Source organism: Pholcus phalangioides, unplaced genomic scaffold, assembly GCF_987345545.1.
Source record: "Pholcus phalangioides strain wild (caught in Gottingen) unplaced genomic scaffold, Ppha-v1.0 ptg000008l_1, whole genome shotgun sequence".
Taxonomy (NCBI): Eukaryota; Metazoa; Arthropoda; class Arachnida; order Araneae; family Pholcidae; genus Pholcus; species Pholcus phalangioides.
Genome location: NW_028301601.1, coordinates 7,294,288 through 8,447,720, shown reverse-complemented (window position 1 = coordinate 8,447,720; position 1,153,433 = coordinate 7,294,288). Strand labels below are relative to the sequence as shown.

Below are 1,153,433 nucleotides of genomic sequence, written 5' to 3'. Positions count from 1 at the left end.
ACCCAGACTGATTTATTCACTACCTTTGGGCGAAGTGTAACCTCAGTGTCATAGCTATAGTGGGTGCAGCCAACATCATCTATAGCAGAAGGCCTCCGCGCGAAGCTCGTGACGTCACTCGAGAAGTTATTTCACCTATAGTCATTCGATGTACTGCAAAAAGCGTAAAGATATCGATCGCACGCGTCGGCCTGTGTAGCTACTTATTGATTTGTTTCAAAGTTATGGTTTTCCGTAAAGGCGGTAAACGCTCTAAGCAGCATTTTTTCATGCGAGTTTTTTACTTTGATAAAAAAACTCGATACAATTGGTTCTTACACGTATCTTGGGGGGGAGAGGGAGAGAAAATCCCCTTTTCCTCTTCTGGTTCTTTTTATATAGGGGCCGTTCAAGTATTATGTCATCATCGATGTGGGGGGGGGGGGAAGAGGGATTGAGGGATGATGACAAGGGGGAGGGGGTTTGGATAATGCTAGCGTCATCAACCACCCTTTATGAAAAAATGAGTTGGATTCAGAGGGGCAGAGCTGATGACGAAATTTTGCTGACAAGGGGGGGTGGAGGGGATAATAATACTTTTAACAATTTTTTTTTTCAAATTTACGGGGTTTTTTTTTTTCTACTTTCCTCGATCGGCCGCGAAGCCCCTGTGGAGTACACACGGAGCTCCAAGGGCTCCGCGGAGCACTGGTTGAGAACCGCTGCTCTAGAGCAATGTTTCTGCATTTTTGTAAAAAAAAATTTCAATCTCTCAAAATACACACCAGGTTATATGATAAGATTAGAACTCGGTTATACTACTTTATCTGTGACGTTGATAAAATTGATAATTAAATAGTGGATACGCATTCTTAAAATGCAGGGGCTGCTCCAGCCAATCTGTACCCTGGGCGCAAAAGCCTCATGTGTCGCCATGGGCGGAGATACGGGCCCCCCACCATCGTCAAAGGTTGAGTCGACTGTATATATGAATTGACATCACATGATCATCGCCCCCCCCCCCCCCAGACTTTCAAGTCTATCTCCGCCTATGTGTCGCCGCTGAAAACAACCCTGTCGGGGCTGGACACATAGCCCAGGAGACACTGGTATAAACCAGATTTTTTTAGCAGAAAAAAAAACGCCACAAATATTTTAACTGTACAAAAATGCCGTGACCATACGTCCGGTTTAAAGGAGCTGTCCCGCATTTTGTTCCAGGATCATCCTACGATTCTAAGGGCAAGGCCGTATTCACCGACATGGTTTATACCATAGTTTCCCAACCTTTTTTTGTCCCATCGCCCCCTTCTTTAGAAATTTGTTTCTCCCAACGCAATCCAACCTATTGGATCCTATGATATACCCGTATCTTCTGTCGCCCCCTGGAACATTCCATCGCCCCCCAGGGGGCGTTAACGCCCACGTTGGGAATCACTGGTTTAGACTGTAGCCACAATTTTTGGATAAGAGATCGACACGGATTGGTTAGATTCAGGTTTTCAACCAATCTATGTTGGTCTCTTATCCAAACATTGTGACTACAGTTTAAACCATGTCGGTGAATACGGCCGTCTGAATGCCGTATTTTTCGAGATCTTGGACCGATATTCAGTTAAAATTACCATTTGGTTTAAATTGTCCGACGGCAACAGAGCCTGGGCCGAGTTCGGTTGTGAAAATTGAAATTTGCAGCCGCTGTGAGTGTGTAAAGTGTTTGTTCTGTCCTTGAAATTGTATCGTAATATTTCATCAATACTTCGTGTTCATCAGGATGGATCTACGGTCGCTATGGTGATAGAGTGGCCATGGTGATGCCCGGGTTCGAAGTCCACCGGCGCCACAGTGGTGGTTGGCTGTAGTTGACTTTCTGTGGTTCCCAACTTCGAGGCGCTCATGCGAGCCAATCTCCCCTTTAAAAAGTCTCGCCACAGAAAGCAAGCAGCACCATGCCTACAAACAGTTCTACAATCATTACACTTCACTTCTGAAATATAGATGGCACCACTGATAAATCAAAAACACAACACTAGATACGCATTCAGACATGACTCCAAGGGCCACATTAGGTACACACAATCACACTTCCGGCACAACTCACTAGGAAGTAAATTGCCCATGGGGATAGACCTGAGTTGTGATCAGTTTGAAAGAAAATACAGGTCTACGGTGATGAAAAACTTCGTTTTTCTCGTTATCATGTAATATTTCATCACGATGAATAAAGTTTTTCAAAAAAAAGAAGTCAGAGGTTGGTGGTCCGATTCCCCACAGAAGCATTGTTAATTTCCTTTCCAAACTTCATTTCCGTTTGGTAACCAGTCTGTCATATCTATAAAATACCATGTCTTGACTGAAATGACTGACGGAATCATCATCGTCGACCCTAAACGTATAAATAAAAAGTGCTATAAATGGAAAGAGTCTACACAATTTGAAGAACAAAACTATAATGCACTCTCAAATACAAGAGCCAGACTGGTCTAAATATTCCACCATGGAATAGAATCAAGATTGAATGGGACACACATTCCTTTTATACAGATGGCTCCAAAATGTTAAGCAGAGTGGGCTGTGCGTACACGTACTATCATGAAAACAAAAGAACATTGGAAAAAAATGCACAGATTGTCAGACAATAGTACCGTCTTTTTGGCAGAATTATTAGCAATGTATAATGTGGCAAAACATATTCTTGGAAATAAAATATATGAGGCCCACATCTATACAGATTCAAAATCAACTTTATGTGCAATCGGTAATCCAAATTACAAAAACAACATATGCTTCTCATAATGCAGAAGATCTTATAAAAAAAATTTAATACAAAACTCTACATTGGATTAAATCACACCACGAAAACATTAAAAATGACTATACTGATGCAAGAGCAAAACAAGCCACGCAAAAGGATGAGGTAGACATCAACAACAAATATACAAAATCGTATATTTACGGCAAGTTATCAAGAAAGGCATCCTCAAAGAGTGGCGAGAATATTGGGATGATAGCAACACGGAGGAAGGATCACATATGCTATCTTCCCTAAGATTAGCACCACAAGAATTCGAGAAGACTTATATAAATCAATTACAATCACACAACATGGTGCCACAGGAATTGCTCAAGCTAGGTTTCATGGAACGTCCCCGATGTGCATTTTCTGCAACAAAGATAGTGGCACCACCCAACATTTTATACATCAATGTGAATATTGGGAGAGCCAGAGAAAGAAGATAAACTTCCCAAGCACTAACATTCTAATTACGGCACTGATTAAAAATCAAAAAACGAGAACCCTTCTTTCTGGTATAATGGACTTGGAAATACAAAAATACTTAAGAACAGAGTGAAATGTTCCCGAGAGAGACAAATAGATTGAAAAAAGTGGTAATTAATAAATATTTATAAAAGTACACTGCTCAAAACAAGTAGGGGAGCGAGCAAAAAAGTGAAGAAAACCGTGCGAGACAGCCACGTATTGGCATACAATGGATAGTACACGCGTATCAATGCGCAATACAGAAAAAAGACGTAAAAAAATTTGGAATTAAGCTTTAATTCTTTGAAAATATGGAAAAAATATGAAAAGATGATTTAGGGCAACAATTTGGTTACATGTAAACGATAAAAAAAATTACTGTTTAGACATGATGCATGAGTTTTAATAGGGCGTGTGGTCTCCTCGAACAGCTAAGACTGCTGCACACCTGTTTGCCATGGATGCGATGAGGTTATCGATCAGACTTTGGGGAATACTGTTCCACTCCTCAAGAAGTGCAATCTGCAAGTCTCGGACAGTAACAGGTCGCACAGCAATGCGTCGTCCGAGCATGTCCCAAACATGCTCGATTGGATTCAGGTCAGGAGAGCACGCTGCCATTCCATACGCTGTATTGTTTCAGCTTCAAGCATGTTCTCCACCAGACGAGCTCTATGCGGGCGGGCATTATCATCCTGGAAAACAAAGGAATCTCCAATTTCTCCTCCTAGCGTAAGGGATGACATGAGGTCGCAGTATCTCGTCTGCATACCTTCGGGCCGTCAAAGTGCCATTCCGAATGATATGCAGGTCCGTACGTCCGCCTATGCTGATTCCACCCCATACCATCCAACCAGCTCGTCTGTATTGTGACCTTTCACGAACGAATGCGGGGTTATTTCGAGTGCCCCTGTCCCTCCATACCAGAACACGTCGGGTGTCACACTCCAGACTGAATCGGGACTCGTCTGTAAACAGCACTTGGCTCCAATCATGTTGCTCCCAATCTCGATGTTCAGCAGCCCATCTTCTTCGGGCCGCACGGTGGCGTGGGGTCAACGGAATGCAGACCATTGGCCTACGTGCATAGAGCCCTCCCTCATGAAGCTGATTACGTACTGTTTGGCTGGACACCCTTCGTTCTGTTGCCAAGAGCAACCGTCTTTGCAGCCGCGTAGTAGTCTCTGTTCTGTTTCGACGGGCTGTTAACCGTATATACCGGTCATCAGTTGCTGTAGTGGCGCGTGGCCCACCTTGCCCTGGTCGACGTCTAACATTTCTTGTTTCTTGGAATCGATTCCACAGCCTTGCAACAACACTTCTGGCGACTCCAACAGCGTCCGCGACACTACGTTGTGTTTGCCCGGATTCCAGTCTGCCTATAACACGCCATGCCATGGATTCCGGTAAATCACGTTGTTGAGACATCCTCAAGTCACCTTGTCTCAAAAAACAATACTGCGCAATCGAATTTCACAGTTACGGCAGTAAAACAGACGTTTCTGCAACATCCCGATTTCTGCCCTTATCTCCTTTTTCTGGTTTTTGACGTCATGAACTTTGATTCGCATATGAAGTTTCCTTCTTCCGTTTCCTGCTAGGCTTTAAATTATGAATGATTCATTTTATGTTACTTATCGGTATACATCTTTGCGTAATTTTGTTAAAACCATGTGCTCCCCTAATTGTTTTGAGCAGTGTATATATGCCCAAATAAAGATATACTGTATATATATGGCTCAGGATAACGTGTAAATATTATCAGTATACATGCATATAGCAATATGAATATAACAATGTGCATATAGCAAGTGTTGCGTGAATAGTGACAAATAACATGTTAAAATTTTGTTAATTTTCATTTTAATATTTGAATATATTCATGTTATTATAGAAATTTTATTAATTCATGACATATTATTTGAATAAATTTGTATTGTTTCGAACTGGTTTGCGTCAGTATGTTCCAATAACGCCGGTGCCCGAGTGACATGGTGGTAAGATGCTCGTCCACCATCGTGAAGGTTTTTGTCTGGGTCCCGGGTTCGAACCTAAGGGAGGATATAGATAAGATATTTTCCCTAACAAACTCGAGGCGACCACCGATAGACAGCGGCACACTAGTGGCAGTAAACTGCAATATAGCGATATGGCCAGAGTTGGTGTTTAGTGAAGTAGCAGTATGTTCCAGTCGATGTTACGTAATATGAATGTATCACACATTCGCATGTATATTGATAAAACGCATGTATATTTATCAAAGCAATAATGATGTCTTAATGTAATAACCTCGGGAGCATCAAATTCCTGCTCGCGTGATGTTAATGGTGTTACCCGAGGTATATAATGTAAGCTGTAATAGTAGTATAATCTTTTACACTGTTATTTTAATTGTAATGCAATGTTAATTGAATTGTTAGGTGAATTGTCAACCTTGGGCCAATGGTGCTCCGGGGATAGAATGAATATATATTTTAAACATACGGAATTTTATTTTTATTATTATTTTTTTAATTGAGAAAATAAATGCTCGCTCCGGAGAACCCCCGTATTGCGGCGTACACAAATGTTATATGGGGGAATCATCGACCCAAACCCCCGCGAGCGAAGCCACGGGCAACAGCTAGTTTCGTACAAAACATCGGAGAGTGGCATCGTTTCTCTCTTCATTTCGACTAGATGCTGCACCACGGGTACGGAGATTTCGGCAAAAAAGCTTAACTTCTGAGAACGGACTGAGTTCACTCTGAATGAACGCGACTTAGATGATTATGGCAAGTATGGTTCCTATGGAAGGTCTCGCCTTTCCCAGTGGCGTGCCTTTTGCGTCGGGTTCTTGGAAGTCAATAAATACATGCAGGGCCGCCCTTATCAGACGCGGGGCCTGGTGAGAAAATAATTTCTGAGCCCCGATTTTATATATTTTGTAGGAGAGGAGAATCAGCCACGATTCATGCATCATCACAGAATATACAGGAAAACTGGAAAATAACTACTCATCAATGAAGATTTAAAATTAATCAGACAAAAAAAAATCCCAGAATTGAAATGAAAATTCAAGAAAAAAATCCCATAAATCAAGGAAACAGTTATTTTCCGGATATTATGCTGAGGTGAAATCGGAAAGAAAAGTCATTTCCGAGATCACCTCAGCATAATATCCGGAAAATATCTCGAACTGAGAAAAAGCCATCTATCTCTCTCTCTCTAATCCCAGAAATGATCAAATTTCGGAATTAATAAGAGAAAATCTCAAAATTGAAAATATATTTGTGATATAACTGTATATTTTTGACTTCTTCTACCGTAAGTGTGGGGGGGGGGGCCGGATCCGCAAGTCCTGGTGCGACCACACCCGTAACACACCTAACACCGGCTTTGAACATAAAGCGCAACACTTCAGCATACCCGCGAAAAAAGTAATATAATAAAATATAAACGGGAGGGAGGGGGTCTCTTCTCTCTTTCACACGCACGCAAAACGAGAAATGACATTTTCACCTTGAACCTTTATTCGTGCATCGCAGATGACACTGTAACAACACTTAAACACCACTAAAATATGAAAATATGACGTCGAAGTGTTAACGTGGGTGTGTCTCCAAACATACAATTAATTAAATTTTTGTTTTCATTTCTCCCATAAATGTAGATTAGATCAGTGTTTCTCAATCTTTTTAAAGCCCATGGCCTCCGGCCTCCTTTGGACCATGTTTTCTTCTCGTGGCCCCAATGTCTTATCCATCCTCTCCCCCCCCCCCCCCCAACCCAATCCCATCCAGGATCCTTTCTACTTATCGAATTGCAAGTAATCAAAACCAAATTCATAATGAACAAACATTTTTAAAATAAAAATGAACGGTGGAGGCCCTGGGCCAGACACTGATGCAGAAGGAGTGGGGAAGGGGAGAGGATGATCCCTTCCAAGAGCTGAGTTATGTGAGTAAAATAAGTCTAACGTTAAAACGAACCTACACAATAAATCGAAGTTCTCGACTCATTCCCCCGAGTTCGTTACTTACCATGGCCTCTACATAATGGAGAAGGTTCTCTAGGCTGGTTGGCCCTCTATGTAGTGAAAAAAAAATGATGAGAATCGTTCCGGGCCCTGTTAGCTCCAACCCTTGTAGGGTCCCCGGGCTAGAACCACCTGCCCTGACCTAGAAGAGTTCAGTGAGCTTCCTACTTGTGAGGGTTTTATGCATGGTCATCTCAACATCATGCATTTCCATGCAAAGTGATGTTCTGGGCCCCTATAATTAGCTGAAAATACCAGCTTACATATTTACACACTTATATTTGAAAATCATAGTGTCATATTTGATCATGCATGCCCACATGGCCCTGGCTCTATGGACAGCTCTGCTGTGGATTCTAAAAGCAGCCACATTTTTTCCAACGCTATTTCACTTGAAAGCTTTACTTTTCACAGCTCTCTGTGGCCCACTTCACCACTAGTCGTGGCTTCCTCTTTCATCTTATTTTCATCCGTGGCCCCCATACAACACCTCAGGACCACAGGGAGGTCATATGGCCCTAGGTTGAGAACCACTGGATTAGGTGATTATATTATGAGAGCGAAATGCATATTATACTGTGAGAATAGTGTCCATTCAATTATTAGTATTACTCACCCCAGCGACCATTACCTTCAAACCAATTAACGAAACAATAATTAATCACAGAAAATGACATATTTCGTTGACAGTACGAACGATAGCATTTCCGTCATCACGCACACACACACACACAACTTGACTCTTTCATACTTTTCGTGTTCTCTCTTATGTGAACACAGTGAACGTGTTTATCTCCAGAGGTAACATCTCCAGTAATCGTATTTTAAGGATCGCCAAAAAATCGTCGATGAACAATATTTGTCTCAGCCAGTATATATCGTACCCAACATCCACTGAAGAAAATATAAGTGCTGCCAAGCGGATTGAAATCATCAACAGATACAGAATGAGGAATCCTCTTCAGTTTCTGTGGAAATCAAATGACATCTTAGGAGAATCGGAGATCAGCACGGACACTCGTCGTATTAAACTATTGATGAGGATATGTTGCATTGACACCCGCTATCTTCCTCAGATGACTTGGTGCAAACTGTTTTCTACGAAACTGACGATTCTGTGCCTGATGAGTCACATATACATTCTGGTTCTTCAAATGAAATCGATCATATACGTTTATGATTTCTTCGCATTCTTCTTGGAGGTCACCTCTTCATGTATGTTGTTGCTTTCCACGGCTACTTGGTTGACGATGCAGGTCAAGTCCAGTAAAATAATCAAGATTTGTCTTCACGTTGATGAAATTTTCAAGCAGGAAAATTTCCCAACATCAAGATGTTACGTATCTAATCAGATGTTTTTCGTCACGCTGCTCTATGTGGTAACAAAGATAGGGCTGAGGATCGTTTATTCTCTAAATGACAAAGATTTCTCCTTCCGATATTATTGTTCCGAATTTAAGGAATGCCCAGGAACGATGAAGATTTTTGCTACTGTATTAGGAAGTGTCTTGCATGTTCATCTCTTGATTATTGTCCCCTCGGTTCTGACGTTGGTGTACTGCCTGCTCAGCGACAGAATTTATGCAATGTTAATGGCTTTCAGAGCCATCTCAATGGATCTCGACGACGCATCGGATCGAAACGTCTTCGTTACGTCACATTTGCATAAAGAGATTTTATGCATCGTGCGTGAAATGAAAAACGCTTTCTCGGTAACTTTATTCATTATTTTCATGCATAATTACCTTTACTTCTTTCTGATGACTTTTTTGATAATTTTTGATTCCAATTATGACGTGCGAACTCCATTATTTGTGATTGATTTGGTGATGAGCGTGATGTACAACGTTTGCGCGATAATTGGGATGATCTTTGCGTCTTCGAATATACACGATGCCCAGCAACTGGTGAAGGAAACATCCAGAAACAACTACGAGAAATACATTTTCTTCGGTCAAAGAAACACTGAGGAGGGTGATTATTCACAAGCATTGAAATCAATCGTCGACAGAGATGTCGTTTACATAACGGCCGCCGACATGTTCAAAATCAACAAGAGCATTATCCTAACGTTCGCCGGTGTTTTTATCAGTTACACTGTGCTCATCATCACCCAGTTCCAACCGCCTCAAGGTAACAACAGCAACGCGAGTGGAACTTCAAATTTCGTAAACAATTCGCTTTCATTAGAGTTTAATGAAACCGTTGATATAGATGGTGAGTTATTCAGAAATTCATATCGGGAAAGTCCGTGATATTCATTCAGGATAATTAGTAGGTAATTTGAAAAAAAATCCGCGAGTAAATTGATTTAATATTCCGAGTCCATGTCATTAGAATAACAGTATTTATATGAAAAGTGTAACTGTCCAATTCGAATTTTGTGCATGTTAAGAGGTGTCACGAACCCTGAAATCGTGCTTTTAATAATGACTTTAAAAACATTTCATTCAAATACAAATCGAATGCGGAAAAATTCCGCGTCCATTGTTATTTTCTTGCATTCGATTTGCAATATAATGAGATATTTTTTTCAAGTAAATTTTGAGAAATCGACTTCGTGACACCCCCTTAAATATTCTTTATTATACAGGGTAGGAAGGAGAAAGTCCGTAGGCCACATTTTACTGGCGAACCATTGATCCTAGAGGCATACTTCCAATTAGAAAAAGTATCAAAATGACGTGTAGACCTCAGATACGTCATTCATGTTGCAAAGGGTAGCATAATTATTAAAATGCAAAAACAAACCTTTTATTCGGACACCCTGTCCTCAAAAACCCAATTAGAAAGTTGTTGCCCTGTACCTGAGCAAAAAAACCTAGAGGTATAGTTTCTAGGATCAACGGTTCACCAGTAAAATGAGGCCTACGGCCTTTCTTAACTACCCTGTGGTGTATGTTATAATATACTTAATTAAATTCTTTTTTTATTAATAAAAATATTCAAGTATTTTTTCACCTTCAGAGGGACAGACAGACGTTGTGTTACGTATGTAATATATTGCCTATATGCAATATATGTAATATATTGCCTATATGCAATATATAGGTTATGTATGTAATACACAGAGTATTTCAAGACTCGTGGCAAATACGTTAGATGGTGATAGAACAGAAACTAGGTAAGAGCCAAATCACTATGTAATACAGCCCATGACCGAAACTCAAGTGGTTAACCCCTGAAGGGTGCTTCCCGACACTACATTAATGGTGTGAAGCTTGAAGCCAGCGCCACTGCTGATGGCCGCAATTTTGAGCAGTTGCTGAGACGGCTCTGTGCAATAGGAAGTTATTCCTCAAATTCCTCGGTGTCCTTTCATTTTGTTTCATGTTTCTCTTCATTTCATGACACGGCACTCTAGCGCTCAACAACTCGAATTCCGACCATGCGTTATGTTCTATCACCCCTCAACGTATTCGCCATGATTTCTGAAACACCCTGTATATATGTGTTATATAGGGTTATATATGTGTTATAATTTACTTATTATTACATATTTACTTATTATTACATATTTTATGTAATTGCCAGCTTGCAAGTATATTAACAACTATGTATTATAAAATAAGCAATTTAATACTTTTTTCAGCTATTTCTTCTCTGAAATAAAAGATTCAATAATCTCTTATAGTGCTGCTATCTATTCACTATATTTCGAATAATCTAGTTTCCCTAGAATCTTGTTAGATATTGATGGGAAAAATTTCAACACAGTGTATCAATGTGTGTGTGTGTGTGTGTAAAATAGAATATTTAAATTTTAATTTATTGACTATCCTAAGAACTAGGGTTACGGTGTCCGTTAATTGAAACAAAAAGGGACATTTATCGGTATAATACAAATATAAGGTCACAACAGGCAAAATGCCCAAAAATATCATGTTTAAAAAATTAACATTCAAATCTACGTACGTATAAAACTTATCAGTTAGGGATTTTCTAAAGCGTGTTTTGTACCTCCAAATAAATTTCTCAAGATTATGGGAAGTCTTTTTATTGCTCATCACCAACAATTAAGTATTTATGGAGTGGAATCCAAAAGTTCAAATACGTACATACAGGGTTCAGAGGCCAAAATGTCAGTTATAAGTCTTTTATTTTTCTGCATGGGCGGAGATACGGGGGGGGGGGCGTGGTGGGGGGCAGCATCAAAAAGGGAGTGGGCAGATCTAATGTATATGTTGTGTAGGAATTGACATCATCATTGTGCCCCCCCCCCCAGACTTCCGAGTCTATCTCCACCTATGTTTTTCTGCAAATTACTTTGGTATTGCAAGTGCTTCATTGTTAGAATTTTCAGTTCCTAAAGCATTCAAGTCGTTATCTGCATATTGCAACAGCAGATGACACCTGAAAAATTGGCATTTTTTACTCCTCATTTTTATAAAAACACTTTCTTTTTGTCTCATTTATAATGTTTACTGACTTACGCTGATTGCCTTCTGAATCTCCCATGTTTTATTTTGGAGGAATTTGCTTTTGTTTTTGTTATATATTTGTGGTTTTTTTTTTACTTCTTTGTGTATTTTATTTCATAATACATATTTCATAAATACAAATATTTGTATTTATGAAAAATGAAATATAAAAAATAGTAAAAAAATCACTCGCATGCACCACAAACAAAAGAAATATATATTGTGATCAACAAGAATTTTGTCTGGTTTTGTGTTGTAATTTGTGTTTCTTATTTATTTAAAATTCAAATTTATTCTGTGACAATGTGATAACATGAATTCAACTTATGCACATGAAGGGTCAAGGAGAAAAACGACTTTACAGCAAAACTTAGATTTTGAGAAAAACAAGAGTGAAAGTTTTGAGTATAATGGTTTTCCTCAGTTATACGTATACTTTATCGCTATTTTTTATGATTTGAAGTCCTACCCCCAAAAATGAATGCACGTGGTGATATTATTCCTTGAAAGCTACAAGATGGCACTGATATCTCATTTCCAAAAAAATTGCTGTAAAGTCGTTTAACATGTGAAAATAATTAACAGGCTTGTTTAGGCAAAATACGAACAAACCACATACACACAAACCTTACGAAGTACAAAAGCCTGCTGGATGGCGAAGATAAAGTTCGGAAAGAAAATTCACCAACCTCTCACTGTCCGGGCGGCTTTTAAATAAACCCTACATTCCCAGCTACATTATGGAAATTTAGGGCATTGTGATTGGCCGAAATGAGTGATGAACCCTTACGCCAGTGAAATTTTTGCTAGTGACGTTGAAAATAGATTTACTTAATTGTGCTTGAGCCCGACATTCGCAATTGGAGAGAACTGCAATGGTTAGAGAACAGGACGCATGTACCGAAGGTTGTGCGCTCGATTCCCTTTTCCATCTTCGCTGTCATTTATTGATTCACTAAAAAAATGCTTCAATTATTTTTTCTGATTTAATCGAGTGCGGTTCAGGTGCATCAAGATGACAGTAATAACGGCTTGCGGAGATGGAAATTGCTATCAGTTATTGATTCACCAAAAAAATGCCTTCATTTTTCTATGATGAACTCAGAAATTTAGTTTCACCGAAAACTTTGCCCTCGTGACGTTTTGTTATCTTTCTTGCTCGTAATAACCAATCACCGGCGTGCTAATGCCTCTTGTGTTACAAAGAAAGTAGGGATTGTGTGTAATTACGCTTCCGGGCGAGCGCTACACTGTTGAGCTACAAGTGCAGATATTTTCTTTCCTTAAAGCAGAGGAATGTGCATTTTATTTCCGAACTTCATCTCCGCTTGGTTATCCACGCTTTTGCACTTCGTATGAACAGTGGAGAATGACACCGTTTCTATCTGCACAAACCTTAGTTTTAGTTTAAGAAAATGAAGTAGAATAGACAGATAAAAACTACAAATGCAGTCAGCTCCTCTCAATCGGCTAAATAATAATAATCCAGATGATAAGCATAATTCCTCACACCTAGACGTCCCCCCTCTTATAAGATTAGTTTTAGCAGCCATTTTCCTGGCTAAAATTACGTAATAAAATATCATATACATTTATATATATAACAATTTCAAATAAATATTAACCACTATGTGCATAATAATTTTATTAGATAACACATTCAAAAATTATAACAAGTCTAGACCCCAGAGTGATTCCCAACGTGGGCATTAACGCCCCCTGAGGAGCGATGGAATGTTCCGGGGGGGGGGACGATAGAAGCTACGGGTATAGCATAGGATTCTATGCGTTAGATTGCGTTGGGGGGCGCTGAGAGAAAAAAAATTTCTGGAGAAGGGGGCGATGGGACAAAAAAAAGGTTGGGAAACTATGGCCTAGACCAGTGATTCCCAACGTGGGCGATGGAATTTTCCAGGGGGGCGGTAGAAGCTACGGGTTTAACATAGAATCCTATGGGTTAGATTGCGTTGGGGGCGATGGGACAAAAAAAAATTCTGAAGGGGGCGATGGAACAAAAAAGGTTGGGAAACTATGGTCTAGACTTATAGAGCCTTCAAGAAATCCAAATAGCTTTTATTGCTTTGTGCCGAGCCAATAGAAGGCGCTCTTTTTTCGATAAAAGTGGAAAATCTGCACAAAAGTACCACCTTGATATCGTAAAAAAATGGAAGCGAAAAGAAAGAATTTCAGATTGTGCAACTAATTAAACAATTTTTAGATTCAATAAAAAACAATAATAACACTCAAACTGAAATTACCGAAGATTGGGGGATTTCTCGAGCTCAGGTATCAAACATTAACCGTTACAGTGGCAATCCCGAGATATTTCGTCAAACTTGATCTGCTTTATTTTGGTCACCCCGAAATACCTCCCTCCATGCTTTATCTCCATCGTGGCAGTTATAATGCCGATCAGGAAAAATCTTTAAAGATCACCAAGAAGATTGGTGAAACAACTTCATATCATCACTTAAAGCTAAATCAGAAGGGAAAATATAATTTCGATGGTGTTGCCTTATTTGAATAGCAATGGTTTCATACTGAATGAGCCAGAAATGCGTTAATAAACGTCGGCATGATCAGACAAAAAAAGCAGAGAAAATCGTAAAAGATTTTGAAAAACTGAAATATTTTACAGCTTGAGAAGGATGGCCAAATGACACCTCACTGGTGCCACAATGGCAGGGTCGTTAAATTTGCTCCCCTGATAGATACGCATACCCCAGGGGGGGGGGGAGATTTTTGAGGAAAATGGGTTTTTTGGGGGGGGGGGAAATTGTTTTCGAAGAAAATTTCTTGCTTTCAGGTTAAACTTTTATTCTGAATTTAGTTTATGTATCCCAAAAATTGCTGCATATCCTTTTTTATGTAAGCATTCAGGTACGAGATTCACATATTAAAATATGTTACAAGAAACCGCAAGCATAAAATGTAATCATGGACCTTAATTTAGCAAATATACCTGATATGTAACATGAGATAAGCATATCCACAGAACTAATAATATTTTTCAAGGAAAAACTTATATTTAGGCCACTTTTATTTGATTTTTTGAAAAAAAAACACTTGGTTAAAACCAAGGCTTAAACCAATGTGATTTAAACCAAACAACCCAGGCAAATTATCGATCAGAATCAAAATTTCTGAAACTCGGATAATAGCTATTCATCAATTCCAAGTATCATGTCGCCATTACGTGTATTTTTCCATTAGAGTACTACACCATCAATAAACAAAACTGTCATTATAATTGTTATAAAAATGTTTAAAAGAATCAGAGCATCTTAACAGAAAAAATATTTCTTTTATTTACTTCATTTAAAGGTGAAAACAGTCGAATCAATCCCACAAATTACAACTGTCCATGGAAATGTCTCGCTTCCAAAAATGTTCTCTATCGTGAGCCAGCAAAAAAAAAGCCTCTAGCTATAGGGTATCCCAAGTTCTGATCCTTGGCAAACTCAGTCATGTCAAAATCACTCCTTTTCTTGAACGAATCCACACCAGAGCGCCCAAATTGGTTGTAAATCATTGAGACATACTGATGATCACCTGAAACGACATCATGATGTATCAACATATTGACCAGATTTGTAGCGATGAAAAATACTGTATCTCAAAAACTGAGTTGTCAAATGAGAAAGTGACACTATTCATATATATCACTGAAGCTGTGTGTCACCTATTCCTCTATTGCAATTTACTGATAATATGAAGTTATTCTCTCCAATAGAAAATAGGGGGTCTAAGAATTGCATGCCAACAACTTTCCCAGTGGTGTTGTCAAGGTGCCCGAATGGTGTGGTGGTGATTCTCGTCTACCACCGTGAAGGTTGTTGTCACGGTCTCCGATTCAAACCCAAGTGAGGATGACGATATTTTTCTAATGAGCTTGAGGCGACCACATAGAGATGGCGCCTTCATTTCCCATCCAACTCATCAATGGCTATAAGTAACAGTATAACGATATGACCAGGGTTGGTGTTTGGTGAAGTGTTGTCAATATAAACTCTCTATTTCAACATCAAAAAGCGGATCAATGAATTTGGGCAGACGCTGGGATAGTGAATATTATCAACTAGTAACAAAATGTTACAGCAATTAGATACATGCATAGATTTAGGTATTGCCATGAGCCGCATCTCCTGGATTGTACTGAACATATCATGGCATAGTCTGCAGAGCTAACAGAATTTCATATATATTATGTGTGGCATACCGTAGGTGTGATGCATATTCTTTGCCATATGCTTTCTGTGTGTGTGTATTTGCCCAACTCTGCAGTTCTGTTCACAAGTAAGGAGCCCTGTACAGAGAGAATTAAGGACATAATAAGCCACTTCTCAAAAAGCCACAGAGGTCCTTTACCAAACGAGTAGTTGGCATAAGTGGCTGGTCTTATTGCGAGAGGCTTCAATTTCAGGGTTTGCACTCACTGGAATGGCGTAGAATCACTGTAGATCTAAAGATTGCTACAAACTAGTCCAACCGATGGTTTATCTACCATCGAGAGAACCTCTCTGGACAGACGAATTAATCTACCTAGGCATCACTTCCAATTAGGAATACCAACGGCTGCAGAAGAGATTGCTTTTTTTCACGTGTACAGATGCCATGTGATGAGAATGTGGAAGAATCTCTGCCATCAGAACTTGCATGTCTCATATGCAAGATTTGCTTCCACTATTGAGGATTTTAACCTGGTTTTGTTTTGCCAAAAATGGTTGGAACAAATAATTCTAAATAAATTTCCTTCACAAATTGAAGCCCCTTTAAATTTTTTTCTGAAGTACTGTCTTACTGAAACATGCATTACTGAAATTACGAATAAAATTATTTCCCTTTTCAAATTAAGCACCATGCATACTGAAAACCTAGGTAGCAAGAATTTCTGCTGCTTGAACACCAAAATCTTATTCATCCTGATATAGTAAAAAAGTGTGTGCAGAATATAATACGGGTTTCCATGAAAAAAAGTTAGCTCCTCACAGAATTTAAAGAAATGATTAAATTTAAAAGCGAAATGCAAAAATCGAGAAAATATAAATACCTTATTTACTAAAAAACAATTTCTCAACATAATAGCATGTTTAATAGATTAAAAATGATTTTTTTTTTTTTGTTTTCTCAGCCTGAAGCCTGTTACAATATTTTTTATATGAATCATGAGTTGCTTTCAGAAGTTCAGCATCTCAATGACAATTTTTTTTTAAATTCTTCATGCCCTTGAACATAAGATTTTGTGTCTTATTCCATTAAAGCATTGGGTGGACAGATTTTGTCACTATTCAAACAGACTTTTGTTAACACTGAACTCTCTGTCTGCGATACCATGTGCTAAAAATAAAAAGCATTCACCAAAACTGGCAAAATTTCAAACTTTGGGCTGCTTTCAAGGTTACAAAGTTTGAACATATTTCTGTCCAATATCTATCTATTCTCTGAACTGATTTCCCTTCTTGTAATTCTTTGCATTGTAGTGCAACCCATTCATCCCCTATAATTAATAGTTCTTTTGGTGATACAATGTTAAGCAACATCCCAGAAATGCGTGAAGGAATAATGTACCATCCCAGCAATGAACGAGAGGGAGTGCGAAAAACAAGAAAGGGTGCAAACATTTCATTCTCTCCAACAACATGTTTTGGAAAGGTGGGGCATTTATATATAATAGGTATCTCACAGAAGTTTATAAAATGAGCATGCTCCTAGTACAAACTCTTTCCTTTGACTATTGTTAAGAGCATGCCCCTTCCCCCATCAACGCAGGGGCGGACCGTGCGTCCATATTGGGTGCCTCTCTAGGAGGGGTGCCAAATGGAGTTGAAAGGGAGAAAAAAGCTTTGCCAACCGTGGTCAGTACCACCAAAAATAGGTTCTGCATGGGTAGAGATTTAAAAAACGCTCTCCGAAATTGGAAAATTCAGCATATTCATTCAGGGACTTTGATATCCCGAGGATTATACCAATAATAATACTTCAAGGTAGTAGAACTACTTTCCAAGGTCACGCGAACGCGATTGTAATAGATGGTGGGAACTGAAAAAAATTGAAGTCCACCCCCATATATTTTTCCGCGTCTCGTGAACAAAATTTTCGTACTTCTTTCTCCTAAATTTCGTTATTCGTAGTTCGCACTACAGTGCATTAGCGGTACCTCCACGAACCACAAACAAGAATTGCCGCAAATGCACAGAGATTCTGCACCTTGGCGCACCATGTAGCAAGAGAACCATTTCGGCGCAGTTTGGCACAGCTCTTGCATCTCTGCATTTATAAAATCTTTTTGGTTACCTTTTTGTCAAGCTTTCTGCATAATGAACTCAAAATCACACAAAATGGAATTCCTGTAAACTATATCGGTATTTTCCATGATAAATGATGCAAAACCTATACGGTTCCCTCAATAAGAAATATTGATTTAAGTAGACAACATTGTTTCCATTTCGAAATCTTCATTTATCTCGAGATACTCAGTCACAAATATATTAGTAAACTTGTTGATGAAGAAGGGACAAATAAAAATATTATTACAAGCTAGTGCAATAAGTTACTAAGCAATGGAAATGTTCTCATAAATAAAAAAAAACCTACTCCCAGACCCAGCACGTGGACCCTCGTATTGAACGATGACTTTTCCTTTAGAGACATCGTTCCCGGGAATATCGACGACCAGCCAATGTAAGAACTGTGTCAAACGGGGTTCGTTTGGATTTGGACGGTCGAGACGTAAGCAAACAGATATTAATTAAATGAAAAGCATAAAATTAGTAATGTTACAATGAGAATATTCATTCATTTAAACTGAGCACAACTCTGGTCTGCCGCCATGGGTAATTTACTACCGATTGAGTGCTATCGGAAGCATGTGCGTTTATAGGTACATAAGTCTAAGTGTGCATCTAGTGTCATGTTTTTGAATTTTCAGTGCAGACACCTATGAGTGAAGTGTAACGGTTGAACATTTGTGGCATTGTAGGTCTGTTGCTTTCTGTGGCGAGAGTTTGTAACCTGGAGACTGGCTCGCATTCGCACCTCAAAGTTGGGAACCACAAGATACCAATTTCAGCTGACCACCACTGCGTTGATGGTGGGGTTCGAACATTGGTCCTAGTGCATCACTCTGACCAATGACCAGGGCAATTTGGCTGTTGTGTGTGGTTTCAAATTTTGTATTTGTATTTTACAGAAAAAAAATGACAAGAAAGGTAATTGAATACCTTAAATGAAAATAGGTCAACCAAACTCTATTACAATCAAAATAATCTCAATGCATTATTTGAAATAATTTCAGATCATTAAACGATCACCTTTTGAGTAATAAAATAAATCATGAAACTGTCATCTTCGAGTCCTCCAAAATACTGCACACCACAATTAGAAACAACCCATGAGCATACATATTTTGTTGATTAGGAATTTATTAAAAAAAGGAATACCGATGGTTAGTTTCTCACTTGTTAACGTAACTGTAGGCAAATTACAAACTCACCGAACATGACCAGAGTATACAGCTGATTGGGAGTTGCGGCAAACTCTACTTTCGGCTCATTTTGTGTGTCAGCAATGAGCATCTCTTTTCCATACTCTGCCGCTTTACCATCATACCACAACTGTAATTATTTAATTACTCATCGAATCAGCAAAGTTGCTGTGGCATTTAATAACATTTTTTTACATTATTTACAATTTAACATCGGTATCATACATTGCAAAAGCAGGTAAAAATTCAGAACTTTTTGGTTGGTAAGAAAGAGGGAATTTAAATTTCATCTGAAATTTTAGTATGGAAAAGTATTGTGATGCATACGGGGTGATTATAAAAAAACTATCCCGACATATGGGCCCTTAACTATCATACCGTTCACAGAAACTGAATGAAATTTTGGCATAAGGTATTTTAAGGTATGCGCTCAAGAACAATATGGAAAACAACAGTGTCACTCTAACAGTTACGGTTACAGTGAGAAAATTTCGAAAATATCAAATGGCAACACCAAGTTTTTTGTATTGGAATGCGATCTCCATACTGAAAAACACTAAATAGCGTTGGAATGGAACCTGTAGCACGAAAATCCCCGGAACTAGGCAAGGAAAAAGTAAAAAGGACTTTGCCGTGCACCAGAGCATTAATGTTCGTTTCATTCGTCCCACCGTTTCTTCGGCTGAGATCCCAGCCTGATTAGTCCTCCACAAGGTCATGTGGAAAATTTGTGAAACACAAAAAAATGCTTTATTTTATGCTGCTTCTCTGTCCTTATTGGTTGTCCTCACTTTTAGCCTATCTACCGCCGGTAATTTTCATGCTACAGTTGCCGTTCGAACGCTATTTAGGGTTTTTCACAATGGAGATCACATTCCAATACAAAAAACTTGGTGTTGCCATTTGATATTTTCGAAATTTTCTCACTGTAGCCGTAACTGTTAGAGTGACACTGTTGTTTTCCATATCATTCTTGAGCGCATACATCAAAATGCCTTATGCCAAAATTTCATGCAGTTTCTGTGAATGGTATGATAGTTAGGGGCCCATATGTCGGGATAGTTTTTTTATAATCACCCTGTATATAATACACGATGGTATTCTGGATGGTAACAGAATATCGAGTTTAAACTCACCTTTATTCCAAGATATATTGCAGTGAATACTCAATATAATCAAATCCACTTTGTACATTTCAAGTAAACACTAAAAGATATCGGGATAATGATAAGATGAGAATGTGATTATTAAACTAATGAGTTTATATAAGTTTTTTTAAGTAATGAGTTTATATAAGTTTTTTTAAGTAATGAGTTTATATTGTATATGAGTTTATATGATAACTGCAGCATATTGTTTAATAAAATCTTTACCAGGACATACAAATTGTATTGCCAAGCATAATATTCAATGCTTTTGAGCAGCATTTGAAAATTGTCTTTCCAGGTTCAAACTAACTTACTAAGCATGCAATCATTTATTAAAGGGAAGAAACTAATTAAATGAATAAATTGACAAAAATAATAATTCATATGCACAATATCAATCTCAAATCAGATTATTAAAAAAGTTAAATTTTTTTTTAATAGGTTATAAATCATTGATAATTAATGTTACAAAAAAACCCCTTCTCTCCAAAGGCACACATCATTTTGTATTATTTATTTACAGTAACCCCAGTTGGCATGAAATGCAATTATACCGGAAAAGTAAAAATAAATTAATAATGATAATAAAAAATAAAAGTAGTCTAGAAGGAAAAACACGGCAATAAGCATCTCCTTTCCACACTCTGCAACTTTTACCATTATATAATAATTGTAATTATTTGATTATTAATTGAATCAATGATGTTACCATAATATTTGTAGCTCTATTTCTCTACAATTTTCACTTTAAGGTAGTTCCCGTAGACTGTAGAAGCAAATTAATATGCAGCACTTTTTTTTCTTTGTAAAATGTCTATTTGAAATACATCTGAAAATTGGATATGTGAAAGGATTTGATACAAAATGATATTGCATTAGGAATCTATTTTTTTTAACTTCCACAGATTTCTGAAAGCATATTGAGTTTGAATTCAACTTGATTTTAAAGTGTATCAGGATAAATATACTCAATAAATAATAATTAAATCCCTTTTGTACATTTCAAGTAAAAACTAAAAGATATTATGGTAATGAGGAGTATGTAATCATTAAAGAATGAGTTCAAATGATAACTACAGGTATTATGATGTGAATTCTGACTTTTATTTCATAGAATCTGTATCAGGGCATTGAAATTCTATCGTCAAGTATTATGCTCAATGCTTTTGAGCCATACTTCAGTTTTTGACATGACATGAGTTAAAAACTTGTTTAAACTGCCAAAAACCTAAATGAATGCTTTTGGATGTTTTAAACACAGTAGGTACATAGCAATATGAGAAACTTTTTTGCTTACTACAATGACTTATTTTCAAGCATTAATTTATTACAATAATTAAAGCAAAATATTAATTATAATTTGCAATTTCAAATTTTTTAACATACAAGAGTCTAGAACAGATATGTAATTTTATGGTTCATTTTATGCAAACTACTGATTACCTGTGTTCAATTTACCAAATGCTGTTTAGTAAAATTAAAATATGAGTTTTTTTATTAAAATATGTGATAGGAAGGGTATGATGTGTGAGTTAGGTTTTTGACCTCAGAAACTAAGTATTAAACACTCAAACACTGATTGTTAATGTTGTTGAATAGTTTTTTAACCTGACAGATACGTTGAATAACAAAAAAAAACTTTTGTGTAAATTAGTGTTGTATATTTTAAATTATAATTACTGAGTATAATTTTTTTTTTTTTTTTACAAATCTGTTTATACCAAAGTCAGAAAAAATATTAAAAATATTTTGTTATATGCAAACTTCATTATTTGTTTCTCTTTAGAAATCTGGTATCGTTTGCTGCGCATGTTACAAATTCTTTTTCTATTATGCATGTGGTGGACTCCATTTTTTCATAGTTTTTCCCATCTGTGCACTATAACTAAGATCATTGGTTCCCTCTCTTCTCTCCCCCATGCTGTATCTTTCTTCTTTCATTATAGCGGACTGAAAGCAGTTTTACGCGGTCGAAAAAGACAGTTCTGAGCTATACAAAAACTCAAAAATATTAATTACAATTATTTTGGACTGAAAACATTATTCCTTGACCCCTCAATTTGTCAATAAAATTATTCACAAATTAAATTATTGAGTCAACTTATTTTAGCTTTTTAGAAGATTACAAATCATCACAAAAGATAATTTGTTACATCAATCAAAAAATTAGAATAAGCAAATTAATATTTACTTTTAGTTCAGCAATGGATGATGCAGCAGGTGATTCAGATAAGATATGGGACTGTCCTCCTTCCCTCCATTCCGAAATCTCTTTTAAGTCAAGGAACTAAAAAACAGAAAAATTGTATTCAGACTTTTTGTCTTGGTTTTTTGGAGTATTTGGGAGAACCGTTTTCCACTTTATCATCTCAATAAAAAAATCTAAAAATCTACAAGTACAACAAAGAGAGAACGAAAACTTTTCAAAGTCAAAAATATAAAAACATTGTTCATTTATTTTTAAATCACGTGAGTACAGTGTTTGCCAATACGCGTTATTTATACATCAAAATGTAATTTCACTCCTCTAAATTTCATTGAGGAGTAAAAATACTCCTTCAAATATTAGGAAAAAGAAATATTTATTAAAATAACAGCAGTATTTGCGAGTATCGTATCAGTAAAACATGTCAAACTACTGGAGATGAAGGAATTCGAAAAGATAGGCTACTATAATTTAATCGTATTTAATTATTAATGAAAATATTTAGAAATATAAACCAGGCATGCATATTGTATTATGGAAACAGATGCATACATGATATTCGTATGAATGAAACGAATCATAAATAAAATGTTTACAAGATTATTTCTGTCAAAAATGCAGTGATTTTTGACTGTTTATTTCTTCTTTTGTGAGTCAAGTTAAGGGAAAAAATTTTTAACACTAATATACAGAAAAAGTTCTGGGGCTGAGTAAAAAGTTCAACTAGAACAAATATTCAAGCTATCAGGGCTTGAGTTATCGCAAATTGACTGTATTGTATCAAATTGTATAAAGCATGTTCGTTTGATTGACTCCAGTTAAGAAAACATCCTTGAGGCAATCAAAAAGCAGAAGAAAGCAGATACAGAGATGAAAGAAGTTGAATAAGAGGTAAACTCAAATTTAGTATATATACAATTAACCTTTTAAATACCAAAGACTTCTTATTTAAGGAATGGTCAGACTTGGTTGAAGCAAAGAGTAATTATGTAATTTATGTGTCCTTTACTGAAATTTCATTCACCAGCATAGCCAGAGACAAATAATACTACTAGGTGACACAATATATGCAGCGCTGTCTTAACGCATGGGCCTACCCGGGCACAGCCCGGAGGCCTCATAAAAATGAGATCCGGATGAAATTTTCTACAATTTACTAGGTAAGGTCTCAAAAACGCCACTTGGCCCAGGGTTGCTATGATGCTCTGAAGACGACCCTAAATATATGATCACATTCAAAACTTGAAATTCAGAATATTCCATATTATTTTAAAAATTATACCTAGGTTGTTTTTTGTCATCAATATCCATAGAAGCTACTTCAAGACTCGATATCGGAAAAACTCGTGGCGACTGTTGATTTTTCTTTGGCCGTTTTGATGGTGAGCTGTTAGAACTATACCAAGATACAGGAAAAAAATAGTGAGTGCTGGGATGGTAATATCATTTGAACTCTAGCATTTGAATGATAAGAAATGATAAAAAAATATATATATATGTAGTTCAGAGCCAGAACTCTATGAAAGGAAATTTTTTTTTTTGCTTTTTACTAAATTAGAGTTACTATCACTATACTAATTAAGTCAGTAAAAAATTATCAATAGGAAGAAATCACTCAAAAATTAATATTATCAATTTGGCAATTCACCTGGGATTATCTTCTTTTGGTCGCTTTAGGATCACCTGATTAGCAGCACTAGAGTCATCATCTTCCTTGTCTAATGAGTCAGAACTCGAGTCATCATCTACATCTGAGTCATCATTTTCCTCTTCTAATTCTTCATCTGTTAACTGTCCAATAAAAATGAAACTTTTATAGCAAGAATTATATGAAAATCATAGCAACACAAATCCACCAAAGTTTAGAGAAAATAAATTTCAAATATTATACCTCGATTTGTGGCATGAGCTCTATAATCGAGTCTAGAGAAATTATGTTATTGCAGCGACTTCTAGCTCAGTCCCACATTTCTTTCGATGAACTACTGTAACCTCTGCTCCTTTGACTTTCAAATGTTCTATGACACTGGAGAATCCATTATCACCTGCATACAAATTGAGAGAGAAAATGGATGAGAGAGAGAAAAAATTAACTATGTAATAATGCATTCAGCACTTAAATTTACATAATAGCACTTAAATTTACAGAATACAAAATTTTCTACCGCTAACTAGAATAATGCTACACTATCTATCCTCTCACTGCTTTTTGGAAGTTTCTCATTTGTTGAGAAATCTTCTTATCTTCTGCGTCTTTCGCTTCGCCGTTCACGTGAGATGTGGTCATCTAAAATGTTAGAAACACAACTTGATTAACATAATTCTTTAAATAAAATGCATCTGAATGTTGAAAAAGTAATGAAAAATTATATGTTTCTTCAAAAACTCACAAATTCGAACAGCAGATCTCTCAATTTCGGAGACTCTTTTGCAAAGTCCATGACACACACACACACTGCTATTTCATAACCAGGCTCCTCGAAGTAAATTTTTAAAAAATTAATACGTCTGCCCGGATATTTCCTGCATTTTCTTGGTATTCGTATATTCTGATAATCCCAGAAAATTCCAAACTTTTCTGGGACCTAAAATAATTAGAGTCAAATTTCAATCATTTGCACAAAAATATATATAAGCACAACAACTTTTTTTTCATAGTTATATTGAATAGGCATCATGAATAGGCATGAGGCATCATGGAGTAAAAAATATTTTTTAACCTTAATGAAAATGAACCATATTATGGATCATAAAAGCAAAAAAAAAAACTCTCTTGAGGCATGGGCGAAGATTACGCCACCCCCCCCCTAGCGTCAAAAGTGGAGTGGGCAGATCTAATGTACATGTGTATATATGAATTGACATCATCATCATCGTGCCCCCCCCCCAGCAATAATGACCTTGTCCCCCCCCAGATGTCCATGTCTATCTCCGCCTATGTCTTGAGGCTATATAAGGAATATATAGGATGATATACTTTTAATGTCACATGCCTGAGTAAAAAATATTTCTTGAAAAATTCACTTTTATATAGAATTAGAAAAATAAGAATTACATAAAACATTCTTATATTGAAATGATCAATTCAGGAGTGGTTCAAGTCATAGTGGTGCTAGTTACACTTTCAATAATTCTGACTTAAGTAAAGAAATTCAATCTAAAAGTATTCAATTTCACCACCTGGCAGTCCAGTGGTTAGGGAGCTAGCTTCTGACTGTTCAGGTTTCTGTTTGAATCCCGGTTCGGGCATGGATGTTTACTAACACGCTAACAAATTCCCTAAACATATAAGATTCCTTGGGAATATGTGGTGAGTATATTAAAAAAAATGTCCTTAACTCATACATGCCAACCTTGGAACTAGTCCTCTCCGTAGTGGCAATGTTCACCGTCAGAGTGGAAGGGGTGGCTCCCCCCCCCAGAAAAAAAAGCTGAGCGCCTACCCTTCCCCCTTCAAATTTTTTTCTTCTTGAATTTTTTTAAATTTGAAAATCAATTTTTTTTACCTTTAAAAAAATTTTGAATCTGACATTCAATATCAAACTAACAGTAATGTGTACCTGGCACTGCCCAGGTTTTCTTCATATACTGGTAGCATTAAAAAAGTGACAAGTCATTGTTTGGGAACCAAGGTAACCAAAGTAGACATCCCAAAAGTCACTGTTTCGAGACAGTTTTTTTACCCTATCGAGCATTTGCTCAACTATGACAAATTTTTGAAGTAGCCTGTTTGATATACACACAAAATTTGGTAAAGATTGGTGTGAAATTGTAGATTTGTTTAGAAATCCTATACATAGAGGCACAAAAAATCAATTTCATATATATATATATCAGTCAAGATTTTCGTTTTACTGAATGAAATTTGAACTTCATTTCAAATGTATTTATCAAAAACTCTAAGCCATGATAAGTTATCTTAGTGCAAACCACACTTTTTATGTCAATTGGTTGATGTCATTAGTTTGATATTTATTCTTCGGAGATGCTGTCTTTGCATGAAGTCATTTTTTACTCGATAGGATAATGGAATTCAAAGAAATTCTTGAACAAAAAAAAATGTCCGTACTTTTTCACGATTTTCCATAGTTTTGTATTTTATGGTGGAATCTGTAGAAACTATGGAAATTCAGTAATAGTTGGCAAGTATGGCTAAACTGTTGAAACTTCAATAATTTGGTTCTAGATTGTAAAATCACAAAATTTTTAGCATGGGAACCTGTAAAAACAATTCTGATAAAACCTCATTTTTTTCCCCCTCAAAATGAGAATTATTCCAGTTACACCATTTTAACTTTCACATCCCCTGAATTTTCTACTTCACTTTCTTGTCATTAGTACTTCAACCCCAGATTCATCATACCCAATGATCAGCAGTTTCAGACACCATCAATTCTGCCAATTTGTTGTAGCATCTTCCCTGCCTAAAGTTTCAGGCCAATAAATGAATTTTTCATACAGTGTATTTTGCTTATAACAGTTTTAAATGAAGAGTTATTTTTCACTCGCTTCTTTTTCTCCTGAATAAATCTAATTTGTGAACTAATTCTAATTGATTAAAAGGAGGTTAAAGTGATGACTACATTCTTCTTAATCTTCTCAACATAAAATTTGATAGGCGGCAACTGGTGTCGCAGGACCTGAACCGATGTTTCCCAAATGTCATGAATGGGGAAAAAAGCTGGGAAAAATTTTTATTTGGCTATAAACTATTGATAAAAAATATTTAAAATTATAAAAAAAAATGAAATGGGAAAGTGTACTGGTCCTAAAATATATATATTATTGAAAAAAAGAATATATTTTTGTTTTAAGATAGAAAATTATTTTAAAACTAAAACTGGACTGAGCACAGCCAGAAGGAGGACATTTCCTTAACATAAGAAAATTTGCTCAAGCAAATTTTAAAAATCTATTGATGAAAAAATTAGAAACAGAGTGGCAATTTTTCAGAAACTGAAATGCAACATAGGAACTTATAATTAATTAAATTAAATTTATATAACTTAAACAGAAAGTAACAAAAAAAAAGTTTATAAAATATATTTCATATAAACTGCTGGGGGCAAAATTTAAGGAAATTTTGTGAGAATCATGCATTAGAAGTTCAGGCAACGAAAATAAGTCATACTAGGCAGGAAAACATAAGATGGAAGATTGCAAGCAGGATTCACTGTATTGTTTCATGCCAACTTCACCCATGATGCAAAATGTCTGTTCATAAGGAGTATCAAAAGAAGTATGAATGCTCCTTCATGAAGGACATGTGAAGCTTCTTCATATCTTCATTCTTTTTCATTCGTTTACACAGTGTGTTCAATCTTCAACTAGCTACTGTCAAAGAATCTCTCAATTTTGTTTGGTCTGATTTAAGAGAACTGCTGGACATACAATGGATCCTGTTTATAATGTTCTTGCTTAGCACAACTTATTTTTATGGACCCACCCTTTACTAATTGCTCATTGAGGTTTCCTGTTCAAAGTGTTCTCCCGCTAACAACTTTTTTCGTGACGGTTCTTTAAAAACGTTATAAGCGAAATAAACTGTATTTACAGGGGTAAAGTTAATTTTTGAGCAATTTTCGTAGCATCAAAATATAGGATTTCGCGCTGTTTTCAAAGCAAGTTTTTAAAACAAGTATGTATAAATTGGAGCAACAAAATTAATGTTAGAAGTAAAATCAATGAATTAAAGCAACACTATTTGAGATTGATAACAAAAGTTTAAAAAAAATAAAAACACAATTTTTTTTTTTTGGCAAACTTTTCACACCAGTCTATTTAAGATAACACCCTTTTTGCTCACTGAGCGCATTATTTGTTGTCTAGAACAGCAGCAGTTCAAATAGGCTGAAAATTTTCTACAGTAAGTTTTCAATATTTCTTCCTTAAATTAGTAATTTATTCAATAGAAAAATCTTTGATATTTTTATACTTTTATGTACCATAGTAGTTGGTTCAACCTATTTTCCAAATCGTTATGCATAGATATGTAACTGGGTGTATATTCCTGTTATAAGTCTGCTGATGATAGCTCCATGGCAGCATCTATTTTTTTCAAAGGAATAGCGGATTTGAAATTTAAAAACCCACAAAGTCATATTTGGTGAGGGAGAAAATTAACCAATTTTGAAATTACTGTTTGGCTCTTTTAAAATTAGAATTTTTTCTTTTTTTTACACACAACATACAGGCAAAAAAAAAATGTACTTCCCCCTCTTACCATAATTTTTAACAGAGAAAGACTCTACACCCCCTTCCTGATTAATTTTCCGTGAGCATAGTAAGCGACAACATAACTTTTTTTCGTACCAAGAAATCGCCATTTCACAGGGGTCAATTAAAGATGTATGACAAGGGACATACAATTACACAAAGAAACACAATTTATTATTTAATTCAACCTAATATGCGGCAATGTGCAAAAATCAATAGAAGTATGACGGGAAATACAGAAAACTACAATAAAATTAACCCTTTCGCTTACAAGCGATTGGCAAAAAATTCGGATGCTCTCTATTTGACAAATCTGTGGTGAATATTAAGTCCTTGTCCTAACCTAATCGTACGTTAGAAAAAGGAAGTCAAAAACAAATGAATAAAACAGTATAATAGATAAGTTGATAAGAATGTAGGTAGAAAGTAGATGTTTTCTTTCACACTTATAAGAAAGGTACATGATATGTGGGAAAAAATCACTAGTCAATCAAAAACCCAAGAAGAAGAAAAAATTGTACGGTTGCAACAAAGCTTCAGGATGATGAGGAGAGGAAAGAAAACAAAGAGAACTTGCTTGAATTCATCCAACTGGCATTCAGACACAATATTAAGTCCTTGATCATAAAGTGGTAAACAAAAAAAATTAAATCAATGAAATATGGGGTTTATTAATGCATTTGACCCCCCTTGTGATTTTGAATGAACAAAATCAGTGAATTCGCCCCCCTACCCAGAGCTATCGATTTACCAGGGCCATTATACAATTTTTTTTTTTGGGGGGGGGGGGGGGGACATAATTTTACCATTCCTTGACAGTGAAGTTTGATAATTTTACAAAGGAATTTATTGCCTTTTATTAAATTAGCCATTCCACAAAAATGTCATCCTGGGCACTGTCCCACTCCTGGTTTTTGACCTAATCACGATATGTAGTGACCAGCAGTGCTGTCTTAAAGCATGCCCCCCCCCCCCCGAGACATCAGAAAAACTGAGTAGTAGTTGAATTTTTCGAGAATTTGCCACGTAAGGCATCAGAAAAAATCACTTGGAATGGGGGCTCATGTACTTTTTAGAAGGCTCTGGTGACCAGGGCCGCTGGTCACATTTAATTCTGAAAATTTACTGTCGCCTAGGGCCAGTATCCATTTTTTTTTAACAGAAAAAGAGTCAACTCGGCACCCTTCATCATCCAGTGCCTGGGAAATCAGACCCCTGCCCTCTCCTAGTGCGGCCATGGCAGCGACTACTGTGAGACAAAAACATTTTAATAAATTCAGAGATCTAAAAGAGAAAAAAAAATCAAAATTGTGATTTTTTTAAACACGAAGAATGGAGCATAAGATGTCGATATCAAGTCAACAATCTGAGTCATGGAGATGCTCTAAATTACGTTTTGCAGCCACAAGCAGATAAAGGTCAATTAAGGCCATTAAATCTGCAGGGCTCTCATTCAAAAAAATAGAAAAAGCCGAACTAATCAGTAGGATGGGGGAGGGTAACCCCCCCCCCCTTTAGACAACATAATCATAGCATAACAAAAAAAATCCTAAAAAAACTTTTTTTTTCATAGCACTATATCAGTATCCTGATTGACTCAAGTAAAAGCAAAATGACAGAAATAACTTAGTTACAAAAACAATTTTTGGCCAAAACAGTGTACTAGCAACCACAGATAATTCTTTTCTGTCTCTCCTCACAAAATATATTACTTTCCTTTTTTTTGGAGTCTTCCACAGAGAGAGAGAGTCCAGTCTGTGAACTCTCTTCGACAATGAACAGCAGGTTATGAAGACGTGTGTTTTTTAAGAATGGTGCTCCTTTGAAACCATTTTCAAAAACCACGGTGCAAAATGTGTAAATTACAAGCTCAAATAAGTCAATGTGAACTGGATGGTTTTACTGTGTTGCCATCCCTTTTTTTAAAGGGATTTTTTTACATTTTACTGTTCAGTACCAGTGTAATCGCTTTTGAAAAATGAAACACTTTCATTTCTAGCTCTTTTCTGAGTATTGTAAACATTGTTTATGCCTCTGCATGCAATTTTTATTGCAATTATTAAGAAGACAATTGAATGCTATTGGGTAGCAATCAGAATCACCAAACCTAGAATAGGCCTATGTATCCAACTGCTTTGTTAGGCAAATTCTTCATAATTTTGAATGATGAGAGTTAGTTACTGTCCAAGAAAATGAAAAGTAAATACAAAATTATTTTTTCCATCCAGGCAGAAGTTTTAATGACTACCCACTTGTTTAAATCTCAAACTAAGCAAATGAAAAATTATGAACCAAATGGTCCACATATGCCCCCAAATAACCTTGAAAATGATACAATTTCTGCTTCGGCAGAATCATTAATTGTAATCTACATTTGTACTATTTGGCAATATATTGATGATTCCTTGCTCAATTAAAACCAATTACACAAATCTTGTAGATAGGATATGATAGGAAAAGTAGGACAAAACCGAGAAAGTAGGACATTTTACCAAAAAGTATGAAAAGTAGGACAAGTGGGAGCCCTGAATATGCCTCTGTTTACGGCTTGAATCCACGTTACAAGAGTTTTTATCAGCCTGATCAATTTTCGTCTGGTTTGAAAAAGAATGTCAGAGGTATGTCCAGCAGAAATTTGGGTCCGTTTTCCAGACCCTCCACACAATTCTGGATCTGAAAAATTGACCCTTCACAAAATACAAATTAATGAAATCATAAATTTGGCCTTTTATTTCTTTTGTGATTAATTAACTAGACTACTTTGCTTCCTACAAAATTACTTATTTTTCACAAAATTAATTATCCTTTTCACAAAAACAGGACCTTACAAAAAGTGTGGACAAACCCCTGATTGTGATAAACTGAAGTTGAATTGCAAGAATTTGTGATCTTTTTCACAAAATTTTCCCCTTTTGATCATGTTTGGGCCACTGATCATTATTCCAATTAGTATAATGATTAGTGCACTTGCCCAGTTTGAGACGGGGGGTCGAATCCTGGGTTCAATTCCCGATAGAGATGATGGCATTTCCCCCCCCCCCCCCAAGTTCAGCTTGTCTTAATACCCTGAAAGTCTATTGATTTTATTTTCACTGTTATTTTTATTTACATGCTTGAACAAACTCAGAATATGAAAAATAAGCCAATGAATAACATTAAAACCAAGTAAATAGATTAAGCTACACACCTGGAATGGTGATATGTCTCTTAATCGCTTTCATATCAGTATCAATACATGTTATGACATGCTTTTGCAAATATGTCTCATCAGCTATATTATCAATTTTCGACATTATAAGCTCTGTGTTTTAATATCTGAAGATGATCACAACTCATCTTTTGTATTTCATCTTTCAAACTCGTGACCTGATGACGCAAATCATAAATTTCTGCATTTGAGTCCTGAACTTCTTGTCTCAAAGCAATCATTTCTTTACGAAAACCCTCTTTCATGCTCCGCAAAAGCTCAATAGAATCACTGGAATATACAAATGCATTTCAGACAACATAAACTTAAAATAATTACTCTAAATTTTTGCAATTTTTAAAAAATTAAAAAAAAATCCTTCACACTATTTCAGTATGACTAAGGTTGACTAGAGTCACAGCAAAATGACAGAAATGACTTGATAACAAAAACAATTTTGGGTCAAAATAGCATATAGTCGACTCTCCTTATAACGACTCCGCATTATAGTGGCCATTCTATTACACTAACCATAGTAGGATAATTCCCAAACGTTTTCATAGTTCATTACAACTATCATATAGGTTTTACTTTCGATATGAGAACCCTCCCAATATAACATCCATTTCCGGTGGGACAAGGGGGAGATCATTATATTGAGAATCAATTGCACTAGCAACCACAGATAATCTGTCTCTCCTTACAATATATCACATTCTTTTTTACAGTAATCTTCTAAAGTCCAGTCTGTCAACTCTCTTCTTCGATGCACAGCAACTTATGAAGGCATGTATGCAGAGATGCAGACATGAAGAAAACATTGGGGGGGGGGGGGCGGCAGAAGGTTGTATCGTCCTATATATATATATGGGGGCTCAAGCACGTATACACTGGAGAAGGAAGGTACACTGCATTGTTTTTCCAGATACTATTAAGGGGGGTTTGGTCGCCCTAAAAAATTAATTGGGAAGGGCTCAAATGGCCTGTCTTTGGGCTACAGCACCTATGCAAGTTAGTTAAGTTTTTTAAGAACAACCCTCATTTGAGACCATTTCCAAAGGAACAGTGCAAAATGTACAATCATTCACAGAGATGCTGCTCCCCTCTAATTTACCTGGGTCCCAAGACCCAGGTTATTGACAAAATATGGGTCTTTTCTGAGTGAAAGTGGGTCCCTCTCGGAAAAAGTAAAGTTGACTACCCTGCTCCCCTACCATCATTCACCTGTCAGACCAGATACGACCCAGGCTCTGTCCCTTCCGGGATATATGTAAGCCTTTTACACCATCATTCACCTGGTACCCTTGTGGGTTTCCAAAATCATGTTCTAGGGACTTCACTAAAAGAAATTTAATTTACTAGTATGACTAGGTTCAGTTACATTCGTTGCTAACTATTCTACTGGCAGAGAAAAGTTGCAAAGGAACCCATCAACACTGAAGAATTATAGCATGTGGGTAACATACTTAAAACAGATACAGTAAAACCTGTCTTTAATGAAACCTGTATTAAGCGGAAACCTGTCTTCAACAGAATGAAATCTTGATCCCGTGATTTTTCAATGCCAAAATACACATTAATAAACCTAGATTAAGCAGAACCAGAACCTGTCTAACATGGAAATCCAAAGGAAAAACATACTCTCTTTAACGGAAAATTTCACATAAACACTATATATGTTTCCCAAACAAAACCAAGGGAGTCATACAAAATGTTGAAGAACTCAACAGAATTTATTTATGCAATCTCTGCTTGCCAATGCAAGTCCTGCATCATCCGTCCCTATGTTAGTGTAAACCGTTTTCATACTTGATGTGATTTTAATAAGCCATACGTAGTTGCTTCCTGAAACTGTTACAAAATTTTTTTTGGAAAAGCAGGCTTTTCTACAGGACAAATTAGTGCAAACATTGAATTTCTAAACAATAGACTTACAAACTTGCATGCAGGCTGCTTTTTGTGATCATATTGCTGAAAAGGTTACATAAACATAGACTTTGACAACCAAACACACCCCGCTTCCCATCTCATTGAGATATCGAAGTGTTCCTGGAGGATGGGTATGTCTGGAAATTTTATTAAATATCTTCAGAATAATAAATAAAAATATTACATATACACTGAAGAGCCAAAAAAACTGGTTCATCTCCCTCATATCATGTAAAGCCCCCGTGAGCCCGCAGAAGTGCTACAACACGACGTGGCATGGACTCGACTAATGTCTGAAGTAGTGCTGGAGGTAATTGACACCATGAATCCTGTAGGGCTGTCCATAAATTCGTAGGAGTAAGAGGGGGTGGAGATCTCTTCTGAAAAGCACGTTGCAAGGCATCCCAGATATGTTCAACAATGTTCATGTCTGGGGATTTTGGTGGCCAGCGGAAGTGTCTAAAGTCAGAAGAGTGTTCCTGGAGCCACTTTGTAGCAATTCTGGACGTGTGGGGTGTCGCATTGTCCTGTTGAAATTGTCCAAATCCATCAGAATGCACAATGGACATGAATGGGTGCAAATGATCAGACAGGGTGCTTACGTACCTGTCAGAGTCGTATCTAGACGTATCAGGGGTCCCATATCACGCCAACTGCACACGTCCTATACCATCACAGAGCCTCCACCAGCTTGAACAGTCCCCTGTTGACATGTAGGGTCCATGGATTCATGAGGTTGTCTCCATACCCATACACGGTCATCAGCTCAAAGCAATTGGAACCAAGACTCGTCAGACCAGGCAAAGTGTTTCCAGTCCTCAACGGTCCAATGTCTGTGTTGTCGGGCCCCAGGCGAGGCGTAGCTTTGTGTCGTGCAGTCATCAAGGGTACACAAGTGGGCCTTTGGCTCCGAAAGCCCATATCGATGATGTTTCGTTGAATGGTTCGCACGCTGACACTTGTTGATGGCCGAGCATTGAAATCTGCAGCAATTTGCGGAAGGGTTGCACGTCTGTCACGTTTAATGATTCTCGTCATTCCCGTTCTTGCATGATCTTTTTCCAGCCGCAGCGATGTCGTAGATTTAATTTTTTACCGGATTCCCGATATTCACGGTACACTCGTGAAATGGTCGTACGTGAAAATCCAAATTTCATCGCTACCTCGGAGATGCTATGTCCCATCTCTCGTGCACCGACTATAACACCACATTCAAACTCACTTAAATCTATATAACCTGCCATTGTAGCAACAGTAAACGATCTAACAACTATGCCAGACACTTGTTGTGTTATATAGGTGTTGCCGACCGCAGCGGGGCCAGGTGTAATTTTTTTTTTTAACTGATATTTTTTTGGATTTTTATGCTTGGTGGTTTCTATTATGTTTTGCACGCTGATGTGTTTTTTTTCGGCGTCCGTAGTGTCTGATGGCCTTGGCGACTTTTCGTCGGGCCACCAGACATGTGTGGCGCTAAATAATCGTGTAATTTCTGATGATTATTTTCGGGTTGGGCAAACCCTACATGCAGCTGGGAGTAAAATAAAAACGATGTGAGCACATAGTGCTTACCTAATTTAGTTTGATGCAGCAAGAAATTGAGCTCTCCTCTATTTCATCATGGTTTATCCAATTGTGGAGAATTTTTCAAGGCAAGGTAATCGCTTGATAAGTCTTCGATTTCCCGGCCATCCTGCTTTCTTTTTTTTTGAAGCAACACTGGGTTCTTTCCAGATATTTTCATACTTTTAATGGGCCTCACACAGGGCCGTCTTAAGAGTATCATGGGCCAATTGATTTTTCTAAGGTCCCTCTTCACTTGAGGGCCCGGATGCCTTAAGACGGCACTGGCTTCACATATTTAGCTGTTAAGACACAATATATACATAGCCGGTAGGGACACGTCTTGTCAATATATATTCTAGAAACCTTGCACAAAAGCATTCTCCCTCCCCACCTGGAAGTTTGAACTTTCGTTACACAACATGACTGTTGCCAGATGTAGGGGAGGGTCCCAAAGTTTGATGAAAGCCCTACATAATTATTATTGTATTGTCCCAAAGTGTAGGTCGCAAGAGAGATTTTCCAAAATAAAAACGCCCAAATAGGAAATACATTTTTATTTTTTCGAGACGTTAATGAAAATATGTCAAACAAAAAATATACCTTCACGAAACGAATGGCGCCATCTGGAGGCTAATTTCGTTACGACCTGTAGCTCAGTTAGGAGTTTGTCTATATTGCTTTCGGCCCAAAAGAAATACTCTGTTCTTAGGGGGAAAAATTACTGTCCTCTGTAGCTTAATGGTAGAGCTTGGTATCCAGTTGAACTTAGGAAAAAAAAACCCTTTACTCTACTGAGCTATACTTGCCATGCACACCGGACTTAAGCAGGTGCGAAGGGTGCGGTTGCACCGGGCCGCAATTTTCCTAAAAGAAAAGAAACCCTTTTCTTCTGGAATGGGAAATATTAGTGAAAAATTTAATTTTTTCCCTGAAACTAACATTGCCAGCCGCTGTGGTGATCGAGTGGTTATAGTGACGGACTCGCGATGCGAGGATCCAGGTTCGAACCCCACAGTGGTCGGCTGAAGTTGGTTTTCTGTGGTACTGTGACGTTGAGTTTATATCACAAAATAAGTTTTACACTGCATCAATATATTATATCATGTTAGTTCCCAAAGAGACACTATTTCACCAAAACAATATTATTTATGAGAACTATGACCATTTTGCTCCTTATATTAAGCTGACCATATTTCCTCGAGAGAAATACGGGACATCGGTATTCCAAATACGGGAAAATACGGGACTTCGCCAATTATCGCCAAAAACCAAACAAAGTTGCCAAATATTGTTGAAATTACGGAAAAATCACAATGGCGGGAAATGATGCATTACTGCAAATTGCAGTGGATTAAAATGTATTCCACGGAAAAAAAACATTTACCAAGGCAAATGTGGGAGATTAATATCCCATATATAGTTGTAACTATCATAAAATAATTTGAGTTGAAAAATAATTTCAATCTTCGACTTTAATAAAGAATAAAAATTCAAGTAGGCTTCGTGTGAAATACGGGAAAAACCGGGACACTTTTGCCAAAAAGTCGGGACGGCCAAAAAAAGAGAAAATACCGGGACTGTCCCGGGAAATACGGGACGTATGGTCACCCTACCTTATATGAGTATCTTTCAACACCTAGGCCAGTGATTCGAATAGGGCATACAGAGCGTGGTTACCTTGACCATAAGATAACCCTTATCTACGGGGAGTGCTAGAGTTCCATCTTAATTAAGATTTACCACATAAAAACAAGTAAAAAGAACCAAATTACTACAAGTCACACATACACATTTATAATTAACACAGTTAAGATAATTAAATTTTAATTACTTTTCTTCCCAAAAGATATTTTAACAATACAGCAGCATCATTGAAAATAATTCAAAACTGACATTGAGCAAATTCAAAACAGTCTCTCCGTGCAGAAAAAATGCTTTTCCAACATCAACATTTAACAAACCTTTACTCCCAGTTACTCCCGTTAAAACTCTTTAACGCCCAGATAGAAAACCTGGGAGGGTCGTGAAAATACCAAGTTTTTTGTGTTCGAAGTGGACTCGTCCAAATTTCGTTCACTTCCCCTCTCCCCACCCTTTCTCCATGAGTTTCTATTCATGCCACCCTTTGCATTGACGTTCACCCTTTCATTTCAATGGATTTTCGGGAGATAATTTGTCTATATATACTGAAAACACCCCTTTCCTCACAGTATTATCTCCTTGTAAAATGCATTGAGTACCCTTAGTCCATTCTCAAGGAACAGTCTAGTACATCAGCTTTTAAAATCCCATTGATAGGGCGTTGCAGTTGTCTTTTCCGTTCCCGCCTCTGACAAGAGCTTTCATTTTCTTCCCCGTTGGTGACAAAAGCCCACCGAAACATACCCCCTAGCTGGGCCGACTTGAGGCGGTTATGGGCATTAACCTACTCGGCCGACTTCGGGCGATCTGGGCATTATAGAGTTAAACAGCGAAACAAACATATCAAAATCAACTCGAAATGGTGCATTTGTCATAGAGATCATTAGAATTAAGACACCTTAAACAACTTTTATACTTAACCGAAAATTTCAACGGGGGGGGGGGGGGGGGGAGTTGGATCTAAGCTTAAAGAATCATGATAGTCGCAAAAAAATATTACAAATTCCCAGATCACCGCCACGAACTCAAAAGAAATGGTGAATGAGAGAGAAAACCAAGAAATAACTTCACATACTTACAAATTCCGAGAGACTCGACGTTCTGTCACCAAGGGGGTCAGCGTTCCGCATCCTCAAAAAGGTAACTGCCACAGTTTTTGGATCTCGAGTCAAGTTCGAGGGACATGGGGAAACAGGCGGCCTATCCAAGATAGGACAAAAAAACTCTCCGGATCCTTCACAGCTGGCATAGAACGCTCTCAGGCTCTACTCTGGACATCGTGACAGGCTTCAGGATCGCCTCGGCAACAAAATGGGAGAACTACAGCGGTAGCAAACAGCAACATCTCGCGAGAACGATTTCACATTACTAACATCGAATGGACCGCGTTTTTTCCGACGAGTGGAAACGGAAGACTGAACCAAGACTGACCAACCCACCGACGTTTCGAGGGTATAAATAAATTGAAAAGTGGGCGTGGCTTCGAAAATGCGCACACTTTGATTCGTGGCGTAAATTTTTACGACATCACTTTTGACCAATTAAGGTGAAAGGGCAAGTCTAAAATCTGGACAAAAAAAAAACGCCCTGAACGAAACTTTCTTCCTACGGGGAGACTCTTCTGATCCCAAGGACAATGCACTAAATGTTATACAAAAAGGAAAACGCTTAATTACTCACACACATCATTAAAAAAAATACAAATCAAATTTTACCATTAGATGGGAAATTAATTCTGCGTTCCAATGATAGGTCACATGACATACCTTGACGCATAATTAGGGTGACCATACGTCCCGTATTTCCCGGGACAGTCCCGGTATTTTCTGTTTTTTTGGTTGTCCCGACTTTTTAGCAAAAGTGTCCCGGTTTTTCCCGTATTTTGCACGGAGCCTACTTGAATTTTTATTCTTTATTGAAAATTAAAAAGATTGAAAAGATTAATAATAATTTCAAAGATTGAAATTATTTTCATTTTATAAATTATATTATGATTACTACAACTATAAATGAGTATATGAATCTCCCATATTTGTCTTAGTGAAATTTTTTTTTCGTGGAATTCATTTTAATCCACTGCAATTAGCAGTAATGCTGCATTTCCCGCCATTGTGATTTCTCCGCTATTTCAACAATATTTGGTGACTTTGTTCGGTTTTGGCGTCATTTTTGGCAATAATTGGCGATGTCCCGTATTTTCCCGTATTTGGAATCCCAATGTCCCGTATTTCTGTCGAGGAAATATGGTCAGCCTACGCATAATTAATGATACAGGAAGAATTTCGTCATATGACAAAGAAAATTAAAAAAATTAATTAACACATGATTTTAAATTCAAGATGACACATAGAATACACTTTCTTGAATGATCTAAATATTTTCCAATCAGAATTATTATCCAAATTCAACGTTAACAAATATCAACGGCACGTGTGTAAGTTTCCTTTAAAAAAAAATGAAATTATTAATGAATTACTTAATTAATGACTCCACAAAATAGTTCAGCATGTATGTCTCATCCTCCAGAAAAATTCTGATGACGTTGCAAAAAGTTCCAAACACGAAAAACGGTAATTTTGTGTGTTTCCATCCGCAAAAATAAACAAACAAACAAAAAAATATTCTCTCCACGTCACCTTCGAGATCGGAAACGAAAGTTCGAAAAAATGGCCATCTCCTGCCTTACTATCCTGGAACAAATTTAAATTTTTACAAACTCTTAATTTCTCCAACGAAGATGCCTCAAAATCGGCTCACACTTGACACCAAGGAGCAAAAATTCCAAAGGATTAATTTAGAATAATCGGTCAAAGTCTACGATATCGGGATCGTACCGAAAATCAAAGTTTTTGAAAACACATACTGTGTGTACAAAAAAAAATAGGTGTGTAACGTACTCGTTTTCCCTACTGAAACAGGACAAACTAATTTTCTTACAACACATGACACATATCTACTATTTGACACAAAAATATCACACATAAATATGATATGAATAACTCTCGATTACAAAAACTCTATGTCATATGTCAAAAGAGGGGGAAAGTGTGCTATGACTTTTCCACCTTGACATTGCTGTCATCCGGATAGTGTGTCGCAGCACTTGGCCCGTATGTAATAATATTTTTATTTCTGCAATACTGCTCTAATATACGTCCTGCTGCATTGTAATTATTTGAATTCCAAATTGGTAATTTAGAATTTAAATCACCGGTAAGAATTGTTGCATAATTGCAGTCAAATATATGATTTAACAGAGAGATATCAAATTGATTATTTCGTGGTTTGTATAAAACACAAATTCGGATTTTTCTAGTGCTAGTGAGGTGCAGATCCACTGCCAACGCTTCGCAATCTCGGGAATGTGGGAGGTCAACAATGTCATAATTTAAATGTCTTTTGATATATAGATACTCCCCCTCCTCTTTCGTACGCTCTATCTTTCCTTATACAATCATAATTTGCTATTTTAGCTGTATAACATGGTTTTAAAAATGTTTCGCAAATTAACATCAGATCAAAATCTTCATCTGCAACAATTTCTCTAAATTCTTGGAGATCACGAATAATACCTCTGACGTTCCACGCCATGATCTTGAGATATTTTATTTGTTGTGAACTATTATTGAACATTGGTGAAGTTTACCGATAATAGTTTCATAGATATTTCAGTAAAGCTATCAATAAATACTGAGTATTTTCCTTGATATGTCTTAGCTTGTAATATGTTATTAAAACATTTTTTCATTAGACCCATTAACTCCTGTAAGGGGAATGATATCTCATTATTACCGGTATTTATAATCTGGGACACTTCCCCATCCATCCTGTTGGGAGGGATCCTTGCGGTTACCTCATTATTTACACTTTCCCTACGTTCAACTGCAATAGTTGATGTGGGTATAATTGATGTCATTGTGTTTTTGATAGTTTCTATTTTGTTATTTTCCACCTCTTCGTGGACATTTGCAGCTTTTGCATATGTCTTATGCCTTCTTGTAGGTCTATTATTTACTTCTGTTGGTTTTTGCTGTTGAGGTAATTCCTCAGCTTCAATGTCTATTTTCTCAATTTCATCGTCACTTGAACTTGTGACGGAAAAAAGCCTGGGCTTTGGTGGTATAAGTTTTTGTGACCCAGTAACTGCTTTAGGACCAGATTTTTTAAGGTTCCCCGGGTACCTTTTACATCCTCGGAAACTCGCCGGATGATTTAAGGAACAGTTTATACACACTGGTAAGTCCTTACCCTTTACCTTATCACACTGTGATGTTTTTCTGTACATTTGACACAGCGGGCTTCGTTATAAAAATTTCGGGCTGTGTGCCCATTCCAGGCTTGGCAGTTGTAGCACTGCGTGTACCCCTTCCTTCTTTTGTATGTTTCTACTCTTATCTTTAAGTAATTTAATGAAGATAATTGATATATTTCCTTGCTTTTATCTGTTCTGGGCAAATCAATGAGCGATAGTTGTATTGGGACCATAATCTTTTCACCCACTTTATGACGGGGGCTCTTTAGCTGTACCACACTAATAATTGTGTAACCCAACTCCTCGAGAGATTCTTTGATCTCATCGCAAGATGTTGTTTTATCCAAATCCCTAATAACCACTCTTATGTTTTTGTCTGACTTTAGTGTGAATGTGCTAAAATTTACTCCCTCTTTTTCAAGCATTTTAGTCACAGCTCTATGATCATTTTCTGTTGATCGTGTAATTGCAGTGTTGTGCCAGTTTTTTTGGCATCAAAATTTGATTCACAAACACCCCTAATTTTAACTGAGAATTCTTTCCAGTTCTTGTATTTTGTCAAATTTAATGGGGGTATTCTGACTTTTTTTCTTCTTTTTTTCAACCAACTGCCACTCATTTGTGTTAGTGGGATCTGGATCATTTGTATTTTCTTTTTCAACATTTTTACTTATTGACTTTCCATTAGCCCTTTTGGACAAACAATTATCAGGTTGCTGAGATGGGCCAGCCACCTGATCATCTGCTATGATTTTTGTTTTTTCTTGTTGAGTGTTTTGGGAAGCCTGGGATTCATCCGCAGTTTGTGTTTCCTTTTCAACAATTACCTTTTCGTTGACAATAATGTCAGGAGTTACTTTAGTTTTCTTTTTACTTCGCGTCCCTATCGGATATTTTTCGTCATCCCTACACTTACTTAAATACAATCCACATTTCTGGAAATCACGATTGTATAATTTTTTCATACTACAAAGAATTTCGGTACTAATTATTTTATCAGACGCAGCATCTTTTGAATTTTCGTAGTCTTCAACAAATTTCATAATAGTACGTAAGATACCATTAGTTTCACATTCACTAACAATTTCACATAGCCATTCACTGAACTTATTATGATTTATGAACTCTTGAATAATTGGATCCAGTTCATAAAGAATAAACTCTATAGTGTCCTGAAGAGGTAGCTTTTCATCATCTACAGTTTCTTTGATCTTATCAATTATGTTACTAACATTTAACTTATCATTATTTAGCAATACATTATGCGCAAAGCATACCATCATCTTATTTTTACCAACCATGGTTCGCGACATTTGCACTACTATTCACAGATAAAACTCGGCCAAAAAGAAAATGACAACAGAAGCAGCACTTGCCATTTTGTCACCGCTAATACAGTTATCCATTCATCTAGCCGATATATATCCAATTGGCACTAAATGTCTCGGACGTGGATCCAAAGTATCAAAATTTGCAGAAATCTCCTAGTCACCCCGCCACACACACGGGCGTCACTGCCGTCCCCACGTAATCTTGAGCACTGTCCGAAAACCGAAAACCGTAATTGGTGAAACGGGGTTCCAATGGATAGTTATAATCCATCAAACCCCCTTCATCATGACTCTGCCAATTCCTGTGCAGTAGTGCGCTTTGCAATGATAGTTAGATTCTAATAAGGTGGGTGAATACGTAGGTTCACCTAAGACCCAAGGGGGTTTTTTTTTTTTTCTTTTAAAAGTTTTCAAATGTTCATAGACCTGGCAACACAGGTCGAGGCATGTGTAGAAAATTTTTTGGTCTTTTTAATCGTGCTTTGTGTCTACTGTCGTATGATGAAATCTCCGCAAGGTGTGGAAATTCAGAATCGTTCAATTTATCAAATAAGTTCTTTGCCAGTTTCTTTGCATATGACGTTACATCAGCCACTCCGGAATCACGTCTGATATTAACGTTTCTAACGTACCAAGGTAGTCCGGTGTATCTCCTCAGAGTCTTGTTCTGAAATCTCTCCAGAGCGATGATATTCATTTTCTTCGAGAACAACCAGACAGGCGCAGCTAGCACTGTCCACGCACATTGTGGTATTACTAATATTATTTTACTTTACACAAACATCAACTGTTAAAGTTTAGCGACAAACTTGATAATTTCATATATATTATTGCTCAGAAAATATTTGTTAATGTCATAGTGTATTTCTTTTTTATGTAGCACATAATTCTTCATTACTTCTAATTTGACGGGATCATTCACAGTTGTGTTTTTTATTTTATAGGTGAGAGAGAGAAAGGGGTTCTAGTTTCTCAATATTATAATACATCCTGTATATTGTATAGTTATTTTCTAAAAGGGGTATTTTGGCTGATGAAATTTTCTTTTTTACCCGTTTGTTGTTTACAGACAAAAATAACTTCAGAAAGGCACCAATTTTTTTATGGTTAATACTAGGCTGACCATATTTTCTCGAGAGAAATACGGGACATTGGGATTCCAAATACGGGAAAATACGGGAAAATACGGGACATCGCCAATTATCGCCAAAAACAACGCTAAAACCAAACAAAGTTGCCAAATATTGTTGAAATTACGGAAAAATCACAATGGTGGGAAATGATGCATCGCTGCAAATTGCAGTGGATTAAAATGTATTCCACGAAAAACAAACGTTCAAGACAAATGTGGGAGATTAATATTCTCATATATAGTTGTAATTATCGTAAAATAATTTATGAGTTGAAAAATAATGTCAATCTTTGACTTCAATAAAGAATAAAAATTCAAGTAGGCTTCGTGTAAAATACGGGAAAAACCGGGACACTTTTGCCAAAAAGTCGGGACGGCCAAAAAAACAGAAAATACCGGGACTGTCCCGGGAAATACGGGACGTATGGTCACCCTAGTTAATACACTTGTAAGTTTCCAAATGAAAGTTGAGAATGAGAGGACTTTCTACTGGTCAGAAAAAAATTCCCTACGTTGTATACGAGGTAGAATGATTTTTTTTTTCATTTCTCTGCACAGGTATCGAAATTCTGTGAGCAGAGAAACCACAGATCTGTGCAGGTGAAATTATTTCAACTATCTGGAAAATAAAAAGGATCCTTTGTATCCCACCAAAATAAACAATGAAAATTATTCAAGGGGAAGATTTTTTTCCTCATTTCAGCTTCATTTTTTCCCACGAAATTCGAGCACTTGACAAGGACCACAGATTTCTAGGCCCTCCGATGAGGGCTTTGCCCCCCTCCTCCCGGGATGCGGATTTATCGTTTTATGGCCTGTGGGGAATACAAATTATTTTGCCGCCATTCATTCACCCATTCTAAACTAGTTTTCTTTACTGCAAATTCCTCCAAATTGCTGCCCCGGACTAGGGTGGCCAGATAAAGACATCGAGGACTAGCCAGAGCCAAACGGCCGCACTGGAAGTGGCCCAGTACCTGGGCTCTCCAAAGAAACACTGTAAGAGACGGTAAAATATCTGCGCACCGAGAGGTGGCATATGTCGCGAGGCAGGAAGAAAAGCAAATGTGAAAGCCGCGCCCCGCAAGCGGCCATGTATATAGATGCTATATGCTAAATGTATTGTCCCTTGAGATAAAACGACCTGGGAAATTGCGGACACGGATTTCTGGGGTCTGGTCGGTGTTTGGAATCGTGGGCCCGCTCCTGTGCCTACCTTGGGTTGAGAGAGCCGCAGGTTCCTTTACCAACGATGGCGGAAGGAGTGCCCGGGTCTCACAGCGTGGAGCCCAATCATAAAGATCGAGGAATGAGGGCACCGGGCCGTTGGGGCTTAGAGCATATAATCCGGACTCTATAGATGACATCATAAAGAAAACAAGACAAGGCCTGACCTTTGCTCCGGTATTTGCTCCCGTTATCTCGTAAGGCTGCGGATTGTCTTTTCTAGGGAAAAACATGTTAATGCTAATCTAATGATTTCAATCCGTTTTACGTTATGCACTTGAGTGCAAACAAAGCACTGCTGTGTGAAAGTTCACACTGGAAATATTCTGGAGTCCTTGAAACGAATTAATCAGTTTTACATTGATTCCTATGGTGAAGGGGGCGGGGGAGGACTATTTCGGTTTCTGAACAGTTCGGTTTACGAACAGACTTCCGATATACAGCGCCATGAAAATCAAAAATATGTGCTCACACTACTACATACCTCTGTGTGATAATATTTTCGCGATACATTGTTAGTTCGAAATTCTACACTGTAATGCTCACCCAATGAGAGTTTTAAGAATGGGTCCGGTTTTTGTCCCCGTTATTATTAATGAATGTCCCGGTTTTTAACAACGATTTCTGGGATTTATCTCGGTTTCACTAGCACATCATCTGGTCACCATACCCCAGATCAGTGTTTCCCAAAGTGAGCAATATCGCTCCCCTGGTGGGCGATGGAATGGTTCACCGGGGCGATAGAAGCTACGGATTTAACATAGGATCCTATGGGTTCACATGAGTTGGGGGGCGATCGAAGAAAAAAACTTCTGAAGAAGGGGGCGATAAAATGATAAATTTGGGAAACTATGCCCAGACTATAGCCTGTTTAGACCCCATCGCATACTATTACTACTCTAACCCACACATGTACCTCGTCCACATTCCTCTGCGGAACTTCTAACGAATTGGTACATGTTGGAATATACGTGTCCGTGTTGTGAACCTAACGGGAAGCTTGTTTCTGTGTAATGCTTGTTATAGTGCTGCCATCTAGCCCATATTTTTCGAACTATGAGTGAAGTGTAATGTTAGTAATGAAGTGTAATGTATCAGTGATTTAGTTTGATGGAACTTTCAAATAACTAATATAACGATCGATCATGACTAGCAGGGCCGCAACTGAGGGGCAGGTGGGTCTGGTGCCCGAGCGCTGAACCAGAAGGGGGCACCGAATTCACCCTTTAACTGCTTTTTCTATATTACAAGGGGTGCCAAAATTTCTTCTTGAGTGAAAACCAACTTCAGCAGACCACCACTACGGTGGGGTTCGAACCCGGCACCTCGCGATGCGAGTCCGTCACTATAACCACTCGACCACCGCAGCGCCCCCCCCCCATACTGTGAATGTGTCTCTGTGTCACTATCTTTCGGTCGTTCATAAGTTTTCACACCCTCTAGGACCTAGAAAAAATATCGTAATCTGTCACATACATTGGAATCTAATGTATGTCACAGATTACGATATTTTTCTAACGTATAATGCATTTCATAGATCACTTGAGAGTCTCTCGGAAAAAGAAATTTGAATCCAGTCAACTGAAAGAAACTGATCAACAACTGATGGAAAGGTTTTTTCCATCATACATTTGCCTTCATTCACCATTGGAAGGTCATTGCAAAAGCAGCTCCAAATATATGTGGATCACCGCGAATACTACGGACTGGTCACAACATTAACGACTTCAGGTACAAGGTTTGCCAAGAAATTTGGATCATCTCTATTTAACGAAGTGGCGATAAATCTGGTAACCTTGACCTAACATAGCCGCACGTTAAAAAAGAAGAAAGGGGGAGGGAGGAAAAATTATAATAGGTAAGGTAGAGATAAGAGACTTGTTTAGAGTCCTCCCTTAACCCTCACCCTACGTGTTCTCTTTCACTCTTGCATGTATGTATTACATAGATACATTGTAAAGAAAGGAGGGAAAGAAAAGGCAGCATCCGTAGATAATAGAGTTGCTATAAAGCTTCGCGATGGTGAAGATAGAGGAAAGAAAACACAGAGAACTTGTTTGAATTTATTCCACTGGTGTTTGGACGTAATACTACGCCCGTGATCGTAATGAGATTAAGTACGGAAATGTTTGTCAACAAAGGAGGTTGGTGAAAGACCAGTAGAGTGACCTGGGGAGCAAGAGATTAAAGAGTGAATTAGAGGTTGTACAGTCATGTGATTGATTGAAGAGTGACCTAGAGAGCAAGAGACAAAAAGAGTGAACTAGCGATCAAGGGAATAAAGAGTAAAATAGAGGGTGTATATAATCATGTGAGTGATCAAAATAGTTTGCAAACATGTGAGTGATCAAAATAGTTTGCAAACATGTGAGTGATCAAAATAGTTTGCAAACATGTGAGTGACCAAAATAGTTAATAAACATGTGAGTGACCAAAATAGTTAATAAACATGTGAGTGACCAAAATAGTTAATAAACATGTGAGTGACCAAAATAGTTAATAAACATGTGAGTGACCAAAATAGTTTGCAAACATGTGAATGACCAAAATAGCGTCCACACATGAGAATGACCAAAAGAGTGCCCTACAGAACGAGGGAACAGGTCAGTGAACGACCTGCGCACGAGTGTGCAAGCATGTGAATAACCGAAAGACTAACTTGGAGACAGAGGGCGCATTTACAAGGGCGGGGGCTGAGCTCGCTGTAGCCCAGTGGGACAAGTTCGACTAGTGAGTGGTCAATAATGTCAGGCTAGAACAAGGGAAACGCGGCAAAACCATAAATTCATCTCTGCTCCAGCTATATTTTGTTTCGTGACCAAACGTTCCGCTTCGGGTAGGGTATCGAATTTGTGATTTTGTTTTGGCACAGTTTTTGTCTGATCGGTGTATATTGAATTACACAATAATATTGAACGGAAAATTATAAAATGAAAAAGCAAAAGGAAGATAACTTATTTACGTGCTGCCATCTTATGCCAGAACCTTATCTTACGTTGACCAGATCCTGCCGTATTTTATACTTCTAATAAGTTTTTTTCCCCTCTAAGTTTATTGATTATGATTAGTTTCAATTGTATATCATCGAGATTATGAAATGACTTACAAAAAAATCTCTAAAGTTAAATGATATCTTATATTTTTGATAATTTCACGTTAGGGCTTCCTTAAGAATCAGTGAGAAATTTAAACGCTGCTCCAGACTCAACAGTGAAGTGGTCAGCGTACGGAACAGCGTCGAACAGGAAAGCTCATCGGAGTCAATAGACTCGGTACGCCCTGAGGAAATGCATCAACTTCATGTGACGTACTTCAAAATTATTTATCATGTCGAGGGCAGTATATAGTGGGCTTTGTCGCGAATGCGAACCGATCTCCCCCGTTAAAAAAGCCCCGCCACAGAGAGCAACAAGCCTACAACGATACAATTAATCATTACGCTTCACTCCCAGTTAGAGAAATTAATGGCAGCATTAATTGCCACAGCCAGCCGTTGTGGTGGTCGAGTGGTCATAGTGACGGACTCGCGATGCGAAGATCCGGGTTCGAACCCCACAGTGGTGGTCGGCTGAAGTTGGTTTTCTGTGGTTCCCAACTTCAAGGCGCAAATGCGAGCCGATCTCCCCGTTAAAAAGTCTCGCCACAGAGAGCAACAGTCCCACAACGATAAATCATTCAATCATAACACTTCACTCATAGTTTGAAAAACTGGTGGCAGATGGCAGCACTACACATAACAAGCATTACAGAGAAACAAAAAACTCCATGCCAGATTTCACTACACGTACACGCACATTCCCGCATGTACCGATTCGTTGGGGGTTCCGCGGGGGGTGGGGATGTAGCAGTAGTAGGTAGGGCTCGGGGATCCATGATGTTCTTAAGTCAGCCATCTCGTTGGGCAATCTGCCTGTTGTGGCGTTGTATTTGTATTATACAGAAACAAGCTTCATGTTTAGGTTCACAACATTCACGTACATTGTACCAATTCACATTGTACCATTCACCAACATGTACCAATTCGTTAGAAGTTCCACAATGGGATGAGGTGCATGTATGGTTTAGTTGCAGTAGTAGTGTGCTTTACATACAAGCCCCTACTACTGCTCTTGAATCGGCAGAGCCGCTCTTATTAAAGGGGAGGTGTGTGTGACAGGTGCGGTCGCACCGGGCCCCGCGCTTCGTGAGGTCATGCACCCACGGTAAATTATTGGAGGCTTTCACCAATTCTTAAATTATTTTTTTGCATTTAATTCTGAGTTTTCATCAGTTAATTAATGTAATTACTAATTTCATTAATTATTAATTTTTATCGATTGCGCAATCATTAAATGTGATCATCGCGTATTCCCAAGAGATCTTAAAGCCGGGTTTTCCTAGGAATAAGTTTTTTTGCGCCGCGTGAACCGAATTAGATCACTTCGCGCCGGTAGAAACGTGTTACATAATCACGCTAAGCGTTTGTGTTTTCCTAGCGTGGCGCATCAGATCAGGGCGGCTATATTATATAGCATATGGCCTTGGCACCAGCTACTCTGCCGTCTACATGCTCCGGTTTGAAGGGAAGGGAAAAAAGCACAAGAGTGAAGAGAACATCGGCAAAACGCGCGACGCACGACGCAGTTGACTCCTTCAGAAGCAGTCCGCCAATTACGCCTGACGTAAAGCGCCGTCGTGAGTCGCATTACGCTCTGTAGGAAAACGGTCGTAATGCTTTTCTCATTGGTGAGTGGACGGCGTGTAGCGCTGGTTGAATCACGTTGCGCGCGGCACAGGAAACCTGCTCCTAGGAAAACCCGGCTTTATGATCTGTCCAGGGAAATTGTTGTGTTAGTAAACATCCATGCTCGAATCGGATTCGAACCCAGACCTGTACAGTCAGACGCTAGCTCCCTAACCACTGGACTGCCGATGAAAGTTCAGATTTTTCATTAATTCTGAACTTTCATCGAGTGTAGAATAATGGATCACGACTCAAATTAGGGTTGCATGAGCATCCAATACGAGTCGTTCAGTTACAGCTAGGGGCTCTTGGACTATGGGTCTGAACGTAAACTTGATTCGCAGGGGGTTAGAGATGGATTGCTCAAATCCACTTACAACTAAGAATGCTTGAGCTATACCAGTTCAAGTTATTCACACATACCCCACTGGATTTGCAGTACAAGTCCCCTTATAGCCGTAATATAATTAAAATACTTGAACTATGGGTGACACGATCCAAACTTGATTCACAATACTAATCCATTTACAGCCAGGGAATATTTAGCTATGGGTCTCGACACAAACTTGATTCGCAATAAAAAACCACTTGCATTAATGGACTCTTGAGGTAAGGGTCACGACCCAAACTTTATCTGCAGTGGTTTCCGATATGGGTCGTCCAAATCCACTTACAATTAGAGATTCTTTAGCTATGGGTCACGACCCAAACTTGATTAGCAGGGCTCCTCTTAGCTGAGTAATACGAATTCGCTTACAGTTAATTCTGTTATAAATGCACGTATATCAACTCAGTGGTTTCCACTAATTTTCGAAGACAAACCTTATTTATTTTGGGTTGTACCTTTTTGTCTACAGTGGGTAACAACCAAAGGTGTAGCGGGGGGGGGGGGGTTGAGACTTTGAGGTTTGTTGCTTTCCCCCCCCCCCCCCGAAATGTGAGAAAATGACCGGGAAAAAGATGGCCAAATCTATTGTTTTATCTTTTGGTCTCTCCCCCGAACGAAATTTCTGGCTATTCACCTAAGTGGAGCTTCGGTTAACCAGCTTAATTCGTGCCGCGAACGTGCTCATTATACGAATCACTCGTTATTCGAATCAAACTCCCTATAGGAAATAATAGAAACACTGATAATTCTTTACACAATTATTCATTCACATAAAAATGACTAAGAACGGCATTTAATCAATAATACAATGGAATAATAACAATATATAATACAATAAAATACATATGTTGGACGAGCCAATGAATTTTCGGAGACATTGATCTTGGACAGCGCCTATCCTGGACTAGAAATCAGTGAACTTCCCTCTTGCGGAAAGGGTGTCTTAACATCATGGGTCCTCAGGAAAAGTGCAGGGTCGTCTCAAGAGCCCCATCGGCTTTCCTCCCCTCCCTGGATACAGTAATTTTTCTAAGGCCCCGTACTTGGATAGAAATGATTGTCTAGTATGCTATTCACATATTGAAGCTCTCGTAAATTTTTACCAAATATCGTTATCATGAGCACACCCCTTTCAAACTTGAGGACCCGGGACGTTCCAGGGTGGGCCCACGTATTAATACGGCTCTGACAAAGTGTTCTGGGGTCACCCGTACTTGGCTGGAGAGAAGTAATAGCTTACATATTAATTACATCTAGAAATTGTAGTACCAGATCTCATCCAGATATGAGGACCCGGGCCCTACCGTGACCTTCGAAAGTAAGTGTCACTCACGTAGGTCACGGCCCTACCCATATGGGCCCGCGGATTTAGATGGTCCTGGTTCCATGCTGTGCTGGATTCAGAAAGTATTAACATTTTCTCCCGTCATAATTCACTTGAAATCTATCACCTCTCTCTCTCAGGGCCCTCTTCAGCACTTGCCGTAGTCCCCTTCATCTGATTTTCACCTGTGCTCCCCCACTCCAGAATATGTCAGAGACGCTAGAGGGCCATATGGCACCATGTTAAGAGCCACTGCAATCTAACATGTTAATAACATAAATCATTGGTCTGAAATATCTGCTGCCACCTACCGAATAAAACTAATATAATTTTTCAATTGACATTGGTAAAAGATTTTCCGATTGGTGGATTATATTAAAAAAATAGTGCAATATAGTAATATAAAGTATTTTTTATAAACAATAATATTTATTGAATTACCAAATTTGCTTCAAAATTTTAACATCGGGACCAAGTTATGTGCATGTACCGAGAGGCTCCCACATCCAACAGCAGGACTCTTAGGCTGTAATAGATGGCGAGCCCCCAAACCAGCTTTACAGGGGCCCATCTGCGGTTACTTTAGAGTGTGAAAAATCAAAAAGTGATAAGAATCGTTCCGGACCCTGTCAGCCCTGCCCTTGTGGGGGTCATGCCGAGAGGTATGTTTTAAAACATACACCAGTGCAACATAACACCAGTGCTCCCAACACACAGAGTCGGGGTACCCGGGGGATTGCACGTATACCTTCATGGAGAAGTTGAAAGGTTTCATTTCCAGGGGCCCTTGATATGGATCTCGTTGTTTTCTTGCTGCTTTAACACTGAAAAATTTGCGATAGCGGAAGCCCAAGATGTATCCAGTCTGGGGGCCCATAAAATTTTCGAATTCGGTCACGGGTAATTGCGTGGGGGGAGGGGGCTGGATTTTATTCGTTGGTAAAACGAATGCAAATGAGCATTTGCCGTGGCACTCACAGGAGGGATGTCAGACAAGCTTCCGACCATTTTCGGGGCCCGTTCCATTTTGGGGGTCCTGAATGAATCTCATTCTTTTCTGTTATTTAACATTGTAAAATTTGCAGCATCGGTAGCCCGAAATAAAGCCAATCTGAGGGCCCCACTATGCGAATTGGTGTCCGGGGTAATTGGTCGGGGGCTCTGGATTTTATTCGTTGGTAAAATGAATACAAATGAAAAATTTTCATGGCACTCGCAGCGGGGAATGACCGACAAGCTTCCAAGTTGGGGGCCCATGTTTACAGGTATCATTGTGGGGGTCCTGGATGGATCTCATTCTTTTCTGTTGTTTAACATTGTAGAATTTGCAACAGTGGAAGCCCGAGATAAATCCAGTCTGGGCCCCACTAAAACTCAGCGAATTGGAGTCTGGGGACCCCAATGGGCAAACTTTCTGGGGGTACTTCATGAATCACATTTGTTTTTTGTTGTTTTATTATTGTAAAATTAGCTTCTTCAGTAAGCTGGTGCTTTCAAACTTTCAAATGTCCCTTTCTATAGCACGCTGATGAGTGGGACGAAATAAACAAGATATGTTGTGAAGAGAAAAGGGGGAGGGGGGGTTGGCCAACAAAGGTGGCAGGGGGCAGATTCCTCCCCCCTAGTATATATATAATACTGCAGTAGTTCGCAACCTGATGCCATGTGGCCCTGGGATATTCTAAAAGGGGGCAACAGATAGAAAGGGGGTCCACGACAAGTGCTGAAGTGGGCCACACCCACAGAAAGAGAAGTGAAGAATTAGAGCTTTCAAGTAAAATTTGTGTACAGTATATATATATATAATGTAATAACACCATAAACAAACATGCGATACGATCATAGACTAGAGATATATCGTATCCATTCGCATCCATAGAGTTAGTTCTATGTGGATATGATAATGTATACAAATGAACTTACTCTAGGGGCCGATCAAGTATTACGTAAGCAAATTTTTAGTCATTTTTGACCAGTTAAAATTGATAATATCAATTAATCAATCAATATTGATGAAATCACTTAAGATCATTTTTGACCCCTTACCCCCCTTGTCAGCAAAATTTCGTCATCAGCTCTGCCCCTCTGAATCCTAGCGCATATTGGTGGGATCAGAGACGTACACGGGGGGGGGGGGGGAGATAGGGGGCCTCGTGTCCCCCTCCAACGATCAAAAATTTATTTTTGATAGGAAATATATATATATTTTCTAATTTGAAATTTCGGAAGACAATACCTTTATTTGTTGTTATAATCAATTTCTGTTAATTTGAATAATATGAACTCAAAAAATTTATCATTAATAATTCATTGCGACCCACCCACTAAGCCATAAAAATCGCATAAAGGCCCGCGGACCAAATATGCTCCTGGGGGTTATCTGATGCGGCCTGCCCTCCTCAAACCTAAGTTTTGTAAAAATGAACTAAGCGGCGGCACATTTACAGATCGCTTATGTGTCCCGGGACGCAGTTCCAGAACACTTAAGCGATCCGTGACACATTTAGAGATCCCTTGAGTGACACGTGACGTAGTTTTAAAGCACTTAAGTGGCCCCCAGTGCGGTTCTACACAGGCCCGTCATTTAGGGAGCCTGTTGCCCCCCCCCCGGCTTTCGAAAATACACTAAAAATGGTATATATATATATATATATATATATACAAACGTTGAGTACATGTGCTTTGCCCCCCCCCCCCCCGGAAAAAGTGAAATGACGGCCCTTGTTCTACATCACCGCGGCACATTCTCAGGTTATTTAAGTGTGTGTGATCCGCGGCATATAATTACGGATCACTTGAGTGATGCGTGGCACAGTTTCAGAGCACTTAAGCGGCCCGGACACATTTTCAGATCAATTGGATCAAGAAACATTTAGAGATCACTAAAGTGGCTCTAGGGCACTTATCAATAGGGGGATGTTACTTCAAGTGCCCACCAACTATCGAAAGGTTTTTCTCGTTTTTGGCGCACCGAGTAAGATGCCATTAAAAATAAATTTCATATTTTCATAAACGGTGGTTGATGACGTAAGCATCATCCAACCCCCCCCCCCCGTCATCAAAAGTCAGCAAATCGGAAACCCCCCTCCCCCCCATCGATGATTACGGAATACTTGAACTGCCCCAAAATGATGGAGCCACCTGTATCTTTCGGTTGCATCTCAAAACTCGTGTACCGAGAAGCACCTTGGCCAAGTTTGTTGGCGAACTAACTCGGAGCGGATCGGTGCTGCTGGGTATATTTGGCGCTTTCTCCTTCTCGATCTCTTTGCAGCTTTCGGTTGTTCCAAAATATCAGTTTTTCCTGATAAGATCTGCAATATAACATCCATACCGAGCTTGTATTAAATCTTTTTCAGGAAATGTTTTCTTTCAAATGATAAAAAAATTTATCGAATATTCTCTCTTAAAGAGTGTCCCGAAATGATAGAGCAACCCACGACCAATCACTATGCGGTATTTGTGAGCCAATCAGGAAGATTCTGCGCCAAAATAAGAAGAAACGAAATGGGATGCAGTGTTTCAATATGTGGCGAACTTGCTAGGTAGTCTGAATGACGTTTATGGCAAACAGTGCAGAGGCCTTCTATCGCGCCGTCATGCAAATTTCGCCGCATTTTCGCAGTGAGTCTTCGCCGTTAGACCAGAGGAAAGAAAGAAGCCGGTTTTATTGTTTCGACAACTGCATAGTTTTCTGTGTAGAATTTAATTTGCATTTTTTTTTTCATGATGGGTAGAGGAAAATCTTTAACAACTCGAGAACGAAACAAAATTGATGAATGACATTGGAATAAGCTCTCGTTTCGAGCGACTGCAAGGTAAATTTGACAATCCCAAGTAGTAGTGTCTAATTATTTTAGTATATATGGCACCTGCAAGACTAAAGCTCACTTATAGTGACACTCAATTGCCTTATCGTTCACTCTGTCACTCGCTAACCAAGTCCCTCACTCCGTCACTCTCTCACTGGTCCGTTCCGTTCTTTGCCAAAGTGATAACAGTACCCGAATAAACGCATTATCCGTGATTATAATAAGCTGCATCTTTTTTCTTTCGCGTACGAATTTCGTATTTCGTCAACAATTGAACATGTTCATGCAAAAGAAATTGTTTTCCTCGCATGCAACAATCCCATATACCCCATATACAGCATTGTTGCACCGCAAAATTTTGCATTGTCGTACCCAAACAATCAGTCGAGCAGCCTATAAAAAGAACCTCGAATACGATGTCGATTCAGACCTGTTTCTCAACGTCGACAGTCCATCGCTACCACCGGAATGGTAAACGGGACGAGGGTGGTCCAAGCTAACCAGCTTGATCCGGTCAGATCCCGAGCTACAAGTTCTTCTGGGATCGGTGTGGGATTAATATATACGTATAATCCCTGGCTACTTCTAATCTGAAGGACATGAAACTCGGCATCAGCTGGATTCAGTTGCTCTTCTAGTGGGAATCACTTTTTTCGAGAATTCCCACGTATTTTGCCGATTCCTGTAGTGTAGGCTTACCGATGAGGCAATGATCTTTGTTGTAAAACGAGACCCGATAGATCGCATGCCAGCTTCTCACGATCTGTTTAGCCGAGATGAGATGTGGTCCAAGTCAATTTCGTTGGACGAAGGTGGGATCGCGTTGGGACGCGACTCAATATTGCATCGCTGCGTAAAAAAGGAGAAGAATCGAATCGGTTCTTGATTACTCTCTATTCAGGATGAACCGTCAGCCCAGCAGGAGGAGCAGGACACTCTTCCTGGTGAACAAACCAGCTCGGATGAGGGGCATATGGATACAATTCGTATGCTTGTTTATCAGACTGGGTTGAACGTATGCTTGAGCGTACTTCGGGATTGGAGGGGGCGATGCAAGAGCAGTCGTGAAGAAAGCTTGTCTATTTTTATTATTATTTACATTTGAGGTAGTAGAAGGCTGACCTCTACCAAGGACCTATTGAAGGACTCTTTTATTGATTTACATGCATTTTTATGATTTTTTTGCCGCCTGGCAGTCGAGTGGTTAGGGAACTAGCTTCTCACTGTGCAGGTCTGGGTTCGAATCCCGGTTCGGACATGGATGTCTACTAACCTAACACTAACATATTCCTTGGACGGATCATGCTGATCCCTTGGGAATACGTGAAGATCACGTTATTATATATTTTGAACACATGTCAAGAAATTAATAGAAGTGTTATATTGAAATACAATTGCAATTACATGTATGTACACAACTTTTAACCAAACGATGGCGATATCTTGCGTTCTAAAAGTTGTAGAATGAAGCGGTTTCCACCAAAAATTATGGTTCGTGATTTTCTACCCGAATATGTGCAATTTGTCTTGATGAGGGGTCATCTACATATTTATTATTGTTCAAACTTCAAAGTTTTCAATGTAAACTCTTATTTTTTTTCCATCTTATCTGATTTATCGCATTGCACTTATTCTAAAAATAAAATTTCATCGCTGTAAGTATAAAAATGAGAGAGAGATATGAGTGAAAATGTGTTTGGGGACGCTCTCAACATTGAGAAACTGAATTTCTCAAGGTTGATTGCAGGAGGAAAAAGACACACCAAACAAGTTTCGAACGATAAATACTGCATATGCTACGCGAGTGCTTGGAGTTAGTGCTGCTAAAACATAAGCAGTTTCTGTTTTATGGAGGTGAAAAACAAACTTTTTTTTTTAATTACTCTTCATTTTAGTGACTTTATATCCGAGATGGAACGAATATTCACACCATAATTATTTCAAACGATGTGTTTTCACAAAGCAATTGTTTGTGACGACAATTTCATCAATTCAGAAAAAAAAAATAATTTTCCGTTGAACATTGCACTATTTTATATTATAATTATGTTTCATTTTGCAATTTCTCAATTTTTCATGCTAAAAAAATACGGATAAAACGAAATGCCGTGGTTTTAGCAGAGATGACTCCACCAATAGCCACTACCCTAAACTTGGCGCGCACTAAGATGATTTACGCTATTGGGAGAACCGTTATTTATTGATTATAATCTCCATAAATATTAACATCAATATAATTGTATGGTATTAATTTGTGAATTCTTTGCACGTTATTATGTTTACCATTTCAGCTCATGAATATTGTCTAAGGAATGAAACGAATTTCTGAAATAGTGAAAAATTTCAAAATTTCGTTGTTTAATTGGTTACTCGAATTTTTAAAAAGAAAAAAAACTGGATGGATGACTTATTTATCGTATCACCGTATACTTGAAACATATGAGTTATGAGCTTCATATTTAAACATTTTCGCATAATTTGTCATGAGAAATTTTTCAATGAGTTTCAAATTTATATCTAGTTTATGGTCCCTAAAAGTGGTCATTTTCATATAATCGCTCATATCTCGCGAAATAGAGGTCAGATTGTAATGAAAATTAATTCTGTTGGGTTTTCGACTATGCCAATTCGAATGAAGCAAAAATTAATGTATGCTTCTATTCACAAATTTTTAAAAAATATATTTTAAAAAAAGCTAAATTCAAAATGAGTAACAAAATTATGTTTGGCCCGTTAGAATCTATCATGTAAAATAAAAATTAATGAGATACCTATATTATTTCAGCAATTATGCTCAAAAACAAGATGTTTCTGTTTAACATTACGTCACTCGTTTTTCAATAATTTATATTTCACTAACTGTTCGTTCGAAATTGATGAAATTTGGTATTTCGGCATTTCTTGAGATTCTAAATCCAAATATGGAAGAAAAAAATGGGGTTACCAATTGTACTTTCAAAAGTTGGATCTTGTTTTAACATCCAGAATCCAGATGGTCCCTTATGAAAAAATTAACTTAGTACACTTATGGAAGCTCTTAAATGAAGAATTTTTTTTTTTTTGACAACAAATACAACCAAAGATATCGCCATCGTTCGGTTAAAAGTTGTGGGTACTGTACATTGACCAATAGTAAAACACAAACTCGGTTGTATCGCCACCTCAGATATATCGTCAATAATTGGTAGTCTTGGCTATATATCGGCGTCTGCATGTGACATTTTCAGAGAGTTTTTTTTTTTTTTTTTTTTGTCCTGATATGATTTTAATTGACTGCAAACTTGCTGTAGCAATTCATTTTACCGTCAGCGGCTGTTTATAAGCCTTAATTGGCAATTTAACCCACACCAGGCGATATTTTTGGCGGGAATTCGCGATGTATTTCTAATCCAAAAATTTATCTTTTTTTACGCTAATCTTATTGCAATCGTATAATATTTAATAGCGTATAGCTTTCATATTATTTAAAATATCTTGGAAACGTTAAGGGGCCGTTCAAGTACAACGTAAGCCATAGTTTTTAGCCATTTTTTGCCCCCCCCCCCCATCAGCAAAACTCTGACCTCCTCCTCCCCCTTGTGAGCAAAATGTCGTCATCAGCTATACCTCTCTGAATCCTAACGCATATTGGTGGGATCAGAGACTCACACACGGGGGGGGGGGGAATAGGAGGACTCGTGCCCCCCTCCAACGATCAAAAATTTGTTTTTTTGATGCCAAAAAATATTTTTTTTTTTAATTTGAAATTTTGGAAGAAAATACCTTTATTTGTTATTATAATCAATTTCTGTCAATTTCAATGTTATTTGAAGGCTATGAACGCAAAAAATGTATCTTTAATAAATTCATTGCGACCCACCCACTAAGCCATAAAAATCGCATAAAGGCCCGCGGACCAAATATGCTCCTGGGGTTATCTGATGCGGCCTGCCCTCCTCAAACCTAATTTTTTAAAAATGAACTAAGCGGCACATTTACAGATTGCTTAAGTGTCCCGTGGTACAATTCCAGAACATTTAAGCGGCCCGTGACACATTTTCAGATCACTTAAACGACCCGGGGGACACAGTTCAAGAACACTAAAGCGATCCGTGATACATTTAGAGATCCATTGAGTGACATGTGGCGCTCTGTAGAGCATTTAAGTGGCCCCCAAAATGCGGTTCTACATCACTCAAGTTACCCGCGGCACACTCTCAGATTATTTAAGTGATCCGCGGCATATAATTACGAATCACTTGAGTGATGCGTGGCACAGTTCCAGAGCACTTGAGCGGTCCGTACACATTTCCAGATCACTTGGACCCGCGAAACATTTAGAGATCACTAAAGTGGCTCTGTAGGGCAGGGTCTTCCAACCGGTGTTCCGCGGAAGCATTTTTGGGCTTCCGCGGTATCAAAAGTGACGGACCCCGAAAATCTCGGAGCCGTGATAGATTCAAAAATTTTCTTGTTACTATTTCACCTGAAGCAATTTTTTTAGTTTGATTTTTATTGAGAACGTGTAGTCTAAAGAAATTTGGAATAATTTGTAGGAGACAAACAATACCCGTGTTGGCTCCTTTCTTTCTTCCTATTCTCACACACCAAGTCCTTCAGACAACAACAGCCAAGAATATTACCTGGGAATTCGTATTCCCGAAACTCAAGTGTCCTACATGCGGATTTTATGTGACCACATGGTTCTCCAAAGATACCGAACTTTTAAATTGTTTCTTTTCAATCCGTGCCTCCCCCATCCTTTCTCTCTCTTCCTTGTGATCGCCAATTGAGCTTCATGATGTCCGATTCTTACCATGTTTCTGACTAGCGATTCCCCTAAATAGCAATCAATCATAAAACAGGGAAAAGGGGAAAAAGCTTTACTTTTTAACTTTTGCCTGAAGTTATTTTTCTTATTCTATAGATTCTTCACCACAAATGGAACCACGTTTATACGACGTTCACAAACACAAGAAAGAACGTCATATAAGGGCGGAAATCGTACAATTGAAACTTCTCGGAAAATGCCTTCCCCCATAGATCTCAAAGAAAATACCACAAAAATGCAATGGTTTTAATTGCATTTTGTTTGTTATGCACTGAAGAGCCAAAAAAAAAAACTGGTACACCTGCCTAATATCGTGTAGGGCCCCCGCGAGCCCGCAGAAGTGCCGCAACACGACGTGGCATGGACTCGACTAATGTCTGAAGTAGTGCTGGAGGTAATTGACACCATGAATCCTGCAGGGCTGTCCATAAATTCGTAGGAGTAAGAGGGGGTGGAGATCTCTTCTGAACAGCACGTTGCAAGGCATCCCAGATATGTTCAACAATGTTCATGTCTGGGGATTTAGGGGGCCAGCGGAAGTGTCTAAAGTCAGAAGAGTGTTCCTGGAGCCACTTTGTAGCAATTCTGGACGTTTGGGGTGTCGCATTGTCCTGCTGAAATTGTCCAAGTCCGTCGGAATGCACAATGGACATGAATGGGTGCAGGTGATCAGACAGGATGCTTACGTACCTGTCACCTGTCAGAGTCGTATCTAGCCGTATCAGGGGGTCCCATATCACGCCAACTGCACACGCCCCATACCATCACAGAGCCTCCACCAGCTTCAACAGTCCCCTGTTGACATGTAGGGTCCATGGATTCCTGAGGTTGTCTCCATACCCGTACACGTCCATCAGCTCGAAGCAATTGGAACCGAAACTCGTCAGATCAGGCAACGTGTTTCCAGTCCTCAACAGTCCAATGTCGGTGTTGTCGGGCCCAGGCGAGGCGTAAAGCTTTGTGTCGTGCAGTCATCAAGGGTACACGAGTGGGCCTTCGGCCCCGAAAGCCCATATCGATGATGTTTCGTTGAATGGTTCGCACGCTGACACTTGTTGATGGCCCAGCATTGAAATCTGCAGCAATTTGCGGAAGGGTTGCACGTCTGTCACGTTTAATGATTCTCGTCAGTCTCGTTCTTGCATGATCTTTTTCCGGCCACAGCGATGTCGTAGATTTAATTTTTTACCGGATTCCCGATATTCACGGTACACTCGTGAAATGGTCGTACGTGAAAATCCAAATTTCATCGCTACCTCGGAGATGGTATGTCCCATCTCTCGTGCGCCGACTATAACACCACGTTCAAACTCACTTAAATATCGATAACCTGCCATTGTAGCAGCAGTAACTGATCTAACAACTATGCCAGACACTTGTTGTGTTATATAGGCGTTGCCGACCGCAGCGCCGTACTCTGATTGGTTCCATATCTCTTTATTTGCATACGCATGCCTGTACCAGTTTTTTTGGCTCTTGAGAAAAATGACACAAAAAACATTAAATTTCTCAAAATCATATTATAAATTATACTTAAATGCCTGTAATTCGCATCGTATCGCCGTTCCTTAAATCTTGAGTTTTGTTATATTGTTCTCCAAAAGATTCGTAAGAGAAACGTAATTTTTCTTTAAAAAAAAAGTTATTTTTTTTTGTTTCGTTTCCCGTATCTACTAAGCAAAGCAGAAATGCATAGAATCCAGCTCTTTAGAAGTTGTCTGGAAGAAAAGAACCGAAATACGACATCAGTGTTTCGTAAACCATGCTTCGTGGCTCTCAAAGAGAAGTGAAAAGAGAGCGCCAAGATGTGTGGTTGCCCCGGCTGAGTAAAAGCATGTAGTTGCGGCCTTGATAACCATGGCCCCCAGGTTGTGATCTTTTGTGCACCCCCCCCCCCCCCACGGCCAGACTTTTCACGTTCCCTTTTTGTAGTTAATTTACAGGGTAAAAAAAAACAAAAAATGATGAGAATTTTCCCGGGCTCCAAGGCTAGAACCCTGTCACTGTCAGCCCCGCCCTTGTGGTGGGGGGGGGGGGGGGGAAAGGGGTCATGCTGATACCGTATCTCTGTCAGCCGAAAATTTCAAGATTCCGCACTCCAGTAACACATCACGTGACAAGCAGACATTTAGCATGTTCCAGGAAAAAAACCTATATGGTGAATTGCTAAAAACTGACAGCCCTTTAACTTCATTGCTCAAGTTAAAATTATGAAATGAGCGTGTTTCTCGCTATCCGGAAGCTATGTGTATAACTAAGATGACCGAATGGAAAAGAAACGGTCATTTTCATTGATGTTAAGATAACGAATTCACAATTTAAAAACTTCAAAGTGGGTTTTTTAGCAAGCTTGACGAAAACGTTTTTATGTAAACGATGAAATAGCCGTATATTATTAAAAAAAATCAATCTGTCGCGTAAAATATGGGTCATAATTATGGTCCATATTACCCTGTATACTGAAAAAATTTTCAAAATTTGTTAAGGGTTCCGCGGAATAGACTCATAATCATCAAGGGTTCCGATAGAGCTTTCACGTTGGAAAACCCTGCTGTAGGGCACTTATCAATGGTGGTGGGGAGGGAATGTTACTTCAAAGTGTCCACAAACTATCGAAAGGTTTTTCTGGTTTTTGGCGCACGGAGTAAGATGCCATTAAAAATATTTCATATTTTCATAAAGGGTGGTTGATGACGGAAGCATTATCCAAACCCCCCCCCTTGTCATCAAAAGTGAGCAAATCGGAAACCCCATCTCACCCCCCCCCCCCCAATCGATGACGACGATTTACTTGAACGGCCTCTAAACAACGAAAGAAAAGAGGACTATCTCGTGTTGGACGATTTACGGACTCACTGTTGTTTGCATTCTTGTTCTTTTTGTGTGATTTTAAAAAGAACGTATCCAATGGCACTTGCTTTTTTCCTCCTTTTTAGGATTTCTCGGAGATGGGAAATTGCATTGTCGTTGGACAAATTCATTGCTTTCTTTACTGTGCTTCTATTTCATTGGCACTTTTCTACAGAATTTTGCACGGATTCCCACCTTTTACACATCTCTGTAATCACATTTGAAAAGTGAGGGACTTCTCAGTTTTGAAATGTGAAATTTTTCTTCTCTCTCTCTTCCTCAGAAAAAGATGGGTGTGCAGCAACAGAAGCAAACCCACTTGAAAGTTGACTCTTAATGCAGCTTTACAACAGAAGTGCTACACCGCAACAAATTGCACCGCAATATAACTCAGAATCATCGCAAATCATATCCTTAACCATATCCAAACCAAATCATATACGCTCTACAAGGCGGATCTTATAATGAATCGGTTTCAGTAAACGGCAACCACAAGAGTCCTTTAGATTTCGCAGCAAATTAGAAGAAAACGGCTTTTGTGGGCTAGAGAACGCTGTTCAGTTCGAAACGTGCTGGCCGGGGAAATTAACTGCTACCAGCATCGCGGGTTCAATTATTAATTTGAAGAGCGACAAAAACTTAACGTGTTTTTATTTACATCTTTTCAAAGGAACACTTCAAGACTGGACTGGACTCGCCAGCTTGACAAAACTAACTGTTGCCACTCACATGAACAGAAAAATAATAATAATTATAAAAAATATCCGAAAAGCCCATACAAGACTTGACATCCTCCCACCTTAAGTTGTTGGAAAACAACTTAATCCTCATCAAAATCTAAGAACAAACATGATATGCAAAATTGCGACTTCAACTCGAAGGCAAAAAAATTATTTTCAATTAGTCAAAATAAAAAAAAAATGAGACAATTTTCAAAGTTTCAGTCTTGTAGGAGCTTTTACTGTCCTGCCAGACCTAGTCTTCACCTCCTGCATCTTGGACCTTTGAGTATCATCCGCTGAGACTTCTAGGAGGATAAGTCTCTGAACTGGTCTCAGGCATTCACCCTTAGATGTTTTCAGCCGCACCAATCTTTTCACTTGGTCTCTGCCAGGCAATATCTCTGTTACCAGTCCCAATGACCATTCGATAGATTTTGTTGAATCATTTCCAATGAGCACAATGTCACCAACATTTATCTGCTTGTCATATTTCTTACACTCACCCCTCTGAATCAGAAGCCCCAAATATTCAGATCGAAATCTTTTCCGAAGGTCATTTACCAATTGCTGTCGATACTTCATTCTCTTAAGACTTTTTTCATCAATTTGATCAACATCAGGCACTCCAGTTTCACAGATGTCTTGCAAGAAACTGTTTGGTGATAGCGGAATTAAGCTACTATCCACAGTTGATACATGGGTAAGTGGTCTAGAATTCACTATTGACTCAGTGTCACACAACACAGTCAAAAGTTCTTCATATGACAGAAGAGATCGACCAAGAACCTTTCTCAAAATCTGTTTGGTAACACCAATCAATCGTTCCCAAAAACCACCCCACCAGGCAGCAGTAGATGGGTTAAAGAACCACTGAATTCTCTTTGTAGTGCTATGTCGGGCAATTTCATCCCAGTCAACCAGTTTCAATTGATTGGAAGCACCCACAAAATTGGTACCGTTATCACAGTAAACAATAGAGGGCCTACCTCTACGTGCAATAAATCTCCGAAAACCTTGCAGGAAAGCCTCAGTAGATAGAGATGATAAAAGTTCAAAATGAACAGCTCGAAATACAGCACAGGTGTATATGCATATCCACGCCTTGATATTTCCCTTCAAGTATAAGGGCCCAGCTGTATCGATTCCAACAATCTCAAAAACACTTGCGTCTTTTATTCTGTTTTCAGGCAGCGAAGATGTTGGAGCAGTCAGTGTCTGTTTGGCATGCCTCAAGCAAACAACACACTTAGCCAAAACAGATCTTACAGTTTTTCTTGCATTCAAAATCCAATAATGTTCTCTTAGAATATTCAACAGCATCTGAGTCCCAGCATGCGAATTCTTCTTATGCTCTGTCATTATTAGTCGCTTTACCACCTTGTGGTCTGAAGGCAAAACGATAGGACTGCGAAAATCAAACGTATCTTTCCTGTAAGTTATCTTGGTTTTCAACCTCAAAAGTCCATCATTATCTGTGAATGGCATTAATGAACTCAATTTCTTTTTGTTCTTTTCATCCAAGAAGTATTCGTTTTGCACAACTTTCAGCAACTTGATTTCTGCTCTTTTGACTTCTTCATACGATAATTCTCCAGTCACTCTCAAAGATTTAGAAACACGACAGTTAGAAATAAATCTCAACATCCAGGCCATCATTCGAATCATCTTGTCATAGCTTGAGAAATAGTAGTCGAATTGAGATGCATCTCCATCTCCTTCAGTAGTTGACTGGCTCAATGAACAAATAGTTACAGAATTTGATGTAGATTTCTTTTTTTCTCTTAAGATAGCATCTCTGTCAAATACAAGTTCTGTAGCAGGCCACTCTGCTTCTGGTTGTGAAAGCCATGTAGGTCCCTTCCACCATTTATTTGACAACAATTGTCTGGCTGAACAGCCTCTTGATGGTAGGTCAGCAGGATTGCTAGTCCCTGGAATATATCTCCAGAGGTCTGGATCTGTCAACTTCCTTATCTCCTGTACTCGATTATGTACAAAAACATTCCACGGTTCATTTTGTTGTATCCAGGTCAATACTGTGGTAGAATCAGTCCAAAAATGTTGTTCAATATCCTTCCACTGGAGCCCCTCTAAAACAGATTTACATAAGCGAGCTCCCACCGTGGCAGCCAACAGTTCTAAACCAGGGATAGAGACGGGCTTCACAGGAGAAACTCTAGATTTAGCTGCCAATAGATGGACTTTGATGCCCTGCAAACACGTAACACGAATGAAGACTGCAGCGGCGTATGCATAGCCACTTGCATCGCAGAAGGTGTGAACACTAACACTTTTCTTACTCTCTGATTCATGCAAAAAATGACGCTCAATGGACACATCCCTCAAAAGAATAAGGTCCACATACCAATCCATAAACTCCTTTTTCAAATCATCTTTCACCTTATTGTCCCATGACAAGCCATCCCTCCACATTCTCTGTAACAACAGCTTAGGTTTCAGCAAAACAGGACACAAGAAACCGATAGGATCAAAAATTTTGTGAGTCACAGAAAGAATTGTCCTTTTGGAAATCTTATCAAATTCGTAAGTCTCCAACCAATCCAAGTTCATTTTAAGAACATCTTTTTCACGATCCCACACAAGTCCTAGAAGTGCTGTGAATTTATCTGGGTTGTCATCTCCTGTGTACTGCCATCCTCTCAAATTGAACTTTCCTTCAGCCATGATTGAACGAGCTTGTTCAATGAAATATGGAATTTCAAATTCATTATCCAGACTGATGACAAGATTATCAACATAGAAGTTCTTGAGGAGTTTCTCAGCAGTGTGTTGGAATTTTGAATAATTTAAGTATTTCTTCAAGTGATGATCCAGAACAGCTTCTAAGAGAAATGGACTACTTTTGACGCCAAATACAACTCTAGAATGACGCAGGATCATCAAGTTTTCCTTCTCATTCCACCACAAGAAACGTAGATAATCGCGATCTCCTGGACGTACACTTATTTGTAAAAAAGCCTTCTCAATATCTGCAGTGAGCCCATACTTGAATTCTCTGAATCTTAGAAGAAGGTTAGGAATCAATTCCAACAAGTTGGGACCAGGCTCCAAACACTGATTTAAAGAGGGCGATCCTACCTTCCTAGCTGAAGCATCAAACACAGGACGCACCTTGAAGGTTCCTTGTTTCTTGACAACCGGTCTATGAGGCAAATAATGTTCTTTTTCTACAGCTTCATCTGGTACTTCTTCGATGATACCTAAGGACGCCCATTCCTTGAAGACATCACCATATGAGTTGAACAAATTTTCTGTATGGAGTCTCTTGGTCATGGTGTCCAACCTCTTTACAGCCAAGTCCTTATTAGAGGGTAGGGGTGAATGATCTTCACGCCAAGGTAGAGCAATTTCATACCTGCCATCTGTATTCACCTGGACAGTCTCTTCAAAAAATTGTTTGGTCAGAAACTCCTTCTCTTGCTTCAGTTTTGTGGCAGCGGGATCAGTTATGCCAAGCACATCAAGGTCGAAAAGATCTGATATCTTGGATTCTTTTACAAACATTGCAATGGTCGTTGCTGCTACTGTATCTCCATCTTCCAAATACATATTAGTCTTTCCCAGCAAAGTCCATCCAAGACAGGTCTCCATAGCAACAAGTCCACATTTGAGAACCCTTTTCTTTCCAGTGAATAATCTTCCCGCCACATCAGCTCCAATCAACACGTCAACACCTTTTGTATCTTCAGCATCTTCCACAAAAATTTTCATAGATCTCAATTCCTCCATCCAAGGTCCATTCTGTGCTGAAGGGATGTTGTCACAGATTTCGTCTTGTTCAAGAGCATCAAAGTTGCAGAGGAATTTACCATCCAAACTTCCTAATTCCATCTTATATACATTATGAACTTCTTCACCAATTTTTCTCCCACCAAAAAGAGAATGAGAAAGCACTTGTTGGCGCAAAGGTACATATCCTAAAACAGAAGCTGTCTCTTTTCTAATGTACGATTTTGGAGAGCCGGTGTCAAATAATACTCTCACCTTCAAAGTACGCTTCCCTTTGACTAAATAACAATTAAGCGTTTGCAACAGTACTTTCGGATTTGATTTGGAGAACTTAGCCAAATTGATTGACTCTTCTTTATGTAACTTCACAGCATCTTTGACACGTTCACCTTGACACGTCCCTGTAACTGGTTTGTTACTTGCTAAATCTGGACACATAACAACATGGTGACCCTTAGAGCAAATAGCACATTTCACAAATTGTTTACATCTGACAGCTCGATGAGACCCCTTCAAACACTTGAAACAATGTCCCTTATCTTTGAGTAATTTTTGTTTATCTGCAAAAATCATCTTTTGAGCCTTGAAACAATTTGAACTTTCATGCTTACAATTGCAAAAAACACAAACTTTTCCATCACGTACACTTGAAGTAAGCAAACTAGCGGCAGTGGGCACCTTCTCACAAGTTGCTCTATGAGATCCTCCTTTATTTGGCAACACTTCCCTCAAACCAAATCCAGCCATTGCGAGATTGATCCGTTCTTCAGACTCAACTTCAGATTTAACAAACTTGAGCAAGCTCTCCAGTCGGATCTGTGGATCACTTCGATGTTCAACATTTGGACTTCTCTGCCAAGCTCTGAGTAGCTCCTCTGGAAGACAGGATTCCACTAGCGGAAAAAGTAGCGCAGCACTTTTCTCAGTTGTAACTCCCAGAGTCTCGAGGGCACGTATTTGTGACTCCAAGCTATCATAAAGTACACATAACCTGTCTGAATAACCTTGAGATGTGGCATTCTTTAGAACCAACTTCAAAAGTTCCCTGACGTACACCTCTACCAATAAATCATCACGTCCAAACCGACACTTCAAACTGTCCACTGCCTTCTGATAATTTTACCCGGTGGGTGGAAAACTTTCCGCCACCTCTCTCGCACGAGATCCTTCCACCGTTGATTGCAACAAGTACTGGAACTTGTCCGATTCAGCAATGTCCTTGTCCACGTGGATCTTTTCAAATTGGCTCCAGAACGGCAACCATTCTTTTACCTCACCATCAAATTTTCGCAACTCTAGCTTCGGTAACCTAAACTTTCGGTCCGTAACATTTTCACGAATTACCGAGGTGTCAGCACTGCTGTTTCCGTGATGAGGTGTATCGATGATTCTTTGAGCACTTAAACGAATTCTTAAAGCTCTATCACGAAAATCCTCCACGATCTCATACTCGGCCTCAAATTCGGCTTCATCCAGAAGGGCTAAAATAGCCGTGTGCGTGCCGTCCAACCGCTCTGCCTTAGAAATAAAAATGTTCAGTTCTGCCTCTACCGCCACTGACTGCACATCACTGGTAGAAAGTAACACTTCCAACTTATTATATGATTTCGTATAAGCAGTTCGTTGTGCCGCTCTTGTTTTATTCAAAGTTTCCATTTCGCGATAAGAAACACACTAGAAACAAATTACGGGAAATACTACACTATTAATCGAAACAGTCCCGCCGAGGGTACCAAAAAATGTTCAGTTCGAAACGTGCTGGCCGGGGAAATTAACTGCTACCAGCATCGCGGGTTCAATTATTAATTTGAAGAGCGACAAAAAACTTAACGTGTTTTTATTTACATCTTTTCAAAGGAACACTTCAAGACTGGACTGGACTCGCCAGCTTGACAAAACTAACTGTTGCCACTCACATGAACAGAAAAATAATAATAATTATAAAAAATATCCGAAAAGCCCATACAAGACTTGACAAACGCCGAAGGTGGACACTTGATGAATGGAAAAAGGATGTCTGGTCGGAGGAATCAAGATTTATTCTTCATGACATTGATGGCAGGATCCGTGTGTGGCACAAGCAGTACGAAGCTATAGATCCGGTATGCCACATGACAACTGTTCAAGCGGGTGGCGGCGGAGTCACGGTCTGGGGAGAATATTCCTAGTACACACTTTTGGTCCTTCATTTCCATTAGAAATATCCGTCAATGCCTGGTTGCTGATCACGTGCACCCATTTATGGCCATAATAATCCCTGATGATGGTGGCTATTCCCAGCAGGACAATGCACCCTTCCACGGGGATGGAATTATCTCAGGTTGGTTTGAGAAACATGATTCAGTGTTTCAATTGCTTCAATGGCCCCTCGGTCACCCGATCTCAATTCAATTGAGCGTTTGTGGGACGAGGTTGAAATATCTCTTAAAAGCTCCAAAAAACTTCCCTCTAATCTGACGTAGTTGAGAGCTGCCGTTCCGTTAGCATGGGCAAATATATCTCCTCAACGGTTTCAGCAATTTGTAGAGTCCATACCAAGAAGAATATCTGCTGTCAACAGAACCAGAGAAGGTCCCACACGATATTAGTAGTAGTATTGAGTAGCAGGGTGTTCCTAATATTTTGGCGAACGAGTGTATATTGTGGACTATATGAGGTAATAACTCTCACCATGTTAAGTATTCCCCTACTTTATGGCAGTGGTTGATAAATTCTGATACCCACGGGGCTCTCTTGTTCCCTCATCAGATAACTGCGGTGCTCTCGTGAACATGATCATAATAAATGTATTAATTGAAAACTTGAACATTTTCAATGCACCAGAAGTTTCATTGTTAGGAAATTCAATTTGAGCCCAAACAAAACCCGTTGGAGTGGGAGCCTCTGACATCTTGGGAGTTTCGTAGGAACAAACAACTCACAGATGTGCACATCCACGGGGCTGATGTGACCTTCCGAGGTTTTTGATAATGCTCGTCTTCCACCGTGAAGGTTACCTCAAGGCTTTACAGGAATGAAATCGAAAGCAAGTTCTTTACCTCCGCCTCCTAACCAAATCATGACCAGCCGCACAGTTGTCGAAGAAGACTTGGGCATGCTGGAAGTTATGCATGCATATGTTGTTAACCTAACGTCCGCTGTCCAGGCTTTACCGGCAATATTCGGTGATCCGAAATCCTCTGCAGAAATTGAGGTTCACGATCTTTTTTGACATTTTGTTGTATACATATTGCATATTCATTCAAACTAATAAATCACATTTGCACAATTGGATGCTGAAAAATCAACAAGATGAATGGCCCAGGTCTCCTTCGCCAACAGCGAAAATCTCTTCATTGAGACAGAGCGTTGGACCATGATCTGGTTAGGAGGTAAAGAACTTGCACACATTCGATGTTCTTACACCAGATCGAACCCGTGGAGCCATATGGTAACCTTCAGGGGTGGAAGACGAGCATCTTCGCAATGCACCACTCGGACGCTTTTTCGATTGCTACTGGTACTGGCGGGTTTAATACTAGCGGATTTTATTAAACCCGCTAATTCGAAAGAAAATGATTTTGACTTACAACTCTTCAGTTGTGTAAACTCTGTTTCATTCTGAGTAGGCACGAATCAATATTGTCAGATAGCTATGACATGTTGTTTCGCGACGCTCCTGGGAGACCCTATGTACATTAAGAGGACCCCCGCGACTCATTTATATAACACATGCCGTACGTTTTGAAAGAGATCCCAGGAACAGGAGTATGACAATAAGAAATTGGAATCTTGACATTTGTATGTAATATATCTATTGTATTTATTCACTTAATTACATCCTTATACATATTCGTCATTCATCCAAAGTAGGACACCGACCGCATGAAATTACCAGCCATGGGTGGTTCCACGAGGTTGAACTGTTTCTCGAATTCCCTGACATTGAATCCGAATCTGAGGTTATCCTTGAACGACTTGAGAGTATCGTTTCCCAAGACGGTGGTTTGTTCGTAGTAAAGGAAGACGCTCATGCGATTCACTGCAACGAGTATGAAAATGTTTGAACATACGTGCAACATATTAGCTAAATAAACACACAACACACTTTTTCATCGTGATTACAGATCTCAGGTATAACCATAAGCATATTTTCCCCAAAATGAGCATACGTATTTAAATATTGAATGTGTGATTGTGAATGATTTTTCGGAGCTAAACAGCCATTTGGATCTGGCCGTGGCCATTCAATAGAATGAAGCTAATGAGCAATCAGACATTTCGGATACTACTACTACTACTTAACCGTACGTGCTAGTCGTGCACATTCCTTAGCGGAATCTCTATTGGATCGGTACATGCCGGAATGTGTGTTTTCAGTTTTAAACGTATTTATGTTGTGATAAATGTGTTTGTTTCGTTTTATTGTTGGTGCTGTCATCTATCTGCCATGTTCCAAAGTAAAGATGGCAAATGCTTGAATTTTCATGTCATGTAAGTATCGCGTTGTAGGTCTACTACTACTACTAAAACACATGCACTTCGTCCATATTCCTCTGCGGATCTGCTAACGAATTGGTATATGTTGAAATGAAGGTGCGCTTATGTGTTGTATGTCTGCGTGCTCTCTGCGGAAGACGTTTTTAGAGATCGGCTCACATTCACGCCTTCAAGTTGGAATACCGTAGAAAACCAACTTGATCCAATCATTATTGTACCGCCAACGGGGTCTGGATCATCTCGATGAGAGTTCAGCACGATGCCCTCACGACCGCACAGTGGCTACATTTCACGTACTGGACACCACGAATTTACTTAAGAATCTGTTTGTTTATAAGAAAATGATTCACCGCTGGATTTCAAGGACCCTGCTCAGTGAGTACAGTGAGTCGCAGGAGAAAATATAACTCAACACAAAGAAGGACTATCTAAAAAATAAAGTTATGCAAATATACAAATTATTACGACTAAATTATGTACATATACAGTCGATTCCCGTTATAACGAACTTCAATAGACCGGAGAAATCACTTCGTTATTAAGGAATTCCAGGTTTTTCCGTTGTTCCTATGTAAACTCATCTTGGAGGATTAGAAAAGTATTCGTTAAAACGAAATTTTCGCTATAACGGTATTCGTTAGAAAGGGATTCGACTGTCTATATCCAGAGAACAATACTATTGTCTTCGTAACCAACTTATATTTAGTGTAACAGCATATTTCAATGTCTATACTCACCTATTGAGAATTTTGCTGGCGTTACGTAAGGTACGACAGTGCGACCGTCACTGATTTTATTGCCGGGGATGTTGACGACGAGCCAGTTCACGAGCTGAGTGTTGTTATTCAGATTTTTACTCGAACCGGTTGGTGCTAAGCAAACAATCGCATGTCATAACAAAAAAATAATTTGACAGAAAATTATTTGACAAAAATAAAGAATTATATATTAGATAAAGATTACCTACCAATCAGGATCAAGGTATAGTTGACGAATACCTCCGCCTCAGCGAATGAAACGGTCGGCATACTTATTGATGATATGTCCTGAACCTTTTGCCCATAGTCAACATTTAGGCTGGTAAAACTCACCTATTCGAAACATAATTATTAGTTCTCAAGCAATGAATGAACAAACGAATGCCAAAGACATATATATATATAACTTTGGCGTTCGTTTCGGACAAGTTCCGTATTTTTTCCGTGATACTAATGTCAATCAAACCGTAGTCACGATGCTGTAATTATTTTCTCCCCTAAAATTTGGTGAAAAAACTATACGCTTGTATAATTATTTGTATAGTTTTTCCTTTCGAATTTCACTTTTTTCTCTCTCTGTCTCGTCGCATGGAGCTGCTGGTCGCACTAATACAGCTGCTACATGCAGACATGTCTCATACGTTGGCGATTAAAGAAAAGGATTTATACAAGATATACAGAAGACTGGATGTTGTGAAGATATTTATTATTTGAGATGTTGATTTTTTAAGGAAGGAAAAAACTCATCTCCGCCTCTACCGGGTCTTCTGTATATCTTGTATTAACAAGTGGAGAGCGACATTCATGTCATAAAAAAGGATTTGGGCCCGTCAGTACATCGATCTTTTTGCCAGGGATCTCCGGCCACTTGGCGGAATGGCAGGCCAAGGTAAGAATCACATTTTTGTAATTAGGACTTTGACCAAAAATCTTGGTGGAGTCGCGAAGTGGCCTTCGCGAGACGGCCGCACTTCGAGTTTTGGCAATAACATGTATATTCAGGAAATAGATTTTCCTGGTTATTATGCCGAGATGCGAAACTTCAGGGAAAAAAGTTCTCCAGGAATTGAATCCAGGTACCCTTGCATACCGAGCAAGTGCTCTATCTATACACTAGAGACAGAACTTTCTTTTCTTCATACCACGCATTAATATTAAAACATTTGCAGCGTCCCATAACTGAAAAAAATCTTTGCACGAGTCCCGATGTATTACGGGCCGGGAAAATAACATCATCTCTCCAGAAGTAGATTTATTCTTGTGTTTGGAAATTTGTTATATGCATATAGTGTTCTTGCCATACACCATAAATTCATTTATCACTCATTTGTGGCGAATGAAAAGCAATGAAGTGTGAAATAGATTCCTAAAGGTCAGATCATGGGTTGGGAACTAGAGGTGCGAAAGTAGCAACTGCCCCTGGCCTGGAAATTCCCCGGTTAAAAAAAAATATATATATATATTGAAAATAAATTTTTCACTATTCCCCCTATTTACGACGTGTGACGTCGTTTCGAAAGGGGGAAAAAAACGGACAAAATACTTTTTGCTCCACAAGAAATTTCTTGGGGATTGTTTTCAGAAGCGGGGATTCTTTTCAAATGAAGTAGGGAATTTTTAGGGACAATTAGGGATTTTTTGTGATTTTCGTAAAAATGCGGGAGATTTAAGAACTTCTCGAGAGGTCGAGAGATGAAGCTAAAATTCGGGAGACTTGGCAGCTACGCTTTTCTAATGCTAAATACCGTACTTGCTAGGTATATCCACCTATAGATGGCAGCACATTAGGTCTGAATTTGGAGGCAAGAACTTACTCAAAAGAGAAATTTTTGCTGGACATTCGATAACACTGGTAAACAAACTTTCACTTTTTTCGTGTTCCTTTGATCAAATAGTATTTTCCCACTGATTCCGAATCTGCTTTCAGAATTTGTCTGCCAGGCATAGTTTTTGAGTAACACGCGTTTAAAATTTTGAGAAACGTATATTTTTCGCATTTGCTTACAACGTAAAATAACTTAAATTCTAATATTAATGGCAGTTCAAAAGGTATTTTTACATGATTTTCTTCTGTATTTTGCAGCAGGAATATCTCTTTTTAATGTCCAACAGTAATCGGCCAGCATGTGGCATTGGGCTCCACTTGCCTTGATAATGCGATTGCATGGTGGAATCGCTCACCGCTGACATTACCTAGATTTTCTTTTTATACGGAAAAAATCCAAATGTTAGTGAAGAAAATGTATCTTCAGTGACATATTGCAACCAAGAGCTTTACAGTTCTGAAGTAATTCCTCCACAAGTCCCTTATATTTGTCCGTATTGTTATTTGCAAGAAAGTTCTGGACTACTTTCTTGAATGACTCCCATGCTGGTGTTCCTTGCTCATTTAAGGTGGCATTGAACTCAGCATCGTTCATTAATTCTCGGATTTGATGGCCAACGAATATGCCTTCCTTGATTTTAGCGTCACTGACCCGTGGAAATTTTGTTCTTTAGAAAGCTAATAAACCGTCGCCATTTCTATACAGTATGTATATTCGTTCCTTTAACAAAATTTTTCATCAATCCCAGTGTAATATGTAGAGGTGGCAGGTAGACTTTCTGGGGATCCACCAGGGGCTGACTGACGACATTTTTGGTTCCCGGAACGAGCTGTCTTCTTGGTGGCCATTGTTTTTTTATATAATGGTTTTGTCTATCTCTGCTGTCCCACAAGTACAAGAAATAGCAAAAAATTTGGTACATCCTAGTTGAAGACTGAGTAGAAGAGCAATGATTTTCAAATCTCCGCAAAGGTGCCAGGCATGTCTTTCATACTGAACCATCCGTTATAAAACTTTCATGTTTTCATATGTTTCCTTCACGTGGGCCCCTTAAGCGATGGGAATGGAGGGGTTTTCATTACCATTGTGCAAAAGTACTGCTTTCAAGCTGGTTTTAGAGGAATCTATGAATAACCTCCACTCTAGGGGATTTTACTGATGCCCCAATGCAACGTACAGAGCATCGACATCCTTGCAATAGACTAAAGGCGGATACACACTGCTATGACGTGACGTCAGATGGCGCGAGATCATATCAGACATTATGCGGTGTGCACACTGGTGTGATGCATTAAGACCGAAACACACTACGATATCGAATTTGTGAAATCTTATTCGTGGAAATTCCGTGACGTGGAAATTCCCACGTCACAGAATTTCCCCGAATCTGAATTCACACGTCTCTGACATGACGTGCAACTTTATTGCTCTAGGCGTTTGTGCTTTCCAAGCGTGGCCCATCTCGGCTATTCTGTCGGTTGCATTCTTCAATCTGTGTTCTTCGGCCGCCATTTTATACTCTAAAAAAAGGGGAAACAGAGAGAAATTTTAAACACACTCAAAGACGAATTTTGTTCATATCTTTTGGGGGAGGAAGCTGATTTCCGTCGTTGTTTTGGTCGATTTAATGATATTTATTGGTCGTTATATTGCAGCGTTTCCCAACCTTTTTGATATCACCGACCGCTTGTGTTGAAGGTCAATTTCGAAATGCAAGCCCCCAATAAAATTCAAAATCATAGACGCTGGAAGCTGGGGACTGTCCCCCCCCCTCAAATAAATTTTATGACGAGGCTGAGCCCCCCTTTTCCCCCCAATAATTAATTCATGTACAATGCAATGCACCATTTCGCCTCTTCGGCGTATGGGGTCCGATATATACAGGAAGAAAAAGGATTTTTCATCTCCCCTCAATGTTTTCTACATGTCGGCGCCTCTGTCCAAAATGTATTGTTTTTGATAATTTGCATATAAAAAAAATAATTCCTAGTGTAGTTGGGGAAATTTATAAATATGAATAAAAATTCCAAATGAGTTATGTCTGATGAATATAGTCGGACCCCGATATAATAACAAATTTGACGAGCAGTACCCCGACGTAATGATAACAAATTTTACGATCGTGCCCCGATACAATGATAAAAATTTTACAATCTTGTGTGAATTATTATATAGTACGTTTTATCATGTTGACCAACGATGCGACGCATGATTATTATCGTAATCACCAGTAAAAGCTGCAGTTTTTAGTATTTAAATTTACTAATCACGCTTGGGTACTATACATAATCACCGGTAAATGTGATAAATTTAGGGCAATTTATCAAACTCAGGAAGACGATTAGTAAGTCCATAATAACCAGCTATTATGTATAATAACCGCATATGTGAAATTTACCGTAACACATATGTTTATTTATCTCATATTAAGATATACTTGTTTAATTTTACAATTTCAAAGACTAAGTAAATAATTTTTTCACTGACCTGAAAATCGGAGAAAAACAAGTTTTTTCTGATCGAATGACGATTTCACGATTTGACCGAAACGTGTTCGATCAGTTGCTCTTCCATCATCAACACACGAGCAAAACAAAAATTACATGAAAACACGAAGAAAATTCAAATAAATCAAAACGCGAACAAAAAACAAAATTGATCAAAACATGAACGAGGAAAACAAATATGGCGTCTTCACATGCCACCACACGACTGACGAAAATCTGAACGATTTGATTTTTTTTGTGACACGTAATAAGGCGTGTAACGTCGGATTTCATGAACCGACACATTCACACGTCGCGTCAGCACAGTGTGAACGTACCTACAGGAGGCTCATTGGTGGAATTTATATCGCACGCATTTCTACGCGGTCCCACGTCACGTCAGAGTGGTGCGCACGGATTTTTGCGTGTTATGTCAGATTACATCATCACAGACTTTACCACGTCACGTCAACACAGTGTGAACGTACCTACAGAAAACTCATTGGTGGAACTTTATATCACACGCACAAACGTGTGGTAACACGCCACGTCAGTGTAGTGTGTATCCGCCTTAACTCATCTTCCTTCGAAAAAAAGTGCTCAGATTGCTTTGGTCGAGGAGCAAAGCTTGGACAGTTTGGTCAGGAATTCCCTAGAAAGGGTGAAAGGGACTCGCAATACCCTTGTCCCCATGGCTAGGCACATGATCAGAGGTAGGCCTATCTCAAAAGAATCTTGATGTACTATTCCATAATATTCAGTCAGATGAGGCAAGTTTTAATATTGTACTGTTGAGTGGCAACAGCGAACGCCGTAGGTTGTGTTTACTTGTCGCTCCGTAAATTTTCTTAATTTTTAGTAATTTTCCCGAAGTTTTGTGACTAATTTGTTGTTAATAGGTTCAAGCAATTGTTGATGAATTAATTTTTGTAAGTGTTTAAGCTCCTGTCATCTAATTACATCGCTTAATCATGCCGAAGTGTGACACGTGCTCTGATTCAGTTGAGATTTCCGATTCACTCAAATGTAGCGGGTGCCAATGAAGTTACCATTTCACGTGTAGCGGTTTCAGCGGTAAGGCTATTCGTAAACTGTCACTGGATAAACAGAGGAAATGGACTTGCGTGTACGTCCTCCCCCAAGGATACTTTTGCTGGCGGTAGTGATTGCCCGAATATCTCGGATTTCTTGGAGAGGATTATGCAACAAAACACCGATCTCAAGGACTTGGTAACCAACAAGTTGGAAGAATTCAAGCAAGTGATCGATTTCAATAATGCTGTCATAAAAGACCTGAAGGACTCTTTAATTCAGCTACAGAACAAAAATGAGGAATTGCAATCAAGGAATGAGACTCTCGCAACTGAAAATATGGAGATCAAATCCGAAATGAGGAAACTGCAATATGACATCATTGAGTTGAAGCAATATTCAAGGCGTACTAACATGGAGATTACTAATGTCCCGGAATCAGAAAATGAGAATCTGCCCCAGATCTTATCTAAGATCGAAGATTTGGCTGAATGTGAAATGATCAACAGCATAATGGTCGCTCACCGTGTGCCTAGTATGAATAAAGACAAACCTAAACCGATTATCGTTCAATTCTCGTCCAAGCTGGTGCGTGATCAGGTGTTGAAGAAACTGAAAGATTAAAAAAGTAAGTGCGTCACAAATCAATTCACGATTCTCTACTACCCCGGTATATTTCAATGAACATTTAACTCCTGAGCTGAAGAAGTTGTTTTTCCTTGTACGAAAATTTAAAGTTGAGCATGACTATAAGTTTGGTTGGGTACGTGACGACAAAATTTTTTTGCGCAAGAATGAATCATCCAGAGTCATACGAATAAACTCTGAAAAGGATTTACCTTCGATTTCTTAACTGATATAATAACTGAACCTGATTATGATTGTAAAATTATTACAGGTCTGGATGATATAAGTGCATTTTTTACGTATTTACCAACCAAGTATAGTTTAAATATATTTCATACAAATATTCAGAGTTTGCGAGCTAACTATAATAATTTTTTAGCAGAATTTTCAGGTTGTTTGAACAAAATATCTTTATTAATTTTTTCTGAAATTTGGATTTATAGTAATGAAGTGAACTTGTATAATAAGTTGGAAAATTTCAACTCGTTTTTCTGTTGCAGAGAAAATAGCAGGTCGGGGGGAATCGCAGTCTTTGTACGGGAAAATCTGATTTTTAATCAGATTGATATTCATTTCACTACGGCTGAATGTATCCTATTATTCAGCAGGGAATTTAATATTGCACTCTTATCTATCGTTCTCACCAATTCACAGTAGCTGAATTTAATAATGAGCTCCAATCTGTTTTATCCAACCTTAATTTCAATAATATTATAATTATTGGGGATTTAAATATAGACATTTTCACAAACAGTATTGACGTCCTTGATTACCTGAACTGTCTAAGCCAATATGGTTTTAAGTGTCTGATAAATAAGCCCCAGGGGCGCGGTAGCCCGGTCGATAAGAAGCTCGCCTAAAGTACCAAAGGATGTTTAGAGGTGTCGCGAGTTCGATACCCGGTTCGTCCTTGTCAGAAAACTTTCCTGACACAGGGGTACAAAAAAAAACGGCGACTTGACCGCAGCAAAGAATTGCTACCGCAGGGAGTCCCCCCATCGAGAGGTTAGCGCACCAACCTCCCGATGAGTATAAAAAAACAAGCCTGCCGTTCGGAATCGGCGATAAATTGTAGGTCCCGGTCTAATTAGCCCTCGTGTGCAGAAAATGACCGTGGTGCGACAAAAATGATCAAATGATAAATAAGCCTACTAGAGTGAGAGATACATCCACTTGCATCGGTCATATTTTTTTTAAATCACAAAATAACCCATCCACTATTTCTTCTGGAATAATTATTAATAATCTAACTGATCATTTTCCCATAGTTATGAAATAGAGCCATAATACAATTCCAAGCTCAAAAATTTCTGATTGTAGGTATTTTACAGTAATCGACAAAAATATGCTTTCTAATTTTCTAAATAGTTATAAATACAATTGGAGGGATAATGTTGATATCGATACGCAATAGAAAGCTTTTGCATTTGCATTGAATTCTATTAAAAATAACTTCAAATATCGCACTAGGAGAACGCATAAATTTAATAATAACTGGATGACAAACGAATTGTTACGTATGGTTCGTAGAAAAGAAAAACTGTATAAAAAAATGCGGAAATATCCATTTGACAGAATCTACAGAACAGCGTATCAATGCACAGCCAATGAGCTTAAAATGCGTACTAAATTTGTTAAAAATGAATATTACAAGCAACAGTTTATGAAATGCGATACAAATAAAAAGAAATGGGAATTTATTAACAGTATTGTGGAAAAACAAAATAAAGCTATTGTGTTGCCAGATTCTACTGATACTCTAGAACTTGCAAATCAATTCAACCCCCACTTTGATCATATAAGCCACAATACGTCTTTATTTGGTAACAATGATGATTTTAAAAAATACCTTGCGCCTACCATAAATTCCTTTGTCTTTTTTGATGTAGTCGATCTTGATAATACTTTAAATTCTTTTTCTAAAACTAATTCGTATGATTACGATGGAATTAATATATACTTAATTAAAGAGTTTTCTGCAAATAATGTCGCATTTATCTCAAAGTTCATAAATACCTCATTTCAACTTGCTGTATTTCCTGAGTCACTGAAACGAGCCACGATTACTCCTGTTTTTAAAGCTGGCGATAAAAATTCCCTGCTGAATTATAGGCCTATCTCAATTGTACCGATTTTTTCTAAACTTATTGAAAAAATTCTTTCAATTAGAATATATAATTTTTTGTATTCTGTGAATTTTTTTGCTAAAAACCAATTTGGTTTTCTAAAAGGACGAGGTGCTGAAAATGCCCTTTTGGCCTTTTCGAAATTTATTTATAATGGCATTGACAAGAACAAATTTACTGTTGCAATATTTTTAGATATTTCAAAGGCTTTTGACAATGTGAACCATTATATTCTCATTCAAAAACTTAATTCAGCTGGTATTCGGGGTCATATTTTAAATTGGTTCACTTCATATTTATATAATAGAGAACAAAGAGTCAAAATACAGGATAATTTCAGTAATTATGTCCATATAAATAGAGGAGTCCCACAAGGATCTATATTGGGTCCTTTACTTTTTCTGATTTTCATTAATGATCTTTGTAATTTAGAATTTGACGGTTCCATGATCACTTATGCCGATGATTCTGTTTTAATGTATTCATGTGATGATCTTGACAGCCTTAAGAATCATATTAACCACGATCTAATATTGAAGCTAATGGGGGTAATCGGGAATGAAAGCGATAGGGAGTTGCTCCAGACCAACTTAAACAAGATTGCAGCATGGGCAAATGAATGGAGCATGACGTTTAGCGTAGATAAGTGCATGGTCGCTCATTTTGGTTCGAACAACCCACGGTTCTCTTACGAGTTGAATGGTGTCACTATCCCGGATGCAACTAGGGTCACCGATTTGGGAATTCTCATTGACGAGCGACTTAAGTTTTCTGAACATTGTTCAGCGGTTGTCAAAAAATCGAATAGAATGCTTGGTCTCATTTTCAAAAAGGTCTCTTCGCGTTCTCCTAAAGTCATTCTTCCGCTTTTTCGAGGCTTAGTTCGTCCTGGACTGGAGTATGCTGTAAGGTTTTGGAGACCATACCTACAGAGGGACATAGACTTGGTTGAAGGGGTGCAGAGAAGAGCTACGCGTGTCCTTATTGGCACACAGGGCTTGAGTTATGAAGAAAGACTTCATTTTTTGAATATGTTTACATTGGATGAACGCAGGTGTCGAGGAGATATGATCGAAGTGTTCAAAATTTTCAATGGGATGGATAGGATGGACCATGAACTTTTAGTACACCGCCAATCGACTGCTTTTACAAGGGGACACCAGTATCGATTGGTGAGGGACAATGCAAGGTTATGGTGTCGCAGGGAATTTTTCTCCAATAGGGTTGTTAATAAATGGAATAGCTTACCCCCGGAGGTAGTAAATTTTAACACAATTGACACGTTTAAAAAGAAATACGATAAACATGTTGGGGTAAATCGAGAAGCTATCCATTCTTAGAATAAGACAACCATAAGTATTCTTTATGGGCATTGTATAATATTTTATCATGTGTATATATTGTTTGTAATTTGTGTTAATTGCATTTTTAATTGGGTTGCTGTATTTTTGAAACATATGACAACCATATTTTTATGGGCATCTTTTTATCAGCCACCTCGTTGGGCATTTTGCCTGTTGTGGCGTTGTATTTGTATTTGTATTTGTATTTGTAATTCAAAAATGGTTCTATGATAATGATTTAAAATTAAATGTACAGAAGACAAAATACGTTAATTTCAATCTTATGCAATCTGATTTACATCTTAATCTAAAATTTCATACCCTCGCTTGTGATTTTCAACCTCATTGTCATTGCGATGCAATTCAAGAAGAAAAGAGTATTAAATACTTGGGTTTAAATGTAGACAGCAATTTAAAATGGAAATCTCATGTTCATGAACTACTTAAGAAACTTCGTTTAGTTTTATATAATTTTTATTATACAAATAAGAAAGTTTCCGCTAATTTCTTAAAAGACGTTTACTGTGCTTGGTTTTAGTCACTTATAAATTACGGTGCAATTATATGGGGGTGGTGATTATAAAACTAATTTATTGCCTTTATTTTCAATACAAAAGAGAGTTTTCAAAATTTTGAATCGGGGTCAGCCTCATTCTTCTACAATTTTTAGAAATCATTATCTATTGTACTTTCTTTACGCCATAATGCTCTTTTTCGTATTATTCTGTTCTTAAACCGTAATAAAGGCTTATGCAGTTTAAAAGATAATGTTTCCGTGCGAAGACCTCATATGATTTACCGTATTCTTACTTTTAGGAAAGAAATTTTTCGTAAACATTTTTATTACTTAGCTCCGAAATTATATAATTCACTATCACTAGAAATACAAAATATACCCACACACGCGGCATTTAAAAAATCATTATTCAAATTATTAATTTCAATAGACGATGTAGACTCTTATTTTGACCTTTAGGAGGAGCAATAAAATTTATTCAATTTAGCTTTGCCACTTTAATTATGTGTATTTTTTCAATTAAAAAAAATTGTTCTTGTCTCTGTTTGTCTATGTATGTGCGAGTTTCATTTTCTTTCCTAATATAATTTCTATCTATAATGTTTTGTTTTATTTTACATTTCTCGCCATGCATTAAGAACTTTGTCTTTTTTGTGTTGTGTATGTTTTTTCGTTCTTGATTTTTTTTATCTTTACGTATTTTTTTATTTGACTGATAATTTTGTCTCTTTTATGTTGTATATCTGTCTCTTTTTTTGTTTTATGTTTCTGTTCATGTCGTATGTTTTATATATTTTATTCATTAATTATCATGTAAATTTTCAATCATCCGTACAGGCATCACATCCTCTGGATGATAAATATGGTTTGTTTTGTTTAAACTAATCTAAATCTCTGTATGTTGTAAATGAATAAAAATTGATTTGATTTGATAATACCCATTATTCGACTAAAAATGTTGATCTTCCAAGTATAGAGTATTAACCCATTTTTTTAAATTCGAGAACTCTATTGTTTGGTTTCGCGAGAGGGACTGCATTTTATGCCAATCTATACCGGGTAGATTCCAATCGCCGGCTATAGTTAGATGTGAATTATGAAATCGGTCTAGAATTGTTTCAAGTTCAATGAGGTAGTGAGGGTCCGAGGCAGGGGGTATGTAAAGGGAAGAAATTGCAATGGGAGTGCAGTTGGGGTGATGCCATTCGGCACCGAGAGACAATTTCAATATTTGATTCAAGAGGAATTTCAATTAGTGGGGAATAGAACTGTTGAAAACAAGGGCAACCCCCCCCCTCTACGGGCATTTCTATCTTTACCAAAGGCAGGAAAATTTGGTGGTAGGAATTCGGTATTGCTGATATTAATGTGCAACCATGTTTCTGAAACCGCTGATAAATTGGGATTATGAGACAAGAGGATGGATTCGAAGGAGATTTTATTGTCTATACTTCTTGTATTAACAGTACCAATTCTGAAAGGATTATTTTGGAGTGGAAAACGAGAAATTAAGGAGGAGGGCGGTTCGTGAGGTGAGGACTAAAGGGAGAACGGGAGAAGGTTAAGGAAGGTCAGAGGGAGGAGTAATACTGGAAGGGTTTTGGGGAAAACGGGATAAAAAATGTGTGTCATTAATACTGGGATCCCAATTGTATTTGGTGTTGTTGACAAGAGCAAAGTTGTGAAAGAAATTAACTTTCAATCCGGAGTCACGGAATTTTTTTGAGGCCCTCCAAATTGCCCACGTATCCTGCGCGTCGTCTTGGGTGAAAAGTCCTCGAAGATTGAATACTACTGTACTAGTAATAATACTACTATATATATTTTTGAGCACTTTTAAATTAAAGTCATGCCTCTACGACGAATGGCTGATGAGATAAAAGCCGAATTAGAGCTTGCAGGGCATCCTGTATTGCGAGTGCGTACGCATAACACACAGAATCGCTGATATTCCATAACAGAGAAAATTCAAATTAATCATAAAAGCTCTCGAATTATTTGAAACACCGCACGAATAAGTGAGTATGACACAACAATGTGTACCAATTTAGTATAATTTGAGTGAATCTACCAACGAAGAGAAATATTGTATCTCTTACCTTTAGCTTTAAAGTCGGAGATTGGTCAATGATTTCCGGAACGATCTTGGCTGCACGGAAAGCTCTGTCCACCGCCAAGTGATTGGCAAAACACGGTGACGGCAAAGCACACACACAGACCTTGTTGCTCACATCCGCGACGAATGGCTGATGAGATAAAAGCCGAATTAGAGCTTGCAGGGCATCCTGTATAGCGAGTGCGTACGCATAACACACGGAATCGCTGATATTCCATAACAGAGAAAATTCAAATTAATCATAAAAGCTCTCGAATTATTTGAAACACCGCACGAATAAGTGAGTATGACACAACAATGTATGCCAATTTAGTATAATTTGAGTGACTCTACCAACGAAGAGAAATATTGTATCTCTTACCGTTAGCTTTGGACTCGGAGCTTGGTCATTGACTAGCGGGACGATCTTGGCATCACGGAAAGTTATTTCCACCCCCTCGCCATCGGGAAAACACGATAACGGCAAAAAACACACACACACCTCGCTGATCTGATGGCCGCGGATCACAGCAACGAGAGCTGGAACCATCAATACCAACGATTTCATGACTATCGGTTGATCCGTACTGTGTGTGCCTCGTTCGCAAATCGTTTCATTTTATATTCATTTTGCCACGCTTATTCCTAATTGAGAATCGAAATCGCTACTACAGTAAGCGTTTCACGCATGTCATCCTTCGATTTCGAAATATGACACGGGTTTACTCACAAACATGACGTTTCCTGAATTTTCTGATTCATATTCGTGCGATACAACTTGATCGCAGAGGCACGTTCCGTAGCGATATTAGAGCACATCCATAGTAAGACTGGGATAATGAATGAATTGGCTATTTCTACTTAAAAAAAGAAAATTTGGGGATGATTTATGGATTATGAAAATAATTGCCACATGCTTCTTCGCTATAATTTATTTTAATTTTATTGAAAGTCGAAACGCACTCAATTATCTGTTTGAACCTTTGCATATTGATGCACGACAAATATGCAAGATCGAGGAGAAAAAGCTGCATCTCTATGACAATGGATTTTAGATACGCACGCGATGACATTTGCTTTTAGCGCTAGCCGTATAGTGTAAGAGTGTACGTTAAAAGTGATGAGTTATTTGTTAAAACTTATGTGCTCAGAGACGACCCCTTGAGCAGTGCTGTAAAAATGAAGAACGGTCAAATTTTCATTTTTTCTGTTAAGGCAACTGACTACGTACAGGGCACCTTATTTTTTTGTAAAAACTGTGATTTTCACAAAACAAGTGGGGGTTCGAATCAAAATTCTGTATGAAATAAGGAAATGCAGTGAAATTTCTGAAATATCTATAAAACTTTTTGAGATATTCTAAATTATGTCTTAAAAATTGGCTCATTTTCAGTATTTATGTCAGACGTTATGTACTGAGAACCACACAATTTATTTGAATAGGTTGTAATACTGTATGTTTATATGACTGTTATCTGTGCAATGAACTGAAAGTTTTAGGATACACAAAATATTCTCTGAGATATGGCAGTTTTCGTGAAACAATACGTGAGAATTTTCACAAAAAATTCACATGTTTTAACTCAAACGGCTGTAAGATATTTAATTCTGAACATATAGCCAAAAGATCCTAGTTCAATTCAACTCCATTCTCAAATATTGCGTGGAAGAAATCTCTGACTATTTCTTTTAATCTTATTTAACGTCTCACTAAATACCGATATTCTCCCCACCGATTGGAAAATCAATAAAATTATTCCCATTCACAAAACCGGTCCCCTCTCCGACCCCCCTTAACTTCAGACCAATATCTATTACTTCATCCCGTTGTAAGATTTTCGAACATATTATAGCAAAGGAAATCCACGCTCATTTAGACCCCATTAACTTTTTCTTTCCCAACCAACACGGCTTCAGACGATCTCTTTCTACTACATCCCAACTGTCCCTTTTCATCCATGACCTTACCAAAGCCATTGACGGGAAGGTACATACTGATATCATCTTCTTGGATTTCTATAAAGCCTATGATAAAGTTCCTCACAACAGACTCCTTCTTAAATTTTCAAATCTTGGTCTTAATGTAGAATTGCTCAAATGGTTAGAAACTAAAAAATCGTAAACAATTCGTTCATTTCAAAGATCATGATTCACTTTTTTCCACTGTAAATTCAGGTACTCCTCAAGGAGCGGTTCTCTCGCCTTTACTGTTTTTAATTTATATAAACGACCTCCCTGAAACCCTCAACTGCACCACTAGATTTTTTGCCGATGATTGTGTAATCTACCGCGCAATTAATGACAGATCTGATCAAGAAATTCCCCAATGTAATCTTGTTTCCATCTCTGATTGGTGCTCATGTTGGCACATGCCTATTAACCTATCTAAAACAGTTTTCATGAGAGCTACACGTAAAACTCTTCCCCTCGAATTTTCATACTCGATCAATAACATAACCATATTCCAAGTTTCCAAAAAATGAATCTTTAAAAAACGCGTTTAAAAATTGTTTGTTGCCTTCGAAACCATTTTGGCAAATGATTTAAATCAGCCATCACTTTGTTGTTACTTATTTGCATGTACAAGGATAAAATAGTTTTGTATTCTGTGTAAAACATTCTTCCAAATGAATTTATAAAAACGTTTTCCACAATTTCGAAGAATTATCATCTGAACGTAGCCAATTGTCTTTAAATATATGTACTTATATAACTAAAAAAGAAACAAGGTACGACTTGTCAAATTCAATTTAATGATATTATCTACAAACGACGGTAGATAAACCGCAGCAGTTGCGAATGGTTCAGTTGACCAGTACCAAAGCTGGATACTACTTGGAGAAAGTAGTATCTCCCCCCCAGGTAGTTCTAGGAGGCTTTGCCAGTACTCACTCCGTCTTCCTTTTTATTAAATCGTCCGCTGTCCAGGCTTTACCGGAAATATTAGTCGATTTCATCTTCTGCTGCCGTTGGGGTTAACGATAATATTTGACCAAATTTATCGCACGTATTGCGCATTCATACAAACTATGTTAAAACGCAATTCAATGCAGAAAAAAAAAATAATCCTGCATTGTTTTGGTGGATGATTACTTTTCTGTACAGCTGCCGCTGTTGTGAACGACGAAGGCTACCGCTGTACTGCTTTTACCTCGTGGTCTTTTAGGAAATATCCTAGGTCGAGAAGAAAAGACTCTATCAAGGACCACGGATTTCAGATCCGCACATGATGCCTTTTTTTTAGCCATAACCTTACATTATACGAGCTCATACTGGCAACATAATACTCAAACCAATACAATGCCGGTATTGTCGAAACTAATAAGCACAGGCCTGACTTAGAGTGGCACTGGTAAAATGAACTACAAACATACAGTTTTCTCTGTTGCATATCCGTTTTATAGTCATAAGTGTCTGCGCCCACTTAGAGATTTTCTCAAATTTCCAGAAAAGTGCTGGACGAATCGTTCTGAAATTTCGGACATGTAAACTCTACGCTTGAACTCGCAAATTCCAAAGAAAATTTACTCACGAATTTTAGTTACACATTTTTGGCGATTTCATAATGAGCATACCGCAGAACCTATTCAGCGGCCAGGGATAGTAGACGACAGTTTCGTCATTCTTTTGCTTCCACTCGGATAACACCGGATCTGGAGCACCGGGTTGATGCTCTTTCAAATATGCTGATAGGCTTTTGATATTCAATGCTGCTTCTAGTTTTATAGCCCAAATATGGCAATTATTACCACCCAAGCCAGGAATTAACGAAGGCAGAGTCCTATCATTATAAAGTTCGTTTCGAACAACCGGCAAAATTTTGCAACTCCTCAAATTCAATCCGTTGCTTGTACAAGTCTCGTTCTAATTAGATGAACCACGCTCTGTCACCAACGCATGCGTGTTTGTAGGAGACTCAAAAGCAGCACAAGCGTAAATGTAAAATGCGTGATATTTATTCAATACGTTCATCTCAGAAACACAGGTTACACAATAATCATCACAATCACAAGATGAAAGCACTTAACACATCTATATACAGGGTGTCCTGTAAGTTCTAACGCGGCCATTATCTCATCAACCATCTGTCGTCAAGGTATGATTTTAATTTAAAAAAAAGTTCGAAAGACGTTCAAAAATTACCCTGTACACACACACGCACACATAGAGATGTGAGGTATATTCTCGCACAACAAGAATGTTCTGAGAATATTCTCCTGGATGTAAAAATTGGAGAATAATCGAGAATATTCGTTTTCACTAATTTTGTTAAATGTAAATCAATTTTCATTGACTGAAACATTTAAAACAAAACAATTTTTGGTATAATCATCCCCAATGACAACATTTAGTTCGAGAATATTCTCCGAGTCATGACGAGAGGTTTTAAAAGTTTGGTTATTAGAAACCTTCATATTAAAACATTAAAAAATTATTTTAAAATTAGATAAGTTTTCAGAAGTTCAAAACAAAAGAAATTGACCCAGAGTTGATTGATAAAGCAAGCTATTCTTATACAATCACTTTCATTCTGAGAAGATGTAGAACTGTTGTTGTCTTCAATGCACATACCTTTAAATTCTGTATCACTCACATTTCTTTAAAAGTTGTGCAATTCAGCCATGTTGGTTTAATTTTCTGGCTTTCAAACGTTAATATTGTGATGTTTACAAATTTCAATGTTCCCATCTTCATGGCGGGAAGAGAGACGGGGACAGAGAATATTCTCTCAAAGGACTACTATTATAAATTACTAGAGAATATTCTTATCAAAAATAATTATTATTCTCAAGTTATCAAATTATTCTCAAATTAATTATTATTATCGAGGTTATTTATTATAATACATGTAATTACATATATTCTTGATAATACTCTGGAAAGATTTCGGTAACTGAAGAATATTCTCATCGAGGAGAATATTCTCTGGAAGGACTGTTATTAATAACTTCAGAATAATTCTTATTATTTTCTATAAGAGTATTCCCCAGTAATTTATGAAAGTAGTCCTTCCAGAGAATATTATCAAGGATATTACACGTAACTATATCATAAATAAAACAGGAGAATATTCTCATCAAGAACTTGTAAGAATATTCTCAAGTTATTTATAATAGTAGTCCTACCAGAGAATATTCTCGAGAATTTTACGCGCACGCGCACGCACGCACACACACACACACACTTTTACATCGTCCCCCTTGTCCTTCAACTTCCAGCTAAAATGTTGTTGCCTTGTATCTCTTGATACCAGCAGAAAAAATTCCATGTTTCCAAGTTCAATATCCGCTAAGATATTTGAATTTAGAAATTGGAAAAAGTTATGAAAGAAGAGCGAAAACTGACGGACAACGATCCTTTCCCTCATTTATGCATTTCTTTCCCAACTTTCCTCCGTTTTTTAAATTTAAATATCTCATCGAATACTGCACTTGGAAACTTTTTTTGTTGAAAGACAGGGCAACAATTTTCTGATTGGAAGTTGGAGAAAAGGGGGACACTGTATAAAAATTAAGATTTTTTTTTTATTGTGTGAGACACTGTATTTTCACTGTCAAAACTGGTACAGGGTTATTTTTGAACGCCTTTTGAGCATTTTTTAAAATTGGAATCATACCTCTACGACTGACGGTTGACGAGATAAAGGCCGTGCTAACACTTACAGGACACCCTGTATACGACTCTCACATCTGCAGCAGAAAGGGAAGGAAAAAAAAGAAAAACAATTTTTTTTTTTGCGTACACTCCACAAAGACCGCAACTTGCGATAATTCCAACAATTTCTGCGATGAGACCAGGGCCCGATTTCCACATGGACAACGTGGGCATTTGCAAACGTTCCCCCCCCCCATGTTTTAAGGAACCCCCAAATAATACAATAACGTATATATTCGTCAATCGATGGCTTCTCGATTGACACTAAATCACAGGACAAATTAAAATGTGTGCTAATAAATGCCACGAGCTTGGGTAATAAAAAAGATTTGTTTAGAAACTACGATGGGGAGGGTCCGGACCTTATAGCCATTACATGATCTTGCGCAAACGATGAAGATAAAATTTTTCTTACACATCTCAGGTTACGATACTTTCTTAAGAAATAGATCGGATATTAAAGGGGAGGGGGCTGTAGAGTCTTGATATACGTGAAATCATGTTTGAAGGCCGGCGAATGTAACGTGCAGAGAAGTGACACTGAAACTACTGTATTGGGTGAACTTGAAAACAAAATACGTCATAAACTTATTGTTGGGGTTTGTTACTTAAATCCTTACGAAGCTTTTCAACAGCTGGCTGATGCGAAGATATATTTTGGAAAGAGAAAATTCAACTGCCCCTGAGGGGAATCGAACCCACAAAATTTCACTTTCCGGGTGAACGCCCTAGAAAAGCAAAAGGACGTGGGTTCCCATTCTCGCAGGAACAGTTGAATTTTTTCTCTTTCCAAAATATATTTTCGCATCAGCCAGCTGTTGAAAACTTTTGTATGGATAGCGGAAAGTGACATCATATCATCATCCTCGGACTTCAATCCTTAGCTATAGAACGCGTTGGTCGTGGTTATCACACAACAGGAGTTTTAAAGAAACTAACTATAGAACATATTCCTGTTATTGAATTAGTTTTTTTTGTTATTCAATCCTAGGAACAGCTGCCGTATGGTCCGCCACTTGGCGATTTTTTTGGCGCCATACATGTCTGATGGCCCGACGAAGAGTCGCCAAGGCCGTCAGACACTACGGACGCCGAAAAAAAAACAGCGTGTTAAAACATATTAGAAACCACCAAGCATAAAAATAGAAAAAAAATTACACCTGGCCCATTTTTTTAATAATGAAAAGATCGGGGGCATAAGGGTTCCCCTCCAGTGACGCACGATGCGTTACCTTCCAGCTATGGGTTCCAATGCAATTCTCTATCCTTTTGATGTTCTCTACCTCTTCTTAAAGTTTGTACCTTTAGTTATGGGACACCCTGAATTCATATCATATGCATAGGCTGACCATATTTCTTCGAGAGAAATACGGGACATCGGGATTCCAAATACGGGAAAATACGGGACATCGCCAATAATCGCCAAAAACGACGCCAAAACCAAACAAAGTTGCCAAATATTGTTGAGATTACGGAAAATCACAATGGCGGGAAATGATGCATTACCACAAGTAGCAGTGGATTAAAATGTATTCCACGAAAAAAAAAACGTTCACCATGGCAAATGTGGGAGATTAATATTCTCATATATAGTAGTAATTATCATAAAATAATTTCTGAGTTGAAAAATAATGTCAATCTTTGACTTCAATAGAGAATAAAAATTCAAGTAGGCTTCGTGTAAAATACGGGAAAAACCGGGACACTTTTGCCAAAAAGTCGGGACGGCCAAAAAAACAGAAAATACCGGGACTGTCCCGGGAAATACGGGACGTATGGTCACCCTACATATGCATTAAACTATGATGGGTATTTTCGGAAATCGTGAACCGTATTTTTAACGTGTTCCACGAACTTTTTCAGTTCAGTTTCTTTCTCCACGATTTAATTTCAATTCGAAAGTTCCAGAACCAATACCACCCTATGAAAGAAAAGGGAAACAACAACACGATCCTTCAGTTTCGTTGACCCCTGGCATCTTGTTTTTAACTACGTAAATTTTATGATAATTTTTTCACATAAAATCAATAATGATTGATTATATGATTCTCCTAAGCTATATTTTGATAATGATAATGAAAACATTAAAATCACTGAACATACTGTTATAGGGGTCATTCAAGCATTACGTCAGCTTCAATGGGGGGGAGGGGGTTTCCGATTTGCTGATTTTTGATGACGGGGGGGGGGGAGGGTGATGATGCTTACGTCATCAACTACCTTTTATGAAGATATGAAATATTCTTAATGACATCTTATTCGGTGTGCCAAAAACGGAAAAAAAACCCTTTCGATAGTTATTGTGCACCTGAACTTTCTCCCTATTGATAATATGTCCGGGCCGCTAAAGTGATTTGAAACTGTGCGACGTATCACTTTTAAGTGACCTGTATTTATGCCACGGATCACTTAAGTAATCTGGGAATGTTCCGCGGGTAACTTGAGTGATGTAGAAACACACTGGGGAGGGGCTCTTAAGTGCTCTAAAATTGAGGGGGGGGAACCCAAGGGAATCTCTAAATGTGCCACAGATTGTTTAAGTGCTCTGGATTTGTGTCGCGGGTTACTTAAGTGATCTTTGAATACGCCGCAGGCCTACTTAAGTGATCTTTGAATACGCCCCAGGCCTACTTCAGTGATCTGAAAATGTGCCACGGGCCACTTAAATGCGCTTGGAATTGTGCCACGGGTCATTTAAGCGATCTGTAAGTGTGCCGCTTAGTTCATTTTTACACAATTGTGCAAGCCACATTTGGTCCGCGGGTCAAGGGTTTACTATATATGGCTTAAAGGGTGGGTCGCAACAAATTTCTTAAAGATAAATTTTGTGTTCATAGCCTTCAAATAGCATTGAAATTAACAGAAATCGATTATAATAACATATAAAGGTATTTTCTTGCGAAATTTCAAGTTTTTTTAAATGTTTTTTTTGCACTAAATTTTTTTTTCGCCTGGGGAGGCGCACGTGCCCCTATGCCCCCCCCCCTCCTCTCCTGGGTACGTTTCTGATCCTACCAATATGCGTTAAGAGGTGGGGGCAGTGCTGACGAAATTTTGCTGACAAAGGGGGGATACTTGAACGGCCCCATATGAGTGGTTGTGAAAACAAGTCCCCCTCCACCCATATAATGCCTGTGAAGAATAAATGCCCTTGTGATTAGACTTCGATGAAACTTCGTACCCAAGAATGGATTTCAAATTTTCACTAACTTCTGGCACTGTGGAGTTTTAACCTTTTACCGGCCGAATTGAGATTTGAACTGGACACAAACACACAGAAACAATCTTCGCTTTTATCCGAAAAATAGCGAAAAAATTCTTCGAGACATTAGAGTAATCAGAGTCTGATCGCCTCCGGCAGATTTCAACGATAGTGATGAAATTCTGAACCGGGAGGTGACGCCCTATAAACATTCTACCTCTCCAGAGACCCGACCTACCGGGCCTCTAATACATGCAATACGAAACCACAGAAACATGCACACAACAAAATGAAACTAACATCATTATCAGCATGATCGGATTGCATTATCGCCGACCTCGCCAACGTGAATGTCGGAAAAAGAAGAAAATGACATCATAACTGACCATCAGAAACATTAATAATAATAAATTCTTTTCATAATAATGTAACGTAATGTAAAATCTGCACATGATAACAGTACAAATGTACTGTTGGCCCTTGGAAGATTCCGTTTTAAATCCCCTCCCCTTCACGTACTGAGCTCGCCCCCCCCCCCCACGAAGAAAGTTTCGATTTAAAGAACACGAGACACAACATATAATAATATCACACGGTGATATTATATATAATAATCCACGCTATCCTGCATAAAACGATCAAGCGTCAAGCACGAGAATGAACAAGTTATGCTAATGCAATGGGCTTACGGGCGCCAACTTTGGAAAGGAAAGTAAAAATGTGTTAATTAGAGTCTACACAATTGGCTACATGCGAACACGCTATGCAGATGGCGAAAACAGATGAAGGGGGGTATGGGCCACTACTACAGTGGCGATTGAGACCCCGCCCCCACTATAATTATGGTTCTGGTTCTTAAAAAATCTCCGGCAGCGGTGTGCCAGCCCGAACGGGGCCGTAAAGTTAAGGAGTGAAAAAGGTGCTTTTTTAAGACGCTCGTCACCTCCAATAAATTACCAAACCAGCCAGCCAGCCATGAGAACATTCGCTCGGTCTCGAAGGATATAAACTGAAGAGCCAAAAAAACTGGTACAGGCATGCGTATGCAAATAAAAAGATATGGAACCAATCAGAGTACAGCGCTGTGGTCGGCAACGCCTATATAACACAACAAGTGTCTTACATAGTTGTTAGATCGGTTACTGCTGCTACAATGGCAGGTTATCAAGATTTAAGTGAGTTTGAACGTGGTGTTATAGTCGGCGCACGAGAGATGGGACGTAGCATCTCCGAGGTAGCGATGAAATTTGGATTTTCACGTACGACCATTTCACGAGTGTACCGTGAATATCGGGAATCCGGTAAAAAATTAAATCTACGACATCGCTGCTGCCGGAAAAAGATCATGCAAGAACGGGACTGATGAGAATCATTAAACGTGACAGACGTGCAACCCTCCCGCAAATTGCTGTAGATTTCAATGCTGGGCCATCAACAAGTGTCAGCGTGCGAACCATTCAACGAAACATCATCGATATGGGATTTCGAAGCCGAAGGCCCACTCGTGTACCCTTGATGACTGCACGACACAAAGCTTTACGCCTCGCCTGGGCCCGACAACACCGACATTGGACTGTTGAGGACTGGAAACACGTTGCCTGGTCTGACGAGTCTCGGTTCCAATTGCTTCGAGCTGATGGACGTGTACGGGTATGGAGACAACCTCATGAATCCATGGACCCTACATGTCAACAGGGGACTGTTCAAGCTGGTGGAGGCTCTGTGATGGTATGGGGCGTGTGCAGTTGGCGTGATATGGGACCCCTGATACGTCTAGATACGACTCTGACAGGTTACGTAAGCATCCTGTCTGATCACCTGCACCCATTCATGTCCATTGTGCATTCCGACGGACTTGGACAATTTCAGCAGGACAATGCGACACCCCACACATCCAGAATTGCTACAACAAAGTGGCTCCAGGAACACTCTTCTGACTTTAGACACTTCCGCTGGCCACCAAAATCCCCAGACATGAACATTATTGAACATATATGGGATGCCTTGCAACGTGCTGTTCAGAAGAGATCTCCACCCCCCTCTTACTCCTACGGATTTATGGACAGCCCTGCAGGATTCATGGTGTCAATTTCCTCCAACACTACTTCAGACATTAGTCGAGTCCATGCCACGTCGTGTTGCGGCACTTCTGCATGCTCGCGGGGCCCCTACACGATATTAGGCAGGTGAACCAGTTTTTTTGGCTCTTCAGTGTATAAGCTTCCGTTAAGGTGTTTCATCTTTACCAAAGCTTTATTTTTATTTTTATTTTTTGCTTTGTGAGGTGTGTTATAGAAAATTCTCATTCCTTGATTGAGATGTTTCCAAAGTTAATAGTTTTGAAGCACATACAGTTAAATATACGAGTTTTAGTGAACCTACGGAAAGTTTTTTCATGGTATCCAGCACAGAAAAAAAATGGAAGCATTCTTTATAGCCGCGGTTCTCAACTATTTTTGACTAACAAAGCAATTTTTAGTACATAATTTGTATGGCGGAGCCCCTTAGGAAGATTTTTTATTTATTCCAATTTACTGACAAATTTTATTTTCCTCGAGTGGCTGTGGAGCCCCTAGGAATCGTACACGGAGCACCGGTTGAGAACCACTGCTTTACGCGTTCGAGCATCATCCTCGTTTTAAACAGTTCCTTGCACCAAAAGCATTTGGGTCAGTCCCGTGAGTAGTGAATCTGATCTTGATGTTGATTTTGGCAGCCACCCCCCCCCCCCCACCTAAGAAAAAGAAAGCTTTTTCACCAAGCTTCCCTCCTAGGGATTAGCCATACTCATGAAAACGATGAATACCAAAAGTCAAGTACATTGTTGCTTCCACTCTTATTCCGTTTAAAAAAAACTGATTCCATTGTTACGCATGTCAACAATCACTGCAGAATCTTATATATAAATGTTAAAGTATGTATGTATGTATGTATGTATGCATGTATGTATGCTCTTTATACAAATCTACAGTTTTAGACCGATCGTCGCCAGATTTTGCACATATACCAAACAGGTCCGGGATTGAACCGTAGGCTACTTTAAAAGTTCGTCAGAGCTGGGCAAATGCCCGAAATGGGCGAAAAACTGTCGGGCAACAATGGTTTTGGGACCTCAACAATTACTTTCGGAACGTTTACTTTGGTTACCGTGGTTTCCAACAATGCGTTTCAGACGTGTATATGTGCCTTTACAATGGTTTGTCACACCTTTATTTCTGTCATTATAACTGTTTAGGGCCCTTTCACACGGAGCGGATGCGGGTCCGGAAGAAGTTTTAACAATTGGAATATACTGCGCCTTTCACACAAGCCGAAAAATCTCCGCACCTAGGAAATGTTCATGCGGGTCCGGACGTCGTCCGCATGTGTCAAAACCTAAGTGCGGGCTCCGCATCCGCACATAGAAGTTTTGACAATAGGTTTATTCGGAGCTATTCAGACGATGCGGATGCGGAGCGAATTCGTCCGCATCTTTGGCTACTTTTTGAAGGTGATTTTTCACGGAATTTTTTTAATTATTTGCCATAAAGATGCGGATAAAGACTGACTAAAGATTTGACTAAAGATGCGGACGAATCGCCCGCATCTTTAGTTCGAAATTCGTGCATAAAAACTATTTTTTCGCAATTTTTGTAACTGTTTTTCTCCTTCACCCCTGATTCAGTGGCCATAGGCAGCCTAGAGGTATTCTTTGGTGGTTTAGTCTAGAGCCACATAGAATATGGGAATAAAGATGTCTTAATTCCGATCCTCACAAGTAGTCGATGGGAGAAAATGTCTTCAAATATTTTCAAAAGATTTTGAAAAAAAAAAATCCGTCTTTCCGGAAAAATATGAAAGAAAAATTCCAAAAACATCCAAAACTAATATGTTCCTAAAAAAAAAATTCAGGAGATATCAAAGAATTTGCAAGTAGAAAAAAAGGGGAGGGGTGGGAACGTTCAAAATGTCTGTGCTTAGAAATATTCACATCATAATTCTGTCTTAGGCCGGGATTACAATATAAAAGTTTTATAAAAGTTAGTTTATAAAACTTGAAAAATGCAACCGATAGGCCGATCAGTTAAGTTCGCTCGAATGTAACAGATGTGCTTATTGGTTACATTTTTCAAGTTTTATAGTGTAATACCAGCCTTAGGCCGGGATTACACTATAAAAGTTTTGTAAAAGCTCTTTGATAAAACGTGAAAAATTCAACCAATATTATCTTATTGGTTGAATTTTTTGAATGCAAAATGTGTGTGTTTGTGTGCACCGGTTGCATTTTCTTGAATGCAACCGATGCGCCTATTGGTTGAATTTTTCACCTTTTATAAAAGTTCTTTTATAAAACTTTATAGTATAATCCCGGCCGGATTACACTATAAAAATTTTATAACAATTATTTAGAAAAAAGCAATTAATAAATTTATCGGTTGCATTTGCTCTAATGCAACCGATAAATTTATTAGTTGTTTTTTTCAAGTTTTATAAAATAACTTTCATAAACCTTTTATAGTGAAATCCCATCCTTAGATTAGTCATTTCTGAAATATAAAATTTCATTTTTTAAGTTTATAGACTGAATATTGGGTAAAATATACTTGTAGGTATCGGGGAACCACCAAAAATATTCAAGCGCTAGGGTCTTCAAACGTCTTAATCCGGCCCTGAGTGGATAACGTTGTTTATGAAAAGTATTTTTTTTTAAGTTTGAAAAAATTAAAAGATTAAAAATTTAAAAAAATAATAAAATTTAAAAAAAATAATAAATATTTAAAATAATATTTCAAATATTTATAATTTTTTAAATAATTTTAAAAATTTAAAAAGAAAAAAATTAAAATTTTTAAATTAAATTTAAAAGTTATTAAAGTATTTAGTCAATTAAATATTCGTAATGAACAGAACGGCTTATAATTTTGGTCCCGTCAGTGGCCGTTGTTGACAGGTTTTATTGTATAAAATTGTGAAATATGGACAAAAGGCAGTTAAAGTTGCTATATCTCCATCTCAGAAGGAAACAAAGGGATAGACGTATGTGGGTACATCGTATTTAATTAACAGGGACCATCATATGGTGTTTTTAAGGGTATTTATGGCAAATAATTAAAAAAATTCCGTGCAAAATCACCTTCAAAAAGTAGCCAAAGATGCGGACGAATTCGCTCCGCATCCGCATCGTCTGAATAGCTCCGAATAAACCTATTGTCAAAACTTCTATGTGCGGATGCGGAGCCCGCACTTAGGTTTTGACACATGCGGACGACGTCCGGACCCGCATGAACATTTCCTAGGTGCGGAGATTTTTCGGCTCGTGTGAAAGGCGCAGTATATTCCAATTGTTAAAACTTCTTCCGGACCCGCATCCGCATCCGCTCCGTGTGAAAGGGCCCTTATTCCTTTACAACGGTTTGTAACTTTTCCAATCCTTCCAGTAATTGAAGAAAACAGAGTAAGTATCCAAAAGGAATTTGTAAGTATACAAAATCCAGTAATTGTAGTAAATAGAGCAAACTCCTGTGTCCAATATAAAAATATTGTGAGCACTAGTCCGAGAGTCGTTCTAAATATTATTACATCCAAACGAAACATGTTTCGTTTGTTTGGAGTTTGCGCTATTAATACAACCGAACAAACGAAACATGTTTCGTTTCGTTTGTTTGGAGTTTGCGCTATTAATACAACCGAACAAACGAAACATGTTTCGTTTCGTTTGTTTGGAGTTTGCGCTATTAATACAACCGAACAAACGAAACATGTTTCGTTTCGTTTGTTCGGTTGTATTAATAGCGCAAACTCCAGTGTCCAATAGAAAAAATATTGTGAGCACTAGTCCCAGAGTCGTGCTATTATTACATCCGGAACGAAACATGAGAACATTGGCTCGGTCTCGACGGACATAAAGGGTTCCGTTAAGATGTTCAATCTTTACCAAAGCTGTTTTTTTGAATTCTCATTCATTATTTCAAATGTTCACAAAGTTTAATAGTTTTCTGATGAGAAGGCGAAACTTTAGACGACTCAGAACACGCCAATTTTTAAATATTTAATAGGGGACTATGGGGAGTTAAGTATGTGGACTACTACTATAGAGATGAACCAGAAAAAAAAAGAGTATAGTTTTCATTGCATAATCGAATTTTTATTACTTTTACGAGTGTGAACGAATTCGTGAATATTATCAACTTACCAACTGCCATCGAGCCCAGGAGCGATGCGAGAGAAAATCTCCACCGTTCGGGACCTATTTTTACGCACCCGCGTATATATTTTTGATCGATAAAGCTTTTTTTGCTCTTTCAACTCAGATTTGGCGCAACTCCTAGAGCAGCATCCCGTGCGGTCACACGGGTCGTACTATCCAACAGCTGCCCCTGCTCTAGCCCGTCAACTGCGCAGATAACCGGGGTTCTGTTGTATTATAGCGCTTAATAGTACCACTATAACTTTTTTTTTTCATACTAAACATTGATTTTTGATAGCGATGGTAGATGTCTCAGCCATGCCATGCCATGGTTCAAATAGAGTGAATTATCTTTCAATCCCTGTTGATTTTTTTTTTTATTCTACTATATTTCACAAAATGATGTGTTGTTCAATTGGGATTTGGTCAATTTCAGTGAACTTTGTAGGAAAATAATAGAAATGAAATTGAAGCTTCTCTCTATGTTGACAGATACAAAGTCCGGCTCACCCTGTACAATAAATATTGATAGTACCACTCTGAAATAAGAAGTTCCTACGAAGAAGTGGGGACAGGGCCGTTCTTAAAAGCATCATGGGGCCCAGTCCAAATGATTTTACTGAAGTTCTACCTAGCTAAAAATGCTTGCCTACAGATTTACATGGCAGTCTCAAAAATTTCAATCAGATCTAATTTTCGAGAGGCCCTTTTTTCTCTTGAGGCCTGGGGACGCGCCCGGGTGCCCTATGCGTTAAGATGATACTGGGGAAGTGGAAATTGCAGCAAAGATTTGCTGATAAAAAGTGATTTTTGAAACCAAAAGTTTCACTTGTGTGAGTGAAGAATCCATTAAAAAAACATCATTTTCTCCATGCTCTAGGATTTTATCCGTAAAATGTTCAACCGTCAGTGAGCGATCAACACGTTATTGTACGTCTTCAGTGAAAATTAAATTTTCAGGAAAAATTACAGTGATACCTCTGCTAACGAAGGTTATTTTCGTTGTGGTATGGATGCACGTGCTAATATAAAACAGCCGCGTCGTGAACTGAATTTTGGCACCAATCATTATCAGAATTGCTCTCACGTGAGTCCGATTTACTCATGTCCGACTCGGAATCTTCTCCCAGATGTACCTATACTTCTCTTTCTGAAAGTTTCTGAACTATTTCATGTAAAATAAAAGACCCATCCAATAGAAAATGCATTGAAAAAAGGAGCCCACGTTTTCAGGGCACGCTTTCTTACAGTGCAATACTCTGAACATCAAACTCAACAGTCAGGACATTGTAGGAGCTTATCTTTTTTACCTGCATGCATGGCCCCCACATGCTAGTGCCGGGCCCCCAGGGAAAGATCAGGGTGTCTACCATCACGGAAAAGTCATGGAATGAGAAAAAGGTCACGGAAGTCCCAAAAAAATCGTAAAATTTGAGTGAAGTCCACGGATTTTTTTGATTCTCCAGAGAATCCTAAAAATCTAAGCTTTGGAGAAGCTGTTTGTGTGTGGCATTCAATATTTTTTTCTTCTCTCTCATGTTTTATTTCTACTTTTTTCTTGTCCGGAGGGATGGATGTGTGAGTAGCAACAGAAAAGAACAATGCGAATGTGTAGCCACCCTACATTGGGACAGACATTATATAGGTGGGGCAAAAAAGCTATTTAGACTTGATGAACAAAAAAGCAGTTTTCTTTCTTTGCTTGTCAGGACCTTTCAACATCTGTAAAGCAGTGTTCTCAGGATCACGTGATAATTCCTAGAAGAGGAAGGGGACTGAAAAAAAACCATGACAGTAGGGAGTACTCTTGGGAACAATATTGGTCTTCCATAGAAAGGATATAACCTTCCCTCTATGGATTCCTCTATTCCTGGGCTGTTGGATGTTTAGCGGGTCCGCAAACCAGAGGTTTCACTGGATGGGGGCTCTGTAGTGAATTTATAGCATGAAAAAAAAATAATGGTGATTGTCCCTTAGGGCTGCAGCTCTGTCAGCTTCATGCTTGTGAGGGCCTTTTTTTTTTTGATCGCTTCGATCTTTACCGACCAGCTATAGCGAACGACGAACGCATGCGACAGAACGAGAGAGTTCCAGAGAAGACAGACATCGGACTCGTTCGCCATTAATTCTGTTGCGACAAAACATTTAGGCCGAATTTAAAGGAGTACTCTATAGCAGTGGTTCTCAACCGGGGGCCCTAAGATATTCCAGGGGGGCCACGGATGAAAATCTTGCAAAAGGGGAGCCATGGCTACTAATACGGGGGCCACGAAGAAATTTGTGACGTTAAATGTTTTTAGTCAGAGTGACTAAAAAAATTTAATTTCAAACAAAATGCATAGAATATATTTTTCGTAATTTTTTCCTATTCAAGTAACATTAACATGAGGAAGAAGGAAATAAAAAAAAGTGGTTCATGTAATCTCGGTGGTTTTACGACTTGGGGGGTGATAGTAGGTCCTGACACAAACTATAGAAGAGGTTAAAGCAAAATGGAATAACTGTAAAGACAGAAAATTGTGTGTGTTCAGACTTTTCATTCAAAGAGGGCTGCCATGAAGAAAACAAAGATTTGTTGACCATTCATTGACATTATTTTGAGTGCTGGTAGTAAATGTAATCCAAGAAGTAGATGGGTGAAAAATGAAAGCTTGTAAAAAACCCATCGTTTTCATGCAATTACAGACGGATAGCTTTTTAGTTTAGCACAAAGCTATCTTCAGCCAGCACTGAGTGGTCTGATGGGGAATATATTTATAAAAATCAAATAGAGAATGATTGCTCTGGGGTATTTTTTTATGAATTTTGAAAGGGGGTGCCAATCCATTGCCTCTGCTGAAAAGAAATTCAGAAAGTCGAATTCAGTTATAACGAACTCCAAGAGATCAAATCATACATGGGGGAAAATACCCGCGAAATTTAAAATTTTTTAAAACTACATTGCTGTGATATTGTATTATGACAGGGGAGGCTTAAGCGAGGGTGCAAGGGGTGCGGCGCACCCGGGCGGCAGGTTGTAAGGGGCGGCAGCGTAGACTTTACTTAAGACAACAAAATTTAACACAGTAAAAATTCACGACTTTCACAAAGCCACTTATGGTTTCGGTGATTTTGTTGAATGTTTGTGAAGACTTTGTCTAAAAGTTCTCGAACTTAATTTAACAACTGGCAAAATCCATTTGGGAACGTAATCAGTCCAGTGCTTGGGTCTCTACGGGAATCCTTCCATTGCCGAGTTTGATCAACTGACGTGAAAATGATAGCAGTGCTTAGTCATTTTTCAGTTGAAGTCGCATGTTCGTGGATAATGATATTTTTTTAATTTCGTGCCAGAGTGTTCATGATTTGAGGCAAGCATTGAGTTCATCAGCTGGCGTTAAACATTTTCATTCCCAATTTTGTCGTCGTAGTTGTTTTCCTCTGTTGTTAGCGACGTCATACGTCCAGCTTGTGCAGCGAATATTATTCAAACACCTTTTAAGCATTTTTTAAATTGAAACTATACCTCTACGATGGGCGATTGATGAGATAAAGGCCGCATTAGCACTTATAGGATACCCTTTATATAGGCTGACAGAAATACCCGGCGCTCTTCCCGAGTTTTCTTCAATTACTGGGAGGATTGGAAAAGTTACGAACCGTTATAAAGGAATAAACTGTTATAATAACAGAATCAAAAGTGGACAAACCATTGTAAAGGCATATATACGCGTCTGAAACGCATTGTTGGGGAACCACGGTAACCAAAGTAAACGTTCTGAGGCCCCAAAACCATTGTTGCCACACAGTTTTTCGTCCATATCGGGCATTTGCCCAGCTCTGACGAATTTTTAAAGTAGCCTACGGTTCAATCCCGGCCCTGTTTGGTATATATGCAAAATCTGGCGACGATCGGCTTAAAACTGTAGATTTGTATAAAGAACATACATACATACAGACAGACAGACTTTCACATTTATATATAAGACTAGCTGATACCCCGGCGACGTTGCCCGCCCCGTAAAAATTTTATATATGTATAGCTTATTAATTATTTCTTACTCAAAAAAATTTCTGCATCAAGTAAGAGAAAATTACTTTTATTTTTCAATATTTTAATTAAAACTTCAGGCAATCGCTTGTGGATACACAATGTTTTTGTTTGTCCATCTGGTGTGTAGATGTACAAATTTTTAGGATTACCAACACTCGAACAGGTGACGTAAAGGTGTCCGTGTAAAAAACAGGGCTCAAGTAAGTTGACACCTGCCACTGCTAACGACTGGCCTTGCGCTTTGTTGATTGCCATGGCAAAAGCTAAACGAATCGGGAACTGTAATCGCTTGAAAGTGAATGGCATTTCTTCGGTGATAATTGGGATACGTGGAATGAAGACTTCTGTTTCTTTGTCACATCCAGTTAGAATCGTTGCTTTAATGATGCAATTGTGCAATTTCTTCACGCAGAGTCTGGTGCCATTGCAGAGTCCCGGTGTCTCCAAATTTCTTAAAAGCATTATAGGTGCTCCGACTTTGAGGGTCAAGTTGTGTGGTGGCACATCCGGAATATCCAAAAAATATCCCTTCAGACATTCTGCAGGATACAAAACTGTCTGTGCTGTGTCTGTGTCAACCGATTTGTAAGATGTGGAGTCTCCCGGAATAATTTTTAGAATTTTTTTTCGTTGATCTTGTTCACACTGTCATTTTTCGGTGTCAGAATCACTATCTCACAAAGCCACTCATGGTTTTGGTCATTTTGTTGAATATTTGGGAAGACTTTGTCTGCAAGTTCTTGAACTGAATTTAACAACTGGCAAAATCCATTTGGGAACGTAATCGGTCCAGTGCTTGGGTCTACTGGTTGGTCAACTGATGTGAAAATGATAGCAGTGCTGAGTCATTTTGCAGTTGAACTCGCATGTTGGTGGATAATGATAATTTTTTAACTTCGTGCCAGAGTGTTGATGATTCGAGGCAAGCATTGAGTTCATCAGTTGGCGTTGAACATTTTTATTCCCAGTTTTGTCAGCGTAGTTGTTGTTCTTTGTTGTGAGCGACGTCATACGTCCAGCTTGTGCAGCGAATATTATTCAAACGCCTTCTACGCATTTTTTAAATTGAAACTATACCTATACGATGGGTGGTTGATGAGATAAAAGCCGCATTATCACTTACAGGACACTCTATGTATAGGCTAGCAGAAATATCCATCGCTTCCTGGGTTTTCTGCAATTAATGGGAGGATTGGAAAAGTGACAAACCGTTATAAACTGTTATAATAACAGAATTAAAGGTGTGACAAACCATTGTGTAAAGGCATATATTCACGTCTGAAACGCATTGTTGGAAACCACGGTAACCAAAGTAAACGTTCCGAAAGTAATTGTTGAGGCCCCAAAACTATTGTTGCACGACAGTTTTTCACCCATTTCGGGCATTTGCCCAGCTCTGACGAACTTTTAAAGTAGCCTACGGTTCAATCCCGGTCCTGTTTTGTATATATGCAAAATCTGGCGACGATCGGTCTAAAACTGTAGATTTGTATAAAGAATATACATACGTACTTTCACATTTATATATAAGATACCGTTCAACTCGCATGAACTAGCTCATCGAGACGAAAACTTGGATATCCAATTGATAATAAATAAACTAACAGGGTTTTCAAAAAGGGGAGCCGTTGTACAGGCGATTCGAAATATCTTGAGAGTAACATTATACAGAAAGACTTCAATATAACGTTGACCGCGTTTACGTCATCCCGCATATAGCGTCCGTTTTTTTTTTTTTTGGTCCTGCTAGTACAATTTGTAACAAATTTCATTCGTTATTATAGTTATTATGTTATCCCTCTGATGAAGTCATTTTTATTCGGTCCCGAGGGGGGGGGGGACGTTATAATGTGGTTGTAATATCAGTTAAGACAGTAGCTTCCAACGGTGTGTCGCGTGTCACATTAGGGTACTTAGAGATCAGAAAGGGTTGCCGCTAACTTCTTCAGATATTCTCTTCATAACTTCATATTTTCGCACACTAAAAAGTTCCGATGCAGAACACGATATTTAAAATTCAGCCCATCACACCGTTTGACAAGCTGTTCGCGCACTAGACTTCAAAGACGGTTGCGGTAGTATAAAAACTTGATGAAAATGAGTAAAAAAGTAGGTCGAAAATTTATTATCCGTTATATTTAAAATATGATCATATTTGACGATTTCGATGAGACAATGACTTTTCACAAACGCTTTCGCTACAGGCTATTCGATAAAATAACATAGGAAAAATTCAGTCATAAGTCATTACAATTAACAGTCGTTACAGTTCTGTGAAAACTTAACATAAATAAGATGTCCATTCAATTGAAATTATTCAATTTTTACGTATGTGAGCATCGTCATTGACTTTTGTTTTTTTTTAATTTCGTGGTTTAATTTCATGTTGTATTTTTAGGGCATGAAGAGGCACAAACAATATTTACAATGCTCAAGTAAAGAGCTAGAAATGAAAGTGCTTCAATTGTCAAAAACGATTATACTGGCATTCAACACTAAAATTTAAAGATATCCTTTTTTAAAAGAGATGGACAACGCACTAAAACCATCTGGTATACCTTGACTTATTTATATCGGACCTTGTAATTTACACATTTTGCTTTTGGAAGTGGTATCAAAAGAGCATCATTCTTAAAAAACTTACATATCTTCATAATTTGCTGTGTGTTTTCTCAAAGAGAGTTGTGACAGACTGGACTGGGGAAGACTCCCAAAAAAGAATGTAATATCTATATTGTGAGGAGAGCAGAAAAGAATTATTTGTGGTTGCTGAGACCCTATTTTGGCCAAAAAATAGTTTTTGTAATCGCCATTTCTGTTACCCTCCATCCTACTTTTTCAAATTTTTTAAGTGGGAGTTCTGCGAATGAAAAGTCACGGAATATTGCTTTTGGTATTTGATAGACACCCTGAAGATTTTTTGTGGCCTCCGTTGAGAAAAGATTATGTTGCATTTTTTCAGTAAGAAAAAGAAACTCTTTTCGGGGGGGAAAAAATGGTGAATGCCCCCCATGAGAAAATCCTGCAATTTAACGAAAACTTCCGCTGTCGTCTGCTTCATTCTAGGTGCTTTGTTTGTGGTGGCTCCTTATGCTCTTGAGAAAGAACTGAGCTTGCCATTCTGTTCCGTTTGTGGGCTTTTCCCGTAGGGAACTTCACTGCATAAAATTTGCTGCTTTTTGATCGGAAATTCGTTATCACCATTTGTGTCATCTTCCTCTTTGACAGTAGATGGAAGCACAAACAGTGTATTAGAACAGTGGAAATTCGCACTTTATTTCTAGTTTGCTTCTTCCCTGGTTCTGCTCATCTCTGGAGCCTGGAAGTTCAGGCAAAAAATGCCATAAATGCCTTTTTTTTCTCCCCTATTTTCAAACTTTTTTGGTAAAAATGTTTTTTTTTTTTTTTAATTTTCGTGCCCAGAAATGCCTATTTTAACGTATATGTACTTTCAAGTTATTAGTGAATTTTAGATGCCATTAATCTGTAAAACTTGGATATTTTGGGTATTGAGAACTCCCAAAGAATTCCTTTTTCAAAATTTTCCAACACCCGGTATTCATCATCAATCAACCCCCCCCCCCTCTCCAGCCCCATTTTTACGCAACCAAATGATCTAAGACAGCGTTTCTCAATCTTTCAGTATTTGCGACCCAATTTTCAATCATAATTTTCATCGCCCCCCTCCCCCACAAGTGCAGAACCAAATGCCCCACCCATGAAATTTTTGGAACTTTCATATGGAATATTACATTCAAATAATTTGCTGAAAATTACTTTTATCAACTTATTTTAAACGAAAATAAAACAATCTTTCCTCTGAGAAAGTCACGAAAATACTGAACAATATGGGATGAATGTTAACCCATTCACAACAATTAGAAAAATCATCCCTCCCAACAGGGAGCTCTGTATCCCCCCCCCCCCCCCCGTTCCCTATCGCTATCGAATCTATCGTGAATGTGTGTGTTATAATCTGCGTGTTAGCTGATCGAGACAAAAAAAACTGCAGTAAAGGATTTATTCGTGGGAGTTAACGGCATTTATAGTTTTAGTTTCGGTTGGGGGGGGGGGGGTACTGCGGAAAGAAAAAAAAAGGAGTAAAGAAGAGAAGGGAGGTGCTTGTGGAGACGAGATCACGGGAAAAGAGATTGTGTGTATGTTTGATAGGAAATAGTTGTTTTTTTTTGCGCTGTCGTATTCAAGTTAATATTAAATTATTTAAAATTAAAAGAAAAAAAAACAATGGATTTCAAGTGATTTTATTCTAGAGGAGTTGTATACGGTTTACAACGGTATTAAATACATATTACCGCAGAAGATTTGTTCAGAAACATGGATAAATTTTTAAGTGGGCACAAGCGAGCAGTAGACGAAGCATCGACAAGTGCACAGAGTAGCGTGGTTCCAAAAATGAAATCAAGAAAATATTCTCAAGAATACTTAAATTTCGGTTTTACCAGCACTGAAGTAAATGAAGAAGAAAGACCTTTATGTGTCATTTGCTCAAAAATTTTGGCAGCAGACAGCATGAAACCTAATAAACTTAAACGGCATTTGGAAACGCTTCATGGTGAGTACGTTAACAAACTCCGAGAATTCTTTGAATTGAAATTAAAAGCAATGAAACGCATGAAAAGCAAAAATCATTTTTTATTAGAACTTTGTCTGTGAATGAAAAAGCTTTACTTGCCTCTTGCAAAGTTTCATATAAAATAGCCAGATGTAAAAAGCCTCACACCATAGGTGAAGAGCTTATTTTGCCAGCTGCAATCGAGATTGTAGAAACTATGTTTGGGGATAATTTTGCCAAACAATTACAGTCCATACCTCTATCAAATGATGCTGCTGCCCGTCGAATAAGTGATATAGCTGAAGATGTACAGCATCAGCTTTTCGAGAAGTTACGTGACAAATTGTTTTCAATTCAGCTTGATAAGGCAATAGATAGCAATAAAGATGCTCATCTCATTGCTTATGTTCGATTTTGTGATGGTACGTCAGCAGTAGAAGAACTACTTTTCTGCAAACAAATAGAACTCAAAGCAACAGCACTCTCATTATTTGCTATCCTAAATTATTTTATAAACGACGCAAACATAGACTGGAAAAATTGCGTTGGAATATGCACCGATGGTGCTCGTTCAATGTCTGGAAAATTTCAAAGTATACAAGCACTTGTGAAACAAAAATTCCCACAGTGTGTCTGGATACATTGCATGATCCATAGAGAAGCTTTGGCTTCCAAAGAAATGAGCCCTGGTCTTAATAACGTGCTAACAACGGTTGTGACTGTAGTAAATTATATAAAAATGAGACCCCTAAAATCAAGAATTTTTTCTGCACTTTGTAAAGATATGGGTGCAGTACATTCAGCGTTACTATTTTATTGCGAGTCGCGATGGTTATCACGTGGGAAATTTTTGCAACGTGTTTATGAATTAAGAGATGAAATCACAATTTTTCTAGAAGAGGAAAACCGACCGGAAGCCGAGATGCTTCGAGATCGTTTATTTGTGATGAAATTGAGCTACTTGGTAGACATATTTGATAAATTAAATAAATTGAATCTTCAACTCCAAGGAGCAAATACACATATGTTGGATACAAGTGATAAAGTTAATGCGTTAATGCTTTTTGTAGAAAATTAGAATTGTGGAGCAGAAATTTAAAGCAAAAAAACTTAGAAACGTTTGCAAATGTGGATGAAGGTGTTAAAACTTACAAAGCTGAAGAACAACATGAGAAAGTGGTTTTTCTAACCATTGAAAACCATTTATCCATGCTGGCAAAGAATTTCAAAAAGTATTTTCTTGCTGACGACAACTTGGTAGCAAGTTACGAGTGAGTTAGGGATCCATTTCGAAATACTCCCCATGGTCTCTCAACTGCTGAAGAAGAAATCTTCATAGACTTCACGGCAAGTGGCGAAATAAAAAGACAATTTAGTAATAAATCACTATTTGAATTTTGGGCAGGGGAGGATGATGAGTTTTCTGCATTGAAAGAAAGAGAATTTCGTATACTATTACCATTTCCAACATCCTACCTTTGCGAAACAGGATTTTAATTTATATTGGTGTTCTAATTATTGAATACATTGAGCAGTACTGATAAAGTCCTATTTGAAGTGTATTATATCAGTGTAAATGTGAATTTTATTTTTTATTATCTTATAATGCATTTTGGTTTGCTTTCCTTTTAGAGTAAAATAATCATTTTTTTAAATAATACATATTTCTTTCGATATGCTAGCGGCCCCCTTTCAGCAGTATCGTGCCCCCTGGGGGGGGGCGCCCCACATGTTGAGAATCGTTGATCTAAGACATTGGTGTTCGCATAAATTGACTTTGCTTTGACCGGATGGTGTTAGACGAGAGTGATTTTGTTTCGGATGAACGCAGCATGTGTTAGAAAAGCAGAAGAAAATTTGAAATTTGTTTTCGTACATGCTGCACATAATATGCCTCGCTCAGTCACTGGACTGCGTTGTATGTGTATAGTGTAACGTTACCAATTGGGGCCCCAGTGGAAATCGTCTTTATTCTAGTCATTGTTTTACCTTTGTCTCCGGGATCGACCGGTAGGATCGTGTGTCCACTGATCGGCCGCCAATTTGTTATGTTTGGTTGCCAGATTCAATATTATAATGTTTACGATATTTCCTTTTCTCATGAAATTATGTAAATCAGATACAAGCTAATACCGCACCTTCAATGTTGTGATTGGTTCTTCCGTGAGGCATTATGGGAATGCTGCTATATAAAAGCCAGCTAGAGATGTGCTGATTTACGACTTCCTTGCTTACGACCGAATCATCGATTTAATCAGTAAGGCGTCACGCCCTGCTATGGTGTGAGCTAGATCGTCTCATAAATACAATGAAGTTACAATAGTAGAAGTGTGCCTTGGCATTTATCCCGTCTCAACGCACGTAAGGTTTCAACGTCGTAGTGATCCAGTGATCGGTTAGTGGCCAGACCGGCCACCCGTGGACCTTCATCTCCAGTTCCATGTGCAGTGGCTAAGCCTTCATCTCAACGTGTGTGTTTACACCAAAACCGTCTGAAGCTAGTGGAGTCTTTGGCTGTGCGGCAGACACCTGGGAGTATCTACCGGACGATGTGAAAACCTGGACACGGTGGTGAGATCGATTCATATTTCTGTTTCATTGTGACAATGAGAGAAAAGCCTAACTGTGATAATTGTGATGAAACGTTAATTAATAGTTTAACATATAAAAAGCCTGTGATAATTGTGATGACGTTGATTTAATGGTTTAATAATATAATTGAATAAATGTTATAGTTCTATCTAAACTTTGTCTATTTCATTGTCGTCATCCACTCAATGGTTACTGGGGGGGGGGGGGGAGAAATATTAAAGAACCGGGAGGTAACGACAACAATACGTTACAATAGCGGACCGATGATTGTCCCAAGAGCTCTTGAAGTAATGTCATAACTCACACAAGGCGGGGTAAAAGCAGAACCGCAACTAGATGCTTGGTCAGCAGGGACAAACACGCATTTTGGTGCCCCCTCATAATGTCGAAGGAGAGGTTGAAGAGTGAAATTATCACCCCCTCTAGTCCGGCGCACCAGACCCGCCGAAGTTGCGGTCCTGGGTAGCAGCAGATATGTTCTGAGGCCCATGTTGTTTTGATTTTATTTTTTGCACCATAAATGCTCAGAAAACAATCATAGCTATTAAACATGCATATTTAGTATTCGATTAAATTGACAAGAGTCGTCCTCAGGGGTGTGTGACAGATGCGGCCACACGAGGCCCCGCGCTCGAAGAAATCTTGCATACGTCGTAAAATGAAAAAAAATATTTTTTTTTCCTTTTTACAAAAATAGAACAACATACGAGAACTATTCGTAAATCGAGAGCCCCACAGATCATTTTCTCTACCAACTCAGCGTTTGGTAATGGCCTCCCTGGAATTGGCCTATTCCTGAATCTAGTAACATTCTATTTTGGACTTGAAATTAATTTAATTTGGATTATAAAATGCAGTTATTATAAACTATAATTAAAACAATAGACGGATTGAGTGCAACCGATTTTTCAGCTAGTTTGTGGACCCTTAATACCTTTGTGCTTTTTTTTTCCTTCCAAAAATTATGCCCTTTTTTTTAGTGCCTTCTTGCCGACCATTTTTAGTGCCTGAACTTCCGGGTTCCAGTCATCTCTAATTTTGAGACTAGATGGCAGCACCAACAATTTAAATCAAACAGTGGATAGCAAACAGATATAAATATCTATATACGGTCAAACCTCGTTAGTGCGTCAACCGGTTAACACGTCATTCCGCTTAACGAGTCACGTTTTGGAAGTCCCAATTGTCCTCAGGCAGGAATTGGCACAGCTTAACATGTCACTCCGCTTACTGAGTCATATTTTTGCTCTCAAAAGAGTGACTCATTAACGAGGTTTGACTGTATTCTAGAAACCTTGGGAACGAAATATCCATTTTAGCAGTTCAAGCTAGGGTCAGTGGCGGCACTGTGCCGTCCTAACCCATTGGCCCTGAGGGGCTATATTTACCTTTAAATAGCTGTTTGGTGTTTCCATTTTTTGCATTGTGAGTGAATATCCTTGGATTTAATTTTCTATACTGTGACATTAAGCAACAGAAAAGATAAAAAAAAGTCCAAAGTTTTTATGGTGCCCCTTTTCTCTTGGTGCCCTAAGCACATGCTTATTTTGCTTGATGGTTAATCCGACCTTGCATATACTATTGATGACAGGACTAGTGTTTTTAATTCAACACAACCAGGAACTAATAGAATTTCAAGCAATTAACCCTTTAACGTTCAGGAACGAGATATCTCGTTCCTCTAAAAATGGAAGAATTACATATTTTCGCATTCCCTTCTTCCTTCCAAGACTATTCGTAATCCTGGAAAAGAAACTTGTTTTCCCTTTTTCTCCCCTCAGCAATAACCATTTTCCTTTTATCTCTTGCTATGAACCCTACTTGGGGAAAAGGTGGGAAGAGAGAAAAGGAATGGAAAAACCTGTTTCTCTAATATATTTTCCGTCCTCTTCCTATATTTTAATAAGAACCAGTTTCGAGATTTATCTCTTCTAGTTCAAGTACACATTGTCCAAATTTGTTGCCAAAACCCTGTACGTCAAAAGGATTAAAGCCCAACATGAAATGTGTAGTGAATGTATTTCGATCCCGTTTATGGTTCACTGCTGCCGAGCCATTCACACTTGACAAAGTTTTGCTCAGGGGATGATGAGACAACTAAGTTTGTAAATCTCTGTTACACACTCACAATAAAAGAAAATAATTGCAAATTAATTTTTTGAAAATAATTCAATGTATATTCTTCGATCAATTTTGAAGGAAATGAAAATGGGTTGAACTATCAAACATGGGGGGACATGATTTTAATAAATTTTTTTTCATAATAAATATACAAATGTTTTGCTTCTTTATATACAAGATAATTATCAAATGATAAATCAACTTTTTATATGCCTACATTATTATAATGAAATAGGAATTTCAGAGAAAACAGTTTTTTCTCCAACGTGGTGGCCAACTTCAGCCATGATGTCACTCACCAGCTGAAAATTGAAAATATACGAGAATATTAAGCAAAGAAATTGTAAAAATAAATGAACAAACCATCTTAACACTTATCGTTTATGAGAACATGGATTACCTGCTTCGCATCGTTTTTGCCCATGTCACCTCTTAAAAGTATCAAAGAAACCATCTGTTCCAGAGAAACATCGGGAAACTTCCTCAAAACGCCCTACATGACATTAAGAATGATAAGCAAATGAAAAAAAAATCATATTTTTCAAACAAATTACTATTAAGGAAAACATTCAGTTTATTACCGCTGTTTTATTCAATAACTAGCTTATCCATCGCACATTGCTGCGATCTCAGAAAAAAGGAAATGAAGGAAAGGGGGAAAAAAATTTTAAAAAAATTAAAAGAAAAAACTATGCCAGAAACCCCTTCCCAGGAGTGTACTCAACAACTTCAAAGTTTCATGGCAATCGGATGAATGGTGTAGTAATGCATAAAGGACAAACAGATATACATTTGTTTTTGTATATATAAATGTTCTATGACCAGTTTAAGATTCAAAGATCCAATCTAGTACATTCTGATTAGGGCAGAGAATTGATAAAAATTTTTAACTGGCTAATCAAAAATTTTAAATTGATTAATCAAATATATTTTTTGTGACCATATAATATTGATAGATGCTGTAGAAATATATTTCATTTCACTCAACAATTTGGTGGATGTAAAGAAATGTAACGAATATGTTAAGCAATTATATAAGGCTGCCCGCTTCAAGCAATTTAATACGCTGAACACAATTGCCACAAAACCTGTAGCTTCTTCACTTGGATCTTGTCTTTTTTTTAAAAATCGGTTAATTTTCAGTTAAAAATTATTCAGAGATTTTGAAACTACTTCTGATTATACTTTTTGCTTGTTTTCTAAGAAACTCCTCCCAAATTGTACTTGTGAGGAGATGAACTGATGCTTCCAAGAATAAGATAAACTACTGTTTATAGTGGAGACAATAAATATTGATTGTCTTCTAAAACTTCCATCAAAATCAATTTGAAACTGAAATCATCAGTTTTCATTGAATCTAATTTGATCAAAATTTAATTTAAATATTTTTAAATATGGTCGCTTATCCAAAATGTTCTGTAGAATGATTTATAAGACATCTAATCTGTTTTTTCAAAGAAAAAAAAAATCAAGAAAAAATTTTAATAACAATTTTAATTGAATTGATCGGGTCAATTAACTCGACTAAAATTTTTAACTGTGATTAACAAGTGATCAATTAACCAACCCGAATAATCGATTAATCGGACCAGCCCTAATTCTAATGTATAAAAAAATGTTCAAACTACTAGGTCATCTAAAAGTTCTGACATTTTTGATAGCTGCATGTTTTAACTACCGCTGCATTTCCTTTTTTTTTTAATATGATATCAAAATAAATATTTTGTGATATAACATAGGAATTTTCAAGTGCTACTGAAATGTCCACTTGTCTCTTTTATTACAATCAACATATGAAATATGAAATCTCGCTATAATGATCTCAGTATAATGATAACCCCCCCCCCCCCTTCCACCCACAAACAATATTTTTTCAAATAATCTTTGGAATCACCCATAGTGTAATGTTGAACTCCGCTCTATACAAAAAAAAATAATATAAAATTATAATAATATAAATATATAAAATTGATTTTCTGTGTGTGTGTGTTGTATGTTCTCTATACCAATCTACAATTTTAGATCATCACAAATTTTGCATATATACCTAATGGGACCTGACTTGAACGATAGGCTACTTTAAAAGTTTGTCAGACTTGGGCAAAAAAACTATTGGGCAACAGTGTTTTCTGGGCCTAAACAATCCCTTTCAGAAGGTATATTTCGGTTACTGTGGTTCCCTAGCAATGCGTTTCGGACATGTATATGCCTTTACAAAATGGTTTGTCACTTCTTTAATGCTGCCAGTATATGTATAATAGCTTATGCCTTTATAATGGTTTGCCACTTTTTCAATTCTCCCAGTAATGAGGCTTTTTGAATAGACGTCAGAGTCAGCTTCACTTTGCTTTGAGGGAGAGACAAAGGATGATCCCCATAGAAATCAGTGTTAAAATTGCCGATTTTACTGTAGAAATGTGGAAATTTGGAAGGGTTTTCCACCCATCGCTTAGAGATATATGAAGCTCGGGAGATTAAATATGAATTAGCCAGACCTACTTTTTTGAGTTAGATATCCAAGCAATAACATTGATTTCAACTTCAGTTATATCTTCTCTCTAAAGCATGAAAATTAATATCTCCACATGGTCTTTTGATATTCAATTGCATAAATTCATGGGGGGTGCAGTAGCCCAGGTCGATAAGATACTCGCCTAAAGTACCAGAGGATGTTTAAAGGTGTTGCGAGTTCGATACCCGGTTCTTCCTTGTCAGAAAACTTTCCTGACACAGCAGTACAACAAAAACGGCGACATGACCCCAGCAAAAATTGCTATTACAGGGAGTACCCCATAGAGGGGTTAGCGCACCAACCTCTTGACGAGTATAAAAAATAAGCCTGCCATTCAGACGGCAATAAATTGTAGGTCCCGGTCTAATTAGCCCTCGTGTTCAGAAAATGACTGTGGTGCGTCAAAAATGATCGAAGCATAAATTCATGTGGGTTAGGATATTTTAAAATTAATTATGGGCTTGTAAAAAGTACATAAAAAAATTTCACAGCTTTAATTAAGCATTTTTGAAAGCTGAAATGGACAGATGGATAAGTTCAGGGAAGGGGGGGGGGGATTGAAATACTTAGCGCCTCTTAAAAAAGGAGAAAAAAAATATTCATTTTTACGTTTAAATCTAGATTTGTTTATTTCACAAGTCGTCATATTGGTTAACTTAGACACAGTTTGTATGCCCCTCAAAGAAAGAGGGAGATATCACGTGATCCAAAAAGCCTCATTGAAGGAAACCTGCGCAGAGCCGGGTATTATAGCTAGTTTCAAATAAGTTCAATATAGCTGAAATCACAATTGACACTAAGGGTCTCCTCACGCGAGATACTGAAGTCTGACGTTTGATAGGAGATTCTGTATCCAAGTGTTCCTCCACGTATATTGATATGGTGCTCCTTCTCACACAAGGATATTCACGAATTGGTGATGAAATATCCTACACGATAGAATCACTGGCAACGTGACATGCTAATTGAATGAAACATTTATAGCGCAACTCGATATAGTATTTCATGTTTTTGTCGTTCTAGGTTGTATGATGGGAACCCACACATTAGATTTAACTTATACAGTGAAATCTCCCAACAACGGTCACTATTGGGAGTTGGCTGTTATTGGAAGATGTAGTTTTATTTTTGGAAAAAAGCTAAAATTTGCAATCCCAGTACATAGCATGTGAAATGACAATCCATTCTGTAACTAATTATGATAGTTATATAATTGATTATATTAAAATATATGATTACATTTTGATAATATTATAATGACTGATTAATCAATCTACAGCATTATGACATTTTAAAATTCAAGCTTGCAGTACTCCGGTAGAATACAACAAGAGGGAAAAACTGATATAGACCAAGACGGTGTACCATTAACCCCAAATAGCCTTTTGTTCACACTGGACCTTCAACTAGACCAGTGTTCTCCAAAGTAGGCAATATTGCCCCTGGGGGCGATGGAATGATTGAAGGGGTGGTAGAAGCTATGGGTTTAGTATAGGATCCTATGCGTTGGCTTGAGTTGGGAGCGATGAGAACAAAAAAATATTGAAGGGGGAGATGTATCAAAAAGTTTGGGAAACTATGAACTAGACCTTCCCAGGGCGTTCCAGAGTCCAATCCAATAGATGAAGACACAGGTGCTGACATACATTCTCGTTAAAGAAAAGATTGACACACCCCTCTCAAAAATTAATACCCTGGACATTTCTATTCCTATTTGCAAGCACTATTTCTTCCGGATGGAACCATCCCTTCGACTAGGGAACGCCGTGAACTTGCATAACCCTCTAGTCATTAGAGTGCTGACAACAGGTCTCTTTTGTTGCCCCCATATTATTTCTTCAAGGTTTTTTCCTCTCCACTACCTTCAATATACCCATCTAGCATTTGTACCCAAGAAAAGAAAGCATACATAATCTTTTTCTTTCCATAAAGTTCAGGAAGCAGGGAAATCCCTTAAAAATCAGCTTAAAATTATTTTTCCTCATAGCGATATGCATATTTTTTTTTCGACTCCATATCCAAAGTGACTGTTATTCGGAAATCATTGTTCGGAAGTTTCTTGTAATGTTAAGTCTATGGGACACGTTCAGTTCCAACAAAATGAGGCCGTTGTTCAGAGATTACAGTTGTTCGGAGGCGGCCATTAGAGGAGGTTTTACTGTATTTTCTATAAAAATATTCCGTGAGGGATCATCCTCCTTAATCTCCCTCTTGCAAAACCTTAAATTTATGAATTTTTATCAAAAACAAGTGATTTCTGACTCAACAAGTCTTTCTTTGAAATCAATATTTATATGCACAGCTCCTTTGGCCTCTTTTTTTCTTTTTTTTTAATCTACTAAATTTTTACTAATTTATTTTATTTCTCTGGTAACAGTGAAGCCAATGGGAAATGCACATGAAGCCTTAAATGATCTATGGAACACAGATGGAGGGGAACCGCTAGTCTAGAAGGTGAAAATCTGAGTGGATGACATGTTGCAGAAATTAAGAAAACTTAAAAAGCAGAAATAAAAGCCAGCCAAAAATTGGCAAATTAGAATTCAAAAGAGCTTCTAAACATTTCTACAGTTTTTTTTAAATTGGATCATACATTTACAACGCCTCATATTTCATAAATTATGCAAAAAAAAAACAAAACAATTCACTCACATTTTGTAAAACTAGTTTGGATCAGTATGTGACATGCTTTTGAACACACATTTTTTTGCTGGGCAAAAAAAAAAAGCTTAGAACATTTGAGTCATCCAGTTGCAAAACTTGTTAAGTGCCAATCAGATTTTCTTACAGAAAGTGAAGAAGAAACTTTTGTAGAGTTGTATTTTTTGAGCTGACGCTTGTTGAAATGTTAATGTTATGGTATTAAAATGTTAAATTTCAAACAGTCAGTTCGAATAATACTCTCTCTCTCTCTCTCTCTCTCTCTCTACAAAAGTTTCTTTTTTTTCACTTTCTGTAAAAAAAAATCTGACTGGCACTTAACGAGATTTGCAACTGGACGACTCATTTGGGATGTCCTGATATATATTGTTTCACCAATACTTGAGAGAAAAATATATCAAATGACAAAATAATTCAAATCAACATGATGAATCGAGTGAATGAAAAAATGGACAGAAACTAATTAATACTTACAGACACTTCCAGAGACAGCATACTAATGTCCTTTAGTTTTATCACTTCTGCTACACAGGGCAAGGCTTCAAAGGGTGAGTTCTTCTAATGGAAAAAAAAAGTGAAATATTCCTTTATCTACCTATATCAAAATCATATTACATCAATTCATATCGTCGCATGACTATTATTAAAATACCTCTCTGTAATGCAGGTAAATGCTTTGAATGCTTATTTATTTGTAATCTCAACTGTAAGAGTAAAAATGTAATAATTTACACATTATTTATTACAGAAGAAAGAAACGTTAATGGTGATTCAAAAAGTTATGTACAGTAAACAGAGACAGATTTATAGTTTTGCTGCCTGTGGGTTACAAAAAAATTTTGTTACCCTTCTTCCATTCTAGTAAAATTTTCTTGACCAGCCATTCCTCAAATTTATAATATTGGCTATTGTCTACTTAGCCCCTGCAAACACACCTCTAAGTTGCTCTTTTGGTCAATCACATGCTTGCACGTTTACTAGGTTACTCTTCTGATCGCCTACTGACCTTGCTCTCCGGGTCACTCTTTTTTTTCCTTCACATGTTTACACACTGCTTTAGTCACTTAAATGATTGCAAACTTTCTACACTCTTTTGTTCGTTCACCAACCTGCTTTCTCACTCTCTGTCACTTTTTTTGGTCGTTCATTGACCTGGTTCCTTACATTCCAAGTCGCTCTTGGTCATTCAAATACTTCCACACTCTTTTGGTCACCCATGTGCTTGCAAACTCTCTAGGTAACTCTTTTGATTGCTCACTGATCTCGTTTCTTGCTCTCCAAGGCACTCTTGGTCATTAACATGCTTGCATACTCTTCTGGTCATTCTTATTCTTACAAACTCTCTAGATTACTCACTGACCTGACAACATGCTCTCTAGGTGACTTTCTTTTCCATCTCTCACTAACCTGATCCTTTGCTCTCTATAGTCAGAGACAGATTTATGGTAAAAAAAAAAACATGCGTAGGAAAAAAATTCCATCCTTTTCCCACATTTTAATAATTTTTCTTAACAACTCATTTCTCAAATTTGCCGTACCTCCAAACTTGCTGCCATGGGCTATAGCCCATTGCAGCCCCCACCGCCCAGGACAAAATATTTCGTCCGAAAAAGAGGGGTGACCGTTAATCAGGGGTTTGAAATGCATACTGTTATTATACAAGGGGAAAATTATTACACTGCTGGCCACCGTAAATGCAACACCCTGAAGGAAGCATGCAAATAATATGAAATTTACAACATGCATTAGCGGAGGTGAGATATGCAAATGATTAGAATTTCAGCGCAGACGCACATCACGCGCGCCTGTGGCGCCACTTCAAAGCGCTATTTAAGGCTTGGAGATTTCGACGATTTGAAGTACGGCAATTGTGTTTTTCTTGTGGTTTTTTCAAAACAACGATCAATTATGCCTCGTAGAAAACAGCGATCATCTTTTGATCAAGTATCCGAGTTCGACAGAGGAAGGATAGTGGCCTACCAAGATTGTGGATTATCTTTCAGGGAAATCGGTAGTCGTGTTGGACGAAACCAAACAACTGTAATGCGGATATGTGATCTTTGGATGCAGGAGGGTACGACGGACCGACGTGTTCGATCGCATCTACCTCAGTGCACCACTTCACGTGATGACAGGCGTATTGTGCGTATGGCAGTGACGGATCGCTCAGCCACATCACGAACCATAGCACAGCACATTCAGTCTGTACCGCATCATCCAGTGTCTGCACGTACCATTCAACAGCGTTTACAGCAGAGTGGTCTGTCCGCAAGACGTCCATTGCTTTGTCTACCCTTGACGCAGAACCACAGACGTCTCCGCTGCCAATGGTGCGATGAAAGAAGGATGTGGACGGCACAATGGAATGAAATTGTCTTTGACGAGTCACGCTTCTTTCTGCAACACCACGATGGTCGGATTCGAGTCTGGAGACACCGTGGAGAGAGGATGCTGAACAGCTGCGTTATGCACCGCCACACTGGTCCTGCACCGGGTATAATGGTATGGGGCGGTATTGGATATCACTCTCGCACTCCTCTAGTACACATTGCCGGTACTTTAAAAAGCCAGCGCTACATCTCCGAGGTGTTGGAGCCAGTTGTCCTTCCTTACCTTCAGGGCTTGCCCACAGCCATATTTCAACAGGATAATACGCGACCACACGTGGCACGCATTGTCCAAAGGGTCTTCGTCAATCGCCAGAATGAATTGCTTCCCTGGCCAGCTCGTTCTCCGGATCTTTCGCCGATAGAAAACATGTGGTCCATGGTTGCTCAATGATTGACCCAGATTACATCCCCAGCTGCCACACCAGATCAACTTTGGCAACGCGTGGAAGCTGCTTGGTCTGCTGTACCCCAAGAACACATCCAAAGTCTTATGAATCAATGCCGAGGCGCGTGGCAGCGGTGATCTCCAACAATGGCGGCTACTCTGGCTACTGATTTTGGCAGGAACCACACTTCACAGAAGTCTATAAATTTAATCATTTGATGCTTGGTCAACATGTTATCTACAAAATAAATATTGTTGCGATATCTCTTGTCTTTCTTGGTGTTGCAATTTGGGTGGCCAGCAGTGTATTTGGCCATAAAAGAAGGGATGACCACATCTGAGGGGTGGTAATTAAGAGAAAGTTTCACTATATATATACATATACATGCATTTGCTTTTATTAAACTTCACCGAAATAAAAACCACACAAGAAAGAGACTTTCCCAGCAAGTAGAATTTAAGCACATTAAAAAATAGACTTTCTTGATATTAATGCTGAGATGGACATTGGAAAGAAAGGTTTGTTGTCTCTGCCGAGATTCATACCCTGATTCTCTTGCAATCCAGGATTTGATTCTTGGCAGAGAACTAACTTTTCCTTCCCAAGTTTGTTGCAGCCCATAAATATCCAAAATGTCTCTTTCTTTGATGTGCTGAAATAAAAATAACACTGTTAGGTAACACACATTGTTAGGTTTTAAACAAATTTCTATAGAATTTATATATTTTTTTGGCATTTATGACAGTGACAAATCAAATGTGAAAAACAGTATCATAAATCTATAAGAGGCAGAGGAAGAAAAAAAATTGTATTTCAACTGTAAATTAAGAACAAAACAAAGACTGGCTCCTGCAAATTTGCAGCCAATCTTTTGCGCTGATCAAAAACGGTAAAAGAAAGTGATTTCATATGCTTCTTCCCATGACATACAGAACCTATTTATCACATAAATGGTAATTTTACATCCTGTATGGTGCATCTGTTTATGGAAGAATCAAAAAGCAAGAGAAAAAAAAAAGCATCCCCATAACCCTTTCAGACTCAGTACTGACAAACAGGAGGGGTTAATTCCTTCTTGCTGTAAATATTCTTTTTGACCTCAGGTAGTTCAGCCTTGACTTTTCAATGATAACACAAACACATAATCTTTTAGAAGTCGGGGCTGAACTCCCTGAAGTTAAAAAAATAATATCTTAAGTAAGAAACAGCAACTTACACACACAGATATATATATATAGGGTCTGAAAGAGATGAAGCATCTATTTTTATAATACTATTGCAACTGTGAAACCAGAGTATTCAGAATATGTATCTATCAAAATATTATAATGAATTTCTATAATTTATTCTAATCTCAAGAAACACTTGAATGGTATACTTTGACATGAAAAACCGAAAGTCGCTGGAACAAGTTCTGCAGCTTTTTTCCTTCGTCGCACATCTTTTCTGTCATGCGTTTTCTCTCATCATATGCTTTGCATGTCATTTTCCTAAATTGAAGGGGGGAAGCAGCAGTTAAAATGATCCATGTTTGAAAAGTAACTTGTCACAATTTTTCAAATAAAATTTCTGATCGACTCAGAAATTCATACATTTATAATGGGTGGTTTGAGCTCACCCACTGGCTGCGATGTGTCCCTCCCTAAAAATGACCCTGGCAGGAGGCTGACAGAGCTATATCCTACAAGACACTGGGATGAACCTATTGTGTTTTTAGAAGAAATCAGCACACCATTCTTCACTGAGAAAATGTGCATGAACAGTCTTGCTTTTAAAGAAAATGCTGAATTTTCAAAGCAGAGTTGTCTTTTATTCCTCACTATTTTACCATTCTTGATTATACCAGATAATCCACAAAACAGCACTTATTCAGAGGCCATCATTACTTACACATATCCTGTAAAGATCATGTATAATGAGACAATTTTTATTAAGAAGTTTATTTCAAAGGCCTTTCCACACAAGGATTCAGGAGCCGCTGTGGTGGTCGAGTGGCCATAGTGACGGACTCGCATCGCGGGGACCTGGGTTCGAGCCTCACCGTCGCCACAGTGGTGGTTGGCTAAAGTTAGTTTTCTGTGGTTCCCAACTTTGAGGCGCAAATGCGAGCCGATCTCCCCGTTAAAAAGTCTCGCCACACAGAGCAACAGTCCTACAAACAGTACAAATATTCAATCACTACACATCACTCACTTCACTTCTGAGATATAGATGGCAGCACTGAAAAATCATACACAACACTAGATACGCACTCAGACTATTAGGTACACACACTTACACTTCCGGCACAACTTACTAGGTAGTAAATTGCTCATGGCGATAGACCTGAGTTGTGCTCGGTTTCAATAAAAAAAAAAGGATTCAGGAACCGGGCAAGTGAGTAGACTAATTATTTCCTTTGCATTTATTTGGTTTTTCTGGAAAAACTACTGTTTGAGAGCACCAAAATGCCCACTACACTTGCTTGCCCCTTGTGATAGAATGCATCTTTATTTCTAGTATTGCCGTCCAAGTCCTTGACTTTCAAATTTGATCAACTGTGTTGTCAACATGACTCAAAAGTGTGACATCACATGAATTTTTACAGTTGGAATTTTTTTTTAAATTTTTGGTGTCCAATGAAAGCCCAAGATGCTGCTCCTTATAATCTGCTGTCCGAATGCACAGCACCCCTTACACCATCCTTAAGCCGGATCTGATTTCAAAAACAATTTTCACATTTCTAGAGAATTATATAGTCAACCTATAATATAGGCTACACCTATGGTGAAAATATTTGTTGAAAATATAGATATTTTCACCAGCATATGATATTTCAACATAAGCCCATCCCATGGTTAAATAATAAGTGGGAGTAAAACATTCATATTAAAGAACAGACTGATTTCATTTCATTTAAAAATGACAATTCTTTTGAATGGCAATCATGATTGATGCACATCAGTATGACTAAGAAATCAAAGATAAGTAGACTTGTAACGAATCTATTTTTCCAGTATGGACGTTTTTACTAACTCTCTGTGGCCTTATATCACATAATGTGTTTTGTTTGTTTATACGTTGTTAAAAGAAAGTGAGAGGAAAATCTATCTTAAAAGAGAAGAGAGTGTGGACTCTATCCTGGTTTTGAGTGTGCTTCAAAATAAAGTCTTCTTCATTGAGTTCCATCGTTTCGTGCATTAATTGGAAACCCCTCCAATATCAAGTGTCTAGGAAATGTTCCGCAACCTCACGGAAAAGAGATGCACCCCCACCCGACATCATTTATAGACTTATTTTTTTCATTTAAACCAAGAACAAAATTAATAATGATAATTTTAACTGTTTGAACTAACCTTTGTAGAAGAGCAAGCAAATAAGATTTTGCTATTTCTCTTTGGATATCATTCAAGAGCATCTCAAAATTCTTCTGCCGCAGATGCTTGTAATCCTGGCAATAATCATCAATCGTGCAAGAAATGGTGTCTATGATGGCACTATCACTCAAAAGCCTATGAAATGAAAAACTCGTAGAAATTAAGGATAAAATGCAAAAATATAAAGATACAAAAAAAATATGGAGATTCAGTGAGATAATATATGCATAATACAGTGAGATAAATTTACTGTGTAATAAAAAAAAAAATTCTGAATTATATCATAAAACAGAAACTTATATTTTGATTTCTCACTATTTTGCCTCAATGTTTCTGATATGCATGATTAATATTATACATTATAATCCTAGATCTAAAAATCAGCTTGAACAATAGGTGCCCTTCTTCTATTGGCTAAAGACCCTAAAAACCCTTTCTCATCAGCGGATGTTTATAGGATTCCCTGTTCTAATGTGAATCTGTCTTCATATGCACCACTTTGCCAGATTGAAAAACCTTTGAGAAATTACACCAGTGTCTGTGTGAAACAAGTTCATTTGTCAGTGGCATGCAGGATGCCTTGTGTGCATGGGTATGACGATGCTACAAGAAGTTTGTTTCACAGAGACACTGGAGCAATCGCTTAATTATTTTTTTAATCTAGCATGTCTTGTCGGAAAACACTCCCAGTATAGTCTTTGGTCTTCCAGAGTGTTCCCGTGAGCAGCACCATTCATGAAATGCATAACTGCTTTTCTATCCCTTCTGCAAGATACAAATGACAGTAAGTTGCAAATCCAGCACTTTATGCATTGAATGGCAGCACTGTTTAACCTGTCAATAAAATTTGCACAACCATGCATTGTATGACAAAAATTGATTGTTTAGAAGCGTTTTGCCAGAAGTAGTTATGGCATATGATAAGCAAATAAGTGCAAAAGAAAAGCTTTTTATTGAAGCAAATATGCTGTAGATGAGAATTCTATAATGATAATAAAAACTGAACATTTACTTATTACTCCAACTTAAGTAACATCAACGTAATAGGGAATACTGATACTGTATTGTACACGTTTTTCTGTATGTTAAAGATTGAAGAAATATGCTGTTGCTTCTGAATAAAATTATATTTTACAATGCAATTCTGCGATTTTTCACTCTGCTCATTTTGATCCTACACACATGATCAAGGAATACAAAAATGCTTTACTATCCACTCACATTTCCATTTAATTCAATCTACATGAATGAATATACTTAGTATCATTTATAATAAATCAAGTTTTGTGGTAGCAAAAGCAAAAATAAAGCTACAACTACCAAAAAGCAATTCATGAAGCAAAACAAATCCAAAATGCAAAGAAAAACTGGGTTCAAATTGAGCAATTTGATTAATTAATAGAGTCTAGAATTTTATGAAATCTGTGACTTAAATTTCTCGGTATGCCTGAAAATATGGTTATTGCTGGCATTCCGACTAATGTGGGAAAATAGTGTATTCATTTCAATGAGCAGCTGCATGTGAAGAAGAGATAGAGCAAGCTAATTTTGAACTCTAAACATCTAACAAATAGTTTGTATAAGAAGTATGTTGGTTTTAGTTCTCATCAGGATAAAAAAAAAGCTGCCACTATCAAAAATTCTAACCTGGGATGGACAAATCCCTGGCACGAGATTGCCATGGCGACTAAAAAATTGGTATTGGCTTTCTTTGTGTAGTTACTAAATTACAGGCTGAGAGCAGCATAAAATGTTTGGGATTTCTAACAGCATATCTGCCAACATGAAAGAGGGTCACTATGAATTTAAAAAGCCAAAAGAAGCGTTATTTTGGACCTTTCTCTTCGGGTAAAAAAATTTTTGGGTCTAGAATTTTCTACGACTTTTTCAGTCCTACCCTTGTGTCCCTGAACAACACAACAAAAAAGAATGACGAAAAATTAGTATTCACCATTTTCTGGTAAGCAAGTCACTGATATGACTATTCAGATCAATAAATAATTCTTCTTTCAATATCTTCAGCCTGAGAAACAAAAAAAAAATGAAGGTGAATAAGCATTCTAATGTATGTACCGGATAACGATTACAGTCAAATAATATCGATAACTATTACTCACAGAAAGAAAGAACAAATAGAAACGATGAAAAAAAAACACAAACTAGACAATTTATGTTCTACTCAAATCATTTTACAGACAGATAACAGATTTTAGCCCAACTTTGACAGAAAGAGAGAACTTGAAATGGCAATACATACACCATGACTCTCAATTTTTCAAAGGCATCCAATGTTTGATCAAATACTTTCTCAACTCTCAGTGCAGCACCTCTGGAATATCGAGAGCTCAGCTCAGTAGTCAGTTCTATGAATTGTAGGCAGTTATTGCACACAGCTATCTTTAAGAAATGAAATAGAGTATTAATACATAATGGCATTTAAAAAAAAAACGCAAAGGCTCACGCTTCAATTAAAATGGGGGAAAACGACAAATTAAAAGATTAAATAATGTTCTCACAACAGAGCAAAATGCACATGATGCGAGTTTTATTAGGAATATCAAAATGTTTATTTTAGCCCTTAAATTAAACTGTACAAATGGTGCTTTTCTGCTATCCAAAGAAAAAATTCTCTTTCTTTTGAATACCTGAAGTTCATCCATCCATATGCAATTGGAGCAGCCTATCAAGCTCATTAGCGATGAGAGCGATTCAAGGGTTAAAATATGTTCAATGAATGTGTGGGTATTATCAAATTTTAATATACTATTATATCGATTTAACGCAACAGCAAGAGATGAACATAAAACAATAAACTTACCATATAATAAGTGAAAAATCTCAATGAGTTTCGATCATCAAAATATTCTTTTTTGAAGTCCAGTATTGCATCTGCAAGAAATGGTAAACGAAACTGGATAAAAATGGTTTTTATGCAATCCATTATACTATAGTGTATCACATTAGTGTGCTGACTCTACAACAATGGTGGTCGTCTGAAGTTGATTTTCTGTTGTTATATCGAACCACTGGAAGAATATATATATATGTAATTATCTAGATTAACCCAGGCTCCTAGTGGTCCAATATACATTTAGAATAAAACGATGACTCATGAAAAGAAAGAATCAGTTAAATTTCAATAGCATTTAATATTTAATCAAATGATCATATGAAAAGAACGAGTTATATTTACACAAATAAAAAGTCAATTAAAAAAACCATTTCTACGATATCAAATTCTGCATAATACATAGACAGAATACTATATGTTCAATTATAATAATTTCAACTTGATGTTGGAATAACTCTCTTTTAATCACTCTTTATGCCTAATTTGGCCATCTGCCCCCTGTTAATTCCTCCTAATTTAGGTTTTAACTAAACGTCTATAATTTACTAAAAATGTGGTAAGAATTTCTTCCCTACCTTTTCTCCATCCCTTTCATCACGGATGATCACCGCTCCTGATGCTAATCGATTGTAATGTGTAAAAACAAAAAATCTAACTTCATCTTTTCTCAACATGATTTCAGCTTGCACTAATCAATCTAATTTAATTTTTCAAAGATTCCAAAAAGTAAAGTTTTGAGGGGTACCAACCCCCTATTTCTAATTAGTAGTCCGGCTTCAAAGAAAGATCTTTCCATTGGGTGATGAGGATTACGTAGGTACAAATTAGTATTACTATTGACATCATTGGGCAAGGTTCACCCCCTACGATCTTTCGAAGCATATGGGAGGACGACGTTTCTGTGGGGGGGGGGGGGGTGTTTGTACAAAAAAAGAAGGAAAAGAAAAGTAGAGAGGAAGCAAGAAAGTCAATTGCCTGCAGGTGGCAATACAATGGTCTTCAGTATATAGGGGAGAGAGAGAGAGAAAAGAAGAATACGGAGCGGCTATTACGCAAACTTTGAAGGGGCCCTTTAAGTAAGTGGCCATAAAATTAAGGAGTGTTGATGGAGGCGAAAGAGCATGTTTTGTACATTTAAATGGCTTAAGTCTCCCTTTCTCTCATTATTATATTATATTGGGCTGGAAATTGGAACTCTCCCGCTTCATCTGATAGCGATGGCTATTGACGCCATAGCACTGTGGTTCCCAACTTTGAGGTGCAAATGCGAGCTGATCTCCCCGTTAAAAAGTCTTGCCACAGAGAGCAACAGGCCTGCAAACAGTACAAATATTCAGTCATTACACTTCACTTCTGAAATATAGATGACAACGCTGAAAAATCTGACACAACGCTAGATACACACTCAGACTGTTAGGTACCCACACTTACAATTCTGGCACAACTCACTAGGTAGTAAATTGCCCCTAGACAGCAATAGACCGAAGTTGTTTTCGGTTTGAAAGTAAGAAGATAACTCTATGATAAAACTGAATGTACACACAAATAAGCTGCTGAAATCTGTGGTGAGATTCGATTTGTATTTTATCTCACAGATGGCGGCACTTGTAAAGCCGACGCCATTGGATTGTCGCGCGGGAAATCGCAAGAGAAGCGATCAAACCATCAAGAGCTTAACATGTCGCTCCGTAGATTTTTTATTTCGTCTTATGTTTCGTGTTGTAAATAAATAATTATTTTAAGAAATTAATCAATTATCCTGAATCCATCATTTTATCCAAATCACGCAACCTCATAACCCAAAGTATGGTGACCGCGGACTTCAAACAAGTTCCAGTTTCTTCACTGCAGCACGAGGCAATCTACTGGCGTTTCCCGTGAGTGAACTTTCGCTTTCCGGAACTTGACATCACTTTTCCTGGATTTTCATCATGGAAGTAAGTGCCGTTCAGGTACCACTTTTTAACCACCATGATCCAGCGCTGTGGTTTATCATGTGTGAAAGCACTTTCGCTCTCGCTGTTCCGAAACCGATAACCGAATCTGTCACAAAGTACAACTATGTTGTCGCGAATCTGCCTCCGGAAAGTGCGGCTCTTGTCAGAGACATTCTCATTAATCCGCCGGCCACGGATCCGTATGAAAGGCTGAAATCGGAACTGATTAAACGGTCGAGCGAGTCGTCGTCCACTCAACTTCGAAAGCTCTTAACATGCGGGTCATTGGGAGATCGGAAACCATCCGACATTCTCCGCGAATTGCGACGACGAGCGGAATCGCATTCTGTCTCCGACGAATTGCTGATGGAGCTTTTTCTCCAACACCTACCGGCATCAACTCAGTCCATTCTCGCTGCTGTCACTCCACTCGTTCTCGAGAAAGCTGCTCAACTCGCCGACAAAATTCATGAAGTGAACCCTCAGCATGTTGACGCAGTTGAGAAACCGCAACAGCCGGATTCCGTCGCGCAACTTCGGGACGAAGTGGCTCAGTTACGCCGCGAGTTGAAAAACATCCTGCGTTCGCGCAGCAACTCTCGCCAACGTACCTCACGTGCGCGCAGTCCGCATCCACGATCGGAAAACTGCTGGTATCACAAGAAATTCGGCAACAACGCCAAAAAGTGCGTGTCGCCGTGCAAGTTTCAAAAAAACGGGGCGGGCGAGGAGTAATCGCGACATGCTCCTTGCCACAGGCATCTCGTCGCCTTTTTACCATGGACAGAAATTCCAAAATTCGATTCCTGATTGACACTGGATCCGATGTTTTTATCCTTCCAGCATCACCATCACAACGACGCTGCGACGCCACTATGAAGCTCTCTGCTGCTAATGCTTCATCCATTAGTGTTTATGGTCAAAAGAGGGTGACATTAGATTTCAATCTCCGTCGTAATTTCACTTGGACTTTCCTACTGGCTAATGTTTCCACACCCATCATTGGGGCAGACTTTCTGTTCAACTTTGATCTTGTTCCGGATCTCCGACGACGATGTTTGCTGGATAGGACAACAAAACTCAATACAGACTGTGATCTTCACATTGCAGAAGTTCACTCAATCAAACTCATCGAAGGTGACACCATTTACCACAGCCTTCTCAGCAAGTCTCCTGACATCATCAAACCACCACAACCAGGACAACCTGTGAAACACTCTGTCGTGCATCATATTGAGACTGTTGGTCCACCTGTGCATGCCAAACCAAGACGTCTAGCTCCTGATCGATTGAAAATCGTGAAGCAAGAATTTCAGCAGATGCTTGACCTCGGCCATTTACGACCATCTAACAGCTGCTATGCATCACCTCTGCACTTGGTCCCGAAAAAGGACAGTGATGAATGGCGTCCAGTTGGTGATTACCGAGCTTTAAATGCACAGACTGTGAAAGACCGGTACAGTGTTCCAAATGTTCTGGACTTTACATCTGAATTGCATGGTAGTAAAATCTTTTCCCATATAGATCTCATTAGGGCCTATCATCAGATTCCTATACATCCGGAAGATGTCCATAAAAGTGCTATTATCACACCGTTTGGGTTGTTCGAGAGCACTCGAATGCAATTTGGCCTTTGCAACGCTGCAGCCACATTCCAAAGGTTTATTGACGAGGTCATTCGTGGACTTCCATTTGTATATGCCTTTGTTGATGACATACTGGTAGCCTCGAAATCACCAGAAGAGCACATCGAACATCTAAGGTTGTTATTCGAACGTCTGCAAATATATGGCCTCAGCATCAAGCCCTCTAAATGTGTATTTGGTGTTTCATCAATTGAATTTTTGGGTTACCAAGTTTCTGGATCTGGCATCGAGCCTTTAACAGATCGTGTTGATTGCATCCTGAACTTTCCTAAGCCAAACACCATCACTCAATTACGACGTTTTCTTGGTCTCTTCAACTTTTATCGTCGTTTTGTGCCCAGAGCTGCACACATCTTAACACCTCTACACAAGTTTTTGGAGGGAATAAAAAACAAAAAGAAATCCAAAAGAGCTACTCAAACCAAGCCAGCTGATATCCTTCAGTGGACTGATCCAGCCGAGCAAGCATTCATCGATGCGAAGCAAGCTTTAGCGGGTGCAACATTACTTCACCATCCAATTCCTGGTGCCAAGCTAAGTCTTTGGGTTGACGCCAGTGATTTAGCAGTCGGTGGTTCGCTAATGCAATCAAATGGAAAAGGATGGGAACCCATTGCATTCCTGTCCATGAAACTGACAAAGAGTCAACAGAAGTTCTCCACTTACGACCGAGAACTGTTAGCAATGTACACTGCTGTCAAAAGATTCCGGCACATGCTAGACGGCCGTGAGTTCATAATTTTCACCGATCAGAAACCTCTCGTCTTCGCCTTCAAGCAAAATCCTGATAAATGCAGCCCACGTCAATGGCGACACCTCGACTTCATCTCGCAATTCAGCACTGATGTTCGTCATACTAAAGGTGCAGATAATGTGGTAGCTGACGCTCTTTCAAGAATAGAAATCAACTCGATTTCCAAATCACCATTCCTGGATTTTGACCTTTTTGCAACTGCTCAACGAGAGGATCCTGAATTAAAACAGTTACAGCAAGACAACTCTAATTCACTGACTTTCAAGTCAATGCCAAGTCCATTTACCGCAACAGAACTGGTGTGTGATGTGTCTACAGGCTCACCAAGACCATTTGTTCCAGCGAGCTTCCGCAAGACTATTTTTCATCATTTCCACAATCTTGCTCATGCAGGTGTAACATCATCTACTCAGCTAATATCTGCAAGATACGTTTGGCCTAACATGAGAAGGAACATCAAAGATTGGGTAAAGTGTTGCAATGAGTGCCAACGCTCAAAGGTTCATAAGCATACCAAAACACCTTTGCAACACCCGATGCAAGATTTTCTCATATTCATATCGATCTGGTTGGACCTCTGCCTCCTTCAGAAGGAAAGACATACTGCTTAACAGTAATTGATCGCTACACCAGATGGCCGGAAGTCATACCTGTAGCAGACATCACAGCAGACACAGTTTGTCGTGCCTTGTTCGATGGTTGGATTTGCCGTTATGGATGTCCATCAACCATAACAACCGATCAAGGACGGCAGTTCGAATCATCACTCTTCAGAGAACTGATCAACCTGCTTGGCACTAGCAGGATTCGTACCACTGCTTACCATCCACAGGCCAATGGCATGGTCGAACGGTTCCACTGTGTCTTAAAAAGCTCATTGAAGGCACATGAGAATCCAAAGTGGACCGTCACATTGCCAGCCATCTTACTTGGTCTCAGGGCAGCCGTCAAGCCGGATATCAAAGCCTCTAGTGCCGAGTTAGTTTTTGGTACATCTTTGAGATTACCTGCAGATCTCTGCACGGATACACCCTGTCAGCTCTCATCAACATACACATATGTACAACAGCTCAGAGAGCGTATGAATAGCATCAAACCATGCAAAACATCAGCTCATGGTCAATCCAAAATTTATGTGCATCCTCAACTGCAAACTTGCTCACATGTGTTTCTTCGAATTGACAAGATCACACCACCTTTGACACAACCATATACTGGACCCCATGAAGTGATTTCTCGTAATGAAAAAAATATCACTTTAAATGTAAATGGGAGAAAGACCTGTGTTTCACTTGACAGAGTGAAACCCGCATTTATCTTTAACGATGTCTGTGTGGAACTTGACAAAAACAAGCTCGAAGAAAAGAAAAATGACAGTGTGCCAGTACAACCATATGTCACTAGGTCTGGCAGAAAAGTCAAATTCAGTCCTAGGCTGATAACCGAAATTAATTTTGTTTCGAATTGTGCATCATAATATTTTTTTGCATCTTGTATTTCATGCATCTCATTTATATTATGCATCCAATATATATTTTGTACAGCTTATTGAATTTTCTGCATTTAATTGTACATTTTGTATCACATTTTCATTTTGTATCTCATTTATCGTTCTCTCACCATGTTCCTTCACTGGGTGGAAACTCATGTGGTGAGATTCGATTTGTATTTTATCTCACAGATGGCGGCACTTGTAAAGCCGACGCCATTGGATTGTCGCGCGGGAAATCGCAAGAGAAGCGATCAAACCATCAAGAGCTTAACATGTCGCTCCGTAGATTTTTTATTTCGTCTTATGTTTCGTGTTGTAAATAAATAATTATTTTAAGAAATTAATCAATTATCCTGAATCCATCATTTTATCCAAATCACGCAACCTCATAACCCAAAAATCTATAAGCTGCACTTAAAAAATAGTCAGAAAAAAGTTTTCATTGAAACACCCCACATTTACACATACTTCCCATTCACAAGAACTAATAAAATTTAAATGAACAATCACAGTTATACATAAGCTTCCCCTCTATTATAGGAAATGGCAATGGTAAAAAACTTCAAGTGCTGTACATTAAATTCTCCTCTGAAAATTTCTCGAAATTGAAATTTCCATTCTAGAGAGCTTCCGATTTCAACAAACTATCAACAGTTCTGAGTTCCAATCAGGAGGATGCTTGATTTTCAAGCACCCTCCTACGTTTAAAAATGTTTGTCCTCTTTTTCAGGTTTCCAGGATTATTATTTTTTTTTCTTTCTGAAACATATACCTCTTCATTCATATGAGTGTTTGTGTGTATGTGATTTTTCCAACACATGTTCCCATACTTCGACCCACTCACCATCGAAATTCCCAGAATTTAAGAACCCAAATTGCTTCACACAGGGCAGATGCTATTCTAACCAAGATCTAGCTTGCACCAAGACGATATGAAAAAGACATTACGAAAAATTGCTCTGGAAGAAGAAAACTGCAGCATCCATTTTTACTCACCAACAACTAAAGTCACATACTGAAGTAGGGAGGGATGGCAGCGTAATCTTGGGCATTGCCTCCATATGGGTGGGCCTATGCTTACCCAAGCACGGCCTGGGAGCCTCTAGTGCAAAGAGGGCCACATAAAAAAAAGAGATCTGGTCAAATTTTTCACAGTGAGAATGTAAATTGGGTAGCAGGCATTTTTGGCCAGGTGTGGGGGGGGGGGGCAGTATCATGCCGTTAAAACACCCTTTCGGGAGGGTAGTGTTACCTCTCCTATTCAGAAAAATAATTGAAGCAGTGTAAAGTTCTTATATACATAAGAATTATTTTTTTGTCACTATAGTAGAATATTGTAAAAATTGGCAAAATTGATATAACTAAGAGTGTGCACTCATTTGATCATTTTTGTCACACCACAGTCATTTTCTGCACACAAGGGCTAATTAGACTGGGACCTACAATTTAATGCAATTCTGAACGGAGCACTGAGGTGTCCTAATTTACTCAGTTTTTGAATCTAGTAACCCTACGTATGGGTTCTGAATCAACTTCAAATTATTGGTTCTGGTAAATCTCTATAAACATTAATAAACATTTTCATGTATTTTATAAGAAAATCTTTGCTAAATGTCTGTAGAAAATTCTGAACAGTTAAAATCAATTATTTGAACACATAATAGTCGCTATTAATTATTTGATAATCGAATGGCATATGACTACCATAGTAGTGGGCATTGTTATGGGCATCTTTTTCTCAGCCACCTCGTTGGGCATTTTGCCTGTCGTGGCATTGTATTTGTATTTTTACATAGTCAAGTTCTTAACAATGGCGTTTTTCCATTCCAAAGTTAATGCAAGAGCAGCAAGCCTCCAAAATTATACTTTTAAAAAAGTATAAATGCTGTGACTGATAGACCAAGAAATATGGTAGAATGTAAGAAAAAAAATGTATCATAATGCTTAAACATAAACATACCATCATAAGAAGATGTGAATGCATAAACTTGTTCAGTACTCAAAACAATCATTTGATTCACAAGGTCTTGGCTGACTGTACTGGCAACTTGAAACTACAGAAATTCAAAAAAAAAAAAAAATTACCAAATGTAATCAATTCATTTACTATAATTTTTCTTTTTTTTTCATGAAAACTAGCATATATCTCGTAGTGTATGTTTTCATGCTATTAAATAATACTAGAGTAGATTAAATAATATTAGAGTGTGTGCGACTGCCATATATGAAAAAAAAGAGGGTTTGAAAGTATCCAAATGAGATAAATTCTAGTGAGTGAATAAAGTGATGATAGAAAAAACCCATTGATTCTCAATCTATGAGTGTCTAGAGTTATATATGAAAGACAAAAATGCATCAACTAATGAGCAAATACATTGAAACCGCGCTATACAACAGTACTCCATATAATAATAAATCTCTCTACAATGATACTTTTTCACGTGTTGTTTAGAAATGTCTACACTCTAATGTTAAACTGCTGCCTCTCAATATATAATAATAATCCCTCTAGAAAGATATATCTTCATGGTCTACTAAACCACACATGTACCTCGTCTATATTCCTCTGCGGAACTTATAACGAATTGGTAAATATTGGAATGTGTGTGTCCGTGTTGTGAACCTAACGTGAAGCTTGTTTCTGTGTAATGCTTGTTATAGTTCTGTCATCTACCACATATTTTTTGAACTATGGGTGAAGTTTAATATTTCAATATTTCACCGTTGTAGGCCTGTTGCTACCTGCAGCAAGACTTTTTAATGGGGGAGATTGGCTCCTTCATGGTCTGCAGAATATTTTTACATCAAGGTTTCACTGTACTCAATTAACAGGTATGAACCGTATGAAAAACCAAATTATATCATACATTTCTGCTCATCTAATTACTTTCAGATATACACTAAATAGCCTGAGACTGCCATAATTAGCAGCCGTGGCCAATTCGCATAGACCAGTGATTCTCAAACTTTTGTCACCCACGGCTCCCTTGCCTAGTTCAAAGTTCATCTGTGACTCTCTAGAGTAGTTTATAGTAGATATTGTCACTTAGAAAAAATCCACTTCAAAGCATAAATAGGCACACAAATCTCCAGCTCGCCAGGATGTCCCTGACAAAAGTTGATGACGCCCCTAGGAGCCGCGAAGCACACTTTCAGAAACAGTGGCATAGACAATGATGTTAATGAGCCTTGCTTTGTTTCTGAAAGAGCAACAACCTCAGATACAATGACACATTTTTTGTCGCCTTCGTTTTTCATTTTTATAAGAAATTCCAAAAATTAGAGCTGATTACATTCAGGGAATATTTGCCAGTTATTCTATTGATACTTAATGATTAAAAAAATATTTATTCCCATCTATATGTTCGTCCTTTGACTTGCTCATGAATATGACCTGCAACGGATTTCTTCTCATATTTTCTTTTTAATTTTTCTCTTTCAGACTTTTTAAAATAAAACTGCCCAATTTTTTGTTTTTTCAATTTATAATCTCTACTAAAATCGGGGATAAAAATAATTCGCATAATTTAGAAATTGTATTGTCATTTGACTATGCATAGATACAAATATTCCAGAAAATAATGTGCAATGTTAATTTTTTTTCCCCTCGTGAATACATTTTCATTCACTGTCGACCCGATGTAGCACTTTATCAGTGCCAGGGCCATAGGTGTATGCAAAAGGAGAATTATAGCGTTATTTTACATTCATTCATTCAATGAATGAGTGTTATTTTACAAGAAAAACAAACCCCCCCCCCTCTTCCTTTAGAAGAAAACAAAATTTAACTCCCTCCCCCTTTTGAGAAAATCATGCTTATGCCTATGGCCAAGGCTGTTCATAAACAATAATGAGCAAATTTCACTGGCAATGGGCAAGAAAATTGGAGATTTCCTGTTTTTATCTTCTCGATTTCACACATTTTTCTTGGTAAATTATGATCATCCCTAATTGCAATGAAATTTCAACTGTATGTATAGCATTTCATTGCATCTGATTATATTTTTCATACTTGAAAGATCTCGAAAACATCAACCTGAATTGTAACCACACCTGGTTATAATGACAAAATTTCACAAAATCTCTGATGTCGTTACAACAGAGCTTGACAATGATTACCTAGAAAATTGAACACTATTCCTGAAACTATGCAGATCATTTTTAAAAAGTATGTTTCAAACAACTGTTATAGGTTTTAGCCGACACTGTAAATTCCTGTCATAACAGAGAAGTCGTCACTTCATTCTTCTCAAGAATAATATTTCCAGACACACTGTGAAGATCAAATTGTATTCAGAAGACTAGCAAAACAGCCACATGAAGCAGTACTGACAATTTAATTACAAATCGAATAAGAATATTGAATAGACTCAGAGAGATTTAAAAAATGAAAACTAACTACCTCTGACTGGAGGAAAGGTTAGAAATTTTCTAAAATCATGCCAGGAAACCCTTTTTTTTTGGAATGATTTTTCAGTATGCAAGATTATGCAAGGAAACATTAAAAAAAAAATTAATCTGAGATATGAGGTTTCCATGATTTTAACTTTCTGAAACAAATTGATATCTCAGTTCCATGTACTTCTGTATGGATGGCTTACAACCAGAACCAATGACTTACAAAAAATGTTCCCAGATATATTTATAACATTAATAAAACACACACATTTGAAAAACAGATTTTGATTTCTTATCTATTATGAGTGGGTTATTTGGGAAAGTCAGTTTCAAAACTTCCAAAAACACACACAAACAACAATTTATTGATTTTAATATTATTTGATTAAAATAAGTTGGAGTAAAACTTAAATATAAAATTATCTGCAAAAATCTTAAAATTTTAATTACTCATAAATAAACTTTCATTAAGTATAACGAATGAAATATATGTGAAAAAGTTATTTCATGTTAGACGCATAAGGAAAATATGTGTAAGCAAACTCACATTCTGGTCCAACATGTTGAATATTATAACAGGTAGAGATGTATGAAAGATCCCATTGCCATCTTGTTCTGGTTCAACATCTCTATGCCAATCCTAACAAAGTTACAATATAATTGAAAACACTAACAATGAAAGACACATTGATGATAAATTTAACACTCACCAAATGCTAAAATTAAAAATATTCACAGACTGGCTCATTACCTTAACATCTGATTCCAAGGAATTTTTCATCCAATCTCTGAAATTTAGTTTCATATTACTGAGATACCTAAAAAAAATATTGACAAAAGTTCAAAATAGTTTTGCAACAAGTATTAAACTGTTAAAAAAATTTTATTCATAGTCCTCCCATCAAAAGCTGTACAAATCTATGCATGTGACTCAAAATAAAAAATACCCGAATTGATATTTTACATGCCCGAAACACATTATTAAATTTTATTACTGGATTCACTTTCTTAAAAAAATAAAAATAATAATAATTTATTCACATATAAAAAAAATCAAATTGAAATTTTAAAAGGAATACAAAAATTCAAAAGCAATGTGGTCATCAATTAGAAATCTAAAATCAGCTGAACTATCTAATATAATTTTCTGCCCTGTTGGCATTGGAAAAGAAGTCATCAAGTTGATGTTCATCCAGGTCCATCTTAAGAGCATCATAGGTCCCTGGATAAGTGATTTTTTTGAGGAACTTTTTCACCCCCTCACCTGAATAGAAATATATCGACCACACCTTCACATAAAATTATAGCTATATTTAATTATCATGAGGGTCCATGTGTTACAAGGGGCACAAAATAATGATATTGTACACTGGTGTAAGAAATTAAGAGAATTTACGGACTTGGTTGATTATCTCTAGAACTACTGTACCGATTTTAATGAAATTTGATATGTACATACATTGATAGAATACAAAACAAATAACTATTCAATAATTGTAATACACATGCATGATCGTGCATAACACTCGTTGGAGTCAGAAGGTATGAAACAGCGGTTGCAGAATAAACAAAAAAATGGGTTAATAGGGGGTATGGTCTCCTCTTACAGATATACAGGTCTCGCAGCATGATTTCATACTTGAAATAAGGTAGTTTATCATTTCCTGTGGCAATTGGTCCCACTCGTTCAGCAACACTGTTTTCATTCCCTGGATGGTTCCTGGAAGGGGGTTGCAAGTTGCAATTGCCCTCCCCAGAGCGTCCCAGACATGCTCTATAGGGTTAAGGTCTGGAGATCTGGCTGGTCAATCCATCCGGCGAATATCCTCACTCTCTAGAAAAATCGTCGAGCAGAAGAGCTCTATGTGGCCTCGCATTATCGTCCATTAAAATGAACTCAGGGCCAACTGCACCCCTGAAAAGACGAACATAGGGTTCCAAGACCTCATCCCTATACCTCACACCAGTCACAGTGCCTCTTTCAAAGACATGGAGAGGTGTGCGGCCATCCAACATGATGTCTGTCCAGACCTCCTCTGCCATAATGGTCGATTTCGCGGACATTGGAGGGTAGGTAGCGAGTCCCTGGTTCTCTCCATATGAATGTACGTTGCAGGATTTGAGGCTCATAGGTGTACAGGGCCTCAAAATATTAGCCATCAAAATAGATCACCATACACAGATTACGAACATCATCATGACTGACTACTTAATTCTGTAGAATTTCAAGCATGTGCATAAGAATATGCATCATTGTTGAAGAAAAATAAAAGTGTTAATTACTTTTATACATGCCCAGGTGAAGCATGTAGCTAGAAAAACACAAGCCCAGTTAAAATTTCTTATACCCTGGTATGCAAAGCAATAGATTTGTCTAGGACTGCTCACACTATTTTCTAAAATGTTAAGTAATTTTAAGTAAATTAAAAATAGCTAAAATATTTATACACAGTCAGTCAAGTCACATTATTGTAGCCATCTCCTATTTGTGACTTCAACTGCACATGGTTAATGAAATAAAGTGAGTCTGGAGCTAACTTGCTACAGATATAAGGCTAGATATACGTGTTCAGAAAATGTATTAGTCATTACTATCTACGACCAGAGCTTGACAAATTAAAAAGCATAGATGCCAGCCAAATTTTTTGGGAGACAATTTTTCTTTCAGAAAAACAGTTAGAAATCTTATTTTTCGACTTTTTTGGGACTTGGTAACTCACTCTCTCTCTCTCTCTGTTAATAATCAAGGTTGACATAATGAAAGGTGACATAAATTCTGAAAGTTCTGTGCAATTTTAGGTGCAGATTTGAATTTTTTTAGTCTATGTAGTAACCTGATGCCTAGGTCCTGTCAATGACTGTTATGTACATTGGTAGTCAAAGGGACAAAATTGTTTGAAAGTTTTATTTTTCTGCTAATTCAAAATCATGGCTGAAAAATTTAAAGTGATATAGTTGATCTTCATAAATGTGGTAGTTTTATGTAAAATGTGTATATGGTCTCATCTAAGTGCATATTTTCAAATTCTTTTGAAAAAGACAGAAAATCTGTTTAATGTAAAATGATTTCCCTGATCTTTCTCGTTTCAGTTTAATGAGGCCTGTGTTATGACTTCGATCATAACATATTAAAAAGAATTACTTGACTCCTTGGTTACATAATCACAAATATATATATATATACACTGCTGGCCACCCAAATTGCAACACCAAGAAAGACAAGAGATATCGCAACAAAATTTATTTAGTAGATAACATGTTGACCAAGCATCAAATGATTAAATTTATAGACTTCTGTGAAGTGTGGTTCCTGCCAAAATCAGTAGCCAGAGTAGCCGCCATTGTTGGAGATCACCGCTGCCACACGCCTCGGCATTGATTCAAAGAGACTTTGGATGTGTTCTTGGGGTACAGCAGACCAAGCAGCTTCCACGCGTTGCCAAAGTTGATCTGGTATGGCAGCTGGGGATGTAATCTGGGTCAATCGTTGAGCAACCATGGACCACATGTTTTCTATCGGCGAAAGATCCGGAGAACGAACTGGCCAGGGAAGCAATTCATTCTGGCGATTGACGAAGAACCTTTGGACAATGCGTGCCACGTGTGGTCGCGCATTATCCTGTTGAAGTATGGCTGTGGGCAAGCCCTGAAGGTAAGGAAGGACAACTGGCTCCAACACCTCGGAGATGTAGCGCTGGCTTTTTAAAGTACCGGCAATGTGTACTAGAGCAGTGCGAGAGTGATATCCAATACCGCCCCATACCATAATACCCGGTGCAGGACCAGTGTGGCGGTGCATAACGCAGCTGTTCAGCATCCTCTCTCCACGGTGTCTCCAGACTCGAATCCGACCATCGTGGTGTTGCAGACAGAAGCGTGACTCGCCAGTAAAGACAATTTCATTCCATTGTACCGTCCACATACTTCTTTCATTGCACCATTGGCGGCGGAGACGTCTGTGGTTCTGCGTGAAGGGTAGACGAAGCAATGGACATCTTGTGGACAGACCACTCTGCTGTAAACGCTGTTGAATGGTACGTGCAGACACTGGATGATGCGGTACAGACTGAATGTGCTGTGCTATGGTTCGTGATGTGGCTGAGCGATCCGTCACTGCCATACGCACAATACGCCTGTCATCACGTGAAGTGGTGCACTGAGGTAGATGCAATCGAACACGTTGGTCCGTCGTACCCTCCTGCATCCAACGATCACATATCCGCATTACAGTTGTTTGGTTTCGTCCAACACGACTACCGATTTCCCTGAAAGATAATCCACAATCTCGGTAGGCCACTATCCTTCCTCTGTCGAACTCGGATACTTGATCAAAAGATGATCGCTGTTTTCTACGAGGCATAATTGATCGTTTTTTTGAAAAAACCACAAGAAAAACACAATTGCCGTACTTCAAATCGTCGAAATCTCCAAGCCTTAAATAGCGCTTTGAAGTGGCGCCACAGGCGCGCGTGATGTGCGTCTGCACTGAAATTCTAATCATTTGCATATCTCACCTCCGCTAATGCATGTTGTAAATTTCATATTATTTGCATGCTTCCTTCAGGGTGTTGCATTTACGGTGGCCAGCAGTGTATATATATATATATGATATAAATAAAATTAGATTACAACGATACCCATTTTTTCGGCGTGCCTTTCAATACTTCATTGCTATTCACACAGACCACAAGCACGGAAATCAAAGTCGTGCTCAAGCATTAATTTACTACATCTTAACACCTCGACATACTCATCAAGAATCGCCCCGAGAGAAGCGAAACTCACAAGATAGTACTCCTGGAGCGGAACTTTGAGCCAATCAGCGTGCTGGATGAGATCTACGTCACGCAAAGTTTCCAGGAACTCAGACCACCCGACCCCTTTCCAAGTGAAAGTGGACCTCGTCCATCTAAGGAATGTTCGAGGGGGGCCATGTGATCAAACTTCCGTTCTCACGATCCGTGAGAAAATTCCCCTTCACCAGCCGAGAAGAAAAAGAAAAGCACCTACACTTTATATACAATATATATAGCCATCTAAAACAATAATATAATTTACATAAAGTATGTGTTATGACTTCGATCATAACACCTGCATGCAGGAAATGGCTAATAAAACATTTAAATTCACATATACGTTTGGACACTCAATAGATGTTATCATTCTGTCCACTGAGCAACCTGTGGACTGACCTATCCACCAGCACCCAGTACAAGAGGGGAAAGTGTCAGAGTTAAAAGCAGGACTAATATTTTCCCTGTCATTTTCCTCCGATATGTAATAATTTATTAACATATTCTAATACATTGATCTGTGTTAAGAAACAGAATCTGTACAAGATGTATGTATGGTTAAGCAGTAGTAGCATTAAGTAACAACATATACAGGATTGCCTTTTTACATATACATCTTTATCCTCTATATACCTGTATATCTATTCTATATACACCTTTCTATGAGATTAGGTAAAATAATTTTGGTTGGGTGCATTTTCAATTTTACGTCATTCAAAAGAAAAATTAGTATTTAGGAGGAAAAAATGTGTAGAGAAAGTTTTGATAACACTGAAACCAGCTCATTGAATAAATGCATTATTGAAAAATACAAGTATTCTAAAAAGAAAAAATTCTGTTAACATACTGGCTTATGAGCTTTTCTACCACATCTTTCTTAACTAAAGGTCCAAACTTTTCAACATCAATGTTGAGATCTGGGTTACCAAGCATTTCAACACTTCTACAAAGAAACAAATTTGAAATAATGATTATAAATAAATGAAAAATTTTCAACTAAAACACACCAATTAGTAACCTTTATTTGAAAGATGAGTTTGAAAAAAAAAAATTACACTTGATCTAAAAAAGTTGTGTTTTTAATGAAAATTTGTTTGGAAACAAAAATAACTCAAAAGAAATAAAATTGACAATAACCTTCAAAATAATCAGAATCGAAACCATTTATACTACTTATGCATAATATTTAAAAACTGCTTCAATACAAGGATTCAGTAATAAATTTCTATTGATGTATTTTATATGGTTCTTTGAGTATTACTATGCTTCTCATCATACTGACAGGGAAATTAAATCTGATTTCTCTGTACATGAGGGTGAGGGATTTAGGTATGAGGTGAATAGGTTAAAAACCAGCATTCTATGGCTGGAGTGTATTTTTGCTAGATGCACACAATTCAACTGACAATGAAAAAATTCAAGGTTGCTGATGAGATGGGTTTCTATAATGCATAATTTATTTCCTGTTGCTCAATTAGTGATAACAACAAAGGAGCAAGAACAAGTTGAATGAGAGCTTCACTACGATTGCTGTAGCAGCATGTGGCAATATTGAGCAACAAAGTGGACTAAAATGAACCGTAACTGTTTTGACCAGAATTTGCTTGCACACAAAGTATAAAATGAAAAAAAAGTGAAATTAACTGAGAAAAAAAATTACCCATAATTGAATATCCAATTCAACAATGTAATGTATTCATTATCCTCTAAACCACTTGAAATAATATCTTCCAGCTGAAACACAGCAAATAAATAAAAATATATCAAAAAATTTTTAGCATCAGGAAATCGTATAATAAGTAATTATAATTCATAGTCAGAAAATTACATAGAAAGATCCACTGTAATAAGGAGGAAAGAAAGGAGAGAAAAAATATATATTGGCTGTAAAAAAATGTGTGAGTTTCGCACAAAGATTTACGAAGTTACTTTTTTTAGAACATTACACTTATTCATGATAAACTATTCCCATATATTATAATTACATATAAATATGAAACTTTGAAGACCTATGAGTTGTATACCTTGTACTGTATGTTGAATGCTGTAATGCACTTGATAAAAAAGGATTATTATTTATTAGCAGGAAAAAAAATATTCTGATAATAAAACAAATTTTAAACTAAAAATTACAAAAAAATTGAATTTTAATAGAAAAATGCATCTTACATGCTTAGCTAAACATTCATGATGCATTCTAACAAACTCATCCACGATGTTGTATCCAGGTGGGAAACATGGTACACAAGCAGTCTGTGAAATAAGGGGAAAAAAGTTTTTCAAAAAAATAATTTCAAGTTTGACATTTCCCCCTCCCCTACAAAATAAAGAAAAAAATATACTTCATAAGATTGTGTTCATGCTGGATTGATTTTTTTATTGACAAAAAAAAAATCAATCCAGCATGAACAGGGCTGTCTTTAGACAACCAAGACCAGGTGATTTTTTGTTAGGCTCTTCGAAGAAGCAAATTTGCATGCATACTCTTCAAAAATTTCAACTATATCTCATTTTTGTGAATCCCCCCTACTTTGAGACAGCACTAAGCATGAAAGCCTTGTAAGCTTTAGACATTTGAATATTTAAATTTCATTGAACAAAAATATGGCTTTACATAATAAATTTATTATGATAATAATAATAACAACAAGCTGTAAAAGTAGAATTGAGAAACAAAAATAGAACATGAGAGAGTGTTTTTGACCTTCACAACTTTCAAGTCCTCAATCACCAAAATCCTAGTAATTTCCAAGTGCCTTACAAGCCACATCTTATTCTCTGACCTGTCCTCAAATTGATTCCCTTCGATTCTGAAAGGAGAGGAAAAATATGAACTCAAGTGGCAAAAGTAACACACACACACACTTAAAAAAAGATAAGAAAAGAGTGAATTTTTAAATTTCTGTGACCAGCAATCAACAAATTATGATTAATTCAAAAATTTTACAATCAGGCGGGGGCGAATGTATTGAACATACCAGCACACACGCACACACACAGTGTCTATTAGTACTTATAGTATCAGCAGCATACATAAATGGTAGAAAGAGAATGAAGATAACATTTTAATAATATTGAATAGTATTTTCTTTGTATTGGTAAACCTACATTGAAATAGCTTGACATAAATTAGTTATAAAAATATTATTACAATACAGTGAAACTTATCTGGAAGGTCACTTCAATAGAAGAGCCACCTTTCTATAAGGCTGACTTTTTTATAATCCAAAAATCATTCCTATGTTATTAACCCCCCTAAATGTTTTGTAACTGTGTTTAAAAATCTTAAATGAAGGAAAATATAATATAAAAAAATATATTTGACCTCTACTAACCCCTTTCTCTCAGTGGTGCATTTAACTCTATAGCCCTGTTTACACAGGTGAGACCATTGATGCATTGCAAGTTCTTTTCTTAAAATTTGATTTGCTTGACATTCTTTCTTTTGTAAAGGGAAAAAAGTTGGTTCAACTGTTTCACCTTATTTTTTGATGGATTTATGGGTTCATACCTCCTTTTCCATAATATTTTGCATAGTAAATAGAGAAAAACTGTAACTGGTTTTAGAAATTTTTTACTATTGTCATTGAAATACCAGTTATATATATCATGTAAACGGGAGGATTTCTTAAAAGCCCAAGAAAATATTCGGGCATTCCACAGAAGGAGTTAAGACAGTGGTTATTAATCAGGAGTCCTTAGAGAGGTTACAGAGGAGGAGGGGTCTGTAAGCTTGAATTAATAAGCAAATAACTTGTAGGGCCTCAATATTCATATATTTCTTACACCAGCTCATACCAAGCATGATCTGGTGACATGAAAGAAGCTGAGTATATTCTATACTGAAGCATGAGATGATCACGTAAATGGATGCTGCCTTTGAAAGGGGCAAGGCGTGTTAGAAACCAAGAGTCTATCTCCAGTTCTATCATAAGATGGACATGTGTATAGTCTAATTCTCTCTTGCTCTGATATAAATTTTCTTGTACATATGTTCAATTATCTTCAATTAAATTTTATGCATCTTAAAAATATGCTGGTTCAATCTTGGAGTCTGATGCCTCACACCTCAATTATATATAAATCCATAGCTTATTATGCACTAAATATCATTCAGTAAAGGGGTCTGTGGATTTCATCTTATTGGTGTGGGGGGGGGGGGGAACTTTCATCTCATTGGCATGAAGGGTCAGTGGAACAAAAAAGGTTGAGAACTCCTGGGTTAAGGAGACTACTCATTGAAAAATGCAGTTTTCTGACTATTAGAAGTTCCACAGAGGAATGCGGACGAGGTGCATGTCTGGTTTAGTGGTAGTAGTTTTCTGACTGACCAAGGGTGACACTCTCAGAGAGGTTTCACTACTACTACTAAACCACACATGTATGTCATCCATATTCCTCTGTGGAATTTCTAACAAATTGGTACATGTTGATTTCCGGGCCAAATGATTTTTCTGAGGCCCTACATGGAAAAATCTCAAAAAATTCAAATACTTCTAATTTTTCTGAGGCCCCTCTTCTCTTGAGGCCGAGGTGGGCCCATGCGTTAAGACGGCACTGGTTGTGAACCTAGCATGAGGTTTGTTTCTGTGCTTGTTATAATGCTGCCATTTACAATCTATTTTTTTGAACCATGAGTGAAGTGTAATGATTGAAGATTTGTATCGTTGTATGCCTATTGCTCTCTGCTGCGAGACTTTTTAATAGGGAAATCAGCTCACATTCAAGAGTGGTTTCACTGCAGATCTAAACATGTAGATGAATTGGCATGATTGAAAATTAATAACCTGAGTTTAATATTATAATATATATATATGCACATAATATAACCTTAATTGTCAAAATTTAAAACTTTCTAACCAAAAGAAAGAATATGTTTCTTCAGTAAACAGCATTCTCACTAGCTTGTGAAGTGTAATTTGTTGTGCTGGCAGACACATGGAGAAATTCCTACTGTGATATACTCCATGTTTTTCCATGGAGATCTGTGATTTTGTTGCACAAAGAGTCCTCTACACACAAATTTTTACCTCTAAAAAATCACTTTTTGTGACAAAACTTATTTTGCCAATCACATTCAACAGACTCTACAATTTTTTCAAGTATTAATGGACGAATAGGACATCCTGTATAATAGGATAGGATTTCATGAGTTTTTGTGTACTGCTATGCTCTTTACCATAATCGTATGAAATGAACATCAGTTCTGATGGAGTATTAAAATATGACAGGAACAGGTTAAGAAAAGAACAGAATCAGAATGACTGTGCTATCTAAATAAAGAGTTTTTGAAGTTTGAGCAAATGAAAAAAAACAAAATTGTCAAATTATGAACAATGTGTCACTGACAGTGCTAATAAGGAAAATTACCTTTCCAAGACTGCAGATCGCAAAACATCAAATGCTTTCTTCTTCCACATCTTTGGCCTGCTTATTGGCATATAACCAGACCCACTATACTTGGTGCGAGCAATCTCATCGAGTCTTTCCTCCCTTTCAATGATTCTTAGAGCCGTTACAATAACCTGAGGTTCTTTACGCACTGAATTCAGTGTTCGTCCCAGAACAAGCCAAAGCTGTTTTCCAAGTTCTTCCGATAACTTCTCCACATCATAAAAGTACCTCTTCAATGTCTGTAAAGAAATGAAGAAAGTTTCAATATTGAAAAAAATATATTATTATAGATGTATGGTTCTCTGTTAATAAGAAGAGATCAACAAAACAAATATTTTGAGTAAAAAAAATTGACTTTCAACGTAAAAAAAAACAACTTACATTTATTTCTGTGGGACTTCGATTAGGTAATTTGTGCATTTCAAAAAGTATATCATCACGAGAGTTTTCTAAATCATATAAACTGAAAAAAAAACCAGACAACGGTTTTGATTTATTGACAGATACATGGTAGAACAAGTAAACATGGGATGGCTGATTTGATAGTTATGAACTTTTCCATTTTGGAAATCTTTCACAACTCAAAACCAAAGAAAAAAGACTACCTCTGATGAGCCAATAACAATTCCCCTTCAATTATCCTCTCCCGTGTTTTTTGTACACTTTCTGGAACATTAATGATGTGTTTCATATGCTCCATTGCAGCTGCATACTGAAATTGGGAGAAAATATTATTCAAGTCTATTAAGCACTTCTTTATAAGTTATTGGTTAAATAAAGTTCAAAGACCACACAAATTAATAATAAAAAAAACAATACAAGTTGGTGATTAAACTTAACTATGTTTTATCATTTTTGTAACCACAGTGACAAAAAAAGAAAAAGAATGATCAAATTTCTGCAAATGAAAGCTATAACTAGACTGGAGCTACAGTTTATAGCAAATTTTAAATAGCAACATTTTGCACAATTTTTCTTTCTTCCACATTTCTAGCTAAGAGATTGGAGCACTAAATTTTCATAAAATCAACGAGAAGAGGGAATGGATTCCTGGTATAGCAAGGTGATGTAGGGAAGTGTCATAAGATAATCCACACTTGACAAATTTCAAAACATTTTTGAATGCGGATAATCAGCCGATTATATGCCAAAGATTAAGGCAATTCATGTGTTTGAAGATATTTTCCACAGGGTGATTTGCTCAATATTATACACATTCAACTTATCCTACCAGAGCTGGGTGGAAAGCATGTACTGAATGATGATAAAATATGATATAGCAATAAATTTATTGTTTCCCTCCTCCTGGCAAGATAAATTTTTTTCAATATATCCGAAAAAATTACCAAGAATATTTTCAAATATATAAATCAGAAGTTTGAAACGGCTGAAAAGAACCATAAAATTTTTACTTGGCAATGCTTGATGCTCTGATCTTTTACATCAGCCAGTTTATGAGAAAGTTGAGGCACAGTGCTTAATATAACTTCCATCTCTTTTACACTGTAATAGAATAATTTTGAATCATATTTTGGCTTTAAAAAAAATTCTCAAAAGAGGAAAAAAAGAGGGTTTTTTTACAATTATTCAATTGTTAAAAATATATTACTGGATTGTAGATAAGGGGCTGCACTTAGTGATCATTAACATAAAAGCATATTATCAATTACAGTCTGCCCTCAGTATTTGCGGATTTCATACTCACAGTGTCTCTTTCCCAGTTTTCTGAAAAACAGTGTTGCAGTGCCAATTCTCGTATCAGAACAAAATAGAAACTGTACTTGTTAATTAAATGGTTTAAAACATCTCTTATAAAGTTTCTTTTAATGCTTCTGGAAATTTTTCTAAAAGATTGTTGCTTAAATGCCCCTGAAAGTGAAAAACCTGAGAGAAAAATTTTAAATATTGATAGCAGTTAGCTTCATTGCTGCAGTTCTCTGTTATTACGGCATCAATGATCAGATATTATCAAGAAAAAAGAACTTGAAGTTCTATTAGATTAGCTGTTGCTGAAGTTCACCTGCTACTATATATCCCTGGATCCAGACAGCTCTCACATAGAAAGTGTTGTGGTTAGATCCCTAAAAAATAAAAATGTATAGTTTGTGTGATTTTGCAGATTTTCTGTATTTGTTCTGGCCCCCGAAATGTAACCAAAGCCAGTACCGAGGGATGACTGTTATATTCACAATAATAAACTTAGTCACTTGTACATATTTACCATCATCTGCATTCTGCCAGAATAATTTTGATTAATAATATAGGCTTTCAGCTAAAGTAATACACTGTGACCTTCTACCAGCATGATACAAATGGTTTCTGTCACTATAGAAAGTTATTGTTCTTTCACGCAGCTGCTACAACAGTGGTTTGCAACCTTTGGAAGCCCTCAGCTCAGTTGAATTCTTTTTCCGGGTGGAAAGCCTGGTCATAAACAGAATGATAAACCAAAGAAAGAGAAAGCTTTCTTTTACCTTTAATACAGGAAGGTTATTGAAAAAACTAGCCCCCACACATATATGGATCATAATAGATACTACGGTCAGATTAGGAAAATGTCAACTAAGTATGGAAATGGTTGTTAGCAAGAAAGGAAATATTCATCTTAACCCACAATACAGTCTTGAAGGTTAATAGTGATGATGTATTGAGAAAAAATAAGTCCGGTACAACTTTAAAATCAAAATGCACAAGAAAGCAGCAAAAAAAAAAATATATATATATATATATATATATATATCAACTGATGCCTTGATGAGTATAAACAACATATTTCCTTCTCGTGTTAAGATAATGGTCAATTACATAATTTGCACAAGTGATAAAAATACCTGAAAGATAATATTTTCTATGATTCCAATGAGCAACATTTGCTATATATCACCACATTCTCTCTGCTATGTATTTTTTTTTTTTTTTTGTCTTTCAACTGAATAAGAAACATTCAATTTTCATATTTGTTAGCATTTTGAGCAAGCAACTTTTAGTAATCATGCCAATGAACTAACTACAAATAAAAACAAAGAGATAAAAGTTATGAATGCCCAATAGAACTTGGCACTTTTTTCTTATTTTTCTAGTTATTTTGTATATGAAAAATATTTAAAAATGCTACAAAAACTGATACTTTGTTTTGATCCTTTCAAGTTCTTTTATTGTCTGCGTCAGCCTCAAAAGACCAGTTTTAACTCCATCTAGTTGAGTCTGTACTGCTTGTTTAAGCATTGCCTCAGCTGAAGTCTGTGATATTCAGTGAAAATCAACACATGTTAATTATACATGAATTCAATTTTAAAGATCACATACCGAACAAAATCAACAGATCATATGCATGAAATATATAGCTTATGTGAATATATATATAGTTATTGTGATAATTGGTTATTATGAATAATAACTAGCAATTAAGCGTAATAACCAGATTCATCACATTTATCGTAACATACAGGTCTACATCAATCACATGTTGAAAGAGAATATTCAAATTCCTACTAACTTTTTTACGGCTTTCTCTGCGCATATACTGCTCCACTTTTTCAAGCTGATCAGGTCTCTGCAGCATGTTCGCAACATGCTTGGACGCTGTTGTATTTGCTTCAGCCTCAATCTGTTCAAGATCCATGTTCACTATTCAGAAATATAAAATACCATTTTTAAAAAATACCAAGAATTTAAAAACAGAATGATAATTATGTATGTATACCAAAATATAATGAGGTCAGTTTTATCTGAAGTCAGAAGCCAAGAAGCTAATGTAGACAAATATTGGTCTTATATTTCCTTCATAATCCCTGGTCTAGGAAGTCTGATTTCACCGCATGACAACTCTGGTCATATCGAGATAGAAGAATTCCCTTCTGATTGAATTGAGGGGCCAGCATATTTCTCTCAAGATGAAATACTCATTCTAGAGGTCACATAGGTGTAGAAAACTATCATTTTTAGGGCAATGTAGAGTGAATATTCTATATAACAATACTATCTTTAACAATAACCGTTTATGCACATTTTATAAGGTAATAAATAAAAAAAAACATATATTACAATAACTACTTTTTCTAATATGTTTATCTAAATCTTTTAGCGGGTGTTTAAAAAAAAAGAAAAGGAAAACTAATACAGTTAAAGTTTTTTTTGTGGAAATTGCTTTCATTTTGAGCAGCTGTATTTGAGATACATCAGACATCCATATTCTTCATGGGCACAAAATGTAATTTTATTTCATTTATCATTTTTCCTTTCTCTCTCAGCCACCTCACTGGATATTTTGCCTATTGTGGCCCTTAAATTTGTGTATTATGTTTCCGTCCAAGTCTAGCATCTTTCTAGTCACTTAGCAGAATTGTGTTTAGACTCCAGATACTGGCCATTTCTCAAAGATACTTAACCAGTGTTTCCCACTGCTTCACTTCAGAAATATAGATGGCAGCTTTGAAAAATCATACACAGCACTAGTTACATACTCAGACTGTTAGGTACACACACTTACACTTCCGGCATAACTCACTAGGTAGTAAATTGGCCATGGTGATAGGCCTGAGTTGTGCTCAGATTGAAAGAAACAAAGTATTTCCAATCGTTTTTGATGTTGCTGACACCTTTTAGTGAAGGTCAAGGCACCACAGGCACCACTGCAGTGCAGGTCAATCCCCCCTCCCCTTGTAGCATCACAATGTCATTTTTGATGCCAACATCCCATAAAATTTGAAATGTATTAATTTTTTTACAATTTTCATATCAATTTTCAATTGATTCAATCCAAATTGTAAAAGAAATGGAAACTATTTCACAGCACAAAATGTATCATTCATGCAATAAATGATCTCGTAGACCTTTTACACATTACATAGCACAGGTTGAAACACTGCGCTATACCATGGCCCCAGCAGGGATTGATTTTTGCATTGGCAGTGGGCAAATAACTTTGGGCCACAGCTTCACTGATCAACCAAACTTCTTTGATCCTTGTTGCAAGAGCATCCACCTGCTTTGCTCAGGGCCTCTTCGAGTTGGAAACCAGAGCCTGATTTTTCACAAGGACAGGTGAGGTATTTGCCTATGGCCCCATAATTTTGGGGCCCCTCACAATATAAGTAACATACCAACCAAACAAAATTACTGAACAACCAAACATCTTTGGGTCTCCTAATTCTCGCTTTGACCAGGACCTCTTTATGTTGGGAAACGGGCCCTGCCCCACAAGAGTGGGACTGATGCCCGGGACAATTCCAATCACTTTTAATTTCTTCACAATATAAATTCACTATACTGGGGCCCTCCAAAGATCCCAGCAAAGGGGCCCTGCTCCAGGATGTGGGAGGCCATGGTTACTAACACATACACGCCCATTTCTTAAACACCTAAATTAATTCACTATTATTCACACTAACAATTCAAATATACATTGTTTTGAACACAAATATTTATTTCAATTTCTGTTATACTCAATAATGGTTATTAAAAACGTAAAAAATAATAATAACAACTACAATAATCACACACACGCACCTAAGATAATTGAATCAACCAGGACCCGGTATTTGTAAACATTTCAATCATCAGCAGCGAGCTGGTATAGCATTCTGTGCCTTTGAGGAAAAATGCCCAGACTGTTGCAAACAGAAAATTTTCAATTTATAGAAAATATTTAAGTTTTAGAAAACAATTTACATATTAATTTTAGAAATGATTGATTTAAAAATAAATACATATATATCAATTGCACCTAGCGGACAAAAATGTAATAAACAAATAAAACAATATTATTAATCCCTAACGCTGGGAAACCGTCAACATCTTCGCACTATATATTCATCTACAAAGTCGTGGTTTTTTTAATAAATTTTCGTGTAGCGAATATTCATTTGTTTTCCCCCTTTAAACTTTCACCAGTTTGTGTGAATTGATTACCGAAGAGGAATCTCATGGCTGGTAATTATTTCCATTTGAATTATTTATAGTTTTTGATAATTATTTCAATCTATCCATGCCTCCTATGTTGTAACACGTTTAAAGGGCCTTAAGGCTTCTTTCCGGATTCGCGAATATTTATTTATAACAATAATATTCTTAGAGTCCACGTGCTCTTGTTAAAATGGTTTTATAAGTGCCAAGATATGTTTGGACTATTATGCAATTTCAAGAGAGTGTCATGACAAATTGATGTAAATGTTAGCATATTGAGTGAGGATCTCTTCTCAGGTTTTTCAGCTAGAAGTATTTGGTTGAATTCTTTATTTCAAACTTATCAATTGATTTCTATGAAATATGTGCTACTGGGAGGAGTTGTGATTGAAAATAACTACCAGGGCTGCAATGAGAGGCAAAAATGTATTCTATTACCCTGGGGCAGGCATCTATTTTGGTGTCCCTTCTTAGTACTGTTATATGAACGAAGGAAAGCGTTAATTTGATCCAAGACCCAGAGTTAGAGACCTGACTGTGCTCCCCCTACTTGTGACCCCCAATGATAAAAATGCTCAGTCAGTATATTCGCCAGGGAATTTTTAATAATGCTCATTAAGGCAGAACAGAATGAGCGCGACCAGTCTCTGTCGCTTATGGGATATAAGCTCATTATCCCGAAGAGTGTGATCATGCTAGAGAAAATTGAGTTACAAGGAGGAAAAAATTATTATTCGGGACCTTATCATGTGATCAAAATGACCCGTAATCATGTATGTGCATTCATATACAGTTACTGAAACAAAAAAGGTGCACATTGAGCAGGTGCATGTTATAGGGCAGGTTCTGGACATTTTCAAGTGTAAGCAAATAATATTTTGGTGATAAAAAAAAATCTTCTCTTCCCTTCAGTTGGCTCCCTAAAAAATCACCCCCACCCTCTTTCGATTGGCATCCTAAAAATTGGGGGTCCCCTTCAGTTTGTGCCTTCTGCTGTCGCATATTTCACAGGATTCAAGATCTAGTCCTTGCATGGTAATGCAGACATGACTGATGGTTTTCCTGGATGTAATCTTATATTGCTAGTTGCAAGAGACACTGATGAACATTGATGCAGTGTTTATTCATCACTATTCCTTCGGAATCTACAATAAAAATTGTAATTAAATGACCATGATATTCACTTTTTAATCAAAAAATTCTAATAACACTCACTTTTACAGTATTTATCAATTATCAATTAATACTATTGCAGTGCAATTTGAACTATGTCTCAGGTCGAGGGCAGCTTAAGCAAAAGTGCAAGGGGTGCACTGCACCCGGCAGCAGCCTAAGCTTTCATTTCCACATGTAAATTTTTTTTAATTTTGATGAATAAAAATTCACAAGACACCAGCGCTGTCACTCTTTTATGAGCTATACCTTGACAACGAAGATATTGAGAAAACTTGAGGAACAGGGCCTGGGATAGTACCAGAAACCAGATAGACTATCACAAGGAAAAAGTATTAATTTTTCAAGTTTTCTTGTCCAGGGCATGGAGCACCAGATCTGTCATTCCCCTAGTTTCTGCCTAAGCAAACCGCTTGAAATAAGTATTCTGGCGTTAAAAAAAGCTCCACTTTTAGATGGAGATTTGAGATTAATTAAAAACATTAATCCCAAAACCAGCAAAAGACAAAAGCCTCTTTTAACCTCCAAGCGGAGTCATCTTTAGGGGCGGCGCATAAGACTTTGCAGCCAGGCTGCAGGTGAGCTTGAGCTGCACCTGTCTTCAATTTTTATGTATTAATAATGATCAAATTAGGTTTGATGTTGTGAGCCGTATGCGACGAAACTGGTGGACTTTTTTTCTGTCATACAGGCCATGGGTATCCCACACTTGAAAAGATTTCACTGTAACATGATTCAGGAAAATTTTTTTTAAAAATCGGAATCTGTGGAATTTTACCTGGAGTTAGATTTTGATCCTGAAAATGAGCTGAATCTAAAATGCATGAAATTGTTAAAATTATAAAATATGTTGAATTGGAGGATGTAAGTGAGAGACAACGTGTAATTTGAGCGATTCATACATGTACAAAACATACAAATTTCACTTATCAGGGCTTGCTAATAAACATCTTTTGGTTAAAAAAAAAAATAATAATGGGTAGAATTATTAGAATTGTCATTGAGCCCATCAAACAGCTCTCAATTCCATTTTTTAAACAAACTGACTATGTTATCAGAATTGTAATAGAGGAAAATGATCTTAATGTGACGATGGAATGATCACATTTACTAGGGATATTCAGAACTCTTAAATTTGGAAAAATCTAATTTTTCTCAAATCTTGGGGGAAATATATGGGTCATTCTCATCCGATTGGACAATAAATGGAAAAAAAAGTTAACGAAAAAGAAAAATGTCACCCAAAAACTCCCCTTCTTAGGAACATTTCTTTACCTGCTAATAAATAAAATATAGTCAGCAAAGAAGTTTGCAAAAAAAAAAAAATTAAATATAACCATTTAAAAAAAAGAGATGGGTAAATCTCTGACGAGGCATTTTGCGTGTTTCAGCATTTAGCTTTTACAGCTGATTTTTTTTTTCCCCCTCACAATCAGACCCGTCATTTGGGGGGTTGGGGGCAGGGAGGGTCCGTTGCCCCCCTGGCTTTTGAAAATACACTGGAAATGGTATGCGTGTATATATATATATATATATATACATACATACATTGGTACATGTGCTGAGATGTTTCATTTTCTTCCTCACCCTTCACAAATCGAAAACATACCCATACCCAGGGCCGGACTTAGGCAGGTGCAAAGGGTGCAGCCGCACCGGGCCGCAAAATGAATTAAAAATATTTTGTTTACTGTTTTTATTGTTTGTATTATTGTATATTGTATTATTGTATGTTTGTATTATTGTATACTGTTTTTATTGTATTGTTTTATTTACTGTCTTATGTTTTTTGTTGAGAAAAATATGTTGATTACATTGAGTTACATTTTTACTACTTATCAAAGCAATATATTAAGATTCCATCCAAGACAGGGGACCCTCGAGATCTATGATTTTTACAACCCCCCTCCCAAACCTACAGCCTGCATCTCATAAATTCATGCCCGGGGCAAATATTGTTTTTGGGCGGCTCTTATAGTTTTCTTTGAGGCGTGGGGAGAGATTTGCTTGTAATGCAAAAAGCAACCAAATTCTGCTCCCTGTAAATTTGTGGGTAGGTGCCCTATTTGTTCAGGGTCACTGGATAAGAAAGAGTGCTGAATTTTCACTCGAACGTTGGGGGAAAATGCATGCTTGTCCAGCTGAGATAGTATTTATTGCAATATAATCAGTCGTCTAGCCCTTCCATTGTGCTGTGTATAGATGTGGTAGCGATGGTGCCCACATTTTGCAGCAGAATGGGTTCGATGCCTATGCCAGAGAATAACTTAGGCATCGGGGGGGGGGGGGGGGGAGCTGAGTCTAATTTCAGCTACCTCAAGGATCGGGGAAAATAATTTCGGAGGGCCGCAAAGCAGCTATTTTCGCACCGGGCCGCAAAATAGTTAAGCCCATCCCTGCCCATACCATAGCTGCCAAGTCTCCTGAACTTCTACTCTATCCGGACTCCCAAAAAATTCTTTTATATCTCATATTTTGCCCATGAGTGTAAAAAGATCCCTACATTTAGGGGAAAAAATTATTCCTCTAAGAATTTATCTAAAAAAACCTGTTTCATAAGCATTGTGTAAATTGTCGCTATTTTGTCAAATCACAAAAAATATATTTCATTTTTGTGATTTGACAGAAAAAAACCACAAAATTGATTTGGAGAAAAAACACCAAATTTGCCGATCAGCAAGCATCAATCCAGCCTTTTGAAATCCAAAATTGACACAATCGCATATATCTGCTTTATCCATATGTCCTGTTTTGATGCCCGACTGAGATTTTTTGGTTTGCGAGATTCGCTTTTTGAGAAGTAATTCAACCCAAGGGCTTTAACCTACTGGTTGGCCATGATTAGCGATGGCTTGCATGGTGTCATGGTTTTTGCAACAGGAAAATATCCCTAAAATTTCCCTTTTACTAATGCGAAATCCCAAAAATAAAAGATCCCTTTTACATTTATTATTGTAGATTTTTTAGATCCACGAGAAAACCTCCCGAATTCTCATTCTCCAAAGTTGGTAGCTATGCCATACTCCCCTATCTTGGCCGTCGTTGGGCATTTTGGCTTTTATACAATTAACTTGATATTTAGGCCTATGCTGGACACTCGCAACATGTTCCATATATTTTGGTATTTTATTTTCATTTTAGACAAAAACTGATACTCAGAATAATTTGTTTGTGCATTTTCTTTTTTTTTATTTGTGTTTATCGTGCTGTTTTTTTTGTCAACTTTATGGGGGGGGGGTGGACAACAGATTTCTAATTTGTCTGTTTTACTAGAAATCAAAATACTCTCAAAGCAAGGTCTTTAGATGAAACATTACTGCAGCTTGATGTGTTGTAACCAAGAAATTTTGATTTTTTTTACTTTTTTACCCCCTCCCCCCCTTAACATATGATCAGATTTTTCCTTTTACCTAATGTCAAAAGAAATCATTTACATGTTTTGCAACACTGAAAAAAAAAAACTATGCATGTTGAAAACGTGTGTTTTTCATAAATAATATGTCTCTAAACTGAAACACGTGAGGTGAATTGAAAGTAAATCCAAAGTAATTTCCAATTATATATTGCTCACGAAGAAAAGTAGCCAGGAGAAGGACATTTGATCACTCTTGCCTCTTTTTCAACTCGTCCCTTTTATCCTGAATAATGTGTGCATTAATTCACAGTTCTAATTGATTTAAAAGGAGATTCAGGTGATGGCTACATTCTTCTTAATCTTTTCAACACAAAATTTGATAGGTGGCAACTGGTGTAAGATTTCAACCAATGCTTTCCAAATGTCACAAATTGGGGGGGGGATGCTGGAGAAAATTGGTATTTGGCTATGAACTATTGATAAAAAATATTTTTTAAAATAATGAAAAAGATGAAATATGGAAACATACAGATAATTAAATATTCAATCATTACACTTCGGTCATGAAATATAGATGGCAGCACTGAAAAATAATACATCAGATACACACTCAGACTGTTAGATACACACACTTATACTTCCAGCACAACTCACCGGGGGTAGTAAATTACCCACGGCGATAGACCTGACTTGCTCTCGGTTTGAAAGAAATAACGTCTTGTCAGAAGTTAGAAAAATGCTTGTTAATGAAACTCAAAATCATGCTGAGCATCAGCTCCTTGGCTGCATAAATTAAGCTTCCAGTTTTTTGACTAAACATATAGTATGACTTCAATTTAATGAATGAAACTATTAGTCCTGTATGTCTTGTTGAATAAGAGTTTAAATCGTGTTTTAGTGATTGAATCAACCACTACATTTAATTTCAAATATGTTTGAGTGCCCTAATTTCAGAATTTTTTCAATAATGATAATTTTTTTTCAGATTTTTGAATCCCAAAACAAATTTTATCAGTTCATTCCATGTTTTTTTTTTTTAAATTTTATTCCAGGGGACAGTTTTAGTTAAAGCGAATGGAATCAAATCAGTCTAACTCTGTCAAAGTTAAACGTTCTGCAAGGACAAATTTTTCAAAAGCTGTTGGGATGGAAGACACTGGACCGAATTCCTTTGTAAGTCACAAAAACGAGAAACGATTAAAGAAAGACGATAGCGGTATCAATGTCGACCGTGTGCATGATAGCAGCTCGGATGAAGATAACATTGGAAATGTGGGGAATGTCATTATTTCATCGGATATCAAGGAAGTGTCTTCCATAAAGATATTCAAAAGCAAGAGTGAGTTGAATAGCCCAGATTCTGGCAATCTCGAAGGATGTAGCATCAATGACTTGCAGGAAGCCGCCAGTTCTGAAGCTGATATGCCTGTGGTGTCTGAAGGTGGGGATGACAGTACAGCTGAATCAGAACTTGGGAAAGATAAAAAAGACAGGGCTGATGACGATGACGACAGCGAAGACGATTCGAAAGAAAACAAAGAAAATGAACCAGACCATGTCCCACGCAGGGGAGAGTCCCAAGACAGGGGAGAATATGATCCGACACCTTCAACACCTTGGCCCAAGCATAAATGGGCTTTACCAAAATGCACTGTTTCACGGGAATATGGTAAACCTAGTAACTTTTCTCCGCATCTATTCAGACTCGACTGCTATGGTAGTCTACACATGACTGAGAGGCTAGAACTGATGTATAAGATGAAGAAACATGATGGTTGTGTGAATGCCCTGAATTTCAATAACAGTGGTACGAGGTTAGTGTCGGGTTCTGATGACTTGAATGTGGTTCTTTGGGACTGGGCTATATCTGAGCCTATTCTGACATATAACAGTGGCCATCGAAGCAATGTCTTTCAGGTGAATATATCTTCTATGTTAGGCCTATACTATACAGTCACTCATCAATCTAATAATTACACCATCTACTAATTAGGTAATATTTACATTACTGTGACAAGTGAAATTTTGTTACAATAAATGTCCCAAATTTCTATTTCCTGTGCATGTAATTAACAGTTTTTATTTGCATACAATGAGTTTCCCAGTTGGATCTTTATTAGTTGTAGAAATTTTGTTAAACCTATAAAAAAATTGTAACCAAATCTGAAAAAGTTGCTCGAACTGACCTGCTGTTTGATCTACTAACACTCAAAGTTCAACAACTCTGAGGCACTTGACATCTGGCAACATTAATGACTATATAGGCCATACATGTTCAACCTATGGCCTGCAGGCCAAATTTGCCCTCAGCCATGTGATGTGGCTCACGACTAAATTTTGTACAAAGAACTAAGAAACGCATTTACAAATCACCCATGAGACCTGCGAAACATTCCCAGATCACTTGAGTGACCTACGGCATATTTACAGATAACTTATGTGACTTGTGGCACAGTTCCAGATCACTTAAGTGACATGTGGAACATTTTCACATCTTTTAAGTGGTCAACAGCACATTCTCGGATCACTTAAGTGACTCGTGGCATGTTTAAAGATGACTCAAGTAATCCATCACACAGTTGAAAATTACTCAAGCTGCTCATGGCATGTTAAGAAGGAACTTAAGTGGCCCGTGGCATATTTACCTGTCACATAAGTGATCCATGGCACATTTACAGTGATCTGTGGCACTGTAGTGCCCTGCAATTCATTTTCAAATCAATAAAGTGGCCTGCACTCTGCAAAAGGTTGAGCACCCTAGATATAGGCAATTCAATCTTTCATTTACTCACAAAATCAAACATTTCAGTGACAGTGTGAGGTTCGAAAACAGATTTAGAATACAAAATTTATAATGAAAAATATTTATACAATGATGGTTTCAAATATCACCATTTGGAATTTTGAGTAAATTAATCCCATACAGGTACGCCATTCCAACTGGCACTTAAGAATGGCTGAATAAAAAAAAGTTATTTCTCAATTTTTTCTTTCTAAGGGTACCCGAATGCATAACGATAATGCTGAGATACGTTGAATGGTGTTTTGGAGGAAAATTACTACAGGACTGGTTTTTTTTTTCTTTCAGGCTAAATTCTTACCTTTAAGTGGAGATTGCCAAATTGTCAGCTGCGCCCGCGATGGTCAAGTGAGAATCGCCGAGCTTTCTGCGACTGACATCTGCAAGTCTACTAGGAAACTTGCTCAACATAAAGGAGCTGCTCACAAGGTCGATAATTTGCTCTCTGTGAATTTCTATGAATTTTCATTCGTATATTTGCTTCTATTTTCCCCTCCCATAAAAAAAAAATACTCTAGTTTAACTCAGTTATAAACAGCCATACCTCAATTGAACGACCACCAATCTCAAATTTCTCAGAAACATGCAAAATAAAACATGAATTTAAAAGGAAATTCAAGATGAAAATATTTTAATATAAAGAAGTGTCAAAATTTGATGTTGAACATCGATAACCATTTCAGATCCATATAAAGTAACGAGTAACATAGGGATTGACAAATCTGTTTCCAGGAAATTTTTATAAGTGTGTCAGCCAACATGGAATCAGGCTCTAAGTCCAGGAAAACATTATTTTGCTTGGCACCTAATTTTTTATTTAACTTGTCAAGTCATGGTGATGATAGAATGAAATGCAGTCATAATTTTTGAATAATAACGAGAAAAAAAATGCCATTTCGTAATCAATGGAATTTTCATTCAAAACAAATCTTAAAGATCTTATCTTAATGTTAAAGATCACAAAGAACCTATTTTAGATCATATATAGTGATGCACTCCTACTCTTGGGCTTTTAATTGTAATGTGCAAACCTAGCCTGTGTGTTCTTCTGAATTTTACATATTTCTATAAAGAGAGATTGGGAAAAAAATTGATTAGGTGATATTGAGACAAGGCCACAAGTTTTGAATGCAAATGAGTTAATTAGTAAAGCATTAACAACTATGGGTTTTCTTTAGTTTAGACACAAGTCACTCCATCCTCTAGAATCATTTTTGATGTTTCAAAAACAATTTATTAGTCAATCTCATGTTATTTTAAGAAAAATGAAAAACTCTATTATTTTTGGATGATAATTTTTTTCAAATACCCCTTACTGACTTGGTAATTTCATACTCATATTATAATTTTATAACCCCTATTTCACTTCATTTTTGAAGCACTTGCTAAGAGGAATATAACAGCACCTTGCATCAAATTAGGTAATAACAGGCCGGACATTAGCATAGACTGTTATTTGGCTGAACTCTTCAATTTTCGATTTGTGACACTACAGTTTTCATACTTTTTCGTACTGAGATCAAACACTTGTGACTAGAAACTTTGAATTTTCATTTTTCAAATGAGACATTGAACATTGAATACATATTATCCAGAAGTTATTGTGATTTACGGTCTGAGAACTATTTTCTTGATGCTAAAAAAACGTGCCCATTCATAAGGTGTATTCTCGTCAGAAGTGAAGACCTTGTCCATTTGTAAATGCTTTTCATTTCGTTCAAATATTCAATCTGCGATTTCAGATAATAACTATTTCTGAAGGAATGTTTCCATATATAGGCTAGCCAAGGCAAATTGCATTGAATCTTAAAGTGAAAGATTTTTTCCTTTAACTTCTTGGGATAGGTTGATATGTGTTGAGGTGAGGTTTCACTGTACTTTATCTCACTGCCGCTTCTATCAGACATGGGACCCGGTGCGAGAATAATTGTGGGAGGCTCCTTAGGGGCTGTTCAAGTATTATGTAAGCAAATTTTTAGCCATTGGTGGGATCGGAAACGTACACAGGTGGGGAGGGGGGAGGGCTCGTGTGTGGCCCCCTCCCCACAATCAAAAATTTATTTTTTAATGCAAAAAAATATTTTTTTTAATTAAAATTTCGGAAGAAAATACCTTTTTATATGTTGTTATAATCAATTTTTGTTAATTTCAATGTTATTTAAAGGCTATGAACTCAAAATTTATCTTTAATAAATTCATTGCGACCTACCCTCTAAGCCATACAATGATAAATTGCAAAAGGCCCTTGGCCGCAGACCAAATATGTCCCTGGGGGGTTATCTGATGCTCCCTGCCCTCCTCAAACCTAATTTTGTAAAAAAATGAACTAAGCGGCACATCTACAGATCGCTTAAGTGTCCCGTGGTACAATTCCAGAACATTTAAGTGGCCAGTGGCACATTTTCAGATCACTTAAATGACCCGGCACACAGTTCTAGAACACTTAAGCGAACCATGAAACATTTAGAGATTCCTTGAGTGACGTAATTTTAGAGCACTTAAGTTGCCCCCAGTGCGGTTCTACATCACTCAAGTTACCCGCGCACATTCTCCGATTATTTAAGTGTGATCCACAGCATATAATTACGGATCACTTGACAGTTCCAGAGCACTTAAACAGCCTGGACACATTTTCAGGTCACTTGGATCTGCGAAAAATTTAGAGATCACTAAAGTGGCTCTGTAGGGCACTTATCAATAGTGGGGTGTGACTTCAAGTGCCCACAAACTATCGAAAGGTTTTTCTCGTTTTTGGTGCACAGAGTAAGACACTGTTAAAAATATTTTATATTTTCATAAAGAGTGGTTTATGATGTAAGCATTTTCCAAACCCCCTCCTCTCCCCTTGTCATCAAAAGTCAGCTAATCGGAAACCCCCTTCTTCCCCATCGATGATGATGTAATACACTGCTCAAAACAATTAGGGGAGCAAGCAAAAAAGTGAAGAAAACCGTGCGAGACAGCCACGTATTGGCATACAATGGATAGTACACGTGTATCAATGCACAATACAGAAAAAAGACGTAAAAAAATTTGGAATTAAGCTTTAATTCTTTGAAAATATGGAAAAAACATGAAAATATGATTTAGGGCAACAATTTGGTTACATTTAAACGATAAAAAAAAGTACTGTTTAGACATGATGCATGAGTTTTAATAGGGCGTGTGGTCTCCTCGAACAGCTAAGACTGCTGCATACCTGTTTGCCATGGATGCGATGAGGTTATCGATCAGACTTTGGGGAATACTGTTCCACTCCTCAAGAAGTGCAATCTGCAAGTCTCGGACAGTAACAGGCGGCCTTGGTCGCGCAGCAATGCATCGTCCGAGCATGTCCCAAACATGCTAGATTGGATTCAGGTCAGGAGAGCACGCTGGCCATTCCATACGCTGTATTGTTTCAGCTTCAAGCATGTTCTCCACCAGACAAGATCTATGCAGTCGGCATTATCATCTTGGAAAACAAAGGAATCTCCAATGGCTCCAGCGTAAGGGATGACATGAGGTCGCAGTATCTCGTCTGCATACCTTCGGGCCGTCAAAGTGCCATTCCGAATGATATGCAGGTCTGTACATCCGCCTATGCTGATTCCACCCCATACCATCCAACCAGCTCGTCTGTATTGTGACCTTTCACAAACGAATGCAGGGTTATTTCGAGTGCCCCTGTCCCTCCATACCAGAACACGTCAGGTGTCACACTCCAGACTGAATCGGGACTCGTCTGTAAACAGCACTTGGCTCCAATCATGTTGCTCCTAATATCGATGTTTATCAGCCCATCTTCTTTGGGCCGTACGGTGGCGTGGGGGTCAACGGAATGCAGACCATTGGCCTATGTGCATAGAGCCCTCTCTCATGAAGCCGATTACATACTGTTTGGCTGGAAACCCTTCATCCTGTTGCCAAGAGCAACCGTCTTTGCAGCTGCGTAGCATTCTCTGTTCTGTTTCGACGGACTGTTAACCATATATACATCATCAGGTTGTCATCAGTTGCTGTAGTGGCACGTGGCCGACCTTGCCCTGGTCGACGTCTACCATTTCCTGTTTCTTGGAATCGATTCCACAGCCTTGCAACAACACTTCTGGCGATTCCAACAGCGTCCGCGACACTACGTTGTGTTTGCCCGGATTCCAGTCTGCCTATAACACGCCATGCCATGGATTCCGGTAAATCATGTTGTTGAGACATCCTCAAGTCACCTTGTCTCAAAAAAAAAATACTGCGCAATCGAATTTCACAGTTACGGCAGTAAAACAGACGTTTCTGCAACATCCCGATTTCTGCCCTTATCTCCTTTTTCTGGTTTTTGACATCATGAAATTTGATTTGCATATGAAGTTTTCTTCCGTTTCCTGCTAGGCTTTAAATTATGGATGATTCATTTTATGTTACTTATCGGTATATATCTTTGTGTAATTTTGTTAAAACCATGTGCTCCTCTAATTGTTTCTAGCAGTGTACTTGAACGGCCCCTTAGCCCTGATTTTATATATTTTGTGGGGGAAGGAAAATCGAGCATCCCAAGATTCATGCTTTATCGCAGAATATGTGGGAATGCGGAAGAATATCTATCGCTAATGAAAATTCAGAATTAATGAGAGAAAAAATCCCAGAATTGATGAAAATTCCAGAATCAAATCAGTTGAATCTCGGAAACCTTGCTATTAGTGAATTTTATACTTGGAATTTATTGCCTTTATCTGTGATTATGCACAATGTTCTAGTGTAATTTGTGAATTTGACAAATATGAAAAAAATTATAAATGAGTCTAGCATGTGAGATAGAATATACTGTAGTTCTAACCTTATACAATAACAAATTTTAGGATCGTGTCTGATATAATATTATAAATAATTTTACTATATATAGTACAATTTAGCAAGAATGGGACACTTGAGTACTATGCATAATCGCTGGTAAAAGTGATTTAATTTAGGGAAATTTATCAAACTTACTAAAAATGCTTGGTAAGTATGTATAATAACCACATTTATTACATTTACCGTAACATATATCTGTATATTTTTTAACTTCTTCCACAAGTGCGAGGGGTGGGGGCCCATATGGAAGAGTCTGCTCTAACTGCACCTATGACCCCCCCCCCCCTCCCCCAAGGATGGTGCTGCTTTATCTGAGATATTACTTACTCTCATAATTAGAGCCCAGAAGTTTAGGCATTTAAAATGATCGAAATAGGCATAAAGGCTCTAAAAATGCCTAAAATAGGCATTTATAATTTATGAAAGAAAGTGAAAATAACTAAAACCAAAGGTATTTTAGGGTTCTAAAAACTAAAGCTGAAAAATTGGTTGCATTTAATCCTTATACTACTTTAAGTATGGTTTATAATAACTGCATTATCATGCAAGTTAAACTGATTTCAAGTCCAAAATAAAATGTCAGTAGATCCCCTCATTACTAGGTCAATTCCAGGACCACAGTTATAGACACTGAGCCCATAGAGAAAATGAACTGTGGGGCTCCTTCGAGTTGCAAATAATTCTCGTTTATTTGTTATATCATTTGGAATGATCATTATCATTTCTGTAGTTGTACTACAGCTACCTTGTTCTATTGTAGTAAAAAATATTAGTTTTTGTTATATTACCACACATGCGAGACTACTTCAAGCATGGGGCCCTGCGTGGCAGCATCTGTCGCACACCCCCGAGGGCGAGTCTGGTCAATTTAATCGAATACCAAAAATGTATGCAAAATAAATAGCCGTGGTTGTTTGCAGTGCATTTATGGTGCAGAAAAAATAAATCTGAATAACATGGGCCCTAGAGCCCTGTCTATTCCTACACTGCCTTGTGCAAGCCATGACGTCAATTGGTGACCTCTTGGGACAGTCATATTCAAGTTTTATATATTATGGCCTCTGAAATTCACTTATAATTTCAAAAATGTATTAAAATACGCTATTATTGCAGGAAAACTTAAAAAAAGGCATTTTTACCAAAAAAGTTTGAAAATAGGCAAAAAAGGCATTTTGCCTGAACTTCCGGGTTCTTCTCATAATTATAGTAAATGTCACTCAATGGAATTGCACACATTTGGCTTTCTTTGAAATTAGAATCAATTAAATATTCAAACTGCAGTGGTACGTATTGTAGGTATTTTGTACTTCTGTGAAATTTACAACAAAATGTATTCTCATATCATTTACAAAACTCATTTTGAGATGAAAACTTGTGTTTTTTACTTTTATTTAAATGAGAAATTGAGGAAAAAATATTTTTTTGTGCTTATGAGATACTGTTTCTTTTTAAAATAGCTTGCAGTGCATCCAGAATCACCCTGCAGTTTTATCAGCTGTGGTGAAGATGCAGCTGTCTTTGAAATAGACTTAAGAGAAGGAAAACCAGTGAAGTAAGTTCCCACTTTTTAAAAAAAAATTTTATGCAATGTTTTATTTATTGATATTTTTTAAATTCACAATTTTGCAATGCGAACAGTGCTGCTATGCTGTTGTGTGGGCATCTATGAGACTCTCATCATGAGGATTGAGGTTGGAACCGTGTTGGCATCACAAATTGTGGTTGACTGAAGTTTGTTTTCTGGGTTTTCACAACCTCGAGGCATGAATGCAAGCCGGTTCTCATTTCAAAAAGTCTCTTCAGAGAAAGCAGGCAAATCTTCAACGCCATACTTACATAACATGAAAATTCAATCATTTACCATGTTCTCTTCAAATTTTTTTAATATTTCTTTTCATACAAACGGCTTAATATTAAATTTCACTTTGTGTGGTTAAACATTTTTATTAAAAATCTTTCTCATATATATTGACTCCTTCAACGAAAGAAAAATAAAGCACTGTGTATGTATATTTGCACATAAATATAGTGGAGCTTCAGTTTATGACCACAATTGGTTCCGGGAATGTGCTCGTAATCCAAAACACTTGTATATCTGTTATGGTGAATGTGATAAATCTGGTGAGAGAGAGATTATGCTTAGTCAAAAAGAATTTTGGTAAGTTTGATAAATATTATGGATTTATCACATTCACCAGTGGTTATGTATAACCCCCAACTTGATTAATAAACATGATAAATTATAAATCAATTATTTAAACTTTTCAGGCATTATGCATCAAATTCATCATCTTGGACTGAAATTCAACGGTTATGTTTGCATGTGTTGATAAATGTGAAGAAAGTTAATTTTATGAGACTGATAATAATTTGTGGATTTTTATCCTTATGAAACTTATTTCAATTTAGTTTTTATAGAAAAATGTGTGTGTAGTGCAAGCATCAATCACGTATGGGCAGAACCGTCAAGTGGTTAAATTAAACACATATTTCCATGTGATTTTTTTCCATATTTCATCAACTCAACTTGGGAATTATGCATAGTTTAAGTGATAAATGCAATGAAATTTATCAAACTTACTGAGACTAGTGGTGATTATGCATAACAACCAGTAATTATGCATAACAACCAGCAATTACACACAATTACAAGATTTATCAGATTTCCTGTAACATAGCAAATCAAACTTCCCCACAGGAAATATTGGAAAGCTCAAATGATTCGTTCCACAACTGTTCTTCTCATGCTAGCTATTATTCTTTTCAAAGGTATATATTTGTTTTAAGCTACTGTATTTCTATTAAACTGTATTTGAACTGATCCCGAATGTTTTTAGCATTATTAGAACTGGAAGCTTATACACATCTTTCAATCACATTTTTTCGAATAGGGAAGTATAAAACTTTGTGAATGAATTTTGGCGTTTACTCAAAGTTAATATACATGTATTTCTACTCTCATATGCATTTCAAAATATGTATTTTCATAATTACACAATTTTTTCAGACTTGTGATTTGCAAAGAAAACGATAAAAAAGTTCCCTTGTATTCAGTACAAATCAATCCTATGAAGTCCTATGAATATGTCGCTGCAGGACGAGACCATTTCGTAAGGTACATGGAAATATATTGGTTTTTTAAAATTTTCTTTTATAAACATTTTTTTCTGCATTTGGCATGATTCCTAGATAAGACAACCATATTTTCCTCTTTTATGGGCAGGTGCATTATACTACTACATTCACAAAAAGGTCAGATCTATTTGATTACAGAAGAATGAGTATTTGGTGTTCCCTTTGAAGTAAATTCCCTGTGCATTTTTGCAATTATTCATACAAAGATATAAATGTGGATTACAAGCCTTTTTTCACATCTCTCCCAATGCTTTTGTCCCTGAGAATCGTTGCCCTCGGATAAAGAAATATAACCTGGTTCTGAACGTATTGGAATGTGATGTTTTGGCAGGTAATCTGATACCAAGAGGGACCTGTGAGCCAAAGCATTTTCGTGATGGAGCACCTGCGACTTTACTTTCCACAAAGATCTGGTCGCTATAGTCTCACTGAATCATGCAGATGCTTAAGAACTCTCAGATCTCTCCTGGTGTCAAATTTATCTTTGAAGACCAAACACACCCCGCTTCCTATCTTTCAGAGATATCGAAATGCTTCTGGAGGATGGGCGTGTCAGATTTACCTGCCAAAACATCACATTCTGATACTATACAACCAGCTTATTCCCTGATCTTTTTTCTTGGATGAAGAATAAATAATTTGCTTAGGAAGGCAACAGTTTTCGGGTTCAAAAAAGTGCAGCAAGTAGTGACAAAGGCTCTGAAGGCTGTGACTAAAAAATCTTGGAATCTGCATTTACATCTGTACTAACAATGGCGAAAATGCCTAATTGTGCGCAGGGTAGTTACTTAAAAGGAAGCACCATATATATATATATATATATATATATTTATATATATATAAAAGCAGGTTCTATTAATATTCATTCTTCCATAATAAAATAAGTCTCAATGTTTTGGACATACTAGTATATTTTCGATTTGGTTGCTTTTAGGCATCTTTTTTTCAGCCAACTCATTGAGCAATTTGCTTATTGCGGCCTTTATGTCTGTATTTGTATTACATGTAAACTTCAATTATAATATAATATTCAACTCCTCAATTATAATATGTTATGGGAATTTCAATGTTTTCTCTTTTTAGGGTTTATGATAAAAGGTGTATCAGACAAGAAGATGGCTTCCTGAAGAAATATTGTCCGGAGCATTTTGTAAGAAAAAACCATCTTGCTCTTTTTGTTTTGAACATTTTATTTTTGATACAGTTTAGACATCTATCTAATGAAGATTATTCGTGAAAACTCCTCATTTTGTTCGGCTAATTTCTGTGGCATTCATTGAGAAAAATGTATTTCCTTGTATGTTATTGCCTCATAACTAGATGTTATATTCTTCATTTGTGTATCATGATGATCAGTAGTTTATCCAGGGTTTCCTCAAGAGTGGGGGAAAAAATCTTTTTTCCTTTTAAAGTAGGAGGGGGCGATGTTATTTCATTTTACATTGGAGTTTTAATAAAAAAAACAATTTCAATTTGGAAGGAGGGAAGGTAAGTGTCGAATCTTGACCCCCCTCTTTCTTTGAATATGTTAATGATGCTGATGTGGTTTGTGATCATGAAAGTTGATTACGGCTCAAAAATTTGGATTAAAGTAGTTATGATTTCTCAATGCATTTTAATATCATCTGACATTGTCTTATTAAAAGTGAACTTTGAATGTCTTGTGCATAAGTTTACATCATTTCAATGCATGCTTGTAAATACAATGTGATTTTAACAGAACTGGCCTGATAAAATGAGTTTTAACTTTACAGCGACAATGCTGAGATATCTCGCCTAACTTGATCAGCTTTATGTAGGTAATGCCAAAATATCTCGCGGGTTCTTAAAAGGCTCTTATTTTGGCATTGATAAACCCAGCTAGCTTCTTCAACTGCCCAATAAACCGTTAATGCCTTCGCAGATTACTTTGAATCTGTGTTTACCAATAGAAATATTTCTTTACAGTCGATTTTACAAGGGCAGTTTTTGGCTGAAACTGACCTCTTCCATGTCGCCCATATACAGTTTGGGGAAGCTGACGTGTTATGCGCTGTAAGGAAGCTCAAGTCATCCAAGGCCTTCGGTCCAGATGGTATTCCGGCTTACATAGTCAAAGGTTGTGGTCAATTACTGGCACATCCGTTAACAGTTATATTTAATAAATCATTGAGTACAGGTTGCTTCCCTTCGTCATGGAAATTGGCAAGCATAGTTCCCATTCATAAAAAGGGCGACACATCCAATGTAACTAACTACAGACCAGTTTCGATTCTAAGTTTGTTCGTCAAAATTCTAGAATCATTGATTTATGAAAAACTGTATAATCACTTTGCGCCTTCACTGAGTCTGTTTCAGCACAGTTTTGTTCGTAAACGCTCAACTGTAACCAACCTTGTGAACTTCACCCATGATCTGTTGGTTGCTGTTGACAATGGGGAACAGATTGACACCATATACACTGATTTTGAAAAGGCTTTCAATCGAGTAGATCATCATGTACTCTTAACGAAATTATGCTCGCAACTTTGTTTGTCAAATGAATGTGTAGCTTGGTTCGCTTCCTATTTGAGTGACAGAACAAACATCATTAGGCTGCCATCTGGACATCTTTCTAAACCATATACAAGCACGTCTGGTGTTCCTCAGGGGTCCAATCTTGGTTCTTTACTTTTTCTCATCTTTGTAAATGACTTACCGTTGTATCTTCAAAATAGCCGTTGCCTCATGTTCGCTGGTGACCTAAAATTTCATTGATCAATTCAATCCATAGAAGACTGCTTGGCTCTTTAAAATGATATGTTGCATCTGAATGATTGGTGTCATGACAACAATCTCGGTCTGAATGTTTCAAAGTGTAGTGTCGTTTCATTCACATGAAAATTACATCCATTATATTACGATTACACCGTAGATACGGCAGCTGTAGAAAGAAAGAGCATGGTAATGGATTTGGGTGTAATTTTCAAGAGTGATTTGAACTTCAGCGATCACGCCGAAAGTGTCTTGTCAAAGTCCAACAAGTCACTTGGCTTTCTCGTTAGGTTGTCTGGGCCATTCACCTCAGTTCCAGTGATGGTACGACTGTATTTTGCATACGTCCGGGATGATTATCATCTTTTTTTTGCTTTTTCATGCTATAAATTAGCTACAGAAGGGGCCCGTTGAAGATTCCAGCCTAAGGGCCCCGCTACAGGATGTGGGGGGCCATGCATACGTCTTACCCTCACTTGAGTATGGCTCAGTCATATGGGGCCATATTCCTGCAGTGATGAGCGTACGTGTTGAACGTGTACAGAAAAAGCTTTTGAGGTCATTATTCCGGAAGACTTTTGGTGTGTACGTCCCAGATGCGCCTACTTCGGATCTTCTCTCTTTTTCCAAGATAACATTTCTTGATAGCAGACATACAAAACGAGATCTGTCATTCCTTCACAAAGTTCTTCATGGCAGAAATCGATGACTATTATCTGACGAGCCTAATTAATATATCCGTGCCATCTCTCGAGCGACGGGTTCATAGTTCCCGAAATGTTTTTTATCTACCTCGTGCACGCACAAACATTTTAAATGCTTCACCAATTTTGCGAGCATGCAAAAATTACAATACGGGTGAATTCCCAGATATTTTTCACAAGGATTCCATGTTCTACTAGGTGCTTTATGAATTTGTATATATATTTTCTTGTTTTCTCATTTGTCTTCCTCATGCTGAATTCTCAATGTGTGCTTCCGTTGCGCGTATATATTTTTGTTTTCTAAGTTTGTTGATTTTATTTTTAACTTGTAAATTCGATGAATTATTATTTGCTTTTCTATTAATTTTCGTTACTTGTATTTTTGTATTGTTATGTCCGTGTGTCTCCCATCTCTGTAATTGGACTCAGCCTGTTGAGAGGTGTAAATAAATAAATAAACAGCCTTTCCTTGATAACATGCTTTCCTCCCCCCACCCATCTTGTCAATTGGATGCTAGTGGGCGGTGTCAACTTTTGTTCAAAGTCTGATAGCAGATGGGGAGAAAGACAATGTTTTTCTCTTCCTTCCTAGGGTAGTATAGTATTCTTGCATACAGCATAAATAATAGAAAACGATAGTTTCTCCTCTTACTTGACTTTTTTTATTATTTTGTATTGGGGGGGTGGGGGAGCATTTATCAGCTCGCAATCAAAAAAAAAAAAAAAATATATATATATATATATATAATTTCATTCATTTCATTCTTTGAAATAAGTGGCAATTTCTAGAATGTTAACAAAAAATTTACCATATAAAGAGTCCACAGCGCTTAATGTGATTCAGGGTTCTGAAAACAATGGCCGAATGACAACTGAAGGAAATCCTGTTTGAATGTATGATGACCATACATCCCATTTAGTTAACCCCTTCTCTTACAAGCGAATTGGCAAGAAATTTGGATGCTCTCTATTTGATGAATCTGCAGTAAATGTAGTAAACTTGTATCCTAACCTAATCGCACATTAAGAAAAGGGAAGTAAAAAAAACACAAAAGAGTATGACAGTATAAAGCAACGGTTCTCAACTGGTGCTCCTTATGTAATCTAGGGGCTCCACGGCTGCCACAGGAAAATTAAGAAAAACAGTAAAATTTAAAAAAATAATTATAAATATTTTCAAATAGTAAAGTAAATCCGTAACTTTTTGATGAATAATTAAAAAATTGTCGTACTGGGCTACGCCATAGAATTTTTTTACCTAAAAGGGCTCTGCGAGTCAAAAAAGGTTGAGAACCGCTGATATAAGGATAAGGTGATAAGAATGTAGGTACAAAGTTAGGTTTCTCTTTCACCCTCACCCTAGCTGTTCTTTTACAAGAAAGATATATGTGAGGGAAAAAATCTCTATCAGAGTATACAAAAAAAATCAAGGAAAAAAAAATTGTAAGGTTGCAACAAAGCTTTTGTATGATCAGGTGAGAGAAAATAAAACAGTGAACTTTTTTAAATTCATTCCACTGGCAATAGGACACAATATTATGTCCTTTGATCGTAAAGTGATTGAACGGGACGTATGTTAAATGAATATTGGTAAAACTGGACACAATTGTTTTTTTCCCCTACCATAACTGATTGCAAAATATTTGATCGTTCCATTTTTTAAAATTCTAAAGCAGGACTTTTTTTACATTAAACTATAATTCTGCCATTGTGAGGTGTTGGAATGGATCTGCCCAATGTATATTAGGAATTACATGAAAATTTTTAATGTACAATGCGCTTCATAGATCACTTGAAAGTCTCTCGAAAAAAAGAAATTGGAATCTGGTTAACGGAAAGAAACTAATCAAGAACTGAAGGAAAGAAATTTTTTATGTCACATATTTACATTCACTACAGGAACGCCATTGTAAAAGCACCTCCACATGGATATATATAAATCCCCGCGAATACTATGGACTGTAATACTATGACATTAAGTAGCCTACAGGAAGGTTTCACAACAAGAAAGGGGGAGAGATACCTTCTATGTAGTCTAATAACTAATTGGGGGGGGGGGGAATGGAATGGAGTTTGGTTAAACCTTATCTTCAGAATGTGCAAACCAACTTTTGCCAGGAAACACAATTGATAACATTATTCAAAGTCCAGATAACTGTAAACAAATTTTTTCCCACGATATGATATTGGTCTGTTCTTTTGGAAAGTGATAACAATACCCAAATGATAACATTATCAGTGATTTTTAATAAGCGGCATCGACTGTAGTACCATAATATCAATATAATTAACACATGAATTAGCTTGGATTATAATGTGTTGATTGTGATAAGAACAGATGCTAAAATGTTCCCTTTATACAAAAAGGAATGTCTCAACGTGTGTGCACATATTTGCTGTCGCACAGAGTATCTTTCAATCTTTCGGTAGCCACTGGAAGTATTGTCATTTGCCACGCTGTACATCCATAAATCATTCAGCAAAGAATAGTCCTTACACATAACATAAAAAAGCATGCTTATTTTAAAAGGATTATTTTCATGTTCTTATCTTAAAAGTATATACAGGAATCGAAACAGGAAAGTCCCTATATCCTGGAATGAAAAACTAACCATTGATCCTAGAAGTGTTCTTCCAATTGGAAAAGTATCCAAATAAAAAGTGCAAATCTCGGAGAGGTCATTCATATTGCAAAGAGCTTTATAGTTATTGAAATAAAGTTAATTTCTGATTTGGTCACCCTGTCCCAATTAAAAAGATGCTTTGTGGCCCTTTCAAATTAGCTTTGAACTCTCTGCCATTCAAGGCCCCTAACCCCCATCCCAAGCATAAGCATATGGTGTAAGGGCAAAATTATTTGTATTTTTTAATATTTTGATTACAATCTGTAATTGGTTTTATTTTTTTTAATAGACCGCAATGGACATGAAAGCCAATGTAACATCGGTTGTATATAATTACAGTGGAGATGGTGAGACTCATTTATCATTTGTCTCTATAATTTTATAAATTTGATATTTCATAAAAAAAGTTAATTTTTTTTATAAATTTTCTATTTTTCCGATATTTTATTTTAAAAGAAAAAATAGGTAACAAACAATAGGTATAGTATATTTTAATACTCCAAACATCATATAAGTATAGTAAGGGTTTTCTGACATTTTCATGTTTAGTGAAGATGACATGGGCAGAGATATGGGGGGCATGGGGCGGGGCAGTGTCTAACGTATCTAACAGATCTAACGTGTATCCATATATATGAATTGTCATCATGATGCTTCTCCAGATTTCCAAGTCTATCGTGGCCTATGGAAGATGGTCTGATTTTTTCAGGTGTATATTATATATAAAGGTGTTGGTACTATACTTTCTGATGTCAATTATAACATCCATGACAAAGCTAAGCAAAGAAAGGCAATAATTTTGTGATAAGAAAAGAAACCTCCTATCCTACAAGTACATCTTCCACATTCTTCCGAAATTACATTATTAGATTAGAACTGTTTCCCAAAGTGGGAAATATCACTCCCAGGTGGGCGATGGAATAGTTCGAGGGATGGAAGTTACGAGTATAACTTATGGTCCTATGGGTACCATTGTTGAAGGGCGATGAGAAGAAAAAATTCTGAAAAAGGAAAAAGAGGCAATGGAACTAAAAGATGGGAAAATTATGGGTTAGAAAAATGTTCTTAAACACTTTTTCATGCATGACCTACTTTGAATCTTGTTTTTTCTCCCTTCCAAGCCCTCCCTCGACACGGGAGCGAGAAAATTTCTACTTATTGAGCTAATTGCTGAGCAAATTCATAACATACATAAAATTTGAAAATAAGTTTGTTCTCTCCAGGGTAGATACCCGATCAACTTCATTCTTTTGGGAGATTCTGCTGGATTCTCTAAAAGTTGTTGCACTTTTTTTTCCTATACAGTGATATTTCTGTTATCAAGGATAATACATAGATGCCTATTCACAGACTTGAAAAATCTGTAGTTTATCCCGTGATGGCGTTCAGCATCACAGAAAACATATCAAACAAATAAAAGGGAAAAACTGGAGACTTTTTAGAAATGTCAATGGGTGACAAAATATAAAGCCTGTTTTTCCGGGACACATTTTTTGCTGTCCCAATTTTTTTAGCTATAATTAGCCACTTTGCTTGCTTTTGGCATCGTGTTTGGCGACAGTTACCAATTTTTCGTACTTGAAATCCTGATTCCCCATATTTTTCCTGAGGAAACGAGATTAGCCTGAAATTGCAAAGACTGGAAGAGCATTTTCTCTAGGAATTTTCCATTCACATAAAGCTGAATTTGATTACTTTTAGGGATTTTTCCATGAAGTTACGAAAAATCGGAATAATTGGATTTCAGACCGGAAGATTTTAATAGGGCTGAAAAATCGGAAGCATTGGCACCTATGATAACATAATTTGTTCCAGGATTAAATTCGTTAGCCAAAATGTGATTTCCCATAAGTTTCTATGGAAAATTTAATTCGTTCCAAGTTGTGGCCAAGTTTTATAAATCATTTGAAAAGATTTAAAAAAAAAATGTGAAAACTGGGTGAAGGCTGAGCTAAACAGATTCATAATTGGATAAAGGCAAATTTGTATGAAGATGAGATAATGACAATTTTTTTATTTTACTCTGTATGTGCACAACCCATTTCAATTCATTTGCATCCTCTTTTGTGATGTGGTCGGCTTATTTCTATATATCATACGTGCTGATGGAAAAAATAAGCTCCTAGAATATCTAGACTGTTCAGTTTGATGTCAAGACTTATTCTGTATGCACTGAAAACATTGTTATAGGAATCTTTTTTTAATGCATTTTTTCACAGCTTAATTTTTTATTTTGCATGAAATGGTTCAGAAACATTAAGAGAAGTGAAGATATATATATTTCTGGAAAAGGGATTCTGAGGCAGAGATAAATTTCTTTGACTTGAGTGGCATTAATTCAGAATGTAATCTGCACTAAATTTTAGCTCGAACCATGGCGGTGTTATGTAAGCACACTTTGGCCTCCATAGCTACAGTCCTGAATTCCCAACTCCCAATCAAGTTCACAGGCAGGAATAGACGCAAAGTCAGTTTTTCACAGTCAAAACATTTGATGAAAATACTTATTTTTTTGAAGTTAAGATTAAAAATCCAAATGAAACGTTTCTCATGTTAAACATATAATTATGTTTCTTGATTACACCACAATCTGAATGCGTCTAACAACAAATAAGATCTTGTCTATCCAATGCAGTCTGTGCACTTCAACACCACCTCGCCACTTGATGTCTAAGCAAGTTCATAATCCTAGTACGTCTTTTCTGCCTAGGAGAGAATAAGTCTTTCTAGTCACTGTGAGACAGTTAATCCAACCAAAGTAGTAGATCGTAGGAAACTTAAAGGAATCACATCAGTTGATGTTTTTATATCAGGATTTTTGCAGAGCAGAGACAGCCGTAAAAAAAAGGAGCACAGATGACCTAACTTAACTGGACACTATCTAGTTCTAGTGACATCAAAATAGTTCAAGTTTCATTAGTAACTTTCCATGATCGCTGAGATCACCACATTGGCTAAAATAAACTCAAATTTTTAGTAAAACTAATCTTGGTTAAGACTCATTATTAAAAACTGATTTCCGATCCAGCCGGATTAGCACTATTCCCTCAGCATGACTAATGCAAAATTATCACACAATTACTCAATGTTAACTAGTATACTAAATAGGCAACTTTTAGCACTGAACATACAACAAGCCGAGAATGTAATGCAATCATACACTCTTCACAATCACTATTTATACATAAGCATAACAAGTTTAATCTCGGTACAATTGGTATTACTGGAAACTTTTGGTGCACAACAAACAAGAATTATGTAATCATGATCGATTTCCGTAAAAATACACAACATTAAATGTTCAAGATTTTTGGTTGTCCCTTTTCTGGTTTAGGATGACAACGAAATTAACAGTATTGAGGGAGCTGGCCAGGCTCCTTCCATATGTAAACAAGGCCTATAGGATGGTGAAAACAAAGATCGGGGGGCATCATCGGAAGTCCAAAGTGGCCTTCTACTAGCAAAACAAGGTATATGCCAATACAAATATTTAGTTCTAGACATCATTTTAAATACAAATACTATTACCAATCTACCATGATCATCGATCAAGTGACCGATCATAAACATTTTGAGGCCTAACTTCAGACAGTGGTTACACCGGTTAACAGGTATGTTACAACCTGCATCCATGTCATCAAAAAATGTTCATTACTCAAATCTGTATTCATTAGTTGAGGTAGAAACAGGACTGTAACTAGGCAGGTGCAACACATGCACAGAGTTCACTTGGAAGGGGGCCCCAGAATGGGCGTAAATTCAAATTCTTGCACAGGAATGGGTAGCTACGGCTAGAAATATCATGAGAAATTCTTTGTTGTCGGGAAAAATTTGCACTCCCAAGTATCACTGAATTTCACTTCTAACACTTTACGCGTTTAATTTTTTTAAAAACTATCTGTGATTGTTATGAAACAGCCAAAAATTTAATAGTTATCAATATGGAGTTAATATGAAAATATACAAGTATTATGATTCAGAAAATAATACATGAAATAACTGAGCGTCAGATGATTGTCTACCTGTTATCTTGAATCTTACTTCGCTGAATTCATATGGTTATAGAATGTGAGATATTACAATGTTTTTGCTATCTTGTTTTCTTGCTCTGAACAGCAAAGATACAAGATTTCAAAATTGTCTCCATTAAGTTTTCAATGCATTGATTTTTTTTTTTTTCACTTAGAAATATTGGCCTCTTACAATGATCAAGACATATATCTTTTTGATTCTAAAGCGACTAATACCTCAGAGTATCTGCATGTTTATCAGGGGCATAGAAATTCTCAAACAGGTAAGCATTCATTAAGTACTTGGGCATAATATTTGAATGTGTTTGTGTGCATGTTAATTAATTTTTTAAGATGTCTAAATCTTTGAATGAACGGCAGAGTGTGACCACTGGCTTGGGGGGAAAGATGAATTTTGTAAAGAAAAACTCAACCGCCTCTGAAGGAAAATCAAACCACTGTTTCCTTGTAGTCTGGGTGAGTGTGCTAGAACAGTGGTTCCCAGCTTTTGCAAGTGTAAGGCTTAGTTGATTTCCTTCTTTATGAGTAGAAGGTTTGGTCATACATACACAACTAATGGAAAATAAATGAGGAAAAATGAATTGGTGAACCACTCGTGACCTAGTTTGATATTGATGGAAGGAAGCCATGTAGTTGAGAAGCACCGGCGAACCTAAATTGCTAGGCTAAAAAAAAAAAAAAAAGATTTATTGGAAAATATTATGGGATACTTAGAGCATGACTTGGACATTGCATCTCCTGAAGACAAAATAATCAATCAAAATAAAATGAACAGATCCGTTATTAATGATCACCTTTCTGCAAGTTCCCTGATCATGATTTGATGATCCTGTATCACCAGAGTCCCCACTTGGTCAATAACGATCTCAATCTGTATGTTGAGGTCTTACCAGAACGTACTTCACTCTCCATTGATGTGTGACAATTTTTTAAGCGTTTCTATCACACCTTTATCGGTGTGGGTGCCCATTTCTCCATCTCTGGAAGGTTTGTTGAACATTGTGGAGTTTTTCTACTTGAGAATCATCAAGCTTCACACAAAATTTAATACATGTATTGTTCAAGATTTTCCTGCCATTTTGTTGAAAACGAAAATGACTCTGTGCACTTAAAATTCTGCATTCATTGGTAGTCTACTGGTGACTAGCAGCTTTGGCAGGCAAGTAAATATTCAAGCATGGGCATTGCCTACATATGTGCACAAAACCACACCTCCCTAGCTTCACTGGTTTACACACGGAAAATTATGCTCTTATGCTTTTTGAACAAACCTTATATGTGATCACTAGGGCTAGGATTTTTATGCCCTAAAAACTTCTAAAATATGCTCTATAAAAATACATGTATGCTCTTAAAAAACTAAATATGCCCTATAAAATGGAAAATATGTCCTAAATTTTTTTCATTCCTATCTCAAATAGCATTAGTTTTAGTAGGTCTAAACTATTTTGAACCATTACTTATTGTATGAACAAAAATTCATTTTACTAACTAATCTCATCCAGCAAAAATTTCCCTTTTGAGTAAGTTTTCCCCTACAAATTCAGAATTAATGTTCTGCCATCTGTAGGTGTAAATACCTAGCCAAGTAGGGTATTTAGCTTTAGAAAAGCATCGCACAAAATTAAAATAAATAATTCTCTTTATTTCATAAAAACTCTCAAAATTTCCCATAAACATTAAAAAAATTCCCCCTTTTACCAATTTTAGCCAATTTTATACGAGTACCGACACTGATTCAGATGATTAATCTATTTACAGCCACACACCAGTGTCCTTGAACAGCTAGTATTTTTATGCTCCAAAAAGTTAGTGTTATTGCGGACTGGTTGGAAAACCTGAATTACAGGATTCTTTACCAATCGGCAACAATGTTCCATTTTTTTGTGCGTAAAAATCGTAGCCCTAGGAGCTCTCGTCAGAGGCAGGAACCGGAAAAACCAGTCTGAAGCAGGATTGGAATAGCGAGGAAAAATTTACTTTGTATTGAAAATTATGAAAGGTGTAAAATATGTCTTAGAATTGTGAAAATATGCTCTATCATGTAAAAATTAGCTAAATATGCAATGATCACTTATCAAGTTTTATTGCTACTAGGACCTCAATCTCAGTAATATGATAGTCAGCCATTAAAACTACTCAGTGTCCGCATTACTTGTAATTAAACAACTTGTTGATTGATTGCTGGGTTTTTTCAAACCTTGTGCATATTTAAAAGCATCCTTACTTCAGTTGGGAAAAAAACAATTGTTGTTCTTTGTTAGTATAGTGGCACCATCTGTTGTGATCATAACTCTTAACAATAGTGCATGCTTCCTCATGTTTGAGTTTTAGAATCTGGTAACTCTAGTATTAATTGGAAAGAACATAAAAGTCTGACATAATGAGTATCACAATCAAATAAGAATCTTGCTATTGCTAGTGACCTGCATTCAGATGTGCCAACTTTTGAAATCCAGATATTCTCCCGAGGGGGGTACCTCCCCCGACACTCATAGAATCGATCAAAAAAAAAAGTTCATAAAAAATTTTTTCGAATTTTTTTTTTTTCATAAATTAAAAAAAAGTTACCTTCTCCCCCCCCCCCTCAAGGCAGGTTCTGCATTGCCCCTGAGAAGAATATAATTCCATGCCAGTCTTTCCATGCAGAATAGAGAAATCACATCTACATACTGTTTATAAAGTATGTGTTTTCTTTCGTGGATGCTATCAGTAATTGATAATCGCGGGTATATGAATTCTTAAAGGCTTTATATTTAGCTGTATATAGTTTAAAGTTTTATATTTTCTTTCTGAAGATGTTTAATCGGAAGAAACGATTAAAAAAAATTCAAATTACAAAGCTGCGGACGAAAAAACGTGTTTACAGCGCGGCTGTTAATGGAATACAATAACGATTATACAGGAATTTCGGCAACCAAGGGCTTCCCCCTGATAAATGATTGCCAATAAATGCTACGAAAACAAAGTCGCTTCTTTGCCAGTTGCTTAAATGTGGTCACAGAGACGTTTTCTTACGGGTGCTCAATGGAAATGACTACGCTGTCCTCTATGGGTGTTTTCCCTAACGACGATGGTAATTATTGATGCCACGACAATGTGAAAGCTTGTGTAAAATCTAATTTTCTGCCAAAATCCGGAGAGCGGGAGAAAGGATGAAAAATCCGAAGTCTCCCACTTAAATCAGAAGAGGTGGCAGGTCTGTGCATTGTATTTTCAACAAGCTAATCTTGAAGACAGGGCCGCAACTGGGAGGGGGGTGCAGGTGGGTCTGGTGCCCCGGACTGGTGGGGGCACAAATTTCACTTTTTAACCTGTCCTTCAACATTATGAGGGGGCGCCAAAATGTGCGCTTACCCCGGCTGACTAAGCATCTAGTTGGGGCCCTGGTTGAAGATACAGTGAAACCTCTATCATGATATTCTGCAGACCAGGAAGAAATATTTTGACAGAATGATCTGACTTCGTTGAATCAAATGAATGAGTGCTTGTGCCTATGGGAAGCAGAACTTTACGAAATGCCATTACCCTAATAAACAAGATACACAGCGGCTGATCATTTATGGCTCAAAGAGCACCCTGAAGAGGTTGATCATAAGTTGATCTGACCATTTCAATTATTAAATAGGGACTAATTTATATATAATTCTCTAAGAAAAACTTCTGCTCAAGTGTTTGAATATTCGTATGTTTCAATTAATCAAACATCCCAACATCCAGAGGGAGTCCCTTTGGCCATGCTTGCTTAACCTATGGCCTGCGGGTCAAATGTGGCACTAGGAGGAATCTAATGTGGCCCGCGACCTGAAACCCAATTTCACAAATCAAAACTTTACTGCACATTACCAGATCACTTAAGTGCCCCGAGGTGCAGTTCTGCATCTCAAGTGACGCAACGTGGCACAGTTCCAGTTCACCTTGTAACAATAGTTGGGAAAAACAGAACAGAATCAAATTGTTACCCCCCATGCCCAGCTCTTGGCTGATTGTGGGGTTATGATAGTTGGGAATATTCTTGGAAGAAATAAAATATGTGACAAGTTTAAAAATATATTGAAGGATATTTTCTAGTGAAATATAAAAAAATTCTGTTGTAGCAGAGTTTCAAAATCTCCTAAAAATATATTGTTATGGAGGGGTTTATTGCTATATGAAGTATTGTAGGAAGGTTTTTTCTGTAATTGTTTATAAATGAATAGTCATAGTTTTTCCGGATATTGGTAAGCTCTTGTTATAACACACTTTTCATGTTTTCCCGTTTCCTATGATATATTTTCAGTTAAATACCGAAATACCTGTAAATAATGATTTTTTGTCAATACTTCCAGTGAAAGGCGTAAACTTCTTTGGTCCCAAAAGTGAATATGTTATCAGTGGCAGTGACTGCGGTTACATATTCTTCTGGGAGAAAGAATCGGAACACATAGTGAAATATATGCATGGAGATGAAGGTGGAGTCGTAAGTTTTTGAAACACAGTGCCCTGGCTATGAGAGATTTCTTTTGGCCGATGAGCACATCAAATCTGTTTTGAAGCTGTCTTCTCAAAGATTGTTTTTTTTTAGAATTTGATTGCATTTTTCTTTCTGTAGGTAAACTGCCTGGAACCTAATCCGAATTTGCCAGTGTTAGCTACAAGTGGACTTGATGATGACATAAAGATCTGGGTACCTTCTTGTGAAGATCCACCAAACCTGTCTGGATTAAGAGATGTATGATTTTTCTAGTGATCATGCTTATTCTGCCGTTATTTCTAGAAAATTCATAGTATGAACACTGGGAGCAAATAATATTATGTGACATTGGCAAATTTGGCAATCCTAGAAGAGATTTTTCTCTCATTCATTCAATTTCTTCTCTAGTTAAAAAATACAACAGCCCCCTTGTTTTCATTTTGCGCCATACTGACAAGCTTGCATCATGACATGGCTTAGGCTTGAAACCCACCAAAGGCACAGTGGTGGTCAGCTGAAGTTGGTTTTCTAACATGCCCAACTTTTGAAGCATGAATACAAGCCAATCGCCCCCATTAAAAAGTCTCGCCACAAGAGCAACCTAGTACAATACAAATATTCAATCATAACACTTCACTCACAATTTGAAATGCAGATAGCAGTATTGAAAATTCACACACAGCCTGAGTGGGTGGGTATATAGTGTTCTTAGGTACCCATGCACACTTCCGGCACAACTTATATAGTAGTAAACTACCTGAGGTGGTAAACCAGAGGGGTTTTTTTTGCTTAGTTTAAAAGAAAGCAGTCCCTTGTTGCTGCTGTGTGGTTGTGTAGGTATTTTGATGGACTTGCATCGCAAGAATTTAGGTTTGATTCCCACAGGGAACAGAGCAGCAATTTGTTTATGTGGTTCTCAACTTTGAGACGTGAATGCAAGCTTTTCTCACTGTTAAAACATCTCGCCACAAAGCAGCAGACTTGAAACGTATAAATATTCGAACATCATTTTGACCTATGGATGGCAGAACTAAAAATTCAAACAAAACACTAGATACCCACTCATGGCCATATTCACAGACAGAGTTTAAACTGCAATCGCAGGTTAAAGGATTAGTGATCTACACGGATTGGTTAAAATCCTCAATTTAACCAATCCATTTCGATCTTCAATCCTTTCACCTGCGAGTGCAGTTTGAATTTTGTTGGTTAATACGGCTGTAAGACTGTCAGATAAACAAGCACACTTCTGGCACAATTCACTCTGTAGTAAATTGTTTATGGCTGCTGTGCAGTTGTGTGGACATCGTGCTGGACTCTCATCATGAAGATCCAGATTAGAGTCCTGTTGGTGGCACAGTGGTTGTCGGCTGAAGTTAGTTTGCTACAATTTTCCACCTTTCCGCAGAGAGCAGGCAAACCTAAAACATGATACTTACATATACTTTGCCAACTATACTATGGAATATCTGTAGTTTTCACAGATTTACACTATAAAATACGGAATTACCGTGAATCACTTAAAAACTACAGAAGTCTGTTTTTAATTAGATTCCTCTGAATTCTATTATAGAGTACAAAATGCAATTACGCAAAGACTGTATATCCAAAGAATAAATATTGAACTGAATTTGAAACTAAGTGAAACAACCTTGTTGTTAATAGTTGTTGTAAAGGTTTACTTTGTTAGTCTGTCCACACATCTACAAATTGAGTCCACAGATGCAGAGGCATAACTAAGCTGAGGCCCCAAACCAAATGGGGGGGGGGGGAAGGCAAAAGAATGTATACTTATTTTGTATAATTACAACTCTTTTAAAAAGGACCTCAAGGAAAAGCCTGCTCAGCCCTCCTCGAAAAGGTACACCATGACCCTGCACAGATGGGTCCTTATACCGAAAACATTTTAATTGCTGAATTTAACTTCTGCTCACTTGGTTATATATTTTTAAATAATTTATCAAGGTTGTTCATCCCCCCTTCCCTCATTGGCAAACATTGCCACTATGGAGAGGCTTGGTCCCAAGCTTCGCATGTATGCTTACATAACATAGAAATCCAAGCATTAATCATCTTCACTTCAAAATATGGAAGCAGGATGGCAGTATAAGCAAAGAACATTTTGACAACATGAATATGTTGAGGGCCACACATACAGCTCAAAACACACATTCCAGCATGTGCCAACACGTTAGAAATTCCGTAGAGGAATGTGTGCTAGGCTGGGTGAAATAGAAGTAGTAAATGCCCTTGGAATTGTGCTGAATGTGTGTGTGTGTGTGTGTGTGTGTGTGTGTGTGTGTGTGTGTGTGTGTGTGTGTGTGTGTGTGTGTGTGTGTGTGTGTGTGTGTGTGTGTGTGTGTGTGTGTAATTTGAAAGAAGCCCCTTGTTTTCAAAGTTTTTGGGTATAAAGTCGAATCCTGTTATAATGAACTTCAAGAGACCAGAGAAATCACTTCCTTATAATGAAATTTTGTTATAAAGGAATTCCAGGTTTTTTTACGTTCTTATGAAAACTTATCTGGGGAGGGGGGGGGGATCAAACGTTTTTGTTAAAACAATATATTTGTTATAGTTGTATTCGTTAAAACAGGATTCAACTGTATTTAGTTTTTCTTCTTTGTCTCCCGATATGGGAGATATGTCAAGGAGTTACTCATGCCCGACTTCCATGCTCAATCAATCATTTCAACAGCATCTAAAACAGAAATGTTTGCGTCCATTCCAACATCCACAAATTTTTTATCTGTAATTTTCTGTAAAAAGTTTTCATGCTTAAGATAATACTTCTCATATTATTGGTCCTGATAATAGGATTGAGTGAGATCGAGCAGATTGGAACCATGAAAGAGTTACTTCTTCTACATCGCTGAATTCTGATTTCTTTCTGCTTGGTTCATAAGAAGATTCAAATGCTGAAAAAAAAAAAAATCCTTATTTTTAGCAAATGTTGAAATGGTGTTCCGCGCAACTCCATATTCTTTGGCGAGTTCACTCTTGAGTTTTTTCCAGTTGTAGTTTTGAAAAATTTCAACTTTAGATTTTAAAGTATGAAGTTTGAGTGGAGCCATTGTATTTATGGCTGTCAATACTCACAATGAAAACCGAATGACATATTCAGCATTTAACCAGGCTTTAGCTCTTTTTCTTTTACTCCTTTTCCAAGAAATCATAAAACCGAGTTCTGCCAAAAACATTATCCGCAACAGACAATATCAAAAACTCCCAATAGGGAAGATTTTTATCCCTATTGGATGTGGACAATATCCACACTTTTTTTACCATGAAAAGAAAAACTTTTCCTGGGAATACCACTAAAATGATAGGCCGGCCAAAAATCTTCAAACATTCATTCTTCACATCTACGCCCCACCCCCAGCGCATAAAAGGAACAACCCATCATAGAGAACAATGAAACAAAGGATTGTCGAAATACCCACGAACAATGTCAAAAAATGCCATCCAGTTTTTACAATTGCCCATGTGTTAATAGTCATAGTAAAGGGACAAAAATCATACTAGAGTCTTAAGTGGAGTTAAGCCAAACATGTGTTGAGTTAGAGAGTTTCCCCTACATTGAAATTAGTATTGGACCAACCAAGGGAATAATAGATGTTGAGTTATCAAGATTCCACTGTAGTGCAACTAAACTGCAACAACTAAGCTTGTGTAAGTCATTAGCCGATAGCCTGGGACCTTTAGCCATGTATCGGTATATAATATCAAACTGCATAAAACTAGAGCTTGCAGAGAGAAATTGATTTCAAATTTGAAATCAGCACTAAGAAAATAACTTAGATCAGTTAATAACATTTTGTTTCCATTTTCTGTTGCACAAGATTTTTTTAATACTGGGAGAACATTGCTGAACCATGACTTTTCCCAATAAACCAAGACTTTTTTTCTCTCGTATTTTGGAAAATTACTTATTTTATATTTCAATTAGCATTACTTTTTGCTCTCTCGTTCATTTGACAGCATATAATTACAAACATGAAGGATCGTGAAGATGAAAGGCGGAACGAGCCTGATGCATTTGATGACCAGATGATATGGTTCCTTATGCAGCATTTGCGCCGTGCAAGGAGAAGGGTAATATATTATCAGTAATATGACATGTTCTTTCCACAGCTTTTCACAGGATTTATTCAACTTCTAGCCCAGGGTCTCATTGATATATTTTACATTTGTAGGAAAGTTAATTACCTGCACTTTTGCTATAACTTTATTTTTGTCTCTTTGCCTTCTGCACATGAATACTTTGAGTTGATACCACTGTAGCCATGTTGTTGTAGTTTGACATTGATAGCATTATTTTTCATGATTATGTTTCAATTCAAGCATGGCTACTCAGCTAGCCGTGTGCACTGAAGAGGAACAAAAAACGGGTATCAAATTTCTCTGGTCAGAAGACAAATCCAGGGCTGAAAACCCAACATGGGGACAGTAGTGGCATCACTGACATGTTATAGCATATCAAATACAGGCCTGCCAACTCTCTGGATTTAGGCGGGAGACTCCGGATTTTTCATCCTTTCTCCCACTATCCGGATTTGTTAAAATTTCTCCGGATTTTGGCAGAAAATTAGATTTTACGCGAGCTTTCACGTTGTCGTGACGTCATTGACTGCCGTCGTCATTAGGGAAAACACCCATAGAGGACAGCCGTGATCATTTCCATCGAGCAGTCGTAAAAAAAAAGTCTTAACGACTGCATTTAGCAACTAGCAAAGACGTGACTGTTTACGTAGCATTTATAGGCAATCATTTATTAGGGGCATGACCTTGGTTGCCGAAATTCCTGAATAATCGTTATTGTATTCCATTAACAGTCGTGCGGTAAACAAGTTTTTTCATCAGCAGCTTTGTATTTTGAAGTTTTTTTTAAATTGTTTCTCCCAATTAAAAATGTCTTTAGAAAGAGTTCATATACCCAAGATAATCACAGATAGCATCCACGGAAGGAAACATGTTGTATGAATAGTATATAGATGTGATTTCTCTATTCCGCATGGAAAGACTGACATGAAATTATATTCTGCTTAGGGGCAATGCTTCTGCCTTCAGGAAGGGGGGGGGGTGGAAGAAAGGAACTTTTTCTTAAATGATAAAAAAAAAACAATTCGGAAAATTTTTTTGGTGAAATTTTTTTTGATTGAGTCTATGAGTGTCGGGGGAGGGGGGAAATACCCCCCTCAGTAGAATCTCCGGATTTGAAAAGTTGGCATGTCTGCAAATACCTGAAAATTTTGTTACACAGTGTAATTTCTTTAGTTTGGCTCAGTGTTTGCAAAATAACTCAAGATTCATGGCAGGGCATTTGATAACTTTTGAGTGTGGCCACTTTCATTCTCATTTCTTCACTAAATTGTATGACATTGAGGTTACAAATAGAGGTGAACTTACGGGGGCTGTAACCCAGGTCAGCAAGTTTTGGTGGGGGGGGGGCAAAATTGAGTAATGAGTGGTAAAAAAATTAAAGTACAGTGGGAGGGGGGCACAACCATAAATTTGCTTCCGTTTAGAGATGGAGATCATGGCCTCCACATGGGGGGGGGGGCTGACAAAGCTCTAGCCCTGGGGTCCAGGATGATTATTTTTTTTGCTTTTTCATGCTATAAATTAACTACAGAAGGGGCCCGTTAAAAGTTTGACTGAGGGGCCCGCAAAGGATCCCAGCCTAGGGACCCCGTTACAGGATGTGGAGGGCCATGATGGAGATATTAGTTTAGTGAATGACTTTAAAGCCCTGTTTACATGTGCATTAGGGGCAACTTTTTTCCTCATGGGAGAAAAAAAGTGGGATGGAGATCTATCAAGAGAGTCCCATCTTTGCTGCGGAATAATGGTGGGTGACTTTGATCTCCTTCCCCATAATCTTTTGTGCCGCAAAAATTGCTGTTAGCTCCTTCATTGGCCATCTTGAGCCACCCACCTGTTCAACCCACGTATCCAGTGGCGACTTCCGAAAAGAAGGGGAAAATACCGGCATAAATTAAATGACATGTAAACGGGTTGTAGCGAAAATCCCTGTTACCGGGAACTTCCTGGGATATTTTATTGCACATGTAAACTGGGCTTAAGAGTGCCCTGGAGCAGTGTTTCTCTACCATCCTGAACCCAAGGACCAGTAAAATGTCTGGAACAATTTTATGGACCACTTGTGTCCTGTAATTTTGATTGATTTTTTTTTTTATACATTAGTCTCATTTTTTCAATGATGCTTATTTGAATTTACAAAATTTACTAGTCATGAATACATACAGCAGCATTAGAATTGTATGCAGGGGGGGGGGTGCTGACAGGGCTCTAGCCCTGGGGTTGCTACAACAGCAGCAATAGAATTTAGAAAAATAGATGTCATTGGTCCCACAGACCAGGAATACGGGAAACTACTGGTCCGTAGACATCATGAATGATCCGTTAAACGAAAAATCTATTCTGAATAATTATAATTCATTTTCATAAATATCCTGTCTTTCAGAATAGTTATATACCACCAAGGGGTGCAAAAAGCCATAAAAAACAATTGGAACTTTAGTCAAACTTTGTAAAGCCACCACTGTTGATTTTGTAGCTTTATTCATAAACAAGTTTGGAGGTTTAAAAAGGCATTCCTTTTTAAATTGCATTTTAAGAAAACATTTTGTAAAAGATATTTCCTACTAAGAAAGTATATTGTACTGAATAGTTTTTTGCTGTGATTCAAATTGCAACATTGATTACAAAATAATTGAAACAAAATATCTTCACATAAATGAAGGTATCAAACTGACTGGTGAGGGTTTTTGCTACTGGTCCCACAGACCACCACAATTTCTTTCTTGGTGGTCTGATTAGACTACCAATGATTTTGAATGCTGCATACAGCTTTTCATAATACAGTATATACATTATGTTATGCTAATTATGACAAAAAAATGGAGATATTCATCTTTCATATTTAGCTGGTTAGTTTTTTTCCACTTCCAATTTTCAATCAGCAGTTTGAAAATTGGTGATTTTACTTACTTCCCACAACATTTTTGATGACAATTGGTTATGTCCTGTATTTTACACTATTTAAGATCCAAGTGTACAGTATTTTTTCAATGTGATTGCATGTGAATAAAATGATTTGCATGCAATTAATGCAAATTGCCCTTTATTTTGGGTCTAGGTCAATTCGTCGCGCTCAACTTGTCGCGGGGCAATTCGTCGCAGCGTCAATTCGTCGTGCTACAAACTCGTCGCAGTACAAATTTGTCGCAGACTCATTTCGTCGTGGTACAAATTTGTCATAGGCTTATTTCATCTGCTTTAAAATTCATATGTTTGTTGTGATCTTATAAATAGGGTAGTTGCTTTAGGCGTAAAAAATTTAACTAATTTTTTTTCTTATTTATTGGAAATGTTTCCCCTTCCCATCTGTTTTAATTTTTTACAAATGAAGGAAAGTATTCATTGAAGTCATTAAATTTTTAAAATTTAATTTCTACCATATAAGCCGTATTTCAGTCGGGATTTCCATTTCTCGCAGTGAGGGATGTTGAAGAGCTCACCCAAATAAAAAATTGAGATCAAATAAATTTTGAAAATTTAGTTTCCATCGTATAGGCCGCGCTTCCCGCTTTCTATAGGGATTTCCATTTCCTTCAGTGTGGGGCGTTGGGGGAGTGCAATGTGCCCCCCCCCTTCCCCGCATGATTTCCGTAATTCACTATTAAATGTATCCATGCAGAGAATATATCTTTCAGGAATTTTTTATGACAATGTATCTAAGTTTTATGTGTAACACTTGCGAAAAGTATTTTCAAATTATTTTTTTGCAATGCACATTTCAAATCACTTTGTATTATCACACCGAAATAATATTCAAACACTCCGACCATAGGCACCAGAACTGGGGGCCGATGCCACCAGTTCTGGTCCGATTTGAGCCCCCCCCCCCCCCCAACTCCAATAACTCATGAATATACAATGCAATGCACAATTTCGCCTCCTGAGTACGGGTTGAGTCTCTTATAAACGGAATGAATGGCGATTTTCAGCCCCACCCCCTTACCTCCTCAATGTTTCCTTCGTGTCGGCACCTTTGACTGGCCAACGATGCCGGAAGTGTTTGGAACTTGTGGGTTCTTGTCTTGATCTTGAAGTAGGAAATTTTGATTTCTGAATCATTTCTCTGGGTGCTCATACCCATTCCATAAAGTACCCTGGGCACCCACAGCATCCCTGTCGCTGACACCACTGCAAATGTCAATCAATTTTTGAATTTTTTTTTTTTTTTTCAACTCTAAAGTAACAACTCTCGAGTAAAAAGAATGAAATCAGACTTTTAATTAGCCCATTGTATGTAACTAACTTCATGTACATGACACTCGAAATTAAAATTACAATATCAATTACATTTAAAAATTTAACTGCATATAAAAGTTTCATTATATTTGAAAATTCGGTTATAAAAATTTGAAATGTTAAATAATTGATTTTTGCTGTGATAAAACTCCAATATCATGTGGAAAAATTTCGGTTTGTATGATATTCCCCAAATTACAGTGAGCCTATCTTTAACGGTAAATTTCTATCTGCCCCATGGGCTCGAGATTCCCCCCCCCTTAAGAGTCACCGACATTTACCATCACAGTATCTCCATAAGAACCTGAAATATTTAATTAATTAATAATTCAATTAAATTAATATTTAATTTTCACCGTATAAGCTGCACTTCCCGCTTTTGTTGGGATTTCTATTTCTCACAGCGAAGGGAGTTGGGTGCAGATAAAGGGTGGAAATGTACAGTGCTTATGAATGACGATTCGATATTTTCAGTGCTTTGAGTATCATTTTATTTAAACACTTATATAACCTCAATATCACAGTAAAAACCCGATGATTTATAGAATAATACGTGATGGTATTTTGAACTACAATAATTTTTTTTAAGATACGTAGAAGATTTCAATTTATTGCAATTTAAATTGAATTCAAACAATTTAATTTTAAAAAGTACTACATTATTTTTTGTCATCCGTATAACCTGTATCTCTCTTTAAGATACAACAAAAAACTCAAATAAAGAAAATTAATAATAACCTAATTCATTGAATTGCATTAAAAGTTTTTTTAATTTCGGAACATGAATTATGGGGGGGGGAAAACTTTTAAACACACACGTAAACCAACATATCATTTCCACGTTCGGTTTTGCAATATTCGATGTTTATGCCAACAGAAATATGTAGATCGAGCACACCAACCTTGTACCAAAAGCTTAGACGCTAATGAAAACTATGTGAAAATATTCAAACAAGCCACCCAAAGATATGCGACTGATTATAAACATAAGATTAATGGTTATATTATATCTATGTGACTGACGCATAGTCATCTTTTTTATTGGTGATTACATTGCCTTTGTCGGTGCTGATCCTGTGGGCATTATGAAAACTTCATCGAATCATCATTCATAAAAAGCACTGTACATTTCCACCCTTGATCTGCGCCCAACTCCCTTCGCTGTGAGAAAAAGAAATCCCAACAAAAGCGGGAAGTGCGGCTTATACGGTGAAAATTAAATATTAATTTTATTGAATCATTAATTAATTAAATATTTCAGGTTCTTATGGACATACTGTAATGGGGCAGATAGAAATTTACCGTTAAAGATAGGCTCACTGTAATTTGGGGAATATCATACAAACCGAAATTTTTCCACATGATATTGAAATTTTATCACAGCAAAAATCAATTATTTAACATTTCAAATTTTTATAACTGAATTTTCAAATATAATTAAACTTTTATATGCAGTTAAATTTTTAAATGCAATTTATATTGTAATTTTAATTTCGATGACCTTTCTGCATTGACAAAAATTAATTATTTTCAGTTAACTGCTTGTACACTTTTGTTCATGTTTTTATTTCACGTGTAAGACAAAAACCTACATACAAGCTCGCGTGGAACATGTACAGTGAATAATCGACGGTTCAACGAATTGATTCTGCGCTGTAATACATAAATTGACGTCACGACAAATTGACCCAGCGGCAAACTTGTACAGCTACGAATTGGAGCTGTGACGAATTGTATCAGCGACAAATTTGTACCGCGACGAATTGACACTGCGACAAACTTGTACCGCAACGAATTAGCACTGTGACGAATTTGTACCGCGACAAATTGACCGGCTACGCTTTATTTTCACCCCTTCTGCAATTTCAGAATTGAATTTTTTTAGAAAAATTTAGCGATTTCCCTTATTTACGATTACAATTTCCTACCTTTTCCTCTGATGTATGGAGGTATAATTTTAATTTGAACCCAAATGGATATTGCTGATATCTACTATAACTGGTGAATAATGTTTCATACACTGAGAATTAAATTATAGAATTTGCTTGCAGACTACCCATGCCATCATTGCGAACCATAGGTTGAGAAACGCTGACTTAGGGAATCTACAAGCATGTGAGCAATCAAAAGAGTGATCTAGAGCAGCATTTCTCAACCTGTAGTCCACGACGATGGCACAGGTGGTCCACAGGCAGACTTCAGGATTAAACTGTAATATAATGCAATAATATTGCATAGCTGCCAACTTTTGAAAATGAAAATTCGGGAGATTTTTGCGCGAACCCGTATTTTATGCTAAAATCACTCCCTAATAAATACAAAAGGGATTTTTCCAAATAAAATAGGGAGTTTCAACACAAAAGTTAAAACGTAAGACGAAGAAGTCGGAAAAGCTTCTTCTAGAATGGGATCACTGCTATTTAACAAGTAAACAAGCATAAAACCTCAACTTGTTTGATTTAATTATGAGGTTTAAAAACATTAAAAAAGCAAAACGTCACACATTTATGCAGGATACCCATCAAAAAGGATCCATCTTCATCATACTTATTTTAATTGAATTTTATGGTAAAATTCGTGTGGTACAAGCATCACGTACGGGCAAAGCTAATAATAAAAGTGGTTAAATTAAAGTGAAATTACGTATGATTTCTTTCATATATTTATAAGACTCATGAACTTCATTTGAAATTATCCTTTTCAGACCCATAAGAAACAGAAGGGGCAGGCAAACACCAGCTAGAGCACTGGGCCCTGGAACTTGGGCAGGCTCGTAACTATTCTGAGGCAACTTGGGCGGTGCCTCGAGCTGAACAGGAGGGGGGGGGGGGTGCGCGCTTGTAACTCCTCCTTTTTCTGAACATAACTATTTCAAGGAGACTCCAAGAAAAGACTGCTCCCGAGAAAGCACGGTACGGCCCTGGGAAGGGGCACGGTCGTCTTAAGAGCATCATGGGGGGCCCCGGGCTAAGTGATTTTACTGAGGCTCTACCTAGTAAATACTAGAAAATTTTAACTAGATCTAATTTTCGTGAGGCCCCTCTACTCTTGAGGCTTGATGGCTACTCACTGGTGGGCCCATTCAGTAAAATGGCACTGGGAAGGGGTTGATTTTTTTCTGTCTGTAGATTTTTTTTTTAACCTCTGGGACTTCTGCTTTAATTTCAATGATAACGCACAATTCTGGAAGTTTGAACTGAACATCCCTGATGTTAAAAAAAGAATATCTAAAGTGAAAAGAAGCAACCAGCACATTTGTGCATACAGGGTCTAAAAGGATTATGCATAATCATCGGTAAAAGTGATAAAGATTGCAAAATTTATCAAACCTACCGAGACAATTGGTGTTTGTGAGACTTGTACAGAGCGAACTGTTCTGAAAAGGAGTTCGATCTATGGTTCTAGTATTTCGAATTTGCTTAGCTAATCGTAACTTCCAACTGTCTTTCCTACATCTTTTAATGGCATCAAAAGACCCTTACAATCTGCTCCTGGAAAATCTTGCATTTCTCTCTTTCTGATGTTATTTTTCCATTTCCTAAGAACTTTTAGTTCTAGAACTTACTTGTTTCGTGGCGCTAATCCCAATGTTTCCCAATATATTTTTATTCCAATATGTTTCCCAAATGTTTTCCACTGTGCCTCAAATCGTAATTATATAAGCTTACCTTACAGTTACAGGCAGCTTGATTAAGTTCACACTATGATTCATATTCCCAAATAATGTATAACATTGAAAAATTGCATGTTTTAATGAACTAGCACACTATTTAATTAATAAATCTATTTGGTTAGACATATCATCGCTCTTACACCTGGTATCTTACCAGGGTGCAAAACAATGCTGTGAAGCATATTTTAGGGACAACGATCCCTAGTGGAATAAAGCAATACATATTTTGCACCTCAAACTTTTTTCTTAGTTTCAAAAACAGAATTGGGGTGGGGTCATGATTGTGGAATATGGTTTGCAAAGCTGATTAAAAAAAATCAAATTGAATTTCCAACATACATTCCTCATTCGTTTCTTGAAAGGGAAAAGATGTCTTGTCCCGTTGTGGCTACACCTTACCAAGGCCTCCTAGACAGAGATACTGTCTAAGAGCCAAGCCTCCCAGGAGGCTTTACCGTTACTCACCGGGTATCTGGAACAAGATCCATGAAACTCAGAAAAGATGTTCAGTTGTGTATGTACGGTTTCTTACAATTTTCGACACACACATACGTTGCACTCAGGGGCGGCTCGAGACACAATCTCTACCCGAGTGGGATCTATTTTTTGGCCCCCCCGACCTCCCTAATTAAAAAAAAAACTTTTGTTTCAATCACTTTGTTTTGATGCGTTCAAAGGAACAGCAATATTTTGTGTCATAACACTTGCCCTTTCACCTTGGTGCTCTAGAGCAGGCAAAAATCATTTTCCCATTTTTTTGCCCTTTTACTTCAGACTCAATGCCTCTCCTATATAGAGAGGGCACAAATAAGTTTTCCTGATTACTATTTTCCACTTTGGATATGACGCCCCTCCAAAAGCAAGCAGAAATCATTTCTCCTAACTTTTTTTTGCTCTGTCTACCTCAAACTTAGCGCCCCTCTTACAGCAGACACAAATAATTTTTCCTAATTTTTTTTGCCCTTTCACTTCGGATTAGATGCCCTTCTAGAGCACACCCAGTGCACCGAGCTGCCCCTGGTTGAACTAATAGGAAAGTGTGGCAAGTTGGGAAACTGGCCAGTGATCGGGACGCCAAAGTGCATGGGTTTTCTCGTGTGAGCACATTTTCCTTTCTCCTTGTGTGATGGGTAGAAACGAGGCCCAAGCGCAGGATTCCTATTTAAAATGGTCAGCAAATCCTATGTTTTCATTTTCATTGTTTTTTTGAAATACTGTACTGTATTAGCGATTCGATTCTGCGTTTTTAATAAAAGTCGGGAAAAAAAAGAGGCATGAAAGGCCTTTGGCTCAAAATCTTTCCCACATCAGAAGACACCTTCAATTCTTGTAATACTCCTCACAACACAGGAAAACACTTTGGCTCTCATTAGTAGAAAAATTGGGTGACCAAGGGCGATTCCTCCATTTTTATTTTTACTGCACAACAAAAGAGAAAGAAATTGCAACTCCCCGCAAAATCTCTTGCAGGGGTAAACGAAAAGAGCTCAAGAGAGAGCGTGTATTTTTATCTCACCAAAATTACTATGTACTGCAAGTATATAGGTGCACTGCCCATCGATTATTTTTGAAAAATAACTAATATATATACGCACAAACCTCCAATTTTTTTCTCATCTCAGTCATTTTTCATATATATTTTAGTTATTTTTTTAAATAAGTATCTTAAAGATATTTGTCTAGTAACATATATTTAACGCCCCTTCTCATTTTGCACTGGTTGCACTGCCCTAAGACCGCCCCTGCGAGTGGCCTACAGAACGAGGTACCAGGTCGGTGAGTGACCTAGAGCATGTGAGAGAATGACCAAAAGAGAAATTGAAAGTGCGAAAGCTTGTAAATGACCAAAAGAGTGACTTAGAGAGCATGTCAGTGACTAAAAGAGTTGTTTATAGATTGTGTGAGCAGGGGAGTGACTAGAAGAGTTGTTTAGAGATTGTGTGAGCAGGGGAGTGACCAAATAAGTGACAGAAAAGTGTGTGAGTATGGAAGAAACCAAAAGAGTGAGTCACAGTTGTACTTGCTGGAATGGGTGGAGGAAGGCCAAGCAGATTATAGCCCAAGGAGGGGGAATTTGAGGTAAGAGTTTTTTTTATGAAGAAAATTGGACTTAAAATGGGAGAAGGGCAACAAAACCATAAATGTGCCTCTGATGATAGGCTAATAAACTCATTTTAATGAAACAGTCAAGATTCAGCTAACAAGCAGCATTCTTTGTCTCCTCATGAAAAGCTTAGTAATAAAGCCAGAGAACTTCACACATTCCTTGCAAATATGAAAATTCTAGTTTAACTGGAACCTTTTTTTCCAATTAAATTTCTCATGGCACCTGAAATTTGGATCGATGTTACTCTTCGTCTGTCAGAAACAATAACTGTTCATTCAGTTTATTTTTTATAATGTAAATATGATTTATATTTTGTAGCTTTTTTCCATATTTCAGAATGCTTCTGAAGGCGCAGATACTGCAGGTAGCAGCAGCAGTTCGACATCTACTGACACAGACAGTAATATCGAGGACGATGACGATCCAGAGATTCGTCACTCTATACAGTGCAGTCAGTCATGAAAACAAATTGTTGTCAGCTCTTAACTAGTCTTTTTTTTTTTAGCATGGAACTTATAATAGGAGAGTTACGAATTAAGTTAACGAAATTATATATATTATAAAAAAAGAGGTGCCAGACTTTATATTTTTTTAAATGTGGAAAGGATTGTTTAGAAATGCCTGTGCCCCCCCCCCTCCTTTAACTCCTTGAATCGTGTGAATATTCTTGACCCTTCGATATTAGTAAACTGCTTTAAAAAAAATTAATCTAAACGACACTGTGATTCATATGAAACTATGCATGCAGTTTATTATTGTTGAATCGGAGGAAAAATTTGTTGCAGTGGTTTTTTTTTTGAAGATTTTCGATGTTTTTTTCTTCAGAGTATGTATATATATCCGTGCAATAATTTATTCATTATAATAGTTTTATCAAGATTTTTTTTGTTTCTGGTGTAATATAATTTGCACGGTTGTGTTTTCATTGGAGATATCCTTCACTTTTTCCTCGCTTCCAGCGGAAGTTGTAAATTCTGCGATTTTTTTTTCTTCCGAAATCAATCGGAAGTAATTTAAAATTATTTACGTGGGAGGAAAAAAAAATAGTTTTGTACTTATAAAGGGGGGAAAAAATCTAGTGTCAATCTGCATCTCTGACACTCATTTTATTTAGCATGTATATAAAATATTAAAAAAAGATTGTTTTGAAAAACAACTTTCACATGGCATCTGCCATTTCCCCCTCTTGTATGTAAAAAAATTACCCATCTGCACTGAATAAATCTATCAAAGATATCTCAATTTCGAGTTCATTGGTATTACTTTTTTTGTCCATTTTGTGAATTTATCCCTTCTTGTGATTATGGAATTCTTCTGTTTACGGGAATGTGCGATGGAATATTTAAAAAAGCTTTGGGGTTTAAATCTGTGGAACCTTGTTTATATGTCGCTCAGTTATACAACTCTGGCATTTATATATATGATGTTTAGCTTTGGTCACATATGCTCCTGTATATTTTAATGTTAAAATAATTCACTTATTCGATACAAAACTTCAACTATTCCACGTTTTCATTTCAACTTTGAATCTTTTAAAAATGTCATTTATATTCATCAAAGGTAAATCTTTCTATACCGTGAAAATGCATTGCTGCAACAGTTCTTGCACATTGTCATGGTAAAAGCCATACATTTTAAGGGTGATTGCTCACCCTTAAAATGTATAATGTATATATAAGGAAAATAGCCAGTGAGATGTCTGATGGCCATTAGAGTGGACTTATTTTTCTGAGAATACACAGACGTGGTGAGCCTTTAAATCCGTTTCTTTTAACTGTTTTGATCAGCGTTATCCCCAAAGGGGGAAAAAAATCCTTGTTACTATATCATAGTTAAATTTGATTGCTCCCCAGTATCATGGAAATAAAAATCTTTCAATTGCACAGTTATAATTTAAAATTTTCAATAATTTTATTCTCAATCATAAATTCTGATTTTATTTGTAATTTAATGATTATTTTAACCGTTAATATTAATAGCAATAATTGAAACCCAGCAATGTGCATTCATAAGAAGTCCTGTAAACAATGCTAGATTTGGAAAGTTGGCAGCTCTGGATTTGAACCTAAACCTCACTGGATGGGTTTTTCACATTATCAGACAAATGTCCCTCCTCAAGGGGATTCACATATTATTTATTAAAAACCACTTCTCTGTGTGTATATGACATACACATTCTAGGACTCTGTATAATCAATGATTTTAAAGTGAAATCAATTTTATGTGCTGCAGAGCATTTAAGCTCTGGATATATAACATTTGAGAAGCAACAAAATATAACTTTTCTGCTAGAGCCAGAAAATATATATTTATACATAAAATAATCCATACAAACAAGTAAAATTTCAAACAAACAATAAAACCTTTGGTAACAATCTTTTGAACATGAGTGTGTCATAAGGATTCTTCAGAACTTGCTAGAGGATCACAGATGTTGTCCTTTGATGCATATCCTCGATCACCTTTTCTATCATGTTAACGAGTGAGGTCGCTTTCCTGAGCTTTATCTCGTACATGTTCTGACTATTTTCACTGGATATACACGTACCTAAACTCAACACCTGTTTCAAACTATACAGCATGTTCCTGGATGAAAAAGAAAAATACAATTTTTCTTTTAAATTACTGAGAATGATTTTGAATTATTCGGTATGTCACAACAAGAACCCAATGCTTTTTCCTCTCATATGGGGGGGGGGGGGGGACGTGATCTGTTCTGCCAAATGAAAGAGGGTGATAGATGAGCCCAAGTAAAACACTGTCCTATCTTGAACCATTTTCTAGTTATGATGGATAATCGATTGTGGAAAAAAACTCAGATTTGTGAATTAAAAAAAACTATACGCTAAATAAGCACATATTTGGATATAGCATAAGGTGACACCATTTTCATCAAAGTATTTGGATCTAATGTGGCAAGCTGAAAGATTGGCGAAGTTCAGAATTGAGTTGTCGCCAAAACATTTTTAATGCTAATTCTGCAAACACCCTTGTCTCCATTGCACCAGCTTTAGAAAGAGCCTACAATAAACCATATCAGTGTTCTGGTTCAGGAGAAATTTAGCCTTTTGTTCACAATAAATCACTGCTTGTTGAAGACTATATTCGGAATTGGGGGATACAGATTTTGGGTGATATAGTAGAGTTTTTCCGTGAAATCGAATTATATCTATTTAATGGCGATATATAAGCATCTGTTACTTCTAATTTTGAATGTTCACTCAGTATCTACTTCGACAAATGCTGTTTTCAGTGATGTATTGCAAACAGAAGGCTAAATTTCTTCTGAACCAGAACACTGATATGGTTTCTTATAAACTCTTTCAAAAGCTGGTACAATGAACAAGTCTTTGTTAAATTTGACCGATTGTAGCTAGAAGAGTGTTTGCAGAATTGGCAATTAAAATTTTGGCAACAATTTAATTTTGACCTTTGACAATCTTTCAGTACATGTAGCTTGCCATTAAATCCAGATATTTCGATGAAAATTATGTCGTCTTATAGGATTTTTTCTGCTCTTTTCCAACTATATGTTTAATTTGTATGTAGGTCTTCCCTGATTCACAAATTTGGGGTTTTTTTAGATTTGAGAGTTTTCTTCACCAATCCATTTTCCACCATAACGGTTCAAGATAAGACAGGGTTGGTAGGGTGTTTCATGTTCTACTCGGGACCTTCTATCACCCCGTTTTGTTTGGCAGAACAGGTCACACTTATCTATGCTCATTATAACGATCCCTGTTATGTCAAAAACAGATGTTATATCCAGAAGAAAAGATACAGGATAATCATTATATGGAAGTATTTCAGACTTATCCCACAGGCATCATAATGAAATGGTTGACATATAACTTGGGTTCATTATAATGAGCATAGGTGAAAATTCTCAGACTTGAAAAATCTGTAGTTTGCCATGCGACAAAATACTCTACTGCTGCAGAAAACATGTCATATAAACAAATGGCGAAAAGGCAAAAGAGGGAATTCTTTTTTTAGGATATTGCATTGGATGACTATATGACGTTTTCTCTGAGCATTCCGGTATTTTTGTGTAGGTCATAATTTTTTGGCTGTCTTAACTTTTTTTTTAATAAAGATATCCTGTTTCTTTCTATATTTATAATAAAGCCTAGTTGAATTTTTATTCTTCACTGAAGTCAAGTTGATTACAATGGTAATTATGACAATAAATATTTACATGATTTTGTTCATAACAATGGCACAGTGAAACTTCATTAACTAACCTGAGTCCTTCATGGCAATGAATCAATTGCGTGCAGGTGCTATTGACTTTTTCAGTGAAGTTTTGGAGGACCTGGATGCTCTCTGCCAATCGCAATTCTGATGACACCCTCAAGCTCTCTTCATTCGTACACATTTTGCTCAGCTGTGGGTGATTGAAATAAGGTTTATTAAAGAATAGCAGAAAAGTATAACAAAAAATAATAACACAGTCAAACCCTGATTATTTAACACCACCATTCTGTTTGGTAGAATTGTGCCACTTCGGGGTGATTCTAAATAAATTCATGGGGCAAACTTCAAGAGGTGAAAGAAGACTCCTAAATAAGCATTTAGAATGTGAGGTCTAATTGCAATAGCGAAAGCTGTAGAGGGTGTTTTTATAGAGTGGACAACAGACCTTCATAAACAAAAATCTTATTTTCCAGGAAAATTTTCTGCAATATATGCTATCAACCAATCAACAGTGCATATACACCTTCGGATTGGATTGGAGTTTGTTTTTTTATTGATGGAAGTGGCAACAACCATCAAGGTTATGCTGCGTCAAACAATGATCAAGCGGTACAATGACTTGGGGTAGAATTTGTGTTACTTAGGTTACACCGTGAGAAGGTCTACCACATTACAATACCCTGCACCCTTGAATGGTTGATTATACTTATTGCAGCTAATTCATCAGAAAAATATATGTACATTTGTTGAAGTGCTGTTGTGTACTTTCTAAAAGTACCTTCTGCCACTATTGTGATTTGACTGTACATTCTATGATCAAAAATGCTTGTTCAGGTGTCTCGCATCACCTTTTAAAGTTCATTCCATGAATTTAGAATCACCCCGTAAACATTTAAATACTAAAATGAATTGACTACAGGGTCTCTCAATCTGCTCTTTACCAAAATAAAATACAAAAGAGTTGCTTAGTAGGCTGCTGAATCGTGTAGTAGTGACATAATGGTGGAAGGAGCAAAAATTTTTGTCCTACACATTGCAGAATGACAATACCCAAACTGACATAACTTGAAGCGATCTGTTGCTCAATCCCCAAACTGCAATGCTACAAAATTCCATGTGATAACTAATGAAGACTTTGGGGTGGGGAAAGTAGTGGCAAAATTTGCGGAAAATGAGAAACATGGAAGGCGGCTTGCAGTGGACAGAAAAATGGATTGTATAAATGAAGCAGAACTGAAATATTGCACTTTTTTATTCAGGACATTGAAATTCCAGATCAATATGCCCCAAAATGTTTCACAGATGAACACTGGTCCAGCGGTACATATAACAGTTTTAAATGGTTGTTGATTATTCTTTTTTTCGAATTAAGAACTGAGGTACATATGTGTAGCTAATTGAAATGGTCCTAATAGTGGCCCAAAATTAATTATTTTTATCTTTTTGAAGAGCGATTCAACATACAATAAACATACTCTCCAGCATGGTCCAACTCAACAGAGTAAATGGCTTATATCTTTTGTGGGACAGAGCCAGGATCTCATCTAGTTCTTGGTACAATAAACACAAATCAATAAAAAAATATTTTTAATAGTTTTGGCTCAGGTGTGAAAAGGTTAGATCCAGAGAGCAAAGTGATTACTACGACTTCATTGTACATGTGCCTCATAAACATTCCTTTGAGAAATTTTTAACATATCGTACATGTATTCTGCATGTATATGTGGTCCTAACATATTTATGTGTTACCATAGTTATGCATGTTTCCTCCCCCAGTAGTGCTGAAAGTGAAAAATGGTAGATGCTTGAATTTTATGTTATATGAGTATTGTGTAATGAGCAAGGCAGACCACATACATAAAGGGTTATTCGAATATTTTATCATTAGTATTGATGGACGGCGGCAGGGGAGTCAAATAATGCTTACATCATCAACCACTCTTTATAATATTATGTAATATACTTAATGGCATCTTCACTTGGAGTGCCAAAAATGTGAAAAACCTTTTCATAGTTTGTGGCACCTGAACTAACACACCCCCCCCCCACATTGATGTGTCCTCTTTTGACCTCTTTCTTTAGTGGACCTCTAAGACTTCTACAGACTACCCCTGCCCATATCCTGTCTCACTTATGGAGGGGAAGGGGGTAGCCAAACCGTGAGGTTAATATAAACTTTTTTGACGGAATTTTGAAATTTGACATTTTTTGGGCATTTTCCCCCTAATTCTGATTAAAATTTGAGAAATTTTCAATTTTGAAGTAAATTGAAAAATACTTTGTGTGTTTCTACAACTTAATATATCAAAGTAAATCAATTAGTTTCTTTGTACTATTACACGTGAGTAAGCCACGTGCATTCAAAAATGCATGTTCCATTTGTGGAACATTGGCCTTTCAGAGAGTGTAATTCTACAGATATCTAATGTGCAGTATGGGGGCTTCGATTTTCTCGTTCTAACCACAGGATGTTGTCATTATTCGACATGTGTATAGGGGCTAATTCTAGGTAATATAATGCAGAGGAATGTGCTTTCTGAGGTGGATTGTATATACTGGGTGATTACTTTTTTATTCTTGCATTCTGAGAAATGCATGTTTCTGGAACTGCAGACTAATCAAACAAAGATCGTAGATAGTCTTGTTATGTTCAGCTGTGTGTAACCATGTCAAAAATATATCTCACATTAGAAGCAGCAGTAAAATATTTAGAAACTCTTTCAGATTCTGAATTAAAGGACATAGGTACATGCCAATTACTGCTAATGAACCTACTATACCAAACACTACCTCTGTCCATATCACTATATTGCAATTTATTGGCTTTAACGAGATGGGTTGGAAATGAAGGCACTATCTATCGGTCGTTGTGTCAAGCACATCAGAAAAAATATCTTACCTGTATCCTCCCTCAGGTTTGAACCTGGGACCCTGACAACAACCTTCATAGTGATAGATGAGCATCTTGCCACTTGGCCACTGCTAACGAACCAGGTGACATCACAAATGAAGAGGATATTGTTGAAAATGATCTAGGACAACAGTTCCAACTAATGTATGGAGAATGGTAGATATATTTCGCGAGGATGAGGTGTTAGAAACTCCTGAAGCATGTTCTTCAAAAGATGTAGGGCAGAAAACAGGAGCAAAACATAAGTGCAACACTCATGCATGTGAAAATTTCAAGAAAAGGCATGAAGGTTTTCAGAAATCTGAAAAAACAATTATTGCATGGGATAAAAAAAATTCTTCGAAGAACCCGTTCAACACCTCAGCTGTGGATTCCATTGGAAAAAGATTTGCCACATGACCATTATAGACCATACATGACCATTGTAGCATGTTGGATAGATAATTCATTCAGTGTTGTGAGAAGCAGATCATATTTCTCATTTGGAATTCAGAAGAGAAGTGACAATGAACCTTTTATGAATAAAAGAGGGGGGGTTAACCATTCATCCAGGTCCACGATGTCAACTGAAAAAAGATGCCAGGTCATCTGATAGTCATTACATTATGTCTGGAACGCAAGGATGGTGTGCAGTTTGCCGAAAAACACTATGTACAAGTGCTACCAATGAGACAAATGGACCCATTAAAGATGTTTCTCCTTCTATTATCACGGACATTAGAAAAAAAAAGTGAATTTTCTGCACATAGAAAATTTTGTGTGATAACTGCACTCCAGAAGTAAATAATCGTCAGAATATAGGTGACACCAGTTTTCATATTCACCTCTTCCCAAGTGCCAATGTTCCATTTATGGGATATTGTGAAAAACAAAGAAAGAAAATTTTTTTCTTAAAATTTCAAAGGTGATCTATGTACAGGCATGTAAAAGGGCATCAAATTCCAAATTTCAAAACAATAAGTGACTTTGCTCATATTTTGGCCTTTAAACTGCTAACTTAAACCAGTAATTAATAAACTTATAAAACAAAACCTAAAAATGTAGTGTGTGTTCACTAATATAATCATGTAGAAAATAATCCTTGAGCATACACAGCAAAGTTCATTACAGCAGTGTCAGATGGTGGTGGTTAAACTATATACACTCTTTAGCGGCAATCCAATCAAAGATGTATTTAGGATCGACATTTGGAGGGGGCAAAATAAGCTTGAGGTCGGGGGGATCGCCAGAGAATTTCTATAAAAAAATTTTTGAGTTCTTAGCCTTCAAATAGCATTGAAATTAACAGAAATTCATTGAATAACATATAAACACATATTTGTATTTTCTACCATCTTAATTTTTTTTTTAGAAATAATGATTCACATCAAAAATGAATTCTTGATCATCTGGGGAGCATAGGGGGCTCATGCTTCATTCAGCATGCACGGTCCCAATGTGCATTAGGAGGGGGGGGGGGTGCTGAGCTGACAAAATTTTGCTGGGGAAAGAAACCAAAAATGGCTAAAAAATCTTCTGAGGTCATATTTGAATGGCCCCCAATTGAGCAGAATCGATAATCAGAATAACTGACTACTACTTAACCATGCATGCACCTCGTACACATTCCTGTATGGAATTTTTAATGAATTGGTACATGCTGGAATGTGTGAGATCTGAAACTGGCCTCAGCCCCTAGGTTCTGGTATCTATGGGTGGGTTCGAATTGTGAATGCCATAAAATGAGAATGAAAAAAAAAATGCCTAGTCCAGAATGACAGATACCATGAAGGAAAACAGATTTAAAAACAAACCTGTAATATATCAATAATTTACCTGAGAAACCTTCTGCTGCAAATCTTTCCGCTCTTCTATAAGTTTGTCTATTAGAATTTGAGCATCTGCTGAAGTCATAGCATTGGGAGTTGCAGCTTTGTGCTTTGCTATAGCCATTGTTAATTTCTTGCGTGGGCCGAATAACCTGGAAAATAAGCATAACATTTTCTTATAAATTTCACTTCCATCTTCTTTCACACTGGTTATATACAGATTGTTGACACTTTTCATTGTCCGAATGTCAATTTCTAAACTGTTAGTCTTAGAGGAAACTTATAACAAAAAAATAAAATATTTCAAATTTTGTCGGACATCATCCTAGAAACTTTAAATCAGGGGTTCTCAAACTGTGCAACATGGCACCCTGGTGAGACTCAAGTGTTTTTTAGGGGCACGGCAAAGCAGTGACACTGACAAACGTTTTACGAAGAGATTCTTTGTTAAACAGTTCTGGGGGAGCTCAGAGATAAGCATTGAATAGTGAAAGTGGGCGCTATGGGTGGAAAAATTTAAGAGAATCTCTGGTTTGACCCCTTTATGATCAGATACATAATATTGCATCCAAGCGCCAGTGGAATAAATTGAATTGAACTGACTGTTTCTTCAACATCTTTTCTCTCACTGCAAAGATTCATTGTAACCCTATGAAATAAAGTTGTTTGTGTCCCCCCCTGTTCTCCCTCCACCATCGTGATATTTCAACGAAATAATGATAGTGACGGTTCTCCCCAGCTTTTTCCCCTTCTGATTCTCCAAGGCATTTGCCTCCCCCAAACATATAATTTATCTTTCCCAGAACTAATCTTTCTATTAGATATTTTACATAGAAGTGAGAAAAAGGACAAAGAAAAAACTACAAAACAAGTTTGCAGGTGAGGGCAAAGAAGTAAGGCACTTTACTCTAATACTCTCCTATCGAATTATTTACTCTCTGGTACTGTTTCTTTCCACCCTTCTTTCTTTCTTTCCCCTTTTTTAAACGTGGAATAAAGGATACCACATTTACCGCTTATACCTCTAATACAGATCATTCAAATTTATCTCCAACAACTTGTACACGAAGGGGTTAAGTCAAGGGTGTTCAACTTTTCAGTGAGTGCATGCCACTTCATTGATTTGAAAGGTGACACTGGCCATATTAAGTGATCAAGAACAGTGCCGCAGATCACTCAAGTGAGCTGTAAATATGTGGTGAGTCACCTTTGTGATGGCATCATTTTTGGTAACAATATGCAATTTCCCATAGTTCTCCTGAGGAAGTATGGTCAGCCTTAGAGATGAAAATACAGTAAAACCTTCTCCAACAGTCACCTGTCAACAACAGTAATCTCTGAACAATGGTCACATTTTTTTGTTGGAACCGAATATGTCCTATAGACTTAACATTACAGGTAATCTCCAAACAACAGCCACTTTTGATATTGAATTGGAAAAAAATTATGCATGTCGCTAGGGTTACCATATTTTAAAATCGAGAAAGGAGGATGGCTGTGCATGTATTTTTTATGACGTCACTTTTCCAAATTTTCACAACAGATGGTGCCACAAGGAATTAGCATCAAGTTTGTTTGAATTCTGTTTTGTTTCTGACTAGAATAGATAACAACTGCCTCCCCACTTCAGTACATAGCATTAGATGTTGGTGAGCATAAATTGGTGCATTTTTAAATTGGATGGCGCAGTTTTCTTTTTGTACTGTCTTTTTCATATTATCCTTGGGAAACTAGACCATATAATAGCATCTGTGCTGCTGCATAGATGGCAGCACTGAAAATTCAAAAATATGACACTAGATACACACACATACTTCCGGTACAACTCAAGCGGTAGTAAATTGCCCGCGGCAACAGCATAGAGTTGTGCTCGGTTGAATGACTGTCCCGCTTGGCAGGCTCTTAACTAGGCTTGGCAACAGGGGCCTTAAGCAAAATGGAGGCCCTCCCAACAATGCACACTTAGTTTGCATAATAATAATCCTTTCAAGGGGCCTGCAAGAAAAAGTTTGCCCCGAGAAGCCATGCTACGGTCCTGCTGTTTGGAGGCAACTTGGGTTCTTGTATTCTGGTAATTTTGAGGACGATTGATCAAAGCAAATAAACATGTGTGAAAAAAAATATATATATATGTGAAAAAACACTCATATTAATGAATGTTTCAGAGTGAAAAAAAAATTCCAGAAACCTGAAAAGGGGGACAAAGGATCAAATTTTCTGAAACATAGGAGGACGCTTGAAATGATATCAAAAAAGGAGGACGTCTGGTAACCCCTCCTGTATATTGCTATGAGTGAAATAATTTTCAAGCTGATTTTCAATGGAGTTCCCCTGAAACTCTATCAAGAAAAAAATAATGTGCTTTCTTTTCCTGGATATAAATGCTAAATGGGTATATTGAATGCAGTGGAGAGGGAAAAGGGACCACTTAAGTGATTTTTAAAAGCACTGCGGGTAGCTCAAGTGATTGGTCAATTTGCTGCAGACCTCTTAAGTGATCTGAAAATGTTTTGCAGACTGCTCAATTGGAGTGGGAATGTGCAGTCACTTAAGGATGGCATTCACCAACAGGGTTTAAACTATAGTCACAATTTTTGGATAGGAGATCAAATCGGATTGGTTACAAACCTGAATTTAACAAATCCATCTCGATCTCCTATCGAAAAATTATGACTATAGTTTAAACACTGTCTGTGAATACCATCTTAAGTGATCTGAGAATGGGCTGTTTTAGTTCATTCTTAGGCCAGCATTACACTATAAAAGTTTTAGAAAAGTTCTTGTATAAAACTTTAACTCCATTAAGGTTTTCCTGGCTAAATCTCGTTTCTGTTGTATTTTACCTCAGCACTGCAAGCCTAACTTTTTGGATGCCAAAATTGCACTGTAAATCGATTGTAAGGCCACCACCAGATGCTTGGTCAGCCGAGCATAACATTTTCGGGGCAAGCACACATCTTAGCACCCCCTTGTAATGTTGAAGGAGATATTAAAGGATGAAATTTGTGCCCCCCCAGTCCAGCATCCGGGGCACCAGACCCATGTGATCCACCTATAGTTGCAGTCCTTTGATTAGTCATTGTAACATAGCAGTATCGATATAATATATATTCTAATATAATCAATTACATAATTATCACAATCAATTACAGAGCGAATGGATTATCATTTTTTATGTTATATAGCATTTTTTCCCCCAGAAATAAAATGCCCATTACCAATAGCAGACATATTTTCATGGTGCCATTATTGGGAGGTTTTACAGTATTTCAAAAAGTCAGGATAGGACCAAATTCTGTGATATATGGGTCACATGGTCACCCTACAAATACTAGTTTCTGGCCCGAGTGAGATGAACATACAGCATATCAGGCCCGTGGATTGAAAAGGCTGCGCATCCATGTGCAACTTGTCTTAGAAGAAGAAATTACAATGATAATTTAAACACTGTCACGACTGAAATCAATGCTTATCTTGAAAAATTAAATCCACATACTCTATGCCCATTTCTTTCAGTTCTGCATCAGTAAGAGTCCAAAATAATGCAAGATCGATACCATGAGTTTGGAATATGGGATAGTACTTAGACAGCCCAAGGTTATCTAAAAGACTCTTGACATCCGTTGGTTTAGGAGCATCATCCTTGCCTTTGTCTACCAATGAATTAATATGCATAAATTATAATATACCGGATCAAACACAAAGAGTATAGATATGAAATTTGAATCTCAGTAGTAAATTCAATAGTAAAGTGACTGTCTGATCAGAAGCAAGAAAATCAACAGGACATTAAATGATAATTGGGAAGGGAGGAGAGAACCATAGTACAGGGTTTCTACAATGTTTGATTGAAAGACTATTTCCCTGATTTTCCCCTGACCATAAAATAACAGAAAATTCCTAAACATCAAATATATACAGCATTATCTCTCCTAAAAGTAGCATGTTACTCAATAAAACTTATTAAAAAAGCAGCATAATGAGATTTACATTAGATTAGGACAGCAAATCTTGTTTCTTTTATTTAAAGCAATGTGATGTTGCCATTCGTGCAAAATGCCATACCTCTAAATTCTCAATTTTTTTTATGCCACTATATAAACTTCTTCACGTGTGTTTCCGTGCTCTGTAAAAATGTCATATTGATTTTTGTATCAGTCAGAAACATAACATTTAAACAGAAAATGGAAACACATGTGAAGAGTCTTTTAGCGATAAAAAAAATTTGAGAATTTCGACATGACATTTTCCACGAATGACGATGCCATATTGTTTTGGATAAAAGAGATGCGATTTGCTATGTAAATCTGATTATGCTGCTTTCTTATACATAGCTTCTTCACAAGTGTTTCCACATTCTGTTTATATGTCATGTTTCAGAATATATGACATTTTGAATGAACAGCGATGATGAATGATAGTACTCTCTAACATTCAACTGTTTAATTTTGAGATGAAAAGTTTTTGATTGCAGTATCAGCCAGCATGCTGGGAAATGAGTTACATATTTTGGGAAATTGTTAAATATCTGAACTTCAAAGAATTGATTAAAGTGACTGGCTTGAACCTTGTTTGTTTTTCTGTATCTTAGGGTTCCGTCTGTTTTTTTATTAATTTCATACAAATAGGTTGAGCTTCACATTTTCTTAATTTCATGTTCATTCTCACTATAGCTTCTAAATTAGAAACTCTAACGCAATGTGGTGAGTTAAAAAAAATTGAGATATACATAGAATTGCAAAGTATTTTTTCATTTCTTAATTAAGATTACAAGATTGGATTGAGCAAAAATGATTTTTCAACATGCAAAAAACTGTTGGGAAACTGTTGTTCTAAAATGAAAAAATTTTAGTTGATTCGACAAAGAAAGAAAATTTATAAATAAAACAGAGGAAGACAGAGACAACTCATAAGGAACAAGAGTGGGAAAGTGCACGGTAACAAAGGTTTATAAGATACTCGCCTAAAGTATGGAATACCAAAGGATGTTTGAGGTTTCACGAGTTTGATACCCGATCCATCCTCATCTGAAACTGTCCTCACACAGGGGGTACAACAGAAACAGCAACATGACCACAGAAAAAGATTGCTACTGCAGGTAGTCCCACATCGAGGGGATCATTGATCATTTTTGTCGCACCACAGTCATTTTCTGCACACGAGGGCTAATTAGACTGGGACCTACAATTTATTGCCGATTCCGAACGGCAGGCATGTTTTTTATACTCATTGAGAGGTTGGTGTGCTAACCCCTCAATGGAGGATTCCCTGCGGTAGCAATTTTTTCTGTGGCCATGTCGCCGTTTCTGTTGTATCCCTGTGTCAGGAAAGTTTTCTGACAAGGACGAACCAGGTATCGAACTCGCGACACCTCTAAACATCCTTTGGTACTTCAGGCGAGCATCTTATCAACCTGGGCTGCCGCGCCCTCGAGGGGATAATACACCAATCTCTCCGGTACAGAAAAAAAGGTTGCCGTTTGAAATTGGCAATAACTCAGTCTAATTAGCCCTTGTGCACCGAAAATAACTATAGTGCGACAAAAATGAAATAATCAAAACAAGTTGGATGAAAAACACAAAAATGTAACAGTAAGAATAAAGGTAGAAAAGAAAGTGGGGGGGGGGGGTGTTAAAACTCAGTAGAAAGGTTGAAGGTAGTAAAAAAGTAGTTTTTCTCTCAGTAGAACAATATATCCTTTTTCCTTCCAACCAGTTTTTTTACTATCTCTTGAAGAAATATTTCAATGTATCAAAATTTTCGTATCTTCCAATTTGTCTGATACCTGACTTTCGCTGATTATGAATTTTCCCCCTGACTTTTTCCAGATTACAGGAACCCTGTAATAGATGTTCACGCAACCCCCATTTAAAAAATGTTAATGAGTAAAAGCTTCAAAATGAATAATCATACAGGCTCCACACTACTAAATTTGTTATTCAGAGTATATAGCGAGATATATCAGTCTGTTTTCCTCTGTTTTGAATACTTACAGTTTCTGTGATAACACAGATAGGAATCTATGGCATTTTTGACTTTGGTATGACCATTTCGTATGGCAAGGCTCATAGCAGTTTCTCCATTTTTCGATGAGATTGATACACTAGCACCCTGTATAATATCAAGTGGTTAGTAAACAAATAAGTGGAGAAAAACTTTAATTTTAAAATACTATGAAAAAAAATGACAAAAAGTTAGTCATTAACACAATCAACATGTAATTTTAATTTCGTTGGGTTGCTATAATACCCATGTGAATTTTTTCTCGAACTAATTTTTCAATTATCATTTTCAAGTTTAGAATTTTTTAGAAGTGAATTGGTGATAATTAGCACTCAGATTTTTATGACCTAAAGATGAAATGTTGTTGCTGATAGGTTAAAACCCTTAATTTCAAGTATTTTAATTGTTCTTTAATTGCAGCACATTTCGTTGATTTGAAAACCAAACATGTCATGGGTCACTTAATTGCGATTTGGAAGAGCATCACAGGTTACTTGTTACCTGTAATATATTGTGGGTCACTGGGGATATGCCACAAGCTCCTCAGGTGATGTGAAACTGTATTGCAGGTTATTTCTAAACTATCTCTCAATGTGCAGCTTTTACAAAAGTAAGTTTGAGGTTACGGGCCATATCAGATGACTTTGAGGGTCGCATTTGGCTCGCAGGCCATGGGTTAAGCATGTATGCGCTACATGATGGTACACATGCTGGGATGTATATAAAACAGAAAGCTTTGCATTGTCCGAAGACTCTGAACATAAAAAATTTAGGCATCAATATCAATTTTCTTATGTTGCCTGGTCCATTAAAATTTGTTGGAGACCTGCATTAGTTACATATTAATTTTCTAATAAACAACAGAACTATGCATCATAGAAGAAAAATATAGACTACAGATGCATCTCAGCATAATGCTTCCACTTCTAGCAACATTCCGCTCATATTATAATATTGATTTAAAATACCTGCCAACATAATTAGGCTCACTCATTAAGCTTAATTATGCTGCTAGCAGGGATTTTTAACACCCATGCAGTCTGCTTATAAAATCATTCTTATTTTGCCCCCCCCCCCCCCATGGGCAACGTCATACTGAAGTTTGCCTGCGAAATACTGATTGGTGCTACTTATTTGTACAATGCACAATAGTAGTGATTTTGCAGATAAAAGGAAAAAGGAAGTGGGTGCATGCATTAGAAGAAGAAATAACTCACTTTAGTAGAAAAAGCAGTAAAAATTAGCTGCCGCAGAAATTTGAGTTCTATAAAAGTAAACAGATTTTTTCATGATAGTAGAATGGCATCTATATAATAGGAAATGGAAAAATAAAAAAGCAGTATAAGGATCAAACGAGTATCCAAATATGAAAGAAGGAACCATCATGGCATGTTTTAGAGAGAGTTTATTTTACATTGAAAATACTGTTAGCCGTTACTTTTCTAGTCAATAAAAATCAGAAAACCCAAATCAGTCTCATATCTATTACAATTTATGTAACCTCAACTTCAACAAGATGTAGAAAAAATATGGAAATTCTTGCGGAGCTGATTATGGATAAAATGTACCAAAAAAATATTTCACAATATTGTTGTAGCAATTATGATAATGAAAACACAACTAGTTAAAATTGAGATTCTAGTATGGTGTTCAAAATTAGAAATAATAAATTGTCGGGTTTACTGATTGGTGCTACTTATTCGTACAATGCACAATAGTAGAGATTTTGCAGATAAAAGGAAAAAGGAAGTGGGTGCATGCATTAGAAGAAGAAATAACTCACTTTAGTAGAAAAAGCAGTAAAAATTAGCTGCCGCAGAAATTTGAGTTCTATAAAAGTAAACAGATTTTTTCAGTAAACAGATTTATCAAGTGGTTAGTAAACAAATAAGTGGAGAAAAACTTTAATTTTAAAATACTATGAAAAAAAATGACAAAAAGTTAGTCATACTATCAGTTTTACTATCTGGGGGAAATTTAGAATCTGTATAATAATAAATATATATTGTATTAACAAAAAGAAAATAAATTCATACAGTATTACAATCGTAATTCTTACATATTGTAGTAAATCCTTGACTATCATTTCGTGTCCCGCAGCTGCAGCCAACATGAGAGGAGTCATGCCATCTTTTTCTTCCCTTCAAAATAGAAAAGGAATAAGTTTTTAAAAATAATTAATAGCGTAAATCGAGGAACAGATGCTGTATAATCCAGTTAATTGGGGACTTTTTTCAGTGCCAAACACATTCGACAGACCAGACAAAAGTCGCCAAGGCCAAACAGATGCTATGGTCGCAAAAAAAAAAAAAATAATAATCACTAGCATAGAAAACATAACAAAAGCGGAAACTAACAGTAATACCATAAATAGTATAAATAAATATTCTCAGTACAAAAAAAAAAAAACTATCTTTGAAATACTGAACTGATCAGGTTAATCTTAGTCTTCCCCTTTAAGTCTCTCTGCGGGTATCCAGACTCTTTTAAATATTTGATCATTTTGATCAATTTTGTCACACCACAGTCATTTTCTGCACACGAGGCCTAAGCCATTATGTTGCAGTTATAGTGGAGCGAAGTATACAAGTTAAAATAACTGCAACTAGGAAGGAGAAAATGCACAGGGGTGAAGGAAGAGATGTCCGCACATAGTACACAAAGTGGAACAGAGCAAAATGACCTGAGGGGTTCTGAAATGTAAGGGTGTGATGATGATGCCTCCACAGAAAAGGGAGAGAAAAAATGGGAGAAACAGACCAAGCAGCAGATAGCGAAAATCCTCACCTCGCGGCAAAAACAAATCGGATTGTTCAAGTTGTGCACCTTGTTAAGTGGCCTCTTTTTCTTCTTTGTCTCACTGCTCAAGTATGCGAGGTGTAGAACAAAACAGTAAGTTTTCGTCACTTGTCTTATGCACACCCGTACCTCTTGGTCATGTGACTATCTGTTCGGCCTTAGACAACATAATCATAGCCTTATGAAAAAAGGACCTAAAAAATGTACTTATTTATTTTATTTCAGGGTTGTTAACAAAACCAGGTTTTTTTTTGAAAAAAACAGAAAAACTGCATTTTTGGTTTAAACAAATTTTTTTGTTTTAAATAGTATTTATACTAAAATAATAGAATCTCTGAAAATCATCCAAACACATCATTGATCATTTTTGTCGCACAATGGTCATTTTCGGCACACGAGGGCTAATTAGACCAGGACCTACAATTTATTGCCAATTCCGAACGGCAGGCTTGTTTTTTATACTCAGAGAGGTTCGTGCGCTAACCCCTCGATGGGGGACTCCCTGAGGTAGCAATTTTTCTACAGTCATGCCACCATTTCTGTTGTACCACTGTGTCAGGAGAGTTTTCTGACAAGGACGAACAGGGTATCAAACTTGCGACACCTTTAAACATCCTTTGGCACTTTAGGTGAGTATCTTATCAAACTGGGCTACTGTACCCGTTTATTAATGTAATTAATACTATTCCCATATTAATCAATCTACAAATATCTTTTGCATTTTAACTGAAACCAAATTTTACATTTTAATAATTTTTTTGGTTTACTAAAGGAATTATTTTGTATTCGAAAATTTTTAATGCTATTATCAACCATATAATAAAGATGATTTCTCCAGTTACTTTCAATATGCTTAATGAGAAAGCTATTTTGTAAAACTGATGAGAGAGCTAGGCAAATAAAGTGTTTAATGAAGCAAAATTAATGCAGATTAATTAGCAATGATTTACTATATACAGGGTTATTATAATTTGATTTCCATTTCGAAACACTAAATTACAAACTACTGGTCAAAATGACTTGAAGATTAGCATGACCATTCCTGAAGCAATGACAACAGGGGGGAAAATACTTAAAAATTTAAAATAGACAATGCTGTACTCATCCAACAAGTGTGAAATTTGCTCGAAGAATGGAAACGATAGCCACTCAGGACAAAATGTTAGCATCTGGGCTTAATTAGCATTGCACAATTTCATAATTCATGGAAACATAAAAGAAATGAAGTCACTTAACAAACAACTATACTTTACACAAAAAATATTAAATGTGTTGACAATGTATTCAGGCTATGAGGTGGAAGCATGGTAATGATGTGCCTCCAATTCATTAAAGTTTGCAATCTGACCACTGTGCATAACATTTTGAGGTTTTCAAGCTTTTGGCTTTGGGGGGGGGGGGTTCAGGTCAGATGAACTGATGGCCGGCCAGGGGTCGTGTTATCCTGTTATTGCCAAATGATTCTTCAGCGACTGCTTTGCTGGTGTTGTAATGTGCATCTTGATAAAAGTTGTGATATTCACACAAGCTGATGCTACGATGCTTGTTGAGAAGGCTCTAGGCTTGAGCAAAAATCTAGGCTTGAGCTCTAAATTGAGCAAAATTTCAATCCAAAAACTAAGCATTAATATGCGTTCTTGTTCACAATCAACTTAGTTTCCCTGTGTTTGTGCCACCTTCAGGGCCGCAACTAGAAACAAAAATTTACTCTCACTTAAGGAATCTGTATCCATTTTGGCACCCTCACCCTCAATTTTTGATGGAAAAATAGTAAACTCAGTGACAGGGACACCAGACACAATACAAACTTACAAACTGCATAAGTTTAGGACAACTAAAAAAAATTCTCACATTATGTTGACACGAGCCTTGCTTTCAACAAGAACTTGAACTACACTGCGATGACCAGTAGAAGATGCATAGAATAGAGCTGTCCAGTTCCGGTCATCTTTTGCATTTACATCAGAACCAGCCTGAAATCATGTTATATATTCAGGCATTACATTGCAATCATATATATACACAAGATATTTTTTAAATAAATTATCAAGGATTAAAAATATTAAGGACAAGATGCTTTTTCTAATGTAACGTGGAGCAAAAGTGTTTCAAATCGACAAAACTAATACCATAAGGTAAACAAAACTTTCCAGAAAAAAGAAAAAAAAAATCCAAGGGATAAAAAGGAACTTTATTGAAAAATTAGCTTCGTTCACATAATCGGACAGAAGATCGAAATGTGACCATGTAACAAGTGACTGGCAAGGAAAATCTAGCCTTTAATAGGGGATATGATCACCCCTCACTGCTATGCAGGATTTACATAATCTGCCCATGCTGAGGACAAGGCTGTCAATGAGCTGTTGAGGCATTACTGCCCATTCTTGTTGTAGAGGCAATTGCAGCTCTGGAATCATTGCTAGAGGCGTGCTGCCAAGCGTCTCCCTAGAACAGTGATTCTCAATTTTTCGAAGCCAGCAGCCCGGTTGATTTCTTTTTTGTGAGGGGAAGGCCATGTCATACACATGACTAATAGCAAATAAATGGGGGGGGGGGGGAAATGAGACAGCGTGAATCATTCACAGCCTGGTATGACTAATGTCAGGGCCCAGAAGTTGAGAAACACTGCCTTAGAGTGTTTTCCCACACATGTTCAATTGATTTACATCAGGGGACCTTGCCAACCAATTGATATTTATGCATTGAATATCTTCACTCTCCAACAGCTCTGTGGCAGCCACTGTTCTATAAGGTGTAGCGTTGTTGTCCAGAAGAGGAACTGAGGACCCATAGCACCTCTAAAATGATACACGTGAGAAAGGAGAAACTCTGTACAATAGTGGGCACCAGCGACTGAACCACTTTAGAAAATGTACGGGTATCAAGCATGATACCTCCCCAAACGAGAACTCCGCCACCTCCAAATCGGTCTCTTCTGATGATGTTAGAGAGGTTATTGTGTGTGTTCCCCCACACCCTGTAGATGTGTATGCGTCCAAAATCGTTAGTCAGACTAAATTTGCTTTCATCCCTAAAGAGTACTCTCGACCTCAATTTTCCATCTCAGTCCTAAATTTTTGTACACTAGTGTAATAATCTCAATCTTAAAAAAAAAAAATCTTTAATAATAATATAATAAAAAAAAATTAGTTTGATGTAGGTTAGTGATAATGATGTGTGTTAGTTTGATCCTACTTAGATTTAAGCAGATATTTGGCTGAATACCTATGCAACATTCCGCTAAACCAACACAATTCGACAAAAGGACCAACCTAATACTGAATAGTAACAGAATATTCATCTGATCTCTAGCAACAACTATGTTACAGTTAATGAAGCAGAAGTATTGAGCAATAAAATTTGGCATTTGTAGCCAACATCCTCGGAAAAATTCCATTTTTAAGCGCATGAAGTTTTTCAACATGGAGCGAGCTGATTTTGAAACCATACTACTTCTAATTGTTCTTTGGAACATCAGTGTTATGTGATCAGGAGGTTTGCCATTTGTGTTGCGAATCAAAAGTGAGAAACTGATGATGGGCAAATATTTACGATTCCCCCCTCCTCCAATTTTGTGGTTTATCCTGCTGGATTCTTGTTTGTTTTACAATTCGGCTATTTAGAACTTGTTACAAAATGGGAGAAAAAATAGCATAACGTTTGGCAATTGAGCACTCCTCATTCAGCAAAATCAGTGACTTAACACTCGTTATTTGGCGAAATTTTTGATTTAACACAATCCCTATGATTTTGCAATATTAGCGACTTTAATCTCATCGTTGGTGATTTAACACTCAATATTTGGCTGCATAGGGGAATTGCTCTTAGCCAACCACCACTGTCTGATCACAGAAATCTATCTGGCTTTCACAATGGGTAGCCCAATAAAAGTCCACGATTTCTGGGTACAAAATCGAGAGCGGAAAAATCTGAAAATTGATTCTTAAAAAAAAAATCAGTGAACTCTTTCTTTTCTTTTGACTTTAGTGGCTTTTTTATTCATTTTTTATTACTTTTCCATGGTGGTAGAAATTCTGAAGAATAGTGAAATTCTGGGAGTGAGAGATAGAGCAGAAATTTGGGGGAATAGCGCAGCAACTATGACTATGCTTTCGACTTCCATCACAATTCCAACTAACCACCAATGAAAAAAAAAAGAATAACTGAAATACAATGAAAGCAGGCAAATAAATATTCAGAGGAACTCACATCTATGAGAAGAATGGCAGAATCTGTGTTACCGCAATTCGCTGATAGCATCAAAGGTGTCAGACCCTTCTTGTCTCGAGAAGCTAGGTTTGCTCCTCGCTCGAGCAAAAATTTCACGACATTGTGATCTCCACTGTAGGCGCCATACATCAATGCAGTCCAGCCGTCTTTGTTAGGTACATTAACTGTTTCTTGAGGCGACGAGCTGTGAATAAGGGTAAGATCAGTACACATAGAAAGAAGAATTATTCAGCTCGAAGAATATTTGAACATCTTCAGCTATAGCAATGACACCAATGACATCAGTGTCATTTGCTAGAGCTGGGGGAACTATGAAGATAAGAACAGCTATTTCATGTTGGAAAATCTTTGGTCAGAGGACACGTCCATTTTTACAGAGCCAGTCAAAAAAGTTCGCGATAGAGTGGCGGGGTGGTAAATGCTCATCTACCACCATGAAGGTTGCCTTCAGGTCCCAGGTTTGAACTGGAAGAAGAATATCAATAACAAGATATTTTTCCCTAGCGAGCTTGAGGCGACCACCGATGGAGGTGGTGCCTTCATTTCCAACTCAAGCTATCAATGACAGTAAATTGCAGTCCAGCGATATGGCCAGAGTTGGTGTGTGTTGAAGTAGTAAAAAAGGTATGAAGACATTGTAATGTTGGCGAAGCAGGAGGTGTCAATGAGGTGGGCGTAGAAAAAATCAAAAAATTAACAGCAATTCAGAAATCGACAGAGGAAAGATTATTATAAAATCCCTGCCTTCCGGGCTGTTATGTCATGTTTTAGGTTACTTTGAAGCAGACGTTTCGTCCACTACTGTGGTGGACATCTTCGGTGCAGTTTTCGACAAGCAAGGAGATGAAACTACCTTCTTGGATGACAGTTATCCTCTCACACTTTTGCTGCAGATGCGGAAGGATCAAACTCATTGTTGTAATGTCATGCAAGTGATGTTTCAATGCTGATGGGATGTAGCGGCGTCTGATTGGGTTGGTGGGGATCAGAATCTTCAAATTTGAATGGGGTGTCAGAATTCGAAAGAGTTGATTTTCTAACCGTCCTCTTCCGACCGCTTCTTTCTCTTCTAAATTCTGATCAACCAAATTCAAATTTGAAGACACAGATACCCACCCACCCAATCAGATCGCACCTTGTCCCACCAGCATTAAAACGACACTTGTGTGACATCACAACGACAAATTTGATTCTTCCGCATCTCCAGCAAAAGCATCAGTGGATAACGGTCACCCAAGGATGTCGTTTCGTCTTCTCGCTTGTCAAAAACTGCACTGAATATGTCCACTGCAGTAGTGGAAGAAACATTTGCTTCAAAGAAGCTTGGAACACGGCATAACAGCTCAAAATCGGCAATAGATTGTTTCCTTGACATATAGGCCCATCTATGGTTCATTTTATACGGACCTTATAATATTTTTTCAGCAAACACCGCCAAGAATCACTGGATGCTTGTTTCTACTTCTGCCTCACAAAGCAGATATAAATGAGATGTTTTGATTCCATTTTCGCCAGTGTTTTTGCCTTCTTGGCCACAAAGAACTTTTTTGGCTTGCCAAACATCTTCAACATCGTAAAAATCAAGATGGTCGACAAAAAAAAGAAAATCAACAGTTCTTTTCTGGCTAGCTAGAACATTGCGAGGAGGAATTCTGGAACTATCCTAGAAAATATTGACCATGGAATTCTGGAACTATCCTAGAAAATATTGACCATGGAATTCACTGAATCATTACATATTCGGATTTTATGTTCCTATTCCAGCCAACCAAATTTGTTGGTGTGATCGCTGTTCGAAACACTGCTAGTGCCACATTTACAGCAAGAAACAACAATTTAATTTCTTTTGCAGGTATAACACTGACTTCTGTCAAAAACTGGAGCGTTTTTTTTTTTGTCTGGCTGAAGAATGCTCATTTATGAAAAAAATGTAAAAATCATGAGCAAAAGATGCACAATGACGAACAGGGCTTTGGTGGATCTCTCAATAAATTTCAATAATGACGAACTTGATATTCAGTCCTAATATGTTGGTGAAAAGAATGACGCTGTTGACAATAAGAAATGATAATGGTGCTAAAATAGATGGAAAAGCAAAGGCCACTCTATTCAATACAAAAAAACTATTATTACTATCGACTGCGGGGGGGGGGGGGGGGGGCGTTACTTCATTTTCAGGCGAGAACCAACAGTAAAAGAGGAAATGGCCATGCAAGCACAGATCTAGGGCGATTTGTAGTTTGTTTGTCTGTTGAATTGTCCCTGCTGATTTTATGGAACATCTGAATTTTCCTCTCATTTTTTGGCTCTTGAGAGGAACAACTGCAGCCCCCTCTTGATCCATGCACATGCTGAGGCATATATCTCAAGCTGCAAATAAAACCCAGGCAGATATTTTCAGCAACGAATGAAGCGGAGGCAAACACCATCAGCAGCAAATAAGGCCAAGGCAATATTTCCAGTTACAAATGTAACCAAAGCAAAATACTCCAACTATGAATGGAGTGATAGCAAACATCTTCAGCTGTGAATGAAACAGAGGCACACATCATGATCACCTGTCAATGGAACCGAGGCAGACATTATCACCTGCGAATATCATTGATCATTTTTGTCGCACCACGGTCATTTTCTGCACACGACGGCTAACTAGACCGGGACCTGCAATTTATTGCCGATTCCTAACGGCAGGCTTGTTTTTTATACTCAGCGAGAGGTTGGTGCGCTAACCCTTCGATGGGGGGGGGGGAGAGGGACTCCCTGCGGTAGCAATTTTTTGTTGCGGTCAAGTAGTCGTTTTTGTTGTACCCCTGCGTCAGGAAAGTCTTCTGACAAGGACGAACCGGGTATTGAACTCGCAACACCTCCAAACATCCTTTGGTACTTTAGGCGAGTATCTTATCGACCAGGCTACCGCGCCCACCTGCGAATATAGCCAAGGCAGACATTATTGGCTGCAAATGTGGTGAAATCATTAAGTTCGTTGCATCGTTCAGTATTTTACGAGGCAAACCAATTTCCCCCTCATTTTTTGGCTCTTGGGAGGGACAATCACCTCTCTCTGCATCAGGGCATGTCCTCATAGCAACCTAGAAGCCGATTTAAACAATAATATTAATAGCCAACAGGAAAAAGCAAGGAAAGCATCAGCAGACAAAAATGAAATCGCTAAGGAAGGAAAAAGGATTGGGAACAGCTTCGGTATAAGGGATTTGAATGATTGAGAGCTTGATTTTCACAATGTAGTGTATGGATGGGATTAATAATTGGATATATCGCGCTGAAAAAAAATTCGTAAGCATAAAAAAACAACGGAAACATCAAATTTTTCTATCGTCTCTCAGGTTGTACCTTTAATATTTTCCTTTATTTAAACAATGCCCGGGTTTTATTTAAACCCTGATCGATTTATTATTTAAACAAGGGTTCGGGCTTTGTTTAAACCCTGATCCAGGGACGGGCTTAAGTATTTTGCAGCCTGGTGCGGAAAAAAAATTGCGGCCCCTTTGAACAGAGGTCTTTCAATACCCCAGGGTGTCCATGGGTACTCTGGTGCCCGAGAACGACTGTAAAACTCCTTCGTAGTCATATAAAAAATTCCATTTGAATTGGCAATAAATATGGACAAAAGTGTCCGCTTCCCAGTTAAAAAATTGCAAGTGCTTCCCCAGGCACTCGAAGATTTGGGGCTCTCGGGGCTATTGTCTCCTAAAACCTTAGAGGTTCTCTATCTTGGACTGAATTTTAAGCTATTGCTTTGCTAAGAAATTGAGGTCAAAATGTAACCAAAACATTTTTATCCCCTTTTGCGGCCTCAAAAATTTAGCGGCCCGGTGCGATAGCACCCTTCGCACCTACCTAAGTCCGGCCCTGCCCTGATCGATTTATTTTTATCCACAGTTTTATTTTTTAAACAGGAAGGGCTGTTGTTTATTTAAAAGAGTCTGGATGCCTTACGTTGTTTTAATTATTATTTATATTTAGTAATTATGCGGTGGTTGGTTTCCGTTGTTTATATGCTGGCGATTTTTTTTTCGGCGCCCGTAATGTGTTTGACGGCATTGCCGACTTTTGATCGGCTCGTCGGACATGTTTGGCGCCGAAAATCTTCAAGCTGTCCCTTATACTGAAGCTGTTCCCAGTATTGAGTTTGAATGCTTCTAATAACTTTACGCCTTATGTTCCATCCCGAGAACTATTATTTGCATTTCATAATCTGTGGCAGTTATTAACACAATTAATAGAGAGAGAGGGGATATTTCTACTAACTTGATGATCTTTCGCACTCTTTCCTCGCAACCTACGCTGGAAGCAGTGTAGAGGTCCATGGGAATGACTTCTAAATCCGACCATGCTTCACCTACCAAGGCCTTCGCTGACATGTTGACAAGCTACGTATATATAAAAAATAATAAAACAATGGTAGCAATGAATTTACTCATATAATCGCTCGCATTGCGGCCAAATGGACGTCTAGCTACCGCGGTGACGTCTATCCCAAATGCAGTGAGAGAGTCTGTTTATACCAAATTCAAAACATCCGGACGGCCTTGACGACTCGAAGTACTGTATCAGGTTTTACAGACTATTAAAAAAAAATTTTCATTACGTTATTTTTCAGCGATTTTTATCTTAGTTAGCGGTGTTTTCCAACTTCTGGCGCAATTTTCCGTGTCTTTCCGCATTTGAGTTTCCCGAATTCCCATTCCCTTTTTCGAAGAAATATGGCAGGTCGATTATTGCGTCATTGCACTTTGAAGTCCAAGTACAAATACTGCCATCTATTCATAAATTTGAGAACTTCATTAGATTAGAACTTCATTAATTTAAAAAAAAAAACTAGGAAAATAGGACTTCTGCTGTCATCTAGTATTTAGAAAGATAACGAAAAACTATAAACTAGTATCATTTTCAACTAGGGTGACCATACGTCCCGTATTTCCCGGGACAGTCCCGGTATTTTCTCTTTTTTTGGCCGTCCCGACTTTTTGGCAAAAGTGTCCCGGTTTTTCCCGTATTTCACACAACGCCTACTTGAATTTTTATTCTTTATTGAAGTCGAAGATTGAAATTATTCTTCAACTCATAAATTATTTTATGATAGTTACAACTATATATGGGATATTAATCTCCCACATTTGCCTTGGTGAACGTTTTTTTTTCGTGGAATACATTTTAATCCACTGCAATTTTCAGTAATGCATCATTTCCCGCCATTGTGACTTTTCCGTAATTTCAACAATATTTGGCAACTTTGTTTGGTTTTGGCATCGTTTTTGGCGATAATTGGCGATGTCCCGTATTTTCCCGTATTTGGAATCCCGATGTCCCGTATTTCTCTCGAAGAAATATGGTCAGCCTATTTTCAACCATAGAGCGGAATGATATAGATTGGGATATTTTTTCACTGCCGGTCAAAGCCGTCCTAATTCCTGGATGTCAACAAGAATGGTGACCCTACTGAGCTAAGGGGGAAGAAAATGGCGGCTTATTCGTCACGCGTTTGAGGTCGGCTTTTTCTTCCTGTTTGCTTAATTTTCAGGGGGTTTTTTTTCTCTGTTTCGCTTAATTCTTTGCTTTCGTCGTCTTTTTTAGTGTTCAAACGTATATATAATATTTATTTTGCTCTTTTTGGTCAACTAGTTAGTAACTGGGGTGTTTCTTCAGTTACGTAGGTGTGGATACTTCTAATACTGCATTGTTTTCTCCCAATGAATACCATCAATCATTGAATTCTCTATCCTCTAATATGTTTTCCCCCATGGAGACATTGAATGACTTACCTTCTACAGCGGCGGAAAATAATCTCTGGGTTTCGGACATCGGCCCCAAGGACATTATTCAAAATCTATCTGGATCAAACTTACAGTTCACCGTCAAGATTGTTGGAGATACGACCATCCCAAAATCAAAGCCCAAGGAATTACGTATGTGCCTTGAACAAAAATTCCTGAATGCAAACCTCATCGATGAAATCCGATTCGCAAGAAATGGTGACTTCTCACTTCGGCATCACCTGAAGTTGTATTGGAGGCCCTATCGCTGTCCTGTATTGGAAATATTCGGGTCAGAGCGACTCTACTTACTGATACATTATCTTCAAAACTGCTTCTGAGAGATATCCCATGTTCCGAAAAGCTGAGTGATGTGGCTTTGGAGCTGATGGACAATGGTTTGGTTCCATTGTGCATTAGACGTTTTGTGAAAAATAAAATACCCACAAATACTTTGTTAATTACCATCTCGGGCAGTTCCATTCCTGCTGATCTCAAATTATGGTAGGGCGCGGTAGCCCGGTCGATAAGATGCTCGTCTAAAGTACCAAAAGGATGTTTAGAGGTGTCGCGAGTTCGATACCCGTTTCGTCCTTGTCAGAAAACTTTCCTGACACAGGGGTACAACAAAAAACGGCGACTTGACCGCAGCAAAAATTGCTACCGCAGGGAGTCCCCCATCGAGGGGTCAGCGTACCAACCTCTCGATGAGTATGAAAAACAAGCCTACCGTTCGGAATCGGCAATAAATTGTAGGTCCCGGTCTAATTAGCCCTCGTGTGCAGAAAATGACCGTGGTGCGACAAAAATGATCAAATTATGGTTCCAAATCTTCCATCCTCAAGAGTTTATAGAAAAACCAAGCCAATGCATTCGTTGCTTCAAATTTACCCATCGTACTAAATTTTGTCCAGTTACCAACACTATCTGTGGGACGTATGGTGATCATCATAATACAGAATCATGTTCAAATGCTCCTAAATGTATAAACTGCGCTCAAGGTCATGATCCCATGCACAAGAAGTGCCCAACATTTATTAAAGTGGCAGAAATAATCAGGTACAAAACAATCAAGCGGATTCCAATTCACCAAGCTCGCAAATTCTTCCAAGATAAATCGCCAACTTTTGCCGACAGAGCAAGTATAAATTGTGTGCCATCAACTATCACAGACTTAAAAAATCGATATCCAAAATTTGGTCCGTTAAGAAATCGAAACAATGCGTGAAAAAATAATTGAAGATGTGAAAATCCCCATGCATGCACTGATCACTGAAGCTATTCAATCAATTGTTCTAGATCTGATATCTCAAGTCATCAAGGAAGCAGTACCACTATTGTCATCTGCACTTAACAGCGAGCTGATCGCATCTGCATTCACCAGTGAGCTGCCTCATAAGAAAAATAAACTACAAGTTCCTCCTTCAAAGGATACTCCTGCGCCGCAGCCATTACTAGAGTCCTCTACAGTCACACCAAAGCGAAACTGTTCAAACCATCATAATCAATGATAATTTTTTTTTCTTTTCCCCTCTCTTATTTCAGTACAAGTCAGTCAGTACTGTTTTTTGTGTTCAACTGCTAGATTTGCAGATATGTCCATTTTCAATTTTACTTCATTGAATAAGCTATTCATGGTTTTCATAATTTTGTTCTTTTTACTTTAGTCAAGATTATTCAATTTTCTGTATGTTTACATCATTGAAGGTGCTTTAATGGAACTTGCGCAGCATCAATAACAAGAGATTACACCTTCTTCGTTTTCAAAAAGATTATGATGTACTTTGTCTCCAGGAGACATTCCTTACATGTAATGACCGTTTCCACTTACCAAACTTTATAATTTACAGATGTGACCGAGACAACAGCTCAGGCAGAGGTGGTGTTCTCACTGCTGTTCGCTCTACATACCCTTCACACGTAATTCATAAATTCTGTCTTCAAGGCGTTGAAGTAATCATTATCAAGATTCATTTCCATAACAAGTACATTCGTATAGCAAACACCTATTTGGCTGACACTTCCGAAATCCCTACAGTCATGAATACCATTCTTTCTAAAATCTCGTCTCCATTCATCATTGTTGGTGATTTTAATTCGTCCCATTCTTCTTGGAACAGTCCTCGGACAGACACAGCTGGCAGAAATATTTTTTTGTGGCTTCAACAAAACCCAGTTTGTTTGATCCAACCCAAGTGTGCTACTCATTTTTCAAGCAATTCGTCTAACACAATAGATTTATGTTTTTGTTCTTCAAACTTAATGGGTAAAATCAACTGGTACAGCAGTGACTTCCTTTACGACAGTGATCATATGCCTATTTGTCTTGACATCAATCTTCGGGTAAATAAATTTTCTCGCAAAATAGCCACCACAAACTGGGATTTCTTCAAAGAAAAGTTGACATCGTTTGACAATACTTGCTCTTTTTCTGATCATGTAGAAAATTCCTGCATATCAGCTACAAAAAAGGTACAATCACATCCTCACCAATATAATGAATATTTTGATGCATCCTTAAGATCATTGTTCATCTGCAAGAAAAGGTCATTCAGACAATATCTGAGATGCCCTTGCCCACCGTGTTGGATCATCTTTAAGAAAAATAATGCAAAATTCAAGAAGGAGCTTAACCTCCGAAAAAGGGAATTTATGTCAGAAAATATGTTTATTCATGCCACTTATCCCAAGATTTTTACAATTCTTAGAAAACTCAAACTCATCCAGTCTAAACTCCAAGTGGATCGTCATCTTGTGTTCCAGGTCAACAATTTAGAAGTGGTGAACCCTATGGATCAGCTAAATCTTCTCCAGTCATCTCTTATAAATAATTACACTTACAAGGTCTTTGACTGTTTCAGTGGCCCCCATCAAGATTTCTCTAATTTGATGAATGTTCCAATTACCATTGGAGAGCTCAAATCTGCAATTCGTCGTACACCTCGCCAACACCTCGCCAGGTTCTGATGGTATCAACGCTAAATCATACTCTTTAATTCCTGACTATCGAATTCATCTCTTGTGTGCTGAATACAACAAAATTTGGCTCTCTGGAACCATTCCAGTGGATTGGAAGTATGGAAAAATAATTTTTTTACTCAAACCTAATAAAAACCCAAGTTGTCCTAAGTCTTATCGTCTACTGACATTAACAAACGTAAAACTGAAGATTTGGGAACGAATAATTCTGTACAGACTCAACTGGATCTCATTAAAATACAAACTCTTCCCAGCGAATATTTATGCCTTTAAACCACGTTCTGGATCTCAAACCCTTCTTAATGACTTAAAATGCTTTATTTCTAATACTTTCAGGCTCAAAGAATTTGTCGTCATTGTTTCTCTTGATATTAAAGGCGCCTATGACTCTGTCATCTATTCTGCACTTTTATACAAGCTCAAATCTTTTGGGTTTCATGGAACTTTCGTTAAATGGATGGAGAATTTTTTGATGGACAGAAAATGCATCATTAGTTGGAGAAATCATCAGTCAGATTGGATTGACTTAAAAAGGGGGATTGCCTCAGGGATGTGTTACTTCCCCATGGTTTTTTAATCTATATATTTCTGACATTCTTTCTAACCTTCCCAACTCCATTCATCCCTTCATTTATGCTGATGACATTTTTCTTTGGATCAGTAAATCAGACTTGAATGATGTTACAGACGAATTGAATTCTGCCTTAAACCTTGCTTCAAACTGGATGGATCAGTGGGGATTTGTTCTGTCTACTGAGAAATGCAGTTACAGCATTTTTACGAAAAAAAATATTCCTTTTCTCCCAAATATCCAAATCAACGGTGCTCAGATAAATTACGAGGAAAATATCAAGATTCTTAGAGTTATTTGGGATCAAAAGCTGAGTTGGAGCCCCCAGATCAATCACATTTCCAATAAAGCCATTAACATTTGTAATATCATGAAGTTGATTGAAGGCAGGCTTCGTGGAGCTAAAGGGCATAAACTTTTGGCTATCTGTTCTAACATTACTTCAAGCTTCATGAATTACAGTTCATTCTTGTGGCATAATAGCTCCAAGAAAAATATTCAAAAGTGTTCTGCTATCTATCACCAATCCCTTCGCATTGCTACTGGTCTTCCAATCTCTACACCGATTCCTCTGTTACTCAGCATCTGTGGAAAACCTCCATTTTCACTGTTTTTGTTAAAAAACGCCACTAATCATATTATCAAAGCTAGAGCTTCCCATTACAGCTCTGTGTTAAAACATATTTGTTCTAATTTCAGTTTCGACCGTCAAGGCTTACATACTAAAATTTTGGATCCTTCTATTATTCAATTCATCCAGGACAACAATTTACTTATTCCTCTTCAACCTCTGTTTTTTGCGAATCCTCCTTGGCTTATCACCAATATTGATTTCACAACCAGTTCTCTTCCATTTCAAACATCATCAAATGATCTCCTCACAAAGCAACTATTTTATGAACATGAACAAAAATTCTGGTATTGTTCTACTATTATAGCTACAGATGCCTCAAAAGGAGCTCATACCTCTATTGGAATTTTCTGTTCAAAAACTCGTAATTCATTTCAGGCAGCGCTCCATGATTGCTCATCTGTCTTCACTGGAGAATGTGTTGCAATAATGATCGCAGCACTAAAATTCATTGTCAGTAATGAAAACTACATAATTTTATCCGATAGCAAATCAGCTATTCAAGCAATCGCCAACATCAATCCAAAATCTCATTCCGTGGTTTTAGCAACTTTTTATGCCTTATATTTAGCATCATTGCGGGCGACAAGAATCTCATTAGTTTGGTGTCGAGGCCACAAGGGTGTCTTCTACAATGAGCTTGCAGATCATCTAGCACGTACAGCAGTTGATTCCCAAAATCCAGTTTTCCCTACATATGCTTACTTCGAGGATGTGATTAATCTTTCACACAAAAATTGGCAATCATCAATTCATCAATATTTTTGTAATCAACCCCTTTATCCAGTTGCAGATCGTCTCTGCGATGCTGTTAAAAAATTTTCGCCCTACTTTACTAGCCGCAAGTTTGAATCACTTTTTTTATCGTCTCATGACCAACAGAGCACCTACCAATGGTTACCTTCACAGAATTCATCAAATAAGTTCACCTGACTGTATCTGTGGCAACAATTGTGAATCTAACAACCATTTCTTATTTACGTGTCCTAAATGGTCAATTTTTAGGGAATGCTGTCTGCAGAATGTAGGCCTTGGTAATAATCAGATATCTGACTGGCACACACTCATTGAAGTGACTCCGGGCACTTTGATCAAGGAATTTGAAATTTTCATGGGAAAATGTAATCGTTTTTGACATTAGCTGCTTTCATTTTTATAGGAGCTGAGATTTTTGTGTTTTTTCTTTGCATCATCTACCAGGTTTGTTTTTTTTTTTTTATGCCAAGACTGTTTCTTCATTGTACTTTGTTCCCCACAGTTCTGTTGTTCCTGATCATTTTCGCAACTGTTTTTGTACAAGATTGCACTCTGACGTTATGAACTAAAGCTGTCCTAGAGCCCTAAGCAGGCATAGAGGACGTTAATCTATCTGTATCTGTACTGAGCTAAGTGGGTGACCCACATGTTGAATCTGCCAAGCCCACATGAAATTATGTCCCTGATTATATTGCTGTTACAGACTACCATCGATGTAAAAAACTCTTCCCGTAAAGTGCCAGTTGGAAGAAAAGAAAACGTGCCAATGATCGTTCAGATATCCAACAAGTAAAGATGTAGATTAACGTTCTCTATGACTGCTTAGGGCTCTAGGACCACCCAGTAAAAATATTCAATAGACATGGGTACCTGATGTAAACATGGTCGGTCTTGACCAGGGCCGCAACTAGATGCTTGGTCACCAGGGGCAAGTGCACATTTGGCGCCCCCTTGTAATGTTGAAGGTAAGGTCTGAGAATGAAATTTGTGCCCCCTCTGATCCAGCGCCCGGGACACGAGATCCGCCTGCTCCACCTCCCCTAGTTGCGGCCCTGGTCTTGACTTTGTATCATTCGAGCTTATACGAGGCTTTTCGAATGGACGTCCATTCCTCAGAGTGATGCTGATGATGATTATAATCAGCATCAGCATCACTCTGAGGGACAAACACTAAGATTATCCCCAGAGATCAATGGTAAAATTGCCGATTTTAGCGTAGAAATGCGGAAATTTAGTGGGGTTTTCCACCACATCAATAATTTTAAAAATTGAATTGAATTTTTGATTTTCGGAATATTGAGCTCCATAGGCGGTAATAGACTTGGAAGTCTGGGGGGCGGGCATGGCCATTATTGCTGGGGGGCACGATGATGATGATGTCAATTCATATATGCATATATACATTAGATCAGTCGACTTCACCTTTGATACTGGGGGGCAATGCCCCCACGCTCCCCCCCCGTATCTCCGCCCATGTTGATCTCGGATACTCGCTTAGAGATACGAAGCATAGAAAATTAAATATAAAATAATGAGCCCAAGCCACTTTTGAGGTGGATATTCATGCAATAACATTTATTGCATCTTTTTATTTATATCTTCTCAAGCGTGAAAAGGGGAATGTCTCTTCGTATTGTCTTATATTATCCAATTGCATCAATCCATATAGTTTAGAATGTTTTGAAATTAATTATGGGCCCATATAAATTACATTGAAGAAATTCCGCAGCTTTAATCAAGCGTTTTTTGCAGGAAAAACAGGCAGATCGATAACTTGAACTTAAAAAAAAATTCAAAATATCTAGCTCCCATTAAAAAGAAAAAGAAAAAATCTCTCTATGTTTCTTTAATTTAGATTTGTTTCTTTCATGAGTCGCACAGGATGTCGCCATATTGGTTACCTTGTATGTCTCTCAAGAAAGAGGGAAATATCACGTGATCCAAAAAGCCTCATTACTGGAGAGAGCATGCAGCCGCCGTGACGGCAGCGACATCAAATGCCGGAAATGCGAGGACATCACGTGGCTCGCAAGATTAAAAGAAAAGCACAGAGAGGAGTGAACTCATCTAAATATGAAAAAGATCAAATTATTCATTTCATTAATACTGGAATAATTTCTTTCATTATTGCTGGAATAATTTCTTTCATTAATGCTGGAATAATTTCTTTCATCAATGGTGGAATTTTCCTTCATTAATTCTGCATTTTGCTTCATTAATTCTGGAATTATTTGCTTTTCCACACTCCCACTTTATAGTAATGTGCTGCCATCTAATCTCAATTTTAAAAGTGACTCATGTGGTGATGATGAAGTTTAAAATAAAAACTATGTTCTTTATTCCGCTGAGTTCCTTTTAAACAAAGCTCATAAACAGAGCTGGAAATTCAAACTGAAAGTTCGGTTATTTTATTTGAGCATAAGGAGACGTGCAAAACAAAGAACCTCTTAATGAGCAGACGACAGACAAGAAGTCGGTTCCCTACAAGCTAAGCTCACAAACAGAACTGGCAGTTCGAACTCCCAGTTCAGTAATTCGTTCAAGACACAAGGGGACGTCCAAAATAAGTAACCTGGAAAGAAGCAGACGACAGAGATTTCGAGACTTGCATCGAGCTTATATTACTGGAGGGAGCATCCAGCCTCCGTATAGCACATAGTCACAGAAACACTACTTTTGATCATCAGCTCCACGCATGCACGATGGAGATACCACTACTTGCTCGCATTTTTTGCGCATGCGCTCTACTCGATTCATTACTTTTATTACCACGAGCATCACATGGGATTATTATTACTGTCTCTATCGACCCTGTTGACCGACGATTGGCTGTTGATGATGCAACAAAAATGAATAGGTTGCCGGTTGAAAGCAATTTGGTGAAAAAACTGGCAGTGCATGGTTGGCGTCAAAATTTCATTTTGTTCATACGCTGATCTTTCCGCCATTTCCTCCCTTTTTGCGCTTTTTTTTTATCGAGGATTTGTTTGTTTCGTAATTATGTCGTTCGATGACCAAAATAAACGGCCAACATCGGCTACTGTTAGTGCGTTCAGAATGTAAAAGTATGCGGCACAAAATATTCTTTGCAATCATGTGACTGAAAGCTATGGACAAGAAATTCAACGTGAGCAGCATGTATTTTCATCGATCCAAGGTGAGTTGATTCGTTTGTTAAAATTATTCGTTAATAAGAGTTGAAAATCCCGATTTAACGAATTGTGTAAAACTGCCGTTTCCATTCCTTAATTCGAGGAAAATCGTTTTATCGGGGGTAACATCGATGCCGATATATGCACAGAAACTTCGTCAAATCCGGGAAATCATTACACGACTCAATAAATTTGCTAGCCAGGGGCGTGCTAAGTGTATCACGAGCACCAGAGGCGTACACAGTGTAGGGGGACGTGCCCAGGGACGGGGGAGCGGGTCGAGTGGCCCGGGAGCTGAGACCAGGAGGGGGGTTCCAAATTCACCCTCTAACTATTTCTACATTGGCGTGCTAAAATTCTACATTGGCCTGCTTGCCCCGGTTGACAAAGTATCTAGTTGAGCCCTGGCCTTGCCCCTCCCCAAGCTGACTAAAAATTAATTTATCAAACACTCCTGTTTTTTCCTCCATCTGGCTAGAAATTGTTGCCCAGCAATAACCATGCTTACTGTCAAAGTGAAACCAAATGCCGCTCTCCAGGACCCCAGTCCAAATTCATGCCGCTCTCCAGGACCCCAGTCCTAGAAGGGCAGTGGGTTTGGTGAGACCAGGGGCCTCGAGCCAAATGTTGGCTTCACAAATAATGTACATTTATTTTGCATAATATTTTCCCTTTTAAGGCCTGGGGCCTCCCAAGAAAATGTCAACCCTGGGGCACCAAGAAGGAGCGCTATGATCCCACACACACACTGGGGTAGTCCCGTGCGTTAAGACGACTCTGTTACTGCTGTCAAAATAACAGTATTCCCAGTATTTTAACTGTCATTCCAGGCAAATCGGGGAAGACTCCGGTTTTTTGAATGTTGGAGTCTCCATTCCCGGCATGTGTTTTAAACCAAGGTTCAATGAGGATAACGTGATACATTCAAAAGACTGATATCAATTTATATTGAACAAATGAGCTAATTGGAATAAAGTAATGGTTTTCCCACTATAGGAAATTGAAGAATTTGATAGTGATAATGAAAATTGAACATTTACATATTAATCTACTTCAATTACCAACCTTTAATACGAAATGCAGATACTAAATTCTGTACATTGTTTGATGCTTTCTGATACTGAAGAAAGGTCACTTTTGAATTATACAGGTAATTTTTGTAATTCTGTTGAAAACAGATGTTATACCAGGAATTGGTCACTAAAATTTGCCAAGTATGGTGGAAAATATGAATATTCTCTGCATGCTGATCTCAGTTACTGTTTCGTGGTGTGCTGGGAATGCGGTATTCGAATATTATAAAGCTGTTATTGCAATTGGCATATTTTTTGGTACTCTCCAGGAGACAAAAATATTTTTTGTTCACCTCACAATCAAACTGTCAGTGACTACAACTTTAAAATAACTGAAGAGTGAAGTTATGCCAGGCCTTAACCCTTTAAGTAGTTTTTCAAATTTTCCTGGTCTGCATTGCAACTGCAAAGCTGTTAAGAAATTGAGATATTTTGGGATGACCGTAATAATGTTAGCTTAATGTTCGAAAATGCCACGTCATCAGCTATACAAGAAAATTGTCATCGACCGAATTCGACTACACCATTGATGCTGTTTCGATCAGCCGTGTTTCCGTAATCAAAGACCTTGGTATTTTCTTTGTCTCCAAGCTTGCATTTACCGATCACATATATGATCTCACCAATAAATGCTTAAAACTGCTAGGATTTGTTGTGAGGAGCAGCAATAATTTCAGAACTTACGTGCTCCCGAAACTAGAGTACTGCACTATTATATGGAGTCCTCACAACAATTTAGACTCACTGATTCTAGAAAGAGTTCAGAACAGATTTCTACGTTACATGTTTTACAGGCAATTTCATGTCTACATCAATGACGTAAGTACAACTGAACTGCAACGTTTTTTCCATTTCCAATCATTGGAATGCCGAAGAAGAAGAAGTTACCTTCGCTTTTTGTATAAACTTGTAAATAATATAATTGATGACTGCCACCTTCTTCAACTTGTTGATTTTTCTGTGCCAATTGGAAATAGGCCTGTTCGGCGAACTTTTCGCCTCCCTAAACCCCGAACAAATATTTTACGACGGTCCCCTATTTTTGAGATGTGCAATATATATAATCAGTGCGATGTGAAACCCGATATGTTCAATTCAACTATAAGGGAATTCTTAAAAGTATGTGTGAGTAGTGAATATTCATGTTAATATGCGTTTTCCGTATGTATTTCCATTGGGTTTTTTTTTTTTTTTGTAGTTTGTTGTATTTATGTTTTTGTATTTTTCTTCTCTTGTCCATCTCTGTAATTGGGCAATCCTTGCCTGTTGAGACGTAAATAAATAAATAAATAAATAAATAAAGCAGATCAAGTTTGACGAGATATCTCGGGATTGTCACTGTGAGGGTTAACTGCGATTTTTGTGGGGGAGAGGACCAGATGTGATTTTTCTGCTCCCGCCGCTTTAGAATTTGATTAATGATTTTACACCTGTGTTTTTGTTTTCACAAAAAATTTGCTGCCCCTTTGAATTTGTTTTCCCCTTTGCCCTCCCCACCCCAGTTCTGGCTGTTCTGTGTTTTTGAAATGCATGATTTTTGTTTGTTTTTTTAGATTTTAATCTTTGGTAAGGCAGTCAAAATATTTCTATCAAAAGCATCAGAATGACATAAAAGAAAGAATGTGTAAGGAGCCCTTTGTGTCATAGATCAGCAGATGCACTGGCCAAAGATGTTGCAAAAGTCAGGGTAGCAGAAAGATGAATTCCTGCTGAAATAATATTACTTGAAAATTCCAGAATGTTTCAAGTGCAGCACTAGGAAAGTTACTTGGGACACACCAATAATTCTCCTTTCAAAGCACAGAGGTAAGAAATTGCAAGTGACTTGATTTGTCGTTTTTTCCCCCTTTAATGCATCTTTTGTAGTTGTTGAGCTTATACCTCTGTTTAATATTTTATGTTGGCAGCAATGAGCCATTAACATGCTAATTAACACACCTAAATTTTTCTATATTCAATCCTTTTTTTTTCCTTCAGAAATGCTAGACATGAAAATTACCGAGACAAACAATCTAAAAATCAATGTTATTTTAGAAATAATAGAAGCATGGCCTCCACTAGGGCCGGCTCAAGCTTAAATGCCATCCGGGTGCAAAGCCTCGTGTGCCACACCTAAAGAAGACTCTTGCTGCAGGAGGCAAGAGTCAAATCATTATACTGTTCTTAATTCTGTTAGTTCTGTTCCTCGGAATCACGTATGATAGTATGGCGCTGAGGTATAGAATTTTGCCAGATAACTCAATTCACATTTCAGCTCTTGTTGATGAGTCATCGTTGCTGACACTTTATAAATAGAAAATATAATGAGGTAACTTTTATTTAAAAAATTATTTTTAAGCCGTTTTTGTTGTACAGAGATCGGACTACTAAGAATCAGAATTTGAATTCATTTGACATTCAGGAAAATTACTCGATGACATCAAATAAGAATGTACTCTATCACAAAGGGAGATCGAGTACATTCTTGTTCTGGTATCACTGTCCCTAAGCTCTATCTTAAAGTTTTCTCAACAAATATATCAGAAAGGTATGTTTTAAGAGCATGATATATATCATTTGCAGAGGGGTCATGCAAGTATTACGTCAGCATTGAGGGGAGAGGGGTTTCGATTTGGTTACTTTTGATGACAGTGGGGGGGGGTTGAAGGTTGCTTATGTCATCAACCGCCCCTTTTTCAAGATATGAAATATTCTAAGCTGCTGACGGGGGCAGGGGGGTCAGTGTTTTGCTGACAAGGGGGGGGGGTGTCAAAAATGGCTGAAAATCTGCTTACGTAATACTTGAATGGCCCCAGAGCCGTATTTACAGAGGGGCTTAGCAGGCCCAGGACAGCAAATTCAAGAAATAAATAGTCACAGGAAAATTAGTATAATGGGAGGAGGACTCCAAAATTGACAAAAATGTACATCCGTCTCTGCCCAGGGAGAGAGGGACTGAGTCAGCGAGTGACCAAAAATTGTGGCCTTGAGTTTGCAAGCATGTACAGGACCAAAGTAAACTCCATAGAGTTTTCAAGCATGTGAGTGATCAGGCAAAAAGTGAAATAGAGAAATCTAGGGACCAGGTGAAGAGGAAAAGAGGGATGAAAAAAGTAAGAAACGGGTATGTTTACAGGTTGAGAAATACTGGCTGATACTGGGCTATAGCCCTGAAAATTTGAGAAATAAATGGTCAAGAAAATTTGACAAAGATGAGTGGAACGTGGCAAAATTTTTGTAGCCCACAGTCAGCTAAACTGTAAATTTGCCTCTGGTCATGTGAATTTGTAATATTCGAGGTTTTAAAATTTTTTGATGTCTAACTAACACCTAGGCTGCCGTCCCTTACAATCTGCTGCTCAGGTGCACCACACCCCTTGTAGCCTTGTGTAAGCTACACGTGCCCCCCCCCCCCCCCCCCCACATTTGGCAGCAGTGCCCCTGACTGGCAGAGATGCCATTGACGCGTTTTATAACGTGTCAAATACTCGGAATTTCGGGAAAGGAAGCATAAAAATTTTGTTCACACGTCCTCCGGGATGCGTTCATTCTTAGTTCTTAGAAGAAAAAAGTAAGAGAGGAAAAAGCTCCCAACTTTTTTTTACAGTGTATCGTGATCCCTCGACCTTGAAAAACTGGTTTTACTACTTTGTACACTACTGTATTGATATACCCGTGGGTTGTTGAAGATGAGGGATATTTTTGGTTGCTTCTCTGAATGAGGGGCCGTGTACAGAAGTTTCAAATTTCTGATTTTTATTACCCTGTAAATTTTTTCCCTTCCTGCTATATACGGGAAATTACGGTACTTTTGCAGTGATCGGCCGGCATTCAAAGACCATGTTTATACGGCGAAATTTATCTTGTTCGTACAATATTGCGAATCCGCGGTTTTTTTTTTTTATCATAAAGGATTGGAACACCCTTTCAAATTTTGCTTTTCGTGAAAATCTGTGTTTGGAACTTGCGATTGCGCAATGGTAATCGACTAAAAATGTGATTTTTCTAAAGATTTCAAATTTGGAGTTGGCTATTTCTTTGAAAAAGCTTCTGGTTGCCATGGCGATCACACAGACCTACAACACAAATATGCATACATTGAACTTCAAATGCACGCATTACCAGATTGGAGAATAGATACAGGGCCACAACTGGGAGGGACAGGCGGGCCTAGTGTCCTGGGTTCTGGACTAGAGCGGCGCACCAAATTCACACTTTATAACTGCTTGTTCTATATTATATGGGTGTGCCAAAATGTGTACTTGCTCCGTTTGAGAAAGTATCTAGTTGCGGCGCTAGATAGATAACACCACCTACTGAACACAAAACACTCCAAATGCTGGGCACGCACACATAAGCACACTTAAGTTTCTTAAACACAAATCTGATATAGCACCCACATTCAGGTGTTAAAATATGTGGCAGTTAAATGGTGACAGATCAGAGTTGTGGACCATCAGGGAAGGAAAATAAAATCATTTTAGCAGGATAACCAAAGTATGAATAGGGAATGAGAAGATAAGTGTCTGGAGAGGAGAGAGAGAATCTGATTTGCTTTAAATTTGATCAGAAGATATTGAAAATGCTAAGATATTTTTAAAAAAATGTAAAATCAATCAGAAGGGAATTCATACATTGATTATTAGTAAATATATAAATGTGTGCATTCAACTGTTAATTAAAGTGAATCCTGCTTATAACGATTTTCAAAAACCGTCATAAAAAAACGTAATAAATAGGAAAACGCTTTAAACAGGAAATCGCAATGAGAATTACTTATTGTTAGGACCATGAAAATAAGTTGTATCAAGTGGAAAAACATTCTAAATCGGAGAAACGTTATAAGTGGGATCAACTATATATTTGTTTTAGATTTATTACATGTGCGGAATTCCATACGTTAATCATTACACTTCACTTCTGAACTTCCATTCGGCATCAACTAAATAAAATCATTCTCTTGACAAGATTGTTTCTTCCGCTATAGATGGATGCATTTATTATAATGTGTTTCCAACTTGCATGATGTTGCTTAGTAATTTACACATTTTCATTGTTTCACATATTTAATGAGTTTTGGTAAAAAAAATAGACAAACACTAGACCTTTTCCACTTTTTGTATTAAAATGTAAAGTCCAACGATATTTATGTTGGAACAACATATCTATTATTTTGAATCAGCAATTAGTACGCAGAATTCAAGGCTTTATACAAAAAATAGTTTGTTTTTTAATCAGGAGAACTGTTTAAGTGCTAAGTTTAACTCCCTATATTTCTCTACAATTTTTTTCCATGTACAAAATCTAGAAAAAGTGCAGAAAGAAAGCTGTTCTATATCTAGGGATTAAGTTTAAGTCTATATTTTATCCCAAAGATCTTCTATGCTTATTTTAATCAAGAACTTCACATTTCAATAACATGTATACCATATATACTACTACTTTCACTTCAATATAAGTTATGGAAAGGAAAAACAGAATTTAAATCAAGCTGATTCAATTCGCTTTCCCCCATAGCTCAAGGCTTTATAAATCCTAGTCGACGTGGCAACTGTAAAATTGATATTTCCGTCTGAAATTCATGTGATTGCTAAAAGGGAGTTTTAATTTTAAGCAGGAGGATTTAAATTTAGTTTTTGTAAGGGTGACTCAAAATTTTCTGATTTCATTGCAGTGTGTCTTGCAACATGAGAAGAAGTCATTATGTCTCTGAAAATCTGAAAAACATTATTTAGGAATGTTTCGAGGAAAAATCATGCTTGGGATTTTTTTTTCCTTTAAGCTAAAAATTTTTTTTAATGCAGTCATCAGGTGTTTAATTCATGTACCGTGTGTTCCATAGCTCCCTTGAGAAAGTTTTTCAAACAAAAACTGAATCTGGACAATTAACAGGGAACTGAAGTTTCTTTTTGATCATACATTTGTTTGCCTCCATTGGTGGAAGTTAATTGCAAAAGCAGCTGCACACGTACAGGGATTATAACTGCTAATAATAATCAGATAGCCTATCAGTTTCATGTGCAAGCAAAAATCATCATCCAGAGTACAGAAATGTTTGTCGGGGAGGGGAGTATTACACTTTCTAATCTCCTACATAGTTTTGCAGACAATAATAATTTGGGGAGGGAAAAAAGCTATGGTTAAACCAATACCAAATGATAACATTATACATGATTCCAATAAACCGCGTCTACTGTATTGTGTAAGTAGAATTTTGGCCATTTAGCATTTTTTTTTTTGTTCCATGCATTGCTAAAGGGAAAAATGAGATTGTTTCACCTGTTCTTCCATCTTTTTAGAAATAGCCCATCTCTTTTGAAACACTGTCTGTTTGCTCACCCTTGCTTGAGTTAAAACCCTATTCCCAGCATCAGCTCACTTGGGCAATTTGCCTGTTGTGACCGTAGAGTTTGTATTTGTGTTATTAATTGTTACAATTGTTTTCATTCTCTTTCCAGATAAAATGAAAGTGGGAGTCTCTCTCCACAAAACACTAGATGATATCAGAGATTCGTTAGTTTCAGTTCTGGAGAGGAAACAATCACCAAAAAAGACATCATCAACAGGTGTTTGACACTTTTATGCTGAGAAAGCGAAAATGGTCAAAAGTCCTTTGTATGTGCATAGTGACTGCAGTCGTATACATTGTAAATGAACGTTAGCTGATATATTTTTTTTTTCATCAATAAATACTTCAGTTTCAATTTATTTTGTGATTTATTTACAAAAATGATGTGAAATTTCTATTGAACTCTCAAGACTTGCTAGGATTTAGAGGGGGGGGGGGGGGGGTGCTTCTATAAGAGTGTTAGAGCTTTAAAATTCTTTTACACATTTATCTGATGCCTATTTTTCATTACTGTTTTAATTTGTTTATATTCACCAGATCTTGGTTCTTGAATTTTGATGATATTCAAGAAGTGGAAAGACATTTAAAATGACATTGAATTTTAGAAATACAAAGGAATTCGTGTATCGCTTTCTGGCAGGTATGGTAGCCTATTAAAAAAAGAATGCTATTACCCTTTCAGACCTGACTTCAACAATAACACACCTACAGTCAGGGCTAAACTCACTAGATTAAAAATATCTACAGCAAGGAAAAATTTACAAAATTTTGTGCTTTCTGGGTTTTCAAAATGTCTAGGGGGGTCTATCCAAGTTATCTGATGGACCAAGGTAGTAGTTCTGTTCTTGACGAAATGCCAATGGATAAGGATATTTCTTACATTGTGTGCTTATAGCAGGGTGTTCGGTGAACCCACAGTACCCATGAAATGAAGGCCACGAACTCTCCCAAATAATAATTAGTACATAGAAATATAAAAAAAAATGAGGATTGTTTTCCCATCTCCAAGCCATCGTTCCTCTAATAATTACAGTGATTAAAGCACAAAAATTAGGTTAAACCTGATAACATGAAAGCAGAGAGAAGATTTTGAACAGCTCACAATTTATTTGCGTAATATTTCCTATACTTTAAATGTAAAACCACAAAGCATAATATAAAGGGTATTTTCTTTCGATATTTTTTCAAATTGTTTTTGACCAAAATATTAAATTTTTTTATAACTTTTGGGGGGAAGGCATGGGTCTTCTGAGCACCTCCTTGCGTAGGCTTCTGCTTGTGGGGCTTGAATCCCAGAACTGTTGTTCTTATATATGTCAGCGGTTCTGCACATTTTTTTCAATGTTGCACATTAGTAAGCATACACAGTAATGATAAAAAAAAAACCCTTCGAATTTAAAATATGAACATACAAAATACTGTAAATAAAAAATTATAAAAATTCAGAATTGATAAAAGAGGAGATACGTGATTAAAAGCTAATGTGTGAGCGTTAATCCCAATAACCCAATTGTTGAAATTTTAGAAAGAATGGAAAAAAAAATACGTAGTTAAAAATTTATGAGACGGACTGCAAATTGTGCAGTTATGTAAATTGCATATTTTCGAGAAAAAAATTTGCGAATCAATAAAAGCCTCTTCAATTGTCCATCAATGCCGTAGCGAGGAGAAGGGGGTGAGGTTGGTTCCATCCCCCCTCGAAATGTAAGAAAAGGCCAATATATATGCAATAACATGGTACAATCGTCTGTTCTACTTTTTGTCACCCCCCTCCCTCCGAAATTAATTTCTTGCTACGGCCGTAGGCAAAGTCGCAACTAAATGCTTGGGCACCCCCCTTATCAATACCTTCTAGAGCAGAAGGCAGCAGCTTCTGCTCTAGACGGTATTGCCCTTATAATGTTGAAGGTGAGGTTAAAGGATGAAATTTTCGTCCCCACTGGTCCGTGGCACCAGACCAACTGTTCGCCCCTGGGGTCCATTGATCTAGTGGCTCTTTTATTGTTAAAACACCACTGATAAGAATAATGACGAAAATGTTTTCACTTCCAAGCTTACACGGACCAACTGGAATTTTTCCATGGACCCCCCTCGCTTCAATTACCCTTATGCAATGGTGCTCAACCTTTGGGGGAAGAGTGGGCCACTTTATTTGAAAATGTGTCGCGAGCCACTTAAATCGTGTCGAAATATGCCTGGGAGGCCACTTGAGTGATCTAGAGCTAGGCCACGGGTAACTTGAGTGATGTGAAACTGCATCGCAGGCCGTTCAAGTGCTCTGAAACTATGCCACACGTCCCTTAATTACTCTGGAACTGTGCCGCACATTTGATCTGTAAATACGTCGTGGGTTACTTGAGTGGTTCATAAATGTGTCGAGGGCCACTTGAGTGTTGTGGAATTGTATCACTTAAGTGATATAAAATGTGCCGCGGAGAATTAAATGATCTGGAAATATGTCGGGTCCACTCAAAAGTGTTCTAGAACTATGTCGTAGGTTGCTCAAGTGAACTGTGTATATGTCGCTGGTCCCTTGAGTGATATTAAACTGTGCCAAGAGTCATTCAAGTGCTCTGTAAATGTCCCACGAGTCACTTAAGTGCTGTGCCACCGACCGTTTAAGTGTGCGAGGAACTGTACGGCGGGTTACTCAAGTGATCTGTAAATTTTTACAAAATTAAGTTTGAGGGCGCGGGTCACATCAGATCACTCTGAGTGCCAAATTGGCCCGCGGGCCATGGGTTGAGCATGCGTAATGTAACAACAGTAGAGTGGTATTGAATGCACCCAATATCTCTTAGAGACGAAAATCCACTAAATGACTTTTACTAGAAATGACGTGATAACGGGAAATTTAAAATTTTCTCAGAGTTCTATGTAATTTTGTTCCGTAAAATACAAAGTACATGGTCATGAGGTTTCCCGACAGAGTTCTGTCTTAAAAGATAGCAACACAAAGTCATTTTGGCGACTTGTTTCAATGATGAAAAAGTATAATTTCTTGCCAAATATGACAAACTGATAGGTCAGTTCCCCAACAGCCAATCATGTCACTGTGCTTTTGGCATTAACGGCTCGTCCTATTTCGTTCTCACGTGTTTTTTTTTCAATCTTCAATCGTTGCAATCTTTATACATATTTATTATTATTTGCACTTATTTAGCTATATTTTGATTGTACTTACGCTAAATACCGCAATTATTATTATTTGCGTTTATTCACTGTCATTAAATTTTTTTATTTCAAATAATCTGATAATATGCCTTAATGATACGTTTTACATGATAGTACATTAAATGCACTGAAAAAAATTTGAAAACTAAAATTAAATTTCATTATAAAATATAATAAATTTTATCCGATTTTTTCTGGTTACAACATGGTGCAGAGGGAAGCCATATCACACACTGGCAACTCTGTAAAATTCATGCTGCAATCATATCTGTAGTGCGCGTACGCAAAAAATGGATCAAAACTACTGTTTCTCTGACTAAAGTTTTGTCCAGCCTCCGCGACAGCAGCTACATCAAATGCAAGGAAACCACGTGACTCGGTGAAAACAAAGCTCGTTTGCCCATAGAAATGTACAGTTCGGTCTCTAAATATTGGGTTTTAAAGATTAAAAAAAGGATTGGGAACTCATCTAAAGGTGAAAAAAGATTATATTACTTATTTTTTTCATTAATACTGGAATCATTTCTTTCATTAATGTGGAATAATTTCTTTTATCAATTCTTGAATTTTCCTTCATCAATTCTGGATTTTCCTTCATTAATTGTGAAAATTTTCTTTATTAATTCTGGAATTTTCCTTTATTATTTGTTGAATTTTCCTTTATTATTTGTTGAATTTTCTTTCATTAGTTCTGGAATTTTCTTTCATTAGTTCTGGAATTTTCTTTCATTAGTTCTTTCTTTATTCATTTGTTCTTTCTGGAATTATTTCCGTTAGTAATTTTTATTTCTTTCATTACTTCTGAAATTATACCTCGTTAATTCTGGAATTATCTCTTTCATTAATTCTGAAATTACCTCTTACATTAATGCTTAAATTATTTCTTTCATTAATTTTGGAATTACCGCTTTCATTACTTTTGGAATTATCTCTTACCTCAATTCTGGAATTACCGCTTTCATTACTTTTGGAATTATCTCTTACCTTAATTCTGGAATTACTGCTTTCATTACTTTTGGAATTATCACTTTTTTTCATCAATCTGAAATTATCTTCCATTAATGCTGGAATTATCGCTCTCATTAATTTTGAAATTATCTCTTTCCTTAATTCTGTAATTATCTTTCATTTATTCTCGAATGATCTTCCATTGATTCTGGAGTTATCGCTTTCAATTATTTTGGAATTATCTCTGACATTAATTCTATAATTTTTGTTCAATTAATTTGGTATAATCTCTTTAATTAATTCTATAATTTTTCTTTCATTAATTTTGGAATTATCTCTTTCCTTAATGCTGAAATTATCGTTTTCATTAATTTTGGAATTGTCTCTTTCCTTAATGCTGAAATTATCGTTTTCATTAATTTTGGAATTATCTCTTTCCTTAATGCTGAAATGATCGTTTTCATTAATTTTGGAATTATCTCTTTCATTTATTCTAGACTGTTTTCTTTCATTAATGCTGAAATTATTTTTTTTATTAATTCTGGATTTATCTCATCGATGCTAAAATTATTTCTTTCATTTATTGTATTAAATTCCAGTGGATGCTATAAAAAATAACGGGAGATTGTGTGTTTTTCACCGAGTCACGTGATTTGCCGACGAAAGATGTTGGGGGACACTGTTATCAGCACTGTCAATGCGGGGTCCCAGGGCTGAATTAAGATGTTTGAAGGCCCTAAGCACTTAAATGTTTTGGTGCCCCCCCCCCCCTTATACGTATATTTCACACAATGTTGAATTTATCAATGGAAGAAAGACAAAAAAACATTGAATGAAACTTTGTATTTCAGAATAGATTAGGTAACTAATCTAAGACCAGCAGTGGATCCAGAAGTAGGGTGGGAAGTAATCACCCCTCCCAAAATCCGGATAATATGGTAAAACTTGGCCTGTCCCATAAAACACAGGACAATCCTACGATCATGCACAATTAGCCACCCCTCCTGACTCATCGCTGTGGATAGGTGACTGCGTCTAAGGTTGAATATATGATCTGGATATTTCTCAGCACTCACTTCATTTATCTAAAAGCTTTCTCCTACTTTTTTCTAGTTTTAGGAAGGCTAGTAAGTCTTTGATAACATCTTTAAAACTAATGCTATTTAAATCGAGGAAATGGACCCTCAATCAAAAAGATTTTTTAAACATTATTTGCTTCTTAACTCAACGCCTCTTAAATTTTACTTTGTGTTTTGATTCTAGCTTTGAAATTACAATGTTAAATTTTATTGGTTTTTCCATCCCCAAATTCAACTTGATTTCTCTATGCTTTTCTTGATTAAAAATTCTTATGAAAAATTTATTAAAAGATTGATTTTTGAAATTATGCAAGATAGAGACATGCATGTCAATTTTACCTTTTTGTTTTGAATTGCCAAAACGCACGTTTTCGAAGTTTCTTTTCTTATTTTTTAGATAGACCGTGGATTTACTATATAGGGTGGCCTTTGTTAATTCGCCCTTTCTCTCATCAACTATTTGTCGTAGAGGTAAGGTTCCAATTTAAAAAATGCTAAAAATGTGTCCAGTTTTGAGAATGAAAATACAGTGCGTCACAAAATATAAACAAATGATTTTACATGGACACCCTGTCCTGAAAAACCCAAGTAGAAAGTTTTTTTCTAATACAAAAATTTGCGAAAAGTTGGGAAAGAACATGCGAACTAAAGGGCAAGACTCTTTCTCTCATTTATGCTGTTCTTTCCCAACTTGTCTCCGATCAGGACCGGACGTAGGGGGTGCGAAATGTGTGGTCGCATGGGGCCGCAAAATTTCAGGGGCCGCAATTTTTTCAAAAGAAACCCTTTCCTTTCTCGGCAGATGCTTTGAAAATTTTTGATTAAAATTTAATTTTTTTCCCATTTAACTATTATTGATTGTTAAAGGAGGATTTCAGTTTAAAGCCCCAACAATATTATTTTTAGCGTTATTGTCATATTCATGTTGCTCACCGAATAAGGCGCTAAGCGAGATAGCACGGGTGATCCCCCCCCTAATCTATCTATATGTATAAAATTGATTTTCTGTGTGTATGTGTGTGTGTGTGTTCTCTATACAAATCTACAATTTTAGATCGAAGGTCGCCAAATTTTGCATATATACCGAATGGGACCGGACTTGAACGATAGGCTACTTTAAAATTTCGTCAGCTGAGGGCAAATGCCCCAAAGGGGCAAAAAACTGTCCGGCAACAATGGTTTTTGGGCCTCAACAATCACTTTTCGAACGTTTACTTTGGTTACCGTGGTTCCCTAGCAATGCGTTTCAGACGTGTTTATGCCTTTACAACGGTTTGTCACTTCTTTAATCCTGTTAGTATATGTATAATAGTTTATGCCTTTATAATGGTTTGCCACATTTTCAATATACTCTCAGTAATGAGGCTTTTTGAATAGACGTCATAATCATCATCAGCATCGCTTTGAGAGTCGGGAAAAGGGTGATCCTCATAGAAATCAGTGCTAAAATTGTCGATTTTACTCTAGAAATGCGGAAATTAGTGGGATTTTCCGCCCCATCAATAATTTTAAAAATTGTATTGAATTCTCGATTTTTAAAATATTCAGTTCGCTTAGAGATATACGAAGCCCAGGAGATTAAATATGAAGTAATTAGCCAAACCTATACTTTTGAGTTGGATATTCGAGCAAAATCATTGATTTCATTTATATCTTCTCAAGTATGAAAATTAATGTCTCCATATTGTCTCTTTTGATATTTATTTGCATAAATTCATGTGGGTTAGGATATTTTAAAATTAGTTATGAGCCCGTGAAAAGTGCATCGAAAAAATTCCACAGCTTTAACTAAGGATTTTTGGAAGCTGGAACAGACAGATGGATAACTTGAAGTTCGGGGGGGGGGATCGAAATACCTAGCGCCCCTTAAAAAAAGAAAAATATATATTCATTTCTACGTTTCTGTGTAACTCTAGATTTGTTTATTTCATGAATCGCGCAGGTCGCCATATTGGTTAACTTGGACACGGTTTGTATGTCCCTCAAGAAAAAGAGAGGGAGATATCACGTGATCCAAAAAAGCCTCATTGAAGAAAACCCGGGCAGCACCGGGTATTATAGCTAGTTGTATATATTCTCCCATACAAAATTTCTATTTTGTATATTTTCATTAAATCCACCCCGGGGAGTGACTGAACTCAACCCAATAAAAATGATGCTGGCTTCTAGTCCGCAAGTTATCAAACCCATTTGCTCGCCAATAAGGTGTTAAGCGAGAGACACGCTACGATGCATATTTTATATTTCACAATAAGATTCTCATTTCGTTTGTTTTTTGTATCCAGTGTATCTAATACGACAAGTGTAAGATAACAGATGAGATGGAATGGGGGGGGGGGGCCTTCCAATTGCTCTTAAAATATACTTCCATCAAAATATGCGTACATACTCGGTCTTGACGAAACCTCGATACTTTTCTCCAACTCCCAATCCCATTTCGTCTGTAATCACCACAAAATTTGTTAATCGCGACAGTACACCCAATTGTCCGGGGAAAATATGTTGTAACAATTTTGTATCTATTTTTCCTTCTTTTTTTTGATACAAAATAAAATGCTCCAGACTCTGCCACAAAGCTGGGCTGAGAAAGATCTCGGCAACGGGATAAGTCCAGTGGCAAAGTTCTGGCGTTCATTCATTCAGTGCCGTCTTAACGCATGGACCAACCCGGTCATGGCTCGTGGGGCCTCAAGAGAAAAGGGGCCTCACAAAAATGAGACATAGTTTAAATTTTCGAGGAGCATACATGTAAATTTGCTGGTAGGGCCTCAGAAAAATCACTTGGCCCAGGGCCCATGGTGCTCTCTTAAGATTGCCCTGCCACCCGAACAAAGTGATATATCTGAGCCCCCTCCCTTCTGGCTGGAAATGCTCACCTAGTAATTTGTATGAAACATGCTCTGAAAAAAAGTTCACCAAATCCCGTTATTCTGGGCATTCCCCCTGGGTGGACCCTGACCCGTAAAAGGGCTGGGGCAACCAGAGTCCTGCCTCGAGCAAATAGGGGGGGGGGGCTTACAAAAAAATCTACACTTATTTTGCATGATAATAAATCTTTTCAAGAGCCCTCCCAAGAAAGTCTGCCCGGGGCCCCGAGAAGGCACGCTACGTCCCTGGCTCATAAGCTCCTTCCCACAAGTAGGGTCGCAACAGGGTCGATGCTTGGTCAGCCGGGCAAGATCACATTTTGACGCCCTTTGTAATGTTTGGTGCCCTCTCTGGTCCGGTGCCAGGGGCACTGGACCCACTTGCCCACCCTACCCCCCTCCCTAGTTGCGGCCCTTCCTACAAGAGTAGACAGGACTGCAAAGATTGCAACTAAATGCTTAGTAAGCAGGAGCAAGGACGCAATTTGGTGCTCATCCTCCTCTGATCCGATGCCCGGGTCACAAGACACGCTGCTCCCGAGGGCCGCAACTTGAAGGGAGCAGACACGGGACGATAATTATCATTTTTTTGTGTATTTTCCTACATTATAAACTTACTACAGGGGGGAAGGGCATGAAAAGTTTGACCTGGAGGTGTACCAGAGATCCCAGCCTTATTGGGAGCCATTTTGTAGGATATGGGATCCATGGTTTTTATAAATTCATTACAGAGTAATGAATCCGGTAAAAAAATCTGACACAGCGACCCTGCTTCTGGAGGATGAGGGGGTCCTGATGTACTAATATGCGTTAAGAACAGAGGTGACTCGAGAAGATATTTGTTTTGTGCAGAACCTACTTTTGGTGTCCCCTGCCCACGTTTTTTTTTGTCGACAAAGCTTCTCACTTTTTCGACACGAATTTCGCACTCCTCTTACAGCAGTGCCCAAATGTAAATTCAGACGGAGGGAGAAGGGGCGGTCGCCCTTCCCAAGAGTCAAATAATATGGAAGAAATTTATCTGTCCTGTGAAATACGGATGATCCAATGCACCTATACAGGAAGTCGCTTCTCCGACGCATCGCCCTGGATCCGCCTGTCTTCGCTCCATTGGAAACTGAAGATGTCTGCCACGGCTTTATTCGCAGCTAAAGATATCTGTCTCGGCTACATTAGCAGCTGAAGATACCTGCCTTCGTTCCATTCGCAGCTGAAGATCTCTGCGCTGAAGATCTCTGCCTCGGCTTTATTCGCAGCTGAAGCTGCCTGTACCTCCGCACCATTCGGAGCCGAATATTTTTGCCTCCACTTATTTTGCAGTTTAAGTCTCAGCTTCTTTCCCAGCTGAATATTTCTGCCTCTGCTCCATTCGCTGAATTTGTCTGCTTTTGCTCAGGAACGGATCCATGGGTGGGGGAGGGGGGGGGGCGATAGGTAAGAACTGAATTGGAAAATTTTCCTGTCCCATAAAATACGGGACGATCCAACGAACTTACACAATTCGCTTTTCCCCATACATCGACTTGGGTCCGCACCTGGAGGTGCCCCATACAGCCATGCAAGTCGCACGGCCAAAGAACCGTTTCTAGTTAAGAACACCGATTATGGTTTCTTTTCTGAATTGTTTCCAACTCTGCTTCAACATGACAAGAGGGTGCCAAAATGCTTGCTTGACACAGCTGACCAAACCTCTAGTTGAAGTCCAGGGTCTACGATGGTCTTAAGGTAGCTTTGTACCAATGGGCACGGGTCGGAAAAGACAAAGGAATCTCTGCCCGTGTGGTATCTATTTTTGGTGCCCCCGGTGACGTTTCTCAGCTCAACAATTTTTTTTACCTTCCAACTCGGATTTGGCACCCTTTCCTAGAGAGGTGTGTGGCTGCACAGGTAGCGCGGCCTCTGGGGGGGGGGGAAGGCTCCAGCCTAGTTTCTTATAATTTTTGTTTTTTTCACACTATAAATTCTTTATCCGGGGACCAGTGAAAAATCTGGCCTCTAAGGCCCCAACAAGGATCCCAATCTAGCGACCCCTGCTGCAGGTCGTGGGCGCGATAAATGCATCCAGTCTTCCCGATTAGGCCAGTACGCCCTATAGGTATTGTATGTAGTAAGTAATGAGTCCCGTATATACCGGGTGACTCAAAGCGTTACGCCGTCCGCCAATAGCAGTTTTTTTTTTGCCTTGTAGCATTTGCCACGAATTCATAATGGCACTAACAATTTTAAGGGAATTAAAATTAATTTAATACTCTAGAATACATTTGCACATTTATTTCTAAAAATATTGTTGGTGCAACTATCTACTTTCAAAATCAGAAGTCTTTTATGTGGTGATGACGAAGCTCAGGTATAAAAACTAAATTCTTCATTCAGCTTTGCTCCTTATAAAAGCTTATAAACTGCCCTGAAAGATCAAACTTCCAGTTCAGTTATTTTTTCTAGACCCAAAGAGACATCCAAAACAAAGGACACAAGCACACGACAGCTAAGATCGTAAAACGTGAATTTTGCCACACTCCCATTTTATAGTAATGTGCTGCCATCTAACGTCAAATTGAAAAGCGACTCATGCGGTGATGATGAAGTAAAAAAACTATATTCTTTATTCCGCTCAGTTCCTTATAAACAAAGCTCATAAACTGAACTGGAAATTCAAACTGAAAGATCGGTTATTTTATTTGAGCATAAGGAGACGTGCAAAACAAAGAGCCTCTTAATGAGCAGACGACAGACAAGAAGTCGGTTCCCTACAAGCTAAGCTCACAAACAGAACTGGCAGTTCGAACTCCCAGTTCACTAATTTTTTCAAGACACAAGGAGACGCCCAAAACAAGTAACCAGGACAGAAGCAGACGACAGAGAACCTGAGGCTTGCATCGAGCTTATATTACTGGAGGAAGCATCCAGCCACCGCGACTGCAGCGACATCAAATGCAACGTGACTCCGTGAAAACAAAGTTCCCGCCTGGCGATTTGCCCATAAAATGTACAGTTCGGTCTCTAAATATTGCGTTTTAAAGATTAAAAAAAAGATGGAGAACTCATCTAAAGGTGAAAAAAGATTAAATTATTTCTTTCATTAATACTGGAATCATTTCTTTTATCAATTCTTGAATTTTCCTTCATCAATTTTGGATTTTAATTCATTAATTCTGAAAATTTTCTTTATTAATTCTGGAATTTTCCTTCATTATTTGTTGAATTTTCCTTCATTATTTGTTGAATTTTCCTTCATTATTTGTTGAATTTTCTTTCATTATTTGTTGAATTTTCTTTCATTATTTGTTGAATTTTCTTTCATTAGTTCTGGAATAATTGCTTTCATCAATTCTGGATTTGTTTCTTTCATTAATGCTGAAATTATTTCTTTTATTAATGCTGGAATTATCTCTTTCATTGATTCTGAAATTACATCTCATTAATTCTGAAATTACATCTCATTAATTCTGAAATTACATCTCATTAATTCTGGAATTATCTTTCATTATCTCTTTCATTAATTTTAGAATTATCACTTTTAACAATGCTGAAATTATCTCTTTCATTAATGCTGAAATTATCTCTTTCATTAATTCTGGAATTATCTCATGAATGCTGAAATTATCTCTTTCATTAATTCTGGAATTATCTCATGAATGCTGAAATTATTTCTTTCATTAATTCTGGAATTATCTCATGAATGCTGAAATTATTTCATCGTTTTGAATTCCTGTGGATACCATAAGAAAATAACGGGGGATCGTGTTTGTTTTCACCGAGTTACGTGATGTTCCCACGATAGATGTTGGGGGGACACCGTTGTCAGCACTGCCAAGGCGGGACATTTGACGTCATACTCTCTCCAGTCGGTGTTAGCCCACGACCACCTAGATAACGTCAATATTTTTTGAGACATGTAAATAAACTTTTCCAATTTGACATTATTATGGTGTCTTTTATTGCTATCAAATAATATTTAGGAGTAAAAAAGATACAAGGCTTTTTTTTTCTCATTCATCAGTTCAAAAATCAGAAGTTTCAAGATATTTCGGCAAAGGTTTAATTTTAGGAACACTCGATTTAAAAAAAAAAAGTCTCATATTTATAGAAATAATACTGTACAGAATGATTGGGTTTTTTCTTTTTCAAATAGAAAAAAAATTAAGGAATTAAGATGACTCTCTCTCTCTCTCTACAATGAGAGATATCTATGAAATCATTGTTTAATTTTAAAAAAACTGAATAGTGCAGTGCATAACTAATGGGAAAGGGCAAAATAATTTTTTTAAATGGGTCATTAATGTGTGTGTATATAGTTGAAAAAAATATCGATGTCTTTTAAGAAAATTTCCCGACTGGTTACGTGATTCAAATTCTTCAGGGAGAAAAAAACTTCAAAAAATATCGTCGCCGTATTTGATCAGATCGTTAGGCTTAAGGAGGCGGAGGTTTAGCACTACTTCCAGTGACGTCACAACGCTACGCAAAGGCCGGTTATATAGGAGGTCGTGGTTAGCCCCGTAGTGAAATACTTGGCTAAATTGAAATTTGGCGAAGTTGAGAGGAGTGGTGTTTTTTTTTCTCTCTTTATCGTTTTATTTTCGCACGTGGTTTCAAGCGGTTTTTCGATTCCTCAAATTTTATAGTTTTATTTTATTAATTTCAAAAAGGCTTAAATTATATTATTTAATATTTATTGTATTTAGAGATGATACGTAAATTTCGCAACAAAAAAAAATAGTTTTAAAACCAGAAATTTCGCATTTATTGGCAATAAGGAATTCCAAATGAAAAAATTTCACATTCGTTCACAACAACAACAACAACAAAAAAAAATCTCTCGAATAAATAAAACAGTTCAATTCAAAAATTTCGCATTTAAAAAAACCGGCCATATTACTAGAAGATGTACTTGATTGAAATCTAACATTCTAGTGCAGTCGAATCCCGTTATAACGAATTTCAAGAGACCGGAGAAATCTCTTCGCTATAAAGAAATTTCGTTATAAAGGAATTGCAGGTTTTTGTATTGTTCGTATGTAAAGTTATCTGGGGGGGGATTAGAAAAGCGTTCGTCAGAACGAGATTTTCGCTGTAACAGTATTCGTTAAAACGGGATACGACTGCAATATCTCTTAGTTTCCCTAATTTAACCTTATTTTGCAAATGTTTTTTATATCATCTTTTTTCGAAATTCCAAAAATTTGCATATACAGTCCAGTACACTTATAACATGACCCACATATAGCATAAACCATGGATATAATATAGATTGTGTAATCCTTAGAATTTGGCCCCATTCATACCAGACCAGAATTGAACGTTTTCGTCGGTTCCTAGCCTTTGCAGGCTGTCTTACGACCTACAAATTGCCTAGGATTGGCATATGACGGAAAAGACAAGTTGTGCTTGCGTGTCAGTAGTGTAGTGAGTGTATGTTTATAAATTTAATATAATAAATAAATTTTAATGTCAATCCAATGTATTGACAATGTTTAAAATATCCTAACGCACATGAATTTATGCAAATAAATATCAAAAGAGACAATATGGAGACATTAATTTTCGTACTTGAGAAGATATAAATGAAATCAATGATATTGCTCGAATATCCAACTCAAAAGTATAGGTTTGGCTAATTACTTCGTGACATGAATGTCGCTCTCCACTTGTTAATACAAGATATGCAGAAGACTGGATGTTGTGAAGATATTTATTATACAAATACAAATACAACGCCACAACAGGCAAAATGCCCAACGAGGTGGCTGATAAAAAGATGCCCATAAAAATATGGTTGTCATATGTTTCAAAAATACAGCAACCCAATTAAAAATGCAATTAACACAAATTACAAACAATATATACACATGATAAAATATTATACGATGCCCATAAAGATTACTTATGGTTGTCTTATTCTAAGAATGGATAGCTTCTCGATTTACCCCAACATGTTTATCGTATTTCTTTTTAAACGTGTCAATTGTGTTACAATTTACTACCTCCGGGGGTAAGCTATTCCATTTATTAACAACCCTATTGGAGAAAAATTCCCTGCGACACCATAACCTTGCATTGTCCCTCACCAATCGATACTGGTGTCCCCTTGTAAAAGCAGTCGATTGGCGGTGTACTAAAAGTTCATGGTCCATCCTATCCATCCCATTGAAAATTTTGAACACTTCGATCATATCTCCTCGACACCTGCGTTCATCCAATGTAAACATATTCAAAAAATGAAGTCTTTCTTCATAACTCAAGCCCTGTGTGCCAATAAGGACACGCGTAGCTCTTCTCTGCACCCCTTCAACCAAGTCTATGTCCCTCTGTAGGTATGGTCTCCAAAACCTTACAGCATACTCCAGTCCAGGACGAACTAAGCCTCGAAAAAGAGGAAGAATGACTTTAGGAGAACGCGAAGAGACCTTTTTGAAAATGAGACCAAGCATTCTATTCGATTTTTTGACAACCGCTGAACAATGTTCAGAAAACTTAAGTCGCTCGTCAATGAGAATTCCCAAATCGGTGACTCTAGTTGCATCCGGGATAGTGACACCATTCAACTCGTAAGAGAACCGTGGGTTGTTCGAACCAAAATGAGCGACCATGCACTTATCTACGCTAAACGTCATGCTCCATTCATTTGCCCATGCTGCAATCTTGTTTAAGTTGGTCTGGAGCAACTCCCTATCGCTTTCATTCCCGATTACCCCCATTAGCTTCACATCATCTGCGAATTTGCTAGTAATTCCATCGATACCCTGATCGAGTTTATCGATAAAAAGTGAAAAAAGTATGGGGCCAAGGACACTTCCCTGAGGAACTCCACTTGTGACGTCTGTCCAACCAGAGAATTCCCCGTTCACCATAACTCGTTGCGACCTGTCTCTTAACCACGATTCTATCCAATTCAGCAAGTTGCCCCCTATTCCAATCTCGTGTAAACGCTTCAAGAGTTTGCCATGTTGGACCCGATCGAATGCCTTCTGGAAATCAAGGTAAACAACGTCGACATTTTTGCTCTTACCCAAAGCCTTAGTCACGTAATCATATATTTTGAGATGTTAATTTTTTAAGGAAGGAAAAAACTCATCTCTGCCTCTACCGGGAGTCGAACCCGGGTCCCTCGATTGCCGGACGAGTGCTCTGACCACTAAGCTACAGAGGAGATAGAGATTTTCCTTCGCTAGAGCGTATATATGCCGAACGGAACCGTGCAATGGTCGGTTTCACCGTCCATTGCACGGTTCCGTTCGGCATTCGTATGGGCTTCGTATATCTCTAAGCGAACTGAATATTTCAAAAATCGAGAATTCAATACAATTTTTAAAATTATTGATGGGGTGGAGGAATTTCCGCATTTCTACAGTAAAATCGACAATTTTAGCACTGATTTCTATGAGGATCACCCTTTTCCTGACTCTCAAAGCGGTGCTGATGATGATTATGACGTCTATTCAAAAAGCCTCATTACTGAGAGTATATTGAAAATGTGGAAAACCATTATAAAGGCATAAACTATTATACATATATATACTAACAGGATTAAAGAAGTGACAAACCGTTGTAAAGGCATATACACGTCTGAAACGCATTGCTAGGGAACCACGGTAACCAAGGAAAGTGATTGTTGAAGCCCAAAAACCATTGTTGCCGGACAGTTTTTTGCCCATTTGCCCTGGGCTGACGAAATTTTAAAGTAGCCTATCGTTCAAGTCGGGTCCCATTTGGTATATATGCAAAATTTGACGACGATCGATCTAAAATTGTAGATTTGTATAGAGAACATACACACACACAGATAGAAAATCAATTTTATATATATAGATACCGACTTCAATAAGGAATTATGGATAATCGCGCGGCCGGTGAAAGTTATAAACACATTAAAATTCATTGAATTCACCGAGGCGATCAGTGATTGTGCATATCATAACTTTAGCAACTTTCCCGCAACATTTATATGTAAAACAATTAGACATTCGAGTGATAATAAAAAAAAAAAAATAGTTGAAGAGTGAATTACCAATGTAATGTGGATACAGCCCCTATCCATTTCAGGAAGGCAATAAATAAAAGTACGGGGGTAGAAAGAAAAAAAAAAAGATGATATCTATAAGAAGCGGCTTGTGATTGTGCGGAAATATGTCCAAAATCTCCCCTATGCGGAAATGTACCGTGCGGATCTGCCTCCAACCCGTTACCCAAAAATCCCCTACGGATAAAGAGACATAATTAAGAGAAGCTAATTAGAGATTTATGTTTACAGAGCATGAGTAATTTTTTTAAAATATCGTTCATTAATTAAACAGTACAATAATTATACACTTTCCATGGCTGCACTGTCTGTGGACACCCCTGAGTAGTCAACCCTCTTATGGGTTGTTACTAAATTCCAGATCTTGCACAATACTTCACGTATGCATTCATAACTACACAAGCAAGACTAATACCGTTAACATAATGAATATCAAAAACTGCGTGTAATTTCCAAAAATAACGAAATTATAATAGTTGCAATATACAACTTTGATCACAATCCCCAAACGTCCACAAAATAAAAATAAGTATTGTGCCTTATAAGTTTGCGAAAAGGAATAAATGAGAATATCAAGGAAGCATTTTTTTTCCTGGACATTATGCTGAGGTGAACTCGGAAAGAAAAGTCATCCTGTCTCCGCCGGGACTCGAACCCAGGCCCTCTTGCATACCGGGCAGGAGGGACTAGTATATATTCAGCATAATATCCAGAAAATAAAATGTTTCCTTGATATCGTGGGCTGAGAAAAAGCCATCCATCTCTATAAACAGTATTGTTCGCAGAAAAAAATCTTAAATATTTGTTTTTAATTTTCCTTTTTTCTTGTCATTTGTAAAATAATCGTAGGAATCCTGAAGAGAGAGATCGCGACAGCACTTCGTAGGTCAATGGTAGAGGACGTCGGACTGCGTCGGTGCGAACGAAAACGTGTGTACAGGTCGTCAGGGCTTGCGGAACGTAGGCATTACGTGTGACGCCATGCCTTGAAGTCGGGATCGGCTTGAGTGTGTCCGTGGTGCGTTTCAATTTGTTGCGATAGGTGATTACTGGCTCCGGAACAGTGTTGTTCGACGAAAATCTCTCCAGGCAATCTCGGCGTTTGACCCAAGACCATTTCGGCAGTGGTCGAAGCATATTCGCAGGCCGAGGAGAGCCGAAGGAAGACTGTCGACCCAATAACTTGTCATGCTAGCCTTCAGTGCTTGTTTGAGCGTTCGATGAGTCCGTTTGCTTCAGGGTTATAATCAGTCTTATGGATGTGGTTTATTCCGAACAAACTGTTGAATTTGTGGAATAGATGCGATTCGAATTGCGAACCCTGGTCTGTCGTGATGGTCTTGGGAATTCCATATCGTGAAAACCAGTTGGAGTACAATGCTCGGGCACAAGTCTCTGCGGACGCGTCTCGGATTGGAATTGTTTCGACGCATCGTGAGAATCGGCAGATAACGGTTAGAAGATATTCGTAACCTTGGGAATTCGGGAGTCTGTCCACAATATGTCGATGTTCAGATGAGCAAATTTCTCCGACGGCACAGGAAAAACTCGGAGAGGCGATCGGGTGTGTTCGTGCACTTTGGTTCGTTGACAGGCGATACAAGCACGGGCAAAGTTAGTGACATCACGTTTTATGTTCGGCCAGACGAAACGTTCGGTGAGGACTTTCACAGATGCTTTGACCCCTGGATGGCATAGAGAATGGAAATTTTCAAACACTTGTTTGCGAAATGCCAAGTGTTTGTCTTTAACCGCCACATTCCTTCTACAAGTCATCATTGGACTAAATTTATAAAAAAATCATAATCTCATGACCTTTCTTTGTTTTCTTGATATTCAGATAACTTTTAAGAATAATGTGAAAGTTAATTAAAAATTATGGGAGAATCACGGGGCCAAATAAAAAAACTATGCCGTGATTCCGTCTGTCGAAAGTCGTATAAACGGAGTTCTCTCTCTCCATTGTATTTTTTCCCCCCTCTGTTAGGACCACCCAATGTCCAAATTTGAAGGGTCGCAACTAGGGATGAGCAGGTGGGTCTCGTGCCCCTGGCGCTGGACCAGAGGGGGCGCAAATTTTATTCCCAAACCTCTCCTTCAACATTACAAGGGGGTGCCGAAATGCGCACTTGCTCCGGGTGACCAAGCATCTAGTTGCGGCCCTGGTCTTGCGCTACTATATACACTGATGTTTTATCTATCTACATATTGCTCTAAAACAGAATCTTTTAACCCCGGCATGTGATGACAACCCGATAACTTTAGATCCTTTCTACTCCCAGGGTTATATATAACTGAATCGTTTTCACTTTAATGAGCATCAAAGAAAAAAAAATCAATCAATGGTCGTATCCTTTGCCTCGGTCATCCTCCATCCGTAATGGCCAAGGCTCTTCGTCGGACTTTTTATGAGAGCAAAATTCCAGAGAAGTCAGTCCCTGGGAAAACGTTACGGCAGAGGCGAATTTATTTAGGGTAATACAAATTTTGCTCCATCCTTCTCCCTTTCTAATTTTTCCGCCCCGAGCTACAAGACGAAGCCCGCTAAGCTTCCCTCCGCATACACCACTTTTTTTTTTATTACCAGACGCGCCCCGCTCCCCATCCGATACAGACATCAGTGTGTTCCCGAAGGTCGGGCACGCCCCTGGAAAATCCAGCCAACATTTTTTTTTCACTGCACGCACGGGAAAATTAGGCCGACTGAAAATTATTTATACTATTCCTCCATGTGTGACTTCGATTTCGCGATATAAATTCCACGTACTTTAAACCCAGTTTCCCCAACCTTTTTTGTCCTATCGCCTCCAACCCATAGGATCCTATGTTATACCAGTAGCTTCTACCGCAATGGAACATTCCATCGCTCACCAGGGGGCGTTAACGCCCACGTTACGAATCACTGCTTTAACCCCTTCGCTTACAAGCGAATTGGCAAGAAATTCTGATGTTCACTATTTGACGAATCCGCAATATAGTAACCTTGTCCTAACCGTGTATTAGAAGAATGGGGGGGGGGGGGTGAACACAAAAGAATATAACAGAGGCCTACTGCGTCTCAACAATTTCGGGGCTCCAAATAAGAGTGTAGGACCCCCCGATTTTATTTTTTAAGGGGACAGGGAATCCCCCCTCAAAGCATGGGGCCCGGTGCGATCATTCATTCAAACCGAGCACAACTCCGGTCTATCGCCATAGGCAATTTACTACAGATTGAGTTGTGCCGGAAGTATGAGTCCCCCCCACCCCAAATACCCCGGGCCACGAAAACGACTGTATACTAAGTGCACAACACACAGAATGCATTCAACTGCCTGACACCTGGCCAGCCCTCAAAGTCCAGCCGCTCATGCCCGGTCCGATCGCACCCCCATAAGGGTGGCTCTGCCCCCCGAACTTTATTATAAGATTGGGGGGGGGGGCACGCCCATGGCGCTGGCTTCGGCTTTATGCAGTAGCTTTGGATTTCTCAATTCTGGGGGGACGGCGGCTCGGTGCGATGTTCAGTCCATCCACTATGTACATTTCAACATTTTACCATAAGTAACTGCAGTGGTCTTCATTGGTCCACACTTTGGAGCAGGTACTTTAGACGAGATCAGACCAGATCTTCATGGGGGAAGGGGCTTTATCGCAGCTTAAAAGTATAAAAATAAAGTTGGATGAATCTTTTTTTTTGGGCGTCCAGGCTCTCGCACTGTACGACTCTTATGCGGAAGTCATGGTGTCGAACATATGTCTAGTGAAGAACAGTGCCGTCTTAATGCATGGGCGTACCTGTTCACGGCAGGGAAAGACTCACAATAAGACCTGCCCAAGATTTTCGAGATTGAAATATGCAAATTTGTGAGCAGTAGGCATTTCTGGACAGGTAAAGGAGGCCAGATACGTCGAGCACTTTAGATGCTTAGCAGAGGAGACGGTAGTCTCTGACCTACCTAAATTTAAAGTTGTGAAGTATTCCATGTATTTAATCATTGCTGGTTAAGGTCATTGGCGCTTGGCGGCAAATTTGAGGGACGAATGTCCAAGATAGTTAACATGGGAGAGGGGTAGCAAAATTTTTATAAACCTTTATTAAATCCACCTCTGTCCATACAGCAAGGGAAAGGTCAGTGACCTAGAGAGTTTGCAAGCACGTGAGTCACCCATAAGAGTGACCTTTAGCATGTGTAAATATGCAAATGACCCATGAATCAAGCAACTATGTCAGTGAGTGACCAAAACAGTGATTTACAGTATAGGAGTGAGCAAAAGATGTAATACAATGTAGATGGTAATTTAATACAATTTATTTTTGGCTTCCTGGAAGGGCAGTGTCCCATGGCGCCACATAGTGTATATTCGTTGCATGTGTTCCTTTTTCGTTTGTTATTGTCCACTATTTGTGTAATGCGTATGCATTTGTTTACAATTGAAAAGAAAAAAATGCGTGATCATGGGAATGACGCGGTGGAAGTCCAAGCGGGTTATAGCACAAGGTGGCGCACATTCAAGGAAATTACTAGAATGGGATCAAGGGCAAAATTCGCGTAGTCCCGCAGGCAGAAAACCCATAAATGCGCATATGGTCAAGGTCCCAAAGTGGAAAGAATAGGGCCATTTTTTATTTAATTGGGGATGAGAAGACGCCATTTTCGACCACAGGTTCAATCGGGAAAGGACGAAACGGTACCTAGTCGGATGCTCGGCCCTGTGCTGCACACACACACACATTAGTGAAAGCTTTTAAACACCCAAATAGTGACGGACCAACGGTCTTGAGGGCTCCCGCGGATATTTTTTGTGGGACCTCCCCATAACGAACACACCTCGTTGGAGGACAATTATGTCGACGAGTCAATGTATTTCACCATCCATTGACGGACACTCCCCGTTAGCTGACCAAAGTTTCGATCCACGGGTGCCCGCTATCGAGAGGTCCCAATGCAAATTGCTTTCTTCCTTCCCCCTCCCTTCGCAAAAAACCTGCCATGATGCGAAATGGAGATAGAGTTAGCCACAAACAAGCGACCACAACATGACCAATATAATTATACTTTATATCTCTATATATTCAAAACACGTGTGTGCATGTTTTCATGCAAGAAACTTGAGAAAATAGTAGTGTAGTGCGTTCGTCACTAACATATATGTAATGTCACCCACAGCTCAATATATAATATATATATTCATGTAAAGCATGTTTCCATACAATGCGGATAATGTTGTCTAACAGATCAATATAAAATACATGCTCATATAAACATGTTTCCATACAATGTAAATAATGCTAACATTATACTAACAAATCAATATAATAATATATGATTAATGAATAACATGAAAGAGCGTATAGCAAGAAAAATATATGTATATGAAAGTATCTCAACATGAAATATATCATATGAACAAAAATGAATCGACATGAATAATGTCACACAAAGAACATGCGCAAGTCCATCTTGTCCATGGCCTCCATGACCTCATCGATCTTCCGTGGAAAGTCCTGCTGCGGGTCGTGGAGATGCAGGTTCCTGAAGATGTAGTTGGTGTATTCGGAGGCCCGGGTGCAGAGCAGGTCCGCGTACTTGACGGGGGCCGGGATCGAAATGCTGCGATTGCAGCGGGCCACCAGGTGGCACAGGTTGTAGGTCAGCAGCTCCAGGTCCCGTGGTTCGAACCCGTTCTCGTCCAGGAGCACGGTGTACCTCGTGGGCTTGCTCGTCCCCTGGATCCCCTCGTGGCTGCACAGGTAGAAGTCGTACAGCTGCGGGTCGACGATGTCCCTGTCGACGACGGTCCCGGCCGGGACGTTCCCGCACCTGCCGACGCCGTCCTGCTCTCTCTTGGGACGGATGCGGACCGGGTGCCTCTTCTGGACGACGACGAAGGTAACGGGCGGGCTGTAAGAGGAGCTCAGTGTCCTGCAAGCCTCCCTGATCATGGGTATCTCCTTGTCGAAGACCTGTTGGAACTGACTCTCGCTGACGCCGTCCCGGAAGAACAGGATCCTCTTGGGCTTGTCGCGGTTGGCCTTGTAGTACCGCTTGAGCACCTTCTTGATCATCGCCGCCAGGTCGAGTATGATCTCCTGGGACCACCTCTCCTTAGGGTTCCTCAGCGCCCTGCAGCAGTGGGCGTACTTGGCAACGGACTCGTCGACCCCTCCGACGAGGGCCGCAATCGACGGGTAGCCGACCCTGACGTGGTGTATGACGTCCGCGCCCATGACGACGATCCTCTCTTTCTTTATGAGCGCCGTCCAGCCGGATATCTCGTGGTTGGTGCCGCCGAGCTTGGCGTTTATCTTCAGGCAGATGTTGGCCGCGGTCCTCTCGTCCATCTTGCACTCGACGACCCTCCTGGTGACGCACTGGGTGGCGATCCTGTACTCGATGTCGGCGAGGTACTTGATCTCGTCGTAAGGGTGGTACGAGTCGCGCTTGTCCAGCACGAACAGGATCAGGTCGGCGCCCTGGCTCCTGGCCCTGTCGAAGACCTCCTTGGTCTCCAGGTTGTCGTGGCGCCTCGCCTTAAACACGGGGGTCTTGATCGCGAGCCCGACGTCCCTGCCGGCCTTGCACAACGCGTAGAAGTAGTTGTTCAGCGCCGAGTCCTCGCACTCGGCCAGGCACACGAAGAACGGCTTCTCGACCGTCCTGGCGGACACGAAGCGGTTGTAGCGAATGTCCCACACGCCGTTGTCCCTCACGCTGACCTCGTGAGTCCCGTACCGGATGGCCGGTTGCGGCAACACCCTCGCGTCGGTCTCCACGGGCTGGAGGTCCACCCCGAGGTCGTACTCGAGCATCTTCTGGGCGCACATCTCGCTCATGGTGCCGACGTTGTGCTCGATGACCTGGAACTTCTGGCTCGGCGGCAGCGCGGTCTGCCTGATCATGCTGGCCGTCAGCCCGTCATCAAGCTTTCCCCTGATCCTCTGCTTCGGGGTCACCTCGCACACCTCCATCGGCATGTAGACCTCGGAGCTACCAGACGCCATCTTCAGGCACGGCAGGCTCGGGTACTTCAGCTTGTAGTTATACTGCCGCTCGAAGTACTGCTGGACCGTGACGGGCGAGCCGCCCTGCGAGAACGTCAGCTGGGCCGCCGTCTTGTCGGACACCCTCTCGATACAGTAGTTCCTCTTGTTCTTCTGGTGGGTCACCCTGACCCGCAGGCCCGACAGCTTCCTACTGAGCCTCTCTATATCCCTGTGCTGGAGGTACTGGTAACCCTCGCACACGTCCCTCCTCAGTATCTCGCCGACGGTGTCGGTGATCCTGCCCTCCTTGTGGAAGACCGCGGCGGCGGTGTTGATCACCACGGCCGGACCCCTGGCGGTGAAGCGTATGTTCTGGCTGTAGCCCGACCACATCTCCACCCCGAACCCGAGGTCGGACCTGCAGATCCTGTCGGTACTCATGAAGAAAGAGTTCCCCATCGCCAGCTGGGGAGAGTTGCGCGGCCGGTGGGCCAGTATGGTCTCCAGGACCGTGCGGGCCTCGTTGGGGATCTGGGCCGTCTCGCCCCCGACGTACGCCTCGATGGCGCTCAGGTCGACGACGTTCTTCAGCTGCGACTTCTTCTGCACAGGCTTGACGGCCAGGGTGAACTCCCGGGAGCGACCCCTGTCGCTCTCGAGCGAGACACTGAACTCTTTCCCGCGCTGGTCGATGGGCAGCTCCTTGCACGTGAACAGGTTCTTGAGGCCGTCGTAGACGGGCGAGAACTCGCTGTACTGATACTGGAGGCACCAGCTGGCTATCACCGCGTGGCGCAGGGAGGTCGGGAGGGCCCTCGTCAGCGGCGACCCCACGGGATCGACAGTCACGTCGTAGTGGTAGACGACCTTGCGATCGCAACCGAGGCGGTAGAAGTTCGTCACGACGCGGATCCTCTTCCTGGCGAGCTCGCTGTATCCGGGTCTCTTGGACATCGCTATATCCGACGAGCCTGATGACCGCTGCCTTTCGAATTGATGGGAGCCCGTGTGGTTAATCAGGGTGGAGAGTTCTTCGGTTGGAGCATTCTGATGTTTGGTGGTGGCAGCACCACTACTACTGCATTTCTTCATTCGGCGAGCACTTGAGTTCTCCTCGTGCCCACTTTGTTGAATACCAAACAGGGTGGAAGATGAAGAGCACCGGGATTCATGGTGAGTGGCCCTCAATTCAAAGATTTCATCTATGGTGGAGTCGGAACTCTTCTTCTTCCGACCTGGGGGAAAAGAAAGCGACAATTGAATAGAGTTGAACACCCGGAAGTTAGAGATGATTCACAAAAGTCGTATCATGCTCGAACCCATGGCCCGCGGGCTAAATGTGGATTCATCTGATGTGGCCGGCAGTCTTAAACCTAATTCTGACAATGAACTAAGCGGTGCAGCTCCAAATAACTTGGGTGGAACGTGACACACTCAGGTGGCCCAGGGCACAATCAAATTTTTTCCAGAACGAGTACGATAATAGTATAATAAATTGGTACGTTTATGTGTGCTTCCCCCCCCCCCCAGGTCAAGATCTTTCACGGGCCTCCCTATACTAAATTTATAGCGTGAAAAAACAAAAAAATGATAATCATAGCCCGTGGGCTGGATTCCTGCCAGCACAACCATTGTGGGCGCCATGAGTACACCAATATTTCCAGCCAGCTGGACGAACCGGCTAAATGACCAAATAAAAGCATTTGACAGCGCAACAAAATTGACAGAAGCCCCCCCCCCCCCTACCGCAAGAACGGGGTTGACAGGGCTTCTGCCCGAGGGCACGGGATATAAATATTGTTTTTATTTTCATATTACAGACTACTGTAATCTGTAATATGAAAATAAAAACAATATTTCGTTGTAGAAAGACACGTGAAGAATGTTGACGCGGTGGGCCCGTCAAAGACATTAGCCCAGGGGCTCGATGTTTGGATGGTACTTGGTTGCACTTCCCCTGCGACGAGAGGTCGATTGAGAGCAGAGCACCTTCAGTGTTCCCCGGACGCTTTGCAGCACCATAATGATGAAGTGCATGGATTCTTGGTGGACCTGTAGGTCAAACTCTTTGGGGGGGGGGGGGCTCTATACTAAATTGATAGTGAAAAAACACAAGGATAATTTCCTGGGTCCACGGGCTGAAGCCCTGTCAGCATCCCCTCCCCCACCCACACTTGTGGGCGCCATGGGTACGCTACGCGTGGACTTGGTAATATGAAAATTGCTTGGCGATGATTCCCCATATAATATTTGACCCCCCCCCCTCCGGGTGTGGCATTTCCAGATATCCCGTCTTGGCGAGTCTCCATGCTATAAAATATAGTACCGACCAAATTTCATATTTATAGCTTTCGGCTAAACGATGATTGCCTCCATGTAAACTTTGAGCCCCCAATGGCCTCTTTAGGGGCCGAATTGCGAGAAACACCCTCTTAGCGAGTCTTCAGGTCATGAAATAAAACTATTGACCAAATTTCATAAAAAATATTGCTCCAGCACCTTCGAACCCCTTTATGACCCCTAGTATTTCCATGCATGACCTCCACTTCCTTGAGCCGAGCCCTAAGCCAGGATTGTTTACGGGTGCATCTAAGAGTTAAATAATTTTCCGGGTCCTCAAGGGCTGGATGACCGTTAGCCGCAGAATGCAGGGGGCTTAACGCATGGACTCCATCCGGACAACTTAGGGGTCAAATTTCAAAAACCCTCTCTCAGTGGGTCTTTACTTCATGAAATAAAACTACTGACCAGTGAATCAGGTCATCCTGTTCGGGTTCTTGCCCATGTACCCCCCCCCCCCGACAAAGGAGGGCCCGAGAGAAATTTATGTTGTTGCTGTAGCCAATTCAGGCGAAATCCAGGCCAAAATCCTGGTGTGGTGGGCCCGCCAAAGATATTAGCGTAGGGAGGCCCGGGCTTGAAGATTTTGTGGGGGGGGGCATGGTTGTTGCGCCAAAAAGTTAGGCTAGGCAAGGGTCGTGCCCGGAACAGCATGCCTCCACCCGCAGAGGCCTTCTGGGTTTTCCCAGACGGTTTTCGCCACTGTGATGTTTCTCATCCAACTTCTCGGAGCCCCCCCCCCCCTTTTCCAAAAGGTTCACGGACCCCTGGTTAAGAACTACCGCTTTACAGAGAGATAGCCATACCAGGGGCCTCTACCAAAATGCAACCATATTACCGGTGTGCCATCTTAGGGATATCATAGGTCCTCGATCAAAGTGATTTTTCCGAGACCCCTGCCAAGGCCTCAAGAGGAGGAGCCTCGTGAAAATGAGATCTGGTTAGAATTTTCTACACTAATGCCTGCCTTCCAATTTACATGCATTATTCTGGCAATTTCCAACGAGACGAAGGGTCCTCGTGAAAATGACCCTTCTCCACTCGAGGCCCCTTCGGACCTTGCCCGGATGGAGCCCATGCTTTAAGACGGCAGCACTCGATTTTTCATAGCAAAGCCGGACCGAAGCCTTCTTGGGCTCTAGGGCCTCAACGATAATGAAATTTGTTACTATGATTTTCGAGAAAGTAAATTCGAAAGCAGGTTACTTCCAGTGCTGTCATAAAGTATGCCCCCCCCCCCACAAAAATGAGATCCGGTTGAAATTTTCGAGAGTAGGCATGCAAATTTGTCTGGTGGCGCCAGCGCCGTATTAACGCACGGCCCGGGGGCCTCACAAAAATGAAATTAGGTACTCCTTCAGGAAAGTGCGTGCCACTCGCTTCAGTGATCAAGGCCAGCAGCGCAAGCCACTGTGCAAGTGATCTATAAGTAATGATTCAGATACTGCACCACGGGTCACTTTCCACTTGGGCCTGTGATGCTGCTATGCTATACCTACGGCTTCCAATCCATATATTAACAGTAACTGGTCATAGGCGCTGGAGCCTAGGCCATTTGAGCCCTCCCCCAATAAAGTTTGTGAGGGAATAAGCCCCACATCCGCCCCCCTTCAATAATTTCTGAAAAAACAATGTAATGCACCTTCGTATTGTCGGGTGCCGTATATACGGGGCGAAAAGCAACTTCCAGCGCCTCCAATGGCGGGCGCCTCTCCCTACAGTGGGGATCCCAAACAAGAAACTGCAACTTTACCACGACTTGCATTCGTTTTCGCACGAGGCACGTCGAATGACGCCATGGCCCCACAAGGGGTAGGCTGGCAAGATTCCAGCCCTGGGATGATTTTCATCATTTTTTTTTTGTTTTTACACGCAATAAATCCACCATAAAGGGGCCCGCTAAAGATCCCAGCCTAGGGGCCCTACTCCAGGATGTGTGGGCCATGAATGACGCAATCAATAGACAAAACTTGAATGTCCTTACCACTTGAGAATTGATAATTACATCCACAATCGCATCCATTTTAAACAAGGTGAATAGATGGATATTTAAGAGAATAGCGCATCGGAACTTACCTCTTTCATGGCCCAGTTTCACTTTATACGACGTTTCTTCTTTGGAGCACGATGACAATTTCCTCTTGTGCCGTCTGACGGTGTAAGCGTCATCGCTGGATTCAGAGGACGATGATGACGACGACGAGAACGATGAAATCGAAGAAGACGACGACATTTTAACACAAGTGGTTGAACTGCTTGTGTCTTCGTGAGGGGAAGGGGGGAGTTTAAATTGGTATATGCTATAGTTTTAAATGGCGGACGACAAATCCACAAGCACTCGTGTTACGATGGAGGAAAGAAAACTAATGTATCGATGCCATTCACGAGACACGAAAACGTAGTTTGTCACGTGACGAAACATTTGGGGTGCTTAATATCACAAGATACATAGACTGACCATATTTTTGTCGAGAAAAGCATGAGTGCCGATTGTAGCCAAAAAAGCATGCCAAAAGTGAGGGGAGAGCTGCCAGTTATTTCTAAAAAAAAATGATCAATGTCGGGAAATGAAATATTACTGGAAATTGCAGCGGATTTAGAAATGAATTCTGCGAAATAAAAAGGGAAAAATAGAGGATTTCTGCTATGACCATACCACCCATTTTCCCAGAACATCTCTATTTTCCTGTAAGGCAAAGCGCAAATTGAGCCGCGTGCAGCGTTCGCGACAAGAAGCAGGGCAGCACTCTGTTTTGCAGCCAACGGAAATCAGAGGGACAGCGCAAATTGAGACACGAGGTGAAACTATGCTAAGCGCGTGTACGCGCGCACGCGTTGGCGGTGCTGTTGAGCCGCAGATTTTCGTGTCCCGCGCACACGATTCTTCGTATTCGGTAGGGGTTTTTTTAAAATTAAACCGTAATTTTGATAGAGTTCGTATTCTCTTATGAAAAATGTTGTTTAATATCAACGTTATTTACATGTATAATCAATTATTTCTTAAATTAATTAAATAATTAATTTATTAATTAAGAATTAATCAATTAATTAAGGAAATAATTAATTCCTGAATTATTTTCTTTCTTTCTGAGTTTTTATTAAATATTATTGTTCTTTCCAAGGTTTTGACTTTTCATTAGCTCTAAATTTTAATTCCTTATGGAGTTATTTTTCGGAATTCATTTTGGGATTCGTTAATTTCAGAATTCATTATAGGATTCATTAATTTCGGAATTCATTATGGGATTCATTAATTTCGGGATTTTCACTAATTTTTTGATTCCAAATTTAGAAAATTGTCATTAATTCTGAATTTTTATTAATTTTTAGAGAAAAAAATCTACTCTTATTTTTTTAATAGACTACGAAATATTTTCCATTAAATTTCTGAATTCGGCTTTAATTCCGAATATTCATTATATTTTATCGATCGATAGAGGAATAATTTTTCATTAAATTTGAAATTTAATTATTAATTTCACTAATTCTGGTGTTTCATTAATCTAGTTGTTTTCCATTAAATATGAATTCCCAGCAGTTTTGGAACTATTTATTAATTTTAAATTGTGATCAATCGTTTCATTTGCTTTAACTTTTCAGAAGTTCCAAATTTTCATTCTTTATGGGATTAATTTCGGAAAAATTCCATTAATTTCGGAATATCCATTAATCCATTTTCTGTTAATTCTGTTAATAATCATACAATAATCTTTAAGTTTATTGTATGATTCATTCTAAATTTGAAATTTTATACATTTTCATTAATTTTCATAAACCTTTAATTTTCATTAAAATTTTTATCCCTCCTAAATTTACCTTAATTTATATCCATTTTCAATATCGATTCATTAATGTAAGGTTTTCATTAATTTATGTACCTTTAGTTTTTTTTAAGGAAAAATTCATCAGAAACATCTGAATTTTCAATAGTTTTTTAATTATTCTCTAATTTTGAATTGTCATCAATCCTAATTTTTTTCAATTTCTTTGTGTTCACGTTTTTATATACGGTATTTTAATGTATATTTTTCAGCGCATTCCCGTATTTTATTTTTAATTAATGTTGTCTTCATTAATGTCAACTTTAATTGCCAATAATCCAGGCTCCGGGAGCCTCCCAAATGACAAGGCTCCAGTTCTCCGAAATTGTTTCCTTTCTAAAACGCTCGTGCATTGGGAACGCGTTCCAATATGCGCATCCCCTCGCTACGCGTGGGGCGTGTTGACGTCATCGAACTCAGGTCCCGCCCACCCGCGAACGCTGCACGCGACTCAATTTGCGATTAGCCTAATTTTGGCCCTCCCGCCAGATAGTGGCGCGCTGCTCTGACCAGCACCTCCTAGAGATAGAAGGCCTCTGCACTGTTTGCCATAAATGTCATTCAGACTACCTAGCAAGTTTGCCAAATATTGAAACATGGCATCCTATTTCGTTTCTTCTTATTTTGGCGTAGAATCTTCCTGATTAGCTCACAAATACCGCATGGTGATTGGATGTGGGGCATAGAAATCGCCAATTCTGAGCCCGATCATTTCTTTTCCTCGCAACGATGTTACTGGCACGGGAATTTTTTTCCCTGGATATTCTGAGGGAAAATGGACTACTTACTGACGTCACAAGCAGAGTACAGAGGCCTTCTATCTCTAGGAGGTGCTACTCTGACTCAATGAAGATGACCCCAAGAACCTGGGCCATGCTTGAAAATATGCGTGTATGTATTGCGAAGTTTGTTTCTGTGTAATGCTTGTTATAGCGCTGACGTCTGCCATCAATTTTTCTAACTATGAGTGAAGTGTAATAATTGAATAATTGTACCATTGTAGGCCCGTTGCTTTCTGTGGCGAGACTTTTTAACGGGGAGATCAGCCAACACCATCTGTAGCATATGGTCTCCGAAGAAGCCATCCCACCGATTGTCATTGGTTATACTACAAGAAAGGGTAAATATGGCGCATGCGTCGGCCTCCAATACCCAATGGCTATAGTTGAGATGACGGTCTTTAATGACATTACGAGCTTGCAACACCTTATTCAATAAAGACTAAAAATTCATGTAGCTTCGCATTGAATATACGGAAAGAAACGGGACCATCTCTTCATTTAAAAAAGTTTGGGGGGGGGCAAAATCAGCTGCTGCAGTGATCGAGTGGTCAGTGACGGACTCGCATTGCGAGAACATGGGTGCGAGCAGCATCTCCTAAAGATAGAAGGCCTCCGCACGGCACGGGTTACCAAGTTCATCTGCAACGTCATTAAGACTACCTAGCAAGTTTTCTACGTTTTGAACCACAACATCCTATTTTGTTTCTTCCTGAAAACCAACTTCGGCCGGCCACCACTACAGCGACGGGGGGGTTTGAATCCGGATCCTCACGATGCGAATGCGTCACTCGACCACCACAGCGGCTCGTAACGTCACTGAAGGAAGTCATCTCGCCTATAGCCATTGGATACAGCAGGCCGCCACGTGTGCAATCGTTACCCTCTTTATGATCTGACCAATGGGGCAATGGGGGTATAGGTGAGATGACCGACAGACCAGTCACGACCCAGGCTCTGTCTCTCCCGGGATATAAGCCTTTTACCCTTGCGGGTTGAGGTGAGATGACCGTCTTCAGTGACGTTACCAGCTTCGCGCGGAGGCCTTCTGCTATAGAAGGTGCTGCACAGAAAACCAACATCACACGACCCATATCCTCACGATACCATGCCCGGGCGTTGCATTGCTCTTCCACCTGTTGTTCTCCCCATGTCCTCTGGGTGACCAACTTATATCCCCTATGGGGACAAAGCGGAGGTCATGGTTGGTTTCGGGTCCTCGCGATGCGAGTCTGGCAATAATTTTAGGCAAATTTTGTCCCTCAACCTTTTTTTACTATTATAAACAGAGAGAGAGAGAGATGATCCCGTTTCTTCCCGTATTTTCAACGCGAAGCCTACGTGAATTTTTAGTCCTTATTGAAATTAAGCTGATTATATATATACAATGGGGTGGTAACTATCGACCGCCCAATAATTACACCCGTGATTCCTTGTGAAAAACTGATATAGAAAAGCGTTTTTGGATCGGACGGATATCGAGTGAGTTATAAGGTTTGAAATTCTGTGACGCGTCATTTTTCTAACGGTCAGTTATATGCCAAACACCAAACCAAAGTGCATTTTTCCGCCAACAGCGGGTTGTCACTCCTTAAAAATAATTTGAAATATTCAATCCCATTAGAAGCCAAGTTCGGCTTTCTTCTTTCACGACTGGCGCTTTTACTCTCAATGCAGTGTGATAGTATAACCTCGTTGTTACGTGTAATTACGTATTAGTTTTATCCACTATATTGGCAAATTTATCACCAGATTTTTAAAGTCTTAGCCAAATGGGATCTACTTGAAATTTTTTTGCTAAAATGTGGTAATTTGTTATTGTTCACTATCAAGTCAAGATTTTCTGGTGAAGGTGCATACAGTGCGTTCTGTTTACTACGCGATCATTTTTATACGCTGTCGTTTTAATCAGATTACATATTGATCAATGAAACAGTGCAATATATTTTTTGAGTTATTTTAAAATCTCATCGAAACACACACAGTCACGTGTAATAAACTTCAAAGAAGATTGCAAAAATGGGTAGCTTGACGAAGGTGACTTGTGAAAACACTAAAATAATAACAACGCTTCGATCAGAAACTTTCAATCAAACTAGTCATTTTATGAATTGGCATATTCAAAATAATTAGTGGTTTCTCGGATATTTTCTATTGATTATCCATCGAGTCACATTTTCATACCGATTTCTGAATGTTGCAATGACGGTTTTTCATTTCCTTTTGACTGCAATTGATTTTTATCGCGATGAAATATTAATAAATTTTTACTTTATCTTTTCACAAGAAAGATTTGGACCACTTTGAAATTTTTATTCCAGCCTACATGATTCTCGCAGTATTTGGCCATTTTTTTAAAATGAAGGTTTATTCAGGAACGTATTTATTGGAGAATTTTTTATCACTGTCTTTACTGTCCGTTGCTCCAAATATGGTTTTGAGTAGAGCCTACTGTTTCATACGCAGATTCATAACATAAATGAGATGCCATAAAAATTTTAAACTGTAATTGTTAAACTGTAATCGTGACAATTTGTAACTGTGATCGATTTCATTCATTATGTTTGTTGCGTTACTCAGTTAATTGTGTTGCAGAATTTCAATCAAAAGCTGTGATGTGTGCAACACGTAAATCTTCCAGAACCTCTGAATAACTGGTAAAAAAAATCTCACCTTAAAATTGTTGATGATTTATTCATTTAAGGGGTGTCATGACCCCTGAAGTCGAATTTATATATATATATATATATATATATATATATAACGCCATGTTATGAAATTTTGCAGAAATATTTATATGGCATTTTATAGTGAGATGAATCTCGAACTTCGACGTTTGATCATCCGTTAGAATTTTACGAATTTCAAATTTTGAAATGTATAAATTTTCAAAAATATGAGAAAATATTCAATATTTGTTTCAAAAAATACTAGGGTCAACTTCGAAATCCAAGGTTCATTTTACTAATGTAACACCGCGAGACGCAGACGGTGTTACAGTTTCTGGCGCCTCGACGGTCTCTCGTAATAATAGAGCCGCCGGCATGAAGGGAACCGGCGAGTTCCGAGAAGCAATTCTTCTGAGGAACCGCTGGTACCATCGGGCCTATATAAGGTGACACGCTGCTAAAAACGGGTTTTTTCTCCCCGTAGTCGTGAAGGAGGTGAGAAGAGTCGAGGTGAGAGGAGAACGAAGGGAATCTCTCTTACGGAGGGGGCCGTCCGTATACATATAGTCTCGGAATTATCTCTCTCAGTAAATAATCTAAGTTTTATTTCTATGCAGATAATTAATCACTTAAGATTCGGCCTGTCAAGGATATAGCTGCATTAGCGAATTGGGGTGATGTTGAGAAGATAATTGTGCTGAAAGTGAAATTGAAGGGTAAGGCGGCGGAATTTCTTGTCGACAATCCCGATGTATCTTCTGAAACCAATTTTGACACTTTCAAGGCTAGGTTTCTAACACATTTTGAGGAAGAGATCCCGTTGGCTTGTAGGCTTCAACGGTTTACCACATGTAAGCAACTGCCGGGTGAATCGATGAAGAATTTTTCGTCTCGGTTGAAAAGATTGGCCTTTGGCTTCTTGCAGGGCAGCAATTCGGATGACGAGCAAGTAAAAAGACTGTCCGACAGGACGAAATTATCCCAATTCTTGGCCGGATTAAATCCCGGATTACAGAGATTTGTAATGCACCAGAATCACGAGGATCTCGATGCGGCTATTCGCACAGCCTCCCTTATCGAGGCGAACGAAGCCATGATACAGAAGTCCTCGTCCTCGGTGATGTGCAATGAAGTCGAAGCAGGTTCCCAGCGAGATGGATTGACATCACTGTATAATTTAATAGCTGAAACCAAACAACAGACAGACTCCCAAACTGCTCTTATAGCCCAGTTGACTAAAGAGATAGCGGGCCTAAAAATGTCCCATTCTGTTCATCACCAGAGATTCCCTTCGTTCTCCTCTCACCTCGACTCTTCTCACCTCCTTCACGACTACGGGGAAAAAAAACCCGTTTTTAGCAGCGTGTCACCTTATATAGGCCCGATGGTACCAGCGGTTCCTCAGAAGAATTGCTTCTCGGAACTCGCCTGTTCCCTTCATGTAGGCGGCTCTATTATTTCGAGAGACCGTCGAGGCGCCAGAAACTGTAACACCGTCTGCGTCTCGCGGTGTTACATATAGGATCTCCTCTTTGAATAGCTCTTATTTTAATTGTTAATTGAATAAATTAATTTGTTATTACTAACCCCTTCGTGCGAATTCTATTAATTTTCAATGGTCAATTTCTTTGTTGACGGACGTCACAAAACACAACGCAAAAATAGTCCTTAATCGTAAATTTAATTGTTCTCCCTTTTGTGCCCCTTCCCCAGTCGACACCGTCACACTAAACATGGCGAGTAACAAATTTCAGCAAAATTTCAGAATTTTCGGGGTGGCAGTAGCTTTTTTTAATCTTATGGATGAACTCAAAAACATCTGCGACCTTATAAAATCGTGATATAATTAACACCCACTTAAAAATTTGAAAAGTGTGCAAACAACAACAAAAGATGGAAAAGAAACTGGTTTACTTTCTCGATTGCATATAACCTTATGCTTATATCATTGTGCAGTTTAAAAAAAACGCCAAGTTATACATTTGGTGTACGTTCGGTGAATTTGGCCGGATTTTTAAGTGATGTCATAAATTTATAAAAATTTATAAAGCGTTATAACTCATTAATTATGGGTCAGATAAAAAAACGGAAAACACTTTTCCGTATTAGTTTTTCGCAAGGAATCACGTGTGTAATTATTGGGCGGTCGACAGTTACCACCCTGTATATATATATATATATGAAGAAATACCTTGAACATTCACTCGTATATCGGGGTACCGTAGAGGAGACTTTAACTGCTTATACCCCCTTCATCAACGCTCTGCCAATTAAATGCAGTAGTGCGTTGAAGTCATGATTGGTGTGAGAGAATAGGGATGATGACAATTTAAGGGTCATCTCGTATCATCTCTAAGATGACAAAAAATTTTTAGAAATGGGACTGGAAGTAGATCTTTGCTCCGGGAGTTACCAGCCACTTCCATTGGAACTAATGGATATCATATATTGATGACAAGTTGATACTAACTAATTATATGTGATAATATAATGCAATATGGATAAATGTCAATAAGGTCACCGTACGATGAATAAGATGCTGGAGATGTGCAACGTGTTAATAGTGATGTAATTAATGCAATATGAATATGATAATGTATATTAAAAAAATAACGGATAATAATACTCAACTTGAGGTTAAATGGGGAACAAAATTGAGGTTAAATGGGGAACAAAATTGAGGTTAAATGGGGAACAAAATTGAGGTTAAATGGGGAACAAAATTGAGGTTAAATGGGGAACAAAATAAGTGTAAGTCATGAAGTATTTACGATGGTGTATGCTATGTATCAATTGTGACAGTACCAGAAGGGAGAAATTAGTCATATTATACAAGCTCATGAGAACAAGAGAATGAGAGTAAGAGAAAAGAAAAACAGTCTCCCGTTTTAAGAATACCAATTTACCCTACGGGATAGCCACGGTATATTATAATTAAAGTTCCCGTGTACTCTGAGTAGTTTTTCTCAAAAATTATTCATCCGAATACAACCAACATTTCAGGATACCTTAATGAGACCATGGGAAAGAAATTTATGCAATAAAAAAAAGTTTAATTTTTAACCACCAGGTGAACAAGTGCCACTTTTTTACCTGTTTCGATTTTAGCGCATATACCAAGGTTAATACCTCCGTCAGAACTGGAGCTGTATAGGTCTGAGCAGTGTTAGTATAACTACTCACACTTGTATAGTGCTCGTTCTAGTAGACGTATTTCATTGAAACTTGGTATATGCGCTAAATGAACCGTGAGGGGGAAAAAATTCAGGAATTGAACGTTTTTTTATTGCATAAATCTCTTTCCCATGGTCTCATTAAGATATCCTGAAAATTTGGATTTATTTGGATGATTCGTTCATGAGAAAAACTGCTCGGATTTTGGGAACTTTAATTATAGGCAATGTTCCTGTATACACAATACCCTGTATATACAATAACACTTATCCGACCCTCAATACTAGGAAAACAAATTGGCGAATATTGCCCCGGTAAAGCTTAATCACCGAATAATTTAGAACAAAGAAATACTAAATACATATTAGTCAAAACGTTTTTAATGCAAACTAAATCACGCCGCACGCTCTAGTGTCGTTAGTGGGTAATATAGTATCATTATTGAATTTGACAGATTTACGTATACAAGTACGTATTTGTGATAAAAGAAGAAGAAACGTGATTTTTCCAGCACTTCTCACAAGTCAGAGTCGTGTATGTGCTCATTAGTTCTAACAAGACCGCAAAAAATATTGATATGTTTTCACTGCAATGTCTCGAACGAGAAATCTCGCATTATACAGACAGGACAAAATAAACTGTCATCGCCGGCGTAACATAAATCCATGGTCATTGATGCCATCTTTCCTACAGACCTTGAGAATTTCTGGTATATCAGTCTGTGAGAGTTCGAACAGTTAAGCAAATTCACAAAAATTATAGGATAAACGTTCAAAGTAATAATTATTTTCAAAACCGAAGCACGGACAAATTGAATGTTTTTTTAATGAACAGAAATAGCAAATTCATTCCTTATTCGGAATCTTACAAACCACTCGCTCCGATGTCACTATGACAAAAGTCGTCCAAATGAAAGTCAAAGCGCAAATGTGGATCCGGATATTCGTGAAATATCACATTTCCTCTCAAACATGATATGTTAAATGTACATCGTTTGAGTGATTTCGATACTTTATTAGGAATAAGCATTGCAAAATGTATATAAAACGAAGACTTTTCTGAACGAGGCATACACATTACGCATCAACTGGTAAATCATGAAATCCTTGGTTCTGTTGGTTCCAGCTTTCGCTGGTCTGATCGCAGCGTGTTTTGCCGATCGCTTGGAGCCGGATGAAGCTTTCCGTGCAGCAGAGATCGTTAAAGCAGTCATTGACGAAGCTCCGACTTCCCAGCTCGAGGTATATATGCGCCATAATACTTCTTTTCCTTTAAAATATCATTTTCATGGTGTATTATATATTCACATATTGGATATTGTTTTTGATAATACGAGAGGCATTTTAATGGATTCGAATTCTGTCTGTAATGACATACCAGTGATTCAGTGTTATTCTTCAGAGGCATATTTCCTTCACTTTAGGAAATTTATTTCACTGCTCCTAATCTTCGAGACAGTGTATTATTTTTTCCTGAGGAATTTTTTTTTTCAAAATAAGGACAGACTTGAAAAAGTAAAGGTGTTTTAGTGAATCTCAAAGCGCTCATTTGGATTCAAGCCTATATGTCAGCACTTTGGTGAAGATTTTATAAATTACTGACAGGAGACTGATTGGTCGATAGTTCTTGATATTTGATATCCTCCTTTACACCCTTTTTGTAAAGAAGAACCATCACTGCGTTATTCCAATTGTCAGGCACATTCGATTTTGTGAGACAATTTGTGAACAAAGCAGCTAGCAGTCTCACTAGTTGTTCTAGTTGGGCTTTCCTCCAGGTTCACTTTCTTCGGGGTTTCTTCTTAGAAAATGAATCCATGAAGCATAACTGTTCGCTCTCTGCAAATTCGACGAGTCGGTTTCCTCTGTCGTTTCGTACACCGTAACCATGACTTCCAACTGAGCTTTCACCATTTCTTCTCTTTCCAATTCTGGCATTGAAGTCTTCCATTACGATTTTGATATGATGGTTTGTTATACTATGCATCTAATTCGTCATAAAAGTCTTTAAGTCTTTTACTTCTTCCTCAGATTAGCTTGTTGTTGGTGCATAGACTTGTATAATCTGTATCCGGTATCTGCTTGATATGTGCATAACCAACTTTGCAACTCTATCAGAAGTACTATCTAACTCAACAATGTGATTTTTTCCACTTTTTATGAATGAGAAATCCTGCTCTACTGGTCCTTCCATTATCTGTTCCTCTGTAGTAAAATACATGTCCACTGGCAAGTTCGATTTTCTCCTCTCCTTTTCTTCTTATTTCACAGATGCCTAAGGTGCCCCAATTTATTCTTTCCAGTTCTTCTTCCAACTCCTGCAAACGATTTTCTGAAGAAAGAGATCGTCCGTTATACGTGGCCAAGGTCATCATCTTATGGCAGCCTGGTACAATCCAGAGATTCTTAGCACCCTCTGTCTTCATGTCTTGCTGGTTGCGGCCGTGGGGGGGGGGGGATCAGGGACACTCGGACTGCTGGGGGACTGAGGGTCTTAGGCCGAACACATACTGGGGATGTGAGCGGAGAGGTACGAAATAGCGGCGAAAACAAATGTACTGTTTTGTTCTGCGCCTCACATACTCGGGCAGTGAGACGAGGAGGAGAAAGAGGCGGCTCAAGAGGTACGCGACTCTTTCAAGCCGGTTTGTTTTCATCGCGAGGTAAAATCAGACGCTATTTGGGGATTGGTCAGTTTTCTCCCCTTCTTTTTTCTCCTCACTCTCTTGGAAAAAAAAGAGAACTTCTGAGGGGGGATCATCATCATCACCACCCATTTGGTTTGGAGGGGGTTTTCGGACGTTTTTCCACTTTTGGCGCTCTCTCTTCTTTTCGATTCCCATTTTCTGTGCTTAACCCAATCTATCCTAATTTAAAAGTTTGACGATTGTTGTGGTAGCATTTTACGGATTAATTACCCCGTCATTTTTTTAGACGTGAATATTTTTCAAAATCTTACTGGGACTACGAGATAGATATTTCGCAAATTTCAGCCCATCCCATTGCGCTTTTTGCATGGGAAACTACACTATGTGCAAGAGAACTTCCTTCTGACGAACGAACAGTTCTGCAACTAGGAAGGGGGCAGGGGGGGGGGGTATGGTTTCCCGGGCGTAGTATCAGAAGGGGCGCAAATTCCATCCCTTAACAAACGTACTGCCATGGGACATAGGCACCAGAACATGACGGGGGGGGGGCTATTTCAACCCCCCAATAAATTTTGTGTTAGGGGGCTGAGAACCCCCTTCCCCAATTAATGAATAAATAATGCGGGGCACTCCACCCTTCTACATACGGGCTCGAGGCTCACCACGGAACGACTGGCAACTTTCAGCCCTCTCAATGTTTTTCATGCCCACGCCTTTGCCCTGGGCTGCAAAATGTAAAGGGTGGCAAATTTTTGTCGGAAACTGGAAAACCACTAAAAGATCATAAGTTATATACCATTATAAATCATTATGCAGTCGCTGGGGCATAAAAATCATTTCTTCCCCACAAAGACATCAAAAATCTTTTACAAAGAAAACTATCTATGTACTGTCTATACCAGCGGTTCTCAACCAGTGCTCCACGTGCATTGGTTGAGGGGGCTCCACGTTCACTCGATGAAAGTAAAATGAACCAGTAAATTTTATGACCAAATGAAAAAAAAAACGTAGCGTACGGGGCTCCGTCGTAGAAATTATATACTAAAAAGGGCTCCGTGACTCAGAAAAAAGGTTGAGAATTGCTGGCCGACACTAATTTTCTACTCAATACTCAACATGTTCTTAGAATTTCAACAAAAAAATTTGTAGAGATTTTTCCAGGAACGTCATTTCAACGTTTTCCAGGGTAGGGGGGGAAAGGCAAAGAGAGAAAAGACACATGAACTCAATGTATGTATATCTACTCTATAATATAAAACACAAACTCGAAAAGTGCCTGTTTCTGAGCAACCGAAATTAGTGACGATTTTATGTTACGGAAGTGGGTGACATTTTTTGAGTGGCGGAAATCTGTTACAGAAATCGGTTACGATTTTGGGTCAAGTATTCATTTAACTCTAGCATATTCGGGACCCATTTGGCCCATCGGGACCAAATTACGTGCATTTACGGAGAGGCTCCCACATCCTACAGCAGGGCGCCTAGACTGGAATAGATGGCGAGCCCCCAAACCAGCTTTTCAGGGGCCCTCTATGGTTAATTTATAGTGTGAAAAATCAAAAAGTGATAAGAATCGTTCCGGCCCCTGTCAGCCCTGCCCTTGTGTGGGGGGGGGGCATGTCGAGAGGTATAATATACATATAACACCAGTGCTCCCAACACACAGGGTCGGGGTATCCGGGGGATTGCACGTATACCTTAATGGGGAAGTTAAAAGGTTTGATTTCCAGGGCCCTTGATGGATCTCGTTGTTTTCTTGCTGCTTTAACATTGAAAAATTTGCGATAGCGGAAGCCCAAGATATATCCAGTCTGGGGACCCCATAAAATTTGCGAATTCGGTCACGGGTAACTGGGGGGGGGGGGCTGGAATTTATTCGTTGGTAAAATGAATACAAATGAACATTTGCCATGGCACTCACAGGGGGATGTATGACAAGCTCCGAGTCAGAGGACCGTTTCATTTTGGGAGCCTGGATGAATCTCATTTTTTTCTGTTATTTAACATTTTAGAATTTGCAACAGCGAAAGCCCGAGATAAAGCCAATCTGGGGGCCCCCACTAAAAGTATGCGAACTGGTGCCCCAGGTAATTGGTTGGGGGGCCTTGGACTTTATTCGTTGGTAAAATGAATACAAATGAAAATTTTTCATGGCACTTGCAGCGGGGAATGACCAACAAGCTTCTAAGTCGGGGCCCCATGTTTACAGGTTTCATTTTGGGGGCCCTGGATGAATCTCATTCTTTTCTGTCGTTTAACATTGTGAAATTTGCAACACATCGATAGCCCGAGATAAATTCAGTCTGGGCCCCGCTAAAATTCAGCGAATTGGAGTCTGGGGACCCCATAGGCAAGTTTTCTGGGGGTACTTGATGAATCACATTTGTTTTATGTTGTTTTATTATTGTAAAATTCGCTTCTTCAGTAAGCTGGTGCTTTCACATGTCCCTTTCCATAACGCTGATGAAGTGGGACGAAATAAACAAGACATGTTGTGATGAGAAGGGGGGGGGGGTGGCCGCCAAAGGCCGCAGGGGCACAGAGCCCCTAGTATATATATATATTTGTGTGTACATATAAAATTTTTATTGTATTTTCAAAAGCTCCCCTTCCTCGAATGGCGCCCCTTGATTTGTCAATACGTTGATGGATTAGCAGGGGTTCTCAAACTGTGCGTGCCAACCTTCGTCAGGGGTGCAGCTTCGCAGTGGTCCTGACAAAGGTTTTTCAAAGAAATGCTTTGCTTACAACTGTTCTTCACATAGGCGTACGTACGGCAGAATTTTCTCGGGGAGGGGGGTTCAAATTTGTTTTTCCTTCTGGGGGTTTTACGTTTTTTCCGGCAAAATAACACTATAATCTTGGCTTGGGGGGGGGGGGTTAAAACCCCAAATCCCCCCTTTGCGTATGCCAATGGCTCTTCATAAGGGAAATGGGTGACGCGGGTGGAAAATGTTTGAGATCCCGTTTTTTAGGAAAACGAATAAACACCGTGATGATTGCTCATCGCTTACTAACGTTGTCGAAACATGGTTTCTGTTTTTTCTCTTTTATTTTATTATACTGAATACTGTATCTATTATTTCCGTGGATTTGAATTGGAATGTCGTGTGTTATGAAAGAGACACAAGATTTTTTTCTGATTCAAATAATGAACATCTCACACACACAATACATATTTCTGTATTTCTTAAAAAATCGAAACCAGTTGATTGCAGCATCCGTGCGTTCATTGAAATTGGTTATGCACAGAACATGCCGGTTATAAGCAGTGCCGTCGTAAGGCATGGGCCCACCAGGGCAAGGACCGTGGGACCTCAAGATAAAAAAGGCTTCACAAAAGTGAGATGTGGTTGAGATTTTCGGGAATTTGCCTTGTAGGGCCTCAGAAAAATCCTTTGGCCCTTGGGCCCATGATGCTCTTAAGACGGCCCTGCATATAGGAGGAATCTGTAATTCTGGGATTTCATAAATAATGGATCCACACTGATAATTTGTGCTTAACCACCACGTATACATTTATCGCTAATAACAATCATTTTCATAATGATACGCTGGCCATAAAAAAATTACGGTTTCATCATCGAGGTGTATGGATAACTTCATCTCATTAACGGTGATATTTTCTTTTGAAAGTATCGAAATTAGCTTCTGCGGATTGTAGGCATGTAGTGTCTAACTAATTGTATTGTCTCTCTATCTTGATTGAAGTATAATTATTTCAATCTTTATACATATTGTGCAATAATATTCGAAACAACGGTTTGATGCAAGAAGTCATTAAAAACATATATCAGGACTTGTAGTCTTTTGAGGATTAACGCGTTTATTGCAGCGCTTCTCAACCTTTTTTGACCCACGGAGCCCTTTTCCGGTATGTAATTTCTATGGCGGAGCCCCAGACGCCTATTTTTTTTATTTATTCATCAAAGTTTCTGACTTATTTTTATTATTCAAAAATATTAATTATTTTTTTCAAATTTACTGTTTTTTTTTATTTATTTTCCTCGAGTGGCCACGGAACCCCTGGGAGTTTGCACGGAGCCCTAAGGGATCTGCGGGGCACTGGTTGAGAACCGCTGGTTTATCGGAATCCTCCAATATTGCCAAACTGATTGATTTGGCATGAACAGGCTGGTAGGGTTACTAGTTGGCGAGATGTCATGTTTCCCGCTCAAAGGCTTTTCTTCTTTACCCTTCAGAACGCCTGCGGTCATTTTCGCTCTCCTCTGCCTCCTCAGTACGTTACGGGACACCCACGGGACGGGTGTGGGTCATAATCCCGACAGACGAAATCCCGACAGACGAAATCCCGACAAGTCACAATCCCGACAGACGAAATCCCGACAGGTCAAAATCCCGACAGGGTCGAAATCCCGACAAGTCAAAATCCCGACACGGTCAGAATCCCGACAGGGTCGAAATCCCGACAGGTCAAAATCCCGAAAAGTCGAAATCCCGACAGGGTCAAATTCCCGACACGGTCAAAATCCCGACACGGTCGAATTTAAAAATTCAATTTCGCCGTATAATCGCCGCACTTCGCGATTTCTGTCGGGATTTGAATTTCTTACGGCAAGGGGCGTTGGGGCGCCGATGAGAATGATAAATTGCGATCAAATAAATTTTTTAAATTTTAATTTCGCCGTATAAGCCGCACTTCGCGATTTTTGTCGGGATTTGAATTTCTTGCGGCAAGGGGCCTTGGGGTGACGATGAGAATGATAAATTGCGATGAAATAAATTTTTCAAATTTTAATTTCGCCGTATAAGCCGCACTTCGCGATTTCTGTCGGGATTTGAATTTCTTGCGGCAAGGGGCCTTGGGGTGACGATGAGAATGATAAATTGCGATGAAATAAATTTTTCAAATTTTAATTTCGCCGTATAAGCCGCACTTCGCGATTTCTGTCGGGATTTGAATTTCTTGCGGCAAGGGGCGTTGGGGTGACGATGAGAATGATAAATTGCAATCAAATAAATTTTTTAAATTTTAATTTCGCCGTATAAGCCGCACTTCGCGATTTCTGTCGGGATTTGAATTTCTTACGGCAAGGGGCGTTGGGGTGACGATGAGAATGATAAATTGCGATCAAATAAATTTTTTAAATTTTAATTTCGCCGTATAAGCCGCACTTCGCGATTTTTGTCGGGATTTGAATTTCTTGCGGCAAGGGGCCTTGGGGTGACGATGAGAATGATAAATTGCGATGAAATAAATTTTTCAAATTTTAATTTCGCCGTATAAGCCGCACTTCGCGATTTCTGTCGGGATTTGAATTTCTTGCGGCAAGGGGCCTTGGGGTGACGATGAGAATGATAAATTGCGATGAAATAAATTTTTCAAATTTTAATTTCGCCGTATAAGCCGCACTTCGCGATTTCTGTCGGGATTTGAATTTCTTGCGGCAAGGGGCGTTGGGGTGACGATGAGAATGATAAATTGCAATCAAATAAATTTTTTAAATTTTAATTTCGCCGTATAAGCCGCACTTCGCGATTTCTGTCGGGATTTGAATTTCTTACGGCAAGGGGCGTTGGGGTGACGATGAGAATGATAAATTGCGATGAAATAAATTTTTCAAATTTTAATTTCGCCGTATAAGCCGCACTTCGCGATTTCTGTCGGGATTTGAATTTCTTGCGGCAAGGGGCCTTGGGGTGACGATGAGAATGATAAATTGCGATGAAATAAATTTTTCAAATTTTAATTTCGCCGTATAAGCCGCACTTCGCGATTTCTGTCGGGATTTGAATTTCTTGCGGCAAGGGGCGTTGGGGTGACGATGAGAATGATAAATTGCAATCAAATAAATTTTTTAAATTTTAATTTCGCCGTATAAGCCGCACTTCGCGATTTCTGTCGGGATTTGAATTTCTTACGGCAAGGGGCGTTGGGGTGACGATGAGAATGATAAATTGCGATGAAATAAATTTTTCAAATTTTAATTTCGCCGTATAAGCCGCACTTCGCGATTTCTGTCGGGATTTGAATTTCTTGCGGCAAGGGGCGTTGGGGTGACGATGAGAATGATAAATTGCTATCAAATAAATTTTAAAATTTCAATTTCGCCGTATAAGCCGCACTTCGCGATTTTTGTCGGGATTTGAATTTCTCGCGATGAAGGGCGTTGGGGTGACGATGAGAATGATAAATTGCTATCAAATAAATTTTCAAATTTTAATTTCGCCGTATAAGCCGCACTTCGCGATTTCTGTCGGGATTTGACTTTCTCGCGATTAAGGGCGTTGGGGCGACGATGAGAATGATGAATTGCGATCAAATAAAATTTTCAAATTTTAATTTTGTCGCATAAGCCGCACGTCGTGATTTCTGTCGGGATTTGAATTTCTCTCGGCGAGGGGCGTTGGGGCGACGATGAGAATAGTGAATTGCGATCAAATAAAATTTTCAAATTTTAATTTCGCCGTATAAGCCGCACTTCGTGATTTCTGTCGGGATTTGACTTTCTCGCGATTAAGGGCGTTGGGGCGACGATGAGAATGATAAATTGCGATCAAATAAATTTTTTAAATTTTAATTTCGCCGTATAAGCCGCACTTCGCGATTTTTGTCGGGATTTGAATTTCTTGCGGCAAGGGGCCTTGGGGTGACGATGAGAATGATAAATTGCGATGAAATAAATTTTTCAAATTTTAATTTCGCCGTATAAGCCGCACTTCGCGATTTCTGTCGGGATTTGAATTTCTTGCGGCAAGGGGCCTTGGGGTGACGATGAGAATGATAAATTGCGATGAAATAAATTTTTCAAATTTTAATTTCGCCGTATAAGCCGCACTTCGCGATTTCTGTCGGGATTTGAATTTCTTGCGGCAAGGGGCGTTGGGGTGACGATGAGAATGATAAATTGCAATCAAATAAATTTTTTAAATTTTAATTTCGCCGTATAAGCCGCACTTCGCGATTTCTGTCGGGATTTGAATTTCTTACGGCAAGGGGCGTTGGGGTGACGATGAGAATGATAAATTGCGATGAAATAAATTTTTCAAATTTTAATTTCGCCGTATAAGCCGCACTTCGCGATTTCTGTCGGGATTTGAATTTCTTGCGGCAAGGGGCCTTGGGGTGACGATGAGAATGATAAATTGCGATGAAATAAATTTTTCAAATTTTAATTTCGCCGTATAAGCCGCACTTCGCGATTTCTGTCGGGATTTGAATTTCTTGCGGCAAGGGGCGTTGGGGTGACGATGAGAATGATAAATTGCAATCAAATAAATTTTTTAAATTTTAATTTCGCCGTATAAGCCGCACTTCGCGATTTCTGTCGGGATTTGAATTTCTTACGGCAAGGGGCGTTGGGGTGACGATGAGAATGATAAATTGCGATGAAATAAATTTTTCAAATTTTAATTTCGCCGTATAAGCCGCACTTCGCGATTTCTGTCGGGATTTGAATTTCTTGCGGCAAGGGGCGTTGGGGTGACGATGAGAATGATAAATTGCTATCAAATAAATTTTAAAATTTCAATTTCGCCGTATAAGCCGCACTTCGCGATTTTTGTCGGGATTTGAATTTCTCGCGATGAAGGGCGTTGGGGTGACGATGAGAATGATAAATTGCTATCAAATAAATTTTCAAATTTTAATTTCGCCGTATAAGCCGCACTTCGCGATTTCTGTCGGGATTTGACTTTCTCGCGATTAAGGGCGTTGGGGCGACGATGAGAATGATGAATTGCGATCAAATAAAATTTTCAAATTTTAATTTTGTCGCATAAGCCGCACGTCGTGATTTCTGTCGGGATTTGAATTTCTCTCGGCGAGGGGCGTTGGGGCGACGATGAGAATAGTGAATTGCGATCAAATAAAATTTTCAAATTTTAATTTCGCCGTATAAGCCGCACTTCGTGATTTCTGTCGGGATTTGACTTTCTCGCGATTAAGGGCGTTGGGGCGACGATGAGAATGATAAATTGCGATCAAATAAATTTTTTAAATTTTAATTTCGCCGTATAAGCCGCACTTCGCGATTTTTGTCGGGATTTGAATTTCTTGCGGCAAGGGGCCTTGGGGTGACGATGAGAATGATAAATTGCGATGAAATAAATTTTTCAAATTTTAATTTCGCCGTATAAGCCGCACTTCGCGATTTCTGTCGGGATTTGAATTTCTTGCGGCAAGGGGCCTTGGGGTGACGATGAGAATGATAAATTGCGATGAAATAAATTTTTCAAATTTTAATTTCGCCGTATAAGCCGCACTTCGCGATTTCTGTCGGGATTTGAATTTCTTGCGGCAAGGGGCGTTGGGGTGACGATGAGAATGATAAATTGCAATCAAATAAATTTTTTAAATTTTAATTTCGCCGTATAAGCCGCACTTCGCGATTTCTGTCGGGATTTGAATTTCTTACGGCAAGGGGCGTTGGGGTGACGATGAGAATGATAAATTGCGATGAAATAAATTTTTCAAATTTTAATTTCGCCGTATAAGCCGCACTTCGCGATTTCTGTCGGGATTTGAATTTCTTGCGGCAAGGGGCCTTGGGGTGACGATGAGAATGATAAATTGCGATGAAATAAATTTTTCAAATTTTAATTTCGCCGTATAAGCCGCACTTCGCGATTTCTGTCGGGATTTGAATTTCTTGCGGCAAGGGGCGTTGGGGTGACGATGAGAATGATAAATTGCGATGAAATAAATTTTTCAAATTTTAATTTCGCCGTATAAGCCGCACTTCGCGATTTCTGTCGGGATTTGAATTTCTTGCGGCAAGGGGCGTTGGGGTGACGATGAGAATGATAAATTGCTATCAAATAAATTTTAAAATTTCAATTTCGCCGTATAAGCCGCACTTCGCGATTTTTGTCGGGATTTGAATTTCTCGCGATGAAGGGCGTTGGGGTGACGATGAGAATGATAAATTGCTATCAAATAAATTTTCAAATTTTAATTTCGCCGTATAAGCCGCACTTCGCGATTTCTGTCGGGATTTGACTTTCTCGCGATTAAGGGCGTTGGGGCGACGATGAGAATGATGAATTGCGATCAAATAAAATTTTCAAATTTTAATTTTGTCGCATAAGCCGCACGTCGTGATTTCTGTCGGGATTTGAATTTCTCTCGGCGAGGGGCGTTGGGGCGACGATGAGAATAGTGAATTGCGATCAAATAAAATTTTCAAATTTTAATTTCGCCGTATAAGCCGCACTTCGTGATTTCTGTCGGGATTTGACTTTCTCGCGATTAAGGGCGTTGGGGCGACGATGAGAATGATGAATTGCTATCAAATAAATTTTCTAACTTTAATTTCGCCGTATAAGCCGCACTTCGCGATTTCTGTCGGGATTTCCGTTTGTCGCTGCAAGTGGTTTGTGGCGCATACCATGATCAATGGAGATCAATAATTTGGAAATTCATTTACTTTTCCAACTTGGCGAAAAGCAAAGGATTCAGGGTTGCCTTTTTCTGGCATTTATCGATTTTTCTATCCTCCACAAACACTGCTGTTCCTTATTATTTTCTTTGAGAATTTTTCGAAATTCTTTCTCGCTCAAGTTTCAAATAGACTTAAAATGTCAAATGATATTGCACAAAGTTAGACCGTTTCATGAAGATCTTAATTTAAAATTTTCAAGGTTTTCGAAAGCAATGTAATAGTAGATAAATATTTTTATTCATATGTATAAAATTACATGTCTTGACAGCTTAATTCACTGATTCATCGCCGAGCCGCAACCACTGAAGGTCAGGCCCGTATCTAGAAATTCCATGCGGGGGGGGGGGGGGGGACAAGGTGGTCAAATAATATATTTGGCCATGTTTTACCTTATTTCAATCATTTTCTCTCATTTCGAAGGGACCGGATCCCCAATTCCCCCCTTCTCACTACGAAGCTATACACATAAAATTCTGTCAATAGTTTTATTTTATACTGTTGAGACTCCCAAAAAAATTTCTTAAAATTCTATCTCTAAGTTGGTCTTAAGGCTTTGAAGAGAGTATGCAAATTGTGTGGTAGTGTAGTTGCATACAGGGTGTCCTTTAAGAGTTAGTACGGCCATTGTCTTCTCAACCATCCGTGGTAGAGATGATTTCAGTTTGAAAAAATGCTCAAAAGGCGTTCAAAAATTACCCTGTACCAGTTTTGAGAGTGAAAACACAGTGTGTAACAAAATAAAAAAATATAAATTTTTAAAACTTCTAATTATAAAGTGACTGCACCGTATCTCCTGAGACCAACAAAAAAAATCTAAGTTGACAAGTACAATGTTCGCCGAGATATTTGAATTCAAAATTCGAAGGAAAGGTGGAAAGGACAGCATAAATTTGGGGAAGGAGCGTTGTCGATTAGTTTTTGCTGTCTTTTCATAACTTTTCTCCAGTTTTCGAATTCAAATATCTTAGCGAATATTGCACTGAGAAACATGCAATTTTTCTGTTGGCATCAGGAGAGACAATGCAACAACTTTCAAATTGGAAGTTAAAGGACGGGAAATCAAAGAAAAATTTAGATTTTTTTGTTTTGAGCCACACACACTGTATTTTCCGAGGATGATATCACTTTCCGCTATCTATACGAAGGTTTCAACGGTTGGCTGATGCGAGATGAAGTTAGGAAGGAAAAATTCACCTGTGCTCTTGCTAGGAATCAAACCCACGTTCTCGAGCTTTCTGGGTGAGCCCACTAGACTACAAAGGCAAAGAATATCAATTTTTCCTTGGAACTTGTATGCGATGAACGGTCGGACCTAACTCAGGCCTCTGGAATCACGAAGTGCGGCTTATACGGCGAAATTAAAATTTGAAAATTTATTTGATCACAATTTATCATTCTCATCGGCGCCCCCACGCCCCTCACCGCAAGAAATTCAAATCCCGACAGAAATCGCGAAGTGCGGCTTATACGGCGAAATTAAAATTTGAAAATTTATTTGATAGCAATTTATTATTCTCATCGTCACCCCAACGCCCTTCATCGCGAGAAATTCAAATCCCGACAGAAATCGCGAAGTGCGGCTTATACGGCGAAATTAAAATTTGAAAAATTTATTTGATCGCAATTTATCATTCTCATCGGCGCCCGTACGCCCCTCACCGCGAGAAATTCAAATCCCGACAGAAATCACGAAGTGCGGCTTATACGGCGAAATTGAATTTTTAAATTGGACAGTGTCGGGATTTTGACTTGTCGGGATTTCGACCCTGTCGGGATTTTGACCTGTCGGGATTTCGACCGTGTCGGGATTTTGACCTGTCGGGATTTCGACCCTGTCGGGATTTTGACCTGTCGGGATTTCGACCCTGTCGGGATTTTGACCTGTCGGGATTTCGTCTGTCGGGATTGTGACTTGTCGGGATTTCGTCTGTCGGGATTGTGAACGGAACCCGTTACGGGACATCGATGCTGATCTCGATGTATTTTCTCTTTTGAAATCGCTCTCTTTGTCGTCTCCCCAGTATGTGTTCGGCCTTAGTATATTTAGTATATTGACAGAGTTCATATTGCTTTTTAGATTGTTTTTGGACGTAATCCTCCACGCTGGCCAGTGCTGGTTGGGGAAAGCCCATCCGCGTTCGTGCACCACGTGTTAAACGTGCCTGTTACTTACAGGCTGCACCAAGGAAGATGCAAGAAGCAAGTAAAGATTATTCAACATGTATATATATATACATGTATATATATATATATGTATGTATGTATACATATATGTATATATAGGTGGCTAATGTTTTAAGTACTATTTATAATATATACAAGAAATATTCTGAAATACTTACTTCCCTATTTTAGTGGATTTAAGAACTCCTTTCTATATTGATTCAACAATATATTCTTTGGTCTGAGATGAGTCAGTCTCTCATATTCATTGTATCTTGCTATTTTGCTGAGATGATGCAAATTTGAGTTTTCAAGTTTCTCGTAAAAATTTCTTGAAGTCCTCTTGATGAACTTGAATACTGACTCGACACCCAATTCTTTATGTAGATCTGATGACTTGAAAAATTTTGGGGCACCAATAATTTTTCTAAGAATCTTATTCTGAAATATTTGTATTTGGTACATGTTACCCTTGGAGGCATATGCCCATGCAGGCGCTGCGTAGAGAATTGCTGGTCTAATAACTTGCGTGTATATCAAAAGTTTGTTTTTTAAGCTGAGCTTTGGATCTCGGATAGCAAAATTTCATGATTTGATTCAATGTAATGGTTGCAGATTTAATTCTGTTCACTGTATGATTTCTGAAATTTAGTCTGTTGTCAAATGTTATTCCCAGATATTTTATTTCCCGAGATGGTAAGATATTATGGTTCATTATCATTAGAGATGTATTAATAGGTTCTTTCTTTGTGGTGAGCCAAATAAGTTCACACTTGTCAGGATTTAACCTTGCTCTATTGAAGATATTCCAATTTTGAATCTTGTATATTTCATTCTGCATATCCCTAAGAATGATTGTAGGATCTTGATTGGAAATAAGTAGTATGACATCATCGGAGTATACCTAATAATCCATTTGTCATAGTGGGAAAATCATCCATAAAAATGTTATGGACATATGGACCAAGGTTCGAGCCTTGGTTTATGCGTGCTGTAATTAATCCAATTCTTGAAATATGTTCGCCTATTTTAACTTGAAATGTCCTGTCTCTGAAATACGACTCCAGAAATTTAATTATCATTGAAGGAAAGCCCCTTGTAATCATTTTATGTAATAAGCCTTCTCTCCAGATACAGTCAAAGGCCTTACTGTAATCCAATGTGACTGCTAGTGTGTATTCTTTTTCTATTTTGGCTTTCTGTATATGTTCAATGACTCTTAGAAGTTGATGGCAAGTGCCATGATTTGACTTGAAACCGAATTGTTCGATTCTCCCAAGATTTAATCTTTCTATTATGTTTGTAACTCTTTCGTTATCGATTTTTCAAAAAGTTTGAATAAATGTGGGAGAAGGGCTATTGGCCTGTAGTGTTTTTGGCTTCATCTCCAGATTTCCCCTCTTTCAATAGAACCTTTATGATAGCTTTTTTCCATATATTCGGGAAATAAAGCAGTTTCATTAGTAAATTGAAAATATTGACCACTGATGTAATGATGTTCGGCGTAATGAGTTTTAATGCCTTAGATGCTAATCCATCATATCTTGGAGTTTTTCTGGGTTTTATTCCAGCGATATTATCCTGGATTTCTTGCGCTGTTACCGGATAAAATATTGAATTATCAAATAGTATATTTTGAGATAAGAAGTATTGAACATCAGAATGAGTACCATCAATAAAATTTTTGGATATGGTATTGTTGGGGGAAAATTGTCTTTCATAAATGTCAACAAATTCCTCCACTTTGTCAGAATCGTTGAAAAGGGGACTTCCCACAAAATCTCTAATAGGTGGCATTTTGTCTTTTTTGTATTTTAACTTGTGGTATATTTTGTATAAACTGCCATCTTCTGCTTTTGCCTCTTCTAACCATTGAGAAAAGCTACCATTTAGTAATTTACTAATTTCAGTTTTGACTGTTCTCGCTTTTCTGTTATATTGTGTTCTGTAGAAAGGGTCCCTTGTTCTCTGCCAAACCTTGCGACGTCTATTTTTGATTTGTATCTCTTCTTTTAGCCATTTAGGTAATCCCAATGGATTTGGATTTGCCATTTTTTCAGTTGTTGCAACGTTTATAGAATCTTAGATTTGATTAAATTAAATTAAATTTTGATTTCTATCTTTCTTCAATTATATAACAAGAAAACAATCCAGAAAGAACACAACAAGAGATGAAAAACAAATATTCAATTTAAAAAAACAATCTGAATAAAAAGTAATTTTACACGAGTCCGCATGTGCGAATAATAAATTCTCAACATTATATATATAAATTCCCGGTTATAATCATCTCATATCTCATCTCACGTAATACAGCTCCTGCTAAAAAGTCGTTGACACATGATACCTCAGGTACTTTTTTATGGTTTGTTATTACTTTATGGCCCCGCTTGAGGGTGACCATTGGCTAGCTTCGTCACAAAGAGGTACTATTACCAACAAATCTCCCAAAGACAGACGTCATGCAATTCTTCTCCCCTTTCCCCCCCCCTCCCCCACCTCTCTAATTTTTACAAAAATTTGAGATTCGATAGTGACGGAATCACTCTTCAAGTATTGTATACTCACATAGTGGGGATCAGTATACACAGAAATACTCATAAAACCTTGATACAGTGGAACACTCGTTAATACGACTCTCATTTATACGACATTTACTTATTCATTATACACGTTTGGTCTCGGTCGCAGTTTATTCCTATACATATTAACGTTGAAATATTCAATTTATCAGACGCACAACATCAATTACACGGCGTTTTCATTTCAACTGCAACCCCGAAACTCGGTAAAAATTTCATTTCTGTGAATAGGATTTCAATTTTTTTTTTTTTGTATTTAGCAAAATACGTCACTGAAATGAATATTTTTACGACTATTATCACCAGAAAAGCCATAATTTTTAGTATCATTGTAAACGGATACATAAACATTCAGGAAGCTGATGACCCCTTTAAAGTGGGCTCTAAAATGGTACATTTATTGTAAGTTTGTTGAGAACTACGGAAATACGGCGAGCCGTAAACATAAAAATTTACATTTGTCAAAAGGCAACTATACTAGATGTCCAGACCATACTTCTTCTTCGCATACTACATGTTCCTTCCGAGTTTTTTGCATTGTGTTAGGACTTCGTTATTAAATCTTATAGATTTTTTAAATTTTCTTCTTTTTTTGTCATTTGTAAAATGATCCTAATAATCCTGAAGAGCGAGAGAGCCAAAGAGATTAAAGTAAAAGGGCAAAGTCATCATTGGATTAAATTTATCAAAAATATATAATCTCATATATGACCTTTCTTTGTTTTCTTCATATTCAGATAACTTTTAAGAATAATCCGAAAGTTAAATAAAAATTATGGCAGAATCACGGCAAAATAAAAACTATGCCGTGATCTGATCTCGCAAAAGTCATATAAACGAGGTTCTCTCTCTCTCTCTCTCCACTGTGTATTTATTTTTTTTCTTCGTTCCCCTCTCTTCGGATCTGGAGACCACTCAGTGTCCGAATTTGAATGGTTTTGTGCTACTACACTGATGTTTATATATCTATATTGCTCTAAAATAGACTGTTCTAACCCCGGCATCTGATGACAACCCGGTAACTTTAGATCCTTTCTACTCCCTGGGATATATAACTAAATCGTTTTCACATTAATGAGCATCAAAGAAAAAAAATCAATCAATGGTCATATCCTTCACCTCGACCATCCTCCAACTATAATGGAGGATGGCCGAGGTTCTTCGTCGGACTTTTTATGAGAGCAAAAGACCCATTCCAGAAATGTCGGTCCCTGGAAAACTTAATCTTTTTTGGTTGAACTTTCCTTTTCCTTGTTGAAAAAAGACCAGTCATAAAAAATCGGTTTCGTAAATGTCGAAATCTTTTGTGTGAGTTTTTTTCTTTGACTCCCTTCATACTAGTAGGGTTTAAAGTTGAAGCTGCCTCAGAAAAACAAGAAAAGGGCTTTGCCCCACCCAGTGGTCATTTTTTATCTTCACTGGTGGAGCAAATAGAAAGGCTAGTCGGGCAAAATCCCCACCAGTTAACATGTAAAAAAAAAAAATGTTGCTTCATGGTGCACTCCCTACAAAAAAGTATTGATTATATTTTTTTGAGGTGAAACTTCTTTAGGCGGGGTAGTGAAATTTCATATCCACGTCAGAAAAAGTGAAACGGAAACGACGCAAGCTTTCCTTTTCCTTAAAAACTGTTGCCTGAACCATTTCGCGGTTTGCGTCGGACAAAGGCAGTTTGTTATCTTTCCCCCCCCCCCCAATCCCCAATTACGCTACTGGAATCGCAGAACGGTAGAAGGGCGATGCAATTGGGTTAGGGTGCAGTGGGAAGGATTGTGTGTTCCCACGCTTCGACATTTCTTGCGACCACTAAAAGATAGACGTGAGGCGGGTGGATCTAGTCATGATCGAACCGACTTAGACAACCTAGACGTTTCACATCGAACGCGCGATGTTCTCGTGCCTATTTTTTTCTACAAATACAGATGTAAATTGGTGCTGTTAGCATATTTTTCATTGAAACAATACATCAGCACATGAATTTGATTAATTAGAGAGGATTTTCTAAAAAAGCTAAAATAGTTAATTTTGAGTAAAATATCCTATTTGCATTGATTTTAATGTTATCTATAAACAAATAAAATCTTGTTTAGCAAACTTGAACAACTTTTACCGTGAAGCTTATTTCGAATTTCCCCGATTTGATGCGATTTTATAAATTTCTAAACAAGTAGTATCTCAGCAGTTCTGAAAAAAAGGACACCAACAGGGAATCTATAATCTCTAGATTAAAAAAAAAACAACAACTTGTGCAGCAGTATTTTGTATTGAAATGACACGAAAAGATGTATTTTCTCCAAAACAGCAAAAAAAAAGGGGGAAAAGAAATTTTTAAACCGCTTTTTTGACACTGTACATGCCATGTATACTTATACATACTCGAACCAAAGGGTTAACAAAATTACAACTCACTAAACGGCAAGAGGTTGACATTTAAAACCCCTCATTAAACCGTTTTATCCTGTATTTAATTTTGTTTTTCCCACGACTTTCCTCCTTTATTCGAATTGGAATATCTCAGTGAATATTGCACTTAGAAACATGGAACTTTTTTTTGTTGGCATCGGGAGAAACGGGGCAACAACTTTCTAATTTGGGATTTGTTTGTTCTCACGGGGACTCTATGAAAATTATTTTTTTATTTTAATAAGTATATCCCTTGAAACATAAGTAACATATCTGAGTACTACACGTTATTTGGAAACTTTTTCTAGTTGGAAGTATGCCTCTAGAATCAATGGTTCATCCATAAAATGTCATACGCCCTGTTTGTTATGCACCCTGCATAGTGTCCAACACCGATCAGGAGCACCACGCACTACAGATGAAAGAAATGACAGAATAATCCAAAGAGTGGCATCTACGTAATGGTCGACTGGGCCGCAATTTAAAAGCTCTTCTGGACTTTGTGAATGGATACTATTCGTATACATGTATACGAGAAACAGGTAGTATTTTGAAAAATTATAAGAAAATCAGCTTTTTAATGCTCAGGTTTCAGCTTGAATACAAAACACAAAGATCACATAATTGCATAATTTACCATATTTACCTAAATGTTAATCAGTTATTTTCAGCAATGAGAAGTAGAGCCTGTGGATGGGTCACACAGGTGAGGGTAATATTAGCACGGTTAACGCAAGAAACCACGGAATAATTGTAGTCATAGACAAAGTGGAACTTTGGCGTACTTTGTAGCTTAATACTTTTTTTAAAGGGTGTTCTATTCTTTATATATGTACATATATATTTTCTTTTGCGTGATTTAGTGTTGAGCATTCAATTTTACGTAATTTTTTCGTATAATCTCTTACGTATATTTTGCATAGTAATGTATTTTACATTATTTTAATTTCCAGTTAACGTTTTTGATTTTCCTATTTTTAAGTAATATTATTATCTAGCTTTAGCAATAGTTTTAGTATGCCTCGACCTCAACTAGTGGTGTGTATAGCTTGCGACAGGAGGTTTCCCTGGTCTAGGGGTATAGTAGCTGACAGTTTCAATTGTAAAGGGTGCTTGGATAGAACAAGGCTGGAACTCGAGGTCGAAGCTTTACGGCAAAAAGTTAGGGTGCTAGAAGGCCCGGTTATAACGGAGCCTCTGGTCGTCGAGCCATCTGTTGATGAAGAAGTAATCTCCACGAACAACGACAGTTTAGAGGGCGAATGGGTGGTCGTGGATGAGGTAGAGGGGGATAGTGATAGGGGTTTAATCATCGGCGATTCTATGGTTAGGGAACTTGGGAACCGAGTGTGTAAGGATTTTCGGGGTTTCGAGCGCTGTTGTCTTCCTGGGGGGAAGATTGGCAACGTTCGAGACGTTTTCGATCGCCGAAAGTTGCCCTTGCGGGTGATTCTGTGGGTGGGAACGAATCAGGTAGGAGCGAATATTAGTGAGTCTCTGTCAGAGTACCGGGATTTACTATTATCCGTTAGGGAAGGGGGTTCAGATGTGGCAGTGATTCCAGTGCTGCCAAGGGGTACTAGGGGATATAGGAGTAGGATCCACCAATTCAATATAGGCCTGAAGGTATTTGCTCCTCACTTGGGGTCACGTTCTTGGAGCTTCTCGCATTTACCGATAGGTGGCTTCGTTCGGATGGGGTCCACCTAAATAAGAAGGGGGTCTGGGAGGTTTACGATAGTCTTAGGCCAGGTTTTTTACTCCCAGACAACGTAGTCGGGAATGTGGGTTAGTTAATGATAATCACAACAGTACTGACTTGAAATTACCCACCTCTGACTTGGATGGCTTCTCGATTGACACTAAATCACCGGGCAAATTAAAATGTGTGTTAATAAATGCCAGGAGCTTGGATAATAAGAAAGATTTTTTAGAAACTATGATAGTTGTGGAGGGCTTGGATCTAACAGCCATTACAGAATCTTGGGCAAACGATGGGGATGAATCTTTCTTACACATCCCCGGATACGATACTTTTTTGAGAAATAGATCTGATAGGAAAGGGGGTGGAGTGTTGATATACGTGAAATCATGTTTGAAGGCTAGAGAGTGTAACGTGCAGAGAAGTGATATTGAAACCATATGGGTTGAACTTGAGAACAAAAGACGCCATAAACTTATTGTTGGGATTTGTTACAATCCACCGAATAGGGATTCAAACTACATCGCCAAATTGCATGATGAAATTTCCTACATGTGTAAGCGTAAGAGGATTCTCATACTAGGGGATTTCAATTACCCAGGTATTGATTGGGAGAACCTTTCATCTAGAGATCAGTATGAAAGAGACTTTCTTAAGTTGGTGCTCGAAAATTTTTTGTATCAGCATGTATCAGAAGCCACTAGGGGTACTGCTATTTTGGATTTAGTTCTAACTAGTTCTGAGGATCTAGTTGAACATGTTTCGGTGGGGGAAGAGTTTCTTCCAGTGATCATCGTATCGTCAGATTTCACTGTAACTTTTCCTCGGGTAAGGTTCATAACAAAAGACTGTTTTCTTGTTTTCGGAGAACTAACTTTGATGTTTCGAGCAGAAAATTAGAGTAAGTTTTCAAAGACCGGTTGGAATCGGTAGGGGTGGTAAGTCAATGAGAAAAAATTAGTACGGAACTGTCCTCTGTTTTGCACGACGTCATACCCTTTATTCGAAAACAGCGTGTTTGTACATCGCACCCTCTATGGTTCACGGATAGCGTGAGTAACCTTTATCTTCGAAAAGAAAAGAACATTAGAGAGTATAAGAGTGGACGAGGTGACCTATCATTGTTTACTGATAAAAGAAGGGTGATGAAGAAAGCGATAAGGGATAGTAAAAAGGAAGTTGAATCTAGGTTGGCAGATAACATTGGCTCTGATCCGAAATCATTTTTTCGATACGTCAATAATGGATGTAAGGGGACAGTTGGCCCCCTGTCGATAGGAGGCTCTAGGGTAGAGAGCAATGTAGGCATGTGTAGTGCTTTCAATGACTTTTTCGCGTCGGTTTTTAATGGAGATAATGATATTCGATATACGGTTGTTGCATGGGGTAATAAAACCCTCAACGATATTCAAGTAGAAGACGTGAAGGTCCCAAATCTTCTAAGAAATGTATGCGCAAGCAAAGCACCAGGACCAGATGATATCTATCCCAGGGTCCTCAGGGAAGGTGCTAATGAATTGTTGGGGCCAGTCGCACAGATATACAGGAGTAGTGTTGCTGAGGGTATCGTCCCAAGAGATTGGAAACTTGCTAACGTTGTTCCGATATTTAAGAAGGGTAGTAGAGAAGCGGTGTCAAATTATCGTCCATGAGTTTGACGAGCTCCCTCTCGAAAATTTTGGAAATTATCATCAAAAGGCAGTTTGTGAAGTGGGTAGACGAGAATAATGTATTGTCGGATAATCAGAATGGGTTCAGGAAAGGGAAGTCATGTGTAACTAACCTCCTTTGCTTCTATGATCACGTGACGAAGGCTTTGGGTAAAGGCAAAAATGTAGATGTTGTTTACCTTGATTTCCAGAAGGCATTCGATCGTGTCCAACATGGTAAACTCTTGAAGCGTTTACATGAGATTGATTGGAATTGGGGGCAACTTGCTGTATTGGATAGAATCATGGTTAAGAGATAGGTCGCAACGAGTTATGGTGAACGGGGAATTCTCTGGTTGGACAGACGTCACAAGTGGAGTTCCTCAAGGAAGTGTCCTTGGCCCCATACTTTTTTTACTTTTTATCGATAAATTCGATCAGGGTATCGATGGGATTACTAACAAATTCGCAGATGATGTGCAGCTAATGGGGATAATCGGGAATCAAAACGATAGGGAGTTGCTCCAGACCAACTTAAGCAAGGCAAATGAATGGAGCATGACGTTTAGCGTAGATAAGTGCATGGTCGCTCATTTTGGTTCGAACAATCCACGGTTCTCTTACGAGTTGAATGGTGTCACTATCCCGGATGCAACTAGGGTCACCGAGTTGGGAATTCTCATTGACGAGCGACTTAGGTTTTGTGAACATTGTTCAGTGGTGGCCAAAAAAATCGAATAGAATGCTTGGTTTGATTTTCAAAAGGTCTCTTCGCGTTCTCCTAAAATCATTCTTCCGCTTTTTCGAGGTTTAGTTCGTCCTGGACTGGAGTATGCTGCAAGGTTTTAGAGACCATACCTACAGAGGGACATAGACTTGGTTGAACGGGTGCAGAGAAGAGCTACGCGTGTACTTATTGGCACACGGGGCTTGAGTTATTTTTTGAATATGTTTACATTGGATGAACGCAGTTGTCGAGGAGATATGATCGAAGTGGTCAAAACTTTCAACGGGATGGATAGGAGGGACCATGAACTTTTAGTACACCGCCAATCGACTGCTTTTACAAGGGGACACCAGTATCGATTGGTGAGGGACAATGCAAGGTTGTGGTGTCGCAGGGAAGTTTTCTCTAATTGGGTAGTTAATAAATGGAATAGCTTACCCCCGGAGGTAGTAAATTGTAACACAATTGACACGTTTAAAAAGAAATACGATAAACATGTTGGGGTAAATCGAGAAGCTTATCCGTACTTAGAATAAGACATCCATAAGTATTCTTTATGGGCATTGTATAATATTTTATCATGTGTATATATTGTTTACAATTTTTGTTAATTGCATTTTTAATTGGGTTGCTGTATTTTTTAAATATATGACATCCATATTTTTATGGGCATGTTTTTCTCAGCCACCTCGTTGGGCATTTTGCCTGTTGTGGCGTTGTATTTGTATTTGGAAGGCCTGTGGTTCACATGCTATTAAAAAAGATTGCTTATTTCCTACTAGGTAGCGTGCTCATCGAGCGTATGCAATGGCTTGCATAACCAGAGTCTTGCTTTTCTAAGCATATTTTCGATAAATGCTTTGTTTTGTGCGTGTGTCACGCTCAATACTTGATGAATAAGGACGCAATGTTTCGTATTTAAGAAATAGGTGTGATAGTAAATGCGAAGTGCACCAGTTTTTACGAATGAATACGAAAATTTGGTTTCCGATATTTTTCGTGAATCTCGATAATTTACACACTTATTGACACAAAAATCAGAAATAATTTTTCTCTGAGCACTTGAGCTCTAGATTTTTTTATCAAGTACATTACTTTAATAATTGACCTCGTCATTAAATTTGAACGAAAAAATGTGAATTCGAAAATGTTTCGAATTCGGAACTTTTGATTAAAAAAATATTTTTGATAAGAATTTGCAAAATTTGATTCGAAAATTATTTTAGCAGTAAATGGAAAATTTCCGATTATTAAATTTAGTTTTTTTTGCGAAATTTGGATATTTTATTGGGAAAATTTTCGTGTCTATTGATTAACATGAAATAATGTTTTTTAAGGGTGGGACACTATGCTCTGGCTCTTGAAATTTTCACATAAAAATTATGTGCATGACATTTTCCGATCTCATCAGTTATTCCTAAGCATAAATGAGCCAAATCATTGAGCAATTTTTATCGTACAGTCGACACTCCTAAAGCACCCAATTTTCCTATAAAAAATAATAATAAATTTAAAATTTTTTGTCGCCCAATTGAGCTATTACCTTACAAAGCAATAACAAAACCAATACGAAGTACAATCTGCGCGCGCATGTTCAGACTTTTTTTCTATCAGATTCTTCTGTTTCAACAGCATGCTCACAAGCACGGAAAAATAGACCGTCGCGCGATTCAGTAGCGTGCTCTTCAATAAGCTTGCTTATTCCGAATATAGGGTGGTAATAAATTATTATTGTTAGCATATGTTCGAAATTAGCGTGCTACTTAGTAGCATGTGTATACTTGTCCTATGTTGCCAAAATGAACTCTTTTTATTTTCAGTTAGAGCAAAACATCGCGCGTATGTATCTGAAATCCGTGGTATTTGATTCAGTTTTTTCTTCCCGACCTTGGATATTTTCCGAGGCTTACTATGCAAGGGTTCTTCGCAAGCTAACAGTTTCGACTTCCAATCAAATTCAAACAATGTATGGGGGGGGGGGGATATATATAACTAGTAATTATTTTCCAAATCAATACACCCACAAAGTCTTTTTTTATGCAGAAATAGCAAATCCATTCATTATCCAGAGTCATACTATCGATATGCTCGGATATCACTATGGCAGGTGTGTCTGACATTAAGTTCTGTAGTGCGAATATGAATCGGAAAATCCATGAAATGTCATGATTTTGAAAAAAAAAAAGTGTCAGTTTTTCGAAATTGAAGGTTGAAATGCGTCAAACGCATATTGTCAGAGGGATTTCGATACATAATTAGGAAAAAGCGTGGCAAAATGTATATAAAATATAAAAAGAATTCGTAGCTAATACGAATCAGGAAATTCGTCAAATGTCATTTTTCTGAAAACACGTGCCACACACACATTTCTTTAACTTGACAAAAGACATGTCAAACGCGTCAATCTTACGAGTGATTTCGATGTTGAATGAGCAAAACGCGCGGAAAAAAGATTGAACACAGTACGGATCAACCGATAGTCATGAAATCGTTGGTATTGTTGGTTCCAGCTCTCGCTGCTCTGATCGCGGTGTGTTTTGCCAATCGCCTGGGGAGCGACGAAGCTTTCCGTGCAGCCGTTCGTTCCGGCAGTCATTGATGAAGCTCCGACTTTCCCAGCTTGAGGTATGAGATACAATATTTCCTCTTCGTTAGTACAGTCACTCAAATTTCATTAAATTGATACATTTCGTGTTATATTCGCATATTCGTGCGATGTTTCAACTAATTCGAATGCCATTACTATTAATTTTACTTTTGTCTGGTATGGGATATCAGCGATTCCGTGTGTTATACGTAGGCACTTGTTATACAGGATGTCCTGTAAGTCCTTGTTGGGCTTTCATCTCATCATCCGTTCATCGTAGAGGTAGGGTTCTATGTAATTTAAAAATGCTCAAAATATGCTCAAATATCTCCCTGCACCGATTTCAGGACTGAAAATAGTGTTATAAAAGACAAAAAAATCTAAATCTTTAAACGGTGTCCCTGTGTGTATATATAGATAGAAAAAAGCGCCACATAGGGGCAGTTGTAATATGCAGTGTAGAGGGATCGAGCATCTATTTAAGCTATGGAGTCCAGGAAATGCTCTCAGAAACGTTCTGTGTTAAGCCAATGTCAGGGTGTTTCCCCCGATGCGAGCCCTAGACATAAGCTATGACTTTTTACATTTTTGAATTCTGTTTTGAACTTTTAATTTTTAAATTCTTCGATTTCTTTCTTCAAAATTTCTTTTTGAAATTTTCAATGTTCGTGTTTTTTGCTTTCTCTCTCCAGTTCACATAACTAATTTGTTTTCTGTTTTTCATACATAAAAAATGAAACTTTAGCAATACACACACACACACACACACACACACACACACACACACACACACACACACACACATATATATGTATTGTTAAAGTTTCATTTTTTATCTATGAAAAATTATATACATATATATATATTTATATTATATTAAAATTATATATATACAGTGGAACTTCGGTTAACGATCTTAATTCGTTCCGCCAACGTGCTCGTTATTCGAATAACCCGTTATGCGAATCAAACTTCCTTTTAGAAAATAATGGAAACTCAGATAATTCGTTCCACAATTAGTCATTCACATAAAAACGACTAACAAAAACTGCATTCAATCAGTAATTAAACACATTAATAATTATACTTAATAATTGCAATAAAATATACGTTATACAAACAACACCATCAATAAATGTACCATAGGATAATGTTTGCAAATTAACTTGCTCTAAACGATGACAGAGAGAAGAGGACTATCATTTAGGATGATTTTATAAGGAGGGTGTTCGAATTACGAGCAAAATTCGCTTTTTTTTATTTATTTTCACGTTATTACAACGGAGCTGATGTTGTTTTTGCTTTCGCCCACACACGTGTACTTTTGAGTCCTTGCACGTAAATCAGGGTTCGTGTTTTGTATTACAATAACTATTCCTTTGTGCAAACGTAATTTCCATGAAGTGCGATAACTTTAATATTAATATTTAAAAAAAACGACTCACTGTTGTTTGCAAACTTATTCTTTTCGCTTGACTTTCAAAAAGAACCTTATCCAATGACACTTGCTTTTGCCTCTTTTTTAGGATTTCTGGGAAATGGTAAATTGCAGTGTTCGCTGGAGAGATTGCACATTGCTACACCTTTATTTGGGTGGTTCTTTTTTATAGAGTTTTGCACAGATTCCCACACTCTACATATCTCTATAATCTCATTTTATGTGAGGGACTCCTCCTTACTGTCAGATGAGATACTGTCCATAAACTCTTGCTGGTGCTTGAAAAAGAGATCCATCACTTCATCTACCGTCAACTTCTGGACATTTTTCATCAATAGTTCTTGAATGTCATCCTCGTGCAACTCCATTCCATAGTCTTCCCCAAGCACAAAATCTCTTCCACAAGTATTGGCTCTTGTTCATCAGTTAGCCCCTCAAAGTCACGTTCAATAATGCAATCAGCCCAGAGTTTTCTCTAAGTAGAATTTAAATAAACCTTCAAGAGCACATACGTATCGCTGCTATGTTACATGTACTTTCGTATCGTAAATATTCACACCGTACGTGTGTTAATTTTCCGACTGAGGCACGCTTACCGGAGACCGTAGGGGAGAATATTACCCTAAATTCCATAACACGTGTGTGGGCAAAAGCAAAAAATCATCAGCTCCGTTGTGATAACGTGAAAATAAATTTAAAAACGCAAAATGTTTGTTCGTAATGCGAATAATTGCTCGTTAACCGAAGTTCCACTGCACCACGGGAGTACTAACACAGAATACTTGTGGTCCATCTGTTGTCCCGTCTTCGTGCAATATGTCCAGCCCATTTCCATTTTAAACGTTTATTTCTTTTCATGATATCATATACCTTTGTTTGGTTTTTTATCCAAGCGATTCGTCTTCTGTCTCTCTTTGTGATGCCTAGCATACATCTTTCCATGCTCCTTTGTGTTGTCTGTAACGTTTGTAGTGTCTTGCTTGTGAGTGTCCATGTTTCAGCTCCATAAGTCAGTGCTGGTAGCACACACTGGTTAAAAACTTTTCTTTTCGGGCATAATGGCATGTGACTCTTCAGAATTACACAGTTTTTGCCAAAAGTGCTCCATTTAATCCTGATCCTTCTGTTTGTTTCATTAATGATCCCATTGTCCCTGGTATAATTTATTGTCCCAGGTATACATAGCTTTCTACTTCATCTATCTCTGTGTTGTTGAGCAATACGTATATATATAACCAAAATGAGCAACCATGCACTTATCAACGCTAAAAGACACGCCCCATTCATTTGCTCATGCTCCAATCCTGTTTAAGTTGGTCAACCGCTTTGATTCCTGACCCCCATTAGCTTAGATAAATAGCGAAAAAAGAATGAGAGCAGGAAAACATTATTTTTCAGGGACTTCATTTTTAACACCTGTCCAATCGGAAAATTCCCCGTTCACCATAACCCGCCGTGACCTATCTCACAACTACGATTCTATAAAATTCAACATGTTGCCCCCCCCAATCTCATGTAAACGCTTCAACGATTTATCATGCTGGACCCGATCGAATGTCTTCTAGAAATCAAGATAAAAATGAGTGAAAAACTTGCGAGGGGATAAGTGTTTTCAGTTTTTTTGATTCGACCCATAATTATGGAATTATAACGTGTTAAAAATTGACGACTTCAGTTTTGAATTCTGCCAAATCCACCAAATGCATTTCTTCGGCGTTTTTGAGGTGATACAAAGCTTCAACCTTTCAGGTAATCAAGAGAGTCATAAAGCTGTAAAAAACAGTTTTTTTTCGTCAAAAAAATTGATTTACAGCGAATGAAAAACAAAATTACAACATTTTTGCAAAGAAAATGTTGATTTTGGGAAGCAAATTTTCAAATAGATCTTTTGGTTGACGCTCTGCAAATCTATCTTATATATAAATGTGAAAGTATGTATGTATGTATGTATGTATGTATGTATGTATGTATGCTCTTTATACAAATCTACAGTTTTAGACCGATCGTCGCCAGATTTTGCATATATACCAAACAGGTCCGGGATTGAACCGTAGGCTACTTTAAAACTTCGTCAGAGCTGGGCAAATGCCCGAAATGGTCGAAAAACTGTCGGGCAACAATAGTTTTGGGGCCTCAACAATTACTTTCGGAACGTTTACTTTGGTTACCGTGGTTCCCAAGAATGCGTTTCAGACATGTATATGCCTTTACAATAGTTTGTCACATCTTTAACGCTGCCATCATAACAGTTTATTAATTTGTAACGGTTTGCCACTTTTCCAATCCTCCCAGTAATTAAAAAAAACCCGGGAAGCGCCGGGTATTGTTGCTTGCATGTATACAGGGTGTTCGGTAAGTGCTAATGTGGCCTTTATCTCATCAACCACCCATCGTTGAGGTATAGTTTCAATTTAAAAAGTGCTTAAAAGGAGTTTGAATAATATTCGCTGCAGAAGCTGGACATATGACGTCACTGACAACAGAGAACAACAACTACGACGATAAAACAGGGAATAAAAATGTTCTACGCCAGCTGATGAACTCAATGCTTGCCTCAAATCATCAGCACTCTACTTCACCAAACACCAACTCTGGCCATATCGCTACATTGCAATTTACTGCCATTAGTCAGATGGGTTGGAAGTGAAGGTTCTGTCTATCGGTGGTCGCCTCGAGTTTGTTAAGACATCAACACTCTGGCACGAAGCTAAAAAATTATCATTATCCACCAACATGCGAGTTCAACTGCAAAATGACTCAGCACTGCTATCATTTTCACATCAGTTGATCAAACTTGGCAATGGAAGAATTCCCGTAGACCCAAGCACTGGACTGATAACGTTCCCAAATGGATTTTGCCAGTTATTATATATATAAACTCAGTTCAAGAACTTGCAGACAAAGTCTTCCCAAACATTCAACAAAATGACCAAAACCATGAGTGGCTTTCTGAGAGCGATTCTGGCACCGAAAAATGACAGTGTGAACAAGATCACAGACATTTAGTTCTATATCCTGCAGGATTTCTGAACTCCTTTGGATATTCCGGGTGTGCCACCACACAACTTGACCCTCAAAGCCGGAGCACCTATAATGAATTTGGAGATACCGATACAATGGCAACAGACTCTGCGTGAAGAAATTGCACACTTACATCATAGAAGCAACGATTCTAACTGGATGTGCTGGAGGAGAAGACGTCTTCATTCCACGTACCCCAATTATCACTGAAAAAATGCCATTCACTTTCAAGCAATTACAGTTCCCGATTCGTTTAGCTTTTGCCGTGACGATAAACAAAGCGCAAGGCCAGTTGTTAGTAGTGGCAGGTATCAACCTACTTGAGCCCTGTTTTTCACACGGACAGCTTTACGTCGCCTGTTCGCGTGTTGATAATCCTAAAAATTTGTACATCTACACACCAGATGGACAAACAAAAATATTGTGTATCCACAAGCGATTGCCTGAAGTTTTTAATTAAAATATTTGAAAATGAAAGTAATTTTCTTTTACTTAATGCAGAAATATTTTAATTAAGAAATAATTAATAAGCTACTTATACATATGTAAATTTTTTACAGGGCGGGCAACGTCGCCGGGTATCAGCTAGTATATATATAAAATTGATTTTCTGTGTGTCTGTGTGTGTATGTTCTCTATACAAATTTACAATTTTAGATCGATCGTCGCCAAATTTTGCATATATACCAAATGGGACCCGACTTGAACGATAGGCTACTTTAAAATTTCGTCAGACCAGGGCAAATGCCCCAAATGGGCAAAAAACTGTCCGGCAACAATGGTTTTTGGGCCTCAACAATCACTTTCCGAACGTTTACTTTGGTTACCGTGGTTCCCTAGCGATGAGTTTCAGACGTGTTTATGTCTTTACAATGGTTTGTCACTTCTTTAATGCTGCCAGTTATGTATAATAGTTTATGCCTTTATAATGGTTTGCCACATTTTCAATACTCTCAGTAATGAGGCTTTTTGAATAGACGTCATAATCATCACCATCATCGCTTTGAGGGTCAGGAAAAGGGTGATCCTCATAGAAATCACTATTAAAATTGCCCGATTTAACTGCATAAATACGGAAATTTAGTGGGGGGGGGTGGGGGGGTTCATTGCCACATCAATAATTTTAAAAATTAAATTGAATTCTCGATTTTTGAAATATGGAATTCACTTGGAGATACGAAGCCCAGAAAATTAAAAATATGAATAATTTGCCGGATCTACTTTTGAGTTGGATATCCATGTAATAACATTGATTTCAACTTTTTATTTATATCTGCATCCTCAAGCATGAAAATTAAGTTCTCCGTATTGTCTTTTGATATTTATTTGCATAAATTCATATAGTTTAGGATGTTTTTAAAATTAGTTATGGGCCCCGTAAAGTGCATCGAAAAAATTCCACAGCTTTAATTAAGCATTTTGGGAAGCTGAAACAGGCAGAAATTGATAACTTGAAGTTCAGGGGGAGGGAATCGAAATACCTAACACCCATAAAAAAAAGGGGGGGGGACTATTCATTTCTACGTTTCTTTAAATTTAGATTTATTTCTTTCATGAGTCGCGCAGGACGTCGCCATATTGGTTAACTTAGATACGGTTTGCATGTCCCTCAAAGAAAGAGGGAGATATCGCATGATCCAAAAAGCCTCATTGAAGAAAACCCGGGCAGCGCCGGGTATTGTAGCTAGTCTGGTTATAAATATGCCAGTATAGCGAACGAGAGTACCGTGTAATGACAAGGTTATAACATCGCACTACAGGGAGAGAGTAAGAGCCAGTCGTCAGTAAAGGCGGCTGCACTGCGATTCCAACGGGATTGAATACTTTAATTAATTTTTCAAATAGTAGCAACACGCTGCTGGCGGAGAAATTTACTTTGGTTGGTTTTGTAGAGTGTAACTGACCGTTACAAAACTGACATGCCGCTAAATTTCAAAACGTTATTAACTCCTTTAATATTTGTCTGATCCTAAAATGGAAAACAGTCTTCTATATTCGTTTTTCACGAGGAAACACGTGTGTGAATATTGGGCATTCGATAGTATCCAAACCTGCATATAATTTGATCTCTTCATGTGATTTGGTGAACAACGAAACTTGCTTTGCTTTATTAGGTAACAAAATCATCAGTGTACGTCTCTTTCAGGGAAGTAGTTGATATTGCTGTTAAGTACTTCGATGTTCGATTATTCTTTCCTGGAAAATTAATAATTATGTTTACGAATAGGTGACTTATGGTGATATAGATGTTGACTATGGAACGAAGGTTCCCACGTACCAATCACTATAGCTGCCAACGGTGTTATTCGCCTCAGCGAATCAAACCGCCAACTATACCTTGATCATGATTGATGTGGGTACCTAAATATAAATTCCTTTATTTTTTTGTCAAATAAATTTCTATGAAGTTATTTTTTCCCTGATGATATATATATGTATATACTAGGGGGGCTCTGCCCCCCTGCCGCCTTTGGCGGCCAACCCCCCCCCCCCACTTCTCTCCCGGACATATCTTGTTTATTTCGTCCGACTTCATCAGCGTGCTATGGAAAAGGGGAAAGGGACGTGTGAAAGCACCAACCTACTGAAGAAGCGAATTTTAATGAAAATAATAATAAAGCAACAAAAAACAAATGAGATTCATCAAGTATCCCCAGAAAACTTCCCCATGGGGGTCCCCAGATTCAATTCGCTGAATTTCAGTGGGGCCCCACACTGGATATATCTTGGGCTACCGATGTGTTGCAAATTTTACAATGTTAAACCACAAAAATCAATGAGATACATTCAGGGGCACCGAATTACAACCTGCCAACATTTCCATGAAGCCCTGACCTGCAAGCTTGTCGGACACCCCCCGGTGAGAATTTTTCATTTTTATCAATTTTACAACGAATAAAATCCAGGGCCCCACATCCCACACAATACGCAGATTTTTAGTGGGACCCCAGACTGGCTATATCTCGGGTTTCGGCTGTGGCAAATTCTACAACAGAAAAGAATGAGATTCATCCAGGGCCCCCAAAATCAAACCTGTAAACATGGGGCCCCCCGACTTGGAAGCTTGTTGGTCATCCCCCGGTGCGAGTGCCATGAAAAATTTTCATTTGCATTCGTTTTACCAACGAATAAAATCCAGGGCCCCCAAAATGAAACCTGTTAACATGGGGCCCCCGACTTGGAAGCTTGTCGGTCATCCCCCGGTGCGAGTGCCATGAAAAATTTTCATTTGTATTCGTTTTACCAACGAATAAAATCCAGGGCCCCCAAAATGAAACCTGTAAACATGGGGCCCCCGACTTGGAAGCTTGTCGGTCATCCCCCGGTGCGAGTGCCATGAAAAATTTTCATTTGTATTCGTTTTACCAACGAATAAAATCCAGGGCCCCAAAATGAAACCTGTAAACATGGGGCCACCGACTTGGAAGCTTGTCGGTCATCCCCCGGTGCGAGTGCCATGAAAAATTTTCATTTGTATTCGTTTTACCAACGAATAAAATCCAGGGCCCCCAAAATGAAACCTGTAAACATGGGGCCCCCGACTTGGAAGCTTGTCGGTCATCCCCCGGTGCGAGTGCCATGAAAATTTTTCATTTGTATTCGTTTTACCAACGAATAAAATCCAGGGCCCCCAAAATGAAACCTGTAAACATGGGGCCCCCGACTTGGAAGCTTGTCGGTCATCCCCCGGTGCGAGTGCCATGAAAAATTTTCATTTGTATTCGTTTTACCAACGAATAAAATCCAGGGCCCCCAAAATGAAACCTGTAAACATGGGGCCCCCCGACTTGGAAGCTTGTTGGTCATCCCCCGGTGCGAGTGCCATGAAAATTTTTCATTTGTATTCGTTTTACCAACGAATAAAATCCAGTGCCCCCAAAATGAAACCTGTAAACATGGGGCCCCCGACTTGGAAGCTTGTCGGTCATCACCCAGTGCGAGTGCCATGAAAAATTTTCATTTGCATTCGTTTTACCAACGAATAAAATCCAGGGCCCCCAAAATGAAACCTGTAAACATGGGGCCCCCGACTTGGAAGCTTGTCGGTCATCCCCCGGTGCGAGTGCCATGAAAAATTTTCATTTGTATTCGTTTTACCAACGAATAAAATCCAGGGCCCCCAAAATGAAACCTGTAAACATGGGGCCCCCGACTTGGAAGCTTGTCGGTCATCCCCCGGTGCGAGTGCCATGAAAAATTTTCATTTGTATTTGTTTTACCAATGAATAAAATCCAGGGCCCCCAAACAATTACCCGGGACACCAATTCGCATACTTTTGGTGGGGCCCCAGACTGGCTTTATCTCGGGGTTCCGCTGTTGCAAATTCTACAACAGAAAAGAATGAGATTCATCCAGGGCCCCCAAAATGAAACCTGTAAACATAGGGCCCCCGACTTGGAAGCTTGTCGGTCATCCCCCGGAGCGAGTGCCATGAAAAATTTGCATTTGTATTCGTTTTACCAACGAATAAAATCCAGGGCCCCCAACCAATTACCCGGGACACCAATTCGCATACTTTTGGTGGGGCCCCAGACTGGCTTTATCTTTTGCTTCCGCTATCGAAATTTTTCAACATTAAAGCAGCAAGAAAACAATGAGATCCATCAAGGGCCCCTGGAAATGAAAACTTTTTACTTATACGTGAAATCTTCCCCGGGTACCCCGACCCTGTGTTGGGAGCACTGCTGTTGTGTGTGTATATTATACATATATATACCTCTCGGCATGGACCTCCCCCCCCCCCCCCCACAAAGGAAGGGCTGACAGGGGCCACAACGATTCTTATCACTTTTTGATTTTTCACACTATAAATTAATCACAGAGGGGCCCCTGAAAAGCTGGTTTGGGGGCTCGAAATCTAAATTCCAGCCTAAGGGCTCTGCTGTAGGATGTAGGAGCCTCTTGGTACATGCACATAACATGGTCCCGATGGGTCAAATGGATCCCGATATGTGAATATCGACCCAATATCGATATATGATATATGATATCACATCGATATATGATATATGATATCACATCGATATATGAATATATGAATATGGATGTACGATATATGAATGTGAATATCGATATATGAATCGAACCCACTTCCGTAACAGATTTCCGTCACTCAAAAATTTCACCCACTTCCGTCACTCGGTTGCTTAGCAACAGGCCCTTTTCGAGTTTGTTTGTGATTTTATATTATAGAATAGATATATATATATACGATTTTTTGCGCTTAGGACCTAACGTGTTGACTGGAAGTCTGAACAATAGCCAGTTCCTGGAATGGCTCGTCGTCAACATCCCCGGCAATAGAATCAGTGACGGTCGCACTGTGGTAGCTTACGTGTCGCCATCACTTCCAAGCGTACTATGTGAGTATCGACATCAAATAACATTAGATTATTTTGTTACACTGGATAGACATTTTGGCTTATAACCAAAATATTACTGTCCACTGGATAATTTCGTCATAATAATTTATATTTCTACAGAATTGTAGTCTGAGGGCTATCCGTCAGCTATTAGTTAGAGCATTTTGTGTAGCTCCCTATCTTTAGCGGGGTCCCCAACATCCAAGAATAAACTATTTTCTATTTATTAAATCGGTTTTTGAGTAAATTTGTAGAGCATGTTATCGACATTGTCTGATTGATCAATTCTCTTCATTCTGTGCAGAACATATGACGTGCAACTAAACATATGACAGTTCTTCAACTCAAAAAATCATTCATGATCTAAAAGCTTGTTCACTCTCGTCAAGTCACTAGTTATTAAGTCACTCAATTCTATTGATGACTTCTTAAAAAAAAACTTCTTTTTTTTTCTGCTCTATATAACGCAGCATTTTAATAAATATAAGATTTCATAAAATTTTGTAAGACCGGGATTACATTATAAAAGTTTGATGAGAAATATTTTACAAAAATTCAAAAAGAAAAAAAAACAATCAATAAGCCTATTGGTTACATTCGCTCAAATGCAACCGATACGGTTATTGGTTGCATTTTTCAAATTTTCTAAAAGAGCTTTTATCAAACTTTTACAGTGTCGTACCAGCCTATGACGTGTGAAATTCACTTTTATTAACAACGAACTCTGGAGGCAGCTAGGAGAATAAAATAAGAAAACACCTGAAGGGGTGGGAATACAAGTGCGTAAAATAGAGTGGATTCTAACATTAGCTCTATGGCATGCTGTTCGGGACAGAGGACGAGTTCGTGACGAAGAGCGTGTTGGTAAATTGCTGATTCGTAAAATCGAGCGTCGACTGTATTTCTAAGTCTATAGCGTACTAGTCACTTTCAAATACAAATACAAATACAAATACAAATACAACACCACAACAGGCAAAATGCCCAACGAGGTGGCTGATAAAAAGATGCCCATAAAAATATGGTTGTCATATGTTTCAAAAATACAGCAACCCAATTAAAAATGCAATTAACACAAATTACAAACAATATACACATGATAAAATATTATACGATGCCCATAAAGATTACTTATGGTTGTCTTATTCTAAGAATGGATAGCTTCTCGATTAACCCCAACATGTTTATCGTATTTCTTTTTAAACGTGTCAATTGTGTTACAATTTACTACCTCCGGGGGTAAGCTATTCCATTTATTAACAACCCTATTGGAGAAAAATTCCCTGCGACACCATAACCTTGCATTGTCCCTCACCAATCGATACTGGTGTCCCCTTGTAAAAGCAGTCGATTGGCGGTGTACTAAAAGTTCATGGTCCATCCTATCCATCCCATTGAAAATTTTGAACACTTCGATCATATCTCCTCGACACCTGCGTTCATCCAATGTAAACATATTCAAAAAATGAAGTCTTTCTTCATAACTCAAGCCCTGTGTGCCAATAAGGACACGCGTAGCTCTTCTCTGCACCCCTTCAACCAAGTCTATGTCCCTCTGTAGGTATGGTCTCCAAAACCTTACAGCATACTCCAGTCCAGGACGAACTAAGCCTCGAAAAAGCGGAAGAATGACTTTAGGAGAACGCGAAGAGACCTTTTTGAAAATGAGACCAAGCATTCTATTCGATTTTTTGACAACCGCTGAACAATGTTCAGAAAACTTAAGTCGCTCGTCAATGAGAATTCCCAAATCGGTGACTCTAGTGGCATCCGGGATAGTGACACCATTCAACTCGTAAGAGAACCGTGGGTTGTTCGAACCAAAATGAGCGACCATGCACTTATCTACGCTAAACGTCATGCTCCATTCATTTGCCCATGCTGCAATCTTGTTTAAGTTGGTCTGGAGCAACTCCCTATCGCTTTCATTCCCGATTACCCCCATTAGCTTCACATCATCTGCGAATTTGCTAGTAATTCCATCGATACCCTGATCGAGTTTATCGATAAAAAGTGAAAAAAGTATGGGGCCAAGGACACTTCCCTGAGGAACTCCACTTGTGACGTCTGTCCAACCAGAGAATTCCCCGTTCACCATAACTCGTTGCGACCTATCACTTAACCACAATTCTATCCAATTCAGCAAGTTGCCCCCAATTCCAATCTCGTGTAAACGCTTCAAGAGTTTGCCATGTTGGACCCGATCGAATGCCTTCTGGAAATCAAGGTAAACCACGTCGACATTTTTGCTCTTACCCAAAGCCTTAGTCACGTAATCATAGAAGCAAAGGAGGTTAGTTACACATGACTTCCCCTTCCTGAACCCATGCTGATTATCCGACAATACATTATTAATAATACATTAATAATTAATAATACATTATTATTAAATATCCTCTCTTTTTTAGCAAAAAATCTTCTGATACCTATTTTCTCAAGCTAAGATGAGCAGAGAGAAAAGGGAAAAAAGATTCTCGATCTAGTCAGCTAAAAAATTCCTAGGGTTTACCGTAAACGCGGGCTATTTTGGCCCTCTGGGGGTTATTACTTAGTCCCAAAACGAAAGAGAAGAAAAGATTGAAGCGTGCGCTAGGTTGCAGCTGTGCTGTTTTCATAACCCTTTTCGGGAACCACTTGCGGGTGGAGGGATATCTTTATGAGACCATGGGAGATATTTACGAAATAAAAAAAAAGTTCAATTTTCGACCACCAGGTGTAAAGTGGCGCTGTTTTATTCTATTTTACATTCTTCCATAGTCCATATAGCGTATATGCACCAAGTTTAAATGGAATACGTCGACCAATGTAGCGCCCGTCAGTGTACTGACACCACTCCGACCACAGAGTTAGAATAATATAGAGAGCGCGCGAGGGGTTACAATGTGAAGCAAAGATCGGAGTCACGTGACTCCGGTCAAAAGGCTGGTCAGGGAATTTCGCTGGCAATGCTTTTCTTATGGCTGTTCATACGACGATCTCCACATGCTGTCTTACTTTTGATTAGAATGATCAACACTTGCGCAGCTTTCGGATGTTCTGAACGGTTTTGGAAAGAGGGACCCAGTATCCTTTCACGAAGGAATACTTTTTTGCTTATTCCCCTTATAAATTAAAAATTGTAATATTAAATTGACGATTCAATGGATTTCTGACGTAGTCCCCGTTTTTAACGATTCCATTTTGGATTTAATTCAATTAAAGTTCCAAGTTTTGGTAAAATTCAAATGTCACAAATCATTATTAAATGTTTTAATAGAATTTTTGGTAATAAATGATTGAAGTAATGAGTTTTATTAACTTTTAACTGAAATATACGTCTCCGCAAGATTTGGCGAGATTTAGCGAGCTAGTGAGTTTATTCGAGTTTCGCTCAACTTTGTAGATAATATGCTTTTCAGAATGAGGAATTTATGGCAAATATTTTATTTAAATAGAATGTAATGAGAACGCACCCTCTAGACAATGGCAGTTTTGCATAAAAATGTATAACTACCTCTAAAAATAGTATTTTTACCTCTCTTCACGCCTGAGATAAAACTATTACAGAAAAGAAATGTTTTTATTGATTAATTTGTGTTTGTGTTGTATGTGTGAAATTGCCCTCAAACAAGAAAAATCAATTAATTAATTTTCAGTCAATATCTTTATTAGGACCATCTGAGTTAAGATCTGAAGTCACTATGTGTACCTCAGATGTTAACTTGAAGAAAGAATCATTCTAAAAACTACTCAATGCCTAAAAACGATGAAGATTCACATATGTATACTTCTAGAGCGAAGAGGTTACACACATGTCACATATGTAACATACATTTACGTACTCTAAATTATTACATGTATACACTACACGAAATTTCATTTCTTATAAATTAGAAAAGTACTGACGATGAGGTATTGCAATTTTCTTGAAAAATTCATTTTATTCCGGAAATATTATGTAAGTGTTTACATTTTTGTGTGATAAAGTTATAAAAGGTTTTTCAGGAATGTTGGAAATGAAACTTTTGTTTCATTTCCAACAATTGTTCAAATATTTCATGACTAAATATGGTATAAGTGTGACTGTGTTGCATTACATAAAATAATATGATGCATTATAATTATATACTCAAAATAAATGTATGATTAGAGTAATTTTAATGTTCTTGGAAGATAGTTTTTATGTTTTAATAACCCCTAGTTAAAATAAATTTTCGAAATTAAAAGTGGCATATATATATATATATATATATATATATTTAAAAACTCAAGCGTCTTAAATTATTAGGAATTATCCCTTTTGGAAAATCAAAAAATTTCGTTTTTCAATATTTGTTTACATTATATAGAATTGATTTTTTTTCGAATCCTTCATTCTCTAAATATTTTACGAATTATAAATATTATAAATATTATAAGAACGAATGAAATTCATTGAACAAATGAAGGATCCTAGCATTAACACTAAATCACTATGTTCTGTGAAAACGAGCCAAATGTAATAGCGCAGAACCTGTTCTTTCCCCGACAATACTGCTCATCTTTTCTTCACGTTCGACAAGTTTTATGAATAGCGTGCGCTGTCTATTTATATCTTTAGTCTATGACTCCGACCTATATATCGACGTGTTCCATTGAAAATTGGTATATACGCCATATGGACCATGGAAAAATGTAAAATGCAATAAAAAAGCATCGCTTTCCACCTGGTGGTAGAAAATTCAACTTTTCTTTATTTCACGAGTGTCTCTTCTATGGTATCTCAAGATATTCTAAAATATTGGTTATATTCGAATAAGGTGTTTTTGAGGAAAAACTACTCGCACATGACGGGAATTTTAATTATAATCACAGTGTACTTACGATGGTAGAAACTGTACTGGAAATATATAATCACGATAAAAAATGATTGTTTGACACATAGCTACTATAAATGTATGTTCATACATTTTTTAACTCGTTGCAGTGACTCGCATGAGCATGATCCTTTTCTACGAGCAAACCAGCGTCTTGGAAATCGGCCCGGTCAGCACTTTCATCGATAATCTCCGAATCGGATTCGATCTCAAGAAATTCGTGAAGCAGAAATTCGAAAACCTTGTCGAACCACCCGTCGCTGGCAATTTCTTATTCTCCGTGCACGTCTAGATTTATGACGAAAATAAGGCGAACATGTGTAGAGAAGGGCAAATGTGAATAAAATTTTTTTGTGCTGACGTTGCTTCTTGCGACAGAGCCTGGGTGTCTCGCGGTTTCTCCAGTTTCTCCTATTACTTGTGGTGTCATCATATGAAATTTATTCATAGGAACAGAGAAGCAAAAATTTGAATGCTAACTTTAAGAAAATGTGTTGTAAATTATTGAAAATTCATTTGAATTAATTGCGTGCGATTTCTGTGTGTTTAATTCACGTAACATTTATTTATAACTAATTTTTGATGAGACTGAATAAAAAATAAAATTTACGGTTTTTTTTCGTATGTTTTCCTTCTTCGGATTATTCTAAAACTCCCGTTGTAATAATCAAATGAAATAGATCTAACACGTATGTACGGCAGCTCATAATTTTTGTTTTATTTTCAACTACATAGGGACTTTTCGTAATATCAGGTGAGCTAAACCTTGAGTTAAACCTATGGAGTGACAATTTTTAAGTTAATATGGTTAAGGCCGGTATTACACCATAAAAGTTTGATAAAAGTCCTACTATAAAACTTGAAAAATGCAGCCAATAAGGTCAACGATTGCATTTTCTAGAATGTAACCAATAACCTTACTGGTTTTATAAAATGGATTTTATCACACTTTTATAGTGTAGGCCTAATTGAGGATTAGATATGCTTAAAAAATAAAATGTAATTCAACGCATTACGACGTACGATATGAAAACAGTGAAACGACCATAAGACGAAAGTGTCGCCATTTATATAAACTTATTTGCACTAAAGAGTTATTTTCTCACCTGCACCAAATTTATCGTGTTTAATACAAGTTACAAATATGAACAAAGTGTGTGGTGTATGCGAAGGTGTAGTCATTGATGAAACTGAATTCTTTCACTGTATACAGTGCGAAGAGCTTATACATCCGGTGTGTGATGGAACAACGGAATCAACATTTCGAAAAATGTCGAAGAAAAAAAAAGCGAATACGTTTGCAGACAATGTAACCAGAAACAACAAACAGATCAAGAAGCTATAGAACCAACTGCCGAAAATATCACGTTAGTAGGGATGGAAAAAATCGTTAGAAGAGTGAAACAGGAAATGAAAAATATCTTTGAGGCTGCCATAAATAATGTGATTCAACAACAAAATTCCCTAACAACAGAGATTCGAGAGGTTGTAAAAGCAATAGAATTCAGTTCTAAACAGATGGAGGAATTTGGAGGAAAGATAGAAAATATGAAGCTGCTAGTGGAACAAGTACACAAGGAAAATGAAAAAATAAAACTTCAAAACACAAATCTCAAGCAGGAGGTGACAGAACTGAAATGTAGAATAAATGACTTGGAAACACGAAGTAGAATAAACAATATAGAAGTTAGTGGGATCCCCGAGATGAAAAATGAGAATATTAAAATATAGAAGAAATAATAGAAGCAGTACGAACACAACTGGAGATTCAAGAAACAACTGAAATAGAAGTAGCACATAGAGTCCCGACAAGAAACAAATATAGACCAAAACCTATAATAGTAAGATTTCAAAGAGAAAGATCAAAAAATATTTGGCTACAAAAAGCTAAAGCAAAAGGTGAAAATCTTACAGCTGATATTCAAACAACTGATTTACAACTGAATTCAAACAACTGATTTACAACTGAATTCAAACAACTGATTTACAACTGAATTCAAACAACTGATTTACAACTGAATTCAAACAACTGATTTACAACTGAATTCAAACAACTGATTTACAACTGAATTCAAACAACTGATTTACAACTGAATTCAAACAACTGATTTACAACTGAATTCAAACTTTCAGGATAATAGAATATATGTAAATGAACACCTTTCACAGGAAAACAAAAAATTGTTTTATATGATGAGACAAACAAAAGACAGAATTGATTACAGATATGCTTGGGTGAAGGAAGGCAAACTGTTCTTTCGGAAAGATGATACTTCTAAAATAATAAGAATAATTACTGAAGACCAACTACAAAAACTTGAGTCAAATGCTGATGTCCACAGAAATGGAAGACTTTGAGAACTCAACACAGACCCCATATCCGCTGGAGGAACTAGATGAAGTAATAAAATTTCTCAGTACACCCAAGGGAGAAAGTAAATCATTGACATTTCTAATTTTGAACATTCAAAGCTTAAGAAATAATTTTGACAATTTTTTAATATTCCTTAGAACTCTAAACAAACCAATTGATGTGATATGTTTAACTGAAATTTGGATTGAAAATGATGAAAAATTTAATTATAAAATCACAAATTACGAAGGTATAAATGAATATTATTCATATATCAATTGTAGAACATACAATAGATCAGGAGGTGTAATAATCTATATAAGAAATGATATTGTATCGATACAAAAAAAGGAGCAAACTTAAATTCCGCTGAGGATTTACACATAAACTTTCCAGATTACAATATACACTGGTGTAAGAAATTAAGAGAATTTGCAGACTTGGTCGATTATCTCTAGAACTACTGTACCGCTTTTAATGAAATTTGATATGTACACACATTGATACAATACAAAACAAATAACCATTCAATCATTGTAATACACACGCATGATCGTGCGTAACACTCGTTGGAGTCGGAAGGTACGAAACAGCGGTTGCAGAATAAACAAAAAAAATGGGTTAATAGGGCTGCCCTCTTACAGATATACAGGTCTTACATTGCTTAATGTGGTGCCCTGATATAGTGGTGCATTGTTTTTTGTGGTGCCCTTAATATAAGGCTGCACAACTTATTGTGCTGCATTGTTTATTGCACCGAATCGTCGATGGTGTTGCATTGCATATTATGCTGTATTGCTTATTGTGGTGCATTGCGCATTGCAGCGCATCGCGTGATATATTGCTTACTTTAACACAGTACATTTTTGCGTATATTATGGTGCTTCGCTTATTACGGAACATTGCGTATTGTGGGTGCATTACGGTTTATGCTGTATTGCGGGGCACTGTAAATAGCTATTACATTGCTATTTTTGGTGCATTGCGTATTGTAATGCATCGCGCGCGGTATTGCTTGTTATGGTGCTTTGCTTATGTGATGCATCGCGTATTGTACTGTATTGTATATAGTTATATGTATTGTGGTGCATCGCGTGTTGTATTGCTTATTTTGGTGCATTGCTGATTGTGGTGCGTTGCTAATTGTTATGCATTATAGTGTATCGCGTACTGTATTTCTCATTGCAATGCAGTGCTTACTGCGTATTGTGGCGCATTGCGTATTGGGCTGTATTGCTTATTGTGGTGTACTGCAAATAGCTGTGCATCACTGATTAGAGTGCATTGCTGATTATAGAGTATCGCTTGCATATTGTATTTCAGTTGTTATGGCGTATTGTGGTGCTTATTGCGATGTATAGTGCTTTATTGCGTATTGAGCTGTATTGCTCATTATGATGTGTATTGCGTATTGTTATGCATTACGTGTTGTAGTGCATCGCGTATTGCTTATTACAATGCAGTACGTATTGCGGGTATTGCACCAATTGTGGTGTATTGCGTTTTGTGCTACATTGCGTGTTGTACGTACATCGTGTGCTGTATTGCTTATTATAATGTCGTGCCTACTGCTTATTGTGGTGCACTGCAATATGGTGAATGTGGTGCATTGCGTATTATTATGCATCAATGCAGTATGCGCATTGTATGGTGCATTACGTATTGTGGTGTACCGCTGATTGTGTTACATTGCGTATTGTGGTGCACCGCTGATTGTGGTGCATTGCGTATTATATGCATTACGTAGTACATCATGTTCCGTATTGCTTATTATAATGCCGTGTCTACTGCTTATTGTGCTGTAGGCCTTATTGTAGTGCACTACAATATGGTGCATTGCTGATAGTGGTGCATTGCGTATTGTTATGAATCACGTATTGTAGTGCATTGCATGCTGTATTGCTTATTATAATGCAGTGCTTATTCCGTATTGTGGTACATTGTGTATTGTGCTGTATTGCTTATTGCAATACATTGCTTATTGTGCTGTATTGCTTAATCTAATACAGTGGGTATTGCTATTGTGCTGTATTACTTATTGTGGTGCACTGCCAATACAATGTTGATTTTAGTGCATCGCATGTGTATTGCTTATTATAATGCAGTCCGATGCAGTCTGTATTGCGTATTGTGGTAAATTGGTTTTTTTTTGGAGCTCCGTAGGCCTACTTCGCGGGTAAATGTTGTGCGCTTATTTCCTTCTGATGTTCATCACACGTGTGTGCAGTGTAATGAGCGTTTAATAATTATTTCATTTGAAGCTGATTGTTTTGGCAGGGATGCACTTGGGATGTATATGGTTGGATATAAAAAATTGTGCACTTACGAACTGCTGGTCACGGAACATGTGACTTGTTGTGTTTCAGGGATGAATTCACGTAAAGGCCCCAATATATGGCAGGTGATAATGCTGAGTGCAAGAAACGCGTCACACTCGTGGATATTTAAACTATTGCTAGTCTTAGCAGGTGTCGAGCCGAACCCAGGTCCTCGTCCGCACACGGCGCAACAATCAAATAAAGGTAAGAACGAAACAGAAAATGGAGATGAAGCAACGCTGGCCAATATTTTCAAGCCTCGCAAAAACTTGGTCAGATCACCGTCCGAATCTGATATGCAGAGTAAGCGACTAAAGGCGATTTCTCTAACCCCGCCGAGTTCTGAGGGTGCAAGTTACCGATTTGATGATGCAGCTAAAACATCAGAACTGCTGCTTGAAGTAAAATCACTTATTATGCAAAACGGATCCGCAATTCATGAGCTCAGCTGCAAGGTTGATAAATTTGAATCCCGGTTAATAGAATTGGATGAAAAAATGATTGTCGCTACGCAAGACAGAAAAACTCTGAAAGCGGAAAACGCCGCCTTGAAATCACAGATCAACTCTCTCAATAACCACCTTGATGTTGCCGAAAACTATTCTCGCAAAAACAATCTAATTGTTTGTACACGGGCTGAAAATATACTCAAATAGCCCCACTGATGCATGCATCTCGGTTTTTAGGGAATACATCGATAAAAGCCTAAACATAAACAACGCCGATTCCATTCTAATTGACACTGCCCACCCACTTCAAAGAGGTAACTAAAACAGTGGGCCACTGATCGTAAAGCTGGTATGTCGAGAGGATAGAAACCGTATCTTACGAGCTTTTCGCGATCTAAGAAAAAATGAAGCATCGGCAAGTAGAGATGACAACAAACAAAAAATATCAATCACAGAGGACTATTGCTTCAACACAAGAATGATCCGTCAGCAGCTCATCCAAGCCATGAGGACGGCGATCCAGGAGGGCAAGCAGGTGCAACTCAAGACGGATACGCTCCGAATCCGAAACACTTGGTTCACGTACGACATGATCTCGCGTCGTCTTGTGGAACTCAAAAGTGTAACTAATCAAACCCGGAACGCAGTGTGAAAAACAGTGGGTCCGAACTCGATTCCGTCATCTTGTGACAGTGTTACACCGGAATCACCTCATCGTCCGCCACACGAACTCACACCTGGACTTCTCGATACAAATTATAAACGTTTTTTGTTTTGGAATATATGTGGTCTTGGCTCTAAACTATCTAACATGGAATTTGCCAACCGTCTTACCAGGTACGATTTTTTCGCATTATGTGAAACATGGGCGTATAGAGAATTTTCCTCCCCTGGATTATGGACAAAATTTAACTTAATCACTGTTAAAGCTAAAAAGTCGAAACACGGCCGCCCCTATGGAGGTCTACTGATGGCCCTTAATAAGAGTCTGGGGTCCCCAGAGATCTTATTCAAAAATGATTTTTCAATTTTTGTTAAATTAAGTAACAATAATCTTCTACGTAAACCGTTAATAATTTGTTTAGTACATATTCCACCATATAGCAATAATGACAACCACTTTTCAGATGTACTGGTTTTTTGTGAGGATATATCTTTATCAGGAGCTGATCTTTTGGTAGGGGGAGACCTGAATGCAAGATGCGGATCTCAGATATCTTGGTCTACTACCGTGAGACAACCAGGCATCAGGAGGTGCCTAGATGAAAAAATAAATAAGCGAGGCAGAATGCTATTCATAGTTGCTTACGAAACAATTGGATACTGTGTAACGGAAATTTTCATGGGGATAGGGAAGGAAGAGTGACATATTCGTCTGGGAACGGATATACCGTTATCGACTTCGTATTCGCAGGTGAAGAATTTATCCGTAACGAAATTGCCGACTTCGAAGTACTAGACTGGATAGAATCGGATCACTTTCCTCTACAGCTCAGTATGCTAAAAGGCGATAGCATAAAGACGACAGGTAACACAAATGGAGTTAAGAAATTAAAAAAGTTGGATCCCGGCGAATGCCCTACAGTTCAAATTGAAACTAAATAATGACAACACTGAGTATAACGGCTCCGTCGACATTCTAAACGAAAACATAACACAAACATTTGGTTGTTGTGCCGCGGAATGTGGCCTGATAGTTAGGAAAAAACCTCGCTCGTATTTACGGGCTAAATGGTTCGATACCGATTGCACTCTGGCTAGACGAGCCCTCCATAGAGAAATCTGCGATTTTAGAAAAAATCCACAATTATACAGCACTACAAGAGACCAAGAATCAATTAAAAAATATTTGTAGATCCAAAAAAATAGCCTTCTATCGAAATCTACGAGAAAAATTATCCTTCGCCAAAGGCAAAGAATTCTGGACATCGATCAATAGTTTCCGAAAATTTAAAAATATAAGAGCTAATATAACCACGGATCAATGGTACAATCATTTCAAGGCAATTTTCTCGCGTGAAACAGTTGAAACTATTTCACATACACTAACCGTTTACCAATATGACCCTTCCCTAGACGCGAATATATCTAAGCATAGAACTGAAGAATGTTATCCGTAAATTAAAACCAAATAAATCACCGGGCAGTGATGGGTTACTGAATGAATTTTTGATCAATTCCTCTGATATAATCTTGGAAAAAATTCTTCTGCTCTTTAACAATGTGATCTCATCTGGTGAGTGTCCGGCTGTATGGAGCGAAGTAATCGTCGCACCTATTTTCAAGAAAGGGGATAGGGACCACTCTGCTAATTACAGACCTGTATCACTTTTAAATCTAATGGAACGGATCTTTTCTTCAGTTCTTGCCAAGAGATTGGAACAATGGGCTGACCGGAGAGAAATATTACCAGAAAACCGAAATGCTTTCAGGAAAGGAAGGGGATGCCTCGATCACATCTTCACCTTAAACGCTCTTATACAATTACACACTCGCCGCGAAAAAGGAAAACTATATACATATTTTATTGATCTGTCCCAGGCATTCGATTCTGTAGACCGCTCTCTGCTATGGAGCAAACTCCATGAACTGGGATTAAGTACCAAAATTCTGACAATTTTCCGCAATCTCTTTGGCAATGCCAAAGCCAGGATAAGAACAACAGAAGGACTAACAAATCACATTAGTATAACTAACGGAGTGTTACAGGGAGATCCACGCTCCCCACTTATTTTCGCCTTATTCCTAGCAGACCTGGATGACACCTTCAACTCTGAATTTACTGGTGTTTCCATTGATCACACAAATCAATTGCATAGCCTCATTTACGCGGATGATATAGTACTTTTTTTCAGAACATTCAATATCTCTTCAGAAAAAAATCGATAGACTCGCGACATATTTCGACAAACATAAGCTACTTGTAAATCTCAATAAAACAAAAATTCTGATCTTTAGAAAGGGCGGAAAAATAGCTAGTGGCGATCGCTTCACATGGAAGGGACGGAATATAGAAATTGTAAACGAATACAACTATCTGGGTACAATTTTTTCCAACACCGGAAAAACAGTAATCGCACTATAGCTAAGGCCAAAACTGCCACCGGAAAAGTTATCCAAATCTTGAGCAAATCCGGTAATGCATCTATACCCACAGCCTTCAAACTCTTTGATTCCATGGTGAGCTCCCTCCGTCATGACTTACGCCTCTCCAATCTGGGCCCTAGATTACTTTCTAGATATTGAAAAGACGCAGAATAATTTTTTGCGCAAACTTTTTGCAACTTGACACGATCAAATTACTAAACCTGTTAAATTGAACTGTTCTGTATTGCTGATACGATGTTGACCTATGTTTTGACCAACCATTTGCACGGGTTTGGCCCCATAAGCGAAATCAAATGATTGATTGTGGTAAATTGCTTATGCGATGTTTCGCTGATTGCAGTGCATTGCTGATTTTGCTGGTTGTTGATTTGTACTGTTATACATTATGTACTGTAGTGAATAACGTGCTGCATTGCTTATTGTAATGCAGTTCTTATTGCGTATTGAGGTGCATTGCGTATTATTCTGCTTTGCTTGATGCGATACATCGCGTTTGCGTATTGTGGTGGATTGCATATTATACTGTATTGCTTATTGTGGTGCATTACTGATTGTAATGCATTGCGTATTGTAGTGCATCGCATGCTGTATTGCTTATTTTAATGAGTGCTTATTGCATATTGGGGTGTATTGCTTATTTCGGCGTACTGCGAATAGTGGTGTTTTCCATATTGTAGTGCATCGCATGCTGTATTGCTTATTGCAACGTAGTGCTCATTGTGGTGCATTGCGTATTATTGTGTTTTGTTCAATGCGATACATTGCGTATTATTGTGTTTTGTTCAATGCGATACATTGCGTATTATTGTGTTTTGTTCAATGCGATACATTGCGTATTATTGTGTTTTGTTCAATGCGATACATTGCGTATTATTGTATTTTGTTCAATGCGATACATTGCGTACGGTGGTGCATTGCATATTGTGCTGTATTGCTTATTGTAACGCAGTGCTTACGGTGTATTGTGGTACATATTATGGTACTTTGCCTATTGCGATGCATCGCGTATTGCGCTGTATTGCGTATTGCGGTGCATTCCTTATCATCATACACTACTTATTTTGCAGTATTGCTGATGCTGGTGCATTGCATATAGTGGTGAATTGCTTATTGCTGCATTGCCGATGTGGTGGTACATTGCGTTTTGTGCTGTATTGTGGTGCACTGCATATAGTGGTGGATTGAGTATTGTGCTTTATTGCCGATAGTGGTGCTTCGCGTGTTGTGATGCACCGTATATAGTGAATCACTACTTAATTTGCTGTATTGCTGATATGGTGGTGCATTTCATATAGTGGTGCATTACTTATTGTGCTGTATTGCCTATCGTGGTGTATCACGTATGTATTGCGGTGCATCGAGTATTCTGTTGTATTTACGATGGCAGTGCATTGCTTATCGAAATCAGAATGGGAAACTGGCAATGAATAACTTTTTCGCAGGCATTTGCAGTGCCTGAGGAATCTTTTTCTTTATAATTAAAGAAGATGTGACGAGTAGTTAGCTCCATTGGAGGAGTTGGGGGGGAGGGGGGTGTTACTTCTCTGCACGTTACATTCACCGGCCTTCAAACATGATTTCACGTATATCAAGACTCTACAGCCCCCTCCCCTTTAATATCCGATCTATTTCTTAAAAAAGTATCGTAACCTGAGATGTGTAAGAAAAATTTTATCTTCATCGTTTGCGCAAGATCATGTAATGGCTATAAGGTCCGGACCCTCCCCATCGTAGTTTCTAAACAAATCTTTTTTATTACTCAAGCTCGTGGCATTTATTAGCACACATTTTAATTTGTCCTGTGATTTAGTGTCAATCGAGAAGCCATCGATTGACGAATATATACGTTATTGTATTATTTGGGGGTTCCTTAAAACATGGTGGGGGGGGGGGATGCGTTTGCAAATGCCCACGCTGCCCATGTGGAAATCGGGCCCTGGTCTCATCGCAGAAATTGTTGGAATTATCGCAAGTTGCGGTCTTTGTGGAGTGTACGCAAAAAAAAAATTGTTTTTCTTTTTTTTCGTTCCCTTTCTGCTGCAGATGTGAGAGTCGAATACAGGGTGTCCTGTAAGTGTTAGCACGGCCTTTATCTCGTCAACCGTCAGTCGTAGAGGTATGATTCCAATTTTAAAAAATGCTCAAAAGGCGTTCAAAAATAACCCTGTACCAGTTTTGACAGTGAAAATACAGTGTCTCACACAATAAAAAAAAAATCTTAATTTTTATACAGTGTCCCCCTTTTCTCCAACTTCCAATCAGAAAATTGTTGCCCTGTCTTTCAACAAAAAAAGTTTCCAAGTGCAGTATTCGATGAGATATTTAAATTTAAAAAACGGAGGAAAGTTGGGAAAGAAATGCATAAATGAGGGAAAGGATCGTTGTCCGTCAGTTTTCGCTCTTCTTTCATAACTTTTTCCAATTTCTAAATTCAAATATCTTAGCGGATATTGAACTTGGAAACATGGAATTTTTTCTGCTGGTATCAAGAGATACAAGGCAACAACATTTTAGCTGGAAGTTGAAGGACAAGGGGGACGATGTAAAAGTGTGTGTGTGTGTGTGCGTGCGTGCGCGTGCGCGTAAAATTCTCGAGAATATTCTCTGGTAGGACTACTATTATAAATAACTTGAGAATATTCTTACAAGTTCTTGATGAGAATATTCTCCTGTTTTATTTATGATATAGTTACGTGTAATATCCTTGATAATATTCTCTGGAAGGACTACTTTCATAAATTACTGGGGAATACTCTTATAGAAAATAATAAGAATTATTCTGAAGTTATTAATAATAGTCCTTCCAGAGAATATTCTCCTCGATGAGAATATTCTTCAGTTACCGAATTCTTTCCAAAGTATTATCAAGAATATCTGTAACAACGTGTATTATAATAAATAATCTCGATAATAATAATTAATTTGAGAATAATTTAATAACTTGAGAATAATTTAATAACTTGAGAATAATTTAATAACTTGAGAATAATTTAATAACTTGAGAATAATTTAATAACTTGATAATAATTTAATAACTTGAGAATAATTTAATAACTTGAGAATAATTTAATAACTTGAGAATAATTTAATAACTTGAGAATAATAATTATTTTTGATAAGAATATAATAGTAGTCCTTTGAGAGAATATTCTGTGTTCCCGTCTCTCTTCCCGTCAAGAAGATGGGTACATTGAAGTTTGTAAACACCACAATATTAAAGTTTGAAAGCAAGAAAATTAAACCAACATGGCTGAATTGCACAACTTTTAAAGAAATGTGAGTGATACAGAATATTTAAGTGTATGTGCATTGAAGAAAACAACAGTTCTGTATCTTCTCAGAATGAAAGTGATTGTATAAGAATAGCTTGCTTTATCAATCAACTCTGGGTCAATTTCTTTTGTTTTGAACTTCTGAAAACTTATCTAATTTTAAAATAATTTTTTAATGTTTTAATATGAAGGTTTCTAATAACCAAACTTTTAAAACCTCTCGTCATGACTCGGAGAATATTCTCGAACTAAAAGTTGTCATTGGGGATGATTATACCAAAAATTGTTTTGTTTTAAATGTTTCAGTCAATGAAAATTGATTTACATTTAACAAAATTAGTAAAAATGAATATTCTCGATTATTCTCCAATTTTTACATCCAGGAGAATATTCTCAGAACATTCTTGTTGTGCGAGAATATACCTCACATCTCTATGTGTGCGTGTGTGTGTACAGGGTAATTTTCGAACGTCCTTCGAACTTTTTTTTTTAAAATTAAAATCATAACTTTACGACACACGGTTGATGAGATAAAGACCACGTCAGAACTTACAGGACACCCTGTATATAGATGTGTTAAGTGCTTTCATCTTGTGATTGTGATGATTATTGTGTAACCTGCGTTTCTGAGATGAACGTATTGAATAAATATCACGTATTTTACATTTACGCTTGTGCTGCTTTTGAGTCTCTTACAAACACGCATGCGTTGGTGACAGAGCGTGGTTCATTTAATTAGAACGAGACTTGTACAAGAAACGGATTGAATTTGAGGAGTTGCAAAATCTTGCCGGTTGTTCGAAACGAACTTTATAATGATAGGACTCTGCCTTCGTTAATTCTTGGCTTGGGTGGTAGTAATAAAACTAGATGGTGGGTTATAAAACTAGAAGCAGCATTGAATATCAAAAGCCTATCAGCATATTTGAAAGAGCATCAACCTGGTGCTGCAGATCCGGTTTTATCCGAGTGGAAGCAAAAGAATGACGAAACTGTCGTCTACTATCCCTGGCCGCTGAATAGGTTCTGCGGTATGCTCATTATGAAATCGCCAAAAATGTGTAACTAAAATTCGTGAGTAAATTTTCTTTGGAATTTGCGAGTTCAAGCGTAGAGTTTACATGTCCGAAATTTCAGAACGATTCGTCCAGCATTTTTCTGGAAATTTGAGAAAATCTCTAAGTGGGCGCAGACACTTATGACTATAAAACGGATATGCAACAGAGAAAACTGTATGTTTGTAGTTCATTTTACCAGTGCCACTCTAAGTCAGGCCTGTGCTTATTAGTTTCGACAATACCGGCATTGTATTGGTTTGAGTATTATGTTGCCAGTATGAGCTCGTATAATGTAAGGTTATGGCTAAAAAAAAGGCATCATGTGCGGATCTGAAATCCGTGGTCCTTGATACAGTCTTTTCTTCTCAACCTAGGATATTTCCTAAAAGACCACGAGGTAAAAGCAGTACAGCGGTAGCCTTCGTCGTTCACAACAGCGGCAGCTGTACAGAAAAGTAATCATCCACCAAAACAATGCAGGATTATTTTTTTTTTCTGCATTGAATTGCGTTTTAACATAGTTTGTATGAATGCGCAATACGTGCAATAAATTTTGTCAAATATCATCGTTAACCCCAACGGCAGCAGAAGATAAAATCGACTAATATTTCCGGTAAAGCCTGGACAGCGAACGATTTGATAAAAAGGAAGACGGAGTGAGTACTGGCAAAGCCTCCTAGAACTACCTGGGGGGGAGGGGGGAGATACTACTTTCTCCAAGTAGTATCCAGCTTTGGTACTGGTCAACTGAACCATTCGCAACTGCTGCGATTTATCTACCGTCGTTTGTAGATAATATCATTAAATTGAATTTGACAAGTCGTACCTTGTTTCTTTTTTAGTTATATAAGTACATATATTTAAAGACAATTGGCTACGTTCAGATGATGATTCTTTGAAATTGTGGAAAATGTTTTTATAAATTCATTTGGAAGAATGTTTTACACAGAATACAAAACTATTTTATCCTTGTACATGCAAATAAGTAACAACAAAGTGATGGCTGATTTAAATCATTTGCAAAAATGGTTTCGAAGGCAACAAACAATTTTCAAACGCGTTTTTTGAAGATTTATTTTTTCGTTACTTTTTTTCACGCGAAACCGAATTTTTCAAAAAAAACTATGAAAAATATTATAAAATTTTGCGACAGCGTTACAGATAAAGTTAGCTGTGCATTCATTTTATTTATTTGTACAATATTGTTGGCTTCAAGGCCTATACAAGAGGACGCGGTAGATTATACGTATGCTTTGAAACATTGGACAAGGAATCGGAGATCGTGAGGGAGTTAACAATAGTAGAGGGGAGTTTGTTCCATTCAACTATGGCATTGGGAAAGAAACTGTTTGAAATTCAATCTGTAGAGGCAAAAATAGGTTTTAATTTTTTGGGGGTGGTCAAGTCTATTGGAAACATAGGAAGGGCTCGACAAAATACCGGACGTATCGAAATTTAAATGACCATGAATAATCTTGTAAAGCATGGCTAAGCGGGAGATAAGTCGGTGAGTAGCGAATGGGTGGAGATTAAGTTTGAGATCGGAAACTGAACGAAAAGATGACCAGCAGTCGTGAATAAAGCGGGCGGATTTATTTTGGATAGGTTCAAGTTTGTCGATGTTACTAGAGGTGTGGGGGTCCCAGACCTCTGCTGCATAAGAAAGAACGGGAGAAATATAAGTTTGGTAGCAGAGAAGTCGGACGTCACGAGTAGAATGTTTGAGGTTGCGGCGAAGAAAAAAAAGTTTGTTGAGGCATTTCTGGTAGACATAATCGATATGATTATTCCAACGGAGATCAGCAGAGATAATGACTCCCAGATATTTGAATTGAGAAACTTGGGATATGGTTATGTTATTGATCGAGTATGAAAATTCGAGGGGAAGAGTTTTACGTGTAGCTCTCATGAAAACTGTTTTAGATAGGTTAATAGGCATGTGCCAACATGAGCACCAATCAGAGATGGAAACAAGATTGCATTGGAGAATTTCTTGATCAGATCTGTCATTAATTGCGCGGTAGATTACACAATCATCGGCAAAAAAATCTAGTGGTGCAGTTGAGGGTTTCAGGGAGGTCGTTTATATAAATTAAAAACAGTAAAGGCGAGAGAACCGCTCCTTGAGGAGTACCTGAATTTACAGTGGAAAAAAGTGAATCATGATCTTTGAAATGAACGAATTGTTTACGATTTTTTAGTTTCTAACCATTTGAGCAATTCTACATTAAGACCAAGATTTGAAAATTTAAGAAGGAGTCTGTTGTGAGGAACTTTATCATAGGCTTTATAGAAATCCAAGAAGATGATATCAGTATGTACCTTCCCGTCAATGGCTTTGGTAAGGTCATGGATGAAAAGGGACAGTTGGGATGTAGTAGAAAGAGATCGTCTGAAGCCGTGTTGGTTGGGAAAGAAAAAGTTAATGGAGTCTAAATGAGCGTGGATTTCCTTTGCTATAATATGTTCGAAAATCTTACAACGGGATGAAGTAATAGATATTGGTCTGAAGTTAAGGGGGGGGGGGGTCGGAGAGGGGACCGGTTTTGTGAATGGGAATAATTTTATTGATTTTCCAATCGGTGGGGAGAATATCGGTATTTAGTGAGACGTTAAATAAGATTAAAAGAAATAGTCAGAGATTTCTTCCACGCAATATTTGAGAATGGAGTTGAATTGAACTAGGATCTTTTGGCTATATGTTCAGAATTAAATATCTTACAGCCGTTTGAGTTAAAACATTTGAACTTTTTGTGAAAATTCTCACGTATTGTTTCACGAAAACTGCCATATCTCAGAGAATATTTTGTGTATCCTAAAACTTTCAGTTCATTGCACAGATAACAGTCATATAAACATACAGTATTACAACCTATTCAAATAAATTGTGTGGTTCTCAGTACATAACGTCTGACATAAATACTGAAAATGAGCCAATTTTGAAGACATAATTTAGAATATCTCAAAAAGTTTTATAGATATTTCAGAAATTTCACTGCATTTCCTTATTTCATACAGAATTTTGATTCGAACCCCCACTTGTTTTGTGAAAATCACAGTTTTTACAAAAAAATAAGGTGCCCTGTACGTAGTCAGTTGCCTTAACAGAAAAAATGAAAATTTGACCGTTCTTCATTTTTACAGCACTGCTCAAGGGGTCGTCTCTGAGCACATAAGTTTTAGCAAATAACTCATCACTTTTAACGTACACTCTTACACTATACGGCTAGCGCTAAAAGCAAATGTCATCGCGTGCGTATCTAAAATCCATTGTCATAGAGATGCAGCTTTTTCTCCTCGATCTTGCATATTTGTCGTGCATCAATATGCAAAGGTTCAAACAGATAATTGAGTGCGTTTCGCCTTTCAATAAAATTAAAATAAATTATAGCGAAGAAGCATGTGGCAATTATTTTCATAATCCATAAATCATCCCCAAATTTTCTTTTTTTAAGTAGAAATAGCCAATTCATTCATTATCCCAGTCTTACTATGGATGTGCTCTAATATCGCTACGGAACGTGCCTCTGCGATCAAGTTGTATCGCACGAATATGAATCAGAAAATTCAGGAAACGTCATGTTTGTGAGTAAACCCGTGTCATATTTCCAAATCGAAGGATGACATGCGTGAAACGCTTACTGTAGTAGCGATTTCGATTCTCAATTAGGAATAAGCGTGGCAAAATGAATATAAAATGAAACGATTTGCGAACGAGGCACACACAGTACGGATCAACCGATAGTCATGAAATCGTTGGTATTGATGGTTCCAGCTCTCGTTGCTCTCATCCGCGGCCATCAGATCAACCAGATGTGTGTGTGTGTTTTGCCGTTATTGTGTTTTCCCGATGGCGAGGGGGTGAAAATAACTTTCCGTGCGCCCAAGATCGCTCCGACTTCAAAGCTAATGGTAAGAGAAACAATATTTCTCTTTGTTGGTAGATTCACTCAAATTATACTAAATTGGCACACATTGTTGTGTCATACTCACTTATTCGTGCGGTGTTTCAAATAATTCGAGAGCTTTTATGATTAATTTGAATTTTCTCTGTTATGGAATATCAGCGATTCCGTGTGTTATGCGTACGCATTCGCTATACAGGATGACCTGCAAGCTCTAATTCGGCTTTTATCTCATCAGCCATTCGTCGCGGATGAGAACAGCAAGGACTGTGTGTGTGCTTTGCCGTCACCGTGTTTTGCCAATCACTTGGCGGTGGACAGAGCTTTCCGTGCAGCCAAGATCGTTCCGGAAATCATTGACCAATCTCCGACTTTAAAGCTAAAGGTAAGAGATACAATATTTCTCTTCGTTGGTAGATTCACTCAAATTATACTAAATTGGTACACATTGTTGTGTCATACTCACTTATTCGTGCGGTGTTTCAAATAATTCGAGAGCTTTTATGATTAATTTGAATTTTCTCTGCTGTGGAATATCAGCGGTTCCGTGTATAATGCGTAAGCACTCGCAATACAGGATGCCCTGCAAGCTCTAATTTGGCTTTTATCTCATCAGCCATTCGTCGTAGAGGCATGACTTTAATTTAAAAATGCTCAAAAATATATATAGTAGTATTATTACTAGTACAGTAGTATTCAATCTTCGAGGACTTTTCACCCAAGACGACGCGCAGGATACGTGGGCAAATTTGGAGGGCCTCAAAAAAATTCCGTGACTCCGGATTGAAAGTTAATTTCTTTCACAACTTTGCTCTTGTCAACAACACCAAATACAATTGGGATCCCAGTATTAATGACACACATTTTTTATCCCGGTTTCCCCAAAACCCTTCCAGTATTACTCCTCCCTCTGACCTTCCTTAACCTTCTCCCGTTCTCCCTTTAGTCCTCACCTCACGAACCGCCCTCCTCCTTAATTTCTCGTTTTCCACTCCAAAATAATCCTTTCAGAATTGGTACTGTTAATACAAGAAGTATAGACAATAAAATCTCCTTCGAATCCATCCTCTTGTCTCATAATCCCAATTTATCAGCGGTTTCAGAAACATGGTTGCACATTAATATCAGCAATACCGAATTCCTACCACCAAATTTTCCTGCCTTTGGTAAAGATAGAAATGCCCGTAGAGGGGGGGGGGGGGTTGCCCTTGTTTTCAACAGTTCTATTCCCCACTAATTGAAATTCCTCTTGAATCAAATATTGAAATTGTCTCTCGGTGCCGAATGGCATCACCCCAACTGCACTCCCATTGCAATTTCTTCCCTTTACATACCCCCTGCCTCGGACCCTCACTACCTCATTGAACTTGAAACAATTCTAGACCGATTTCATAATTCACATCTAACTATAGCCGGCGATTGGAATCTACCCGGTATAGATTGGCATAAAATGCAGTCCGTCTCGCGAAACCAAACAATAGAGTTCTCGAATTTAAAAAAATGGGTTAATACTCTATACTTGGAAGCTCAACATTTTTAGTCTAATAATGGGTATTATGAATATTAAAACTTGCCTCATCTGACTAAATATTATGGAATAGTACAGCATGATTCTTTTGAGATAGGCCTACCTCTGATCATGTACCTAGTCATGGGGACAAGGGTATTGCGAGTCCCTTTCACCCTTTCTAGGGAATTCCTGACCAAACTGTCCAAGCTTTGCTCCTCGACCAAAGCAATCTGAGCACTTTTTTTCGAAGGAAGATGACTTAAGGCGGATACACACTACACTGACGTGGCGTGTCACCACACGTTTGTGCGTGTGATATAAAGTTCCACCAATGAGTTTTCTGTAGGTACGTTCACACTGTGTTGACGTGACGTGGTAAAGTCTGTGATGATGTAATCTGACATAACACGCAAAAATCCGTGCGCACCACTCTCACGTGACGTGGGACCGCGTAGAAATGCGTGCGATATAAATTCCACCAATGAGCCTCCTGTAGGTACGTCCACACTGTGCTGACGCGACGTGTGAATGTGTCGGTTCATGAAATCCGACGTTACACGCCTTATTACGTGTCACAAAAAATCAAATCGTTCAGATTTTCGTCAGTCGTGTGGTGGCATGTGAAGACGCCATATTTGTTTTCCTCGTTCATGTTTTGATCAATTTTGTTTTTTGTTCGCGTTTTGATTTATTTAAATTTTTTTTCGTGTTTTCATGTAATTTTTGTTTTGCTCGTGTGTTGATGATGGAAGAGCAACTGATCGAACACGTTTCGGTCAAATCGTGAAATCGTCATTCGATCAGAAAAAACTTGTTTTTCTCCGATTTTCAGGTCAGTGAAAAAATTATTTATTTAGTCTTTGAAATTGTAAAATTAAACAAGTATATCTTAATATGAGATAAATAAACATATGTGTTACGGTAAATTTCACATATGCGGTTATTATACATAATAGCTGGTTATTATGGACTTACTAATCGTCTTCCTGAGTTTGATAAATTGCCCTAAATTTATCACATTTACCGGTGATTATGTATAGTACCCAAGCGTGATTAGTAAATTTAAATACTAAAAACTGCAGCTTTTACTGGTGATTACGATAATAATCATGCGTCGCATCGTTGGTCAACATGATAAAACGTACTATATAATAATTCACACAAGATTGTAAAATTTTTATCATTGTATCGGGGCACGATCGTAAAATTTGTTATCATTACGTCGGGGTACCGCTCGTCAAATTTGTTATGATATCGGGGTCCGACTATATTCATCAGACATAACTCATTTGGAATTTTTATTCATATTTATAAATTTCCCCAACTACACTAGGAATTATTTTTTTTATATGCATATTATTAAAAACAATACATTTTGGACAGAGGCGCCGACATGTAGAAAACATTGAGGGGAGATGAAAAATCCTTTTTCTTCCTGTATATATCGGACCCCATACGCCGAAGAGGCGAAATGGTGCATTGCATTGTACATGAATTAATTATTGGGGGGAAAAGGGGGGCTCAGCCTCCTCATAAAATTTATTTGAGGGGGGGGGACAGTCCCCAGCTTCCAGCGTCTATGATTTTGAATTTTATTGGGGGCTTGCATTTCGAAATTGACCTTCAACACAAGCGGTCGGTGATATCAAAAAGGTTGGGAAACGCTGCAATATAACGACCAATAAATATCATTAAATCGACCAAAACAACGACGGAAATCAGCTTCCTCCCCCAAAAGATATGAACAAAATTCGTCTTTGAGTGTGTTTAAAATTTCTCTCTGTTTCCCCTTTTTTTAGAGTATAAAATGGCGGCCGAAGAACACAGATTGAAGAATGCAACCGACAGAATAGCCGAGATGGGCCACGCTTGGAAAGCACAAACGCCTAGAGCAATAAAGTTGCACGTCATGTCAGAGACGTGTGAATTCAGATTCGTCACGTGGTTACACGTCACGTCATAGTAGCGTGTATCCGCCTTTAGTCTATTGCAAGGATGTCGATGCTCTGTACGTTGCATTGGGGCATCAGTAAAATCCCCTAGAGTGGAGGTTATTCATAGATTCCTCTAAAACCAGCTTGAAAGCAGTACTTTTGCACAATGGTAATGAAAACCCCTCCATTCCCATCGCTTAAGGGGCCCACGTGAAGGAAACATATGAAAACATGAAAGTTTTATAACGGATGGTTCAGTATGAAAGACATGCATGGCACCTTTGCGGAGATTTGAAAATCATTGCTCTTCTACTCAGTCTTCAACTAGGATGTACCAAATTTTTTGCTATTTCTTGTACTTGTGGGACAGCAGAGATAGACAAAACCATTATATAAAAAAACAATGGCCACCAAGAAGACAGCTCGTTCCGGGAACCAAAAATGTCGCCAGTCAGCCCCTGGTGGATCCCCAGAAAGTCTACCTGCCACCTCTACATATTACACTGGGATTGATGAAAAATTTTGTTAAAGGAACGAATATACATACTGTATAGAAATGGCGACGGTTTATTAGCTTTCTAAAGAACAAAATTTCCACGGGTCAGTGACGCTAAAATCAAGGAAGGCATATTCGTTGGCCATCAAATCCGAGAATTAATGAACGATGCTGAGTTCAATGCCACCTTAAATGAGCAAGGAACACCAGCATGGGAGTCATTCAAGAAAGTAGTCCAGAACTTTCTTGCAAATAACAATACGGACAAATATAAGGGACTTGTGGAGGAATTACTTCAGAACTGTAAAGCTCTTGGTTGCAATATGTCACTGAAGATACATTTTCTTCACTAACATTTGGATTTTTTCCGTATAAAAAGAAAATCGAGGTAATGTCAGCGGTGAGCGATTCCACCATGCAATCGCATTATCAAGGCAAGTGGAGCCCAATGCCACATGCTGGCCGATTACTGTTGGACATTAAAAAGAGATATTCCTGCTGCAAAATACAGAAGAAAATCATGTAAAAATACCTTTTGAACTGCCATTAATATTAGAATTTAAGTTATTTTACGTTGTAAGCAAATGCGAAAAATATACGTTTCTCAAAATTTTAAACGCGTGTTACTCAAAAACTATGCCTGGCAGACAAATTCTGAAAGCAGATTCGGAATCAGTGGGAAAATACTATTTGATCAAAGGAACACGAAAAAAGTGAAAGTTTGTTTACCAGTGTTATCGAATATCCAGCAAAAATTTCTCTTTTGAGTAAGTTCTTGCCTCCAAATTCAGACCTAATGTGCTGCCATCTATAGGTGGATATACCTAGCAAGTACGGTATTTAGCATTAGAAAAGCATAGCTGCCAAGTCTCCCGAATTTTAGCTTCATCTCTCGACCTCTCGAGAAGTTCTTAAATCTCCCGCATTTTTACGAAAATCACAAAAAATCCCTAATTGTCCCTAAAAATTCCCTACTTCATTTGAAAAGAATCCCCGCTTCTGAAAACAATCCCCAAGAAATTTCTTGTGGAGCAAAAAGTATTTTGTCCGTTTTTTTCCCCCTTTCGAAACGACGTCACACGTCGTAAATAGGGGGAATAGTGAAAAATTTATTTTCAATATATATATATATATATTAACCGGGGAATTTCCAGGCCAGGGGCAGTTGCTACTTTCGCACCTTTAGTTCCCAACCCATGATCTGACCTTTAGGAATCTATTTCACACTTCATTGCTTTTCATTCGCCACAAATGAGTGATAAATGAATTTATGGTGTATGGCAAGAACACTATATGCATATAACAAATTTCCAAACACAAGAATAAATCTACTTCTGGAGAGATGATGTTATTTTCCCGGCCCGTAATACATCGGGACTCGTGCAGAGATTTTTTCAGTTATGGGACGCTGCAAATGTTTTAATATTAATGCGTGGTATGAAGAAAAGAAAGTTCTGTCTCTAGTGTATAGATAGAGCACTTGCTCGGTATGCAAGGGTACCTGGATTCAATTCCTGGAGAACTTTTTTCCCTGAAGTTTCGCATCTCGGCATAATAACCAGGAAAATCTATTTCCTGAATATACATGTTATTGCCAAAACTCGAAGTGCGGCCGTCTCGCGAAGGCCACTTCGCGACTCCACCAAGATTTTTGGTCAAAGTCCTAATTACAAAAATGTGATTCTTACCTTGGCCTGCCATTCCGCCAAGTGGCCGGAGATCCCTGGCAAAAAGATCGATGTACTGACGGGCCCAAATCCTTTTTTATGACACGAATGTCGCTCTCCACTTGTTAATACAAGATATACAGAAGACTGGATGTTGTGAAGATATTTATTATTTGAGATGTTAATTTTTGAAGGAAGGAAAAAACTCCTCTCTGCCTGTACCGGGAGTCGAATCCGGGTCCCTCGATTGCCGGACGCGTGCTCTGACCACTAAGCTACAGAGGAGATAGAGATTTTCCTTCGCTAGAGCGTATATGTGCCGAACGGAACCGTGCAATGGACGGTGAACCGATCAGCTAATAGCTCATGGACGACGAGCCACCAGACGGTTATATATATGACATGAATGTCGCTCTCCACTTGTTAATACAAGATATACAGAAGACCCGGTAGAGGCGGAGATGAGTTTTTTCCTTCCTTCAAAAATTAACATCTCAAATAATAAATATCTTCACAACATCCAGTCTTCTGTATATCTTGTATAAATCCTTTTCTTTAATCGCCAACGTATGAGACATGTAGTGGGCCTATGATGTGGAACCTTGTCATAAATGATTTACTTACGAAAAACTGGCCAGAAAATATAAAGATTCAAGTGTATGCGGATGATATTTCTATGGTAATTGGTGATTCTACAATCCGCAAGGTCACCGAGCACGCAAAAACAGCAATGGTATTATTGGATACATGGCTCACAAAAAATAAATTAGAAATCGAATTCTCCAAATCCAATTACTTATGGATTTCTCACAAAAAGGGAAGACCAACTATTAGACTGCGAAACAATCCAATAAGACACAATATGAACATCAGATATTTAGGAATAATGTTTGATAGAAACCTGACATGGTTCAAACATGTGAATTATCTGATCACGAAAACACAGAAATGTTTACAAAATTTTAAAAGAATGGCTGGTCCTGCATGGGGCATTAATACGAAAATTAGAAATACGCTTTATAAAGTTGTCGCCATCCGTATTATAGCATATGGTGTTATCGCATGGTTCGGTGATCCCAAACAACAACTAAGAACAAAAGTAGACTCTCTTCAAAGGAAATTCCTGCTATTCATCACTGGAGCCTATTCCACAACACCAAACAGTGAGTTACAAGTATTAACTAACAATCCTCCTCTACATATACTTTTGGAAAACGAAGTACAGAAAGCAAATTTAAGGCTAAAGCGCGAGATTAATATAAACAATGTAACATATCTTCCTACAGATGTAGAGCATAAACATCCACCATGGACGTATCACCCGGTGAAAGATATTTTGCCAACACAGGTCTTGACCACAGATGCAGAAGAATCAACAAATCGAATTATTTTCACAGACGGTTCAAAGACCGTGGATGGCGTAGGGGCCGCCTACATCAGTATATACATGGGTGAAGTAACAGACAAATGGAACTGCCGATTGCTAAATAACAACACTGTATTTCAAGCAGAGTTATACGCAATCTGGATGGCGGTCAGTTATGCAAAAAATTGTGCAGAAAAATCAACTATAAAGACAGACAGCATGTCATGTATACAGGCAATACGAGACGTAGAATCCCCTTATAGCCTAGTGCATGACATTAGAAAAACACTAATGGACCACAGGAAGATTACAATACGATGGGTGAAAGCTCACGTAGGCATTGAGGGGAATGAAATGGCGGATAAATTCGCAAAAGAGGCTACAAAACATCAGCATGAAAACCACCTAATGAAATTACCGGCACCCTACATTAAAAATCTGTTCTCGCAAGAAGCGTCAGAGAAATGGCAACACCATTGGCAAATATGCACAACTGGAAGAAAGGTCTTCGACGTAATACCAAAAGTGGGTAAAATGAAAGAAGTCATGCCGAGAGAAATAGTAATGTTCCTCACAGAACACGGTCCATTCGGTGAATACATGCGGAGGTTCGGAATCAGCCGGACCAGTACGTGTAGATGCGACCATCCGGGAAGCGTGATACACTATGTGACACAGTGTGAGTACACAAAGGGATACCATTTACAGGCGCCACCGAACGGACGAGAGATCTTGTGGAAACGGAAAATTGTTTTACAAAGATCTGCAACGAGGAAACTACAAGTCTTGCGCTATCTGATAAATTATAAAGAAACTATTTTGATAATAACTGGAAGAAGTGAACAATCCACTAGTGATTCGGAAGTGGAATCTGAAACGGATGCGGGCTCCATATAGAGGGGCGCACTTGGGCTCCTAAACCATAACATTTGAGTAATACACCCTGTATAATTTATGAATGTTTTTGTACATACAATTTCATAGTATGATGGTGGTTTAGTAACCTTGAATATTAGTATGAGCTCATTATGGCATTTGTTGTGAATATGTGACGTACATAGTAATGTTTATGTGTATCAACAATTATTATAAAAATGGGAATTTATATTTTGTAATTAGCGTATATTATGTAAATATGTGTGGGTAATTCAAATGTGATCGCTGCCACCCAGCACTGTGAACAGGGGCTGTGTTTGATTGTTCCCGCCGCACTTTTATAGTATGATAGTAATTTGTAATCTTGAATATATATTTGTATGAGCTCATGGTGATATTTGTACCCAATACTACCTTCATAGAGTAATGTTTTTGTGCATTCCCAATAGTATAAAAAAGGGAAATTTTTGTAAAGTAAATAATATATGCATGTAATTCAAATGTGAATGCCCAGCACTGTCAACGGAGGCTCTGTTTGATTGTTCCCGTCGCAGTGCAGGCTCTGTGTGAATTCTGTGTGTGTGTGTGTGTGTGTATATATATTGCATATTCTGCAATAGGACAGGCAAAACTGCTCAGCACTGTGGACGGAGGCTTTGTTTCTTCGTTTCCCGTCACAGTCGAGGCGCTGTATATATGTAATTTGTATACATTGTGTATTGTGTGTATTTTGATCATTCTCAAAGCTCTCCCACTTCAACTTGCCAGCTTCTTCCTCTTCTTTCTTGCCCACAAGTCTTTTCCACATTTCTTTCGGAATCCCAGGTTGCGGCCTCCGGCCCTTATGTGCCACTGGGCGCACGTGCAATTTTTCTCCCTAGTCATTGGATTCAGTCACCCATTTTTGTCAAATGGCTTGTATGTTGCATTGGTTGATGGCTGTCTTCCTGGGGAGAACGACGCGAGTAATTCGAAACTTGCGGGCACGGGGCAAGGGGAGCCACCACTATAAATCTTTGCTAACTTTTCCGACACAACTCTGCCTCTTTTGAGGTAACGGAAGTAAGGTGCTTTGCATCAGTCCGGGGTTGTGAGTGGTTCTATCTATCTATCTACATATAGCAGCTGTATTAGTGCGACCAGCAGCTCCATGTGACGAGAGAGAGAGAGAAAAAAGTGAAATTCGAAAGGAAAAACTATACAAATAATTATACAAGCGTATAGTTTTTTCACCAAATTTTAGGGGAGAAAATAATTACAGCATCGTGACTACGGTTTGATTGACATTAGTATCACGGAAAAAATACGGAACTTGTCCGAAACGAAAGCCAAAGTTATATATATATATATATGTCTTTGGCGTTCGTTTGTTCATTCATTGCTTGAGAACTAATAATTATGTTTCGAATAGGTGAGTTTTACCAGCCTAAATGTTGACTATGGGCAAAAGGTTCAGGACATAGCAACAATAAGTATGCCGACCGTTTCATTCGCTGACGCGGAGGTATTCGTCAACTATACCTTGATCCTGATTGGTAGGTGATCGAATATATATAATTCTTTATTTTTGTCAAATAATTTTCTGTCAAATTATTTTTTTGTTATGACATGCGATTGTTTGCTTAGCACCAACCGGTTCGAGTAAAAATCTGAATAACAACACTCAGCTCGTGAACTGGCTCGTCGTCAACATCCCCGGCAATAAAATCAGTGACGGTCGCACTGTCGTACCTTACGTAACGCCAGCAAAACCCTCAACAGGTGAGTATAGACATTGAAATATGCTGTTACACTAAATATAAGTTGGTTACGAAGACAATAGTATTGTTCTCTGGATATAGACAGTCGAATCCCTTTCTAACGAATACCGTTATAGCGAAAATTTCGTTTTAACGAATACTTTTCTAATCCTCCAAGATGAGTTTACATAGGAACAACGGAAAAACCTGGAATTCCTTAATAACGAAGTGATTTCTCCGGTCTATTGAAGTTCGTTATAACGGGAATCGACTGTATATGTACATAATTTAGTCGTAATAATTTGTATATTTGCATAACTTTATTTTTTAGATAGTCCTTCTTTGTGTTAAGTTATATTTTCTCCTGCGGCTCACTTTACTCGCTGAGCAGGGTCCTTGAAATCCAGCGGTGAATCATTTTCTTATAAACGAACAGATTCTTAAGTAAATTCGTGGTGTCCAGTACGTGAAATGTAGCCACTGTGCGGTCGTGAGGGCATCGTGCTGAATTCTCATCGAGATGATCCAGACCCCGTTGGCGGTACAATAATGATTGGATCAAGTTGGTTTTCTACGGTATTCCAACTTCAAGGCGTGAATGTGAGCCGATCTCTAAAAACGTCTTCCGCAGAGAACACGCAGACATACAACACATAAGCGCACCTTCATTTGAACATATACCAATTTGTTAGCAGATCCGCAGAGGAATATGAACGATATGCATGTGTTTTAGTAGTAGTAGTAGACCTACAACGCGATACTTACATGACATGAAAATTTAAGCATCTGCCATCTTTACTTTGGAACATGGCGGATAGATGGCAACAATAAAACGAAACAAACACATTTATCACAACATAAATACGTTTACAACTGAAAACACACATTCCGGCATGTACCGATCCAATAGAGATTCCGCAAAGGAATGTGCACGACTAGCACGTACGGTTAAGTAGTAGTAGTAGTATCTGAAATGTCTGATTGCTCATTAGCTTCATTCTATTGAATGGCCACGGCCAGATCCAAATGGCTGTTTAGCTCCGAAAAATCATTCACAATCACACATTCAATATTTAAATACGTTTGCTCATTTTGGGGAAAATATGCTTATGGTTATACCTGAGATCTGTAATCACGATGAAAAAGTGTGTTGTGTGTTTATTTAGCTAATATGTTGCACGTATGTTCAAACATTTTCATACTCGTTGCAGTGAATAGCATTAGCGTCTTCCTTTACTACGAACAAACCACCGTCTTGGGAAACGATACTCTCAAGTCGTTCAAGGATAACCTCAGATTCGGATTCAATGTCAGGGAATTCGAGAAACAGTTCAAACTCGTGGAACCACCCGTCGCTGGTAATTACATGCGGTCGGTGCACTACTTTGGATGAATGACGAATATGTATAAGGATGTAATTAAGTGAATAAATACAATAGATATATTACATACAAATGCCAAGATTCCAATTTCTTATTGTCATACTCCTGTTCCTGGGATCTCTTTCAAAACGTACGGCATGTGTTATATAAATGAGTCGCGGGGGTCCTCTTAATGTACATAGGGTCTCCCAGGAGCGTCGCGAAACAACACGTCAGAGCTATCTGACAATATTGATTCGTGCCTACTCAGAATGAAACAGAGTTTACACAACTGAAGAGTTGTAAGTCAAAATCATTATTTTCTTTCGAATTAGCGGGTTTAATACAATCCGCTAGTATTAAACCCGCCAGTACCAGTAGCAATCGAAAAAGCGTCCGAGTGGTGCATTGCGAAGATGCTCGTCTTCCACCCTGAAAGTTACCATATGGCTCCACGGGTAAGAACATCGAATGTGTGCAAGTTCTTTACCTCCTAACAAGATCATGGTCCAACGCTCTGTCTCAATGAAGAGATTTTCGCTGTTGGCGAAGGAGACCTGGGCCATTCATCTTGTTGATTTTTCAGCATCCAATTGTGCAAATGTGATTTATTAGTTTGAATGAATATGCAATACGCATACAACAAAATGTGCCAAAAAAGATCGTGAACCTCAATTTCTGCAGAGGATGGAATCGCCGAATATTGCCGGTAAATCCTGGACAGCGGACGTTAGATTAACAACATATGCATGCATAACTTCCAGCATGCCCAAGTCTTCTTCGACAACTGTTAAAATCTCTTCATTGAGACAGAGCGGCTGGTCATGATTTGGTTAGGAGGCGGAGGTAAAGAACTTGCTTTCGATTTCATTCCTGTAAAGCCTTGAGGTAACCTTCACGGTTCACCAAGATCGTGAACCTCAATTTCTGCAGAGGATGGAATCGCCGAATATTGCCGGTAAATCCTGGACAGCGGACGTTAGATTAACAACATATGCATGCATAACTTCCAGCATGCCCAAGTCTTCTTCGACAACTGTTAAAATCTCTTCATTGAGACAGAGCGGCTGGTCATGATTTGGTTAGGAGGCGGAGGTAAAGAACTTGCTTTCGATTTCATTCCTGTAAAGCCTTGAGGTAACCTTCACGGTGGAAGACGAGCATTATCAAAAACCTCGGAAGGTCACATCAGCCCCGTGGATGTGCACATCTGTGAATTGTTTGTTCCTACGAAACTCCCAAGATGTCAGAGGCTCCCACTCCAACGGGTTTTGTTTGGGCTCAAATTGAATTTCCTAACAATGAAACTTCTGGTGCATTGAAAATGTTCAAGTTTTCAATTAATACATTTATTATGATCATGTTCACGAGAGCACCGCAGTTATCTGATGAGGGAACAAGAGAGCCCCGTGGGTATCAGAATTTATCAACCACTGCCATAAAGTAGGGGAATACTTAACATGGTGAGAGTTATTACCTCATATAGTCCACAATATACACTTGTTCGCCAAAATATTAGGAACACCCTGCTACTCAATACTACCACTAATATCGTGTGGGACCTTCTCTGGTTCTGTTGACAGCAGATATTCTTCTTGGTATGGACTCTACAAATTGCTGAAACCGTTGAGGAGATATATTTGCCCATGCTAACGGAACGGCAGCTCTCAACTACGTCAGATTAGAGGGAAGTTTTTCGGAGCTTTTAAGAGATATTTCAACCTCGTCCCACAAACGCTCAATTGAATTGAGATCGGGTGACCGAGGGGCCATTGAAGCAATTGAAACACTGAATCATGTTTCTCAAACCAACCTGAGATAATTCCATCCCCGTGGAAGGATGCATTGTCCTGCTGGGAATAGCCACCATCATCAGGGATTATTATGGCCATAAATGGGTGCACGTGATCAGCAACCAGGCATTGACGGATATTTCTAATGGAAATGAAGGACCAAAAGTGTGTACTAGGAATATTCTCCCCAGACCGTGACTCCGCCGCCACCCGCTTGAACAGTTGTCATGTGGCATACCGGATCTATAGCTTCGTACTGCTTGTGCCACACACGGATCCTGCCATCAATGTCATGAAGAATAAATCTTGATTCCTCCGACCAGACATCCTTTTTCCATTCATCAAGTGTCCACCTTCGGCGTTCTCTAGCCCACAAAAGCCGTTTTCTTCTAATTTGCTGCGAAATCTAAAGGACTCTTGTGGTTGCCGTTTACTGAAACCGATTCATTTTAAGATCCGCCTTGTAGAGCGTATATGATTTGGTTTGGATATGGTTAAGGATATGATTTGCGATGATTCTGAGTTATATTGCGGTGCAATTTGTTGCGGTGTAGCACTTCTGTTGTAAAGCTGCATTAAGAGTCAACTTTCAAGTGGGTTTGCTTCTGTTGCTGCACACCATCTTTTTCTGAGGAAGAGAGAGAGAGAAGAAAAATTTCACATTTCAAAACTGAGAAGTCCCTCACTTTTCAAATGTGATTACAGAGATGTGTAAAAGGTGGGAATCCGTGCAAAATTCTGTAGAAAAGTGCCAATGAAATAGAAGCACAGTAAAGAAAGCAATGAATTTGTCCAACGACAATGCAATTTCCCATCTCCGAGAAATCCTAAAAAGGAGGAAAAAAGCAAGTGCCATTGGATACGTTCTTTTTAAAATCACACAAAAAGAACAAGAATGCAAACAACAGTGAGTCCGTAAATCGTCCAACACGAGATAGTCCTCTTTTCTTTCGTTGTTTAGAGGCCGTTCAAGTAAATCGTCGTCATCGATTGGGGGGGGGGGGTGAGATGGGGTTTCCGATTTGCTCACTTTTGATGACAAGGGGGGGGGGGTTTGGATAATGCTTCCGTCATCAACCACCCTTTATGAAAATATGAAATATTTTTAATGGCATCTTACTCCGTGCGCCAAAAACCAGAAAAACCTTTCGATAGTTTGTGGACACTTTGAAGTAACATTCCCTCCCCACCACCATTGATAAGTGCCCTACAGCAGGGTTTTCCAACGTGAAAGCTCTATCGGAACCCTTGATGATTATGAGTCTATTCCGCGGAACCCTTAACAAATTTTGAAAATTTTTTCAGTATACAGGGTAATATGGACCATAATTATGACCCATATTTTACGCGACAGATTGATTTTTTTTAATAATATACGGCTATTTCATCGTTTACATAAAAACGTTTTCGTCAAGCTTGCTAAAAAACCCACTTTGAAGTTTTTAAATTGTGAATTCGTTATCTTAACATCAATGAAAATGACCGTTTCTTTTCCATTCGGTCATCTTAGTTATACACATAGCTTCCGGATAGCGAGAAACACGCTCATTTCATAATTTTAACTTGAGCAATGAAGTTAAAGGGCTGTCAGTTTTTAGCAATTCACCATATAGGTTTTTTTCCTGGAACATGCTAAATGTTTGCTTGTCACGTGATGTTATATGGCCAGCACTGATTGGACATTGAGAGCGATTATGTGTTACTGGAGTGCGGAATCTTGAAATTTTCGGCTGACAGAGATACGGTATCAGCATGACCCCTTTCCCCCCCCCCCCACCACAAGGGCGGGGCTGACAGTGACAGGGTTCTAGCCTTGGAGCCCGGGAAAATTCTCATCATTTTTTGTTTTTTTTTACCCTGTAAATTAACTACAAAAAGGGAACGTGAAAAGTCTGGCCGGGGGGGGGGGGTGCACAAAAGATCACAACCTGGGGGCCATGGTTATCAAGGCCGCAACTACATGCTTTTACTCAGCCGGGGCAACCACACATCTTGGCGCTCTCTTTTCACTTCTCTTTGAGAGCCACGAAGCATGGTTTACGAAACACTGATGTCGTATTTCGGTTCTTTTCTTCCAGACAACTTCTAAAGAGCTGGATTCTATGCATTTCTGCTTTGCTTAGTAGATACGGGAAACGAAACAAAAAAAAATAACTTTTTTTTTAAAGAAAAATTACGTTTCTTTTACGAATCTTTTGGAGAACAATATAACAAAACTCAAGAATTAAGGAACGGTGATACGATGCGAATTACAGGCATTTAAATATAATTTATAATATGATTTTGAGAAATTTAATGTTTTTTGTGTCATTTTTCTCAAGAGCCAAAAAAACTGGTACAGGCATGCGTATGCAAATAAAGAGATATGGAACCAATCAGAGTACGGCGCTGCGGTCGGCAACGCCTATATAACACAACAAGTGTCTGGCATAGTTGTTAGATCAGTTACTGCTGCTACAATGGCAGGTTATCGATATTTAAGTGAGTTTGAACGTGGTGTTATAGTCGGCGCACGAGAGATGGGACATAGCATCTCCGAGGTAGCGATGAAATTTGGATTTTCACGTACGACCATTTCACGAGTATAACGTGAATATCGGGAATCCGGTAAAAAATTGAATCTACGACATCGCTGCGGCCGGAAAAAGATCAGGCAAGAACGAGACAGACGAGAATCATTAAACGTGACAGACGTGCAACCCTTCCGCAAATTGCTGCAGATTTCAATGCTCGGCCATCAACAAGTGTCAGCGTGCGACCCATTCATCATCGATATGGGCTTTCGGAGATGAAGACCCACTCGTGAACCCTTGATGACTGCACGACACAAAGCTTTACGCCTCGCCTGGGCCCGACAACACCGACATTGGACTGTTGAGGACTGGAAACACGTTGCCTGGTCTGACGAGTCTCGGTTCCAATTGCTTCGAGCTGATGGACGTGCACGGGTATGGAGACAACCTCATGAATCCATGGACCCTACATGTCAACAGGGGACTGGTCAAGCTGATGGAGGCTCTGTGATGGTATGGGGCGTGTGCAGTTGGCGTAGTATGGGACCCCTGATACGACTCTGACAGGTGACAGGTACGTAAGCATCCTGTCTGATCACCTGCACCCATTCATGTCCATTGTGCATTCCGATGGACTTGGACAATTTCAGCAGGACAATGCGACACCCCACACGTTCAGAATTGCTACAAAGTGGCTCCAGGGACACTCTTCAGACTTTAAACACTTCCGCTGGCCACCAAAATCCCCAGACATGGACATTATTGAACATATCTGGGATGCCTTGCAACGTGCTGTTCAGAAGAGATCTTCACCCCCTCTTACTCCAACGGATTTATGGACAGCCCTGAAGGATTCATGGTATCAATTACCTCCAGCACTACTTCAGACATTAGTCGAGTCCATGCCACGTCGTGTTGCGGCACTTCTGCGTGTTCGCTGGGGCCCTACACGATATTAGGCAGGTGCCAGTTTTTTTTGGCTCTTCAGTGCATAACAAACAAAATGCAATTAAAACCATTGCATTTTTGTGGTGTTTTCTTTGAGATCTATGGGGGAAGGCATTTTCCGAGAAGTTTCAATTGTACGATTTCCGCCCTTATATGACGTTCTTTCTTGTGTGTGTGAACGTCGTATAAACGTGGTTCCATTTGTGGTGAAGAATCTATAGAATAAGAAAAATAACTTCAGGCAAAAGTTAAAAAGTAAAGCTTTTTCCCCATTTCTCTGTTTTATGATTGATTGCTATTTAGGGGAATCGCTAGTCAGAAACATGGTAAGAATCCGACATCATGAAGCTCAATTGGCGATCACAAGGAAGAGAGAGAAAGGAAGGGGGAGGCACGGATCGAAAAGAAACAATTTAAAAGTTCGGTATCTTTGGAGAACCATGTGGTCACATAAAATCCGCATGTAGGACACTTGAGTTTCGGGAATACGAATTCCCAGGTAATATTCTTGGCTGTTGTTGTCTGAAGGACATGGTGTATGAGAATAGGAAGAAAGAAAGGAGCCAACACGGGTATTGTTTGTCTCCTACAAATTATTCCAAATTTCTTTAGACTACACGTTCTCAATAAAAATCAAACTAAAAAAATTGCTTCAGGTGAAATAGTAACAAGAAAATTTTTGAATCTATCACGGCTCCGGGATTTTCGGGGTTCCGTCACTTTTGATACCGCGGAAGCCCAAAAATGCTTCCGCGGAACACCGGTTGGAAGACCCTGCCCTACAGAGCCCCTTTAGTGATCTCTAAATGTTTCGCGGGTCCAAGTGATCTGGAAATGTGTACGGGCCGCTCAAGTGCTCTGGAACTGTGCCACGCATCACTCAAGTGATTCGTAATTATATGCCGCGGATCACTTAAATAATCTGAGAGTGTGCCGCGGATAACTTGAGTGATGTAGAACCGCATTTTGGGGGCCACCTAAATGCTCTACAGAGCGCCACATGTCACTAAATGGATCTCTAAATGTGTCACGGATCGCTTTAGTGTTCTGGAACTGTGTCCCGGGTCGTTTAAGTGATCTGAAAATGTGTCACGGGCCGCTTAAATGTTCTGGAATTGTACCACGGGACACTTAAGCAATCTGTAAATGTGCCGCTTAGTTCATTTTTACAAAATTAGGTTTGAGGAGGGCAGGCCGCATCAGATAACCCCCAGGAGCATATTTGGTCCGCGGGCCTTTATGCGATTTTTATGGCTTAGTGTGTGGGTCGCAATGAATTTATTAAAGATACATTTTTTGCGTTCATAGCCTTCAAATAACATTGAAATTGACAGAAATTGATTATAATAACAAATAAAGGTATTTTCTTCCAAAATTTCAAATTAAAAAAAAAAATATTTTTTGGCATCAAAAAAACAAATTTTTGATCGTTGGAGGGGGGCACGAGTCCTCCTATTCCCCCCCCCCCCGTGTGAGTCTCTGATCCCACCAATATGCGTTAGGATTCAGAGGGCCAGAGCTGATGACGACATTTTGCTCACAAGGGGGAGGAGGAGGTCAGAGAGTTTTGCTGACGGGGGGGGGGGGCAAAAAATGGCTGAAAACTATGGCTTACGTTGTACTTGAACGGCCCCTTAACGTTTCCAAGATATTTTAAATAATAAGAAAGTTATACGCTATTAAATATTATACGATTTCAATAAGATTAGCGTAAAAAAAGATAAATTTTTGGATTAGAAATACATCGCGAATTCCCGCCAAAAATATTGCCAGGTGTGGGTTAAATTGCCAATTACAGTTTATAAACAGCCGCTGACGGGAAAATGAATTGCTACAGCAAGTTTGCAGTCAATTAAAATCATATCAGGACAAAAAAAAAACACTTTGAAAATGTCACATGCAGACGCCGATATATAGCCAAGACTACCAATTATTGACGATATATCTGAGGTGGCGATACAACCGAATTTGTGTTTTACTATTGGTCAATGTACAGTACCCACAACTTTTAACCGAACGATGGCGATATCATGGGTTGTATTTGTTGTAAAAAAAAAAAAAAGGTAGCATTCGTCTTCATTTAAGATCTTCCATACGTGTACTAAGTTAATTTTTTCATAAGGGACCATCTGGATTCTGGATGTTAAAACAAGATCCAACTTTTGAAAGTACAATTGGTAACCCCATTTTTTTCTTCCATATTTGGATTTAGAATCTCAAGAAATGCCGAAATACCAAATTTCATCAATTTCGAACGAACAGTTAGTGAAATATAAATTATTCAAAAACGAGTGACGTAATGTTAAACAGAAACATCTTGTTTTTTGAGCATAATTGCTGAAATAATATAGGTATCTCATTAATTTTTATTTTACATGATAGATTCTAACGGGTCAAACATAATTTTGTTACTCATTTTGAATTTAGCTTTTTTTAAAGTATGAGTTATGAATTATTAAAACATATTTTAAAAATTTGTGAATAGAAGCATACATTAATTTTTACTTCATTCGAATCGGCAAAGTCGAAAACCCAACAGAATTAATTTTCATTCCAATCTGACCTCTATTTCGCGAGATATGAGCGGTAATAGGAAAACGACCACTTTTAGGGACCATATACTGGATATAAATTTGAAACTCATTGAAAAATTTCTCATGACAAATTATGCGAGAATGTTTAAATATGAAGCTCATAACTTTACTGAAATGGGTAATTATTGTTTTCAGTATACGGTGATACGATAAATAAGTCATCCATCCAGTTTTTTTTCTTTTTAAAAATTCGAGTAACCAATTAAACAACGAAATTTTGAAATTTTTCACCATTTCAGAAATTCGTTTCATTCCTTAGACGATATTCATGAGCATAAATGGTAAACATAATAACGTGCAAAGAATTCACAAATTAATACCATACAATTAGATTGATGGTAATATTTATGGAGATAATAATCAATAAATAACGGTTCTCCCAATAGCGTAAATCATCTTAGTGCGCGCTAGGTTTGGGGTAGTGGGCTATTGGTGGAGTCGTCTCTGATAAAACCACGGCATTTTTCGTTTTATCCGTAGTTTTTTAGCATGAAAAATTGAGAAATTGCAAAATGAAACATAATTACAATATAAAATAGTGCAATTTTCAACTGGAAATTGTTACATATTTTTTCTGAATTGATGAAATTGTCGTCACAAACAATTGCTTTGTGACACATCGTTTGAAATAATGGTATAAATATTCGTTCCATCTCGGATATAAAGTTACTAAAATGAAGAGTAATTAAAAAAAAGTTTGTTTTTCACCTCCATAAAACAGAAACTGCTTATGTTTCAGCAGCACTAACTCCAAGCACTCGCGTAGCATATGCAGTATTTATCGTTCGAAACTTGTTTGGTGTGTCTTTTTCCTCCTGCAATCAACCTTGAGAAATTCAGTTTCTCAATGTTGAGAGCGTCCCCAAACACATTTTCACTCATATCTCTCTCTCATTTTTATACTTACAGCGATGAAATTTAATTTTAGTTTAAATGCAATGCGATAAATCAGATAAGATTGAAGAAAATAAGGGTTTACATTGAAGATTTCGAAGTTTGAACAATAATAAATATGTAGATGACCCCTCATCAAGACAAATTGCACATATTCGGGTAGAAAATCACAAACCATAATTTCTGGTGGAAACCTCTTCATTCTACAACTTTTAGAACGCAAGATATGGCCATCGTTCGGTTAAAAGTTGTGGGTACTGTACATACATGTAATTGCAATTGTATTTCAATATAACAATTCTATTAATTTCTTGACATGTGTTCAAAATATATAATAACGTGATCTTCACGTATTCCCAAGGGATCAGCATGATCCGTCCAAGGAATATGTTAGTGTTAGCTTAGTAGACATCCATGCCCGAACCGGGATTCGAACCCAGACCTGCACAGTGAGAAGCTAGTTCCCTAACCACTCTACTGCCAGGTGGCAAAAAATCATAAAAATGCATGTAAATCAATAAAAGAGTCCTTGAATAGCTGGTAGAGGTCAGCCTTCCACTACCTCAAATGTAAATAATAATAAAAATAGACAAGCTTTCTTCACGACTGCTCTTGCATCGCCCCCTCCAATCCCGAAGTACGCTCAAACGTACGTTCAACCCAGTCTGATAAACAAGCATACGAATTGTATCCATATGCCCCTCCTCCGAGCTGGTTGGTTCACCAGGAAGAGTGTCCTGCTCCTCCTGCTGGGCTGACGGTTCATCCTGAATAGAGAGTAATCAAGAACCGATTCGATTCTTCTCCTTTTTTACGCAGCGATGCAATATTGAGTCGCGTCCCAACGCGATCCCACCTTCGTCCAACGAAATTGACTTGGACCACATCTCATCTCGGCTAAACAGATCGTGAGAAGCTGGCATGCGATCTATCGGGTCTCGTTTTACAACAAAGATCATTGCCTCATCGGTAAGCCTACACTACAGGAATCGGCAAACTACGTGGGAATTCTCGAAAAAAGTGATTCCCACTAAAAGAGCAACTGAATCCAGCTGATGCCGAGTTTCATGTCCTTCAGATTAGAAGTAGCCAGGGATTATACGTATGTATTAATCCCACACCGATCCCAGAAGAACTTGTAGCTCGGGATCTGACCGGATCAAGCTGGTTAGCTTGGACCACCCTCGTCCCGTTTACCATTCCGGTGGTAGCGATGGACTGTCGACGTTGAGAAACAGGTCTGAATCGACATCGTATTCGAGGTTCTTTTTATAGGCTGCTCGACTGATTGTTTGGGTACGACAATGCAAAATTTTGCGGTGCAACAATGCTGTATATGGGGTATATGGGATTGTTGCATGCGAGGAAAACAATTTCTTTTGCATGAACATGTTCAATTGTTGACGAAATACGAAATTCGTACGCGAAAGAAAAAAGATGCAGCTTATTATAATCACGGATAATGCGTTTATTCGGGTACTGTTATCACTTTGGCAAAGAACGGAACGGACCAGTGAGAGAGTGACGGAGTGAGGGACTTGGTTAGCGAGTGACAGAGTGAACGATCAGGCAATTGAGTGTCACTATAAGTGAGCTTTAGTCTTGCAGGTGCCATATATACTAAAATAATTAGACACTACTACTTGGGATTGGCAAATTTACCTTGCAGTCGCTCGAAACGAGAGCTTATTCCAATGTCGTTCATCAATTTTGTTTCGTTCTCGAGTTGTTAAAGATTTTCCTCTACCCATCATGAAAAAAAAAAATGCAAATTAAATTCTACATAGAAAACTACGCAGTTGTCGAAACAATAAAACCGGCTTCTTTCTTTCCTCTGGTCTAACGGCGAAGACTCACTGCGAAAATGCGGCGAAATTTTCATGACGGCGCGATAGACGGCCTCTGCATTGTTTGCCATAAACGTCATTCAGACTACCTAGCAAGTTCGCCACATATTGAAACATAGCATCCTATTTCGTTTCTTCTTATTTTGGCGCAGAATCTTCCTGATTGGCTCACAAATACCGCATAGTGATTGGACGTGGGGCGTAGAAATCGCAAATTCTCAGCCCGATCATTTCTTTTCCTCACAACGATGATACTGGCACGAGCAGGGAATTTTTCCCCCTGGAAATTCTGAGGGAAAATGGACTACTTACTGACGTCACAAGCAGACTGCGGAGGCCATAAACGCAGGTTGCTCTATCATTTCGGGACACTCTTTAAGAGAGAATATTCGATAAATTTTTTTATCATTTGAAAGAAAACATTTCCTGAAAAAAATTTAATACAAGCTAGGTATGGATGTTATACAAATACAAATACAACGCCACAACAGGCAAAATGCCCAACGAGGTGGCTGATAAAAAGATGCCCATAAAAATATGGATGTCATATGTTTCAAAAATACAGCAACCCAATTAAAAATGCAATTAACACAAATTACAAACAATATATACACATGATAAAATATTATACAATGCCCATAAAGAATACTTATGGTTGTCTTATTCTAAGTATGGATAACTTCTCGATTTACCCCAACATGTTTATCGTATTTCTTTTTAAACGTGTCAATTGTGTTACAATTTACTACCTCCGGGGGTAAGCTATTCCATTTATTAACAACCCTATTGGAGAAAAATTCCCTGCGACACCATAACCTTGCATTGTCCCTCACTAATCGATACTGGTGTCCCCTTGTAAAAGCAGTCGATTGGCGGTGTACTAAAAGTTCATGGTCCATCCTATCCATCCCATTGAAAATTTTGAACACTTCGATCATATCTCCTCGACACCTGCGTTCATCCAATGTAAACATATTCAAAAAATGAAGTCTTTCTTCATAACTCAAGCCCTGTGTGCCAATAAGGACACGCGTAGCTCTTCTCTGCACCCCTTCAACCAAGTCTATGTCCCTCTGTAGGTATGGTCTCCAAAACCTTACAGCATACTCCAGTCCAGGACGAACTAAGCCTCGAAAAACCGGAAGAATGACTTTAGGAGAACGCGAAGAGACCTTTTTGAAAATGAGACCAAGCATTCTATTCGCTTTTTTGACAACCGCTGAACAATGTTCAGAAAACTTAAGTCGCTCGTCAATGAGAATTCCCAAATCGGTGACTCTAGTTGCATCCGGGATAGTGACACCATTCAACTCGTAAGAGAACCGTGGGTTGTTCGAACCAAAATGAGCGACCATGCACTTATCTACGCTAAACGTCATGCTCCATTCATTTGCCCATGCTGCAATCTTGTTTAAGTTGGTCTGGAGCAACTCCCTATCGCTTTCATTTCCGATTACCCCCATTAGCTTCACATCATCTGCGAATTTGCTAGTAATTCCATCGATACCCTGATCGAGTTTGTCGATAAAAAGTGAAAAAAGTATGGGGCCAAGGACACTTCCCTGAGGAACTCCACTTGTGACGTCTGTCCAACCAGAGAATTCCCCGTTCACCATAACTCGTTGCGACCTATCTCTTAACCACGATTCTATCCAATTCAGCAAGTTGCCCCCTATTCCAATCTCGTGTAAACGCTTCAAGAGTTTGCCATGTTGGACCCGATCGAATGCCTTCTGGAAATCAAGGTAAACAACGTCGACATTTTTGCTCTTACCCAAAGCCTTAGTCACGTAATCATAGAAGCAAAGGAGGTTAGTTACACATGACTTCCCCTTCCTGAACCCATGCTGATTATCCGACAATACATTATTCTCGTCTATCCACTTCACAAACTGCCTTTCGATGATAATTTCCAAAATTTTCGAGAGGGAGCTCGTCAAACTCACTGGACGATAATTAGACACCACTTCTCTACTACCCTTCTTAAATATCGGAACAACGTTAGCCAGTTTCCAATCTCTCGGGACGATACCCTCAGCAACACTACTCCTGTATATCTGTGCGACTGGCCCCAACAATTCATTAGCACCTTCCCTGAGAACCCTGGGATAGATATCATCTGGTCCTGGTGCTTTGCTTGCACATACATTTCTTAGCAGATTTAGGACCTCCACGTCTTCCACTTGAATATCGTTGAGCGTTTTATTACCCCATGCAACACCCGTATATCGAATATCATTATCTCCATTAAAAACCGACGCGAAAAAGTCATTGAAAGCACTACACATGCCTACATTGCTCTCTACTTTTGAGCCTCCTATCGAGAGGGGGCCAACTGTCCCCTTACATCCATTATTGACGTATCGAAAAAATGATTTTGGGTCAGAGCCAATGTTATCTGCCAACCTAGATTCAACTTGCTTTTTACTATCCCTTATCGCTTTCTTCAACAGTCTTCTTTTATCAGTAAACAATGATAGGTCACCTCGTCCACTTTTATACTCTCTGAATGCTCTTTTCTTTTCAAGATGAAGGTTCCGCACGCTATCCGTGAACCATAGAGGGTGTGATGTACAAACACGCTTTTTTCGAACAAAGGGTATGACGTCGTGCAAAACAGAGGACAGCTTCGTACTAAATTCTTCCCATTGACTTACCACCCCTACTGATTCCAACCGGTCTTTGAAAACTTCCGCTAACCTTCTTCGCAAAACATCAAAGTTAGTTCTCCGAAAACAAGGAACCAGTCTTTTGTTATCAACCTTACCCGAGGAAAAGTTACAGTGAAATCTGACGATACGATGATCACTGGAAGAAAACTCTTCCCCCACCGAAACATGTTCAACTAGATCCTCAGAACTAGTAAGAACTAAATCCAAAATAGCAGTACCCCTAGTGGCTTCTGATACATGCTGATACAAAAAATTTTCGAGCACCAACTTAAGAAAGTCTCTTTCATACTGATTTCCAGATGAAAGGTTCTCCCAATCAATACCCGGGTAATTGAAATCCCCTAGTATGAGAACCCTCTTTCGCTTACACATGTAGGAAATTTCATCGTGCATTTTGGCGATGTAGTTTTGATCCCTATTCGGTGGATTGTAACAAACCCCAACAATAAGCTTATGACGTCTTTTGTTCTCAAGTTCAACCCATATGGTTTCAATATCACTTCTCTGTACGTTACACTCTCTAGCCTTCAAACATGATTTCACGTATATCAACACTCCACCCCCTTTCCTATCAGATCTATTTCTCAAAAAAGTATCGTATCCGGAGATGTGTAAGAAAGATTCATCCCCATCGTTTGCCCAAGATTCTGTAATGGCTATAAGATCCAAGTCCTCCACAACTATAATAGTTTCTAAAAAATCTTTCTTGTTACCCAAGCTCCTGGCATTTATTAACACACATTTTAATTTGCCCGGTGGTTTGTTGTCAATCGAGAAGCCATCCAAGTCAGAGGTGGGTAATTCCCCGTCAGTACTGTTGTGATTATCATTAACTAACCCGCATTCCCGACTACGTGGTCTGGGAGTAAAAAACCTGACCTAAGACTATCGTAAACCTCCCAGACCCCTCTCTTATTTAGATGGATCCCATCCGAACGAAGCCACCTATCGGTAAATGCGGGAAGCTCCAAGAACGTGACCCCAAGTGAGGAGCAAATGTCCTTCAGGCCTATATTGAATTGGTGGATCCTACTCCTATATCCCCTACTACCCCTTGGCAGCACTGGAATCACTGCCACATCTGAACCCCCCTCCCTAGCGGATAATAGTAAATCCCGGTATTCTGACAGACTCACTAATATTCGCTCCTACCTGATTTGTTCCCACCCACAGAATCACCCGCAAGGGCAACTTTCGGCGATGAAAAACGTCTCGAACGTTGCCAATCTTCCCCCCAGGAAGACAACAGCGCTCGAAACCCCGAAAATCCCTACACACTCGGTTCCCAAGTTCCCTAACCATAGAATCGCCGATGATTAAACCCCTATCACTATCCCCCTCTACCTCATCCACGACAACCCATTCGCCCTCTAAAATGTCGTTGTTCGTGGAGATTGCTTCTTCATCAACAGGTGGCTCGACGACCAGAGGGTCCGTTTTAACCGGGCCCTCTAGCACCCTAACTTTTTCCCGTAAAGCTTCGACCTCGAGTTCCAGCCTTTTTCTATCCAAGCACCCTTTACAATTGAAACTATCAGCTACTATACCCCTAGACCAGGGAAACCTCCCGTCGCAAGCTCTACACAACACTAGTCGAGGTCGAGGCATACTAACACTATTGCTAAAGCTAGATAATAATAATAATACTTAACAATAGGAAAATGAGAAACGTTAACTGGAAATTAAAATAATGTAAAATACATTACTATGCAAAATATACGTAAGAGACTATACGAAAAAATTACGTAAAGTAGAATGCTCAGCACTAAATCACGAAGAATAAAATAAATATGTATATAAAGAATACAACACCCTCTAAAAAAAGTATTAAGCTACGAAGTACAATTTATACTTATTAGAATTAGCTAACTATCTCAAAACACTAACACTACAACAATAGGCCCAAATGGAAGGAAAACAAAGTTATTGAGAGTACCCGGGAAAAAGTATACACTGTTTGCTAACACTAACGTCCAAAAACCTACGAACTTATATCAAAGAAGCGAGCGAACCTGGCGAAAAAAAACAACGAAAATGAAATGCGAACGAGAAAAATAAATATAAGTCGATCGAAAATACACAACGAAAATTTAAAAAAAATGAGAGCAATATAATAAAAAAAAAACCACTTATCTCACAATCCAACGTGCGCTAAAAAAAAAAGAAAATCACCGCAGAATATGACCCAAAAATAAACAACACGCTAAGTAAAACTCACGAGAACGAAGAAAAACACAAAGAAAGACACAAAATGGCGCACTGGCGTGACGGATAATCTTTCGGTAATCCCCCGGCAACGGTTTCGGATAAAACTTCTTCTATTGGACGGTGAGCGGAGCGCGATAACAGCACGTCCGTTCCCAACGACGGCGAAGACGACTTATCAGGAAAAACTGATATTTTCGAAAAACCGAAAGATACAAAGTGATCGAGAAGGAGAAAGCGCCAAACATACCCAGCAGCGCTGATACGTTCCGAGTTAGTTCGCCAACAAACTTGGCCAAGGTGCTTCTCGGTACACGAGTTTTGAGGTGCAACCGAAAGATACAGGTAGCTCCATCATTTTGGGTCCGTTCAAGTATTACGTCATCATCGATGGGGGTGGGGAGGGTTCCTATTTGCTGACTTTCGATGACGGGGGGGGGTGGATGATGCTTACGTCATCAACCACCCTTTATGAAAATATGAAATGTATTTTAATGTACTCGGTGCGCCAAAAACGAGAAAAACCTTTTGATAGTTTGTGGGCACTTGAAGTAACATCCCCCTATTGATAAGTGCCCTAGAGCCACTTTAGTGATCTCTAAATATTTCTGGATCCAACTGATCTGCAAATGTGTCCGGGCCGCTTAAGTGCTCTGAAACTGTGCCACGCATCACTCAAGTGATCCGTAATTATATGCCGCGGATCACTCAAATAACCTGAGAATGTGCCGCGGTGATGTAGAACCCCAGGGCCGTCATTTCAACTTTTTCCATCCGGGGGGGAGGCAAAGACCATGTATATTTTCGAAAGCCGGGGGGGGGGCAACGGCCCCCCTAAATGACGGGCCTGTGTAGAACTGCACTGGGGGCCATTTAAGTGCTCTAAAACTACGTCACATGTCACTCAAGAGATCTCTAAATGTGTCACGGATCGCTTAAGTGTTCTGGAAGTGTGTCCCGGGACACTTAAGCGATCTGTAAATGTGCCGCGTAGTTCATTTTTCAATGAATTTTAGTGGGGCCCAGACTGGATTTACCTCGGGCTACCGATGTGTTGCAAATTTTACAATTTTAAACAACAAAAATCAGAGATTCATCAAGGGACATCCAAAATGAAACCTGTGGAAAATTTCCATGGGGCCCCGACCTGGAGGCTTGTCGGACATCTCCCCGGTGAGGGGGCCACGAAAATTTTAAATTTTCATCAATTTTACAATGAATAAAGTCCAGGGCCCCCATCCAATAGAGGGGATCCAATACTTTTTATTTTCAGTGGGGGACTCAGACTGGATTCTGGATTTATCTCGGGCTTCCGCTGTTGCAAATTTTACAATGTTAAACAACAGAAAAGAATGGGATGGATTCATTTAGGGCCCCCAAAATGAAACCTGTAACCATGGGGCCCCTGACCTGAAAGCTTGTCGGTCATCCCCTGCTGCGAGTGCCATGAAAATTTTAATTTTTTTCATTTTACCGACAAAAAAAATCCAGGGCCCCACATCCAGTAGCGGGGACCCAATATGCAGATTTTCAATGGGGGACCCAGACTAGATTTATCTCGGGCTTCCACTGTTGCGAATTCTGCAATGTTAAACAACAGAAAAGAATAAGATTCATCCAGGGGCCCCAAAATGAAACCTGTAACTATGTGACCCCCGACTTGGAAGCTTGTCGGTCATCCCCCGCTGCAAGTGCCATAAAAATTTTTCATTTGTATTCATTTAACCAATGAATAAAATCCAGGGCCCCCGACCAGTTACGCGGGACACCAATTCGCATACTTTTAGTGGGGCCCTCAGATTGGCTTTATTTCGGGCTTCCGATGTTGCAAATTTTACAATGTTAATAAATAAAAATCAATGAAATGCATCCAGGGACCCTGAATTAGAACCTGTGAACATTTCCATGGAGTCCCGACCAAGTGCCTTGTCGGACATCCCCCCCCCCCGTGAGGGACCACGAAAAATTTTCATTTTATCAATTTTACAACGAATAAAATCCAGGGCCCCACATCCAGTAGCGGGGATCCAATACGCAGAGTTTTAGTTGGGGAGCAGACTGGATTTATCTCGGGCTTCCGCTGTTGCAAATTCTACAATGTTAAACAACAGAAAAGAATGAGATTCATCCAGGGCCCCCCATAATGAAACCTGTAAACATGGGGCCCCGACTTGAAAGCTTGTTGGTCATCCTCCCGCTGCGAGTGCCATGAAAAATCTTCATTTGTATTCATTTTACCAACGAATAAAATCCAGGGCCCCCGACCAATTACCCGGGACACTAACTCGCATAGTGAGGCCCTCAGATTCGCTTTATTTCGGGCTACCGATGCTGTAAATTTTACAATGTTAAATAACAGAAAAGAATGAGATTCATTCAGGACCCCCAAAATGGAACGGGCCCCGAAAATGGTCGGAAGCTTGTCTGACATCTCTCCTGTGAGTGCCACGGTAAATGTTCATTTGTATTCGTTTTACCAACGTATAAAATCCAGCCCCCTCCCCTCCCCTCCCACGCAATTACCTGTGACCGAATTCGCAAATTTTATGGGCCCCCAGACTGGATATATCTTGGGCTTCCGCTATCGCAAATTTTTCAATGTTAAAGCAGCAAGAAAACAACGAGATCCATATCAAGAGCCCCTGGAAATCAAGAGCCCTGGAAACCTTTTAACTGCTCCACGAAGGTATACATGCAATCCCCCGGGTACCCCAACCTGTGTGTTGGGAGCACTGGTGTTATTTGTATATTATACATCTACATACCTCTCGGCATGACCCCCGACAAGGGCAGGGCTGACAGGGTCCGGAACGATTCTTATCACTTTTTGATTTTTCACACTGTAAATTAACTACAGAGTGGCCCCTGTAAAGCTGGTTTGAGGGCTCGCCATCTATTCCAGCCTAAGGGCCCTGCTGTAGGATGTGGGAGCCTCTCGGTACATGCACATAACTTGGTCCCCATGGGTCAAATGGGTCTCGGTATATGCTAGAGTTAAATGAAAACCTGACCAAAAATCATAACCGATTGCATAGAAAAAGGCCCTTTTTCGAGTTTGTGATTTTATGTTATAGAGTAGATGACATGCAAAGGAAAATCATTTCACTGGTACATTTGCTGTCACCTATCGAATAAAACTTATAATTTTCCGATTGAAGTTGCTGACTGGCTTCTAAATAGCGTAATAAAATAATTAAAAAAATATATTGTATAATATTGAAAATATTTTAAAAAACAATAATATACATAAAATTATTAAATTTGATTGAAAAATTTTACCAGTTAATATTTGTGTACAGTAATATAATATTAGTAAATTTGGTCAAGTGCCCAATAATAGCTGGCCAAGATTTGCACTTTCCAAGCAATTGGAGACCCATCCATTGCTTAGTAATTTTGGAAAGTTATTCGAGAGAGTTGTGGTAACACTTACGAAAAGTCTCATCCAACAATTGGGCCCGAACAACATGGATTTAGAGACGGTCATTCTACAACCACACAATTATTAAGAGTTATAGAAACACTCCAAGAAGCTAGAATTTATCATGAAACAGCTGCAGTTGCACTGTTGGTAAGTCATTTGACAAAGTGTGGCATGAGGGGTTGCTCTATAAAATGATTAGAATGGCCCTACCCTTTAGCATAATTAAAATTGTACGTCATTATCTTGCAGCAAGAACTTTTTATGTAAAAATCAATGACACAATATCTACAACTAGACGAATTAGATCATCTATAGTGCAAGGCAGTGTTATAGGACCTTGCCTCCACAATTATCACATGAATGATTTTCCAGTGGCAATTAAGGGTATTACTGCGCTGTACGCAGACGATTCAATGATAATTTGTACAGATAGAAAACCACAGAAGGCATTAAGTAATTTACAAGAATTAATTGATCAAGTCGAAAACAGCATGGTGCGAAAACAGCAGAGTTAAACTTAATGCAGACAAGACAGTATTTATGTGGATCACAGGAAAATTAGATCTACCCCCAGATGCCGGAATAGTGGTTGGGGGGAAATTCATTGAACCTGTTATAAGTACTAAATACCTGGGAATAATAATTGACAAACGATTGACATTTGTGCAACAACGCAATTATGTAATACGAAGAGCAGACGTAGCAAAACACACTTTAAAACGCATACTTGCAAGCAGATCAACATTGAATATCAAGAACAAATTAAATGTATACAAAATGGCTATCAGATCCATCCTTTCATATGCTGCACCAGTGTGGCTCTACTCGAGCAATCAACACATGGTTAAATTAGAACAATATCAAAACAAAACAATAAGAGCTATGCTGGGAGCCAATTGGTTCATCAGGAATAGAAGTATAAGAAATGATATAGGAATGCCCACCATACACGCCTTTGCTCAAAAGCTGGCTAATAATCTCTTCCAAACTCTTGAAGAGTCAGAATACCAACATCTTAGGGAAATATCCACTTACCCAAAAGATCAGATATCAGCTTTTTCCAGACCCAAAAACTTTCTGGTTATGAAAAGACCGGAGGTACCGGGATTGTGAAAAGTGTATATAAGCAACTATATATAGTGTAAATAATTAGACCAACTGCAAAATATCAAATTTGTAGATAATATATATTTAATCAAATAATCATAATTAACTGCATTTAATAACATATAATCGCATTTATTAATATGATCTATAGTTGACGCTGAACATAAAAATGAGAGTAGGTAATATATGCATTATGATGAATGATTAATGTTAAAAGAATAGCATTAATTATAACTTAATGACGTCCTAACAGGCTGATGAAGTGACATTCTGTCACTGCCCTGTTGAGTGACACTTTCTGCTTTCTCTTTCCCCTCCAGCCTACTTAAGCTTTCTTTTCCCCCTAGATTAATAACCCAATATGGGTAATATTAAACTCTTTAGGATTAGGTCGTCTATCACTTTGAGTGATTAAGATGTTAGAGGAATACATTAATTGGAATCAAACAGTGTCCACAAAAACGTGGACGGCCCTTATTTGCAAGCATAGTGATGTTATTTTACTTCATAAAAACATCAACACTTAAAATTTTGAAGCAAATTTGATGATTTAACAAATATTATTGTTTATAAAAATATTTAATATTCCTATATTGCACTATTTTTTCAATATAATTCACCAATCGGAAAACCTCTTACCAATGTCAATTGAAAAATTATATTAGTTTTATTTGGTAGGTGACCGAGAGAGCAGATATTTCAGATCAATGATTTATGTTATTAACATGTTAGATTGCAGCAGCAGAAAATGTTAATACTTTCTGAATCCAGCACAGCATGGAACCAGGACCATCTAAATCCGCGGGCCCATATGGGTAGGGCCCGGGTCGTCATATCTGGATGAGATCTGGTACTACAATTTCTGGATGTAATTAATATGTAAGCTATTACTTATCTCCCGCCAAGTACGGGTGACCCCAGAACACTTTGTCAGAGACGTATTAATACGTGGGCCCACCCTGGAACGTCCCGGGGCCTCAAGTTTGAAAGGGGTGTGCTCATGATAACGATATTTGGTAAAAATTTTCGAGAGCTTCAATATGTGAATAGCATACTAGACAATCATTTCTATCCAAGTACGGGGCCTTAGAAAAATTACTGTATCCAGGGAGGGGAGGAAAGCCGATGGGGCTCTTGAGACGACCCTGCACTTTTCCTGAGGACCCATGATGTTAAGACACCCTTTCCGCAAGAGGGAAGTTCACTGATTTCTAGTCCAGGATAGGCGCTGTCCAAGATCTATGTCTCCGAAAATTCATTGGCTCGTCCAACATATGTATTTTATTGTATTATATATTGTTATTATTCCATTGTATTATTGATTAAATGCCGTTCTTAGTCATTTTTATGTGAATGAATAATTGTGTAAAGAATTATCAGTGTTTCTATTATTTCCTATAGGGAGTTTGATTCGAATAACGAGCGATTCGTATAATGAGCACGTTCGCGGAACGAATTAAGCTGGTTAACCGAAGCTCCACTTAGGTGAATAGCCAGAAATTTCGTTCGGGGGAGAGACCAAAGATAAAACAATAGATTTGGCCATCTTTTTCCCGGTCATTTTCTCACATTTCGGGGGGGGGGGGAGTAACAAACCTCAAAGTCTCACCCCCCCCCCCCCCAACCTTTGGTTGTTACCCACTGTAGACAAAAAGGTACAACCAAAATAAACAAGGTTTGTCTTCGAAAATTAGTGAAACCACTGAGTTGATATACGTGCATTTATAACAGAACTAACTGCAAGCGAATTCGTATTACTCAGCTAAGAGGAGCTCTGCTAATCAAGTTTGGGTGGTGACCCATAGCTAAAGAATCCCTAATTGTAAGTGGATTTGGACGACCCATATCGGAAACCACTGCAGATAAAGTTTGGGTCGTGACCCTTACCTCAAGAATCCATTAATGCAAGTGGATTTTTATTGCGAATCAAGTTTGTGTCGAGACCCATAGCGAAATATTCCCTGACTGTAAATGGATTAGTATTGGATCAAGTTTGGATCGTGTCACCCATAGTTCAAGAATCTTAATTATATTACGGCTATAAGGGGACTTGTACTGCAAATCCAGTGGGGTATGTGTGAATAACTTGAACTGGTATAGCTCAAGCATTCTTAGTTGTAAGTGGATTTGAGCAATCCATCTCTAACCCCCTGCGAATCAAGTTTACGTTCAGACCCATAGTCCAAGAGCCCCTAGCTGTAACTGAACGACTCGTATTGGATGCTCATGCAACCCTAATTTGAGTCGTGATCCATTATTCTACACTCGATGAAAGTTCAGAATTAATGAAAAATCTGAACTTTCATCGGCAGTCCAGTGGTTAGGGAGCTAGCGTCTGACTGTACAGGTCTGGGTTCGAATCCGATTCGAGCATGGATGTTTACTAACACAACAATTTCCCTGGACAGATCGTAAAGCCGGGTTTTCCTAGGAGTAGGTTTCCTGTGCCGCGCGCAACGTAATTCAACCAGCGCTACACGCCAATACTCTACTCACCAATAAGAAAAGCAGTACGACTGTTTCCCTACAGAGCGTAATGCGGCTCACGATGGCGCTTATTTGCCGATGTTCTCTTCACTCTAGTGTGCCATCTTTCCCTTCAAACCGGAGCATGCAGACGACAGAGTAGCTGATGCCAAGGCCATATACTACTGTATAATATAGCCGCCCTGATCTGATGCGCCACGCTAGAAAAACACAAACGCGTAGAGTGATTATGTAACACGTTTCTGCCGGCGCGAAGTGATCTAATTCAGTTCACGCGGAGCAAAAAACTTATTCCTAGGGGAAAAAACCCGGCTATAAGATCTCTTGGGAATACGCGATGATCACATTTAATGATTTTGCAATCGATAAAAATTAAAAATTAATGAAATTAGTAATTACATTAATTAACTGGAGAAACCGCGAGACACCCAGGCTCTGTCGCAAGAAGCAACGTAAGCTCTTCGGCCCCCACCCCCCCCCCCAGAAGGGAGGAGGTCCAGGGAATCTCCGGCAAAACCATTATTTATTGATACGTCAAAGATTACATATAGTGAAAGGAAATTAAAAACTATGTAAAAAGAAGAATCAAATTAATCAAGTTGAAGTCAAAGTGCAACGGGCACGGATAATAAATAATCATGGAAAGATGTGTAAAATCATATCGCCAAGGCGCAATCAGAAATTTGATTAAATAAAATAAATAAATAAGTTGAAATGCCACCTGGCAGTCGAGTGGTTAGGGAACTAGCTTCTCACACTGTGCAGGTCTGGGTTCGAATCCCGGTTCGGTCATGGATGTCTACTAAAACTAACAAATTCCCTGGGCGGATCATGCTGATCCGTTGGGAATACGTGAAGATCACGTTTTATTTATTAAAATAAATGAATAAATTGAAATTAAATAAATAAATAAATTGAAATTAAATAAATAAATAAATTGAAATTAAATAAATAAATAAATTGAAATTAAATAAATAAATAAATTGAAATTAAATAAATAAATAAATTGAAATTAAATAAATAAATAAATTTGATTGATCGAGGATTGTTTGACAGAAAGGCAGAGCACCCCATTGCGCTCGGGCAGTTCAGTCCACTCTATCCAATTCGCTTTTGATCACAGTTGAAGGTCTCTAAAATATCTCCGGGACACTTGATTATAGATTTAAGATTCATCCTGCTCCCCGCCTTCAAACAGTGCCACCAGCGCACTGTCAAGGAAAAAGACGCGGCGATCTCCTTAACGGAGGTGCCGGAGTTGAAGGAGCTGGAGGAGACGGATCCCTTTTCTTCCCAGGATGTTCCTCAAGGAATTTCACAATTTTTCTTATCTTTTCTCTTGATTTCTCTCGACGTAGTATGCCAAGCATCCATGGTCTGTGTAGATGGGCAGCCGGCGAACGGAAGTGATAGGGTGTCGTTTCTGGACAGCATGTGGCGTAGTGCAGGGGCGTGCCAGGCTCAAGACAAGAACATTTGTCACTGGCAATCACTTTAAAGCGATGTAAGTTTGCCGGGAAAGGTCCATGACCGGTGACAAATAAGATGAGCTCGCGTGACCAGCCCCTGCTCCTAGTATCTACTTTCTTTATAACTTCACGAGTTGATCTTCCTGATGCCTTCGGTATATCCCAATCCAGTTGCCACTTTGCTATTTTCCTTCCAGCTTCGTACGCCAAGACTCCAGCCTTGGCGTACGAAGTGAACGCGAGATTAATAGAAAAAAAAAAGCTAAAAATATGCACTTATTCTAAAATTTTGGTGATTATATGCAAACTACTGAAATATGCAATTGCATATGCACTTATACATTTAGATAAAATTCGGGCTCTAGTCATTTGTAATCAGTGTCGAAGCCCTCGAAATTTCTGCGTGCAAGGCCACACTCGGCAATGGGGAGAAAATCGCAAACGATGGAATCGCATGAAATCGCATGGAAAAAGAGCACGAAACTGCAAAAGTCCAAGAAACGTGCAATTGGGTGTAAATATATATATTTTTTCTAATATTCAAAATAATTCTATTTCATTGCGCAAGCAAAAAACCGGGACAAACTGGCGTTCCGAAATAGCAATGAACCGGGGCATTCTGGCTATGGGGATATACGCACATTTCCCCGAAGGGTTGGGAGAACTGAGTGTGCCGGGCCGGAAGGCTCGAATGTCGAGCCCCCATTCCTCGATCTTTATGATTGGGGCTCCACGCCGTGAGACCCGGGCACTCCTTCCGCCATCGTTGCTAAAGGAACCCGCGGCTCTCTCAACCCAAGATAGGCCCGGGGGGGGGGGGGCACGATTCCAAACACCGGCCAGACCCCAGCAACCCGTGTCCGCAATTTCCCAGGTCGCTTTATCGAGGGACAATACATGGTCGCTTGCGGGGCGCGGCTTTCACATTTGGTTTTCTTCTTGCCTCGCGACATATGCCACCTCGGTTCGTAGATATTTTACCGTCTCTTATAGTGTTTCTTTGGAGAGCCCAGGTGCTGGGCCACTTCCAGTGCGGCCGTTTCGCTCTGGTGAGTCCTCGATATCTCTATGGTGGCCACTGGCCAGTCCAGGTGCTGGGCCACTTCCGGTGCGGCTGTTTGGCTCTAGTTAGTTCTCGATGTCTTTATCCGGCTACACTAGTCCGGGACAGCAATTTGGAGGAATGTGCAATCAAGAAAACTAGTTTAGAATGGGTGAATGAATGGCGGCAAAATAATTTGGATTCCCCACAGGCCATAAAACGATGGGGAACCGGGAGGGGGAGAGGAAGCCCTCATTGGAGGGCCTATAAATATGTGGTCCTTGTCAAGTGTTCGAATTTCGTGGGAAAAAATGAAGCTGAAATGAGGATAAAAATCCTCTTGAATAATTTTCATTTTTTATTTTGGTGGTACCGAGGATTCTTTTTATTTTCCACATAGTGGAAATAATTTCACTTGCACAGACCCGTTGTTTCTCTGCTCACAGAATTTCGATATCTATGCGGAAATGAAAAAAAAAAAAATCATTCTACCTCACATATATAACACGTAGGGAATTTTTTTTCTGCCCAGTGGAAAGTCCATGTACATGGAAATGCTCTCATTCTACTCTCATTTGTAAATTTATTAACCATGAAAAATTGGTGCCTTTCTCAGTTATTTTTGTCCATAAACAACAAACGGGTAAAAAAAGAAAATTTCATCAGCCAAAATATCCCTTTTAGAAAATAACTATACAGTACACAGGATGTATTATAATATTAAGAAACTAGAACCCCTTTCTGTCACCTATAAAATAAAAAACACGTCTGTGAATGATCCCGTCAAATTAGAAGTAATGAAGAATTATGTGCTGCATAAAAAAAACAATACATTATGACATTAACAAATATTTTCTGAGCAATAATATAAATCAAATTATCAAGTTTGTCGCTAAAATTTAACAGTTGATGTTTGTGTAAAGTAAAATAATATTAGTACTACAACAACGTATAAGCGTCCCTGGCTTCTTGTGGGTAAAGCGTATAAATCGAAAAAGCAGTTTCATTTCGGAATTATATGCTTTTCGATTATAATTAGCCAGTGACAGCCACCAGAATTGAACGTTTCCGTCGCTGCCCAGGCTGTCTGGCGACTTACAGATCACCAGGGGTGGTATGAGAAGGAAAAAGACAAGTTTGTGCATGTGTGTGTGTAGAGAATGAATGAGCCAGGAGAGTATTGTTTACAAATCTTCGCGAAATGAATGGTCATCGAGATAAAACACAACACAATCGAAGAACAAGGGGGAAATGTCTTAAGGGAAGTAGCTGATGATATGCTACCCAAAAACCCCAACATTATAAATATTTACATAATCGAGAGACACTAACCAGAGATGTTTGAGGTACTGTTGAACCGTCATCAGTCATATAACGTCAAAGAACGTCAAAGAAAAAGTTATAATGAAGACATGACACATACCATCTCTGTATTGTAATAACATCAGTTTCAACACGACACGAACCCAATGCACCATTTTATGCAAGCGCAAATTATGAATAAATGAGAAAAATTATTAATTGCGAAAAAAAAAGAAAAAACATATAAATGCCTCTGAATTGCGATCACAGCATCCGCAATATCAAACAAAACTGATATTAGATTGGTAAATTGTTTTGAAAAAAAAAAAAAATCAAAATCAGGAAAATGTTCTGCAAATTACATCAATTCGTCACCCAATCCACGCTCAGCAAGTCCATTGGCCTAGAGTGTACTGTGGGTATTCTAGGGTCATAATAGACAATTTCTCTAAGATGCGGGTGTTCAGAAGATCGTAGCCTGTCAAAATGAGCATTGGCAAGCTCCTTGATATAGTCCAAGATTAGTGGTAAGTCAAGATCTTTACGGTTTTTTTTCCTCTCACATACCAGGGGGCTCTGGTAAACTGACGAAGAATGATGTTCTGCTGTGTCTGTAAACGTTTCATATTTGCAAGACTGGCATGAGCCCACACTGGGGCAGCATATGTCAGAATAGGACGAATAATAGTTTTAAAAAGAATTACTTTATTCCTCAACGTTAGCCTGGCCTGTGGGAGTGTGATTCTGGATAGCATCCCAACTGCTTGTGAGGCCTTATTTCTTACGTACATCACCTGAGGAGAAAATGAGAGCGACTTATCTAGTATACAACCTAGATATTTGACTTGGAGTTTTCTTGTCAACACCGTATTGCCGATGTATATGGGAGTTCTTGGAAACTTGTACCGTCTTGTGAAGAGAATATATTGACATTTTTGATGATTCAACTTTATATCGTTGACTTGGCACCAGTCCTCAACGTCTTCAGTTGATTCTTGTACATTTTCAATACATTTTTTCCCTTTTTTGTGATTGGTCAACAGGATGGCATCGTCAGCAAATAGACCAAGCATGCCGCGCTGAGGAGCTGGGAAGTCATTGATGTATAGCGCAAAGAGCAGTGGTCCCAAACAAGAACCCTGCGGGACAGACGCTCTTATTGGTCTAACAGTTGAGAGACAGTTGCCATTTTTGACTTGGAATCTTCGATTGGAAAGGTAACTGTTTAAAAAGATGATGAAATAGTCAGGCAAACGCAGGTCAATTAGTTTGGATAATAAGGTCGTGTGATTCGTTTTGTCGAAGGCCTTACATATATCCAGACAGAGAGCACAGACATGTTCCTTGTAGTTGAACGCAGTCATCACGAACTCGGTAACTCTGTGCAGCTGAGTAACGCAAGAATGCCCCCGCCTGAATCCGTGCTGCTCACTTCGAAGAATGCTGTTGAAGGACAGGAAAGCGTCAAGACGTGAAATATAGATACGTTCAAAGACTTTAGAAATGTTACTGAGTAAGCTGATAGGTCTGAAGTTTTGAGAGAAAAGTGGGCCAGTTCCAGATTTATGAAGAGGTTTGACAATAGAAAGTTTCCAGACATTAGGAAAATAGCTTGTCTGAAGCATGCTATTAAATATATTAGTGAATGATTTGAGGATAGAAAGAGGAAGATTTTTAAGAGCGAGATTTGAAATTTCATCATGACCAGAAGCTTTTTTAGTTTTGAGTTTGTTAATCATGCCCCTGATTTCGTCAACATTGGTCAAACCGGCAGCACCCATTCCGCGCAAGGCATCCGAGCGAACTCTATCCAGGAATTCTTGAACTTTTCCATGATGAGCTGAAGCAATACTTCGAGATTGCAGACTGTTTGGCATGAATTGCTTTTCATAGTTATCAGCAAACGTTTCAACAATCTCTTCATTTGTATACAACAGTTGACCTTGTTCGTTTGTAATTTTGTCCACCGCTGGAGATTTTCGTTTACAGATTTTCCACGCCTTCCAAAGTGAGCCATCGGATGCTGTGGCCTCCTCAATGAAGTGGGTGAATCTCTCATTGACATATTCAGTTGTTTCTTGTCTTATTTCCTTTTCTAGTCTGTTTAGAGTGGTTTCGTCAGACCGTCTTCTAAATCTTTGCCAGAGTTTTCGGACCCGGTTTTTCAGTCTGATTTTGTCCCGTAATTCTTCCGAAATGCCAAATCTGTTTTCTTTTGCCTTAATCTTCCTGGTAGAGGCTTGAATAGCTGTTTTAATTTGTTCAGTCACATCAACTACTGCATTTTCAATACAGTTCGTCGTCAATTCCGCTGAGTTCCACACTGGTAATGTTTCCAGCGTAGAGCGGAAGATTTCCCAGTTGGTAACCAGTTGATATGGAATATCCTTTGGTCTAGTTATATCGATGGTGAAAATAATAGGGTTGTGAGTTGAATTAAGTTTGGCAGTTGTTTCGAAAAAGATGTTGTGCCTAAAGTTGTTGGAGATTCCATAGTCCAGAACATCGGGTCGATAAAATCGACTAGTAGGATAATTGGTTGGAATGTTCGATGAATGAATGCACAAGCAATTATTCCTACAAAATCTTTCTAGAACTCTACCTTGTCTATTTGTGGAATGGCTGAAGAATGTAGGGCTTTTATAGTTCCAGTCGCCAGCAATTAGTACCGGATTGTTGATATTAACGAGATAGTTTAGGAGATTGATATCAACATGGTTATTAGGTGGTTTGTAAATTGCACAAATGGTTATTGGTGATCTGTTGATGAAGATGTTTACTGCCAAAGCTTCCATTTCAGTTGAAGAAGGAATCGAAAGTTTTTGGTGTGGAATGTCCTTTTTAACGAACACCGCAATTCCACCAACCCTTCCATGTAGACGGTCTTCACGTAAACAGATAAAATTAGAGATATTGGAAGTATGAGAAGGTTTTAAAAAACTTTCACAAACCAGTGCTACATCAATTTGTAGGTCATAGAGTAACTGTTTGAATTCTTGTAGTTCCTGTTTAAGCCCAGTGGCATTCCATGCCAGAATTTTCAGCGGTTTGCTGATAGTTGCCACTGGTGTATTAATTTTTGAGCGCTGAAATAAAACCAATCAGAATTTGAATAAGGTTATGAGCCTTATCTTCAGAAATGCCCATATTGACCAAAAGTTCTCGATGTTCTTCTGTGAATTCTCCACTCTTTCATTAGTAGTTGAAGACATACGAACCGAACGTACAGACACATCAGTTTTATCAATGACAAGGTGAGGCTCGCAAGTAAAATACAAATTTTATTTTACTGTGAATAAATATCACCCGTTAAAATTTTAAAGCAAATTTAATGATTCAATTGATATTATTATTCACAAAGTACTTACTAATATCATAATATAAAACAGGACTCATTCAGTCATCAGCTAAGTGATCTATCCCACCGTCTTAGTGCAGTTGAGGAAAAACTTTCCCCAGTAGAGGAACTCCAAAGCCAAGTCTACGACCTCTCCTCTAATCTCTCTGAACTCCAATCCTCCCTCCAATAAAGTCATCGATCTTGAGGATCGTTCTCGACGGGATAACTTGATTTTCCGAAACATTCCTGAAGAATCTGACTTCGAGTCCTCCTCCACCCTCGAATCCAAAATCATCCAATGCTGTTCTGATCACCTTGACGTAAATATTACACCTAGTGAGATAGACCGCTGTCACAGATTAGGTTCCAAAAAGACCCACGGATCCAGACTTACCATAATAAAATTCAACAAATTTAAAATAAAAAGTGAGATTCTAAAAAATGCCTCGAAACTTAAAAACAGCAACATATCTATCTCAGAAGATTTCTCTTTCGATACACGCAAGCTTCGTGGTCAAATTTGGAGAGCCAGTCAAAAATACCGTGACGAAGGCATTAAAGTAAAACTTATCCACAATTTTGCACTCATAAATAATACCAAATATGTCTGGGATCCCGATATTAATGATATCCGCCCCATCTTCCCCGCTCATACTGCTTCGAACCTTTCTATGCCCTCCCTCTCCTCCCATATTTCCTCGGTACCCCCTTTAGGCTACTCCCCCCGAGCAACCCTTCCGTCTACACAACCTCCAAATTAAAAAATACCTACCAGTTGGGAACTATTAACACTCGCAGCCTGAAAAACAAAACTGATTTTCTAGAATCATTCTTACTCATCCATAATCCCCATTTTCTTGGTGTTACAGAGTCATGGCTAAATAATACAATCTCTAATTCCGAAATTTTGCCACCCGATTACAATGCTTTTCGAAAGGATAGAAACTCTCGGGGGGGCGGGGTCTTACTTATTTTCAAAAAATCTATCCCTTTAACTGAAATTCTATTAGATTCCGAACTCGAAATTGTTGGAGCCGAATGGCTTCAACCCAACTGTCCCCCACTTGCCATCTTTTCTGTCTATTTCCCTCCCTCTCCTGATTTCCACCTTTTTGAACAACTGGAAATTATTCTTGAAAAATTTTATAAAACACATTCTATTCTTATCTCCGGAGACTGGAATCTTCCCGGCATTGACTGGAAAAATATGGAATCCCTATCCGGCAATCACGGAATTAATAACAAAGTCCTAGATATCTTCCTTAAATTTAACTTGGTCCAATCCATTTTTGAACCCACAAGAACCACCCTCTACTCCAGCTCTACCTTAGATCTCATTGCTACCTCCAATCGAATTTCAGTCCTTTCCACCTCCATCTTTGAGGGTTGCTCCGACCATAATATCCCAGTCATTAACTTTTCCCTCCGCCACTCTATCCCATCCTACAAACTCGCCCCTAAACGTAATTTCAACAAGGCAAATTATCCACTTATGCAAAATATTTTTCGCTCTCACTTCAATGATTTCTTATCCATATCCTCTTCTAACAATATCCACACCCTCTGGACCTCTTTTAAATGTATTATAGACAAATGCTTAACTACAGTTCCAATTAAAAATGTTTCTCCTAAGTCTTTTTTTAATCCATGGATCACCAGAGATATTATTCATTTAAAGAGGAAAATCCGCCGAATCGCCTTCAAATATAAAACTAACAAATCCAATTCACTCAAATCCATAATTTCAGCCTCCACCCGAGACCTCAGAAACCTCATTTCCGTCCAAAAGTCCAGATACCTCTCTCATTCTCTACCCCATTACTTAAAAACCAATCCAACAAAATTCTGGAGTTATCTTAGACCTAAATCTGTTGGTCCCACTTCCCTGAGAAGTTCAAATAAATATACATTTTCTCCTTCAGAGATGGCTACCGAATTCAATTTAGCTTTCTGCTCGGTTTTCTCAATAGACCCCTCTCCTCCCCAATACTCTTTTTTTGATTCTATCCACAACTCACCCCCTATATCCTTCTCCAAACAAGTTATCCTAAAACTTTTGAAAAAACTGAAACCCCATTCTGTTGGCCCTGACGACATCCCAAATTCTATTCTTAAATTCTGTGCTGATGAAGTCGCCGACTATCTTTTAATCCTGTTCAATGTTTCACTAAATTCTGCTACCCTCCCGAACGACTGGAAAATCAATAAAATTATTCCTATCCACAAAACGGGTTCACTTTCCAATCCCCTTAACTTCAGGCCAATAGCAATCACTTCCTCCTGCTGTAAAATCTTCGAGCATATTGTAGCAAAAGAAATCCGTATCCACTTAGACTCCATCAGCTTCTTTTTCCCCAACCAACACGGCTTTAGACAATCTCTCTCTACTACCTCTCAACTGGCCCTCTTCATCCACGACCTCTCTGAAGCCATTGATAAAAACCTACAAACTGATGTCGTATTCCTAGATTTCTCTAAAGCCTTTGATAAAGTTCCCCACGATAAACTTCTTCTCAAACTCTCCCGCCTTGGCCTTAACGTTCAATTACTTAATTGGGTGGAGGCTTTCCTAAAACACCGTAAACAGTTTGTTCATTTTAATGATCATAACTCGTCATCCGCCTCCGTAAAGTCTGGGACCCCTCAAGGATCGGTCCTCTCCCCGTTACTTTTCCTAATTTATATCAATGACCTTCCTCAATCCCTCAACTGCACCACTAGACTTTTTGCTGATGACTGTGTAATTTACCGTATCATTCTCCATCAATCTGATCAAGAACTTCTCCAACATAACCTGGCTTCCATCGCCGACTGGTGTTCCGTATGGCAAATGCCAATGAATATCTCAAAAACGGTTCACATGAAAGTTACCCGTAAACTTCTTCCTCTTGAATACTCCTACTCCATCAATCATTTACCGTTATCCCAAGTTTCACATATCAAATACCTTGGTGTCATTATTTCAGCCGACCTACGTTGGAACAAACACATCGACTACATTTACCAGAAGTGTCTTAACAAACTTTTCTTCCTCCGCCGCAATCTTAAACACTCTACTCGGGATATCAGACTTCTCTGTTACCAAACTTATATATCCCCCGTCCTCTCCTACGCCGCTGAAATCTGGGACCCTTACACCTCCAGTAATATAGACAAACTTGAATCTATTCAAAATAAATCCGCCCGATTTGTTCACGACTGCTGGTCATCTTTCATTTCTGTGTCCGAACTTAAAAATGAACTTCATCTCCTCCCTCTCTCTACTCTTCGTTTCATCTCTCGATTAACATTGCTTTATAAAATTTTCCATGGTCAGTTCAACATGGATACTTCTGGTATCTTAGCCAAACCATCCTACATCTCTAGAAGACTCGACCATTCCCTTAAAATAAAACCTATTTTTGCTTCCACTGACTGCTTTAAATACAGCTTCTTTCCTCATACCATTGGTGAATGGAACAAACTCCCAAGCTCTATTGTTGAATCTCCCTCTATCACTAGTTTTTTATCCAACATCAAACAATATCTTTGTCATTCTCAATCGCATCCTCTTGTATAGGCCCAAGGGCCAACAATATTGTATAAATAAATAAATAAATAAATAATATATTGTTTTTTCCATGCGGCATGTTAATCAAAAACCAGCTATCAATTGCAATCGAACAGTTGTGTTTTTTATTGGATAGGTGGCAGAACAGGTTCCAGATTATAATGAGGTGTCCTAATATAATACAACCTGTACAACATAGTTGTTTTGTGAAAGGCATGTTTTGAGGTTAATAAATTTTATGTTTACCCGTTTGTTGGTTATGGACAAATGGAAAAGGCACCAACTAATGGCTAAGGCTTCACCATGCGTAGTGAAACAGGTCAGAGCAAGTGAAATAAAAGCCAATATGCCCCCATCTGGAAGAAAACAAAGTTGGAGAGCAGAGGTGTCGACGCAAAGAAAATATTGGAGGGGGCTGAAAGTTGCTGGTCGTCCCGTTTACACGGGACTCAAGCGCGTATGCAGGAGAGGAAGAGCGCATTGCATTGTTTTCTTAAAGAAATTATTGAGGGCCCAGCCCTCTTAGAAAATATATCGGGGTGCAAATGGCCTCAGCCCCTAGGTTCCGGCGCCTATGTTGGAGGGCACATTTCATGTAGGAATAAAATTTTTCTTTTCCCCGCTAGTATTTCTGTGCTAATCATGACCCCCCCCCCCCATGACTTAGGACATGCCTCGTAGACTTAGATCGTTAGTGGGGCCTCCTCCATGGTGCATTTGTTAAAAAATGGGATAACTCAGATAAGCACCTTATGATTCAATGAAAAGCATCATGATTATTTCAAGTATTAGCATTATTTCAAGCACATGCCAGAGTTCTTGTACGGGAGCTCTGGTGATGGGTCATAATCAAAGCGCTTGATTCGGGAATATGCCTTCCTATAGGATGAAAGGAACCGTTGGAGGCACACCAGAGTGCCGCAGCGCACAGTTTGAGAACCCCTGCATTAGACAGTAGCAGTCTAACGCCTCTCAGTGGCTGAATAACAAAAATGCAGGATTTTCGCTCAAAGTAAAAAAAGTCCAGTTTAAAAAAAAAAAAATGGAACGAGTGGATATTTTGCAACCAATTATGTAGGAAAGAGAAACAGAAGTGTAACTTTTTACCAATATCCCCTTACCATACGTCCTGTTCGACCAATCGGGATGTATGGTCATCGTACTTGGAAACGGGAGTTTTTTTTGGATATACAGGGTGATTATAATGAAAGTTCCTGTAGTCTGAGTAGCTTTTCTCAAAAACTGCTTATTCGAATACAACCAAATTTTTTGGATATCTTAATGAGACCATGCGAGAGAGATTTATACAATTAAAAAAAAAAAATAAAGTTTTCGACCACCAGGTGAAAAAGTGGCGCTTCTTTATTGCATTTTATACTTTCCCATGATATATATAGCAAATTGTCCCTAGACGATTTGCCGGGGCTATTGTCGGCGAATTGAATTGAATTGATATATATAGCATATACTGTATAGCAAGTTTCAATGGAATACGTCCGCCAAAACGGGTGCTACATAGATCAGAAGTTAGTATAATGACACTACTCCGACCTATACAGCGCCCGTTCTGGAGAACATACTCCATTGTTTCCTGTTAACGTTTCTCATTTCCCGATTTTTAATTATTATTATTATTATTATCTAGCTTTAGCAATAGTGTTAGTATGCCTCGACCTAGACTAGTGTTGTGTAGAGCTTGCGACGGGAGGTTCCGAGAGTATTACATTTTTTTAAACCTTTCATTATAGTGTTTGCGGTGCAAACACTATAATGAAATGTTTTAAAAAATGTAATACAGTAAACACTGCGCAAAGTCACTGCGCAGTGTGAATACGTCATGTTTAAATTTCGTAACTCTGCATTTTGTGCTTATTTTCATTCTTCCCTTCTAATCAGGGCCTGATTAACCATCAAAGAGAATAAGCACGTGATTAGGGCATCAGTATAAAAGGGTTACCAAAAAATATATCAAATGGTATTTTTTTGAAATTTACATTCCGATAGAAGATCCTAAAATTTCAAGAACACTTGATTGTATAGTTGAAGATGTTGTGTTATCACAAGGGATGGCACAAAAGATCAGAAACTAATAATATTGCAAACTAGACTTCACATTATTGCTGAGTTTTTCGATTAGCTTTTCACAATTTTCATAAAGTACGCCCAGGGCTGTCTTAACATTATCATACGCCCACATACAAAACGATTTTTCTGAGAGAGGCACTACTTACCTATATAGCTAAAAATGTCCTACCTACCTATTTGCATATTTACTTTTGAAAATCGGAACCAGATCTTATTGCCACTTGGCAACCCGGTGCCAAAAGTGCCCAGATGGGCCCATGCAGTAGACCAAGTTCTACAGAATAAGGACATGATTTTTGTGGGTCATTAGTAGATCAACTGTGTAGTGTGATCTATAGAAGTAAAAGAAATGCTACCAGGTGTAAATTACAAACTTGAAAATGTGTATCTAAAAGAAAAAATACCCAATATAACGGTGATTCATCAGAAATAAGATACTTATTGGCAGGGCCGCGACTGGGTACTTGGTTAGCCGGCGCCACTACTCATTTAGGCACGCCCCTCGTAATGCTGAAGGATAGGTTAAATGGTTAAATTTTCGCCCCTTTCGTGATGCGCCCGGAGCACCAGACCCGTCTGCCCCCCCCCCCAATTACTCGCGGCCCTGCCTATAGGTAATATTATGTTCATCCTAAGATTCAATGGTGTCTCCTCGGAGTGTTGTTACAGCAGCCTTTATCTCATCAACCGTTCGTCGTAGTGGTATGGTTCTAATTGTAAAAATTCTCAAAATGTGACCAGAAATTACCCTGTACGAGTTTTGAGGATGAAAATACAGTGTACACAAAATAAAAAATGCAAATTTTTATTCGATCCACCTTCCCCCCCCCCTCTAACTTCGAATTAGGCAGTTGTTGCTCTTTTCTCTTCTGAGCCCAACAAACAAATTACATGTTTTTAACTGCATTATTCCCTGAGATATTTATATCAAAAAATCGGAGACGAGTCCGGGCTTAGGAGAATTTTGCGGCCCTCCCTAAAAAAAAAATTATGTAATTGCTCCCCGACTTACAAACTTTTCGAGTTACGAACATAAATCTTGAAGCGAAAGTTTTTTTTCAGAAAGAATGAATTGTATTACACTAATTTTTTCATCATTTCAGGATCGCGTTGATAGTTTGGATCGTGATCAAACACGATCCATTGAGAGGGAATGACATTTAAATTAGTTTTACAAAATTCATAAATTATTAGTAATAATTAGCCTGGTCCACCTGCTGACACTTCATCGGGGCTCGAATCATATTGAACAGAAATAAATTTCTGTCATACTTTTAAAGCGCTTCATCATCTCTCTATCAAATATACGTTGCAATTCGATAACTTTGATCATTTTCGGATTATTTATTGCTGTTTTTGTTTAATTAATGCAAATTAATAGAAGTAAAGGAATCAAGTACTGGAATTCCCTGACCCCACAAGGCTGGGGATGACAGGCAGGATCGTCTTAACTAGACTAACCATATTTCGTCGATGAAATACGGGAAATTGGGAATCCAAATACGGGACATCGCCAATTTTCGCTGAAAATGACGCCAAAACTAAACAAAGTTGCCAAATACTGTTGAAATTACGGAAAAATCACAATGCGGAAAATAAAGCATTACTGCAAATTGCAGTGGATTAAAATAAATTCCACGAAAAAAAAAACCCGTTCATCAAGAGAAATGTGGGAGATTAGTATTAGTATTCTTATCATAATACAATTTATGTGTTGGAAATTAATTTCAATCTTTGATTTCAATGAACAATAAAAATTCAAGTAGGCTTCGTGTAAAAAACGGGGAAAACCGGGACAGTTTTGCCAAAAAACGCGGGACGACTAGAAAAACAAAAAATACCGGGGTTGTCCCGGGAAATACGGGACGGATGGCCACTCGAAAAATTCAACGACGTCTCGTTTTTCTGAGGCACTTCTTCTCTTGAGGCCAATCAGGCACGGTCCGGGGGGGGGGGGCATTCGTTAAGACTGCAGTGCCTAAGATTCATACCAGGCATCCTCCTTTTTCAGTTCTGAACCTGGCAACCCTATCAGAAGACAACATAATGCAAATTTGTACTTATTTGTTCGAACATCCATATTGTCCAAATTTTTTTGTGAAAAGGAATAATTATTTTTTCTACAATAAAATCGATTATTGCAAATGTATGAATTTTGTTACCGAAATTTCCGTCTCATAAAAAAGTTTTGTGCTAAAAAAACTAAGAACTCTTTCTTCTTTTTTTTTTCATCATCGCATGAGTTACTTGAAACTTCGAGATTAGATGGCAGCACCAACAGTATATAAATCAAGCCCACTAAGCTACAAGTAAACTACTCACGTCAATGACCGTTTTTCTGACTTTGTGGGTAATGCTACAGCAGAAAACGGCAATTTATGGAAAGCTTGGCGGATATGTAAGCCCAAAACTACACGAATTAACAAAATTAAAAAGACAGACAACACAATTGTTTACACAGATCAGGAAATTGCTGAAGCATTCGCAACTACTTATGAAGGGCAATTTTCACCCAATAGGAATCAGCCTAACAATACTAAACTGCGGCTTCGTAGAAAAGTCGCACAATTTATTCACTTTCACACAAATAATTCTACATGTCACATGGATCTAACAACTAATGATGAAATCAGCTCAATCATAAACTCATTGGATGTCAAAAAAGCACCAGGTGCTGATGAAATTAGCAATAAGGCCTTGAAGTGCCTGCCAGAAAATATCATTACTCACATAACAGAAATTTTCAACAGTGCTTTAACATTAAATTATTTTCCAAAACCTTGGAAACATTCTGTTATAAAAACAATTCACAAAGCTGGGACTGACCCACTTATGGCACAAAACTTCAGACCAATAAGTTTACTGAGCAACTGGAGTAAAATCTTTGAAAAGATTGTCGCAAATAGACTTACACAATTCATCAGTGAAAAACATTTAATTAGACCCGAACAGCACGGGTTTCGGCCTGATCACTCTTGTGTGACACAGCTGGTTAGAGTCTCAGAGTTCATAAATGAAGCTTTTAACAATTTTGATTTTGTGGCTGCATCATTCTTAGACATAGCAAAAGCATTTGACCGTTGTGATTATGCTACATTGCTTTCCAAACTCATTGACTTAAATATGCCTCCGTATATGGTCATATTCTTCTATCACTATCTTTTAGGTCGAACTTTTCAAGTAAAAATTCAAAATACACTTTCTTCAATAAAACAAATTCATGCCTCTGTGCCTCAGGGCAGTGTGTTGGGGCTACAACTGTTCCTGCTATACATTAATGACATACCTTGTCCCAAAAATGGCATAATATCTTTATTTGCAGACGACTGTGCAGTTTTGTGCAGTAGCAGGGATGCAATTCAGGCCTTCAACAATTTACAAGAAACCATGGATGAAATAGAATATTGGTGTGATCAATCCGCCATCCAACTGAATAGTGACAAATGCAAATTTTTATGGTTCACTAGACGTCGTAAAATACCAGACAGACGACTTCAAATTGGTACACAATCTTTAAGCCCTGTTAGACAAATAAAATACTTGGGCTGTATCCTCAACAAAAATCTATCTTTCTCTTCACACATTGATCATGTGTTGTGGTGCAAAATTGTTGAGTGCTATTTATGTTGACAGTACTCCAAGAAAGAAAACTTTTGGCCTGGTGATCATATTAGTGGGGTACCATTTTTGAGTTGTTACCGTGTCCGCAATAACCCTTTGTGTGTCGGTGAGTAATTCTCCTGAATAAATATGTACTACAGCATTTTAACCGAAACAATTAAGTCACAAAGAAAAAATAATATGTCAACACACAGAGGTCTAAATGCACCTTAGGTTCTTTAATTCTTAATTCATATAATCAAAAACAAAATACCAAAAAGAAAAAAACGATGCTGAAATACCTTACTTTACTTATCGAAAAATTATTTGGGTGCAAAACACAAAAAACTAAATATTGCTGCAGTTTGGTTTTTCCTGACCACTCAACAAAATTTGAAAGAGAAAATGTACTCACTATCTCCCATATTAAGGTCACTTCATTCTTGACAACCGGATTTCGATGAACAGTTCCCTTTAACTTGAACACTCAGTACGGACAGTTCATTTTCTCATGAGTCATCCTTTGACTGGCGAATCTGCTTGGCGAATTGAACGATTAATGTCCTCTGTATCTGCTGAAGCGACGGTCCGTGCACATACTTTACGATGTCGGAGCATCAAAGTTCTCCATCTGTACTACCACTCGGGGTAGTGTGGTCATGGACGAAGTACCATCCTTGGACTGGACTGCAAGAGACAGCTGCTGGGCTTCATCTTTCGGGCATGACAGTAAACCTTCCTTCCTGGATCAGTTTGGAGCAACTGATATGACGAGACGATGCTTCATACTGTTGTTTTTTATAGCTGTTTTTCTTGAACTTACATCTTCAAATAAAATGTTACGACTTTTGGCAGTTCAGAACTACATAGGGGTTTGAGTGACTTGACTTGGGATTTGAGTTTCAGGGGCTCTTCAAGTTACGTGGGGGGGGGGGATTCTTCAACGGCGGGACCGCGCTTTCTTGTGCAACTGGTCCCGATGAACTGCATGCCTCCAAAGTTTTTCAGTGATAATATGTAAATTGAGTGATGGGCGGGGCTTGAGAAAGCGCACCCTCTAATTCGTCGCGCAAACTGCGTCATCCAAAATTTTACCCAATTGTATCCCGAGGCGCGAACACAAACATGAAACCAAAAGAAAAACATCTCTCAATACGGGGTCGATTTAAGAAAATGAACGGCTTTCAGCAAAGTTTATAATTACAACAATAATTTTCAGTATAAGATTTCCGGATTAAATGCAGAAATATTCATCAAAATCAAAAAACATTAACATCATTGTGTGGAGAAAAAAATTAGCTTTCCAACGATATGCGACATCATATATAAATATTCTTGTTTCGCGACATGCCGAAAAAATGTAAATCCAAACAAAGGAAATTCTTAAAAAAAATTCAAATTCAACACTTTCTTGATGACAGAGAATAATTTCAAGCATATATAACATTATTTCAAAAGTTTCTCTTCCTCACAATATTTTACAACACAATTTTTTTTTTTTTTTTAAAGCATCGGAAACAGTGGAGAGAAAAAGGGGAAAAAAATATTAAATTTTAAAATTGAAAGACACACAAGGTCTCAAAATTATTTAACTCTTAGTTAACAAAAATGTTTGTTTCCCTTATTTAAAAAAACAGACTTGGAATATGCAAAAAGCGAAAATCGGCTTTTCAAGTATAAAAAAAAATATACAACAGACTACGAACAGTGAGAGGGAAAAAGAAAAAGGAATCTTATCTTCCTTTTACACGTACCGAACGAACGCGTTCGTGTGGGAACAAGAAAACTGACTCATCAAGATGGCGATAATATCTTTGATTATCAGTGGATCATTAGGTGTGTCTCTCTCACAAAAGAAAGAATATATTATTCAAAAGAACACACATTTTCTCGTTCAATTTAACTCGGACATTCCCAAAATTTTACAGGAAGAATCAGAAAAATTCAAGGAATTTGTTGTTGAGCTCAAATGATTGAGATGTCAAAGCAAAGCATTTAATATTTAGGATTTTCCGACAAACACATACAGTGTGATGCATAAAGAGTGTGTGTCCACTCTATACAAACAATCTGTGGTTCAGATCTCGGGCATTTTATGAATATCAGACGGAATGATAACACAAGAGGGAAAGGAACTAGACAACCACGAGATTCGGTTCAGCTTTCCACAATAATATAAAGACAGAAGCTCAAATATTTTCCACGCTACAAACACAATTATATTTACATTTAGCAAATTTCACTTATTTGACATGACAATTATGGATTAAAAATATGTCAGGCTTCTTTGTCAAAGGGGGGGAAAGTGTCCTACTTTTCCCACCGTGACATCACCGACGGTTTCGGAAAAAAAATTTTACCGCAGGGAAAATTTTTAGAGAAAACACTCTATAAAAAAAAACAGATGTCAAGATCTACTCTCAATGATGTGACACAGTACTTGATGAAAAGAAAGAAAATGATTGAGTGATTTAGTTGCCCGGCTGTTCATAGTGTTTCAAAAGAAAGAACAATCGCAACAGTTACCATGACTCATTTGACATTTGGGGACAAGGAATGAAGACAATGTCTACACAGACGAACAAAATACAAAGTGTGTCACCTGAGTTATTCCAAGGTGTTTTACCTCTATACTGCTTCTCATACGATCGAAATATGACTTCGATTCAACGAATTTGTCCATGCTTCGGACTCTACACATGCATCATGAAAACGAAACCAACGCACCATGAAAATGAAACTAACGTAAAAGAAAGGACAACATCAATGAAAACAAAACTACTACTTCTCAACGTACAAATACTTAAATCATCAACACACAACAGTGATCTGGTGTTTCACAGATACAACAAACAAGATCTGGTGTTTCACAGATACAACAAAGAGACCTGGTGTTTCACAGATACGACAAAAGGATCTGGTGTTTCACAGATACGACAAAAGGGATCTGGTGTTTCACAGATACAACAAAAGGGATCTGGTGTTTCACAGATACAACAAAAGGGATCTGGTGTTTCACAGATACAACAAATGAACAAAATCTTTAAATCTACAAACCGACTTCTTCTGAGATTCTTTTGATTGTCCTCAATCATACTCGACATACTTGCTTATGTTTACATGTCATCACAAAATTCTCTTTTTTCCTGGAATACTCAAGCAACAACACATATGATTAATATTCGATTGCTGACATTATAAACAAATGATATTTGTTATGCAAACAAAATAAACATGTTTTTCAATGTTACATTGTGACAAATTATACATTTGTGAGTCAATTTCCCCTTCGATTTTGTCTCGGTGGTCAGGCAAATGCAAATTGTTACATTGACAATTTTATGATATGATACACACAGAATGTAGAAAAAAAATTTTACAATGTCAGTCTTTAGGGGATGCTGTGATTCGATGAACTGGTTGGAATCCATTATGAGTTGTAAACCGGGATTTGGGTGAGTTGCAATAGCCCGACCTCTGGTTCCCAATCCTTGCTCCACAGTCAAAGACCCTACCTTCAACTGTAGAACAAAGCGGATTATTGCCGGACAAAAACGAACATGGCGAATTTGCCCAAACAAACTGGCCCGAACCGGATTGCCAGGGGTTTACCTCGGGTGGTTTCCGGTAACTGCAAACCCTAGGGTCTAAAGAAACTTGCGAAGTTACAGTGAGAAAAACGTGGTATAAGGGATTCCTGTTCACCAAAAGTCACAACACCAGCTTACAACATAACAAAGCAAATCTTTAAGAGTTGTGACAAACATTTCAAGGAGGTGTATAACAATATTTCAATGATTTGTGTATTCTCATATGATATTTCATTGTCTAGACATGTCATTTCATGATATACAAATGATCAAAGAATGTTAAAGTCTCAAGAAAGTTTGCACTGGTAAGAGCTTGGGTAGTTTGACCATACGTCCATTTGACAGGGAAAAAAAAAAATTTTTGCTTCGTTTATCCTTATGAAGGATTTGACTCGAATTTTTTCTTTTTTATGCACAGACTTTATGGTCACATTCCATTTTGAAAAAGGATTTTTAGGCAACTTATCAATCAATATTTCCCTGTGAGACACAGCACTTACATTGCTTTTTGTGTTCGAAAGAAAAAGAATTACTGAGCAAATATTCATGAGAGCAACCCTGAGCATACGTTGACAAATTTTACGTTTCGATCATAGACACCGAAAAAAAAAAATGGATTTCTTTCAATCACACATCTCGCTTAGGTGAACATGACCACTACGAAGACAAAAAAAAAACTTTTCATGTGCGAGCCAGAATAAATTTTTGGCACAACAAAATACTCAAAGAAAATTACAACGTTAACACTTATGTACATACATATTAACTCAAATGACAACGATATTAGTCTCTGAACCTTGCAGGTCGGACTGAAGATTATGAAATCTGTTGTGTCTTCGGACAACAGGAACATTATGTCTAGGAACAATAGGCACATTAATTTTCGTAAACAAAGGCATATCTCTAAAAGTTAACAAAGAATTATCACCATTTGTATGCTGTGTCTCAGGGTTCAATTCTGAGTTTAGTGTTACAGAGGACCGATTCTCATTTTCATTAGAGTCCAAGAGAACTTGTTGAGTTTTACGAAGTGGTCTAGATAATCTGTCCACATGGACAACCTGGGTATCCTGTTCATTTCCAACTTTTTGGATACGAAAGCTAACTGGTGAAAATTTTTCCAACACTTTATATGGTCCTGTATTTTTCTTAAAAAACTTCTTCGACAAATGAGGTGGGACTTTAGGAGTGAAAAGATATACGAGGTCTCCAACCTGTATGTTTTTGTCAACTGACTTTGCTGAACGATTAGACTCTTGGGTTTCTGCTGCACTTCGTAGATTCTCTTTAACTACATCACATGATTTCGAGAAACTTGCTACATGAAATACTTGGACAAGTGGGTGATTTCTGTCAACTACCAAAAGATTTGAGGACACACGAGGTTTAACAACAATGGGAATGAAAATCTCAGAGTGTGGAGGAATTTTGATTTGTGTCTTTGACCTACCATATGCAGTTTTGTGTTCTGTTGACCACTCTTGTTTAGAGTCTGGGAATGTCAAAATCATACCCTTAGAAGAAAATGAAAAGTTAGCCTTGTGTTTTGTGAAGAAGTCAACTCCTAAGAGAGCTTCATACCTTTGTGACGAGCTAGCAGGAATTACAAAAAATGTCTGCTCCACAGTTTTGTCCAAAATTTGGAAAGAAAGAGTGATAGTGTTTTGTATTTTAAGTGTCTCTCCTGACATACCTTTAATGACAACAGGCGTTATTTTTGTGTACCTGTGAGTCATTCGGTTGTTTCGGCACCAAACATGTGAAATCAGAGTGAGCGAAGCACCTGAATCTACGAGACATGGAAGTTTAAGACCATCAACAGTGACATCAACTACTGGTAGTGATTTGTCTGACTCAGAACAGTTAGTAGTCTCTTCATTTGTTTGCACATTGTCTGTGAATCTGACTTTCGGAGAAGTCGAGCGTGCATTGTTTTCATTGTTGGAATTTGGCGAGGTAGACCTTGTTTTGTTTTGTGTACCCTCATTTTGTGTGTTTTGACCTCTGCCATTACGATTCTGGTTTGGACGTGAAAAATGTGGACGTGGAGACGACTGGTTACGAGAAGTGTTTCCACGAGAGTAAGTGTTTGTTTGCCTAGAGGACTGGTCTCTAATGCGTTTGCGGCAGTCTCTGACAACATGGCCACGATATCCACAGTAAAAGCATGTTACTGTATGCCTCCAAGATTCACCATAGGGTACGTTTTGTGTTTGGTAAGTCTGTGGTCGAGCACTTTGAGTAGATGAAAGAAAATTTGGTGAACGTGGACGAGTGTTTGGTACACTAGCCTGGTTCGAGAGTGACAACTCTTTCAGTGATTTTTCCAGTGACTGTACTTTGTCCATGAGTGACATTAACATGGTATCTGAATTTACAGCATGTGACACTGGGGAACACACCTGTGACTGTATCTGTGCTTCAAGAGACGTTTGAGGTGCGATTTGTGAGGCTGTTCCAGCCCAAGCTGTGGAATTTGTCATGTTTGAGACCGTCTCAATTCTGTGAGCTATCTGTACAGCAGCTTCGAATGTTGTGGGACCTTGTGTAGCCATCAACTGTCTAAGTGCGGGATTTACACCATGAGTAAATCTAGAAAGGAGGAGTGAATTCCTCAAAGTCGTGACCGATTCATCCTCATCTTCTGTGATGGGAACTGCTTTACGAGACAGTGCTTCCAATCTGTCTGCAAAATCTTTCACCTTTTCAGTGTCATGTTGCACTGAACTAGTTAGCTGAGCTAACGTGTATTCGGGAGTGACATGAGTATCAAAACGTTCGATCAAATAGTTTTTCAACTGGTCATAGGTCATCTGAGCTACACGGTACTCATTTTCACGCAGATGCGAAGCTACTTTCCCTGCACACTTCTGCAGTACTAGCTGCTTTTTCTGTGGTGCATTCCACCCTGCCAATGCAGCAGCATTGTCAATGCAACGAAATAACTCACGAGCTGAGGGTTCAGCTGTACCTGAAAATATGGGCAAATTGTTATATGCACCCATCAAAATAGGCCACAGGGTTTGTGGATACTGTGCTTGTGCCATAGTCACTGTGTGTGTGTGTGTCTGTTTACCAAAGGAAAAATAACTAGCAGTAGAACCAAAACAATTATTTGTGCATCAAATGAGAGGTCACCCCTAAAGAATTCGATCAACATAACCTGTACATATGAATATATACACCACTATATACTTAAATTGTATACACTCTATACCAACATGAAATTTTTTTAATTATAGGCACACCAAATATTCACATATTTCATAGCTAACCTCCAAAATAAAATTTGTGTGTGTGACATTTAATTAGTATTTTACTTGACAAGAGAGCAGAATATTTTCTATTTTCATGAAACACAAATGCATATCTTAGAATAGCTTCAGGAGAAAAGATAATTACTCAGATTCGAGTTTGTCACGGCACCAATGTGACAATTACGTCACAAAGAAAAAAATAATATGTCAACACACAGAGGTCTAAATGCACCTTAGGTTCTTTAATTCTTAATTCATATAACCAAAAACAAAATACCAAAAAGAAAAAAACGATGCTGAAATACCTTACTTTACTTATCGAAAAATTATTTGGGTGCAAAACACAAAAAACTAAATATTGCTGCAGTTTGGTTTTTCCTGACCACTCAACAAAATTTGAAAGAGAAAATGTACTCACTATCTCCCATATTAAGGTCACTTCATTCTTGACAACCGGATTTCGATGAACAGTTCCCTTTAACTTGAACACTCAGTACGGACAGTTCATTTTCTCATGAGTCATCCTTTGACTGGCGAATCTGCTTGGCGAATTGAACGATTAATGTCCTCTGTATCTGCTGAAGCGACGGTCCGTGCACATACTTTACGATGTCGGAGCATCAAAGTTCTCCATCTGTACTACCACTCGGGGTAGTGTGGTCATGGACGAAGTACCATCCTTGGACTGGACTGCAAGAGACAGCTGCTGGGCTTCATCTTTCGGGCATGACAGTAAACCTTCCTTCCTGGATCAGTTTGGAGCAACTGATATGACGAGACGATGCTTCATACTGTTGTTTTTTATAGCTGTTTTTCTTGAACTTACATCTTCAAATAAAATGTTACGACTTTTGGCAGTTCAGAACTACATAGGGGTTTGAGTGACTTGACTTGGGATTTGAGTTTCAGGGGCTCTTCAAGTTACGTGGGGGGGGGGGGATTCTTCAACGGCGGGACCGCGCTTTCTTGTGCAACTGGTCCCGATGAACTGCATGCCTCCAAAGTTTTTCAGTGATAATATGTAAATTGAGTGATGGGCGGGGCTTGAGAAAGCGCACCCTCTAATTCGTCGCGCAAACTGCGTCATCCAAAATTTTACCCAATTGTATCCCGAGGCGCGAACACAAACATGAAACCAAAAGAAAAACATCTCTCAATACGGGGTCGATTTAAGAAAATGAACGGCTTTCAGCAAAGTTTATAATTACAACAATAATTTTCAGTATAAGATTTCCGGATTAAATGCAGAAATATTCATCAAAATCAAAAAACATTAACATCATTGTGTGGAGAAAAAAATTAGCTTTCCAACGATATGCGACATCATATATAAATATTCTTGTTTCGCGACATGCCGAAAAAATGTAAATCCAAACAAAGGAAATTCTTAAAAAAAATTCAAATTCAACACTTTCTTGATGACAGAGAATAATTTCAAGCATATATAACATTATTTCAAAAGTTTCTCTTCCTCACAATATTTTACAACACAATTTTTTTTTTTTTTTAAAGCATCGGAAACAGTGGAGAGAAAAAGGGGAAAAAAATATTAAATTTTAAAATTGAAAGACACACAAGGTCTCAAAATTATTTAACTCTTAGTTAACAAAAATGTTTGTTTCCCTTATTTAAAAAAACAGACTTGGAATATGCAAAAAGCGAAAATCGGCTTTTCAAGTATAAAAAAAAATATACAACAGACTACGAACAGTGAGAGGGAAAAAGAAAAAGGAATCTTATCTTCCTTTTACACGTACCGAACGAACGCGTTCGTGTGGGAACAAGAAAACTGACTCATCAAGATGGCGATAATATCTTTGATTATCAGTGGATCATTAGGTGTGTCTCTCTCACAAAAGAAAGAATATATTATTCAAAAGAACACACATTTTCTCGTTCAATTTAACTCGGACATTCCCAAAATTTTACAGGAAGAATCAGAAAAATTCAAGGAATTTGTTGTTGAGCTCAAATGATTGAGATGTCAAAGCAAAGCATTTAATATTTAGGATTTTCCGACAAACACATACAGTGTGATGCATAAAGAGTGTGTGTCCACTCTATACAAACAATCTGTGGTTCAGATCTCGGGCATTTTATGAATATCAGACGGAATGATAACACAAGAGGGAAAGGAACTAGACAACCACGAGATTCGGTTCAGCTTTCCACAATAATATAAAGACAGAAGCTCAAATATTTTCCACGCTACAAACACAATTATATTTACATTTAGCAAATTTCACTTATTTGACATGACAATTATGGATTAAAAATATGTCAGGCTTCTTTGTCAAAGGGGGGGAAAGTGTCCTACTTTTCCCACCGTGACACATGTAATAAACAAATCTAATAGAATTATGGGTATGCTCAATCACATCACATTTCCACAGGCAAAACTTTCATTAAAGAACAAAATTATTCTTTTTAAATCCATAATAAGACCTACTCTACTCTATGCTTCGCCAGCTTGGGCAAATGCTTGTAAAACGAATATCAAAAAACTACAGACTTTGCAGAACAAAATACTCAGAAGATTTGTTGGAGCCCCTTGGTTTGTTCGTGGAATAAACATCGGACAAGACTTGGACATACCTCACATATTCACATACATTAAGAAATTAAACAATGATCAATTCGAGCGAATGTTTAGTTCCCAATTCGAACATCTGAGGGAAATTGTTGACTATGATGCTGACTGCTTAAGGAAATATAGGAGGCCCAAACAAATTGGGCGCCTTACATGGGAGAATTTGTAAAGATGCTTTCTTCTACAAATCTCATTGTATACATACTATTTTAATACATAAATTCTCTCATTCAATTGTATATACTCACATTACTTGCATACTATGTATCTATCCACTTTTGACATTTATTCGCATCTATTCGATTTGTATCTTCTCATTATTTAATTTTGTATATACACATATATTTCCCAATTGAACTTGCATATTGAACTTGACCTGCATATGATGTACATTTGAAAAAGGTGTAAAAAAAAAGAGCGAGAAGACTCTTTGTGAACTTTGGATTGTTTTGCTTACATAAAATTTGTCAATAGTAAATCCCCATTAATTTCTGATGCACTGAGTTGAAACAGAACTTTGTCACCTGTATTGCATTTTTGACGTCATTGCTGGGGTTTTTTGCGTCCCGACTCCCATGTGATGTTTTTTCCCCCCCCATTCCACTTCGAAAAGATGTTGCTAGCTGCAGATTGTGTGACCTGCTTCTGTGAACTGTGATGACATTTGCCTGCTTTTAGCCAGATCATGACTTTTAACCAATTTGACCAGTTCTTTTTACATACACTACACATTCATGCAAACACATATCTATCTACAAACATGTACACATTTTCTTCTTCACAGGCCTTCTTGGCCAGTTTTTATGCCTGCAGTTGGCCCTCGCGGGCTGGGAATCGGCTCAAAGTTCAATTCTGGTCTGGTCTGGTATAAGTAAACTTTACTTATAGCTCAGTGATCAAGCCTCGGAATCTCTGTCGTCTGCATCTCTCCTGGTTCCTTGTTTTGGACGTGTTCTTGCGACCTTACCTTAAAAAATTACTGAACTGGGAGTTCGAACTACCAGTTCTGTTTGTGAGCTTCAGCTTGTAAGGAACCGAACAAACTGACTTCTTTTCTGCTCATTTAAGGGGTTCTTCGCTTTGGACGTCTCCTTATGCTTAAATAAAATAACCGAACGTTTAGTTTGAATTTCCAGTTCAGTTTATGAGCTTCGTTTATAAGGAACTGAGCGGAATAAATAATATAGTTTTTTTATTTTCAACTTCATCATCACCACATGAGTCACTTTTAAATTTGAGATTAGATGGCAACACATTGCTATAAAGTGGAATGTGGAAAAATTCACCTCTTACGATCTTACCTGTCGTCTGCTTGTGTTGAGGTCATTTGTTTTGGATGTCTTCTTGGGTCTTGAAAAAATAACTGAACTGGAATTTTTACCTTTCAGGTCAGTTTATAAGTTTGTTCAGGGGCCATTCAAGTATGACGTCATCATCGATGGGGATGAGGGGCTTTCCGATTTGCTGACTTTTGATGACAGGGGGGGGGGGGAAGGGGGGGGTTGGATAATGCTTACATCATCAACCAACCTTTATGAAAATATGAGATATTCTTAATTTAATCTTACTCGATGAGCCAAAAGCGAGAAAAACTTTCGGTAGTTTGTGGGCACTTGAAGTAACACCCCCCCCCCCCTATTGATAAGTGCCCTACAGAGCCACTTTAGTGATCTCTACATGGTTCGATTCAAATGATCTGGAAATGTGTCCGGGCAGCTTAAGTGCTTTGAAACTGTGCCACGCGTCACTCAAGTGATGCCGTGGATCACTCAAGTAATCTGAGACTGTGCCGCGGGTAACTTGAATGATGTAGAATCGCACTGGGGGCCACTTAAGTGCTCTAAAACTACGTCACATGTCACTAAAGGGATCTCTAAATGTGTCACGGATCGCTTAAGTGTTCTGGAACGATGTCCCGGGTCATTTAAGTGATCTGAAAATGTGGCGCGGGCCGCTTAAATGCTGTGGAATTGTACCACGGGACACAAGTGATCTGTAAATGTGCCGCTTAGTTCATTTTTACAAAATTAGGTGGGAGGAGGGCAGGCCGCATCAGATAATCCCCAGTGCCATATTTGGTCCAAGGGACTTTATGCGATTTATCATTATATGGCTTAGAGGGTACGTCGCAAAGAATTTATTAAAGATAAATTTTGAGTTCATAGCCTTCAAATAACATTGAAATTAACAGAAATACATTATAATAACATATGAAGGTATTTTCTTCCGAAATTTCCGTTAAAAAATATTTTTTGCATTAAAAACTAAATTTTTGATCGTGGGGGTGGGGAGGTGGCACGAATGCCCCTATTCCCACCCCTTCGTGTACGTCTCTGATCCCACCAATATGCGTTAGGATTCAAGGGGGCGCAGAGCTTATGACGAAATTTTGCTGACAAGGGGGGAGGGGTCAAAAATGGCTGAAAATTTGCTTACGTAATACTTGAACGGCCCCTAAATAGCAAAGCTGAATGATGAACTTGGTTCTTTATACCTAAGCTTCGTCATCACCACATAAGGCCATCGAGCTTATATTACTGGTGAGAGTATGACGTCAGCGGTCTCCGCCTTGGCAGTGCTGAGAACGGTGTCCCCCCAACATCTTTCGTTAGAAGATCACGTGACTCAGTGAAAATACACGCAATCGCCCGTTATTTTCTTACGGCATCCACAGGAATTTAAAACAATAAATGAAAGAAATAATTTCAGCATCGAGGAGATGATTCCAAAATTAATGAGAGAAAAATTCTAGAATTAAGGAAGAGATAATTCCAAAAATAATGACAAAAAAATTCTGGAATTAATGGAAGAGAATTCCAAAACCAATGAAAGAGGTAATTTCAGCATAAATGGAGTGATAATTCTAAAATAATTTAAAGCGATAATTCCAGAATTAATGAGAAATCATTCGAGAATAAATGAAAGATAATTCCAGAATAAATGAAAGATAATTCCAGAATTAAAGAAAAAAGATAATTCCAGAATTAATGAAAGTGATAATTATAGCATTAATGAAAGTGATAATTATAGCATTAATGAAAGTGATAATTATAGCATTAATGAAAGTGATAATTATAGCATTAATGAAAGTGATAATTATAGCATTAATGAAAGTGATAATTATAGCATTAATGAAAGTGATAATTATAGCATTAATGAAAGTGATAATTATAGCATTAATGAAAGTGATAATTTCTGATTGATGAAAGTGATAATTCCAAAATTAATGAAAGATAATTCCAGAATTAATGAAAGAGATAATTCCAGAATTAATGAGATATAATTTGCGAATTTATGAAAAAGATAATGACAGTATTAATAAAAGAAATAATTTCAGCGTTTATGAAAGAAATAATAATTAATAAAGGAAATAATGCCAGAATTAATGAAGAAAAATTCCAGAATTGATGAAAGATAAATTTTTCAGCATGGATGAAAGAAACGATTCCAGTATTAATGAATAAATAATTGAATCTTTTTTTCATCTTTACATGAGTTCACTATCCTTTTTTTTTAATCTTTAAAACCTAATACTTAGAGACCGAACTGTACATTTCTATGGGCAAAGGAACTTTGTTTTCATCGAGTCACGTGGTTTCCTTGCATTTGATGTTGCTGCCGTCGCGGCGGCTGGATGCTCCCTCTCCAGGAATATAAGCTCGGTGCATAAGGCACTTTTGGTCTTGAAAGTAGATAGCAGCGCCAACAATATTTTTAAAAATGGTCTTAAAGTATTCTAGAGCAGTGTTTCTCAACCACCGGGCCGCGTGTGATTAGCCGTTTCATTTTTCCTCATTCATTTTCCATTGGTTGTGTTTTTGATCGGGCCTTCGACTCACAAAAACGAATGAAACCGGGAAGCGGGCTTGAAAAGGTTGAGAATTATTGTTCTAGAGCAGTGTGCCACGATATCAGCTAAGGGGTGCCGCGAGATATTATGGAGATAAATGAAAAATATTACAGTCCACTTAAGGTCTTAAAATAAATCAAGTCGAATAAATTACTGTCAAGCACGACAGACTTATCGGATAAGTCACTATCAGTGTCAGCAATGTGAGCTTTTGTCTGAGTCTGGCTGTCCATCTACGGTCCTGTTCAGAGTTGTGCTTTGTGCGCTCATTCGGCAAGTGAGAGGACGTAGGTTCACAATTTCCCTCAAAGACAGTGATTTTTTTTGTTGGATTTATCTTCGCATCAGCCGGCTGTCGAAACCTTCGTAATAATAGCGGAGGGTGACATCATCTTCGGATAAGCTGAAAGATTTCATTTTTCAACACTTATCAACATTGAGGACGATGTAGGTGTTTCGTTGCCAACTGTAAGGCTTGATATCAAGTGTCCGTGCTCTAAGCATCAATCAAAAATTTCACGTTAATGTTCATCGAACAAAACTCTATTGATATATTTTCACTCAGTGATTTTTGTTGTAGTAAACTCTGTATTTAAGGACCTATAAATAGTAGGGAGTTGTGAGATTTGATGCGGAATGCCAGATTCCAAAAGAGAGAGATTTGATTAAAAGTCAGTTGTGATTGAACTTTGCGAGAAAGTTGTTAGCTCTCCGATTAGCTTGTAAATACGTGTATAAATTGCTGTTCTGTAAATAAATCTGTGTTTGTCCGTCGAACCACTTCTTGTTTTGCAATCTCGAAGTTTTGTGGAAAATTATCCGGAATAATATCTATAGGACGTGTACTGGCTTAGTCGGGAAGACTGGGTGCATTTATCGCACTTACGTCCTGCAACAGGGGACGCTAGGTTGGGATCGTTGTTGGGGCCTAAGACGCCAGATTTTTCACTGGTCCCTCGATAAAGAATTTATAGTGTGAAAAAACAAAAATTATAAGAAACTCGGCTGAAGCCTTTCAACCTCCATAGAGGCCGTGCGACCTGTGCAGCCGCATGGGGCACCTCTCTAGGAAAGGGTGCCAAATCCGAGTTGGAAGGTAAAAAAGAAAATTGTTTAGCTGAGAAACGTCATCTGGGGCACCAAAAATAGATGTCGCACGGGCAGAGATTCTTTTCTATTTCCTGCCCCCCACCCATTGGTCATCAAGGCCACCTTAAGACCACCGTAGACCCCGGGCCACAACTAGAAGTTTGGTCAGCTGTGTCAAGCAAGCATTTTGGCACCCTCTTGTAATGTTGAAGCAGAGAGTAAACGGTGAAATTTGTTCCCCCCTCTGGTCCAGCACCCGATTCACCAAACAGCCATCTCCGCCTTAGTTGCGGCCCTGCATACGCCCTGTGTCGAAGTGGTTTTTCTGATCCCCCCCCCCCTCCTATCTGGCTGGAAAAAATACCTGCCTACCAATTTGCGTGTTTATTCTCAAATTTTCTATCAGATCGTATATTCATGAGGCCCCTTTCTACAGTTGAGCCTCGTCTCATCCCGGGTGTGCTCGGGTGCCTTCCCCTCCGCATTAAGACGACACTTTGCGAGAAGAGGGGGAGGGGCATAATCAGCCGATAAAATACTTGTCAATAGGGTGTCGCCCATAAAATGTTTATCGTAAGTCTTTTATTATACTATAATAAATTGACAAAAGTTCTTTCATGGAACTTGGAAAAATGCAACCAATAAGCGTATCAGTTTCACTCTTGGTTCTTACAATTTCAACCAGATCTCACTTCACGTCCCCTGTACTGTGCCCGGGTGGACACAGTTGCGCCACTAATGATTCATAAAGATTTACAGATTTTTAAGTTTACGTCCTTATTCTATAGAACTTGGTTTACTCTTAATGCGTGGGTCTCACCCGAACACAACCCGAGGACCTCGATTTGTTTGCCGACAGTTACTATGCGAATTGGTAGGCAGATATTTTTAGCTAAGTAGGAAAGGGGGCTCAAAAAAATCATTTTGCCCAAGGGCCCTGTGATGCTGTTAAGAAACCCAAACTTTACTTTATGGAAATTGCACGAAATCTCATTCCAAAAAACTCAGCACAACCCGAGGACCTCGATTTGTTTGCCGACAGTTACTATGCGAATTGGTAGGCAGATATTTTTAGCTAAGTAGGAAAGGGGGCTCAAAAAAATCATTTTGCCCAAGGGCCCTGTGATGCTGTTAAGAAACCCAAACTTTACTTTATGGAAATTGCACGAAATCTCATTCCAAAAAACTCAGCATTAACGCGATTTCTAGTTAGCAGTATTATTGCTTTTTCTGCATTTGTGCCATCCTTTTGATGAAGGTCTTCAACTACACAGTCAATGGAAAATTCTAGGACTTTTTTGCCGGATGCTGGAGGGCGAAAAAAAAAATTGTGCATAAAAAAAACAATTCAGTAATTTTTTGTAGTGCCCTAAGCTAGTGCTGCCTGAGCCCGTGCTGATTTTGCGTGATGGCTAATCCGGCCTTGGCTTAATTGTACACGCTTTCAATTGATAATTCTCGGGCTCTTCTCTCAAATTGTACACTATTCAATCTCCCGAATCTGCACGTGACCAGATATCTAATTTTTTTTCCGTGAACAATTGGTTTGAAGCGTTCTGATTGATCAAAACAGTCACGACGTTCAGAACAAGAAACACAACAGATACAAGCCAATAAACAATACAAACTTGTACATGACTTTTACAAGTTCTTATCGAAAACGATTCGAGATAGATTCAATTAAACACATAATTCATGAATTAGTTCAGGGCCGGTCTTAGATCTGGTGGCGCCCGGTGCAAAAATAGTAGTCAGCGCCCCCCCCCCCTTCAGGCGCGAATCCAGAGTGATGTGTCAATTTTTGCTAGTCATTATATACGATTATACATTATATATCTAGGCATATATACGCTCTAGCGAAGGAAAATCTCTATCTCCTCTGCAGCTTAGTGGTCAGAGCACTCGTCCGGCAATCGAGGGACCCGGGTTCGACTCCCGGTAGAGGCAGAGATGAGTTTTTTCCTTCCTTAAAAAATTAACATCTCAAATAATAAATATCTTCACAACATCCAGTCTTCCGTATATCTTGTATTAACAAGTGGAGAGCGACATTCATGTCATAGTCATTACTGTCCCGTATGACCACTGACCACCCAGAGAGACCATCTTGGGAAGGTTTACGCAAAAAAAAAAAAAAAAAATACGGGACAGATTCATTCTACCATATTATCAGATTCTTGGTGTGGTGATCGTCCTCATCGCCCCCCCCCCCACTCTTAGTTGGATATTAAGGGACGAAGAAGTCGGAAAAAAAACTTCTTCTAGGGAATGGGATTACGATTTAACTTGTAAACAAGCATAAAAAACCCAACTTGTTTGATTTAATTAGGGGCCATTCAAGCTATTACGTAAGTAGATTTTTAGCCATTTTTGACCCGCTCTCCCCCCCCCCCCCTTGTCAGCAAAATTTCGTCAGCAGCTTAGAATATTTCATATCTTCAAAAAGGGAGGTTGATGACGTAAGAAACCTTCAAACTGCCCCCTTGTCATCAAAAGTCAGGAAATCCGAACCCCCCCCCCCACTCGATGCTGACGTATTACTTGAATGACCCCTTATGAGATTTAAAAACATTAAAAAAGCAAAACGTCACACATTTATGCAGAGGATACTCACCACAAAGGATCTATCTTCGTCGTACTTATTTTAATTGAATTTTATGTTAAAATTCGTGTAGTGCACGCATCACGTACGAGCTAAGATGCTAATAAAGGTGGTTAAATGAGAGTGACATTTCCGTACTATTTCTTTCACATTTATAAAACTCATGTGAACTTGATTATCCCTTTCAGACCAGTACTAAGGAACAGAAGGGGCAAGCAGAAACCAGCTAAAGCACCGGGCTCTGAAACTTGGGAGGTTCCCCAAGCCGAATGGGGGGGGGGGGAAGCGCTTGTAACTCCTCCTTTTTCTGAGCATAACCATTTCAAGGAGACTCAAAGAAAAGACTGCCTTTCAGAAAGCACACTACGGCCCTGGGAAGGGGCACGGCCGTCTTAAGAGCATCATAGGACGCTCTCGGGCCAAGTGGTTTTTCTGAGGCCCTACCTAGTAAATTCTAGAAAATTTTAACTAGATCTCATTTTCGTGAGGCCCTTCTACTCTTGAGGCTTCCGGGCCGCGCCCGGTTGGGCCCATGCGTTAAGACGACATTGAGAAGGGTTTTTTTTTCTCTCTGTAGATTTTTTTTTAACCTCAGGGACTTCGGCTTTAATCTCAATGATAACACACAATTCTTGAAGTTTGGGCTGAACATCCCTGAGGTTAAAAAAATAATATGTAAAGTCAAAAGAAGCAACCGGCACATTTGTGCATACAAGGTCTAAAAGGATTATGCATAATCGCGGGTAAAAGTGGTAAGTGTTGCAAAATTTATCAAACTTACCGAGATGATTGGTGTTTGTGAGATTTGTACAGAGCGAGCTGTTCTAAAAAGGAGTTCGATCTATGGTTCTATTATTTCGAATTTGCTCAGCTAATTGTAATTTCCAACTGAAGTTACTGTTAGTTACAACTGTTCTTTCTACATCTCCTTTTAATGGCAACAAAAGACCACTCAGGTGCACTAAGAGGCGGCTCGAGACAAAACCCCCAGACTCTACCTTAGCGGGACCTATTTCTGCCCGACCTCTCCAATTAAAAAAAAACCCTTTTGTTTCAATCGTTTCGTTTTGGTGCGTTCAATGGAACAGCGATATTTTATGTCATAACATGTCGAATTTTTTTGTTTTTGGCGCTCCTCCTAGAGCGGGCAGAAATCATTTTCCTATTTTACCTCGGACTTGATACACCTCCAAATTTTTTTTTTTTTGCCCTGTCACTTCAGATTTGACGCTCTTCTAGAGCACACCCAGTGCCACCGAGCTGCCCCTGGCTGAACTAATAGAGTCTGGCCAGTGATCGGGGGCCCCAAAGTGCATGGGCATTCTCGTGTGAGCACATTTTTTTCTCCTCGTGTGACAAGTAGGAACGAGACCCAAGTACAGGATCCCTATTTAAAATGGTCAGCAAAAAATAGGTTCTAATTCATTAGTGTTTTTTTTTTTCAAATATTTATTCAATATTGTTTTACGAAATACTGTACTGCATTGGCTATTCGATTCTGCGTTTTTAATAAAAGTAATACAAGTCGGGAAGATAGAGGCATGAAAGGCCTCTGGCTCAAAATCTTTCCCACAACAGAAGACACCTTCGATTCCTGTAATACTCCTCGCAACACAGGGAAACACTTTTGCTTTCGTTAGTAGAAAAGTTGTTAGACAGAGGGCGATTCTCCTCCATTATTTTTATTTTTTACTGCACCAAAAAAACCAGAAAGGAATTGCGTCTCCCCAAAAATCTCCTGCAGGAATGAACGAAAAGAGCTCGAGAGAGAGTATTTTTATCTGATCAAAATCGTTATGTACTGTTCGTATATAGGTGCACTGCCCGTCGATTCTTTCCTTTTCGAAAAATAACCGTAATATCATATGCACTCAAACCTCCAATTCCTTTTCTCCTCTCAGTCATTTTTCATGTATATTTTACAGTTATTTTTTCAAACACGTATCTTAAAGATATTTTTCTAGTAATGTATATCTAACGCGTTTCGGCGCCTCCTCTCATTTGACGCCCGGTGCAACTGCACCGGTCGCACTGCCCTAAGACCGCCCCTGAATTAGTTATTAATCAAAAACAATGCTTCCAAATTATGTTAATAAATAGCAATATTTACTTATCACAAAAATGAGAAACTTTGCCTGGTTTTAATTTATACAAAAATTGCCACGTTTTCAAGACAAATAAATTCAATTGGTCGACGCGTTTCGGCTCTTCAATGGAGAGCCGTCATCAGGCGTACAAAGGCGAACTCTTCGGACGTAAACATCACCCCTCCACGACTCATTCGTGTGAATTCTGACCACGAGGTCCTGAGGACGGCTCTCCATTGAAGAGCCGAAACGCGTCGACCAATTGAATTTATTTGTCTTGAAAACGTGGCAATTTTTGTATAAATATTTACTTATCTTACCGTAACTTTTTAAACTTTGTAATTATTTTTCATCAAGCTAATTCGAAAATCTACACTTAATCTACACACAAGTTCGAGTTCGATTACAATTTTTTATCTTCAGCGCAAAAATTCAAGACAAATCAGTCATTGATAGATGGCAGCACTAGATGAAAAATTGGGGTAGGGCAGTGGTTCCCAAACTTTTTCAGTCCGCGAACCCCCAGCTGGCTCGGTTCCTTTCCGCGTACCCGCAACCCTGAATCCTCCAGACCCTCCCTCCTCCCCCCAATCTGTTTCACCCATGACAGTTTTCGAAAAACTTCAAAAAAACGTACACGTTGAATTAAATTAAATGGTATATTTTTTTATTATCCACATTTTTAATTTTTCAAGTAAGCAAACAAAGTTTGAATTACAAAGTTTTAAAAAATTAAGCTCAAAAGAGGATTAATACAAACTCAAATCCGGAGCTGCTTTCAATTTGCTTCTATATTTATTTTTTATTTAAATATACGAAGAAACCACCCGTTCAACAAGCTCCGTGCTAACAAACGGCAACAAAAACATTATGGCTTTTCTTGAAAGTTCACTGCATTCGTCACCACGGCGAACCCAAAAACTGACTATAGTTCGTTTCAGGTTAACTTTGCAGTGGAGAGAAATTTAGAGAGTGTACTCCTCCGCCGCAAAATAAAGTTCCCATAAATCGGAGTTTTATGATGATCATTTATACAGAATATTTCAATTTTTTTTTTTAATGATTTTGTGAAAAAGAAAGGAAAAATATCGTTTTGAACCGATGTTTCTTCGTTTGAAATTTTTAAATTGGAAAAAAATATTGGTTACCATTATCCAAAAATCTATAGCAACCAAAACGACATTTTCGCGGTATCCTAGAAATCGTCCATACCTTACCCAGGCCGCGCATCGATACATTGGTTAAGAGGCTTTTATTGCCATAGCAACGAGTGATGAGGTTTTCTCGTAGCTTCCTCTCCACTGCAAAGTTAACCTGAAACGGACTATAGGTGCACCATTCCGTCATTGAAGAGGATCTTCAGAGCGGTATCTGATGCGAGCTCTAGCGATTTCTCCTTTTCCGGAATTGACAATGAAGCCGGTTCGAAATACTCTTCTTTGACAGGATTAGGTGTCCACCGATCACCCATTTCCGGATCTGAAAAATATTTTTCGAACGAGGATTTTAATCCTTCCTAGTGACCGACTGTTAAATTTAGCTCAGCTTGCGACAAGAAATCGTGAATTGTTTTAAACACTTCCTAAAAAAAGGGCTACCTCGTGCCGAAGTTCGAACATCACGCCCCGGGACAACCACCTAACTTCGGTGTGCAAAAGCAAAGTGTTGTGAAGGATGTCCATGTCTTCACACAACAATTTAAACAACCTGTAGTTGGTAGAATTCACCTTGACAAAGTTGACAACCTTGACCACTTCATCAAGAACGTTTCGCAAATTTGGAGACAACTGTTTCGATGCAGGAATTTGTCTGTGAATGTAGTAGCGAGTCCATTTCATTTTGTGAGCGACTTCTGCCACGACGGCCTGTATAATAAAAAGAAAGTTAAATTTTGTTTTTTTTCGGGGAAAGGCCACGATACTCTAACGACTCTCCACCCACCTACGCACGCTCTAAAAACGGTATGTGCTTCACATGATCACATCGGAAGTGGATAGATTGAACCGCTCACAACCCCGGACTTCCTCCGCATTGAAAGTAGCTATAGAGAGCTCTATAGATACAAAGTACGAAAGACTGGGTACCTAGATTCAAAAGCATCAACAGCATATTCCTCCAATCTCTGAACGTGCAGAAAAAACGCGCAGAATAACCTCTTCGCCCCAGAGGTGCACATATGTGAACCTTCATTTTTTTTAACTGTTTAAAATGATTTTTAATGACTCTTTTTTTCAAGTGCAGACCCCAGGTACACAATGTTTGTACCCAATTCAATTGGTACTAGTAAAGACCATGGACCCCCATCCTGGAGCAGGGTCCTAGGCTGGGATCTTTTGCGCCCCCCCCCCCCGGACAAAACTTTCACGGAGGTCCCTTTATGATGAATTTATAGCGTGAAAAAACAAAAAAATTGTGAAACCATTGTTTTTGTATGCATTTTATTTCACACAATACACGAAATAATCAGATGAGTCAGCCTAGTATGTAAAGTCGGGGGGACAATAACAGCGTTGCACACGAGGAGGTTAAATAAGAGTAGCTTCATTATATTGAGCCATCTGACAAGAGATTGTTTGAGAAACCAAACATAGAATAAAGGTTGTATTTTATCAAAAATGTATTGAATTTATTAGTTTCCATTTCAACCAGTCGTTAAAAACTTTGGTTAATAGTCATATTGACACTAAAAATTTTCAAATTATTTGTTCGACTACAACAAGTAAATTAATATCTTCACGTCAATGTTAATTAATTGATATTTCAAGTTAATTCAAGTTAATATTTATTAATATAATATTAATTCAGTTACAGTGGAACTTCGGTTAACGAGCTTAATTCGTTTCACTAACGTGCTTGTTATCCGAATAGCTCGTTATTCGAATCAAACTTGTCCATAGGAAATAACAGAAACTCGGATAATTCGTTCCACAATTATTCATTTACATAAAAATGACTAAAAAAAACGGCATTCAATCAATAATTAGACGAAGTAATAATAATATATAATACAATAAAATATACATAATATAAATAACGCCATAAATAAACATACACAATACGATAATGTTTATAGATACAGTCAAATAAAAGGTATTCAAAAAATAAGAGTGAGAAAGGCAGATTGCATTCTACTTGTCACTCAAGAGATTTGATTGATATCATTAATTAGTAATCGTTTAAATTTTCTAATACATTTTTCAGATTTTACATCATGATTTAGATTATTATATTCTTTAGGTGCGATGTATAAAAACTGTTTCTGTATTATAGTTTTATTTGGTTTTATCACTTCATATTGGGTTCCAGTTCTCCTTGTTTGTCTTACTGTTTGCTTTAATTTGAACCATGCAGGGTTTTTCTGGATAAATAAAATTGTTTTATAAAGATAAAGTTTCTGATTATTAAATCTATAGTCATTATTGCAGTCATGGATCATGAAAATTTTTTGAGATACATTGTTGATTACTTTTTGCAAAGAGCTTCTAACCATGTTAACATTAGTCTCATAGTCACCACCCCAAACTGTGATAGCATATTGTATAACTGGCAGTACCCAAGCGAAATAGATTGATCGAAGAAAGACTGGGGAGACAATATTTTTTAATGTATGGATTCTAATGTTGATAAACTTTAATTTATTACTTATAGAAACAGCATGGGATTTCCATTTAAGGGTTTTATTGAAGATAATACCCAGATAATTAAATTCATCCGTGTCTGAAATTTGTTCGCAAGTACAATGCTCCCGTGGGCAGTCATTTGTATGACACCGGATTATGATAGGTTCTCTGTTTTTGGTTGAGTATAATTGAAAATAAATGAATTCGGTTTTCTTTGGATTAAGAGGTAATTTATTGCAATTTAGCCAATTAGAGATTATTGAAATATCAGATTCCGCTTTAATTTTGAGAGTTGTTTGATTTTTATCAGAGATAACAATTGCTGTATCATCCGCGTAACATTTTTTATTAATACATAACATCAAAATTTACAACATTTAGTTGTAAATGTTGAATATCATTAACGTAAATCAAAAACAACAAAGGGCCACGTACAGATCCTTGGGGGACCCCACTAAAAATTTCCTTAAATGAGCCGGTATGATTATCGATCTTGACTGCTTGTTTTCTGTTATAAAGATAGCTTTTAATTTATTCGCGAATATAAATAAATTTAAAAAGTTTCGATAAAGAAAGATAATTTGTGCAGAGTTGTTTTCCCTCATTGCGGTCAAAATGACCGCTACCGTCGTTCCAAGTGACCTGAAATTCCCATCATTCTATGTTAAAACGACCCTCATCGCCCTTCTTCATGTTATTTCCAAAGAACGTTTCATACATAAAGTTTGAAAAAAAAGAAGCTTCTAAAGGGAATTACATATTTGGGAGGAGGAAAAAAAAAGTTATATTATTGCTTTTTTTTTTTAAATGTGTGCAATTTGGACATGGACGTATAAAATTAGAAAATAATAATAAAAATTGCAATTATATTTATTGCCAGTGCTCAATGTGCACGTACAATTTTACTGGTGCGATAAGTTTCACGCTTATTTTACTCAGTGATCCATACAAATGTTTTGAACAGCTGGTTGATGCGAAGATATATTTTTGGAAAGAGGGAAAATTCAACTTCCCCTGCGGGGAATCGAACCCACGTCCTTTCACTATCCGGGTGAACGCCCTAGACCAGTGTTTCCCAACCACCGGGCCCTAGTCACAACGGGCCGTGAGTGATTCGCAGTTTGATTTTCCCCCATTAATTTCTCGTTAATAGTGTGTATGACCTGGCCTTTCACTTACGCAAAAGAGATTTAGCGGGCCGCGGGCTTCCAGAGGTTGAGAACCACTGCCCCATAGTAGTTTTTCTCAACCACCGGGCTCTGACATCAGTCAACCGCGAAAGGGGTTCGCTGTTTCATTTTTACCCATTTATTTCACACATTAATCGTGTGTATGACCGGGCTAACATGAAGGAAATTAACCAGCCTGCGAGCTCCCAAAGGTTGAGAACCACTGCTGTAGACTACAGAGCATAGGCGGAGATAGACTTGGAAGTCTGGGGGGGGGGCGCGGTCATTATTGCTGGGGGGCACGATGATGATGATGTCAATTCATATATACACATATACAGTAGATCATTCGACTCCACCTTTGACGCTGGGGGGGGGGGCAATGCCTCCTCACGCCCACCCCCCGTATCTCCGGCCACGCTACAGAGGCAACGAATATCCCAATCTTTCCTAGGAGCTCGTTTGCCTTAAACAGCACGCAGTGCTGAGCAGTTGTGAGCTTGGCCTGAGTTAGTATTTTTGTATTAGTTAGTAGTTTGTATTTTTGAAATATATGATATCCATATTTTTATGGGCATCTTTTTCTCAGCCACCTCGTTGGGCATTTCGCCTGTTGTGGCGTTGTATTTGTATTTAGGTCCGACCGTCCACGTACAGACACGTTCAGAGCACACGAGCACCTAGGAAAGATTGAGATATTCGCTGCCTCTGTAGTCTAGGGCGTTCGCCCGGAAAGTGAAAGGACGTGGGTTCAATTCCCCGCAAGGGTAGTTGAATTTTCTCTCTTTCAAAAATATATGTTCGTATCAGCCAGCTGGTAAAAACCTTTTTATGGATAGCGGACAGTGACGTCACCCTCAAATAAAATCTTGTTTAGCAAACTTGAATAACTTTTACCGCGAAGTTTATTTCCAATTTCCCGATTTGATGCGATTTTATAAATTTCCAAACAAGTAATATCTTAGCAGCTCTGAAAAATAGACACCAACAGGGAATCTATAATCTCTCGTGTAAAGGGAAAAATTTGTGCAGCAGTATTTTGTACTTTTTGACACTAAAAGATATACTTTTTCCAAAATAAAAAATTGTGAAATGGAGTATTTTTACCATGCATTTGCCATGTATACTCAAATATACTTGAAACCAAAGAGTTAACAAAATTTCAACTCACTAAACTCGAAGGTCAACGTTGAAAACCTCTCATTAAACCGTTTTACCCGCATTTAATGTTGTTTTCTTCCGTCTTTCCTCCGTTTATCGAATTGGAATATCTCAGCGAATATTGCACTTGGAAACATGGACGTTTTTTTTTTGTTGTAATCGGGAGAGGCAGGGTGACAACTTTCTAATTTTTTTTTTTTGGGCTCACGAGGACTGCATGAAAAGTTAATTTTTTTTTATTTTAATAACTATAGAATCCCTTGGAACATCAGTGGTATATCTGAGTACTACACGTTATTTGGAAACTTTTTATAATTAGAAGCATGCCACTAGGATCAATGGTTCGCCTGTAAAATGTCACACGCCCTGCATAGTGTCCAACACCGATCAGGAACACCACGCGCTACAGATGAAAGAAATGACAGAAGAATCCAAAGACTGGCATCTACGTAATGGTTGACTGGACCGCAATTTAAAAGCTCCTCTGGACACGTCTGGACTTAGTGTGAAGGTATACTATTCGCGCGCGTACACATGTATACGAGAAACAGGTATGGCAGTATTTTGAAATATTATAAGAAAACCAGCTTTTGTGCTCAAGTTTCAGCTTCAGCACAAAACACAAAGATCACAATGGGCTCGCAAGTGTTTACCATAGTCACTCAAATGTTATTCAGTTATTTTCAGCAATGAGAAGTAGAACCTGGGGGTGGGTCACATAGGTGAGGGAAATATTTGCACGGTTTACGCAAAAAACCACGGGCTAATTGCAGTCATAGACAAAGTGGAAGGCCCGTGATACACATGCTAATAGAAAAGCTTGCTTATTTGCTACTAGGTAGCGTGCTCGTCGAGCGTATACAATGACTAGCGCAGCCAGAAGCTTGCTTTTGTGGTGTCTCACACAGATGACCCCCCCCCCCCCAAGAGTCGGATCAACGACCTCGAGAGTGTCACGTGATCCCGGGTACTGGAGACGACCGTCTGGAAAACAGCAGCAGCAGCAGCAGAGAGTCACTACACACGAAAGTGTGAGGTTCAAAATTTCTATGTTTGCCTTCCTTTTTATTAACCATCAAAGAAAGTCCATCTTCATTGAAGATTTAATCTCCCTCTCTTTCTCTCCCGTTAGAGCTGAGCGATCCAATGTCCAACTATGGATTCAAGAGTGCAGCAGTGCTTTTCAACTCAGTGGAATCACTAATGATGACACGAAGTATGCAGCCTTGGTCTCTTCCTTGGACGGAGAATGCTTGTCTTTCGTATCGGATCTCATATTAAATCCTCCGGCAATCAACCGATATTAAACCTTGTCGGATCGCCTCATAAAGGAGTTCGCCGCGACGGAACATCAAAAAGTCAAGGAACTTTTGAACGAGCTACAGTTGGGTGATCAAAAGCCAAGTCAACTGCTGCGAAAGATGAAAGAACTCTCCGGCAACGAAGTTTCTGACGAGTTCTTGCGCACCTTGTGGATGCAACGCTTACCGCAAAATATTCAAGCAGTGTTATCGGTTTCCAGTGAGTCATTAGATCAACTTGCTGTCCTAGCTGACAAAGTGGCTGAAGTCACTTTCCAAAATTACGTGTGTCGAATCCAGCCATCATAATCATCGCAAATGCAGTCGACTCAAGTCGAAACGATTCGTCTTCAGTCATCGAAACGCTTACGCAACAAGTGGCAGAGCTAATGGCTACGGTGAATCGACTCTCCAGAGGGAGATATCGTAATAACTCCCAACAGCGACGAGCTAGACGTTCAACATCTCGTTCAAGTCGAGCACGGGATATCTGCTTCTACCACAAGTTCGGTGAGAATGCCCGCCACTGCCGTCAGCCCTGTAAATACCAGAAAAAAAAACGACGACCTTCCATCATCGCTGGTACGATGGAATCGCGCAGGCTCTTCGTGATTGACAGAGTTACGGGTAACTCTGGCAGTGAAGTTTCTGTTATACCGCCTAAAAAAAATTCGTCAGCACTACATCCAAGTTTCCATTTGGTAGCCGTTTTTTACCACATGCAGCTGAGACACAAGCGCCACTGCATGATCTATTGAAAGGTTCTACGAGAAAAAGAAAAGACAAATCAAACGTTGTGTGGTCTACATCAACTTTGAAAGCATTTGAAGATTGCAAAAAGCTACTAGCTGATGCCGCATTGCTGGCACATCCATCCCCGTCTGCCCAATTAGCTCTACACGTAGATGCTTCCGACTATGCTATAGGTGGTGCACTGCACCAGGCGACGGACAATGGTCTTCAACCGCTAGGTTTTTTCCTCACGTAAACTTTCACCCACCGAAACATGATATAGCGCATACGATCGGAACTTCTTTTGCCGCGAGTGTGAGTTTATACTTTACAATGACCATAAACCACTGTGCTATGCGTTTCGTCAAAAAAGAGAAAAATGCTCACCTAGACAGCTAAGGCATTTAGATTATATATCGCAGTTCACAACAGACATTTGCCATATCCCTGGATCGAAAAATATTTCCGCTGATATCTTATCACGCGTAACAGCAATTTCAGTTTTCGGACCTCTCGATTTTACTGCCATAAGCTTTGCAACTGAAGAAAGTCTTTCTTCCAGATGCAGCTAAAGCGCTCTACTGCGATATATCAACAGGTGCACTTTGACCTTATATTCCAGAAAAATTTCGATATGATGTGTTTTGGAATATGCACAAACTGTCACACCCAGGAATTAGACGTACTATTGATTTGGTCAGAAAGCGATTCATTTGGCCATGTCTAGCTAAAGACTGTGCTAAATGGACAAAAGTGTCCAAATGAACAAAAACGCTCCATGCCAAAGATCCAAAGTGCACAAGCACACGAGATCCACAGTACAATCGTTTGTGGAATCTTCCCAACTATTTCAACATATTCATCTGGATATCATTGGCCCACTGCACATTTCCGATGGATATTCTTATTCTCTAACAATGATAGATCGGTTTTCACGATGGCAGAAGCGGTACCTCTCCGTGACATCACAGCACCCACGGTAGCTACAGCTTTTCTTTCCACCTGGATTTCACGATACGGCACACCTTTGACAGTAACAACCGACCAAGGTCGCCAATTCGAATCGCAGCTATTCCGAGAGCTTTCCAAATTCCTCGGAGCAAAACGGGTTAGGACAACTGGATACCATCCACAGGCGAACGGTATGTTGGAAGAGTGGCATCGCCCTCTCAAAGCCGCGTTGAAATGCGATCAACCAAACCCATAAATGGACTGAAGCATTACCTACAGTTCTACTCGGTCTTCGGTGCTCTCTGAAACAAGATTTGGGGTGCACACCTGCAGAACTACTATACGGAGAAACTTTACGATTACCTGGCGAGTTTTTCCAAGCACAAGCTAATTCCAACTCAACTGACGCTTCCGAGTTTCTACAAACGCTGAGAACGCACGTCCAAACTTTCCAGCCACGTTCCAGCCAATCAAACGTCATGGAGGACATCCTACATTTGTTCACCATAATTTGAAAGCTACTACTCACGTTTTCGTAAGAACTGATAGGGTGAAACGTCCTCTGGAACAGCCATTTGGAGGACCTTACAGAGTGATCAGCCGGACCGACAAAGTGTTCAACGTTGACATAAGAGGAAAATCAGTGTCAGTCGATCGGCTTAAACCGGCATTTCTCGTGAATCCGACGGTGGAGCCGGTGCCCGTATCTCCAGACGTACCAACTGCAGTTCCGACTGACAGACTCACAACTGATTCTGCTGATCAAGTCAGAACCACTCGTTCTGGACGTGCTGTCCACTTTCCAGATCGTCAACAGTTCTCGTATAATCACTGATGCTACTCCTCAGTACGCGATCACCTCTTATTACTCGTGATCACTGGGGAGGGAGTGTGTGGTGTCTCACGCAGACGACCCCAGAAGTGTCGGGTCAACGACCTCGAGTGTGTCACGTGATCCCGGGTACTGGAGACGACCGTCTGGAAAGCAACAGCAGCAGCAGAGAGTCACTACACACGAAAGCGTGAGGTTCAAAATTTCTATGTCTGTCTTCCTTTTTATTAATCAAGATAATTATTATGTGTCGTCGTAATAAATGTTTATTCCGAAGCTGTGTGGTGACTCCGCACTTTTATAAGCATATATTTGACGAATGCTTTGTTTTGCGCGTGTGCCACGCTCAATACTTGATTAATAATGATACGGAATGTTTCGTATTTAAGAAATAGATGTGATAGTAAATGCGAAATGCACCAGTTATTATTGAATGAATACGAAAATTTTGTTTTCGGATACTTTTTCGTGAAGAGAATCTCGATAATTTGCGCCTATTGAAGCAAAAATAAGAAATAATTTTCCTGAGCATTTGAACCCTAGATTTTTTTACCAAGTGCATCACTTTAATAATTGACCTCGTCATTAAATTTGAACAAAAAAAATGTGTCGTTAGTTTAGAATTCGGAACTTTTGATTCGAAAATTATTTTAACAATAAATGTGAAATTTATACAAATACAATGCAACGCCACAACTGGCAAAATGCCCAACGAGGTGGCAGATAAAAAGATGCCCATAAAAATATGGATTTATTTATATATTATTTATATTATTTATTATTTATTGAACTAGGGATATATTTAAAAAAAAAACAGCAACCCAATTAAAAATGCAATTAACACAAATTATAAACAATATATACACATGATAAAATATTATACAACGCCCATAAAGAATACTTATGGTTGTCTTATTCTAAGAATGGATAGCTTCTCGATTTACCCCAACATGTTTATCGTATTTCTTTTTGAACGTGTCAATTGTGTTACAAATTTGTTATTAAATTTATTTTTTTGCGAAATCTGGATTTTTTATTGGGAAAACCTACGTGTCTATTGATTAACATGAAATAATGTTGCTTTAAGAGTGGCGGAAGCTATGCTCTGGCTCTTGAATTTTCACAAAAAATTATGTGCACGACATTCTCCGATCCAATCAATAATTCCTATGCAAAAATGAGCCAAATCATTGAGCAATTTTTATTGTACAGTCGACACTCCTTAAGCATCCAAAATTTTCCTATAAAAAATAATAATAAATTTACAAAATTTTTAGTCGCCCCATTGAGCTATTTTATTACAAAGCAATAGCAAAAGCAATACGTAGTACAACCTGCGCGCACGTTCAGACTTTTTTCTATCAGATTCTTTTGTTTTAACCGCATGCTTACACAAGCACGGAAAAATAGACCGTCGTGCGATTCAGAAGCGTGCTCTTTAATAAGCTTGTTTATTCCGAATATAGGTGGTAATCAATTGTTATTGTTAGCATATGTTCGAAATTAGCGTACTTTCGTGCCACTTAGTAGCATGTGCATACTGGTCCTATGTTGCCAAAATGAACTCTTTTTTCATTTTCAGTTAAGGCAAAAATAAACAAACACGCGTACGTATCTCAAATACATGGTATTTGATACGGGTTCCGTTCACAATCCCGACAGACGAAATCCCGACAGGTCAAAATCCCGACAAGTCGAAATCCCGACACTGTCGAATTTAAAAATTCAATTTCGCCGTATAAGCCGCACTTCGTGATTTCTGTCGGGATTTAAATTTCTCGCGGCGAGGGGCGTTGGGGCTACGATGAGAATGATAAATTGCGATCAAATAAATTTTTCAAATTTTAATCTCGCCGTATAAGCCGCGCTTCGGGATTTGAATTTCTTGCGGTGAGGGGCATGGGGGCGCCGATGAGAATGATAAATTGCGATCAAATAAATTTTCAAATTTTAATTTCGCCGTATAAGCCGCGCTTCGGGATTTGAATTTCTTGCGGTGAGGGGCGTGGGGGCGCCGATGAGAATGATAAATTGCGATCAAATAAATTTTCAAATTTTAATTTCGCCGTATAAACCGCACTTCGCGATTTCTGTCGGGATTTGAATTTCTTGCGGTAAGGGGCGTTGGGGTGACGATGAGAATGATAAATTGCGATCAAATAAATTTTTCAAATTTTAATTTCGCCGTATAAGCCGCGCTTCGGGATTTGAATTTCTTGCGGTGAGGGGCGTGGGGGCGCCGATGAGAATGATAAATTGCGATCAAATAAATTTTCAAATTTTAATTTCGCCGTATAAGCCGCGCTTCGGGATTTGAATTTCTTGCGGTGAGGGGCGTGGGGGCGCCGATGAGAATGATAAATTGCGATCAAATAAATTTTCAAATTTTAATTTCGCCGTATAAGCAGCACTTCGTGATTCCAGAGGCCTGAGTTAGGTCCGACCGTTCATCGCATACAAGTTCCAAGGAAAAATTGATATTCTTTGCCTTTGTAGTCTAGTGGGCTCACCCAGAAAGCTCGAGAACGTGGGTTTGATTCCTAGCAAGAGCACAGGTGAATTTTTCCTTCCTAACTTCATCTCGCATCAGCCAACCGTTGAAACCTTCGTATAGATAGCGGAAAGTGATATCATCCTCGGAAAATACAGTGTGTGTGGCTCAAAACAAAAAAATCTAAATTTTTCTTTGATTTCCCGTCCTTTAACTTCCAATTTGAAAGTTGTTGCATTGTCTCTCCTGATGCCAACAGAAAAATTGCATGTTTCTCAGTGCAATATTCGCTAAGATATTTGAATTCGAAAACTGGAGAAAAGTTATGAAAAGACAGCAAAAACTAATCGACAACGCTCCTTCCCCAAATTTATGCTGTCCTTTCCACCTTTCCTTCGAATTTTGAATTCAAATATCTCGGCGAACATTGTACTTGTCAACTTAGATTTTTTTTGTTGGTCTCAGGAGATACGGTGCAGTCACTTTATAATTAGAAGTTTTAAAAATTTATATTTTTTTATTTTGTTACACACTGTGTTTTCACTCTCAAAACTGGTACAGGGTAATTTTTGAACGCCTTTTGAGCATTTTTTCAAACTGAAATCATCTCTACCACGGATGGTTGAGAAGACAATGGCCGTACTAACTCTTAAAGGACACCCTGTATGCAACTACACTACCACACAATTTGCATACTCTCTTCAAAGCCTTAAGACCAACTTAGAGATAGAATTTTAAGAAATTTTTTTGGGAGTCTCAACAGTATAAAATAAAACTACTGACAGAATTTTATGTTTATAGCTTCGTAGTGAGAAGGGGGGAATTGGGGATCCGGTCCCTTCGAAATGAGAGAAAATGATTGAAATAAGGTAAAACATGGCCAAATATATTATTTGACCACCTTGTGTGTCCCCCCCCCCCGAATGGAATTTCTAGATACGGGCCTGACCTTCAGTGGTTGCGGCTCGGCGATGAATCAGTGAATTAAGCTGTCAAAACATGTAATTTTATACGTATGAATAAAAATATTACTCTACTATTACATTGCTTTCGAAAACCTTGAAAATTTTAAATTAAGATCTTCATGAAACGGTCTAACTTTGTGCAATATCATTTGACATTTTAAGTCTATTTGAAACTTGAGCGAGAAAGAATTTCGAAAGATTCTCAAAGAAAATAATAAGGAATAGCAGTGTTTGTGGAGGATAGAAAAATCTATAAATGCCAGAAAAAGGCAACCCTGAATCCTTTGCTTTTCGCCAAGTTGGAAAAGTAAATGAATTTCCAAATTATTGATCTCCATTGATCATGGTATGCGCCACAAACCACTTGCAGCGACAAACGGAAATCCCGACAGAAATCGCGAAGTGCGGCTTATACGGCGAAATTAAAATTTGGAAATTTTATTTGATCGCAATTCACCATTCTCATCGTCGCCCCAACGCCCCTCGCCGAGAGAAATTCAAATCCCGACAGAAATCACGAAGTGCGGCTTATACGACAAAATTAAAATTTGAAAAATTTATTTGATCGCAATTTATCATTCTCATCGGCACCCCAACGCCCCCTCGCCACGAGAAATTCAAATCCCGACAGAAATCACGAAGTGCGGCTTATACGGCAAAATTAAAATTTGAAAAATTTATTTGATCGCAATTTATCATTCTCATCGGCGCCCCAACGCCCCTCGCCGCGAGAAATTCAAATCCCGACAGAAATCGCGAAGTGCGGCTTATACGGCGAAATTGAATTTTTAAATTCGACCGTGTCGGGATTTTGACCGTGTCGGGAATTTGACCCTGTCGGGATTTCGACCCTGTCGGGATTCAGACCGTGTCGGGATTTCGACCCTGTCGGGATTTTGACCTGTCGGGATTTCGTCTGTCGGGATTGTGACTTGTCGGGATTTCGTCTGTCGGGATTATGACCCACACCCATTTGATACAGAGTTTTCTCCCAGACCTTGGATATTTCCCGAGGCTTACTATGCCAGAGTTATTCGCACAGCTAACAGTTTCGACTTCCAATCAAATTCAAACAATTTAGGGGGGGAAATAGATATAACTAGTAATTGTTTTCCAAATCAATACACCCACAAATTGTATTTTTTAAGCAGAAATAGCAAAGTCATTCATTATCCTGAGTCATACACTACGGATATGCTCGGATATCACTATGGCAGGTGTCTCTGACATCAAGTTATGAATCGGAAAATTCATGAAATGTCATGATTTTGAATAAAAAACACGTGTCAGATTTTCGATATTGAAGGTTGACATGTGTCAAACGCATATTGTCGGTCGGAGGGTTTTCGATACTTAACTAGGAATAAGCGTGGCAAAATTTATATTAAATATAAAAAGAATTCGTAGCTAATACGAATCAGGAAATTCGTCAAATGTTATTTTTCTGAAAACGCGTGCCACACACACATTTCTTGAACTTGAAAAAAGACATGTCAAACGCGTCAATCTTTTGAGTTATTTCGATGTTGAATGAGTAAAACACGCGGAAAAAATCGTGTATAAAAGGAAATGATTTCTGAACGGGGCATGCACACAGTGCGGATCAACCGATAGTCATGAAATCGTTGGTATTGTTGGTTCCAGCTCTCGCTGCTCTGATCGCCTCGTGTTTTGCCAATCACCTGGGGAGCGACGAAGCTTTCCGTGCAGCCAAGATCGTTCCGACAGTCATTGACGAAGCTCCGACTTCCCAGCTCGAGGTATGAGATACAATATTTCTCTTCGTTAGCAGAGTCACTCGAATTTCATTAAATTGATACATTTTTAGTCATATTCCGTGCCATGTTTCAGTTAATTCGAAGGCCATTATGATTAATTTTGTCTGGTATGGGATATCAGCGATTCCGTGTGTTATGCGTACGAACTTGCTATACAGGATGTTTTGGGAGTCCTCATTGGGCTTTCATCTCATCATCCGTTCGTCGTAGAGCTATGGTTCTATTTCAGAAATGTCCAAAATATGTTCATATATCTCCCTGTACAGCTTTCAGGACTAAAAATACAGTGTTACAAAAGACAAAATATCTAAATCTTCAAACGGAGTCCCTGTCCTCTAACTTCCAATTGAAAAGTTTTTGCACTGTTTCTCCTGAGGCCAAGGAAAAAAATTCACGTATATAAGTGCCATATTCAATGAGATATTTGAATCAAAAAAATTGGAGAATTATTGGGAAAGAACAGCATGAACGAGAAAAAGCAGCGTTGTCCGTTATTTTATGCTGTATTTTCATAACTTTTCTCAGATTTTTGAATGGAAAAATATACCAGCAAATATTGCACTTAGAAAAGGGAAATTTATTTTCTTAACCTCAGGAGAGACAGGGCAACAACAGTTTAGTTGGAAGTTGGAAGACGGGGAGTGGGGGGGGCAGTATAAATGTTTAGATTTTTCTTATTTTATGACACATAATTTCATCTGAAAACTGGTTCAAAGTGATTTTCGAACACATTTTGAGCATTTCTTTTAAATTAGAACCATGCGTCTATAGTATTCGACCTCCAGACCAACCATGGCCCCCACTCTGTCCCCGTAGGGGATATAAGCTGGTTCATCTTATAGTATTCGACCCTCCCCCCCCCCCCCGTCAGCAAAATTTCGTCATCAGCTCTGCCCCTCTGAATCCTTACTCATATTTTCATAAAGGGTGGTTGATGACGTAAGCATTATCCAAACCCCCTCCCCCTTTGTCATCAAAAGTCAGCAAATCGGAAACTCCCTCCCCCACATCGATGATAACGTAATACTTGAACGGCCCCTAACGTAATTTCCATGAAGTGTGATAACTTTAGTATTAGTATCATAAACAAAAAAAAACCAATCACCGTTGTTTGCAAACATTCTTTTCGCGTGACTTTCAACAACATCCAATGACACTTGCTTTTGCCTCTTTTTTAGGATTTCCGGGAAATGGTAAATTGCGGTGTTTGTTGGAGAGATTGCATATTGCTACAGCTTTATTTGGGTGGTTCTTTTCTACTGAGTTTTGCACAGATTCCCATATTCTACACTATAATCTCTATAATCTCATTTTATGTGAGGGACTCTCTTCTTCACTTCTCTCTTCCTCAAGCGAGATACCGTCCATGAACTCTTGCTGGTGCGTGAAAAAGATCCATAACTTCATCTACCGTCAACTTCTAGACATTTTTCTCCAATAGTTCTTGAATGCATCCTTTGGGGGGCGCGGTAGCCCAGGTCGATTAGATACTCGCCTATAGTACCAAAGGATGTTTAGAGGTGTCGTGAGTTCGATACCCGATTCGTCCTTGTCAGAAAACTTTCCTGACACAGGGGTACAACAAAAAACGGTGACTGGACAACAGCAAAAATTGGTACCTCAGGGAGTCCTCATCGAGGGGTTAGCGCACCAACCTCTCGACGAGTATCAAAAAACAAGCCTGCCGTTCAGAATCGGCAATATATTGTAGGTCCCGGTCTAATTAGCCCTCGTGTGCAGAAAATGATCCAAATGAAAATGCCATCCTCATGCACCTCCAGTCCATGATCATCCCCTGTTGTTCTGGAGCAACTCCCTATAGCTTTGATTCCCGACTACCCCCCCCCCCCCCATTAGCTTCACGTCATCTGCGAATTTGCTAACAATCCCATCGATACTAACTAACCCATGATGGAGTTTATCGATAAAGAAGTGAAAAAAGAATGAGAGCAGGCAGACATTCTTCAGGGACTTCATTTTCAACATCTGTCCAATCAGAAAATTCATCGTTCACCATAACCCGCCGTGACCTATCTCGCAACCACGATTTTATAAAATTCAACACTCTTATGTTAAAACGCTTCAAGAGTTTACTATACTGGACCCGATCTTTCGCCTTCTGAAAATCAAAGTTTTTGCCATTTCCCATAGCCTTAAGATCATAATATAGTTATTCAAGATATATGTATACAGGGTGAATACGAGGTGGATCGACCGCCCAATAATTATACCCAGATTCCTTGTGGAAAACTTGCGAGGAAAAGTGTTTTCAGTTTTTTTGATTCGACCCATAATTATGGACTTACGGCGCATTAAAATTGACAATTTCGGTTTTGAATTCCGCCATATTCACCGAACGTGCACCAAAACGCATAACTTTGGTGTTTTTAAGGTAATACAAAGCTTTAACCTTGCAAGTAATCAAGAGAGCCATAAAGCTGTAAAAACCAGTTTCTTTTCTTCAAAAAAATTGACTTACAGCGAATGAAAAAAAAAAACATTTTGGCAAAAAAAATGTGGATTTTGGAAAAACAAATTTTCAAATAGATCTTTTGGTTGACGCTCTACAAATCTCGTTATAAATATGCCGGTATAGCGAACGAGAGTACTGTGTAATGACAAGGTTATAACATCGCACTACAGGGAAAGAGTAAGAGCCAGTCGTGAGTAAAGGCGGCTGCACTTCGATTCCATCGGGATTGAATACTTTAATTAATTTTTCAAAGAGTAGCAACACGCTGCTGGCGGAGAAATTTACTTTCGTTGGTTTTGTAGAGTGTAACTGACCGCTACAAAACTGACACGCCACAAAATTTCAAAACGTTATTAACTCCTTTAATATTTGTCTGATCCTAAATTGGGAAAACACTCTCCTATGTTCGTTTTTCACAAGGTAACACGTGTGTAAATATTGGGCATTCGATAGTATCCAACCTGTATATAATTTGATATCTTCATGTGATTTGGTGAACAACGAAATTTGCCTAATTAAGTAACGAAATAATCAGTGTACGTCCTTCAGGGTGGCTAATATTACTGTTAAGTATAACACTTTGATGTTCCATTTTTCTTTTCTAGAAAATTGATAATTATGTTTTCGAATAGGTGACTTATGGCGATATAGATGTTGACTATGGAACGAAGGTTCCCACGTACCAATCACTATTGCCGCCAACGGTGTCATTCGCCGCAGCGAATAAATCCGCCAACTATACCTTGATCATGATTGGTGGGTACCTAAATAAAAATTCCTTTATTTTTGTCAAAAAAATTTTCTATGAAACAATTTTTCCCTAATTATATATACGATTTTGCGCTTAGGACCTAACGTGTTGACTGGAAGTCTGAACAATAGCCAGTTCCTGGAATGGCTCGTCGTCAACATCCCCGGCAATAGAATCAGTGACGGTCGCACTGTGGTAGCTTACGTGTCGCCATCACTTCCAAGCGTACTATGTGAGTATCGACATCAAATAACATTAGATTATTTTGTTACACTGGATAAACATTTTGGCTTATAACCAAAATATTACTGTCCACTGGATAATTTAGTCATAATAATTTATATTTTTATAGAATTGTAGTTTGAGGGCTATCCTGTGTAGCTCCCTGTCTTTAGCGGGGTCCCCAAAATCCAAGAATGAACTATTTTCTATTTATTAAATCGATTTTTGAGTAAATTTGTAGCGCATATTATCGAAATTGTCTGATTGAACAATTCTCTTCATTCTATTTTTGACCAAAAGTTTAGTTGTGAAAGCTCTTTAACTAGAAAAATTACTCATGATCTAAAAGAGCCTGTTCACTCTCGTCAAGTAGTTTAGAGGTAGTTTCAAAATGTATACAGATTTTAGGAGCCGTTCACACACGTCTTTCAGTTGTGAAGTTGTCAAGTAAACAAGTACGTAGAATCCGCGGATTAATTTTTCCGTTAAGCAGATTCTTTGCGTATGGGCACCTCGTACTATCTGTGACGTGCGAATTCCACGTCGCATAATTTCAACGAATCAGAATTCATAACATGTTTGACGTGATAATCACGTCACGTCGCGTGAGTGTAATGTGTTTCGGACTTTTAATCGGAATTCTAATTATAGATATATAATCACCCCCCCCCCCTGCACTTGCGATTATAGAAACTGTACTGGAAATCTATAATCACGATGAAAAATGATTGTTCGACACATACCTACTATAACTGTATGTTCATACATTTTTGAACTCGTTGCAGTGACTCGCATGAGCGTGATTCTTTTCTACGAACAAACCAGCGTTTTGGAAATCGGCCCGGTCAGCAGTTTCATCGATAACCTCCGAATCGGATTCGATCTCAAGAAATTCGTGAAGCAGTTCAACCTTGTCGAACCTCCCGTCGCTGGTAATTTCTTATTCTCCGTGCTCTTCTAGATTTACAACGAGAATAAGGCGAATATATGTGTAGGGAAGGGAAAATGGGAATAAAAATATTTTTTTGTTGATTTTTAAATGATATGGTTTTTATTAGACATCGTCTTACCATGACTTTGCTATTACTTGTGGTGTCATTATATGATATTTATTCATACATAAGAGTTAACTAGGAACAGACAGCGAAAATGTAAATGATAATTTTGAGAAAATGTGTTTTATTATTGAAAATTCATTTGAATTAATTGCATGATATTTTATTTCTGTTTAATTCACGTCACATTTATTTATGACTAATTTTCGATAGGACGGAATAAGAAATGAAATCTACGTTTTTTTAGTGTGTTTTCCTTCTTGGATTATTCTAAAACCTCTGTTGTAATAATCAAACGGAATAACGTAAACACGGGCTACTACTGCACTGTTGCGTTGTCCCAAAACGAAAAAATGTTAGAAATATGCATGCAACACAAGCTAATTGCTCCGGGTTCGCGTAATAGCCGGTTCTTCCAGACCTTAACCACTAGTTAAGCAAACTCACCTTCAACAAAGGTCTAATATTCGCCGCTAGGTTGCAGCAGTCCTGTTTTCATAATCTTGTTGAACACACGTGTTTTGTTGTTGCCACACCTTTATTTGTGAAAGGTATACAGTTCATTTTTTAGTTTAGGTAAGTAACAAATTTCAAAGCCAATACTATTCTGATTAGGAATATGTAAAAGCTACTTTCGCTACTTTCGTCCCCAAAAAGTGGGACAAAAGTAACGAAAAGCGCTTGAGCCATCCCCTGGAACTGCTAGTGATAAACAACAGCAAGTCTGTTGAAAAAAATGTAGCATTCGAATACTGAAATTTTGTAAAAATTTCAGTAAAATATATAGGCTACTTTATTGTATAAATTTGGGGGGCTCTTTAAATCATGGGTTCCGTTTGCAAACGCCTACGTTGCCAATGCGGAAATCGGGCCCTGGTCTTATCCAAGAAATTGTTGGAATTATCGCAAGTTGCGATCTTTGTGTGAAGTTTGCATGGAAAAAATTGATTTTATTTTTTTCCTTCCCTTTCTGCTGCAGATGTGGGAGTCGTATACCGGGTGTCCTGTAAGTGCTAGCCTTTGTCTCATCAACCGTCAGTCGTAGAGGTGATTCCAATTTAAAAAATGCTCAAAAAGCGTTCAAAAATAACCCTGTACCAGTTTTGAGAGTGAAAATGCAATGTTTCACAAAATAAAAAAAATCTTAATTTTTATACGGTCTCCCCCTTTTTCTCCAACTTCCAATCAGGAAGTTGTTGCCCTGCCTTTCAACAAAAAAAAACAAAAAAAAACGGAAGTTTCTAAGTGCAGTACTCGATGAGATATTCGAATTTAAAATCGGAGAATAGAGAGCATAAATGAGGGAAAGGATCGTCGTCCGTCAGTTTTTTGTGTTATTTCATAACTTTTCTCCGATTTTTGAATTCAAATATCTTGTTGGATATTGCACTTAGAAACATAGAATTTTTCTGTTGGTATCAGAAGCTACAGGGCAATAACTTTTTAATTGGAGGGTGGAGGACAAGGGGGGACACTGTAAAAATGTATATATATATATATATAAATAATAAATATATTAATATATATTATATATTAATATAATTATATAAATATATATTATATATTAATATAATTATATAAATATATATATATAATAATAAATACATTATATATATATATTTTTTTTTTTGACACACTGTATTTTCACTCTAAAAACGTATACAGGGTAATTTTTGAACGTCTTTTGAATATTTTCTAAATTGGAATCATGCATCTACGACAGACGGTTGATGAGATAAAGGACACGTTAGCCCTTGCAGCACACCCTGCATATAGATTTGTTATGTGATTTCATCTTGTGATTATGATGATTATTGTGTAATATCTGTTTTTGATCTGAACGTATTGAATAAATATCACGCATTTTACATTTACGCTTGTGGTGCTTTTGAGTCTCCTACAAACACATGTCTTGGTAGCAGAGCGTAGTACATCCAATTAGAACGCGACTTGTGCAAGCAACAGATTGAATTTGAAGAGTTTTAAAATTTTGCCGGTTGTTAGAAACGAACTTTATAATGATAGGTCTTTGACTTCGTTAATTTCTGGCTTGAATGGAAGTTACCACCATAGTTGGGCTATAAAAACTATAAGCAGCATTGAATAGCAAAAGGCTATCAGTATATTTGAAAGAGCATCAACCTGGTGCTGCAGATCCGGGGTTATCTGAGTGGAAGCGAAAGAATCATGAAACACTGTCATCATCCTTCCCCTTCCCTGGCCGATGAATACGTTCTGCAGTATGTGTGCTGATTATGAAATCGCCAAAAATGTGTGACTAAAACTCGTAAGCAAATTCTCTTCGGAATTCGCGAGTTCAAGCGTAGGGTTTACAGGGCCGAAATTTCAGAACGATTCATCTGGAATTTATCTGAAAATCTGAGAAAAAATCTCTAAGTGGGCACAGACACTTATGACTATAAAGTGGATATTCAACAGAGATAAATGTATGTTTGTAGTGTTCATTTTTCCAGCACTGCTCTAAGTCAGGTCTCTGCTTATTAGTTTCGACAATACCGCCATTGTTATGGTTTGAGTATTATGTTGCCAATATGAGCTCGTATAATGTAAGGTTATAGGCTAAAAAAAAAGCATGTGCGGATCTGAAATCCATAGTCATTGATACAGCCTTTACTTCTCGACCTAGGATATTTCCTGAAAGACCATAGGGCAAAAGTAGTACAGCGATAGCCTTCGTCGTTCACAACAGCGTTGTTGTGTTGTACAGAAAAGTAGTCATCAACCAAAACAATGCAGGATTAATTTTTTTAGCATTGAATTATGTTTTAATACAGTTCGTAAGAATATGCAATACGCGTGCAATAAATTTTGTCAAATATCATCGTTAGCCTCAATGGCGGCAGAAGATGAAATCCACGAATATTTCCGGTAAAACCTGGACAGCGAATGGTTTGATAGAAAGGAAGACCAAGGGAGTACTGGTCAATAGAGACCATTCCCAACTGAATCAAGATGCGCTTTATCTAGCGTCGTTTGTGCATCATTAAATCATTAAATTCAATATCATTAAGTTTACGTTTTTCATTTTTAGTTATATAAGTAATGCATATTTGAGGCAATCGACAATGTTCAGATAATGGTTTTTTCGAAAATTGTGGAAAAATGGTTTTATAAATTCATTTGGAAGAATGTTTTACACAGAATCCGAAACTATTTTATTCTTGTACTAGCTATAATACCCTGCGCTGCCCGGGTTTTCTTCAATGAGGCTTTTTTGGATCGCGTGCTATCTCCTTCTCTTTTTCTTGAGGGACATACAAACCGTGTCTAAGTTAACCAATATGGCGACTTCCTGCGCGATCATGAAATAAACAAATCTAGATTTACAGAAACGTAGAAATGAATATATATTTTTCCTTTTTTAAGGGGCGCTAGGTATTTGGATAAACCTCCACCTTCTGAACTTCAAGTTACACATCCACCTGTTTCAGGTTTCAAAAAAATGCTTAATTAAAGCTGTGGCATTTTTTCGATGCACTTTTCACGGGCTCATAACTAATTTTAAAATATCCTAACCCACATGAATTTATGAAAATAAATATCAAAAGACAATACGGAGACATTAATTTTCATGCTTGAGAAGATATAAATAAAAAGTTGAAATCAATGTTATTGCATGGATATCCAACTCAAAAGTAGCTCCGGCTAATTACTTCATATTTAATCTCCTGGGCTTCGTATATCTATCTCTAAGCGAACTGAATATTTAAAAAATCGAGAATTCTATACAATTTTTAAAATAATTAATGGGGCAGAAAACCCCACCAAATTTCCGCATTTCTATAGTAAAATCGACAATTTTAACACCGATTTCTATGGGAATCATCCTTTGCCTGACCCTCAAACTGATGCTGATGATGATTATGACTTCATTCAAGAAACCTCATAATTGTGAGTATTGAAAACGTGGCAAACCATTATAAAGGCATAAAACACGTCTTACGCCACATCTTTACACGTCAAACGCATTGCTAGGGAAACACGGTAACCAAAGTAAACGTTCGGAAAGTGATTGTTGAGGCCCAAAAACCATTGTTGCCCTATGGTTTTTTTGCCCATTTGGGGCATTTGCCCTGCTCTGACGAAATTTTAAAGTAGCCTATTGTTTAAGTCGGATCCCATTTCGTATATCTGCAAATATGGCGATGATCGATCTAAAATTGTAGATTTGTATAGAGAAAACACACACACACACACACACACACACACACAGAAAATCAATTTTATATATATATAGATAAGTAACACCAAAGTTAAAAGTGATTTAAATGATCTGCAACAAGGGTTTCGAAGGCAACTAACAATTTTCAAACGCGTTTTTTGAAGATTCATTTTTTCGGTACTTTATTCCACGCGGAACAAAATTTTTAAAAACCCATGAAAGATATTCTCAAGAAATTGTTTGAATTTCGGCAGTGTTCCAGATAACCTTAGCTGTGCAACGAACTAGGATCTTGTGGCTATATGTTCAGAATTTAATATTTTACAACCGTGTTAATTAAAAAGTTTGATTTTTTTGTGAAAATTCACGTCTTGTTTCACGAAAAAACTGCCATATCTGAAAGAATATTTCATGCATCTTAAAACTTTTTTAGTTCACTGCACAGACAACAGTCATAGAAACATACAGTGTAAAACTATTCAAATAAATTGCGTGGTTTCCAGTGTACAATGTCCGGCGTAAGTAGGGGAAATGAGAAAATTTTGAATACGTAATTTAGAATATTTCAGAGACATTTCAGAAACTTCACTGGATTTCCTTATTTCATACAGTATTTTGATTCAAACCCCACTTGTTTTGTTAAATCACAGTTTTTTTTCAAAAACAATGTGCCCCGTACGTAGTCCATTGCCTTAATCAAAAGAATGCAAATTTGATCGTTCTAAATTTTTACAGCAGAGCTCCGGGGGTCGTCTCTGAACACATCAGTTTTAACAAAAGCTCTTGTCACTTTTAACACGGACTCTTACGCTGACTATACGGCTGAAAGAAAAATGTCATCGCGTGCGTATCTGAAATCCATGGTCGTATAGAAGCAAATTTTCTTCTCGATCTTGCTCATTTGCCGCGCATCAATATGCAAAGATTCAAACAGCTAATAGAGTGTGTTTCGAATTTCATTAAAATTAAAATAAATTATAACGAAGAAACATTATAAGTGTCAATTATTTTCAAAATCGATACATCCTAAAATTGTCTTTTTTAAGTAGAAATAGCCAATTCATTCATCATTATCCAGTCTTACTGCACGCGGATGTGCTCTGATATCGCTACGGAACGTGCCTCTGAGATCAAGTTGTATAGCACGAATATAAATCAAAAAATTCATGAGACGTCATGCTTCTGGCAAAACCCGTGTCATATTTCGAAATTGAAGGATGGCGTGTGTCAAACGCTTACTGTAGTAGCGATTTCGATACTCAATTAGGAATGTATGGCAAAATGTATATAAAAAGAAACGATTTGCGAACGAGGCACACACAGTACGAATCAACCGATAGTCATGAAATCGTTGGTATTATTGGTTCCAGCTCTCGCTGCTCTGATCGCCTCGTGTTCTGCTGGCTCCGGGGAGGACAAAGCTTTCCGTGATGCCAATATCGTTCCGGTAGTCATTGACCAAGCTCCGGGTACCCAGCTTAAGGTAAGAGATACATTATTTCTCTTCGTTGATAGAGTCACTCAAATTTTACTAAATTGGTACACATTGTTGTGTTATTCTCACATATTCGTGTGGTGTTTCACATAATTCGAGATCCATTATGTTTAATTTGAATTTTCTCTGTTATAGAATATTAGTGATTCCGTGTGTTATGCATACGCACTTGCTATACACGATGTCCTGATCAGTATCGGGGTGTATAAGTAATCCTCAGTATCGGGGCTTTACTGAGGATTACATAAACATAGACTATAATGTACAAAATGAACCTGACAAGAGACAGATATTGACACCCTAATTGAGAATTTTTGATGAAGTTAAATACAAATACAAATACAAATACAAATACAAATACAACGCCACAACAGGCAAAATGCCCAACGAGGTGGCTGATAAAAAGATGCCCATAAAAATATGGTTGTCATATGTTTCAAAAATACAGCAACCCAATTAAAAATGCAATTAACACAAATTACAAACACTATATACACATGAAAAAATATTATACAATGCCCATAAAGAATACTTATGGTTGTCTTATTCTAAGAATGGATAGCTTCTCGATTTACCCCCAACATGTTTATCGTATTTCTTTTTAAACGTGTCAATTGTGTTACAATTTACTACCTCCGGGGGTAAGCTATTCCATTTATTGACAACCCTATTGGAGAAAAATTCCCTGCGACACCATAACCTTGCATTGTCCCTCACCAATCGATACTGGTGTCCCCTTGTAAAAGCAGTCGATTGGCGGTGTACTAAAAGTTCATGGTCCATCCTATCCATCCCATTGAAAATTTTGAACACTTCGATCATATCTCCTCGACACCTGCGTTCATCCAATGTAAACATATTCAAAAAATGAAGTCTTTCTTCATAACTCAAGCCCTGTGTGCCAATAAGGACACGCGTAGCTCTTCTCTGCACCCCTTCAACCAAGTCTATGTCCCTCTGTAGGTATGGTCTCCAAAACCTTACAGCATACTCCAGTCCAGGACGAACTAAGCCTCGAAAAAGAGGAAGAATGACTTTAGGAGAACGCGAAGAGACCTTTTTGAAAATGAGACCAAGCATTCTATTCGATTTTTTGACAACCGCTGAACAATGTTCAGAAAACTTAAGTCGCTCGTCAATGAGAATTCCCAAATCGGTGACTCTAGTTGCATCCGGGATAGTGACACCATTCAACTCGTAAGAGAACCGTGGGTTGTTCGAACCAAAATGAGCGACCATGCACTTATCTACGCTAAACGTCATGCTCCATTCATTTGCCCATGCTGCAATCTTGTTTAAGTTGGTCTGGAGCAACTCCCTATCGCTTTCATTCCCGATTACCCCCATTAGCTTCACATCATCTGCGAATTTGCTAGTAATTCCATCGATACCCTGATCGAGTTTATCGATAAAAAGTGAAAAAAGTATGGGGCCAAGGACACTTCCCTGAGGAACTCCACTTGTGACGTCTGTCCAACCAGAGAATTCCCCGTTCACCATAACTCGTTGCGACCTATCTCTTAACCACGATTCTATCCAATTCAGCAAGTTGCCCCCTATTCCAATCTCGTGTAAACGCTTCAAGAGTTTGCCATGTTGGACCCGATCGAATGCCTTCTGGAAATCAAGGTAAACAACGTCGACATTTTTGCTCTTACCCAAAGCCTTAGTCACGTAATCATAGAAGCAAAGGAGGTTAGTTACACATGACTTCCCCTTCCTGAACCCATGCTGATTATCCGACAATACATTATTCTCGTCTATCCACTTCACAAACTGCCTTTTGATGATAATTTCCAAAATTTTCGAGAGGGAGCTCGTCAAACTCACTGGACGATAATTAGACACCACTTCTCTACTACCCTTCTTAAATATCGGAACAACGTTAGCCAGTTTCCAATCTCTCGGGACGATACCCTCAGCAACACTACTCCTGTATATCTGTGCGACTGGCCCCAACAATTCATTAGCACCTTCCCTGAGAACCCTGGGATAGATATCATCTGGTCCTGGTGCTTTGCTTGCACATACATTTCTTAGAAGATTTAGGACCTCCACGTCTTCCACTTGAATATCGTTGAGCGTTTTATTACCCCATGCAACACCCGTATATCGAATATCATTATCTCCATTAAAAACCGACGCGAAAAAGTCATTGAAAGCACTACACATGCCTACATTGCTCTCTACTTTTGAGCCTCCTATCGAGAGGGGGCCAACTGTCCCCTTACATCCATTATTGACGTATCGAAAAAATGATTTTGGGTCAGAGCCAATGTTATCTGCCAACCTAGATTCAACTTGCTTTTTACTATCCCTTATCGCTTTCTTCAACAGTCTTCTTTTATCAGTAAACAATGATAGGTCACCTCGTCCACTTTTATACTCTCTGAATGCTCTTTTCTTTTCAAGATAAAGGTTCCGCACGCTATCCGTGAACCATAGAGGGTGCGATGTACAAACACGCTTTTTTCGAACAAAGGGTATGACGTCGTGCAAAACAGAGGACAGCTTCGTACTAAATTCTTCCCATTGACTTACCACCCCTACTGATTCCAACCGGTCTTTGAAAACTTCCGCTAACCTTCTTCGCAAAACATCAAAGTCAGTTCTCCGAAAACAAGGAACCAGTCTTTTGTTATCAACCTTACCCGAGGAAAAGTTACAGAGAAATCTGACGATACGATGATCACTGGAAGAAAACTCTTCCCCCACCGAAACATGTTCAACATGTTCACATGTTCAAACATGTTCAAAAGGAACGTAAATGTCGTTATTTTTTAGAAGAACACTGTAGGTCTCGGAATTTTATACAGATGCTGTCAAAACCTAAACACAGTATTTGGTAATTATTATAGGGCTAGGATTTTTATGCTGTAAAAACTTCTAAAATATTTTTTATAAAAAATTCATTTATGCTCTTAAAAAACTGTAAATATGCCCTATAAAACGGAAAGTATGTCTTAATAATTGTTTCTTTCTTATCTCGAATAACATTAGTTTCAGCAAAATAAGATGATAATGTGTGAGAAGTGGTGATAGTCTAAATTATCTTAAATCATTACCCACTTATTTTTGTATGAACAAAAATTCTTCGTTTTACTAACTAATCTCAACCAGCCGAAATTTCCCACAAAAATTTCCCTTTTGCGTAATTTTTTCCCTCCCAATTCAAAACCAATGTGCTTCCATCTGTAGGTAGAAATACCTAGCCAAGTATGGTATGTAGCTTCAGAGAAAAGCATGGCACAAAATTAAAATAAATAAATAATTCTTTTTATTTGATAAAAACTCTCAAAATTTCCCACAAACACTAAAAAATTCTCCCATTTACCAATTTTAACCGATTTTATACGAGTACCGACACCGATTCAGATGATTAATCTATTTACAGTCACACACCAGTGTCCTTGAAAGCTAGTGTTTTTATGCTCCAAAAAATTCAATGTCATTTCTGATTGGTTGAAAAACCTTAATTTCAGGATTTTTTTACCAATCGGCAACGACGTTCCATTTGTAGTGCATAAAAAGGCCTAGTCCCAGGAGCTCTCGTCACGAGCGAGAATCGCAAAAACCAGTCTGAAGCGGAATCGGAATAGCGAGGAAATTTACTTTCTATCGAAAATTATGAAACATGTAAAATATGTCTTAAAATTGTGAAATATGTTCTATCACGTGAAAATAGCGAAATATGCAAATAAAACAAAAAAAAAAAAAAAACATAGGAATCCGAGCCCTAGTGATAATAGACTAATTATTTATTTTATCTTAAATTATTTTCATTACCTTCAATTGATTTATTTTCACTTTATTTCAAGCACACACAAGATAGGTATGTACATAGTTTCACACATTATGTGAATTGAACCTTTATCCAAGCTGAAACCTGTGTTCAACAGGAAAGAAAATCTCGGTCCCTTGCGATTCCGTTGAAGACAGGGCTTTACTGTATAAATATTCAGGTTATAATCATTTGATGTCTTCATGCAGTTTGATCTTATACTACTTGAAAATTAAGGAATTCACGGATGTCACTGCTGATCTATTGCTTTTAGGATTTGAGACTGACAGACGGAATTTTATCGTCCCATCTTCTATAGAGTTACATAGATTTGTAACATTTTTTTTGCCATGTTAATATAGTTTTTTTTAAAATTACTCGTGAAATTTCCAGGCCAGGCAGTTGCCACTTCTAGTTCCCACCCTGCTGTTGATGATCTGACCTTTAGGCGTCCATTTCACATTTAATTGCTTTTCATTCGCTCCATATGAGAAATAAATGAGATAAGTTTATGGTGTATGGCAAGAACACTATATGCATATAACACATTTCCAAACACAAGAATAAATCTACTTCTGGAGAGATGACGTTATTTTCTCGGCCCGTAATATATATATATATATATATATATATATATATATACATTAAGACTCGTGCAGGGATTTTTTTTAGTTATGGGACGCTATCAAACCCATTTGCTCACCAATGAGGTGTCAAGCGAGAGATGACTCCCTCCGATAAGATTCCCATTTCGTTTTTTTTGTATCCTGTGTATATAATCTGGCAAGTCTAGAGACAACAGATGAGATGGCAAAGGTCCCCCCCCCCCCGTCCAATTGCTTTTAAAACATACCGCCATCTTAATATGCGTACATTCATTCGTCTTAACGAAACCCAGAAACTTTTCTCCTACTCCCAACCCCATCTCGTTGTAATCACCACAAAATTTGTTAATCGCGAAAGTACCCAATTGTCCGGGGAAAATATATTGTCAAAATGTTTTGTTTGCTCTTTTTTTTTTGACACAAAATAAAGTGTCCCAGACTCTGCCACGGAGCTGTGCTTGAAGAGATCTCATCACCGGGTTAAATCCAGTGGCAAAGTTTTGGCGTTCATTCATTCATTCAGCTATGAGACTTTGGTTTGCGATTCCGCAAAGTGGCCGGAGAACCCTGGCAAATGTTCGATGCACCGATGTAAGACGGCCCGGTAGAAGCCAAATCCATTTTTTTTTAATCGCCAACGTTTGAGGCATATCTGTAATTAGGTTAGCTTCATGTGACGAGAGAGAGAAAAAAAGTGAAATTTTAGAGGAAAAACTATAAAAATAATTACACAAGCATATAATTTTTTCGCCAAATTTCAGGGGGAAAATAATTACAGCATCGTTTGATTGACATAATTATCACGAAAAAATATGGTAACTTGATGACGATTATAGGACTTTTTCCAGAATGAGTGGCCACATCGCGAACTGGCTGTGTCAATATTTAACGAAATTGGCGGTAACATATACAGTATATATATATATAACTTTGGCGATCGTTTGTTCATTCGTTGCTTGAGAACTAATAATTATGTTTCGAATAGGTGAGTTATGGAAGTGTAGATGTTGACTATGGGACAAGGATTCCCGTGATCCGATCACTATTTAGGCCGACGGTGTCATTCCCTGAGGCGAAGGAATCCTCCAACTATACCTTGATCATGATTGGTAGGCACACAATCGAAATATATAATTATTTATTTTTGTCAAATAAATTTCTGTCAAATTATTTTGTTGTCATGACATACGATTTTTTTTGTTTGCTTAGGACCAAGCGGTTTGAGTCAAAATCTGAATAACAACAGTCAGTTCCTGGAATGGCTCGTCGTCAACATCCCCGGCAATAAAATCAGTGACGGTCGCAGTGTGGTATCTTACGTATCGCCACAAGTACCAACCATAATATGTGAGTATAGACATCAAATAACACATTTGAATATGTTGCTGCACTGAATATAAGTTGGTTATGAACAAAATAGTATTGTTCTCTGGATAATTCAGTCATAATAGTTTATATTTTTGCATAACTTTATTTTTTAAATGGTCCTTCTTTGTGTTGAGTTGTATTTTCTCTTGCGGCTCACTGTACTCACTGAGCAGGGTCCCTGAAATGCAGTGGTGAATTATTTTCTTATAAACAAACAGATTCTTAAGTCAATTCGTGATGTTCAGTACGTGAAATGTAGCCGCTGTGCGGTCGTGTCGTGCTGAATTCTCATCAGGATAATCCATATTCGACCCCGTTGGCGGTACAATAATGATCGGATCAAGTTGGTTAACTGCGGTATTCCAACTTCAAGGCGTGAATGCGAGCCGATCTCTAAAAAACTCTTCCACGGAGAACAGGCAGACATGCAACACATACGCCAGCCATCAATGTATACCAATTCATTAACAGATCCGGAGGAATATGAACGATGTGCATGTGTTTTAGTAGCGGTAGTAGACCTACAACACGATACTTACATAACATAAAAAGAACACGAAACAAACACATTTCTCACAACATAAATACGTTTACAACTGAAAATTTTTTTTCCGGCATGTACCGATCTGTTAGAGATTCCGCAAACGAATGTGCACGAGGTGCATGTACCACCCGAGATCTATAAATCACGATGAAAAAGTGGTGGTTTTTTTTTTAGTAATGTATAGCTAATATGTATGTACGTATGTTCAAACATATTTTCATACTCGTTGCAGTGAATCGCATGAGCGTCTTCCTTTACTACGAACAAACCACCGTCTTGGAAATCGATCTGATCAACTCGTTCATCGATAACCTCAGATTCGGATTCAATGTCAGGAAATTCGTGAAACAGTTCAAACTCGTGGAACCACCCGTCGCTGGTAATTTCTTGCTGTCGGTGCTCATCGCTAAATGAATGGCGAATATGTATAAGGATGTAGTCAAGTGAATAAAGATAATAGATATATTACATAAAATGCCAAGATTCCAATTTCTTATTGTCATAATCTTGTTCCTGGGATCTCTCGTTCAAAACGGACGGCATGTGTTGTGTAAATGAGTTGCGGGGTCCTCTTGGTGTACATAGGGTCTTCCAGGAGCGTCGCGAAACAAGATGTCATATCTATCTGACAATATTGATTCATGCCTACTCAGAATGAAACAGAGTTTACACAACTGAAGAGTTGTAAGTCAAAATCATTATTTTCTTTCGAATTAGCGCGTTCAATACAATCTACAAGCCAGTACCAGTAACAATCGAAACAGCGTCCGAGGGGTGCAGTGCGAAGATGTTCGTCTTCCACCCTGAAGGCTATCGTAGGGCTCCACGGGTTCGATCTTGGGAAGAACATCGAAAGCAAGTTCTTCACCTCCTAACCAGATCATGACCCAACGCTTTGTCACGATGAAGAGATTTTAGCTGTTTGTCGAAAGAGACCTGGCCTTGCATGTCTGTAGTCAATCGCTGCCACCCATGTTTTCGCTGATTGCAGTGCATTGCTGATTTTGCTGGTTGTTGATTTGCACTGTTGTCGTGCTGTATTGCTTATTGTAATGCAGTTTTTATTGCGTATTATTCTGCTTGGCTTGATGCGATACGTCGCGTTTGTGTATTGGGGTGGATTGCATATTATACTGCATTCCTTATTGTGGTGCACAGCAAATGGTGGTGCATTACTGATTGCAATGCATTGCGTATTGCAGTGCATCGTGTGCTGTATTTGTTATTTTAATGAGTGCTTATTGCATATTGGGGTATATTGTTTATTGCAGCGTACTGCAAATAGTGGTGCATTTCATATTGTAGTGCATCGCGTATTGCGCTGTATTGCGTATTGTAGTGCATTCCTTATCACACTACTTATTTTGCGTATTGCTGATGTTGGTGCATTGCATATAGTGGTGCATTGCTTATTGCTGCATATAGTGGTGCATTGCTTATTGCTGCATATAGTGGTGCATTGCTTATTGCTGCATATAGTGGTGCATTGCTTATTGCTGCATATAGTGGTGCATTGCTTATTGCTGCATATAGTGGTGCATTGCTTATTGCTGCATAGCCGATGGGGGTACATTGCGTTGGTGCAGTGAACCAACGCAAGTGGTGGTTTGTATATTGGCGGTATAGTGGTGGTTTGAATATTGTGCTTTATTGCCGATATTGGTGCTTTGCGTGTTGTGATACACATATAGTGAATCGCTGCTTAATTTGCTGTATTGCTGATATGGTGGTGCATTGCATATAGTGGGCCCATTACTTATTGTGCTGTATTGCCTATCACGGTGTATCACGTATGTATTGCGGTGCATCGAGTATTCTGTTGTATTTATGATGGTAGTGCATTGCTTATCGAAATCAGTGTGGGAAACTGGCAATGAATAACTATTGCGCAGGCATTTGCAGTGCCTGAGGAATATTTTGCTTTATAATTAAAGATGTGACGAGTAGTTAGCTCCATCGGAGGATGGGGGGGGGGGGGGGGGTTGGACGCCGTAGGCGTCAGATGGGCTTTGCCTCCTTAGTTTTATAATATAACTTTATAAATATATTATAAAATATATTCACAAAACCCGTCCACGCTGAGGCCAAGCACACGTTTCTCTCCAGTTCCATTTCTGTAATATGGGATGTCCAGGTTGTTCTTATATTTGGCTAAGATATGTTAACCATTCCGAGCAGAGCCGGCTACTATTTGTTTGGTTGATATATCCGTTAACAGGCACCATCCCAATCATGCCTTCATCGATATATTTCGATCTGTAGGTTGTTATACAGGCCGAGGCTATGGTGCGGTACTGGAATGTGCCGACACCCGTGAGTTTCAGAAACTCCTCACGGAACTGGAGGCAGCACCGCCATAGAATATCAACTAGAGGTGTATGGGGGATTATGTGTCAGGGAGTGAGTGACCTATCGAGGTACCTATAGTGTATTTACGGACATGCAAGTGACAGAGAGAACCAACGACCGGGTCAGCGAGCGATCAATACACAGAGAAAATTATTGTACACAATGGAAGGGCTGAAAACATTTGGGGGGGGGGGGGATATTTCCTGAAACCTCTGTTATAGGCGTAGGAACTTAAGGATTTGGCAAATATAATGAAGGGGACCTAACGAGATACCTACAGCCTGTGTAAATCAGGGTGGTTAATTTGAGGGATGAGTAATCAAGAAAACTAATTAAGCAAATAAGACAGATAACAATTTTTTACTGACTGACCTACAAACACCTCTGACATCATTCGCAGTGTCGCCAATTTCTGCTTTGCTCATTGTTAAATGTTATATGTATATATTTGTTACATTCATCATCACCAAGAGATGGCACTTATGTCACCGCACCGCTTTGGTGAAAAGAAAGAATGTATTTAGTTTTTAGTTCGGTTTCTACTAAAGTCCAAGAATAAAGGATCTAAGTTGGATAGCTAGCGTCTCGTAGTAGTGTTGTCTTTTCGATGTAATTTTTCATTGGTGCCGAAATCCCGGGATACAGGACTTTTAGATTGAAGTTTCCATCATCGATTAAATATTAAATTCACTGAACCTTGGACGATATGGAATACGAAAATTTGAAAAAGAAACGATCCGTCGTCAGACAGCTGACAACGAAACTGCTTTCAAAGATAAGAGGCAATATTACTGGATGAGAGAGACGCCCCGAAAGAAGAAAAAATCGAAGTTATCCATGACCTACATCATAGTCTCCCAAACTTTTTGTTCCATCGCCCCCTTCATCAGCAATTTGTTTCCTCTCATCGCCCCCCAACTCAAGTGAACCCATAGTATCCTATGTTAAGTCCGCAGCTTCTATCGCCCCCCTGGACCATTCCATCGCCCACCAGGGGGCGATATTGCCCACTTTGGGAAACACTGACCTACATGAACAATTGACTCAGAAAAATCGTGAACAGCTGGATGCGGATATCGAACTCAAGGTTGACGATGAAGAATTCGAAGCCGAAATCACTCAAACTCAAGAATATCAAGACCGGGTCGTGGTATGGAAAGGAAGGATCCAGCGGTTCCTGGCGCAAACGAGCAACACGAGTGTTGGACAAAACGAGGTTTCAGGCTCAAGAGCTGCGACACCGGATTCCAGAGCTTCAGTACCTGATTCAAGAGCTCTAAATGCTGGTTCCAGAGCTTCAACATCCGATTCCAGAGCTCCAACACCAGATTCCATAGCCGTTGCGAAACCTGCATCAAAGGTGCTGAAACTACCCCGACTTCAAATCGGCACGTATAATGGGGGGACCCAATTAAGTTCCTAGATTTCGGGAATTTATTTGAAAATTGCATTTATAGCAACGATAGTTTACAAAAAGCCGAAAAATTCGCATACTTAAATCCTTACTAGGAGGTAATGCTCTTGCAGCAATTTCCGGTTTCGTTTTGAGTGATCAGAATAATGATTCGGCAATCGAAATTTTGCGAGTCAGATTCGGTAGGCAAGACATTGTAATTAGCTCCAATATGAATAAGCTTCTTGCTATCGACCCAGTGACAAATTTGACGAATGTCAGAGCGTTGAGAAAATTTTTTGATAAATGTGAAACTCACATACGAAGCTTAGAATCTTTGAACGTGACTGCAGGGAGCTACGGCAATTCACTTTGTCCGATAATTCTTGCAAAAATTCCCCAAGAATTGAATTATGAATTTCATCGAAATCGTAAATATGAAAATTCTTTCGATATCAGGGAGCTCATGGAGTTTTTGAGATGAGAAATAAACTGTCGCGAGGTCGCAAATTCCATGAACAAACCTGTTCAGCGACAAGATGTGGTCAAATACGAAACTCGATATAAAGGAAACAATCGTTTCAAACCGAATGCACTCGGTGCTTCAGCTTTGGCAGCTGTCGATACGACTTGCATTTTTTGCAAAAAAGACAATCATGGTAAATTCGAATGCGGAGAACTGAGTGTTGAAAAGAAACGCGACTTTTTGAAACGTTCGGGAAGATGTTATTTGTGTTTTGCTCGACAACACTTAGCATCTCAGTGGAAAAGCAAAGAAAGGACCGAATTGCAAAATTTGCCGAAGAAAGCATCATGAAACCGTGTGTTTCAAATCGGTGGAGCCACAACCTCCCACCTCGTGAGCTGATACAGATAATAGGCAGGAAAAAAATCTGTCGGAAGTGTCCCAAAATACATCTGCACGCAATAGATCAGACGTTATTTTACAAATGGTTTATGCAGTAGCAAAGAACGAGAATAAAAGCTGCATTGTGAAATGTTTAATCGACAGAGGCAGCCAAATTTCCGTAATTCGCGAAGATATTTCGAAAAAATTAAATCTCCCAGTGATAGGTCAGGCCAACTTGAACGTCCATGCTTTTGGAGAAAAAAACGGGAGGCGATGGTGCCGACAAAAAGTTCAGCTGGCCTTATACAATATAGCCGACCCCACAAAATTTGTAACACTTGAAGTAGTAGAAGCTCCCGTCATAACAAGTGCTGAGATACGACCGCCCGACTCTCAGATGTTTACAGAACTCAGTAACTTTGGAATCCCTCTACAAGGACCGGTGGGGGTGGAAGCGAGTGATGAAATTACGATGCTCATCGGCGCCGATGTCATATGGGAGATTTTGACTGGCGAAATGAAAAGAATCAGCAATTGTGTTGCGGCTATGAACACCCTGTTCGGTTGGTGTTTACAAGGAAGATCCTCGATGAAGAACACGCTCTCTCAGTGTGTTTGTGTTAGCACGGCGGCTGTTGATGAGTTATCAACAACATTACGATCGTTCTGGGAGTTGGATTCTATCGGCATAAAAGAAAAAGAAGAGAAAAAAGAAGATCACAAGAAGCATTAGAATTGTTTGAATCTTCGATCGCTTTGCGAGCTAACAGATACGAAGTAACGTTACTATGAAAAAAAGAAAATGTCGTTCTTCAAAATAATTATGGGAATGCCGAGAGATGCTTTCTAAAACTTGTGGAAAAATCCAAGACCGACCTGATGTTTTTCGATGACTATAAAAGTGTTATTAAAAATCAAAAGATGGACGGAGTTATCAAAAAGGTGAAACCAGAAGCTTCTCCCAAAAACAGAACTTTCTATTTACCTCATCGCGCTGTGATTCGGGAAGACCACAGTTCCACAAAACTGAGGATTGTGTTTGATGCGTCTTCCAAGGAAAGAAATCATAACTCACTGAATGACTTATTATTAACGCAAGTAACAGGTATACTACCATTCTTCGAATATGTAGTTATATTTTCAGGTTCATATGGAATATCAGAAAACTCGGTGACAAGAGGAGTGGATCACTGACTTCAGAAGAAATTGCCTACGCCGAGAATTTTCTGGTAAAGATTGTTCAGAGAAGTGAGTTCAAAAAAGAGGTAAACAACATTAAGAAGGGTAAACCTGTTGCCTAAATAGCAAATTAACATCGTGGAACTGCTTCATTGATGATGCCGGTGTTCTTAGAGTTGGAGGAAGATTAGCTAACTCTAATGTAAATTTGAATGCTAAATTTCCGATAGTATTACCCGCGAATAATCCATTCACTCTGATTGTATTGAAATATTATCATTTGAAATATTTACATATTGGTCCTCAAGCTTTATTATGTCATGTGCGTCAGAAATTTTGGCCTCTTAATGGAAAATGCATGTGTAAAAAGCTAATACATGAATGCTTGACTTGTTTTAAAAACAAACCCATAATGGATCAACAAATAATGGGAAATCTCCCAAAAGAACGTGTGACACCTACGTATCCATTTAACATTACAGGTGTGGACTTCTGTGGGCCCTTTTTGATCAATTTCAAGAACCAAAGAAAAGAACCAAAACAAAAACATATCTGTTTATGTTTGTTTATGTGCCAGAGCTATACACCTTGACTTTGTAAGCGATCTGACCTCTAAGGGTTTTATCGCAAGTTTGAAACGGTTCTTTGGTAGAAGAGGGAAAATTTCCAAAATATTCACCGACAACGCCAAAAATTTTGTAGTTACGTGTACAGAGTTGAAAAAACTGTACAACATGGTAAAACATCCAGATGAAACTAGCTGGCTATCTCTCAGGAGCAGCTGTTGACTGGCAATTTATTCCTCCCATTTCCACGAACTTTGGTCGCATATGGGAATCAGGAGTCAAGTCATTTAAATTTCATTTGAAACGTGTTGTTGGCAACGCTAAACTTGACCTTGAAGAATTCCTGACACTCATAACTGAAATAGAGGGTGTCTTAAATTCGAGACCACTCACTCCCTTGTCATCAGACGTTGATAATTTCGAAGTCCTGACCCCAGGACACTTTTTGGTAGGTAGACCTATAACAGCGCTACCTGAACCCGAAGTTCTAAATCTTTGTTAGAACAGACTGTCAGGGTGGGAGAGGGTTGTCAAGGCTAAACAGCAAATTTGGAATTTATGGCGTAAGGACTACCTACACAATTTACAACAGCGTAATAAATGGCAATTTGAAAAGAACAATGTCGAAATTGGCACCCTTTTGTTAATCAAAGAAGATCATATACCAAGTTCTCAATGGTTTAGGGGTAGAATTACTGAAGTGTTTCATGGTAGCGACAACAAAGTAAGAGTTGTCAATTTGAAATTACCAAATGGCAAAATCTTGAAACGAAATGTGCGACATATTTGTATTCTTCCTGTCCAGTAAGCATTATGTTATCATTACGTTTAGATATTTATTCAGATTCATTTACCGATTGCATTTCATGTATGAATATATATTGTTGAAATTGTATAGAAATAATTGTATTGAATTCGGACTTTATTATTCTCTTTTGTATCATAGTAATATTTATGCATATGATTATGTGTATTATGATTGGAATTTTGGAATTCCAATCGCGGGGGAGTGTTAAATGTTATATGTATATATTTGTTACATTCATCATCACCGAGAGATGGCACTTATGTCACCGCACCGCCATTGGGTGGAAAGAAAGTGTGTACTTAGTTTTTAGTTCGGTTTCTACGTCCAAGAATAAAGGATCTAAGTTGGATAGCTAGCGTCTCCTAGTAGTGTTGTCTTTTCGATTTAATTTTTCACTCATGGTTCCCCACCCAGATCAAAGTCAGGCTCTGTTAGCGGCGGTGTCTTGTCTTAATTGATACGTGCAGCGAGGGGACGAGCAGCGCCTTAATCAAATTATCATAGACACAAAATATTTGTGCAAAAGATATTTGCATAAGTCCAGGGTGGGGGAAGAGGGTTCCCAAAAATTACATTCTTCTTCCCGAACTAAACGACACTGCACAGGGACGCAATGTGAAACCTTTATATTGATTAATAATAGAAAAAAATTGCGAACACAGTATATTGGAAACACTAACTGGTGAATCGGTGAATGGGCAAAAAATTTCTTCAGGAACACCACAAAAATAAATTAAAAAAATAAAATCTGGTGTAATTCAATAAGTTTAGGCGCAGCCGTTTAGTATGGCTAGGCTGACCATGTTTGCTCGAGAAAAATACGGGAAATTGGGCTCAGAAATATGAGAAAATACAGGCCATTGGCAATCACCGCCAAAAATGATGCCGATAGTAAGCAAAGTCGCACATATTTGTCAAGTTTCTTTTTTTTTTTAATTCACTGCAATTTGAAGTGAGGCTTCATTTTCCGCATTTGACGACTTTTCTGCGATTATGAATAATACTTTTTATTATTCATCTTACATTGTAAGATGGGTGGTAAGATGTACATTAGGATAATTACGACTACAAACGTTTGTAGTCGTAATTATCCTAATGTAATGTCTGAGTTGGAAATTTTTCAATCGTTAATTTGAAGAATAAAAAGTCAAGTTGACTCCGTGTGAAATACGTGAAAAACCGGGACATTTTGCAAAAATGTCAGGACACCAAAAAAAGCAGAAAACACCGATTCTGTTCCGGGAAATACGGGACGTATAGTACGTCACTACAAGTATTAGTGGAAGGTCAAGGTTTGTTTACTTATATCTGTGACTGACAACAAACTCTTTTCATAGCACTCACATCTAGTGACATCATCATAAGCTGAAAGAAGGGTATTGGGTTTTTATTACGTTTTAATGAGGTGATAGTCCCGGTTTCTTCTGCTTTTTTTGGTGTCCTGACTGTTTTGCAAAAATATCCCGGTTTTTCACGTAATTTCAACGAAGTCAACTTGACTTTTATTCTTCAAATCAACGATTAAAATTAGCTTTCCAACTCAGAAATGACATTGCGATAATTACAACTCCAAATAAAAGAATATTTATTTCACACTAGGAGCTAGGGGGCTTTTGCTCTTCCCCCCCCCCACGGCTTCGGCGTCCAACCCCCCCTCCCCCAAATTATCATAGATAGACACAAAATATTTGTGTAAAAGATATTTGCATAAGTCCAGTTTGTAGTACGCCGCACTAAGTAATACGGATGTATTATACACGCAATAAGCACTCATTAAAATAAGCAATACAGCACGCGATGCCCTACAATACGCGATGCCCTACAATACGCAATGCATTACAATCAATAATGCACCACTATTTGCAGTGCACCACAATAAGTAATGCAGTATAATATACAATCCACTGCAATACACGATGTATCGCATTAAGCACTACAGCACTACAATAAGCAATGTAGCATAATAAGCAGTAGGCACGACATTATGATAAGCAATACGGCACACAACGTTCTAAAATATGTAATGCATAACAATACGAAATGCACCACAATACGCCATAAGCACTGCAATACAATAAGTACTACAGCACGTATGCACTACAATTACGCCATAAGTACTACTACTATTACTTAACCGAACATGTACCTACTACTACTTTACCCCACGCCAACTCCGGTCATATATCGCCATACGGCAATTTCCAACCAGAGGAGTTGGGTGGGAAATGAAGGCTCCATCCATCGGTGGTCACCCCAGGTTCGGTAGTTAAAGAACTTGATTCTAACGTTCTATGCTTGGATTCGAACCCATGGACCTTCATGGACGAGCATCTTACCACGGCACCACTCGGACGCAATAGGGTGACCCAGTCTCTGTCGTTCGAATTGCTATGGGAGGATCGATCATCTTTCAGCTTCGGGCGAACCGAGAATCGGCCCCGCTTAGTCAGAGGAGCCGGTGAGATGCCATACGATTGTGGAGGAATCAATAATCTTAGCCGAACCATCGTTGTAACAGTTCCAATTGATCAGCTCCAACCATGCTCCCTCCGAACATGTACCTCGTACACATCCATCTACGCTGATTCGTTAGAAATTCCGTAGAGTCTACGGAATTTCTAACGAATCGGAACGTGCCGGAATGTGTGTTCTGAGTGTATGCTTGGCCCTAACGTATTTATGTTGTCGAGTTGCGCTTGTTCATGCTACCATTTGGCTTCTATTTTCTGAAATAAAGATGGAGATGATTGAATTGAATCATGTTTTGTCAGTATCGTGTTGTAGGCCTGCCCTCTCTCTGCGGATAGCGTTTTCCAATTGGGAGACCGGCTCACATTCGTGTCTTGAAGCTGGGAAACCACAGAAAACCAACTTCAGCTGACCATCACTGTGCGGGTCTAGGTCAATTTGTCCCGTTCAACTTGTCGCGGGACAATTCGTCGCAGCGTCAATTTGTCGTGCTACAAACTCGTCGCGGTACAAATTTGTCGCAGGTTCATTTCGTCGCGGTACAAATTTGTCGCAGACTCATTTCGTCGCGGTACAAATTTGTCGCAGGTTCATTTCGTCGCGGTACAAATTTTTCGCAGACTCATTTCGTCGCTGTATCGTCAATTTGCCGCGAAAAATTTGAATTGCTTTAACTCTATAATGCCCAGATCGCCCGAAGTCGGCCGAGTAGGTTAATGCCCATAACCGCCTCAAGTCGGCCCAGCTAGGGGGTATGGGTATGTTTTCTTGGGCTTTTGTCACCAACGGGGAAGATGATGAAAGCTCTTGTCAGAGGCGGGAACGGAAAAGACAACTGCGACGCCCTATCAATGGGATTTTAAAAGCTGATGTACTAGAATGTTCCTTGAGAATGGACTAAGGGTACTCAATGCATTTTACAAAGAGATAATACTGTGAGGAAAGGGGGTGTTTTCAGTATATAGACAAATTATCTTCCAAAAATCCATTGAAATGAAAGGGTGAACGTCGATGCAAAGGGTATCACGAATAGAAACTCATGGAGAAAGGGTGGGGAGAGGGAGAATGGCCGAAATTTGGACGAGTCCACTTCGAACACAAAAAACTTGGTATTTTCACGACCCTCCCAGGTTTTCTATCTGGGCGTTAAAGAGTTAAAATGGCTCGGGCTTTTTTAATTGCTCCAAAAAATGGCTCGGGGATCCATGATGTTCTTAAGTCAGCCACCTCGTTGGACAATTTGCCTGTTGTGGCGTTGTATTACTAACGCTCTTGGCAATCAGAAAGAACGACGACGTACCTCTATAATGACTGGTATGCGGGATAAGACCATTTAAAATAGGTATCTGAGCACTGTTTTATACATAGGAATGAAGACTTTTAGAGCACTGAAGAGAAGTGTAGTAGCAGACGGTGCTAATCAGCTGCGCACCTTACAATCTTCAATGATGTCGTTAGTAGAGGACTATAGCGGTACTGCAGATCAAACGGAGCAGATGGATATAGGAGCTTTGACACTGTCCAAGACAGATTACGAAGGCGTCTTCTCTAATGAGCATGTGCGAAGAATATGGGAATGGCTAACTGCTCCCCGCAGAAACTCGGTAGGAAAGCACAAGCGATTTGTGCCTTTACACGCCCAGGAAGAATTGCGTATACAATTTCACCAATTGGAACAATCACTCAACTGCCAGGAACAGCATATGAACATCGTCTTACCGAGGGAAGAGCATACTGTGGTATCACCTGTGGCCTCTAAGAAGACCCCGGAAGGACTTGCAACGATGGATCTTGGAATAGTTGCTGAGGAGATAAACCAGGTTGATCACAAATTAAAAATGGAAGAGGCATCTGCAACATCGATTCAGGAAAATGGTGTGGCAATCACTGGTGCTGATTCTCTGAAGAATACACATGTGTTCCTTTCGTTGGAGAACCCAAAGCCGCCCTTAGGATCACAAAGTGGTACTTCTGGGATACAAATGTTAGAGGTGGTTGAAACAGCAGAGTTTTCTTCTGAGGATTCAGCGCTGGCTCAGAAAAACACCGATCAACCCTCCGCCACAACTGACGAAGTAAAGGCAGTGCATGACAGGAACAAGAAAAGATCATCGACGAAAATAACATCAAGAAATTGTCATTCGATTGAACATTATGGGCCTCCAGCTGATATCTTTTCTACAGGGAACTCTGGAAAGAATGCCCCACCATCCTGTGATGCATTTAACTGTGCCTCAAAAAGCGTCAAAAGTCAAGACAACAGTCCAAAATGTAATGATATCAGGAAAATTGCACGAAAAAAGCTAAGGTTCTCAGAAAAGATAAATCCGGTTGTCCTGATGGGAGCAAAGGTGTCTTTACAGCTTCCAGAAACTGGAGGGAAATTCGAGGAGGAGCTGAATGAGGAAATCCAGCCAGATCAGCAACGCCAAAGGAAGCTCGCATCTCCACGCCCATCCTTTCTAATAATTGACACTTGTACAAAGAAGAGCAACACGAACTCTATCAAAGACCAACATAGTGATCAGCTCTTGAATAGTCCATATGGTAAGTTCGACCATGTAACAGAAGTATCGAAGCACAGTACACCCATATCGGACTGGTATGAAAGATCTACCAAAGAGGAGGAGCTAGAGGTACGTACCTTGGACTCGTGGCCACCCCAGATAACACAACAGCAGATTAGAGCCCAGAAAAGTGGAAATAAAATTCCACGGCAATGTAATCCTGAATGGCCGGTTCATCTTCAGGACATTGGAAGGGACAACAACGGTGAGCCAATTGCAAACACCACATATAAGAGCTGCCTCCGAAATACTAAAAAAGTGCAGTGGAGAACGCATTTGGAAGAACGCCAGTGGCAAGCTAATCCTGAACCGCTGAAGGGTATCGAAGAGATACCTAATGAAAACACTATCTCGAGATACACAGTCCTTGACACTTGGTCACCTTCGAATGATACGTGTGAGTCGAGGGGAAACTCGCACCAAAAGTTCATTGACTCTCCGAGGCCCCAACGATTGCGAAAGATAAAAAGTGAATCCCGATGCTCGAAATTTATGTCGGCCAACCCGCTTCACCCAACATTTCCATTGACAAATCACAAATCCGGTAGCACCGGCGGCTTATTTATGAAGCAGCAAGATTGTGGTAGATGGCGACATCACTTTGACTCAGATCGTCAGCGACGCACGGGAAATATGAAGCATCTTAATGGAAATAGCTATAGTAGTGGCAAAAACTATAGACGGCAGGCAAATTATGATAATGGCAGATCTTGCCAAGAAGCTGATCGTTTCCGATTCGGTGCCCAACTCTATCAATATAACTTCCCGTCGATCCTCGATTTCAGGAGAGAAGGAAAGGACCGATGTGTGGAGTGCTGTTTCCAAAACCTAGCACATGGCACAAATCTCGATGTCTATCACCGTGCCAATGATCGTATGTGCACCAGTTTTCTTCTTATCAAGGGTAGACGAAATATCATGAAATAGATTGTGTAATGGCCAATAATAGTTTACTGAGTAAAGAGCAGGGAATTAGATTACTTCAGATTAACTTAGATCACTCTAAAGCGGCTACTTATCAATTGGAAAAAACTGCCAACGAAATGAACGTGGACATAGTACTGGCCCAAGAGCCCTGGGTCTGGTCCACAGCGCAAGGTCCGGAACTCAAGGGTCTCCCCTTGACTTGGTCACGCTGGACATCAAATAATGGGAAGGCTGCGATCATGATCCGCAACAGAGCACTTCATGGAGCTGTGCTGTCGGTTATGAATAACTCGGTGGCGGTGCAACTGCATGTAGACGGAAGGGAGCTGATCGTGGCTAGCTCATATTCCTCTCCATACAAGGACATAAAAGAAGCCATCCAGGAGATTGAGGAGATCGTGGTAAAGAATGGAAGGCACGGGATCATTATTGCCGTAGACTGGAATGGACACAACTCTCTATGGGGTTATTCCGATAATAATGAAAGAGGTGAAGACATCCTAGACTTCCTTATGTCCAAAGACCTCTTCCTTTTGAATGGCGACAACAGCACACCGACCTATGGACACACTGGATCCTTCGGCTGGCCGGATCTATCTATATGCAATCACGTGTCTCTAGCAAATGCCATACAATGGTCTGTGGGAGAGGAATATTCGGCAAGTAGTCACTCCTATATTCACATGGTGATATGTGACTCATCTCCATCAACTAGAACCCCTTGTTTCAAAACAACGCAGCGTAAGCTCTTCAATTTTATTCGTATCCTCAGAAGTACAACACCAGTCCTGATAAGGCAGATTCGTGAGTGCCGAACGTATGATCAACTTCAGCATATTACAAACACTGTGCATCAAGTAATAGAAGAGGCAGGTAATAGGTCGTTGCTTCCTGGGAGCAACGGATCGCAGATGCCAGTTAAATCCAAAAGCACATGGTGGACAACTGAACTGGAAGTGTCACGCAAGAAGCTCAGAGCTCTGAAAAGACGATATATACGAGCAAAAGATCAGGATGACAAAATTCGCCTGCGCATGACATTTAATAAATATCAGGCTCAGTACCGTAAAGAGATTCGTAAAACAAAATTATCTGCCTGGCGTGCACTATGTGAAAAAACAGCCTCTGAATTTGGTACCGTATATCGTGCTTCTATGTCCCGCAAAACGAAGCCGCAGCTGACTATGAGCCAATTTGGTGACGAAACAATTTTGCAGGCGGGGGAAAGACACCTTAGTGACATTTACCCCGATGTTGACTCCGATGACTATGGTCCTCCTTATATGAGCTCTGGTATGTACTTCGAGCCGGATTTGAATATGAGAGCAGTATCTAAGCAAGAGATAAAAAGAATCGTTGACCAGCTTAATATGCGGAAAGCCCCGGGTCTAGACCGGGTGAACAACAGGATGGTCAAGGCGATAAATAAAGCATTTCCAGATCTTTTACATTCCCTATACAATAAGTGCCTGCAACTGGGATGTTTTCCAAATCATTTCAAAGAAGGTAAGCTACTCCTTTTATTGAAGAAAGGAAGACGTCCAGGAGACCCAAAAGCTTACCGCCCTATCTCTTTACTCTCTGGCTTCGGGAAGGTACTGGAGAAAATTTTGGTACAACGAGTCATGTTTTACACGGAGAGGCAAGGATTCTGGCATGCCAACCAGTACGGATTCCGACAAGGTCGTTCAGCAGAAATGGCGCTTGCAGACATGATGGAAGAGGTTAAGACGCAAAGAAATCGAGGTAATGACGTAGCCATCATATCCCTGGATATAGAAGGGGCGTTCGATAACCTCAGATACTCGTCTATACGCCGCCGTCTAGCAATAGCGCCCATACCACAACAGCTCAAGGTAATTTTATCGGATCTTCTGTACCACCGTCGAGCGGTGTTGGTCACGGATGCGGGAAAAGCTGTGAAAGAGCTTCAAAAGGGTGCACCTCAGGGCTCATGTTCCGGCCCCTTGTTATGGAATCTTGTTCTGGATGAGTTGTTGAAAATTAATTGGCCCTCAAACGTCAAAGTTCAGGCTTATGCTGATGACCTTTTAGTAATTGCATCTGCCCCTACTGTCAAGGGATCAGGTGATCTAGCAGAAGAAGCCCTTAGAACAGTGTCAAATTGGCTGCACATGCATAAGCTCACTCTCTCTATCGCTAAGACAAAATTCTTGTGGATATCAAAGAAAAGGCCTCCCACCATCTGGTTCCAAGGGAAAACCATCAAGAAAACGGACGTGCTATGTTATTTAGGCGTTTTTATCGATAAGCAACTTAGCTGGGACGATCACATCAAAGAACAGAAGAGAAAGGCGTCACGTGTTCTTCAGAAGATGCGCCTGATGGCTGGACCACAGTGGGGACTGACACGGGCTCTGAGGAGATCCCTCTACTTGACAGTGGTTGAGCCTATGATAGCTTATGGAGCTTCAATATGGCATTCTCCCAAGGTCCAGATGTTCAGACGGCTCGATTCTATACAAAGACCCTTCCTTCTATATATCTCTGGTGCGTATAGAACTACACCTACGAATGCTCTTCAGGTGATCTTGGGGCTCCCGCCATTATCTCTCAAGATAGAATTCCTGGCACGAGTCACACGTCTTCTAAAGCTTCACAAGCCATGTCCATTGTTAGAGGAAACATTAGTCCCGGACGCCTTCGAGCAAAAAACTATAGGCTGGACCTCGCATCCTGCAGAATCTCTGCAGGCCAATCAAGTATTCCTAGAATCTTCGGAGGATGATACACCTGAGGAGAAATCCGTCGTATATTACACGGATGGCTCTAAACTGGAATCAGGTACAGGAGCTGCCTGTATAAAAACCGTGGGAACGGAGATCGTGCGTAAATGGGCTGCTAAACTAAAAGAAAATAATTCAGTATATCAAGCTGAGATGTTCGCTATATTTACAGCAGCTCTGGATGCAGCTACAAACAGGAGGCAGACTGTAATAAGATCGGATAGCCGTTCAAGTCTCCAGGCCATTCTAAACCCGCTCTCTGAAAACGCAATGGCGAGAAAGATAAGGAGTATACTTGTATCTCACCCATCAATACGCATCTCCTGGGTAAAAGCCCACAACGGCCAGTGGGGAAACGAGCTTGCGGATGCGGCGGCCAAAGAAGCGACCAATACCGGAGTCTTTTACGACGAACTCTTATACCCAGCTTCTCACGCAAAATCACTCCTCTGGAGGGACATGATAGCAAATTGGCAATTGCATTGGGATATGCCGGAGGCGTCAGGAAGATCAACTCACGAAGTTATAAAGAAAGTAGATACTAGGAGCAGGGGCTGGTCACGAGAGCTCATCTTATTTGTCACCGGTCATGGGCCTTTCCCAGCAACCTTACATCGCTTTAAAGTGATTGCCAGCGATAAATGCTCTTGCCTTGAGCCTGGCACGCCCCTGCACTACGCCACATGCTGTCCAGAAACGATGCCCTTTCACTTCTGTTCGCCGGCTGCCCATTTACACAGACCATGGATGCTTGGCATACTACGTCGAGAAGAATCAAAGGAAAAGATAAGAAAAATGGTGAAATTCCTTGAGGAACATCCCGAGAAGATAAGGGATCCGTCTCCTCCAGCTCCTACAACTCCGGTACCAGCGCCGGTAAGGAGATCGCCGCGTCTTCACCCTGACAGTGCGCTGGTGGCACTGTTTGCGAGCGAGGAACAGGATGAATCCCAAACCTAATTAATGACGTCTCGGAGAAATTAGACTGACTGTATTGAACTGCCGGAGTGCAATGAGATGCTCTGCCCTTCTTGTCATTTGATTCAATCCTTGATCACTCAAATTTCTGATTGCGCCTTTTGCGATACGATTTTTATACAACTTTCCATGACTATTTATTATCCGTGCCCGTTGCACATTGACTTTAACTTGATTAATTTGATTCTTCGATTTACATAATTTTTGATTTCCTTTCACTATATGTAATCTTTGACGAATCAATAAATTTTGGTTTTACCGGAGATGCCCTGTTCCCCCCCCCCCCCGAGGGGGGGGGGGCAAAGTGCTTGCGTTGCTTCTTGCGACAGAGCCTGGGTGTCTCGCGGTTTCTCCAGTTCTCCAGTTGTATTTGTATTTGTATCTAGAAGTAGGAAATTTTGATTGATTTCTGAATCATTTCTCTGGGTGCTCATATCCATTTCATAAAGTACCCTGGGCACTAACAGCATCTCTGTCTCTGACACCACTGCAAATGTCAATCGATTTTTGATTTTTTTTACAACTCTAAAGTAACAACTCTCGAGTAAAAAGAATGAAATCACACTTTTAATTAGCCCATTGTATGTAACTGCATGTACATGACACTCATACGGCTCCAGTCAACAATTAGTAAAAATTTTTTCTTACAATACAAGTGAATTAACATTAACAGACAATGTAAGATTATATTCAGAGGTATATTTCCTGGGTGAGGAGGGGGTATGCGGGCTTTATCCCAAGATGAGAAGTTCAAGTGAAAGGGCGTAACCGAAATTAAGTAATTGGTGATCAAGAATATGAATTAGAAAGGAAGAAGGAAGGCGAGGTTTGAATAGCCCACAGGTGGGAAAACTATAAATCCGCCTCTGATTATAGCTTACATTTATTAGGATAATTTTAATTTTAAAAACAATTCGTATCGTACATATAAACACTCCACAATATCTAAACCTTTATTTATTTTCATTGCCTTTGTTTGAGTAACATTTTATTTAAACACTTATCTAACGTGAATATCGCAATAAAAAAGCCTGATTAATAGAACAACAAGTGATGCTATTTTAAACTACTTTATCATATTTTTTTTCTTTTTTTTAATGATACGTAGGAGAAGATTTCAATTTATTGCAATTTAAATTCAAACAACTTAATTTAAAAAGTACTACATTATTTTTTGTCATCCTTATAATCCGTATTTCTATTTTATGATACAACAAAAAACTCAAATAAAGAAAATTAATAATAGGCTAATTCATTTTTTCAATTGCATTAAAAGTTTTTTCTAATTTCGGAACATGAATTATGGGGGAAAAACTTTTAAACACACACGCAAACCAACATATCATTTCCACGTTCGGTTTTGCAATATTCCATGTTTTTCCCAACAGAAATATGTAGACCAAGCACACCAACCTTGTACCAAAAGCTTAGGCGCTAATGAAAACTATGTGAAAATAGTCAAACAAACCAGCCAAAGATATGTGACTGATTTTAAACATAAGATTAATGGTTATATCTATGCGACTGACCCATAGTCGTCTTTCTTATTGGTGATTACATGGTCTTTGTCGGTGCTCATCCTGTAGGCAATATCAAAATTTCAACGAATCGTCATTCATAAAAAAATCACTGTACATTTTTACCCTTGATCTGCGCCCAACTCCCTTCGCCGTGAGAAATAGAAATACAAATAGAAATACAAATACAAAATCAGAAGCCACAACAGGCAAATTACCCAACATGGTGTGGGGAAAAAGTCAAAAGGTGAAAAACAAAATAAAAAAAGATAAGAAAAATCAATATAAAAAAAGAAATAATATTGGAAAAAGTCCATAAAAATGTGATTGTCACAGCCTAAATGCTGTAACCCAATAGCAATACATCAGGGGAAAATATATACATATACTAATAAATACCCCGTAAAAATATGGTTGTCATTCACTTAAGTATAGGGATGGCTTCTCAATTACTCACACTAAACTTTCATATTTCCTCTTGAAGGTGTCTATTTTAAGGGAATTAACAACACCTCCACCATAGACAATACAAGACAATAAGCAATGCAGCAGTACACCACAATACGCAATGAACCCCAATACACCATAAGCACTGCATTAGAATAAGCAATATGGCACGTGATGCACTGAAATACGTAATGAATAACAATGAGCAATTGACAAATATTTACAGTGCACCAAAATTGTCATTCAATTGTCAGCTTCCCACTCTCATTTCCTTAAGCAATACAATGCTACCATCATAATACAGCATAATACACCTCAATACATACGTTATACACAAGGATAGGCGATACCCAATAAGTAACGCACCACTATATGCAGTGCATCACAATAAGGAATGTACCACTATACGCGGTGAATTTCAACACACAAAGCACCATCATCGGCAATAAAGCACAATACTACTATATGCAGTGCACCAGAATGAGAAATACAACACAAAACGCAATATACCACCATCGGCAATGCAGCAAAATAAGTAGTGCACCATGGTAAGTAATGCACCACCTACAATCCTACAATACAGGACAATACGCGATTCATCGCAATAGGCAAAGCATCATGATATGCAATGCACCATAATATAAGCGCTGCATTACAATAAGCAATACAGCACTCAGTGCACTACAGCACGTGAAGCATCACAATTGATGTGTGTAATCAGTAATATAGTGCACCACAATAAGCAATGCTGCATACTACCCCATGCACCGCAATTCCAATACGATACATTATGCGATGCATCGCAACAAGCAAAGCATTATATATAGTACGCAATGCACCACAATACGCAATAACGCTGCATTACAGCAAACAATACAGCACGCAATGCACCGCAATCAGCAATGCATTATTATTTGCAGTGCACCACGATAAGCAAATTTAGCACAACGGTAAATGAAAAGCAAGAAAACAATGAGATTCATCCTCGATGTAAATTGATGATATATGCATCAATTACAGGTCCAATGCCACGCCCTGGGTACCCAGACTCTGCGATGTATACCTCTGGGTACATGCACAAAACCTGTAACACAAGCTGAAAGAAGTGTATTGGGCTTTAGCTACATTTTTAGGTTTTGGTAAAATGTGAATTTGTTTACTTATATTTGTTACAGACTACTAACTGTATGCAGTGACATCTATTGTGTCGTTTGCTAAGACATTAACATAAGCTGGGAAAAGTGTATTGGGCCTTTACTATGTTCTAGGCTTTGGTAAAATGTGAATTTGTTTACTTATATTTGTTACAGACTACTAACTGTATGCAGTGACATCTATTGTGTCGTTTGCTAAGACATTAACATAAGCTGAGAGAAGTGTATTGGGCCTTTACTATGTTCTAGGCTTTGGTAAAATGTGAATTTGTTTACTTGTATTTGTTACAGACTACTAACTGTATGCAGTGACATCTATTGTGTCGTTTGCTAAGACATTAGCATAAGCTGAGAAAAGTGTATTGGGCCTTTACTATGTTCTAGGCTTTGGTAAAATGTGAATTTGTTTACTTGTATTTGTTACAGACTACTAACTGTATGCAGTGACATCTATTGTGTCGTTTGCTAAGACATTAACATGAGCTGAGAGAAGTGTATTGGGCTTTTACTACGTTCTAGGCTTTGGTAAAATGTGGATTTGGTTACTTATATTTGTTACAGACTACTAACTGTATGCAGTGACATCTATTGTGTCTTTTGCTAAAACATCAACATGAGCTGAGAGAAGTGTATTGGGCTTTTACTATGTTCTAGGCTTTGGTAAAATGTGGATTTGGTTACTTATATTTGTTACAGACTACTAACTGCCTGCAGTGACATCTATTGTGTCGTTTGCTAAGACATTGACATGAGCTGAGAGAAGTGTATTGGGCTTTTACTATATTCTAGGCTTTGGTAAAATGTGAATTTGGTTACTTGTATTTGTTACAGACTACTAACTGTATGCAGTGACATCTATTGTGTCGTTTGCTAAGACATTAACATGAGCTGAGAGAAGTATATTGGGCTTTTACTATGTTCTAGGCTTTGGTAAAATGTGGATTTGTTTACTTATATTTGCTACAGACTACTAACTGTATGCAGTGACATCTATTGTGTCTTTTACTAAGACATCAACATGAGCTGAGAAAAGTGTAATGGGCTTTTACTATATTCTAGGCTTTGGTAAAATGTGAATTTGTTTACTTGTATTTGTTACAGACTACTAACTGTATGCAGTGACATCTATTGTGTCGTTTGCTAAGACATTAGCATGAGCTGAGAGAAGTGTATTGGGCTTTTACTATGTTCTAGGCTTTGGTAAAATGTGAATTTGTTTACTTATATTTGTTACAGACTACTAACTGTATGCAGTGACATCTATTGAGTCTTTATGTACTGGAGTGCCATCATTATTAGACTGACCATATTGTCTCGAAAAAATACCGTAAATTTAGCTCAGAAATACGGAATATCGCCAATTACCGCCAAAATTGATGCTAGAAGTAAGCATATTTGCCATCTCGTGCTAAAATCATAGAAAAGTGAGCCGGGAAATGAAGTCCGCTTCAAATTGCAGTGAATTAAAATAAAAAAAGACAAAAAAATGTGAGATGATTTTTCTCTTGTTTATAGTCTTGATAGAATTTCTGAGTTTGGAACATACTTTTATTAATTGATTTGATGAATAAAATTAATAATTAAAAGTGAAGTTGGCTTCAACTGAAAATACGTGAAAAACTGGGACATTTCTGCAAAAAATTCGGAACAGTCAGAAAAATTGAAAAGACCGTGACTGTGCACGGAAATACGGGATGTATGGTCACTCAACGTATGTCTCTTATTATTTCACAGCTTGCTATAATGTAACAGACACGGAGTCATCCGACTCCACACTAGAAATATATATTTAGTGTGGTGGTGAGTCAGCCCCCGCCGCACATTCTTAAAATACGCACGAATATGACACATCATTCACCCCCCCCCCTTTTACTTCGATAATATTTCGAGATTCATTTGCACACGTGCTGGGTTTATCTATATATATCTACTCTATAATATAAAATCACAATCTCGAAAGGGCCCGTTTCTAAGCAACGAAAATTAGTGACGAAATCAAGGGTCGGGGTGCACGGGGGGATTGCACATATACCTTCATGGGAAAGTTAAAAGGTTTCATTTCCAGGGGCCCTTGATGGATCACATTGTTTCTTGCTGCTTAAACATTAAAAAATTTGCGGTTACGGAAGTCCAAGATGTATCCGGTCTGGGTGGGGGGGGGGGCGGCATAAAAATTGCGAATTCGGTTACGAGTAATTGCGTGGGGTCCTGGATTTTATTCGTTGGTAAAATGAATACAAATGAACATTTGCCGTGGCCCTGACAAGGGTATACCCGATAAGCTTCCGAGTCAGGGGGACCCCGTTTCATTTTAGGGGCCCTGCATGAATCTCATTCTTTTCTGTTGTTTAACATGGTAGAATTTGTAACAGCGAAAGCCCGAGATAAATGCAGTCTGGGTCCCCGCTATAGGATGTGGGGCCCTCGATTTTATTCGTTGTAAAATTGATAAAAACCAAAACTTTCCGTGGCCTCTCACAGGGGGGAAGTCCGACAGCCTCCAGGTCGAGGGCCCCATGGAAAAGTTGAGAGCTTCCATTTCGGGGGCCCCCCTGGATGAATCTCATTGATTTTTTGTTTAACATTGTAAAATTTGCAAGATCGGTAGCCCAAGATAAATCCAGTCTGTGTCCCCCCACTAAAAGTATGCGAATGTGTGTCCCGGGTAATTGGTTGGGGCCTTGAATTTTATTCGTTGGTAAAATGAATACAAATGAAATATTTCATGGCACTCGCAGCGGGGGATGACCGACAATCTTTCAAGTCTGGAGCCCCGTATTTACAGGTTTCATCTTGGGGGCCCTTGATGAACCTCATTCTTTTCTGTTGTTTAACATTGTAGAATTTGCAACAGCGGAAGCCCGAGATAAAGCCAATCTAGGTGCCCCACTAAAAGTATGCGAATGTGTGTCCCGGGTAATTGGTTGGGGCCCTGGATTTTATTCGTTGGTAAAATGAATACAAATGGAAATTTTTCATGGCATTCGCAGCGGGGGATGGAAAACAAGCTTCCAAGAGCCGGGGGCCTCATGTTTACAGGTTTCATTTTTGGGGTCCTGGATGAATCTCATTCTTTTCTGTTGTTTAATATTGTAGAATTTGCAACAGCGGAAGCCCAAGATAAATCCAGTCTGGGTCCCCCACTAAAAATCTGCATATTGGGTCCCCGCTATTGGATGTGGGGCCCTCGATTTTATTCGTTGTAAAATTGTTAAAACGAAAACTTTTCGTTGCCTCCCACGGGGGGGGGGGATGTCCGACAAGCCACCAGGTCGGGGCCCCCAAGGAAAAGTTGACAGGTCCCATTTCCGTGGCCCCTGGATGAATCTCATTGAATTTTTTGTTTAACATTGTGAAATTTGCAAGATCGAATAAACTCTACGAGATAAATCCAGTCTGGGTCCCTCACTAAAAATCTGTGTATTGGGTCCCCGCTACAGGATGTGATAAAAATGAAAAATTATCTTTTCCTTTCACAGGGGGGGATGTCCGATAAGCATACAGGTCGGGCCCCCATGGAAAAGTTGACAGCTTCCATTTCGGGGACCCCCTGGATGAATCTCAGTGATTGTTTTCTTTAACATTGTAAAATTTGCAATTCGGTAACCCGAGATAAAGCCAGTCTTTGGCCCCACTAAAAGCATTTGAATTGGTGTCCCGGTAATTGGTTGTGGGCCCTGGATTTTATTTGTTGGTAAAATGAATACAAATGAAAATTTTTCATGGCACTCGCAGCGGAGGATGACCGCCAAGCTTCTAAGTCGGGACCCCATGTTTACAGGTTTCATTTTGGGGGTCCATATGTATATTATACATATATCACTTGTGCTCGAAGCACACAAGGTCGGGGTACCCAGGGCGAGGCATTGCACATGTATCTTCATGGGGGATGCAAAAGGTTTCATTTGATCATTTTTGTTGCATCACGGTCATTTTCTGCACACGAGGGCTAATGAGACCGGGACCTACAATTTATTGCCGATTCCGAACGGCAGGCTTGTTTTTTATACTCATCGAGAGGTTGGCGCACTAACCCCTCGATGGGGGATTCCCTGCGGTAGCAATTTTTTCTGCGGAGTAAAAGGTTTCATTTCCAAGGGCATTTGATGGATTTAAATGTTTTCTTGCTGCTTTAACATTGAAAAATTTGCAATAGCGGAAGCCCAAGGTATATCCAGTCTGCGGGCCCCATAAAAATCTGCGAATTGGGTCCCGGCTCCTTGATTGGGTGGATCTAGATTTTATTGATTGGCAAAATGAATGCAAATAAAATTTATTCGTGGGCCCTCACGGGGGGGGGGGGGGGGGGATGTCCGAGAAATCTCCAAGTCCAATTCCCCATGCAGTTGACAGGTTTCATTTCAGGAGCCTTATAAGAATCTCAATGATTTTTGTTGTTTAATACTGTACAATTTGCAACAGCGGTAGGCCGAGATAAATCCAGTTTGGGGCCCTCACTAAAAATATGCGTATTGGGTCCCGGGTGAATATAAATGAAAATTTTTCGTGGCCCTCACAGAAGGGATGTCCGACAAGTTTCCAGGTCGGGGGCCCCATGTGCTAGTTGACAGGTTTCATTTGGGGGGCCTTGGATGAACCACATTTTTTTTTTTGTTGTGTTTCACACTGTAAAATTTGCAACATAGGAAGACTGAGATAAATCCAGTCTGGGCTCCTCTAAAATTTGCGTATCGGGTCCCGTGTCCTCGACTGGGAGCCCTAGAACTTATATGTTGATGAAATGAATAGAAGTGAAAATTTTTCTTGGTCCAACAGGGCTCCAGTATGGGGAACCCTCATGGAGTTTTCTGGGGGTACATGATGAACCACATTTGATTTTTTTTCCGTTTAATTATTTTAAAATTCGTCAGTAAGCCTGTGCTTTGACATGTCGCTTTTCATAGCACTCTGATAAGGTGAGACGAAATAAACAAGATATGCCGTGAAGAGAAAATGGAAAGGGATGGGGGCTGCCACAGGCGAAAGAGCCCCTCAGTAATTAAAATAAAATCAAAATGCCGCTGCTATCTGATGAAAATTAAAACCCAGGTTCAATGGCTGTGAAGAAGTTTGCTTTAATATCAGACATTTGTGAGACCCTGGGCCGTAACTAGCCTGGGACAACCGAGGTTGGTTTACGGAAAATTCACCGACAACAATTCACTGACAACAGTTCGTTACGAAGCTATCGAGTCCGTGAGCGAGTGAACGAGCTACTGAATCCGCAAGTGAGGGGGCGAGCGAGAAAGCGAGTGAGTGAATGAGTGACGAGTGAACGAGCGAGTTTGTGGGTGAATTATTGGGAGAGTGAGCTACTGAGTCCGTGAGTGGTTGAATGAGGGTGCGAGTGAATGGGTGAGTGAGCCAGTGAGGAGTGGGCGAGTGAGTCAGTTAACGGATGAGTTGGTGGGCGAATGATTTTGCAAGCGATCTACTGAGTCCATGAGCAGGTGAGTGAGTTGACGAGTGGGCGAGTGAGGGAGTGACCGAACGAGCAACTGAGTCCATGAACGAGTAAATTAGTGAGTGGGTGAGCAGGCGAGTGAGCGAGTGAGTGGGAGAGCGAGCTACTGAGTCCGTCAGCAAATGAGCAAGCGGGTGAGTGAGGGATCGAGTGAATGAGCGAGAGGGTGAGTGCGGGATTCATCGAGTGTACTACTGAGTCAGTGAGCGAGTGAGTGGGTGAGGGGACGAAATCTTACCCAGGTTTCATGAGCGAAGCTTTCTCAGCCACCTCGTTGGGCATTTTGCCTGTTGTGGCGTTGTATTTGTATATGTTGAAAATGTTAGAGCACAAGGAAGCACTCCCCTGGATTGTGCTCTAATAATTGACTGTCTATTAGGATAGGTCCTGTAAGTGTGGATTTGTGTGACTTACGTGTTCTTCCATGTCAACTCCCCAATTAATGAATACACAATGCCCTGCTTTCTTCATGTTGGCACCTCTGGTCCCTCCTTGAGCTTCGATTGCATAATTGTGAAAATGCCAATTTAATGCAGTTTTTTTTTGGATAGTTTCAAGTTCATTTAAATTCTAATGTATCGCCTATGAAATATATTTTATTGGAATTTTGGGCCTGGTCATCTTCCTTAATGTGTTGATTACTGCTGAGCTATGTATGCGATAATTATTACAAAGTCGTAATTAGAGGAAAAAGTGTTAGTTTCTGGTACCCTTGCAATGTGAGAAAACATGGCAGTTGTAGAGTCATGATGAAAATAAATCTAATGAAAATGTAAAGAATTTCTTATATGCTGTGAATAATTGCATATGTTGGAAAGTCCCTTCAAATTTAGAGTTTGTCTGTGTAAAATACTAGACAAAGGTTTGCATTGTAAATAAGTAATTATTTGATAGCAAACATATGAGTGCTCTTGCGAATTGTGATTTCAATATTCCAAATTATTCTCTGTGGACCTGTTTGTAAATTGTTTATTGGAAAAAACTTGTATGTGCACATTGTTGTATGCATGTTTGAAAAAAATTATTAAACACTTTTTTTTTCTCTCTAATTTTTATTTCATTTCTTGCATTGAAAAGTTCTTTTTTCAGCAGTTAATTCGCGGAAATATTCACTGATACGAATTTTCGAAGTGGAAGCCTTCACCAAAATGAAAAACACAATATTAGAAATGTATGTTGTTTTTTTTATAAAAAAATAGTTCCTCTTAAGTTTTGGAAAAGGAAGTGTATTTCGTGTACGAAAGTAAGTATTCATTTTTATAAATTTTTTTGAAGATAAAGAATATATAATTATTGGCCGAGAATAAAAAAAAAACGGAATGTACATGTCTCGTATTTGGAATTGCCCCATTGCATTAACATGGTCAGGAAATGTTTTGCCCGGTTCTCTCCAAAAGGGTGATGCGGTCGCGTAGGACGACGGCTCGCGCAGTCTTCACTCCACTTTACTTATAGCTCAGTGTTTTAAGAGCAGCCCTGCAAGTGGTGACGCTGTTTGTTTTTAGCGCGTACACGCGCTTAGTGTCACCTCGTGTCTCAATTTGCGCTGTCTTTCTGATTTCCGTTGGCCGCAAAACAGAGTTCTACCCTGCTTCGTGTCGCGATCGCTGCACGCGGTTCAATTTGCGCTTTGCCTAAGGAGAAATGCCTTGTGATGTGCGAGAGAGCCCGAAACCCTCCCTTTGTTTCTCATTCACAGCCGAAAGAACTTGAACGGTACCCATCATCCAAGTGAAATTGGAATCATTCCGTTGGATGGCTGGTTGGTCATCATTTTAGCAGTTTAAGAGGAGGGGGGTGGGAAGCTAGCTCAAGGATGACATAACGTCGATTCAATAGAATATGGTCAAAGAGGCTCGACAGTCACTTATATGGGGATTATCTCGGGACATTCCTCAACCAATAATAGCGGTTGGTAAATTCCGAAATAAACGGTCAAATTCAAAGAATGGCAAAGTTTACGTGGGCGTTTATTATTTTAGGGAGAGGGTTTTCATCAATTTTTATAGTGCCATTATATTGGTTCATGTCTTTACATGGCCTCTACATCTCATTTGGTTCAGGTTACGCGTGTTATCCGTTCTAAATACTTTGCGGGAACTGCTATCAATGTATTATTTTCGAGAATAACGGCGTGAATTGTTCGGCAGACATTTCAACATTGAAATTTCACTCATAAGAATATTTGTCTTTATATTAGCGTAGAATATTTGTTTAGGAGGTGAAGAACTTGCTTTCGATGTTCTTCTCCCAGATCGAACCCGTCTAGCCCTGCTGTAGCCTTCAGGGTGGAAGACGAACATCTTCGCACTGCACCCCTCGGACGTTGTTTCGATTGTTAATGGTACTGGCTTGTAGATTGTATTGAATCCGCTAATTCGAAAGAAAATAATGATTTTGACTTACAACTCTTCAGTTGTGTAAACTCTGTTTCATTCTGAGTAGGCATGAATCAATATTGTCAGATAGATATGAAATCTTGTTTCGCGACGCTCCTGGAAGACCCTATGTACACCAAGAGGACCCCGCAACTCATTTACACAACACATGCCGTACGTTTTGAAAGAGAGATCCCAGGAACAAGATTATGACAATAAGAAATTGGAATGTTGGCATTTTATGTAATATATCTGTTATCTTTATTCACTTGACTACATCCTTATACATATTCGCCATTCATTTAGCGATGAGCACCGACAGCAAGAAATTACCAGCGACGGGTGGTTCCACGAGTTTGAACTGTTTCACGAATTTCCTGACATTGAATCCGAATCTGAGGTTATCGATGAACGAGTTGATCAGATCGATTTCCAAGACGGTGGTTTGTTCGTAGTAAAGGAAGACGCTCATGCGATTCACTGCAACGAGTATGAAAATATGTTTGAACATACGTACATACATATTAGCTATACATTACTAAAAAAAAAACCACCACTTTTTCATCGTGATTTATAGATCTCGGGTGTACTTCCTATAACCGTGAACATATTTTCCCCAAAATGAGCAAACGTATTTAAATATTGAATGTGTGATCATGAATGATTTTTCGGAGCTAAACAGCCGTCATGTGTATGGTTAACTGGCCGTGGCCCCAAAATAGAATGAAGTTAATGACCAATCAGACATTTCAGATACTACTATTACTTTACCGTGCATGCACCTCGTGCACATTCGTTTGCGGAATCTCTAACAGATCGGTACACATGCCGGAAAAAAAGTTTTCAGTTGTAAACGTATTTATGTTGTGAGAAATGTGTTTGTTTCGTGTTCTTGTTGATGCTGCCATCTATCCGCCATGTTTCGAAGTAAAGATGGCAAATGCTTGAATTTTTATGTTATGTAAGTATCGTGTTGTAGGTCTACTACTACTACTACTAAAACACATGCACATCGTTCATATTCCTCCGGATCTGTTAACGAATTGGTATATGTTGAAAATATGGTGCGCGTATGTGTTGCATGCCTGCTCTCTGCGGCAGATTTTTTTAAAGATCGGCTCGCATTCACGCCTTGAAGTTGGAATACCGTAGAAAACCAACTTGATCCGATCGCTATTGTACCGCCAACGGGGTTTGGATCATCCCGATGAGAGTTCGGAACGATGCCCTCACGACCGCACAGTGGCTACATTTCACGTATTGGATACCACGAATTGACTTAAGAATCTGTTTGATTATAAGAAAATAATTCACCGCTACATTTCAGGGACCCTGCTCAGTGAGTACAGTGAGCCGCAAAAGAAAATATAACTCAACACAAGGAAGGACCGTGTAAAAAATAAAGTTATGTAAATATATAAATTATTATGACCAAATTATCCAGAGAACAATACTATTTTGTTCATAACCAACTTATATTCAGTGCAGCAATATATTCCAATGTTATTTGATGTCTATACTCACATATTATGGTTGGTACTTGTGGCGATACGTAAGATACCACACTACGACCGTCACTGATTTTATTGCCGGGGATATTGACGACGAGCCATTCCAGGAACTGACTGTTGTTATTCAGATTTTGACTCAAACCGCTTGGTCCTAAGCAAACAAAAAAAATCGTATGTCATAACAACAAAATAATTTGACAGAAATTTATTTGACAAAAATAAAGAATTATATATATTCGATTGCCTACCAATCATGATCAAGGTATAGTTGGAGGATTCCTTCGCCTCAGGGAATGACACCGTCGGCCTAAATAGTGATTGGATCACGTTAACCCTTGTCCCATAGTCAACTTCTTTTGCGCCATAACTCACCTATTCGAAACATAATTATTAGTTCTCAAGCAACGAATGAACAAACGAACGCCAAAGTTATGTATATATATATATATATACATATATACTATATATGTTACCGAAATTTCGTTAAATATTGACCCAGCCAGTTCGCGAAGTGGCCACTGATTCTGGAAAAAGTCCTATAATCGTCATCAAGTTGCCATATTTTTCGTTTTAATTATTTTTCCCCTGAAATTTGGCGAAAAAACTATATGCTTGTATAATTATTTTTATAGTATTTCCTTTCAAATTTCACTTTTTTTCTCTCTCGTCACATGGAGCTAATCTAATATAGATATGCCTCAAACGTTGGCGATTAAAAAAAAAAATGGATTTGGCTTCTACCGGGCCGTCTTACATCAGTGCATCGAGCATTTGCCAGGGATCTCCGGCCACTTCGTGGAATGGCAGGCCAAAGTCAGAATCATTTTTGTATTTCGGACTTTGGCCAAAACTCTTGGTGAAGTCGCGAAGTGGCGTTCGCCGTCGCGAGTCAGCCGCACTTCGAACTTTGGCAGTAACATGTATATTCAGGAAAAATATTTTCCTGGTTGTTATGCCGATGCGAGACTTGAGGAAAAAAAGTTCTCCAGGAATTGAATCCAGGTTTCCTTGCATTCTATATATAAACTAGAGACAGAACTTTCTTTTCTTTATAACACGCATTAATATTAAAACATTTGGCGCGTCCCATGACTGAATGAATGAATGAACGCCAAAACTTTGCCACTGGACTTAACCCGTTGCCGAAATCTCTTCAAGCCCAGCTCCGTGGCAGAGTCTGGAACACTTTATTTTGTGTCAAAAAAAAAAACCAAACAAAACATTTTTACAATATATTTTCCTCGGACAATTGGGTACTTTCGCGATTAACAAAGTTTGTGGTGATTACAACGAGATGGGGTTGGGAGTAGGAGAAAAGTTTCTGGGTTTCGTTAAGACGAATGAATGTACGCATATTAAGATGGCGGTATGTTTTAAACGCGATTGGACGGGGGGGGGGACCCTTGCCATCTCATCTGTTGTCTTAGACTTGCCAGATTATATACACAGGATACAAAAAAAAACGAAATGGGAATCTTATCGGAGGGGAGTCATCTCTCGCTTAACACCTCATTGGTGAGCAAATGGTTTGATAGCGTCCCGTAACTGAAAAAAAAAAAACCCTGCACGAATCCCGATGTATTACTGGCCGAGAAAATAACGTCATCTCTCCAGAAGTAGATTTATTCTTGTGTTTGGAAATGTGTTATATGCATATAGTGTTCTTGCTATACACCATAAACTTATCTCATTTATTTCTCATATGGGGCGAATGAAAATGTGAATGAAAAGCAATGACTTGTGAAATGGACGCCTAAAGGTCAGATCATCAACAGCAACAGCAGGGTGGGAACTAGAAGTGGCAACTGCCTGGCCTGGAAATTTCACGAGTAATTTAAAAAAAAACTATATTAACATGGCAAAAAAAATGTTACAAATCTATGGAACTCCATAGAAGATGGGACGATAAAATTCCGTCTGTCAGTCTCAAATCCTAAAAGCAATAGATCAGGAGTGACATCCGTGAATTCCTTAATTTTCATGTAATATAAGATCAAACTGCATGAAGACATCAAATGATATATCCTGAATATTTATACAGTAAAAACCTGTCTTCAATGGAATCGCAAGGGACCGAGATTTTCTTTTCTGTTTAATACAGGTTTCAGCTTGGATAAAGGTTCAATTCACATAATCTGTGAAACTATGTACCTATCTTGTGTGTGCTTGAAATAAAGTGAAAATAAATTAATTGAAGGTATTGAAAATAATTTAAGATAAAATAAATAATTAGTCTATAATCACTAGGGCTCGGAATCCTATGTCATTGCATATTTCTCTATTTTTACGTGATAGAACATATTTCACAATTTGAAGGCATATTTTGCATGTTTCATAATTTTCGATAGAAAGTAAATTTCCACGCTATTTCGACTCCGCTTCAGACTGGTGTTCGCGGTTCCGGCCATTGACGAGAGCTCCTGGGACTAGGACATTTATGCACTAAAAATGGAACGTCGTTGCCGATTGGTAAAAAAATCCTGAAATTAAGGTTTTTCAGAAATGACATTGAATTTTTTGGAGCATAAAAACACTAGCCTTTCAAGGACACTGGTGTGTGGCTGTAAACAGATGAATCATCTGAATCGGTGTCGGTACTCGTATAAAATCGGTTCAAATTGGTAAATGGGAGAATTTTTTAGTGTTTGTGGGAAATTTTGAGAGTTTTTATTAAATGAAAAGAATTATTTATTTATTTTAATTTTGTGCGATGCTAAATACCGTACTTGGCTAGATATTTCTACCTATAGATGGAAGCCCATTAGTTTTGAATTGGTAGGGAAAAAATTACACAAAAGGGAAATTTTTGTGGGAAATTTCGGCTGGTTGAGATTAGTTAGTAAAACGAAGAATTTTTGTTCATACAAAAATAAGTGGGTAATGATTTAAGATAATTTAGAGTATCACCACTTTTGCTGAAACTAATGTTATTTGAGATAAGAATGAAACAATTATTAAGACATACTTTCCGTTTTATAGGGCATATTTACAGTTTTTTAAGAGCATAAATGAATTTTTTGTAAAGAATATTTTAGAAGTTTTTACAGCATAAAAATCCTAGCCCTATAATAATTACTGAATACTGTGTTTAGGTTTTGACAGCATCTGTATAAAATTCCGAGACCTACAGTGTTCTTCTAAAAAATAACGACATTTACGTTCCTTTTAACTTCATCAAAAATTCTCGATTAGGGTGTCAATATCTGTCTCGTGTCAGGTTCATTTTGTACATTATAATCTATGTTTATGTAATTCTCAGTATCCGGGCCTTACTTACGGCCCCGATACTGAGGATTACTTATACAACCCGATACTGATCAGGACATCGTGTATAGCAAGTGCGTACGCATAACACACGGAATCGCTAATATTCCATAACAGAGAAAATTCAAATTAAACATAATGAATCTCGAATTATGTGAAACACCACACGAATATGTGAGAATAACACAACAATGTGTACAAATTTAGTAACATTTGAGTGACTCTAGCAACGGAGAGAAATAATGTATCTCTTACCTTAAGCTGGGTACCCGGAGCTTGGTCAATGACTACCGGAACGATATTGGCATCACGGAAAGCTTTGTCCTCCCCCGAGCCAGCAGAACACGAGGCGATCAGAGCAGCGAGAGCTGGAACCAACAATGCCAACGATTTCATGACTATTGGTTGATCCGTACTGTGTGTGCCTCGTTCGCAAATCGTTTCTTTTTATATACATTTTGCCACGCTTATTCCTACTTGAGTATCGAAATCGCTGCTACAGTGAGCGTTTGACACACGCCATCCTTCAATTTCGAAATATGACACGGGTTTTGCCAGAAGCATGACGTCTCATGAATTTTCTGATTTATATTCGTGCTATACAACTTGATCTCAGAGGCACGTTCTGTACCGATATCAGAGCACATCTGCGTGCAGTAAGACTGGATAATGATGAATGAATTGGCTATTTCTACTTAAAAAAGACAATTTTAGGATGTATCGATTTTGAAAATAATTGCCACTTATAATGTTTCTTCGTTATAATTTATTTTAATTTTAATGAAATTCGAAACACACTCTATTAGCTGTTTGAATCTTTGCATATTGATGCGCGGCAAATGAGCAATATCGAGAAGAAAAAGCTGCTTCTATATGACCATGGATTTCAGATACGCACGCGATGACATTTTCCTTTACGCCATATAGTCAGTGTAAGAGTTCGTGTTAAAAGTGTCAAGAGCTTTTGTTAAAACTGATGTGCTCAGATACGACCCCCGGAGCGCTGCGTTAAAAATGAAGAACGATCAAATTTTCATTCTTTTGATTAAGGCAACGGACTACGCACGGGGGCACTTTGTTTTTGAAAAAAAAACTGTGATTTAACAAAACAAGTGGGGCTTGAATCAAAATACTGTATGAAATAAGGAAATCCAGTGAAATTTCTGAAATATCTATAGAACGTTTTGAGATATTCCAAATTATGTATTCAAAATTGGCTCATTTCCAGTACTTACGCCGGACATTGTACACTGAAAACCACAGAATTTATTTGAATAGTTTTATACTGTATGTTTCTATGACTGTTGTCTGTGCAGTGAACTAAAAAAGTTTTAAGATGCATGAAATATTCTTTCAGATATGGCAGTTTTTTCGTGAAAAAATACGTGAATTTTCACAAAAAAATCAAACTTTTTAATTAACACGGTTGTAAAATATTAAATTCTGAACATATAGCCACAATATCCTAGTTCATTGCACAGCTAACGTTATCGGAACACTGCCGCAAACAATTTCTTGAGAATATCTTTCATAGGTTTTTGAAAATTTTGTTTCGCGTGGAATAAAGTACCGAAAAAATGAATCTTCAAAAAACGCGTTTGAAAATTGCTTTTGAAATTGCCTTCGAAACCATTGTTGCAGATGATTTAAATCAGCCATAACTTTGCTGTTACTTATTACATAAACAACAATAAAATAGTTTCGGATTCTGTGTAAAACATTCTTCTAAATGAATTCTTAAAACCATTTTTCCACAATTTTCGAAAAAATCATTATCTGAACATTGTCAATTGCCTCAAATATGCATTACTTATATAACTAAAAATGAAAAACGTAAACTTAATGATATTGAATTTAATGATATTAATGATTTAATGATCCACAAACGACGCTAGATAAAGCGCATCTTGATTCAGTTGGGAATGGTCGCTACTGACCATTACTCACTTAGCCTTCCTTCCTATCAAACCGTTAGCTGTCCAGTAGGGTGGAACGAAAAAGGGTGTTTTTTTACTTTTTTTGGAAATTGATGTTGCTTTAGTATTCAAAAGATTCCTTTCAAGGTTTTAAGACGCTATACCAAAATCTAGGAAAACATTTTGATATCTTGTGGTTCCTCACAGACCCTGAAGGTCGAGCAAATAGACTTTTCTAAGTACACATTATAAAAATCTTTTCAAACATAAACGAAGTTGATGATTTTTAAAAAAGAAAAACATTTAATTTAAAAGTTATTCAGTACATGAGGCAAAACTGAATATATATATATATATATATATATATATATAGCTGTATCTAATTTTCATATTGAAATTATTGTCGAATTGTCATATTTGGCTTCTCTTTCGTGAATAACCCAAAATCTTCCAGCACAGCATTCGCAATAACTGCAGCTGATCGATCAGACACACCAGTTCTATCACAAGCAAAAGCAACATTTGGTAATTTAGTTCTCATCTGAGAGGATGATGGTAGAACTTCAAAAGCAAATGAAGTACTTGCTTCGGCACCGATTGATGGACCAGCTTCAGTACTGGTAGATAGAAATGCTAACTTCAACGGTAAACTGTGTTTTGGCTCACATAGATCAATTTCCTCAGAATCGTTGGATATAGATGCGTTTTCAGTACTGATGAACTAGTTTCCGCCGTTTCTTCTTGAGGTGACTTCAAACGGGATACCATTTTCATTTTCCTTTGTTCATTGTTTTTCAATTTCTTCGGTGTTAGGACATCTACTCGACCAATGGTCATCTTGCGTGTACTTCTTTGATCTTGCAAGAAATCTCGCTCTTAATTTGAGATCTTTCTCAACTTGTTACACTTAAAGCTTTCAAAATCACATTTGCATGCTGCAATGTCGAAATATTTCCGTGCTTCGCACTGAAACGATTTCACGTTCAACTTGAAAGTTTGAGAATCTTTCCTTTTTTTCATATTTTTCTGGAGTGTCTTGTACTTACAGTTAAAGTCTTTGAAAACTTTGCATATCCGTTGGTGAGAAACCGTAGGAATTGAAGCAGTTTTCCAAATATTTTCTGTCTTTGGCACGACAATTTTAAGAATGTCTGCAAAGTTGTGCCTTCATACTGCGTTGAGTCAGCAAGTAACAAAGCTTAACATCGCCATAGGTAAGCGAGACCCGAGAATCCCACTCTTTAGGATTTCCTAAAATGTCACAACAATAAAAGCTTCTGGTCATCATTTTGACTGCTGCTATACACCCTCTCAGTTAAGGGGTAAGATTGCAGATGAATACTGAAAACCAGGGAAAAACATCGGGGTCACTAAACGAATCACGAGTTCAGGGGAATAGGAAAGCCTCCTAAGCGGTGTCGCGCTACAGAATTCCACACGTGCTTAAAACTTCAGGGGCGATGAGGAACCTCAGGAAGTTTGAATTTTGGGAAAAAAATTAGGAATGACATTTCTTCACATAAAGGCATATTTTAAATTCTATTACGATGGCGATTTCGAAAATTTTTTTTCGTTCCACCCTACTGTCCAGGCTCTACCGGAAATATTCGTGGATTTCATTTTCTGCTGCCATTGAGGCTAACGATCATATTTGACAAAATTTATTGCACGTGCATTTCATATTCTTACAAACTATATCAAAACATTTGCTAAAAAAAAATAATCCTGCATTGTTTTGGCGGATGAATACTTTTCTGTACAACTGCCGCTGTTGTGAACGACGAAGGCTATCGCTGTACTGCTTTTGCCCTATGGTCTTTTAGGAAATATCCTAGGTCGAGAAGTAAAGGCTGTATCAATGACTATGGATTTCAGATCCGCACATGCTTTTTTTTAAGCCATAACCTTACATTATACGAGCTCATATTGACAACATAATACTCAAACCATAACAATGGCGGTATTGTCGAAACTAATAAGCAGAGACCTGACTTAGAGCAGTGCTGGAAAAAAGAACTACAAACATACATTTTTCTCTGTTGAATATCCACTTTATAGTCATAAGTGTCTGTGCCCACTTAGAGATTTTTTCTCAAATTTTCAGAAAAATACTAAACGAATCGTTCTGAAATTTCGGCCCTGTAAACCCTACGCTTGAACTCGCGAATTCCGAAGAAAATTTACTTACGGGATTTACTCACACTTTTCCGGTTATTTCATAATAATCATACTGCAGAACGTATTCATTGGCCAAGGAAGGGGAAGGATGATGACAGTGTTTCATGATTCTTTCGCTTCCACTCAGATAACCCCGGATCTGCAGCACCAGGTTGATGCTCTTTCAAATATACTGATAGCCTTTTGCTATTCAATGCTGCTTATAGTTTTTATAGCCCAACTATGGTGGTAACTTCCATTCAAGCCAGAAATTACCGAAGGCAAAGTCGTATCATTATAAAGTTCGTTTCTAACAACCGACAAAATTTTACAACTCTTCAAATTCTATCCGTTGCTTGCACAAATCTCGTTTTAATCAGATGAACTACGCTCTGCTACCAAGGCATGTGTGTTTGTAGGAGAATCAAAAGCAGCACAAGCGTAAATGTAAAATGCGTGATATTTATTCAATACGTTCAGATCAAAAACAGATATTACACAATAATCATCATAATCACAAGATGAAATCACATAACAAATCTATATGCAGGGTGTGCTGCAAGGGCTAACGCGTCCTTTATCTCATCAACCGTGTGTCGTAGATGCATGATTCCAATTTAGAAAATGTTTAAAAGACTTTGAAAAATTACCCTGTACACGTTTTTAGAGTGAAAATACAGTGTATCGCAAAATTAAAAAAAAAAAAAATATATATATATATATATATATACACACATACATTTTTACAGCGTCCCCCTTGTCCTCCGCCCTTCAATTAAAAAGTTATTGCCCCATAATGCTATGTTTCTAAGGGCAATATCCGCCAAGATATTTGAATTCAAAAATCTGAGAAAAGTTATGAAACAACATTAAAAACTGACGGACAACGATCTTTTCTCTCATTTATGCTATTCTTTTCCAACTATTCTCCGATTTTAAATTCGAATATCTCATCGAGTACTGCACTTAGAAACTTCCGTTTTTTTTTGTTGAAAGACAGGGCAACAACTTGCTGATTGGAAGTTGGAGGAAAGGGGGGGGGGGGAGACCGTATAAAAACTAAGATTTTTTTTATTTTGTGAAACATTGCATTTTCACGCTCAAAACTGGTACAAGGTTAAGGAACGCCTTTTGAGCATTTTTTAAATTGGAATCACCTCTACGACTGACGGTTGATGAGACAAAGGCTAGCACTTACAGGACACCCGGTATACGACTCCCACATCTGCAGCAGAAAGGGAAGGAAAAAGATAAAAACAATTTTTTCCATGCAAACTCCACACAAAGATCGCAACTTGCGATAATTCCAACAATTTCTGCGATGAGACCAGGGCCCGATTTCCACATGGGAAACGTGGGCGTTTGCAAACGGAACCCATGATTTAAAGAACCCCCAAATTTATACAATAAAGTAGCCTATATATTTTACGAATGCTACATTTTTTTCAACAGAGGCAATGTGTGTCAAGGCATGTGTGTCTTGCTGTTTATCACTAGCATTTCCAGGTGATGGCTCAAGTGTTTTTCGTTACTTTTGTCCCGTTTTTTGGGGACAAAAGTAACGAAAGTAGCTTTTATATATTCCTAATCAGAATAGTATTGGCTTTGAAATTTGTTATTTACCTAAACTAAAAAATGAACTGTATACCTTTCACAAATAAAGGTGTGGCAACAACAAAACACGTGTGTTCAACAAGATTATGAAAACAGGACTGCTGCAACCTAGCGGCGAATATTAGACCTTTGTTGAAGGTGAGTTTGCTTAACTAGTGGTTAAGGTCTGGAAGAACCGGCTATTACGCGAACCCGGAGCAATTAGCTTGTGTTGCATGCATATTTCTAACATTTTTTCGTTTTGGGACAACGCAACAGTGCAGTAGTAGCCCGTGTTTACGTTATTCCGTTTGATTATTACAACAGAGGTTTTAGAATAATCCAAGAAGGAAAACACACTAAAAAAACGTAGATTTCATTTCTTATTCCGTCCTATCGAAAATTAGTCATAAATAAATGTGACGTGAATTAAACAGAAATAAAATGTCACGCAATTAATTCAAATGAATTTTCTCAATAACAAAACACATTTTCTCAAAATTATCATTTAAATTTTCGCTGTCTGTTCCTAGTTAACTCTTATGTATGAATAAATATCATATAATGACACCACAAGTAATAGCAAAGTCACAGTGAGACGATATCTAATAAAAACCATACCATTCAAAAAATCAACAAAAACATATTTTTATTCCCATTTGCCCTTCCCTACACATTTTCGTCTTATTCTCGTCATCAATCTAGACGAGCACGGACAGCAAGAAATTGCCAGCGACGGGAGGTTCGACAAGGTTGAACTGCTTCACGAATTTCTTGAGATCGAATCCGATTCGGAGGTTATCGATGAAAGTGCTGACCGGGCCGATTTCCAAGACGCTGGTTTGCTCGTAGACAAGAATCAGGCTCATGCGAGTCACTGCAACGAGTTCAAAAATGTATGAACATACAGTTATAGTAGGTATGTGTCAAACAATCATTTTTCATCGTGATTATAGATTTCCAGTACAGTTTCTATAATCGCAAGTGCAGGGGGGGGGGGTGATTATATATCTATAATTAGAATTCCGATTAAAAGTCCGAAACACATTACACTCACGCGACGTGACGTGATTACCACGTCAAACATGTTGTGAATTCTGATTCGTTGAAATTATGCGACGTGCAATTCGCGCGTCACAGATAGTACGAGGTGCCCATATGCAAAGAGCCTGCTTAACGGAAAAATTAATACGGATTCTACGTACTTGTCTACTTGACAAACTCACAACTGAAAGGCGTGTGTGAACTTATATTTATATATTAGTACCCACCTATCATGATCAAGGTATAGTTGGCGAATGACACCGTTGGCGGCAATAGTGATTGGTACGCTTCGTTCCATAGTCAACATCTGTATCACCATAAGTCACCTATTCGAAAACATAGTTATCAATTTTCTAGAAAAGAATAATCGAACATCAAAATGTTATAGTAATATATATAATGTTAACATAATATTAATATTTTTATATAACAATTTATAACAATAATTTATATATAACAATTTATAACAATAATTTATATATAACAATGTTAACAGTAATATCAACTACTTCCCTGCAAGACGTGCACTGATTATTTTGTTACTTAATTAAGCAAAGTGAATTTCGTTGCTCACCAAATCACATGAAGAGATCAAATTATATACAGGTTGGATACTATCGAATGCCCAATATTTACACACGTGTTACCTTGTGAAAAACGAACATAGGAGAGTGTTTTCCCATTTTAGGATCAGACAAATATTAAAGGAGTTAATAACGTTTTGAAATTTTGTGGCGTGTCAGTTTTGTAACCGTCAGTTACACTCTACAAAATATTCAATCCCGTTGGAATCGAAGTGCGGCCGCCTTTACTCACGACTGGCTCTTTCTCTCTCCTTGTAGTGCGATGTTATAACCTTGTTATTACGCGGTACTCTCGTTCGCTATATTGGCATATTTATAACCAGATTTGTAGATCGTCAACCAAAAGATCTATTTGAAAATTTGCTTTTCCAAAATCCACATTTTTTTTAGCAAAAACTGTGTAATTCTGAAGTGCTACATGCCATTATGCCTGAACAGAAAAATGTTAAACCAGTTTTTTGCTACCAGCACTGATTTATGGAACTGAGACATGAACACTCACAAGCAAGACGATACAAAGGCTACAGAAACACAAAGCATGGGCGGAGATGTGGGGTGGGGGGGGGCCTTATGGTGGTATGGGGGGGCGTCAAAGGTGGAGTCGACTGATCTAATGTATATATGTATTGAAATCATCATCGTGCCCGTCCCAGTAATAATGACAGTGCCCCTGAGACTTCCAAGTCTATCTCAGCCGATGACACAAAGGAGCAGGGAAAGATGTATGTTAGGTATATCAAGAAGATACAGAAAACGAATCACTTGGATAAGGAACCACACAAAGGTATATGATATCATGGAAAGAATGCTTGAACTGGAAATGTACTGGACATATTGCAAGAAGACGGGACAACAGATGGACCACAACTATTCTGTGTTGGTACCCCCGTGGTGTTGAACGTCCGAGAAGGCGTAATATATATATATATACAGTGGAACTTCGTTTAATGAGCAATTCACATAATGAGCAAAAATTTTGACTCGGTTAACGAGCGATTGCTCGCATTACGAGCAAAAATTTGCGCTTTTTTTTTATTTATTTTCACGTCATCACAATGGAGGTGATGGTTTTTTGCATTCGCCCACACACGTGTTATGGAATTTAGGGTAATATTCTCCCCTACGGTCTCCGGTAAGCGTGCCTCAGTCGAAAAATTAACAAACGTACGGTGTGAATATTTATGATACGAAACTAGATGCAACATAGCGCGATGTGCGTATGTGCACCTGAAGATTTTTTTTTTAAATTCTGCTTCTCGAAAAGAAATTGCGGGTTGATTGTATTATTTATACGCGATTATAAGGGGTTAACTCATGACTAACAGCCACTACTTGTAGAAGAGAATTTGTGCTTGGAGATGGCCATGGACTGGAGGTGCATGAGGATGGCATTTTCATTTGGATCATTTTTGTCTCACCAAGGTCATTTTCTGCACACGAGGGCTAATTAGACAAGGACCTAAAATTTATTGCCGACTCCGAACGGCAGACTTTTTTTTTATACTCATCGAGAGGTTGGTGTGCTAACCACTCAATGGGAGACACCCTGCGATAACAATTTTTTCGGCGGTCAAGTCACCGTTTTTTGTTGCACCCTGTGTCAGGAAAGTTTTCTGACAAGGACGAACCTTATATCGAACTCACGACACCTCTAAACATCCTTTGGTACTTAAGGCGAGTATCTTATCGACCGGGCTACCGCGACCCCCAAAGGATGGCATTCAAGAACTATTGGAGAAAAATGTCTAGAAGTTGACGGTAGATGAAGTTATGGATCTTTTTCACGAACCAGCAAGTGTTCATGGACGGTATCTCGTTTGAGGAAGAGAGAAGTGAGGAAGAGAGTCCCTCACATAAAATGAGATTATAGAGATGTGTAGAGTGCGGGAATCTGTGCAAAACTCTATAGAAAAGAACCACCCAAATAAAGCTGTAGCAATATGCAATCTCTCCAACGAACACCGCAATTTACCATTTCCCGGAAATCCTAAAAAAGAGGCAAAAGCAAGTGTCATTGGATGTTGTTGAAAGTCACGCGAAAAGAATGTTTGCAAACAACGGTGAGTCGTTTTTTTTTTTGTTTATGATACTAATACTAAAGTAATCACACTTCATGGAAATTACTTTAGCACAAAGTAATTGTCATTGTAATACAAAACACGAACCCTGATTTACGTGGAAGGTACCCGTGTGTGGGCGAAAGCAAAAACATCAGCTCCGTTGTTATAACGTGAAAATAAATTTAAAAAAAGCGCAAAATGTTTGCTCGTAATGCGAACACCCCCTTAAAATCACCCTAAACGATAGTCTCTTCTCTCTGTCGTCGTTTAGAGCAAGTTAATTTATCAACTTTATCCTATTGTCCGTTTATTGGTGGTGTTGTTTGTATTACATATGTTTTATTGCATCTGCGGAGTCACCACACAGAGCCACAGCTTCGGAATAAACATTTATTACGGATAAACATAATGATTATCTTGGTTAATAAAAAGGAAAGCAGACATAGAAAATATCGAACCTCACGCTTTCGTGTGCAGTGACTCTCTGCTGCTGCTGTTTTTCAGACGATCGTCTCCAGTACCCGGGATCACGTGACACACTCGAGGTCGTTGACCCGAATTTGCGTGGGACACCACACACTCCCTCCCCAGTGATCACGAGTAGTAAGAGATGATCTCGTACTAAGGAGTAGCATCAGTGATCACGAGCACTGTAGACGATCTGGGAAGTGAACAGTACGTCCAGAACGAGTGGTCCTGACTGGTTTCACAGCAGAATCAGTTGCGAGTCTGTCAGTCGTAACTGCAGTTGGTACGTTTGGAGATACGGGCACCTTCTCCACCGTCGGATTCACGAGAAATGCCGGTTTAAGCCGATCGACTGACACTGACACAGTTTTTCCTCTTATGTCCACGTTGAACACTTTGTCGGTTCGGCTGATCACTCTGTATAGTCCTTCAAATGGCTGTTCCACAGGACGTTTCACCCTATCAGTTCTTACGAAAACGTGAGAAGTAGTTTTCAAATCATGGTGAACAAACTTAGGATGTCCTCCATGACGTTTGATTGGTCGTGGCTGGAAAGCTTGGACGTGAGTTCTCAGAATTTGCAGAAACTCGGAAGCGTCAGTTGAGTTGGAATTAGCTCGTACTTGGAAAAACTCACCAGGTAATCGTAAAGTTTCTCTGTATAGTAGTTCTGCAGGTGTGCACCCCAAATCTTGTTTCAGAGAGCACCGAAGACCGAGTAGAACTGTAGGTAATGCTTCATTCCATTTATGGGTTTGGTTGCATTTCATCGCGGCTTTGAGAGGGCGATGCCAACATACCGTTTGCTTGTGGATGGTATACAGTTGTCCTAACCCGTTTTGCTCCGATGAATTTGGACAGCTCCCGGAATTGCTGCGATTCGAATTAGCGACCTTGATTAGTTGTTACTGTCAAAGGTGTGCCGTATCGAGAAATCCAGGGGGAAAGAAAAGCTGTAGCTACCGTGGTTGCTGTTATGTCGCGGATAGGTACCGCTTCTGGCCATCGTGAAAACCGGTCTGTCATTGTCAGGCAATAAGAGTATCCATCGGAAATGGGCAGTGGGCCAATGATATCCAGATGAATATGTTGAAATCGTTGGGAAGATTCCACAACCGATTGTAGCGTGGATCTCATGTGCTTGTGCGCTTTGGATCGTTGGCATGGTATGCAAACTTTTGTCCATTTAGCACAGTCTTTAGCTAGACATGGCCAAATGAAACGCTTTCTGACCAAATCAATAGTACGTCTAATTCCTGGGTGTGACAGTTTGTGCGTATTCTAAAAAACATCATATCGAAATTTTTTCTGGAATATAAGGTCAAAGTGCACCTGTTTATAAATCGCAGTAGAGCGCTTTAGCTGCGTCCGGAAGAAATAGTTTCTTCAGTTGCAAAGCTGATTTGCTGTTTAAAAGTTTCTCTAGTTCTTTATCACCCTCTTGTTGCTCAGCGATGGCAGTAAAATCAAGAGGTCTGGGAACTGAAACTGCTGTTACGCGTGATAAGATATCAGCGGAAATATTTTGCGATCCAGGAATATGGCAAATGTTCGTTGTGAACTGCGATATATAATCTAAATGCCTTAGGGCCGTATTCACCGACATGGCTTAAACCTGTAGTTACAATTTTTGGATAAGAGATCAACATAGATTGGTTAAAATCCTGAATTTACCAATCCGTGTCGATCTCTTATCAAAAAATTGTGACTATAGCTTAAACCATGTCGGGGAATACCACCCTTGGCTGTCTAGGAGAGCATTTTTCTACTTTTTTGTCGAAACGCATAGCACAGTGGTTTACGGTCATTGAAAAGTATAAACTCACGAGCTTCAAGCATGTATCTGAAAAATTTTATGGAAGAATATGCGACAAGAAGTTCTGGATCGTATGCGCTATATCGTGTTTCGGTGGGTGAAAGTTTGCGTGAGAAAAAACCAAGCGGTTGAAGACCATTGTCCGTCACCTGGTGCAGTGCACCACCTATAGCATAGTCGGAAGCATCTACGTGTAGAGCTAATTGGGCAGACGGGGATGGATGTGTCAACAATGCGGCATCAGCTAGTATCTTTTTGTAATCTTCAAATGCTTTCAAAGTTGATGTAGACCACACAACTTTTGCTTTGTCTTTTCTTTTTTTTCGTAGAACCTTTCAATAGATCATGCAGTGGCGCTTGTGTCTCAGCTGCATGCGGTAGGAAACGACGATAAAAATTTATGAGACCTAAAAATTTACGCAATTGCTCAATTGCTTCCGGTTGAAATCGAGTACAGCTTGCACTTTGTTTGGATGAGGTGTGATACCAGATGGTTTGATCACATGTCCCAGAAATTCGAGCTCAAAAACACCAAATATGCATTTTGACACATTTAAAACTAACCCATACTGTTGAAGACGTCGGAATATTTGTTTTAAATGAATTTTGTGTTTTTCGGCATTTTCAGAAAAGCATAGAATGTCACCAAGATATACATAGCAGAATGGTAAACCTCGTAATACTTCTTAAAAAGTTTGAGCGACATTTACGAGACCGAAGCTCAATCTTGTATACTCGAATAAACCCCAAGGGGTTGTGATTGCGGTTTTTGGTATATCTTCTTCGCCAATGCTAATTTGATGGTACGCCTTGAAGATGTCTAGTCTAGAAAAAAAAGACTTACCATGCAATTCCAATGAAAAGTCTTGAATATGTGGTATAGGGTAAGAATCGAATTCCATAACACTATTTAGACGACGATAATCACCGACAGGACGTTCAGTACCATCCGCCTTGGGCACAATATGTAACGGTGAGCTCCAAGGGCTTTTGGAGTGCCGAATAATCCCTTGTTCTAAAAGAAATTCAAACTCGGTTTTCACCTGTTGTTGACTATTTGGATTGAGACGTCGAGGCTTGGAAGCCACCGGTGGTCCTCGAGTGACGATATGGTGTCGCGTCACGTGCTTCACTGTTTTACCGATCTGTGAAGGTTGAAGACATGCGGAAATTCTTGAAATAAAGCACTGTATTCAGAATCTCCAATGGTAGTGACGGAAGACTGTGTTGTAGGCTTGATCGATCCGAGTACCCGTAATGATGTTTGCGAATCGATGAGTCGTCGGTTGCGCACATCAACGATTAGGTTGAAGTTGCTGAGAAAATCAGCTTCAAGTATTGGTGAAGTGACGTCAGCTACGAGAAATGCCCAGGGAAAAGGTTTCAGGAGACCTAAATCCAGTTTCTTGACCGAGGAACCATAGGCAAGAATCTTGCTGTTGTTTGCGGCGAACAAATGGAAACTTGGATGTAGTGCTGACGAATAGGCGGTATAACAGAAACTTCACTGCCAGAGTCAACAAGGAAACGATCACCCGTAACTCTGTCAATCACGAAGAGCCTGCTGGATTTGTTGCCCGATTCCATCATACCAGCGATGATGAAAGGTCGTCGTTTTTTTTCTGGTATTTACAGGGCTGACGGCAGTAGCGGGCTTTCTCGCCGAACTTGTTGTGATAGAAGCAGATATCCCGTGCTCGACTTGAACGAGATGTTGAACGCCTAGCTCGTCGCTGTTGGGAGTTACTGCGATATCTCCCTCTAGAGACTCGATTCACCGTAGCCGTTAGCTCTGCCACTTGTTTGGTGAGCGTTTCGATGGCTGATGTCGAATCGGTTCGATCTGGAGTCGACTGCATTTGAGATGACGACGATGGCTGGATTCGACACACGGAATTTTGGGTAGTGAGTTCAGCCACTTTGTCGGCTAGGACAGCAAGTTGATCTAATGGCTCACTGGAAACCGATAACACTGCTTGAATATTTTGCGGTAATCGTTGCATCCACAAGGTGCGCAAGAACTCGTCAGTGACTTTGTTGCCGGAGAGTTCTTTCATCTTTCGCAGCAGTTGACTTGGCTTTTGATCACCCAGCTGTAGCTCGTTCAAAAGTTCCTTGACTTTTTGATGTTCCGTCGCGGTGAGCTCCTTTATGAGGCGATCCGACAAGGTTTGATCAGGGCCATGTTGAGAGTATCATGGGCCCCCGGGCCAAGTGGTTTTTCGGAGGCGCTACCTGGTAAATCCTAGAAAATTTCAACCGGATCTCATTTTTGTGAGGCCCTCTCTTCTCTTGAGGCCCCCGGGCCGTGCCCGGGTGGGCCCATGCGTTAAGACGGCACTGGCTTTGATATCGGTTGATTGCCAGAGGATTTAATAACAGATCCGAGACGAAAGACAAGCATTCTCCGTCCAAGGAAGAGACCAAGGTTGCATTACTTCGTGTCATCGTTAGTGATTCCACTGAGTTGAAAAGCACTGTTGCACTGTTGAATCCATAGTTGGACATTGGATTTCCAAAACGAAGGTAATCGAAGTCCAATCCTCGAAACTTGAGCATTTTCTTCCACCATCGCCCAGCTCCAACGGGAGAGAGAGGGGGGGGGGAAGAGAAGAGGAGGAGGAGGTCACACCAGAAGAGAAGAAGAGCAGACGATGATGCGTGGACGAGAGGGGGTCTGTTTGAGGGAAGAATCTAGTCGTCTGCTCCAAGGTTTCTAGAATATATAAGGTTAAGTATTAGCAAGCGCGCGCTTCGGAATGAAACTGGTTTTGACGTCACCCGATTCCTCACGTGACCCACTCAAACGGGAGCATAATGTAAAATTGTTGGTTTTTCATGAATTTTTTCGCAAAGTCTTTACGCTCAGAACTTCATCATTTTTTTTGAGCGGATGCCACGAAAACCGTTTATTGTCAAGATATTTTTTTTTTTATTTTTAAAAAATTTATTTGATTTTTAATGAATTTTTTTCCCAACTCATGTATGCAATGTTAAGTGAATGGAAGCAGCTTCTCTCTTCCACGAGAGGGAAATTCTAGAAACCATGAGAGGGAAATTATCAGGAACGCGTCTTTACGGAGAAAAAAACATACAGGGAAAGAAAAATATCAGATACATTTGAAAGTGTTTAATAATTTTGGTTGAATTAAAAAAAATTTCTTGGTAATAACAGTTATTATTAATTATTATTTATTACTAGTTATTTATTATTATTTATTATTATTATCATTATTTTGAACTCGCCCACACCTGAACTTGTTTAAACAGTTATAATGTAGTGAAATTGATTCCCAAACAGGATGCCACGGAACCGTGGGTATGGGGCAATAACGAGAGGAAGGGGTTTTCGTTCGTTTTTTAACTGCATTAAAAAAAGTAATCGCGCTCTTTCCTAGTGTAGTCTTAACGCATGGGCCCACCCGGACACGGCCTGGGGGTATCACGCAGAGGTGGCCCACATGATAATGACATATCGTTCGAGATTCAGCATGCAAATTGGTAAGCAATCACGGGGCCGCAAGGAGGGGGAAGCAGTCATGTCTGGTGCCTTGGACGCTGAACCAGAAGGGGTGCAAATTTCAACCTTTAACCATAGGGGGAGATTGACTTGGAAGTCTGGGGGGGGGGGAAAGGTCATTATTGCTGGGGGGGGGCACGATGATGATGATGCCAATTCATATATACATTAGATCAGTCAACTCCACCTTTGATGCTGGGAGGGGGGGGGCAATGCTCCCCACGCATCTCCTCCCATGCCTTTAACCTCTCCTTCAATATTAAAAGGAGGCACTAAAATGCGTGCTTGTCCCGACTGACCAATCATCTAGTTGCGGCACTGTGTAACCATTTCTAGTTAGGTAGGGAGGTCTTAAAAAATCAATTTTTCCGGGGACCCCAAGATTGCTCTTAGGACGACTCTGCTCTTCTCGCTGAGTACGGCAGTGCCGCGAGATATGTTAGGGATTATATTGAAGACAGTGAGACGGGGGGCTGTGATTCCCGAATGGTGAGACACATCATCTTGAGATGTCATTGCTATTTGTACCGCAAATATTCTGATATTCTGCTGATACTTTTATTGAAAATGGTCTTATTACTACACATAGGCGTACGCAATATTTTCTCAAGGGCTGGGTTTCATTTTTTTTCTGATGGGGGTGGGAGGCCCGTCATTTCAATGTTTTCTGCGGAGGGGGGGGGGACAAATAACTTATACTCAATATATGTATACACATATATCGCTTCTGGTGCATTTTTTGAAGAACCCTGCTTTATAATACGTTTGGTTAAACCTAGTGTGCACAACTTCCAGTCCCCCATGGCCGAAATCAGGCAGCTGCAAAACTTGAAATTTTATTGAATCCATTGATGAAAAATACGTCGATTTATTAAAAGACACACACATTTGGTAATGAACCTGCAGCACCCCACATCCTTAGATGGGGGCCTTAATTTTTGAAAGGACCCCCAGACTAAGATTTTTATCTGGCTTTCTTGGTTGAAATTCAAGAAATTTTATATTTTTATATATTTATAAACATAAGACCGATAACTAAAGCCCCTACAGCCCGGTCTACCTTTCCCATAAATTGGCCATGCCACTGTGATGAGCCCTCGGTGCAAGGGACTCACCCTATCAGACTTAAAGCGCCAGTTATCCCGATTCAAAATCTTATTTCACAGTATTAGACATCAGGGTCGCAACTAGATGCTTGGTCAGCCAGGGCAAGCATGCATTTTGGCGCCCCCTCGTAATGTTGAAGGAGAGATTAAAGAGTGAAATTTGCGCCCCCTCTAGCACAGCGCCCGGGGCACCAGTTCCGCCTGCACCCCCTCCCCCAGTTGCAGCCCTGTTAGACATTATATTGTTTTACATATTTCTCGTGAACGTGAAGCTTTGTAACCACCTGCACTGCCCATACCCAGTCTGCCCATGCGCTAGAACGACCCTACTTACTGGGGCCTCCTCCTCGGCAAGTGTAAGATAACAGATGAGATGGCATGGAGGAGGAGGAGGAGGGCGCTCAATTGCTTTTAAAACATACCTCCATCCTAATATGTGTACATTCATCTTAACTAAACCCCGAAACTTCTCCAACTCCCAATCCCATCTCGTCTGTAATCACCACAAAATTTGTTAATCGCGACAGTACCCAATTGTCCGGGGAAAATATGTTGTAAAAAAGTTTGTATGTTTTTTTTTTGTTTTTTTTTGACACTAAATAAAGTGTTCCAGACTCTGCCACGAAGCTGGGCTGGAAGAGATCTCGGCAACGGGATAAGTCCAGTGGCAAAGTTCTGGCGTTCATTCATTCATTCATGGGGCCTCCTCCTCGGAAATATTTTTTAAGGTTCCAAATTCGCACCTAATTCCCACGCCCCTAAAAGAAATTTCGGTGGATTTATAGAGCAAAGATTAGTTGACCTCTGGGCCCAACCCCCTATCACCAGGACCGCAAAACTGTTCTTGCACCGGGCCGCTGAATGACTAAATCCGGTCCTGCCCCCGAGCCATAGGTACTACTGGAACCTAGGGTTGAGGCAGTTCGACCCCCTCCCTAATAAATTTTACAAAGGGGCTGAGCACCCTCCCCATAATTAATAAATATACAATGCAACAACCACTGCCCCTCCCGCATATATGGGACGGTATATATGGGACTAGAGTCCGGTATATATGGGACTACCAGTCCCCCACCCATAGTGGTGGGATGAGTAACACGTATGCGAAATCGAATTATATTATATAATGCACTAATGATTGTGATGCAGTAGTAACTATGTAGAAATTATTCGAGCATCAATTAAACATTTTGAAATTAATTTTATCCCTGTTTTCATTGTCATATGGCCCACAAACCTAAGAGTTTGAACATCTATGTCGGGGCCCAAATCAGACATGGGGGTTATCCGTGACCTGGATCAAAGACGTTTTGTTAATCAGTGAACGCGTGTTGTTTAAATGTTGGAGCTCCTGGGCAGGGACGTAACCCTGAGGGGAACGGGTGGGTCTGGTGCTCCGGATCTTGAGCTAAATTTTATCCTCTGACCTTTCTTTCGACATTACAAGGAAACGCCAAAATACTTGCTTGCTTGCTCCGACTGACCAAGCATCTATTTGCGATCCTGTCCCAGGGCAAATGCTTCACTTCCCCATGCGGAAATCAGGCCCTGTTCTATGTTCAACAAGTAATATGGGCAGAGCCGCAACCGATGCTTGGTCAGCCAAGCAAGTACATGTTCTGGCGCTCCCTTGTAATCAGGGTCGCAACTAGGGGAGGGGGGGCAGGTGGGTGTCGTGCCCAGGGCATGCCCCCACAAGGGGTGGGCTGGCAAGGCTCCAGCCCTGGGGCCCGGGACGATTTTCATTATTTTTTGTTTTTCACGCTATAAATCCATCATAAAAAGGCCCGTGAATGTCTGGTCGGGGGGCCCGCAAAAGATTCCAGCCTAGGGGCCCCACTCCAGGATGTGGGGGCCATGGCCCAGGGCACTGGACCAGAGGGGGAGTTAAATTTTCTTCCCAAACCTCTCCTTCAATATTACAAGGGGGCGCTAAAATGCGCACTTGCCCTGGGTGACCAAGCATCTAGTTGCGGCCCTGCTTGTAATGTTGATTGAAGGAGAGGTGAAAGGGTGAAATTTGCCCCCTCCCCAGACCAAACCCGCCTGCTCTCCCCTAGTTGCGGCTCTGAATGTAAGGCCGAGTTATAAGAAAAAGATGAAAATTTATTCCAATTAATATATTCCCACTGAACGTTGAACATCAAAAGGCCATCATTTATGGGGAAAATATTTTTCCCCATTCTGATAATTACCTTTTCGTTTCCCTTTTCAACGTATATACTTCCCGTTGATTTAACATTGCATACATGGGTCGGAAAAAAAAATCTGTCAAAAATAAAAAAACTTTCAAAAAAATAAAAAAAATATATTTTGATAATCAGCGGTATTTGTGGCATCTACTCTGAAAAAATGATAGAGTTTTGTGAATTAGAACTATGCGAAAAAAATTATCAAAAAACAGTAATTTTACTCAGTGTTCCAACGGGAGACGGTCGCGTGAGGAATCGGGTGACGTCACTTGATTTTTCGAAAAGAGTAGCTAGAAAACCTGACTCTCTATTGCTGCTGCTGCTGTTTTGCAGACGGTCGTCTCCAGTACCCGGGATCACGTGACACTCTCGAGGTCGTTGACCCGACTCTTGGGGGGTCGTCTGCGTGGGACACCACAGATGTTTAGAGGTGTCGCGAGTTCGATACCCGGTTCGTCCTTGTCAGAAAATTTACCTGACAAAGAGGTACAGCAAAAAACGGCGACATGAGCACAGAAAAAATTGCTACCGCAGGGAGTCCCCCATCGAGGGGTTAGCGCACCAACCTCTTGATGAGCATAAAAAAGTAGCCTGCCGTTCGGAATCGGCAATAAATTGTAGGTCCCGGTCTAATTAGCCCTCGTGCGCAGAAAATGACCGTGGTGCGATTAAAACGATTATGGTCTTAATTAGCGTTAGGATCGTTGTGATTGATAAATGACAAGCTTTCAAATTTATGAAAATTAGAAAATTTGCATTTTTACTAATTTTCACGAAAGTTACTAAATGTCAGCTTTTACCAAAGTGCTTGGTAAAAGCCCGAAATACGCTTTGCATCGGGCCTCACACTCACGGTACATTATTGGAAGCTTTCACTAATTCTTACACTATTTTTTGCTTTAATTCTCAATTTTCATAAATTCTGGGTTTATCGCTTGCACTACTTCTAAATCGTCATCAATTCTGACATTTTTTCTTCCGTAAATTCTAAATTCCATATACATCACACACAATTCTGTGTGGAATTACCGTCAATTCTGAATTTTTTTTTCATCCATTGTGGAATTATCACTTGCATTATTTGTGAATTTTCATCAATTCTGACGTTTTTCCCCTCTCGCGAATTCTGAAAAAAATTCCTATCCGGCACAGATGAGTTTTTTCCCTTCCTTATAAAAAAAAAATCAACATCTCAAATAATAAATATCTTCAAAACATCCAGTTTTCTGTATATCTTGAATTCTGAAATGTCCATCACTTTCGGGAATTGTTTCTCTCATTAGTACAAAATTACTTTCAGTGCTGAATTTTTTTATCGATTTTTATGTTAATTTAAATCATATCGTGTTTAAATTTTGTATGGACATTTTTCTGCAGTTCTGTATAATCTGAAATAATAGATGCCGATTCCCCCTTCCTCACAAATCATTTTAAATCGGGGCGAAGTTGGTTACTAAATATTTTTGTGCCCACGAAGGTGTTGAGAATCACCTGGCCTCGCGCCTGGTAAGGACGGCTCTGGACGGTTTAGAATTACTGAAAATCCAAATTTACTGAAAATCAGATACTACAGTCGAATTCCGTTTTAACGAATATCGTTATAGCGAAAATTTCGTTGTAACGAACACTTTTCTAATCCCCCCCCCCTGATAAGTTTGCATAGGAACAATGGAATTCCTTTATAACGAAGTGATTTCTTCGGTCTCTTGGCGTTTGTTATAACGGGATTCGACTGTATTCAGAATTACTGAAAATTTGGAACTATTCAAAAATATTAAAAAAATATTCGGAACTGTTCGAAATTATTCAGATATAAGATTAACTCAGATAAAATACTTCCAAAATAAGAATTATTCAAAATTATTCAGAATAAGAACTATTCAAAATTATTCAGAATAAGAACTATTCAAAATTATTCAGAATAAGAACTATTCAAAATTATTCAGAATAAGAACTATTCAAAATTATTCAGAATAAGAACTATTCAAAATTATTCAGAATAAGAACTATTCAAAATTATTCAGAATAAGAACTATTCAAAATTATTCAGAATAAGAACTATTCAAAATTATTCAGAATAAGAACTATTCAAAATTATTCAGAATAAGAACTATTCAAAATTATTCAGAATAAGAACTATTCAAAATTATTCAGAATAAGAACTATTCAAAATTATTCAGAATAAGAACTATTCAAAATTATTCAGAATAAGAACTATTCAAAATTATTCAGAATAAGAACTATTCAAAATTATTCAGAATAAGAACTATTCAAAATTAAGAATTATGTATATAAAATTAAGAATTATGTATATAAAATTAAGAATTATGTATATAAAATTAAGAATTATGTATATAAAATTAAGAATGAACTTATTAAAAATTCTGAATTGTTTAAAATCATTTGAAATTCAGAAAAAAACTCGAATTCATTGAAAATTCAAAAACCTTTAAATAATACGGAAATATTCAAATCTATTGAAAATTTAGAATTGTTTAGAAAAGGTTGAAAAAATTCAGAATTATCCAAAAATTTATTAAAAATCAGAATTATTTAAATTGCGATACTAAAAATTCAGAATTTTTATTTCATATAGGTAAAGTTAAAATTGAATGCCGACAAAATGTTGAGATTGAGACTGCTCATAGCAACATGCAGAAACTGCAATCGCAGCAAAACAAGATCCTGAGGTCTCTTGTGAGGGCACCTAAATTTATTCGTGGAGCTGACTGACATCAGGAAAGACCTGGCTACACCCCTTATATTGGACTTCATCATGGAGCTATCTACAACCCACTACGACAAACTAGGGAACTCTGAATATGGCCACCTCAATGAGATACTGGATTACAATCCATTAACGCTCAAAATTTTTGAGTTGAATTTATTGTTTATTTATAAGAACCTGGATTCCCGGAAAGATAGTCCGGGTTTTAATTTATAGATATATTAATGCATAGAATATATTTATTTATACAACATGCAGGGACGCTGTTTATTTAGGAGTGGATACCTTAATGGCCGTTCAAGTATTACGTCATCATCGATGGGGGGAGGGTTTGGATAATGCTTACGTCATCAACCACCCTTTATGAAAATATGAGTTGGATTCAGAGGGGCAGAGCTGATGACGAAATTTTGCCGACAAGGTGGGGGGGGGGGGGGAGGGGGGTCAGCGTTTTGCTGACAAGTGGGGGGAGGGAGTCAAAAATGGCTAAAAATTTGCTTACGTAATACTTGAACGGCCCCTTATGTTGTTTTGATGTTTAGTCTTAGACAGTGATATTTTTATTATTATAAAGTAATTATGCTTGTTGGTTTTAGCATTTTTTTACGCTTGCTTGAGCGTCCCACAGCCTCATATCAAAATTTATTAACCCAGAAATCGTATTTATAATCCAGATCTTATATATTTGTTTATACTATTAGATTTCTCTGGTGACATTTTTTCATATTTTTGTATGGGCTTTTATTATTGTTTTCTAATGCTGGCGATTTTTTCTGTCGGCGGACGCATTGTCTAACGGCCTTGGCGACTTTGGGTCGGGTCGTCGGACATATTTGACGCTGAAAAAAAACGCCGCCAAAAAAAATTGCTAAGATGGACAGTGTTGCAAACATATTTTAAATTAGAAATTTATGAAAGTCAACGCTTCAAAATCATGTGAATAGTTTGGAATATTTGATATAGATGGCGGCACCACAGAATCACACGGCTCTCCTGGCTTTGCCGTAAAAAATCCTTGGAAAACTAGAGTGACCATATTTCCTCGAGAAAACTACGGAAATTAGGTTCGCGAATGTGTTGAAATACGGGACATTGTCGCCAAATTACAACGAAATTGCAAATTATGGCACAAAACTGACCAAAATTTTCTGAAATAGCTGAAGGAAAATTGATTGAAAAATAGCATTCTTGGAAATGTGCATTCAATAAGCGTTAATTCTTCATGAAGCGTAAAAAGTCTAAAATAGTGTTTTGAAATAAATACATTTTCTTTTTTCATTTCGAGGAATACGGAAGTTGTAAAATTGATCGAATAGATTATGATATCATAAATCAGGTGTCTTAAACGCATGGCCTTCAAGCCACACGTAGCCCTCGGAGCTTTTTTGCCGTGGCCCGCCGATTGTTTTAGAAAATGGCTAAAGACATTCAAAGAAAAACAATTTGATTAAACACGCCAGCCTCTGAGCCATAGAATTCTTTACCATGGATTTCGGAATTTTGATACGTTTTCTGGAATCATCAGTAACGTTGTCTATTTTATTCATTACCCCTCCCCCCGAGTTACCTTAACAATTTGGGGACCCTTAAGGACCAAATAGTTTTTGGGGCTTTTCATTTCCTATTTTGCAGGACGGTAAACATGGGCGGAGATACTGGGTGGGGCATGGTGGGCATTGGCCCTCCCCCCAGCGCTAAAGGTGGGGCCGACTGATTTAATGTATATGAGTAGGCTATATATGAACTGGCATCATCATCATCAGACCCCCCCCCCAGCAATCATCAGCGTCCCCCAAGCCCTTGAAATCTATCCCCGCCTGTGACGGTAAAGTCGGCATCCAAGAAGACATACTATAATACTCTACCGCATTTGAGATGGCGATTCGACCGCACATTTTGTGAACAAAAATGCTTGTTTAGCTGTCTTATATCATCTCTAACTGACCTTTAAACGGTTAGAATTTGTCCCACGAATTTAAAATCACCCTGTATGTAAGATTTCATTTTAGTATGTTCAAAGCTGGGTGACAGTTTGGCCTTGTTGCTGCTGGTTAGGCAGGTAGGTATACCTAAATGCTAGTAAGAGATACAAACTGCTTATTGGGATGGTGAAAAAATGTCATAATGTCCACAATTATAAGGCGTACGTCAGAATTGTTACTATTTTGACCTATCTTAATATTTTTTTCATGATTATTTCCTAAATCGCATGTATAACCCTATAAAAACGCGGCTTTTATGTTCAAAGGCACGTTTGTATACCTGCGATTGCTGTTATTATTATTTAACGTAATCATGGGAAAACTCAGAACACAGCGGTCTAAAATGACATAAATGTTTGAATGTGATGATCTGTTTTTCCAGCTATTCATTCTCAAAAGTATGACTACAAAGAACATGCTTTGAGAAACATCTTGCACTACCATCTGTTGAACTAATTCAATTCTAAACGCTATCAAATCAGGGCCAGTCACGTAAAAAATTATTGTGGGAAGTTGTTCCTCTCTGGTGAAAAATTCACGTAAATTTATTTAAAAAAACCAATAAAATTTAAACTAAAATAAAGATTCTCTTCCGTTTGTTTCACGTTAAAATAGTCAATCGGATTTCAGGATATTAATCAATGGAATATTCTTTCACTAACAAATTAGTGTTGCTACAACTTCTCTCGTGGCTACGTAGAAAACATCATGTGAGAATGTGTCTTGCAGGAGTATTTCATAATAATGACCATCAAATAAGCAGCACCTGCAGCAAGGCCCATAGGCTGGGATCTTCGACGGGGGTTCTGCTATAATGAATTTACAGTTTAAAAAAAACAGATGATATATAAATCGTCCCGGGTCCGAGGGAGAGAGTTCTATTAGTAATGCACTTGTAGGAGCCATGGATCAATGGATGGCAACCTGGGGGTCACTTGACCTCCTTCGCAGTCCTGGAATGTAATAAGGGGGACATGGGTGAAGGTCAGATGAATGGAGAGTCACGACGAGCGTAGAAGGGGAGCATAGGAAGCTGGTAAGAAATAAATGTTTCAAGTGAAATGTGGTGGGAAAAAATGTGACTACTTTTAGAATCCAGCAGAGCTGTATATGAAAAAAGGAATAACTTTATCTATGGATCCGCGTGGGCATGTCCCGCATCCCGTATCCATAGGGGTGGAAGGGATACATGATGAAATCTGGTACTATGATTTTCAACGTAAGTATTTAAATATGTAATCCAGTGGTTCTCAAACTTTTATCACCTGCGGTTCTCTTGCCAAATTCATGGCTCGTCTGCGGCTCCCGAGAATACTTCAGTAGATTATTTTCACACTTATAAAATAACCACTTCATAAAAGGGTACACAAATGGTATCTCCAGCTCACCGCAACGACCCTGACAATGGCTGGTGACGGCCTTAGGAGCCGCGGCGCACACTTAGAGAAATGCTGATGTAAGCTGTTACTTCCAGCTAAGTTTGGGAGAGAGGAGGGCTCCCAGAATATCACTATGTTCCGGAACTCATCATCGATGAAACATCATTTTGTTCAAGATGATGCTGTGACAGCCATGATTGGAACCCCCCCCCCCCCCGAGAAGAAAAAAGCTCGCTAAAATCTATCTCAGTGTGAACGCTGATCCTGTGTCATGTGTCGAAGGGGTGATTTATTGTCTAGGTTCATTGGATCGACACACAGACCTGGTTTTTTCATACAATTCATCTATTAATATGGATGATCACGATTCTGGATCTACGCCTATGTGTGTGACCGAAGGTTTAAGAAGTCAATCTTACATTAAAAAAACAAATAAAATCATCCACACACTGATTAAATTCAAATCCATAAATAAAAAGGAGTTTCACTCTTGGATGTGTTTAGAGGGCCCCGGATAAGACGAAGGGGGAGGGGGAAGTGCATGGGAAGAAAATATTGCCAAAAGGGGGGGGGGCATGACCTGAAGAAGGTCGAGAAACAGTGGCCTTGATATTTGTTAGTATCAAAGAAAAAGTAGGTAATGGCACGTACGATACACGCAACATTGTTTAGTCGCTACATAAATACAGAGGCCCCGAAAATTCGTAAATAATTCAAAAGTTCATAAAAATTGAACTACTTCGAATGCGATTTGCAGAAAAGTAATTTTCACAATGTATTTTCTTTTGACACAAAACTTTTATTTTCTATATTTTTTAGTTATCCCAAAAAGCCCGAGTCTTTTTCTAATGAGTTTAATTAATCTCCATTAAAATTGAATTAATCTCCATTAAAATTGAATTAATCTCCATTTTCACCTCACAATTTTGTACTTCGTTAAAAAATACACTGTTTCGGAAACAAAATCTTCCTTCATGTGGTTTTTGGCAGTATCACTGCATTGAATAATTTCCCACGGAATGGATATTTAAAGGAGTGGTCCAGGATGAAGTCAGGAAGTACTAATACAATCGGTATTGTAGATCAAATTCAGCCATATCAGCTCATACATAGCATGGAGTCTGTTTAGGGATGACCGAATGAATATGAGGACATCAAAATGGAACCTTCTCCTTGGAATGCAGCTCAATGAATATTGATCCATTCTGTTTGTACTCTGCTGCTGGTTCCATAATTTTTTTTGTCAACTATACTGCTGAGAACTTCTGCTTGAGTTTCTAATCATACATATTGAAAAATAAAATATATATTCAAAATACAATTGGGATAAAAGCCATTTTGGAGTTTCAACTCCCCTGCCTTGCCACAAAATTGTATTATATTGCCTTGCCACAAAATTGTTTTACGCCATCTTTAGTTATTATTTAATTCCACAAAGCATTGTGCGCATGTTAATTAATAGAAAAAGAGTTTAACCGATTTGCACTCAGTTTTTCTGAAACAAAATCAACAAAAATGAAAAACAATAATTGACAGAATTTGTTGGAATCTCAAAAGTTGATCATATTTTCAGATGGTTATATATATAAATTAACAATAAAATTAAATCGTTTGCGACTACCAGCTACTTCTTTACAACGTCAGAAAATTTGCTCAGAAATCGGCAAAATTACATTTCCTATCATGCAATACGAACAAATCATATAACGTGTCTCATACAGGTGAACAGATTGGCTGAAAATTAAGGTCTGGACACATCCGCACCGGACCAGGACTGTAGCTCGGCTCGTCCCTTCTTGCAGTGGCGTATTTGGAGGAGGGGGGGGGGGACTTAGCGGACTATAGCACAGGTCGGTATATTTGAGGGATTAGTCGCCAAGAGCGTTTGTAGAATGGGAAAAGAGCGGCGAAATTTGTATAAATCTTAATATATCATTCTCTGCCCAGACAGCAAGAGACAAAATTCGACGACAAAATTCGTGTAGATCACAGGTGGCAAAGCCATATATATGTAAATGCGCCTCCCCCTCAAACCATACATTTCCGTGTCGTTGTCATATGCTGGTTGCGTGAAGATTTTAACGCAGCTGGTTCAGTGTAATCACAATGTTCAGCAAATTTAGCAATAGCAATTTGGCTATATAACTAGCGCACAGTCGTAGCAATTATTATTCTAAACAACATATATATATATATAGCAGGATAAAAATACAGGAGAAAAATGAAGAGGTATTGAAAAGAGATATCTTTTGAATGACAAAAGCGCTAGTGCTGCTTACTTGTTATTTGAAAAATGTATGTATACAAAAACGAATTATTTTGAGAAAAAGGAAAAAAAATCGAATTTTATGAGAGTGAAATAGAACCTATGCAGTGGGTCTTCATCGGGGGAACCCCCCCTCCCCCCCATGCATGGTTCGAAAACGTATAGGCGTTTCTGAAGGGTAGCTATGCCTAAATACATTAAAAATGCCAAACCCTTGTTCCCCGACGCCTGACTTCTCAAAAACATGTTGGACGAAAAAAGACCATGAAAAGTGTTAAAAATACAATATTTTAGAAAAAATATACAATTTTGTTTTTACTTTTCAATTTATATTTTTGAAATTTATTTTTGACATTTTTCATAATCCTTGCAAAATATTCACTGTAATTATTTTTTCCTGTAAGTTTGTATGTGTATTTTTTCTCATGCTTCTTTGAGCTTATATAATCTGAAGCTCTGTATATATTTTTTCTACTATTGTATTTTTAACATTTTTTCATGGTCTTTTTTCGTCCAACATGTTTTTGAGCAGCGTTTGGCATTTTTAATGCAATTAGGCATAGACACCCTTCAGTAACGCCTACACTTTTTCGAACCATGCACGGGGTTCTCCCTGATGAAAGACCCACTGCATACGTTCTATTTCACTCTAATAAAATTCATTGTTTTTCCTTTTTCTCAAAATAATTCATAGATAAGATTAAATCAAATAATTCAATAGAAATTTCTATTTCGGAGTGATCACCAATTTTCGCTGCCGTTTCGTTCTTGGACATTTCGCCTGCCTTGACCGTGTGAGTTACCATGTGGGTAACTGAGTGCACGTATGAGTGAGTGAGTGAGTGAGAGCGAATGACCGTAAAAGACTGATCAAGTGAGTGGGTGAGTGATTGCAGGCTTCACCAAGTGTATGCCATATGAGTGTCCAAGTGAGTGCGTGAGGGACCGTATGAGTGACCAAGTGACTGAAATTTCCAGGAACGGAACGGAGGTGAAATTTACGTAAACCGTTTGGTGTTTAAAACACGAAAAAAATTGGTGATAAGTCCGAAATTGAAATTTCTGTCGATAGATTATTTAGAATAATAATTATTATTTCGAGCTAAAGTTATTATATCGAAATCGATATTGCTAAATTTACAGAACATTCTGATTACCCCAAACAGGCTGCGTTAAAATATCGAAGCATATCGACACAGTTTGGTTTTAAGCTACCAGCTAGCCTAGGGAAGGGTTCTCAAACTTTTTCCACCAGCGGCGCCTCTTTCTACTATTACATGCTTATCTGCGAGCTCGCCGGCTCCCCAGAGTTGTTTAACAAAGAATATTTCCGGATAACCTTTGTCAGGGGCACCGTGGAGTGGTGACGCACCAGAATTCAAAATTGCATGCAATTCTGACTACATTATTTCATGCTATATGAATCCTATTGAATTTTGTGGTGGAAATGCCGTGATACACTTCAGAAGAGCATCAAATGTCGAACCACATTGGAAGTCGCTTATCCAGGGTGGGCAAAAAGTCCGTAAAACTTTTGAAATTCATAAAAACCGGAAAAATTACCTAAATAAAAAACGGTTTGCAGGATTAGCATCGCTTGGTCACAGGTATTTTTTTTAACACAGGGGTAAAAAAACGCAAAACAGCCGATAGGTGGCACTGACGTACACAATTTAGAAAAAAAAGATACGCAAATAACGAACACAGAATGCCTCCAAATCGTTTATTACAGCAGTATGGGTTTCACATGACCAACACCACAGGGTATAACATATTGCAGGCCAGTCACAGATCCTGCAACGGCAGAGTGCAGCAGGTCCACGTACACGGTTTACAACGGTGAAGTGATTGTGGATTAGGATCGCAAGTTCTTATAATCATCTCATTTTCATATTTCCACCGAAGTCGTTCGTACCAGTGCCACCTATCGGCTGTTTTTTTAGTTATTTTTTTCCTGTCTTAAAAAAATTCCCGTGACGTAGCGATGCTAACCTTGCAAACCGTTTTTTATTTCTGTTTTTTCCGGATTTTATTCATTCTCAAAGTTTCTACGGACTTTTTTGCCTTAACCCTGTATTGTATACTCTCCTGCATGCCAGAAGCATTATTTTGCAAATTTTTCCCCCTTCTTTCATCAGCTGGTTGGGCACTTCATTTTGCTAGCATCTAAGTTTTTTGCCTGGAACACGAATGCGTGTATCCCTATTGAAACAAGTGTTGCAAAACAGCTTAGGAAAATAGTTTCCATAGCGTAACGTGGGTAGCGTGAACATTCAAATGTTCTTTTTATTCCAAGGACATGCGTGCTTCTGGCATGAAGGAGGACGATGCGCATAATTGATATTATCGCAGCGAAAACAGCTATTGACGGCATTATGAATGGCTGACAGATGCGACTAATGTTTGAATAGGCGATATTTATTAAGGAAATATACATGGAATTGTCTTTTTTCTCATGTCAAAATGAATTAGAACACAGAACATGTGAGACGCATACCTGTTCCTGGGGGGGGGGGGAGGGGCAGTCATAATACAGTATTTATCCTCTATTTTATTTGTTGTCTCGTTTTACTGAAATTCATTCTATGCAATATATGAACTGATGAGAGATTCATAATTAGCTGCAGCTTAACTAATTAGATTACAGATGAGAGTGAACTCATAATACCCGCAAGTTTTTATTTCATACACAATTCTCTTGAAATGAACTTGATCAGCACATTATCTCCGATAGCCTTTATTTAGAGATACGTTAAAGCTAGCTTTTGTCAAGCCAACTGGTGAATATACGCCATACCTTCATTAGGAAAATCGATTTGTATATGTGATCTATTTGTTTTATTTTCTGTCAATCGCTAATACTGTTAAACTATATGCTATCTTAAAACTGATAACTACGCAAATTTTGATGTTTTCGACCGACTACCACTATTTAACCGCACATGGATATAACCCTCACATATTCCTCTGCCGAATTTCTAACGAATCGTCAGGTACATGTCAAAACGTGCTGCGTGAGTTTATGTATATACAGGGTGTCCTGTAAGTGCTAGCATGGCCTTTATCTCAGTAAAAAAAAATGAACTGCTACATAACACAGCTTTACATACAACAATTTAATTATCACAAGTTTTGGATTCTGAATAAAAAAACTGCGAATTCATATGTAATTTGTTGTGCTAAAATCAAAAGTGATCATGGAAAAGCTGGATTTTCTACGGATTCCTCCGTAATGATCTGGAACTGTGCCACGGGTCATTTAAGCAATCTGTGAATGCGCCGTGGCTCGCTTAAGTGTTCTGAAATTGTGCCGTGTTGCATTCAACGTAGTAACCATTAAAGACGCATCATTTGTGTAGCAGAAGGGTTCTCAAACTGTTGTGCCCTGGGGTGCATCCAACCTTTGTCTGGAGCGCCGCGGTGAGGTGACCCTGTCAAAGGTTTTTTTCGATGATATTCTTTGTTAAACAGTTCTTGGGAGCCGGCGGAGCTCGCGGATAATCATTGAATAGGGAGAGCGGCACCGCGTGTGGAAAAATTTTGAGAAACCCTGGTGTAGCACTTTGGGTTATTTGGAATTTTTCATGATACAGCATACTGTCTGCAAGTGAAATTTCGATGAAATTTTCCAACTTTTAAATAAAAAACCATGAGTCCAAAAATTATGGTGATGCTAAGCATTGCAGTGCTTACCATAGGTTTTTATAACAATTGTTTGGTTTCTTATTAATTTTTGAAATGTGTAAAGGACTTTTAAACCGATCTTCACATTTTTTTTTTCAATTACACAGATGGAAATTTATTGGTGCATCAGAACCTCTCACTTTTCAACCAAACTAAAAACTCAAGCACTTCTCAGTCTTCAACGAATATTTGACATTTACGTTTTATATTCCGTTTATTCTCAACTTTGTACTTGCCTAAAACTCGTTTCTACCGACATATTGTATGAGCATGAATAAGTGTTACAAAAACATGTTTACAAAATCAAGAACAATGTAGTTTTGAGGTCTCTGTGAGCAAAAGGCCACAACTAGAAAAAAAAAAGTGACAGTTTTCATTTTATAGCCTCTCCCTCGTAATTTTGAATGAATAAAGAATTAGCACCCTTTCGGTACAGCGCCGAGGCAATAGCCTTTCCCTAGTTGTTGGCCCTGTCTGTGAACATTTCTTTTTAGATATAGGGAGTTTTTTTTTTAACTAAATTCAATGTCTCCCATAGGTGAAGCAAGGGATTGGGATAGATTGCTATCTGTTGATATAATTCAACACTAAGAGACTAATGTGTGAGTGTAATTTTAATAATCATAAAAAGGAAAAAAATCTGTAGATTCCTTTACACTTATTGCAAAGAATCAAAAAATAAAATAAAATTTATAAGTTTCATTAACTGTAAAGATTTGATTCCGTTTGCTCTTATTGTAAAATTTGATTTAATTTAAAGCTGTAATATACATGATATTTTTCTTAGTTACATTTTCGTTAATTAAAGAGAAACTATCTCTATTAAACTATCTCTGGTAGGAATCATACTCACCAATCATACGAAATCTAAAAAATGTCGTGAAAATCTTCAAGAAATCGTCGAGGCCATTGAGTTGAACCACAGCAAGTGCCAATGTATTTGGTTCACAAGAAAAACGGACCTAGGAAACGCTCCCATCTATATCGGGGAAGCGCGGCCGTGGAACCAGTGGGAAAAGTAAAATACCTAGGCTGTATTCTGGACCGGCCAATGACTTTTGGTCGGCAGATTGACTATATCAGGAACAACGCCACCCAAGCCCTAGGCATGCTCTCCAAAATGACGTTTCCTCAAGCTCGTTTCTCCTTAAAGAACAAAGTCAAACTATATAAATCTGTACTTCGACCAATTATGACATATGCAGCGCCGGTCTGGGCCTACGCAAGTCATAGCAACATGCAAAAACTACAATCTCACCAAAACAAGATCCTAAGGTCTCTTGTGAGGGCACCTAAATTTATACGGGGTGCTGCTGACATCAGGAAAGACCTGGGTATACCCTTTATACTGGACTTCATCAAGGAGCTGTCTACAACCCACTATGACAAACTAGAGAACTCTGTATATGGCCATCTCATTGAGATAGTGGATTACGACCCTTTACGGAGAACAATGTACCATAGGCCAAAAAGGGTATTGCACTCTGACGGGACACTCTACTGATAAAGAAAATTATGTTTTCTATTATTACTTTGCTATAAATGTTTTCGTGAAAAAAAAGAAAAAAGGAATTTAAAGAAAAATTGATTTGAATTAGAAAAAAGAGGAGATAGATTTGAAAAAATATATACTTATATATACTGTGCATTTCTGTTTTTATTGTTCTGTGTATAAGTCATCTTATTATATCCCACTTTATCTACTTTGCCACTGGTATATTGTACTCATTCTTGTATCCGTATGTGTTATGTATGCATTACATGTCTTACATGTATTCAATGTGTTAATATGGTTTTTGTCTACCAACGATTTTTTTTTTAAATATTAATATTTCAATTCCCCCCCCCCCCTTTATTGCGATATTTTAGAGCGCATAGCACATTTGTACTTTGGACATGACGCTGACGTTGGACTGGACTTTTGTTTACTCTACACAAACACACACTAATGCTCTACACATACATGTACAAACTTTTTTTTCTCCTTCACAACGCCTCAGAAAGGCTATTTGTAAGTCGTCAGGCACTCTAATTGGGCTGGAAAACGACGAAATAAATTAAATTCTGTTCTGTGTTCATTGATCCTTTTTCCGCATTCAAAAGGTCTGGTTGTGAGGACCCGATAGGGTCAGGTTCTAGGACGAGAGCTTGTAATGCTTTGTTTTTTGAAGCACCGAACAAACTCTGAACAACTGATAACTCTGGTGATATCCTTTGGTGGTGTCGTGCCTTGTGCGACCATGCCCTGTGCGACCCGTGCCCTGAGCGGCCAAGATGGATATCGTCGTGCCCTGAGCGCGACCAAATCCTTCTCCATTCTTTACTTGGACAAATCATTTCTTTTGTGATATCTTGGTGAATAGAGTAATCTTTCGATTACATTTCCTTTCTTCCTTTGTATTGAAACTTCCCTCATATCACCAATATAGGTGGAATTATAGGAATACAGTAGATACCGTTTATACGACCCTCTTTATCTCCTTTGGGATTTTCACATTTATACGACGCATAGTGAGGTATTTTACCCGAAAACCTGGCTAAAATTATTTTTACATTTTCAGTGCACTATTTTGAGCTGATATGTCGACTAATTTATCGTTAAAATACTGAAAGAAATAATTTTGCGGGATAAATTATAAAATATGAACGTATGGAAACATATTTTGACATAAATTATATAATTCCCCCAATGATGAGGGAAATTCCTCAATAAAGAAGAAAAAATCTAATTTACAAGATGTAAATAATTGATGTAAAGTTGTTATAAAATGCTAATAATAAATTGGGGGAAGATATATAGTTATATCTAATTAATTTTTTATTTTAATAAAAAATAAATATTCACCTCTACACAAAATTATCCCTTAAAATTTTGGAGAGGGGTGAAATTATTCTTTAAAATTATTTTTTCCGATAACACCGGTCACAATTCCTCCCTGTAGATTTTCTTGTTAAAATATTTCATTTATACGACAAACAACTTCAATTGTGTCGACTCTGACTGCAACGCCAACATGGCTGGAGATACGGGGGGAGGCGTGGAAATGTTTCAATTCCTTGAGCTACATTAATAATTTAGCGTAGTTTGATTCCTCAACTTCGTGTGAAAAAGTAAAAAATTACTAAAAATTCGGGTATGCTTTCGTGGACGCATCCGCAAATTTACATGTAAAAGAATCTATTTTAAGTCTTGATTATGTGCAAACATTATTCCTCATTGTTTGAATCCATCTCTATCAGCCGAGATATTGCGTAACCAGTTCTTGGCCGAGTTTAAATTGCATTCGGGATAAAATAAAAAATGTTCACTTAAAATTCTGAATGTCACTGCTTGAAGAAGTTCCACAATTTTGATAGATTGAAACATTGGAAAATCATATTTTATTATTGTCATAGATTTCAAGACAGTGCATTTATCAGTAAAAGACAGTGGATTGAAATAGATTCTTCAAGAAAAACTACGGGAAAATAGGCCCGTGATACACATGTTACAAATAGCATGAAAGCATGCCACTTTCATGCTACTTAGTAGCATGTGTATCACAGGCCATATGCGAGATGAATATTCTTATTTATAGTCGTAATTATCGTATTGTATTTTATGAGTTAGGAAGATAGTTTTAATACTTGATTTCAATGAAGAAAAAAAATTCAAGTTGGCTTGATTGAAAATCCAGAAAAACAAACGGGACATTTTTTTTTCCCTAAAAAGTCGGGATGGTAAAAATTACGTTAAAATACAGGGATGTTCCGAGAAATACAGGACGTATAGTCATCCCACATATATCAGCATAATTGAAAAATAATTTTATTATAATAAGTATAGAAGGCTACGTGACAACCATAGAAATAGTATTAAAAGTATAAATCGCGTTTTTCAACTTTACACTAATTTATAGGATATTATCAGTAGGGTAACCACGTGTCCTTCATTTTACGGAACATTTTCGTACTTTCACGTAAATTTTTCCGTTCCGACTTTCTTTATGCAATTTTCCTATTTATTTCAACAATGCTAATTTGAATTTAAAATTTCTACTGAAATTGTGAATGAAGGTAATTTTCATAATTTATAAAATATTTTGATAATTATTAAAATCTCATCTCGTGTATTTTCCATACTGAACATTTTGTCGGTTAATTAGAGTTCAATTCGCTGCGATTTCTATTATCCCGTCATTGCTCAACCCTAGTTAATTTTTCAGAAATTTTGAAACAGTTGGTAGTTTATCCAACATCTTCAGTGATGTCCCGTATTTTCTTTATAAAATTCAAATTTTCCATATTTTTCTAACGAAATATAATCACCCCATTCCATGATGAATGATTTTTTTCTCCTGAAATAATTTTTTTCTACAGTGATTTGTAGAAGCTCAAAATGTCATTTGATCATTTTTGTCGAACCACGGTCATTTTCTGCACACGAGGGCTATTAGACCAGGACCTACAATTTATTGCCGATTCCGGGAACGGCAGACCTTTTTTTTTCCTACTCACCGAATAGTTGATGCATTAACCAATCGATGTGGGATATTTTTCGGTGGTCATGTTGCCATTTCTGTTGTAGTAACCCCTGTGCCACGAAAGTTTCTGACATGGACAAAATGAACTCGCGACACCTCCTGAAAACGGGACGATTGGTCACCTTTTATGAATCTGTAACACACAAAACTGCTATTATGCACTAGATCAGTTTCCCAAACTTTTTTTGTCCCATCGCCCAATTCTTCAGAAATCTTTTCACACTTGTTAAGTTTTCACAAAACTGTAACGACTGTTAATTGTAATGACTAATGAGTTTTTCCTATGTTATGTTATCGAATGGCCTGTAGCGAAAGTATTTGTGAAGTACCGAACTAATCATCTTATCATCGAAATCGTCAAATATGATCATATTTTAAATATAAACGGATAATAAATTTTCGACCCACTTTTTCACTCATTTTCATCAAGTTTTTATACTACTGCAACTGTCTTCGGAGTCTAGTGAGAAAACAGCTTGTCAAATGATGTGATGGGCTGAATTTTAAATATTATGTTCTCCACAGGAACTTTTTGGTGTGCGAAAACCCAAAGTTATGAAAATAATATCTGAAGAAGTTAGCGGGCAACCCTTTCTGATCTCTTAGTACCCTAACGTGGCACGCGACACACCGTTGGAAATAACTGTCTTAATTGATATCACAGCCATACTTCGGTATAACGCCCCCCCCCCCCCTCGGGGCAGAATAAAAATGACTTCATAAGCGGGGTGACATAATAACGAATACAATTTTTTACAAATTGTACTAACAGGACCAAAAACAAAAAAACTGACGCTATAGGCGGGATGACGTTAAACGTGGTCCACGTTATACTGAAGTCTTACTGTATAATGTTACTCTCAAGATGGATATTCAAGTTTTCATCTCGATGAACTAAATTAGTTCATACGATTTGAACGGTATAAAAAAATATAAAAACGATTTCAAATAAAAAAAAAATTTTTTTTTTTGCTTTTCCCATAGCGTACTAAACTAAATATTACATAATCTCTGTAGTAGATGGATTACAGAAATAGAACAGCAATTGAATTATAATGCCACGACATGAGGGATGGCCCCTTGTTGTGGAAGTGAACAATAGAAAAGGATTTGGTCGCACAGGGCACGATGATTTTTCCTTGGTCACACAGGGCACGTAACCATCCAGCCAGCACAGGGTCAATTTCCGAGGGCTGGGGGGGGGCAATACCAACACCCCCTATAGATAAGATCTTATCTATAGGGGGTGTTGGTAACACTCCCCGCAGTCATGGAGGAAAAAATATCCATGCCTGGCAGTCCCGGAAAAAATGCTGTCCGCTCAGTCAATCAGATATTTTCCTCGTGCTTCAGACTTTTTTCTTTCTCGAGACATTGAACTTTATATGAGGCTGTGCTATGCCTATATCTATAAACAGTGGAACCTCGCTACAACGATATAGGCCTACTCATTATAACGATAAATACCTCTGCAACGATATTTTTGTATGAAATTGTCTATAGTCTAATGTAGCGATTCTCAACTTTTTCTGACTCGCGGGGCCCTAATCAGTGAATAATTTCTCTGGCGGAGCCCTGTTTAACTCGAAGAGCCCTTTTTAGTATATCATTTATATGGCGGTACCCTTTAGGCCTCTTTTTTGTTTGTTTATCGAATTTATTGATTTATTTTATTATTCTCGAGTGGCCGCGGAGCCCCTGGGAAGTGCACACGGAGCACCGGTTGAGAACCGCTGCTCTAGAATACTTTAAGACATTCATTTTTAAAAATATTGTTGGTACTTTGAAAATCGGAAGTGCCTTATGTGGTGATGACGAAGCTCATGTATAAAAAACTAAATTCTTCATTCAGCTTTGTTCCTTATAAACTGACCTGAAAGATCAAACTTCCAGTTCAGTAATAACAAAGGACCTCCACACAAGAAGACGACAGGTAAGATCGTAAAAAATGAATTTTTCCACACTCTATTTTATAGTAATGTGCTGCCATCTAATGTCGAATTTAAAAGTGACTCAGGTGGTGATGATGAAGTTTAAAATAAAAAAACTATATTCTTTTATTCCGCTGAGTTCCTTTTAAACAAAGCTCGTGAACTGAACTGGGAATTCAAACTGAAAGTTCGGTTATTTTATTTGAGCATAAGGAGGCGTCCAAAACGAAGACCCTCTTGATGAGCAGACGACAGACGGTTTGTTCGGTTCCGTACAAGCTAAGCTCACAAACAGAACTGGAAGTTTGAACTGCCAGTTCAGTAATTTTTTCAGGGCACAAGGAGACGCCCAAAACAAGTAACCTGGAGAGAAGCAGACGACAGAGATTTCGAGACTTGCACCGAGCATATATTACTGGAGGGAGCTTCCAGCCGCCACGACTGCAGCGACATCAAATGTGAGGCGTGACTCGGCGAAAACAAAGTTCCCGCCTGGCAATTAGCACATAGAAATGTACAGTTCGGTCTCTAAATATTGGGTTTAAAGATTAAAAAAACGGATAGAGAACTCTCATCTAAAGGTGAAAAAAGATTAAGTTATTTATTTCATTAATACTGGAATCATTTCCTTCATCAATTCTGGATTTTCCTCCATTAATTCTGGAATTTTTCCTTCATGATTTCTTGAATTTTCATTCATTCCAGGTCCTGCTGGAATTGTTTCCTTTATTAATTATTATTTCTTTTATTTTTATACATTACTTTATTTCTTTTATTACTTCTGGAGTAATTGCTTTCATTAATGCTGAAATTATTTCTTTCATTAATGCTGGAATTATTTTTTATTAATGCTGAAATTATTTCTTTCACTGATTCTGAAATCATATCTCATTAATTCTGGAATTGTCTCTTTCATTAAATTTGGAATTATCTCTTTCCTTCATTCTGGAATTATCTTTCATTAAATTTGGAATTGTCTCTTTCATTAAATTTGGAATTGTCTCTTTCATTAAATTTGGAATTGTCTCTTTCATTAAATTTGGAATTATCTCTTTCCTTCATTCTGGAATTATCTTTCATAAATTTTATTATTCATTAATTCTTTCATCAATTTTGGAATTATCACTTTTATCAATGCTGAAATTATCACTTTCATCAATTTTGGAATTATCACTTTTATCAATGTTGAAATTATCTCTTACATTAACTCTGGAATATTTTCTTTCATTAATGCTGAAATTATCTCTTTCATTAATGCTGAAATTATCTCTTTCATTAATGCTGAAATTATCTCTTTCATTAATGCTGAAATTATCTCTTTCATTAATGCTGAAATTATCTCTTTCATTAATGCTGAAATTATCTCTTTCATTAATTTTGGAATTATCTCATCGATGCTGAAATTATTTCTTTCATTAATTTTGGAATTATCTCATCGATGCTGAAATTATTTTTTCATGTTCTCAGCACTGCCAAGGCGGAGACCGCTGATGTCATACTCTCTCCCGTAATATAAGCTCGATGGAGGCATAAAATTTTAGTAACAAAATTCGTACATTTGCAACAATCGATTTTATGTAGAAAAAAATTATTATTTCTTTCCGCAAAAACATTCGGACAATATGGATGATCGAACAAATAAGTGAAAATACTGATTATGTGGTCTTCAAATAGGGTTACCAGATTCAAAACTGAATAAAGAGGACGCCTGGTGCGAACCTTAGGCAGTGCCGTCTTAACGCATGCTTCCCCCACCCCGGGCCGTTCCCGAAGAGAAGAGGTGCCTCAAAAAAACGAGACGTAGTTGAATTTTTCGAGAATTTCTCAGGTAGGTCCTCCAAAAAAATTCCTTGGCTCGGGGGCCTATGATGCTATTACGACGATTCTGCCTGTCAGCCCCACGCTTGTGGGGGGTCATGGAATTCCAGTACTTGATTCCTTTACTTCTATTAATTTACATTAATTAAACAAAAACAGCAATAAAAAATTCGAAAAATGATCAAAGTTATCGAATTGCAACGTATATTTGATAAAGAGATGATGAAGCGCTTTGAAACTATGACAGAAACTTATTTCTGTTCAATATGGTTCTAACCACGATGAAGTGTCAGCAGGTGGACCACGTGCTAATTATTATTAATAATCTATGCATTTTGCACAATTAGTTTAAATGTCATTCCCTCTCAATGGATCGTGTTCGATTACGATCTAGACCAGCGGTTCTTAACCATTTTTGACTCGCGGAGCACTTTTCGGTACATAGTTTTTACATCGGAGCTCTATTTGACTCGAAGAGTCTTTTCTGTATTTAATTTTTATGTCGGAACTCCGTATGCCTCTTTTTTTATTTATCTGTCAAATTTACATATTTATTTCCCTTGAATCGCCGCGGAGCCCCTGGGAAGTGCACGCGGAGCACCGGTCGAGAACCGCTGGTCTAATGCATAGTTTTCCAAACTTTTTGTTCCATTGCCCCTTCTTCAGAATTTTTTTCTCTCTCATCGCCCCCCTATTCAAGCGAACCCATAGGATCCTATGTTAAACCTGTGGCTTTTATCGCCTCCCCTGGACCATTCCATCGCCGACCGGAGAGCGATATTGCCCACTTTGGGAAACACTGGTCTAATGTGTTGAACTACTCTCGAAACAACGATATACTTTATGACGGTAAATCCTTTATTACGGCAGTTTTGAGGATATATTTTGCGACTGCTGCAACGATACAGTCAAACCTCGTTAATGAGTCACTCTTGGGAGAACAAAAATATGACTTGATAAGCGGAGTGACTCGTTAAACGGAGTAAGCCATAGCTGTGCCAATTCCTGCCTGAAGATAATTGGGACTTTCAAAAAGTGATCCGGTAAGCGGAGTGACGTGTTAACCGGGTGACGCACTAACGAGGTTTGACCGTATATATATTTTTTTATTTTTCACTCAAAAACTTCAAATACATTTTTAAATTTCTCACAAGTCTTCTTCTTTCAAGAGTGTTTAACATTTAAGCGGCAATGACGAGATATCTCGCCTCGATAAAAGCCTCTTATTCTACATTAGGGGCCGTTAAAGTATTACGTCATCATCGATGAGGGGGGGGGGAGGAAGTGGGTTTCCGATTTGCTGACTTTTGATGACAAAGAGGGAGGGGGCGGGTTTGGATAATGTTTACGTCATCAACCACTTTTTATGAAAATATGAAATATTTTTAATGGCATCTTACTCGGTGCGCCAAAAACGAGAAAAACCTTTCGATAGTTTGTGGGCAATTGAAGTAACATCCCTCCCATTGATAAGTGCCCTACAGAGCCACTTTAGTGATCTCTAAATGTTTCGCGGATCCAAGTGATCTGGAAATGTGTCCGGGCCACTTAAGTGCTCTGGCAATGTGCCACACATCACTTAAATAATCTGAGAATGTGCCGCGGGTAATTTGAGGGATGTAGAACCACACCGGGGGCCACTTAAGTGCCCTAAATCTACGTCACATGTCACTCAAGGGATCTCTAAATGTGTCACGGATCGCTTAAATGTTCTGGAACTGTGTCTCGGGTCATTTAAGTAATCTGAAAATATGCCACTGGCCGCTTAAATGTTCTGGAATTGTATCACGGGACACTTGAGCGATCTGTAAATGGGCCGTTTAGTTTATTTTTACAAAATTAGGTTTGAAGAGGGCAGGCCGCATCAAGTAACCCCCAGGGCTATATTTGGTCCGCCGGCCAAGGAACTTTATGTGATTTATCATTATATGGCTTAGAGGGTGGGTCACGATGAATTTATTGAAGATAAATTTTGAGTTCATAGCCTTCAAATAACATTGAAATGAACAGAAATTGGTTATAATAACATATAAAGGTATTTTCTTCCGAAATTTCAATTAAAAAAATACATTTTTGATCGTGGAAAGGGGGCACGAGAGAACCCCCCCCCCCCCCCGTGTACGTCTCTGATCCCACCAATATGCTTAGGTTTCAGAGGGGCAAAGCTGATGACGAAATTTTGCTGACAAGGGGGGGGGGGGGTCAAAAATGACTAAAAATGTGCTTACGTAATACTTGAACGGCCCCTTTGTATTGTAGTATTGATTAGTAGTAACTACTGATTAATGTAGTAACTACATTCTACATTGTAGTATTGATAAGTCCAGGTATTTTGTAAAGTTGATTTACATCAATATGGAAAGGTTTCCCCTCCATTTAGTTTGCATGTGTGTTGTAGCAGTAGTAGGTAGGGCCTCCAAAAAATGGCTCGGGGATCCATGATGTTCTTAAGTCAGCCACCTCGTTGGGCAATTTGCCTGTTGTGGCGTTGTATTTGTATATATGTATCTATATATAAATTTGTGTATTAACAACATCACTTCAAAAGAGATGCCGACGTCAACATAAATTTAGCGGTGACTGATGATAATTCTAATTCTCGATACAACGCGATAATCCCTTTACAACGATATTTTTTCTTGGTGCGCAGAGTATCGTTATATCAATTTTTCACTATATAAAACAATATGTCCTGACCGACTGACTGATTGATCATCGCCGAGCCGAAACCGCTGAAGCATTAGTGAAGAAATTCGGTCAGTATTTTCATTTTATGATGCAAGAACTCACTAAGAAGGTGTTTCCCAAAATTCGACACCTAGGGGGGTGTCGGCTATATAGATAAATAATTACTGAGCCGAAACTGCTGAAACTATAAATATGAAATTTAGTCAGTAGTTTTATTTCATTATGTAAAGACTCAGTAGGAACGGCTTTTTCGTAAATCGACCCCTGGGAGAGGGGGGGGGGGGTTCAAAGATGATATGGGGCAATCATCGCAAAAGCTCAAATCACTGAAGATACAAATATGAAATTTGGTCAGTATTATACAGGGTGTCCACAATTAAAATACCCTATTTTAAAGTAGCCTACAGGCGAAACCAGTCATCAGAAAATTGTGAAATTTTGTGGAGGACTTCATGAAGTGTTGGGAATTTGTTTCGGGGGAAAATTAATTGCACATGTCGCTACTAGAGGGCGTTTTGTCAAGAAATGACACATTTAGGTAAACGTTTACAATTTTAACAATTGTTGAAAAGTTTTACAATTGTTACTGCAAAAAAACATGTTGCACATGATGGCCATGATTTTCAGATACCACGTGAAATCGCAAGATGGCATGTTCCGTAACTGACCGAAGTGTGTGCGCGGAAATGTTCAGCAGGTGACATGAAATGCTGCCTTTAAGGTGAGGTAAAGTTGGATTCTCACGACTTACCAGGCGTTTCAAATTCCCCCAAAGCCAAAAATCGCATGAATTAAGGTTCGGGGATCGAGATGAGGGAAATGCCGGCTGATGACACGTTTTTCTGTAAAATGCGTTTTAAGAATATTCTTAACACACACTGCAATGCGTGGAGGAGCTCCGTCTTGCATAAAGATTGTGTTTGCAATGCAGTGACGTGCAGTGACGCTCTGTAACAGCAATGCATATCGCTTTCCGGTGATCGAACATGTCACTGGACCTGTAGAACGCAGCTCCTCGTAGAAGTAGGGACCGAGAATAAATGATGGGGTGAATTCACACCATAACCCGTCACTTTTGGTGAATGCAACGGAGACTCTAAGATAGCGTGGGGATTTTCTGGTTCCCAAATTCGGCAGCTGTGAGTATTGACTGCACCATCCAAGTGATAATGCGCTTCGTCTGTCCAGAGAATATTTTAAGTCCATTCTGAATCGACCTCAACGAGAGCTAGAAACTGCAGTGAGAACCAAAGTCGAGCGTCATAATCATATGCAAGCAATCGCTGCACAAGTGAAAGTTTGTGCGGATAATATCCGGGAATATTCCGCATGATCTTTTGGACAGTCGAACGTGGCTTATCCAACGCCTGCGCTACACGCCTGACACTGGTGCCTCCACGAGAATTTGAAGCTCTGTCCTCTTCCGCATGAAGCGAGACCTCCTTTACTGTGTCTATAGAAACGGGGTTTCTTTCTCTTCCGGGACGAACAGCTAACGATCCCGTGGTTTCAAATTTCGTTCCCATACTCCGAAGGTTTTTAACATACTTCGGACTTTTTCGAATCCTCTTTCAAGTCTGATATTTCCGTAAAGCAGTTACTGCGAAATCGCTGTTTCGGTGAAACAATTTGACGAAGAAAGCGCGATCTCGTAAACTTATCGTCATCGTGAGCAGCAAACACATTTAGAAACAAGGTCTCCGCGAATGTTTCCAGGTTTTATAACAGCTGCTGCGTGACATCACATAAATTTACACGTTTACTACAGGTATTCAAAGTTAAACGCCCTCTAGTAGCGATAAGTGCAACTACTTTTTCCCCCTCGAAACAAATTCCCATTCACTTCATGAAGTCCTCCACAAAATTTCACAATTTTCTGATGACTGGTTTCGCCTATAGGATACTTTGAAATAGTGCCTTTTAATTATGGACGCCCTTTACTTCATGATGTAGACGCTCACACAGCAAGACGGGATTTCTGTAAATTCAACTTCCAAAGGGGTCATGAGGGGTTTAAATGTTATATGGAGGAAAATTATCGCCGAGCGATTTTCAGGTTACCAAATCCACACGAGCGAAGCCACGGTTAACAGCTAGTTTTTACATAAACATAATGCAGAAAGCAAGTAAAATATTTTTTAAAAGTTACAAGTCATTTAATTGCAGCTTTTTATAATACAAGGTTGATCAAAAATGCTTTTTTTATTATTAAATTTTTCATTCGTTCTATAGAAACACTTGTAACGGAATCTTAGCTGGGAAGTGTGAGTAGAAGCAGCAGCAGGGTTACGTGAACAAAATTGCATAAAACGATTCATCCCACATGCTCCTAGAAATTCGCGAAAATGTCTGAATTCTAAAATAGACACTGAATTATGGTTATAAAGTTTATATATTCGCATTGTGCAATCTTTTGATATGATTCAATCCTAAGAGACATTGTATATAAGTGTGATCATAAATATAGGAAACTGTTTTCTTCTGATGTAAATTCACTTGGGTTTTTTGCAAAAAAAAATAAAATGAGGTTGACGAGTTAGATTGGCGGTAAAGATTCGATTCCGTTTGTTTTCATTGCAATAGTTGATCTAATTTCAAAGTCTTGATTGATTTTATAGCGAAACTTCCATAGGTGGCCATTTCTGTATGCGGTATTCTGTCAGCGGCCAACTTGTCCGAGGCCACTTCCTTATGGATAAGAGTTGAAAAACTGTATAGTTTTTGTGAGTTTTTTTCTCCTGAATACTTTCAGAGCAGTTAAGTTCTCTTTGTACAGCATAACCTTATAATCTTCATACTTCATCATAAATAACTTTTTTCGATCAATTGGATTTTCTGCTCTTGTGTGAGACTATCAGGTTGGAAATACAGGGTGTTTCGAAAAGAATCATCCTATTCAAAAAAAAAAAAAAAAAAATCATAACTATTCCGCTTTTAATCGAATAATGTATGTAGAAAGAGGGAGAATATCTCGAGTTTTTTTCACGCAGTTGCCGACAGGTAGCACTAACACTCTTCCTTCAGCTGCCACTTCAGTGTTTGTCAAGATTGGATTTTCACACAGTTAGAAACCGATTCGGATGACTTCATTTTCCAGCAGGACGGGGCACCACCACACTGGAGCTTGGACGTTCGAAAATTTTTGAACAATCGCATTCCTAAACGATGGGTCGACCGTACGGGACCTAACGATTCAGTTAAACACCACTGGCCTCCAAGATCGCCGGACCTCACAGTGTGCAATTTCTTCTTGGGGGCCATTCAAGTATTACGTAAGCAGATTTTCAGCCATTTTTAACCCCCCCCCCCCCTTGTCAGCAAAATTTCGTCAGCAGCTTAGAATATTTCATATTTTCAGAAAGGGGTGTTTGATGACGTAAGCAACCTTCAAACCCCCCCCTCCCCATTGTCATCAAAAGTCAGCAAATCCGAAAACACTCCCCCCCCCCCCATCGATGCTGACGTAATACCTGAATGACCCTTTGTGGTGCGTTTATAAAAGACTCCGTTTATGTGCCTTCCCTTCCAGCTTCATTAGCCAAACTGAAGATACGCATAACAGCAGCAGTGGATGCAAAAATGCTCTCAAACGTTTGGGATGAATTTGACTACTCTATGTCCAAGGTGGAAATATTGAGAACCTTTAATATCATTTGTAAAAAAACTTTATGATAAGCCATGTAATATAAAATTAATCTTAAGTGTCTATGTCAATATTTTTCGTAGTATACACATTTCAAATCAAGTGATTCGTTTTGAAACACCCTGTATTTATAAATAGGGTGAACATTCATTTTCCTTACTTTTAATTATTCAATTCAAAATGTTCATTAGATCTCAGCTTGTTTTTTACTCTCATTACTACCTCGCTCTCAAAATTTCATTAGTTTTGGTTTAATGTATTTCATTATTTTGATTTCAATATTCTCCTTTTTTGTCGATTTTCAGAACTTATTTTTCATAAAGTTTTTGTGTAAATTTACGTTTAACTGCTTGCTTTTTTTTTTTTTAATTACGTGATCCTCACGTATTCCCAAGGGATCAGTATAATCCGTCCAGGGAATTTGTTAGTAAACATTCATGCCCGAACTGGGATTCGAACCCAGACCTGCACAGTGAGGAGCTAGTTCCCTAACACTCGACTGCCAGGCGGCGATATTCTTTTGCACAAATATTTTTCAGCTTTATTGTGTGTTCTGTAATAATGTATGAATTTCGGAACAGTTCTTTTTCTGTAATATTTTAAGGATTTTTCATTTCTGCGTAAGGAAAGGTCGTGGGAATAGATGTAATCGACCACGAGAGCAGATATACGTTACATTGCCACCTGTTGATGCCATTTAAGCCTAAGAGAGAAGCATCGCTATAATTATAATTTGATCTTCCGTAAATTATCTTACCATGTTTTTGTTTTTTTAATAACGGTATTGCAAAAATTGATTGGCGATAAACAATTGATTCTGTTTGTTACATATTGTAATGGTTGATTTAACTGTAAAAAAGTTTGGTTCATCATATTTTCTGCCTAAAATTTGAAACTTACATTAAACACAGTTCAATTGAATTTTTTGACTCGAAATAGCGAGCAGCCTTTGAGGCCGAGCTGTAAGTAAGTAACATAAATGCCAGAGCCCGAATTATATGCAAGTGAGTATGCATTTTCATATTTTGGCTCTTTTAGCAATGATGCATAAAATCAAAGAATTTTCAGAATAAGTGAATATTTTTTAAGGTTTATTTAAGCTCAATCACTTTTTTTTATAGTTTCTGAAATAAATAGCGCATAATATTTCCGTACCATCATGTTTTTTTCCGGAGGTGGGTTAAAAGAGAGAGATGTTTGCAACGCGATGTTTTCTAAATATCTATCGTTTCTTTGTAACACTATTTCCAGTGATATGCAAAAAGTGTCAATTTTTTTACGTTGTAAATAATGTCGAAATGTTTTTGTTATTTTGTTACTGAACAGCTACAGTGTACTAGAAATTAAAAATGCCTAAAATAATTTGTGTGAAGTTTAGGCGGCAATCCATGGGGGGGGGGGTCTATCGCCTTTCCCAAGAGCCGATCGATATGGGGGAAAATTGGTCTTCCCGTAAAACACGGGATGATCCAACAAACCTATACAAAGAAGTTATTTCCATATGCAGTACAGACCTATACATTATGGTGGGCATATTTTTTTGTAAATGAACATCATTTTAAGAAATAGAGAAAATATGCATTTTAAGAACATATCAGCCTTATTTTTTTTGCAGGAATTTTCTCATTTTTTGGGCACATATTTCGGAATGTTTACTTTTTTCAGGATGTTTCAGTGCATATTTTGGAATTTAATTGCATATTTTTTTCATTTTAAGTGCATATTTTGGAATTTAATTGCATATTTTTTTTCATTTTAAGTGCATATTTTGGAATTTGTAAGTGCATATTTGTAGAGCATATTTCTCCATTTTTTATTGCATATAATCCGGGTTATAATATAATTACTTTCCTTGAAATATATAATTACACTCTTGGGGACCAACATATCAGCCAACGGCGCCCCTTCACGAGCAGTAGAATCTGGAAGGGTGAGCAAAACGGAATACGGACATAGGGCTTCAAAATTATTGAACACTTCCACTACTTCTGAAATTACATGTTTTGCAAATTCAAATTTTCAGTAACCACCGCAGTGGAGGTTAAAATTTAATTTCCCTTTAAATACTTTTACTTGCATCATACAAACAATTATCTGTTTTCTTAAATGGTTGCTAATTACTCCTCAGAACACTTTTGAATTAGGTGAAAAAGAAAATAATTTTTGAATGTTTTAACAATGATACTAAAAATGAGAATTGAAATCATATCATTTGTGAAATTTAAAAAGGAAAGGAATTTCCTTAAAAAAAAGTAGTGTAATGGTATGACGTACACGACATATAATAGGGATTGATTTCATCAATGACATTTACCCAGGGACCCCCATAACTTTTGGGTGCTGCAATTCAAACAACATATACTCACGGACCAATCAAACATCTTTTACACTTGTCGCAAGCGCCCCCAAATTCTTGTTTTGCCAAGGACCTCTTCCTGTTGGAAACGGCACTTGGCCACATTCTTCAGGGGCTTCATAAATATGACACTTTATTTTCTATATTAAGAATGCTAAGAAAAAGATGAGTTTTTCTTTCTTCCAGTCATTGAACAAGAAACATGTTGAATTCTTTTGTTGTATACTCGGAATCAATCTCAATTTTATCCTCGCAATTTTCAGCAGTTTGAAAATTCTATTCTTTTGCCCAATTTAGTAGGTTTCCGGAGCCAACACTTCACTTATATGTCTTTTGATACAATTATTTCTCAGAGAGTAAATTTCCATGTAAAGTTTTCCGAAGCGAATGAACCTGGTTAAAATCAGAGAATACAATCAGCATGTAAGTTGTTTTGTGCGAGCAAAGAAAAATGGGTCGCAAAGTGAACTTTTTGGAGTGAAATGAATCCTTCTATAGCTATGTAACACAATGAATTACGATCTAATTACGATCTATTACGATCTCTAGCTAGATTCATAATTTTTTTTCCACCGCATTATTTGTGTACTGAGAATCTCTTATAATTTTTGAGTTTGAGAACCTCTGCCCAGTGGAAGTTTCAAATCATCCATATTGAACACCCGATAAAGATTACAAAAATACACTGATTGGGATAAAAGTCATACCGGACTTCCAATTTCCCCAATTTTTAGAAAATTATTGATTTTGATGCAACAAAAAAGGAACAACAGAAAATAAAATATGTGCCTATGAAAGAAAAACTTTGAGGACGAAACAGTACCTGAGAAAAACCTTTCACAGCGCTATCTGTTGCTTTCAGCCAATTTCAGGAAACACCGCGTGCATGTGATTTGATAGAAGTGAAATTTCTCACGATCGAAGAAGTAATTATTAACTTGAAGTTAAAAAAGAAAACTGGCTGTGTTTGTTTGAATTCTGAAACTCGTTGGTATTTTGGAATAGCAATATATGTGAATATGGTTTTTCAATGATACTGTGTTGTTTCGGGCTTGAATACTTTTTTTTGAAGATTTCCCGTACCCGAATTGCCGAATCGATATTGTCGGAAATTGGGAAAATTACATTTTTTACCGAGTAGGATTCATAATCATAAATAAGATGATGTGAAAAAGTTTAAGGAAAACTAAAAAACCGCAAAATCTTGAAAACATGTACATGTGTAAATATCTGAAAATTTAACACTGATAAATAGAAGAAAAACTAAACATTTTCTGTTGAAAATATTTTCGAGGCAGTGCTTTTCTGCTTCAAAAAGAATCGTTGAAATTTACTAAAGGGTAGATTCTGGAAAAGAATGTAAGGGCATTTCAAAGTAACATTTTAATAATCAAAAAAGCGTAGCTTTCTAAATGATTTTCATCATTTGGTCCAGCTAGGCTATAAATAACTTTTTGTGGAATCTTCTTCCAAGCTTATTTGGTGATAGTCATTCTATATCATGTTTTCTACAATACACTTTCTCTCTATCATTTCTCTACAATTCACGAGTCGAAATGCCCGCAAAATATCTCTATCGGATTGGGAAAAGGTCCTCAAGCTTGACACTCGAAGGGTTTGTGAATTCGCTCCAAACCAAGACTTTTTAAGCTTTGAAACAGAAGCATTGCTAGCATAGAAACAAACTGCCTAGAAGTAGGGTAACTCAAAAAGTCAGTTTTCTGCCAGTTCTGAAAGATGTTTTGATGCATCTTAGAATTGATTTAAACAGCGTATGGAAATTGTTTTTCCTTGGCGTGCAAAATGTACTCAAACCAACACAATGATATACCTCCGGATTGGCATTTCAAGAATAAGGCATGGCGTAGGTCATGCCAATAATGATTGGAATTATTATGTCCTAAGTTAAGGGGGTTGGTGCATGCAAAATTTTCCAAAAAACACATTTTCCAATTTTTAAATACTATGAAATTGTTTGTGTCTAACCGTGTTAAAGTTTTTGTTCTACCTGTACTAAAAATATTTTTAAATATTTTAATATAGACTGTAGCAGGCATTACATATGCTAATGCTTTGCACTACAGAGCGTTTTTCTCAAAACTAAGTGTACTCTGAGATAAGGAACATTTTTTCGAACACCACTCATGGTATATACTTAAACATGAGCTTTTAGGATTTTAATAGTTGGTAATTTTTTTCATCGAATTTCAACAACAATACGCAACTTTTTCAAAAATCCCCAAAATTTATCCATATTTTGTGAAATAATTTTTTAAAAAATAAGTTTAATAAAGAATTCTCGTGTTGAAGTATGTAACACCATTGTGTTGGGAGACACACAAAGTTTCAAGACATTTGAATGAGTGGTGTTCGAAAAAAATGTTCCCTATCTAACAAAAAAACTTAGTTTTGAGAAAAAAACATTTTAGTGAAAAACATTAGCATGGGTAATGCCTGCCAGCAGTTTACATTAAAATATTTTTAGTACAGGTAAAACAAAAACCAGAACACAGACGCAGAAAATTTCATAGTATTTAAAAATGTGTTTTTGGAAAATTTGTCTGCGCCAACTCCCTCAGGTTTCTTCTTATCAGAACTCACTTTAGCCTAAAAAAATTTCACTCCGTTTTTCATGGCTGCAACTTGATTTTGCCTTTCATAAAGGCAGTTTTGCATGCCAGTTTGTGTGTGTGTGATCTACTAGACATTTCATTTCTTTCTTCAGGCACGGTTCGACTTATCAAAAGCAAGCGGTATTCCTTCCATATAAATATTAATTTACCTCAAGATAACTTTTTTAATACACACTTTTAATAATCGTCTTTTTTTAGACGAATATGCCTAAATTGTACGAGGTTTCAGTCCATAAGTCTCGGACTCATTTATGAAATTGTACACTATTCGATCTTGCACTGAACTTTGTGACCAGGCATTCTGTTTTACCAGTGACTTGGAACATTTTGAGAAAACCCGGTCTCGACGTTCACACCAGCATACAAAGATAGGAGCTAATAAATACTTTAACCTGTCATTAGACAAGTTTTAAATGTGAGCAAAGGTTTTAACTGTATTTGGTATAAATCCTAAATATGCCATAGTGGCATGTGGGTTCCGGCTGAAATTGGCAAACAGTGCATACCCCTGAGTCATTTCTTAGCCATCCTGGATTAGTAGTGTGATTTTCGCCATATGGTTGTACATTTTATTATTTTTTAAAGTACTTAGACTTTAATATTACCCATATTGGGTTATTAATCTGGGGAAAAAGAAAGCTTAAGCAAGCAGGAGGGGAAATAAAAACAGAAAGGTACTTAACAGGGCTGTGACAGAACGTCACTTCATCAGCCTGTTAGGTCATCATTAAGTTATAATTAATGGGGTTTTTAACATTAATTATTCATCATATTGCATATATTACCCATCCTCATTTTTAAATCTAGTGTCAACCGTATTAGTAAATGCGATTATATGTTATTAATAGACGTTAGTTATATGATTATTGGATTAAATATGATTATTGGATTAAGTCATTTTCAAAAAGGTCTCCTAAAGTCATTCTTCCGCTTTTTCGAGGATTAGTTCGTCCTGGACTAGAGTATGCTGTAAGGTTTTGGAGACCACACCTACAGAGGGACATAGAATTGGTTGAAGGGGTGCAGAGAAGAGCTACGCGTGTCCTTATTGGCACACAGGGCTTGAGTTATGAAGAGAGACTTCATTTTTTGAATATGTTTACATTGGATGAACGCAAGTGTCGAGGAGATATGATCGAAGTGTTCAAAATTTTCAATGGGATGGATAGGATGGACCATGAACTTTTAGTACACCGCCAATCAACTGCTTTTACAAGGGGACACCAGTATCGATTGGTGAGGGACAATGCAAGGTTATGGTGTCGCAGGGAATTTTTCTCCAATAGGGTTGTTGATAAATGGAATAGCTTACACCCGGAGGTAGTAAATTGTAATACAATTGACACGTTTAAAAAGAAATACGATAAACATGTTGGGGTAAATCGAGAAGCTATCCATTCTTAGAATAAGACAACCATAAGTATTCTTTATGGGCGTTGTATAATATTTTATCATGTGTATATATTGTTTATAATTTGTGTTAATTGCATTTTTGATTGGGTTGCTGTTTTTTTTTTTTTTTTGAAATATATGACATCTATATTTTTATGGGCATTTTGCCTGTTGTGGCGTTGTATTTGTATTTGTATAGATATTATCTACAAAAATTTGATATTTTGTATTTGATCTAATTATTAACACTAAATATAGTTGCTTATATTTTTTTGTATACATTTTTCACAATCCCGGTACCTCCGGTCTTTTCATAACCAAAAAGTTTTTGGGTCTGGAAAAAGCTGATATCTGATCTTTTGGGTAAGTGGATATTTCCCTAAGATGTTGGTATTCTGACTCTTCAAGAGTTTGGAAGAGATTATTAGCCAGCTTTTGAGCAAAGGCGTGTATGGTGGGCACTCCTATATATCGTTTCTTATACTTCTATTCCTGATGAACCAATTGGCTCCCAGCATAGCTCTTATTGTTTTGTTTTGATATTGTTCTAATTTAACCATGTGTTGATTGCTCGAGTAGAGCCACACTGGTGCAGCATATAAAAGTATGGATCTGATAGCCATTTTGTATACATTTAATTTGTTCTTGATAATTAATGTTGATCTGTTTGCAAGTATGCGTTTCAAAGTGTGTTTTGCTACGTCTGCTCTTTGTATTACATAATTGCGTTGTTGCACAAATGTCACAATCGTTTGTCAATTATTATTCCCAAGTATTTAGTACTTATAACAGGCTCATTGAATTTCCTCTCCTTTTTCGGCATCTGGGGGTAGATCTAGTTTTCCTGTGATCCACATAAATACTGTCTTGTCTGCATTAAGTTTAACTCTGCTGTTTTCGCACCATGTTTCGACTTGATCAATTAATTCTTGTAAATTACTTAATGCCTTCTGTGGTTTTCTATCTGTACAAATTATCATTTAATCGTCTGCGTACAGAGCAGTAATACCCTTAATGGCCACTGGTAAATCATTAATGTGATAATAGTGAAGGCAAGGTCCTAAAACATTTCCCTGCACTATAGATGACCTAATTCGTCTAGTTGTAGATATTGTGTCATTGATTTTTACATAAAAAGTTCTTGCTGCGAGATAATGGCGTACAATTTTAATTATGCTAAAGGGTAGGGCCATTCCAATCATTTTATAGAGCAACCCCTCATGCCACACTTTGTCAAATGACTTACTTAAATCCAACAGTGCAACTGCAGCTGTATCATGATAAATTCTAGCTTCTTGGAGTGTTTCTATAACTCTTAATAATTGTGTGGTTGTAGAATGACCGTCTCTAAATCCATGTTGTTCGGGCCCAATTGTTGGATGAGACTTTTCGTAAGTGTTGATACGTGTTACCACAACTCTCTCGAATAACTTTCCAAAATTACTAAGCAATGAGATGGGTCTCCAATTGCTTGGAAAGTGCAAATCTTGGCCAGCTTTTGGTATAATTTTAGCAATGGCTGTTTTCCAGTTAGAAGGGAAATATTTGAGCTCCAGCAATCTATTAAAAATTTTGACAATATATTCTAAAATATTATTGGGCAAATTCTTCAGTGCCATATTTGAAATTAGGTCATGTCCAGATGCTTTCCGAATTTTCAAATGTTTTATTATTGTTTTTAATTCATTGATATCTCTGTTGGAGTGAGAGCTGTTTGTGTTTCAGGCGATCAAAGTATTCATTAATAGTTCTAAGCACTCTCTCGACCTGAACATTTGAAGTAATAGCGTTAGGCGAGAATTGCATTTTAAAGAAATCTACAATTTTTATCAAGTCTATTCGAAAATCTACAAATTCGGGTACTATTTCCATCTTGAGCTCAAAAATATAAGACGAAATAGTTAATGATAGATGGCAGCACCAGTGTAAAAAATACATCGGTGTGGGAAAGAAATGCCAAAAATTCCTAGAAAATACCGGAATTAGGCCAAGGAAAAATACGGATCGTATTTTCATCCTAGTTTGAATTCGAGTTCTTCACGGTGGTCGTTAAAAACAGTAGTTTATGCACTGAAATTTCTCTCAACGAAATCGAAAATCCATGAAATATGGAGTTTGTTCAAAATAAAAAAAATTATATGATTAACATTTGATGCATAGTATATTCTGCATCAGGAATCATTAGAATGTGGTGATCGTTTGACCCATATTTTCTGGGAGCTTCCTGTATTTTTCGTAACTTCACCCCATCCCATCATACAAATGTCTCATCATACAAATACCCCGTCATACATATCTCTTAGAAATGCTCCACATTTCCTAAAATTAACCGAAATAAAGGGTCGCAATTATTTTCCCCCCAACTTATCAATTATAATAACTTATTATAATTGATAAGTTGGGGGTTATTATTAATAACCCTTTTCAGAACCAGGTGCCACAAATGTGTCAAAGTTGCTCTTTCCCCGCACTGAAGGAATTTTTACTTTTTGACTTCAGGGAGTTCAGCTCAGACTTAAGGGATTGTGTAAGTTTCGAGTTAAAAATATGGTGAATATGATCTTTGGGGACTTTCATCGCAGGGCAGTATTTAAAGTTAAAAACATTTTGGGTTTTTTCTTCAAGAGAAAGTGTCTTCGGGAAAAGTGTGATTTATTACATAAAATTTAGCAATGTAACTCTGGAAAAAATTGTTTGTAAATACGGGTACATCCTGCGTCATCTTGGTTGGAAAAAACTCACCAAGTAAAGTAAATTATTCCTCCACGAAAAAATTGAAAATTTGAAGAAAAAAATTGGAAAATAAAGTTTTGCTGACATTTATGTCTTTGAGGCATTTTTTGAGTATCTAAAATGTAAAAAAAAATTGAAAATTCCAAAAAAGAATGAATACTCGTATGTGATAATTATGAATAAAAATATTTGCATTTTCAGCTTACATATTAGTCATGTTTAACACGCGTGTTTTCCCCCCATGAATTGCATTTGAATCAACTGAGATATTCCGTAGCGCTTAATTTTCCGATACTTGGCAATTTTTCGGTGATTTCATTCCTCATTGTCAGTAGTTGTCTATGGCATTATTTTTGGTGACTTGCCAATTTCCCAAATATTTCTGAAATTACCGTATTTTTTTGGGGAAATATGTTCACGGAAATTCATTATTTATGGCGGGAGGGAAATAAATGAAATTTAAGACAACGAAATAATCTTGTGGTCCGATTAATGTCTTAACACAGGATTATTTTCGATGCTGCTACTCTACGAATTTTAACACGCACAAACCATATATGTACAGTTTTTATGGTACGCGAGTATTTTCTCAGATCCTGCAAAATATTGTTCCGTTCGCCACTCTTTTGAGTTCCAAACTTTTTTTGTTTCCGAGTCATTTCGATTATCGCAATATTGACTGTGCATGTACGTATATCGGTAGAAAATCATCTTACCTACACCATGTTGAGATGGGACACTGGAACCTGAGGACCCAAGATGCTTGGGCTCCCCTCCCCAATAAACATTGCATGGCTCAGCTTCATACTTCCATATTCACAATAATTCACGGATATGAAATGCATGCAGCCCCTGCGGACGATTCTGAATCTCGTACAACACATGGGATGCCCAGCAACTACATCTAAAGATGAAAAACCGAACAGAAAACGCATTGAATAGAAAGTCATCATATAATTATTATTTTGTGAGTACCTGCCATGCTGAATTACGACTTTAGCAGCCTAAAAGACCATCATTCATAAGAAAGAGATTGTTTAAAAGTTGGAGAGAATTTCTTTCTTTTGATTAAAGAATGGAATATAATTTCTGCAGTTTTGAAAAGCGTTCGCGTGTCGCTCTTGATACCGTAGCGTGTTATTTGTGGCACGCGTGCCGCGTGTCGGCCACCTCTGGTTTAGCGGCTCCATGAATAGTGTTTTAGGACACATAAAAATTAGGCCATCCAAAAATCTTACTCCATGAGGTCTTGAAAGAATCTCAATTTTCTCCACACAATTTTGTACTTTTTAAAACTTCCAGTATTTTGGAAGCATAAGCCTCACTTTAGTGGCTTTTTGACAAAATCATTTCGTCGACTGATTTTCTACGTGATGGATATTGAAGGGAACACACGGATCAGGACAAAGACAAGTAGTAAAATAAGGATGGTTAGTCCCATTAAAAATCTCTGGATAAAAGCCATACTGGACGTTTAACTTCCCTGCATTACGAGAAAATATGGGAAAAAATTTCGATGCGTCATCTGTTGCTTCCATTCAATGCCAGAAGATATTTATATGAATGGATGTGAATGTAGAGGAAACCGAGTCCAATACGCTCAGCAATATTTTTGAGAATAAAAACTAAGAATATATAGAAAACTACTAAAAATTAAAAGAAATAAACTGAACTCGCGTTTGAATCTGTAAAATCGATCGCGTCTTTTCATGTATGAATAACAATAAAGTTTCCAGCAATTGCACGTTGATGGACTGGCGGACCCGGTTTGTGAAATATTCAAAACATTTGCCGTTAAATCGATTTACAAACGTTAAATCGGCACAATTACGCTTCTGTCCAAATTATACTGATAAAGAATCTGACGCCACGACAGGACAGGGCGTCCACCGGAAAGTGAAAGGACGTGGGTTCGATTCCCCGCAGGGGCACAGTTGCATTTTCTCTCTTTCCAGAATATATCTTCGCATCAGCCAGCTGTTAAAAACCTTCGTATGGAAAGAAGAGGGTGACATCATCCTCGAATAAAAAGAAATATATTTTACATATAACGAACATTTTCCTTTATAACAAAATTTCGTTATAACGAAGTGATTTCTTTGGTCTCTTGGAGTTCGTTATAACGGGATTCGACTGTAGTAATAAGTAAAACATACGTTTTATGTGTGTATTACTATCGCTGATGAAACTAGGATTACGGATTTGGGAATTCTCATTAAGGAGAAGCTTAGGTTTTCGGAACATTGTTCAGCGGTTGTGAAAAAAAAATGCTAGATTTCATTCTTAAAAAGGTCTCTACGCGTTTTGCTGAAGTCATTCTTCCGCATTCTCCTAGGCTCCATCCTGCACTGGAGTGTGTCGTAAGGTTTTGGAAACTATACCTACACTGCGACATACACTTGGTTGTTGGGAGCGGAGAAGAGTTACACGCGCTTTTGTTCGCACACGAGGCTTGAACTATGAGGAAAGGCTTGATTTCCTGAATGTGTTTACATGGGATGAGCACAGAAGTCAGGGATATGATCGAAGTGTTTAAAATTTTCAACGGGATAGATAAAATGGACCATGAGTTATTATTACACCTTCATTCCTCTGTTTCGACTAGGGGACACCAGTATCGTTTGGTAAGGGGCAATTCCAGGTTGTGGTGTCGCAGGGAGTTTTTCCTCTAATAGGGTTGTTAATAGATGGGATAGCTTACCTCTTGGGGTCGTGTGTTTTCAACACAAATGACAAATATATTGGGAGAGTTTGAGAAGCTATTCATCCGTGGAATTAAGACAGCCATAATATTTTTTACAGGCATATTTTTTAATATTTTTACAGATATATTATTAGTTATATCATATATTGTTTTTCCCGTGATATATTCTTTTATATTGGGTTACTGTAGTTTGGTTATATTTGGCATCCCTGCTTTTTAATGGGCAACTTTTCTTCAGCCACCTCTGACAATTTGCCTGTTGTGGGCTTTAATGGTTTGTATAAATGACATTGGAGGAAATCCCGTAAAATATGGTTGTCATAGCGTAAATTCAACAACCCAGAACTAGTCATAATATAGAAAAATAAACTAAAACAACCGTAACTAATATATAACTAATAGTATTATTTTTATATTATTATATAACATTGCATAATACCATTATATATTATGATAATAATCCTATTATTATTTTATAATAGTATTATAATATTATAATAATATAATAATAATTATTATTATTATAAGCTATTTAATATCCTGCCCAGAAAAATATTGATGCCATTCATTTAGGTATGTTTCGATTGTTTTCCATGTTTCCAAGTGCAATATTCGCTGAGATATTCGAATTTAAAAATCGGAGAAAAGTTATGAAAGATAATCAAAAACTAACGGACACAAATGCTGCTTTCCCTCATTTACGCTGTGTGTTCTTTCCCAACTTTTTACTCCGATTTTTGAATCTCAGCGAATAGTGCACTTGGAAACTTTGATTTTTATTGTTGGTCTCAGGAGAGACAGGACAATAACTTTCTAACTGGAAGTTGTAGAACAGAGGAACCATTTAAAATTTTAGATGTCTTATTTTGTGAACCACTGTATTTTCAATCACAAAACTGGTACAAATTTTTGAACGCCTGTTGAGGATATTTCAAATTTAAAGCAATACCGCTACGACGGACGGTCTATAAGCGGCCGTTCAAGTATTACGTAAGCAAATTTTCAGCCATTTTTGTCCCCCCCCCCCCCGTCAGCAAAATTTCGTCATCAGCTCCGCCCCTCTGAAATCCTAACTCATATTTTCATAAAGGGTGGTTGATGAAGTAAGCATTATCCAACCCCCCCCCTTGTCATCCAAAAGTCAGCAAATCGGAAACCCCCTCCCCTCCCCATCGATGATGACGTAATACTTGAACGGCCCCTAAGACAAAGGCCGCATTTACACTTACAGGATATTGACAATACTTCCCTGTATATTGTGATAAAACTCTCCTTTAATCTTTGGCGTTAGGCAATGACTCAATGCTCTGATTATGTTTTTACGAATAAAACAGATCCAATCTTAGGAACTTTGTTGTACGAAGAATTTGAGCGAATCTTTTATATGTGTGTTTCCCCGCCCGAAGCGATAAGCCTCCAGCTCAGGTATTTTTACTCTCCTCCTAGTGTTTGCGAGAATCTCCAATCGAATTGTCGTTTCCACTCACGCAATTCTCTACCCAATAAGAAATTTCGGAAAGATCTGTTCTTGGAAATTACCTATTCACGGATAGGAATTTTATTAACCCCTTTTCAACCGTTTGTAAATTCTCCAGAGTGTAATTTTTCAATAGGTCCTGTTCGGAGTTTGAATACGACGTTTCTCGCTACTTTTTTCTTTTCAAAATAAAAAAAAATTCTCGTTTTAGGAAACGACTGAAGTGTAGAGAGTGTAGGAGAAAATGTGTTTTCGAGTTTTCTTAACAATGACATAAATTTGTAAATTTCTCTTTTCAATTAGAATCAAGAGACGAACGTGGTATCCCGAAACTGCGTTTGAAAAATGTGATTTCGCGTGAGTAAAGCCACTACTGCGATTTATTTATTTATTAGTCCTACGGCTTATTAACTTGTTCACAATTTTCTTTTCTATTCCTGCTGAAAGTTAATAAACTCTTTTTCGGTATCGGAAAGTGATACTTATATCAGAATATTGTCAACTAGCTACAATACCCGGCGCCGTGACCTGCTTTTCTTCAATAACTAGGAGGATTGAAATAGTGACAAACCATTATAAAGCCATATGAACTATTCATAGGTTTTTAACAGCTGGATGATGCGAAGATATATTTTGGGAAAGAGAGAAAATTCAGCTACCCCTGAGGGGGAATCGAACCCACGTCCTTTCACTTTCCAGGTGAACGCACTAGACTACAGAGGCAACGAATATCACAATTTTTCCTTGGAGCTCGTGTGCACTGAACAGGACCGTACGTGGACGGTCAGACCAAAGCTCACAATTGCTGGCGATGCCACCAGATGGCGACTTATCCCAGGATGACGCCACTCTCCGCTATCCATACAAAGGTTTCAACAGTTAAAACATTCGTATGGATAGCGGAGAGTGAGGACATATCCTCGGATATGAACTATTGTAGATAATACTGGAAGGATTAAAGAAGTTGCAAACCATTGTATATGCAAGTCATATGCATGACGGAAACGCATTGCGAGGGAACCACGGTAACCAAAGTAAACATTCCGAAAGTGATTGTTGCGGCAAAGAAACCATAGTTGCCGAAAATTTTTTTTTTTGCTCATTTCGGGAATTTGCCCTGCCCCAAAGCTGCATTAACGATTAGCTTAAGCCGCTTTGCCCTGCCCTGACCCACTTAGTCTATCCATAGACCCAAGTAGTCTATCGTTCAAGTCGCTTCCCGTTTGGTATATAGTCGAATCCCGTTTCAACGAATACCGTTATAGCGAAAATCTCGTTTTAACGAACACTTTTCTAATCCCTCAAATAAGTTTACATAGGAACGATGCAGACAACCTAAAATTCCTTTATAACGAAATTATAATTATAACGAAGGGATTTCTCCGGTCACTCGGAGTTCGTTATAACGGGACTCGACTGTATATGCAAAGTTTGTCGTCGATCAGTCTCAAATTGTAGATTTTTATAGGACGCGCGCACACACACATATACACAGAAAAATCAATCATATATATATAGATATATAGATGCTGGCACCTGTAACCTAAAACAGTTCGTTCACATTTGAGACGGAGCCACCTTAAGCCATCTTAACTACCGTTAAGATGGCTCGCTAACGGTAGCGAGTGGTGTCAAAGTCTTGCGTAGCTTTGTCCTTGCTCTCAGTGTTCTTTAGGCAGCCAAAATCGATCGCGATGAGATGACTGCTTATTCGTCGCCAATATTTGTAGACGAGACATCTGGAATTGAAATTCCACTTGCTCACGTCTTATTTGCCCGGAACCATATATTCATTATCCATAGCGATATATTTTCGCTATTGTATTTGTTGGAGTATAGCTCAATGCACACTGCTCAACCCCCCTTTTAGCCGTATGTGCACCTGGTATACATTCCTCTATGGAATTTCTAACGTATCAGTACATGCCGGAATACACGTTCTGAGCTGTATGTGTGGGCCCCTAACGTTCCTGCTTTTTCAACTATAGTCGAATCCCTTTATAACGAGCTCCGAGAGACCTGAGAAATCACCTCGTTATAAAGGAAAATTTCAGGTTGTTTGCATTGTTCCCATGTAAACTTATTTGAGGGATTAGAAAAGTGTTCGTTAAAACGAGATTTTCGCTATAACGGTATTCGTTAAAACGGGATTCGACTGTACTTCATTTGACTCTGTCTTCATAGGTCTTAGGGCCATTCAAGTATTACGTAAGCAGATTTTTGGCCATTTTTGGCCCCCCTCCCCCCCCCTTGTCAGCAAAAGTCAGCAAAACACTGACCCCCTCCCCACTTGTCAGCAAAATTTCGTCAGCAGCATAGAATATTTCATAGCTTCAAAAAGGGTGGTTGATGACGTAAGCAACCTTCAAACCCCCCTCCTCATCAAAAGTCAGCAAATCCGAAACCCCCTCCCCCCCTCGATGCTGACGTAATACTTGAATGACCCCTTATATTGGATTAAGAATAACATGAGTTGAATTGGAAAACATTTGGGATTTGTCGTACCTTGGTTATAAAGGAAAAGTCGTAATAACATGGCCGTTATAACGAGAGTGGACTGTTCATAAGATGTATTCCTAGTGCAAGCTTGAGATATCTGTACTTGTGAAACAAAGTATGTGGACATGAAAAAAAAAAAGAATTTTTTATTTCCCAGTGAAAATGCGTTACAAGTTATAGCGGAGAGTGACGTCATCTTCGGACAAGTCGCCATCTGGTGGCAGTATCAAAAACTATGATTTCTGATTGATGACCACTCACAACTTTGAAAGAAACATACATCTCTTTATTGATATGAGTGTTTCTGTGTTTCTTCCCCCCTCCCCCTCCTCGAGTATTCGCCAACACAGCCGTGAAAATTCCCAGAATTTTTTCTGTTTTTGCTTTTCTTTTAGCGTTTTACTGTTTTGGTCCCCTTTGGATATGGGAAAAATTATTGCTGTGGCCAGTTTTATTGGTCGGAATAACGACGCCATCTATTGTAGAAGTTGGGAAAAATGACGTCACTAAGGATGCGCACGCAGGCGTCCTCCTTTTTCAGTTTTCGAATCCGTAAACCTGAGTTTGAACTCGTGCACCCTGAAACTCGTCCATCTCTGACTTCATGACTTACCAATCCATCAAAACACTGGCTGCAGAGACGGCTATTATAACATTAATATACAAATAATGGCTTTTTATTTGTATTTCAAATTGGATCAAATTTATTCATTTTCATATTTACACAAAAAATTTCATGTATACAAAAAAAAAAAAAAAAAAAAAAACATCTAGGTGTAGCGTGACCATACGTCCCGTATGTCCCCGGACAGTCCCGATTTTCTTTCTTTTTCTGGTCGTCCCGACTGTTTTGGCGAAAGTGTCCCGATTTTTTCCGTTTTTTACATGATGCCTAATTGGATTTTTATTCTTTATTGAAGTCAAATAAATTTTGAAATATAATTCAAAAGATTGAAATTATATTTCAATCTTTAATTATATTATGATAATTAGAACTACAAATAAGAACATCAATCTCCCACATTTGTCTTGGTGAACGTTTTATTTCGCGGAATTCATTTTAATCTACTGCAATTTGCTGTAATGCTTCGTTTCCCTCTATTACGATTTTTTCCGTAATTTCAGCAATATTTAGCAGTTTTGTTCACTTTTAGAGTCTTTCTTGGCGATAATTGGCGATGAACCGTATTTTCCCGCATTTCGTATCCTAATATCTCGCATTTCTCTCGAGGAAATACGGTCATCCTATCTAGAAGCAGATGATTGAAAAAATAGTGTTATAAAAATCAAGGAAATTATATATACAAAAAAACACATGAAGAAAAACAAATTAATATATTAAAATTGATGATTGATGGTAAATAATGTAAATAATGTAATAATGTAAATAATGTACTGATTATTTATTTAAAATTACTAAATTATATAATAGAACAAAAAATATAAAATTACAAAAATACGTAACGCAAAAAGTTAAAACTTATCAAACTTATAAAAATAAACATTTTTAAGAAAAATACACACATATATGCAGCCCTTAGTAGTACAATGATATCGTTAGGATGTCGTACCGATACCGATTCGACGTCGGAACGTAGAATGAATATCCAAAGTCGGAAAGAGGTCGGAAATTTTGACGTGCCTGATATCGAACGACAAAGTAAAAATGTATTCGCTCAACAAACGCCAAAATATCTTCTTTTTTCCTCTAAAATAGTTGTACCCTCGTTTTTACAACATTTCCTTTCGAAATAGAATATCTTGTACGATAATTAGTCCCTTTTTGAAATAATCCAAATTTCTCTATGTCGATCTACGTTGACAAATGTATGCCATTTCTATATCGAACGATATCGGTAACGACGTCGAACGGTACCGAAATCTCTACGTCGTTCTATATCAGTGTGCTACTGGGGACAAAAACAAGAGCAAACTTTTATAAATTAAAAATTATGCGCAATTACAAAGATGCAATTAAAGTTACGGTAGATAAGTTCTTGCTCCTCCTAAAATACCAACATCTACGATATTAAAACATACACAGTAAGGATTCAATTATAATTGATGAAATGATTTTGATGTATCAACATATTGCATATCTGATATATATCTTTGTTAGGTTCACGATATAGATCTATGTCACGTTCAGGATACAGATCTATGTCTTCTATGATAGCTCGATATGAGGTATATCGTGAATCTGATATAGATCTCTGTCAAGTTCACGATGTATTTTAAACTATATTAAAATAATTTATTGTCCCAAGTTGTTTTCCTTCAAAGTAAAGATTATTCACATCGAATCAAATAAATAAATATTTGAGTGAAAAATTAAAGACTTGATCAATTAATATCATAAATAATTTCCACGATTTAGGACGAGATCATTCTATGTCGTAGTTATAACATCTTATATTCCTTTGACATTTAAAAGTAATGGTTTTTTACTTGTATTTCAAATTGGGTCAAATTTATTCATTTTCATGCTTGCCTTCGCCAATTCTTGTATCATTTCCTCTAGTTCGTCTAGATTACTGCAGGATTACTGATGTATTGTATACTGATTATTTATTTAAAATTATTAAATTATATAATTGACCAAAAATACAAAATAAAAAAAATACGTAACACAAAAAAAACAAAAACAACAACAACAACACGATATATAGCGATATTATCCAGATATTGTACTATCTACTATCTGCGTTGTTCAATATTTAAAATTTTCCTTGCAATTTTTTTGTTTTTCACTTTTAGCAACATTTAAACTTTAAAAAGAATTTAAAAAAAAACCGTTTGTCTGCTATAAATACTTTCAGAAGCACTATGTGCATTTTGGTGTTTCCGACTAGCACTCACTACTTACTACTCAACCCCGAATGCACCATGATAACATTCTTCTGCGAAATTTTCAACGTATCGATAACTACAGGAACGTGTTGTGTTACATAGACCGGGGCATTAGGACTATTTATACATACGAACGATAGGTTTTATAGGTATTCCGACAAAGACACATTTTATCCATCATTTCGACGAGTCTCATCCCTACGAGTGATGGACGTTCTTTTCCGAATACCAGGAAAAAAAATTCACATTTCAGAATGAAATATGAAATCTGAGATAGATTTTGGAAGAGTGAAATCCCGAAAAATCTCGATATCTGCCCCAAAAAAAAGGAATCCAAAAGAAAAAAAGGATTCCTCTCTTTTGTTGGATTTTCTCTTTTCATGTTTCCGTTTATCGTGTGCCACAAAGATTCTCTTCTGTGATTCAACTTCACATCACAAGTCTCCCAAAACCAAAAAAATAAGAAAAAAAAAGGGAACAGAATCAAAAGAACGTGGAAATACATTTCCCCCAGGGAAAAACTATTCTGTGTAACAACTGCCTCCTAGAGATAAAACCCTCTTTTGGAATCTCCCTGTGAACCTGGAGCTTGATTTAGTTTTGTCTCCGGGGAATTCCGCGATCGACAAAATAAATAAATGAAACAAAAAAAAAAGGAACTATTTTCTGACGGAAATCAGGAGCACGAGACACCGGAGATTTGGTGTTTCCTGGTCCGCGATTTATACCCACGCGGTAATTGCTGTTGGATGCGAATACGGAATCAGGGATAGGAATGGGGTGGTGGGGGGGCCCCTGACGACGTGTTTGGTACGAAAAATACCGCTTTTGTGGGATAAATGTTGTATCTATCACCTAAACAAACTGGGAATGCCCCTCTGGAAAAAAAAAATCAGCAGTTCTTTAACTCTTTAAGCGGTTTTTTAAATCTTCCCGATCCGTATTATAATTGCGACATTGGAAATAAAAGCTCACTTTCACTTGCGAAATGTGGAATCAAGGCTCTCTATCTCTACCACTAGCATTTTATAGTCCCATAACAGCAGAGGAATATGGACGAGGTGAATGTGTGTTTTAGTATTTCCATCACAAAACGCGTTGACAGCGACTCCACGTTAGCGTAAATCGCCGGCTGGAACAAGACAACGATGACACCCCGATGGCGTCACCCGCAGTAAAAGTTAAGAACCCGAGATATATTTCGATGTCACCGAAATAAAGCAGATCAAGTTTGACGAGATATCTCGGGATTGCCACTGTAAGGGTTAAATATATTTCCAACAATTTAAAAATAAATAATCAATATCGTTTTCAATTGGGGCCACCCATAACAGGGTGCGTAGCTACCAGCACGCATCGAATTTTACCGGGAACCGTTGATCCTAAGTCTAATTGGAGGTATAATTCCAATCAGAAAAATTTTCTAAATAACGTGTCTCTCTCTCGAACTCAGAAACGTCATTGATGTTGCAAAAGTGTTTCATTGAGAAGTCAACTTTACAAAATATCTAATTTTGTCAATAATAAAGAGGCTCTCAAACAGGCGCGATACCTCGTCAATGGCACCTGAGGGTTTGAACATGCTGAGTGTAATTTATTTAAGAGAGTATCTCCATTCATACAATTAATTTTATTCAAAATATATTGATTGTAGCTTCTAAAGTGCAAGCTTCTAGCGATATAAATTTCTCAGGCATGTGTCTGATTCGATGCAGAAATATGATCTGGTTCAACCTCATTCTTCTTCCGGGATACCGGGAAATGAGTTCATTCCCTGGAAATTCCCGATTTCATTTTTGATGTGGGATTCCGAGAGAGAGAAGCCCCATCCCGCAACACTACAGCAATATTCAACCCTGTCTGAAGAATAGTGGGACCAGTTCATTTTTGTACATGATTGCATGTGAGTGTATTTTCCGCATTTAAAATAACTTGGAAAATGGCAGCTACGGTGGTAGCGACACTTTGGTTACAACGAGAATATTTTGAGAAATTTTCAGTGTTTTTATACGGTACTTCATTGTTACAACGCTCTTCATTGTTACATGATAACAGCAGGCCACACTGTGAATTTGGCTTCTTTAGCAGAACTCATAATGTATGAAAAGCGCAAAGAAACAAGCATTTAGGGGCTTTCCTCATCACTAGAATGTCGCGATAAAGTACGAACTGTACCTATGCAATGCCGAAAAAAACCCTTTGAACCGCAATGGCTAAAAGGGGCAAAAAACAAGGCTTCTGAATTTTTTTTTCTAGCGTGGACAGCGTAATTTTGTAATGGACGCTAGTATCGCCGCACCCCTCCAAGAAAAACACAGTTATAAATATTTCTTTTTCATTGTCAGCTATTGAGGAAATTAATGTTCTTGACTACAACAATAGAACTACAACTCCCTTCAAATAATGGATATTTACAAATCAATTTGACTTACCTTAAATATTATTATTATTATTATGCAGTCACTCATCAGGGCCGCTGTGGTCGAGTGGCCATAGTGACGGACTCGCATCGCGAGGATCCGTGTTCGAACCCCACCGGTGCCACAGTGGTGGTCGGCTGAAGTTGGTTTTCTGCGGCTCCCAACTTCAAGGCACGAATGCGAGCCGATCTCCTCGTTAAAAAGTCTCGCCACACAGAGCAACAGTCCTAAAACGTTACAAATATTCAATCATTACACTTCACTCACAATTTGAAGTATAGATGGCAGCACTGAAATATCAGCCACAACACTAGCTACGCACCCAGACTGTTAGGTGCACTCACTTTGTCCCAGACTCTGCCACGAAGCTGGGTTGGAAGATATCTCGATGAGTACGATGAATATCATTTTCAATGTGTCGGTGTACCCATAATTATCTTTCTATTTCTCTTTTCTGTGTTGGAGAGAAAAAATGATAATTGTTTATAATTATAAGAAAATATCAACTTCATCACTGCTAGTATAGCTAAAAGTTTGATTTTTTCCCCCCACCCCGGTTCATAATGTACAGGGAGATACGGAGGTGAGCTAAACGCTGCGTCGTTTTTACGAATTTTCCCGAACTTTTTTTTTCCCCCGGAGATTTTTTTAGTAGCGCAACTCGATTGTTCGAGTCACTTCAACACTCAAGTTAAGGCTACTCGTGTTCGATTTGAGTATCCCCACGTGAGGACTCCCTAAGTGGCGCATGGAACATTTGCAGATGACTCAAGTGGTTGACGGCACACTTGCAGATGATTTAAGCTGCCCACGACACACAGTTCGCTTAAGTGGCTCACGACAGAAGAACAGTTAACTTAAGTGGCCTGCCGCATTTTTATAGATAATTTAAGTGGTTCTCAGCAAATTTCCAGATCAACTGAGTGAATTGTGCCACGTTTCCAGATGACACAAGTGGCCCGCGGCACATTTCCAGATCACTGAATTGGCCAACTACCAGATAACCTGAGCGACTTGGGCACTTTTCCAGAAGATTCACGTAGCCTGCTGCACATTTTTTGATTATCTAAGTGCTCGAGGCGCCTTTCCAGATAACTCAAGTGGCCTGCGGGATACTTTCAGATCACCAGAGTAGCTCGAGGCACACTTCCGGATGTCTCAAGTGGCCCGCGACGACACGTTTCCAAACCAATGAAGTGGCTGCACGCTCCAAAAGGTTGAGCACCTTTGGTATACTTGATGCACAAATGAATTTTTATAGTATTTATTGAATGCCGCTGTGGTGGTCGAGTGGTCATAATGGCGGACTCGCATTGCGAGGACCCGGGTTCAAACTCCACCGTCGCCATAGTGGTGGCCGGCTGAAGTTTTTTTTCTGTGGTTCCCAACTTCGAGACACTAATGCGAGCTGATATCTCCGTTAAAAAGGGAGCAACACGCTTACACGGATAAAATCTTCAATCATTACACTTCACTAAAGGTTAGAAAAGTTGATGGCAGCGCTACACATATAACAAGCATTGTACAGAAACAAGCTTTACGTTAGGTTCACAACACTTAATATCTTTAAGGCCGGGATTAGACTATAAAAGTTTGATAAAAGTAATTTTATAAAACTTGAAAAAATGCTACCAATAAGATTATTGGTTGCATTCTAGAAAAAAATGCAACCGATGATCTTATTTCTAGTATTTTTCAGATCTTATGAGAGGACTTTTACCAAACTTTTAACATAGTGTAATCTCGGCCTTAGTGCCATTCCAATAGAAAACCAGCTTTAGAATATATTCGAGGCTTTTTATTATCGCTATAACACACACTTATTTCACGAAGCTAATCATACGCTTCATCTATTTATATTATGTTGAAAAACTACATTGAATATAATTTGAGCAAAAAAATGTAAAATTCACAAAAACATTTTCTTTAAAAATATTTGAACAGAGAAATTTAGAATATTATTATTTCCTTATTTTATTGAACTTTGTCCAAGAAAAAGTATGACTTTCTTGATCTGTTATTGAATCAATATAAATTCAATATTTTTTGCTGAATTGACAATTTTTTTTTACAGATAGATAAAATTTATCTACTTATAATAGATTTCGCTCAAATAAGTTTGCACTCAATGTATTTGAAAAAGAATGTAATGATAATAACCTAAACATTCTGTGGTCCGATATGTGTGTTTACGGCGAAAGCCCGAAATCGACCGATTCCGTTGCAAACTGGACCAGCCAATATCGAATTTCCAGCTTCGGCCAGCCAGTTCACGAATTGGCTTGAAATCCCTGGCCAAAGTCCGAAAACAAAAAAGGCATGATTCGGGGTCATTGCCAAGTTGGCGGATTTTTTCTTGTGTGAAAACAGCTACGTTAGCCAACTCTAACGATCAAAGGAATCGGAATATTGATATCTCAAATTATATAGTAGGCAACGCAGGTTATTTTATGATACTACTTGGCTATTTTTTTTATCTTCTATATCACTTATTATTTTTGCATAAAAATATGACTGCATTGATGTAAATAAATGTATATACAGTATATTAGCTAAGAACAAAAATTATATATAGGATTATAATTAGGAAAATGTATATATATATATATATATATATATATGTAATCGCGATTTGAGAATTTTCCCTGATATAAGATTCCTTCGATTATACACCAACTATGAGCTTTCTTTTTGGTTTCCTTGGGAGTGAAAAGATAAATGTGAGTGACCCCCTGGAATTTTGAGTCTCAAATAAGTAAAAGACGGAGAGGAAAAAATTGGGATGAAAATATAATGTTGAACACAGAGCGTCATGGCTATCGTAGTGCATTTTAGATTTTGTAAGCCCTTGGGCGTGAGCTTTGAAAAATGGAAGCTAAATTTTAATAAATCTACATAAAAAAGTCATGGCTTCAATAGCACATTTTCACCTGTAGATGGGTGAAAGCTGGATATAGTGGGCATGTAATGCGAATATCGCAATGTGGTACCTCAACAGACCTGGGATGGTTCGAGATATCACATGCTATCATCGTATGTTGCCGCGGTTTAATATAAATCATTCTGTGTTGTTCGTTAAGACGTGTACTATCGAACTACTAAACAGAGGTTTCGTGGGGGAGAGGAGGGGGGGGGTGTTTCCCCCAACTACGAACATGGTTAGATTGTTGTCTAAGGCCAGGGGTCATGACCTCAAGAAGCGGCCACAGCACTCATTATATTTGTTATTAGGACTCGGATTTATATGAATTTGCATATTTCGCTATTTTTACGAGATATAGAACGTTTTCTCATGATTTTCAGTAATTTTAAGGCATTTTTTCATGACTTTCAGTAATTTTAAAGCATATTTTCAGTAATTTTAAAGCATATTTTCAGTAATTTTAAAGCATATTTTCAGTAATTTTAAAGCATATTTTCAGTAATTTTAAAGCATATTTTCAGTAATTTTAAAGCATATTTTCAGTAATTTTAAAGCATATTTTCATATTTCAAAGAATTATTTTGCATATTTCAGCAGAACGATAAAGGGTGAATTTTCCCCTCAAGCTCACTCTCTTCACTAGTTTCATTTCCCACATTTGGCAATTTTTTCGACGATATTAGAAACAATTGACAATTTTACTTACATTTGGCATCGTTTTCTACAATAATTAGCGAATGGGATATTGGTGATATTAGCAACAATTATAAATTTTATTTTTTTGCCTCTGACATCATTTTGGACAATGATTGGTGATTTCCCGTCATTATATCGGAGAAATATGGCCAGCCTATTTATAGCAGTATATTTTACGTTTGTTTAGGGCATAAATGCATTTTTCATGGAGCATATTCTGTCGATCTTTTAGGTCATAAAATTCGTAGCACGTATAAGAAAGGAATTTCAAAACTCTGATTTAGAAAATTTCTGGTGTTTTCAGTTGAAAACATTTCTGAAAATAGCTAGGACAGATTGACAAACACTTTTACCTACGTTTGTGAAATGGATTTTTCATTACATTTGCCCATGGAAGCAAAAAAAAAAAAAAAAAGCAGAGATTGCTTGAATGTAAGTGACGATATTCAGTGGAATTTTCAAAAACGAATCTCGATTTCAAAGTATTATTTTGAAAAATCATTAACGAATTAGTCACTAAAAATCGACGTGTAAATTTAGTTCCGTTGGTTTGATACCACATTTTCATCCAAAAAATAATTTTGCAATTTAATTTTAAGTTCAGAATTTTATAACAGCCAATTAGTTGGATACATGATTTAATTAATTGAAAAATAAATAAGATTTCTATCAAATAGACAGCCAATTACGAGGCTGCGGGAAGGAAAAAAGGTCAAGAACCAATGCGTTATTCGATTAAACGGGGCCGACTGTACTTATACAAATACAAATACAACGCCACAACAGGCAAATTGCCCAACGAGGTGGCTGACTTAAGAACATCATGGATCCCCGAGCCATTTTTTGGAGGCCCTACCTACTACTGCTACATCACACATGCACCCCGCCCCCCGCGGAACCCCCAACGAATCGGTAAAATGCATACATAGAAAATACTTCGCACGGTCGAAAAACCCATTACACAAATTCTTTGATGTTTTACTACAGAGGTCTTCAATCTTTTTTTTTTTTGTCGCGAGCACTGTCTGCATCCATCATCAAAAGAAGAGCACCCTTTTCAGCAATTTCGACGTATGCATGAAATCAGGATGACTTTAGTCCTAGAAGGTAATTTGTACAAGGTGTTTAATTGAAAAATTGATCAAGTGCTCGCTAGCACAAAATCGGGCACGAGCACTCTGGGTGTTTCAGGGTGCGCCGTGGTGCTCGCGAGCAACAGGTTGAAGATGCCCGTTCTAGAAAGTGCATCTTTTAGAGTCATTTCGGTACAAAATACGGCAATATAAGTACAACACTTATTTTTTCATTGCAGGGAGAGTTGATTTCTCGTCAGTATCATATTGTTTGAGAACTGTTGAAAACTTTTACGTTTTCGAAGATTTATGAATTTTATCAATTTTCATTACAACGTTTTTATGGAAGTGAACATTAGGGAAGATTCGGCCCCGAGAAATGGGGTTGGAAAGAAGAATGGTTAAAACATTTTTTTCCGAATGTCACTTAAGATAAATCTGAGATTCACCAAAAAAACACAATATTGTTAAACCTTTAGTAAATAAACTACTAAAAATACTAAATAAAAGATACTAAAAATATTAAATTAAAAATGCTAAATTATACACAATTTATATATATTACATTGAAATAGAGGCTTCCAAGCATAAAATATCCAATAATACCGGAAATTTCGAAATTAAATATCTGGACCACTTTTTGTCGTACTCGGGTTGAAATTTGTTTAAATTTGTATTATTAGTGGAAGAAAAACTTTTTTCTTGATATGATTGACTAAAGAAATATAAAAAGTTAAATTTTAAACGGTTTTTTTAAAAATTATTTGAATAAAAGTTAATTTGTTTGTGTAAAAGTGCCATAGTATTTACTTGATTCAAAACATTTTTGCTGTTGGAAGTGTTTGTCTACGACTATCGATTAAGAATCAAAAGACATAGGTGGGGACTTATATTAAACACTGAATAATTTTTGAATTTTAATTTTGACAGACCCCAAGCAGTAGTGAAACATTCCTTCTTTTTTTCTTTTAAAGAAATAAAAGCAGTAAAACATCAGGTTTTTAGATGAGAAGATAGAATTAAGAAACCCCCTTAAAAGAATAAGATAACACTTCAGTCCATATAACCCAACAGAACTCTAAAAAACAAACGAAACTTCACGCGACCTTCATCGAATGTAGCTCCAGAAATTACATCGATCTTGAACTTCTCAATATAATTTACCCAAAAATATGCCAAGGTCTACACCACTGTGATCATCATCACCATTAAAAAAAATAGGATGACGGCAATGAAAATACAATGAGTGCTTCATTTTTTCTATTGAAGGGGCGAAACCAGTTCACACCTTCAACGCATGTAATTTTTCATTTTACGGCGTAATAACATGACGCATGTGCCAGAAACGAAATAAAAAGCGCGATAATGATGCGTCACGGTCCATTCTAATCCAACGCGTGGTGGCTACATGTGACCGAATTCAGAATGATGAACTCTTTCTTTTTTCTATCCTCCGTCATGGTATCCTGTCTTTTTTTTTTCCCGTTCTATTATTCTTTTGGAAAGTTTGAAGACATTTTCTTCCGCAAGAGTGACGTTTCTTATCATCACGTAAGATGAACAGGGAAGAAAGCGTAAATACTGTTGTAGAAATGACGGACTTCTGCAAGGTCACCTACTGTATAAAAGTCACCGTCGCTTCCGGGCTGTAAGTTCACTGGGCCGAATTTTCGTGGTTTTTTTACCCTCAACTTAGAATTTGGAAATTCTTTTGGAATGAGAATAAAATTGTAATTTTGACATTTTATTTAGTTCTTTATCCAATTTAGGAATCTTCAATCTTAAAATACAAGTGAGCATCGCGATACTTACATAATAAGTATTTCTTCACACCCACGGTTCTCTATCTGTCTCGATCTCACTGTATGTTTCTCTGCTATTTATATTTTTAAAACTCTTCCCACACCAGAACCTATAACTTTTGATTGTGTACACATTAACGTATAAAACCCTCAAATGTGTCCACATCAACAACTAAAATTTTCAACTGTGTCCACATCAACTAAAATTTTCAACTGTGTCCACGTCAAAACCTAAAACTTTCAATCAAATCAGCACCTGAAACTTTTAACTATGACTGCATCAGAACCTAAAACTTTCAGTTGTGCCCACAACACCTGAAACTTTCAACTGCGCTCTCACCAGTCCCTAAAACTTTCAAATGTGCCTACAACAGCAAGAGGAACCTGTAATAGCGCCTGCAACAGCCTAACCCAAGCCACAGAACAGCTACAAATGTAGGAGTTTGATACTTACACTAATGGAGCGTTTTACTTATGTATCTATTAATTGAATAGGTGCAAGTCCGAATAGAGTACAAGTCGGAGAATTCCGTCTTTTTTTCTTTTTTTATGAATCAGTTCAATAAATGTAGCTCTGAACCAGTTTTTCCCAAAGTAGCAATATTGCCCCTGGGGGGGGGGGGGAAGGGGACGGTGGAAAGGTCTAGAAGCTACGCGTATAACATAGGATCCTATGGGTTGGCTTGAGTAGGGCTGGGGTGTGATGAGAAATTAAAATCTGAAAAAGAGGGCGATGGAACAAAAAGTTTCGGAACCTATGCTCTAAACATTGAGTGTAAGAGCAGTACTATAACGGGATTCTTTCATTGTTTCCTGTCATGTTTTAAATTTGAATTAGTAAAATAACACTACATGTTTCGAATCTTAATATCTCGAATTGAGAATTTTGGATTAGTACTGCTCTTCTCCTCATTTTAAAACATACCTCCATCCTAATATGTGCACATTCATCTTAACTAAACCCCGAAACTTATCCAACTCCTAATCTCATCTTGTCTGTAATCTCTACAAAATTTGTAAATCGTGACAGTACCCAATTGTCCAGGGAAAATATGTTGTAACAATTTTGTTTCCTTTTTTTCTTTTTTTTGACATAAAATAAAGTGTTTCAGACTTTGCCACGTAGCTGGGTCGGAAGAGATCTCGGCAACGGGATACGTCCAGTGGCAAAGTTCTGGCGTTCATTCATTAATGCTCTTCTTCTCACCGATTCAATTCCTGAGTGGCTGTCTAACAGGGAGAGAGCACCATGATTCCCCGCCCTCCTCACGCAAAGTGATGGTCCGGGTCCCCTACTAATCTAGAAGTGCTAGCCTAACAATTCACATGCTTACTCTCGAAAATCATAGTACCGAATTTCATTATCGCAAAATCTCCGGCTCCCTATGCACCTCAAGGGTCCCCCAACGCCGAGCCCTTGCGTTAAGCTGAACATGGATTCCAAGTTTATTTCGCCCACCAAGAAGAGAACAGGAGTCTTTTTCCAAAAATCCCTGATATTTCACGTGTTATGGTGTCTTAAGTGTAGTGTGAACATGAACCTAACCAGAACATGTTTCGCCGCTCTGTCTCAACGAAGAGATATAAGCCATGCTGGAGCCACCTGAGCCATGCTGGAAAATAGTGCACGCGCTGATATTGTAGCGTGTTTTGCAATGCATCAATTGCCTGATGTACCTGCCTGTACAGCAGGCAAATACAGCATCTGCTAATTTGACTGACCGTTTGTAGATGGCTGTGATGCATTTAGATCGATGTTTCCCAAAGTAGGTAATATCGTCCCTTGGTAAGTGATGGAATGAGCCAGGGAGGTGATAGAATCTGCGGATTAAACATAGGATCCCATGGGTTCACTTGAGTTGGGGGCAGTAAGAGAAAAAATTTCTGATGAAGGGGGCGATGGAACATAAAGTTTAGAAAACTGATTTAGATAGAGATTCCAGATCTTTTTGACTGTGCACTAGTTATCCGAGGCCGTCCATCCCTTTGGGAAAGAGCGCAAACCATTCCAAGATGGTCTCTCTGGGCGGTCAGCGGTCATGTCTGTCTGTCTGTGTACTAGTTATGGTTTCAGGGCTTCTAGTCGCAGTTGTAGGAGCGGTTGTAATCATAGTTGGAAGTTGCTGGAACTATTAGTGTCGGAACTGGAGGTTCCCGGTGTTGTTGTAGACATAATGGAAAGTTCTAGACACTACTGTAAGTATAATTGGAAGTTTTAGACACTACTGTAAGTATAATTGGAAGTTCTAGACACTACTGTAAGTATAATTGGAAGTTCTGGTCACTATTTTGGGCACAGAATTTCTCTAGGGCACACATAATTCATAGGCAGTGTTTGGGGCACAGGATTTCTAGATAGTATTGGGGGACACATAATTCCTAGGCAGTGTTGGGCACCATTTCCAGGCAGAATTGTGAGCACAGCATTTCTAGGCAGTGTTGGGCACCATTTCCAGGCAGAATTGTGAGCACAGCATTTCTAGGTAAAGTTGCATCCCCAGTATCGCTTCTCGGCCTTTTGGCTAAGATCAAAGTGTTAAGGTCACAGAATTTCTAAGGAGTGTTTGGAACGTAACATTTCCAGGCAATGTTGAAGAAAAGGAATTTCTAGGGACAGCATTGTGGAATACAAAATTTCTAGACATTGCTATGCGCTGCGTTAGAATTTGTAGGATGATCAGAATCGGGGCGCTTTGTGATACGAGGATTTCTGCTGATTTACACTTGCAGTATGGGATATGTTCCAGGAAATGTCTGTTAACAATCACCAATGAGAAATCCGATGGTATTGATGGACGCCAATGGAAATGAAAGTTAGATGCCCATCGAGTACATTGCTTGATTTGCAGGGGTTATGAAATTACGGCACAATATTGACACCATTGAAGTGAGGTCAGGATATTTGGCAGTGATGCAGAAAAGCCACGAACGCGAACGAAATACATGTATGTATGTATGTATGTATACCTCATGGAAAGTCTCAGTGACTTTGGGAAACACTTTCCTGTGAATATTTCTCTCTGCCTTGTCAGGAATAACTGACGATTCGACCGAAAGAGAAATGCTTCGAGTGACCAGCACTAGAAAATAGTGACTCCTTAGAGACGAGACCGCTCTAGAGACTCCACAATGCACATGACAGTTTTTTTTTTCTTCTACCGTACATGTATAATTCCTGTCGTCCCTACACATGCATAACCTAGATGTTTAGCAGCGCGCCATATAGAAAATCCCATCTAGCAAACAAACGAGTATATATTTGGAATGTATATATTCGCAACGCGAAAATAAAAGAAAAAAATGTCGTCATTAACATTCATTTCCAAAAGCGTAAAAGCACTTTGCTTAATGGTTCCGTTTTGTTGCGGGGGGAAAATATAATCAACATTCTGTGTCTGACTATTAATTTACGGTTAATGAAGTCGAGATCAGTGGCCGTAATGGTCTTTGTTTGAACCGTTAACGTTAAATGACGATTTTGACTTCCATTTTGTTTTGCTTTTCGGTTGGTTGTTGCGTCTATTTACGATCTAGCTAGATTATTATCTTTATTCTTTTAGCGTTGTATCCTTAAAGGTTATGTATCCTGCTGTTTTCAAAGGGCATCATCGTTTGATGATGGGATTGGCGTTGAAACTGAACGGGTGCAGGAAATAAAGTATCGACAGCGCAATGGTGCCAAGACGCGTGGAGAAAAACGACAGGCTTATTTTTTCTCTCTAAGCACTCGGCGTGTTCGGAGAGAAAATATTGCTGTCCAGGTCAACTATTGTCCCATTGCCCATAGCAGAGGTTCGTAACTTTTGGTGTTCCACTGACTCGTCGGGGGGGTTTAGTTCGGTTTTCGAAGTCGAAGATGGATAAGTCGAAGTCTGCCTGTAAGATGAAGGAAGGCTACGGGAACCTCTCACCGACAGCACACAAGTAATTAATTGTTTTCTCATTCAAGCACACGAAACTCTTGCAACATCTTAAAGGATTTCCGAGGAGTCAATGGACCCCCCCCCCTAAAAAAACAAAAAAAAAACTGGTTCATGGTATTCGGCATGGACACAAATCTTCTATATATATAAAATTGATTTTCTGTGTGTGTGTGTATGTTCTCTATACAAATCTACAATTTTAGATCAATCGTCGCCAAATTTTGCATATATACCAAATGGGACCCGACTTGAACGATAGGCTACTTTAAAATTTCGTCAGACCAGGGAAAATGCCCCAAATGGGCAAAAAACTGTAGGGCAACAATGGTTTTTGGGCCTCAACAATCACTTTCCGAACGTTTACTTTGGTTACCGTGGTTCCCTAGCAATGCGTTTCAGACGTGTATATGCCTTTACAACGGTTTGTCACTTCTTTAATCCTGTTAGTATATGTATAATAGTTTATGCCTTTATAATGGTTTGCCACATTTTCAATATACTCTCAGTAATGAGGCTTTTTGAATAGACGTCATAATCATCATCAGCATCGCTTTGAGAGTCAGGAAAAGGGTGATCCTCATAGAAATCAGTGCTAAAATTGTCGACTTTACTGTAGAAATGCGGAAATTAGTGGGATTTTCAATAATTTTAAAAACTGTATTGAATTCTCGATTTTTGAAATATTCAGTTCGCTTAGAGATATACGAAGCCCAGGAGATTAAATACGAAGTGATTAGCCAAACCTATACTTTTGAGTTGGATATTCGAGCAATATCATTGATTTCATTTATATCTTCTCAAGTATGAAAATTAATGTCTCCATATTGTCTCTTTTGATATTTATTTGCATGAATTCATGTGGGTTAGGATATTTTAAAATTAGTTATGAGCCCGTGAAAAGTGCATCGAAAAAATTCCACAGCTTTAACTAAGGATTTTTGGAAGCTGGAACAGACAGATGGATAACTTGAAGTTTAGGGGGGGGGGATCGAAATACCTAGCGCCCCTTAAAAAAAGAAAAATATATATTCATTTCTACGCTTCTGTGTAAATCTAGATTTGTTTATTTCATGAATCGCGCAGGTCGCCATATTGGTTAACTTGGACACGGTTTGTATGTCCGTCAAGAAAAAGAGAGGGAGATATCACGTGATCCAAAAAAGCCTCATTGAAGAAAACCCGGGCAGCGCCGGGTATTATAGCTAGTGGATAAATAAACTGCTATAGTTTTCGTCGTAGGAAATTTGGAGAATTGTGTATGTAGTGGATGTCGTGCCACCGGAACACGATCATGTGGCCGAGAAATCACAGTTAAATTAAACGATTTAATTACACTACGCAAACAAACGACAGATAAATGAATTATAGGAAACCAACGTTTATACTTAGCAAACGCATAATAAATCAGAAAAATACAATTGTGTTGCGTCTTGTCCCCGTCGTTAAGACCATGAGCATGTCCAGCTGAATGCTGTTCTTGTCTGCGTCGTAAGGCCTATGTGCGTCTACAGCAGGGATATTGTTCTTTACCGTGTTGTATGTTGTAATGCACACAATGAGTGTTTCTTTTCCAGCAGGATGTTTTTTTTGTCAGCGCCGTAATTTCGCGAACCTCTCCAGCTATATGCTGGTGTCGTTCGCGTCGTAACGCCATGACCGTTTCTTCCTGGATGCTGTTGTTGTAGCATTGTCATGAGAGGATATCGAAACGTCAAAGTACGAAGTGCGCTCATACGGCTCTCAGGGCCTAGATCTGAGGTCATGCATATTTGTTTATATAAGGTATATTCGATGTGTTTTATCAACGTTATTGAAGCTCAATTCTACTGGGTGTAATCGCGCGGTTAACGTCATGGCGTCAAATCGGAAGATTTCGAGATCAGCACAATACGTGATCAACTGATTTTTTCCTTTTCTGTATTTTGTCCGTGTTACAGACGTAAATGTGAATCGTACTTGTCTTCAAAAAGTCTCACCACAACAAGCTTTAAACCCACAACAATAAATTACACGCAGAAAGATATATGTAACCACACAGTTCACTAGTTCCTCATTTCTTATATGGGAGATAGATGGCAGCACCATATATGACAATAGCCTTTCAAACTCTGCCCCACTCCACCCTGGTGCGCCTCGAAACTTTGTCAGAGGCGCCGTGGAGCGGTGATACTGACGAAGGTTTTTTTGAAAATATCCTTTGCTCAACACAGCTCTGGGGAGCCTGCGGAGCTCACGGAGGAGAACTGAATAAGGAAAAGGGGTGCCGTGGATGGGAAAAATTTGAAAACAACTGGCCTAATCCACTTTTAAACATGAGCTCCGTTTTCCGAAGCAGCTCAGTCTATCTATATATATATAATTGATTTTCTTGTGTGTGTGTTCTCTATACAAATCTACAATTTTAGATCGATCGTCACCAAATGTTGCATATATACCAAATGGGACCCGACTTGAACGATAGTCTATTTTAAAATTTCGTCAGGGCAGGGCAAAGGCCTCAAACGGGCAAAAAACTGTCGGGCAACAATAGTTTTTGGGCATCAACAATCACTTTCGGGACGTTTACTTTGGTTACCGTGGTTCCCTAGCAATACGTTTCAGACGTGTATATGTTAAGATTTGGAATTTGACTCTTGCCTACAACAGCGAGTAACTCCCGCTATAAGGAGTTTTTTCAATATTTTCTTTCTTCTTTGTTTCTGCTACTGATGAAGGAACTTCATATAGTTCCGAAACGCGTATAGCCGTGTTCGTTTTGGAATTTTGGGTACACCCAAACGTCGATTATTTAGTCGCCTTTATAATGGTTTGCCACATCTTCAATACTCCCAGAAATAAGGTTTTTTGAATGATGTCATAATCATCATCAGCATCGCTTTGAGGGTCAGGAAAAGGGCGATCCTCATAGAAATCAGTGTTAAAATTGCCGATTTTACTGTAGAAATGCGGAAATTTGCTGGGGGTTTTCTGTCACATCAATAATTTTAAAAATTGTATAGAATTTTCGATTTTTGAAGTATGAGTTCGCTTAGAGATATACGAAGCCCAGGAGATTAAATATGAAGTAATTATTCGGACCTACACTTTTGAGTCGGATATCCATGCAATAACATCAGTTTCAACCGTTTATTCATATCTTAAGCATGAAAATTAATGTCTCCGTATTGTCTTTGGATATTCAACTGCATAAATTCATGTGGGTTACGATATTTTAAAATTAATTATGGAAACATAAAAAGTACATCGAAAAAATTCCACAGCTTTAATTAAGCATTTTTGAAAGCTGAAACAGGCAGAAAGAGATAACTTGAGGTGCAGTTCGGGGGGGGGGGGGTCGAAATACTTAGCGCCTCTTAAAAATGGGGAAAAAATATTAATTTTTACGTTTCTTTAAATGAAGATTTGTTTATTTCATGAGTAGCGCAGGAATTCGCCATATTGGTGAACTTAGACACGGTTTGCATGTCGCTCAAGAAAAAGAGAGGGAGATATCACGTGATCCAAAAAAGCCTCATTGAAGAAAACCCGGGTAGCGCCTGGTATTACAGCTTGTTCATTAATAAAATTGTTTTAATTGCGATAGACCGCAGTTGCGTCCGACGAATACTCGAAATAGATGTAGTTTGAAGGAAAAAATTAGAAATACATTTCATTATATAATTAGTATTGATGAAGTTACATTAAAAATCATATGTTCAGACGCAATACAGTTAGACGATGAGAACAATTCTTAGAAACATTCGTTAATAGCATACTGTACATGAGATTCCCATGGTACACGAATCCTTTAAAAGGTCATAAAACCATAATGGCTTTTCCTCCAAAAAAATACATTTATACGTTTTAAACTTGCTTTTTCATAGAATTCAACAGTAATGGATTATATTATGAATTTTTGATGAACTCCAGACACTCGATCAAGTAACTCTGAATAATAGATTTTATGTATGGATTATTCCCCCGTAAAGTCCACGAGTTGGAGGGGGGAAAAAACTATTAATTGTTTATTGAATTGGCTTTTCCATTTTTTTTTTCTATTGCCTTGGTAATGCTTTTGTTTTCCTTTAAATCACGGACATCATTAACCTGTCTGGTGTCTGGTTGCCGTAAAAAATCCATTGCTAACAGGTATATGTAACCTCGTTTGCTCGCTTCAGTGTCGTTAAATTTCAGAAGAAGAGATTCCAAAATAAGGATATTTGCAGTAAAGTACCTTTTAAATGTTATTTTAATCAACTTCTGTTCATCTTAATGCTTTTTTAACATTGGCAACTTAAAATTTCTCTGGAAGAAATTTCTTGTGCCCCTTCAAGCCTGTTGCGCCCCTCTTCCTTCCCAGAGTTCGATCCTGCGTACACCCCTGGTGGCGAATATCAGCTCTCTTCGCAATCCAATTACTTCCTGCAGGTACAGTAGGCACCCATTGATGTCTTAGGCCAAGATTACACTATAAAAGTTTGATAAAAGATCTTTTATAGTACTTAAAAACCAATAAGTGCATTGGTTACATACAAATGCAAATGCAACCGGTGAATTCCACTTATTGGTGGAATTTTTCAAATTTTATCTAAGAGCTTTTACAAAACTCAAACATGTGCAGTGAACTAATTAAAAATATTCATTAGTATTTTAATCTCATTGTTCTTTAATTACTTCATTGTTTCACACGGGTGTTGTGTGTTAGAACCTTGGATGGTAACTACATATATTGCGGCCAAGCGTCAATAAGAGTACCCTGCTTTTCCATTCATATAAAGATTTATTCCATAATAGGTTGAGGAAACCGAGTGACATCCAGTCTCTATACCGGCCTTAGGGTACGAACATAGTACATAAGCGGAGATAGACTTAGAAATCTGGGGGGGGGGCACGGTCAATATTTCTGGTGGGGCACGATGATGATGATGTCAATACAACACCACCACCCCCTCCGCCTTTCCGCCTATGACATAGTATACGCTGATCTTCGATTCTGCAAGTCGGAGACATTACTGATGGGTTAAAAATCTGAAATTCAAGTTTCTAATCAATTAGCAACTGTGCAGACTTCCAGAGTCAGAAATAAGCGTGTTCTTTGTTCGTGCCTTTAGAAAGATTGTTGCGCGCCGGCTTTGATTGGAAGTTCGTTATAACAACTCCTATAACGCGTGCACTTCTGGCAGGTGCAGAAAGCCCCCAATGTAGTCTTCAAAACGTTAGGGCCACACGTTAACTTAGTGCCGATTCGTTAGAAATTCCGAAGAGGAATGTGTATGAGGTGCATCCACGGTTACATAGTAGTAGTAGTCTTGCAAAGGTGGTTGGTCGCAATCGTTGCTGGCCTGAATTCTTCGACGAAGCATTAATGTCTTTCTGCAGTTATGTTTACTTCAGCCGATTTTCAGTCGTGTGTGTATTGCCATGACGTCATGTTCCGTCGTCACGGAATCGATTTCAGCTACCGAGGTAATGGTGATCGGCTTGATTCGCGGTTTTATTCCAACTTCGAGGACAGCGTGTGCAGCTATAGGTGTCAGATACGTACCACCACAGCACTTCGCGAGGCAGTATTAAAACATTTATGCCATGCGAATTATACGCAGATACCTTGTCTATGCGTATTGTCTATGGCGGTGAAAAATCTGCACCTTCATTGTTCCGAAAAGGAAAACGTTTTCGTGTAATCAGAAAGAGAACGTGTAATTTTCATTTTCACCTATATTCACCTTTACCATTTCACAGTGCTTACATCATCTGCGAGATAGAGACTGGATGTCACTCGGTTTCCTCAACCTATTATGGAATAAATCTTTATATGAATGGAAAAGCAGGGTACTCTTATTGACGCTTGGCCGCAATATATGTAGTTACCATCCAAGGTTCTAACACACAACACCCGTGTGAAACAGTGAAGTAATTAAAGAACAATGAGATTAAAATACTAATGAATATTTTTAATTAGTTCACTGCACATGTTTGACAAGGCGATAACACGTTAAAGTGCTCGGTAGCCAAACTCGCCTAAAGTACCAAAGGATGTTTAGAGGTGTCGCGAGTTCGACACTCGGTTCGTCCTTGTCGGAAAAAAACCTTTCCTGACACAGGGGTGCAACAGAAACGGCGACATGACCGCAGAAAAAATTGTTACCGCAGGGAGTTCCCCCATCAAGGGGTTAGCGCACCACCCTCTCGATGAGTATAAAAAAAAAACCAGCCTGCATTTCGGAATCGGCAATAAATTGTAGGTCCCGGTGTAAAATTAGCTCTCGTGTGCAGAAAAAATGATCGAATGATAACACGTTAAATGAATAAAATTTAATGGTCCTGGCCCATCAAACATTAACGATATTAAGACGTTATGATGCTCCAAACTTACCACTTCCTTGAAATTTTGTTTTCGCTAATCCTTCTCACTCACTCATGGAAAAACATAAATCTCCAAATTTTCTCCCTTCCTCCTCAAAACCAAATTTGTATACATCACGACTTTTTCCTTCTCCTAACTTAATATCCATCTTCCCGGAAAATTACCCCTGTCCTTCATTGCTTCATTTCATTTTTGTTCACATACAGCTGACCAATCCTCATCCAGCCTAAAATTCATCCCAAGAATGTCACCAGTGACAGTCCTAAAGCCTCCTCCGACCCTAGCCGAAATAGCCGCCTGCGCAATAAAAGATCAATTGGCGTTTCTTCATGCCGCTACCTCTGACCCTGACAATAACACACAATTACCTTTAGCCAACCGTACCCAGTATTGCGCTTTACTAACGGAAAGTCATGTAACGTGGACAGAGTTTCAACAGAAAAGGTAAAAGGGGGCACAAAAACTCTAGAAATGGGACCGGATCCACACAAGCGGGTGCAAAATTAAAAGGGCACAAACAATTCAAATTGTACAAAATATGGAATTGCATGCAGGGTGCACCCATCAAAGACTCTCCGCGATTTACGGCTACGGTTATTTCCAAAATTAAACTTGACACCCGAAAGATACTCTTCGTGAAACGTGCCGACCGATTGCCGGCAAAAATGGCAGATTTCTTTAACCGTTTAAAGGCCAATGCTCCATAAATGCAACATTTATTGCAAAACATTTTATTTGCAAAAATATCAGATAAAAATTGATTCAAATATTTCTGGTTTTTTACCGTATATAGAGAAGAGTTCAAAGTATTTTTTGAAATAAATTCGGAAACTTCATGTTAATTTAATCTCTTTTGACAGAATTTTGAAATTTGACATTTTTTGGGCATTTTCCCCCCATTTCGATTAAAATTCGCCAAAATTTCAATTTTGCAGTAAATTGAAAATTATTTAACGCGTTTCTACCACTTAATACATCAATCAAAGTAAATGAATTAGTTTCTTTGTACTGTTAAACATTGAAGAGCTACGCGCGATCAAATACGCATGTTCCATTTATGGAACGTTGCCCTTTCAAGACAGCTGGATTCTAGGGATATCTAATGTGCAATGCGCTGCTTCGATTTGACCGTTCGAACCCCAGGGGTGGTGTCATCATTCGACATGTGTATGGGGGCGAATTCTGGGTAATATGAAACAGGAATGTGCTTTCTGAGGGGTGAATTGTTTATATTTATATTGGTTGAGTACTTTTTATTCTTGCATTCTTGGACATACATGTGTTTCTGAACCGCAGACTAATCGAACCGTGATCGGTAATCGTAGATAGTCTTTTTATGTTCAGCTGTATGTAACCACATGTCCGGAAGATATCTCACATTAGAAGCTGTAGGATATTTAGAAACATTTATATATATATATATATATATATATATATACACTAGCTATAATACCCGGCGCTGCCCGGGTTTTCTTCAATGAGGCTTTTTTGGATCACGTGATACCTCCCTCTCTTTTTCTTGAGGGACATACAAACCGTGTCCAAGTTAACCAATATGGCGAAATCAAAAGAAGACAATATGGAGACATTAATTTTCATAGTTGAGAAGATGTAAATGAAATCAATGATTTTGCTTGAATGTCCAACTCAAAAGTATAGGTTTGACTAATTACTTCATATTTAATCTCCTGGGCTTCGTATATCTCTAAGCGAACTCATACTTCAAAAATCGATAATTCAATACAATTTTTAAAATTATTGATGGGGCGGAAAATCCCACTAATTTCCGCATTTCTACAGTAAAATCGACAATTTTAGCACTGATTTCCATGAGGATCACCCTTTTCCTGACTCTCAAAGCGATGATGATTATGATTATGACGTCTATTCAAAAAGCCTCATTACTGAGAGTATATTGAAAATGTGGCAAACCATTATAAAGGCATAAACTATTATACATATACTAACAGGATTAAAGAAGTGACAAACCGTTGTAAAGGCATATACACGTCTGAAACGCATTGCTAGGGAACCACGGTAACCAAAGTAAACGTTCGGAAAGTGATTGTTGAGGCCCAAAAACCATTGTTGCCGGACAGTTTTTTGCCCATTTGGGGCATTTGCCCTGGGCTGACGAAATTTTAAAGTAGCCTATCGTTCAAGTCGGGTCCCATTTGGTATATATGCAAAATTTGACGACGATCGATCTAAAATTGTAGATTTGTATAGAGGACATATATATAGAGAACAATTTTATACAAGATATGCAGAAGACTGGATGTTGTGAAGATATTTATTATTTGAGATGTTAATTTTTTAAGGAAGGAAAAAACTCATCTCTGCCTCTACCGGGAATCGAACCCGGGTCCCTCGATTGCCGGACGAGTGCTCTGACCACTAAGCTACAGAGGAGATAGAGATTTTCCTTCGCTAGAGCGTATATATGCCGAACGGAACCGTGCGATGGACGGTGAAACCGATCAGCTAATAGCTCATGGACGACGAGCCACCACATGGCTATATATATGACATGAATGTCGCTCTCCACTTGTTAATACAAGATATGCAGAAGACTGGATGTTGTGAAGATATTTATTATTTGAGATGTTAATTTTTTTTTTTTTTTTTTTTTTTTTTTTTAAGGAAGGAAAAAACTCATCTCTGCCTCTACCGGGAATCGAACCCCGGGGTTCGATTCCTATTAGCTGATCGGAGAGCTATTAGCTGATCGGTTTCACCGTCCATCGCACGGTTCCGTTCGGCATATATACGCTCTAGCGAAGGAAAATCTCTATCTCCTCTGTAGCTTAGTGGTCAGAGCACTCGTCCGGCAATCGAGGGACCCGGGTTCGATTCCCGGTAGAGGCAGAGATGAGTTTTTTCCTTCCTTAAAAAATTAACATCTCAAATAATAAATATCTTCACAACATCCAGTCTTCTGCATATCTTGTATTAACAAGTGGAGAGCGACATTCATGTCAAACAATTTTATATATATCTATTCTATAATATAAAATCACAAACAAACTCGAAAAGGGCCTGTTGCTAAGCAACCGAGTGACGGAAGTCTGTTACGGAAGTGGGTTCGATTCATATATCGATATTCACATTCATATATCGATATGATATCATATATCGATATTGGGTCGATATTCACATATCGGGACCCATTTGACCCATCGGGACCATGTTATGTGCATGTACCAAGAGGCTCCTACATCCTACAGCAGAGCCCTTAGGCTGGAATTTAGATTTCGAGCCCCCAAACCAGCTTTTCAGGGGCCCCTCTGTGATTAATTTATAGTGTGAAAAATCAAAAAGTGATAAGAATCGTTGTGGCCCCTGTCAGCCCTTCCTTTGTGGAGGGGGGGGGAGGTCCATGCCGAGAGGTATATATATGTATAATATACACACACAACAGCAGTGCTCCCAACACAGGGTCGGGGTACCCGGGGAAGATTTCACGTATAAGTAAAAAGTTTTCATTTCCAGGGGCCCTTGATGGATCTCATTGTTTTCTTGCTGCTTTAACGTTGAAAAATTTCGATAGCGGAAGCCCGAGATAAAGCCAGTCTGGGGCCCCACCAAAAGTATGCCAATTGATGTGGTAATTTTTTGGGGGCCCTGGATTTTATTCGTTCGTAAAACGAATACAAATGAAAATTTTTCATGGCACTCGCACCGGGGGATGACCGACAATCTTCCAAGTCGGGGGCCCCATGTTTACAGGTTTCATTTTGGGGCCCTGGATTTTATTCGTTGGTAAAACGAATACAAATGAAAATTTTTCATGGCACTCGCACCGGGGGATGACCGACAAGCTTCCAAGTCGGGGGGCCCCATGTTTACAGGTTTGATTTTGGGGGCCCTGGATGAATCTCATTCTTTTCTGTTGTAGAATTTGCCACAGCCGAAACCCGAGATATAGCCAGTCTGGGGCCCCACTAAAAATCTGCGTATTGTGTCCCCGCTACTGGATGTGGGGCCCTGGATTTTATTCGTTCGTAAAACGAATACAAATGAAAATTTTTCATGGCACTCGCACCGGGGGATGACCGACAAGCTTCCAAGTCGGGGGCCCCATGTTTACAGGTTTCATTTTGGGGGCCCTGGATGAATCTCATTCTTTTCTGTTGTAGAATTTGCAACAGCGGAAGCCCGAGATAAAGCCAGTCTGGGGCCCCACCAAAAGTATGCGAATTGGTGTCCCGGGTAATTTTTTGGGGGCCCTGGATTTTATTCGTTCGTAAAACGAATACAAATGAAAATTTTTCATGGCACTCGCACCGGGGGATGACCGACAATCTTCCAAGTCGGGGGCCCCATGTTTACAGGTTTCATTTTGGGGCCCTGGATTTTATTCGTTGGTAAAACGAATACAAATGAAAATTTTTCATGGCACTCGCACCGGGGGATGACCGACAAGCTTCCAAGTCGGGGGGCCCCATGTTTACAGGTTTGATTTTGGGGGCCCTGGATGAATCTCATTCTTTTCTGTTGTAGAATTTGCCACAGCCGAAACCCGAGATATAGCCAGTCTGGGGCCCCACTAAAAATCTGCGTATTGTGTCCCCGCTACTGGATGTGGGGCCCTGGATTTTATTCGTTGTAAAATTGATAAAAATGAAAAATTCACACAGGGGGGTGTCCGACAAGCTTGCAGGTCAGGGCTTCATGGAAATGTTGGCAGGTTGTAATTCGGTGCCCCTGAATGTATCTCATTGATTTTTGTGGTTTAACATTGTAAAATTTGCAACACATCGGTAGCCCAAGATATATCCAGTGTGGGGCCCCACTGAAATTCAGCGAATTGAATCTGGGGACCCCCATGGGGAAGTTTTCTGGGGATACTTGATGAATCTCATTTGTTTTTTGTTGCTTTATTATTATTTTCATTAAAATTCGCTTCTTCAGTAGGCTGGTGCTTTCACACGTCCCTTTCCCCTTTTCCATAGCACGCTGATGAAGTGGGACGAAATAAACAAGATATGTCCGGGAGAGAAGTGGGGGGGGGGGGGGTTGGCCGCCAAAGGCGACAGGGGGGCAGAGCCCCCCTAGTAGATATATATACATAATTAGTGGGGTATTTGTAACTCTCGTATATATGCCAATTACTTGCTAATAAAAATGGGAACATCACGGATGATGATGTTATTGTTAAAAATGATCTAGTGACAACAGTTCCAACTGATGTATGTGGAATGCTAGATATATATTTTGCAACATCGAGGATGACGTATTCGAAATTCCCGTAACGCGTTTTTAAAAAAATGTAGGGCAGAAAAAATCACATGTGAAGGTTTCAAGAAAAAGCAGTTTCAAAAAATCCGAAAAAAAAAAAAATTCATGGTAAAAATAATTCTTTCTAGAATCGTTTTCACATATTTTTTATTTAAATTCGCTATCTTATATATATATATATATATATATACACTCATGTCCAAAAATTGAGGATAATGCCAGCTCCGGCAAATAAAGATTCAGAAACAAAACAAACGTTACTTATTTATAAAGCCCATTTATTAAACAAAAGATAAAGAACAAAAACGATGGTGTATGTATGATACCATTCATAAAAACTACGATTTTTGCTCCCTGGAGCAATTGTAAAAAGTATCTCCTTTACAAAACCTTACTATTACATGGTTGGTATGATGGTTAATACATTGCACGTCTCCCATGCGATGAAATACAGTCCGTACAACGCCTAGGCATGCTGAGTATATAATTATCGATCTGATCTTGGGGAAGATCACTCCACTCAGCAAGCAATGCTCTCCGAAGTTCCGGTACACATGTAGGAGGGGGTTGACGGGCTGCAACTCGTCGGCCAAGCATGTCCCACACATGCTCTATGGGATTCAAGTCAGGTGAGAATGCTGGCCATTCCACACGGGTTATATCCTCAGATTCAAGGCATTCGTTTACGATGTTTGCTCGGTGAGGACGGGCGTTGTCATCCATAAACACAAATTCTGCGCCCATGCCATGGCACCCCTAAACAAAGGTACATGTTGTTCCAGAATGATGTCCCGATAAATTTGGGCTTTCATGGTTCCGATTTGAACATGCAGATCTGTTCTGGAACCCAGTATATATTGTATTCCATCCCAAATGAGCAATACTGCACCACCGTAACGGTGTCGTTCAATGATGTTGTCTTGGTGGTAACGGGTACCTGGCATTCTCCATATGAAAGTCCGACGTGAATCAGACTGCAAGCTAAACCTGGACTCGTCGGAAAACATCACACAAGCCCACTGTGACGATGTCCACATTGCATGTTCTCTACTCCAGGCTAATCGCTGCCGACAGTGAGTTGCCGTGAGCGGAACACATCTGACAGGCCTGCGAGCATATAGGCCAATATCTCCCAAACGTCTGTACACGGTTTGCCTTCAAACTGTGGTACCCGTGGCTGCAGATAGCTGACGAGACAGGTCGGATGCTGCGCTCCGTCTGCTTCTTTTGGCAGTTACTGCCAAATACCGGTCTTCATTCGGCGTTGTAACTCGGGGGCGACCAGCTGTAACGTCTACTGACATTTCCGTTATCTTGGAATCGTCGCCAAAGCCCAGAAATGACACTTTGGCCAATTCCAAGTTCCTCGGATACTTCCATCTGAGTACGCCCACATTCCAGGCAGCCGATAATTCTACCACGTAAAAAATCATCCACATGCGTCCTCTGTGTCATAACTATTCGCTTATGGCACTGAGCGCCTTACAGAACTCTTGTGAACAAATTCACTTCTTTGCCACCATTCCTTATATACCCCCCCACTTACACTCTCGTCATTGTGACGTACTATCGGCATCATCTGGTGGCTTCCTGAAATTTGCATATCATTCTTGCAGATGTGTGTGATAATTCTACAGGTGAAATTTTTACTTTAGATTTCGATTCCCGTGTGATTCTGAATTATCCTTAATTTATGGACATGAGTGTATATATGTTGGTATAAAATTTTACATATCTCTAATACTTAATTTTTTTTTAAATGCAAAAAATACATTAAAAACAGCTTGCGCGCATGATATAATGACATGACATAAATGTAACCATGAAATATTTAAATTAAAATGAAGACAAAACGGTTCGTTTCATAAAATGAACTAAATTTTTTTAGATCCATACAAAAATATTTGATTTATAATTTTTTTTTTGAATTTTAAGTTAAATTTTAAATAAGAATGAGTCAAAGAAATTCCAATCTTTTAGCTCATTTTATCAAAAATGAACCGTGTTTTCCTCATTTTAATTTCAATATTGTATGGTTACATTGACGTCATGTCATTTTATCATGCGCGCAAGCTGTTTTTAATGTAGTTTTTTGATAATTTCTAAGAAATTAAGTATTAAAGATATGTAAAATTTTATACCAGGATATGATAGCGTATTTAATCAAAAACATGTAAAAAAAAATTATTTCTAATAAAGCAATGGTTAAATAGTATTTTTAATGATGTTTTAACTTTTCCCCATGTTAAGGGGTATGCGACTCCCCTTAAGTCTATGATCGGCATGCATCAGACACAGAAATGAGCTGACCAAATCATTAATGGGCGAGGACATCTACGAACTCCACTGAGTTGTATTATCCCCTTTAGAGTAGACTAAATCTGGTGTTGGTTATGTACAAAGGAAAACGAGCTTCCGAGTATCGTATTGAGTAAACGAGCTAAACTTTCCTATTAATTCTCATTTTTCTAATTCTGAAGCTGTTCATTTTGGTCTTCGGTCAGTTTTTGTCTTTTTTTGGAGCACTCTTTGCTGTGTTGTTTTTCCATTTATCTTTACATTTCGCGCAGTGTCTGGAACGGCCGCTGTGGTGGTCATAGTGATGGACTCGCATCACGAGGTCCCGGGTTCGAACTCCACCGTCGCCGCAGTGGTAGTTGGCTGAAGTTGGTTTTCTAAGGTTCTTAACTTCGAGTTGCGAATGCAAGCCTATCTCCACATTAAAAAGTCTCGCCGCAGAGAGCAATAGACCTACAACGAAAAAAATCTTCAAACATTATACTTCACTCATAGTTCGAAAAATATGTGTTAGATGGCAGCACTATAACAAGAATTACACAGAAACAAACTTCGCGTTAGGATCACATCACGGACATGCACATCCCAAAATGTACCAATTCGTTAGAAATTCGGCAGAGAAATGTGGACGAGGTACATGTGCGGTTTAAGAGTAGTACCTAGAACGAATTGAATGATTTTCAATAGAAAGTTACGGAAAATCGCGTTTCGTCTAGCGAAGATTTTGGCTAACGAGCGTGACTGCAGAACGAATTTTCTTGTTAGCCGAGGTACCACAGGAAGATTCAGATCAGGGATGCCCCACCTTTTGGAAAGTGCGGGGCACTTTATTGGTTTGTATAAGTATCGCAGATCACACATAAGTGATCTGCAAATGTGCCGCGAATCACTTAAGTGAGGTAAGAATGTGCTACGAGCAACTGTGATCGCAGAACAGTGCACCAGGGCACTTGATTGATTAGTAGACTTAGTGAAACCGCGGAACACTTAATCTATCTAGGAATGTGCCGCATGCCATTTAAATGATGTGTAAATATAGCGCTGGTCACTTAAGTGGACTTAGAAATGTGCCGCGGGTCACTTACGGAATCTGGTCACTTTATGCCCGGCTTTGTACAAAATTAAGTTTGAGGTCGCGGGGCTCATCAGATGACTCTGAGGAGCCGCATTTGGCGATGGATTCAGCATATATAATGTCCTGTAGCGACATCTATGTAATTTTTTTTCCAGGACCAAAACTTGAATCCACTCATTTTTCGGGGGAGACCATCTAATCATTTTTATTCTTTGTTACGGGTCACTTAAATGGTATTGGAATGTGCCGCGGATTAATTGAGTGGTCTGGGAACGTTCTGCGGGTCAATTTAGTGACCTGGAATGTCCACATATTGCGGGGTAGGTCACTTGAACGATGTAAGAACGTGCCGCGAGCAACCTACGGGATCTAGAACAGTGCGCCAGGTCACTTGATTGGTTAATAAAAGTGACGCGGGTCGCTTAAGCTGACTGGGAATGTGCCGCTGTTCACTTAAATAAAATCTGTAAATATGCCACGGGTCACTTAAATGGTCTGGAAAAATGTGCCGTGGATCACTTAAGCGAGGTAAGAACGTGCAGCGAGCAATTTATGTGATCTAGAACAGTGCGCCAGGTCACTTGATTAATTAGTAAATTAGCGGTTGATTATTTATGCTGTCTGGGAATGTGCCGCTGGTCATTTGAGTGGTCTGGACATAGGTCACTTAAGAAATCTGGTTACGTGCTGATTTGTTTACTTTTCTATATCAAGTATGACTCTGAGACCACTCATCTTTCGGAGAGAACTCGTATAGTAACATATATTAAATCAGTAAAATAAATTAGTAGGTTTTCAGTTTTTACGTATATATAAAATTTTAATCACTTTAACAATTGATAGTAAATTAGTAAAATTTTCTTATAAAATTGAAGCAATCAAATAAAAAAAGTCTACAAATTCAATACATGCTGAATAAAACCAAAGTACGTATTTGCCAATCCAACCGGGAAAAAAAATGAAAATAATAATAAAACAAAACAGAAACTAGATTAGCATCATATTCTTCTCAACAGATGGCGCTGCCACTGTTGTCTCTTGCGCTCTCCCATCCTCCCTCCCCTCTCTCTCCACGCTGTCAGATCCGAACCCGACTAGCAGCAGCAATCCAGCCAGCCAACATTCCCTGCATGGGAGCCCTAGTGTTGATTTTCCACCAAATGGCGATGTGTTATAACGTTATGATGCTGATATAACATTTGAAAGGAGAAAAAAAAAAGATTCCATATTAATTTAGATTTTTTTTTCGATGTGGTTTTGGATACTTTAAATCGAATGTTCGGTCGTATTTTGGACGTTTGAAAAAATGCGCTTGAGTCATCTAACCTGGATATTTACAGCCGCATATCTGAAAGGTATTTCTATCATTTTTGTATTATTTTTTTACTCGTACAACATCCTATGGGAGCGGGATGGTTCGCTTTTTTTCCCGCTCGTTTGACCTGTGAGTGTGTGTGTGTAAACTGTGGCTGGCCCTCATGCTTGTCTGTATTCATCGGCACGAACGGACAGTGGCCGGACTTCCGCTCCCCCAAACTAGATTTATTAGTAATATGTGAACATAATATTTATACTATATACTACATTTTTATTTGCCCCGTTTCAAGTTTTGCTATGGTCATTCTGTTTCGGACATTCGGGGGGAAAACTCGACTGTATCGATTTGGTTATTATTGGTCAGTGTGAGCTGACATGGTCGCATGGATTTAGTCGTAATTACACTGTTTCTAGTAGAATGAAAGTACCATATGTGTATGAAATGTATGTTTGATGTGTTGCAAATTATTCTCAGTAATTGTGCCAACTCTTTAAGCGGTACAGCAGCAATAATCAACCCCCCCCCCGTAAAAGGCGGTATATTATTTGATCAAGTAGATTTTCTCTCAGTTTTCAGCAGGTGCAAAGTAATAACCCCCCCCCCCCATAGGGGAAAGTGTTCTATTGAGAAATCAACTTACGAAATATCTGGGTTTTTCAATTTTCAATGCTGAGATGAAAAGCTTTTAAGGAAGCGAGATATCTCGTCGATATCACCTAAATAGTATTTCCATTATGGTAATCAATGATTTCTTTTCCAATTAAGGTAGATGATAAAAAAAAATTCTTGAAATTTTTTTCACTTCCCCTTTGTTATGGGGTGGGGGTATCCTTGGTGTCCTCGTGTAACTTTTTGTTTGAAAACAGTATTATAAATTTTCGATGCAACATACATACCAATTTTATATTCGGTAGTAGACGTTATAATGACCTCTTATTGTTCCACAAAAAAAAACGAACGTTATATTGGAAGGTTATATTTAATGATTTGAAAAATTATGAAATTCACCTTCTTAAGAAAATTCCATGTTCGGATGAAATATGAGTGTAAACTGTGGCTGGCTCTCATGCTTGTCTGTATTCATTCCCACGATCGGACTATGGCCGAACTTACACTCCAAAACTATATTTATTAGTACGAACATAATATATTTAGTATATAATTTTTTTTTTGCCTTGATTCAAGTTTTGCAATGTCCAGTCTTCGTTTCGGACATTCAGGAGAAAACTCGACTATATCGATTAGGTTATCATTGGCCAGTATAAGCTGACATGATCGCATAGATTCTGCCATAATTACGCTGTTTTCAGGTGATTCAATGTATCATATGTGTACATAAAACGTATGTTTTGGGAGCAGCAAATATTATTCTTGGCAAAGTCTTAACCCTTTAAGCGGCACAGCAGAAATCATTTAACCCTCTATAAAAACCATATTTTTTTATGGGGTCATTCAATTATTACGTCAGCATCAAGGGGAGAGGGGGGGGGGTTCGGATTTGCTGACTTTTTATGACAGGGGCGGGGGGGGGGGTTTAAAGGTTGCTTACTTCATCAACCATCCTTTTTGAAGATATGAATATTCTAAAAGCTGCTGTGAAATTTTGCTGACATGGGAGGGGGGGGGGGTCAAAAATATTTAAAAATCTTCTGACATAATACTTGAATGGCCCCTACATTAGGTTGAATATCCTATGGCATGGATAGGAGAAAATTCGAGGTTTATCTTATAAGTTGTTATGATGGAATGATTGCTACAACGCACCGTCGCCATACAGATCGGTGACTGTAATTTCTATAATTGATGTGGTGCACTAAACGGTACCCGCCCGCGCAATTTTATTTCCAAGCGGAACTCTTTTGTTATAGTAAAACACGAATGAGTGGTATCTGCAAAGGCAGAGAATATTTGAAACAATAAATAACATTCGGAATCAGTACATTGAGGTACAATATCAATTACCTTTCATGGATGATTATCTATTTGATACAATGATTATTTATTGCATAAAACCCAGAACTAGTATTTAGCAATGTTTCTGGAAGACTTTAGCTATGTTTCTGAAACAAACATCAATTCATACCCACGAACATACGCAACAAGAAAGCAAAATGTGTATCTGAGATATCAAGTAAAAATCAAATTCCTAAAATTGTGAAAATGAATTATGTTATTTCCCCCAAAAAGGATTTTTTAATATTTATATGTAATTCATGGATATACCACTAGGATGCCATTCTTAGAACGAAATAAAGATCTCAAATTTAACATTTCGATTATATGGTCAGCTTAGGACTTCAACTTCCATTTTCCCGGGGTCCTTGTAAGATTGCTACGAGCACGATTCTGCCGTGTCTTAACTAGTCTCCCCTAGATCACGCAACGCCGATGTAATTTGGTCGTCCAGTTCGCGTCACTGACCACCGACCACTACAGTAGTAACTAGCGGAGAGAGAGAGAGAGAACGAGCGAGAAAGAGAGAAGAAAGAGAGGAAACAGGAATCATCGATTGATGAACTCATGAAAATTGATAAGGTTGACGGAAATTACGTCCATTTGCCTTTTGAGTAAATATGGAAGTATATACTCCATAATTTCCGTGAACGATATTTATAACATTATTCAAGGCAGTCAACAAATTCGGATAAAAAAAATTAAAATGAACAATCAAAACAACATATTTTTTTCGGACCTAGATAATCATATTCATATGATATTGATAATTTTATTGTTTTATGCAAATCGTGGGTGTGTATGCAAGAACCTCGTTACAGAAACGATTTTTTTTGTGTATCCATTAAGACATTTTTCAATAATCTGTAACGTTAAGTGCTTTTTTTTTTTCCTGCTAATCCTCATTAGCTAATGACCATACCGGGAAAAAATAACTTGTGTATTTAAGTATAATTAAATATTTGACGTGTGTGCAGAGAAATACATGAAATCGCTGTCAATCTTGATTAAATATTTCGTTCTTAACTTAATTTAAAAGTTCAACGCGCCGGGCACGAGGCTGATTCTCTTTCAACGGCATCTGAAAGGGCCCGTGGGAGGGCGGTATTACATCTGGCAATGCATGTCGCTTGTTCTCACGGGTAATCAACAGTCTTGTTTGTGCCAAGAGACTTGTGGTTGGCTGACACTGTTTACGTCATTCGTTTTACAGCCACTTGGAGTATAGGTTTCCCGTAAGTAACTAATCCAACCGTATAGTTTCTGATTCTGCCAGTCGACACTGTTACGGATTGGTAAAAAACATGAATTTCAAGTTTTTTAACCAATCCGTAACGGTGCCGTAACTCACAAAATCGGAAGCCAGAGTGCACTATGTTCGTATCCTTACAGTGGCAAAACCAGCTTTCTGTTTCGATCGTTAGAAATGTGTGATAGAGGAGCAGTCATTGGATGTAGAGACATTGATGATGTCACACTTCACAAAAACATGACAGATGAGCCAGGCTAGGGGCTCTAAGAGCTCTTGGATTGTTAAGGTAGCGAGCAGGATTTTTCAGGTAGCAGGAGCATTTTCTCTCACGTTTAGATTGCAGTTATTCAGTTATCATGTTTGTGCACAGAGCCATAACTAGGATTTTTGTGGTGCTAGTGGGCGGAAAACGTAATTTTATAACTGTAAAAATTCCATAGCTTTATAAAAAAATATTATTATTCTTTACTGCCTAAAAAATTTTCTGCCCCTTCGAATTTTCCGCCTTGGGCAATCGCCTCCACTGCCACCCCCCTGTAGTTCCAATCCCTGTGTTCGTACAACTGAAGTTTGTGACTGGCAAATACTGTTTGTCGAAATTTTTCTCAATGAAACAAGTGCCCTGCATACATTTTGATTTCAATTTGCGACCAAGAGGTTTATGAGCAGTTGATATTGTTTCTTTCACTGGTAACTTGTAATCACTCAGCAGTTTTGCTTGCGTCAAGAGCACAACTCTGGCAACGTAAGTACTTTAGCGCCACACATACACTCAGATCGAAAATTCGGCATATGCCGATTCATAAATCGAGAAGCTATCCATTCTTAGAATAAGACAACCATAAGTATTCTTTATGGGCATTGTATAATATTTTATCATGTGTATATATTGTTTGTAATTTGTGTTAATTGCATTTTTAATTGGGTTGCTGTATTTTTGAAACATATGACAACCATATTTTTATGGGCATCTTTTTATCAGCCACCTCGCTGGGCATTTTGCCTGTTGTGGCGTTGTATTTGTATTTGTATTTGTATTTGTTAGAATTTGCGTAGAGGAAAGTGTACGAGGTGCATGTACGGTTAAGTAGTAATAGTAGTAGTTTAACTTATGTCAAGAAAATTGTAATTGACTGGCATTGTTGACGTTACGTGCGCGCGGCAGCCAATCGAGTGTCCTGTGTGAGTACCCTGTGTGTTTATTTGCAACGTAGTCACCAGGTAGTGCATGAATGGCTGACGACGTATTTACCACGTCCGTCACTACATAATCAGACATCTTATTATTGTGAACAGCCAAAACGTGAAACGTCTCTTGCGCGGATTACAGTTTGTAGTGGCTACCTCTGTGGTGGTCGAGTGGTCATAGAAATCATTGTCATAAAAATCATAGCCATAAAAATCAGAATGACGGACTGGCATCGCAAGGACCCGGGTTCGAACCCATCGGTCGTAGCGGTGGTCGGCTGGAGTGGATTGTCTGTGGTTCCCAACTTCAAGGCGTGAGTAAGAGATGATCTCTCCTTTAAGAAGTCTCGCCACAGAGAGCAAGAGGCCTACAACGGTACAATTCTTCAATCATTACCCTGCAGTCATAGTTAGAGAAATTGATAGCAGATGGCATCACTACACATAACAAGCATTACACTGCAACCAACTTACGTCCAGGTTCACAAAACATACACGTACATTCCAACATGTACCAATTTGTTAGAAGTTCCGCACCATAATATGGACGAGGTGCTTAGTGTGGTTCACTAGTAGTTGATAGTGACTGGGTTTTTTACGGCTTGCTGACAATATACATGTCACATAGAGTTTACAGCATATCATTCGTCTTGCTTGTGTGAGAAACTTGCAACTGCTGACACTTATTGTACCACGCACTTCTCTCTAACAGCTGATCTTCTTCTAATTGAATGTCTTCTATGCGTTTGGTTTTGTTTCTTTGGCACGAGGGTGGGGGGGGGGGGGGGAGTTTTATTTCTTTTGGACATGTTAAACTATTTAAGGTCGAAGAACCTTGCTATAAAAATCAAGGGGTTTGTTTCACATTTGCTGTGCCCTTTTGACTACTAACGGGTATCGCACGAGCATCCCACCAGTGACTACTAACTTCACCAACTCTGGCCATATCGCTACATTGCAATTTACTGCCATTAATGAGATGGGTTGGAAATGAAGGCGCTGTCTATCGGCTGTTGCCTCAAGTCTTATAGGGAAAAAATCCTATCTCTATCCTCCCTCGGACTCGATCCCGGGACTGTGACAGCAACCTTTACGGTGGTAGACGAGTATCTTACCACCACGCCACTCGGGCGCTTGCCCCATGGACAACAACTTGGGCATATACTATGTCCCAGCTCGTTTTTTAAAAAAAAATTCTAAATGATAAATCTTCCTTATTTGTGACCTGTTTCTTTCATATTAATAATAAATGGGAGTGAAATTCGTAAAATGAGAAATTAATTCTTAGTCAAATGATTAAGATATATTCGAGAAACTTACATTGTTGTTAAACCGATTGTATCTCTTGTTGATGTCCGTAAAAGAAGATAAATGATAAAAATTTCTTCTCGTATATATAACAAGGCAAAACTTCAATATTTCCTCTGTTGAAAGGATTCCTCTCTTTCTTCACGGAAATGAATGCCGCTTCCTGTAAGTTGATTGGATAAACAGTCGGTCCCGCTCAAACGGATAGCAACGGTTCCAGCACGTAACATGCGATTAAGCGGGGTATTTGATTATTCGGGGAACAATTCAGTTGCTTTATAACACCGTTTGTGCGTTGAAAAATGATGAAGGATCAATGATAATAAAGCTTCTGAAATAAATCAGACATCAACATGAAATGAAAATTAAATTGAATTGTACAACACGATCACACCAGAGAATTTCATTTTTCATCACTCCCTTTTGGGCTCAACAGGGAATAAAAATAAAATAATCAAATATTAGGGCTAGTCCGATCAATCGATATATCTGGTCGGTTAATCGATCGCAGTTAAACATTTTAGTTGAGTTTATCGATTTGATTAAAATTTTTTACAAAAGTTTGTGGATTAACTCGATTTTTTTGAAAAAAAACCAAATAGATGTCTACACAGAACATTTTGGATAAGTGACCATATTTAAAAACATTTAAATCAATATTTTAGTCAAATTAGATTCAATGAAAACTGATGATTTCAGTTTCAAATTGAGTTTGATGGGAGTGTAGGTGTCGCTGTGAATTTAAAGGAGTTTTAAAAGACGACCAAAATTTATTGTCTCCACTATGAACAGTAGTTTTTCGTGTTCTCGGAAGCATCAAGTGCCATTCGAGAGGGGTTTCTAGGAAAACAAGCAACGGTGTAGTCGAAAGTAGTTTCGAAATCAGTGAATAAGAACCAAAAATAACCGATTTATTTTTAAAAAAACGACAAGATCCAAATGAAGAAATTCCACGTTTAGGCAATTATGTTCAGCGTATCAAAGTGCTTGAAGCGGACAGCCTTAATCTTTTTAAATTATTCCTATATTTGTTCTACTGAATATGTGAGTGAAATGAATAGAATATATTTTTATAGGATCTATTATTATAATTTTGTCACAAAACTATTCGATTAATCAGTCAATTAATCGATTAAAATTTTTTGATTAACCAGTCAAAAATTCCAATCGATTTCCAGCCCTATTAAATATACGTACCACAGACAAGTAGGTCGGAGCCACTAAGTTTTCTCAAAGTCTTAACTTTGCAACATAAGCCCCGTTTACATGGGAAATAGAAAAAGCGGGTTTAAAACCCGCTTCAAGAGAATTTTTATCAATGACTGCTCCCCATTTCTTTTCTTAGGAAGGAAAAAAAAAGTCGTCTGGCTGGTGCTAGAGCTCCTAATGCTACCGCAATATTAGCACATGTCAATAGGGCTATGCACGCCATTAATTCCAAAAGTATTGTACCCATAAAAATATAAGTACCCAATAAAAATAATACATAAATAAGGGTTGAAATGTATTAACAGTTGTCGTGCAAATCATAATATTTGAATAGGTGGTTGCCTTTAGCATTTGTGCAGTTTTGCACCCTGGAACGTTTGGTTCCAGGGGATCCGCGTCTTGAGGTTGCATCGATACGTATTCAGGGGTTGACTGTTATCGTTCAAATAACCAGGAGGCTTACGATTGGCTAACGATGCAGGCTATGTGTCACATGCACCCTACAGCCAATCAAGTGTTGTTTGCGCAAGAAAATTCGCGATTGGCTGACACTGTTCACGTTACGTACGCTTTACATCCTGTCGAGTGTCTTTTACGTGTTTCGGTTTCGTTATTTCGTTCCTTGACATGGAATTTTAGCTTCTTTTAGTAATAGATTTCGAAATACACAAATGGAAGGGAAGTTCTTATGTGTATTTTGTTCTTTTACTGTCTTTTGAAAATTTTCCTTTAGCAATATATACACTGATTGTAACTCTTGTTGACGTTTGCGAAAGAAAATTATACATATAGTTTCTTTGAATAAAAAAAAAAATCAGATGTCACTTAAGAATTTCAAGATTTCACCAGTTAAAAAGGTTTTACGTGTCGTTTTCCGAATGAAAACGAAAAAAAAAAAAAATAGCATTTTTGTTTCCGTCCGGAAATTAAATCGAGTTTTCTAGTTTCTCCGTTTAATTTCTTGATTATTTTTCCGGATCACGGCTCTATTTTTTTCCCCCTCCTACCGTAGTCAAATACGGAGATCCGGGACATTAATTAATGCAAATTTGGAAATTAAAAAAGTTAAGACTTTTTTCCTCTTGCTTATTCAGAAGTAGTTTTTCTTATTGCATAATTTGAAATTTGTTTCGGAATCGTATTTCTTCATTTACATAAAGAAAAATATACACACAATGTTATTTTTACTAATGTATCAAGCGCGTATTCAGTAATTTTTATTTTTATTTTCCCATGAAGGGAATTCATTAATTTTCAATTACTTTTCCGAATGAAATTCCGTAATTTGTTAGCGAATTTTATGCAAATGAACTCGTTATAAAAAGCATGGTTTTTTAGCTTTTTTTCTGCATCTAAATATTTAAAAAAAAACACGTAATTGATATAACCTGATTTATGGATCAATTTAGAAAGAGAATTGATCTATATTGATCGACAGATTAGCACAAACTGTGAAACATATTTATGACCGGAACTTTAAAATCGTGAACCTAAAATGGATTCCAGTATCTTCGAGAGCTCGTTTTCGGGAATCGTGGACTTTATATCGTAGCCATTATTTTATCGAGAAGTATACCAGTAACTTGATTGGTATCACCTTAATGAAGGTTTAATGGTTATGGTTAGGTGGTCATTAAATCTACGGCATCTGAACAGGAGAAAGAGAGCTTTCCGACTTAATTGTATCCATTCATTAGCACCATGTTGTTTTTCATTCATTTACCTTGAAAGAGTATTCGGCTAATGGCAATTCGAAAATGGTCTTTGAATTTGCACCTGATGGTCGACGGCCGGTGCATCGATTCAACAGGTTCAGGTTTGAATGAAGTTCTATTGGGTCTCCATAAATGAATCGACCGTATCTGAATGTAAAGGCCCCGAGAACCTGAATGACTGTAAATATTCATATATGGCACCGAGTGTCTTTGTATATTTCCTTTGACGTATTAGAGTGATCGTAACTTTGAATGGACTCTCTTTCGCAGCCAGGGATATCCTATTCTGTGTTATTCAGGTTTAAACAATTTACATTAGCGAATCACCTGGATAACGTGTCACTCCGCTTACCAAAAAAAAAACACTTTTTCAAAAATCCCGATTTTATTCTCTACGGAATTCTTATGTTATAAACTCCTGATAATGCGTCTCCACACTTCGATCAGGAAACACTTTTGTGAAAGTTAGCCTAAATGTTTTTATAGAAATCGTGCGAAAACTCTTCATACAATGTATGTATACGATGAGCTTGATGGTTAATTACTGGTGGTTTTCCTTCCACAGATCACAAACCCCTCTTATAAGGAAGGCAGACTGGGGGTTCACCTTTCAGATAAGGAGAAGCCTCCGTGACAGAGACTCCTAATTTTTATGTTAATTCATCCATTATCCTGAACTGTAATTGCCGGTCACCGGTAATTCAGAATTTAGTATTCCATTGAAAAGTTAAACTCCTAATTTTTTTTCAATTTTAGTCTCATTAATACGAGTCCTGTATATGCACCCGGGGCCTCAGGGCGATTCTCAGGTAGTCGCATGCGTTAAAAGGGCCTAGCAAGTATTTAGGAAAAATAAATATGATTTTTATGCCTTTTAAATACAATGTGATATGATCTTGAATTTATTATTATTGGTGTAGTTTTAGCATAGAAATATAAAACGCCTAATAAAGCCAAAATGACCTTATCTTGAGCTTTCGCGAAATTTCAAGATCTTGGGATGCGAGGTGAAATTGAAGCAAACAATATAAACTAAAGCAGCGTTTCTCTCAACCCATGGTTCTAGGACCAGAGGTGGTACGCGACGTGGACATAGGTGGTTCGCAGGTAAACTTATAAAAGTTATTCACCTGTTGCAATTGATATTAGTGATAGCCATATGATTTGAAATAATATTATAACTCCATACCTAAGTTCGACATACATCATCGAGGAGAATGCAAGAAATCGCGATCCTAAATACGAGATATCACTAAATTTTACCAAAAACCGCAATTTAGTGTTTTGAGTGCGATTCGATAATTATTTTTAAAATTGCAGAAGGTTGTGAAAATAAACGGCTGCTACGAATCGCAGTAACCAAAAATGTATTTCCCGGGAAAAAAATCAAATGATCTGATGACCATATTTCATTGAGAAAAATACGATAAACTGGGATCTTAAATAATAATCTTTAAAAGGCACATAATCAACAATTGTTATTAAAAATTTTCTAAAACATTGCGGAAAAAACGCTGAACCTGAAAAATATGTGAGATGTATATTTGTAACTCATGCATGGGCGGAGATACGGGGGGGGGGGCGTGGGGGGCATTGCCCCCTTCCCCCAGCGTCAAAGGTAGGGTCGACTGATCTAATGTATAAATGTATATATGAATTGACATCATCATCATCATCATGCCCCACCAGCAATAATGACCGTGACCCCCCAGACTTCCAAGTCTATCTCCGCCTATGAACTCATGTCATAATTACCATAATTAAATTTATATTATGAAAACGCTGTGTATTCGCGAGTTTGGTGAATATTACAAATTCAAATAAGTGTCGTTGATAAAATGGGAAAAATGTATAAAAAAACTGGAACAACGAAAATTACAGAAATGTCCTGTAATACGGGACGCAATTGGTCCGTCAAATCGTTTCAGACATTTCACTGGTTCTTGCTTTGAGAAAAGTTGTGAAATACTGAAATATCATGCAATTATCTTAAATTAATAATTAATAACTTTTCAAGACCAAACTCATTTGAATAATGAAAGTTGGTTTTTGTTCGTGATTGCATCGATGGGGGGGGGGGGGGAAGAGGAAGTGGCGAGGGCATTGCTTACTCTGTTTATTAGGTCATATTTTGCCCCTCTCAAGAGGGACCCTTAACGTGGTTTTACTGCATTGGGTTTTCTGGAACAGTGTCGTCCGAAGAAACCACCAGTCAGGACGCTCTCTTTATGACATTTATTTTTTGTCGGTCTTGAATGATCACTTCAATATCCAATTCCGTTTTTCTCTCACCTACTTTCTCGACTTCTTTATGCAGTCAATAAGATATCCACGGGTCTTCGAATTAATATCTCTCTCTCTCTCCTACGACCCGAAATGAAGTGCGTATGACATCTGGACGGCAGCAGTGGAGTATGTGGTCTTTGTTCACGTGGCGGTATTTCTATAATAAGATATTGGACCCCCGCAGTTCCATTGGAATCTGCCAGGCGTGGCCCCACAATGGCCTCGCTCCCCATCTGTGCTTTAGTTTTATTTTTTCTAGATGTATATTCTTTAACTCTGGAAGAGAAGAAGGTCGGTCGGAAAAGGAAAAGTCGTCGTCGACTCGACTTATGATCGATGGGATGCGACTGCTGTGAAGATGAGTGAGTTTCTCTCTTCGCAAAACGTTTCCGTTCATGAATGAATTGAACGTGCAGCCTCTCGATAAAGATTCCTCTCGGGCGAAGCTGCACTTTACTTGCATTTCTCCCCCCCCCCCCTCTCCTTTTAGGTCTTCTTCTTGTGCTGCTTCCAGAAAAGATTCGAATCGCTGGAGTACAGAAAGAGAGAGAGAGAGAGAGAGAGGAGACCTGTGCCTGTCTCTTCACTGTAAGACTCGTATATCATCGTTTCTCTTCAAAAACCTCCTCCACGTTCCACATGCCCAACAAACGTCTTCTTCTTCCGCTGGAATGTTATGAGAGCCTTTTCTGGACGAATCTATTTGATGATGTTCCGTCGTAAATTTGACCCCCGTAGACGGGGAATGGGTTTTAAAGGAAAGGCAAACTTGATTTCTTGAAAAGACGAGTTTTGAACGGGGGTGTGCATAAATTATAGTTTTCTCCATTTTAAAATCATTTAGTAAAAACTCCATTATAAAATTTAGAAGGCATTTTCTTTATACATATATATGTATATTTTGCTTTATTCTATTTGTTCTGGTTTTGTCTTATCCAAAGTGATTCAGAACTCACGCGCGGACAAGACTTTCCCTTCAAGCGGTTTCAAAAATTCTGAAGCGGTTCTGAAAAATGTTCTCTGACTAACACTATAACTCACTCAGTGGAAATCACTGAACTCTATGCAAAAGCAAAAATGCCATATCGTTTTTCAGGAGAACACTTTCTTCCGATTTTCATGCCGTCGATAATGCCACCTCCTCCCCAACTCAAAGAATAATATCTGTACGCCGGAGGTAAACGGCAAGTATGTCCATTTTTGTCAATATTGGGATAACACTACTAATTCGTAGTACTTTCGTTACACTACTCCTAGGCCTGAAAGCAGAATGTTTTGAATTGTTCTGCAACGAACCCTCGGCTGAATGGAAATGTTCTGCGGTAAAAATCCCCCATAATAGTGTTTTCTTGCACTTTTTCTTAAAATACCTCCAGATTGTTCTGCAGTAGAGTTAATTGTTCTGCGACATACGCCGCAGATTTTGGCATATTCTGCTTTTGGGCTCTTAGGTATAGAACATCAAGTCCTATTTCAATAAATAACAGTGATATTCACCTGATAAAACAAGCGAGCGCTCCATAGAAAGCCATACTAAAATAATAATAAATAAATGGCTCTCCTGAAAAATTTCGCTTTTGTGACGCGGTGCCCTTTACCTCCAGCATATAGATGCAAGAAAAATCAAGGAAAAGAAATATTCTATATCTTTTCTATAGTTTATATTATGCGCATATCCTTATAATACCCAGTTAGGCGAGAGATCTTGTCAATGCCACTGTAAGGAGTTAATTTGTTATAGAACGCATCTAAACTAAACACAATAAATTTTTGCCATACAATAGTCGTAACGGAAGCGGTAACCGCTAGACGGCTCTGCCATTGAACACATAAAGTGTGCATCTAGTTTTGCCTCTTGCCGTAAAATGTTATCGTTATTTACAGAAGGCTGGTTTTACGAATCAAGAAATAACGGACATGCATTGCATGTATGAGGTAGCGGAAGGAAGGGAATGGATGCTCTGGAAGCTCAAGTTTGTACGGGGGGGGGGGTGTTTTTCCAACGAGACTTGTGCCAGATCACGTCTTCACTGTAAGACTCGTATATCATCGTTTTCTCTTCAAAAACCTCCTCCACGTTCCACTAGTCCAGTTTCCCAAAGTGGCTATATCGCCTCTTGGTGGGCGATAGAAGCTACGGATTTAACACAGGGCACTATGGGTTCACTTGTGTTGGCGGGGTGGGGAGTTGATGAGAGAACAAAATTCTGATGAAGGGGGCGATGGAACAAAAAGTTTGGGAAACTATGTACTAGTCGAATAAACGTCTTCTTCCACTGGAATGTTATGGGAGCCCTTTCTGGACGAATCTATTTGATGATGTTCCGACGTAAATTTGACCCCGTAGAAGAGGAATGGGTTTAAAGGAAAGACAAACTTAATTTCTTGAAAGGACGAGTTAAAACGTGGGTGTGCCGGGTCTAGTTAGAATTTAGAAGGTACTCCATTAGTTCGGGTTTTGGTACTTTGGCGTTAGCCAACTCGTTAAGACGCCGCTGCACCCGAGTTCTTGTAAAGTTTTCAATTGTTAATAGTGCAGTGTGATTTGGTGGCCCGAGCACTTCCAATTTAACTCGCAACGTCAGAAAGAGTCTCCTGATTTAGTGCTATCATTTAGCATAACATCCAATCAGTACAGGGGAAATCTGTTGCCTGCCATGCCCGGGGCATGTAAAAGTTTTGACTGGGCATGTACTATTTTTTGCAACAACATGCCATAAAGTAATGTTTCGGCCGTGAGATATTTTGCTATCAGCTCTATTGTGATTCCTGAATTTTGCTTTTTAAAACCTATTTTGCATTCTCAGGCGAGTATTACATGCACAGATATTGAACTAAATCATGACTGAGTAACTCTCTGAAAAAATAAATCTGTCAAAGAAAGCTCCGTGCTCACGAGAGGGTTAATACAGAAGTAATAAACCTACATACGAATTGCCGTAGGTGTAAGCGATGAATCAAAACCACGAAATTTGTGAATCCATGCCCCCTTTTGTGTTCGATGGAAACAAAAACTCCACAAAACAGTATTAGATTAACTTATGCCTGTGCTTTTCAAAGTGTGCGCCGCCAATCTTTGTTAGGGGGCGCGATGGAGATATCTTTTGATTTGTGTGGCTAATTATGCTTTGATATGGTTCTTTTACAAGTAAAAGTATCTACTAAACTATTTCAGGGAGCTGCGGGAGGTACAAAAGTTTGAGAACCATTGACTTATACGGAAATCTAGTGACTAATATAAGAACAATAGGCTACGGAGGATTGCAAATAAATCCACTAAAATTGCCAAGTTCCAACACAAACTTTTAATTTTGATTGCAGTCGAAAAACAAATTATTTCTGATTTTAAATTTACTGGTTGTACAACAACTGTTGCTCTATAATGTATATTTATATTATAAATTTTCTCACGTTAAATTCTTGCAATTGGACGTCATCCTCCGATAAACTATCAGACTTGATAGCCAGTCAAAAGTCGGCTATGAAAATAATGATTTCGCTTTACCGCGGGAGAAGGGGAGGTGCACACCCTTCGCCCCCCCCCCCAGGAGGGTCTTATCTGGCCCGCGTAAGACGTTCCAGTTGAAAAATATCAAAACACGTGACAAGATGCATACTTCCAGCTAACCATATGCTTTCGATATAAATACTTCAAATGAGGATTCCCCCCAAAAAAAAATACAGAGCACATTGCGCCAATTATCCTCAAAAGTAAACATAATTGTCATTTATCGCTGTAAAATCATCGGAATGGCGAGAAATTCATCGCTAAAGTAAATCGCAGTGGATTAAAATGCAATTTATGGGAAAAAACGTTGAGTTTGATAAAAAAAATATATATCTACGATGATAGATCAAAAGTAAAGGAAAATCATTGATTATCGCATTTATAGTCATAATTATAATATATATATATATATATATTTAATAATCTTAATCCTTAATTTCAGTGAAGAATAATTATTCAATCGAACTGAAAATGTGGGAAAAATGGAACATTTTCATTTTTAAGATGGAAATAATTTGAAAATGGAACATTTTCATTTTTAAGCAAAAGTGAGGACGCCAACTTTACGGGAATGTCCCATAAAATACGGGTCATATGGTCTCTTTATATATGTGGAGGCATAATCGCCAATCTTCTCAGTAATCAATCAATTTATAGTTTGATAAATTTATCACTTTTATGGGTGATCGCGCATACTATACAAGCATCTATCGGCATCGTCAGTAAATTTGATGAGCACTAAAAACAAAAATAACACTTTTATCGGTGATTAAGCATAATACCCAAGTGTCGTTGGTAAATTTGATAAATACAAAAATAATTATACGTAATGATAATTTGATAAAACAATACGTAATATCGGGTTGCATCGTGAAATTTGTTAAATGAAAATACATTACATCAGGGTCCGATTGTCGAATTCGTTATAGTAGTGTCTGATTTCAGCGAACTGCAAATATTTCGCTGATAATTTGTAGTCTGGAAATACTCCGCAGGCCGCTTAAGAGCTGTGGAACTGTGCTGTGGGTCACTCGTGTGATCTGGGAATGTGCCGCGGGCCACTTAGTTCATGTAGAAATATTGGTGTGAGTCACTTGAGTGATGTGGAACTGCACTGAGAGCCGCTTAAGTGCTCATGAACTGTGAATATACCGCGGATCACTTGAGCTATCTGTCAATGTGCCGTATGTCACTTGAGTTTTCTGTAAATGTGCTGCGGGTCACTCAAGTCATGTGGAAATATGGCATGGGCCGCTTGAGCGATGTGGAACTATTTTACCACTACTAAACCACATATGTACCTCGTACACATTCCTCTGTGGAATTTACTGATGTGGAACTGCAACGCGGGCCACCTAAATGCTCTCGAACTCTGCCAGAAGACATTCAAGTGATTTGTAACTATGCTGCGTGTCACTAGAGTAATTTTGAAATTTTGTGCCACGGGCCACCTAAGTGATCAATAAATGCGCTGCCAAGTTCATTTTTCCAAAATTAGGCTTGATGTCGCCGGCCACATCAGATGACACCGAGGGCCACATTCAGCCCTCGTGTCGTAGGTTGAGCATGTATGATACAATCCTTCTATTTATACAATATTCCAATAGCTGAAACGGACATTTCTCGAAATATTGCAAATTCAGAAAACAAAGCAATAACATTTTGCTGCTAATAATTACATTTTCACTTTTTTCTTTTTCAAAACAATTTTGTTTCGCCGATTTTGAAAGAAAAAAAAAATTGTCAATTTATTTCACAATCTCAGGAAAATTTTGCTCATTTCTTCCTACACGGGAGGGGGAAAAACTAAGCAAAAAGCAAAATATTCATAAGCGAAAGGGAACGCGTATCCGTGATTTATTTCACTAGGAATGAGAATAGCGGAATGTACAAGTTTTATTTATGAAAATAATTTTTTAGTCTTTTTTTGCGCTGCTCTTTTATGTGTGAATAAAAAGCGCCACCTAACGTTTTGATTTCTTTTTTGGAATAAAATCGCTGTGCCTGTTATTTCATAGATATCATATTTTTTTCAGATTTTCTCATTTTATACTTTTGCCTATTTTTTTTACAACTTTATGCAATAACAGTTACATTTTGGGAACGCTTTCGTACATAACCGAGGTCTTCAACCTTTCCGAAGTTGCGGGCCCAATGTAACCCGTGCCCACCAAATTACACTGCAGTATTCTCAGTTATTTACTCTGTAAGCGGTTTTTAAAATTTTCCTGATCCGCATTATAACTGCTACATTGGAAATGAAAGCCTTTTAAGAACCCGAAATATAGCAGATTAAGTTTAACGAGATATCTCGCTATCGCCGCTGTAAGGGTTTAAACAAGGTTCACCAAATTTATTGAACACGCTACTGTGAACTCTGGATGTTTCAGTTTTTATTTATTTTCAGATAATCTCCTTTCATTAATTTATTTATTAATTTTCGATTAATTAATTCATCGAATCTCTTATTTAATTTGAAATTCTCCTGACAAACGTGAATTTTTTTTTATATAAATTTTAAATTTTCATTAATTATGAAATTATTTCTTTCAAAAAAATTCTTTTTTTTCATGAGTTTTTCACTCCTAACAATTCTGAAATTACGCTGAATAATATTCTGCAACAGTTTTTTTAATGAATTAAATTATGAAATTATTTCCTTCAATAATGTGTTTTTTAGCATGTCGTTGAATTTTGTAACTATGTATACCTTTTGACAATGCCGTCTTAAGGCATTTGCCCATCCGGGCGTGGCCCGGGGACCGTACAAAAATAAGATCTGGTGGGTTTTCAAGAATTTGCTCGCAAGGCCTCAGAAAAAGCACTTGGCCGGGGACGCATGATGCTCTCAAGTCGGCCCTGTATTTTGAATGCCGAATTCGGCCTCTCGGAATACATAGCCAAAATGAAAACATAGGAATCAGAAATGTTTTGTCACCGGGTCTACTACGGCCCTTTTAATGTATGAAATGCTCAGCCATACTATTAAATCTTGAGAGTATCTCACGATTCCAAATGCAGCAGTACAGATTTTCAGTGGCCAGAGCTTTTTAACAACTCTTTTTTTGGAATTTATTCGTTTTTCTATGTTGAGTTACTATTTTCTTAAAATGGTCAAAGGGCCACATTTGGCTCGGGGGCCTCTGACCTTTGAAGACCGGCTACACCCCGCTTCCCATCTCAATGAGGTGGCCGATGGCCCACGGGCTATAGGATGAAGACCTTTGTTGTAAGGTGTGTACCAGGGACCTTCAACTCGTGTCCCGCGGACCTCATGTGGCTCTCGGAGCTTATTCCCAATTATGTGGCCTACGGACTATTTTTAGAAAATGGCTAAAACGAAGACAATTGTGTGTGAATCGAAGTAATTTAAGATCTATTTTAAACCAACAGAAAAAAATTAGCTACCGGTTTTTTTTAATTATAACGGTCTAACGACATGGAGGATTCCCTGGATTGTTGTCGTTATAACCGAGGTTGATGTTTTTACGACCTTTTTTTTAAGAAAACTAATATCTTAAGGAATCAAATACTGTACATGAAGTTTTTGCTCCTTCATGATTAAAATTTGTCAAAAGTATGAAAAATTAATTCAGTGCAGTCCGATGCAATGAAATACAAAACAAACAGTTGGAACTTCTTCACGATTGTGGCAGTGTTTTTGTCAGCCACGGACGGCTTCTTTGCTAAATTCATGGTTCATCTGTGACCGCCCAGAATTGTTTTGTAGATTATTTCTATTAAATCTCCATCTCGTCACGACGCACCGACAAAGGTTGGCGGCACCCCTAGGTGCCACGATGCACACTTTGAGAAACACTGGGTTGTGGGTAACCATAATTTACCGAGAAAATGCGGAAATTGCGATCATAAACATAGTCCTCACATCATAACCTTTTATCAGCAGAATCGCTCATTATTGCTTATAAACAGTCTTGAAACTGATAAAGTGCTACGCCAAGTCTGCAGTGAATGAAAATGTATTCACGAGGAAAGAAAGATTTAACGTGACACATTTGCTTGATGAATATTTGTATCTATGCATAGAGTAAATGCATTACAATACGATCTATAAATTATGCAAATTATCTTCATTCCGATTATCTTCCTATACACGATTATGAATTGATATAAGATTCGTAGAAAAGAAAACGGAGATTTATATTTTAAAAATCGTCGGAAAAATACGGGAATTTCCTGTTTACGGGTCATATCAATGAGAAAGTCAGAGCGCATCAAACATGTAATAATTTTTTTTTCATTGTTAGGTATCAATAGACAAAAATTCCCTGATTAGCTCTAATTTTTGAAATTTCTTAAGAAACTGTAGAAACGGAAGCAAGGGGACGAAAATGTCGTTATATCCGAAGTTGTTACATTTTCCTCGACGTAATAAGCACGGGTCTAACATTATTTCCTATGGAAATCAGCTGTGACTGCCAGTTATTGACGTTATAGCCGAGGTGTCCATAATCATGTCAGGGTGTCATCGCCGAATCATGTCTTTTGTTATCGGACTTTGGTCACTTCACGAACTGGCTGGCCAAAGCCCGAAATTCGGACATTGGCAAAGCCACTTTACAACGAAATTGTACGACAGTATCGTGTTGCTCCGATGGGGACGGATGTTTGTCCTCTTAACGACTGTCCAGTTGTCCTTCTGGGCGCGATTGTCGTCATCCCGGACTGTCGGACCAGCGGGTGGGAGCTCTTCAACTCCTGGATTCGATTCTGAAACGATTCGCGAACTGGGCAACTTCGCGCTTTTTTTTAGCATGTATTTACATGCTTCAACTTTTAAATTTTTTCATCAAATTCTTGGAAGAGAGTGAAATCTTCGCGATAACTATAACAGCTGCGAATTAAATGAAGAAAATTAATGAAGAATTTCACAAATGGTCAGAACACATTCAGATTCACCGACATACGACGAGGCGAATTCTGTTCGGAAAATCTCGCGAAATAACGAATTGTAAGACAAAGTAGAAATGACGGACGCATACAAATACGCATTCGACTCACGTGATTATTAGTGAAAACCGGAAAACTGGTTCACAGACGTACTAGAAAGAAGCAGATGTTCTTGTTTTTTTTTTTCATCTTAGTAACATGTAGGCGTGGTGTAAAATCACACATCTGCGCCGTTAATAGACCTGTGGCGGGAAAAAGTTCTTTTTCTCACACAACCTACAGTTTTAAAAACGTATAATGACTGCAACCGCATAATTTGGTACGTACTAATTAGAGGACAGAAATGGAGACCTTTGACATATATATACATCACACTTAAATACTTATAATTATAATAATTATAGGAGCCTAATATAAGTGCAAGGGTCAGTACTGATCTTCGATGATAAGATATTTTGAATATTCTATATTTTTATGGAAATAAAGGGATATACAGGGTTCTGTTAATTTGACCGACAAACTCAGAGGGTTGTTAGTAGCCATCAAGAGGAACAAAAATTGCGATGGAACGTGGTGTCGCAAACCACGTTGAGAGAGTGAAGATCGCGAAAAACGCATAAAGGCTCTGTGTCCAGAGGAGACGAAAGGTGGATGTCAGTTGATAGCTGAATGCGTTTGTGGAATCGCTCACCGTATCTGACGTCACTTTAAATCACTCGTTTATGCGACGCCTGCCGACAATACCGTAGGATCTCAGCGCGGATTGTCGTCGCTGCGGACGACACTGAAGAATCATACGTAACACTAGATACGGACTCAGACTGTTAGGTACACACACTTCCAGCACAACTCACTAGGTAGTAAATTGCCTATGGCGATAGACCTGAGTTGTGCCTCGTTTTGAAAAAAAAGAAAAGGTTACTTAAGCGACCTGGGAATGTGCTTCAGGACACTTGAGTGATGTGGCACGGAACCGTTGGTCACTTAAGTGATCCAGAAATAGGCCGCGGGAGACTCGAGTGATCTGGAGCTGTACCGCAGGTCACAAAGTGATCTGGAAATGTGCCGCGGGTATTTCAGGCGATCTGTAAATGCGCCGCGGGACGCTTGTGTGATGTTGTACTGTGCCACGGGTCTTTCGGGTGATCTGTAAAGGTACCGCGTGCTGCTTGAGTGACCTCGTACTGAGCCGCGGGCCGGTCCAGCGCACTGGAACTGTACCATGGCTCACTCAGATGATATGTAAGCATGCCGAAAGTCGAAAAAGTTTGAGAACCACTGAATTAAAGTGATCAATTTGATAGAGAAAAATATGGAATATCGGGATTAAAGAAAAATTAATATGAAACATCACCGATTCTCGCGAAACACGTTGCGAAATATCATTGAAATTGCCAAAAGTTGCTTTTAAATAACACTAGCGACAAATGCAGTGCTAGAACATGTCTGAAATGTATATTTCACGGAGAAAAAATTAACTTGTGGCAAATACGTGAGATGAATATTTATAGTCACATTCATTATAACATGTGTATTTGTAAAACACAATTTATAAATTATGGAAATTACCGTTACTTCCGATTCTAGTAAAGATTAGGTATTGAAGCAGCACGATTCGTTCAAAAAAAACGCAACATTGTTTTTATAAAATGTCGGGAAGAGGCGAAAATACGGAATTGTTTTGTATTGTGGTCATGTCAATGAGCAAGTCGGAGCGTCAAAACATGTAAGATTTTTTTTTTCCCCAACATTACTTATAAATGGAAAAACATGCGAAAATTCCTTTGGTTGCAATTAGCTGCAATAAGAATTTCTAGGGAAAACTTGATTGAACAAGGGAAAAAAAAGACGAAACAGTTGTCGTTATATCCGAAGGGGGTTACTTTTCATCGACATTATAAGCAAGGTTATATTTCATTATTCTCTATGGGGAATCGCTCTGCACCGAAAATTATTACCCTTATGGCCAGAAGTGTCGATACTACCGAGATTGTCGTAACCGACTATCAATCGCTATCGATAGAACGTTATATCCGAAGTGTAGCTAGCGTCGCATAAGAAAAAATTAAAATTCAAAACTCTTCCCGTAATGGCAGAAATTAGGATTGCGTTTCCGTATGTTTCTTTTTTTTACCAGCCGGTGATGTGAGTCCTTGCGAGATCTCCAAGTGACACTATAGAATCCCTATCAGTCATTAAACTATATTTCATTAGATAGTGATCGTATTAAGCGCATGAATAAGGATTTTTATCCTTAACAAGTCTCGTTAGTCCTTCCCCCCGCTATTAAAAATTAACTATGGGAACCGAAACATATTGAGAGCAACAATCTCATTTTTGATATTATCATCTCGTTTCATCGATTATTATCTTACGTTAACGACCTCTTTTTTTCCCCCCGCAGAGAGCGCTTGTTATCATAGATGGCCGATATTTACTCGTGCTGCCTATATCTACACGAGAATTTTCATTTCCATAAAAACTTGAAATTATCGAGAAATAAGCCTTTGAGAAATTAATATTGATAACTTTCATGCGTTCATGATAAGTATGGAAAATACTTTTTTCGATTTCCACGAATATCATGTTTTTCTCATGTGCCGTCGCGACCTCATACAACGAAGTCAGACGGGAACGGGAAAAACATTTGCAATATCCGATATTCGTAACATGATAAATAATCGAGTTCAATGAGGGAATCTATTTAAAAGCAGCGTTTTTTTTTTCAACCTATGGTCCGGGGATTAGAGGTGGTTCGGCGCAGATTGGTCAGCAGGTCCTCAGAGGAGAATTTATGGTTTTGCCAACATTTTGCCATTAAAGTCTAATTAATTTTAAAATTGTGACTCTCCGCGTTATGTTGATCACATGCTGTCATGTTGGGTAGCATAAAAATATAAGTTTTTTCTACCATCTTATTTATACGTTTCTGCGAAATGACATACCCTTTGAGTTCATACTTGTGTGACCGGAGTGTAGTACGCAGAAGAGAACAACACATAGAGGCCCGTATCCTCCCCAAGACAATCAAAAATTAAAAATATTTTCAAATATTTTAGTAAAAAATTAAAATATCGAAAGAAAATACCTTTACACCGTATACTATATTTATCAATTTCTCCTAATTTAAAATACTCTTCAAGGTCAGTAGATCAAAATTTCTCTTGGAGAGATTCCTTGCGCTTCACGAACCCAATTTGCTTCCTCTAAATAAAGTTCGAAATGCTCGTGACCAGGGTACTGTGATGTGGTAGGTTTTCTCATAGTGCATCTTGGGTAACGCAAATTCTACCGCAAGTCATTGCACCGCTTGATCAAAGTTTGGCGCAGCATAATGATGGTCCTTGCACCAATAACAATGGAAACTCCTATTCAATCCGGAGGCGCATTTGCAAACTCGAATGGTTGATAGCACATATTGCAGCAAATCCGTCGGAAAAATATATTTGTTTTTGCTGGAGTGTGCTGTTGTGTATCTCCAAAAACACCCTCTACTGCATTCGCTATTGCGATTCGACCATACATTCTATGATCAAAAATGCTTGTTTGTGTGTCTTATATCACCTCTTGAAGTTTGTTCCATGAATTTAGAATCACCCTGTATAATATGTGCGAAACATCAATGAACTAGAGCCTTTTCCGCCACCTATCAAATAAAATTCTGTTACGATTCTTCGATTAAAGTCAGCGACCAAATTTTGGTTAATGTGTCACATGCAAAAACCAATAAGACATGATATCAGTTAATTTTTTATAAGAGCAATAATGTTGATTAAATTAGACTTCAAATTTCAACAGCCACTTTTTGTGCGCGGTAAAGATACATCAGTAAAACTAGAAATTTGTAATTGCAATTGAAAAGAAACATGAAAGTTATAGCAACATTAACACATTTTATGGAAAGTATTTATATAATTTCATCAGTTATACCGCACACAAACGACAACTGTTAAAACCCCGAGGCAAATTCGATAACTTATTTAACATTACTGTTTATAAAATATTAAATAACATCATATCACATTGTTATTTCCATGCCTCACGTTAATCCACGTCCGATTGCTATCGAACTACAATCGAATAATTGTAACATTGTTACAATTCTTCGATAGGTGGCGGAAGGGGGGTTCTACTTCATTTATGTCTTATTCACGTAATATAATACTTTACTGTGTAATTGTTTTCAATAATTTCTAGAAGGCAAAGTTTTTGCTGATGACATTTTATTTCTAACCGTTTATTGATTATGGACAGAAGTGCCTAAGAAAGGCACACTTTTTTTCATGGTGAGTAAATTTACTAAATATAGGCATTTAGAGTCTGAGAATGCTTCCGTGAACACTTGGTTTTTTTTTTTGGTGAGCAAAAAAGAATTCCCTATATTGCATAAGACAAGATGTTATTTTTTTCTTCAGCACAGATATCGGAAATCTGTGAGCAAAGAAATAGGTCTGTGCAGGTGAAATAAAAGGAAATGTGTACCCTGTCGAGAAAAATAAATAAATAAAGGACATATTTCATGTGAAATGTTTCTTTTTTACTGAGAGCACCTCGGTGTTCAATCACCCCCCCCCATCCTGAAACTAGCTCCCCTCCCAACACAGATCTTTGGAGGGGTCTCCTTTACAGTGAATGTATAATGTAAAATATATATATATATATATATGAGTTTTGTCTTGGAACCGTGATGGAGCCCTACGAGCCCTACTCTTGTAGGTGGTCATAGTACTCAATTAAATCAGGAATAATAGATGCTCGATTTCATATTTGGGAGATATTCACCGACAACTCAGATGAACACCTTAATTCAATGATTAGCATCATGATTATTCCAATTAAAGTCATATGTCAGAGTTCTTGTGCGGGTGCTTTTCTTCTGGTGATAGTTATGATCAAAGCTCTCAATTCGTGAATATGCCTTCCAATACGCTGACAGCTCTCCAGCATCGTGAAGCCCAACCATGAGTTCATCCGAGCACAGCACAAGACCCATGGTCCCACATCCCGCAGTAAGGCTCCTAGGCTGAGATCCTTGGTAGGCCCTAGTTCAGACTCTTCACGGGCCCTCCCCTCTAATATGAATTCGACAATTCACACGTTCAAAAAGAAATACGGTAAACATGTTGGGGTAAATCGAGAAGCTATCCATACTTAGAATCAGACAACCATAATATTCTTTATGGGCATTGTATAATATTTTATCATGTGTATATATTGTTTACAATTTGTGTTGATTGCATTTTTAATTAGGTTGCTGTATTTTTGAAATATATGACATCCATATTTTTATGGGCATCTTTTTCTCAGCCACCTCGTTGGGCATTTTGCCTCTTGTGGCGTTGTATTTGTATTTGTTCGAATTCATATCGTTGGCGTTTGGACGCAGTATTACGTTTCTTGGTCATAAAGTGCTTAATCTACTCAGAGGAAAAAAAACAATATATGAACAAACATATGATAATTACAGTCAATCCCGCTTATAACGTTCCCACTTAGTACGGCAGTTTTCGTTGATTCCAACTATAACTAATCCCCATTAATCATTTGGTGATTTTTGTCGCACCACGGGCATTTTCTGCTAATAACCTGGCTAATTAGACCAGGGGTACAACAGCAACGGCGATACTGTTGCCCCAGGCCCTACAATACGATACATTTTAGGTCCTGGGTACAAGGCTGACGAACGGCAGCCTTTTTTATACTCATCGAGAGTTTGGTACGGTAACCCCTCGATGGGGGATTCCCCGCGGTCATGTCGCCGTTGCTGTTTTACCCCTGTGTCGGGAAAGTTTTCTGACAAGAATGAACCGGGTATCGAACTCACGACAGCTCTAAACATCCTCTGGTGCTTTTGGCGAGTATCGACCTGGGCTACGGGGCCCTATTCCCATTAATCGTTTTCCCACTCACAGCGGTTTTTCTTTTTTTTGGACGGTTTTTTGAAAAACGTTATAAGCGGGATTCACTGTATCTAAAATTGGTACATTTTAAATTTGAACCCTAACTTCACCACCCGCCCGTTCAACTTCGATTGTACAATGTACATATGCCAATAGAGATCCGCGTATATAGACTGCGGCATCTTCCGAGTGAAATGTTCCTGATCTAGATCATATGGTCCGATTCAGTCCAGTCACAAGCGATCCATCATCGGTTCAGCCATACAAAAGGATTTCGATTCACTTTCGGGATAAGTTAGTGATAGGGTATGAAGCATTGATATATCGGATAAGTCGTTTCATTGTATCGAATTATTCTTTTTTCATCCGTTCGGGCAAGTCTCTGAGAATCTGGAAATTTCCTCTAAACGTATTTACCCGTTATCTCATACACGTTACCAGAGAGTTATATTTTTGGGGGTGCCCACGCCTTTTGATCAATGATGTTCCAGGCGTATGTGATATCTACTCGGTTATATCACATCTTTCTCCTTCGCTCCAGATGCATTATTTTTTTCTCCTGTTTGAAGAATCTTTCTCGGGATAAACTGGAAACGCCCCTGAGAAAAAAAAAATGTCGGAAACACTTTACTTGAAAAACGTCTTTTTTTTTGTATCCCGTTGGTTCCTTTACGGAATGGGATCGTTCGCTCCTGGGCATTGCTTTTGGAACTTTTGCTTGTTTAAGATCATATCTGAGAATCCTGGTCCCGAATTCCCAAAAGCTCTTCGTTTCCTGATATCTCAGGAAGAATTTTTTTTTTGTTTCGTGTTCTTTTCCGTGTTTTTCCTTCGAGATTCTTCTTCCCTTGTCTCTGTCCGTCTTTCTACTTCTATCTCCTTTACCTCCAATAATGTCAAGAGCACATTCGTACCCGAAGGGAATCCCTAGGTAGGTGGCGTGGAATGAAAGCGGAGAATATTCCGTGCTTATAGTAAGTAGTACGTACTGTTCGATATTGACGCGGGGGGAGGGGGTGGAGAATGTTCCGGACCGATGTTCTATTCCTGGTTTACCAGGAACGCATCGCCCATCTAAATCGGATCAGTCAGATTCCTTTAGACAGAACGTCCGTCGTGAGATTGATCGTTTCTGAATTTTCCGTGCGCTCCGAGATCTGGATAATTTAATCTGTACATCTCCTCTGTTCGGAACGGATAGGGATATTATGCGTTCAGCACTTTTCCTGTGCCGCTGTGGTGGTCGAGTGATCATGATGATGAACGAGAACCCGGCTTCGAACCCCGCCGTCGATACAGTGGTTGACGGCCGAAGCTGGTTTTCTGTGATTCTGAAGAGCGAATACGAGCCGACCGCCCCGTTAAGAAGTCTCGCCACAGATAGCAACAGGCGTACAACGGTACACATTTTCAATCACTAAACTTCACTCGTAAATTTAAATGTAGATGGCAGCACTCAAAAACCAGACACAACACTATTCACGCACTCAGACTCTTGGGCCCTCACACTTCCGGCACAACTTACTCGGTAGTAAATTGCTCATGGCGATAAGAACATAGTCCTGCTCGGTTTGAAAGAATAACAACCCTTAGCCTGTTTTTTGTCACGACATCGTCACCTTCCGCGCTGAAATATGCACGACATCTATTGTCCGGAACGGATTCGAGATGAAGGTAGTGCGCAAAAAGCTTAGCTATCAAGCAAGTTAAATTATATCTTCAGTTTCATTGGAATTTTTTCTTTAAATAATGGATTTCAGTCCATCGATAGGTATAAATATTATGCATCGACTAAAACGACATTCATTAATATAAACTTGTAGTGAATTTTACTGATTGTCATCCCGGACTCATCGGAACCCGGTTTCGCTAATCACGGTTTGCAGGTTTTGTTCATTGTATTTTTGTCGAGAATCTTCTTCCCTTTTGTTTTTCCGTCTTTCTACTTATAATTCCTTACCTCCAATAATGTCAAGAACACATTCATACCCAAAGGAATTCATCCCTAGGAATGAATGCGGATAATATTCCGTGCTTTTATAGTAAGCACATGACGTTCGATATTGACGGGAGGTGGATGTTCGGGACCGATGTTCTATTCCTGGTTTACCAGGGAAACGACGTCCGTCTAAAATCGGATCAGCCAGATTCCTTGAGACAGGCGCCCGTCGTAAGATTGATGGTTTCTGAATTTTCCGTGCTACGAGATCTAGATTATTTTATCTGTACCCACATCGCGTATATTCAGAACGAACAGAAATATCATGCGTTCAACCCTCTGCCCGTACTTTTTTTCGCAACATCGTCACCTGTCGCGCTAATTGCGCACGACATCTATTGTTCGGAAATGATCTGAGACTGAGATAATGCACTACAAGCTTAGCTATCGAGCCAATTAAATTAACATATCTTACTTACTAACAGAGTTCAAAGTGTGAAAGTAAATTCCGTTTTGAGTTCTAAAAGACAAATTACAAGTGGTGTACCTCAAGGATCAGTACTTGGACCTATTTTATTCCTAATTTATATAAATGACCTGTGTAACTTTAATTTGAAAGGAAAAATCACTGCTTTTGCTGATGATTTAGCTCTTTGTTACTCTGAAAGCTCTTCAATCAACTTGAGGAATAACATGCAAAATTATCTTAACTCAATAAATATCTGGTTTAGAAATAAATATTTAAAATTAAATATAGATAAAACAAAATATATGTTATTTGGTTTTGGTACTTTAGATGATTTTGGTGTCCTAAAATATCATAGTATGACAGATGGCTGTATCTCGGATTGTATGTGCACAGGTGTAAATAGAGTAGACACCTTTAGGTATCTAGGGAACTTTTAGATTCAAAACTATCCTGGGAAACACATATTAATTATTTGAGTGTAGAATTAAATCGGAACATTAGGAAATTTTATTTTATCAGAAATAAATGTTCCCAATCCATTTTAAAACCTCTTTCTTTTGCGTTAGTAGAATCTAGATTGAGTTACGGCATTACATGTTGGGGTGGGACATACTTCAGCAATCTTTCTTCACTTTTTGTCACACAGAAGTCCTTCATCCGTATCATTCTGAGTAAAAATAGACTCACGCATACATTTCCACTTTTCAATCAATTAAAGCTACTCCCTCTGCAACATTTGTACGTTTATAAAAGTTTACAAATATTTTATAAAAGAAGTGGCCATCTCAATCTGAAATTACTTAAGTCTGGAATGCAATTTAGACGTCATACTATACAGGTACCAAGGCCAAATAAAACTCGTTTCCAAAAATGTTTCCTTTATTTAGCTCCCAAAATATTTAATTTACTTCCTCAGTTAATAAAAGAATGTATCAGATATTGTTTTGTGGACTCACAAGCTTGCTTAGCCCCTAAATGTTTTGTAACTGTGTTTAAAAATCTTAAATAAAGGAAATTTGAAATTTGAAAATTTTATCTTCAGTTTCATTGGACAATTGTTTTTCCAATTATGAATATTAGTTCATCGTTACGTCTAATTGCTGTGCATCAACATATAAGTTATACGTCGACGTTGGATTAAATAACATGCAATAAAATATTTTTATTTTCAATGAAATTGCTGGCCGGATGAAGAAATTTTTGTGCTCTAATCGTGTGAGTCGAGACATCTCGATTCAGAGTCGCAATTGGCTAATCGTTGCTGACAACGCTTGGCTTAGCCACGCCACGTTCTTGTAGAGCAGTGTTCTTCAACAGAGATGATCCGTGGAATATACTTAGTTTATAAAGCCATTCAATATAGTTTTAGATTTTAATGTTATACTGCGTCTTTATATTTGTTTTTATGTCTCTTTGTAGTCAATAGGTTTGCGGAAATTAGTGAAATCCAGTTTAACGAATATCGTTATATCGAAAATCTCGTTTTGACGAACACTTGTCTAAGCCACTAGATAAGTTTACATAGGAACAATCCAAAAAAACTCAGAAATTCCTTTATAATGAAGTGATTTCTCCGGTCTCTTGGAGTTCGTTATAACGGGATTCTGCGACCATTTCTTCTTATTCGCCTCCCCCCATAAATTATATCTAACTTTATTTTGGTCCCCCAGATTATTTCTCCTATTTACCGCATTTATATTTTCGATCCGCAAATTACTTCTACCATTCATATTTTATTTTTTTCCTGGACCTCCCAGTATTTTTTTTTATCCCATTTCCTTTGAGATGGTCCTCGAATTTTTTCTCATACTTAACCACTAAACCGCGGTACTTTCGGTATACCTAGAACCGCAGACTGGGTCAAATTGACCCAAACTTTGAAAAAACAGTTTTTCATAGCGAAAACAGGATATTTATTTTCGGTTTCTGGGTTTCTCCCTACTCTTATTCAATGTTGCTTAATTGCGTATTCATAATGGAAAATTATGATTGTTTATAAATACAAAATGGGCTTCAAAATTAGCTAAAAAATGATGTAATTCATTAAAAATAAGATTTAGTATACATTATTTACTCTAATCAGTCCAAAAAGATTTTTCAGTAATTCCATAATACGACAAAGATGTAAAATAAGCGTGTCCAATTGAGCATGAAAAAAGTCTGTAATATGATTCTGTCAAATAAGTATTGATTTCTTACTGATAAGTGGAATTTATAATGAGCAGTTGAGCAATTTTTTTTTCCCAATATTCTTGCACATTCATCGCATGTTGAAGTTGCACAACCCATGCAAAAATTAACAGTTTTGTTTCCACATTTTTATGTTATCTGACAAGTATATCAGACTCGTTTATTTTTATTTATTACTATTATTATTATTTTGATCACACAGATACATGATCAAGCGCGCACGAACGTTTCCTTTTGCGCAAGGGCAACACGTATGATGAACGCAGCTCTTCAATAAGATTTTAGAGGAACTGCTTTCAAAAAATAGTTCTAGCCGTCTGTACTGCTCTATACAAAATACAGGAATATTTTTATAGTGAGATCCAGTATGTTATAGAAAACGTCTATGATGCCACCTTCACCGAATATTTTCTAGGCATTTGATCGCCACAACTACGATCGTTACACTTTGTTGAATTGCAGTGTGAAATAGTTTCTGTATGTGTGTGAGGAAGCTTTTTCGGGCTAACTACTCCCAATATCGACTTCCAGATGAAGCGTGCTGAGTAATGAAAAACTCATATCGTTCTTTCCTTGATAAATTGTCATTGTGGCATCATTGTTCCATACAACTGTTGTTTCACTATCTTTATTGTGTGAGATAATATTGCTCTTCCATTTCGTCTCATCGTCTCCACTAAGCTCGTATTTCTTGGCTTTTAGCATTTGAGCCAGCTTCAATGTAGTGAAAAGAGGTGTCGGTTGAGGCATTTCTGCCCTTGTTCTCAAGTGGCTTGATCAGTTGCATCACTATGTGCTCTGAAAGAGAGAGATTCGTTGGACGCTGATACTTCCCAAGGTTTCGAAATCCGTGCAAAACATATTTGGTGCAAGCCTGGAGCCAAACAGCAGTTTACTCTTTTTCTGTGACATCGTTTGCCTACAGAAATTTCAATTACACGTTTTTTCTAGAGTTAAGCTTCTACTCTCCCAAAATCTTCATTGAGTCCCCCAGAATTCCAGGTATTCAAGTTTACAAAGGAAAAAAAAATATTTAGCTCTAATTGTGCCATTACCCCATTGAAAAAAAGATAATCTGCTCTGACAATGAATTTGTCTTGACCTTGAAAGACCTTTATTCTTCACTATCTTCATTTAGAAATGATTTTAGAAAGGGACTTCCAAGAAAATTCTACACCCCTTTTTTCCTATAGAATAGTACGTTGGGTCAAAATGACCCAAACCGCGGTTCTATAGGTATAAGTGCTGAAACACGAAATGTGAAGATAAAATTTTCGTGAATTAATATTCATATGATATCATGAAAAGTCACGAAATTTTTTTAACATCTGTTAGCGAATACCACCTGCTCTTTAGATGTAGGTGCGTAGCAGAAAGACACCTGCCATGTAGCGGTACTATCATTTTAGTATCATTCGATGTCGAAGTGTGAGACCGGACGCATGCAAGAAAATGCGCTCCCGATGGGTCTCTGATGTATCATATAATTTAATCATTTAATTAAATCTCTCATATTAACGATGCTGTCTCTCCATCAAGAAACGTCTCATTCGTTTAGTCTATAATTCAGAAGTGGGATAGATATAGACATAGACAAAGACATAGATATATAGTGATAACGATGATGCTATGCATATCCCACGTGCGTTGATGTTTATGAACTAGAGCCCATAATCGGCAGCTTGCGAAGTTTGTCTTCTCGACGACGAAACAAAAAAAAAAAGTTTCTTCTTTTCTACTGATGATTGCCGATGACGTCCGCTGGTTGCTGTTTCCGATGTCACCCGAGGATATCCGAAGTCTACCGAGGATTGCCGAAGTATACTAATCGCTGTTGAGGTTAAAGATTCCGTGGATCTCCGATGTTACCGAAGATATCGATGTCTCCCGACGATTGCCGATGTCACCCGAGGATTCCCGAAGTAGTCTAATGGCTGTTGAGGTTAAAGATTCAGCGATATTTCCGATGTTCCAGTGATTCTCCTATCCTTGCTGGTGAAAATATGATGATGACTGATGTTGTGATGATTTAGTGCGCGATATTAGTATATGCAGTGCGAGATATTAGTGCGTGTATGATGTATATTATTCTGCGACGTTTCCGATGTGTCGAGGTGTTGTGATGGTGAGAGTGCGCGAGTGTGATGTTTAAAATTTTGCGCAAACTTTGATTGATCCACAGTGAATTTATTTCACACATTATTATATGGTTCCACGTTTGACGATGCGAGGGTTATATTAGCGCGCAAGTGCGATGTACAAGATTTTGCGCGAGTTTCGATTAATTTTCAGTGAATTCATTTTTTTTTATTCATTTCTTTTCGTGTATATGCAGTGAAGTGATTTATTTTTTTATTGTTGCCATGTAGTGGTGAGTTGAACTATTTTCGTTTCATGATCAGAGTCAATTTAATGCTATATTCCGTATCATTATTTAGCAATAATACCATAGCACTGGTCATTTTCTTTTCTTTTATTATTATTATTTTCTTTTAATATTGCAAGATGTCATTCTTAGCGAAAGCGAGAAAAGGTGACTTGAAAATTCTCGCCGAGGAGCTTGGGGAAACAGTTGATCCCGATTTTAAAGTTGCTGATTTAAAACTATTAATTCTAAACTCGAAGAATTATGAGGAAGAATTTGTTAGGGTCCTTGTCGATACCGTTATAGAAACTAGAATACAACGAGAGATTGATGAGCGCGAGGAAAGGAAGCGTCAAAATGACATGGAGATGAGAAAGCGTCAGGATGAAATGGAGATGAGAAAGCGTCAGGATGAAATGGAGATGAGAAAGCGTCAGGATGAAATGGAAATGAAAAGGATGGAATTGGAATTGGAAAAGAAACGGTTAGAACTGTCTCTAAGTTCAATTGGTGGGGGTCTAGCGAGGGAAAATGATAGTTCATTTAAAGTAGATCTTCATAAATTGATCCCAAAATTTGATATGAAGAATGATATTAGCTTATTTATGACCTCTTTTGAGCGTCAAGCTAAGATCATGTCCATCCCGAAAGAACATTGGGTTACGCATCTCATTAGTGTATTACCATCAGAAATTGTTGCTCTCATTGCCAGAGAACCTGAGCAGGAAGCTGCTGAATATGACTATGTTAAGAAACTTCTGTTGAGACGATTCAAATTGTGCCCTGAACAATTCCGTCAGCTTTTCAATAACCACAAGAAAAGTTCGGAAATTACGTGGAAGGACTTTGGTTTCGAATTGAGAAATTATTTCGAGGAATGGATAAGCGGATTGGGAATAAAAGATTTCGAGGGGCTAAAAGAACTTATCGTGACCGATCAACTAAAACGTAGTGTGAATACAGATGTTCGTAATCATTTCATTGATGAATGGTCAAAAATCACAACCGTGGTAAAGTTGACAGAAATGCTTGATGAATATGAAAGTGTGGTCATGAGCACTTGTAAAAAAGTGTATAATAATGAATATTCAAAAGGCTCTAGACCGCCAACTCAAAACTTGACTCGAGAAAAATTTAACAAAAACAAACCACAGAAAGAAGATTATCATTGGCGAAAGGACATTGATACTGGTAAACCTGCAGACCATAATGCGTGTTATAACTGTTACCAGAAGGGACATTTTTCCAGAGATTGTCCTAAACCAAAAAGGGTGAAGTTCTGTACATCTTGTAAAAAAGAGGGTCATGGTACTAAAGATTGTTCAACAAAACCAAAAAATCTTCTGGTGAACACAGCTATGTTCATGCCGAAAGTAAACATTCCTTCTCACAACAAAACTGTTCGAATCAATGAGGTAGAAACTGAAGCTGTTGTAGATACAGGTGCTGACATATCTATGATGAAACAAAATTTTGCTCAAAGGGTAAACGCCGACGTTCGTAATGAGGTTATTTCTCCTATTAGAGGTATTGGTGGTCTTAGTAAACCTCTAGGAATTACAGAAGTGAATGTCGCCATAGATAATGTAGTAATGAGAAGTATTACATTCTATATAGTAAAAGACGATACTTTTGAGGGACCAAATGTACTCATTGGTAATAATGTTATCGATTCACCGGAATTAATCTTGATACGGAAAGAAGGAAAGTCACAGTTCCTTAATATCGATGAGTTTGATAGATTGTGTAAAATTCAGGTCGAGGAGGTATGCCAAATACCAATAGAGAAAAATAGAGGTATTTTGCGTGGATTCTGGCATGATGAGAATAGCGAGCCTGATTCCAGTGTTGATGTTTCTGATGTTATGGTTGCAAAAGCAATCACAAGCAATAGGCAACCTATTATTTGTGAAGAAATTAAAGTCGGCGATGTCATAAAGGAACAAGAAAAAAATTGTGCTGTGCAAAATAATGTATCTGTGAACGAGGACGTTCTTGTAGCAGGGTGGCCGAATGTTAGCGAATACCACCTGCTCTTTAGATGTAGGTGCGTAGCAGAAAGACACCTGCCATGTAGCGGTACTATCATTTTAGTATCATTCGATGTCGAAGTGTGAGACCGGACGCATGCAAGAAAATGCGCTCCCGATGGGTCTCTGATGTATCATATAATTTAATCATTTAATTAAATCTCTCATATTAACGATGCTGTCTCTCCATCAAGAAACGTCTCATTCGTTTAGTCTATACATCTGCGTATAAGTTTTTGAGATAAATGAAAACGAAGTTTGATTTGGGTCAAATTGACCCACTCCGCGGTTTTAGTGTTAATTTTCTGCTGGTTCGTAAATTATATATTTCTCTTATTTACTTATTTATTTTGCTGGTTCATAGACATCTTGTCATACTATTGTTTTTGCCGGTCAGTAAAAATTGTTTCTTCCATTCATTTAATTTTTGCCAGTCCGCAATTTTTTTCCCTCCTATTTATTTGATTCTTTCAGCTCTCAAATGATGTCTTCCATTTATTGATTTTTTTTTGGGCTGTCCCCAAATTAATTCTCGCATTTACGTAGATCCGTGAATCACGTCCACCGGTACGTACATAGCTGTAAAAAAAGCTGAAGAACGCTGCTCTATAGTGTGCAAAACCCGTGTAATTCCCGTTCTGAGAAATCTCTAGAAGTCTTCTAGAGCAGCATTTCTCAACCGCCGGGCCGCGACATCAGTCAAACCAGGACGTGAATAGCTCACCGATTCATTTTTACTCATTTGCACTCTCACTTAGGCGTGCATATGACCGGGCCTTCCACTCACATGAAAGAAATCAACCGGGCCGCGGGCTTCCAAAGGTTGAGAACCACTGTTCTAGAGCATAGATTTTCAACAGGTGTTCCGTGGAACCCTGGGGTTTTTTTTAGAGCTGTTGAAGGGTTTCCGCGCGATTGAACGTCATGGAACCTGTGGCGCTACTTGTCTTGTACAATTTTTATATTTTTATTATATTTTTTATGCCACTTACTAGCTAGGCATTATCTAGTGTGTTCTTGTATTGGAGTTCAGTCTGGCTCCAACTGTCGACCGAACATGTCGTAAAAGTCTCTCTCTCTCTTCTATTAAATAACTAAAAAAAGAAAGGAGTCATGACTGTATGTTTTCGAAATAACAACCAGACACATCCACCAGCACTAGCATCACCATAGTACTGGTGACCCACGTAAAGCAGATGTTTGACAGCCACGAACTCGAAAGCAGACGAAAACAAGTACTCTTTCTCGCTTCGTAATATGTTACTTGCTGCCTTTCTTCTTTTTTTCCCTGTGTGTGGTGCGTTTGCTGACTGATTGAGGGGGCATCCCCTCAGTTCTCTTCCTGGATTGTGCTGAACTTTTTTTGGATATGCCGAACGCTACCGAAGAAACAGGTATGTCTTCTGAATTAGAACTTTCGCGTGTTTCTTTTCGCGCGCCTTCGATTTGGAAATCCGATGTCGATCTTTGGTTTCTTCAGATTGAATCGAACTTTAAAATTGCCGGAATTACTGATCCTAAAACGCAATTTCACTGTGTTGTGACAGCTCTCGATGTTGAAGTGTTATCATATGTTAGCGATTTGATCAGAGCTCCTGTTACAGACGATTCTTACAACCAGTTAAAAACACGCATTTGTCAACAGTTTTCACTGTCGGAAACTTCCCGCTTACGAGTTCTACTCCAAGAGCTCACTCTTGGGGATAAGCGACCTTCTCAGTTGTTTCATGAGATGCATACATTAGCTGGCAAGAAAATTTCAGATGAAGTGCTTAAAACCCTTTGGTTACAACGTTTGCCTATCCATACACAACAGATACTTTCTGTTAGTAAGGATACATTGCCGGATTTAGCAGAAATGGCAGATAAAATTACCGAAGTCACTGGGCACACACCGACTATTTCTGAGGTCAGCAGTAATGAAACCATCAGCTTGCAATCACTTCAAAATCAAATTTCGACTTTGACCGTTGCTGTTGACCGCTTATCCCGCTATAGAGAGAAAAATTTTAACAAAAAGGGAAGAGTTCGTTCAAATTCTCGGTCTAGAGAGAGGTCTAGTGGTGATGGTACACCCAAACGTAAACCTTATTGTTGGTACCATTTCAAATTCGGTCGAAAAGCATCAAAATGCATTAAACCCTGTGATTGGTCGGAAAACTAACTGGCCCATCTGTTTTGGCGACAGCAGGTGATGGCCGGCGTTTAGTTCGCCTTTTTGTTCATGATCGAAAATCCGGGACTGGCTTTTTAGTGGACACAGGCGCTAGCATTTCGGTTTTCCCACGAGATACACAGGTACATAAAGCAGCAGATACAAACTTTTCGCTATACGCAGCTAATGATACTAAAATTTCTACGTATGGTTGCAAATCTTTATCAGTGGATTTAGGGTTACGCAGACTATTTAGATGGTCCTTCGTTATAGCTGATGTTAATCGCCCGATATTAGGTGCGGATTTCTTAGAACATTATGGTCTATTAGTTGACGTAAAAAAGTCTCGTTTGATTGACAGTTTGACTTCACTTTCAATCAAATGTAGCAATGCCAGTTGCCCTACATTAGGCTTAAAGACCATTAGTGGAGATACGCCCTACTTGAAAATTTTATCTAAATTTCCTAATCTAACGAATCCTTCTATGCTTGGGGCTACTTCTAAAAAACACTGCGTTACACATTGCATTACTACTAAAGGTTCTCCTGTCTTTACCAAAGCCCGCAGACTTTCTCCAGAGAAACTTGCTATTGCAAAGCGTGAAGTTCAAACGCTAATGGATCAGGGCATACTGAGACCTTCAAAAAGTCCATGGGCAAGCCCGATACACATTGTTCCTAAACGTAATGGAGAATACCGTTTATGTGGGGATTACAGAAAACTTAATTCTATAACGTGTCCAGACAGATATCCTATACCACATGTACATGATTTCAGTTACGATCTGCAGGGAAAAAACATTTTTTCTAAATTGGACTTGGTTAAGGCTTATCATCAGATACCTTTAGATCCCGAGTCTGTTGAAAAAACTGCCATTATTACCCCATTCGGACTTTATGAGTACTTATATATGTGTTTTGGATTGTCTAATGCGGCACAATCATTCCAACGGTTCATAGATATTGTCTTAAGAGACTTGAACTGTTATGCATATTTAGATGACGTACTAGTTGCATCAGCAACAGAAGAAGAACATCTTAAAGATCTAGAATTGGTTTCTGAACGTTTAAACAGTTTTGGTATAATTCTTAATCCTGATAAATGCATATTTGGGAAATCTGAGATAGAGTTCTTAGGATTTTTGGTTAACAGCAACGGCATTTCTCCTTTGCCAGAAAAAGTTGACATTCTTCGTAATTATCCGCTACCAAAAACGGTTGATGAACTTCGAAGATTTCTAGCAATTCTCAACTTTTACCACCGTTTCTTAAATGATCAGCATCATTTGCAGCATCTGACCAGGCTCCCTTACACGATTTGTGCAAAGGAAAGAAGAAAAAAGATAAATCTCTCATCGCCTGGTCGGGGGAAACTATTGCTGCTTTCGAAACGTGTAAACATGCTATTACCAATGCAACGCTTTTGGCTCATCTTAAACATGATGCTCATCTTTCGTTGACAGTCGACGCATCAGATTTCGCTCTCGGAGCTGTTTTACAACAAACTTCCGATGGTGTCGTCGAACCACTCTCATTTTTTTCTCGAAAGTTAACGACAACTGAAAAGAACTATAGTACTTATGATCGCGAGTTGCTTGCGGTTTATAGTTCTATTAAACATTTCAGACACATGTTAGAAGGCAGACCATTTACGATCTACAGTGATCATAGGCCTCTAACTTATGTTTTTCACAAAGTTAATGATAACAGCTCTCCCAGACAACGTCGTCATTTAGAGTATATATCACAATTTTCTACGGACATTCGTTACATTCAGGGTGAGCGAAATGTTGTAGCGGATGCTTTTTCCAGATTATCCGAAATTAATTTACCTGACTCGATTGATTACGCAGCTATTGCTACTTCACAGAGTACAGACGCTGAATTAACAGCCCTCCGACAACCAGGTGGGGTGCTCGATATAAAACCTATCAAATTCGGTCCTCAGGGTACAGAACTTTTTTGTGATTTATCCACTGGAATTATCCGTCCCTACGTACCAGAAAAACATCGATATCACGTGTTTACGGTCCTTCATAACCTCGCCCATCCAGGCGTTAAATCAACCGTAGACCTTATTCGTCAACGATTTGTGTGGAGTTCAATACGCAAGGATGTCACACGATGGACCAGGGCGTGCATCGAGTACCAACGCTCAAAAGTGCACCGCCACACTCGATCTTCCATCGGTGCATACCCTTTGCCCCAATGCAGATTCTCACACATTAACATCGACATTGTTGGTCCTCTTCCTCCTTCTCGGGGTTTCACCTACTGCCTTACCTGTGTGGATCGATACACCAGGTGGGTAGAGGCTTTCCCGATGGAAAACCAAAAAGCCGAAACTGTTGTAGAGACATTCTACTCTGGTTGGATCAGCAGATTCGGAGTTCCGGAATCGGTTACCACCGATCAAGGGAGACAATTCGAAAGTGATTTGTTTCGCGCATTCGTTCGTTTTCTTGGAACTCAGAAAACACGCACGACAGCGTATCATCCGTCCTCCAATGGCATCGTTGAAAGATTCCACCGGCAGCTCAAAGGTGCCATACGCTGCCATGCCACGGAACGTTGGACTGAAGTGTTACCTACCATACTTCTGTCCATCCGAGCCAGCATCAAACCGGACATCAACACTTCTGCTGCTGAGATGGTTTACGGATCACCATTGCGCCTACCTGGTGAATTCTTCCGTAGTTCCGACTCTCAGCCAACACAGCCGGAATTTCTACGTGCTCTACGAGATCACATAAACACTTTACGTCCGATCCAAACTTCAAGGCATGGGACTCACAACGTTTTCGTTCATAAAGAACTTGCTGTTTCTTCCCATGTGTTCGTGCGGCTGGACACCGTACGAAAGCCCCTTCAACAACCATATTTGGGGCCATATGAAGTGATTGAACGATCTCCAAAAGTATATACAGTGAACATGAAAGGCAAACTAACGAAAATCTCAATAGACAGATTGAAACCAGCATTTTTGCTTGATAGCACTTTTAATGAGCAATCACCGTTCGCTGAACCGAAACAGCCTTATGTAACTCGATCAGGGCGTACGGTTCGTATAAGAATTCCTTAATATTATTCTTATTTGCATATTTTTTCAAATGAATAACATTATTTTTGTTTTTTGCAACATTTTTTGAAAATTGGTATTATGTTTTGCAAAAAATTTTCATTTTTCAATGTTCTTATATGTATATTATATATGTCTATTATCTATTCTAGTAATCGTTTTTGCATATACATACATTTACTAATTTTTGATCATTTGTCATTTTTTTTTTTTTTTTGCTCGACTATTAATTTGTGCATAAGGTATTTTCGTATTGCGTATTTTTTGAATTTTTCGAACAAAATTTTTTTTTTGCACATGTCAATGCCATATTAGTTGCCGTAACTATATTGTCAAATCGTCGTAACTATATTATCATATTTTGTACATTGTGCCATATGCCGTCCTTCAGACTCGTGGGGGAGTACTGTGGCGCTACTTGTCTTGTACAATTTTTATATTTTTATTATATTTTTTATGCCACTTACTAGCTAGGCATTATCTAGTGTGTTCTTGTATTGGAGTTCAGTCTGGCTCCAACTGTCGACCGAACATGTCGTAAAAGTCTCTCTCTCTTCTATTAAATAACTAAAAAAAGAAAGGAGTCATGACTGTATGTTTTCGAAATAACAACCAGACACATCCACCAGCACTAGCATTACCACAAACCTATGGAAATCCTAGAACACGAAGAGCTATAAAATAAAATAACTTCCTTGTTCTTGATACGTGTAACGCTGTTTTTAATCGTATAGAAGATTTTGAGGAAATGGTGTCAATTCAAAGAGTTCAGAGCCTACCATTTGGATGGATAAACTGCTGAAACACAGGAAACCCAATAGTTTTTCCTCCAGTCACGTGCTCCGCTTTCAGGGACTCGAAATACCTGGACCATGGACAAGGTAAACATACACAGTTTTGTGCAATTTGCTGGAGTTTGTTTATTTTTTTTTACATTTTTAACATTGAATTTTTTAACTATCAACTTCTTTCTTGCGTCGGAAAAGACGTCATAAATTTTATTTTCTGTTTAGCATCAGGTCGTAAAAAAGATGGTTTTGCCGTGAATACGTCTTTAAGGGCGGTATTCACCGACATCGTTTAAACTATAGTCACAATTTTTTGATGAGAGATCAACGCGGATTGGTTAAATTCAGGTTTTTAACCAATCTGTGGACACCATATGTAGTTGCCGGAGGTGATAATGACATTTAAATTGAAGTAGCTATTTATCCATAGTTAAATTTTATTTGACTCCACTAAGACTGTTCAATTCTAGATACGGTTAAATATACGGTTTATTAATTAGAAGAAACACACGGCACGTTAACACATATATACGAAATAATAATACACGGACACACAGTCAAAAGACATCTCTACTCTGCAAGAAACCAAAGCCTTCTCTGCCAAAAAGCGGAAGAGAGGCTAAGAAAAGGCGCGCGCACATAACGAGGTGTTGGCAGATTTATGCTATTCGAAACCAACACCTACACACTCTTGCCGACAGCATCGCCACAAATCTATACTTTTGATCTCTTATCCAAAAAATTGTGACTACAGTTTAAACCATGTCGGTGAATACGGCCCTAAATCATCTGCCGATATTGGGTGTATTCGTAAAAAAGTTGCATAACGAAATAATTTTAACGCTCACATCAGAAGAATCAGAATAGAATATTTATTTCATGGCTAGAAACCATTCGCAAAGCAGCCATGGGACAAAAAATTCAGAACCATTTACAACGCACATTCACGCATTTGATCCATTTACATATGCAGTAGGGACAATGATTTACATTAATATACAACAAATATACAAATCATATACACACACACCAATACATACATAATATACACACATATGCTCCCATTCTACCATGGACCAGCGACTTACATTACACAAATCCAATCCCTCAGAGTTAAAATACATTTCTAAATCTTACTACATCTGACAGGAAGAAAAAACATTTTTCGTAATTAGTTTCGTATTGTTTAGGCCTTTCTGTCATTGTTAGTGATGGGGCAGTCAAGTCAAAATATTTTAATCTGTAATAGTTATAATTTCGACAATGAAGGAAGACATGTTCCCAAGTTTCTAAAGCATTTTCATTGCAAAATGTACAAGGCATTTATGGGAAAATAGCCAGTGTATTACCGCCGATGTAGATCCTGTCCAATCCCAGCCGTAACTGAGCATATATTATCTTATATTTTAAGTTTTTATTGGATAATAAATATTTATCAACACTGAAATCTTGTTTAAGGGATTTATACTGGGGAAAACTAGTTTGGTTCAAAATATATGAATAATAATGTTGTATACATTGGTCGCAAGATATCTGAATTATTTGTGGGATATATTTGTCAAGTATAGAGGGGTCCTGGGTCTCCTTTATAAAATCATTCCGCAGACAGCACAAGAAGTATTCAGAATATATCACAGAGATTTGCATGACTGTGAGTAGATATCGTTGAAATCCAATGTGATGCTACTCTAATTTTAATAACGTCTTCCGGTCTGGGAACCAGGCTCGCGGCCCGCTTTCGTAACGAAATTTTTTAACCCTACACATTAGGAGCGGTTCGCAATGCAAATAAAGGACGATTATATCGTCGGATGGATATTTTAAACACAAATCTAGTGATGTTCCTCCGGTTTGAATACCTTTTCCGGTGTGCGGCCCGCTTTCGTAGCGAAGTTGATTTACGCTATATCGCGAGATGTTTGCAACGCAAATAAAATACAATGATGGTGTGTTATAGACATTTCTGAGACAAGTCCAATGACTTCGCCCTCTTTTTAATATACAAATACAAATGCAACGCCCCAACAGGCAAAATACCCAACGAGGTGGCTGCGAAGAAGATGATGCCCATAACAAATATGGATGTCATATATTTCAAAAATACAGCAACATAAGTAAAAATGCAATCACAAAAATTATAAACAATATATACATATGATAAAATACTATACAAAGCCCATAAAGAATACTTATGGTTGTCTTATTCTAAGAATGGATAGAGCTTCTCGATTTACCCCAACATGTTTATCGTATTTCTTTTTAAACGTGTCAATTGTGTTACAATTTACTACCTCCGGGGGTAAGCTATTCCATTTATCAACAACCCTATTGGAGAAAAATTCCCTGCGACACCGTAACTTCGCATTGTCCCTTACCAGTCGATACTGGTGTCCCCTTGTAAAAGCAGTCGATTGGCGGTGTACTAAAAGCTCATGGTCATTCCTATCCATCCCATTGAAAATGTTGAACACATCGATCATATCTCCCCGACACCTGCGCTCATCCAATGTAAACATATTTAAAAAATGAAGTCTCTCTTCCACGCGTAGCTCTTCTCTGCACCCCTTCAACCGAGTCTCTCTGTAGGTATGGGCTCCAAAACCTTACAGCATACTCCAGTCCAGAACGAACTAAGAATCGAAAAACCGGAAGAATGACTTTAGGTGAACGCGAAGGGACCTTTTTGAAAATCAAACCAAGCATTCTATTCGCTATTCGCACAAAATCTATCTCTCCGTCCGCGGCCTGTAATTGTAAGGAAATTATTTTACGCTTTATATCAGAAGATTCCAATGTAAATAAAATATAATGATAGGGTCTGTGAGATATTCCAAAGACAAATCCGATGATACCCTACGGATTATAATACGTCTTCCGGTTTGGACACCAAGCTCGCGGCCCGCATTCGTAACGAAATTGTTTTACGCTATATCTCCAGAGATACAACCTGCAAATTAGTAATGTCTGTTAGCTATTCCAAGGACAAATCCGATGGTAAAATGTCATTATGTCAGTATCTACCATGCAAAGGTAGGCCCAAAGAACGTATTCACGTCAAAACTTGCGACTGCGTCTATGACACAGCCCAGCCTAATTTTTTTAGGAACTTATTATCCTCCTCCTAATCAGATCACGGCCCGCCGCTTTGTCTCAGAGAGAAACTTTGTATCCGCTAGGAGTGAGAATGCTTGAGCCGCTGAACTTACGTGAACGTTATGGGTGAACCGGGGCCGTCGTAAAACATGGACCCTCATCCTTGACCACAGCCCAAGGGTCTCTGCTGCATAGGATCTGCTACAACTTCAAGATTTGACACTGTGCCATATGGATATGAATAAGACGTAAATCACATTTCGCCCGTGGTGATGTTGAGACTGTCTTTGAGGCACCCTATACAAAAGAGAAATATTCAAAATTTGTTCGGTTCAGTATAACAGCTTCATAATCATGAAGGGTTCTGCGGAAAAACTTTATAACTAATAAGAGCAATATCCACTCTTACATGGGAAATTTCAGTTCTAGAACCTCTGGGAAGCGCTCTGGATTTACTTTATTTCCACTCTTGATACTAATTGCCATTATCAACTATCCTCACGGAACCCGTAGCTATTTTTCATGGGGTCTGTTGTATTCCACAGAACCCCATATCAGAAATATTTGTCTAAAACGGGGCAGGGGAGTTTTCAAACTTTCTCGAGTCTCGCGAACACTGCCTATACCCATCCTGATTCGAAATAATTCTCACACTACCCCGCCCTCTGGGAAGGTTGAGCTTATATTGCGCAAGCGGCTCAACCTGATCGCGTAAAGTTCACACGGTGCAGTACTGCCTATGCCTATCAGCAAACGAAGAACACAACCTTTCGGTGACTTTGACGTTACGTATGCATGCAAATCTGTATTAATTGAAATCCTTGAACGTAATTTTTACAGGGTGTTCAATTGAAGCGCCGAGCACGAAATCGGGTACGAGCATTGAAACACAGGGATAGAATTGAGGATAGAATTAAAAGGATAGAAATTGAAATACGAAGACGATAGATACCCCTGAAGCAAAACGTAACTCAACCAAAATCATTCTTAGGAACGTTATTTCACTCCTTACTCGGCAATTTCTATTGCAATCAGTGCCAGCTGTAGATAACTGAAAGAATAATACAAGCAAATTAATATCATATATGATTTTAGTTTGTTGAACAAGCGTATTGCTAAAATCTGCATTTATACTAGAAAATAAATGCGCAATAAAGTAAGGGATCGATTCACTTTACGCGCCAAATCCAACGTTATGTAAGTTACGGAAAATGTGATGAATAGGTTACTGTGCAGACAACCCGTTATTCGCCAATAGTTCCGTTAAGTTTGATAAATTTATCGCTCTTACCGGCAATTATGCTTAATACCTAAGTTTCGTCGGTAAATTTCATAAATTTATCACGTGATTATGTATAATACCCACGTGTCGTTTGTAAATTTGACAAATACGAAAAAAAATATCGTATTTACCGAAAATACCATATAATACCCAAGCACCTTTGGAAAATTTAAGAAATGCATGAAATTTATTTATTTTTCCGGTGATTATGCATAATATCCCAGTGTTATTGGTGAATTTGGGGAATATAAAAAAAATCCCAAATGAATTTCGACATTATGTTTGAAAAATATAGTCGGACCCGGTTATAACGGTCGCCTATTTAATGGATTTAACGATTCATTTCCGAATCCTGTCTGTGTGAATCTGTTGAATCAGAACTTTTAAAAATTCGTTGAATCGAATAACTTGTTCATTATATCGAGGTGCGATCGTAGAATTTGTTATATTTAGTTGTTATATCGGGGAAGGGGAAATATAAATTAATTATAAGAGTTATTTCGGGAATTTTCGGAAAATTCGTTAAATCAGAATTAATTATATCCTGTTAACGTTCTGGATCACAAGTACGATAATCTTTATAATAACTCTTATCACGGCAATGAAATCGATTTATCATATTAACTAATACGAAATGGAAATTATGCATAATAATCTTCAAATATGATGATTTTAATATGATTTATCGTGTTTACCAACGACGCTTAGGTACAGTAATAGGTATAGTAATAGTCGCTGGTAAAAGTGATAAATGTAGGGAAATTCATCAAATTTAACAAAACGGTCGGTGATTATGCATGATTACCGTATTTATCATACTTACCGCGTAATTTATTGAATTATTCAAATAATATGTTTTTAAATTACTTTATGCTCCTATAATAAATCTCCACCACATTTAAAAACAGTTATTGCTCTCGTTGAAAGGCAGTACATATTGCCAAAAATTGCCATTTACATTTGAAAATAAATGCGCAATAACATAAAGGGATCGATTTCAACATTTCGTGCCGAATCTAACAGTATATATATATATATATATATATATATATATTATTTATGGAATGGGTTTTAGGTCCGGAATTCATCAGTAAACGAATGACAAATGTAATACTTACCCGCGATCTTGATATGTTATATCGCCTACGCCCTGGGTAAGTTCAAAATCCCGATCGGAGACCCGCATTCGGGAACCTAAAAGGGAAAATGTATCGCGATATATTAAATCTGAATCGAATTCTATTCCTAATATTTGCACGCAAACATTTCTGGTTTCTGGGATTCTCGGTGGGAGTCGGAATTCAGAAAGTATTCCGGGATCGATATCCATCGGAATAAAGCGGGTGCTTCTAATTGAAATACTGTGTACCTATTCCAGGGTTCTCAAACTTTTGGGGAGTGTGGGCCACTTTATTGGTTTAGAAACGTGTCGCTGGGCCACTTTATTGGTTTGGAAATGTGTGGCGGGCCACTTGAGTTATCCGGAAATACACCGCGGGTCAGTTGAGTAACCTAGAAATGTGGTGGGGCCCCCCTTGAGTTATCTGGAAATATGTCGCGGGTCACTTGAGCTATCTGCATATATTTCAAGGACCACTTGAGTTATTTGGAAATATACCGCGGGCCATTTGAGTAATATGGAAATGTGGCGGGGGCTACTTTAATTATCTGGAAGTATGTCGCGGGCCACTTGAGCTATCTGGATATACAAGACCCACTTGAGGTATCAGGACATATACTGCTGGTTACTTTGAGTAACTGGAAACTCGCGTTATCTGGAAATGTGGCGCGGGCCACGTAAAATATTTGGAAAGGGGTCGTGGGCCGCTTGAGTTATCTGGAAGTATGCCGCGGACCACTGGAGCTATATGTAAATATTCCGAGAGCCACTTGAGTTATCTGCGGCACACTTCAGTTGTTTGTGAATGTAACACGGACGACTCATTATTCAGACAGTAAGTGATTCTGAAACGTTCCACGAGCCACTCTGGTGATCGATGTGAAAGTGTGCTGTGGGTCACTTGAGTGATCTGGAAATGCGTCAAAAGCCGCCTGAGTAATCTAGAAATATTCGGCGGGCCACTTGAATAATCTGGAAATGTACCACGATCACTTTAGAGGATCTGAAGATCAGCCAAGACCTACTCAAGTGAGCTGTAAATATATCGCGCCATTTTAATGAACTGGAGGTGTGCCCAAATGATCACTCGAGGGTCACTCAAGTGATTTGGAAATGCGCTTGGAGTCGCTTGAGTGAGCTCGATACGTGCCGTCGGCAGCTTAAATGATCTGAGAATGTACCGCGAGCCACTGAAGTAATCCAGAAATGTGCCAGCCACGGGGCACGTAAGCGGTCTGGTTTATTTATTGTGGGCCACATCAGATGACTCCGAGGGCCACGAGGGTTTGGGTTGAACATGTGTACGTGCTACCTATTCGAATAGAGTACTAAAAAGTGCAAAGTCACAAAAATATTGAATTTATTTGCTGCCATCTGTTTTGCCGAATGGAAAGTGCAAAACTGACAGCGAATGAAATATTTTGCTGGTGAATAAAATGTTTTTTTCGGGTCTGACATTTTTCGAGGAACCAACTCAGACATTCACGTCTTGTCAATAATTATAACTATATTTAATTGATAATTTTCCCCTTATTAATAATTTTTCGCAGCTCCGCATTTGTCCCTGGTTGTTAGGAACTAATTTTTCTTTCGCCAAAAATTTGGCTAGTTTGCATTTGAGATGATACTTTGTCCACTGCCATTTCCAGAGATCTCTCTGAACTGACATTATATTAATTGGAACCATCAGGTATTCCAACGAAAGTCTTGTCACATACTTGTAATAATAAAAAACTGGCAAAATATTCCCTGTTAATAGGGTTACCAATCGTCCGAAAAAAAAAAATTTGCATGCCGTAGCTTCAGAAAACAAGCTGTTGATATTAGACGTAATATTGCGTCAAAACGCTAGTGGAATAAATTCAATAAAGTTCTCTCTGTTTTCTTTCCCCTCTCCCCATCATGGCGAAGCTTCGTTGCAACCCTACTAGAAAAAAAGTACTTATTTTGCCTCCGCGGTGTATCCTTCCACTATATACGTCTAAGAGCGAAAGAAAACAGGCAGGTGATGGTGAAAAAAGAAATCTACATCGTACCTTACTCTCTTATCTGTAAGTATTACAGATAAGGGGAGGATCAGAGAGTATAATAGATAAGTATATATCCCTCTCTCTATGTATTTTACCGTTTTCTTTTTCATTTGTTTTTTTTTACTTTTGTACTTTTTCTTTCCTTACTTTTCTAACATGCGGTTAGGTTAGGACAAGGTTACCATATTTATCGCCGATTCATCGCCGACATCATCCCAATCGCTTGTAAGCGATGCGGCTATAACATTATAGCAATGAAAGAGATAAGAAACTTTTCTCGTTTTACTGAAATGCGTACATTCAATGGCTCTTTATAACGATTTAAGTCTCTCTCTCTCTTTTTTTTTTGAAATATTCATCCCATATTAATTTTTGCCTAATGTAAAACCATTAATCAAAAATCAGCTCCGCTCCGCCTCTTTTTTGCAAAGAAATGTACAAAATCCGTGTTATTCGTTTATCGTAATTTTATTTCACCGTGACCCTTGATACTGGAGAGAGTTCAGTACACGGGTGCTTCCATTTAACCTCTTTACCATCGGGGACGTAATATTGCGTCCAAATGCCAGTGGAATAAATTCAATCTAGCTGATTGTTTCTTCAACCTCTTTTTTTCCTCATCGCGAAGCTTTGTTGTAACTCTACGAAACAAAGTTGTGAGTGTGTTTTCGCGTCAAGTTAATTTAAATATGGGCAAAAATAATTGAAGACTTTTATTTATTTCGAAATATTTTGTTCCGTTAATTCTAGAATTAATCGGTTTTCAATTTTCCAGTCACTTTCACCATTTCAAATGATCGGTGAGCAATGACAAAATACTCGGAGGGCCAAATGTTGCCCGCGGGTTATGCATTGAAGACCCCTTGGCATAAGTGAGGGGAACCTGGGTGCATCTCGCCCTTCAGGTTCAGTACTTTAGGTATATCGGGTCCTCTGGATCAGATGAACCTTCAACCTTTTCCACATTCGGAGCACAGACTGTACCCATCATCAAAAGAAGAGCACCCCCTTACGGCAAATTTGACATACGAACGCATGAAATAAGGTTGATATCAATCCGTGAATGCAATTTCTACGAGGTATTTGAGTGGAACACACGTTGATCAAGTGTGCGCGAGCACGAAGTCAGGCACGAGCAGCGAGCACTCTAGGTATTTCCGGGAACACCGTGGTGCTTGCGAGCGACAGGTTGAAGGTGCTTGCTCTAGATACTGCAGTATCTTCGAGTTGAGCCCATATTTCCAGAGGAATGTGTGCGAGATTCATGTACGGTTTACCCTTTAAGTGGCACAGCGAGAATCACTGAACCCCTCTTCAAAATGCCATACCCTTTTTAATGAAGTAATCTTTCTTTTGATTTTTAGCAACTACGAAGTAAGGTGAATTGGGGTGCTAGTGTTTCATTAAGAAATCAGCTTTAAAAAATATCTGCGCTTTGTCAATGCTAAAATAAGAGGCTTAAAAGGAGGCGAGATATCTCGCCAATGCCACTCAAAGTGTTAAGTAATAGTAGTAGTGCTTTGAGCAATCCAGATATTTGAATGCATGTTTGGGGGTGGGGGGGTGGGGGGGGGGGGTTCACGCAGGCACCAATCGGCTATATTTAGCAGTACGTCTCTGATAAGTCTCAGAATAAATATCATCTCTCTCTCACAACCGTGGTTACCCAAACAATACCTCGTAATTGTATTATTAATGAAATTACCTTAGGGCTTTTTGAAATCTCAAGAAATTTCGATCGATGAAAAAACAACTTTTTCACGGATTTCTCATTTTTGGAATCGATTGAATTAGAAACACAGAGAGAGAAAGAAAAGAAGAAGAAGAGAAGAATGTGTTCCTAATTTATACGGTAAATTATCATGATTTATTCAAATCAATAGGATTCGTTAGCATATTATCTTTCCTTCCAGCTCAATGGAAGAAAACAAATTCTAACCAAATTTCAATTCTTTTTTTTGTTTTTTCCCCCCTCTCTGTGTATTAGGAATTCAGTGAAAAGAAAAAAATAGTAATGAAAGTTTATTGGAAAGTATTTAGGGAAGGGATTTATAATTTTCTTGGGGAAAAAATAATTCTAATTTTTCTGTCTCTTTTTCCCGAGAATTTCGTGTTTCCTTCATCGACACAAATAACGTCTTTCGACGGTTTACGGTTCGATTTTGTTTTCAATATTGTACTGTGTTGATGTAACGGATACGTCCCCCATATATCCTGAGGTGCTGTACAGGCTCTTCAGTCCGCGGGCTAGAAACTTGTATACATAGGGTGACCATATGACATGTATTTTAGGGGACGTTTCCGTGATTTTGGACGTCTAAGTCACGGGGTTTCTAGTTTTCTACGTCTGAGCCGGTCTCCCATTTGAAAAAGACTCTACGCAGAGAGCAGGCAGGCCTGCAACACGATAATGGCAAAACATGAAAATTCAAGCATTTACAGCTTTACTTCAGGAAATGGAACCCAGATGGCAGCATGAACACGAAACAAACACAGCCCGACAACATGAATACGTTAGGGTCAGGCATGCACTCAGAACACACATTCCGGCATGTGCCGATTCGTTAGAAATTACGTAGAGGAATGTGTACGAAATGCATGTTCCGTAAAGTAGTAGTAGTTTCTGTCTCGACAATGCCGATTTTTCAGAAATTCTAGCGATAGTAGGCAACTTATGTTTGCTTTTGACAATTTTTTTTAATCGTAAATGGTAGTTGGCAGCTATGGCAAAAAATGATGCTTTGACTATTTTTTGGCAGAATTGACAACTTTCCTTGCCTTTCCTATTTTTTAGCGGAATTGGCAACTTTCCTTGCATTTGATTATTTTTTGGCTGTAATTGGCAACTTTCCTTGCATTTGATTATTTTTTGGCTGTAATTGGCAACTTTCCTTGCATTTGATTATTTTTTGGCTGTAATTAGCAATATTAATTGCCTTTACAAACTTATGAGGGTAGTTGGGAACACCAATTGCCTTACAGAAATTTTCGGCTGTAATGGGCAACTTTACTGCAACTTTACGTTCCTTTGACTATTTTTTGGCTGAAATTGGTGGTTTTACTTGCCTTTGACTATTTTCTGGTAGTGTTTGCAAATTTAATTGCCTTTGAGCATTTTTCAGCTGTACTTGACATAAAATCAACTTATTAAAATAGTTTTAATTACAGAGAAATGTGATAATAAATTGATACGCAATCATCATCACTATCTCATTTGTTATCATCCCCATCGCGCTTCGGTCTTCTGCCCGATCACGTGCTTTAATTCTAGCCGGAGGTCTGTGCTATATATCAGACCATTTTCCACTGAGTAAGGGGCTATATTAGCCTTGAAACGGCTCTGTTTGGTGTTTCATTTCTTTTTAATATGTATAAGTGATGTTTTACACTGTGCTCAGAAGGTATTTCCGTTACATGTCTAATGTGATTCGTTTCATCCATGAAATGGTATCAGCACACCCTCCAGGTTGCTGAAGAATTTCATCACTTCTGGTTGCAATCTCAGCTGAGGTATGAAATGCGATGCATTTAGAGCCATGGCTTTGGCAAAATTGCACTATACAAATTTGATAAAATATATCTTTTACAAAATTTGAAAAAAAAAACAAACAATAATCCCATTGGTTAAATTCGCTTGAATGTGACAGATGCGCTTATTGGTTGCATTTTTCAAGTTTCAATAAAGAACTTTTCTGAAACATTTATAGTGTAATCCCGGTTTAAGGGTACAAACGCAGTAAGGGGTTTTTTTTTTGTAAAAGGTAGTGAAAGAACGTGGGTTCAATTCCCCGCAAAAGCAGTTGAATTTACTCTCTTTCCAAAATCTTCGCAACAGCTAGTTGTTAAAAAAATCTTCGTATGGTAAGCGGAGAGTGACGTCATCCTTGCATAAGTAGCCATTTGGAAACGGCGTCAGCAGTTGTGAGCTTGGCCTGAGTCAGGTCCGACCGTCCATGTACGGTCCCGTTCAGTGCACCCAAGCTCCAAGGAAAGATTGAGAGATTCGTTGCCTTTGTAGTCTAGTATTCTAGGGCGTTCACCCGGCAAGTGAATGGACGTGGGTTCGATTCCCCGCAAAGGCAGTTGAATTTTCTCTATTTCTAAAAATATATATCTTCGTAACAGCCAGTTGTTAAAAAAAACCTTCGTATGATAAGCGGAGACTGACGCCATCCTTGTACAAACATAGTGCATGCAGATTTTTCGATTCCAATAGTCTGCGTGCTTCGAATTGGTTCAAAAATCTGAAATTCAAGGTTTTTCCAACCAACCCGAAGCCAGGAACGTACGCAGGATCGAATTTCGGAGAGGGCGCTAGTAAAATCCTTTCAAATTAGCAGAAATCGGTTAAAATAGAATGTAAAGGTATTTTCTTTGTGGATATATATACCCGTATTTATTTTTCTACAAAATAATTTAGATTTTTGATCGTCCTGGGGAAGGGGCATGAAGACGGAGACCCATTTGATTGAGATTTTATTACTGTGGATGACACCTTTGAATTAAAGGGGCGACTTTTTTTTCCCAAAATAGCGAAATTTACGTGTGAGGATTTAGATTGTTCAAGCAAGAAATATCAAGATAAGAATTTGAATCTACGGAATTACAAAAAAAAAAAAAAAAAATTGCAGAAAAAAAATAAGAGAAAGAAAACTCGCCGCCTGGCAGTCGAGTGGTTAGGGAAATACCCTCTCACTGTGCAGGTCTGTGTTCGAATCCCGGTTCTGCCGTGGATGTCTACTAACCTAACAGTAACAAATTCCCTAGACGGATCATGTTGATCACTTGGGAATACGTGAAGATCACATTATTATTATTTATGAACTTGCCTTCATTTATTTTAAGATAACGTGATCATTACACACTTATTCCCAAGAGATCTTTACGGTCTGTCCTGGGAATTTGTTAGCAGACATCTATGCCAGAACCGGGATTCGAACCCAGGCCTGCACAGTCAGAAGTTAGCCCCCTAACCACTGGACTGCCAGGTGGAATATAAAATGGTATGTAATGTATGTAGTTTGTAAATTGTACGTAATTGTACGGCATGTAAAACGAATATTAAAAATATGCTTTTGATGGTAATTCTAACCACTTTAAACAGAACCAAAAACGACAATAATTTCTTTTTTTTTTTTGCTTCATTTGTGTTTACCGTACGTCAAAGTGACATTTAAAGAGAGAGAAAAAAGATCAACCAATTAATTAGTGTCGATATCTTCACTAGAAGCATTTGAGCTGGGTGTACCTGAAGAAAAAGAATCAATTAAAACCATTCAAAACCATTAAAATAAGGTGCACATCTGGAGTGAAGAGGTTAAATGTTAGAAATTATAATACAATTATGTTGTAATAAATAATTTTTTTCTCAAATTTCTAACAATTTATTCGTTCGCAGGTGTTTGGAATTTATGATATCCAAACACCTAATAAATATTTTTTAAATAAATTTTTTAATAACCAGAATTTTGATTTGATAGTCCTTAAAATGACAACTTATTTTTAAAAAAACGACTTAAATTATAGTCTTCAATTATAGGCTAAGTATTAGAAAAATAAATAAAATATACTTTATATACCAATTCATAGACAGCTTATGATATAGAGAAATACGTTTTTAATAGAGTCATCATTTAACACAGAACGATTGAAAATGAACTCATTTCGATCTATAAAAAGAATATTTTTCATCTGCCAGACGGGAAACATCAGCATCCAAATATGTGTCAATAAAAAACAACCTCATCGTGGAACTCTACCCGCCATAACATACATCGAAGATTCTCGTCTTACCGCATCATTATACGGTATACTAATTAAGAAGACGATACACTGGCAATTAATTACATCAGTCTACAAGTTGTTTGCGGTCTCCGTCGGAACTCGATAGTATCCCACAACCCGTTGATTCTTATTTCTTCTTCCAAACTGTTGACCTTGTAACATTTCCATACACAGAAGTGGAAAATGATAAAAATAACAGCGGCAAATGGCGTCCATGTCTCTCCCATGAACAGACATGACTCAACCGTTGTTTTTCTTTCTTTCTTTTGCATACTCATCAACAGCACATGTTGTTATTTAACCGCAAATTTTCAGACCTTACGTCGAATATTCAAAGACGCGTTTATCGGTAATAGACTCCACGATAGGATAGCCGAATAACAATTGTATGCGGAGCACAGGCGCCCTTAGTGTTGTGGCGACAAGTGGCGGTTGTAACAGACTCCGTGCTTTGTGAGGCCCCACACTCATCGGAAATTATTGGAGGCTTTCATCGATTCTTAATTTTCATCAGCTCCGGAATTATTAATTTCATAAAATTCTGAATTTTGTAGGTTCTAGAATTTTTTCCCCCGTTAATTCATCAATTTTAGTCGATGCTGGAATTCTTTCTTTCATTAATTCAATAATTTTAAGTTGTGCTGGAATTGCTACTTTCATTATTTCTGAATTTTGAAAAGTTTTGGAATTATTACTTTCATTATTGCTCAAATTTTCAGAAGTTCTGGAATTATTCTGTAATTATTTATTTCATCAATTCTGTAATTATTTATTTCATCAATTCTGGAATCATTTACTTCATCAATTCTGGAATCATTTATTTCGTCAATTGTGGAATCATTTATTTCATTAATTCTGAATTTCTATGAATTCCAGAATTATTTCTTCAGTTAATTTTGAATTTTCATCTATTCTGGAATTACTTCTTCCTTAATTCTATATTTTCATGAATTATGGAACTATTTCTTTCATTGGTTTTGAATTTTCATTAATTCTGAAATTATTTCTTCCGTGGAATCTGAATTTTTAACAATTCTGTAATTGTTTCATCTGTTAATTCTGAATGCTCACCGATTTCAGAATTTTTCCCGTTAAATCTGAATTTTCATCAATTCCAGATTTTTCCCCCGTTGATTCTGAATTTTCATTGATATTCTCGAATTTTTTTCTTCCGTTAATTCTGGGATTTTCATCCATTCCGGAATTATATCTCTCATTAGTTATCAATTTTTATTGATACTGGAATTATTTCTCACACCAATTCTGGATTTCCATCGTTGCTGCAATTATTTTTAATTCATCAGTTGCCGAAACTGTTGAGACGAACCCGAGTCCGCGTTTCGCAAAGGCAACATTGTTACATAGAATTTAAAATTTGTAATTACTGAAAGAAATATTTCAAAAAAAAGTCTTTTTTCTGAAAGCCATTGAACATGAGAAGTCAGCGGTTATTCATTATCTAAACGCACTTCACGAATTCCTCGGATAACTTTGAGAAAATTCCCAAGTTTTCCGGGCTTTTTTTTTTTAAAAGAAGAAATAGTATTATGTTGCTTGAACCGATGCTATTACAATCATTAAATTGAAATTTAATCGCCTCGTGCTGCGATCAGTACCAAAATACCAAAAAGAAAACCTTAGATAATCATTTAATGACTTCCTTCTGAAATTCATCTTTTCTTATGAATAAGAAATTTTTCTCCATACGATGAATTTCTATTTTCGGAAATTACTTACTGATCGATCAATTCACGTACAATATAAAGTTACCGGGATTTTTTTTTCCTGCTGCGAGAGAGAGAAATTACTAACAGATTATTTTCGAAAATATTCGTTTGTAATGTATTATTGAATGCGGGAGATATCATACCATATTTCTTGGCATTAGCCGGCATGCCGTAAAAATCGGGGGAACGTCAGATTTTTGAATGTGTTCGAATCTACTTTATCACACACATCAACTCCTCCGGTCATATCCCTATACGCAATTTACTGCCGTTAACGAGTTTGTTGGAAATGAAGGCGCCATCTATCGGTGGTTACCTAAAGCTCGTTAAGGACAATATCTTATTATTTAACCTGTGGGACCTGACGGCAACTTTCACGGTGGTAGACGGACATATTATTACCATGTCACTCGGGTGCCAAGGAATGTTAGAGTCCGGTTCATTTCTGGAATTCCGGAAAAAGCGAGGTTCAATGAAAATCACATGCCACGTTGAGACGACCGACATCAACTATCGAATCTATCAAACACAGAAGCACGACCAGGCTCTGCCGCTTACGCGATTTTAGCTCATTGCCCCAGAGGGCGTGGTCGTGCCGAAGAAAATTCTGAGTTACAAAGAGAATAATAATAGTAATTCGTGTCCCTATCGTGGGATCTAAATAACCCCTAGTCATGTATGCGCATTCATACACAATTTACAAAAAATATGTGCGATGTCAGATTATACAATAAGTTCTGGGGCTCCTATTTTAGGGTACGTAGAGGATCGTTTGACACTATGCATTCAAAGATACGAGATTCGATGTACTAAATACAGAATAATTACGCGAATCGGCATAAAATAATGCAGTTTTCACTTGGAGGAAACTTGTTTTGTCCAGGAATTTTATAAATATAATAGAAATTAAGCAATCACTTATCGCCCATCATACGGGTTTTGCATTTTCAGAAAATGCAAAAATATGCTGTTGGTTTTGTATTCCAGTACCGTGATTTGTGCCCGAGTGTTGCAGTGGTAAGTTGCTCGTCTTCCGCTATGAAGGTTTCCGCCAAGGTCCATGAGTTCGAATTCATTCGAAAGAACGTCAGAAAAGATCTTTACCGATCGATCTTGGGGCGACTACCAATGGAATGGGTGCTTTCATTTCCCATTCAATTCCACTAGTTGGAAATTGCCATATGGTGATATATGACTGGAGTTGGTGTGCGTAAAGAGTATCATTATTTGCAATGAAACTCTCCAATTTTTTTACTCTTGCTCCTTCAAATCTTAAGGCGACCGACTGCATTCATATGACGAATTTCATAAACTTTTTTGAAAAAGGATTTTGTTTATTAATTTGAAAGTGCAGTTGTTGTAGAATCCAAAACTGTTTCATTTTTGTACCTACAATAACTAGAATGAAGTTATTGCCGATTAAGTAAAACGAATATAATGATGTAAATCCGGTAATGAAATATTTGAATGCGTTTTCTAAAGATTTGTGCATTTTCTGCACTTCACTAAAAACGTCGTATCTCAACCATTTTTCAAAATACCTCTATGACATGTCTCCCACTGTATTTCAAACAGTTCAGGCTTCGCATTGAACAGACGACTAAGCAATATGTGTGAAACTTATGCATTTACGTGATTCTGAATTAAGAATATCAAGTATTTTTTCACGTAAACACTCATATTTCAGAAAGTTTTTACAGTATTCTAAAACTTTTTAGTTCATTGAACAGAAAAATGCCAGAGCAAAAATCTGTGTGAAAAACGTATTGATACAAGCATTAGTTTTTAGTGTATAGTGACTAGGAAGTACTAAAAATATGCTGATTTCACACATAAAATTGGCAATATAGTTTTTTTTCACCAAAATATTCAGGAAATAACATTGATTTTCTTAATTTTGTCCATATCCAAACCATAACCACATTCGTCTTAAACAAAATGATTTTTCCAAAAAAAAACAACAGGTAAGTGGTCCCTTCAATCAAACACATGATCAGAGAATGCAAGAGTCAAGGCTGGACGAAATTCACCTGCTCCGAAAATTTACCAGTCCCTAAAAATTACGTGAATTAATGCATGGTGTAGCGAAATATAGAATTGATCCAGTGGAAAAAGGTACATTAAAACTATTTCAAAAATTCGAAAATTCCAGTTTGCTCGTAATATACTGCAATTCTGTAATGCCTTTTTTTTGTTTTACGTTGCTTTTCCCTTGGTATATTTCTCCGGGCAAAATAAAAATAATAAAAAATAGGAAAATCTTCATTATTTTTCCCTGACAGAATTATTTGGCAGCAATTTCTCCCGGCCTCCACCCGTTGCTTTTATTTATATATATATATATTTCCCCCGCTTTTTCTCCCCAGTGATAGTAAATTTTTCGTTTCAACTCCCTTAATAACATCTTTCTTCTCATATATTTATTTTTTTGTGTTTGAGCGTCTGTGTTATATTTTGTCTCCGTTTGCTTGTTTTACAAACAAAAGCTTAAGATGGGATTTTTTGGTTTTGTTTGTTTTGTTGTATTTTTTTTTTATTACTCTTTTTTTCCCTTTTCCAGGATTTTCCTCTCCCCACTACGTCTTTCATCGTTGTTTCCAAGATCCAGGCCGCAATACCCCAGGGTTTTGTGTTTAGGCCTTTTCTTATTCACACTTTCTACCTTTCTCATTTTTTTTTCCTATTTCTCTCTCTCTTAGTGAATGAAGAGCTATAGTCTCGAACCGCGAGAATGGAGAGGTTGGTAGATGTTAGGTCCTGGAAAGGATAGTATTAAACCCGGGGAAAAAAAGGATCTTTTTATGTATTTTTTGTTCTTTTTTTTTTTATCAAGATAATTCCTTTAACATTTCTCTTTTCCTTGTTTTTCTTGGGGTTTTCTTATCTCTCTTCCTTCTGGTTTTTTTTTTTATATTCCGTTTCCTGTTTTTTCCAGGATTTGTCATGGACTGTGTGTATCTTGTTGCTGATTCTTTCCTAGATTTTTTTTTTTTTAGTTGAAAATAAAAAGATTTCCTGTAGAAAAGTCTGAAATTGAAGACGTACTTTGGTTCTGGATTCGAGTGGAAAACACTCCAGGACAAGCAAAAGAAGATTGTTCGAGATCAGGTCGTTCTTGACTATCAAAACTCAAGATATCCCTCCCCAACCCTTGAAGTTGTTTCTTTTTTCTCTCCTTTATTATTTGTCTTGTATTTCTTTTGAACTTTCAAAGGGGGAATTCGAGTAGATGTCTTCGACGAACTTTGGAAAATAGTGGAGATACGGCCTTTCGAATGTCACATGGAAGTTCGTAACTTCAACCTTGATGGTCGAAGAGAGAACTGATACAGACTTATATGCATTTAGATAGTCGTGGGAGTTGAGGACGTCTCTTATTGGATGAAATGGCTCTTAGGATTTTCGAAGTCATCAAAATACATTCTGCGGTGGAAGTGCCCCTGAGGCACGTTATCTATCCGGGGTTCCCTCTTGCTGTGTTTGGATAACTGAGTGGAGATTAAATTATAAGATGATAGTTCTAAAGTGATTATAAATTAAAGGGCGACATTATATTACTTCCGGATATTCTCATATTCGATAATATAAAATTATCAGAATATGAATATCCGGAATCGAAATCACATTAAATATATACTGGTTAATTTACATTGGGTATATAAATTAGATTCGAAGCAGAATTAGACTCAAGATAACGGAGTTTACATATGCAGTCGATGCTGGTTTTATAATGACCCCACATTCCATTCCATTACAACGTTCGGCGGGATTTGTAAGAAATATGTTGAGATATGTGTCCTATTTTCGATACAATGACCACCCGATACAAGATAAAGTCCGTTTTCGACGGAGCGATGGAGGTTCGTTATAACGAGCGTCCGGTGTGGTTGGCTATTACTTATGTCGTATCTCACGTATCAGGAATTATTTATGGTTTATAGGTATCAAACAACAAAAGGTAGGGTCTTGGAACAAAGACCCTACAAAGGTAGGGTCTTCGATAGAGCCTGGGCGGTGCACGGAATGAAATGAAATGAAAATGAAGGGTCTTGGAAAAGACTCCAAGGCCTTAAATAATCTCTAATGAAAGAACCTCAGATCCCATTCTTCGGATTGAAGATTTAATTTCGCGTTGAACATAACGGTAAGGAAATAAAAAATATGTCTCAGGAATTGCCATCTAGGGAGTAAAATACGATAAAGCTGTCAGACGCTGTAATTTTTGTTGAATATTCTCACTGAGTGCAAATTTGTTACCATCGGTAATAGCAGTAAAAATTAAATAGAAACTATTTACATAAATATTTTGAATTAATATTATCTGCTTGAAGCTGCTCTATTTTTAAGCTTCAATTAGATAGATATTTTCTGTAAAAAACTTTAGTGTTGTAGCTAATAATTGCATTGATTGAGTATTGCAGGAAATAATCCTGCATGCTGGCTAAGCAGTTTACGTGTATATACATATCTGCACAGGAATTCAGTGACCGATAACAGGTAAGAGATGTTAACTCCCGTAGTGGCAGATATAAATCGCTATACGGGGTTTCCCGAAAGGATCGTTGATTTTCCCTAAAAGGAAAAAAAGAAAAAAACACGCAATAAAAACCTGCTATCGGGCAATGATATGATTTATTTGTTCGTACCCATAGCTTTCAGCTACAGGGAAACCTGTCTAAGACGAACTCTGTATGAGACGGAAACCTGTTTAAAACGGAATCAAAATATAGTCTGTTCAATCATTAGTGCTTTGATTTGCACGTTTATAAAACGGAAATCTGTCTAAAACGGAACATTATTTTAGTCTCTTGACGTTCCGTTCCGTTCCGTACAGGTTTCACTGTACCTCGGAATTTCCATCATAAAATACGGAACTACGGTGAATCCTAAAAAACTACGGAAATCTGGTTTATTTTTAAAAAACTTCTTTTGTCCAAGGATTTCTTTGAATGCCATATTAGCCTATCAAGTACAAAATGACGTCACGCAATTACGCATATCCGAAGAATAAATATCAAGCCAAAAATGAAAATCAAATTAATAAAAATTCAACCAATTTGCATAAAAAAAGGTGTTGTTTGCAATTAAGATAACTTATAGCCTAGTAATCTTTTTGATGAATAAAAGTGAATTCAAATCTCACTCACAGATGGTATGCCAATGATGACACGGTCATTGAGATATAGGAATATTCTGAGAAGTTATTCCATGAAAAGACTTCGTGTATGTTACAGTAAATGTGATAAACCGGTTATTATGCATACTAATCAATCATCTTGGTAAGTTTCTTAAATTTATCACTTCTACCGGCGAATATGCATAACACCTTAGCATCGCTGGTAAATTTGATGAATACTGAAAACATTATTACTTTTAACAGCAATTATGCATAATGACCAAGTGTCGTTGGTAAATTTGATAAATACATGGAATTCATCGCCCTTATCTGGGATTATGCATAATACCCGAGTGTAATTGGTGAGTTTGATAAATATGAAAAACAAAATCCAAATGAGTCTGGTATGTGTGATGCCGGACCCCGATATAATGATAACAAATTTTACGATCGGACTCCGATATAATGATACAATGCATGTATGAATTATCATCTATAGTATATCATATAGTACGATTTACCATGTTTACCAATGCCACTACACTTGAGTATTATGCATAACCGCCGGTAAAAGTTATATTTTTTTAGTGGTTACCAAATTTACCAACGACGCTTGGGTACTATGCATAATCGCCGGTAAAAGTGATTAATTTGGAAAAATTTCTCAAACTCAACAAAATGCTCGGTGATTATGCATAATAACCGGTTATTATGATTACTAACTGCATTCATCGCATTTACCGTAACATATAAACATATGCAAATATTGCATAATGTTTGTAAAAGAACACCAAAAAAATAGAAAAATTAAACTGCAAAAAATTACATTATTCAAACCCGATGATTCTACATGAGAACAAAAAATGCATTTGCGAGGAATGCACTCAGCTATACTCCGTATTATGATTATACTCATAGTGAGAGATAGAACCTTATATGATTATGGAACATAATTTTATTTCAAACTTAATGTTTATGCATAGAACAAAAAAATAAAGAAGACCGTAACTTCACATGCGAAATCCCCGTTTATTGAATAAGAGCTCCGGACTCGTCAACTTCTTCAAACATCCACTTTATCTCTTGCTCTTTCGAGTATAAGGTGAAGTGTGTGCAGAAAAGAGAAAAAAAAACTCTTTTTTTTGCTGCACTTTTTGTTTTGTTACCATCTCCACTCGTGAAGGGAAGTTCAAAGGCTAATTCAGTTAAATCTTAAAGTTTTCTTCTCCTTCTGGTCCGACGTCTTCGAGACGTTTTAATGTATCAAAGTCTCTCTCGGTCTTTCTTTTTCTTTACGCCGCTGGAAGGAAAAGAAGTTACTCCGCTGAGATGTCTTTTCTTTCCCGTTATTATTTGTGTCTTCCTTTTGTGGTAATTATCATTTTAATTACAAGTCTCTACGTTATCTTTCTTTTTTTTTTCTTAAGGCAAAAAAAAAAAAAGAATTCGGCAATTATACATTTCTCGGTGATCATTAATTTTCTACTAACCGTATCGTTTTTTGTTTGTTTCACTATTTTTAGCTTCTGTTTGTCTTCTATTACTTGGAGTAACTAGCGTTACCTGGTGATTGGAAACTACTCGTTAATTATCTATTGAATGAACACGTGACCGATCCGCATAATGCTCTTCGAGTAATTTGAGAGGGTTTTTTTTGGAAACCTCTGAATTGGTTTTGGTGGATAGGTGTGATTTTTTTTTTTCTTTCGCTTCTCTAAGAGTTTGAATTTGGAATAGTATTGGGAAAAAAGTAGGAAGCGTGTGATTGAAATGAATGTATGCTTAAATGCAAATACAGTAAAACCTCGATGTAACGGTACTCAGCGAACCAAGAGAAAATATCGTTGTTGAGAGTTTATCGTTACATGGAGAGACATCATTATCATCAGGCGCAGCAAAAACTTATGCTGTTGGTGGCATCTCGTCTAAATTAGTGTTGTTACGTAACCCATGAAATGCATTTGTGTGTATTTAGTCGTAGCAAAAAAAAAAAAAAAAAAAAAAATTGTAATTGATTACTTGATGAATATATTTTAGTCAAGGAAATAGATTTTTTTCGGATATTATGCCGAGGTTAACTTGGAAAGAAAAGTCATTTGATCTAAACGGGGAATCCAACCCAGATATTCTTTCACGGTCCCGGGTTCGAATCCGAGGGAGGATATAGGTATTTTCCCTAACGAACTTGAGGCGACCACCAATAGACAGCGCCTTCATTCCAAACCATCTCATTAAAGGCAATTATAGCGATGTGGCCAGATTTGGTGTTTTTTTGAAGTAGCAGGTGCTCTTGTGCAAAGTTTTCTTACATGCGCTGCCGTATATACTACTGGAGACACGACCCTGCTTTCGTTATTTCGGGCATGAAGAACAAGCATTAGTAGCCTCCCTTTTAACTTCAGTACATGGCGTCCCACGAGGGACGGTAGAGATGGTGAGGAGGCTTTTTCTCAGCACAATACGTTAAGGTAATAGATATTTTTTGGATATTATGCTGGTTTACTCGAAAAAAAAATCAGTCAGTTGTTTCATCCTGTAAAGTGGTTTACTGTACTAGAATTATTGTCTGTGTGCTAAGTAGCTTCACGGCAACTTCATTATCACCTTCGGAGGGTAGATGGTGCAAAATACCAATGTTGTTGAACACCCTCGAAAGAACAAATACTGATGAAAAATTTAAAAATACGTTGAAGATAATTTTGAGCGAATATAAAAAATATTCTTGTCGAGTGATTTGGGAACATCCTAAGAAAGGGCCACGAGAAGAAAACATTGACTGAAGGAAGCCATGAGCTAAAAAAAAAGGTTACGAAACAGTGCATATTAGGTTGCATTTCATTAACCCGTTGACAGTGACAATCCCGAGATATCTCGTCTGACTTTATCTGCTTTATTTCGGCAATCCCGAAATGTCTCGGTTTCTTAAAACCTTTTCATTTCGGCTTCCCCGAGCCTAAATACCTGTAAACTTTCTTCGCCTGATAACATGTTTTCCTTCTCCCTCCCGTTCTGTCAATCCACTGCCAATGGGTGGAGTCAGGTTTTGTTCAAAGTCTCATAACAAAAGGGGGAAAGAAACGATGTTTTTTTTCTCTTCGAGGTAGTAAAGTATTTTTTCGGACAGCATAAATAACAGAAAACGGTAGTTTTTCCTCTTCCTTGTTTTTATTATTTTTCGTTGGGGGGGGTGGACAACTTTATCAGCTCTTGAAAATAGGTGCCAATTTATAGAAAGTTAAATGCTTTCCACTGTATGGCAGTTATAATGCGGATCGGGAAAATTTTAAAAACCGCTTAAAGAGTTAAACCGTTTTCCAGCTCTTTCATGAAGGGATCCATAATGTGTTCCTCCATTCTCAAGGGCTCTCAAAAGATTGCTGGTGGTGAGGGAACTTCCAGGTAACGCAAACGCATTTCTGAAGTGATATAAGTGAAAAATCTGAATTTTTGAGTTATCAGCATGGGGGAATTGGATAAACAGCCCTCTATCAAACATCTAAAGAGTAACAAATTAGCTTCAAATCCCGCCCTATAAATTTTAGGGAAATTGTTAGTTATGTGTATATTTGTGTGTGTGTGTATATTATGTGTATATTTTGTAAAAATGTGTTTTCAGAAGACCACTTCATAGTTGTTTTTCTTGTTTTTTTTTTGTTTTTTTTTTCAATTTCCCCAAAACCTTAATTTTTCACTTGTGTCACTTTTGAAATCCGTATGCTATATGTGTTACGGTAACAACGAAAGAAAACTTTATTGTTTGGGAAACCAATAATAATACACCTCTATCTATGGAGTGAAATGGTCTATCAGTTGCTATATTTTACGTCAGTATCGATAGGTGAGGGACAATGCAAGGTTATGGTGTCGCAGGGAATTTTTCTCTAATAGGGTTGTTAATAAATGGAACAGCTTACCCCCGGAGGTAGTAAATTGTAATACAATTGACACGTGTTTAAAAAGAAATACGATAAACATGTTGGGGTAAATCGAGAAGCTCTATCCATACTTAGAATAAGACAACCATAAGTATCCTTTATGGGCATTGTATAGTATTTTATCATGTGTATATATTGATTATAATTGCATTTTTAATTGAGTTGCTATATATTTTTTTGGAAATATGATATCCATATTTTTATGGCCATCTTTTTCTCAGCCACCTCGTTGGGCATTTTGCCTGTTGTGGTGTTGTATTTGTATATGAAAAATTAAATTTATCCAAGTTATATGACCATCATCTCATTGAGTATTCACACCACATATGTGCGAAACCACTATCAATAGTAATAATAAAAAAAATATTTCGAAAAATTTATTTTTTAGTTTATTTGATTTAAAACTAAAGTAATTCCAGAACAATAAATAATTTTATTTCGATATAAACGGTAAATGAAACATTATTTCAAAAGCATTCGGCAAAGAAGTGCAGGAAAGATTTTTGCTGCTTGAATAACAAATACCATTTCATATTAAACATTATTACAAATTTATGGAATTGAATGTACGGGTAATAAATTGTTCAAATAGTTATTTAGAACAAGGCGTAAATCGAATTCCGTATTGTAAGAAATTCTATGACACTCTGCTTGAGAGAGATCTATCAGGTTCTGGAACGTTTTCTAGCAATAATTCTGTGCTCAGATGCAGATGGCAAAATGTAATGCCACTTTTTCAAAATTTCACGAGGGTAAATTATGTGTACAATATTTTGTAAAAATGTGATACTGTGGCTTTTTGACTTATTACAATTTGCCTCCGTTGGTTCCTCATAAACCGGAAGAGATGGACGAAATTTTGTCACCTTTCCAAATTCTGATGGACGAGACACCAGAATGCGAACAACTAAATTTTTTGGGAAAATTAACTTGTGACCTTTTGCCATCTGACCACAGAATTGCAATACGCGTTCGTGAGGGAGAGTCATTGATTTTGTTCAAATAAAATTTCGACGTTTATTTCTAACCAGATCAGCATGAGCTCTGGACAATCTATAGCAAAGATTTATGAGGATGTTGCCAACTCAATTATCCGAACGGAGATCCATGCTCTTTAACAAAAAATTTCAATTTTCCAATGCACCGTAACCAGGGCAAGAATAAATTGCCACTGGTGCGTATTAACAACGTTTACATTGATACGAGTGGGTCATATTTAGAATCTCGTGGTCAGTTGAAATGAGTGACGAAGGTAACAATACGTTAATATTTGCAAAGGTAGAGTGACGATTTTTTTTTTGCTTTGTGACCGTTCATTTTCACTTTCTCGCGTGGTTACAGGCCCTTTCTTTTAAGGAATCAGCAAATAAAACAGAAAAAAAGACAAAAATTAGAGGAAGTACCTGTGACTACTCAAGAAGGGAAAAATATAAACACGAAGGTCAAAACAGACGAAATGTCCGACGAGGTTGCTGAAAAATAATAATATTTAGTTGCGGCCAGAAGGAAGATCGCCGGGCTCCCACACCTTGAAATTCGTGAAGAACTCCCAAGAAAGTGGCGTATTGCTTTCCTTCGTCACTCATTTTGACCAATCCCAGGAAACTAAATATCTGTACTACTACTCGTATCAATGTAAGGGTCGCAAATATGCGCCCTGAGTAGCGATTTCGGAAAGAGGGTTGAATGAAAATTTAGTCTCTGATTTTTATAATATAGGGAGGCGTAGCCTACACTTTTAACGGTCTCTGATCGAGACATTGCCATTCTGAAGCAGATCACCACCTCCATTGAATATTGAAGGACCAGGCACAGCCCGCTTCCCATCTCGGAGAAATATCGAAGCCTTCCCGAAGGATGGGTGTATATTTATTAATTTATGAGAAAGTGACAAAAACAACGATATTTTATATACATACATATCTACAATAAAGAATCTGGAATAAAAATTGCAATCATAATTGTCGTCGTCCAGTTAATCAGTTCGTAATCGTACTATGTCCTTATGCAAGTAGTCTCCAAATAATCTTGCCTTGATTATATGATAGAATCTGGAATTGAATTTGTCCAATCTATGTAGAATTAGCCATCACCTCCAGAGAACAAAATGTCGAGGGTTTAAAATAGTCATTGATTAAACTGAGACACATGTGGCTCATTGTTTTGTTGCACACAGCATTGCGAAACCTAGTCCAGGTATACAGAAACAACCCCATATCACAGACCTTCTTTCTGAGACTTAAAAATTGGGTAGAGAATAATAATAATACGTAGCGATTATCGTACAGTCGACACCGCTGATTAAAATCACGGATACTGTTATCATTTGGGCATTGGTATCACTTGTATCATCGTTACGGAACGGAGCAATATCATAACAGAAAAAATCCGTTTATAGTTGTCGGGAAATCGGTTTATGGTATCAATTCTTTTTCGTCGAACGTTTTTCTTTTCTCCTAATACAAATACAAACAAGAGGCAAACAACTGCCCAACGAGGTGACTGAAAAAAGATGCCCACAGCTAAAATATACAGCATATGAAAGCCCATATGACCGAAGAAAAATCATATTTTTGAAACTTTTTGCATATTTTGAAAGTAAGGTTGAACTAGACTCATTTCTTTCCTATAAGTTATCGTTATCAGCCTGGAAGTTTATATAGGAGGCCAGAAGGCTTCCTTATTGAGAAAAATTTCCGTTCTTTGTCCACAATGTCCTAATCGAGCCGTAATAGCCGCTACGATTTCATGTAAGCGTAGCGCTGCTTTTGCAATGACTTTCCTAGTAGTGAAGAAACGTGTAAAGTAAGAAGAGAAAAAAAGTCACTTTATTCGGTTCATGGTCAGTTTCTTCGAACTTTCCACATTCACGGTTTTTCTGAAGGAACAATTTCGCAAGGGAAACTCTATGGAACGTACCGCATCGGGCATTATCAAAGTATCTCGTAAATACTCGTAAAAAGTAACTCGTAATACACATCAAACAGTTCCATTCTAACTGCTCACAATTTCTGAATAGAAAAAAGAGAAAAAAAAACAGCTCAAAGGAAAAAATCCATTTTTTAGAACAATTGAAAAAAAATTCAGGATTTAACATTTTTAACCTGCTTTCTGGGGGAAAAAAATCTAGTTTCCATTCGACAAAACGGGACATATGGCCATTTGGATTGTCAACCGGGATTTTTCGGATATAGTTATCAAGTGGTTAGTGTTATCAGAAACCCGAATCCCTATGCGATCACACCAAGCGGCATGCACTGTGTTTGGCCGCACAGCAATTCGAACTCGGTAAAAGATCCTTCTCAAATTTTCTTAGCTTTAAGGGGTGTTAACGTAACGAAAAACTATGCTCTCGTACAAATATCATTAAACTAATACTTAAACATCGGATTATTAAAAACTTTTCACACATATTTTCGATTGTATATGCCATCCTATGCCACTATACATTTTTAAATACCTCTAATACTTAAGTTTCAAAAAAACTTCGCAAAATTTTCAAAAAGAAAAAGCATTAAAAACAGCTTGCTTCCGTGCTTGATAAAATAGCATGACATCAATATAATTGAATAAAAATTGATTCAAAATGAAGGACGCTGTTCAATTCATGAAATGAAAAGGTTGAGATTTCATTGACCCAATGTCATTTAAAATTAAATCTGAAAACTCTAAGTTTAAATTTCAAAAACTTTCATATTTTATATTTACTTCTAAATGAGATTGAACGAAATCTCAAACTTTTGCTTCATTTCATGAACTGAACACTTTCTTATATATATATATATATTCTGAATGCACTTATATTATTCTGAATCCACTTATATTAAATTACGTTGATAGAATGTTGCTGTATTACCTTGCTCGAAAGCTGTTTTTAATGCATTATTTTGAAAATTTGTAAAAAAAAAAAAATAAGTATTAGTGATATTTAAAACTTCATACTGTCACAGAATGGCATATACAAACAATCAAAAATTTGAAATAAGCCAATGGTTGAGTAGCGTTTTTATATAATGATATCTCTACTGAGAAGCATAGCTTTTCACCATGTTAAAAGGTATGAGACCCCTCAACAAAATATTCATTGGACACTAATTCCTGAAGAACAATTAATATCCACGAGGAAATGAAATAAACTTGATGAAATAATGATATCGTTCTCGCGGAGAGCGATATTTCACGAGATGGTATCCGTCTTACCGTCCAGTCTATCACTGAATCAGGGGCAACGAGACCTCAACCCCTGACTGTTGTAATAATGTTGTAACGTGTGAGATCGTCCATCCCTCGCTCCCAGTCATTGCTTTTAAGAAATTGCTTTTATTTTTTGCTCAACCTTTAATGGTTCTAAACAGGGGGAAAAAAAAAAAATTGATTTGTCCGTCTCCGAAGGAAACTCTTTTCATCACATAAGTTATCTTTTTCTTACTTTTTTTCTTCTTGTGTTTTCTTATTTTTTTTACAAGTTTTTTCTTAAAAAAAAACTAATCTCGGAAACTTTATTATTCTTTTTTTTTTCGGTTATTTTTCGCAACAACTTTATCAAATGGATCGAGTGACTTTAAGATGTTTCTTTAAAGAAAAACAAAAATAAGAAATAATAAGAAAATCTCTGAGAAGCTTGATTAAAGTTTCCAGCGTGAAGTTTTACTAAATCTTTCTTCTTACTTTTCAGAAAGGAAAGGGCGGGGGAGAGGAGAAAAATTTATTTACTCTTATCAAGTTACTTTACAATAAGGTTGCGAGACGCTAATCGAATTTATCTCTTGAGCTCTTCTTTCCACAATTAAGTTTGCAGGAAACTGAAAGAACAAAATAAAAAGATGAGCGCAGATAGTAGAGCAGCTACATCTATGGGAATGAAATATGGCGTTTATTAAAGAAAAGAAACAAAAATCGCTGCGTGCTTTAGAGGGTTTTGTAAATTGGATGCGTGTGTATATATGTATATTTTTGTTCGTTATATTGAGTTAGTTATTATGGAAGAATTTCCCAGAAGCAGCGATTAAACTTTAATTTGTGCGTTGAAATTCCGGGGAAATATTTTGAATGAAATTTAAATTTTCTTTTTTTTTTCCTGGTTAGAATATCGGCGCTAATTTTTTGAATAATTAAGATATTCGTGAAATTTGGTATTAGTTTTCAAAAAAAAAAAAGATTTATAATCGAATGAATTCAGCATGAATATTCTGTAATTTACTTCTTCCGCGTTGAAAATTGTGTGTTCGAATCTCTAGAGACTTTCATGATTCGGTGAGGAAAAATTGTTTATAATTTTAGTATGCGTTTATGTTGTGAGGATTGTCGTCGACTCACGCATAAGAGGTTCGCCAATGTATAGAAATCTGATGTTTACTTATATCAAGAGAGTCTAGAAGCATGCATGATTAAATTATATGCTTAATGTAACTAGCTGTTAAGTCTTCAGTTTCAACTGCGCATATGGAGAGGAAGTTTAGTTAAAACCGATAATAAATAATTTGGTTTCTCAATTTAATTTTATATGAATGCCATGTGGAGGGTTATCGTGCCTTCGCATGACAGACTGTCTATTTTGATAAAGCTGCCATATATTGTCGACTGACCAATGCCCTAAAATAGGGGATTTATTTTTCCCGGACATCGTCGAGGTCTGAAAAGGCGTTTTTGATTGTTTTCTAACGTTGATGCATAAAAACAAGTTGTTTGCCGGTTCTGCCAGTCTCTCTCTTTCTCTCAATGTATGGTCTTTATACACGGTGTGTTTCTCGTAATTGCCGGCCCTGGGTAAAGATGAATTTTTCAGCCTATATATAGTGTTCTTTGAGGGAGAGGCGTGGTTGACGGGAGGGGGGCCGGAAGATTCCCGGTGCCCTGAAAATTTGGGGTCTTGAGCATATTCACTGGGACCAAAGTAGCCCATGTTTACGTTACCACTAACTCTATGAAGTTTTCTTCGTACAAAAGTTTGCTTTCTACACCTGCTCATGTATAATTGTAAACTGTGAGTTAGTGTCAGTCACTGAAAAATACTTCATCCTCATATTGTCGTTGCCTTCGAGAATTTGTGTGCTCTATTTTCAATGGCTGAAAATACTTTTGTTCATTTCATCTTCACAAGGACTAGTAATTTTTTTTCTTAGCCAACGTTTCGAGACATATTTTGAAAATACATGCTTAGGTGAAACCAGGCACCAAACGATTTCCCTAAAACATGAATTTACCATCCATATATAATGCTTTCTTTAAAATGTTTCTTAATACCATCATGGAGATAATGACTTTAAACACAGCTACTGTAAAAATAAAGATGCACACGTGCGTAGGTGGAGAGGACGAGTTCACTTCATGAGGAATAGGGTTTTTAAACCCCATGCGTGCGCTGCCAGGTTAAACACACGCCGATACGGCATTCCTTAATGACGAAACTTCAGTGCATGTCATTAGGATACATAGTTACATGCTAAGCAGGGCGAGATTAGTTCTGTTTCCAAGTCGCGAACATTCAACAATCATTACAGAAGTTTTGATTCCTGTCATTGAGAACGTTGTAAGATGAAATTTAACCAATCTTACAGCATAAATGAATGAACGCCAGAACTTTGCTACTGGACTTATCCTGTTGCCAAGATCTCTTCCAGCACAGTTCCGTGGCAGAGTCCCGAACACTTTATTTTGAGTCAAAAAAGAGAGAAGAAAAGAAAAAATAATAACACACATACAGAATTTTTACAATATATTTTCCCCGGACAATTGTCGCGATTAACAAATTTTGTGATTATAACAGACAGAATGGGGTTGAGAGTTGGAGAAAACCAAACTTACACAGCAGCAAAATCTATTAGTAATACTCAATGATAATGACGACGTATCGTGAGTTCCTACTGCAATAAATATAGGAAGGAGAAACCACTCCAATAGAAAATATTAAATACCGTAATCCAGTCCTTGGAACACTTGAGTATCAACAGTTTATATCCGATAACAGTCAATGGCCAATCGAATAGTTCCAACCTATCACTGCTACGAAATGCCCATCCACTGGAAATGAGAGTTCATATATTCGCAAAAGTAGATCGAGAGCCCATCGGATTGGTAGTATTAAGCTAGCTTTTGGCGAGATTTCTGAGCGGTATTCCGTGCATGTCACAACGTCGTGACGGAGAAGGGATTTCACAAAGTCCTTCACCATGGATAATATTTTCACTAGAGAGTCTTCGATTTCATTGGAGGAGAGAAGGAACCGATTTTGGATAGATATATATATACAAGGCACAATTTCTATCTACTCAAACCATGCAATTCATCGAAAAATCATATGAAGCATCTCTCGAAATAAAATAGCGATACATTGTATCTCGTCGCTGGTGCTAAGGTGAATGAAATCAATACCAGGTTATGGGAATGTTGAAGGGTGGAAAGAGAGGTCCTATTATTGGGATAATGATCCGATGGAGGAAAGTAAAGGAGCGGAGGGATGCTAAAGGTCGAAAATCCCTCTCTCGATAAAAGCTTCGAAACAAGCGTTTTCTCAAATCGCTCCAACACTATAACGGTATTATTATCTATCAGGTATAGGTGGTGGACACAGTGATAGAGGGTCTTCTCTTTTCCCTTGGAGCGATGAATTGTATCCCCTCTCCGCCATGTAATTATAATGTGCAGGCGATCGTGTATAATCAGGATATATCCTAGTTCCGCGAGAAAACGATCCCATGCAGATTATTCCCGAGCTCTAAGACGGATATTGGAATTGGTGGTGCCTGCCGTTAGGGTCGTGAACAGAAAAAAAAATAATTTTTTTTTGTTGATTGATGTGGCCATTAGCATATCGTTTCCATGAGATAAGCGTATGTTTGAATAGAAAACTTCATCTCTATCTTCTATTTTTTAGTTCACACTTTATGTTCTCCGTGTGTGAATTCACTCCAAAATCGAGGGGGGGAAAATAAATTGTGTATTCATTTTTGCCTATCTAATCTCAGTTCGTTTGGAGAAAGATTAGCATATCTGAAGCAATTATTTCTTTGGTGAGAGAGAAATGATGAATTGAGGAATTTGTGTTCTCTAGAAATTTTGAATATATATGGAATTCCTATAGAGTTATTTCGATTTACTTTTACTGGCATGCGAGCGCCGTTGATCGTAAGTTTGATTTATCTGTAGATGAGGTTGTAAAACTCAATTTTCATGCTTTACTGGATATAGTAATTGGGTGTGTGCGTGTGTGTACTCTTTACCTCATTGTCATGTGCCAATTTTTTGGATTGAAATTAATGAACAGTTAGATCCCGAAGACTAGAGTTCCAGTAAATTACTGGTTAAAAATGTCTGACGATATCATTGTCTTCACTGTCTAACTAATGATTAGGATTTGAAATTCTTATTTCCAGAATTTTGTGAAGAAATATTTCTTTACATACGACAACGCTAAAGTTTGGAATACTTCCAAAATTTATTCTCATGTTGTCTTTAGTGACATTTTAAAGGTTCCGACGTAGATATGTATAGTATATATGTTGAAGACCAGTAGCAGCAGCATCAGCAAGAATACAAATGCAGTGAAACACTGTACGAAATGGAACGGCAACAGACTGAAATAATACTCCGCTTTAGACAGATTTCCGTTTTATAAAGGTGCAAATAAAAGCACTAATCATTGAACAGACTATATTTTGATTCCGTTCAAGGCCGGTATTACACTATAAAAGTTTTGTAAAAGTCCTTTTATAAAACTTGAAAAATGCAGCCAACAAGGTCACCGGTTGCATTTTCTAGAATGTAACCAATAACCTTATTGGTTAGATTTTTCAAGTTTTATAAAAGGAATTTTATCAAACTTTTACAGTGTAATACCGGCTTAAGACAGGTTTCCGTCTCATACAGTGTCCGTCTTAGACAGGGTTCACTGTATAATCACAACTCTTAAAAATAAATACTTTAGGGTCATGGAAAATACACACACTCACATAACACGTTCCAACATGTGCCTCTTCCTCCTACTAACCAGATCATGACCCGCCGCTCTGTCTCAATAAAAGAAGACTTGGGTCATGATGGTAAATATGCGTGCATGTGTTGTGAACCTAACGTGGAACTTGTTTCGGAGTAATGCTTGTTATAGTGCTGCCATCAGTTTTTCAAACTATGTTTCAAGTGTAAGTGATTAAGTAATTGTAGCGCTGTTGGTCCGTTGCTCTCTGTGGCGAGACTTTTTAACGGGCAGATTGGCTCGCATTCGCGCCTCGAAGTTGGGAACTACAGAATACCAACTTCAGCCGAATACCACTGTGGTCGTGCTGGGCTCGAACCCGGGTCCTCGCGATGTCTACATGTCATTTTCTCTCGATGTATTTCGTATTTCTCACTGCACTGGCATAGCGTTTTCGTTCTTCATTAGTGTCTCTTCTGTCGTTGTTGCATACACTATTGCATATATACGTCTACAGTTTTTCGTGGGCCCCCTTCGAGGCGTAATGGCGACGTGCGTATCTTTGTAAGCACCTGTCCAATGCAACCTTCATTTTGCGTCTTGCCCGCTGGCGGTCTTTGTGTGTTTAGTGCTCCAGCTTTTGCATCGCTCTTTTCCACCATGACCCAAACCCTCTGGGTAACCATCTTATATCCCCTATGGGAGACAGAGCGGGGCACATGGTCGGTTTGGGGTCCTTGCGATACAAGTCCATAATTATGACCACTCGGCCACCATAGCGGCTTCCGACATGTACCGATTCGTTAAAAATACAGAGGAATTTATATGAGGTGCATGTACGGTTAATTAGATGTAGTATATATGTCGAACTGGGGTGCATATAAGTCCCTGTTAAAATGGCCCTTACAAATGGAAATTTTATGAAATTTAGTATTCAATCGTTTATTAATGAGTCAGAAGAATATTCACGGCACATGTACGACAAACATACGGAAATCACGTGATGCGGACGGATAAACAGTAATTTCTGGACGACCATGAATACCACTACTAACAACTTTACGTGCTTCTCGTAAACATTCCTTAAGATAATTTCTAACGGAATTATACAGCAAGAAACGCTTGGGTATGTGTATGGAGTGGCCTTAACGTATTTATATTTTCATAATAATCGTTTCATAATGCTTGTTTCGTGTTATACTGGTGCCGCCATCTGCAGTTCATGTTTTGAAGGGGAAAATGGCAGATGCCCGGATCTTCATGTTATGTAAGAACCGTTTGGAAGATCCGACTGCTCTCGATGGCTTTGAATGTCCGAAACCACAAACGTTGCACTGAAATGTTGACTCGTGTATAGAATTGGCATGCGCATGATGCTCACGTGTTTGATTTTCAAAAGCTCTCATAGTGCAATACATCCTTTCCTCCGCTAATTCCTACTTATTATAAGTACGAGTGCCATAACAAGCCATTCCTGTGCCCCGTGCAAGAACTTGCATTTAGGCCCCTTCTAGGCCCCCCTTCCAAGTGGGCCCTGTGCGGGTGCAACTAGTTACGGCACTGCGCTACTTTTCAGTCATCTCGCAATAAATTTATTTCTCTTATATATATATATATATATATTCACGAAAGTTTCTTTTTCCCCTCATTTAATGGCCTAATCAAAATGTCAATGTACTTATATTTTTCGGATAACAATGCATATTATGAAGCAATATTTCTCATTAGAGAAGAAATCACCCGAGGAGCAAAAAAAAAAAAAAAAAAGGAAAAGACGAGAAAAATAAATTTCTTACAGATTTTCGCTGAATAAGAACGAAATTTCAATGCAATATCTTACATTAAAAACGAAATAGAGGAAAAAAAAAATGTCGTAAAGGTCTTATCGCATTTTTTAGGACTTTATTTGAGGACGAAAATGCAAATTCATGCAAAAAAAAAAAAAAATTGAAAGGAGGAGGTTAAAAAAAAAAAGCTTTCGAATTTGTTCGTTCCTGATTCTCTCAAACTTTTTTTTTTTTTATGAAATTTCATAAATCCGATGAACATTCGAAATTATTGCAGAAACTGCAGAAATTTGATTTCCAATGAATAATCCGGAAATATTTCCCTCTAGGGAATTTAATATATTTTTTATTTATATAAATAGATAAATTTAGGGATTATTGGTATTTCCTCTAAAACACGTTTCAATCAATATTCTCTTTTTTTTTCTTAATTCTTGCCTATTAGATTTTTTCCATTGTTTTTTCTTTTCGAATTGTTAGGTAAGAGTTAAAATTTATCTCGTAAATTTAAATATTTCAAAGTAAGTTGTCAATTAAGTTTTTCTTATTTTTTTTCGGGAAAAAATGTCCATTCCATTAATTTTTTTTAAGCTCCATAAATAATTTTCGATTATTTTCTCCGTGATAACATTATTTATGTATGATAGTTAGAATACTCGAAATATAAAATACAGATAATGAAATAAATTTCTACAGAAAATGAATCATTCATTTTTAATTAAGACTTTTCCTGTTTATATCACAGGGATTTATCAAATGAAACTACACGTTAATTTATTAATTCATAAATTTTATTTTAGGGAAGAAGCATTTCAAGATAAAGGAGAACATGGAGTTAAAATATTCAGTTTTCCCTTAAATGCCTTGTAATTTATTTTTTGTAGCATTTAAAAATTTATAATTTTTCTTTTTGTTGGCAGAAGTTGAATTATCTCCATACCGTTCATTAAGTAGATAAAATATTCAGATGATTTATCTTTTTTGCATGGTTTGTGTTTTAATGGGTTTTTTTTGTTTGGTCTGGGAAATCGGTATGAGAGACTATTAAGCATGTAAAGTCATTAATAATCACTAACGAATCGGCTCGTGGTCTCCATTTAGTGACTACACATATTAGTTGAAAGTTTTGTTGTTTCTCGGATTATTAATTAAATCGTATAAGAACTATTTGATAAGAGAACTAATAATATATAATTTACGTTGGCGGGGCTTTTTTGGCGGATTTTTCCATTTCTACCGCGCTCGTAAAACAATCTTTTGTTCAAGAGGATTGTTTTTTTTTTTTAGGCTTTTTGTTGCGTAGTTTGCGTAGGCTGATCGAAAACGAGCTTAGGTTAGGCCATTACAAAAGCCTTCCTCTCATTATCATGGTGGGTGATGTGGGCGACCTACTTCTCACACACAGAAAAACACTGAAAATGTTTTTTTTTTTTTTGGTTCTATTATTTTCCTTTCTATGAAGAGCCGGCCTATACTTTCTCAGTGTTATGACCTCTCGCTGACCGCATAATGATAAGGGTTCGAGATGTGTTTTTCGGACGAATATGATTCGCTAAAATATCTGATAAAAGAAACATACTTTTTTAGAGTTATTTTTTTTAGATTCGATAATGTGCGCAAGAAAAATTTTTTTTTTTTACACTTGAATGTGATAGTTGTGATGCAGATTGTCGGACATGGCAATCATATCGTATTCCTCATAGTGAATGGACACATTACGTGCATGACACTGCGATTTTGGTTTCCATATGGTTTCAAGGACGTGTTGGATTATTTTCACCGCGTTCGGATGTTACGAATTGCCCATAGATCGGATAAATTTACCTCGTCATGTAAGATTTACATTTGAAGAAGTCTTTTACGTTGTGGGTAGCCGTCCACAACACGCAGCAAGCTACGCGGGCGGCAACGAGGAGGCGACAATGGGGCGTCAAACGTCATCTAATTAAAGCGACCCTTATATGCTTGCTACTCAGCTCGCGACTGCACTCCACGCAGACGAATGTGTTCGTAAGCAATCTTGCGGAAATATTGAAAAACTGAGGTTTCCGTGAAATGGATCCAGAGTATATGCATTTATTAAGTCCATAAAACTATGCGTAATGGGTCATACTTAACAACTGCCACAGACTCGGAGAAGGCGTTCATGTTGTGAATGAATAGATGGTGATATTTCATCGATTGCTACATACCATCACGCCCGATGAACGGTTATTTTCAGCTTCACTGTTTACGTGATAAAGAAGGGAGGGAGTGAGAGAGAGAACGATAGAGTGACCACTCAGAAGATATAAACAGCGTGAGCGGCAAGAAAATAGAGCAAACAACCGCACTGCACTAGCGCAGAAACGACTAGAAGCGTAAAATCCCAATTCAGCGGGATTCCTCGATCGTCTATGGCTGTCACTGGTTGAGAATCATTTGCAGTGCTCTAAATTTCTGAGCAGAGGGATCAGTTTTGCGAATGCAGACGATTGCACTTCTCTTGTTTACCGTTTCTAATTGCTTCCAGCGGAAGACAATCCTTATCCTCAGCCCGAGTGATGCACTGTAAAGACCGAAACACGCTACACTGAAGTGACGTGACTTCACGTCATGTCAGCGATGCTGTGAATCCTGATCCATGGAAATTCCGTGACGTAGAAATTCTGTGGAATTTCCACGGTTCAGGACTCACAACATCTCTGACATGACGTAAAATCACCTCACTTCAAAGAAGTGTGTTACGGCCTTAAGATTTTCATGTTCCACCATGAAGGTTACCGTCAGCGTCCTCGGTTTCAAATCCGGGGGTAAGAACATTTAAAACAAGTTCTTTACCTACCGAGTCTGGGGCGACCGATAGATGGCGACTTCATTTTCCACCCAACTCCACTATATAGTTGGAAGTTGCCGTATGGAGATACGACACGGCGAGTTGGTAATTGCAGACTATTACAGTGCTATAAAAGAGCGTCTTTAGTATGATAGCTCTTCAAGCTGTTGAAGATAACTTTTGTATATTAGTTTGCATGAGCAAAATGTCAAAGAGCTCGGAATGGTGTGAACGAGCTTTGAAATGCACTGTTTATTACATTGCTGCCGGAACAGAGTCCAGAAATGTATTATTCAAATTCGACCTCCATTGAGTTTAATGAGAAAACTTTATATATTCAGTAAAACTTCCCCACTTCTAAATAAGAGAATTGTCACTATACTGACTGACCACAACAGCGGTTTATCTCCAAGGACATACCGTAATTTTACGTGTTTAACAAACTTCTCGATTTTTCGGACTTTAAATTTAGAGGAAAAAAAGTAATCAAATATGTTCATTTTATTTTAAGATATTAAAATATATGTATATACTGTATTTTTTTTGCCTATTTTTTATTCACCATTGAAACCATTGAATTCCTCATCACTCTCGTCTGGCACATCGCAATCAGCTACACCAACTTGTATTGTATATTATCATCAACAGAGTCTCTCTCAAGATAAATGGCAAGGAATTTAGTAATTTGTTAATGCCTATATTATCACCTACTACCTACCTCTGGCAAAACCTACCCATATCAGTGAAAAAATTCGACTAATCTCTCATCCAAACAACGTGAGAAACAGAAAAATAAAATTTCCTCATCCTGAAACATTGTCGAGAGGCCACCATTTTTATACACATATATCTCATCCGAAATTTTGATTTACCTTGTTCGCCGAACATCTAATTTTCGTTGCCGAAATATAATAATATCATAAAACCATACACAAAAACTATTTTCTCCCGGTTCCAAGAAGCAAAAATAAAGACGTGTCAGCACGAGGTCGTCAAAGACTAAATTATGGGTTTATTTGACCGTTCAATATCGAAACGTGCTAAAAACACACACACACAATTTTTTTTTTATTCATTCTCAAGACAATATATGTCATTGGGCATCTCTCGCGTACAATGTAGTATATCGTACTTATTCGGCAAAACGGACACGTACCGTACTGCTTACCAACAAGCTAATGAACTCAATATACGATTCCATCTTCTCTTCTTCTCCTTCCAAAGACAGAGAAATGCTATCTTTGCAGAAAAGGAAAGCTTCTCAACAAAAGGACAAAGTAAAAAGAAAAACAATGTCCGAGATATGATACAGATCAATATTTGTCTTTTGTTCTGTTCTTTCAGAAACACATTTACAATGGACGTGTTCGGATGGTATAATAATAATTGATCATGTTCCTAAATAATTGATAGTCACGCCAATCATATTCATCGGTTCCATATTTGTAGAAATACTTACAGTAGGGATAGTGTGTTATTGATCTCATACGCAAACCTAATTTTATGAAATTCCGATCACTTAATGATACGTATTGCACATAACATACATGTGCAGCATTTACGTGAGGCAGTTTTAATTATAAAAATGACTATGAATAATTAATACTAGGGGAAAGTAATTCAACTCGGGTACGGGTACTCCTCCGCGGAGCCATAGCTCAGGAAAGGCAGGTGTATTTGATGCCCAGGTTGCCAAATCCGACCTTTACTCATTAAAATCATAGGGCGAACACAATGATAGATGGTAGCCCCCACGTTAATAAATGCATTGTTATTTCTTGCTGACCGAGATATCGAGATAAAACTAGGGGATACGCATTACTTAAAGCTTTCGTCAATTCAGAAATTATTTCTTTCATAAATTCCGATTATTTCATGATTTTATAAAATTTCATCAATCGGAAATTTTTAGTTTTTGTGACAATTTTTCCATTTAATTCTGTTTTTCTGCTTTTTTTTTGCTTAGAAATTTTTCAGAATTCTTGTAAAACATATGATAAGGTATGGATTTTTGGATGCTAAATTACCTTCCCTCCCAAAATACATGGAACGTGGGGGCAAAAGGGGGACCCAAAAACTGCCAAGACGTTCCTCGTCCCGTGTTTGGTGAAAGCGGCCCTGGGTATATCCGAGGTTATTGCAGGGCTATATAGTAAGAGCTGTCTCATTCCTTTGAAGTTGCTCTTGCCACCTTTCACCTTGGCTCAGTAGGCGTGGGTCTCGGATCAGGTGCGTGGCGTCACTTTCTTTCTTTCTTTCAAACCGAGCACAATTCAGGTCTATCACCATCTATAAGCGATTTACTACCTAGTGAGTTGTGCCGGAAGTGTGTAACAGTCTGAGTGAATGTGTATAGTGATATGTTTTTTTTCCAGTGCTGCCATCTATATTCCAGAAGTGAAGTGATTGATGTGTTATGATTGAATTACATTTTTACTGTTTGCAGGCATGTTGCTCTCTGTGGCTAGACTTTTTAAATGGGAGGTTGGCCGTGCATTCACGCATTGAAGTTGAGAACCAATTTCAACCGACGGTGGGATTCGAACCGGGACCTCGCGACGCGAGTCCGTCACTATGACCACTTGACTACCACAGTGGCATTTAATACATACTATAAAAATTCATTTGTTCACCAGGTAAACCAAAGGAGCTCAACCTTTTGGGCCAACCATAGCGGCGCGTGGCGTCACTGCCGTAATACTTTTTTAGCTAAAACGTGGCTTTGAAATACCAGAGCAGTCAATGACAAGTACATTATAACCGGTTCTATCAGGACGATGACGTCAGCTGGTAACGACTCAGGCACGTCATGAGTCAGCCCTTATTATATGACCGTGACTTTTTTGATTTGCGTTGACGTTAAAAGCGAGGTTCTACTTGTAACGCAAATTTAAATTATTGACACTCTTAGGAAAAACCGTTTATTATGGAACGGCTAGAAGAAGAATTACGAAAATATGCAATATAGCTTTTTAAAAATGTCTTCAAGATCCATATTCTTTCACAGCTAATGTTAATGTCGATGAATCAATAGTAGAGAAAGCAAGACCGAGAGCGTATCCGTAAAAATTTGTTACCAGGATTTTCCTATCGTGGAGGGACATTCCGCTATTCCCATCACACGCGGGGACACATTACCGACGTTGATTACACAGTCGATATAATTTCATATGAACTTTTTATTGGCGATAATTTCAACCACTATAAAATAGGAATATTTTTTCTTAAAAAAAAAAAAAAATTCGCGAAGTTCTTCCCTTATCTACTCATGCAGAGTCTCATCCTAAAACAGTAAACACTTTGGGAACAATAACCATAAAGAGCATGTGTTGGTACGTTTCCTATTTTTGTCACCATTCCACAATATCTCTAAAGGAAGATAGTGAAAGCACCTCTATGAGGTGAAGAACGAAAAAAAAGTAATTTGCATATCATTTTCGTCTCCGTTAAAAGAGCAAAAAGAAGACCTCCTTGAAAAAGAAGTAAGATCTTCAAGAAGTTTTTTAAGCCCTCGGGCAAAATATGTGATGTTTTCTTTTCCTCCCTGTTCGTCGCTGATTTTATTTATTAGACACTGTGTGTATATTCTTTTAGAATATCGCTATTCTTATATTTTTCTTCCTTGATGTTGCCCCTTTAAAAGGAGTGCCACGGGGCGCTGTTCTAGTACCCCATGCATATATCTTGCTGCAAATATCCTTCGTTGAAGAGTGTTAAATGAAGGGGATGGTTATATTTCAGAAGGTGGCAGAATAGAGTTGTCCAAGGTATTTGTTTACCAGAGAGTTTCGTGAGATGATTGAAGGTGGAGAGAAAAGAAGGATGAGGTGATGACTAGAAATGCTGATAAGCAGCCCATCTTTCTTGGCTTCATCCATCAAGGTTGATTTGTTTGGTTCTCAATAAAGATTGCGTTTCCCGCTTCCATTTTTTTTTCTCCGTGCCCCGGAGTGTTCGAAGAATTTCCTTTTCACGAGGTTTCTTGCTTGATGATACGATATATTAAGTAGTTTCGTCATTTCTGCATTATGCGTTGTCTCACACGAACTATACTTAGAAAAATGTAAATTTGTAATTTTTCTTTTTAATATTTGCTGAAAGCAAATGTTTGAAACACTATTTTTAGAATGATATGCGATATTTCACAGCATATAAATTGGTTAATCGTGTTTACCTGATAATTGCAAACATTTTCCACGAGCTCTAATCATTGAAGTCAACCTTCCTTATTATATAAATACACAACTTTTATTGATCGGTTATCGTTCACAATTGCCCAATATTGTACGTCGCGGATTTTATCTATCAGACACTGTATATTGTTTTGATCATCGCTATTCTTACATATCCTGAGAATCTTTCTCTCCTAGTGTTTGCCTTTGAAAAGATCACTGTTCTCGTACCGGTACATACGCTAATATAGTTTGCTTTAAATATCCCTCGTTCAATAGTGTTAAATGAAGGGATGGTTATGTTTCAGAAAGTGACAGAATGGAATTGTCGAAGGTATTTGTTTAACTGAGAGTTTTGTGAGATGATTGAAGGTGGGGAGAAAGAGAAGAAGCATGAGGTGATGACTATAAATGCTGATAAGGAGCTAATCTTTCTTGAAGTCATCCATAAAGGTTGATTTGTTTGGTTCTCCATAAAGATTCCGTTTCCCTTTTTTTTTCTCCTTGTTCCTTCAGTGTTCATGAAATTTTCTTTTCATGAGCTTTTTTTGCTTGATGATACCTGTAATCTCACACGAATTGTGTTTCGATTCTGACCGAAAGAAATTGTTTCAAACGTTATTTTAGAATAAAGTTTAATATTTCATAACATAAGTTGATTAATTAAGTGAAATAATTAAGTTTTTAACCTGATAATAGCAGAATTGAAAAATTGATTAGCAAATTTGAGAAATTTTCTACGAGCTCTAATCATAAAAATCAAATTCTTTTATATTATTAATATATCATTTTCATTAAACGGATATTGCTCACATAATTCTCCAATATCCATAGCTGATTTCATTTAATGTATTAGGCATCGCATATCGTTTCAGGCAATCGATAATACTCAGATTTTTTGAAAACTTTTCTTATTAATAAAGTGTCGGCTTTTAAAAGGAGAGCGGTCTACACGAATAAAAAGTATATCTATACACTTTTTCATACAGTGTACTTATATATTTTGCTCCAGATATTTTCAGTAGAGGAGCATCAAATGAAAAGGTGATCGGGTATAATGCAGAAAGTGACAGAACAGAGTTGTTCGTTGGTATTTGTTTACCAGCGAGAAAAGAGGGATAAGGAGCCCGTCTCTTTTTTTCTTGGCTTCATCCTTCAAGGTTGATTTGGTTTGTTCTCAATAAAGATTTTGCTTCCCGGTTTTTTTTCCCACTTGCCCGGAGTGTTCCAGAAATATCATTTTCATGAGCTTTTTTGCTTGATGATACCCATATACAAAGTAATTTTGTCATTCTTGTATTTTGTTTAGTCTTACAAAATTATGCACAGAAATATATAAATTTCAGTTATGCTGCAAGAAAGAAAGTGTCCGGAACGTTATTTTCAGGATAATATTTAATATTTCATAGCATAAATTTAAAAATTAAGTAATCTGTTACCTTTTCTCTAACCTGATAATTGCATTTATTTATTTTTTTGAAAATTCTAATCACAGCACTAAACTTTCCATATATTATAAATACATGATTTTCATTGATCGGGTATTGTGCACAAACACTATGTAAATACTATCTGTAAAGCGGAATATTGACACTTCCGCTTGTAAAATTCGGTAGATCATAATTCATTCTCTTAATGAACTTTCATCACCTCACTTCACGGAATTTGTCTCGATGTGACATCATTAACTATCGACTAATGACCAAGTTGATGTTGGACGTCAATTCATGTCCCGGGAATGTATATAAATCATTTTCACAATTTATCCTGCACCTTTTCTCCGACAATCGTTCGTTTTCTAAGCGGGTACCAATCGGAAATTTGAATCTGCTATTCTATTGTCATTACAAAATAATATGAATGATACGCAAATGCAATTTTCAACTGTATATTAATCATATAGTATCAAGAACATGAGAAAATTGTTTGTATGGTATAGGTTTTTGAAAATACGTGTATTTGATGACTGATATCTTATGTGAATTCATAGGAAAATGAGAAACTCATTATTTAACTCACCAATAATTTCTTTACTAAAGAATTTCTCTTGATGCATGCACAACTATTTTTGTAGTTTTTTTTAACTACAAATATAGTACTACTACAGTTGCGTAATTGTTCAGTTTGTACAAGTTTGTAGTATCAGTATTTGTTATTTTTTTTATTCTACATACAGAAATATTACCTGGAAAATGTTTCCTAATTTGCTCAGAATTATTCCAACTACCGTAGTTTCTTGCTTATAATCTGAAAATGTAAATTTCATTCATTAATAATGAAAATCTTTAGGAATTAGGGGTTTTTCCCGTTTCTGTAAAAATAATTTCGGCTTCCAACTCACGTCTGTACACGGCAGTGCTGGCGAATCTATTGGTCAATATCCCCGAGGCATGCAAAAATTTCGCACATTTGGACATGCAAGGTTTTGGAGATTTTTCGTCCCCATATACACTTTTATCCAGCGTGGCCCAATCCTTTGTGGGTACAGTGCTTACATCCTCCACGGCACTGAACCTGAGCCAATGTCTGGTTTCACAGTCCTCATATTCACCATCTATGACTATTGAAAGACTTTTAAAAATTAATTTGTAATAATAATTTTTTACAATATTCATTTTCGTTGAAACCTCTCGGAAAACAAAACTACAGACAATACGTAGCGATATTCGACATTTTCTAGTGCAGATAACACAGCCCTAAGAAATTCTGCCATTTCTGAAGTATACTGTTTGATTCTAACTGTGCTCAACAATAATCGGATAAAATGGACGTAAGTGCCGCAAGTCGTCAAATTTATGTTTCTTAAAAGGTAAACGTCAAGGCGTGTAAGCTATGAAATACGATAATTCCAATATCAGGATTTTGTACAAATATTTACCCGTTCAACACATTAGTTTGAAAATTCACTCTTCGATATCTAAATAATCTAATCAAATATTTCCTGGGAAATCATAAATGTTATTCGAAGCCGATACTTTACCCGTAAAATCATATGGATTCAGCTTAATCGCATTGGAAAGCGATGCATTTTGGATATTTATTGCTCTCTAAACTCACACACAAAACCGATTATTTAATTCTCAAAGATGGCATTTATTACATTTCTCAAGCAGCGTTTGATTTTGAAAAGACACGCCTACAACCCAAAACGATCTATAAAATCTAATCAATCGCAATTTCCGGATTCCACAACGAGATCACGCATCATGGACTGTTTCTTTGCCCGTGCATCAGAAATCGAGTTAATTAAAATTTGTGGAGGACTGAGGGAATTTTCAAAAGTTTTCCCGATGAGAAAGTGAAAGTTTTGTTTCGCTTGTCCTTAAGAACCCAGTCCGACGGAAGAAGAGATCCGGGACGTCTTCTTCCCTCATTAGTATTTGGAATTGAAGGTAGGAAATTTAATCCTTTTTCCATTGAGATATAGGAAACGTAATTGGTAGTATTATTTCAGTAGGAAATTTAAAACTTGAATTCGCGTTCCCTGGTACGAAGAGTACGTGGGAAGGGGGGCGAATGAGTGTTGCCAAAAGTCCCATATATATCAGATTCATTGCATTGGGGAATTTAAAATTTAAAGGAATTATAATTTTTAAGAAGAAATATATTCCTAGACTTATATTCAATTTCCTTGAATTTTAAATTCTCGGATGTTGGCTCTAAGTAGTCGCGCGACACAATTAAAACCTCGGATTTTATACACGTAGTTGAAGATTTCAATGAAAACAAATGACGAATATTTGATTCTTAATCACACCCAGAAATTCGTATGAAGTATAAGGAAGGGGACCATCTCACTAAGTTTCTTACTCCAGTGCTCTGACGTGTTTCTGGCAAATAGGATTCAATTAATTTACTCTGTGTGACATTGTACGACTTTATATCGTAAGTTTTTGTCCGCAGGGATTCAATTAAAACACTATTAAACCAAAAATTGAATTTCTTAATTTTCAGTATTTAAAAAAGAATTAAAATATTACATCCATGTGTAAAACTTGAGAAAAATAGTGGTCTTTTTTTACCATTTAAATAAGAAAAGTTTGAAAAAAAGATCATGGATATATTCTTAGAACATTAGGAGCAACGGGAATTTTCTTTATTGGAAACCTCATCAAACTGCAATTACCATGAGTGAAAACAAATTTTCAAACTTTCTACGTAAAAAAAAACAACAAGTTTTGGCTAAAACGCATTAATTTTTGCTCTTTTCCTCTCCCAAGAGATGAAATTAAAATTTTTTTCTCTCTCTCAAGGAAAGATATCCACGCGTGTATATTCAAATCTCAATTTAGCGAAGCGTCCATCACGCGTTCTAGAAATTTCAAGCGAAATTCCCTTTAGATTCTTCCCACGAAGCTTCCATTCTCTATACCTATGAAATTTATTAAATTTCATTAAAGTCGTTCCATGAATGTACTTTTCTTTATATGGATTCATACATTCATGTTGTCTAATTTGATTTGCTTTGATAATCTAATTACATCTGTTTTCTTTTCTTGCAGGTAAGGGATACTATGATCTTGTCGTGTTCATTGGTTATCGAGTGAGTATTTTTTCCCCTGACGATATTAATGTTGTCTTTGAATACGAGTTCGAGATCCTAATATGTGCGGGGAAATTTTGATTTCTTTGCTAGAAAAATTTATTTCTTTAAAAACCTTCACTACTTTACGTTTTTTTCCCCCCCTTATGTAATTCTAATAATATAAAATTTTGTCCACATTAATAATCTTAAACATCGTCTACATCCGCATGTTGTGCGTTCTGCTGGAGTGATTTACTGAATGGCATCACTGAGATTTCAGATTATTTTCTTCATCAATGTTTACAGATGGCCGCGAAATATTTCATTGCGGGACAAGATTAGTGGAACGCGAAACTTGGGAGGATCTTACAAACGGTACGTGTATTAAAGAAACTTTATTTGCGACTCGTATAGTGTATAACGAACGCTGTGACACTTGCGAACGCAAATGGGTTGTGTTGAGAAAAAGAGAAGAAAAAAAAAAAAAAAAATAGGGAGGATGTATTTGTTACCATAAAGTGAACAAGCATATATAGACGTCCCTTTATGACTTCCAAATTGTAACGGTGATTGCAAAAATATCCCCACTTTTTGGTGTAAAGAAACCGGGTAAATCTCAACGAATTTACCCGGAAAATATCCGTTGCTTGTTTTCTCTCCAAGATGACGTCACATGCGTAATGTATTTTGTCTCCGCTTCGTCAAATCATGGCGATGTGCTTCATTTCGTGTCCGGAAAATTCACCGACAACAATTCCCCGCCATGCAATTCACCGAAAATTTACCGACCAACATTTCACCACTGGGAAAATTCCCCGACAACATTTCGACAGGAGTGAATGAACTAGTGATTGAGTGATCGAGTGAGAAAGTGAACGAGTGAATGAATGAGCGAGTGATTGAACTAACTCCTCACTGACTCTTGTTGAAGTGCTGCTATCAGTGATTTGTTGTCGGCGAATTTTCTGACGGTTAATTTTCCGTAAATCGTTTCATTTTGAAGTGGAAAAGACGGAATTCCCCAACAGCCAGCGTCAGTTCATCCCCTCGACAGTCTAATTAGCGGGATCACTAACATATACGATGATCATACGTCCCGTTAAGCTTATCTCCTGTTTTTGGGTCTGATGCGACATTTTAGATGGCGTAATTTCATTCTAATTTAGTTGGGTGATGATTGGCGACATTGCGCTATTTGGTGATAGTTACCACCATGTCACGTTTTTCCAAGGGGAAAAAAATACCAATGATTTTTTTTAATTTCACAAAATAATAAATCCCTACTTTGTTTTTTGAGAAATCCTTTTTTATGTTAGTTTTCGTGCGGAGAATTCGAATCCCCTTTTAATATAAATGCAATTATCGTTATTCAGATTTGTCAGCAATGATATTGGCTTGTAAGATGGAGATTTTTCACCCACGCCCAAAATATATCATGTTGATTTTTTTTAATTAGATCGAAGTATTTGTGTTTTCTTTTGTTTTCGTATGAGAGATGATGTCAAAATTTAAGTACTTCGTTTTTGCCCGGAGAATCCAACCAATGCCAAACTTTAAACGACATTCACTCAGTGAATGACAAACCCATTTTTGAACAATATTACAGTATAACAGAAAATAGAAATCGCCTTTATACCGTTGGCATTTCTCTGACGCACGATATTTTATCTACGAAAGTAGCGGAAACTAGAAAATTCGCATCATGATATTTGCTTGAAAAAAAAACCTAAACTACCGAGATATCAGGATGACAGATTTTCGACACCACATCATTGGCGGGAAAAAACGTAGAGATGTATCGAATAAACTATTTCCACCATCCAGTATAGTCTGTATATGAGTATGGAAGATTCGATTCATCTACCTAGCCGGAAGCTAGAATTCGATACCGCAAGTTATTCGGCTGTTTCGAAGCATTTCGAAAACTTATACCAAGTCGAATATACCGAGAGAAATATCTCCCATAACAGACATTTTTGTGAGTTTTTTACGATTTTGGCTTCTGCTTATAATCGTTGCATAATAAGTCCGTAAGATTCAAAGTACATGAGTTTCTCTAGTAGTTTCCAATGCTATATCCATCATAGGATTGTGTTGATTGATATTCAGGTTTGTGCATTTTGTGGATAACGTTGATTTTAAGACATGGAAACTTGGGTTAAAAAACTGACAAGAACTACTTAAAAAGCCCGCTTGAAAAAAAATCATTAAAAAAAAGGGATTTTTCAATGAAAATCTTGGAGTGATTTAGGAAAAGCAATTTCAAGCTCCTGCCGAAGCTAATAAAAATTGCAGTGTGTGGGTTTTCTGCCTGAGTTTCGATTGGTTGGCATCTGAACCAGATAATCATGACTTTCTACACTGCGACATTCAGACATAACAACCTTATCACCTATCGTTGGTGCTTTGTCGGTACATCAGCGTTCTCAGCGACCTGGAAAGTCAGGGAGTATCAGGAAGACTCAGAAAAAGGAAGTGTCGGGGAAATGATAAAGTGTCAAAGAGTGTCAGAGAAAATGTAAACTGGTCAGGAAATGTCACACACACAGTGTGAAAAATGTGAAATATTTGATAATGCTCAGAGAAATATGTAAATGTCTGACAAAAGTCGGGGGAAAGTTCTGTGAAAGAAAAAAAAAAGGAGTTATAGAGTCAAGGGAAATTTTTGAGTTTTGGTTAGAGAAAGCCAGTAAATTTTTTGGATTTGATCCGGAAAATTCAGGGAAATTTGTGAGTTTTGGTACGGGAAAAAGTGTGGAAAAATAAACGATCAAGCAGATTTTCCCGAGAACCCTGTATCTTGCAAACCTGTGACTTTGCGTTCTACAAACAATAATTTCAGTTAAGGACTCATAAATACTTGGGTAAACAACTAGGTATGGTGGGGAAATTTTAACAACACTGAGGGCCACGGACAAAGGGAGTCTATGGGTTCCGTATCAGACTGAGCCACCAGCACAATTTATTTATTCATACACATTTCAACAAGCAAGCATTGCCTAACTAGAGAGGTGGGGAGAAGAGAAATACAAATGTACAATAAAATACAAATGTACATATACAGACGGAATAATGATTCAAAAACATGATACGGAATATACATAATAACATGATATGGATATGATCCATATGATCCAAGACTGCAGTATTCTCAACAAATTCAATACAAGAAACGATCATCGACTGGTGAGATATAGAATAATGCTTAACACTGGAATGGAAAGAGTGAAACTTATCAAACATACAAAATCTGTCATCGATATGGCAAAGCTTCAAGAACATCGATATAAATTCCAGTTAGAGCTGAAGAACCGATTTGATTTGCTATATAACACCACTGAAGATGGACTAGATGTCATCACGATGAACAGAACTTTAATCACTACTCTAAAAGAAGTGGCAAAAGAAGTCGCTGGAGAAAAAGAAATCAAACTGATGAAGAAAATAACAGAAGAAACAAAGAAACTTATGAAAGACCGGAGAGATTTCCGATTAAGAAGACCCAGAATCAAAGGTGGAATATGTAGAACTTTGTAAGACAGTACGAAAGCAGATTACAGAACATGTCAGGAAGTTTAATTGCGATATTGTAAAAAAATCACTGGAAGAAAATAGGAGCCAAAAAAATATTGTTGAGGAATTTTAAAATACTCTATACAAACATGAAGACAGGATCAAAATAGAGGAAAGGGAGCAGGAAGAAAAGAAAATGGAGCAGAATTTGTACAAGTAGCACCTGTGCTGAAAGACGAAGTCAACAAGGCTATAAGATGTATGGAAAAAGGGAAAAACAGGTGAAGATAGGATTTCAATAGACATTATTAAAGAAGCAGGAGAAGAATTTGCCAGTATGCTAGCTGCTTTGTTCGCAAATTGTTTTACAAAATCGGATGTGCCTGAAAATTGGAATAACGCAATGATGGTTCTTCTTTACAAAAAGGGTGAAAAAGAGGATATCAAGAACTATCGACCAATAAGTCTCTTATCAGTAATTTTTAAAATCTTCACCAAAGTGCTGACATATGGGCTTGAATCAAAATTGATCGAAGCCAACCAAAAGAACAACCAGGATTTCAAAGTGGATTTGGTACAATGGATCACATCCAAACAATCAGGGAACTCAGAGAGACACAAGGAATACGAATTACCATTGTGTATGACCTTCATTGATTTTGAGATAGCGTTTAACTCTGTCTTCACATCTGCTGTTGTTAAAGCTCTAGATGTAATTGGGGTAGAGAAGACTTACATCGATATCATGAAGAAAATATATGACAAAGCAACTGCAACGATTCGTTTGGATAAAGAAAAAAACAAAGATTTGTTTTTTTCAAAGGAGTCAGACAATGTTATACTATCTCATCAAAACTCTTTACTGTTGCTTTAGGAGAAGTATTCAGAAAACTGGATTGGGATGAGAAAGAAATGAAAATAAATGGAGAATTTCTCAACAATTTGCGTTTTGTCGACAACATTGTTGTTGTCAGCAATAATCTAGACGAACTGCAAGAAATGATACAAGAACTGGCGAAGGCAAGTATTCAGATGGGCTTGAAAATGAATCTGCAAAAGACTAAAGTTATGTTCAACCCCTTTGCATTGAAGAGGACAATCTTGCTCAACAACGCAGAGATAAAAGAAGTGGGAAAACTATGCCTACCTGGGACAAGAAATTACCATGGACAACGGAATCATTAATGAAATAAACGGTAGGATCAGGATTGAATGGAGCACTTTTGGCAAAACTGTGTAATTCTGAAGAATCACATGCCATTATGTCTGAAAATAAAAGTTTTTAACCAGTGTGTGCTATCAGAATTGACTTATGGAGCTGAAACATGGACACTCACAACCAAAACGATACAAAGGCTACAGACAACACAAAGGAGCATAAAAAGATGTATTCTAGGCATCACAAGGAGAGACAGAAAACGAATCACTTGAATAAGAAGTTATACAAAGGTATATGATATCATGGAAAGAATTAAACGTCTAAAAAGGAAATCGGCTGGACATATTGCAAGAAGACGGGACAACAGATGGACCACAAGTACCCCCCATGGTATTAAATGTCCGAGAAGGGTCTCCACACAAGATTGATCCACGAGATCAGAAAAGTGGCTGGTCAACTGGAGCTACTTCGTAGCTTAATACTTTTTTTAGAGGGTGTTGTATTATTTATATACATATTTATTTTATTCTTCGTGATTTAGTGCTGAGCATTCTATTTTACGTAATTTTTTCGTATAATCTCTTACGTATATTTTGCATAGTAATGTATTTTACATTATTTTAATTTCCAGTTAACGTTTCTCATTTTCCTATTTTTAAGTAATATTATTATCTAGCTTTAGCAATAGTGTTAGTATGCCTCGACCTCGACTAGTGTTGTGTAGAGTTTACGACGGGAGGTTTCCCTGGTCTAGGGGTATAGTAGCTGATAGTTTCAATTGTAAAGGGTGCTTGGATAGGAAAAGGTTGGAACTCGAGGTCGAAGCTTTACGAGAAAAAGTTAGGGTGCTAGAGGGCCCGGTTATAACGGCCTCTGGTCGTCGAGCCATCTGTTGATGAAGAACTAATCTCCACGAACAAAGACAGTTTAGAAGGAGAATGGGTGATCGTGGATGAGGTAGAGGGGGATAGTGATAGGGGTTTAATCATCGGCGATTCTATGGTTAGGGAACTTGGGAACCGAGTGTGTAGGGGTTTTCGGGGTTTCGAGCGCTGTTGTCTTCCTGGGGGGAAGATTGGCAACGTTCGAGACGTTTTCCATCGCCGAAAGTTGCCCTTGCGGGTGATTCTGTGGGTGGGAACGAATCAGGTAGGAGCGAATATTAGTGAGTCTCTGTCAGAGTACCGGGATTTACTATTATCCGCTAGGGAGGGGGGTTCAGATGTGGCAGTGATTCCAGTGCTGCCAAGGGGTAGTAGGGGGTATAGGAGTAGGATCCACCAATTCAATATAGGTTTGAAGGACATTTGCTCCTCTCTTGGGGTCACGTTCTTGGAGCTTCCCGCATTTACCGATAGGTGGCTTCGTTCGGATGGGATCCATCTAAATAAGAGGGAGTTATGGGAGGTTTACGATAGTCTTAGGTCAGGTTTTTTACTCCCAGACCACGTAGTCGGGTATGCGGGTTAGTTAATGATAATCACAACAGCACTGACGGGGATGACGTTGTTTACCTTGATTTCCAGAAGGCAATCGATCGGGTCCAACATTGCAAACTCTTGAAGCGTTTACACGAGATTGGAATAGGGGGCAACTTGCTGAATTGGATAGAATCGTGGTTAAGAGGTAGGTCGCAACGAGTTATGGTGAACGGTGAATTCTCTGGTTGGACAGACGTCACAAGTGGAGTTCCTCAGGGAAGTGTCTTTGGCCCCATACTTTTTTCACTTTTTATCGACAAACTCGATCAGGATATCGATGGGATTACTAGCAAATTCGCAGATGATGTGAAGCTAATGGGGGTAATCGGGAATGAAAGCGATAGGGAGTTGCTCCAGACCAACTTAAATAGGATTGCAGCATGGGCAAATGAATGGAGCATGACGTTTAGCGTAGATAAGTACATGGTCGCTCATTTTGGTTTGAACAACCCACGGTTCTCTTACGAGTTGAATGGTTTCACTATCCCGGATGCAACCAGGGTCACCGATTTGGGAATTCTTATTGACGAGCGACTTCGGTTTTCTGAACATTGTTTAGCGGTGGTCAAAAAAACGAATAGAATGCTTGGTCTCATTTTCAAAAAGGTCTCTTCGCGTTCTCCTAAAATCATTCTTCCGCTTTTTCGAGGTTTAGTTCGTCCTGGACTGGAGTATGCTGTAAGGTTTTGGAGACCATACCTACAGAGGGACATAGACTTGGTTGAAAGGGTGCAGAGAAGAGCTACGCGTGTCCTTATTGAGTTAACACAGAGCACACTTATCCACACAGAGCTTGAGTTATGAAGAGAGAGACTTCATTTTTTGAATATGTTTACATTGGATGAACGCAGGAGGTATGATCGAAGTGTTCAAAATTTTCAATGGGATGGATAGGATGGACCATGGAATTTTAGTATTCTCAAAACAATCGACTGCTTTTACAAGGGGACACCAGTATCGATTTGTGAGGGACAATGCAAGGCTATGGTGTCGCAGGGAATTTTTCTCTAATAGGGTTGTTAATAAATGGAACAGCTTACCCCCGGAGGTAGTAAATTGTAATACAATTGACACGTTTAAAAAGAAATACGATAAACATGTTGGGGTAAATCGAGAAGCTATCCATTCTTAGAATAAGACAACCATATGTATTCTTTATGGGCGTTGTATAATATTTTATCATGTGTATATATTGTTTATAATTTGTGTTAATTCCATTTTTAATTGGGTTGCTGTATTTTTGAAATATATGACAACCATATTTTTATGGGCATCTTTTTCTCCACCACCTCGTTGGGCATTTTGTCTGTTGTGGCGTTGTATTTGTAATAGATGGAGTTCAAATAAGTTCAGTAATTTTATTTGAAGAAGAAAGAATCTTAATTACCTTAATATCCAAGGTATTTACAATTAAAGTTGGTGCATTGTGAGCTTTCCATAGCGTTAACACCATCAGAACACCTCAGGAACATCTTGTCATTTTCCCCGGCACAGCAGAAATCATTAAACCCATATGTCATATCTTTTGTTATTTTAAATATTTAATTATATTAAATTTAGGAGAGTTCACATAGGAATGTGGTCCAATGTGAAATCTGCATTACAAAATACTTGGTCTTGTCGTTGTAGAAAAGAAAAACAACAATTATATACGAGATGTCTCGTTGATGCCAGCGAGAAGGTGGCCCAACCCACCTGGATAAAGTGCTTATATCTCCCATGCGACAGAGCCTGGGCCATGTTTAGTCTGACAACGAGAAGGTTAGTTCTTGTGCAATTTAACCAAATTTTACAAAGATCTCAATATTAAGAGCAGAAGTGCACAACCTCCGGCCCTCCAATGCAAATTTGGCAAAGTTGCTCTAGTAGAAAAGTATCAATATACGTACAACTCGATAAATGCCGAGGAGTTGCCAAAATTTATTTTATGCTATACGTGGAATCGGGATCCATACGTGATATCGTCTATTATCGGGGGAGAAAATGCCAAAAGCAAGTGAAGTTGTTGAAAGGCCGAAATTCCCGAAAAATCGCTATGAAGGGCTATACGTAAAAATTGAAGTCGCAATACGTAAAAATTTAGTTAAAAAAAAAAAAAAATTGCAAAATACAAGTTAAGTAGCCAATTGCAGCCATAACAATTGTCAAAAGCGAGCTAAGATGCCAAATGCAGTCAACAAATTGTGGTGGGCAAGTGAAGTTGCCAACTACGGCGAAAAATAAAAAAAATCAGATTCAAGTAAAGTTTGTCAAAAAATTGCTAAAAAATCGCCATTGGAGGATAATAGACGCTCCTGTAATAGTCTCAATGTATAGAAATTCAATTCAATTAAATTCAATTTAACGTATACGATTGACAAATATATGAAATAAGGTTTAAATAAAGGCTTTTTTGTTGAATATAAAACAAAAATAAAGTTTTTTTTGTTGAATATATTTAAATGACAACCCACACGGTAGTGTTAAGGTATCGGTCAAAAATAAATAAATAAATATGTTCCCAAAGAAATTTTCACAGTTTTAGGGTATATTTTTTGCTTCTGATTTTGAAACTGGTGTTGGTTTTGCTCAAAAGGCTCTAGTTTTTGAAATACTGCGTACTCTCAACATTTCACTATAGTCTGCAGCGTCTAATTTTTGCTTCAAATTTTTACTTTCATTTTTTTTTGCTTATTTTCCTATTCGATCCAATAATTATCACAATTATATCATGATCAGACAGCGGTCTTTATTTATTAATATCAAATTTATTATTGATTTAAATTTCGCACAGTTCCATTGTGATTTGTATGCTACCTATGTATTACTATTGAAATTTAATTTTTGTTTTATCTCAAAACTAGAGCCGATCTACCAATGCCAGATTCGAAATCAGCACTGCAAAAACACCCTAAAATCACTGAAATATGTGTACTGATGATTAACTGTATTTATTTGTAGCTCAGTTTCAATAATATTTTTTTGTGATGCTTATATGTACGTATTGCCATTGAAATTTTATTTTCACTTAAATCAATTTGAAATTCACCCCAAAATCAATCTAAATCACTGAAATATTTTCTAAAATATTAGTGTTGGGCAGTGTAATTTACTTATACAAATACAAGGCCACAACAGGCAAAGTGCCCTCGTTGGGCACTTTGTGAGAAAAAGATCCCCATAACAAATATGGATGTCATATATTTCTAAAATACATCAATCCCCAAGTAAAAGTTGCAATTATAAAAACTAAAGGCTATACAGTGAAGTATATGACATGAATGTCGCTCTCCACTTGTTAATACAAGATATACAGAAGACTGGATGTTGTGAAGATATTTATTATTTGAGATGTTAATTTTTTAAGGAAGGAAAAAACTCATCTCTGCCTCTATATATATAGCCCTCTGGTGGCTCGTCGTCCATGAGCTATTAGCTGATCGGTTTCACCGTCCATTACACGGTTCCGTTCGGCATATATACGCTCTAGCGAAGGAAAATCTCTATCTCCTCTGTAGCTTAGTGGTCAGAGCACTCGTCCGGCAATCGAGGGACCCGGGTTCGACTCCCGGTATAGGCAGAGATGAGTTTTTTCCTTCCTTAAAAAATTAACATCTCAAATAATAAATATCTTCACAACATCCAGTCTTCTGTATATCTTGTATACAGTGAAGTGCCAAAAGTCATGTGATATCGCTTAATATTGCTGCACTTCGCCGGGTAACAGGAGGTATTCCGTAACTTCAGTGCTGAAGTGCCAAAAGTCATAGTATACCGCTTAATATCATGTGGGACCTTGTTTTACCCGGCGAAGTGCAGTAATATTAAGAGGTATCACATGACTTTTGACACTTCAGTGTATGTATACATATGATAAAATATAAAACAATACCCATAAAAAAAAATTATTTATGCTTGTCTTATCTAAGTATGGATAGCTTCTCGATTTACCGCAAATATGTTTATTGTATTTCTTTTTAAACGTGCCTTTTGCGTTAGTATTTCACTATTACATTTACTAACAACCCTATTAGAGAAAACTTTTTGTGACACCACAGCCTATAATTATGCTAGAGTCATAATGATCGTAATATAAGTCATGAAAACAATCTTAATTATAGATTTTGAAAAATTTCAAGAAAGCCTTGTTGAAAATAAGAGAAAAGAAAAACGGGATATATTTTGTCAAAGTTTTACAGAATGTCCCGTAAAGTGCGGATATTGTTACCCTATATATCAGAGGTCTTCAACCGTTTTCTAGTCGGGAGCACTGCCTTTACCCATCATCAAAAGAAGAGCACCCTCACGGCACGTTTGACATACGAATGTATTTAATCAGGATAATTTCAATGCTTGAATGAAATTTGTACAAGTTATCCAATTGAAACGTTGACCAAGTGCTCGTGAACACCGAATCGGGCACGAGCATCGAGCACTGCGGGTGCTTCAGCGTGGTCTTTCGCGAGCAATGGTTTGAAGATGCCTGCTATAAATAGAATTTCTGGCCCGATAGCGGCAGATGATTGATCATTTTCGTCTGCACACGAGGGCTAATTAGGCCGGGACCTACAATTTATTGCCGATTCCGAACGGCAGGCTTTTTTTTATACTCATCGAGAGGTTGGTGATTGTAGTGTTTGCGGTAGCAATTTCTTGCTGCGGACAAGTCACCGTTTTTTGTTGTACCAATGCGTCAGGAAAGTCTTCTAACGTGGACGAACCGGTATCGAACTCGCGACACCTCTAAACATCCTTTTGTACTTTAGGCGAGTATCTAGATTGCGGCAGAAATACCTAATATCTAGTCCGCGGACCGAAAGGGTTGTACACCCGTTATCGAGACACTACCATCAACACTACTGATACCAAGATTGAAATCTGCAAGAAAAAGCTTGCTTACTGCAAACACAAGAATTTATTACACAACCACATAAGCGCCAATAACCCTATAAATTACATTTCCCTCGCATACAAACTGATATCACTCGGATCCACAATTTCCCACCAGCAAACAAAACTGCTTTCCCGGAAATACGTGGATGTTCCCCCGTTCCTTTTTTTTCCAAAGTATATTTCTCCGTCTACATACATATTCAGTTCATATTTCACACATTTGTACCATCTCTGTCTTTTCGTATATACGTAACGTATTTCTTTTGCTGCGAAAATCTGACGAAAGCGAAAAAGAATATATAAAATTCCATATATAATAAAACGAAAGCGAGGTACAGGAAGAAATCTGAGAATATAAAAAAAAGGCTCTTTCTCATGTTTTACTGCGACTTTCGGATGATGTATTCGTGTTGTATCACAAATGGTGTTTTATTTTATTTATTATTTTATCTTTATTTTTATTTTTTTTGGAGACGAATGGAACCAAACGCTTGTTTCTTTCCCAAACCATTCAGTCGTTTTCTTCGACAAGAAAACGAAGACACGATGTGATGTTCGCCTGTTGCTCTCGAACCGAATTCATCTTCGTTTTTTTTTTGGTTATATATTATTTTTCCCGTTCTTTTTCAAGAAAAACAGGAAAAAAAAAAAAATATATATATTTGCTTTCTACTTTCGACGAAAACGGATGTTTCGACAGAACGGGAACAGATTTTTCATCGTGTATAAAATAAAGGTTTAGAAAAAAAAACAACACAGATTTTTTCTTTAAAACTTTAACGGTTTAATCAACCGCTTTTAGTTCGGTGTGTGTGTGTGTTTTTTCCTATGTTACTGTGTAAGTAAGTTGGTTGTAACCGATGAAATGCGTTTCGTTGAAAGAACACGAAATAAAATATATAGCTTTTATAGTTTTTTTTTTTTGGCTTCTAAATCTCTCTAGAGGATTTTCTCTACAACGTTCTATTACCAAGATTTTTCCAATTTTCGTCTCTTAGACGAACGACGCTGTGACTCTTTTTTTTTTTTTTTAATGCTGTGCACAGATTTTCACGATAATTGTGAATATGTTCTGAACTTTTGATGTCAGGGGATTGCTGTGAAGATGCTTTTTTTTTTTTTATTTTGACAACAAGATGACAAATTTGTGCGAAAAGACAAAAACAGTAACGCAGAACAAAAATACATACATATAAACGTAAACATGAAACTAGGAACATTCACTCTGTGACTCCAAGGGACTAGAGCAGGGCCGCCCTTACCAGATGCGGGGTACGATGCGAAAATAATAGGGGGGGGGGGAGACAAAGAATTCTTTATAATTTTGGGCTCCTTAGATCCGATTCTATTTATATTGTCGGGGAGGATCGGCATCGAAAGGTTCCGTGTTCCAAAATTTATTGAAATTCAGAAAATTTATGAAAATTCAGAATTCCAGAATCGATGGAAAAATTCAGAATTCCAGAATCGATGGAAATTGATAATTCCGGAAGAGATGAGAATTCAGAATTCCATGATTGATAAAAAATTCTGAAATTATGAAAAAAAACCAAAACCAAAAACCAAACCAAACCATAGCTTTGAGGCTCAGACACCTTATTTACTACGAAAAATATATTTGATATGTGTGCCTATAAATTTTTTTATTTCGATTATCATAGGGGTAATAGAAATAAATTTCCATTTTCTATCACCAATGAGGGGGGCCTAAAAAAAAACGCGGAGCCCAATGCGACCGCACCTGTCACACACCCCTAAGGGTGGCTCTGGACAGGGTGTCTTTCCAGCAGGTCTATAAAAATGGTCTATTATCTGTTGGTCAAGTAGCAACTGTCGTTACTTTTTTCAAAAATTACTTATGGATAGGGGTTTTTTTTTAATTTGGGTGCCCTTCAGAAACAACTTCTCGTGTTCCACAGAGTATGCCACTGTTCAAAAAACTCAAAAATTGCAATACAGCGTAATACAAAGGATAAATCAGATCAGTATGTGCAATAACAACGTACGGATGCAATTTGAAAGCGCAATATTGCACCAGTGAATGCCATATGGTATCAATACAATGTCAAAAAAAAAAAATTACAATACACATACATGAATAGAAAAATATACGACATACAAAATATACATAAATATATATATTATTAGTTGCCATCTATACGGTAGAGTCTCTACCGTTGGTGATGCATTTCGAAAGAATTAGTGTTATTAGAATTATAATAATTATTAAAAATATATATTTTGCGTATGGATGCATATCCAAAGGTACTTGCAAACTCATAAAAGATACGTGCAAAGTCAGTATCAAAAGAAATACAGCAAATAATTTTAGAGGTGGTTTTTCTTGGATTTCTGTAAAAATAGCTATAAAATACCCGGCGCTGCCCGGGTTTTCTTCATTTGTTGGGAGGATTAAAAAAGTGACACCATTGTAAAGGCATATACACGTATGAAACGCATTGCTAGGGAACCACGGTAACCAAAGCAAACATTCCGAAAGTGATTGTTGAGGCCGAGAAACCATTGTTGCCCGACAGTTTTTTAGCCCATTTCGGGCATTTGCTCAGCTCTTTTAAAGTCGGGTCGTTCGAGTCGGGTCCCGTTTGGTATATATGCAATATTTGGCGACTATAGATCTAAAATTGTAGATTTGTATAGAGAACACACACACACACACACACAAAAACCACATCCATATTTTTCTTTGAAATTTTAATGGTTTAATCAACCGCTTGTAGTTTGATATTTTGTTTTCTTACGCTACTGTATGTGTAATTTGGCTGTAACCGATGAAACGCGTTTCGTCGAAAGAACACGAAATAAAGCTTTTGTTTTTTTGCTTCTAAATTTCTCTAGAGAATTTTCTACAATGTTCTATTTCCAAGTTTTTTTTAAAATTTTTTGTCTCTTAGACGAACGATGTCACGATTTAATGTAGTTTGAAATAACTTTACTTTTTTTTAATATTGCGTGATGATTTTTACGATAATTGTGAGCGTTTTCTGAATTTTTGATGTCATGGGATTGCTGCGAAGATGTTTTCTTCTTGTAGATGAGCTTGAAAAACCTTTTCCGCTCATGAATTTCACCGCGTTCGTATCGTGTTTTCTTAATAACTGTCTATTTTCTAGAGAATAGTTTTAATTTCTTCCCTGTGTTTATTCGAACGTTTATTACTACCGTTTCTTGTACAGTCCGGAAGGACGAAAGTAATTTATTCCGTATTCATACTTGCAAACTGATATGAGATACGTGCAAAGTCGGTATTGGAAGCATTACAGAAACAATGTTAGAGGTGATTTTTCTAAGATTCGTGTAAACTGTCTAAATAAAAAACGCTGATTTCTAACAAGTATCATTCCTTAAAGAGCTTCAAAGCCTCTTATGTAAGTCTATTACATCTGTTATGAAGATTTGTACTACCAGCCCTGCATAAAATAAAGAAAAACTATAGTGTGTTTCCTTCTTTATAAATTTAATGGTTTAATCAACCGCTCTAAGTTCAATTCTTTTTTTTTTTCACGTTACTGTGTAAGTATGTTGGCTGTAACCAACAATATGCGCTTCGCTGAAAAAAACACGAAATGAAATATATAAACTGAAGAGCCAAAAAAAATTGATACAGGCGTGCGTATGCAAATAAAGAGATATGGAACCAATCAGAGTACGGCGCTGCGGTCGGCAACGCCTATATGACACAACAAGTGTCTGGCATAGTTGTTAGATCGGTTACTGCTGCTACAATGACAGGTTATCGAGATTTAAGTGAGTTTGAACGTAGTGTTATAGTCGGCGCGCCAGAGATGGGACATATCATCTCCGAGGTAGCGATGAAATTTGGATTTTCACGTACGACCATTTCAAGAGTGTACCGTGAATATCGGGAATCCGGCAAAAAATTAAATCTACGACATCGCTGCGGCCGGAAAAAGATCATGCAAGAACGGGACCAACGACGACTGACGAGAATGATTAAACGTGCAACCTTTCCGCAAATTGCTGCAGATTTCAATGCTGGGCCATCAACAAGTGTCAGCGGCCGAACCATTCATCATCGATATGGGCTTTCGGAGCCGAAGGCCCACTCGTGTACCCTTGATGACTGCACGACACAAAGCTTTACGCCTCGACTGGGCCCGACAACACCGACATTGGACTGTTGAGGACTGGAAAAACGTTGCCTGGTCAGACGAGTCCATGGACCCTACATGTCAACAGGGGACTATTCAAGCTGGTGGAGGCTCTGTGATGGTATAGGGCGTGTGGAGTTGGCGTGATATGGGACCCCTGATACGTCTAGATACGACTCTGACAGGTGACAGGTACGTAAGCATCCTGTCTGATCACCTGCACCCATTCATGTCCATTGTGCATTCCGACGGACTGGGACAATTTCAGCAGGACAATGCGACACCCCACACGTCCAGAATTGCTACAAAGTGGCTCCAGGAACACTCTTCTGACTTTAGACACTTCCGCTGGCCACCTAAATCCCCAGACATGAACATTACTGAACATATCTGGGATGCCTTGCAACGTGCTGTTCAGAAGAGATCTCCACCCCTTCTTACTCCTACGAATTTATGGACAGTCCTGCAGGATTCATGTTGTCAATTACTTCCAGCACTACTTCAGACATTAGTCGAGTCCATGCCACGTCGTGTTGCTGCACTTCTGCGGGCTCGCGGAGGCCCTACACGATATTAGGCAGGTGGACCAGTTTTTTTGGCTCTTCAGTGTACCTTCCATTTTTTCGCTTCTGAATTCCCTCTAGAGAACTTTGTACAATGCTCTATTATCGAAATTTTATCTGTTTGTGGAGGTGCGATTTGATGTAATTTTGAATTATTTAATTCTCTTTTGAATATTGAAACTGAAACTCTATTGTTTGAACCGATGGTTCGTTCCAACTGGTGACAAAAAGATAAGCAATAAATTATGAGAAAGGAACACACACACTCATATATGCAGTTATAAAAAAAAATAATGATTAATTTATAAAACCAGAAATATGTACATCAAGAGATTAAAATAAAATTTGAAAAAAAAATTAAAAGCAAAGCAAAGTTAGTGTGTGAACATAGTGCGTCCTATTTCCCATTCTAGAAACCCGATTGGTTAAAAACCCGAATTTTAAGCTAAAAAAAGTTGAAATTCGGGTTTTTAACCAATCGGGTTTCCAAAATCTGAAATACGGAGGACGCACCATGTTCACACCCTTACACAAGATTTCACACAAGTTAACAGAAAAGAATGCTGTGTATTTTTAAAAGAAGTCGATTTCTCTGTAATCGATTACTTTTGTAACATATCTGTAAGTTAGAAAAATTAGTTTTATAGCGGAAGTAAGAGATGAATAATATCCCGTGGCAGTTTCTTTTTACGTAGAGTTATTTATTGTTTGTAGTCGTAGTCTAATGTTCACATAAAATGGATAATGAAACAACATGGTTGCACGTTTCAAGTTCTTTACAATTGTATTCTTTACGTTGTAAGTGCACTCAGTCCCATTCGTAATCTTGAGAGTTCTGCCATCGATATGCAGTGTATGTGTTTGGGAACGAAGCTGGAGGAAAACTAGCTTGATTTCGGTATTAATGTCACAATTCGGGTATTTCTCCAGACAATTGTTTTATCTGTTTGCAGTGTGGATAGTGCTTTGAGTGCTCGAATTTAGGCATATCTTCCTGCAAGATTGAGCGAGTAATGCATTTTTGATAGAAGGCATGCATGTCTTTAAGATCTCAATTCTAGGATTTGATGGATTCGATCGGGGTAATGCGTTGATGATGTTTAATAATGTTGATAGATGTGAAGAAATCTAACATTACAGTAATAACGACGATAACAATTTATACTATTTTTATCTGTGTAACATTTCACTTACTTTTTATTGTAAAAATAGTATAAAGCATCCATCATGTACGAAGGAAAACTGATAAGTGATCGAATATGAATTTCCACGTGGTTTCTTCCCCATCATATTTATAATACTTACGAACTTCATTCGAGAATTGTGCATAATCGCCGATAAACGAGATGAATCTAGAGAAACTTATAAAATTTTCCGAGACGATTATGGTAATTATGCATGATGACCGGGGAATATGGATAATCACCGAATTATAAAATTTACCGTAATGCATATACATAATGAACGTGCCCCGTTCTGCCAAATGAAACGGGGGTAGACGAGCCCAAGTGGGACATCAAACACCCCACCAACCCTGTCCTATCTCGAACCGTTTTCGAGTTATCGTGGATATTTGACAATAGGAAGGGGGGAAAAAAAAGCGTCACGTCTGGAAACCCAAATTTGTGAAGTTTCTGAAAGACCTGCACGAACTAAGCACATACTTGGAAAGAGTAAAACAAAAAAAAAAAATCCTGTGAGCTGACACAGCATTTTCAGCCAAATATTTGGATTTATTGGCGAGCTGCAAGCGCTGAAAGATAGGAAACGTTAAAAATTGGTGAATTTGGTATATTTGTCTGATTGTAGCTAGAAGGGTGTTCGCGGAATTCGTGATTGAAAATTCTGACGATTTTGACGAAAATTTTTCTTGATATCGATTTTGAACTTCTCCAATGGTTCAGCGCTTGTAGCTCGCCAATAAATCAGGATGTATTGATAGAAGGGATGTCACCTATTAGGATTTTTTCTGCTCTTTCCAAATATATACATGGTTTGCGTGTAGATCTTTCAGAAACTTCACAAATTTAGGTTTTTCTTGAGATTTCGCACATTTCTCTTCTATGTTCCATTTTGCACCGTAACTCGAAAACGGTTCGAGATAGGACAGGGTTGGTAGGGTGTTCCATGCTACACTTGTGCTCGTCTATCACCTCATTTCGTTTTTCAGAACATGTCACATGTTCACCCTGGAAATCTAAAATGTATTTCAAGTTTTAATTTCCCTCATAGGTTTGCATCGGTTGTATTGTGTTTTCGAGTACCATCTATTGTCAGTAAAAGCTAAATGTAAATTTTGAAGGAAAAAAAAACCAACAAAAACATTTATTATTTTAATGTCGAATTCAATTGACTGTAAGTTCCTTTTCAAATTTTGGTTGAAAATTACCAAAAATGTTCTTTCAAATTTCTTTAAAATTTTTTTGGAAACATCTAATGTAGTGAATTTTTCGTATTGAAAACATTACAACCACTTCCATACAAATCAAGCATGAAAATTGCATTGTCACTTCCGTGACGTGTGCAGGTGTGAATGATCCGATTTCATAATTGTATCGCCGAAAGCAATATTATGAGGTGGATTCTATTCGAAAACACTTCGTGAGAATATGCTATTGTGGTCCGTTTCTATCGGAATTGTAATACTATTGGCACCCGTGAAGGTCGGAGGCGAACTGGGCCAATAGTAAATATGGGTCATTTATCCAAATAACAACAAAGGGCCCAACATGCAAATTGCCTTACAATGTGGCTGAGAAATTAAATATGTACAAAAATTATGAACGTAAAAATAAATACAAAATGTCAAGTAATTATGTGCTTGTGTTGTTATATACAGTCAAACCTCGTTAGTGCGTCACCCGGTTAACACGTCACTCCGCCTACCGGATCACTTTTTGGAAGTCCCAGTTATCCTCATGCAGGAATTGGAACAGCTATGGCTTACTCCGTTTAACGAGTCACTCCGCTTATCAAGTCATATTTTTGCTCTCCCAAGAGTGACTCATTAACGAGGTTTGACTGTATATATTTTTTGTATTTACTTTCACATTCTTCAGATATCGGGTGATACAGTAGAACTTCTCAATAACGGTCACCCATGGGACCAAAACTTTTGTCCGCTAACGGGGAGTGTCCGCTATTGGGGAAGCACGATATACCGTATGACCTCGTTTATACGACGTTTGGCTTCGGCCGCGATTGTTTCATATATGTTATAGTGAGTGTAAAAGTGATATACCGGTGGTTATGCATAATCATCAATCATCTCGTTGAAGAAAGTGTCATTAAATTACACTACATTTATCTATTTTACAAAAATTCACAAATTAGAGTCTGCCCGGTTTTTTTTACTGTCCGCTATTGAGAGTGTCCGCTGACGGGGAGTGAGATATATTAAAACTCTATTCCACGGAACCGGGGATCAGAAAAGGGTCCGTTAACGGGAGGTGTGTCCGCTAACGGGGAGTGTCCGTTAATGGTGGTTCCACTGTATTCGGTCCTCATCTATGAATGTTTTCACAAATACTTTTATAATCAATATATTTTTGAAAGTTCTAACAAAAATAATGAATTCATATTCCTGTGGGACTTTGTTTCAGCATCTGAACAATTTTGTTTAAACTCTAGTTAATCTTGATCCCGGTAGGTGAATACAGCCAATACCTCCTAGATACTACGTCTAAGAGCTGACTAAGCTATTTAGGAGGTATTGATAAAGCTGTCTCATTAATTTGGAACGGAAAGAATCAAATGTCTTTTTTGGTCATGTCGTTTTGAAAAATCTGGTAATATAAATCACAGAACATCCTCCTACATGTGAGGTCCCTGAAAGCAAGATCGTAGCGAGAGGGGGACTTGGGGGGGGGGTCTAGTAACCCCCCTCCACCCAAAATGTGAGAAAATGATCGAAATAAGGGGAAAAGATGGCCAAATCTATTGTTCTTGCCCCCTCCGAATGAAATTTCTGGCAACAAGCCTGCCTGAAAAGCCAACAAAAAATGGTTTCACAAAACAATAGTGATCCATTGTTGATAGAAAACTTTCAATATAACACTTGAATCACTATATTATTTCGTTTTCACCCTCGACTAATAGCCAAATGACTTGAGTGAATGAAAGTCTCGAGGAGGTTGAACACTCTTGGTTTACCAGAGGTTCTTAACCTATGAGTCACAACCCAAACTTGGGTTGCAGAGGCCTCCGAGATATGGTCATACAAATCCACATACATTGCCGTGGGCTTTCGCGTCCAGGGTCTAATTGAGAATGAAAATTTACTGGGCTGTTAGAGAGAAAGGTCATGGTCTGCTATTTCTTTCTGACGTTTCTCCCTGAAGATGGTCGCCACAACTGCTGGGGAAACATCAGAAAGAAACAGCAGACAGCGGCCTAACATCCAAGTAAGTTCTCATTCTAAAAGAACACACAGTTCATGAATTCATTTATTGCGCAGCGAAGTTTCAAGGGCATCTTAACGACATCAGTGGCCTGGGCTAGGACGCAGACGTTTCTCGGGGCTTTCTTGTTCAATGATTTCATACATAGGCCTATTGTTTTGGGGAAAATCGGTATCCAAAACGTGTCAGAATTACTACAGAATGCACTAGAATGCTGAAAAATATATAATGCACAAAAGCATGAACACACACTAAACGAAATTTAATAAAAATTCACAGAATTGATGGAATTCGAAATCAACGAAAGCAATACGTACTCGTAATTCCTGAATTATTGAAAGAAAATATGTAGGCTATTTGTCATTCAAGAATTTACGAAAAAATTTCTTTAGGCCGGGATTACTCTGTAAAAGTTTGATAAAAGATATTTTACAAATCTTGAAAAAAAAACAACAACAACCGATAAGTCTATTAGTTACATTTGCACGAATGTAAGCGATATGATTATTTTGGTTGCAATTTTAAACTTTTATAAACGTACTATTACAGTGGAATTCCAGCCTTGTGACAGATGTTCAGAATCCACGATAGAAATAATTCAAGAATTTGCAAAAGCTATTAATAATTTAGGGCACCTATTTGATTCGTGAACCTCACTTAGGTACCGTTGGCCCACTTTTAAAGACATTCACTAGTTTCAAACATCTTATTATTTAAGGACTTCTAATAAGCACTTTCAAATTCGAAATAGTCACATGGGTCATAAAGTTGATCGCGTTGTTGATTTTGAGTCGCAGCTAAAATAGGTTGAGAGCCCCAGGCTTATAGCAAAGCCGGGTTTCCCTAGGAGTAGGCTTTGTGTGCCGCGTGCAACGTGAATTTCCCAGCGCGACACGCCGTCCACTCGTCAACAAGAAAATCGGTACGGCTGTTTTATTACAGAGCGCAACAAGCTTCACGCCACCTCTTGACGTCGGGTGCGATTGGGCGACTGCTTCTGGAGAGTCAAATGCGCCGCGCGTTTCGCCGATCTTCACTTCATTTTGGGTGCGTTTTCTTCTCCGACGTCACCCTTCGCTACCCATACAAATGTTTTTTTAACAGCTGGCTGATGCCAAGGCGCGGATGCGAGCCGATCTCTCCTTTAAAAGGTCTCGCCACAGAGAGCAACAGACCTACAAACACTACAAATGTAATTCAATCATAACACATCACTCACTTCACTTCTGAAGTATAGATGGCAGCACTGAAAAATACCCCACAGTCGCCATAGTGGTGGTCAGCTGAAGTTGGTTTTCTGTGGTTCCCAACTTCAAGGCACGAATGCGAGCCGATCTCTCCGTTAAAAAGTCTCGCCACAGACAGCAACAGGCCTACAAACAGCACAAATGTAATTCAATCATAACACATCACTCACTTCATTTCTGAAATGTAGATGGCGGCACTGAAAAAATCAAGCACAACACTACATACGCATTCAGACGGTTAGGTACACACACAATTACACTTCCGGCACAACTCGCTAGGTAGTAAATCACCCATAAATGGTGATAGACCTGAGTTGTGCTCGGTTTGAAACAAAGAAAGAAAAAAAGAAAGCACTGAAAAATAAAAACAACAGTACATACTCACTCAGACTGTTAGGTACACACTATTACACTTCCTGCACAACTCACTAGGTAGTAAAAATCATCCGTAGTTGGTGATAGACCTGAGTTGTGCTTGGTTTGAAAGAAAGAAAAGAAAGAAAACTGGCTGATGCGAAGATATATTTTTGGAAAGAGAGAAAATTCAACTGCCCCTGCGGGGAGAATCGAACCTTTCACGAACGTCCTTTCACTTTCCGGTGAACGCCCTAGACCACTAGACTACAGAGGCAACGAATACCTGAATCTTTCCTTGGAGCTCGTGTGCACTGAACGGGACCGACCGTACATGGACGGTCGGGTACAATCCAGGCCAAAGCTCACAATTGCTGACGATGCCACCAGATGGTGACTTATCCGACCATTTATGTACAAATACAACGCCACAACAGGAAAAATGCCCAACGAGGTGGCTGAGAAAAAGATACCCATAAAAATATGGATGTCATATATTTCAAAAATACATCAACCCAATTAAAAATGCAATTAACAAAAATTGTAAACAATATATACACGTGATAAAATATTATACAATGCCCATAAAGAATACTTATGGTTCTCTTATAAAACGGTACGGTATGTACGGTCTCGTTCAGTGCACATGAGCTCCAAGGAAATATTGAGATATTCGTCGCCTCTGTATTCTAGCGCGTTCACCCGGGAAGTGAAAGGACGTGGGTTCGCTTCCACGCAGGGGCAGTTGAATTTTCTCTCTTTCCAAAAATATAGCTCCGCATCAGCCAGCTGATAGAAACCTTTGTATGTGTTTTATTTCCCTTCCCTTCAATTGATGCCAGGGGCGTATATTATATAGCCGCCCTGAGCTGATGCGCCAAGCAGGGAAAACGCAATCGCATATAGTGATTATGTAACACGTTTATGTGAAATGGTCCAATTCGGTCCATTAACCCTAAAACTAACCCTAGGAAAACCCAGCTTAATGAAAAGAAAAACCCATGTTTAACTTCTCTATTCGATATTCCGTTATATGTTTTGAGGCATATTCTAAATGCTTGCACATACTAATAATATAGATGATTCGGAAACGTGATCCTAGGCCTTAAATGTTGCTATTGACCACCCGTGGCATAAAAAAAAAATACATAATAAAGTAAAAGCCTATGTTTTCATAGTTCATCGCAATTTATTCCACAAGAGGTTCTTGTGATGATCGTGAACCTGTTGATCCTCTCTTTGCGTCCAGGTTCACGACATGGGAACCGGTTCTTACAAAAATCATGATAGCGAAGAGATTAGAGCTTTTTATACATAGTATACTGACACGAAGCCTGAAAAAGCAGAGAAAGGTCAGAGGTTGACATGGATTTTTTTTTTTTTTTCATTTCGGTGGGAGGCCACAAGTAGTAACCAACCTGGCAGGATTGTGGCTGGTGCTGGTTGATTGGCCGATGTATAAGACTTGTATTTTGACGGAAACCGTGCGATTTTAAGACAAAAAAACATCAGTCAAACTCGGTTACAACGAGCTTGATTGTAATGACACCTCGGCTATAACGTCAAAACTAATTATCGGTACGGGCTTATCGCGCCCCCCCCCCATTGAGAATAACGTTAAGGAGCCGCACTTATAACGTCGATGAAAACGCAACGACACATTTTTCGACGCTTTTAGTTTTGTTATAATTAACTTAACGTTAACTTTCCCGTTAGAATTTATTTTACATCGCATTCAGGCAATGTTTGTAAACTGTACTATCGGTGCCAAACTATAAAAAAATATACCTGGTGAACGGTGAACGTGTCTGCCAAGTGAAGGGGAAGTGATAGACGTGCCCAAATGGAACATGGAACACACTACCAACCCTGTCTTGTCCCAAACCGTTTTCGAGTTATGGTGGACAATCGATTATGGGGAAAAAAAAAACTCGAGTCTGAAAAAACCTGAATTTGTGAAGTTTACGAAAGACCTACACGCAAATTTGCGTGTGTGTGTGTAGGTCTTAAAAATATGCCAAGTTGAACATTTACAGAGCACTCAAGTGGCCCTGGGCATATTTACATAATCACTTGAGTGATGCCCGGTACTGTTCCAGAGCAATTAGGTGGCGCATCTACAGCCCAGTTGAATGGCAAGTGGTACGGTTCCATGTCACTCAAGCGGCCCAAAGCACATTCAGAGCTCACTTAAGTTACCTGCGGCACATCTACAAATCACTCAAGTCCAGCGCGCAACGTATTTGTAGATCATTTAAGTGACGGGCACAGTTCTAGAGCACTTAAAAGATCCACGTCACATTTATAGGTCGCTTGATTGACCCGTGACAGGTTTAAAAATCAATGAAGTGTCCGCACTCTACTAAACGTTGAGTAACCTTATTGTGGACGGATTAGGTTCCTCCTAACTAGTCAGCCTACCAGACAGATTTTAGGCTACTTATCAATTTACTTCCATTAATGAGATGGTTTGGAAATGAAGGCGCTATCTATCAGTGGTCGCCTCAAGCTCGTTAGGAGAAAATATCTTATCTATATCCTCCCTCCGGTTTGAACCCGGCAGTCTCCGCAGACGAGCATCTTACCACCACCACGCCACTCGGGCGCTAGGACAGATAGGCTGTAAGAGAAGGACGAGGACGAGATACCAAAAATGCGACACATTTATGTTTGAGCAACGATTTTCAAACTCTTTAATCAACACACGACACCATATCGCATTTCACCAACTAAAACCAAGAAGACACACATTTGAGTGGATTCTGCATTTCCGATAGAATTTGGAAAAAATAAAATAAAGATTTGCTAAAATTTATATTTTTATTTCATTTTTTTTAAATATTGATTACGTAAAAATATCTTAGTTATTCGAAAAATGAACGCTTGTGGCTGAAATGGAATCAACATCGATTTAAAACCGAGACAATATATTTTTTTTTTCTCGTTAGATTAGGGGGTCATTCGAGTATTAAGTCAGCATCGAGGAAGGTTTCGGATTTCGTGATTTTTGGTGACAAGGGGGGAATTGTATGAAGATTGCTTATACGTCATCAACCAACTTTTTTTTTGAAGATATGAAATACTCTAAGCTGCTGACGAAATTTTGCTGATAAGGAGGGGAGTGGAGTCGGTGTTTTTTGCTGACAAAGGGGAGGAGGGGGGGTCAAAAATGGCTAAAAATCTGCTGACGTAATACTTGAATGTACCCTTCCCCCTTTAGTGAAATTACTCTTCGTTTAGTTGTTCCTGAGGTGCCTTGATTTTCCTCATGAGTAATTACGGCTTTAGACAGCTCAGAAGCACCAACTGTCTTTAATTGTAGGCATTCTGAATATTAAGGTCATTGATATTATTCACAAAACAAATTTTTGAACTTATTTGAGTCATTTATTGTCCGCAAAAAAGTTTATTTCGATTTGATTGATATCAAATTTCTCTCGACAAAAAAATTTCCCTCTTTTAAAATAAGTTTTACTTTCGTTTTCAAGTTTTTGATAAAAGTGAACGATAATAATAATTTTAAATTTCTGGCAAACATTTTTGAAGCAAATATTTTTGTCAATTTTTCGTATTTGTTATATTGCGATCAAGGTTTAGTATGAGTAAAATAGAAGTCTCTGGTTCGTGTAACAGTGAATACGGAAACCTACTGGTCCGCAGGCACCATGACTGGTCCGTTAAACGAAATCTCTCCCGCATAATAGTTCTGGAGTTAACACTACACGGGTAAAGGGCTTACATCCCGGAAAGTCTTGTCTGGTCTGACAGAGTTAACACTATCAAATAGAACTACCGAGTTGCCATTTTAACGCATTTGGAAATTTTATTTTTTATCCTGATTTTAAATAGCTTACACTACGAATGCATTTTTTAGGAGAAATAAAATTATTATTTATTTTCCTCTTCTAAAAATAGAGTCTAGAATCGACCAAGCTTCGTTACAATTAAAGGGTAAAAAAACATACACGGTGTTTCAAAAAAAGATGGGACAATTCCTGAAAGGCGGTAGAATGCAATCAAATAATCTGTCTTTACATGTATATAACACAACTATCTCGACATCATTACACAATTATATGTGGAATGATAAAATTGTAAACACCTCACGTTCTTTCTGCTAGTAAATTGAGTATTAGCTTCAAACGTAAAATCTCTTGATTGGTCCAGCTGGGATGGCGTCGGAACCCTAAGGATTCGGGTCACTTGATCCCCGAGAAAATATTGTGAGCTCAATAATCCATGAACGTAAAAACGTTCCCCCCGCTAAAAATAGGTCACTCCCTTAGTGACCCGCTTCTAAGACCAGTAGAGCGGCCATCAAAAATTGTGCCGCGGAACTGGCAAATTAATTTTAATTCAGTTCAGTTCAGTTCAGTTCCCCCCGCGTGTTTTATCGAGAATTCCTTAAATACGAAACGTCAGGCATCCCTAGTAACTCTTCGTTGCTTTGCTTTATCGGAACGCCGGAGTTAGAGGGGGGTATATTATTGAACATTATATTTTTCACGGGACCCCTGGGGCCCAACCCGTTTCCCTAAAAACCCTCATTCGAGAATATTTTAAAACAGGAAAACCTAGTTCATATGGGACTTGGTTTAATCTAAAAATATACCAACATTTACGTTCACGAGGCCTCGTTGAAACATCATACAAATTCTAAAAACGCACAACTGAAATCTAGTTATACATTAGAATAAACACTGTCTTCAAAAATTCTCAAAAACTATTTTTTTTTTTAAATTTAATTTTCGCGAATACTGATTAAAAATTACCTGAATATCAATTTATGATTTTTTTTCTTTAGATATAAGTATTTTAATCTTCTAAAGAAGAACTTCTTACAAAATTTTCTTAATTTCATTTTCGTTAATTTTTCTTTATTTTAATCTTCTCTAGAAGATTCCTCGAATAATTTTTAAATACAAAAAAATACCGAATAAATATGTACCGAAAATACGTAAGTTCCGAAATTTTCAACTCAATATTGAAATTTTATCTTTAGAAAAAAATAGTTTTTTAACGTTTAAAATGTCAATATTCGTGAATAAATTTTAAAATATTTTTGATATGTTAATTAAGCTATTGAATCATAAAATGTTAATGCCTATTGAAATTTTAACATTAACCTTATGTATATTTTAATATTTTAATCTTGAATGATCTTTTTTTTTTAAATGATCATTTAAGATCTTTTCAAAATGAAATTGTCATTTTATGACATAAAATAATTGTGTTTACTTAAAGTGTGTGTGTATGTGTGAACACTTTTTCTCATGCTTCTTATTATTTCACGCATAAGACTATATCTACTCTATAATATAAAATCACAAACTCGAAAAGGGCCTGTTTCTAAGCAACCGAAATTAGTGACGATTTTATGTAACGGAAGTGGGTGACGTTTTTTTTGAGTGACGGAAATCGGTTACGATATTGGGTCACGTTTTCATTCAACTCTAGCATATATCGGGACCCATTTCACCTATGGGGGACCAAGTTATGTACATGTACCGAAAGGCTCCCACATACTACAGCAGGCTCCTAGGCTGGAATAGATGGTGAACCCCTAAACCAGCTTTTCAGGGGCCCCCTCTGTGGTTAATTTATAGTGTGAAAAATCAAAAAGTGATAAGAATCGTTGAGGCCCCTGTCAGCACTGCCCTTTTGGGGGGTCATGCCGAGAGATATGTATATGTATAATATATATATATATATATAACACCTGTGCTCCCAACACACAGGGTCGGGTACCCGGGGGGGGGATTGCACGTACACCTTCATGGGGAAGTTAAAAGTTTTCATTTCCAGGGGCCCTTGATAGATCTCATTGTTTTCTTGCTGCTTTAACGTTGAAAAATTTGCGATAGCGGAAGCCCAAGATATATCCAGTCTGGGGAGGGCCCATAAAATTTGCGAATTCGGTCACGGGTAATTGAGGACGGACCTGGATTTTATTCGTTGGTAAAATGAATACAAATGAACATTTGCCATGGCAATCACAGGGGGATGTCCGACAAGCTTCCGAGTCAGGGACCCGTTTCATTTTGGGGGCCCTGGATGAATCTCATTCTTTTCTGCTGTTTAACATTGTAGAATTTGCAACAGCGGAAGCCCGAAATAAATCCACTCTCTGGGTCCCCCCCCCCCTAAAAATCTGCGTATTGGGTCCCCACTACTTGATGTGGGACTCTGGATTTCATTCGTTGTAAAATTGATAAAAAATAAAAATTTTCGTGGTCCATCACAGTGGGGGATGTCCGACAAGCCTCCTCGTATGGCCTCATGGAAATGTTTACAGGTGTAATTCGGGGTCGGTGCTTTCACATGTCCCTTTCTACAGCACGCTGATGAAGTGGGACGAAATAAACAAGATATGTTGTGAAGAAAAATTGGGGGGGGGGGGGCAGGGAGGCAGAGCCGCCCTAGTAATCTATATATAAGGTCGCGTGAAACATGTACAGCGGAGGATCGACGTTGCGACCACGTTGCGACGAATTGAATCAGAGATAAATTGACATCACGGCAAATTACTGACATGACGAACTGGCACTGCGACAAATTTGTACTGCGATGAATTGACGCGACAAGTTGAGTGCGACAAATTGACCGGCTACGCTATTTGACAATTTCAGTTCAACGTTTATTATTATTATTACTATTGATTTGAAAATTTTCAATCAGTTTCCATAGAAACAGAAAAATTCTTTCTTTTCACGTATTTTTTTTCTTCTAATTTTAAGCCATGGCGTTAGTGCAAACTTTTTGATTTTCTTTCTTTTAGTTGAAATGTTAGTGCTGCTCTCTTTGGGCTAAACCGTGTCCCAAACGTTTTGTTTCATCGCCCGGTTCTTCAGATTTTTTTTTCATCTCATCGCCCCGAACTCAAAGGAACCCATAGGATCCTACGTTAAATCCATAGACTCTATCGCTCCCATTAACTAATTCATCGCCCACTTTTGGAAACCCTGGGCTAAACCATAACTTCCCAAACATTTTGTTTTATCGCCCCTTCTTCAGAATTTTGTTTTCTCATCGCCCCTCCACTCAAGAGAACCCATTGGATCTTATGTTATATTCGTAGCATTCCCCTGGACCATTTCATCGCCCACTTTGAGAAACCCCAGGCTAAACAAAGAACAAAAATAAAATAAAAATAACTAAATGTACCGAACATAACTTGTGACATTACAAGGCACCAAAATTCTGGATTTTTCACAAATTTTATAACTCACACATATTTTATTTTATCTTTTGATGTTTCATTAAATTAACAGTTTATATGTATTTACGGTTGTCACCATTTAATAGAAAACTTGCGAACCATAACTTTCAGTAAGGAACTTTAATGCTATCTCCGTGGGAGAGATATTTTGGTTCTAGAGCATTTTATCAGTTTTAGCGGGTTATCGGATTAAGCGTGGCCAACTGTACTTGTAAAAACGGGACAGTTAAACATAAAAAATACGGGCTGTGTACGGGAAAGTATATAGGAACGTATCGTAAAAATAAGTAATTTAAGCAACTGACCGATGGAATTTTTTTTATATTGACTGTATGGGCAGTGGGGGGGGGGGAGTATACAGGGTGTCCTGTGAGTGCTAATACGGTGTTTATCTCATCAAACGTTCACCGTAGAGGTATGGTTTCCAATTTAAAAAAAAATTCTCAAAATGTGTTAAAAAATCGCCCGGTATTAGTTTCGAGAGTGGGAATGGTGTGCCAAAAAATAAAAAGAATCTGAGTTTTTATATACTCCTCCCGTTTTTTAACTTCCAATTACAAAGTTGTTGCCCTGTATCTTCTGAACCCAACAGCAAAAATATAATGTCTTTAAGTGCAATATTTGATGAGGTATTCGAATTCGAAAATCGGAGAAAAGTTGAGAAAGGACAGCATAAAAATGAGCGAAAGTAGCTGTTGCCCAGTGGTTTTTGCTGTTCTTTCTCAACTTTTTCCGATTTTCGAATTCGAATATCTCAATTAATATTGCAGTTAGAAACATAGGAATTTTTTTGTTGGGCAACAACTTTCTAATTGGAAGTTAGAGAAAACACGAGAACCGTATAAAAAACTTAGACTTTTTTTTATTTTGTTACACACTGTATTTTCACTCTCAACACTGGCACAGGGTAATTTTTGAGCGTTTTTAAAATTGGGATCATACTTCTACGACGAACGGTTCATGAGATACAGGCCGCGTTAGCACTTACACGACACCGTGCATATTTCGTATTGTGTGTTTTGTACATCTTTAAAGAGCTCTCTTCCTTCTTGACGCACTTGGTTCTTTGATGTGCGGTGTCAGCTCGTTTCTAGTTGCATAAACTTTTAGTGCCATTCAGTTCTGACAATAGAAAAGGTCTATTGGTGAAGTACACTCTTGTTATATTATGTGTTGTACTTTTCTTTTGTTTTTTGTTTCCAACAACCACATCGGTATATTGCCCTCTATCGTTCCGACCGACGACGGACATTTCACGAATTGGCGAAAGAGCAAGAAGCAATTGTCAGTAACATCTGCCGCTATCCTGGATTCCCGGGGAAAAAGTAAAAAAAAAGGAGTGGTAGCAGCAGTTTTCGGAAGACGGAAGGTGATGGAGCTTTGCTTGATCTAGAAGAACTTCATTTCCGATGTTAGAAGTTGTAGGTAGAGGTTGAAAGGCTTTAAGGATCGGAAATAGCAATGTCTCAATAACAAGAGTAAAAAAAAAAAAAAACTATCTTGGAATTAAGTGCCGGACCTCAATGGACGAAGTCGTAAATGTTACTCTTAAGCCATGTTCTTCGTATGGCAACGGTAAAAAAAAAAGAAGTGAAATAAAACTGCTGTTCCTCTCTCGAGATTATCGTTTCCTCTAGGCTGTTGGTGAGAAGAGGAAAAATAGAAGAGATATCTTTTCCGCGGGCATAGCATGGCATGTATCGGAAATCGATGTGTTTATGTGCGTGTGCGAGATTTTCCACGGTGTTGTTGTTGTTAGAGTTGTCCGAGGGATAAAAGATAGAGTTTTCCCCTTTGAATTGCGTCTTATGTCCCCAACATTGCTAGGGGAATCGTAAAAAAAAGGAGAGAAACGTTGTTATTCATTTACACAAATTTTTGTAGTACGTTTCGTAATGGATACGGATATTGATAGAGTGCCGAAGACAATCTTTTATCGATCTCTTTTTTGTCCATATTTTGTAAATGTTTTTCGGACTGGTCATGCGAAGAATTGTTAGTGGACTGTCCATAGTAGTTGTCTGTATAAATTTACGTCATGAATCAGGAAATAGATCTTTTCTGGATATTATACCGAGGTGAAGTGAGAAAGAAAGGTCTGGCCATCTGGTCCCTGTCGAGAATCCAACTCAAGGTTCTCTTGAAAACCGGGCAAGTGCCCTAAAATATCTGTTTCGGAAGTTTTTATTCATTTTTTTTTTTTGGAATTTTCGAGATGTTTTTGCATTTTGGATGCTCAAAAATACATTAAAAACATAAATGTCAGCAAATGTTTATTTTTTTTTCTTCAAATTTTCACTTTTTTGTGGAGAAATAATCCACTTCCTTCAATTTCTTTCAGCTAAGATGATACAGGGTATATTAATCTTCACATACAATTTTTTTCAGAATTTTATTGCAAAATTTTATTTAAAAACTTGACCCAGGCTCTGTACCGTAGCGATGTAAGCCTTTTGCCCCGACGGGGCTGGCTGGGCCACGGTGGAGAACATCTACACCGCTGGAGACGCGATCCTACCTTTCTTACTTGACCCAATGTGGCGTGAGGCGCTGAAGTAGAGGCATTTGTAGTGTCCCATATATGGTAATAGCCTTCCTCATATATGGTAGTGTACTTGCCCAGTTTACAAGAGGACCTGGCTGGATTTCGAGCCGAGACTAGATGAATATTCTTTCTAAGTTCACCTCGGCAAAATTTCAGAAAAAGGCCTATTTCCTTGATGTATGAGAAAAAACCGTCCCGCTCTGATTGGATTATGAATCGCTTGTGTATTATGATATTTCTTGGAAAATTATGATCGACTTCATCAATATGGTAATCAATAACTATAGGAGATGATGATACAATATCATGTTATGAACAACATTCCGGGAAGTCATCATGAGTATTGGCTGGATTTTAATGTTATCAAACTGTAATGAGTTGTCAAATCTCTTCCACGTACTTCCTACATGCTGTGATTGAGCTATAATAACCAACACAATTTCGCATCGTAATACATATTGTGATCTCAGAATTGAGAATGATCGGAAATTTTGCAAGCTGTCATATGCATGTTCGACATGAAAAATGGAAATCCTAGTTCGTAAGAAAAAGGCTTCAAGAAATATTAGTAGGGAATTTTGTGACTTGTTCGCGGGAATTGCATTAAAGTTGTTGGCTATTTTGGCTTATGCGGCACCATCGATTACTACGCACATAACCAGAGATCTAGTAGATCCAATAGTCAATTTTTCCGAAAGCCACAACTACTGTCTATCGTCAATTAGGCTATTTACTCGAAGGATTTAGTCACTTCAGGTTATTTTGTATGAATCTGTATCTAGGTTCATTTGTGACAAAACTAGCTACTACATACAGTAGGATCATCGAGTATACTCCTCATGTTTGGTTTGTCACTTCCACGTTCTCAAAAAAAAAGGAGGCATAGCTCTTCTCATTTCAAAGCTTAAATTCCTCAGAAATACACATGCGCATGCATGGAATTGCCGGTAAGACTTGAATTGAAAATTTTGACTCTTTATTTCACAACTCGGCATTAGTTTAGCTGTGGGTTAGCGTCGAATTGCGGAACACCTGTGAAATATGTGGATAAAATATTGGGAAAAAAATTCACTCATTCTTTTGTATGTTCTGTATATAGCAAAGAAGTATCGTGAAAAATTCCTGATTCATTTTCAGGGAATTTGAACGTTTTGGTGTCGCGTAAAAACATTCAAAATTGTTTTGTTTCGACTCATACGTCTAGGAACACCGACCACAATGATCAAGACGTCTTAGAGACCAGGGGTTCTCAACTTTTTCTACTCTATCGATCCTTAAGTTGATTATTTCCTCTGTAAGTAAAGTGTTTTCTTATACAAGCTTAGGGTCATGGAGAACCGGGTCGGAAAACATAACGACATGAAGATATATGAGTTCGTAGAGGCAAACAGCCGAGCGTTTTTCAACCTCCTCCCCGGTAGTGGTACATAACAGGCCATTCAGAATTAAGTGAAAAATAATCAGTAATAATGGACAAAACAAGTAAAGTAATAAGCTAGTTACGGCAATACACAAGGAAACAATCTTCCAACGGATTCTTAAGAGAAAGCAATCCTCCTACGTATTTTTATGAGTATGTTCATCTATCATTCGTTTCTATGAGTATGCACATCTACCAAGCACTTCTGAGCTTACTCCTAGAAATGCGTGGGAGTAAGCAAGCTTTACTACGCATTTCAAGGAGTAAGCTAGTTTCCCGAAGCATTGCTAGGAGTTGCCCCACTTACTGCACATTCCCAAGAATACATGCACCTACCACTCCTTACCAAGAGTGAGCAAGCTCCCATGCATGTCTAGGAGTCAGGGAAGCTTCCTACTAGAAGTTAGCAAACCTGTTATGCATTTTTAGAATTTAGCGACTCCTATGCCTTTCTAAAAATTTGCAAGCCTCCCACACATCTCTATAAGATGACAAGCCTCCTACACTAGAGACTTCCAAGGTCTACGGTGAAAGCCATGGAACGCTAATAAAATCAATGTCATGGGCCCACTTAACAGCGTATTATATTCAGCGCATAATAATAATACCAACAACGTAAAAAGAGTAAGTTGATTGCTGTTGTTTTTTTATCCAAGCTTACTGTCCCCCAGTAACCTCCCCAAGGACCCCTGGTTAAGAACCCTTGCCATTTTTTAAGACAAGTAAAAATATATAAATAAAAAGGATGGGAGAATACGGCATTAAAATTTACTGCCGATCACCCTCTAAAACGGATCACATACACCACGAAATTTTCATTCCCCCATTTCCAATACAGAAAATATTGACAAAAAATGTATTTATTGAGTACAATCCATTTTCCAAAATTATATGCAGGGATATTTTATTGGAAGAGGGAGAAAAATAAATAAATTCTATGGTCATTATTGGTTAGTTTCCTCCAATCGACAGGCGATGTCTTGCGGCAGCCGATACGTAAAAGAAAGCTTCCCCCTTGAAAGAAAAAAAAAAAAAAACAACAACAAAATCCAGTAAAAATACAGGCTAAAAGCCTCTACTTTTACTGTACGTTTCACTTCCAAAGGAAATCAATCTTTTCTCTTTAGGGATTCTTGGTTTGTGTTCCAGAAGAAGAAAGGAATTGCTGTTGACTCTCTCTCTCGAAGCTGTTCCTTCTTACAATTTTTTTCCTTCTCCTTCCCGTTTTCTTAAAAAGGAACCAACCTTCACTGATCCTTAAAAAATATAAGGACCAGAGAAGATATAAAAATTGCAGGGCGGTGGGTCTTAGAGTGGGAGATTGGGCGAAGAAATAGAGGAAAAACACAAATATTGAAGCCAAAGATCTTCTGACACTAGCAATGGGAGAAAAAGAATTTCCTCCCTTAACAAGAATTTTAGTGGTCTCTCGTTTTTTTTTTATTTGCTTGAAGCCAATCGATACCAGTGTGTTGATCAATTAATGTTAAGGCTTCTGGAAGAAAAAAAAAAAAAATAACTCTCTTCTCTAAGGCTTCTAATTCCGATATTTTTTTTTGGCTTTATATGACTTTCTGAAGATTTTTTTTTTCTGTCATTTATGTCGAAATGAAAGCACTCTGTGTGTGTCATTGGTGACGCATTTCCAGTGATGGTGACGTCTTTACGTGTCTATGTCTCCAACTGCGGGACATGGGGGGGGGGAACCTAGGGCCGAAAACCGAATGACAAAGATATATGGAAGTTCATTTAACTAATGCCTAACAGACAGCTCTTAATCCAAGGAATGCGTACCCACTCATGGCACATGACGGGCCATCGAGTTGAGCGAGAAATGCACAGTAATTAGATGGACAAAAAATGAGTATAATCATAAAGCTAGGAAAATCCCATGGTGGAACCATTTCTTATGTGCTATGGCGCATAATCCAATGGATGGAAATGTTAGCTAGATGACAAGCTTCAAATGCAAATTTATAGAAGAAAAACAAACTGCCTACGTATTTGAATAAGTATGCGCATCTACCACGAATATCGATAAGTACGCGCATCTACCACATTTCTCTGTTTATATAAGCAAGCTTCCCCACGCATTTCCAGGAGTAAGTAAGCCAACTACGCAATTGCTATGAATACACACATCCATCACATATTTCTATGACTGAGCGTATCTACCTTCTGGGACTTCGAAAGCTCGGCACTCATTTCTAGTGAGCGCTTGAACTAGTGTACTAGATATTCGTTTCTCAGCCGCTTGGCCACGGCCCTAGTTCAAACCGGTCCGAGAGTAATTTTTTCTTCGAGCAAGGGTTTTCGATATTGACTGTGCGGGCCACTTCGTTGATTTGAAAACGTGTCGCGGGCCACTTAATAAATCTGGAGCAGCACCACAGGTTACATACATGGTCTGTAAATGTTCCACGGGTCACACTTCTTTCAAAAATAAGCCCAAAGTTTTATGCGAATGAACGAAGACATGTGTATGATGATGCTGTGTAAGTGCTTGAACATTTCATTTCATTTCGTGCACCGCCCAGGCTCTATCGACCATTGTCAATTTTAGCCATTGCCCGGATGAGGGGCTGGGCGATGTCGGGTGCTTTATTATGCATATAAAAATATAAAATACATGAACATTGAATTCAAAAACACATTATTAAAAAAGAAAGTATATACAGATTTAAATATTTCTATTATACAATATACAATTTATTCCGATGAGCTCTTCTGATGTCTTTTTTAGCTTTATTGAGCTTGAGTACTTTGTATTTCTCTGTGGCCAAGCGCCAGGTCCTGAATCACGTTTTCCCTCATTGGCTTGTTGGCTCGGGTGAGCCCTGCGCCGTGGCCAGGTCCCGGACCACGCGTCTTCCCTTGTTGGCTTGTTGGCTCGGGTGAGCCCTCCGCTGTGGCCAGGCCAGATCCTGGACCACATCTTCCCTCGTTGGCTTGTTGGCCAGTGTGAGCCCTTCGTGTCACATTGGTCCGACCAGGTGCCAGGTCCTTTCAGCATGAGGGGAGGGGGTTGTTCGATTATTCAAAAGCTCCTCAGCTTTTGGTTGGGTGCTTCGCAGTTTAAACACTGATCATTGGGACTTTGTTTCTTGGTTACTCTTTCACTGGATCATCCTGTTTGAAGTCAGAGTCAGAGTCTTCCCATATTTCGACCGCTTCTTCTCTCTCCGATTGCTCTCCCTCTGTGTCGTATTCTTCGTCTTCTAATTCTTCTATTTCCTGGGAGAGTACCCTATCGACGCTGTCTTCGGCTTCTGCCCTTGCTCTCAGTCTTTCGCTCCTCCTCAGTTGTTGCGTTTCATGTGGAGTCTGGATGGTCTGTCTCATCCCTATTGTTGCTTGAACGTGATACACACATGTATTGTTTAGGATTTTTATACTCTAAAAACTTCTAAAAAATGCATTTATGTCCTTAAAAAAGTAAATATGGCCTATAAAACGAACTTCGAACTAACCAATCCCATCCAGACAGAATTTTCCTTTTGAGCAAGTTTTTCCCTACAAATTCAGAGTTAATGTCATCTATAGGTAAAAATAACTAGCCCAGTATCGTATTTAGCTTTGGGGCCGTTCAAGTATTACGTCATAATCGATAGGGAGGAGGGGGGGGTGTCCCATTTGCTGACTTTTGATGACAAGGGGGGAGGGGGTTTGGATAATGCTTACGTCATCAACCACCCTTTATGAAAATATGAAATATTCTTAATGGCATCTTACTCGATGAGCCAAAAACAAGAAAACCTTTCGATAGTTATGGGCACTCTCTTCAAGTAACATCCCCCCACTATTGATAAGTGCCCTACAGAGCCACTTTAGTGATCTCTAAATCTTTCGCGGATCCAAGTGATCTGGAACTGTGCAACGCATCACTCAAGTGATCCGTAATTATATGCCCCGGATCACTTAAATAATCAAATGTGCCGCTGGTAGCTTGAGTGATGTAGAACCGCACTGGGGCCCACTTAAGTGCTCTAAAACTACGTCACATGTCACTCAAGGCAATGAAAACACCGCGACCTCGGATATAACAACGCTTTTTATGTCCCTTTTGCTTCCGTTTCTATGACATTTTCTCTAGAAATTCCAAAAACTAGAGCTGATCGCATTTAGGAAAAATGGTTGTTTGTTATGCTCTTGAGATCTATATAAAGATGAAAACAATTTTTAAACAGAAAAATATGTGTCCCGTTTTTTTTTCCTTCAACGAAGCTTAGTGGCCCGTGGCACAATTTAATATCACCTGCCACGGCAAATTCACAGGTCGCTCAAATGGCCCGTGGCATATTTACAGAACACCGCGGCACATTCTTAGATCATTGGAGTGACCGACGGCAGTTTTACATAACTCAAGTGGCCCGTGGCGCATTTTCATGTCATTTAAGTGTTCCCCGGCACAGTCGCATTTCACTCCAGCGGCCCGTGGCACATTCACAGACCACCTACACTATGTTACCAAAAGTCTGTGTCTTTTTTGGAGTTTAGACGTTCTCTCAAATTTCTAGGAAACATACTGTGCAAATCGTTCTGAAATTTCGGTCACGTAAGAACGCTGACAATTTCCAAAGAGAATGTAGTCACGAGTGCAGTTGGGGGACCGACAAAAAATTAAATAAGAAAAAACAAAGTTTTTGATCCACCCTGTGTGATAAAATGCTGGAAATGATTTGCTACTCTCACGAAATATTGTACAAACGCAGTGCAATAATACTTGGGTTATTTTAGTGAGAACAGCACGTATATATTCAACGTTTTTGTATAAAAATTCCAATTTTCATCGACAGTTTTTCGCTCATAACATGCAGAATATTCAACCAGCTTTCATGAAACTAACAGAACAATTGGAACTGTGCGCACTCGACACTCAATGCGGAAATATAGAATGTGAAATTTATTATTCACAAAGACATAGGCATTGTAAATGGTTTTTTAATCGCGCATGCGCAGAAAATATTGATTTTATTTTTTACATGATATGGTTGCGTAGCCGGTCAATTTGTCGCAATCAACTTGTCGCGCTCAACTCGTCGCGCATCAATTTGTCGCAGTGCCAATTCGTCGCGGTACAAATTCGTCGCAGAGCCAATTCGTCGCGATACAAATTCGTCGCGGTACAAATTCGTCGCGATACAAATTCGTCGCGGTACAAATTCGTCGCAGAGCCAATTCGTCGCGGTACAAATTCGTCGCAGAGCCAATTCGTCGCGGTACAAATTCGTCGCAGTGACAATTTGTCGTGTAACCAATTCGTCGGGACGTCAATTTATCGCAGAGTCAACTCGTCACGCGATCTGTATGTAGGTTTTTTTGTCTCATACGTGAAAAAATAAACATGAAGAAAAGTTTTTTTCCATCAAGAAATGCACACAGTTTACTAAATTTTTTTTTTTGTCATTTCGAAAAAAAATCATCGAAATTACATCGAAATTAAAATTACAATTGATATTAATGTTTTATTATTTAATTATTGTAAATGTTAAAAAAATCATTTTTTCTATGATAAAATTTTAAAATTCTGTAAAAAAATGTCGGTGTTTATGATATTCCCCAAATTACAGTACAGCGGAGGCTGTCTTTAAGTGTAAACTTGTATCTGTCCCATGTGGAATCGAGACTCCCACCAACATTAACCACTACAGTATCTCCACAAGAACCTGAAATAATTAATAATTTAATTTAATTAATATTTCATTTTCACCGGATAAGCCACACTTGTCGCTTTCTCTCGAGATTTGCATTACTCGTAGCGAGGGGAGTTGGGGCGCACACCGAGATGATAAATTGCGATCACATACATTTTCAAAATTTAATTTGCACCGGATAAGTTGCTCAAGTTAAAAACTCAAAAAATCCAACCAATAAAGTTCATAGGTTACATTCGAGCAAATGCAACCGATAATCTTATTGGTTGAATTTTTCAAGTTTTATAAAAGGACTTTTAGAACACTTTCATAGTGTAATGCTAGCCTTAGATATATTGTCGGTAAAAAATTCCTCAAAGATGTATTCCCTACATGGCAGATACATATTCAATAGTGAATTAGGGCCATTCAAGTATTACGTGAGCAGATTTTCAGCCATTTTTGACCCCCTCCCCCTTGTCAGCAAAAATCAGCAAAACACTGACCCCCATCCCCTCCCCCGTCAGCAAAATTTCACCAGAAGCTTAGAATATTTCATATCTTCAAAAAGGGGTGGTTGATGACGTAAGCGACCTTCAACCCCCCCCCCCCGCCATCAAAAGTCAACAAATCCGAAACTCCCTCCCCGATCCTGACGTAATACTTGAATGACCCCTTAGGCAAATTGTGCTTTGGGATGGGCATTGATCCTAATTTATCATCTTGGTGTGTTCCCGCAACACCCCTCGCTGCGAGAAATGGAGATCCCGCCAGAAAGCGGGAGTGCGGCTTATACGGTGAAAATTTAATTTTGAAAATTTATTTTATCGTAATTTATCATCTTGGTGTGTTCGCCCAACGCCACTCGCTGTGAGAAATGGAGATCCCGCCAGAAAGCGGGAGTGCGGCTTATACGGTGAAAATTTAATTTTGAAAATTTATTTTATCGTAATTTATCATCTTGGTGTGTTCGCCCAACGCCACTCGCTGCGAGAAATGGAGATCCCGCCAGAAAGCGGGAGTGCGGCTTATACGGTGAAAATTTAATTTTGAAAATTTATTTTATCGTAATTTATCATCTTGGTGTGTTCGCCCAACGCCCCTCGCTGCGAGAAATGGAGATCCCGCCAGAAAGCGGGAGTGCGGCTTATACGGTGAAAATTTAATTTTGAAAATTTATTTGATCGGCGTACTGACTCTGCGACAAATTTGTACCGCGACGAACTGATTCTGCGACAAATTCGTACCGCGACGAACTGATTCTGCGACAAATTTGTACCGCGACGAACTGACTCTGCGACAAATTTGTACCGCGACGAAATGAGTCTGCGACAAATTTTCACCGCGACGAACTGACTCTGCGACAAATTTGTACCGCGACGAACTGACTCTGCGACAAATTTGTACCGCGACGAGTTTGTAGCACGACGAATTGACGCTGCGACAAATTGATTGCGACGAATTGTCGTGCGACAAGTTGATCGCGACGAATTGACCTAGACCCATATGGTTGCCAGATATATAGTGCAACCTTACATTAACATTTTAGTTGAATGTCGTGGAAATTCAGAAAGCCCGCCATTTGGGGGGGTCAGGGTGGACCGTTGCTCCCCTGGCTTTCGAAAATACACTAAAAATGGTATAATATATATATATATATATATATATATATATATATATATAATGTTCAAGCACGTGCTACCTTGACTGTTACACTTAAGTTACGGGCTGAGAGTACCCGGATGATAAGGGATTTTCCACAAATTCGTATTTCGAGTATTTTCTGTTATTTGATTATTCCGTTCAATTTGTTTATTCTGACATTATACACGTGTAGGGCTCGGATTTCTATGTCTCTGTATATTTGTTTTTATTTTTTTGCATATTTCGCTATCTTTACGTGATAGAGCATATTTTCACAATTTTAAGGCATATTTTGCATATTTTTCCATTTCCCATAAAAAGTACATTTGGGCGCGGTAGCCCGGTCGATAAGATGCTCGCCTAAAGTACCAAAGGATGTTTAGAGTTGTCACGAGTTCGATACCCGGTTCGTCCTTGTCAGAAAACTTTCCCGATACAGGGGTGCAACAAAAAACGGCGACTTGACCGCAGCAAAAAATTGCTACCGCATTGAGTCCCCCATCGAGGGGTTAGCGCACAAACCTTTCGATGAGTATAAAAAACAAGCTTGCCGTTCGGAATCGGCAATAAATTGTAGGTCCCGGTCTAATTAGCCCTTGTGTACAGAAAATGACCGTGGTGCGACAAAAATGATCAAAAGTAAATTTTTTCCTCGCTGTTCCAATCCCGCTTCAGACTGGTTTTTGCGATTCCCAACTCTGAAGAGAGCTGTTAAGGGCTAGGATTTTTATGCACTAAAAATGGGACGTCGTTGCCGATTGGTAAAAAAATCCTGAAATTATGGTTTTTCAACCAATCAGAAATGACATTGAATTTTTTGGAGCATAAAAACACTAGCCTTTCAAGGGCACTGGTGTGTGGCTGTAAACAGATTAATCATATGAATCGGTGTCGGTGATGGTAACTCGTGGGAAAAATTGGGAAATGGAGGGGGGGGGGATATTTAGCGTTTGTGGGAGAATTTTTATCGAATGAAAAGAATTATTTATTTATATTTATTTAGTTTAATTTTTTTTTAAATTTTGTGCTTTTCTCTAAAGCTAAATACACTACTGGGCTAGTTATTTTTATCTATAGATGGCAGCAGATTAATTCTGAATTTGTAGGGAAAAATTTGCTCAAAAAGGAAATTTTTGAGGGAAATTCTGACTCGATGAGATTGGTTAGCAAAACGAAGAATTTCTGTTCGTATAATAAGTAATGGTTCAGAATTATTTAGACAGCATCAACACTTCTGATTACCATATTATTCTTGCTAAAACTAATGTTATTTGAGATAGGAATGCAAATTTTTTTTGGACATATTTTTCGTTTTATAGGCCATATTTAGTTTTTTAAGGGCATAAATGAATTTTTTAGAATATAAAAATCCCAGACAATACATGTGTGTATGATATTCAAGCACTTACAAATATAACGCCACAACAGGCAAATTGTCCAACGAGGTGGCTGACTTAAAAACATCATGATCCCCGAGCCATGTTTTGGAGGCCCTACCTACGACTGCTACACCCCCCCCCCCCGCGGAACCCCCAACGAATCGGTACATGCGGGAATGTGCGTGTACGTGTAGTGAAACCTGACGTGACGTTTTTTTGTTTCACTGTAATGCTTGTTATGTGTAGTGCTGCCATCTGCCAACAGTTTTTCTAACTATGAGTGAAGTGTATGATTGAATGATTTATCGTTGTAGGACTGTTGCTCTCTGTGGCGAGACCTTTTAACGGGGAGATCGGCTCGCATTTGCGCCTTGAAGTTGGGAACCACAGAAAACCAACTTCAGCCGACCACCACTGTGGGGTTCGAACCCGGATCCTCGCATCGCGAGTCCGTAACTATAACCACTCGACCACCACAGCGGCACAGCATCATCATACACGTCTTCGTTCATTCGCATAAAACTTTGGGCTTATTTTTGAAAGAAGTGTGACCCGTGGAACATTTACAGACCATGTAAGTAACCTGTGGTGCTGCTCCAGATTTATTAAGTGGCCCGCGACACGTTTTCTAATCAACGAAGTGGCCCGCACTGTCAATATCGAACACCCATGCTCTAAACATTTCTAATTTACTCAGCGCTGTCTTGCATTTTTTTATTGCATTTTCAATTGGGGGTTGCTGTATTTTAGTAATATACGACATCCATACTTGTTATGGGCATCTTTTTCTCAGCCACCTCGTTGGGCATTTTGCCTGTTGTGGCCTTGTATTTGTGTATTTCATCAATGTTCAACCTAAAATAGACAGAATCATTCCGTGTTTACGGCCAGATCCCATTGTGACAAAGTAAACAAAATATGCATGCATGATGAAAATAGGAGAAATAATTTGATAAAATTATTTGAGAAATAATTTGCCGACCAGTTGAGAGATAGTGGTAGGAACAAGTGGTAGGATAGTGGTAGTGATAAACAAGTGGTAGGAATAATTTGCGGTCTCCGGCAAAAAAACAGTTTATGCAGAGCTTCTGACTTCTAAGATCAGGCATCTTCAACCCGTTGCTCGCGAGCACCATGGTGCTCCCTGAAGCACCCAGAATGTTCGATGCTCCTATCCGAATTGGTGCTCGCGTGCACTTGATCAACGTTATAATTAAACCACCTTGTACAAATTGCATTAAAGGATTGAAATCATCCTCATTTCATGCATTTGTGTGTATCAAGCATACCGTTAGGGTGCTCTTCTTTTTATGATGGGCACAGGCGGTGCTCGCGACTAGAAAAAGGTTGAAGACCTCTGTCTAAGATAGAAGTACAAACCAATGTAGAGAAGGAATAATGCTAATTAAATTTAAAATTATGTAGTGGCTTTACGAATCGGACGAAATTTTTTCAAGGACCAACACCGGTTCGCTCACCAGCGGGGGAAGTACGCTGATTGATACAGTAGAACCTCTCGATAACGGACACCCACGGGACCAAAAATTTTGTCCTCACTAGTGGGAAGTGCTCATTAATGGGAAGGGTTCACATTTATACGACGTTTGCCTAAAATACCAATACTTTCAAGGCTAAGTTCCAATAAATGTTAAAATGTATATGTGTTACTGTGTGTGCTTGCGTGTGTGAGTATGTAAAAGTGAACATCAGTGCAGTGGTTATGCGTAATCACCAATTATCACAATAAAGAAAGCTTGATTTGAAACTTCATTACATTTATCATTTTCACCTGCGATTATGCATAATTACAAATAAAAATGGAAAGTGTGATGAATATGGGGTCATACAAGAAGTATTACGTCAGCATCGATAGGGGGGGGGGGTTTCGATTTGCTGACTTTTGATGACAAGGAGGAGGGGGGGGGGGTTTGGATGATGCTTACGTCATCAACCACCATTTATAAAATGTGAAATATTCTTAATGGTATCTTACTCGGTCCGCCAAAAACGAGAAAAAATCTTTCGCTAGTTTGTGGACACTTGAACTAACATTCACCCTAATGATAAATCCCTTACAGAGCCACTTCAGCGATCTCTGCAACTGTGTTGTGGGTTACTTGAGTGATCTTTGAATGTGCCACGGGCCCCTTAAATGCCCTGGAATTGTGCCACGGGTCATTTAAGAGATCTGTAAATGTGCCGCTTAGTTCATTTTTACAAAATTGAGTTCGGGGGGGGGGGCAAGTAACATCAGATAACCTTCAGGGCCACATTTGGTCTGCGGGTCAAGGGTTCACCATATATGGCTTAAAGGGTGGGTCGCAATGAATTATCCATCAAACAGCATTGAAATTAACAGAAATTGATTATAATAACATATAAAAGGTGTTTTCTTTCGAAATTTTAATTTTTTTTAAATGTTTTTACATTAATTTTTTTTTCGTCTGGGGGAGGGGGAGGTGCACGAGCGCCCTATGCCCCCGTCCCGCGGCGTACGATTCTGATCCCACCAATATGCGTTAGGAGGTAGGGGGCAGTGATGGCGAAATTTTGCTGACAAGGGGGGGAGGGAGTCAGAGTTTTGCTGACTTTTGCTGACGGGGGGGGGGGTCGAAAATGTCGAAAACTTTGCTTACGTGATACTTGAACGGCCCCTACGGAAAAAAAGTATAATCTTCTCTTCATTAGGGGCCGTTCAAGTATTACTACGTCATCATCGATGGGGGGGGGGGGAAGGGGTTTCCGATTTGCTGACTTTTGATGACAAGGGGGGGGTGGGTTTGGATAATGCTTACGTCAACAACCACCCTTTATGAAAATATGAGTTAGGATTCAGAGGGGCAGAGTTGATAACGAAATTTTTCTGACGGGGGGGGGGGGTCAGCGTTTTGCTGACTTTCGCTGACAAGGGGGTGGGAGGGGGTCAAAAATGGCTAAAAATTTGCTTACGTAATACTTGAACGGCCCCTTAGACAAATTAATTATTTTAATCCGTACATACATGCACTACACGTATTTTGAAACAAAAATTGAATTAAATTAAAATAAGTGTGAAGAAGATGAAATCATTGATAACAACATTATATCAATGATGTAATGTTGCCTTTCTTCACACGTATCAACATGTGCAAACAAAAGTAACATTACCATTCGGAATCACCATCCTGGACCAGTTATGTTCCGTTAATCAAGTGATTGGTATGCCGGATTATCATATTTCCCAATACGGCTTTTAGATTATACATAATCACTGTTTAATATGATAAATTCTCGACTGATAGTAAAAATTTAATAAGTTTTGGAAAAAAAATCAGTTTGGTCTGATTTTACTGTCCGCTATCGAGAGTGTCCGCTAACGAGAGGTGTGCATTAGGTGGGGAAGGGGGAGATTCCACTGTATAAGGGACACTCACAAATCCTTAGATTGTTCTATTCCGATTCTTCAAAACGGGTGAAAAATAACAGAAAAAATTTCTTCCTTATATATATATAGAATATCCCTTGCAATTCGCAACTATTTCGTCTTCGTGGACAGTGGCGTATCTCACATAGAATCATCCCAAGACGTCACGGCTCGACTTCCGAATTATTATTATTTCAATTGGCCCTTTCGAAAAGCTTTCTACCAGAGAACTTAATTCCCAAAGGCTGTAACTAGTCAATACATGAGGCCTCGGCGATTACCTGCATCTTATCTTACGGAATTGAGACTGCGTATTGAGTCTCCACACAAATTCAGGACAGATTGGTCTTATTAGCTTGCACAATAATTCCTATTGTTCACGACGAGAAGAATGTCTAGAAGAGAGCAGCCGTAAGCAAGGGGTTAATCCGAGTGCCGTACGCCATTATCGAAGTGCTTTGTCATCCTGTCACTTGACATGTTTATTCAAAGAGTTATTCCCACATCTTATTCCCAGACATACATATATTTTGCTTGTTTTGCTTCGGTTCTTGGAGACGTCCGGGGGATGTTGCCGCAGCGATAACAGCAATGGAAGTCAAAACTTCGGAGTATGACGTCGATTGAATTCCCATGTCTGGTCCTGTCTGGATGATGAATTAGATAGAGACGTTGAAAAAAATGCATTGTCATTATTTTTATTATTATGTCGTGGATATATCGTTGTTATTATTATTATTATTACAAGAGAATAACGAAGAGAAATATTCCTGGAATGTTCAAAAGGGTGTGTGCATTTTTAATCGAATCGACATTAAAAATTTCTCTTGCAAAGCCAGCTTAAACCCTCCCTTGTAAATGCGTTTTTGTCTCTAAGTCACTCAAATGCTAACTTAATCTTTTGCTCGCTCAATGATCTGGTCCTTCGCTCTTTATGCGTATGCCCAATCCCGTACTGAATACGCATATACTCCTTAGGTCACTCAAATGCTTCCATAATCTCTGGGTCACTCTTTTGTCCACTCACTGACCAGATTCCTCCTTCTGTAGGTCACTCTTTTGTCCACTCACTGACCAGGTTCCTCCCTCTGTAGGTCACTCTTTTGTCCACTCACTCATTAGGTTCCTCCCTCTGTAGGTCACTCTTTTGTCCACTCACTCATTAGGTTCCTCCCTCTGTAGGTCACTCTTTTGTCCACTCACTCATTAGGTTCCTCCCTCTGTAGGTCACTCTCTTAACCATTCGAATGATTGCACACTGGTTCGGCCACCCCACATGCTCATTCATCATGATCAAGACAGTATGCAAGAATATGCGTGGCCAAAACAGTGTGCAAACATGCAAATGACCAAAACAATGTGAAAGAAAGCGAGTGACCAAAACGTTGGAATAAAGAGTATGTGAGCAGAGAGTGACCGAAAGATTGACTTGAAGACACCGACGAGCGACGTTATCTATGGGGGGGGGGGATTGGTAAGCGGTCTATATCCCGGGAGTAGCAATGCATGCTTGCACACCAACACGATTTCGCGCATGCGTGTACACTTGACCTTGGTCACACCCGCCTTGATAACGCACTCGCTTGTACATATTGTAATATTGTACACAATCTCTGGGTCAATATTATGGTCATTCACTGGCTTAGCCTATCGTTCTATAAGCAAAGGCTGATTTATGCTGATTTATTATCTCAATCAAGGTGTTAATCTGATTGTCATATGTCGCTATCGAAGTGCTTCGTCATCCTGTCACTTGTCATGTTTATTCAATAGAGCTATTCCCACATCTTATTCCCAGACATACATATATTTTTGCTTGTTTCTTGGAGACGTCCGGGGGATGCTGAAGCAGCAGCAGCAACGATAACAGCAATTGAAGCCGAAACTTCAGAGTACGACGTCGATTGAATTCCCATGTCTGGATGATGTATAAGATAGAGAAGTTAAAAAAAAACCAATATTTTACCATTATTATTATTACAAGGGAACAACGAAGAGAAGTTTCGACTTGAGAAATATTCCTGGAATGTTCATTGGGGTGTGCGTTTTTAATGAAGTCGGCGGCCGTTTTTTGGTTTTCCTTCTCCGTCGTTTCTTAGATATTGAGTTTGTGAGAATTTTGATTGGATGTGGGAGAGAGTGTGTGTATGGAGAGTATAGAAAAATGAAAATGCTGGGTTATCATTTCTAAAAATATGCCTTCCATTAAGATTTCTTCCTGAATATCACTCTTAATGATACCGTATATCAGAAAAATGTTAAAAGAACCTGTACTCAATTTTTTGTGTGTCTTGTTCGGTTGTTGTCGCACCATCCATCAATAGCACAATAGCACTCCACTGTACACACGTGTCTCAAGCGTTTTGCCACTTGAGGGGATTGATTGCAATAATAATTACATTTTTTTGGAACTCTTTAAATATTATGCATATATTTCAGGGATCTCCCATATTTATTAAAAGAAATCCTCGAAGCAATATCGATGTTGTAGAGCATAGTTTCCCAACATTTTTTGTCTCATATCCCCCTCCCCTTCTTCAGAAATTGTTTTCTCCCAGCGCCCCCCAACGCAATTTAACCCATGGGATCCTATGTTATACCCGTCGCTTCTACCGCCCCCCCCCCGGAACATTCCAGCACCCCCAAGGGAGCGTTAACGCCCACATTGGGAATCACTGTTCTAGAGGGAGGGTGCTCAACTGTTATGACATTGCGGGCCTCTTTGTTGATTTGAAAACGTTTCCGGCGCCACTTGATAAATCTGGAACTACACCGTAGGTAGCCCAAGTGATCTATGAATGTGTCACGGGTCACGTAGGTGTTCTGTAAATCTGCCATAGGTTACTTTGTTGAACTTGACCTATCGGCTGTTTTGAGTTTTTTCTTGCCTTAAAAAAAGTTCCCGTGACCTAGCCCTGCTAACCTTGAAAACCGTTTTTTTATTTCCGTTATTTTCCGGTTTTTATTCATTTTTAAAATTTCTACGGACTTTTTGCCCACCCTGTATTATCGAATCATTGGTGAGTCACTGCCGCTTTATTCTCACGGCATTTTTTCCATACGATAGGCAGACAAGTTTCACTTACAAAAGTTACAATATCAAAATCAAATACAGTAAAACCTCGTTAAGCTGTCACCCTGATAGGTCGTCACTCCGGTTAAGTCGTCATTTTTCTTCAGACCCTTCCAGCTCTCATAGACCACAATGTTATTAAACCCTCGTTTATTCGTCGCTAATTTCGGTTAAGTCGTCACTATGAAAAAGTTTGAGAAAAAGGAACAAACTATTTTTATGGCTCCCATTAAAAAAAGAGCTTGTTAACAAACAGCATTGCCATATGCTTAAAAGTCACCATAAACTCCTATGTGCCCAAACGGAACAGTTTAAGTAACGAAAGTTACGCTGGGGAAGTTCATCTGCCTTATAAGGTTTTTGGAATGTTGGGGCTGCTCAAGCTTGATTTCATTTCGGCGTGGGCTCCATCAGAGAAACTGGACAAAACGCGAGGCACCCAAGCTCTGTCGCAAGAAGCAACGTAAGCACTTCGCCCCCTCTCCCCCCCGCCGGGGGGGGGGGGCAGGGCATCTCCGGCAAAACCAAAATTCATTGGTATGTCAAAGATTACATAAAGGAAATCAAAAATTACGTAAATCAAAGAATAAAAATAATCAAGTCAAAGTGCAACGGGCACGGATAATAAATAATCATAGAAAGCATGGACTATACTAATTTAGGGCTTCAAATTTAAACAAAATATCTTTGTTGAAAATAATTGGACATTCTTTCCCAAGTTGAGGTCTTCTGTTTACCTTTCCCTGCCCAGGGCTCCTCCACCAAGTTAAAAGTGTTCGGGATTACTTTGTAGTCGCATCATGAACTACTGATGAAGAATTCAAACACTAAAATTAAATTTGATGTATATGTAAAATTAATGTGCAATAGAGTTAGTTCTGTTATGAAGAAAAGATACCTATTCTAACAATTGCTCTGTTAGTCTATAAATTAAAAATTACTAGTATAAATCAAAGTGTACAGTACATTTCACCACAATAATTTAAGTAATAAGAGATAAAAAAAAAATAAGAAATTGCTATTATTTTTTCTTTCGCAATATATAAATTTTATTAATATATTGTTATTCTGATTCATACTTTAATAAATGTCATATATTACTTTAAATATATATACGGCTTTCATAACATTGCACATAAAATCTGACGGAACTCCTCTTAAGTCGTCACTCCGCTTAAGCCGTCATAATTTTTCGATAACTTGAGGTGACGACTTATCGAGGTTTTACTGTATATAGAAAATAGTTATTTTAAATATTATTGTTAATTAGATATTATTCTCGCTACTAGTTAATTAGCAATATTTTACAAAAAATGCAAACGATTCACCTAAATTTACCTAGATTTAGGGGAACTCATCTGAAATATCATAATATGCATTATGGAGGATGTTTGTAAGATGACGCTGCAAACAATGCAATCAAAACAATTAAGTTGTTCCTTTTTTTCTGGGCTACTGAAAAAGGAACTTGATGTAATTCGGAAACGCGTCTAGTTATTGTTCTCTTGATATTTCGACTTTATTCACGTTGTTTCGCACATGTGCATTATCTCACGCAAAAGGTAATTTATTTCTATTCGATGATTAAGTGAGGGTGTGATAATTAGGATTATTTCGAATGCGAGCCGATCTCTCCTCGTTAAAAAACCTCCTCTCGCCACGGAGAGCAACCGGTCTACAACGACAAAAATATTTAATCATTAGACTTCATTCGTGGTTCGGAAAATGAATTTCAGATGGCGGCGCTATAGCAAGCGTTACTCAGGTACACGCTTCGCGTTAGGTTCACAACACGTACATTCCAACATGTACCAATTCGTTACAAGTTCCGCAGAGGAATATGGACGAGGTGCATGTGTGGGTTAGTAGTAGTAATCACTTAAATGATCTGCAAATGTGTCATGGGTCGCTTAAAAGTGCTTTAAATGTAGCGCGGGCCACTTGAGTGATCTATGACTGTGTCGTGAGTCACTTAAGTGATCTGAGAATGGGCCATGGGGCATTCCGGGCTTTCCCCCCCCCCCAAATCTCTTTCACCCATTACAGATTTCGAAAACGTCCCTGAAAAAGTATATATTGAATGACCTATTTTTTCATTATATAGTTTTTTATTTTTGAAGTAAACAAAGAAATTAACACAAAGATTGGAAAAAAAATTAATGTTATACTTCGGACTGTATTGAATTACAAAGTTTTGAAAAATTATGCTCAAACGAATATAAATACAAACTTAAATTCGGAGCTGAGTTCAATTTGCTTCTATATTTACTTTTTATATAAGTATACGAAAAAAACACCCGTTCAACAAGCTCCGTGCTAACAAACGACAAAAAAAAAAGCATTATGGCTTTTCTAGAAAGTTCACTGCATTCGTCACCTCGACGAACCAAAAAACTGACTAAGTGCACAATTCCGTCATTGAAGAGGATCTTCAGAGCGGTATCTGATGCAACCTCTAGCAATTTCTCCTTTTCCTGGAATCGACGATGAGGCTGCGGTGCAAAATATCTTCTTTGAAAGGATTAGTTGTCCACCGATTACCCAATTCTGGCTAAGAAAATTATTTTTCAAACGAGGATTTTAATCATTCCATGTGACCGACTGTTAAATTTATCTCGGTTTGTGACAAGAAATCGTGAAGTGTTTCGAACACTTCCAAAAAAAGGGCTACCTCGTGCCGAAGTTCGAACAGCCGCGTGAGGACTTGACCCCGGGACAATCACCTAACTTCGGTGTGCAAAAGCAAAGCGTTGTGAAGGCTGTCCATGTCTTCACACAACAATTTAAAATAACCTGTAGTTGACAGTATTCGCCTCAATAAAGTTGACAATTTCGACTGCTTCGTCAAGAACGTTTCGCAAATTTGGGGGCATAAGTTTCGATGCAGGGCTCTGTCTGTGAATATAACAGTAAATCCATTTCATTTTGAAATGGATTCACTGGTTATATGAGCACTTTACTCTGCAAGCATGCATCTGACAGCATCTTTGATGCACGGTGAAATTAATTTTCACCAATAGTGTGATTATTTTCCTCGTCTCGTAATACGATAGCTAATGCAGTAGGATACATCGCTTACTTTGACAGAATCACTTTTGGCAGATTCAAAATATGTTTTCACATGTTTACAGCACTTCATTTTGGTGTTTCAATCAACTTCCGCTTCCACCAGATCCAGTTTTTAGCCATTTTTTTTCACTCCAGTTTTTATCCATAGCGTAAATCACGTGAGTAGAAGATGGTTGGTAGAAAATTTGACGTAGAAAATTGTGGGAGTAACACGCACACGTCTCCATACAAACATCCACAACAAAAGTTATTAATTACAACACGAATTAATTAATTATTCGTTTTTATGCACAGCCCGAGACATGCGTCAACACCTCTACCTACTTTTTAAAGTTCTTTTTAATCTTTTTTAATTCTTTTTTTTTTCAGATGGGTGGCTGCCATTACCATTTTCTTTTCGCGTACCCCCTATAACGGCCTCTCACGTACTCCAGGTTGGGAACCGCTGCCCTAGGGGATATAACCTTGTCCGTCTCAGAAGAAAAATATCCAGCGACATCGAAGACCAGCAAACCACCCACACCAGGCCACACAGCCACAAAGCCAACCAGCAGCAGGACCTCTTCCACAACTTCAAACCCCCCCCCCCCCACACACACACACATACACAAACACTTCCCCGCTTGTTATACACGAAATAATATATCAATACATACAAAGATATGGGGGAACATGGGCAGGTGCAGAGACGCACATCACCTGCAGGCCACGAGCGGGGCCCACGAAAACTCGTCCCTCGACTCCCAAAGTTTACCAAAAGCTACAAAGAAAATCGAGAGTTTTCACATGGAAAAAAAATCTTGTTTTCCACGAGTTTTAATGATTGTTTTGGAAAAGCACTTCGAAAGGCATGTGCCATGGAGAAATATATTGATGGAGATACGTATATTATTTGTATTTTCCCGTTAGTATTGGAATTCCTTTTACGAAAAGAGAAGAATTTGTGCATGGAAAAATGCGAGTGGATAATAAATAGAAAACAGCATAAACGTGAATATGTGCGCCCATTTCTGGTGGAAGAGTATTTAGTAGGAAATAGTGAATCCCTATAAGAATTTGTTTTTCTGGAAGATAGGATTATATATAAAAAGATCTGAAGCTACATCGGAGCCCCTTTTTTTGCTATATGTGATCGATTTGTGCATGTGTGTCGTCATTGCTGGCGGTTGGATGGCCACAGTCACATCTTCTGGTGACATCGAGTTTGAATTCCAACATTTTTGTTGTTGTTTTTTTTTTGTTTTATTCTACCTCCAGTATTTCGTTTTCTTGGCATTGGCTGACGGAAACGAATGGAGAAGAAATACTCAGGAAAGGAATGACGTTTCAAAAAATAAATAAATAAATAAATAAATTCAATTCGTAAGGCATTTTATTTCCATTGAAATGGAGTACTTTCACGTGAAATGCTGGGATAAAATAAGAATCGCCCACAAGTGAAGAACCGTTATTTTGTGACATTGTGACGCCACGAACTCTTTTGCGGCCAGGTCTGTTAGATTGAGACCGGGGAACAGGTATATTCACCTCTACCCTGAGGTGAAGGTGAGTGGGTAGGTAGTGCTAATGAGGTGGGGCAATGTCGTATTTACATGTGGAGGGAGGACTTGTGGGCTATAGAGAGCCCAGGGCGGCAAGTTAAGAAGGCCGTCAAATCTGAGGAATGAAAGGCCAAGGAAATTAGTCGAATGGGAGAAAGGTGCGAAATTTGTATATAACTCTCAATAAATTCGCATCTGCCCTGATAGCAAGGGACTAGGTCAGTAAATAACCAAAAGAGTGACCTAGAGAGTTTGCAAGAACGTGAGTGAGCAAAAGAGGGGCCTAGATCGCGTGCAAGGATGACCAAAAGAATTACCTGGAAATTGTGAAAGCATTCTAATGACCAAAGAGTGATCTAGAGGTGGTGGTTCTCAACCTGGGGCCATATGGCCCCCTTGTGGTACTGGGATATTCTAGGGGGCCACGGGAGGGAATCAGAAGAAAGGTGATCCACCGCAGGTGGTGAAGGGAGTCATAGAGAGCTATGGAGAGAAAAGCTTTAAAAGTGAAACATGGTTGAAAAATATTACTACTTTCAGAATTCATTCAGATCGGTCCATAGAACCAGGGGTATCTTAACCCCAGGGTCTATGTGGGCATGACCCGGGTCTTCATGTCTATAATGGAGGGAGGGGGACTGCAGATATGGATCTGGTACTATGATTTTCATATGTAAGCTGTTACTTCCAGCTAAGTATGGAGGGCCGCCAGATCAACGGTTGATGAGTTGGGGGGGGGGGTCAATTTATAGTGCACGTTCGTTGGATCGTACCGTATTTTACACAGACCGCTTTTTACCTTATAATTTGTTTCTGAATCTGTGCCTAGCCAGGATTCCGATCTGATTTATTCAAATTTCATTCATAATAAAAAAAATAGAAAGTATCTCACTCTTGGATGAGAGGGCCCTGGATAGGACAGGGGGGCCATGAGAATATAATGTGATAAATAGGGGGCCATGAGCTTAAAGAGGTTAAGAAACACTGATCTAAAGCGTGTGTACATGATCAGAAGACTTACCTTTTCAAGGAACTCACTATCAGTGAGTGACCAAATTCTTTCATAAATTTTGAACTTTCACCAATTCTGCAATTCTGAAAATTTTCATCAATTCTGAAACTATTTCTTTCATTTATTATAAATTTTCATCAATTGTGAAATTATTTCTTGCATTTGCTACAACGATAAATCATTCAATCATAACACTTCACTCATAGTTAGAAAAAAAACTGGTGGCAGATGGCAGCACTACACATAACAAACATTACACAGAAACAAACTTTACGTCAGGTTGCACTACACGTACACGCACATTCCCGCATGTACCGATTCGTTGGGGGGTTCCGTGGGGGGATGCATTTGGGGTGTAGCAGTAGTAGGTAGGGCCTCCAAAAAATGGCTCGGGGATCCATGATGTTCTTAAGTCAGCCACCTCGTTGGGCAATTTGCCTGTTGTGGCGTTGTATTTGTATTTATTCGGAATTTCCATGATTTTGTTTTTCTGAATTTTCGATTCCCCTCACAGAAGGAAATAATGTGGTAAGGGCGGCCCGGAAGCCAGTGATGCAAGAAGTGTATCTATAGCAGAACTGTATTTATAGTATGTGGATTTGTAGGACTCCTCTAGGAAGCCGCTGCGATCCAAGTTTGGGTAGTGACTCACAGGTTGAAAACCCCTAGGCTATAGCGATAATAATGACGTCACATTTTTTCTCAAAGATGGCGGATTAGTGAGACTGGTATTTCAAGGAGCTTTAGGTCTGAACACCTAGTATTTATGTAGATTTTTCTCCCGAAATGAATCCATCTCTGTCGACCGTGTTCTAAAATCAAAATGAATTAGCATTTTTTGGTGCTATCTCTCTTCCAATAATTCGGAAAAAAAGACTGCTTAGTGCTGAGTTGATTTCAGATTCACGGACCCTCTTATTGTCATTGAAATCATCAATCATCCGTTCAATTTCTCCTCAATAACTATGATGCAAGTGATGATTTCATGTGTCGCTGCGACACCGGAAAAATCACGAGTTCGTGTCCGACTCTCGTAAAGTCTAGGATTTAGGGAACCTTCGGAAGGTTATCGTAAATCAACTGCATGATTATTACGTACGTGCCCGCGACAGAAACACAATCCAAACTGCTTATTTACGACCAGAAGGTGATTTTCTGAGCAATAAATTGGCGACTGATGATGCCTTTAAAAAACACACCTCGATCCAGAGGGAACAGGGGGAGTCAATCCCCCCTCCTCATTACTTCTGTTCTTTTTGTTAACACTCTCGGCACGTCGCGATATGCTGATGAGCCGGCAGTAGTTAATATTAACAGTGAGCGCGGCACGTAATCGTCATAGACATACCGCTTAAGTCCACGATTCATGGCTCCTCGGACCAGCTAGGACATGCCGAGCTTGTCGGAATGACACACGGGAACGCTTTGATAAATCTATCACGTTGCCCGTGTGACACGCTAGTACCTCCAACTGTACTAGGGAAATGCCTTATATTCGTTCACTCGCGGTCAGCTGTGGTGTGAAATACTAATGAGCGCGTGTTGGGGGCCTAATACGTTCTCTCTCGAAGCTGTGCTTCATCCATTCTTTTTTTTCTTCTTCTGAAGAGTGTCCTCGTGAAACGATAGATAGAAATGGAACTGTCTTGTTTGTCAGTCTCTGACTCGCGGTACTGCGAACTTCGTGACTGGTTGGAATATCAATTGGAAAGGGCGCATCGGCTTGAGGCTTGAGCATTGACTTGGATATGTTGGTGTGCTTTGGTCGTTGGTACTGTGGAAAATATAATTTGATTCTTGGCTAATGTGGTCCGGGGATAACGACTCGAAAAGTCTGCGTTATAAGTGCGATCGCATACTTTAAGCTTTAGGGAGTGGTTAGTACAAGAAGAGTCTTCGAACAAGTTGGTATAAAATATAGGGATGATAACATCATCGAATTACAGTGAACGTTAGGAAAGAGAAGTAGGAATTCTGGCTACATAGTATGCATTTCAACCCAGGGAGTTGCCGGACCCTCTTTCCCTGGTGTTAAATTAAAATCATGGTGCAAATCAGATATTGATGATATATAAATGAAATGCTGATGTCAGAATGATGAATTATATTGCACACAACAAACAGGCAAAACGAAAATAACCAGGTTATACGAGGAGTGCGGAGACCCCTTTGACAATATGCATTCAAATACGAGGTTAAAAGTAACATGTGCAAATATGAATATATACCTACATATACACGACGCAAAAAAACGAGTAACGAGTGCACAAAGAATAAACAATAAAATAATAATAAAAATCCGAGTCATGTCCATTCATGCCCAATTTCAAAAGCACTATTTAGGCACCGTATTTAAGGACCCTTTTTTAGGGTGCTTAGAGGACCCATTGACAATACGCATTAAAATACGAAATTCAAAGTAACTTTTATATACACAATTATGATATAACAAAAGAATGTCCAACCATGTAACGTATATACATATATAAAGAAACATGTCACCTATGTATACGTGTGCACAAAAGTGAGACCGTACAAATAAAATCGGGGGCCCTTTTTTTTTTACGCTCGGACCTAAAGGACCAACCCCCCCCCCCCAGTCGTGTTCATTCGGATACAATTTCAGGAAATCATGTGCGAGGTTAGACAAGTACGACAAAAGACAGGTTGTTCAAGGGAGATTGGGCCCCCTTTCGTATGGACTCCCTGAGAGTGACAGGAATTCCTCATATCTGTCCCGCGTACTGAAAATATTGTGCACCCCTGGTTTAGAGTATCGTTCTTCTTAGTACGATCGGCAGGTCTCACGAACGTATACACTTATTCCAGTAGCGCTCCTTATCACTGACATGCTTCAAAAATGAGGGGGGAAAAATCATTATCATCAACCACCATCATCAGAGTTTAGAAAGCCACTTTGTCTACCATTAAACGTGCTTGTCTTTGTGAAATAAAAATACCAAATGAGATACCGCCATTGTCTTAAAACCAAAATGTCATAAGTTAAGCCCATCAAACTCGATCGTGATGAAATCAACGTCACAAGCCTCGTCAAATATGCGAATCGATTCCCGCGTGGAATTTTCAATGACGTAACTAAACGCCGATCCAAAGATTGGAGATTTCCAATTAATGGCGTAGATGATGGATCATTCAGCGCGGGATATGACACGAAGACTTGTCTGAAAGACAGATTCTTGTTCATTAACACGAAGTCTCCCTATGGATATGGAAAGCTCGCCAAAGACTTCCACGTAGATGTACACATACCTAGGTTATGTACGAAACGTGGTCTCGACACAGGCCAAACTCCATCTTGATCAAAGTACTCTTTTTATGGATGAACTTGAATTAGGATAACCCTCCTTACACGGAATTCGAATCCGTGACATTCCCGTCCGGAACAATAATTCTGGTATAAAACAAGACTTAATGCCTGCCTGCATCGTTGCGGAGTTTAGGAATCACTGTTTCCAGGGATAACGTTCCGAGAATTCAATCTCGGTGGTTAAAAGAGCGTCTGAGAGATTTCCGTGTATAATGAAGTCGGTTCTCTCTAATATAAGAGAAGTTATGTCGAAATTGGAAGGACCGCTTGTGTGTGCGCGCTTCGGATAGTAAAGTTAATGAAGTTAAGGGAGAGTGGCTCTGGTTTCTTCTTTGGAGCTGCCAAAACGAGGAATTGGCAGCCCGCTGCTCCTCTACCCGTTCTTTATGGTTCCGGAACAGCATCTTTTGATCTTTCTGGGGTCTCTGTAAGGAATTATCTTTCGCATTTAATAAGAATAAAAAATATAATACTGAGAAATCTCTTTTGATTTCAAACGAAATGGTTGTTTTTCGGTTTGAATGCTTTGCATGCGTCTCCGTCTTTGAACCGCTATTTCGAAACATAGGATGCGCGAGAAGTCCTGTGGACAGTGCCGTCTCAAAGCATGGGTCCACCAGGGGCCCGGGGCCTCAGAGAAGACGGGGGCCCCACAAAAATGAGATCCTGTTGAAATTTTCTAGGATTTACTAGGTAGGGAATCCGAAAAACCACTTGGCCGGGGACCCATGATATTCTTAGGACGGCCTTGCCTGTGGACACACTTTAAAATTTAATAAAAAATTAATCAGTATTCACATAAAAAGGGGCGATCTGCACTAAAATACTATTTAATTAATTCCGATCTTTTACATTGAAATAGGATTTCTTCCTATTTCGGTAGGCGTAGACTAAAGGGGAAAACTTTTCCATTGGGAAATCAATTGGCATGAGATATCAAAACGTCTGGGCTTGTCGATCCTAAAATAACAGGCTTTACAGAGACGAGACGTCTCGTCATAGCCGCTTCGACATAGCATATAAACTGAAGAGCCAAAAAAAAAACTGGTACAGGCATGCGTATGCAAATAAAGAGATATGGAACCGATCACGGTACGGCGACGCTGCGGTTAGCAACGTCTATATAACACAACAAGTGTCTCGCATAGTTGTTAGATCGATCGGTTACTGCTGCTACAATGGCAGGTTATCGATATTTAAGTGAGTTTGAACGTGGTGTTATAGTCGGCGCACGAGAGATGGGACATAGCATCTCCGAGGTAGCGATTGGACTGTTGAGGACTGGAAACACGTTGCCTGGTCTGACGAGTCTCGGTTCCAATTGCTTCGAGCTGATGGACGTGTACGGGTATGGAGACAACCTCATGAATCCATGGACCCTACATGTCAACAGGGGACTGTTCAAACTGGTGGAGGCTCTGTGATGGTATGGGACGTGTGCAGTTGGCGTGATATGGGACCCCTGATACGTCTAGATACCAATCTGACAGGTGCAGGTACGTAAGCATCCTGTCTGATCATCTGCACCCATTCATGTCCATTGCGCATTCCGACGAACGAGCAGGACAATGGGACACCCCACACGTCCAGAATTGCTACAAAGTGGCTCCAGGAACACTCTTCTGACTTTAGACACTTCCGCTGGCCACCTAAATCCCCAGACATGAACATTATTGAACATATCTGGGTTGCCTTGCAACGTGCTGTTCAGAAGAGATCTCCACCCCCCTCTTTCTCCTATGGATTTATGAACAGCCCTGCGGGATTCATGGTGTCAATTACCTCCAGCACTACTTCAGACATTAGTCGAATCCATGCCACGTCGTGTTGCGGCACTTCTGCGGGCTCGCGGGGGCCCTACACGATATTAGGCAGGTGGACCAGTTTTTTTATCTCTTCAGTGTAAAAGGGCGTGATAGACAGGTCGATATTCGATAATCGCCTGAAGTACCAAAGAATGTTTAGTGGTGTCGCGAGTTGAATACCCGGTTCGTCCTTGTCGGAAACATGACCACAGAAAAAAATTCTTTCAGAGGGAGGCCCCCATCTAGGGGTTAGCGCACCAACCTCTCGGTGAGTATAAGAAATACTGCCGTCCGGAATCGGCGATTAATTGTAGGTCCCGGTCTAATTAGCCCTAATTTGCAGAAAATGACCGTGGTGCGAAAAAAATGATCAAATGATAACATATAAAATGCGACACAAACGATGTTTATTGCGATTTGTGTTGCATGAAAAACTCCCAGATTGCAATTCGGGCTTCCTTCGTAGCTCTGGCTACATCCAAACGATACTCCATTTCACGTGTCTGCTAAAATCGATTGCGGAAGAGCATTTCCGTGAAATCTTGTCTTCAGTTACTCGATGTTGGCTACTTTCGCGTGTGGCTTAAACTTTTTTCTTCAACATATCAACGCAAAAGTGAATAAAGGATTTCTATCTGGACATCGAAGTGTAACCATAATGCCGAATTTTAAGATGGAGCGCCATCTATGATTTAAATATTGAACTTCCTCTAAAAACAAAAGATCTAGGCCATGAGTATTTCAGTGCAAAACCACACTTTCTAATGTAAATTGTTTGATTTATTATTACTTTTTTTTTAGTGTTACTAGAACTTTTCACTCATCCTGAATTATTTTATTTTTCGATCGTAATTTGAATTTCTTTTTTTGGAATAATAATAATGTATTAATGTTTTTACTATATATTTTAAACAGCCATTCTTTCGCTCTTTCGAGTCTTAGTTCGTCCTGGACTGGAGTATGCTGTAAGGTTTTGGAGACCATACCTACAGAGGGAACATAGACTTGCTTGAAGGGGTGCAGAGAAGAGCTACGCGTGTCCTTATTGGCACACAGGGCTTGAGTTATGAAGAGAGACTTCATTTTTTGAATATGTTTACATTGGATGAACGCAGGTGTCGAGGAGATATGATCGAAGTGTTCAAAATTTTCAATGGGATGGATAGGAATGACCATGAGCTTTTAGTACACCGCCAATCGACTGCTTTCACAAGGGGACACTAGTATCGATTGGTGAGGGACAATGCAAGGTTATGGTGTCGCAGGGAAATTTTCTCTAATAGGGTTGTTACTAAATGGAATAGCTTACCCCCGGAGGTAGTAAATTGTAACACAATTGACACGTTTAAAAAGAAATACGATAAACATATTGGATTAAATCGAGAAGCTCTATCCGTGCTTGATAGGCACCCGGTTTATACGTGTTTCACGAGCGTGCGTCCTTTTTAGGGATACCACGGACTCATGCTCGCTTGTAGCAGTGCGCAAGCTTCTAATACATATCCATGCTCACGCATGCTTATTAAAATTTGTCATGCGCACAAGCTTCTTACGCATTCTATGGGGTAACCACACTTTTCACGTATTCCTAGGGCTACACATCATTTCTTCGTATTTCTTGTGGTACGCAAGCGTTCTAGTATTCAAGCGGTACACAACCCGCCATTGGGCATTAGCCAAATTTCCTTGGAGCCAAGAATAACTTTTTCCTCAGGAAAAACGGCTTAAATAATTCTTTTCAAGCTTTTCCGTTCGTTTATGATCCCTTTCCAACATCGATCAGTCATTACACATAATCGCTTTGGTGGTCGAGTGTTCAGTGACAGACTCGCATCGCAAAGACTCGGGTTCGAACTCCACTGTCGACACAGTGGTGGGTCGCTTGAAGTTGGTTTTCTGTGGTTCCCAACTTCGAAGACTGATGCAAAGCAACTTACTTCCGTTACCTCAAAAGAGGCAGCGTTGCGTCGGAAAAGTTAGCAAAGATTTATAGTGATGACTCCTCTTGCCCCGTGCTCGAATCACTCGCGTCGTTCTCCCCATGAAGACAGCCATCAACTCGATGCAACGTACAAGCCATATGACTAAAATGGATAGCTTAACCCAATGACTAAGGAGAAAAATTTAACTTGCTCCCAGTGGCACATAAGGGCCGGAGACCGCAGCCTGGCATTTCGAAAGAAGTGCGGAAAAGACTTGTGGGCAAGTAAGAAGAAGAAGAAGTTGGCATGTTGAAGGGGGGCAGAGATTTGAGAATGGTCTAAATACACAATGTACACAAAATATATGTATGCAGCGCCTCCACTGTGACGGGAAGCGAAGAAACAAAGCCTCCGTCCATAGTGCTGGGCTATTTTGCTTCCCTTTAGTCTTAAACATGGATTAATTCGGGTGCCAACACCGAATTTTTGCCAGTCCTGCTCCTGGGATTTGCCATTTCCTGCTTCATGCATATCTGGGGTACACAATTTTTCTCAAATTTTAGGGACACACGCCTCCTAAAAGACGCCTCCTTATAGACCCACATTCCTCTTACGTTTTTCCTAGAGTACTTTCATGAAATATTGTGTGTTATTCTTACTGCTCTACGCAATTGACGATACATTGGTGTAGACCAGCGTTTCCCAACGTGGGCGTTAACGCCCGCTCCCTGGGGAGCGATAGAATGCTCTAGGAGGGCGGTAGAAGCTACGGGTATAGCATACGATCCTATGGGTTAGATTGCATTGGGGGCGATGGGATAAAAAAAAAATTCTGAACAAGGGGGCGATGGGACGAAAAAGGGGAAACTATGGTATAGACAATTTAAGAGTGAAGATTGTCCATAATAACTTATTGTTGTGGCGATGATATGTGGCGGGGACATTAATTCACAAAGCGGAACTTTTCTGTTTTATTACGTATACTCATCCCCAATTTAATTAATTAAGTTCAGGCTGGTGACTAGTATATCATTTTTATTGTTCATATGATTGAATAACTCTGATGGAATCATTCAATACTTCTATCCGATAGTCGAAAACGTCTCTAGACAATGCATCCATACACTAAATTACGGCACATGAGAATGGAGACTTCAAGAAGACTTAGTATCCAATCAATGCAATTGATTACCAGCTATAAATCCGGGAGATAAGGGGAGGACCTATTGCTTTCAATTACGACATTTGCCGTTCTTTAATTTGATTTATACAGGGAAGTCCGTTTCAATGAGTCCTGAGACCGGTCGGGTCCCAAACATTTCTGGAGCCCCTCCAGCTTCTCTGAAAATAACCTTTTAGCAGTAAAACAACGAATCGGTTTGTTATAACAATGACATGATATATTGAAGTAGGAAATATAAAATCCAGAATTACGACACGTGAAATGCCAACTTTTAATGATATTATTGACTCTCAGAGCTCCACGTCGAGACAACACTGGGTATGACAATGATGGTGTTATTTGTTTATGTTTTTTATAGTACAGCAATGAGATTCCGAGAATCTACGAGTAATCAGGGCCACAACTACGCAAGGGAAACGGGACCTTTGAACGAGGGCAGACACTCGTCATTCATGTTTGAACAAACAGCGGGTTCCCGGCTGAAAGGGCTCATTTTTGAGAAAACGTAATAAAAACGAAAACAGAAGTGACGAAAAACGCTCCGTTACAAATACAAACACAAAGACCACAACAGACAAATTTCCCAACGAGTTGGCTGAAAAAATATGCCCATAAAATGTCTGGATGCTAAACTAAGATATCAAAGATCCGAAAATTGACTAAAATTGCTAAAAACTTACTCCGCCTGTGTTTCCATATTAGTTTATACTAAATGCATTGATATTAGACAAGCCAAAAATGATACTATCATGCGAAAAAGATGTTATTGTGATCCTTCAACCTTCGGTCGGAGATTTTCAGAGACGGAATTGGCTTACATGCAAAATGATTTTAGTTGAAATTAAAGAACAATAATAAGTGAACAATTTTAATAATGTTTCAATTAAAATCCGCTCTTGCAATTTCGATGCGAATTTGTTGATACGTTGATTGCTATCTGAAAGCTACGCAAAGCATAGATGAGAAGTCCCTTTTACGTCTATGTCTGCAGTAAAAAGCTTTGTCTCATTTCTAACTCATGCTCATTAACGTAACGCCTATTTGCGTATTTGAAACTTTTCTTTAATAAAATAATAAAAATAGAAATAATAAGAAATTCCTTTTAGGGGTTCTCGACGCCTAAAAAATCCGAGTTTTACAGAATATGGTCTCTAAGATTCAAAGACGGACATAAAACAATGTCGAAATAAGAAATAAAAAAACACATTTTTTACAAAAGAAAAAGTCTGAAAATAGGCGAAAAAAAGCATTTATGACATTTCGCCTGACCTTCCGGGTTTTATTGATGAATTTGACTGTACTTTGTGACTCAATTGAAAAAGTAACTGTGTTAAATAACGCAGTTATATATCAGTTTGTGCTGACTGCACTGCCCATGAATGATCGAAACAAAAACTTATTTCTTATCCACGATTGTTCTTACATAAATGAGCCATGAATAAGCAGATCAAATTAGATATAGAAAATGGCAGATGAAATCCTTATAGGAATGGCTTCTGTGAAATTGAAAACAAATATATATATATTTTTTTCTGACTTCATTTCAATAGAGTTTTTTCCTCTCCCATTTTTCCTTCTTCGACGCACATGTCGCAGAGAAAGAGACATGATAAATGGATTTCCCCTACTGATCCCCTCTTGTTAAGCTGGAAACCGGTAGGGCCGAGACTGTAGGTCATGAGAAATGGAACAGCTGGGAAACGAACGTCACGAGAACGAACAGTTTTTTTCCGGTGATGACGGTGCTAACTTGACCTTCAATGATTTTGATGCGTAAAGTTCGTTAATCCAATCGATGAATCGATAAGAAACTGGATATTTCGGATTTATAAATATTGTGTTAACTCCGTTTCTAGTCCTCAAAATAAGTTGTAAGAGTGGTTGCTGGAAGTTGTAAATCTGCTGCACACTTTGTGCTTATGGGATAATAATTTTTAATACTTGGAGGCAGCACTGCTCGATTTCTTAGCATTTTTGAGGGACACTTGAAATGGAGTGAACTTAACATTGTAAATGGAGGGTTCTTCACTTTTCGTGTTCAATGGTTCGTTTGTGGCAATGAAATGAAAGACACACGGACCCCTGTACACAATTATATTCAGTACATAGCATTTGATATATTATGAATATGGACTGGGTCGTCGTTCCATAAGGCAGAAGAGGAAGTATATAGCAATGTAGAAACAATGAGTTACCTTATTTTAATGCGCATACGAAACACCTTTTTGGAAAAAAAAAAATTGTCCAAAAACTTGGACGGAGTTTCTTATACACGGTAGAAAAATAGATAAAGCTTTCCAATTTTTATCCAGATTTTAAGCCCGAAAAAATCAGGATGTAACTTATACATTTAGGGTTCCTTATACACGTTAAAATACGGTAATTGTTTTCTCATCCAATCTCATGAACTTCCAAAATTTCTTCAAGGATCCCCAGGTTAAGAATCCTTGCCAAATGAATGATGAATGCCACAGTCCTGGTATTCTTTTCATTTAATTTTATTTAAATACCAAGCTACAGAAAACAATCTAGTCCCTAACTTGTCCTTTAGACTCCAATATCGTGTCCCCAATATTTTTCGAAATCTTCCCTTCTATGACTCTAACATTTCTAACGTGTCCTTAGACTTCTTGGGGTCTCTAACGTGTTTTCAGACTATCTAGCATTTCTGACATGTTTTACATTTCCTGGTATCTCTAACGTGTCCTTAGATTTCTTAGCAATAGTTACATGATTTTAGAGTCCCTAGCATCCCTAACGTGTCTCCATACTAAACAGCCTCAAAAACGTATCCTTCTGAACTCCCTAGCATCATTAACGTAACGTGTCCCTAGACACCCTAGCATCTCAAACGTGTTCCCAGAGTCCTTGGCATCCCAAATGTGTCCCTAAACTCCCTAGCAACCCAATTGTATCCATAAACTCCCTACCATCCTAAACTGTCCCTATAAATCCATAGCATTCCTAATTTAACGTGTCCATAGACATTCTAGCATTTCTAACGTGTCCCTAGAGCTCCCTATCATCCTGACGAAAGTAATGTTTCTAAACTTTCCCTAGTATCCTTACTAGTTATCCCTCATTTTCCAACGCCTTAACGTTAAAAAATATTGAAAACAGCGAAAAACCTTTTCAAGTACGTTTTATATTTGTAAAAACGGCAATATATCTAGCGATAAGAAGCTTCATATTTTTCTGATGGAGGGCAATGGACGGCTCGCAACTCGTTTATAGACACCCTGTATGTTGAATAAGAGGATTTCAAAGTCATTTCTGGAGAGCAAGTCGCCGGAATTCTATCGGAAAGGAATCCATAAACTGGGAAATCAACAAAGACGTGAAACGACATAAAAGCCCTTCACGCATCGGATTCCGTTCGATCCGAGCGTTTTACATCCCCTTGTTATCGTTGCTCTATTCATCACATAACTGCAATTAGTATAATTAGACGAGGTCGGGATTAGTTCCAATACAATTAAGGATTTCTCCAGATTATTCGGGGCACACACAACCGAACCAACATTTCCGATACACGATACGCATACAGCGGGCATTGAAATATTTCTCTACTGCAGCCGAGTTCCTGTAAAAAGAACGTCCGACTTACGCACTTATGAGTTACGAACAGGGGAATTCGGTATTCCTGAAGAATCTCAGAGCTCAGATTGAATTAAATCAGTGGAAAAAAACCTCTTCATACCACGCGTCAGATACTCGGTATTTCTGCCGCTCGCAAGCATGTATATATAGGGCATATAATAACCTTATAATAATATATATATATATATATATATATATATATATATATATATATATATATATATATATATATATATATATATATATATATATATATATGTATCTGTACAGAATATCTGGGCTTGTTAATGCTAAAATAATAGTATTGTAAGAAGCTGAAATGTCTTTTTCAATTCTCCTCTGAACGTGTTGAAAGTGCATGTATTTCGTACACACTGCACAGTAGACATGGTTCTATATTTCCTGCAATTGAGACATTAAAAAAAGTTTATTTGTAAAAATTCATCTCAAATAGTGCACAAAATTTTGTTCTTAGACTTCCTTTTTCTGTAATAAGTTTTTATAACGAGTAGGTTTGGCCTACGTAACTAATATTTATAAAGTACTAGCCTGTAATAAGAGGTCAGAATATAGCAATAACAGCGGACTTTGGTATAAAAATGGTGCTTTTAATGGTATGGGGGTGGGGTATAAGTGAGAATTTATAGAGCATGGGTTTATCCGGAATTTTTATTATCCGGCCTGCTCTTCCACCACATTAGGCCGGATAGTTCAGAGTCTTTGTACAGGGTGATTGTAATTGAAGTTCCCACGTACGCTGAGTAATTTTTCCCCAAAAACAGCCATTTTCCATCCGAATACCGTCAAAGTTTTAGCATATCTTAATGAGATCATGGGATAGCGATTTATTAAATAAAATTTAATAGAAGTTAAATTTTCGACCACCAGGTGAGAAAGTGGTGCTTTTTATTGCATTTTACATTTTGTCTTGGTTCATATAGCGTGTATATCACGTTTCAATGGAATACGTCTACCAGAATGCGCGCGACAGTAGAGTAGTCTGAGTAGTTTCAGTATACTGACATTGCTCAGACCAATGTAGCACCCGTTCTCTTGGAGGTATTCCATTGAAACTTGCTATATGCGATATATGGTCCATGGGAGATTGGGGGGGGGGGGAGAGGAGGGAGAAGCAATAAAAAAGAACCACTTTTTTGCCTGGCGGTTGAAAATTGAACTATTCATAAATCTCTCTCCCATGGTCTCATTAAGATATACAAAAAATTTGGTTGTATTCAGATAATCAGTTTTCGACAAAAACTACTCGGAGTACAGGAACTTCAATCATAACCACCCTGTATTAAAAAAAAAAAAGGAAAGAACATCATAATTGTGTGGACCACGGAAAAGAATGGAGGTCTGATCGCTGTTCACAGTATACGTCTTTCTAGAGGTAAAAGGATTTAAAAGAACCTAAAAAGAAATCCCATAGAAAAAAAAAAGGGACCACCTATCAACTTCTGAAGGCACTAAAAGTCCTTATTTATCTCTCAGCCAATTTTCTTCTCTTTTCCACTCTGAAAGAAGTTTGTGCCGTTGTAAGTTGTTCGTAAAGTTCAAAACCCAGAACCACCAGCAACGAAAAAAAAAAAATAAGGACTTTTTTTCTTCGAGAAAAACATGCTGTCAGAGCTAATAAACCGACGTTGGGGTCCACACACACCTTATTTATTTTTATTTTTCCCAACACTTTTATTACCTTCAAGACTTTGTATTGGTGGTTTTCCTTAAAAGTAAAAAAAAAAAGTGTATATAAAAGATGGAGAGCGTGGCCTAACGTAGGGCCAACGTTGAAACAAAAGAAGGGTCTTGTGACCTAATACCGTAAATGTCGTCGGCGGATTGGTCTCGGGAGGGCTTCCGTCACAAGCCTCTTTCCTCCAAGTTGTAGAGGCCACGGCGGTAGTGGCCACACCGACGCCCATGCGGCCCTTTACTCTTTTACACACACACACATCTTTTATTGATCTCTGCTCCAGAGGTTTTTTTTTTGGGATATATATGTCTTTTGGAGCTTCCTTTTCCCAAACTCTTTGGAAGACAGATGGGGATCTGCTGTCTCATCTGCTTCCTTTTTTTCTCTCTCCTCATCCCCGTTTTATCCTCTTTTTCCTCGGAATTCTCCTGTTTTTTGTTTCCCAGAGTCATCTTCACTTATTGGCGGGATGTTTCTTTTTTGGATAATATAATATTATACGAGTTTTGAATTCCAATCTTTCAGTTTGTAAAGTCTATGGAATATTTGGTTCGCCTTTAGATATTGGGGTGCTGGCGATTTTTTTTGTTGGGGCTACATAAATTAGTGGAGATAACTGAAGTTTCTTAAATTAAATCTGTGAACATCGTGGAAAATTCGAGACAGTGAAGAATCGTTTTCGCCTACGTGAAATTTCAGGCACTGTTCTGTTCATCCTTGTTTAGCACTAGAACTACCGAGTGGTAATTTTGACGGACGGCAGTTTCAAAACGTCGTTGCTTAATCAGATTCTTTTAAGTAGGCTATGAATCCATTTTTGAGGATATAAAATTATAAAATTTATTTTCTAAAAATAGGGTATAGAATCGTTCTCACATTTGGTTGCATTTAAGCTGTACGCAAACATACAGTGCGTTTCAAAGACACATGGACGAATTTATAAACGGCTGTAGAACGTAATGAAATAATATATTTTTTGTTTTACAAATACTTGGTAGAAAATAGGACACAAAATTATTCACACGTGGACATGGTCGTTAGCAGCGTTTGCTCCGAGTTTTGCACGTGAGCGACCGAGCACAGTGAAGGTTACAAAATTTCTATAAACCATTGAGGGTTTTCAACATTATATAGAACTCCCTAATAAAAATCAGCGTTAAAGAAAACATAACTTAAGATACCCTGTATACGTATGTGCATGTCTTCATGTGTATATGTTAAGGTAAATGTGATAAATCAATTATATATTATACATACAGTAGAACCTCTCGTTAACGGACACCCATGGGACCAAAAATTTTTTCCACCAACGGGGAGTTACGATGTACAGTACATTAAATTGGATTTTGAGTTTATTGGTGCAAGGACCAATGTACAGTAGAACGTCGTTTATACGACTTCCACATTTATACGACGTTTGGATTCGGTCGAAATTAGTTCCAATAAATCATACTGTTAAAATGTATATATTACTGTGTGTGTGTGTTTGTGGTAAACGTGAACATCGGTGAGGTGGTTATGCATAATCACCAATTGTCTCAATAAAGAAAAATTGAGATTTGAAATTTCACTAAATTTATCACTTCACCTGCGATTATGCATAATTCCCAAATAGAAATGGAAAATGTGATAAATATGGAAAAAATTATACCCTTTCTTCTATTCATAAAACCAATTAATTCTTTTTACCCGTATATGATGCGTGCACTACACATATTTTGCAATAAAAATTGAATTTAAAAAATTATAATAAGTGTGTGAAGAAGTTAAAAACATTCATAACAACATTATCAATAATGTAATGTTGGCTTTCTTCACCCGTATCAACATGTGCAAACAAAAAGTAACATTAGCATTCGGAATCCCCATCCTGGACCACTGTTATGTTCCACTAATCAAGTAATTGGTTACTGGATTATTATATTTACCAATGCAAGCGTGGGATTATGCGTAATCACCGTTGAATATGACAAATTCTCGATTAATGGACAAAAATGAATGAATTTGAGTTTTGAAAAAAATTAGTTTGTCTGATTTTACTGTCCGTTAACGGGTAGTGAAATACATTAAAGCCCTATTCCACGGGACCGGGTATCAGAAAAGTGTCCGCTAACGGGGAATGTCAGTTAGGAGAGGTTCCACTGTATTAATCGGTTATTATGCGCACTTACCAATCCTCTTGGTAAGTTTCATAGATTTATCACTTTTACCGGTAATATTCATAATACCCAAGCGCCGTTGGTAAATTTGATAAATACTTGAAATTTATCGCCTTTATCTGTGATTATGCATATACCATACACATACCATAATGTAATCGGTGAGTTTGATAAATATAAAAAAAGAAAATCCAAATGAGTTCAGTATGTGATGAATACTGTATAGTCGGACCTCGATGTAATGATAACGAATTTTATGATCGTGCTCCGATATAATGATACAATGCATGTGTGAATTATTATCATGTATAGCATGTCATATAATACGATTTTTATCATGTTTACCAACTACGCGACGTTTGAGTATTATTCATAATCACCGGTAAATGTGATTAATTTAAGGAAATGCATCTTATTTGCAAACTGTAATCGATGATTGGATACTGTGCATATAATCACCGATAAAATTCATAAATTTAGGAAACGTATCAAATATACCGAAATGCTTGGTAATTATGCATAATAACCGCTTATTATGTATAATAATGTGTGTGTGTGTGCGCGCGCGTGCGTGCGGCATTTATATCACATTTACCGTAGCATGTACAAAACTATTTTGGTATCATTATGAAATTATATGAAAAGTCATAATACAGTTTGCCAGTTGCAACAACTTGGAAACAAAAGTCACGAAATTGCGATGCGATGACAACACCACACGTTCTTTCTGCTAGTGAAATGAGTATTAGCTCCAAACGAAAAATTCTCTTCACTAATCAAACTAGGATGGGAGGGGATATAAGCTGCTTCGTCTCAGGAGACGTGGGCCATGGTGGAAAATCCGACATCCAAGACCGGCAAACCACCCGCAGCAGGCCGTACAGCCCCCAAGCCAAGCCAACTAACAGCAGGACTCCTTCTACAATTCCCCCCACTCCGCACCCACAATTCCCCCATTCACTGTACATAAAATGACATGAAATACATAGATATGGGGGGGGGATATGGGCAGGTGCACAGACGCACATCGCCTGTAGGCCACGAATGGGGCCCACGAAAAACAGTTATACAAGTTATTATGCGTGTATATATATAAGTATATGAACTTATAGACAGCGTGTCAGAGGGAATCTGGGAACATCAATGTCCACGTTGAATAATATTACATTCAAAAAATACGAATACAATTCCGCCCAGAACATATCTGTAGTGACACGCACAACTTAAATATCATATACACTTGTAAATACATAATCAGGTATCATGTCATGGATATTACAAAATATAAATGGGTACTTTTTGAAACTTGATGCAACACAGATGCAATATAGGAAAGAGCTTGTTATGCTAACAGTGCTAAACATATACATTATACAAAACATGATACATATAATACCATCTGCAATACCATCCAGATCACATTTCTAATAACACGTACGTACAACCTATATTGAACCTTTTGAAAATTTTGATCAACCTTTTTTGCTGAACTCTTGATGTATGGGATCAATCTCTGGAATATTCGAGTACCAGTGGAGATGATATTTACTAACATATTTTGACAGCTTTTTAAAATTGCGATGTACGGCGGGGTTGAATGATACCCATTATGAAAATAAATTTAAATGGCAGCTTTATAAAGCACGCGGAAATATTTATAGTACGCGGAAAAATTCACGAATAACAGACTCATCGGGTGCACGTTACTTGTATGTACTTTCGTACTTGTCATTTCATCCGCTGCAATCACGGGTGCAACAAGCCACGCGAATAATGTGGGCCCACCTTAATATAAGCTCATAGAGACGCACATAGACGTCGAAAGTCTGGAGTGGGGGGGGGGGGTACGTGATGATTGATGGAGGGGGCATGATGATGATGCCAATTCATATATACGCATAAACATTCGATCAATAGGCTCAACCTTTGACGCCTCATCCCCGTATCTCCGCCCATGCATAAGTTCTTCCACACTACTACTATATCAGCTGTCACATATGCCAACGTTTCATTGTTACTGGAATGGTACACGAAAAACAGTAGGAAAAAGTGATCATGAGATGCAGCGCGACATCTAGTTAAGATTTTATCAAATTATACAATACTGTTATATAGTCTTATTTACGCATAAGCTGCAAATATTACGGGATTTTCAATTAATTTTTACTTTTGAATTACATACTAATTACTACATACTAATAACTTACATACTTAATTACTACAAGCTTGAAAATTAATGTCTCCGTATTGTCTTTTGATATTCAACTGCATAAATTCATAGTTTAGGATGTTTTAAAATTAATTATGGGCCCGTAAAGTACATCGAAGAAATTCCACAGCTTCAATTAAGCATTCTTGAAAGCTGAAACAGGCAGATGGATAACTTAAAGTTCGGGGGGGGGGGATTGAAATACCTAGCGCCCCTTAAAAACAAGAAAAAAAAAATTCGTTTCTATGTTTCTTTAAGTGAAGTTTTTTCAGTGAGTTTGACGAGCTCCCTCTCGAAAATTTTGGAGATTATCATCAAAAGGCAGTTTGTGAAATGGATAGACGAGAATAATGTATTGTCGGATAATCAGCATGGGTTCAGGAAGGGGAAGTCATGTGTAACTAACCTCCTTTGCTTCTATGATCGCGTGACCAATGCTTTGGGTAAGAGCAAAAATGTAGACGTTGTTTACCTTGATTACCAGAAGGCATTCGATCGGGTCCAACATGGGAATCTCTTGAAGCGTTTACACGAGATTGGAATAGGGGGCAACTTGCTGAATTGGATCGTGGTTTAGAGATAGGTCGCAACGAGTTATGGTGAACGGGGAATTCTCTGGTTGGACAGACGTCACAAGTGGAGTTCCTCAGGGAAGTGTCCTTGGCCCCATACTTTTTTTCACTTTTTATCGATAAACTTGATCAGGGTATCGATGGGATTACTAGCAAATCCGCAGATGATGTGAAGCTAATGGGGGTAATCGGGAATGAAAGCGATAGGGAGTTGCTCCAGACCAACTTAAACAGGATTGCAGCATGGGCAAATGAATGGAGCATGACGTTTAGCGTAGATAAGTGCATGGTCGCTCATCTTGGTTCGAACAACCCACGGTTCTCTTACGAGTTGAATGGTGTCACTATCCCGGATGCAACTAGGGTCACCGATTTGGGAATTCTCATTGACGAGCGACTTAGGTTTTCTGAACATTGTTCAGCGGTGGTGAAAAAAGCGAGTAGAATGCTTGGTCTCATTTTCAAAAAGGTCTCTTCGCGTTCTCCTAAAGTCATTCTTCCGCTTTTTCGAGGATTAGTTCGTCCTGGACTGGAGTATGTTGTAAGGTTTTGGAGACCATACCCACAGAGGGACATAGAATTGGTTGAAGGGGTGCAGAGAAGAGCTACGCGTGTCCTTATTGACACACAGGGCTTGAGTTATGAAGAGAGACTTCATTTTTTGAATATGTTTACATTGGATGAACGTAGGTGCCGAGGAGATATGATCGAAGTGTTCAAAATTTTCAATGGGATGGATAGGATGGACCATGAACTTTTAGTACACCGCCAATCGACTGCTTTTACAAGGGGACACCAGTATCGATTGGTGAGGGACAATGCAAGGTTATGGTGTCGCAGGGAATTTTTCTCTAATAGGGTTGTTAATAAATGGAATAGCTTACCCCCGGACGTAGTAAATTGTAACACAATTGACACGTTTAAAAAGAAATACGATAAACATTTTGGGGTAAATCGAGAAGCTATCCATTCTTAGAATAAGACAACCATAAGTATTCTTTATGGGCATTGTATAATATTTTATCATGTGTATATATTGGTTATAATTTGTGTTAATTGCATTTTTAATTGGGTTGCTGTATTTTTGAAATATATGACATCCATATTTTTATGGGGATCTTTTTATCAGCCACCTCGTTGGGCATTTTGCCCGTTGTGGCGTTGTATTTGTATTTAAATCTAGATTTGTTTATTTCATGAAGTCATGCAGGAAGTCGCCATATTGGTTAACTTAGACACGGTTTGCATGTCCCTCAAAGAAAGAGGGAGATATCACGTGATCCAGACAGCCTCATTGAAGAAAACCCGGGCAGCGCCGGGTATTATAGCTAGTTGCATATAAAACCGTGTGCAAACATAAAATGAGGAAATATCTTTGTGATAGAGTAAGTTATATATAAAACAATTGTATGTATTATATTTTTAAAAATGCCTGCAGTCTCAAGTATATCATCACTTCAGTTAAAATGCGGAGAGAGGGCTGAAGATAAATTTGCACAACAAATATAGTGTGGAATGAATATTCCGAAGTGCAACTACCCAAAATTAAGCCAATTAAAACTGCAACAAGTATAAAATACACGGCTGATAAAAAATATGGCAGTCGTCAGTTGTGTGAAAATCGATAGCGTTTAGATTTTTCTGGACGTGAATAAAGGATTTTTAAACGCATCAACTGCAGTAGAACTTAAAAAAATAGTATTAGTATTCCATAGATAACTATTCCATATATTTCCCAACCACGTTAGAGACAAAACTCCTTATGACTCTACAATTTAAAATCTTGTTGAGACTTAGTTCGCCAAAAATAGAAATGTTCTAGGTTTCTTAGTTTAGAGCTGAAATCAATTTTATATAAAGCGAAGGTAGCAGTCACTTTGACCTCTATTGAGATGTTTAACTAATATGATAGCAAAACATGCTGAAATGGAAGGTCTTCTTGTGCGAACATTAATAACGAGGAGAAAGATGTTCTATCACGGTGTTTGCTTTTCTCCTGTACCCATTTTGTACCATTCAAATGCACACCTTTGAAGACGTTCGTCGTCGTACGTTATTCGTATCATTTAATGTGTGGATCTTTGCGCTTCTACTGCATTGAATCGTCTGGCAAAATGCCGCACGACGAAAAGAATCTTTATTTCTCGCGATTTTAAACACGTACAGGACTCCAGTCTAAGGGCCGAGACGATTATTATCATTTTTTTTTGTTATTTAGAATTGTAAACTCACGCAGAAATTACGATATTTTACTTCTCTCTCTATCTATATCTATATATATATACACACACGCTTTGTGTGTGCGTGTGTGTATATATTATGTTAACACACATTATTAATGTTAACACACACACACACATTGCCCAGGATTTGACGGTTATTTAAGGTTTTTTCACTTCGCACATACAAATCTCCTCCCAAACATCTCAGTGCTTTAAACCAGTGATTCCCAATGTGGGCGTTAACGCCCCCTTGGGGGCGATTGAAAGTTCCAAGGGGGCGGTAGAAGCTACGGGTATAACATAGGATCCTATTGGTTAGATTGCGTTGGGGGACGATGGGACAAAAAAGGTTGGGAAACTATGCTTTAAACCTTGTCAATGGACTACTAAGTGAAAAGGGGTCGTTCAAGTATTACGTCATCATCGAAGGGGGAGGAGGTTCCGATTTGCTGACTTTTGATGACAAGGGGGGGGGGTTTGGATAATGCTTACGTCATCAACCACTCTTTATGAAAATATGAGTTGGATTCAGAGGGGCAGAGCTGATGACAAAATTTTGCTGACAAGGGGGGGGGGGTCAAAAATTTCTAAAAGCGACGAAGTACAAGAGCTCGAAAAATCATTGTCAAATTTTTATTTAAAGTAACAAAACAGGCATTAGTCTTTGTCATAACAAGGTTTTTCTTCTAAAATTTCAAAAAAAAAGTACATAAACAAGAATTTATTGCAAAAGAAAGTTAGAGAGAGAATAGGTACTGTTTTAAGGAATTTCGGTAAAGAAAAATAATTTTTTTTTTTCCTATGTGGCGGCCAAAATGACCTCTTCCGTCGTTCTAGGTATAGTAGTTCGACATACCCGTCGTTCTAGTGTGTTAATGGAATGCATTAATAAGTCACGGTCAATCTTATTTATAAACGCAAACTAAAGTGGTCGCTTAATTTCGAACATGTACAATACGTTCCAGATCCGCATAAACGTATTGTATATTAATCAACACTGAAGTATTGCATTGCTAAACATTTGGATAAATTACTGATTTGATTTGTTTCATAATCTAATTCTATCAATTTTCTTTACTGCAGGTAAGGGATACTATTATCTTGGCATGTTCTTTGGCTATCACGTGAGTTTTTAATTATTTATTTTTGGCGATATTAATAGGGTCTTTGAATACGATCTTATAATGTTGGAATTTTTATTTCTTCGAAGAATTTTATCCCTTCACGTGTGAGAAATTCTGATAATTCAAAGACGCACACATCAGTAGTCTCCGCGTTCGCCTGGTTTCTACACTTGCTTATTTGGTATACACACCCTCTACTTCAGCTTTGTATGAGGTTTGCACTCGGGAGGAAAGGGACAGCTCTAAAAGGCACCGCTATAAAATGTGCGCCAAATCAGGGATAATGGGTAAATATTCGCAGAAAAATTTAGAAAAAAAAATTCGGAAAAGTCATGAACGCATTGCATTAAGCGTACGCATGATTTATACAAATCTGGGAGATATTTTATAGGTGCATTTTACACTCAGGATGTGTGCCAAAAAGATACCTCGCACGGGTGAGAATTTTATTACGAGTCACATCTGGATAAGGATTGTCCAGTATTCGCAGGCTGTCAGCTAATCAAGACATAATCCACATGACTAGACAGGCTTGACACGAATATCTTTACGCACAGCCAAAATATTTTTTTCAAAACAATGGACTGATTATGGTAAAATTATATACTTTGGGAGAACGTGGTTCCTAACTTTCAAAGATGATAGATAAACGTAGCATGTTTCAAAACAAAGAATTCAAAAGATGAACAGTGTGTGATGCGAGATGTCTCGGTTTTCGCCCAAGCGGTGCTCTGGTACGCCTTAGTCCGAGTAACGCCGTGAAGGTCACCGTTAAGGTTCGCCGGTTCTATCATGGGAAGGACACAGATACCAAGTTGTTTTCCACAACAAACTTAAGGTGGCCACGGATAGATGTCACTTTCATTTCCAACCAAGCTCCATCGGTAGTAAATTGCCGTAAGGTGATATGACCGGAGTTGGTGTGTGGTAAAGTAGTAGGTCTAAAAATAACTCGTCTAAAACTTATGGAAACAAGCGGAAAGTTTTGGAACTAAATGAAATCTTGTAAAAAAAAAAAGTTTGGAAGCTCAGAAAGAAGCGCATAAAAATTTCGGAATCTCAGGGAAGACCCATGAAGATTTCGCAAGGTCAAATAAAATCTCCCTTTCGACGTACTCTTATCCCTCTTCCATACTCTCTATAAAAGAGTTACCACTTTTATAGTTTAGTATGGAAAGCCGGAAAAATTATTTTTAAAAAATCTACTTTGAATTGTATTGTTTATACAGGACCCCAAAGAGGACGCGGAGAGCCTCAAAAATCGAACACGAAACAAATGTATTAAAGTACTTTCCAAAACGTTTAACTACCTTTCTTCGCGTTTCAAAACTATAGCACGAAAAGGAAATCGGGTTTAAAAATTTCAGGGGCGAAACAAAGAAAGAAATGAAAAGAAAAAAAAATGTAACAAATTAGCGAAATCGCTGCCAAACATGCTCTGCAACGAAGAGTTGTTTTCATGAATTGGTACATTTTTAGCAAATTTGAAAAAAAAAACACCATAAATTATGTGCAATGGCGATTCCGAAGTTTTATCTTCAAACTGGCTGCAGAGTAATGCACGTTTAAAGCACTCCATGCCCACATGTGAAAGCTATGCATTTGAGGATTAATTTTTGAATTCCGACTACGCTGCTCAAAACTAATTTTATTCTGGATATTTCAGGGATTTCTTAGAGTCATTTTGGATATCCCGAATATGGCATTGTTCTTGTCAGATTGATTAATTCAATTTATTTATTTATTTAATTTAATCCAATTTCTGATTGCGCCTTTGCGATATGATTTTATACATCTTTCCATGATTATTTATTATCCGTGCCCGTTGCACTTTGACTTTAACTTGATTAATTTGATTCTTCTTTTACATAATTTTTAATTTCCTTTCACTATATGTAATCTTTGAGGTATCAATAAATAATGGTTTTGCCGGAGATGCCCTGGAACTCCCCCCCTTCTGGGGATGGGGGACGAAGAGCTTACGTTGCTTCTTGCGACAGAGCCTGGGTATCTCGCGGTTTCTCCAGTCAGATTGGCTATAGTTTTTGAGACAAAGCTAAAATTAAATTTTAAAGGGATAGATATGGCTTTATCTCAGCCCAAAATAACACACACACACACACACACACAAACAAACAAACAAACATTTTATTTTCTTTATATTATGTGGAGGTGAACACGGAAAGAAAAGTCATTCAAGTCTGTCTTCGCCGGGACTCGAACCCAGCCCCCTCGTACATACCGGAAGGAAAACAAGGAAGGAAGGGTCGTGTCTGCAGTGGTGTAGATGGTAGCATGCTTGCCCGGTATGCAAGAAGGTCTGGGTTCGAGCCCCGGCGAAGCCAGGATGACTTTCATTTCCGAGTTCACCTCAGCATAACATCCAGAAAATAAAATGTTTCCTTGATTAAATTTTAAGCCTAATACACCGTAAGCAGCATACAAATCACACACTGTTAAAGGCTGTATTCACCGGCTGATTTTAAACTGCAATCGCAGGTGAAAGGATTGGAGATCGGCACGAATTGGTTAAATTCAGGATTTTTATCAATCCGCGTCGATCTCTAATCCTTTAACCTGCGATTGTAGTTTGAACTCTGCCGGTCAATACGGTCGTGAGAGTGTGGGTAACCTCACATACTTAAGCCAGTTCGGCAAAACCAACACCAGTTTTGAAATCAGCAGCCCCAATATACTCGAAAATCATTATAAAAAATTTCTTTAAAAACAATAAAATGATTTATTATTATTATTATCAGTGTTATAGCTCTGTTGTGCAACTCCGAAGAAGTGGCTTCAGTAGGTATTCAAGTGTTGTCATCAATTTTCTAAAGACGAAACTCTCCATGAATAAATATTCCGACGAGTGTAACTCAAATACTGTTTGTCACTGTGGTTAGTAATTTTTGTGGAATTGGGACCGAAAATATGACCGCATATGCGCTTGGAAATTGAAAAGAAAAAAAAAAAAAACTGCAGCAAGCCACCATTGTGTTGTCTGCGGAGATCGAACCCAGGTCCTCACGATACGAGTCCGAAGTGCCACACATGTGGAAGCTAAAAATGTTAAAATCTCATAGAGGAGGCACTTGAAGATACCAGAAATTCAGAAAAGGTACATGGAAATTTTGAAATTCTTGCGGCAGCAAAAAAAAAAAACCTCTGGTATAGACCACTCTTGTTTTCTCTAAAGGTGCATATATATTTCCATTGTTTGACAGAGAAAATCCTAATTTATTATTTATTTACTTCACTGTGGTTATTGGATCGTTGACAGATAAATAAGACGCTAATGCAATTTCGGTGATTCCGAATCACGTCTTCGTTGAAGACAAATATTATTGCATTCCTCGGCTCTCTTTTCGCGAAGATCTCGCCAGAAAAATTTTCAGCCAACTCTAATTATCGTCAACTGATGTACATATTAGTTTGTTAAGCAAGATTCGAAGCTCTTCGAAGAAGAACGTAAAATGAGATTTACTTATACATAATCAACCGACTGACGTCGAAACGCGGAAATTCTTTTACGGGACTGTACAGTGGCATCTAGTGACAGGAATTAGAAAACCGGAAAAATGACGAGCTTTCCGACGCCGAAACGCTAATTAATATCATTGTCACTTGGCTCGTGAATTTCGTATCGACTACACGTTTTTGAAAAACACTCTTGTTTCTTTATGTCGTTCACTCTAACCATGAGGCAAATTGTTACTCGGTCATAAAATTAAAATCGTAGATGCAAATTAAGAACTTAAATAATTGTTTTTAAATTTTCTGCTGATTAACAAGAGTATCGTAAATCAGCTTCTTTGGACTACAACAATGTCGTTCAGGCTGTATACTGTATACTTGTTCTTCAACCAGGGCTATTCTCGATACCGTGAGTCCGAGAAATCAATCTTGGGCCTTATAAATCGACTCTTCGAAAAGTGTGCATTGAGAGAGTACTTTGGCAATGTGGCTCAGTTTATTAAGAATGACTGTTCTAGCGACTTTTCCCAGTTCCTTAAGGCAGTGTTCGTCACCTTTTTTTTTAGATTTGCAGACCGCCGTAAACATCCGAACTTTTTCGCGGACATATATGTATCCATCTGGTGGCTTGTTCATGAGTTACTAGCTGATCGTGTCCATTGCGCGGTTCCGTTTGGCATATATACGCTCTAGCGAAGGAAAGTCTCGGTCTCTTCTGTAGCTTAGCTGTCTGGGCACTCGTCCAGCAATCGAGGAACCCGGGTTCGACTTCCGGCAGAGATGAGTTTTTTGCATTTTTAAAAAATCAACTTCTCAAATAATAAATATTTTCACAACATCCCAGTTTTCTGTATATCTTGCATTAACAAGTGGAGAGCGACACCATGTCATAAAATAATAACTTTTAGGATTTAACTAAAAATTAAAAAAAAATTGTTAAAAATGGAGATCGTTACACATCGCTTTATACGATCGTAAAGTTTGTGAAATAGGATTTCGTTATTTCGAGGTTCGATTTCGGAATTTCGTCAAAAATAAGAGCTATTCTGGGGAATGGTGTGTTCGGAAAATTAGTTAAGTCAGAGTTCATTACATCCGGTGCAGAGCCCTGGCTCACAAAAGTACGGTTATCTAAATAACATTTTCACGATAATGGGAACGATTTATCATACTAATACGAAATGACGATTATTCATGATAACCGGCAAATGTGAAGAATTTAGTACGATATATCATGGTTGTTATGTATAATTGCCGACGAAAGTCATGAAATTTAGTGAAATTTATCAAACTTGCCGAAATTTTTAGCGATTATGCGTAATAACCGATTCATCACATTTCTCGTAACATATAAAGCGATTTATGGAACGAACCATGTGCCAATATCCCACACCATCCCGCAAGAGCCCAGACTTTCCATCACTCACGAGTCCAAACGAGGAGACATAATCGGTCAAAAACAATTCAGCTAATAGCTACATCAAACGACATTCATTCCCGGACCGGGAACGCCCCTAATTCCTTTTATTTGTCCAGTGGCCATCTGACAACGCGATGACCAATGGCCAAGCCATTTAGCGATCCTTTCACTCTTCCCCCCCCCCCTCCCCGCCCGTTACAAAGTTCTTTATTAGTTTCAAGAGAAGAACTTTTGTAGAGGGACCACTGGTCTTGTTTTTTCAAGGAAAGTTGACCATTCGTCATTAAAAAAAAAAGAAGATAAAAACATTTAAACTGCCGTTGTAACAAGGAGATAAATCGTCGTAATAAGCGTACGATTTAAGATTTTTCCTCATAAAAGAAAGGACTACCCTTTGAAGATAAGATACGAATCTCTAAATCGCCAACAGCTGCATCTTATGTCAGTGGCTCTCATGAGAACTGGACATAAGATACACGAAATAACATTGAAAGTCCATAACAGGATGGGAATTTTTTTTTTTTTTTTTTAATTTCTGGTTATTTTTGTGACCGGACACACCCAAATGTTAACTTCCGTCAATGTTTCTACCCATTATGCCGTGCTGCTTGTTGCCAGTTTTTTGACTGTACTCTATCTAAGCTAACAACGAAATGAAATCGCAGGAATCGAATCTTCTCGGATATGTTTTGTGTCATCGTTTTGTGAGTTTTGGGCGTGTTGCGATGAAGTTCGTACAGGAGATGGGATTTTTCTCTCATTTCTTTTTAAACATATTTTTTGGGAAGGAAAAACATTATTTTCCCTTTCCATAATATGAGAACATGACGTTCCTGCATTACGGCAATGTCCGTACATTTAAAGCCGTGCATATTTTTCCCATTTGTATTTTGTGAATGGAGATCGCATGTACGGACTTGTCCCAATTTTTATGAGAGTAAGTTGAAGAATTTGTTTTCGAAAGTGTGTATGTAAAAACCACGTTCCAGTGATCTCGCGGGAAACAATTTTCTTTATAAATATACAGGGTGACCACAAAGTAAGTTATCCTGTTCGGGACATTGAGTACCAGTTCTTCTCTGTCATTTTGCTTTTGTGGAGCTTTTGAAATAGTTCTCGTACTTTGGGAGATAATTGAAACAATATCAGTGTTTTAGGAAGACATTCAAACAATATCAGTTGTGTAAGGGGGAACCTTTAAATAATGCAAATTTTCTCTAAAGTATGCGCAAGTTTTGGGAAAGGTCACGGCTTCCAACCACAGTCAGAGATTATGTCTGACGAAAAATTGGCCGAAGATTGTGCGGAAAATTCATCGCCAACAACATCGGCAGAGTGACGTAGTGATTGAGTTGATGAGCAGGTGAGTGAGTGGAGGGGAAGATAAGTGAGTGAGTGATCAATTGGGTCACTGAGTTAGTGAAAGAGCAGGTGGGCGAATGAGTGAGCCATTCAAACAATCACTCACTCGGTAATTCACGCACTCATACGGTCATGCACTCGGTAACTCATGCATTCGATCACTCCTTCACTCTGGCATTAATATTATCAATATCTTACTCGGTCACTGCTACGGTCACTTTCTCGCGGAATCGTTCGATCACTTTCTCTGCCTTTCATTGGTTCACTCATACGGTCACTCACACTCAATCACTCATACGGTCACTCACACTCAATCACTCATATGGTCACTCACACTCAATCACTCATATGGTCACTCACAGTCATATGGTCACTCAGACTCAATCACTCATATGGTCACTCACACTCAACCACTCATATGGTCACTCACACTCAACCACTCATATGGTCACTCACACTCAATCACTCACTCAACAACTCATACGGTCACTAAACCACACACACACACTCACTTGGCCACTAACTCAATCACTCACTCACTCGGTCACTCCATAGCGTAATAGGCAGCTCATTCACCAACTCATTCAGTCGCTCAAACATTCACTCACTCAGTCGTTCACTTACTGGTGGCGAATTGTTGTCGGGGAATTGTTCGTTGGTGATTTTTCTCAGTGGTGATTTTACTGCAGGTGAATTTTCCCAGCGGCGATTTTGCCGTTAGCGAATTTTCTCAGTTACGATTTTATTGTCGGTGAATTTTCCCAGCGATGAATTTTTCTATCGGTCAGTTACGTGGCGGTGAATTTTCCGTAAATCATGATTTGCAATGTCTCAGGATAATGTCAACTCGCAGCACGTGACTGACATCAAGTGCAGTGTATGAGGGAATTGTGCGGACAATTCCTTCATTGGGAAGTGCATACTTTTCGAACATCATGCCTACAAATATTGATAACGACCCGAATATTGGCTACAACTACAAAATGCTTTGAGCAGGCCGAACTTATTTTATGGCCACCTTTTATTTATCGCAAATTTTCTGTAGCTAATAAGCTTCATGAGCGGTCCGGGAAGTCGTAGCTCCCCCTGCAGAAACTGGGAGTTTCGTCAAGATTCGGAGCCACTCCGCTTTGTTGGGGTCCAGAATCCCCGTAGAGTAATAAATGACGCTGATAAAATCTAATGACTGGCTCCCATGAACTCGTTAATTAACGACTGCTCTTGAGCAAATAGAGGAGACCTTATTAATATCGGATTGTATCAGTACATCACGAGCTAGTACGGATATGTATCGATAATATTTTCGATCGTAAATTATCGGAAGCTGTCCAGAAATATTTAGTTTATTCGTGCTTTTTAATCGTAAACCTTGTAGTTATTTTTAGTCTTGAATTGTTTTCCGTGTTGGTTTCGAAACAATATTTTTTTATTACGATTTTCTTCATCCGTTTTGAAATTGTTGTCTTTCCAAAAATTGGCAATTGATAGCAAAGGTTATAAATTAGAAGTTGTAGTTTTAGTTCTGGTTTCTTAGTGTGTGCACGCAACTCCGGTTGTTGTGAAATACCTCGTGAAAGTTGTGAATAAAAATGACGTTTCAAATGTTGCGGATGATAACAATAACAAATAAATGTTTCTGATAATAACAATAACAAATAAATGTTTCTGATAATAACAATAACAAATAAATGTTTCTGATAATAACAATAACAAATAAATGTTTCTGATAATAACAATAACAAATAAATGTTTCTGATAATAACAATAACAAATAAATGTTTCTGATAATAACAATAACAAATAAATGTTTCTGATAATAACAATAACAAATAAATGTTTCTGATAATAACAATAACAAATAAATGTTTCTGATAATAACAAATGACTGCCTTGAAAAAAAAATCTAATGACTTCGATGCCTTTCTCGAAGAAATTGCTCATGACAAAAATGACTGACTATTCAATGTTTCTAATGAAAAAAATGACTCTCCAAAATTTATGATGATAACAATGGATTTCTTTAATGTTTCGAATGAGACCCGATAATTTTTAGAAATTTCTAATGATGGGCAATTAAACGTCGAAAAAAAAGTTGCAAATGGAACGATGGCTCTTTTGCGTTCGCGAATAATAGCAAATTTTCAGCATTGCTAATGATAACAATGATTTTTCAATGTTGCTAATAAGAATAATGAAGCTCTTGAAAAGAACTTCTAATGATAGCAATGGATCTTCAATGTTTTGAATGATAAAAGGTTCTGATGGTACCAATGACTATTTAGAGTTTCTGACCCCAATCTTCAGTGTCTCGGATGATACAGTGACTTCTCAATGTCTCCACTGATAACAATGACTTTCAAAGTTTCTAATGATAGTCAATGAAACACTAAAAAAGTAAAATATATCGATGCCATATTCATGTATGGCAAAGATAACTCTTTGAAGTTGCGAATGATAGCACTGACATTTCAATGTGTCTAATGATATGATAGCACTGACATTTCAATGTGTCTAATGATAATAGTGGCTGTCTGTCAAAATGTTTCTAATGGAAATAACAATGATTCTAGGATTCTGTAGAGAAAAGGTTCTGATGATTGCAATAACTGTGTAGAAAATTAGAAACTTTTTTCTAATGATTACAATGACTCAATTGAAGAAAAAGATTCCTAATGATTGCAATGACCTTCTTGAACAAAAAATTCCCAATGATAACAATGATACCTCTTCAATGTTTCGAATGATAGCAAAAAATATTCTCATCATAACAATACCACTCTCTTTAAAGGGTTTCTGATGATAACAATGACTCTCGTAGAAAAAAAGTAGTTTTAAACTCTCAGAAACGTATTATTGACATATCCAAGTTGTTTGAATGATAAGAATGGATCTAGAGAGTTAATATTGAGATAATAGTGGTTCTTGAAGGTTGCTGTAAATGGTAACGAGACCCGTGATAGCTGTGAACTATAGTGAGATTCTCAAGACTAAATTAATAATAATGAAAGCTGTGAATAACAGCAATGACTATAGAGATTTGTTACTGATAAAAATAATCCCAAAGTTGCTAATCTTTACAAAAATACTCTTAGCCATACGAACTCCTAAAAAGTGCGTGTGTTTGTTAATTTATTAGTCCTTATCCAAAGATTTCTTCGAAAATTTCTTCCATAACAATGAATCTCAAAAATCGATGTAGTTAAAATTGATTTACTGCCTCCATACTTAAAATTCACAACTACTTTATTCATAGTGTTTAGATATACTAAATTAATAATTTCTGTTTGACATTTGAATAAGCTCAACACTTTCACGCAACAGCCTTGATAGAAAGAAAAAAACGCGCATTCAATGAATAAATACTACACGCTAAAAATCTCGTATAAAACGAATTTTAATCTCGGTATCGATTATTGGATACAATAACGTCACAAACTTTGATTCCTCAATGATTAATCACTATTGATTATTTCATAACTACACTGACGACAAACACATAATGCGCTGGGACCTCTATTTACGTGGAATTCTTGGTAAATTGCCAATGAAAAGTTTGAAACCCAGCAAAACTCACATTTATTCTCTCCATATATTCAAAGCAACAAAATATTGATTCGTTAAACTCTCTCAAATACAAAAAAAACATTGAGATTTCATTATCTTAGTTATTTAAATTTTTTCTCTTTCATCTAAACACTATTAAAAACATCAGAAAAATCATCATTATAAATATTTTCATGCATCAAATTAATTTTTTCCCTGTTATTATCACATCTCAAAACGTAAAAATTGTGAATACATGTCTCGTGGCGTATAATTTAACGCATCATTTACCCTTGGAACCATCATGAGTGTCATCGTCCTCGTATCTGAAGTATCAAGGTAGGGGGAAAAAAAACTGTTTCCACCATTTTTAATTGCAGATTTACTGAAGGCGAATGATTGAAAACGATATATATATATATACATTATATGGATGCATGCATATACGAAGAAATGCAATTAAACAACTCCGCTTTTAATCTCTTTCCTGTGGCCCCCAAACTAATCAATCCATTTAAAAATCGGAAGTTAATTTTTCGCCTGATCGCCAAAGACCTTATTGACGCTCCACCATCTCGCCCATCACCCACAAAAGAATGTCGATCCTGGAACGAAATAAATAATCGTCGATTCAGTTTTCATCGAACCAAGAACCGTTTCCGGATGGGTGTCGGGATCCGCGGGGGAGGGGGTGGTTTCCCCCTCTGTAATTAACAGCGTGCGGCCCAGCGAATTAATTAATGCAGTTTTGCCCGTTAATTATTGCCCTCTGATAATAGCTTCCCATAATTTCTCGTGTTAATTGCTCTCTTCGTATTTCGAGCCACCTTCCTCTTCATAAAACCCGGCACCTTTTCTTCATAAAGGAGGATTCACTCGTCATTTCCCCTACCTTTTTGATCGTTTCGTATTGTTTTATAAAGAGTTTAGTTCCTAACATTTAGTCATTTTAATTTCCGATATTCGTTTATGAACAGAGAGGGTATAATCATGATTGTTTTTTGTGACGAGAGGAACTGTTTGTAAGAATCGCATTTCTTGGAAATTTTTTCGAAAGGGATTCATGGCGTCTAGCTTCAGGTGTGGATTTCTTTATGAAAATAAACATAGGATTGGTTTTTTTTATATATACTTTAGTGAATGAACTATTCGACCCATTTTTGACCGCTCCTACAATTCATGACCAAGCAGCACGATTTTCGAAGTGAAACTTCTTTATTGACACAAGAATGAAATTTTGTGAGGGAAAGAAAATCCGTCACAGAAAGTGGAATGCTTTGTTTCCCCTCCAAACCGGTTAAGTAGAATGACTGATTGTGTGATGAATCACCGAGAATCAGATAGATTGTGGTGGTGGTTGGGATTTCAATACTGATTCGGCCGTGTAAGTAAATGAAGGTGGGTGGGGGTGGTTTGGTCGGAAAAAGACAGTTTATTACCTTCCCCTGCCCCAACCCGCATGATGCCGCTGGAATTCTAAAACGTCCGCCATGTGATGGGCTATGGACACAGTTTGGAAGAAAATAAAATTGGGTTAGGGTGAAGAAAGGTATGTGTTGCCACGCTTGTTCCCGCAGCCTAAAATAGTTAAAAAACCTAGAGGTTTTACTTCTATCGTGCGAGATTCTCAAGCAGATTTTTATTCATACATATATGTGATAACTTGTTACTTATACCAGTCTTTTCAATCAGTCATTCTACGGAACCAGTTTTCACGGAGAAGCAGGCTTCCACTATCTGTGACGGATTTCCTTTCCCTCACAAAATTTCACTCTTGTGTCCCTAAAGAAGTCCCACTTCAAAGAACCAAGAAAATTATAAACGAGTTGTCTAACGGAGTACAATCACGATGTTCCCGAAAGAACAGTAGCAGCAAAGGTTGATGAATACTGAATGTGTGCCATATCATGTCACACTGCAAGGATTCCAAGAGGCTTGCATCAGCTTTGCCCTGCTGGACAGCAGTAAGATCAGTACAAGATTTCATCTAAATACGCCAAAGAATACTCGAGAGAATGCAGTGAAATGTACACAGGAGTATAATTTTCTGAATCGCTGGTATCGGGAAGTGATACAGTAACTTTATGTGAATTCAGCTTAGAACGCTGCATAGGCTCCGACCGGAAATTAAGAGACACCTAGTTCAGAAGTATTGTAGATACCCCCCCCCCCTCAGGCAATAGACCGTTCTCATCCCACCCACAAAAATTATTAATTTTTTTTTAACCGCATATATGTTTTGACCCCAATTGAACTGTGCTGCCCTATATATATATATATATGTGTGTGTTTTTTCGAACCATACACTATCCAAGCCCATATGCACAATGCCTCCTCGCCTCCGGATTACTGTACAGTTTTTTTTAGTAGTGTCGTCATGTCAATTCATTGCTCTCCGTGGTTATTTCTGAATACTTTATGACCATGATATTGCACCAACATGCTAAAAATTAATATTCCTTGTCGCATACATGCTTTGACTTTACTTGCACTGTTCTTCTCTCCCCCCACCCGCTTTACTGTATATATGTCATATAAGTTGTATTCGTTCCATGAATTTGCACCATATTCAAGCCCGTATGCACCGTGCCCCCCTCCATATTTTGTATGGCCCATTTAGAACACAGTGGTTATATCGCTTTCGTGGTAGAGCCTAGTCGTGTTCAGTTCTGTTCTCTACTTTCTTTCAAACGAAGCACAAGTCCGGTTCATTCCCATCTGTGGGCAATTTACTACTTAATGAGTTGTGCCATCTATACTGCAGAAGCTAAGTTAGTGAAGTGTAACGATTGAATAGAGATCGGCTCATATTCGTGCTTCGAAGTTTGGAACCATAGAAAACCAACTTCAGCCGACCACCACTGTGGCGGGGGGGGGGGATTCGAATTCGTTGCGAGTCCATCATTACGACCAATCGACCACCACAGCGGCTCTGTTCTCTACTGATGACTATACCCCAAAGCCTGTAAAATTCAGAACTTTTCGTATACTCTGCATTTTCCATTGTAAAAATAATTGTCATCATTTCCAACACATAAATACTAACCCATGTATTTATTCGTGACGTACAGGTATCAATGTATATCTCTAAATTTGAATATACGGAATTCGTCACCATTTACTCTATATTAATTCTTCAAAGCTACGACCATGCATACCTGTACAGATAGATAAATTTTAAAGAACTTACCAAGCGTAATTAGGGGCTTTAATTAGACTCATCAATTCGCGATCATTTTACCATCAGTGGTTTCCGTGCGAATTGTCTATCGAACACGAATGAAAGATATCGAGGGGAGGAAAAAACCGGCTGTCACCAGTGCAAAACAGGGTCATTCCGTGACACAGCAACAAGCTGCCCAATTTACTCCTTGACAACTTAACTCGAAGCTACAAGTTTCCCGTGGGGATAGCGTGGTCCAAAAAAAAAAAAAATCCTGCACCGCCACCACAATTACCCAGCTCCTAGGATCCGAAGCTATTATATTCCCACTTCCCTGTCCCTCTTTCCTCAATAATTTTCCCATCGAAAAAGGTTCCTAAATTACGACGGTCACGGAATCCCGGGGTCTAATAACGCTTTTCAATTAATGGCGTGTTTCGATTGTCGAGAGGCCTCCCTTTCTGGCATGAGGCGTCGGGGTAACCAACCACCCTACCCCCCCCCCCCCATTCCATGCGGTCGCTCAGTCGGTCGGTCGCTGTTGGCAGGGTATCCCGTCTACGCAGGGCGTGACTGGATAACTGACGTGGTAAAGGGGAGGGGGTTGAGGGGCGAATGATTCTAGTTCCTCCAGGGCCGCCGCAGTGGTTGTTGTTTTGTACGGATACTGAAGTGAGTGTGTGTGCAACGTGAGGCTTTTAATTGCATGGGATCGTTCCAGAACCACTCCGTAACTCCAACACGTTAGTAATTATTTAAAACTTAATTATATTTCGGCGTCTTCTTCTGCGGGAACAAGATTCGCCTGGATTCGCCGGCGCCAGGTTTTCGGTTTGCGCTTGTAAATGGAAACACATCGTGTTCTTCCCCTCTTGTGTGTTTGCACACACAAACTCACAAGAACGTCTGTCCGGAAATGTTTCCTCTCCTCTGGATTTACAGGAAGAAGAGGAGGATGGGTTTCCGCTTTGATGGGGTTTGGACACGAGTTTTCAGCTTCGCTTTCTCCTGTGTCCTTTCCCTGTCCCCCTTCTGCTTTCTGGTGATTTCTACTCCCTTTGGAAGCGTCGGTCGTCGTCCTCGCGCCGTGTCCTTCTGCCCTAATCTACGTCTTTGCTTCGGTGTCAGGGTAATGCTTTGACATCTCGGTATTTGCATCTGCCCGTGCGATTTCCAAGGCTCTTACGGCTGGTCTGTTATGTTTGTTGACTTTATATACAGAAGAGCCGAGAATTAGAGTTTTCACCATTCCTACTTTTAGTGAATATCCATTTGGATTAAATATTTGCGTAGGAAAGAAATCCAAGGTCCAATTGTGGATTGGAGACCCAATTGTCGATTAACGACAAAAAATTAGTTTTTACTCGAAATATATTTAATCTTGAACTAATTCAATTGGAGCAGTTGCCAGGGCCGCAACTAGAAGCTTGGTCATCCGGGGCAAGCGCGCATTTCGACGCCCCCTTGTAATGTTGAAGGAGAGGTTTCAGAATGAAATTTGCGTCTTCTCGGGTCTAGCGCCCGGCACATGAGATCCGCCGCCTGCTCCCCTCACCCCCAGTTGCGACCCTTGCAGTTGCGCTCAGTATTTCCTTAATCGAGGTTGATTCCACTCACCTTGTTATTGTCAAATACATGTATTAGTTATCTGTAATTTCCATTACTGCTTTGGCTTTGGACGAAATTACCCAGTCGCAATGGCTCGAGCGCAATGGGGTGCTCTGCCTTTCTGTCATACAATCCTTGATCAATCAAATTTATTTATTTATTTAATTTCAATTAATTAATTAATTTAACTTAATTAAATTTCTGATTGCGGCTTTTGCGATATAATTTTATACAACCTTCTATGATTATTTATTATCCGTGCCCGTTGCACTTTGACTTTATCTTCATTAATTTGATTCTTCGTTTCACATAATTTTTAATTTCCTTCCACTATAAGTAATCTTTGACGTCCAATAAATTTTGGTTTTGCCGGAGATGCCCTGCTCCCCCCCCCCTTACGTTGCTTCTTGCGGCTGAGCCTGGGTATCTCGCGGTTTCTCCAGTTTCTCCAGTCGGTAGAAGGCCGACTAGAACACTGAAAGAATCAGGTGGTTTCACTAACACATGCAGATGTTCTTCAGTTGCAGAGGAATATTGTACGCGTGGTTTAGGAAACAAAATGCTCCCAGATTCCGTCCAAGAAGACAGATGGCGTCCGCACAAGAACGGTGTCGCCAACTATATACGTAGGCTCAATCACGTTACAGATCACTGTATCTAGATGAAAGAAGTATGCGAAAGGATCGAAAAGTAATGAGATTTTTTTCGGGAGGGGAACGTTATACTCGGTATATGGACGTGACTGTCCCTTGCATCAGTTGGCCAAACAGAATCATTTTTAGAAGAGTGTAGTGTAATTTTTTTTCTTGCAACTCGGGCATCGAGCACCTTTGTGATTACTCCATGGCCGGCTAAACAGATAAAAGTTTTCGCATGAAGTTTTGTCTTTGTCCAAAAAAAAAAAAAACAGGAGGAGCTATGTGAAAGCTTCCAAAGGCGTTTACTCCCCTTTATGTACAGGCTCTTGACAACAAATTTAGACGACGTCCAGTTGTACTATCAGAGATAAATCTCAAAAACTGTTTATAATTGTTAATGTATGGGGAAAAAAGGGGAAAAATGTGAGATGAGCAGGTTTTCCCATTACTTTTCCCCTCTCCCAGCCATCCTTTCCCGATGTATTTTAAAGTACTCATTTTCATTCGTCAGACTGAGGAGAGGGAGAAAACAAAACAAAAAAAAAAAGATAATGTTGGGTAACAAAAAAGGGAAAATAACAATTTTCGTTCCTAGTGTTTATTAATGACGAGTCTGAAAAGAAGGGAAAGCGCAAGAGCGCTATCTGTCGGAATAGTTTTGTACATCATCAACATATTGGATCCGTACTGTTGTCAGTTTTTCATAGCACGTTAAAACTTCTCAAATGTAGAAAAATTAATTTGAAAAAACAGAAATTAAATAACCTATAGTAACATTTTAGAGACGCAGTTACGGGGTGGGCAAAAAGTCCGTAGAAAATTTCAAAATTCATAAAAACCAGAAAAATAACCGAAATAAAAAACGATTTGCAGGGTTAGCATCGCTAGGTCACAGGAATTTTTTACGACAGGGAAAAAAAACCAACTCAAAAACAGCCGATAGGTGGTGCTGATAACAAGTCAAAGAAAAGATACGCAAAACAGAATGCCTCCAAATCGTTTATAATAGCAGTTGACATATGACCACCACCGCAGGGGATAAGACGTTGCAGGCGAGTCACAAATCCAGCAACGGCAGAATGCAACAAGTTCGGATGTATACATGAGACCTCTCGGGGGGATCGCATCTTTCAGTTACGACAGTTTGGATGGACGGGATCGATACACCCGGGATTTCAAGTATCCCCTTAACCAGAAGTCTGCCGGTGCCAAATCTGGGGACCGAGGAGGTCATGGGAACCTGTAACGCCTGCTAACGATTTTGTCTTTCCCGAACGTCTGTATTCGGAATGCCTTGACCGGAGTAGCAGTGTGACTAGTTGCTCCATCTTACATAAACGTGACGTTAGAAAGCGCATCTCTTTCACCAAACATGGCACGAACTTCTCGTGCAGAAGCATTAAATAACGCTGTGCATTTACGGTAGCCGTTTTCCACCCATTAGTCCACAAGACATTAAAGACCCAGGTGGGATTCTGTTTGATTTTGGAGAAAGACCACTTCGCAAATGCTTCTCTCTGTACGGTATCCGCTGGTAAAAATTCATGGCACGACTGCAATCTGTATGAGTACAGATCAAGGATTCCATGAAGAATATTGCGTATCGAGGATGGTGTTAAGCCCAAGCGTCTGGCAGCTTCACGAGCACTGCTGGTCCCTGCAGCTTATTAGGACTCTAACGCTTCCATTTCGGGTGCAACACGCGGCGGACGTGCCCTCTTTAAACATGGTCGTCCGGGGTCTCTTACACGATCCTCCAGCATTCCAGTTTCCTCAAACCGCTGAACAAGCTTTATACAAATACAACGCCACAACAGGCAAAATGCCCAACGAGGTGGCTGAGAAAAGATGCCCATAAAAATATGGATGTCATATATTTCAAAAATACAGCAACCCAATTAGAAATGAAATTAGAAACAATATATATATACATGATAAAACATTATACAATGCTCATAAAGAATACTTATGGTTGTCTTAATCTAAGTATGGGTAGCTTTTCGATTTACCCCGACATGTTTGCCTTTATGCGGCAGGCCTGTCGCTGTTAAAGGCCCTCTTCCAGTCCTCACATTCTTCTGAATTCGGAATTTACGCAAGGCAATGATAGCTGATTCCCGGTTCACGTAAAACAACTTCACCAACACAGTTTTATCCTTCGCACTCACATACACGGTTTACAGCGGTGAACTGATTATGGATTAGAAGCGCAAGTTCTTATAACCGTTTCATTTGTATATTTTTACCGAAGTCACTCATTCGTACTAGCGTCATCTATCTCGGCTATTTTTTAGTTTTTTTTTCCTGTCTTGAAAAAATTCCCGTGACCTAGCGATGCCAGCCCTGCAAATCGTTGTTTATTTCGTTTACTTTTCTTATTTTTTGCACTTTTGAAATTTTTATAGACGTTTTACCTACCCAGTATAAAAAATTGATTGTTTATAAAGTATTAATTATTTGAAAAAAAAACAAAACAAAATTGTATTATAGGAGTAATAAATTGAAATCACCTCTTTTCTCTTTCTCGTATGCACTGTTGAATGTGCGTGCGTGTAATGCAATGATATGTGTTATATGGGGAGTAATATCAGGAGAATATTAATATAATTCATAATTCGCGGATGGCGATGTCCATCCGCGATGAGAGTTTCGATGGACATCGCTATCCGCGGTAATATTCCCCAAAGAAGATTTTCCTTGTAGTTTTTTACAAACTTTTGTGAGAAAGATAAACCCCCCCCCCCTTCTTCTAAAGGTGTTAAACGGTATTGTAAACAGGCAATATGGCAAAAAACAAGCTAATTTACGGAGAAAGAAATAGTCATTTTTCAAATAAATTTCATCATATGAAAGTCATAACGTATTTCCATTCAGTATTTTTATTTTTGAATGTATATTCCAATGTTACCAACGTCGTATGTTGTTCTATATTTCATTGATATACATGTTCCCAATCCTAATTTAAATTTTCTGCACTTCGGTAGTTTAGAGTAAATTCAATCACAAGATGGTATGCATTGACTAAATTCCGTTGGGAAATCTTCTCTTGATACTCGAACATAAAATTTCGACGCTCCGGGAACGTGTCTCTTTCAAATACACTGTATTTTCCAGACGCTTCCAGTCTGGAACGCGTCTCGTTTTGTTATTGTATCCTAATGCCTTAACTCAATGGAGTTGAACGGGTGATAATACTATAATTTGCTTGACGGGGAATATTTTTTGAATTTACAAACGCGGATCACAAGAAGATGCTGGAAAAGTACAAGTCTGGAGGCGGTAATGAAACATTAACACTTACAAACGGCGTTTCTTCAGTGGAAGATCGAAGAAAACCGAAAGTTCAATGGATTCTCGTTGAAGAATTCGGCTTCCAGCTGCTCCCCCCTTCACTCACTGACCCTTTCGTGTACCATCGGCGTGACGGATTTGTTCCTATTTGGATGGCGACTCTTCCGTCTACACAATTAGGATGGAACTCCCTAAGTACATCCTATGTAATAAGGTCGACGACATCTATAAGAAGATTTCTTAAACAGCGTATAATCCCATTTGTTTCCTCGTTGACGTTACCCAGTGGGGAAACGTAAAATTTATTTAAGCTGCTGCTCTTCCACCCGCAAAATCACCAATGACTTGTTTTCGTTTGGAACTTTGCACTTCGTTTGGAATTCGAGTAATTATCGCATTTGCGTCTCTTAACCTGTACTTGAACGGGTTTCGATTTGGCTAGCGGAAATGTAGAAACCGTATATGTGGATTAATTTTATTTTTCATCTGAACATTGAACTATACCGTGCCATACCAAATACAAACGTTACGATCAGAAGTGCAAAATAGCGTGGATCGAAAAAAACAAAAAAATGTTTTTATTTTCAAATCGCTATAGTGCGGAAAATTTGCCTCCTTGAATAATAAGAAAAACTATGTAAAAATTTTAAAATCGATTGATATCTTCTGGCGTATCGTACTTGTACAGAAATTGTACTATGTACAGAAATTGACAAAATTGAAAATTTTTCTTAAATTGTTTAATATCAGTTAAAATTCTACGACCGACACGCTAGTTTTTTATGCTTATTCTACGGTTCGGTTGATAGGATAAAGGCCGCATTACCACTTACAGGACACCCTGTAGATAGGGGTGATAGAACAGAAATGACAGAGAACCACCAGGCTCTATCGATTACGTCATTTTAAATCATTGACCACGAGGGTGCGGTGGCGCCGATGAAAATTCTGAAAGACAAAGAGGGAGATTTCCCCCCTCCCCCTTTTTCGTAGGTTACATGTATATAGGGGAGGTGAGACAGAAAGGTGCGTATTTTACGGAACATTTACGTGAAATACGGTTCTTATTGTCCGTTTACACACACACACACACATATTAAATGTCCCGTTTCTTTCCAATATTTTCAACGAGGCTTGCTTGAATTTTTATTCCTTACCGCAATCAAGAATTAGGATCGTTTTCATGATTTATAGATTATATATTATGATAATTATAACTCTAATATACAGGGTGATTCAGAAAAGATGGGAAAAACTTTAAGAGGTGATGGTACACAGCAATATAAACAATTGCCGTCAAAGAATGCATGGTCTAATAAAGCGCAAACGCGTTATTTCAGCGTGCAACCGTTCTAACAGTTGTAACGTACGGGATGATAGTGCACTTTTGTAATGCTGAAAAAGCAGACATACATTTTATTTCCGGAGCTGCGAATGGAAGTACCATAGAGGCAGCACGAATGTACGGTGAGCATTTGCCCCATTATCCCGTACGTTACAACTGTTGGAACGCTCGCGGTTGCACGCTGGAATAATTTTACAGGGCTGGCGTCCGCGCCTTTTGCTCACTTGGACGTAGATTTGCACACATATGGTTTCTTCTTCTTCCCCATTCGTATGCATTGTGTTCTTTTTCTCCCGAAAAATTTCAACTGCAATGCCGTTTCAACGTTTGCGGAGCGGCCGTTTCGAAACTCGCGTTGGCGTTTCATGTCAGACCATGCATTATTGGGTGACAATTGTTTACGTTCATGTGTACTATCATCTCTTAAAGTTTTTCTATCTTTTCTGAATCACCCTGTGTAATTAGGTATAGTCTTATAACTATATTCGTGAACATGTTTGTCACACAGCGATAGCTGGCAACTTTGAGTTTCCATTGACAATTATTTTTGACTATAATTAGCATCTTTACTTGCCTCTGATAATTTTTTGGGCATTAATTGTTACTTTTATATATCTTTGACAATGTTCGTGACGATAATTTTTGATTTCTCTGATGGACACAAATTTTCCGTATTTGTAACCAGGAAATATGACCAGCTTGGGTATATAGTTATATATAGTTATACTCTTCTACCGGAACACCTTTCTTGGGCCGAATGGGACACCTTGGTGGGCCGCATTTATTCCGCGGGCCGGAGGTTATGCGATCCTGGTCATGATCAGACAGAATCCATCTCATCCTAATTTTAAAAAAATTTAATTCCCAGGAAAGCGCCCGGAGTAACGTGGTGGTAAGATGTTCGTTGACCACCGCGAAGGTTGCCGTCACAGTCCAAGGTTCAAACCCAGGGGAGAATATAGGTAATATGCTTTCCTAACGAGCTTGAGGTGGCCACCGATAGATGGTGGCTTGGTTTCCAACCCAACTCCTTCATGGCAGTGAATTGTGATATGGCCAGGTTTGGTGAAGTAAGTAATAATAGAAAATAATCGAAAAAATTTAAGAACAACGGGAAGACTGCGATTTTAGCAAGAAAATCCGTATCGGTATGTACAGTCGGTCTACAGCCTGTAATATCAGAAATAACTGAAACTAATATTTTTTTTCCATTTGAGTTTCAAAGATGTAGGCTTGCAGAGTATGGCGTACAAAAAAAAGTAAATAAATAATTAAGGTACTGCAAATTCGATGCTCGTTATAACGAAATCCATGGGACTCAAGAAATTATTTCGTTGTAACGGAATTTCTTTATAAAGGAATTTCTGATTGTACTTTCAGTTTTTTATATTCTTTTAAGAGGTTGATGCACACAAATTTTCCAAAAAAATATTCGAATTTCTTCAAATTATTTTTTCAAATATTGCTATGAAATTTTCTGCATCCAACGGTGTTGACGTTTTTATTCTACCTGTAATAGAGATATTTATTAAAATACTTTAACTAAACATAAACGTATAAACTGCTGGCAGACATAATATGTGTCCTAATGTTTTCCACTAAAATGCCCTTTTCCTCAAAACTAAGTTTTAGATAAATCCAGATAAATTCATGCTTTGCTGAAGGTGTCTGGGACCCCTGGGGGCCCGATGTGCGTATGTTGCTTCTTGTGACAGAGCCTGGGTGTCTCGTGGTTTCTTCAGTCTTCCAGGTGGTAAACACCATAAATCCGCCTCTGGCTAGAGAGCGAGGTACTAGGTCACTCATTGACCTAGTACCTCGGTTATGGTCAAGCACGTGAGTATCCTAGAATGCAATGTGAATGAACTGGAGAGTGACGGACAAGGCCAATAAGTGACCCAGAGAGTTTTGCATGCATGTGAGTGAGCGAAAGAGTGTGCAATAACGTTAGTGACCAAAAGAGTTTAGAGCATGTACAAGAGCATCGTGAAAGACCAAATCATCAACTTGCATTGCTATACGGCCCAGGTACCTAGAGATAGTGAAAGCATGTGACTAACAGAAGGAGTGACCTACAGAGTGTGTGAGCATGGAAGAGACCAACATAGCACGCAGGCGGGTGAGTGACCAATAAAAGTGACATAGAAACAGGTGCATTTACATTGGTAGCGGATTTGAGAAATGAATTGTCAAATAAACTAGATTCGGAGAAAAGCGGTAGAATTTGTGGAGCCTACATACTTCGAAACCATAAATTCTCCCTCTTCACATACGTTAAATGCGGATTTGCTGGTACCGTGAGCTCTACATGAACGTAAAAAAAAGAGCGATTCTAAACAAAGCTACGGTACTCTGGTACATTACCGATCCGGCCAACAGCTGGAACGTTAATGGCCGCCATCGACATTCTCTCAAATTATGACCGATCGCTTTCAGATATGACCAGCAGAGGAATCAAGCATACATAACTTGCAGCAAATTAGACGGAGGAATCGCATTGATTTCCGGTTCAAATCGTCAATTTGCAGTAGCCCAGCTGTAGAGCCGTCTGAACAGCGTCATGCGTGCCCCTGGACAGCGTAGGGTCCTTTCACCAGCTGGAAATACCAGATTACGAATTTATGTATCGTGCTTTTAGAAGTCATAACATCCGATTTCATCATCATGAAGGTGATGATGAAAAGCCCATAAAACGACCTCAAGCATGTGAGAAACTGGAACAGTATGCAATCATGTGAATGATCAAAATTGTTCTAGAGCATGTGCAATCATGTGAACTGCCAAACAGTGTGGAAGCATGTGCAAATATGCGAGCTACCAAACAGTGTGTAAGCATGTGGGTAACCAAATAATTGACATAAAACATGTTCAATCATTTGATTGACCAAAATAGCAACCCGAAGAGCGAGTGCCCAGATCAGTGAGAGACCAAATGTGAAACTATGTTTAAGCATGCGAATGACCAAATGTGTGACCATGTGAAAGCATGCTAATGAACAAATGTTTGACCATGTGAAAGCATGCTAATAACCAAAAGAGTGACCTAGAGCATAGGCATTTGAATGACCAAAATGAGCGACCGTGAGAGCGAGGGCTCAGGTCAGTGAGAGACCAAATGAGCGACCGTGCGCAAACGTGTGAATGACCAAAAGAGTGACTTAAAGAATTTGTAAACAAGAGAAGTGGCCAAAAAAGTGATTTAAAAACAGAGACAGGGTGGAGAAGCTGTCTATAGCCAGGGCGGCAAATATTTATATATATACCCACACACACAGGCTTCGAAACCTTATAATATATCTTCTTCTGCACATACGTCGGATGCGTATTTGCTGGTAGCGCGAGCTCTGCATGAGCGTATAAAAGAGCAATTCGAAACAAAGGTGATTGGTACATTACCGACTCGACCAACAGCTGGAACGTTAATGACCGCCATCGACATTCTCTCAGAGTATGTATGACCGATCACTTCCAGATATGACCAGTAGAGAATGCAAGCATACATAACTTGCAGCAAATTAGACAGAGGAATCGCATTGAGCTTTTCGGCTCAAATGGTCACTTTTTTCCTCCCCTCCCCCTCGTCTCTCCCTTCCATCCCATGGTCATTTCCGTGAGTAATATACAGAGTTTCTTCAGGAACTAATACACCATGAAGCTTAAGAGCGCATACTTTTTTTCTTTTGGTATGCACATCGGGTCAAAGAGCCCAGTGAAGGAAATACACACAATGAGTAAAGGCTGGCGGCGGCGTCGTCGTCATTATCGGCAAAAATGCCCTCCCGGACCGTTTTTGGCCGTTCTTTGCACAATGGGCCGGGAAAGGAAAAGTATTCCCGGACACTTTTCCTGTCCCTACATCAAGCCTGCCGTATTCTATACCCTCTCCCTGTTTACTTCCTCCCCCCCCCCCTCTTGGAAGTTATCCAGAAAATTCAAGGAAATTAGCTTGTGACTCCTGGACGCTTTCACGGGAAGGTTATATAATGCAATTTCCCTTTTTTATTTTTTTTGGCCGGATGGCCCCCTGTTACATTGATTGGCTTCATTTCTTATTTTGGTTATTTATTTGGAGGCGGCAAATATGCGATTTTTTGGGACATTGGCTCCGCGGGTGGAAGAAGGATATGGACGGCACCGGCTAATGCGATCAATTTCATGGATAATAATCTGCAGGAGAAGGATCGCAGTTACTGGGAAATTCACTTTGAGTTTTCTGGAACTTTCTACGTTGACTTGTATGGGATAGTCTGCCTCATATCAGTCTAAATTGAATGGCATTCACATGATATACTTAGTATAGAGTGTGCTCGGACTTGTTTCTTTCTTATTTATGGGTGCATTGATCCTTCCTCGAGTATCAAAGGACCTGTAGGGTCTGAAATTTCATTAGAGCCAGAATAATTTTTCTTAAACTGAAATTTTACCCAGCATTGCAGAAATTAAAAATTGTTCATGAAATTTTCAGTTTATGAATATTTACGTCTAAGAACAAACATGAAATCCGATAAATCTTATCAAAACGCTAAGTGTCAATTATTTACAGACTGCCCTAAATGTATAGGACGATGGTAAAATACCCTACTGTGTGTCTTTACTTGGATGGAAGGGAAGAAAATAGCGTGTAAGCAAGCGCTTACATTGCATTTTTTGCTGCTTATGTGAAGCGTTTCGATTTCTTTCACAAATTTGTAGAATAGGAGCACGATTGCGAATGAAACACTTTGATCTTTCAGCGCCATCTCGTGGAGCGTTTCCTTACATAATTGCACATTAAACAATTACTTTTTGTTCTATGATGTTGAGATTTTGAATTTAATATAAAATATTTATCAATTAATTTTTAGGTTATTGTGTGAGAGGTACATAAAAAATATTTCGATAGGCGACAATTATGTGATGAAATATTATCCAATAACTGACGGGGAATTACCCACCTCTGACTTGGATGGCTTCTCGATTGACAACAAACCACCGGGCAAATTAAAATGTGTGTTAATAAATGCCAGGAGCTTGGGTAACAAGAAAGATTTTTTAGAAACTATGATAGTTGTGGAGGACTTGGATCTTATAGCTATTACAGAATCTTGGGCAAACGATGGGGATGAATCTTTCTTACACATCTCCGGATACGATACTTTTTTGAGAAATAGATCTGATAGGAAAGGGGGTGGAGTGTTGATATACGTGAAATCATGTTTGAAGGCTAGAGAGTGTAACGTGCAGAGAAGTGATATTGAAACCATATGGGTTGAACTTGAGAACAAAAGACGTCATAAGCTTATTGTTGGGGTTTGTTACAATCCACCGAATAGGGATCAAAACTACATCGCCAAAATGCATGATGAAATTTCCTACATGTGTAAGCGAAAGAGGGTTCTCATACTAGGGGATTTCAATTACCCGGGTATTGATTGGGAGAACCTTTCATCTGGAAATCAGTATGAAAGAGACTTTCTTAAGTTGGTGCTCGAAAATTTTTTGTATCAGCATGTATCAGAAGCCACTAGGGGTACTGCTATTTTGGATTTAGTTCTTACTAGTTCTGAGGATCTAGTTGAACATGTTTCGGTGGGGGAAGAGTTTTCTTCCAGTGATCATCGTATCGTCAGATTTCACTGTAACTTTTCCTCGGGTAAGGTTGATAACAAAAGACTGGTTCCTTGTTTTCGGAGAACTAACTTTGATGTTTTGCGAAGAAGGTTAGCGGAAGTTTTCAAAGACCGGTTGGAATCAGTAGGGGTGGTAAGTCAATGGGAAGAATTTAGTACGAAGCTGTCCTCTGTTTTGCACGACGTCATACCCTTTGTTCGAAAAAAGCGTGTTTGTACATCACACCCTCTATGGTTCACGGATAGCGTGCGGAACCTTTATCTTGAAAAGAAAAGAGCATTCAGAGAGTATAAAAGTGGACGAGGTGACCTATCATTGTTTACTGATAAAAGAAGACTGTTGAAGAAAGCGATAAGGGATAGTAAAAAGCAAGTTGAATCTAGGTTGGCAGATAACATTGGCTCTGACCCAAAATCATTTTTTCGATACGTCAATAATGGATGTAAGGGGACAGTTGGCCCCCTCTCGATAGGAGGCTCAAAAGTAGAGAGCAATGTAGGCATGTGTAGTGCTTTCAATGACTTTTTCGCGTCGGTTTTTAATGGAGATAATGATATTCGATATACGGGTGTTGCATGGGGTAATAAAACGCTCAACGATATTCAAGTGGAAGACGTGGAGGTCCTAAATCTTCTAAGAAATGTATGTGCAAGCAAAGCACCAGGACCAGATGATATCTATCCCAGGGTTCTCAGGGAAGGTGCTAATGAATTGTTGGGGCCAGTCGCACAGATATACAGGAGTAGTGTTGCTGAGGGTATCGTCCCGAGAGATTGGAAACTGGCTAACGTTGTTCCGATATTTAAGAAGGGTAGTAGAGAAGTGGTGTCTAATTATCATCCAGTGAGTTTGACGAGCTCCCTCTCGAAAATTTTGGAAATTACCATCAAAAGGCAGTTTGTGAAGTGGATAGACGAGAATAATGTATTGTCGGATAATCAGCATGGGTTCAGGAAGGGGAAGTCATGTGTAACTAACCTCCTTTGCTTCTATGATTACGTGACTAAGGCTTTGGGTAAGAGCAAAAATGTCGACGTTGTTTACCTTGATTTCCAGAAGGCATTCGATCGGGTCCAACATGGCAAACTCTTGAAGCGTTTACACGAGATTGGAATAGGGGGCAACTTGCTGAATTGGATAGAATCGTGGTTAAGAGATAGGTCGCAACGAGTTATGGTGAACGGGGAATTCTCTGGTTGGACAGACGTCACAAGTGGAGTTCCTCAGGGAAGTGTTCTTGGCCCCATACTTTTTTCACTTTTTATCGACAAACTCGATCAGGGTATCGATGGAATTACTAGCAAATTCGCAGATGATGTGAAGCTAATGGGGGTAATCGGAAATGAAAGCGATAGGGAGTTGCTCCAGACCAACTTAAACAAGATTGCAGCATGGGCAAATGAATGGAGCATGACGTTTAGCGTAGATAAGTGCATGGTCGCTCATTTTGGTTCGAACAACCCACGGTTCTCTTACGAGTTGAATGGTGTCACTATCCCGGATGCAACTAGAGTCACCGATTTGGGAATTCTCATTGACGAGCGACTTAAGTTTTCTGAACATTGTTCAGCGGTTGTCAAAAAAGCGAATAGAATGCTTGGTCTCATTTTCAAAAAGGTCTCTTCGCGTTCTCCTAAAGTCATTCTTCCGCTTTTTCGAGGCTTAGTTCGTCCTGGACTGGAGTATGCTGTAAGGTTTTGGAGACCATACCTACAGAGGGACATAGACTTGGTTGAAGGGGTGCAGAGAAGAGCTACGCGTGTCCTTATTGGCACACAGGGCTTGAGTTATGAAGAAAGACTTCATTTTTTGAATATGTTTACATTGGATGAACGCAGGTGTCGAGGAGATATGATCGAAGTGTTCAAAATTTTCAATGTCATGGATAGGATGGACCATGAACTTTTAGTACACCGCCAATCGACTGCTTTTACAAGGGGACACCAGTATCGATTGGTGAGGGACAATGCAAGGTTATGGTGTCGCAGGGAATTTTTCTCCAATAGGGTTGTTAATAAATGGAATAGCTTACCCCCGGAGGTAGTAAATTGTAACACAATTGACACGTTTAAAAAGAAATACGATAAACATGTTGGGGTAAATCGAGAAGCTATCCATTTTTAGAATAAGACAACCATAAGTAATCTTTATGGGCATCGTATAATATTTTATCATGTGTATATATTGTTGTAATTTGTGTTAATTGCATTTTTAATTGGGTTGCTGTATTTTTGAAACATATGACAACCATATTTTTATGGGCATCTTTTTATCAGCCACCTCGTTGGGCATTTTGCCTGTTGTGGCGTTGTATTTGTATTTGTATTTGTATAATAAAAAAAAACACTATTAATATAAAATTTATTGCCAAAATGAATTTTCATTAATAACCCATCAGCCGATGCCAGGCTGACCGTTGTTCCTAGAAGCATACATCCAATTGGGAAAGGTTACCATATTCGAGCAAGCACCACACACAGAAACAAACTTCACGTAAAAAAAAGGTTTCACTACACGCAGATTCCAGCATATACTAATTCGTTAGAGGTACCGCAGAGGAACATGGACGAGGTACATGTATGGTTTAGTAGAAGTAGTTTTCTTATTCCTATAAAGGGAGAAAAATTATCTACCAATTGGTGTAAGAACTATGCAGTTCAAAACATATACCATCCTCAAATAGAAATAACCCAAATTTCTTGTCGAAAGCTTGTAACATGAAGTGGTTAACTTCGCTCTCACTGGATGCCAACGACTGGCTGGTGCAATGCGGAAAGTGCTGTCACCAAGAGATCACATGCAGAATGAAATTCGGTGCAAAAGCAATACAGCTCCTGGAGCTGTCTTGTTTTTTACACCGTGAGATACAAAAATACAGTTCCTCTTTCTTTTTTATATCTGTATGATCATTGTTTTGAACTGCATAGTTCCTACACCAATTGGTAGAGAATTTTTCTCCCTTTATAGGAATAAGAAAACTACTTCTACTAAACCATACATGTACCTCGTTCATATTCCTCTGCGGTACCTTTAACGAATTAGTATATGCTGGAATCTGCGTGTAGTGAAACCTTTTTTTACGTGAAGTTTGTTTCTGTGTGTGATGCTTGCTCTGCCATCTGCCGCCAGTTTTTTCTACCTGTGAGTGAAGTGTAATGAGTGAATAATTGTATCATTTTTAGGCCTGTTGCTCTCTGTGGCGAAGAATTAAAAAAAACTGGAAATCAGATGAAAGTGTAGCTGTCTGGTCCTTGCACCCTCCAAATGTGTGTCCACCGGAAGCTGCCACGAGCGAAAACATGTCGCGTGTACGCGCATGACTACTATAACGGTACGGCACCTATACGCGACTTGTTTTCGCTCGCGGTAGCGTCCGCTGGACGACCGGCTTTAATATATGAAGCGTAGAATTAGCTTGCCCTTTAGTTTTTCGGTTGCTAAGAAAGTAAAGAATAGCTAATGAAAAAAACGCCAGCCGGAAAATTTCGATCCCGAAACTCTGCAGTAAGGAATGCCAAAGTGCTCTTGACCGTAACTCGAAAGCGCATAAGTATATGTATATCATCACACTGTCTCTGTCTGTCCATTACGATAAGCGTAAACGCCAATATGTTAGTCGATGCTCATCCGACCGGCGGAAAATCCGTTCTCTAACACGGACGCCAATTCCCTTCGATGACAACAAAAATGGCTATAGAGCCAGTCATTTTTTTTTTTTGTTACTCGTCCTACACTCTTTTTGTCATTATTATTCCAGTTTTCGGGAGAAAATCTCGCTCTTCAACAATCATCTACTCGCGTGTGTCTGTTTATGGAGAGAGAGAGAGAGAGAGAGAGGGGGAGGATTGTGCAGCAGTAGCTTTTCTGTGTCTGACAACCTTAAATTAGTTAGTAAAGCATTAGAGTTTTCCCGCCATTTGTGATTGGATGATTAATTATTACTTCTCTTGCGAAATGGGTGGGAGGGGGTAGTGAAGAATGCTTCTCTTCCCATTTCTCACAACTCCAACCCTACCCCCCCCCCCGTGCAGTTCTTGGTGCAGGAGCAGTGTTTTCCCCGATTCGCCCGAACCAAATGCGAGTTGAATACCGAGCAGGGCGGCAAGAGGAAACAGATTATGCCATTGGAACACTTGCTCTGGCGATAAAATTAATGGCTTCGGATCACGGAATACAGATTCGTCGTTTCGGGAAATATACTGTAGGTTTTCCGTCAAAGGGCTAATAATAATAGTAATAATAATGAAAAAATAAAATAAATAATGAGGGGTGTAGTAGTGTTTCTGGAAACTAACGCTTTTTAGGTATTGAGTTGGGAACAATTCAGAGGCTCCGAAGACATATTGGGTTTTATTTACTGTTTCTTGCAGATAATTTTCTTTCGCATTTACATTAACGCTGTTGAGTTATAGCTGGTCAGATCCATCATGTGAGACAATGCATCATCTTTTCTGAAGATTATGGAATGTTTTGTTACGATGGATTTTGATGTACTGTGACGTGTCCGAACGAAAAGACTCGAAAATAAAGGAATAGGATGGTTTCTTTATATGACGTTACGATGAGTTGTTATCGGTGATGAACTCTTTCTGGAGAATTATTCGTCGATGAACTCTTTCCGGAGAATTATCCGTAGATGGACTCCTTATGAGTCTTCGTCATGAATTGATATCGGCGAATTCTCCGTCAATGAATTGATATCGGTGAATTTCCCTTTGATGAACTGGTGTCGGAGAATATTCTCCGTCGATGGACTTTCCTAAGTTTTTTCGTCAGTTTTTTTGTTGTCGGTGAATTATTTTAATTACTGATCATTTTCGATTTTCATCATCTGATGTATGATCAAATTTTAAATAACATCTAACGTAGGGGTTTTTACACACACATACACATGCAGTGTATTTTCCCTCCTTTTTTTATACTTGGTGGAATGTGACTGTTGAATGGTGTTTTTTCTTGGTGAAAATGGTGAAATCCCACAGAAAGAGTGTTGATGGTTGTGGCGGCAATGATTTCGCTGGCTTAAATTAGGACAGTCTGACAATGTCCATATTTTTCTTTTCTTCTCTCTTCATAGCCCTTCCTGGCCGATTTTTATGCCGACAGTCGTCCTTAATAGGATGGGAATCGGCAAAAAATTTCTTTCTGGTCCGGTCTGGTTTCATGGGATAATATTTTATCACAAAATCGTCACCTATCGAAATATTTTTCATTCACCTGTGATAGAAAATATTTATCAATAAATTTAAAATTCTTCGGTGGAGGCTTTTTATGAGTCTTCGTCAATGAATGATTGTCGGTGAATTCTCCGTCAATGAATGCTGTTGCGCCAACAAAAATTTTTCGGAGGATTCCTCTGAGATGCAAAGCTGGGTGTGTTCGGTTATTCAATATGCTCAATGTCGGATAATTCTCCTTCTCGATGGGCTTCTCTAATTCTCCGTCAATGGATTGTTGTCATTGAATTTTCCGTTGTTGAACTAGTCATTGAATTTTCCGTTGATGATCATTGAATTTTCCGTTGATGATCAATGAATGTTGTGGATGATTCTCCGTCGTCAATAAAATTTTGTCGAACAATTTTCCATCAATGAATTTTTGTCAGTGAAATTTCCGTCAGTGAATTTTTCAACAGTGAGTGAATGTTGCGAGTGACTTTCCAATGACCAGCTTTTGTCAGTAAATTATCCGATTGTGAGCTATTGTCGCGCGAATTCAATTTTTGCCGTTGAATTTCCCATTCAAACGAGACCATCAATATGCATTTCCATCCAAAGAAACGCAACTCATATGATACGAAATGCATAAATCATTTCGATGAATACAATATTTGCTATTATGCAACGTAGTGTCGGTTCATATATTTAACCAACAACTCATGCATATATCGTTTCAACATCTTTTCATTTCGAATAAATCAGTCAAAACTTGAGATATTGAAATAAAATATGAATCACATATCAATGCGAGGAAAATGTCATGCCCATATCTTTATAAATTCATTTTTTTTACATTTTCATACTGTACTTTGGTCAGCTATAGCGTCGCGGGCCGCATCAGCGGTGCGACTTCGGTGTATAAGCCGCTCCATTATTAATCGAATTAATTAAGTAGTTATTAAATTGATTTCATCACTAGAAAATAGAAGTTTATAAGCAATTTGTTAATCAAGAAATCTGCTGTTGGAACCGATAGTTCAAATAATGATCACAAATTTAATTTTTTCACGGTACTTTTTACCTTGTCGCGGGCCGCACAAAATCACTTCACGGGTCAACTGTTGTCCACCTGATCTATACTAATCCCACCCGATTTTTTTCGCATTTTGGTGTATATTTATATCCGTAGAATAAGATGTAATTTTTCCAAAACTTTTTGAAGACGCCACTTGCGTCTTTTCCTTTATTAATTGGATATGACAAATTTTCGGTTTGTGGCGAAAAATTAATAAATTAATAAAATTAGTTTGCCTGATTTCGCTGTGTCTATCGAGAGTGTCCACCACCACCAAACCGGAACATGACTCCCACTCTGTCCCCAAAGAGGGGATATAAGCGGTTAAGAAGTCATGCTGGAAAAACCTTTCAGCATCCAGGCTGGCAGAGCCACCACGCAGAGGTCGCACCAGATGTAACCAAACCCCAGAGCAATCAGAAAAGCCAGCACAAAGTGACGTCTGGCATCACTCTTCTCCGGGAAAAAACCATATTATATGACATATTGCTACAAAAATCTGAAAATTACGGCAACGGGAAACACTATGAAAACGTCAATATGATACGGAGCAAAAGGAAGGATATCTGATATTACATTGATAAAGATAAGATTTACATCGATTACAGACATTGATCCGGATTTCGACCCGAGAGAAGAATGATTCGCACATAGACATTGGAATTTATTAATGTATAAGCATTTGCATGTGAATATTATAGTGTAACTCAGTGATTCCCAACGTGGGCGTTAATGTCCCCTTGGGGGGGGGGGGAGTTCCAAGGGGGGGTGGTAGAAACTACGGGTATAACATAGTGGGTTAGATTGCTTTGGGGGACGTTGGGAGAAAAACATTTCTGAAAAAGGGGGCGATGGGACAAAGAGGTTGGGGAACAATGGTGTATCTGTAGCATCGAGAGTGTCCGCTAAAGGAGAGCTAAATGCATTAAATCCCTATTTCACAGGTAAGAAAAGTGCCCGGTAACGGGAGGTGTCCGTTAACGGGAGGAGTGTATACCGATACTACGTTACACTGTATGTGGCGTAGTATCGGTTTCTAAATTTATTCAACAACATTCATGGTATATCGCTTTCAACGTCTTTCCATTTCGAATAAATAAGTCAAAACTTATCGAAATAGAATACGACTCACATATCGCGTGAGCTGGAGAGAAATGCCATGTCCCTTTCTTTATTAATTCATTTTTCTTACATTTTTATATATTTATACTTACATGTTATTTATATATAGACCCGCGACGTCATTTCCAGATCCGGGGGAAAGGGTGAACATAAAGCATATACGGATCGATTCGGATGCGCTTCGTATAAAGAATTCCATGGAACACTATCCCGTTCTTTCTTCTCCCGTTTTGAATCACTCAAAGAAATATTTTCTAATGAAAGTGCCTCGTTTTTACTCTTTTCTTTTTTCCTGTGCTTTTTCCATATTTATATATTTTTGATCTCCGTTCTTTGATGACTTTCCTGGATCTGTTCCCATCCGTCCGCCATCCGGAGAGACGACGTCAGAAACGGAAAAATCATCTTTCCGGAAAATCTTTCGAGAAAATTCTGGAAATATGAATATTTTTGGAGTTGTTTTTATTTTTTATATTTTACGGAATTGTTGGATCTGCATAAAAGTGGGGGGAAAAAATCTCAAGAATGCTCTACTGTCAGCGATTTTCATTTATGTTTTTTTGTCAATCTGTCTTCGGATATTGCACGCGTTTAATAGAAAAATATGTATTTGTCTCATGAGTGTTTTGATATGAAAATTTTTTGTATTGATTTTTTTGACATGATCCAGGAGAATTAATCATGGCTTATTTTGTTATGAATAGATGCGTAGCTATTTCTTTAATATTTTGCGGAATTTATTTTCTTTTTGAATTATTTTTCTGCAGTTTTGTTCCGCTTTAAAAACGTTGTTGATCGTGTTGCCCATTGTTGGATCACTGTTGAATGCTACGTCGAATACGTTATTTCTTTCCTTGTTCGTTATGGATAAATTAGATTTGATTGGATCATTTCTGAACAATAGATAATGAACATTGTTGAACGATAGACTAATCTGGAAATTTTTCGGCAGTAGATTGATCCGATCTGGTTTTGTTGAGTAATGAATATTGATTAAGTTGATAGGAGAGCATAAATTGCCCTTAGCGTTGTTGAGTAATAGATTGATCCGAATTGGGGCGTTTTTGAGAATTGAGTTATGGATTATTATTCCGAATATGCTGAGAAATAGATTGATCCAAATTAGCGAAGTTAAGGGTTGATCCGATTTTTTAGTATGATCGTTGCTTAACGACAGATTGTTCTAAGCATTGTTGAGTGATTGATTATTCTGAGTGTTGTTGAGTGATCCATTGCTCCCAGCATAGTTAAGTGACAGATTCCTCTGTACATTGTTGATTAATAGATATATAAGAGCATTTTAGTATTCTAGCAATGCTGACCCCATTGATCTGAGTGCCATTCAGAGACAAAAGTTTGAGCATTGCAAACCAAACATTCGTCAAGGAATTTTCGAGAGAACTGATTGCTTGAAACATTGGATTGGGGGGGAGGGGTATATGTTTTTGAGAGAAAAAAATTATAAAACTTTTCTAAAAAAATATACTACTTGGAGACTTTCAGCAATTTAAAAATAATTCATCAATTTTATCACTGTTGAAAAATATATCAATCTGAGCATGGTTGAAAAATACACCCCATTCAAAAATAGCTTAAAAAATACATCAGTTTGAGCACTGTTGGTAATTAAACCCCTCTCGGTATTGTTGAAAAAAAAAGAATCCTTTTGGGCGTTGTGTTGGAAAAAATTAGTTTGAGCATTGTTGGGAAAAATACATCACTTTGAGCTTTAGGCAGAAATGGAATCTTTATGAGCATTGTGAAAAAAAAACCATATATCGCTTTAACCATTTTTATAAAATTATATAGGCCTATCACTTTGCTTATTGTTGGAAAAAATACATCACTTTGAGCATTGTTGCAATAATATATTTAAATCTGAACATTGTTGCAAAAATATATTTAAATCTGAACATTGTTAAAAAATACTTCAAATTGATCAATATTGCAAAAAAAATGTATTCTACTTTGCTTATCATTGTAAAAAAAGCATATTACTTTCAGCATTGTTACAAAAATGTATCACCGCAACTACTCGAGCACTGTTGAAAAATAAATTGTTTCAGTAATTGTGTGCGTGGTGACGAGGAAATATCCCTTGTAATATTTTGAAAGAACACATTGCTTCAAACATTAATGAAAAAGGACATTGTTTAAAATATAAAAACAAGCATTTACAACATTTGTTGAAAGAACAATGCGCTTGAAACCTTGTTCAAAAAATATACCACTTTGATAATTGTTCATATCCTAGTCATATCTCAGTACACCAAGGAATGTTAACCCCGCTAACAATGTTTCTAAACAATGTCCCTTAACTGCCTTGTTGTAAAAAAGAGAAGATATAGGTGAATTAATAAGGAAGAAAAGACACACAAAAGCTAAACTTCTCAAGTTACTTAAGAAGGAGCAAAAATAGAGCCACTCAGACAACAGCAATCCGGCAGATTGAGCTTTTAAAACAAAAGACAATTGTTTGCATAGTATCCAACAATTGCTCCGAAAGTCCTGTTTCTCATCGTGTTTTTGCTCTCCTTTAACCTCCTAATTCCTCGGGGACTGGAATTACAGAAAATAATAATACAATACTTTATTACTCTGGTAATTTTTTTTTCTCTCCCCTTTTTTTCTGTATTCCTCATTTCAGACTAATAAAGTATTGTATTATTATTTTTAAAGTATTGTATTGAGGAACCAAATGGCCCTTACTGGCAATCACAATTTACAATTTGATATGAAACTTATAAACATACAAATAAATAAAAAATAATTGACAGAACATGAGTGAACAGAAAGTAAAAAGAAAACAAAAAAAAACTAAACACAATACAACATGATAGGTCATGGTGGCCGCAGGCATGTGGTGATAATATTTCGATTGTAGAGGAAACAAAATAAGTAAGGGAGGGGGAAGTTAATTCAAAATGTATAGTCCAAATGTAGTAAGGGAAAAGACAGAAGTCATAGGTGGGAAATTATATATACAAATACAATACCACAACAGGCAAAATGCCCAGCGAGGTGGCTGAGAAAAAGATGTCCATAACAAATATGGATGCCATATATTTCAAAAATAAAGCAATCCAATTAAAAATGTAATTAGAAACAATATAAACAATATATACACATGATAAAATATTATACAATGCCCATAAAGAATACTTATGGTTGTCTTATTCTAAGTATGAATAGCTTCTCAATTTACCCCAACATGTTTGTCATACTTCTTTTTAAACGTGTCAATTGTGTTACAATTTACTACCTCCGGGGGTAAGCTATTCCATTTATTGACAACCCTATTAGAGAAAAATTCCCCCTGCGACACCACAACCTTGCATTGTCCCTTACCAATCGATACTGGTGTCCCCTTGTAAAAGCAGTCGATTGGCGGTGTACTAAAAGTTCATGGTCCATTCTATCCATCTCATTGAAAATTTTGAACACTTCGATCATATCTCCTCGACACCTGCGTTCATCCAATGTAAACATATTCAAAAAATGAAGTCTCTCTTCATAACTCAAGCTTCGTGTTCCATCCCATTCATCCTAAAAAACTAATAATGAAGTATTATTGTTTAGGAGTTGCGATTAGGCAAAGAGTTACAGAATTTAGGGATAACATATGAGAAATGTTTCTTACCAATCCTTTTATAGATTCTAGGGAGAAATTGGTGGAGTTGATTCTTGCAGAAGAACGAAAGGTGTTCGAAGGTAAAGAATGTTGTGTTTTTATATAAAAGAACTACTTATTTGAAGAAATAGAGATGTCGAAGTGGTAATATGTTTCGAGAATTGAAAAGTTGAAGTGAGGGAGTACAATAATCATTAGTTATCAGTCTAATTATTCTTTTGTGCAAAGTGACCAAAGGATATAAGTTGGTAATGTAGTCACTACCCCAGGCGGATAGACCATAAAGTAGTTGAGAGTGAAAAAATGAGTAGTACGGAACTAAAAAAAAAGAGGAATTGACATTAAATTTGAGGTAAAAAAATTTGTACAACAAATAACGAAGTTTGCTGTGAAGTTTTGTGATATGAGAATTCCATTTAATGATTGGCATTGTAATCCTCTTGAACAAGTACATTCTATCAAATATCTTGGTGTTTATGTTGACTCTAACCTTAAATGAAATTCTCATATCACAAAACTTCACAGGAAACTTCGTTATTTGTTGTACAATGACAATCATTAAGGGAGCAATTAGAATCATGCTCCATTAAAAATAAAAATAAAAAAAATAAATAAAAAAATAAAAATAAATAATAAAATAAATAAATAAATAAATCACAAAATGTCAAAAAAGAAAACAAAACTCTTTGAACATTGCAAAAAAATAGAACCCTTTAAGCTTTGTCAAAAAAATAAGGCATTTAAGCATTGTCAAAAACTAAACATTTAAGCATTTCCAAAAAAAACCAATTTGAGTATCGTCAAAAAAGCAAAAAAAAAAAAAAAATTATGAGAACATATAAAATCGCCCATAAAAAATTACCGTAAAATACATCATTTTGAACATTGTAGAAAAAAAAGAGATCAGTGTCAGCATTGTTATAAAAATGTATGACCGCATCGACTAGAGCACTGTTGAAAAAAAAAAGTTTTAATAATTGTGTGCGTGGTGACGAAAAATATTTTATGAACATATAAGCATTGTCAAAAAAATAAAACACTTTTAGCACTGTCCATATCTTAGTATACAAAGAACCATAACCCCATTACATTATCTAACAATGCTTTCAAAGAAGGTACCTTAACAATTGCCTTGGTGTAAAAATAGGTGAATTGATAAGAGAGAAAGTGAACACATTAAGCTAAACGTCCCAAGTAATCCAACAGATTTACCTTTTGACAAGAAAATAGTTTGCATAGAGAATTTTGCTAGAAACATTGTCGAAGGAAAAACACTTTGAGCATTGTTGAAACAACACTTCTCTTGAAAATCTGTTTAAAAACATACGTGATTGAGCACTGCCAAAAAAAACGAAACACTTTAAAAGCAATGTAAAAAAATAAGTGAATAAAACAATGTAAGCATTGTTCACGTCTTGGTCATATCTCAGCACACAGAGAAACGTTACCCCATTAGTGTCTAACAATGTTTTTTAAACAATGTCCCTTAACAACTGCCTTGTAAAAAAAATAAAATATAGGTGAATTAATAAGGGAGAAAGTGGGCTCACACAGAGCTAAACTTCTCAAGTTACATAAGAAGGAGCAAAAATAGAGCCACTCAGACAACAGCAATCCGGCAGATTGAGCTTTTAAAACAAAAGACAATTGTTTGCATAGTATCCAACAATTGCTCCGAAATTCCTGTTTCTCATCGTGTTTTTGCTCTCCTTTAACCTCCTAATTCCTCGGGGACCGGAATTTTGTTTAGTGAAATGCGTTTTCCAGGAATCGCTCCCCCCCCCCTCTCTCTCTTTGTTTTTGCTATGTCTCCAAGAACATCAATCAGGGCTCTATTCCAAGATTGTTTTTTTCCCATTCCTCCTCCTCCTCTCGCCGAAGAATTTCCGAGGAAAAGTGCACGGGAAAAACGAGGCACAAAAGAGGAACTAGGAAGGCAGTGTGGGTATAATTACGCAAACACTAACACTATTCTTTCACCCCCGGTATCTTCTCGCCCAGTACACACGCGAGCTTATGTGTTTAGCTTGGGCACAAGGAAAATTCCAGAGGAATACTAAAAAAAAACAACAACAACCTACCCTTAATTTGGTGTGTGTGTGTGTTTAGTTTGTTTGGTTGTTCTCGATTCCGGGCTATCCTTTTCCGGTTTTTTTTTTTGCTCATCACACTACTACAACTACTACTATTCTTAATCCTTTCGGGTTTAGACTGGAGAGGTCGGTACTTTAGACGGTATTGCTTGGCCGGATTAGATGCCGAATAAAAATTGCATCTTCTGTGTCTGATTTCTTGTTTTAACCTTTCCTCTCTGCTCGCCCGATATTGCCCGGTTGTATTAAATGTTTTAGTGTTGTCTTTGAATTATCTGTGTTAGCGTTATTTGATGTTCAAGCACGTTTTTCATATTGAAATTCCGATTTCGTTGAATGGCATTAGGTGCTCGTAGGTTCTGAGTTTTGCTTTAACTTTTCCATAACTGCTATCCAGAGCCTTTTCACAGAACTTTTTCTCTCATATGTATGGTATATTCAATCACTAGTTTGATGATAATGAATTGCAAAAATCTTGTAACGGTCGACACCTCTTTATGTCGATCGTTTTCCCATTGGAATTGGCAGGCATTTTACATTACAGAATTTCCTAAATCATACATGCTCAACTTACGGACCGTAGGCGAAATGTGGCCCCGTGATGTCAGAGCTAATTTTTTTAAAAATGAACTAAGCGAAATATTCCCAGGTCATTTAAGTGACCCCTGTGGCATATATAAAGATCACTTAAGTGACCCTCCATCTAGATCACTTGAGGAGCCCGAGGCACATTTACAGACCATTTGAGTGGCCCGTGGAACATCACTTCAATTAAGTGGTCCGTGGTGCATTTCTAGATCACTCGAACAGCCCACGACACATTTACAAATCACGTAATTGACCCCCCCCCCGATCCACATCACTTAAGCAGCTTGCGGCATACTTCCAGATCACTCAACCTCAAACAAAGCTTATACATGATAGGTATCATCTGAAAAACTGTTTGAAACACAATGGGGTTTACCCCAAACGTTTTTAATGCACAATGGATAGTTATGTGATTATACTCAAGAAGTTCTCAACCATTTCTCCGAGAAACGTTTCTTATGCCTCACATAATTTTTTTTATCTCCAAGAATGCTTTACGTAATAGTCTTTCACTTCAACAATGATTCCTGCAACGGTTTCATCTAACAATATTGAGAAAAAAGTGAAACAGTTTTCTATAAAACTGATACCGGAATAAGAAATTTTGATGTCTCCAATTTGAGAGATATTTTCTTCATAAGGGGCTTCCACCATCATATACTTCTAACAAAAAGCAGGTTTTAACAATACTCGTACAACAGAGCTTATTTTTCAACAATACCCACAACAAAGCTTATTTTTCAACAATACCCACAACAAAGCTTATTTTTCAACAATACCCACAACAAAGCTTATTTTTCAACAATACCCACAACAAAGCTTATTTTTCAACAATACCCACAACAAAGCTTATTTTTCAACAATACCCACAACAAAGCTTATTTTTCAACAATACCCACAACAAAGCTTATTTTTCAACAATGCTTAGAGCAAATAATTTTTGAACAATGTCCACGGCAGAGATTTTTTCAGCAATTTCGACAGCAAAATATTTTTCAGCATTGGCCACAACAAAGTATTTCTGTGCAATGCTCACAACAAAGTATTTCTGTGCAATGCTCACAACAAAGTATTTCTGTGCAATGCTCACAACAAAGTATTTCTGTGCAATGCTCACAACAAAGTATTTCTGTGCAATGCTCACAACAAAGTATTTCTGTGCAATGCTCACAACAAAGTATTTCTGTGCAATGCTCACAACAAAGTATTTCTGTGCAATGCTCACAACAAAGTATTTCTGTGCAATGCTCACAACAAAGTATTTTGAGTAATGCTCGCAACAAAGTGCTTTTCAACCAACCCCACGGCAAAGTATTTTACCAAAATTTTCTTATCCAAATATTTTTCAACAATTGTAACAATAATCAATTTTCGATGAAGTAGTTTTCAACAGCACTAACAGCAAAGTCGTTCTCTCTCAGAGAACCCATTTACCACTTCAATCTCCAGCAATAAAATTTCCCACAAATGTCAGTGCCGTATTCCACAAACAACCACAAATACAATATACGTTCGACACATCCTTCATTTCGCTCGTTATTTGCAGCGTTAATTAGCGCCATTACAACGGAAATAAAATGAAAGTAATATATACCATTCACACCAACTAAAAATAAATAAATACCTAATGGCTTTCTTTGCAAAAATTTCAAAGCGTAATTTCAAAATAAAAGTTAAATAAAATTCCCATCGCAATCGTCAAAGTTTTCCAAAACATAACAACAGAGAAACTTTCTCCACTTTCAGAACATTATCAGACATGGCAAAACCATTTATCAGAGCGAAACGGGAGTTTTTCTATTCCTGGAAACAATAAACATTTTTTTTTTTAAGTCCGAACTAAGAAATCAAGTTGAAGGTGTTTCCACGAAACAATTAAAAAAAAAAAAGGTCTGGTAATTAAAGTTTTGTGCTAATTAACAACAACCGTAATACACCCGTAAAGTTTTTTTTCTCTTCTCGGTTGTGTTCACATACACGCTCCGTTATGTCATCGTACCCATGGCCACCTAAGTGCAACGAATAAAATCCAAAAACATCTAAAATGGGGGGGAAAAAATGGAATAAAATGGCGAATGTGGAGATTTAGAAAAATCTCTCCTTTTGGAATCTCCAATTTTTCTCCCGTCCAAGCGCATCCGGGCGATTCTGGAACGATCTAGAACGAACTACTCCAAGTGTGTCGCCGGGTTCTCGTCAGTTTCATTGTTGGAGTTTGCTGAAGCGTAATGCCAGTTCAGTGTATAGCGAGTATTCCAATAGATGCTCTCTTGTGTAATGCACTCCTCGTGAAAGAGACTAATAAATAAATGAAAAAGACAATGTGTGTTCATTCTTTTTGCATGGATCAGCGTGTTGGGTGTGTGTGCGCATATATATATACACACACACACGAGGGACAATACTGCGTCTAGGTTCACAGCGGCGTAGGACCGTGAAGAACTTGATTCAGTCGAGAAGCGATCAAATAACGGCACAGGGAGGAGAAGGTTGTGTACCCCTGAGTTTGGTGCAGGGTTTTTTTTTTTCAGGTGTGTGTTTACACGTGAAATCGAGTGTACCTGAAACAGTAGATCACCGTGTAGCTGTTGTCAGTGAAATGTATACACGTGGGACAAGTAGTCACCGTGACGTGTGGATCAGTGTTTCCCAAACTTTTTGACGTCGCGGACTCCCCTGCAGTGAAAATGAATGCACCGAGGACCCTCTGTAGTGACGGTCGATGATCCACCGATCGCTTTTGATGAAGAGTCGAGTCCCCATTCAAATCCAAAATGACTTTTTTTACAATATGCAATTCAAATATTGAAGTGATGCTGTGAATTACGATTTTGCAGCACAAAACGTGTCTTCATGCCGTGATAGTAAATGAAAATGATTCCGTGGACTCCACACAAAGTGTGTGTACTCACGGACCCCTAAGGGTCCACGGACCATAGGTTGGAAATCCCGTGGTGTAGAGTTTGTTGAAGCATAATGCCATCATTGTATAGTGTATTCCAATAGATGTTCTCTAGTGAAATGCATTCGTCGTAGAAAAACTAATGAATAAATGAAAAAAGCTATGTTTTTTCATTCTTGGCAGGGATCAGTGTTTTGGGTGTGTGTATACTGTATAGACACAATCGGTACAATACAGCTTCTAGGTGCTTAGCGGCGTAAGACCGTGAAGAATTTGATCCGGAAGAATTTTTTTTTTTCAGGTTTGTGTTTACACGTGAAATCGAGTGTACCCGAAACTGTAGATCACCGTGGTAGCTGTGAGTCAGTGAAATGTATTAGTGGGGGACAGTAGACACTGTGACGTGTAGAGCGCTAACCATCGGCAGGGGATGGATTTATCGGTACTCACGTAGTCCGTATCCACGGTGATATCAATCGGGGATAAACTTCGGGGGAAAACTCTCGTCGAATCTAAAAGACTTCCGAGGAATCCGCTGAGATTTCGTGATTTAGAATAAAGTTTCTTCAGTTGGAATGAATTTATTCGGCACATCGTGGTTGAGGCATTTTCAACCTGTTACTAGGGAGCATCTCTTTTGGCGCTTACTTCAGTTTGAAGATCCTTATACGCACATTCATATTCGATTTATTCCCGGAAAACGGCGTAATCCATTTACAGAGACGGTTACTTCACCTTGGCGTTTAATTAATGAAAAACCCGAGATTGCTCGAAACTTGTGAACATTGGCGTTCTAATTAGGTGATCACTAGCAATTAAATCACTGTATTCAAATAGTATTCAAGAATTCACATTCTACCTTTCAAGTAATTGAGTAAAAAAAAATTGCTTCAAATAAACGGAGTTCGCACCTTGAAAGAGCTTGAGGGCACTTCGTATAAATGAATTTACGACAAAAATTCAATGCTTTTCAGTGATGTCTAGTGGCATCGTGCTGGACTCTCATCGTAAGGATCCAGGTTCAAACCCCCCGTTGACAGCACAGTGGTAGTCGGCTGAAGTAGCTTTTCTGCGGTTATCAAACTTCAAGTAGCGAATGCGAGCCAGTCTCTTATTTAGAAAAGTCTCTCTGCAGAGAGGCAGGCAGGCCTTCAACATGATAGTTACACGACATGAAAATTCCAGCATTTGCATCTGTACTTCGGACCAGTGTTTCCCAACCAGTGTGCCCCGGCACTCTAGATATATTATGGACACGCGAGATATTATGGACATGAATAAAAAATGTATATATTACAGTCCACTTAAAGTCTTAAAATAAATTTAGTCAAATTAATTACTCTCATGTATGCATGACAGACTTATCGGATAAGTCGCCATCTGGTGGCAGTGTCATCAATGTGAGCTTTGGCGTGAGTTAGGTCTCACTGTCCATGTACGGACCCGTTCAGCACAGACGACCTCTAAGAAAAGAGGACTCGTTGGATTTCTATATAATGGGCCAGGGCGCTCATCCGGCAAGTGAGAGGACGTGGGTTCGATTCCCGCAAGTACAATTTTCTTTCTTGAATTAATCTTCGCATCAGCCAACTGTAGAAAACTTCGTAGTAATAGCGGGGATGACATCACACACACACCTTCGGATAAGCTGAAGGACCTCATTTGTCAATGCAGTGGAACTTCGGTTAACGAGCTTGATTCGTTTCGCAAACGTGCTCGTTATACGAATCGCTCGTTCTTCGAATCAAACTTCCCATAGGAAATAATGGAAACACGGATAATTTGTCCCACAATTATTCATTCGCATAAAAATGACTAATGAGAACGGCATTTAATAAATAATACAATGCAATAATAATAATAATATATATAATAGAATATAAAAGACATATATATTGGACGAGCCAATGAATTTTCAGAGATGTTGACTTTGGCCAGCGCCAATCCTGGGCTAGAAATCAGTGAACTTCCCTCTTGCGGAAAGGGCGTCTCAACGTCATGAGTCCCCAGGAAAAGTGCGAGGTCGCCTTAAGAGCCCCATCGGCTTCCCCCCACCCCTTGGATACAGTAATTTTTCTAAGGCAGCGTACTTGGATAGAAATGCCTGTCTAGTATGCTATTCACATGTTGAAGCTGTCGAAAATTCTGACGAGTTATTGTTGTCATGAGCACTCCTTTCAAGCTTGAGGCCCCTGGGCCGTTCCAGGGTAGGACCACGTATTAAGACGGCACTGACAAAGTGTTCTGGGATCACCCGTACTTGGCTGGAGAGAAGTAATAGCTTACATATTAATTACATCCAGAAATTGTAGTACCAGATCTCATCATGTGCCCCCTCCCCTCCCCTATGGGTATGACGGCCTGCGCTCTGCCCATATGGGCCCGCGGATTTAAATGGTCCTAATTCCATGCTGTGCTGGATTCAGAAAGTATTAAAATTTTCTCCCACCCCTGATTCACTTGAAATCTATCACCTCTCTCTCTGAGAGCCCCTCTTCAGCATTGTCGTGGTTCCCCTTCATCTGATTTTTACCTGTATTCCCCCACCCTTCTAGAATATCCCAGAGACGCTAGAAGGCCATACGACACCATGTAAAGAACCACTGCAATCTAACATGTTAATAACATAAATCATTGATATGAAATATCTGCTGCCACCTACCGAATAAAACTATTATGACTTTCAATTGATATTGGTAGAAGGTTGCTGATTGATGGGATATATTGAAAAAATTATATAATGTAGTAAAACAAAATATTTTTAAAACAATAATATTTGTTAAATCATCAAATTTACTCAAAAATTTTAACGGTTGATATTTTTGTAAAGTATAGAAATATCGGTATAATTGCAAAGTAGAGCCGTTCATGGTTTTCATCCATTAATGTCACCTCTGATCTCAATCACACATCGAAGAGAAGGACGACTACGCTTGATGAAATTCACTGATATATATTACTGTAAACAAAAATCAACGGATAAAATTATTTCATTAAATTTAATAATTCTATGTATATTATTGTTTTTGAAAATATTATCAATATGATACAATATTTTTTTTATTATTTTATTGCGCTATTCAGAAGCCGGTTAGCAACTTAAATCGCAAAATTACAACAGTTTTACTCTATAGGTGACAGCAAAAGTTCCAGTGAAATTATTTATCTTTGTTATCTTTATTAAAGCATATCTTTGTTAGGCTTTATCTAGCTATCATGTTATATAATACTACAGTAGTTCGCAACCTGATGCCATGCAGCCCGTTTGTGGCCCTGGGATACTCTAAGAGAGGGCCACAGATAGAAAGGGTGCCACAAATGGAAAGGGGGGGAACCCCGACAAGTGCTGAAGGGGCCACACACACAAAGAGAGTTGCATGATTAGAGCTCTCAAGTGAAATATGTACAATATATATAATGTAATAATGCCATAAACATGCGATACAATAATGTATACAAATTAACTTACTCTAAACAACGAAAATGAAGAGGACTATTTCGTGTTGGACGGTTTACGGAACCTCTGTTGTTTGCATTCTTATTCATTTTAATTTATGGCACAATTTTGTTGATTTTCGAAAAAGTTGCATATTGTTGAAGTTAAAATTCGATAAAAAATAGCCAACAACTGAAATCGTAAAAGCTCGAGTTAAATTGTATAAAAATATCAATCGTTGAATAAGCACGCAATAAAAATTGAGTGCTTAAAGTGAAAAGAAAGAAACATTTACATTTTTTATATAAATGTTCCTTAAAGGAAGACAATTTTTCCCATAGGAAAGCAATGAAAGCCAAGATCTTGCACCGACCCGCTTAAGATTGTGTTTTAAAAAACTCATTGTTCAAAATACAATTCGTTATATGAAGCTTGAGAACGGCTACTAAATTTATTTACTTAATAAAATCACGAAGGCAACTTATGATGTTGCACTCATATCGTTGATGGGAATGAAAATCTTCGTTCTGTATCGTTGTACATCATTTTCGTGGAAACTTTCCTATTATGAAAAATTGAAGCATGTTATTTGAAGATATTGTAAACAACTTCGCAATTGTTAAGGAATAAAATAAAAGTTATTAAAACTGTTGCTCTTAAGAAGATTTCCTTTTAAACGTCGCTAAGATACGAACCTTGAAACATTATACCGTAAGTAAAGCCCACGCTTCGTAAGTACCGTCGCTCACAATCCAATTTATAGAAACTAATCTGGATTACAGAATATATAAAAGCAACAGTTATTTTATATATTTACCTATTAATAAACTGGATTATGAACATATTAATTCTCGGAAGAATGTTCCATTTTTGAAAATACCTAGGGATAAACATTCGCTTGCAGAGGCATTTCTTCTTTCGATGAAACGTTTTACGTCTCAAGACAATACACGGATTCAGTTACGGTATATTTGCCAACATGTAAGGGATTATGGCGAAACTGGCGTCATCTAAATCCTTTTTGATTGGATTGGATAGACATCCGATCAGCCTAAAACTTGAAATCTACCAGCCTTATATTCCTGTTATTTCAACATATCTCCAGTATCCAATTGAGTAAGACTTTAGAAAAGCTTCAAAATATTTCAAAGAAAAGCCCTTCTGATATGAAAACTGCGAAATTTAGAGATCTGTGGATACAACACACACGCGAAATGAAAAATCAAAATCATTAGCTTAATTAGAAATTTAGATTTTATTCCCAAATGATTTTAATTAAGGACAAGCTAAATTAATTGAAGGTACTCAAGATATTAATAATTTAAATGCGATGCTATCATCTGATGATTTTGATCTACCATAGAGAGGAATAATGATTAAAGTAATGTTAATTAAATTTAATTAATAACAAAAATTCATTAATAAAAGAAATTTTTTCGCAACTGCAATATTTATTATAATTGAACTTTAACACCATGGATTGGAATCTTGTATTATGCGCATATATTTATGGAATTTACATATCTGTAAATTTATATATTTGAATTTTCTTACCTGATTTTTCCAAATTTAATATGCTCGATTTCACACTACGAATATTTAAAGTAAACGTCGGATAATATATACGAGTTCAATATTTGATATATAGGCACGATATTTTGATGTAAATACTGAATTATCAATTTATATGAGTCGCAACCCGACGAAAAAACTTTATGAATTTGAAATATAATCGATTTTTCATATAACGAAGTCACTTCGTTATATCTGTATCAGGTCTTTCTATTGCTCTGTATATCAGACGGGACTTTTACCACCAGGCCTCTTTACTTAGGTTACCAAGACTTGATACATTTCCTCTGGAGCCAGGTTTTTCTACTGTCCTGCATATAAGACTGGACCAGTCTTTTGACTGCCTTGCATATGCGATCATTACTTCACCAAACACCAACTCTAGAAATGTCGCTGTAATGCAATTTACTGCCATTAACGAGATGGGTTGGAAATGTAGGTGCTGTCTATTGGTGATCGCCTCAAGTTCGTTAGGGAAAATATCTTATCGATATCCTCCCTCGGGTTTGAACCCGAAACCGTGATAACAATCTTCACGGTGGCAACGAGCATCTTGCCACTCACGCGCCATGTACCGCTGGAGCCAGTTCTTTTGCGGCTAGATGTTTGTATCAGACTGCAACCAGGTCTCACCATTCCAGTTGTAGCTCTTTGTATTAGTAGCAGTCGTCTACATTTGTACCACCCTCGATATCAGACAGCAGTGAGATCTTGTATCACCCCCTGTTATGATGACCCCCCTGACCCCCAGATCATGTCATTTCACACCCCCCCCCCGCCAGGTCTTTGCACTAGGTTCTATGGTGCTGGATATTTTCACCAATTCGTGAGTAATCCCAGAGAGGGACGTTAACGAGGTGCATTTACGGTTTTGTAGTGAAAGAAGTGGATCTTTGTAACCAATTCTTTGAAACAAGGTCTTGTAACATCATTCCCAGTTTTTTGGAGCCGGATTTCCGTACCATATTATATACGTATGAGACTTGAGCCAAAAAAAATCTGGAAAATTATCTTTTATTGCGCACCAAAAAAAAAAATCACGCAAATGACATTAAGTGGGTTGGTGCACGCAAATTTTCAATAAAAACACATTTTTAAATATTTTCATATTTTCTGCGTCTAACTTCGATAGTGTTTTTGTTCTACCTTCGCCAGAAGCGTTTTCTAAATATTTTAATATAAATAATTGGCAGGCTTCACATACAAGCAAGTTTTTGCCTTTAAAATTCTCTTTTTCAAAATGGTTTTTCGTCTGAAAAAGAGAACATTTCTCTAAATATTACTTGTGTCCAAAACAACCGGAAAATTTTTGTGTGCCTCTCAACACCGTGATGCTTTAGAGAAAGTATTTCTCATTAAATTGATTTAATAATAATAATAAAAAACTATGGTACAAAATATGGGGGAATTTTGTGATTTTTGAAAATGTTGCATGTGTTGTTGAAATTAAAATTGAAAAAAAAAAAAATAATAACCAGTTGCTAAAATTCTACTACTGAACCACACATGCACCTCGTACATATTCCTCTGTGGAACCTCTAACGAATTGGTACACGTTGGGATGTGTGTTTACAGCCTAAAGTGAGATTAGAAAAATTTTAAATGTTCCTTAAAGGCAGGAAATTTTTCTCATAGGAAATCATGGGAATACAAGACTATGCACCTACCCACTTAAATAGTCACCACATATTTAAAGATCAACATCTTTTTATAAGTCATTATACGTTATCATTACTGTCTCTGATAGTCAAAAGAATAAATCAGAATATTTCTGAAAATTATGATGATAACAAAAACACATGGTGAAAAAATAATCACATATTTGAATGAGCTTTTTCATCAACATGCAAATCAGTATACGGTTTCCGAATGAGCCGACCAAATTACTTACTTTGTTCTATGAGAATCTAATACCATTGACATAAAATTGCGTCTCGAATGAGATACAAATGTTCAAATATTACTTATAAAAGTAAAGATTATTTTTATCTAACGAATGAATGGAAAATTTAAGAAAAAATATCTGAAGAGGAGGGAAATAACAAAAAACGAGGAACGAGAAGTTAATTAGCGAAACATTGAAAATATTCCTCATTTTGGAGAAAAAAATATATATACGCGCATTTTCCTCGATATTTTCTTCTGAGAATAGAATCCAAATATAAATTTTTACAAGAAATGGAACACATATTTTTTAATCAAAATATTTTCCAATATTATATTCAAAGAAATGTATGAATAATGCATCTATGAATTTCTTCTTTTTGAGTCTTTGAAACTTCAATGCAAAACTTATTATTAGTATTTGGATTAAAAGAATTCCAATACCTTGGGTATTTCATATGAAAGTAATTTGTTTTCATAAATTCTTGTTTATTGATCAGTTATGGTTCCGCATAATCGAAATTATTCGCATGTTATGGTTACGTTAAACCTGCAGAGGCTGTTACAAATTGCTTGTGCAGCCGGTTAATTTCGTTTCGAAAATTTTTAGAAAAATCACATTTTATAGCGGATTCTCTAAATTTTGACCAAAATAGTGGGAGCAGAAGATATCAACCAAAATGAATGCATTTTTTTGTATTTCTTATTGTTACTACAGGTTATGATTTCTGCAATTAATAGAGGAATATTATATTAATAAAATTATATAATATCATGGCTGTATATTATTGCAGAATAGGATAAAATTGTAAAACTGTAAACAGTCCGTTTAGCGTGGCAGGTCAATTTATTGACGTATTTAGCCCATTTTTGACTGACGTTTGTGTAATTTTCGTGTGAAAATCTTTTAAAAATTATTTTCATACAAATTTTTGCATGAAACTAACATTTTTATGAAATTAAAGGTCTTATGGGAATGTTATAATTTTTTTTACAAATACATTTGATTTTTTACGATTTTTCAAAAATTAAATTTTTAGAAATTTGATCCTGGCTTTCGATATAAATTGTTTTTTTTTCCCCTTTACTTAAACAGAAATGATTTAGTTAAAAACTAAAAAAAATCATTTTACAAATTTCTTGTCACATATTATATGTTTCTAATCTCTAACGAAATTTGGATACAAAAATTATTATCATTAATATAATATTAATTATTATTATTAATATTGAAATAATTTTAAACCTCTAGATTTCATATGAGAGAAAATAATTTGTTTCATGATTTTTCGTACTTGATATTGATCTACAGGGGTTGGACAAAATAATTTGAACACCTGTGCAAAAAACAACTCTCGAGGGAACCTGTCGTATACGCCCGCCCTCTAGTGTGGAAGAGTTCCACTTGGTGGGTGATAACGTGCATACGTCAGTCTAGTCGCAGCAGTGATAGCGTTTGGATGCGATGTATATAAGGGCGTTAAAACTTCGTTATGGCTGACCTCACAGATTTTGAAAGAGGCATGATTATTGGAGCCCGTCTTGCCGGGGCCACAGTAATGAAAACGGCCACCCTTGTTGGTGTCGGGAGAAGTACCGTGTCGACGGTAATGGCAGCCTATAGCAAACAGGGAAATACATCATCTGCCAAGCATAACAGTGGCCGAATATCGAAGAATGCTGATAGACCCAGAAGGGTTTTGAAGCAGATTGTGGTGAGAAAGCACAAGAAAACAGCATCCCAGATAACATATACAGGAAGGTGTATAGACAAAAACTGTCCGCCGTGAACTGCATGCAACAAACATACAAGGTAGAGCGACTATTCCAAAATCATTGGTGACACCATGCAACGCCTTGAAACGACGAACATTGTGTCACGAACATAAGAATTGGACACAACAAAAATGGGAGAATGCCATCTGGTCAGACGAATCGTCGTTCACATTATTCCAGATTAACGGACGTGTTTACGTTTGGAGAACGCCTGCACAAGCTTATGATGTTTATTGTCTCCTTTCTACTGTTAAGCATGGAGGGGAATCAGTGATGCTGTGGGGCGTCATGTCTCACCATGGTATAGGCCCACTTTGCCCTGGATGGGCGGGTTAAAGCATCGGTTTATGTCAGTATTCTGGCCGACCATCTTCATTCAATGGTGCAATGTTCGCTGATTCTCGACCTGTGTTCCAAGATGTAATTCGCCCGTACACACTGCTGGAATTGTCGGAGACTGGCTTGATAAACACGATGATGAACTGCAACACCTCGTGTGGCCAGCTCGGTCCCCTTATCTTAATATAATTGAAGCTTTGTGGGATATTTTGGAGGCCAAACTGTGCAGTAGGTTTCCACCTCCAAACACACGTTCTGAATTAGTGGCCTCTTTTGCAAGAGGAGTGGCTACATATCCCCGTGACTGTGGTGCGTGACTTGTATTTGTCCATCCCACGACGGATACAAGCTGTAATTAATGCAAAAGAAGGGCCAACAGCCTATTAATAAAGATTTTGTCTCATTTCACAGGTGTCCATATTATTTTATCCAACCCCTGTATTTGGGTTTGCATTAAGCAATTTATATATACTAGTTAAATATAAATTATTACCGTATTGTTGAAAAAATGACGTAAATGCTGTAACTCATATGATATAATAATTCATAAATTAATATTCAATCAGTGAATATGTAAAAATATTGATGTCGATGTATGATAGTGACTGATATTATAATAAAAAGATTCATTTTAAGTTATCAAATGCTGAAATAGCTTGAAATATTAATTAAATCAACTATTCATTTGGTAATTTAATTACCGATTATTATGATTAAAAAAAATCTCTCTCTCTAAAAAAAATTAAAAAGTATAATACCAATGAATAATTATAATATAATCGATACAAAAAAAAATTTATAATACTTTTTTCTATAGATTAAAAAAATGATATTAATAACGTTATTCATATAAGAAATCACCATAATCTTTCTCTCGAAGAATGATGAAAATCTTAATTAAATTTCTTTTTTTTTCCCTTCACTCATAAACAAGTGGGTGACATAAAAAAAAAAACTAAATTCCAAAATTAAGGATTAAAAAAAAAAAATCCATTATCATAGCGATTTCCATCATAAAAATTATCGAAAAAAAAACCCTGAATCGCATCGGAAAAAAAAAAAATCAGCGACAAAGTCGTGGGAAATCAGCCAAGAAGTCAGAAAAAGGCTGAAGAAAGGCGATAATTTACAAACTTCTATCCATGGGAGGGAAGGGTCCGACATCGAAATCCAACTTTTCTCACATCATCGGACCTAAAAAAAAAAAAAAAAAACCAACTGAAGTATAGTCATTGCTAGAAAAGAGGGCAACTATTATTGTTAATTAATGAGAATTCAATATCAGGCTACCGTGAGATAATTAATATAAAGATTGGAGAAGGGATGTGGGAGAGAGAAATTTTTCTAGCCATTCTCCCATTCCCCCTACCCGTACGTCGTCATTATACCTTTTAGCACACACACACCTCTTCCATATTGATCTGTTTTGGCTCAGCTCGTTTTCATTCCCCGACGTTGTTTTAAACAGATTAGATTTTTCCAGTAAAACAAAAAAAAAAAAATATATATATATAAGATAATAGAAACGCAAAAAAAAAATCCATTTTTTTCCCCAATTTTTGCTGATATATGTATTCGCAACTTTCTGCACTTTTTTTTGGTATATTTATTGCAATGCATTACGAGAATATTACGGTCATTAATTATAACTCTTTTTTTTTTTGTCTTATCCGTTCTGTCGAAGATATTGTAAAGTAGTTTCTGTTTTTAGTCAATAATGTTGAGAAAGCCGTTCCTTCTTCTCATGGTTTTTTTTTTCCGATTTATAAGTCATTCTGGAGTTAGATTAAAGGAGGGGGGAAAAAAATTGTGAAAAATTACTTTCTGGAACTTTTTTTTTTTCTATCCCCGCAGTAATTGGTACTTTTTTTTTTTGGTCGATGCATTTACGTGATTGTATTTGTATTCGGGAAATTGGGAAGCAAATTGTATCTTTTTTTTTCAAGAATAATTATCATTAAACTGCACATAAAAATTTCATCCGAGAGTTTTTGGTGCTCGTTTCAATTATTTTTTATCTGTAACAATCGACTGCAATTGATATCATATGATATTACAAATCTGTAATTTTTGAATCTGTATCATTAAATGAATATACGAAGAGTATGAATGCTGTAATTACATTAAAAATTCTTGATGTGACTGTTTTAATGAGAACTCACCATGAAGAGTTTTGATGTATTTTTCTCTTTCCAAGAGGAAGGATATGAATAATAAATTACTTTTTTTCGAGACATTACTCCCGATAACAATTCTTTCAGGGGAATGCGTTCCATGGCGATGAGTTTTGGAATTATGCGTTGCACAATAATGGTTATTAAACAATGTATTCCGCAATAATGGAAATTGGAACAATGTGCTCCACAATAATTTCTTTCGAACAATGCATTCGTTAAAACTGACTCTCACTTTCTCTCTATTCATCAATGGCATTTAAACATATATTTTTATTCAGCAAAATATGAAGCGTAATAGAAATACAAAAAAAATTCATTTTTCCCCAATTTCTGCTGATATATGAACATTCGCAACTTTCTCTACTGTTTTTTGGCATATTTATTGCAATACACTACGGAAATATCACGGTCATTAATTATGACTTTTCTTTTTTGGTGTTATCCGTTCTGTCGATGGTATTGTAAAACAGTTTCTGTTTTTAGTCAATAACGTTGATCATTTAGTCAATAATGCGATGAATAAGTCATTCTGGAGTTAGATTAAAAGAGACGAAAAAAATGTGAAAAATTACTTTCTGGAAATTTTTTTCTTTCAAGTAATTGGGACTTTTTTGTTGATGTGTTTGCACGATTCTACTAATTGTACTCGAGAAAATGTGAAGCGATTTTTATCATATATTTATATTAAAAAATAATTATTACTGGAGATGCATGCTGTCATAGATCCCCTTTTTGTGGATTGGTGTGTTTTTGATGATTATTTCAGTTATTTTTTTTTATCGATAAGAATTGTCTAAAATCGACATCAAACGATTTAACAAATCTGAAAATTTTAAATCGATACCTTAAATGAATACAAAGAGGTAGGTATTGGGATTAAATTGAAAGTTCTTGATATGACTGTTGGAGTGAGAACTCAAAGCGAAGAAAATGTTCTGATGCATTTTTCTTTCCCAGTGGATATGAAATAAATGAATGTTTTTTCAGATATTACTTTCTAACACAATGGCTATTGGAAGAATGCATTCCAAGGAAATGATTTTTCGAAAAATGCGTTGCAGAATAATGACAATCCAAACAATGTGTTCTACAACAATTACATTTGTACAATACATTTATAACGATCGCTATTTGCACAGCACTGTCAAACAATGGATTTTGAACAATTCATTTTTAAAAATGACTGTTGAATATTGCACTGCTTAATGATGACTTTTGAACGATGAACTTTTTAATTACTGTTTTGGAATTTCAATGCAATGCATTCTTTCAAAAATTGTTTTTGACAAATGCACTCTATAACAATGTCTTTTGAAAGACTCACTGTTTAACAATGGTTATTAAACAATTAATTTTTGTCAATTGCTTTTGAACAATGCACTTTTTAACGATAGCTTTTGAATATCGCACTTTTAACAGAAGCTTTTGAGCAGTTCATTTTTAACAACAGTTTTGGGCAATTCATTTTCAACAACAGTTTTGGCAATTCATTTTCAACAACAGTTTTGGCAATTCATTTTCAACAACAGTTTTGGGCAATTCATTTTCAACAACAGTTTTGGGCAATTCATTTTCAACAATAGTAGTTGAGCACATATTTTTTTAACAATTGCATTTGAATAGTCTACTGTTTAACAAAGACTTTTAAACAATCTACTGTTTGACAAAGCATTTTAAATTAATTAATTTTTAACAATGACTCATTTACCATGCATACTCTAACAATACCTTTTGAACAATGCCAACTTGAACATTGCATTCTTTAATAATAGTTTTTTTTCCAACAATACTCTCTTTAATGATACCTTTTGAACATCATTACTAACAATGATTTTTAGACAATTCATTTTAACAATGTCTTTTGAACAATGATGCACTCTAAAAAATGGTTTTTGAACAATGCACTACTATAAAAAATGGTGTTTGGAAACAGTATCCATCATAAAAATGTCTATTGAAACATTATTTTTCATGAAAATGACTTTTAGGACATCGCTTAGACATCAAGTTGAGACAATAAAGTTGGTGAGATTTACTTTTGAAACAATTCTCTCCATAATAGCAACAACCTCCATATAGCAATATATTTCACAGAAATTGGCTTTTGAAATTATACGCCCCCCCCCCCCCCCCGAAAATAAAATGTTTTAGAAATTATGTACAGCCGATGAAAAGGGCTATCAAAATTATTTACTCCCTATATAAATGCATTTTAATACAATATACTTCACAAACATCGCATTTGAAACAATGTACATATAAGAAGTGTTTTTGAAACAATATGTTGAAACAATTCATTTTGATAACAATCATTTCCCAACATTGAGCACTAAAATCATTTTCGAATAAGGTTACTTGAAGCATGAAATGGTTGCTACAGATGACCAAGGGAATTTTCCTCTCAACACATTTAATTAAATTTGAAGAACTATGTATTTTGAGAGAAACTGGCTGTTAATAATGGTAGGAGGAATTCCATCTTAAACACTGAAGCCATATTTTGAATTCCATTCAACTCGTCTTTGCTACTGCGTTCGCAAACATCGCGTGTTTGTGTTTTCTGATCAAATGCAGGGCTTGAGAGAGATCGGGAAACATGCCAGGCATATTTTCAGCTGGCCATCCGTTCTGATACCGGCCCATAGGTTCACAGACGTTCCGGCTAGCGGGAAGATTTCCACGCCGAATCTATATTACAGGCTCAGCATTGATAAAAGAGTAAATTTTCCAGATGCATAAAATCTCGATAAAATTCTGTTGCATGGGTTCTTTACCTTTCACGTTTCATGGAATTCTTATACCAATAAGATGAAGGCCACGAAACCCCCTTTGATGGATAATATTTAGCACATGACAATGTGCCAAATATTATAAACAACAACACTAAGTTTGATGTTTTCTCATACAGACTCCCCCTTAACGATCCTGTCCAGGGACCCCTTGTTAAAAACAATGTCCACTAGAACAGTGATTTCGAAACTGTGTGCCGCGGTGACCTGCTGCACCTCCAATCTTTGTCAGAGGCGTCACGGTGGCAACATAATTCGTGTAATAAACCAGGAATCATCGAAATATTGTGAAGTATGCAGTAGATTGCAATTAATGATGGCGAAGCAGAAGCTGTATTTTTTTCAGGTTATTTGAGGGTTGTATGCAAACCATATGGTTCATTAATAATGTTTCATCTAATAATTTTAAATTTATTGCTTCATTATCTTGGATACCGTACAGCAACTGACATCCATCATTCGAAATTATGGTGTACGTTTTGTATATAATATTTTTCGAAATCATTGGTGGTTCGCTGGTCCGAGTCCATTGATCAAAAGATCGGACCACCGAGAAAAAAAATTGTAGTGGTCCTCGGGACAAGTAGCAGTAAATCCCCTTCCCCGCCGTGATCATGGAAAAAATCTTCAATGGTAGAATCGCCGATCCTCAGTCGCTTTATATTGTCTCAGCTATTTAAATGCCGAATGATGATTGTCATTTGCTGTAAAAAAATATTTAGAAAACCACATCTGCCAAAATTCGTTTACCGGACCAGCCATGTCTGCGGACAGTAGGTTCACGTATTCACTGGTTAGTGGGACCGGTGACTTTAATTTTTGAATTCTAACGCTGGTGCATGAACAAGAGTTTGTATAACAAAGCAGTTAAATACACAGACCCCTGTTCTAGGTTTTGTGACTGAATGTTGCCCAATAGCTAGGACCCAATTTAGGACATACAGAGACATAAACAGTGTTTGCAAAGCTCTGCAAAGATCCAGAAATGAAAGTGCTTCATTTGTTAAAAGTGATCCTGCTGGTATTGAACAGTAAAATGTAAACAAATCCCTTTAAAAAATCATGCACGGCAAAGTAAAACTATCCGATTCTCCTTATTTACATTGGACCTTGTCTTCCATATCTTCATACTTTATTGTGCAGAGAGGAAGAGATTTGACGGACTGGACTTCGGAAGACTCCTCGAAAAAAAGAAAGTAGTATATTGTGGGGAAAGACAAAAAATAATTATACGTGGCTGCTAGTACCCTGTTTCGTCCCAATATTGTATTTGTTAGCAAGTCTTTTCTGTCATTTTGCCTTGGCTTAAGTCAGTCTTATAGGATACTGAAATATTGCTATGAAAACAATTCTAATTTTAAAATAAAAATAATAATAAATAAACATTCAAGGGGTTTTTTCTCATAAGGCTATGATTATGTTGTGTTAGGGGGAACCTTCCTCTTTGTCCTACTTTTCCAAATTTTCTGAATGGGAGCCCTGTAATAGGAATTTTCCAAAATATAGTTCAAAAGCAAAACCTGGTAATGGTAAACCAATTCCAGAAAAAGCCTTTCAATATAAAATATATAATTAGATTTTGGCGATCGTGCAGGCAATACAAACAGCACGAAACGTTTAGATAGTCATTCAGACAAATAAGCCATCACAAACCTCTTTTTTTTTTTATATTATGAGACTGAAACGAATTTTGTTTTTCTCCTCAATGGATCAATTTGCCATCACATCAAGCAAGAGGTGGGTGGGAGAAACCTCGAATCGAAAAGTATCGTGCTCGATAAGATGTACGTGTTGATAATATACCCGTGCGTATGTTGGAACGGTACCTCTCAGCACGCCATCGACTCTCGACCCCATGGTAAGGGGAACTTCGAAATTAAATACGATTTTTTTTTTCTCATTTCCTACACGTCTAGCGCCATTTTGTTGTTTTTTCCTTTTCGATATTTTTTTTTATCATCATAATTTATTTGCTTACTTTTAGCTCCTGGAATTGATCCTTCGCATGACTTGGTGACATTTAGTTCCAGGAGTATCGGAAGAGCTTTTCAATAACTTCTCGCGCCGAAACCGTGAAAATAGAGCAAGATGTGCTCGTTCTCACTACCTTTATCTCAAGATTCCACGCTTTTTTTTTCATATTATTATCCACATTATTCTTTGAATAAAGCTTTATTGTTTTTTACCGAGTGAATTCTTTCCGTGAGTAAAGTCATATAGACTTGGTTTGTCTGTCTTTTTTTTCCCCCAATGGCTAAACTGTTCCCGTTTTTGAAGAGCTTTCGGGAAAGCTCTGAAAAATAATTTTCGACGCAACGATTTCGTAGTTTTCTGAAATGTTTTTGGGCACTAAGGTATATTGAGATATGCATGTGTGTGCGTGTGTATTTATTGTGTTAAGTACAGTACTTTAACGATAGGATTTTTCATTAAAATTATTTGAAAAATTTTATGGCGCGAAATATGGGTGAATTTTTTCGGATTTTTGAAAAAAAAGAATGCACTCCGTTGAAGTTAAAATTAAAAAAAAAAATTACTAGCAGCTAAAATACTGAAATCTCTCATTAAATTGTATAAAAATATCCGTAGTATTTGAGAAGAAATAATTAAGGTCGTATAAAGTGAATAGAAAATTTTCGAATGTTGCTTCAAAGGCAGGGGATTTTTTTCCATGAAGAAAGCATGGGAAGCCAAGATCGTACGCCAACCCCTCTTAAAAGAGACCCAAAATGTATTATTCAATGAACAAAGTTTGCTCGTGAAGGCTAGCGTAAGGTCCGCAGGTTCGATTTTAAGGGGATTGAGAAAGAGAAGTTCATTCCCTACCAAACCTGAAGTGCCCACTGATAGATGGCGCGTTCTCAATATGCACTCGCTGAAAGTCCCCTCCATGGTCAAAAACAGAATGAAAGTACAAAATACATTCTCTAGAGACCCATCTGATAATGGTACTTTCTACAATGATCAAATTTGTATCAATGGTTTCCGAAAAATCCAGGTTCATTTTCGTAACCAAAACATAAGTATTTCTTGAATTCAGAACTTTACGGAGAAGCATCAAAATTTAGAGGTCTGTGCTCAGCAATTATCGGGTTTGTTTCGTAAATCTGTGTTTATTCCGGAAGAAAAAGTATAAGTGTCGTGCAGGTTTGTGAATTTTGTTTCCATAAACGGATCTACTATGTTGTGCAGCACCAGGAATTGGCTAGTACCGACACACTTCTGTTTCATCGTTGAAGCACCCGAAAGGTTAGAATCCATTTATTCATCTCTTCAGCTATTTATACATGTTCGCTAACATTTATTGGAGTGCACTTTCGCTAAAAGAATTTTGAAAAAAATGGTAAATGCTCCAAAAACTTTCTGAGGAAGATTCTAATAACGAGCGGATATGGAATCTAAAAATTATACTGAAAGATTTCGGATAATAAAAACCGATATTCCGAGTATATTTTTTTCTAGTTTTTGGTCCTAAAATTCAAGTTTTCCTCAAAAATGCGGATTTTTATTGCTTTGACTCACATGGTCATCAACGAAAGAAAAATAAAAAAAATAATAATAAATAACTTTGACACAAGTTACGAGTTATGAACTTTTCCCAAAAGAAATTTCATTTTTTCCATATTATTATACTTCTTCAAATCGTACATGAAATAAGCGATAAAATATTAAGTTTTATTTCTTTTTCCATCCGAGATGAAGGATATTCTATCTGCAAAGAAGTGACTGGAATTTTTTTGCATATTCCCGATGGATTTTGTGATTATAAATAGAAATACTGTTGATTTATAAAAAAAAAGGAGTAGGAAAAGAATTTTTGATCTTATTCCTCTCTTTCTGGGCTTTACTCTTTCAAAGTCATACGTCATCTTAATGTTTCTACTCCGCAAACTTCGGGGAAGTAAAAAAAAAATAAATTAAGAAGAAAAAATTCAGAATATTTTTGGAGCCAATATCTTGGAAAGCGATTCAGAATCCCACGTACGAGGATTTCCTGGGAATCTGAATTCCAAAAAGGAAAAAATCCTTTACTTCGTAAGTATTTTGTGACGATTCTATATCCAGAATGTAATCTCCCTTGCTGAACGACAGCAGTTACCTTTATTACAGGTATTAGGTTGTTTTTGTGACTAATTAGTCATCGTAACGTTTAATAGTCAGTTACAAATTACGTCTTTTATAATTGAGCTTTTCGTGTCTGGCGGTAATATGATGTTTTATTGCTATTATTTTCGCTGCAGGAAATGCTGATTATTTCTAATGAAGTCGCGTAACATATTTCCATTAGTGAAATCTGCTTTTGCGGGAAAAAATGGAATTTGAACTTTGTATTCGGAAAGGTCGCTTTAAATTACCATTTTCATAGTCTGTAAACGTTGATTCAGTATATCACCATTATATATATATTATTATACGAAGTTTTGGAAAATCTTTGTATTATACTGTTCCTGTATTGAAACTTGAGCCACAAAGTAATAAAACTGTATTTTTCCATAACAACTAAATGAAAACGTATCTGCATGAATTGAATGATCTGTCGAAACCTTCGCCTTACCACTACTACCTAGGCAACTATTTTCCGGTATTTGTTGCCACACACTGGTGATTCTGCGTAAACGGTTGTGGAAGAAGAGAAAACTTTGCATTTTTTCGTGACGGTGCTTTTTTTTCCTGAAACGGATTCACTCTATTGTCACCAAAGAAGACTCATTTCAAAAATAACCCACCTCTTGTCACTCAATTTCCTCATCCATGGGATCTTTTTGATGGTAAACATGGTGCTCACTAATCGGAAAAGTTTGTACCCCCCCCCCTCCCCTGAAGTAATTGTTCAAGTGATCATTTTCTTTTCTGGCCCTACATACGCTATTTATAAATAGAAGTACGTCACTTTCCCCGTTAATACAACATATACCGAAAACTGGCTAAATGAAGAGATATCAGTGTTTCAGGGAAGGAAAATTCATCTCTGCCCTCACAGGGACTCAAACCCCGGTCTCTCGTTTGCCGGACGAGTGCTCTACCAACTAAGCTATGAACACAGATAGAATTCCCCCACCCCGGAGCGGAATGGCTCCTTCCAATGGACAGCGACAACATTTTGTTAATAACTCGCAAATGACATCAGGGTCATCAGATGGCAACGTGTATGTAGAAAGGCGTCACTTTCCCCTGTTATTACAACAGATACGGAAAACTGGCTGAATGAAGAGATATCGGTGTTTCAGGGAAGGAAAATTCGGTTCAAGAGATGAAATTTCCTTCCCTGAAACACCGATATCTCTTCATTCAATCAGTTTTCCGTATCTGTTGTATACGCTATTGTATATATTATAGGTCAACTTCATTCTCTCATACAGTTTTTGAGTGCAATAAATTTTACACTCATCATAACTTGAAACATTCTCAGAGATAGTTAATCACATAAAACACCTTTTGCATATACGCGCAACCCATGGCCTGCGGGTCAAATGTAACCCTCGAAGTCATCTGATATGGCCCGTGACCTCAAACTCAATTTTGTGAAAATGAAATAAATCAATGTTCATACAAATATTGTTTGGTTGAGCAGAATTATTATCCCGCATAAAACCTTTTCGCTGTAGATATCAACGGACCTGTCCTATGGATGAAATTGTATTAAATTCCAATGTACATTCCAACGCTCCCATGTAAAAGCTAATCCTGGTTTTTCAATTTTAAATATTTCACATTGTTGTTTCCGTAGTGCATAATTTGTAAGAAATTGTAAGTTACGAGACATTTTGTTCGATTGTGACTTTGACCGATTACCAAACCATCAAAATTGCCGACGAAATATTACAAAATTAATTGAGTGGTCGCGGAAAATTTCCAGATCACTCAAACGGTTTGCTGCACACTTCCAGATCAGTTAAATGACTCGCAGCACATTTACAGATCGCTTAAGTGACCCGCGACAAAATTAGAGACCAATAAGTGACCCACTTCACATTTGACAGATATCTTAACCGACCGTAGTAAATTTCCAGATATCTTAAGCGACCCCTAGTACATTTCTGGATCATTCAAGTGACCCGCGACACACTTTCAAATCACTTGAATAACCCGCGACACAGTTACAGATCACTTAAGCGACCTGTGTGTAGCACCTTTTCAGATCACTGAAGTGGCACGCAGAACATTTATAGACCACTTCCGTGACGCGTGGCACATTTACTCATCACTGAAGTGGCACGCAGAACATTTGTAGATCACTTCCGTGACGCGCGGCACATTTACTCATCACTGAAGTGGCACGCAGAACATTAATAGATCACTTCCGTGACGCGTGGCACATTTACTCATCACCGAAGTGGGCCGTGACAAATTTCCAAATCAAAGAAGTGACCCGAAATTGATAAAAGGTTGAAAACACGGAAAATCGCATTTATAGTTTCTTCTTGTTTTCAAATGCCCTCAACGAAGATAAATATCGAATTACTAGAGATATTGAATGCATTAACCTCGTATTGACATCGAAAAACGGCTTTCAAGCAGCCAAAGAAAAAATACCATTTCAGAAAATTATCTTAATTTAGTACGTGACTTATACGATTAAACGAAATAAATTCCTGCAAAACCACGTGAACATCAAGACTCCTAACGTATAAATTTGAAATCACCCAAAACCAATAACTACGGAGTTGTGATGTCTCATTTATGCTAATAAAAAAAATTCCTATAAATATATTTTCATCTTCTTTCCTTTTTCCCGAATTCCATGTATATACATATATGTTTATGGTCAATTTATCTAACCAATGCAATTTCTCGAGTAAACAGAAACTACGAGACGTAAGAAACAAAAAGAAACATAACCACGTTGTTGTTACCAAAATTTAAATTAGTTGAAAAAAGAAAAAAATAGGGAACGTGGAAACGGATGTTGGCAGGGAAGTATATCGCTGGTTTGAAATAAGCACTTGTCAAGAACAGGTTGCAAGAGTAAAAAACAGAAATTTATTCCATTCTTACAGAATATTGTTTCTTCAACATTATATTCGGAGTATTCTTTTTCTTATGGGAAAAGATAAGTGGGAGGATGTTCCAACGAATCGTATGTTTTAAGAGTATCTGATGAGCAAAAAAAAGTAAATAAAATATAAAAGAAGAAAATGTACTCTTTTTCCGGGAAAACCGGAAAAAAATTATTTTCTTAATTTTTTTTTTTCTTTTTCAATCTTAAGAAAAATCTTTCCATTGTATTTTTCTTGGTGTTTTATGTTCTTTCTGTCCACTCCAACGATAAAAGAAATTCTTTCTTCTCTATGGAGACTAGGAATAGAATTTCAAAATTTTAGATATGTATTAAAAAAAATAAATAAATGAAAATGAAAGAAGAAAAAAATTTCTTTTTTCTTTCTCTCTTCTCGTCTTTCATCGGTGAGGATCATTATACGTGGTTTAACTGGAACATGTAATTTTCGGAATCGAGAAAAAAAAAAAATTCTTATTTTTTTCGGATTTTTTTTGTTTTTCTTTTTTGGTGAAATGAGTAAATGGAGTTGAAATACATTTTTTTTTTTTACTGCCCACTCTTTTTTTTTACTATGAAGTGATACTGATTGCGAGGGAGTTTTCCCTGGTTATGTGGTGAATAAAATTCAATTTTTCCTACCGGGATTGTTTTCTTCCGAAATTGTAAGTATGTATTGGTATAAGGAAAGGAGGAGGAGGAGGAGGTGGTGAAACTATCGTAGATGGTGATTAAAGTACAGGAAAAAAGGGGACTCTGGTTTTGAAATGGGGATGGAAAATAATTAAATAATCATCTATCACTGAATATTTTTTAAGGTATCATCCGACTGCATTTAGAATTTTATTTTTTGGAAGAAAATGTAGATTTATATTTCTTTGTTTTTTTTAACAGCGACCCCTCCCCCCCCCCCATCCCCCATTTCACGTGGTTCCAGAGCATGCCTTCTTTATTTATACGACGCTTATAGATCCGAAGTTACGTTCGTTTTACTGTTGCATTGTTTTTACTTACAAGTAATCTGTGAATAAAAACTTTAAGGGCTGTCACGGCCCCGGAAGTCAATTTATAAAAATGACTGTAGAAAATATTCAATTCAATTGAAAATCAAATGCGGAACATTTCGTGTCAATCGGTTGATTTTTTCATTCAAAATAAAAGATAGAAGTAATGAATTATAGTGTAAACGTATACAAAGTGAAAGCACTTTGAACGCGATTTTCTCAGATTGCAGTTTTTGAGTTTATCCGTAAGATTAAAAAAAGAGCTGCTGCACCGGGAAATTCTGAAATTTTGCGGTAATATTTATTCAACGCAGGTGCTATAGAAGGCAATTAAAAAATATAAACGTTGTCTTACGATCCCCTCCCCTGCTGTCATCTGCCAAATTGAATCAAAGCCATTTGTTCTTAATTTTTTCAATATCAATTGCGAAAAACATCTTTAAACTGGGATATCTGCCGCCACCTATCGAAGAAAAACATAATTGTCTGTTGTAATTCTACAGGCTAACAGCAGTGCAAACAGAAAATGATGTGTGCTGCGGACATGAAAAGCATAGTAACCGATATTTTGGCGCTTGAAATTTACACTCGTTTACGCAACAGAAAAATAAACAGTATAAAGTCAGACGTACCTACATCGAATCGACAGTCGGTGAGTCGGGGAGAGAGACTGATTTGTCAATGCATTTACTATGCTCTTGGTCGCCAATGAGCATATGGGCCCCGTTCAAAACCTCACCGCACCGATAGCAGGATGAAACATTGCGTAACCCCACGTAGACAGGGATACTTCTTGTCTTGCTGCACCGTTCAAGAACATGGCGGCTCACTGATAGTCCGCGGTGCTTGTTCCTTTGAATGTTAGAAACTTTTGCATTTGTGGCAGCTATCGTCTCGCCAAAACTTCTTGATAAGTACAACTGCTGACCGCTCTCCTACATGTAGTATATTTAGGCCTACCGTTCATCCATATAACTTGATCATTTCCATATAAAACAGGTCACAGTTGGAAACCACTACTACTACTACTTTTCGTATAATACATGCAACTCGTACACTTTCCCTTAGGGAATTTTTAACGAACTGATTGCATGCAGGAACGTGTTTATATATAGGGTGTCCAGTAAGTGTATTCGGCCATTATCTCATCAATCATTCCAATTTGAAAAATTCTCAAAATGTGTTCAGAAATCACCCTGTTTCGATAGAATACAGTGTGCTATGAAATAAAAAATTGAAATTTTTATACGATTCCCTGTCCTAAGAACCCCAATAAAGAAGTTGTTGCCTTGCCTGCCCTGAGGAGGAGAGAAAAAACACATCATGTTGCTAAATGCAATATTCGCTGAGACATTTGAATTCAAAAATCGGAAAAACGTTGGGAAAGAACATCAGAAACCAAAAGACAACGCTTTTTTTCTCCTCGGAAATGTCTTTTTTTGCAAACTTTTCTCCGGTTTTGAACTCTCAAATACCTAAACGAATATTGTAGTTAGAAATACGTTTTCCCACACACACACACTTCTTTCGTTGGGCTCGAGAGAGACAGAGCAACAACTTTCTGATTGAAAGTTAAAGAGCAACGGGACCGTTGGAAATTTTGATATTTTATGTTTTTTGACTCACTGCATTTTCACTCTCAAAACTGGTACAGTGTAATTTTTTAACACATTTTGAACATTTTAAAAATTGGAACCACACCTCCGACGAACGTTTGATGAGATAAAGGTCGAATTAGGACTTGCAGGACATCCTGTATATTTTTGACCTTAACGTATTTATGTATTCTTAGACAAGCGTATTTTTTGTTGTACTGGTGGTGCCACCTCGATTCCATATTGTGAAGTAAAACTCGCGAATACCTGAACTTCCATGTTATGTAAGCATCGTGTTTCAGATCTGTGTTAAAATGGTAAGGGGTGCATTGTTGAAGTTCTGCAAATACAAAAAAATAATGCTTAGACCCAGGGTATGTACATTTATCAAGTTGTCAGATCATGATTTCAACAACAACTGTTCGGCTATGAAACGGTTCAGACTTCGATGTAATTTCAATGTAAATGAATGGAAACTCTAAACTGAAGAATATCACCTGAAGTTAAGAATACTCAACAGCTGTTAAGAAGTGAAACAACATGATCCAGGCATCATTTCAGTATACGCATGCAACATAATAAAATGTTAAACGTGTACCCGTTCCCTTCGGAAAGACTTTTTCGAAGGGGGGACCGGTTCGCATTCGCTGCACGGAGTTAATAAAACCGCAGAAAATACCAACTTCAGTCAACCGCCACTGTGGGGTTCGAATCTGGATTCTCACGATGAGGAGTCCTTTACGATCCCCCACAAGAAAGGCACAATTCGCCGCTGCTGATTCAAAAAAGCATTTAGTGGATGTTTCTGTAATTAATTCTCCCGACATTAATTAAGCATGTACGAAACACTGGATGTCCGCGAATAAATTGCTTTGAAACAATTACATAGTAGCTTCATCCTCTCACCTAGTAAGCATTTTTCTTCCTAAGATTTTAAATGCATTGATTTTACTCCACGTCCCTAAAACGTACTTTATTATGGATTCCATTTTTTAGTGTTAATTATAAACGAAAGGAACTAATACGGAAGATTAGTGGCCCAACAACAACGGTATCTTCACTCGAATCATCGTACGCTTATGTAGGACAAATTGCAGAAGTGGGTGGAACCTAATAAACGACACTAAAACATTAAAATTTCCAAGGAATCCGAACGCAGAGAGAGCCTATGCTTCTCCATGTTCTCTCTCAACGATCAGCACGAACAAAACCCGGGCTCGGGAAACGATCGCCACATTGTTTTGAAGGTCCTTCACACAAATGAATGCAGAGTTTGCGCGCAGCTGTTGTAGCTTTGGCTAAACGATTGAAGGTGGAGGAGGATTGGAAACGGTCGGTTGAGAGCAATAGGTCTTTGTTGACAGCGGTCCACTCATCTCTACTCTATCTCTGCCACTTCTAGAACATTCTGCCGCTAAACTCTCCCAATCCACACACGCACATTCACTCTCACACCACTACCACCATCTACTGAATGATTGATGGTCCGATGCCCAGCTTTCGCCCCAATGGATCGGTTCTATCTCTGTATTTCTCTAGCTATTCTAAGCCGCACAATGCTAGTGGACTGAATTAAGTCCCATGCTTTGATTCAATTACTGACCCTCCAATTAGTGGCAGTTGGTGCTCTCTCTCTCTCACTCTCTCTATCTCTCCATACACACACTCTCTCTATATTTTGGTCTCACTCTCATCTCATGAACTGGGACGACTGTATATATAATCAGTTTTGACGTAGAACTCGGCATCGGCAATTCAATTGCCGTCCGCACGGAGTCAAGGAATCGGTGATATTGCTGGCTGGTCCCCTTGGGAGGTTGCAAACATCTCAATTTTATCTCGTGGTAATATGAATTTAAAGTTGATTTATAATACAAACGAACAAAGGCTATTTTCTTAGATATTGTTCTCAATGTTATTGGACGAGAGAGTGAGAGAGAGAAATGTTCCCCCATATATTTTACTGACACAGAAATCTTATTGAACATTGATTAATGACTTATCATCCTGTAATATTACTGCATTCTTGCTTCTCTTTATACATATTCTTCCGAATATTAATTAGGATTATTATGACATGAATCACGATTATTGAATTAGGATTCAAAACATGAGAAAAATTCTTTCACTACAATTACAAGATTCCACTCGCTTCCTCTCAACTTCCAGAATCAGCACCTTACGAAGTTGCTCAGATACAGGGAAATTTGGTATCCAGGCGACCCAACACGTGCAGTTCTATGGCACCATTCAGACGGGGATATTGAAGTATCGGCGACAAGAAAACCCACGTCGACTTGCGATTGACGTTCTAGTCTCCTTGGTACTCGTTTTTCGCAATAACCGAAAAATATTTATATTCTTAGATGCAGTGACGTCTTTTGAGTGGTCCAACGGGCTTGGATCCATTTTTTTATTTCTGTTTTATTAATGCTGATTTTTTTTACTTAATTAATTCTGATATTTTTCGCACCATTGATTCTAAATTTTTTAATAGTTCTCTTTATTTGAATAACTTGGGAATTATTTTACAAATACGAAGGCCACAAATGGGCAAATCGTCCAACCACGTGGCTGTAAATAGATGCCCATAAAAAAATATGGATGTAAAATACAATTAAAATACAGTAACCCAATATAAGAGCATGCATCACCGGAGGAGGGGGGGGGGGAACTAATAATTAATAACACATAATGCATTGCTCATGGGAAAATATTATATTTGTCTATTATCTAAGTATGGATAGCTTCTCGATTTCCCTCATTATAAGCATGGCAGTTAATTTTAAACGTGTCAATTTTGTTGGAATTCATGAGATCCCCGTTACTTTCTTCAACTTTAAATTTTCCACAAAATTATGGAGTTATTTTTCTTTGATTCCGAATTGGAGGCTGACTATTCTCCATCCTTAATGTTATTATTAAATCGCGTTTCAGGGCAGCTCCGTAAAATCTTCAGGTCTAGAGCTTTCCACAGTTGTCATGTTATTGTTCATGATTGTGATGAGCTAAACACTGCGTCATCTTCTCAGTCTCTTTGATTTTGCCATTTTCTTACTAGCGCAGAACAGACAACTCGAAATGTGGTCTCCCTATCTCCCGGCATCGAGGCTACTACAGATTTATTTCTCGTGTAAGGAAGACATTGTAGACACGACATCTATCAGGCTCCTTTATGAAAAATCGTATTATTGAGCATTTTAGAAAATTCCAAAGCTCCTACGCGTCCCTTGGGAAAGCAACGCCATAGCCGTAATTCGCTATTTGATAACACTTCACTCACGTAATATAAGTCCAAGAACTCCTACCACATCCCAGTCTTTACTATTCGGTCGAATATTAATGTTAGTTAGGGAAAAGATAAACAGAATACATTGGAAAAGTGGGGAATATATATACGGATTTCGCTCAGGCCGGAAACATTTTGATATATGTATTCTAACATAGCAACAATTTAAATTTATGACCATATTAGAATTTTTCTACCATCATGAAAGGTACGGGAAAAATGGGGCAATCCATTTTTTATCAGTCCCAAAAAAAAAAAAATCGGAATATTCGGAAGTAAATTGTTGCATCTCGTTTTACGAGAAGGAGGGAAAAATTTCTCTCCATAACTCTGTGTTGATTATCATAATAATATCATTTTTTTGAAAAAATTCCAAAAAACAGCATCTCTCGTGTATATATATTTAACGTGAAAGAGCAGGTTTTTTTAGTCCTTTAGCAATTTAAGTAAAGATTAGTTCGATGTTGTTTAGTGTCTGGAAAAGAAACTAAAGAAGTTTTCGGAAACTGAAATTTAAGTTTCGTTGAAGGGCATTAAAGATTGCAAAATTTTTCTTCTTCCAAGTTTTAAAGTGATTTTCCATTAATTTCTTTTTAAATAAATTATAAATTTTTCTTCTTCCGTGAAAAAAAAAAAATTAATATATATAAACTTTTACGGTTAGTTACTGTAAATGGCGTTTCGTCTCATTTTTCAGATCCGCTCTGGCGCATATAATATACGTACGTACACTTACCCTTACACAACGTCGAGATATTATTTAATATCCTAATTATCTTCCGAAATTTTTTTCCTACCGTTTACTGTCTTAATTAATTGTTTAATTGCTTATTAGGCGGAGGAGGGGGGAATAATGCTTTTAATGCTTATGGGAGTGGAAATTGGCTTTAGTGCTTTTTATGAATCGTATTATTCGCTGTGCTTATTTATAATTAATGGAGATGATTTTATATTTGGATCATAATATATTAATGAGTGCATTTTTCAAAAAAGTACTCCCCCCTCGTGGTTTCTCACGGACAGGTGTTTCTGTTTGGATATAAATGTTCCAATAACGTTACTTTGAAATGATGGAATGTTTCTATCGCACGCTTCAGATAAATTTCATGTTAGAAGTTTTTCAGCGAAATATTATTCTTTTTTGACTAAACGAGAAAATTTTGACCGTGATTTATGATCACCGTAAGTTCCAAAAATTCTACAATCGATGCGATTTATTAAAATCATGGACGTCGTTATCATTTGAGTATTATTCTTATTATACTCTCGCTAAAAACGGAACGCACCAACATTATAACATGGGGGGGGGGGAGAGATTGTTTATTATTTCCGGGCCTTCGGTTTATACTATAAACTTGTTTTAATCAAAAGTTTTTTTTTCTTTTTGAACCAGAGTAAAAAGTTAAAATTGAACCAGACTAATTTTTTGCCAATAAGTTATCGTTATCAATTCGCAAACTATGTAGGAGGTCAGAAGGCTCCCTTATTGACAAAAATTTACTTAATCGGGTAGCTGCGATGATTCATATACGTGTAGCGCTGGTCCTTCAATAGCTTTCCTTCAGAGAAGGAATGTGTGAGATAAAAGAAAAACCTTTAAACAGTTCTTGGTAATTTTCTGACCATATTCACAGTTCCTCAGCCGGAACACTTTAACAAGGGAATCTGTATAACGTACCGTATTTTACAAAAAGCATCCTAATTCGCAACACACATTAGTCTGTTCCATTCTAAGGTCTCTCAATTCTTGAATAAAGAAAGAAAAATAAAGTTTTCCTGTTTTCCTACGTCTCACCCGATCAAACAGGACATATGATCATCGTGGTTACAACCGGGATTTTTTTTTTTTCGGCTGCAGTTATCAACCGGTTATTGTTATCATAAAACCAGCGTCCCGATGTGATCGCATTAAGCGACGTGGACTGTGTTATCCGTAACTGACATTCAGTGAGATCGCTGTGCAATTGTCAGTGTTATTGAACATAAACAGAAAAGTAATAAAAGTGGATAGGTACATAATCCCGGCATATCTGAAATTCTGACAGCCCGAAATCCTAGAAGGGGATTTCCTCATTTCCTTCAATCTTGTATAAGTTGCCATGTACGCTATTTATGACCGAAGTGGAACATAACAATGCTCTGTCTCTCTCTCTCCTCGTACGGACAAGTGGGGATACGCGCGCATTGCCGCATTGTCCTGAAGTTATTCAGCATATTTACTCTCTCTGATCTTGTTGAATTCTTGAATAGTGTTTGTAAAATTGTGTGTGTGAACACTGTAACGAACTGTAAAATACGCAAATGCCGTATAGTAACATATGGAATACTTTTTGAAGTATAACCTAATCACTCGGTGAAACGGCCCGCAACTTCACAGATTCACCATATGAAATCTTCGTGAATGTCCTGATTAGTCACTTGGAAATTTCTAGAAGAGACGGTTACCTGTTTCTACTTAACAGTGACATTTAAGTAACCAGTAATCGCATGTAAAAATTATGTGTAATTTTGTTGAGAATTCGAAAGAGTTTTCAAGAAAATGTGTTTATTCGGCTCCCCAAAAAAAAAAAAAAAGGTTTTTTACTAGCGTTATCTGTTGTCGACTCGGAACATTAATTTTTGAATCACCGAATGTCATAAAATTAAGGTTACCTCTTTCTTTAGAAAAATTCGTATTTTCTCTCAGTTAATTTTAAATAAAATTTACTATAGTGAACTCAATTACAGGGAAATTTGATATAGTCATATATCGGTTAATATAATTTATAATTTTATAGTTTTCTATTTTGATACTAAATAAATCTTTATTTTACTTAGGATCGAGTTAAATTTCGCTTTTGTGTGCGCCTGAATGAACTAAATTTGTTCATTAGCGGCATTTATCTTTGACTTCGAATATTACTTTCCAGTTTCACAGGTACAAATTTGGGTTCAAATTTTCAGATTCTATCGATTTTTTTATCCGCTAAATCAATTTGTTAATAGTTTCTAAAGAAATTAGTTATTTGGGAAACTTGTGCCCACTTATAAAGTAATCGGATACAGTGAAACGCCGGTTAATACGATGTTTCTTCTGCTTTCATTACCCTGAACCGTTACACGTTAACGATAAGAGATACTAACCCCCGGCCCGGCAAATGTAGTTCGCCATACGGGGTTCCCCGAAGGGAGCATTTATTTTCTCCACAAAAAATATCAACTTTACATCTTACCCAAGGGAGCAACCATTAACAACATGTGACTCTACACGTTAACGTTAAATAAAGCCGGTACCCATTGTAATGTATTTCTAGAGTTTGAATGTAGGAAACACACAGGTCTGGGCAAATTACCCGGGTGGTGAAAAAATTTCGACCGAGCATACATTTTTTTTGTATTCCTATACATTCGCTTCGTTCAATACACAAATTTTTCAAAAACACTATATTCCAAAATCCTTAACTCTGATGTTTTCGGAATGACGAGAGGCATTGATTTCTACTTGGATGACTATCCACAAAGATTCCCCACGCTCTTCTTTCTGGCGTCATTTGTATACAGTGGATCCCGCTTATAAAGTTCCCACTGTAGGTTTTCCCCCGCTTAGTACGACTTATTTCCGTTGTCCCAACTTTCACTAATACTCATCCGAATTTCCTGTTTAAAACGTTTTCTTGCTTACAACGTTTTTCCCTTTTTTTTTTTTAAAAACATCGCAAGTCGGATCGACTGTATTATTTGTCTCGAGATTATCTTCCGGCTCGTAATTATGAACCAATTCTGAATTGTAAATTTCTTTTACCATTTTCATCGGCATGGACTTCCTATTCGTGTGCATTATTTTTCTGTAAACATTTTGTACACTTTTTTTTTTTCCTGTTCCCACACCAATTATTATAATCTATCATTTAAAAGCAGATTGAATGTTTACAATCAGTTTTTAGAAAGTTTTCGGACCTTTAATATCACAGCTTTTAGTTACTTTTCCTTTTTTCCATTAATTGTGAACGTTTTTTTAATGCCTATTTTAGACATTTTTAGTGTATTTTTGCTTGCCTGTTTTGACCGTTTATAGTGTCTAAATTTCCAGGCTCGAGTGATAAGTAATATATGTGAATATAAAGGGGAAAATATGTCTACGTTTTATGAAAAAAAAATTAATAGTCGATTTCAAGTGTAGAACCATTTTCAAATCAGATGATTCTTTCTTAATCAACCTGTATACGAAATTCAAGGACCATGTACCTCGCTGCAATTCCATCTTGCAAAAGGAACGCTCGGTACATCAAAAAACAAAATAAATATCCATATAATATTTAAAAAAAAAATTAGCATTGTGTGTGTGTGTGTGTGTTGGCTAAAATTGATTATATACCGCCTAATTGAACCCGAAACAAACGTTCCCAAAAGTATTTTCGGGACAGCACGTTGGCAAGAAAACCATAATGTCACGAAACATATGGTCAGATTTTCTAAGGGTCCCCAATATATATTTTTGATCAAAAGAGGGGCCGTGCTTCAAACAGTTTGGGAAACACTGCTTTACGGAATTCCTAACGAATTGGTACAGGCATGAGTCACAGAATCAGTGTGGCCCTAACGTATTCATGTTGTCAGAATTGTGCTTGGTGTTCTTGCTGGTGTTGCCATCTGTCTTCATATTTTGAAGTAAAGATGGTAAATATGTTTGAATTTTCATGTTATGTAAGTATCGTGTTGTGGGTCTGCCAGGTATTGGGGCACTGATAGTGACATTTACATAAAATTGTCGCACAACACACATTACTCCGTAAAATCCCCCGAACAACGCTGTGTGGAGCCTAAAGGATCATGCTTGACCGGAACTCGAACTTATTAGGGAGCAGGCACAGGATGTAAAGTATGTAAAGTTGTAGGTGGAGGTTCACAAGTGTTGCCATCTCTCTTCCAATGCGGCTGGGACGAGAAATCGCCAAATGTAAAAAGTTTATTTAATGACTCTAATTTTTTGGTGACGTTGTCAAAGCCAATCAACTGGTCATCCATTCCGCATCACATGTAAATTTCTATCATTTCGTGGCACCATCGTCCCCCGTTTAAAGCATCAAAGAAAAACAGAGAGCCACCTGGGATTGACCTCCGCATGCGGCGGAATTCAAATATAATGGACTTCCGTCCACAAACCTCAAAAAAAAAAACAAAAAAAAAAAAAAACATTTCAAACCGTAAACCCATAATGCAACTTTTTTTCCCCTCCTTTTTGGTGTCCCCCTCCGTTTCCATTTAATGTCCTTCATTTATGGTTTCCGAAGCAAATAATCTTCCATGCGACTAAATCTGATAAAGCGCCAACCCCATTCCTCCTCCACCTCGTGAGGGTTAATGGACCTTGCAAGTACTTCCCCGCCTGATCGTCACCTTAACAGAAGGTGGGGAGAGTCGTACGAGATCTGATTTGCAGGAAACCATTTGCGAGAGACGGGGGCCACAAAACTGAAATTGAAGTCTTCATTCTTTCGAAAATACGGTATTAGTTGTCGCTCTAATCGACGCGTAGAAAAGTTTCTACCAAGGCTTGGGTGGAGGAAATTGCATTTCCTGTCAGTCAAACGCCGTCTCTCTCTCTCTCTCTCTCTCTCTACACTTCTTATTTCATTTTTTGTTTTTTCAATCATTTTTCTCTCTCGATTCCTGTTAACTGTCATTTCCGAATTGTATTGCATCTTGTTCCGCCTGTCCATATGTGTCCCATCACGTCACCAGACGGCGCTTGGAAAAGTTCCGAAGGAAATTAAATTGCCCGTCAGGCGTTGATCCCATTTTCCACCCTTACGTCTTTTTTTTTTCACAATATTACAGTCTCTTTCTCTTTTCTCTTTTCAGTAATTTAGTAGAACTTCACCTAGGAAGTCGATTTCTCGCTTAAATCATTTTAAAAACTCTGTTAAAACTCTCCGACGACCCCCGGAGACCTTATTTGACAGGAGGGTGGTGCCATGTCTCGAAACATAACGCTTTTGCTATGCCTTTTTTTTTTTCTATTTTATTCGGAGGCAATAAAGTCACTGGAAACTAATGAGAGTTCGTATGTGCTGCTGCTGCTGCTGTATTAGATGAATTTCCGAATTCTTCGTCCCGTTTTATTTTTTTAGTTTCTTAATTCGTTTCGGGTGTCTCGGCTGTTGGAAATTTAGTATCGTTCCGCTAATGGACGATACCTTCGACTAAATAAAATGAAGCTAAAATAAGCGGGGAATACTCTTTTTTTTAATGGTTACGGATCGTGAATACAACTGCGATGGAATTCCGATGTATTTAAATGACGCGAAGACCTTGTAGATTCATTTAAGGAGAACGGAAGAAGTTTCTCGTTATTTCGGAATTCACTTTGAATTTTTGAAGTTTTCGGTTATATTTTATGTGAGTTCACATTTAGTGCTGGGACTGTAAGAATATTATTAAAAGCATAACAGTTACGGTATAGTATCAGTTGCGATTACTGGGGGGAGGGGGGGGGTTCATACTGGTGTGATAGTCTTGCTTGTGCGGAAAATTGCTCGTCAACAATTTACCCAATGGGGAAATTCACCATCGCACAATTCACCGGCATGAAACTATTCACTGCTAGAAAAATGCATCGACAATGTTACGTGATGAGTGTGGATAAGCAAATGAATGACTGAGTGAGAAAATGAGCGAGTGAGTGAGCAGGTGGAAAAACAACAAGTCAGTGAGTGAGCGAGTGAATGAGTCACTCATACGATCACTCACACACTCACTCGATCACTCACACACTCACTCGATCACTCACACACTCACTCGATCACTCACACACTCACTCGATCACTTACCCACTCACTCGGTAATTCACACTGACGCACACCCACCACCTCATTTACTTAATTATCTCATACGGTAATTGACTCATTAAATCACTCTCACTCGGTCATCCACCCATTTATTGGTTCACTCGTATGGTCACTCAATCACTTACTCACCCACTTACTAGCTTATTCGCTAGCTCACTATCTCATTCGATAACCCTTGTTCAATCACAGGGTCACACGGGTACTGGAAAGGGCAATTCTGCGATCGCCCCCCTCCTTCGTTCAGTGGAAAATTGTATTATTGGCGGAATTGTACTATGGTACAATTGTATTATGGGCGGAGGTGGACATCTGCACCCTCGATGATTCGTTACCCCTTTCCTTGTTTTAGTAGCTTGCATCTGTATATGCACTCACTGGCGATAAACTCATGGTGACTTTTTCCGTCGGTGAGCTTTCCTACTGGTGAATTTCCTTTTGATAAATTGCGTTTCGGTGACTTGTTGTCTGTGAATTTTCCAGTGGTGAATCTTTCGTAAATCATAGACCTATAGCCTACAAATATATATGTAACGACCTACAAAATATATGTAACGACCTACAAAATATATGTAACGCTATTGGTGAATGCCAGATTGGCTTTGTCGACATTCCGCTTTTTTTTTAAACCGAATCTTCATCAGGCTCTGAACACTTTGGTTTCAAAACTATGCATTTCCAAGAAACATATACTGTAAAAAATTAACTTATTTACCTTCTATGCGACTAATTCTCAAACTTGGGACTTAGATTTTAAAATGCGGGGCAGTGCTAAAAACCAAATGAAAGAAAAAATAAACAAAGAGAAACAATTCAACTAGCTAGCAAAAAGAGGATGTGAGAGGGCCACAAAATTATTGTCGGGAGGAGGGGTGGTAGGTTAATGCTAATTCTAGATCGACTGCCCGTTCTCTATGCAGCATTCTCCCATGCTATTCGTTACATAAGATCTGGATGTGTCGAACTGAGTGCCCTAAGACCAACACCTTTGGGGGACCCCAAATTCGAAGAAGTCTCTCCAGAGATAACAATCAGTCCTACAACATTTAAAACTCGCGCATAACACAACAGACGGTTGTTTGTTTACTTCTATACTCGGAATAAAAGGAGGCAGCACTAATTAAAACACACAACAGACATTGCTGAGAAACAAACTACACGAGAGGTGCAGAATACATACGGATCCGTGCCAATTCATAAGAAGTTCTTCAGGAGAATTTTTACTAAGGGCATGGAAATTATTTGCAAAGAGAGTACTAAAAAACCCGTAATCACTTTGAAAGCCTTATGGAAGATTGGGAATTCGAAAATATCGGTGGAAAACTCGTAACAACTTACGAGTGCGTTGACTTACCGACGATGTTCGGGAAAAAAATCCTGTTCGTAAGTCGCGAAATAACTTTGGTTGATAAGGTTTTCACGTCAGTAGTCAGAAAGAGGCAAAACCATCGGGGGCACAGAGATTTTGCGTTATTTTGAGAACAAAATGAACTCGTACCGAAGCCGAAGGGACTTAATTCCATTCAAATAAGACTTTGATTCCATTCAAATTTGGAGAGAATTCGAAATGTAAAGACAAAATTTAATCCAATTTCGCTGAAGATTGTCCTAGTTACGTCATTGCACTGGTCCTCCCTGTTGTGTAAATCTTTCTTGGAAAGGATATAAATGATTCTCAGCATTTTTTCTCTCTATTCCATACGGTGACTTTGATTCAAGTACTGTCTATACTGATGAGATCTCAGTTCTTTTAGTATTCTCACATCATCACCCTTTTATTTTCACCCCGAAATTGCCAATCTCAAAGAATTCCATAATACCAACTGTCTCCTTTTATATCCATTGTAATGTGACTGTTCTTCAGAACATACTGCAGAATGTTCGGCCTTTTCATCTTCTTGACGATGGAATGGCTTCCTCAGAAGTTATTGGTATCTTCTCCGCTCTAAAAAGAACAGCTCTTCAACTGGCTTTTTCAGAGAAGGCAATTCTTTAGACATTCTTGATGCTATTACAAATCCTTTTCCGAGTAAAATGACCTGATCTTGGATGAAAGCCATCTAGGAAACATTCTTGAATTTTTTCCCTTTTTCTTTTCTTCTCGGATCACAATTGTCATTTTTGATGCTTTTCTGTCGAATCGCATCTCGGTTGAATCTAGCTTTTTGCCCATTATAAACGGCTACTGTAGTGAATTTCTATTCACCAGTTTTTCTGTCTGGTAAAAAGTATGAGGAAGACATTCTATGAGTAGAATTGTGAGATTCTAGTACGGATAGCTTTCTTTCTCCATGCATTGTACACAAGTCGTAAAAATTCATTCAAAAATATCAAGCGCTATATTGTCTATTCCAGGGGGTGGCTAATAGCTGGCCTATGAGTTGATTTTTTGTGGACACCTACAACGTGAAAATTTTTTAGTATTAAAACATAAATTTGTGATCATTATATGAACTATTGATTCCAACATCAGGCTTCCTGATTAACAAAAATTACCTGCATTCATTATGTTTAAAAGTGACGACAGTAATTTATACTACGTTCCTACGCTACTTCCTTTCCGTACACACAAATTTTTCATAAAGTTCATTTCAAGCGTTCTTTTCCTCTATTTTTTTCAGCAATTTCACTTTCAAAGTTGTCTGATGTGTTCTATGTATCTGAATGTACTCTGCTCACTGTGACGAAACTTTTTCGAAGTGGATGACAAGTAACAGTGGCACCTCGAAACTCTAACCGACTAGGTTACACGGATCCCAATAACTTCAAATACCAAAAGTGTGCCATATTTGATAGTCGGGGTCACATTATGGCATTTATCAAAGGAGGGTCACATTATGCCGTTTACGAAAACATAGAAGCATTCACATGCAAATTTCGACATGGCAGTTTGTTTGGTCTACGTTGCAACATACTGTCGCTTCTTCAAACTTAACTATCGACATTCTGGTTAAAGGTAGCTCATGTAATAAGAGTAAATGTGTCGTAATCTGTGTTCCGTGCAATTTTATGAACGTCCAGAACACCTGGTAATGGTGCGTGCGCATTCTTTCACATATCTGGTCCCTCTTATCTAGGTATCATCGCACTTTTACCCATTCCGGACACCCCCAGAGTGTATGGTCAATACAATCCTGCCACTGACTTTTCATCCCTATAATGAAACTTCTTCCGCAGTCTACCGGTGCTTAGCCGTTTCTCGACCGTTAATTGGGGAACCATGTGACTTTGTAAGTCTCGCAAAGGAATATGGCCGAGGTGCATGTGTGATTCAGTAATAGTGGTACCGTGCGACCGCGAGGATGCTGTTATGGGAAGGGTGCCAAATCAAGTGTGAGAAAAGAAGTAATTGCAGAAAAATTGAATTTAAAAAGTATTTTGTTTGTGAAAAATCAAAATATATAAATGTATTCAATGGAATAATTTTGAGAAGAAACTGCAATTTTCAATGCATTGGATCTAGCTGGGAACGCAAAAAGGTAAACAATGGATATGTGTCAGTGTACGAAGAAGTGGAGAAATTCAAACGCTGGAAATTTAACAGCTTATTTGTGCGTTTTTCAATAAAGTACTTATGGCGTCGACAAATCTGCGAATTTTCCGGGTCATTTCACTGGTGCGGCTTATACTCCAGAATGGTGATCGCGATGCTGCAACTGACCATTGTGTTGTTCCTCGAACAGAAAGAAGCTAGCTACTCCTCGTCTATACACAAGTTTGCCTACGTCAATAATAATGGAAAAATATTATTATTCATTCATATGTTTAAAAATGATTTTATAGACAAATACAACGTTCACAGTGGCAATTGGTAATATTCCATATTTTACGGTATCTTTGTCGTTGAAACAGGTACCTATAGGCTACGAAATCCAATATCCCATTTGAACCCATAATGTTATTACTAATATAAATTAACTTATAACAAATGAATGGTTTTTCATGCAGTTAGAAATAAATTACCAAATCTGCTTACGGCCCACCTCAGCCATCGTCGCGGACCAGCACCACTTAGAGATAGAAAGCCACCGCGCGAGTTGCCATAAACGCCATTTAGAATACGTAACAAGTTTTCGACATTTTGAAACACAACATCCTATTTCATTTGTTCTTATTTTGGCGTAGAATCTTCCTGATTGGCTCACAAATACCGCATAGTGATTGCATGTGGGGCATAGAAATCGCCAATTCTGAGCACGATCGTATCTTTTCCGCACAACGATGATAAGTGGAATTTTTTTGCCCTAAATATTCTGAGGGAAAATGGACTATTTACGGACGTCACAAACAGCGTGCGGAGGCCTCCTATCTCTAGGAGGTGCTGCGCGGACAGAGGATATGTTGAGAGAAGCTGGCTTATGGTATCCTGCGGATACCCTGTATAAGCTGCGGTAGCACTGCAGGCAATGCAAAACTTTTGAGTACGCGAGAAAATAAGCCATTGAAAACACGGAGTTGTGTATACGAATCAGTTGTGTTTACGAGTGAGTAAGTAAATTATTTCCCAATTACAGTGATATCTGTATCACTTATTCTGAGCAACGATATACCCCCATTTATATCATAGAAATCCCCAGGAAAATTCAATGAAAGGAACCCAAAAATGTTGAATACATTTTTATCTATTTTATGTCGACATTTTTACATTTTTATTGTGTCTGGGCCGGCTGTATTTTAAAATCACAGGTTAAAAAATGGATCATTAATTCTGAGGGAGCAGCGGTTGAGATCGTAAAACAAAAAATAAAATAAAAGAGGAGCTGAAAATAGGCGGTGGGAAGCGTAAGGATGTTAAAAAGCGTAATATGAGATATGTCCCGTGTATATTTTATACGAGGAGAGGCGGCGGTCCTTGCGAGAATGTTAACAAAAACACACTGGCCATTTTTGTAACAGTTTAATGAGCGGTGACTGATTTATGAGTGAGTATAACACGGGGGGAAGGTATAAGATAGTTCTGTACCGATAAAAATAGCTCTTGCGAAATCGATTCCCAGAGTACCATGGGGGGGGGGGGATATTCGATAATAAAAATTTTTATTACCTTCTGAAATCGAGGAGAGAGAGAAAGGGACCGAGATTGAGCTCTCGAATCCCGGGAATTTATGATTTACGCTACAATGTTGTTATTGGCGATATACGCGGAAATCTATGGCTACTGGGGGTCTTCCGGTCAAATTTGAATCTTTGTCTTCCATGCGACAGAACGACGTAACGGGAGTATTAGACGCAACTCTGGAGAGAGTTTCTACGCATAAATTCACTTTTATTTTGTTGTTTGTGATCGTGATTTTCAAAGTGAAACGAGAATACAGTCGAACGTCTCTAACTCGAAACTGACGGAAACAAAAAAAAAAATTTAGGGATAGAGAAAAATTTTTCGGGGAAGGAAAAACACGCCAAAATTGTCGAAAAATTTCGATTGGGAAGACAAAAAAATTCTGTGTTATATTTTATTACATACAGTAGAACCTGTCGATAACGGACACCCATGTGACCAAAAAGTTTGCCCGCTAACGGGGAGGTGCGAGCAGGACCTCGTTTATATGACTTTCATATTTATGCGACGTTAGTCCGTTTCGGTCGCAATTGGTTTCTATGCACTTTAATGTTAAAATGTATATGCTACTATGTCTAAAAGTGATATACCGGTGATTATGCATAACCACCAGTCGTCTCGATAAAGAAAGATTGATTTAATTTCGCTGTATCATCATTACTTTTACCGGTGATGATGTATAATTACCAAATAAAGTTGAAGTGCCTGATAAATATGGAAAAAATTATGCATAACGTCTCTTTTCATTAAACCGATTAATTATTTTTACCGTACATGATACGTGAAATACATTTATTTTGCAATAAAAATGAAACTAAAATAAGTGTGAAGAAGTCTTGTAATGTTGACTTTCTTCACATGTATAAACAAAAAAAACCAGCATTACCGTTCAAATTCGCCATCCTGGTCCATAGTCATGCTCGTTTAATCAAGTAATTAGTTTACGAATTATTATTTTCTCCAATACCAGCTTGGGATTGAACATAATCTTATAGTTGAATATAAACTCTCGATTTATGACCAAAAAATTAACAAATTATAGTTCGGAAAAAGTTTCAGTTTTCGTGATTTTAGTGTCTGCTATCGAGAGTATTCTTTACGGGGAGTGAAATACATTAAAGCCCTATTCCACGGGACCGGGATCAGAAAGTGTCTGTTAGGGAAGGAAGGTTCTATTGTAACTAATAAAATTATGAAGTTACACAATCAATACGTTCAATATGCGAAAATACACTAAAAAATTTTCATTTTTTTTTCTTCAATACATTTTTTTACTTAAATACCTTATTTAAAATAATCCGCTCCGATTGATGCACATTTTTTGCCGTTTGGGCCGTCACGGTATACTATCTATCATACTAGCTATACTCATCTATACTAGCACAAATTAGAGTTCGGAAAAAAGTTTGCTGCAGTAAATGATGTGGGGTTTTTACAGCGGCCTTAAAAAGATTTTTTCACACTTTGTCACTTTTCTCAAATTCCTCTGGAGCATTTTTTCCACCCAAGTCGGCCGTACATTCAACAATTTTGATATCAGGTAAGGTACCGCAAGGCTATTGTGAACTGACCATTTCTAGAAAATCGGGGGAAAACAAGTCCGAGATTCAGGTGGTTTTTTTAGTAATGTTTTGAATTTTTTAACTTTTAGGCGCGAATGAGAGCCGATTTCTACGTTAAAAAGTTTCGCCACAGAGAGCAACAGGCCTGCAACGGTACAATTATTTAATCCTTACACTTCACTCTTATTTTGAAAAATTGATGGCAAATGTAAGCACTATAACAAGCTACACCTTAGGTTCACAACACATACACCCAGCAAGGCCAGGTTTTCGGCCATGATCTGGTTAGGCGTAGGAGTAATGTTCTAAAATTTCATCTTCAGCATTGTTTCGAAACTAGTTGAAATTCGAGTGAACCACCAGATCCGATCATTCATCACTGAGATGACTGATTCCAACCCCAGCTTTTGTTTGAAGCAATTTTGAAGAACCTGTAGGCTGACTTTTTGGTGTGCTGAAGAAACTATTTACATGGCAGGCCCCCAATTGACAATGCATCACCACAATGCAATATAATACGCATAATCCTTCCTTATCAGTTTCTTTCATCTCTGGGAAAAAACCAGATTCACACGTAGAAAGGAATTTCCGTTTTCTGCATATTATTCATCGTGGATTGGTCTTTGAGATAGAGAGTTGTCTCGAAAATTACTTTGAGACAGAGAAGTGAAAATGCATTTATTTAGTACAGTAGATGCATGAATTTTTTTTTTCATTTTTCGAGTTATAGATTTTTTTCGAGAAAGAGAGGTTTGACTGTATTTTGCGCAACTTGTTCACGTTTAGGCCGGTCGTCGACTGGATGTGACTTGGAGCGATAAACAAGTCCCGCGCAGTTGTCTGTATTCGCAAGACTGATCCCATAGCACAGAATGCAGGAGAACGTCATTCACTGAAAATGTTTTCCATTTACAACAGCAGACGACCGACCAGATCCTATATTGCCTTATCTGCGCAGGCGCAGTATGCTTGCTCACTTTTTTTACGTCATTCCCTCCTATTTCCATTCCTTAGTGGTCTCTCCTTCTCTCCATCCCTTCTTTCCTGCGCGAACATGGAAGCTAAAAATTTTATGATTGCCGTTCATGGGTATGGGTACACACCCCTGCCCCACCCCTAAGGGTATACAGACTTTCTAAGAGTCGACGTCGCCATCCTATCCAGTGCAGATCCCGCCGAGCGGGACGGGAAATAATTCACCGAATCGGTTTACCATCGGAGGCAAGTTCAAGGAGGGGGGGGGGGGGGTGGATGATGCCACCCTTGTTTTCTCCCGTCATCTTTTATCAGGGATATCATCTATTCAAGATCACCAACGGCTGACTAGGGAGACTGACCAGCGCTTTAGCCTTGGACAAAATCCATTTTACTGTCCGGGAGAGGTGCCTTCATACGCGCTCTTCTCGGGCTGACGTGGAGCCAAGTTACAGGGGGACACACCGCGAGGTGGCAGACTGGCAGATTTGACCTAGGGTAGTGTAGCATTATAAAGTGACCTAAAGTGGTGTAGGTATAAATGTTATTATATATTTATTTATATAAGAGTTAATCAAGGAAAGATGCTTCCTGAGTAATAATAATGAGGTGAACTCATAAACATTTGCTGGTCATAGCCGGGAGTCCAATTCCAGCCCTTAAACCAAGCAATTACATTACCAATGTGCAGGGTGATTCCATTAGAACCAGCCCGAATAATTCCGTCGTTGATGCACGTAACCGCTAAACGTTAGGTCATACCAATTTTTGGGCTTTGTAGAGTGGGAAAGCCGAGTAATTTGTGAATGGTGCAAACAGGTGGCACCACGTACGGTGCACTTCAAGGAGTCCCAAGAATCACCACCACCAAACCAGAACATGGCTCCCACTCTGTCCCAAGATAGGGATATAAGCGGTTAACGAAGCCACGCTGGAGAACCCAAGAATCACCAGAGCTCAGAATCCTTGATATATGTTCATGGGGGGGGGGGGGGTTGTCGTCTGCAAAACAATTGCATATATAACGAAGTATACCGATTAACGAATATTTATTGTATCCTAAGGAAGGGGTTCAAAATCTCCCTCCTGTCCTTTCAGAATCTTCCCCGGCATGACCGCGCCCTCCGGGGCAATGAGCTAAAATCACGTTAGCGACAGAACCTGGTCGACCTCGGTCTGTTTATGCATAAAACCCGGTCACTATGCAATTATACATAATTACCGCACATATCACTTCTACCGCAATATATATATATATATATTTCAACACTTGCATATAATATACATTTATACATATATTAGTACATATGTCTTTGCATGTGTATACTTATACACATACATACAGTATATTTTAATTTGTGATGCTGAATACTCTGTCTTTTATTCATTTTTTGAATGGACCTGTTAATTTTGGGTCACCCTGTATGATTATTTATTCAACACCATCGGATGTCGTCAACATACAGTTGCAATCCGATCAATCATATTTCGTCCAGTTTAACCGGGCCTAGTTATGTTTGATCAGGCTCAGCAATTATATTTACGGTGGCCTTCCCTTTCGTGACGCACTCTTCATGGTCACAACTACAAGTGATTAATTCTGTTTTTATAGATGAATACAAATAAAAAAATCCACAAAACAGGCAAATTTCTCAACGACATGTTATTGTCAATGACCTAAATTCTTTGAGGCCGGTGATTGTTACAGAAAATCCATATCGTATAGATTTCACTATCGGGGATACATCAGTGTCAAACATTTCCTGGTCAGTGTAGGTGACCCCTCGATAACAATTTTTGGCATTCCTAGACATCTGCGATCATCCATATAGAGCAACACGAAAATTCGCTTGGCTACCTCTTTAGCATTGATTCTCGCCAATGATGCATGTTGTGAACTTTTAGTCACTTCCAATTCATATCCGACATCACTCATATTCGTATAACCGAAAATCAGTTTTCATTTAAGCCAATGAATGATTGGGTGTCTTAGGTTGCGCAGACCCACAAATTTGGTGGCACTTTACATCCCACTATTCACTCTAACACATTTATTTCTCACTTGGAGTAAGAGGATTATAAGGAACTGTATCCACATATAATTTGGTGACACTTTGGCGTAACATTCACTAAGGGTTTCTGCCACATCTACGAATTCGAAAAAAACCGAGTTTCTTATACAGTAGGCCCGTCATGAACGGATATCAACGGTTGAAGCGTGTAATATCCGATCAAGATGGGTATTCTATTATTCGTTTATAGTTTGCATATTGAAAACTGATGAAAGATCGATATTAATAAAACTTCTGCAAGAAATCAAACCAAAAGTTAATTAAAAATCAATTAATGCTTAAATTAGAAAATCATTTTTTCCCTACTTCATCAGAATTTTTCTCGATGCTCGAATCCTGAGCTTGAGAAATTCCACGCTCTTCGTCAATTTCAGTTTTTTTTTTTTTTTTTTTGCTTTTTATGGCATCCAAAACCCTTATTTTTTTGCACAAACTGAAATTTTTTTTGTTTGTTTCGCATTGATTTTGCTTATTTCAAGACATTGCACAAACCTGTAGCATTTATGCAGATTTTTCAAGATGTTTGCTTCTATCGCAAAATTAGTGACCTCTCTCGGCTCAATGGCAAATAAATGAAATGATTGAATGTGCGGAAGATAAGTTATCAAACCTATCCACAAATCTGGCTCTAACCCTCTCATAGCCAAAAATTTCCGACTGATCAGCCTTCTGAGCAATATATCTAAGCTGTTTGAACGTATTCTTCTTATACGATTCAATAACTATCTCGAATCTTCTAATTTTCTTCGTCCTGAGCAGCATGGATTCAGAAGAAACCACTCCTGTGTCACACAGCTGCATCGAGTCGTAGAATTCGCAATACAAGCCTTCAACCACAAGGAATTCACCTGCGCAATGTGCTTGGATATTAGCAACGCGTTTGACAAAACGAATCACGTAACTCTGTTGGCCAAGCTTGTTGAATACGGTTTTCCTGACCACTACGTGTTGTTCTTCAACAGCTATCTTAAAGACAGGTATTTTCTGGTAAAAAATGGAAATGCTTGTTCTTCTGTTCGTCCAATAAGAGCCTCGGTTCCCCAAGGATCAGTTCTTGGACCTCAGCTCTTCTCCATCAATGACTTCCCTGCCCCCCAAATGGGCATACTGGGACTCTTTGCGGATGATGCAATTATTATCACCAACAACAGAAAATCTGACAAATGCAGAGAAAATCTTCAGGAGACTCTGGAGGAGGTTGAAGACTGGTGTGAGGACAATGCTGTCGAGCTTAATCATGCCAAGTATCAGTTCATCTGGATAACAAGAAGAACCAAATTCACTAGAGCACCAATCTACCTTGGCAGAGAAGCCATAAGACCTGTGAAGGAAGTGAAATATTTGGGATGTATTCTAAACCAATCATTATCCTTCGTTCCTCAAATAAATCACGTAAGAACTAAGGCTACCCAAACCATGGGAATGATGTCACGCATTACTTTCCAAGTGCAAGACTAACTCTTAAAAACAAAGTCATATTGTTTAAATCAATCATTAGACCTATCATGACCTACGCCGCCCCAGTATGGGCTCATGTTTCAAAAACCAACATGCAGCGTCTGCAAAGTCAACAGAATAAAATACTGAAAACCATTGTGCGCGCCCCAAAGTACATCAGAGGGGCTGACATTAGAAAAGACCTGAAGATTCCAACTATCCTCAGCTACATCCAAAAAAATACTTTGTGAAAGTAGTAAAAGAAAAATTTCGTAACAAATCTCAGAGGATCACTTTGAAAGGATGAGGAACTCAGAATACGAGCATCTGAGAGAGCTGGTCGATTACAACCCACGTCAAAGACTAAAATTTCTGAGGCCTCAAAACGTGCTGCACGTGCCATGGTCGGTGCGTTAGGGTCTGAACTACTGAGCTGTATAATCTTTGTCTATCTATCATAATATTTTTGTACTTTTAATTTGCTATCGAAATTATCGATCAACTCTATTGCATAGAGTGGCATCGTGGTTTGATGTACATGACTGATCTTGCACTGCACCAATTTGTATAATTTCGGCTAACACACTTGTTTTTCTATGACTTCTTTTGTAAGTTAGATTTATTTTTTATTATTATTTTCTCATTAGTGCATTATGTAGCATTTTGGTGAATTGTACATAAGTGATTTCATTTTTGTGTCCATTATAATACTTGTATTTATCGCATAATACACTGCTGGCCACCGTAAATGCAACACCCTGAAGGAAGCATGCAAATAATATGAAATTTACAACATGCATTAGCGGAGGTGAGATATGCAAATGATTAGAATTTCAGCGCAGACGCACATCACGCGCGCCTGTGGCGCCACTTCAAAGCGCTATTTAAGGCATGGAGATTTGGACGATTTGAAGTACGGCAATTGTGTTTTTCTTGTGGTTTTTTCAAAAAAACGATCATCTTTTGATCAAGTATCCGAGTTCGACAGAGGAAGGATAGTGTCCTACCGAGATTGTGGATTATCTTTCAGGGAAATCGGTAGTCGTGTTGGACGAAACCAAACAACTGTAATGCGGATATGTGAACGTTGGATGCAGGAGGGTACGACGGACCGACGTGTTCGATCGCATCCACCTCAGTGCACCACTTCACGTGATGACAGGCGTATTGTGCGTATGGCAGTGACGGATCGCTCAGCCACATCACGAGCACAGCACATTCAGTCTGTACCGCATCATCCAGTGTCTGCGCGTACCATTCGATGCCGTTTACAGCAGAGTGGTCTGTCCGCAAGACGTCCATTGCTTCGTCTACCCTTGACGCAGAACCACAGACGTCTCCGCCGCCAATGGTGCGATGAAAGAAGGATGTGGACGGCACAATGGAATGAAATTGTCTTTACTGACGAGTCACGCTTCTGTCTGCAACACCACGATGGTCGGATTCGAGTCTGGAGACACCGTGGAGAGATCATGCTGAACAGCTGCGTTATGCACCGAAACACTGGTCCTGCACCGGGTATTATGGTATGGGGCGGTATTGGATATCACTCTCGCACTCCTCTAGTACGCATTGCCGGTACTTTAAAAAGCCAGCGCTACATCTCGGAGGTGTTGGAGCCAGTTGTCCTTCCTTACCTTCAGGGCTTGCCCACAGCCATATTTCAACAGGATAATGCGCGACCACACGTGGCACGCATTGTCCAAAGGCTCTTCGTCAATCGCCAGATTGAATTGCTTCCCTGGCCAGCTCGCTCTCCGGATCTTTCGCCGATAGAAAACATGTGGTCCATGGTTGCTCAACGATTGACCAGATTACATCCCCAGCTGCCACACCAGATCAACTTTGGCAACGCGTGGAAGCTGCTTGGTCTGCTGTACCCCAAGAACACATCCAAAGTCTCTTTGAGTCAATGCCGAGGCGTGTGGCAGCGGTGATCTCAAACAATGGCGGCTACTCTGGCTACTGATTTTGGCAGGAACCACACTTCACAGAAGTCTATAAATTTGATCATTTGATGGTTGGTCAACATGTTATCTGCAAAATAAATATTGTTGCGATATCTCTTGTCTTTCTTGGTGTTGCAATTTGAGTGGCCAGCAGTGTATATATGTGTGTGTATATATGTATGTGTATATATGTATGTGTATATATATATATAATTTTTTTTTTACTACTATTGATTTTCCTGATCAACAGCTCTATTGCATAGAGTAACATTTTGATGAAGTTTGGCTGATCTTCGTGTATTTTACTATTCTGATGGTAGCATTTATCGGACTGTATGTGTTTTTTTTTCTATTAACTTACAAGCACTTCACATCTACACAAACACGCACAAACTTGTCTATAACCCCCTTCATAGCTAGCAAGAGCAGTCTGTAAGTCGCCAGGCAGCCCCTTTGGGCTGGGCAGCGACAAGAAAAATTAAATTCTGTCTGTCTGTGATTGTCGAAACTCTCAATACGGTTGTAGCAAAAAAAAGAGAGTGTGTGCCGCAAATGGCAACGCACATTGAATCTAGTAGTCCATGAACAATGTAAAGACGTTACATTGTTCAAGTCATACATTCAATTAAAACTTTTGTATCTGAACGCTACTCCTTGCGGAAGCAAGCTGTAAAGATGGTTTTCTTTACAGACGCAGGAGGTCTAGATTTTCTCACACATCTACGAACAACAATTCACTCCATGAGATAACCTCCCCCCCCGCACAGTACTATATCCAAAGGATTTCACAATTTCTCGAGAATTATATCAACAACCCACTCACTACAGGTGTATCTTCATTTATTCCTACCACAGAAATAGAAATGGCAAACCTCAAAAGTGGTCGAAACTGTAATAATGACTATACCGAAAGCGGGCCGAGATCTGCAATACCCACAGGATTGGCGTGCAATCTCCCTACTCAGCTACCTTGGAAAGATATTTGAAAGGAACAAAGCTTTTTGAAAGGATTGTTTAAAGAATCCGTCTGGTTAATATCACTGAAGAAAGAAATATTCTTGAGCTGAACAACACACGGCTTCCGGAAACAACACTCTACAACGACCCAAATTTTAAACGTTGCTGAATTCCTACAAACAGCTGGAATTGACGAATAAACTGCAGCAATTGCGTTCTTTTATATCTTTTCTTTATTTGACAAAATTTGCATGATGATTTGATGTATAAGCTTATTTGCCGAAACTTACCTTTCTGCATCATTAAATTTGTCCCACCATATCTTGACTCACGTATTTTTCGAGTCCAGGTAAACGACGCCACTTCTAATCCTAGACTTATCAGGGTCTCAATTGCTCAGGGCAGTGTCCTTGTCCCCCCACCTCCTGCTTCATAATTTGTACACGCATGATTTGCCAATAGGGATTACCGTTACTTTTATGCCGTACTTTGTACAGATAAAAAGGCAAAGAGAGCCTTATCAAATGATGGTCCAAAACGTTTTGTATCTTCGAAATCAGGCCAAATTGAATGCTATGCTAGAAAAACTGTTTTCATATAACCAACTGGAAAAATTGAGACGCCCCCCCCCCAAATTTATTTAAAAGCTTGCAAAGGAAACAATATTCATCCACCTGATAGTCATAAATACGAATGTACGAATATCTATATAAAAAAACTTCTTTTAATTTTCTCTTTTCCTTTTTTTCCTCCAGCTTCTCCGTTCCAGAAACTCTAGTTATTTCTCTTTTTTCCGCTTTTTCTGTCTGTGCTGTACCTAATTATGTGTTGTTTGAATGACGTCACTCTAACATTCTAGAGGGTTGCGGGATTTTTAAATTCATTCTTGACCTCAATTGTACGCCTGGCCGCAACTAGATGCTTGGGCCACCCAGGGCAAGTGCGCATTTTGGCGCCCCCTTTTAATGTTGAAGGTAAAGTTTGAGAATGAAATTTACTCCCCCTCTGGTTCGGGGCACGAGACCCGCCTGCTCCCCCCCTTAGTTGTGGCCTTGATTGTACGTACCCGAAGGTACTAGACCTGTGTGAAGGGCTATGAAGAAGATCCACAAGAACACTAGCGGGTATGCAAGCAGGGTTGGCAAGGGTTTGGACAGTACGGTAAAAACCACGGTAAATACCGTGGTTTTTACCGTACTGTTCTAAACTGTCCGAAACTTCCTATTTATAACTATAAGTGAAAACTTTGGAATTTGATAAAGGGGTAACTTCTATAATCAAATATTAAACTTTATATTATATAAATGATATTATATTATTAATTACATTAAATATAATAATATTTTGAAATTCAAAACAGTATATGTAAAGGGTTGCATGACTGACATTAGGTTATCAAACAATTGAAACTGAACTGTCTTGAGGTTAGATATTAGATTTATGGAGACATGAAAGATACAAGAATGAGATAAAAATTTGTCGCATGAAAATTAGAAAAAAGCAATAGATATGACCACATAATGAAATTAAACTTAGGTAGTAATCAAGCGCAGCTGCGCCTTTTAACATTCGATAACATATAACTAATTTAACTGCCCTGTCTATGTCAAGATGATTTCTAAGATAACAAAATTTGAAAATATTCTTTCAATTGATGCATAACGAGCGACATGAAAAAAAAAAAAAAAACAATGTGTTAATGACAGTCTTTTGATAAGCCTTCTTCAAGTGTTTTTCTTATTGCTGTTGTCCCCCATGTGATAGAATTGTGAATATACCTTGAACTTATTCGGTGGAATATTAGCTTCTAGCCTCGTAAGAGCAACGATTTAAATTTAACAAAAATTTTGTGTCTTGAAGTTTTTTATCATCATGTAGGCGTAATCAGTATTTGTGAAATAGTGTTCTGTTAGTCATGTGTAGGTGCTACATAGTGGCCTCATTTTCTTCGGATATTTTCCTTTATTTATAATTAGTTTTTGACAATTGAGAATGTAAAATAGAAAGTTCACTTGAAAATTTAAAGAAAAAAGTTTGAAACGTCAAAATAGAACAATTTGCATCAAATAAACACTACACTATTGATATATATTCATATCATTATATTGCTATCTAATAAAAAATAATATTTATGTTGAGTTCCACAATAATCAATAATGCAATGATTATAACTGTGGCTATGCGTATTTGGTACCTCCAATATAACGTATTTTTTAAAGAAAAGTGTTTGGAGAGATTCGTCAGGGACAATCACTGTCCTAAATACAGTACCTGCTTCATAATAATACATAAAAAATAAGATGTGAAGTAGAAATAACATTTATAACAAACTAATTGAAAACTGTGTTTATTTAAACAGTTATATACGTGATATTAATTTACTACCAGATTTCCAACTTAAAACCATCAATTTGGTGAAACAATTTACTTAGGAAAAAGAAAACAAATGACACACACCCTTTTGAAATATTTTTGATTTAGTTTTATTTTCTGCTAGTATTTTTTTGTTAGTATCTTAGTATCATGAAAAAAAAATCCAAAAGGTTTCCACATAACATTTTGAAACTTGGAGGTTTTGGACAGTTTCCAGACACTTTTGGACACTTTTGGACAGTTTTGGACAGTTTATCCCGCGTGTCGTGTCCAAAACCAGTTTCGGACGTCCAAAACCCTAACCCTGTATGCAAGGCTTGAGCTACGAAGAGAGACCTGATTTATTGATTACGTTTTCTTTTAAACACCGTACGTGTCGGAGAGATATGATTGAAGTATTTAAGATTTTCAATGGCTTCTATATGATGGATCATGAAACATTATTACGCCGTCACTCAAATAACTCCAGGTTGCTGTACAGCAGGGAGTTTTTTTTTTAAATAATGTTGTGTAAATGCATAGAATAGCTTACTGTCTGTTGTCGACAATCCCCCTCCCCCACGATAGACATTTTCAAGAGGAAATATGATAAGCTGGGCGGGAGTAATCGAGAAGCTAGCCATATATTTAAATGAAGATGCCTATATATTTGAATTATCGGCAGAAATTTTTTCCATTTAGGCAAACATATTTTTAATGAGATTTTCCAATATTTTCATGCCACTTTTCATTATTTTTTTCTTTCATTAATGTTATTTCTCCAGCCACCTCGGTGAACATTGCCTGTTGTGGCTTCGGATTTTGTATTTGTATCCGGAAAAAAGAAACGTGACCTACTCAAGCTAAATAAAGAACTTATTCGAAGAAATTTAGATCAGATAGCGCCGATAGCAAAACCATAAAGATCGTACAATCTTCCATTTCCAATCTTTCCTTTCAATGATGATCTGGACGACGCTGACCACTCTTTCTTTCTCCTCCACAAAAGATGAAGGACGGAGGGGGAAAGGGGGGGGGGAGAGAAACAAAAAAAGCAAAGCCCAAGCAATCCTTGTGGAGCAGCATCTAGTTGATAGTCACGTTTAACGAGAGAAAAGGAGGTATTCGATTACTGGATTATGATGTTATGGTGATTGAAGAACAAGGGAAAAAAATGATAATAATAAGCGAAAAAAAAAGTGATAGAGAAAGGATTGGATAGAAGGAAAACCCACCTTCGAACAGCGGGTGCCTTAACAGTCACCTAACCTACCTTCCATTTCCCATCGTTCCCTTTTTGCCACCCGATCAATCAAATGATGGTGTGTGCGTGGGGGTAGAAGGGATCGCCTCCCTCCCCCCCCCCCCACATCACATCCCGTTTCCATGGTAACGAAATCGAACAGAGATGAGGTGAGAAGAAAGCGTTACCAGTTGTATTAGTCTTGGTAGTAGTCGTAGTCAGAAGTAGTTTCTTTTACTTCTGCAGCAGGCATTTTCTTTTATTTATCCTCCATCTATCTACTTCCTCTCTTATACCCCTCGTCAATGCTATTAATGTACCAGAGAGGGACACTCTCACATTGTCTGCCGCGCAACCGACCAACCAACTTTCTCCTTTTTACCCCTTTCCAAAGATTGATGGTCCAATGACATTGTTGCATTTCCGCTGATTTCTCTCTTTTCTTGAACGTTTCCTTGTCGACACCCGGTTTCGGGGCATAATATCGATAGCCACCAACGGCTTCGATGAAGTGTCTGCCGGTTTCTTTTTTTTTTCTTATTTATCTACTTGTTTTTGCTTATTTACTTACTTGGTACTTACTTCTGAGAGCTTTTCGTCATCAAGACTGCAATCAGATGAGCCTGTTCTAGATTAACTGATGGTAAAACGCCTCCGCAGAGCACCGAAATGGAATAGTTCTTTATCACTTGGTATCGGTGATGGTTTTTGTGAATTGTATCGATAAAGTCGTCTTTGAGATACATTTGTATAATCCGGAAATGTTGGTGTTGGTTGGGAACTTTTTTTTTTTCCAACGCCTTAGGAATTTCTCGATTCCGGTCACTAGAACAGTCCCCTTCAACCTGCTAAATTTTCACTTTTAGACTTTAGACCATGTGTCCACACTTATATACAAAGTCACGCAACAAATCTCTCGATTTTTCGAGTCTCAGAACACGTGTTACGCGATTTTGTAGATGAGTATGGACGTGTTCTGCGACTTAGACTCGTGACTATTCAAGGATAAAAGTCGTAGAGAAGTCGCAGAACACCAGATTTGTTCTGCAACTTTGATATATAAGCGTAGACTACACCTTTGACCTTTGAAGACCGGGCACACCCCGCTTCCCATCTCAGAGAGATATCGAAGGATAGGAGTGTCCGGAAAATTTTATTAAACATTCCGATCATATCATCGTAAGGCAATTTACTGCACGTCTAGTTGGTCAATCTCTCTGGAGACTGTTATGCTATAAATGGTGGTCCTAAACTAACTTTGCTGATATACAATGCCACAGAGGCCACGAAAATCAACGAATAAAAACGAAATTCGAGATATAGGTTTTTCACACAATGTGCTTGAGAATGAGAAGAGAAACAAAAACCCGGCTCTCACATTACGGTTACAAAATTTCTAAAAGTTTAAATATCGACATTCACGTTTATGCATTGCAATGTGATCGACACGTATGATGTTGAAACTGTACCTGTAGCAGTATGAACGCAGGCTCAGGACGCAGACAAAGTGAGATCTCACCAAGAGTTGGGTGTGCTAACCCTTCGGAGGAAGGGGGAGGGGGCTTCTTGCGGCAGATATGTTATATGCATTTGTTGTTCCCACGTGTTTCTTTGTCTGTGTCCTGCGCTGACGTTTATCATGTTACAGGTACCGTTCCAACGTCGTTTATGGTTTTTTGGCAGCATTAAAAACTTTCTTTCTTTCAAACCGAACACAACTCAGGTCTATCACCATCTATAGGCGATTTACTACCTAGTGAATTGTGCCGGAAGTGTAACAGTATGTAGCTAACAGTCTGAGTGAGTGTGTGTAGTGTGTGTTATGTTTTTTTATTTTTTATTTTCTAGTTCTCCTCCATCTATATTTGAGAAGTGAATTGGGTGAAGTGTTATGATTGAATTACATTTGTAATGTTTGTAGGTCTATTCCTCTCTGTGGCGAGACCTTTCAAAGGGGGAGATCGGCTCGCATTCGCGCCTTGAAGTTGGGAGCCACAGAAAACCAACTCCAGCTGACCACCACTGTGGCGACGGTGGGTTTCGAACCCGGGACCTCGTGACGCGAGTCCGTCACTATGGCCACTCGACCACCACAGCGGCAGCACTAAAAAACTGAACCTAACCATCTGAGTGCGTATCTAGTATTCTACTTCAGCACTAAAAAACTGAAGTAGAACACTAGATACTCACTCCTACGGTTAGGTACACATGCACACTTCCGGCACATCTCATCAGGTAGTAAACTGCTTATGGCGATAGATGACCTCAGATAAACCACTTAACCTGATCATAGCCTGTCGCTTTGTGTCAATGAAGAGATATGAGCAGTTGGTTATGGCGAGAGAGACCAGCGTTCTCCTCGGTTTGAAAGAATCACTCGTTGGATTCATTTTGATTGGCACGAAAACTTAGCTCACGATACGGCTGCTTTTCGCTAGCGCGTGCATCGACATCCACAAAAATGCCCGTTAACCGAGGCAGAAAAACGCCAAAATAACCTTCGTTAGCCAAATAATTCGTAAAGCCGAGGAGTTCATTAGCCGATATATCATTGTATAATGTTTATAATGTTTATAAATTACATTGTAAATAAGCAGTGCAAATATATTTTTGCAAAATTCAAAATACACAATGTATTGTGTATTTTGATCATTCTCAAAGCTCTCCCACTTCAACTTGCCAGCTTCTTCCTCTTCTTTCTTGCCCACAAGTCTTTTCCACATTTCTTTCGGAATCCCAGGCTGCGGTCTCCGACCCTTATGTGCCACTGGGCGCACGTGCAATTTTTCTCCCTAGTCATTGGATTCAGTCACCCATTTTTGTCAAATGGCTTGTATGTTGCATTGGTTGATGGCTGCCTTCCTGGGGAGAACGACGCGAGTAATTCGAAACTTGCGGGCACGGGGCAAGGGGAGCCACCACTATAAATCTTTGCTAACTTTTCCGACACAACTCTGCCTCTTTTGAGGGAACGGAAGTAAGGTGCTTTGCATCAGTCCGGGGTTGTGAGCGGTTCTATCTGTCTATATTTAAACGAACATCACAGTGTAGGTAAGCAATGAATGATAGGATTTTTAAAAATAAAATTATGTAATTTAATTTTGATTTAGATGCCCAAAAATACCTTGTCGCGTACGATAGTGAGAATCAACTTGCGGTCATTTTGATCGGTATCGGTCCTTCTAGGTCAGAGGTCTCCAACATTTTTCCCAGTCACGAGCACTGCCCTTACCCATCATCAAAAGAAGAGCACCCTTACGGCAAGTTTAACATACAGAAGCTTGAAATGACAATGATTTAAAAATCGTTGAATGCAATTTCTTCAGTGTTCGATTGGAACGTTGATCCAGTTCTCACGAGCACGGAATCGGACACGAGCATCGAGCACCTTGGGTACTTCAGAGAGCACCGTGGTGCTCCCGAGCAACGCGTTGAAGATGCCTGTTTTAGGTAGAAAACGTCGGTTTTTCTAGTGTTAACGCGTGAAGCGGTGCAACAGGAATCTCGCACCGAACGTCATTACGCAATGTCGTATCTTTTTCAATAAACTAGGCTTTCTTCCGAGTTTCAGCAGATGCAGATTAAGGGTCATAGCAGTGTTTCTCAAAGTGTGCATCGCGGCTCCTAGGGAAGTCACCAATCTTTATCAGGGGCGTCGCGGCGAGCGGGATACATTGATGTTTTTGCTCATTTATGGTTCTTTTATACTTGAAAATATCTACTAAGGTGTTCTAGGGAGCCGCAGTCGCACCATGACTTGGGCAAAGGAGCCGCGGGTGACAAGAGTTTGAGAACCACTGGGTTATAGGGAAAAATTTTCCATAGAGAAATGAACTTTACAAAACACCTGGGCTTGAATAAGAAGCTTTTTTATAACACGTTCCCGCCGGCGCCGATTTTCATGTTTTTCGCTGTGAATTATGTATTCTTATATATTCTTATGTATTTTTATTATGTATTATTATATATTCGTTTCTCGAAATTATGCTTCCCTTCATCTGGAGTACTATTGCATATTCAGTCATTATATGTGCAACTGTTCGTCCGGTATCATAGTGCCTGTTAAGTTTATCGAATATGTTTTAACTACTGAATTTTTGTTTTATAAGTCATATGTTTATAACGTTGTGATAAAATAAAATAAATCCTACTTTTTTTTCAATTCAAACATGTCAAATTTCCATTATTTACATTTTCAACTATAAGGAAATTCTTTCTAGTTACTAAACTACATTGTTGATGGTGCGCAGCGTCTGGTCGAATATTCAAGTGTGACCCACCGGTGATGCACGCCGGCGTGAACGTGTTAAGGAAATGAGATATCTCGTCAATGAAAATGAAATGTTTAACTGGTTGTAGAAAGTATATTTTTTACATGAAATCAAATGTTGACATCAATTACCCTTGTTTTTAAAGAAATTTTTTCTTCCTCTCTATTTATTTAAACATAGAGAATTCCTAAGACCAAAAGCAGGCCAAGTTCATGCATTTAATAGCGAGTAGAGTATTGAAAAATATTATTTCAAATAGCTGTCAACAGTAGTGTGAATTTTCTCAAGCTATTTTATCATATTTTGTCATTTAACAATAATCTTTAGAAAAATGAAGATGTTTGGAATTTTTAGTCATATAAATTAAATTCATCAGTTGTATAACACCGTCTCGATAGATGGGGGTAATAAACATTAGTTCTCCATGTTCAATACTTTCATGAACGCATCAATGCCTCAAATAAATAGACATGCATTACAGGATCCTAAAACGAAATATAAAATGTATTTATTATATGAAAATCAATTTGTTTTAAGTGCTAATTTTTATCCACTAAATGGGATTAATACAATAAATTAATTAGTCTGAAGAAATGCAACCAATATAAAAGGTTATGAGGTACTGAAAGTTTTAATGGAATTTTCGCAATTAATGTTCGATATATCTCCAATATTCAAGGATAATATGTACATTAGACGTCAGACATCACAACGACGCGGCGTCGTCGAAATGCTAATGACGTTAAATTGGATCACAGACGAGTCGTTCCGGAGTTTTAACGTAGGTAAAATTCCCCCCATGTTCAACTTGGCACATCACAGCCGTCTCACATGACTTCTCCGACTTAATTGGCGACTTAAAACAACCTCTAAGAAGATATTAAATCCCATTAACCGGGTATATATCTCTATCTCTTGCACGGAATATGACACCATTGTCTCACTATGTCTATTATCAATTAAATTCCTAGACGTTTTAATCGGGTGCTGCTCGTCTCCTGTGACGGTTAACGTTCGGTTTGGCGAAAAAATTGCAATAATAATAATGTCGGCAATGAAGATTCCCTGGATCGAGTAGCGCTTACAGAAAGAAGATTTCTAACAATTCCTCACACTTTAATTGGAAGGAAAGGTCTTGAGACGAGAGAGAGCTCTGTGATCTTTCCAAGAAGCTGCTACCATCACATTTTTTTTGTTTTTTTGTTTTTAATGTATACATATAGGCCATTGAAGAAGACGGTGTTCTACTGTCAAACCAGAAAATGGTGGCTTAAAGGAGGTGGAAAAGTTCTTAAGTTTCGTGGAAAATTAATTATTCAGCAGACACGGATTCAAAGATCCGATCCCAAGAATCGTGTGAGAAGAGAAAACTCTCCTTTCCCCAATAAGATAAGGCTTTTTGGCGGGTAGAAGTGGAAAAGGGAGAAGGGGTTTCTCAAGTTAGTGGGCGAGGAAGAAGGAGCGGGGTGGAGAAGGGATTATCACCGAAATTTGTCGGAAGAGTTTCACGTCTTTAATTAGAGACAATTAACGCTTCATTAGAGAGCGGTGTGGAGCTGGAAAATGGGAAGAAAGAGATACCCTTCACTCCTTTCTTCCTTGGATACCTTCCTTTCCCGGATGCAAGATGGCGGAAATAACCGAACATACAATTCATCTCATTTCATATTAATGGCTTATTTACTTTTAATTAGTGATGCTTTGGATTTTGCCTCTCCTTACATATAGGATAAGGAATATCGGCACGATCCTGTCTGGATGATGATGATACATACGGTGGCACGAACGTCACTGTGAAACCCCCCCCCCCCTTCCTCCTGGGCTTCTTCCAATGCCTTGTTAAATGCTCCACGGTTTTATCTTAACGAAGAAAATCGTTATTTTGAGAGACTTTTGATAATTTTCGGTTGCTTTTCGATGGTGTTTATGGAGGTTTCTAGAAGATTCAAGGCGAGTTCCACCCGCATTTTGTCGTGTGTTAGATGGAGCTAAAATGCATACGAGATATCGTGATTATTCCCCTCTTGTAAATTGGTTCAATCTATGTTCGGCGTTGAATGTGGTGGACATATTGGCTGAGTGAAGAATTTAAAATAATGCAGTACTATGTTTAATGATTGTGAAAACGGAATATTTCTACTGTCTTTTTATTTCATTTAAAATGATCACAGTATTGGTTTATTAGCAGTGTTTCTAGAAGCGTGCGTCATGGCTCCTGGAGGCGTCACCAATTTTTGTCTGAGGCGTCACGGCGGGCTGGAGATATTGCTTTATGTGATTATTTACGCTTTGAACTGTTTCTTTCTCAGTGAAAATATCTACCAAACTAATCTTGCGAACTGCAGATGAACCACGACTTCGGCAAGGGAGCCACGGGTGACAAACGTTTGACAGCCACTGGTTAATTGGCATTTGCGGAATTCACTTCCAAAGGACTAACCACCACTCCCACTCTGTCCCCCATAGGGGAATATAAGCTGGCTACCTCAAGGCCATAGGGATAGTAACGTGGGAGTGTGCCTGGTTTTTCAGACTACCCCAAGGGGTGTGAGCCATGGTGTAGACACCATCACAAACAAATCCACCAAGACCAAGCTCGAACACGACGATGGACCAGCGTCATATATACAATGACAGTGTAATGACACCGAGGGCGCGGTAGCCCGGTCGATAAGATGCTCGCCTAAAGTACCAAAGGATGTTTAGAGGTGTCGCGAGTTCGATACCCAGTTCGTCCTTGTCAGAAAACTTTCCTGACACAGGGGTACAACAAAAAACGGCGACTTGACCACAGCAAAAATTGCTACCGCAGGGAGTCCCCCATCGAGGGGTTAGCGCACCAACCTCTCGATGAGTATGAAAAACAAGCCTGCCGTTCGGAATCGGCAATAAATTGTAGATCCCGGTCTAATTAGTCCTCGTGTGCAGAAAATGACCGTGGTGCGACAAAAATGATCAAATGATGAAATAGTGTGATGACACCAAGAGAAATAAAAACAAAAATATAGCGCTACAATCTCCAGGGAATGCACATGACCAGGAATCAAAAGGGAGGAGGAGGAGGGGGGGGAAATAAACAAAAAAGGAGCTGTGAAAATGAGCAAAAAATACACCGTGACGATTCCAGGAAACTTGTTGATGGTCGATACGCCTAAATAAATATTACAGCGACGGGACTTTTTGGGAAAAGATCATTGTTCGAGACATACGTCAGTAAAATATTACGTTCTACAAATCTAGACGACAACGACGGAATTCAATATCGTCGATCTTCTAGATCAGGGGTGGCTTACTCACGGCACGCCATGGTATTAGATTAGAAATACACTACACTGACGTGACGTGATTTCACGTCATGTCAGAGACGTTGTGAATCCTGCTTCGTGTAAATTCTTTGACGTGGGAATTCTACGTCACATAATTTACGCGTCAAAGAATTTCCCGGGAATCAGAATTCACAACGTCTCTCACGTGGCGTTATAATCACGTCAAGTCAGTGTAGTGTGTTTTGGCGTTTAGGATTGGCGCGCGAACGCTTTTGGTTTTCAGTCGTTCCCAACACTTCGAGGCGCGAATGCGTGCTGATCTTGCAAAGCCTCGCCACAGAGAGTTACAGACACGTATTATATAATACTACAATTATTCAATCCCATAGTTAGACTATGGCCAAATGGCAGCACTATAACAAGCATGAGTTAGAAACAAACTTCACGTTGGGTTCACAACACACACACGCAAATTTACTAACATGGCCCAGTTCTTCTTTGAGCATCTGCTAAATTCTCTTCATTGAGATAGAGTGGCGGGCCATAATCTGGATGAGGTGTTGCTATATACAACTAGGAGTATCTATGCTCATTATGGTGTAGGCGTGATTAACTTCCTCCGTACATACACAATCTTCATTACGATAATCGAATTTACGACTCGAAAATAAAAACAATTAAAACTCAAAAGTGACAAACTGAACATTTTTACGAAAATAAGATTATAGCCGAACATTATTTTGCAGGAACGGAGAAAATGTTCATATCCCGGAAAAACGGGATGCATATGGTCTCTGTGTTCATTTTCGCAGAGTTTCACGCGCAACGAAAATAATCTTGATTACGGCATGGCTTGCTTGAAAAAGAGTTGGCCACCCCTGTTGTAGAATGTAATGTATAAGAGTTTCTGTCACTAAACACGTCATACAAATCCTCCAGAAAGTTGGTCGAAAAACAAATAAGGGGCACTGGGATTTTGAAACATGTGGCAACATCCATACACATGAACATGGCTAATGCAATTTAAAAATACAAATTGGGTGAGAAGTCGTGAATGCATTAAACAATTAATAACAAGTCAAGCAATTGAAATAAAAAGGCTTGCTTTACAAAATAAAATATTTATCATGTCCCAGAGTTTTTTGGATGAATTTAAAAAACAAAATCAAATTTCACTCACAGGTGGCGCTGTAAAACGGAACTCGACATACCTCCTAAAATGTAAGACAAGCATAATTTTTTAATGCTTATGAGAATTTGCGAAGACGAATTCTGTATAGAAATGACATAGGGAGTCCTAAATGTGTTATGGTTTCCACCATTTTTTGACATTTTCTACCAGAACATGGTTTTTAAAGTTCACTCTAGTACTATATTATAGAAAAGTGGCAAGAAAGGTAATTGGATACCTTAAATTACAGGGGTTCTTAATTTATGGGTCGCGACCCAAACTTGAGTCGCAAGGTCTTCCGAGATGGGTTATTCAAACCTACTAATACCAGGTCTCTTGTGCTATGAGTCACGACCCAAACTTGATTAACCAGGTCTTCCGAGAAGGGTCGTAAAAATCCGTTTACAGCCGGAGATTCTTGAGCTAAGGCTCACGACCCAAACTTGGGTCGTATGGGCTTCTGACATTGGTCGCATAAATCCCTTTACATTCAGGGATTCTTGATCTATGGGTCAATACACAAGTTTGATTCTCAGAGGCTTCCGAGATAGGTCATATAAATTACACTTACAGCCAGTGGCTCTCTTCCCAGAAGGTTTGTATGAATATATTTACAGCCAGGGATTCTCTAGCTATGGGTCTCGATCTAAAATTGATTCGTAGGTCGTTTTGAAACGTGTCCGGAAAATTCACCGCCAGCAATTCACCGACAACAATTCACCGCCGGAAAATTCACCGACCAACAATTCACCGCTAGGAAAATTCACCGACCAACAATTCACCGCCATGCTATTCACCGCTAGGAAAATTCACCGACCAACAATTCACCGCCATGCAATTCACCGCTAGGAAAATTCACCGACTAGCAATTCACCGACAACAGTTCAATGCGAGGGAGTGAGCGATTGAGTTACTGAATGAGTGAGTGACCCAGTGAGTCAGTGATTGAGTGACCGAGCCAGTGATTGAGTGACCCAGTGAGTGACCGAGTGAGTGAGTAAGTGATTGAGTTACCGAGTGATTGAGTGACCGAGTGAGTGACTGAGTGACCGAGTAAGTAAGTGATTGAGTGACCGATTGAGTGACTGAGTGACCGAGTAAGTAAGTGATTGAGTGACCCAGTGAGTGACTGAGTGACCGAGTAAGTGATTGAGTGACCGAGTGAGTGAGTGACCGAGTGGGTAAGTGATTGAGCGGGTGAGTGAGTGACCGAGTGAGTGAGTGACCGAGTGGGTAAGTGATTGAGCGGGTGAGTGAGTGACCCAGTGAGTGACCGAGAGGGTAAGTGATTGAGCGGGTGAGTGAGTGACCCAGTGAGTGACCGAGTAAGTAAGTGATTGAGTGACCGAGTGAGTAAATGATTGAGCGGGTGAGTGAGTGACTCAGTGAGTGACTGAGTGACCGAGTGAGTGAGTGACCCAGTGAGTGACCGAGTAAGTAAGTGATTGAGTGACCGAGTGAGTGAGTGATTGAGCGGTGAGTGAGTGACCCAGTGAGTGACCGAGTAAGTAAGTGATTGAGTGACCGAGTGAGTAAATGATTGAGCGGGTGAGTGAGTGACCCAGTGAGTGACTGAGTGACAGAGTAAGTAAGTGATTGAGTGACCGAGTGAGTGAGTGACTGAGTGATCGAGTAAGTAAGTGATTGAGTGACCGAGTGAGTGAGTGACCCAGTGAGTGACTGAGTGACGAGTAAGTAAGTGATTGAGTGACCGAGTGAGTAAGTGATTGAGCGGGTGAGTGAGCAATCCAGTAGTGACTGAGTGACCGAGTGAGTAAGTGATTGATCGAGTCAGTGACCCAGTAGTGACTGAGTGGCCGAGTGAGTAAGTGGTTGATCGAGTCAGTGATTGAGCGAGCGAGTAAATTGGTTAGTGAGTGAGGGAGTGGGTGAATTGGTAAGTGAGGGAGCGAGTGAATGGTCAGTAAGTGAGTGAGGGAGTGAGTGAATTGGTTAGTTAGTTAGTTTTTAACGTAGTAGTGTCACAAATGATTAAAAAATCCGATTGTTCCGAAAACGTATTTATGATGAAATGTTGATTTGAAGACACTTGGATCGGGCGTCCTCTTCGTCGTGGTGGTCGTCGTCAGCCGCGCTTTGACATTTGGAACTGCTTTCATGGAACGCGTAACGATTTACCAACAATTCTATAGAAGGATGGCATCGAGCGTTCCAACAGCAATTATCTGCTCACCACCCAGATACATGGAAGTTCATCGGTGCCATAAAAAGAGAACAGAGTTTGAATGAAGTTCGGATGGAGCAAATTGTAAGTGGACAAAACCATCACATTGATTAGGAGAAAGAAATACCGGGACTCTGCGCAGAGATTAAAGAATTTAGTTGATAAGTATCCTCAAGGATGTGACATTTAAGACTATTTGAGAGGTATAGCTCATAATGTATCATTTTAATTATGATATCAATATTTGTGAGAAATTAATATTTTTCTCCCGTTTTTCCTTACATTTGCGTGTTATCTGTTTTTCTAGATTAGTAGATTGGAACCCTTTAATTATAAATATGTAAGGGAGGAAATCATGTCGAAAATTGTTAAATAAATACTGTATGTTTTGAATGAAAATTTTGTCAGATATTACTAATTAAATATTGTAGGTTTTGATTGAAAATTACCAATTAAATATGTATGTAATGAAAGCTGTGTGAAAATTATCCTTTTAAAATACTCCTCTAACATTGCCCAAAAAGAATGCCATTTTTTATATCGTTTCATGAAGCTGTGGTTCCGTGAGTTTGTTTTCGAAAATGTTATTCGTCACCCAAGAGGTTTTATGTCCAAGAATTGGATGTTTAAAACGAGATAATTTCATACGATTTTTGAGCTCACGCATATAATTTTAAACAATATGAGGCTATGGCTTTCTTTTACCAGTTTTGCTGATTGAGAAAATTAAACTTATCTTTATATTCACTTTATTTCATTAATTTGTTTTCCAGCATCAGTAGTAGGACATAATTATATGGCCTCTACAAAACGAACTGCGTCGTAGTGTAATATGTACGTAGTGTATATATACGTAGTCTAATATGAGGTGGGGATCATACATAATCACCGGTAAATGTTAGAAAATAACTAAAAGAGCTCTAGAACAATATTCTAAAAGTGAAAGCAATACAGCCAGACTCGGTTATAACGCCGAAATCCCGCGAAATCTTCGATGTCGTTATAACCGAGTTTAACTGTATTTAAAATACTGGTTTTAATAGGTGTGGCATCATCAACAACCAATTTCAATCCAATGCTGGATGTAGGTGTTCTCCTTAGATTTCCCCTCAAACGAAATGCGATATTTTATGAAATTTTCGAAACTTCTATATGGTAATATTGCAACAAAAAATTAAACAACAAATTCAAGAAAACTTCGACTATAAACGAGTAAAACCGTGACATTTTTCAAAAAGTCTGGATGGAGAAGAAAAACAGAAAAACCGAACTGTCACGGAAAATACGAGACAAAATGCAGGACATGTGGTCACCGATGCTTAGACTAGATTTTTAAAGATTTTTAAAATCACCCCTACCAACAGCGAGCTCTAAATCCACCCCCGTCTTCAACATATAGGCTTGTGTCATCTGCGAATGAAATTATTTTACCGTTCTACTTAATTTTACATAAATCATTAATATAAACTAGAAATAATTATGACCCAAGGGCCGATCCTTGTGGGACTCTTTTCATTATATTTCAAATGTGCTGATTTTACCATTTATTATGGCACAGCTTGTTTCCTATTGTAGTAATATGTTTTAAACCAATATAGTACATTACCTCATTTGCCTGCTGAGAAGTGTTTTTATTTGTTAGAATATTTAAATCAACATAATCGAATGTTCGTTTTAAGTCTAAGACTGTAAGTCAAATGACAAAATTCAATCCCCCCTAATAAAGAGGGGGGGGGGTTCAAAGGTTATATGGAGTAATCATCACTGAGCCGAAATCCCTGAAGCCATAAATATAAAATTTAGTAAGCATTATATTTTATTACCAGCTGTTATCCGCGGCTTCGCTCTCGTGTGTTTTTGCAATCTCAAAATTACTCTCACCTCATAACCCCCATGGGTGATGAACTTTCAGAAATCCTGTCTTAGTGTGTATGTACATTATAAAATATAATACTAACTAAATTTCATATTTATGGCTTAAGCGACTTCGGCTCAGTGCTGATTGCTCCATATAACTTTTGAAACCCCCCCCTTAGGGGGTTGAATTTGGAAAAATCCTTTCTCAATGAGTCTATATTACAATATTGATCTAATGTCATATTTATAGCTTCAGCTGTTTCGGCTCGGCATAATTTCAACGTTGACCCCCCCCCCCTCCGCTCTTATGACGCCCTTAGGTTGTCGGATATGGAAAAACCATTTCTTAGTGAGTAGTGAGTCTTTACGTCGTGAAAAAAACTATTCACAAAATTTGATATTTACAGCTTCAGCGGTTTTGGCTCGGCGATGATGAATCAGTCAGGACATGGTATTTTATATACAGTACTAGGGGGCTCTGCCCCCCTACCACCTTTGGCGGCCAACCCCCCCCCCCTTTTCTCTTCATAACATATCTTGTTTATTTCGTTTCACTTCATCAGCGTGCTATGGAAAGGGACACGTGAAAGCACCAGCTTACAGAAGAAGCGAATTTTATAATAATAAAGCAACAAAAAACAAACGTGATTGCAGGACCCCCCATGGGGGGGTCCCCAAACTCCAATTCGTTGAATTGTAGTGGGGGCCCTGACTGGGTTTATCTCGGGCTACCGATGTGTTGCAAATTTTACAATGTTAAACAACAAAAATCAATGAGATTCATCCAGGGACACCCGAAATGAAACCTGTCAACTTTTCCCATGGGGCCCCGACCTGAAGGCTTGTCGGACATACCCCCTGTGAGTGGCCACGAAAATTTTTAATTTTTATCAATTTAAAAACGAATAAATCCAGGGCCCACATCCAGTAACGGGGACCCAATACGCAGATATTTAGTGGGGCACCCAGACACTGGATTTATCTCGGGCTTCCGCTGTTGAAAATTCTACAATGTTAAACGACAGAAAAGAATGAGATTCATCCAGTGCCCCCAAAATGAAACGAGACCCCTGACTCGGAAGCCAATCGGGCATCCCCCTGTGAGGGCCACTGCAAATATTCATTTTACCAACGAATAAAATCCAGCCCCCTCCCCCCCCCCCCCGCAATTACCCTTGACTGAATTCGCAAATTTTATGGGGTCCCAGACTGGATATACCTTGGGCTTCCACTATCGCAAGGACCCCTGGAAATGAAACCTTTTAACTTCCCCATGAAGGTATATGTGCAATCCCCCGGGTACCCCGACCCTGTATGTTGGGAGCACTGGTGACGTATGTATATTTTACGTATACATACCTCTCGGCATGACCCCCACGAGGGCAGGGCTGACAGGGGCCGGAACGTTTCTTATCGCTTTTTGATATTTTCACACTATAAATTAAGCACAGAGGGGCCCGTGAAAAAGCTGGTTTGGGGGCCCGCCATCTATTTCAGCTTAGGGGACCTGCTGTAGGATGTGGGAAACTCTGGGTACATGCACATTACTTGGTCCCGATGTGTCAAATGGGTCCCGATATATGCAAGAGTTAAATGAAAACTTGACCCCAAAATCGTAACCGACTTCCGTAACACAAAAACGTAACAGATTTCCATCACTCAAAAAACGTCACCGACTCCCGTAATAAAAAAATCGTCACTAATTTCCGTTGCATAGGAAGTATATATATACGTATATAGTAAATATAGAGTACATATACTAGATACGCACTAAGGCGGGATTCCTGAAAGTTCATCACGTGAAATCGCGGGTAACAGCTAGTTCAGCAGAAAAAAAATCCATTGGTTACTGATGATCAGCGATGTTTTTTATAACATCAAAGTGATAACAGGACATGTTTTTAAGCATTTTTAGGGGGTTGATTTATCGCGTATCCACTTACTTTATTATCTTTTAATTCTGTTATTATCCCTTTTAACATTTCATTAGAAGTTTCTGAGTAAAACAGAGTTAATGGAATTTTGTTGAATATACTATCTTATACTGGGCAACAGCAATTTGTAATTTATACAAATACAAGGCCACAACAGGCAAAATGCCCAGAGAGAAAAATATGCCCAATAAATATGGATGTCATATATTTAAAAAATACAGCAACCCGAATCCGTATCATCTGAATTTATTCTCATACAGTCATTATTTAAACTTTCCGCCATATCCTTAGGACATGGCACTTACTCACTCACTAGATCGCTCACTCACGGACTGACTTACTCGCTCATTGAATCAGTAACCCACTCGCTCACTGAATCACTTACTCACTCGGTCACTCAGTCACTCACTGGGTCACTCACTCACTCAGTAACTCAATCGCTCATTCCCTCGCTAACTGACTCGCATCGAACTGTCGTTGGTGAATTGCATATCGGTGAATTGTTGGTCGGTGAATTTTCCTAGTGGTGAATTGCATATCGGTGAATTGTTGGTCGGTGAATTTTCCTAGTGGTGAATTGCATGGCGGTGAATTGTTGGTCGGTGAATTTTCCTAGCGGTGAATAGCATGGCGGTGAATTGTTGGTCGGTGAATTTTCCTAGCGGTGAATTGCATGGCGGTGAATTGTTGTCGGTGAATTTTCCGGCGGTGAATTGGTGGCGGTGAATTTTCCGTAAACCGTTTTGAAAGGGTTATATGAATCAATTTTCAGCCAGGGTTTTTTAGCTATCATGGGTCACTACACCAATTTGATTCGCAGGGCTTCAAGCCAGGGTTTTTGAGTTACGGGTCACGACCCTAAATTGATTCGCAGGGGCTTTTCACATGAGTCCAACAAATTCCCTTCTCTCTCTCCCTCTCTCAGTCCTCTTTTATAAATTCTCAATAATTTCAAAAAACAAACAGTTCCGTTGGTCACGAAGCTAATATTTTTGTTTACTTTTGGTCATGGCTGAAATGGTTAAGAACCCCTGCCTTAAATACTCATAGAAGAATGCTCTACGTAATTATAACAGCGTCGCATTTCTTGTGACTATAAATGTGACCATATACATCCCCAGATCTTCATACGCTAAATACAGGGACGTCATCGATTTGTTGTCCCAAAGATGAAAGGGTAGATGCATCTCTCTCTCACACACAAACACAAAGACGTCCATGTATTCCATATCTACTTGTCAATGTTCGTAGAACTATACCGTAATGAGGAAGGACACCGAGTGGCTCAGACTCTGCCAAGTTCATTAACACGGATGGCAAGACAGGAGCTTGGATCCACTCTCCGGTATTCATATCGTACCCGTATAGACTGAGATGTTCGGGTTGTACATTCAATTAATATCCGTTCATTATAATAAATTCAATATGAAGAAACTATCCGATTCTTTTTATATATACGCACTATATCTATTATAAATGAATTAATTAATAATTTTTATCTCATTATGTTGGTTATTATTTTTTTTATGTTCGAAGTAAATTGATTAATTACTATTAAAGTATTTAATAAATTGGAGACTTAGTAAAATATTTCGCGTTATTCACGTGCGTTTTCTCAATCTTCAGTTTAAAAAAAAAGAAAAAGAAATTTCTTGTAACATTTAAGTAAAGAAAAATTTCAATGTCATATCTATTGTATTGTGACAGTTAAATAGTAATTATTGCAATGTTTAAATAGTAATTATTGCAATGTTTAAATAGTAATTATTGCAATGTTTAAATAGTAATTATTGCAATGTTTAAATAGTAATTATTGCAATGTTTAAATAGTAATTATTGCAATGTTTAAATAGTAATTATTGCAATGTTTAAATAGTAATTATTGCAATGTTTTAACAGTGCTTATTCTAATTTTTCAAGTGTTCTTGTAGCAATTTTTCAACAGTGCTTCTCAGCAATATGTTAATTGAAGTTTCAAATAGGTTTTAAATAACAGAAAACTATGTATGAATATATGCGTTTATTTATCGACACAAACCAAAACACAACCATTATAGTGTTAACCGTAACAGAGCTTAGACTCCGCCATGTCCATTAACACAGATGATATGAAATCAACAGAAACCACTCTGCTGTAGTAATATCATACCAGTATGAACTTATGTTCGGATCGGGCATTCAATTAATATCCATTATAATCAGTTCAAGATGAAGAAAGTATTCGTTTCTTTCTTTGAAAACTAAAATAATAATTACTCTTGAAACTTCCCTCATTTTTCTTTTAAAAAAATCGATGAATTTGAAAGATATGAATTGTGTCGCAAATCTAATTTCACCCTTTAAGCTAATCATCAAACAAATTCTCGGACACGGAAATTGAGGTTGAGAGAGGAACGGATCGATATCAAGTAAAAATTAAAATTTCCGGATCATTTTAATTACAAGTGTCTTGTGTAATCTCCATCAAAAATCAGAAGCTATTAGTCTCAACTAATTTGTCTCCGTCGTAATCGAAAGAGATCGATGTCCGTGATGGAGGGTAAAAACAGTTAATTGGCGGGTTGTAATCATTTGTTTGCAAACATGACTGCTATCTCATATATATATATATATATATACAGACACACACACCCCCTGTCCATAATTAATGAATTAATTAATCATTTTTGTCTCGTTACGTCGGTTATTATTGTTATTTTTTTGCCAATTATGTTCGAAGTAAATTGATCGTGTCATCTTATCTCATTATGAACATGCTTTTTTCTATCCCGTTTTTAAATTTGTGTGTGCAATTATAAAAGAAAATAATAACTCATGGCATCAACAGGTATCTATTCGGTCATCATGAATAGGAACCTTAAATTTTTCATGAAGGTTTTCGTAATTAAAAAAAAATTTTGAAGTAATAATCCTTTGTGTGAAGTAGGGTTTATTGCAAGTTTAATGATAACTATGGGAATAATTAAAGATTTTGTTCTTAAAAACTAATTATGTAACAGATATATATTGTTTTTCACGAAAATTTTTTTCGATGATTATATTTCAAAATTTTTTCGTGTAATATGCTGAAGAAACGTTTAGTATTTTAATACCCGAGTATTAAGGAAACTATTTTAAATGGAGTTTGAAAACGATTTTTTTAACTTAAAAATGATTTAGAAGTGAAAAAAATGATCACATTTTCAAAAAAAAAACCCCGCGAAATCACTTGCCAACAATTTCGCTGTTGACAAGTGATTAGTGATAATTTGGCTGTGATATAATATTATTCTTAGTTACTACATTTTTTCTTGTTATTAACGAGCGTTTTCTGAATCTTAAGTTTAAAAAAAAAATTTCAACATCATATCTATTTCTTCATAGAGCCTTTTTTCCAGCAATATTTATGGCAGTTTCTCTCAACATCTACTTATGATAGTTTCTCCTCACTTCAAAAATGTGTATAGCAACGTTTCTCAACCTATGATCCCAACGATGGTATAGGTGGTACACAGGCAGACTTGATTATTCGATTCTAACTGAATAAAAAATTATTCATTTGTTGTAATTGATATTGATAATATATATATGGATTCACACGCAAATAAAAATTCTACCTTCGTGCTTAGGTTCACCATACATCCACAAGAAAAATGCGGTAAATTGCGATCCTAAATACAGGATATCACTAATTCTAATCAAAATTTGCAATCTACGGCAAGTTGGCTAATTACTGCAAAAATGGTGAAAGGGTTGGAAGAAATACAGGTACACACAAATTGCAGTAAAGAAAAAGTTATTTGACGGAAAAAAACATTCAAATGACTAGATGACCATATTTCATTGAGTAAAATAAGGGGGAAATGGGATCTTGAATATGGTACGCCGCCAGTTGTCATCAAAACCATGACCATAATTGCCATAAACCGACAAAATCTCTTGCTGTAGAAAAATTACCTTATTAGCTTACTGTTTTCACTGAAAAATTGAGGAAAGAACTTAAAATCTGACAAATATGTGTAATTGAATGAATATTTGTATTCACAGCTGTAATTGTCATAATAAGTTATTAAAACGCCTTTTACTCACGATTTTAAGTAGGCATTATAAATTTAAGTAAGCACTGCTGAAAAAATGGGACAAATGAATAAAACAATTCGGAGCTACTAAAAATACAGGAATGTCCCGTAATACGGGACAAAAGTGGCCCGGCGAATTGTTTCAGACATTTTACTAGTCCTTGCGTTCAGAAAGGTTTGGAAACGCTGGCGTATGGCAATTTTTTCAATAATGCTTATGGAAGTTTTTTTTTTCAACATTTTTTCAACAACATTAATTCCACTACGCTTTTATGCGATAACTTCTTTCAACAATATTCTTTCCACAATACTTATAACAGTGTTTTCCAATATTTTACTTATGGCAGATTTTTTATACAGTATTTATTGGAGTTTTTTCTAAAATATTTCTGGCAGTTTTCTTCCAAACTTTTGATTTCCAATTTAGCAATTTTATAACCATATGTTAGCGAATACCACCTGCTCTTTAGATGTAGGTGCGTAGCAGAAAGACACCTGCCATGTAGCGGTACTATCATTTTAGTATCATTCGATGTTGAAGTGTGAGACCGGACGCATGCAAGAAAATGCGCTCCCGATGGGTCTCTGATGTATCATATAATTTAATCATTTAATTAAATCTCTCATATTAACGATTCTGTCTCTCCATCAAGAAACGTCTCATTCGTTTAGTCTATAATTCAGAAGTGGGATGACATAGATATAGACATAGACAAAGACATAGATATATAGTGATAACGATGATGCTATGCATATCCCACGTGCGTTGATGTTTATGAACTAGAGCCCATAATCGGCAGCTTGCGAAGTTTGTCTTCTCGACGACGAAACAAAAAAAAAAAAGTTTCTTCTTTTCTACTGATGATTGCCGATGACGTCCGCTGGTTGCTGTTTCCGATGTCACCCGAGGATATCCGAAGTCTACCGAGGATTGCCGAAGTATACTAATCGCTGTTGAGGTTAAAGATTCCGTGGATCTCCGATGTTACCGAAGATATCGATGTCTCCCGACGATTGCCGATGTCACCCGAGGATTCCCGAAGTAGTCTAATGGCTGTTGAGGTTAAAGATTCAACGATATTTCCGATGTTCCAGTGATTCTACGACCTATCCTTGCTGGTGAAAATATGATGATGACTGATGTTGTGATGATTTAGTGCGCGATATTAGTATATGCAGTGCGAGATATCAGTGCGTGTATGATGTATATTATTCTGCGATGTTTCTGATGTGTCGAGGTGTTGTGATGGTGAGAGTGCGCGAGTGTGATGTTTAAAATTTTGCGCAAACTTTGATTGATCCACAGTGAATTTATTTCACACATTATTATATGGTTCCACGTTTGACGATGCGAGGGTTATATTAGCGCGCAAGTGCGATGTACAAGATTTTGCGCGAGTTTCGATTAATTTTCAGTGAATTCATTTTTTTTTATTCATTTCTTTTCGTGTATATGCAGTGAAGTGATTTATTTTTTTATTGTTGCCATGTAGTGGTGAGTTGAACTATTTTCGTTTCATGATCAGAGTCAATTTAATGCTATATTCCGTATCATTATTTAGCAATAATACCATAGCACTGGTCATTTTCTTTTCTTTTATTATTATTATTTTCTTTTAATATTGCAAGATGTCATTCTTAGCGAAAGCGAGAAAAGGTGACTTGAAAATTCTCGCCGAGGAGCTTGGGGAAACAGTTGATCCCGATTTTAAAGTTGCTGATTTAAAACTATTAATTCTAAACTCGAAGAATTATGAGGAAGAATTTGTTAGGGTCCTTGTCGATACCGTTATAGAAACTAGAATACAACGAGAGATTGATGAGCGCGAGGAAAGGAAGCGTCAAAATGACATGGAGATGAGAAAGCGTCAGGATGAAATGGAAATGAAAAGGATGGAATTGGAATTGGAAAAGAAACGGTTAGAACTGTCTCTAAGTTCAATTGGTGGGGGTCTAGCGAGGGAAAATGATAGTTCATTTAAAGTAGATCTTCATAAATTGATCCCAAAATTTGATATGAAGAATGATATTAGCTTATTTATGACCTCTTTTGAGCGTCAGGCTAAGATCATGTCCATCCCGAAAGAACATTGGGTTACGCATCTCATTAGTGTATTACCATCAGAAATTGTTGCTCTCATTGCCAGAGAACCTGAGCAGGAAGCTGCTGAATATGACTATGTTAAGAAACTTCTGTTGAGACGATTCAAATTGTGCCCTGAACAATTCCGTCAGCTTTTCAATAACCACAAGAAAAGTTCGGAAATTACGTGGAAGGACTTTGGTTTCGAATTGAGAAATTATTTCGAGGAATGGATAAGCGGATTGGGAATAAAAGATTTCGAGGGGCTAAAAGAACTTATCGTGACCGATCAACTAAAACGTAGTGTGAATACAGATGTTCGTAATCATTTCATTGATGAATGGTCAAAAATCACAACCGTGGTAAAGTTGACAGAAATGCTTGATGAATATGAAAGTGTGGTCATGAGCACTTGTAAAAAAGTGTATAATAATGAATATTCAAAAGGCTCTAGACCGCCAACTCAAAACTTGACTCGAGAAAAATTTAACAAAAACAAACCACAGAAAGAAGATTATCATTGGCGAAAGGACATTGATACTGGTAAACCTGCAGACCATAATGCGTGTTATAACTGTTACCAGAAGGGACATTTTTCCAGAGATTGTCCTAAACCAAAAAGGGTGAAGTTCTGTACATCTTGTAAAAAAGAGGGTCATGGTACCAAAGATTGTTCAACAAAACCAAAAAATCTTCTGGTGAACACAGCTATGTTCATGCCGAAAATAAACATTCCTTCTCACAACAAAACTGTTCGTATCAATGAGGTTGAAACTGAAGCTGTTGTAGATACAGGTGCTGACATATCTATGATGAAACAAAATTTTGCTCAAAGGGTAAACGCCGACGTTCGTAATGAGGTTATTTCTCCTATTAGAGGTATTGGTGGTCTTAGTAAACCTCTAGGAATTACAGAAGTGAATGTCGCCATAGATAATGTAGTAATGAGAAGTATTACATTCTATATAGTAAAAGACGATACTTTTGAGGGACCAAATGTACTCATTGGTAATAATGTTATCGATTCACCGGAATTAATCTTGATACGGAAAGAAGGAAAGTCACAGTTCCTTAATATCGATGAGTTTGATAGATTGTGTAAAATTCAGGTCGAGGAGGTATGCCAAATACCAATAGAGAAAAATAGAGGTATTTTGCGTGGATTCTGGCATGATGAGAATAGCGAGCCTGATTCCAGTGTTGATGTTTCTGATGTTATGGTTGCAAAAGCAATCACAAGCAATAGGCAACCTATTATTTGTGAAGAAATTAAAGTCGGCGATGTCATAAAGGAACAAGAAAAAAATAGGCTGTGCGAATTACTTAATGATTATCGTTCATGTTTTGCGAAAGAACCTGACGAAATCGGATGCATCAATACAGCTGTGATGCACATAAATGAAATTCCAGGAAGCAAACCGGTAGCACGATCTCCATACCGTGCTTCACATTATGAAAGACAAATACTGCGAAAAATTACAACTGAAATGAAAGATCAAGGAATTATACGAGATAGTATATCGGAGTACAGTAGTCCAGTACTACTTGTTCCCAAAAAGACTGGTGAATACAGAATGGTGATTGATTACAGGCAGTTAAATGCTCAAACCGTGAAAGATAAATTTCCCCTTCCATGTCTTGATGATTTACTTGACCGTCTTTCAGGATTTAGCATGTTTTGCATTCTCGATGCATGTCAAGGATTCAACCAGATCCCAATGGATGATGAATCATCACGTAAAGCTGCGTTTACAACACCTGATGGGCATTTCGAGCCAACTCGTTTATTTTTTGGATTAGCAAATGGGCCTCCAGTTTTTCAGCGTGCGATGTCTGTTGCTTTGGGTAATCTATTGTGGAACACTGTAACATGTTTTGTTGATGATATATTTTTTGGCGCATATGATTTCGATGACATGATGGTAAAATTGAAAAAGGTTCTGGAAAAACTGCAAACAGCTGGGGTGACATTGAAACTATCCAAATGTGAATTTTGTATGCCTGAAGTGGAATATCTTGGTTTCGTGGTAAACAGAGAGGGATTGAAGCCTGGGCCAAGGAAATTAGTTGCTATAGCTGAGTATCCAGTTCCCAAGACTAAAGAAGAACTACGACGATTTTTGGGTTTGACTGGTTTCTTTCGGCGCTTCATAGAACGTTATGCTATCATAGCATTTCCTCTTAACCGTTTACTTAGGAACAATCAGTTATTTGAATGGAATGATGAACAAAAAAATGCTTTTGCGATCTTGCGAGAAAAACTAGTGTCACAACCGGTGTTAAAGTTATTCGATCCTCGTGATAAAACAGAATTGCACACTGATGCAAGTGCGGTCGGATTAGCAGGTATGCTACTTCAACGTGACAATAGCAACAATCTAAGGCTGGTGTACTGTGTGAGTCGTAGAACTCATCCTAATGAAGAAAAGTACCACTCCAGTCGTCTTGAACTCATTGCTGTTGTATGGTCAATGACGCGACTTCGACCGTTACTACTTGGCTTGAAATTTACGCTTGTTACCGACTGTTCTGCTATCATATACTTGAACACTCAACGAAATATTAAGCCTCAAATTTCGAGATGGGCTGAACAACTTAGCGAATTTGATTATGAGGTGAAACATTGTCCTGGAAAGAATATGACGCACGTCGATGCTCTCAGTCGTTCACCTGTGGAAGAATGCGAAAATACATCGTATGACGGGATTCGTTCTAACGGTCCAAGCGAATTTAATGTAAATCCCAAGGCATTTTACATTTCCAACGAAAGAGATAGAGTTTCTCTTATTCAGTCTCAGGACAAAGAATTGCAGAAAATTATTTCCGTTCTCAAGAAGCCAGTATCTAAACGTACTCATCATGATAAATCTACTATTGATAACTATGAGTTGAATGAAGGTATACTTTATCGCATCGAAGAAATTAATTGCAAGCAACGAAAGTTGTTTGTGATGCCACGAACCATGAGAAAATACCTTGCTGTGAAATATCATGATTTTTCAGGTCATTATGGTGCAGAAAAAGTAGTACAGATGATCAGAGAACATTTTTGGTTTCCAAAAATGGTGAGCTACGTCAAACAACATGTGAGACAGTGTGTGGTCTGTGCATTTACAAAAGCACCGTCAGGAAAGAAACAAGGGAAATTGAACCCTATACTCCCAGGTAAAAGACCGTTTGAAATTATTCACATGGATTTCCTAGGACCATTGATATCCAGTTCTCATCGCAACAAAGAACTTTTGGTCATTATTGATAACTTCACGAAATTTGTTCGTTTACGACCGTGTCCTAATTGCTCCACGAAAAGTGTACTCAAGTACTTTGATGAATTCATCAATGATTATGGAACTCCCCATCGTGTTATAACTGATCGAGGAACCTGCTTCACGTCAAAAGCATTTGAAGATTACTGTAAATTGCATGGAATCAGACATACACTTATCTGTAGTCAAAGGCCACAAGCAAATGGTCAAGTCGAGCGTATAAACAGAGTTCTTATACCTATGATAACCTCGTCTGTTAAAACTGAGTCGCATAGGGATTGGGATCGAGTATTGCCTGAAGTGCAAAGATCAATAAATTGGGCACCCAGTAAGTCCACAGGCAAGTCCCCTTTTGAACTTCTGCATGGGTACAAACCCGAAAGACCCGGTTACTTCCCACCGGAATTATTGCCAACGTCTTCCGAATATGAGTCACCAAACAAATTGCGTGATCAAGCTCGAGAAAATATTCTGGACTCAAAAGAGAAAATGAAAGAGATGTACGATGCTCATCACAGCGTTGCTTTTAAATATTCTATTGGTGATGTGATAGTGGTACGACGGTTACCAGAGCAGACCGGAGTAAGCACCAAAACACAAGCAAAGTACCGAGGTCCAATGGTGGTTGCTGGAATACTGCCATCAGACACATATAAGATCACTGATTTTCGTCAAAGTGGTCAAGGGCGAGGAAGACGACAAAATTATACAACAACAGCCCATGCATCTCAGATGAAACTATTCCATCTTGTTGACGATGAAGATCAAGTTATTGACTCAGAGCTCAATGACGATGATGATGGTGAAGTGAAACAAATCAACGATAATCATGTATCAAATGCATGTACACCGAGAGAGGAATATTGCGATCCTGACAATGATTCAAACAGAGTGAACCGTCCTAAAAGGGCGAGAAAATTGCCATCATATTTGAAAGACTATGAACTATAAGAGAACTGTCATTATTTTCTGACTTCAATTCATATTATGTGTGTTTACTAATTTTTGTACTTTGTTATATTTTGACATTTATATTGTGTATCGTATTTTATAGTTTCCATAATTTATTTTTGCAATTAGTGTATTTGTTGATATACTCCAGAAAAATTGTGCTGTGCAAAATAATGTATCATGTGAACGAGGACGTTCTTGTAGCAGGGTGGCCGAATGTTAGCGAATACCACCTGCTCTTTAGATGTAGGTGCGTAGCAGAAAGACACCTGCCATGTAGCGGTACTATCATTTTAGTATCATTCGATGTTGAAGTGTGAGACCGGACGCATGCAAGAAAATGCGCTCCCGATGGGTCTCTGATGTATCATATAATTTAATCATTTAATTAAATCTCTCATATTAACGATTCTGTCTCTCCATCAAGAAACGTCTCATTCGTTTAGTCTATACATATTTGATTGTTTTGAACCGATATGCAGTATGGAAAATAAATAATATATTAAAATCATATATAGTATCCATTTTTCGTGCTGCACATTAACGTAAAATCCTATGCACCAAAATACGGGATAATATGTTTTCATGCTTTTCCTTGACTGACTGAACTCATTGCATTTTCTTACGGATTGCCAAAATTTGTTTTCCGCAGAAAAACATAAAAACGCAGTACTGTAAACTGGGGCTACTTGAACTCAAGACTAAAAAAAAAAGTTTTAAATATCTCCTGGATCTGCTGTTATGCAAATATAGGTATCCCTTCAACAGGTAACATCTCTAGCTAGTGTCTGATGTGCTGAACTGCTTCCACTCTATTCGCGTCTCTTCCTAGTTCCGGTTATGTTTCTTTGCGACAAAAATACGAATTTTTGTGCCCTGATAACTTTCACCTTCACTTTTTTTTGCACACTGTAGTCACACGCAAAAGGTGAAGAGAAATTTACATTTCATATATAGTTCTTAAGAACATAACAATAGTTGTAGCTTGATAGAGAATCACTTACACAGTAAAATAATGAGCAGCGTGTTAAAAAAATAAAAATAGGGTTACTTGGACCCAGCTAGGAAGTACGTCCAAGTAATCCCACTACTTATATATTGTTCATTTTTATGCTGCAAACCGGTTTAAAACCAACAACCAATTTCATTCGAAAATTTTTAAGAGTCAGTTCTGTTTTTATTCGATAGATGGTCACAGTGATCTTACCTCAATGATGTTTCTCGCATGTATAATAGTAGCTTTTGAAATATTTCACCGATCCGAAGAACAAAGAAAGTGTAATAAATACACTTAGCCATTTAAAAGGGTAAAACCTAAAGGTGTTATTTTGCTATCATGTAGTGGCAAGGGCGCTTTTGTAAACACAACGTTTTTGTCTCCAGCGAGTAAGCGGCTTGGTCATTTTGACTCCCGTGCTTGAAATTATGTATCTCCACTTTTAACGTAATAAATAATCTGTTATTAATATCAAACCAGTTCTTGAAACATTATTTATAATAGAAAGATTACGTGTAACTAATTTATATAAAATACGGATTCTCAGGCGGCTACACTAAAAATGATATCAACGGTTCCAGCACAGAATATCCAATTAAGAGGTGTGTTGTATTATCCGGGGAGAACAGTTCAATTGCTGTTTAATACCGTTTGTATAGTTTGCATATTGAAAACTAATGAAGGGCCAAATTAATAAAGCTTCTGGAATAAATCAGGCATCAGAATGAAATGAAAAATATATTACATTAAACCTAAGATTTTGACTTTCATTGAAAAGTTAGCGTCATCTATGGTCTCAACTCAGAACAAAAATTATGTAATTAAATGTGCTTACTAAAGGCAACTCACACACTTCAACGTCTGTACTCACTCTCAAGTCTAGGTTTTTTTTCTTTATCTTTGTAACATACTTGTCATTAATTTCAACTGTTTATCTTATAAAACTATTAGATGCATAGTGGTTGATAGGTATTAACAGTTGTCGTGTGATTCGTAATACTAGTGTGAATTATTATTATTACTTATACTATTCGTAAGCTTAATAATTATTAATTAATAGGTAGCTTAATCAAATTTTGACTAAGCGGGGATAATTTTCTGAAGTTATTTGATTGAGCGGGAAACTTTAATATTTCCTCTATGGGAGAAGTTTTAGTTCCAGAGGATTTTGCTCGTTTAAACGGCGTATCTGTTATCCGATTAATTGGGCACGACCATAGCCCACTAAACAATTAATTGAATGTCTAGTCGGCCGTGGCACGACTGTAAACTAAACCATATACAGAGAACTGCATTTCAGAAGTAAACGATATATCCAGATAATCATATTGCAGACTGTGAACAAAACCATATTCAGTAAACTATAATGCTGACTGTGATATGATATAAGCCTGCGTCCAAAACAACCAAATTCAAATGCGTAAAAGAGCACACTCAAGACCTTGTCCAAAAGCTTACGTTCCAAACCATATCTAGGAGGAAAAAAAACACAGACTACATCCAAAAGCATATTGCAGACTATGTACATTACCATATTGCAAACCATATCCTGAAAATTACAATCAGAGAACTATATAATTCAAAATATGACACAAACATATCTGAGAACACATCAGTATCGCAAACTCGGCCACATCCAACGTCTTTTATCACTGTATGTCATCCCATCAATAAAAACAAACCACGCCATATCTTAGCTTCACGGAAGCTTTACTCCAAACATCACCGTGTCCAGTGATCCGCAGAAAACGGTTGAAAAAACAAAAAAAAGATCTAAAGATACAAAGCACATCATTTATCAAGCTATCCGTACAGCACACATATATATCATTATCGAGATTTTTTTACGGCCAACGTCATAAATTCAAACGGCGAATCATTTTGAAATCACATATATATATAAATAGAAAATAACCATCAAATTCATAGGAAAATAATTGAATCGAATTTTAAAATTTTCCACGGGGGGAAAACAATACCGTACATGATACACCATCAAAAAAGACTGAAGAAGTGATCATTAAAAGGACAAGGAATGGAAGATAAATGTGTATTTGAGCTGTCCTAACAGATGAGAGAGTTGCGTGACGTTGTTCTAGAAGTTTTCTAGAAATATAAGAGAGAAATAAAGAACTTATAACACTGTTTTTGAAGAGGGAGGAAAAAATAGAGTTCCAAACATCCTTAAGGAATGGTTCAGTGCTCTAATAATTTATAACTGAAGAACTTAGATAAAAATTTCTTTTCCAAGAAAAAGAACTTCAATATGGACTTTTCTTATTTCTCTCACCCTGTATACCGGCATCGTTAGTCTAATAGAGGGATTGTGGACTGTAAAAACAAGAAATATGTATCCGAAAAATGCTCTCTTGAAGATAAAAGGGAGTGACGCGGTCTTTATTTATACATATAACGTATACACGTATTTTTCCGACCGTAAATTTATTTATGTATTCATGCGTTTGTTCAGGAGCGAAGGGAACGCCATAAAATTGATGTCGCATCTGCTGCTTCTTGCTTGCCTGCCATAGATTCCGGAGAGAGACGGAGGAGAAATCCCTATTTTGTTGTTGTTGTTGTTGTTACGAGGATTCCTCATTATAGTTGTAGCAAAAGAGTGGAAAAAATCTGAAAAACAAACATTCGGGGGGGAAAAAACAACAAAATTATATCTATGGTACCTGTCGCATAGATGTTTTGTGCACGTCTTTTTTATGAATACTTTGTAACTTTGTGCGCGTGCATTCACTGAATCAAGCGGAGCAGAAGTGAAATACAGTCGGAGGAATGACGATAAGAAAGAGTTGTAATTTAGCTTTTAAAACGTTGTTTTTCCGCCATGTTTGCGTACATATGTTGAGAGGTCTCGTAGCTTCCGAAATGGTTAGGAAGCCTCAAAGAAATAACGTTGAATATATTATTTAAAAACTGATTTATTTCAAATTTGGTATTCATATTTTTGATTGTATGTCTAATGCTATGCTAACGCGTGTTTTGCATTCTCCAACACTTATTGTTTTTTGTAAATTTTCGATTATAAAAAAAGAAAAAGATGTAAAGGTAACTCCTCGCGTGCGTGACAAAACGCATGGCATCAATGCAACTGGATACGAATTGATAATAAAGGAAACTATTTGGTTCTTAAAATAAGGCTAAATGCATTCATAAATGCTTTTATAAAAATAATAACTTATTATTTTTCTTTTTTTGTAAGCACTTGATTGATTTTTTCCCCCTTGCATTTTATAAATAGCGTAATATAACACGTAAAAGCAATCATATACAGTCAAACCTCTCTTTCTCGAAAACTATCTCTCGAAAAACTCCATTTCTCGATTAATAACAAAATCATTGTATTTACAGTGCTTAATCAATGCATTTTCACCTCTCTGTCTCGAAATGATTTTCGAAAAACTCTTTTATCTCGAAGGCCTACCCAATGATAGTGGGAAGAAAAAACACGGAATTTTCTCTTCTTTCGCACAAATCTGGTTTTCCTCCGGAGGTGAAAAAGAAGCATAAGAAAGGATTATTCAGTAAAACAGCCCATTGTGTTGATGGGTCTTGTCAGTCGTTGGTGGATACTATTTATAATTGGCGGGGAGAGAGGATGGATGGCTTGTGTAGCATGGCAAAAAGTCAGCAGACATACAATTCAAAATTAGTTCAAGAAAGCTGTCAGTCATCTCAGTGATGAATCAGATCAAATCTTGGCGGTTCAGATCTCGAATTTCAACGAATCTCAAAACAACGTTGGAGATGAAATTTCGGAACGTTAGGGGCATTACTAAAAACGCTTATAAAAATTTCATTTTCCGATTTTTTTTTTTTTTTTTGTTTGGAAATGGACAGTTCACTACAAACTTGACTGACACCGATTATTGCTCAATGTATGACCTACTCGGAAAACGAAAATACAGCAGAAAACGCCCCAGAGGAATTAGAAAAAAAGTAATAGTGAAAAATGCTGTATAAAAACGCTATGTCATGTTCTGGAGCAAACTAAAAGATAGGACCCGAAATATTTGCAGCTGCTGCTAGTATAGATGAAATTGAGAAGGCTCAATGAGCAAAAAAATATGCATCAAACTAAGCTTACGGATTATTTTAAAAAAGGTATTTAAATAGAATTAAATTGAGAACAAAAAAAAATTGAACGTATTTTAGTGTATCTACATATAGTGTGATTGAGCATTGATTGTGTAACTTGAACAATAATTTCATTAGTATGTAGTAAAGTATAGTACGGTATTTTTCAGCCCTTATGAGTCGAATATTTCTCCATTTTTGGCGTATTTTTTCCTTTTTTACTGAAAAAACACTATTTCTCGAAAACTCTCAATCGCGAAATTTTTTCGGTTTCGCGGTTTCGAAATAGAGAGGTTTGGCTGTATTAGTTAAAATAGTCGTTTCGCCTGGAAAATTAAGAAATTAATCAATTACGTATCCATAGATTTTAGGTTTATTTTTTAAAAAATATTGGAACAACATGGCGTTAATAATGAAAATAAACGCAAGTAAAAAAATTGAAAATAAAACTTACGTATAACAGTTTTTTAATGCTTAACTACCATATTGATCAAAATATCAAATAATTGTTTAATGAATGCTGAAAACCTATATAAGAAACAAAATAATCTTAATTGTTCAAATATTATGCTCGTAAAAAGTATATATAATGACTAATTTCCAAGGCTAATCGATTTATATTCACTCTGAGAATTGCAGTTTATGAAATATGACAAATATATAAATTATATTGAACATTATGATATGAAAAACCTAAATAAATTATAAAAATTATTAAATGTTGTTACACATTTTATATAGTATAATCACTAGGCCAGGATTTCTATGACATAAAAACCGACAGAAAATGCTGTAAAAAAAACCGAATTCATGTCCTAAAAGAACTGAAAATACACCGTAAAAACTAAAATATGTCCTTTAAACCCAAAAACAGACCTAAAATTTTTCATCCGGTTATTTTTTTTTATATCCGGTAGCATCAGTTTCAGGAAAATAGTATGAGATAGACAATAATTGATGTAATCAATGCATTTTTTTGTTTTTTTTAATAATAACGTGATCCTCACGTATTCCCAAGGGATCAGCATGATCCGTCCAGGGAATTTGTAAGTGTTAGGAAACATCCATGCCCGAACCGGGATTCGAACCCAGACCTGCACAGTGAGAAGCTAGATCCCTAACCACTCGACTGTCAGATTTTTGCTTGGACGGAAATTCTCCAGTGTACTTACAAAGCCTCCAAGATAGTACTTACAAGCCACTACATATAATAAGCTTTGGTACTTACCACCACAATTATCACTTGTATAGTTGCATGGACACACCCCCTGTCCCAACACAAGGGTATTCAGGTACAACCTGATATGGTATATACTGTATGGTATGCATGTGTAGCATGTATTCTGTTTCCACAGAATCAGTAAAGTAATATGGGTGCAGGGGGAGGAATGCTCAACAGGGAGACAACGAGGGACGGAACCCCCCAACCAACTATGAAAGTTAAAGTTCATTTTCATTATAAATGCTGAAAAGTTCAAAAATGGGGAGGGGGGATCCCCTAAAAACCTGAAATTATATTATGTTTTTAAATGACTAAAAATCACGAAAAAATGGTATATTTCGTAAATATATAAATTGTGCAAAATCATGAAAAAAAATATGTAAATTCATAGAAACCCTAAGCCTAATAATACAGTAAAACCTCGTTAATGAGAGCAAAAATATGACTTAGCAAGCGGACTGACTCGTTAAACGGAGTAAGCCATAGCTGTGCCAGTTCCTGCCTGAGGACAATTGGGACTTCCAAAACGTGACCCGTTAAGAGGAATGACGTGTTAACCGGGTGACGCACTAATGAGCTTAGACTGTATATAGCTCTACTCATAATAAATAAAGATGATTTTTTTAAAATCTAAAATTGAAGTAGATCCAAAAACAGTTGATATTTTCATATGAAAAAAGTCGATTTTCATCATAGTATTATTTTTCATATTACCATGAGAATCACAAAAGAATTTTTCATTTATAATAATTTACCATATCCGTCATAAATACCTAATATGAACTGATTGATGGGGACCTCTCTTCCTGGTGAGCAATATTAATCTTACATTCCATCTTATACCTGATTCTTTGGATATAGTAATAGTAGTAGTTACAGGCGTTTCTTTGGGTGCTCTTTAATTCAATAGACAGAAAAATAGAGATCCGATATCTTGCTGTTTGTTTTTTTTTTTTTTCTTGCTCGTGGATGTCGTCGATAGTTTCGAAAGATATCAATTTTCCGACTGACCTTTATTCCCTCTTTTTACTTTTTTTCACTTCGGCGAAACCAATCTTTATAATGTCCGTTCCATTTCTTCCAATACGTTTGTTTCGATTCCCCCATTTTCTCTCTTTTTTTTGAATGGAAAAAAAGTTTTTTTATTCTATTTTTTCCGGGAATTTTCCCCCTTTTTTCCCCGTTTCATTCATCCTCGTGATAAATTTCCCTATTTTTTCCCCTTTTTTTTAATCCTCTATGTTTCCTGAATTTATTTTCCGAAGGTATCTTTAGATAAGATCACCGATCTATACTACTTTCGGTTTTTTTTATGTTTTTTTTTTATATAAGTTGGTGATGATACGAAATCATTCGGTTTGAAATGTGATAATTAGGGCTAGAGAGGATTTCTACGGGATGTCCTCCCTGAAATAATGGGCCAAACTCTAAGTCAAGCATCTTCAACCCGTTGCTCGAGAGCACCGCGGTGCTCCCTGAAGCACTCGGAGCCCTCGGTGCTCGTGTCCGATTTCTTGCTTGTGAGCACTTGTGATCAACTTCCCAATTCAACTCCTTTTACAAATTATATTCAAGGATTGAAATCATTCTCATTTCATGAATTCGTATGTGAAACGTGTCGTAAGGGTGCTCTTCTTTTGAAGATTGGGGTACAGGTAGTGCTCGCGACTGGAAAAAGGTTGAACACTTCTGCAAGGGAAGGTAAGATGCACATAAAGAAACATTTTTTTTTATTTTTTTTTTTGTATGCAATGTGGGGTCGGAAAAGAAATGTGTTGGCGGAAAAACACGAAACGCCAATCAAAAAAGGTGAAAAATGCTTTTTATTTACATCATTATGTGAAAAGTCTTGCCAAGAATTGGTGGTACACGCCAATCACTTGATAGACGCTGCAAGGCCTGTATCGATGCTGGTGTTGGCGCATTTGCGCACTCACTGTAATTATTAATGTGTGAATAAAAAGTTTTTTCTTCATTTTTTTTTTTCATTTCCTCAGCATTTCGCGTTTTTCCGCCAAAGCTTTTCATTTTCGACCCCACATTAGTATACAGAAAATGCTTCTTTGTGGGCCTTTTACCTTCCCTTAAAGTTTGGCCCACGAGTTCAGGGACACCTTGTGTGACTGCATATTTTTAATGTATTTTGCGTATTTCGCTATTTTCAATGTATTTTGCGTATTTCGCTATTTTCAATGTATTTTGCGTATTTCGCTATTTTCAATGTATTTTGCGTATTTCGCTATTTTCAATGTATTTTGCATATTTCGCTATTATTTTTACGCGAAGAGCATTTTTTCATGATTTTCAATAATTTTGAAACATTTCCTCATGATTTTTAGTAATTTTAGGGACATTTTCGTGATCTTTAGAATTTGAGGAATAATTTCATATTTTGGAGCAATATTTTGCGTATTTCAGCCTAAAATGAAGAGGGATTCTTTTCTCTCCCCAAGCTCTATTTTCCATATTTTCATTTCCCGCAATTGTCAAATTTAGCAATAATTGACAATTTTATTTACCTTAGTCATCGTTTTTGGCAATGATTTCAGATTTTCTGGCGATATCAGCAAATATTGGCAGTATTATTTATGTACCATATCGCCATACGGAAATCTCCAACCGGTAGTATTGGGGGGGGGGGATTCCAGAATCACTCAAGAATTCATTTCAAAACTACTTAAAGAAAACATTTCAGAACTGATTGAGAGAAATAGTTTCATAAGTTTTGATAAATAATTTCATTAGTTTTGATAAAAAATTTCATTAGTTTTGATAAATAATTTCATTAGTTTTGAGACATAATTTCATTAGTTTTGAGACATAATTTCATTAGTTTTGAGACATAATTTCAGGATATGTGAAACAATTTCAGGATATGAGAAATTATTTTATGATTAACGAGAGAAATATTTTCGAGATTAATGTGAAATATTTTCGAGATTAATGTGAAATATTTTTAGGATCGTTGAGAAACATTTTCAGGATTAATCAGAAACATTTACAGGATCAACGAAGAATATTTTCAAAATTAATGAGAAATATTTTTAGGATTAATGAGAAACATTGAGAAGATCATTGGATAATTTTGCTCCATTTGGGAAGTTGATGGAAAATTTCATGCATCAGATTTCTATCAAAGAAACTTCTTGTTACATGAATCGATATAATAGGAATCAATCAAAATGTTTAAAACTTTCAATATAGAAATTGATTGTTTTTGAATTAATTTGCTTGATCTTAAAGCGATCAGGCTCAAAATCGAATTGATTTTACACACATTCAATCCTCTGAAGAATTAAGTAACAACACGCATCCTCTCCACCACTTCGCACATTTAATGTACATAATGTGTTATCATGCGGGATATTGTTAAGTTTCTTTAATTAGGTGTACATTAATTTAGTTATTACATGTGCCGGAAGCTAGGCATTGGGTAGACATGAAAAAATTACTAATCTAGTGAGCAGGGCCGGCCCTAGAAATTCTGCCGCCTGAGGCGAATATTAGTTTATACAAAAATTGCCACGTTTTTAAGACATATTTAAAGACATTTTAAGACATACTTAAAAACGTGGCAATTTTTGTATAGTAAATTAAAACCAGGCAAAGTTGAAATTAGTGAAAGTGAGAATATTAATTTGCCACATTTTTTTTAAGATACGACCATGTGAAAAGTGTTAGCTCTCTTCACCTCTATAATCTTGATACAGTGGTTCCCGAAGTGTTGGTCGCAACCCCCTTGTGTGGTAACGTTGATGATGTAAGATGTCGCGAGAGAATTTCCTTAATAAAAACGTCCTGATGTATATCAAATCTCTTTTTTTAAGGAGTTGGGGGGGGGGTTCTCATAGTGGGTGCACCTGTTTACTTTTTTTTTTTATATGGGTTTTCGCAAAATGTCTGCCCTTCAGAGGATTAATTCAGCTATTTAGCGCATATATATCGCTTCATATAGCGCATTAAAATTCTACATAAAATTCACTAAAAATAGTTTGAAGGAAAACCTTATCTAATCAAGTATCACAAATGTGCTTCTGCGCACTTTAATGAGAAAACACGAACAATTAGTAAATTAATTTTTATTCTGAATCCAAAATTCATTTATTGAAAATCCAAGAATTTCTCTCCTCACTTCCTAGTTTTTAGAATCGTGACTCTTCGCGTTATGTTGCCTACACACGCGTAGCATAAAGATAAGTTTTCTTTTACCTTTTACTCTCTCTCTTATACGTTGCTGCGAAATTTTCTAGCGAAGTGACATCGCTCAGTTCATATGTTTGTGACCAGAGGCGTAGTACGCAGGAGAGAAAGCATACGGGAGGAAGGCCGTCTCCAAGACAATCAAAAACTGAACATATTTTTAAATGTTGCAGAGTAAAAAAAAATTAAAATATCGCAAGAAAATGCCTTTATACTGTATGTTATCTTTATATACAGTCAAACCTCGTTAATGAGTCACTCTTGGGAGAGCAAAAATATGACTTAGTAAGCGGAGTAAGCCATAGCTGTGCCAATTCCTACCTGAGGACAATTGGCACTTACAAAAAGTGACCCGGTAAGCGGAGTGACGTGTTAACCGGGTGACGCACTAACGAGGTTTGACTGTATTTCTGTTAATTTAAAATGATTTTTGAAGGTTAGTAGCTGAAATTTTCTCAGGGAGAGATTCCCCGTACTCCTTTAAACCCGAGGTACTTTGAAGATCGGCCTGAATTAATACTTTGCAAGTTTTACTGATGTTAAATTACCACACACAAACAACAACTGTTAAAATTTTGACGCAAACTTGATAATTTGACTTATATTTTAATAATATTAACTAATATCATATCATATTGTTTCTTCATACGGCACAGTAATAAAAATTTAGTGGCTAATTCCACTCGAAAAATTGTAAGAGTTTTATTTGATAGGTTGAGGAAGGGGTTCTAGTTTATGGATGTCTTTCTCCCATGTAATGTAATACAGTAATGTATAATTGTCTTCGATGTTTTCTAGAAGGCATATTTTTGCTGATGAAATTATATTACCCGTTTATTGGTAACGGGGAAAAGTACCTAAGAAAGGCACCATTTTTTCATGGTGAAAAAGTTTACAAATTATGGACGTTTAGAGTCTGAGAATGACTCAGAATGCGCCCGTGTACATTGTTTTGCGTTACGCAGAAGAAATAACCCATATAGCATAAGGTTGCACCATCCAAAAAACAAAAGATCACCACATCGCCACAATTATGATATTATTGGCAATGTTCTTATAGGATCTGAGCATACCATGTAATATGAATTCTCTCATTTCCACAGGTCTCGCAATAGGGGCCACACCGGAGGCCCTGCACCAGAGGTTCGCGCAGCAGCCCTCCGCCAAAGAAGTGAATCCAGGGGACACAGCACTCCTCAACTGCAAAGTTCTCAACAGACGGGGCGAGTGCGCCTGGTTGAAAGATGGACGGGTCGTCGGGCGGATCGACGGCAAGTACGACTTCCTGAGGGAACCGTCGAACGGCGACTGCAGCATCAAGATCCACAACAGCAAAATCGAAGAGGACGACGGTCTCTGGCAATGCCAGGTCACGCAAACCTCTTTCACGGAGAGCTCACTGACGTCACCTGATGTGAAATTCACAGTCCGAGGTGAGTTTAATTTTATTGCGGTCTTGTACATTGTACCAGAAAGCGCGTGAACCCGATAAATCAACCATATTAAGCGCAAACATATCCACTGCTGATGGTACATCCGGACTTCAAAGTTAACTCGATAATACATGTGATGGCCAAATAACCTCCCGGCGGACTGTCTAACGGTATTACGCGCGATCGTGTCTGAGGCGTATAATTGTAACTTCATTCATCAACCATCAGTATCCCTACTCGCCTTGTTTTGACGCAATCAGTTAGCGCCTCGTCGCTCGGCAATGATGTTTCCACGATCAATAATTTCACTCAATTGCGGCGATGGACTTCGATGGAATTATAGTGGCAACGTTTTCCCGTATAGCTGGAAGACATTTTGTTATATTCCGAAGGTATTTGCGTCCGACAGTAGAGTTGAATCGACTATCTGTGCGGTCGTGAGATAAGCTCCATAGCCTCGAGTTGTCCATCATTCCCCCATAGGATTATACAAATTGATTTTCTTCGGTTATCTGAGCTTCGGACACCAATGCGAGCTGACATTCTTCGTAATGGCTTACTTTCTCGGAGGAATCGACCCTATAACTCCAAGACGAAGGACAGTTCTAAATGCGGCAAAACGTGAAAAATGCTCTGAAGTGATCTGGTATATGGTAATACCCCGTCTTACGCTTCCCCGAGTTGCGCGATTTCGGAGTTTCGGAACATAATGTGTGATAAAACTACACTAAGTTCTGACAGGCTACAGTATATAAAAATGAAAACTACTTTCAACTCATGACTGGAAGTTGTTTTCGTGCCTCCAAACACAAGCAGCTAATTTCTTTCGATGGGCCGAGGTGTTGCCATGTTTACCGAAGTATTTAAAGTGTTTAAATATCAGTTTAATTTACGTAGATTTTAGTGGAATATAGAGTGTTTTTTTTACTTGACTACATTGCAGTTAGATTTTACGGAGCCCTTGAAGAGTACCACAGCATTATAGTCAGAAACAAAAAAACAGTTATTCTTTCAAAAATTTGGTCCCAATTATGTAATACTTATGTCTTTCTATGTATAAAAAAAACCTGTAACTCGACTTCCGCGATTGTCGTCGGTCCTCACCTATTGCGTAACTACGTGGTATTACTGAACCAAATGGCACATTTACTTGTAAAGGCTGGACAAATCGAGCCCGACATGCCCTGGACATGTAAAAATTTCGATTAGACATGCATTTTTTCCAACATCATGCCCGACGCAGGCATATAAAGAAACAAAAAAAAAATTAAACACTTTTTTTAATGCTAATTTTTTTCATCGACGGTCATGCAAGTATTCCTACGTATGCGTGGAATTCCATACAAATGCGTTCTTTAGCAGCCATGATCTGTAGTCAACGTAATTTTAGCTATTTTTATGGTCTTGATATTTAGCGGCCCGATCATGGGCCCCCCACATACGGCAACTGGAGTAATGTATCGGAATCTTTGTTCCCATTACAGTAGTTTTAAGGGTCTTTCCGTAACATTCATTGGTAAATTTTAAATATTCGGGGCTCTTTCGGGAAAAAAATAATAATGGGATTCATCTTATGCTAGGGTAGTCAGACGTCCCGGTTTTTCCATGGAGAGTCCCTGTTTTTGACCTATAAATGCATTGTCTAGAAATCATTTTTCGGGATAATTGTTTGCTCTGTCCACTTTCCCGTACTATATTATTTTTTGTATAAAAGACAAGCACACATAAATATTGCTCGAAGGCTAGAACCTTTACTGTCATACATTGCATAAAAGCAATACAATTTTTAATAATTCTTAAAATGAAATTCTTGTTGGATTACAAACCAATATGTAGCATGAAAATAAACAACATGTGGTACAAAACTGTACATGCATTTTTATTTTCGGACGCATAACGGTTTAAATTTTGCGTGCTAAAATATCTGTTACTATATACTTATATTTAAGGCGCAACACTGGAGCACTATTACAATCTCGGCAGCCTTCTTGCATTTTCTTCCCCGTCTTAAAAGTAGATAAAAGGAAAGGGGGAAAAAGAGCAATAATGTGTTCGAACACCATTTCTTTCACCACGTTTTAGAAATGTGACAAACGAAGGATTCCGCGTTCGGCAACTTTCTGCGGCGTACGAAAGAGTTTTATATTCCAGTATGGACCGAGATTTCAGTCCCCATTTGCGGTGATTTAAAACTCATTTCACGGGGGCAAAAATCAGTATTTGATATGAGAATAGAAGAATAGTTATAGTCAAATTCATTACAACCGATTTATACATATATATATTTCAGTTAAAAAAAAAACACAAAATTTTACAGGAAAATGGGAAAATTCCCTGCACATACGGGTCATGTCAATGAACAAGTCGAAACATTAAACGTGTAGTAATGTTTCTTCAACATTAGACATCAATTTTACATAATCACACTCATTTGCGCGATTATACAGATTATGACTTTATCGACTGAGTGGGTAATAGAGTAGGATTGCGTAATTTTAATAAAAACACTACTGTATTTTATAATCAATATCGGAAAAATTCATTCAAATTTGATTTTTTATTATATAACTTTTCATTTTGAATACGTTTTCGTCACCCTTTACTACATTAGTAATATAAATGATTTTCTCCTCCATAGTTGCTCTACAGATGACGCTATCACAATGTACAGGGTGTCATGTAAATGCTAATACGACCTTTATCTCATCAATCGTTAGTCGTAGAAGTACAGTTTCAATATAAGAAATGCTCAAAAGTCGTTTAAAAGTTCCCCTATACCGGTTTTGAGAGTGAAAATACAGTGGGTAACAAAATAAAAAAAAAATCTACATTTTTATGTGGTCCCCCTGATCTCTAAATTACAATTTTAAAGTTGTTGCCCTGCTTGCCCTGAGACCAACCCCCCTCCCCCCCCAAAAAAAAAAATCCAAGTTCCGAAGTGCAATATTCGTTGAGGTAATCGAATTCAAAAATTGGAGAAAAGCAGGGAAATGACGGAATAAATAAGGGAAAGGACCGTTGTGTCCGTTATTTTTTGCTGTTCTTTCATAACTTCTCTCTCTCTCCAATTTTTCAAATTCAAATATTTTAGCGAATACTGCACTTGAAAACGTGGATTTTTTTCTTTTGTCTTTTGGAGATACAGGGCAACAACTTTCCAAGACAAGGACACCGTCTAAAAAAATTTTTTTTTTCTTATTTTGTTACACACACTGTATTTTCACTTGCAAAACTGGTACAGGGTAATTCTTGAACGTCTTTTAAGCATTTTTTTAATTGGAATCATACCTCTACGACAAACGGTTGATGAGATAAAGGCCGCATTATAACTTACAGGACACCCTGTATATCAGATGTATTTCCCTTATCAGTGAAATGATACTAGCTATCTGTTTTATGGAATTCCATTTTTAATTCTTCGAAAGAAACACACCGATTTTGAAAGCATTAATAATTAAAGTGCTGATTCATTACGACCATATTTTGTCGGAAACAAGACGGGATATTAGGGTCGTACGTGACATCACATACATACGTGAGATCGCCAGTTCTTCCAAAAAATGTTGTCAATGGCCACTGAAGTTGCCGAACACTGCTTATAAAAAAAAACCTTCGGCGAGAAATACGGTGCTACAGAAAGTCTGCAGTGATTTAGAATGTATTTCGCAAAAAAGAAAAAAAATATGTGTCATGAATATTTATAGTCATATTCATTACAACACATTTTTTAAATTACCTTCATCTCTGATTTTTAGCACAAGTTATGAACTAATTTTAGCTTCGTTGGAGAAACGTGGCATTTTAAGAATTTAATTGTTTTCTGGAATTCAAATTCTAATTTATTCAAGACAACACACACTGGTTTTGAAAGAATTAATATTAATTGAGAAAAAAATTACAATTCTTATCTATATATCGTACATACATTGAACAAAGTCATGTAAACATGCAGGAGAAATTATTATTATTATTATTTAATGCAATCATCACGTATTCCCAAGAGATCCGTCTGATCTGTCCGGGGAATTTGTTAGTGTTAGTAGACACCCATTCCCGAACCCAGACCTACACAGTGAGAAGCTAGCTTCCTAACCACTCGATTGTCCAGGCGGCGCATTTTAATGAAGTAAGTGAAATTGTTAATTATGGTAAATATATGGAGTATCTCGATACATTTATTTTGTATCAAATGAATAATATTTTAAAATATAAATGCTATTATATTCACAAACAAAACTTTTTTCTAAATAAATATCGGAAATCGTTCTCATTGAATGCCCGCCGTAGCGACAAAAAAACTCAGTTACAGCAAGTTATTTCTATCGAAACCACAACTGTATTGTCACTTATTATTAATAATTAAGGGGAAAAAAGAGAATTAGGGATAAAAACGTGAATTGCTTTAATCGTGATAACTGTGTACCCTGAAAATTAGTCTAATTATCGGAGATAAATGGTGCGATGCGGGGAAAGACAACTTTTCGACGTTATTATCAGCACTGCCGTAACAGTGCTGTCAGGAAAATAATAATTTTGTGATTGCCTGTTGCCAAACTGCTTATAAAAGCCCTTGGCAAGAGATATAGTGCGTACTACGGCAAGTCTTCCCCTCTGATTTAAAATAGATTTCACAAAAAACGAAATCTTAACATATATGACTAGCAATTTGTAGTTTTTAACCTGAGCATTTGTAGTTTTTGTTTTCTTCATTGTAACACAATTCATAAATTATTTAAAAATTACCTTCATTCTTACAAAAATCATGAATTATAATGAGCTTCGTTGAAAAAATGTCTTTCACAAATGCGACTAACACAAAATATAATTCAATAAAGTCATAATAAGTAAATGTACGAATTTCTGGTTCATGTCTATGAGTAAGTTTGAGCAACAATCTATGTAATTAATCTCCTTTTTCTCAAAATTAGGCTTAAGTTTTCCAATTTTGCCTATAAACCAAGTAACCACACAGATTGTGCGGTTATATAGTATAGGTCTGCAAAATCAGAATGACCACTTAATTTATTAAGAGTACAATTGTATATTTTATACAGGAACTGGAGAAACCGCGAGACACCCAGGCTCTGTCACAAAATATTTTATACAATATTGTTAAATAACATCAATGTATATTATAATCAAATTTAATGAAAAAAATCATTCACATTTTTTATTATTATTAATCTATATTTATAAATCAGTTATGGCCACCTTTTCTACTTTAGTGGTAAAAATAAGTTTCTTCGTTGTATTTGTTCTACAGTGACGCTATCATAATATACATACACATATATATATCAGATATAATATACAGTATTTTCCCTACATATCAGGGAAAGGATAATAAGTATTACTTTCGTGAAATTCTAATTTTAATTTTTTCAAGAAAACATACACCAATATTGAAAGAATCAATAACGGTAATAAAAAATGCAATTCTTATCCACAAATACGTACATTCAACAAAGACATGTAAAGATGTTCGAAATTATTTTAGTTGAGCAAATATAATTTTTAATTATGTACGTATCGAGTATCTCGATACATTTATTTGGAATCAAATAAAAAAAAATTGCAATTCTTTAAAATAAATGGGCTATTGTATTTCCAATCAAATTTTTTTTTCTTTTAAAACTTAATATCGGAATTTTCCTCGGAAATTGTTCTCGTTGAACGCCCCCGGAACAATAAAGAAAAAAAAAATTGCCAAGCAAAAGCAAGTTATTTCGATCAAAACCTCTTCTGTGTGTGTGTGTTGTCACTTATTATTAATAATTAAAGGAGAAAGATGGTTGTGGGTTAAAAACATGAATTGCTTTAATCGTGATAATTGTTTACCCTGAAAATTAGTCGCTAATTATGAGAGATAAATGGAGGGAGGCGAAGAAAGGAGAGAGGACTTTTCGACGTTATTAGGAAACGGGAAAAATAATAATAAATAACAAAAGGGAATTGAAAAAAAAAAAAACACCAAAAAAACAAAAAACACACTCTTCTCTAAGCAAATTACCGTACAATTAGTGTTATTTATTTATTGAGAAAAGTACCCCAAAAACTTTTCTTAATTTATAATTTTGCGGTTACTGAAGAGAGAGAACTTCCCTAAAAATTAAAGGCATTTCAGAGGGGAAGTTTATCGCTATTAAAAATATTAGATGCGGTAAAATATTTGAATAAAACTAAAATAACTACTACTGTTGTTACGCTTGAATATATATATATGAACAATTTGTTTCACAGTAAATATTAACGCTGGAATATAATAATAAACGGTTTTTTTTTTTTTCCATCTTTTCGCCCCAAAACAAAAGCGTTACTGCATTTTTAACGGCATTCTTCCAAGTGCTAATTTTCTGTGAACGCTCTTAAGTGGCACTTGAATTTCTAAAAGATAAAATCATTACGTTAAAAATGGAATCTCTTCCACCCGCTCGGATGGAAAATTTTATAATAGTGATAGATAAACAAATAAATAATAATACAAGATGGCTTCCATCTTTTAATGCTATCTAAATATTTAATCGCATGGAGTAGAAAAATCATGTTCGTGGAGAGTAATAATGTGAAATTTTGTTGTCTGAGCGGCAGAAATTTTTTACTTTTATTATTAAATTTTTTTACAGAAGTGTGTGTGTGTGTGTGTGTCTTATACGGTCGTTAAATTTTAATTTTTGGGACGTTAAAAATCTGATGCATCAGTGAATATTTTTATTCCGAAAGAGTTCCCGGTTATTATTATCATGCATAACGGCAAAAGTTATGTTTTAAAAATGTTTTCTTAAAGAGCGGTTCGTATTTCCAACAGAAAATTTGTCCGGTCTTCTTTTCTTTTTCATGTTTTATTGATAATATTCTTACGTTTATATGGCGAATTTTATGGACTTTTATATATTTTTTCCCCCTTGAATCTCTGAGAATGAATACGTGAGACACAAAAAGCTTTTAAGACCAGTTAAGGGCTTAAAAGTTTTATTTATTTATTTATTATTACGTAGTGTTCTTTCTCCCTCTCTTTTGGATGATGCTTTTAGAGATTTCTTCCGAGACTTTGTTTTCTCTTAAGATTTTATTGTCACCAGAAAAGATTCTAAAATGTTGGAAATTAATTTTGTACTTTATTGTTTTGGGAACATTGTGATATAAAGGTAATTTAGGGTATTTGCGCTGTATTTTGTCTGTATTTATTTTTCCCTGAAATCTTCCGGATTTTTCTGTCTTTCTGATTCTTCCGAAACATTGCAGAATTAACGACGGATAAGAAGAATGTGAAAGATATATAAAACATGTCGGTTATAGATGTTACCGATTGATTTAGTTAACCGCGCAGGAATTAAGGAATCCGACTACGCTGAAAACGTCATTTTGGAAGAAAATATGGATTTTCATTTTTTCATTTTTTATAAAAGACCTATTTGTTGTGATTCCAAAACGGGTCTTGTTTTGTTTATATGATGCTTAGAATCAAAGTTCGTTCACTTTAGGGTTGCGTTTTTACATACAAGTAATACGCGAATAAAAACTTTAAACGTGTTTTACGAAGAATGTGCTATTTTTGACATTTTACTTGACTTTGTGACATGATTTGTAAAAATTGATGCATTGCATCCTTACGAAATTTTAATGAGATATTTTGCTATATATTGTTGAGGTTATGAACCAAAATCTAAGGCCTATCACATATATGTTTTGAATTACAGTGTTTTATAGACAAAATGTAGGATGAAATTTCAAAAAATTCACACTTACTCAAACATATTTTGGTATAACTTATGAACATATCATGCAATCCTTTAAATTTTGTTTCATAACCTGCAACATTACTAGCTAAATGCACTGTGAAAATTACAAAGCACTTCGTTAATAAAATTTTTTGCAATCGTGTTTCGAATATCACATGAATTTTGCCTAAAATTTGACATAAAAACGACTTTTTCATAGAAAATATAATAGATAGACCAAAATTTTGTCACTGTTTTGACCATTTCGAGACACTTTCTATCAAAAAATATATTTAAAGTTCACTCCAGAACCATTTTAAAGAAAAGTGACAAGAAATGTAGTCGGATACCTTAAACATTCTGATTGTGTGGCAAAATATTAAAGCAGGATACAGTCGTCACTCGATGTAACGAATCGATATCCCCATCGAAAAATGACGCTACATTGGGAGATAATAATTATATCGAAAGTAAAGCATATATGATAGTTGTTCTATGAAAACATTTTGGACTTATCCTACCGGTCGTTGTGATGGAATGACCGCTACAACGTGGGGTCGTTATAACGAGTGTCGACTGTATGAAGAAGATAGACTGCAGATGTGTTTGTTAGAAAGATTCGTGTACGAAATTTTTTAACAGCCGGCTGATGCGAAGATATATTCAGGAAATATAGAAAAATTCAACTGTCCTTTCGGGAAATCGAACCCACGTCCTTTCACTTTCCGGGTGAACGCACTAGACTACAGAGGCAACGAATATCTTAATCTTTCCTTGGAGCTCGTGTGCACTGAACGGGATCGTACATGGACGGTCGGACCTAACTCAGGTCAAAGCTTACAATAGCTGACAATGCCACCAGATGGCGACTTATCCGAGTAAAAGTTGAATTTTCTCTCTTTCCTAAATATAACTTCGTGTCAGCCAGCTAACTTACAAACCTTCGTATGGATAACGGAGAGTGGCATCTTCCTCGAAAGATTAATGTTCAGTCAAAACGGTCGGACCACTTGCTTAACACGGACAGATGAAAAACAAAATCCAAAGGTTTAAAATCTTAAATTTTTGTACGAGGTGCAGTACTCGGGTGCTTGTTTCCTAACAAATATACAGGGTGACCGTAAATCCTTATTCGACCTTTATCTCACCAACCATTCGTCATAGAGGTATGGTTCTAATCTTTAAAAAATGCTCAAAATATGTTGAAGAATCACTTAGTACAAGTTCTGAGAGTGGAAATACAGTGTGCCATCCAGTGAAAAGTTTGAATTTTTTTACGGTCCCCCTGTCCTCTAACTTCTAATTACAAAGTTGTTGCCCTCTTTATCCTGGGGACAACCGTAAAACTTCAGCGTTTCTGAATGCAATATTCGAGATATTTGAATTTAAAAATCGAGGAAAATTTGGGGAAAGAACACCATAAATCAGGTGAAGAAGCGTTATTCGTTATCTCATGCTGGTCTTTCCCCACTTTTTCCCGATCTTTGAGGTCAAATATCTCAGCGAATATTGCACTTGGAAACGTGGGACTTTTTCAGTCAGCCCCAGGAGAGAGGAAGAGCAAGAACTTTGTAATTGGAAGTTAGAGGACTCGGGGGTTGGGAACCATATAATAATTCAGATTTTTCACTTTATGCGACACTGTATTTCCACTCTCCAAACTGGTACTAAGTGATTCTTGAACATATTTTGAGCATTTTTTTTCAATTAAAACCATACCTGCATAACGAACGGTTGGTGAGATAAAGGCGGAATTAGGATTTACTGGACACCCTGTATATAAAACAAATTATGATTTTCTTTATGGTAAAATAGATAAATATTAATTTTTAACTATTAATTATTCAACTTATTTGAATTGGTATTTTGCTACTTTTATTGCAGGCGTATAATGCTGACGGAACTTTCAATTACAGTAGAACCTCTCGATAACGGACACCCATGGGACCAAAAATTTTGTCCGCTAACGGGGTGTTCGCTCGGAAAAATTCAGTGGAACCTCGTTTACACACACGACTTTTGTATTCATACGACGTTGGACTTCAGTTTCAAATAGTCCCCTATACATTTTAATTACCGTCAAAGTGATACACCGTCTTGATAAGGAAAGTTTGGTTAAATTTCACTGCATTTTTTCATTCCTTTTGCTAGTGATTATGCATAACTCCCAAATAAATTCGGAAATTATGATAAATATGTAAAAATTTATAACCCTTTGTATGTTATTGTACCCTTCCATCTCTTCGTTAAACCAATAGATTATTTTTAACCGTACATGCCACGTGCACCACACACATTTTGCAATAAAAATTAAACTAAATTAAAATAAGTGTGAAACAGGCAAAAACATTCATAACAATATCATCATTCTTATAGTGTCACATTGTCTCTTATAATGTAAATCTTCACAAGGTATCAAAAAACAAAACCAGCATTACCACTCGAATTCACGATCCTAGACCAGTGGTTCTCAACCGGGCGCCATATGGCCCCCCTAGTGGTACTGGGATACTTCAAGGGGGCCACGGAAGAAAATGGAGAAAGGGGCCATGACAGGTGGTTTGGAGGGCTTCTGAGAACTGAGAAGAAAAATTAACGTGTGAAGAAATATAAAGTTTTTATATTAATGACTGTACACTTACAGAATCAAACAAAACCACCCATAAAACCATGCCCTAAGACGGCCGAAGTAGGGCATGGACCCACGCGGGCCTCACACCCTACATTGTAGCACCCCTCTATATTATATTTATAGTGTGAAAAACAAAACATGATGAAAACCATATCAGGCCCCTGGCTGCAGCTCTGTCAGTCCCACTCTTGTGAGGGGTCATGCTGGGGGGTCTCATGTCCATAAGTGAGCCCCACCTTATAATATTTTGTATAGCGCAATAAATTTTGAAAATAAGTAGGAAATATGTAGGCTGTTTATTTCCAGCTAAGTATGGGAAGTACCATAGCATCATTTTGCCTAGGGCGCCCATGATGTTGAGACAGCCCTGAATAGAACTCGGACTAGCGGGGGCTCAATAAATGTAGGCTAATCTTATTTACAAAATTTTCGCTCAATATAAATTAGCTGAAAAAATCAATTCAATACGTTTAAAGGATCTTGCTCCTAAATGAAGGTCGAAAACTCTGGGTAACACAGGGGAGCCACGAGAAAGAAAATATGGTTCGAAGAGGGCCACGGGCAAAAAAAGGTTAAGAAACACTGTCCTAGACCATACTTATGATGAGTTAATAAAGTAATTAATTGACGATTTATTATATTTACCATCACGAGCTTGGGACATAATCTTGTTGAATATGATAAATTCTCGGTTTATGACCAAAAATTGTTAAATTAGAGTTTGATTGGTTTTAGTGTTTTGTGTCCGCTAACGGGGAGTGAAAAACATTAAAGCCCTATTGCACGGGAATCAGAAAAGTGTCCGTTAACAGGGAGTGTTTGTTAGGGGAGGTTCCACGGTACCAGGTAAATCAATTCGTTATGCATTAACCTTCTAAACGGTGAAGACTCATATATGAGTCCGAAGACAACTACCGTCATTTCGGCTCGAACTCATAAATGCGTTCGCCAGGAACCAGTTCCTTCCCCCATCTCATTGTACGGTTAGTGACAGGTACACAGTGTCGTCAAACTGCCCCTTCCTGCAACAATACAGTCCTCTCCTCCCCAAACTTACCAATGTTTGAAAAGAAGAATAGCTTATTGAGAAAAGAAGGATTACTTGGTTTGAAAAGGGCGCAAATACCCACGTTATAGTTGAAAAAAAGAAAGAAAGAAAAGGAAAGTTTTTACCTGTAAATTAGAGATTGTTAATTGATTTGACAAAAATATTTATTATTCGTATCTATGAATATATATTCAAACCTATGAAATTTAACCACTGTTCTGAGGTTTATTCCGAATCCTATAATTCATTCATCATCCACGCAGAAAACTACAGCTTGTGCTAAGAGAACAAATTATTAGTTCTTCCTCCAGTTATTACTAATTATATTTGTGCTAATTCACTCGTTAGTAGCTTGGTTAGGGCAGCGGTTCTCAACTGGTGCTCCGTATGCATTTTCCAGGGCTCTGCGACCGGTCGAGGAAAATGAAATGAATAAACAAAATATGATAAATCAATTAAAATGAAAGGCCCACGAAACTCCGTGAGTGAAAAAAAAATTAAGAACCGCTGGGTTAGGGTATGTTCGTGTATATTTTTTAACGAATGTTCTATATATCATTTGTTTTATGTACTATGATTCTTGGGCAATTTAATGTTCTACTGAAATTGTCACCAAATTATTGAAGCATCTCATGGAAAAAAAAATCTCCAGCGTGGCTTCGTTAACCTCTTGAGCAGGACCGTCATTTGGGGGGGTTGGGGGGGGGGGCGTTGCCCCTCCCGGCTTTTGAAAATACACTAAAAATGGTATATATATATATATACACACATTGAGTGCATATGCTTTGCCCTGCGTCGTTTCAAAAGCCGTCCGTTGAACAACGTTCTAAAGGGTTTTCGATATTTTTTGCTTTGAATTATTATTATCTACTCTATAATATAAAATCCCAAACTCGAAAAGGGCCTGTTTCTAAGCAACAGAAATTAGTGATGATTTTATGTAACGAAAATCTGTTACGTTTTTGGGTTACGGAAGTCGGTTACAATTTTGGTTCAAGTTTTCATTTACCTCTTGCATATTGGGACCAACTCTTGCATGCCCCCCATCGGGACTAATTTATGTGTATGTACCGAGAGGCTCCCACTTCCTACAGTAGGGACCCCTAGGATGGGAGAGATAGCGGGCCCCAAACCAGCTTTTTCACGGGCCCCTCTGTGGTTAATTTATAGCGTGAAAAATCAAAAAGTGAGAAGAATCGTTCCAGCCCCTGTCAGCCCTGCCCTTGTGGGGGTCATGCCGGCATTGTATAATATACATAAATCACCGGTGCTCCCGACATACGGGGTCTTGGTACCTTGGTACATTGCACATGTACCTTCATGGGGAAGTTAAAAGGTTTAATTTCCAGAGGCCCTTGATGGACCTCATTGTTTTCTTGCTGCTTTAAAACTGAAAAATTTCCGATAGCAGAAGCTGAAGATATTTCCAGTCCGGAATTCGGTCCGGAGTGATTGCGTGGGGCGCTGCATTTTATTCGTTAGTAAAATGAATACAAATGAATATTTTCCATGGCCCTCACAGGGGTATACCCGATAACCTTCCGAGTCGGGGACCCCGTTTCATTTTGGGGGCCCAGGATGAATCTTATTCTCTTCTGGGTCCGACGTATTTTGTTGGGGGCGATGGGTTTTATTCGTTGGTAAAATTAATACAAATGAAAATTTGTCGTGGCACTCGCAGCTGTGGACGTCGGAAAAGCTTCGAGGTCGGTGACCAGGGCCGTCATTTCAACTTTTTCCGGGGGGGGGGGGGGCAAAGGACATGTACTGAATATATGTATATATATACCCCCCAATGTCGAGCCTGTCGGGGGCCGATGTGGAAATTGATAGGTTTCATTTTGGGGGCCCTGAATGAATCTCATTGTTGTCTTTTGTTTAACATTGTGGAACTTGCAACAGCTGAAGCTTGAGATAAATGTATTTTGTAAACGTATTTTGTTGGGAGCGATGGGTTTTATTCGTTGGTAAAATGAGTACAAATGAAAATATTTCATAGCACTCGCAGCGGGGGATGACCGACAAGCTTCCAGGTCGGGGGCCCCATGTGGAAATTGACAGGATTAATTTTGGGGGCCATGGATGAATATAATTATTTTCCGTGGAATTTTGCAACAGCGGAAGCCCGAGATGAATCCAGTCTGGGTCCCTCACTAAAATTCAGCGAATTGGAGTCTGGGGACCCTCGTGGAGAAGTTTTTCTGGGTTACTTGATGAATCACATTTGTTTTTTGTTGCTTTATTATCTTAAAATTCAGTAAGCTGATGCTTTCACGTGTCCCTTTCCATAGCACGCTGATGAAGTGGGACGACATAAACAAGATATGTTGGGAAGGGAAGGGGGGGGGCAGAGCCCCCCTTGCCGCTCTGCTATATCTTAATATAGCTGCTATATCTTAATATACTCTGCTATATCTTAATACTAGGGGGCAGAGCCCCCCTAGTATTAAGTATATTCTTATTACTCTTCTTACTCTTAAGTATATTCTTATACAGGGTGCATGCCATTTTACTTGCGAACCAGTAAATTCAGACTCGTAAATACAGCAAAATAACAGGTGCTTGAGTTTAAAAAAATCTCATCTCTGTTGTACTTTCAATTGTCTATTGTGTGCCAATACAACAGCTGTTTCATCGGACTTCTTAAAACTGGCTATTCTTCTAGTACCCACAGTAGGTACAACAGATAAGTGTGCACAAAATGACCATGGTACAACAAAAATAAATCCAAAATGAAAGAGGGAGAGAACTAGCGAACGCTTTTTCTCAGAAAAGGAACTTGTATTGTATCAAATAAATGCCGAGCCAAGTTGGCAAACCCCTTTTTTTTTTGACAAAATGGTTGATGCAAAGATGGAATGTCCTGTTTTTTCTCCTTTGTGATGTCACTAATAGTTTTCTTTGTAAAGATTCGCGATCCCCAAAAAAAGTTGAGGAATGTAAACTTCCTGGGAAATGTGCAGAAATCTCTCTTGTGATAAGATTATCTGCCTTAGGCGGAGATAACCTTGGAAGTCTGGGGGGCGCGGTCAGTATTGCTGTGGGAGCAAGGTGATGATGATATCTATACACATATACATTAGACTAGTCGATTTAACTTTTGACGTTGGGGGGGGGGGCGCAGTGCTCCCCATGCCACCTCCCCGTATCTCCGCCCATGTGATCTGCTATTTTTTAAATTCGAATTCAGTCATTTCCTTGGATTCTATGCCATTTTTCACAAAAATAAAAAATACCAAACTATTACTCGATTCTCGAGTAAAATGACTTCCCCTCATTCAGTGTTTCGCTCGATATAATCAGATAACTCAATGATTTTTTTTTTTTTAAATAAAGTATTTTACATTGACTATTGTTCATTTTGAGGCATGTTTCTTTAAATGCATATTTTTGCACTATAAATGCGTTTTCTTTTTTTAGCATATTTTTCATTTCTGACTTATTTCTGAATTCCGAAATGGACGATTTTTTCTTTTTTTTTCCTGGGTGTATTTTCTCTTAGGGAAATTTCCGCACTTTAAATACATATATAAATAAATATATATATATTTTTTAATTATACGTATATTTTTCAATAACCCCCCCCCCCACATATTCTGAGCCTTTAGGGCATATTAACGCATTTTTAAGGCACATATTTTTATATTTCGGCATTATAATATGAGTGTTTTTGCTTCTTTTTTTGATTTGTTGGAACATTCCAATTCATTTTTTATCTCTTTCAAATGCATATATAATTTTTTTTTCAATTTTGCGTGCATTTTTCATTTTTGATGCCATAATTCGGCATTATTCGACGATGGTTTCAATTTTTCGCATATATACATCCTTTCCAAAAAAATTAGAACACCCAGAAATTTACGAGTTTCCTTTTCTATCATGATCATATTATATGAGCTTTCATATCTTGAGCATATCGGTGGCAAAAAAAAATTCATAAAGTAGATTAAATGCGTCGTAAAATACCAAATTAATTTTTTCCTCTTTGTTTCAAAAAATTCGAACACTCCGAAAGCTGTTTGAGAAAATTAGAACATTTGGCTTAAAACCTATTACTGTATTACATGAATATTTTCATGCAAATTTACATCAACTTGATCGAATAAGTGTTTCATATCTTTCCTCATTATGTATGCAAACCTACAATCATTCAATGTTCACAATACGGGTAGAAAAACGGGAAATTTCTGAAAAACGCATAATTACGCATGTATTTGCTAGGACTGTGTGGGGGGGGGGGCGTGCTGATATCGTACGAATACATTGTATTTGTACTGTGGCCATCTTTGGTCTTGGCCATGGATTTTATGCATCAAGACATTCAATTTATGAGTGTCCGGCACAGACCCGAATCGGGCCTCAGCTATAAATCCCATCTTCGCTATCGGCTCCCCGATAGCGGTTTGCAATTGATCAGTTTTTATTAATTTATTTATTTTATCCCGAGTCCGCAATCTCTTGATAAGATTAGTATCAGGTACAATCATCAGATATCACGAAACCATCGAAATATCGATGAGGTTTGATACACATTGGCGAATTCTTGATACTATCTGCGTTTTTCATCTTCAACTGAAGTCTCAGTGGAAACAAAAAATAGAGGCCAATGGATTAGAAGGCATCTCTGGATGGAGGTGTGAACGTTAGGCTCTCTACCTTTTGATTCCAGTTGAAGACGTATGGTATGGAGAAAGATCATGATTTTGACTCTTTCTAAGCTATTACTTAATTGCTGCAGCAAGTCACATAGGTGGAAAGATGAAAATGTAAATTACAACCATACCCTTAATTTGAGCTTTCCAACTTGAGCTGTTTATGAACTGCTCTCGTAAATTTATAGGGTGTTCTAATTTTTTGAAAAAGATCGGGTATTTTTATTTCATGGTATAATTCGACATTTTTAAAAATGCAGATTCAACTTTATTTTTAGTGCATGTTTCATTCGGGCTCTAGTTACAACTTTCTTTCACGTTTTGAATTCCAGAGACTTTATTTACTTCGAGTATTTGTGTATTTAAACTTTTTCTCAGTATGTCACTGTGTGTTTTCATGTATTTTTTTTTGTAAGATGATTTAATGCACAAAATTTATATATTTCAGAGAGAATTCTTTTATTATATTCCGATGCAAATGACTGTATATCTAATATGCGTATTCAATCTCACTAAACCTACGCTCATTTTTGAAATTGAATTAATTTCAAAAATGATCATAAGATATCATGGAAAAAAAGAAATGAATATTCAAAAAGAATGTGAGTAAAGCATTGAGAAGCAGTTTTATACCCGAAAGTTTTGATAAATTAATTATTTAATGATGTTCCAAGGTTGGGAAGTAGCTGTAGTTTTGCTCGAATAGATTTGTATCAACTGACAAATATCAGTTGTTACAATGCCTTGCCTCGAATAGTAGTAATTCCAACAACACTGATTTAATCAACGCACATTATTTACGAAAAAGCTTTTCGATTTTCAAAAATAATTCACATTTTAGGTGAACCTCAAAATCGCGAGAACATACTTCAACACTTGCAAATTTAAAAAATACAATTAAAATATTAAGGGGCATATATATAGAATGCTTCTCGAGATTCAGAATATTTATAGTGTTCAACGTGAAAATATTGGGACATTTTCAAATACCTAGTGGATGGATTAGTAATTTTTTAGTACGCTGTGACATTTCGTTACTAAGTTAATCATATCAATATTTCACAAGCGAAAGCAAGTAAATTTTATTGCCTGTTAAAGCTAATCTATATTGATAGAGTTATTTACCATAGAATGCTGAGCATCTATAAACACACTACAATCATTTCGTTCAAAATTTTGGGTATATACCGCCTTTATGTGTTTTTTATTTAGTTCGGAAAATAGAAAAACTTTGGAGAATGAAAGGAGAAAGTACATTTCTGGGAAGAAAGGGTCAATCACCGGGCGTTACCAGCCTGTCACTTCGGTTCAGCCCCCTCTCGACGGCTTATGATGCATGCCAATTACCCATTGTCACATACTGGGGGGGAAAGCATTCTAGAATCACGTGACCCTGTGGTCATTTTGAAAAGATTTTGTGAAAATAAGTAGCTTTTTTTGAAGAGGTTTTGTGTTCGACCCTGAGCCGTCGATAGGGTTAAGTAATTTTTCGAAAAAAAGAAAATTATGATTACATATTACTATTTTTTTGTGGTTTATAGGCGTTGATAGACTAGAGAAAACTAAAATAGCCTACCAAAAAAAATTTACATGATATAGTTATTTCATCTTTTCGTTTTGTGGTGGTGAAAGGGTGAATTCGAATTCAGTGGTTATGGGGTGAATTGCGGTGAAATGAATGCAGGTGCAAATTTTACCAATTGACATTTTTTTTGGTTGGACACCGTATAAAAAATTTTCAATTTTCATATTCTCCCTCCTAATAATCATTCATTTGAGGCTCAACCATCACAACAGAATTCTATTTTTGCTACTAATTCTGTACCTCAAATTTAGAATTTTAAAGTGAATCGTATAACTTCTAGTCCTTTAAGGAGTCCGTCGGCAGAGTGGCGCAGTGGTAAGAGGCTCGGTTTCCTGTGGTTCCCGCAGAACGCAACAGCCCTACAACGGTATACTATTCAATCATTACACTCCATACAGTTAGGAAAATTGAAGGCAGATGACAGTTATAAGTTCCGCAGATGAATATGGACGATATGCATGTCTGGTTTAGTAGTGGTAAGAGGCTTGTCTTCCCCCATGAAAGTTACCATCGAAGTCAACGGGTTTGAAACCGGGGGAAGAACATCGAAAACAAAGAAGTTCTTTACCTACCGAGCCTGGAACGACCACGATATGTGGCGTTCCTTCATTTCCCACCCAACTCCACAGGTTGGAAATCAGCATTATGGTGATATGAGGAAATCCCCATCATGGTGATATGACTAAAGTGACCTACGTCCCGTGTATTTCCCCGGTTCTATCTGTTTTTCTGGTTGTCCCGACTATTATGGGGCCGTTCAAGTATTACGTCATCATCGGTGGGGGGGGGGCTGTTTCCGATTTGCTGACTTTTGATGACAAGGGGTGGAGGGGGGTTTGGATAATGCGTACGTCATCAACCATCCTTTATGAAAATATGAATTGGATTCAGAGGGGCAGAGCTGATGACGAAATTTTGCTGGCAGGGGGGTCAGCGTTTTGCTGACTAGGGGGGGGGAAGGGGGTCAAAAACGGCTAAAAATTTGCTTACGTAATACTGGAACGGCCCCTTTCCAAAAATGTCGCAGTTTTTTACGTATTTTCAACGACGCCAACTAGACTTTCATTCTTTAAATCAATGATTAAAATTATCTCTTCCCAACTTAGAAATTATATTACGATAATTACGACTACAAATAAGAATATTTACTTCACATATTTGTCATGTTTTCTTTCTTTTTTTTAATCGACTGCAATTTGAAGTGTCACTTAATTTTTTTCGATTTTCCACTTTTCTGCAATTTTAGCCCTATTTGGCAACTTTGTTCCATTTTGGCTGCATTTTTGGCGATAATTGTCAATGCCCCGTATTTCGAAGGATAATTTCACGTATTTTTCATATCCCAGATATGACCAGAGTTGGAGTGCGGTAAAATAATAGTCCTATAGGGAACGCCGTGTTCCTTACACAGTTCAAAGAAGAATGAGACAGATGTGAAAGACCAAAACTATTATATGTGAAAACATTTTGGAAAAAAAAAAAGATCCTCTTATTGCGAAACATCTCTATTAATGAAATATTTTCAATTCATGAAATTTCGGCGATGTCTAGAGAAGCCTTGAGATCTTTTTTACTTAAAGTAATCCGAGAATCTTCCGCTCATTTCTTCACTTATTTTCAATTTATCTACAGAAGAAAAAAAAATCTTCCCTTAATTATTCATAAGATTAAAATCTCCAATTAATTTGATTTTACCCCCAGACAAATTAAGCTTCTTTCTTTTTCTTTCCATCCTCATATACGCGAGGAAATATTTCTTAGGACAAATTGTGCATCGGGGAGGCAACGTAATTAAAGATTATGCCCGATGAAATTTGTTGGGGGAAGGGGCACATTCATCAAAATATTTGGCGAATATCAAAAGAAATATTTTTCCATTTATTTCTGGGAAGTTGGTGTATTTAGTTTCTAACGTAGATATTTTAGTAAGTTATTCATCAGTAGCTGGAATTACTCAAAAAAAAAAAAAAAAATCCATGCTTTTTTCTAATTTCTATTTCGAAAGATAGATGGCGAAATTCTTTGCCACGTAACATGCTTCACTCAGACATGTTTACTCAGATATTCGTTGAGAGTTTCCGTCAACTCAAAAGTTACTTATAGGAATATTGAGGAGATACACGTAAGGTGAAAGCAGGCCCGTAGCCAGAAATTGGGGGGGGGGGGGCACTTTCATTTCGGGGGGACACCAAAGTGATAGAACAATAGATTTAGTCATCTTTTTCCCTTTTTTCGATAATTTTCTCACATTTCGGGGGGGGGGGGACATACCCCCGAGTCCCGCCCCCTCGCTACGGCCTTGTTTCCAAGTACTAAATTTTGAACGTCTTGTCTACGTCAGTGGTTCTTAACCTTTCTTCGTTCCCTGGGCGCCTTTCGACCATATTTTGTCGTCCTGTAGTTTTATTGATGTGGTTTACGAGCCACTAGCTGATTGCGTGTTGCCGTCCATCGCACAATACCGCTCAAAATATGTTTAAAAAATTATCATTGCTTCCATACCGTAGTGGTAGCTGTTAATTTAATTTTTTTAATGATATTTTTTTACTGAATTAAGTATTTTTGAAAAAATTTTTGAAGCCAGTGTTTCCCAATCGCCAGGCCTGTCACCGGGCCGTAAGTGATTCGCTCTTTCATATTTCCCCATTATTTCGCATTACTCGTGTGTATTTGACTTGGCTTTCCACTCACAAAAAAAATAGAATCAACCATTCCGCGAGCTTCCAAAGGTTTAGAACCACTGCTTTAGGCTATCGGGCTAAGATTCAGTTAGCTTTCCTCTAGTGGAGCTATATTCAAGGCCGTCATTTTCTCTTCCTCTACATCACTTGCCCCAGGGTCCCATACTTAGCTGAAAGTAACAGCTTACATGATTGCACACTTACTCTCAAAGATCATATTTCACCATGTAGTCCCAATATGTACGCGAGGGCACCCCTCGGGCTCATGTCTGGATGAGGTCCATGCGTAAAGATGGACCTGGTTCCATGGTGGTTCTGCCTGATTCTGCGTGAAAAGATTCAATTCTTCCCTACTATAGATTTCATTCAAAATATTTATTTCTTCTTATATCTGAATTTGTTTCACTTCTCATTTGTGACGCCTTTTGTTACTTGTCATGTCCCCCCCCCCCCCTTCCATCTGATTTTTACCCGTGGCTCCCAGAGTAAATGCCAGAGGTTCCATGTTGAAACCACCGAACTATAGATGATCAACGTGTTTTAAAAATAAACTTTGTCTTCGTTGTACGTCGTTTCTGACAAGAAAAAACTATTATTCATCACTTGTTTCGTCTTGATTGGAATCATGGTTCGTATGTAACGGCGTCATGAACAGCACTTGAGGCGTCCAAATAACACCTCTTTTATGACCCTTTGATGAAGGCGTACGAGAGAGAAGTAGCCGGGTTGAAACAGGTACAAAATACCGTACGTCGAGATCGATCATACACGTTTATTTCGTTAACTTGTAGTATATGTGGTGTGTTGTTATATGATTTTAGATTGACGATCGTCTTCATATATATATATATATATATATATATATATATATATATATATATATATATATATATATATATTTTTTTTTTTTTTTTGGTTGCCTTCGTATGAGGTGACAATGTTTTGTTTTTATAATAAAACTTTCCGGATACACCCACCCTTCGGGAACGCTTCGATATCTCTATGAGATGGGAAGCGGGGTGTGTCCGGTCTTCAAAGGTTCAAAGTATATGTGGTGTGAAGTGTTGAAAGTTTTATTCGTTTTCAATTATACCGCAGAGATGGTCAGCACCAGAACCGGATTACACATTCATTTCGAATTCATCAACTGAAGTTTGAATGCTGTCGAAGTTTTTATTTACATTACTGAGGAGGCAAAATATATCACTTTCTTTCTCAAATAGATCCATGCCAGTGTTGGTGGAACTACCAGCGGAGTCGCAAAAAGCTGGATGAGTTGATAAGTACTCCTTTTGAACGAAACAAAGCCCCAGGCTCAATAACTGGTCCATGTTAGTCCTAAAATGTCGAATTTTTTCCCCATAGAGCCAGCACTGTCACTAAAGTACTTATAGAAATCTCGCAACGGCAAATTTAAGTCTTGAGTTGATTTCAAATATCTTTAGCATCAAGGAGACGTGAAATAAATCCCGACTGTTTCTAATCGATTCCAAACGGTATATTTTGCCCAAATAAAATTTTCTCCTACCCAGTGTGACCTGTAAAATCCCAAAACTTGAAACGGGACACACTAAAAGAACATTAGTGAGGACGAGAACTGCCTTGCAGCAAAATGAAAATCCGCAAAAGCATGAAGGTGGCTTAGTCCTTTAACTTCAGACATTTTATTTTTCAGTGTATGATCATTCATGGTCAGGATCTGCCCTCTCATGAATTTGGATGTCTTTGGTGACTTGTTAATAAAGCTGAGGCCACACTAGTGTCCAGCCATACGTCCCAAGGCAGATCATGGGTGAGTATTGTGGTTACTCCACCATTGGAAATAATTGTCAAATGTTGGCGATTGGAAGGTATTGGAAAGCTGGTCAAAGAGATCGACCAGGACTTTGCAACCCCTAGCCTAGGTCAAACGAACTGCCTTCCTTCTTGATCTTCCAAACAGTCTGGTCATACATTGGTCGAAGAACGCCAACAGTCACAACACGCGTTGGTCTTGGAGAATGCTCTGGAAGCAAATATTCACCAAAAATAATTGCAGCAAAGGGAGGGAAGCATTGGAAACAAATATTTGCGAATGACTGTCGGACCAGGCTGGACCTGAGTGTGGCCGTAGCTTAACGGACACAAGTGCAACGAACTTTTGTGCTTCCTTAGAGATTGCTTTGTTTACAATTTTCACACATGAGATACGTTTCGTCCATCTCATCGAAATTCATAGTACACACTCCAATGACAATCTATTCAAGAATCCAAATTCCGAGGAATTGACCATTCAGCCGTCTGAAAGCTTTTCGTCAGCACTTTGAAAACAATGAGAAAATGCCTCTCCAATACGGTAAATCCTTTATTGACCAGCGCAGCTCTATTTGCGAATACACATTCTCATATTTCCAATCCTTCTCCTTATACTCAGTAATAACAAATAATCTTCTCTCCGCCAATACTATAGTTACCGAAAGGAGATTTTCGGAACTTCTCCAGAGTTTCTTTAGAGATACAACTGTATAAAGGCATCTTTTCTAACCAGAATATTCCCTCGTGTAATCTGTATAACGTTGCATACGTAAGCAGAATACAAAACGAACTGCTGGAAGTTATTATTTTGTATATGAAGTGTTATACATGAAACTTCTAGAATTTTTTTTTCTAGGAACTTGGGTATTATCCCTTTCTCCTGTCTTTCACATCTACGATGATGTAAATAAGAGTGTCGATCACGGCCACATTCAGGTGAAATACCTGAGATTAATCTTTATTCCGAGCTTTTATTAGCACTTTGTATCTGATTAATAAAGAAAGGACGTGTACGTGCCATAGGCCTTGATTGTTCCATCTGATAAGTATCAATGATCGTTTCAATCATTTATTGTTACTAATTATCGATCAATTGTAGTCAAATTTTACTACTACTAATTCACTGTACATACACCTCGTACACATTCGTCTGCAGATTTTCTGACGAATCGATAAATGCAGGAGCGTTTTGTGTTTAAATATTAATATCATTTACGACTTAGGCTAATAGATGGTGCCAGTGAAATATCATTCAAAATGTGAGTGATATTATCCTTCGCAAATATTGTTTCCATAACTTCGCGAAATGGCCGCCCAGCCTTTCAAGTACATGACAAAAGTGAGCAGTGGAGTTTAGAAACACTTTCTTGCAATTCACCCCCGATGAAGGGATTTTTCTGGAGCCCCCTCCTTTCTAGAAATACCTCACCTATCAATTAATGTCTTTTAAAAATGCTATTCATATTTCTTTATCATTATCCACCTTATTATCATTGAGATCCCCGCGCCCTGCTCGAGCTGGCCCATGGGTTGAGACTGTACCGAAACGGACGCGTATGCCTCACAGATGAACTATTTAAGCTTTTGAAGACTCTTGCAGTAAACAATGACATTTAGAACGCCCCGCAGGAAAACAGCCGTCAGATAAAATGACTGGGGTACCATCTGTTAGCTGAAAATTTAAATAATTTTTCAAACCCGGTGAATTTTGAATTTTAGGCACTGCCCGTTAATCGTAGCCTACCTCTTGTTTCCTTTTTTTCCATTTGTCACTGTCAAAATTATGAAGTCCTTCCTGAAACAACACGTATATAGGCTCCGGTAAATATGGATCGTACATGTTTGTATGCTCCAACAGAACAAACCTGCCCCAGAATCGTTTTTTCTTCACTTTCTAGTACCTTGAAATGCTTCGAAGTTTTAACAAAATTTATGGAAGTTGTTTTTTTCTTGCTCATTTTGGAAAGAAAAAAAAATTGTGAGAAAATTGTTCGAGAGATTCGGTTAGAAAAAAAAAATCGGGTTTACGTAACGATTCGAAGAATGAGATCCCTTTGATGGTAGAATAACATCACCATCAAGTGCGTAAATGTTTTTGTACGTGTCCTTTCTTTTTTTTCTTCTGCCCCCTTCACTTTATGGAATCCATCTCGTACACACACACACACAAAGTACAAGGGGAATGAAAGCTTTTCAAGAGCCCCGAATCTCCTCTCGAAAGCTTTAGCTTCTTGTTTTTGGAGCTTTAAAAGTAATTGATTCCATGTTATTTCAAGGAATGAAACTAGTGGTGGGGGGGAAATGGAAAAAAATAAATAAAATACATTACTGTGAACCACTACCACTGCAAAAGCATCAGTTTGCGACGAAGGAAACGATTCTGTTTTAGCTCCTTTTTATTCCGTTTCTTTTGCCGAATCGGAATTCATACGGAAAACTCCCGGAAATATTCGATTAAAATGCAAGAAAAGAAGAAAAAAAAACTGATGGAAATTTTATTTATAAATTTTTTCAAAGACATGAAGGCTATGTATGTTATTGCAGGAAGACATAAAAACTCGGCATAATATCTAATGGCTTCAGAAACATCCGCGAGAGGTCTTGTATAGTATGTGAAGTGGTCGGTGAATAATCGAATACTGCAAACCTGACTTTTGAGAGATCTTGATGTCTTTTATGATCAACGATAGTGCATCTCATATATATGGGTCAAGAATTTAAACAGCCAATTAGAAAGCTTCAAATGGCGTGCAGAAAGTATGGATCAAGACATCGAATGTGCTACGGAGGTGCAACTTGACAATTAATGCAGAATAGAAGCAAGAATGTCATCCAATTCAGTTACAATAATTACTTATGATATCGTCAGCAGTCAAACGATGACATGGTCTATGTTTTTGCCAAATTATTTTTTAATAGAAATCTCTCTTCTGTGGCACTGCAGCTCCAGCAAAAGCCCAAAATCTGATATTAGAAATAGGTGATGTAACGTGGACGGCTCTCGGTTTTTAAAATAATAGGAATCAAGCCAATTGCAATCTGTGGCTGGCAAAAAGCTCACCCAGAACAATACATTGATGGGAAGTTCACCTACAGCAATGCATTGATGGAAGCTTCACCCAAAGGGAAGGCCTTCATTACACTGACGGGAAGGCCATCTACATCAATACATTGATGGGAAGGCCACCTACTTCAATACATTGACGGGAAAGCCATCTACAGCAATACATTGATGGGAAGACCATCTACATCAATACATTGACGGGAAAGCCATCTACAGCAATACATTGACGGGAAGGACATCTACATCAACACATTGACGGGAAAACCATCTACAGCAATACATTGATAGAAGCTTCACCTCATTACATTGAAGGGAAGGCCTTCATTACATTCCCGAAAGGCCATTTACAGCAATACATTGACGGGAAGACCTTCATTGCATTCACAAAAGGCCATCTCCAGCAATGCATTGTCGGGAAAGTCAGCTATAGCAATAAATCGACGGAAATTTCACGTACAGCAATAAATTGATGGAAACTTCACCTACAGCAATAGAAAATATTATGACGACTCCGGGCATAGATTATGTGCTAATCAGTCGCTATAGGATATTTACTTATGTCTGTTCGCGATTGTAATTAATGAAGTATAGCAAATGGTGGTGATGAACACGGCTTGAATTGTTGTTGGTGAATATTTCTCCTTTGCATTGTGTCGTCGATGAATTTTCAGTCAATGCACTGCCAGTCAATTTTTCTTCGATTCACTGCTGTCGGGGATATTTCTTCAATTTAAAAATTATTATGGGTTCAATGTATTATTATAATTAGTATTATTGTTCTCGGTGAAACTTCCGCCGATGAATTTTTGTCTGTTTGGATTATATTACCTTTTCGGGCCCGTCTAGCATGGTTGTAAACTGTTATCTAAGCCGTTTCGCGGGCGCACGAACGATACACGAACACGAATTAAAATTTTTCAGTTAACACAAATGCAAAAAAAATTAAATAATTCACGATGCTAAAACATAAAGCACGTTTCAACGAAAGACTAAATCTGGATCTTGTAGAATAATTGAACTACAGAAAAGATTGAAAAAAAAACCGCAATAACTCCATTCAATTTTTTGCTTTTATTTGTCTAGTTGCATATTCTGTATTTTCCATATTTATTTTGGAGAACCAATATTCTTTTTGTTTTTGGATATTTTGACTTGGCACATTGAGACTAATAGGACTTTGTTAGTTCGGATGTGTTTGTGAGTACATGCGTCACACTAAATTACATATACACTGAGTGGCCCCTTTGTTATGACTACCTAGTAGTTTTAAGCAAATGAGCTATGGCACCACGCTGTTCTGCAATTATGTTCTGCAATTTCGAGCATGTAAACGTGAAACTCGATCTCACACTCGTGATAAGATTACAAGGGAAAAATCTCTCACCACACACACGTATACAGCTACTTTCAGAAAGAAACATAAATTACAGCTCAATTAATCGCTGATATTTTTCTGAATATTCACGACATGCAACTATAATGTTTATGTAAATTTCAAAAATGAACGAATATTTCTTCTGCGCGTGCATAATTAAAAACCATTTACTCAAAATGGTCATATCTCATAGAGTACTACATTGTTACATTTCTTTACAGTCTAATGTTTAGTGTCAAATTTTCTGGGATTTTCGTAACATTGGTTGAGACTTTGCATGCGCAATTTTTCTTATCGTATGTGCAAAAATATGCGATAAAATTGTAATTTATATAAGAAAGTTTTCCCATTTTCGTGAATATACGTGCTCTTTCCACGAAAACACATGAAATTATTGTACAAAACAAGCAACATTTTCCGTAAAAGTTACGAATCATTTGCAGCTGTTTATGATGCAGGATTGATTTAAAAAACTGGTTTTTTTTTTTAAATTTCTTTTCAGTCCGGTCCCCTAAAACATTTGTGACTGAATCTGCAGTGGAAAATGTGAGTTTAAGTAATATGTTGGCATTCCCGAAACTACAGAGCAGTGTGACGCCATAGCTCATTTGCTTAAAACTCTCAGGTGGTCATAAAGTGGCCACTCAGTGTGTATATACAGGATGAGCAAAAAGTCCGTAGAAACTTTAAAAATTCATAAAAACCGGAAAAATAACCGAAATAAAAAACGGTTTCCACGGCTAGCATCGCTAGGTCACGGGAATTTTTTTAGGACAGGAAAAAAAAATTACTCAAAAACAACCAATAGGTGGCACTGGTACGAGCGACTTCGGTGGGAAATATGCAAATGAAACGGTAATAAGAACTTGCGCTCCTAATCCACAATCAGTTCACCGCTGTAAACCGTGTATGTGAACGAAAATGCTGAGTGCGAAGGATAAAGCTAACATTTTATGTTGGTGAAGTTGTTTTACGTGAACCAGGAATCAGCGACCATTGCCTTTCGTAAATTCCAAGTTCAGTAGAATGTCAGGACTTGAAAAGGGCCTTTAACAGCAACAGGCCTCATAAAGCTTGTTCAGTGGTTTGAGGAAATTGGAACGCTGTAGGATCGTGTAAGAGCCCCACGGCCATGTTCAAGGAAGGCACGTTCACCGCGTGTTGCAGACGAAATGGAAGCGTTACCGTTCGAATTAGCTGCAGGGACCAGCAGTGCTCGTGAAGCTGCCAGACGCTTAGGCTTAACACCATCCTCGATACGCAATATTCTTCATGGAATCCTTGATCTGTACACATACAGATTGCAGTCGTGCCAGGAACTTTTACCAGCGGATACCGTACAGAGGGAAGCATTTGCGAGGTAGGCTTTCTCCAAAATTGAACTGAATCCCACCTGGGTCTTTAACATCTTGTGGACAGATGAAGCTCATTTTTCGCTTCATGACGACGTTAATACCCATAACTGTCGCATCTGGGCGACGTCTAATCCCCGTGAGTACACGCAGAAACCATTGCATTACCCAAAAGTGGCAGTGTGGTGTGAGTTCATAGGTTCGTTCGTCGTAGGACCCTTCTTCTTTGAAACGCAGTGCCCAGTAAATGGGTGGGAAACGGCTACGGTGAATGCTCAGCGTTATTTAGCGTTTCTGCTCGAGAAGGTCGTGCCATGTTTGCGTGAAAGAGGTGCGCTGTCTACCTCACGTTTATGCAAGATGGAGCATCTAGTTACACTGCTGCACCGTTCAAGGCATTCCTGATACAGATGTTCGGGGAAGACAAGATCATTAGCAGGCGTTGCAGGTTCCTATGTCCTCCTCGATCTCAAGATTTGACACCGGTAGACTTCTGGTTATGGGGATGTTTGAAATCCCGGGTGTATCGATCCGGTTTATCCAATCTGTCGGAACTGAAATATGCGATCCACCGAGAGGTGTCATGTGTACATCTGTACCTGCTGTACTCTGCCATTGCAGGATTTGTGACTCGCCTGCTATGTGTTATCCCCTGTGGTGGTGGTGGTCATGTGGTTCCATACAGGTTCCATAGGAATAGTAACGTGAATGTTTGTCTGGGTTTTCAGGTGGTGGTCATGTGGAACACCTACTGCTGCAATAAATGATTTGGAGACATTCTGTTCGTTATTTGCGTATCTTTTTTTGACTTGTGTACGTCAGCGCTACCTGTTGGATTTTTTTTTAAAGTTATTTTTTCCTGTCTTAAAAGTCCCATGACCTAGCGATGCTAACCTCGCAAATCGTTTTTTATTTCGATTATTTTTCCGGTTTTTATGAATTTTTAAAGTTTCTACGGACTTTTTTTTGCCCACCCTGTATATGTATGTATATTCAGTACAACCTATATGCAATGCTTATTGAGTTCACCTTCATGTTATAAAAATATATCGAGTCTTTTTTATTCGAAAATAGTACCAGTTCTGAGTCAGAGTGGGGAAAACGTGAAGAGACAAGTTTGGTTCGACCTTTCGTAGTAAACGAGTGTATATATGAGGTCGAATTCACGGTGTTTGGTTTTCTAGGACAGGGCTCGATATTATGGGATAATGCCGGACTTGCAGCAGCTCGATACATGTTGAAACATCAGCCTTGAAAATAGCAACCGCTTAATAGTTAGCAACAAGCATAACATTTGAGATTCTTTCTATTGATTTCTTCCAGGAAGTCCTCCTCGCGTAATTCCTTTCAGACTCACTCTTCCATCATCATTTGTAAACATATTTGTTATTATGAGTTTTCATCAAATTATTGCTACTTAAATGCAATATATTAAGTACGAAAGTTGACTCGGTGATGAGCAACTAACGACTAAAAACTTGCCTTCATTACTATAGAATTATTATAATTGTTTCATAAACATTAAATTGATGTATACATTTATTTCGAAAATTTATCAACAGATAATATTATTAATACCTGAGTGGCGTATTAGTCAGATACTTATTTGACACTATAAAAGTTATCGTAAGGTTTTACGTTTAATATCATGGAAGAATACAGATAAAATATATTCTTCTTACGAGCTTGAAGCTATCACTGATAGATAGAGCCACTATTTCCAGACCAACTCGTTAACGGCAGTAACTCCCAGTATAGCGATTTATGGCCGGAGTTGGTGTGTGGTAAAGTATATAGTATAACTGTATTACAGTGAAAGCTGTATAAAACGGAAGGTCAAGAGACAAATTATTTTCCATTTTCCAGACAGGTTTCTGTTTTCTAAAGGTGCGCATAAAAATATATGGCGATTTATTGCTATCGTTTACGAAACTTGAGTTTTAAGAACATCACCTTAACTTCTATAAACCGAGTGTTAAACACAGACATGCATATTATTATTTTGAATTTTTTCATGTTTGCTGTTTCAAATAACTATACATTTCACGTGACATTCATGTCATATATATATAGCTATCTGGTGGCTCGTCGTCCATGAGCTATTAGCAGATCGGTTCACCGTCCATTGCACGGTTCCGTTCGGCACATATACGCTCTAGCGAAGGAAAATCTCTATCTCCTCTGTAGCTTAGTGGTCAGAGCACTCCTCCGGCAATCGAGGGACCCGGGTTCGACTCCCGGTAGAGGCAGAGATGAGTTTTTTTTTCCTTCCTTAAAAAATTAACATCTCAAATAATAAATATCTTCACAACATCCAGTCTTCTGTATATCTTGTGTACATTTCATATTTAACGCGCTAATAGTTAAACTTCAGTATAAAACGTTCTACTGAATAATAGTAGAATGAATACTTACTTTCGTCAAAAATTAACATTTTTTAATACAGTGAAACCTCGACTTGAAGATATTTTGCGGAACAAGAAAAAATTTCGTTGTAGAGAAATTATCGTTATTTCACGAGGCAAAATCATACTTACTTGTGATCAAATTTATGCTGTTGTGCTTTCATCTTTTCTACATCGACATTGTTAACCCCTTGCACTCGAGAGGTGACTCTCGATCACCACTCGGTTTGACGCGATAATTCGAGCGGTAGCGATGTTTATTTTGGTTTGGTTTGGGCAATATCGCTTCATGAGTATATTCAACAATACATGCGTATAAAACAACTGCCAATCTTAACACGATTTAATCTTAAACACGATTTTTAGATATATTGTTATATATGCGTCTTCGCGTTAGTTCGAACTCGACAGTCATGGCAATAGGGATACCATTTTCAAAGTTACGGAGCCGAATAAGCATGGAATACGATGAAGGAATCAGTTCAAGTGAAGATGAGTTTAATTTTTCGTTGATGAGGAACGAAATTACGTCTATGCATAGACTACTTGATGATAGAAATGAGAAAAGCAGTGATGAAGTAAGAGGTGTAAGAACTCGAAAAATCAGGGTAATATATAGTGAATGTGAAAGCGTCAGTGATTCCGAAGAAGAGACAGAAAATTCAGAATGGATAACGTGCACAGAATCCGAAGAAATACCGCAAAGAATACCGTTTGTATCCGGGGAAAGAGCCGCAGGACCACAAGTATCTTCACACATAAAAGAACCATTAGATTTTTTTGTTATTTATTTGAAGTATAAAGATGTATAAAATGTTAAAATATAAAAGTTTTAAACGTTAAATTGTGTGTGAAATCATTTTAAGTTATCTGTAAGAAATTCACAAAATATCAAAATAAATCGTCTCGAGTTGCTGGTTCGCCCGAGCGAAAAAGGCCTCGAGTGCAAAGGGTTAATACCTTCAGTTTCACCAATCGCGCCGCACTTCGCCAAAATTAACATATTGCGCCATCCTGCTCCAATAGTGTATTTTCGTATTTTTCTGCGTGAAATAGCGAATTTTGCTTCAGTATACCCGGAATTTCGGAAAGCACGCCAAACAATTTTTGTTCCTGCTTGTCGCCAAACGATTCTTTCCGAGAAGAGTGTGTTTTTATTCCACTGTACTTAAACTATCTCCTTATTTAAACTATCGGCCCCTCCATCGCGAAACCCCGATAATATCCGTGATCGTGCAACTGAAGATGGTTTTCAATGGACTTTCGACTTTAAAGCACAAATGTCAGTTTCCGTCTTCAAAAAAAAAAAAGTTGCCACTGGAAGCAGCAGAAATTACTGATGTCGATCGTTATTGCGTCAAATCTCGATGTTGCGTGAAAAAAAATCCATTCCGGTAGTAAGAGCAAGTCCGCCGAATTACGAATGCTAATTTAGAAACTTGACGAATAACGAGCGTTAAATTGCCAATATTGCCGAATAACGAGTGTCAGATCGCCAATCTCGCCAAATAATGAGTGCTGAATTGTCAAACATCATGTTGTACTTCTGAAATTTTCTCCCATTTTGCAACAATTTATTTCCGAGTATAAAAAAAAAATTTAAAACTTGAAGAAAATTTTTAGTCCATTTGAATAGCTGCTGTTCCAGACAGCAAATAATGCCCTCAGTAAGCAAAAATCATCTGAAAGAAAGACTGGTGTGAAAAATTTTATGACATCCGCTTTTTCAAACAAGGTGTCAACGCGTAAAGCACCAAAAAACAAAAAAGCTGAAAAAAAATGTTTAAAATAACAAAAGACAGTGCAGTTGTTTTATTTTGAAATGGGTTGAGGGTTAACGAAAATATTCTTGCAAGTTAATTTCGCTGCCCCAATTTATAGATATATGCTCCGAACCCTGTATTTTGCTGCTCCAAAACTGCTCCGAAATGGACTTTGTCACTTCCCACTCCTGATATAATAATGTGTCCTGACTGACTGACTGATTCATTATCACCGAGCTGGAATCACTGAAGCTATAAATATCAAGTTTGGTCAATAGTTTTGTTTCATGACGTAAAGACTCACTAAGAAGGTTTTTTTTTTTTTTTAAATTGGACCGCTAAGGGGGTCAAAAGGGGGTTTAAAGGTAACATACAGAAGTTATGCAAAGGTAAAACCGATGAAGCTATATTCATGAAGTTTAGTCGGTAGTTTTACTTAATGACGTTAAAACAATTTAAGAAGGGGATTTTTTTAAATTCGACCCCTAAGGGGAATCATAAGAGGGTTCAAAGATTATATAGCGATATCATGCTGAACCGAAACCGCTGAAGCTGTAATTATGAAATTTGGTCAGTACTTTTAGTTTGTAATGTAGAGGCTCATTAAAAAGGGATATTTCAAAATTCAACATCTAAGGGAGCCATATGTGTGGGAGGAGGGTTTCAAAGATTGTGTGACGCAATCATCGTTGAGTCTAAACCGCAGAAGCTATAAATATGAAATTTGATGAGTATTATAATTTATAATACAGAGAATTTCTACGGCGCGTTTTCTGAAAATTTAACCCCCAGCGCGGTGCAAATGTTACACAGGCGAAATCATTGCAAAAAAAGAATTCAGGAGACCAAATTCACGCGAGCGAAGTCGCGAGTTACAGCTAGTTTATTATAAAAATTCACTTGTATGCACTGCCCCTGCAAAGAAAATACCGCATTGCACTAGCGTGTCTTACACAGAAAGCAGCGATACCAATAACTTTAGCTTTCGGTGATTTTTTAGTGCAAAATATTGATGTTATCCGGTGCCTTCAGAAGAAGAAAGTGACGGAGTAAAAATTAAGCTCAAAACGATTTTTCAGCAAAATATAAAAAATATCGTTTTGTTATAGCGGTTTCAAAAATCTTCTAAAAATATCGTTATAGAGGGAATTATCGTAGTAAAGGATATGGTTATATCGAATACCGTTGTTGCGAGGCTTCACTGTATTTAAAAAATAGGAATTTAGAAATTATATACCTTTAAAAAAACACTGACGATGAGGTCAACAACCAATAACGTTTGTGAAAGAAAGATTTTACATATTTGTAACACCTAAATTTCGCTTTTTTTATCCCTTTACGAACTCCACTTCTTGTGTTCAAATTCAATACGCGTTTCTTGTTGCTTGTGGCCATCTCTACATTGAAAGAAAATCTCGACAGTCGCTAAAACGTGGTATCGTTAAATTGTGAACAATAATTCAGTCTCCCTCGCGTACTGCTCTCCCGAAATTATCAGACTTTTTCCAAGAAATAGGAGCGTTTTCTAACAAAAGTCACCATTTCCATCATAAATGAAATGCTAAACAAGCTTTCACTAAATTTTGAATAGTAAATCCACTTCCGTTTTCAAGCCCGAGCCTCCAGAACAATATTCAGATATCAAGGAAACAGTTATTTTCCGGATATTATGCTGAGGTGAGCTCGGAAAGAAAAGTCATCACGTCTCCGCCGGGACTCGAACCCAGGCCCTCTTGCATACCGGGCAAGCATGCTAGAGGCCTGGGTTCCTGGGTATGCAAGAGGGCCTGGGTTCGAGTCCCGGCGGAGACGTGATGACTTTTCTTTCCGAGCTCACCTCAGCATAATATCCGGAAAATAACTGTTTCCTTGATATCTCTGGCTGAGAAAAAAGCCATCTATATCTCTCTAAATATTCAGATAGCTAATAAGCATTCATCGTTTTTTCAAGAAGTGAGAGTTCGCCTAGCAAAAGGGGGGAGGATCAGAACGACTTGATTTTCCTTCCATCCAAAGAACTAAAACTTGCACTTGACGAAAAATTATTTCTGTTTTAGAAGGTTTTGTACTTACAGATAGACTAGATATGCCTTCCGTTTCCACGTTAGGCAGTTTCCGTTTTAAAGGGGTTTCCTATGATTGAAAGATTATCAATTATTCACAAGACTATATATTTGTTCCGTTTCCGTCTCATACAGTGTCCATCGTAGATGGGTTTTACTGTACATGGTATAAGTGCGCAGCATGTATATTAATTTAATATACGGTGATATATTTCGACTAAGGAAAATAATTCGTTTCGGAATCGCGTTCGTATGTCGAAATCTTCAATAGCCTTAACGCGGTTCGACATAGGTTGATATGGGCAATTCTTTTCAAATGCTGCTCAAAATTTACAGATGCATACATTTTTTAAAACACTAAGGAATTCTTTAAAAAAACAAAAACTGAACAGTGACTGAAATGAACATCAAATTTTCTAAATTAAATAAATGAGAATAAACTGGAAGATGATATACTGAAGGTAATTTTATTTTACTCTATAAACAATTCAACATCAACTTTAGTCCACTAAGGCTGATGTTGGCACAACCCAGTTGAGTTCATAGGTGTCCCCATCTATAATCGCATTTTCGTCTTCTGTGTCTTGTACATGCAGATGGAAAAGATAAGTTCCGAGAATGTCCACACTGTTCAATTTCATGCTTAGAACCTTGCACTGTTTAGCTCCAAGAATGTATTGCTGGGGGATTTGTGCATATCTAGCTTTATTCTATTACTCTCTAAAAGTTTATGGCATGAGTTTTGAAACATCCTCTGTGGTCATCGATGTTTGTTTGAGATCGTGTGCTCCGAAAACATAGACTTTTTTTAATGCATTTTCTATTAGACGAGTTTTCCATTTTACATCAAAATAGTTCAAAAATATCAGTAAAAGAAATGGAAGTTCATCTGGAAGAAGAATCCGAGGAGGAAATGAGTTAATCGTTTGGCTGGAGTGAGTGGCAACAACTGAAGTTCTACGTTTTGACATGTATCTGCATTTTGTAGATTCGCTTTGCGTGGGACTGTACGGGAATGAACTTAGATTTAATTTCCATTAAAAGCGTATAAGCAGAAGTGGGAGTTGTTGCTGTGTAGCAAAATGTAGAGGCATTTTCCACTGTTCCCATGGCGTGAATAACTCAAAAATGCGATTTTCTGAGTTGTTGCCTTCGGGTGAATATATCGTCTGTGTTGGACCGGGCCGTCGACATGTGCCGATGGCGGGAATGTAAGGAAAGCCAAAATATTGTACGAGTACCTGTTGCCAGGGTTTTCGTAGCTGCTGGCACTATGGGAGTTACGCCTAGTACTTTCACTAGTGTACTGCGGCCATCAAATACATGGTGTGGAGCCTCCGTCCATGTGACACACAAGTTTATCATCAGTGCATGATATTTTTTTCTTCATATATGTCGTACCAGTGAAGTGACAAAAATCGTAATTTTTAAAACCGAAAACAGATTTTTAACAGAAAAATCGTAAATTTTGAATCCCATACGTATGTATCGAAATTTAGTTTGCTCCACCAATTAATCCATCGGATTCATTCACAGAGGAAAAAACTATTTTTTTTCATAATTTTTTCTGCAAGTTTTATTTTTTCTTTACCCCTGACTAAGCACCCTTACTATAGTGGCACCCAGTGCGGCTGCAAGGGACGCACACCCCCCCCCCCGTGTCATTTTTGGTGGTCGCACTTCATAGCAGTTGCTATAGGCACTTAGGTCAAGTAATGCTCGTAAGACATTTTTCTTCTGCTCAAGCTCCAAGAATGCACTACTGGGGGATTTGTGCTTGTCTAGCTGTGTTCCATCACTCCCTGAAAGTTTATACCATGAGTCTTGAAACATCCACTGTGGTCATCGATGTTTGTTTGAAAACATAATTACTTCATAAAATTTGACAAATCTGAACGAAAATTAAATATGCAGGGTGTGCTGTAACTCCGTTATCTCATCAACCCTTCGGCGTTGAGGTATAGTTCTGATTGTAAAAAAAGTGCTTAATAAATGTGTTTACGAATTACAATATGTGTTACCGTGTGCCATAAAATAAAATTCAGGTTTTTATATCTCCCTCTAACTTCCAATTAACGAGTTGTTACCTTGTTTCTCCTAAGGTCAATTAAAAAAATTCCATGTCTCTTAGTGCAATATTCGCTGAGATAGATGAATCAAAAACCAGAGAAAAAGGGAGGAAAGGCTAGCATAATAGGCTTGTCCGTTAGTTCATGGCTTATGCTGTTCTTTCACAACTATAGTCCGATTTTTTTGAATTCAAATACCTCAGCAAAGATTGCACTCAGAAACATTGATATTCTTGTTTTTTTCGTTTTGGCCTCAGGAGGTGCAGGTCAAAATTTTTTCGATCGGAGGTAAGAGAACGGGGGACCGTATAAGAGTTTAGGTTTTTATTTTATAACACATTGTTCTTTCACTCTGAAAACTGGTAGTGTGATTTGAACGCGTTTTGAGCATTTTTATCGATTAGGATCATACCTGTACGAAGAACGTTGATGAGCTGTAGGCCGAATTGGGATTTACAGGATATCTTGTATAATTATAAACTTCAAGATAAAACTTCCCGCTCGTAAGTTTAGCGATAAGAACTGAAGACTTTCGCAGTGGTTTTATACGAGGGATAAATAAATTGATATTTATTATAAATATTGATTAATAAGGATAAATAAATTGATTGAATTTATTCAAAGTACGATAATATATGACATTCATACGCAAATCTCTTAACAAATATTTCATGGTCACAAGTTCATATTGAATTCCAATCGAATAAAAATAAAAATAAAAAACTTATTTAAATTAAATTTTGGTTAAAAAATTGTCCAGTTTAATCAAATTTAATTTAATTCAAAATTGTAGCAACACGAAAAATATCCGGCTTTTCATCGGTGTTCTAAAAGTGGGAATTTTTATATGTATCTGCGATAAACATCCTCAGTGGCTTTTATTTACCTACATTTTTATCAAAAGAAATGCAGTAAATTTCAATGTATTGCCCTTTATAAGTACGCAAAATGTCTTTTTTTTTTTTTTTAAATTTCACGATATCAAATTTGTAAATAATATTTTGTCAATATGCGACAGTGTAGCATGACATTACACTGTAGTTTTGACTTATTTCAATTTGCCTTCGATGTTTCCTCATAAACCGGAAGAGAAAGATGAAAAATTCTGCCACCTTTCCAAAATTTTAACGAACTACTCCGGAATGCGAACTACCTAATTTTTTGGGAGAAGTTATACTTCTTATAACATTTTGCCATATGAGAACAGAATTAAAGCGTCATCTGTCAGTAAACATTTGTGCCAACTGTTTATTCGACGAAAATTCCCAATAAATATTTGTTTTTAAAATTTCATTTTTAATGACAAAATTGTATTTAATATATTCTTTATACATATATATATTGCTACAAGAGGATGATCATTGATAATAAATATAAATATTTTTTTACAGTAAATATATTTGAGTTACAAAAAAATGCAACTTATTATTAGTATATCTTAATTTCTTGCATTCTATCTCCAAAGACAACTCTTATTTATCGTAAACGATAAAGGGGTTGATTATAAGATGCTACTGTTATTAGCCATTGGTATCGTTTGTGGTTAAACGATATACGGCGTTGTTCTGTACCGTATATTTTTGCAGGGCACACTGGGCAATACGCACAACTTTTAACCGAACGATGACGATATCTTGGGTTACATTTATTGTAAAAAAAAAAGAAAGGTTGCATTCTTCTTCGTTTAAGATCTTATTAAGATCTCATAAGTGTATCAAGTTCATTTTTTCTTAAGGGGGCATCTAGATGTTAAAACTAGATCCAACTTTTGAAAGTTCAATGGTAAAATATTTTTTCTTCCATATTTGAATAATTTAGAATGTCAAGAAATGCCGAAATATCAAATTTCATCAATTTCGAACAGTTAGCGAAATATAAGACCGAGTGACCTAATGTAAAACAGAAACATGTTATTTTTTAGCATAATTGCTGAAATAATATAGGTATCTCATTAATTTTTATTTTACATGATAGATTCTAACGGGCCAAACATAATTTTGTTACTCATTTTGAATTTGGCTTTTTTTTAAGTATGAGTTATGAATTATTAAAACATATTTTAAAAATTTGTGAATAGAAGCATACATTAATTTTTGCTTCATTCGAATCGGCATAGTCCAAAACCCAACAGAATTAATTTTCATTCCAATCTGACCTCTATTTCGCGAGATATGAGCGATCATATGAGAATGATCACATTTACGGACCATATACTACATATAAATTTGAAACGCATTCAAAAATTTCTCATGACAAATTATGCGAAAATGTTTAAATATGAAGCTCATAACTTTACTGAAATGGGTAATTATTGTTTTCAGTATACGGTGATACGATAAATAAGTCATCCATCCAGTTTTTTTTTTCTTTCTAAACATTCGAGTGAACAAACAAACAACGAAATTTTGAAATTTTTCACTATTCCAGAAATTCGTTTCATTCCTTAGACAACATTCATGAGCTGAAATTGTAAATATAATAATATATGCAAAGAATTCACAAATTAATACCATACAATTAGATTGATGTTCATTTTATGGAGATAAAATTAACATCATAAATAACAAATAATCAATAAATAACGGTTCTCCCAATCGCGTAAATCATCTTAGTGTGCGCCAAGTTTAGGGTAGTGGCTGTTGGTGGAGTCAAATTCAAATTTTTGTGAAGAAATAATTCATTTCATTCATTTCTTCAGCCAAGATGTGATGCAGGGTATATTCATCTTCGCATAAAATTTTTTCCAGAATTTTTTTTTTTTTTTTTTAATTTTTAATTTTTTAATTCAATTTTTTTTTAAATGTTAGAAGAATGATAACAATACATTAGGTTAGTGAAAACCACCAAGGAGACACCAAGGTCCCATACTGGTTGTTACAATGAAGTTAATTCAATAACATTTCAATTATCATACAGTGTAAAATAGTCACTATTTACTGATTTTTGAGATTGAAAATAAAAAATCCTTAAAAAAACATCAAAATAGGAAGGGGGGTTGGGAGCGGGAAATTTGATTACACACAAACACATATAATACATAAAATACAAATATATATAAATAATGCAATAATGCAACGGTCACAGGGGGGTGCTTTAGTGATAATAAAAAAAAACTATAAATCAACATATGATTACGTATGAATTAGACTGGCAGAGCAGAGTTGACAGCATGGGTATTTTAATGAATAATTCGACAGATGGAGGTGAAAAGACAGTAATACACACGCAACAGGGAGTGATTGAGATTCCGTGGATGAAATCAGAAATAATTTTCAATATTGAAAATTTGTAGCATGTGTTTTTTGAGGTTTTTTCTGAAAATTGAAAATGAGGGGGACTGTATGAGATCATTTGGAAGGCTATTAAAAAATTTAAGAATGAGAAAGCTAAAATGTTTTTTGAGGATAGTTTTATGAACTAAAGGCATTGAGTAAGTAAAATTGTGTCTATTAGATGTTCTTGACGAGTTCAGAGGTAAAGAGAATTGGTTTTTTTTAATTATAAGTATGGATCGGTAAAAGTATAGATGTCTTAAAGGAAGGATGTTCAATTGAAGAAAACGTTCATTTGTTGGAGTGATGTAATTGCTTGCCAAAATTCTAATAACTTTTTTTTGTAAAGAAATAATGGGTGCAATATTGGTGACATAATCACTTCCCCAGAGTGGCAGACCATAAAGTAAGTGTGAATGAAACATTGAATAATAATAGGTTAACAAGAAAGATCGGTTTACATATGGTTTCAGGTTGAAGAATCAGGAGTCGTTTCTGCTAAAACCACGGCATTTCGTTTCATCCGTATTTTTTTAGCATTATTAAAAATTGAGGAATTGCAAAATGAAACAAAATTATAATATAAAATAGTGCAATGTTCAACGGGAAATTCTTATATTTTTTTCTGAATTGATGAAATTGTCGTCACAAACAATTGTTTTGTGAAAACACATCGTTTGAAATAATTATGGTATAAATATTCGTTCAATCACGGATATAAAGTCACTAAAATGAAGACTAACAAAAAAAAGTTCACCTCCATAAAATAGAAACTGTTTATTTTTTAGCAGCACTAAATCCAAGCACTCGCGTAGCATATGCAGTATTTATCATTCGAAACTTGTTTGGCGTGTGTGTGTCTTTTTCCCCTTGCAATCAACCTTGAGAAATTCAGTTTCTCAATGTTGAGAGCGTCCCCAAATACATTTTTACTCATATCTCTCTCATTTTTATACTTACGGCCATGAAATTTTATTTTTAGAATAAGTACAACGCGATGAATCAGATAAGATGGAAAAAATAAGGGTTTATATTGAAATTTTTGAAGTTTGAACAATAATAAATATGAAGATAACTGATCAAGACGAATTGCACATAGTCGGGTAGAAAATCACAAACCATAGTTTTTGGTGAAAACCGCTTTATTCTACAACTTTTATAACGCAAGATATCGCCATCGTTCGGTTAAAAGTTGTGCGTACTGTACATCAACGATTTAACAAATGCAGAAATGAGAGAGAAACAGTCTTCATTACACAGGTCTGCGATGAAAAAGCTTTCTTGAAAATAATCAGTACTTTTTAATAGTTTTTTTTTTGGATGCTAATTACTGAAAGAAATGATTGTAAAAATTCCATCACGTCTAGTATCTGAGATAAAGTGGAAATTATATTCCAATAGTAATGCATAGGCAGCATACAAATCAACCACATTGACTACATATAGCCACATTAAAACTGCGTTATCAACAAATATAGTTAGTTCAGTGATTTTAGGGTGATTCCGAATCTGGCATTGGTTTTGTCAAATAGGTTCTACTTTTTGAGATAAAGTGAAAATCAAATTTCAATTGTATTTACAAAAATGCGGCATACAAATCATATTCGAAGTGTGTGTGAGTTATAAATAGATATAACAAACCATTGCCGAAGGTAATTTAGTCATTTTGGGATAATTTTAGTTCGCTGATTCCGAATATGGCATTTGTTTTGTCAGCTTGGCTCTAGTTCTCGAGGTAAAATGGAAATTAAATTTCAATGGTAATGCATAAGCAGCATACGAATTGCATTGAAACTGTGCACTAAAAACAAATATAGTAAATCATTGCCAAAGATATTTCATTGATTTTAGAGTGACTTTAGGGCCTATCATTATTACGACAAAACTTACTACTTTTAATGAGGTGATAAAATAAAAATTGTAAAATATTTGGATTTATAAGATTTGGATTATTTCCTCAAAATATGAAATCATTTGGTGGAAAAACCTTACGTGATGGGGGAAAAAAAATATAGATTGCATTCTTGGGATCAGCACTGAAAATAATATTGAAATCAGTTATCAAAACTGAAAAGCTTTCGGAAAGGGTTTCTTTGTAGACCTGTGCAATGGAATTAATTTGCAGATCGACAAAAATAAATTCATAAATAGGAGAAATAATTTGTGAGCCAGCAAAATATTTACACAAATTTAAAAATTAATATGCGAATAGGCAATAAATAAATAATTGATTAATTAAATAGGCGTAATATTTTGTAAAATATTACGCCTATAATACAAATAAAAAGGAGATATAATTTGCCGACCGGCGAAGAGGTATAAATAAATGGGAGAAATAATTTGCGTGATGGTCCTCACACACACAAACTATTTCGTCTATTTACTTCTTTCTCGTCATTAAAATTGATACAGTGGAACCACCTCTAACAAACACTCGCTGTTAACGGACACCTCCCCACGGACACTTTTCTGATCCCCAGTCCCGTGTAGGGCTTTAATGTATTTCACTCCCCGTTAGCGGACAGTAAAATCAGTCGAACTCTAATTTATTAATTTTCATGAACCGAAAATTTGTCATATTCAGCTAAGATTATGTTTAATCCCAAGCTCGTATTAGTAAATGTGATAAACTGACAATTAATCACTTCATTAACTGAACATAACTAAGGTCCAGGATGGTGAATTCGAATGGTGATGTTGGTTTTGTTTGTTGATGCGTGTGAAGATAGCCCCATGTTTTTAATTTCTGCTTCACGATTATTTTAATTTCATTTTTATTGAAAAATATGTGTAGTGCACGTATCATGCACGGGTAAAAATTATTAATTGGTTTAATGAAGAGAAGAAAGGTTATAAATTTTTCCATATTTATCAGATTTTCTTATTTTATTTGAAAATTATACATAATCACCAGTTAAAGTGATAATTTTTGTGAAATTTAAATGAAGTTTTTCTATCGAGACGGTTGGTGATTATGCATTACCCAGGTGTATCACTTACAGAGATAGACAGCAACATACATATTTTGCCATTAAAAGGTATAGGAACAAATTGCGACCGAAGCCAATCGTCGTTTAAATGTGAAAGACGTATAAACGAAGTTCCACTGCATATCGTACCTCCCCATTCGCGGACATTCCCCGTAAGCGGATAAAATTTTTGGTCCCATGGGTGTCCGTTATTGAGAGGTTCTACCGTAAATAGTAGAAATAAAAGTCAGTGAAAAATGCATAAATAACAATTTATTCGGACTAACAAAAAACATTAATAATATAAATTAATTAGCGTTCCGGCAAAAGAAATAATTTGCGGTAGGGCGGAAAGATGCATGCGGCAAATAATTCGAGAATTGCCGACAATATATAAGTAACAGAAACAATTTGGAAAAAAATGCATCAATAAAAAAATTAATTTGTGGACCAGCGAGAAGCAAATTAATAAGAGAAATAATTTGCGGACCTGCAAAAAATAGGTAAGTAGAAAAAAAAGGATTTCCGGATCAGTGAAAACTAAATAAATGGGAAAATAATTTTCGAGCTGGCGAAATAGAAATTAAAAGGAGATATAACAATCACTGACAGCAAAATTACACAGACAAATATATTTTGCGGACCGGCAAATAATACAAAAAAAGAGAATTAATTGATTTAAAATAATGAAAAATTGGTAATCTGCTTGAAAGGCAATGATTCCCAATTTCGGAAGAAGTATTCGAATGTGATGTTTTGGCAGGTAATCGGACGTTGGGAGGGGCCTAAGAGCCGGCACATTGTCGTGATGGAGTGCTAACGAGTTACCCTTGCTAAGATCTACTACCTCACAAAACACTAAATCTGGCTATATCGCTATATTGCAAATTACTGCCATTAATGAGATTGGGTTGGAAATTAAGGCACTGTCTGTTTGTGGTCGCCTCAAGTTCGTTAGGGAAAATATCTTGTCCATATCCTCCCTCGGGTTCGAACCCAGGACCGTGACAGCAACCTTCACGGTGGTAGACGACTTCCCAAGATCTGGTCGCCTGCTTCTCACCGGATCATGCAGACGTTTGACGATTCACGGGTCTTTCTGTTGCCAGATTACCTGCCAAAACATCACGTGCCGATACATTCACAACCAGCTTACTTTCTTGACCTTGCCTTATATGATTATTTGCTTATTTTCCTCGGATAAAGAATCTACTTGAGAGGCAACGATTCTCAGGGTCTGAAGAAGTGCCGCGAGCAGCGACGAAGGCACTGGAGGATGAGACAGGAAAAGGCCTGCAATCCGCATATACATTTTCGTATGAACTTCGTGCATAACTTCACAGTTAATGCGTAACTTCACAGGATAGTTACTTCTAAGGAAACACCAAATATCTATCTGTATTCATTCTTCCATAATAAATTAAATGTCGGAACTTTTTGAACGAAGTAGTAAGTATTTACGATTGAGAAGCATGTCGAAATCACTTCCTAGCAGACTTTTATTCGTACAGATACACACAAAAATAAATTTTTGTATAAGATTTATAGGTATTTAAGGTCTATGAGGCTGAAAAAAATATTATTTCAACTGAAATATCGATAATGTTTTCTGCAAAAAAGTAAGATCTCAGATAATTCATAGAATCAATAGCAAACTAGTCAGAAGTTTAAGAATTAATGGCATTTTCTATCCTCCTCTACTGGACCAGACATGGCTCGTTTATACCGTATATACTTTAGGAACATTTCACACATCATCGCCAAAAAAACGAGTATTATCGCCAAATAAAATGATGGGAAAAAAAAGATACATAAAACAAAGAGCTTGTCAGTTTTTCAGTAAAAAGAAAATGCGGAGAAAAAAGAATTATCACCTCGTACTTCACGCTCGATAAAGCTTGATTAATGGTTGCCCGACAAGGCGTGTGGTATTGAAAGCGACTCGGAGTCAAACGTGCCGAAAATTGGCACATTGTAAGTGGACATCGTGCCAGATTTTGACTCCGTGATACACAAACGTGATTTTTTTTTTCCATTTTTTGGTGGTGCGTGGATTTATTTGAGGCATTATATGTATTTGGACACTAGATAAGTTCAGTTTGCATAGAAGACATTTGATCACTGTCGTATTTGATAGATGGTGGTGAGCAAAGGACCGTCGTTGGACGAGCGTTTTCTTCTCGACGTTTCTCCAACGCCCGTAGTGGCATCATCCAGATTTGTCTGAATTATGACACTATAGAGCCCTACCATCTTCTAATGCTTCTGAAGAGTAATACGAGAGAAACTGGTTATTCGTGTAACGTATAGCACGTGGGGTTACTGTAAGTGTCGATTCTAAGAACGCATGCGCATTAGCGAGAAATAGATTTCTCTTAGCCGAAATCCTAATTAGAGATATCAGTTCTCGAACATGTATTTGTCGCTAATGCACATGCGCTCTCAAATTGGAAACCGGTAGTAATCCCAAGCTCTAGACTTTACACGGATAACCAGTTTCTTTCGGATTATTCTTTATAAGCTTTAGAAGAGGAAGACAGGTGGTGAGTTTAACAGTAGTTGTGCTATTCCAGCTTGTTAGGTTCCAATTTTTCTCATTGGTAGTCATAAATTTTGATTCATGTCCCACGAGTGTCATCCGTACGTCTAGAACAGCGGTTCTCGAGTGGAACAAGTGCATGACCTAAGATACGAGGTGGGGGGGGGGGCAGCTACCCCTCACCAGCGTCAAAGGTGAAGCCGACTGATCTAATGTATATGCGTATGTATGAATTAACATCATCATCATTCTGCCCCCCCCACGGCAATCATCATCGTGCGCCCCCCCCCCCCCCCCCGCAGACTTTCAGGTCTATCTCCCCTTACGAACAAGTGTCCGTTGTGTCTGCCCGAGACGTCACACCAAGCCAAGGATATTGATGGCCGCCAACATAATGTTTGGAACAAGAATTATCACGTCGTACTTAACACTCGATAAAGTTTGATTAATGGTTTGCTCGACGAGGCGTGCGGCATCGAAATCGACGCAGGGTCAAACATGCCGCTGAAAAGTGACACATTGTAAGTGGACATCGTACCAAATTTTGACTCCGTGATACACAGGAGTGATTTTCCTTTTTCAACTTTAGCGGTGCGAGGATTTAGCTGTGACATTATATGTATTCGGGCATCGGAAAAGTATAGTTTGCATAAAAGCCATTCGATCATTGTGGTATTTCAAAGATAGTTGTGTGCGAGGAAAGTGCAGTTGTAAAGCGGATTGAAACTGTATATACTCAACGTTTCTCCAACATCGGTGGTTAGCATTATCAATATGTGTCTAAGTTACGATGTTGGGTACTAAATTCGAAGGTTCGTTTATAGCTACATGTCCAAGATTTTTCAAAACTGGCCAAAATCTCAGTGAGTGCCTATGCCTTTTTCAGCTGGTTTGACTCTACTCGGTTCTTATTGGTAGTTGTAAGTTTTGATTGATGTCCCATCAGTGTTATATCCATGCGTCTAGAACACTGGCTCTCAAAGTGTGGGCCGTAGCTCCCTGGGGATGTCCCACCCCGAGCATAGTACATTTATGTCTGCCAACATTATGATGATTTGTTATAGAAAATCAGACTTCACCCACCTATTCGCGTGTCACGAGAGCCTCAGTGTTTCCCGAAAAGAAAAATTGAAGATTAATTTTGCTCCTTCCCAAAATGTTTAGGGGTAATTTTGTAAAAGTAGAAGCATTTTTTACGGGAAAAAACAGAGAAATAAATGTATTAAAAATTACCTAAAATTTGAAGGAGTATTTTTCACCCCTGATTAAAATTTGGAGGAGTAAAATGAAATATTTTGATGCGTAAATCGCGTATTTAGATGCGTATTGGCAAACACTGCTCTCGTCGAGAGTAGCATGATCATAGGAGGGAGAGAGTATGCTGATACGTGGTCAACAGAGTGATGATGTAGGTATTGTATGTCCATACTGAGTTAGCCTCTGACCTTGACGCGCGAAGGGAGGGTTCATTTTCCAAGGAGGGGAAACATGGGGGGACTCACTAAAATAGCGCAAAAGACGCCAACGGAAAATACCAACCTGCTCCTTTTTCCCTGCGACCTTTTTACGGAAAGAAGATAAATGGAATCGCCCAGCGTGACGTTTTATGACGTAGCCAGAGGCCAACGCAGCGTGGGTGTACAATAAATGTCGGCAAAGTATTGAAAGAGAGTCGCTGGTAAATTATCAATAGTGGAGTCGCCATTTTTATGTCGAGTAAAATGATGATCATGTATGACAAACAATAGCTAAGTGGAGGCACGATCAAATGGTATCCGGGGCAAAGGAGTCACTGGTAAACGATGATTGTTCAAGGTTGTTGGTAAACTACGGCCAACTGATGTAGCTGGGAAACGATGGTTGAGTCAGGTCACTGTTAAATGATGACTACGACAAATGAGCGACTAGTAAACGATGACTGAGTATGGGCACTTGTAAAGATGGCTACGTGAAGCCATTGACAAGTGATGACTTGGACAAAGGAACCACTGGCAAATGATGGTTAGCGTAAGGAAGCCGTGAAGAACGATCGCTAGGGTAAGGGAACCACATGAGCCAGAAAGTTTGGCCTATAAGGATGGGAATTGACAAGAGGCGCCTAGCAATCTGATTGATAGTGTCTCTGATTCGTGAATACGAGTCGATTTCCCCTTTAAAAAGTCTCGCCACAGCAACAGAGCTACAACGGTACAAACATTCAGTCACCCCCCCCCCATACTTCATTAAAATTTCAAAAATATATGGTAGCACTAGATACGAACTCAGCGTGCATACTTCTGGCTCAACTCATTCAGTAGTAAATTGCTTATGGTGATAGATCAATTGAATAGTTTAATAGATAGGTAGTTATAGATTTAATTAAATAGCGTATTTCTTACTGTCAATTATTTCATCCATATCCAACGTTTCCTCTAGTAATGCCAATATTGGTTACTGTATTTTTATAAATCTAATTTACGTTTCTAGTTCTTTCTTTGAAGACGATCATAAATTGACGTTAATGCCCGTAATTTATGGCATCGTATTCATTTGGACACTTCGGCAGCAGTCTTGCAGTACTGTTGGCGCTATTCCCAATGTCACAAAACTATTCCCCGGTTTCACCAGTAGATTTAGACAATTAAGTGCCGGGAGAATGACCATAATCCCTAACGTGTTAATATACCTTGAGTCATCATACATAGTAGCCGAAAAGCCAGAATTCCCGGCTGTTATTGAAATTTCTCACTGGAGGAAACGACACCATATCCACTTTGCCTCTCTCTCGCTCTCTCACCGTTTGATTAATGTCATATCCGCACACGAACTTGTTCTCAAGGGAATTACCGAAAAGTTACAACATGTTATCCAATACGCAGCCGAGAAGCGCGATCATCATTCAAACATCTCGGTAAGTATGTTAGATGGAACACACATAAAAATGGACGCCTTTATAACTTGGCATGATATTAGGAGATATTTATGACATTATTATCGGTGATGTATGACCAAAACAATGTTCGGAGGTAAGCATTCGGGGATATTATTCTACATGAGTTGTGATAGGGCGCCTCCGATTTCCACGGGAAAATAAACTCGGGAAATCAAAGATATCTTAGTAGAATTGATTTATCGGAACTGGGACATTGACAAAGAAATTCAGTTGAAGTCAATTTACTAACATATGCAGAAATAAATACAGGGTGTCATAAAATGAAATTACTTTGACGATATACGATCCACTAGCGGCCGCAAAGATCAACGAATGTGAATGAAACACTCGCGATATAGGTACATAAAGCAAAGTGATTAAAACACAAAAAAGTGACAACTGCGGGCTGTAGTCTCTCTCTCTCTCTCACACACACTCACTAACTCAACTCAACTCACTCGTGCTTTAACATTAAATTATTTCCCAAAACCTTAGAAACTTTCTGTTATAAAAACAATTCACAAAGCTGGGACTGACCCACTTATGGCACAAAACTTCAGACCAATCAGCTTACTGAGCAACTGGAGTAAAATTTTTGAAAAAAATTTTGCAAATAGACTTACTCAATTCATTAATGAAAATGATTTAATTAGACCCGAACAACACGGGTTTCGGCCTGATCACTCTTGTGTAACACAGCTAGTTAGAGTCTCAGAGTTCATAAATGAAGCTTTTAACAATTTTGATTTTGTGGCTGCATCATTCTTAGACATAGCAAAAGCATTTGACCGTTGTGATTATGCTACATTGCTTTCCAAACTCATTGACTTAAATATGCCTCCGCATATGGTCATATTCTTCTATCACTATCTTTTAGGTCGAACTTTTCAAGTAAAAATTCAAAATACACTTTCTTCAATAAAACAAATTCATGCCTCTGTGCCTCAGGGCAGTGTGTTGGGGCCACTGTTCCCGCTATGCATTAATGACATACCTTGTCCCCAAAATGGAATAATATCTTTATTTCCAGACGACTGTGCAGTTTTGTGCAGTAGCAGGGATGCAAATCAGGCCTTCAACAATTTACAAGAAACCATGGATGAAATAGAATATTGGTGTGATCAATCTGCCATCCAACTGAATAGTGACAAATGCAAATTTTTATGGTTCACTAGACGTCGTAAAATACCAGACAGGCGACTTCAAATTGGTGCACAATCGTTAAGCCTTGTTCGACAAATAAAATATTTGGGCTATATTCTTAACAAAAATCTATCTTTCCCTTCACATATTGATCATGTAATAAATAAACCTAATAGAGTTTTGGGCATGCACAATCGTATCACATTTCCACAGGCAAAACTCTCATTAAAGAACAAAATCATTCTCTTTAAATCTATAATAAGACCTACATTACTCTATGCTTCGCCAGCTTGGGCGCATTCTTGTAAAATGAACATCAAAAAATTACAGGCAACTCAGAATAAAATACTTGAAAATTTATTGGAGCCCCTTGGTTTGTTCGTGGAATTAACATCAGACAAGACTTGGATATACCTCACATCTTCACGTACATTAAGAAATTAAACAATGATCAATTTGATCGAATGTTTAATTCTGAATTTGAACATTTAAAGGAAATAGTTGATTATGATGCTGACTGCTTGAGGAACTATAGGAGGCCCCCAAACAAATTGGGCACCTTACATGGGAAAATTTGTAAATTTGTAAAGGTGTTTTCCCTACATATCTCATTGTATACACATTTTAATACACAAATTCCCTCCTTCAATTGTATATACTCACATTACTCGCATACTCTGTATCTATTCACTTGACATTTATTCGCATCTATTCGATTTTCATCTTTCCATTACTGAATTTTTGTATATACACATATTTTTCCAATTGAACTTGCATATTGGACTGTTGGACCTTGACCTGCATATGATGTACATGTGAAAAAGGTGTAAAAAAAAAGGTGCAGGAAAAGGGTGTAAAAAGGTGTTAAAAAAAAAAAAAAAGAGTGCGATGACTCTTTTCGAATTTTGGATTGTTTTGCTCCTACATAAAATTTGTCATTATAAATCCCCATTAATTTCTGATGCACTGAATTGAAACAGAACTGTTACCTGTACTGCATTTTTGATGTTGTTGCCGGGGTTTTTTTTGCGTCACGACTCCCATGTGATGTTTTTTTTTTCCTCCATTCCACTTCGAATAGATGTTGCTAGCTGCTGATTGTGTGACCTGCTTCTGTGGACTGTGGCATTTGCCTGCTTAACGCCAGATCATGACTTTTGACCAATTTTGACCAGTTCTTTTTACATACACTACACATACATGCAAACGCATATCTATCTACAAACATTAACTATCCATCACAGTGGTGGTCGGCTGAAGTTGGTTTTCTGTGGTTCCCAACTTCAAGGCGCAAATGCGAGCCGATCTCCCGGTTAAAAAGTCTCGCCACAGAGAGCAACAGTCCTACAACGATAAATCATTCAATCATAACACTTCACTCATAGTTAGAAAAAAAACTGGTGGCAGATGGCAGCACTAAACATAACAAACATTACACAGAAACAAACTTTACGTCAGGTTGCACTCCACGTACACGCACATTCCCGCACGTACCGATTCGTTGGGGGGTTCCGTGGGGGGGGGTGCATGGGTGGTGTAGCAGTAGTAGGTAGGGCCTCCAAAAAATGGCTCAGGGATCCATGATGTTCTTAAGTCAGCCACCTCGTTGGGCAATTTGCCTGTTGTGGCGTTATATTTGTATTTGTATTAACACTTTTTCTTCTTCACAGGCGGGCGCGGTAGCCCAGGTCGGTAAGATACTCGCCTAAAGTACCAAAGGATGTTTAGAGGTGTCGCGAGTTCGATACCCGGTTCGTCCTTGTCAGAAAACTTTCCTGACACAGGGGTACAACAAAAATGGCGACATGACCGCAGCAAAAACTGCTACCGCAGGGAGTCCCCCATCGAGGGGTTAGCGCACCAACCTCTCGACGAGTATAAAAAACAAGCCTGCCGTTCGGAATCGGCAATAAATTGTAGGTCCCGGTCTAATTAGCCCTCGTGTGCAGAAAGTGACCGTGGTGCGACAAAAATGATCAGTTCTTCTTGGCCAGTTTTTATGCCTGCAGTTGGCCCTCACGGGCTAGGAATCGGCTCAAAATTCAATTCTGGTCTGTAAAAAAGGTTTGATTCATAGGCTTATCTGGGACCGTTTGTAGTCTCACAGTCAGCCCTTCTGGAGCTGGGAATGGGGAAAACCTCTGATTCTGGTCTGTAAAAAAGTTTGTACGACCCATCTCGGACGCCCCTGCGGATCAAGTTTGGTCGGGATCCATAGCTGAAGAGCGTTGCCTGTTCATGGATTTGAACGACCCAACTCAGAAGACCCTGCGATCAAAGTTCGGGTCGCAAGTAAGAACCCCCCCCCCCCCACCGCCTTAACTCAACGAATTATTTTCACAAATGAGTTGATTACTTCATGAGTTTGCATAGCCAAGCAAATATGAATCACTACACACGTTATTATAATTAATAATTTTTTATTCATTCGGTGTTATACTTACTTGTAATTATAACAACGTCATAAAATAACGAACTCATCACATCTTTTGTTATTTTTTCCCCACCTTTTTTTTTTTGGGTAGTATCATCATTGTACACTTTTGTTTCCATGAGTGATGATTTACTGTATGTTTACTGTTTTAATTTTTGTGATATTTAGGAGTGTGTGTGTGGAGGGGGGGGGTGTAGAGCCAAACCGAGACATTAATATACATTTCTTCCAGCATTTTTCCTCTCGCACTAATTAATTAATGTCTTTACTTTCCCGGAAATTAATTAGCCTATTCTGACGCGGTTTCCGTAATTAGTTTTCCATTTTTCTGCATTTATGTATATATTCCCTTCATTTGTTTCAATATTATATATTTTTAATATCTATTCTACTTTTTTTCCTCCATACTTGGTATTTTGTTTCCATTTTAGCTGATTAGACATTTTTATTGTTAATTAACTTTTGGTGGATTTAATGGAAATTTTCATTAAATTTTTTTGGGGGGGATATATTAATATGTTTGGAGTTATTTGTGGTGACAGGTATGTTCCGACTCATGATCAATGGAATGATATCTTATAATTGCTAATATTATTATTACTTTTTTTAAATTGAGGAGTTGGAAATCCGTCCGTGATTATACAGGATGTTTCAGAAGGGACTCCCATAGCGATGCATAGAAGAATTAAAGAATTTTAATGGACAAGCCTGGAATTCTTCCAGGCCGGGGTTTTCTGAAATTTGTTATTTTCTCGAATAATAGATGATGCCACCGTCTCAGTGAACAGTGGCTTGCGAACAGTGGGTAATAGCAGCGCCTCCTAGAGATAGAAGGCCTCTGCAGTCTTTTTGTGGCGTCAGTAAGTAGTGCATTTTCCCTCAGAATATTCAGGGAAATAAAATTCCCTGTTCGTGCCGGTATCATTGTAGTGAGGAAAAAAAATGATCGGGCTCAGAATTGGCGATTTCTATGCCCCACATCCAATCAGTATGCGGTATTTGTGAGCCAACCAGGAAGATTCTACGCCAAAATAAGAAGAAACGAAATAGGATGCTGTGTTTCAAAATGTGGCAAACTTGCTAGGTAGTCTGAATGACGTTTACGGCAAACACTGCAGAGGCCTTCTGGTAATACTTTCCTTCATAGATATATGTTGGATCTAATTATGATGAGATTTGAATGACCCCCGCCTTGCCTAGCAATGACACGAGAAAGGGTATATGAGATGTGTTTATATATATAAAACCATTTGTCTCTTCTACTACTGCCACTTGAACTCTCTCCTTTCGGGAGTTTTTAACGATTTGGTACATGCAGGAATATGCTGTATGCGTGTATACTGTATGCGTAGCCCTAACGTATTTGTGTTGTTGGTCATGCTGTTCGGTATTATACAAATACTACTACTTTATAGCAGACTAAACTCAGGTCATATCGCCATACAGTAATTTGCTAACGATTGTTGGGTCGGAAATCTTTCTCTCTAGAGACAGTCATGTTTATGGCTGAGATTTCTATGACTTCGCATATTTTTATGCATTTTGCATATTTTGCTATTTTTAAGGGATAGATAATTTTTTCCGTGATTTTCAGTAATTTTAAAGCATTTTTCATGATCTTCAGAATTTAAGGCGTATTTTCAGATTTTTTAGGATTAATTTTGTATATTTTAGCGTGAAAATGAACCCTCCCCCCCCCCCCCACAAGCCATCTCTTCCCTAGTTTAATTTCTTGCAATTGACAATTTTAGAAACAATTGGTAATTTTACTTACCCTTGACATCTTTCTTTTGGCAATGATTGGCGATTTTTCGGCGATATTAGCAACTATTAACAATTTTATTGTGTACTTTCGGCCTGATTTCTGACAACGAGTTGCAATTTCCTGCATTTTTCTCGAGGAAATAATGGTCAGCTTGTTTTATAAAAGCATTTAGTTTTAGGGCTTTAAGGCATATTTTTTGGTCTTTTAGGGCATAAATTTTTATGGAGCATTTTCTGTCGGTTTTTTTTTTCAAAAAATCTTAGCCCTAGTTATGTTACACTTCGGTTCTCGTGTTGGATACACAGGAGACTTCCAGTGGGAGCATATTGAGTGGGGAACCATCTATCGGTGGTTGACTCAGGTTCTGTCGGGAGAAAAGTTATCAACTATGTTCTTCTCCGGGATCGAACACGTTAACCAGACGTAGAACACGTATGTGAACACGTAGCCTTGCATCTTACCACTGCACTAATCGCAGTCTACGCTATACTACTACTTCACCAAACACCAACTCTGACCATATCGCTATATAGCAATTTACTGCCATTAGTGAGATGGGTTGGAAGTGAAGGCGCTGTCTATCGGTGGTCGCCTCGAGTTCGTTAGGGAAAATATCTTATCCATATCCTCCCTTGGGTTCGAACCCGGGACCCTGACAACAACCTTCACGATGGTAGACGAACATCTTACCACCATGCCACTCGGGCACTGTCTATGCTATACTGGTGATTGCAATTGGCTTCCATATTTTGAGTTGGAAATGGCAGGTGCCTGAATTTTGATGTTGTCAAAGTATCGAGTTAAAGGTCAGCCTGCTTCTTGCGACAAGATTATTAGACATTGCAGAGACACAACAACTCTACAGAGATACCCTGCATGCCTCACAAATGAACTATTCAAGCTGGCATAGCAGTGATTCTTAAAGTGTGCATCACTGCTCTTAGTGGCGTCTCCAACCTTTGTCAGGAGAGTCAACGCGTGCGATTGATGTGTTCCTGTTCTCAGTGCTTTCATTTAATTCCTTTTCGGATGTAGAATATGTACTGGACTACTGCGGATGAACTCCGACTAGGAAAACAGGGCCGTGGGCCACGAAATTTGGACCCACCACTGTGGAACACCATTTGACGATCCTTTGTGTGAGGAATGAATGACCTTCACCCCCGTCCCCCAGGAAGAAGTCATGGAATGAAAGACTGTGGCGTCATTCTATTAGTTGAGAGAAATTGTAATTAATTCCGTAATAAACCAGTGTATTTAAAACTCCAGGCTTGCACATCGAACGTACAACTTGCTTCTTCTTTTTGTCTATCACTGTTTCAAAGTTATGATATACTTTTAAGTTAAGGAGTCCTTTGTGAAATTCCGGGGCAATAGGTTAGTCAAATGAGACATGGATAAAGCTAACAAGTCAAAGTTTTGAAGCATTGTTCACGAGAAAAGCACTGAATATTTAGGTGTTTGTAAGCTAAGTAATAGCCCAGATATTGATTAATGTTAGCCACCAATTAAGGGACGAATATTCTTCGAACGATATTGAGCCACTAAATATCTCACAGGCATTTCACATCAAGAACCTCGACATTTCATTTATTAATTTTTTTTTCATTTTCATTATTTGCAGAACCGCCCATACCACCGAGAATAGAGGACAACACGCAAGCCCTGCAACCTGGAGAGCCCTATCCGACGCAGGCAGGTAAACACAAGAGGTTGCACTGCGTGTCGAGGAAAGGCAATCCGCCGGCTTTCCTGAGGTGGTTCATAGACGACACGGAAATCACGGGTCTCTCCAACCAGACTAACACCACGGACGTCGAGAAGGCCAAGACGTGGCAAGCCGTCAGCGTCTTGGACTACGTCTTCCAGAAAGAACACAATCGCAAGTCGCTGAAGTGCGTCGCCGTGCATCCCGCCTACGGCAGCGTCACCAAAGAGATACGCCTCACCCTCGATGTCCTATGTAAGTATACGAAAAATAAATGCATTAAAATTTAATTTTTGTTTATATAGTCCAAGATCCGTTGTATATTTATTGGCGCCTGTGGGCTACACAAATTTTGGCGCCCATTTCTTCTTCTAGTCTAATTTTCTTTATCATTCATTCCTTGAATTTGCTGTACTGTAACTCACTTGTTCCCCGCCCCTGTTAATGTGACTCAGTCTCTAAGTCACTATTTTTGTCACTCACATGCTCAAAAACTCTCTACGAATACACCTTCATCATTGTGAAATGTTGACAAAACTATTTTTCCCAATTTGAAGAGATGCAGCTTTCGCATAGAAAAGTCGAATCGAGTCACGCACTGTATTTGTTGTTAAGGTCTGAAACACGGTCGTCATATCTGTCCGCACTTACAGAACACGTTTGAGAAGCATTAATTCCTTTAAAAATATACGGTCCTAAAAATTCTGTTATTTCTGAAGGAAGCTTTTTACCGAAACATTTTTCCGGAGCATTAAGGGAAAAGGAAATAGTTAATATCTGTTTAAGAGAAGTGTTTTTCCTTTGATGTTGCAAATTATAACAATACAACAATAGTTGAATTTAACCACTTCAAGTTCAAGCGTTTTTCAATAAATTTGGATTATCTTCATTTATCAAATCGGTGATAAATCTGGTAACCTCGTCCTAACCTAACCACGCGTTAGATAAAGAAAGAAGGGGGAAAACAATAAATTATATATACATAAAAGGAAAAACATTAATAGATAAGGTAGATAAGAGAGGTTTTTTATAAAAATCCTTTTCACGCTCACGTTATCTTTCACTCTTCCATGTATGTAGTAGAAAGATACATTATACATGCGTGGAAAAAAAATCATCAACAGGAGTATAGAAAGTATGGGAAAAGAAAAAAGTTCCGGGAAAGAAAATACAAGTTCCGTAGATAATAGGAATACTGTAAAGCTTCGCGATGGTGAAGAGAGAGGAAAGAAAACGCAGAGAACTTTTGTCTGAATGCCACTTGAGTCCGGACAGAATATTACGCCCTAGACCGTTAAAAGTACATCCACGATCGAATTACATATAACCCTTATTAATTTTTTTTTCGTGTAATCTTTCTATGTTTATGCCTTGTGTATCTGTTGTTTGTTACACTTTTTTTGAACAAGAAGAGGCCAACTTTTTGACCTTTTAATAACGCAAATTGTTGGGATAAACGCCTCTTCCTTAGTGCAAGTGGTAAAATTTATTTTCTACCAAGAGGTCACCAGAGTTTAATAATTTTTCTTTTAGGAAATATAGATGGCGCTTCTACTCAGACTTTGCAAAGATCAAATATAGTACAAAAAAGATACAAACAAACCTGTTAGCGAAAATGGAAATGATGAGGGGAAGGAGAGACTAAAACATGTATCCGCCAAAACAATCTGTCATTTTCAGAACATCCTCTCAAGAAAGCAATTAAAATTATCAGGGGGATGATTGAGCAGGGGTTAAGTCATCCCTAGGCCACTATTTTAAAGCAATTGAAGCAGCTTAAGGGGTTAAGCAAAGGGATATTTCCTCAACCAGATTATTCCAAATTGAGTATGTTTAGGAGAGAAAGGAGAAGATACGGTGGGAAAAAAAAGTTACATAGAGCGAGGACAGGTCGGGGCGAGAGGGACTTGGTCCTGGATGTCCTTTTTCGCAAAAAGATGCCGATAAAGGTGACGGTGAACGCGGTTAGAAAACGCTACCCATCTGCAATCATGCCTACAATAAGAACGCTAACTGGTGAGCAGGGCTGCAACTAGATGCTTGGCAGCCGGGTAAAGCACGCAGTTTGGCGCCCCCTTGTGATGTTGAAGGAGAGGTTAAAGGGTGAATTTTGTCTCCTCTGGTCCGGCGCTCGGGACATCATATGTACCTGTGAACTTTCCCCCCCCCCCCTCAGTTCCGGCCCTGTTGATAAGGACTCGTAGTTGCACTGAGCAGTTACATATATTAAATAAAACATCAAATAAACAAGCATTTCTTGCACTCATTCTTCTTTAATTAAGTTATTGAATCTTTCTAACCTGCTAATTTCAGAAGAGATTTGAAGCCCCAGTAGGGTGATTTTACTGTATAACCATGCTTAGTGACCGAATCTTGGGAAGACTACACACATGTGCTAGGCGTTATACTTCAGGGATTCGCTGATCTCTGGTATGTGAATGGGATGACTGGTGATGTGATGACAGATTTACGAGACGAATAACGAAGTCGTGTTTGCGATCATCCATCGACGGTCGGTACATCGAAGAGGATTGAGTTGTATATAGCGAAGCTGTGATAAGAAAGGAAGAAAGCAAAAACGCGTTGGACAGAGGGTTATGAAATGTCAAATTAAAATTTCATACAAACAGATTAAAGCGGTTCTATTATAAATGCGCTCTCGACTTTCCGAAACACGTTTTATCAGAATCCATTTCGTTGGAACATCTGAAATATTTTTTGAATCTTCTCGATTCCTCACGATGTTGCGTCCAACTATTGTTGTATACAGACTATAAAGGGTAGGTATCACCGACCGCCCAATAATTGCACGAGTGATTCCTTGTAAAAAGTAGTATGGAAAATTGCTCTCAGGTTTTTACTTTCGAATCCTGCCAAATTCATCGAACGTGCACCAAACGTATAACTTAACGTTTCTAAGCTGATATTGAAGCTACATTCCTGAGAGTAATCAAGAAAGCTAAAGCTGTACAAAAGCTGTTGTTTTCTTTTCCTCCCCCTCAAAAAATTTCTCTTAACAGTGAAGAAAAAAAAATTACCACGTCTTGGCAGAAAATGTTGATTTTGAAAAAAGAAAACAAAAAAAAACAAATTTCCCAATAGATCTCGTTTGGATAACTCGTTAGAGAAATATGAAGATATATTCTCCAATACAGTGAGGCGTAGGTAACACGTAATAACAAGGATAAAATATCACTCTCCACGAAGAGGATAAATCACCAATCATGAAGGAAAATAACTGAACCTAACTTTGAACACGGGGTTGAATATTTCAGTTCATTTTCAATATTAGTGGCAACCCGTTTTACATAGGATTTTTTTTCAGTGAGAGTTTGGCGTTAATTGTATGCCCATACTGTGAATTGGCCTCTCACCTTGACACGCAAAGGGAGGGTTCATTTTCCAAGGAAAGGAAACGCGGGAAAAACTCGCTAAAAAAATAGCGTCAAAGACGCCAACGGAAAACACCAACCTGCTCCTTTTCCCTGCGACCTTTTAACCGAAGAAGATAAATGGAATCCCCCACATATCGTGACGTTTCATGACGTAGCCAGAGGCCAACTCAGCATGGGTGTACAATAACTGACCGTTAAAAAACTGACACGTCACAAAATTTCAAAACGTTGTAACTCACTTAATATTCGTCCAATCTTAAAATGGAAAACACTTTTCTATATTAGTTTTTCACAAGGAATCTCATGTGTGATTATTTTACGGTCACTAATATCCAACCTGTATATTTCCCACATGTCTTATCCCAATTTCTAGTATCCACGCGTCTTTTTGCAACGAAAAGTACACATTTCTATTGGTTTTTTTAGTGTGATTATACACCTCATGAAGTTCGAGATGTTTTATTCCCCAGGTAACCACCATGTATTTTGTTTCGTATTATTTTAACAAATGGGTGCATTCATTTCATACTAAAATATCTCTTTTTTTTTTACCCTAAAATCCATGTCCTGAACGAAGAACAAAAGAAAATTCTCCCCACTGTCCATCCCCCAACGCATCCTGGTAACTTCTGTTTTTACCAACTCTCTATCCAGTGGAAAGTTATTTATTTATTTATTTATTCGCTTTTATGCACCACAAAATCGTTTCTCCCGTTTCCTTTTTTTTTTCTTTATACATCAGGATTTACTGTATCTTTTGAGAGGAAGGTTCTGGATTTTTTTCCTTATACTTCCTTACATATTCTTCTTTTTCTCTGAACAACAAAGAGACGAAAGAGATACGCCAAGCTGGCAATTTAAAGTGCACTACTTGCAGCTGTTGTCATGAATTCCTAAATTTCGCCTTCGTTTTTCTACAAGTGCTTCCTCCTTTCCCACGTTGATCGATTTCTTATTTTTTTTTCTCTCTCTCTTTTCATTCTTTTTTGGTCATTTTGGAACGAAATTTTCCAGTCTGGGGGAAAAATAGAGATGGAGAGAGAGAGAGAGAAGAGCCATTTACTTGCTGCGTCTCCTTTATTCGTTACAGATCGTTAAATGCCATCGACTTGATTTTTATACCGGCTGCTTTTAAAACTGTATGGGCAATGAGAGAAAAAACTTTAAATTTCGGATAGGAATTGGAGATTTTATGGATCAGTTTCTATATGTGAGTGGCAGTTACACTTTTTCCCCGTAGAAGGCAGGGGCGTATTTACAGTCGGGTTTAGTGGGATACAGGCCAGGGCAGCAAGTTCGCGGGAGCTGCAAATTTGAGGAAAGAGTCGCTAACAAAATAGATTGGGAGAGGGACGACAAAATTCGTATTACGCTAAATAAATCCGCCTCTGCCGACACTGTAAGGGGATCAAGTTAGTGAATGATCAAAAGAGTGACCTAGAGAGCAAGGGACCAAGTGAGTGACCTACAGAGCATGTGCAAGCATGTTAATGACCAAAAGCGTGACCTAGAGAGTGACAGCATGTGTATGTCTAAACCAGTGACCTGGAGAGTGTGAAAGCATGTAAATGACTAAAGGAGTGACCTTCAAAGTGAGGGACCAGGTCAGTGAGTGACCTTGAGCGCGTGCAAGCATGTGAAATGAACACGAAATTAACGACATAAAGTATGTTTGAACGTGTAATGATGATGATCAAAGAGATAGAATAGACCTATAGATCAAGGAACTATGCCATTGAGCGAGAAAAAGAGTTACCAAAACAGTGTGCAAGAACGTGAGTGACTAAAGGAGTGTGCAAGCATGTGGCTGACTAAAAGAGTGTGCAAGCATGTGAGTGACTAAAAGAGTGTGCAAGCATGTCAGTGACTAAAAGAGTATGCAAGCATGTGAGTGACTAAAACAGTTTGCAAGCATATGTGAATGACTAAAAGAGTGACTTACAGAGTGTGTGAGAATGGAAGTGACTTACAGAGTGTGTGAGCACAGGGAGTGACTTGGAGAATGTTTGAGGATGGGAGTGACCAAAAGATGGGCTTAGAGACACAAGTGTACTTGTAAAAGTGGGGAGAGACCAAGCGGAACACAGGGTGGCGAATTCGAGGTAAAAGTTTTCAAGAAAATTGGACTAGAAGGGGCAACAAAATGCATACAACCCACAAGCAGCTAAACAATAAATGCGCCTCTGGTAGAAGACTGGTAAACGTAGTCGATGCAATAGCTGTCGGCTGAAGATTGTTTCCTGTTGTTTCCCCACTCGTAAAAAACATCAGCAGTATATGATGACGGAACATTTGGGAGAGTTTTCTTCATAGTCTAAACTCTCTAGTGCTTCCCAAATAAAACAATATCACCCCCTGGGTGAAATGGAATGACCCAGGGGGGCAGTAGAAGACATGGTTTTGTTGCTGGATCGTATTGTAAAGGTTAGTTTGAGTTCGGGGCGATGAAAACATAAAAAGTTTTGTGTATCTCAAGATATGCGGAGAAGGGTTGCTTACTGCTAGACATATGTGCGAGACTTCCGTACGCTTAGGAATACGTCCTTAGAAGGTGTGCTTGTCGATAGAAACGTGCAAAAGTTCTGTTTACTTCCAATCCTTCATGCGATAATTGCGTACCTCATCGAAAATATTATATTTTTCACCGATGCGTATTTCTCGTGTATCCACTAAATGGCCCGTTTCGGCCCCTAGAAGCAAGTTTGGAATTTGCAACCATTGCTATTCCACATACAACGACTAAATATAGATAGATAGAACCGCTCACAACCGGACTGATGCAAAGCACCTTACTTCCGCTACCTCAAAAGAGGCAGAGTTGTGTCGGAAAAGTTAGCAAATATGTATAGTGGTGTCTCCCCTTGCCCCGTGCTCACAAGTTTCGAATCCCTCGCGTCGTTCTCCCCATGAAGATAGCCATCAACTCGATGCAACGGACGAGGCATTTGACTTTAAATGGACAGCTGAACCAAATGACAAGGGAGAAAAATTGCACTTGCGCCCAGTGGCACATAAGGGCCGGAGACCGTAGCCCGGGAACTCGAAAGAAGTGTGGAAAAGACTTGTGAGCAAGTGAGAAGGAGTTGGCATGTTGAAGTGGGAGAGATTTGAGAATGGTCAAAATACACAATGTATACAAAATATATATTCAGCGTCTCCACTATGACGGGAAACGATCAAACACAGCCTCCATCCACAGTGCTAGGCAGTTTTGTTTCCCTTTCCGTTCACAGAATATGCAATATACATTATACACACACAGAAAACACAGAGCCTCCACTGCGACGGGAATAATCATACAGAGCCTCCGCTGACAGCGCTGGACATTCACATTTGAAACGACTAAATACACTGCTGGCCACCGTAAATGCAACACCCTGAAGGAAGCATGCAAATAATATGAAATTTACAACATGCATTAGCGGAGTTGAGATATGCAAATGATTAGAATTTCAGCGCAGACGCACATCACGCGCACCTGTGGCGCCACTTCAAAGCGCTATTTAAGGCTTGGAGATTTCGACGATTTGAAGTACGGCATTTGTGTTTTTCTTGTGGTTTTTTCAAAAAAACGATCAATTATGCCTCGTAGAAAACAGCGATCATCTTTTGATCAAGTATCCGAGTTCCACAGAGGAAGGAGAGTGGCCTACCGAGATTGTGGATTATCTTTCAGGGAAATCGGTAGTCGTGTTGGACGAAACCAAACAACTGTAATGCGGATATGTGATCGTTGGATGCAGGAGGGTACGACGGACCGACGTATTCGATCGCATCCACCTCAGTGCACCACTTCACGTGATGATAGGCGTATTGTGCGTATGGCAGTGACGGATCGCTCAGCCACATCACGAGCACAGCACATTCAGTCTGTACCGCATCATCCAGTGTCTGCGCGTACCATTCGACGCCGTTTACAGCAGAGTGGTCTGTCCGCAAGACGTCCATTGCTTCGTCTACCCTTGACGCAGAACCACAGACGTCTCCGCCGCCAATGGTGCGATGAAAGAAGGATGTGGACGGCACAATGGAATGAAATTGTCTTTACTGACGAGTCACGCTTCTGTCTGCAACACCACGATGGTCGGATTTGAGTCTGGAGACACCGTGGAGAGAGGATGCTGAACAGCTGCGTTATGCACCGCCACACTGGTCCTGCACCGGGTATTATGGTATGGGGCGGTATTGGATATCACTCTCGCACTCCTCTAGTACGCATTGCCGGTACTTTAAAAAGCCAGCGCTACATCTCCGAGGTGTTAGAGCCAGTTGTCCTTACTTACCTTCAGGGCTTGCCCACAGCCATATTTCAACAGGATAATGCGCGACCACACGTGGCACGCATTGTCCAAAGGTTCTTCGTCAATCGCCAGATTGAATTGCTTCCCTGGCCAGCTCGCTCTCCGGATCTTTCGCCGATAGAAAACATGTGGTCCATGGTTGCTCAACGATTGACCCAGATTACATCCCCAGCTGCCACACCAGATCAACTTTGGCAACGCGTGGAAGCTGCTTGGTCTGCTGTACCCCAAGAACACATCCAAAGTCTCTTTGAATCAATGCCGAGGCGTGTGGCAGCGGTGATATCCAACAATGGCGGCTACTCTGGCTATTGATTTTGGCAGGAACCACACTTCACAGAAGTCCATAAATTTAATCATTTTATAGACTAAACGAATGAGACGTTTCTTGATGGAGAGACAGAATCGTTAATATGAGAGATTTAATTAAATGATTAAATTATATGATACATCAGAGACCCATCGGGAGCGCATTTTCTTGCATGCGTCCGGTCTCACACTTCAACATCGAATGATACTAAAATGATAGTACCGCTACATGACAGGTGTCTTTCTGCTACGCACCTACATCTAAAGAGCAGGTGGTATTCGCTAACATTCGGCCACCCTGCTACAAGAACGTCCTCGTTCACATGATACATTATTTTGCACAGCACAATTTTTCTGGAGTATATCAACAAATACTCTAATTGCGAAAATAAATTATGGAAACTATAAAATACGATACACAATATAAATGTCAAAATATAACAAAGTACAAAAATTAGTAAACACACATAATATGAATTGAAGTCAGAAAATAATGACAGTTCTCTCATAGTTCATAGTCTTTCAAATACGACGGCAATTTTCTCGCCCTTTTAGTACGGTTCACTCTGTTTGAATCATTGTCAGGATCGCAATATTCCTCTCTCGGTGTACATGCATTTGATACATGATTATCGTTGATTTGTTTCACTTCACCATCATCGTCATTGAGCTCTGAGTCAATAACTTGATCTTCATCGTCAACAAGATGGAATAGTTTCATCTGAGATGCATGGGCTGTTGTTGTATAATTTTTTCGTCTTCCTCGCCCTTGACCACTTTGACGAAAATCAGTGATCTTATATGTGTCTGATGGCAGTATTCCAGCAACCACCATTGGACCTCGGTACTTTGCTTGTGTTTTGGTGCTTACTCCGGTCTGCTCTGGTAACCGTCGTACCACTATCACATCACCAACAGAATATTTAAAAGCAACGCTGTGATGAGCATCGTACATCTCTTTCATTTTCTCTTTTGAGTCCAGAATATTTTCTCGAGCTTGATCACGCAATTTGTTTGGTGACTCATATTCGGAAGACGTTGGCAATAATTCCGGTGGGAAGTAACCGGGTCTTTCGGGTTTGTACCCATGCAGAAGTTCAAAAGAGGACTTGCCTGTGGACTTACTGGGTGCCCAATTTATTGATCTTTGCACTTCAGGCAATACTCGATCCCAATCCCTATGCGACTCAGTTTTAACAGACGAGGTTATCATAGGTATAAGAACTCTGTTTATACGCTCGACTTGACCATTTGCTTGTGGCCTTTGACTACAGATAAGTGTATGTCTGATTCCATGCAATTTACAGTAATCTTCAAATGCTTTTGACGTGAAGCAGGTTCCTCGATCAGTTATAACACGATGGGGAGTTCCATAATCACTGATGAATTCATCAAAGTACTTGAGTACACTCTTCGTGGAGCAATTAGGACACGGTCGTAAACGAACAAATTTCGTGAAGTTATCAATAATGACCAAAAGTTCTTTGTTGCGATGAGAACTGGATATCAATGGTCCTAGGAAATCCATGTGAATAATTTCAAACGGTCTTTTACCTGGGAGTATAGGGTTCAATTTCCCTTGTTTCTTTCCTGACGGTGCTTTTGTAAATGCACAGACCACACACTGTCTCACATGTTGTTTGACGTAGCTCACCATTTTTGGAAACCAAAAATGTTCTCTGATCATCTGTACTACTTTTTCTGCACCATAATGACCTGAAAAATCATGATATTTCACAGCAAGGTATTTTCTCATGGTTCGTGGCATCACAAACAACTTTCGTTGCTTGCAATTAATTTCTTCGATGCGATAAAGTATACCTTCATTCAACTCATAGTTATCAATAGTAGATTTATCATGATGAGTACGTTTAGATACTGGCTTCTTGAGAACGGAAATAATTTTCTGCAATTCTTTGTCCTGAGACTGAATAAGAGAAACTCTATCTCTTTCGTTGGAAATGTAAAATGGGTAAAATGTAAAAGGGATTTACATTAAATTCGCTCGGACCGTTAGAACGAATCCCGTCATACGATGTATTTTCGCATTCTTCCACAGGTGAACGACTGAGAGCATCGACGTGCGTCATATTCTTTCCAGGACAATGTTTCACCTCATAATCAAATTCGCTAAGTTGTTCAGCCCATCTCGAAATTTGAGGCTTAATATTTCGTTGAGTGTTCAAGTATATGATAGCAGAACAGTCGGTAACAAGCGTAAATTTCAAGCCAAGTAGTAACGGTCGAAGTCGCGTCATTGACCATACAACAGCAATGAGTTCAAGACGACTGGAGTGGTACTTTTCTTCATTAGGATGAGTTCTACGACTCACACAGTACACCAGCCTTAGATTGTTGCTATTGTCACGTTGAAGTAGCATACCTGCTAATCCGACCGCACTTGCATCAGTGTGCAATTCTGTTTTATCACGAGGATCGAATAACTTTAACACCGGTTGTGACACTAGTTTTTCTCGCAAGATCGCAAAAGCATTTTGTTGTTCATCGTTCCATTCAAATAACTGATTGTTCCTAAGTAAACGGTTAAGAGGAAATGCTATGATAGCATAACGTTCTATGAAGCGCCGAAAGAAACCAGTCAAACCCAAAAATCGTCGTAGTTCTTCTTTAGTCTTGGGAACTGGATACTCAGCTATAGCAATTAATTTCCTTGGCCCAGGCTTCAATCCCTCTCTGCTTACCACGAAACCAAGATATTCCACTTCAGGCATACAAAATTCACATTTGGATAGTTTCAATGTCACCCCAGCTGTTTGCAGTTTTTCCAGAACCTTTTTCAATTTTACCATCATGTCATCGAAATCATATGCGCCAAAAAATATATCATCAACAAAACATGTTACAGTGTTCCACAATAGATCACCCAAAGCAACAGACATCGCACGCTGAAAAACTGGAGGCCCATTTGCTAATCCAAAAAATAAACGAGTTGGCTCGAAATGCCCATCAGGTGTTGTAAACGCAGCTTTACGTGATGATTCATCATCCATTGGGATCTGGTTGAATCCTTGACATGCATCAAGAATGCAAAACATGCTAAATCCTGAAAGACGGTCAAGTAAATCATCAAGACATGGAAGGGGAAATTTATCTTTCACGGTTTGAGCATTTAACTGCCTGTAATCAATCACCATTCTGTATTCACCAGTCTTTTTGGGAACAAGTAGTACTGGACTACTGTACTCCGATATACTATCTCGTATAATTCCTTGATCTTTCATTTCAGTTGTAATTTTTCGCAGTATTTGTCTATCATAATGTGAAGCACGGTATGGAGATCGTGCTACCGGTTTGCTTCCTGGAATTTCATTTATGTGCATCACAGCTGTATTGATGCATCCGATTTCGTCAGGTTCTTTCGCAAAACATGAACGATAATCATTAAGTAATTCGCACAGCCTATTTTTTTCTTGTTCCTTTATGACATCGCCGACTTTAATTTCTTCACAAATAGGTTGCCTATTGCTTGTGATTGCTTTTGCAACCATAACATCAGAAACATCAACACTGGAATCAGGCTCGCTATTCTCATCATGCCAGAATCCACGCAAAATACCTCTATTTTTCTCTATTGGTATTTGGCATACCTCCTCGACCTGAATTTTACACAATCTATCAAACTCATCGATATTAAGGAACTGTGACTTTCCTTCTTTCCGTATCAAGATTAATTCCGGTGAATCGATAACATTATTACCAATGAGTACATTTGGTCCCTCAAAAGTATCGTCTTTTACTATATAGAATGTAATACTTCTCATTACTACATTATCTATGGCGACATTCACTTCTGTAATTCCTAGAGGTTTACTAAGACCACCAATACCTCTAATAGGAGAAATAACCTCATTACGAACGTCGGCGTTTACCCTTTGAGCAAAATTTTGTTTCATCATAGATATGTCAGCACCTGTATCTACAACAGCTTCAGTTTCTACCTCATTGATTCGAACAGTTTTGTTGTGAGAAGGAATGTTTACTTTCGGCATGAACATAGCTGTGTTCACCAGAAGATTTTTTGGTTTTGTTGAACAATCTTTGGTACCATGACCCTCTTTTTTACAAGATGTACAGAACTTCACCCTTTTTGGTTTAGGACAATCTCTGGAAAAATGCCCCTTTTGGTAACAGTTATAACACGCGTTATGGTCTGCAGGTTTACCAGTATCAATGTCCTTTCGCCAATGATAATCTTCTTTCTGTGGTTTGTTTTTGTTAAATTTTTCTCGAGTCAAGTTTTGAGTTGGCGGTCTAGAGCCTTTTGAATATTCATTATTATACACTTTTTTACAAGTGCTCATGACCACACTTTCATATTCATCAAGCATTTCTGTCAACTTTACCACGGTTGTGATTTTTGACCATTCATCAATGAAATGATTACGAACATCTGTATTCACACTACGTTTTAGTTGATCGGTCACGATAAGTTCTTTTAGCCCCTCGAAATCTTTTATTCCCAATCCGCTTATCCATTCCTCGAAATAATTTCTCAATTCGAAACCAAAGTCCTTCCACGTAATTTCCGAACTTTTCTTGTGGTTATTGAAAAGCTGACGGAATTGTTCAGGGCACAATTTGAATCGTCTCAACAGAAGTTTCTTAACATAGTCATATTCAGCAGCTTCCTGCTCAGGTTCTCTGGCAATGAGAGCAACAATTTCTGATGGTAATACACTAATGAGATGCGTAACCCAATGTTCTTTCGGGATGGACATGATCTTAGCTTGACGCTCAAAAGAGGTCATAAATAAGCTAATATCATTCTTCATATCAAATTTTGGGATCAGTTTATGAAGATCTACTTTAAATGAACTATCATTTTCCCTCGCTAGACCCCCACCAATTGAACTTAGAGACAGTTCTAACCGTTTCTTTTCCAATTCCAATTCCATCCTTTTCATTTCCATTTCATCCTGACGCTTTCTCATCTCCATTTCATCCTGACGCTTTCTCATCTCCATGTCATTTTGACGCTTCCTTTCCTCGCGCTCATCAATCTCTCGTTGTATTCTAGTTTCTATAACGGTATCGACAAGGACCCTAACAAATTCTTCCTCATAATTCTTCGAGTTTAGAATTAATAGTTTTAAATCAGCAACTTTAAAATCGGGATCAACTGTTTCCCCAAGCTCCTCGGCGAGAATTTTCAAGTCACCTTTTCTCGCTTTCGCTAAGAATGACATCTTGCAATATTAAAAGAAAATAATAAAAGAAAAGAAAATGACCAGTGCTATGGTATTATTGCCTAATAATGGTACGGAAGATATATATATATATAGCATTAAATTGACTCCTATCATGAAACGAAAATAGTTCAACTCACCACTACATGGCAACAATAAAAAAATAAATCACTTCACTGCATATACACGAAAAGAAATGAATAAAAAAAAATGAATTCACTGAAAATTAATCGAAATTCGCGCAAAATCTTGTACATCGCACTTGCGCGCTAATATAACCCTCGCATCGTCAAACGTGGAACCATATAATAATGTGTGAAATAACCTAATAACTAATTCACTGTGGATCAATCAAAGTTTGAGCAAAATTTTAAACATCACACTCGCGCACTATCACCATCACAACACCTCGACACATCGGAAACGTCGCAGAATAATATACATCATACACGCACTAATATCTCGCACTGCATATACTAATATCGCGCACTAAATCATCACATCATATTTCCACCAGCAAGGATAGGTCGTAGAATCACTGAAACATCAGAAATATCGTTGAATCTTTAACCTCAACAGCCATTAGACTACTTCGGGAATCCTCGGGTGACATCGGCAATCGTCGGGAGACATCGATATCTTCGGTAACATCGGAGATCCACGGAATCTTTAACCTCAACAGCGATTAGTATACTTCGGCAATCCTCGGTACACTTCGGATATCCTCGGGTGACATCGGAAACAGCAACCAGCGGACGTCATCGGCAATCACCAGTAGAAAAAGAAAGAAACTTTTTTTTTTGTTTCGTCGTCGAGAAGACAAACTTCGCAAGCTGCCGATTGTGGGCTCTAGTTCATAAACATCAACGCACGTGGGATATGCATAGCATCATCGTTATCACTATATATCTATGTCTATGTCATTGTCTATGTCTATATCTATGTCTATGTCATCCCACTTCTGAATTATAGACTAAACGAATGAGACGTTTCTTGATGGAGAGACAGAATCGTTAATATGAGAGATTTAATTAAATGATTAAATTATATGATACATCAGAGACCCATCGGGAGCGCATTTTCTTGCATGCGTCCGGTCTCACACTTCAACATCGAATGATACTAAAATGATAGTACCGCTACATGACAGGTGTCTTTCTGCTACGCACCTACATCTAAAGAGCAGGTGGTATTCGCTAACAATTTGATGCTTGGTCAACATGTTATCTACAAAATAAATATTGTTGCGATATCTCTTGTCTTTCTTGGTGTTGCAATTTGGGTGGCCAGCAGTGTATATTATAATTAAGTAATTCTTTTTTGTGCTTCGCATCCATTTATTACGACGACAAAAATATACACAATATTTACCTAAATACAAATGTATTCTAAATTATCAATATCTGAATATTTGTAATCGTGGCAGTTGCGAGTTTTCGTTGAACGTATGTATGTTGTAGCATTAAAAATGGTGATACATAATCCTTTTCAGTTCTTTTATACATTATAGAACACTTTAGAAATTCAGGAAATGAATAAATCCTCAAGTGAACAACACTTCAAAAGAAATGTTCACGAGAATAGAAATGAAGGAAATAATACTTGAATAATGAGTTCGAAATGTAAAAATTGAATTGCAGTATCGATAATATTTGAGGACGAAGGGAATTAATTGAGACTTACGATCCTGGGGTTTTAGTAACAAATCTTGAAACAAAAGAAATGAACGGGGTTTTAAATTTGAAAGCGCATTACTCATCAAATTATACATCAATTAGATAGCGACATTAATACTTATTACGATTTCCGTTCATGCTGTTTCGGAACTTTGTAGAAGCTATAAACTATTCCAGTCATTATCAAATTTTTTGCATCTTTTCTAAAGATAGCTGACCATATTTTAACATGTATAAAGACTCCTCTATCGCCAAAACTTCAGTCCAAAAACCTGGGGATTTCTTTTACATCCCTGTGTTTTAGGTACAGTCAACAACGCTTATTAGAATCATGGATTATGTTATAATTTGAATATTATCAGTTTTAAAACGAACGGAACGGACCAATATCATGATATCACCAAACCAGAACATAGCCCCCTTTCTGTCCCAAAGAACCAATATCGTGACAGAAAAAATATTCGTTTTTAGCTATCGGACTACAGATAATGTTCTTTTTTTTTTTTTTCTGAAGCTAAGGTTTAACCAAACTTTTTTTCCTCTGTAAGTTATCGTTATCAGACTGAAAGACTGTAGGATGCTAGAAGGTGTTATCTGTATCCTCCCTTGTTGACAAACATTTCCGTACTTGATTTCGTAACCAGCGGTAGGGTTCGCTGAGATGCATGCACATGTGGAGCTGTTTTTGCAATGGCTTTATAGTAGAGGTAAATTTATGACGGGGAAAAAAAAGTCATTCGTTTCTGTTCTGAATCAGTTTCTTTCAGTTGACTAGATTCAAATTTCTTTTTCCGAGACACTTCCTCAAGGGATGTACAGTCGATCCTGCTTATAACGTTTATCAAAAAAAAAACTTCATGGAAAAAACTTTGTAAGAGGGAAAACGCTTATAAACGGGAAATCTGAATGAGTATTAATAATATTTGGGACGACAAAAATCCGTCGTACAAAGTGGGAAATCGTTCCAAGTGGGAACGGTATAAGCAATATGCACTGTATATATAATATACAGACAGTTCAGTTAACTCTAACGCCTCACAATAGCTGAATAACAAAAATGCAGGATTTTAGCTGAAAGGAAAAAAAGAAAAGTCCCGTTTTGGAGTAGAATAGAAAATATATAGAGTTGTCCCGTTTCATGAATACCCGTTTTACTTTCATCCTATTTGTTCAAATCGGATGTATTGTCACCGTACTTACAAACGGGACTTTTTTCGGATAAACTTATCATTAGGTTCCTGTAATCGCAATGAGCGGCTTGGATTATGCCAAAACATTACTCAATTCCTTGCAATGTACGATGGGATTGACTCTAATGATGATAATGGGCCAGTTGATGTGCTGATATCATGGTGTATCAGATTCATAGAAACCATTAAATTCCTCATCTGATACACCATGATCAGCACATCAACTTGCTCATTAGCATCATTAAAGTCACATAACAAGAGATATATATTTCTCATTTATCATAGAAACCATTAAATTCCTCTAAATGAGAAATATATCTCTTGTTATGTATCTTAAAACAAAACACAAAAAATAACAGTCTTTGATGAAACCTTTTTCCAAATTTTCAGCCTAAGAAATTAGGTGTCCTTCATACATGAGACGTTTTTGTGCATGCTGTAACACCGTACATAAAATAATGCACGTAAGTAGTATACATGTTAAGAGAAAAGTCTGACACATTAAAAGTTGTTTAAAAAAAGCATCCAGTTATCATAAAAAAGCACGATATTCAAAATACAAACTATAGCAAAACTTTTTTTTCTTATATATTAAAAATAGTTCAAAAATTTACTGAGATGGCGCCATGTACCACGAAAATCTCGACATGACAAAAATGCGAAACAAACATCGCATAATTAATGTTTATTACACTCTTTTCTTGTTATTTAAAACTACTACATTTCAATATGAGCACCCTTTATTGCTCGAGAGCTACATCCGAACGATACTCATTTTCAGCCCACGTACCTGCTAACGTCGACTGCGGAAGAGTCTCAATCACTTCTAGGAGCGGCACAGTTTGGGTGTGGGTGGGTCTTGATCTAGGCACGGATAAAAGACAACTTGACGAGAGGAGCGAATTGTGTAAATAGTTTGTTTGATCATCCTGTATTTTGCGGGACAGATAAATGTTCTCATATTATTCAGCTCTTGGGGAGGGGGGGGGGTCTTTCACGAAGTCTTCCCTCTCCTGTATCCGCACCTGAGTGAAGGCAGACGTCTCCAGCTACGAGTGAAACCGAGGCATATATATTCAGCTACGAATAGAACGCAGGTATCTTCAGCTGCGCATAGAGCGGAGGCGATCATCTATAGCTGAGAATGTAGCTGAGGACAGCATCTATAGCTGAGAATGTAGCTGAGGACAGCATCTATAGCTGAGAATGTAGCTGAGGACAGCATCTATAGCTGAGAATGGAGTAGAGCCAGGCAACTTTAAATTCGAATGGAGTGAAGCAGATATTTTCAGCTGTGAATGGAGTGGAAGCAGGCATCTTCAGCTGCGAATGAAGCGGAGATAGGTAGATTCAGGGCGGTGTGTCGGAGAAGAGACATATTGCGTAGTTGCATCGGATCATCCCGCATTTTATGGCACAGACAAATTTTCCACATATCATTAGAATCTTGGGAATAGCCATCGCCCCCCCCCCCCCCCCCGGATTCGTGCTCGCCCTGATCAAAGAAAGTGGCATAATTCGAAAGAATAATGTTAAAAGTATATCTATGCTAAGAAATACAAAATGGGAAAGTTTTTCCAGCGGTGATTGAAACGTGAGACTTCGGGGACGACAAGTGTTATTGGTAAATTTGATGAATGCTGGAAAAGCTGTTACTTTTACCGGAGTGATTATAAATAATGCTCGAGCTTATACCTTGTAAATTTCATAAATAGCCTACTTGAAATTTGTCGCTATTATTAATGATTATGCATAGTACACTAGTGTGATTGGTTAATTTGGTAAATATGAAAAAAAAAATCCCAAATGAATCTAGTACATTTGATAAATATAATCGGATCCCGATAATACGAACTCTCATTCAATGAATTTCATGATTTAGTGCTTAAAATCGTGGTCGTAATAATAAAGAATTAAATTAAAAATCAATCAATTTGCTTGATGGAAGTTCATTATATCGCAGCACGATCATAAAATTTGTTAAATAGGAGTTTGTGATAACGAGGTTCGATTTCAGAATTCGTCAAATAGAATACAAACGTTATTTCGGGGATGTTTGGGAAAACTCGATAAACCGGAATTCATTATATCCAATGCAGAATTACAAGTAGTCAACGTCATTTAAATTATAAGTCTTATCATGCCATGGGAATAATTTATGATATTTACCAATACGAAATGACGATTATGCATAATAACCGGAAAATGCGATGAATTAAGTATGAGTTATCATGTTTACCAACAGTGCCAAGTCATTATGCATAATCGCTGGTAAAAATGATATATTTTTGTATTTTACAAATTTACCAACAACGCTTTGGTTCTATGCATAATTACCGTCAAAAGTGATAAATTCAGCGAAATCCATCAAACTTAACAAAGTTGTAGATAATTATGCTTATTAACGGGATTTCTCGTATTCATTGTAACATAATATTTCGTGTCTTCTGTTTGCAGATGTGCCCGAGATCCGACTGGAAGGGAGCCCATCCCGAGACATTGAAGAAGGAGACAGCGTCACTGTGCGTTGCATAGCGGACGCCAATCCACCGGCGAGTGTCATATGGAAGAAATCGGGATATTCAAGCATCTACGCGCTGAAAGACCAGATCGAATTCAGACCAGCGAAGCGATCGGACTCAGCCGTGTACAGCTGCTCGGCAACCAACGACGTTGGACAGAGCTCCGAGCTCCAAGTCAGCATCGACGTCAAGTGTAAGTAATGGCCCTCTTCAAGTGGATTACAAGCGGTACATATAGCCTCGAGATGCTCACATGAAAATCCTCGTTTCGAGACGAAATGGTATGAGAGAGAGAATAGATCAAATTAGAGCCCCTCGATTTAACAGACAAGTCTAACCACCATCTTTAGGGCTCCTTGAATATACCGAGCGGACTCATCGCCTTCCATCTTAGAGTGGCAAAGCGAGTTTTCTGTTCAAAGTGATGTCTAATCGTCTAAAACAAAGCAGGCATAGGGCAAGGCTATTGGCGGTAACGATAATATCAACGTCATACTTTGTACAGAGATGGCGGATAAGTCAACCTGGGTTTTCCAGTGCTCTAACCATCTTCGAGTAAATGAGTAAATGTGTGACGTCAGTATTATCACTGTAGCCGATCGCTGTCCCAATCCTGCTTTTTTTTAACTATTTCCGAGACATCACTTGAAGTGGCAAATCCATGATTAGTTCCGTTATGGGACAGGATTGGACTCTGAACCCGATGTTCCAGAACTTACCAGCAAAAACTTGAAAGAAGATTGTTTGCCCCAATAGGAATAGAGGTCAATGTTTCTCAAATTATGCGTCTTGGCTTTTAGGAGCGTCGCGGCGAGCTGGAGATATTGATCGTTGTGCTTAATTATACTTTGAAGTGGTTCTTTTATAAGGGAAAATATCTACTAAACTATTTTAGGATGTGAGGGCGTACACATGATCGACCTTCGGGGGGGAGAGGGGGGAATTTCCCCCTCCCCAGAGACATTTTGAGTTGCCATCCTTCAAAACAAGCGCATCAAAACAACCTTCAAAAGCATTTAAATTAGCAAAAATTGGTTAATATAGCATAAAAACAATGTTTTTATTTTTTTCACCAAAATATTAACTTTCTTTTCTTAAAGCTTCATTTTTGGTCAGCTGGGAGGTGGGGTGTGGCATGCCCCTCCCCTTTCACCCCCCTCCCTCGCGTACGCCTCTGTTAGGGAGTCGCTGATGAACCGTGAATTAGACAAGAGAGCCGTTGGTTGCAAAAGTTTCAGAAACTCTGTCCTAGAACGTTTGTTGCTTATAGCAAAGACGGACATTGGCAGTGTCTGACGGCGCACCCCAGACTACTTCACCAAACATCAACTCTGGCCATATCGCTATACTGAAATTTACTGTCATTAATGAGATGGGTTCGAAATGAAGACGCTGTCTATCGGCGGTCGCCTCAAGATCGTTAGGGATAATATGTTGTCCATATCCTCCCTTGGTTTGAACCCGGAATCATGACAGCAACTTTCACGTTGGTAGACGAGCATCTTACCATCACGCCACTCGGGCGTCGCACAGCAGTCTTTTCTTACCAGTCAGTCGGTACACCATACTGACTTATTGATGAAAGAACTTGATCGATGACCAAACAATAGCTGGGACAATAATAATTTTCATCAAGGATTCTTCTCTTCGAACGCGTAATGCCTTCTTAAATAATCTATACAGGCTGATTCAGAAAAACATCCCCAAACTGGAACATACACACCATGTAAAGACTCACTAAGAAGAGGATTTTCGAAATTTGATCCTTAAGTGAGTTCAATGGCTATAATATAGCACAATCATCGCTGAGCCTAAACCGCTGAAGCTATAAATATGACACTTGGTCAGCATTACATTTTATAATATAGAAATTCACTAAAACAGACTTTCTCAAAATTCAACCCAGGGGGAGGGGGCATTAAGAGTACAAATGTCATGTGGGGGGGGGGGAATTCATCGCCGAGCAATTTTCAGATTACCAAATCCAAGTGAGCGAAGCCGTGGCTAACGTATAGTACACTGATAATATCTACCGCATTTCGCATTCACGCTTCATTCTTACATCTTTTGACTTGAACGCGAACCAAAAGCCAGATATGCGTCACGAAAACAGATGAGACTTCAAATCAGTCTAGACAGCACGTCTAGAAGACGTTTCTACTTTTCTCTTTTCTATTCAATATCTCGTTTCAAAGAAGATTCAATGTATGTAATAAAAAGGGGCCTGATCTCGGTGTAATGTCACAGGATGATACGATAGCGATACCTGAAGTACTGGAATTCTCTTAAAACTGTGCAAACTGTGTGTGAACGATAGCTATAGTTGCTATCCCGTTATGTGAGGCACCGTTGGATTTGTCTCAGCAAGTTCTAAAACAATAATGGAAACTTAAAGCTGGTAATTAAATTAATTCAAATTAAAAATACAACGCCCCAACAGGCAAAATGTCCAACGAGGTGGCTGAGAAAAAGATGCCCATATAAAAATATGGATGTCATATATTTCAAAAATACAGCAACCCAATTAAAAATGCAATCAAAAATTATAAACAATATATACACATGATAAAATATTATAAAATGCTCATAAAGAACATTATGGTTGTCTTATTCTAAGTATGGATAGAGCTTTTTAATTTGACCTTTTCACACACACACAATGCTTTAAATTAAAGCATTGAAAGAAATTATGGAGCAAAAAAAAAAGAATTGCGGTAATTTCGGTTCTTTGTGAAAAAAAATAAATAAAATACAGTAAAACCTCCCATAACGGTCACCTCCACGCAACGGTAACCTCTGAACAACGGCCACATTTTCTTGATTTTCTTGTAACAGAATGCATCCTATTGGGTTAACTTTAATGGATTTAACCTCCGAACAACGATTTCCGAATAACGGCCACTTTTTCAAATTCAAATGAATGAAAAATTATGTATTTTTTATCATTAAGAAAAATTCAGTAGGTTCTTTCCTACGTCAGTGGTTTCCAAAACGTGGTGCGCGGAGATCCTAGGAGTTCCTCAAGGGGATGCTAGCGGGTGCGCTAGACGTGTTTTAGAAATGATAAAGCAGAAATTAGTGCAAGTGGCTATGTCATAGACTGGAGAGTCCTCGTTTCCACGCTGTTTGACCAAGGGCACCCGTTTAAAAACTAATGAAAATTACTGCCTAGGTAAAAAAGAAATAGCCGATTGCATCAGAGGATGAATCTGATCTGAATAATTCATGTCCCAGGATGCAAGTATTACGTAGCTCCACGAACCAACTCAATTTTTTTTTCCATGGTCCAATTGTCTAATCACTGGTCTTGGACCACCAATGATTCCAAACCCTGCTTATAAGTAGTGCAGAAAGGCCTACCTCACTAACACGGATAACTTATCGGCAGCAAGACCAACAAAAATGTGGTGTACTCTACTTGGGTTCAATTACCTGAATGTGCCAATTCAGTCTGCATAAAGCGTCATCTGATAACAATATCATGTTGGACGGTCTAGCCTTTCGAGCCAAAGAAAAAGTCTCTCTCTATCTTTTTTTTTTTACCACACAGTAATAAACGTGCTGTACCTTCTCGAACTCCGTTATAACGTCCTCGGTTGTAACGTCAATAATTGGTGGTTCCGGCTGATTCTCTTAGAATATAATATCGATCAGCTTTGCCTATAACGTCTTTATCCCGTATTACTTATCATAATTGGGGTAATATGACACTTGAATGGTGCATTTCGTCATTTTGCATTTCCCGATGTTTATTTATTTATTAATTTTGTTATAAAAATCTCCCGTCTTTTCAATATGAAGCTTACATAACATAAACTAAAATCGGAGATAATTTGTATAATTTATAAACTATATTATAGTAACTTCTTATGACTATGAAAATAAATATTAATCTTTAATATTTGCTATAGTTTTTGTTTTAAATATATGAAATATATTTTAAATCACACATGACATATGTCACCAAGTGTCATTTTGTATAAATGATAATTGGCGATTCTCCTCCGGCAATTGACAAAATTTTTAGCGAGTGTTAGCGACGACCCGTATTTGTGATGCCAACTTTGCGTATTTTTCTTGATCAATCGAATATGGTCACCGTAATCATATTTAAATAACGACATAATAAGCATTATTTCTGGTTGTGAGGATCTAATTATATTTACTTCAATTGAAAACGTCAAATATGGTTGTAATGACACCTCGGTTATAACGACGAAATGTCGAGGAAACTTCGATGTCTTTACAACCGAGTTTTTGCTACTACTTCTAGGATGATGTCGCTCTTCACTATCCATACGGAGGTTTCTCATCAACTCGCTGATGTGAAGATTAATTTAGGAAAGAAAGTATATTCAATTACCCTTGCGGGGAATCGAACCCATGATCTCTCACTTGCTGGGTGAGCAGCCCTTGACCACTAGACTACAATTGTTGAATTTTTTCTCTGCCCCAAATTCATCTTCGCATCAGTTAGTTGTTGAAAAACCTCGTGCTACTACTTTACCGAACACGTATCTCGTACACATTCCTCTATACGGAATTTCTAACGAACTGGTACATGCAGGAATACGTGTTCCAAGTGCTTGACTGCAATTAAAAGTAATCGATATCAATATCAACAGGCAAAGGCTACTAATCATTACTATCCATTTCTTGGAATACACAGAGAACGATTCTCTTCATTTTATTTCCAGATAAACCACAGATCCTGAAGATCTCGCCGAATCCCGGAGCGACTGTCAATATCTACAATAGCACGACGTTTGTCTGCGAGGCTGAAGGCAATCCACCTCCACAGTAAGTTGCAAATTTTTCCTTCAACTGTTCTACATAATTCACCGTGAAGTGAGCGTGTGTGTGTGTGTGGTTTTTTTTGTAGAAAACTATCACGTTATTAGGTTGAAATACTTGTTTGGTTACACTTAGCACCATCTAGGAACGAATCAAGTAATGAAGCGCAATTACATATCAAAAAAGCAGACCATATAAGTAATAAACTCTCATTTGTGTAAAAATTGTGATTTTTTTTATTAATATATGCATTATAATGTAAAGTATGATGTTCTTATAGAGCTTTTAATAACAATTAGTTGATATAATAGTTAAATATATTGATGTAAATAGAAGATTAATATAAATAATAAGTGCGGCATTTCTTTTCTATGTCGACTGTAAATAGTTAGTGATTGTAGTTTAGCGGTCGGTCACCAATGCATGTTCGTGTAATAGAGGGTGAAAATTTAAATCTTTTCCGTCTTTCCCCGCTAGCGTGCGCGTTACAGTAAAGTAAGATAAGTGTTTTTTTTATTTTTTTCACCGCACTACTTAATTTCATTTGGGAAACGTTTTTTTCATTCAAATTTCACTAAATTTTTATCTTCAAAACAACATTTAGTTAAAATGGAAGAAATTACGAGTAAATACCTGCATTTATTTGATATGAAAACTTGCAGTTTCCCAACCTGTTTTCTCCCATCGCCCCCCCCCCAACGCAATCTAACCCATAGGATACTATGGGTATGTTAAACCCGTAGCTTCTACCGCCCCCTGGAACTTTCCATCGCCCCCAAGGGGGTGCTAACGCCCACGTTTGGAATCACTGGTCTAGAGCCTTTATCATGAGAAAGAGATCCTTCTTTTCCTAAAGTCATTTGATTTCATTCATTTCATTGATAATAATAGCACGCTTGCATTTATTGCAGCGATGGTGAAGAATGCAACAAACATTGCCATACGCTCTTTATTCGAAATTGTAGCAGTAGAATATGGAACGTTCATTTCAACCTTTTCCTAGTCGCGAGCACTGCCGGCACCCCATCATCAAAAGAATAGCACCACTAACGGTAATTATGACATGCAAATGCATGAAGTGACTATAGGTGTTTGATCGGAAAGGTGATCAAGTGCACGCGAACACGAAATTAGACAAGGGTAGATCGCTATGGGTGCTCGTGAGTAACAGGTCGGAGATGCCTGATTCTACATCTTAGGGGCCATTCAAGTATTACGTTAGCATCGATGGGTGGAAGGGCTTTCCGATTTGCTGACTTTTGATGACAAGAGGGGAGGGGGGGGTTTGGATAATGCTTGCGTCATCAACCACCCTTCATGAAAATTATGAAAATATGAAATATTCTTAATGACATCTTACTCGGTGAGCCGGAAACGAGAAAAACCTTTCGATAGTTTGTGGGCACTCGAAGTAACACCCCCCCCCCTATTGATAAGTGCCCTACAGAGCCACTTTAGTGATCTCTAAATTTTTCGCGGATGCAAGTGATCTGGAAATGTGTCCGGGCTGCGTAAGTGCTTTTGGAACTGTGCCACACATCACTCAAGTGATCCGTAATTATATGCCGCGGATCACTTAAATAATCTGAGAATGTGCCGCGGGTAACTTGAGTGATGTAGAACCGCACGAGGGACCACTTAAATGCTTTAAAACTACGTCACACGTCACTCAAGGAATCTCTAAATGTGTCACGGACCGCTTAAGTGTCCTGCAACTGTGTCCCGGGTCATTTAACTGATCCGAAAATGTGGAATTGAGCCACAGAACACTTAAGTGATCTGTAAATGGGGCGCTTAGTTAATTTTTACAAAATTAGGTTGGAGGAGAGTAGGTAGCATCAGATAATTCCCAGAGCCATATTTGGTCCGCGGGACGAGGGCCTTTATGCGATTTATCATTATATGGCTTAGACGGTGGGTCGCAATGAATTTATTAAAAATAAATTTTGAGTTGATAGCCTTCAAATAACATTGAAATTAACAGAAATTGATTATAATAACATATAAAGGTATTTTCTTCCGAAATTTCAATCAAAAAGATATTTTTTGCATTAAAAAAGAAATTTTTGATCGTCGGGAGGGCACAAGCCCCCCTTTGGCCCCACCTGTATACGTCTCTGATCCCACCAATATGCGTTAGGATTCAGAGGGGCAGAGCTGATGACGAAATTTCGCTGACAAGGCGCGGAGGGCGGCGAAAGTTTTGCTGACAAGGGTGGGGGGGGGTCGAAAATGGCTCAAAATTTGCTTACGTAATACTTGAACGGCCCCTTAGGCATCTTCTCAAGATCTTTTTCCGAAGATATAGCTCGTTGGACGCATAGCAATTTCACTCATTTATATATTTTTCATCCGTAGCAACATTGCAAAATATTTTAATAGGTGTTTAATCTCTTCTTTGTGACTGAAATGGAGAGACATTTTTATGGAAGTAAAGTAACACCAGGACGCGAAAGAGTTGCTAAACACCCAAGTATCTATGTATATCCAAGTGAACAAACGAGGGAATTTCGCATCTGACACGTTCCCCTACCATAAAATTATCTTAGAGGCAGCTACGCTGGGTTATGCATTTCAAAAATAGGAAAGTTATAGGAAATTTGTGCTTTTTATATCAGTGTGGGGTGCAAAACACCCCCTTGCGTGTGATGGCGGGCTAAATAACTCGTTGATTACAGAAACATAAGTACTTTCAATTAAAAAGAATGTATCAAAATAACTTGCTCTTTGCGGATGCGTCATTTGTTTCACTAGTGACCATAAATGTACTGAGGTACAATATAATGATCTTTATACCAAGGGTGTTAAACCTTTAATAGAGTGCGGGCCACTTCATTGATTTGGAAACGAGTCGCGGTTCACTTAATTAGGTGAGTTGGGAAGGCACCGCTGATCACTCTGTGAAGTGAACTGTACATGAGCGATCTGAGAATATCGTGCAGGATACTTAAGCAGAGGCGAATTTATGGTTTTCCATTGTAGTCCAATTTTTCTTCACTACTATTTCCTCCACTTCGTCACTCCGGCCTGTACACCTGTCTCTAAAGTCACTCTTTTAGCCATTCACATGCTTGCACACACTTTTTAGTCACTCACAGGCTTGCTCACGCTCTAAGTCACTGTTTTGCTCACTCACGTGCTTGCAAACTTTTTAGTGCACTTCTTTGGTCACTCACTGACGTATTTGAGCAGATGCCGATTTATCCAGGGTTATATAAACAAATTTCACCGCCCTTCTTCCACTCTACAAATTTTATTGGCCACTCATTCTTCAAATATGCCACCCTGGGCTATAGCCTGCTAAGCCACCCCCCCCCCCCCGTAAATACGCCACTATATTAAATTTCTGTGGAATTGCAACCACGGGACACTTAACCTTTTACGGTTGTATGTGTTAAGTCTACCTCGACATAGACCGCATCAGGAAACAACGTGCTTCATCGTGCGTGGAATAGTTTCTGTAATTAAGTGTGAATTGCTGCTCTATAAATTAATCTGCGACGTCCTGTATTTTATTTCAGTGCCTTTACTCATCTCCAGGATTTGTGAAGACAAAACCCGGAACAATATATTCTGCATATAAAATGCATCTTAAAACCAATTATCCACTCCATTCATAACCGCAATAATTTCAGTACAGACCATGATTTTTATTTTACTTTGTTGCAAATTTCGAACACAAAGCGCGGAGTTTAAAACTCTAATCAGGGGAAAAATTCATGTTCTCGAATGTTCAAAGACACCCCCCTAATTGAACTTAAACCACTTAAAACTCAAGTAGATTTTTAACTCATTTTCAGGAAAGTGTAGTGGAAAATCTCCAGTTTCTTTTATTCTTTCGTTATAATTTCAGCACTTTTCCCCATTTTTCGCGTTAACCCCCCTAACTCGGAATTTTCCTCGGGAAATGGTGTTAAAAGTTAAAAGTAACACGTCGCTTCTGAGCTTAGTGTTGCGTTGCCATTCATTTGTTGTTTTGAGAGGAAACTCTGCACCTTATCGTAACCATTCTTGCTGTTTGTTACCCTCTCTCTCTCTCTCTCTCTCCCCGGGGATAGAAAAGAGTGGGTGAAGACTTTACTGTATTTTGCGAAGTTTTAAGAGCATTTTCCATTGCTTTTCCCTTAGTAGAGAGTTTTGCGTGACTAACGGATTAAAAATGTCGACTCGTTTTCAGCGGGAGTTTTTTTTTTTTCGGGGGAAAATAATTCCGGGTAGATTTTTCCGGCTTCTCCCGAAATAACGGGATGTTTGTTGCTGGTTTTTGATGGTGGAGAAAGCAAAAATATAATTAATAGATCTGTGCGAAATGTTATTCACTGCAACTGCTTCTAGAGTAACTTCTAACCAGTAGCGTGACAACAGGCAACTATCTTGGAAACTTAACTGAACGGAATCCATTTTTTTTTCCTTTGTTCTTTTACGTCGGCATTCCTCAAATGATTAATGTCTTTTTTTTATACATTCATTATCAGGCTATTATTCGAATTTTTTTATTCAAGGCTTAAATTCGAGATTTATCGCCAAAATCTGGCATTTCAAAACAGTTTGGAGAAACAGTTGCCGAGAAATTTTCGTGAAAAAAAAAATGCTAGAGCAGCGTTTCTCAATCTTTCTGGGTCAGTTAAATAGCTGGAACAATTCGACGCACCTGTAACTAACGGCATGAGCCGCATGATCACGCGTCCCGTACTTTACGGGACATTCCTATATATATGCTTTCATCCGTTCCAAATTCATACAGTTTTGTTCATAGGCGTACACAGAATTTTCTCAAGGGGGGGAGGGGGTTTCAAGGGTACGTTTTTTCCTGCAAAATAACACTACAATCTCGGCTTGTGGAGTTAGAACCCAAAAACCCCCCCTTTGCGTACGCCCCAATGGTTTTGTTACATTTTTTTTTTCAATGAAGCTCATTCGAATTTGTAATGTTTACCTAAACTGGTGAATGAAGATAACTTTCATAACATGTATGAAAGTTACGCCACAAAAAAACGCCACCACCGGCGGAATTTGAGGGAAGGTCTGTTACTTCACGCACAGCCGCCCTTGGGGGGGGGGGGGTGACTGGTGCGTTCACACTGTGTCCCGCGCTTTTGGAGGCCCCGCACATTAACAGTAATAATTATACTGTGATAATTATGACTAAAAATATAAATATTCATTTTTTTCGATTTTACATATTTTGCCATATTCAACTATTGGTGATTTTGTTGACTTATGGCGACGGTTTCGGTGGTAATTGCCACTGTCTCGTGTTTCTGCGTATTTTTTTATCAGTTTTTCACAATGAAAGTCTCCGTCACCGCCTCCTATTCCTGTAATAATGAATGTTTTGGTTTCCTGTGATTCTTGCTGCAGTCCTTTATTTCCCGACTCTTCAGCAAATTTGCCATAAATTGAATTTTTTTAGTTTCAATTTGCTTCAAATTTTTCTTTATATATTTCAAATACACGCTCACAATCAGACAAAAATACAAAAAAACACAGTGAACAGCAAAATACGAAACGGTACAATATAAACAAAAAAAAGAGAAAATAAACACACACACACACACACACACACACACACACACACACACACACACACACACACACACACACACACACACACACTTAGTGATGACCTATAACAGAGGTGTTCAACCTTTTTCTAGTCGCGAGCACTGCTTGTCCCCATCATCAAAAGAAGAGCACCCTTACGCCAAGTTTGACATACGAATGCAATGCATGAAATCAGAATGGTTTCAATCCTTGAATACAATTTGTACAAGGTGTTTAATTGGAACGTTGATCAAGTGCTCACGTGCACACAAAATTGGACGCGAGCATCTAGCATCTGGTTACTTCAGGGAGCACCGTGGTGCTGGCGAGCGACGGGTTGAAGATGCCTGACCCATATAGGGATGTATTCCAGTATTGGGATTTCTAGTATTTTCTTCGATTAGATATGATTGCCCTAAGGATGAAGGTCTAATTTTCATTTGGACCATTATTATCACTGATATGAAAACTATCGTTTTTCATTAAGTTATAATTAAAATTATCAAGTCTGCCTGAAGACCACCTCCGCGGATCACTTCTGGTCCGTGGATCAACGGTTGAAAAGCGCTGTTGTATAGTCATTATATGGAGCCATAACTTGTTTCTCAGCCATTCATTAAAGTTTAAAATACGTAAGTTGTATCCTGAGCACACATTTTCTATACGATACAGTCGGTCTCTCTTAAACGGATATCAACGGTTCCAGCACATACCAGATCGAAATTGTTGCTTCCCTAACCCATGTCCAGCCCTAAGGGCCGATGATCGGATTACAAACGGACCCAGACAGGCCTATGAAGAAGAAAAGAGTAGACTGTGTTTCTGTAAGTCAGTTTGTGTATGATGAGAAACAGAGTTCTTACAAAACGGGGTACTGGTCATAACTTACAGAATTCAGACTGAAATTTCACATTTTCAAAAAACCCAAAAAAACGCCACCACCTGCGGAATTTGAGGGAAGGTCTGTTACTTCACGCACAGTCGCCCTTTGGGGGGGGGGGGTGTGACTGGTGCGGTCGCACTGTGTCCCGCGCTTTTGGAGGCCCCGCACACTAACAGTAATAATAATTCCTTCCATAAATCCTGGAATTCTGCATTTTCATCTAAAAAGAAATAATTCAGAGGAATTCTCTGTACCTTTTCATCATTCTTTTTTCTGAGGTCCCAGGTTCGAACGGGGGAGAATAATATTGATAACAATAATTTTTCCCTCAACAAGCCTAAAGCGACCACAGATAGGTTGCACCTTTATTTCCATTCCAACTCGTTAATGGCAGCAAATAGCAGTATAACGATATGGCCGGAGTTGGTGTGTGGTAAAGTAGTCTTCATGGTGGTAGAGATAGACGAACATCTTTCCACTGCACCACTCGCGCTTCATGCTGGGATATTTGATGCTTACTGCATCCTAGATATCCCACGAGCCGCCAGATATAGCTCCTATTGAGGAGCTATACTGAATTTACAGTGAGGAAAAACGAAAAATAACTGTTTTGTGCCCCCGGACTTTAGCCCTGTCACCCCCATTCTTTTGGGGGGGGGGGCATGAAACGAGATATATGTGCAAGATTCAGCAAATTACCATTATGCATTTCTCGGAACCTCATGGAAGGCTGGGAAAACACAAAAAAAAGAAAAGATGGCTATTTCAGCCAAATTTTTGAATAATTTTTACTATAGGAATCACTTGCACCACACAAATCTGTTGCCGTTGATACTAAGTGCAGAGCACTGAGCTCCTTTCGTTTTCTTCGTCTTGGCTTCTCTAGTTAGGTACAGATATTGAGCAATCACTGGCAAAATGTTTGCTTAAAAACAACCATCGGTGATTTTTTTTTTTTTTTAATATTATGCAAAAAACCCTTATCCAATGAAATATTCTTACAATTACAATACAATATTAGTATATTGATTTACATTGTCACAATTTGCATATGTTAAAACATCTTTCACCGCATCAGATTACTATTTTCGAAAATAAATCTTGAGAGGATTGCAAATATTCTCATTATCTACAATATTAAATAATCCAATTTCACTAAAGTCATTTATTCACTTTAGCACAATTTGTCCAAAAATTACCAATATCCTACAATCTACAACATAAGTTTACAGCATCTCTTACGGTACATTTCAATTCAGAGAAAGTTGAAATGTATGTACATGAAAACTCTAAAAATATCATCGGAACCATTTCATGTGACTTTGAACATTTGACAAACACATTGGAGAAACGATAAAAACAGAGTGGAAGAGAGTTACACAAATAGTTAATAAATATTTACAGAACATTAAATTTTAAATTAATTTTAATTTTAAATTTTGATTAAAAACATTTTTCCACTGTTTACTTACATTGAAAGAGATATTTTACTAATATTATACATGAGCGTGTATTGCGGAGGGGAAAGGGGTTGTACAATCGGAATCATTTGATGTTACTTTTGAACATCTGACAATTATATTAGATTAAGAAGATCTACGCTGAAAAGTTATATAACATAACAAATTCATAAAGCAAACAGATTATCAAAGCACTCACATACATCTGTAATGTAATTGTATAATATTAGTAAAATATCTCTTTCAATGTAAATTAACAGTGGAAAAATTATACTGTTTATTACTGTAATATTAAATTATTTCTGTGAACCCTAAAAAAGTCTGCACAGAAATTCTGACGCTATGTTAATGTCAAGAACTTTCAACAGGTGGCTTCAATTTTCAACTTTTATTGACATATTTTTTAGTTATCATGCAGATTAGTGTTTCTTAACGTTCTTTCACTTTGTGGCCCCATTTTGAACCACGCGTTTTTCTCGTTGTTGCCACCTTGTCTTATCGAGGGGCTCCTCCCTTTCATCAAGAAAAGCGATTGAATGATTTTTTCTAGAAAAATTTATATGAACAAAAAAGCTCACACACGGTCGACCCATGAAAATGAAGAAAACTAATTCGAGTTGTTCAAAAACGAGATTTAATGAGTCTATGACAATGAAAAATTTTTGCTTTTATAGCTGATGATGCATGCGGTGGTGCCATAGTTTATTTACGAGAGTCACAGATGCAAGATCCCTATTCTGCCCCAAAATAGAAAAATATACACATTATTTTTCTATGTACACACCTTTCCTCTTCTATCTTACTAAACTTCCCATTTTGAAGAAATACAGTACTCTATTGGGGCGGGGGGGGGGGATGTGGGGCGTTGAAAAGTCTCACCGCAGAGAGCAGGCAGACCTGCAACACGATACTGACAAAATATGAAAATTCAAGCATTTACCATCTTTACTTCAGAAAATGGGAGACAGGTGGCAGCGTTAACACGAAACAAGCGCAACTCAACAACGTGAATACGTTAGGGGCCACACATGCACTCAGAACACACATTCTGGTGTGTGTCGATTCGTTAGAAATTCCGTAGAGGAATGTGTACGAGGTGCATATACGGTTTAGTAGTAGTAGTAGTACTCTGTTGGGCCAACTCAGATAACACTCATAGTATTCCGTATTGATCGACATACAATATGTGAAAAAGTAGCGTTCCACCTAGCTGCGCATAATAGCTAGCTAAAAATGAGCACAGCGAAATGAAATTGTGCACATTAAACACTTGTGATGCATATTGCGTACGCTTCTCAAATTATTGGGTACATTTCCGATAGTAATGAACAGTTTTGAAAACTCGAACTGGGCAAATGAGCTTGTGAGTGAGCAGGTGGGGAAATGAGCGAGTGAGTCACTCAGGCTGTCACTCACACATTCAATCACTTGCTCAATTACGCGGTCACTAACTCGCTCACACATTCACTCAACCAATCACTCAGCCACCCACTTGCTCAATCCATCGGTAACTCACTCGCTAGTTACGAACTGTTGTCGGTGAATTTTCCCAGCGATGATTTTTCAGCCGTGACGTGTTCGTCGGTGAATTTCTCTATGAGAAAATTGCGTGACAAGTGAATTGCTGTCGTTGAATTTTTCTGTCGGAATAGACGAAGCTTTGCTACGCTATCTTGATAATGTAATTAAGTTTACAAATCTGTAATGTAAATCGAATCGTTTATGGACACTCTAATTACGTTTGACTCATTTTCCAGGTATTCGTGGCTGCAGAGGATGGGTGGTGACCCGATAGCGTGGCAGCAGCGGGAGAAGAGGGCCACGTTCCACATCCAGAACGTCACGTATCAGTATCAGGGACAGTACGTATGCGAAGCAACCAACGTCATCAACGGAAGGCAGTACAAAGCCACATCCGCTGAAATCAGCCTGGACGTGACAGGTCAGTACACACACACTCAGTCTAGCCTGATTATCCGCGGTAACTGTTCTTTGAACTATTCAGAAGAGAAAACACGTTAGTCTCTCTGGTTAAATATTTGATACGTCTATGCTCAAGTTATCTTAAATTATCCATGATTCCAGGTGCTCCTCAAGTACTTACGGACACGTCTCGGACGAAGCGGAGGGTGGTTGTCGAGAAAGACGACGATGCTCTGATCGCCGTGTTTTTCTGCTCCGACCCGTTGCCACGACGTACTTATTGGGAATGGGGTAGCATCAAACTCGATTCAGGTGACGTCCACATTCGGTACGTCGCTGAGGAACTCAGAAACGTAAGTGTATCAGTAATTTTTGATTTAGAAAAGCCGTAAAGTATTAGTTCCGATTTGACCAAATCGTTGGTCAGTTATCCATTAATTAATGTAAGGCAGCGGTTCTCAACCATTTTCGACTCGCGGAGCCCTTTTTAATAAAAAATTTCTATGGCGGAGCCCCCCTTGGGTATATTTCTACTTATTTGTCAACGATTACTGATTTATTTTTATGATTTAAAAATATGTATTTATTTATTTTTTCAAATTTACAGTTTTTATTTTTCTCGAGCGGCCGCGAAACCCTTAGAGAGGGCACACGGAGCACTGGTTGAGAACCGCTGATGTAAGGGAAAGGGAGGGGTGTTGCTTTTTTATTTTTTGAATTTCATAATTCTGAGCTGTTTACACACTCCTGCAGGGTGTCTCATAAATTCATAAATAGTTTGAAAATTCATAGAACATGAAAGAATTGGTACATTTGAATGCAGTCAAGGGCGCTGCAAGAAAGCAAATTAGGGGTCATTCAAGTATTACGTCAGCACCGATAGAGGGGGGGGGGGGTTCGGGTTTTCTGACTTTTGATGACAGGGGGTTGGGTTTGGATGATGGCTCAAGCAGTGCCGTCTTAAGGCATGGGCCCACCCGGGCGCCTCACAAAAATGGGATCTGGTTGAGATTTTCGAAAATTTGCCTGGTAGGGCCTCAGAAATATCATTTGGCCCGGGGGCTCATGATGCTCTTAAGACGGCCCTGGGCTCAAGTCATCCACCACCCTTTATAAAAATATGAAAAATTCTTAACGGCATCTTACTCGCTGTGCCAAAAACGAGAAAAATATTTGTGAATCCATGACTATAATTTTTTTTTATAGTAAAATGTCAAAAACACTTTGGCGGACGAGTTTAATTTGTTATTTTTATTAAAATTCTAAATGAAGACCATTTTCATAACTTATAATTCGTTATGATAATTATGACTTGAAATATAAACATCCATCCCACATAAGGTTTTTGCCCGGAAAAATATGCTGCAATTCACCATGATTTCTAGTGGGCATTCCTTTATCTCCTATTGGCGATGATTCAGAGAATTACAGCAATAATTGGTGATTTTGCCGACTTATGGCAACGTTTTCGAGACCATAGTACTGTTATCCCGTATTTTTATTCATTCAAGATCCCAATTTTCCATTGTTTTCCTCAATAAAATGTTAACCACTCCATTTTAATCTTTTTTTTTTTTGTCAAATGCACTTTTGTTTACTGCGATTTGCAATAGCCTTTAATAGCAATGGAGTAATTTCAGCAATTTTATTGCGAATTCATGTTTTGGTTTCCGTTCTTTTTGAATGTAGTTGCCCAAAGTATGAGGGTCTAATTTTTTATTCGAACCCAAAGAATTTTGGTAATGTCAGTTTCACAATCGAATAAATTTCAAGTCAATCAGAAAAGATTACCAATGTCTGAGTGCGGACCACCTCTGGTCTGTGGACAATAAGTTCAGAAACGCTGAAATAAATGAATAAACAACATTTTCGTTCAACTTCCTCGTGACCAATAGGCTTTCAACTTCCAGAAGCGTCTAGACTTCGAACACTGGTACACATAACACAATTTGGCCATCGAATCACGTTGCACGAAAAGGTCATTTATTCTTTTAAATAAATAAATTCTCATATATATACATACAAATCAAATCAAATTACACACGGTAATTTTTACAATAGTAATTTTCCATTCCCAAACGAAAAGGAATTACATCCGTAAAAGTTTTCTTCCGGTAGCCCAATTGTTCGAAGCCACAGGAAACCTCAATCTGTGGCTTTTTAACAAGGAGGCCACTTCATTCCCCCCCCCCCACACACACACACAACTCCTAATTTTCCGGCGGGAGAAATAATAATAACCGTATCACGTCTCCCGCAATAACATGGAACATAACATTTCCTCTCTGCAGTCTTTTAAAAACCTGAAGACTTTGATGACCCATTAGTCCAATGGTGAAGCGTGTTATGATGAATTGCCAACAAGGAACGCCGTCCAACCCTTCCATCATTAAAAGCTTTTGGAGCCTCATCATGGCTGTTAAAAGTCTGCGGTAAAAGAGTCTCACTACCGGGTTGCTTCTGCCGGGTACGAGAGTGGTGTGGACGGGAAAAACATGTGGGCTATCCTTGAAATTAGCGGGTGTGTCCTGTAGTTTGTGTGGAGTCAATAGATTACCACGCGGTTGTGGGGGTTCCCCCCACTTTCTTTTCCACTTCTACCCCAGAGAACTTTGGTCTCCCCCCCCCCTCCCCCACAGCTTTTATACCCGGAGCGCATGATCTCCCAAGCGCAGGGAATCATTAAAAGATTCTTTCTGGGGAATAAAATATAGAAGAAAAAAAAGGTAGAAGGAGTTGAAATCACGGCTGTAATTTATCCGTGTGTTTAATTTTCCTTCGGAAAAGTTCCTAATCCCTTGATTTTTATTTCTATTAGCTGCACGTAGCTACTGAGAGCTGGTGGTGGTGTGGGGCAGAAACAGTTTAAAATGGTAATTGTGACTCTATGTCATTTGTGTCATTTAGCCTCCCTCGTTTTGGAAATTAGGACGGTCAATGCTTAACGTGTTTCGATTTCTTTTTTTTTCTCCCACAAGATTTGTTTGCTGTTAAGAACGTGCTCTTCTTCGGATGAGGGGGGAAGAATGATTTCACACGTTAATTTCAGGATTTGAAATTTCTTATGGTTTTTTGAGAGATAAGTAAAAATCATTAGCTTTGCGTATCGTTACTTTATGACAATTTATGTTGATCTAAAAACATTTTAAGAACATCAAAGTTAACTACAGCAGTCTCTACTACTACTAAAGGTCTGGACACACATATCCGCACCGTGCCAGCACCGTAGCTCGGGCGTCAGTTGGCCGTGGCTCGGCTCGTCCCTCTTCAGACCACATCTTTCCGCGTGTAGCCCGTGCCGTCACCGTATGCTGGTCATCGAACCGTGTTAGTTTGCTTTAAGATTTTGACGTAGCCGGTTCAAAACTGTTGAGCAAATTAAGCAATGGTGATTTGGCTATAATAGCCCTATCGTTAGAAGAGGAGAATTTGAAAAGAAAAGATGCAAAATCGAGAAAAAAAATGGGTAAAAAAATGCTATTGCATTGTGTGTGCTTTGGGGAAAGTAAATGAAGTTTTTATATAAAATATTTTTATATTAACAATCACATCTATTGCACTGAATTCAATATTTTGGGACGGCAAAACAGATTTTATAGCAAAATATAATTGTCTCATGGATAAGATGTTAAAATGTGTGTAGTTAGAGGAAGTTGTTTGCTTCCATTTAAATCAGATAAAATTTTATTAAATTAATTTTGCATTTTCACAAAATTTCTTTAATGTTTGTGATAATCAATCTTCTCCCTACGCCACAAGGCCATAATTTATTTGAGATTATCCAGGCGTTAATAAGAAACTATTGTTTACTTCAGAGTTTCAGATTAAAAATTGTTCAAGATAAATTTTTTATTTTGGTTTTCAATTTTAAATGTAAATTCTAAAATATTTAATAGATGTGTACAACAATTTAATGTATGGGATGAATAAAGTAAATACTACTGTAAGTAATCTATCCATATATGCATATAATCTTCTGTCTCTGTGTGTGTGTGTGTGTGGTGTTTTTTATTTGGATTAACCTCCACCGAATCGTTTTGTATGTACCAAACGGGGGAGAACTTGCAACAACTATAGAATCTTAAGAGCTGCTGGGAGTAAAAAGAGAGATGGCCAGGTGCTATTTGACTGTGTATACATATTTTTTTGTTTATATGCCGTTGGCAGAGAGGAAATAATTTCCTGGAGAGATATATTGAGAGAAAAAAGTCACTAGAAAAGTAAAAAATACCCGTGGAGAGAGTTACTCTTCCTCTCACACACACATTTTCTTTTATTTTTTTCAGAATCAACAGTCATTTGTTGGGGCAGATGGTGTCAAATTGCGATAAGACCCCAGGTGTGGGTGTATATATATACACGACCCTTCCTCACAATTACATAGAAACAGCATATCCCACTTTGTGTATGTATGTATGTAGAATCTTCTAACCCAGAATTCGCCCCTCTGTACATTGCGATTGGTGGCAAATACAGTGGAAATCGTTGGAAGTGTTTAGTCTCCCAGAGTGTTTTTTTCCGTTTGCATAACGATATTTAGTAATTTAAAGTATTTATTGCCAAAGTCAGCCTCTTTAACAGCAATGTCCGATGTCATGACCTTCACAAGGGAGGAGATGGCAGAGCACCGAATAGTGTTCAGTGGAGGAGTGATGACAGAGCACCAGCCCAGGAACTAAGACGATTATTATCTCTTTTTTTCAATCCATAAATTTACTACACAGGATCCCCATAAAAAGCCCGATCTGGAAACCCACCAAAGATCCCAGCCCAGGGGTCCTGTTGCAGGATGTGTGGGGGGGGGGGGCATGTTGAATATAGCGAAGCATGTTGCGTGTTCTGATCCATGTTCTTTCATGTTGCTAAGTACTAAATTTAAAATGTTTACAATATTTTCATATACGGTAAAAAAAGTTTGAACCATTCATTCTCTATCGAATGCATGTTCGAACCGAAATGGTGTTTTATTTATGGAGAATTGGGGATTGAACACATTCGCACAGGTTTTAAGTTCATTAATCTTTTAATAAAAATCTCCAAACGCAATTTTGCTACATGCTATTAAATAGGGGGAGGGATGTTTAGTCTGAAAGGGAATATTTTTAAGCTCATGTGAAAGCCACGAAACTTGTACTAAATGTCGAAACTTCGGCAGTATTACGATAATAATTTCGAATCACTCATTCTCAATGTCCCAGTTAGCGCTGAGAAATATCCGTACAAAAAAAATAATTAAACACACAACTAAATGTTAATTAACACAAAAATTTATGGAGATAATTTTAAACTAATGTGAGAAACCGTTTCCGAAACTAATGAAAAATTTAGAATCGAGGGATTAAAAATAATTTGGAGAAATAATTTCAGTACGAATGAAAATTCAGAATTAATAAAAGAAATAATTTCGGAATAGATTAAAATTTTTAGATATAACGGAAGAAATAATTCCAGAACTATTGAAAATTCAGAATGAATAAAAGTAATAAAATGCCGAAATTGATTAAAATCAAGAAATAAATGGAATTAATAATTCAGCAATTGATGAAAATTGAGTAGCGACATAAAATAAATGAGCGCTCTCTCCTCTTTTATAAAAAAATCTGCGCTCTCTCTCTCTCCCTCCCGAGACCGCACCGTCACCGTAAAAATATAAAATAAACTACTTGGTGACGGTGCGGCGACGGTGCTCGGCTACGGTGCGGAGATGTGTGAACGGCTGCATTGCTTAGCAAAGAATTATTCTTCGACCGTGTGATGACCTACACTCGGCCGACGCACGTGTCGGGTACGGTGCGGATATGTGTGTCCAGACCTTATAGCGTACATGCATCCAGTGCCGTCTTAACGCATGGGCCCGACCTGGGACGGCCCGGGAGCCTCAAGAGAAGAGGGGTGCATAAAAAAAAAACAAGAAGTAGTTGAATTTTTTGAGAATTTAACTGGTAGGGCCTCGGAAAAATCACATGATGTTCTTAAGACGGCCCTGCATGTACTTCGTCCATGCTCCTCGACGGAATTTTCAAAGGATGGGTTGGAATATGTGTGTATGTGTTATGAACTAGCGTGAAGTGTGTTTCTGTGTTATGCTTGTTATATCCATGCCATCCAACTTTCGAATTATGAGTGTAGTGTTATGATTGATGATCTGTATCGTTGTAGCTGTTGCTCCTTGCTGCAGGAGATCGGCTAGGATTTGCGCCTCGGAGCTGGGAACCACAGAAATCCAAGGGAACCAGGCCGCAACTAGTGCCACCCGGGCAAAAATGATTTTGCCGCCCCAACAACTTTAAAATTCAGTAACATGTAACTTTGTTCACGCATAAAACTGTCGCTCTCCTAAATTTGGTCATCCGGTGCAGTTCTTCCCCTGCCCCCCTCTAGTTCCGACCCTGTTTCAGCCTACCACCATTGTGGCACCGCACAGTGTGTGATTTTGACCGTCTGGGGGGGGGGGGGGGCAAAAATATTTGCTCTATTTTAAATAGATCGAGATTGATTAATTGAGTCCTTTCTAGATATGCATGTGGATTGGCTCCTTAAAATTCAACCATTACTCTGTTACATGAAGATAAACATGCAATACAAATTACATAGAGTGTTCATTCCAGCGTATCTCGTGCCGAAAATTACAAATACAGTGGAACTTCGGTTAACGAGTGGTTTGGTTAGCGAGTAATTCGTATAACGAGCAAAAAGTTTGGAAAAAAATGCATCTATTAACGAGCGATGATTCGCATCACGAGCAAACATTTTGGGTTTTGTTTATTTATTGTCACGTTTTCACAACTCAGCTGGTGATTTTTTGCTTTCGTGCACACGCGTACTGTGGAATTGTAGGTAATATCCTCCCCTATATACCGTGTCCGGTCAGCGTGCCTCACTGGAAAAATTGAGTGTGACTATTATACGAAACTAGATGTCGCATTGTAATCTCGCGTATGTGAGCTTGTTTTTTTATTAAATTCTGCTTGGCCAAATTTAAACTTGACCATAGACGAATTGATGGACCTCCATTGCATGCAACAGCAAGAGCTTATCTTGAGGATATCTTTTTCTAAGGAAGAGAGAAGTGGGAAGTCCCTCACTTTTTTCAAATGTGATTAGAGAAATGTGTAAAATGTGGGAATCCGTGTAATATTCTGTAGAAAAGTACCAATGAAATAGAAGCACAGTAAAGCAAGCAATAAATCTGTCCAACGACAATGCAATTTCCCATCTCCAAGAAATCCTAAAAAGGAGGCAAAAAGCAAGTGTCATTGGATACGTTCTTTTTAAAATCACACAAAAAAAATAAGAATGCTAACATCAGTGAGTCAGCAAATCGTCCAACACGAGATAGTTCTCTTCTCTCTCGTTGTTTAGAGTAAGTGAATCGGTATACATTATCGTATCGCATGTTTGTTTATGGCGTTATTACATTATATATACTGTACATATTTCACTTGAAAGCTCTAATTCTTCACCTCTTTATACGTGTGTGTGGCCCCTTCAGCAATTGTCGGGCTCCCCTTTCCATTTGTGGCACCCTTTCTATATGCAGAGAAAATCTTCAGGAGACTCTGGAGGAGGTTGTCGAGCTTAATCATGCCAAGTGTCAGTTCATCTGGATAACAAGAAGAACCAAATTCACTATAGCACCAATCTACCTCGGCAGAGAAGCCATAACACCTGTGAAGGAAGTGAAATATTTGGGATGTATTCTAAACCCATTATCCTTCGTTCCTCAAATAAATCACGTAAGAACTAAGGCTACCCAAACCATGGGAATGATGTCACGCATTACATTTCCAAGTGCAAGACTAACTCTTAAAAACAAAGTCATATTGTTTAAATCAATCATTAGACCTATCATGACCTACGCCGCCCCAGTAAGGGCTCATGTTTCAAAAACCAACATGCAGCGTCTGCAAAGTCAACAGAATAAAATACTGAGAACTCTTGTGCGTGCACCAAAGTACATCAGAGGGGCTGACATTAGAAAAGAACTGAAGATTCCAACCATCCTCAGCTACATCCAACAAATCTCAGAGGATCACTTTGAAAGGATGAGGAACTCAGAATACGAGCATCTGAGAGAGCTGGTCGATTACAACCCACGTCAAAGACTAAAATTTCTTAGACCTCAAAACGTGCTGCACGTGCCATGGTCGGTGCGTTAGGGTCTGAACTACTGAGCTGTATAATCTTTGTCTATCATAATATTTTTGTACTTTTAATTTGCTATCGAAATAATCGATCAACTCTATTGCATAGAGTGGCATTGTGGTTTGATGTACATGACTGATCTTGCACTGCACCAATTTGTATAATTTCGGCAAACACACTTGTTTTTCTATGACTTCTTTTGTGTGTTCGATTTATTTTTTATTATTATTTTCTCATTAGTGCATTATGTAGCATTTTGGTGAATTGTACATGGGTGATTTCATTTTTGTGTCCATTATAATGTACATTTATCGCATAATATGTATATGTATGTGTGTATATGTGTGTGTATGTATATATATATTTTTTTTTACTCTATTGATTTTACCGATCAACTCTATTGCATAGACTAACACTTTGATGAAGCTTGGCTGATCTTTGTGTATTTTACTATTCTGATGGTAGCATTTATCGGACTGTGTGTGTGTGTGTTTTTTTTTTCTATTAACTTACAAGCACTTCACATCTACACAAACTTGTCTATAACCCCTTCATAGCTAGCAAGAGCAGTCTGTAAGTCGCCAGGCAGCCCCTTTGGGCTGGGCAGCGACGAGAAAAATTAAATTCTGTCTGTCTGAGGTCGTCTTTGGCTTTTGGAGTAATTGAGATCGAACATGGCAGTACTCGGAAGCTAATTGTGTCCTCACAAAACCAAGGATGGCCTAACTTTGAAAACTTTGAAAGTTTACTAATGTTGTTTTATTTTAAAACATCAACCGTTAAAATTTTGAAACAAATTTAATAATTTCATAAATATTATTGTTTATAAAAGTATTTTATTATATAGTATTATGTTATATTTTCAATGTACTTCACTAGTTAGTTTTATTTGGTAGGTGGCAGCATATATTTCAGATCAATGATGTATGTTATTTAACATGTTAGATTGCAGCGGTTCTTAAAATGGTGTCATAAGGCCCTCTAGCGTCTCTGGGATATTCTGGGAGGGCACAGGTGAAAATCAGATGAAGGGGAACCACGACAAGTGCTAAAGAGGGGCCGTCAGAGAGAGAGGTGATAGATATTAAGGGAATTATGGTGGGAGAAAATGTTAATACTTTCTGAATCCAGCACAAATGTAACCAAGACCATCTAAATACGCGGGCAGGGCCCGGGCCACCATATCCATGGGGGGGGGGGGGCACATGATGAGATCTGGTACTACAATTTGTGGATGTAATTAATATGTAAGCTATTACTTCTCTCCATCCAAGTACGGGTGATCCCTGAACACTTTGTCAGTGTCGTCTTAATACGTGGGCCCACCCTGGAACAGCCCAGGGGCCTCAAGTTTGAAAGGGTGCTCATGATAACGATAATTGGTCAAAATTTTCGAGATCTTCAATATGTGAATAGCATACTAGACAAGCATTTCTATCCATGGCCTTAGAAAAATTACTGTATCCACGGGAGCGGGGGTGCGGGGGGGGGGGGGTGAAACCTACGGGGCTCTTATGACGACCCTGCACTTTTCCTGAGGACCCACGATGTTGAGACGACCTCCCCGCAAGAGGAAAGTTCACTGATTTCTGGTTATTTAAAAATATCCCTATGTGAACTTATCCGGGGGATTAGAAAAGTGTTCGTTAAAACGAGAATTTCGCTATAACGGTATTCGTTAAAAAGGGATTCGACTGTATACTAAAACCTTAAAAGAAATTAGAAAAATAATAATTTATGTGATAAAAATCCCTCTTACTTAGTTCTCAGGTTAATTATTAGCAATTTTAAAAACTTTTTATATTAAAAATATCAGAAAAGGATGTAAATTATTACCATTGGGCAAAAACCACGCAAAACAAAACAACATACACTCGTCAAGCAAAGTTGATGGTATGAAGTGTGTGACGAATCCCCGTGACGTGCATGTTTAGACATGCTTAATTAGGACTGTTTTTGCATGCTTAAAAAAGAAACTAACCACGTTTCCACATGAGGGGACATTCTGCTATCGAAAAATATAATGTTTTTCCCTCTTTCAGATCAGTCGAAAATTCAATTTTGTTCCCCTTGATTGCCAAAATGACACACCGTGGGGTTCAAATCCAGGTCCTCGCGGTGGTGGTATCATATACCTTAGTATTCTTTGTATTTTCGGCCCCAAGTTTCGTCACATGTCAAACAATATGTGTCATATATGTTTCCCCGTAATTCTGCCGCAGTTCTTATTTCACTTTCCTTGTATAGCGTTTTGCCCTGCCTCATGTAACACGTTATATATATTTTTTATTATTGCATCTGCTTGTCACATGCATAGTGCTTTTCTACATGCCATTTTTCCCTCGTCTTATTATGTTCTGCATTTGTATCTCTTTTGTAATTACTGAATACAGTATTGCATGTATATATGTCTACAGTTTTTCGTGGGTGGGGGGGCGACGGTGGCTCCCTTCAAGTCCTGTTGGCAACGTGCGTATCTTTGTAAGCACCTGCCCAATGTAACCTCGATTTTGTGTCTTCTTACCCGCTGGCGGTCTTTCGGTGCTGAGTGTTCCAGGCGCCGCATCGCTCTTTCACTATGATCCAAACCCTCTGGATGACCAGCTTGAGGGACAGACCTCTATGGGGACAGAGCGGGGTCGTGGTCAACTTCGAGTCCTCGCGATGCGAGTCCACCATTATGATCACATTCGGTCTCCATAGCGGTTCGAGTCTCTACTGCAGGTTCTGCTGAAACCACGGATTCTCCAAAAGAACGATATGAATTGGGTTATAGAAGTGAGGGGTTGGGAGCTTACGCTCACGTATTCGTACTTACTCGTCAGACTCGCCTATCTTGTTCTTAATTCAGTGGTTCTGGAATTTTTTCCACCTGTGGTCCCTTGGTATTATCATCGTTTATCCGTGGTTTAACAGAGTAGTCTACAAAAGAATCGCTTCAAAGCACTGAACCGGCACAAATCGCAGCACAGAGGGGTCTTCAATGCATGACCCGCGGGATACTTGGGGGCCCGCAGAGATCTTTAATAACATGCGTATAGTATAGCTTAGTGAGGCCTACAACATTTACTAATTCACGGATTAATTCACACGGATGTAGTTAGTAAATGTGCTGCAGGAAGTTCAAGTAATCTGCAAATGTGCCATACGCCATGCAAGTGATCTGTAAATGTGACACGAGCTTTTTTAAGTCATCTAGAACAGTACGCCAGGCCACTTTAGTGAACTGTTATTGTGTCGCAAGTCAATCCAGTGATCTGTAAATGTGCCGTGAGTCACTTAAATAATCTGGTTATGTGTTGCTTAGTTCACACACACCACACACACATTTTTTCACAAAATTGAGTTTGAGATCACGGGCCAAATCATTACTCCAAGGGCCACGGGTTGAGCATGAATGCTCTACCGTATTTTGAACGGGAGGAATCATTCAACGTAAAAAAACACTCATTTGAGTGTCAATAAACAGAAATTGGAGTTTGATGCACCATCTAGCGGGAACAAAAGATTGTTTTTAAGTGATTAAAATGATCGTTATGCTCTAATCTCTTAGAGCATCCGATCAACCGAAAAATCAAATAATAATATTATTTCCAGGTGATAGAGAATTAATTTTCATTAGAGTAGTTATATTATCAGGATATTCTCCTCTTAGAGTAATAATTCATTGGTAATTGCCATGTTTCGTTGAAATGGTTTTCGAAATAGCCGTCCTGAAAAAACTTCTGATGCTCGTTCTGGGACGGCCTTGACTTGTCATAACCTGAACCAGATATGTTTAACAAGCTATTCATCAGTAACAGAGCATTTTCGGAACTTTTGGGATGAATTGCAAGTAGGTTCATACCATATATATTACGGATCTATTCCATGCTCTTGGAAAACTGCGGTTATTAGTCCAATATATAAGAATAAAGTCTCCAGGGCAGATCCGAATAATTATCGCCCCGTATCGTTAACCGATATATCCTGCAAAATTTTCGAGAGATGCATTGTCAATCAGTTACTTCCAATTGCCGACGAGATGGGCTCAATTCCCCTCAGTTCAGTTTGGCTTCATTCCTGGCCGCTCCTTATCAGTGCAGCAGTTAATTTGTCACGATATATGGGAGAGTGCTATAGACCCTGGACAAGTGATTGATGTAATATACGTCGATTTCCAACAGGCATTTAAAAAAGTAGACAGATTGCTACTACTGAGGGAACTAGTTTGCATTGGGGGGTGGTTCCGGATAAAGTTGCGAGGATAATTCAAGATAACTATCAGAAAGATTTCATCAAGTTTGCGTAGCCAGCGTGATGTCTAGACAATGTCAGGTGCCAAGCGGAATGCCCATGTTCTCCCATATCTTTCTATTGATATATCATTTCATGTACAACAAGTGGGGGAAGTGTGTGTGTGTGGGGGGGGCGAAGTTGTATGAGGGATCCTGCTGCTGGTTGGCTTGTGGCTTGGTGTGGGTGGTTTCTTGGTTTTGGATGTTATTGGATTTTTCCACCGTGGTGCACATCTCCTTAGACGGACCAGCTTATATCCCCTAGTGGGGGTCGTCCAGGGATTGGTGTTAGGCCCGATCTTATTTACTTTGTGCACTAACTATATTACTCAGGCTGTGTCACCCATTTCTCCATTGCAATTCGCCGATGACGTAAAGTTATTCTCTCCTGTGCAAAACACTAGGGGGCCTAAGAATTGCATGCCAACAACTTTTCCAGTGGAGTTGTCAGTATAAGCTACCTATTCATCATTCTACCTATTTCATCCTACCTGATCATTCTACCTATTTCATCATCAAAAAGTGGATCAATGCATTTAGGTAGGCGCACCGATCCTGAATATTACCAACTAGGTAAGGAAACGTTACAGCAATTGGATACATGCGTCGATTTAGGTATTGCAATGAGCCGCATTCTGGATTTCACTGATCATTATCATGGCATAGTCTGCAAAGCTAATAGAATTTCATATATGTTATGTACGGCATATCGTAAGGGTGGTGTGATGCGCATACGTTGTCGTTCAGCTTTCTGTGTGTACGTTCGCCCGACTCTGGAGTTCTGTTCGCAAGTATGGAGCCCTTACAAAATCAAGGACATAAAGCTCCTCGAAAAGCCACAGAGGTCGTTTACTAAACGAATACCAGACATGAGCGGTCTATCGTATTGTCAACACTTCAATTTCTGGGTTTATACTCGCTGGAATGGCGTAGAATCCCTGCAGATGTGCTACGAACTAGTCCACCAAATTATTTATCTACCATCGAGAGAACCTTTCTTTGACATCATAGACAGGCGAGTTCACTACGTACGTATCGCTTCCAAATAAGAATACCAACGGTCAGAAGAGATTGCATTTTCCACGGATATAGATGCCGTGTGGCGAGAATATGGAACAGTCTTCCATCAGAACTTGTATGTGCCTCCTACGCAAGATTTGCTATAGAGGATTCCGACCTGACTCCGTATGCGAAGTGCTACCCTTTCTGACTATTATTTTTTAATTTTTTTTTCTTCCAATATAAGTGCATTTCATGCCTTCTGGGGTTATTGTAAATAAATATGCCAGAATAAGCTTCCCTGTTGAATGTATGCCTGCTGCTGGGAACACCTAGAAAAGAACTTTTCAGTGTGAATCGTGAAAACATGCTTAAAAATATTTTTTCGCTGTAGTCGATGCTATGGTCCACGAGGCAACGATTTTTTTTTTGCATCACCCTGGGTGGCTTAGTGGTTGAATATGTTTTTCTTGTACAGTTTTATGCGTAGATCAAGAATATATGTGAGAGCAATTTCGAAGTGGTAACTTCATGTAGAAAAAAAAACATGTTTTTTGTTAATATATAAATTTTTTTATAATGAAAATTGCTATTTTTATTATAAAAACCATGATCATGATTTCTTTTTCACGTAAAGCTACCCTTTGACATTACTATAATATATATATATTATAGTAATGTCAAAGAAATCATGGTTTTTATAATAAAAATAGTGATATATAAGAGGGGGTTCTGCTATATATATATACTGAACATACGTTTTCCACCTTCAAGGGTGTAAATGCGAGCCGATCTCCCATTTCACTGACATAACATGAAAATTCAAGCATTGACAATCTTTACTTCAAAATGTGGAAAACAGCACTAGGTCACAAAACAAGCACGATTCTGACAACATAAATACGTCAAGACCACGCATACATTCAGAAAACACACATACCGACATGTATCAATTTGTTAGAAATTCCGTAGAGGAATGTGTATGAGGTGTATGTACGGGAAAGTTGTGGTAGTAGTAATGTAGTACTGCTCATACGTGATATAAGAAGGATTTTTTTTTTCCAGTAAATACGCTGCAAGTCACTCGGGCGATCTGCAAGTAAGACGTGGGTCACTGAAGTGTTCTGGAAATGTATGCGGGTCACTTAAATGATGTAACTGCGGGTCACTTAAAGAACTGCTCATCAGCTCACTTGTGTGATTTGAAGATGTGTAGCTTCGTTCATTAATCCAAAATTAAATTTGAGGTCACCGGCCACACCAGATGGCTCGGAGAGCCGCATTTTGCCCGTGGGTTCAGCATGTGTGCATTGAATGATGAAGAAATCCACATTTCTTTCACGACCCCAAAACGGTTCGAGAAATCACTTCGGAAAATTCTGGTTTAATCCTTCTTTATACATCGTGATTTGGTGCCATCTAATGAGTAAAAAAAAAAACCCGTACACTTTTTTTGAATAATTTATTTTTGAAAAACAAGTTCTCGCTTCCCGAGTTGTGAGTGTGTGCGGAGGCATTTGTTGAGAGTTGTTTTCTTCTTCTTCGAAAAATTATTTTCGGAAAAAATTCTTTAATTTGAAAGGTTTTTTCTTTTACTTTTCCCCTCGTACATGGCAGTGACTTTAATGACATTCGTTACTTTTATAATTAAAATAAATTTCAACGATATATATATATATATTTTTTTTTTTAATTTATTCTAACTGAGGAAAAATTTGTAACAAACTTTGTGATGAAAAATCTTTAATTTTTCAAATATATATATAACACTGTAACGATGCAATACTACTAATAAAAAAAAAAATTTCCCCAAGAAAATTCTTTCGCAGAACTTTCTACAAAATTAAATACCATGTATTAATTTTTCGAAGAAACATCAACATTTTCTTGATATTTCGGAATAAAGAAAGACACGAAACTATAAGATAAGAGAAAAAATATATATATATTCTTAGAAATAACTAAAAATATTAAATTATTCTTAAGACAACGCTATTTCTTTGGGAAAGCTTAAAAAAAAAAAAAAGTAATAAAACCTGGCAAATTCCTGCAAATTATCGGTGGAAGATATTGCACACAACAGAATAATAATAACGTAACAAGATTCACGTTTTCTAGTTGTTATTTTCGTTTTACTTTTTTGTCTCTTGTATAGGTTGGCGTTTTCTAATTGAAATTCTGCTCACTGTGTAATTAAATTAAATACACGAGAGAAAGCGAAACACACCGTGAAAAAAACAAAATTATCTTTATAATTTTTTTTCTGCATTTGAATGAAAAAGTCTTGGAAACGTTAAGGTGTTAAATGCATTTTTTTTCCCTTTCACTCTCCTGTTGTTATCGCAATACGTGATAAGAAAATCGTAATAGGCTGAATCAAATTTAACTACGATTCTGACGTATTTTCTGGATAGCGTAATAATTGTTTCTTACATTATTAAGATTTATTTTATTTTTTTAGAATATTTTCGCCTTTGAAGATTATTATGGTTTGAAAATATTTTTTTTTTTTTCAATTAAGTGAATCACCAAGAAATTTCGGGGAATGATTGCACATCATTGAACAGTTCTTCTTTATTATACTTATTGTTATATCGCATCTTGGTTCTTCTTTTCTTTGGAGAGAGAATTTCATCGAAAAATGAAATAAGTAACTAATTTAGTTCAGTGAAGCATCTGTTGTTGAGAAAATGGTTCTCATCTTCGTCTATGAGATTTTTTTTTCCACCTAGAAATTGGTACGTGATTCTTTGTATTTGAAGTATTGGTATTTGTTGGAATTATTCTCATTGATGTTCTTTAATTTCCGGATATTTACATAATATTACTAATTCTTGGGGATATCGTTTTTTGAGAGAGAATTTCGATCGTAAGCGGATGGCGTTGATTTAGTTTGAACGCAATTTTTTTCGTCTGAATTCGGACATTAGAACAATTTGGCTTCGTACCCGAGAAATTGTCTTCAACTTCGTTTAGTTCGTGAGCACTGTCTATATAAGGGGTCTTCAACACATGGTCCGCGCGTGAAAATTGTAATAGGCTGAATGAAATTTAACTACGATTCTGACGTATTTTCTGGATAGCACGATAACTGTTTCTTACATTATTAAGCTTTATTTTTATTTCTTTTTCCGAGTAAAGAATATTTGCACCGTTGAAGATTATTAAGGTTTGAAGAGTTTTTTTTTCAATAAATTCAATCACCAAAATATTTTGGAGAATGATTGTACATCATTGAACTGTTCTTCTTTATTATACTTATTGTTATATCGCATCTTCATTCTCCCCGAAAATTTCATCAGAAAATGAAACAGGTAACTAGTTTAGTTCCGTGAAGCATTCTGCTGTTGAGAAAATGATTCTCATCTTCTATAAGAGAAAATTTATTTTATTTCTTTTTGGAAGTTGGTACGTGTTTCTATGTATATGAACCTATTATTATTTGTTAGAGTAATCTTCATGGATGTTATTGTATTCTTTGATTTTCGGATATTTGCATAATATTATCAAAATTTGTGAATAGTATTTCTTGAGACAGATTTTGATCGTAAGCAAATGCCGCTGATTTAGTTTGAACGCAATTTTTTTATTCTGAATTTGAATGTGTGAAGAATTTATTCAGCTTCATACCCGAGAAAAACTTTGTTTGGACTATGAGCACCGTCTATATAAGGGGTCTTGAACGCATGTCCCGCGGTTCAAACGTAGCGCTCAAGACTTTTCACCATGGTCCACCGAACATATTGAGGAAACAGCTTTTCTATATTGAGAAAGGTGATTTAATTAATAAAAAGAGCTTTCTTTTTTTGTTAAAGTTAAATACAAATTCGTGGAAAAATTAAAGTGTTAAATGCATTTCCTTTCACTCTTCTGTTATTATCGCAATACGTACTAAGAAAACCGAAATATTTGAATCAAATTTAACTACAATTTTAACTTGTTTTCTTGATAGTTTCATAACTGTTTCTTACATTTTATTAAACTTTATTTTTATTTATTTTTTTACGAGTAAAGAATATAATTGCCGTTGAAGATTATTATACTTTGAGAAGGTTTTTTTTTTTTTTTCAATAAAGTGAATCACCGATAAATTTACGGGGAATGATTGTACATGATTGAGCAGTTCTTTATTATACTTACTGTTATATCGCGTCTTGATTCTTCTCTCTTTGGAGAGATGATTTCATCGAAAAATAAAATGAGTAACTAATTTAGTTCCGTGAAGCATCTGTGGTTGAGAAAATGATTCTCATCTTCGTCTATAAGAATTTATTTTATTTTTATTTTTTTAGAAATTAGTATGTGATTCTTTGGATTGGAAGTATTGGGATTTGTTGCAATTATTCTCATTGATGTTCTTTAATTTTCGGATATTTGCATAATATTACTAATATTTGCGGATAGAATTTTTTGAGACTGATTTCGACCGTTAACAGATGCCGCAGATTCAGTTTGAACGTAATTTCCAAAGTACAGGCGTGAAAGGTGCGGGGGGGGGGGTGATCTAATGGTAATGAGATCTGGTTAAGATTTCCGAGATTAAGCATGCAAATTCGTGATCATTCACTTTGACTCAGGTAGGTGCCCCCCTCCCCGAAAACCATTTTGAATGGGGACCCTCGATGCTCTAAAGTCGGCTCTGCTGTAGTATATATAATGACGGCTGAAAAACACCTTAATTAAAAAATTATATAATATCTCAGAATTATTTCTGGTATAATTTCTCGAAGACATAACTTCAGTAACATTGAAATAAATAGATTTATAATTACTTTTAGGAACCATCTCAGAATTATTGAAATAAATTATTCCAGATATTTTTTTTAGAAATTATGCCAGAATAGTTGAAACAAATTATTTCATAATCATTTCAGAAATATTTCGAGACTGGATGAGGTATAATTTGATAATTCGAGAAAGTATTTCAAAATTATATAATAGGAAAAAACAATTTGTGAGAGAAATGAGTCCAGAATAATTTAAAACTAATATTTAAAGAAAGATATTTTCCAGAATAAAAACAAAATCAATAATTCGGGGCCCTGTTTAACTTGCGGCCCGTTGGCCCATTCGTTAAGACGCCACTGTACGTTAATTAAAATCAATAACAATTAGTTGAAAATCTGTAGATTGTACTTGGTTTGTAGATGCCTGCCGTAAGGCTCTTTACTGAAAAACTTGTAAATTTATGCAGCGAGTGCGTGCGTGTTTACAGGAGTGATTCAACGCACAATGAAGTACCGTTGTTTCCTGATGCGATGGTATGTCGATGTAGACTTAACATACATTTAGAACCGTAAAAGGTTAAGTGTTTCTGCCCAGGGTGGCAAGTTCTCCATGCATTTCATGTCCACAACACATGTGCGTACTCATATTGTCGTATTCATGTTGCTCACCGAATAAGGTGCTAAGCAAGATGCCACAGGTGATCCCTAATTGTATATATTCCCCCACACAATACTTCTATTTTGTATATTTTCATTAAATCCACCGGAGCGAGTGAACTCAACCCAATAAAACTGATGCTGGCTTCTAGTCCGCAAGTTATCATATTGCCTATTTGCTCAACAATAAGGTGTTAAGCGAGATGACTCGCTCCGATATATATATATATTTATTTATTTATTTATTTCACAATAAGATTCCCATTTCTTTTTCTATTTGTATCCTGGTATCCTGTGTATATAATATGGCAAGTGTAAATAACAGATGAGATGATATGGGGGGGGGGGCTCAATTGCTTTTAAAACATACCTCCATCCTAATATGTGTACATTCATCTTGACTAAACCCCGAAACTTCAACAACTCCTAATCCCATCTCGTCTGTAATCACCACAAAATTTGTTAATCGCGACACTACCCAATTGTAAATATATTGTAAAAAAGTTTGTATGGTTTTTTTTTTTTTTTTTTTTTGACACTAAATAAAGTGCTCCAGACTCTGCCACGAAGCTGGGCTGGAAGAGATCTCGGCAACGGAATAAGTCTAGTGGCAAAGTTCTGGCGTTCATTCATTCATTGCCCAGGGTGGCATATTTGAAGAATGAGTGGTCAAGAAAATTTGTAGAATGGAATAATGGCCGTGAAATTTGTGTGTGTGTGTGTGTAATCGACCATCTGAGGTTAATGTACGGTAATGTTTCGTGACTACTGTCAGTGAAATTTCAGGCATCTGTCATTTTACCTTCAAAATATGGAAGTCAGATGGCAGCACCAGTAAAACATGAAACAATAGCATAACTCAAACATACAATTACAGATTCGAAAACTGAGAAAGGAGGATGCCTGCACATACGCGCAACTTTAGTGACGTTATTTTCCCAATTACCACAACAGAGCTCCACTAGTCTGACCTATAAAACCAGCCACAATAATCATTTTCCTTAACCAAAACAGAATCGCAAAAAAAAGCAAAAACGGAAAATTCTGTGAATTTCAACGGCTATTGACCAATGGGAAAAAACCGCAGAAACACTGTAAAAGAGGACAAAAGAGCGAATTTTCCGAAATGTAAGAGGCCGCTTGAAATGTGATAGAAAAGGAAGATGTCTGGTAACCCTACACTCTAACAATATCCATACGTTAGAGTCACGAATACACATACAACACGTTGAGGAATGTTTACGAGGTACGCGTGTACGGTTTAATAGTAGTAGTACCTGTGACTAAAAAAATTTTCTTACCAGATTAGCTTATTGTTCGGATAAAACTGAAGGCGTTCCACGATCCCTTGTTTCTTGAGAGGCCCCCGATGATAGCGTATAATTTGAACAAATAGTAACTGGCATAAGCTTGTACAGGGTAGTTTCCCAAACTTTTTGTTCCATCGCCCCTCTTTGGAAAATTTTCTCTTCTCATCGCCCTCAACTCCATCCAACCCATAGGATCCTATACAGAAACTCAAAGCTTCTACCGCCTCCTGGAACATTCACTCCCCCCCCCCCTCCCGGAGGACGACATTGCCCCACTTTGGGAAACACTGTTCTAAGCAGAGGCTCTTGATGCCTAAAGTGCATTTTGCTTAACTGCAACTTAAGTGCAACTTTTGCTTAATGTGAAAAGTTCCTCCTACTATTTGTCATGAATTAATTTTCCGGGATGATCGGAAAAGCGAGTGTTCGGATTAACGGGTCAAATAGCGTTTCTCTATTTTTTTCCCCATTTATTATTTCTTATCTATATTTATAACCGATTTTGAATTTTAAAAAAATCCGATAATATTATTATGTAAAATAAAATGAAAAAATATCGCACGAAAAAACTGAAGATATATTTATTTCCTGCACGTCCGGAATAATTATTCAAAACCATTACTCCTCGAATTTTAATTTCATTTCTGCCAAATTGTTACGAAAATCGCGGTTATTGAAACAGAAGGAGTTTTAATACCTTTATTTGCATATAAATCGTACTCACCTAAATTTGAATTTGCGATTAAAAACATCTTCCGAAAACTAAAGTTGTAATAAAATTTAATCTTTTTAATGCGTGATGAATCAGCAAGAGTTTTAATTTCTTCTTTTTTTTTCGCTAGAAGCAATAAGTGTGGAAATGATTTCTCCAATTAATTTTGATAGAGATATCGCATTACATATTAACGTTAGCATTTTATAATTGCATTGTTGATTTTGAAAGCAATGATGGTAAGTCCTCTCATTCAAATTTCGATAGAAATAGATATAATTACAGGTTGACATTTTTTCTACCATTAATAATTATCTTTGTTTTATTAATTATTTAGGTTTTCCGAATCAATTTACGATTTTAAAACTTTTTTTTAGTAATTTTTAGGTGAACGATTAAAACACCGTAATCAATTAGTAAAATGTAGATGGCTATTTTGATAAAAAAGTAAGGTTTTTCACGTATACAGATAAATACAGGATGGGAAAAAATCCGTATAAACTTTAAAAATGAATAAAAACTGGAAAAATAACCGAAATAAAAAACGGTTTGGAGGGTTGGCATCGCTAGGTCACGGGAAGTTTTTCGACAGGAAAAAAAAGCAACAACAAAAACAGCCGATAGGTGGCGCTGGTACGAACGACTTCGGTGTAAATATGCAAATGAGGTGGTTAAAAGAACTTGCGCTCCTAATCCACAATCAGTTCACCGTTGTAAACCGTGTATGTGGACCTGCTGCACTCTGCCGTTGCTGGATTTGTGACTCTTCTGCAATGTGTTATCCCGTGTGGTGGTGGTGGTCATGTGGAACACATACTGCTGTAATAAACGATTTGCAAGCATTCTGTTCGTTATTTGTGAACCTTTCCTTTGACTTGTGTACGTCAGCGTCACCTATCAGCTGTTTTCTTTTTCTTGTCTTAAAAAAATTTCCGTGGCCTAGCGATGCTAGCCCTGCAAATCGTTTTTTATTTCGGTTATTTTTCTGGGTTTTATGAATTTCTACGGACTTTTTGCCCACCCTATAGATTTATTATATTACATACCAATATAATTCATCATGAAAAACCTCATTTTCGTGAATGGGCATTGATTGATTGATGTTATGATGGGAATGTTTCAAAAAAAGACTCCCTTACTTTGAAATAACATTATTTGGGAGCATTGACTGGCAGAAAGAGGAAACACGTGACAGGTTTGATAGAGACACATGGAATCTGAAATGCACCGGTTTGGAAAATTATTTGACATTTTAAATGTTAGATGGTGCTATAGTATGTTTCTTTCTATGCGGGGAGGGGCATTTTATGGTCATTCTTTACAGTATGTATTCTCAACTGATGTATCAGCTCGAACAGTGAATCTGTGTGGCATGCACATCCATTGCAGTAGAGACGTTATATAAATTGGCGTTAACTTCTTCCCTTCACTTCGCTACTCAAGATGACCATTACGAAACCATCGTAGTGTCATTTGACCCATGTTTGGGAAGAGCAATTTCACCGTTTACAGGACACTGATTGCTCCTAATCTATGGTGCCATCTATCATCCCAAGTTGTAACTAATTTTGAGAACCGGTGTATTCGAAATTCTAGAATTGCCGATTAAACGTATCGCTCGCTAAACCATAACCAGATTTTTTTTTAATATTACGAGTATTGATGAAAAATTTATTGAATAAGTTCATATAAATTCTTTTGGATCAAACTGCGAAATGATTTTAGAGATTTTTAGAAAGAAAAATTAGACATGATTGAAAGAAAAAAGATTAGTTTGGAATCGGTAATAATTCATAATAATAATAATATCAGCGGTCTATTCACGATGCGGCTGTGCAATGATACAAATACAACGCCACAACAGGCAAATTGTCCAACGAGGTGGCTGACTTAAGAACATCATGGATCCCCGAGCCATTTTTTGGAGGCCCTACCTACTACTGCTACACCACACATGCACCCCACCCACACAAAAACCAACCACAGAAAACCAACTTCAGCCGACCACCACTGTGGGGTTCGAACCCGGATCCTCGCATCGCGAGTCCGTCACTATAACCACTCGACCACCACAGCGGCGGTTTCCGGAGCCTGGATATTATATATATATATATATTGGTTCGGAAAGTCGGCATTAAAATGAAGACATAACATTAATTAAAATATAAAGCACTGGAATGCAGAAAAAAATAAATGATGACCCAATGAAGCGGTCTGACGACTTACAAATAGCTTTTCTGAGGCGTTGTGAAGGAAAAAGACAAGTTTGTACATGTATGTGAAGCATGAGTTTTTATATTAACTCCATTATTTATACGTAGCTCAATGGTATATCAAGTACTCTCATTTGTATATCTAAAGGACAAAAAAAGAACGATACCCGAAAAAAATCTAAAAAAATTAATAATTTTGGTAAGAAAAATGTCTTTTCCCACAAAATCCTTTCAAGCATGTAAGAAAATTCTATTTATCTTTTTTCCACAAAAATGGGTTTCGCTCGAGTGGTCAAAACAGCGAATTGACCATAAAACCGGGGAAAAAAAAAATCTAATGCAGTATAACCGCAAGGTCAAGTTCACGAAAACACTTCATTCAAGATAATAACAACAACACAGTGTTGCATTTCTTTTCCCAATAAAAACCGGGAAAAACAATTTCTTATTCACAATGGTAGCTTGATAGGAAAATTTTTTTCCCCATGAGGTTTTTAATTCGTTTCGAGTTATATCTCATTCTTAGTATTGCAAAACTATTTGAATACTGTTGTTTTTCCTTTGACACAGAAATGAGAAACTTGAGATTCAGAATGTTTTAATATTTAAAGCTTTCCTGCATAAGAAGAAGCAAAAACATTTCGCAACCTGAGCAACAGACTGAAACACGAATAAGACAATATTTCCGTATTTTTTAAAACTTCAGAAACAAATTACTTTTTCGAATATTCCCACACACACACAGCATTTCATCGGTATGTCTGAAAGAATGTGATTGGAATGCTTCTTTATTTCAAATAAATATCTGTGAGCGATGAACGGTTGGATTCTCTTCATTTTTGAAGTGTATGCCATGTGAATAAACCCTTAGTTGTTACAAATACTAGAAAATACCAGACTTTATTGTTTCTTATACATAGCAGATGAAATATTTCAGGTTTCCATAGATACTTTCGTCATGAAACAACTTACAAGAATTCAGTTTTAGAGTCGAATTGTAAAAAGAAATTAAATTGATATTGATACTGATTCTTGTCTTTATCCACATATACAGTACTCATTTTAATGCCTTTTTTTCAAATTTAAAATATTTTACATAAAAGACACATGCAATTATAAATGCTTTCATGCATCATAAATTCCCACAATATTCTGTTTCAAAACTCAGACTTTTTCATATTAGAAAATCGCTTTCTATCACTTCAACGAGTTTTTGTTACATATATTTTTAAATGTTATAAGTCTACGTAAAAGATTAATGAACATGAAGCTTTATTTGACGGACTAATTAATTTCCCTTTGGTAAACACATACACACACACAATATATATTCTTAATAAACATACCATTTTTTGTATTTTTCATACAAAATGCTTCGAATTCTCATATCAGGGCGTAAAAAATTCTTCTATCAGTTCTTTATTTTCTTTCATCAGTTTTTACAATGATTCTGTCGGTACTTGAAATTTAAAATATACAGTAGTCTACGCGCAGTCTAAGGTAGTAAGTCTAAATGTAGTCTATAAATATATACAGAATTCAAATAGTTCTATCAATATACAGTATTTCAAATTTTCCTCGTGAATTATTTGTAGATCTTCATCAAGTGCAAATAATATTTCATAAAATATATATATTTCAGATATTACACATCACATAATAAACAGATATACCCTGATTCAATTTTTAAAATAAATTTTTGATACACGTTTCAATAAATAAGGTTTATGCGCGGAATAATAAATAAACTCGATGTAACGGATAAATAAATATAAAACGCTTTATTCGATTAATCAATACTATATTATAAGACAAATATCCAGGAGATGTTTGATAAACTGCTCCCATCTCTTTTCATCTCTCTTTTATTAATGAAAAGTGTCTCAAAATTTTCTCATCGATACATCTTAAATTTTTCGTCGAAATTTTTCTTATTCATAGACGTCGAATTTTTCGCACGGATCGATCTAATTTGTTTTTCTTATCGACGCATCTTGGATTTTTCGTCCTAAATTTTTCTATTTAACGCATCTCACGTTTTTCTCATAGATGGCTCTCAATTTTTTAAATTGCTTTTCTCACACACAAATACAAATAATATACAAAATAAGACAATAGAACAAAACAGAACATACAGTGTGCAGCTCTTAGGGACTCAATCGGTCTGTCCCAGAGCTTAATAATTTTTTTCTATAATCAGAAAACAACAGTAATTCTATTATGAGTAACACTAAATACATTTCAGATTTTTTTCCCCTTTTTATATATTATTACTTTTTTAGTTTCATTTAAAGCTTGTCTTGAGCACTTATTTTATATTTTCAATGAATGTTTCGAAATTTGAGATATAATTTATAAATTTAAAAGTTTCTTCCTTGAGATGTGTTTATATTAAGTATTACTTCGGATAATTTTTTTCCGAATTTGTTACAAATGACTATTCCCAAGTAATTCATATATATATATATATATATATATATATATATATATATATATATATACATATATTTTGTATAAGGTATTTATGTGTTTTTTTGGTGTTGAAAAAAAGAAACTGTACCTATTTGAAGTTCTATCGTTATTTATAAGAACAAAACTCTGATTCTTTACCATAAAATTATTAATTTATACACATCGACATGCCTCAGTTCAAGTATTAAAATATCTAAATTAAGTAGGTCTGAATTATTAAATGTTAAAATATATTGCGTTTTATGCGATTGTAAATGTTATTTAAATTTTTTATATTGTCGTGGTAAGCAACCCCCCGCCCCCTCCCACATACCGTTATTGCGTAAGTTACTCTTGATTGGATCCATGCATGAAAGACAGTCATGGAAGACTTGTGATGTTTCTGAATCTATATAATACTGCTATTTGTTTCCTAATTTGACTGCAAACATTCTTCGTGTGACTATTTCCACTTCAAATCGTCTTGTATAATAACGCCTAAATATTTATATTCTCTAACGCTTTTTATATAATTGCAATGCAATAATATTCACAAGTGTGTAATTTTATTGATAATGGGGTTTCAGGTTTTATATCTCTAGTTTTTAGACACATGAATTTTGTATTTTCAATGTTTGGAGCAATTTGTTTTTTGTTAGCCACATGTTAATATGTTTAAAGTCATCTTCAACTTTAATAATCGAAACTTTTTTGTATCTTCGACATACAAAACAGTATCATCCGCAAAAGACACTATCTTACCATGCAATTTTAAACGGTATAAATCATTTATATATACAACGTTGTATTTGAAAAATAGTAGGCTGAGTACTGTGTTCCCTGAGGTATCCCCTTTTTTGTTTCAAGAGACAATTGCTTTTTTCGACCATTATACAGTATATACTAACTGCCTGTGTTTGTCCATAGCAATACATCTCGAACCATCGCAAAAACTCACCACGAATTCCAATTTTCTCTAATTTATTCAATAGTAGAGTTAAATCTAAATTATCAAAGGATCTTTTCAAATTAATAAAAACTGATTAAGAGTAACTATTGTTGTTGAAACTTTGATTTAGGTATTAATTTACTTTTGCGATTGCCATTTCAGCGCTCTTTCCTGTTTGAAATCCATATTGATTCTCAGCGAAATAGTCTATGTGCTGTAAATATTAATCAATTTCATTTCAATACGTTTTTCAACTAGTTTTGAAAAAATAGGGAGTACTGAGATCGGTCTATAGTTAGATAAAAGGTTTTAAATTTAACCTTATTTTAATTTTTTCTTCTTCATGGCTGGTTCTCATTTTTTTCTCATGAACGGTTCTCATTTTTTTTCATGGTTAGTTCTCATTTTTTTGGCTGATTCACATTTTTTTTCTTCATGGCTGGTTATTTTTTTTTCTGGATGTGGTTCTCATTTTTTTCCTCATGACAACGCCACAACAGGCAAAATGTCCAACGAGGTGGCTGAGAAAAAGATGCTCATAACAAATATGGATGTCATATATTTCAAAAATACAGCAACCCAATTAAAAATGCAATTACTAACAATGTATATACATGATAGAATATTATCCAATGCCCATAAAGAATACTTGTGGTTGTCGTATTCTAAGTATGGATAGCTTCTTGATTTACCCCAACATATTTATCGTATTTCTTTTTAAACGTGTCAATTGTGTTAGTTTTTTCTACCTCCGGGAGGTAAGCTATTTCATTTATTAACAACCCTATCCCCTTACCAGTCGATACTGGTGTTCCCTTGTAAAAGCAGTCGATTCTATGTCGATTGTACATGATACATGATCCACCCTATCCGTTCCGTCGAAAACTTTGAACACTTCGATCATATCTCCCCAACACCTGCGTTCATCTAATGTAAACATATTCAAAAGATGAAGTCTCTCTTTATAACTCAAGCCCCGTATGCCAATAAGGACACGCGTAGCTCTTCTCTGCATCCCTTCAACCAAGTCCCTCTGTAGGTAAGGTCTCCAAAACCTTACAGCATACTCCAGTCCAGGACGAACTAAGCCTTGGAAAAGCGGAAGAATGACTTTGGAACGCGAAGAAACCTTTTCGAAAATGAAACCGAGCATTCTATTCGATTTTGCGACCACCGCTGAACAATGTTCAGAAAACCTGAGTCGCTCGTCCATGAGAATTCCCAAATCGGTGACCCTGGTTGCATCCGGGATAGTGACACCATTCAACTCGTAAGAGAGCCGTGGATGGTTCGAACCAAAATGAGTGACCATGCACTTGTCAACGCTAAACGTCATCCTCCATTCATTTGAACATGTTCCGATCCTGTTTAAGTTGGTCTGTGAAAACAGCTCCCTGTCGCTTTGATTCCTGACTACCCCTATTAGTTTTGCGTCTTCAGTTAATTTGCTAGCAATCCCATCGATATCCTGACCGAGTATATCGATGAAAAGTGAAAAAAGTATGGGGGCCAAGAACACTTCCTTGAGGAACTGCACTTGTGACGCCTGCCCAACCAGAGAATTCCCCGTTCACCATAACTCATTGTTATCTATCTCTTGACCCGGATTCTATCGAATTCAGCAAGTTGCCCCCAATCCCAATCTCGTGTAAACACCTCGGAATTCAGTTCAGTCCTCTCGTTTTCTGTTAATTTTTTCGCAAAGAAATGGAAACAATCCGTCTTTGAATCTGTGTGACGTTAATCTTAGATGATTTTAACAGAAAGGATATGTGAAACGTGTGGTTTAAAGGTAAAGCGTTGTCACTTATATGGAAAACCCTATGGTTAACTAGTACCTGGTCGCTGGAATCGGGACGAACCGTAGTTAAGGGGTCTGCGCCAGATTGGACGAATGTTGGAGTTTCTTCCCCTTCCCTTTACTTACCATTGTTTCATTTTCTCACATGGTGACTCACTCCCACTTCCCACGCGACTGGTTTTCCATCTTATTCCAAACTTGAATGCGCCATTTTAGGTATGTGAACTTACGTTCTCATGCTGAAAATTATTCATTCGACCTGGCTGATTTAAATAAACAGCGCGCTATATGTTTTGATCAAGAATTGAAATTTTTTCCGGAAGTTCACTAGAAATTGATGTCGAGAGCCAAAAGAGCAGAATCATTTCCGGGGAAGTATTGCTTCTGTGTGCGTGTGTGTGTACAATGCATATAATAGCCCCCATAGTAATCGCACAATATTAATATATAAATATAATATCCCACATTTTAATTTTTCAAACATCCGATATAACGACCTCCCAATACAACGTCCGTTTTCCGTTTAACGAAGGGAGGTCGTTATAACGAACGCGTCGACTGTATCTTAAAATTTTCCTCATGGATCCTTCTCAAACATTCTTCATGGATATGAAGTGGGTCTCGTTTATAACATTTTCCAAAATATCATCATGAAAAGACGATGTAAGCGGGAAAACGCTTTAAACGGGAAATCTCAATGATAATTTGATAAAGTTGGAACCACGAAAATGAGTCGTACTAAGCGGGAAAACGTTGTAAGTGGGAACGTTATAAGTGGGATCGATTGTATTTAGTTTTTGAAAATATTCCTATCATCAATATTCTTCAAATATCTCGATAATAAGATATATTTCCATAAAAAAGACTTTTTTTTCTATAAATCCAGTGAAAAACACCGTCTTTTACACACCATTACAAAGAATATCGTTTATGCTACCGCCACCGATAACTTTTGTTTTAAAAAGGAGAAATATTATTCTGTATTTTTTTATCATGTTTATTAATCATTAAAATGGATAGATGTAAATTATATTTATACATTAAAATAATAAAGTTCTATAGTAATAAATAAATAAAAATGAGATTAATGATATTCGAATTCGAACAATTTTTCGAACAAATTTCTATTCTGTCTGCCAATGTGCATAAACTGTTTTAATTCTCTTCTCACTTTTCAACATTTCTTAACTTTCTTGCTTATTTTACTTAAATCAACTGGAATAATTTGTCGGAAGGTAATTAATGGAAATTTAATTATTCGGTATTCATATAAAAAATATATTTTCATGTTTAATTCAGAATTTTTAAGGCGTTTTTTCTTAAATAGTATTTTTCAAAGCATTTTTAGAAATGAAACTTTTATTTTCCTCTCTGTATTCGTGGATGAGTGATTTCAAAAGACTTCGGGGCTTTTTTTTAGCATCTCTCTCTCTCTCTCTGGGAAACTTTTTACTTAATGGTTTTTAAGTTATTTGTGTTTTTTACTCACCGTTATAAGCCATTAAAGAGGGAAGCTTAATTCTAAATAGGTATTTCCCAGACTAGATGAAAAGAGTTTGGGAATACATTAGGATTTTGTAAACTATAAACTGTGTGTGCAATAGAAATATTCATTTATATAGTTCGAGGGAAAAACATGATTATTTGTGATTAATATTGCAGTACTTTAATTTCATTTTTTTTCCGTATAAATGGAAAAAAAAATGTGATTTTTCAGTAGCACTCTCTCATGATGATCATATCCATTTGTTTTCTTCGTTGAAAGTGTTATTATTTTTCATGATTGAAAAACTCAGTTTCAATATATTTCAAAAAAATGTCGATATTGTCATTATACAGGGTGCATAGCAAATAGCGGGGTATAATATTTTGCTGGCGTATCGCTGATGTATACTTCCAGTTGGAAAAAGTTTCCAAATAACATGTAGTACTCAGATATGTCATTCATGATGCGAGGGGTTATTAAATATAGGGTTATAGTTATTAGAAAAAGAAAATTAACTTTTTTGCACAGTCCCCGTGTTGCCCGAAACCCAATTAGAAAGTGGTTAACCTGTCTCTCCTCTCTCCCGATGCAAAAAAAGAAGAAAACTCCATGCAAAACCCACCGAGATATTCGAATTTGAAAAACGAAGGAAAGTCGGCAAAAAAAACTGCTTTAAATGCCGAAAAACCATTTTAGACGCATCTCTAATGCTGTTTTTCTCCAACTTTCCTCCTTTTTTAGAATTCGAATATCGCTGTGAATATTGGAAACATTGAATTTTTTTCGTTGGCATCAGGATAGTCAGGGCAACAACTTTCTAAGTGGCTTTTGGGGCACGCCGGTAGTGTATAAAAAGTTAATTTTCTTTCAATAACTATGCAACCCCTTGAAACATGAATGTGATATCCGAGTATTACACGTTGTCTGAGAACTTCTAATAGGGAGTATACCTCTTGGATCAATGGTTCACCAGTTAAAATGTCATAGCACCGCTTGCTGTGCACCCTGTATGTCGATATCGCTATTTAAATATACATGAAGTACAAGAAAGTCCCGTTATAACGACAGTTTAGAATCAGAGAAAAGATTGTCGTTATTCTAGGATGCTGCAGTTTCTGCAACTGGCAATGTTCAACATTTCAAAAATGTCCAATAACATTTAATGCAGGCAGAGAAAATGATTAAGGTCTGCTTGTCTTGTGTCCAGTTTTGGAAGATTCCAAGAAAGGAGATGGGGGGGGGGGGGAGGATTTCTCTCTCTCTCTCTCTCTCTCTCAAGGGAAATAATAATGGTGTTATTAATCAGGGGTCGTGCCCCACTTGCCCTACCCCAAACACTACTAATAAAATTATGTGTTTTTCCATGCGTCTAATATAGATAACAAGAAGATATGTACAGTTTGTGGGGTCTTCTTACCTATGGGAGGATATTGACATGTCTCGTTTGTAAACAGCTATGAATAGGGTGAAGAGATTAAAAAGGAAATAAAATGTTACTTATTGCCGTATAAATGTCATTTATTCTTAATTATAATTAATTATTAATAAATTCTTAAACAAAGGGAAAGGAAAACGTGCTTTTTTGAGAATTTCCGTTGTCGTAATAGCCAAAGTTTCCTGATTTCCATTCACAAGTACAACGAATATTTTTTGTATCTTTGACATTATCTTTTCGACAATCACTTGCAAATTACTAGTAATAGCGAGATTATCGTGATATGTCGTACTCGTTATAACGGACTCTTCTACTGTATATTCATGATATTTATTTGGAGTCTAGGGATGGCTCTGATGTAAGGCATTTTCCCGTGTTCCACAGATATCCTCGATACTCTAGAAAATTAGAAAATATTTTTTTATCTCGTTTTTTTCAAACGTTTCATATGTACGGTTGGCCCCGCGTAATCGAATATCAAGAATCCCGCACACAATATCCGATTAAGTGATGTATCTGATTAGGCGGGGGCACATTTCAATTGTCATTTTACAACGCTAGTGCAGGTTGTGCATTGAAAACCCATGGAAAGGATTAACATTAATAAAGCTTCTCGAATAAATCAGGCATCGAAAATGAAATGAAAATTATATTTAATCACAATGCCTAACCTAATTACGTTTCATTTGGAAAGTTAGCGTCCTCTATTGGCTCCACAGAGAATAAAAATAAGGTAATTAAATAAACGTACGTATTGAAGACAACTTGAATACTTGGAGGCCTGTACCAACTCTCAAATGTATTTACCTCAGTTACCTTAACGTTGTAACATATTTCCGTTCATCCAAATGCTTCATTGAATAAGAGCATTATGGGTATAATGGTTGATGTGCATTAGAACAGTTGATGCGTGAAGCGTAATATTCCATCAGCGGGGAAAAAGCCTTTGAAATTATCATATTAAGAGGCGAACTTCAACATTGTCTCTATGGGAAAAAAACTTTTCTTGCCGGAGAATTTCATCCATTTAAAGCCATGTCCACACTCATATACAAAGTCGCACAACAAATCGCTCGATTTGTCGAGCGATATGTCTCTGAACAGGTGTTGCGCGATTTTGTATATGAGTGTGGACGTGTTTTGCAACTTAATGACATGCGACTTTTACTTATAAAAAGTCTCAGAAAAGTCGCAGTACCCGATTTGTTCTGCAATTGTCGCGGAACACCAGTTCTACGTCGTTGTATACGCTGCGATTTCGCATATAATATGCCTAAGCGGGGCGTCCGTTATCCGCCTAACCGGGGCTGACTGTACTTCAGATACGTACGAAATTGAGGCATCTCTATGACTTTAGTCATCGCACATGCACTTGAGAGGTTATCTTACCAACCTCTGGTTTGACAGATTTAGGTTCCGACACCCAATGAGAAGAATCGCAGAATGTCTGTTCTAAATTTGCTTTAAACCCATTAAATCCGCCTTCGTGTGACCAAAATGAACTGGCTAAGAGAAACTGATCAATAAGTCTATGGAATGATGAAAAAATTTCTACCCTTGTGATAAAATATATATATATATATACACTGCTCAAAACAAGTAGGGGAGCAAGCAAAAAAGTGAAGAAAACCGTGCGAGACAGCCACGTATTGGCATACAATGGATAGTACACGCGTATCAATGCGCAATACAGAAAAAAGACGTAAAAAAATTTGGAATTAAGCTTTAATTCTTTGAAAATATGGAAAAAACATGAAAAGATGATTTAGGGCAACAATTTGGTTACATGTAAACGGTAAAAAAAAGTACTGTTTAGACATGATGCATGAGTTTTAATAGGGCGTGTGGTCTCCTCGAACAGCTAAGACTGCTGCACACCTGTTTGCCATGGATGCGATGAGGTTATCGATCAGACTTTGGGGAATACTGTTCCACTCCTCAAGAAGTGCAATCTGCGAGTCTCGGACAGTAACAGGCGGCCTTGGTCGCGCAGCAATGCGTGATTGGATTCAGGTCAAGAGAGCACGCTGGCCATTCCATACGCTGTATTGTTTCAGCTTCAAGCATGTTCTCCAACAGACGAGCTCTATGCGGTCGGGCATTATCATCCTGGAAAACAAAGGAATCTCCAATGGCTCCAGCGTAAGTTATGAGATGAGGTCGCAGTATCTCGTCTGCATACCTTCGGGCCGTCAAAGTGCCATTCCGAATGATATGCAGGTCCGTACGCCCGCCTATGCTGATTCCACCCCATACCATCCAACCAGCTCGTCTGTATTGTGACCGTTCACGAACGAATGCGGGGTTATTTCGAGTGCCCCTGCTCCTCCATACCAGAACACGTCGGGTGTCACACTCCAGACTGAATCGGGACTCGTCCTTCGTCCTGTTGCCAAGAGCAACCGTCTTTGCAGCTGCGTAGCATTCTATGTTCTGTTTCGACGGGCTGTTAACCGTATATACCGGTCATCAGTTGCTGTAGTGGCGCGTGGCCGACCTTGCCCTGGTCGACGTCTAACATTTCCTGTTTCTTGGAATCGATTCCACAGCCTTGCAACAACACTTCTGGTGATTCCAACAGCGTCCGCGACACTACGTTGTGTTTGCCCGGATTCCAGTCTACCTATAACACGTCATACCATGGATTCCGGTAAATCACGTTGTTGAGACATCCTCAAGTCACCTTGTCTCAAAAAAAAATACTGCGCAATCGAATTTCACAGTTACGGCAGTAAAACAGACGTTTCTGCAACATCCCGATTTCTGCCCTTATCTCCTTTTTCTGGTTTTTGACGTCATGAACTTTGATTTGCATATGAAGTTTTCTTCTTCCGTTTCCTGCTAGGCTTTAAATTATGGATGATTCATTTTACGTTACTTATCGGTATACATCTTTGCGTAATTTTGTTAAAACCATGTGCTCCCCTAATTGTTTTGAGCAGTGTATATATATATTCATTCTTTCCATTATTCTGTAATGACAAGACAAATGGGTAGATAAATATTCACAATTAATTTCAGTTTATTTTATTTAATTGTTTATCTTATATATTTGGCAGGACGAGAGCGAAAAAGATTGTTTCGAAGCAAGGTTGATAGTACGAGCCGTAGACGGCAGCGACTCTAGAAAATACACGTTGCACGTAGAGAACGACAAGGGGAATGAAACATTCGCTGTATTACTCGAAGTCAGAGGTAAGACTATCATTATTTTTCTTTAAATACGTGCGATTCTTAATTTATTTGACAGCAAGAAAATATTTCTGCCACGAAGCTGGGCTGGAAGAGATCTCTGCAACGCGATAAGTCCAGTTGCACAGTTCTGGCGTTCATTCATTCAGCGAGAAAATATTATTTAGTTGAGATTCATGCCAGTAAACTGGAACTTGGTGAATTCGAAATTTTAATAATTCGAACTTTTTCGAGCTCCCCTTGAGTTATTTTTATATAATTTAATGTCAAAATTTCTTGCTTAATTTGAATTTTTTCCTAATGTTTAGGGTAATTTGAAGTCGGAGGAAAAAAATATCTTGGGTTTAGTATGATCAAATTTAGTTTGGTAAAATTCTATAAGCAGTCAGACTTTGTATCTCTCAACTAAGTTGTTATACAACAAATCTTTGAATACCGATTTACATAATTTGCAAATTCTGACGTAATTTCGGCGCACTAACGATGCCGCTTTTTCGATCTTGACTTCTGATTCGAACTACCATGATGATATTCTATCTGCTGAGCAAGGTTAAAAGAAATGTGAAGCCGATCCGGAAGATGTACCGAAGTTTCATGAAAGAATTTTGGTAAAAAACGAGCACTTCTTTCTTTGATAACGGCACACTTTGTATATACGTCAGAATTTAATTTGCGTTTCGCGTTTTAGGCCCCTTTCACGCGGAGCGGATGCGGATGCGGACTCGGGTCCGCATACCCATTCAAACGAGCACTGAAGATGCGGACGAATCGCCCGCATCTTTAGTTCGAAATTCGTGCATAAAAAATGTTTTTTCGCAATTTTTGTAATTATTTTTATCCTTCACCCCTGATTCAGTGGCCATAGGCAGCCTAGAGGCATTCTTTGGTGGTTTAATCTAGAGCCACATAGAATATGGATATATAAAGATGTCTTCATTCCGATCCTCACAAGTAGTCGATGGGAGAAAATGTCTTCAAATATGTATTTTCAAAATATTTCGAAAAAAAAAATCCGTCTTTTCGGAAAAATATGGAAGAAAAATTCTCCAAAAACATCCAATGTCCGAAAAATCAAATCCAAAAACATCCAAAACATTCGATGTTCCAAAAAAAAGAAAAAGAAATTCAGGAGATATCAAAGAATTTGCAAGTAGTAAAAAATGGGACGGGCAGAGACTTTCAAAATGCCTGTGCTTAGAAATATTCACATCGCAATTCTGTCTTTTACACTATAAAAGTTTGTTTATAAAACTTGAAAAATGCAACCAATGGGCGGATCAGTTAAGTTCTCTCGAATGTAACAGATGTGTTTATTGGTTACATTTTTCAAGTTTTATAAAATAACTTTTATAAATCTTTTAGAGTGAAATCCCATCCTTAGATTAGTCTCACTTCTGAAACATAAAATTTCATTTTTTTAAGTTTATAGACTGAATATCGAGTAAAATAAACTTGTAGGTATCGGGGGAACCACCAAAAATATTCAAGTGCTAGGGTCTTCAAACGGCCCTGAGTGAACACCGTACGTGGATAACGTTGTTTATGAAAAGTATTTTTTTTAAAGTTTAAAAAAATTAACAGTTAAAAAATTTAAAAAATAACAAATATTTAAAATAATATTTCAGATATTTATATTTTTAAATAATTTTAAAAATTTAAAAAGAAAAAAATTAAAATTTTTAAATTAAATTTAAAAGTTGTTATTAAAGTATGTAGTCAATTAAATATTCGTAATGGCTTATCATTTTTGTCCCGTCAGTGGCCGTTGCTGGCAGGTTTTATTGTATAAAATTGTGAAATATGGACAAAAGGCAGTTAAAGTTGTTATATCTCCATCTCAGAAGGAAACGGAGGGATAGACGTATGTAGGTACATTATATTAATGAGCAGGGACCATCATAGGGTGTTTTTAAGGGTATTTATGGCAAATAATTAAAAAAATTCCGTGCAAAATCACCTTCAAAAAGTAGCCAAAGATGCGGACGAATTCACTCCGCATCCGCATCGTGTGAATAGCTCCGAATAAACCTATTGTCAAAACGTCTATGCGCGGATGCGGAGCCCGCACTGGTTTTGACACATGCGGACGACGTCCGGACCCGCATGAACATTTCCTAGATGCGGAGGTTTTTTCGGCTCGTCTGAAAGGCGCAGTATATTCCAATTGTTAAAACTTCTTCCGGACCCGCGTCCGCATCCGCTCTGTATGAAAGGGGCCTTTTAGATTTATTTTTTTATTTTTTGGCAACTCAGATCGACAAAAATAATTAATTATCACAAAAAATGAAAAACTTTGCCTGGTTTTAATTTATACAAAAATTGCCACGTTTTTAAGACAAATGAATTCAATTGGTCGAATGGTCGACGCGTTTCGGCTCTTCAATGGAGAGCCGTCATCAGGACTTCGTGGTCAGAATTCACACGAATGAGTCGTGGAAGAGTGATGTTTACGTCTGGTCGTCCGAAGAGTTCGCATTTGTATTTGCTGCGTCCGAGTGGTCTTTGGATGCGAATTGGGGAGCCATCTATTGTAAAGTGTTGAAAGTTTTGTCACGACTGAGGTTAATAAAGCCTGTCCAAGCTGACGAAATAGGTGGTGTGTTTCTTCCATCATTAACGAGGAAATTCTGGCATGTTCTGATGAAGTATCCCTCGAGAAAATTCAATTCCGAATTGTGTGTTGCTTTTTTAAAAACAAATGCTTTGTCAAAATCAAAATGATGTGAATGTTGCCAACAGTGTTGGGCAATAGCCGAATTATCCGTCCGTCCCTTCTCAACATGCTTTCGGTATTCAAGAACTTGAATATTTAGATTTCTTCTAGTTTGGCCAATATATCCATTTTCACAATTCTTGCATGGGATGAAGTAGATACCAGATTCTTTGGAGGGTGAGATAGGATCTTTCAGATGGGAAAAGGTGAGTATATTTGTTGGCTGGAATATTGTATGGAAGTCAAATTTCTTGAAGATAGAAGAGATCATGAAACTTGAAGAAACGAATGGAAGAACAACGGTATTAGAAAACTGTTTTGAGTCAGCTGGGGGCAGGTTCGTGGTGCATGTCTGGGTCATTTTTCTGAGGACCTTGTCGATGATAAGTCCTCAGAAAAATGACCACTTGATACGAAGTACGTTGCTCGCCTTATTTGGACATGAAATTGAAACTGTAACTTGAAACTTTTTATCGTCATTTTAAAAGCAATGAAAGTAACGGAATGTACAAACGAGAATAAGTTAAACAATAACAGTTAAATAAATAACAGTTAACAATTACTAAAATTTGGGAAACTGATAACCAAATGTTATAAATTGACAATTATTATTCTATGTGAATATTGATGCTTAAGTTGCAATTTGAAATTATTTTAGGAGTCCCGGGTAAATTTTAATTTTAAAACTTTTTTAATGACTTTGGACTTCGAATCAACCAGGTTCGATTTGAAACAGGGCCTAATTTCCGCAAGGGATCACGTGCGTTTGCCCAAAGCGGACCTCCAAATTAATATAATATAGTATTCATCTTACTCAATTTTTTTGAAACTTTATTTGGTAAAATTTTAGAAAAAATCTAAGACTTTTCTCTAAATCACACATCCAAAAATGTCCATTATTAGCAAACCCTTTTAAATGTCAATTTCAATATAATATATACCAATCAGTAATAGACTTTACACAGCATGTACAGCGCAACTACAGCAATATTAACTGCTCGACAAAAATACGTTTGACTGTGTTGCAGTCATTTGTTCGATTCCTCAACTTCACATCTTTTCCACCGTATCATGATTTATGAAACGATGGCAGGAAAGTTTTCATGTTTGACCAGCATGAAACCCTCAAATCTTCATGAAAATTACGTATATCTGCAATGAAAAACTAAATACATCGGACCTTGCAAACACTTTTTTCAGATGAGCTGCAATAATTTTCATCCTTGGTTCAGGTTGGTGATACAATGCCATGAATGTTGAATAACGCTAGAGGTTTGGAAGAGACGTTTCTCCAAATGTTGAGACAGCATAGAATTATCACTGACAACATTACCAATATAAAACTCTTCTGGGGGAAAGACCATTCTTCTTATTTTAAAGGATAAAATCACCAGTTCGCTCAAGTCATTTTACACGAAAAACTGCAATAGCTTTATTGTGTATTGAAACTGAGAGAATTCAAAAATTATATTTTGATGGCATTTTCAATGATTTTGCTCCTATGAAATTGCAAAATATATATGTGCACACACACACACACGCGCGCGCGCGCATATATACATATATATTGTAAGGTATCTCATTGAGAATTTCACATTGCTCTCCTCATTTGAAATAGCACATATCCCTTTTTTGACGTGTTTAACAAGCAACATGTACTGCCTTTGCTGACGTACCAAACCTATTCGACCACAGTCGAGGAAGAGGGAGGGGGCAATACCTCATTTGCCCGGGGTCCCATCAAGTCAAAGTCGGGCCCTGACTGTATGCATCAGTACGAAATATCAAATAACAACAATAAGCTTAAGTTGGAATCTCTAATGACTAATTAAAGAACACTGGGAAAAGTTTAAGCCCCACCATTCAACATACGTACGCCATTATTTCTTCACCTTATTAAAAATTTAACTTCAATGCACGTAGGAAATGCGATACCACACATTATATTCATTCAGACATATTAGCCTTTATTAAACCATTCTCTCGAGTTTCAAATCATTAATCCTTGTAAAAAAAAACGTACCCATTAAATTAATTCCGAACATTAAAATCTTGAGTCCCATTAAAATATCCCCATTACCTGAATTACTTAAATGGTTAGCCAACAAAAAAAAAACTAATATAACTTCATTTTTATTTTTTGAAATTTAATTTAGCTATATGATATTCAATTTATGAATTTCGCCATTTAATAAAATTCAAACAAGGAGGAAATTGAAATGCGTAATTCGAATGTGGAGACAATTTCCCTCCTTCGGAAATCCTGACGAAGTTTTTGATCCAGTTATAGGAATAGTATGAATATGTTTCAACGTGTTTATTAGTTAAGAAACTGTTTTTGTAGAGATTGTTTTTCTCATCGAAATAGATTGAATTTCGATATTGTTCGTAATTTAATATTGCACCTTCAGTTTACGTGTTTCGTATCTCCGAGAGCGATTTGCTGAATTAATTCAATTTTCATTTGCAGAACCCGTGGCGATGTCCGTCGTGATTGGAATCGTCATCGGTTCGATCATCGTTTTGGTCATCATAACGCTGGTCATCCTGTATCTGCTGAAAGCTGAGCGCATGTGTTTCAATCGTAAGTATCTATTAAGCTCTCATTTCCCATGTATATGCAATATATTCATTTATATAATGAAAACGGCAGTGCGCATGCGTTTTAGTGAGCGAATGTGGCCTACGGAACCGGAATCTCATCCATTACAAGATGACTGGCATCAATTAAAGCACCGCGGGTCAGAAATCGATGAAAAGCGTCACCCATAAATAAATAACAACAACGTGACCCTCACGTATTCCCTAGGGATCAGCATGATCCGTCCAGATAATTTGTTAGTATTAGTAAACATCCATGCCCGAACCGGGATTCGAACCCAGACCTGCACAGTGAGAAGCTAGTTCCCTAACCACTCGACTGCCAGGCGGCAAAATTAGTAATGAATTGAAATTTCATAAAAATTTATGGAATTGGTGAATTTGAATGAATACCGTTTACGCGAAATAGTAATTCTCACGAAGGAGGATTTTTGCTAACATTGGAACAGAATTTAGAATTTTTTCCGATAGAAGACAATGCACCAAAGCGAATCACTGGAAATATGAAAGTCCTATAGAATACAGGGTGTATGATCAACAGCTTCTTGAAGTTGAAACGCCACATTACAATTAAACTATTTTCGGGACACTCTGTATATATAGTGATCATATGATCCGTATTTTAGGTGACGTGTAATTTTGTCCAAGGGTGCAGAGCACCTTCAGTCTGAAGGTCGGATTTGCCACATTGTACTACTTTCGCGCTGAAAACTGGTATATACAGGATAACCATATGGCCAGCATTTTACAGAAAACGCCGGTATTGCCTATAATATTAACGAAGTTCTGGAACTTTAATCTTCAATCTGAAATATTATGTTCATCAAGCTTCTTGGGATTCCTCAACACATTAAATTTGGGCATGTTCACGCGTATGTTTCGGCCTAAAAACCCAAAATTCGGGTCTGATATCCAAACTTATTCTGGTGATACGGCCTCAAGACGCTAAATTCGTAAATGTAGTGCTACATCCATTTGTATCCATAATTAACTATGGTTGGTTCGGTCTTAACATCCTAAATTTGGGCTCCGTCATATCCGCTCGTATATCCGAAATTAATTCTGGCTGGTCCAGCCTTAAGATCGAAAGTTCGCTATTGATCACATGGATTCGTATATAAAATTAATTCTGGATGGCCCGATCTTTAGACTGTGAATTCAGGCCTGGTCACATTTATTTGTAATTATCCAAAATTCACTCTGGTTTTTTCGGTCAACAGACTCTTAAATTCGGATCTGGTCACACATATCTGTATCTAAAACTACTCATCCTCCGGGAACTCTTCGATATCTGAGATGGGAAGCGAGGCGTGTCCGGTCTTTCAATGGTCAATGTATCCAAACTTAATTATGTGTGCTTCAGTCTCAAATTCTAAATTCGGTTCCTCGTCACAGGGATTGTTTATCCTCAAGTCCCTAAATTCGAGCATGGTCACATCATTCGTATCTGAAATTAATTCAGATTATTTCGGCCTTTAAACTGTGGATTCAAACCTGGTCACATTCATTCGTTGTTACACAATATTAATCCTTGTTGGTTCAGTCATAAGACCCTATATTCGGTCCTGGCCACATCTATTTGTATCCAAAATTATAATTCTGTGTCGTTCACCTTTGAGGCTTCATGTTCGGGTTTTTGTCATATTCATTTGTATCCATAATAAATTATATTTGGCCTGATCATAGGACCTTGAATTTGCGTTTGGCAACATTCATTTCATCAAAAATTATTTCTGTGTCGTTCACTCTTTAGACCCAAAATTCGGTTCTGGCTATATCTATTTGTATACAAAATTAATTCTGCGTCGTTCGCCTTTAAGACTCCATATTCGGGTCTGGTCACATCCATTCGCATCCAAAAATAAACTCTTGACAGTTCGGCCACAGGACCCTGAATTCGAGGCTGGACACATTCACTCGTATCAGAATTAATTCCACTATTAGGAATTCAATTACGAAATAATTCTTACTTATCTTACGAACAAAATGATCGGCTGATCACGTTTCATAACCAACCTACTTTCAATATATTATTACGATTATATTTTCGAATGCAAAATTGTTTAAAGAAAAGTATTCCTTAGGAGATACTCTCAGAGTTTCCAGTTTCAAGAAAATCCACCTTTCTTTAGTTAGAAATCCATGTGTAGTTTTTTTTTTTTTCCTCCACATTTTGCAAGTTTTTATATCTCCTCTTTTTTGCTCTTCGCCATGAAAAAGAAAAAAAAAAAACTACTGAAGAAACGACAAGAAAAGAATATTTTTCTTTTGAATTCTTTGAATTGTGGCTTTGTAAAGTCACGTCTTATGTCATTTACCTATGGATAGGCCAACCTTTTGAAAGCGCAAAAAAGAAACTAAATAAATATATGGAAACGCATCTTTATCCAGAAGTTTTCTCTCTTTGTGTGTGTATGTGTGTGTGCGTATATATATATTTTTTTCTAATTCAATTTCAAAAAAAGGCAAAAAAAAACTCCAGATTTTAAAGTTTTTATTCCCTTTTGTATACTCGGATCCCAATCCTCTTTTTTTTTTTTTTGTAGGATTTTATTCATTTTTTTTTTAGCTTGAGAATAGAATTATATATTTTTGTTCCTCTTTTCTTATATGAAAAACATAAAGTGTTTTTGACGTTGAAGCTTCAGGACTCACGTACGGATGTCAGTTTACAGAAACTCCAAAAAAAAAAAGAAAGAAAAATATTTAATTCTTTTTTTTTATCTATTTTTCTTTTCGGTAAGCTTGAGAAAAGTGTAGTCACGGCCGACCGTACTCGATATCGGTGTGGAGTAGGCGCCGAACGTGATTGCTTTACCGTTGCGTTGCTTCGAGTTTCGTTGTTGTTGTTGTTTCTTTTTTTTTAACGTAAAATAAATAAATAAATCAAATCTGAAAATGCATTTCATACTTTATTCTCGTGTTATGTGTTTTCACTTCAGAGTATTTTCATATGTTTTTGGGTTTTTTTCGCTATGATAAAATATTTTTCTTAAATTTTAAATATTATCAGTGCGGGGACGGAGAAACTTATTTCGGAAATCCATTGCAACGCCACCTATTCAAGTCATGGGCTACTTAGTCCAGAGTAGAGATACAATATATAAGGGAAAACTGGCTGTATGTAGAGCAGCGGTCTTGAACCTTCTTCCTATTCGCGAGCACTGTCTGCACTCATTATCAAAAGAAGAAGAGCGCCCTCACAGCAAGTTTGACATACTGATGCATGAAATCAAGATGATTTCAATCCTTGAAGGCATGCGTACAAGGTTTTTAGTAGCAATTGCTGATCAAGTGCTCGCTAACACGAAATCGGACACGTGCATCGAGTACTGAGGGGGGGGGTTCGGGGAGTACCGTGGTGCTCGCGAGTAACGGGTTGAAGGTGCCTGATATAGAGATACTGATGTTTTAGGAAAGGAAAATTCAGCTTTGACCTCACGGTAATTCGAACCTCAGTCAAGCGGTCTGCCAAAACGTCTTTACATATACGTCGCCACCTGGTGGCCTGGATGTCATGTGCGAAGTATTAGCGGAATGTTGCTACCGTCCATTCCACGGAGCCATTCAGCATATATATGCTACTCTAAAGCCCGCTGTGCAGTCAATTCGCGAATTGACCGATGGTTTCATTTGCAGAAATGATTCGCTCTTTGGCCGGCCAATTCGCGAAGTGGCTGGAAATGTCCGGCCGAAGTTCGGTTTGCCCAAAATCCATTTTTTTTTTTTTCATTGTGAACGTGTGATACGGGGCTCTATACAGTGGCTGTATTGGATTGTGACGCAAAAGAGAAGTGAGAGAGAAAAAATTGATGCGTATATTATACTTGTGACTACAGACATCGATCGATTCACATACACAATCGATTCTCATTGGTTCGGCATAAAGACCATGAATTCGGGATTAGCCACATTCATACGTAGTTAAAACTAACTCTGGTTATTTCGGCCTGGAGATCCTATATCCCGGGCTAGTCGTATTCAGCTTTATCTGAAATAAACTGCGGTTGGTTTGGTCAATAGACCCAAAATTCAGGCTTGGTCACACATCAACTCGTTTCAAAAATTAATTTTTATTTAGTTCAGCATTGCAAAAAACATTAAATTTTAACCTGGTCCATCCATTCGCATCTGAAACTAATTCTGAAGCGTCTTCTGAGTTGTCTCAAGACCTCAAATATATGATCAAATCCATTTGATGATTCGGACTTAGGACACCGTTGGTCACCGTTGATTCACATCCTAAATTCATCCTGGATGGTTTGGTCTTAATACCCCTAAATACTGGCCTGGTCACATTTGTTCGTATCCGAATTTTATTCGGTCTGGTTCGGCTTCAAAGTCGTAAATTTGGAATTAGTCACATTCATTCATATCCGAAATTGGTTCTGGGTGGCAGCGGGCAAAATGATTTCTCTCGGACCCCTATTTGTCTAGAAACCTTTTCCTCCAATATACATCAAATCTCAAAAGTTTGAAGCAGATCTCATTGTTATTATGCACACTCTCTGCTCTTGAGTGCCCCCAGGTCGTAATGATTGGAACGGCACTGCGTGGGTCAGGCTTCAGACCATGAATTTGAGCCTGGTCACATCCATTCGAATCAAAATCTATTTCGGGTTGATTGGGTTTAATACCTTAACTTCGGGATTGGTCCCATTCATTCGTATCCTAAATTACTTTGGGATTACCCTTAGCACTCTAAATCCATACCTGCTCACATTCATTCTGATCAAAATTTATTTTGGGTGGTTCGGCCTTGAACCCCAAATTCAGGAGCCTGGTTACATCCACCTATATCCAAAATCAATTCTGTGTGGTTCGGTTTTAGGACCCTAAGTTCGGGCTTGATCACTTGCATTCTTATTCACAAACGAATTTGCGTGGTTCGGCCTCAAGAACCTAAATTCGGCCGTGGCCATATCCATTCGTAGCTGAAATTAATTCGGTTGGTTCGGCATATCAGTATTTTTTGGCACCTTCTAAGCAATGCATGTTTATGAGAAAAAACAATGTCTAATTTTCTCAGAGAAACCTAAATTTCCCCACCTTTATTTTAATTTTATTTTACGAATAACTTTTTTATACAAAAAAATTATAACTTATTATACAGTATGTCCTTTAAATGCTAATGCGGCCTTTATCACATCGACCAGTCGTCGTAGAAATATAGCTTCAATTTAAAAAATGCTCGAAAGGCGTTTAGAAATTACCCTCTACCACTTTTCAGAGTGAAAATAGTGTCACACAGAGTAAAAAAAATCTAAATTTTTATATGGTGCCCTTGTCCTCTGACTTCCAATCAGAAAAATTGTTAAATTGTTGCCCTGTATCTCCTGAGGCCAACAGAAAATATTTCATGTTTCTGAGCGCAATATTCATTGAGATATTTTAATTCCAAAATCAGACAAAAGTTATAACGGAACATGAGAAACTAACGCGAACAACACTTCTCTCTCTCAATTATACTGCCCGTTCCCAACCTTTCTCCGACTTCTGAATTCGAATATCTCAGCGAATATTGCACTTGGAAACCTGACATATCTTTTGTTGGCCTCGGAAGACACAAGGCAACAACTTTCTAATTGGAAGCTAGAGGACAGGGGGGACCGCACAAAAATTTAGATTTCTTATTTTGTGACACACTGTATTTTCACTCGCAAAACTGGTACAGGGTGACTTTTGAACGCCTTTAGGACATTCTTTAGAATGCAACTATACCTCTACGACGGACGGTTGTTGAGATAAAGGCCGCATTAGCACTTAGGGGACATCCTGTATATATTTAATAAGATTGTTAAAAAATATATATTGTTCATATTATTCAGTTTTTAAAATGAAAAATAAGTGATGAGAAAGCATTTAATAGGAAAAATGGATCCTTATTAAAAGTTTTAAAGTTTTCTGATTGAGACTTAAGATGTTTTTATTTTTACTCTTATTTTTTCCCATCTTGGGAATATCATAAGCAGCTTATTTCATGGGGGATTAAAAAATAAGTAAAAGTTTCCTGCAATTTTTTTATTTATTTTCAATGATACGAGAAGAAATAAGCGGCCATGATGAAGACGTACTTAACTTCAGGTGAAAGAAGTTCGAAGTCTGCGGAATTTTTGATAGTATTTATAATATAAAAATTTAAATCGTTAATTAACTTTGATTGAAGCTTTTCAATTTTTATACCAGCTTAATCGTTTTTAAAGCATGCCAAGATTCTTTTTTAGTGACAAGTTTTTGAAGGTGAATAAATTTTTTAAGAATTTTTCTTCTCATTTCTTAGATATTTTCTTTGGCCTCATATTTAGTGAAAAATTTTATGAAAGATATTCATTGTGCAAATTTGTTGTTGTAGTAAGACCTAGACCTGGGCCATGCAGTCCACACTCTGTTTAAGAACGCCTCGGTTTACCTACAACAAAAATGATTTTGTTTACGAATTTCTGTCGGTTTACGAAAACGCAAAATGAATTAAGGGAGATTTGTGCACGATCTTTGCTTCCCATGCTTTCCTATGAGAAAAATATCCTTCCTTTAAGTAACATTAAAAACATTTTTGTTCACTACTTTAGGCAATCAATTTTTTTTTTCTCAAATGCTATGGATATTTTTATACAGTTTAATAGGAACATTTAAGATTTTTAATTATTGGTCATTATTTTTCTCGAATTTTTGCTTTAATAACACACACACGCATTAAATTTTTTTTTAAAAATCACCAAAGTTTACTCATATTTTGTGCCATAGAAATTTTTTAAAATAATTTTTATAAAAGTTCCTCGTGGTAAAGTATGTAACACCATAGTGTTGAGAGACACACAAAGTTCCAAGATATCTGATTGAGTGTTGTTCAATAAAATGTTCCTTACCTAACAAAAAACTTTGTTTTGAGAAAAGACTATATTTTGATGGAAAACATTACTATATTATAATGCCTACCAGCAGTTTATATTGAAATATTTTAAAAAATATTTCTAATACAGGGTAGAACAAAAACTTGAACATAGTTAGATGCAGAAAGTTTCATAATATTTGAAAATTCGAAAATGTGATTTTTGGAAAATTCACGTGCATCCCCCAGTCTCTTCAAATAAACTGACAACTTTGCTTAAAAATTTATTTCAAGAGTTTCATACAAGTTTTTGTAAGAAACAATCAATCTTGGAAATTAAACGTTCAAATAAGTGTCATGATATTTCCAAAAATTCGTTTACAAATAAATTTAATTTTTTATAATTTTTCAGAAATTTAATTTTCAATTAATATTTTTTCACCCTATGAAAATATTTTTTTTTTAAATATTAAGTTTTTTCCTCCTATTTTTTCTTTGTCGAATGCACATACCTGAGGTTTCCCTTGATTATAATTAGTAATTATTTTAATTGAATAAAGTTGATTAATTTTGTGTGAATAAAAGATTTATACACTCGAAAAGATGGTTTATTTGAAAGAAAATTCATACTAAACAAATGTCAAATTTTCTTGAAAATTGGACATTTGTTTAGTATGATTTTATACGATTATACATACGATTTTATGCAGAAAAATTCAAATATCGCTCGCGGCTGAAAGATCAAACTCAGCTAATGGCGAAATGAAGATATTCACGTGCGTGGGTAGAGAAGACGAGTCTTTATTTATTAGGAATGGAGGGTGTGTTGGATTACACGCACGTGCCACACTTAATCGTGAATAATTTTATGATTTATAGATGATATATAATTATCCCGATTTATAGATGAAAAATCTTGCATGTGTTTATTTACCAGTCATCTAAGCATATATAGAATTGAAGTATGGGTTAGGATGTAAATGATTAGATGAATGGTTTTTCAGTTCACTAATTTAGGGATTAATTAATTACTTTTACTCACAGCTCTAGGCTTAATCGCCATTAGCCTATGCACCCAAGCCTACCCATTACTATGCTCTTATGGCAACACGTCTGATGCCTTACCAGAATTGATAATATGTGATTCCAATGCAAAATTCCCCAATTGTTCTTTTCACGCACAAACGAAAAGTTAACAATTCCAACGTATTCGACGCCGATACATTTTATCATTCGTTATATGGACCATTTCACTGTGAATGCGCACCACTATAATGAATTTTGCATTGATTTTCAATTTTCGTAATGCATTATAACCTTTCGAAAGCTTCGCTCTGCTGCAATAGTACATCTTGAAACTATGCTTTGATAATGCTTGGTCTGATTTCTGCTGCATTTTTATACTGCTTTGTTTTTTATCTTATCTTGCTTGATGCTTTTTTCTTCCTACTTCTATACTTTGCGTACTCTTTTTGCTTTTTTTTTCTTTTGCTTTCTCCCCTTATACTGTAGGCACAAAGCTTTCCGCACTGCCTCTTCCTCAAGACGAAGAAAACAAGACCATGCCTTCGGTATGCTACACACCGCGCTTCCGTGTACTATAATATACTCATAAAACGTGACTTTTTTCAATGTTAAAAGTGTACGCAAATAAAGAAGCTACAGACTTCTCTACATTTTGTTTTTGTTTTCCTGTATGGGCTGTTGTTTTGTACACTAAGATACCACGGTATGATGCCAAAGAAGAAGAAGATTCCATTTCATGTGTACAGGTGTGTGTGAGCTACTGCTGTGTTGGAGTATCATTATTATATATAAGCACGTGTAAATAGGAAGTGTTGCTTATTTAGAAGTGATTCTATTTGTACAGTATTGAGAGAATATTATATGTGAAGCTGTTAAATATACATTTAGTCGGTACTTCCAGGAAAAGTATTTACTGTTCTGTCGTGAAGAGAAAACACTCAAGCAATGCTAAACCATAACTTTTAATTCCTGAAGTACTGAATCCATGCTGTTGCCGTGTTTCTACGAGATATGTAGTACGAGTGATTAATGTTCGTTTTTACTGTCGGGACTGTACAATCGTTTATGTGTACGTAGGGAGTTTTTCTTTGCTATATAGAACGGATTTTTTTCTATTATTTATATTACCATTTAGCATCTTATGAGCTCGCAATTTAATTTGAATGTCACACTGAAACGTTTCTTGAGAATGATGCAAAGGCTTTTCAGGCCAGGCTATAGCTTATATAAACAGCATAAGTAAATATGAACTGGCTTTACTCCATGTTCATTAACAGTAAACACAGTGATTGATCCAAAATTCAGTTGACATTTGGAAAATCTGTATTATTATGGAACAATGTGGTAAGTACCGAGACCAACAAAAACACTAACAAAACAGAGTTTAGTTCCATCACCCAATAGAGAAATTTTATAAATAATTCCAGTATATCCTATACATTGCTCTATCTGTCAGCAAGAAACCATATTCATCCAACAAACGGTCCAGCCATGTGTTTTCATCAAAACTGAGAGTCAGGATTTAATGTCAGCAACATGATGATGTAAAACTTTGCCAGGTTTTTTTGTTAATCTAAGGTGACATAATAAATTATGTTAATTAAGATCACTGGTCCTGACTCTGAAAATGCGTATTCAGCAGTTTTGGTGGCAGTTGGCAACTTACATGCCTTTGACAATTTTTTTTTTTTTTTTGCGAATAAATTACAACTTGATTCTGACATTATTATTTACAGTGATTGGCAATGTTATTTGATTTTAATTGTAATTATAAATGATTAAAAATATTTATATAATCCCCACACTTCCCACATGTATTCCAATGTACTTTATAAACGCTGTCATAATTGCTTCTCAGCGGCGCTACTTGTTGGGAAGAACTATTTCTAGAACTATTTATACTAAATATATACTTTTATTATTATCATTATTTTGGTTTAACCTTACAATATTCTATACGTGTAGGAGCATGTCTTTATGTATCTTCAATTTTTTGATGAAATAAGAATTTTTTTTGAATTTTTAATTGACTTTAAAATCAGTAGATTATATAGTGACATTGTAACACTAGTTACAATATTGATTATTATGATGCAACTATCAGAATCCTATCATCTGAATCGCACCCGCGGACGATGAGTTTATCATCGGATGCGGAACAATTCGCTTGTACGTAAAACTCGTTACGTGGTGATATATAGGAATCCGGGGGGAGGATGCAAATAGGTAAAGAGATATCGAAAATACACTGAAGAGCCAAAAAAACTGGTGACCTGCCTAATATCGTGTAGGGCCCCCGCGAGCACGCAGAAGTGCCGCAACACGGTGTGGCATGGACTCGACTAATGTCTGAAGTAGTGCTGGAGGTAATTGACACCATGAATCCTACATGAATAAATCCGTGGGAGTAAGAGGGGATGGAGATCTCTTCTGAACAGCACATTGCAAGGCATCCCAGATATGTTCAATAATGTTCATGTCTGGGGATTTTGGTGGCCAGCGGAAGTGTCTAAAGTCAGAAGCGTGTTCCAGGAGCCACTTTGTAGCAATTCTGGAAATGTGGGGGAGTCGCATTGTATTGCTGAAATTGTCCAAGTCCGTCGGAATGCACAATGGACATGAATAGGTGCAGGTGATCAGACAGGATGCTTACGTATCTGTCACCTGTCAGAGTCGTATTTAGACGTATCAGGGGTCCCATATCACGCCAACTGCACACGCCCCATACCATCGCAGAGCCTCCACCAGCTTGCACAGTCCCCCCGTTGACATGTAGGTTCCATACCCTTACACGTCCATCAGCTCGAAGCAATTGGAACCGAGACTCGTCAGACCAGGCAACGTGTTTCCAGTCCTCAACAGTCCAATGTCGGTGTTGTCAGGCCCAGGCGAGGCGTAAAGCTTTGTGTCGTGCAGTCATCAAGGGTACACGAGTGGGCCTTCGGCTCCGAAAGCCCATATCGATGATGTTTCGTTGAATGGTTCGCGCGCTGACACTTGTTGATGGCCGAGCATTGAAATCTGCAGCAATTTGCGGAAGGGTTGCACGTCTGTCATGTTTAATGATTCTCGTCTGTCGTCCCGTTCTTGCATGATCTTTTTCCGGCCGCAGCGATGTCGTAGATTTAATTTTTTACCGGATTCCCGATATTCACGGTACACTCGTGAAATGGTCGTACGTGAAAATCCAAATTTCATCGCTACCTCGGAGATGCTATGTCCCATCACTCGTGCGCCGACTATAACACCACGTTCAAACTCACTTAAATCTCGATAACCTGCCATTGTAGCAGCAGTAACCGATCTAACAACTATGCCAGACACTTGTTATGTGATATAGGCCTTGCCGACCGCAGCGCCGTACTCTGATTGGTTCCATATCTCTTTATTTGCATACGCATGCCTGTACCAGTTTTTTTGGCTCTTCAGTTTAGTTGAACTCACTCGGTTATAACGACCTCGGGTGAAACGACACCTCTATTATAACGTCAATAATTGACAGTACAGTTCTAATTTCCGTGGAGAATGATGTTTACGAACCTTGTTTATAACCTCGATGCAAACGAAACGACCTCGCATATAGCATTTTTGTATCATTTCCCTATTATTTATCATATTTAAGGCGATAATATGACAAGAAAACCGATAATTTCATAATTTTGCCTTTCTTGATTATTTTTTTTAATTGAAAAGTACCCTGTTTTTTCAACGAAGACATGAACAACTTACAACAATCAGAGATGAAGATATAATTTGCATAATTTATAGATTGCATCGTGGCTATTAATGTGACTATAAATATCAATATTAATCTCAGAATATTTGCCGTGTTATGTTATGCCACGTGCTTAACGCATGAGTCAACCCTGGACGGCTCAGGGGATTCGTGCAAAAACGGCCTCATGAAAATGACATCTGGCCTAATTTTCGACAGTGACTATGTAAAGTGGGGAGCAGGTATTCCTAGCCAGGTGGTGGGAGGGGAGCCGCCCCCCCCCAAGGAAAATAATTATGCCCATTGATCTGAGATATGTTACTCGACTGTTTCATAAACTCCCCAAAAATATCATTTCTTATATATACCTTTTTTACACAGACACGATACTTATTTTTAAATGCCATATATTTGTCAATCCAACAAGATTTCAAATTTTCTAAACATACAGGTTTCTGGTCGCTATCACCTTCTTAATTGCAAAAATACATACAGAATGTCCTGTAAGTGCTAGCACGGTGGTTATCTCATCAACCGTCCGTCATAGAGGTATGATTCCAGTTTGAACAATGCTCCACAGGCGTTCAGAGACTACCCTGTACCAGCGTTCAGAGTGAAAAAACACAGTATGTACTAAAATAAAAAACAATCTAAATTTTTATACGGTCCCGCTATGCTCTAACCTCCAATTAGAGAAAGGTATTTCCTGTATTTCCCTGCATTTCCAAAAGGCCCCTGTATTTCCTTATGTCAACAAAGGAAATCCCATGTTTCTAAATGGGTCTTTTGACGTTTGAATTCGAAAACTGGAGGAAATTTGGTGAAAAAACAGCGCTGAATGCGAAAAAAAACCAAACATTTTAACCACATTTTAACACTGTTCTTGCCCAAATTTCCTCCGTTTTTCGAATTCGAATATGAATATTGCACTTGAAAACATGGAATGGCAACAACTTTCTAACAAGAAGTTAGAACACAGAGAAACCGTATAAAAATTTAGATTTTTTTTAAATTTTGCTACATACTGTATACCGTATAAGTATTTTTTTATTTTGTTACATACTAGTTTCACAGTACTGTACCTTGTACCAGTACTTTAAAACCGGTACAGGGTAATTTTTGAACGCCTGTTCAACATGTTTTAAATTGGAATCATACCTCTACCACAGACGGTTTATGAGATAAAAGCCGTGCTAGTACTTACAGGACACCCTGTGTATTCGTATATTACTTCAACAATGCTAATCGCTGCTTGGCGCCACCTGATGAGTTTTTCTAGAATATTTTTTTTTTCTTTTTTTAGTTGCAACCTTAAAATATTTCATACACTTAGAAGCATGTTTTCATTTTGTTTAATTATTTGATGAAATAAGGTATTCATTTCATCTTTAATCGATTATAAAATTATTATATAATATAACATTACAATAAAAAAAAATTGTGTAACAATCATTACCTTCTTTGGGCCATAATCGCCCGCAAACGATGTGTTTCTTTTTGCCATCGAGTGCGGAATAATCTGCTTGTGTGTAAAAACCCATGTCCTCATCGATCCGTGGTGGTATAGGAATAGGGAGAGGATGCAAATGGGTAGAGATATCGAAACTACAGCCGCTGTGGTGGTCGAGTGGTTATAGTGACGGACTCGCGATGCGAGGATCCGGGTTCGAACCCCACAGTGGTGGTCGGCTGAAGTTGGTTTTCTGTGGTTCCCAACTTCAAGGCGCAAATGCGAGCCGATCTCCCTGTTAAAAAGTCTCGCCACAGAGAGCAACAGTCCTACAACAATAAATCATTCAATCATAACACTTCACTCATAGTTAGAAAAAAAACTGGTGGCAGATGGCAGCACTACACATAACAAACATTACACAGAAACAAACTTTACGTCAGGTTGCACTGCACGTACACGCACATTCCCGCATGTACCGATTCGTTGGGGGGTTCCGTGGGGGGGGGTAGCAGTAGTAGGTACGGCCTCCAAAAAAATGGCTCGTCAGATAACATTAATTTTAAGGAATTAAATAACTATATACATATTTTTAATTATTTAGATAATTTTTTTGCTCTTTCGGAAGTTGTTAATAGATGGTAGCGCTAATGAGAGGCGGTAAAACAACTTACCACGGACACTTAAAAATTGGCGAATTTGGTACCAAAATTGTATACTTCCCACGGCAATAGGAAGGATTAAATCACTGCAGACGTGCTCCATCTGTCACCTTATTGACTCACTCAGGTTTATGTAGCGGCAATGAGAAACATCCCTTCGTAACATAAATCTACTTAGCATGTTGAAATTTGCATAAATTTGATTCTGTGCCTATATTTTTGATTTACGTAAAATTAATTGTTTCTTTGAAGTTTTAGTTGTTATGAATTCTCCACCTCATATGTTCTAGAATATATACATAATTTTCGATCTTGAACAAAATGATTAACAAAATCTATCATTTATTTTTAAATTTATTAAAGAATATACTGTGTGCCTAATTCTTTGTGGCGCATGGTATGATAAACTAACAACTCCATACACACTATTTAACTGCATTAGATTATATTTTCCTGCACATAAATGCCATAAATACGCCAACCTTGGTTGTAACAATACTTCGGTTATAACAGGGGTGGCCAATCTGCGGCACAGGCGGCACGCAATGGTATCAGGAGTGACACGCCAACCCCTTTAAAAAATTAAAGAAATTATCTATTCCATTTTCAATCAAAGAAATTCTTTGCACCTTTTAAACAATCCTTTTCTTATGAATGATGGTCTTGTAGCCTGCAAAACTTATACTTAGTATGGTAGGCACTCTTAAAATAATAACTGTGCGATGACCTTCTGTTCAATGCGTTTCTGCTTGGTTTTCATTTATGGGAGTAGTTGCAGGACATCCCATGTGCACAAGATTTATGATCGTCCACATGGGCGACATGCATAATTACATTGTATATCAGAGGTCTTCAACCTTTTTCTAGTCGTGAGCACTGCCTGTACCCATCATCAAAACAAGAGCAACCTTGCGGCAAGTTTGACATACATGAAAAAATGAGGATGATTTTAATCCTTGAATGCAATTTGTATAAGGAAATTTGTTGGGACGTTGATCAATTTCTCGCCAGCATGAAATCAGACACAAATACTCTGGGTGCTTCAGGGAGCACCGTGGTGCTCACGAGCAACAGGTTGAAGATGCCTGTTGTATATCCATTAATTCTTGGGGGGGGGGGGGACCTAAACCCTCTTACAAAGTTAATTGGGGAAGAAGGGGGGCCGAAGCGGCGTGAGATCTCAAGTTTTGTTGTCTATGCCCAACATTATGTAGGAAAGATGAGCTTTTCCGATATACGATCAAAAATAAAAACAATTTAGAACTTAAAGAGTGGCGTTTTTGCGAAAATATGAGGACAATCGAACAATAATTTACAGTAACGGAGAGAATGATAATTTCTGGTCGAAACAGGATGCATGATCTGTGTGTTGAAATTCTTATAATGGCACGCGCATTGAAAATAACTTTGATTTTGGTACGGCTTGAAAAAGAAGTTGGCTACCCCTTCAGTTATAACGACAAAATGACAAAATTCTGTAGAATCTTCGATGCCGTTATAACCGAGTTTGACACTGTACCGATAAACAAAAAACATGTATTTCGTGAGGGCCCAGCAACAGAAATGTCGTCAGTAAGACGATATATCTCGAACATTAGCAGAAAAAAAAAAGGACAGAAAGACATTCAGTAATGGAGGACTATCATAGGTTACAGACCGAATCGACCAAAACCGTGAGGATTGATAGCTCACCTTTGACGTAACGCCATGTTTCGACCTGAAAGATTCATCGACTGTAATGTTTTTTAAAAAGAGAAAAAAAAGTTATTATTTTCTATTATTATTTCTTCTGTCTATATTTGGAACGGGGAAAAAAACAATTCCATCATTGTTAACACGGTTAGGAGTGTCACGTGACATGGGATGGAAACAACAACAACAAAAATTCAATGGACTGCGATAATCAATTTTCCGGTTACCCTTTCCGTTCGGATATACCGATCCCCACTGATAATATAAAATAAAAAAAACCACGAAATTGTTCATAAATTCTGTTCCAAACCGCATCCTAATCATTCCGTGGCTCCGGCGATGCTTTTTAAAATAATGGCCATTCCTGTTCGTAACACGTGTTGGTAATAAATTTAAATTTTTTTTTGTATGTTTTTATTGTTTTAAACGGTGTTACTTATATTCCTTTTCCGTCCTTTACGAAACATTAATTGTATAATTTATTATTAAAAAAAGAAAACTATTCGAAAGTGGCGATAATTTTTCCCCCCAAAAACCGCGAAAACGTTCCCATAAATTTAAAATAAAATCCCCATAAATTTGGGAGATGAAATTTATTTCGACTCTTTTTGAATAGAATTTAATTCATTTTTTTTACTGTTTTCGAGTTAATTTTAGCAGCTGTTTTTGAACTGAATGATTCTGATTCCCGTGGTTATTGTTTTCCGTCATAAAATTAATTATTACGGTTTTTATGTATTTTTTTTCTGTGAGAAATATTCAAGTTCAGATGCAGGAAAAATCTCCCAACTCTTAGGAAATTTGGATACGGATTCGTGGAATGAATGGGATACGGCTGTTTCTCTACTAACTGAACAAATAACGAAAAATGAATAAACGCAAGAAATACTATTTTGAATTATAATGGAAACATAATGCCCGCATCGGGTCAGAGCAGCACCTCCTAGAGATTAGAAGGCCTCAGCAGTTTGCTTGTGACGTCAGTAAGTAGTCCATTTTCCCTCAGAACATTCAGGGGAAAAAACGTGCCGGTATCGTCGCAGTGAGTTAAATAAATGATCGGGCTCCAAATTGGCGATTTCTATGCCCCGCATCCAATCACTATGCGGTATTTGTGAGCCAATCAGGAAGATTCTGCGCCAAAATAAGAAGAAACGAAATAGCAGGCTGTATTTCAAAATGTGGCAAACTTGCTAGGTTGTCTGAATGACGTTTATGACAAACAGTGCAGAAGTGCTGGTCAGAGCCTTGAAAGTATGTGCAATTGTACGCACAGCCACCTTATAGTAAATTTATAGACTGAGACAAATGCAAAGGCCACAACAAACCAAATGTCCGACGTGGTGGCTGAAAAAAGATGCCCATAAGAAATATGGATGTCTAAACTGTATCAAATATACAGCAACCCAATAAGAGCAATAAAGAATTAATAATTATGATAAAATATAATTACACTGCCAATAATAAATTATGGTTGTCTCATCTAAGTACGGATAGCTTCTCAGTTTATTATAGTACGCTTATCGTATTTCTTTTTAAACGTATTAATTGTATTAGAATTTACTACCCCCAGGGGTTAATCTATTCCATTTATTCGCAATTCTATTAGGGAAAAACTCCATGCGGCACCACAACCTAGGATTGTCCCTTACCAACGGATACCGGTGCCCCCTTATAAAAGTTGTCGATTGACGGTGTATTAATAATTCATAGTCCATGCTATCCCTCCGGTTCAAAATTTCAAATACTTCAATCAGATACCCCCAACATCTGCGCTCTTCCAATGAAAAATTGCTCAAAAAGAATCTCTCTTCATAACTCAAGCCCCGTGTGCCATCAAGAGCACGCGTGGATCTTCTCTGCACCCCCCTCGACAAAGTCAAGGTCCCTACTGTAGGTATGGTCTCCAAAACCTGACAGCATACTCCAATCCAGGACGAACTAAGCCCGGGAAATTGGAAGGATCACTTTGGGTATACGCGAAGAAACCTTTTTAAGAATGAAACCAAGTAGTCTATTCGACTTTTTTTGTCCACCGCTGAACAATGTCCAGAAAACAAGCCGCTCGTCAATAAGAATACTCAGATTGGTGATCCTAGTTGCATCCGGAGAATAATTACACCATTCAATCATCACACACAATCATGACCCCTTTTCAATACTTCGTTGGGCCACACCTTTTGCATTTAATACAGATTGAGTCTTCTTGGCATGGACTCAACGAGATGTTGATAGGTCTTTCGTGAAATCTTAGACCATGCTTACAATGAATAGTACTTCGCAATATTGTTAGAGTGAATAGTTTTGTGTGGATGTCTGATGACCTTATATCCTCATCCTACAAATAATCAATGAGATCTGGTGACCGTGTCTCCCCCTCCCCCCCAACAAAGAAAAATATCCTTCCTCAAACCGATCCTGTACACTCAGGGACGGCCTCAAGTATTCGGTGGCTCGGAGCAAAAACTGCTTTGCAGCCCTTCGAAACAACGTTTTCCAATCTCCACCAGTGTCCGTGAATACTCTGGTACACGCGCCAGGTTTACATTGACACCCGAGAAGGAATGTCAAACTACTAATTCATGGTGATAACAAAAAAAACCACTCGACAATAAATTTGGACGATAGTGCCGCTACTCAGCTGAAAAATTGGAAATGTGCTCCTGGGCATTTCAAGGTTGGAGATCTGTCAGGCGAAGAGAAACGATTGTCTACCCAAAGCCGCAATTATAGTATACGCTTTCACTCGGGCAAGCGTGCATTATACCTCCCTCGTGTAATTTTGAATAATTTTAAAATAATTTAATGCCCCCTCTGGTCCAACGCACGGTGCTCTAGATCCACATGCATTCTTCTCCGGGATTGGGGTCCTGTGAGGCCAGAGGGTTCGATGCCCCCAAATCCTGCGGCAGAGGCCCCTCCGTAGTGATTATGTATTACTGTCCCGATCCTAAAGTCATGCAGTAAGGGAATTTACAGTAGGCCTACTTAAAAAAAGTGATAAGAGAGAGAATCGTCCCGGGCTAGAGACCTATCAGCCCCACACTTGTGGGAGTCCATGGATCTTGTACAGCGTTTTTAACTATTTGTTTGCTAGTGTTCATTTGCCAAACGTTCAGAGCATTTAAGTCAAAAAATAATCAAAGTATTTTTGTTTTCGGCCCCTAAAATTTAGCGTCCCGGTGCGACTATATCCGACTACAGCCACCACCATGGGGATAAACACATCAATATAACAGGATATACTTGGTGAGCAACGATGTTTTGATATTCAGACGTTCATCAACACGAATCACAGGGCCAAAAACATCACATCGCCCTCCACAAGCTTAAAGGGTTGTAGCAATGCACTTGGCGTCTATGCTGTGACGCCATAGATCATTTGCTTAAAACTGTCTGGTGGCCACTCATTTTAGATTACTGTCAATATCCGAAGCCTAGCAACACGAAAAATGGCTGGAAACGTGGGTTCCTTGCTTGTTTCGGAAGTAGTCGTTAAATATAGTACCTATGCAGGTTTTTGGAAAAACCCCTACATATTCAACCCAGTATTTCCCAGAATAGCCTCAGTAACGCTGCGGCTATTTCATATGACACCTCGCTTTAGATACAGTTAAAATTCAATAAAAGTTTTAAATATTGTTCAATTAATTTACATAAATATTCTATTATGTACTTCAAAGATTCCATCCTACCAATACGGAGAAATATATGTTTTTACTTTTTGTTTAAAGGCATAGATGGCGATACATAATATTTCGATTTAATAAAAATGAATATAGTGTGGTGATGAGATATAAAATAGCCTAGTTCAAGGATTTCTCAAACTGCGCGCCGCCAATCTTTGCCACACAAAGGTTTTTGAATCCTTTGTTAAACTGCTTTGGGGGGAGCCGCGGATAAACGTTGATTAGGGTAAGGGACGGTGCCAGTGGAAAAAAACTTGAGAACTCGTCCTCTAGGTGTTTGACGTAATGTTTTACGATGAAATCTGAGTAAATAATGAATTAAATATTTATAGTCTCGAAATATCCAAAATAACTAATAAGGGCATGGGCTTTAGAGTTTCCGCGTTTTTTTAATGAAATAATTAATTTTCATTAATGAATAATCGCGAGAATATTCTTTTTTTTTAACGTTTTTAATGTAGAAAACTGAAGAGTTATTAGGTTTCGTTGGTTGCTTTCTGAAATGAAAAACCTGTTCTTGAAATTTCTAAGGAGCGTAATTTAGAGTTAACCCCTCCTTGAATGAAATGTTTACGAAACTATCCCGATGATTTCGTGACAATGGCTCATAAAAGTTTGTTTGTTGCGTTCTTTGAGGAGTTGTTATTGTTGAGAGTCGGTAAGAGAGACATTAAAATGTTAACACATTAAAGTTCAACGACAAACAGATGGGCTTATCACAAGGCTCTCTCTCTCTCGCTCTACACACCGCTGCTTCTAAATTTTGAAAAGTGCATTCAACTGTGCATGTTTCTGTTGTACACCATGTTAAATGTATAAATATGTATTTAATGTACTTTATGTGTCTGTATGTATATACTTGTGTATCTACGTATTTTGTATTAAACGAGGAAAAATTTAGTTTTGGATTATTTTTGGGTAAACACTGACAACAGATTATATACAATCCTTATTCATACACATACAAATACAACGCCACAACAGGCAAAATGCCCAACGAGGTGGCTGAGAAAAAGATACCCATAAAAATATGGATGTCATATATTTCAAAAATACGGCAACCCAATTAAAAATGCAATCAACAAAAATTATAAACAATATATACACGTGATAAATATCATACAATGCCCATATAGAATACTTATGGTTGCCTTATTCTAAGTATGGATAGCTGCTCGATTTACCCCAACATGTTTATCGTATTTCTTTTTAAACGTGTCAATTGTGTTACAATTTACTACCTCCGGGGGTAAGCTATTCCATTTATTAACAATCCTATTAGAGAAAAATTCCCTGCGACACCACAACCTAGAATTGTCCCTTATTAATCGATACTGGTGTTCCCTTGTAAAATCAAACAAGCTCTCTCTGTTTTCTTTCCTCTCTTATCACCGTCAGGCTTTGTTGTAACGCTACGAAGTTGTTCTTTTTTACATTTCTTTTGGTGACTAAGCAATTATTGGTGACATTTTCTCCACATATGATGACGTAGCCTTGTACCGTATAAGGGCAAAAGAGAACTGGTTGGGTGAGGGTGAAAAAAGAAATCTACTCCGTATATCCACTCCCTTATCTATCTCTTATCTTATCCTACTCTATCTCTTATCTGCACTTATGTATTATACTGTTTTCCTTACATAATAATAATGATAATAATGTATATTTGTTTCTTTTTCCTTCCAATTCTTTACTTTTATCTAACGTGCGGTTAGTTTAGGTCGAGGTTACTATATTTTTCGTCAAATAGGGCTCATCCGAATTTCTCTCCTGTACCTTGTAAGCGAAGCGGTTAAATACAGTTTTGTGGATATGATTAAGATCAATGGGATATTTTACCGCAATTCAGGAAAATACCTCGGGGAAAAATGATAAGCACATGATTATATCAATATTAAATGAATTATACCCAACGAATAATTCGTAGTAGATAAGTGCATACACACACACAAATGTAAATTTAATATGTAATATCAAAATATCAAATGCGTACAATCTGTTTGGTGTTGTTTGGAGAAGTAGGAATTACTCTTAACATTATGAAGTAATTTCCTGGGATTGCGTGACAAATATGAATCAGGAAAAAAAAGAGAATGAAAACGTATCCTAAAAAAAACAGGAGAAATTAGATGCATGTCCTGTCCGGATATCTTTTGCGTGCAGTGCGTAATCGGTATCGCATGTGGCAGAAAAGTTAATCTTTACTACTGCGATGTCTCCGTGTATCAAGTGCTGGTGACAATCGATTATGTTTGAAGTTGTAATGCCGTACCGTGTATAGAATAACGATTATATTCTTCGGGACCTTTCATTTTAGGTATCGATTATGTAAAGATATTGGTTCTAGTCTCTCCTCCGCCCCCTTTTAGCAATTATACATTAAGGTCCAGCAAAGAAACTAAAATGAGAAACTGTGATTTTTTTTGAAAGTTTTGAAAATCTGATGCAGAAATTTCAAAATTGGTTGCAAATGTCACCACCATGTCGCGATGTACGCTGTAGTCGCAGTCCGAGCTAGTTGTTACTAGATTGTATAGTCCGAGAAACAGGCTATACAATATCCTTTGCAAGGAGCCGTTGTAATCGCATCACAATCAATAGCATATTTACAGTGGGGGTTAGCGGGCTATAGCTCAGGGCTACAAATTCAGAGGGGTGGAAAATTTGAGGAATGATTGTCCAAGAAAATGAGTAGAATGGGAGAAGGACGGTAAAATTTGCATAAACTTCCACCTCTGCCCAGACAGCTAGGGACTGGGCCAGTGAGTGACTAAAACAGTGACCTAGAGTTTGCCAGCACGTGAGTGAGCAAACGAGCGACCTAGAGCTTGCGCAAGCATGTAAATGACCGAAAAAGTAATCTAGAGCGTGTCCAAGCTTTTGAGAGACCGAAAGTGACCTAGAGAATTTGACCTTTTCAATGTCCAGCTTATTCATTCCATTCGCCTCCAGCACCACATCTGCAGTGCTTCTAGTCGTTTCGCGTCTCTCTGTATATATCCATCGTGGGCCGCTGTGCGATCGTGATGACATCGGGCTCGACTGTCATCCTGAGGATCCAGGTTCGAACCCCGTTGACTTCATAGTGGTGGTCCGCTGAAGTTGGTTTTCTGTGGTTGTCAGCTTTGAGGCCTGAATGCGAGCCGGTCTTTCGGCAGAGAGCAGGCGGATCTACAACCCGATACTGACAAAAAATGAAAATTCAAGCATTTCCATCTCTTCTTCAGAAAATAGGAAACAGATGGCAACACTCAGAACGCACATTCCGGCATGTGCCGATTCGTTAGAAATTTCGTAGAGGAACGCATACGGGATGGATCTACGGTTTAGTAGTAGTCATTTTGCGTGTTTCTTGTTTATAGTCCATGTTCTGACCGGAATAGTGCGGTAGACCACACATATACCTAAATCAGGCGCTCCCATAGTGTAATCGGTATTGTTCGTTAACAATCCTTGTTTAACGTTTGTTTAGCAAGGGCGATTCTAGATCGTATGTCATTGCTGCAGTAGCCATCTTACGTGATCAAGCCTCCCAATCACTTACAAATATACAAATACAAATACAAATACAACGCCACAACAGGCAAAATGCCCAACGAGGTGGCTGATAAAAAGATGCCCATAAAAATATGGTTGTCATATGTTTCAAAAATACAGCAACCCAATTAAAAATGCAATTAACACAAATTACAAACAATATATACACATGATAAAATATTATACGATGCCCATAAAGATTACTTATGGTTGTCTTATTCTAAGAATGGATAGCTTCTCGATTTACCCCAACATGTTTATCGTATTTCTTTTTAAACGTGTCAATTGTGTTACAATTTACTACCTCCGGGGGTAAGCTATTCCATTTATTAACAACCCTATTGGAGAAAAATTCCCTGCGACACCATAACCTTGCATTGTCCCTCACCAATCGATACTGGTGTCCCCTTGTAAAAGCAGTCGATTGGCGGTGTACTAAAAGTTCATGGTCCATCCTATCCATCCCATTGAAAATTTTGAACACTTCGATCATATCTCCTCGACACCTGCGTTCATCCAATGTAAACATATTCAAAAAATGAAGTCTTTCTTCATAACTCAAGCCCTGTGTGCCAATAAGGACACGCGTAGCTCTTCTCTGCACCCCTTCAACCAAGTCTATGTCCCTCTGTAGGTATGGTCTCCAAAACCTTACAGCATACTCCAGTCCAGGACGAACTAAGCCTCGAAAAAGAGGAAGAATGACTTTAGGAGAACGCGAAGAGACCTTTTTGAAAATGAGACCAAGCATTCTATTCGCTTTTTTGACAACCGCTGAACAATGTTCAGAAAACTTAAGTCGCTCGTCAATGAGAATTCCCAAATCGGTGACTCTAGTTGCATCCGGGATAGTGACACCATTCAACTCGTAAGAGAACCGTTGGTTGTTCGAACCAAAATGAGCGACCATGCACTTATCTACGCTAAACGTCATGCTCCATTCATTTGCCCATGCTGCAATCTTGTTTAAGTTGGTCTGGAGCAACTCCCTATCGCTTTCATTTCCGATTACCCCCATTAGCTTCACATCATCTGCGAATTTGCTAGTAATTCCATCGATACCCTGATCGAGTTTATCGATAAAAAGTGAAAAAAGTATGGGGCCAAGGACACTTCCCTGAGGAACTCCACTTGTGACGTCTGTCCAACCAGAGAATTCCCCGTTCACCATAACTCGTTGCGACCTATCTCTTAACCACGATTCTATCCAATTCAGCAAGTTGCCCCCTATTCCAATCTCGTGTAAACGCTTCAAGAGTTTGCCATGTTGGACCCGATCGAATGCCTTCTGGAAATCAAGGTAAACAACGTCGACATTTTTGCTCTTACCCAAAGCCTTAGTCACGTAATCATAGAAGCAAAGGAGGTTAGTTACACATGACTTCCCCTTCCTGAACCCATGCTGATTATCCGACAATACATTATTCTCGTCTATCCACTTCACAAACTGCCTTTTGATGATAATTTCCAAAATTTTCGAGAGGGAGCTCGTCAAACTCACTGGACGATAATTAGACACCACTTCTCTACTACCCTTCTTAAATATCGGAACAACGTTAGCCAGTTTCCAATCTCTCGGGACGATACCCTCAGCAACACTACTCCTGTATATCTGTGCGACTGGCCCCAACAATTCATTAGCACCTTCCCTGAGAACCCTGGGATAGATATCATCTGGTCCTGGTGCTTTGCTTGCACATACATTTCTTAGAAGATTTAGGACCTCCAGGTCTTCCACTTGAATATCGTTGAGCGTTTTATTACCCCATGCAACACCCGTATATCGAATATCATTATCTCCATTAAAAACCGACGCGAAAAAGTCATTGAAAGCACTACACATGCCTACATTGCTCTCTACTTTTGAGCCTCCTATCGAGAGGGGGGCCAACTGTCCCCTTACATCCATTATTGACGTATCGAAAAAATGATTTTGGGTCAGAGCCAATGTTATCTGCCAACCTAGATTCAACTTGCTTTTTACTATCCCTTATCGCTTTCTTCAACAGTCTTCTTTTATCAGTAAACAATGATAGGTCACCTCGTCCACTTTTATACTCTCTGAATGCTCTTTTCTTTTCAAGATAAAGGTTCCGCACGCTATCCGTGAACCATAGAGGGTGTGATGTACAAACACGCTTTTTTCGAACAAAGGGTATGACGTCGTGCAAAACAGAGGACAGCTTCGTACTAAATTCTTCCCATTGACTTACCACCCCTACTGATTCCAACCGGTCTTTGAAAACTTCCGCTAACCTTCTTCGCAAAACATCAAAGTTAGTTCTCCGAAAACAAGGAACCAATCTTTTGTTATCAACCTTACCCGAGGAAAAGTTACAGTGAAATCTGACGATACGATGATCACTGGAAGAAAACTCTTCCCCCACCGAAACATGTTCAACTAGATCCTCAGAACTAGTAAGAACTAAATCCAAAATAGCAGTACCCCTAGTGGCTTCTGATACATGCTGATACAAAAAATTTTCGAGCACCAACTTAAGAAAGTCTCTTTCATACTGATTTCCAGATGAAAGGTTCTCCCAATCAATACCCGGGTAATTGAAATCCCCTAGTATGAGAACCCTCTTTCGCTTACACATGTAGGAAATTTCATCGTGCATTTTGGCGATGTAGTTTTGATCCCTATTCGGTGGATTGTAACAAACCCCAACAATAAGCTTATGACGTCTTTTGTTCTCAAGTTCAACCCATATGGTTTCAATATCACTTCTCTGTACGTTACACTCTCTAGCCTTCAAACATGATTTCACGTATATCAACACTCCACCCCCTTTCCTATCAGATCTATTTCTCAAAAAAGTATCGTATCCGGAGATGTGTAAGAAAGATTCATCCCCATCGTTTGCCCATGTAACACTTAAACAGTGTTACATGTTGTTGGCCTTCAATTTTTGTTGTGAAGCGATGAGCTTTTCTCACCTATTGACATTGCTTTCGTCTTGCTTATATTTTCATCCCGTACTACTAGACCTTGCGGTTAATTCTCGAGAGTAGTCTCTCCTCAACTTTGCCGGACATCCTGCCAATAGAGCAAGGTCATCCTCAAACTTTATCATTTTCACTATCCGGCCCCTTATTCTGATACCAGCATTGTATTCATCAAAAAAAGCCTGGTTTAAAATTAGTTCTCAAAAGGCATTGAAATAACCCTGGTGATAGTGAGCATCCTTGTCGGACGCTGCGAGAGATGCGAGCTGGTTTGGTGTTGCCTTATTCTAATCTTATAATTGCCTTTTCGTCTTGTTTAAAGGCCACGAATTAGGTTTAATAATTTTTCTGGACTTCCATTTTTTTGTAATAGTTCTCTCCAGTTGGCACGATCAAACGCTTTCTCGTAATCAATGAAACAGATGTATAACCTTCTTCCCGCCGTGTTCAGGCGCTCGGCTCTCACCGTTTTCACTGCATCTCTTGTCGCCAATTTCTTCCTAAAGCCAAATTGCGAATCATATAAGTATTTTTTTTTCGATGCGGTTTTCCGTACGTTTCCCTATGATAATGGTGTAGTACTTTCCAGGCGTGTGACTGATAAGGCTTGAATGAAGTTAGGAATGAACTGGTTTCCTCGGCACTTTTTTCGTCCAATTCGAGCTGATATTGTATTAAAATAAAATAATAAACCATCAACATTTATTCGAGAAAAGAAATTAAAATTTAACTTAGAATATAATTTCTTAAAATTAGTATTCAGAGCAATTAAGATGAAAAAAAAAGTGTATGAAACTTTAACTGCGCTTATTTTTAGAGTTTCCATCGATACGCTTTGGCATTCATCTTTAAATGACAGGCTTCATTTCCTACCGCGCACCGCCCAGGCTCTATCGACCATTGTCAATTTCAGCCTTTTCCCCAGATGAGGGGCGGACTGTATTTATTACGTATTAATAAAATTTAATTACGCATTTAAAATGCATTACGTGAATAAAAAACCACATTAAAAAAAAGTATATACAGATTTAAAAGAAAACAAATTATTATAAAATTCCTATTATACAAAATTTATGTCTCTAAGTAGCTCTTCAGGTCTATAGCATGGGCAATTAACTACCTAGTGAGTTGTGCCGGAAGTGAAAGTATGTGTGTACCTAACAGTCTTGAGTGCCTATCTACTGTTGTGTCTGAAATTATTCAGTACCGCTACCCATATTTCAGAAGTGAGTACGATTGGATATGCGTACCGTTTGTGTGCAGGCCTGTTCGTCTCCAACAGGCCTGCAAACAGTAGCGAGACTTTCTAAACGTGGAGATCACTTAGCATTCGAGTAACTTCAGTAGACCACCATTGTGGCGACAGTGGGGTTCGAACCCGGGACCTAACGATACGAGTCCGTCACTATGATTAGTCAACGACCACAGTAACCTTCTCTGCAAGTCTTTCCTACTAAAACTTTCTTTAACTCATTAAAATGTTCGAACCATACCTATATTAATAACACAAAAATATCACGCTTCGAAAAAGAAAAAAAAAAAAAATTCTTTACCGAAGTTCTGAAAATTCATTTTCGTTTTTTTTCCCCCTCACAGTGAAGAAAACTCGATTTTTACTTCAAATTACCGAATTGAAGGGCCCAGTCTTTTTATCGAGACTAGATGAGGATTGGGAATCATCGACGTGGGGGACCTCCGCAGTCAGGTTTCTTTGTGGAGCCCCCCCTCCTGAAATGGGCTATATGGGTCCAAACCTATATTACAGATAGATCAAGAGTCCAGTCAAGTCACAATGGAGGCAGTTTGTTTATTTTCGTGCTCCGTTAAAAGTTTGTTTTAAAACGTGAATATTAGGTTATGGCAGGCAGTAAATGAGTAATTATTGTTTATTAAGTGTAGGAGTAAAGGTTCATATGTGGAGTTGTGTGATGTAGGAAAAAAATTTGGATATTGTTAATGCCACGCGTGCTATATCGGTGCAGTCGTGATCAACGGGCGATGGTTATCATCTTACGCTATCAATGACTGAAAATTTTCAGTGATGATCGGTGTAAATTTTTCATCAGATTTGTCGGCGGGAATGTCAGCTTCAAAACGGTATGAAGATCGTTCAAACATTCCAATTAGTTCGAAGTGGATGGTATGATTACAAACTCCTTATATAAACTTCAATGGTTTTCAAGCGGTTTTCTAAACTACATTTAAAGACCAAGTGGACATGATAGGGGTGAGTGATTTTCGAAACTTGATAGCAGAGATTATCAACCAGAACATTTGCAATAATTCAACATGTTAATCGTTGCTGTAACTCTTATAATTGGTGAGATATGATTTTTTAAAAGGAATCCAGCGTTGTGTGTATGACTCACCATTTTCGAACCAGGTGACAAGTTTTATTATACATGTAAATGGTTGTTGGACTTTTCACTGCATTTAGCCATGTTTGGTATTTGAAGTCCTGAATTGTTTCTTTTACTGACTTTCTTTTGCCATGGTAAAAGTTTTTTGACAAACATTATACTATAATTTTTTGCGAACGAATTTCATTGGTGACCATTCAGTCGGGTCACACGTTTCTCATGTATTGGTGTTCTTCATAATTTGTAGTGGCGTTAATAGTTTCGTACTGAATTTACATTTCTGAACATTTTAATATAATTTTTTGTGAACGAATTTCATTAGGTGGCCATTCAGTCGGGTCGCATACATGTTTTTCATGAGTGGTTATTCTTTATAATTGGTAATGGTGTTAATAGTTTTGTGCTGAGTTTACATTTTTGAACATTTTTCATAATATTTGTGAACGAATTTCATTAGGTGACCATTCAGTCGGGTCGCATACATGTTTCTCATGTGTTGGCGTTCTTTTTATTGGTAGTGGTGTTAATAATTTTGTACTGAATTTACATTGTGAGAACATTTAATATAGTTTTTGTGAACGGATTTGATTTGGTGACCATTCAGTCAGGTCACGCATAAATTTCTCGTGTTAATATTCTTCATAATTGGTAGTGGCGTTAATAGTTTTGTACAGACTATGGATAAGTCAAATAAGACACCTATAGGGACCCCAGATTTTGATTCAAACATGGACAAAAAAGAAATCCTTGTGGGAACTTCAAATCAACCAGACTGCACAGATCACCCATTCCATACGGACACAAACACGACAAGTCCAATACTAGATCTTGAGAGAAGCGAGCACAATGAACCGGATAAAAAGAAAAAAGAACAGAGAGATAATCGAATCAACAAGAAAACCTCCAAAATTCACAAAGTCTTTAAAAATTTGGCCAGGTCTTTCAATGAAACCTTCAATATTAGCTCCCGTTTAGCAACATCGGAAAACTCAGATGTCTCAATCTCGTCGTCAAACTCATCGATTGGCTCCCTCTCATCTTCGTCGTCAACGTCAGACGTAGTCTACAAACTGAATTCCTGCTACCCACAAACATCAATTTCAAATAAAGCAGAGCAGATAAAACGGAAACATAAAATTGGTATTTTCAACATACAGAAAACATCTTCATTTGTGCATAATGAACAACCAGAAAAGCAAGACTCGCTCAAGTTCAGCATAGAAGATTCAGAATGTCAGAGGAAAGTCTTTCGAGCAACTGATGCCTATAATGGACCGATTACATTTGCAAGTCAAGAAGCAGTGAAAATCCCATTGACAGAAAAGACACAAAACATAGATCTTGAAACAATGGAAACGAAAACTGAACCCTCAATGGTATTGAATAATAACACTCTACATGACCTACAGATTTTCTCTGTAGAAGAAAGGACGAGCAATTCCGGGGAACAGGAACAGGGCAGTGAATCAAAGACACTCCTCTCTGTTGATGATCTCAATTACAATGATTCCCAAAGTCAGTTGGGTCTGTCAAACACACCACTTTCTTGCGGGCGCAAACTGCTTGGTAAACTAAATACTGATATATCTTGTGACCCTGAATCTCACTCGAAAGGAACTTCTCTCTCATTAAATACATCGACGGTCCAACAACCAAATCACTTTAGTTCGAAAATAATCGACTCATCAATTGAATCATGGGATGAAGGCAGTTATTTGGATTCTCTACCAGAGGGAAGTGATTGCACCGGGAACGACAAGGAACTTCAGACAACGCTTGACTATTTAGACTTCAAGAAAGAGAAACTTGATAAAAGCCATTTTTTCTTACAAGAAAAGTCAGCAGAACTACAGAATCTCTCTTCGCATAAAAATTCCAAAAGTTATAATAGTGTAAAAAAAAATAAAAGGTCTGGTAAACAAAACGTCAAGTCTCAAGTTAAGAAAAGAAGTGAGGAGCACAATACTGACAATATGAACATTTCCCAAGAAACAGAAAGTTTAAAAACCTCCAAGAAAAAAAAAGAGAACCTTGAGATAAGGGTCAAAAAACAAACTCAATGTGAAGACAAAATTTGCTGTCGGAACAAGAATACAAAAAACACTTCTCGTCGGTTAGAAACACCCAAATCAGCTGAAAAACCTGTCAGACGAAGTTCATCAAGACTTAAGGAAAAAGACAAGAACCTTGCCATATCTAGGGGTCAAGGAAGTTCTGGGGATCTCCTCAAGCCCAGTTTGATAACAGAAATGCAATCCAGTGATAATTTGAGTACAAATAATTCTGTAACCTTACCTTCTCAACAAGCTTCATCTCAAGTCATACCCAAACTCAACGGTCATCAAGTATATGCACAAAAAACGATGGGTGCCAATACTTCAATCTCAACTGATTTTTCAGCGCATAAAACACTCCAACCAAATGTACAAGTACTCCTGGAGGAGCTTCGGGAAATTTTGAACTCCTATACAAGTGATAATGGCAGAGGAAATGTAGGGTTCTACATTCCCGCTAAACAACGCAAAAGAAGCAATAAAATAATTGATGCAATCAATATCTGGGCAGACAACATCCCCAAATCTACTAGGGACAACTTCTGCCAAACAGAAATATCTTCTCCTCAGGAACTAACACTCACTTCGACTACACAACATTCTTTTACTCAGTCGCATCAAGACCGTCTCTCAGCTCAACCACAGATCGAAACAATTCTCCAACAGCAGATTAGCAAAATGGGTGAGATGTGCAACAGAGCACCACAACAACCTCCGAAACCACAAAGAGATATCGCTAAAAAAACTCACAGAGAGGCTGGAGTCAACACCAACATTCCAGAAGTATCGCATGATCTGCGACAATCAGAGAAGGTTATATTTTCTCCATCTGCAATCACATCAATTAACACTGCAACTAGTATTAAAGCTGTCAACACCTGCATCTCTGGAGTTGAAACTCGCACAAGACTTGAACAGTGGTTAAGCAACAATTACAACCCCCCTGCAGCGTCACTGGAAAAAACCAACTCTATGATAGATTCTATTGTGGAATGGATTGAAGAGACTGTAAAACAAGAACTCAGTGGTTTGACACAAACAGACTCCCCATCACTACAAGGACAACGCCTTGAAAAACAACATGGAACTGCGAGAAAATCGGCAGAGGAGAATTTGCCCGTTGTGACTAATTCTGAAAAAATCACACAGATATCAATTCCCATATCTTCCCCTCCTCAACAAAAGGACTCTATAATATCAAATCATGTAGATGAATTAAATGACAGTTCATCTTCCTATATCATAGTTGACGAGCTCTCTTCCAATACAGAAAATCCTTTCCAAGAAGTCAGCTACAGGAAGAAGCAGCAGAGGAAAAACAAGAATCGGCAAATCTATTCAGTGCTGTTATACAAGAACAGATTGGCTCAATCACATCGAACTAACAGTAACAACCAAATTATTATCAAAAAATTTGAGAAAAAAATTCACAACATCAGACACATTAGAAATGGTACGGCAGTTGATTGTTACACTAAAGAAGACTGTAAAAACATCCAAAGATTTATACTCAACAACCGAAGCCTCCGGCAGTACATATATGTTGTGTGCCCAGGGGCCGATGCTTTTAAACAGCACCGACTTCAACCGCAAACATATGAAGGGGTTAAAACTTCAAATAACAAGAACTTTGGACGTACTTTCAATAACAAAAGAACAGCAATGTATCAGAAAAATTCAAACCTCTTGGGTGATATTGTCTATGAATCCGAGGAACAGAGCTGTAAGGGAGAGGCCTCTTCGACATTCAGATTTGGATCCGGCTTGGTCTTCTACAATCGTTGTCATCTTAAGAATCATAGTGAAATTCGAAGCAGCCATACTACATATGCAGGAATCTCTTGTGCTAACCAGAAAAATCTAACCACAAGAGCTTGTAATACCGTGTATAAGGATGCTGATAACAATGAATCTAAACTGACATTCAACGCTATTGACCAAAATGAGATTAAACAAGTAATGAATGACTTAGAAGAACAGTTAAAATATAGCAATCTACAGGAGTTCATTGCTAGTATAGATGAACATAAAGGTCAAATTACTTTGATATGTACAGACTCGTCGGCTGCAAAGGTCATAAGTTCGGCAGTCGCGAACAATTTCAAGTTGAAGTTACACTTGAAAAATTGATAACAAGACAACATATCGTTTCCCTACTCATATAAGTAAGGTATAATAGATAACTATTTTAATATTTCATTTTTGATATACAATGCCTCAAGATAACCTTAAGGATGCAATAGCCAACTCCCGGATAACATGTCAAAATAACAGACGGGAAAAGCACCCAAGATTAAGTCGAAAAGAGCAAATTCAATGTTATTCAACGACACCATCTTCAATGGGCAATCTCAAAATACTACAAATAAGTGTAGATCGAACTAGAGCGGCAATAAACTTGCTCATAGAGACAGCAATCAAGGACAAGATTGACATAATTGCTTTACAGGAGCCAGGAATACCAGGGAAGCCACTGCTTGGATTTCCGAAAAGATGGAAAAGATGGATGTCCAGAGATGGAAAGGCGGCAATCCTGGTACTCAATCCAGACATTCACCCTATGACATATCATACCAGCAACAACATCACATCGATTAGAATTTCACAGCCTCAACATGATCTAATATTAGCTAGTGCGTACTCTTCACCGAAAGATTGTGTTGAGAATGTTCTCAAAGAAATGGACCAACTATTGAAACTGGCCACACAAGCGAACCTATTGTTGTGCGGCGACCTCAATAGTCATCACCCGCTGTGGGGAGACCATAGAACAGATACTAGAGGAAATAAGCTCATTGATTATTCTAATAGGAACAATTTATATTTCCTCAACCATAGTAATTCTCCTCCCACCTTCGAGACGGATTATGGGAAAGGATGGCCGGATGTGACGATTACGAACTCGCATGCAACACTTCTGAATACATCTTGGAAAGTGGACGAGAAAGTGACGCTCAGCGGACATAAATACATTTATATACAAACAAATGCGACTATTTGCCAAAAGCCACAACGACGATATAAAATAACAGTGAGGAAGCTAAAGGTTTTCAACTTGAAAACAAGAAGCGTAATTAAAACAATACAATACAATTTAAGGAAATGTCAAGACAAGACAACCCTCCAACGAATATGCCAGGAACTAATGGCATATATTACTAACATGTGTGAGCAGACATTTCCAAAAGTAAAACCTTCACCAATTCAAAACCTCGCATGGTGGAATGATGAACTAACGTTAGAAAGGAAACGTCTGAGAGCACTAAAGAGGAGGTGTGAAAGAGAAAAGGATCCGGACAATCAAATAAGGTTAAAGCAATTATATCGAAAAGAAATTGCATTATACAAAAAGAAAGTCAACAGTGCAAAAAAAGAAGGCTGGATGAAGTTTTGTGAAAAAGCGACGGAGCCTTTTGGGAAAGCGTACAAGACTGTCACAAATACAAGTTCATTTCCTCCACAAACATTCCTCGTAAATCCTGATCATCCAACAACATCTTTGCAAGCTGCCCAAAACATTTTAGAAGAAATTTTCCCCCAAAATAATGGGGGAAACGAAAATACTGTATGGCAGTCAAGAAATACACAGAATACTGATACTAGAAAAGATCCACCTTTCTCAATTCAAGAAATTAATAGATCAATTGATAAACTAAATGTGAAAAAAGCTCCCGGTCCTGATGGAATAACAAACGCATTGATTAAAAGTATACATGCTTTCCACAAATTCTTTTTCCTGACTCTATTCAATAAATGCCTCAGCTTCAATATTTTCCCTACAGCATTCAAGAAAGGGCAACTGATACTATTTCTAAAACCAGGAAAAGATCCGAACAATATCAACTCATACCGTCCAATAGTTCTTCTAAACACAGTGGGCAAAATTCTCGAAAAGTTGCTGACACAAAGGATCAACTACTACATCGAGAAAACGAAGTGGATCAGCGATAAACAACATGGATTTAGAAGAGGATTCTCGACTGAGACAGCACTCTCAAAGATTCATGACAGCATACAAACATTTAAGAGCCAAAAACAAGATGTTGCCCTAATATCAGTAGATATTAAGGGAGCCTTCAATAACATTTCACATAAAACAATAGTAAAACAACTTCTCAACATCTCAATGCCGGACAATGTGAGAAGAACAATGATTGATGCAATCAGAGAAAGACATATATCCCTTTTTACAGATGAGGGCGAGGCCACTATAGTTCAAACGAAAGGGTGCCCTCAAGGTTCCTGTAGTGGGCCGATGCTGTGGAACCTTGTCATTAATGACTTACTCACAAAAAACTGGCCTGAAAATATAAAAATTCAAGTGTATGCGGATGATATTGCTATGGTAATTGGTGATTCTACAATCCGCAAGGTCACTGAGCACGCAAAAGCAGCAATGGTATTATTGGATACTTGGCTCACGAAAAATAATTTAGAGATCGAATTCTCCAAATCAAATTACTTGTGGATTTCTCACAAAAAGGGAAGACCAACCATTAGACTGCGAAACAATCCAATAAGACACAATATGAACATCAGATATTTAGGAATAATGTTTGATAGAAACCTGACATGGTTCAAACATGTGAATTATCTGATCACGAAAACACAGAAATGCTTACAAAATTTTAAAAGAATGGCTGGTCCTGCATGGGGTATTAATACAAGAATTAGAAATACGCTTTATAAAGTTGTCGCCATCCGCATTATAGCATATGGTGCCATCGCATGGTTCGGTGATCCCAAACAACAGTTAAGAACAAAAGTAGACTCTCTTCAAAGAAAATTCCTGCTATTCATCACTGGAGCCTTTTCCACAACACCAAACAGTGCCTTACAAGTATTAACTAACAATCCCCCACTACATGTACTTTTGGACAACGAAGTACAGAAAGCAAATTTAAGGCTAAAGCGTGAGATTAAAATAAACAATGTAACATATCTTCCTACAGATGTAGAGCATAAACATCCACCATGGACGTATCACCCGGTGAAAGATATTTTGCCGACACAGGTCTTGACCACAGATGCAGAAGAATCAACAAATCGAATTATTTTCACAGATGGTTCAAAGACCGTGGACGGTGTAGGGGCCGCCTACGTCAGTATATACATGGGTGAAGTAACGGACAAATGGAACTGCCGATTGCTCAATAACAACACTGTATTCCAAGCAGAGTTATACGCAATCTGGATGGCGGTCAATTATGCAAAACATTTTGCAGAGAAATCAACTATAAACACAGACAGCATGTCATGTATACAGGCAATACGAGACGTAGAATCCCCTCATAGCCTAGTGCATGATATTAGAAAAATACTGATGGACAACAGGAAGATTACAATACGGTGGGTAAAAGCTCATGTAGGCATTGAAGGGAATGAAATGGCGGATAAATTCGCGAAAGAGGCTACAAAACATCAACTTGAAAACCACCTAATGAAATTGCCGGCATCCTACATTAAAAATCTGCTCTCGAAAGAAGCGTCAGAGAAATGGCAACACCATTCGCAAATATGCACAACTGGAAGAAAGGTCTTCGACGTTATACCAAAAGTGGGTAAAATGAAAGAAGTCATGCCGAGAGAAATAATAATGTTCCTCACAGAACACGGTCCATTCGGTGAATACATGCAAAGGTTCAAAATCAGCCAGACCAGCACGTGTAGATGCGGCCATCCGGGAAGCGTGATACACTATGTGACACAGTGTGAGTACACAAGGGGATACCATTTGGAGGCGCCGCCGAACGGACGAGAGATCTTGTGGAAACGGAAAATTATTTTACAAAGATCTGCAACGAGAAAACTACAACAAGTCTTGGGCTATTTGATGAATAATAAAGAAACTATTTTGATAATAACTGAAAGCAGGGAACAATCCACTAATGATTCGGAAGTAGAATCTGAAACAGATGCAGATTCAACATAGAGGGACGCACTTATATACGCTGCTAAACTATAATATTTTAGTAATACACCCTGTATAAATTATGAATGTTTTTGTATATACAATTTCATAGTATGATGGTGGTTTAGTAATTGAATATTTGTATGAGCTCATTATGGCATTTTTTCCAATATATGTGTCGTGCATAGTAATGTTTATGTGTATCAACAATTATATAAAAATGGAAATTTATATTATGTAAATAGTGTATATTATATAAATATGTTATGTAAATATATGTATGGGAAATTCAAATGTGATCGCTGCCACCCAGCACTGTGAACGGGGGCTGTGTTTGATTGTTCCCGCCACACTTTCATAGTATGATAGTAATTTTGTAACCTTGAATATATATTTGTATGAGCTCAGGGTGATATTTGTACCTAATACTACCTTCATAGTAATGTTTATGTGCATTCCCAATAGTATAAAAAAGGGAAATTTTTGTAAAGTAAATAATGTATACATGTAATTCAAATGTGAATGCCCAGCACTGTCAACGGAGGCTCTGTTTGATTGTTCCCGTCGCAGTGTGGGCTATGTGTGTATTCTGTGTGTGTATATATTGCATGTTCTGTAAGGGGAAGAGCGAGCAGAACACACTGTTCAGCGCTGTGGACGGAGGCTTTGTTTCTTCGTTTCCCGTCACAGTCGAGGCGCTGTATATATGTAATTTGTATGCATTGTGTATTTAGACCATTCTCAAATCTCTCCCACTTCAACATGCCAGCTTCTTTTTCTTCTTTCTTGTCCACAAGTCTTTTCCACCCTTCTTTTGAAATCCCAGGCTGCGGTCTCCGGCCCTTATGTGCCACTGGGCGCACGTGCAATTTTTCTCCCTAGTCATTGGATTCAGCTATACATTTTAGTCAAATGGCTTGTACGTTGCATCGAGTTGATGGCTGTCTTCATGGGGAGAACGACGCGAGTAATTCGAAACTTGCGAGCACGGGGCAAGGGGAGCCACCACTATAAATCTTTGCTACTTTTCCGACACAACTCTGCCTCTTTTGAGGTAACGGAAGTAAGGTGCTTTGCATCAGTCCGGGGCTGTGAGCGGTTCTATCTATCTATCTATCTATATTACAGATACGATACGTCAAATGGAGGAGAAACCCGCAAAGAGACAATGTGCTTATGGTATGAAGAATTTCCGATTTCGATGAAAAATTACGAAAATTTGCAATTATAATACATATATATTACTTATATTACGCACTTATAAATGACTTATTATATTTATACTTACATTATTTTATAGTTAATGATGACTTAAATAACTTTACACTTATTTAATGATTTACATCACTTATATATATTATACTCCTCCATGTTTTCATCATCCCTTTCTCCTCGTTCAATCAGGATGATGAAATTCGGAGGCTAATCCCAGATTTCGCATCCAAAATAATTCAAATACGATGCGATTCCAGTAAGAAAAGGCATTTAGAGTAATTGGATTCGAAGAAGAAAATGATATATTACCACGCGCGTTTTCGAGAATTCGATCATCACGAAACAAAGAAATTTAAATTCAGTGAATTATTCGAATTCATTTAATAAGAAAGATAATATGAGAAAATTCGATGCACAGGAAATGTTATGGAGAAAATTAACATTTCTCCGGGCAAAATACAGAAGTTAAAGACTTCTAATATGTGCGGCTTCTTTTAACAACTTCGAACAAAATGTCTCTAAAATAGTGTTTCGAATAATAAACTGAGTGAAAACTTCCGATCTATCCAGAAAATATGAATTCACAAATTTTTTTTACAATTTTTCTCTTATCAAATTTAGTTTTGCTTTTTTTTTTTTGCGGTTTCTGCCATTTTGGACGTGTGTTTTGGTCCGAAAAATTCGCATCACGTGGATCGATCTCAGCTGTAATATTTATTATTGCTCTTAAAACGGTGCTACTCGGGACTTCACAGCCAGCTGCTGTCCTCCGACTTATGAATGGCGCTCTCACATTTCCAGACAGCCCTTAGCTCTCCTCTTTTGCGAAGCTAGTCGACGAAATTTATTTGCGCGTTAAGCTGTACGGAGATAGCATATAAAGAATCTTGACACATTTTGGCTGCAGAGAATGGTGAGGTCCGGAACTTCTTTGATGCAGCAGCGAGCAGCATAGCGTGAGGTACTTTCCGTTTTGTGTATTTTTCGTGCGTTGAAACTCCCCGCAGAATCACTGGGGATACAACGATAGCTGGATACTGATATTTTCACCAACCCATAATGCACTTTTTTCTTCTTTTCTTTTTTGTTTCGACTGTTTATAAGCATATTAAATATAGTCGAGTTCGCTAATAACATACTCCCTTGGTGATTTGAGAAGTGTATGTTATAACCGTCATGTATGTTATACGCGGGGTTTCGAAATTAGCTTATATAGCAGTTGTACAAGACGTGTCCTCTAAGTGCTAATGTGGCCATTATCTGATCAACCGTTTTTCGTACAGATATGGTTTCAATTTTTAAAAATATGCTCAAAATGTGTTCAAAAATTACACTGTACCGTTTTGAAATTGAAATTTCAGTGTGTAACAAATACAAAAAGTGTTAATTTTTATACGGTCCCCCCCCCCCTGTGTCCTCTAACTTCCAATTAGAAGTCTTTGCCCTGTGTTTTCTGAGTGCAACAAAAGAGATCCTATGTTTTTATCCGCAATATTCGCAGATATATTCGGATTCAAACATCAGAGAAAAGTTGGGAAAAAGGACAGCATGAATGAGGGAAAGAAGCATCATCCGTTAGTTTTTTTTTTTTTGCTGTTATTTCCCACTTTTCCTCCGATTTTTGAACTAAAATATCTTAGTGAATACTGCCGTTTAGAACGTGGGATTCTTTTTCCTTGGCCCCACAAAAGACAGGTCTAATTAGAGGACAAGGGGACCGTATGAAAATTTAGATTTCTTATTTTGTGACACACTGTATTCTCACTCTTTGCCGAATAACTAACTGTGCCGAATAATTTTTGAACGTGTTTTGAGCATTTTTTAAATTGGAATCGCATCTCTACGACAGGCGGTTGATGGAATAAACGTCCCATCAGCACTTACGGGACATCCTGTATATGCATAAAGTGCACTATTGAGATCTCCGTGGGCACAATAAGCTTATGCAGTACGTAATTAAACTTAATATAGAATGAATATATTTTATTGGGATGCATGATATACCAAACATCCATAGACTTTTGCCTAATTTAATTGATTTCCCTGACATTATTCGGGTTTATGCCAATAGTTTCATTCAAAGTTGTCATCATATTTATAATTAATTTATAATGAAGCAATTAATGTTCATAAATTCTGTCAACAAATAACATGTTTTCGCGCATTCTATTAACAGCTAGATATTTGATGCTTTTAAAATAGCGCAATTTTCTATTTACCCTATCATTTCCTCATATCACAGCTGTTCTTTTAGAACTGTCATGTACCAGGTGATCCAAAAATATCAGGAACAAAGCAAACACATTGGATGATTTCAAAAGCATCGACGATGCAGTTTTCACAGGAATAGAAGACAGTTGTGGTGGACAGCAGCTGGTTGCGAAGTCCAGAGTAGCAACATTTTAAATATTACAGCTGAGATCGATCCACGCGATGCGGCTTTTTTTGGACCAAAACACACGTCAAAAATGGCAGAAACCGCAAAACTAAATTTGATTAAAGAAAAATTTTGTGAATTCATATTTTCTCTGGATAGATCGGGATTTTTTCGCTCAGTTTAGTATTCAAAACCCTAGTTTGGCGATATTTTGTTCGAACTTATTAAAAGAAGCCGTACATATTAGACGTCTTTTAATCCTAAATTTGCCAGGAGAAACGTTAATTTTCTCCATAGCATTTCCTGCGCATCGAATTTCCTCATATTACTTTCCTTATTAAATTAATTCGAATAATTCACCGAATTTAAATTCCTTTGTTTCGTGATGATCGAATTCTCGGAAACGTGTGTGGCGATATCATTTTCTTCTTCGAATCCAATTACTCTAAATGCATTTTCTTATTGGGATCGCATCGTTTTCGAATTATTTTGGATGCGAAATCTGGGATTAGCCTCCGAATTTCATCTTCCTGATTGAACGAGGAGAAGGGGATGATGAAAACATGGGAGCATAATATATATAAGTGGTGTAAATCATTAATAAGTGTAAAGTTATTTAAGTCATCTTTAAATATAAAGTAATGTAAGTGTAAATATAATACGTTATTTATAAGTGCGTAAATATAAGTAATATATATGTATATTAATTGTTTTATACACATACAGGGAGTTCTTTGAGTCCTAAGTCGGCCTTTATCTCATCGTATAGAGACATGATTCAAATTTGAAAGAAAAAAAAAAATCAAAATTTGTTCAGAAATTACCCTTTATCGGTTTTGTGAGAGAAAATGCAGTGTCCTTAAAGAAAAAAAAATCTGGATGCTTCATTCGGGCAGTTGTTTGTAGGGATAGCAAAACAGGATTGAAGAAAGCAATTTTAATCCATATTATAAACTTATTAACAGTTTCTTTCTTCCCGAGGAGTACCTGAATTTTTAAAGGAATCCAAAGGTATATCAGGCTATTTTACTACAAGCTCGTTGTAATTTTATTAGGGGCATAAATCGTTTTTCTAACCGATGTATACATTGACATCGTTGGAACATTGTACATCGACATCATTTACATTGATTATCGTGTGGAAATTCATTTCGTCATTGCAAACTGCAGTCATTTTGCTGGCCAACGTCTCACAGTTTTCGGATCTCGGTCATTATCGTTGTGTGATTTATCTAATATTTTACGAGATGCAAGAAACTCATTGTTTCAGTTCTTTTTTTTATGTAATCTTAACTAAGTTACAACCACACTAAAACTTGCCAAGAAATGAAAAACATCAATGGTTCATCTCCTAATTCTTATTCTGTTCTCTTGTTTCTTTAAGCGTTAATATTATCTAATTGTTCGTCTGTCTTGTCCAACCTAGCGTTCCTCTTTTGTAGTAGTTTTTTTTTTTTTTGCACTGTGGGCTCCGGCCTAATACGCAATAAAGACATTATTTACCCCCCATTAATAGAAGAAAGAGGGTTTTTTAAACTTTACAGCGCCAATCCCGAAATATCTCGTCAAACTTGATCTGCTTTATTTCGGCCATCCCGATATATCTCGGGTTCTTAAAACACTTCTAATTCGGCATTTACGAGCCCAAATAAGCGTTGAAGTTGTTTTTACGTTAAACATACCCCCCCCCTCCAATAATCAATCAACTGCCATTGGGCGGAGTCAGTTTTTGTCCAAAGTTAGTTAACAGATGGGGAGAGACTGTGTTTTCCCCCTTTTCTTTCAGCACTATAAAGAAATATACGTTCAGAGTAAATAATGCGAAACGATTTTTTTCCCCGCAAAAATGTATTTGTCTTCCTATAGAAAGCCACACACGTCATGGCAGGTGATTTAGTATCGTAGTGAGGAGAAATAAAAGCGACGGGCAAAGTCATTTTTCTTGTTTGTCTTATCAGAGGGATGGGGGGCGAGCATTTATCAGCTCGCAACCTCTTCAAAATAGGTGGCAATTTCTAGAAAGTTTAGTGATTTTAAATGTGGCAGTTACGATGCGGATCAGGAAAATTAAAAAAAAACCGCTTATAGGGTTTTTAATAAAGTAAGAAATTTCCAGGAAAATACAAGAATGTACTAACAGTTACCGCTTTCTACCCATCCACCACAGACGCGGATCCAGAGTAACATGTTGGGGAGGGCGAATTATTTAAAGCAAAGGGCGTACCGTGAATTTACGCCCCGTGTTTTACGGGCGAATATTTTCAGTTGTATTTCTGTCTCTTGGAAGCTATCTATTCCGGATCCGGAGAGGAAGGGGGGGGGGGCACCCGGGCAACCCTGATTCATTATAGAGCCATATATCAGTATCAAATGGCATTATTTCGACTTAATTTTTCGTTATCCTCCCGCAACTTTTCTACGGAAGAATACTTCAAGATATCACCCAAATACTTTGAATATTGCACGAATTAGTCACCTTTTGGCTTCATTTTTTTCAGATTTTTCTTTGCAGTGCGTCACATTAGGTTAAGAGAGTGTTTTTGGTATGTTATATCTATATACAGTGCATGTTTTAAGCAAAGTATGTAATTACAGAGGTAAAAACACATCGAAGTATTACAAAATCCTCGTATGTTATATTTACGGTGTATGTTATATCCAGGGTATGTTATAAGAGCATTCGACTGTATGTACATACAATAGGACCCTGATCATCCGAGCTTCGATAACCCGGGTTCTCTTAGGTGCTTTCCATTAATTCCTTTTCGTGTTTGAAAAATCATCGACAATTCACTACCCAGCAATTGTTCACAGGAAAGAAAATTCACCGCTGGGGAAATTCACCGACAAAGAATTGATCTTGTAACCTACTGAGCCAAATGAGCAAGCAGTGATCACGTATGTAAGACCGTGATTGAGTGAGTGGATAAGCGAGTTACTGAGCTTCTATTGAGTTGGTGGGGGGGGGGGAAGCAAGTGAGTGAGCAAAAAATTAAATAATTTAATGAGCAGGTGAATGTGCAAGCCAGTGAGCATAAGAATGAATGAATGAACATGGGAGTGAATGAATGAGAAAATCAGGAAGTAAGTAAGCATGGGTGTGAATGAGCAAGCCCCGGCCCAAATCATCAACTGATTATATTACTTTCCGAGCGATAGACCACTTAATGGTCAGGATCCGGGTTCGACTTGATCCGTTCCTTCATGGTCTGCCAGTACCGGCATAGCATCCCTGGATCGACTCCGCCTTGGAGAAGTGAGTTAGAACCAACAAAAAGTCTTGTCTCAGCGATGACTTAAGTACAAAAAAACAAAGAAAATACACTGTTTCCCTCTTGCATCAACTCAACGCTCATCGTTTGCATCCACGTGCTAGGCGTTGTTTTTGAGTGGTTAGCTGGGCTTTCCCAAACCAATGTTTTACGGGTATCACGAAGTTTTTAATTGTGAGCCAATCAGCGCGCTGTAGATAGAGCAACGTCCAACTTTGTCGAATCGTGGTCGGCACATCAAACAGACTTGTGTTGCCCCCCAAAAATAGGTGGCACTGTGATCGCAACCGGTTTGTGCGTGGGCGGAAAAGTGGAGGGGGGGGGGTAAGAAATCAAATGTCTTTTTGCAAGTTCAATTGGGAAATATGTGTGTATATAAAAAATTCAATAATGAGAAGATACTGAGTATGTAAGTAATGTGAGAATATACAGTTGAATGAGAGAATTTATGTATTAAAATACACAATAATAAAATACGTAAAAATTGTATAAAAAGCCGCCAGAACCAACCAGAATTGAACGTTTCCGTCGCTGCCCAGCCTTTGCAGGCTGTCTGGCGACTTACAGATCACCAGGGGTGGTATGAGAAGGAAAAAGACAAGTTTGTGCATGTGTGTAAGGTATGTAGTGTATGTGTGTGTGTAGAGAATGAATGAGCCAGGAGAGTATTGTTTACAAATCTTCGCGAAATGAATGCTCATCGAGAAAAAACACAACACAATCGAAGAACAAGGGGGAAATGTCTTAATGGAAGCAGCTGATGATATGCTACCCAAAAACCCCAACATTATAAATATTTACATAATCGAGAGACACTGACCAGAGATGTTTGAGGTACTGTTGAACCCTCATCAGTCATATAACCATAATCAAGAACGTCAAAGAAAAAGTTATAATGAAGACATGACACATACCATCTCTGTATTGTAATAACATCAGTTTCAACACGACACGAACCCAATGCACCATTTTATGCAAGCGCAAATTATGAATAAATGAGAAAAATTATTAATTGCGAAAAAAAAAAAACACATATAAATGCCTCTGAATTGCGATCACAGCATCCGCAATATCAAACAAAACTGATATTAAATTGATAAATTGTTTTGAAAAAAAAAAAAAAATCAAAATCATGAAAATGTTCTGAAAATTGCATCAATTCGTCACCCAATCCACGCTCAGCAAGTCCATTGGCCTAGAGTGTACTGTGGGTATTCTAGGGTCATAACAGACAATTTCTCTAAGATGCGGGTGTTCAGAAGATCGTAGCCTGTCAAAATGAGCATTGGCAAGCTCCTTGATATAGTCCAAGATTAGTGGTAAGTCAAGATCTTTACGGATGTTTTTTCCTCTCACATACCAGGGGGCTCTGGTAAACTGACGAAGAATGATGTTCTGCTGTGTCTGTAAACGTTTCATATTTGCAAGACTGGCATGAGCCCACACTGGGGCAGCATATGTCAGAATAGGACGAATAATAGTTTTAAAAAGAATTACTTTATTCCTCAACGTTAGCCTGGCCTGTGGGAATGTGATTCTGGATAGCATCCCAACTGCTTGTGAGGCCTTATTTCTTACGTACATCACCTGAGGAGAAAATGAGAGCGACTTATCTAGTATACAACCTAGATACTTGACTTGGAGTTTTCTTGTCAACACCGTATTGCCGATGTATATGGGAGTTCTTGGAAACTTGTACCGTCTTGTGAAGAGAATATATTGACATTTTTGATGATTCAACTTTATATCGTTGTCTTGGCACCAGTCCTCAACGTCTTCAGTTGATTCTTGTAAATTTTCAATACATTTTTTCCCTTTTTTGTGATTGGTCAACAGGATGGCATCGTCAGCAAATAGACCAAGCATTCCGCGCTGAGGAGCTGGGAAGTCATTGATGTATAGCGCAAAGAGCAGTGGTCCCAAACAAGAACCCTGCGGGACAGACGCTCTTATTGGTCTAACAGTTGAGAGACAGTTGCCATTTTTGACTTGGAATCTTCGATTGGAAAGGTAACTGTTTAAAAAGATGATGAAATAGTCAGGCAAACCCAGGTCAATTAGTTTGGATAATAAGGTCGTGTGATTCGTTTTGTCGAAGGCCTTACATATATCCAGACAGAGAGCACAGACATGTTCCTTGTAGTTGAACGCAGTCATCACGAACTCGGTAACTCTGTGCAGCTGAGTAACGCAAGAATGCCCCCGCCTGAATCCGTGCTGCTCACTTCGAAGAATGCTGTTGAAGGACAGGAAAGCGTCAAGACGTGAAATATAGATACGTTCAAAGACTTTAGAAATGTTACTGAGTAAGCTGATAGGTCTGAAGTTTTGAGAGAAAAGTGGGCCAGTTCCAGATTTATGAAGAGGTTTGACAATAGAAAGTTTCCAGACATTAGGAAAATAGCTTGTCTGAAGCATGCTATTAAATATATTAGTGAATGATTTGAGGATAGAAAGAGGAAGATTTTTAAGAGCGAGATTTGAAATTTCATCATGACCAGAAGCTTTTTTAGTTTTGAGTTTGTTAATCATGCCCCTGATTTCGTCAACATTGGTCAAACCGGCAGCACCCATTCCGCGCAAGGCATCCGAGCGAACTCTATCCAGGAATTCTTGAACTTTTCCATGATGAGCTGAAGCAATACTTCGAGATTGCAGACTGTTTGGCATGAATTGCTTTTCATAGTTATCAGCAAACGTTTCAACAATCTCTTCATTTGTATACAACAGTTGACCTTGTTCGTTTGTAATTTTGTCCACCGCTGGAGATTTTCGTTTACAGATTTTCCACGCCTTCCAAAGTGAGCCATCGGATGCTGTGGCCTCCTCAATGAAGTGGGTGAATCTCTCATTGACATATTCAGTTGTTTCTTGTCTTATTTCCTTTTCTAGTCTGTTTAGAGTGGTTTTGTCAGACCGTCTTCTAAATCTTTGCCAGAGTTTTCGGACCCGGTTTTTTAGTCTGATTTTGTCCCGTAATTCTTCCGAAATGCCAAATCTGTTTTCTTTTGCCTTAATCTTCCTGGTAGAGGCTTGAATAGCTGTTTTAATTTGTTCAGTCACATCAACTACTGCATTTTCAATACAGTTCGTCGTCAATTCCGCTGAGTTCCACACTGGTAATGTTTCCAGCGTAGAGCGGAAGATTTCCCAGTTGGTAACCAGTTGATATGGAATATCCTTTGGTCTAGTTATATCGATGGTGAAAATAATAGGGTTGTGAGTTGAATTAAGTTTGGCAGTTGTTTCGAAAAAGATGTTGTGCCTAAAGTTTTTGGAGATTCCATAGTCCAGAACATCGGGTCGATAAAATCGACTAGTAGGATAATTGGTTGGAATGTTCGATGAATGAATGCACAAGCAATTATTCCTACAAAATCTTTCTAGAACTCTACCTTGTCTATTTGTGGAATGGCTGAAGAATGTAGGGCTTTTACAGTTCCAGTCGCCAGCAATTAGTACCGGATTGTTGATATTAACGAGATAGTTTAGGAGATTGATATCAACATGGTTATTAGGTGGTTTGTAAATTGCACAAATGGTTATTGGCGATCTGTTGATGAAGATGTTTACTGCCAAAGCTTCCATTTCAGTTGAAGAAGGAATCGAAAGTTTTTGGTGTGGAATGTCCTTTTTAACGATATAAAAAGCCGAATATGTTGAAAATTATCATAAATTTTTAAGCCTTTTAGGCATGTTAAATGCTACATTTTTTATATAAAAATTTTAAAATTTTCTACTTGATGTTTGTTCGTTAGTACAGTTTATTTTTATGCATAACTTCTACACCTAGTTTGTAATGCTTTTACTGTTCAAAACAGTAGATGGCGTAAAAATCTATATGATGTATCGCATTTAAAAACAGAAAAGAAAATAAGAAACCAAAAATTAAAACTTTTCAATTTTTAATTCCTCCACTAAAATGCCGACGGACACCAATGCAATATTGGAATAAGCTTCGAACAAATGTCTCTGTTGCCCTTCCGGGTTTGTGCGAATCTCCCTGTGCGCAGTCATTGAAAATGACTGTTAATGAATTCGATCGTTCTATCAACTGCACGTTGGGGGTAAAGACTTACGTCACGAAAGAACTGTATTGAAAATTAATAATTAATTAATGCTTCTCTTTGCCTAAAGAAGTCCCTTCCTGTTGTTTCACCTTGATGAAGGCCTGTCGTTACCATAACCATGTTAATGAAGAATTTTTTTTAGAAATGTTTACTTACCATCCTTTTCGTGTTCATATAAGTAGTTTTCAGTTGGAAGATTATTGTGTCTTTGCTTTGGGCGTACGTTTGCGTTGACGCAACTTGCGCACGCACGAAGAACACTGTTCCCGTTTCCCTTAGGTTTATTCTCCCGAGTATATCTGGAAAACTCCTGTTTGCTATCTTCCAGAGGACAAACCTTTAGGGCCAGCCAAGGTCTTTGTGTTTGCTTTCGACAAAGGCAAAGAGGGAGAAATACATACATAGGAACGGACACATAGTATCCACTGAGATGGTGTAGTAGCTTCCACGGAGTTGTTTCCGAATTTACCTTACGGAGCCATGTGCCCCATAGAAGGAAATATCGATAAGAATAAGTCATGAGTGAAATTTTTTTTCCAGCTTTACGCTCAGTTGAAGTTGTTCTTGACTCCATGTTATCGGTCCATTCCTCTTCTGATTGGAACGAAAAATATTGATAGTAGTACTACATAGCGTATTGTAGGCTTCTTTTGGAGTCCGTTCGTTTGATTTTTCTGACGTTCCGGAAAGATAGTGTAACGAAAACGCACTAGAGTCTGCAAAAGTAAACGAACAGTTGAATTTATAAGAAGTATAAGTATTTCTTAGAAGTATTTGTGATGATGTATTTATACTAGTTTAAAATACGATAGCAACTAACAGGAATTTACATGCAGTGAAAAAAAATTATGACTACATTGTTGATAAATGGTTTAATTTTTTTTTTCTTTTTAAATCTACGAACTCTCATATTTGAAATTTCTGTGACTAAACCTCCACTAGAATCACTGGCTTCCCAAAAAACAGAGCTTTCATAAAATTAATAGTTTTCCTTCTCGAAGTGCATTGATAAGGGTTCAATAACCCAGCTCAATGAATTCATCCTGTCAATTCTTCTCGACATAGACGTTTTTACAGCGTTTGCTTGATATTTCTTCCAAAAGCTCATTTTGTCCTTTCTATATTCTCAGTTTATTCATTAATTTCTGTGCGCAAACGGTCCTTGAATAGTTTCTGTATACCACTTCGCGTGTTACGTCGAACTTCACTGTGTAATAAGGTCTGGAACAGATACTTGTGTTTGAACTTCCGTTTGAACAACCGATTATTATGCGTAATCACCGAGCATTTTTCGGTAAGTTTGATGAATTTTCCTGAAATTATCACTTTCACACGCGATTATGCACAGTACCCAAGGGTAGTTGGCAAATTTAATAAGCACTGAAAAATGATCGCTTTTATCAGTGATTATGCATAATACCCAAGAGTCACGTCGTTGGTAAACATGATCAATCGTACTATATGGTGTATTATACATAACTCATATGTGTATTGCATCATGTTATCCTGGTACTATGGTAAAATTTGTTACTATGATCATAAGTGTTGCTTTGTTATCATTATTATATCGGGATTCAACTATATGCCTATCTATCACACATATCACACTCATTTGGAATTTTTTTCTTCCAATATTTATCAAATTCACACATTACACTAAGGTATATTGCATAATCACAGATAAAGGCGAAAATTGCCAGTACAGCCGACGCACGTTATAATGACATCGTTCCATCGAAAACGGATGTTATGTTGCAAGGTCGTTATACGGAAATATCTGAGTACTCATCCTACCGGTTGTTGTGATGGATTAGTCGCTGTAATTGCGGTCGTTATAACGAGCGTAGACTGCATTTATCACACTTACCAACGATGCTTGGGTCTTATGCATAATCACTGGTAAGAGTGATAAATTTATCAAACTTACCACGACGATTGGTAAGTATGCATAATATCCGGTTATTATATGTTTAACGACCAATTCATCACACATTCACAGTAACAGATACATTCCTTCACTAAATACGTATCGAGGGGAAATAGAAGTATAGATTCCTACGCCAAAACGAACTATCGCGTGTTTGCTATGACATTCACACAGAAGCCTTTAACATGTATCCATCCGTCTTTTACGGCACGCATTTGCCGACCATCACACAAAGCGAATCCGATTTTCCGTGCATATGTGCCATTGGTGCTCATACGGCTACCGATTTTCCCCTGCTAGAAAATGACGGATCTAAATGAAAACCACTCACTCGGTAGTTGTGTTGTTAGTAGTATATGCTCTCTGTGTTGGGTATACGTGGTTCGTTCGAAGGCGGGTTGATATCATGAGTTGCTTTCCCGGGATCGAAGAGCATATAAAGCGAGTGGCACGCAATTGGCTCGAAGGTGCCGTGAATCTATCGCACCCCTCCTCCTTCTCGGAATCCGATTTCTGTGTGTTTGTGCATATCGCAGTTTGACGTGTGCGAAATTGCGATTCCGATGACTAAGGTGGAGGAGGAATCGGAAAAGGAGAACCGTGTCTTAGTGAAATACTGAAATACCAAGGAGTGTACACACACACACTCTCCATAAGTCATCCGGGGGGTTTCCTTGCAATAACTGTGTTAGCTATATTGGTGCCGAGTTCGAATTGCGTTACTGTTCCGTAATGTCTTTTCTCACACTCAGGGAAATGGATCATGGGAAAAGAAAAGGAATAAAGCATTCACGCTCTCTCCTCATTCCAATGTTTCTCCGTGCTCATGTTGCCGCTACCATCAATGGATGTGTGGATTGGTTCCTTCATTCTTTCTTCAAGGAAAAATCTCACTTTCTCTCTCTCTCTGTATCTTATATCGATTACTATCACTTGTATCGCCTTGGGTGTGCAATCTGCCGTTCTTCTCCCGATCGGATATTTGGCAGTGATATATTGTGTCAAATGATTTTGTTTGCCGTGATTTTCCTTGAAGGTGAAAAGGATAGGATGGGCATTTACCCGTCATTAAAACTTCTGTTGGAATATTCGGTCACTTGAATGCTGGTACTGGCAGTTATTCTGCTCAATCCCCTCGAACAAGTGCTCAATCCCCTCGTGGAAGTTGTAATAGTTGCAGTCACAGTGGAAGGGTTCTAATCGATGGTTTTGTAACTGCTGCAAACATCGGATCGCTGTAGAAAATGAATATAATGAATGATTTGAATCTGAAATTTTAACCTGCTCTGAGTGATACATAATACGTTTAAATAAAAAATAGAAATTTTGCCAAAAGAAATTAGAAATTTCACATAACTTTTCAAAGTTATTTTTGGAAAAAAAAATATTTTGCATTTATTCACAAAAAACGTATAGAATATATTTTTTTTAAAGTTTAAATTTACAGTAATTAGTTAAAATCTGAAATTGTCTCAGTGTTATACGTTAGGGTAAGTGTGATAAATTAAGTTATCATCCATAATCATGCTGATCATAATTATGCGTAATCATACTGTTATTATGCATAATCGCCAAGCATGTTGGTGAGTTTTATAAATTCTCCTAAATATTAATCACTTCTAACAGCGATTACGCATAGTACCCAAACCTCGTTTGTAAATTGAATAAGTTGTGGTTCCCAACTTCAAGGCGCAAATGCGAGCCGATCTCCCCGTTAGAAAGTCTCGCCACAGAGAGCAACAGTCCTACAAACAGTACAAATATTCAGTCATTACACTTCACTCACTTCACTTCTGAGATATAGATGGCAGCACTAAAAAATCATACACAACACACTAGATACGTACTCAGACTGTTAGGTACACATACTTACACTTCCGGCACAACTCACTAGGTAGTAAATTGTCCATGGCGATAGACCTGAGTTGTGCTCGGCTTCAAAAAAAATAAATTAATAAGTACTAAAAAAATAATTGGTTTTACCGACGATTATGCATCAAATACCGACGATTATGCATCAAATACCCAAGTGTCGCGTCGTTGGTAAACATGATAAATCGCACTATATGATATACTTTACATGGAAATTAAATCCATGCATGTATTGTATTATCGTTTCGGGGTGCGATCGTAAAATTTGTTATCGGAAGAGTCCGATTATATTCATCACACATACTAGACTCATTTGGATTATTCATCTGTCAGTAATTGCAACGTTGTAGATACTAAAATGTAAACATACACGCTATTGGGGATTATGAAGACCTTGAACTGCTGCCCTCGCAAAGTTCAAGTACCGCAGCATTTCTTTCAATTTAATATCTGCATGACCCACTAAACAGAATTCCCTCGAATCACTACTGGAAGAAGCCGCCGGTTAAAATGATCGCATCTATATTGATGAGCACATCCCATGGCATATCTTTAAAAAAAATCTCTGGAAAATTTTTCCAATTACAGTCGAACCCGCTTATAACGAACACGGATATTATGAATTTTTCATATATAACGAAGTTTTTCCATGTCCTGTGAATTTCGCATTGCATGTCTGTGTTACTTTGATTGCTCATAACGAACACCGCTTTCAGCAAAGTACTTCTATAACTAAATTTCAAGAATTTCTTTGTAATCTCTTCTAAATCTTATCTAAAAATTTACTTTTCTATAATGCTTAGCTATAACTGATATAATGTATGTTAGCTAAACTGATAATCTTTTTTTCGTAGAAGGCATTCTATTAAGGAATTAATGTTCTTTTTTTTACCGACTTCCATTGTGTCCTATTTTACTTGAAGAAAATCTCATTAGAAAGAAGCGAAAGGTTATTAATTTCAAGGTCCTTAACCTCCAAAGCACCTTTGTTACGTTTTCCTCTCTTCTTTAGCTAGATTCGGACGTTGGTAATGGTGGTGTTGTCATGTGCGAGTAAATTGAGTAAAAATGTCCAAGCATAAAGTGTCGTCTTTTGCTTTCAAAATTGAAGCTATACAGTTGGTACAAACCCAAAACCGGACAAAAAGTGAGGTATCAAAGAAATTCGGAATTATTCGAAGTTCGTTATCCACGGTTTTGAGGAACAAGGAGGAAACGGATAAATATTCCAATTTATAGAAAACAGGAATCCTATGGTTATCCTTTCATCTGTAAACTAAGAAGAGATTCACAGAAGGAGCTCATGCTGAAACGGAGGCAGCTCTTTGTAAATTGTTTGAAAAAGTGAGAAGTAAATACGTGTCTCACTGACCTGGAACTTGCTAAAAGAAAAGATTTCATATTTAACATGTTGATTAGGCAGAAATGATCTTGACACTTAGTGTTGAAACCATTCAATCGTTCAATGTCCATTATCATATCAAGGAAAAAAAAAACTAGCAGCGATTAACATTTTTGTTCACGTGAACAATTTTGTAACATTTCAATAAAATTTTCAACTTTTTTTTTCCTAAATAACAGTATTAATTTAATTCAATATGATAATCTATTTAAAGTGCTTATATTAGTGAAAAATGCACATGTTCTTGTAAATCATGTTTTCTTTAGCTTGAACGCATCATTTTTCAAGCTGGTATGGGGATATAACGAACAAATTCGCTGTTTTTTTCGACTTCGTTATAAACGGGCCCAACTGTATAAATTTGGGTGTGACGAGGATGTAGAAATTGGCTTCAGATGGACCCAAATACCTATGCGCGGGTAGGCTTTCTTTATTGCGTTGGATGTTGTACATAAAGTCAGTTTATTTGACTAATTAACAACAAATTTTTACAAAGTTTTTGCTTCCAAAACAAAAATATTTATTTCTTATGTAATCATTAAGATGCACACGAATTCGGCTATGGAAAAACTGGATTGGTAATAAAGGTTTTCTATGAAATTCTGTATCATCTCAGGTAGATATAAGCTGATACTCGGGTTTTTACGCTAGAGCTCTGCCAGAGCACTTGTGGACGGAGGACCTTAATTTGCATATAGTAAAGTGCCGCAAAAATGTTTCCACACCGGGCCTCAAAATGCCGAAGTCCGGCTCCTGAGTAAAATATGTGGTCTTGATATCGGCGCTGGTAAGGAAAACTGACCAAATATATAGAGGCATAGAATTAATGTAGGCCTACATAAAAGCGCAACAAAAATACAGAGAAACGCAAATGAACTGTATTGCATCGCAGTAGTTCATTTATCGGCATCTGACACGTACTTCGTTTTTCACTGCGCTGGTACTGGACATAAGGAGCATCTCTTACAATTGTCCAACAGTAGTTGGCCAAGATCGGGATAGTACATTTACACTGTTTACGTTGTTCCGTGGTCTTTACCATACAATAACGTTCGTAAAGCACTTTATAACTTTTAACAGGGAAATATCTCAAACAAAAGAAGCAATAGAATTTTTTCATGGTGATATTAATATCCATCATGTCAAAATCATTCGGAATTGCATATTTTTATATCGGACAGAATTTAATTATTGTCTACTGGTATGAACTAAGGTTTCTCAAAGTGAGAAACCTTCTCTTGCAGAAAAACATATCCAGTAAAGATTCCTGAAAAAGAGAGATCGATAAAGAGAACCTTTTTGTATATTATATACATTTCCCATGTATTTTTATACGCACCACTACTCTATAACCGGATAAAAGCATCGATACCGAAAGTATTTCACAAGTTTTAGATCCGGATTCCTTCAAACATAACATACCTATCTAATCTCTAGCTTATACTAAAACATACACCGGGAAAAAAAAAATAGGAATAGAACTTTCTTTCCCTGGACTTTCCCAAAGGAATTTCTAATCGAATATATTCATATTCAATAACAGAGTGGGTCTTGGCTCGTGCCGCATTTTTTGGAATCTTATATATAAAGTATAGATATATATATATATATTGCTTTTTCTTTTTACGACCAGCTATTCATCTCAGCTTAGGAGCTAGAAGTAGAAGAAAAAAAATAGAGGGAAAAGGTCGATTTGAAGGCACTTGGCGAAAGTATTCTTTCGAGAAATGAGTCTTTCCTAAGAGGACACGTCTGGCCACGACGATTCATACGAGTACATACACACACACACGCACTGCATTGATCCATTTCGTCTAAAGTACACAGCACTACCTTTGAGAACTTTGGTAGAAATATAAAAACAGAACTTTAAGGGACGTATTAAAAAAAAAAAAAAATTCAGAAAAACTCTTTTATAGAAAATGTTCCTTGTAAAAATTTTGAAAACCGGGCATTTTGTTCCTTAGAAGTCAGTGTATAATAAAAAAAAATGAAGAGTATTTTTTTTTTCTCCTACTGAGATAAGAAAGAACATTTTTCTCTTTCCTAAATATATTTTTTTCCCAGCGTTAGAACATTTAAAAAAAATGGGAAAAAAAATTTTTTTAAAGATTTTTTTTTTTAGTGTTTTTTAAGTAATATTTTTTGTGTGTGCGCTTCCTGTGTATTAAAAAAGATTTGGGGTTGGTTTTAAGGAAACCTCGTAAGAAATACCCGTCTAGTTTTTTCTAATTTTTGGTTAAAAAAATAAAGTAGGATAAGTAAATAAGTTTTTTTTTCCTCCTCTTGATTTTTAATTATCTTGAGAAATGGAATTGTTTACGCGGAGGCAGTAATAATTGGAGAGTTGGTTAAAATCCTGCGGTTAAGGCAAAGAAAAAAAATATCCAAATAATATTTAGAAGGGGGAAAAAAACGGGGTTTTTTTTTCTGTATATAATGAGTAATTTTCCCACTGAAGTTATAGCGTATTTTAATTTCTTATGGAATGATTCGATTAAGGGAATCTCTTTCTATTAAGTGCGTTTGTTTTCACGCGGCAGTCGCTGCGGTTGATTTTAAGGAAAATTGAATGCCAAACCGCGCATACACTTCTTCCACATTCCTCTGTTGAACTTCCAAGGAATTGGTGCGTGTTGGAATACAAATACAAATACAACGCCACAACAGGCAAATTGCCCAACGAGGTGGCTGACTTAAGAACAACATGGATCCCCGAGCCATTCTTTGGAGGCCCTACCTACTACTGCTACACCACAAATGCAACCCCCCCCCCGCGGAACCCCCAACGAATCGGTACATGCGGGAATGTGCGTGTACGTGTAGTGCAACCTGACGTAAAGTTTGTTTCTGTGTAATGTTTGTTATGTGTAGTGCTGCCATCTGCCACCAGTTTTTTCTAACTATGAGTGAAGTGTTATGATTGAATGATTTATCGTTGTAGGACTGTTGCTCTCTGTGGCGAGACTTTTTAACGGGGAGATCGGCTCGCATTTGCGCCTTGAAGTTGGGAACCACAGAAAACCAACTTCAGCTGACCACCACTGTGGGGTTTGAACCCGGATCCTCGCATCGCGAGTCCGTCACTAAAACCACTCGACCACCACAGCGGCACGTGCACGTTTTGTGAAATCCCTATAGAAGGAATTAATAACTCACTAACGTGAAGTGTGTTACTGCGTATTGCTTGTTATGTGTAGTGCTACCATCTTCCGTCAGTTTTTCTAACTATGAGTGAAGTGTAACGATTGAATAGTTGCATCGTAGTAGGTGTGTTGCTCTCTGTGGCGAGACTTTTTACGGAAAATTCACTGTCATGTTCCGACCACCCCGCATCCTTGTGCAGGGGCCTCTAGGCTGGGGTCTTCGGCGAACCCTCGAGCCACGCTTTTAAGGAGCCCTTCTATAGTATTTTTATCCTGTGTGTAATATTTCGAACCATGTATGCATATTTACTATGTCACACGTGCCGTCTTAAGGCATGGGCCCACCCGGGCACCACCTGGCTGCCTCAAGTGAAAAGGGTCTCACAAAAATTAGATCTGATTGAAATTGTCAAGAATTTGCCGGCTAGAAGACGGCCCTGTATGTTGCTTGTTTAAATTAATACAAATTTTAATTTTGAGGACCCGTGATGTCCCCATGTAATCTACCACGAAAATTGTCCTCGTGCTTTGTTTTTTTTTCTTTTGCCGTTCAGCGCGTTCCCTGTTCGTTAGAAGTTCCTCAGGAATATTAACGTGTGGGCGCGTTTGGTTTAATGAAAAAAATGTTTCAGAAATAAAAATATTTTTATAGAATGAAAGAGAAAGTTCAGAATGAATGTATGTGAAAACAAATATTCCAAAAATAATGAAAATTCCATACTCAATGGAAGAATAATAATCTTGAAACATAATTATGAAGAAATTTTTCCAAAAATACAGCCCTTCATCTCCTTGTTCAACTCGGGGCCCTGGGTCCCGTTTAGACAGCGCTTTGCGAATCTAGATACCGCAGAATGAAACTTGTTGGCCAACGGGCTTCAGAAAAATATATTTTTGCCCCATAATACCTTTTAGGCGGAAAGACATCTATTCTACGTTGATTCATCACAGAAACCGCTTATAGACATCGTGGATTCTTATAAACTTATATTATGATAATTGACAATTAACTGGCAACTTCATATCTTCACACGCGGTGTTCCAAAAACTTCTGAACTTGGAAATGTCCATTTCAAAAGAGAAAATTCCCATTGTCATCATAATCTCTAGTTCAGTGAATGAATTCCATTTCATTAATGACAATTTTCTGGAATTTTCTTCTTCTGGTTAACCCCTAGCCAATTACCCTGGATTCCCCGTTTAATAAGCATAATTAATTTTAACGACCGGAACTAGATATGTGACTTCTCAAAAATTAGGTCCTGAAGTTATCGGGGAATATTCGAGACACATTTTTCTATCAGTGTGATTATAATGGTGGATTCATTTTCCTCAGAAAGTGATCCGTAACAATGCGGGAGCGGTTTCTTTTTCAACCTTTTCATAAGTCACGGGCACACTTGAACTTCCTCTCAAGCGTGGATACAGGGTAGGGGTCGGGGGGCGTTCTTCCCTCCCGACAACCGTATGGTATGGGAGAAATTTTTTTCTGTCCCGTAGTTTTACGGGATGATCCAATGCGCACCTACAGAATAAGTCGCTTCTCTGACGCATCGCCCAGGATACATCTGCCTAACTCTACTGGCAGCTGAAATCTGCCTTTGCTACATTCGAATTTGAATATATCTGAACCGGCTTCATTAGCAGCTGAATATATCTGTGTGTCTTCGCTCTATTCGAATCTGATATAATCCTCGGCGTCTTTAGCAGCTGACGATTTCTGGCTTCACTTTATTTGAATCTGAAGTTGCGTGCCTCTGCTCCATTCGCATCTGAAGATGCCTGCCTCCACTCGGGCACGGATCCAGGGGGGAAGGGTATCCTCCTTAGGGTATACTATACCAATACTATATTGTTTCGATGTGTATTTTGTCTCAGTAGAATGAGAAACGATGAAGATTCTTTTGAAGTGGAACTTAAAGAGACATAAGAGTAAATTTCTGTAAGAAAGAGGTCGGCGGGGGGTTGGCCTGGAGTGTCGGACAAAGACAGTTTATGACATTTCCCTACCCCCGTGACGCCCCACCCTCCTGACCACACGAAAGTATGTAATAGGGTGATAAATTTATCACTTTTTACCGACGATTATGCATATTTACCAATTATCGTTGGTAAATTTGATGAATACTTGAAATTTATTACGCTTATCTATGATTATGTATAATACCCTAGTGTAATGTGAATTCGATAAATATGAAAATAAAAAAACGAATGAGTTTAGCATGTCTGATGAATATATATATGACTATATAGTCGTACCGGTATAATCATACAATACATTTATAAAATATCATGTATATAGTATATCTTACGTTACGATTTATCATGTTCACCAAAGACGAGACGCTTGGGTATTATGCATAACCCCTGGTAAAAGTGATAATTTGTTTAGTGCTTATTAAATTTACTAACGACACTTGGGTACTTGCTTATTAAATTTACTAACGACACTTGGGTACTGTACATAATCATCAATAAAAGTGATAACTTCCGGGAAATTCAACAAAATTACCAAAATGCTCAGTCATTATGCGTAATAACTGGTTATCATACATAACTCGATTTATCACATTTACCGTGACATATACACGTAGAACGTATAAAAGTATATCCATCAAACCAGAAGCGACATACCAACTGGATCGTCATACATCAGCACATAAAATTTCGGCCAGGGATCTCCAGCCACTTCGCGAAATGGCCGGTCAAAGTAGAAAGAAAAAACACTAGTCATTTCTGACGATCGGACTTCAGTGACACCTCTTGGCCATTACTCAAGATGACCTGTCAACTGGCCGGACTTCATCATGATATAGGCTACATGGATAAAAATAAAATAATTGAAACCAAAAATTTTTATAACTTTTGTTCAAATTTGTAAAACTTTTTTAAAATGATGCTAAAACTTTTGTAAAGTATTATTATGTATATTCTTTTGTAAAATAATGGTTGCCTTGAACCTACATATGTCACTCTAAAATGAAGGAAAGTATGGCTCTTTTGAGCTCGGTACAACGTTCATCGGTCACGCATTCGCTTTTAAGAAACCTTTGAGTAATTACTTCGTTTTATAATGCCTATGGTTTATAATTGTGGGTGTGATGCTATTCTTGAGCACCAAGTCGCAAAAGAAAGGGACTTTTCGAGCTCATCTCTCTGCATAATGGTGACGTTTATTCCATAAAGCAGTGTTTCAGTCCACCTTTCAGTCCATGACCCCTATTTCAAACAATATTTCTTCTAGGAGCACATCTGTCTTATCCAGGGCCCATACTCTCACCCTAGATCGAGACCCTTTCTACTTCTCGAATTGAATTTAATCAACACCATTTATATGATGAACAAAAATTTTATAAATAACATCGACCTCTGGAACCCTGGGGCAGGCACGTATCCAGATGGTGGGTGATGATCCCTACTAAGAGCCGAATTAAATGTGAAAAATAGGCGATCCAATGAGAACCTACAATCGACACTCCCAACACATCATGGTCATGAATATAGTTTTTGTTTTCTGTTTTTTATAACGATCTGCCAAAGATGAATCTGGGTATCTTTACCTATTTCAATGTCTCCGTGCCTACCCTGGGCTAGAGATCAGTAAGCTTCTTTGCGCGCGTGTGAGGGGGGATTGTTATGCAATGCCGTCTCGACATCATGGGTCCCAGGGCGAAGTGATGTCCCATACTTAGCTGGAAGTAACAGATATCCTATTGTAAATAGCCTTATAGTTCTATTGCATTCTACAATACACTACTACATCCGAAAATCATAGTACAAGATCCTGTGAGGCCCGCTCATGGATATGAGGCTCCGAGCCATGCCCACTTGGACCAGCGAGTTAAGATGGCACGGGTTTTATGGGCAGATCAGCTGGATTAATCCAGAATTCTAAAAGCATTGTAACATTTTTCTCCCACCATATTTCACTTGGAATCCCTAATTTTTCATAGCTCTCTGAGAAGAATCTCTCTCCTTCACCACTTGTCCTGGCTCCTCTTTCATCTGACTTTTACCCGTGAATTCCGTAGAATGTCCCTGGACTGAAAGAGGGTCCATGTAAACCCCAGGTTGAGGAACTGATCTCACATCCTGGGGTTACTTTCTGTGGGTCAAATTGAACAACACTGTTTTCCTCTAGAACAACCCTGTAGCACAGGGTGACGTTCAAGATTTGGTTTGTGAGGCATTCATTTACGTTGAGGCACTACAGAGAGTAAACTGAAAATTTCATTCCCCATTTGCACCCTCTATGTGCTGCGAAAGGTACACAAAGGTACACAACACACAGAAAGGCACACACCTGATTACATAAGAATTCATGGAATCCTTTGCGGGACACTCTGTGCATATACTTTGTGCATCAGCTACAAGGTCCAAGAATGCACTCAATTCGTCAACTTACAGGAAAAACATATTTTATAGCTAATCGTCTAAATTCTAATCACGATGGCAGGGGCAACAAACATGAACCGTAATTCGAATGAAATTTTGTGCATTTGTTACTCTGTCGTCACACATTAACATTGTATATAGAAGAAATATATCAAGAGATCCTATTTATTCCTTGCATTATATAACGATAAATATCATCCATTTTGTTTTTTACATTTTAATTTTTTTCCGTTATTTTTCAGGTCGAAGGACGACGATATCAGGGAAAAGGTAAGAAAATATCAGTTATAATTTTTTTAGGAACATAAAATATGAACAATATATTTCTGAACACTAATGACACGCACGACCAAAGCATTTGAAACTGTCTTCACCATTCGGATATCGAACAGAAATTATTATTGAAATGGGGGTGGGACTCATGTCTACAGGGGGCCTACATGTTGAGATCTGTTACTATGATATTTCAGAGTATGTAAGTACGTCACCTGTCACCGCAGTAAAGCATTGTCATTTGATCGACGCTTTTATGCAAAGGTACTAGTATCCTCACTATGCAGTGAAACTCATGCTTATGAGTGTGTCGATGCGCGAGAAAAACTTTTGAGCAAATTTTAAAACGATGAACGAGCGAGGATTCGCATTACGAGAAAAAATGTTGCGCTGATCACAACTGAGCCGATGGTTCGCCGCTTTCGCCCATACAAGTACTGAGTGGTTATGTGCAATCTCTTCTGCAAATGGATTAAGCCTTACCCTTCGAGAGTTTCGGAAAAATCATTTTACCCATCGTTCACTGCCCCAAGATTATCGATAAAAATTGGAGTGCGGTCACCAAGAGAATCTCCATTTCTGCTTGGCGAAAACTATGGTCTGATCACAGTATTGAACGTGAATTTCTGGGGTTAAGCTTATGAACAGAAGCCACCATTGGTCAAAGAAATTGTGTCCTTCGGAAATACCATGGGGATGGAGGTGAATCAGGACGACATTCGAGAACTTGTTTAGGTACATCGCCAGGTGACGTGATTGCAAAGCTTACATTCTTAGTTCCACTAGACTAGAAGAATTATCACGCAGTGATTAGTTCCTACGAGTAAAGTGTGACGTATCGGTCCATTGCGACCAATCACGAGACGCTAAATTTCTTTTTTCCTGGTATGCATCTAGGGATGTAAACTTTGTTTACACGGGCCACGTGTTGACCAAGCAAGCAAGCATTGTTGCATTGGTTCCTTCTCAGAGTCGTTCAAAAAGTCAAAAATTGTGCTGATCCAGCCAGGACTGGAGGTAGAAGGGATGACAACTGCCCAGGTGACAATTTCAGAAAGCAAAGACCATTATAAAATTGTCAACTTTTGCGGCTGAATAATGATTTTCCCGGGCGAAAAAAATCCTAGTTACGGCCCTGGATCCAGCATATAACTTTGAGAGTCCTAAACAATAGTTCTCCTCTCTCTCTCTCTCTCTTTCATCGTTCAGAATAGGTTAGTTTAAAATTTGTCGTAGTTTGTTTACTTCGTAGTTACTACTGCAGAGGCGCCGACACGAAGAAAACATTGGAGGGGATGGAAGTTTCTGCTCGTCCCGTACATACGGTACTCAAGCATGTACGCAGGAGAGGGAAGGGTGCATTGCATTGTTTCTTCCTAAATTATTGGGGGCTGGACCCAGCCCCCCTCACAAAATTTATTGGCTGGCTCAAATGGTCTCAGCCCCTAGGTTCCGGCGCCCACGAGTTATTGTATTGCATTACTGATTAAATTCCGTTTTTATCAGTGATTTTTATGTGGATGAATAATTTTGGAACGAATCATCGAACTTCAAACATTACGTCTTGAAGACACATTCGCTTCCACACAAGCATATTTGCTTGGATCACGAGCATGTTCACGGAGCAATTCTGCTCAAACCAAGGTATAATGAATTTAACCGTATTTTAACGACTGATTAAAACTAAGTGGACGTGATTATTGATATTTTTATTAATTTGTGGACTATGATCTGGTTATAAGAGAAAATTTCGTTATACGTAATTTATTCGTATATATCCAAGATTTTGTTTTTAATTCAGATTTTCGGTATAACTTGAATCTTTTTTAAGGAAAATGCGATTTAATGTATGGACGGGAAAGAGATCGATGTTTTTGCAACGGGTTCAGATGTTTTTTTATTTTTTTTTATTTTCCCGACAGCGAGTGACAGCGTGTCAGAAAGTTCACGAAGCTTAGTGTCAGCGCAGGTTAAAAAAATAATGCAGTATTTTATTTTGTTTTTACTCTTTATCTTTTATCGTCATTTTGTTTCCGTCGTTTCTGGAAATATTTTCCGTTTTTTTTTTTACCGCTCGTGAAATTGTCAGCTTCTTTCCTGGCGTCCTGTGTATGTATATGTGTGTGTGAGGCGTTCTTCCGCCTTAACGATGGAATAAGGAGAGTTCCTTGAAGAAAAGACGTAGAGGTTTCAGCCGAATAGGTTACTGAGAGAGAGGTTCAGAGAGAGCAAAAAAAACGCGACAAACCCATTATATGCTATGGTAACAGATGTTCACCATTTGCTGCTTAATCCAGGTGAGGACATGACGTTTTCCTCTAGAAACCTCTTTTTTTTTGGGTGGAAGAGAAAGCAAAAATGTAGAAGAGGTGGAGTTAAAACTGACGTATTGCCTTTTATGATGCCATCACAGAATTTTCCACAACACAAACTTTGCTTTAACACTTTCAAAAATATTTTATCTCAAAAATTTACAGTTTGTAACGGTCTACATATTTCATTCGAGATGGATGGGTACAATAGCTGTTTCATAGGGAAAATATATTGATTTGAATGAAGCTGTGTATGTTTAAACAAAATTGAGGGTCATGGAATGAGTAATTTACCAGATTATAAATACTAGAATGATCCGAAATAGCTTTGTATGAAGTGTTCGCCAGGTTTTCCAGTAAAACCTTAGAAAATTGAAAATTCTACGCTGGTGTAGAGTTTTTGAAAGTCATTTAAAAAGTCAGGAAGATGAAAAGTGGCCAGGGAAATTCAAGGAAATGAAAAATTAGTAGAAAAGTCAGAGATAATGTAAAATTTGCTGTTGAAGGCGGGGGAATAAAATAAAAAATGGTTAGGAAATATCAGGAAAGGGAAAAATGATGAGAGAAAGACAGGAAAGTAAAAATTGTTCAAGAAAGTCAAGCAGAAGGTAACACTTTTGTTAAAAGTCATAAAAATCCAGAAAAACTACAAAATATTTGGCAAAGGTTATTTCGTTTTATTTTAGAACCAAACACCGACCATAATTTTCCCTTTCTAAACCTCTACGTGAAACGCCTTTATATAATTGGGTGTATATGAAAAAGTTCCGAGACCAGTATCCCCAGATGATGCCGACCGCTGGTGTTGAAGAAACGTCGAGTAGATAGTGACACTCACGATGGTTTTCTTAGCTCGAGAGAATATTATACAATAGAAGACCGCCGCGAACATGCAATCGGCTACATGCGGCTGTTTGTGTTTTAACGTGTGTCTTCGTATTTGTGATCCCACCAATATGGTGACTTTTGAACGCAGAACATATATTTACATTAGTAAAGAGCTCCGTTTGCGTGCTCTGGGTTTCCAATTTCTTTTAATATCGGGGATCATGTGATAAGAATGTGATCTCTGGGTGTGACAATTTCTGTAAAAAGCCAAAAAAAAAAAAAAATAGCTACACGGGGTTCGAACACATTGCTAGGGTAGCAAGAATCGCAATACTCAATACGCCGGGTAGTGGTATAAGTAAGGTACATTATGCATGCATAGGTAAGCATTATGGTAATTACAGTTTCGTGAAATGCAGTTTTTCACTATTTATGCATGAGCATGTTCACTTTTCTGACGTATGTTTCAGTTTCTTTTGCTCATTTTTTTTTCTCGCATGACTTAACCTGAACTTTTAATGCACGTACGTATGTTTTCTGTTATTTAGCACTTGACAGAATCTTGTTTCAAATAGATATAATAAATGCATATTTTATACATATATTTATTTATTCCTTTTATTTCACATTCCTAACAGCGATGATTTGCAGAATGAATGCAATGTCATCGCGTAATAATTCAAACGGTGGTGTTAAACTTGAATCCTTGATAGATCAAGGAACAGCCGAAAAGTCTTCATGCCTCATTGTAAAATGCTCTCGATTGGAGTTTTTGTAATAACTCCGAATGATTTCTCCTGCTTTTTCAACTAATTTCTCTCTTGATAAATTTTTAGCAATGTCATCTTTGAACGGTTAACGGAAAATTCCCTTGGTCCCCGAACTTTTGAGTCGGACTTTACGCCCCTAGAATTTTTCACCCCCTGCCATTTGGCCCCCAACGTTTAATTCCTAACATTTTACCTCTAGCGTTTTGCACTTGACATTTCACCCCCGGTTGCAAGTCATTTGGAACTTTTTCTTCAAAGCATAAAATAATGATTATGAATTAACGTATTTCATTGCTATACATAAGTCATATATATAGCATTATAAGTCATTTAATTTAAATAAAGGAGGGAATAATCAATTGGAGGATAGATTAATCACAGCACTGCCAAGCACCATAAAAAGTGGCATGTAATTTTAAAATATTTCCTACCATTAGAAGCTGATTAGTCTAATCGGTCAGATCACTCACTCAATCGCTAACTCTATCAGTAACTCTACTCCTTGGTGACTCAATTTCATACTCACTCTGAAACTCGATCGCATACTCACTTGAACATTCAATCGCATACTCGTCCACTCACTTCGTCAAAAATATTATGATAGATAGACAAAGAAGTTCGGTAATTCCGACCCTAAACGCATTGACCATGGCGCGTGCAAACAAACCCCGGGAAAAGGTTTCGGAAACTTGAAGACTGTTGATCCGTGAACATACGCAAAATCTCGTAACTGTTAGGCGAAAACACACGTCATTATAACGACGATTCAAAATAGCACATTCACTATCAATTTCACATAGCCATTCACTGAACTTATTATGATTCATGAACTCTTGAATAATTGGATCCAGTTCATAAAGAACAAACTCTCTCTCTCTATAGTGTCCTGAAGAGGTAGCTTTTCATCATCTACTGTCTCTTTGATCTTATCAATTATGTTACTAACATTTAACTTATCATTATTTAGCAATACGCTATGCGCAAAGCATACCATCATCTTGTTTTTTACCAACCATGGTCCGCGACATTTACAAATACAAATACAACGCCACAACAGGCAAATTGCCCAACGAGGGGGCTGACTTAAGAACATCATGGATCCCCGAGCCATTTTTTGGAGGCCCTACCTACTACTACTACTACACCACACATGCGCCCCGCCTACTACATGCACTACTATTCACAGATAAAACTCGGCCGAAACAATGACAACAGAAGCAGCACTTACCATTTTGTCGCCGCTAGTACAGTTATCCATTCATCCAGCCGATGTATATCCAATTAGCACTAAATGTCTCGGACGTGGAATCGAAAGTATCAAAATTTGCAAAAATGTGGTCTCGTTAAGACCTTTCGCGTGCAAACACTTTTCACCATTACAATCTCTCAGCCACCCCGCCACACACGCGGGCGTCGCTACGCAAGCTTGACCGCTACTTCTTGCGATGCATATAACTCAGCACACTAGTTGACAGCACTGCCCACACACATCCGCTCTTTTTTAAAGTTCACCTGTCTTTACAAAATCGCCAAATCACTATCGCAAGAATGAACGACAAAGATGATATTGATTTCTACAGACTTAAAAGAATATTAACTTTCATATAGGTTATTCTAAAATAAACTTACCGATTTTCACAAAATTTTAAAGCAATCGAACAATATGAGAGTTATTAAAATCATTCTTTTAGAAGATTAATGTTATATGGTTAAACCTTTTTTGTAAGTTCATTTACCTTGCGTCATTACCAAACGTTACCAACAGATGGCAACATAGATTTTAAAACTGTCAATCATGCTAAAAACTTTGGGAATTTCATCACATTGCTCTCAAAGTGGCCACCATTTTCCGCTATAATTTTCCGTGTAAGCGTTAACATTCGTGATCCAGAATTTGCTCTTGATTCCACAAGCATGATTGGAAATGGCGTGTTATACCAAATATTCCGAGTGCTCTCACAGGCAAGAACAGCACAGACTGATATTTTGCAATTAGGCTGGCTCATACCCTTGCCGTGCGTGCTGTGCTACAGAGCTATTCATCATAGCTACTATACATTCACCCAGGGAAAATAATCGCTGACATCACACATTGATATTCCGTAAGAATAGCTTCGGTAACTCTATCATTTGCTCATTATTTGATTTTAAAAACAGTCAGTTCATTTCTCAACACTCTGCACAGTGAGATCCCGTAGAGATGGATGTAGTTAAAACAGGAGTGACAAACTTCTTTCTGTTTGAGGGCCAACATAGCGCCGCGGGCCTCGTGGAACGAACGGCTTCGCAGGATTCGGACCTTGGTACTCACGATGCCCAAATGACAGCTCAGTGGCATTGAATCTAAAATGACAACTCGGGAACTCGAAAATTATAAATCTTCAAAAAAAAGTGCCCAAAGAACCATGTCCACGTGACCCTTTACCTTCCCCAAATCTATGCAACAGAAAATGGGTGATAAATTTTGTTGATACGTGCCATTATGCTTAAACATGATAAATGTAGAGCTTATATTTTCAAAAGAGAACGTTTTTACTTCCTCCCCCCCCCCCCCAAATGCACTTTTCAGCGGTTTCTGAATCTTTGGGATTATCCAGCAGGGTTTATTCAAATGGGAATATATTTGGTCGAAATTACAATGCATAACGTGTCGTTTCTACTAAAAGGGAACAAATCCAACTTGTTGATTCACTTCTGTATTTTTATATTCAAAAGACAACATAATAATTTTTTCATAAGCTTTTTCAAAGTCGCATTCTACAGTAGAACCTCTCGATAACGGACATCCATGAGACCGAAAAATTTTTCAGTTAACGAAACGTGTCCGTTAATGAATAGTAAAATACATTGAGACCCGTCGACGAAACTCAAAAAGTGTCCGTTGGTGTAAGTGTCCTCTATGAGAGGTTACATACTAGAATGATCGTGGTTTTTGTGTTATTCACGAGCGAGAAGTAAGGATACCTTACTTGGCTTGGTCAAGCCCGTACGGCTATAAATTTTCCAATTTTTCACATTTAACCAGCTTCAATTCTAATCGAATGGTAACACTTCCACTAATTTTCTTTCAAAACGGAACATTTCCAAAATTTTTATGTAGATAACTCCCTTGAATGTTGATCAAGAAACGTAATTTTTAAACATTCTTATACCACTCCCTTATGCTTCTTGTTGAGCTATTTTCTACTGTTGTAAAGCAGTCCATCGGAGAAAACGGGGTTTTCACTTCTACTGTAAATTTAGCAAAAAGTGGAGATATTTTGTTTTCAAAATAATCTCCTTAGACATTGATTGTAGAGATTCTTTTAGACTAATAACAGTGATCGACAATACGCAAGGTCGAACCATTATTCGGAACGAGAACAAAATGGTCCTGAAACTATTGCTATTCCAAATACTCCAAAAACGCAATTTGATTATTTGTAATGGCAATGGCGAATCAGGAATCAAGTAAATTGTGTGAATGTACACATGTATGTGCTTTCTCCCTCCCCCCTCACGGATATTTCTCACACATGTGTCCAGGTCGTTTCCTGGACCCCGAAACGGATCTAATCCGGATCATTACCGAGATCCATTCATCACTGAGAGATAGCAATAAGAAGACCGGAAAAAGAAGTCTCAGGCGATGAAAAAAATGCATGATGAGAATTTGGAAACGCTGATTAGTCGTAAGGAAACTTGTTGGATGTTTCTTTGGGTAAGTTGAGGAAAGTGTAAGCTGATGTAGGTGATGGAATTAAAGAATAGCCTCTGCTCTTGGAGTATCTCCAGTAAGTCAGTGATGGCATAGTTTTCGTTAAGGTTGTGTATTATTTTTGTCCAAACCGTTGACATCATGGATTTTTCCACAGATCATTGAAGTTCCGAATCTAATTTGCATGACTTCTGTTTCTTTACGGTGTCCATGATGAAGGAACGTGATACGTGTCTGTATGCGTGGCCCTAACGTATTTATGTTGTTAGAGTTATGCTGCCGTCTGTTTTTCATGTTTTGAAGGGAAAGTGTGAAATGTCTTTTTTTTTCTCTCAAAAACCTCTGCATGTCAAAATATAAAAATTTAGAGTGATAATTACAAGCAGGACCAAGCATTTAACCAGTGAAAAAAATGTTGGTGAGTGCTGCACTGTCTCGGAAAAAAAACTGTTGAACTTATAGTAACGGTAAAAACCTGGAAAAAAGGTATGAGGACACAGGGAAATTATCATACACAAAATCATTTTAATAACCAAGAAAAGAAATCGTCCTTCTTCTCTATGATCTTTATCATGCTGGATGTCATCGACAGAGTCAGTCAACGAGTTCCACAGAATTAGTTTCAAACTGAGACTTTGTAAACTTTGAAACATGCACAGAAGCATTGTCCTTTTGAAACAAATGCTGTCCACACATTATAAGACGTGCCTGAGGTAATAGATTTTGTGCCGGAATTCTTTTACACGCCTCCAAGTTGGTTTTGCAGCTTATGAACGCGCTTGGAGTTTTTCATCTGGATGCAAAACTTCCCCAATCCATTTCCCGCTGATCCACCTCCGAATTGGCGTTTCCAAAAACATCTCACTGTCAAGTCTTAATTCATGCCAGTGAATAGGTAACAAAATCACGTCCATCTAAATTAATCTCCTGATCAATCAGAGAAACAACATTAATCCTTTGGCCCCGAGGGGTACGTGCTTTCATGACGAGGGTCCAGCTAGATGCCCACACGACCGCACAGCGGTTTCCCAATGTTGACTTGATCAGAAATACATCTCGCCTTACAAGTTAATCTGCTGAGCGTGAAAAATCTCCCATCTGTTGTCAAGTAGTTTGTGATCGTTCTTAATTTGTCTCGTGGTGTTCGACTGAGGTTGTGCAAGGTATGGAAATGCAAAAACTGAGAGATATTTTCAATAGCGAGGGGGGTTTTGAAGAATAGGGGCCCTGACGTTTCTTTACAATCCATGCGATAACGCCATTTGCCATTTTTACAGTGGGGGGGGGGGGAAATACTGTTCAGATAATTTGAATGTTCAAGTAATGTTCGTACAAAACTGTCTCATATTTGTAAAGAAACGTAAATCGTACAAGTGACATTCGAAACTTCAATGGTGGCTCTCTTGGTACATTAATTTTAATATAAGCCGTGAGAATACATATTTATTTATTTACAGTAAAAAGAGATGCTAATCGTTACTAATATCATGTTCTTGCATTCAATTTTGTTTCCTAGGTCATCGAAACTGACGCAGAATGGCCACGGGAAAGGAGCGATTCCTCCTGATGCTTTGTACGCGGCGGATAAGAAAAAGAAACGCAAAGCCGAGCAGAAACTCGTACTGCAAACTAACGGGGAAGGAGTACGTATGGTCTTATTTCAATTCACAGAGAATCGATCATCACCGTTACGGAAACGTCTGATATAATTATCGGGAAATTTGGGAAATAAGTGGGATAATCGAAAAATATTGCATGCGTTCATAATGTATAGAATTTTGAATATATATATGTATTAGTATAAGTTGATTTTATATCCCCTGGTCTTCAAACTGGTCTAGCCCGGGTACCGTATAGTGCATTTAACAAATTTCTCCCACGGGTACATGGGTAATTGTTGCACCAGCTAGGCACTGTCTGCCCATGTTTTCTGAAACTGTATATACATATTCATGGTCATCTGTGCGTATTCACGCCCTTTCTGTGCATATTTGGGATTTTTGTGAACTTTTTTTTCCTTTATCTTTCCTTTTTTTGTGCTTATTTTTATTTTAATGCCATTTGTTTTTTCGTTTCTTTATTTCACACGCAATAAATAGGGAGGGATGCAGAAAGGCATTGGGCACGGCTAAGTTTTTCCGGCATGGTCCAGGTCTTTGACCACCTGCTTATTTCTCTTCGTTGAGGCAGAACTGAGGGCCATGTTCTGGTTAGGAGGAGAAGGTCTAGTCTGGGCATAGGCTTGCTGCTCTTTTCCGTAACGAAATTTCTACCTCATACCTCAGGATTTATTTGAAAGACAAATCCCACAATAACCTATGCATGCAACACTCCTTCTTAAAGTTTATTTGATATTATTAATAGTCCGCATTGCGCTGTAATGAGGCCTAAAAGACGCATTCACTTGCTAACTTGCTGCAGTGTTGAAAACAGCCTCTACAGTTTTATGTATTTTTTTGCATCATCTTTCGATATTGCAGGTTTACTATGACAGAAAAAAAATCGTTATAACCGATTCTTCGTAGTATTAAATTTCGTTAAAAGCGGACTCGACTGTATATTTACATTGTCATTGAATAAAATGTGTTTTTTCCTCTCAGGCACCAAACAAGAACGAGAATCGGAATTCTTCGGCAGTGGTGTACGCTTGCCTGGATTTACCGAATCCCGAGGACATCAGTATTCAAAACCGTCCGAGAAATATCCGACCGGAAAGGACAGAATACGCCGAGATAAAATTCCATCCAGACGTATCGGAACAAGCCGATATTTGAATGGCAAGACAAACACAACAGTTTGAATTCGTCAACATTGACACAATACGCGCCAAATACACACACACAAACACAGTATAAAACTTTCGTTTACTTTGATGACAAACGCCACGAAGGAAACGGAAAAAAACAGACTCTTAATGCTATTTCTTTTTTTTGTTACATTCAGAATACTGTTCGAATATTCTGGAAAGTGTAAATATTGTGGATCCGATACTTCGATACTCTGTCGCATCGTTCGGCTTGTTTTTTTTTTTTTTGACTGAAACATCACATTCCTGTGATTAGATGACTTTGAATGTAGTGAGCGCATGGATGTTGAAATGTTTTTGATGAAAAGCCTCATTAAGGACTTTTAGAAGACGTTGAGTGAACTTGGAAGCATCTGCTTTGTATAAAAGTCTGTCTCTTGACTCGATCAAATTATACATAAGAAAATTATTATGAGCTTAGCCATGATTCTGAAAAACAGAGGGAAAAAAGTCTGGATTCATTAATTCATATTATGTGGAAAGATTAATTAGAAATACAAAAGACTAATGACGTAACACTAAGAAAATGACACTTCTGAACAGATGGATGATTATTATTTTTGTTTATCGGTATTTATTAGCGCGTGATTGGTATCTGTAGCTTTTCAAAGATCGGGACAGAAATGACGTCAGGATTTTGACCGATGGTATCATTGAACTATTCGTTCTTTAACAAAGATTGATGAACATTTCTGTTCAGAAATAACTGAAAAGTAATGGCCATGCATAGTTAATCTCTCGTATCGTTATGTATTCGCTAACGTTTGTATCCTTGATTTCGCGAGTGTCTTTCTCATTCATATTTACAAATGAGGATTGAAATGTTTCTACACGAGAAATTTCCGAAGTACTGTACGTGCACGCCGCGTTCTGACCCCGAGTGGTCACTGTGACCCCCTTTCTATACGTCTTAGTTGAAATCTCCGCAACAGGTAGGCTAGATTAACCGGATCACAGCCGATCACCTACTCTTCACAGTAAGAACGCAATTAATAAGTTTCAAAAACTCCAGTACATTGCCAATCGAATCCCCTATTCAACCAAATATTCCAATATTAATATCTTGACACATTTTGTTAACTATTTGTAAGCTTCGGTTATTAGATGTTCGCAAATTTCCACTTGAATACCGTAATGAAATTGATTTATGTAACCACGAGGTGAGACTTGGCTACATAATGTCACGTCACGTTGGACGAGTTTTATTCAATAATTTTATGTAATTGTGCATCTGGAATAGCTTTGTGCGTCAGTAACAAAAGTTTCACGTTTGACTTGACTTCTGAAAAATAATAGAATCGTCTGACGTGATGTGACATGAAGCAGCAAAGTCTCATCTCGTGGTAGGAGCACTATAATAAGGATCAATGTCATTCCAACGGGGAATTCCCCGCCCGGGCAAACAGAGAACTTGAATAATTTCATTCTATTTTCAACATTAATTCCTTGCTTTCATCGGCATTTCATTTAATTTGTTACTCACAGTTTCCATTCAGATTCTTTATCGAGAAAGGCAGCTTTTACTGGAGATAAAAGTTTAAAAGGCGCCAGAAAATTCCCGAAATCATCAACGACCTTAATTAACTAGTATCAAAACGTCACCTGAATACGTTTACAACTTAAAAATGTGTGAGTTTTAGGTAATTACGAAAAAGGGCGCTTCTTAGCATACACTAAAAATGATACAACCAAGCAATCTGAAACACAAGTTTCTCGACCCGCTGCCAAATGACCCCCTTGTGGTCCTGAGATATTCTGGGATGGGGAAGGGTGCGGATGAAGATCGAGTTTAAAGGGAGCCATGATTGGTTGCTACAAAGAACTATAAAGGAAATCAGATGTGAAGAAATAAAGCTTCAAGTGAAATATGAAAGAGAAAGTACGACTAGATAGAACTTCATGGAACCAGTGCCGTCTCTTAACAAGAGGGCCCCATCAGGTCACGGTTCGGTGCCTCGAGTGAATATAGGTCCTCGTCATGATATATACATACTGTATATAAGAGCTAATATTATACTTTTAGAAAGTAAGTGCGGTATGTATTGGTAGGCAGATACCTTTTTCCAGTCAGCCGGTGCTATTAACATGACCTTAAAAAAAGTAGAACCATTTGAATACGCGGGGGCTCTTCTGGGTATTCTCTCAGACCAAGAACACAAAATGTTTCTCAAAGGTTCATTGTGTAGAAACATCCCCGCCTACAACCCCCCGATGAGAACCTTCACTGCATCAAGGACCCGGAGATCGAATTCAATTATGAAATTTTTGATCGGTGTCTAATATTAACTTTAAAAATAAATTAGCATGTAGGAAAGGGTTCGTTCAGTGTTTGAACGTGTTTTTTCTCAAAGCATCCAAAATCAAGTTGTTTAGTTATAGTATTCACACGACGAATATGTTGTTACCACTGAAGTAAGTTCCCCGCCCCCCTTTCCTGTTAGATTTTGGCCGGGATTGATAATTTGGCAGCAGTTGGAATATTCATATTTTTATCGAGGATATTAATGTAAGTTCAGACGCAATGCCGTCTTAACGCATGGGAAAACCCGTTCATGGCCCGGAGCCTCTGGAGAAGAGAGGTCTCAGAAAAATGAGAAGTAGTTGAATTAAGTTGCCTAAGAGAAATCAGTTGGCTCAGACCACATGATTGAGCATGCTGAATGTAATAATGATATATTTAATCATATGATTAATGATGTATTTAAGGACGGGAAAAATATAAGAACATTGCAAAGTTTACAATCTAACGAACGATTCTGCTCTGTGTCAACGTCATTTAAACTAATTCAAAACTGCAGAAATGTAGTTTTAATTTCTTGTCGATAGATGACGCTATAAAAATAGCCGATCCACAAGACAAAACCATAATCACAAATTTTTGCCGTTAGATGGCGACACAAACTGGGATGGTAAAATTTTATGATAATTTCATTAAACGCATCGTAAAGTTCTGAAAAATAGTTCAAAAAATGATTTGAAACAAAAAAAAGAAAGAAACATACATGTTTCGAGTAATGCCGCTAAGATTGCAAAAATTCATTTGCCAAATTATCATCATCTTGTTTTGTACTGTCATTTGATCACTTTTTCCTTCTATTCAATTCTCATATATTCCCACTTCTCATACTGGTTATTTTGACATGTATTTTTTTTTTAAGGGGAGTTAATTCCTTTAACATGGTGAAAAGCTATGTTATAATAGAAATATCATTAAAAATACTACTTAATCATAGATTTATTTCACATTTTTTACACCTGTTCAAACCAATGTCCTTGATTGTATGTTTTATCTTATGGTGGCATGAAGTGTTACATACCTTGGATACTTGATGTTTTGTAAATTTTCAAAAACACTGCATTAGAAATAGCTTGCGCTCACTCATGATAAAATACCATGCCATCAATGTCATTGAATAAAAATTTATTTAAAATGAAGGGGAAACTGTTGAGTTCATGAGATGAAGCGAAATCTTGAGATTTCATTGGATCAATCTTATTTGAAATTTAATTTTAAAATTTTAACCACTTAACTGACGGGTTTCAAATATTTTTCTGCACAGAAAATGTCAGTTTTTTTTTTCATTCTATGGATATGTCTATGACTAGGAATAACAGACAGAATATATAGAATCGTATCTAATTTTTAATTTAAAAATCTTAAAATTTTGATTTACTTTTTTTGGAAATTATTAAAAAAATGAAAAGCTGTTATTTGAATATTTTTCCACGTAATATAAATAATCTATTTTTTTAGATAGATCATATAACGGAACTAGATTAAGTGTCTATGTAATTAGATTACAAGTTTATGTACTTTATCTTATATTACTATTGCATGAAGCCATATCGTTTAATGTTTACTTTTCGTTAGCGCCCTTTAGGGACAAACATTACAATACCCGTATCTGACACGGGCAATAAGATTGAGTAAACATATTCAAAAAATGAAGTTTCTTTATAACTCAAGCCCCGTGGTCCATGCACTTGTCCACGCTGAACGTCACGTGAACTGAACAGTTTCTTTTACATATATTTTGAACGAATTTAAGTTCAATTACATTGATGGTATTTTGTCATTCACGCAAGCCGATTTTAATGCATTATTTGAGAAATTTAGAAAAAAAACTAAAAATTTTAAGTCGGCGTGGGATGGTGCATACAATCAAGAGCACGTGTAAAAAATTTGAATTAATCAATGGCTAAGTAGTATTTTCAATGATATATCTCTATTAGAGCATGGATTTTATACCACGTTAAAGCATATCAAATCCCCTTAAGGTGCAGATTTTGTTCCTCGGAAAAGAATGATACGAGTGTTAAACACTGTAAATAAAGACTGAAATTCCATCGTTATTAATCAGCTTATCGCTCAGGCACAGACGGAGGCATTGATCTCAGTAAAAATGAGATGCTGTGCCACGGGGAGCTGCAGCAACTGTACTGAACGTTGTACTGTGATATAAATATGTACTTTTTCCCCAGTTGCTATATATACGTGTGTGTATGTTGAACTTTGTCGTTATATCTGTATGTTGATAAAATGTAAATATTTGATTTTTTTTTCTGTTTGTTAAAAAGGAAATAAAGACAAATACATTTTTTTAAACATGTTCGTCAAGTGTTTTTCTTTTCAAGTTTTTAATTGGCAAGAATTGGAATATCCAGGGTAGAAAAATTTTGAGGGGTTATATCAAGCAGATGGGTTACGATGAATGTTATTACATGTCAAAAGAAAAATAGTGTCAATATCTAAAAAATAAGGGATGTTGCACTTCAGGACGCACCTTGTATTTACATGATTTACATAGATTTAAAATATGTTATTTATTGTTTGCCAACTTACTCTTTTTGTCATTGTTGAAGAATGCACAGCAATCTCCTCTACACTGTGTGTTGGGAACATTGATTTGCGTGTCTATTTTTGCTTTGAAGTGGTTCTTTTATATAGGGTAAAGTATTCACCCAACACTATTCTGGGGAGCCACTGGTGACGAATGTTTGAGAAGCCACAATTAAATATTAGCCGAAAAGATTTCTCAATGGAGCACTTTTCTTTATATCCGTTAGTTTGCACCTGCTGGAAAAGAAAAAATGCCTACTTCATTAAAAAGGATATGACATTTTAAATGGTGATTTCTGCTGTGCCACTCAAAGGGTTAAAATAAAACACAAGTTTTGTTGTTGTGTGTTGTTTTTATTACATGGGTAATACAAAAAGAAACTACGGGACTCAAAGGTAGAAGTAGAGATTTTCTTATGCAGTTTTTATTCACATTTTTACAATCATAAAACAAGCAAATCTCATTTTAACACTAAAGGTTATAAAATGCTCCAAAAGCATGGAACTAAATATTTTCAATAGTCATATAAATGATTGTTAACAACGATTTTAAGCGATGAAACACTGACAGAATATAGATAACAGAAATAATATCGTTCACATAATCGTATTCCATACAATAATAGGGATTTGCAATCTTATTTTATAACACTGACGAAAAAATATAATTTCAATAAGTATAAGTTTCACAACACATATTGTCATATATATATTTCATGAATAATTTTCAATATTAGACGATGAAATTTGCATTGATGAACAGTCTCATTAACGGAATACAGGTCCATATTAATATCATTGAAGCAAACGCAAATGTAGCGGCTTCATCAACGATTATTAAAAGGTCAAACTTGTGTCTTGATTGATAATATGAGCAAATTTTTGATTTGATTAATGATTACACTAACGCGTCAAGCATGAAATCTCTTAAAAACTTCATTTCAAAGTTGTATTATTTGTGTTGTATGGAATAAACATGAGCGGGAAAGATTATAATAATCGCATAATATCCAGGAGTCATGAAACGGAATAATCATGTGAAAAATGTATTTACATTTTCCAATATTAATGAATATAATTCATGATGTAATATTCAGAGACCGTACATTGCATTCCATATACATGATCTAGCTTGAAGTACAAACTAATGTAGCATCCAGCATGTGTTTATCCAAATATAATATGCATAAAATCATTCAACTTTTCTAATATTTTTGTAAATTTCAGTTTTATTTTTAAAGATCCAACACAATCGCCAGAATCGATTGCATATTAAATACCGAATACTTCCTTTATTCTCAACATTTTGATTCGCCAATTGTAATAATGCCTAATCATCAGGACACATCATGCATTTAGTACACCATAAAGTTATATTCAGATGTAAAGAAATTTTCTCTTTCATAGAAGTCACAAACTCGATTACAATCATAATCGCCATGTAAAATTCTATTGACTACCGATACCAGTAAAGTATTAATCAATCAGAGACATCATGGCCAGCAGTAAATTATGCTTAAAAAATATACAGGTGATTATTCATGCTCCATGAGTCAAATAAACAGTGCTGTTATGCGATTTACTAGATTGATTACCAAGGCGAATCGTAATTGCGTAGGTACGTGACGCTTCTACTTCTGCGATTGCATGTATTTAATATTATCACGTAACATAGAAATATAATATAGGAATCAGCAGTAGAAAATATAGGAATGGTTTTATGAAGCTCTGAGTCATGGAACATATGGAATAATCATGTTGTCATACTCACATTTCCCAATATTAGTGAATAACTCATGATCTAAGATTCAGTGTCTGTGAATTTCACATTCCGTACAGGCCTACATGATTCAACTTGATGCACAGACTAATGTCGCATATCTCATCTATATCCAAATTTTAATGCATTAAATCGGTTCTACTTCTGAATGCAATTCATGAGACAAACATACAAAAACAATGCTGCAATTTATGTTCTTGACTGCTGAGATAAATCATGATTGCCCAGGCAAAACATGACACTCGAACTTTTACAATTGCATATGTTCCTAACTGTCATGCAATATTATCACGTAATGTAATAACCAGGTGTCAAAAAGACGAATAGTCTTCTAGTGCTTAAAGTCATAGAATGGAATGACCGTTTTATCATACTCACATTTCCCAGTATAGTGAGTATTCATGATCTAAACTTAACATGATCCTGTGAGAAGTACAGAGTAATGTGTATATAGCATCCAGCTTTTTGTTTTCAACTTTCATACTCTGTCACAATATCATGCACGCATTATTCCCGATTGGATATATTCAGTCATGGAAAAATTTTGTCTTATTGGACAGAATCGAAAAATCAATTAAAATCAGAATCACCGTCATAAAATGCTTTTTGACTGCCAACAGAAAATTACGGGATAACCAATCAGAATCATCATTTCGAGTTGGAAGGTAAATCGTGCTTTAAAAATATGCGGTTCAGAACCAAATACTCGCAATGATTCACGTAGATCTTTTATATATCCTTTCTACAATAACTGTGGAAGCTAATCAGAGAGTTCAAGTAAACAAATACTACTTCTAGCTTATTTTAAGTTGGTCATTTGTTTTTGGAGCAGATATTTGGTCCGTGCGTCAGAAAAAACCAAATTCTCTGATCCAATCCAATAAAATACTCGAAATGATTGATGTAGATGTCCATCCCGTGAAACTTTCTATGATCGCTGTAAAAGCAAATAAGAGTTCAAGAATAAAATATCCGTAGTGATTGATACATTTTTTTTCCCATGACCTTTCTCTGATAACTGCGAAAGCAGAAGCGAGTTCAACAATAAGTAATTGTAAAGTTCAAATAGATCTCATTTGGCTAACACTTTACGAATCTGGTGATAACTTTGCCGAAACAGTGGGCGAAGATAACAAGGTTATGACATCACCCTACATGAAGAAAATAAGCGCTACTCTAAAATTAAAACTGATGTCACACATGTTCAAAGGTAGAACAAATTTTATGCTTAAAATTTGGATATAGATGCGATACGTTACATTAGTCTGTGCATCAAGTTGAATCGTGTAGGCCTGTATGGAATGTGGAATTCATAGTCACTGAATCTTAGATCATGAATTATTCACTAACATTGGGAAATGTGAATATGGCAACATGATTATTCCACACATATGTCCCATGACTCAGAGCTTCATAAGACCATTCCTACATTTTCTGCTCCTGATTCCAATATTATATTCTCACGTTACGTGATATTATATGACAGTAATTAATATCTGCAATTGCAGAAGTTAAAGCATCACGTACCTACGCAATTACGATTCACCTTAGTAATCAGTTACGTAAATCGCATAACAGCACTGCTTATTTGACTCATGGAGCATGAATAATCACCTGTATATTTTTTAAGCATAATTTACTGCTGGCCATGATGTCTCTGATTGATTAATACTTTACTGGTATCGGTAGTCAACAGAATTTTACATGGCTATTATGATTGTAATCGAGTTTGTGACTTCTATGAAAGAGAAAATTTCTCTACATCTGAATATAACTTTATGGTGTACTAAATGCATGATGTGTCCCGATGATCAGGCATTATTACAAATTGACCAATCAAAATGTTGAGAATAAAAGAAAAGATTCTGGATATAATATGCAATTTAGTTTGCTTGAACGTTTGGCGCTTAACCAACCGGACAACACGTCATAACACGTCACAAAACTTCAAAACGTTATAACTTCCACTCCCGAAACGGAAAAAAAAATTTCCATATAAGTTATTGACGGGAACCATGTGGTTTTGTTTACAGATAGCGATATCATCCCCTTGTACACATCCAAAAATATCATTAATCTTCAAAATTAGTTTTTTAAATCTTAGACATTTATATCACACGCTGTATATACATATGCGAATATTTCATTCTTGAACCTCCAATTGTTTTTGAATAATTGCAATCGAATAATTATCGTTATGTTTCTGAATCCTGATTTTACATGGCAGAAATAGTCATTATTCTATTCTTGAACTCACTGTTGTTTTTGCAATTATCATAGAAAGATCGTGGGAGAAATGTCTACATCATTGATCATTGCGAATACTGTAGCCTTGAACTCGCTGTTATTTTTGCAGTTATCATAAAAAGGTCTAGGGAAAAAATACTGCATTATATACTGCGAGTATTTTGTTCTTGAATCCTTAGTTGTTTTTGCAGTTATCATAGAAATTTCACGGAAAAAGTCTAAACATAAATCATTGCAAAAATGTTTTTCATTAACTCATTGTAGTTATCATAAAAAAAAGCCATGGAGAAAAAATCTACATCCAATCACATTGCGAGTATTTTACTCCTTGAACCCTCTGTTGCTTTTGCAGTTATCATGGGAAAATAATCATCAGTCATTGCTAGTACAGTACCTTACTCACGAATTCACTGTTGCTTTCGTAGTTACCATAGAAAGGTCATGGAAATAAATCTACATCAATATGCATATATATAAATTGGTTACATGCGATTGGTTTCAACGATTTTGGCCCCGAATGGAAGTTTCAATACACCCCGTCCAGCTATTATTCAGGGTAAAACAGCTATAGTTTCTGGCGAATATATGTTAATGACCAAGATTTTATACTTTTTCAGTGAAGTAAAATTCATAATTCATAAATTCTTGATATTATTCTTCCGTGACAAAAAAAAACAATGCGATAAAAAAGGAATTTATAAAGAAAATTTACTCTCTAAATTCATATCTATGCATGCGTTTCTATTCGTTTTCAGCGAATGCTTAACAAGGTACTATAATCCTATTGTTGAAGGTAATTATCATAGATCTCTTTCTCTTAAGCTATTAAATGATTTCCTCGACATTAATTACTTTTATGTTTCAAATATTAATCAAGATGCAAACTCTGCCACAATGAGTTTGACTTTGCTCTCGCATTCCCGTATAGCATGATGATACTGATGGATATTATGAACATTTATCGACAAATGTGATGGATGGGCATTCTACCGCATCTGTCAGAAGATGATGATAGCAGCAATCGTTGCCGCGGATGTACATCTAAATTCTTCCAGAGAGGGAAGAACGTAACGATGATTGCTACGAATGTACAAGTCACAGCAATGAACATCCTAGAGCATCCAGAAGAAGATGATAACAACAACAATTGTCGTGAATGTGCAATTCACAGCAGTGTGCATCTTCCGGCATCTGTAAGAAGCAGATGACAGCATTATCAGTCATTGTCGCGATGGTGAAAATCGATATAATGATGATAACAACAATCATTTTTGCAAGTGTACTAGCCATGGATGCCGTAAGATGTACACTTCTGTGGTTTGTGCACTTGCGACAATCATTGTTGTTATAACCTCCTTTTTACAGATGCTGCAAGATGTACATTGCTATAAAAAGGATATGATAACGGTTACGATTGTCGTGAATGTACAGGTCACAGTAGACACTCGAAAATCCCATGTTGGTATATGAACTAAAGAACCCTCAGATATCTATATATCGTAATCATTGGTGAGAAAACTCGTGGCGTACATGAGTCATTTTGACTGGGATATGTGAGAAGAGGAAAAATAATTATTCCGAAAAAAAGTGTTTAAAATCTTAGTTTCCCGGAACTGAAAATGTAACAATTTTATCAGTTCCACCGAAATAATTATGTAATGATTACTGAAGAAAACGGTGATAAAATCGACGTCAGGGGGTAGTTGACTTAGAAAACATTTACCTGAATTCGATAACTTTAAAATGAGATTTAAAAAAATTAATTAAACGGGGCATTTAAAAAAATTTAAATTATTTAATAGGATAGATTTTCTTTCAGAAAGATTATTTATGCTATTTGTTGATGTTTGTAAGAGATTAATATTGGAAATAATTATTTCTGAAAGAGATAGGTTTGACAGAAATTTGGAAAAAAAAAAAGGAACACGAAAAATGATTTTTTTACCGATTATTAATTATTATAGTATTAATAGAAATTTGGAGAAGAACATGCAGTGTAGAACGGCTCAGTCGAACAACTCCATCAAGAAATAAAAGCATGTTAAAGCTTGGTTGAAACTTACAGGCCCTTGAGAGCAAAACCATACTCATTACTTTTACATCAGACTCGCAAAATAGTCTCATCTAAATTTGATAATAATTATTAATCAATCTTAAAATAACAAAACAAATTAATATATTATTTTTGGTATCCAGTGCTCATTCACCGTTCAATGAAATTGAACTGAGTGGGATGAGAATAAGTTGGTATTCAATATTCGAATACAGTCAGTACAAGTCAGTTCAACACGACGGTATTCGGATATTGAAATTTTGAATACTGAAAATACCAAAACTTTACCAAATAAAAAATATATTTATTGTATTATTATAATGATTAGCAAAAAATTATTATCGCGTCAAGATGAGGCTCATTTGAGTCAATGAAATTAAAAAGAGCGTATACAAGACAGTACAGACAAATTCAATAACACAGACCATTGCAATACAGTCAAAACAGTAATTACTCAGTTTCCGTGGCGAATACTGTCAGATTTCTCAGTTGACTGATTGGCTGAGGTAGAAGAAATATAAAAACTGTTCGACGTCCGCAGAGATGATTTTTGTAATAGCTGGAATATTGATCTCCGGAACAGGAAATTATTCAGGAAACTGCAACAAGTCCACTATTTTTATACAGCAGTCTAAAATTCGGGTGTGTTTACACAGCTAGTGGATGCTTATCTTTAAAAGGGAAAAAGTTAATAACTGTCATTAAAATCTTTTCATTACATTCATTTACTTATTTATTCACATTCAACCACATATTGCATGAAAAAAAAAATACTTGTTTTGGCATGTTCTTCCACCCTTTAACCCTTCCAGCGGCATTAACAGCATCTCACTTCTTTGAAAGTTTCGTATTTCAGCATTGACAAGTCCTTATATTTTGTGAAATTGATTTATGTAAACGAAATCCTTTCCCTTACACCCTTACTTTGCTTCTGCTGAAAATCGAAAGTCTACTTCGCTGAAAAATTATATGGCATTTTAAAGGGGGTTAGTGGTTTCTGCCATGCCGCTGAAAGGGTTAAAATTTGTCCCCATGAATACTAAATCATAATATTAGAATTATAGATGAGAGGATACAAGAAAAGAGGAAGACCAAGAAGAATATGGACAGAAGACCTGAAGGAAACGCTGGAAGAAAAGTGGAAGAAAGTCTGTTTGTGTTTTTGTAAAATCATTCAACTATATTTTGAGGCTTCTTTTGTTATTTTGGAAATTACCAGATCGGGAAACGTATGGGCATATGAAAACCGTATGCCCGTTCAAATCGTTACATGCCTTGAGCATGTCGGGTATAAAATATATTTCAAAAGGAATAAAACTTTTCAACGTTATTCATGGAGTTCGCTCATGAAGACTGATCGTATTAACCGATATTTCACTGTATCTGATTGTTTCATAAGTGGACACAACTGATCGAAATAAGCTAATGTTTCATAAATTATTGAAAAATTGATTTTTCAAATGAAGAAAAGAAAGATATAGTATGAAAATATATTAGCATAACGTATAAGTATTAAATTAAAATTTAGTATTTATAGTCAACGATAGGTGACGCTCCAAGAATAAAACTAATTTATTTTGTCACGCAAAAATACTGAAACTTAAACTGTCTTGAGACAATTTTTTCGATGGGAACGAAATGTGAAAAAACTATATTAACTGGTAATTTAAGCTCAAGTATTTGATAGGGGAGGATTTTTTGAAAGATGTCTTTTACGCGTGGGTTTTCTGAGTTATAACTTATAGTTTGTGTGAGTGGGGTGGAGCATACCATTGTAATATCATACAACTAAGTAACACATATAAGAAGGTAAGAAATATCTAACACAAGCCTATACTGGAAACGATAGAAAAATTAACTGTCAGACCCTAGACATCAGACAATTATTTGTATTTATTTATTTATCATATACAAAACCTGTGCAAGGCCAGTAGGCTCTAACTCCACAGGTGCACAATTCAAACATCAATGCAATTGGAAAGAGACGGCAGGGATTATATATTTACCGAACGATAAACTTTTGCGACGAAAAATAAAAATTGGTTTCAGAGAAAAACAAATAGAACAGCAGTGAGAATCAAACATGATTTTGAAGTGCCGAAAACAAAAAAAAACAAAAACATCTCTTTCAAAAGTATTTCTCATTTACTGCTCCTAAATTAATGAATTCATTTCAGTCAAAAAAACCAACTACACTAACCACAAATATGAAATTTACATCTATGCAAAAAGCATTCAAAATTATGATGACAAACAAATACAACGCCACAACAGGCAAAATGTCCAACGAGGTGGCTGATAAAAAAATGCCCATAAAAATATGGTTGTCATATATTTAAAAAAAAAAAAGCAACCCAATTAAAAATGCAATTAACACAAATTATGAACAAATATATACACATGATAAAATATTATACAATGCCCATAAAGAATACCTATGGTTGTCTTACTCTAAGAATGGATAGCTTCTCGATTTACCCCAACATGTTTATCGTATTTCTTTTTAAACGTGTCTGTCAGTTGTGTTACAATTTACTACCTCCGGGGGTAAGCTATTCCATTTATTAACAACCCTATTAGAGAAAAATTCCCTGCGACACCATGACCTTGTATTGTCCCTCACCAATCGATACTGGTGTCCCCTTGTAAAAGCAGTCGATTGGCGGTGTACTAAAAGTTCATGGTCCATCCTATCCATCCCATTGAAAATTTTGAACACTTCGATCATATCTCCTCGACACCTACGTTCATCCAATGTAAACATATTCAAAAAATGAAGTCTCTCTTCATAACTCAAGCCCTGTGTGCCAACAAGGACACGCGTAGCTATTCTCTGCACCCCTTCAATCAATTCTATGTCCATCTGTAGGTATGGTCTCCAAAACCTTACAGCATACTCCAGTCCAGGACGAACTAAGCCTTGGAAAAGCGGAAGAATGACTTCAGGAGAATGCTAAGAGACCTTTTTGAAAATGAGACCAAGCATTCTATTCGCTTTTTTCACCACCGCTGAACAATGTTCAGAAAACCTAAGTCGCTCGTCAATGAGAATTCCCAAATCGGTGACCCTAGTTGCATCCGGGATAGTGACACCATTCAACTCGTAAGAGAACCGAGGGTTGTTCGAACCAAAATGACCGACCATGCACTTATCCACGCTAAACGTCATGCTCCATTCATTTGCTCATGCTGCAATCCTGTTTAAGTTGGTCTGGAGCAACTCCCCATCGCCTTCACTCCCGATTACCCCCATTAGCTTCACATCATCCGCGAATTTTCTATTAATCCCATCGATACCCTGATCGAGTTTATCGATAAAAAGTGAAAAAAAGCATGGGGCCAAGGACACTTCCCCGAGGAACTCCACTTGTGACGTCTGTCCAACCAGAGAATTCCCCGTTCACCATAACTCGCTGCGACCATCTCTCAACCACGACTCTATCCAATTCAGCAAGTTGCCCCCAATTCCAATCTCGTGCAAACGCCCCAAGAGTTTGCTATGTTGGACCCTATCGAATGCCCTCTGGAAATCAAGGTAAACAACGTCTACATCCTTGCCCCCACCCAAAGCCTTAGTCACGTGATCATAGAAGCAAAGGAGGTCAGTTACACATGACCTTTCCCCGCTGAACCCATGCCGATCATCCGACAATACATTATTCTCGTCTATCCACTTCACAAACTGCCCTTTGATGACAATTTCCAAAATTTTCGAGAGGGAGCTCGTCAAACTCACTGGACGATAATTTGACACCGCCTCTCCACTACCCTTCCCAAATATCGGAACAACGTCAGCAAGTTTCCAATCCTCCGGGACGATACCCTCAGCAACACGTATATCTGGGTGACTGGCTCCAACATGTTCTGAACTGTTCATAAAAAAGCGAGATAAATATAAAATTAAAATTTTTTTTTTACATATTACTGCTTAAGAACTATATACTTTTATGTGTATTAATGTTGTAGAAACCTGGTCTTGGTCGGTTATCGGGAAGGCCAATCGTCATTAAAAAATGTGTGTTTGAATAGACATTATCCGTCGAAACCCTAATGTTGAGGAACATGATGACCCACATGTTGTGTTCGTAGTCAAAAGCTAATCAAATAAAATTTTAACTTTTAACTTAGAGAAAATGATTGGGAGATGGAATTAAATATAATCGGAATAGGGACAAGGCTATCATCCATTTAACACAGCCATCTTCAACCTGTTAGTCACGAGTACCATGGTGCCCCCCCCCTAAAGCACCACGAGTACTCAATGCTTAAGCCAAGAACATTTACAGACCGTTTTAGTGACTCGCAGCACATCTACATATCACTCAAGCGGCCCACGATACAGTTCCAGATCACTTTAGCGGCCCGTAGTGCATTTACAGATCACTTAAAAGAACCAAGAAGCATTGGCAAATCATTTAAGTGTCCCGCGACACGTTTTCAATCTAATGAAGTGGCCTGCACAAAAAAAAAAAAAAAAACCAACCAAATCCTAATTAAAATAATCGAAATTGTAAATAAAAAATGAAAAACAAGAAATATGGAAACCGTGTTTTGCTGAAGAAAAATAAATAGGTATTTGAGAAAATATGAATTTTTCCCGTTTACAGTTACAAGGGCAATATTTTAAAGTTAATTAGGTAATTTTTTTAAGCTGACGTTGCATTTGCCCAACGCTTTTGTTTGAAATTCTCTTTCAATTTATTTTCATACAAATTTTTGTACGAAATTAACATTTTGTTTCAAACTAAATGATCTAGTATTTTTTAAAGTTCGTTTACAAAGAAATGTAATTTTTTTATGATTTTTTTAAATGTGAAATTTTCGTAAATTTTATCCCGATTTCCGATTAATTTCTTTTTTCATGAACAGAAATAAGTTTTTGAAAAATAAGAAAAATACTTTATTCTTTAATATTTTTTTGTCTCGTGATAAATGACGTTTCTCGAAATCATAATTTTTTTTATCTTAATTAAACCTCTGTATCTGGCATTATAGAAAGTAGAATAAGATGAAAACTATAATAAATTAAAATTAAAGGTATGAATGTAATGATAATAATAAATAGTTATCATTTAAATTATTTGGTAGGTCATTTTAGTTCTAATTAAAGACAAAAAAAACAATGTTTACGAAACAATTAATTAGTTCAAAAGAGAGAAATTATCTCACCGGGTACTTTAAAGTACCGTCAGGATATAAAGGGTTTAATAAAGTTAATTAATTTATATTAATTGAAAAATTTAAAACTAATGGGGTTGATGCACGATCTTGGCTCCCATGCTTTCCTATGGGAAATATCTGCATCGTTTAAGGAACATTTAAAATATTTTCTATTCTCTTTAGACACTCAATTTTTTTTCTCCAACACTATGGACATTTTTACACAATTTAACAAGAACATTTAGTATTATAAGTACTGGCCATTTTTTTCAAATTTTAACTTCAACAACATGCAACTTTTTCAAAAATCACCAAAATTTACCCACATTTTGTGTCAAATTTTTTTTGAATGACTTTAATATAAAAATCCTCATGTTAAAGCATATAACACCACTGCTGAGAGCTACACAGGTTCAAGACATTTGAATGAGTGGTGTTCAGAAAAAATTTTCTTATCCAACAAGAACTTTGTTTTGAGAAAGCAGTATTTTAGTGCATTAGCATCTATAATGTCTGCTAAGCAGTTATTATTAAATTATTTTAAAAAATGTTTTAAGTACAGGTAGAACAAAATTTTGAACACAGTTTGACGCAGAGAAGTCTATAGTATTTAAAAATCGAAAAATTCAAAAAACGTGTATTTTGAAAAATTCGCGTCCACCAACCCCCCTTAATCAGAAATTTACATTTCTTTTCTAAAAAATATACTAGTACAAATACAAACACAAAGGTCACAACAGGTGGCTGAAAAAAAGATGCCCATAAAAATATGGATGTCAAATGTATCCATAATGCAGCAGTCCAATATAAAAACATAAATCAGTTACATAATACAAGAGCATAACATAAATTAATAGAAACTCACGGATTCCATGTAGTGACTGAATGGTCTTACAAATATTTCAAACGATCTTGATTTTTTGCTGAAGATACCGATTGAAATTTCGTTGCCGAAGGCTCTAGAGACGCTACAAAACTATTTTGTAGTCGATACAACTACAGAACACAAATCTGAAAAATAATTATAAACACCAGAATATTCTTTCACCAAATAGCATTCAAATACAATCTACAATAATTACGTAAATATTGACTTATTCGGATGATTCGATTATTATACGGGATTACCGATAAAAGTCCGCTCATTATGCATAACCAATTTATCACATTTAACCTAACGTATACTGGGTGTTCTGTAAGTCCCTACTAAGGTAGCCTTTATCACACGAACCGTTCATCGCAGAGAAATGGTTCCAATTTCAAAAATGCTCAAAATGAGTTCAAAAATTATCCTCTAACAGTTTTTAGAGTGAAAATACAGTCTCACAGAATAAAAAGATCTAAATCTTCATACGGACGCTGTCCTGAAAAACCCAATTAAAGAGCTGTTTTGTTACCCCCCCCCCCTCCCGTCTCTCATTTAGGCCAACAACCAAAAAAAACCCACGTTTCTAAAGTGCAATATTCGCTAAGATACTTGAGTTCAAAAATCTGAGAAAAGATGAAAAAATAAATAATAATAATAAATAACAGCATAAACTAACGGACAACGCTTATTTCCCTCGTTTATGCTGTTCTTTCCCATCTTTTCGCCGATATTTGAATGTGTACAAAATGTATTCAAAAACCTCTCTGTACCAGTTTTTGAAGTTAAAAATACTGGTACAGAGTGGTTTTTGAACACATTTTGAAATCTTTTTAAATTGCAACAATACCTCTCTCTTTCTCTCTCTACGAGGAACGTTTGAACGGAATCCAATGTTATAATTTAGCAGATAGTCCCTGAGATATCGGAACAAAACTAGAGACAGAGCGTATGCAATACTAACAATAAAGCACTGAAATTTGAGAAAGCTCAAGACATAGAAGACATTGTAGGAACATCACACCAACAATCAAAAGTGCTCGGTAATTAAGCGTAATAATTACAGCAATAATTATTAAGTACTAAATTATTATGTTCTCTAAAATTAGTAGGGGACTATGGGCAAATGTGCCACTTCTCAATGGGGTATTTAGTCCTAACCAAAATAAAACTTTTGCCAAAAAACACGATTACCAATGATATTTAAAGAAACAGTGCAATTATTTTCAAAGAAACGTTGTCACTATTTTCAAAGAAAATGTTATAATTTCAATACAGAAAAAAATCAATACAGTATATACTTACATAACTGGAGTTTGCTGGAGACTTTTCTTAAGCTGAGAGAGAGAGATGCATCTATCTTGAGATGTATCAGAAAACATGACTCGATGAGCCGAACGATGCTGCTTTTATACGCTATTCGGGAGTAACAGGTGGGATAACTTTCCAGAAATTCCCCAAAATTGACAATGGGATTTCTTAAAGACCTATTGATTCCCCCACGAAGCGGATGAGAAAATTCTAGATAATGGGTCAACTGCGTTTTGAGTATTAGATGCGGAAATACTCGCTAAACAAACAATAATGAATGAATTTTTGATTACATTGCAGTTGTAATTGTTCATTTCCAAGAACTGTAATCGCTTTTAGAGTTTTAATAACAACAGGTGAAATATTTCTCACGGTATGCAATACGTAAACAACTTTTAATAATGAACAATGAGTTGAGATGATCCGACGTCGAATTTACTCACCTGCTACCGTTCATTATTCATGGGCGTCGACCAGAAATTACCATTCTAGATTCCAAGAAAATGATCGAGTCATCGTGGAATATTGACTTTTTTTTCATAATTTCCTATTCATTTCCCAAAGAAACGGCCATTTCAAGATGACATGGTTCAAGAGTTTCAAATTAAAATTGAATTTCAATAATAATGGACAATATGTGCTTTAACGAAATACGTGAATGTGCTTGGAGCTGGGTGAGAATGGGATTTTGTTTGCAACTGTTTGCTTTTGCAATCATTGTCTTCGGAAGCGTATGAGAAAATTCTTGACGATCCGATGCTGGAAACACAATAGCGAATGCGTCTGACGTGTCCGATTTCATTTCGGGCATAATTGCATTTTAATGATCCATTATTGCTTTTCAGTGCATCAACAGGTGGAACATTTGTTAAACACACGTAAGCAAGAGGATGTGTAACCACTGGGGATGATCCAATGTCCAATATTCTCTCACCTGTTGTTATTTATTCAATGCGCATCAATAAAAATGGATAGGTTATTGTGGGGGGAATGTACAGAAAAAAAAAATTATTTCTTTTTCTAAGCTACGTGTCCTAAAATATTTGGAGTTTTTGCTGTTACAACTATCCATATGGCGGACATTGAATATAAGCATTTTCATTGTGATTTAAAAATCAAAAATAAAGCATACACACAAATACAAATGAAAATATCATACATTAACTTTTTTTTTAGCGGTACGCACGTATTTGTGCATTTATCTCACTTCTAATTAGTTATAATTAGCAAAACTTACTTCCAGATCAAAAAGCCATTTTTTTGGAGATATCATGTTCTGACCAAACACCACAGAAATATCAACATTGAATTGCTGAAGTCATGATAACCGTATTTCTTTTCTCTTTCGTCGCATGAGCCTAAACGCCACATTCTAATCAAAAAAATCATCAGAATAAAAGAGTTTGCTCAACGTAATGCACCGCAACGACGTAAGGAAGCCAGATTTTTCAGCCTAAAATAAATATAAACCCCACGTAATAATCATATTTGCGTACTTTAAGTATTTGATTTATTGTTACGCGTTATAGCCAATTTTTCGAAAATTCAGCCGTTTTTTGGAAAGAAGAAAAACTTTACGTAGGTGCCGCATCGGGATGTGCGTGCCATAAGGTCTGGACACAGATATCCGCACCGTGCCAGGACCGGAGCTGGGGCGTCAGTTGGCCGTGGATGGGTTCGTCCAACACCTTCTAAAGCACGCTCTGGCTAAAGATGGCGCTGGTTCGTCCCTCTTCAGACCACACCTTTCCGTGTGTTGCCGTATGCTAGCTGCTGGCTTAGGGAGCTGTGTCGTCTGCTTTTAAGATTTTAACGCAGCCGGTTCGGTGAAAAATCAAAATATTCAGTAAATTAATACTAGTGATTTGGCTATAAGAGCTCTAGCGTGAATTAACAATAATTAATAATTGTTCTAAATATTTTTGTGAATAATATATATACAGTTATGTATAAAAGTTTTTTTTATCATTCGGTGCGTATGACTTTCGTATGCGTGTATACTTTCGATAGAAATTTTTATTTTGGGGATTGATCTCCGCCAGATTTTTTTTTTGTACGTGACAAACCCGCAAAAACGATAGGATCTTAAAATGCAGCTGTAAATAAATAGACGACCATTTGCTCAGTTTGATTAATATATATATATATATATATATATATATATATATATACATATATATTCTTGTTTATTGTTTGGAGAGAGGAGATGATGAGAGAAAAGGGAGTGGGGGAAAAAGTCATCCAAGAAATTAAACAAATCTGGGGAAGAGAGGTACACTCTTCCTCACGCACACACTCGTTTTCATTCGGAGTCAACGGCTATCATAAATATAATCATCTGTAGGGACAGATGGTGGCAAAGTCCGATAACACCTCGGAGGAGTGTATCTCAGCTATAAGTAGGAGAATATTGTACGAAACAGCGTGCATATCTTACTTTGTGTGTGTGTTTACGCGGAATCGTATAAGTCAAAAATTGCCTCATCTGCGGATGGCAAAGGGAAATAAAATCAATAATAATTGGGGGTGTTTAGTCTGTGTGTGGGGGCTTGATTCAGTGATAAAACCTCGCCAGTATTCGATAATAATTTAAAGCACTCATTGCGGAAGTCCCTGTCACTGAAACACATTTGTCAGATATTTAGCAAAAGGGTGCTCAACTTTTTGGGAAGTACGGGCCCCCTTCATTGTTTTGAAAATATGTCACGGGCTTCTTGAGTTACCCCCGAAATGAGCCTCGAGTCTCCAAAATTATGTATAAAAATGCCACGGGCCGCTTAAGTGATCTATAAGTGTGCCACTCTAGAGATCTGGAAATGTGCCTTACACACACAGCTACTTGTTTGATACTTTTTCTAAAACTCTTATATATATATATGGTCACACATTTTAGTATTCGTAACCTTCAAAATACCAAAAATTCTATCACCAGAATTCAAAACCACAAATAAAAACGTAAAATTTCTGTGTTGTGTATTTTTAGTAATCAGTTTCGTTGAATGTCAAGCGTGTCAGTTTAATTAAACTCTTCTCTCCTGTTGTGTTGTCATCAGTATATAATATTCTCTACACCACCACTCTACACCAGTTTCAAGTCTCTTTTAGACTTGAAAGCTTCTCTTGAACTTATTCCAGTAAACCTGCGCGAATGTATAGTTTGATCCTTCCAAATTGTCGATTAGTGAGGCAATCATACTACAAAATTCGTTCACACAAAACCGTTCCTACGAACGCTCGGAAACGAAATTCAGCTCAACTCTTGTTTTACGAGCTGAAATTACATTGCCAAAACTTTCCTCTAAGGAACACGCTCGAGTTATTGTCTTCATATTCCTTGAAAAAAGCAACAATATGTTTAATGCATTCGCAGATAAATGGCACGAATTCCTCCTGGTCACTACAAGCGTCGGGAAGCGCTTTGCTTGCAGTTGTGATACTTTTTTTGGTAGCTTAAATACGCATTTTTCATTTTTCTTGAGTGCAAATGAAATTTTCTACGTCTTGGCTACAACTGTTCAGTTCTTTGAACTCGTTAATAAATACTTCACGCACGAAATTCTCTTTATGAGCCCAATAAGTGTTTTTAATAAGTTAAATCAGGCAGTAGAGTCTGATATTACGCCCTTTACTTGAGAGTATTCAATTTTTGGTATTCTTTTATGGTGTCAGTTACAGCTCGGGAGAACATGGATGAATTAGCGTCGTCTAAGTGTAAAAAGCGTAAATTACCGAGATTTAGCGGAAAAGTAGTAAAAATTCGAATTTTCACATTTTTTCGCATTTATCTATATAGTGAATTTCGCATTTATAGCGTTTATTTCGTAAATACGAAATTTGCGTATCCATACATAGGTTACGCATAAATTTTTCATGAGTGTTTCTGGCTCGATCTGTCATCTAGTGTTCGTAAAGTGTTTTATAACAAATTCTCTGAATACAAAATGAAAAACTGAATGAAAAAAGACTCTCTAAAAATTTCATGATATTTGAAAGATCTATGGATAATTTTGATAATTACAGATTGCATACTTTTCAAAAAAATAAAATATGTTATATAATATCCTCAAATTATATACGGTATATTTTCCATCACTCAATCAAATCGTATTTTGGACGGACGCTCAGGTAATGCATCTTTGTTGAATATTTGTAGCAGTTAACCCTCGAACAGAAATAAGTTAGGCACCTCTGATTTACATGCTTAAGAAAGAGATGTATTCGCATCAAGGCTGGCCAAATACGTTCCAATTTTGGTCATGGGCAAGTAGTGTGTCCGCTGCACCGTTGGCATTAATCATAAAATATTGGAGGCCGGAAGGTATTGGATAGCTGGTCGAAGAGAACGACCAGGACCTTCCAGCACAAGTAACAGGAGCTGCTTTCCTTCCGGATCTTCCAATCAGACTAGCCGCGCATTGGTCGAAGAACGTCAACAATCATAACACGCGTTAGCGTATTAAATTGCTCACTATATTGCTCCTGCAAATATTCGCCAAGAATCATTGAGCCAGTTTGTAGCCAACATACATCGCTGCTGCTTCTTTGTATCAGGGAAAGGAAAATAATGGAAGCAAATATTTGCGAAAATGTCTATTGGGCCAGACTAGACACTTGTGTGGCCCTGGCTTTACTTTCAGAAATGATAGAGCCAGATCTCTTTGTGCACACCCGTGGACAATGCCCGGATTGGCCCGTCTTTCAAGATGGCCCTCTTTCTATGGGCAGTTAAGAGTGCATTCTGAAAGGAGCCAAACTGTTTTTATCCCCATGATTTCATTTAGAAACTCATGATTGATGTAACGAAGTTTATCCCCATGTGTTATGGCGTACATCATACATGCTCAATCCAAGGGCCAAATGTCGAATTCGGAGTCATCTGATGTAGTCCGCGACCTCATACGTTTGTAAAATTGTAATTTTGTAAAAATGAACTAAGTGGCACATGAACAGATCACTCAAGTGACTTGCTGTGCAGTTCCTCTTCAGTTGAATGGTATATTTCCAGATTTAGTGACCCTCAAAACAAATTAACATATCATTTGAGTAACGTGGTCACAGTTACAGAGCACTAAAGTAACCCCCGCATTTTCACATCGTTTGAGGTGGAATTTTTGCATATTTTCCAGACCATCTAAGTGACCCAAGTCATCTTTCCATGTCATTTGCGTGAACTTCGGCGCTGTTCCAGAAGTGACCCGAGGTACATTTAAAGACGGCTGAAGTGTCTCGTTGCATATTTACAGATCATTTAAATAATCTGCGGTGTAGTTCCATATCACTTAAGTGATCCGAGACGTGTATGCAGATCACTTGAGCAATGACTCACAGCAGGCATAGTTTTATATCATTTAATGCAGTGGCCCATGATACCTTTCTAATGGCCGTATTCACCACCACAGTCTAAACTGCAATCGCAGGTGAAAGGATTGAAGATAGAAACGGATTGGTTAAATTGAGGATTTTAACAAATCCGTGTCGATCGCTAATCCTTTAACTTGCGATTATAGTTTAAATTGTGTTGGTGAATACGGCCGTAAACCATTCAATATTCCCGCAAGACGTTGAGAACCCTTGGTAACTCCCAACGTGGGCGATGTAATGTTCCAGGGGGGCGGTAGAAGCTGCGGGTATCATAGGATCCCTATGGGTTACATTGCGTTGGGGCCGATTGGACAAAAAAATTTGGGAAACTATGGTGCACATTTTTGACCGTTCGCTCCACACAAGGCGACGGATAAATTAAATTTTAATACTTCACCACATGAGAGGTGTATTTAATTCATTTTTATTTCATCAAAATATACTCTTTAAAAATCAATGAACGATCGCTATGATCACAATGAATGATCGAATTCATTTCTTTTTTACATTTTTTTTTAGTTAATTATTTTTTTCTTGATCATAATTTGCTCCAATTTCCAGAATCTTTGGCGAATTGGAAATATATATTAAAACTTTATAGATAAAACTTAACTCAACAGATGGCAGTAAAAATGAATGTTGCAAAACCCAAAAATTCTTCAACCAACTTCCACGACATACTTGAATTCAGATAAAAAATTTAATCCCTTTACGATCAGTTACATAATATTTCGCGGCTCGTTATGAGGATTAGCCTTTACTGTCACCGTTCCATTACAACGACTAGTATCATGAGTCACATTTTTTTTTCTATTCGTGCAAGTTATTTTTCACCCCATATAACGACAAAAAGGCTATTCCATCCGACAAAAAGTCCGAACTCACAAGAAAAGGGTCCCAAGGGGCTAAGGATAGACAGAGCAAAAACTTTAATGTGAAAGTTAGAGGACAAGGGGGGGGGGGACCCATATAGAAATTTAGATTATTTTTTTATTTTTTTTTGTGACACTTTGTATTCTCACCCTTATAACTGGTACAGGGTGATTTTTGAACGCTTTTCGAGCATTCTTTGTATTGGAATTATATCTCTACGCAGGACAACAATTAGGATGGAGCAGGCGGATCTGGTGCCCCGGGCGCTGGACCAGAAGGAGCGCCGAATTCCCCCTTTAACTGCTTCTTCTACATGGCATGGGGCGCCAAAATACCTGTTTGCCCCTAGGTGATAAAGTATCGAGTTGCGACCCTGCCTCTACGACAGGCGGTTGATGAGATATAATCCGCATTAGCACTTACAGGATGTCCTATATACTACCATAATCCATTTCTGTTCTGTTAACTCAAAATGTTTTTCTAAGGTTGGTAATCGAGAATTTCCTGGAAGAAATTCATTGCGCTGCTCCGAAACCTGTTGTGTCTTCTTCATAGGTCAATCCTGCTTATGCACCTGGGTTCAAGCCTAGTATCTCCGTAGTGACAGACCAGTTACAAGCAACTTCGCTATTTCTCGATGTCAGACATAGAGCATACCACATACGTCTTCATCATTGCCAAAGCAGTGCAACTGAATTTATACCCAGATACCAGTTCTATTTATTAGTCTATACAACAATAAAGCATTAAATGTTTAGTAAAAATAGGTGTGCCAGTTCAGCACCTCCTAGAGATAGAATGCCTCTGCACTGTTTGCCATAAACGTCATTCAGACTACCTAGCAAGATTGCTACATTTTGAAACACAGCATCTGTAAGGTTCAGGAGAAAAGAGGTTGGAAAAAGGCCGAGGAGAAACAGGAGTCGCGAGAGAGAGAAACGAGAACGTTTGGAGACATTCGAAAAAGGGGAAAGTGTAAAAGTTTGGACCGAAGTGACCGGACGGTTTCGTGGAGGTGTTGGATAACGAATTAAATAAAGTGTTGTTTTCTTCTTTTTGGGAGTCTAGAATCCAGTTATTTCGTCCTGGAATAGTAGTAAAGGTACAACGGAGGACCTACGACCGATAGGAAATCGGGGGAAACTTTACTGGCGCAGTCGGCAGGATGAGGTCGTAGCTTCAACGACTCAAGATTGTGAGCTGAATTCGAAGAAGAGTGTCCTAGCGACGGTGGAACCACCCGGTTCGTATAGAAGGATAGTAGCAGCGTCGAGCACCCACGCTGTTTTTTTTTCGTGAAGTCAACCCGACAACCGGTGCTGAGAGGGGCAATCCTGCCCAGGGAAAAAAGAGCAAGTGTTGTACGGCGGTATCGAGACGATAAATAAAGATGGCGTATTTGGCAAAGGGGAACAAGGAGGATCTGGAGACCATGGTCGCCAACTTGGGGGTAGAAGTCCGGCCGGAGTTCAACTTAATGCAACTAGTGAGTACCATACAGGAAAGTGAACTGTACAACGAAGCGACGTGCAGAGAGATGCTGAAAACGATCATAGGCAATAGGAAAGAAAGAGAAGAGATGGAGATGGAGGAGAGGCGTAGAGAGAAAGAGATGGAGATGGAGGAGAGGCGTAGAGAGAAAGAGATGGAGATGGAGGAGCGGCGTAGGGAAAAGGAGATGGAACATGAACTCGAAAGACTGAGGATCGAGACAGGAGTCAGAAGAGAGGAGAATAATCAAGCTGGGCGCGGCAGAACCCCCAGCCGGGATTTCCAGAACATGATGCAAAAGTTCAGAATGGAAGAAGACATAAGTCTGTACCTGGTGCTGTTCGAGCGGCAAGCTCGTCGCGCGGCCCTGGCACGGGAAGATTGGTTAGCTGAGCTCTTGGGACTTCTTCCCTACGAGATGAACCAGTTAATTGCCCGCGAGCCGGAAGAGCAAGTACAGGACTATAACCAAGTTAAAGAATTGTTATTGCGGAGATTCAAACTCACCCCAGAGAAGTTCCGACAGATGTTTTCTTCGTGCCACAAGAACCAAGAGGGCACCTGGAGAGACTTCTACCATGAACTGTGTACCTATTTTGATGCATGGACGACGGCTTTGGAGGTCACGACGTTTGAGCAACTAAGAGATTTAATCATCAGCGATCAAATGAAAAAACGCGTCCCAGCAGATTTTAAGGAACACTATCTGGACGAATGGAGTGATATGGTGTCTCCAAGTGAGCTATCGGAGAAACTAGATAGGTTCGATAATGTGAAGAGGACTCTGAAGACACCCTTCCCTAGTAACAGAACGAGAACCCCAAGACCGGTTCATCAAAATCCGAGATGGAAAGCCAGCGAAAACCAGAGACTTCAGGGTGAGTCCTTCCCACCTAAAGCGACGATGGGTTCGAATACCAGAGAGAGAGCCGCAGTCACTTGTTATGTGTGTGGAGTAGAAGGCCATATAGCAAGGTTTTGTCCTGCAAGAGTCCAGCAGGAGCCCTTGAGTCGGGCCCAGGCGAACTCTGTCCAGATAGAAGAGGGGGACATGATTGAAGAAACCACAGTCCTAACAGCACATATCACTGTGCCGGCAGCTGGTGACGGTGCGGACATTGACACACCGCAGATCGTGAGTTTGAAATATGGTCAGAAGACAATAAGAGGCCTGGTCGATTCTGGGACCCAGATCTCAGTCGTTAGATCGGATTTGGTTGAGATCTACGACAGTGAAGGCGAGGGGAGAATAAGGATCAAGTCCGCATTTGGCGAAAGTGAGATAGCCCCTCTGAAAATATGTATGATGAAGATCAGCGACGGCAAACACGGGTACGTGCCGATTTCTTGCGCAGTGTCGAGTCGCTTGATAAATGAAATGTTAATATGTCCGACGGCGTACGACGCACTCTTGGGAAATGTACTAGTTCCAAGTCCGATCAATGAGCCAAGCCGTAGGGACGGTGTATGTACTTCATCTGCCGATGGCAAACAGAAGGCCAACAACGGCAATAACAACGATTTTTGCATACCTAACGAAAAACTTGGAGAGGATCATATCCCAAGTCGAGAGCTACTTCACCGACTTCAACATCATGAAGAACAACTTTCTGCTGAAACAAATCCAGAGGAACAAGGAGGGCTACATCAGCCTGAGGTTGGTCTCATCTTTCAGGAAGGTCAAGACCCTGACCAAGGAATTGAGGGTCATCCGGTACTGTCTCAGGAACTCGAACAAACTCCAAGTCAACGTAGGAGGCACTAAAGTGCGCCGGATTGTGCCCATACCGGCTTTCGAGTCCAGATGCGCAAAAATGATCCTGGTCTGCAACATGCCGTTCGAGGAAATGACACCCGAGTCAGTGTCGCAGTTTATATCATAACATCAAACATGGCCCCCGCTCTGTCCCTTGCGGGATATAAGCGGATTACCTTGCGGCTGGGCCATGCTGGAAGAACTCTCCTGACATCCGGGCCATGCGGACATCCCCCGACTCGCAAGCCACCGGGACCCCACTCCATCCCAAGCAGCCACACTCCGGGAAGCTCCCGGAAACCTCCGATGGTCAAGAAGGAGTACAGGTGGACCGCCCGCCAGATCTCCGACCCAGCAAAAACATTCCGAGGCACTCGGCTCCCCCAGTCCACGAGGGAACACCCCCGTCCGCCACTCATCGCTCAAAGGAGCAACAGAACTGAACCAAACGTCCGTCCCCCTCCGGCAGCCCGCGCCCGTCAATGCCAACACCGCACTCCGTCCCCACCAATCCATCCGCAGATGGACCCTTGGGATCTCGGTTGCCAATCACTCGCTTCAGCTTCTTTGCCACCTGAAAGAAAACATGCATACATGGCACGCAGTTTATATCAGAACACGGAGAAGTCGTCGACGTGGCAGTCGTCAATCGAGGATCTAAGATACCGGATGTCTGTACGAGACGCTGTCTCTGCGTCAACGGGAATATGGTGAAGAAGACGTTCGCCCTTATCAAGTGAAAGACCAATCGGGTCGCGTCCGCATCCGAGGGCAAGGCCTCGCAGCTCAAGAAGACGAACTCGAAACGATACGACGATGGTCATGCTGTCAAAGGGAGGAGATCGGCACCGAACCGGTTCCCGGCTAGGCAGGAAACGTCCAAGCAATCGAACTGGCGATTGTTTTCGTGTCCATTTGCCAAAGGAATCAACAGAGCTACGAACCGGCAGTCGAAGACCGAGAAAACCAGAAGCTAACCGGCTAAATCTTCAATCGCCAACAACGGCGTGCCCAGGAATCAGGGCGGGGAAAGGCCATCCTTCTCTTATGCCGGTGGTGACCACCACCCCATGAACTCTTGGATGAACAACCGTTATTTGCCATTCAAGGATGGTATGGCCGCCGCCGCCAAAGTAGCTGATGCTGCACGATACAACGCTCGCCTACCGGATAGCGTCATGCGTTGGTCTGAGGGACCCGGAAGGGGGATATGCAAGGTAATGCCGACGCCCTGTCACGGTAGCCGTGAGAAACCGAGTTACGCTCTTGAAGCATCATCATCATTTAAAAATGATGGATGTGCTTTTCAATGATGGGACGTGTAAGGTTCAGGAGAAAAGAGGTTGGAAAAAGGCCAAGGAGAAACAGGAGTCGCGAGAGAGAGAAACGAGAACGTTTGGAGACATTCGAAAAAGGGGAAAGTGTAAAAGTTTGGACCGAAGTGACCGGACGGTTTCGTGGAGGTGTTGGATAACGAATTAAATAAAGTGTTGTTTTCTTCTTTTTGGGAGTCTAGAATCCAGTTATTTCGTCCTGGAATAGTAGTGGAGGTACAACCGAGGACCTACGACCGATAGGAAATCGGGGGAAACTTTACTGCATCCTATTTCGTTTCTTCTTATTTTGGCGTAAAATCTTCCCGATTGGCTCACAAATACCGCATAGTGATTGGATATGGGACATGGAAATCGCCAATTCTGAGCCCGATCATTTCTTTTCCTCACAACGATGATGCTGGCACGAGCAGGAAATTTTTTTCCTTGAATATTTCGGGGGTTAAAATGGACTACTTACTGATGTTACAAGCAGAGTGCAGAGGCCTTCTATCTCTAGGAGGTGCTGGCCAATTCCAACACTCGAAAAATCTGTGGTTTGTCACATGACAAAACATTTCGTCGTCGAAGAAAAGACATTTCATTCATAAACTTCATACTCATAAAATAGAAAATTAATAAGTTTTTTGGGGATTTCATAAGGCAGAGGCCACCCTTGCGAGCGTGCAGTGTGCGACAGGTGAGGTCACACCGGGCCCCGCATATACGGTAACAAGAATTCCTTCAATAAATTATTAATTTTCATCTAAAAAGAAATAATTTTAGAATTATTTCTTTCATATAGGTTCAGAACGTTCACCATATCTGGAATTGTTCTTTTAATGAATTCTAAATTTTCATCAATTCTGAAACTTTCTTGCATTCATTCTGAAATTTCAGTGATTTTTTCTATTTTTTAAAAATATTTTTGTGATTCCTCTCTCTTTCTCTCACAGAAGAAAAAAGTTGGACTAAGGGACCCCACTATAGAATTATCGCACCGGGCCCCTCGTCTGAAAAGGGCAGCGATGGCATAAGGTGATCATTTGACCCGTTTTAACGGGACATATTCCTGTACAGTGGAACTTCGATGAACGAGCTTATGTCGTTCCCCGAACGTGCTCGTTATCCGAATCAAACTCCTTCATAGGAAATAATGGAAACACTGATAATTCGTTCCACAATTATTCATTCACATAAAAATGACTAATAAGAACGACATTTAATCAATAATAAAATGCAATAATAATATATAATAAAACTAGGGGGCCTCTGCCCTACCCCTCCCCCCCACATCTAGGAGCTACGTGAGCCATGAAAAATTTTCATTTTCATTCATTTTACCAACGAATAAAATCCAGGTTCCGGGACACCAATTCGCATACTTTTAGTGGGACCCCCAGATTGGCTTTATCTCGGGCTTTCGCTGTTGGAAATTCTACAATGTTAAATAACAGAAAAGAATGAGGTTCATCCAGGCCCCAAAATGAAACGGATCCCCTGACTCGGAAGCTTATCGGGCATCCCCTCTGTGAGTGCTACGGCAAATGTTCATTTGTATTCATTTTACCAACGAATAAAATCCAGCTCCCCCCCCCCCCCACAATTACCCGAATTCGCAAATTTTATGGGGCCTCCCAGACTGGATATATCTTGGGCTTCAGCTATCGCAAATTTTTCAATGTTAAAGCAGCAAGAAAGCAATGAGGTCCATCAAGGGCCCCTGGAAATGAAACCTTTTAACTTCGCCATGAAGGTATTTGTGTAATCCCCCGGAACCCCGACCGTGTGTGTTGGGAGCAATGGTGATATATGTGTATTATACGTACATACATACCTCTCGTCATGACTCCCCCACACGGGCAAGGCTGACAGGGGCCGGAACGATTATTATCACTTTTTGATTTTTCACACTATATAAATTCACCACAGAGGGGAACGTGAAAAAGCTGGTTTGGGGTCTCGCCATCTATTCCAGCCTAGGGGCCCTGCTGTAGGATGTGGGAGCCTCTCGGTTCATGCACGTAACTTGGTCCCGATGTATGCAAGAGTTAAATGAAAACTCAACCCAAAATCGTCACCGACTTCCGTTACATAAAATCGTCACTAAATTCGGTTGCATAGAAACGAGCCCTTTTCGTGTTTGTGATTTTATACAGTGTAGATGAAATACATATACTTTGGAGGAGCCAATGAATTTTCAGAGGTATTGACCTTGAGCCCGCGCCTATCCTGGGCTAGAAATCAGTGAACTTCCCTTTTGCGGGGAGGGTGTCTCAACATCATGGGTCCTCACGAAAAGTGCAGGGTCGTCTTAAGAGCCCCATCGGATTCCCCCACTCTTGGATACAGTAATTTTTCTAAGGCCCCATACACTCGGATAGAAATGCCTATTTTGTGCATTAAAATGCTATTCACTTAGAGACCATTCAAGTATTACGCCAGCATCGATGGGGGGAAGGGGTTTCCAATTCGCTTCCCCTGGGAGGGTCAGAAATGTCAAACAATTTGCTTACGTAATACTTGAACGGCCCCTTATTGAAGGTCTCGAAAATTTTGACTAAATATCGTTATCATGAGCACCCCTTTAAAACTTGAGGCACCCGGGCCGTCCCAAGGTGGGCCCACGTATTAAGACGGCACTGACAAAGTGTTCTGGGGTCACCCACCCGTACTTGGCTGGAGAGAAGTAATAGCTTATATATTAATTACACATCCAGAAATTTTAGTACCAGATCTCTTCCCCCCCCCCCCCCCCCATGGATATGAGGGCCCGCGGATATGGTCTTGGTTTAATGCTGTGCTGGATTCAGAAAGTATTAAAATTTTCTCCCACCATAATTCATTTGAAATCTATCACCTCTCTCTCTGAGGGGCCCCTTTTTAGCATTCTGTCGTGGTTCCCATTTCATCTGATTTTCACTTGTGCTCCCCCTCCCAGAATATCCCAGAGACGTTAGAGGGCCATACGGCACCATGTTAAGAACCACTACAATCTAATATGTAAATAATATAAATCATTGATCTGAAATATCTGCTGCCACCTACCGACTAACATTAATACGATTTTTCGATTGACATCAGTAAAAAGTTCGGTAAAAAGTTTTTTGATTGATGAATTATATTAAAAAATAACGTGGTGTGATAAAATATTTTTATGAACACAATAATATTTATTAAATTGTAAAATTTGGTTCAAAATTTTAACGGTTGATGTTTTTGTAAAGTATACTAATATGAGTAAGATTGCAAAGTGAGGTCGTCCTTGGTGTTAGAAGGACACAGTGTTATTCTAATTCACACGTCCTCTGATCTCAATCCCACATTAAAGTGAAGGACGACCGCGCTTGACGAAATGTACTGTTATATATTACTGTACACAAACATCAACTGATAAATTTTTTTCAGTAAATTTAATAATTCTATGTGTATTATTACTTCTTGAAATATTATCAATATGATACATTTTTTATTAATACTTTATCATGCTACTTAAGAGCCAATCAGAAAATTATAAGTTTTATTCAATATGAGACAAATTTTCAGTGAAATGATTTTTCTTTGCATATAATACTGCAGTAGTTTGCAACCTGATGCCATGTGGCTCTGAGATACTCTAGAAGGAGAGCACAAATGGAAAGGGGAGACAGGTGTAGAAGTAGAGGTGAAGAATTAGAGCTTTCAAGTGAAATATGTACAGTATATATAATGTAATAACGCCATAAACAAACATGCTATACCAGTGATTCCGAATGGATGAGTTCCAATGATAAAGAAACTACAAAAAGTGGTACCTTGAAGAAACCTGGCATTGGCTTAGTGTGCCAATGGGTGCATGAGGCGTGGAATTCTGTTTCCACCGAAATTATCATCCGATCCTTCAAAAAGTGTTGCATCAGCAATGCGATGGACGGAACTGAAGATGATATCCTGTTTGAAAGTGACAATGGCGATGACAGCCCAGATGAAGATGCCGCACCCTATGATGATCTGATGGATTACGATGAGCTTGGAGACGCAGAAGAAACGGCTTAAAAAGTTTGAATCATTTTCTATTGTAAATTTGCGTAAGCTATTCATTTTGCTTGAAAATATAAGAATTTTTTTTCTCTGAAATGCACGGATTTTTTGGGGTCGGCTTATACACGGGTTTTCAATTTATTGCGATTTTGGTGGTCCTGAAGTGGGGGGAGGGGGGTCGGCTTATACACGAGTATATACGGTATATACAAATTAACTTACTTTAAACGAGAGAGAAGAGAACTATCTCGTGTTGGACGATTTACGGACTCACTATTGTTTGCATTCTTATTCTTTTTGTGTGATTTTAAAAAGAACGTATAAAATGACACTTGCTTATGCCTCGGTTTTAGGATTTCTCGGAGATGGGAAATTGCATTGTTCTTGGACAAATTTATTGCTTGCTTTATGCTGTGCTTCTATTTTATTGGTACTTTTCTACAGAATTTTGCATGGATTCCCACATTTTACACATCTTGCTATGAAAAGTGAGGGACTTCTCACTTGCTCCGAAAAATATACTTTCAATATAAGCTCGATAATAATAGCGCGCTGATATGTTCAGATTCTCTCATTTATTAATTTTTTGCAAAGTCTACAAAATATAAATTCTACAGAAAAACTTGTGGTGGAGACACAATGTCTTATAAATGATCGTAAAAAGAAAAAATATATAATCGATTTCACACATGTTCGAAGTCACTGGGAATGAGAGGGCAGATGATCTTGCACGGTCTGCTACACTTCTTAATGTTATAGTAAATGTGAAAGTCCCAAAATCTCACTATAAATATGTGTATCGACACAAATCAATCCATCAGTGGAACACAGAATATGTCGGTTCCAAAAATGCCAGGCCGGTAAAGAAATTCTTCCCTTCGATTCCGGCGAGAATGAAGTGTTACCATTTCTCCACAAATTTCCATCTGACCCAATTTATTACTGGGCATGGGAATTTTCAAAGTTATCTCGCGAGAATGAAACTTGCCAGTAGTTCGCTGTATATGTGTGGAACCAATGAAGAAGATCCTATGCATCTTCTTCCGTCGTGCAAAAATCTAACGAAGGAGAGGGTTCATTTCAGAAAAGAACTTAAGAAACTGTCTATTTCTTGGCTGCCTGCATTGTCCGATTTGGTCAGATCAAAGGAAGTCCTTCGCATTCTAAAAATATATGTACAAAATATCTTTCAGAAAAAATAATTGGTTTCTATTTTATTTTTTGTATATACAATGTGTACTTGTGTACATTCTCATTTTCTTTGCAAGTGCAGTTTTCGATTCTTGAATAATTAATCAAAATTTTCATTTAAGTACTAATTCCTTTTTCTTTTTTTAATTTTATCTTTTCTCACTATCTTTATATATATGTGTATGTGTGTATATATATACTTATGTATGGTCGTATATTTTTCTATTCATGTATGTGTATTGATTTTTTTTTTTTCATTACATTGATACCATATGGCATTCACTGGTGCAATATTGCGCTTCGAATTGCATTCGTATATTGTTATTGTACATACTGATCTGATTTTTTCCTTTCTTTTGTATTATGCTGTATTGCAATTTTTGAATTTCTTGAACAGTATATGTTAGTTGATGTTACTTAAGTTTGTAAGCCTCGTGGCATACTCTGTGGAACATGGTGAGTTGTTTCTGAAGGACCCAAATAAAAAAATAAAAAATATATATAAGCTCTTGCATGCAATGGAGGTCCATCAGTTCGTCCATGGTCAACTCCTAGCAAAGCAGAATTTATATAAAAATCAAGCGCACATACGTGCGATTACAATGCAACATCTAGTTTCATATAATAGTCACACTCAATTTTTCCAGTGAGGCACGCTGACCAGACACTGTAGAATCACAGTTTCGATATTACCTATAATTCCACAGTACGTGTGTGCACGAAATCGAAAAATCATCAGCTAAAATGTGGAAACGTGACAATAAAAAGAGCAAAATTTTTGCTTGTAATGCGAATCATCACTCGTTAATAGAATCAATCTTTTTTTCAAAATTTTTTCTCATTATGTGAATTGCTTGCTAACCGAACCACTCATTAACCAAAGTTCTACTGTATTTTCTATTAATTTTAAGCGCCCAGATTTTTTCCATTTTCAACAAAGCCTACTTGAATCTTCACTGGAATCAGTGATTAAAATTATTTTGCTACAATTACTAGTTGCATTTTGACTATTAATATGAATTTAATGTGGTTTCACATATTAATCATGTTAAACTTTTTTTCTGTTGAATTAATTTCGATCCACAGTTATTTAACAGTAACGCTCAGTGCCATCTTAATGTACTGAAGCTCCTGGGCCCACCCAGGAGAGCCTCAAGATTAGAGGGGCCTCTCAGAGAAATGAGATGTAGTTGAAACTTCCAAAGAGTATGCACGTAAATTTGCCTGGTAGGGCCTGAGGACCCACGATACTCTTAAGATGGTCCTGGTAATGCTCCATTTCTCGCCATTGACAATTTTTGGATGATTCAGCAATAATTGTCAACTTTATTTACTTCTGGCATATTTTGCGATGATAAGCAATGTCCAAGAAAAAATGGTCACACTAGGATTGCAAGGACTAAAGGCCCATTTACACATGTTAATTAAGCAGTTAGCAACTGAATTTTAAATTGTCAAGTACTTTAGAATGTATGCAAATGTTAAGGGTCATTCACATTTGTTTAGTTGGCAATTGGTTAAGTAGATATGTATAATAGGATCAGGTATATACTTTTTGGTAAATTAGGACCCATGTACATGCACGAGTGAGAGGCCTCATGTTATCCAATGAGCATTCACGACTTGATTACTCATGCTGGGACAGATTTTAGAGAACTTGATGACTTAAAACTTAGTTAAATACTTAATCACATAACACGTAAATGGGCCTTAAGGGATTTTCAGTTTTATGAAGCAACAATTTTGAGGATTTTTTTTATAACGATATGGGAAATCGGAAGAATGTGGTTTCAGACCAGCTTTTAATAAGGCTTTTTATCAAAAGCATTGACACCTATGCAAATATAAATGATACAGATTTCTCTGATTAAAACCCACTAGAAGACATTATGAAACAATTGAAATAATGAAAAAAAAGTTCACCAATTTGATCCGCAAAAATGAAATGATTTATTCGTGCATCTTCTTCAATCCAGTACAAACGCATTTGAAAAATTGTCCCATTATTTTACAGAAAACTTAGTTTTTCGTGTAAAGCCAATTGAGTCCTTGAAAGCTGCGACAGATACACCACCATCAACAGATCCTGTGGAAGAGAAAGAAAAAAATGCCCATTGAAAATACAAGAAAAAAAAATTATAGTATTATAAATGTTTCACCAATGATCTACCAAAATAATGCAATTGAAGTGCTTCAGCTACATTCAAAGCAATGTGGTGAACACCTTTAGCATTTATTTTAGAGGTGGAGAAAATAGTGATTTGGCCACATTTCTCTGTCAATTTTGTGACTGAATATCAGCTTTTCTTTTTAAAAAACCATTACAATTAAAGTATGAAATCAGTGTTTTGGTTATAGATCGAAAAGTATATTAAGGATAATTTTAAATGACTGAAATTGACCTAACATTAAAAAAAAAGTAGCTGTATTGAATTAGAAGGATATAGATCTAACAAATATTCAGTAATTGAATATCAGCTTTTCTTAAGATTTCTTACAGTTATACAGTCAAACCTTGTTAATGAGTCGCTCTTGGGAGAGCAAAAATATGACTTAGTAAGCAGAGTGACTCATTAAACGGAGTAAGCCATAGCTGGCCAATTCCTGCCTGAGGATCTTTGGGACTTCCAAAAAAATGATCCGGTAAGCGGAGTGACGTGTTAACCAGGTGACGCACTAACAAGGTTTGACTGTATATAAAATTAAAATGTTTAGTTCTCAATTCAAAATGGCATGGAGAGTAATTTTTAACTACTGGAATTGGTCTTGTATAAATAATTTAGATTTTGAATTAACATTTGAAAAAAAACCTAACTTTTCAAATGGCACGATACCTATAATCACACAAATTTAACAAATGGTACAGTATATATATAGTATACCTTAATATTATTCTGAAAGCATTAATTGTTTTTTAAACAGTTATTAAAATTTCAGAACAAAGTAAGAGAGCACTATTTCGAGCTAAATGCATTATTCATCGTACATTTATCCAAGCATACAAAAAAATAGGGTACATTTATTTAATTCTTTCCTGAAACACACAGATTAGAATATCAATGTTCTTTCAAACCAGGAAGGACAAACCATGGCCTGCGGACCACTGATTTTATGCAATGATAACTAATACGGTAAGGGTCATGGATGACATCTTTGAAGCATGCATTCATAAAAGTGGATGTGTATGACTCGTTTAGGAAGTTGCTACTACTACTACTACTTAACTGAAGATGCACCTCATGCACATTCCTCTATAGAATTTCTAACAAATGGCACATGCCGGAGAGAGAGAGAATGTGTGTTCTGAGTGTATGCTTGGCTCTAACGTATTCACGTTGTCAAGCTGCGCTTGTTTCGTGTTCACGTTGCCATCTGGCTTCCATTTTCTGAAGTACAGATGGAAATGCTTGAATTGTCATGTTTTGTCAGTATTGTGTTGTACGCCTGCCTGCTCTCTGCAGAGAGGCTTTTCAAATGGGAGACCAGCTCACATTAATGCCAGGAAGCTGGAGAACTGCAGAAAACCAACTTCAGCTGACCGCCATTGTGCCATCAACTGGATTCAAACCTGGATCGTTGAGGCGAGAGTCCAGCACGATGACCACACGACTGGACAGCAGTGAATGGAATCTGCTGTGAATCAATTTTGGGTTGGGGTGCTTAGCTGAAAAATCTTTGGCTGCAAGTATATTCACATGACCCATTTCGGAAGCACCTGCAAATCAAGATTGGATAGCGTGACTCACAGCTCAGGAATCCCTATCTGTAAGTGGATTAGTACATACCATCTCGAATGCTCTTGCGATATCAAGTTTTGGTCATGACCCATAGCTCAACAGCACCTGACTGTTAGTGGATTTGAACAACCCATCTCGAAAGCCCCTGCGAATCAATTAACGTTGTGACCTGTAGCTCAAGAATACGGCTGTTAGTGAATCTGAAAAAACCAATTGCCGCAACCAAAGTTTGGGTCACAACCCATAGGTTAAGAATCTCTGCCTTACATTCTTGTTACCATACATACAATATTAACAAAGTTCATTTCAAAAAGACAAAAGCTGACGTGCCAACTTTTGAAATCCAGAAATCCGGAGATTCTCCCGAGGGGGGCACTCCCCCCTCCTCATATATATATAGACTCGATCAAAAAAAAAAGTTCATTAAAAAAATTTTGAATTTTTTTTTTTAAATAAATTAAGAAAAAGTTAACCCCCCCCCCCAAGGCAGGTTCTGCATTGCCCCTGAGAAGAATATAGTTCCACGTCAGTCTTTCCATGCAGAATAGAGATATCACATCTACATACTGTTCATAAAGTATGTTTCCTTTCATGGATGCTATCAGTGATTGATAATCTTGGGTATATGAATTCTTAAAAGCTTTATATTTAGCTGTATATAGCTTAAAGTTTTATATTTGCTTTCTGAAGATGTTTAATCGGAAGAATTTTTATAAATCGTTTATTTATAAAAATTCAAATAACAAAGCTGCCGACGAAAAAACATGTTTACCGCACGGCTGTTAATGGAATACAATAATGATTATACAGGAATTTCGGCAACCAAGGGCTTCCCCCGATAAATGCTACGAAAACGAAGTCGCGTCTTTGCCAGTTGCTTAAATGTGGTCACAGAGACTTTCTTACGGCTGCTCGATGGAAATGACTACGGCTGTCCTCTTTGGGTGTTTTCCCTAATGACGACGGTAATTATTGACGCCACGACAGCGTGAAAGATCGCCTAAAATCTAATTTTCTGCCAAAATCTGGAGAAATTTTAACAAATCCGGAGAGCGGGAGGAAGGATGAAAAATCCGGAGTCTCCCGCTTAAATCGGGAGAGGTGGCAGGTCTGCAAAAGGAGTAGTATGGTTGGTAGAAATAGTAGTTTTTGGTTGGGACTAGAAGATTAGTTAGTAAAAGTGTGCAGTTCGTAAAATCAAGGGTCAATGTTACAAAGTGAATATGTGAATTTAAATATGAGATCTAACCTTCATGTTTGAATTCAACATTTCCTGGAACTCTTCTGGACCCATCTGTGGCACATTCTGTACCATGTCCAGCAGTGCACGCCCGATAGTGTTGTCTGCAAGGTTTGGGTTTGCCTGAGAGAAGAAGCACAGAACAAATTCAACATTAATTATTGTACATTTTGAGATTTTTGTTTTGAAAGATATATGCACAGATATCAATGGACATGAGATTATGAAATCAGCATCAATAAAATATCAAAAATATCACAGTATTATCACAACTATCTAGCTTTTGAGTCTTGCAAATATCTGACCGTACTTTTAAGGCTCAATTACATTGGGCAAGCAAAGTTTCAACTAGTGCAGCAAGTTTCAATTACACAAGAGTAGTAAAATCGCTCACTAGATGAGTGAGCAACTCATTTTCTTACCCTTCCCTTTTGCATATTGTCATCATTCTCTTTTGTTACAAGTCAAAATGAGAGGGGGGGAAAAAAAAGTGGTAATACCAATATTGCACCCAGGAGATAACAAAAACACCAGTGAGAATAGCGAGAAAGGTAACCACCCCCTTCAACTTTAGTCACATAAAACTGATCAAGCAGTGAGTTTACTTGATAATGTTATAACACTGAGGGACGGACTTCAGTAGCAGCGAGTAAAACCACAAGTGAGTAGTTAGTAAACTTTGCCCAATGTAATGGAACCTTTATGACCAAGATATAAGATAAATTTTGAGGAAAGAGGGGGTGAGAGAGATTAATTTTGAGTTACCTTGGATTTGCAAAGTAACTTTGTCAAATGAAAGTCTTATTTGTATCAGCCCCTAATTTTTAGAACATATTACCATTTAATGAATCAAAATATAAAGTATAAACCTTGAAATGACTAATTTGTTTCAAGATACAAAGATAATCAAAATTATAGTGATTTATAATGCTCCATTCCCACTAGATAAAAGTATAAATTTTAATTTCACTCATCAACACGGTCTGCCTGCATCTCTCTCTCTCTCATAATGCTTCACCAGTTTCATTAATGAACTTCCCTATCCTTTCGAAATATATCTTCAGAACAGTCTGGGCTATTTTTGACAGGAATGAGCTCTGTCTCCTCAGAGAATGGCAGCGGGTGAAACTAAGTAGCTGTGAAGTTATTCTGAAGTCATCCCACTCCTTTGGGTGCATGAGTAAACAATCTTAAGAGAATCTCTTGGGATGGCCACCAATCATTACATTTCTATCTATCCCTTAAGGTCATTACCACTTAGATGAACTAAATTTTGTGATCACCTTTTATACAATGAGCACGAAAGATGTGGTATTATAATTTGTTGGTGACAGGTCCCTCGTGATGGACATATCAAACGTTTGCATTGCTTTTACATTCTCAAGTTAAAACGAATGCTTGCTGCATAATCTAGATGTATTCTGTAATAACACTGATTCTCATGACACCATACATTAATGCCTCCCTATTGTCCTTTGCAGTGCACATACAAAATTGTTCTCACTTTTTCCTCCAAATTTTCTCAATTCGCAGAAATACAGGCTATCCCATAAATTTGGACAGATTTTAAAAAATCATAAAAAAATAAACAAATTGACATGCAGTGAAACTTTGGTTAATGAGCCTAATTTGTTCTGTCAACATGCTCATTATCTGAATAATATATATTGAATCACACTCATATATCAAATCAAACTCCCCTCATAGGAAATAATGGAAACTTAGATGATTTGTTCAACAACGATTCATTCACATGCAAATGAGTAATAAATAAGAATTCAATCAATAATATAAAACAATAATAATAATGTAATAAATAGTACAAAAAATATGTATAATATCATCCCCCCCCCCTCGTCATGCTACCAAAATAAGGCATCTAACCAGCTGAAAAAAAGGAATTGCTTCTGCATTGGGGGGGGGGGGGGGGCGGGAAGATAATAACACCATAAATAAACATAATGCCATAAATATACAATAGGATAATGTTTACAAATAAACTTACTCTAAACCATGAGAGACAGAGAGGCCGATCATCATTTAGGATGATTAACAGACTCTTGTTCGCAAACTTATTCTTTTTACATGACTTTGAAAAAGAACCTACCCAATGACACTTGCTTTTGCTTTCTATTAAGGATTTTAGGGAATTTGGGGAAATTAAAAATTGCATTGTCATTGGACAGACTCGATGCTTTCTTTTGTGCTCATTTTTTCGAGTGAGGCACACTGACCTGAGACTGTAGGACAAAATATTACCCACCACTTGGGTAAGTAAGCAGCGGCTCTCAACCTTTTGTGACCCGCAGAGCCCTCTCTGGTATATAATTTCTATGGCGGAGCCCTGCAGGTCCTTTCTTCAATTTATTCATCAAAGTTACTGATTTATTATTATTATTCAAAAATATTTATAATTATTTTTTCCAAATTTACTGTTTTTTTTCCATTTTCCTCGAGTGGCCGCGGAGTCCCCGGGCGTTTACATGGAGCCCCAAGGGCACCAGTTGAGAACCACTGGTATAAAGAATGTGGTATGGACCAAAGTGAAAAACTGTCAGCTCAGTTTGTGGTAACATGAATCATTGCTTGTTAACAGAGTAAAACTTTTTGAGCAAAAGTTTTGCTCGCTATGCAATTACTCGTTAATCATAATTCCACTGTACCAGGTTGCAGTTTTCACCCTTAAACTTGATAAACAGTTGAATTTTTCTTTACACAAGAAAAAGAAATAAAAAATTCTCACTGATATGCAGTGCCACATTAGGAAAATACGCTAAATGCATCCAGATTATGCAGGAAGCATTAGTTTTCGCCACCGTGTAAAAACACCACAAATTTTTGATGTGGCCATCACTATATGCAAGAAAATCATTAAACTTGCATACAGCATGTTCAGAGATCTCACAGTGTATGACATCTTTCAGCTCAGACTAGATTTGAAGTCCATCCTGTCTAAGCTTAAAAATGGAATATGATGTGAGACGTCTTCTATCAACTACAATATGCTGTACACAAATGTAAATAGTTTCCTCACACAATATTTTGCAGGCTTTTCTTGCATGCGGTGCTAGACACATTGAGCATTCATGTTGCTTTTGCATTCTCAAATAAAAACGAATACTTACTGCTTATTATAGATCAATGATTCCCAAAGTGGGCAATATCACCCCCTAGAGCCATAAAATGGTGAATGGGAGGAGGGAAAGGCAATAGAAGCCCTGAATGTAATACAGGAACCTATGGGTTGACTTAAGTTCAATGGTTGATGATAAACATTCCTGAAGAAGGGGGAGGTAGAACAGGAAGCTTTGGAACCCCTGATCCAGGATCATTTCATATATTTTAAGATGACATTTCTTATTGGTGAGAATTTATATTTTTCTTTACATACAAAAAAAAGCTGACTGTTCAACAAGTGTAAGAGCACAAACCACACCCTGATATGTAGACTCGTTGGTTTTTTTATAATCCGTCCAAATTTATGAAAAAGCATGCACCATGAGATATACAAGTAAATACAGTAATCTCTCACTTATGCATCATTGCAAGGGAACAAGGAAAAAAATGCATCATAAGTGGGAAATGTATAAGTGAACAAAATTATTATGCTATATCTTTGACAGGGAGTGCAGAAAATTTTCTATAACTGAGAGAAACGTGTAAGTGAGAGAGCAATATAATACAGTTGAACCTCATTGACAAAGAACACAGAATAACTAAGATGCAGATTTTATACAAATACAAGACCACAACAGGCAAAATGCCCAACGAGATGGCTGAGAAAAAGAAGCCCATAACAAATATGACCATTATGTTAATCAATAAAAATGCTGAAATCTATTTTTAGACAGGACCCCCAGCAGTGTTTTATATTATATGATTTCGCATTGATGACGATTCACTGTAATTACAACAAACCATTTTCCATGAAGGAAAGAGCAACAAAAGAACTAAAAAGGATTAATGTCAAAAAAAAATATTTTTGCATTCTTATTCAGATTTTGACATTCTAAACACAAACACTATAGATTCCCTTAAACCAAAGCTAAATTTATGTTTTGTTATGGGTTCAGCAACTTCATAGAAGTAAACAAAGGTATATTGCATACCAAAACTTCTTCAATATAATTGATAACAATATCTAGAAGGTCCAGCATCTTTTGGGTGGCACTGCTCACGTGATCGAGATCAGGAAGCATCTTGGCACTCCTCTGTTTGTTCTTTTTGGTTTCTTGCGTGATTTTCACTAAAATACAATATTAAAGATTAATTCACAAACACTTTTTATGATCACTGTAAATAATTGAATTGAGGGTTAAAAATAGTTTACTAGATTTTTGGATAATGACCATGCTGCAAATTGTCAGTTTGTATATAAACATCTTTCGGCAACACATTCACAACATCATCAGAATTCCAATCCAAGAAAATAATACCAATCAGATTGTAGTTTTCATATTTGCCAATGATATACAGAATTATCTAGATTTGCTGCCTAGTTCCTATTAAGAGATGAAGACTTGCTTCTATTCACCTGAATCTTGACCGTCTCATTTTAAAGAAGTTATCAGCTTGTCATACTAGACCAAGGGTGCTCAATCTTTTGCAGAGTGTGGTCCACTTACGTGATCTTTAAATGTGCAGCAGCCTACTTAAATGATCTATAAATGTTTTATGAGCTACTCAAGGTGATCTGGAGTAGTGAAGCAGCCCATATGAGAGAGAATGTTCTGTCGACCACTTTACTGAAGTGGGAATATGCTGCTGGCTACTTAGGTAATCAGGAACAGTGCCCCTGGTCATTTTTTTTTTTTTCATATGTTTAAAATAACTATGTTATATAAAGAATAAAAATACTTAATATGATTATAAAATAATTTTCTACTATCTACAGAATTATTTTGGACAATAGGCTATATGTGTATTTTTTTACGTAAATTATACAATTTGAATAGAGCATAGCATAAAAGCTGAAGGAAAAACAATGGAACTATTTGATATTCTTCAATTCAAGATGATACTCGACCTTCCAAAATTTCTTCAAACACTTATATATGTGTATGGATATAAACATCTGCTGTACTCTTTTTATAACAGATAGTTGTTTAAAAATGCCATACATGTAATGTCAATTTCGTTATTATTAAATTATCAAGATAATAACTGATATTTAAATCAATATCCTTATTGTGCATAACATTAGAATATATCTAGCAATCAAAATACTAAATTGTCCTTTAATTTGGCAGTGCTGGCTTGTATATGGTGCTTAAGAAATTCCTGTAACTTATTCTGAATACAAAAGTAAGAATTTTTACTATGATAAGGTATATTTACTGGCAATTTACTGGCAATTATTTATACAATGCAGTTTTCTTCCCAACTGAAGCTGTATCTAAATGTGCTAAACAATGCTTTGTGAATCAAGTCCTGCCAGCTCTGCTTTTTGATTGAAAATACTCTTTAAAACTCTGAATTTATACAACCTAAGCTAAGAAATTTTTAAGTGAGAAGAAATGAGTTTAATTAGTGTATTGATAGAGCTGCGACAAAAATTTTAATACAAAATAAAATTCTGGGCAGATCAGGAAATTTAAAATATTGCAATACATATTTTATACTCAGTAATTATAATTCAAAATATAATACACTTTAATTACTATTTGACAACACTGACAATAAGTTTTTGACTGTTTTAATATCTAGTTGATTTCTGAAGAAAAAACCGAACCCTGATCTCTTATCACCTTTATTTTGAATAAACAGACCTATTTCACAATGTAAACGGAACACAGATAATCAATTTTAGATAAAATTAACCATAAAATTGTATATTATGTGTTCTAGATCCTTTGTGTGCCAAAAAATTTAAAATGGCAAATTGGCAAAATGGCCAAGTCAAAATGGCAAATTATAATTGGTATTTGTTTTAATTACTGTAATAAATCATTGCTTGAAAATAAAGCATTGTAATACACAAAAAAGTAAGTTCTTCATCTTGTTATATATGTATTGTGTTAAAAATATCATCCAAAAGCATTCATTTAGGTTTTTGACGGTTTTCGATGATTTAAACCTGTTTTTTATTCTTGTCATGTCAAAAATCCAACCTTGCTGCAAATGTGCTGCAGGTTATTTAAAAGATATTGAGGATGTTCTGTCGACCCCTTAAGTGATCTGCAAATGTGCTGTTGACCCATTAAGTAAAGTGGAGCTGCACTGCGAGTAACTAAAGGAATCTGTTAATGTGCTATGGGTCATTTAAATGATTTGTGAACCATAGGCCATTTAAGCAATGTGGAACTACATTGCTGGTTACAGGTAATATGGCGCCTGGTTTTTACAAATATGGGTTTGAGGTTGAGGCCAAGGTTCAGGCTCAATGACCTTCCATGTTACATAAACACAGCTTTTTGGTGTTCATATTTCTTGCTTGTAGTTTGTGTATTATTTATTTCCTATTTTATATTTGTTTATTCAATAATGATAAATTAAATTTGAGAGATTAAGTGGAAATTATGCATTTTTAATAATTGACAAGATTTGCTTTAATTAATATTTAAAAGAAAAATAATGATTTTTTCATACCCTTCCAAGTGACAAGCAAACGTGCCAACTTTTGAAATCCAGAAATCCGGAGATTCTCTCAAGGGGGGTAACCCCCCCACCCGACACTCATAGACTGGATCAAAAAAAAAGTTCATTAAAAAAAAAATTGGAATTTTTTTTTTTTTAAATAAATTAAGAAAAAGTTACATTCTTCCCCCCCCCCCCAAGGCAGGTTCTGCATCGCCCCTGAGCAGAATATAATTCTATGTCAGTCTTTCCATGCGGAATAGAGAAATCACATCTACATAATGTTCATAAAGTATAAGTGTTTCCTTTCGTGGATGCTATCAGTGACTGATAATCTTGGGTATATGAATTCTTAAAAGCTTTATATTTAGCTGTATATAGCTTAAAGTTTTATATTTTCTTTCTGAAGATGTTTAATCGGAAGAAACAATTTAAAAAAATTCAAATTACAAAGCTGCGGACGAAAAAATGTGTTTACCGCACGGCTGTTAATGGAATACAATAATGATTATACACGAATTTCGGCAACCAAGGTCATGCCCCTGGTAAATGATTGCCGATAAATGCTACGAAAACTAAGTATTTGCCAGTTGCTTAAATGCAGTCACAGAGACTTTTTTTGCGGGTGCTTGATGGAAATGATTATGGCTGTCATCTATGGGTGTTTTCCTTCATGACGACTGTAATCATTGACGCCACGACAACGTGAAAGCTCGTGTAAAATCTAATTTTCTGCCAAAATCCGGAGAAATTTTAACAAATTCGGAGAGTGAGAGGAAGGATGAAAAATCCGGAGTCTCCCGCCTAAATCGGGAGAGTTGGCAGGTCTGGACAAGGGATTCAGGAAAGATAAGAACACTTCTTCAACTGTCCCTAGACCAGATGGTTGCAGTAACCAGATCGCTTATGTTCTGCTCTATATTATATTTTAAAAAATGTGAGTTTAATACCTGTGCAATTAAATTATGTTGAAATTTAACTTGGAAATAAGCTGCAAATGCATCAACCTTTTGGATATACAAAGTAGCTAAACTTCTAGATACCTTCAAATACAGTAGAACCTCATTCATTATAATGGACCTTATTATAATGAACACCATTTATAAAAAAAATGGCTTAAAAAAATTGTAATAACTATAAAGGGTGTTTATTTTTACCTGACAAGTTTTACATACTTCCAAGAAAGCAATTAAACATAAATTGTTGTTTTGTTTTATGTAAACATGAATATGCTGAATGACAGATATAATGCAGTGAATACGTACGCATCTTTCTTCGATTCAACCTATCTTGAAGGTTGTTTTTACTTGATATACAATAAACAATTTTTATAGCTGTAACACTCTTGCACACCTTGTTGCATTGCAACCTCCATACGAATTAGTTGCTATAAACTGGATTTTCATTAAAACTGACAACTTTTAGCCTTTATCAGTCAGTTTTAATAAGATTCCACTGTACAACCAATTTCATTAACATTTTTATAGTGAAAATGTGTTAACGACTTACATCCAACCATCTCTGGGTCGTATCCAATAATTTCGATCTTGCATGGGGTGAACATAGAACCAGTATTTTTGCCAGGGACACCAAATGAAGTGCTGAAAAACCAAAAATACAGAATTTTCCATTACCTGAATAGTTTGACCGAAATGAAAATTGGAAAACAAAATTCTCCTTTTACTAAGTACATGGCTCTCGCTGTTGGTCATCATTATGCCAAAACACTATATAGACTAAAAAAATTTAATTAAATTACACATATCTCGACAAAGTGTGTGCATATTTCTTTCCAGCCGTTCATCTGAGAAATTTCTTACCAATCTGTGCATCCTACTTTTCTAGTTTACATGAAACAAGTGTGTTTGTAAATGTCTGAGAAGTCTTATTTTTTCAAAGTACTACCATTTATCAGAGGATGGCGTTACTCTTCGCTATTCATACAAAGGTTTTACCAGCTGGCTGATGCGAAGATATATTTTGGAAAGAGAGAAAATTCAACTGCCCCTGCGGGGAATCGAACCTGCATCCTTTCAATTTCTGGGTGAATGCCATAGCTCACTAGACTACAGAGGAGACAAATTTCTCAATCTTTCCTTGGAGCAGGTGCACACTGAATGGGACCATGCATACATGGTCGGTCAGACCTAACCCAGGCCAAAGCTCACAATTGCGACGGATGGCGACTTATCCGAGGATGACGTCATTCTCTGCTATCCACACAAAGGTTTTTGAATGGAAAAGAGAGAAAATTGAATTTTTTTTCTCTTTCCAAAATATATCTCCACATCAGTTAGCTGTTAAAAACCTTTGTACTACCATTTATCTTTCTAAATTGGAAGTTGTGTGAAGCAAACCCATTTGCAGTAATTTTTTGTGTTCACGGGTCTGCTCGCTTTCAGTAGAGATGCCAAATTGCTATGAAATGTTTGATTTCTAACTGTTTAGTGACATGGGCGAATAGAAATTTGTTATTTGATTACCAAATGGGAATTTTTCTCCAAATCACTTAGAAATGCTTCATTTGGGAATCAAGCTCACCAAATAATGATTGTCCATAAAGTAATGCCACATTGCAGCAGATCGCTAACCTTTTCTCGGCTTTGGTTATATTTTTTTATTAGCTAGGATAAAGAACCAGCGCGAGAGCCCTGACCATATACAAAACTTTACATCATATACAACAATAATACAACATAATCATTACCTGGTGAATGCCTTAAGGCTGACTTTTCCTTCAGTGAGGGTGGTGTCTACCAACAAATGTATTGGACAACTTGTTTCACGGCTGTAATAGTCATGGATCAAAACGGAGTGCCCAGTAACTTCAGCCCCTGTTGCATACCTAAAAACAGAATATGATGAAGTAGCATAATGCCAGAAAATTAAATAAACAAGAACCCATATGCAAATTCTATTTAGGGTAGATGAAAAACAAGTTACAGTGAGTCCTCAGCGGACAGCAGAAATCATTAAACCCCCTGTTCTTTTTTAATGAAGTAGGCTTTCTTCTGCTTTACAGCAGGTGCAAAGTAAGGGGTACAGGGAAAAATGTTTCATTTGAAAATCAACTTTACAAACAATCAAGGCTTGTTAACAGTGAAATAAGAGGCTTTTAAGGAGGTGAAATATCCTGTCAATGCTGGTTAAAGAAAGGGGGATCAACCTTTTGGAGAGTGCAGACCACTTCATCGGTTTCAAAATGTGCCACAGACGATTTAATTGATATGGAACAGGCCCCAGGTTACTTGAGTGATCTGATAATGTGTTGCAGACAATTGAAGCATGTGGTATTAAGTACACAGGGAAGTCACTTAAGATCGATCTGTGGATGTGCCCTAGGTCACTTATTTATTTACTGGGAATTTTTGGTGATAAGCAAGGGAGATCTATAATTTGGTTTGACAATATATCATAGAAGTCTGTTATGATGACAATTTTCCCCGTGATTGTGAGCTGTCTATAATGACAGCTCACAATCACGAGGAAAATTGTCATTACAATGGATTTCTCATTACAAGCAAATGTTTTTTTGTCTCATTAGCTTTTGGCAATCACCTGCACATCACTCATTATATTGAGATTCTCATTATAAGCCATACTCATTATAAGACTTGTACTGCATCATAATTATCAAGTTACAGTATAAAGTCAAAAACTGGCAATGCATTGTACCATAGCAACTAAAAAATTTGTGATGTCAACTAAAATTTGCTATTTGCAACTACCAAATTAGAGACCAACAGAAAATTTTTGGAATTTATGTCAGTTTGTGTATCAACATGGAAATGGATCGCAAAAAAAGTAGAAAAAATAATATTTTGGGCAACTTTTTTCTTGAAAAAAAATCCTCGAAGCTGGACATGGTTCGTACTCTTCCAACGAAAAAAAATTCAAGGACTATTCAAGCACTTTTCAAGGTAAAACTTAAAAATTCAAGGACTTTTTTTACAAAAGCATATTTCTAACATGAATAGGCGCATATTTAATTTTGATTAAAACTTTCAGAGATTACATTTCTCCCTACTTTATTTCACATCATCTGTAATGAATAAAGGAGGCCACATACACATATATATCATACAAAACATATGGCACATTGAATAACACAGTTCGTGCCTGTCAATTTCCTCATTGAAACGTAGTTTAGTCTCTAAATATTGCAATTAATTTCCTTTTAAAGACTAAAAAAAAAGAACTCTTCTAAAGATAAAAAAAGATTAAATTATTTCTTTCATTAATTCTGAATTTATTTATTTCATTAATTCTGAATTTATTTATTTCATTAATGCTGGAATAATTTTTTTCATTAATGCTGGAATAATTTTTTTCATTAATGCTGGAATTTTTTCATCAATTCTGGAATTTTTTCATCAATTCTGGAATTTTTTCACCAATTCTGGAATTATTTCTTTCAACAATTCTGGAATAATTTTTCATAACTTTTGGAATAATTGCTTTCATCAATTCTGGATTTGTTTCTTTCGCTAATGCTGAATTCTTTTATTGATTCTAAAATTATTTCATTAATTTTGGAATTATATTTCATTAATTTTGGAATTATATTTCATTAATTTTGGAATTATATTTCATTAATTTTGGAATTATATTTCATTAATTTTGGAATTATATTTCATTAATTCTGTAATTCTTTCTTTCATTAATTCTGTAATTCTTTCTTTCATTAATTCTGTAATTCTTTCTTTCATTAATTCTGTAATTCTTTCTTTCATTAATTCTGTAATTCTTTCTTTCATTAATTCTGTAATTCTTTCTTTCATTAATTCTGGAACTATCTCTTTCATTAATTTTGGAATCATATCATCGATACTGAAATTATTTCTTTCATTTATTGTTTTAAACTCCTTTAAACAACTATGGATGCCATTAGAAAATAACGGAGATGCGCCGACATCCAACGCGTCACGTGATCTTCCAAGTAATTATGTAGACCACTGACGTCATACCAGCGCCGGTACTAGAACGCGGGAGGGGGGGGGGCAACTGCCCCGGGTGGCAATTTTTAGGTGAACACCGTTATAAAATTATCGAATTCCGAATTGGTGGGGGCGGCAAGACAATACAAAAATCCTAGTTATGGCCCTGCGTCATACTCCCTCCAGTAATATAAGCTCAATGGATTTCAGCGCCGATTCACCCATTGAAGTACAGCTTGCATTTGGCGACATTTTCGTCTGGCACACTCAGCAACCAATCTTGATAGAAGGGATTTTTCAGCCACACAAGTAATTAAAAGTACACACACTTGTTACTCATTTTTTGTTTTCTTTCTTTAAAGAACCTTATACAACCTTAGACAGCATGGGCGGAGATACGGGGGGGGGGGGGGAATGTGAAGTTGACTGATCTAATGTATATATGCATATATGAATTGACATCAACATCGTGTCCCCCCCCCCAGACTTCCAAGTCAATCTTCGCCTATAGTTTACAGTAATCAGAGGAAGCTTCGCTCACTTACGGACCGAAAGGCTGAAATTATTTATTTCGGCAAAAATTATGGCACTTTTTTATTAAGATATTGATTTCTCAAGTCCTCCAGAAAAAATACCTAGTACAAAAGTTTAATGACTTCCAACGACTCTAAATACGTCTACGTACGATCACAGAATACATGCTACCATAAAGCCGGGTTTTCCTAGAAGTGGGTTGTTGCGATACTTTCTAGAACAGAAGGACTTCTACTCTAGAAATAGGTATTGGTTGGTTGTTGGGGGTCAGAGTGTGCCGACTGAGCTGAAGAAAAAAAACAATGATCGGAAGTTCATTTTGAACTCTAGCTTTCATTCCATAAAAGTTGCAAGGAAAAAAAACAAGATCATTTACGATCATAAAAGAAATAAATAAATAAAACGGCCGACAAATAACAACCGGCAATCTCGGAGAAAAAAAAACAATCCCGACATAGACGCGGAAAAAAACCAGCCTACAGTACAAAGCCGAGCTCCCGTGAGCATGCCGCCAGCGATTTACATATTGCGTCGGGCCGAGCGGTTCCACGTGCACAGAGAATAAAAAGGGAAAAAACATTCCAACATAGGTTTTTGGCACCGCATGAACCGAACTGTATTATTTCGCGTCGACAGAAACGTTTCACATAATCACACTACGCGTTTGTGTATTCCTACCGTGGCGCATCAGCTCATGGCCCTGCTATCAGCTACTCTGTCATCTGCATGCTCCGGTTTGAAGGGAAGCATCGAGCTCGATGAAGGGAAGTGAAAGAAAACAAAAATGAAGAGAAGATCGGTAAAACGAGTGGCGCACAACACATTTGACTCCTCCAGAAACAGTCGGCCAATCACGCCCGACGTAAAACACTGCCGTGTGAGGCTTGTCGCGCTCTCTAGGAAAACAGTCGAACTTGTTTTCTTATTATTATTGAGTGGACGGCGTGTCACGCTGGGCGATTCACTTTGCACGCGGCACAAAAAACCTGCTCCTACGAAAACCCGGCTTTATAATAATGGGGAAAAACGTGCTTTAAATCCAATTATCCAGGGTTATTGGCTACTAAGGCTTTTTCCCTGTGCTTTGCACTTTTTTAAGGACGTCACTTACGAAGTAAAAAAAAAAAAAAGTGGCGAAAACTATTTCGGAAAACACAAATTTTTCAAGGACTCACAGAATTCTTAAAAAAAAATTCTTTTTCAAGGACTCTTATTTATTTTCAAGGACTTATTTATTTTCAAGGACTCTTATTTATTTTCAAGGACTCTTATTTATTTTCAAGGACTCTTATTTATTTTCAAGTACTTTCAAGGCCTTGAAAATGAACTTTTTTTTTTCAAGGACTTTTCAAGGTTTTCAAGGACCGTACGAACCATGCTGGAAAACCACGAAAACCAACTTCAGCCAACCACCACTGTGCCATCAACAGGGTTCGAACCTGGAATATTGTTATAGGCCTACCACACGAAATTAACATTTTGAAATTTAAACCCTCCATATATGCATACTAAAGCATAACTACAATCTTCACAATCTATGCACAGCACTTTGTTATTGTTGTTTTGCATATTCTTGCACGAGTTATATTTGAAATACATATATTGATTTTAAAAAAATGTATACATAATATTGATCACACTTAATAAGATAAAATGTATATGTGTGTATATAACTTGCTATTAACAAGTTAAAACATTGTGTTATCTTAATCCCTGTTCACGTGTGCAAGATTGGGGGTGGCTTTGGTGATAATTACTGGCATGGCAACTTTTTAAGGTGGGAGATAAGCTCATCAAAAAGAGCCCATCTTTCTTGGGGTGGATTGGTGGTCGACGCCAACCTTCTCTCCCATAATCCTTTGTGCCGCAAAAACTACTGTAAGCTCCTGTAAGCCATCTTGAATCAACCACTTCCGTTAAACCCACATAACCAATGACGACTTCCAGAAAGAAGAGGGGGATTACCGGCATAAACTAAACGTCATGTGAACGGTTTGTAGCAAAAATCCCAGTTACCAGGAACTTCCCGGGATGTTTTATTGAACATGTGAACAGGGCTTTATATTTAAAAAAAAAAATAAATAAATTCAATTCCCTGGACCTTATATAACCATAAATTAACCAATTTTTAAAAAAAATTAATGACAGTTGCTGCTTGACTAACATATAATAAACCTGATGGAAGAACACCCCAAATGCCTTGGGGTCACTGAGTGAATGTTCCTAATTTATGTTGGTTTTTATGTATTTTTGTTACCGTTTTTGTCTTTTTATACTAATTTGTTATGTTTTATCAAAAGAAAGAAAAGTAGACTATGTTTCATAACAAAGAAAAAAAATTAAAAACTCAATTCTTACCATCCAACAATCACCTCGCTGGGATTCACCTTCTTGTGCAAATCATACATGGCTTTTGCAAATTCCATATCTACAGCTACCTGTAAAGAACAAAAGTAAATTAATACATATTTTTTATTGCAAAACATTTCAGGTCACCATTATCAGTCCCTCCCTCCCCCTTGCAGAAGAAGGCCGAACACATACTGGGGAGTCGACAAAGAGAGCGATTTCAAAAGAGAAAATATATCGACACTCATCTCGATGTCCCCTCACATACTGACGAGGTGGAGAGAGTGAAAATGACCGCAGGCGTTCTGAAGGGTAAAGAAGAGAAGACTTTGAGCGGGAAAAGTGACATCTCGCCAACTAGTAACCCTACCAGCCTGTTCATGCCAAATCAATCAGTTTGGCAATTTTTGGAGGATTCCAATGAACCAGCAGTTCTCAACCAGTGCTCCGTAGAGTCCTTAGGGCCCCCGTGTGAACTCCCAGGGGATCCGTGGCCACTCGAGGAAAATAAATAAAAAAAACCAGTAAATTTGAAAAAAATAATTAAAATATTAATTATAATATAAATTAATAATAAAAATAGGTCAGAAACTTTGATGAATAAATAAAAAATAGGCGTCCGAGGCACCGCCATAGAAATTACATATCGGAAAGGGCTCCGTGGGTCAAAAAGGGTTGAGAAGCGCGGCAATAAACCCATTAATCCTCAAAAGACTAACAAGTCCCAAACCGTTGTTTCGAATATTATTGCATAATGTTATTATATTATAATATTATTGCATAAAGATTTAAATAATTATACTTCAATCAAGATAGAGGAACAACAGAATTAGTTAGACACTGAATAAAAATACATGCCTATAATCCGCAGAAGCTAATTTCGATACTTTCTAAACAAAATATCACCGTTAATGAGATGAAGCGAGAAGTTATCCATACACCTCGATGACGCAACTGTAATTTTTTTATGGCCACCGTATCATTATGAAAATGATTGTTATTAGCGATAAATGTATACGTGGTCGTTAATCACAAATTATCAGAGTGGATCCACTATTTATGACATCCCAGAATTATAGATTCCTCCTATATGCAGGGCCGTCTTAAGAGCATCATGGGCCCAAGGGCCAAATGATTTTTCTGAGGCCCTACCTACCAGGCAAATTCTCGAAAATCTCAACCACATCTCTCTTTTGTGAAGCCTTTTTTATCTTGAGGTCTCCCGGGCAGTGCCGTCTTAAGGCATGGACCCACCCGGGCACGGCCCAGGGGCCTCACAAAAATGAGATCTGGTTGAAATTTTAAAGAATTTGCCTAGTAGGGCCTCAGAAAAATCACTTGGCCCGGGGGCCCATGATGCTCTTAAGACGGCTCTGCTCCCTGGTCGTGCCCTGGTGGGCCCATGCCTTAAGACGGCACTGCTTTTGGCAGTGTTCTGTACATAACCAATTTCAATGAACGTGCGGATGATGCAATAAACTGGTTTTGATTTTGTAAGAAATATAGAGATATGTATTGTGTGTGAGGTGTTCATTATTTGTATCAGAAAAAATCTTGTGTCTCTTTTCATAACACACGGCATTCCAATTCAAATCCACAGAAATAACAGATATTCAGTACAATAAAATAAAAGAGAAAAAAAACAGAAACCGTGTTTCGACACTGTTAGCAAGCGATGAGCAATCATCACGGTGTTTATCCGTTTTCCTAAAAAACGGGTTCTCAATCTCAAACATTTTCCACCCGCGCCACCCATTTCTCTTATGAAGAGCCATTGGCGTACGCAAAGGGGGGATTTGGGGTTCTAACACACACCCCCCTTAAACCAAGATTATAGTGTTATTTTGCTGGAAAAAACATAAACCCCCCCAGAAGGAAAAACAAATCTGAACCCCCACCCCCCGAGAAAATTCTGCGTACATCTATGTGAAGAGCAGTTGTAAGAAAAGCATTTCTTTGAAAAACCTTTGTCGTCAAGACCACTGCAAAACTGCACCCCTGACAAAGGTTGGCGTGCACAGTTGGAGAACCCCTGCTAATCCATCAACGTGTTGACAAATACAGGGCCATCATTCGAGGGAGGGGGGGGGGGGGCTTTTGAAAATGCACTAAAAATGGTATATATACATACAAATATATATATATACTAGGGGGCTCTGCCCCCCCCCCCCCGTCGCCTTTGGCAATCAACCCCCCCCCCTTTTCTCATCACAACATATCTTGTTTATTTCTTCCCACTTCATCAGCGTACTATGGAAAGGGACATGTGAAAGCACCAGCTTACTGAAGAAGCGAATTTTATAATAAGAAAACAACAAAAAACAAATGTGATTCATCAAGTACCCCCAGAAAACTTGCCCATGGGGGTCCCCAGACTCCAATTCGCTGAATTTTAGTGGGGCCCAGACTGGATTTATCTCAGGCTACCGATGTGTTGCAAATTTTACATTGTTAAACAACAAAAATCAATGAGATTCATCAAGGGATACCCAAAATGAAACGGTCCCCTGACTCGGAGCTTGTCATACATCCCCCCTGTGAGTGCCATGGCAAATGTTCATTTGTATTCATTTTACCAACGTATAAATTCCAGGCCCCCCCCCCCCTCAATTACCCGTGACCGAATTCACAAATTTTATGGGGTCCCCAGACTGAATATAGCTTGAGCTTCCGCTATCGCCTATGAAACCTTTTAACTTCCCCATTAAGGTATATGTGCAATCCCCCCCCCGGGTACCCAACCTTGTGTGTTGGGAGCACTGGTGTTATATGTATATGATACATATACATACCTCTCAGCATGACCCCCCCCCCCCCCACAAGGGCAGGGCTGACAGATTATCACTTTTTGATTTTTCACACTATAAATTAACCACAGAGGGCCCCTGAAAAGCTAGTTTGGGGGCTCACCATCTATTCCAGACTAGAGGCCCTGCTGTAGGATGTGAGAGCCTCTCGGTGCATGCACGTAACTTGGTCCCGATGGGTCAAATGGGTCCCGAATATGCTAGAGTTAAATGAATACTTGACCTAAAATCGTAACCGATTTCCGTCATTCAAAAAACGTCACTCACTTCCGTAACATAAAATCGTCACTAATTTCGATTGCTTAGAAACAGGCCCTTTTCGAGTTTGTGATTTTATATTATACTGTAGAGTAGATATACATAAATTGAGTTCATGTTCTTTGCCTGCCCCCTTCCCTGGAAAACGTTGAAATGACGTTCCTGGAAAAATCTCTACAAATTTTCGTTGAAATTCTAAGAACATGTTCAGTATTGAGTAGAAAATTAATGTCGACCAGCAATTCTCAACCTTTTTTCTGAGTCACGGAGCCCTTTTTAGTATATAATTTCTACAACGGAGCCCCGTACGCTACGTTTTTTTTTTTTCATTTGGTCATAAAATTTACTGACTCACTTTACTTTAATTGAGTGAACGTGGAGCCCCCTCAACCAGTGCACATGGAGCACTGGTTGAGAACCGCTGGTGTAGACAGTACATAGATAAAGTTTTCTTTCTAAAAGATTTTTGATGTGTTTGTGGGGAGGACAGGTTTTTTCCACCCCAGCGACTGCATAATGATTTATAGTGGTATATAACTTATGATTTTATAGTGGTTTTCCAGTTTCCGACAGAAATTTGCCACCCTTTACATTTTGCAGCCCAGAGCAAAGGCGTGGGCATGAAAAAACATTGAGAGGGCTGAAAGTTTCCAGTCGTCCCGCGACGAGCCTCGAGCCCGTATGTAGAAGGATGCAGTGCCCCGCTTTATTTATTCATTAATTGGGGAAGGGGGTTCTCAGCCCCCCAACACTAAATTTATTGGGGGGGGGGGGGTTTGAAATAGCCCCCCCCCCCCGCCATGTTTTGGTGCCTACGTCCCATGGCAGTACGGCAGTACGTTTCTTATTAAAAGCTATTCAGAGACAATTGAAAAAATGAAATTTGAAGGATGGAATTTGTACCCCTCCTGATACTACGCCCAGGAAACCAGACCAACCCCCTCCCCCCCACTAGTTGCAGCACTGTCCGTTCGTCAGAAGGAAGTTCTCTTGTTGCACATAGTGCAGTTTTCCATGCAAAAAGCGCAATTTGATGGGCGGAAATTTGCGAAATATCTATGCTATCTCGTAGTCCCAGTAAGATTTTGAAAAATATTCACGTCTAAAAAAATGACGGGGGAATTAATCCGTAAAATGCTACCACAACAATCGTCAAACTTTTACATTAGGATAGACTGGGTTAAGCACAAAAATGGGAATCGAAAAGAAGAGAGAGCGCCACAAGTGGAAAAAAATCCGAAATGCTCCCTCCAAACCAAATGGGTGTGATGATGATGACCCCCCCTCAGAAGTTCTCTTTTTTTTAGAAGAGAGTGAGGAGAAAAAAAAGGGGAGAAAACTGACCAATCCCCAAATAGCGTCTGATTTTACCTCGCGATGAAAACAAACCGGCTTGAAAGAGTCGCGTACCTCTTGGAGCTGCCTCTTTCTCCTCCTCGTCTCGCTGCCCGAGTATGTGAGGCGCAGAACAAAACAGTACATTTGTTTTCGCCGCTATTTCGTACCTCTCCGCACACATCCCCAGTATGTGTTCGGCCTAAGATTTAGGGGAACATGGGGAGACTTGATGTTTTCAGAAACGCATTTTTATAAATTTTATTTTGCCAATAAAAAAAATCATGAGAGTGCATATTGAAAGAATGTAAATAACACATTTTTTCTTGTTTGAAACATAGGCAAGTAGGTCAAGCCTCCCTTTGAGGCTCGACGGTAAAAACAGACAATAATTTATAATTGTGAAATAAGAAATGGTAAATATTTTAATATTTTTTATTAATTATGTAACCATTAAGTATAAAATTTTCAGTATGATAATTGAACACTAAGGTTCCTAAATGAATAAACCCTGGAATGTTTATGTGGCCGTAGGTGATAAAATCTGGCAGCCCTCAGTCCCCCCCCCCCCCCCCCAATCCCATGAACCCTGAAGCAAAATGCTCTTGATTGTTCTGCAACGAGACCTTGGCTGAATGAAAATGTTCTGCGGTAAAATTCCCATAATTGTGATTTCCTCACTTTTTCTTAAAATATTTCCAGATTCGTCTGCAGTATCACTGATTGTTCTTATCATCGATTTCGGCACATTCTGCTTTAGGGCCACGAATAGGCTACTACTACTAAACCATACACACACCTCGTCCATATACATTTGCAGAACCTTTCATTAGTTTATAGAATCCACTACCACTACTTAACTGCACATACACCTTACACATATTTTTTGTGGAAATTCTAGATTGCTGGAATATGTGATTTGTTCATGTTTGGCTCCTAACATGTTCATGTTGCCAGAGTTGTTTTTATTTTTCATGGTCTGACCTTGCAGCCATCTATTTTCCATACAGGGTGATTCTAAATTCATGGGACAAACTTCAAGAGGTGATATAAGACAAAACAATCACAAAAAAATCTACTCACCAGAACAATTTTTTATGTGCTTAAAATTTCTTTACCCGAAGAAAAAGGTAAAAAATAATGCTTCTTTTGACTTTTCCAGGGCATAGTGACCCTCTTCTAAGTTGGCAGATATGATGCCTATAAGTTCCTAACATTTTGTGCTGCTCTCAGTCTTAGAAACCATGTGAAGAAAATTTCATGCACCAATACCAATATTTCAGTTGCCATGGCGACCTGACATTTGTTCAGTTCTATCAAAGAATGTATGATCAAATCACAATAGTAAAAGCGCTAGAGGGTGTTAGAGAATGCACAAAAGCACTCCCCCAATAACAAATATTAAAATTTTTTGACAAATTTGCTATATGATATGTGCTACTAACCATTTGCAAGTGCACGTGCACCTTCAGATTGGATTGATGTTAGTTTTTTTTATTGGTACAAGGACCACAAAGGTTATGGTGTGCCAAACAATGATCAAGCCGCAAAATGACTTGTGGTAGAATTTCTGCTATCCAGATTGCACCATGAAAGACCAACTACATTACAGTACCCTGCCCTACTCCAATGGTTGATGCTTTTGCCCCCGCAAGTCCTTCAGAAAAATTTTATATTTGTTTTTTGTGAACTGCTGTTGTGCACTTTGCAACTGCTGTTGTTGACTTTGCTTTTGCGATTCGACCACACATTCTATGACTGAAAATGCTTGTTATATAATACTTGTTCTTATATCACCTGCTAAAGTTAAAGACCCAAAGCAGAATGTGGCAAAATCTGTGACGTACGTCGCATAACAATTAGGGCTACTGCAGAACAATTTGGAAGAATTTTAAGAAAAAGTGCAAAACAAAAAAAACACTATTAAATGCATGGAGATTTTTACCGCAGAACATCTCCAGTCAGCTGAGGGCTCGTCGCAGAACAGTGCTAAACATTCTGCTTTGGGGATGTTATGTATCATGTTGAAGGTCTGCCTACCTTCTGTGGCGAGATATACCATCCACTGAATACCATTAAAACATCTAGCAATTGGCACAAAAATAACTAATTAAGATCATCATCCATAAACTGGATGGATCACAGGACATGAATAAAAACAGGACATCATGTCCCAGCCATAGCCAGTTATCACCCACAAAAGGATGAAAGTGAACTTAATGAATTTCACACAATGAATGAAAGTGACGTTAGCCTATGCCCAGACTCGTGCTGTTCACTAAATGAATGGTTTTTTTTTGCAAAAAAATTAAAATATTTTTTTTTTCAATAGTATACCTACCAAGGCACTTGACCAATCAAAAAAAAAAAAAAAAAAGAATAAAATTAGCCTATACATCAGCCGAATTTCCTAGGAGCTTTTTTTTGCTGAGAAATCTGAAAATTTTTTTGGCTTGGGGGAATTTCTTTCACAGCAGAACTTCCATTGTGGAAATGCTCAAATAAACTTAGAAATTTCTACGTTGTCCTCAGACTTCAATCTAATCAGGAATTTTTTAGTTGCTACAGGGACCTGACATCTGAGATTTTCCAAGCCCCGATATCTCATGTGATATTTAAGATATTTTGTTTATTGTAGTGTTCAATTTTAAGTGTCTTGAAACTATATCTGCTTTATTGTAAAATACAGAAAGATGTAACAAAAAATAAAACAGACTCACTTCATCTTCGGACTCGTTATGAGGCACGCACAGGCAATTGGTGATTTCGGCCCCTCCTTTTTCATGGACACCTGAAAAATATGTATAATCGTAAATGTCAATGCATTGTAATTCATGAAATCTCAATTTATATTTTTGTTATACAGTTGGCCTTGCAGTGCCGCAGTGGTTGTTTTCAACTATGAAAGTTAACATCAAGGTCCACAGGTTCAAACCCGGGCAAGAACATTGGAAACGAGTTCTTTACCTACCGATCCTAGGACAACAGACGATAGATGATGACTTCATTTCCCTTCCAACTCTACTGGTTGGAAATCGATGTGTGGTGATATATGACTGGAGCTGGTGTGCGGTAAAATAATAGGTGGCTTCCAGCCACTGTGGTGGTCAAGTGGTCATAGTGATGGGCCCGCAGCACGAGGATACAAATTCAAAACCCACTGACACCACAGGGGGGGTTGTCAGTTTTGAAGTTGGTTTTCTGTGGCTCGAATACGAGCCAATCTCACAGTTAAAAAGTCTCGACACAGAAAGCAACAGGCCTACAACAGTACAAACCTTCAATCATTACCCTTCACACATGGTTTGGAAGGTAGATGTCAGCAAAAAAACACTACACAGAAACGTCACCCTTAGATTCACGACAAATTCCAAACATGTACCAATTCGTTAAAGTACCACAGAGGAATCATGGATGAAAATTTTATGAAATGTAAAAATGTGTCTAGAAGCAGAGAATACGCCTATATATATATATATTATAGTCAATAGGCAGTTGTCCTGACCCCCAAAGCAGAATGCTTTGCATTGTTCTGCAACAAACCCTCGGCCGACTGAAAATGTTCTGTGGTAAAAATCCCCATAATAGTGTTTTCTTGCACCTTTTCTTAGAATAATTCCAGATTGTTCTGTAGTAGCGCTAATTGTTCAGCAATGCACGCCGCAGATTTTGGCATATTCTGCTTTGGGGGTCCCGACAACTGACCAGTGACCAGTATCTGATGGGTAATTTATTGCGTTATATTTAAATACAGTGAAAGATGTAACAATAAATACTGTGGGTCTAATTTTTCTACCTTTCTCTTTCAGAAGCCCCCAAAGCAGAATATGTCAAAATTTGCAATGTACAATACAGAACAATCAGGGCTACTGAAGAACAATCTGAAAGAATTTTAAGAAAAATATAGTGAATACCATCATGGGAACTGCAGTGCATTTCCAGTCAGCCAAGGTCTGTTGCAGAACAATGCAAAGCATTCTGCTTTGGGGTTCAAAAAAGTAGACAAACAATGATTAAATTCATTTTGCCTAGTATTAAATGCATGGGTCTGTCCAGACATTTTTTCTGTAGGACCCCGTTTTTGTGAAAATTATCCTTATTTTTTGTCAAAAGAACCATTAATTCTGTGAAAAATAAGCCATTTGGAGCAAAGCAAAATAATCTAGTTAATCTATCTCAAAAGGAACTAAATGTCAAATTCATAGTTTTATTGATTTTTATTTTGTGAAGGGTCTATTTTAAAAGATCCAAAATTTTGTGAAGGGTCCAGAAAACTGACCCAAATTTTGGCTGGACAGACCCTTGCGAGGATGCATATACAGAGCCTGACTGAAATTTGGTTGAATGGGGGAACAAAAAGTGACATCAATTCTGTGTTGCTAGTCTAAGAGCACATGCAAATTGAAGACAAACTGAATCAGGACTATGGATGGTATTCAATGTTATCCAGTCGGTAGAGTGTAGAACTAGCAGTATGAAGGTTGATGGTTCGAATCCAACACGTAACTTTAGTATTCCCCCTTCCACCCCCTATTACTTTCACTTTTAACTTTCTTGAATGCTTTCACATTTTTTTTTTTTTTTTTGTCTTTAACTTTACTATTCACTTTTGCTTTTCAAGCTGATATTAAGTGTCCAGTCATCCACGGAGGTAATCAATGTCTCTGCACAAGCCTGCATGCCAATTGATTCATTTTTAATTACTTATATTTGGGAGTCAAAGGTCATGATGCGCTTACTGCTTAGGGTGGGGGGGTCAAGCAGTGAAGCATACCCACCAGCCCTGCGTGAGCCGAAATTACAAAATATAAGTGAAATTGTATCGTGCTAATTAAAATATAGATGCAACCTATAATTATTTATTTTATTATTTTCAAAAGACACCACAACCAGTAAAGTGACTTTATCGAATCTGTCATGCCAAATGAACGCTCAGTCTCACATGTCTTTAAAAATTCCGGCAAGAAATGTGATGTCACTTCCAGCAAGTCTTCTGACTTACCCTAAAAAGCTTCAAGCTCTGTACATGTATCCTTCGCCTACAGTCCAGGGTTGTGAGCAGATCTATCTATCTGTCTATCCTTTGCCTATATGGAAAATGCTGTCTTACATGTGAACAGTTTTTTAGCGATTAGATTGGTTCAACGATTAGCGATTAGATTGGAACGACAGACCAGATGAATGAGCAACTGTAAGATGAAGAATGTATGCAAACATGTGAGTGACCAAAATAACCTACAGACCAAGAGATCAGACCCACAAACAAACAGAAAAAGGTTAATTTTGCATAAGCATGGTCAGGGGTAATGTGGCAACGTTTCCTCGTGCCAAAATTGCCAACCTTGATAGCTGATGTCACACTGTTTGCTAGTTTTATCAAACCACATTAATTAACCGCATATTTTTTTTCATTGCAATTGTGTGTGTTCTTTGTCTGCCATCATGAATTGACCTGCGATTGCTTGGCACAAAAAAATTCATCACATTGGCGGTGACCATGCTTATGGAAAATTAACCCAGAAAATTGTCCCAGAGAGTGTGTAAGCATGTGAATGACCAAAAGAATGACCTAGAAAGAAGGGAGCAGGTCATTGCACTACTGGAAGAGCAACTAAGGAAGTGTGCAAGCATTTCAGTGACCAAATAGCGAGTTAAAAGCAGAGGCTAAGCTGGTTTTTTAAAGGGCTATATGAGCTCTGCTCAGCACGGCAATGAGCAGCAAAGAAAAAAAAAAAAGACTAGAATAGAAGGGAGCAAAACCATAAATCTGCTAAGCTCAGTTCCACAGGCCTATAGCTCCCTGAGATACGATTGGTATTTAGTAATCATACTAATGTAAATTCATATCTTTTGTTCTGGATGGCTATTGTCTTGTCGCGGCCCATCGCCCCCGATCTTCAGCTACAAATGTAGCGGCAGCAATCACCTTCAGCAGCGAATGAGCTTAGGCAGACAGACATCTTTAGATGCAACTGGAATGAAGTCAAATATTCAGCTGTAAAATGATGCCGAAGCAGATACCTTCAGCTGCGAATGGACTGGAGGCAGGAATAGATATCGGGTCCAGTGTGTATCCGGCCTTTCTGTGTAGCTGCATCTGATCATTTCGGCTTATTTTATAGGGCGGACAAATTTCCCTCATATAATACGGCTCTTGGGGGGGGGGGACAACGATCGCCCCCCCATTGCGCCCCCCTCTGGATCCGCGCTTCAACTTAAACCATCCAAGACTCCCTCTCCAATCTTGACATTGTTTTAGATATGGAAACATATTGAGGAGCACTCACCAAGTAACGTGCCGATAACACGATGCGACCCCTCATTCCTCCTCTCATAGGACTCCACGATCGAAAACAGCACAACGGGATGTATTTTAACCACGAGGTTGGGAGCCATTTTGATAATTCTAGTTATCAACAAATTTAACTGCAAATCAACAAGCCAAACACGTTGTCAACCAGTTCCTCCGATGTCTGGGCGACCATAACTATATTCTCCCATGACGTTTTCTGAAATGAGGTCCAAAAAAAATTAAATGTAAGTAAAATATCCATCAATGGAATTTTTTAATTTTCTAAAAATCAAATTCATGAATCGATTTGACCTTTTTAATTCAATTTGTTTGATTACTTTTTAGTTACTTTCCAAAATATCTAAGTCACATATGTATTTTGCTTTCTGCCGTTGGCAACATACCAAACATGGCGGCTGTTGTTTACAAAACAAAAGCGTGCTTGAATTTCCTTAAAATTACATTAATCAGTCCGACTTCGTCGAATCGAAGGGATGTTTCGACAAGTGCTTGTACCTACGGAAAGCGGAACTTCAGGAAATTCCATTACCCTAATAAACGGGGCAACATGGCTGATCGTGCATGGCTCGAAGAGCACCCGGAAGAGGTTGACCGTAAGTTGATCCGTGTCCATTTCAATAGTTAAATATAAAGTAACAGCTTCGGTATAAGGGGACACGCCAACTTGGCGACTTTTTTTCCGACGGTAAATCGCCGGCGCGCTTGGTTGTTCTGCGTTGCCTGCTCTGTTGTTGTTCTGGTTGCCTTTGCACCGAAAAAAAAAAAAAATCGCCAGCATTAAAAAACAACAACGGAAACCAACAAGCACATAATAATTACTTTCATAAATCGATCGGGGTATAAATAAAGCCCCGGCATTGTTTAAATAATAATCTGATCAGGGTGTAAATAAAACCTGGACCCTTGCTTCCGTATAAGAGAAATTTTCTATTTTTGTGAGGCCCCTCGGGCCATGCCTTAAGACGGCACTGGTTGATGAACTTGAGGGGAATGATGGTGCGGCCATGATGACGATGATGTCAATACATATGTACATTTGATAAATAAGTCTCGGGGGTTCTCAAATCTTTTTCACTCACAGCGCCCAAGAGCATTACAACACCGAATCTGTTTGAAAAACCTTGCGAAGGTAGGTTGGCGGCACACAGTTTGAGATCCACTGGCATAGGCCATTCACACACATCTTTGATGATTTGAGGGGTGGGAAGGTTAAATCGCCCTCTGCCTGTTTCTCTGTCCATGGGCGGAGATACGGGGGACGGCGTGGGGGAGCAATGGCTCCCTTTTCCCCAGCATCATAAGTAAAACTGATTGACCTAATGTATTTGCATATATATGAATTTACATCATCATCATCATGCCCCAGCAATTGTCGTGCCCCTCCCCAGACTTTCAAGTCTATCTCCTTCCTATGTCTCTGCCCATGCTGTTGGTGCTTCCATGGGTCCCTCAAGGATACATAGGCCGGACAGGGATCTGGTCTTAAGGGCCTGGCACAATTATTCTCATGGTTTAATCGTTCTATAAATTCACTGTAATACGATCCCGTGAAAAATCTGACCACAGAATCCTGGAGAAGATCATGGCTTAGTAAGGTTTGGTGTTCAGGTGATCCAACATGTCCTATTTATATGGCCCCACTCAGATGAAGATATGGCAACGAGAAAAACCTAAGTGACTGTCTTAGTCATGCACCATACCAGTATCAGAATTGCTGAAGCATTTCTTCATATTCTTGTGGTCGAGGTTGAATATTTAACTAAACTATGATTGATTGCCAGGCTACAACTAGGGAAGGATATAGGTTTGGGGGGGGGGGGGCGGGGTTTGTTGCTCCGGGTGCTGGACCAGAAAATGGGCCTAGTTTGCTTGTTGTTTGGATTTGGGGTAGCCTATGTTTCAAAAGGTGCAGTCGCACCATGCAGCTAAATTTTTGGGGTCGTAAAAACTGAATAAAAATACTTTGATTACAGTGATTTGCATTTTTTTACTTTTTTTAACAAAGCAAAATTAAAATTCTCTGGATAATGTTTGCTGTCTGGTGAATGATGTCTGTCCAAGACAGAGAGCTCATTGGTCTAGGGTTTTGAAATGGTGGGTGTGAGAGCCCTCACACCTACCACTTCAAGGCAGGGCCTGTGCATCATTAATTTGGGCAAATGTGATTTTTTGGGGGCCTCTCTTATACTTTGTGTTTTTTTTAGGAAGAGACACATGAAGATGCCTATAATACAAAAGGCAGCCAATTTCGGGGCCCTTAAAATTGGTTGGCCCTGGCCACGTGCCCCGTTTGTCTATGCAACAAATAGTCCCGGCCTCAAGCCAAAAGTCCACGCGAGATCGATGTCCCTGATGCTGAATTAGAGAAAGCGCAGAATTTTTCCTTTAACAACATAGTATTTTAAGGGGGAAAGGGTTGTGGCAGTGCCACAACCTTGAAAGTGCTTATTTGCTGCAGCTGAAATAGTATTTAGTTGCAGTTATGAGTATAGATAATCTGTCGTCTAGCCCTGACAGCCCTCCATCATAGTGTTCAGATATTCTAAACATGCCCCCCCCCCCCCACATCTTGCACCAGCATGCCTGGGCTATTATTGTTATTGGGCCTCAGGACATATTTTTCATGGTCTCCCTCTATAGTGAATTTCAACATGAAGAAACAAAATCAATAAGAATCATTCCCTCATCCCGAACTGTAGCCCATTTTGGTGGGGCATGATTATAGCATGATGGGTCTCAAGTGCCTAGGGACACGCTCAAAATTTTTCTTGTCAAGCCCAAATTCAAGTCCACGCGACATAGTCTATATTACCATAAATATAGGCCATACCACATAATATAGTACGTGAAATACAAATACAATGCCACAACAGGCAAAATGCTTAACGAGGTGACTGAGAAAAAGATGCCCATAATAAATATGGATGTCATATATTTCAAAAGTGCAGCAACCCTATTAAATATTATAGTTTGATAGTTGTTCTGGGGTGCTAATTTAAACCTAGCTTGCACCAGGGTGCTGAGAACGCTGAGGATGGGGGGGGGGGGGAGGGGCAGCGAAACCATTCGAAAGAGCTGCAAAGCTGTTTCAGCACCGGGCCACAAAATACGTAAGCCTGTCTCTATTATCTGACTTTAAAAACACACAAAAATTTTTGGTTAAGACTTGCAATCACAATTAGTTTCTCTGAAGCAAACAATCTTTATGGAGTCATTTTCAAATAATTATAAAACAACAATGTGGTTTTTTGTATTTCATTTTAGGTCGTGGTGTAAGAGATTCTGGATATTGGGAAGATGGTAAATTCATTCATGTTCCAGAACTAGTTCCAGAGCTTGTTGTTCCTGACTTAACAGGATTCGAGGTGAAGTATAACTCAGGATTTGTACTATTGATGTAACAAATTTGCATAGAGGTATTGCAATTCTCATTATCTGTACCACCACTCCTTCATACTCTTGTCCAACCCTCAAAAAACTAGTCTTCTGGTGGTCTAGTCCAGTGGTTCTTTCTGGCTCGTGGCCCTGTTTCATTCATTATTGTGAGTCGAAAGCCCAGTCAAATTCATGACGAATGGAAAATGTATAAGGAAAAATTAAACACTAATCACTCGCGGCCCGGTATGAATGAGGTCAGGTCCCAGCAGTTGAGAAATGCTGGTCTAGTCCATCCCCTAACCACAAGCATCGCAATACAGTCCCCAAACTATGCATGCGCACCACCTGAAGGAAATGCAGCCACCCCATCAGCTCAGAACACCGCCACAGGGTGCTGTCAGCTTTATTCATTGTTCAATTTTTTTACATTGGCTGACAGCACCTCTGAAAAACTGCCCACTAAATGCAAAACGAATATGAAGCAATGCAAGGTGTGCACCTCTGCTGGATAGGAGCATGATACGGGATACAAAATAATATGTGCAACAACAAAACAGTATATGCAAAACAGATACAAGGAAGTGTGCCACTGCTTGATATGGGCATGATACTGAAACAGAAAAAAATATATAAAATATATTTTTTATTTTTATTATATATAAAAATATATAAAAAAAGGTGACAGTTTGTGCAAAGCAGCAACCCCCCTTATCTGTCTTCTCCTATTTTACACTCACTGTATTCCCATTGCATTAGACGACATGCTGTCCAGTATCGGAGTAAACCAGCTTTTTGAATGTTTGAGTTTATCTTGTTCCTTGCAATCTGGGGAAAACAGGATTCAATATGAATCACATGATACATTCACAAAAGACTGATATCAATCTCTAATAAATAGGCCTACTGAATAAATATGCAAATCGGAATAAAATAATATTTTTCACTACAGCAGACAAGTTTTGTCCAGGATTTTGATAACGATAATGAAAACTGAACATTCATTTATCACTCACCCAGGGGTTCTTAACGTATGAGTCGCGATCACTGGCTTTCGAGGTGGTTTATTCAAGTCCTTTTAACAGACAGGAATTGTTGAGCTTTGTGTCACAACCCAAACCTCTAATTTGCAGCAGCTTCTGTCATGGGTTGTACATATCTACTTGCAGCCAGTGATTCTTGACCCAAATACAGGTAGGTATTATTGAGCTATGGATCACGACCCAAAACTCTGATTTGCAGGGGCATTACAGATGGGTCGTACAAATCCACTAACAATCAGGGGCCATTGATCTATAGGCCATGACCGAAACTAGGTTCGTGGGTGGGTGGGGGCCTTCGGAGATAAGTCGTATGAATCCACTTACAGTCCTGTTAGAAATGCACTTGTTGTGTCACTGGTTTCACTGATTTTGAAGGGAAAAAACAGTCCCATGGGTTGAAAAGCTGATCGTGATGATTTTGAGTCAAGGGCTGAAAAGTTAAGCCTTGCGCTAGTCTAATTATCGGCAGTCTAATACAAAATGCACATAATGTGCTTTCCACTTTTTTTCTTTTTTTCGCATGTTTAGGAATAAAAAATCTGCTGTTTCTTTCATACCACAATTTCATGTTTTGCAGCACGATTTTTCAACAACTTGCTCAAACTATTCAAATCACATGATGAAAGAATACAAAAATACTTTACAGTCTACTGATTTTGTACTTTTTTTAATACTATTTTTCTAAGCTGCTCATCTGATGATGAGAACGAATATACCTTGTATCCGGCATTCATAATAACCCAAGATTTTTGGTGGCAAATCAGCTTATTCAATTGATATTTTTGAGTCCAGATGTTAAGGAATTTTTTGGAATCTGTGATTCAGATTTTCTTGTATACCGGAAAATATGGGTATTCCTGGCATGAAGGTCACCCTCACTATTTTCTGGCATGCTGGCTAATGCGTTGAATAGAAATTCTGCAGACTGAAAACCAAATTGAATGTGTTTTTCAAAACCCGGGTTTTAGTGATTGCAGGCAGACACTTTTATCGCCATTCATTACCATTGGATTGGAATTTCCATACTGGGGTTCAGACACAAGCGTATCAAAACCCCTGTATGTGTGTGGATACTAACTTGGTGTTTAAATAAATATTTTTTTTATATTGATGACTTTCACATCGTCCAAGTCTCCTGAATTTTCCGGGAATCTCCAGAATTTTAGCTTCATCTCTTGACCTCCTGAAAAGTTCTTCAATCCGAAAATCGCAAAAATCCCTAATTGTCCCTAAACATTCCCTACTTCTGAATCCCCACTTCTAAAAATAATCCCTAAGGAATTTCTTGTAGGGCAAAAAGTCGTTTGCCTCTGTTTTTTCTTACAAGTTTTACAAACCCTCTGATGTGGTAACAAGAAAAGTTGTTTGTCTTATCGTGCAGGGAAATAGCTTAGCAGCCAATAGTCCTGGATAATAATTGAAAATTATAGTGACGTGCATGTGGTCAAAACTTCCTCTTTTGCTGAAGTTGTGTACGTGCGATAACAAAACATGAATACTGATAAGCAAAAAATATTTAATTAATTTTAAAGATACTTATTCCCTAATGAATTTCCTTTCATCAAACGTTCCAGAAAAATGCCGACTTTTTCTTTTGTTCAAGTTGTGTTAAGGACATAAACATCTGTCATGGTGAAAAGACTGACATCATCACCCATTTGAAATCAAAAAAACATCAAGCAAGTGTTACAAAAAGTCATGTGTTCTTCAAAAATTGATGCTTTTTCCCTTCATCTTCTGATAATTTTTGGGTCATTGGTGCAGAATGTTTGTTTATGTCGTTTCTATTGAACACAATATATTTTGTTTAGATCACCATTGAAGTTTTGGCCTCCAATCTCACTTGTTTTTTGCGTAGGGATTTTATTCCCAAGGGTTTAACTTCCATGTGTGTAAAACCCCTATTTTATTTGACTTCAATTTTTAAGTAGGGATTTTATTCCCTATGCTTTGACTTTTATGTGGGGAAAATCTCCATTTCATTTGGAAAAATCCCTTTTGTATTTATTAGGAAGTGGTTTTAGTATAAAATATGTGTCGGCGCAAAAATCTCCCTAATTTTCGTTTTCAAAAGTTGGCAGCTATGCTTTCATCTCTGTAAAAATAGTGAATGAAATGAAAGGATGGTTACGCTCTTCTCAAGATAAGAAGACAAAATATCACAAAAAAAGTACAATAGTGAATTATAAATTAACTTTTCAAGTTGCCGGGTCTAGCTGTCTCCAAGCTTTAAAAAAATTATTTAATTGAACACGAGTGAAAAAATGTAGTATTGCAGTTGCATTATGATTAACAATAAATTTAATGTTAGCAGAAGAGATAAATGTGCTACATAAGTATGAAGGAACCACAGTGTAAATCATAACTAGAATCCTCCTCCATGCAAACACAAGAGAGGCAAAGGATGTTCAATTAGGAGGGTCGATGGTTATAGTAATGGCATCGCATTGTGAGGACCCAGCTTCAAACCCCACCATTGCCGCAGTTGTGGTTAGCAGAAGTTCATTTACTGCGGTTCCCCCAACTTCGAGGTTCGAATGTGAGCCAATCGCCCCGTTAAAAGTCTCCTCACAGAGAGCAACAGTCCTGCAATGGTACAAATATTCAATCATTACACTCCTGAAATATATATGGCACAGTGCAAATCAGACACAACACTATGTACACACTCAGACTGTTAGGCACACACACTCGCACTTCCAGCACAACTCACTCGGTAGTAAATTGCCCATGGCGATAGATCAGAGTTGTGCTCGGTTTGAAAGAAACAAAATATGTTTAAGAAAGAAAGCCCCAGGCAAATGATTATGATGCAAGGAAACTCTGAGTAAATGATTGTTACAGGAAGATTTGCCTTGTCAAATATAAACAAAGTAAAAGTAGGTGCTAGCCAAATTTATCGAGACAAGCCTATTTTTTTTAGGTAAAATTGTCAACATTTTTTGTTTTTTAAATTTTCCACGCCTTGTTGGCCTCTTTCTACGCAGGTGGGCATGCCTGAAATTTAAAAAATTTGGGCTGCCCTCATCCACCAAAACTTAGTACAGCTCCCCTCAATTTGGACAGCACTTCTTTTTGCCTGTTCCATGAAATTAATTTTGAATGAATTGCAAGTAAACTTCACAACTGGCTGTATCTCATTTGTTAAAATTCAAAGAAGTGTCACTGAAATTTGCATTTTGAGTGTTCTTGTTAACATTTATTTTTCATAGATGGTGATTATATTTTCTATTTCATGAGTAACCCATATCTTTCTTTTCCAGTTGAAGCCTTATGTATCATATCGAACAGCTGACATTTCTCAAGAAAAGTTCACTGCAGAACATCTTTTTCATATCACATATGCAAAGAAAATGCGCCAAGATTTCCAAGAAGGCCTATTGGATGAAGAGGGTAACTCTTTGAGACCATCCGAAGAAGAAAAAATGACTGCAGAAGAAGCAAAGTTGAGAGTTCGTCAGATTGGGTGTGATTTATTCGATAGTAACACGTAATCAAGATGCCATGTGTAAGACTAATGTTCTTTTGTGTAAATTATTGCAAGTGTGCCAGGGATGCCATTTATTGCTTTAAAACCATTGAATGTAAATCTGGCATTAATAAAATTCTGATAGCAATTTGCAGTAATCTCACATCTTTGTCATTTATTTGTGCTGTTTAATTGGCAACATGCATAGGATCATCACAGGCAGTTATTTTCAAGCGATTTCTTTTAGTTAATGGTATTTATAATCACATAGGCACAAATGTGTATCTGACACAAGGGCAGGAGCCCCCTCCCCCAACATTTTCCACTACCTCCATAGTAACCTATGGAAATATTAGGTTTGCCCCCCCCCCCTCAGAATTTCCAATAATTAATTGCAACCAGGGTTAACAGGTTTTTGACGATTTAAGCTGTTGCGTCAAAAACTATCAAAAAACTCATATATTGCTTTTCAATGTAAAAAATCCCATTGGAAATACACACACATTAATTGCATGTAATGTTTAAAGTGACTGTGTTATACAAAGAATAAGTATTTAATATGATTGTCAAATAATTGTCTACTCTCTACAGAATTATTTTGCACAAAATATATGTGGTTTTTTTTCTTATAAAATATACAATTTGAATAAAGTATAGCATAAACATTGAAGGGAAAACTATGGAAGTATTTGACATTCCCTGATTCAAGATGATTCTTGACCTTCCAAAATTTTTTTCAACTGCTTATATATGTGCAGTGATACAAACCATCTGCTGTACTCTTTTTACAACAGATAAGTGTTTGAAAAAGTTCATTACATCATATATGTAATGTTGATTTCTGTTATTATTAAATTATCTAGATAATCACTGAGATACTCTTATTGTGCATAACATTGAAATATATCTAGAGATCAAAATATTAAATTGTAGGACTAAAATGTCATTTAATTTGACAATGCTAGCTTGTATATGATGCTTAAGAAACTCCTGTAACTTATCCTTAGTCAAACTTAGCTATTCTTACTTTTGCACTATGATATGGTATATTTACTAGCATTTATAATGCAATGGTTTTCCAATTGAAGCTGTATTCAAACATGCAACAAAAAAAAAATGCTTTGGGCATCAAGTCCTATCAGCTCTGCTTTGGTTGAAAATAATCTTTAAATCTTAAAACACCTCCTTTAATAATAATCTTAAAACATCTCCTGAGCTAAGAAATTTTTAGGGGGAAAATAAATGAGTTTAATTGGTGTATTAACAGATGCTGCGTGAGAATTTTTATATGGAATAAAATTTTGGGCGGATCAGAAAATTTTAAATATTGAAATGGGTATTTTTCCTCAGTAATTATAATTCTGAATATAAAGCCCTTTAATCTACATAAAAGTAAGTGTTTTGTTATTTAACATATCTATCAGGTTATATCATCAAAAACTATTCATCATTGACAGTTTTAATACCAAGTTCGTTTCTGGGGTCAAAAACCTAACCCTGATGCCCCATCATACGTATTTTGAATAAACAGCTCTATTCTGCTTAGCAAAAATTGAACACAAGTTAAGGTAAGCTTAGATAAATAAACCATTAAATTATATTTTATATGTTCTAGACTCTTACATTGAAAAATTCAAATTTGCAAATTAAAATTGTTTTAATTATTGTAATAAATTAATGTTTGAAAATAAAACATTGTAATATGCAACAAAAAGTAAGTTTTTCATCATGTTATATACCTATTATGTTCAAAACATTATCAAAAGGCATTCATTTAGGTTTTTGATGGTTTAAACCAGTTTTTGACATCAAAATCCCAACCCTGATTGCAACTAATAATAATTCCAACTTCACGCCTATGTATAAGCTGTATGTGTGTATAGCAAGACTCTAATACTGTAAAGTTGTAGAAGAGTACACAGTATGTCACAGACGAAACTCCATGCTTATGTACTTACCACAATTTAACTTAGCTCTTTTAATACATGACTTCCTCTCTTGTGATTCTATGTAAAATTCACAGTGTAACATAAGTAGAGCCCAGATTATATGCCTTAAAAATATGCACTTAAAAATGACAAAAGATGCACTAAAATATCCTGAAAAGGATAAAAATTCCAAAGTATGTATCAAAAAGGAAAAAATATGCATTGAAAAAATCAACATGCAAAAAAAAATGCAGATATATTTTTAAAATGCATATTTTCTATTTCTTAGTGCATATTCATTTACAAAAAAATATTCCCACATACACATATATTGCATATGCAAATAACTTCTGTATATTTTTTATTTAGGCTGTTTTAATTGCTAGCAATATGCGTAACAAAAGAATTTTGTTGTTATTTCTAAAGAAATTGAACGCTTTTGATACTATCTCTAGAAATGACGTTACAATAAAACAGTTGATGATTTGGAAAAAACTACAAACATCTCTATTAATATGCCAAATTTCAACTACGGAAAAAAAACCTATGTTGTGAAAATATTACAAATATTATTAAACTAGTAATTTGAAATAGCTAACAAATTGATACCAATGTCATCTATTTTTGTTGTGAACTGTTCGAGATAAAGCGGAAAACAATTTATTACGAATCAGGACAGTGGGCCTGGTGCCCAGATGGGAAGAGATATTAAAACCAGAGTAATGTCATTGAATGCACCTTTGCAATGCGCATCTTCGTTATCGCTGCTTTTGATTTGAGTTGCGTACTTCCTGAGATAAATGAGCGTTTAAAGAATTTAGTCACACAACTTTTTTGCGAATGCCTCAGCATCGTCAGGCGATTTTATAAACTCAATGATATTATTAGAATTTCTTGTGACCAAATAAATTGCAAAGGTTTTTTACAGCTGGCTGATGCGAAGATATATTTAGGAAAGAGAAAATTCAACACAATCTGACACATAGGATCCTATGTTATACCCGTAGCTTCTACCACCCCCTAGAACATTTCATTGCCCTCAAGGGGAAGTTAACACCCACATTGGGAATCACTGGTCTAGAGCGTTCACCCAGAAAGTGAAAGGATGTGGGTTCATTTCCCCGCAAGAACAGTCTGAGGTATATTTACTCTTGCCGCCTGTGGGCGACACAAATTTCGCCGCCCCCCCCCCCTTCTCTCGTTCTAGTTTAATTTTCTTGATCACTCATTCCTCAAATTTGCCACCCCCATGCTATAACCTGCTTAGCCCCCCCCCCCACCCTCCTGGTGAAAACAAGCACAATCACCCGTTATTTTCATATGGCATCCACATTTCAGCATCGGTGAGATAATTCCAGAATTAATGAAAGAAAATATTCTAGAATTAATGTAAGAGATAATTTCAGTATTGATAAAAGTGATGTCCAAAATTAATGAAAAAGATAATTTTAGCATTACTGAAAGAGATAATTTCAACATTAATGAAAGAGGTAATAATAAAATTAATGAAAGATAAATCCAGAAAAAAGGAAAGAGGTAATAATAAAATTAATGAAAGATAAATCCAGAAAAAAGGAAAGAGGTAATTCCAAAATTAATGAAAAATAGATAATTCCAAAATTAATGAAAAAGAGGTAATTCCAAAATTAGTGCAAGAGACAATTCCAGAATTGATGAGATATAATTTCAGAATCAATGAAAGAAATGATTCCAGCATTAATGAAAGAAACAAATTCAGAATTGATGAAAGCAATTATTCCAGAAGTGATGAAAGAAATAATAATTAATAAAGGAAATAATTCCAGAATTAATGGAGAAAAATTCAAGAATTGATGAAAGAAATTATTCTAGCATTAATGAAAGAAATTATTCTAGCATTAATGAAAGAAATTATTCCAGTATTAATAAAATAAATAATTTAATCTTTTTTCACCTTTATATAGAGATGAGTTCTCTATCCTTTTTTAATCTTTAAAACCCAATATTTAGAGACCAAAGTGTAAATTTCTATGGGCAAACTGCCAGGCGGGAACTTTGTTTCACCTAGTCATGTGATTTCCTTGCATTTGATGTCGTTGCCGTTGCGTTGGCTGGATGCTCCCTCCAGTAATATAAGCTTGATGCAAGACTAGCGGCTAAAAATCCGACATTCCCTGGTGAACTTGACCAATCACAGAGGAGCGGGAGTGAGTTACTCTCGAACCGGTCGTTACTTCGTGTGGAAGACTTCGGAAACGGTTCGGAACTTACAATGCGCAAGTGTGTTCTCGTAATGTTATAATATTCTGCGCTCTTTTCTCATCATTTTTTTCTGGTTCATCTTTATTTTTTTCCCATCAATATTTTCTATATAGTTCTCTTTTTTTCATCAATTTCCTGTTCGTTTGTGTTTATGTACTTGAGGTTAATTGATTTTTATTTTATAATTATGTTTCCTACATTGTGTATTATTCTGTTTTTATTTTTCCTGCATTAAATACATTTTCCTGTTATTTTTCCTATATTACGTATATTTTTGTTTTTATTTTTTTTACATTACATGTGTTTTTATTTTTCCTACACTAAGTACATTTTCCTGTAATTACTTTTCTTACATTACATGTACTTTTCTGTTTTTATTTTTCCTGCATATTAAGTACATTTTCTTGTAATTATATTTTCTACAGTAAGTATACTTCCCTGCAAAGGATAAAAAATCTGAAACCCCCTCCTCGAGAAAATTCTACGTACACCTATGCTTTCCTGTAATTAACTATTTGTTTAATTTCTGTCAACCCCTTTTAAATATGAATCAATAGAATTAAAGAAATCTTTGGGATGAAATAAAATAGAATTTACCATGTCTAAGTCTCTTCGCTTATGCCGTTTCCATGATTTATTCAATGTGGGAAGGAACCAAAAAAAAAAAAGCTGTCTAAATTCATTAACATTTGCACTTTCAAAGTGGCTTACTACAATTCCTGCTGGTATCACTGAACTTTTGTGACAAGCTTATGACTTTTGAATTTAGAAAACTAATCATTGCCACAACCCTTAAGGTTTTTCTTGACTTGGTGCTATGGATACAACACATCCTCAGACCGATATTTTGGGGTTAGCTCATGATTAGTGGTAAGTTATTAAAAGTTGTTTTGCCCCACTGTTTGGGATGGTCAGCTCAAGTTGGTTTTCCAATTTTAAGGTGCAAATCTAAGCCAAACTGCCATTTAACCCTTTAAGTGGTTTTTGAAATTTTCCTGATCAACATTATAATTGCCACATTTGAAATTGCCAAACCTTGCCATTACGTGTGTGGCTTTCTATGAAGAGAAACCTTTTTGTATTATTTTTTCTTGCTTCTTCTTATCTAACCTATAACAATAGCTAACTCCGCTCACCGACAGTTGATTGGTTGGAGGGGAACGGAAAACATGTTTTATTGTAAAAACAGTTTCACTGCATTTTTATAGAAGACAAAATATTTCGGGGTAACAAATAAAGCAGATCAGGTTTGACAAGATATCTCAGGATTGCCGCTGAAAGGGTAAAAAAGGTCTCTTTGGGCAGAGCAACATGGTCTATAATATTAAAAATTTAATGCATGATCATGTTTATTTTTAATATTGTAGAATCGTGCCTGCAATGTCTTATTTATGGCCTTAACCTCTTGGCTTTTAGAATAATTGTTTATTCTAGTTTATATCTGTTTATCTACTGTATATATATGTTTTATGGGCATCTTTTTATCAGCCACCTCGTTGGGCATTTTGTCTGTTGTGGCGTTGTATTTGTATTATCTTCAATGGTATAGAATGTCTGTGATCTCATTATGATTTTGATGATCCTCTCTACTATATCAAGAAATTGCTTATTCTATAATGTATAAAAATTCAAAACAACATGTACATCTGCACAGTATTACAGAATACTATGAAAAATAACATTTTCAACCTATGGAAATACAAGTAGCAATTAAAAAAAAATTTCAATTTCAAAATATATACAATCATGTTTATTTCAAATTGCCTTTGGGACTATGACAACTATGTGTGCAACTTTATTTATGTTAAACGTCATTCAATAACATGACTTAATAAAAAATTTTGTGTTCAAAAGTTTTTTCCCTCTCACTGTGTATAATTATTTGTACATTTCTATTCTCACAAAAGTTCAAATATTACGTAAGCACCAATAGGGAAAAATAGGGTTTTGTATTTGCTTTTAATAGCAAGGAAGGGAGGGATTGGAATGATTATCTAAGCATTTGGATGAGAACATATTGGCATGGCTTTATTCAAATCGGATTTGAAGAAAAAATTGAATATATCATCAGTTTATTGAGGGAGGTCATATAACTATAGTACCTTGGCTAACAAATGCCTCTACTGGTGAATTTTTTTGCAAACAATTTTTTTTTCTTTAGTTTTTCTGCCTTGGCTAACGGATGTGATTAATGAACATTTTCTTTGATACAAATGCAAGCAACAACGTGAATCAGCTGCATCATGAGCTGAATTTAAGCTAATCATTGTCAGAATGTCACTCGAGCATTGATTTACACACATCCCCTTTTTGTGATTTTTTCTGCAGATGTACCAAAACACAAATGGATGGGGGACACCTACACACTCGACTGTGTTAATACTGGCTTAAGCAGAATAAAGCTGGTGTTTATTGTGTGCATAGTTTAAAATAAAAAGATCTTACGTATCTCATACTCCTATAAATTCTCATTCATTCCAATTTCAAAGGTATTCATTTTAGCGTTTGGTCAGTTTTTATCGTCTTTATGATATTCCTTGGTATTTTAAAAAAACTTGTCTTTAAACTGTGAGTCATACCTGGAATAAATGAAATAATATTCCATAGAAACTTATGGGAAATTGTGTTTCAACAAACGAAAGTGATTCTGAAATGAATGTCTTCATACAGTACTGTATTCTCATTCAGAGCCGCGGCTAGATACTTTGTCACCCAGGGCAAGCCGGAATTTTGGCACCCCTTGCATGCAGAGGAAGCAGTTAAGGGTGAATTTGGTGTCCCTTATGGTTCAGAACCCGGGACACCAGACCCGCCTGCAGCCCTATCCTCATTTCCAACCAAATCGAATACAGTATCTCATACAACTAAAGACATAATTATCAAAAATTTCCTGTTAATTGAGCATTCATCGCACTGATATTGATTTTTAATAGAATCATTGTTCACCCTTTTAATCAAAGCATTGATATGTTATTTGGAACATTATGCATCAGTACTTGGACCAGATCAAGGTGATAGTCCCATTTGACATTTTAATGAAACTCACAGGGCGGGCACTAAGATATGCTACACATATTAGTAAACAGCTCAGCAAACCATGCGTTGAAGATTATCGTTCAGATGAAAGGGGTTTTGAAACCAACTTGATCGATGCTCTTCTGGGCATTCAAAATGTGCATGCACTATTACGGAATCAAAAAGAGATATTTTTAGTTTTGCTGGCAAGATGTTAGTAAAATATTATAAAGCACAATGGCAATTGATGATTGTTTTGTTGATTCGTAGAGGTGCTCACCTCAGCAGTGCAATGTCCTGAAATCTCAATCTATTCTCCTATAGTTCGTTTCAGGTTAACTTTGCAGTAAAGAGGAAGCTACGAGGGAACCACTCGTTGCTATGACAACGAAAGCCTCTTAACCAATGTATCGATGCGCAGCCTCGGTAACGTATGGTTGATTCTCGCCAATCTCGCAGAAAAAATATTTTTTTCGTATAACGTAATGCTTGTAGAAAAAATTGCAGTCAGTTAGTAACAATTAGCTAATCAAAAAAAAAAAAAAAACATCGTCGATACTTTCAGAAATTAAAGTGGGGGTTTTGAAAAAAAAAATCACTTTTTTTTATTGAAAAGTATCTTAGTAACTTCTATTAACCCGGTTTTCACGTTTGAATTTGGGAATAGCCCCAAATAATAATAATAAAAAAGATACGGAAAAATTTAGAATTCTTTTACTCACTTTTCTTGCCGAAATTTCCGTCGCTCACCCACCCGAACGCATATACGTCAATGCCACTTGTTATCACTACAGTTTTAGTCATTTTTTATGGATTCCCATTCTATGGAATCCTCACTTGAAGTTGTAGAACTATAAGATTCTCTATTACTTATTAATTGTTGTTGCTCCAACATGTGTTCCATCAGGCCACCTGCAATCCAAAATTCCTCTTCTTTTCAATAACGTGCTTTATGCATTATTGCCAAAAAGAACGGCGAACGTTTTAGCGTGTCTATCTCTGGTGAAAAGATACAACTGTCACAGAAGGAAAAAATACACTGCAAGCCTAAACCATTGTGGGTCTCTCTCTCTCTTGCCTATTTATATTTATCTGGAGAGACAGCCTTTGTGTGTGTGTGCAAAAGAGACATTACTTATGTCAACACCCTCCGCTATCGGCTATTGGAATTCAGAAACCACCCCTATCCCAAGAACACGGCAAGAAATAGATAATTAAAAAAAAAGGGGGGCGCCTGGAACCGTAACTTACACCCATAAAGAGAGCCTCTCACAACGGTAACAGCGCTGTCGAGAAAGAGGGACTTTTCCTGTAATCTGTAAGTGAATATCTGAATTTGTTGGAGGTTATTTTCGGGAGAACAAAAAAACCTGATTGAATATTCGTCTGGGTGTGTAGGCCTATAACTACATGCAAAACTGAATGGAAAAGTGTATTTATTGGAAAATTCAACAAAATGACGATATAATATATATATAATTATACAACCAAAAAAAAAGCACGACAGTGATATTGGCGGGGAAAATTTCTTGGAAATCGCGCCAAAATGTTCTTGAGCTCGCCATGGATTTTTGATAATGGTAACCAATATTTTTTGTAATTTAAAAATTTTTAACAAATATACATTGGTTCAAAACGGTATTTTTTCAGTATCTATTTCCTCTCATCGCAAGCTTTCAAAAAACATTTTGAATTTACAGAAATTAATGAAAACAGTACAGATATTTTTATACAATATTTCATTAAAATTATTTGAATTTAAATTTTTAAATTCAATTTTCATCTCTTGGAGGTCACGAGGGGGGGGTATACATTATACAATATATTATTATATCCCCCACCCGCGTATCTCTCAAAAATGGGGAGGGCAGCCGAAGCCCCCTTGGCTAATAACGGTACTAATCTAGAAGGTTTTGGTCCAGTTTACTTGATTATGCTGACAAGTGGGGTTGGGGAGGGGTAAAAAAAAAGGAATATAATTTTGCTTAAGTAATACTTGAACGGTCCATAGTTACGGCCCAACCAATTCCTTTTGGAACTATTTTAACTTTTCTCCAGCTCCGAAGGTTTCAATCTGTTGTTTTTACCTCTCTTACAGTATTTACGCCGCTTAATTTACGGTTCGAGAGTAACTAATTCCCGCTCCTCTGTGATTGGTCGAGTTCACTAGGGAATCTGGGATTTTTAGCCCCTAGTGATGCAAGCCTCAGAATCTCTGTCATCTGCTTCTCTCAGGTTACTTGTTTTGGACGTCTCCTTATGTCCTGAAAAAAGAACTGAACTGGCAGTTCGAACTTCCAGTTCTGTTTGTGAGCTTGACTTATAGGGAACCGAACAAACCGTCTGTCGTCTGCACATTTAGAGGTTCTTTGTTTTGGACGTCTTCTTATTCTCAAATAAAATAACCGAACTGTCTGTCGTCTGCTTCTCTCCAGGTTACTTGTTCTGTACGTCTCCTTATGTCCTGAAAAAACTACTGAACTGGCAGTTTAACCTTCCAGTTCTGTTTGTGAGCTTGACTTATAGGGAACCGAACAAACCGTCTGTCGTCTGCTCATTCAGAAATTCTTTGTTTTGGACGTCTCCTTATTCTCAAATAAAATAACCGAACTGTCTGTTTAAATTTCCAGTTCAGTTTCTGAGCTTTGTTTATAAGGAACTCAGCGGGATAAAGAATATAGTTTTTTTACTTTTAACTTCATTATCACCACATGAGTCACTTTTAAATTTGAAATTAGATGGCAGCACATTACTATAAAGTGGAGTGTGGGAAAATTCACTTTTTACGATCTTACCTGTCGTTTGCTTGTGTGTAGGTCGTTGGTTTTGGATATCTCCTTGGGTCTTGAAAAAATTAACTGAACTGGAAGTTTGATCTTTCATGTCTCAGCTTTGTTTATAAGGAGCAAAGCTGAATGAAGAATTTATTTTTTTATACCTGATCTCAGGGCCGTCTTAAGAGCATCATGGGTCCCCGGGCCAAGTCATCTTTCTGAGGTCCTACCAGGCAAATTCTCGTAAATTTCAACCGGATCTCATTTTTGTGAGGCCCCTTTTCTCTTGAGGACCCCGGGCCGTGCCCGGGTGGGCCCATGCCTTACGACGGCACTGCCTGAGCTTCGTCATCACCACATAAGGCACTTCTGATTTTGAAAGTAGATATTTGCAGCACCAACAATATTTTAAAAAATGAATGTCGTAAAGTATTTTACAGTATTAAATTCATTTTAATTCCCTTGAAATTGTTACTTTATAGTATTTATTATTATTATTACTTTATAATATTTATAGGACGTGCTGGCCTAGTCTGGAAAACTGAATGCATTTATCGCACCCACGTCCTGCGCAGGGGTCGCTAGGATGGGATCTTCGTTGGGGCCAAGAGGACAGATTTTTCACTGGTCCCTCGATAAGGAATTTATAGTATGAAAAAAACAAAAATTAAGAAACAAAAAAAAAAATGAAATAAGAAACTAGGCTGAAGCCTTTCAGCCTCCACAGAGGTCGTGCGACTTGTGCAGCCACATGGGGCTGCACCCATCTCTAGGAAAGGGTGCCGAATTCGAGTTGGAAGATAAAAAAAATTGTTGATCTGAGAAATGTCATGGGGGGGGGGGCACCAAAAATAATAGATCCCGCACAGCAGAGATTCCTTTCTCTTTCCTGCCCGTACCCGTTGGTACATCAAGGCCACCTTAAGACCATCGTAGACCCTGGACCACAGCTAGAGGTTTGGTCAGCTGTGTCCTGCAAGCATTTTTGCACTCTCTTGTAATGTTGAAGCACAGATTAAACGGTGAAATTTGTTCCCCATCTGGTCCACGATGCGATTCACCAAACCAGATGGCTCCGCCCTAGTTGCAGCCCTGCATAAGCCCTGTGGCGAAGTGATTTTTCTGAGCCTTCCCCCTCCTATCTGGCTAGAAAAAAATACCTGCCTACAAATTTGCGTGTTTATTCTAAAATTTTTCTACCAGATCGTATATTCACCAGCCTCCTTGCTACAGTTGAGCCCCGTCTCCTCCTGGCCGTGCTCGAGTGCCTCCCCCCCCCCCAGCATTAAGACGACGCTTGCAGGGGGGGGGGACATAATCAGCCGATAAAATACAGTACTTGTCAATAGGGAGTCGCCCATAAAATTCTTATCGTAAATATCAAGTATTAGGGGGCTATTCAAGTATTACGTCAGCATTGATGGTGGGGGGGGGGGTTTCCGATTTGCTGCCTTTTGATTACAAGGGGGGGGGGAGGGGGGTTGGATAATGTTTACGTCATCAACCACCCTTTATGAAAATATGAAATTTTTTTACTGACATCTAGCTCGGTGCGCCAAAAACGAGAAAAACCTTCCGATAGTTTGTAGACACCCTCGAAGCAACATTCCCCCCTATTAATAAGTGCCCTACAGAGCCACTTTAGTGATCTCTAAATGTTTCGCGGATCCAAGTGATCTGGAAATCTGTCCGCGCCGCTCAAATGCTCTGGAAATGTACCACGGGACACTTAAGCGATCTGTAAATGTGCCGCTTACTTCATTTTTACAAAATTAGGTTTGAGGAGGGCAGGCGGCCATATTTGGTTAATGGGCCAAGGGCCTTTATGCGATTTATCATTATATGGCTTAGAGGGTACGTCGCAAAGAATTTATTAAAGATAAATTTTGCGCTCGTAGCCTTCAAATAACATTGAAATTAACAGAAATTTATTATAATAACATATAAAGGTATTTTCTTCCGAAATTTTAATTAAAAAAAATAATTTTTTTTTTTTTTTTTTACATCCAAAAAATAAATTTTTGATCATCGGGGGGGGGGGGGGGGAGGGAGGCTTTCCACACCTGCGTACGTCTCTGATCCCACCAATATGCGTTGGGATTCACAGGGGCACAGCTGATGACGAAATTTTGCTGACAAGGGGGGAAGGGGGTAAAAAATGGCTAAAAATTTGCTTACGTTATACATACTTCAACGGCCACTTACACTATAAAACATCGCAAAAGTTTTTTTATAGAACTTGAAAAATGTAACTAATAAGGGTATCGGTTTCACTCTTGGTTCTTACAGTTTCAACCAGATCTCATTTCACGGTCCCTGTGCTGTGCCCGGTTGGGCCCATGCGTTAAGACGGCACTGGCCTTGTGCCCCGGCAGGGCCGTAGCAGGAGAAGGTGGACTTGGGGATCCTGAGTCCCCCCGAAAGGTGATAAAATGACCGAAAAAGGGGAAAAGATGGCCAAATCTATTGTTCTATCTCTTTGGTTCCCCGAAATGAAAATGGTCCCACTCCAAACAAAATTTTTGGCCTGTCCCAGGGACGGTTCTATTATCATATTTTTGTTTTTTACCACCGTAAATTCACTTTAGAGGGGCCCGTCAAAGATCCCAGCCTAAGGATCCTACTGCAAGATGTTGGGGGGTGGGGGGGCGCCGATTTTCCGACAGGACACACGCTCTTTCTCGGGGTCTCATAATTTTTCGGGCCTCCAAATTAAAACCAAAAATATTTGACCTCAGTAGAAGCCAGTGATTTATTTCGGAAGGGGCAGTGCTGTGTTAACGCATGGGCCCACCAGGGCACGTCCCGGAGGGCCCCTCAACTACAAAAGGAGCCCAGTGATAATAAGGTCTGGTTACAATTTTCAGTAGTTTGAAGGCGGGTATTTCTAGCTTGGTGAGAGAGGGCGGCAGAAAAATCACTTTGCCAGTGTGGGCCTATGGTGCACTTAAGACGGCCCTGTGGAAGGAAGGGAGGTGTAACCAAAGGATAGAGCAACAAACTCTTGATCATGTTATTCCATTTCTTTCTCCCTGATGATTGATCGACTGAGTTAATGTGAATGCTTTATAAATGTTAACTCAAAATTTGTCGAAAAAGTTCCTTGTGATCCTCTTACAAATCCGGTTTGCTCCCCTCCAAAGGTTGATCTTGCGTAAGACCCTATGATATGCGATATGATTGACAGCCCGAGACAGAAACTGGTGTACCTATCGTGTTGTATGTATTGAGAACATTCTTCAGTAACACCTTTCACAAGCCACATTTAAGTCATTGGCAGGACGAAATGTGCCCGCCTAGGACTTGCATTGTCCAAAATCAAATACTAATTTTTTATGCTGGGGGTAAAGGGCATTATGTCCATTTTCTTCAATATTGGGAAGTATTTTTGTTGCACTATGAATAGGTAAGGGACAACAATTTATTCACATTTCAATAAATAACAGGGATATTCACGTTACAAAACAAGTGAGCAGCTCCATAGAAAGACATACTAAAAAAAATCATTAACCCTTTATACCCTGACGGTATTTTAAAGTACCAAGTTAGATAATTTGTTTTGAACTAACTAATTGTTTCAAAATTATATCGTTTTTTTCTTCTTTAATTAGAACTAAAATGGCCTAACAAATCTGTGGTCAGAACATGATAACTCCAAAATCACATTTTTGAGATTTAAGCATTGTCATTTAAAAATAAGGAATAAAGCATACGAACAAATGCAAATGAAAATATCATACGTCAGCATGTTGTTTAGTCGTACGCACGTATTTTGTGCATATTTATGTTACTTCCATTTAGTTATAATTAGCAAGACTTACTACTAGATCAAAAAGCCATTTTTTGGAGGTATCATGTTCTGACTAAACACCACAGAAATAATTTACGTGATAACTATTTATTATTGTCATTGCATTTACACTTTTATTTCAATTTATTATAATTTTCTTCTTATTCCACTTTTCACCATGTCGGATATAAAGGGTTAAAAAGAGCTCTCTGTTCCTTAAAATTTCCTTTTTGTGACATGGTGCCCTTTACCTCCGGCATACAGAATCGTTCTTCGATTATGTATTGTTTTGCTCAAACTAGACGATAGCAGTCGACCACACAATTGCTTGAAAAAATTTACAATTATTTACCATCACCACTTCAAAATATGGAAAGTAGATTACAGCAAAAGCAAGAACACGAAACAATGCTCAACTCTGATTACATAAATACAAGGGGCTACACTTATTCTTGACCAGACGTTCCGGCATGTACCGATTCGAGAGAAATTCCGCAACGCTAATAATAGTAGCAGTAGTTGATCAAGCAGAAATTAATTCTAGACTGTAGTGCTAGGGTCATATAAATCTTCTCCTGGTATTATTTGTAGGAGTATAACCAACCCGTTTGACCAAAACATCCCTTTTCGCCATTCGCACGTTCTAACTACGCCAAGGCACCCTCGTTCTGCGCTTGACCCTCGCGCGCCATTCTGAGTATGGGGTAATAACCACCATGTGACCCGTACGGGAAAAAATGACTTTTTTCTAGTTAATGCTTTAGAAAATGTTTTTTTTCTAATTTTGTCAAATTAATTACATGCAATTGTGTGAATTTCATGAGTTGGTACCAAATACATTTGAACAAATGACATAATTTTCTACGAAGGCTTGCACTTTTGCACTCTCTTCAGGAGCCACAGACCCTTTTAGACTTAAAACTCCAGAATTACCGTCTCAGTATGTAATTTCTTTAGGAACCAGTGCCTGAACGCAATGATTACATTCTCATAAATAACGTTTTGATACTTATTTCAGAAACATTCGGCATATTTTATGTTCTATTTACACAGGCTCAGCATATGATAGTCATGGGCGGAGATACGGAGGGGGGGGGGGGCTGATCTAATGCATATATGTATAGATGAATTTACATCATCATCATCGTGCCGCCCCTCCCCCCAGACTTCCAAGTCTATCTCCTCCTATGATGATAGTACGTTTTCAATGGATTTATCGCAAAAAATTTGTCAGAATTGTCAAGTGAAGAAAACTAGGTAAAACGAATACAAATAATATATATACCTCTCTGTGTTCATTGAAGAGAGGACGCTTACTGGATTCATTCATTCATTCAAACCGAGCACAACTCCGGTCTATCGCCATAGGCAATTTACTACCGATTGAGTTGTGCCGGAAGTGCTTACTGGATGTTGCCATGAACTAATCATATATAATCGACAGACAGACAGAATTTAACTTTTCTCGTCGCTGCCCAGCCCGAAGGGGCTGCCTGGCGACTTACAGACTGCTCTTGCCAGCTATGAAGGGGGTTATAGACAAGTTTGTACGTGTTTGTGTAGATGTGAAGTGATTGTAAGTTAATAGAAAAAAAAAACCCCAAACATACAGTGCGATAAATTAATCAGAATAGTAAAATACACAAAGATCAGCCAAACTTCATCAAAATGTTACTCTATGCAATAGAGTTGATCGATAATTTCGATAGCAAGATAAAAGTACAAAAATATAATAGACAAAGATTATTACAGTTCACAGTAATTCCGACCATAACGCACCGACTATGGCACGTGCAGCACGTTTTGAGGCCTGAGAAATTGTAGTCTGTGACGTGGGTTGTAATCGATCAGCTCTCTCAGATGCTCATATTCTCAGTTCCTCATCCTTTCAAAGTGATCCTCTGAGATTTGTTGGATGTAGCTGAGGATGGTTGGAATCTTCAGGTCTTTTCTAATGTCAGCTCCTCGCTGATGTAGTTTGGGGCGCGCACAAGGGTTCTTAGTATTTTATTCTGTTGACTTTGCAGACGCTGCATGTTGGTTTTTGAAACTTGAGCCCATACTGGGGCGGCGTAGGTCATGATAGGTCTAATGATTGATTTAAACAATATGACTTTATTTTTAAGAGTTAAGTCTTGCACTTGGAAATGTAATGCGTGACATCATTCCCATGGTTTGGGTAGCCTTAGTTCTTACGTGATTTATTTGAGGATCTCTCTCTCTCTCAGAAGGGTGCAGCCGCACCGGGCTGTTAAATTTTAGTAGCCGTAAAACGGATCAAAAATACTTTACTTTGATTACATTGAATTAAATTTTGACTTCTTAACAAAGCAATAGCTTAAAATTCTGTCCAAGACAGAAGACCCTCTAGGTCTAGGATTTTTACAACCTCCTCCCAAACCTAGTGTCTGTATCTCATAAGTTCTAGCTCTGGACAAATATTATTTTTGCCCCCTCCTATACAGTGTTCGTTGAGACAGGGACTCATATCTATAATGCGAAAGGCAGCCAATTTTGGCACCCTCAAAATTCGTAGGTCAAAATGCCAATGCGAAAAACAAACAGGCCCTGCCCAAGTCAAGTTGCACGCGGATTTGTTGGCCCGGGCGCAGGACAAGAAAGAGTACTGAATATAAAACTACAAGGTTGCAAAATGAATGCTTGCCATACCTGAGAAAGAGTATTTGGTTGAAACTCTGGCAGATAAGCAGTCGTCCAGCCTGCAAGTCCTTCCATTATGGTGTTACAGATATTGTAGACATAGTACCCACATTTTGCAGCAGGGTTCCTAACATAGGCACTGGGGGCCGCAAAATACTTAGCCCATCCCTGAACATAGCTTATGCATTCAAAGTATTTAATGAATTTAATGATGAAATTATTTATCTTAAAATTGCCACCTCAACAACATATTAACGTCTAAAAATATAGCCACTATTTGAAAATTAAACATTTGTTTCATATTTTTATAAATTCCTGTAAGAGCTATGATTGAATTTCGATAGTTTGATGATTTTCTTTTACAAAATGTTATTATTACAATCATAACTCGCTTTCCAAGAGATGGCAGCAAAAAAATGTTCATCGCTTACATACCAGTCATAATCACCGCCTTGAAACAGTAAAAGGATCATATAAAATAATTATTAAGAAATCGAATGCTGTCCCTGCTTAAATAAATGACAACCATATTTTTATGGGCAGAGTGTATTTTCTTCCATACATTTTGTCAGTTCCTTGTTTAAATTCCTTAGTTTGGATTTCTGTATTTGCAAGGGTCGCAATCTTTCCACAAGGCGGGCCAGATATGCTAACGGCATTTATGCAAAGAGGGGCATAAGTGTTGCTCCCCTTCCCACTCCCCCTAAGACGATCAAAAAAATTATAATTTCTTTGAAATATTTTTGTAAAAAAAAAAATTGAAGTATCGAAAGGAATTTCTTTTATATATATGCCGGCATCTTGATCAATTTGTTTCAATTAAAATGCTTTTTGAAGGTTAGTAACTCGGGAAGAAACTTGGACGCTGTCAGATCTAAAAATATATAAAAATAGCAATTAAATGGGAAACAGGCATCTTATATATGACGAAAGGAAAAGACTTGAACTTTTCAGTGTTAACTGTTTAAGTGCCAGTTAAGGCACTCAAATATCACCATCAAAATATTCATAAACCCAAGGCCGTAGCGAGGGATGGGAACTTGAGGGTCTGGTCCTCCTACCAAAATGTGAGAAAATGGCCAAAAAAGGGAAAAAAGATGGCCAAATCTATTGTTCTATCACTTTGGTTCTCCCCCGAACGAAATTTTTGGCTACGTGCCTGCAGGAACCACTCTCATTTCATTCTAATCATTTTCATACGTAGATTCCGCCACGTATATAATTATAAGCATGAACTCACTACAGCACTTCTCAAATATTTCGAAAGCTGCATCTGGCAACAGCATACCCACCGCCTTCTTCAGCGGCACTATACTCAAAACAACACAACTATACCCCCCCCCCCCATTCCACCCCTTCTTACGGCATTAGCCAGTGACTTTTTCAATATATTTCCTGTAAATTTTGTAAATTCCGTTGACGTAATTAAAAAAAAAAGTCCTTTACTGGAGTTGTCCGCTAACGGGAGTGTCTGTTATGAGAGGTTCCCACTGTGGAATAATTGTGCTTCTTATGATACGAAAGAGTATTATAAGTGGCGCGTTCCTTGGTTAGAAGGGCCTTCTGGAATCAACAGGTTGCATAGAAATTTCCAATTTTTCAGATTTAACCAGCTACATCATTAATAAAAACTTAACATTTCCACTAATTTTCTTTCAGAACGGAACATTTCCAAAATTTATATGGAAATTATTTCCTTGAATGTTGATCAAGAAACATAATATACAGTTGACGCTCGATATAACGACCTCCTTCGTCCCGTCGAAAACGGACATTGCATAGGGAGTGTCGTTATGTCGAAAGCAAAACGTATATGATAGTCGTTCTATGAAAATATTTGGGATTTATCGTACTGATCGTTGTAATGGAATGGTCGCTGTTACGCGAGGTACCGTTATGACGAGCGTCGACTGTATATTTAAATATTCTTACGTCACTCCCTTATGCTATTTTCCACTTACGTAAAGCCAGTACATTCCAGAGAGAAAAAAGGTTTTTCACATCTACTGTAAATTTAGTAATAGCGGAAAAATGTTCATTTTGAAAATAAACCTCCTCAAATATCACTAAGATTGGCCGAAGCTACCGCGTAATTTCGTTCGTACATTAGGGACGATATAATCTCTAATAATACAGTCCACGGCGTTTGATGTAATCACATGGAGACTTGGGTTTCTGATAACGATAAGCGACTATATCCTAAAAGTCCCGTTTGCAAGTGCGGTGACCATACATCCCGTTTGGGCGAAAGAGATGCATGATAAACGGGTATTGATAAAATGGGACGACTGTTTTTTCTGTCCACATAATTGATTGCAAAATGTTCAATCGTTCCATTTTTTTAAAATTTCATTCTAAAATGGGACTTCTGTTTTTTCTTGCCCTTACAAATAAGTTTGGTTAAACCAGTGACTCTTAGTCTTTTTCATCCCACATGGCTCCCCCCCCCCCCTTTGCACGATATTTTCTTCCCGTGGCTCACTCGTCATACCCTGGGCTCTCCATCTCCTTGCAGGAGAAAGATTCTTGAATTGGATTTAGTCAAAATTAAACTTATAATGAACAAAAACTTTATAAATACGATTTAGTCCTGTATAACCCTTGGCCAGGCACGGATTTGGAAACGGGGGTTGGTCATCCCTCTCAAGAGCAGAATGGAATTATATGAGAAAAATTTGTCTGTGCAAAATACGGGACGATCCAGCGAATCTACACAATAAACCGTCTTCGGGTCTTTGTCCCCAAGCCATGGGGACATGGATTAAGATGGCATTATCGAATTATTATTGTATTGTATAGTCACTTTTTTTCCCTCAACATAACTTGGAAGTTTTATTTCTTCACATATCTCTGTGGCCCCCTTCACCACTTGTCGTGGCTCCCCTTTCATATGATTTTCAGCAGTGCCTCCCCAGAATATCCCAGTACCGCAAGGGGTCATATGGCCCAGGTTGAGAACCACTGGGTTAAACCTTACCTTCAGCATGCGCAAAAAAAAACTTTCAAAGAAAAAACAATGATAACATTATCCGAAGTCCTGATAACTAAATGCATTTTTCTTATGTTATGATATCGATTTGTTCCGTTCTTTCCAAAAGTGATAATACTCGAATCAGGGCCGTTGCTAGCCATTCCTGGGCTCTGTGCAGGAATTTGAATTTAGCCCCTTCTGGTTCATTAGGCTAATTGTGCCCCTCCTTCCAAGTGGGTCCTGTGCGGGAGCTCCTGTTGCACCTGCCTAGTTACGGCCCTGACTCGAATGACAACATTATTCGTGATTATAATAAGCTACGTGTCGAGACTGTACCGAAAAAAGTATCGTTAGTGATATTTAATTAGTATACAGCCGGATATTCATCGTTGCCGTTCATAATATAGAAGTCCCGAATCCAGAGGCGCATTTATGGTTTTACTCCTGTGGACTACACGAATCTTGCCGCCCTTCTCCCATTCCAGTCCCAAATTCCTAATTTTCTTGACTACAATTTCCCCGAATTTGCCTCCCTATGATATAAATCGCTCTTGGCCTCTCCCACACTCATGTAAGTAAACCTGTGTCTCTAAATCTGTTTTCGTCACTCACATGCTTGTACACTGTTTTGGTCACTCACATGCTTACACACTGTTTTGGTCACTCACATGCTTGCACACGTTCTAGGTCACTCTTTTGCTCGCTCACTGACATGGTTCCTTACTGTATAGGTCACTCTTTTGATTATTTGCACGTTTACACATGCTCTAGGTTATTCTTTTGGTCATTCCCATTATCCCACACTTGCAGGCGCTCATGGTCACTTTTTTTGTCATTCACATGCTTGCGCTTGCTCTAGGTCACTCACTAACCTAACCCCTAGCTCTGTATGTCACTCTTTTGGCCATTCACGTGCTTGTTCACGTTCTAAATCGCTCTTTTGCTCACTCACGTACTTTCAAACCCCGCAGATCAGTCACTGATCTAACCCCTCGGTGTCTGGGCAGATTTATTGAGGTTTATACAAATTCTGCCGCACTTTCCCAATTCTACTCTTTCTTACACTAATTACTCAAATTACTCAAACACTTACACTAATTTTCCAAATTTCACTCTCCTCTAAACTTGCCGCCCTGTGGGTAATTATTCCGTTAAACCCCCACCCGTTCTCCCGTAAATACGCCACTGCCCGTATCTCCTTCGTCATGAAATCATAAAGCGGAGGTGCACAACCTTTTCAGTCCGCGGGCCTGAATAAATTTTGGAAACGGTATTTCGGCCTTAAACTTATACATAAATGACTATATGATCCGTATTTCAGGGGATAATTCCGTAATTTTGGCAATCCAACCAATTTCCCGTTTTTTCCCCCTATTTTCAATAAGGTTTAGTTGAAATCAAGAATAAAGATTATTTTTCATGACCAATAATTATGTGACTCCATTATAATCAATTATAGCCGAATATAAATATATTTGTCTCGCATATTTATCAAACATATATAGGGAGCCTGCTGCAGGGCCGTCTTAAGAGTGTCATGGGTCCCCGGGCCAATTGATTTTTCTGGGACCCTACCTAAAAAATTCTCGAAAATTTCAGTTAGTTATCATTTTTTTGAGGCCCCCGGGCCGTGCCCGGGTGGGCCCATGAGTTAAGACGGCACTGGCCTGCTGTTTTTTGGTAAATTAAATTTTGACTTGCAGTAGCCCTCATTTTCCACGATTGGCGATTTTTCAGGAATTTTAGTTATAGGTGGCAACTTTACTTGCCTTTTCTTGCGACTGTAAATGGCAACTTTACTGCCTGCGACAATTATTTCGACTGTAATTGGCAGATTTACTACCTTCGAAAATTATTTCGGCTGTAATTGGCAACTTTACTTGCCTTGACAACATTTTTAGCGGCGTCCCGTATTTTTATGGAAGAAATATGCTCAGCTTACGTATTTATCGTGTTTTGTGTCTTGATAGCTGTCCATCAGAACTTTGGCGGGCCGTATTTGGCAGCGGACCGGAGGTTGTGCATCCCGTATCCTAAAGTGAAAAAGATAATTCCTTGGGCATCGTATTGAGAAGTTTCAAACCGTGTACTTTCTCAGAAAATTTCAAAAATCTTTAATTATTAGATGTTGGTACATATCTTAATCACAAATCCATTGTACCTGATTTTATTACGGCTGTAATCACAAATATTATTCTGGACTGATTGAGATTGTAGAAACATTAATGTATTCCGTCCCTTAGGGGCCATTCAAGTATTGCATAAGCAGATTTTTAGCCATTTTTGACCCCCCTTGTCAGCAAAAGTCAGCAAAACACTAACCCCCCCCCCCACCAGTAAACTGTCGTCAGCAGCCTAGAATATTTCATATCTTCAAAAAGGGTGGTTGATAACGTAAGCAACCTTCAAACCCCCCCCCCACCCTTGTCATCAAAAATCAACAAATCCGAAACCCTCCTCCCCCTCTTCGATGCTGACGTAATACTTGAATGACCCCTTAATCATTTCAAATCTTGCGTTTTGGCACGGCATTATTGCCCGTCGAAACGACAGATGGCAACGAGAATATTGAACAAGCGGTAAATATTCGTCTTGGGAGCGCTTCTACTCTTCGCCACCTAGTGCCACCTAGTGGCGGATAGGAAGTGCGAGATATAACGTTATCGCATACTTCATTTGGCTACCGGTCGCTCTTTGCTGCTCAACGTAGCATTTTGGGTGGTGATTTCGACAACATAACGCCGTGTTTTCGTTGAAGATATATAGCTTCAGCAAACGCATTCGCTATATTTGATGATCGCTTCATTTTGAAGCCGTATCTTCATTCGCGTTGGTAGATAGAATGTGCAACATGAAAGGTTATTTTGTTGTCGTAATTTTGATGCTTCTTCCAACACTGGGATTTGTTGGTGGCTTCAACGCCAACTTTGATGATGAAGTGTACATGGCGCCTGAAACTTGGCCGTGCATGCTCTGCCGTGAGTAACTGATACTTTTTTCGACAGTTCGTACCGGTGATAAGGCATTCATTTCTATGTTATACGATACATTTCGTGTCTGTCTGATGAAATGTCTAACGAAAATTGTGAAATAGAAATCTTCGAATACCTGGTATAAGCAGAACCGTCTGAAGAGCATCATGGGCCCCCGGTCCAAGTGGATTTTCTTAGGCCCTACTTTGTAAATTCTTGAAAATTTCAACCGGATTTCATTTTTGTGAGGCCCCTCTTCTCTTGAGGAACCTAGGCCGTTCCCGGGTGGACCCATGCGTTAAGACGGTATTGGGTATAAGTATTCATGTCTATAAAACACTGTTGATTTTCGTGGAGTGTGTTCGTTAAATGAGATTAATGGTTAAAAGTTAATATTTGTTAATTATTTTATTATTATAGCTCATTATTGTTTTGATTAAAGCGAAGAGATATCATGTTACACGATACTTTGGCATTATTGAAGAGCATCGAACTGATTGATGTTTTATTTGCAGCCCCGAAATCTGTGGTTTTCCAGAAAGACTTTGAACCCTGTTTGAAGAAATTGAATCCGGAAGTAAATAATTTTGTGTTTATATCAGGGGTTCTCAAACTGTGCGACGCGGTTTTTCGAAGGGATTCTTTGTTAAGCAGCTCTGGAGAGCAGATAAGCATTTAATAGGGGGGAAAGAAACACCGCGGTTGGAAAACGTTTGAGAACTCCTCCTGGTTTATATCATTACATACATGTACAGGATGAGGAGGAATAGAGTCAAACAGTAAGGAGACGCCACAAATTTTCCGGAATTCCAGTGTGTTCGTAGCTTTTCCTCTTCATATGAATTAATAGTTGGTTTCTTTTATTTATTTTGTTAATATCAGATAAAGAATTGGTCCTAATCCACACACAGTCGGCCCCCGCTTAATCGGTCAACGGATGTACCCCGCTTATTCGAAGTTGATCCTCTGGAACCACAATTTCTATCATAGAGATAATGTTATCGAATGAGTTCAACAACTTCTCCCCCTTGAACTTTGAATTTTCACTTCTATATTTGCAACTTTTTTTCTCGCTTAATCGAATATTACGATTCACACGACAACTGTAAATATACATTAACCACTATGTACATAATATTTCTATTAGGTAAAACATTTGAAAATTATGACTAATGTGTATCCAGTTAAGATTGAAAATAAATAAACACACTAGAGAGACTTTAAGGTTCGAAGTGTCTAAGTTGTCTTTTTACAATTACAAAAACAATGCCACAACAGGCAAAATGCCCAACGAGGTGGCTGATAAAAACATGGGCGGAGATACGGGGGGGGGGGCAATCATTTTATTGAATTTCGTTCTCTGTCAGCCAACAGAGAGCGCTTACATTTTTGATGAAAGTAAAAATCTGCACACAATCCATGGCTTCATGAAATGACTGGGAATAAAAAAATGAACGCGAATCAGAAGGATTTGTGAGTTTAGGCAAGAAATTAAAATTTTTGGAAGTAATAGAAAAGTAAAAAAGACAAAGACTATACAGATGGCAGCAAATACGATGTTTTGAGACATTGTAACCTACATAGACATTTTAAAAACTATACTAACGGTGTGGAATGGCAACTGTGCGAATTGTTGCCCGCATAATCGATTACCCCCGCTTAATCGGACATTACGTGTTGGAACCGTTGATATCCGTTAAAACCGTCCGTATGTACACTTTGGTACAAAACGTATAATCTTCGAAAAGAGGTACCACACAGATCAAAATAAACTACATACTGTAATGTTTTAAAATGGATAACAATGAACGGATTTATCGTCTGATGTTAAGCAATTGACATTTCCAGAATAGAAGGGGGAGGGGAGAATCGATGGCGATTCCAGACTTCCAAAGATCATTTTCACTCAATAGACGTTTCTGGGCACCGATTTCCTCGTACAGTTGGTGTCGTTCTTGTCAAATTTTAAAATTATTCATTAAAAGGTTCTTTACCTCTACTCAGAAATTTTACAGAGAGTTCCGAAACACCATCATCATACACTGGTGAAATAAATTAAGAGAATTTGCATATTCTATCGAATTTCATGAAAAGAACTGAACTGAATGTAAAACCCACTGCTTCTAGACAAAAATGCAAATCTTGTACGTCAAATACGTAAGCGTACACGTGTGTGTAGGCGGAGCCAGTAGAGAAACGGGCTTTATAAGCGCGCGTAAGTTAAGACGCATTTCGTTCGCTAGCACACCTCGGCGAATTTCTTGGTGTTATTTTGCAGCAATCGGTTAATTTCAAATTGTAACAGTAAAAATGAGTAACCATGTCGTACCCGACCGTCGCCACAGTGGTGGTCGGCTGAAGTTGGTTTTCGGTGGTTCCCAGCTTCAAGCGCGAATGCGAGCCGATCTCTCGTTTAAAATGTCTCGCCACAGAGAGCAACAGACCTACAAGCAGTACAAATGTAATTCAATCACAACAGATCACTCACTTAACTTCTGAAATATAGATAGCAGCACTGAAAAATCAAACACAACACTACGTATGCACTCAGATGGTTAGGTACACACACATAGTTACACTTCCGGCACAACTCACTAGGTAGTAAATCGTCCATAGATGGTGATAGACCTGAGTTGTGCTCGGTTTTAAAGAAAGAAAGAAAGTCGTGCTTATGACCGGGCCTTCCATTCGAAAAAAAAAAATACTCAACCGGGCCGCGAGCTTCCAAATATTGAGAACCACTGCTTTCGGTCACTTCAATACTTAAACACTCTCTAGGTCACTTCAATGCTTAAACACTCTCTAGGTCACTCCAATGCTCACACACCATCTAGGTCACTCTTTTGGGCAGTCACGTGATTGCACACTCTCTTGGTCACTCACCAAACTAATCCTTTGCTGTTTGGATCACTACTTTAATCATCAGCATGCTTGCATATTGTTTTCATCATTTACATGCTCCTGCAAACTCTGTAGGTCAGGGATCTATCTCTTAACCCGTGGTGCTCAGTGCGCTTCTCCAAGGGGCTCCACTGCAGCTTCAGCACAATAAAATAAATTAGTTGATCTGCTAAATAAATTTTAAAAAAGAGAGGCCTAGGGGCTCCGCCGTAGAAATTAAAAGGGCTCCACGAGTAAAAAAGATTGAGAACCGGTGCCCTATACACCTCGCAGCATCAACTGTTGGAAATCTAGAGCAGCGATTCTCAACCTTTTCTGACTCGCCTTTTCCAGTGTGTAATTTCTATAGACGTGCCCTGTTTTTGACTCGAGTAGCTCTTTTTTTAGATTTAATGTTTGAGGCGGAAACCCTTTATATGCCTCATTTTTTATTTATTAATCAAATTCGCCGATTTATTTTATTTTCTTCGAGCCGCTGCGGAGCCCTTGGGAAGAGCACACTGTGCCCCAAGAGCTCCGCGGAGCACCGGCTGAGAACCGCTGATCTAGAGAAAGCCTTCTTCTGTAATAAAAATAACTATAGGATACGAATATCGACGATATGCTGAAAATTAAAATAATAATAATAAATCCTTGGGGGAAGGAGGGATCAGTGGGACGTATTGTATGTCTCATTGGTGTTTTTACAAATACAAATACAACGCCACAACAGGCAAATTGCCCAACGAGGCGGCTGACTTAAGAACATCATGGATCCCCGAGCCCCTACCTACTACTGCTACACCACACATGCACCCCCCCCCCACGTAACACCCCTCCCCAACGAATCGGTACATGCGGGAATGTGCGTGTACGTGTAGTGCTACCTGACGTAAAGTTTTGTTTCTGTGTAATGCTTGTTATGTGTAGTGCTGTCATCTGCCCCCAGTTTTACAAACTATGAGTGAAGTGTTATGGTTGAATGATTTATCGTTGTAGGACTGTTGCTCTCTGTGGCGAGACTTTTTAACGGGGAGATCGGCTCGCATTTGCGCCTTGAAGTTGGGAACCACAGAAAACCAACTTCAGCCGACCACCACTGTGGGGTTCGAACCCGGATCCTCGCATCACGAGTCCGGCACTATAACCACTCGACCACCACAGCGGCTTTTATCTACCAATGTGATTGAAAATGCCCGTGGGACATAAAAAAAGAAGATAAATGACATTTTGTTGTGGGGGGGGGGGGTTAGTGATTTATGTCTCGCCGCGGAAAGAGTTGAGTGTGATATTGATGTATTTGTATTTATTGTAATATAATAGTAATTTCTCCGAATATCATTTTATCATATTCTTCTAGTTCATAGAGATCGGCAAGAAATGTATCTTGAAGATCGCTCGGCGAGTGACATTCTGCCGCAACCTACAGGGGATAAAAGTGAGTGGAAAAAAAGTTATTTCTCGTTCTTTTGATGACTTATTCACACGTTCGTGTTAAAACAAGTAAACACAGTCGCCCCCCTTAAAATGTAACAGTTGAACTGATACCCCGTTTATGCGGATAAAATAATCTGGAACCGAAATTTATCCCATAGAGCCTATGCTAAATTTTCCTGCTCAATTCAATAATTTTAAACAATTTCCCCTTGAACCTTCAGGCATTATATCGGGGGTGCCGTGGATGACACAACAGATCATACCACCGCTTCCATCATCACGCTGCCAATTGAATGCAGTAGTGCATCGAAGCCATGGTCGGTATTTAGATAACATTATATTAATGAAATTTGATGCTAACTAATAATATGTGACAATATGATGGTATGATATCTGTGTGATAAATGATGATTCAGTTATCATACGACGAGTAAGATGCTGAAGATGCCACATGATAATAGCAATGTGATTAATGCTGTATGACGATGACGGGGAAGATATATAAATAAAGTGCTGAATAACGTGATCAGTGATAATTTTACTTCAGGTGAACAGGTAGTACAATATGTGAAATATTTACGATGACATAGACACTGTATCGATTCTGCCAGTACCGAAATGAAGAGAATCAGTCTCTCACACACACACACGCGAGCGCGCACGCACATACATTTACATATACATGTCAATGTCCTTGAACATTGAGTCTGGACATCCCAAGAGACTTTTTAAGGCTTTTAAGTCTAAAGGTATCAGTGATATAATAATTCAAGATTTCACGAAGATATTCATAGTCAGAGTTGTGAAGAGAATCATAGCAGTTTCTGAAGAGTCTGGGCCATAATACATGACTGTTTCAATCTTGGTATCTCTGCGTAGATGCTTATTTCTGATGAACTAGGGAAAACTGATAAAACTTCGGAGTGTTACGTTTTGGAAACGTTCAAGAGCAATAATATTAGTATTTCTGGCGTGCATCCAGGCAGGAGAGCCTTGCGTAAAGTTTATATCTAAATTCCAATATAATACTATATATATATATATATATATATATATATATATATATATATACAGTGGAGTCCCGTTATAACGAACTCCAAGAGACCGGAGAAATCACTTCGTAATAACGAAATTTCGTTACAATGAAATTCCAGGGTTTTGCATAGTTCCTACGTAAAGTTATCTGGGAGATTAGAAAAAGTATTCGTTAAAACGAGATTTTCGCTATAACGGTATTCATTAAAACTGGATTTGACTGTATTGTATATACACATCAGGGCTGGACAAATCTTAAGAAAATTACATACCCGGTACGGCATATAAATTTAAAAAAAAGTATATGCCCGAATCAATGTTTTACAAGCCCGAAAAACATTGCTTAGTTTTATTACTAGATTCCTTTACTTCATAGTGAAAATTATTTCTCTTTTGAAACAAAATGAAGCCACTCACCGAAAGTAGTTATCCTACAGCTATAATTTAATATTTATTTTTTACACATCGAGAACATAAATTCTCTCTTTTTAGATCCAATTCAATGATAGTAGCCTCGTTCAGCAAAATTTTTCTCAAAATTTCCCCTTTTCAGCAAATTTTTCCCACGTGTTCAAAACGAAGGTGCTGCGATCTATTGATAAAAATATGCAACTAATATAGAAAAATTAAGAGCATATTGCACTACATTATAAATAAAATTTCCAATTATTCCTCCCCCTGGTTTGATGAAATCTCAAAACTGTCTACAACTCTAAGAAATTTTTCACATGGACCTTCTTTTTTTATGACCGATGAAGACGATTGTAGTTCTGGGTTTGGATGTCGTAATCCGGCCTCGTGGCATATAATTCTTGATCCTGGTCACGGCACCATTGCTGAAACATTGTGCTGAATTTAAAATTTAATTTAATCTTTGAACATTCTCATCATGTAAATTAATCAGCCATAGAATCTAACCTTCAACGAACAATTCTAAACAACCGTTGGCAGTGATAGAACGTTGGAGTATCAATTAAAAAAAAAATAAACATGATTGACAATAATTAAACAAAATATTATCCGAATATGAAATATCGGAATGCCCCACACACAAAATAAATGGACTCACCATAGGCTGGTAGGTCATACTCACCCTCCTTCGGGCCGTTATTCGGCTCAAATGACTCCTTGATCTACATGTGAATTACGATTTTAAAGGGGTCCTTTGCTCAAGGATAATGAGCACCCCAGGAAACTACCTAATACGGGAACCCTACACACAAAAATCCGCAACGAAAGTGTGAGTAACTAAAATACACTTTTATGTTACGAAAAAACTAATTTCATTGGTAAATTGAAGCGTGGGAATGGAATGGTATTTACACGTATGTTTTATTGTCTGGGTGCCTTTCAGTATAAACCAAGTCGTGGTGAACCAGTTTTTAATCATGTACATCACAGTTCCCCAACCTTTCTTGTCCCATCTCGTCCCCTTCTTCAGAAATTTTTTCTTCCATCGCTCTCCCCCACAACGTAATCTAACCCACAGGATCCTATATTATATCCGTAGTTTCTACCACCCCTAAAACATTCCATCGCCCACAAGGGGCGTTAACGCCTACGTTGGGAATCACTGACGTACATGAAAGAGTGGTTAGCGATGTAGTGTAAACGAAGAAAGTGTGTTTGTGATTTAAGCGGTTTTGAAAATTTTCCTGATCCGCATTACAACTGCCGCGGTCGAAATCACAGAACATTCTAGAAATTGCCACCTATTTTCAAAAAAGGAGCATTTTTTTTCGATTGCGAGCTGATAAATGCTTTCCCTCCCAGCACAAAATAATAATAATAAACAAGGAAGGAAAAAATTACCGTTTTCTGTTTTTTACGCTGTAAGCATAATCGTATGCAACCTTGAAGGGAAAGGAAAAGCGTCCTTTTCTCTTTCCCCTTCTGTTATCAGACTTTGAATATATGCTGACTCCGCCCACTGGCAGTTGATTGACAGCATGGGGGAAAGAAGGAAAACATCTTATCAGGGAAAGACTATTGTACAGAGCTGGCTAGACTGGCCAATGCTGAAATCACAGCATGTTAAGTACCCGAGATATATCGGGATTACCTCTGTAAGGGTTAAATAAGAATAATTCTGCTCATGCAAGTTCAGAAGTGTAAATATTTTGATGCGGGGAAATGGCGATCGCAACATGTGTATATCATATTTCTTATTTTCTCTCACAGTATACCAAGGCTCGGGGTTGTTTCCAGGCTATAAATAGCCCATTGGGCATAATAAATGAAGTCTGCGGAGCACCTTTCACTTTGTTTCATCAAGCACAGTTCGTCGAAGAGGTAGGTTCCTTTCGAATAGAGAATGTTCAAATGCGAAACTGTTGTCCCAAGCTGAAAAGCAGAATTTTACCAGATCATTCAATGTATATGTTGTGATAAATCGATTATTGTGCACAATAACCGGTTATTATGCATAATCAATAATCATCTCGGTAAGTTTGATGAACTTATCACTTCCCCCATAAGTTATCAACCTGCAAAACTATGTAGAAACTCGGAAAGCTTTCTTGTTTGACAAAAATTTGAATACTCCGTTCACAATGTCCATCGGGCCGTAATAGCCGCTATAATCCATGTACGTGTAGCGTTGCTTTTGCAATGGCTATTCCATAGTGGAATTACAGACGTAAAATTTTCGGGAATAATCTTTCGGGGAATATTCTCGAGAATATTCTCATCGAGGAGAATATTCGAGAATATTCTCTGCTAGGACTACTATTATAAATAACATCAGAATATTCTTATAAGTTCTTGATGAGAATCTTATTTATAATATAGTTACACATAATAATATCCTTGAGAATATTCTCAGGAAGGACTGCTTTCATAAATTACGGGGAATATTCTTATAGAAAATAATAAGAACTATTCTGAAGTTATTAATAAGTCCTTCCAGAGAATGTTCTCGAATATTGTCCTCGATGAGAATATTTTTCAGTTAACGAAATCTTTCCAGAGAGTATTATCAAGAATATATGTAATAATATGTATTATAATAATCTCGATAAATAACGTGAGAATAATAATTATTATTTTTGATAAGAAAATTCTCTAGTAATTTATAATAGTGAGAGAATATTCTCAGTCCCTGTCTCTCTTCCCGTCAAGAAGATGGGTACATTGAAGTTTGTAAACACCACAATATTAAAGTTTGAAAGCAAGAAAATTAAACCAACATGGCTGAATTGCACAACTTTTAAAGAAATGTGAGTGATACAGAATATTTAAGTGTATGTGCATTGAAGAAGACAACAGTTCTGTATCTTCTTAGAATGAAGGTGATTGTATAATAATTGCTTCCTTTATCCATCAACTTGGATTTAATTTCTTTTGTTGTGAACTTATTTCTCAAAATTTATCTAATTTTAAAATATTTTTTTAAGGTTTTAATCTAATGGTTTCTTTAAAATCTTTATAAACAAACTTTTAAAACCTGTCATCACGACCTCTCGAACTAAAGTTATCATTAGGAAGCGATTATACCAAAAATTGTTTTGTTTTAGATGCTTCAGGCAATTAAAACTGATTTATATTTCATAATATAAACAAAATTAGTAAAAAAATTTAAATTATTCGAAAGAAAAATGAATATTCTCGATTATTCTCCAGTTTTTACATCCAGGAGAATATTCTCAGAATATTCTTGTTCTCCGAATATTCTTCGGAGAATATTCTCACCTCAAATCTCTAAGTGGAATAATAAATCTTATCACGGATCACGGCAATGAGACCAATACAAATGTCGGTTATGCATAATTACCGGCAAATATGATGTATTTAGTGCGATCTATCATGTTTATTAACGACGATTGGGTATTATGTATAATCGTCGATAAAGATGTGCGTGTTAATTTTTTTTTTGTATTTA

At 38.0% G+C, this 1,153,433-nt stretch overlaps 16 protein-coding genes, 4 long non-coding RNA genes and 2 other non-coding genes across 30 annotated transcripts in view; 11 read left to right on the top strand and 11 right to left on the bottom strand.

The window, feature by feature from the left end:
- Nucleotides 1–14,964: 14,964 nt before the first annotated feature.
- LOC149083599 (uncharacterized) lies at nucleotides 14,965–35,816 on the bottom strand. 7 transcript variants are annotated; one of them, XR_016192915.1, is made up of 12 exons: nucleotides 35,422–35,816; nucleotides 31,921–32,211; nucleotides 29,005–29,076; nucleotides 24,908–25,102; nucleotides 24,683–24,804; nucleotides 24,409–24,562; nucleotides 24,166–24,308; nucleotides 23,800–23,913; nucleotides 22,503–22,598; nucleotides 20,300–20,369; nucleotides 19,173–19,293; nucleotides 14,965–15,232 (listed from the first exon to the last, which is right to left on the bottom strand). It is a non-coding gene; the product is annotated as an uncharacterized LOC149083599 (long non-coding RNA). The 7 variants fall into 7 exon arrangements; XR_016192910.1 differs by lacking the exon at nucleotides 20,300–20,369; XR_016192914.1 differs by lacking the exon at nucleotides 20,300–20,369 and having other exon boundaries at nucleotides 24,721–24,804.
- Nucleotides 35,817–63,837: 28,021 nt separating this feature from the next.
- Nucleotides 63,838–70,473, bottom strand: LOC149083598 (uncharacterized). The gene is made up of 3 exons (XM_089235209.1): nucleotides 70,387–70,473; nucleotides 68,538–69,051; nucleotides 63,838–68,435 (listed from the first exon to the last, which is right to left on the bottom strand). Exons 1-3 carry the CDS (start codon nucleotides 70,471–70,473, stop codon nucleotides 63,838–63,840), a joined length of 5,199 nt encoding a protein of 1,732 aa, XP_089091335.1.
- Nucleotides 70,474–71,157: 684 nt separating this feature from the next.
- Nucleotides 71,158–85,256, bottom strand: LOC149083597 (uncharacterized). The gene is made up of 5 exons (XM_089235388.1): nucleotides 85,049–85,256; nucleotides 84,671–84,817; nucleotides 72,824–72,947; nucleotides 72,594–72,728; nucleotides 71,158–71,398 (listed from the first exon to the last, which is right to left on the bottom strand). The coding sequence occupies exons 1-5, from the start codon at nucleotides 85,232–85,234 to the stop codon at nucleotides 71,217–71,219; spliced, it is 774 nt and encodes a 257-aa protein (XP_089091514.1). The 5' UTR covers nucleotides 85,235–85,256; the 3' UTR covers nucleotides 71,158–71,216.
- A 27,859-nt stretch (nucleotides 85,257–113,115) lies between these two features.
- Sec6 (Exocyst complex component Sec6) lies at nucleotides 113,116–153,164 on the bottom strand. Its single transcript, XM_089234104.1, has 22 exons — nucleotides 153,087–153,164; nucleotides 151,075–151,205; nucleotides 150,706–150,818; nucleotides 148,991–149,081; nucleotides 148,184–148,290; nucleotides 147,960–148,041; nucleotides 147,555–147,817; nucleotides 144,889–144,994; nucleotides 144,354–144,437; nucleotides 143,845–143,918; nucleotides 143,032–143,127; nucleotides 138,143–138,209; nucleotides 137,939–138,031; nucleotides 134,954–135,047; nucleotides 127,132–127,202; nucleotides 126,571–126,710; nucleotides 126,265–126,336; nucleotides 124,293–124,448; nucleotides 122,336–122,447; nucleotides 118,656–118,739; nucleotides 113,409–113,501; nucleotides 113,116–113,310 (listed from the first exon to the last, which is right to left on the bottom strand). The coding sequence occupies exons 2-22, from the start codon at nucleotides 151,198–151,200 to the stop codon at nucleotides 113,230–113,232; spliced, it is 2,205 nt and encodes a 734-aa protein (XP_089090230.1). The 5' UTR covers nucleotides 151,201–151,205; nucleotides 153,087–153,164; the 3' UTR covers nucleotides 113,116–113,229.
- A 7-nt stretch (nucleotides 153,165–153,171) lies between these two features.
- On the top strand, nucleotides 153,172–198,676 carry LOC149083595 (DDB1- and CUL4-associated factor 8-like). Its single transcript, XM_089234103.1, has 12 exons — nucleotides 153,172–153,509; nucleotides 159,063–159,927; nucleotides 161,099–161,239; nucleotides 167,095–167,189; nucleotides 168,645–168,752; nucleotides 169,856–169,922; nucleotides 175,123–175,180; nucleotides 179,020–179,127; nucleotides 183,193–183,323; nucleotides 183,456–183,575; nucleotides 187,296–187,409; nucleotides 197,771–198,676. Exons 2-12 carry the CDS (start codon nucleotides 159,085–159,087, stop codon nucleotides 197,894–197,896), a joined length of 1,911 nt encoding a protein of 636 aa, XP_089090229.1. The 5' UTR covers nucleotides 153,172–153,509; nucleotides 159,063–159,084; the 3' UTR covers nucleotides 197,897–198,676.
- Nucleotides 198,677–199,720: 1,044 nt separating this feature from the next.
- Nucleotides 199,721–223,883, bottom strand: LOC149083594 (uncharacterized). The gene is made up of 9 exons (XM_089234102.1): nucleotides 223,652–223,883; nucleotides 219,362–219,566; nucleotides 217,004–217,125; nucleotides 214,413–214,494; nucleotides 212,344–212,461; nucleotides 209,847–210,003; nucleotides 206,358–206,502; nucleotides 201,679–201,821; nucleotides 199,721–200,020 (listed from the first exon to the last, which is right to left on the bottom strand). Exons 1-9 carry the CDS (start codon nucleotides 223,762–223,764, stop codon nucleotides 199,852–199,854), a joined length of 1,254 nt encoding a protein of 417 aa, XP_089090228.1. The 5' UTR covers nucleotides 223,765–223,883; the 3' UTR covers nucleotides 199,721–199,851.
- A 9,114-nt stretch (nucleotides 223,884–232,997) lies between these two features.
- LOC149083593 (uncharacterized) lies at nucleotides 232,998–240,999 on the top strand. Its single transcript, XR_016192909.1, has 3 exons — nucleotides 232,998–233,250; nucleotides 235,872–236,124; nucleotides 240,756–240,999. It is a non-coding gene; the product is annotated as an uncharacterized LOC149083593 (long non-coding RNA).
- Nucleotides 241,000–262,108: 21,109 nt separating this feature from the next.
- Nucleotides 262,109–268,274, bottom strand: LOC149083592 (protein argonaute-2-like). Its single transcript, XM_089235208.1, has 2 exons — nucleotides 268,118–268,274; nucleotides 262,109–264,936 (listed from the first exon to the last, which is right to left on the bottom strand). The coding sequence occupies exons 1-2, from the start codon at nucleotides 268,272–268,274 to the stop codon at nucleotides 262,151–262,153; spliced, it is 2,943 nt and encodes a 980-aa protein (XP_089091334.1). The 3' UTR covers nucleotides 262,109–262,150.
- A 65,015-nt stretch (nucleotides 268,275–333,289) lies between these two features.
- LOC149083591 (uncharacterized) lies at nucleotides 333,290–344,509 on the top strand. Its single transcript, XM_089235386.1, has 5 exons — nucleotides 333,290–333,476; nucleotides 333,708–333,854; nucleotides 342,730–342,853; nucleotides 342,945–343,079; nucleotides 344,269–344,509. Exons 1-5 carry the CDS (start codon nucleotides 333,312–333,314, stop codon nucleotides 344,448–344,450), a joined length of 753 nt encoding a protein of 250 aa, XP_089091512.1. The 5' UTR covers nucleotides 333,290–333,311; the 3' UTR covers nucleotides 344,451–344,509.
- Nucleotides 344,510–411,275: 66,766 nt separating this feature from the next.
- On the top strand, nucleotides 411,276–412,124 carry LOC149083590 (uncharacterized). Its single transcript, XM_089235207.1, has 2 exons — nucleotides 411,276–411,480; nucleotides 411,745–412,124. Exons 1-2 carry the CDS (start codon nucleotides 411,276–411,278, stop codon nucleotides 412,122–412,124), a joined length of 585 nt encoding a protein of 194 aa, XP_089091333.1.
- Nucleotides 412,125–417,181: 5,057 nt separating this feature from the next.
- On the top strand, nucleotides 417,182–421,807 carry LOC149083589 (26 kDa secreted antigen-like). Its single transcript, XM_089235385.1, has 4 exons — nucleotides 417,182–417,337; nucleotides 420,461–420,584; nucleotides 420,677–420,811; nucleotides 421,587–421,807. Exons 1-4 carry the CDS (start codon nucleotides 417,194–417,196, stop codon nucleotides 421,760–421,762), a joined length of 579 nt encoding a protein of 192 aa, XP_089091511.1. The 5' UTR covers nucleotides 417,182–417,193; the 3' UTR covers nucleotides 421,763–421,807.
- Nucleotides 421,808–427,366: 5,559 nt separating this feature from the next.
- On the top strand, nucleotides 427,367–434,279 carry LOC149083588 (26 kDa secreted antigen-like). The gene is made up of 4 exons (XM_089235384.1): nucleotides 427,367–427,522; nucleotides 432,906–433,029; nucleotides 433,130–433,267; nucleotides 434,065–434,279. The coding sequence occupies exons 1-4, from the start codon at nucleotides 427,382–427,384 to the stop codon at nucleotides 434,244–434,246; spliced, it is 585 nt and encodes a 194-aa protein (XP_089091510.1). The 5' UTR covers nucleotides 427,367–427,381; the 3' UTR covers nucleotides 434,247–434,279.
- Nucleotides 434,280–438,524: 4,245 nt separating this feature from the next.
- LOC149083587 (uncharacterized) lies at nucleotides 438,525–439,157 on the top strand. The gene has a single exon (XM_089235206.1). It carries the CDS (start codon nucleotides 438,525–438,527, stop codon nucleotides 439,155–439,157), a length of 633 nt encoding a protein of 210 aa, XP_089091332.1.
- A 22,711-nt stretch (nucleotides 439,158–461,868) lies between these two features.
- Nucleotides 461,869–466,817, bottom strand: LOC149083586 (26 kDa secreted antigen-like). The gene is made up of 4 exons (XM_089235383.1): nucleotides 466,656–466,817; nucleotides 463,385–463,508; nucleotides 463,150–463,287; nucleotides 461,869–462,105 (listed from the first exon to the last, which is right to left on the bottom strand). The coding sequence occupies exons 1-4, from the start codon at nucleotides 466,794–466,796 to the stop codon at nucleotides 461,924–461,926; spliced, it is 585 nt and encodes a 194-aa protein (XP_089091509.1). The 5' UTR covers nucleotides 466,797–466,817; the 3' UTR covers nucleotides 461,869–461,923.
- An 84,848-nt stretch (nucleotides 466,818–551,665) lies between these two features.
- Nucleotides 551,666–551,737, bottom strand: TRNAA-GGC (transfer RNA alanine (anticodon GGC)). The gene has a single exon. It is a non-coding gene; the product is annotated as a tRNA-Ala (tRNA).
- Nucleotides 551,738–552,121: 384 nt separating this feature from the next.
- TRNAA-GGC (transfer RNA alanine (anticodon GGC)) lies at nucleotides 552,122–552,193 on the top strand. The gene has a single exon. It is a non-coding gene; the product is annotated as a tRNA-Ala (tRNA).
- A 6,826-nt stretch (nucleotides 552,194–559,019) lies between these two features.
- On the top strand, nucleotides 559,020–1,054,221 carry LOC149083583 (kin of IRRE-like protein 1). Of its 2 annotated transcripts, XM_089234100.1 has the most exons (12): nucleotides 559,039–559,294; nucleotides 851,239–851,568; nucleotides 906,427–906,765; nucleotides 925,046–925,303; nucleotides 929,808–929,910; nucleotides 939,549–939,733; nucleotides 939,877–940,067; nucleotides 973,936–974,071; nucleotides 979,252–979,365; nucleotides 1,039,172–1,039,199; nucleotides 1,048,326–1,048,452; nucleotides 1,049,410–1,054,221. In XM_089234100.1, the coding sequence occupies exons 1-12, from the start codon at nucleotides 559,246–559,248 to the stop codon at nucleotides 1,049,581–1,049,583; spliced, it is 2,034 nt and encodes a 677-aa protein (XP_089090226.1). In that variant the 5' UTR covers nucleotides 559,039–559,245; the 3' UTR covers nucleotides 1,049,584–1,054,221. The 2 variants fall into 2 exon arrangements, with proteins under 2 accessions (XP_089090227.1, XP_089090226.1); XM_089234101.1 differs by lacking the exons at nucleotides 1,039,172–1,039,199; nucleotides 1,048,326–1,048,452; nucleotides 1,049,410–1,054,221 and adding an exon at nucleotides 987,724–987,913 and having other exon boundaries at nucleotides 559,020–559,294.
- A 6,652-nt stretch (nucleotides 1,054,222–1,060,873) lies between these two features.
- LOC149083582 (uncharacterized) lies at nucleotides 1,060,874–1,067,907 on the bottom strand. The gene is made up of 3 exons (XR_016192908.1): nucleotides 1,067,866–1,067,907; nucleotides 1,066,561–1,066,706; nucleotides 1,060,874–1,061,206 (listed from the first exon to the last, which is right to left on the bottom strand). It is a non-coding gene; the product is annotated as an uncharacterized LOC149083582 (long non-coding RNA).
- Nucleotides 1,067,908–1,085,802: 17,895 nt separating this feature from the next.
- Nucleotides 1,085,803–1,114,144, bottom strand: LOC149083581 (eukaryotic translation initiation factor 3 subunit F-like). The gene is made up of 8 exons (XM_089234097.1): nucleotides 1,113,937–1,114,144; nucleotides 1,110,370–1,110,440; nucleotides 1,103,259–1,103,338; nucleotides 1,098,137–1,098,274; nucleotides 1,096,939–1,097,030; nucleotides 1,092,963–1,093,099; nucleotides 1,088,863–1,088,976; nucleotides 1,085,803–1,085,962 (listed from the first exon to the last, which is right to left on the bottom strand). Exons 1-8 carry the CDS (start codon nucleotides 1,114,043–1,114,045, stop codon nucleotides 1,085,885–1,085,887), a joined length of 819 nt encoding a protein of 272 aa, XP_089090223.1. The 5' UTR covers nucleotides 1,114,046–1,114,144; the 3' UTR covers nucleotides 1,085,803–1,085,884.
- LOC149083580 (uncharacterized) lies at nucleotides 1,114,083–1,118,890 on the bottom strand. Its single transcript, XR_016192907.1, has 2 exons — nucleotides 1,118,078–1,118,890; nucleotides 1,114,083–1,114,158 (listed from the first exon to the last, which is right to left on the bottom strand). It is a non-coding gene; the product is annotated as an uncharacterized LOC149083580 (long non-coding RNA).
- Nucleotides 1,114,339–1,122,007, top strand: mRpL41 (mitochondrial ribosomal protein L41). The gene is made up of 3 exons (XM_089234098.1): nucleotides 1,114,339–1,114,555; nucleotides 1,117,227–1,117,327; nucleotides 1,121,644–1,122,007. Exons 1-3 carry the CDS (start codon nucleotides 1,114,351–1,114,353, stop codon nucleotides 1,121,872–1,121,874), a joined length of 537 nt encoding a protein of 178 aa, XP_089090224.1. The 5' UTR covers nucleotides 1,114,339–1,114,350; the 3' UTR covers nucleotides 1,121,875–1,122,007.
- Nucleotides 1,122,008–1,143,866: 21,859 nt separating this feature from the next.
- Nucleotides 1,143,867–1,153,433, top strand: part of LOC149083578 (uncharacterized) — a 14,359-nt gene continuing 4,792 nt past the window's right edge. Inside the window, exons 1-4 of one of the 2 annotated variants that reach the window (XM_089235381.1) lie at nucleotides 1,143,867–1,144,207; nucleotides 1,144,717–1,144,778; nucleotides 1,148,442–1,148,519; nucleotides 1,151,735–1,151,845. In XM_089235381.1, the coding sequence (XP_089091507.1) occupies nucleotides 1,144,072–1,144,207; nucleotides 1,144,717–1,144,778; nucleotides 1,148,442–1,148,519; nucleotides 1,151,735–1,151,845 (387 nt within the window). In that variant the 5' untranslated portion in view covers nucleotides 1,143,867–1,144,071. The remainder of the gene's footprint in view (nucleotides 1,144,208–1,144,716; nucleotides 1,144,779–1,148,441; nucleotides 1,148,520–1,151,734; nucleotides 1,151,846–1,153,433) is intronic. The other variant, XM_089235382.1, reaches the window with a different exon arrangement.

Excerpts from the sequence above, each read along its gene's own strand:
- LOC149083591 (XM_089235386.1), top strand. The coding sequence starts at position 333,312 with ATGAAATCGTTGGTATTGATGGTTCCAGCTCTCGTTGCTCTCATCCGC. Across the intron at positions 342,854-342,944 it reads CTATACCTTGATCCTGATTG|CACCAACCGGTTCGAGTAAA; the intron begins GTAGGTGATCGA and ends TTGTTTGCTTAG. Across the intron at positions 343,080-344,268 it reads GCCAGCAAAACCCTCAACAG|TGAATAGCATTAGCGTCTTC; the intron begins GTGAGTATAGAC and ends TACTCGTTGCAG.
- LOC149083589 (XM_089235385.1), top strand. The coding sequence starts at position 417,194 with ATGAAATCGTTGGTATTGTTGGTTCCAGCTCTCGCTGCTCTGATCGCC. Across the intron at positions 417,338-420,460 it reads CTCCGACTTCCCAGCTCGAG|GTGACTTATGGCGATATAGA; the intron begins GTATGAGATACA and ends GTTTTCGAATAG. Across the intron at positions 420,585-420,676 it reads CTATACCTTGATCATGATTG|GACCTAACGTGTTGACTGGA; the intron begins GTGGGTACCTAA and ends TTTTGCGCTTAG.
- LOC149083590 (XM_089235207.1), top strand. The coding sequence starts at position 411,276 with ATGGCAGAAGCGGTACCTCTCCGTGACATCACAGCACCCACGGTAGCT. Across the intron at positions 411,481-411,744 it reads ATACCATCCACAGGCGAACG|CCACGTTCCAGCCAATCAAA; the intron begins GTATGTTGGAAG and ends CAAACTTTCCAG.
- LOC149083597 (XM_089235388.1), bottom strand. The coding sequence starts at position 85,234 with ATGAAATCGTTGGTATTGATGGTTCCAGCTCTCGTTGCTGTGATCCGC. Across the intron at positions 72,948-84,670 it reads CTCCGACTTTAAAGCTAAAG|GTGAGTTTTACCAGCCTAAA; the intron begins GTAAGAGATACA and ends TGTTTCGAATAG. Across the intron at positions 71,399-72,593 it reads GCCAGCAAAATTCTCAATAG|TGAATCGCATGAGCGTCTTC; the intron begins GTGAGTATAGAC and ends TACTCGTTGCAG.
- LOC149083588 (XM_089235384.1), top strand. The coding sequence starts at position 427,382 with ATGAAATCGTTGGTATTATTGGTTCCAGCTCTCGCTGCTCTGATCGCC. Across the intron at positions 427,523-432,905 it reads CTCCGGGTACCCAGCTTAAG|GTGAGTTATGGAAGTGTAGA; the intron begins GTAAGAGATACA and ends TGTTTCGAATAG. Across the intron at positions 433,268-434,064 it reads ACAAGTACCAACCATAATAT|TGAATCGCATGAGCGTCTTC; the intron begins GTGAGTATAGAC and ends TACTCGTTGCAG.
- LOC149083581 (XM_089234097.1), bottom strand. The coding sequence starts at position 1,114,045 with ATGGCTCCCAACCTCGTGGTTAAAATACATCCCGTTGTGCTGTTTTCG. Across the intron at positions 1,098,275-1,103,258 it reads AGCGAGGTGATTGTTGGATG|GTATGCAACAGGGGCTGAAG; the intron begins GTAAGAATTGAG and ends TTCTGTTTTTAG. Across the intron at positions 1,085,963-1,088,862 it reads TGTTGAATTCAAACATGAAG|GATCTGTTGATGGTGGTGTA; the intron begins GTTAGATCTCAT and ends TCTCTTCCACAG.
- LOC149083592 (XM_089235208.1), bottom strand. The coding sequence starts at position 268,274 with ATGTCGTCGTCTTCTTCGATTTCATCGTTCTCGTCGTCGTCATCATCG. Across the intron at positions 264,937-268,117 it reads GAAACTGGGCCATGAAAGAG|GTCGGAAGAAGAAGAGTTCC; the intron begins GTAAGTTCCGAT and ends CTTTTCCCCCAG.
- LOC149083587 (XM_089235206.1), top strand. The coding sequence starts at position 438,525 with ATGGTTTATGCAGTAGCAAAGAACGAGAATAAAAGCTGCATTGTGAAA.
- LOC149083583 (XM_089234100.1), top strand. The coding sequence starts at position 559,246 with ATGCGCTTGAGTCATCTAACCTGGATATTTACAGCCGCATATCTGAAA. Across the intron at positions 929,911-939,548 it reads GAAGGCAATCCACCTCCACA|GTATTCGTGGCTGCAGAGGA; the intron begins GTAAGTTGCAAA and ends CTCATTTTCCAG. Across the intron at positions 974,072-979,251 it reads TGTATTACTCGAAGTCAGAG|AACCCGTGGCGATGTCCGTC; the intron begins GTAAGACTATCA and ends TTTCATTTGCAG.
- Sec6 (XM_089234104.1), bottom strand. The coding sequence starts at position 151,200 with ATGGATCTTGAACAGATTGAGGCTGAAGCAAATACAACAGCGTCCAAG. Across the intron at positions 127,203-134,953 it reads ATTCACATCTTCTTATGATG|ATGCAATACTGGACTTCAAA; the intron begins GTATGTTTATGT and ends CATTTCTTGCAG. Across the intron at positions 126,337-126,570 it reads GAAAAATTGAGAGTCATGGT|GCTGAAGATATTGAAAGAAG; the intron begins GTATGTATTGCC and ends TTTGTTTCTCAG.
- LOC149083595 (XM_089234103.1), top strand. The coding sequence starts at position 159,085 with ATGGAATCAAATCAGTCTAACTCTGTCAAAGTTAAACGTTCTGCAAGG. Across the intron at positions 167,190-168,644 it reads AGAGAAGGAAAACCAGTGAA|ACTTGTGATTTGCAAAGAAA; the intron begins GTAAGTTCCCAC and ends CAATTTTTTCAG. Across the intron at positions 183,576-187,295 it reads ACCTGTCTGGATTAAGAGAT|CATATAATTACAAACATGAA; the intron begins GTATGATTTTTC and ends TTCATTTGACAG.
- mRpL41 (XM_089234098.1), top strand. The coding sequence starts at position 1,114,351 with ATGGCGGCTGTTGTTTACAAAACAAAAGCGTGCTTGAATTTCCTTAAA. Across the intron at positions 1,114,556-1,117,226 it reads GCACCCGGAAGAGGTTGACC|GTCGTGGTGTAAGAGATTCT; the intron begins GTAAGTTGATCC and ends ATTTCATTTTAG. Across the intron at positions 1,117,328-1,121,643 it reads CTGACTTAACAGGATTCGAG|TTGAAGCCTTATGTATCATA; the intron begins GTGAAGTATAAC and ends TTTCTTTTCCAG.
- LOC149083598 (XM_089235209.1), bottom strand. The coding sequence starts at position 70,473 with ATGCCCAAGTCTTCTTCGACAACTGTGCGGCTGGTCATGATTTGGTTA. Across the intron at positions 69,052-70,386 it reads TTGCTTTCGATTTCATTCCT|TGTGTTTCTTATCGCGAAAT; the intron begins GTAAAGCCTTGA and ends ATTTGTTTCTAG. Across the intron at positions 68,436-68,537 it reads ATCAACGGTGGAAGGATCTC|AGGTGTACGTCAGGGAACTT; the intron begins GTGCGAGAGAGG and ends ATTTATTGGTAG.
- LOC149083586 (XM_089235383.1), bottom strand. The coding sequence starts at position 466,796 with ATGAAATCGTTGGCATTGTTGGTTCCAGCTCTCGCTGCTCTGATCGCC. Across the intron at positions 463,288-463,384 it reads CTATACCTTGATCATGATTG|GACCAAGCGGTTTGAGTCAA; the intron begins GTAGGCAATCGA and ends TTGTTTGCTTAG. Across the intron at positions 462,106-463,149 it reads ACAAGTACCAACCATAATAT|TGAATCGCATGAGCGTCTTC; the intron begins GTGAGTATAGAC and ends TACTCGTTGCAG.
- LOC149083594 (XM_089234102.1), bottom strand. The coding sequence starts at position 223,764 with ATGTCAGCGAAGGCCTTGGTAGGTGAAGCATGGTCGGATTTAGAAGTC. Across the intron at positions 206,503-209,846 it reads CTGAAAGAAATGGGCATAGA|GTTATTCGGCCCACGCAAGA; the intron begins GTATGTGGATTT and ends CTTATTTTCCAG. Across the intron at positions 201,822-206,357 it reads TGCAGCAGAAGGTTTCTCAG|CTGAGCAAAATGTGTACGAA; the intron begins GTAAATTATTGA and ends AATCACCCACAG.